The sequence below is a fragment of the Eublepharis macularius genome, chromosome 8 (assembly GCF_028583425.1).
Source record: "Eublepharis macularius isolate TG4126 chromosome 8, MPM_Emac_v1.0, whole genome shotgun sequence".
Classification (NCBI taxonomy): Eukaryota; Metazoa; Chordata; class Lepidosauria; order Squamata; family Eublepharidae; genus Eublepharis; species Eublepharis macularius.
This window is the reverse complement of record NC_072797.1, coordinates 15784577-16938009: the sequence shown is the minus strand read 5'-3', so window position 1 is coordinate 16938009 and position 1153433 is coordinate 15784577. Positions and strand designations below refer to the sequence as shown.

The 1153433-nt window shown below is 44.2% G+C and overlaps 2 protein-coding genes and 1 non-coding gene across 4 annotated transcripts; 1 reads left to right on the top strand and 2 right to left on the bottom strand.

The window, feature by feature from the left end:
• Positions 1–259840: 259840 nt before the first annotated feature.
• DCC (DCC netrin 1 receptor) lies at positions 259841–1074237 on the bottom strand. Its single transcript, XM_054986644.1, has 29 exons — positions 1074162–1074237; positions 1063773–1064093; positions 952481–952765; positions 926726–926876; positions 918456–918592; positions 776994–777148; positions 773112–773232; positions 653625–653781; positions 613378–613532; positions 571240–571388; positions 568628–568766; positions 558771–558820; positions 478092–478233; positions 468967–469077; positions 459877–460071; positions 416129–416224; positions 405791–405969; positions 398634–398772; positions 395636–395743; positions 388412–388606; positions 371496–371528; positions 343351–343416; positions 324983–325145; positions 310899–311125; positions 304231–304347; positions 292360–292515; positions 280237–280449; positions 264413–264555; positions 259841–259930 (listed from the first exon to the last, which is right to left on the bottom strand). Exons 1-29 carry the CDS (start codon positions 1074235–1074237, stop codon positions 259841–259843), a joined length of 4269 nt encoding a protein of 1422 aa, XP_054842619.1.
• Positions 288670–288741, bottom strand: TRNAA-UGC (transfer RNA alanine (anticodon UGC)). Its single transcript has one exon. It is a non-coding gene; the product is annotated as a tRNA-Ala (tRNA).
• Positions 966985–973435, top strand: LOC129334622 (uncharacterized). Of its 2 annotated transcripts, XM_054986839.1 has the most exons (3): positions 967814–968070; positions 968712–968828; positions 969208–973435. In XM_054986839.1, the coding sequence occupies exons 1-3, from the start codon at positions 967942–967944 to the stop codon at positions 970759–970761; spliced, it is 1800 nt and encodes a 599-aa protein (XP_054842814.1). In that variant the 5' UTR covers positions 967814–967941; the 3' UTR covers positions 970762–973435. The 2 variants fall into 2 exon arrangements, with proteins under 2 accessions (XP_054842813.1, XP_054842814.1); XM_054986838.1 differs by having other exon boundaries at positions 966985–968828.
• Positions 1074238–1153433: the final 79196 nt, after the last annotated feature.

The window sequence follows — 1153433 nt, the reverse complement described above, 5'->3', positions numbered from 1 at the left end:
CCAGTCAGAGAAGGCAATTCTGACATCCATAGGCCAGTGGTCAGACTTGGTAGCTGGCAGCTTCATGTATTTATGAGGTTATATAATTTGCCCTGTATCTGCAGACTGGGCCAAGCAGCAGCTATGATCCTGCATTTATGCACAAGCAATTAGTCTTTGTGTATCCCCTGATTGGAAGCAAACAAGGCCAGATCAGTGACTCATGCAGGGACAGAACAGATTATGAGGGCAGATTATTTTGCTGAATCACTGCACTGGGAGTAATTAGATCATTAAGGCTGATTCCGCACACGTTGTATAATGCACTTTCAATGCACTTTATCAATCGTTTGAGGTGGATTTTTTGTTCCGCACACGAAAAAATCCGTTCCAAATGATCTATAAAGAGGATTGGAAGTGCATTATCCAACATGTCCGGAATCAGTCTAAGTTGTTCCAGAGGTGGAATTACCCACCTCCAGCAAACTAATTGGAAGGAGTTAACGCCTGTGCAGTAACTGATACAGAGACTCACCAGGCACCCTTCCCTCTGGGGTGAGCACTTTGGGTGCACAGAAGATTAATTTCTTGTGGCCCACTAGCAGCTTTCTTATAGCTTGGGCATGCTGGTACATGGATGTACAATTTCTTTCACTAAGTTGTGCTTGTCATTGATTTAGTTCTGTCTCATTTTTGTTGCTGTCGGCAATTCTTTTGTTTTATTTATGCCATTTTAATACCAGTTTGCCCCATTTATACAGCATTTATAGCCACATGCCATTTTTGTGCCATTTATACATAACTGATGCACAAAGAAATATGAGAATGCATACATTTTTTACAGGAAAAATTTGGTGCAAGAAGACAGAAACTGGGAAGAAAATAACCTGCAGCTTTATTTTTCACAAGGCAGAAATTAAATTGAAACAGGGGATATTCAATTGAACCAGGGCGCTTGCGAAATTTGGTCTCATCCCTAATTAAAGAATGCTGCAATTATTTGGCAAATAAATTTTTAATTAAAGCCAACTACAGTTGGAAATGTCATGGTATGAGCCGCTCAGCTCTGAATAAGACAAAAGACGCACCTCTTAAGTAATTCAGAACAGCTCCAAACAATTTGTATTATCGTATCCTAAACAGTCTCTGATGGCATCTCTCTTTCCCCTCCCTTTTTGTGTTTCTCCGTGAAATATTAAGATGCAAATTTCTATGTGTGTTGTAAAGGAACTTGATAGTGTGTGAAATTAAAACTACAGGCAGTTAAATTATTGATAGGAAATCAAATAATACATTTCATAATCGTATAGCACTTCACATTTAGATGACTTTTCTATAACAAATTTATCATGATATGCCTGAACACCTTTAGTGGAAACAATTGAGACAGCTCCGATTTCACAGTCAGGGTAACCTGGCTGTGGAGCATTTTGGAGGCCATTCTCAGACAAAAAGCATTAAATTAAATTGCACATCGACTCTGAAATGTGACTCTGTCTATGTTTACAGTTCTGTTTTTTCTCTTATGGCCTTTTTAACTCCCTTTCATCATGCTAACTTAAGTACGGCTGACTACAAAACTGGCAGCATCCAGAATCTTTATGTTACATATGAAATCTTAAAATCATATATTTCCCTTTCTCTCATATCTGCCCACTGGTAAGCTTGAAGGACCCTGACCTAGATAGGCCAGGTGAGCCTGATCTCATCAGATCTCAGAAGTTAAGCAGGGTCAGACTTGATTAGTAATTGGATGGGAGACCTCCAGGGAAGACCAGGGTTGCAGAGACAGGCAATGGCAAGCCACCTCTGTTAGTCTCTTGCCATGAAAACTCCACCGGGGGGCACCATAAGTCAACTCTGACTTGAGGGCACTCTCCACCACCAAGCTTGAAGGAGATTTCGATGATGCTCTTAAAAACATTTCTTAGCATTCTTCAGGTTTCAGATTCTGTCTTCTACATTTTAACCTCAGAAGCTAAGCAGGGTCAGCCTAAGTTAGTAATTGGATGGGAGACCGGGTTTGCAGAGTTAGGTGATGGCAAACCATCTCTGTTAGTCTCTTGCCATGAAAACTTCACCAGGGATCGCCATAAGTCAACTACAACTTGAGAGCAGGACTTCATTTTCATTATCTCCCCCAATAGCATACACATGGTTCTCCTTTCCCCATTTTATTCTCACAACAACCTTTTGAGGTAGGTTAGGCTGAACAAGAGAGAGCTTAGCCCAAGGTCATCCAGCAAGCTTTGTGCAGCAGTGTGCAAATTGGAACCCAGATCCTACTTTCTACTACACCGCACAGTAGTTTAGCATCTTCTCCTGTGCCTCTAGGTGTTAAAACGTGGGAGGATGCAAGAATGATGTGTCTTGGCTTTTGTGCATGTAAATACATGCACATGTAAATGTATGAACATGTAATATATGAATGTGCATGAGTATGCACATGTATGTAAAGCCCATGCAATGTAAATGTATGTGCATGGACACATGCCAGTACGTGGCTTCCTCCACAGCCAGCTAACCCACATAGTGAACAGTGATGCCTCCAGGGCTTTCATGCCATAGTCTTGGTGCATGAGCGTCAGTTGCTTATTTTGTCTTCCTGCAGTGCATGTTGAGTACAACAAAAACTCCAAGAATTCTCTCCTGGCACAACCAAATCAGGAAATATCCCCTCCCCCGTGTGCCTCCTTCCCTCTTCAACACACCTGCCGCTCTCCTTCCTCTCCTGTTCCATTGTCAACTGATGTACTACTGACACATACCAAGAAATGTAATTCCCAGGACACCTGCTGTTCCGATGCAGACGTACTCAGAACTACATAGCCTGTTATGCACTGCACCTCTCATTTGATTATGGAACAGATAAGGCAACAGGGCAGGAAGAAAGAGGAGGAGGCAAGGAGAGAGGGAGGGAGACTCTTCCTTCCTCTAGAGGAGCAGGTTAGCCTTCCACCTTCTCACCGCTGCCACCCATCCACCATTCCTGCTACAAGGAGGGGAATCCCTTTAAGTCATGGCACCCGTAGCTCTTTCCTTGTTGGCCATAATACACCAAGGCTGGTCTGTGAAAGCTGAGAAAAAAATACATGGCAAGTTAATTGATTGGAGACACTTTTGACAGAGAATTGCTTTACAAGCAGCACGTCTTTGAGAAAGACGTTCTTTGAAACAAGATGGTAACTCTGGCTCCTCATCGGATGGGATAATGGAAACTTTCATCTCCTGCAACTAACAAGAGATAAAAAGCACTTTAATGTCTTTTTGGACTTTTCTCATGCCCTATACAATTGACTTTTTAGCTTTAACAATTGTCTCTGTGCACCTTACATGCTTTGTACTAGTATCTATACTAATTATTATTATTAATTTGCCAGATTGTTGTTTAGCATGAATCTATGCAGTATTACTTATTCTGAATGAATTGCTAATATGAGCTACTTTGGGAGTCATTCCTGTTAATTGACTAGTGCTCATTTTGTTTATTGGCTCTAATTGCATTAGTTAGCATATTACGGTGTTGGTCTTTCCTTCTCATAATGCACAAGGCATCACTGGCCAATAGCACCAGAAGTGCTTTCAGCCCTGCTGTTACTGAGTAAATAGCAACAAAGGCACAGCAGTTCCTCAGGGTTCAACTTACATAGCTCCCCCTCAAGTTTCAGGCTCAGCTAACAGCAGGATTTGAGTCCAGTGCCACTTTAGAGACCAACAAGATTTTCAAGGTACAAGCTTTCAAGAGACAAAGCTCCTTCTACTCAAATGAGCATACTGGCCCCAGAAACCTATTAAAAGGAATCCATAGCTGGAACTTAACAGAGTAGCATTGATTGCAGAGAAAACATGATGGGTATTTGGAGCATCTTCGCTGGCGTGTGAGAGAGAAAATAAGAAACTTACACTGTGCTTATGTTTAGAGAAGAAATAAGAGTTCTTTATTATAGGAACTCCATACTCTGCAAGGAAAGAAGGAGAGATGCTTATCTATCTATCCATCCATCCATCCATCCCAAGGGCAGACTTGATGGCAGGACATGTCCTGCATGCATGGTGCAAGATGAAGAGAAGAGGTAGAAATGTGACAAAGGGAGGAAGAGGAGGAAGTCTTAGTTTAGCAATCTATACATCAAAGGATAAAGCAGCAAACAGTAAACAGATGCCCTGACCTCTCTATCTTTCTAACTCTTTGATTCGTCCCCCTATGAAACCTGACGAAAGGGATAGCGTCAAGTTCTCCTCTTCTAACACCTGATAAAGGCTCAGCTCATTCTGTCTTTGCCCCCACCCTTTTTCTGTCTGTCTCTTGTCGTTCAAAAACAATGATCTTTTCTGTTGTCGTCTCCCTCCAAACTGGAAGGATGCCACCTTCCCCACTTTGGGCCCCCACTGGAGAGCAAAGTGGGATGTAAATGAAATAAATACACTGCGAGTCTTTGGAAGGACGACTCGCAGTTCCCTTCAATGTGGAGGATGGTCTATACATGAAAACAACATTCATTGAAACCTGTACCAGTTGGATTGTCTGGAATTGTCATGGTCTATTTATTATCTGTATGATCTATGGCATGGTCTATTTATGATATGTGATTATTTGTATGATCTATTTACTACTGTATTTAATTGTATGCTTATTATGCACCTTGCACTTTACACACTTGATATTATATGAAATTTTTGCTATTTCATTTTGTTATTTCATTCTGTGTTGCCTTCTCCTTAGGTATTTCCCCCAAGCACTTCACTGCATCACTCAGGTGTATGAGTTAAAGTTACTTTATTAAAGAGGAATACCAGTATCAAAATGGTCAGACAGGATCATTGGCTGAAGTGACGCAAGGTAGCAAAGCAAGGTTAATTATAGGGCAAGGTCCCCGCCCCCAATGGGAAAGAAAGACGGTTAGGATTTTGGTGCTTTGAGCCAGGGAGCCAGGAGTGAGGGGAGGAGGGAAAGGATGAGCTCTGCTCAGTCTCTTAGGAGGTTGATGCGGTCTCCGCTGGAACTTCAAGGCCATGTTCTCAGGCTGGCCAGGAAATGGTAACCAAAACACCTGCAAGATAAGCAGTTAGCAACCAGTCAGCAAAACAGGTTCCCTCTGCATGTTCTCAGAGGTAGTCTACACACTGCAGCAAGAAATTCAGAACACATGGCAGATATGGTGGAGGTGTATCTGACACATATGTTCCTATGTTCAGCTATCAGGAGACAATCTTCTAGCCATTAACCATTCTAGATTTTTATCCAGCAATCCACCTAACAAAGGAGTCATCAACCAGTAGTCATAACACTGTAAATTCATCCATGCCATGCCTCTTAAGAAGTGCCCAAAGATTCATAAATATCCATTCTTTGGCAGCTCTTCTGAGCATCTGCGCCAACAAATCTCCCTAGTTCATCTGAAGTTTTGGGAAAGCTTCAGGCTCCTCCCCACCCTGCCATTTAAAGTCACATTTAAATGCATTTTGCAATCTTTAAATAATCTTTCATTTCTAATTGCAAGAATAGTTACGGTTTCCCTCTGACCCAGAGGAATGCTGAACGGATTTAAGAAGAACGGTTTGTGGTGTAATACATCAGTAGGGAGACATGCTCTGATGATGTATTGCTCCGAGTGCCATCCTGCAGTGATGTATGTTAGCAGAGGAACACAAGAATGATGCTGAAAAATGAAGTGCATATATTACAACACTGTTGACGGAACTTGATGAAATCCTGAGTGGAATCATTAGTTATATTCATCAGCCACTGTATGTCAGGCTACCAATCCATTTGCAAGATCCCTTTGCAGGAATTTGGAATGAGTGGAGTGATCCAACAGGTAGCATGCAAGACAAGGGTTGCCAGCTCCAAACTGGGAAATTCCTGGAGATTTGGGGGTAGAGCCAAGAGAAGCTGAGGTTTGCAGGGGGAAGCAGCCTCAGCAGGGTATAATGCCATTCAAAGCAGCCATTTTCTCTGGGGAACTGATCTCTGTGACCTGGAGACCCATTGTAATTCTGGGAGATCTCCAGCTATTACCTGGAGACTGGCAATCCTCGGTGTACCAGTGCCTTGTCCCCATACCATGTACACTGGTGCATGAAAATATAAGGTATGGAGGGCCACGGAACCTCGGGGCCACAGAACCTTAATGAATTGGCAGAGTGTGAGACTGAGAGAGATGATGAGAGTCTAGCAACAATGGTAAGAACACGTAATGCAGCTATCCCTACTTCATAAGGACAGTCCCAGTTTTCAGTAAGCCATTGTGATATAAAACTTTTTCAGAACTTGCATCCGTGCACATCAGGCGCTTTCTAACCATACATAGGTCCTCCTGATTCATGTGGTCACCGTATTGTTGGAACGGAGGTAATACATATTTTGCATGCACATAATAGCAAACTGGCCGTTAGATTTCTCAGAGTTTTGGTTCACGTGTACAGAAACTGTACTCTCATGCAAAATATAGGTATTATCCCTGTTTAGACAACACTGCGACTGCACATATAGGTACCGTCACAGGTAATTCTTTTCCCCAATTTAGATGGTTGGTGGGCTCCTAACTAGACATGGACATGAATTGAAATATGAATCAAATTTCATGACGAATTGGGCTGATTCATGTTTCGCAAGAAATGTTTCGTGGGGCCACAGCTTTCACGAAATCTATGACTTTTGGGCCGATTCGTTCGATTCATGAATGATTCGTGATGCCAGACAGGCTGACACTGATCCATTGATTCCCTAGGCAACATAGACCTGGAATGTCTGCAGACCTTTCGTTGCCATTGGAAATGCCAATCTTTGCCCACATAACCTTGATAGGCAGCTCTCCCTGCCAACTGGAGAGCTTCCATTCTGCCCTATACGGCAAGGAGCAGGGGGGTAAATCCCCTAGGCAACTGAGAAGATGGGCCTTCTGTAGCCATTGAACACCAATCTCATCCTTCCATACCCTGTTAGGCAGGTCTGTCTGCCAACCAGAGACCTCCTGTTCTGCTCTATGTGACCATTTCTTATATAAGGTACAGCTCTCTGCCTCGTGCTTTTCAGTTCCAGTAGACAGAGGGAGAGGGAGGACCTGTTGCCGGGATTTGGAGTGAGAGAGTGGAATTGGGAGCTTTTGGTTGGATTTGCTGCTGCTTTAAAAGAGACTGAAAAGCCTCTTTCTTATTTTCAGCTCTTGGCCTTGCTGGGAAGGTCGTTGGGTGAGGGTTCCTTCTTTCCTCCACCCCACCCAACCCCAGTGTCAGAGCATTGCTTGGCTCCTGGGCCTAGCTTGACTGAGGCCTACCTTTTTTTCTTTAATTTTCTTTGCTTATATTATTATTTAGAACATCTGTTCTTGCTGGCTTGTTGGGTGAAGGTGGGTGCAGGAGAGCCTGCTGAAGCCTCCCTGCGAGTTTGGCATCTTTGGGTATGAAGGGGGCCATTGAAGTGTCCTGGGTTCTGTTGAATCACGAAACTAATGAATCGTTTCACGAAATGGGACAATTTCGTGAAAGTTCGTGATTTGTGATTTCTGGAACGCGATGAAACACGAAATGCTCGTTTCGTTTTTTTCTCATTTCGTGCCCATCTCTGCTCCTAACATGCCTGGATGTAATGTCTGAAAAGGACTGCAGTACTTAGAGTCCTGGAGAATCCCGATTTAAATTCTGATTTTGTCATGAAGCTCACTGGGTGACTTAGAGCCAGCTACTGTCTCTTAACCTAACCTACCATGCTGTGTGATTATGAAACTGGAACGGATAACCATGTATGCTATTCTGACCTTTTGGGAGGAAAAATCTTTTCCTCACAAACTGACTACCCTCTATTGTTCCCTTTTTCAATGCCTTATTAAACTCTTGCTGATGTCGTTTGCAAAAGCTGCTATTGGCTACAGTCCAGCTCCCTTCATGAAGCTGTTAGCTGTCTGAGTCTGTGCATATTGGTGACCGATGTCCTTACCTCTGGTGTGCATGTGTTTGTGTACTTGTGCATGGGCAATTATACACTGCAGCCTGCAATTAGTTGCTGACATAAATTGGCAACTGCTGCTAAACTATGACAAAACCTTTCTAGCATGTCTATAACAAAAAAAAACAACCTCCCTGCAGCGCAGGCGGAAGCAAAGTAAATAAATTCGGTGGGAGAGGTGAGTTGAGCTTTTCTACTAGAAAAGAAAAAGCAGCATTTAAGGACTCCCAGTGCCGCTGATATTTTAAACCAGTGCTTGGAGTTAGCAATGGACTGGATGAGGGTCAACAAGGTGAAAATGAATCCTGACAAGACCGAGGTTCTCTGGGTTTGTAGAAAGGCAGAGCAGTAACTTGAGATCTCTCCTTTTTTGGATGGGGTTGTCGTTCTCTTGAAGATCCAGGTTCTCAGCTTGGGAGTGCTACTTGACATAGCAGTCACTTAGAAAACCAGGTGGCTGCAGTGATTCAGAGTGCCTTTGCTCAGCTTTGGTTAGAGCCCCAGCCGCACCAGTTCCTGGCTCAGTCAGATCTAGCCCCAGTGACCCATGCCTTAGTTACATCTAGATTGGACTACTGCAATATGCTGTACTTGGGGCTACCCTTGGAGAGCATTTGGAAGCTGCAATCAGTGCAGAATGCTGTGGCTAGACTACCGGTTGGGGCCAGGAGTATGTGACACCCATATTACAGTGATTATGCTGGCTCCCAATCAGCTCCCAAGCCCAATTCAAGGTGGTTTTGTCCTTTAAAATCCCTACATGGCTTGGGACTAGGGTTGCTGGGCCCCCTTACTTTCCTGGCAGGAGGGGGGGACCAGGCACTCACCCGTTGGAAGTCTTCACTCGTGTGCTCTGAACACCGATATAATGATGTCACTTCTGGGAGTGATATTATCATGCAGGCCGTGGGAATGCTCCTGCACTTTGCATCGGGCCAATTCTTAAAGAATCAGCCTGTTTTGGGCCCAAATCAGCCCGACATGAAGCAACTTGTGCAATACTCCTGGAAATCACATCATCGCATCGCGCCCAAAGCATGTCCTAGGAGGCCTGTCTCTGCACCTTTCCTCCCTGCTGGACAGGTGAGTGGTGGCGGGGTGGTGGCAGCTGGGAGTGGGGGATCCCCCATCCCCACCAGGGGACCAACAACCCTACTTGAGACTGGGGTACCTGAAGGACTGTCTTCTCCCATATGCTCCTGCCTGGGAAATAAGATCTCAGGAAGAGGCCCTTCTGATTATGCCACCAGCTATAGATGCTCAGCTGGTGAGTACCCAAGAGAGAGCCTTTTCATTGGTGGCTGCACAATTATGGAACACCATCCCCAGAGAGGTGTGCCTGGCTCCCTCACTGCCAACTTTCAGGAGGCAGCTGAAGATCTTTTTATTTAGGGCTGCTTTTAATTAACCTTGTTGATGAAATCCCCCCTCCCCAAGCCGCTCTGTGCCCCTACAGCAGAAATGTATTGGTGCCTGTAAATGTTTCCTACTGGGGGCTCCAGGTCAGTTTTACTGTTGATTGTCTCCCCCACCCCTGCAAATCATACCACTTGTCTGGGAGAAGAGCATGTGGTATGAGTGTGCACTGCAGAGAAGACTGGAATAATAGCATGGCTGGTTCATCTACTGTGTGTCATTTAGCAAAACGTCCATGTCTTTCTTGTACCTCTTAAAGCAGCTTCAAGCAAGCAGCCCTCTACCTTGCTGACTGCTGTCCTTTCCTATGGATTCGCTTAACATGAGTTATCAACACTCCAATGAATCAAGCAACATGCCTGCATTTGTGTATCTCTCGCTGTACAGGATGCAACAGCTTAGTGGGATGATGACGTGGCATGTTTATGCTAAGGTCATATATGTGCCCGACAGCGATGCCCCCATAGACCTAGTCTTTTAAAGAGCATCCTTAAGCCTTAGAACGGACTACCACATCCCTTGATGAGTCGTCACTGGATGGCCTGCATCTGAATTGGTGACCTGCTTTCACTGAAGAACTATAGGGGTGGATCCAAGCAGGGCCGGATCTTGGGTTCCTGGTGCCCGGGACAACCCAATTCCGGCTGTCTTCACGTGCGCACACAGAGCGTGAGTGCTTTCAGTGCTGCTCCCAGCACTGCACACAGGGCGGTGTGCCGCCTGCAGAGTGGCAGCAGAACTGGCAGCTGAGAGGCTACCCGCACCACTCGCCTGCCCGGCTGAGGGGGCAGCTGGCTTGCCGTGCACTCCCTGTTCTGCAGGGCAGGTGAATGGTGCGGCCGGCCTCCCAGCCCTCCATGCCACTTGCTTGCCCAGCAGGACAGGGAGCATGCGGCAAGCCGGCCACCCCCTCAGTGGGGCAGGCGAGTGGCACGGGTGGCCTTCCAGCTCTCCGTGCCATTCACCTGCTTGGCTGAGGGGGCGGCCAGCTTGCCACACACTCCCTGTCCTGCTGGGCAGGTGAATAGTGCGGGCGGCCACTCAGCCACCCACGCTGCCACTGGCGCACTCCCAGCAGCTGGCAGCTGTGCCCAACACCCCATCTTTGGCAGGGCCGGGGGCAGTTTACCCCCCTTGCCCCCCCTCGATCTGGCCCTGGATCCAAGAAGCTTTTCTGCTGGTGAAAAAGCAAGAAGTAGTCCTCTTTGGCCCCCAGCAAAGATAGGCTGGGAATCAAGGAACTTGTATGTACCAAAGATGTGTAAGATGCAGGCTGTAGTGGGCAGAGGAATTGGACGAGATTGAATAAATGATGATATGGAAGTGTTATCACAGATGGCCAATCCGCGATAGCTTATTCACACATACACATTACAGCTTGATGCAGCCCCTTTCAGGTGAACCAGGAGAAGCCCACCAAGCATGCAGATCAGGAGTATGTGCTACCTGTGATCCTTCCAAAGCTCACAGTTGCCGTGTGCAGGGACAATGTATATATTTTACCATGCATGTTCGCTCTTGTGTGAACACAAACCCAGAAAAATCCAACTCTCAGTTTGCAGATACCAGATCCTTATGTGCACAATAAATATGCTCGTTGCCCCTGATCATGCAACATATTGGAAGGATCTATGCGTTGGTAGTAATATCCCAATATGCATGACTATGATGTATGAAAAGGGCTATAGGCAAACACATGTCGACAAACTAGCCCTAGAAGTAGAAGAATCCTTGCCGTCAGTACCGTTTCACTTGGCATACGCTGGACAATTTGTTCCTTCTCTTTCTCCCTCCGTTCCCCGACTTCTGACCCCACACCCTCTTGCTTGATGATTAAGGTGCTATTCAGCTCATCTGGTGGGATGCCTTTCTACAGCTCCCTTATTTGATGAACAGCTATCTATCATCGGATAAGTAAGAACAGGGTGATGATAACACACTGACCCGTTTGATTATTGCGGCAGAGCTGGGTCAGCAGAACCTCTACAAGACTAATCAAACGGGCAAGTCCGCCCTGTTGTTCCCCACCTCTTATGATAGATAGCCTGGTTACTTGTTAATGGCCACAGTAAAGCTGTGGCCTGTGTGACCCAGTCCTGGATGTTTTAGGGCTAAATCACAACCACATCTCACAAGCAGCTGATGTAGCAGACTGGCTGTGAGAGCGTGCTTTCAATCAGAAAATCCCTGATTTGAATGTCACCTCTGCTATGGACTCAGTAAGGGCCAAACTACACATTCCTCGTAGCAGGTTGTTTTTTTTATCAAGTTGGGTTCGGGTTTTCCAGACTCAACTTGTGTGCCATGCAGCACACAGCAGCTACAGGGAATGGTTTCTTAAAAGAAAAAAAAAGAGAGCCCAAATGAGCTCAGAATGCTGCAACAGGGGGGAGAAAGGACTCCGGCTTTTCCCTCAAGCTGTTTTTCCACACACAAACAGCAAGGGTGGGGGAATTATTTCCCCATTTTGGCTGCTTTGTGTGTACAAACATTCTACCCGGTGCAGAAAAATGGAGAAATAACTCCCTCCCGGGTTCTTTTTGTATGGGGAAACTGTTAGGAATTAGCAAGTGTTTATGTTTGGTCATGAAAGAGTTAAACTACTGTAACACAACTTGCACAACTATTTGCCTGTAACCACTTAGGCTTTGAATGAGGATTCCCACCATAGAAAGGGGAGTCTTTATTCTTAATGAAGTAGAATTAGGATTCATTATTGGGCAACCAGTTTATTGTGGGGGAGGCTATTAATTGGGAAGATATACTGAAGTTTTATTGCTCTTTGTTCAGTCTAAACTCACTTAGGATGTAAGAGTCTTCTTCAATCTTCTTCAGACTAAGCCTGTCTCTCTAGGTAGCAAAAATGTAGCCTAGTTAGGCATTTCTTTTTTTATTCCAATGTAAGCTTTTATCCTTTCTGTAGTAAACTCTTTTACAGAGCTAAACTGGAGTGTGTGTGTTCTCATTATATCCGAAGCGCTTATCTGCTAATTGCTCGGGGAGGGGGAGGAATGATCTGGAGAAAGCTGAGAAAGTTGCAGCTGCCCACCCCCAAAGATCGTTGAGAGCAGGCTTGTGACTGGAGGAACGATTTGCAAAAGCTAACAGTTCTAACAGAGAGGGGAAGGACACTAAGACTTCACCGACATGTCAGCTTTCTCCAGAGCATCCCCCACCCCCCAGCAAGACAATTTGCAAAAGCTGCTGTTGCTGTAGGCTTTCTCTGTCTCTTCAGGCAGCCATTCTAACAGAGAGGGGAAGGAACAGAAGGAAAAGAGGTGGGGGAGAGAGACTTCAGTTCCCAGAAAGACTTGAGAAAATGATCAAGTGTCCTTCACGTGTAAAATGTCACTTGTAGCAAGGCTCTCAGTTGGTTCCGGACCCAACATGTTAAAAACGTGAATGTGTAGTTCAACCCTCTGGATATCAGCAGGAGGAGATCTTGTGGTAACCATTTATTATTATTATTAAAACATTTCTATGGCCCCCTCCCCTCAAAGTGAGAGAAGAATTGGGGAGCACCCTCTTATACATTGGCATTCAGCCCCCTTGACCACTGTGACAAAGCTTACTATGTGATCTTACTATTTGGTATCTGAAGAAGTGAGCTGTGACTCATGAAAGCTCATACCCTACCCCAAATTTTGTTAGTCTTATAGGTGCCAAACAAGGACCAAACGGTCTACAGAAACCTGTAGGTGATACTGGACTCTTGATTTTTTCTACCGCTAGAAACAGACTAACACGGCTACCCATCTTGATCTATGTGACCTTGGTTCAGACATTTTCTCCCAGCCTAATGTACCTCACAGGGTTGTTCTAAGGATAAAAAGAGAAAGGACAAAACCATGCATGCTCTCCCCCTTCTTTGGGGGAAGAGTGGGATTTTAACAAAGATCATCCTACCAGGATCTTCTAGACAGAGGACCATTCTTGTGAACTTCCTGGCTCACATAGCCACCTCAGTCTACTCTTTTAAACAACGGGTTAAAAGAGACTTGTTGAGGATGCTCTCATTCTCTCTACACAAGACATCTTACACGAGGATGCTCAAGTGTAGGGAGACGTAACATTACCCGAGAAGCATAGTTTAAATTTTAAAGGCTTTGTCAATTTCACCTCCACTTTGGAGAGGCAAAGATAAAATTAACAAACCCTCTGAGGAGCGATCTCTGCCGGCTCTGTATAGAGAGGCGAAATTGACAAAGCCTTCTGCTCTGTCTATTTAAACTGTGCTTTCCAGCTAACGTTGCATCTCCCTACACTTGAGCGTCCTCGTATAAGATGTCTCGTGTAGAGAGAGACTTGAGGAGGTGGGAGAATTGATCATGTTTCTGTCTTGTCTTCTTTACACTGCGGTGGCATTTTAATGAGGGGTTCTTTTAAACAGCTTTTCTTGTCGTTTATGTGCTGCTGCTATTTAATTGGTTATCAGCAGCTATTAAACTAAGAAGCGGAACAAAAATATAATAAATAAATCACTCTAATTTCTTCTGCAGAATTTGGCTTTTTTTTTTAAAAAAAAGTTTACTAATCTTTAAACTCTTTGCCGAGCTCACAAGTTTTTTTTTAATGCATGCTCGATGATTCCCAAAGAGCTGAGTTTGTGATAGCCAGTATAACTTAATTTCAAAGGTAATTAATGAGGCTGCGCTATAATGAGCCTTTTTAATATATATATAGCCTTGCAAACTCTTGTTGTTTCGTCACGCTATTGTTCGAAGACTGCTGGTGGGGAGGAAGGGAAAAACTGCAGAACTTAGTGGAAATTAATCTAAAGCAGCAGTAGCAGGCTATGTGGAAATTTGCATTTATTTAGTCTTTCTGGGTGTTTTTTAAAAAAAAGTTTTTAAAAGCAATTATTTGAAACTGTGGGTCTTAGAAGGGACCCAGGGAGAGGATTCATAGTTTTATTATGTATAGTGTCTCATTTATCACTGTTTGGTCATTACCAGAATGTTTCCTACTGGTTTGCAAAGAAATCAGGTCTAAACAGAACCTGCAGTGCCTAAATGAAGCAAGCAAATCATTATTTGGGTGGCATCATTTATTTTCCTTCTCAAACGATTGCAGAAATGTAATGCCCTTTAATGGCACCTCAGTTAATATTTTATGCAGAATTACTGCAATAGTGACATGAGAGGAAAGTGGGGGATGGGGGAATTCTATATTCCATGGTTGTCACTTAATAAAGATGTTTGCAGCCGCCTACGGTAAGTACCTTAGATTCAGGTGTAAAAATAGCACAAGTATACCTGTAACTATCTATATATATAGATATATTTTTCTGTGTAGATAGATGAAAATCCTGCCTTCGAGTCATAGCTGATTTATGGCAACCCCTAGTGGGGTTTTCATGGCAAGAGACTAATAGAGGTGGTTTGGCCTTGCATTGTCCTTGCATCCTCCCAAGTTTAATATCGAGAGATGCAGGAGAAGATGCCAAACCACTGTGTGGTGTAGTCAGGGCCAGCGCATCCATTGAGGCGGTGCTGGCAGCTGCCTAGATTGCTGACCAGGGGCAGGGACGCGTGCCGTGGGGCTGGTGGCGGCAGCGCTGGCAGCTGAATGGGAGGGCTGTGAAGCCACTCTCCTGGGCCGCCCCGGCCACCTGCCACACCTGGCCCACAGGTGCCTAGCCAGGAGCGTGTGCTGGCGGCGGCAGCACGGGGCAACTGAGCAGGCAGCCTCCCAGCCTTCCCACTCAGTTGCCCTGTGTTGCCGCCGCTGCCATCACACAGCTGCCAGCCAGCCAGGTGAGGTAGGTGGCTGGGGCCACCTGCGCACCATCCCAGCTGCCTGCCTCACCAATGGGGCGGCTGGCTCGCAGCGGCATGCCCTGCGTGATGACATCATGCAGCAGCAACACCCCCGAAGCTGCCCTTGGGTGTAGGTATCTGACCTCAGGCACCAGAAAACCTGGCACTGCCCCTGGGTGTAGTAGTCAGAGAGTAGGATCTGGGAGCCCAATTTGCATACTGCCACACAAAGCTTGCTGGGTGACCTTGGACTAGGCACTCTCTTGCTCAGCCTAACCTCCCTCAAAAGGCTGTTGTGAGAATAAAGTGGGGAAAGGAGAACCATGTGTCCCATTATTAGGGGAGAAAATGAAAATGAATCCCTGCCCTCAAGACATAGTTGACTTACAACAACCTCTGATTGGGCTTTTATGGCAAGAGACTAACAGAGGTGGTTTGCCATTGCCTGCCTCTGCAACCTTGGTCTTTGTTGGCGGTCTCCCATCCAATTACTAATGAAGACTGGCCCTGCTTAGCTTCTGAGATCTGACAAGATCAGGTTCTCCGGGCTTTGCAAGTCAGGGCTATCAATGGGCTTAGACTGGAGTAAATCTGCTTAGGGTCAGGGAAATGTCGAGAAAGATACCTGAAGTTCCCAAGAGAGCCTTTCCTGCCTGACGGTGCAATGTTATGCATGCATTAGGATTATTGTGCAGAGAAAAATTTATAGCTGATGAGTCATCTGCTTTTGAAGTGATTAATCAGTTAATTGGTTGGATTTAAATATATTTGCATAACTCCGAAGGTCATTTGGAAGTATTAAAAGGGTGAGTTAGCACACACTGCACACACTGCCATCTTCCATCATTGCTTTTGCATATGTGCAGAAACTCTCAAAAGACATTTGAAGAATAAACAATGGCACCTTCTGTTCTCACACATCCCACGCCGCTTAAAACTGACCCTTACCGAATTTAAGTTGATCTAAAAATTAAATAACCAAGCATCTTTCGGTACCTTCAAGGCGAACCGTTTTTTTATGGCATGCACTTTTGTGAACTATAGCCTACTTCATTCAATTAAAATTTACAGCCGTCATTTTTAGTCATTTAGGATATTCTTTTTTTGAAGGCCATGCTATGTAATTGTAGATCAAGCAAAAATATCCCTTTCAATAAAAACTGATAACGTTGTGTTGAAGAAAACCAATCTCCAACACTTCTATACATAACTATAAACTATACACTATATACAAGATATAGTGTAAAACTTAGAATGCATTAAAAGGTTACCTAATTCTAAAGCTGATATAGCTGGGCATCTGTGGAGGCCTGATTCAAACCAGGAATAGAGGTTATCCCTCAAGTCCGTGCAGTGGGGCAGAATATTCTGGGGCTAGCTCCCATTTTTCGGGGGGAGAGGCACCTAGAAGCAACGGAACATTGCTTCTGAGGTTCATAGATGACTGTATCCTCCCAGTGCTTCTCTGAAGGGACAGCATAACTAGTGGGGAAAACTGTAGTCTATCTTGTCCACCACCCCCTCCAAAATGTGGAACCTGTTCCCAGTTTGATTTCTGAAGGTCTAGCTCATTCTGGAGTACGTCAGAGAATGGTACCAAATAGAAGCCAAAAGGAAATAACAAATCTTCTTTGGGGGGCAGGAAAAGAAAGATGACAGTGGACTAGGGTTGCCAACCTCCAGGTGGAAGTGGGAAATTGCCTGGAATTACAACTGATCTCCAGGTGATAGAGATCAGTTCTCCGGAGAAAATGGCTGCCTTGGAAAGTGGATACTATGGCATTATACCAAGCTGAGGCCCCTCTCTTCCCCATCCTCTGACCTCCTAAGGATCTACCCCCCAAAATCTTGAGAAATTTCGCTACCTGGACCTGGCAACCCTAGGGTGGGCAAAAGGGAGATTATAAATCTCCTAACCACAAGGAAGAAACTCTTTTAGCCATGTTGCCTTCTCACTGGGAACTATCTCATGCTAGAGTTCCATTGCAATGGCGGCCATGAGTACATACTGTAGAACAAAGTGGAGAAATCCCACACTAGGAAACAAAGGTCATGCATCATTTCTGAAACTTGCAAGAATCCATAGCCTGTACAAATATCCCCTCATTTAAGTCATGTAAGAAGTTGGAGCCAGAGGATATAGCTGTTTTATTGACTTTTCTTTCATCTTCACTCAATCCATTGTGTCTGCTCATGTTATGTCCTCTGTGCTTTTATTTCTTTATTATAAATCTTTTACGTTTTGGATGCAGTCATTTTTATAAATCAGCAGCAGGGGGAGGGGCAGTGATAGATCTCTTCATCCGTGGAGAGCAAAAGCGAGCGGGCTAGTGTCTCTTTACATGAGACACCTTACATGGCGATGCTCAGGTGTAGGGAGATGCAATGCTATCTGGGAAGGGTAGTTTAAAAAGATACAGCTGTTGGGGATCGCTCCTCAGAGGGGAGGTGAAGATGAAATTAACAAACCCTCTGAGGAGCAAGCCTCACCTGCTCTGTCTTTTAAAACTAGAGAGGTGAAATTGACAGCGCCTTTGACTCTGTCTTTTTAAACTATGCTTCCCGGCTAACATTGCGTCTCCCTACACTTGAGCATCCCCGTGTAAGACGTGTTGTGCAGAGAGATTCCTAGTCTCTGCAGTAGCCAGTGTGAGCAAAGTGGGAGTTGTGAAAGGGAGGCAGAGCCTTTAAGCAGCAACATAGCGGAGGTGGCTTGGGTGCAGACAGCTCAGGTGGAAATTTATCCTAGTTCTTGGTTTGTGGTAGCGGCAGGAGCTTACCTAGAGCGAAAGGATGAACCGGGAGTGGAGGAAGAGGGACTGGGCTGGGAAGCAACCTGGGAAGACCGAGTTACTTCTCTTTACTCCCATGAAGGCAGGAAGGAGGAGGGGGCTTGCATGTCCTCTTTCCCACAGAAACAAACAAAAAACCATTGCTTCCATGGAAGCTCTTCTCTATGAATGACAATTGGGATTTTTTTTTCATACCCCCCCCCCCCCATATGCAGATCAGGTGCTCCTTTTCAAAACTTCTTGCCCATCTGTAGATTTCTTGAAGAGCTCAGCCGCCGGGGAGAGGTGAAAATCAAAAGGGGATTTCAATCAAAATAAGTTTTTGATGGGAGGAAAATACTCTCTAGACTCGCCCTAGGCGGTCTTTGAGAAGGAAACAAATAGCAGCTACCTCAACAGATCGCATTTATTTTGGCTCCATTTGTGCTAAAACTCTGTCCCTCGGTACTAAACAAAACATGGTTGGGTATATTATAGCGAAAAGTTCACTAAATATGAACGTATGTAAATTTGCAGTACAATTCCTAAGTAGCTATTTATAACATCTATTTCAGCCAGTCCCTTTTCCGCTCTCTGCTGGGAGTTTTGGAAAGGCACTGCATATTTCAAGGATTTCTTTACGGCCTTTAAATTTATTTGAATTAGTTGTCACAGAAGGGCAGGCATTTGAAGAAGCCAGGCGTGGAATGTTACTTAGAGATGCTGGATGATTTACAATAGGCCCTCTAAAGGATAAACTAAGAGAGAGCAAGCTACTTTACTGAGTTTAACGTGACACAGAGAGACAACTGACCCTACCATTTGTCCATGGCTGGGCTGACATGAGTTATGGCCACCCACAACACTGAAAGATGCATGAGTTTCAATTACTCAGTAGCCAGACAGAACCAACCACGGGAGAGCTAAGGTGCTAGATGAAAAACTACACCAGAGTTAAAGGGAATAAGTACTGTTATGTGTACCATAGCTCAGAGACAACTTGAAAAGGAAGAATCCATCATGGCTCAGTGACAGAGCACAAGTTTTTCATGTACAAGGTCCCAGGTTTAAGCCCAGGACTCATGAGAGCCAAGCTACAAGTGACGCCTTACACAGGTTGGACACTTGCCAGCTTACCTCAAGTTTTGATGGGAAATCCCCGCAACAAAACACCCTGTGAGGTGAGGTGGGGCTGAGAGAGCTCCGAGAGAGCTGTGACTGACCCAAAGTCACCCAGCTGTCTACAAGTGGAGGAGTGGGGAATCAAACCCAGCTCTCCAGATTAGAGTCCTGTGCTCTTATCCACTACACCAAACTGGCTCTCCATGTTACAAAGTACCTAGGGATGCTCAAGTGAACCTCATTTCACGTGTCCCCCCTCCAACGTCCCATGCTCTTCTTTGCACAGTCACACTTTAATTTGCTCCATGTGAGTACATTCACGGGTTCGATATCAAATCCTCCTCAACTGCTAAAAGTATCCCAGGATCCCTTGCTGTTTTTTTTTTAATTTATTGTGAGGTGCCAGTGTTTTCCATTTTTCCTTTCTGATAACAACATGGTTTGAAACTGATGCAAACTGTTGCATTACATTTCTCCAAAGAAATAGCTCCGGGGATGCCTTTGTTTGCTACCACTGTAGTTAATCTTTGACAAGAAAATTCTGTTTACAACTGCCAAATCCCCCGTTTCCCCCACATCTACATCCATACACTGAAATGCAGATCTTGACCCTTTTTCACACTTTAAAGAAATGCAAATTGGCAGGTCAGGAGCCAATAATACTCGCTCTACAGTTTCCATCCATGAGAGTTCTCGCTGCAAAAACAGCTGAATTGGTGCTCTGCCCTCCTTAGTCACTTAGAGCCAAAACACACGTTAAGGAAAACCTAGGTTCAGCACGTGTTCTCTTACCTCAAGGTTTGCCGGGATCTGTAGGAGTCCTGGAAGCTTAAAGTAGGCGTCCTGGAAGCTTAAAGATCTGTAGGGGTCCTGGAAGCTTAAAGTCCTGGAAGCTTAAAGGATCTGTAAGCGTCCTGGAAGCTTAAAGGCGTCCTGGAAGCTTAAAGCTTAAAATACAGGCGCCTGTATTTCCCTTTCCCTTTTTGCTGCTCTGTAAATGCTAAACTTTAAGCTTCCAGGACGCCTACAGATCCCAGCAAACCTTGAGGTAAGAGAACACGTGCTGAACCTAGGTTTTTCTTAACGTGTGTTTTGGCTCTTAGAAATGCAATCACAAAAAGGGAGCTCCAGTGAAAGCAATATTTATGTGTGCTGAGCAAGGAACAGCCTGCACGTGAACTGAAGACCACACATAAAATCCTACACTTGAGCATCCCCAGGTACTTCGCAATGTGTATTTTCACTCTCAGGTAGCAGATAATGTGAAAGATCTTTCTTTGAGGTCCTGCCAGAGTAGACAGGCAATGCTGAGCTTTTTAATTTTTTTTTCTTTTATTGTTAAAGAGGGGTACAGAATAAGAGGGGATGGGGAAAGGAGCTTCATGTTACACATCATATACATTGCACCGTTCAATCAAACATATTTCTTATTAAATCGTTATATTCCACGGAACAGCTTACTATTTGCAAATTTTTCCATTAATTTTAGGTATTGTCCATAAAGGTCCTCAATCCTCATCTTAACTAAAAACTAGATTTCTTCAGACTTCTTTTGTATCCAGCTATAAAAAGGGACCCAGATATCATCATGTATCATACTGTCATTGTCTTTCAATAAACTTGAGAGTTTATCCGTTTCAGCTGTGTCAAGTATTCTTTCAATCAAGTGTTCTTGTGTTGGGGTATTTGTCATTTTCCAAAGTCTTGCGTATAAAATCCTAGCTGTTGTGATTATGTTCAAAATCAGATGTTTTTGGTTTCTGTTTGCTTGCTCCACTATGTGATTTAATAGAAAGAGTTCTGGTTTCAATGGTATAGGAACCTTGAGTATCTGCTGAATCATTTTATGTATCATCTTCCAGAACTCCACCGCCTTTTTACATGTCCACCACATATGAAAACACTGAGCTTGATGAACCAATGGTGTATGTGGGATCATGTCACAATCGACTCGTGGTGGTGACCCCAGCAAGGGGCTTTCAAGGCAAGCAAGAAGCAGAGGTGGTTTAGCCTTCCTCTACAGAGTCTTCCTCGGTAATCCCCCATCCAAGTACCAATCCTGCATAGTTTCTGAGATCTGACGAGATCACAGCATTCCAACTTCGGATAAGACAATTTTATGGGTTCATGATAATGCCCTCTGCCTGAGCTGCTGAAGAGTCACTGCCAATCTGTATAGATAATATCAGACTATTCGAAAAGAGTCCAGTAGCACCTTTAAGACTAACCAACTTTACTGTAGCATAAGCTTTCGAGAATCACAGTTCTCTTCGTCAGATGTAGCATAAGCTTTCGAGAATCACAGTTCTCTTTGTCAGATGCATTCGTCAGATGCATGCCTCTGACTAAGAGAACTGTGGTTCTTGAAAGCTTATGCTACAGTAAAGTTGGTTAGTCTTAAAGGTGCTACTGGACTCTTTTCGATTTTGCTACTACAGACTAACATAGCTAACTCCGCTGGATATCAGACTATTGTCCGTCACAAAATCAGGGTAAATTAACTGAATGTTTTATCAGACCCTGACCCCAAACCACTCCCACCCAGAAAGATCTTCTCCCAGTGGGAAGGAAAGGAGACAGAGAGAACTAGCTAATCATTCCTTGAGTAACGATGCAATGTTTTATTGAAGAGTCTCTCAAGCAATTCAAATACTCTTTTGTCCATTCACATACAAATATGTACCGGTGGGTGAGCCGCATCCAGGCAGAAGCATTGTGTCAGGCTATGGATGACAGGATATGGTAAACGGTCTCTGTACCATTGCAACAAGAAGTCCAAGCTCTTGGTTAAATGGTTTTTATTCAGAAATCCAATCTTTCCATATATGTGTCCATAGAATTACTCAGAGGCAAGAAAGCTGCCAGGCAGTACACACTTCCTTGATAGGAATAGAAACTTGAGAAAAGTACAGCTCTAAATACTCAGACATTTCCCCCCTCCCAAACCACAAGTTTGCATGGGAAAAAGTCTGGGAACTTCTGCTGGAGTTTATACATCAAGCTAGACAAGACAAAGGCTGATTCCGCACATGTTGATAATGCACTTCCAATCCTCTTTAGAGATCATTTGGAACTGAATTTTTCGAGTGTGAAACAAAAAATCCACTTCCAAACGATAGCTAAAGTGCATTGAAAGTGCATTATCCAACGTGTGCAGAATCAGCCAAAGAGGCGTAAGAGAAATGGCAACATTTCAGACAGTACAAGGTCACTTCAGTGAGCTTCAAAGAAAGAAATAACACAGCTGTGTTCTCAGGCTGCCAGAGGGAGAAACGAAAGTGATGGTTAGATGGTTAGAGCACCTGCAAAATGAAATCAAGACATAGTGTTTCAACACGTAGAACAATGGAATGAATGTAGGGTTACAGTCATGACATACTGTTGGCCTCCCAGGCTGGAGAGCCTTTTGATGGGAAAGGATTCTGCTCACTCCACCTTACTGCCTTGTTGTTCTTTATAGCCCTTGGCATATCACATCATGTCTTGAAGTTCTTCTAAGAGTTAGAGGGAGGCTGATCGATTCCTCCAGATAGTTGCTGTAAGCTGCAGGTAAATACTGACAAGACAGTATTTTCTAGTTTCATCTGCTTTCTCCCTCACCTTGAGAAACTGCTTCCCCATCTCAGCCTTGTAGCCTTCTTGGATAGATGATTCACCCAATTGGTACCTTCCTCTTGGGTAGAGATTAAGCAAAGTAGACTTCCAGATCAATTCTGCCCTGGAATTTTTCATCTCAGAGCTCAGACTCATACAAACATCTCCCCTAATTCTAACATAAGCCAGGTGGTGAAAGACAGAAAATACGCGGTGAAGTCAAAGCAAATGACATAATAACAATGGATTTGCGAATAGATAAATACTTTATAAAAAGCATTTTTACATTTGGTTCAGCTGTGGGTCATAAGCAATATAATCCACTACATAGATTCAAACAGGGCCCTGCATGATGGGACTGGGGAATAGGTGAGCCAATGCAACTTTCAGGTTTGTTTCTCATACTGTAAGGAAGAATGTTACTATATATGAGTGAAAGATGCTTACTGGTACAAGGATGTGAGTTATGTGCCATCAAGTCGCCTTCGACATATGGCAACCCTATGAAGGAAAGACCTCCAAAATGTCCTATCATTAACAGATTTGCTCAGATCCTGCGAACTGGAGGATGTGGCTTCTTTAATTGAGTCCAGCTATCTTGTTTTAGGTCTTCCTCTTTTCCTACTGCCTTCTACTTTTCCTAGCATTATTGACTTGTCCAGAGAATCTTGTCTTCTCATAATGTGACCAAAGTACGATAGCCTTAGTTTTGTCATTTTAGCTTCTAGGGAGAATTCAGGTTTGATTTGATCTAATATTCACTTATTTGTCTTTTTGGCTGTCCATGGTATCTGCAAAACTCTTCTCCAGCACCACATTTCAAATGAATCAATTTTCTTCCTATCAGCTTTCTTCACAGTCCAACTTTCACATCCATACATCGTAATGGGGAATACAGATGGCATCAAAGTATGGAATTGGGGGCCATAATGGCAAGCTTAAGAACCTCCTCCAAAACTCATTGTGAGCCGAGCTCAGACTCTGATTCAGGTGGATATGTTCAGGCTCATTGGGAGCACAAAACGGGTTCTGAGTTTCAAATGGGCCCAGAGATTGTTCCAGCACTGTTCCAGCAAATAACTCCTGTTAACTATGCCCATTCTGAACTGAGCTGTAGATTTGACCATCAGGAGTTTTAAGAACTTGGGTAGCAAGTAGAGATGGACACAAACTGGAAAAAAATGAACCATGAGATTAATGGTTCATCAAATTTCACAAACCACGAACCTTCACGAACCTGCCCCTGTTTCGTGAACTGGTTCATGAAAACAGCACAGCCGGATCAGAAAACCATCACTTCTGGGGCAGAAGAAGGTCACTTCCAGGGCAGAAGAAGGGCTGCAGGAAGTCCATCCCCTGTTGCCTAGGGAACTGATTGATTGGCACCAGGCTGTCTGCAGTCATGAACCAAAAAATGAACCAAACGAACCAGCCTAAAGTTTGTGGCGGTTCGATTCAGTTTCGTTTTCTCAGCCATGCCGGACGCTCCTCTCGGCTGGTCCGGGAGGAAACGACCGGGCACCCTGACCGGGCGGCTGATCCGCAAGGATTAGCCCCCAGGACTCCCAGGGAGGGAGCCAGGGTCCGGGACGCTGCGGGAAGAACTCCCCGAAATCAATGCGGGGGGGGGAATTGCCCGTTTGTCCCTATGGAGGCCGGCAGACGTGCGCGGCGCCTCGAGTGCTGCCGGGCAACGAGAAACGGCAAATAAAAGAAACAGGCAGAAGCCCGTAAACAAGCGAATCCCTTCTGTTCTACAAGCGTTTGTGAAGGAGAGGTTGATCTGAAGAAGACTCGTTCTTCCCCTTCGGTGAGTTCCAGAATTTTGTTGGCGCCCCCCCCCCAAAATGGCAGCAAAGAAGCAAAGTCCCGCTCTCGGTAAGTCAATCTCGGCTACCTTGAAGGGAGAGTCGCTCGAAGAGGTGGTGCGCAGGGCGGTGGTGGAAGCCATAAAACCCTTTGTTGACAAGCTGAACGAAACTGATCAAAGGGTGGGCTTAATTGAAAGCAAAGTGAAAACCATTAAGGAAGTAGCGGGGGGGGCAGAGAAGTCTGCTCTGGAAAGTGCGTCACTTGTGAAGGCTACAAAAAAGGAGCTGAAGTTGGTTGAGAACCAGCTGATCGGGCTACAGATGGAACGAACGCAGACAATTTTGCGTCTCCAAAACGTGAAAGAGGAGGAAAATGAGGATCTGTGGGAGGTGGTCTCGGAACTATTGGCGATACCCGCGAGGACGACTAAAGAAGAGGTTAAAAGCGCCATTTTGGAGGTCCGTCGGGCTTCTTCAAAATATGCAACAAAGCGACAGTTGCCTCGTGAGATCATTATTGACTTTTCATTTAAAAAGATTCGGGACACCATCCTATATAACTCATACAATGCGGATTTGGACTTTATGAGTTTGAAAGTCAAGATTTTGAAGGACGTTCCATTTCTAGTCCGGAAAAGGCGTTTTAAGTATAAAAAGTTTGCAGCTCTTCTGAGGGACCATGGAATAAAGTACAAATGGTTATTCCCGGAAGGAATATGGTTTAGATATAAAGATCAGGCCTATAAGATACTATCAGAAGATCAACTAAAGGATTTTGAGGATAAAAACCCGGAATTCTGCTGCACCGAGAACGAAGAAAAGGAGAAGCCGGAGGGGGGGGAGGAGGAGGAGAGCACCGCAACAGCGGTTGCACAGAGAGAATTGCGTCCGGGACCTAGAAGGGGGAGGAAAGTTTAATCAGAATTTGAAATGTTTACTCTCTGTATGATTAACCACTCCATCATTATCTTATGGAGCTATTTTTGTATTATGACAGTATGAAGGGAAAACATTGAAGTGTAGTGTTTAGTGTTTGTAGTTCATTCCCCCCCCTCTTCTTTTTCCATCCCCCTTTGTCCCTTCCCTCTCCCCTTTCCTTGTGATAGTCTTGTGTAGTGCTGTGTAGTGTTTTGTAGTTTGAAAAATAAAAAATTTATAAAAAAAAAAAATAAAGTTCGTGGCGGTTCATCAGAAATGGGATCTGACGAACCACGGTTCGCGAACCACAAACCAGCTGGTTCGTGCTTAGTTTTGGTTCCTATTTCAGTTCGTGCCCATCTCTAGTAGCAAGGTCTCTGGAGAGATATCGTCAGTTATGGGCCAGTGATTTGAGGCTGTTTCATGTGTTCTTATCATAGAAAGGGCTTTGTACTCTGTAATTGCTGAATAGTGCATTGATGCAATTACTCCACCATGTTGAAGATAAATGCACCTGGTCCTACCCATTATAATACCACAACATCTATTTTATTAAGGAAATGGAAAAGCATTGCAGTAGCCAGTGCCTCACAGACCAGGACTGACAGGATAAAAGCTCTTCACCACTTGGAGAGAACATGCAGAGATGGTCTATTATAATAATGACCCCTATGTTCCATCACAACCGAGCTGGAACCTACCCAGATTAGAAACAAGCAATGCATCCTTTCCCTCCAAATGGGATTGGTTAATTCCTCACATTGTGGGAAAGCCCATGGTGCCAGTTTGGTGTAGTGGCTAAGAGCGGCAGGACTCTAATCTGGGGAGCCGGGTTTGATTCCCCACTCCTCCACTTAAAAGCCAGTTGGTGACCGTGGGTCAGTCACAGCTTCCCGGAGCTCTCTCAACTCCACCCACCTCACAGGCTGTTTGTTGTTGTGGGGATAATAATAACATACTTTTTAAACTGCTCTGAGTGGGTATTAAGTTACATACATCTAATATTGTTGTTGTTGTTGTTGTTGTTGTTATGGGACATGCTCCTATTGCATAAATTCTAAGTATAGTCATCAGGCCAGCAAGCTTGTGTGTGACATGAACCTAATCTTCATTCTCCTAATCTTCACTGATGGTCACTCCCCCCACCCCCCAAAAAGATTCTATTACCTTGACAGCAACTTGATTAAAGACAACTCTACCCTGGCTTAAAACCCAGCATAGCCCTTGTCCCTCATTGCCTGCATATACTTTCTGTGGCGATAGCCGAGTGTCATTCACCTCTCTCCAAGCCATTCAGCAGCTATGTGTCATGTATGCCAGCATCCATGCCATTGTTGTATTCTGCATCCATGCTTGTTGTGTTATATGCCATTATTGTGTCTGCAGGCACCCATGCCAACATTGTGTTGTACATCTACACTACATCTTATACTCATACTGCTATAATGCCACAGTTCAATACTGTATCATTTTATATAATTCATATGAAGGCGTTTAGATTGCTAATACTAATTTCTAGAGGAGCAAGCGGCCTCTTTCTTATCTCTAAGAAATATGCTCTTTCACTTTTGAGCGGCCTTGGGCCGAAGCTGCAGCTGTGTGCTGAAATGTATCTTTTCACAGAAGAGAAGGATTTCACTCTGTACTTTGTCTAGACTAAACTGCTTGGTTCCCATGTAAATTTTTAGGGTTCCGCGTCTGAATGCAAAGGGGTAGGAGAACATCCCTCTATATCAGTAGTCCTATTGTTTGACTAATTACTTCTGCCAACTTATACCTATGAGTGCATACCTGAACTGGATAGATCTCTAAATAAAGTTTCTTCAACCAATGCACCTGCTTGCTTGCTGTGAGGGACTTGGGGATCTTACTGCCAGGGACTGACACCCTAGGACTGACACTATGGCTCAGATAACACTTTGCAGCACCAAGAGAGCTCCCTCTCTACACTCCCAGCTGTACAGCCGATCTTGGCTAGTTCAAGTGGACTCCATTCATCTTTGGATGCTTCAGGGTGCTTGCCATTTTCCCTGCCTATGGCCATTTCCACACGTTCTTAAATGGACAGCCCATTCACCGAATGCTGGCAGCTTTCCTCCTTCACTCCACACGTCTCTGATTTCAAAACGTTAGCAGGCTGCTTGGCTTCTGTTTTGTCAGCACCTTTTTGGGGACCATGTGAAAGTGCATTCTCAGAAAAGGCACTGAAAAAAATGGAAGCCAAATAGCCTGCTATGGCTTTTGAAATTGGAGACACGTGGAGTGAAGGAGAAGAACCACTATCATTTGATGATTGGGCCATCCCTTCAAGGACATGTGGAAATGGCCTATCATACTTGACCTTGCACATTCCTAGGAAGGGCCTAACCAGTCGAAACCAGACCTATTTAATGAACCTAACTAGTCTTACTGACCTCAAAGCAGAGCCTGGAGTTCTCCTGGAACTACAACTGATAATCAGACTACAGGGATTAGTTCCCTTGGAAGAAATTGTGGCTTTGTGGAGTGGACTCTGTGGCATTAGACTCCTGCTTAGATCTTCCCCTCCCCAGATAATGTATTCCCTATACACCACCTCCAGATCTCCAGGAACTGGCAACCCTAAACACCCACTCTCAGCTGACAGTATGAAGCAGGTGAAAAAAGGGAGTCATTAATGCCAATTTGATGACCTCCCCATTTTTGCCTGGCACCAATATGACCAGCTAGTTCCATACTGTCAGCAAAAGGAGTGGGGAGGGACATGGCAGTGAAAGCCTGCCCAGCAAAAGGTAGGGCAGACCTTAAAGGGGCCACTGCCAAGACATTCCTAATTGGCTGGAGTGCCTGAGGCGATGGCCAATTCTCAGCATGCCTTACTTCTCATTATTTGAAAGAGATGGGGGCAAGAATCTCTCTCAGACCCAGGGATTTTTTTTTAGCGGGAACGCAGTGGAACAGAGTTCCGGCAGCTCTTGAAAATGGTCACATAGTTGGTGGCCCCGCCCCCTGATCTCCAGACAGAAGGCAGTTTAGATTGCCCTCCGTGCCGCTGAAGTGGTGCAGAGGGCAATCTACACTCCCCTCTGTCTGGAGATCAGGGGGCGGGGCCACCAGTCATGTGACCATTTTCACCGAGGGTGATTTAAACTTTAAAACACTCCCCCCTTGTTCCAGCTGACCCAAAGTGATGTCATTGTGCGGTCCTGAGTTCCACCACTGAGTTCCACCACCTCTTTTTCCAGAAAAAAGCCCTGCTCAGACCCCAATCAGGGTAAGATATAGTCATGCAATATTCACTGTGCCAGCAGTGTACATGACACTTTGAAGAGCAATACGTGTCAAAAAGGCAGGGCTTTGCCTCAAGGAGTTCACAATCTAAATTACAATCCAAGGAGTTTACAAGAAGGGAATAGAATGAGGAGTCCCGTGTAACAAAGGACAAATGCAAATGCAGCTATGTATATTTAGGCTTCATTTCAGCTGAGGAAGGAGCAAGGGAATAGGCTGGAGGCTTTGCAGAAGAGGTGGATTTCAAGGAGACAGATCATAGTAATTCACAGGGTTGCCTGTCCTGTCCTGACAACCAGAGCAAGACTGGAGGTGGGTGGGGACATCGGATGTGGCTATTGGCTAACAGACTATTGTCACTTCCAGAAAAACTTGGAAATTACATCATATCTCTCTAGCAATTAGCTGAAACTCTAGGGTAAAACCATAGAGGTTTCAGTGATTCCTAGAGAGGACTGGTATCATATCCAAAGGAACCATCTCCTGCTAGCATTTCCCACCACATCATCTCCCACCACCATTCAGAAAATTCCAGTTGGGAGGAGGGGATGCCCTGCCCCCTCCCCAGGTGCTGGCAGCCCTAATAATTTATGAACAGTGCTCTAGAGGGATCAATGAGCGGCTGGGGTTTTTGACACGCAGAACCATAAAAAATCATTAGTTCAAGCAACCAGGCAGGTTAAATAAGCCAAAGCTTTTTGCTGAGTGACACTAGTACTGTGTTTTCTGTTCTACCTGATAGCTGCTTTTCAGATTAACCATTTGATGAACCCAAGATGTAAATCCAGAACACGCTCTTGATTTTGTTTTCCTTTGGAAAAAGGTTTTTCTTTGTGAAATTGCAACAGATGGCTATTTGTGTCTGCCGGAGACTGTTTATCCATGTGCATGCTGTTTTGGCCTTTGATTCAAAGCCTATGCTTGATGCCATGTTTCTAGAAAACGCTCCTTTTTTCTCTCCCAGCCTCATTGTCCTCCTCCTCTCTTGGTGGCTCGTTCTAAACAGTATCCTTTGCATTCCAAACAAGCTTCTTGTCATTCATTGCGCTCCAAGAAGGGGGAATGCATGCAAACATCTGCAGAGGCCCGCTGCTCGCTCGCACCCGCCGCACTCGTTCTGTAAAGAGCTCCATAAAACAAAAAGCAGATTGAATATGACTCTCAAACTTATCCTATTAGGTCTGCTGTGCCAGACAGTGATACATTCTCATGTTCAGTTCTCGTATGCTCATAAATCGCAGCAAATCAGGCTGAGAAACATTTCTAGTGCAAGGCCATATGCTCCATCTTGCCACTACTATAGAATTGACAACTAGACCATATTTTATAGGTCCAATCAGATAAGGAAAAAAATGTGTCCTGTCAATGATTGGTACTGGAAACTAAACAGTCAGTAAAATTCCAATTCTGTTAGTCTCTGATAAAATTAGGGGTGCCGTTTGCCTGCTATTGGTGGGCAAACCCGCAGCAATGCTCCCCTAGCCCTGCCAGCTCTCAAGTGTGCAGTGGCGAGGGAAATGGGATGGAAAAGATGCTGGTGACACTTGATGGATATTCTCAATCTCTTTGGCTTTTACCATAGAGATCTTAACATTGTCAGTATGAGGCTTTGAACTGGATGGTTTAGGTAGCCCGAACTCGTAAGAACTCAGAAGCTTAGAAGGGTCATTCCTGGTCAGTATTTGGATGGGAGACCACTGGAGCAATGAGGGGCATCAGGTAAACTTGCATGCTTCTCCCACATCTACTGATGCCAAATGCCAGAGGATGGATGAAAGCGAAGAGATTTTAAGATTTGTTTTAATGTGTGACTACGGCAGCATTTATATTTATATTTATATTTATATTTATATTTATATTTATATTTATATTTATATTTATATTTATATTTATATTTATATTTATATTTATATTTATATTTATATTTACAACGGACTCTAGAAAGGGGAGGCTGGACAGATGGGCTTTGCCTCTTCTGTGACTGATCCTGGCCGGGTGAAGGCAGGGGGTGACATTGCCACCTGCATCGCTCCTGATCTGGGCTGAGTGAAGGGGGAGCGGGCATTGCCACCTGCTCCACTCCTGATCCCAGCTGGGAGAAGGTGGGTGGGCATTGCCACTTGCTCCATGCCTGATCTTGGCCAGGTGAAGTGGGTGGGCATTGCCTCCTGCTCTGTGCCTGATCTCAGCCAGGTGAAGGGAGGGTGGGCATTGTAACCTGCTCCACACCTGATCCCATCCAGGGGAAGGGGGGTGGGCATTGTTACCTGCTCTGTGCCTGATCCCAGCTGGGTGAAGGGGGTGGGCATTGACACCTGCTCCATGCTTGATCCTGGCTGGGTGTAGGGGGGAGTGGGCATTGCCTCCTGCTCTGCACCTGATCCCAGCTTGGTGAAGGTGGGAGGGTGAGCATTGCCACCTGCTCTGCTCGTGATCCCAGCTGGGGGAAAGGGGTGGGCATTGCTACCTGCTCCACACCTGATTCCAGCTGGGTGAAGGTAGGGGTGGGCATTGCCACCTGCTCTGCACCTGAATCCACTCAGGTGAAGCAGGGCAGGCATTGCCACCTACTCTGCTCTTGATCCTGGCTGGGTGAAGGGGACAGTGGGCAGTGCCTCCTGCTCTGTGCCTGATCCTGGCGGGGTGATGGTGGGGGTGGGTATTGCCACCTACTCCATTCCTGATCCCAGCTGGGCCAAGGGGGGTGGACATTGCCAGCTTCTCTGCTCCTGATCCCAGCTAGGTGAAGGCAGGGGTGGGCATTGCCACCTGCTCCGCTCTTGATCCCAGTCTTGTGAAGGGAGGTGGGCATTGCTACCTGCTCTGTGCCTGAATCTGTCCGGGTAAAGTGGAGAGCAGGCAATGCCTCCTTCTCCACACCTGATCCTGGTGTGGTGATGGCAGGGGTGGGCATTCCGCTTCTGATCCTAGCTGGGTGAAGGGGGCGGTGATTGCCACCTTTTCTGCTCCTGATCCCAGCTGGGTGAAGGTGGGGTTGGGGATTGCCACCTTCTCTGCTCCTGATCCCAGCTGGGGGAAGGGGGGATGGGCATTGCCACCTGCTCCACTCCTGATACCAGTTGGGTAATTGCGGGTGGTGAGCATTGCCACATGTTCTGTTGCTGATCCCTGCTGGATGAAGGCAGGCGGTGGGCATTACCACCCGGTCTGCTCCTTTTCCTAGCTGAGTGGAGGCAGGGGACAAGCATCGCCACCTGCTCTGCTCCTGAACCAGGTGGGTGAAGGCGGGTGGAGCACATTGCCACTTGTTCTGGTCCTGATCCCAGCAAGGTGAAGGCAGGAGGCGGGCATTTCCACCTGCTCCGTGCCTGATCTCAGCCTGGCCTTCTCACCACAGTGTGCTGTTACAGGGACAAGCTGCCTCTTCTGGGCTTCCCTCATGGCAGCACCCTCTGGAGGCATACCAGGGTAGGAACTGAGTTGTCTGGAACATGGTTATCCTTTTATATAGTAGGATATTGTATGTGGAAGAGTCCAACATTGCCTACAAGAATGGTTGGTAAAGGTGTTGGAATTAACAACGATTGCAAAACTTGACTAGAGAGAAGATAGTTTGTTTATTGCTGAATGGAAGCCCCTTATAGAGTTTTTGCCTGAATGAGATAATAATGATTTGATGATCTGTGGGTTTGCAGAATAAGGATTTTGGACATTAGAAAAAAGAGAGCTATTCTTTGTAACACAGACTAAGAGAAAATTTGAAAATTGTATTTGTCTCGGAGACAATTGGGAGCCTTCTTTTTATTTATTTATTTATTTATTTATTTATTTATTTATTTATTTATTTATTTATATTCTGCCCTTCCCACACCAGCAGGCTCAGTTTTTATATATATATATATATATATTTACTTTTGTTTGCTTTGTCTGTTTTGTTATTATTCTCTGTTCATTGTCATTTTTTATTTGGTTATTGTGTGTGTAGTTGTGTTTTTTTCAATTTGTCATTTTCTTCATATAAAACTCTTAATTAAAAAAGAGAGAGATTTTAAGATTCCCCTTCGCTGGCTCAGCACATTTTTATCCTTCCCTTTGTCTCAGGAGGTCTGTTTGGTGTATGTGATTGTCTCCTCCAGTTTATCCTCACCACAACCCTGTGAAGTTTTTAGGCTGAGAGAATTACTGGCTCACCCTGGAAGCCTTCAAGGCAGAGTGGGATTTTGATCCCAGGTTATCTTAACCCTAGGCCAATACACTAACTACTGTACCACACTGTCTCTTGCATTGATGTAGAGCTGGTACATCTGAAATTATTGCTGTTTGAGTTACACAATGTCATAAATATGGCCAAGAATTATAGGGGAACACAGGCTGGACTTGATTAAAAAGATCATGGAAGATGTTTCTTTACACAGAAACAGAGCTAGCCTGGCGTCAGGCTAGGGTGTTTAGGGAGGGGCAAAAAACAAAGAAGTAACACAATTGTATGGCCTTTTGTAGCTTAGAAGCAATCTAACCCATATGAAAAAATAATACGTGTTGAGGCCCAGGTGCAGAAGCGTCTGAGAATGTTATGAATGTCCATCTTTGCCCACTGCCGATGGAAATGTAAATATATAGGCCATTTCCACACACGTTGAATAATGCACTTTCAATGCACTTTCACAATCCTTTTGAATTGGATTTTTTGTTCCACACATGGAAAATCAGTTTCAAATGTTCACTAAAGAGTATTGAAAGTGGATTATCCAACGTGTGTGGAAACGAAAACTTCTGGAGAGATATCCTTGAACATGTAAAATTTATAATGGGATACACAACTCCATTGAGACCTGAATCTTCCTAGACCAATGGCAAAGTACTAAAATTCCAAAAATCAGAGGGGACCTAATAACTTCCTTCGTGGAAAAGTATAGAATTGCCTGCAGTCAAGGAGTGGATTATGAAAATGACGGAGTTAGTGGTGATGGCTAAACTTAACAGCTTTGATCAGAGATGAAACATTGCCTATTTTTATGGCTAACTGGAAACCCCTTATTGACTTTCTGCGTGAAACAAGAAAAAACGTGTTGATGATTTGTGGTTTTGATTTTTAAGAAGACAAATTTAGGAAAAGATAAATAGAAGGGAGACACTATTGGAAAAGGAAGTTTTGGAGAGATTAAAATTTAAAGTATGACGTTTGTGAAAACAAGATAGGTGTTGTAGAGAAAAATGGTCAATGAAACTTGAAACATTTTTACTAAAAATAACTGTAAGTTGGATGTAAGACAACTCTCCTCTTTTGTTGATGGCATATGTAAAAAAAAAAGAACTAGTTTTGCATTGCATTACAGTAGTAACTGTAAGTCCTTTCTGTGTATAATTCAACAGGCTGAACAAAGTATGTGCCAAAATTTTAAAAAGACGTTACTTTCGCAAAATACTGCAAGCATTGCAAACACAATCCAGCAACAGTTAAGCACTTTCCAATATATTGCAAGTTTAAGCATGGGCTTGACTCTCAACCAACAGGACTTGAAACGGCTTAATTTTGCCTAGTTCACATTTTATTTTGCTGTGTTTTTTGAAAAACCAAACAACAAAAAGCCAACAAATTAGATTAGAAGATTAACTGCTGCTCTTTTAAAGACGCTCTTGCTTTTCTTTTCTCCCCAATATCTCCTGGGTTAAAGTTTAATTAACTAGTTTTCAGAGATTTGGAGATTCGTGGCCTTGATCTTGTATCTTGGACTCTCTGTTGTTTACTATGGCACTAAAAAGCAGAATCCATTATTGGTTTGCGGTAATTTAAAAACAAACACTCCTGCTCTGGTGGCCTAAGGGCCCTAGAAATCAAATTTAAAGATTAATCTCATTTCAGTGTCGAGTTTCCACCAGACTCTGGGTTGAAAAGAACAAACATTGGTGTTTGCAGAATGGGAAGGGGGAGGGAGATGGGAAGCCAGCAAAGTGGTGTTTTGTTCTTCGTCAAAGACAATGTAAGGGTGTTCCAGAAGTGGAGAAGATACCACAAAAGAGGCAACTCTCCTTTTCATACCTTTGGAAAGCATCTATAATAGGGTTCCCAACTCTGGGTTAGGAAATTCTTAGAGATTTGGAGATGGAGCCTTGGGAGAGGGTGGTTTGGGGAGGGGAGGGACCTCAGTAAAGTATAACAACAACAAACAACAGCGCTTATATACTACTCTTCTAGACAGATTAGTGCTTTACCCAGCGTGGTGAACAAGTTAGTGTTATTATTATCCCCACAATACAGCTGGGGAGCTGGGCCTGAGAGGAGTGGCTTACCCAAGGCCATCTACTGAGCACATCATCATCATCATCATCATCATCCAGGATAAACCTAAAGGAACTAACAACAGAGCACCACTGGTTGTCACCTATAGTTCCCAGCTCAAACCCATCCAACGTATCATCAGTGAGCTACAACCCATCCTGGAAAATGATACCTCTCTCTCAGAAGCCCTGGGTGGAAGACCTCTCCTTGCCTACAGACAGCCCCCCAACCTTAAACAACTTCTCACTTACAATCATGAATCGGCTAGCAGAGTCACCAGCACAGGTACCAGGCCCTGCAACAGACCCAGATGCCAGCTCTGCCCTTATATCTACCCAGGGAATACAATTACAGGACCCAATGGCATCAACTACACTGTCTCTGGCTCTTACAGCTGCTCATCCTCCAATGTGATATATGCCCTCATGTGCCAACAATGTCTATCTGCTCTGTACATTGGACAAACCAGCCAACCTCTATGCAAAAGAATAAATGGACACAAATCTGACATTAGAAATGGCAACGTCCAGAAACCAGTGGGAGAACACTTCAATCTACCAGGACATTCCATCAAAGACTTAAAGGTCACTGTAGTTCAACAGAAACCTTTCAAAAACAAAATCCAACAGGAAGCTGCTGAATTGGAATTCATATGTAAATTTGACTCTGTCAAGCTGGGACTGAATAGGAACTATGAATGGTTATCTCATTATCAGAGGTAAGTGATTTCCTCAACAGAAGCAAACTGGTCTCCATATCAGAAGGAGCTGTTTGCATCTCCATATCAGAAGGAGCTGTTTGCATCTACTCCGCCCTCCCCTCTCCTCCTCTATATATGGCCAGTTTCTTTTTGCCCTCCATGCATCTGACGAAGAGAACTGTGATTCTCGAAAGCTTATGCTACAATAAAATTGGTTAGTCTTAAAGGTGCTACTGGACTCTTTTTGATTTTGCTACTACAGACTAACACGGCTAACTCCTCTGGATCTATCATCATCATCATCATCATCATCATCATGGGATTTTAGAATACAAACTGATCGACACCTTGAACATAATATGCCAGACATAACAGTTGTGGAAAAAAAATCAAAAGTTTGGATAATTGACATTGCAGTTCCAGGGGATGCTACAGTCGAAGAAAAAGAACAAGAAAAAATGATTAAATATAGAGATCTGGCAATAGAAACCACTCAACTATGGATGAAGATTACAACAATAGTCCCCATTATCATCGGGGCACTGGGAACTATTTTGAAAAACTCCGTAATTTATATGGGAAAACTGTAGCTTTCTGATATAACACCTACAGCACTTGGAACAGTTTACATTTTACACCAATACCTGGCTGATACTTAGGTCTCTGGTGGAAACATGTATCAGCTTAGCAAGGCCAGTCAATGATAGCATGCAATCTTTATTTATTATTGATTATATTGCGTGAAATGTTAATAACAACAACAACAACATTCGGTTTATATAGACCTTTAGGACAACTTAATGCCCACTCAGCACAGTTTACAAAGTATGTTATTATTATCTCCACAACAAAACACCCTGTGAGGTGGGTGGGGCTAAGAAAGCTCCTAGAAGCTGTGACTGACCTAAGATCACCCAGCTGGCTTCAAGTAGAGGAGGGGGGAATCAAACCTGGTTCTCCAGATTAAAGTCCCATGCTCTTAACCACTACACCAAATTGGCTCTTACGGCAGTAGTGGGATTCAAACCAGTAGTGTGACGATTCACAGCCAAACAACCACTGTCCTAGTCCACCCTCTAAAGTAGCCATTTTCTCCAGGGGAACTGATCTCTGTAGCCTGGAGATCAGGTGTAATTCCAGGAGGTTGCCAGCCACCATCTGGAGGATGGCAACCCTGAAGTGCAAAAAAAATTACTCCCAACCTTGGCCTTCACATGCTGATTGGTTCTGGGTGCACAGAACTTCTGAGCTTAAAACTTGTCACCATATCTTCTTTCTTTTCATGGGACTCTGCATTTTGCATGCAACTCTATCTTTTCAAACTACCGGCCTGTGGAGAGGGAAATTGTCAGAACCGTCAGCTTTTAAACTATGCCTTCTGGCTAACATTGTGTCTCCCTTCACTCGAGTGTCCTTGTGTAAGAAGTATCATGTAGAAAGACTCTTAATGTTACAATTATCAGTTTTTCTGGATCTAGTGGGTGTGCACATATCATAAAAGAGACCTTGTTTAGAAGTCGAACTTAACATGTTGGACTCTCACAATCAGATTGTGATTCTGTGCACATGCACTCTGCATTTAGCAAGATTTCCAGTTGTGCATACAGAATCAATTAATGCATAGAGGTTGGGGAAGGACCAGTGAGCGCTACTCCCCGCCCCCGACGTTTTTTTAAGTCGAAAAAGGGCTAATGTGATATTTATATTCTGCTATTTTTTTTCTTTTTAAAATTTGTTTTAGTTCCATCTTATTCTGATAACAAAATTATGATAACAAAATTAATCAAAAGTATTACAATCTTTGAATACATGTTATAAGTCACACCTTTCATTTCATCTCTACAATTCCATCATAATTATACTATTTTCACTACACTATTATCACTACACGTCTGCATTCTTTAATTCTAGTACTTCTTTACTCTGCTCATTCATTTGACTGTATTCTGCTAACATATAGTTATGTCTCTATTTGATACTTCCGTCTAACCCATCTGTAAAACGGGGTCCATTTTTGTTTTCCGTCATGTCCATTTTTTTCTTTTATTAATTCTGTCAGTGTGTCCATTTCTGCCGTCTCTCAATCAATTTTTCTTTTGTTGGTATATCTGTGTTTTTCCAGTATCTGGCATATACCATTCTTGCTGCTGTTATTGTATGTATTATCAAATATCTATTCTGCTAGTTTTTCTTAGAGTCTCTCTACACGATACTTCTTACATGACAATGCTCAAGTGAAGGGAGATGCAATGTTAGCCGGGATGTGTAGTTTAAAAAGACAGAATGGAAGGCTCTGTCAATTTCCCCTCTCTACAAGAGGGTAGTTTAAAAAGACCTCTGGCAGATGAAATTAACAAACCCTTTGCAAAACTTCACATGCTGATTGGTTCTGGGTGAACAGAACTTCTGAGCTTAAAAATTGTTACCATATCTTTCTTTTCATGGTAAAATCAAAAAGAGTCCAGTAGCACCTTTAAGACTAACCAATTTTATTTTATTGTAGCATAAGCTTTCGAGAATCAAGTTCTCTTCATCAGATGCCTGATCCGAATAAAATTGGTTAGTCTTAAAGGTGCTACTGGACTCTTTTTGATTTTGCTACTACAGACTAACACGGCTAACTCCTCTGGATTTCTTTTCATGGGACTCTGCATTTTGCATGCAACTCTATCTTTTCAAACTACCGGCCTGTGGAGAGGGAAATTGTCAGAACCGTCAGCTTTTAAACTATGCCTTCTGGCTAACATTGTGTCTCCCTTCACTCGAGTGTCCTTGTGTAAGAAGTATCGTGTAGAAAGACTCTTAATGTTACAATTATCAGTTTTTCTGGATCTAGTGGGTGTGCACATATCATAAAAGAGACCTTGTTTAGAAGTCGAACTTAACATGTTGGACTCTCACAATCAGATTGTGATTCTGTGCACATGCAAATACGCTAAGGGGGTGATCCCCACCCCCCTACTGACAGCACCATGTATATTATTGTCACTAAAGTTTGCCAGCCCAGCACTGACAATGGGCAGGTGGTTTTTCAGGATGGGTCAACACTGCATTGGGATGACACTCTAGAATTCCTGGAAACTCTTATGTTTTTATGATAGAGTTTTGATGGAATACTAGAGTGTTGCCCACATGCAATGACATCACTTCCCGGTTAGGAAGGTTGCCATTCTCCTTGCTTTCTACAAACTATGCAAAAGTGAGGGCTTTTTTACGTAGGTAGGAGGACTGTACTGTACCAAAATGGTTCAGACAGATGATTTAGAAAAGGGATAGGGACTGTAGAATATACTACTGTGTACTGACTGTTGCTGTAACTTATTGCATTGTTTATGGTATCTTCTAGCCATAGTTCCTACTGACTTACACTATGTAATCTATCTTGAGTCTCACTGAGAAAGGTAGAGTATAAATAATAAGAAAGAAAGAAAGAAAGAAAGAAAGAAAGAAAGAAAGAAAGAAAGAAAGAAAGAAAGAAAGAAAGAAAGAAAGAAAGAAAGAAAGAAAGAAAGAAAGAAAGAAAGAAAGAAAAATGGGGAGGGGGAGGCTGCCGGGGGGAAGCTGGCTTGCCTAGTGACACTCCATATATAGTAGCAGAAGCAATAAATATTGCAAAAAGAAGCTGATAAAAATCACAGAATAGTCCCTAGGGCTTTCCTGCCTCCTTAAAAATTCCCTAAATTTGCCATGTTCTCTTCCCGTTGAAATTACCTATTTATCTTGCACCTACAAGCATTCTTGGCCAGGCATAGGTTATATTGTCCTTGGCTGTATATTCGTTTACGACTCGTTATTTGCAAAGAAAAGCAGCCACTTTAGGTGCTTAGCTAATCAGGGATTTCTATCTTTTTCTTTTTGACATTTAGATCAACCTGCAAATTAGCAGGCTAAATTAATGAAAGAATTTCAAATGAACATTCCAGTGATTAAGCATTTAAAGGAGGAATACTAATTCCTTGTGAATTGGGTTGGAGGCACTGGAGCACCTTTTTAAAAGGGCCAATTTGTAGCAAAGGGCTTTGAGTGGGGCCAATTTGCATCTGTGTGGTTTGCTTGTTTTTAATCACACATTTGTTCCACAAGGTTGTTATCTTGCACCTGTTAGAGAGGACTGCCAACTTTTGCACCAGTTTTTGTCCCCATGCCTTTAACATTAGCTTAACGTAAAGTCTTTAACAAGCAAAAACTCTTCACTCCGTTCCATGTCAAGATTCACTTACACAGGCTCGTGTACAAGGCAGTGGTGGAGAAACTCAAGCTGATTTTATTTTGGGCCACTTCTCAGTGCTAAGTAAGTCTTCAAAATTCCTGTCCATATTCATCGGAGCGCAGTCATGCTGCTTGCCCTTCCGCAATTATTACCCCAATTCCCCAATTCTAATAAAGTGCCATAAATTTTAGCAATGAAGTCTGACAAAAGCTTTCTGTATTGTACGATTTTATATCCAGCTGTGCTAAAATGTCATTACAGTTTAGGGATGCTAGGGGCCAATCATTCTCTGATGGGAGACTAGGAGGGGGCAGGGACATGGGGGCGCCATTGCATCATTGGCATGCCATCATTTCCGGGGTAAACCCTGAAGCGACACCACACTACTCTAGAATTCAGAAGAAACTTCATGGTAAAACCACAGAGTTTCCACTAAATCCTAGTCCATGCTCATTCTAAAGAAGGATTGCCTGACATGGGGCATGCTCTGGTGAAGGTGGAGGGCTTGTGGATATGCAGAAAGATTTTAGTCATAACTCCAGGTCCTCAGCATGCTATAGTTTGAGTACTGCTCAAATGTATCAGCGAAAAACAAAATATATCCATTTTTAATGACACGTTTCTTTGCAAGAATGAGAGCTAGATTCATCCATGTTTTAGCATTGGTAGAACCAAACAAATCCCCTCCATAAAGCAACCAAGACACTGCATTGCTGGTATTGTCAGAATTTTTCACTTAACTCTGTCCCCCTTTCAGCATGTAGAATACCTGTGACATCATAGCAGCACAGCCAAATCCTAGAGCTAAGTGCCAGCATATTTTGAATTGAGATATGATATAGGATCCAGTTTCTAAGAGGAAAATCCCTTTGAAAATACTGAAACAATTTAGCACCAGACATGATGTCAGGTTACAGGCAATGTTCTCCTTGGCAGAAGCACCGCCATATTTGTTTGCTTGGCTCTTCAAACAAGGAGCCCATCTGTCTTGGTCTCCTCTTTTGCCTCTTGGCTAGTACATAATTCTGATGCTACGTTTTCAACTCTTACCATCTGTAACTACACAGCTGTTCAAAATATTCCATATTTTCATTACTCTAGATCATGTGATTAAACAAGCGGGCTAGTTCCAGCATTTCCTGTCTGATCCACAGAATATGCACTTAAGCGCTTGATAGCCTATTTGCTTATTATATTGGTAATGTACCTTTACTAGCCTATTTAAAAGCATCATTTCCAATTATCACCTATACATTAATTCTAGCCAACTCCATGCAGCTATATAGAGGTAGATATAAAACAGAAGCCAAGCGGCACCTGAAAGACTGACAAATTTTATTCTAGCATGCACTTTTGTGAGTGAGTCAGCACTCACTTCATCAAGTACATTGGAGTTTAAACCCATTTGGCTGATTTAAATGCACAACAGAAAGTGTGTGGGGGAGTGGGGACATGTTGCAAAGCAAGGCTGCTCATACGAAGCTGAAGTTGGTTCCCAGTTCCCAGTTCCTTATTCGCAGTTCCTTATTCCTTATTCGTTATTCGCAAAGCGGCAAAGCCAAAGAAAAATATTGTGGGAAGCTGAAAAGCTACAACTCCAAAATGAAGTTTGCAGGGGCACATATTATACACCTCCATATTAATAAGACTCAGCACTCTAAGGGGACCTATACTGGGTCGTCCAACAAAACCCAGATCTTGAGTAAACAGCTTCAAAATAGGATGTCCCCAGAACAATTCATTAAGAAGAAAGGGGCGGCAGCTGCAGCAGAAAAAAACTTTTGATCACCCCAAATCACACAGATCTGAACTCCAGAGACTGTCCCCTACTAGAGGACATGTGCTGGTGCTGATCCAGTCTCTGGTTCTGGACCTAAGCCCTACTATGTGGCCTGTCTCCAAGCACCCTGTATTAGACATGGCTTTGAATAAGGAAGTGATGAAAATATAAGCCCTCTGAAACCCAAAACAATCTTTGGATCACCCCAAATCACACACCCCTGAACTCCAGAGACTGTCCCCCACAAGAGGACATGAGCTGGTGCTGATCCAGTCTCTGGTTCTGGACCTAAGGTCTCGCATGAGGCCTGCCACCAAGCATCCAGTATTAGACATTTTTTTGAATAAGGAACTGGTGAAAATATAAGCCCCCTGCAACCCCAAATAATCTTTGGATCACCCCAAATCACACAGATATGAACTCCAGAGCCTGTCCCCCATAAGAGGACATGTGCTGGTGCTGATCCAGTCTCTGGTTCTGGACCTAAGGCCTCAAATGTGGCCTCTTTCCAAGCACTCTATATTAGACATGGCTTTGAATATGGAAGTGGGGAAAATATAAGCCCTCTGAAACCCAAAACAATCTTTGGATCACCCCAAATCACACACCCCTGAACTCCAGAGACTGTCCCCTACAAGAGGACATGTGCTGGTGCTGATCCAGTCTCTGGTTCTGGACCTAAGTCCTCGCCGCTCCCCCCGACGCCCCCCGCCCTGCCGCACGCGCCCCCCAGTCTCTGCAGTTCAGGGGTGTGGCGGGCGGCGAGCGAGGGCGGCGGGCGAGGGCGAGGGCGAGGGCGAGAGCGGCGGGTGAGGGCGGCGGGCGAGGGAGAGGGCGAGGGCGGCGGGTGAGGGCGAGGGCGGCGGGCGAGGGGCGAGGGGCGAGGGCGAGGGCGAGGGCGAAGATGAAGATGAAGATGAAGATGAAGACGAAGACAAAGACAAAGACAGCCAGGCCCCCGGGGGTCGCAGCTGTGCCGCTCCTCCCGACGCCCCCCCGCCCTGCCGCACGCGCCCCCCAGTCTCTGCAGTTCAGGGGTGTGTGATTTGGGGTCATCCAAAGATTGTTTGGGGTTTCAGAGAGCTTATATTTTCACCACTTCCTTATTCAAAGCCATGTCTAATACTTATATCCAGAGTTATATCCAGAACCAGAGACTGCATCAGCACCAGCACATGTCCTCTTGTAGGGGACAGTCTCTCCAGTTCAGGGGTGTGTGATTTGGAGTGATCCAAAGATTGTTTTGGGTTTCAGAGGGCTTATAGTTCCCCACTTCCTTATTCACAGCAATGCCTAAAACAATTTTTTTCCAGGCAGGCCACATAGGAGCCCTTAGGTCCAGAACCAGAAACTGGATCAGCAACAGCACATGTCCTCTTGTAGGGGACAATCTCTTGAGTTCAGATCTATGTGATTTGGGGTGACTAAAGTATTTTTTTGCTGCAGCTGCCGCCCCTTTTTTCTTATTGAAATGTTCTGGGGGAATCCTCTTTTGAAGCTGTTTACTCAAGATCTGGGTTTTGTAGGACGACCCAGTATAGGTCCCCTTAGAGTGCTGAGTCTTATTAATATGGAGGTGTATAATATGTGCCCCTGCAAATTTCATTTTGGAGTGCAATCTCCCTAAAACTTGGTGGGGGGGGGGTCTTGAGAGGACAGGTAAAAGTAGGTCCCCTGAAAATATGGTGCATTTTGCTTGCAAAATGCCACCCCCCTGCCCCCTAGATATCTCCGCTAGTTTTTCTCAAAAGCTCATACCCTGGAAATCTAGTTAGTCTTTACTGGGCCCAAATCTTGCCCCTGTAATATAGGTAAGGCTATACCTATATATTAAAGTCCAAAGTCATCCAGTGAGCTTTGTGGCTGAGTGGAGATTTCCCCAGTCCTGCTTCAGGACTGTAAGCCTTACGCCACATTGGCTGTCTTGGTCATGCATGATTTCCCCTACAAACTTTCGCCCCACTTCCCTCACAGTAGCTTCACAGATTGCCAACATGCCTTTCCATTCCCACTTTTTCTGGGAGCCAGAGGTGTGGGATATCTGGCTGAACTGGAATGTTAAGAGTTCTTCTCTCTAGCCATATTCTGATGAAGCAGGAAATAAGAATGCGGTCACACTCCTGGCGCTTTCGTATTTCTGTGTTGAACCATTGCTCACACCATCTTTACATGCTATAATTTGAGTAATCGCAACTTGCAACGTTAATGGTACTTTGAAAAAGTTGCTTCTCAGAAACGATAGCCCATAACGGTGACACAGGGACGTTATAGTGCAATTTCACTTCCATATGTGAAAGTCCAATTAAATTTGGACAACTATACGTAAGAGTTATAAAAAGGCTATGGGACAGCCAAGGGTAGTAAAAAAGAGAGATATCAAGGGGTTTTACAGTTCGGAAGTAAATTAATCTTCTGAATTACTTACTAGAGTTCTAATCACAGCTCCTTGAAAATATGTCGGAATGAGATGGGATTTATCTGGAATGGTCTTTCAGACTGCAGTGAAAGTCTCTTGCAAACTTTCTGGCAAAGGTAATTAAAGGACATTTGTTTAAACGGTGAAATAAATGATTAGGAGTATAGTAGAATTCCTATTTTAGAGGCACCTTAGCAGACTTGAAATGTTTTTCTGTGGAAAGAGATTTCTAGACTATAGGCACACTCTATGGACAAAGTTAAATATGTTTCAGTCTTAACAGCTTCATATTTGAATCCCAAGACCTGAAATAATCAATCATTCTTTATGAAATGTGAAAATATATTTTGTGGCCTTTGCTTTCATGGACTAGATGAAGATTATGTCCTTAGAGAAAGATAAAGTTGGACACTGTGGGCCAAAGAGCCCAAAGAAATAGTCTGAGAGTAGATCTTCTATTCTGTTCTGTGCAGACATTACACATTATCTGCCATCCGGTGAGTTTTCTTGGCCTTTTTGGTCTACTGTGTAATACATTCTTTTCATTTGTTGTATTCTGTTATACCCCCACTAAGGACCAAACTGGACATTATGGCATCAGTTCCATGTTGAGAATCTGTCCAAGAGCCTCTCTACACAATACTTTTGACACATGTTCTTCACATCTTGGGAGATGCAATGTTCAGGGCCGGCGCGCCCATTGAGGCCAGGTAGGCACTGGCCTCGGGCATGAGGGCACGGGGGGGGGGGGGCGCAGGAGGGGGTGTCGGGGGCGGAGGAGTGCACAGTGGAGCTCAGCCTCCGCGCACCCGCCCCAGCAGCGGCTCGCAGCTTCTGTGCCCGGCTGGGGCGTGTGGCAGCGGTGGAAGCACGGGGCTGGCTGGCTGGCTGGCTGGCTGGCTGCAGCAGCAGCAGCAGCTGCAGCCAGCCACTCCAGCTCCGCTGCACGCTCCTCCGCCCCAGCTGGGCAGAGAAGCCATGAGCTGCTGCTGGGGCGATGCATGGAGCAGCCTCCGTGCACTGCCCAAGCAGCAGCTCGCAGCTTCTGTGCTTGGCGCTCCTCCACACGCCAGCCAGCCCCCTTGCGGCGTGTGATGACATCTGCGATGACGTCATCACGCAGTCCGTGGTGCGCTCGCGCGCAGAGTGTGCACGCTGCCGCGGGCGCCATAACCTCTGGCACCAGCCCTGGCTATGTTAGCCGGGAAGCATAGTTTCAAAAGACAGAGCTGGCAGAGACTGCTCCGGAGGGGATGGATTCTTTCGCAGCCCTCTGCCGCCTCTGGCATCTCCCCTTCCAGAGCCCTTTCCCTGCCAAGGCTCAGTTAATTAAAAGTTTTAAGCAGCGAAGGCAGCAGGGCAAAGGCTCTGGAAAAGGAGACAGTCTGGCATGCCCAAGGCAACTGATGGCTGTGAGAGAATCCGTTCCCTCTGGAGCGATATCTGCCAGCTCTGTGTTTCAAAACTATGTCTCCTGACATTTGGTGAACATACACCTAGGCGTCTCATCTAGAGAGACTTCTAGTAGTTAGAAAGCAAGTGGTGGGGTAGAGGCTCAATTAGAATAGAAAAAAGAGGCATGCAGATGTGGGACACTAAGGGTCCTACTACATGTTCTTTTTGTGGCTTGGGTTTTTTAAAATGTATGTTAGGCCAAATGTACGTCTGCCTTTCTCACTGAGACTCAAGGGGGGAGGTGTTAAATGGTATTAGACAACATGATCATTGGCTGGGACATTCAATAAATGACACAATACGGACAGGATAGTATAAATTTGAAAACAAGCAGGAATCCAATACAGAGCTGAAAAACAAAAAATTCTGAAACCAAATGTTGAAACTGCAGAACTATCCTGTAGGAACATACTTGTAGCAACAGACAGTACCCAGTAGTACAGTCTAGAGTCACCAATGCATTTATCTGAGCCATTACCTTACAGCACAGCCCTATCACCTGTGTAACAAAGCCCTCTGGAATAATTTGGTTTTGCATAGTTTGTAGAAAGCTAGGGGAGGGGGAGCTTTCCAAACCTCTTCAGGCAGGCTATTCCATAAGGTGGGGGGACGCCACAGAGAATGTGCATTGTGAGCCGGACTCAGTTTTCCTTCAGTCACACAGCAGCTATGAGAAAGGAATTTTTAAATGACTCCTGGAGCCCAATTCTGCTTGGAATTGCAGCATAGAGCCTTCTCCTCCATGCATTGAAAGGGTCCCAGGCTAGCAGTTATTTGCATAACTTTGGAGCTCCAAGTGCTCAGAATACTCAACATGTGACTCCAAAATTATGCAAATAACTTCCTTCCTGGACTGTTTTGCCTGGGGAAAATGGTGTGGAGGGAAAGGCAAGAACACCCCCCTCCCCATTCCCCTTTTCCGTATAGCCAAGGTAACTTCTGGTGTTGGAACTTGAGCAGAAACCAGAGCATAGGCAGATAAACTGCAGGTGGGAGAAGAGTTCTACACTCCTAATCTATGTTGTTAGGGGAGAGTGGTTGAATGGTTGAGCATCTGCTTGGCATGCAGAAGGTCCCTGGTTCAATCCCCGGCATCTCCAGTTAAAGATCAGGTGGCAGGCGATGCGAAAGACCGGAGAGGCACTTCCAGTCTGAAGAGACAATATGGATCTTGATGGACCACTGGTCTGAATCAGTATAAGCAGCTTAGGGTTTTCATGCGTGTTAAAAGCAGAGGTCCTTTTTTTCAGGAGAGGATTGACTATGTAAGTTACTGGGAAACCTCCAGGTAAACTCTTGCCCTGGAGACCCCCTGGCAGCCAAGAGCAAACTGAGCCAAGGGGCCCTTTTGGTGCTGCCGCACGAGACCTGTTGCCAGGATCTGAGTCTGAGAGCCAAGCTACAAGTGACGCCTTACACAGGTTGGACACTTGTCAGCTTTCCTCAAGTTTTGATGGGAAATGTAGGCGTCCTGGTCTTGCAGCTGTAATGGAGAGCCAAGCTGTAAAACCAGGATGCCTACATTTCTCATCAAAACTTGAGGGAAGCTGACATGTGCCCAACCTGTGTAAGGCATCACTTGTAGCTTGGTTCCCAGTCAAATGAGCCCAGTGATTTTACCAGCGTTGTAAGGGACAGTTCGCTGTTTCAATGTCCCAGCTTGCTCCTGTTTTTCTCTCTGCCTATGTGGGGTAGTTCCACATTGAAACACACAAACCTGCCACCCTTCGTCTTAGCCTGGTATGTAAAAGGCCACTTTGTGCATGGTTCTATGAGGAAGGCTTTAGCCCACTAAACTGTATGCTGCATTACATGCGCTCGTCTTTAAAAGTCTGGATGCAACAAACGCAGCTACCCCTTGCACCCACAACAGCAAAGGCCTGTGGTTATAATCAGTAGTTCACACAATACCTTCATTATGTCAGGTCCAGACTGCTTTCTTGTATGCCTTTACTTAACCGACTCCATCTTTAATATTTTCAGTGTTTAAGTGCTCTCTTCCAGGTGCCAAGGTTCCCAGGCAGCTATCTCACAGAAAAGGATTGTTTTGGCTACCGACGTTCCACCAAGAACCGGCCTTGGGAGATTCTCGCTCTGCCGACTTCAAAGGGGTTGTTTTGAGAACTATGGGGGGAGGTTGGGCCTGCTGTGATCTGTTACTCTGTACCTCATGCTTTGCCTGTCATTGGTAACAATGCATATGTACCATCCTGAATATTGCATTCAGGCTAGTGGACTATAATGAACTATTTTTCCAGTAAAAGCCTTTTGGAAACAATGGACTGTTGTCTGATTGCAGGAGGTAGTCTGGAATAAGGACATTATCTAGCCACAGTTCTGACACATTAAGGCTATTCAAATGACACACAACAACGCGCAAGCTTTTGAGTTCACTAGAACTCTCCAGTAGGCTGGATTTTACATGCCCCCCTCACAGCCATCCACCCCCCCCCCAAAAGTGAGGACTTGCTGGGGGCACCTCAACTTTCCCTTCCGTGCTTCCCTAGCGGCTGCTGCTTTTACTTCTTCCTCCTCACCCAACTTTGTCTGCCCCTTTCACCTGCCTCTGTCTTCACCTCCTCCCCAGCAGCTTTTTCCCTATGGCCAAATTCCATGGGGCTGGCTGAGCTGGGCCCAGTGGCATGGTGAGGAACCTGCAAGGACTTGCTGGGGGTACTTCACTTTTCCATATATCCCCTTCCCCATATTATTTCCTTTCTCCTGGCAGCCTCCGTATGCTCGCCTTTCCCTACAGCCTTCTGTCCTTCAAATCTACTAAACGTCTCACCTTTTATCTGCCCCTCATTTTCACCTATATTTCTTAACACTTCATTTATACACTTCCTTTCTCCACAAAGCAGCTCAAATTGCCTCCATATAATCCTCACAACGACCTTAAGAGGTAGGTTAGGCAGAGAGTGTGTGACTGGATCAAAATCACCTAGTGAGCTTCCACAACAGAGGTGATTTGAACATGGGTCTCCCAGATCCTACTCTAAAACTCTAACCACTACACTACATAGGCCGGGGGGGGGGGTTGAACAGTAACAAGCAGCCAGGCCTATGTGAGTCATGCAAGTCATGTGGTATCAAGTTGCCCAGTGGTTCTTTTGGGCTTGGCCCCAATGTGTCCTCCTTCAAAGGCCAAAACAGCCCTGGAAAGGGCCCTGTGTCCCCTCTGCCTTTTTCTCTCAGAAACCAAACCTGGAATACTGGCTAAACTGTTATGGTTGCCTAGCAACAGCCATGGAGGGCATCTGGTTAAAACTACAGTCACTCCCTTTATCATTTGGGTTTTTAAAAAAACCAAAGGGTTTTTTTTTAGATTTCAGATTTTTCTGTACACATTTTTTCAGGGGTGTAGGAAGATCTGTCTTGTCTGTTCATGGCTCCAGTCTCTGGATTTATGTATTCTCAGATCATGGCCACTTGCCTATTAGTATACAAGATCATGTTTAAAAGAGTTTTGAGAAAGGACAATTCCTCAAGATGCAATGGTGAGTCCTGGTCAAGCCTGCCTTGTGTGTTATATGCAAAGGTGCTTCACATAGCTCTAGTTTCAAGTTGTACCTATCTCTTTTGGGCAAGAGGTAATAAAACAATTAAATGCCGTAAGCATAAACAAAATCCAACAAATGTCTCTAAACCAGCAAGATTCAAAATCCCTTTTAGGGAGAGAGCACAGAAAACACTTGGCAATCATTGTATTAACTTGTTAGAGAAAAGTGAGATGTGGCAAGAGGCACACAGTCAGTTGAGGGAATATCCTGCAATTTGCCCTCTTCTGCATTCTCAGAGCCTCTTGCTAGTTCTGTTACCCTCCACAGCTCACTTTTCTCTCTAGTTTTATTAAACAGGGATGGTCCATGTTCTCTAATGGCCACTCATAAGGAATGCTGTTGCAGCCATCCTGCTTGCATGCTTCCGTCTGGTCAGCCAGTGTGTGAACATAAAACTGAATTGGGTGGGCTTTAGGTTTGAACAGCATGGCTGATGTAGATATGTTCCTACTAGGTAGTGCAACATTGGTAAAGATGTCATGTTAATTGCTTATGATTTAATTCAGAAAGGTTTGGGCTGTTTCCACATGTCCTTAAAGGGCTGGCTCACTCACCAAATGCTGGAGGTTTCGCACTTCACTCCACATGTCTCTGATTTCAAAATGGTAGCAGGCTGTTTGGGTTCCATTTTGTCAGCACCTTATCATGGACCACGGGAAAGTGCGTTCTCAGAAAAGGCACTGAAAAAACGGAAGCCAAACAGCCTGCAACCATTTTGAAATCAGAGACGTGTGAAGGGGAAAAGCCGGCAGTGTTTGGTGAGTGGGCCATCCCTTTAAGGACGTGTGGAAATGGGCTTCTTCTATGTGTTTGGCTTTCTGCTAGTTTTCAAATTTGTGGCTACCTAACCTTATTGTATCTGTTTTCATTGACTGTCCAAACTGTTGATCCTATCGGATTTTCTGCTCTGTGAATGTTCTAGATCAGGGGTGGGCAAATTGCAACCCGCAGGCCACATGCGGCCTGCTACAGAGTTTTTTGTGGCCCGCCAAGACAGTCAGAAAAATCTGCCTTGAACCGAGATTTCCTTCTAAAATTAAATGTGCTTGCAGCTATAGATGATACGAAATTAGCACAATAAATAAATTGAATAAAACTACCACTATTTTATTTAATTTATATTTATTGATTTTTATGATACAATTTATACCTTTTCTGAAATGCAAAATTAACTAATGAATGCAATCATTTTAAAAGGTGTGGCCCTCCGCTAACCTCCGCTCCCACAAAGTGGCCCCCGAGCCAAAACAATTGCCCACCCCTGTTCTAGATAGTGATTGTATTGTATTCACTTGCAGTATGTAAGCCGCCTTGGATCTCAGTGAAAAAGGTGAACCATAACCATAACCATAACCATAACCATAACCATAACCATAACCATAACCACAAACACAAACACAAACACAAACACAAACACAAACACAATTATTGTGATGACGACAACGATGATGCTCTAATTAAAATAAGTCTACAGAATTTAGGTTCCTGTATTCTGGACTTGGGAAATTTCAGACGCTCCAAGAGCATGACTTGAAATTTCTCCTCCTTTCTTACCAGGTAGATCTTATGCTGTCATGGAGATGTCAGATACTTTTCTGATGTTGAAAAGTGATTGCTTTCCTTTCTTCGTGGGAATAAGACCGTGAGCAAGTGTCATCGAGCCCTGCAAAATTAACAACTGAAGTGCTGTCCTTTCGCTGTCTCAAAATGTTAGCTGTTTGGTTGCCTCCGATGGCTCCCCTTCTATAATCTGCCTGCCATCGTCTGTGAATATGAATTACGCCAGTGCCACCAAAGCAACCTGACACCATGCTAGAATCATTTAAATTCCCTTATTTGTGTCAACGGTGTCACCCGGGTACAGTGTGTCTCTTTACACTTGAGCACGCTGGCTGTCACACTCGACGGGAAGTCAGCAAGGCTGCACTGTCAAGGATCAGAAAGGAGATTTAGCTGTGCTTGATAAAGATCCCAAGTGTTATTACAGAAAACGGGCAGTCTGCTGGGTATGTGTCTGTACAGTCTTGTATATATCTGTATAAAATTAGAGTATTGGCAAACATAAAATATTTACACTTAAATTCATGTGACAGGAGCCATGGAGCTTAACTCTATAGGTCAGGCATTGGTTGAACAGCAGGTAATTCTAGCCAGAACATGTTCATCACAACTCGGCTTGGTTCTGAAAATAAGGTGACTAAAGGGAACCTCTTCAGTAAACCTCTGGATAGCAGTGCCAGGAGGCGATATCAGGGGAAGGCCTAAGCCTCTATGCCAGGGGTGGCCAAACTCACTTAATGTAAGAGCCACATAGAATGAATATCAGATGTTTGAGAGCTGCAAGACATGATGCATTGAAGTGACTTCAGATGAGGAGGTGGGTTTAGGAGAGTGTCCTGAAAGTGACATCACAGGAAGGGGTGGGTTTTTGGTGTAGTATGCTAGAAATGACATCATTGGAAGGGGTAGAGCTATCACCTGACCTTTGACTTGGAAGTGACATCACAAAAGTGATGTTACATCCTTGCTAGGCTTCTCCCCCAAAGACCCGAGATATTTTCTGAGTCAGACCTGGCAACTCCAACATTGTTATTGAAAATATGAAAGATGTGGAAGGAAAAAAGGAAAAGGGAGGAAAGACATGGAAAGAAAGAAGGAAAGGGAGGGAAAGACATAGAAGGAAAGGGAGGAAAGGGAGGCAGGGAAATAAACTAGACTAAAATAAAATGTATGGCCATGGCAATACTCAGAGACCTCCGGGAGCCACACAATATGTCTAGAAGAGCCACATGTGGCTCCCGAGCCACAGTTTGGTCACCCCTGCTCTATACCCTGTTTTTGACCCTCTGGAGTAACTGGTTCGCTCTACTTATGTTCTTCAGAGAGCCAATCTCATACTACTGTTTGCCATAAAATTACCACATTAGCTGATTTTAGTTGTTACCAAAGGAGGCCACCATATGCCTGCTTTCCCCTCTTTGTATGTAACGTAGGCTACATTGGGTTGAACCCCATGGCTCCATTCGACTAATGGAGGTGCTTTTCTTTTGCATAAAGAAGCTTCCCTAATGCTGGATGCTCAGAAGCTTCTTACATCAGAGGAGACTCCTTCCGCTGATGGGAGGCACCTCCAAGTGCAAAACAGATTCATGGGATCCAACCCTGGCTCTGCCCTGGATGCCCTGGGGCACACTTTTGAAGCTGTGACTGGATAGTTGAGGCAGAGTCGGCTGAAATTAAACCCCACAAAGATGGAGATCCTGTACTTGAGTCGCAGGAATGTGGATTTGGGACTTCGGCTCCCTAACCTTGATAAGGCGGAACTTATGCCAGCTCCAAGGGTCAGGAGCCTGGGGGTGATCCTGGATGCCTCCTTGAAAATGGAGGCCCAGGTCACTGAGGTTGTCAGGTCCTCTTTCTTTCAACTTCAACAGGCCAGGCAACTTGCTCCCTGTCTTTCTACCTGCGATTTAACCACAGTGATCCAGGCAATGGTTACCTCTAGGCTAGACTACTGTAACGTGCTCTACGTGGGGCTTTCCTTGGGTCTGATCTGGCGGTCGCAGCTGATTCAAAATGCAGCAGCATGTGTCATCACCGGGGTGCTGAGTACTGAAAATATAACACCGGTATTGCGCCAGCTGCATTGGCTGCAAGTAGAGTACTGAATCAGATAATGACCTATAAAGCCCTATGTGGACTGGGGCCCATGTATCTGTGGGACTGCCTCTCCCTCTATGTACCTCAGAGGACACTCCGATCTAGTGATAAACATCTATTAATGGTCCCTGGCCCTAGGGAGGCCCACCTGGCCTCGACCAGAGCTAGGGCCTTTTCGGTCCTGGCTCCAACCTGGTGGAATGCTCTATCTAATGAGACCAGGGCCTGGCAGGATTTGTTATCTTTTCGCCGGGCCTGTAAGATGGAGCTATCCCACCAGGCATATGGTCGGGGCTGAACTGGGCCTCGCTGGCCAATTTGGAAACGGCGTGCCCCCCCCCCCTGTCAGGAATGTCCACCACCAGAGACTGTTTTTATTTACTTATCTGTTACCAATTGAAGTAGTTTAGTGATGGTTAGGTGAGAAATAGATGGATTTCTGTGCTGCTGTTGAAACTTTGTAATCCTGTAATTTTGAAATTTTAAAAATATTTATATGGTGTTTATTTGTGGTTTTAAATTTTTGAAATGTAATGTTTTATTGAAATGTTTATACAGTATAATCCATCCTGAGCCTGCTGGTGTAGGGAGGGTGGAATACCAACCAACCAACCAACCAACCAACCAACCAACCAACCAACCAACCAACCAACCAACCAACCAACCAACCAACCAACCAACCAACCAACCAACGGCTTGTCCTCTGAGCCAAGTGAAGATCTGCATGGTGCAAATCTAATATTTTGTCCATTATACTTCATTGGTTCTTTTCCATCTATAACATTGTTGGACATTTTGTACAGGGGGTGGGGAATTAACTATTATGACGTGACCTTATACTCTACAGTTACTAGGAATTTCCCATTCTACAACATGGTTGGACACTTTGTACAGGGGGTGGGGAATTAACTATTATGACGTGACCTTATACTCTACAGTTACTAGGAATTTCCCATTCTACAACATTGTTGGACGCTTTGTACAGGGGGTGGGGAATTAACTATTATGACGTGACCTTATACTCTACAGTTACTAGGAATTTCCCATTCTACAACATGGTTGGACACTTTGTACAGGGGGTGGGGAATTAACTATTATGACGTGACCTTATACTCTACAGTTACTAGGAATTTCCCATTCTACAACATTGTTGGATGCTTTGTACAGGGGGTGGGAAATGAACTATTTTAATGTGACCTTATACTCTACAGTTACTAGGAATTTCCCATTCTACAACATGGTTGGACACTTTGTACAGGGGGTGGGGAATTAACTATTATGACCTGACCGTATACTCTACAGTTACTAGGAATTTCTCATTCTACAACATTGTTGGACACTTTGTACAGGGGGTGGGGAATTAACTATTCTGATGTGACCTTATACTCCACAGTCACTAGGAATTCCCAATTCTACAACATTGCTGGGTGCTTTGTACAGGGGGTGGGGAATTAACTATTATGACATGACCTTATACTCTACAGCTACTAGGAATTTCCCATTCCTACAACATTGTTGGACACTCTGTACGGGGGGTGGGGAAATAACGAATATGACATGACCTTATACTCTACAGTTAATAGGAATTTCCCATTCTACAACATTGTTGGACACTCTGTACGGGGGGGGGGATTAACTATTATGACTTGACCTTATACTCTACAGTTACTAGGAATTGCCCATTCTACAACATTGTTAGACACTTAGTACAGGTGGTAGGGAATTAACTCATATGACATGATCTTATACTCTACAGTTACTAGGAATTTCTTGTTCCTGGGGGACTCTCCCACAAATGGAGTTTAAGGCATTACCTGTACCTGTTAGCACAGGGTAGCCTATCCACTCAATCAATGATTGTAATATGCGTATAGTGCCTGCCCCTGAGACTGGCTGATACTCAGTCTTGAATGGTTGAATGACTTTGTCCATCACAGCTACCCCTTCTGAGATCAAGGGTCCTACCATTTCCTTTCCAGAATTGGGCATTCTTCCTTTTATTTATTGTAGTTATTTAGGAAAATTTCATGCCACCTCCCCAGAGTCCTATTCAAGGCAGCTTATGAGTAAAAACCGCTGTTAAATAATCATAAATTATCATTATAAAAACAAAACAAGCCATTAAAAACAAGCCAGGGACCTAAAAACAGCATAAAGATATCCACAAAACAGACTGCAGGCAAGAAGCAGACACTAAAACAGCTAAAAAGAAAAGAAACCATTAGTTAAAAAGCCTGAGGGAAAAAAAGAAACGTTTTGGTCTGGTGCCTAAAACACCGTATGGTAGGCTCCAGGTGAGCCCCAAGGAAGAGAGCATTTTAAAGGGAAAGTGAAACCACTGAAAAACCCCTGTCTGTAGCTGATATTCACCCACAGGCAGAGGTTCAGAGAGCAGATCCTGAAAAGCAGATTTTAACAGGAAAAGATGGCTCTTCAGTTAACCTGGCCTCAAGCTATTAAGGGCCTTAAAGGTAAGAATGAGCACTTCCTATAAGCAGGTGATCACTTATGGAGCTCTGGAGGAAGGATGCAGGGATGGCACTTATCAATCCCACAAGCATCCCTGCACATGTTCACGAGGTAGGCAGTTATCTGCATATCACAATGTGCTTGGGGCTAGAGCTGATAATTCTGGATGAAACTGCGGGAGAGTCTTTCTGTGCTAGCAAAAGTTGTGACGAGAAGTATCTTGGTCAAGGTCTAAGTACATGCATGCACATGGAAACACAAGGGAACAGCTAAAATATTTAGGAACCTTGCTGACGGAAAGTCATAATGTGTGATGACATTTACATAACATGAGATGTTTGAGAGAACACTGTTTATAACATGCACATCTATTTGGCATTCTCATTCAGCAACATAGCAAGAGGCAGCTAAACCTACCCTCAAGTCTCTCGAATGGCATACACTGTTTTTGGAGATGGAACATACGCATATTAGACCATTTGCAGTTGTTGCTCTCCCTTGCGATTGTTCTTTTCCTTGTGTCTCGTTTGCACTGAGGCATAGTCAAGAAAAACCACTGAGATGTGAGGGACTGCTTTGTTCTTAGCAGGTAACAGACCCAAGTAAACTGATTGGCAAAAAATGTGAGCATCTTAAGAATGATTATTCAATTCTGACCATGAATAAGCATCCATAGTAGACACTTGGATCTGACTAGGTAATATGCCTGTATGTTTGGCCGTTTCCACACAGCCAAAGCCTCCAGAAGATCACGGGAAACTGACGGAAAGAATCATCTTCCTAGCACGATTTCCCGGCACAATCCCATTTAATGGGGCGATTTCTGATGTCATTGCGCCATTAAAGGGGATTGTGCCAGGAAATCACGCTAGGAAGACAGTTCATTCCATGAGTTTTGTGCAATCTTATGGGTGTGTGTGTGAAAACAGCCTTTCTTTAAGTTTAATCTGCTCTGCTAACTGTTACAGAAAGGGAATGGAGATATCCTTGAAAAGCACATTGGCAAAGTATGTTCAATTTGAGGTCTGGTTCCAACATGCATTTCTTTCTGCGTTTGATGAATATGCAAGCTGACTCCCTGGAAAAGCATTGTTTTTGATGTGGCATGAAGAAAGATTTAAGTCTGTTGGTGTTGGTAGGTCTGTGATGGCAGTTGTCAGTTGTTTCTGACCACACATGCAGAGAGAGTGTAGTACATGTGATGCAATTCTCATTTTTTTCTGAAAGGGGCAACATATGTATATTCCAGCTTTGGAACATGTGTACTAGAACTCTGATTTTCCAGAATTCTGGTGTGGGGGTACCAAAGCTGAATATACAGGCGTAGCACCTTTCAGACAATTCCGATTGCATGTATCAAAAGGATCATATTTACACATGGGGAAGCATAACTACTTATTTATTTATTTATTTACATTTCTCGTCCATCTTTCTAACTGGAGCTCAAGGCGCACTGCAAGTCGGATGGAACTATTCTGTCAATCAGCGAGCCGATTACAAAATATGATAGGATAGATTTGAATCTAAGATATGACAAGGGCTCTTTGCATCACTGGATAGCTGCAGTCAGCAAATGATGAGTATGAATATGAGAACTGTCATCACTTGATGACCGAGTAAACGGATATTGAAAATTATTGGGTTGGAACTGATATTGGGTGATATGAAAGTTTGATCTATGGTGGCTCCTTCATGCATGCAAATTATCGTATGATGCTACAGACTGCTGAATGTGTATATGAAAGCCAGCTGGAAGAGACTTGCCAGAAGGGTTGTAAATTTCTTTAGGGAATTTTGACACTGTCTTTCCAGAGTCCTTCTTGAGATACCTATGAAGGTCCAAAGAAAGAGGTGTTTTTTGTTTGTTAGAGGCAGGGCTCATTTTGAGGGGGAATGCACAGGAACGCAGTTCTGGAAGTTCCCCAAGGAGGTCACATGTCAGGTGGCTCCACCCACCTGACTCTTGGCCATTTTGGGCCCATTTTGGCCTGGATTTGGGACAAAACGGCCCAGATTGGGCCACTGCCGGGTGGTGGATCACTCTCCCATTCAGCAACGACCCGATCCTGACCATTTTGGGCCCCTTTTCGGCCATTTTCAGCCCCTTTTTGGCCATTTTGGACCCAATTTCGGTCCTGAATGGCCAGGGTTGGGTTTAAAACAGCCAGGATAGGTGATGTCAGGGGGTGAGACATATGCTAATCAGTTATGCTAATGACATGTTTCTGGTGATGCCAACGGGTGTGGCATATGCTAATGAGTTGTGCTAATGAGTTATGCTAATGAGTTCCTCCAGCTCTTTTTCTACGAAATGACCTCTGGTCAGAGGTATGAGTCTAATACATTTGGATAAGATACTATTTCATCTTGGTTTAGCAAAGGATGATATATACAGTTCTTTGGCATTCTTCCATCTCTAACAATCCCAGCCTACGTTAAACTCTTGACAGTTCCTCGTGTCAGACTGTGGCTAAATAAGGCACTCACTACAGGGTTCCCTTTAGAAGCAAACACAAGTCCATTGTTTGGAAAAGGAAACTTTACTGCAGAAAAGGTCCATTATAGTCCACTGTCCTGAATAGGAGACTCAGGATGGTACATGATCATTGTTACCAATGAAGAGCAAGCATAAGGTACAGAGTAACAATACCCATTTGGATCAGCCTCCCCCCACAGTTCTCAAAACAACATCTCTCAGTCCTGGGAAGCTGCTCTCCTTCAAGGCCAATGCTTGGTGGAACGGTGTTAGACAAAACAGTCTCCTCTGGTGGGAATGCTGCCTGGGAACTGGTGCACCTGGGAAGAAAACACTCAAACACTAGAAGCATTAGAAAATGGAGTCAGTACAGTTTAGATATACACTGGACCTGACATTCTGCCCCCCTTAAAACAGATCCCCCCCTGGTTTATATGGGTAGCGAGTATGAAAAGCTTTGGTTAATCTAGGAGCATGAACATGTGCAGAGTTCACCCATTCATCGTAACCAGAATCAAAGTCCTTCCATCGAATGAGGTAAAAAAGCTGATTTCGTTTGAGTTTAGAGTCCAAGATTTGTTGTACCTCATAGTGTATTTGGTCGTCAATTAAAGTTGGAATGGGTGGAGCTTTGACGTGCCATTTGTTGTCGGTGGGAGCTCTCTTTAGAAGACTGACATGGAACATATCATGCACATGGCGCAGGTTCTTGGGCAAAGTTACAGCGACAGTCACTTTATTTATTATCTTGCGCACAGGAAAAGGTCCTAGGAATTTCAGAGCGAGTTTGCGGCTTGTCTGAGCTAGTTTCAGATTTTTTGTGGAAATATATACATGATCTCCGGGTTGTAATTCCCATTCGGCCACACGATGGCGGTCTGCGTATTTTTTGTAATCCAGTTTGGCTTTTTCAAGGTGTTTCTTAATAAGAGTCCATTGCTGCGCCGCCTCCCCCCACCACGAAGATACATCTGGCAATTTAGAGGAATGGAGAGGGGGTGCGTCCAACGGGAAGGGATTGAAGTGAGTTCCGTAGACAATTTTGAAGGGGGCCTCCCCCGTTGAAGCGTGTACACTGTTGTTATATGAGAACTCGGCCAGAGGGAGAAGGTCCACCCAATTATCTTGTTGAAAATTGATGTAGCAACGAAGGAACTGTTCTAATATTTGGTTTGTTTTTTCGGATTGCCCGTCGGTTTGTGGGTGGTGGCTTGAACTGATGCCTTGTTCAATATTCAACATTTTCAAAAGCTCCCGCCAGAAGTTGGCAACGAACTGTCCGCCGCGATCCGAAATCACCTTGGACGGAAAAGAATGTAATTTTACGATGTGTTTTAGAAACAAATCCGCTAGTTTTCGAGCGGAGGGTATAGCAGTACAGGGGATAAAATGAGCTTGTTTGGAGAACAGATCTACCACAACTAAAATACAATTATGTCCTTTTGAGATAGGTAGATCAGTGATAAAGTCCATGGATATTACTTCCCAGGGTCTGTTTGGCGTTTCCAATGGTTGCAGGAGACCCGGAGGCTTCCCTTTCCTGGTTTTGGCGCTGAGGCAAATAGGGCAGGAACTAACGTATTGGGAAATGTCTTTGCGCATGCCCGGCCACCAGAATTGTCTTTGGATTAGGTGCAAAGTTTTCAGATACCCATAATGTCCAGCAGTGGGAGCATCATGACAGCGCTGCAAGACCTCCAGCCTGAGGCTGTCTGGGACATAAAACTTGCTCCCAGCTAGCCAATCCCCGTGTGGGGATTGGGTCAGTTTGTTTCGCGGAGCTCTATCCCCCTCCTTCTCCACTTCAGTTTTAAGTTTCGATTTCCACTCTTGGTTGGCCGGGAGGGGCTGCTTGGCACGACTGCGAGTAGTCACCACGCCCCCAAGTTGCGTAGGCGAGAAGACAGTGTCGACAGTCTCCTCCCGTTTGCTCTTATGTTGGGGCATGCGCGATAGGGCGTCCGCCAAAAAGTTAGTTTTGCCCGGGAGATAATTTAGAGTGAAGTTGAATTTGGAAAAGAATTCCGCCCATCGCAATTGCTTGGCATTCAGTCTGCGTGGGCTTCGGAGGGCTTCCAGATTTTTATGATCCGTCCAGACCTCGAAAGGGTATCGTGCCCCCTCCAGCCAATGTCTCCAGTTAGTAAGGGCTGCTTTTACTGCAAAGGCCTCCTTCTCCCACACATTCCAATTCCTTTCCGCCTCCGAAAATTTCCTAGACAAGAAAGCACAAGGCCGCAATCTCCCATCCTCCCCCTTCTGTAGTAAAACCCCCCCTATCGCCGTATCGCTGGCGTCGACCTGTACTATGAAAGGGGATTGTTCGTTGGGGTGGGAGAGGATGGGTTCCGTTACGAATTGCTTTTTTAGACATTCGAAGGCCGTTTGGCAATCGGGGGTCCATTGCAGTTTGGAAGAGGGTTTTTTAGCTTGGTCCCCTTTATCTTTGGTTTTCAGCAAGTCTGTTAAGGGGAGCGTGATTTGGGCGAAATTTGCTATGAAGTCTCTATAGAAGTTGGCAAAACCCAGGAAGGATTGTAGTTCTTTACGGGTGGTGGGTGTCTGCCAGTCTTGGATCGCCTGTATTTTGGCTGGATCCATTTTCAGACCTTCTTGGGAGATACAATACCCGAGGCAAGTGAGTTCGGTTTTATGGAATTCACATTTGGACAATTTGATGGGCAGCTTATTCTTCATCAGGGTGGCTAAGACTTTTCGTACCGTTTGAATATGTTCTTCCTCGGTGTCCGAGTAAATTAACACATCATCAAGGTACACCACCACCCCTTTGTACAGAAATTCGTGTAGAACTTCGTTTATCATGGACATGAATACAGACGGGGCTCCCGTCAAACCAAAAGGCATAACTAAGTATTCATATTGTCCGAGGGGCGTATTGAAAGCGGTTTTCCACTCATCCCCTGCCTTGATACGAACGTGGAAGTAAGCATCTTTTAGATCTAATTTCGTAAAGATCTTACCTTGGGCCACGACGTTGAGAAGGTCTCGGATGAGCGGTATAGGATAGGCGTTGTTGGTGGACACTGCATTCAATCCTCGGAAATCTGTGCACAGTCGAAGTCCCCCATCCTTCTTTTTCACGAAGAGGACTGGAGCGGCGTGGGGGCTAGTGGCTGGGCGGATGAACCCTCGTTGGAGGTTGGTGTCAATGAATTTCCGGAGCTCTTCGCGTTCATGGAGACTCATGGGATAGAGCCGTCCTTTGGGCAGTGAGGCTCCGGGTAAAATTTCTACCGCACAGTCCGTTCGTCGGTGCGGGGGTAGAGTATCAGCTTCCTCCTCAGAGAAAGCATTTAGAAAAGGCCAGTACGGTTCGGGTATTTGGTTGACTTCTTCTTGGGTGAGAAGGGCCTTTTCTTTATGAGTTGGATCTTCGCCCCAGTTTTGATTCCAACGGTGATTTTTACAGTTGGTATGACTGAAGGTAATACATCCTTGTGCCCAGTCTATGTAGGGATTGTGATCACATAGCCATTTACTGCCTAGAATTAACGGGTACTTGGCAGTAGAGCTGATGACAAAGGACCTCTTCTCCCAATGTTGTCCCATGCCTGTGATCACTGGGATGGTTTCAGTTGTTACAGGATTCATGTTGGTACCATCCATTTGCTCAAAGATTACTGGATTTTGTAGATCCCGAGTTGGTAGGACTAGTCCATTGACTAGAGCAGGGGCGATGATGTCTCTTGAGCAGCCCGAGTCAATAAGAGCTTGCACCCGAATGTGCATCTTCCTCTCTGGGTTGATTAGAGTCACTGGCATGAATAAGATGGACCCAGGCGGCCGGTTCCGTGCAGGGACGGGCTTAGGGCGGATCTGTCGTTTGGGTCCTTTTACGACAGATCCATTTCGTTTCCCGACTGGGGACTTTCTGGATTGACTTCTGCGGTTGGGGAAGTGGGATCGTATTCCATAACTTCTTCCGCTTCCAGCCCTCTCTCTGAGGCTGGCCTTTGGGAAGCGCCGCGGCCTCTATTCGCTCGTGGTGCTGGAGTCGGGCGTTGGAGCGTAGGAAACGGAGCAAGGGTTGGACGCCGTAATTGGAGCGGAGGTCTTTGCACAGGCCGGTAAGGGCATTGTGCTGCAAAGTGACCAGCCTGTCCGCATTGCAAACACAGCCCTTGTTGCCATCTAGCATCTCTCGCTCCACGGGTGGCGTAGCTAGCTCCCCGTGTTCCCCTCTGTAAGGTCAATGGTCTTCTTTGTCCCGTTTGTTGTTGTTGTTCAACCAAACGGACTTCCAAAATGCGATTCTCCACTTCGCAAACAAGTTGGATCCACCCTAACAGCGTGGGGGGATTGTCTTGCATGAGGGCTCTGTCCAAAAGTCTCGGGTTAAGGCCTTGTTTGAACAGAATAATCTTGGTGGACTCCTCACACCTAGGGCACTTGGCTGCTAATTGCCGGAATTTTGTGACATAGTCTCTTGCTGACATGCTGCCTTGTTTGATGGCTTGCAATTCTGTTCGGGCCCGGGTTTCTTCTAAGGGGTCTTCATATTGCGCTCGGATAGCATCCACTAACCCCTGGAGAGTATCGAGTTCTGGGGCCCCGACATTGTATAGTCCTACATACCAATCTGCTGCCTTGCCCTGTAAACGAGATCCAAGATGTTCGATTTGACTGGCCTCACTGCCGAAAAGGTGCCCCCATCGGTTGAAAAACTGTACCACTTGTACTAAGAAAAATCCCAGTTTGGAGGGATCCCCATCGAAGGTGGCTTCCAGCTTCACCCAGCCCATCGGGAGTTCTTGTCTCGGAGCAGGCGCTGGGTAGAAGTCCATCGGCAGTCTTAGTTGCGCCTGAGGCGCGGGAGGAGGTAACTGGAGTCTCGGTCGGGGCAACGGTGCCGGCTGTACTGGCGGCGGTTGAACCGGCGGTGCCGGCTGGGGTTGGGCTGGCTGTGCGGGCGGAGGTTGGACCGGCGGTGCTGGCGGAGGTTGCCGTGGTTGAGCTGCCGTGGTTGGTCTCGGTTGGGCCGGAAGCTGCAGTGGCTGGCGCGCAGGTGGCGGCAGTCTTGGTCTGGCTGGTAACACGGGAGGCGTTGGCGGTAGCTGTTGAGGTGGAGGAGGCTGGTGTGGTTGAATGGAGATCGGCCGCTGAGGAGGGGGTTGGAGGTGTCGTAGTGGTGCAGGCTGTCCCGGTTGGTTCGGGGGTGGTAAGACGGGCTGGTCCTGGGGCTGCTGCAACGGTATGAGCTGCGGTCGAGGTGAGAGGGGCCGCAGCGGCGAGGGTTGGACAGGTGGAAGGCCGCGCGGGCTTGCCCCTCCGGGCGTTGTTAATCTGGGAAGCAACGGCTGGCCTCGTGGCGCTGTTAGACCGTCTCCCGTAGGTTGCCCGACGGGGACAGTGTCTCGCGGTTGACGAGGGGCTCCCTCCTCGGATGGAGCCGCGTGTGCTCCCGCTTGGTCCGGCCGGACCGTTATAGGAGAAGTATGAGGGGGTATCACCGGTGTATCACTTGGCTTTTCTTCCCCTTCCGTAGGCCTCTCCACGGGAGTCTCGTCTGGCGGCACATCCCCTCCCTGGTTAGGAGGTTCGGTGGGGGTCTCTCCGGGTGGCTCAACCGGGTTATCCCTTCTCGGTGGAATTTCCTGCTGTGCGGGAAGTTCCTTGGGTTGTTCTCCCGATTCGCCAGGGTAGGTGCCCCCCTCGCCGGTAGGTGACGACCGCTGCTGAACTTCCTCCACCGGATAGGAGATGACACTTTGGAGGGTAGCTATCTGTATCGCCATCTCTTCAGGAGACAGTCTTTCTCCTGCTCCCATTGCCGAAATTAAATGGATGGCATGAGCCAAACTTTCTTCCATATCCATCAGTTTAGCTTCTAACTGTTGCATTCGACTTGGCCCCGGTTGCTCGCTTATGGAACCTTCATTCGTTGCACTCACTGGGAAAAAGGGGCCCCAAGGAGGAGGGTCCCCTTGGACGACTCGCGATCTCGCGGCTAGAATTCCCTTGGCCATACCCGTCACGGCCGAGATGCTGGTATCTACCGCATAGGTGCGACCTTGTATCTGCTCCCAACTTTGTTCAGGGACCTCCGTTGGCTCTTTCCACGGAGCAAGTTCAGAGTAATCCCAACTCAGGGCGCCGCGGCGAGACGTGTCCCCCTCCGTCTGCTCGAACGTCCTGTTCCAATATCGCCATGGTTGGCTGCTGTCTAGCTCAGGGACGGTTTCTAGGCTTCGGCGCCCGTCCATCGAAACTCGTGGATGGAGTCCACCTGCCCGACGCTCTCTGGTTTCTCGGGGTCTGGCTCCCCACTCCGACGGGGTGGGTACCGAAATCAAGGGGAGAGCGGTCGCTTTCGGCCTTGCCCCGAGGTCGACTTCGGTCTCGTCCCAAGTACTGAGTTCGATGAGAGGCGGGGTGGAAGTGGAGGCTCCGGTTCCGTTCCTGGCTGCTCCCAGCTCCTGGGAGTCTTGGGCTTGCACAGGTTGATTGTCGGGAGACGCATACGGATCAAACAAAGGATCCCTGTCCGGGACAACCTTGGATTCCGCTGGGCCCGACTCAGACATGATTGGTAACAAAATGTCAGACTGTGTCTAAATAAGGCACTCACTACAGGGTTCCCTTTAGAAGCAAACACAAGTCCATTGTTTGGAAAAGGAAACTTTACTGCAGAAAAGGTCCATTATAGTCCACTGTCCTGAATAGGAGACTCAGGATGGTACATGATCATTGTTACCAATGAAGAGCAAGCATAAGGTACAGAGTAACAATACCCATTTGGATCAGCCTCCCCCCACAGTTCTCAAAACAACATCTCTCAGTCCTGGGAAGCTGCTCTCCTTCAAGGCCAATGCTTGGTGGAACGGTGTTAGACAAAACAGTCTCCTCCGGTGGGAATGCTGCCTGGGAACTGGTGCACCTGGGAAGAAAACACTCAAACACTAGAAGCATTAGAAAATGGAGTCAGTACAGTTTAGATATACACTGGACCTGACACCTCGCTATTGTCAGACTCTGGATGATAGACTACAGCAGACAGATCCCTGGTTCATTGTAACAAGACACTGGTTCTTGATTAAATGACTTTTATTCAGAAATCAGTTCTTTCCATAATCAGATCCAAAGGTCTACTTAAGAGCAAGGTAAGCACCTAAGCAGTTCTAGTAGAAAGTTGACTAGAATGGCTACACAGGAAAATTACATCCCTCTTCTACCCTCTGTTCCACCCCCCCTCTCAGTTTCCAAACAACTTAGTGTTGTTTGATCTGTGTGAGAATAGCATGCATATTTGGGTCATCAGGCTACACTGAGAGTAGACATATCACAGGCAGGAAGAAAGTCTCAAACTGGTAAACACCCGGCTGCCTGGGAACTTGTGAGAACTATTTGGAATGTTACCAACAAGAACACATCCAGGCATACAAAATGGAGTCACCCCTGACAGAATAAAGCATACACTTGACAGCAAAAATCATTGGCATAAATGAATGGATACAGTCAGACATGACAGCTATTGTAGAGCATTTATGCTCGCCCGTTTGAATGCTGCCCCTTCAGTAGCTTCATATGGGAGTTAGACTTTTGTCAATGCGACTTTGAAAAGGTTGACTCTTTGTCCCACATGATATTGGTATGCCCTCATTACAATACTTATCATGAATTATGGATTTTAACTAAATTACCTCCTACTGTATCAAAAGAAATATAGTTCCTTATTGCTGGTTGATAGAGAGACCCAAGGATCACATTGACTTTGGCCAAGTATCTCTCCACCATATTTTCTTTAAAGAAATAAAAACTCCTTATCTGCTGCTCAAGATCATTGGATCGAAGGAGCTTGAAAGAAAGGAAAGGTTTACTTCCATTGTAAGGTGCCAGAAAACTTTCCACTCCAACACATTCACATAAAATGAGGTGCATAGTTTCCTAGGAGGAGGTGCCGGCTTCCATGCTTATTGACTTAGCTACTATCAATAAGAGATAGTTTTGAGGTTCAGGGTAGGGTTTGGATGAACAGTCTGGGAATAAGCATAGTGATGGAAATACAAGGTAATGTATGTTCCTTGCTTGCTAGGCTGAGTTGAGAAATCCATCAATCTCTAGGTGATCAAACAACCAAGGAAAAACAGTCTCCCACAGGAAAAGTGTTTTTGCCATATATCAAATGAATCACTGATCAGATGGGAAAGCTCATGAAAAACCACAACCTACAAACAGTATTCAGACCCATCAGAAAAATACAACAGATACTACAATCAGCAAAAGACAGTAGAGACCCCCTCACCTCTGCAGGAATATACCGCATACCCTGCAGCTGTGGACAAGTTTACATCGGGACAACACAGCATAGCATCCAGACAAGAATAAAAGAACATGAAAGACACTGCAGACTTGGCCATCTAGAAAAATCAGCAGTGGCTGAACATAGCCTAACTCAAACAGGACACAGTATCCTATTTCAGGACACTAAAATACTGGACAACACTTCCAACTACTTCATCAGATTGCACAGGGAAGCCATTGAAATTCATAAGCATAAGCACAATTTCAACAGGAAAGAAGAGACATTAAGAATGAATAGAGCATGGTTTCCAGTCCTGAAAAAAAACAGGCTAACAAATACTCTACATCCTACAATAGCCCTGCAGAGAAGATTAGCATATCAAGCACCAATCCATATGCAAAAGAACCTCCTCAGGATACAGTGAAGCCTTCCTCCATTAGCATTCCACACCCTGGGAAACTCTTACAGGATGACTCAGCCCAAACCCACCTTCCTGAGTAGATATAAATTACCTGCCAACATCTTCTCCACAGTGTGACACTGAGAGATCTCTGTCTTTTGGTGCTAGACCTCTGAAGATGCCAGTCACAGCTGCTGGCGAAACGTCAGGAACTACAATGCCAAGACAATGGCTATACAGCCTGGAAAATCCACAACAACCATCGTTCTCCAGCCGTGAAAGCCTTCAACAATATATCTAGGTGATTGGCTTGCAGGGCAAGGCTTGCTCTCCTGCAGTTAGAAGGACAGTACAATATAGTGGTGGGGTCTGACTCTGATGGGTGGCGTACATTGCAAATTTGGCAGTGCAAGAGCACTGCTACATACTGTTGGCATTACGCCTGTGTCTGGAGGTCAATCACAACCTGAATACTCCTTGCTAAATCAATTTTATAAATAACTCACCCTACTTAGGAATACATAAGGGAGGATTTTGCATCTGTAATGCCTTTGAAATTATGTCCATGTCCTATTTTCAGACAGCCATTTTCACTCTTTCCCTCCTGGCATTATGTTTCGCTGCTAATGCCACTTAATGACACTTCACGGCCCTCCGACTTCCATCTCATTCTATCCTTCAGCCGCTTGTCAAAGCAAAACTGCTCGCCTTCCTAGCAGCCAAACTTTCTTTGTGGCTTTTGTAACAGTATGTTGCTCTTCATGCTACTGCAGCTTTTCTTTCTCTTGGTACCAAAGAGACTTACAAAAAGATACACACTCTAAATTCTCTGAATATTCTCTCTCTCTCTCTCTCTCTCTCTCAATATTCACTGGATGTATGCTATAATATTCTTTTAATTTAAAAAATTCTAAATGGTCACCAAAGTTACTGCTGAGAACCAATGACTTAGAGCAAAGCTACAAGTGACTTTCTTCATGTGGAGAACACTAGATTTTTCTCGCAAGGTTACCTGGGAAGTGAAGTCCGAGTGGTCCTTCACCTCTCTGTTAGAATCGCTGCCTGAAGAGCCACAAGAGGGCTTCGTTTGGGGGCAGGCAGCTGCTACTTTCTCCCAGGGCGTCCTGCAGGCTGCCTGCTCCTGGGGAGCTGCTCTGGAGAAAGTGTCAGTGTCGGTGAAGCTTCAGCCGCAGCGACAGTGGAAGGATCTGCTGCAGATTATTCCGCTGTCACTGCGGCTGAAGCTTCACCGACGCTGCTGCTTCCAGAGCAGGTCCCCAGGAGCAGGCAGCCTGCAGAATGCCCTGGGAGAAAGTAGCAGCTGCCCGCCCCCAAACAAAGCCCTCTTGTGGCTCTCCAGGCAGCGATTCTAACAGAGAGGGGAAGGACCACTCAGACTTCACTTCCCAGGTAACCTTGCGAGAAAAATCTAGTGTTCTCCACATGAAGAAAGTCACTTGTAGTCACACTGTTTGAGTGGTTCAACTGTCGCAGTAGTATCTTGGAGACCCAGGTTCAAATCCTGCCATAGAAGCTTGCTGGGTGACCATGGTCTAGTCACACAGTCACAGCCAAACCTACTTCACAGGGTTGTTTTGAAGAGGAAATGGAGGAGAGGAGAATCATGTAAGCTGTTTTAGGTCCCCATTGACGAGAATGGAGGTGAATAAATGAAGTAAATAAATAAATAATATTGGTATTTGACTGATCTTAGTATAATGTTTATACCATGTTTCCACTAAGGAACTTGGACCGGAGTACAATATTCTCTGCTTCTCTACTTTATCCTGAAAATAATTCATTAGAGAAGTTAGGGCTTATTTGCGTAAGGTCACCTAGTAGATTTTCATATTCCGGAAGTGACATCATTGCGCCCTCTAGTGGGCATGCTTCCATGCTTTACAGGGGCCCATGCCCGCCACTGGATGCAATGACATCACTCCTGGAAGTGAAGTTGTTGCAACCGGCAGGAGCTTGCACATGCTTTGTGTGCATGCAAGAAGATTGTTATGGTAAGTGCCAGGTTCCTCCTCCTGCTGGGAGGGTAACGGGACCTGGCAACCCTCTCTCCAGGGGAACTGATCTCAGGAGTTCTATGTCAGCCTCTTTGTTACCATGCTCAGAGCTTTGTTGGGGGAAGTGGAAGGGAGGGGGGGAAAAAACAAATTCATGCTGATCCATGAGGCTCACTAATTGGTCTTGGACGATGTGTTACCATTCAAGCTTACCGACCTCACAGTGTTTTAAGTCTCAAGTCCTGTTTCTGAGCTCCTTGAGGGATGGCAGGATGCTAATTTGTGAATCTGATTATGTGTTGTTTATTATCTCATTATATTGCAATGATCAGGGCCCCATACAGGTGCTGGTTGTGCCAAGAAATGTTCCCTTTCACTATGTTCCTAACATAATGGCCTGATTCAGACATAACCTGAAACCCTGGTTTATTTTAACTTTTTTTGTGAAACCAGGATTCAGCTTGCAAGTGTTTACTCAAATCTTGGGCTGCTTTGCAAAATGCTATTTTTCATCATCTTTTCTTATTTCCCTGCAGAGAGCTGGCTGGTATCCCAGCCTGCATTGCATTGCAGTGAGGCCAACGATATGCCAAGGAAAAAGTCAAGATTCAGCCAGGATGTCTGTTTTTGTTCATCGTGCAAAACCATTTTTATGAGCAGCTGTGGTTAATAAAAGATAGTTGCAGGTGGATAGCTTTGTGGGCTGGCAGTGGAACAGCAAGATTTGAGTCTAATAGAACCTTAAAGACCAACACAATCTCCGGGGTATAAGTTTTTGAGATTCAGGATCCCTTTGTCAGATACAAGTAGGAATGGAAATCGTGAACCCTTTCATGGTTAATAAAATAACTTCAAACCATAGTTTCAAATCTTGGTGTAATCTTCTCTTATTCATTTCAGTTAGTGAATTGCCCCACATTTGGGCTAACAGAGTTCATTGAATTAAACTATGATTTTGAGTGACATAAAAATGGAGACTGGAGACTAAGGGCCAAACTACAAGTGATGCCTGACACTAGTTGGACACTTGTCAGCTTCCCTCAAGTTTTGATGGGAAATGTAGGCAGCTTGGCGGAATGTTGGACCAGTGACAGTTGAAAAGTCCATTGGACAGCAGTCGGAGAGCCAAGCTGCAAGACCAGGATGCCTACATTTCCCATCAATACTTGAGGGAAGCTGACACAAGTGTCCAACTAGTGTCAGGCATCACTTGTAGTTTCGCCCTAAGCCCTATGAGGAAAGGCTGAGGGCCTCGGGAATGTTTAGTTTGGAGAAGAGGAGATTGAGGGGGGACGTGATTGCTCTCTTTAAATATTTGAAAGGCTGTCATTTGGAGGAGGGCAGGGAGTGGTTCCAGTTGGCAGCAGAGGACTGTGTCTAGGGTTGCCAGTTCTGGGTTGGGAAATCCCTGGAGATTTGGGTTGTGTGTGTGAAATGTAGGGAGGACTGAGTTTGGGGGGGGGGGGTGAGGACATCAGCAGGGTATAATGCCATATAGCTGTTGGTGTGTAATTAAAAAGAGTTGCAGAGTTTAATATTGGCGCATTGGAAATAAGTAGACAGACTTCTGTGGTTTTAGCTCTAGAGAAATACTTTTACTACATACCAGAAAAGGGTACATCTGTTAAGAGAATAAAGAATAGCTAACTAACTCCATCTTGATGGTTAGAGAGAAAGAAAACTTAGACTTACTTAGAGAATGAAACTTAGAGCCAAGCTACAACTGATGCCTGACATAGGTTGGATACTTGTCAGCTTACCTCAAGTTTTGATGGGAAATGTAGGCGTCCTGGTCTTACAGCTTGGCTCTCCATTTAATTGAAGTTTACAACCCCCCCCCCCACACCCAGTGGAGGGGAAGGGGGATGCCCGGCGAGAGTCTGATGCCTGCACTCCCCTCCCATCCACATGTTCTCCCTCCCATAGACTGCCGCTCGGTAAACTTCAATTAAATGGAGAGCCAAGCTGTAAAACTGGGATGCCTACATTTCCCATCAAAACTTGAGGGAAGCTGAAAAATGTCCAACCTGTGTCAGGCATCACTTGTAGCTTGGCTCTTAGACTGAACAAAGATAAAACCTTAGTATATGCTGCTAGTTAATTGCCCCCAATAAACTGGCTCATCCAATTGACAATCCTAGATTCCTTCATTAAGACTTAAGATTCCCCTTTCTATGGTGGGAACTTTTACTCGAGGCCTAAGTGGTCCTATGCTAACTAGCTATCTGGCTAAACAAACAGAATAACAATTTAACTCTTTCATGATGGAATGTAGGGCACTTGCTAAAATCCCAACAACAGTCCATCCTATAAAGCAGCTGTTTTCTCCAGAGGAACTGACCTCTGTCGTCTGGAGATCAATTGAAGTTCCAGGAGGTCTTCAGGCTCCACCTGGAGGCTGGCAAACCCACCTCGGTCTCATATTTGAATTTCAAAGTGGTTGGAGAAATACACATCTTGTTTGTAGGAGTAACACTTTGGGGCCACTCCAACTAGCACACCTCTTTAGCTGGGATGCTGAAAACTTTGACAGGAATGGGGTCAAAATTCAGCCCACCAATTAAAATCTGTTGACCAAGACGTGCTCTTCAAGCTCCCCGCTTTCAGACATGAAGGAAGTGGCAACCAGAGCTTTGTTTCCACTGGTGGCCCCTCCCCTTTGCAATGCCTGCCCTCTTGAGGCTCACTCGGTGCTGACTGTACTGTCCTTTTGGTGCCAGGCCAAAGCATATTATTTCCCCCAGGCTCTGGGGTTCTGTATTTTAAAGCTGTCTTACTGGTCTGTTACCAGCCTTTGGAGGACTGTTTATCAGTATGATGTCATTGTGCTCAGTGTTTTTGTTTTTGTTTAATGCAGCTGGCTTGTTTTTGATGTCTTGTTTCTTGCTGATTGTTGTACAATAAAATCATCATAGAAAAGAGTCCAGTAGCACCTTTAAGACTAACCAACTTTACTGTAGCATAAGCTTTCAAGAACCACAGTTCTCTTCATCAGATGCATGGAGGGTATTAAGAAACTGGCCAGATATATATAGGTGGAAAGGGGAGGGGGGAGTAGATGCAATCAGTAGCTTCTGATAATAGAATCAGTTTGCTTCTGATAATGAAATCAGTTACTTCTGATAATGAGATAACCATTCATAGACCCTTTTCGCACTTACAGTTTAAACCGCCATTTATGAGCATTCGCCCCGATCGCAGTGGCTTCGGCATTGCACCTGTTCATTTCACACTGTCCACTGCAATTTCGATTTGGTGTCTGTGCTTCATTTCAAAACCTCGGTGCAATTTTGGGCTTTTGGGGCCTTGCAATTCACATCACACTTTTAAAAAAAAAATTCAGCACGCATAGTAACGTTGCAATGTTGGAACCCTTCCCCCCTTTTTGCTGATCGGGCTGTCCCCTGCCCACTGGAGAGGCAATTGGTGGCAGAGTTCTGGGGGAAAACATGTGCCACTCTCATTTTTTTAAATCAAGCCAGGAAAGGGTTAAAATGCTGCCAATTAATCTCCTCCCAGGAAGCAGAGGCTTGTTTCCAAAGGGCTGTGCAAAATGCTTGGGTTTTTTCCCCCTCTTTGGGTAAGTCTGAAACATGCCTGGGAGGGAGGGAAAAGCAGCCGTTTAATCCTTTCCTGGCTTTTAAAGCCAGGAAGAAAGTGCAGGAACATTACAACGTTGCAACCCATTCTTGGGTGTGCATACCCTAAGGGAGGAAGGAGAAAGCAGCTATTTAACACTTTCCTTGATTTTAAAGCTAGCAGGGAATTAGCAGCAAGCTTAGGAATCATTCCTGGCTTTTGAAAAAAAAATAAAACAGCATGCATACCGGGAGGAAGGAAACCAACGAAGAAGCAGCCTTATGACCCTCAGCTCGCTTTACTAAAAAAAATGGTGGACAAGGAGTTCAGAGAGCTGAGGAGGGTGGGAGTGGTTAAATCTGCACAAACCAATCAGCTCCCAGGGAAAAGGAGGGGGGGAGAGAAGCAGAAAGGAGGCAAAAGTGTTCACATTAGCAAAATGCGGGCCAGCTGCCAGTCGGCAGCGAACTTAAAAAAACATCGGGGTATGTCCGCAGGGGGAAAAATCGGGGATACAGCGGACAAAAAGCGGGACTGCATCCCATGACTGCTTTTAAGTGTGAAAACCTTGCAAACATGGGATGTGGAACAGGTACAAATGCGCTCTAAAAACCGAGTGCGAAATGTACCATAGTCTCTATTCAATCCAAGTCTGACTGAGTCAAATTTACATATGAATTCCAAATCAGCAGCTTCCTGTTGGATTTTGTTTTTGAAAGGTTTCTGTTGAACTACAGTGACCTTTAAGTCTTTGATGGAATGTCCTGGTAGATTGAAGTGTTCTTCCACTGGTTTCTGGACGTTGCCATTTCTAATGTCAGATTTGTGTCCATTTATTCTTTTGCGTAGAGGTTGGCTGGTTTGTCCAATGTACAGAGCAGATGGACATTGTTGGCAATGAGGGCATATATCACATTGGAGGATGAGCAGCTGTAAGAGCCAGAGACAGTGTAGTTGATGCCATTGGGTCCTGTAATTGTATTCCCTGGGTAGATAAAAGGGCAGAGCTGGCATCTGGGTCTGTTGCAGGGCCTGGTACCAGTGCTGGTGACTCTGCTAGCTGATTTATGATTGTAAGTGAGAAGTTGTTTGAGGTTGGGGGCTGTCTGTAGGCAAGGAGAGGTTTTCCACCCAGGGCTGTGAGAGAGAGTCATCGTTTTCCAGGATGGGTTGTAGATCACTGATGATACGTTGGATGGGTTTGAGCTGGGAACTATACATGACAACCAGTGATGTTCTGTTGTTAGTTCCTTTAGGTTTGTTCTGGAACAGGCTGTTTCTGGGTACTAGTCTGCCCCTGTCGATTTGATTCTTCACTTCATTTGGTGGGTACTGTAGCCCCAAAAATGCTTGTTGTAAATCTCTTAAATGGGAGACCTGATCAAGAGCATTGGAGCAGATACAATTGTAATGTAAGGCTTAGCTGTAGACAATCAACTGAGTGGTATGTTTAGGGTGGTAGCTGGAGGCATATAGATATGAATATTGGTTGGTGGGTTTCCGGTATAAGCTGGTATTTATCTGTCCATTATGTAGTTGTACAGTGGTTTCCAGGAAGTGTACCTGTTGTGTAGAGTGGTCCAGGCTCAGGTTGATAGTAGGGTGAAAGTTGTTGAAGTCCTGATGAAATCACTCAAGGGCTTCCTTCCCATGGGTCCTAATGATGAAGATATCATCCAAGAATCTTAAGTTCAGGAGTGGTTCCAGTGGATGGGAGCTGAGGAAGCATTGCTCCAAGTATGCCACAAATATGTTAGCATATTTTGGTGTCCTGCCTGTGCCCATGGCTGTGCCATTAACCTGTAGATATAAGCTGTCACCAAATTTGAAGTAATTGTGAGTGAGTACAAAGTGGCAAATTTCAGTGGCGAGGTGTGCTATGGTTTTGTCCGGGATAATATTCCTGATGGCTTGCAGTCCATCTGCATGTGGGATATTGGTGTACACAGCCTGGTGTACAGAACTCTCTGAACTCCTTGTCCGTCATTTTTTTCAGTAAAGCGAGGTAAGGGTCATAAGGCTGCTTCTCCTTTGGCTTCCTTCTTCCCGAGTATGCACACACACTCTTCTTTTTTTCCCCAAAGCCAGGAACAATTCCTAAGCTTGCTGCAAATTCCCTGCTGGCTTTAAAAGCCAAGAAAGGGTTAAATGGTTGCTTTCTCCTTTCTCCCTTGAGGGTATGTGCACTCTCTTTTTTTAAAGCCAGGAAGGATTTGTAGCAAAAGAAGCAGCAGCTTTTTAGCCCTTTCTTGGCTTGGCTTTTAAAAAAATAAATTAGAGTGGTACATGTTTCCCCCCAGAACTCTGCCACCAATTGCTTCTCCAGTGGGCAGGGGACAGCCCAATCAGCAAAAGTGAGGGGTGGTTGGTTTCCAACATTGCAATGTTACTACACATGCTCAAAGTTAAAAAAAAAAGTGTGACATGAATGGCAAAGCCCTGAAAGCTTGAAACTGCACCAAGGCTTTAAAGCGGGTCTGAAATGAAGCATAAACACCAAATCGAAACTTTAGCAGACAGTGTGAAATAAACAGGTGCAATGCTAAAGCCACTGCAATTGTGGCAAATGCTCATAAATGGTGGTTTAAACCACAAGTGTGAAAAGGGCCTCCTATAGAAAAATCCACTTGCAAACGATTGCGAAACTGCATTATCTGACATGTGTGAAAGCAGCTCAGACACTCACATCAGGAAGGAGGCAGCTCATTTCCCAAGTATGTGGTGACCTAGTTTGGATTGGGACCATGGTAAAGGGAAGGAAATAGTTTCAGTCTTGCCCCACTGATGGTGGTGCTATGGGGGGTGGGCGCTGGACATATACTGATGGGCTTTTCAGCTTCCAGTAGATTTTCCACTTGTGCAGTTCTTGTGAAGGATCCTTAAAGTGGCCTATGTTTTAAACCCCAGTGCTTCATGGCGAGAAGGAGACTCAAGCAAACTTGAAGGCATGTGGATGGGTACCAAGGTGTGCACACACGGTGCTTGGGGCTGGGCGGCCCAATTATAAAACAGACCCTGGAGCAAGACTGGCGTCTTGCCTTCAAAACAATGGCTTGGTTGCTTGTCCGGTGGTAGGACAATAAGTTGGGAATGATGTGATATGACTATCGTAGGCTGAACTATAGGTAAAGCACTGCTCGATGATCTGGTACATGCTGGTTAGGGATAGGGAGGATGGGTGTTGAACAGCCTTGACTAGATCAAGATGTAGCAGTAGAAAAGAGTACGTGTCCAATAGCACCTATAAGACTAACTCAGTTTGTGGTAGGGTATGAGCTTTTGTGAGCCACTTTCTGTGGCTTGGCTCACAAAAGCTCATATCCGACCACAAGTTTTGTTAGTCTTATAGGTGCTACTGAACTCTTGTTCTTTTCTACATCCTTGATTAGGTAAGTGGGAGAGGAAAGTTGGAGAGAGGTGTTGATGGGATTAGGCAGGAAGTTTTCTCAGGAAGACTTGATATCTCTGCTGCTCTCTGGGGTGTGGGGGCCGTTTAGTCAGTCATCCCCTATGACTTATGTCTTGGTAATTTTCCAGTCTCCAGGCCACCTCGCATCTATGTGGCCTTGCTGGGCAGTGTCTGGAACTGCTGGCAAAGAGGTTTATGATATTCCATATCCATAAACTGCCCTTCTAGTATAAAAGGGGTCTGACTGCTAACACACTTCCACGTGCCCTCTGTCTGAGCCTCTAGAGTCAGGATCCATCATGTTGGGAGCAAACCTCAATAGGTCCACTCGGAAGTAAATCTCATTTTATTCAATAGGGCTTACTCCCAGGAAGGTTTCTTAGAGTTTCAGTCTTTGTTGTGAGTGTGGCTTCAGTAGGTGAAGGCTTATCCAGTCACTGACCTAGAAATGTAATTCTGAGACCCAAAAAGTTAAATGTAAACCCAGGATAATAACTGCCTATTTACCTGAAAATAACATAACACAGAATGTAAGGCGATCCTCCTATAAAAGGGGTATTATTTCCCACTGTAGTGGGAGACCTTCCAAGAACAGCCCCCAGATCCCTGCTGATGCTCATTAGGGTGGTGGGGGAAACAGACAGGGGAAATTGCCAGAGCTCCTATGGTGTGACAGTATTTCCAATCTGAGCCCTATGGCACCATAAAGTTTCAATGGAATCCTAGAGTGCCGTGCCAACATGATGACATCATTTCCGGGGTTGCACAGGAAGTTATGTCACACTGTTGGAAGATGGCAATTTGCATTGACCTGCCTCCCACAAGCTTCCCACCAGTTGCCAGTGCTTCTTTAGCAACCCTAGTATACATACATAAGATTTTAGAATTTAGATTTCGCCCTGAGCCTGTGAAAGCGGGGAGGGCGGAATATAAATATACTAAATTAAATTAAATTAAAATAAAAGTAACTTGTATGTAGATTTAAGATATTCTCCTCTTTTTCTTGATAACATATGCAGAAAAAAACCCTTATGTTCTTTCAGATAAACGTATGTAGTCTGTGCCAGCTCCTTAAAATAATTAAGCATATCAGCCCACCATAAATTCCACCCAGGATAAACTGCATCACCAAACATTCTCTTGAAAGTGAAGATATGTTTTCCTTTAACCATCTCAGGGTTGTCTAGATGGTCTCCCCTACCTCTGTTCTCATCAGAACAACCTTGATTGGCTGAAGCCAGATCTCCCAGCCACTGCCTCCCACTTTCCCTCTGGATAGATTTACTTATTTGGAATTCCACCTCCTAGAATTAATTTCAAATGGGCTGAGATACTTGTTGAAAGAGGAGGCCAATCTGTTTGGAACTCATTTGCAACTCCAGAGAGAAGACTCCAGAGCTGCATCCAATTCTTCTCCTTAATCAGGGTTTCTTTCCCTCCCCTCAAAAACCCCAGAAACTTATTAGCAAATCCCTGGAGGAATGGTCTCCTCATTTGTGATAGAAAGCAAAATAAAACTTCTTGCACATTCAGTGATAACGCTTTAGTTACATACCGTTTTTTTTTAAAGGAATGGCCATTATCTCTAATGCATGTCATTCCAAACCAACTGGAATATTCATTTATTTTGATGGTGATAAATGACTTTGAGAAAGTGACAAAGATTTGTGTGTTGCTTTGTTGATTTAGCTGCTCTTGGAATGCTCTGAGCTAAGAAAAAGGAGGGGGGGGGAGAATACTTTCAGTCTTGCCAGCTTTGCTTGGGAAATAAAAATGACACGGGCTGCTGAATACTGAAATGAACTCAGCTGAACAGATTCCAAAGCAGCTCAGACTTTGAGTCCTTTAGAGCCACAGCTGACAAATAAAATTTGCAAGGCTTTTTGGGGGGAGGGGGGGTTTCTCAGTCACTGCCAACGTGTGCGGTTGCTATAGTGTGGAATGGAAAGATGTTTGTTCTTGAGACATGATTGTTAATGGAAAGGAGCCCCATTTGAATATTGTTTGGGAATGAGCAGGCAATGGGAAAAGAGGACAAGGAGGCGGGATGACTGGAAAACACTGAGGGCCAATTCTATTTTTGAGTCAAAAGGAATCATTTCAGAGGAGTAATGATTCACATTTCTGATACCTTGCTTCCTTTGGCTTCATGAGCTCTGTGAGTCCCTACTTCTGAAAGCAGCTCCACTCTGAGACCCAGTTTGGTGTAGTGGTTAAGAGCGGCAGGACACATCTGGAAAACCCAGTTTGATTCCCCGCTCTCCCACTTGAAGCCAACTGGGTGACCTTGGGTCACTCACAGCTCTCTCAGAGCTCTCTCAGCCCCACCCACCTCACAGGGTGATAGTTGTTGTGAGGAAAATAATAACACACTCTGTAAACCATTCTTTGGGCATTAAGTTGTCCTAAAGGGTGATATATAAAGCCAATGTTGTTATTATGTTATTATTTTTTATGAAAAATCACACCATAGAATTCTTCCTGGGCCATACCAAAGAGCCACCGTGGGCCCCTAGGTGAAAGCTGCATCCTGCCAGGAGCTCAAGAAGCACTTCTGCCATAGCAGGAAGAATGTCCAGCCCCCCCCCCCCCCACACACACACCATTCCAACTCTGATTACTGCTGCCTAAGGTTGCCAGACCTGCGCCTAGTGCTAACCGGAACTTGTTGGAGTGGGGCATGGGAAGAAGGAATGTCGCTCTATGGTAAAGACTATAGAGATTGGGGAGATTCCTAGAGAATCTCACTGCTCCACTGAACCCCAGTGGGGGATAAGGAGAGCTGGGTGTTGGTGCTGGTGTCCGCATATAGCCAGCAAATGGAAACCCAGGTTGCCACTGCTCCAACATCCATTCCTCCCTCTTTCCCCCAACTTGGTCTGGGCATGCAGAGATTTCACTAACCCTCATGGTCTGCAACCTACCCTCCTCCCCTCACTTTCCCTTCCCCCCCTGCGCGTGCCAGCCCTGCGTGATGATGTCACACGCAGTAACATTATCAGACTCTGGCACGCACACACAACAGCAGCCTTAAGCTGCCTCAGGCGCCAGTGACGCTGGAGCCGGCCCTGCCCAGGGCACTGGAAATCATCTGAGAGACACCACCACCCCCCAGCTTCAGTTAGGCACTTGCATTGCAATGCAAAATCATAGGCATCTTTGCAATCCAAAAGCATTTCAGCTGTACTCCCATTTGCCCAAATTGTCCTGCAGTTCGTCTTCCGTAATTTGCTTTCCTGTCCTGCTACACAGTTCTTGACACATCATTTCTGAGCAAAGAGCACCTTCTCTGCAGCTCCTTTCCCTGCCAGCTCCACACGTGGTGAGATTTACCTCTGCAGAGCCAAATCTTTTTATTATACTATTAAAACCCACTTGTGTCAAGCACTTGAATACTTAACCTGTTTGGAGAAAGATGGGAGTCACCTTTGTCATACTGAAAGAGGCATTCATAAGAAGAACGCTAGCTATTCAAGAAACCTGGTCAGAGGACAGAAGGAAGAAGGGTGACTAACATGAAATGATGGGCGACTAGCATGCCTTATACTGAATCAGACCATTAGTCCATCAAGGTCAGTATAGTGTACTCTGACTGGCAGCTGCTCGCCAGGGTCTTAGGCTGAGGTCTTTCACCTCACCTATTACCTCATCTTTTTTTAACTGGAGATGCTGAGGATTGAACCTGGAACTTTCTGCATGCCAAGAAGATGCCCTGTCACCTAGCCATGTGACGTCCCCTCCCCAAAGCAAAAATCATTATTTAGGTTTGCCAACACCCACACACCCACTAACACACATCGTCAGTAACAGTATTGTTGTTGATTAGTCCAGGCAGAAAAAAAGGAGAAATAATTCAAAAGATAGTGCAAAATTAGATTGCAAAACTTTTTGCAGTAGTCAAGATTAAAGATTAACATGGGAATCCTAAACAGAGTTACTTCACTCTAAACCTATTGAAGTCAATGGGTTTAGACTTGAGTAACTCTGCTTAGGCTTACGCTCTCTGTTACTGAAACTCCAAGTAAGACCATGGCCATTTCCACACGTCTTAATCGTCGCACAAAATCTTGCAAAACTCATGGAACGACATGTCTTCATGGAGTGATGTCCCATCATGATTCCATTTCGTGGTGTGATTTCTGACATCATTGTGCCATGAAACGGAGTCATGATGGGAAATCGCGCCATGAAGACGCCGTCATTCCATGAGTTTTGCACAATTTCCTGCAACGGTCAAGACGTGTGGAAATGGCCCATATCCATAACTTGAGGGGTAGTTGCTAATCATTAAAATGTGCATGAGCCTACCTTGTGGATGGACCTCATTCCTCCCTGTGCTCTTGTTAAAAACAGCATGATAAAGAAATCCCAGCTAAAAACTAATACTACTCATGATGTTTGAATGTGGGAGCCTAGGAGCCAAAACACAAGAGAAGAAATACCTAGATTCAGCACGTGTTCTCTTACCTCAAGGTTTGCCGGGATCTGTAGGTGTCTTGGCAGCTTAAAGTTTAGCATTTACAGAGCAGCAGGAAGGGAAATACAGGCGCCTGTATTTCCCTTCCCCTTCCTGCTGCTCTGTAAATGCTAAACTTTAAGCTGCCAAGACACCTACACTTCCCAACAAACCTTGAGGTAAGAGAACAAGTTTAGCATTTACAGAGCAGCAGGAAGGGGAAGGGAAATACAGGCGCCTGTATTTCCCTTCCTGCTGCTCTGTAAATGCTAAACTTTAAGCTTCCAGGACGCCTACAGATCCTGGCAAACCTTGAGGTAAGAGAACACGTGCTGAATCTAGGTATTTCTTCTCGTGTGTTTTGGCTCTAGGTTAACCAGAGTTTGTCCCTTCCCTCTCCAGAATTCTAAGGGCCAAGCTACACATGACGAATGACACTTGAACGGCAAGTGGATTGAGTGGAGGGCAAGTGAACAGGGAGAAATACACTTGCTGTTCAAGTGTCATTCGTCATGTGTAGCTTGGCCCATAGTGACGCCTTACACAGGTTGGACACTTGTCAGCTTCCCTCAAGTTTTGATGGGAAATGTAGGTGCCCTGGTTTTACAGCTTGGCTCTCCATTACAGCTGCAAGACCAGGATGCCAACATTTCCCATCAAAACTTGAGGGAAGCCGACTAGTGTCCAACCTATGTAAGACGTCACTTGTAGTTTGGCTCTAAGGGCCAAGCTACACATGACGAATGACACTTGAACAGCAAGTGTATTTCTCCCTGTTCACTTGCCCTCCACTCAATCCACTTGCCGTTCAAGTGTCATTCGTCATGTGTAGCTTGGCCCTAAGTCTAGATTAAATACTGGATGCAGGGGTCTAACTCCAGTTAACCCATGCATCTGCCTCTTAATGGAGTAAACAAAATTAATTAGTTTCCCAGATTCCTTTGTTGTGTACAACCAAGCAACGGAGAGGAGGAAAGACCATGCTGTGTATATGAGGAACTGCGTTCATGTGCATTTTAAATGTGAAAAAGGAGAAAGGGGAAGGGCAGGGTGTGTTGGAATAAATCACTGTAGCCTAATTTGAATAGAAAGAATGAAGAGTACTTGCAGATGGAAAGAGGCCTTGATATAGTGTCAGTTTGTTTATCTGTTGCTATTGAACTGGCCCCTCTCTGCTGTGAATGAACATTCCTTCTTGTGTCAGTTAAAAAAGGTCTGTTATTGTAACCATCTCTCTTACGTACAAGCTATGAACAAGTTTCTCTCATAGTTTGCTGATTGCTTTACTGTATATAGTTATTAAATGACATTCAATATTACCTGAACAAGTACGTCTGCACAATGATATTACTTCTCACTGGATATATGAAGAAGGTGGAATATCTTGCTCCTGGTGAGTGAAGGGATATTGCCCCATAATGAGGACTGACTGGGATATTTATATATATTTCCCTCACATGGTGGACACAGCAGCAATGTACATTAGGAATTTTCACTCCAAACATTTTCATATTAATTTCATATTGGGATTTCAGGGAGGGCATGCTTTTTGTCCTTGCAATTTTTCAGGAGTGCTGTTACTAGGCTTGGGAATAGATTTTGGATTTCAGAATTTTGGGACCGTTATTTTTGGTGACTTCACTATTTTCTGCCAGTAAAGACAAGACACCAAAAATAACGGTCCCCAAATTCTGGAATCCAAAATATGTAATAATAATATGTAATATTATGTAATAATAATGTAATAATATGTAATAATAACCTTGGTGTTTAAAGCCCTTCACAGACTGGGACCTGCATACCTGCAGGACCGCCTCTTCCATTACGTCCCCTGCAGGTTGCAGACAAACAACCCCTGGTGGTCTCCGGCCTGAAGGACAGCCATCTGGCCTCAACCAGGGCCAGGGCTTTTTCTGCCCTGGCCCCGGCCTGGTGGAACGCTCTCCCACTGGAGATCCGGGCCCTGTGGGACCTGTTACAGTTTCGCAGGGCCTGTAAAACAGAGATGTTCTGCCGGGCCTTCAGCTGAGTGCCAGCAGGTGTCCTCCTTCTTCCATCTAAGACCACCATTTCTTCTGGGGCTGCCCTCAGCCATCTGATATGCCCGTATATGGACTCCCAATATTAGTCTAAATAGCCTGCTCCTGGACTATTTTAATGATTTAAAAAAATTATTATTGATTTTACGTTTTTGTGATTTTAATGTATTTTTTAATGTTATCTGCCCTGAGCCCATCTGTGGAGAGGGTGGGGTATAAATTGAATAAAATAAAATTAATAATAATAAATAATATGAAAATAGTGAAGAATTGAAACTGCTACCGATGAAGGTTAAAGGAGAAAGCGCCAAAGCAGTATTACAGCTGAACATCAAGACAAAAGTAATAATGACTACCGAGGAACTACACAATTTTAAAGTTGACAATGAGGAAATTGAAATGGTTCAAGATTTTCTATTCCTCCTTGGCTCAATCATCAAGCAAAAGGGAGACTGTAATGAAGGAATCCAGAGAAGATTGAGACTTGGAAGTGTGGCTGTTCTGGGGACAAAGATCAAGATAATCCGAACTATGGTATTCTCCATTGCCATGTATGGATGTGAAAGTTGGATGATGAAGACAGCTGACCGGAAGAAAACTGATTCATTTGAAATGTGGTGCTGTAGGAAAGTTTTGCGATTACCATGGACAGCCAAAAAGACAAATAAGTAGGCACTAGATCAAATCAAGCCTGATTTTTTCCCTAGAAGCTAACATTACAAAACTGAGGCTATCGTACTATGGTCACATCATGAGAAGACAAAATTCTCTGGAAAAGTAAAAAACACTAGGAAAAGTGGAAGGCAGTAGGAAAAGAGGACGGCCTAAAATGAGATGGCGTGACTCAATAAAAGAAGCCATGTCCTCCAGTTTTCAAGATCTGAGCAAGTCTGTTAACAATAGGACATTTTGGAGGTCTTTCATTCAGAGGGTCTCCGTAGCTTGGAGGTGATTGACAGCTCATAACAGACACATATTTTGGGTGTCTCCCCTCTCCCTAAGGAAGTAGGAATGGGGAGGGACCAGGGGTAGCACCAGGGTTTCTGGTGCCCATGGCTGCCCATATGTGTGTGCACAGAGAGTGCACGCATGCACCCTCTGAGACTGCATGATGACATCACTGCATGTGACATCATCATGCAGCAAGCCAGCCCCATTGGGTGGCGGGCGGCTGGGACAGCGCGTGGAGGCTGCCCGCACTCCCAGTCAGATGTGGCGGGTGGCTGGGGAAGTGCACGTGCATCCTCCCAGCCCTCCCACTCCATTGTTCCACACATCACCCGGATTCCTACCATGCCTGGCCCACAGTTGCTGTGTGGCAATGGCAGCATGGGATGGGAGGGCTGGCAGGCTGCAGCAGCTGTGGTCCAGGCACGGCAGGCAGCTGGGGCAGCGTGTGAGCGGCTTCCCATCCCTCCCACTCAGCCGCCAGCACTGCCACCACCAGCTCAGTGGCACACGCCCCTGCCCCCGGCGCCCCCTTCAGCGCCTCAGCACTCAAGGTGGGGGCTGGACCTGCCTCAATGGGCATGCCAGCCCTGGGACGGACGGAGGCCTACGCCAACAGAAATTAATTTAAAGGGATATTGTGCTTCTGAACAGCTGGGGGAAGTGCTGAAAGTAGACCTGGCCTTGGAGATGTTTTGTGGCCTGTGGGTCCTTCAAAGTTCAAACTGCCATTAATTTCTATGGGGGTAGACCTGGCCTCCAGAGTTAGGAGGCCAAGCCTCCCTATAGAAAACTCAGGACCTTTAGCATTTAAAGGGACTATGCACCACTGAACAGCTGAGATCAAGGGCACACTTCCTCTCTCCCCCCCCACACCTCTCTCCTTCACTGTGGTGACTTTGAAACCTGATATACCCCAGGAATTCCAGCAGATGGATTCTTGATACTCCCGGTATTTCAGGAGTGTTTGGGGGACATTTTGAATATCCCTGAAATGTCCTGAGGCAGCAAATTTTGGGTTTAATATCAGCATGGGTATATCTGAATACCCATACCTAATGTTCGCCCCTGTGTTCCGCCATTTCATTCGCTTCTGCTTCCACCATGGGGGTGATATTTCCCACCCCTGCATGGAATACTCCTAAACTGTACTGTGTACTCTTTGTATATCACATTTCGGAAGCTACTTTGGGTCACCATGGGGCGGAGGTGGGATACAAATACTGAAATCAATCAATAGAAAAAGGTAACTTCATGGTGATCACTACAGGTAGTGAGAATAGTTTTCACCACTTAGTTTTGTATTTTGTGGGGAAAAAAATTCGTCCATACTGAATCTTCGCCCAATCGACACCATTGGATAACCATGACTTTTAGCATAAAAAAGCCAGCTCCACACGTGGTGAGATTTACCTCTGCAGAGCCGAATCTTTTTATTATACTATTAAAACCCACTTGTGTCAAGCACTTGAATACTTAACCTGTTTGGAGAAAGATGGGAGTCACCTTTGTCATACTGAAAGAGGCATTCATAAGAAGAACGCTAGCTATTCAAGAAACCTGGTCAGAGGACAGAAGGAAGAAGGGTGACTAACATGAAATGATGGGCGACTAGCATGCCTTATACTGAATCAGACCATTAGTCCATCAAGGTCAGTATAGTGTACTCTGACTGGCAGCTGCTCGCCAGGGTCTTAGGCTGAGGTCTTTCACCTCACCTATTACCTCATCTTTTTTTAACTGGAGATGCTGAGGATTGAACCTGGAACTTTCTGCATGCCAAGAAGATGCCCTGTCACCTAGCCATGTGACGTCCCCTCCCCAAAGCAAAAATCATTATTTAGGTTTGCCAACACCCACACACCCACTAACACACATCGTCAGTAACAGTATTGTTGTTGATTAGTCCAGGCAGAAAAAAAGGAGAAATAATTCAAAAGATAGTGCAAAATTAGATTGCAAAACTTTTTGCAGTAGTCAAGATTAAAGATTAACATGGGAATCCTAAACAGAGTTACTTCACTCTAAACCTATTGAAGTCAATGGGTTTAGACTTGAGTAACTCTGCTTAGGCTTACGCTCTCTGTTACTGAAACTCCAAGTAAGACCATGGCCATTTCCACACGTCTTAATCGTCGCACAAAATCTTGCAAAACTCATGGAACGACATGTCTTCATGGAGTGATGTCCCATCATGATTCCATTTCGTGGTGTGATTTCTGACATCATTGTGCCATGAAACGGAGTCATGATGGGAAATCGCGCCATGAAGACGCCGTCATTCCATGAGTTTTGCACAATTTCCTGCAACGGTCAAGACGTGTGGAAATGGCCCATATCCATAACTTGAGGGGTAGTTGCTAATCATTAAAATGTGCATGAGCCTACCTTGTGGATGGACCTCATTCCTCCCTGTGCTCTTGTTAAAAACAGCATGATAAAGAAATCCCAGCTAAAAACTAATACTACTCATGATGTTTGAATGTGGGAGCCTAGGAGCCAAAACACAAGAGAAGAAATACCTAGATTCAGCACGTGTTCTCTTACCTCAAGGTTTGCCGGGATCTGTAGGTGTCTTGGCAGCTTAAAGTTTAGCATTTACAGAGCAGCAGGAAGGGAAATACAGGCGCCTGTATTTCCCTTCCCCTTCCTGCTGCTCTGTAAATGCTAAACTTTAAGCTGCCAAGACACCTACACTTCCCAACAAACCTTGAGGTAAGAGAACAAGTTTAGCATTTACAGAGCAGCAGGAAGGGGAAGGGAAATACAGGCGCCTGTATTTCCCTTCCTGCTGCTCTGTAAATGCTAAACTTTAAGCTTCCAGGACGCCTACAGATCCTGGCAAACCTTGAGGTAAGAGAACACGTGCTGAATCTAGGTATTTCTTCTCGTGTGTTTTGGCTCTAGGTTAACCAGAGTTTGTCCCTTCCCTCTCCAGAATTCTAAGGGCCAAGCTACACATGACGAATGACACTTGAACGGCAAGTGGATTGAGTGGAGGGCAAGTGAACAGGGAGAAATACACTTGCTGTTCAAGTGTCATTCGTCATGTGTAGCTTGGCCCATAGTGACGCCTTACACAGGTTGGACACTTGTCAGCTTCCCTCAAGTTTTGATGGGAAATGTAGGTGCCCTGGTTTTACAGCTTGGCTCTCCATTACAGCTGCAAGACCAGGATGCCAACATTTCCCATCAAAACTTGAGGGAAGCCGACTAGTGTCCAACCTATGTAAGACGTCACTTGTAGTTTGGCTCTAAGGGCCAAGCTACACATGACGAATGACACTTGAACAGCAAGTGTATTTCTCCCTGTTCACTTGCCCTCCACTCAATCCACTTGCCGTTCAAGTGTCATTCGTCATGTGTAGCTTGGCCCTAAGTCTAGATTAAATACTGGATGCAGGGGTCTAACTCCAGTTAACCCATGCATCTGCCTCTTAATGGAGTAAACAAAATTAATTAGTTTCCCAGATTCCTTTGTTGTGTACAACCAAGCAACGGAGAGGAGGAAAGACCATGCTGTGTATATGAGGAACTGCGTTCATGTGCATTTTAAATGTGAAAAAGGAGAAAGGGGAAGGGCAGGGTGTGTTGGAATAAATCACTGTAGCCTAATTTGAATAGAAAGAATGAAGAGTACTTGCAGATGGAAAGAGGCCCTGATATAGTGTCAGTTTGTTTATCTGTTGCTATTGAACTGGCCCCTCTCTGCTGTGAATGAACATTCCTTCTTGTGTCAGTTAAAAAAGGTCTGTTATTGTAACCATCTCTCTTACGTACAAGCTATGAACAAGTTTCTCTCATAGTTTGCTGATTGCTTTACTGTATATAGTTATTAAATGACATTCAATATTACCTGAACAAGTACGTCTGCACAATGATATTACTTCTCACTGGATATATGAAGAAGGTGGAATATCTTGCTCCTGGTGAGTGAAGGGATATTGCCCCATAATGAGGACTGACTGGGATATTTATATATATTTCCTTCACATGGTGGACACAGCAGCAATGTACATTAGGAATTTTCACTCCAAACATTTTCATATTAATTTCATATTGGGATTTCAGGGAGGGCATGCTTTTTGTCCTTGCAATTTTTCAGGAGTGCTGTTACTAGGCTTGGGAATAGATTTTGGATTTCAGAATTTTGGGACCGTTATTTTTGGTGACTTCACTATTTTCTGCCAGTAAAGACAAGACACCAAAAATAACGGTCCCCAAATTCTGGAATCCAAAATATGTAATAATAATATGTAATATTATGTAATAATAATGTAATAATATGTAATAATAACCTTGGTGTTTAAAGCCCTTCACAGACTGGGACCTGCATACCTGCAGGACCGCCTCTTCCATTACGTCCCCTGCAGGTTGCAGACAAACAACCCCTGGTGGTCTCCGGCCTGAAGGACAGCCATCTGGCCTCAACCAGGGCCAGGGCTTTTTCTGCCCTGGCCCCGGCCTGGTGGAACGCTCTCCCACTGGAGATCCGGGCCCTGTGGGACCTGTTACAGTTTCGCAGGGCCTGTAAAACAGAGATGTTCTGCCGGGCCTTCAGCTGAGTGCCAGCAGGTGTCCTCCTTCTTCCATCTAAGACCACCATTTCTTCTGGGGCTGCCCTCAGCCATCTGATATGCCCGTATATGGACTCCCAATATTAGTCTAAATAGCCTGCTCCTGGACTATTTTAATGATTTAAAAAAATTATTATTGATTTTACGTTTTTGTGATTTTAATGTATTTTTTAATGTTATCTGCCCTGAGCCCATCTGTGGAGAGGGTGGGGTATAAATTGAATAAAATAAAATTAATAATAATAAATAATATGAAAATAGTGAAGAATTGAAACTGCTACCGATGAAGGTTAAAGGAGAAAGCGCCAAAGCAGTATTACAGCTGAACATCAAGACAAAAGTAATAATGACTACCGAGGAACTACACAATTTTAAAGTTGACAATGAGGAAATTGAAATGGTTCAAGATTTTCTATTCCTCCTTGGCTCAATCATCAAGCAAAAGGGAGACTGTAATGAAGGAATCCAGAGAAGATTGAGACTTGGAAGTGTGGCTGTTCTGGGGACAAAGATCAAGATAATCCGAACTATGGTATTCTCCATTGCCATGTATGGATGTGAAAGTTGGATGATGAAGACAGCTGACCGGAAGAAAACTGATTCATTTGAAATGTGGTGCTGTAGGAAAGTTTTGCGATTACCATGGACAGCCAAAAAGACAAATAAGTAGGCACTAGATCAAATCAAGCCTGATTTTTTCCCTAGAAGCTAACATTACAAAACTGAGGCTATCGTACTATGGTCACATCATGAGAAGACAAAATTCTCTGGAAAAGTAAAAAACACTAGGAAAAGTGGAAGGCAGTAGGAAAAGAGGACGGCCTAAAATGAGATGGCGTGACTCAATAAAAGAAGCCATGTCCTCCAGTTTTCAAGATCTGAGCAAGTCTGTTAACAATAGGACATTTTGGAGGTCTTTCATTCAGAGGGTCTCCGTAGCTTGGAGGTGATTGACAGCTCATAACAGACACATATTTTGGGTGTCTCCCCTCTCCCTAAGGAAGTAGGAATGGGGAGGGACCAGGGGTAGCACCAGGGTTTCTGGTGCCCATGGCTGCCCATATGTGTGTGCACAGAGAGTGCACGCATGCACCCTCTGAGACTGCATGATGACATCACTGCATGTGACATCATCATGCAGCAAGCCAGCCCCATTGGGTGGCGGGCGGCTGGGACAGCGCGTGGAGGCTGCCCGCACTCCCAGTCAGATGTGGCGGGTGGCTGGGGAAGTGCACGTGCATCCTCCCAGCCCTCCCACTCCATTGTTCCACACATCACCCGGATTCCTACCATGCCTGGCCCACAGTTGCTGTGTGGCAATGGCAGCATGGGGTGGGAGGGCTGGCAGGCTGCAGCAGCTGTGGTCCAGGCACGGCAGGCAGCTGGGGCAGCGTGTGAGCGGCTTCCCATCCCTCCCACTCAGCCGCCAGCACTGCCACCACCAGCTCAGTGGCACACGCCCCTGCCCCCGGCGCCCCCTTCAGCGCCTCAGCACTCAAGGTGGGGGCTGGACCTGCCTCAATGGGCATGCCAGCCCTGGGACGGACGGAGGCCTACGCCAACAGAAATTAATTTAAAGGGATATTGTGCTTCTGAACAGCTGGGGGAAGTGCTGAAAGTAGACCTGGCCTTGGAGATGTTTTGTGGCCTGTGGGTCCTTCAAAGTTCAAACTGCCATTAATTTCTATGGGGGTAGACCTGGCCTCCAGAGTTAGGAGGCCAAGCCTCCCTATAGAAAACTCAGGACCTTTAGCATTTAAAGGGACTATGCACCACTGAACAGCTGAGATCAAGGGCACACTTCCTCTCTCCCCCCCCCCACACCTCTCTCCTTCACTGTGGTGACTTTGAAACCTGATATACCCCAGGAATTCCAGCAGATGGATTCTTGATACTCCCGGTATTTCAGGAGTGTTTGGGGGACATTTTGAATATCCCTGAAATGTCCTGAGGCAGCAAATTTTGGGTTTAATATCAGCATGGGTATATCTGAATACCCATACCTAATGTTCGCCCCTGTGTTCCGCCATTTCATTCGCTTCTGCTTCCACCATGGGGGTGATATTTCCCACCCCTGCATGGAATACTCCTAAACTGTACTGTGTACTCTTTGTATATCACATTTCGGAAGCTACTTTGGGTCACCATGGGGCGGAGGTGGGATACAAATACTGAAATCAATCAATAGAAAAAGGTAACTTCATGGTGATCACTACAGGTAGTGAGAATAGTTTTCACCACTTAGTTTTGTATTTTGTGGGAAAAAAAATTCGTCCATACTGAATCTTCGCCCAATCGACACCATTGGATAACCATGACTTTTAGCATAAAAAAGAACGTTTTTTTTTTTCAAAAAGTGATTCCTTCCCACAGTTAATATTGAGCAATCTGTCCACGGCACCAGTGATGGTTCTTTCGTCAGTCATCTTTGCTTGTTGGTGGAAAAAAGGAAGCCGGAAAAGGAGTTCATCAACCATTGGATGAAGGAAGCTGCCTCATCAGGGGTTGCTGTTGCCAGAAGGACAGACAAAAGCAGTGAAGATGGCAGGATGTTGAAAAGGTCAGAACTGTTCACGTATAAATCACCATTCTTCTCAAGCTGCCACCAAATGAGACTGCAGAAGCTGGAAAATGTACCCAGCAATTCGGTCCAGAAATGGTAATGAACGGAGCTATGAATCATCATCAGAATGTAGGACGTTGCTTGTAAACACATCAGGAGTTGGAGAAAATGAAGCCTTCACTCAATTTATTAATAATACCACCCCGTACAATTGCTTCCCGTAGTTCATTTGCAAGGAGGTGTCTACCCTTAACCATTTGTGCAAATTATTAGTCTCTCGAATTTGAATATTGCTGTGCCCATTTTTGCCAGTTAATGATCAGAGCTGAAAAATGTCACAAGTAATCACGGGTCATTTTCCATTCTGCTTGGTGTAGAATTCTATGTAAACCAAAAGCTTCTTTCAGCAATAAAGGTCCAAAGCAGTTTCCCTAGGGGAGAACCTGGTATGCCATGTTGCTCTGAACGGACAGGTCTGGGTTTGAATTCTCGCTCAGCTATGAAACCTATCGGGTGGACCAGGCAGTTTAACATGCCCTGCTAGATTATGTTTGAACATTCTCTGATGGAGTCCCGAGTCCTGCAGATAAATGGTGGGATGCAGATGTGAGACGATAAATAAATCCTACCTGACTACCTGCCAATTTATCTTGTGTTCTGCTCATGGGTAGCAACCACAGGAGCCGAATGCTCCACAAACGGTTTGTCAGCATCAGAATCTCATGAACTTGCTGTATTGCAGGAAGAAGTTTTCTGCGCATGTACGATTATATGCATCATTCTTGCAGGTAATTCCCATCCCTCTACCCTGCCATTGCATCTTGTGCTACTACCACCTCCCATTTAAAAAACACATTCTTCAACTGAAAAAAAGTTAACCATTTATTTATGTCATCTATAGTCTACCTTTCTCACTGAGTCTCAAGGCGGATTACACAGTGTGAGATGAGTACAGTCAATATCAAGGACAATTCCATAAACAATGCCATAAGGTAAATAAACACAAGTTTACAAAGACATAGCATTAGCAAGAATCCAATTCAGAGTTGAAGAAATGCTGAAACAGAACATAAGCAATTCTAGGGCTGACATTAGACCACATGAAGCACAAGTAGCTCATAGAAGCACATATTTAAAATAGCAGATAGCACGTACAACAACATAGTGGTGAAGTCTACGGTCCCTATTTGTCAGTTCAATGGATGACAGGCTATGGCAGATAGATCCCTGTGACCTCACAGCAAGCACTCCATGGTCTTGGTTGAAAAGGCTTTATTCAGGAATCAAATCATGTTCATAGATATGTCTGCAGGTTGATCAGAAGATGACAGGAATGGTAAAATCTGTAAAAACTATCGTTCATATAGGTCCCAAGTGCTCTCCCCCCTCCCAATAACAAAACATAACTTTTGGCGCGAAGCAGTCCTGAGAACTCCCTAAATAGTTTACATGCTTTCTCTAGACATCAGAGAGGCAAAAGATTAAGAATGAAACATGGTTATTCTTCTTCCCCCTGAGAACTAGCAGGTTTACAAAGTCAGAGAGACAGAGCTCCAAAGCACAAGAGATAAGACACTCTGGATACAGCAGGCCTGTGAATGCAAGGCAAGTTATGGCATTAGCAATATGATATCAAGACACAGCATAGAATAATGGTTAATTGTAATACATCAGCTGAAAATAATGGTATGGATGGCTACAGACATGATACTATTAATTAATGAAGCATTTGAGAGCCCCTCCCTACAATACAAAAGCATTTTTGAATAATTCAGTTTAGCAGTGTTTGTGGAAAGCTAGGAGAGTGGGGGCTCTCCTGACCTCCTCAGGTAGGCTGTATGTTGAGCGTAGTCCTTTGGTGTCTCTGTGTCCCTTATGATAACCTAACCTGTTATCATTTAATGGCACTTGATTTAGCCAGATCAGTTTGTGCATGCACATTAAGGCATGGTTTCGTGGAAACTGTAGTTTATTTCACTCCCTTGTATCCTGTAGCTTATGCTACAGTAAAGTTGGTTAGTCTTAAAGGTGCTACTGGACTCTTTTCTATTATTGTAATTTAGTGTATCTGGACCATTTTTGCCCACATTGACAAGCAAAAGGATAGCTGGTTGAACTGCCCTGATCAAGGATAAACTCATATAAAAGGAGACAAGGTGGGAATGAGAAATCTGTGCTTGAAAAGAAGGTCACTTTAATGACCCAACCATCACTCCTGAGATACGTGGCACCTTCTCCTATGATCAAGAAATCTGAGTTTGCTATCCATACAGGAGCAAAGTTGCTTGACTCAAAGTTTATATTAAACATGTATGTGAAAAGTGCTGTGAAGTCACAACTGACTTACAGCAGACCCCTACTGGGGCTTTCAAGGCAAATGAGTAGCAGAGGCCACTGCCTTCCTCTGCTATTGCTTTCCTCTGCAGAGTCTTCCTTGGTGGTCTCCCATCCAAGTACTGACCCTGCTTAGCTTCTGAGATCTGATGAGATCGAGCTATACCATGCCAACTTCTCTCTGTCAAATCGAACATAGAAATACATAATTAATGTGATCCGACCAGGGGCTTGACTTGTATGTAGGCAAGAATCTTGGCTCGTAATTGGGCTCAAACTGAAGTTGTCAGCATTCCTGCCACTGCAATTTTTAAAAAAATCAAAATTTAGATCCCAGCTGAGCCCACCTGTTTGGGGAGGGCGGACTATAAATTTAAGTAAGTAAGTAAGTAAGTAAGTAAGTAAGTAAGTAAGTAAGTAAGTAAGTAAGTAAGTAAGTAAGTAAGTAAGTAAGTAAATAAATAAATAGATCAAAATATAGTGTCTGTGTCAGTTATGAATTCAGACTAGAAACTGGCTGTATTGGTGACAATTTGATTTATAGGTATTATATTTTGTGTTTATGATACATGATGTGTGGCAAAAGAAACCTGGGACATCACATATCCTTCCTGATAACATGATATGCACAGAGGGTGACACATGCATAACTTATTTACAAGATTTACCCCCACCCCTTTTCTACCCTTGTCAGGGCCACCGTCAGCTAACACTTTAAAAACATTCATAATACATTCATAGTTTAAAAACCATTTAAACCAACAAAACATACATACACACAAACATTAAAAAACAATAAAAACCAAAGCTAAAATATACATGGAAAAAGCATTAAAACAGTAATTAAAATATTGGGCAGGAAGGAGGCTGTGGAGCCATAACAGAGAAAGGCCTCCCCCATGTTGCCTCTTGCTTCATCTCAAGAGATGGGCGAACTTGAAGCAGGGCTTCAGAATATGATTGCAATGGGTAGATAAGTTTGTAAGAGGCTAGGTGGTCCTTAGACATTCTCATCCATAGGCACACTGTGCATAAACAAGCTTCCAAGTGTGAGCATAAAGGAACTAGTATGAAGTGTTATGGCACGTATATTTATTTCTTACAGTTACAGCCTTCCTTCCTTCCATACAACGCAACATGGCTTACGCAGGATCCTTGAGAGGCTCCTAGGCAGGTAATGACTAGAGATGGGCACGAACAGCAATACGAACAAAAAAAGGCCACGAACAGCCCAATCTGCTGTTCACAAACAAGCTGTTCGTGAGGCCCCATTCTAAATGAACAGGTGGTCGTTGCAAGCCTCGTTCATTGCTGTTCGTCAAGCCAGACAGTCTGGCACCTGCAATCAATTCCCTTGGCAACTTAGGCAGGGATTGTCTGAACTCTGTCTGAACTCCTGCTGTGGCCCCACTCTGAGCCCAATTTGATAGGCAGGTCTTCCTTTCAAGTGTGGAGCTCCAAATTTGTTACAACAAAGGAGCAAAGAGCAGGGGGAAGGGGGGCTCCAACTCTGACTTTGCAGACAGTGGAGAGACAGTTGCTGTTGGCATTTTGATAGAGAGAGTGCATTGGAGCTTGAATTTTCTTTGTGTGTGTTGATATAGGGATCTACCCCTTCAAGTTGCAGGGCTGCTGCCAGGCTCTGGGGCCAAGCTATTATTTATTATTAGTACCTTTCCTGCTGCCTGCTCAGGTAAGGTTTCTAGGAGTGGTGTGGTAGGGATCTACCCCTTCAAGTTGCAGGGCTGCTGCCAGGCTCTAGGCCAAGCTATTATTTATTATTGGTACCTTTCCTGCTTCCTGCTCAGGTCAGGTTTCTGGGAGTGGTGCAGTAGGGATCGTGACTTAGATGATGGCTGGAGGAGAGCCTGCTGGCCCCCACAAACAGACAACCATGAACATGTTCATGAACAGGTCCATGTTTGTGGTTGTTTGTGAGTCCCTGTTCATGGATGGCAACAAACAGTGAACATCATGTTCATTTTTTTCTGTTCGTGTCCATCTCTAGTAATGACTGTAATCAGATCTTCCCTCAACCACCATAGCCTCTTCCCCTTCTCTGTTTTCTTCTGTCCTTCCCACCCACAAGCCAACCTACCTTTATTTCCCACTCCTGTCTTCAGCTTTCCCTCCTTCCACTCCAGGCAGCCTCTTCCTGGGAAGTCTGGCCAGTGCCGGCTGCCAGGCCAGGCTCAGTTACATTGTAGGGAACCCATAAAGACTTCCATAGGGCACCTCGGTTTTTCCTGAATTCCCCTCCCCACATTATTTCCTCTTTCCTTTCTGCTGTCAGTCCCCATATCCTCTCCGATCCCTTCTTCCTTCTGTCATTCCCACCCATCAACCAAACTATTAAAAAGTGAGCCCAGAAACCTATTTAAAGGAATCCATAGCAGGGCCTTAACAGGGTAGCATTGATTGCGGAGAAAACATGACGGGTGGTTGGAGCATGCTGGGTGGTGTGAGGGAGAGAGAAAGTAAGAAACTTACACTTGGCTTATGTTTAGAGAAGAAATAAGAGTTCTTTATTATAGGAACTCCATACTCTAATAGGAAAGGAGGAGAGAGACATTCCTATCTACCTACATAGTCTAAGGATGGGCATGGATTGCAGAACAAGTCCTGCATCCATGGTGCAAGACAGAGAGAAGAGGCAGAAATGTGACAAAGGGAGGAAGAGACCGATGTTGCAAGGAGGAAGTCCTGAGATTAGCAATCTACACATCAAAGGATAGTTCAAAGCAGTAAACAGTAAACAGATGCCCTGACCTCTCTATCTTTCTAACTCCCTGGTTTGTCCCCCTCTGAAACCTGAGGAAAGGGACCGTGTCAAGTCCTCCTCTTCTAACACAAACTATCTTTGCCCCCCATCTTCATTTATATTTATTATTTATTTACTTTATTTATGCCTCATCTTTCTCCTCAATGGGGAGTCAAAGCAACTTACTACATTCTCGTCTCCTCCATTTCATCTTCTCAACATCCCTGTGAGGTAGTTTAGTTTAGTTTATTCGGTGTTTAACCCGCCCTTCCCATAAGCGGGCTCAGGACAGGTTCAACAATCATAAAATACAATTAAGTAACAATTGTTACAATAAAATTCAGCAATTAAAATCATATATACACAAAAACCTCAGACATTTCTGCCCCCAGCATACAAAGAGGAGGGAGACAGACAGACGAGATGTAATCGAATACTGGAGACCGGTGGGAGGCTCGATGATGGTCCTGACGCTGGCCTCAACCGTATGCCTGGTGGAACATCTTTATCTTGCAGGCCCACTGAAATGATACAAGATCTCGGAGGACCCAGGTGTCTTCAGGCAGAGAGTTCCACCAGGTTGGGGCCAGAACTGAAAAGGTCCTGGTCGAGGCCAAACGAGCCTCCCTAGGACTAGGGATCACCAGTAAGTTCTTACCCGGTAAACGAAGCATTCTCCAGGGCACATACAGGGAGAGATGGTCCCTCAGGTATGCTGGTCCCAGTCTGTTTAGGGCTTTAAAGGTTAAAACCAACACCTTGAAACGGATCCGGAATTCCACGGGGAGCCAGTGAAGCTGCTGTAAAATTGGTGTAATATACGCCCTGTAGATTAAAGACACATATAGATTAAACAAGGTCATCCAGTGAGCTTCTATAACAGATGGGGGATTTGACACTGGATTTCTCCAACTCTCATCTGAAACTTCAACCACTACTAGCTTTTGTGGGAGGCTGCTGTCAAGCAGTAGTGAGCAGCTGGGCCTGGGCAGGGCATGGAAGTCATGCGGAAGCAAGACCAAAACAGCCCTGGAATGGGCCTGTCCCTCTTCCCTGCCTTTTACTGACAGAAACCAAGGCTTCAAGGCTGGCAATACTGTTGTGGTTGGTTAGCAATGTTGGATCTAAATGAGCCAGGGAACAGAAATTTGTTTGGGAGCCCATCAATAGTCCTGACTCCTGATACCGGTAGATGTGGGCAAGATTCCTTGAAGTTAGGAAATCTTAAAGCCTCTAATTTAAGTGTAATCTATGATCTTTCCACTACTTATCTGGCTTGTAATTAGTCATTTGATTGCTAACATTTGATTAGCAAGGATGAAGGGGGAAGAGCGAGAAGGGAAAGAGGAGCGAAATGAATTATACCTCTCATTATCAGAAGATGGCCCAACTGTTAAACAGTTTCCCCCTCCAAAATCTGAGATGCATGACGTGTTTTACAAGAGCACAGAGACGCTTGCGTTGCATTTTGAAGCACAGAGATGGATTCGTTCCTACGATTAATAAGGTATATGTAGCAATGTCCTCACCCGGCATATATCACAGCCAGTTGGTCAATCACACTAAAGTCATTCTGTTCTTCCTTTCATTTAGTATCTCATTGGTACTGTTAAATTTGCTTTTTTACAGGCTATTTCTGCATCACCATGAGGCACAATCGTGCCTCAGAATTATAGAAATGATTAGACTGCCTTGTCTGGGTTTATTCAGAAACCTGTTCAAAGTGTGCGGCAGACATTTTAGCCATTGCAGGGCAGTCTCGCCACAAGGGGGCACCAGAGCAGTAAACATGGAGACTTCTGGGTCAAATCCTGTCTGATCCAGAGGGATAGAGATATTCAAGTATGCTGCTAAACGGGTAGCTTTTCACCTTCTCCCAAATGTTAGCTAGGTATCTTAGTTGCAATGTTTTCTTTTAAGCTGTTCCTTGGGGCTGTGATAAGGTTACTAGGCCTGCACATGCAACCTGTGGGATATCTTTGGGGTGTGGCAGTGGCTGACTCCCTGAAATGATGTCACTTCCGGTCGGCACTTGAGGACACCCCCTGAAGCTCTAGGATAAAAATCTGAAATGTGACATCACTTCTGAGGGCAGGCTCAAGTCCCTGATCCTCTCTCCCATCACAGCCATCAGCAGTGGCAGGTGGGTGAGGGCCACAATTGGCAAAGAGGCAGTTGACCAACCTAGGTTATGGGTTCAAATTCCCCTAGCCCCTAGGCCAAGAAAAACTATCTTTTAAAAGAATTCGAGCGCATCATAGTTCAGTGGTGGAGCACATGCGCAGTATGTAGAACATTTTGGTCTGCACTGGAAAGCAACTTAGGAAGACATCTGGGAAAGAAGCAGACCTCAGACCTTTGGAAGCCAGCACTGGGCTAGCTGCGTCTAATAGCCTCCTATTATAAGAGAACTCCTTCAACTTTATAACTTCAACTACCACAGTATTAACTCGGTATAGAATGGGTGGCCCAGATAGGGTTGCTAGATGCTCATTGGGAAATTCCTGCAGATTTTGGGGGTAGAGATTTGAGAGGGTGGGTTGGGAGCAGGGAAGGGCCTCAGTGGGGTATAATGCCATAGACTCCACGTTCCAGAGCAGCCACTTTCTCCAAGGGAACTGATCTCTGCCACCTGGAGATCAGTTGTAATTCCAGGAGATCTCCAGCCACCACCTGGAGACTCAATACAAAGTGCATAAATTACAAGCGTTCAGGGGGTAGTCTGTCAATGAATAAATAGTCACAGCAATTCAATATATAGTCTCAACTGGTGGACAGAGAGTACGCAGAGGTGGGAGAAAAGCGTCCTGCTTGAGCTGGAAATCAGTGCCTTAGGGCACATCCTATTCCATCTGTGGACTTATGGACTAATGGACTGATTTCCAGCTTAGGCAGGACGCTTTTCTCCCACCTCTGCGTACTCTCTGTCCACCAGTTGAGACTATATATTGAATTGCTGTGACTATTTATTCATTGACAGACTACCCCCTGAATGCTTGTAATTTATGCACTTTGTATTGATTCTGTATACACTTGCACTTTAGCACTTTGCACATGTAAATATATATATATTAATTGTTCTTGACTGTTTACTGTTTTAGTTCCCCGGATTCTTGTTCTTTGAGTTGTCCTTTTTCCTGGGGGCACCCTTTTTGTTTTGTAGCCTTACCACCTGGAGACTGGCAACTCTAGGCCCTGGCCTGGATGGTCCGGGTAGTCTGATCTGGTCAGATCTCAGCTGCAAAACAGGGTCGGCCCTAGTCAGAATTTGGATGGGAAACCACCAAGGAAGGCCAGAGTTGCTATGCAGAGGTAGACAATGGCAAACCACCCCCGAACACCCCTTACCTTGAAAACCCCAGTAGGGGTTGTTCTGAGTCGGCTGTGACGTGCTGGCATACACACACAGTGGGTAGAGCTCAGGGCAAATTTGTCACGTGTATCTTAGCTGCAGTTACACACGCCATGAAATCACTGTAGCATTTTGATTCATGTTCTCATCTGAGATGGTCTTAAAATGGTTTTTAGAATTTTGAGAATCCCAATGTGGAGGACGGCGGGGAGAGGGATGGAATGGGTCCGAGATTGCTTAACTGATGGTGAAAACACAGTGGTTCAGCTCTCCATTGGTGCTGGGCAATGCAGCCTTCTTTTCTTTAGATTTCATTCTCAGTATTCTGAGCCACAGGTTACAATCCTAAGGAATCTTTCCTGGGAGTCAACACAGTGAATAATATGGGACTTACTTCCAAGAAAAGCTGCTTAAGATTCCTCCCTAATAGTGAAATCCTAAGCATGCATCTGACGAAGAGAGCTGTGGTTCTTGAAAGCTTATGCTACAATAAAGTTGGCTAGTCTTAAAGGTGATACTGGGCTCTTTACTATCCTAAGCAGAGTTACTCCAGTCCAAGCCCATTGAAATCAATGGGTGTAGACTGGTGTAACTCTGCTTAGGATTTCTTAAAATCTTAAAATCTCTCGTTGTTGGTAATGGATCTATCTCTTCAGGAGATGGTCCACAAAGGAATGTACAACTTCAGAAAGCATTGGGGTGTCTGTGTGTGTGAGTGAGTGAAATGATCAAATGCTTCCCATATCAAAACTTAGAAAGTTAGAGTATCTCTACACGAGACATCTGACATGTGAAGAACACATGTTGGGAGATCCAATGTTAGCCAGGAATGGAAATTTCAGCCCATTATAACCTCTCCAGGTTCAAGCTCGGCTCTGGAAGGCAGCTCAAGCTCATTTCCATTCCTCACTGCCCTCTGGTTGCAATCCCACAGAGTTTTAGACTACAGAGGTGAAATTGACAGGCAAAAATGAAATTAACAAACCCTCTGAGGTGCGATCTCCACAGCTTCTGTCTTTTTAAACTACCCTTCTTGGCTAACATTGCCTCTCGCTACACTTGATGAACACGGGCCGAGGTGTTTCATGTAGAGAGGTTCACAGTTTGTCACAGAGGAACAGTTTCATCTTAGCCTTCTCCCTGATACCTAGATTTCTGACTGTGGGGACAGATTTTTCTTAAGTAGATGAGAATTTAATCATGCACCTCATAGTTGCATTCTGTAACCATATTATTGTTCTGAAAATGCCATTTAGTCCTCCTAACTTCTAGACAAGAGATCCTTCCATAGCCATCCACCTGTTTCTCTTCAGCTGGAAAAGCAGAGGAACAGATGCTTCTCTGCTTCCCTATCTTATGCTAGTAAAGCTCTCTTCCTTACGAGCAGGTGTTGCTAATACACACACGTCTCGTTTCCTTCCCTCTAGTGAACTAGAGTGCTCGGAGTGTTGCACCTGGCATTTACAGGTCTAGAGTTGCTTCATCACTAAGCCAGTTCGTGCGCAGATGGTACATTTCTACCTCCAGAGCCCAATTGTGAAGAGCATAGACCAACAGAATAATACCTACAGCCAAGAACTGAGACTCGGAAATGTTTGCCCAAATTAAATTTTAACTAAATAAAACCACAACACTGGACAAGTAAAAACTTTCTAGATTAGCAAGGCTAAACAAGAAAGTTTGTGATGGGAGTATTGCCAAGTTTGTTTGATCAGTATGTGCTCCTATGTACTACCTGTTGCTTTAAGTATGATTCTATGTTGTCTAATGTCAGTCCTAGAACTGCTTACGCTGTTTCAGCATATCTTCAACTTCGTATTGGATTTTTGCTAATGTTATGGTCTGTGTAAATTTGCATTTATTTACCTTTATTTATGTCCTTGATACTGACTGTAATAATCTCACTCTTCCTTGAGTTTCAGTGAGAAAGGTGGATTATAAATGAATGCATGAATGAATGCATGAAGAATGAATGAATGAATGAATGAATGAATGAATGAATGAATGAATGAAATTCCTTTGAAAGTTCAAAGAAGTGATAATAACATGGGTAAGGTAATAGAATGGTTTTGAGCCTTAGCTTTTCTAACCTCAGTTGTACTCTTCTTGTATTCTGATTGTATTCTTGTGGCACCTCCCTCAATTTTGTTGATTTTTAAAAAGTTTTTAATGTATAATATTTATTGTGGATTTAGCTATCACTGCAGTCCTAAGAAGAGTTACTCCAGTCTAAGCCAAATCAATGGGCTTAGACTGGAGTAACTCTACTTAGAATTGCACTGCTAATGTTGTAGACTGTTTCAGGCCTTGTTTTGAGAGAGAGGTGGTCTAGAATCTAAAGAAAGAAAGAAAGAAAGAAAGAAAGAAAGAAAGAAAGAAAGAAAGAAAGAAAGAAAGAAAGAAAGAAAGAAAGAAAGAAAGAAAGAAAGAAACTCAATGAGCCCTAACCTCTAAAACAAGTTTTAGAGACTGCGGTCCAAGATGCCGTACAATCACTGTTTATATCAAAGTTCTTTTAAACCATTTCACATTCTGGTAGCCTTGTCTGTAGACCCAGAAATATTACAAAAGTATGAACAGCCAGTGTGGAGTAGTGGTTAGAGCACTGGACAAGGCTTGAGAAGTTCCAGGTTCAAATTCCCAGGAGTCATGAAATTCACTGGGTGATCTGGAGCCAAATTTTTAGCTGCTAGACTGTTGGAAAAGTAAAATCTAAAAAAAAAACAAAAAACAATCCAGAACACAATCAATGTGATATTATTGGAACCAACCAAATGACATATAACTGTGTGAGTTCACCATAGCTCTTTATTAGTATGAACAATTTTTAGAACATATTTAAAAAGAGAAAGGAAAAGTCCTCAAGATGTGATGGTGAGACCTGGCCAAGACTACATTGTATGTAGAACTGCTTTTGTTGTTGACTTCTGCTCTTTCAGGTAAGAGGCAATAAATCTATTCTCTGAGAAGCCAGCCATTCTCTTTAGTGGTGTGCACCAACAAAAAAAAAAGGGCAGGGGGTAATCTGGGTCCAGGTTTTAGTGATGATAAAAAAAAATCCAGGATCAGATTTCCTAATCTGGGTGAGAGGATCCAGATTTAACTGTCCATTATACTGAATGGGGGGAAATGTCCAGAGGTCTAGGGGGCATTTTTAAACAATTACCACCAATTTTGCAGGGACCCTACTTCTCACTTTCCACTAAAGACTCCCCCCCCCTCCACATTTCAGGAGGATTGGAGCCCGAGGTCAAATTCTATGGTCCCCTAAACAAGCTGCACCCAGCCACACTCCATTGTTTCCTATGGGGAAATATTTCCAAGGCTTTTAAAATCCACAACTCCCCACTCCCTTGCTTGGGATCCTCTGGTTCGACAGTACTCCCCTGCAAGCTTATTGTCAAACCAGAGACTCTCAATGACAAATCAGAGTCCCAATCTCCAACCAGAGAATCCCATGGAGAAATCCTTTTGTGAAGCAAGCTGGAAGAGCTTGTCAAACTGTGGAATTTAAAAAACAGCTTCTGGTGGCAGCGGCTTGAAGGTGCTTTTTTGGAACTTGGGCTGGTTGGAAGGGCAGAAAGGGATGGAAATCCCCTCTGCCTCCTCCCCTGCCCTTCTAGGCTTGTGCTGATCTTTTGCAACGGCGCAGAGCTTGGCTCCATTTGTGCTGCTGGCCTCTCTCTCGCACTGCTGCTCTGCTTCTGTTGTGTCTGCCTGTGGCAGCTGCCTACAACTGAATGATCTGGCCCAGATCCGACCCACGGTTCAGGCATGCTATCCAGATTAACCGGATTAAGCCGTATTAGTATAAATCTGGCTTTTTAAGACTGTTGTCAAACTTGGACCGCGCACCCCTAATTCTCTCGCACCTTAAGCAATTTCACAAGGTTGTTGTGAGTATAAAACATGGTGCAGAGAATTCTATAAGGTGCAATGTGCTCTTTGGAAGAAGTGTGGGATAAAACTGTAATAAAAATAATTAGTGATGACAACGCAAGATACCCGGGTGTCTGAGGTGTGAGGCCGAAAACAGGTATGCGTCCAAATCAGGGCTTTTTTTCAGCTGGAACGTGGTGGAACAGAGTTCCAGAACCTCTTGAAAATGGTCACATGGCTGGTGGCCCCGCCCCCTGATCTCCAGACAGAGGGGAGTATAGATTGCCCTCCGCGCCACTTGGTGGCATGGAGGGCAATCTAAACTACCCTCTGTCTGGAGATCAGGGGGCGGGGCCACCAGCCATGTGACCATTTTCTCCTAGGGCAACCCACTGAGTTCCACCACCTCCTTTCCTAGAAAAAAAGCCCTGGTCCAAATATATGTGGATTCTTTCATCTGAGAACAGTGATGGGATACCTGGTCTTACGTGTGGATTGATACCTACACTGTTTATCATCTTGAGATAATGAATGTAATTGTCACTGATATAAAGTCAATTTCCCTTCAACTAATTGTATATTAATAGTGGCCCGATTTTTCTGCTGATTAAAATGAAAGCTCATGTGACGTGCCATCTCATTGCTTTTACAATCCGTGCAGTGCGGCTAAGCCCCTGCCTGTGGAGCACCTAAAGATGCCAGTCCCACAGCTTCACCAATGACCTTGTACAAAAGAAATGCAATTACTGTTTGGCACCCAAGTTTGACTTCCGAGGGCACTCGATTACAATATATATTGCATGTAAGTGATATACAACTTGCAATTTACATTTCAATTATCAGAAGCATGACTCTGCGTTTATTATTATTTTTTAAAGGGTAATTAAAGGAGGCATTTAAAAAGGTGTTAGACAGAGATCTATGAAACCCAGGAAAACTGGGTAACCAATGGCTTTTTTTTTGGAATCTGAGATGTTGGTCTGCTAATTACAGCCGTCCTGGAGGTTGCACCAAATTTTCAACCGCATAGTAGACTATAAGATCTACTTTATGGAGACTTCAGGATGGACCTCTGTCTATTATTCTGGAATTAGTTTTTTAAAAAATCTTGCAGATCAAAGATGTCCAACCATTAACCACTTCCATTTTTGCAGCAACTCAGTACTTTCAAAGCCCTAAACAGTTTGAGAGCATTTGATCCTGGAATATATTAGTCTACGGGCCAAGCTACATGTGACGAATGACACTTGAACAGCAAGTGTATTTCTCCCTGTTCACTTGCCCTCCACTCAATCCACTTGCCGTTCCAGTGTCATTCGTCATGTGTAGCTTGGCCCTACTACTACTGAATTTTTGATATATTTTCTGGAACCACTTTCACCCTATGCAGGCGTGGCTGTCAGATCCTGGAGTAGAAGTAGCTCCTCCACTTTTAAAAAAAACCATTTATGTCATTTATAGACTGCTTTTCTCACTGAGACTCAAGGTTCATAGTCTGTCTGAGCCAGAGGTTTAGGGATATTCAGGGATGCCGCTGAAGAGGTAGCTCCTTCCAAATATTAGCTCAGCATGTTAGTTGCAATGTTGTCTTTTAAGTTGTTCCTTAGGGCTCTGGTAGGGATACCAGGCCTGCACCTGCAACCTGTGGGAGATCTTAGGGGCGGGGCAGTGGATGATTCCCGGAACTGAGTCCATTTCTGGTCAGTGGTCCAGGAACCCCCGCCCCCAATCTCTGTGGTAAAAATCTGAACAGCAGAATATGAGTCCAGCAGAACTTTAGAGACTAACCAGATTTTCAGAATGTAAGCTTTTGAGAGTCAGAGCTCCCTTCTTCAGGCTGTGTGCACGTGTAAAATGCTGCCAACTGTAATGTACTGTGCCAGTTGAATAGGAGGAAAATAACCCACCGAAGGTCTGTACCACTCACTAATAGCTGAGTTGCCCAGTGAACAACTGGCTCCTTGCATATGACCAGTGAGCAGAATGTTAGTCAAACTGGTAGGCAGTTAAGCATCCTAATTTTTATTCAACTCCTGCTCTGTGGATTATTCCTTTCTTTAAAATTATTGTTGATTTTAGTTTGCTAGTACTTTTTATCAGGGGTCATTTCGTAGAAAAAGAGCTGGAGGAACTCATTAGCATAACTCATTAGCATATGCCACACCTCTTGCCTTCGCCGGAAGTGTGTCATTAGTATAACTGATTTGCATGTGCCACAACCCCTGACATCACCTATTCTGGATGTTTTGGACCCAATCCTGGTCATTCAGGGCTGAAATTGAGCCCAAAATGGCAAAAAGGGGCTGAAAATGTCTGAAAAGGGGCCCAAAATGGTCAGGATTGGGCCACTGATGAGCGGGAGAGTGATCCACCACCTGTCAGAGGCCCGATCCCGGCTGTTTCGGCCCCAATCCAGGCCAAAACGGGCCCAAAATGGTCGAAAGTCAGGTGGGTGGGGCCACCTGACATGTGACCTCTTTGGAGAATTGCCAGAACTGCGTTCCGGTGCATTCCCCCTCAAAATGAGCCCTGGTTTTTATGATAATTCCCAGTGCAATTTGCTCTGGAGTGCTCCTTGGAGTAGAATGGCAAGGTATAAATTATTGAAATAAATATTTTCCATGAAGAACTGCTTTCCTCCCTGTCATTCTAGCCATTGGTTAAGATCAGCATCAGAGCCAAGGCTTTGTACCCAGCTGCCCAACCTGCTGGAAAACCTGTCTAGGATGTTGCCCTGATTATGGGATGCCCTTCCTGCAGTGACTTTCCTGCCCCTAGCGTGTTGTATTTTCTTCGGTTTTATTTGCGTAGGGTTTTGATGCAATTGTTCTGTTGATTTCTGTGTCCTCATTTCCAGCCTCAATTTTCCAATAGAAATCACCCCCCCACACACACACACACAACTGAAGCCTACGGATCTTCTCCTGGGGAGATAGAGAACCCGGAAGATACGGGGCGGGGGCGGGGGCGGGGGCGGGGGGAGGTCCTGCAACAGGAAGAAGAATTTGTAGAAACTGCTGGTTTAGTCTGGATCCAATCCATTGCATTTCCCTGACTGCTTTTGTTGAATTATTTTACGCTGTTTGATTCTCTATTTTTAAAATTTTTACATTTATTGATTTTTGCAATGGTTCTCTTTTTTACTGTGATTGCATTCTCAGTATCGCATGCAGCTACAAGCATTTGGAGAGTGAATGAAGCTAGAAAATATCTTCAGTAAGCAAACAGCTTCCCTCTAGTGTGGTACAATAGACATGAAACTTTCCCAGCCTGCCTAAACCGAAAGGGGCTATGTGATTAATTCTGGCACCTTCAACATGCAAGGCATGTGCTATTCCACTGAACTGTGGTCTCATCAAAGATTCCCTGTTTCTCACACTGTTGCAATAAGATTTTTTTTTAAAAAAAAATACAGGGTCTATTTTCCAACATTTAATTCCTTTTCATAAAAGGTCAAAGCTTCATCTTCCTTGGAAATTACCACAAGTTCTGAACTAAAATGGTTATTCAGATTTCTGAAATGCTGCATTTCCCCCCTTTACAGAAACTAGCTTTTTCTGTTGTTCCTGCCCTCTTCACGGCAGGAACTTGCAATATTCTCTTTTAAAATTGTATTCCAGATGAAATGCAGCCCAAGCGGTAGTTTGTTTGGTATCTGATGACTACTTATAAATTGAACTATTGTACTGAATTCATTTTCTATGTATTAATTTGAAATACTTCTCTCTTGCTTTCCGAATAAAATATTTTGAGATGGTTTATGATGCAAAACAGATAAAGCCATAGAATACCAGCAGCATAAAAATACATTCAGGCAGCAGTTTTTTTGAAAAAAAATTAAAGAAGACAAGATAAATAACAATAGCAGTATCAGTCTTTTTTTAAAAAATAAAGAAAATCCTTTTTTCAAAAGGCAGCAGAGATTAAGCTGTATTTTCGCGTCAGGAGGAACAATTAGCCAGAGACTTCAATAAAGAGCAACTCTATCAACTCATCGAAGGCCTGACACCTAGGTAGGGATCTTATTCCGAAGGAAAGCAGCTTCAGTGACCAGTGCTTCATGGCAAGAAGGAGAAGGGCTCAGAGCCAAGCTACAAGTGAAGCCTGACACAGGTTGGACACTTGTCTGCTTCCCTCAAGTTTTGATGGGAAATGTAGGCATCCTGGTCTTGCAGCTGTAATGGAGAGCCAAGCTGTAAAACCAGGATGCCTACATTTCCCATCAAAACTTGAAGGAAGCTGACAAGTGTCCAACCTGTGTAAGGCGTCACTTGTAGCTTGGCTCTCAGACATGCCATCTGAGGGTGTGTGGAAGGTCCAGAACACACACACACTGAGCACATGGCGGGACAGTCATATATACTGCGTAACATGCCCTGAGGCAGGACTGAGAGTGTCTGCCCTAAAACGATGCCTTAATGGTTCATCCCAGGGTGGGACAAAGGATTGTCCGGGGTGAGACAATAAGGCTGGTGAACTGTCTCCAAGGTGAGACAATGAACTAGGAAGGTTTGATTAGGTCTTCCTGAGAGGAACTATAGGTGTAAAAAGATTATTTGATGACTCACAACGGCTGGATGGGTGAGGCTATAATAGGAAAGTGGGTAAGAATAGAATTGGAAACGTGTGTGAATGGATTCATTCAAGTACTTCTGGAGACCTCCATTGTCCAATGGTTATGCACAACTCTGGGGTGTGGGATTGAGGTAGTCTTACTTCTCACATTCCAGAACTTTTCCATCTCCTGCCTAGCCAGGCAGCTTGTCTGTGTTTTAAACATGAGGAGAGGGGCTTATGATATTACCATATTCATAAGCCTTCTTAATATTGTGAGGGCAGGTGTGGCCACTTACAAGAAGGACACAGGAACGGGCTTCCTCGGAGCGCCCCCAGGGGCTGTGTGATAACGTCACTCCCAAGAGTGATGTCATTGCGCTGCCCCGAGAGTGCGCACACTTTGCAGTGGGCCTATTTGGACCCCAAAAGAGCTGAATTGGGCCTGTTTGAGGGCCAAATCAGCCAGTTGCAAAGGGCATGTGTATTCCTGTACCCACGTGGTCACCTGGAAGTGATGTCACTCGAAGTGATGTTATTGGATGGATGCAAGGCCGGGCACGCTTTGCACACATGAAAGAGACATACTGGCAAAAAAAAAAAAAAGATAAGCGCCAGGTCCCCAGCCTTTCGCCGGGACAGTAAGGGGACCTGGCAACCCTACACTTAGGGGTTCTAACCTCCAGGTGGGCCTGGGGTTCTCCTTGAACTTCATCTGACCTCCAGACTTCAGAGATCAGTTCCCCAGGAAGAAATTGCAGCTTTGGCGTGTGGACTGTATGTAGGCTTTCCAGGTTCCCATGGAGGAAAGACATCCTCCGCTCCTAGAACGTCCGCCACTCAGCTGGACGTCGAAAGAAAAACAAGGAGGAAAATGGGGAGGCTGCAGGCAGCATCCCAATGCACTGGCATCACTTCCCATGCAACTGGAAGTGACAGTCCATTGCTGTGGATACTCTTGCATTTAAACAAAACTCTATGGTTTAACCATAGGGTCTTGCCCAAACGGCAGACTGTCCTGGCAATGTGCTGATGTAATTTCCAGTTGCACAGGAAAGGATGCCAGTGTGTCACTAGCAACTACATTACATTACTGGCAAACCCCCCCTCCCCGAGTTTCCTGCTGGTTACCGATCTTGTGTTGCCAGCCTAATTCTATGGCGTCACATACCCACTGAACTCCCTGTCCTCCCCAAACTCCACCATCCTCAGGCTCTGCCCACAAACCAGAGTGTAGCAAAAAAAGTGGAAAACCACCCGAGGAATGAGAAAATATATCTATATTACAGGACAATAGCAATGTAATGTTTCCAACAATAATACAATGTGCAAAAGTGCATTCATACATTCATTATAACATTCCTAATATGTCCAAAATCCTTTAAGTCAGTCCAAGCAGGGGACTCAATGCCCCACTCCGATTGTTCCAGGAACAGGGCAAATGTTCGATGGGTGGATAGGATGGTGAGTATAACTCAATTTGTATTCATAACTGTGTCTTGTATTTTCTTTCCCTTTCCTTCCAGGTATCATCTCACGTTTCCATATAAGGGATCGAATAACAACAGCTCTAACTGCAGCCGGCTAAGTGGCAGATTTCGTCTTACGACTTCTTCAGGAGCTGGAGGATCACAACACCTGGAACCATAAATTCATTTTCATCACACCCAAGGAATGACGCGAAAGCCAAGGCTCACGTCTCATTTCCTGACTAGGGATATTCCATTCTCCCTGCCCTGCTACACACTATCTCCAAATAGTCTATCCTTCCAGTCCTCTCCCAGGGCTGGATCCTGCCCTTTGCCCTTTGACCCAACCAGGAAGTATCCAGGAGGAGCCCTGTCTCAGCTGCAACCACCTCCTAGGCTGCTTGGGAAGGGTCACAGACCCTGTCTGGCTGGATAAAAGAGCGAGCTGGATCCAACCAACAATATTGGTGTGCCATCACTGTACATGTGTGTCACAGCTTGGGTTGTCACCAAGTGGGTCCTGGAAATCTCCCAGAATGACAGCTGATATCCTGTCTACATAGATCCAACCCCCTCGAGGAAATGGCTGCTTTGGTTGGTGGTTTCTGTCGCATTATACCCTATTGAAGTCCCTGCCCTCCCCAGACTTCATTGCTAAAACTCCAGGAGTTTCCCAACCTGGAGTTCGCAACCCTAGACAGCCTAACACCACCACCACCACCACCACCATCACCACCACAACAACATTTGATTTATATACCACCCTTCAGGACAACTTAACTCCCACTCAGGGCGGTTTACAAAATATGTTATTATCCCCACAGCAATTACCCTGTGAGGTGGGTGGGGCTGAGAGAGCTCTGAGAGAGCTGTGATTGACCCCAGGTCACCCAGCTGGCTTCAAGTGGAGGAGTGGGGGATCAAACCCGGTTCTCCAGATTAGAGTCTCGCCCCTCTTAACCACTACACCATACTGACTTAAGAAAAAAGATAACCCCCTGCCTAACTTACAAATTGGTTCCCATGGATCCATTCTGCAGGAGACCTCTTCTGTCCGGGGCAGGTTTGTTACACCAGGTGAAAGCATCACAGATTCGGTCTGCAGGATCCAGCCCAAAGAGACTGCAAAGATTGGCCGCTTAAAGTCTGGAGATCGCAAGCAAAGCTTGTTAATTTGTAACTCAACACCACTGGTGCAAATGCTAGTTTGACGAGCACTAACTGGATTGGTTTATATATTTCCTGGATGCTGATACACCTGCGGATGACTGTAATTTAGCCTCTGTATAAATACTTGGGAAGATGTACTGAAATCAGGTACTTACCTTTGAGTAAACATCAATAAATCTAGGTGGTAGGTAGATTATAAATTGTGTACTTTAGTCGGGACTGTCATAATGAACATTTAGGGCGCAATAGGGAAAGAAGCTTTAGAAAGCCTATATATAAAACGGGTTTTGAAAAGAACATACGGTTTAGATTTCTTCTTCTTTCAAGCTCTCGCAAAAGTCAGCTTCCAAAATTCACATTGCATGATTAATGCTGTTTGAATATTTACATCTGACTGTCCAAGAAGAGAGAATCTTTAGTTTCTCGTTAGATAGTCGTTGCTCGACAAAGGAGTCTGAAATTGGATGTTACAGGTCACAGAATTGTATTTATATATCCATTTCATGCTTCAGAAAATCACTTCCTTAGAATGTAATTCTTGATTACGGAAAAATGCCACCTATAAAAATAAATAAATAACCACGCTCGCTGCGACTGCTGTTGCCTGGCCGCCACGAAAGGTGTGTGACATTATATGCCTGCATATATTTCAAACATGAAAAGCTTTAATAAATTTATTAGTTTGCCTTTCTGAGGAAATATCAAGTTACTTCTCTTCCTTTTTGCGCTTTCTTTTTCAAATTGGTCTAAAGATGCATGCTTATATATTGGAGATTATCATTGTCCCCCCCCCCCTTGGGTTCTTTGGAAGCTTTTCTGGAATTTGTTAATGAGAAGACTGATAATTGCAGATAAGCTTCCCTGAAAAAATTGCCGGCCACTTTTGCCAAAATTGTGGCTTAACCAGGGTTTTTGGGTACTGAGACAAGGCAATCAGTAGGCCCATACTTGGTCCCAGTAACCCTTTGCACGTGTGCAGAACAAACACCTCCTTTTAAAATGGTGTTCTTATTTAGTCGTGCTTTCAGACTCTCCATATCCTGTCTCCCATTTGATCTTCCCTCAGATTTTTTTTATCCTACACTTCCTACAAGAAGCTCAGAGCTCAGAGCATCATACATAGTTCTTCCTTCCTCATTTTTTCCTCATAAGAAATCTTATAGATATGATGGGTTCTCCCTCATTGGCAGTCTTCAAGGAGTGGCTGGACAAATAATTGTTGGGAATGCTTTAGGCTGCTCCTGCATTGGGCAGGGGGTTGGACTACATAGTCTGTAAGGCCCCTTCCAACTCTAGGATTCTATGAAATCTATAAGGTCGATTAGGCTGTAAGAGTAGGACTGGCCCAAGGTTACTCAGTAAGCTTCATGGTGGAGCAGAGATTTGAACCTGCTGAGACCCATTTTGGTGTAGCGGTTAAGAGCAAGTACTCGAACACAAGAGGCTTCCTCGGGAGAAAATGCCGCAGGCCAAACCTAAATTCTCCCTTATTCAATAAATAGCATAAGTACAATAAATATGAAGTATCAAAAATTCTTATTCAAAAGTGTGAAAGTGCAATAGTGTGTATAGTATCATAAATACCTATTCTATCTAACCATTACAATGATTAAATATCAATATATAGTACATATACCGTCACCAAATAATTAAGAGATAGAGTCCATAAATAATCAATATACAGCTTTAAAAGTGCTTCAAGGTACAGTCCGTATCAATGTGATTGCTCTTAAAGAGTTGTGGTTGTTCCTGTTCTGCAATCAACTCAATGGAGTCCACCCGCGGCTCCAATGGGAAATAAGGTAAGTGCTATATTTTTTTTTAGTTCTTTTGCTTAATCTATATATGTTTCTTCAATCAATATCAGGTCTTCACTCCGTCGGATGGAAGCCACCGGCTTGAGCAACACCCAACAGACAGCTAGCCCCGCCTGTTTCGCACCCAAGTGCCTTTTCAAGGATCGTTTGCAGTATCTGAACAAGAAACATACACTCATAGTAACCCAAATGCTCTATCATAGTTTAACGCACAATAATTAAATTACTCAAATCAATTTTTTGGTTTACTCACTGACTTCTTCCACATCAGTTTCACTGGATGAACCCGGTTTCCCTGTTCTCAACAATGTTGTTTCCGTGAGCACTACTGTTAATTTACAATTTAAATGCAAACATTACATGCAAGCTACTCTTTTACTTAAAGGGGCCACTCTGATAAGTAACAAGATGTTTGAGTTGCAGTCCAGGTCACCGTCGGACTTGACTCAGGAGTGGGATCTTTCTTGTTACTTATGTTAAACAGGTGGGGCTAACTGTATAAATATCAAAAACTGCAAATCCACTTTCACTGTACTAATGCCACTAAATATTTTCACAACACAATGCACTTAGTTCTATACATAGAATGGAATATTGGTTTTGTTTCTTCTGCAGCCTAAGGTAACTCTTGGTATCCGGATTTGAGTCCAGTGCCCCATTAAAGACCAACAAGATGTTCCAGGTATAAGCTTTCAAGATCACTTCATCAGATACATGTAGGAATGAAAAGTCCAGAGCCTTTATATCCACACCATGGGTGGGAGGAGTACTGCAAAGAAGAGTCAAGATGCAAAGTTACAATGATACAATGCAGCTAGCACAGAAATTATCATCTGTAGCAGGGCTTTTTTCTGAGAAAAGGTGGTGGAACTCAAGACCACACAATGACGTCACTTTGGGTCAGCTGGAACAAGGAGGGAGTTTTTTAAAGTTTAAATTGCACTTGGCAAAAATGGTCACATGGCCGGTGGCCCCATCCTCTGATCTCCAGACAGAGGGGAGTTTAGATTGCCCTCTGCGCTGCTTGGCGGCGTGGAGGGCAATCTAAACTCCCCTCTGCCTGGAGATCAGGGAGCGGGGCCACCGGCCATGTGACCATTTTTAAGAGGTGCCGGAACTCCATTCCACCACGTTCCCACTGAAAAAAAGCCCTGATCTGTAGTGAGTCTATTCAGCCCTGGGGATACCATTGTTCGGACTATGTGAATGAATTCAGGTTCGGCAATCGCACATTGTAATCTCCCCTTGAAGCTGTTTGAGGATTGCCTGATATGAATCAGTGATCCTAGATGGACCATTAACCAGTATTTCCAGGAGCTGATTAAATAACAATGCAATCCTGAAGAGTTGAACCCTTCTAAATTTGTTGATTGCCCTGCTTAGCTGCTGTCGCTTTGATGCATTGATTGGACACACAGTACTTCCAGAGGCAGGGAAGTGTCGGCATGGGGGGAATGCAAACACCCTACCAGGCCTGTTCTAATATGACAGATTGTCACACTAATAAACTAAATAGAACGGACTGCATAAGCCTGTAGCAGCAGTCTACTTGGGTAGGCCCCTGGGGACCAGTGGTTCTGGGCAAACTGCTCCATCTTGCTCTGTGGGCATTGCCTCTGCAGGGTGCAGATAACAGCACTCTGGACAAAGGTGGGATTAAAATGTAATAATCATCATTAAGAATGTTAACTCTCAGTTCACCACACTGTACTGGTTTTCAGACGATTGTGCCACCGGCATCTCAAAATGGTTCTTGGTCTCTCATGAAACTAGGGGGACGGGAATTTATTTATATGCTATTTTCTGTACTAGCTGAAATATATACTGCCATTTGGGGTAGTTCCGCCGCGTGTACCATAAAACAACTTATTTTGCCATCTCAAGACTGCTTTATGCTTCCTGGAATCATAGCCTGGAAATGCACACCACCGATTCAGGGAGGAGGGGCTATGAAATATCACTTCCTGCATCATTCTGTCTTGTTCAGAGTGCCGTAATTCACAGTATCACCAAAGGTCACTCTGGTGACGAAAGAAAGCACAGGATATTATGTGGGTATAGAAAGACACTGTGAATGCGATGGAACGGCAATTTATTTCACAAATCCAATTGTCTAGTTAAGGGGAAGGTTGTGGGAGTTTCATGACAGAATGTAAGCCTGTAATTTACTATGATGTACAGAAATTCAGCATCCTAAAACTTTCAGCTTTAATTAAAATGAAACCCAAGTTTTGAAACCCATATGGTTTCAAAGATAGGGTTGTATCCTATCAAATAAGAATAAGTTCCAATATTCTTGTTAACCAAGGACAGTCCCTTTAACTTTTAACAACAATTGCTTGAATTGTTAGTCTTCAGGGTTTAGCTGCCTGCCCAGGGTCTGAAGACATTAAATATCTGGAATATCTACTAGATTTCCTGATACCACAGACCTTGATTTTTTTTGCATCTAGTCTGCTTTGTTGACTGGATTTTTACCAAGTGGCTGTGGGTCAGCTGGTCCTGTTATTTACTGTTATTGTTTCATTCACATCTGTGTAATGCCATGGAGCACAACTACAGTAAAGGAAACAAGATCATATTGTTACAGGGATAACTATCTCATGGTGAGTCCAAAGAAAATACATGATTCTGACTCACTAGGCATTTGTATAACTTGGGCCCCTTTCGCACTCACAGTTTAAAGTGCCATTTTTTAGTAGCCGCAGTGGCTTCGGCTTGGCACCGATCCTTTCACACTTCCCAGCAGTTTTGGTTTGGCCTCTTGTGATTCCTTCAGACACCTGCCTGGAAGCCTCTGCTCCGTTCCGGACTTTTGGGGCATCGCGGTGCATGTCAGCTTTTTGTTTTTTAAACTTTGTGCATGCATGGTAACGACCCTGCGTTACATCTTCGGACAGACAAGCCTCCCCCCATGCCGCCCCTTCAACCACCCACCCCCACCTCACTCTTCCCAAGGTAAGGCAGGACTTTCTTCCCCAGGGGTTAGGCATGGTAGGGAGGAGAGCAGACTCATACCTGCCTTTGACTCTGCCGAGACGTGCCAAGCTGGGGCTTGGCATGCCTTCTGAGGGGCTGCGAAATTGTCTCTTGTGTGGGGATTGCGTGCACGCACTCCAGAGAGGAGAGGCTGCAGCAGCTCTTGAACCTGCCAGCACAATTTGGCTGAGCTTAGCACATGGGCTGCGTGAAGTGGAGAGCCAGTTGATAGCCTCTCTCTCTCTCTCTCTCTCTCTCTGTGTGTGTGTATGCCTCTCTCTCTCTCCCCCTCTCCCTCACACCAGTAATGTAACTTTAACATCCCCACCACTCACTCCTCCTCCCCCACCTCGTGCTCTCGCTCGCTGGCTCGAAAGGGTGGAGGAGGGAGATGAAAGAGAAGCCTTGCCACTCTGACATCATTTTGAGAGATGCTCTTGGGGGAGGGAGAGAAAAGGAAATGGATCCATGCTGAGGAGAAGGGGAGGAAAACAACCCAACCCGGCTTAAAGAGTAAACAGGCAGTGCTCGCATGAAATGCACCGGGGTGCAGTATCCCTCCGCATAAAGCAGAGAAAGGGGAATGAAGTTAAAATAACGCCCCCCCCCCTGCAGATCCCACCCAAAGGAAAAGTATGTCAGAGTCATAAAGTAAGAAACACTGTATGTGCAGCCAAAAAAAATGGCGGAAAAGAGGAATTCAGAGAGCTGATATATGTGGGTGTGGTTAATTTCACACAAACCAATCAGCAACCAGGGAAAAGAAGAGGGGGGAGTGCTGCAAAATGTTCACATTGGCATTAATCAAGTCTGCCCCGACTGGGCAGCTGATTAAAAATTAACATCGGGGTATATCAGCAGGGAGAAAAATCGGGGTCATGGGGGAAAAGAGTGGCACAGCATCCCATGACTAGTTTGAAAATGTGAAACCTCTGCAAACATGGGATGTGGAACAGGTGCAGACACGCTTTAGAGCCCGAGTGCGAAAAGTACCTTGGATGCATTGCCTAATGGATTTGTATTTCCTCCTAGGATTTATATTGTGGATTTATTCTTGTATATGATATTTATTGGCTTATTGCATCGTATTTATTATATGTAATGTATTTATAATTTTTGCACTGTCTGAGCAAAAACAGCACTTTAAAATTATTAAAAAATATTTATTCATATAGATAGATTATCATTTTTGCTCATCCGCAGGCAGGCGTGTGCCTTTTTTCTTGCTTAATCTATTTCTGGGGGAGCCCCTTATTTTGTTTTGACAGTGCAACAAATAACATAATCTAGAATAATGATCTTTACATACCCAAACACATATATTTTAAAAAATCCATAGCACGGTGTTATCTTGTTCTTGTACTTCTAATGCTCACACCATGGTCCAGATGTATTGTACTCATGTGGTGTTTTGTGTCTTTGATTTGGAAGCTATTCTGGGAAGCAGTGTGGTATAAGGGTTAGTGTGCTGAACTACGATCTAGGAGACCCAAGTTCAAATCTCTATTCTCTTATGAAGCTCATCTCCTGGCCTTGACCCAGATACTCTTCCTCAACCTAACCCACCTCAGAGGGCTGTTGTGAGGATGAAATTATGACCACATGTGCTCCTCTGAGCTTCTTGGAGGAAGGGTGCAGTAAAAATGGAACAGACAAATAGGTGAAGCGCCAAACTAGATGTTACGCCAAAGCCATTTTGGAGATGACTTTGGCCATTTAAAAATGTTGCGAGAGGTCCACGGTGAGGTGAGACCAGACAGTCTTGTTCCCCCCACTCACCTGGTTCTGCTGCGGCACAGCATCACGCATCATTTTTAAATGATCGAACACATCTCAAAAATGGTGTCAGCATCCAGGGGTTCATCCCTTGAATGCCGTATTGTCTAGTTTGGCCCTGAGTTAACAGATTACAGGTTAAATCTTGCAGTCTCTCAACAGTCACTAATGGTCCCTCATTCAATATCACCCTCCCCTCTTTCCTCTTGCATCATCAGAGCTGAAGGTTGTAGAACAAGAAGGAAGCCGCAGATTTGTTTTTCTCCCCTCCTCAGTGCTGCCCCATGACCTGTGTGGCAATTGGTCCATGTGAGTCCCAAGCCCTATTGAATTAACTTTCATGGGGTTGAAAGAGAGTACTGGTGGTGAGGGTGAATGAGGGAAATATCCCTGACCCTTGGGTGAGCAGATCACAGGATCAAATCCTATGAATGTACCAACTGATTTAAATAAAATGCTAAATATATATTGTAACAGAGTCTGGTGGCAGGAGCACTTTGAACCCGTCTTCCAGGACAGCTACAGTAAAGAGGCCGGTCACATTCTTGTTATGATACTTGACTTAAAGTGTACTTTACTGGCATGTTCTGCCAGGGCATGTATTTAGGGAAGACAAGTCCTCTTTGTCTCTCTTTCCTGGCCACACCAGTCTCTGGAGGGTACCAGGATATCCCTCTCTTCTGTTCTCTCCCCACTCCTCCTCATTTTCACGACCTTGCTGTCTTGTCAGGCCATTCCAGTTTGCTTGCCTCTCCTTGTGGTTTACATGACTTTCTTAGGGTCATTGGAGTCCGAGAATGAGTGAAAAGCCCACTATTTGCCTGGGGAAACCAGGCAAGGGGGAAACCAGAAGCTTTTTCTCTCCCCTGACAGTACCCCCTAGCAACACCAAGCTAAAAAGTACTTTTTTTCATTGAGAAGAATTTTCTTTATTTAGACCATAAAAGCTATAAGACAGTAAATATAGAAAATAAAACAGACAACATTCTAAAGGGGAAAAACACACTAACAATACATAAACAAGTAAAGGCAGAAAAACCCACTAAAACTGAACTACAAATTGAGTTCCAATTTTCTCCACAACAAATATACGTCATTTTCAAAGACTCACTTATTCTAAGTTAAACTAAGAGCCCTCTTTTTTTCTATTGTTCATGATTCTTAATCCATAAATCTAGATGTCAAGTCCTTATTATCTATTTCATGTAAAAAGTCTATAAGCAGTTTCCGTTCAGTCAAAATGTAACTAATGTCTTTTCTCATCAGTGAAGTAAGTTTTGCCATTGACACAAACTCTAAAACTTTTATCCACCATTCCTCCACTGTAGGCAATGTTGGAGTTTTCCACTTTTGTGCATAGAGTACTCTTGCTGCCATGATCAAATATAAAAAACAAAGTTCCAAAGCTTCCTTCCAACTGGCTGTCCATCATTCCCAACAAAAAAGTCTCTGGTTTCAACAGGATTTTAATCTTCAAAATCTTCTGAATCGATGATTGCATCTGCAACCAGAAACTCTTTGTTTTCAAACATGTCCACCACATATGATAAAACATCCCTTCTTGTTTAGCACATTTCCAACATACCTTTGAAGCATTCTTATACATTCTAGCCAGTTTTTCAGGAGATATATACCAACGATATCTTGGTCTTTGATACTAGAGCTTCTCGGCCTTTGGCTTTGAGGCTAAACATTCTCTACCAAGTTATCTGTTCTTATCAGCTAAAAAGTACTTTTGAAGTGAGTTCCCCATGTACATGCATCATGCACCCATGGCCTAACATGTCAGGTGTATCATGTAGTTTAGAACTTAGAGAGAGAGAAAGACTCGCAGCTGGGCTCACTTCCCCTTCTCTTAACTTTCCTATTCCTTCTGTTACCTACTCGGGTGCTGTCCATTCAGCAATGCTTGAATTTGTGTGATTTAAACAGCCAGCCCAGTACATAAAGAGCCAGTTTGGTGTAGTGGTTAAGAGTGGTAGGACTCTAATCTGGAGAAGCAGGTTTGATTCCCCACTCCTCCACTTGAAGCCAGATGGGTGACTTTGGGTCAGTCAGAGCTCTCTCATCCCCACCCACTTTACAGGGCAATTGTCATGCGGATAATTATAACAGACTTCGTAAACCGTTCTGACTGGGCGTTATGTTCTCTGAAGGGTGGTATATAAACTACTACTACTTCTTCTTCTTCTAGATGAGCTTTCCTAAACAAGCCAAACAGCCAATCAATTAAAGCATTAATTTAATTTAATTTATTAGATTTTTAACCTACCTCCCCACAAGCAGGCTCACAGTGGGTCACAACATCAAATCTATGTACAAAAGGTAAAATCATAGAATAAATATACAATAAAAATAGAGCCTCATACAACACAGATATAGAAAACGGATCTTTAATAGCTAAGCATGTGATCTTGCTGAATACAAATTATTGGAGTGTTACAGTACCATCTCTCTTGTGATGGGAGCATCACTTTTAAAATAAACGTGGAAAATCACAGTCTCTTTTAAAGATATGCTCTAACCACTGAACCACAGAGCTGTATTTATAATAGCTGTTTTCTCTCACAGCCTCCCTCTTGCAGGTTAACAACCTTCTGACTGGGAGTGGTCAAATTTATTTTTATTCCAGGTATAAATTGAAAACCACGTTTTCAGCCAATAATCACTCACGATTGTCTTTAAGACTTCCATTTAAAACCGATCTAATCAATCTTGAAACAGTCAAATATCAACAGATCACAGATTTATATATTATATGACCATATTTAAAACACAACAGAAGAAGATAAGCATTCATGTCATAGTCCCTCATCCTATATATCTTAGCTCTCAAAGCTAGAATGCTATTTTAAGAATCTCACCAAAGCACTTTCTGAAAGATTAGGCACTAAACTTTCTTTGGGGTGTGCCTGTCTACCTAATATAAGCTCAATGATGTGAAACCCTTATGAACATGCTAAAAGTCACCATTTTATGAGAGCCAGTTCAAGTGTAGTGATTAAGAGAGCCAGTTTGGTGTAGTTGTTAAGAGCGTGGGACTCTAATCTGGAGAAATGGGTTTGATGCCCCACTCCTCCACTTGAAGCCAGCTGGGTGACCTTGGGCCAGGACTCATAGCTCTTCCAGAGCTCTCTCAGCCCCACCCACCTCACAGGGTGATTTTTGTGGGGATAATAAAGACATACTTTGTAAACTTCTCTGAGTGGGCATTAAGTTGTCCTGAAGGGTGGTATATAAATTGAATGTTGTTTTTGTTGTTATCACTTCCGATGGCCTGAGATGAGTTTCTCTCTGAGCTTAAGCAAACCTTTCTCATGGAATACATGTAACAAACTTTATAATGTGTTCAGAACAAGATGATGAGATTAGTCTGGGCATCCATCCAGTAATTGTCCGTTCTCTTATTCGAAGGTGTACAACAAGAACTGAGCAGAAAAAAATGCCTTGCAAATATGAAAATAAATCAATTGTCAGTCCTGCTTCCTCCCTGTTCAGTCAATACATTATTGTCAGATAAGGGATTGCAACAGGGGAATACACCTCCTAGATTCAGCTCTCTGAGTAAAATAACATAGAGGTGTAATAATAATTCTAAGCCTATACCTTTCCCTCATGGAAAGTAGACAGATGAAGACACAAGCTTTTGAACTAAGACTTGTGACTTTTCTTGAAGGCTACACACACACACAAACACACACAGTGACAAAGAGCCACACTAAATTTCTTGCTTCATTCTTGCAAGTGCCTTCTTGGGAGTAATGAGAGCACCCGGAGGGACAAACTGGTCGAATATTTCTTGCTAAAAGCAGTTTTGCTTTCCCCAAAGTCTGGGATCAATTACGTTTGGAACTTTAGGACCAAATATTGAAAATAGTGAGGTTTATAAAATTATTTCTGGGGTGAAGAAAGTGGACAGAGGGAGTTTCCCCCTTTCCCATAATACTAGAACTCAGAGGTAAGCAGTGAAGTTGGTTCAGGACAGACAAAATAAAATGTCTTTATTCAACAAGTAATGCTGTGGAATTCACTCCCAGTGGAAGTAGTGACTAGAGATGGGCATGAACCACAAAAAACCTGAACCATGAGGTTCGTGGTCCACAGGTTTTCATGAACCAGGAACCACGAACTGGCATGAACTGGGGTCAGTTTACGAACCAGTTCGTGGTTTGTGGTACATGGAGTTTAAATGCCCCTTTCCATCCACTTAGCAGTGGCAGGGAAATTGGCATTTGAGAGTTTAAAGGGCCCTTTCCTGCCTTGCAAGCAGCAGAGCCCTTTAAACTATCAGCTGGCAGCTGGCCCAAACCCCAGCCCCAGCCCCACACTTACCTTGCCCCACAGGACCGCGGCATCCTTCCCCCTTGCCGCCTGTCAGCTGATAGTTTAAAGGGACCTGCCATTTGCAAGCCACAGGAAAAGTTTATATTGCCATTTCCTTGAGGAAATGGCCATTTAAACTGCCCCTTTACGACCCAAATGAACCAGTAGACCAGTGTGTGGAAGTTCGTGGAAATGAGCTTCCACGAACCCTGGTTCACAAACCATGAACCACTGGTTCGCAAACCACGAACCAGCCTGGTTCGTGCAGTTTTTTGGTTGTAATTCGATTCATACCCATCTCTAGTAGTGACGGCCACGAGCATAGATAGCTCTAAAAGAGGGTTAGATGGATTCATGGAGGAGAGGTCCATCAATGGCTACTAGGCAAGGCCACTAAAGAGTGACTCCATGTACAGAGGCAGCAAACTTCAGAATGATAGCAGTGGGGGAGGACCTCCGCCCCTCTACCCTGTTTGGTCTTCCAGCATGTTGGACTCGAAAGATCAATGATTCAGCAGGCTCTTCTGATGTTCTGATGTTATGTTCATCTTCCTTTTTGCATGTAAATTATTTAATGAGTTTGATTTTTGTCAAATATGTGGGATTGTGAATGTAAGTCTACTGTGTTGTATAAAATGCTGACCTCTAAGAGAAGAAAGAGTGGTGCTGGGTGGGCGAATGATGTGTGTTATGATTGGATGCTACACTCTGCAATGGATTCCACATCTAGCAGCCGTGGGGTACTGGCTGTCTCATGGTTAGACATGGGCATGAACCAAAAACATTTAATGAACCAGCGGTTCGTGGTTTGGTGACGATGAACCCAAACCAGCGAACTGCAATGAACTTTTCCCGTTGCCGAAACAGTTCGATGTTTGTGGTTTGTGGGTGTCAGAATGGTCCCCGTTGGACTTAGAGAGCCCATATTACCAGGGAGTGTTTAGCAGGCTCTCCTCCAGCCAGCACCCAAGTTTGGTCATGCTTGCAATAGGGATCTTGGAGTTATACCCTCTCCAATCTGAGGCTCCCAGGAAACTCCGATTCAATACAGTTAGAGCCACCAGTTGACGTTGGCCCAGTGTACAAGGGGTTGGCCGTCAGAACTGCCTATCAGGGTTTGCAGGGATGAGATTGGCATGCCCATGGCTATAGAATACCCCCCTTCCCCCTCCCTCCCCCGGGTGTCTTCTCCCATGTAACCAATTGTAACCAATTTGCAGCTCCATGGTTCGAAGGAAGACCTGCCGATCAAGGTAAGTTGGGCTTCGATTTCGGTTTCCAGGGCGACAGAAGGAGTGCAGACAGAGTTCAGGCATCCCCCCAGCTCTGTTTCCAAGGGAACTGATTGATGGTGCCTGACTGTCTGGCTTCACGAACCTTGGGCGAATGCAATGAACCAGGCTTCCAATGAACGCTGCCTCATCGGCCAGGGACCCTCATGAACCACTGGTTCACAAACAGATGATCAGGCGGTTTGTGGGTTTTTTGGGTTTGTAATGCGGTTTGTGCCTATGTCTACTCATGGTATCTTCCGTAGACTGCCTGTGCCCAGCTGCCATTAGTGGTGGAATGCCACTCAGGGTCAAACCACACAAGACAAAATACACTTGAATTACGCTCAAATTACACTCGAATACACTCGAATTACAAAATACACTCGAATTACAAAATACACTCGAATTATCTGTGTAATTCGAGTGTATTTTGTCTTATGTGGTGAGACCCTCAGACTAGTCCTGACAGTCTGACTAGGGGACTTTGCCCTGCATTTCCTCTCTGGGGTCCTCAGGATGGGACCACTCTATTTTTTGACACAGAAACATTATAAAAAACAGCATACATTCTTCTTCCTTACATGGAAATTTATCTTGTAATGGTGGCTCCCAAGCATGCCATTTAAGGAGCTTAGATGATAATCAAAGGCCTGGAGACCAAGCCCTGTGAGGAAAGATTGAGGGACCTGAGAATGTTCAGCTTGGAGAAGAGGAGGTTGAGGGGAGACATGATTAGTCTCTGTAAGTATTTAAAGAACTGTCACTTAGAGGAGGGAATGGAGCTGTTTCTGTTGATAACAGAGGATGGGACTTGAAACAACAGATTTAAACTACAGGGGGGAAGGTACTGGCTGGATAGTAGGAAAAACTTCACTTTAGGAATAATTCAGTAATGGAATCGACTGCCTAAGTATGTGGTGGGTTCCCCCTCATAGGCAGTCTTCAAAGAGCAGCTGGATGAATACTTGTCAGGGATGACTTGGGCTGTTTCTGCATTGGGCAGAGGGTTGGACTAGATAGTCTGTAAGACCCCTTCCAATTCTAGGATTCTATTATCTCCTTTCCCCTCACAGCTGCCTCCACACACTGACTGCATTGTCATTCTACCAAATATAACAACGCCTTCCTCTATTACAAGTCAAACTGAGAGAAATAGGGCAAGAGCCTTTGGTGGTGGCAGTGGGAACCCTACACACTCCTGTTATCATGCTCCATCTGGAGACACAGGGGCATGGCCTTTGGTAACAGCAGCAATGGATTCCACATCTAGCAGCCATGGGATATTGTCTGTCTCATGGTATATTCTGCAGACTGCCTGTGCCCAGCTGCCATTAGTGGAGGAATGTCTCTCTGACTAGTCCTCTCTGAGGTCCTCAGGATGGGACCACTCTATTTTTTGGCACAGAAACTTTTATAAAAACAGCATACATTCGTCTTCCTCACATGGAAGTTTATCTTGTAATGGCAGCTCCCAAGCATACCGTTTAAGGTGCTGAGGAGGACATATGAAACAATATAAATGGGGTATTTTGGTAAAATAATTTAACATTACATAGAACTTTTTAGAGAAGGGAATGGAAAAAACAAACTCAACAGAAACGAACATGTAACAAATAGACAAAATGATTTGGTGTTGTGAGCAATCTATTTATTTTTAATCTAGCGGGGGTAAAGTTGTGCGTTAAATTCAAGGCACATTTGAAGAAGCAAGGTCAAATAACAGATCTTTGATGATGCCTTGTCATTTATAATTTGATTTTTGTTTATGTTGCTTTCAAAAATCAGGCAAAAATTATTACAACTTGAAAAGTTATTTTAACAGCTGCCGAGATGCCAGAGACGCCCAGAATTCAAAGTGCCAGTTAGAAGTAATAATTAAATTTCAAACAAATCAGTAGTAGAACACTAATGATTGAAATCAGAAAATAGGTCTAAAACTTTGCGCTAATATGTGTAATGTACAATTTATGCCAATGTAACACTTCAGTTTGAGAATTTCCACATTTGGTATAGATAATCTTAAACATCTTTTATTATTTACTAGTGAAAGGATACCAAATGCTTAGAATGTGTGTTCTCCTCCATGGCGAGCATCAAGACATGACCTGGCTCCCCTCTCAATGTGAGAGAAATATTCTTCCATCCTACACTGAGATGGGACTACAATAAGTCTTGGGAGTTGGGACCTAGCAAAGAAGGCATGCCTTCTTTGCTTTAACAAAACCCTTGGGGGCCCTGTTTTGGGTGGCAAAGTAGCAGATAAATATTTTAAATAAATAAATAAACCTTTTTTCAGCTGCTGCACTCTGTTGAGGAGGAGAGAAGAAGTGTGGAGTTTGTTGTCCTATGGGCGCTTCCCCTGGTTGCTGCTGGTATTCTGCACACTGAGAATGTATATAGTGTTATGGTTAGATCAGTTAGTGCATATTTGCAGAAGATGCAGAAGATAAACTGGGTATCTAAAATCCAGCTGGAGACAACATTTTTTTAATTCACTTTGGACATTAGTGGTGTAGGAACCCTAGCCAAGGGCACCAGCCACCACTGTTGGAGATGCTTTCAAAAATAGAAGCAACTCTATGTGCTGGTTGAAATGTCAAGGCAGAGGCCAGCACCACACATTATCAGCTCTGCCCCACATCTAACAGATGCCACCCAAATGAAAGACAATACTGTAACTCTTCAGTGCCCGTGGCAGGTTCTTAAGTCTGTGCTCCGCTTTTCTGTTCTGGATCTAAGACTATTCAGAGACTTCAAAAGTTGTAACTAGTGAACTTCCAAGTTCACTCGTTGCTCCATTAGATTGCTCCATTAGATTGTTCCTGATCTCAGACTGCTGAGCTGACTGCTGCTCTCTAATTATCTTATCTCTTGATTCCCGTTTTCTCTTCCTTCCCGTCTCTGCAATATCTGAATCTGAAACACTGTGAGAGGTTGCAGAAGGAAGCCAATGAGAACATGCAAAGGTGCCACTCTATTGGGCCACGGCTCAGAGGTAGGCTGTCTGCTTTGTATGCAGAAGGTCCCAACTCCCAAGTTCAATCCCTGGCATCTCCAATTAAAAAGATCAGGTAGTAGGTAAAATGAAAGACTTCGACTAAGACTCTGAAGAGCAGCTGCCAGTCGGAGTAGACAATACTGATATTGCTAGACCGATGGCCTGATTCAATACAAGGCAGCCTCGTGAATTGCCCTCTCCCCTCCCTGACTATCTCAATAGCCGGGGATGGGGGGTTTTTTTGGTCTATCATATTAAGAATGTGCATACTTCATCTTAATTTAATTTATTAAATATCTTACTTACCCTCCCCACAAATGGGCTCAGGGCAGATTATAACTTTATATAGTGGTACAATGAGTTAAAAACAACAATACACAAAGATAAAATGCACTATTTCATAATTCCAATACAAAAATTCAAACCAGAATCTAAGATGCAGTATATGACAGTTCGCCATAATACAGCCCGCACACCCGTATCATGGAGATAGGTGGGGTTACTAGGTCCCCTTACTCTCCCAGTGGGAGGGGGGAGACCTGGCTCTTAGTCATTCTTGCCTTCTTTATTCTTTATTCATGGCTGCACAGTGATGTCGCTTTTGGTGACATCACCACGGAGGTGCAAGGGGCATGCCTGCTTCACAGCAGGCTGATTTGGGCCTCAAATGGGTCCAGTTTGGCCCATTTGGGGCCCAAATTGGCCCTCAGCAAAGCTCAGGAGTACACTCCAGGAGTAGGGTTACCAGCCTCCAGGTAGTGGCTGGAGATCTCCAGGAACTACAACGGGTCTCCAGGCCACTGAGATCAGTTCACCTGGAGAAAATGGCTACTTTGGGGGGGGGGCTCTGTGGAATTATGCCAAGCCAACGTCTTTTCCCTCCCCAAACCCCACTTTCTCCAGGTTTCTCCAGTTTCACCTCCCAGATCTCCAGGACTTTCCCAGCTTAGAGGTGGCAACCCTACCCAGGAGGGTGAAAGTGGAGGATCCCCTGCCCCCACTGGGGGAATGGGATCTCTAGAGGTAGGTCAGGCAGGTTGTCAGCATGTAGAATAGTGGACTAAAGGCCACAGCAGGGAGGCTGAGTGGGCAGTCCATCCACACCTCAACCACAAACTAGGCCCTGTGGAGTATCTCCAACTTACAGGGCCTGCAGTACTGTAACAAGTCCTGCAGGGCCCTAGTCTCAATTGAGAGAGAGTTCCACCAGGCCGGAGCCAGAGCCCAAAAGGCCCTGGCCCTGGTTGAGGCTAGGTGAACATCCTCGGGGCCAGGGATCACCAGAAGGTGTTTGTCAGCAGAACGGAGTGCCCTCTGGGGAACACTTGGCCAGAGGCGGTCCTGCAGGTATGTTGGCCCCAGTCCATTAAACGTTAGTACCTTAAACTTGACCCGGAACGCGACTAGAAGTATCTTGAAAATATTAAAGAATTAGCAGTTCTAAATAATACTAAATACTAAATAATTAGCAGTACTTGAATAATATCCAATATATTACATATTCTTTGATGCACATTTCATTCCTAGACTGGTTGTATTTGTGGACAGTTACCTCCTACTGTCCCTTCCATTGCTGTCTGCGGTAAGTGAACAAGGAGGTGCATCGATATCAAAATATGGGACATTTATTCTTCTAATGTAGACTCAGTTGAGCTCATAAAACTATTTAAAAATGAAATAAATGAATCTATCTCAACTGAAATGCAGCCAGTTATATTGCATTGTTTGGCAGCATCTGAGGCATGTTAATTTAAAATCATTAATTCTATTAGCATATGGGTAGTTTTCTGATAAGTTTTTCTTTTTCTTTTTTCTTTCTTGTGGGATTTTTTTTGTATAAAATGTTTCAGCTCTGATTTAATTTAGTATTCTCTTTGGAATGTTGATCAGAATTAATTGCTTTTAAATTATGTTGCTGGAGTAAAGTTAATAGAGAAATTGAATAACGTTAATGGAAGTCCTACCACACCGCAGAACTCCTTACTCTGGGATTCTAAAGTGAGGATTATATACACCACCCTTTTGCTCATTCACTGAACTACACAGATTGTGCTATATTTACATTTCTTTCTGAACCAAGTCGCACTTAAATTGAGTCACAGGACTCGATATTAAGTGTCTTTGTGAGGTACTAAAATGCTAAGATTACATACAAATTAAGACACAAATGTAATAGCTCATTAGAAGGGCAAGCAATTTTTAATAATTTCTTTGACATTCACTCTTTTTACAAACCAAAATATCCTTTGGCATTTAAGAGAGAGGTCTAGGCAGATGTTGTGCTTCACTGCCATGCATTTTTCACTTCTATTCCCAATTCAAAACATAGATTCTGTTAGATATTTTACATTGTGCCCTGCTATTTCACATTAGCTCATAGTGGTTAAGTGGCTGGCTCTCTGCTGGTTCAAATCCCACTACTGCCACAATCTCAGTTAGGTGGCCTTGAATCAGCCACTCCTCTCCACCCCACCTCCCCAGCTGTATTGTGGGGACTGACCGACCTTGTTCACCTCTCTGAGTGGAGCACTTATCTGCCTAGAAGATTGGTATATAACTGCAGTTGTTACTGTTGTTGTTGCTGTTATTTAATGGAAAGATCTAGCCAGCTATTGCACACCAGCCTCTTATTATTTTTTTAAAAAATCTGGCTTGATGGGTTACATTGTGTTATTTCACATCATTTCACAATTTAAAGGAAAGATCTAGCCAGCTATTGAACTTCAGTGCCATGCTATTGTACATCAGTGCCCTACACAAAACATAAATCCAGTTAGCTGTTGTGTATTGTTTTGGGCGAAGTGCTCTTCTTTTTTATACATATAGAAATTTTGTGGTATTTCCTGAAATCAGGTGTTAGTTTACTATCCACAGCAACAGTGATGTTATTTTTGCTTCTGCTACAGGAGGTCACACATTTTCATGATACCGCTTTCTGAAATGTAAGAAATTCACACCACAATCATATTTCTCCAAAGATCAGTTTTCACCATATGTTTTAATATGGAAAATCTCCATCTGGTGACTTTGCTGTCACAATTTTCCAGGAAATAGCTATTATTCAGCCTGCATGTAGCTAATAGATCTTACTAAAATGGAAGCTGCTGTAGCAGAGTGGTTAAGTGGGTCAGTTGCAAATCAGCACTCTCTTGGTTTGAATCTCACTACTAACCAAGCTCAAGAGGGAAATCTCCTAGTTAAACACCAGTATTCAAAAAGCCGAAGCTCAAGGAGATAGAGTATTGGGGTTACAATGAAACACCCTATCAACGTATATTGATTGTCAATTTCAGTTCTATATTACACGCAACATGTATGAACTGTATGGGATATGTGTTGCGTGTAATATAGAACTGAAATTGACAATCAATATACATTGAATATGTTGAGATGGGAGCTGCTGTAGCAGAGTGGTTAAGTGGTTTGGCTGCAAATCAGCACTCTACTGGTTTGAATCCCACTATTGCCTTGAGCTCTGCAGGTGGCCTTGGGTAAGCCATTCCTCTCAGCTCCAGCTCCCCAGCTGCATTGTGGGGATGATAATAACATTGACATTGTTCACTGCTCTGGGTGGACACTAATCTGTCTAGAAGAACAGTAAATAAGTGTAGTTATTATTATTATAAAATGCTTTTCACTTCCTTTTGGCTGCATTAAGAAATCACAAATGAACAATAATTTGTTCGTAAATTGTGTCTCACATCCTGGTTTGTTCTTATGCTCAAAACCACAACTGAAGATTTTCTGGTTTAGGAAGTTCTACCAGTAGTTTGTATGTCATTTTATATTAGGGGTGTGCAAAAAAAGAGACACAAATAGCTTTGGGAATCTTTGATTTGCGGTTCCTGAAACAGCCCCGGTATGCTGGGACCCTTTCAGAAATCCCGAATATTTGTGAATTGGGTCCAATTCGGGTATTTTTCCCAAATTGGAAACCCAAAGTGCACACCCTTATTTAATATTTAATTTTAAATCACTTAGGCTTTGTTTCAGATTGTCTTAAGCTCTGTATCAGCTTTTACTTGTATTCAAATTCCTGCCATCCATACTCTATTGCAGTGTTTTTTGAATGTTTAATTGTATTGACCGTATAATCTGCTATGAGTCTCAATGTGAGAAAGACAGACGATAGAAATATGTAAATAAAATAAATAAATTGGAGCTAATTCCAGTGTGCTGTAACAATTGAATGTGGGGCACCTTAAAACTGGATTAGTTTCTTTCCTGGTTAGAATATCTATTAACCAGAAAGAAAGCGACCCCCAGTTTCTTAAGGATCTCACTTTTGCACATCACAACAAAACTGGAGTCAGAGTGGAGACTTCCTAAACCAGGAAGACTTTAATCGAAGCTCTGCCATTGAATTGAAGAGGAAAGGAGATGAACTGCAAACTGAGATTTGAGGCTCATTTGTGGCCCTAAAAATTGTGGTTTGATCATGATGCCGTGTGTGTATGTGCCGTCAAGTCACAATCAAATTACAGTGACCCCAACAAGGGGCTGTCAAGGCAAATGTGAAGCAAAGGGGGTCTGCCAGTACCCTCCTCTGCAGAGTCTTCCTTGGTGGTCGACCATCCAAGTACTGACCCTACTTAGCTTCCGAGATAAGACGAGATCAGGCTATACCATGCCACCTTCCCTCCCCATGATGCCTTACAGTAAGTATAAAAGTACTAAAGATGTTGTGCCTGAACACCCAGGATTATCTCCATCCTCCTGTTTCTAGTGGTGACCCAAGAATACATTTCAGAGAAGTCTATTTCACATGTTTCGCCTTTTACCATCTCGTACCATCAAGCCTATTGTGGTCCACTTGCAGTAGTATGCTAGTCCTTCCCATTACGCTACTTGAGTTCTTTGCCCTGGAGACTCTCGGACTGAACCTGAGACCTTCTAAATCAGTAGGTCACAGTAGGCTCCCTTTGCCCGTTGCACTACAGACCTCCTTTTAACCAAGCGCTCTAAATACATCATTTCACTTCCCTTTCAACATTCAGGGCCACTCCATCTTGCTATGACAGCTGCTAAGAAGCAGCACAGAAAATATTTTTGGGCAGCCTGTACTTGTCTGCAATTTCAGAAGATTGGGATCAGAGAGGTTTTGAGTGGAACTTCTTGTTCCCTGATTATTTTTTTGGCAGGCTCTAGGACAAGGGGTGCGGAATTGCTTTTTAAAAAATTACCGTGTGTGCCTCTTCGGCTGTAAAATATGCCCATATAAATGTGTTATCTGTCTGTTAGTTGCCTAAGTGAAAAATGTACAGGAATCTCTGATTAAAAGGGACAAAGATATTCCTCATTGGCTTTGACAGCTCTGATGTTGCTGAACAATCTCTCCCCCTTTCTTCAGGAATGGAGAATTAATGTGAAAGCCAGCCACATTCTCCCTTGCACGAAGTCGGCGGCAGGATATTTTCTCTTCTGTGAGACACTTCATCACCGGACAGTGAACTTGCTATGGATTTTTAATGCAAACTCATATTGTGTACAGGCTGGGAGACCAGCTGAAAGATGTTTTTCTTTCCCTTCCAGGAAATTAAGTCTGAATTTTAATCGCACTCTGGTCATTATTGGCCCAGCGTGGCTTTGTATTATGTCCTCGCCAATTCCTCTTGCCTTTCTGCAGTTCATACTCAAGATGGAGAAGAAATAATGCCTATTATTTACCTTAAAACAGTTCCTTTCCTGTTAAAATTGGATTAAACTTGAGGTTATGGTCAAATAACAAGTTATGTACAACTCATGTTCAGATCTATTGCAGTTTCCACCCCCCCTTCAGACAGAGATGGAGGTTTAGGTTGGGGATACAATATACAGGGAGGTTTATTGGAATAGACATGCCTCAGCATGCCTGGATGCTGGGGGGCACTATTTTCCCCTTCACATTAGAAGCAGACTGTGTTTTTGTGTGATGCCTCTCTTTGTCCAATCTGGAACCTTCTATCTGACTCCTCCTTCTGCTTCTGTGCCCTTTGTTCTCTATCGCCTGTTGGTCTTGCAAGAAGCAAGATTGTTCTGCAGAGCTCTCCTGCGCAACCTTGCAAGATGCAAACCCATACTCCCCCTCTCGTGTAGCTGGATAAACTGTCCACATAATAGGGAATAGTGTTATTTAGATTAGGTTTCTGTTTTTCTTCTGCTGCTACAAAAGTGCAAGTGAATGAGAATCACCTTCAATAAAAGTAAGTTTTATTTGTTGCAATATCCTGGATTGAAAATTTTTTCATCACACATGATTCTACACATTCCTGACTGTGCAACTTTACTGTATCAACTAACAAATATCCACAATAAAGTAAACTTTTTCCCACACATCACTTTTCCGGAGAGAAATCTCTCCCCCATCTGTTATTAGCCATGGTAGGTAAAAAAGACAGACACTCATAAAAAAAGGTAAAGCACCGAGTCATTACTGACCCATGGGGGGATGTCGTATCATGACATTTTCTTGGCAGACTTTTGTTACGGGGTGGTTTGCCAGTGCCTCCCCCAGTCATCTACACTTTACCCCCCAGGAAGCTGGGTACTCATTTTACTGACCTCGGAAGGATGGAAGGCTGAGTCAACCTTGACCCAGCTACTTGAACCTGGCTTCCACCAGGATCGAACTCAGGTCATGAGCAGAGCTTGAGCTGCAGTACTGCAGCTTACCACTCTGCACCACTGGGCTCCTTGCAGGCATTCATATTGTATGTAATAACAACAGTGGGGTAGGGAGGAGATTTGGTTGGGTAAATAGTGCTAGGGAAAGTGCTCTCCCTTGACATCATTGTCTCAGCTGAAATTTGACCCTTGCAATTCCTTTTTAAAGGTGAGAAGTATGGTGTAATTTCAAATTACAAATCTCTCATGTAACATACAGGGGTAGATCCTACCAGCTGTTCTCCTCCATCACTTCTGGGACCCCTGCGCACTGCAGCCCTTGCCCACATGGCTTTTGTATGAATGGATCTCACATCCTTTTGATGGTTGAAAGAGGGCTCTTCTCATACTTTTATCAGTGGAAAAATTAGTGGGTCAAACCCATAGTTTGACTCCAACCATGGCATTGTACACAAAGTTACACCCTTCAAAACTGATTGACATCTATGGACTTAGAAGGGCGTAACATGGTGTAGTGGTTAGGAGCACTGGACTCTAATCTGGAGAATCGGGTTTGATTCCTCACTCCTCCACTTGAAGCCAACTGGGTGCCCTTGGGTCAATCACAGTTCTCTGGAGCTCTCTCAGCCCCACCCACCTCACAGGGAGTTTTGTTGTGGGGATAATAATAACATACATTGTAAACCGCTCTGAGTGGGTGTTAAGTTGTCCTGAAGGGCAGTGTATAAATCGAATGTTACTATAATTATATTATCTTCACCTGGATAGCCAAAACTAGCCTGATTTCATCAGTTCATGGAAGATAAGCAGTTAGTCCTGGTTAGTACTTGGATGGAAGTCTATCACAAAAGTCCAGGGCCAGGCAGTGGCATACCCCTCTTGAAAACCCCGTGAGGTGGAACTTCATGGCATCACCATAAGTTGACTGTGACTTGACAGCACTTTATGCACACACCACTCTGCTTAGGATGGTACTGTCTGTATGCTACAAACTCCAACCAAATCACCCCTCTAGATCCAGTGGATTTATCTTAGTATCTTTTGTGTCTTATCTCCAAGAGTAAACCAGGCAATATCTTTTATATAATCATATCAAACATACATTTGAAGCTGCCTGGTACCAGGGTAAGACCATGTTGTATAGTCTGAGCTCCAGCAGCTGTCCAGCATCACAGGCAGTAAGCGACCATGCACAACACGTGCTACCTAAGATCTTTTATCTGGAACTACTAGGAATTGGGCCTATGGGCCAAGCTACACATGATGAATGACACTTGAACGGCAAGTGGATTGAGTGGAGGGCAAATGAACAGGGAGAAATACACTCGCCATTCAAGTGTCATTCGTCATGTGTAGCTTGGCCCTATGACCTTCGCCATGCAAAGTGTGTGCTCTGGCACTGAGTCACAGCTGCATCATGAAACTAATGAGCAAGTTAGGACTCTATGACATGCAGGCCCCAGTGTCTAGCAGTGTCTTCCCAGGGCTTCTTATATGTTGAAACTGATGGTGTGTTCTGAAATTGCACAATGCACGGCCACTGTCTGTCGCTATTTAAATGAGCCAAGTGTATCAATCCTAGGTTTGCAAAACAGAGCGAATGCAGAGAAAACGCAGGGACCTCAGGGGCAAGGCTTATGGATTTATAATATTGCATTTTATTTCCTTTTTAATGCATACCCAATCCCTGAATTAAAGTGGCCAAAGTGATACAGGATAAACGCAGGGGAAAAATTATAATGAAACGGTAAACAAAAAATTTCTTCCTTGTTTCTAAGTTAAATAGTCGGATGCAGTTCTAACAGATGACTTTTTGAAAAACAGTCTGTGTAGTGGTTAGGGTGTCTGTCTAGGAGCGGAGAATGGGGGACAAGCTACAAGTGACGCCTGACACTAGTTGGACACTTGTCAGCTTCCCTCAAGTTTTGATGGGAAATGTAGAAATCCTGGTCTTGCAGCTTGGCTCTCCGACTGCTGTCCAATGGACTTTTCACCTGTCACTTGTCCAACATTCCGCCAAACTGCCTACATTTCCCATCAAAACTTGAGGGAAGATGACAAGTGTCCAACCTGTGTCATTCGTCACTTGTAGTTTGGCCATGGGTTTAAATCCCCACATAAGATTTGATAGATTCATAGAATTTATATTTATAGGTGGTAGTAGCCATGGAGAATAAAGGGATTCTGCACATTCAGAAGCCGTAATAATAACATAACATTCGATTTATATACCGCACTTTAGGACAACTTAATGCCCACTTGGAGTGGTTTAAAAAGTTTGTTGTTATTATCCTCACGCCAATCACCCTGGCCATTTCCACACTACTTACCTTCATCCAGAATGTCATGGAACATTATGAAAAAAACCTGAAGATAGCGTCTTCTCACACAAGTTTTGCATGACATCGCGCAAAACTCACGCAAGAAGACACTATCTTCAGCGGGTTTTTTTGCAATGTTCCACAGCATTCTGGGTGAAGGTAAGTAGTGTGGAAATGGCCCCTGTGAGGTGGGTGGGGCTGAGAGAGCTCTGAGAGAGCTGTGACTGACCCAAGGTCACCCAGCTGGCTTCAAGTGGAGGAGTGGGGAATCAAACCTGGCTCTCCAGATTAGAGTCCTGCCACCCTTAACCACTACAACAAACTTCTGAATCGCCATGCCAGGAGGCAACATCAGGGGAAGGCCTTTGTCTCTATGCCCTGTTTCTTGGCCCTCCAGAGTAACTGATAGGCCACTGAGTGAGACAGAATGCTTGACTAAATGGTCTACTAGTCTGATCCAGAAGGGCTCTTCTTATGTAGGGCAAGACCACCAGAAGACACGAAACTATAGCTTTGGCTTTTACAGAAGCTGCCAGTATAATTCTTTGAAGACAGTCAAGGATGTAAAAACCTTGCAAAAACGGAGAAGATCAACTCCAGAAATAAACACAAAGGGCATCAAATCCCAAAGGAGTTCCCTCCCCAAGCCTCCCCAAGCTTTCCAGCCTCCACCTCCAAATTCCCGTGAAATTCACAATCCACAGTTGGCAGCCCTAGAAAGCTGGGAAGCAGCACCAGGGAAGCCCGTGGCCTCTACACCCTATTTGTTGACCCTCCTGTCAGCTGGTGGGTCACTGCCAGAAACAGGATGCTAGACCAGATGAGCCACTGATCTGATCCAGGAAGGCTTTTATGTTCAGATGGGGGCTGATTCCGCACACGTTGGATAATGCACTTTCAATGCACTTTATCAATCATTTGAGGTGGATTTTTTGGTCCGCACATGAAAAAATCCGTTCCAAATGATCTATAAAGAGGTTTGGAAGTGCATTATCCAACGTGTGCGGAATCAGCCTGGGTCTAGTCCTTGGTGCCTCATTCTGCAACTCCTAGTTTATTTCCCTGCATAAGAAAACAAACAACAACCAAATCCCAGACTGGCAGATTCCTCCCTCTTCTCATTTGGCTGGCAACGCTAACCGTGGTGATTGTTTCCTTCCCCCCTCCCTCCCAAACTTTGTTTTGTAACCTAATTTCCAGGCTTCACATAATGTTATGCTTTAGAGGGAAGTGATGTTCAAGCTGCACCCAGCTGCAAGAAAGCCCTCAGGCACTCCCTCTTTCCTCCCCGTCAAGTTGCTGAGCAACTAAAAGGAAGTTTTCAATAACAGTTGCGATATTTAAAGGTATCTCATGGCCTTTATTCGAAATTAAACATACACATTGACACAGCCTTCCTGTTGGCATAAAATGGATGGAATGATGGAGCCCAGCTGATACGCTTTAAAGTTGGATCTTTCCAGTCTAAAATTACTGACCTCCCAGACAAGGTCCCGTGTGCAATAGAAAAGTTGCCTATGGAGGTGACCAGGGGCCAGAGGAACTCTTTTTTTAAAAAAGCCTGATTCTAAAATTGCTGTGTTTCACCTTTTGGAAAGAAATGGGATTAATGGTACTGAGAAGGTTTTCAAAGCAACCTCCTCCAAATCTGTAGTTTTCAAATTTTTTTTTAACTTTCGTGGAACACTTTCCATATGGGTCTGTCTGCCGAGCAGAACCACAGTCAGTCTGTCTCACGAGCAGGGGCTTCTGCATTTTCAGGTGAGATTTCTTAGAAGCGAACTTGAAAATCTGCTGTCGTCTTTAGAGAGGTAACTGTGATAGTCCACTGCAGCAAAAATGACGAAAGGGTCTTAGGGCATCTTGTGTGTTATGTGCCATCGAGTCGCTGCTGACATATGGTGACTTTTATGAATGGAAGGCCTCCAAAATGTCCTATCATTAACAGAATTCCTCAGATCTTAAAAACTGGATGACGTGGCTTCCCAGAGCTGTATCTTGGGTTGCCAGCACCCGGGGCAACCCAAGTCCGGCGGCGCCTCTGTCTCCACATAAGCGTGTGCTTTGCACACACACACACTCCCAGGAGTGCGTGATGATGTCACTTCTGTGATATCATAATGCACAGCGCACCCCAGGATCATGCCTGTCATTCTGGTTGCTGTGGCTCACGCAGCCCTGCCATGCAGCCGCCTGTACTGCCACCGGAGGGCCAAGAGCACATGGCAAGCCAGATACCTTGTTAGTGTGGCAGGTGCCCAGCATGGCATGGGTGGCCTTCCAGTCCTCCTACACAGCCACCCACACTGCCGCTGGAGGGCCAGGAGCATGTGGCAAGCCGACCGCCCCATCAGTGCAGCAAGCACCCAGCACAGCGGGGGTGGCCTCCCAGCCCTCCCACACAGCTGCTTCTGGCACCCTCTGTTTGGCAGTGCCTGGGGCAAGTGACCCCTCTGCACCCCCCAAATCCAGCCCTGTGGCTTCCTTTATTGAGTCAAGCCATCTCGTTTTAGATCTTCCTCTTTTCCTACTGCCTTCCACTTTTCCTAGCGTTATTGGCTTTTCCAGAGAGTCTTGTATCATGATATATGACCAAAGTATGAAAGCTTCAATTTTGTCATTTTAGCTTTTAGGGAGAATTCAGGCTTGATTTGATTACAACATCTTAAAAGACTAACACAGATGGCATAAGTCTTCACAAATCCAACCCCACTTCATCAGCTGTATCAAGTGTTACATTTAGTTGAGAGATGGATTTATGAACAGAATACAAACAGAAGAAGGGCATGGGGGAGGGAGAGGGTGAGAAGTCCTGGTTTCCTAGGACGAGGTGTGATACATTACATGGCAAAGCACAGGGGGATACAAGATCCTGCCACAAGATCCATTGAGTGGTTGAATGTGTAATGAACTTGAACAGGGGAACACAATGAAGGAAAAATGACTTTTTAACCTGGTTCAGTTATGATTTTGACTCTTCCAATCTTGCATAATGGGAGAAAGGAGCAGATTGGCCATAATAGCCACTGGAACTTACTCAGTGGACTGACAGCCTGCCCCATCAACTGTGCAGGGACAGCCCAATTCAGAGAAGTGCAGTACTTAGCCTGGTTGAGCCTCATACAACTTGGGGAAGGTGATACCCAAGCCAGCTGAACCACATCCAGTACAAGGAAGGCAGCACCCAACCAGTACAGGGAAGGCTAAGCTGCATACAGCACAGGGAAGGCGGCACCCAACCAAGCCACACATGGCACAGAGAAGGTGGCATAGCAGCATCTGATCCTGTTGAGCCCCACGTGGCATGGGCAAGGAGGTGCCTGGCTAGGATTGCCAGCCAGTGGCTGGCACCCAATGGGAGAATGGGGTGCATGAACAGCATGATGCTCATTCCAGGCCAAAACCTGGAAGTGATGTCACACTGCTCTAGGATTCATCAGAAACTCTATGGCTCCGCTTGGAAATGGTGTCACACTGTCACAACTACAGCAGTTTTTTTTTCTCATTGCTCTTCCCCCACTGTTAGCCTTCTGAGCAGTGGCAAGGGTTGGGTGGTTACCAATGGGAGGTCTCCCAACTGGCAGCCCTACCCTTGGTCTTGCCAATTGATTATGTTCTGTTTATGCATTTCTTCAACTCTGCTAATGCTATGTCTTTGTAAACCTGTATTTATTTATGCTATGGCATTGGTTATGGGATGTCCTTGACACTGTATGGAAATGTCCTTGATTCTGATTGTACTAATCTCACACTATGTAATCTGCCTTGAGTCTCAGTGAGAAAGGCTGACAATAAATAAATAAATAAGCACGCAAGCAAGCAAGCAAGCACAGGGCTGGCTTGGTGGTCATTCTCTCTCTCTCTCTCTCTTTCCCTCCCTTCTTTGGGGAAGTGGGGCTGGGTGAGGCCATTTTCCAGGACTGTTTCTTCCTCTCGGTTTACTCCTGGTAAAAGCCCCATGGCACAGAGTGGTAAGCTGCAGCACTGCAGCCCAAGCTCTGTTCATAACCTGAGTTTGATCCTGGTAGAAGCCGGGTTCAAGTAGCTGGCTCAGGGTTGACTCAGCCTTCCATCCTTCCGAGGTTGGTAAAATGAGTACTCAGTTTCCTGGGGGTAAAGTGTAGATGACTGGGGAAGGCAATGGCAAACCACCATGTAAAAAGTCTGCCAAGAAAACGTGATGTGACGTCCCCCCATGGGTCAGTAATGATTTGGTGCTTGCACAGGGGACTTCCTTTACCTTTTTACCCCTGGTAGGACAGCACACCACTCATGATTCTCCCAATATGGGAGATTACCATTTTGTGCGAATACGGTGATGTGCATATTTTCTCATTTTGGCACACCCAAATTCATATCTTTAAAAAGCTGAGTTTTTGATTGTACATACTGAAGCTGGCTATTGTGTTCCTTTTGCCAACAAAAGTGCAATCTTCCCTTAGGCATGGTGAGATTGCTAAGAACTGGTTCATACCTGTAATGAAGTAGGCTCTTGCGCCCAAATGCTTAAGCCATAATAAATGTGTTCATTTTTACGACGCCACAACAAGACTCTTTTGTGCCTAGTCTTTTTACAGTGATTGCCCTGGGTTGCTTTTGCAGGACGTCTTGCCTAACTTGCTCAATGCTGTGTTGAGCCACAAAGAAAACCTGTTTATACTGAACTTTGAATTTGTTAGATCTCTGGTTCTGCACACATTTTCCCTTTATAAGCCTATGTCTGCATTGAAGTTTTCTGCAGAAGGTCTACTCTTTGCTCTGTGCCTCTTGCATCTAAGCTCATTATTTTGGCTTCTGCCAGAGCTGTCTATTTGGGTTGCAGCGGTGATGGCTTTTTCCACTGAGAGGTCTGATGAGAGAAGCAAGCGTTCTCTTATGAGAGGTGGGTTTGTTTTCTTGATACGCTGCTCCTAATGAGCTCATCTGCCACAGTTCCAAAGTCACATAACATAATCGAATCTCCCCGGGCAGCAGCACACCGTAGCGGTGGTTCCTCTAGTTTCTGTTCCTGCTGGTGAAATCTGTAGCAATTAGCCACGGCATTTGTTTTGGGCGAGGAATGCCTCTCTTTTGTGCAGGAATTGCAGCCTCACACTTATTACCTGGAAGGGGAAGGCTGTGGAACAGACATTGTCTTCTGCTCCAAGGAAGTCGACAAGCAGCACACATTTCATTGCTTCAGAGGCCTCTGTATGACTAGCCACCAGCAAGGAGTTATCAAACATCGGAATCCAAGCAGTGAAAGCGATTGCTGGCTTTGAAGTATGAGTATAGGTAACAACAACAACAACATTTGATTTATATACTGCCCTTCAGGACAACTTAACTTCCACTCAGAGCAGTTTACAAAGTATGTCATTATTATCCCCACAACAATAATCTGAGAGAGTTCTGAAAGAGCTGTGACTGTCCCAAGGTCACCCAGCTGGCTTTGAGTGGAAGAGTGGGGAATCAAACCCGGCTCTCCAGATTAGAGTACCACACTCTTAACCACTACTTCAGACTGGCTATCAGGTAAGATCAGAGGTAGAAGAATCGCCTTTGTCACCACAATATTGTGGCAAGCAACTTATTTATTTAGATATTTATATTCTGTTTTTCTCCCTTGTGGGGACCCAAAACAGCTTTTACTTTGTTCTCCTCCATTTTATCCTTTCAACAACCCTATGAGGGAGGTTAGGCTGAGACTGTGTGACTGGCTCAAGAACACCCTTGATGAGGGGCCACCCTTGGGGAGGGGCTGTGGCTCAGTGGAAGAGCCTCTGCTTTGCAAGCAAAAGATTCCAGTTTCCATCCTCAGCATCTCCAATTAAAAAAAGACCAGGCAGTAGGTGATGTGAAAAACCGCCACCTGAGACCCTGGAGAGCAGCAGCCAGCCTGAGTAGACAATACTGACCTTGATGGACTGATGGTCAGATTCAGTATAAGACAGCTTCAGGTGTGTTCACCAGCAAGCTTCAGGGCAGAGATGGGATTTGCACCTGGGTCCCCAAATCTTAGTACAACACCCTAATCACTACACCACGCTGCCACCATTTAATTTCCAAATCAGGTTTATTTTATAACTTAAACAACTGCTATATCAGTAAGATTGACTAGTGGCTGGCCAGCAGTGCAACTCTGAGCAGAATCAAACCCTTCTAAGACCATGTAGAGGAGTGTAATTCTGTTTAGGTGGCAATGGAAAGTGCCATCAAGTCATAGCTGGCATATGGCAACCCCTGCTGGGATTTTCAAAGCAAGGGACTAACAGAAGTGGTTTGCCATTACCTGCCTCTCTAACCCTGATCTTTGCTGAGGGTCTCCCATCCAATTACTAAACAAAGCTGACCCTGCTTAGCTTCTGAGATCTGATGAAATTGGACTTGTCTGGACTGTCCAGGTCAGGGCAATTCTGTTTAGGGTTGTACTGAAAATCTCTTTCCTCCTAATTTCTGATTCCTGTCCTGTCAGACTACATCTCCCAGCAAGCAGCGCTCCCATCCCTGTTGCTTATCGCTTGGGTCTAAGAACAGTAGGGTAGGCTAAAAGAGAGTAACTGGCTTAAGATCACCTGCAACTTTCAGGGTAGATGGGGATTTGAGCTTGGGATCTCTCTGGCATATTTTAGCATTCTCACCATTTGGCTAAATGTATCTGGAGGCCTAGTGGATTCCATGGCTCCTTAATGGGGTACTTCATGAAGTCCCCTGTGATGCAAAGCTTATGTAAGGGCTGCACAACATACATAATGATCAGGTTCTCCCTGTTGCCCTTGTGGACACCTCACAAGCCAAGAAGTCTTGATTCACAGTATGGAGGCAAAGCAGGCTGAGAAATCCAGCAGGCTGCCCCAGGCACATGGTGCATAGCTATGCCTCTGTTGACTTTCTTGTTCTCAGAGTTTTTGGTGGGCCACCCAATATGAATCAAGGTGACAGAGAGGACCCAAAGGTCACATCAGACAGAGCTTCCCTCAAAGCCCTGATAAGTCCACAAAGAACGATTTAAGAGAATGACTTAAAACTACCGTATGAAAAAATAACTAAAACATCTTGCAGAGGAGTCTGTTACCATGTATTGTCGAAGGCTTTCACGGCCGGAGAACGATGGTTGTTGTGGGTTTTCCGGGCTGTATTGCCGTGGTCTTGGCATTGCAGTTCCTGACGTTTCGCCAGCACTGAGAGATCTCTGTCTTTTGGTGCTACACCTCTGAAGATGCCAGCCACAGCTGCTGGCGAAACATCAGGAACTGCAATGCCAAGACCACGGCAATACAGCCCGGAAAACCCACAACAACCATCGAGTCTGTTACCCTTGCTCTAGAACCAATGAAGGTCAGGAGAAAAGAGCAAGAGTCCAGTAGGACCTGTGAGACAAACAAAATTTGTGGTAGGGTTTGAGCTTTTGTGAGCCACAGTTCACTTCTTCAGATACTTGAAGAAGGTATCTGAAGAAATGAGCTGTGACTCATGAAAGTTCATACCCTACCACAAATGTTATCTTATAGGTTCTACTGGATTCTTGCTCTTTTCTACTGCTACAGACAGACTAACACGGCTTCCCAGCTTGATCTAATTAAGATCACGTGATCTTTGGACAAGTCATCAAATTTCAAGTTTCATGCTAAACATAAGAGAACATTTCTAAATTATTAATTCTATCTGTACACTGTGTACCAATGAGACCTGGCCTGAAACCCTTCCTAATCCACTTTTGCTCGTACACACTGAAGCCTTCCTCCAACGAAAACCGGTTTTGACCTTTTTCTGGTTATATAGCAAGATCCCTAGATTTCATCGTAAACTGCAAGTTCAGATATTGGACGTCTAAAAACGTATTTTTCTATATCTGAAAATGATGGCTTCTTACTCTGATCCAGAGATTGCATATAAAAACACAACTCATCTGCCCACAGAGTTTTTCATTCCTATCAATGTGCTGTTGTGCTTGAAGGTAAGGAAGGCTACACCATATATCAGCAAAAGTTGACCCAGAACTCTCAATTAGAGATGGGCACGAACCGGGAAAATACTGAACCGGGCGGTTCATGGTTTGTCGCGTTTCACGAACCTTGAACCAGAAACTTTCATTAACTTGCCCCAGTTTGCGAACCTGTTTGTTTGGTTTGTGAAAACATCACTTCTGGGGCAGCAGAAGGTCAGCAGAAAACTCATCCCCCCCCCATTGCCTAGGAAACTGATTAATTGGCGCCAGCCTGTCTGCAGTGACGAACCGAAAAATGAACCAAACGAACCAGCCTAAAGTTTGTGGTGGTTTGTCAGAAATAGACTCTGATGAACTGCTGGTTCGTGAACCATGAACCGGCCCGGTTCGTGACAGACTTTGGTTTGTATTTCGGTTCATGCTCATCTCTACTCTTAATCTAGTCATTTATGTATGGAGCACCTTAAATCCAAGCCCGTCTTCTTATTTCCTTTGGAGCTCTCCATGGCAAATTGTCTCAGACTTGCTGGGAGCTTCTCATTAGTCATACTGGAAATTGCCTTCCTCCACTTGATTTAAAGGGAGCTGTGGCTAATTGTTCATCAGTGTTGCACACCGACTTGCTCAAAGTTCGCCCACTGTCTGCCATTTGTCACCAGCCATGCTCTTCATCATGAACTCGAATGCGCCTATTAGGCTTACAGTTGGAAATGAACCTAAAACAACCGTCAGAAATGTCACTCCCTCCCACCTCTGCTAACAGGCAGGAAATGATTAAGCAAACAGATCTGGGGATTAATGAGAGACAAAAGGGAATCTGTAACAGTCAAAAGTGATGGGCAAGGGGAAAAAGCACACCAGAGAGGAGATGATAAAAATGTGGGGGTCACTGACTGGTAGATGGTGCAGGGTGTTTTATCAAGGTTAATTGGATGATGGAGAAGCACTGCGGAAAAGCTTTGCCTGCGCTATTCTAATGACGGTGACATAGTGTGGGGTCTCTGATGCTTAGATTAACTATTTGATTGTGAATCCAAGTAGAGCTTATTGTGGAATCTCAGGACCCAGTTTGGAAAGGCTGCCCCCCCGCCTTTAAAGTCCAATTTCCAGTTTCTTCCCATCTCTTTTGGAACCGCTTCTCTGATATTTTGCATCTTTTAAACCAAATAGATTTCTAAACAAGGAAACCCCGAGAGCATGCTTGTCACCATATTTAGGTTGCGCTTGCATCAAGAAACCAGAAGCCAATCTGCAAATGCTATTAAACTTCCAAAGGACATGTAGGGTTGTATAATGGTGTGAGGGTATGATTGATTAATTATATTTATACTGTATTTTATACTTTATTTTATGATTTATTTATTAATTTTTTTAATATATTTTTGTACTTATGTTGTTGTGACCTGCCCTGAGCCTGCTTGCAGGCAGGGCAGAATAAAAGCCAAATAAATCAAGTCAATCAATCAAGGACTAAGATGGGCTTGAGAGAGGGTTCCCAGCTTTCCCACGGTGGCAGTAGACTTCCTGCTGGCCCCATTTGTTGGCCACCACTGGTCCAAGGGGCAGAAGGAAAATGTGGTTTTTTAAAAAGACGGATGTCATACACGGTGTGATGTCACTTCTGGCAAAAAACAGAAGCGACTTCACATCAGTGTAGGGATTGGCAGAAAACCATAAAGTTTCCAATGATTCCTACAGCAACATGACCTCACTTCCAGTTTTTCCTGTAAGTAACAACATAGCACATGAAATTCCAACATCCCACTTATCCCCGCCACCCAAACTTCTACCAGTTGCCAGGCACAGCCTGAAAATTCTGTCTTGAATGTTTGTTGAGCAACGTTTTTTGAAGGGTGGCTGGTTGCTTTGTTGAATATGGCCATATGTGGATGGTGTTATTAGTTCTGTTTATATTATTTTTTTACTGATCATGTGATTTTTTTATTTTGTGATCCATCTTGGATCTCATTTATTTTGAGGGGTTCCTAAATCTTGCAAATAATTAAATAAATATATATGGTTGGAACTCCTGACATCTTTTGACCTTATAAAAGAACTATGGGAGGTATGGATTTCAGTTATGGTGTTGGGGGGTGGGAGTAACTCTTCTTCTTTGTACCAGTTCCCCGATCAATGTCCCTTCTAAGGCATAAAACACTAGTAAGGAAAAAGAAGGCATATGTGTTTATTTTCTCTACTGGGGTTACAGAAAGACTGCCTGTCTTTTTATTCTACTGCTGTGAAAAGCATTGGGGGGTGCATTTTTGATAGAAGGGAAACTGTACAGGGAATGGTGGGAGAATTCAACCTTATGCAAATTGTTCTAGAGAATTTGTCTCATTGTTTTGGCTGTTGTGGCTCAGATAACTTGTTGCTGTTAATGAGCAGGCATATATCCTCCCATCCTAGTGATATTAATTACAAGGCCCGCTGAAGGCAAAGTGGTGTCAGCTAATGAGTTATTGATCATTAGCTAGGCTAAGAAGAATGGGATAGGTAGCCGTACTCTCCTCAGTAGGACAGAGCTCGGAAAATGTTTTCTCCTAACCTGTTCCCTTTTAATCATGCCATATTAAAATTTGGGAACTGGAAGATTAATTGAGAAAGCATGCCCTTCCTCAATCATTATATGTGATACTGAAAACCAGCAGCTAAGTAATTGGCTGGTTAATAGAGATGAGCATGAAACAGGGAAAAGAACAAACTCTGAGTTTTGTGCTTCGTTGCATTTCACGAACCACGAACTTTCACAAAATTGTCCTGTTTCATGAAACAATTCATTAAGTTTGTGATTTGTCAGATCCTGAGGCCCTACAAAGGCCCCATTCATACCCAGAGAGGCCAAACTCGCAGGGAGACTTCAAAGGGACCCTCACTCAACAACCTTCCCAACAAGACCAAGAGCAGAAAATAAGAAAGAGTATTTTCAGTCTCTTTTGAAGCAGCAGCAAATCCAGCCAAGAGTTCCCAAATCCACTCTCTCTCACCCCAAATCCCAGCAACAGCTCCTCCCTCTCCCTCTGTCTACTGGAACTGAAAGCAGGAGGCACAGAGTTGTGCCTTATATAAGAAACTCTCACATAGAGCAGAACAGGAGCTCTCTGGTTGGCAGACAGACCTATTTAACTGGGTTTGGAGGGATGAGATTGGTGTTCCCATGGCTACAGAAGGCCCATCTCCCCCCTGCTCATTGTTGTCGTAGAACAGAATGGGAGATTTTGGGTTGGCAGGGAGAGCTGCCAATCAAGGTTATGTGGTGGTTGTTGTGGGTTTTCAGTGTCACTAACACTGAGAGATCTCTATCTTTTGGTGCTACACCTCTGAAGATGCCAGCCACAGCTGCTGGCGAAACGTCAGGAACTACAATGCCAAGACCACGGCAACACAGCCTGGAAAACCCACAACAACCATCGTTCTCCGGCCGTGAAAGCCTTCGACAATACAAGGTTATGTGGGTTAGATTGGGGTTTCCACGGCAACAAAAGGTCTGCAGACATTCCGGGCCTATGTTTGGTACAGTGGTGAAGAGTGCGGGACTCTAATCTGGAGAGCTGGGTTTGATTCCTCACTCTTCCACTCAAAACCAGCTGGGTGACCTTGGGCTAGTCACAGCTCTCTGGAGCTCTCTCAGCCCCACCCACCTCACAGGGTGATTGTTGTGGGGATAATAATAACATACTTTGTAAACCACTCTGTTTTTTTTTTTTAAATTTTTTATTGGGTTAGAACATTAATATTTTTACATTACATTACATTCAATTTTCCCCTAATTTTTCGTTTCTAACCCCCTCCCTTTCCCCCCCTTTTGTTGACTTCCAACAGCTTTCCCACCCTCTGTCCCTTTTCCCTTACTTCTATTAACTTCCTCTGTCTAAAACAAATATATATTCTACATTATATTAAGCAGTACATCTTTAACTCTTTTACTTATTATACATCCAAACTATACTTCTTTAGATAAACAATTTATCCCATTTTCCAGTTTTGAATATTTCTATATATCATAAACCATAGAGATTTCCCACATTTAAATCAAACAATTTGATTTGTTCTCTATATATTAATCATTTCTTCTTTTTATAGTATTTCTATATAACTCATCACATAGTCAGTCGTTTTAACTCTTCTATACATTCAGTTTGGTGCATATAGGTCTTATCAAGTAAAAAAAATATTGTTAATTACTCAATCCTCATGTTTAAACCGTTAATTATTCTCTATCAATATTCTATCAATTAACCTTACATATCTATATATATCTCAATCAATTAATTAATCTAACTGCTTATAAATTCACATTTCTCTTCCTCCCCCGGTAAAGTCACCCCTCTCTTTTATACTTTTATTGTACTTCAGTAGTTCTCAAACTGCCACAGTTTTCCTCCCACCTCCCACTTCTTCTCCAAATATTGTTTCAGCTTCTCCCAGTCTGTGTTAAACTGCCCTGAGTCCAGATCTCTCAGTTTTCTTGTCATCTTATCCATTTCAGCCATATACAGCAATTTGTAGATCCAATCTTCAATAGTTGGCACTTCTTGTACTTTCCATTTCTGCGCATACAAAAGTCTAGCTGCTGCAGTCATATAAAATATCAACGTCCTATGATGGGCTGGAATCCCCTCCATTCCCAAGTTTAGCAGCAGGAGTTCTGGGTTCTTATTTATTTGAAACTGTAAAATTTCACTCATTTCTCTTATTATTTCCCCCCAGAACTGCCTAGCTACCTCACACGACCACCACATATGATAGAGGGAGCCCTCATGCTTCCTACATTTCCAGCATTTATTAGAAGTGTTCAAGTTCCCTAGCGCAATCTTCTTTGGTGTCATGTACCAACGATAAATCATTTTGAAAATGTTCTCTTTGATATTAATACATGTCGTTGTCTTCATTGTAGTTTTCCACAGGTATTCCCATGCCTCCATTGTTATTTCTTTATTAAAGTTTATAGCCCATTTCACCATTTGTGTTTTAACTATCTCATCCTCGGTATACCATTTCAACAGTACTTGGTATACCTTGGATATTCTTTTCTTGTCTTCTTTAAGAAGGGTCTGCTCTAGTTCCGAATTCTCTGTTCGTATGCCCCCTTTTGCAGAGTCCGAATTGTATAAGTCTCTAATCTGTCTGTACTGGAACCAATCATAGTTAGGTGATAGTTCCTCTTGCGTCTTTATTCTAAGTTTAGATACTTCAGTTTTAGTTATTTCTTTGTATGTTAAACATTGTTGTTCATTATCAACAGCTCTCGGATCTATCACCTCGTATGGAACCACCCACAAGGGGGTTCCTTCTTGTAGGTAAATTCTGTACTTCTTCCAGATTGTATATAAACTTCTCCTTACAAAATGATGCAGGAACATCGAGTTGACCTTTACTTTGTCATACCATAGGTATGCGTGCCATCCAAAAATTTTTTTATATCCCTCTAGGGCTAATAGTTTCTTATTCTTTAATGTCATCCACTCTTTTAACCAAACTAGGCAGATTGCATCATGATAAAGTCTCAGGTTGGGCAGTTGCATTCCGCCTCTTTCCTTTGCATCTTGTAGAACTTTTACTTTCACTCGAGGCTTCTTGCCTGCCCAAACAAAATCTGATATTTTCCTCTGCCATTTTTCAAATTGTTTAGAGTCTCTGATGATTGGTATTGTCTGTAGCAAAAACATTACTCTTGGTAACACATTCATCTTAACTGCTGCAATCCTGCCCAACCATGACAAATTCAGTCTATTCCATTTGATCAAGTCTCTCTCTATCTGAGTCCATAATTTTTCATAATTGTTCTTGAACAAATCTATATTTTTTGCAGTCAGCTCAACTCCCAAATATTTCACCTTACTAGTTACTTCACAGTCCGTTGTTTCCATTAACAATTGTTGTTTCTGCTTAGTCATGTTTTTGCATAATATCTTTGACTTCTTTTTGTTAATGAAGAAACCTGCCAAGTCACCAAACTCCTTGATCTTATCTATCACTTTTGGCATGTTCTCCAATGGATCTTCTACAATTAACATTATGTCATCTGCAAATGCTCTAACCTTGTATGAATAGTCCTTTATTTTTATTCCTCGTATTTCCTCATCTTGTCGTATTTGTATCATCAGAATCTCCAATACTAAAATGAACAGCAATGGAGATAACGGGCAACCTTGTCTTGTTCCTTTACTAATCGTCAATTTCTTGGTCAATTCATCATTCACTACAATTGCTGCAGTCTGGTCTCTATAAATTTCTTTAATTGCTCTGATGAATCTTTCTCCCAGTTGTAGCTTTTCCATAGTGGCAAACAAAAAATCCCAGTTTAAATTGTCAAACGCTTTTTCAGCGTCTACAAAGAAGAAACCAACCTCTTTATCACAACGCTTGTCATAGTATTCAATAGCATTGATCACTGTCCTTAGATTGTCTCTTATTTGTCTGTCCGGCAAAAAGCCTGCTTGTTCTTCCTCTATGACTTCCGAGAGCCACCCCTTCAGTCTCTCCGCCAATATCTTCGCAAAAATTTTATAATCATTGTTAAGTAATGATATAGGCCTGTAATTTTTCACGTTAGTCAGATCTTGGCCCTCTTTTGGGATCAATGATATATTCGCTTCGCTCCAAGTGTCTGGAATTCTTTGATCCCTGAAAACTCCGTTCATCACCTCTTTTAGGAATGGTGCCAGTTCGTTGGCCATTGTCTTATAAAATTTAGCCGTAAGTCCATCTGGCCCTGGCGCCTTTCCTAGATTTGCGGATTGTATTGCCTTACTTATTTCCTCATCAGTTACTTCACTGTTCAACTTATTTCTCCAAGCTTCCGAGATCTCTGGAAGTTTGGTTTTCTCCAAATATGATGCTATTGATTCTTTGGTTACTTCTTTTTTATTATACAGCTTAGCATAGAATTTGTAAAAGGCTCTACTAATGGTAGTCTGCTCCAGGTACGTTTTATTTTCTTCACAGATTTTATTTATTATTTTCTTTTCCCTTTTCTTCTTCAATTGCCATGCCAAATATTTCCCAGGTTTATTAGCACCCTCAAACGCTTTTTGATTCAGTCTTTTAAGGTTCCACTCCAATTCTTTATTACTCATTGCTGTTAACTGTTCTTGAAGAATTTTAATTTCCTGATGTATTTTCTTTTTCCCTGGTCTCTTTTTTAACTGTGCTTCTTTGGCCTTTATTTTCTCCTCAATCTCTTGTTTTTTCTCCTCTTTCTTTTTCCTTGCTCTGCCATTTAAGTCCATTAGTATGCCCCTTACAACCGCCTTGTACGCGTCCCAAACTTTACTGGTTGGTACTTCTTTATTCACGTTGTATTGTATAAAAAACTTTGTCTCTCTTCTCAATATTTCCGTATTCTCACTTTCCTGTAACAAGTCCTCATTTATTCTCCAGGCTTTCCTTTTTCTCCTTTTTCCAAATTTCCACATAATTGGATTGTGATCTGAGCCTACCATCGGCATTATTTCTACCTCCTTAGTCCATAACGCTAAGTCCTTTGAGGCCCAGATCATATCAATTCTTGATAATGTAAGATGCCTTGCAGAATAAAAAGTAAACTGTTTGGTTTTAGGATATTCTCTCCTCCATACGTCTTCGAGAGTCTCTTGTTGAATCAACTCAAAAAAAAGCTTTGGCAATAGTCCTCTTTTCTTTTGTGCTGTTGTAGTCTTTTTGTCTAGTTCCAAATCTGTCACTCCATTGAAATCTCCAGCAAGAATTATCTGGTCATATACAAGATCATCTAAATGCTTCCTTAAATCCTCAAAGAAGCTTTCCTTTGCACCGTTAGGTGCATAAAGTCCGACTACCAACACTCTCTTTAAATTCCAATTACATTCCACTGCTACAAATCTAGCTTCAACATCTCTCATAACAAATTTTGGCTGCAGCTCCTCTTTTATGTACAACACCACTCCTCTTTTTTTCTTGTTAGAGGCCGCTGCAAATTCTTTGCCCAATTTTCCAGATTTTAAATATTTTACATCCTGTTTTCTAATATGGGTCTCCTGCAAACAAACAATATCACATTTTTGTTTTAGTAGCCAATGAAAAATATTTTTCCTCTTATTCGGTGAGTTTAGTCCATTTACATTCCAAGATAATACCTTACACTCCATATTCATGGTTTTGTTGGTAAGTCTTTTTCATTGTCCTTGATAAATCTCTCCATCTCCCGCTCAGATCTGATGCGTTTTTTTGCCCCTCCAAACTCAAAGGACACTCCTTCCGGTAACTCCCATCTGTATCTGATATTCATGTCCTTCAAAGTCTGAATTAGCACTCTATATTTTTTCCTGTCCAGTAAAACTGATCTGGGCAGTTCCTTCATTATGATAATCGTCTTGCCATCAATCTCCAATGGATCTTGAAATTGTTTTGTCACAATCCTCTCTTTCATGTTTCTAGTTGTAAACTGCACAATCACATCCCTTGGTAGTTTCCTCTGGGTTGCAATTCTCGAGTTCACACGGTACGCCACATCTAGGATAGCCACAATTTCCTCCTCCTCCTTCCCCAGGTAATCAGCCAACACCTCAGTCATCTGTTCTTGCGCTGATTTCCCTTCCACTTCTGGCAGACCACGAAAACGAAGCTGCTTCTCCATGTGTTTAGTTTCTGCAACTGACATCCTCCCCTTCACCAGTCTCATCTCTGTTTGTTGCGTGTCTATTAAATTCTCCATCGCGTCTTCTACTGTTTTAACTCTCTGCTGCGTTCCTTGTAATTCACTACTAATCGTTTCCACGCCTTTTTTCACTTCTGACAGCTCCGACTTTACTGTCTGTGTAACTTCTTTGACCTCTTTAATAAGCTCCAATTTCGTGTCCTTAAGTTCTTTCATCATGTCTATAAGTTTTTTGTCCAAATTTTCTATTGCCGATTGCCACTCTTTTTTCGACATCGTGGGGCTTGCTTTAGCTCGCTCCCACGAATCTGCTCTCTTCCTTAGCTCCGTGGCGTATATTTAAACGTTTTCCTTTTTTTTCAAATGTCCCAATCTTTGCCAAAATTAATTTTTTTTGTATCCAAAATGTCGGGCGTCTTTTCTCTATGGTTTCTCTATGTTATTGTAATCCAAGATGGCCTACTTCCTCTTCCGCTGAAGCCGCGACCCTTCCCTTTTCAAAAATGGCGATTCCCTACTTCCTGTCCGTCGGCAAGGGCCGCTTCCCTCCAGCCACTCTATTGTTGTTACGCACTTCCTGTCTCCCGTCTTCCCACAGCAGGTCTCGCGATGGTGTCTTTTTCCCACAGCTCCAAAACCACAGGTATTCAAAACAATAGTCCGATTTTTGCAATAGCTTCTTTAAATTTAGTCTCTTTTAAAATACAACTCCTGCCGAGTCTTCACCTCCTTTTCACTAGTCTGTTGCAGTTTAAAAATCTACTTTCTTTCCTCTCTGTTTTTATCAATCTGTCCCGTTTCAAGAGATAGCGATCTTTGCCTTCTCTTCAACTTTCTCGGGTTGTAATCGCTGTTTCGATCTTAAATTCTCCTCTCGACTTCCCTCCCCGATCGAAGCTTGGGTATGTAGGTCTTATGCCAGCCGGATTGGCCCCAAAACTGCCGCAGAGATTATAGCCGACCCGTCGCAAGGTGGGACCTCAAGGATCGGGGGGGAGACTCCTTGAGTAGAGCCCCCCCTCGTCCGAGATCTAGCTCACCCTAGGGTCTTGAGCGTTCTTTGCCTGCTCCCCGCCTGAGAGCAGTCGGCCGCGGGTTATTTTCACCCCTCCGGCCGGTTAAAACGGCAGTCCGGTCAGCTCCGCGAATGGAGCTGCGTTAGACCTCCATGAATCCCAAACCGGAAGTCCTTTGTAAACCACTCTGAATGGGCATTAAGTTGTCCTGAAGGGCAGTATATAAATCGAATGTTGTTGTTATATGTTGCCTAGGGAATCAATGGATTGGTGCCAGCATGTCTTCCATCACAAAACATTCATGAATTGAATGAATCAGCCCCCAAAGTCTTGAAAAACCCAGCCCCACAAAATCATTAGCTGTGTACATATGAAATTGCTTTATCCTGAGTTAGACTTTTAATTTATCAGGATCACAGTCACTCTACACGTTACTCATTTTATGAGTTCTCCATGGAGCCAACTCATGCTCTGTGCAGACACACATCAGCTTGGGGATTGGGTTCTATTTTTTTTTTTAAGCATGCAAATAGGCTTGGAAATCTGCCACAGGGAAAGGGAAAGCTCCTGCCTTTATCCCATGCAAAAACAGTACAGAGGGAGACATTTCTCCATTTCTGCTGACCCACATGGAGGTATCTTGTGCACATGCGGCAGCAGAAAGAGGAAAACTCTCATTTCCCGCACTGTTTTTGCATGGGGGGAAAAAGCTTGGGAGAAAGGTAGGAGCTTTCCCTCCCCCAGCGGCAGCTTTCTGAACCCATTTGGATGTTGTTGTTGTTTTTAAACAAAAGTCAGTCCCTGAGGTGATGTGTGTCTGCAAAGAGCACGGGTTGTCTCCATGGAGAACTCATAAAAGAAGTAACGTGTAGAGTGACTGTCAGTATTTTCTACTCTGAATGGTGGTGACTCTCTTCAGGGTCTCAGCTGGAGATCTTTCCTATCAACTCTTAACTAATTCTTTTAAACTGAAGGTTCTGGGAACTGAACCAGGGACATTCTGGGTGGAAAGCAGGTGCTTTACCACAGAGCCACAGTTTCTCAGAGCCAAGCTACAAGTGATGCCTTACACAGGTTGGACACTTGTCAGCTTCCCTCAAGTTTTGATGGGAAATGTAGGCATCCTGGTCTTGCAGCTGTAAGGGAGAGCCAAGCTGTAAAACCAGTACGCCTACATTTCCCATCAAAAGTTGAGGTAAGCTGACAAGTGTCCAACCTGTGTAAGGCATCACTTGTAGCTTGGCTCTCACTCAAAGGCATGACATTTCAGCACTGCTGTACGCTGAGTTCATTTCCATCGATTGGTCCACTACAACTCCAGCCTTTCCTCCTTCTTTTTAAAAAAGTTTTAAAATTTCATTGAACTTTTAAAAGAATTGCATAGATAATGCAAAAATCTGCCATACAATAATAAAACTATATATAAAATACAAATTTGCTATAAACTAGAAGGTTCAATTTTATTTCTGTAGGATTTAAGTAACGAGTGTATTTTAAGAGTTTTTTTGTTAAAGTTATAGATTTGACGTTGTATGGTTAGGTATTTTTTGTAAGGGTTTACTACTAGATTTAGAAATTTAGGAAAGATTGATATATTGAATTTGCAGTTTGTATATCATTTTTGGTAATATATTCGATAAAAGGTGTCAATTTTTCATAAAATCCTGTTGTTTTGGGATACTCTATTGACGGTTGAAGTAGTCCCAGATTTTTAAACAGGGTTTATCTCTTGATCAGTCACTGCCAACTAGAGCATGCTCAGTGGGAGCATACAACTTTATTTCTCAGTGTATGAACTTTCTTTTACAGGGAACTTTTGCAAAAAATATATATATTTTCTTTCAATATAGGGCCTTTCACTTACCATAGAGAATTGCTACACTGAATGTCATACACGTTTCTAGAGACATAATGGTAATTACTAAGGATGTGGAATGACTGTCCATGTCATCAGAGCTTCTTTATAGCAGTTGTATAGGACAGAGCCATGTCAAAGAGAACTACTTCATAGTTAAGCACTAAAACTTTTTTTAATCCTCGGGAAAATTTAATACATTTGGATGAAAGGAGTTTCGTTCCACATGGAAGAAGGCACATTTTAATCAAACTGAATCCGACACTTGTGATTCTTCGCTGACCTCTCCAGTCAGCTGCAAAAATTCATCCATGTTCCCCAACTTGGTCTTCTGGTCCAAGACTGTTGTTTCAGGTCTATTTCTTCAAGAGTCTTCAAGGCATTTTAAAAACAGAAGGGATATACTGATTTCGGCTGATGAAGCAGAAGATTAATTTGTTACACAACTTGCTTTCTTAAATATCAGAAAACTCAGATGAAAGCAAGAAAGGTCATGAATCTTCCCCTCCGAACGAAACCACCTCGTCTCTTCATCTTTTGTCCAACATGAAATTACTCGGAAGGCCATTCTGGTCAATGTGCAATTTACAAGGATCAGTTTTATCTGAACATTCATGCATGTGACAATGTTAAAAGGAAGAATAGGCAGAAAGGCATTACTGAGGTGGAGAGACAAGGAGGAAAGTACAGGGCGATTGATTTGTTTCTTTACTTGGAATAAAATATTGACTGTTGTAGGCTGGTGAAAATGTTATTTTAGAGCACTTAAACAGGATTTATCTTTGGCATCCAATTAAAATACATACTGGTACAGATTATTTCCCCAAAGTAAGCACCTTAAAGTCTTGAGACACCCAGTTGATGCTGAACATGAAGTCCTGGGAGTTTAGCGGTGCCCAATTTGGGATGCTTTAAGTATTTTGCCAGTTTCAGAAAAAAGAAACAAACTAAAAGCATTTGACACGACAATGAATTGCTGCTACTTATTTATTGTGGTATCTTGCTAGACAATTTTCTCTGGTTAATTATAATGTCACTGGTCTTATCGAGTTTGAGGAATCAGATGCTTCAAGACAGAGAATGGGAGGCCCCTTGGTTAGGCCATTTGTTTTAACAATGCATATCTAAGGCATGCTGATTAGTACTCAGTGGTGTCAGATGCAGGTTTACTCAGAGGCCCACACCACAGCGGAAAAAAATGAAATTTCTCAAGTGTTGAGGCCAGAAGAAAAGTGAAGGTGATGTGCAGAATCCACATTGGGGCTTTTCCATACTGAGTGTTTGACTTCTTAACTGCATGTTCCCTTTTCTACTCTCTTATAAACGGTACCATATTGCTCTCCCAGTTTTTCTTTTGAGTTTTTCCTTGGCTTCTTGCAACTTGTCAAGTTAACTGGAACAGATCAGGAATTGGTTTCATGCCCCAAGACAGCCATGGTTCAGCTGTATCATGAGCGGCTCCAAAATCCATCAGTTTAGCCTGGTTGATCTGTCTAGATAGGCACCAAACCACCATCATCTACAGACCAAGAAAGCCAGTATTGTATAGTGGTTAGAGAAGCTAGGATATGGGAGAACTGAGTTCCAATCTCAACTGTGCACTGAAGCTCACTAAATGACCTTGGATTAGTCGCTCTTTCTCTCTCATTTCAACCTATCTCACAAGATGGTTGTGAAAATACAATGCAGAACCATGTATTCTACCGTAGGAAGAGCAGGATAAAAATGTGACAAAGTGACATACTGACAGGCCTTGAAGAGAAAAGAATACCACTTGGTATCACAGACTACAGTTGTCAGCATTTTAAACTGGTTTGAACTGCAAGCAATTATTAGGTAATGTGATTTAACTTTATATAATGAAAAGCTTCAGCAACCCATTTCCACTCATTAAATCTATTACAGATACTCATAAAGAGTCCAGTAGCACCTTTAAGACTAACCAACTTTATTGTAGCACAAGCTTTCAAGAGCCACAGCTCTCTTCGTCAGATCTGACAGAGAGAGCTGTGGCTCTCGAAAGCTTATGCTACAATAAAGTTGGTTAGTCTTCAAGGTGCTACTGGACTCTTTACTATTTTGCAACTACAGACTAGAAATGGGCATGAACCAGGAAAAAAATGAACCATGTGGTTTGTGGTTCGTCACATTTCACGGACCAAGAACTTTCACGAACTTGCACCGGTTTGTGAACTGGTTCGTGGTTCATGGTTCATGGGGTTTAAATACCCCTTTCCATGCTGCTGCAAAGTGGCATGGAAAAGGGCATTTCAACCCCCCCCCCCAGCTTGGATCAGGTGCTTGTTGGGGAGATCCCCGACAAGTAGCTGATCTGGGGTGAAATGCCCCTTTCTGTGCTGTTTTGCAGCGGCAAGGAAAGGGGCATTTCACCCCCACCAGCATGGATCAGCTGCTTGTTGGGGATCTCCCCAACAAGCAGCTGATGGGGGGTGAAATGCATCTTTCTGTGCGGCTTTGCAGCAGCAGGGAAAGGGGCATTCCCCCCACTGGCTTGGATCAGCTGCTTGTCCGGGATCTCCATGAACCGCTGGTTTGCAAAGCACGAACCGGCCCAGTTTGTGATGAACTTTAGTTCGTCTTGCAGTTGGTGCCCATCTCTACTACAAACTAACATGGCTAACTCCTCTGGATCTATTACAGATGCTGGGCATTTCTTCTGTTCTGTTGGCAACCTTATCAGAGGCCCTTGATCTTTGTGTTGTGCAAACTGCCGTTTTTCAGGAAAAATTACTGGTCAAATCTCTGCACCACAACACCCTTTTCAAGATGACCAACAGGTCCCCAAAACCTACCTGGAGGGATCTAATAAGAATGGCAGTGAACAGCTGGTTGTAGAACCCAATAAAAGCAGATCTCTGGAGAGGCAGTTTATAAATCCTCTAAATAAATAAAAAGTAGCCTGGAGGTATAAAGCCGCTTCCTCCTGACAGGGTCCTTGAGTCTGACCAACTTGTCAATAAATATCAAGACTGTTCTAATTCCAGTTATTCTCATTCTTGGCCTCTGACCTGCTCTGCCTTTAGGACTATGACCTCTTGCCTTATCTCAATCATGCTTCCTGCTGAAATTCCTGACTTTTGAAGTGCCTCAGCATTGTTTCTGCTGTGCCCTATGAACCGATCACTGACCTATTATCCTCTGGCTAACAGACCTTCTGGCTTGACTTCAGACATTTCTATCCTTCCTGGCTTGCTTCAGCCCTGACAATTATTCAAGTCCATCGAATTCCATTCATCAGCAACTGGGAGTGATCCACACTCATTCTGATTGGATCATTCACTCTTTTCATTGACCCATGTTTTATAAGAATGTCAGCATTCTGCTCGTCTGCCAATAGCTGAGCCAATAGAATGCCAATAGTTGTTACATTTAATCACACTTATGGAGAGTACACACTACATGCAATCCTCTCGATATGCACAATTGTCATTTTATCTCAAATGAGCAAAATATTTATATTCAGCCTTGAATCATGTGTGCCAGATCTCCAGAAATCCTAAATATTTCAACAGACTTGTTAAGAAACAAACTTTAGTAAAAGGTTTTCAAGCCTTTCCAACACAGATCTTAAAAACAGTTACTACAGTTAAAGATGAAGATAGGTTTAGTTGGGTAGCTATGTTGGTCTGTAGTAGAAGAGCAAGATTCAGGTCCTGTAGCACCTTAAAGACCAGCGTATGAGCTTTTGAGAGTCAGATGAAGGGAGCTCTGACTCTTGAAAGCCTGTACCATGGAAATTGTCTGACTCTCGAAAGCTCATGCCTGGGAAATTGAGTTGGTATTTAAGGTGCTACTGGACTGGAATCTTGCTCTACAGTTAAACAGCCAACTTCCACAGAACACAATGCAACAGCTAGAATCCATACAGAACCAACCCAAACACTCAAATTTGCAACACCACCACTCACCGGTAGGGGTGGTTATATAACAAAGGTAAAGTGTGCCATCATGTTGCAACCAACTCTTGGAGACCCCACGAAGTTTCATCTCTTAGGGTTTTCAGGGAAAAACATGAGAAGAGGTGGTTTGCTACTGCCTTCTTCTGCATAGCAGTTCCAGTCTTCCTTAGTAGTCTCCGGTTCACTTACTAACCCTGGTTAGCTTCCAAGCTCTGATGAGCTCTGGGCTAATAGTACAGCTATGCATAACCATGCATCCAATGAAGTAGACTTTGACTTGCAAAAATAACTGTTGCAATATATTTGTTAATCATTTTGGCTGCAGACACTGAAACTGCCCACTGGTCTGGAATTAACTTGTCAATACAGGTCATTGAAGAAAAGGTTGACCATGCATGATCAAAGTTAAGAGAAAAACTATCTTGTGGCCAAGCAGGGGGAAAAAATGCTGCTTGATCTATGATTATTGCCCATCAATCTTAGTTTTCTCTTTCTCGCCCTTTCAAGATTTGCTGCATAAAAAACAACCATGCCATTAAAATGTATATCCTGCTTGTTTCTCAATCCTCATTTTGGCATGGGATAACTAGGCTGAGAAACCAACACCCAGAGCTGTAATTCTGAATCTCGATTAGGCTGATATCACTGGGAAGTGAATTTATAGCTTGGACGAGTTCTGGGATCAATATCCCCTTTGGAATTATGGACTGGGGAACCATGCCAGGAAATTGCCATGCAAAGCCAAGGGGCAGGTAACTTTCTCAACACTGAGAAAACAGAAAGGTAATTAAGCCTGATCCCGACAAGCACAAAAGACAAATGAGGATGCTTGTCAAGTCACCAAGAAAGTTTTCTGATGAAAGCAATATGTCTACTGCTGAAAACAAAATTGGATACCCCTTGTACACAGAAACAAAGTTCTATAAATTTCTTTAGGTTGCAGACAATGGCTGTCAGCTTTAAAGCCTAGGGGCTTTGCCAAGGTAACAAGCCTGAGCGCAAAGAAGAGAGGCTCTTACTTGGACAAAGGGACTGCCTTCCAAAGCTTGGCTCTCCTCTACTAAACAACAGCCTCTCTCCTATCCCATTAAATTAACAACCAAATTATCAAGGATAGGAGAGTTGAACATGTCGGAATTTGACAGCTGAGGATTTGGAATAGATGGTGGTGGCATTTGGGGGTTGTGGAAAAAAAGGAAATTTGGAAATGGTGTGTAGGCAGGCAGGCAGAGAGGATTTAGGAGGGTAAACCAAAGGATTTGGGCAAGGGGCCCGGGTGGAAGGAATTTGGAAACTGCAGGGAGGTCTGGAGCATATAGTTGGAGGAAAGTCAAGTGGAGAATCTTGAGCAAGAACAGAATGTGGAAGACATCTCATTCATGTCAGACTGTGAGAGGCTGTTTTTCAGGGCAAAGCTTAGGTTCCCCTATTTGCCCCCAACCCCATCAGAACCAGTGAACAGTTATGAGTGTTGTGGGCAAATGGGGCTTGCTATGTCTCCAACTCAGCCACACCCCTTTTCTGCCACTTCCTATTTCATCGAATCATCGAAGCATCAAATCGCAGTAGGGTTGCCGGATCCCCTCACCTTCCCAGTGGGAGAGGCGGAGACCTGGCTCTTACCTTATTCTTCCGTCTTCATGTTTTACTCATGTGCACTGTGTGCGCGCAGACCCACAGCGGTGTGATGACTTCGTTTCTGGTGATGTCATTTCCGGTGACATCACTGCACATGTGCAGTAGTGCATACACGCTTCACATCGGGCTGATTTGGGCCTCAAATGATTCCAATTCAGTCAATTGGGGGCCTAAATCGGCTTATGGTGAAACACAGAAGTGCTCTCAGGGTGATGTGATGATGTCAGTGATGTCATTGCACCATCCCAGGAGTGCACTTGGGAAGCCCATTCCCACGCCTTCGTCCCTCGCCGGACAGGTAAGTAGAGATGGGGTGGAGGGTGAAAGTAGGGGATCCTCCACCGGGGGAATGGGATCCCTAAATCATAGGGTTGGAAGGGACCTCCAAAGTCATCTAGTCCAACCCCCTGCACAATGCAGGAAATTCACAACTTCCTCCCCCCACTCCACACCTTCAGTGACTCCTGCTCCATGCCCAGAAAATGGCAAAACACCTCCAGAATCCCTAGCCAAACTGGCCTACAGAAAATTGCTTCTTAACCCTTTTTTTCTCACTGTGTTTGTGAATTGCCACCGTGCGCGGGCTCACCTCAGCTCAAGATCCCTCTATTGATAAAAGACTTAGCTCCATGTTTGTTCCTTCCCCTCCTTTCACATTTGTTACTGAGGGGAACAATGCCCTTGTTTCAGTAAGGGGAGTATGATTTAAATGTCGCCCCCTCTCCCTTCTGCTCCTGGTATATGTGGACTAAAGAAGGGCTTAATCTGGGTCATGGAGATGGATGGACCACATTAAAAAGGGGCTCCAGTCCTGCCTGGAAGTAGGTGAGGTTGAGGGGCTGCTGCTCAGCCCTTTGGTCTTTGGCCTGTGGGATCTCACAAGGTATCTTGTCCCCTACGTTCTTTAACATTCACATGAAACCTCTGGGTGAGGTCATCTTGAGATTTGGGCTGGGTTGTCACCAATATGTGGATGGCTGTCAGTTCTATCTCATGCTTCTAGCTGATCTCATCACGGCTGCGGATACCCTAATCGGTGCCTGGAGGCAGTTTGGGAGTGGATGCTGGCTAATAAACTGAAGCTTAATCCTGACAAGATGGAAATGCTACTTGGGGAACTAGGGATGCCAGCCCATCAGTGGGGGTGGGGGATTCCCTGACCCCTACCTTGCACCCACTGGCCCCACTCACCTGGCTGGCAGAGTGGGGGGGGGAGGAGGGGGAGGTAGGCCAGGAGCCACCAGCGCATGTGGCAAAATGGTGCACAGAGGCTTTGATGATGAACTCACTGAGGGAGGAAAATTGGAAGCTGCGAGGTCTCCGCAGAGGCCAAATTGGCCCCAAACATCGTGCAAGTGCTATGTTTGGGCAGATTTTTGCCCCTCTAAGACTTCATAGCTTCTGCTTTTTTAACCAGAAGTGACATCATTGAGGCCTCCTAATAGCAAGCATACCCCTGCATCAGGGACTTGTGCCTGCCTCGCAACAGCCCATCTTCGCTTCTGAGACAAGGGGGCTGGCGACCCTATAGTGATCATGAGAAATACATGTCTCCTAAAGCCCAGGCAGCCTGAAGCACTGCACGCATTTATGAACACCCTCCTGTCTCACATCCAGTAATACAGGCAAAGCAACGGGGACATGTGGGGAGGTCCACTATTATTCTGAGACTCATCAAGGAACTAAGAAACAGATGTACAATTGAGCCAATAAAAATATTCATTTTTGGACATCCTGCAGATTTTTTTTTGTGCATGCACACATACACACAAACACAATTTATTAAGATTCAGGGGCATGTGGGGGAAGCGAACCTTCTCAGTACACACTTGGCAGCTTTTTAAGAGAGAACTTAATGCACAATTCTCACGTCCTAAACTGCGATTGATGTAACATGCCACTGGTATAAAAGACATGCTGTTTATCCTTTGGATGTGTTCCCATTATACCATGCAAATACCCCTGGTCCTCAATACCATGCAGTAAACATCGTGCAAACAGCTGGCAGATCTGCCATGCCTTGCTTCTGGCTTGCAACGTTTCATTTTTTATTTAAGAATAGCATCAGCTCAAAGCTAGCAGACTGAAGCACAGTTTGCCATGTAATATCTGTGGGGGTCCGTAAAATGCCAACCTGGATCAGAATGCTGGTGCTTGGAGCCTTGGGGAGGGGGAGAACAGCTTGCATTGTCTTTATAATGTCCATGTGGGCCCAGTCAAGAAATACAGCTGTGCTTTAAGGAGACAGAGTGGTAATCCATGAGCCACATACTCTATTCCCAGCCATCTAGTGCATTGAAGGGCTGACCTTGGGATTTTGAGCAAATAAAGATGCCACAAACATGCCAAGTGTGGATTTCTCAGGGAAGATATTACACTTTTTTTTTTGCGCAGATAAATAACCCAGAACCAGTTCAAATGTGACAATTTCCTACATGGTTATTTTTTTTCCATATCAGAAAGTAGATTGCATTGTTGTGTTGTACTGTTGTATTTATTGATGTTTTTATCTGGTTTTAAACTAACATGTTCATGTTACTTTATATATGTTGTATTCTACTCCATTTGTGGAGAAAACAGATTAGAAGCATCATCATCATCATCATCATCATCATCATCATCATCATCATCATCATCATCATCAACAACAACAACAACAACAACAAACAATGGGCACAATCAAGAAAGAAATTGAAGGTCTGATCTTCGAGCGCTAGAACAAGCATTGTAAACGAATTTTATGAAAGCCAAAATTCAGAAATAGTAGAGTCCAGTAGCACCTTTAAGACTAACCAACTTTACTGTAGCATAAGCTTTTGAGAACCACATTTCTCTTTGTCAGATGCAAGAAAATTCAGAAAATCAGTTAAAATCTAAAATGTTGACTTTGCCAGGAAAAAGATGAAACTGTGTCCCATCTTATTTGTGAATGCTGCAAAATTGCACAGACAGATTCCAAAGCTGATTCATTGGTCATTGAGTGAAAAGTATAATCTGCCAGTATCAAAGAATTCATGGGAACATCAGGTGGAAAATTTGCTAGAAAATGATCAAGTCAAGATCTTGTGGGATTTTAGAATACAAACTTATTGACACCTTGAATACAATACACCAGACATAACAGTTGTGGAAACTCAAAAAGTTTGGATAATAGACATTGCAATTCCAAGGGATGCCAGAGTCGAAGAAAAAGAACAAGAAAAAATGATTAAATCTAGAGATCTGACAATAGAAACCACCCGACTATGGATGAAGAATACAACAGTAGTCCCCATTGTCATCGGGGCACTGGGAACTATTTCAAAAAATTTTGCAATTTGTATGGGAAAACTGCAGCTTTCTGACATAACACCTACAGAACTGCAAAAGACAAGGTTACTTGGAACAGCATATGTACCGATACCTGGCTGAGACTTAGGTCTCTGGTGGAAACTTTTATTAGCTTAGCAAGGCCAATCAATGATAGCATGTGATCTTTATTTATTATTGATTGTGTTGCATACAACGACAACGACAACGACAACGACAACGACAACGACAACGACAACGACAACGACAACGACAACAATAACAATAATAAAGCTGTGTTACCCTTAGCAGAAAGAATGCATACATTCATTTGTTGTGATCCGCCCTGAGCCCACTGGTGTGGGGAGGGCGGACTATAAATTGAATAAATTAAATTAAATTAAATTTGCCTCATGTAAGTGCTATGGGAAGGTAGGGAGAGTAGTTTGACCTGGGGAATGCAGAAGAAGAAATAGTTAAGGCACTGCTATGGTGATGAAAGTGGGTAGTATTATCATAGGGTTTTCTGCTGAAGTCTGTATTCATCAGTTTCAGGAAACCAAGAATGGGGAAAGGGCTCTGGAACATACACAGGGTCTGCTGCTCTGATCTGTATAGGATGAGATAGGTCAGAGGAACTGGAGACTGCAGTAGGAAGATGTGAATGTATAAAACGGGATTTTCATGCCATCACAGAGAGGGAAAAGGCTCATGAATAAACGAAACTGTCTTATATTGACTCAGACGATCAGTCTGTCAAGTTTAGTAGTGTCTGCTCTGACTGGCAGGGATTCTTTGGGAGGAGACTTTCACATTGTCTGTTATGTGATGTTTTAATGGGAGATGCCAGGGATTGAATTTAGGATCTCCTGCATGCAAAGCAGATGCTGTAACCATGAGCCGTGACTCTTCAAAAATGGAGATCACAGATGTGAGGTGCCAACCATCAAACTGAAGGCTTCAAACTTGGTATCCACAAGTACCCCTTTGTCCACACCAATAAAGGACTTTGTGTGCAAATCAAATCAAATACATTTAATGGCGCACAAGGATCTAAGACAACAAATAAGTCACTATAAAATTACAAATAATAATAGAAGGCAGTATATTTATACAAAGCTTGTATGAATCTTAAGCACACCCTCTAAAAATTCCACAACCATTCTAGAAATCACTGTATCATTATCCTTCCACAGAAAATGACAAAAGGATAAATTGTTCTGGTATTCAATATGTATTGGCAACCTCAAACAATATTCTTTGTAACTTATCATATAAATGGCATTCCAACATTATATGCTGAATGGTATCTGGGCAGTTGGCTCCACACAAACAGACAGTGTATGCAATGTCCTACATGCTCTTCTATTACTTCTGGATAGTTGGAAGGTATGTCTGAAGAGAAGCGGCGTGCTGGCTACACTTGGGCTCACACCGATAGAGTCCCTAACATCACTGAACTGGTCGACAATGCATGGTTAATTTGGGATAACCACTCTTCATCCTTGGATGCCTTGGAGTGCTTGCTAACTATCCCATCAACTTTTACTGCCAACTCTTGTTAGACCATAGCCAATCCATCATTTGGCTAATCCTACATTAAATATCCACACCATTCAAGCAATGTGAAACAGGTGAAAGAAGGTCCCACCTCAAAGCCAATTTGAAAAAGAGTTCAAACATTTCCGATCAGACCTCAAGTAACTAGCTGAACCCCATTGCCAGGATCAAAAAGGGTGTTGAGGCAGGGGAGTGGCATAGCAAATGGCCTGTTCTGGTGAGGTGGAGTTGATTTAAACATGAGCCTTCCTGTCTCCCCATTGGTCAGGCCTAGGGGTCCTGTTCCACCTAGAAGATAGTTCTAGGAATTGCAATAAACACTATGGCGAAACCATAGAGTTTCTGGTGATACCTAGAGCTGCCTATGTCACTTCAGGATTTCTTTTACAGAAGTGACATGATGCCACAGCCAGTATCACACACCCTCCCATATGCCCACCCACAGCCCTCCTGCTGGTTGCCTTGCAACACTAGCCAGATCCCATGAAGCAGCCAAACAGCTCTGTCCAAAGCCTTGAATTCCATACTTAAACAGAGTACGGGGGAAAAACATGGTCCACTTAATGAAGGGTATGGACCAATCTCAGAATTATTACTGAATAACCAATAATGAATTGGATCCAACACCTCCTGGGCTGAATCCACATTACCTCAGCACGTCCCGGTATTGCACTAAATGTTCACTAAACACCCGGAAGTATAGCATCTTTCAAGCGCGATTTCTGAATCGCGCTAGAAAGACGCTATACTTCCGAGTGTTTAGCGAATATTTAGTGCAACACTGGGACACGCTGAGGAAATGTGGATTCAGCCTTAGTGTGAGCAGAAAGTCTGTGTCCATTCCTATCCATTCCCCCTTCTTACTACTGCTTGCCATGGGGTGTCATCAGTCCTACATTCTTCAAGAAAGGCTTCCTGGGGAAACAGGGTGCTGCATTAAAACTGGCAAAGAATTGGTGAACAGAATTCCATCCTCGTTCAATAGATTCAAGCCCATATCTTTCATTTCCCCAATAATCTGGTTTTGCATAGGGCTGCATTAATTTCCAGAGACATCTCTTTTAGTCACTCTCTCCCAACTCTGCATTTTTTGGTTAAACTATATCTGGGGCTGCACAGTTCAGGGGCTTTCTGGATGGCATGTCAGAAGACACTCTAGCAAGAAACATTAAAAACTAAGGATAGGAGAAAAAAAATAAAATTCCAGTACGCACTCAATCTGTGCTTATCAAAGAACATTAATGAAGGGATTGAGAATTCACAGACAAGAGGGAGTACTTAAGTAATCCCCTCTACAACCACTACTACTGCTACTGCTGCTGCTGCTGCTGCTGCTGCTACTACTACTACTACTACTACTACTACTACTACTACTACTACTACTACTACTAGCAATAAAGCCCGATGTAGGAAAAAATACAACGGGCTCTAGAAAGGGGAGGGCGGGCAGGCAGGCATTCCCTCCTCCTCCATCACTGATTCTGGCCAGATGAAGGCGGGGGGTGGGGGTGGTGATGGCCACCTCTCCTGCACTTTATCCCGGCCAGGTGAAGGGGAACGGGCATTGCCCCCTGCTCCACTCCTGATCCTGGCTGAGTGAAGGGGCGAGCATGCCGCCTACTCCATGCCTGATCCTGGCCGAGTGAAGGGGGGGGGCGGACATTGCCCCATGGTCCACTCCTGAACCCAGCTGGGTGAAGGGGGTGCCCAACGAGTGTAGAGCAACACGGTAATAACCAACGTCAAGAAAAGAAATTTCCCGTGTACTAACAATGTCTCCACAATTTAATTTACAATTTTTAACAATCAACAATACATATACTAGTTAATTCCGTTTCTCATTACATAACCAAGAGCTATACCACATATTGCAATCCAAATCAACCTCAATTATACAGGCATCATATGTATTCTAAAAAACAGTCAATTAAAGTGTCCCGTGCTCAAAGTGCTATAGTTATTATAATTAAAGTGCAATTGCTTTCTGGCATCGTATGACACTAATTTTCATACATAGAATCCAATTCGCCTTGTATTCAAGTTCAATATGGATATAGTCCAAAGGTGGTTCCAGACACTGTGGAAGTCACAGATCACAAGTAGACCTTTGTTCTTTTGGTATATATTGATAGTTCTGCGACCATATTTCTCTAACGGACGGTCCAGATCCTCATAAGGTCCGTTTCCAAACTTCTTTTTCAAAGAGCACAGTTGTCAGAAGTTCCTAAGATTACCATTTCATATTACTCTCCAATTGACAGGAGTCAATTGACAGGAGTCTCCAGGACTCCACTCCTGATCCCAACTGGGTGAAGGTGGAGGGCAGATATTGCCCCCTGCACCGTGCCTGATCCCAGCTGGGTGCAGGGAGGCTGGGCATTGCCACCGGCTCAGCCCCTGGTCCCAGCTGGGTGAAGGTGGGGGATGTTTCCACCTGCTTTGCTCCTAATCTCACTGGGTGAAGGCAGAGGGTGGGTATTGCCTCCTGATCCCTGCCTGATCCCAGCAGGGTAAAGGATAGGTGGGCATTGTCACCTGCTCTGCACCTGATCCCAGCTGGTGAGGGCGGTGGGCACCTATTGCCACCTGCTCCACTCCTGATCCCGTCTGGGTGAAGGAGGGGCAGGCGTTGACAACTGTTCAACTCATGACCCCAGCTGGGTGAAGGCAGGGGGTAGGCTTTGCCACCTTCTCCCCTCCTGATCCCAGTTGGGTAAAGGCGGCAGGTGGGCACTGCCACCTGCTCCATTCCTATTCCCAGCTGGGCGAAGGGGGTGGGTGGGCATTGCCACCTTCTCCACTCCTGATCCCAACTGGATGAATGCGGGGGGGGGCATTGCTACCTGCTCCACTCCTGATCCCAGCCTGGGCTTCCCACCACAGCCCGCTCTCTGGAGGTCTGGCTGCCTCATCTGGGCTTCCCTCCACAGCAGTGCCCTTTGGTGGTGCACCAGGGTAGGAAGTGTGTTGTCTTGAATACGCTTAGCCGTTTATATAGTAGGATCATCATCATCATCATCATCATCATCATCATCATCATCATCATCATCATCATCATCATCATCATTATTTTAGATTGATATACCTCATTTTTCTCCCCAGTGGGATGGGGACACAAAGCAGCTTATAACATCATCCTTCCCCTATTTATCTTCACAACGAGAATCTGGTGAGGTAGGTTAGGCCAAGAGAGACAGGCCTATGGCTGAACGGGGATTTGAACCTGTGTCTCCCAGACTTTAGTACAACACTTTAACCACTACATCATGCTGGCTTTCCATGCAACCTCTCCCCCTTGCTGTTTGCTTGGAACCCTGAGATAACCTTAGCTGAAGATAAGCTACTAACATCATAAATATGGTGGAGAGGTGGTATATAAGTTAAATAAATAAACACTGTGCTTATATACAGCCCTACTGGACAGGTGAGCACCCACTCAGTGCTTTGAACAGTCAGTGGTATTATCATCTCCACAATACAGCTGGGGCTGAGAGAAGCAGCTTCCCCAAGGCCTCCTACAGGGTTCATAGCAGTAGTGGGATAGTGCTGGTTCATAGCCCAACTTCTTAATCGCTATGCTACAGCAGCTCTCTTAATAATAACTGTGCTTATAGACTGCCCTTCTGGACAGATTAGTGCCCAATCAGAGTAGTGAACAAAGTCAGTGTTGTTACTATTCCCATAATCCAGCTGGGGAGCCAGTACTGAGAGGAGTGGCTGACCCATGGACACCGGGAGGGTTCATGGCAGTAATGGAACTAGAACCAACAGAGTGCTGATTTGCAACTAGAGTTGCCAGTCTCCCACTGGAGGCAGGGGTTCCTTCACTCCCATCCTCCACCCCTGCCCCCACTTACCGGGCTGGCAGGGGGAAAGGTGGGGAAACTCACCTCCTGGGGTGCATTCTCAGGTGGCGCAGTACACTCCTGTGCACTGTAGTGGGTCTATTTGGGCCCCAAACAGGCCAAATCAGGGCCATCGTGGGCCTGAATTGGCCCACTGTGAAGTGCAGGAGCTCTCTAGGGCCCTCCTGGCAGCATTTCCGTGCTTCACAGCAGGCCAGTTTCAGCCCCAAACAGGCCCTATTCAGCCCCATACAGTCCAAAATTTGCCTCTTGCAGAGCATGGGCGTGCTCCCGGGGGGGGGGGGGGCAGAAGGCCCTGTGTGATGATGTCACTTCCCAGAAGACATCAACAAAGGTGAGTGCCTGGTCTCCCTCCCAGAGGATGAGGAGACCCGGCAACCCTATTCGCATTATGGAGCACACAGGTTAGGAATGGAGGCCCTACGCTATAAGACATGAGTGGTGGTTTCTTATCAATTCCTGTGCATAGGGTATCTGATTAGGATTACATCGTGCATAAGGAAGCAGCTTTGGGCTGGTTTCCTGACCTGAAATTGTCTCGAGGGGGGTTAGTTGACCCGATTTGACACTATTAGGGAAACACACATTGACTGTCAGTCACTGGAGAGATGGCTAAATACCCTCCCACCCACAAACTCTCCCTGGAAAAAGTCACCCGCTCTCTCATTACCGTTTTTAGGAGAGCCATTTGCAAGAGGTAATGTGCTGCTCTCCCCTCGCTAGAAGAGAAAAGCCACCACATGCCGACTCCAATGATGAATAGCCATGAGCAGAAGCGATGATGGAGCCTGATTAAACCAAAACAAAAAAAGAAAGCGAGAGGAACAGACAGAGGAGGGGGGGAAATCCCGGGACCCTGCCGAGGTTTAGAAGTCAGCATGCTACACAGCAAACCATCAATCCACAAATAGCCCCACGTGGATGCCAGATGCTTTTAGACAGATTTTTTTTTTATTAAACAAACCCTCTCTCCCACCAGTGGTGCTAACAACTAATAAAAAAAACCCCAGGCATAAAGTGCTGAAATAGATTGCAGAACGGGAGAAAACACAAAAGAAATAATATAATAAGCCTACCGCTAATGTATGTTACCGCCCCTCGCCCTTTATTGACAAAGCAATCTGATGGCTTGTTTTCACAAGTTTCCTCTTCAGTGAAATGAGAACTTCTGGAGTAAAGAATTGATTCACGGGCTCGCAACTGCTCCAAATAGCCAATCTTTTTTCCCCCCACTCAGAGGCAGTTTTTCTTCTTTATTATCAGACCACCAAAGCATAATTAATGGATGGAATTCCAGGCTGCTAGCTTAGGTGACTTTCAAAACAGATTCAACAAGTTCGTGGTAGTTAGGTCTATTTCATTAGCCAGGATAACTGAAATGGATCTTCCATATCTCACAGCAGTCAGTGAGCCTCTATTATCAGATACCAAAGGTAAGCGGTCTACTCTATTATGTCCTGTGTGAGCTTTGTAAAGGCATTTGGGCAGGCATTCCAGAGAGAAAATGCTTGAGCAGATGGTACAATACTTGGTTTTCCACAGTGGAGGGGACTATAATGCCAAGGTCACCTAGGGACGTGTGCTAAGAAAAAATGCATTATAATTTTAGATCCAGGATTCCAGGGTGGAGGGAGTGGGAGTGCTTATTTCCAGGTAGGAAGTTACCAGTTTGGATTCAGATCCATGGGGTTGGGGGGAGGGGTCTGGAATTCTGGGGCTATTATTTTCAATAGGAAATGTATAGGAGGGTCTGGGGCAGCTGTTTATAAAGATAATGGCAACAAATCTGCACAGAACATTATCCTCCTAATTGAAAGAACCCCTAAGTTTCAAGAAGATTGAACCATGGGGTGTGATTTTACAGATCCCCCCCCCCCCCGAAGGTAGGTCCATATCTGTGCAGCTGCACCTCTCTCTATTGATTCATAAAATGGTGGTAAAATGGCAGCCTGGCAGAAGAGCTCCAACCAGCCATCAGCATTTTAAAAAAAAGCCCTGTACTGGTTAAGATCAGTGAGACTCTAATCTGGAGAACCAGGTTTGATTCCCCACTCCTCCACTTGAAGTCTTTTTGAGAGTCCCTTGGCAGATCCTTACAGAGACTTTGCAAGGAATATGTCACTTAAAACCTTAAGTGTTTTCAGGCCTAGTTTCAGCCTCGCTAGAAAAAATGTGCTGATTCTAACATCTGCTGGCCAGTCCTGGTCCTCAAGAGATCTGACCTTAAGAGACTGGCTCCCCAGTTTCTCAAGCTAGCAATGCCAATTAAGCAAGTGAGTCCTGATTGGCTATTTGTTGGTTGGCTGATGTCTGGAGTCCTGAAAAGATGGCTTCCTAGCTCACTCTCCAAAAACTTTCTCTAACCATCCTTTTTCGACCTTCATGTGTGAGAGAAGATTGGTTCCATGCCTCTTGTCATCAACACGCCTCAGTGTCACATGGCATAGAAATGGACTCCTCTACCAATGGGCGGAAACTCACCAGCTAAGAAGGGAAATCAGAGAAGCATAGATAGGAAGCTTCACAGCTTTTTAGCCGGGCAGATTTTAGCCTAGCAATAGAAAGGTTTATTTGTTTTTATATTGCCTGAATTTGAGTGCTTTATGCTTAGCAACACTCTCTGTAATCAATTAAAGATATTTTATTTAAGCCTGTGTCTAGAGTCGTAAAGTGCATGTGGGCACAACCTCAGAGAACCTGGAGGCTGAAAAACCTCCTGATTTTAATGGACGAGTGCCTTCCTTCTGCCTAAGGAGTCTGGTGTGGCTGTTATCAGTACCCAGAAATAGAAGACTGGGGGACCTGGTTCATACAGACCTGACACACAAGGGGGATGAGACAAACATTAAGGGTCCTCCAGGAGTACTCCATTTGGGTAACATCTGAGTTAAGTAGCACTGAGATATTACCCTGTAAGCTAAATGACCGGTGTGTCCCTGCCATGGACCTCCAAAGTGGGATAACATTCTCTAGAACAACAATAAACAACAAACAACAACAAACAACAACAAAACATGCAATTTATATACCATCCTTCAGGACAACTTAACACCCACTCAGAGGACAACTTAACACCCACTTCAGTTATCTCTGTGTGCTTCTACTTCTGGTGTAACCATGTCCATAGGCTGAAAAATATTGTCCATAGCATCAGCTACAGGATCAGAAGTCTTTGTTTTGTCAGGGAGAGGAAATATTCACTGGACTACAAGTAACATCCACCCACTTGGTGTTATGGATCTGGTGGGTGGACGTAGCATTGGGGATCATCATCATCATCATCATCATCATCATCATCATCATCATCTGAAGAGCATTGTATTGCTTATTATTATGGTCCTTAGACCAGACATACAAAAAGAAACACATATTGGAAACATTACGTATTTTAGATTAAAAGATAAAAAACAGTTTAAAATTGGATTTGCATCTAGATATCATAAAATTTTCTTATCCTGAGGGCCAAGCTACAAGTGACGAATGACACTTGAACGGCAAGTATATTTCTCCCCATTCACTTACCCTCCACTCAATCCACTTGCTGTTCAAGTGTCATTCGTCACTTGTAGCTTGGCCCTGAGTATTGGCACACAAAAGCTGGCTACTTGATACGTGATCTTTGCATCTTTGTCAGAGAAAAGAAAAGTTTAGCTTTTTCTGAGAGATCCAGATTTTCCCGGAACAGCGGACCAATAAACTCATTGCGTGCCAGCTTATAATATGGACATGAGAAAAACTTATGTTCCAAAGTCTCAACCTCCCTTTTCTGGCAAGCAAAGGGCCTTTCGGTAAAGGGAATGTTCTTGTACTTGCCTTCAAGTATGGCCGAGAGAAGGGCAGAGCACCCAGCAAGAGTGTAGGATATTCTGAACCTTTTTACTTCCAGTGACATTAGTTTGCTGGTTCCGCAGAGTATTTGATGTTTACCCTAACCATATTTTGTAAACTGGAGTGATCGGTTTGACATTCAATATCTTCAATTCTCTGCTTGACTAGTTTTTTGTGTGTGCTCTGTTCCACAGGAAAGAAGCATTTGGGGGGAAGAGCTGGAGTCAACATTAGAATTACCTGCATCACGATGGGAATCAGAGACAGACTGGGCTATGAAAACACCCCAGTAGCTGACTATGCCATGGCCCATTGGTGGCGGAGCTTCGTTGGTTTCATTCATTTATTTGTTTGCAGTTAACAACCATTAAGATCCATTAACATATATTTACAACATTCCCCAATAAAACGAGAACCACATAAAATTCCAGCATATAAAATGTGAGCTATAATAAAGACATAATACAATTTAAAATACATGTTAAAATCATTAAAATCGTTGAGATCATGCCAAAGGGAAGGAAGTAGATCTCTATGTATGACTTTGCTGCTTGCTGCAGAATTTTATCACAGGAACACAAAACTTGGCTAATAGCCTGGAGATAGTTGAGTTTTCATCTATTAAAAATTTCTCCAAGTAAGAACTGTTGGTCTATCAGGAAGGGAGAAAAAGTCGTATCTTGTAGTTCTTTGTAGAAAGGGCAATGGAAAAGGACATGTTCTAATAATTCTACTTCACCTAAAGTGCAGGGTCAAAATCTTTCTGCATATAGAATCTTTTTGTATCTTCCTTCTAATACCATTGACGGCATAGCCACGCATATAGCCAAAGTAAATGCTCTCCTATAAGAAGGAGCATCTAACTGGGTAAGATATTGGGCTGCTTCCTTGGCTTAGACCTGATTGAAGAGACAATCTGAACAGGATTTCCCCTTGCCAGGTACAAGCCGAGTAGCTCCTTGTGGCGCTGCCAGAACTACCAGCACCCAGTGGCCAGTCTTGCACAGTAGTGGCCTATCGGGAACTCTCCCAATAAGTTAGAGGGCCCATCCTCTGTAGATTTTATAGTTCAATTTGGACTAGTTCTTGGTGTTTGTTTCATTGCTGTTAGCAAGCTAACTAATTACATGGGTGAAAAAGCCCTATTTTGCTTGAACATCTACAATGTCTGTCTTGTTTCTCCTTCATATCAGGTTTAAGAGTGGCAGCAGAATTAGGAATCCAGAAGTTGTAATGAGTTGGATGAAGGCTGTAAAGTGAAACTGTTATACTAAATGGAAGTGCTGTTGGCAAGTTGTTCTACTGATGGGAGAGATGATGGTGAATTTGTTTGGATGAAGCTGCACTTCAGCTTAAAGAACAGGTTTGTAGCTTGGCAGTGTTTAGGTATGTCTGTTGAATTCAGCCCTTATACTGGATGCTCATGGGGGCTCTGTACCATAAAAGGTTAGATCCTACCATGTTTTCTGCTGGTGAAAGAGGGAGGAGACTCTTTTGACCACCACTAAGACTGTGCTGGGAATCATGGACAAAAGCTAAGTGGAGTGTGAGCAGTATTGAGGTGGGGGGGAGTCAGATGAGTTCAAGCAAAGAAGCTGGTAGAATTCAACTCTTAGGCCCCACGGATTTATCCATCAGTCTTTAAAGCCACCTAAGACAATGTTTTTTTGTAGTTGAGACCAGGAGTCATTTCGTAGAAAAAGAACTGGAGGAACTCATTAGTATAATTTGTAATTTTAATTGATTAGATGTAGTGGGTAAGATGTAATATTTTTAAAATTTTTTAATGGCATTTGATATTTGTATTTCTGTTATCCGCCCTGAGCCTGCGAAAGCAGGGAGGGCGGAATATAAATGTAATAAATTAAATTAAATTAAATTAAATAACTCATTAGCATATGCCATGCCCCTTGACATCACCAGAAGTGTATCATTAGCATAACTGATTTGCATATGCCACACCTCCTGACATCACCTAGCCTGGCTGTTTTGGACCCAATCCTGGCCATTCAGGGCTGAAATTGGGCCCAAAATGGCAAAAGGGGCTGAAAATGGTTGAAAAGGGGTGCAGAATGGACAGGATCGGGCCATTTCAGCCCCAATCCAGGCAGAAATGGGCCCAAATGGCCGAGAGTCAGGTGGGCGGGGCCACCTGACATGTGACCTCTTTGGGGAACTGCCAGAACTGCGTTCCTGCACGTTCCCCCTCAAAATGAGCCCTGGTTGTGACTGAGAACTAGGGATGCTACCAAATCTTGAATCCCACTCAAAATCCCCCAGTTTCATTTGCCCTTTTTTCTAGCGTGAATCAAATCCGTGAGCCTTTGTTTTTGCATCATTTTCTATTTCCTCCTGCCAAATTTCCCCTATTATGCATTTTTAACGCTGTTGTGCACTAATTATATGGAAATGACAAACAATGTACTAGTGGTAAAAAATGGGGGGGAAGGAAGATAAAATGAGATACAAATGCCCTCAAAGAGATAAACGAAATGGGAACACCAGGAGTGAAAACGGGCCCAGAGAAGAACATGAGAAAATAAAAAGGATCACAAAAGATCATCTTCATACATCTCTTCAGAGAATTCCAAAAATGAAATTGCATGTTGTGTAAAATCCTTCCTTTATGTTTCGTACCTTTCTATTCCATTTCCACCAGATGGCCTTTTATTGCATTCCCAGTTTTTGTTGTTGCCTAGCCTTTTATCAGCTAACAAATTGCTGACCAATCTTTCTGTGCTTTCTTTCAAGGCTGTTTTGCAAGCCATTCCACAACACCACTTCTGGACGTATGTTCTACAAAAATTGGTTTCTCAACTTGTTTCCTCAGTAAAGGATCTATCTTTGTTCACATTCAGTAGGTGCCAATAAAGCAGATTTTACACCCTTTACTGCACACTTGTTTTGCTGTGTTCCAAGCTTTATATTGAAGAATTTTGGCAGAAAGAGAATCTTCTTTCTGTGAGCAGCCGGCAGATGTTCCTTGGGAGATGGATTGCAATGTGGACACAACGCCTTTAGAGAATTCATCCACTATCACCGGACTGGATGAAACAGCTGTCACCCAAGGCATCTTGCCCTCTATATCTTCAGATTGTAACATGGCATCCTCCTCATCAATCATTGCTTCTTTGGTACACTCAATTATATACCTGCCCCCATCGAGAGGAATCTTGGATAATTTTGCAGCCTCCATATCTGAGTTTCCTCGGCAATAATTTATATCAAAATCAAAATCAGCCACTTCTTCCAATTCCAGAAAATGATGGTCTGAAGTCTTGCAGAGCAAACTTATACATTTGGGGGTTTTAATTACCATGGACAGTACAGTTCGACAAGATAATGTGCACTAGCAGTTAAAATGTCAAACAAGAACTGGAGCCAAACAATCCCTGGAGTAGGCTTGCCTTTAGTTTAACCATGGTATGTAATACTCCTCACACTCACATTCAATCCCCTTGCCCTTGAAAAATTCAGGAGCAGGGGAAAAAAAAGGGGCTGGGAAATGCCCTCCATAGTGACACTCTAGGAATTCCCCCATGTCTCTATGGTCTTTCACCAAAAGTGATGTCACATTCTCCTCAAACTCCACCCTCCCCAAGTGCTACCTTCAATAAATCCCAGCATTTTCTGAAGCAGGGCTGACAACTTGTCCCTTCGCCGTGGCCTGCCACCCACTGTTGATACAGTAAGGGAACTGGAGACCCCTTGGCTGTCTTCTGGGTCTGTATTAGACCATTTCAGGCTGCTCTCTCAGGACGATGTTGACAGGATCCTGCAGGGGATGAGGCCAACCACCTGTCCTCTGGACCCCTGCCCATCCTGGTTGGTGAAGGCCAGCTCAGAGGGGCTACAGGACCATTTGGAGGCCATTGTTAACATCTCCCTGAGCTCTGGGGTTTTTCCAGGAGTGTTAAAGGAGGCGGTAGTGCGGCCCCTCCTGAAAAAAACATCTTTGGACCCCACCAACCCGTCCAGTTACCGCCCAGTGTCGAACCTCCCGTTCCTGGGCAAGGTGATTGAGCGGGCGGTGGCGGTACAACTGCAGGAATTCCTGAATGATGCTCTAGTCCTGGACCCATTCCAGTCTGGCTTCCGTCCTGGCCATGGGACGGAGACAGCCTTGGTTGCCCTCACAGACGACCTTCACAGGCATCTGGATCGAGGCGGGTCAGCGCTGCTTGTGTTACTTGATCTCACAGCAGCGTTTGACACGGTTGACTATGATTTGTTGGCCAGCCGCCTTGCCAACGTGGGGATTAGGGGGACAGTCTTACAGTGGCTGGTCTCCTTTCTCCAGGGTCGGGGACAGAGGGTGGCGCTCGGGGGAGATCTATCGCCCCGTCACCCTTTGGTGTGCAGGGTTCCCCAAGTGGCGATACTCTCCCCGATGTTATTTAACATCTATATGCGCCCCCTCGCCCAGTTGGTGCAGAGATTTGGGCTGGGTTGTCATCAATACGCGGATGACACCCAACTTTTTCTGTTGATGGACGGCCGGCCAGACACGGCCCCAGACAATCTGGCCAGAGCTTTGGAGGCTGTGACGGCATGGTTGAAACAGAGCAGGCTGAAATTGAACCCAGTGAAGATGGAGGTCCTGCAGCTGGGACGGGGGCTGCCAGATGTTGGGATCCAGCTCCCTGCCCTGGATGGGACACCACTGGCAACTTTGCCAGTGGTAGAGAGTCTGGCTGTACTCCTGGATGCCTCCCTATCAATGGAGGCCCAGGTCACGGCGGTTTCCAAGTCTGCATTTTTCCATCTTCGTCAGATCAGGCAACTTGCCCCCTACCTGACGCCCCAGGACCTGGCTACAGTGATCCATGCAACGGTCACCTCCAGGCTAGATTACTGTAACTCACTCTACGCTGGGCTACCCCTGGGCCTGATCCGGAAACTACAACTGGTCCAGAATGCGGCGGCACGGGTCCTGACTGGTATACCTTACCAGTCACACATCACACCTGTCCTGCGCCAGCTGCACTGGCTTCCGGTTGAATTCCGAATCAGGTTCAAAGTGTTGGTTCTTACCTTTAAAGCCCTGAGTGGGTTGGGACAGGCATATCTTCGGGACTGCCTCCCCTTGTACGCTCCCCGGAGATCGCTCCAATCAGCAAATAAATATTTACTTGTGGTCCCCGGCCCTAAGGAAGCCCTCCTCGCTTCAACCAGGGCCAGGGCCTTTTCAGTCCTGGCCTCAGCCTGGTGGAACGCTCTGTCAATGGAAACCCGGGCCCAGCGGGATATATTATCATTCCGCTGGGCCTGTAAGACAGAGCTGTTCTGCCAGGCGTTTGGTGATTGAAGGGGGCGGTGCCATGTCGGCCTCCCACCTTTGGGGTGGGGAAGGTTCTCCCCACCACTGCACCTTGTTAATTTGTTTTATTATTTGTATATTGATTTTAGTTTTGTTTTTATCAATTTTAACTGTTCACCGCCCAGAGCCCCTGAGGATGGGCGGTATATAAATTGAATAAATAAATAAATAAATAGACTCTACCTTGAAGCCAACTTCACAGAGTAGTTGTGAAGATCATGTGGGAGAGAGAACCATGATGTAAGTACATACATAGTAGAGGAAATCATGTGATTTGTTACTGTCCTCCTCAAGACCAAGCAGGTCTCATTTACAGGTTCAGGTCCTAGTTTCTCTCCTCTGCTACAAAGGTCCTTCACAGCTTGGGGATTGCTTCCCCCTATTGGGTTAACTCAACAAACTGTATCCAGAAAGCTCTCATCCAAGTTAGAGAACCAATAACTGTTTTTTCATCTAAAGAAATATATTTACATAAGTTTAGTGGAGAGAAAGTTGGTTAGTCTTAAAGGTGCTACTGGATTCTTTACTATTTTGCTACTACAGACTAACATGGCTAACTCCTCTGGATCTATGAACCACCAATGTTATCATTGGGATGGGTGAAGGAGAGTGGTGATTAACCCACACAAACACTGATAATATACTGAAAGACAAATTTTTATTTTATTTTTTTAAAAAATTATTTATGCCATTTGTAGTCCACCTTTCTTACTGAGCCTCAGTGCGGATTACACAGTGTGAGATTAGTACAGTCAGTATCAAGGGTATTTCCATAAATAAAGTCATAGGTAAATAAATATAAGTTTACAAAGACATAGCATTAGCAAGAATCCAATTCAGAGTTGGAGAAATGCTGAAACAGAACATAAGCAATTTTAGGACCGATATTAGACAACATGAAGCACAGGTAGCTCATAGGAGCAGGGCCGGATTGAGGGGGGCAGGGGGGGTAGCCTGCCCCCGGTGCTGCCAAAGAGGGGGCACCGGGCGCAGCTGCCAGCTGCCAAAGAGGCTGAGCGCAGGGTTGGGAGACCCTCACCAGCCCCGCCGATGGGGCGGCTGGCTGGCTTGCCGTGCGCGCAGGACCTCCCAGCCCTGCGCTCAGCCACCAGCATGGCTAGCCAGCTGCCCAGAGCACGCCCTCACCACCGCCAGCTCCGCAGCTCACCATGCGCTGGGGTGGCCGGCTTGCCGCGTGGGCGGCACAGGGTAGTGGGGCACACTAACGGTGCAGAGGGCCTCCTAGCCCTGCGTTCAGCTGGCCGCGCGGCAAGCCAGCCACCCCAGCACCTGGTGAGCCGCAAAGCTGTCGGCAGCGAGAGCGTGCACTGGGGCAGCTGGCTTGCTGCGCAGGGTGGCTGAGCGCAGGGCTGGGAGGTCCTGCGCACGTGGCAAGCCAGCCAGCCGCCCCAGCGCACGCCCACGCTGCCGCCAGTTCCATGGCTCACCGGGCGCTGGAGCGGCCGGCTTGCCGTGCATGGCTCCTGCCCTGTGTGATGATGTCACAAAAGTGACATCATCAAGCAGCGCCAGGAGCGCGCACGTGCCCTGCGTGTGTGGAGCGCCCGGGCAAGGTTTGCCCCAGGTGTCCGTGCGCCTGGATCCGGCGCTGCATAGGAGCACATATTTAAAACAACAGTGCACATTAAGGCGGTCTTGGATACAGCACGTGAACCTTTTCCTGATTGATTGTGGCTTTGCATTGGTGGTGACAAGACTGGCCCCTGAGGAAATGGAATGAGCCCCGAAACAAGCTGAGTGTTCAAGCCGGCAGCTTGTAGGGCTGGGAGAGCCCCTAGTGGGCCCTCCGTCCTTCCTTGATATCCACCTGTTTGGAAGAAGAGGGAAAAACGAACCTTGTTAATTTCAGTCATACGACTACCAGCCCCAATGGGTTGTCTTCTGTGTCCACCATGATTGGAACGTCACTCCACATTTACAAGGGAACCTTCAGGACTTGATGTTAAGAACAAACATAATCTTTCAGTTTGTAACAAAAGAAGTTTTCCCTCCTGTTGGACTACCTTACAGGGACGTGGTCAATACTTACCTTTTGTATTTGTAATACTTGTACTGTAATGACTGTATAAATTGTAATCATTGTATTAATGAATTGTTTGGCACTGAGCACTTTAAAATGGTAGCTAATTTCTTACACTAATTGTATTCTGTTTTCATGATTATTCGAAGTACCAGCTAAATATTAGTGGCAGGTGCTGTTGGTTGAGCAGTTGATTGAGTGCACCTTGCCAGACACCTTGTATTATTACAGCTGTTGGGTATCCATGTTGGTCTGTAGTAGAAGAGCAAGATTCGGGTTCAGTAGCATCTTCGAGACCAACTAGGAGCCAAAACACACGTTAAGAAATACCTAGGTTCAGCACGTGTTCTCTTACCTCAAGGTTTGCCGGGATCTGTAGGCGTCCTGGAAGCTTAAAGTTTAGCATTTACAGGGCAGCAGGGAGGGAAATACAGGCGCCTGTATTTCCCCTCCCCTTCCTGCTGCTCTGTAAATGCTAAACTTTAAGCTTCCAGGACACCTACAGATCCAAGCAAACTTTGAGGTAAGAGAACAAGTTTAGCATTTACAGAGCAGCAGGGAGGGAAATACAGGCGCCTGAGGTAAGAGAACACGTGCTGAACCTAGGTATTTCTTAACGTGTGTTTTGGCTCTAGATTTCCACGGTTTGAGCTTTTGAGAGTCTGAAAACCTACTTGGTCACTAAGGTGCTACTGGACCTGAATTGTGGGTAGGTAGCCTCTCTCCACCCTCCAGAATTATTTTCTCCTGCTCCAATAACAGCTGTTAAGTTATCCATATTGGGAAGAAAAAAATCATCACCGGGTTGGGGGGGGGAGATTGCCGTTTCTGGGAGTATCTCTAGCTATTTCCCTTTTGTCAATATGGCTTTGGACCTTATCTGTTAATAGAAGTCAGTTTCCTCTTCCAGACAATGGTATTTATCCACCAAGCCAATATAAAGCCTTCATCCAGCCTCTCTCCAAATTTAAGTGGCTCTTCCTCCAATCGCAGAAGGCTCCTTAGGCTAGAAAGTTCTTCCACACCCATATATAAATATCAACATCTTATCAGCTCAGGCAATCAGTTAAGGTCTGTTGTAGTACTTAGAGAGCTGGAGGGTTCTAATCCCCAGTCTGCCATGACGCTCGCTGGATGATCTTGGACCTGTCACTAGCTCTCACTGCCCTGAGTGCCTTGTAAGTAAGAGAATAGCTAATAGTTATTAAAAACCACCATTGATGTTTCCTCCTCCTTCCCCCCCCTCTTTGTCTGTAAATAGCAGAAATGGCACTAGAGATGTTTCTAAAATTCAAAAATAACTGTTTTATTTATTTTAGAGGGGGAAAGTCAGGTGCAATCAGGGGTTGAATATTTCTGAGGTAATTCAACATAGATATCTCTCTGAGGTAAAACCAGTACATGCACAGACTTTAGTTCTTTGGCTCTTCACAGTTACTTAAGTCCTTATGTTCAGAGGCTTTTGTTCCTGTGTTTTCCCCAAACACTCTAGTACACTTTCTTTTAGTATTTTCTTTCTTATTTGGGTTTAAGAAGGCTGGTACCCACTTTCTAGTACCCCAAACCCTTTCTTTTCAAACACCAGTGCTTTCCTTCAGTTTTTAACTGACTCTTTAAGTTTTCAAAAGGCAGTTTCCAGCCACATCTGATGAGGGATCTCTTCACTCTCCTGAGCTACCTCCCTGTTTGACTGGGTACAGAAAAGTATCCTCTCCTTAGAAGATCTATCCCCTTTCTTTGGCCCAAATGGGAGTCTGCACCTATGTCCCAAACTTCCTTGCCAACTTTTCCCCAGTTTTCTGTCAGTGTTAAAATGCTCTCAGTTAGGACTCCATCTCCCATTCTTCACATTGGATTCCTCTCAGCTAGGGCTGAAAACAGACCCTCCTCTTTCCAGCTCATGGTGCCCAATCAGATTCCCTGGAGTAGCCTCTCACTCAAACCTGAGGGATTAACCCTTAACAGTCCTTCAGCTGTTTGCATAGCACTTCCAGTCTTTTAAAAAATGCAGTCCATCACGCCAGCATTGACAATTTCTGCAAAATCAAACAGAAATGGAAGGGGATACTGATAACAGGATGCTAACAGTTTCGATCATCTACCATTGAGTTAGAGGACAAAGAGAAATTATTCTCTCTTTGTAAATATTAGCTCAGCCATTTCATTTTACTGGCAATAGATCCAGGATGCACAAAAGAAAACCCTTCTCCACACAGCTTATACATTATCTGATGGGATTCTCTGCCCCAAGATATGATCGCCATTGGATTGGATGGCTTCCTAAGAGATAAGATAAATGTGTAGAAAGTAGGGCTTTTGAAAGCTATTAGCTGTGATATCTCTGCATAGAAGAATCAGACTGGGGCAGGGAGGGCTGTTACTTTGATGACCTGCTTGCAGGCTTTCCAGAAGCATTTGTCCGGCTGCCTTTGGAAGCAGAATGCTGGACTAGATGGGTTAACCACACTCCTTCTCCCAAAGGCCATAGTAACATTAAGGAGATGAAGCCATTTTATTACTCCATATAAGAACTAAGGATGGGCACGAACAGAAAAAAAAATGAACATGATGTTCTTTGTTCATTGCCATCCACGAACAGGGACTCATGAACAACCACAAACATGGCCCTGTTCATGAACATGTTCATGGTTGGATGTTCGTGGGGGCCAGCAGGCTCTCCTCCAGCTATCATCCAAGTTTGGTCAAGATCCCTACTGCACCACTCCCAGAAACCCTGACCTGAGCAGGCAGCAGGAAAGGTACCAATAGTAAATAATAGCTTGGCCCCAGAGCCTGGCAGCAGCCCTGGAACCTGAAGGGGTAGATCCATATCCCACCACACACAAAGAAAATTCAAGCTTCAATGCACTCTCCCTGTCTCTCTATCAAAATGCCTACAGCAGCTGTCTCTCCCTCTCCACTGTCTCCAAAGACTTGCCAGAGCTGGGAGCCCCCCTTCCCCCTGGTCTTTGCTCTCTTGTAACAAATTTGGAGCTCCACACTTGAAAGGAAGACCTGCCTATCAAGCTAAATTGGGCTTAGATTGGGGTTTCCAGGGCAACAGCAGGAGTTCAGACAGAGTTCAGACAATCCCTGCCTAAGTTGCCAGACTGTCTAGCTTAACGAACAACAAGACGAACAGCAACGAACGAGGCTTGCAACGACCACCTGTTCATTTAGAATGGGGCCTCACAAACAGCTTGTTCGCAAACAGCAGATTGGGCTATTCGTGGCTTTTTTTTGTTCGTATTGCTGTACGTGCCCATCTCTAATAAGAACTTAACCCCCTTGATTAAGAATCAAGAAGCTCCATGGACTGTTCTTTTAGCTCTTAGCAGCCTTTCCAAACCTGTTACTGTGGATGTTGTTAGAAGAGGCTGTTGTGGTGGCTGTCCTCCTCTGCATTGCTGGAAACCTCCAAGGGAACTGTTGGAACAGATGGAGGAGGGGCACTCAGTGCTTGGCCACTGCAGTCGAGGTGTTTTATGTGGTCATTTGTAGCCTGGGCTGTAAAAACAATGGACCATATAATAAGGAGTCTCCGTTTCATTGAACGAGACCTTGAAGCCTGTGTCAGGAAGTTCTTTGGGAACATTGCTGCTACACAGCGATTACTTTCAGTTAAAGGAGTAAGAAATCGAGGAAAAGGGTGGACTCATTGTTGAAATGCACTGATGCATTTTTGGTCTAGTTTCCTTGGTACTTTAGGCAGCTAAAAACCCTTGAGATTTAAGAAATGTTCCGCCTACTTAACAAGTCCCATTCACCTTGCCTCACAATATCAGCAAAGAAAACTGTAGTTGTCAACATTTTCTCTTGAGAATCTTCATGTCTTCTAACAAGTCAAGGAGGAAGGCTTCAGGGAATTTGTCGGCCTAAGTATGGGATTAGTGCTACTAAGGGGCAGAGGAGCCCCTGCTCCCCAGTTCCCGTTGCCTGCCAGGGCTTTAAGAAAAAGCAAGATAACGTTTTTTTAAAAATGCAGCCTTGTGAATGTTCTGTAAGTTCTTACCGGAAGTGACAAGTGGTAGCTCTAGAAATCACCAGAAGTTCAGAGTTTCTAGCTATTCCTAGAGCCACCCTTTGTCACCTGAGGGCTAGCTCTAGGAGTCACTCATCCAATTTTCATTTTTTTTCTTGCACATTCTGAAAGACATATTGTCGAAGGCTTTCACGGCCAGAGAACGATGGTTGTTGTGGATTTTCCAGGCTGTATAACCGTGGTCTTGGCATTGTAGTTCCTGACGTTTTGCCAGCAGCTGTGGCTGGCATCTGCAGAGGTGTAGCACCAAAAGACAGAGATCTCTCAGTGTCACTGTATTGTGTCTCATGACACTGAGAGATCTCTGTCTTTTGGTGCTATACCTCTGAAGATACCAGCCACAGCTGCTGGCGAAACGTCAGGAACTACAATGCCAAGACCACGGCTATTCAGCCCGGAAAATCCACAACAACCATTCTGGAAGACGTCCAAGTTGGGGGGGGAGGGATAGTGGCAGAGCTTTCTACAACTTTGTCCAATTCCATTCCCCCTCCCCATTCTGGCACATTCAGCCAGAGGAAAAGGCTTTGTTCCAAACACAACCAAAATGTCGATTCCACCCTTTAAAGCCTGGAATGACTGTGTGTATAATGTCCCAGGATGCGGCTTCTCCAGTAAGCAATCCCTTCTCCCATGTTGATCATCAAAGGGCAATTGAGTTCTGTTGCTATCTCTGAAGAAACCAAAGGTGACCAGTAGCAGAGAATTTCCCATTGTGGCACCCTCCCTGTGGAGATTATTCCCCAAATGAGCTTTTATTAAGTAAATAGCTGATCATTATGCTCATGATCTGCCTGATCTGTACATACCAGTTTAGCCAAATCGTGAACTCTTAACTGGTACCCCTTGTGTCAGTACTGTGTCAGTCCATCGGTTTAACAAGATTAATCTTGCCTATACTGAAGGGCAGCAGCTTCCTAGGACCTCAGGCAGCTGTCTGTCACTTCATGTTCCACTGCTGTAGCATACTGGTTAAGTGGTTGGGGTGCGAGTCAGCACTCTGCTAGTTTAACTTCTATGACTGCCATGAGCTCAGTAGGAGGCCTTGGGTAAGCCACTTCTCTCAGCCCCAGCTCCCCAGCTGTATTGTGGGAATAATAAGAACACTGACTTTGATCACCACTCTGAGTGGGGTACCAATTTGTCTAGGAGAGCAGTATATAAGTACACTGTTGTTGTTGTTGTTAGTAATCCATTCCACAAGAGATGCAAGGGATCATACCTGGGATCTTTCATGTGCAAAGATGTTCTACCACTGATCCACATTCTACTTCGGCTCTAGAGTGATTGCATCCTAGAGACAGCCATTTGTTTTCATTCAACAGGCCAGGCTATTACTGACCATTATTCCTGGCCAAAGTTGAGCCTTTTCCTGAGCAATAGAGTAATTTGGTTCTTGCCTAACTAGTATACTACCTTCTTACATAGGCGAGGAAATGCCCAAGTCCACTCCAACTGACTTGGCTGCCTTCAATGAGAGACAGACATGGGGGTGGTATTTAGATGCAGTATATGGGAATGAATATAGAGAGAGAAAGTCTAGAGCATCAGACATCCCTTGATTTTCATATTTTTTTGGGAAGCTATTTTGATCTTCACCTGATCTGTCTACTGGAGAAGGCCAGTTGGAGAGGGGATAACTTGTAGCTTTGACTTGTGAAACTTATACCTCGGAAAATGTTGTTGGTCTTTAATTCTACTAACACAACTATCTGAAACTATTATCCTGTTCAGTATTCTTCCTTCCTTCCTTCCTGTCTAGCTGTTTTGTCCAGCCTCTCATTGGGCCTCTGTTTGACATGTTTTCATTAAGCGTTTTACTCCCAGACTGAAAATCCATTGACGAAATTAAAAAATTCAGAAGAGAGTATGGGAAATACGACTGAATCCATCACCAAAGTATTTTAATAGTTGAAGTGTCCAGAGAATAGCGATATGCAAATGTTAAGTATATTGTTGTGGATGGAAAACTCCGCAAAGAGCAGCTTGTATTTTTATCTTGAGCTCCATTTGCATCATAACTGAGTAGTTTTACATCATTTTAAATGTGAATTTGCAGACAGTAATACAAGGTGCAAAGCTTCTTAATAGCCCAAAGTTCCGTTATTGTTTCACCCATGGATAACACAAATCTTGGAAAAACATAATTAAGTTGCATAGATTCTTGGTCCGCGTAACAGACTGCGGTCTGCTGAATCCAAAACGACCAAGAGGTATTAATTATGGCTTTGTTCTTGGCGGGGAGGGGGGTGTTAATTGACATTTTTAGTGCTGTACTACAAAATGCATATGTTACAGTAAAGGGCAGGAACAAGGTTAGTGTTTGGTCATTTATTAGCAAGTCTTAAGATTTTAGGAGAAGCAGCAGATAAGGTCTGATACTTTAAAAAATTGCTGCAAAGAGTACCATTGCAACCTTATGGAAGTCTAAACAGGTTCCAACAATTGAAAACTGGTTCACCAAAATTGGGGACCATTTCATTTCTGAAAAACTGGCTGACAGGATTTATCAGGCAGAGCACTTCCCTAACAGCACAAACTTTATGGAGAAGTGGTTTCCGTTTTTTGAATATTTAGAAAGTAATTGTTCCCATCCAGGTTTAAAGATATTTCAGGTTTTAGATAATATTTAAGATATGTTAACACTCTTAGCTTTCAATATTTTTATGAATTCCTTCAAAACATTTCTAACTGGCTTTCTTATTGCACTTTTGTAAATAAGACGCTTTGCAGCTCCGAAATTCTGCGCCTTTGTGCTTTGGACTTTTTGTAGTTTGACAGTTTGGAAGTCTGTAGATTGTTTTTTGGTTCTTTGTTAATGGATTGTTGTTGTTAATATTGTTCGACCTGTAATCAATCATTGTATGGAGATAAAGCATTGTTAATTTTTTTTAAAAAATTGGCTGCTGGTTCCCAGAGTAGCTGCAAACACTGTCAAGCAGCTGTGCCTCGAACTACTTCTAGCCCCTCCTCACCCATCACTGGCTTAAGAAATTGAGCCCAAACTGTTTCTCACTCACCCTCACAGTTCGATGTGCAAGATTCAGGCCCAGTCCCATCTTAAAGACCAACTAGATTTCAAGAGCTTTCGAGAGTCAGAACTCCCTTCTTGCTCTTCTACTAAATCTCGCTCTTCTTGCTCTTCAACGACAGACCAACATACCCACCTGAAACTAAGTTTGGATATGGATTTTCTTGTCTTCCTTGTTCAAAGAAGATCAGGAAAGGGCCCAACGTGCAGTGGTAGAGAGTGCATGCTTTGCATGTTGGTCGAGAGTCCCTTCCCTGGCATGCCCACCTAATGCGTTTGTCTGTTTGTTGTTTGTAAAAACCACGTGTGCTGATCAATACTATACATTGCATAGCATAAAGGATTTTTAAGAGAGAAAAACAGTCATCACAATGGACTGTTTTCACGTCTTTCCCCCTTGTGTGAAATCGCACAAAACTCACAGAACGATGGCGTCTTCATGGTGTGATTTCCCGTCATGACTCCATTTCATGGTGCATTAATGTCAGAAACCGCGCCATGAAAGAGAGTCATGACAGGAAATCGTGCCATGAAGATGCCGTCGTTCCGTTAGTTTTGCATGATTTCACACGAGGGAAGGACGTGTGAAAATGGCCAATGTGTTTCCCCCTCCCTTCCCTAAAAGCTCCAGAGGTTCTATGTCCCTAACAGAAGCTGTAGATGCTATATCAAAAGCCACTATTTTGGGGGAGAACCCATAGTCACACATAGTCTCCATTCTTTCAGACAGTTTGGAATCAAAACACAAAGGCTGGCAGGCACGTGAAGTCACTAAAAGCCTCTTCCCCAATGAGCATAATGCTAGTATTCAAAATGGCACAGGCCAAAAGGTTGCATCATATCATCATGGAATTTGAGAGGTGAATTCCCAAATGGCAAACTAACAACTAGGGTGGCCTGCTACAGCTATTTCTCCCCTCACTCTGCCTCTCAGATCCTAAGGTAGCTGCGCAGTGTCTCCCCTCCTGCCCTTGCTCATTCTAGCAGCAAATTCTCAGATGGGGAGGCGAAGACACGTGCTCAGATTCAGTGGTGCTTCTTTGCAAAAGGGGCCAGGGAGAAGGAGGCCAAGGCAGGCGTGCTGGTGGCATCTAGTCCCCGTACCCATCCCGGCTCCTTCTAGTTGGGAAAGTTCCCTGAATCCACTGCTGTCAGCATTCACACTCCCATTTGCAGGGTCTCTCGGGTGGACAGAATCTGTGTTTTCATTTGGGTGCTTTCATGATACACGCCCCCTTCCAGGATAGTAGGATTGCCAAGTCCCCTTACCCTCCCTGTGGAAGGGGGAGACCCAGCACTGACCTTTCTTTTACCTTCACGAGCGTTGCATCTGCTTGTTCCAAGGACAGTACGATGATGTCATTTCTGGGAAGTGATGTCATCATGCAGGGTCTGGAACTGCTCCCGCACTTTGCAGCGGGCCGATTTGAGCCCCAAACCACTCTGGGAGTGCACTCTGGAGGCCTGCTCCTGATCCCCGCCCCCACCAGAGGACCTGGGATCCCAACAGGATAGTTGTGTGCTTATGAGTCCACGGGCTTTCTCTGTGGTGGCCCCTACTCTGTGGGATGGCCTGCCTGAGGAGGTCAGGAGAGCCCCCAGTCTCCTAGCTTTCCGCAAATGAGGCAAAACCAAATTATTCTAAAAGGTGGTTGTTGTGGGTTTTCCGGGCTGTATTGCCGTGGTCTTGGCATTGTAGTTCCTGACGTTTCGCCAGCAGCTGTGGCTGACATCTTCAGAGGTGTAGCACCAAAAGACAGAGATCTCTCAGTGTCCTGAGAGATGGTGGGAGACACTGAGAGATCTCTGTCTTTTGGTGCTACACCTCTGAAGATGCCAGCCACAGCTGCTGGCGAAACGTCAGGAACTACAATGCCAAGACCACGGCAATACAGCCCGGAAAACCCACAACAACCATCGTTCTCCGGCCGTGAAAGCCTTCGACAATACATTATTCTAAAAGGCTTTTGTATTGCAGGGAGGGGCTCTCAGATGTGAGTTAAGGACCATAAACTTCACTACTATGTTGCCTTACGTACTACCTGTCATCTTAAATATGTGATCCTATGAGCTACCTATGCCTCATGTTGTCTAATGCCATTCCGAGAATTGTTTATGTTCTGTTTCAGAAATTGCATCAGAAATTGTGCCAGGAAGACGCCCTCATGCCGTGAGTATAGCGCTATGCTGGGATGTGTGGAAATGTCCATAGTGAGATCTTCTTTAATAGTGTTCTTTAAAAGCTAATAAAAGCTGCACCTGGGCTATTACTTTTCTCTTGCCAGCTAACAATAGTGTGTGTGTGTGTTTGTGTGTGTGTGTGTGTGTGTGTGTGTGTGTGTGTGTGTGTGTGTGGTGATTTCAGTTTGCAGAGAAGAGGGAGTTAAATACCCTTCTTCCTATATATACTTGTACCTCCTTTGTGTGGAAAATACTCAATAACACAATGATAAAAATCAATACATGGAGAAGCATTTAAAATATCCAATCTGCCTTTGTAATCTGATGTGGCACAGTCCAAAGATGCCCTGTCCTGGATAGCTCAGGCAAGTCTGATCTTGTCAGATCTCAGAAACTAAGCAGGGTCAGCCTTGGTTAATAATTGGATGGGAGACCTCCAGGGAAGACCAGGGTTGCAGGGGCAGGCAATGGCAAACCGCCTCTGTTAGTCTCTTGCCATGAAAACCCCAGCAGGGGTCGCCATAAGTCATCTATGACTTGTCTGCACTCTCTACAGCCACCACAGTCCAAAGCTCGGTGTACCAAGTGGTTATTTAGTCAACTGGTAGATCAGATTTTAGCTAAAATAGCATTGGTTTTTCGTGCCACTGTGTTCCATTGTTGGTTCATTAACCATAGTGAAAATCTTTACATAGGATTATTTTATGATTATTAGCTTCTAGGGATGTGCATTCATTTCCGGACTAAGGGGGGGGGGAACCAACACAAAAGTTCCATTCCTTACATTTTAGAGTAACAGCAAAAAGAAAAATGACATCAAATGGCAGGCTGGTTTGGAAAGCTCAAGGAACTCTGAGGACTGGGAGAGTCAGAGAGCAGGGAATACCATAACAGTGACCAGAAGTTTTCCAGTTATCCCAGTCAAACCAGTCTCCCAACAGGCATGCACAATGATGCAGATTCATTTCCAAACTCATGAAAAACGAGCCAAAAAAGCCCTATTTGCTGCTTTCGCCAGGCACTCAAAACAAAAGGAATAATAATAACGACAATAATAACAGCCAGAACAACATTCGATTTAGACACCACCATTCAAGACGACTTAACACCCACTCGGAGCAGTTTACAAAGTGTGTTATTATCCTCTTGACAATCACCCTGTGAGGTGGGTGGGGCTGAGAGAACTCCGAGAGAGCTGTGATTGGTCCAAGGCCACCCAGCTGGCTTCAAGCGGAGGAGTGGGGAACCAAACCTGGCTCTCCAGATTAAAGTCCTGCCACTCTTAACCACGAACCAAATATAATAAAAGCAAATCAAGCTTTCAAAAGCATATGAAAAAATACTCATCATTGCTAATACCTTAATTCAATGCCAGATGAATTCAAACACAGCCCATTTCGCTCTGGTAACTGGTTAGCATATCAGTTAGAATCTCTTTGATTTGACTTGGTTGTGAATGGGGTCTGAAATGCACCTACTTCTTTTGTTGGCTGACCCGTCTATCTCCCACCATCTGCTCACGCACTTGGTGGTACTTTACTAGCTGCAGCAGTTTGCATTCATCTTCGTATGAATTTGTGCTTGCTGCTACCCGCTTGGATCCCCAGTCCATCAAGATAACCTATGAATCACGGCCACAGCCTTTTTATCATGTGAGCAAAGTAACCCTCTGGAGGAGCAAGCTTGCACATGATAAGCTTATCACATGCTAAGCTATCATAGGAAAGCATCATTTGAATTCCCTCCTCACTGACAGGGCGCCTCTGTCTGTGGCCAAGCACAATGCGCGTTAAGGTCACTCTTATTAGCTTTCTCTCTTGAGAGAAGATTAATCAAGAGGTTTATCTGAAGATGGTGCTTTTATCTTCTTGCAGATTCAAACTGGAAAAATGAAGGAGAGTGTTGCACATGGGTGAAATAAATTCACATGTGCAAGAAGCGGGAGGGATTTCTCGTATGGTTCCCACTCGACAGTTTTTCCTAGGCTGAAGATAAGTGAAGCTCCCCTGTTCTCTTTCTTTATTGCTCCTGTGTTCAATGCTGGGTTCTTCACTTCCTTAACTTCAGTTTAACTTCAGGGATTTCTAAAATTAATTGGGATTTGAAGCTTGCAAGAACTGCAGCAGATTTCAATTCCTTCAGTTCATTGTATTCTTTTCCGTGCTCTGCCTTATTGATGTTCAAGTGTGCATAGATAATAGACTACAAAACTTGAAAAGAAGCAGCCTAATACTGATACCGTGGCATGCATGTATCAAAATTATTTTTGGACAGTTTTATTGATGGGCATTTCCTGACCTGTTTAGCCCAGACAAGCTTGAGGCAGGCAATGACAAACCGCTAGCATAATGGTTAAGCGGCTGAGCTCTGAGTCAGCACAGTCTGAGAGCCAAGCTACAAGAGATGAATTACACAAGGAGGAGCACGTGAAGAGAGTTGCAATGTTAGCTGGGAAGCTGAGTTTTAAAAGAGATCAGAAGGCTTTGTCAATTTCCCCTCTCTACAGAGCCAGGGAGATCCTTGCTCAGAAGGTTTGTTCATTTCCTCTTTGCCTCTGGAAGGCTCTGTCAGTTTCACCCTCTGAGCTCCCTGGCTCTGTAGAGAGGGGAAATTGACAAAGCCTTCTGATCTCTTTTAAAGCTCAGCTTCCTGGCTAACATCGCAACTCCCTTCACGTGCTCCTCCTCGTGTAATTCGTCTCTTGTAGTTTAGCTCTGACTCTCACTACTGCCATGAGGTCTGCAGGTGGCCTTGGGGAAGCCACTCCTCTCAGCCCCAGTTCCCCAGCTGTATTGTGGGAATAATAATAACCCTGACCTTGTTCACTGCGTTGAGGCAATAATCTGTCTAGAAGAGCAGTATTAAGCACAGTTATTATTATGGGAGCTGCTATAGCATAGTGGTTAAGTGGTTGAGCTGTGAATCACCCCCCGGAGAAAATGGCTCCTTTAAAAGATGGACTCTATGGGATCATACCCCTCTTAGGTTCCTCCTTTCCCAAACGCCCTCCCCAGGCCCCACCCCCAAAATCGTTAGGAATTTCCCAACCCGAAGCTGGCAACCCTAAGAGACAACTCAAATTGAATATACTGGTTTCCTTTAGGTTTTTCTGCAACAGAACTTCAGCGTGGAAAAGTGAATGACTGACAGTAGATCCAGAGGAGTCAGCCGTGTTAGTCTGTAGTAGCAAAATCAAAAAGAGTCCAGTAGCACGGTTCTCTTTGTCAGATGCATCTGGCGGGGAGGACTGTGGTTATCGAGGGCTTGTGCTGCAGTGCTGCTGAACTCTTTTTGATTTTGCTACTACAGACTAACACGGCAAACTCCTTTGAATCTTTACACAAGCAAACTGATCCCCACACCAAAAGGAGCTGTCTGCATCTCCATATCAAAGGAGTTGTTTACATCCTCCCTCTCCTCCTTCCCCCCTTCCCCCCCTCTCTTCCTCTATATTTGGCCAGTTTCCTTCTGCCCTCCATGCATCTGATGAAGAGAACGTGATTCTCGAAAGCTTATGCTACAATAAAATTGGTTAATAAAATTGTCAGGTTCAGACTGCTTTCATGTATGCCTTTGCTTTACTGACTCCATTTTAATCCTTTCAGTGTGTAAGTGCTCTCTCTTCCAGGTGCCAAGGTTCCCAGGAAGCTATCTTGCAGAAATGGATTGTTTTGGCTACCGACGTTCCACCAAGAACCGGCCTTGGGAGCTTCTCGCTCTTCCGTCTTCAAAGGGGTTGTTTTGAGAACTGCGGGGGGAGGTTGGGCCTGCTGTGATCTGTTACTCTGTATCTCATGCTTTGCTTGTCATTGGTAACAATGCACATGTACCATCCTGGACCTTGTGTTCAGGCTAGTGGACTATAATGAACTAATTCTTCAGTAAAAGCCTTTTGGAAACAATGGACTGTTGTCTAATTGCAGAAGGTAGTCTGGAGTAAGAACGTTATCTAGCCACAAGTCTGACATTTTGTTACCAATCCCATTTTCCAATGCCTAAGACGGATCAGACGGACTCCAAAGCTGTCCCTGTCAGGGATCCTTTGTTTGACCCGTATGCCTCTCCCGGCTCTCAAGGCTCGGACACTCAAGTACCTGCACCGAGGGAGGATAACTCCTCGGTTACAACGATCTATACCCTTGCTCCAAGCAGGGCTGATACGCAGCCTCGGGCCATGGCTCTCCCACTGCTATCGCTGCCTACCCCGACACAGTGGGGTGCGCGACCAAGGGAAACCAGGGATAGGAGGGCCAGCACGATGTTCACGCACTTACAGCTGGATAGTCGGCGTAGCCTGGAATCCATCCCTGAACAAACCGGTGATCAACCTTGGATATATTGGAATAGAACGACCGAACAATCGGAGTGGGATACGTCCCGCCGTGGCACCCTGAGTTGGGATTATGCGGAAGTCACCCCGTGGTCGGGGCAACAAGAAGTAAGTGAGCACCAGTGGGTGCAACTGCAGAGCAGAACGTTAGCCATTGACTCAGGTATATCGGCAATCACCGGCCTGACAAAAGGAGTTTTAGCCGCGAGGTCCCAAGAGGAGCGAGGAGACGAGGCACCCTTGCCTTGGCAGCAAACGCTCACCACGGGGCCGCGGACTGAAACTGGGCAAACCTCGCAGACGGCCGAAGCTGCTGAGGGTGAGGAAACCATGGGGAGAGTACAGCTTTTGGAAAACAGACTCATAAATATGGAAGAAAGTTTAGCCAGTGCCGTCCACTTGCTGTCGGTGCTAGTCGCGGGGGACGGCGGTCGTGAGCGGCCCGCTGGATGGCCAGACATCAGCCAGAGTCTGGCCAATCTCCAAACGCTCCTGCCTCGGCAGGAGGGTCTGATCCAACCCTGGCCGCAACAGCCACCAGAGACGGGGGATGAGGAAGAGGTCCCCGGAGAAGGACCCGTTCCAGATGATTCCCAGCCTGACCAGCCGGTCGGACCAGTTGACGACGGAACCAGTGGAGGGGGTGACGGACCGCAACCGGGGGAGCCCCGTCCCACCAACGGCGGAGGGGAACCGATACAACCGGGGGGTCCAATCCTTCCTCCAACCACGACGCAAGCTGATCAGCCGGTAGCCCCTCCACCTACAATGCAAGCGGGACCAACCCCGGGGCCGCGAGGTGATACGCCTCCGCTTCATCCGCTACCACTCCATCCCCAACCATTACGACCGGCCCCTCATCAGCCGCGGCCGAGAGGGGCAGCGGCCCCAGCACCAACGCGGCCAACGCAACCTATACCGAGAGGACTTTTTCCCCAGCCGCGCCCGGGAGTACCTCCACTGCGCCAGCCGCGACCGCACCCGCAACAACCTCTACCACAGAGACCACAGATGCCGCCAGCTCCGCGACCCCTCGGCCCGCTAGACGTCTATCCAATGCCGGCCCCGGCCCCGCGACAACCCCTCGAACCACTCGATGTCTATCCAATGCCGGCACCGGTTCCGCGACAAGACCTCCCGATGGGTTGGGTCAAGTTGGATGCTACGTTCGATGGGGACCCTTCCAAATTGGGATTTTTTCTAGTACAAGTAGTACAATTTTTTAATCGTTGGGGACATCTTTTCGGAAGTGAAGCTAGTCAAATCGAACATCTGGGGTCACGTCTTCAAGGCAAAGCAGCTGACTGGTATGTAGGACTGTATAACGTGGGGGCCCCCGAGTTAGATACCCTCCAAGGGCTGGTAGACGCAATCCAAGCTCAATATGAGGATCCCCTAGAAGAAACCAGAGCCCGGACAGAATTGCAGGCTATCAGGCAAGGCAACATGTCGGCTAGAGACTATGCCGCCAAATTCTGACAACTTGCTGCCAAATGCCCAAGGTGTGAGGAATCCACCAAAATAATCATGTTCAAACAGGGTTTAAACCCTAGATTGCTAGACAGGGCTTTAATGCAAGATAACCCTCCTACGCTGTTAGGGTGGATACAATTAACCTGTGAAGTAGAAAACCGTCTGATGGAAGTTCGTTTGGTGGAGCAACACCAACAACCTCCGGGTCAAAGACGATCCTCCACTCCTGCTCGAGGGAGCCGGGGGGCTGGCTACGCTATCCGTGGAGCGAGAGATGCTAGATGGCAACAAGGATTGTGTTTGCAGTGTGGACAAAGTGGTCATTTTGCAGCGCAATGTCCCTATCGGCCTGTGCAAAGACCTCTGCTCCAACTCAGACGCCCAGCCCCCGCTGCCTACCCGGCGCCTACGCGCCCTACCCCAGCCCCCAGAGCGGCAAGAGGTAGGGGAGCGCCGAGACGAAATCCCCCTGAGAGGGGGCTAGAATTGGAAGAAATTATGGAATATGACCTGACGGCGTTGGCGGGAGGGGAGACTCCAGAAAGCCCCTCCTCGGGAAACGAAATGGATCTGTCGTGAAAGGACCCAACCGACAGATCAAACCTCAGTCAGTTCCAGTTTCGAACCGACCGTACGGGTCCATACTCTTCATACCAGTGACTTTAGTAAATTCTGACAAAAAGATGCATATCCGGGTACAAGCCCTCATTGATTCGGGCTGCTCTAGAGACATTATTGCGCCAGCCTTGGTAAACGGACTAGTGCTCCCTGTCAAAGAATTAGACATACCGGTCATTTTCGAGCAAATGGATGGCACTAACATGAATCCAGTAACTACAGAAACCATGCCAGTCATTACAGGCATGGGGCAACATTGGGAAAAAAGATCTTTCGTTATTAGTGCCACCGCAAAGTACCCTTTGATCCTGGGAAGCCGATGGTTATGCGATCATAACCCTTACATCAATTGGGCAGAAGGAAGCATCACCTTCACCCATGAGTCCTGCAAAAGTCATCGGTGGAATCAAAATTGGGGAAAAGATCCTACCACAACCGAACCGGCTCTCCTCTCCCAAGAAGAAATCAATCTAATACCCAAGCAATACAGGGCGTACACACAAGCCTTCACAGAAGAAGAAGCCAACTCGTTGCCTCCTCACAGGAGGACAGACTGTGCCGTGGAAATTTTGCCAGGCGCCTCGCTGCCCAAAGGCCGCCTATACCCTATGAGTCCCAACGAAAGAGAGGAGCTCCGCAACTTCATCGACCTCAACCTTCAAAGAGGATTTATCCGACCAGCTAACAGTCCCCATGCAGCACCAGTACTCTTTGTAAAAAAGAAAGACGGGGGCTTAAGATTATGCACGGACTTCCGAGGTCTTAATGCGGTCTCTTCCAGCAATGCCTACCCCATTCCGCTCATAAGAGATCTACTCAACGTCGTGGCTCAAGGTAAGATCTTTACGAAATTAGATTTGAAAGATGCTTACTTTCACGTTCGTATTCGAGAGGGGGATGAATGGAAAACAGCCTTCAACACATCACTCGGCCAATTTGAATACTTAGTTATGCCTTTCGGCTTGGCCGGAGCCCCCTCAGTTTTCATGTCCATGATTAATGAAGTACTGCATGAATTCCTCTATAAAGGTGTAGTGGTGTATCTGGATGATGTGTTAATTTATTCAGAAACTGAAGAGGAACACGTAGAATTGGTAAAGAAAGTCTTAACCACCCTCATGAATAACCAGTTACCTATTAAACTCTCTAAATGTGAATTTCACAAGACGGAACTCACTTACTTGGGCTATTGTATCTCCCGGGAGGGTTTAAAGATGGATCCCAGTAAAATACAAGCAGTACTCCAGTGGCAAACCCCCACAACCCGCAAGGAATTACAATCTTTCTTGGGCTTTGCCAACTTCTATAGAGAGTTTATTGCAAATTTCGCCCAAATCACACTCCCCCTAACGGAACTGTTAAAAACCAAAGATAAAGGGGACCAAGCCAAAAAACCAAGTGCGAAATTGGCTTGGACAGCGGAATGCCAAATGGCGTTCGACCACCTAAAAACGCAGTTTGTATCGGAACCCGTCCTACAACACCCCGATGAAAGTCGCCCGTTCATAGTACAGGTCGATGCCAGCGATACGGCGATTGGGGGGGTACTACTACAGCGGGGGGCGGATAAAAAACTCAAACCCTGCGCCTTCCTTTCCAGAAAGTTTTCAGAAGCGGAAAGGAATTGGAATGTATGGGAGAAAGAAGCTTTTGCTGTAAAAGCGGCTCTCACTACCTGGAGACATTGGTTAGAAGGGGCCCGCCATCCGTTCGAAGTCTGGACGGATCATAAAAATTTAGAAGCCTTGCGCAGCCCTCGCCGGCTAAACGCCAAACAACTGAGATGGGCGGAGTTTTTCTCCAAATTCGATTTCACATTAAACTTCCTCCCTGGGAAAACTAACTTCTTGGCGGACGCTCTATCACGTATGCCCCAGCACAAAAGCAAAAGGGAGGAGACGATAGACACAGTCTTCTCACCTACGCAACTTGGGGGCGTGGTGACAACGTGCAGCCGCACCACCCATTTCCCTCACACTGACCAAGGGTGGAGAGAAAAGTTGAAAGCTGAAGTGGAAAAGGAGGGGGAGGATGTGCCCAAAGACAAACTGCAACAATCCAACCAGGGGGAATGGCTCTGGGGGGATCGCTTCTATGTACCCAAAAGCTTGAGAAAAGAAGTGTTACAACGCTGTCACGATGCCCCCACAACGGGACATTATGGATACTTAAAAACTCTTCATTTGGTACAGCGCCAATTTTGGTGGCCGGGCATGCGCAAAGACATTTCACAATACGTAGCGTCTTGCCCCATCTGCCTCAGTGCCAAATCCCGAAAAGGAAAACCTCCGGGACTCCTACAACCCCTAGAAACGCCAAGCCGACCGTGGGAAATAATTTCCATGGACTTTATCACAGACTTGCCCCCCTCCAAGGGACACAATTGTATTTTGGTCGTGGTCGATTTATTCTCCAAGCAAGCTCATTTTATACCTTGTACTACTATTCCTTCGGCTAGAAAACTAGCGGACATCTTTATAAAAAATATTGTAAAAATACATTCTTTTCCATCCAAGGTGATCTCGGATCGCGGCGGACAGTTCGTTGCCAACTTCTGGCGGGAGCTTTTACAACTACTGGGCATTGAACAGGGTCTGAGTTCAAGCCACCACCCAGAAACGGACGGACAATCAGAAAAAACAAATCAGATATTAGAACAGTTCCTGCGCTGTTATATTAATTTCCAACAGGATATTTGGTTTGGTTTACTCCCCCTGGCAGAATTCTCGTATAATAACAGCGTGCACGCCTCTACAGGAGAAACTCCCTTCAAAATCGTCTATGGTTTCCACTTCAAGCCCTTTCCATTCGAGGCGCTTCCTCCCCCCGCTACAGCCTCCACCGACGTTACCGAATGGTGGGGGGAAGCAGCCCAACAGTGGACGCAGATCAAGAAACATCTCATCAAAGCCAAACAGGATTACAAAAAATACGCTGACCGCCACCGCGCGGCGGAATGGGAATTACAGCCGGGTGATCTGGTCTACCTCTCCACAAAGAATCTGAAAACAACCCAAACCAGCCGCAAACTAGCGTTAAAATTTTTGGGACCATTTCCTGTTCGCAAAGTAATCAACAAAGTGACTGTTGCTTTAAATCTGCCAAAGAATCTTCGTCATGTACATGATACCTTTCACGTGAGTTTGTTGAAGAAAGCCCCTCCTGCTAACCAATGGCACACCCGTGCACCTCCAATCCCCACTCTGATCGATGATCAAACCCACTATGAAGTACAACAAATACTAGACTCTAAAATACAAAGGAACCAGTTATTTTATCTCATTCGGTGGAAGGACTTTGATTCTGGATTTGATGAATGGGTGAACTCTATGCACGTTCGTGCCCCTAGATTGATTAAGGCATTCCACTCCCACTACCCACATAAACCTGGAGGGGGGGCATCTTAGAGGGGGCAGAATGTCAGGTTCAGACTGCTTTCATGTATGCCTTTGCTTTACTGACTCCATTTTAATCCTTTCAGTGTGTAAGTGCTCTCTCTTCCAGGTGCCAAGGTTCCCAGGAAGCTATCTTGCAGAAATGGATTGTTTTGGCTACCGACGTTCCACCAAGAACCGGCCTTGGGAGCTTCTCGCTCTTCCGTCTTCAAAGGGGTTGTTTTGAGAACTGCGGGGGGAGGTTGGGCCTGCTGTGATCTGTTACTCTGTATCTCATGCTTTGCTTGTCATTGGTAACAATGCACATGTACCATCCTGGACCTTGTGTTCAGGCTAGTGGACTATAATGAACTAATTCTTCAGTAAAAGCCTTTTGGAAACAATGGACTGTTGTCTAATTGCAGAAGGTAGTCTGGAGTAAGAACGTTATCTAGCCACAAGTCTGACAGACAGTAGATCCAGAGGAGTCAGCCGTGTTAGTCTGTAGTAGCAAAATCAAAAAGAGTCCAGTAGCACCTTTAAGACTAACCAATTTTATTGTAGCATAAGCTTTTGAGAATCACGGTTCTCTTTGTCAGATGCATCTGGCGGGGAGGACTGTGGTTAGCGAGGGCTTGTGCTGCAGTGCTGCTGAACTCTTTTTGATTTTGCTACTACAGACTAACACGGCAAACTCCTTTGAATCTTTACACAAGCAAACTGATCCCCACACCAAAAGGAGCTGTCTGCATCTCCATATCAAAGGAGTTGTTTACATCCTCCCTCTCCTCCTTCCCCCCCTCTCCTCCTCTATATTTGGCCAGTTTCCTTCTGCCCTCCATGCATTTGACGAAGAGAACGTGATTCTCGAAAGCTTATGCTACAATAAAATTGGTTAGTCTTAAAGGTGCTACTGGACTCTTTTTGACTGACAGTAGAATTCAGAAAAAGATCATGTCTTATTTTTGTACTCTGATAATGGCTTAGGTCCCCTGGCCATATCCTCAGACAGAAGGGATTTACATCTACGGAATGTGATTTCTCTACCATCCTTCTTCTGCTACAGTCCAAAATGACCCCAAAATGCTGCACCTGGAGCATGGGGGGGCTTTCCGGAACAGTCAGAGGTTGCACTGGGAGGAAGAATTAGTGGAAAATCTTCCCGTTCTGTTAATATGAAGAATGTGTACTCCTCAAGTAGTTTATGAAATGTGTACTACCTGGTGGACATCCTGGTAATGCCCACATTCTCCGTCTTCAACACGGAGTCCTAGGGAATATTGGTGATGGTTTGTGTAATTTTTCTATTTATATGCTGAGTCCCCTGAGGCTGTAGAGCCTCTTTCAATGTCAGTGAATAGCCTGGTTTTACTGTTTGCACAATTGGTTCGCTTCACTGTAACACTCAGTAATCAATGGGTATTTGCTCATTGATTCTTGGCTAGCAGCATGTGGAGGAGATATTAGGCATGATGTGGCCTGGCCTGATTTCTTTCTCAATGAATTAGAGCATTTGGCTTTAATGAACGTTCATTAAAAACCAAAACCAAACCTGAGACTGGCTACTTGATGTGATTTTTCTTAAAACCTACAAATGATTATAATACAGCACAGAATCACAGTCTACTAAAAAGTGATATTTATCTAATATGTCCATTTAAAAAAAAATCTTGGGAAAAATGGTTTCTGAAAGAGGGAGATCACGTAACTCTGCTGTGTTTTAAGATTTCCCTCCTGGAATTCCACTTCTGCTTTTACCACCGAGTTTGACTCCTGATCCCTTCAAAGACTAGTGTGGGAAAATTGGATTGTTGCTAACAAGCTTATCCCTGCATCAGTTTTCAGCAGAAAAGCAGCATGCTTGAGAGTCTAAACCTTAAACCTGCAACTGAATTGTTTTTACGGGATTCACACTGTGACAGAGGCCGGGAATGACTCATACACATAAAACACATTCTCTTTAGGCAACTAATGTCTGAGCAGCATATCAGTGAAAAGCAGAGCAAGAGCGTCAGAGAGATTTAGTTCCTTCTCTTAAAAAGCATTTTAAGAAAAACTCATATGGGAAGGAAGAACTCATTTGGTATCTGAGGCCTTGAGCCATGAACCTCTTAGCTGAGACAGGTACTCAGCCTCTTGAGATTCCAGGGACCAGGGCTCATTTCAAGGAGGAACGCTCAGGAACGCAGTTCCAGCAGTTCCCCCAAAGAGGTCACATGTCAGGTGGCCCTACCTACCTAACTCTCGGCCATTTGGGCCCATTTCGGCCTGGATTGGGGCTGAAACAGCCCAGATCGGCCCTCTGGCAAGTGAGGGATCACTCTCCCGCTCAGCAGCTGCCCGATCCTGACCATTTTGGGCCCCTTTTAGGCCATTTTCAGCCCCCTTTTGCCATTTTGGGCCTAATTTCAGCCCTGAATGGCCAGGATTGGGTCCAAAACAGCCAGGATAGGTGATGTCAGGGGGTGTGGCATATGCAAATCAATTATACTAATGACACACTTCTGGTGATGTCAAGGGGCATGGCAATATGCTAATGAGTTATGCTAATGAGCTATGCTAATGAGTTCCTCCAGCTCTTTTTCTACAATATGACCCCTGACAGGGACCAAGATACACATGAAGCTGGAGTTTTCTGCGTAGAAATACATGTTAAAAAGTACCTAGGGATGCTCAAGTGCACCTCATTTCACATATTCCCCCTCCAACTTCCCCTGCACTCGCTCGCACAGTCACACTTCCATTTGCTCCGCCTGAGTACATTCACGTATTCGATATCTTTGCTTTGCTTTCCTTGTTACACCTGTAGTTAATCTTCGACAAGGAACTTCTCTGTTTACAAATGCCAGATTCCCAGTTCCTTTCACCTCTCACATCCCTTCATTGGAATGCAGATCTTGACACTTTCTCACACCTTAAAGAAGTGCAAATAGGCAAGTCAGAGGAGCTGTCCATCCCTGAGAGTTTTTGCTGCAAAAACAGAGCTGAACTGGAGCTCTGCCCTCCCAACTCAGTGGTGGCGTTCGTTCGTAGTCATTAGCAAATGCAATCACACAGAGGGAGCTCTGGGGAAAGTGGCATGCACATGTGCCAAGCAAGAGACAGCCTGCACATGAATTGAGCATCCCAGGTTTTTAGTAATATGTGTTTCCACTCTCTGATAGGAGCTCTAGAAGTGCCGTTTTATCCCTAAAAGCAACTTGAGGGTAGCACAAGGCTGTGATGTTGAGGAAGAAGGGATTAACTCTTCCTCTCATACTATTTGCCAATCAGAAATGTTCCTTCTGCTACTTTCATTCCCAGTGGAGGGGGGAAAGACAGACTCTATACTGGTATCTGGGCCCCCGCCCCCAGGGCTTGAAGTACCTCTGTAGGACATTTCCAATCAAGAACATTTAAGTGGGAAGAAATTCTTAATTCCTCCCTCTTTTGTAGTACTGTGGACTCAATCAATATTGGACCTATTGTGGCTGATTTTTAAGTCCAAATTGCATCACGCATTATATGTTTCATTTGGGTGTTGTTTCTTTTTTTGTCAGTGATTTTTTCTACTTTTTACTATTGATTTTCTAGATACATACCTTACATGTTTCGTTTTGGTGTTGTTTCTGTTTTACCAGTGATCTCTCTGCTTTTTGCTGTTGGTTTTCTGGATACATTTGTATTGTGTATGAAGACAGAATGGCTTTTATATGCAGTTTGTATGTACAATGTATGTCTATGCATACAATATAGGAATAAAGTGTCATGCTGATTTATGGAGGCACAACTAACTTCGAAGGAAAAATTCAGTGTGAATAAACAGATTTTTTTTTAAAAAAACCCATCTAAACCATCCATAGCTTTTCTTTGGGGTGTGTGGGGCATTTCCGGGATCTTTGAAATAAATCCAAATAGTTTCACAATATGGCTAGCTAAATTTCTCAAGAGGTTTGGCAAAACTACCTTGTAATACTCCTAATTTAAACCTTGTCTGGTATTTTTAATTGACTGAAGCAGTTTGGTGGAACTGATAGAATGTCCCCCCCCCCCGCAATTGACCTTCTCAATCCAAGCTAAGTTGATAATTAACATTGGCTTCAGTCCCATAGAGCATACCTGAAACAGCATGAATAGCTAGTAAATCCCCTCTTTAAAAGCTTGAAATGTCATTTATTTGGCAAGGAGGGTGTAACTGGGCATGGTGGTAAATGCTTCTCCCCCTTCCAAGCAGTTGTTCAGCGCTACTCAACTTTTAAACAAGGATATGCATATTCAACTCTGGCTGGTTTGGCATTATTTTGGGGTAGGGGTGAATTTCTCATATTACATCTATTTGCATTAGTAGTTCTATGCCCCTAGAGATACCTGCAAGAAGCTGCTTACTGTATCGCTGAATCAGGGCATCCGATCTCATGCATAGGGGGTGTCACAGCAGGCAGTGGACCAGGGGAGCTCTCTGTAGGCTGCCACCACTCTGCTGCAGGTTTCCTCGGAAGAGCCCGGAGCACCCAACTGACCCCTTTTGCCCACTCCTTCCCAGTACGTTTTATGTGATGTGTGACTGAATGAGGCGTGAGGACCCAGGCAGAATAATAAACAACTTTATTTAAGAGGTTTAATAACAACTGTTTTTCAAAATTAGAATAAAGAGAACAGTAAAGATCAGTGAACAAAATAAAATATCCTAACGCGTCTAACTAGACTGTTCCTAGCTGTCTTAGGAAGACTGGCTTCCAACTTTCTTGCCCCTTCTGGATGAGGGATCCCTCCATCTGCAGCAGCCTCTCCTCAGCTCTGTTCCCTAGGAGCGAATCTTCTCCCAGTGTGGCAAGGCCTTTTAGCCTTTCTCTCAGGCACCATCCTCTTACTTTTCTGTTGGTGAAATTTTCCCCTCCAAATCCCCTGTTACTGAGCACAGGGTCCAAAGGGGACCTGGAAAATGTAGGCCCTGTACAGGCTTCCATGGAGCCACTACTGTAGGGTTGCCAGGTCCAGGTTGGGAAATTCCTGGAGATTTGGGGGGTGGAAACCTGGAGAGGGTGGGGTTTGAGAAGGGGAGGGGCCTCAGTGGGGTATAATGCCATAGAGTTCACCCTTCAGTTTGGTGAACAGTCAGTTTGGTGTAGTGGTTAAGAGCATGGGACTCTAATCTGGAGAACCAGGTTTGATTCCCCACTCCTCTACTTGAAGCCAGCTGGGTGACCTTGGGCAAGTCACGGTTGTCTGGAGCTCTCTCAGCCCCACACACCTCACAGGGTGTTTGCTGTTGTGGGGATAATAATGATATACTTTGTAAACCACTCTGAGTGGTCATTAAGTTGTCCTGAAGGGCAGTATATAAATTGAATGTTGTTGTTGTTGTTGTTGTTGTTATTCAAAGCAGCCATTTTCTCCAGGGGAACTGATCTCCTTGGCCTGGATATCAGTTGTAATTCCGGGAGATCTCCAGCTACCACCTGGAGGCTGGCAACCCTAACCACTAGGAATCACTATGTAGGCCCAGGCTCATAACTGGAGAAATATATTTCAAACTGTTGACTGCTGTCTGATGCTGATATTGTCAAAGTCTGGCAATAAGGCCTAAATTACACTTTTCTTTTTCTAGTCCTGTCAGTCAGACATGATTTGAGGGATCCATGCTTTGAACTTCATTGCTGGCCATGTAAGGATCAAGACCACAGAACCCAGGGAGAAGGGACCCAGCTCTGCTGGGGGAACTTATGTGCACTCATGTGCTACATGTAAGTTTCTCCACTAGGAACAAATAGCAGTTTCCTGTGCCCACTTCAGGTTGGGGAAACAAGACAAGAGAGAAGGATTAAGCTCCTTTTTCTTGTGGTTCCAATATAAATTGGGTGTCTCTGTGGCTAGGAATTAAGTTTCAAGTACAGAACTCCCAACACATAGACTCATAGAGCTGGAAGGGGCCATACAGACCATCTAGTCCAACCCCCTGCCCAGCGCAGGATCAGCCTAAAGCATCTCTGACAAATATTCATCCAGCCTCTTCTTGAAAACTGCCAGTGAGGGGGAGCTCACCACCTCCCTAGGCAGCTGATTCCACCTTTGAACTGCTCTGACAGTGAAAAAGTTATTCCTAATATCAATCCAGCACCTTTGTGCTTGTAATTTAAGCCCATTGTTTCGGGTCCTACCCTCTGCTGCCAACTGGAACAGCTCCCTGCCCTCCTCCAAATGACAGCCTTTCAAATACTTAAAGAGAGCAATCATGTCCCCCCTCAACCTCCTCTTCTCCAAAGTAAACATTCCCAAGACCCTCAGCCTTTCCTCATAGGGCTCAGTCTCCAGACCCCTGATCATCCTCGTCGCTCTCCTCTGCACCCTCTTGATTTTGTCCACATCCTTTTTGAAGTGAGGCCTCCAGAACTGCACACAATACTCCAGGGTAGGACCAAGGCAGTATAGAGAGGGGCTATGATCTCCTGTGATTTCGACGGCATGGCCCCTTTGATACAATCTAAGACTGAGTTTGCCTTTTTTGCCACAGCATCACACTGACTGCTCATATTTAGTTTACAGTCCACTCTTACCCCAAGATCTCTTTCACATATACTACTGCTCAGAAGTGTATCCCCTTCCAGTATTTGAGCTTCCCATTTTTGTGGCCCAGATGTAATACTGTGCACTTGTCTTTGTTGAATTGCATCCTATTTGCAGCTGCCCACTTCTCCAGAGTATTCAGGTCTAGAGATGGGCACGATCTGCATTACGATCGAAAAAACCCCACGATAATGGTGATCGCGCGATCGCACAATTGTGAACCGGCGGATTGTGATCATCCACGACCAATGATCCAGTGATTGGGAAGGGGCTGGATCGGGGTGATTGGGCTCAGATCAGGGATCCAGACACTCAGGCGCCAGCAATCTATTCCCCTGGCAATGGAGCCAGGGGAATGCCTGAGCTCTGTTTGCCCTCCTTCTGTCGCCCTGGAAACCCGAATGGAAGCCCAGCTTTCCTTGATCAGCAGGGCTTCCTTCCAACCACAGAGCAGCAAAGCAGTCCCAAGTTGGGAGAAGACACCCAGGGGAGGGAGGGGGAAGGGGGTGATAAATCACCTCAACAGAGTTACCCCGATCCAGCAAGCTGGTCACTCGATCAAAGAAGGAAACCAGGTTGGTCTGGCAAGGTCTGTTAGGGACAAAACCATGCTGACTTCCCCGGATCACTGAGCGGTCCTTCAGATGCTTACAGATTGATCCCTTTACAATCTGTTCTAATATCTTCCCAGCAACAGAAGTCAGACTGACCAGCCTGTAGTTTCCTGGATCATCCTTCTTCCCTTTCTTAAAGATTGGGATAACACTCGGCTTTTCTCCAATCCAGTGGCACATCCCCAGTCCTCCAGGAGGCCTTGAAGATGATGGGCAGGGGTTCTGCTATGGGATCAATTCGAACAGGTGGGGACCATGAGGACATTTAATCTCGAAGTCTACATCACAATGGTTTCTGTAAAGACCTCCTGACTAGACAAGTTTCCCTGGAAGCAGAATTCATGTTCTGATTACCTGCTAACACAATGGAAAGTTCAGTACAAAAACAGTATTTCAGATGTGTGCAAATAAGCAGGAATCTAAGATAACACAGTTCATTTCAAACAGCTCCATTCTCTTCTCCTCCCTCCTCCCTATGTATTGAAATTGTACTTGCAAACTTAACAGCAGGAATATGTTTGTATACTGCAAATGTATTCATTTAGCTGTTGTAATACTTGTTGTGATAGTCTCTTTCCTTATCAGATAGTCATTTTAAAAGGTTTTCCCTATAAATGCAAGATATGTCAAGACATGCGCACCATAAATATATTAGATTGATGCTCATATGAGGCGCTCCTTTTGTATCGCATTAATGCCATGCAAGTTCCGAACGCAGCCTGAGAAAACAAGAATCAGCAATGTGCATCGTCCCAGTGAAGAAAAATGTTCCATAATGCAGCAAAGAGAACCTCTCATACATTCATGCATACCATTGGCATATATCGAGCATTCCCTTCAGGTGTTATCATCCATTGTAAAATCTGAAGATAACTTCATAGGATATGATGAAGAGACTCTATTTTGGCATCAGATTGTAATAACCGTGTGCTTATATATTGCTCTTCTAGACAGATTAGTGCCCCATTCAGAGCAATGAACAAAGTCAGCTGGGGAGCGGGGCTGGGCTGGGCAGCTGGGCTGAGAGGAGTGGTTTACCCAAGGCCATCTCCTGAGCTCATGGAAATAGCAGGATTCAAACCAGCAGAGTGCTGACTCACACCCCAACCACTTAACCATTATGTTACAGCAGCTGTCATCTCCTTTGCAGTACAATACACAGCGATTTGACAATGATTATTCCAGGAATTTTGCCAATATTGTGTCTGATTGACGACAAGGACAAGAGCAATGGTCCAGCCAGTCCAGTATCTTGTTACTCAGACTGGCCAATTAGGTGCCCCCAAAAGACCTAAAAGCAGACCCAGAGTCCTGAGAGTTACTGAGAGCCAAGCTACAAGTAACTTTTTTCACGTGGAGAACACTTGATTGTTTTCGCAAGTTTTCCTGGGAACTGAATTCTGAGTGTCCTTCCGCTCTCTGTTAGAATCACTGCCTGAAGAGCCAGAGAAAGCCAGCAGCAGCAGCAGCTTTTGCAAATCGTTCCTCCAGCCACAAGCCTGCTGGACAAGAGGGCTCTCAATGATCGTTTGGGGGCGGGCAGCTGCTACTTTCTCCCTGGGCATCCTGCTCCCGGGGAGCTTCACCGACATGGCGGCTTTCTCCAGAGCAGCAGGCTTGTGACTGGAGGAACTATTTTCAAAAGCTGCTGCTGCTGCCGGCTTTCTCTGGCTCTTCAGGCAGCGATTCTAACAGAGAGCGGAAGGACACTCAGACTTCAGTTTCCAGGAAAACTTGCGAAAACAATCAAGTGTTCTCCATGTGAAAAGAGTCACTTGTAGCTTGTCTCTCACAGACATGAACAAGTACTGGTTGTTTTGGCTTACATCCTGCTTGCCGATCATGAGCAGGTTCTTATGGAGGATAAACCTATCAGTGGCTACTAACCACAGTGACTAATGGGATCTTGCACATTCAGAGGCAGTAAACCTCTGAATGCTACAAACAGAAGGGAACATCAGGGAAAGGCCTCGGCCTCTATGCCCAGTTGCTTGGCCTCCAGAATAAATGGTCAGCCACTTTGTGATACTGGACTACATGGATCACCAGTTGGATAAATGTTACCATCCTTCCACTGGGGAAGGAGGATCACCCCTCACCTGGCTGTTGGGATGGGAGGCAAGTACATGACACGGGGAGGCAAGGACATGACGCACATGTGCTTCCTCTATGTGCCAGAAAATGATGGGTTTTTTCCTGCATGATATAAGTGTGCAGGAGCACACACGCTTTGTAAGAGTGCAAGGGTAAGTACCTTGCTGCCCCTCTGCCCCCCTAGTTTGGCCCCTGGGGGACCTGGCACCAGTAGGTCTGATCCAGAAGGGTTCTTCTTCTGTTCTCATGATCTGGTCATTTCTTCGGCTGTTTATACAGAGAGGGAAAACAATTCCTTGTTTGCTGGAAAAGAATTAATCTTCTGGAAGCAGCGAAACAGCAAGAGTTATGTCCAATACAATGTAAAGCAGTAAATATATGGGTGCAAAGTGTATTTTTGTTTGAAAGTAATTTTTCGAATAAAAATGAAGAAAGCACATTCTAATTTCATGTTTTTTAGCAAAGTAATTTACGGGGTCAAAAGATACAATCCATTGATGTAAATCCAAGTTTTAAACTCAGAATATAATTCAGAGATAATTTTGCTCTTTTTGTGGCAGTTTTGCAGCTACTAAAAATTTTCTGTTCACTGAGGACAAACCGTGTTTTTAACATTATCATATTCATTCCCTGGGGGACTCTGTGTTGGGTGGAAAAGCAGAATAGATATGTTTTAATAACAATACATCATTACCACAAGAACCACTTCTGGCTTTTTAATCATGATGATCCCCAGAGGGCCAAATTACCCATCTGGGTTTTTAATGTCTTGGTTCCAGTTTCCCAAGAGCCACCACACAGCTAAATTGGCAACTCCAGGTTGGGAAATTCTTGAAGATTTGAGGGTGGAGTCCGGGGAAAGTGGATTTTGGGGAGGAGAAGGAGCTCAGCAGAGATGTGTTGCCATTGAGTCCACTCTGTGAAGCTGCCATTTCCTTCAAGGGAACTATATTTGCAGGGGACATAGTCCTCACTGTCATCCAAAGACCCCCCAAGTTTCAGAGAGATTGCACCCCGGGAAAGGCATGATCCATGGGTCCTTCCCTTTGTTGTCATTTTCTCTTCACAGTGGCAAAAACTGAACTCTCTGGTGGAAGCTACTTTGAGGGGTTACAAACTGATCTTCCCAATGTCCAATACCCACCAGATTTGCATGGGACATAGTCCTCACTGTCCTCCGAAGACCCCCCCCCCAGGTTTCAGAGAGATTGCACCCCGGGAAAGGCATGATCCATGGGTCATTTCCTTTGTTGTCATTTTCTCTTCACAGTGGCAAAAACGGGAATCTCTGGTGGAAGCTACTTTGAAGGGTTAAAGCCAGAAGGAATGCCAGAAGGAGTTCAGACAGAGTTCAATCCCTGCCGTTGCCAGGGGAATTGATTGAAAGGCCCCAGTGTCTGGCTTGACGAATGGCTGATGAAGGCAACGAATGAGGCTTGCAATGACCACTTGTTCATTTAGAGTGGAGCCTGACGAATGGCTTGTTTGTGAACAGACAAATGGGCTGTTCGTGAGTTTTTTCCATTCGTAATGCTGTTCATGCCCATGTCTAACTAAGAGCGTCAGGACTCTAATCTGGAGAGCCAGGTTTGATTCCTCATTCCTCCACTGGAAGCCAGCTGGGTGACCTTGGGTCAGTCATTGGGTCAGTCACAGCTCTTCCAGAGCTCTCTCAGCAACACCCATGTCATTGGGTGATTGCTGTTGTGGGGGTAATAACATACCTTGTAATCCACTCTGAGTGGGTGTTTAAGTTGTCCTGAAAGGTGGTATATAAACTGAATGTTGTTGCTGTCATCGTTGTTGTTATCTCGGTTGTCAATAGTAATTCTGGGAGATCACCAGGCTACACCTGGAGGCTGGCAACCCTATGTACAGCAGTTGTGGGGAATGGCTTTTAAAAAATAAAGGAGAACCCAAATGGGTTTGAAACGCCATTGAGGGAGGAAGAAGGGTTTCTGCCTCATCCCCTCCAGCCTCTCCCCCATATGGAAACAGCACTGGGGGAAGTTATTTCCATGTTTTTGCTTCTCCCCATGCCATGCATACTGCACAGGGAGCAGTAAAAAAATGAGGAAATAACTCCTTCCCCCAATGGTTTGGGGGACGAGGCAGGAGCCCTTCCTCCCCCCGTAGTGGCGTTCCGACCTTGTTTGGGCTCTCCTTTATTTTTAAAAGCCGTACTCTGCAGCTGCTGTGCACACAGAGTTTTGCCCAGAGTTCCGTTGATTCCTGATTTTGCAACAAGAGGGGCAGAAAGACTCCAACTTGCATCAAACCCGTGAATCATGATCGGAATGACATGTGATCAGGTTTCCATTGGGTAGCCATGTCCGTCTACAGTAGAACAGCAAGATTTAAGTCCAGTCGCACCTTTAAACGTAAAAGTATAAAAAGTATAAGCCATTCTGACTCTTGAAAGCTTATTCCGGGAAAATCTTGTTGGTCTTTAAAGTACAACTGGACTCGACTCTCGCTATGCAATCAAGTGGATCTCTTGATGATCTGGCTCTGCCGATACACTCTCTAATCCTGGCTTTACCATCTGCTTCTCTCTCTGCCTACTTAAATATTATCTTCTTCTCCTTGACTTGCCCATCCTATCCTCCCATCTTCCCTTTCCTGTTTGGGACATACAGTCACCATCTTTCTTCCCTGGGGGAAGGTTTCCCTGGAATAGTCACATGTGGAATGTATATGGGGATTTTAAAATAAATTGGACACTAGAGATTTGTGACTATGCACTGAGACTGTGGTTTGGAATTGCCTCGACTAAATTGCTATTGTGTTTTTATTACTGAATTGCTTAGAATCGCTTTCATATCGACAGCTTAGAACTGCTTTGAATTTATTCCTGCATTCTTCCATTATATTCTTTGTTAGATCAATAAGTTAAAATTTTGTCTCTCTCAAATTCACTTTTCAGAAAGGATATAAAACCTAACCTGAGTATGTGTATATAAGGTCTAAAAGATCTCTGGAGCAGGACTCTAGGACTTGTACATGTGGAATATACAGGTATACCTTGACATGGGTCTTTGCCACCCCAGTCGGAATGAAGAGGCAGACACAGGAGTTGGAACTAAAGGGCCACTTTATTAATATAACATCAACCATTAAACACGGCAAGGGCAAACTAGCGGTACAGGTCAAGCCACGGGGTCACCCCTGGACCACCGCCTAGACCTGTCTAGGCGAGCCCCACAGCCCCGGGTAGGAGCCATCCATGTAATGGCTTTTCCCCGGCCAGCCAGGCAAAATGGTTCCCCCCTTCAAGCTCCTAAAGCCTCAGCCGTACAGCATGAGGGAAGGACTTACACATGGGGTTCACTGCAGGCAGTCTCCAGGTGGTGGTAGCCGTCACAAGCATACCATCCGCTCCTGGTAGACCCCATTTCCCCACCAATGGGGAATTGCCAAGGGGTGCTCGGGTGCTCACCGGCCCGCTCCCTATCCCCAAACTCTCTCCTGCCACCGCTGGGGCCAAGCCTTTGCTTAGGCCCAAGCGCCCCACAGGTGGCCTAGTGTCCACCAGAGCCCTTGCCGCTGGTTTATGATGATGTCATTGCCAGTGAACCCTGTCACCTCTGTAGAGGTTGGGAAATCCAGCCCTTATCCTAAGATGAAGTAATTTGACTAGTGAACCCCCACACCTCTGTAGAGGTTGGCAAATTCAGCCTTATGTGGAGGCGTGGCAAATAAATGCACAGACCCTCCCCCGCTGTGGGAGCACTGCAGACCAAACATCAACCCGCCAGGCCCCCACTTGCCCACACAAGCCTGTAACAAAAGGGGAGCATACTGCCCAGTCAGATCACCACCATGCAGTAAATGACTAAAATGAGGCGGAGGCCGACCTCCCCTCAAACCATCAGACCACTACTTGCCTGTGCGTTGCAAGTCCATGTGATCCTGAAAGGAAAGGGCCATGCCCTGTGAGCCAAGGTCATTACCCAGGGTGAATGACCGGTACGTGAGGCGGAGGCCGACCTCCCCTCGAACCATCAGGCCACTCCCTGCCTGGGCACTGCAAGTCTGTGAGCCTGTAAGGAAAACGGTATGCCCTGTGAGCCACGGTCATCACTCACCAGGTGACTCACCTGGATGTGAGGCAGAGGACCACACCTCCCCTAGAGCCATTAGGCCACTCCTTGCCTGGGCGCTGCAAGTCTGTGAGCCTGTAAGGAAAACGGTATGCCCTGTGAGCCACGGTCATCACTCACCAGGTGACTGACCTGGATGTGAGGCAGAGGACCACACCTCCCCTAGAGCCATTAGGCCACTCCTTGCCTGGGCGCTGCAAGTCTGTGAGCCTGTAAGGAAAACGGTATGCCCTGTGAGCCACGGTCATCACTCACCAGGTGACTGACCTGGATGTGAGGCAGAGGACCACACCTCCCCTAGAGCCATTAGGCCACTCCTTGCCTGGGCGCTGCAAGTCTGTGAGCCTGTAAGGAAAACGGTATGCCCTGTGAGCCACGGTCATCACTCACCAGGTGACTGACCTGGACGTGAGGCAGAGGACCACACCTCCCCTCGTGCCACTCCTTGCTTGGGTGCTGCAACCCTGTGAGCCTGTAAGGAAAATGGTAAGCCCTGTGAGACACGGTCATCACTCACTAAGTGACTGACATTGACGTGAGGTGGAGGACCACACCTCCCCTCGAGCCATCAGGCCACTCCTTGTCTGGGCGCTGCAAATCTGTATACCTGTAAGGAAAACAGCACACCCTGTGAGTGAAAGTTATCATCCACCAGGTGAATGACCCAGACATGAGGTGGAGGACCGCACCTCCCCTCGAGCCATCACCCTGCCTGGGTGCTAGAAGTCTGTAAGCCTGTAAGGAAAATGGCAGGCCCAGTGGGAAGAGGTCATTACCCTGCAGGTGAATGACCAGGAGTAAAGTGGAGGACCACACCTCCCCTCGAGCCAACAGACCACTACTTGTCCGGGCACTGCAAGTCTGTGGGATTCAGTAAAGAAAGAGGGGCCAGGCCATGATCTGCCGTAGCCTACACCTCCTCAGGTGCATGACTAGATATGCAGAGGGGAGCAGTTATCTCACCACAGTGGCAGCAGCCTGGCCAACACAGTTCTAGTTGGTCCCATGACTTGATAACTGCCATTAACAAAACCAAGCTAATTCCCAACTGGCATCCTCTAGGCTCGAATGACTGCCCGAACAACCCCATGCTGGGCCAGCAGATGAGGGACTTCACCCTCCTGTGGCAATACACCGCACCCACCAAAAAAGACATGATAAGACATTCTACAACACCAGCCTCAGCCTAACTCTGAACAATCACTGTTGGCTGGCACCAGACAACCTGCTGAATAACAGCCTGAGGTCCATGGCTGTGGCCCTAGAGGCTGCCCCATACAAACTGGGTACTGAGAGAGAGCTGCCAGGCCATGTGGGGTATCACTATCTCTGAAACACCAGCCGGGGGTGGTGAGGGAGTGTCCTACATGTCAGGGAAGTGGCCACACCCTGTTGCAGGGTCTCCCTTTGCTACCCAAGGGGGGCATGGCCCAGCCCCCCTGGGCACCATGGCCTTCATGACCACCCTTTGGGTTTGACCCAGTTGTCACTGAGACCTGCCAACTTCACGCCATGCGCCAGAAAGGCAACCCCTGACCACTCCATAAGGGATTAGCCATAGGAAAACTGAGCAGACAATGGAAACAGAGATGTATGAAAGCCGGGCGTTACTTGCTCACTGAGGAAAAGATCTGATTCAGATCAAGGCAAAACCAGAGGCAGGGTGCCCAGTTGGAAGAGCCCAGCCTGTATTAGATTGGCCCCTGAATGAAAACCCCACAGCAAAGAGCCCCAGGCGGGGCTAGGAGGAGGCAAAATGCCAACCCAGAGCTGCTGGAGGCCTTACCAACCGCTGTACCTACCCAGACCTCATGGCCAGTCAAGACTGTGTGCGTGTAGGGCAAGACTGCCCTGGGAGGTTCCTATGCCAAACAGGCCTTTTGGGGATCATGCTTCTGTCCCATGAGAGGACAGGACTTGAGCTTCTGACCACATAGGCTCAGATGCCTCACCAATGGGTAGGAAGCCCTGGCATGTATAGCCTAAACATGTTAATAATGTCACAAAATTAACAGTTGATTCATATACTGCCCTCCAGGACACACACTGCCCACTGAGAGAGTTTAAAAAGTGTAACTGGGCATAACGTACCAGGGGTGAGGGGACCAGGCCTGATCAGCAAGGCTGCATGGCAAGACATACCCCAGCCAGGGCCCATGGGCCCACACTCGTTGCCCACAGGCTCCCTGCTACAGATACCAGCCCAGTTTACTCCACAAACTCGGTACCTGACAGCACATTTGCATGGCAGTCCCACACCCTATGGTCTGGGATACACTTCCCATGCAAAACATAAAAAATGCCCCCATTATCTCCTTAACTGGTGGTTGCACTCTACTGTTACCAGCACAAGCTCCAACTATAAATCTCCTTCAGCCATATCAATGTCATCTTCCCCCATCATCTCACAAGAGGCTGTGTGCCAGACTGGTTGCCACCGAGGGCGCTGGACAATCCCCTTCTGCCAGATAGACTTGACTTCATCAATCCACTGCAACAGTTCCAGGACCGGCTTATGGCGGACTAGCGCATCTCAGCTGCTGCCCATCACTTACAGTAATCTTGTCAATCAGATCCACTGTCTCCTCTGCATGACTGGATGACAGCAGCCTAGGCCAGATCCACTACTGGCTGTCAATTGTGCGAATCTGGTAGAAAGATCAGACCACACCTTAGACTTCTGTGCTCTGCATGACAGCTCTGCAGATGCAACAACACAGCATGCCTTTAGGTGGCATGAGTGACATGAATGACAAAACCTAAAAACAACCCTTTATGCCTACAAAGGCTGCAAAATTGAGCAGGGGAAGGTGGGGCAGCAGGTGGTTTACCTAGCCACGACCCTGGGACTATAGAACCTTGCTAAGCTAGCAGAAATAATATGTGAGGCAATTCACCATTCAGATGACTGCAAGCCTCCTCCCCTGCCCCCACTAGCCTCAGACAAGCCTTCTCTGCTGTTGCTGTAAGTACTGTCTCCAGACAAAGTAGAACAATGGGGTGGGGGAAGTCTAGGCAGGCTGGAGGCCTGCGGGGGCTGGGCCTAAGCCTGCTTCAGCCCTCCTGACTGATAGACAGTGATAACCCAATATTTTCTTCATCCCTTTGGCCTCATCATCATCCTCAAAGAATGAGTCTGCAGGTAGCTGCACAAGCCCCACCAAAATGACTGCTAATGCCAGTAAGTAGGAGGCAAATCAGGCCACACAAATGGCACACTCAAAATGGCCGCTCTTGGAGCTGTGCATGTTGTAGATGCCTTCACAACATGGCTGCACTGCCAGGAAACTAAGGTCACTGGGTGCCACTCTCAAAATGGCTGAACCCAACTGAATAAACTGCAAAATGGCCACTGCTGCCTGAAGGCCTTAGGCCAAGCTATTGCTGCTAGAATTACTCCCTCCAAATAAGTGTAAATGGCAAGGGAGGGAAAAGCCTAGATGGGAGGAAGGGGGGGCTACCAGCATCCACCCTGCTAGGCCAGTAGTAATAAAGTATGAATTAATCTATCCCTCAGGGGGCTGCGACTCACCCTTCTGGCCTACAGCAAAGCCTATCTATTGCTGCTGCTGAAGTACTCTCTCCCAACAAAGTAAAACAGTGTTGGAGGGAGAGGAGCCTAGGTAGGCCAGAGGCCTGCAAGGGCTGGGCCTCACCCTGCTTTAGCCCTCCTGATAGACAACAGGCCCCAAATGTAAATAAGAAAAAAGACTCTGCCAAACCAGTGAGCCTGGCGCTGGGCCCTGGCTCTCCTCTTGAAGTCTGAAGGTAGCAAGCATGAGAAATTCACAGCTCTCCAAGGCAGCTACTGCTGCCTAGCCCTGAGGGCCTTTAGTAAAACCAGCCTCAGAGGAGCTCGGCTGAGAGAGCTTGAGATGTGCTCTGCTCAGGCCGAGCAAGCAGAGCAACTGCCAGCAGGGAGGGCGGAGCCGTCTTCTGAAGGCTTTGTCTCCGCCCTCCCCCCCCCAGCTATATCCCCATATGCCTGGGAGATGTCTCTGCCTGCTTCTCCTTCCGAAGTGGCAAAGTACGGTCCCCAGCTCAAGCCACTGTGTGGCAGCCGGGAGTACCGCATTCTCTCTGGGATGTAACAAACTCTAAAAGGGAGCAGGGATCCAGTAGAAAATATCAATGAAGACGTCGAGCACAAATTCTAAAGCAGTTAAGTATGGAATGGCTTCATATATGTAATCTAGAAATATTTTGCTATCTAAAAAAGCAGAATGCATTTCAGTGAGGATCAAACCTGCCTTAAATGTGATTTCATCGTCACAACTAGACATGGGCACGATCGGAATTACGGTCTGAAAATTGCCCCGATTTTGGCATTTGTGCCATCGGGACCAGGCTGATCGGTTCCGTCCATGGCTCCCGGTTCAGCACTCGGGTGGGGCGCTCTATCGAGTCTCGATCAGATCGATCAGTTTACATTTGGGATTGCAGTCTGCAGACAGTCTGGCACCAGCCATCTGTTCCCGAGGGAACGGAGCCCCGTGGAAACGGAGCCTGGGGAATGCAGGAGCTGTTTGCCCTCCTTCTGTCGCCCTGGAAATGCGAATGGAAGCCCAGCTTTCCTTGATCAGCAGGGCTTCCTTCCAACCATGGAGCAGCCAGAAAAGCGTGGGAGAAGAGAGGGGAGGGCGGGGAAAGGGGGTGTTCTTCTGTAGCCATGGGCACTCGAATCTCATCCCTGCAAAGCCTGAGAGGCAGCTCTTACGGCCAAACACAGCCCTCCTGTGTAGCAGAACCAGGTTTTATAAATAGCCATGTGCTGTGCAACAAAGTTTCACTTTCCGCTCGCGGGTGGAGTGGGACAGAGGCGAGCTCTCACTTGCCACTTTTGGAGAGAGAAAGCACAAGAGAGAGAGGGGGGGAGCTTTAGCTTTGGGCTTCAGCGGATAGGGAATTAGGGAATAGGGAGCTATCTCCTCTGGTTCCAGGGCTGCCGCCTAGCTCTGGGGCCGAGCTTGGTGGGCATCTCGGCTGAGGGCTCAGGTCTGGGGGGGAGTGTTGCAGCTGGGGTTGGGCTCTATTCCTATTCTCTCTCTCTGCTTCCAGGGCTGCCATCTAGCTCTGGGGCCAAGCTCAGTGGGCACCTCCTTGGCTGAGGGCTCACACAGTATTACACACTCTAGTGCCTGGTCACTCTGGTCTGGGGGAGTGTTGGTAGTGGGGTGCCCTCCCGCGTTGGCCTTCCCGATTTCTGATTCCCGATTCCCGATTCTGTATTGGAAACGGGACTTGATTGGCGAGTTTCGAGTACCTGGGTTCGGCGCTGCGGAATCATGATCAGCTAAATCGGGATTATTTTTTGGATCGTGCCCATGTCTAGTCACAACTAGTCCAGGATTCCAGTTTTTTTTTTTTAAATAGCTTAGATTCTGATCTCATCAGATCTCAGAAGCTAAGCAGGGTTGGCCTTGGTTAGTAATTGGATGAGAGGCCTCCAGCGAAGACCAGGATTGCAGAGGCAGGCAGTGGCAAACCGCCTCTGTTAGACTCTTGCCATGAAAACTCCATTAGGGGTCACAATAAGACAGCTATGACTTGACGGCACTCTCCACCATCACATATCCTTTAGAGTATTTGCATGGAAGGCTGTGGGCTCTTGGAGCCCAACTTTCTTGACCGCCCCTCCATCAGCGTGTAATGCTTCCAAAATCTTATTCCTGGAGGATAGAGGACCCCTCCCTGCTGGAAGGTGGGAGGTGAGAAAGTTGCACTTTGTGAGCACATATCCTTCTGCCACCAGAAATACTCCAAGAGATCTAAGCCAGTATAGCTAACGCAATATCCAGTTTAAACTGGGAAGAAAATCTGCCCTTGGGAAGCCAAGTGAAATGTGTCAAGTAGCAATGAATGAAAACCTTGAGTCATGAATTAAAAGGCCAAGTTCCAAGTAGAGTTGTTTGAACACTATCAAGAGGTGCCATTTGGAAGCCTAAGATGTTAAACAGTACGTTTTACAGAATATTTTGATTAGGTTTTCACCAAGGTCATGCATTATATATCCTTGGCATGTAGAATTCAAATGTTAATGAGTTCCCAGGTGAGACAAAAGGAGTCATCACATAGGATTATCGAATGCCTTAGAATTATTAAGGGCTAGAGCAGAGAGAGTAGTGTAGTAGCTAGGGGATGGATCAGCGGACCAGAAAATCCCCAGCTGAAGTCCTGCCTCAGGCAGGCGCTCTCCAGTTGGCAAAAGCTAGCTTAGGGACACCTGCCCCCTCCCTGAACATTAGGCCCACCTCGTATCACAAGCTGCTGTCGAATTTCCCAATAGATTTTTAAGAAGATCGTGAAGCTTAGAGGGATGCAAATTTGTATTTGAAAATTCAGTCAGCACCACTGAGTTGGTCCACTGGAAGGCAGCCAGAGAGATGTACATCTGTTGCTGTCTTGGTGGGATCAAGCTCAGTTCTGATTCATCAGTGGATGAGGGGGATGTATGGAGAAACTGGCTCAGCACAGGGTCGCCAGGATAAAGGAGTAAAGGCCTAGACTTTTCCTCTGGTGCCTTGATAGTCCCAATAAACTCTTGTTCCCAACCCTGATATTATGGCATGAGGCCAAATCACAAAAATAACACCTCTGCAAAATACTGAAACACAGATAGGAAGTCATTAAAGTTGATGAAATAGGAGGAAAAGAAAAAACAGGGGAGGATACGGTTCTCTTAAGATAGCGCTTTTCAAACTGGGCTATTCAGAAAGAGGGAATTTAGGACAGTCTACCTCATTGGAACATAGGGAGGGAGGCAGTCCAGTAGGTATGCTGGGCCAAGGCTGTGAAGAGCTTTGTATGTGATAACCAACACCCTGATCTGAGCACGGTTACTGAAGGGTAGCCAGTGGAGTGACTGCAGAATGCAGTCATGCTCCTGATAATAGTCACACCACAGCGTTTTGCCTCGACTGGAGTTTTCTAGTTAACTTAGATGGGAGACAGATGCTCCGCTAATGAGCTAGGGACCATAGACTTCGCCCATAGACTTCACCACTATGTTGCCTTACGTACTATCTGTTGCTTAAAATATGTGCTCCTATGTCAGCCTTAGAATTGCTTATGTTCTGTTTCTGCATTTCTTCAAGTCTGTATTGGATTCTTGCTAATGCTATGTCTTTGTAAACTTGTCTTTATTTACCCTATGGCATTGTGTATGAAATTGCCCTTGATACTGACTGTACTACTCTCACACTGTGTGATCCGCCTTTAGTCTCAGTGAGAAAGGCAGACCGTAAATGACATTGATGATGATGATGATGATGATGTTAAAGGGTGGACCCAGCCTACCTAAGAATTATTAATTTTCCTACTGCTAGAGTTACCAACATCCTAGAGAAAAAATGTCCTGCCCCCTTAACAGAGGCTTAATGGAATGTTATTTACCTGTAATGTTCTTTACCTCCATGCTATGAAAAAGTTTCACCTGCCAATTTCCATATATTAGACCTCTGTTAAAGGGGCAGAATATATTTTTTTCTCCAGTTGGTTGGTAACCTTATATACTGCAGCAAGGTCTTTCCTTTTACCACCATTGCTTCCCTAACACCTTGTGATAATTTCTGTAGTTCTTATGTTCTGGCAGGATGTTGTATTTTATTTATTGATATATCTATAGCCCACTTTTCTAACTGATGGGACCCAATGGGGACATGGTTCTGCCTTTCTCCATTTTATCTTCACAACAATCTTGTGGGGTAGGTTATGCTGAGAGTGACTGGCCTAAGGTCTATACAGCATGATTCCATGGCTATATTGGGATTTGAAGTTGCATCTCCCAGATCCTAGACTAACAGACTAACCACTACACCTCATTGGCTCTCTAACCACTCACTGTGCTGAATTACACATTCCTGCTTTGCAATCATCATCTAAACAGCTATTTCAAACAACAGCTATTCATTTCCTTTAACACTGCACTAGCTTTTACACTAGTGTTCATTGGGCCGGATCTAGCCAGCTTTTTCATTTAATTAAACAGCTTTCAGGTACTGAGTGTTTCCCATTCAGAGAAGAAAGGATAGAGCATCTGATGAAGAGAACTGTGGTTCTTGAAAGCTTATGCTACAGTAAAGTTGGGTAGTCTTAAAGGTGCCAAAGGATCACCTCATCCTTTTTTCAACTGCACAAAAGCTGGCTGGATCCAATCCATAGGGTTAGATTCTGCTGGCTTTCTGGCATAGTTTTGGGAAAGGCTGTTGGGGGAAGCTGGGAAACTATTGGATTCTGGCAGCAGAAGGCTGTTTGGATCCAACCCGTGGGTTTTCCTGCGGCTTCTGCTTTCTTTCTCTATTCCTAAAAACAGATTCAATAGAGTATAATCTAGCAAGAGAGACACAAACCCTTCGTTTTTATTCATTCCACTATCAGTGCTTCTGCTAATCCATATCTTTTGCATAAGAGAGCTTGCAGATGGTCGAACCCTCAATAAGCCTGGATTTAACGATTAGATTTTGATCTCCATTAATTTGGATCCAAGCCAGCTCCCAGTCCAGTCTTTCCCGTCTTGGACCCAACCTGTCCAGAAGAGTCACTTTCGCCTTATGTTCACGCAAGCGTGATTTGTGCTGGGTGGAAGGCAGAGGTACACAACCTGCATTGCTCAGATGAAGTGTCCATCTGCTTTGGGTTTTGCAAAGCAGGCAGTGACAGCAAAGCGACAAACTCCCTCCACACTTTCCCCAGAAAAAAGCCGTCATCTGATGCTTGCCAAAAAAAAAAAAAATTGGACCATTGTGTTTGTGAATTTCCCTTTACAGCCTGGAAGTGTGAACAAGAACAAAACAGATGCACACACAGCAAAAGAAACATTATGCGAATGAACATACGCTCCTTGTAATGTTTGCATTCGCCAGCTTCGTTCCTGTTTCACTCGCTCTGGTCCCGTGGTAAGAAGTGGGATGCTTTATTATAACTTGATGGAAGGACAGCCTGGGAGGGCTTGGCACTGGAGATTGAGTGTCTTGGAAGGTGGCTCATGTATTCTGCCCACCTGAGAGGGAAGATGCTAAGCTTCAGTGGTGCCACTCAACAAAATAATTTCCAGGCATTTTTTAGAAGTATAAAGGGGAGGGGGTTTGGCTCAGTTGTAGTGCATGGTCTTTGCGTGCAGAAAGTCCCCGGTTCAATTAGGTAACAGGTCATGCTGAGATCATGGGGAACCATTAACAACAACAACAATATTCGATTAATAGACTGCCCTTCAGGACAACTTAACACCTACTCAGAGCAGTTTACAAAGTATGTTATGATTATCCCTGTCACAATCACCCTGTGAGGTGGGTGGGGCTGAGAGAGCTCTGGAAGAGCTGTGACTGATCCAAGGTCACCCAGCTGGCTTCAAGAGGACGAGTGGAGAATCAAACCCGGAGTCCTGCTGCTCTTAACCACTGCACCAATCTGGCTCTCATTGGCTGTCACAATAAGCAATACTTGATAAATAAATCTTATGTAGGCCCCAGAAACCTAATTAAAGGATTCCATGTTTGGGCTGTTAGCAGAATCTATCGTTTAACACAGTAAATGTGATTATAGGTGGTTGTGAGCTGCTTCTGCTGGCTGGTGCGTGTGCAGGAGAGAAAATAACAAAGCATACACTTGCTTTATATTTAGAAAAGTAATAAGAGTTCTGTATTGTAGGAACTCCATACTCTGATAGGAAAGGAGGAGAGACAGATCCTAACTACCTATTTAGTCTAAGGATGGACATGGATGCCAGGATAGGGCCTGCATCCATGCTGCCAAGATAGAGGGAGGAGCAGGAGAGAGGTATTGCCTGGAACAATGCCAGAAAGAGAAGAAGTGAGAGGGAGGAAGTCAGGAGGAGGAAATCCTGAGATTAGCTATCTACATATCAAAGGATAGTCAGAGTAGTTAACAGAGTGCCGTGACCTCTCTATCTTTCTAACTCTTTGATTTGTCCCCCTCTGAAACCTGAGGAAAGGGATAGCGCTGAATCCTCCTCTTCCAACAATACAGACCTCAATAGACCAGTGGTTTGACTCAACAGAAGAAATTCATTTGGGGAGGGGACATGGCTCATTTGGAAGAGCATCTGTTTTTTATGCACAAGGTCCCAGGTTCAATTCCCAACATTTCCAGCTAAAAGAGGATCAAGTTATGTGAAACCCTGGAGAAAGCAGACAAAACTGACCTAGATAGGCCGTGGAGCTTAAGGCAGTAACAAGCTAGGCTGAGTAGCCCCTGCAGCACTACGACTCTCTCCTTCAGGCAGCCACTCAGTTCAGATCCTACAGTGGCGCCAACAGTAGCGGTTGGCGTACATGTTTTCTCCTCTTGCTCTGCTACTATTGCTTGGTCCTACCAGCCACCAGCCCTCCAGGACAGTGGCCCATCAAGGAGCTTTCCTGTGAGTTAAATGGCCAGTCCATGGTAGGCTGGAGAAGTTGGAAAGGTGACGACATTCATGGTTTTCCCTGTTCCCCATTATAGAGAGGACCTTGGTTCCACCCTCATTTTAGAAGAATAGGAAGAGTCTTATCCAACTGTGATGCAGAAGATTTCAGCACACGAGAGAAGGGGGGAAACTTTGCAAACTGAAGTGAGCTTACAATGGTTAAAATAAACCAGTCATCTATGGGCCCCTTTTCCTCCAGTGTTAACCCGTGCAGCTTTCCTGTTTCTGTCTCTAATCACCACCATGGACTCTTTAGGTGGCCTTCGGTAAGGAGCAGGGACAGGGAAGCTCCAGCAGCCTTCTTGAAACTGCCCACCCCCCTACTTTAGGCAGGTTGGGCAACAAACCACATTTCAGGAGACAGAGCTGCCACCATCACTTGGACTTTCCTCCTCTAAAGAATTCAAGAAGAATTGCAGGAACCAGGGGATGCTCTGTGGTTCAGCCTCTCCGTAAATTTCTGCCCTGTCTGTTACAGAACAAAATACAGGTTCTTTCCCTCTCTGATTCATTGTAAATAAATGCATATTGTTGTCATCTGTATGCAAGCTCACCTAAGTCAAAGTGGAAGTAATTCCTCATGCTGCCAGGAGGGAGCCATATATCAGATTTTGCCGTTACAGTTTTTCCTCTTCTGCAAAGGGGTTCTCTCTCGTTTCCTCGTTTAGGAGACCAAACGAACCTTTCCTATGCTATGAACATCTCGCCTAGTTAAACGGAGGAAGAATGAGTTTGGAAATGAGGATTGCAGCGTTTCCAGCGAGACCCAATTACCTCATTCAGTTTCATCGGAAATGGGCAAAATTGCTTCAGGTTAATCTGACTCTCTTTCTTGAAACTCAATCATCTGGAAAGTAAAATGTTCATATTTACATATTTGTAAAATTGAGGGGAACTTGATTTCCCATGATTCTGAGTAAATGTATGGGAAGGGAGGGTGTTAGATCTCGTCTGTGTTAGGGCCAAGTTAGGCAGAGGAGGTGCAGGGAGTGTCTCTTGTCGGTTTTTGAGTATAGCTCAAATAGTCTCCGTTCAGACGTCACATGAACACTATGGGGATGGAATTTTGTGGTTTTCCCACAACTGTGTGGCTGCTGACAGTGGCAACATGGCAGGTTTCCCAGCTGCAACTCTCCCCCCCAGAAGCAGCAACACCCCTTCCAGGGTTACAGGGTTGGGAAATTCCTGGAGATTGGGGGTGGAGCCTGAGGAGGGTGGAGTTTGGGGAAGGAAGTGACCTCAGCAGGAATGTGATGAAGCCCACCCTCCGAAGCAGCCATTTTCTTCAGGGGCACTGTAGGCTGACGATCACTTGTACTTCTAGGAGATCTCCAGGCCCTACCTGTCAGACTCTGGATGACAGACTACAGCAGACAGATCCCTGGTTCATTGTGACAAGACACTGGTTCTTGATTAAATGACTTTTATTCAGAAACCAGTTCTTTCCATAACCAGATCCAACGGTCTACTTAAGAGCAAGGTAAGTCCCTAGGCAGTTCTAGTTGAAAGTTGACCAGAATGGCTACACAGGAAAATTACATCCCTCTTGTACCCTCCGTTCCACCCCTACTCCTAATTTCCCAACAATTTAGGGTTGTTTGATCTGTGTGAGAGCAGCATGCATATCTGGGTTATCTAGCTACACAGAGAGCAGACATATCACAAGGAAGAAAGCTTCAAACTGGTAAACACCCCGCCACCTGGGAACGAGTGAGAACGTATTGGAATGTCAGCAACAAGAATACTTCCAGGCATATAAAATGGAGTTGCCCCTGACAGAATAAAGCATACATTTGACAGCAAAATCATTGGCATGAATGAATGGCTATAGTCAGACATTACACTACCTGGAGGTTAACTTTTGCAGTTCTTAAAAAAATGGCACTAGAATATTGTCACATTGACACACCATTGCAACAATATGTGTAACAGTTTCTCTGAATTTTCAGCCTTCACTTTTTAAAAAAAATTAAGTCTCTAGCCCCTTCCTTAGTAGAAAGATGTCTTTCCCATTATATCTCCTCAAGGGAAATGGCTAGAGATTTACTTAAAAAAAAAGCTGGGAATTCAGTGAAGCTAGAACACATATAGATACAAAGATAGAAAGCTATAACAATATTCTAGTGTCTATTTTTAAGAACCATAAATAGCAGCTGGGGGGAATGGCCACTGTGGGAACTGTATCGGGGGGATGGCTGACATAGGGGTGGGAAAATATGGTCACAAAAAACAGCTTGATGTACTAATCTTTCTGCAAACAATAGGGTAAATGACTGAGCTGTCTACAATTTTCCACTTTAATTACTGACCAAATTAATGAGAACTATTATAACAACTCCTCCCAAGTGGAAACAACAAAACAGGCTTTGCCAGACACCAGGCACTTCAGTGTCTTGGTTTACACTATAGAAAGTGGCTGAAGCAACCATTTGTGCATCCTCAGGTGAGATTTAGGGCTAGGTTTCTGAGATAGCAGTCTTCTATGAGCCTTTCTACACATTACTAAGTACAGGGATACTCAAGCGAACCTCATTTCACATGTCCCCCCCCTCCAACTTTCCATGCACTCATCTGCACTGTCACACTTCAGTTTACTCCCTGTGAGTACATTCATGCATTTCATATCAGTTCCTCCTCAACTGCTAAAAGTATCCCAGTTTCCCCCACATCCATTCTGAAATGCAGATCTGGATACTTTCTCACACCTTAGAGAAATGCAAATTGGCAAGTCAAAGAAACCTACAGTACTTGTTCTCACAGAAGAAACAGAGCAGAATTGGCACTTTGCCCTTTGGAATCACTTGCAGATGCAGCCACACAAAGAAAGCTCCTGTGAAAGCAGCATTCACATGTCCTGAGCAAGAACAGCCTGCACGTGAATTGAAGACTACACATACAGTCCTGCACTTGAGCGTTCCTAGGTACTTAGTAACATGTAGAGAGACTCTATGGGCCAAGCTACACATGACGAATGCCACTTGAACGGCAAGTGGATTGATTGGAGGGCAAGTGATCAGGGAGAAATACACTTGCTGTTCAAGTGGCATTCGTCATGTGTAGCTTGGCCCTCAGTCACATGGCAAGCCACAAGACCTTCAATAGAAGCTTGTAGAATGGTATGGAGCTCTGCTGTTCCAGGAAAACAGTCATAACACCACCAGGGAAGCCTAAATTGCTCTTGGGATCTTGTGATAATGGGTTTGGGATCAGAGGCTATCCAGGGCAGCTAGGACAGCTCAAGATTTGCCATTTGCCCAGGTCAAGAAAGCTTACTTTTGTCCCTTTAACAGAGAATATCAAGGAGAACTCTATGCTATGCTAAAAATACTTCACTAAATATGATTTTCCTGAGATGTAGGGGCAGGGGGATTGTACATAACAAGTCTAGAAAGAGTAGAGAAATAAGGTTTTCTGCCTCTCAATAACAGCAGTCTTATACCCAAAGCTATTTCCCTTTTTTTCCCCTGGAAGTGTAGTCTTGGTAACATAAGCACTGCTATTTGTCTCGTATTTTGCAGCAAAAGTGAAATTTCTGTCGATCTGTCACCACCAAACCAACCCCTCTCCTCCTCCAAAAAAGAGCTTTTCCTTTCTGAAGGCTCTAGGTTAACCCATTGCCAAGGAATTGGATTCTACCTTTGAAGGTTTTTTTTACAGGAGAACAGTAATCTTTAGATCAGCAGCAGCATACTGTGGAAGATGAAAACTTTCACCCCCTGGTTTAGGAACATGGAGATTTTTCCTGTATGATTTGTGTCCATTTCTTCTTATGCATAGGGATTGTCCTTTTGGTCCAATGGAGAGAGTAGAAGGACATTGAGAGCCAGTTTGGTGTAGTGGTTAAGAGTGGCAGGACTCTAATCTGGAAAGCCAGGTCTGATTCCTTATTCTTCCGCTTGAAGCCAGCTGGGTGACCTTGGGTCAGTCACAGTTCTCTCAGCCCCACCCACCTCACAGGGTGATTATTGTTGTAGGGATAATAATAACATACTTTGTAAACTGCTCTGAGTGGGCATTAACTTGTCCTGAAGGGCGGTATATAAGTCAAATGTTGTTGTTGTTGTTATTGACGTATGATGGTATATGGAACAGAGAAGGATGAGCAAGTGAATAAGCCCAAAATGGTACAGCTGATGTTATTAAGTAGGTTACCAAGTCTGGGTTGGGAAATTCCTGGAGATTTGGGGGTGGAGCCTGGGGAGGGTGGAGTTTGGGGAAGGGAGGAACCTCAGCAGGAATGTGATGACATATGGTCTGCCCTCCAAAAAAGCCATTTTCTTTAGGGCACTGTAGGCTGAAGATCATTTGTAATTCTTAGAGCTCTTCGGGCCCCACCTGGAGGTTGGCAGCCATGTTATTTGATCCTATATTAATAATGCCCAAAGTAAAGTGGTCCATTTGCATGTTCAATCAGAGTGTGTCGATCAGGAACAAACACACTGGTCCCACTTCTGTTTTCATCCTTCCTTCGGTTGTAGGGATCCTAGGTGCCCCAGCAGGGGCGGGTGATCCGCCGCTCCCTCTCTCTGCCCCCCGCCACCTCTCACCTGGCTAGAGGGGGGAAAGGCAAGGGAACAGGCCTTCCAGAGATGCTCCTGGTGTGGCATGACGTCACTCCTGAGAATGACATCATTGCGCCATGCTGAGAACACTCCCATGCTTCGTGGTGGGCTGATTTGGCCCCCAAATGGGTTGAAATTGGGCCCATTTGGGGCCCAAATTGGCCTACTGCAAAGTGTGTGCATGACTTCAGTTCTGCTCAGTCACATCATTTCCCAGAAGTGAAGTCATCGTGCAGATTCAGTCATCCCCGTGCACTTTGCACACACGCAAGGAGCAAAAAGGAGGTGAGTGTTGGGTCCCCCTGTCCCGCTAGGAGGGTAAGGGGACCTCACAACCCTATTTGATAGTGCATGAGTAAAGATAGTGGCCTTCTTTCTTTGTATTTTGCAGAGGGGCTGATGAGATAACTGTATTTTATTTGTTAATTTATGCAAGCTGTTCTGAATCCCATTGATTAGGAGAAGACCAAGCTAGAACTATTTTCAGTACATTTTAAATATATAAAAAAGCACAAAACAACATGCTTGATTCTCCTTTCCCCATTCTATTTTCACAACAACCCTGTGAGGTAGAATCATAGAATCATAAGAGCTGGAAGGGGCTCTACAAACCATCTAGTCCAGCCCAATGCAGGAACAGCCTAAAGCTGAACGAGTTCAAGAGGCTCTACATCATCCAGTGAGCTTCAGGGCAGTAGGAAGATTTGAACCCAGTTCTCCCAGAACCGAGTCCAGCGCTGTAACCATTGCACAAAGCTGTCTCTCATCTACTCCACTGCTTAGCCATGCTATAAAGGCCTTTGACAGATGCTCTTTCCCTGCCACCTGAGAATCATCCTTTTTTATTGTAGATGTTGGGAATTGTACCAGAGATCATTTTTTTAAAAAATAATTGTTTTGTTTTTAAAAGATTTGCAGCTTACAAAAACAAACAGATAATAACAAGAATTGCAAACACAACATAGTAGCTTGGGGGGCCTAAACAGAAGGCAATAAAAAGAAGATGACATCTGCCAATATAAAGAGAAAGAACTGCCATTAGGAAGTGGATGCGCACAAACTTGGTACCGCTTGCATTCAAAGCATGCCTTCTGCTTAGGAGCTCCAAAGTTTTTGCATCCCAGCAGAATTCATAAGGTTCTAGTTCCTCTACTTGATCCCCAAAGCTGGCTCTTATCAAGAAGTATTAGCCATGATACTGAAACAGAATTTTCAGGTTCAAAGGCAATGGACCAGTTACTACTATGTGCCGTCAAGTTGCAGTTGACATATGGGGTGACCCCAGAAAGGGGCTTTCAAGGTAAGTGATACCCAGAGGTGGTTTGCCATTGCCTTCTTCTGGAAAGCTACGTCAGTCTTTCCTGTTGGTCTCCCATCCAAGTGCTTAGCTTCTGTCATCAGATGAGATTGGGCCATTCCATGCCATTGTTCCTCCAGTTACTACCGAGGAAGGAAAACAAGCAAAGGCTGCTTTGCTTGTGAGCATTTGGTTGCTGGCCTAGATGGCCAATGGTCTGATCAAACAGGGCTCTTATTATGTCCTCCCCTAGGTTGGCAGTGGATGCTGCCTCCAGTGTCATATTTCCTCATCAATTTGCACATCAGAAGGAAAGCTAAGATTTATTTTATTGTAATTTATCCAGTCTTTGGGTTGGATGCAACCGACTTTTCCACTGGTGGAAAAAAAGATACAGGGGGCCACTTTGACCACCCAAAATGACTATGCTAGAGATCATGAGACAGGGGGGGGTTAGTAGAATGGAAAACTGGGGAAGACTGAGTGAAAAAGCGGGCTAGATCTAACCCTATGTGCAAGGAATTTAGGTCCACTGTAAAGGATCCTTGTTCCATTTAGCCTCACAGCAATGCTATGAGGTAGGATAACCTGAGAGAAAATGACTGGCTCAGGGCAAGTACAAGAAAGGGTTTGAACCTCGCTCTCCCTGCATTGCATCACACTGGCTCTCTAATCCAGTGCTCCTGGTTAAGACTCGGGTTATTTACTCTATTTTAGACTGCCATCTCTCTTCTAGTGCTGCCCCCGCTTTTTTCCCCACCACGTTATTCCACCATCTGCTCCTCTCCTTAATGTATCTTTCTAAAAAGTGCTGAAAAGGGGCTTCTTTGTCATTTAACTGGTTCCTGCTGCTGTGGAATAGTGGGTAAGTGGTTGGTCTGCGAATCAGCACTCTGCCGGTTCGACTCCCGCTACTTTCATAAGCTCAGTAGGCGGTCTTGGGGAAGTCACTCCTCTCAGCCGCAGTTCCCAGCTGTATTGTGGGGATAATAATAACACCAACTTTGTTCACCACTTTGAGTAGGCGCTAATCTCTCTAGTAGAGCGGTATATAAGGGCAGTTGTTGTTGTTCTCCTCCTCCTCCTCCTCCCATCCACCTTCTGTCCTTTCCCTTCTCCAAAACGCTCATCTTTTAAAGGTTTTAATCCTTCAAGCTTGTTATTTTCAATATAATAATTGTACAGCACCCACCTTTCAAGGTGCATATTGTTATTATATTGTCCACCCACTGAAACATCTGAAAAATCAGAGTTGTCGCAAGGATACGCCTACCATGACTGGTTTCAGCAAGTCATATCGCAACGCGTGTCCTTGTTCAAAGATTTCGTACTCAGTGTTCTCCTCCATATTTCTTTTAAATTAGTTTCTTCATTAACAGAGATTAAGTGAGCCAATGTCATGTAAGAGCTAAATAACTTTCAGGAGTCTCTTCCAAGAATTAGGTACACTGGAGTCTTTTAGGTGGAAGCTGGTGCAGTCCAATTGACTTCGATGTGATGAAATCGGCTTATATCCTGATACATTGGTTTGGTGAGTTTATGGACCCGGCTGACTCTGACAGTTATAAATGCACAGGCCACCGCATGTTAAGAGGCGTGTTTCTCCTGAAATGTACATATAAAATTGATGAGAGATAATTCAGTAATTCAGTTATGCTCTGCTTGTACGAGTCCTCCTTCCAAAATATGCCAACAAAATGTCTTCGTCATTATTTTCCACGCTCATTAATAATGAAGACTTTTGCACTATAGGGGGATATATGGCCAATTGAATCCTCGATGTTCTATTCTTCAGCAAACCAAGTCTATAACCATTTATCATTCACGCAACAAACCCACAATTCCAGCACATCCGTTCTGTTCCAATCAGTGAAATACTGACGCTTTAGGAACAAAGGAAAGCCATTTACGATGCCCTCGGGAATTTGTAATATTTTTCTAGCTCCATAGGAGTATTTACACTTTAAAAACTACTCAGTGATGGATGTCCAAATCCACCATATGATGCTGGCCTGACAAGGAATCCATTGCTGTGGCATAAATTATCTTCTCCTTTGTCCTCTTTTGGACTAGCAACGAGTTCGAATGTCTGTCTTTGGAGGAGAATCAATCATCGTGACTAGCCATTCGGGGCACTTCACCTATCTTTCTGGCAAATGGAGGGAGGGTTGTGGAATTCATGAAATTAGGATTGTCCACAAAATGGAAAGGTCCACTATACTTTAGCCAGGGTTGTTATGCAGGGCCTTTGTATAATAGCTGCTGCTGGCTGCCAACCTGAGAGTTTCTCCAGATAATGCCATGCCCCAGAATCTTAAAAGTGCATTCTTAGATTTATTTTATTTATTTAGATTAGATTTTTAGTCCACCCTCCCCACCAGGCAGGCTCAGAGCAGAGTACAACATTTCAAATTACATAAATACAGTTAAAAACAGATAAAACAGTATACAAATAACATTAAAACAACTTTATACAATACAGCTTCTCTTCAGATGGCTATGATAAAATACTGCTTTTCAAGCCCTGGCTCATATGTGGGGTGGTGGACAGATCTTTAGTGTAGCCAGTGGGGCCCAACCTAGCCTCCACCATATGCCTGGTGGAACATCTCTGTCTTACAGGCCCGGCAGAAAGATAATAAATCCCACCGAAAAGGCCCTGGCTCTGGTCGAGGCCAGGCGGGCCTCCCTTGGGCCAGGGACCACCAACAGTTGTTTATTTGTTGAATATCATCACCTGTGATAACTTGGAGAGGGGAGTGTTTGGAATAATGTGTTCATGAGGATGGCTTCTTTGCATGTTGGAACGCTTCCCAGCCAAATCTCCAAATCTGACAATTCTTCTGTTCATTTAAAAAGTTACATACTATGGGCAATCCCAATTTTATTCTTTCTCTACAGCTCCATAACTTCTAGGGATAGTTCTAAAAGAACTCTGTGTTGTGTGTTACCAGCTATGCATAATGAATGAGGGATACTCTTCTGGGTAGTAGTGCATGTGAATGGGAAACTAAATATAAGCAGTCAGTGTGATGCTGCAGCAAAAAAGGCAATTACAGTCTTTGGGTGTATCAGCAAAGGCATAACATCCAAATCACAGGATGTCATTGTCTTACTATCAGGGCTTTTTTTCAGCTGGAATGCAGTGGAACGGAGTTCCGGAACCTCTTGAAAATGGTCACATGGCTGGTGGCCCCGCCCCCTGATCTCCAGACAGAGGGGAGTTTAGATTGCCCTCCACTCCGCTCCAGCGGTGCAGAGGCCAATCTAAACTCCCCTCTGTCTGGTGATCAGGTGGCGGGGCCACCAGCCATGTGACCATTTTCTCTGAGGGCAACCCACTGAGGGCCAAGCTACAAGTGATGAATGACACTTGAACAGCAAGTGGATCTAGTGGAGCGCAAGTGTCATTCATCACTTGTAGTTTGGCCCTGAATTCCACCACCTCTTTTCCTTGAAAAAAAGCCCTGCTTGCGATATTCCACGTTGTTCAGGCCCCACCTGAAGTATTGTGTGTGGTTCTGGAGGCCTCATTTCAAAAAGGAGGTGGACAAATTAGAATGGGTACAGGAGAGAGCAACCAGGATGATCAGGGGTCTAGAGACTGAGCCCTACAAGGAAAGACTGAGGGACTTGGGAATGTCCAGTTTGGAAAAGAGGAGGCAGAGGGGAGACATGATTGCTCTCTTTAAATATTTAAAAGGCTGTCACTTAGAGAAGAGAAGGGAGCTGTTTCTATTAATAACAGAGGACAGGACTCGAAACAGTGGGTTTAAACTACAGGAAGGAAGGTACTGGCTGGACATTAGGAAAAACTTCAAGTTAAGATTAGTTCAGCAGTGGAATCAGCTTCCTACAGAGGTGGTGGGTCCCCCCTCATTGGCAGTCTTCAAGGAGCAGCTGGATGACCACTTGTCGAGGATGTTTTAGGCTGCTTCTGTAAGATTCCTTCCAACCCTATGATTCTATTCATATTTGGAATTCATCCATACAGAAAAGACCCAAAGCTCTTTCTAGGCTGTTTCAGAACTATAGATCTAGATGATGGTGGTGGTGATTTTAACTTGGATCCTGATTACTTATTAAAATATACCAAATTTACATTGCAGTCGGAATGAAGAGACAGACACCAAATTAGATCTAAGGGCCACTTTATTAACTTTATACAACTAAAACAAGCCAAACAGCGGCAAGGACCTAAAACGGTACAGGTCAAGCCACGGGCTCCCCCATGGACCACCACCTTGACCTGTCTGGGCGAGCCCCGAAGCCCCAGGTGGGACCCATCCAACGGCTGGGGCAGACCCGGCTGGCCAGGCAATTTGGTCACCCCCCCATTAAGCTCCTGAACACCTCAGCCGTACAGCAGTGAGGGAAGGACTTGCAGGCGGGGGTTCTCGAAGGCAGCCTGCCTCTGCATCTGGCAGCCATCAAAGCAGTAGCAGCCCTTTAGGTAGGCCCCTCTTCCCATCAATAGGGAAGCGCCAAGGGTGCTCACCGGCCCACACCCTACTCCAAACCTGCCATGACACTAGTAACTGGCACCACCCTTAGCCAATCACCTCAATCCCTGAATTAGGTGCAAGGTAGGCGAAAAACCCGCCCTTTCGATGCCAGTTAGGAAGGAGGGGAAACAATTCCTACCTGGCTCTGATAACAGCAGCCGGCTAATCCTGCACCAAAAACTGGGAGAGGAGGGTGGGCTGAGCAACTTTTTGCAATGTGGCTGGGAAGGGCAGAGCAGCCTCCTAAGGCTCTTGCTCCACCCTCCCAGCCAACCCATATTAGGAAGTGGGGTGGTTCTGCCTCCCTCCTCCAGTGCGGCAAACAACGGCCCCTGGGTTAAGCAGCTTTGCTGCATGCCAGGATGGGGCCACATTAGCCATAAAATATGAACCCAAGAGATGCCCTGTGCTCAAGCAATGTTCAAATCTTCAGCCACATTAACTCTTTTCATAGGACCCTCCTTGGCAATTTGCCAATCTGCAGCTTGTAGATACCACAAATGATCCAGCAGTGGTTCTCAGCACTTTTTATCTGTACCTCTTTTCCCACTTTCTGAGTTTTATTGCATGCTGCAAAGACCAGTTAGTTCCACATTGATGCCATGCAAGAGTTAACAGACGGAGCCTAGATTCTTTGAACAGTCACAACAGCCGAAGATGAGCTTTATTTCCCAACTCTGTCAAGGTTTTTTTTTTTTTTAGAAGTTTATACTACAATGCCTAATTTTGTTCCTTCTGGCTTTTCTAAATGTTCATTGACCCCAAAATGTTAATGATAATTCCTGACTTTCATTATAGGTTCAGTTCCCATAGCCTCGAGGACAATGCAAACCAGGTGAACTTACAGAGAAACACCCCTTCGTTTTGTTGATTGCTTTCCTGTCTTTTTCCTGTCTCTGCAACAATTATTTCCGCAGTGAGTGAATTTCTCAGGGGAACTCCATCCAGACAGGTCACAGATGTATCAGCTGTTCACTCTTTGCAGCTTCTTTTTCTGGATGACCAGAAGCACATAAGTAGTATAGAGTCCAGTAGCACCTTTAAGACTAAGCAACTTTATTGTAGCAAAATCAAAAAGAGTCCAGTAGCACCTTTAAGACTAAGCAACTTTATTGTAGCAAAATCAAAAAGAGTCCAGTAGCACCTTTAAGACTAACCAACTTTATTGTAGCATAAGCTTTCGAGAATCACAGTTCTCTTCGTCAGACGCATCTGACGAAGCTTATGCTACAATAAAGTTGGTTAGTCTTAAAGGTGCTACTGGACTCTTAACTATTTTACTACTACAAACACAGCTAACTCCTCCAGAAGCACATACAAGCACTTTTTGTTCACGGGCTTGGTGGATGAAGAGAAAGAATGGTGTCATGCCTCTGTTTGTCCCTGTGAAGTGGTAGGGAAGATGATGAGATGTGGGAGCAAAAGAAAACTACAGATAACCCAAGGGATAATCCAACAGCTGTGAGAGCTTTCCTTTTAGCCCCTTTGGCATCTTTGGCCCAGCAGGAAGATGTACGGGGGGAAACCAGTAGGTTTCATAGCTGAATGGGAATTTGAAGCCTGGTCTCCTAAGCTGACCACTAAACTGTTATAGATCCAGACCCAGATGCCAGCTCTGCCCCTATATCTACCCAGGGAATACAATTACAGGACCCAATGGCATCAACTACACTGTCGCTGGCTCTTACAGCTGCTCATCCTCCAACCTGATATATGCCCTCATGTGCCAACAATGTCCTTCTGCTCTGTACATTGGACAAACCAGCCAACCTCTACGCAAAAGAATAAATGGACACAAATCTGACATTAGAAATGGAAACGTCCAAAAACCAGTGGAAGAACACTTCAATCTACCAGGACATTCCATCAAAGACTTAAAGGTCGCTGTAGTTCAACAGAAACCTTTCAAAAACAAAATCCAACGGGAGGCTGCTGAATTGGAATTCATATGCAAATTTTACTCTGTCAAGCTGGGACTGAATAGAGACTATGAATGGTTATCACATTATCACAGGTAACAGATTTCCTTTACAGAGGCGTGGTCTGGGGGAGCCCAGTGACACCTGGTGTGGGCTTTCGGGGACTACAGTTCTCTTTGTCAGATGCATCTGGCAGGGAGAGCTGTGGTTATCGAAGGCTTATACTACATAGGAATTGGACGCTTTTACTGCTGCAAACAAACACGGCAAACTGACTCCACACCAAAAGGAGATGTTTACATTTACTAGCAAAGGAATGTTTTGGTTGCCTCCCCGCTAATTGCATCCTGTCCCCTTCTGATATATGTCTCCTTCTCTCCCCTATCTCCCCTCCTCTTCTGTATTTGACCAGTTTGGATCATGCATCTGACGAAGAGAACTTGATTCTCGAAAGCTTATGCTACAATAAAATTGGTTAGTCTTAAAGGTGCTACTGGACTCTTTTTGATTTGACTAAACTGTTATATCACACTGGAGACAACAATAGAATGAGACCTAAACATTACTTTCCCTCTTGGGTCCTACCTGCAAGCCTAGTTCCCTCCGAGAGGGAGGGAACTAGGCATACAGAACCCGGGGACTGAACCCATTGTAGTACTCAGTAGCCCTGGGCTTCACAGGGAAGAATCTCATGGAGGTGCTCTGTGTGTCCAGAGATGAACTACACTGTGCAAAAAACTTATTGCAGTACATGCCAGTGACCCATGAAAGACGGGAGCTTTAACCACTCTGAATCCCCTTTATTCTTCTAGGGGCGATCTTAGGAAATGGAGACAGCTGACTCAGGACCCCAGCCTCAACCTCCTTGAAAGGGGTGTGGGAGAAGAAAAAGAGTAGGCTCCTGCTGCTGCCACTTGAATATGCCCTGTTAGTGGCTTGGGCCACCCACGCATGGTGACAGCCACTCACACCCTAGGCACCTGGCTTGGCCAGTTGTGCCCACTTTATCTGGGGCTCAAGAAGTTGGCTTCCAGTGGTGGCTCCTGCCCACCTCATGCAGTGCAAGACCCATACCCTTGCCTGGCCTTGGCAGTGGGGGGGGGTCCAGTGAGGGGGGGCTGGGGTAGTGATTCTGGGACTCCATCTTGAATTTTCGCCCTTATATTCTTGGGAACTGTGTCATGAGAAACCCCCCCCCCCAAAGTCACTGAGTACCTCAACCTCAGAGCGTTTACTGGACATCGAAAGCTGAGGCAAAATTGTGAGGTTACATTTCAGAATCCATTTACATAAATCAATGCCTGTAGAAGTATTAAAAACAAAGGTCAACCAAGTGAAACACATTTCTTAAACCATCAGGTTGACTTTCTCGAGCAAAAACACCTTGTAGCAATTCTTTTTTCTTCCTCCCTACCTAATCCCTGCTGATTTATTATGAGGTGTAATGTTATTTTGTTACCTGAGAAACTCAAAGGGGGCTTTAATTTATGAGGCCTGAGGGAGAACGGAATCTTTGTGTGTACTGAGTAAAATATTCCCACTTGCCCAATAATATACTGAACCAGGATAAATTTATTAGAGTCCCACCATTTTCAATTCAAAATGAAAACCTTAACACATACCATTCATCATGGATTGGTTTACCCTACAGTCATATTTCTCTATGCTTAAACGTAATATAATGGAATAGACGTCCATTAATCCCTTCTGACATCGCCAAATGGAATTTCTCAAGGACTCTGTAGCACAGATAGAAAAGGTCAAGGGCTAGTAGGGTACCCCCCGGCATGCACCTTGGCCATCATTCAAAGATAATTCGCACCTTCTGACTGTGTCGCAGGACATCAAAACGAGTCTTCATGAAGGACTGACTTCTTTCTAATCATCTTGGACAGCATGACTCCATCGAAGTAAAGTAGTACTGCCTTTTAAAATAATTCCTGATGTTCATTTGTTACAGCACAAGAAAAAAGGAGTCTAGCGGCACCCAAAAAACTAAGAACATTTCTTCCAGCAGAAGCTTTCCCAAGTCAGTGCTCTCTTCATCAGATGCATTTAAGACTCATCTTATGTGGGAATACTTTTTGGAAACCTTTAAAGAGCCATCATACTCCGGTGTCTTAACAGGACGCTCTCATTCCACAGATTATCTTCAGGAAGGAACAAAGGCTTCTCTATTCATCTCTTTTTATATTTTTTGTCAGCTCTTTCAGTTCTCATAATTTTTGCTATTTGCTTTGTCAGTTTTTCTTTGTTCATTAATAATGATGATGATGATGATGATGATGATGATGATGATGATCGATTTATATACCACCCTTCAGGACGACTTAACACCCATTCAGAGCAGTTTACAAAGTATGTTATTATTATTTCCACAACAATAATCACCCTGCGATGTGGGTGGGGCTGAGAGAGCTCCTAGAAGCTGTGACTGACCCAAGGTCACCCGGCTGGCTTCAAGTGGAGGAGTGGGGAATCAATCTCAGTTCTCCAGATTAGAGGCCCATGCTCTTAACCACTACACTAGACTGGCTCTTGTGCATGTTGAATGCTTTTTATACCCAATTTATAAGTATAATTTTTATTAGTGTTCAGAACAGAGAGTTGCTATAACATAGTGGTTAAGTGTGTCAGGGTTAGAATGTTTTTCTGAGTATGTAACCAAAGAGACTCCATATTAATTCTTTCAGTATTCTAAGTGCTTTATTCACAGGTGCCAAGATGTTCCAAGCAGCTATCTCACAGAAGAGGATTGTTTTGGCTATCGCTTTTTCAGCCTTGGGAAACTTTCGCTTTCTCAGCTTCAAAGAGATTGTTTTGAGAACTATGGGGGGAGGTTGGGTCTGCTGGGATCTGATACTTTGTACCTCATGCTTTGCCTGTCATTCGTAACAATACACGTGTACCAACCCAGATATTGCATCTGGGCCAGTGGACTATAATGATTGCTTTTTCAGTAAATCTTTTTGGAAACAACGGACTCTTGTCTGATTGCAGAAGGTAGTCTGGATTACAATTATTATTTAGCCACAGATCTGACAAAGTGGTTGGATTGTGAATCAGCACTTTGCTGGTTTGAATCCCACTACTGCCGTGAACTCTGCAGGGGACCTCTGGTAAGCCACTACTCTCAGCCCCAGCTCCCCAGCTGTATTGTGGGGATATTAACAACACTGACTTTATTCATCCCTCTGAGTAAGCACTAAACTCTCTAGAAGAGTGGTCCATAAGCACAATTATTATTATTATTTTATGAATAATACATACACAGAGTATAGTCCAATGTATGACAAGTGTAATGTAATGTTTGGCATGTTGGACTGGAATTGGCGAGACTCAGATTCAAATCCCTATGCTGTCATGAAGCTTGCTGGGTGACCTGTGGCCAGTTGCTATGTTTCAGCCTAACCCACCTCACAGGGTTGTTGTGAAGATGAATGGAATAAGTGGATCACAATCCATTTCTTGGAGGAAGAGTGATGTAAACATGTAGCAAAAGTAGGTGCTGATTTGTTAACGTACGGATGATAAGAAAAATGTTACAGGGAAAGCGGGTGCAAGGAAACAGAAAATATCATGAAAATAAATAACCATGGGTCCAATCTTGATGAAAGAGAAGGAAGACTGGAATAAGTATTTTTTAAAAAGTCAAAATATCAGGGATGAGAAATTCAAAATCCTCTTCATCTGAACCCATGCAGAAGATGTTATAAATATGAGCATCAAAGAAAAGCAGAGACATTCATTTCCAAAGCAAGGACTTATTTTCTATTTGATGCTCTTCCAGACAAATAAGCATCTTCTGTTACTTATCAGAGCAATGTTAAGAGTATTATTCTTACAACCCTAAGACTGGGAACATTATTGAGCCTCTTACGAGCCATCATAAGTAGCTGATGGTTTGTGCTTGGCTTGGTGGATCAGAAATTGTGGTTGCTTCTCATAGACAATCTAGATTGTTGCCTTGCAATCAGAGTGAAAGCTGAACATGTGAAAGCTGTCTTCATACCAAGTTGCTCTACCAAGTTTAATACTGTCTACTGTGACTGGCAGTGGCTTTCTAGGGTTTAGGAACAGCTTGTTTTCATCACATAATATCTGATTCTTTTAGCTGGAGGTGCTGGGGATTGAACTTGGGAACTTCTGTAAGCAAAGCAGATGTTCTAGCACTGATCTGCAGCCCCTCCCCAGAGGAAGAAGATGGATTTCAGCAGTCTGCACTTTTTCCTGCCCAGCTGATCCTTGGGGTAGAGTCAAGAGATATCCACCATGCTTCTTTGCTTCTACTTCCAGCCTTTCATGCCAGCACTGTTCCCTGTCCCACACTCCAGGCTGCCCAGATCCTTCAAGGTTATTTCAGCATGGTGTAGCATTTTGAGCATTGGACTAGGATCTGGGAGATGCAGGTTCGAATCCCTGCTCTGCCACAGAAACTTGCCGGATAGCCTTGGGCCACTTACATATTTTCAGCATAACCTCCCTCATAGGGCTGTTGTGAGGATAAAAAAGGAGGTGAGGAGCATGCTGTAAGCCACTTTGGGTCCCCATTGAGGAGAAAGGTGGGGAACAAATGAAATAAATAAATTCTCATCGCTCAATTTGACCTCTTGACAAGCTCGATTGCTGGGATTTCATGGCTGCAGCTGAGCACCGGCTCTTTCTTCTACCTTCAGCTCACATAGGATTGCGTTGGGAGTGCAAGAGGGGGGGAAATGTATGAGTATTAAACTCATAGATACTCTAGGTTCAGGAGAGGAGGCAAGAATTCCACCCACTTAGGGCCAAGCTACACATGACGAATGACACTTGAACGGCAAGTGGATTGAGTGGAGGGCAAGTGAACAGGGAGAAATACACTTGCTGTTCAAGTGTCATTCGTCATGTGTAGTTTGGCCCTCAGAGGCGGCTTAGGGTCAAGCTAAATATGCAAGTTTTTAAGAAGTTGGGTCTGCGTTCCCCACAGCCTCACAACAGCTTTGGGGAATGGGTGTTAAAAAATAAAGGAGAGTTCAAGTGGCCTCAAAATGCCACCATGGAGGGGGGAAGGGCTCCTGCCTCCTCTCTCCAGCTGTTTTCCAACACAGTGAGTGGGGAGGAGACTCTGTTTTTGCTGCTTCACATAGAGAATTAGTCACCCATCATGGTATTTTGACACAGGGAAACAGCTTGAGGGGGAAGATAGGAGCTCTTCCTCCCCCTGCAGTGGCATTCTGAGGCCATTTGGGCTCTCCTTTACTTTTTAACAGCCATTCGCCCGCAGCTGCTGTGTGGCTGTGGGGAGCTTAAGTTGGGTCTGGAGAACTCTGTGGAGAACCCAGACCCAACTCTTTTAAAATCTGCACATTTAGCTTAACCCTTGCAGGATACGCCACCTCATCCAACAATTAGGAGGAAAACATCAAACCGGGGCCATTTTCCCACTCTTTAACATCATGCAAAACTCATAGAATGAGGGCGTCTTCGTGGCATGATTCCTGATGTCACCCTGTCATGCTTCCGTTTTTGTGTGTGATGTCAGAAATTGCATCATGAAGACATCCTTGTTCCATGAATTTTGCATGATGCAGGGCTCATTTTGAGGGGGAATGTGCTGGAACGCAGTTCCGGCTGTTCCCCAAAGAGGTCACATATCAGGTGGCCCCACCCACCCGACCCTTGGCCATTTTGGGCCCATTTCAGCCTGGATTGGGGCCGAAATGGCCCAGATCGGGCTTCTGACAGGTGGTGGATCACTCTCCCACTCAGCAGCGGCCCGATCCTGACCATTTTGGGCCCCTTTTCGGCCATTTTCAGCCCCTTTTTCCATTTTGGGCCCAATTTTGGCCCTGAATGGCCAGGATTGGGTCCAAAATAGCCAAGATAGGTGATGTCAGGGGGTGTGGCATATGCAAATGAGTTATACTAATGGCACCCTTCCGGTGATGTCAAGAGGCATGGCATATGCTGATGAGTTATGCTAATTAGTTGTGCTAATTCCTCCAGCTCTTTTTCTACGAAATGACCCCTGACGCGATGTAAAGAGTGTGAAAACGATCCAGGTAATTCATTTGAGCCTTCTGACAAACTAACATTGTTTGTGGGAGAAAGAAATATTGGATTTACATGTAACAGCGTTATAATTGTGTTCTCTTTTCTGCATTTTCTGAGGGAAAAAAAGCGGGAAAAAATCATCATGAGAGCTCAAGACACTTGCCAGAAGGATTAAAGGGAGATCAAACTCGCAGCTGCCAGAACCAAAGTGACATCCACTGAAGCCTCCCATAGTCTCTTTGTTTCTGAAGTAAAAGCCATTTGGCTGCTACAAAAACGTTATGGGAAGTTGAAAGTTACAATGTTGGCCTGGCAGAAAAGCAGACGGCAAAGCAAAGAGTATTAAACGCCCGACACCGCAGACCACAGAAGAGGTCTGACAGAATTCGCAGGCAGTGAAACAAACAAAAGAAATAATAAACACAGTAGTTTTTATTGGACAACAGAGAGAACAGAGTCTATTTCTATAAACCAATTCATTGGAAGTACTTGGCTGTAATACTTATGCCATAGAAGCAACACATGGCTATCAAACTGAGGGCCTCACCACACAGTGACTCCTGGTACGTGCTGTTTAAGTGTCGGGTTTCTCAATTTTACCTGGGAGCTGTAGTTTTAAAAGAGCTGTTGGATAGAGAACGACTCACTGTTTTCGTAGAGCAAAGAGTTGGGGAGGAGATGAAAAAGAAAAGAAGCTTTTGGCTAGTGCCGTTAACTCCTTAGTTGCTGAACTACACAGTCTCCCCCACCCTCTTTATTTTAAGATCTGGCAGGTTCCACCTGGAGGGGTTGCCTAACTACACAGTCTCTCTCTCCCTCTGAGTGGAATCTGCTGGGGGGTTGGTGGGGGGAGACTGTAGTTCAGCAACTAAGAAGCTAAGGGAGCTAGCCAAAAGCTTCTTTTCTATTCCATGCCTCCCTCCCAACTCTTTGTTTTACAAAAAGAGTGAATCCTTCTCTCTCCACAGAGATCCCATCCAGCGGCTCTTTTGAAACTACAGCTCCCAGGTAAAATTGCAAAACCCGACACTTAAACAGCACGTGGCAGGCGTCACTGTGTGGTGAGACCCTGAGGCCTCAAGGCACAGGTCAAGAGGACTGATAGCAGGTCATTATTATTTATTTTAAAAACCTGTCCCCCACCAACATTTCTACCCAAAAGTTGCCCAAAGCTTCTCACAGAAAAACAGAAATAAGACAGTATTCATATTTATTATTGACAGAAAAAGGAATTGGGTTTCACTGTTTTCCAAAGAAATGCATTTCAGTAGAGAGGGAAAGAGTGAAGCCATAGAGTAATTACACTCTTTCAGTGGTCCAGTGTTGGTGGTGAGAATTAAAAAGGAAAGAAAAAGTTGCAGAGTTTAATATTAGCACTTTGGAAATAAGTAGACGGACTTCTGTGGTTTTAGCTCTAGAAAAATACTTTTACTACATAACAGGAAAAAGGGTACTTTTGATAAGAAAATAAAGCATATCTAACTAACTAGCTACATCTTGATGGTTAGAGAGAAAGAGATAGGCGTAGAACTGAACAAAGAGCAATAAAACCTTAGTATATGTTTCTAGTTAATTGCCCCCCAATAAACTGGCTCATCCAATAGACGATCCTAGATTCCTTCGTTAGGACTAAAGACTCCCCTTTCTATGGTGGGAACTTTTACTCGAGGCCTAAGTGGTCCTATGCTAACTAGCTATCTGACTAAACAAACAGCATAACAACTTAACTCTTTTGTGACGGAACGTAGGACACTTGCAAAAATCCCAACACCCAGGAACCATATGTGGGTCTTTGACATGCCCCTTGTGTCTCCTCTGAGCACCGTTCCCCAGTGTGGCACTACTTACATGTTCCAGGAAAGTGGACCAAGTCTTTGCCTGGTGAGGCTTCTGGCTGGCAAGAGGTTTCTGCCTTGAAACAACTGCCACTGGAGAAACAGGTATGCTTCAAGCTTCTTTGAGGTGAAAGCTTCGTGCCAGGGATAGAAGTAATTGTAGTTCTTTTGACTGATGGAAAGTGTGGCTACAAATCTGCAAGCTGCCAAGCGTGTATCCCTGACATGGACAATAATTGCCAATGGAGGTTTTCAACTGAACACCAGAAGTTCACGTTCTGTGTGATGTTTGTCTTGTTCAGTTTCTAGGAACACCTCTGGAAAATTATTCCAGCCGCCTTCTTCTCACCCCTCTAGCTGGAAGTTCTTAACCAAGAAGGAAGTGTCTTGCTGTCTCCAGTGCAAAGGCCCTTCCAATTAAGGAATGAAATACTCTGGGTCTTTTAAGTTGTATGTAGCTCTGTGGAATCATCTGCCCTCTGAGACCTGACCTTTAGGTGATGAACAGACAACACAAAAATTTTACTCAGCGTGTAGCAGATACGATTCTTCTTACACTATTGTTATGAAGGCGTGGGAGAACAGAGGCATAGAGTATATGCACCTTGTTTGCACACTTTGAACAATGGAAATGTCATGGGCCAGCCAGGGCTCAGTGATAGCAAGGACTTCTCAGGAGAAGAGGAGCCCCATGTAGTCGGTTCTGAAGTAGAAGAAGCCAGCAAGCAGGAGGCGAAGCTGCAGGCCGATCAGAGTTCACAGTCAGCAGCTGGGGCAGAATCACCGACTCCCTCTAGCCCTGCCACAAATGGTGAAGTTCAGTCAGTTCCCAGCCCTACAGGATTGCCCACACCTTTAGAGTCCTTCTGCATGAGACCATCTGACATGTGAAGAACATGTGCTGGGAGATGCAATGTTAGCCAGGAAGGGTAATTTAAAAAGACAGAGCTGGAGGCAGGGCAAAGGCTTTGGTATATACACTGGAGCTGTGTGAAGGGGCTGGGAAATGCCAGAAGGGAAACTTCAGCCCATTATAACCTCTCCAGGTCCAAACCTGGCTCTGAAAGGCAGCTCCAGCATATTTCTATTCCTCGCTGCCCTCTGGTTGCGATTCCACAGTTTTAGACTGGATAGGTGAAATTGACAGAGCCTTCAGGGAGGTGAAGATGAAATTGACAAAACCTCTGAGGAATGATCTCTGCTGGCTCTGTCTTTTTAAACTATGCTTCCAAGCTAACATTGTGTCTCCTTAGACTTGACAAATATCCGCAGAGGCATCTTGTCTAGAGACTCGTAGAGTGCTGTAGACGGAGGCGAAGAGTGAAGCTACAAGAGAGACGGCACAGTTCATGCCTCCTGGCCAGTTGCCAGCTGCTTGCTGAGGGCAACGATGAAAAGCTGCAGGATAACTCCCAAGCAGCCGGCTGCAAACACCACATGGCTATAAATACCAGTAAGGGGGAAGTACCAGGTGTGGAAGCAACAAGTCGGAATCCCACTGGTGCTATGGCCGCTACCTTGGACACTGCCTTGTTTCCTGTGACTCTCTGGACTGTTCCTTGACTCTGCCTATGTCACACCTCAGACCTGCTGGTGACTGACCTTCAGACCTCCTGACCTTGGTATTTGGACTGCACCTTGGACCAGACCACTGACGGCTCTTGACTCTGTGCCCTGACCTTGGAACGGACCTTGACCACACTGCATGGGCTGGCTTCTGGGTCTGCTTCACTCCATGCTCTGCCAGCTTGACCTTTGACAGGCCGTGTCTGCTGGAAGAGGAGGACTCAGCACTGTCCCTTTCCTCAAATTTCAGAAGGGAACAAACCAAAGAGTTAGAAAGAGAGGTCAGGGCACTGTTGACTGCTCTGACCCTCCTTTGATATGTAGATTGCTATTCTCAGGATTTCCTCCTCCTGACTTCCTCCCTCTCACCTCTTCTCTTCCTGGCTTTGTTCCAGGATTTGTTCTGGATGCAGGCCTTGTCCTAGCATCCATGCCCATCCTTAGAGTAGATAGGTAGTTAGGATCTGTCTCTCCTTCTTTCCTATAAGAGTATGGAGTTCCTACAATAAAGACCTCTTATTTCATTTCCAAGTATAAGCAAGTATATGCTTTGATAGTTTCTCTCCTGCACACATACCAGCCAGCACAACCAGCTCACAACCACCTATAATCAAGTTTCCTTTGATAAACGATAGACTCTGCTAACAGCCCAAACATGAAATCCTTTAATTAGGTTTCTGGAGTGAACATATGATTTATTTATCCGTGTCAGTGCATGGGAAGGGAATGGCTTGTGTGTGTGTGTTGGGGGGGGGGGAATAAATCAAAAAGAGGGTCATTGGTTTGCTGAAATTTGAGAATGGCTGCTCTCAACCTTTGGTCCTGCAGAAGTAGGAAGCAGCAGGGCTTTTCCAGTGGTGACACTTGTGTTGTGATGGAATCCAGGTAAGCTCCCTTATGGCAGAACTCAAACACCCCCCCCCCTTTAGGAGTGTCTGTGGGGAGTAGTCCTCTCTCTTTTTATGTTTATCTCTCTCTCTCCTTTTATTATTCTATATGTGGTAGCACAGCCCCACTGATCCACAAGCACTCTCTCATCTTGTCTTCTGAGGTATCTGGGAATTAACCATTGACAGTCCAAGCCCCTGCCTGCCACCACCAACCTACCTGGTTCCTCCCAACCCTTGGAGGGGCTTTTCCCCTTCCTTTTGTACACTGCTGCCACCATTTGGTCATTGTGGGAATTACCTGCGGAGAAGGCTAAGGCTCTCAGCTCCCCTGCATTGGCTTGCCATTCAAGGCCTTGCCTTGTGACTAGAGATGGGCATGAACCTAAATATGACCCCAAAAAACCCACGAACCAGGCCAGTTCAGAGTTTGCAAACCAGGGTAGGGGGAAGCTCCTTTCCATGCTGGTTCGTTGAGTCGTATTTAGCCCCTTTAAGGGCCCTGCTGCAGCAGGTCCCTTTAAACTGCCCAAGGGCCTTCCTGCCCTTTAAATGGCTGCTGCAGCGGCCATTTGAGGGACAGGAAGCCTAAAATGGCCTTCTCGCCCCTCAAATGGCTGCCACGGCCATTGTGGTTCATTTTTTTTTGTTCCGTGCCCATGTCTACTTGTGACTGAGTCTTCCACTATCCAGCATCTGGTTACCTCAGGGAATGCTTGATACACTTGCACACCAGAGTAGGATAAGCAATATGCCAACAGACCGCCCCCCCCCCCTCCAGCTAGTGCCCTGTCCTGGATGGCCCAGGGGTAGCTCTCAGAAGCTAGGCAGGGTCAGTTCTAGTTAGTACTTGGATGGGCGCTCCCAAGGAAGTCCAAGGACAGGAAATGGAAAACCACTTCTGTTCTTCTTTTGCCCTGAAAACCCCATGGGGAGGGGTCATCCTGTCTGCTGTGACTTTACAGCACTTCATACACATACATTTTTATTGTAGTTATATTAGAGATGGTTGTGCATCCATTGGTAAAGCTCCTATTTTGTTTGCCAGTCATGAACAAGAATCCAATTTTTTGACAGACTGTTTATCTGTTCATCAGTGCATTCATGGCTTTTCCGCAAGGTGCTTCAGTGTATTGCTGCCTAATAATGCAGTAGAGCACAATTAGCTTTTCATGCATAGGAATTTTCACACAGCCAATTGAGTTCCACTGCCCCATCCTTGCTGTACCACTCTTCCACTCATCAGGCAATTAAGTTGACAATTTAATTGGTCACCAATCATATAAATCATTCATGAATAAATGCTATGATTTTTTTAAAAAAATCCCTACAATTTAGTTTTCATCCAAATAGTCCTTTGTGATGTGAATGACTGCCTATTTGTTTGGTTTGGCAGCATTTTTATGCCCTGTACAGTTTTGCAAAGGAAGGAAGGAAGGAAGAAAGGGAAATACAAACCTGTTTGTGAGATATTCAAGTCATTCCTTGCAAAATCAAATGGTGATTCGCTCATGCCGGTTCATCACAGGTAAATTCACAGGTAAATTCAATCATGATTGCTGTGAAAATTCACAACCTCCCTAGTTTATATTGGTTTTAGCATAACTGTAGTTAAGGTATCATTCAAAGGGACATGATGTAGCAACCTTGCTGAAAGAAAGCATGTCTGGATCTGATCAGTGCTTGGATTGACATCCTCCTGGGCCCCCTTGTATGCAGCCTTCATTCCATAAAGCAAGAAAAATGAGATATGAATGTCAGAATGGTAAATAAGTAACGTGCTGTCTTGTTTTTTAAGACAGGACATTGATGTTCTTGTTGAACACGTACCTGTTTGTAGGAAAGAAGGAGTCCAGCCTGGCATTGTGGGTGCCATCACAGCTGAGGACTTCTGGGCTCAAGTAGGGTTGGAGTTTGTAGCAAACTGAGAGGAGGTCTCCTGTCCATTCTTACCCCTTGAATAAACAGGTGCACCACGGATCTTTTGCCAAACAACTTCTTTATTGGATACACAGGCAGGGTGAATTCTTTCACTGCCCTGCCCAGTGACCTACTCCTCCTTCTCCATTCTTAGATGCCTCCAGCCATGCCCCCAAATAGTCTTTAAGCATGCCCTAATTGCGAGCCATGCACCCGGCCTGTTCTACCTCCTGTTTCTAACCCAAGGACACACTGTCTCTGGCTACAGTTGCTCCTGCGAATGCGGGCCAGCCTCATCTCAACACGGGGGTCCCAGGGAACACCCATCTAATGGGCCACTTTCAGCCTGACTCCACCTCCCAACATCCTTTGAAGTGGGTCTAGGGCGGGTCACCCCTGTGCCTGGATATGGGCATGGGTCATCTCAAAGCCACTCCCACCCTCGGCCAGGCTTCTCAGAAACTAGCATTGGTTACAGATGGGTATGAAATTGAACGAACAAACGAACGAACGAATGAACGAATGAATGAAGCTTACAATAGGATCCTTGGTGATCACCCTTCCACCCTTCTGATCTGCATTCCTTTAAATGTCCCATCTCATCCCACATGCACATCTCTTTGACCCTTGATGCCACAAGCAGAGAGAGAGATTTTGTATCAAAACTTTATTTATTAAACAAAAAATGCACCATTGGAATACCATTTCTATAAAAAAATGAATATGAGACTGTTCTACAGTACATTACAAAACCCCCTTTCCCCCTCATGTAGTAGAATACAAGATTGTGTGTAGAAACAGTCATTTATTTCCAAACCCTAAGCAAGTTCTCCTCCTCGTAGAACAAGATTTACACTTAAATATTGCAATCACTAGTCTAATTTGGTTAACAATGCTAGAGTCCCACAATTCAAAGAAAACCTTTGTAGGCGCAAAATGCCTAGTTTTAGGCTTTTTGAAACAACAAGATCTTTCCCCCCTAAGGCTAGTTAAAGCTGTGGTGTTACTCCTCTTTGATAAATGCATCCCTCACAGGTTAATGACTTGCATGGATTTTCTCTCAAGGATCCTGGCGGGGGGGAAACGATGACTTATGTTCAATAACAGAGGAATACATCAAGGGCTGTATCCTGCAAACCATACAAGGGCACAATCCACCCAATTTCCCTCCTCTATTTACTGCATGCCATTTTAAGGAAATGGAGCACTGCTTAGAATATTGGGTACTTATTGGAAAGTTTGCATAAATAAGTTCAGTTCTTTCTCAAGTTCCCCTGTACAGGACCAGCTGAAATGAAAGCTGTAGAAAAGAGCTGAATGAAAAGCCCTTTGTTTTTAGTGTGGATTGGGCTGGTGAGCTTCCCATTGGATTGTAAGTAATGATTTACAGCATGCAATTCCTGCAAATTAACTTTATGCAGTGCATATCAAGAGATCGGATTAAGGCAGACAATTGGATATCATGGACAAAACGCAGAAACAAAGTTCGGAATCCTCTCACATAATCTGGGGCTCTGGGAATCAGTTCTACAATGATTTCCCAAACTGTGCATCTACACAAGCCAAAGGCTGAGATCACAAAAGAACAGGCCATAAACTGGAATCAATTTATGCCCATTGAACAAAACTATGCACATTCCAAAATTTGCAATGGTTAACAAATTATACACAATTGCAGTCCTTCCAACACCTAAAGACTGATTCACACATCATTTTAAAGTGTACGTGGACAACTGTAACGCGTGAATAAGACAAAGATGTGCGTCATACATGTATGATCATGGAGGTCACAAAGCTACAGCTCCTGTCAAGTGAACACTTGGTTGCCAATTCAGGTCTTCTGCAAGGTAATGAGCAGGAAATGCTCTGAATCTCTTTGTGTTTGAAATTCTGGGAAAACAGAGCGGACAGCAGAGCTCGTAAGGATTCAGAGAAGTCGATACAGAGCTATAGAAAGTAGTTGATATTTTTGTGAAGAGGAAATGTTCTCTATTTGGATCGTCTCTCTCTCTCTCAACTTATCAATAAGCACAATCCAAAAATAGATAGAAGAGCTTAAACTCTAGTGAAATTAGTGAGAATTAAGTGCTGAGCTGGAAGTCATAGCATTTTCAAAGGGACTAAAGAATGCTTGCCCTGATCTGAATGTTCCAGGCAAGCCCAATCTCATCAAATCTCAGAAGCTAAACAGGGTTGGCCTTGGTTAGTAATTGGATGGGAGACCTCCAATGAAGACCAGAGTTGCAGAGGCAGGCAATGGCAAACCACCTCTGTTAGTCTCTTGCCTTGAAAACCCCAGAAGGGTCATCGTAATTCAGATATGGCTTGATGGCACTCTCCATCACCAACAAATGCTTAAGTGGACCAGTATCTTCAGTTGCCATGTAGATGGTGGAAGCATGACCAGAACATCACATAGCTTCCCATCTGTGTATATGTTCATGAGCAGAACAATTATAGTGAGCCAAGTCAAGACAGTGCAGAGTGTAGGATAGGGGTTGAACAAAACTGGGTATATGTTCCTTCTGAGTCATGAATGGGTGATTTTGGGTTTGTCACTATCTCATAGCTTAGTCCAGGTCATAAGGTCCTTAGGAAGATGAAAAGGAGAACATCTCATGGATGCTAGCTTGAGTTCTATGGAGGGAGGAGCACAATGAATATAATAATTAGAGATGGGCACAAACCGAAATACGAACAAAAATTCATGATGAACCAGGCCGGTTCATGGTTCGTGAACCAGTGGTTCATCGGATCCCATTTCTGATGAACTGCCACGAACTTTAGGTTGGTTTGTTTGGTTCGTTTTTCAGTTCATCACTGCAGGAAGCCTGACGCTGATCAATCAGTTTCCTAAGCAACAGGGGATGGACTTCCTGCAGCCCTTCTCTGACCTGGAAGTGACCTTCTGCTGACCTGGAAGTGGTGGTTTGCTGGTCCAGAAGTGACATTTTCATGAACCAAAATGAACTGATTTGTGAGCCGGGGCAGGTTTGTGCAAGTTTGTGGTTGATGAAACGTGACGAACCACGAACCGCATGATTTGGTTTTTTCTGGTTCGTGCCCATCTCTAATAATAATAGTAACACAGTGATTTTTCCTTTGACTTCCCTATCAACACATTAATGAGGCATGACCTAGCCTAATTAAACACCCTTAAGTATTTTTGAATTTAATGGGGGAGCTGGATGGCTTGCCCTGTTTACTCAGGACTAAGTCACAGGGACTTCAATGAGACTTACTGTCCATTAAGTGTACTTAGGACTAAAGTCTTTAAGCACATATTTTTGCTTCTTTTAAAGTCAGTGACATTGAAAAACACTTCTCTTTGGAAGGACATGGCATATTCTTTTGGGTTTTATCTGCAATTACAGGGATGGAAAGTTAGTTTTCAAACAAAGCACCATCAGAGAGATCTTCAACATTTTGCCCAAGCAACCAGATCATGCAAAGCGGTGTCTATATATGCAACTTGGAAGTGAGTTGGTCAGCACGCAGATAACAACATGCCTTTACAGTGTGTGCCTTTACAGCGTGCCTTTACAATGGATGGTAGCAACACAGCAAGCATAATGTAGCAATGGCTACATGCCCAGTTTCTTTAAAAAGCTGGATACATAAACTGGGGATATGTATGCAGCCCCAGTCAAATAATATTCAATTTGCTTAGGGTCAAAAGGGAGAAGGATAACAGGGCTTAATGGTGTTCTCTTTGAATTGTAGTTGGCACTTTCTGAATTTAATTGCATGTTCACTGTCTGGCTCCTGGCTAAGGCTTTACAGGTGACAGGAAATCCAGACTCAACACCCATCCGTGAATCCTTTTCTTCTCGCTAAAGTGGGGTGAATTAAATCCAACTGACTACCTAAGTTTCTGAGTTGCCTCTGATATTAATTGAGCTACCCTAATAACTACTTTGAGGAGGGGGGGCATTCCCCCTGCATAGAAGCCACCATCTTTGCAGGGCACTACCAAAACACAGCAACTAACCATAGCATTTTGAATCCTCATGGGTTTTCATGGGAGATTATATATGTGTGAACCTCTCCCACTGACATCAATGGGACTGAAATAGGCTTCCCTTTAACTGGATTGTGCCCAAAGATGTTTCCCATTCACTTTAGTGAAAGCTTACTTAATTAGTCAGTTTCAATTAATATTGACTATGGATGGTCTATTTCTTATTCCACAGATGACTTCACCAATAACTGACTTCCAAATCAGGGGAATGCATTGCAGATCCAAAGGCCAAACGCAGAAATATGAGATACACCACAACTTTAACCACCTGCTCTAGGTCTTCAACCAGATATCCCATTTTTCCAGTCATAAATTATCCCAAAGAAACCACTCTAAATAATAAATTAAATATTACTTATAAAAAGTACCCATTTCCCTCCCTCCCCCTCCCCCAAACATGATGACAATTCACAAAGGTAGGAATTGCCAGGTCTATTTTACAATAATAAAAACAGTGTCCCTTCAGTCTATCAGCCTCACTTTCTCCATGTTTATCAAAGACATATACAGCATACACTGAGATAATATCGGCCTGGGCGACTTGATAGCATATTTTATGCTGTTGTTACTACTGATAGCAACAAAGGGGGAGGGGGGGGAGAATGGTTCAACATCTGTAAAATGTCTGCTGACATAGTCACAGGAAAGATGCATAACCTCAGAGTACAGCGTTCTGTCTGAAACTAAACAAGGCAATTGGCTAATAGGAATGTGGTTACTAAACTAATGTTTGATTTCAGTACCTTCAGCATCTTATGTCCAAGATCTGGAGATTGTGGAATCCTAGACAGAAATTCCACATGAGAGCCAGTTCAAAGATCAGTCTACCTTGCCTGCATCTTTTTATAGTATAAGGAAGGAAGGGAAGGGGGGAGAATGTTGAAAACATATACATATATATTAGTAATGTCCCAATGAATGCAAGTCTGGAACATTCATTTTGATGACCATACATGGAAGATCAGCAAGATGATTCGATTCAAACCAGCGCTAACTCATTTCCAACTTCCCGGTTGCCAGACTCTTGTCCTGGGGGCTTTTACTCCCTTTCCAACTTGCACATTAAACATAAAATCACATCCAATCTTTTGCCAGATCCAATAAAGTAAGATAAGCTCAGGCTTCGCCAATGGACCTCATCCTGCTTTGATAGAACATTTTCAACAGGACACTTAATGGTTGGGGGGGGGGGCTTGCAAAAGGTGACAAACCAAATATAAGACAGCCAGGTTGCATGGAGATTATTTACTGAATCACTGAATGCAAGACGCAGATAGCAATTTTCAGGCCACAGTAGATGTTTAAACTGTTGTACATTATGAAGAGTGTGGAACAGAAAAGATCAATAAGATGTGATGCTCTGAAACTAAGTACATCGGCAACGATCCAGTTCCAATAACTATGAGTGCTTCCAATTTTCTTCCAAAAGGGATGGGAACACACATTAGAATAACTGAGTTATGGCTATTACTTGAAGCTAACTGCCTAGAGCAAAAGTGATGAGTGCAGTAGGGTTCTAGGGAGGAATAAATTGGGGTCTTGCCTATGACAGATGATGTCACGGTGTATTTATTAGTTCTTAAGATGCCACAAGAATTGTGATGGTCAGGGCTCCTGCAGTCTTGATTCAAAATGAGTTCATCTCAGATGAAATAGTTTGAGCTCCATTTAACCGGGTTCAAAACTAAGTATTCCAATATAAGGCCCTGTCATGTTCCCACTGATGTAATTGGGAGCCAGATGTGGCAAACCCAACCACCACCATCAGCTTCCCTCAAAATGTATTTGGCAGTGGTGGGGCCTTTCAATAGGGCGGTTTCAGTACCAAACCTCCATTGTACAAGGATCCTATAAGGTCTTCAGGAACCATGGGAAACTATTGATGCTTGGCACACTTGAAGTTCAACATCCAAGCATCCTTTGGACATATATTTCCAATGGACTGTAATAATATCAGGATGCATAGGAACTGCTTCTCCCTTGGATCTCTGTGTAGCATCTGCTTCTCCCCTGGAATGCTGTTGTGACAGCATGGAAGGTCTAATATTGGCCACACTGTGAAGCCCTCCTAACAGCGTTGCTGGATAGATCAGGTGTGAAAGATGACAGTTGCATTGGGGAGAGATGGTGCCAGGTCAAGACCATTGCAATCTAGACGTGACCTCAGTAGGAGTTTGACTTATCTTGTAATAGACTTGTGTTGTGAAGATGCAGAAATTCATTTCTGAACCTTCTCATTTCTGAACTTCAGCACTTAAGACTGCAGGTCATTTTTGTCGCCATGGGAATTTACCACTATAATGTACGAACTCGGAGTGACAAGGTAACATCCTACAGCGCTTAGAGATTACATATGGGAGATGTATATTTCAAAACAAGGCTTAATCACATCATTTTTGTTCTGTGATTGCAGAAAAACTTATCAGCAGTGCATCTGGTCAACTGTGCCGTCACATAGGTTCTGAACCTAGAAGAGCATATTCAAAACTTTCCAGAGCTCTAGTTAGGGAGCTGGTGCACTTCCTTGTCTCCTCCTGTAGAATCTATCCTTCTACGCCAAGCCCTGAGGGGTGGAGTGAGTGCCTTCTTGCTCAGTTCTTTCTGAAAAGCCACAATTTTAACAATATGAATAAGAAGGCAAATGTAGGTTTTGTGATGGCACCAGTTTGAAGAACACCAGGTACAAGAATGCAAGCTTTCTTCCTTGGGCGGGGGGGGGGGGGGTGTCTCTGTGTAGTCCCATAACTGTGTGATTAGAATACCTGGGGGTGTCAGTGAAATAGTTTCTGTAGGCATGCTGTACCAAATATAGTGGCAGCTCTTCAGGAGCAGAGTCTTTGATTAGTACAGCAACATAGAAGCCTTGGACAAGCCAGATAGGGGATCTTGCATAGGAACCTCATGATGTCACTTATCTCCTGGTGGAATGACCAGGAGTGGAGTGACAGGTTGTTTTGAAAACTGATGAAAATAAAAACAATCTAGCAAGATATTCCATAGATTGTAACACCTTTGCCCTTCATATGAAAACATAATGCTTGAATAGATTTTTTTTGTCTGTCCAAATCTCTGAAGTTCAAGGAAGACAGAAAGCTAGAACCGTCTGGGCATCAAGGGGATATAAGGTGTGTTCTCTGTCATCCTTAGGTCCTGGAAAGAAGTCGGGTGTGTGTGTGTTATATCCTATCACAAGTGGAATTGAGATCCCATCTTAGGGAGAAAGGTCATGTCAGGTCAAAGCACTATGTTACCCCCGTGCTTTAGTAAAAAGAGAGGTGACTGCTCATTTGCTCTGCAAGCAGAGATGATTTCCACTAAAAATGTAGTCTAAAAGGAAAAGGAAGCATTGACTGAACAATGGACCTATGTTCAAACGGGTTGTCCATGTCTTGAGTTAAAAACAGGAAGAAGGTGCAGACTGGAAGAAGAGCTCAAGTTTTAGCCAATCCCTTCCAGAACAGCTTGATGAGATAACATATGATGATCCTTTATTAAGGAATATATGTATATATATAGGAATTGTTGATATGTCAACCCAAACTGAAGATCCAGATAGTGTAAATATACAGCATCATCCAAGCGGTATGTTACTGAGCAAAATAATAGGTTTGTGTTTTGGAAAGAGGTATATGCACTGCATAAAATCATCTAACAGGAGACTTTAATACTTTCTATAAGACATTACCTAAGAAAGTGAAAAGATAGATTCAGTTTGCCATGAAGCTGAAAGAATGAACTGTATCAAAAAAGGCGAAAGATTTATGTGATCTGAAGAGAAACCAGAGAATGAACTGTATCATTTCATGGGGCCAAGAGAGATCTGATGCTGGGAACAGTTGTATAAAACATCCTCAAGATGGAACCATGGTTGTGAACCATGGTTGGTATGAGGCAGCACCATGGTTCTATGCACATTCGATCTGCTCTATTTATAATTTGGTACTCAAGGTATAAGAGGGATGGGTGAATCCATACAAAAGGGATCCTGGTGCCCCAGAGAACCTACACTCCTTCATACCATAGAGAACAGTCTCCTGCACTGGTGGTGCTGGGACTGTAAAGATCTACCAGGAGCAACCACAACATGGTGGAGGCATACTTATGCCACACAGGGTCTGCAGCATCTTGGGTTTTGCTGAAGGATCTGCCATCTGTTTGTCACTACCAGCACCACGGATAGCGACTGAGGAAATAAGACAACCTAGCTAGAACTTGATCAAGATTGGTAGCCCGTGTTAGTCTGTCTGTAGCAGTAGAAAAGAGCGAGAGCCCAGTAGGACCTATAAGACTAATAAAATCTGTGCGCTTTTGTGAGTCACAGCTCATTTCTTCAGATAACAAAAAAAAAATGTTTGTTAGTCTTATAGGTGCAACTGGACTCTTGCTCTTTTCTATAGCTAGAACTTGTTCAGATAGGGCTCAGTAGAAATACACTTTGTCGATACCTGAACAATTCGCTCCCCAGGCAAGGAGTTGAAAGGGCACAGTATGCAATGCACTATGTTTATTTCAACTAGACTGATGTTCCATTACAGTCTGAGCAATCCATATCACATTTATGGCATAGTCTTGGAAAAGAGTCCAGCCCTACAGGGCTGTTTTGGTTGCAGGAGTCTGAAGAAAGGAGCTCTGACTCTTGAAAGCTCATACCCTGGAAATCTTGTTGGTCGCTAAGGTGCCACTGGACTCAAATCCTGCTGTTTGGTTGCATGAGTAACACCGGTGACTGAAAGCTTGAACCATACCTTTTGAAGGAGACTGGATATTATGTTATGTATTCATAGCAGAAAGGAGCTGAGGATGTTGCAGAGAATGTTTTGTCTCAGTGCTGCTGGAACTGAAAGAAGAACCTAATTGAGGCAATTTCATATGGAGATGGGCTTATTTGAAGGGGAAGGTGGTAGAAGACAGAAGTCCAAGGAGTTACCGGGTCTACGTAACCCTTTCTATTGATGCTGACGAAAATTACCTGCAAGAGCTATGTTTGTAGCAATTGAGTCCCACTGTTAAAAAGTCTAGTGGTGAAGCACACTAACAAAGGATTCAGTACAATGACTCAGTGTGATGTATCCATATCAATAAAGACTAATTAACGCAGCCAGAAGATGAAACGAATACTTTTTTGTATAGCACAGTATAAATCGTCTGTGCGGAGCCAGTCACTGATGTATATAAACACTGACAGAGCCTTGCTTTGGAGAAATTCATTGGTGGCCTCCATACTTGTCAATGGAAAGATCCTTGATACACACTCACCTTCCCAGTTACACTGCAGTGGGCTGCAACTAGTCATGTCTGTAGAGAACTATAGAAGTACCATTGCTTTCAAGACCGAATCTATTACATACTTTATGGTGATAATTCACTTCTGTTTGGTATAGTTTAGCAAGACCAGACTTTCTGGGCCTTCTGGGCTGCAGTCAGACCCCAGCAGCTTAGTCATGCTTTGGTGAGAATGAAGTATCCTTTGGTGGCATTGAAAGTAACACCAGAGGGGTTGAGCTGCAATCTACAGAACAGGATCAGTGGAAAGGTCAGTAGTTTTTGAAGTCAATGCCAGCAAGTAAAGAGGCTGTAAACACTAGATGTACATGGGGAAAAGATAAGAGTCTCCATACCGGAAAGATGTCGAATGCCAGGTGCTGCAAGAGGAGATGTTATGGTAGCAGATTATCTGGTATCAAGGCTGTGAGAATAAGGAAATGGAGATGCAGAGAAGTAGCGATGGAGCTACTCGTGATAAGTATAAAAACCACCCCTGTTGGACCAATGAATTTCCATGCAATCTGAGCTCAGGAGGGCAATCAGGAATAGTGGCCCCGCTGTCCTTTGTAAAAATCACAATTATCTCAACAGCTGGGTATAGGATGCCTTGTGGGATAGAGGCTGCAGATCATGGAGGTTGAGTTCTTCACACTTGATTAGTGAATTTTAGCTGTATCTACTATGATCTTCTTCACCAGCACAAAGTGAACAATCCTGCTGTGCCCTAGGCACATGGCTGCTGAATAAGGGAAAGGGAGAGGCAGAGGAAACCTACAATAAAAGGAAGAGGAAAAGGGGGGAAAAGTACAGGTTTGTGAGAAACATCATTTACAAAGTTTTCTTGGACGTTCCAATCATGGTGGCCAGAACTGAGCAGGGAGGTTTGACTCCGTAACGTATGTGAAGGTAAACAGATCCAGACTATCTACAGGAGGAGAGCACCCGCTCCGTGTCTAAAGCTCTTGACATTTCATATGTTGTGAAAGCTGGACAATGAAGGAAACTGACAAGAAGAAAATGGATTCATTAGAAATGTGGTGCTGGAGGAGAGTTTTGTGGGTACCATGGATGGCCAAAAAGACAAATACGTGGGTTCTAGATCACATCAAGCCTGAATTCTCCCTAGAAGCTAAAATAACAAAATTGAGGCTATTGTACTCTGGTCTCGTCATGAAAAGACAAGACTCTCTGGAAAAGTCAATAATAGGAAAAGTGGAAGGCAGTAGGAAAAGAGGAAGACTGAAAATGAGGTGGCTTGACTCAATAAAAGAAGCTACATCCACCAGTTTGCAGGATCTGAGAAAGTCTGTTAATGATAGGACGTTTCATTGATAGGGTCACCATAGATCGGAGGCAACTTGACAGCACATAACACACAACACACATGCAGGTGTATTGTCAGTGTGGATGAATGCTCAAGGGCTGAACCCAGTTGGTTGATGCACAGAGACTTTGAAGACAAAGGAAGAATTCTTCCTATTTAACATCTATGCATAACTGAGATGTTGGAGGTTGAAAATACAGAACAAAATAGCATTCTTGGAAAGGAACAACTGAACCCAGCCCTGTAAACCTATTCAAAATCCAGACAGCTTCTGCAGGTGGGAATGCGACCTTTCCATTCTTGCTTTTGTTGAAGCAAAACATTGAGAGTTGTACAGCATCCAGAAGAACTAGATGCAGTTGAGTGCTGCCCTAAATGGGTCAGAACATTAAAAAAGTCAGCCACCCATACTAAACAAGACTTCCTACTTATTAGAAAACATTGCATTAAAATCCTGGGCTAAATTAAATAAAGAGCATTATTTTGGGAAACGCTTTCTCCGCTACACTAGCATTTCTAATGAAGCATTTGAATTCTCTCTTCAACCTGTGATCTTTTTCCCAGCATGAGATTTTTTAAAAAGTATTCTGAATTATTACTTTTGATACTGCGCCATTTTACTCCAAATATTTTATTCAGGAATTCACATATAATTACCTTCCTAATAAAAAGAGCTATTAGGATGTAAAGATCCCCTTTCCTTTCCCTGCTCTTTTAAAATTATGACCTACTCAAGCTTGAAATCAAAGGCAGTACTGAATGCAATAACTCAGCCGAAACCTTCTCATTGGGTTCTTGCAGCCTCATAACGGATAAATATGCAAATTTAGTTCCCTTTTGGTAATTTGCCTGTGAAAACAGGGATTAACTCTGAATGGATGCTGAAAGTTCGGCAATAGGAAATATGCATGCAACGTTCTGTTCATGTCACTGGTTCGGGATGTCAATAAACACTAACAAAAAGCCGGAATGCTGGAATGGGCGGGGGAGAAAACACTTTAAAAGGCATCATTTAGGTTCATGTCCTGAAGGAAATGGTGGCAATTGTTTTTGCTTGTTTGTTTTTATTGACTGGCTTTTGCCAATATGAAGACTGTAACAAAAAAAAAATTCTAGAAACCGGTTTGTAAATATTTGCGCTGGGAGTAAGACCCCTGTATTTCTGGCAAAACATCACACTTTGTGATGTGGTTCTAGCTCAATGTCATAAACGTGTTTTATGGCATGGCAAATATTAGGCTGAGGCAGCTGGTTCTTCTCTCAGCTGACTGCACGTGCATAAAAACATGTGCTGCCTGCCTCATCACCCAAAGCCAGCTCTACTCGAGAACAAGGACTTGGCTTGCTGATGACCAGGCTTAGCACCATCCATACATGAAGGAAGCATCTTTAGCAGTTCTGTTTTTGGTTTATGAAACTGAGAGCAGAACCACAAGTGACAAAAGGCACAGGTTGGACACTTGTCAGCTTCCCTCAAGTTTTGATGGGAAATGTAGGCATCCTAGTCTTGAAGCTTGGCTCTCTGACTGCTGCCCAATGGACTTTTCAACTGTCACTTGTCCAACATTCCGACAAGCTGCCTACATTTCCCATCAAAACTTGAGGGAAGCAGACAAGTGTCCAATCTGTGCCTTTTGTCACTTGTGGTTCTGCTCTGAGCAGTCTTGCTGGACACCAGAAGTTCAGGAAGGGCAGGAAAGGGGTACTTTCCTATGGAGCTGTTGCTGAAAATAGCTTGCCGTGATACAGAAAACCACACATCTTTAGAATTGCTACTGGTGTTGGCCTATGAACAAAACGATTCCATAACAGATTCCTGTTTCAGATATATGTAGAAGTTGGTGGCATGCCCCTACCGCAACGTAACTTTTTCGGTCCACATCCTCTGACTAGCCAGATGTTTAACAATGGGGAGATTGGCAAACACTTGCTAAATATGGTTGAATTCTATCAGCAAATGGCTCTTCCCCACCATTTGTGCAAGGTGAGGGCTTGAAATAATAATTAAAAAATGAGCATTATTCATAATATTATTCATATTTTGTGCTGTTTACGATATTTCCAACCCTTTGGTGCTATGTGGTAATACTTTTGCATTGAAATGATTAAGAAACAAGAGGAGTTATTTTATGTCTTGTCTTTACAGTGGCCTGCAACATGTATCAAAATGCACTTAGATGCTCTACGCACACACACAGACACACACACACACACACACAAAACCCCCTACAAACCTCTCTAGTAAGTCAAATATCTGATCTTAGGCCCGTTTCACTTATTATCCCAGGGACATCATTGTGGCTGGCAGCCTCCACACAGTCCCACCTCCACACAGTTCGAATCCTGCACGAAGCGGCCGCCAAATAGTTTGGACCCATTTGAGCCCCACGAGAATTACCTATCAGAATGGCTAAATCAAAGTTAAATTGTTAGGACATATATTAGGCAGGTGTGGAACCCCAAGTAACGTCTCTGGGAACACGTATTTAACTTCTGGGGAAATCTGGTGATAACGAGTGACAAGATAGTTCCCCTCTGCTTGCCTTAGAATTAGCTTGTTCTTCCCAAGCCTTCGTGAAGAACTCTCAGAGTCAAGCTACAAGTGATGCCTTACAAAGGTTGGACACTTGTCAGCTTCCCTCAAGTTTTGATGGGAAATGTAGGTGTCCTGGTCTTGCAGCTGTAATGGAGAGCCAAGCTGTAAAACCAGGACGCCTACATTTCCCATCAAAAGTTGAGGTAAGCTGGCAAGTGTCCAACCTGTATAAGGCATCACTTGTGGCTTGGATCTCAGATAAACTCAACTCCCCCCCTCCCACACACACATGAGTTTACTGAGTTTGTAATCTTTGTGGCACCAGACTGGGGCTCCTGCCAGCATCCCCCACCATTTCCCCCAATTTTCACACTTAGCTTTGTGAAGGGGTGATGGGGGGCTGGGGCTGGTGGAGATGGTTTGCAGCAGAGGTCACATCGTCTGTAAGGTCCGGATGCTGCACCGTGGACGCTTGCAAAGAGCCATGATGAATGCAAGGGAGTGGGGGAAATGGCATTTCCATTGAATTTTCCAAACCAGGAGGCATTGGGAACTCCATTTCTCAGACTCCCTTGTATTCTGGGTGAGCAGCCGCAGCTTAAGGACGAGACATTCCCCGTTGCTGCGAGCATTCCACACCTTCCCCTTTTGTGAGGGAAGCGCAGCCCTGCAGTGAGGAGCGCTTACTGGCAGGAGAACCATCAGTGCTGGTTATTAAGCTTATTATGACTCGGGCCTGAACGTCAGTGGAGTTGGTGGGCTTAGTCCATCAGCAGAACACGATCAACTACCAAGAGGCGCCATCTGCCATTCTGCTGTGAAGACATTTTCCTTCTTGCTTCTGAGGGATGCTCTTTCATCTCTGCTTCAGGTTGTTGCATGATCCACAGGAATGAACAAGGTTCTGTTGGGACAGTGAGTTCTCTTTGTAAAATGGGGTGGCACGATGCATCAGTCAGCTTTATGGCAGACGCGGACGTTGGGTGGCGATACATGTGAAACGCTGGTATGCTGCAATGTTCACGAGTAGCTCCGTTCTTCTCTTCCTTCACATCTTTCAGAAGGCTGAGCCTGTGATAGCATTAAGCTGCTTCATTAGCCCCTCCAAACTAGCCATTTGTTCACTCAGATCGTCCTGTTCATATACCTGTGTAGAAAGCAATCGGCTCGTTTATTGTACTTATTCTGTTCAAGTGGACCAGGGTGGGTAACAACAACAGGGTGGGTAACAACTCACGAATCTAAATAAGAGACAAATAACAAAGAATATTCCCCCTACTTTCTAAGTTTTATAGAGGAGACAACAGGACGTTCCTAGTGGTGGCCCCAGCATTAAGGAACTCCCTGCCAAGGACAGGGGGATCTGTCTGAATCTAAACAGCGTTCCATCTGGATCCAAGGCTCAAGACTTTAAAAAATAATGCCAGACTCTCTTAATGAAGTTTTGAACAGTGTTGATTATGGCTGCAAATGTTCATGGAGAAGATTGTGTACTTTTTAACACTGCAATTTGTTGCATTTTCCTAACAAATGTTTTATGAGGGTGCTGGCAAGCCATCCAATGATGCTAAATCCTTAAATGATGCTAGCATTTAAGGATATGAATGGTGTGAGTGTTGACTAGATTCAAGGCTACTCCCTGAAATGTCACCCAGTGTTCAGGTGATATTTACGGTTTTCAGTTCCCACCATAATATTGAAGGCAACCTTTCCTAAGATGGAGTCCCTCTGCATGAACTTCCTTTCCCCAGTTCTCTCTATGGACTTGCTCCTCATCTTCTAAATCTATCACATTTTTATCCCATCCTTCCTATCTGGAATTTAGGATGGCATACATGATACTCAATCTTCCCCCCCAGTCAGAAGAGAGGCACCCAAAAACTTCTTTGAAGCTTCAATTGTAGGGTTGCCAGGTCCCCAGTCCTCCTGGCACCTACCTGCTCTGCTGTCTTTCACACACATGCTCTCGGGTTCATATGATGACATCACTTCTGGGAAGTGACATCATTGCATCGGCTGCTGCTGCCCTGGCTGTCCTCTTGTGCTCCACAGTGGCTGGGCACAAATTGGCCCAGATCGGGCCACTGCAGAGCACGGGAGCACTCCTGCTCTCCGCAGTGGCCTGATTTGGGCCTGAACCAGGCTGATCCAGGCCCAGATTGGGCTGGATCAGGCCTCCGGAAGCACATTGCACTGCCTGGGAGCATGCCCCCAGGAGGCCCATGCCTTCCCCGCCGGTCAGGTAAGCGGGGGCAGGGGAAGGAGGGTGGGAGCAGGGGATCCCCCACCACCAGAGGCAGACTGGCAACCCTATTCAGTTGTGATTAGAGGGTCTGATATTGGTTCTCATTAGTGTCTCTTCTAATTGGTTCTCCTCTAGTGCCTCTTCTCAATGTCCATTCCAGAATTTGAAAAAATGTTTAGGAAATACAAAAAGAGAATTCTCTCATGCTGTCTTTATCCCCCACCCTACCTCACCCCCACTCTGAAGCCCTGGAAAATGGCTAACATTTGTCACCCTCTGGAACTGGTCTGGATTGGCCCCATTCCCTTCCTGCGTTGCCTACCTTCAAATCAGATTTTCAAAATATGATTGTGTCAAACATGTGCATACAGCAAAAAGAATACCAGCTGGGAGGATGGGAGAAGAACATTCTATAAATAATATATAGTGATATATGAGGGTTTGAAATGAAAAAGTCACTTGAAAGGACTGGAGAAGAGGAAAGGGAACCAACAGAGTTAACAATTCAACATCGAGAGGTTGAGTGCAAGAGGGAACCTCACCTTTGACCCCCTGAAGAACTCCATTGGCTCCCCTGCCATTATCTCTTCTAAGTGCTCCCACACCTGCAGCGCTTGAAAAGTGACCCACTTTGGAAATAATTTGTCCAGCCACTCCAAACTAAGATATTTAGAGCCAAAACCATTCAGTCCTCAGCAGCTCTTTACACCCGTCATCTCAACCAAAGCGGTCGTTTTCATTTCCTTGCTCCCTTCCCAATTGCATGAAGCTGGGCTTCCTTATCTTCTCCGCACAGCACAGCCACTGAGGCTTGGAAGGCATTCAGAGGCAAAGGAGGGCCAGCAATAATCCACGGGCTGCCCTGGGATGCTATTGTGCAGTAATGGATTTTGCCCACCGGTGAGCTGCCTTTTGTGCTTCCCACTCATTTCAATTATCATTTGTTTCAGTCCCTGATACTGCTTTGCGGGAGATGGCCTCTAAATCACGGGGTTGGCATTACACTTGTTGAGTGAATGCTCTGATGGACGGCTGGAGCCGGAACGGGCACGAAAACAACACAGAAATTAAAGCTGCGCTGGAAAGATTCCTTCTTGCCGCACGTGAGAGCACAGATGGGGGATATAAACACCCTTCATGGGGAGGATGCTAAAAAGACTTCTGAGTGGCAGCGTGCCATACACAAAACCGAAGGTCTGAAATCTGCTTGCCTTGTGGATAGTTCCAGTCACATGGGGAGCTCCACATCAGAGGACGTAGCCATCAGGAGTGCGGAAGGTAGAAAAGCATTGCACAGTTTAGGCTATCTCTGTGGCAAGCAAATTTCAAACCACGGAACCTGAATCTGATTCTCACTAGAGGAAAACGTCTTCAATCCACCCAAAACGCAAAAGGCATTGAAGGGAAAATACATACAGATCAACTATATAGAGAGTCTACTATATATATGTTGATACCCAAAACAAAATGGGAGGAAAATAAGAGATTCTGATGAGCTTTCTGGGGAGTTCACAGAGATTATTAGTGTATTCTGTTGGATATTCATACATGTAGCCCAAGATCTATATTTAATTTTAAGCACTCACCTAAAGTCAGAGATTTGGATCACAGTACAGAGCACAGTACAGTAAGACCGTCTTTTCTTTGCTGCCTTTGCTACCTTCTAATTCGGTGGTGGAGGGTGCAGTCAAGTCCTAACCAACTTATGGTGATCCCTGCTGGGGTTTTCAGGGCAAAAGACTAACACAGGTGGTTTGCCATTGCCCTGTCTCTGCCTAGCAACCCTGGTCTTCTTTGGAGGTCTCCCATCCAGCTACTAACCAAGGCTGACCCTACTTTGCTTCCAAGATCGAATGAGATCGTGCTTGCATGGGCTATCCAGGTCAGGTACCTTCTACTTTTGAGAGGGCTAAATGTACCAGTAACTTTCCTTGTGGACACTGGTTTGTACCAATTGCTTCAAAATTCAGGTTTTGGGTGGGGAGGGTTCTAAATGCAGTGGATACCAGGACGTACAGCATTGTTGTTTTTAACTGCAGTACAAAGGATGTCATCTATACTGTACAATGTATTCCATGGACATGACAAGCTGTAAAGAAAAGAATTGATGAACATAAGAGTTGCATTAGGAGTGGGAAGATGCAGCCACTACTGGTCAAGCACTTCTCTGCTTTGTGATATATAGAAAAAAAACCCTTAAAAGTATTGATTGGGGAAAGAATTCTATGGCCAGGAACTCCATCAAAGACTAAAGAAAAGAGAGGAGTTTGAGATTTATGCCTTAAAAATGTTGACACCTTCAGGTTTAAATAAGAACTTTAACCAAATGTCAGATGTCAGACATTATATTTGGGAGCATCCAACCACGAGTACCAAGAGTGTGAGTCACCCATTACGCTTCTGATATGTGCAGTTGCCATTTTGTCTAAGGAGGGTAACGCATGAGCTTTTCGTCTTCGGTACATGCAGACCTGTACCCTGAAAAATGTAACAGTCTATTCATGTGTACCGAAGCTTGAATGTATGCACACTTCAATATTCAGACAAAGTGGCAGCTGTGTGTAATAGAAGCATCACAAATAGCTTGCACTTCCGGTTTGCGTGGTTGGATTTCCCATATTGTAACATCTGAAATCCCTGACTTGGGTAGCCCAGGTGAGCTTGATTTCATCAGATCTTAGAAGCTAAGCAGGGTCAGCCTTTGGTTAATAATTGGATGGGAGACCTCCAATGAAGACCAGGGTCGCAGAGGCAGGCAATGGCAAACCACCTCTGTTAGTCTCTTGCCTTGAAAACTCCACTATGGGTCACCATAAATCAGCCATGACTTGAAGGCACTCTCCACCGCCACCTTCTGAAAAGGTCTTGTGCACAGAAGAAATCTGTGTAGAGGCAGGATCTTTTTTTCTGATGCAATAGTTGCTAGTTCTCGCCATTATGCATTTTTGTAAAATCGAAAAGAGTCCAGTAGCACCTTTAAGACTAACCATCTTTGCTGTAGCATAAGCTTTCGAGGCTTATTCCAGGCAGGAATTTAATATAGGATTCTCGAAAGCTTATGCTACAGCAAAGTTGGTTAGTCTTAAAGGTGCTACTGGACTCTTTTAGGTTTTGCTACTGCAGACTAACACGGCTGACTCCTCTGGATCTATGACACATTTTTTTTTCCTTTCTTTTTTTTTTAATGTATTTATTGTAATTATAAGGAGATACAAGAACAATCTACGCCATGTATAAGGAAACAGAGAAACTAATTAACATTTGTTTAGGCAATCTAAATGGATGCAAATACAAAATTATGACTCCGTCGTCATAAAGATCTATGACACATTTTTGTGATTGCGTTTTGTTTTTGGTTTTTTTTGGATCATCTTATGTTCTTACATTTGCTGGATCCTCTGTTTGTTTGTGACCCTCTTCTGAGGCTTCTGGGGCTGTCGGTACTGAGACAGGTAGCAGAGGGGATCTTGCCTTTCCGGCCAGACCAAGGGATGCTGTCTTAACCTGAGCCTTGGGAAGGTTGGATGCTGAAACAGGAAGAGGCAAATTGGTACATCATTAGTGTTTGACTCACAAATGATACGGAAATACATCTTGGTTCAAAGGCATGCTGTCTCGTTTATTTAATTCACTTAATTTACATTGACTTTGTTCAACACTCTAAGTGGGTCACTAACCTGTCTAAAAGAACAGTATATAAGCACAGTTGTTATTATTATAGTGCAATGTTTAGCACAGGCTAAAATAACATGAAATGAAAATAACATATCAAATCCAAAAAGATCATATTCAGTCATGTTAATGCTATAATTCTAAGGATACTTCACTAGGGCACAACCCAGCCAAAAAAATGCAGATTTAAAAGATCCAGTTGAGGACTTGTGTATGTACTCAAGTCTATACTGCTGAAATCTATGGGAACCTAAAGGGCTGATCTTTGGCTGGCTCATATCCATGGTTAGGAGTCAGATGCCCAAAATATTAAATCCTACAAAGCACCAGTGCCCTGACCCATCCCTAAAAGCTAGCTCAAACTGAACAGATTAACCATGGTTTTGAAAGATATTCAGGCTCTACGTCCGGCAAATATACATTCAGGAGACAACTGAAGCCGCAGAAAGGCCATTAAAAAAAAGTAGCGTGTTGATGGAGTAGTTATAAAGTCGAGGTTATCCGCTAGGGGCCACAGTTAGAGATGTGCAAGCTCTCCCCCTCCTTAAGCCTAGTAAACACACAAGGCTGGCAGTAGCTCCCCAGAGTCTCGCGGAGAGATCTTTTACATCACTTCTTACCTGACCTTTTTAACCGGAGATGCTGGGGGTTGAATATGGGCCATTCAGTATGCAAAGCAGGTGCTCTGCCACTGAGCCATGGCTGCTCCCTTAATACGTGCACTGAGGTCCCCAAACCCTCTTCAGTTATTGAAGGATACAGCAATGTACTGCATAAGCTCCTGTGACTGGCAAGCGATGTGATGTCATTGAGTAGACCAGGCACTTATTGGGTCCATGGGGGAAGGAGGGGCAAGGATCTGAGAAAGCATCCCTAGCAATGCTCTTGCCAAACTACAACTCCCACAATACTTTGTGGGAAGCCATGACTGTTAGCAGGGCTTCTTTTCTGGGAAAAGAGGTGGTGGAAGGGCGGGTTGCCCTTGGAGAAAATGGCCACATGGCTGGTGGCCCCGCCCCTTGATCTCCAGGCAGAGGGGAGTTTAGATTGCCCTCCGTGCCACCGAGTGGCACGGAGGGCAATCTAAACTCCCCTCTGCCTGGAGATCAGGGGGCGGGGGCACCAGCCATGTGGCCATTTTCAAGAGGTTCCGGAACTCCATTCCACCGCATTCCAGCTGAAAAAAAGCCCTAACTGTTAGAATACATCAATTTAGATTTTTTTGTATTTAATAACATTAATACCTTCTTTAACAAAAATAAGGGACACAAAGAGAATGTTTTTAAAACTCGTACTGAAGTTCTTTCTCCTTTTCATTCAACCTCAGTTCATATTAACTCAGTTTATATTAAAATTTTAAATGCTACAGCATTCATTGGCGACAACGTAACAATATTCTAAGTGAGAACGTCTGCTTTTGCAAATTAGAGACCTACACTGTATTTTGTCAGTTATAAGTACCTTTCCAGCAGGCAGCGTAAGACAAAAAGAGAGCTAGGCATTCTCTGTATGCCTGGATCCCTTTGATAATAGAAGTTTAACTGAAATGAAAAAGGGAAAGCTAAAAAAGAGAGACTTAAATGAATTCTTCAGCAGATACAATAGCTTTTGCTATCTGCACTGTAATAAATGAGTTCTTTAATAAATGGTTTTGCTGAACTTCTTGGAACCTCTAAGCAGGATTGGAAGATATAGTCATCCTGAGAAGATAGATTTTTTTTAAAAGAGCAGTACAAATCCAAGTACCAAAAAAAGAAAAGAAAAGACAAGAGAAAGGGACTTTAGCCAGAATTGGCTGCAGATAGCTTGGTAGGCTTGACAGTGTAATCCTAAACAGAGTTACGCAGTCTAAGCCCATTGAAATCAATAGGCTTAGACTGGAGTAATTCTGTTTAGGATGGCATTGTGAGTGGCTTTACTGCAATCCAAGAGACACACCTCAGGCCACAACACTAAGATTGTAAGAACTGCAAATATGCAGCTCCTACAACGTTGTGAGTATCACTGGGCCCAGCTTTCTGACTGCACTCTGCTCACAGGTGGACTGGGAAACAAAATAGACCTTGCAAAAGGGCCAGGGTGGGGCTCCTGGTGGTAGTGGAGGCTTCTGACTTGCACTGGTGGCTCGTATCCCCTTTGTAAGTGGTGGTGGCTTCTGGCTCCAGGGAGATAGGGCTGTTGGGGTGGTGGCAACTAGACATGGGCACGAACAGAAAAAAACTTGAACATGGTGTTCATTGTTCGTTGCCATCCACGAACAACGAACAATGAACACTGATGAACATGACCTGATCACGAACATGTTCGTTGTTTGTGGGGGCCAGCAGGCTCTCCTCCAGCCATCAAGATCCCTACCACGCCACTCCCAGAAACCCTACCTGAGCAGGCAGCAGGAAAGGTACCAATAATAAATAATAGCTTGGCCCAGAACCTGGCAGCAGCCCTGGAACTTGAAGGGGTAGATCCCTATCCCACCACACACAAAGAAAATTCAAGCTCCAATGCACTCTCCCTGTCTCTCTCTCAAAATGCCAACAGCAACTGTCTCCCCCTCACTGTCTGCAAAGCCAGAGCTGGGAGCCCCCCTCCCCCCTGCTCTTTGCTTCCTTGTAACAAATTTGGAGCTCCACACTTGAAAGGTAGACCTGCCTATCAAACTAAATTGGGCTTAGATTGGGGTTTCCAGGGCAACAGCAGGAGTTCAGACAGAGTTCAGGCAATCCCTGCCCCTGGTTGCCAAGGGAATTGATTGCAGGTGCCAGACTGTCTGTCTTGAGGAACAGCAAGACAAACAGCAATGAACGAGGCTTGCAATGACCACTTTAGAATGAGGCCTCACAAACAGCTTGTTCACAAACAGCTGATTCGGCTGTTCGTGGCTTTTTTTAGTTTGCTGTTCGTGCCCATCTCTAGTGGCAACTCGCAATTGCCTGACATGATGCGGGGACAGTCATCTTGCAGCAGCTCTTGCTTACCTTGTTCTGGGCCACTCGGGTTGGAGGTGGTCCTGGCAAGGGGGTGGTCCCCCAGATCATAGGTCCACCAAGAACTTCCCTCATGGTCTTGATGACCAGTCAGCCCCTGATGCTGCTTTATGTGCATCCCAAATCCACTGCAACTCTTAAGCACCTTCTTGGTTACTTTTATAGTCAAGCTCAATAGAAAAGCAAAGCTGTTTCAGTGGAGCCTCAGATTCAGCAGATGATCAGCATTTATAAAATGCATGGCCTATATTGTCTGTTCTGCTGTAGCATAGTAAAGTGGTTGGGCTGTGAATCAGCGCTCTGCTGGTTCAAATCCCACTACTGCCCAAGCTCAGGCTTGCATAAGCCACTCCTCTCAGCCCCAGCTCCCAAGCTGTAAGTGATAATGGTCAGGGCCGGCTCCAATGTTGCTGGCACCTGAGGCAGCTTAACGGCTGCCTCTATGCATGCGTGCACAAGTGCACATGTGCACCGGGCTGTGTGATGACATCACCAAATGTGATGTCATCACGCAGGGCTGGTGTGCGCACAGGGGGGCCTTCCAGCCCTCCCGTTCAGTTGCTCTGTGGGCCAACCACAGCCAGCTGCCCTGGCCACCAGCTGCGCCTGGACTGAAGAGCAACTGAACGGGAGGCTGCCCACTCAGCTGTCCCATGCTGCCACCACCAGCATGTGCTCCTGGCCAGTGGTGGTGGTGGCAGCTCTGTGGCGTGCACCCCTGCCCTCGAGTCAGCACCCCTCTGGTACTTTAGCACCCTGAGGCAGCTGCCGGGCCGGCCTCAGTAGGCAGGCCGGCCCTGATAATGATAACACTGACTATATTCACTATATTCACTGACTATATATGCATAGGGTAGTAATCTGTTTAGAAGTGTGGTATATAAGCACAGTTATTCCTATTATTATTATTCTCAGAATTGTGCTGGCAGACCACTCCTTTGCAAAGCGAATTATTTTCTAATAGTACAGAGGGATTGGCTGATGGTTCCTCAATGGCACCAAAGGACAGAAAGTAGTCTCTCGATACTTCAGAATCCTTCTCAAGTTCTTAGAATGTGATTCCTATCAAAAACTGGAGAAGATCCCTCCAGTAAAAAAGGGGGGGGGCAGAGAAACAAGTAAAACCCGTTACTCAAATGGAGAGAAGTAAAAGCTCAGAGCTGCTAGCTGGAACAGGGGGGAGTGTGGTTGGTAAATTGTTCTCACTCCTGGTGTAGACTGTGCTATGTGCTTATAAGAGTCTGTTTCCACCTTGATCTGCACGCACATCTACAAATAAAGCAAATATTACAAAGATATCATGTCTTTAGTGCTCTTATCCATTCCCTTGAAACGGCTTACTCCTTGAAGTTGAACGGGGGGGATACTGGAAAAAGAAAATCTAATTGGGGACTGTCATTATAATGAAAAAGTAGGAGTTAGCCCTGAGAAGCAATCCAGCAATGTGTACAATGTCTGGTTGCCAATGGTTAAATCTGCACAAAAGGTACCCCTGTTCAGTTAGAGCGACTTGTTCTTGGACTTGATTTTCCCTGTACATGCTGCTACCTGAAAAAGAAATGGGGTGTTATGAGGAAGCTGGATGGAGTTTTTAGGGTGCAGAAATGCATCTGCCCACAGCTGTGTGTGTGTTGGGTAAGGTCAGAGCCAAAAAAGTATACCTAACTGGCATAGGTGACACAGACAAATGTGTTTGTCAACTCTGCATCTCTCTTTCATTTCAGACTGTTCTTCAGGTTTACATAGCATTATTAATTAAGCTAATGCAAAATAAATGACAGGGTTGTCTTGGGTTTTTTTTCTCCTACAGCAAACCAGTCATTCAAAACCCATTTAGGTCTGGCACATAAGATGCACAAGAAAAATAAACTTTGTTAATATATGCTTGGCACAGGGAAGAGGTGCACCTGTGAGCCCCGTGGGGGAGGGGGAGAAAAATCATGTTACTCATAAGTAACTCATTAATTGATGTAACTGTGCCTTAAAGAGCTGCTTCTGAGCACAAAGGCAGATGGTTACCATTTGAGTATTGCTAATGAGAAACCAAAATGGCAATTAAGGTTCCCTGCACATGCTCACCCCTTTACATTACAATTAGCAACAGGTAATCATTAAAGCTTGTAGCTAAAAAAAAAAAAGGAGAAATAAGAGCAAAATAAGTAAGCAAATGTTGGGACACTCTTGAAGCATCTCTTCTTGGAGCAAGGGTGGGCAAGAGGTGGCTTGTGGACAACATTTGACCCCATCCCATTTTTGCGGGGGGGGGGGGGGTCCCAAATCTTTCCTCAAAGAAGAGTCACCAGTTCTGACCTGGCAGGTACTCTGCCCACCATACTGTAAAAAAACACTTTGGAGATTTCTGAAAGGATTGTATTGTCGAAGGCTTTCACGGCCGGAGAACGGTGGTTGTTGTGGACTTTCAAGGCTGTATATCTGTGGTCTTGGCATTGTAGTTCCTGACGTTTCACCAGCAGCTGTGACCGGCATCTTCAGAGGTGTAGCACCAAAAGACAGAGATCTCTCAGTGTCTGAAAGGACTGCTTTCTTGGTTTTATAACCTGGGGTCAAGGGTTGCTAGGCCATGACTGGCAACAGGCAGAAGCTTGGGGTCAGGGATATGGCGGGGGGGGGCACAGTGTCATGTGCACCATGATATCACTTCCTGGAAACCCCAGACATGATGCTTGCTAGCTCTAGGAATCACTGAAAACTCTATGGTAAAACTCTATGGTGATTCCTATAGCTATCTGACATCACTTTCAGTTTTTTCTGGAACTGATGTCACGGCACACTCAATGCCAACATTTGTTTTATTATTCTCTCTTCTCAGAGCTGTGTCAGTCAATAAAGGCGGCAGTGCATGGGGATGGATCCTTTTTGGCAAATATACTGGAACTGGTATTATAAATAGAGATAGGCACGATCCGCATTATGATCGGAAAAAACCCACGATAATGGCAATCGCACGATCGTGACCCGGCGGATCGTGATCGTCCATGGCCAACAATCCAGTGATCGAGAGGACTCTGGTTCAGGGCGATCGGGTTCGGATCGGGGATCCAGACACTCAGGCACCAGCAATCTATTCCCCTGGCAATGGAGCCAGGGGAATGTGTGAGCTGTGTTTACCCTCCTGTCGCCCTGGAAACCCGAATGGAAGACCAGCTTGCCTTGATCAGCAGGGCTTCCTTCCAACCACGGAGCAGCAAAGCAGTCACCAGCTGGGAGAAGACACCCAAGGGAGGGAGGGGGAAGGGGGTGTTCTGTAGCCATGGGCACTCCAATCTCATCCCTGCAAACCCTGATAGGCAGCTCTGACGGCCAAACACAGACGGCCAAACACAAACACAGATGCCACGATCCATGATCCACGATCCACGATCCACGGATCAGAAACGGGAGATGATCAGCGTAGATCATTTATTTGGGATCGTTGCCAGCCCCGATCCACGATCAGCTGGATCGTTAATTTTTTTGGATCGTGCCCATCTCTAATTATAAATAATAGTAAGAAAGGTTCAGAGGTGGTTTGTAGGCTAGTAAAGCAGCATGCCAACCAGGAAGTCAAGCAATGAACAACTCAGCCTGCATGTAGCTAACCAATTGCTCAGAGGGATGAGCCAAGTCAGAATCACTATCTTTATGGTGCCAGACAGGGCCCTAGTAGGACATGATCTCTGCTAGATTGGATGCCACAGTACCATCCTCCAGCCACCTGCAATGGTGGAAGTGTAGCCGAGTAGAGGTGAAGCCGGCAGGTGAGACTACAACCTTGACGGAGCAAGAAGTAAGGAACTGGGTCTCTGCTACCAGAGTTCCTAGTTCAAGACTCTTGTCACCTTACATTAGACTGGAGACGAGTTCAGCCATTCAGGATGGAGGAGTTAAATGTTGCTGGTCAGAGATATAAGCCACATTCTAGAGATCTTGAAAGGAACTTTCCCCCTGCAAACAACAGCACCCCCATGTCATATTAGAAACTCCCATGTGGGGTGAACATTAAAGTGAGCTCCTGTTTTTGTTTTTTAAAAATAGTTTCAGGCAAAGTTCTGCTAGCGCAAAGCCAGTGGTGTGGTTGTCTGGACTGCATTTCCAATGCATGATCAATTAATCCAGCAAACAAGCCATTTCCTTTAAAAGTACAGACTAATTAAATAGTTGTTCCAAGGAAATGAACAAAAAACCCAAAGGCTTCACAGGAAGAAAAGTTGAAGCAGCAGGTAAATGAAATCAACAGCGTTTGGGTTCTAATGTTGGCCAAGCCAGCAAAATGTTACAAAGGCCAAGGAAGGAAAGAAGGAAGGAAGGAAAGAAGGGAGGGAGGGAGGAAGGAAGAGACCAACTGGAAATCAAAGAGCTGACAATACTGCTGTACTGCATAACCACAGCAGGAATTTAATATAGGACAGCTTTATTTCCTCCATAGGGTTATTAAGCATTTCATTAGCTCGTTCGTTGGACGATATATAGCTGCCAGGTGCAAATGCAGGCCAGCTTATTATTACTAGAAGGCCTCCTTGAGCATATTAGATGAAACTTGTTCTCAGAGTTCAACAGCACTGCACACCCGGTGCACTCAGAAGAGAGCCCCCATCAGATGCAAACTTTCCCACCTCTTCCATAGTTGCCACGGCACAAAACAGGCATCCTTTGCAATACTGTTTATGCATATGGCATATGTTTCCTGGAGAATATCCATCCGCTAAATAATCACATCATAAAGCAGAGCTGTGTGCCACTTGGCTATATGGTTACAAAGCAAATGATTTATGGAATTCTCCCCAGCCATGTTGCATGAAGAATGTCCCCAAGTTCAGCTGGTGGCATGGCATCTCCAGGTACCTGGGCTGCAGAAGATTATTTTCTGAGACTGTGGAGATCAAGGCACAATAGTGCCTGAGTCAAAAGCCCAACAAACTGCCCCAACAAGAGGATGTATGTTCATGTGGATTAAACAGGTGTGGTGCCAGGGGTGCACGCTCCCTGGACTTGATGTGTGCTCTGATCATGCAGCAAGCTGGCCCCATTGGCCAGTGGGTGGCTGGGACAGCATGCGGAGGCTGCCCGCACTCCCAGTTTGGCGCAGCGGGTGGCTGGGGAGGTTCCGCACGCCGCCCGTATGCCTGCTGTGCCTGGTCTGTGGCTGCTGAGCCCAGCCAGGAGCGTGTGTTGGTGGTGGCGGTGGCAGCGGCAGTGGTGGCAGTGGCAGCAGCAGTAGCAGCAGTGGTGGCATGGGGCTGGCTGGCTGCAGCAGCTGCGGGCCAGGCATGCCAGCTCCGTGGCGCACGCCTCCACCTCCAGCATCCCCTCCGGCGCCCCCTTCGGCACCTCAGCACCCATGGTGCCCGCCTCACCACCTCAATGGTGGCACCGGCCCTGGGATTAAAGGCCTGTGCTATGGTAACAAGAAAAATCTTAAGTATGTAGATATGGTAGTCTAAATTCTAGAGGACAGAAATAAATGTAAAAGCAATTCAAACATAATTTAAAAAGTTTATGTATTAAATAAAGCCTTGATGATATATTGTGAGCCGTTTTTTAAAGCTCACCTTTTTCTTCGTGAGTCAGTAGTGTGTAGAGTTTTGAAAATAAAAGGAATGAAGCCTATTTATTTGATTAGGGTTGACTATAGAAATGAATGGGAAAGAAACCAGTGAAAAATGTTATTTGTGTTATTGTGTCATTTCTGCTTTACACTGGCAATGCAAAACAATGCAGTGAAGGCATTTTACATTGGCTACATTGGCTAGAATGACATGTAGAGTTCAGCAAAATGTTAGATAGGAGAAGGGAGGAGGAAGTGCAGTAGAAATGATAGGCTAAAAATCTCTCCAATGTACAATATCCGAGCAACACCACCACCAACATCTGGGAAGGCTTGCCTGTTGCCTTCTGCGCCCAGACTTGAGCATGGACTTCTCGCTGGGACATGAGCTAACAGATGGGGTGTGTCATGCCTGTGTACAGCCATACCACGGTAGTCTGTCTGTTGTATTGCTTGTGTCACAACATGCTGAAACTATACTGGCTTATGGCTAACTTGATGTGTGCCCTCTGTGATCATTCATAACCATATTGCAGATGTTACTTGCTTAGGACCCAGAACGGGCCTCCCCGGTTATCTTAGAGAAATATGTGAGTCTCAGCTAACTGTGACCTTGGTGTATCTAGATGCCAGCTTTCACTACTATTCCCATGCTGGGAATACTTTATTGTATACCTGATATAGAGTCATAACTAAATAGATTCTCACGGAACTTGGGTAGGCTCGCACGCCAAAACCTTAACTGTCATTTGGAGCGCGGGAAAATCAACTATAACAGAGACTGCTTGATTTGAATGGTCACTTCTGCCAAACCCTGTGATGGGGTACAGACCTGAACTGCATAGATTCTAATAAAGCTACTTCTGCTTGAACCAACGTGTGTTCACTGTGGATGGGCTTGAGGGGACTACTTGCCAGGGACTGAAAGGGTGATGCGTGTGCGTTCTGCTGGACACGTCTCCCCCCAGCCCATAGACTTGTGACCTGAACAGACTAGAATCAAAGGTACATATTATCTGCCAGTGATCACTATTTTTTAAAAAAGCAAAGAAGCACTACATTGCCTTTGGGCTAGCAAATAAGAGGTCTGACATTTCCAAAGTGCAATATATTAATATTTCAGCATGGATTATGCAGTTCGACACTGCAGAGGAGAAATTCCATAGGAGGGTTGACTGTTCCTTTTGAAAATGTTCCTACATTAGGCAACTGGCGGCCCATGAATTCCATCCGACCCATCGAATGAAGCCATTTCCCCCTGCCAATACAGTTTCTAATCAACTTGACAATTACTATGAGGCTCAGGAAGAGAGAGTGGGACAGAAAATTTTGTAGCCGGGGTCCTTTTTTCCCATTCCTTTTTGGTTTTCTCAGTAGATAGCTTTATCATGCACTCTTCTCTCTCTGTTTGCAGACTTTTTTTTTTTTATAAGTGAAATGGAAAAGAAAGATATAGGGAAAGAGTGAGAAAAACTCTTGTGTCTCTTGCTTCTCCCTTTTATAGTGCCAAAAATTCTTCTGGTGGGACAAGGGCCGTTTTATGTTTCCCACTTCTCTGTCTTCAATTAACCTTCCACAGCTTGAAAGGTAAACAGAATAGTGGCAGCCAATGACACATAAGGACGAGAATGTTCTTCCATGTTGTGCACGTAACATAAATAAAGTTGGCAACCTACAGGTGGGACACAGAGTTCTCCCAGAATTAAGTTCCTCTAGAGAAAAAGGGCAGCTGCAGAAGATGGACTCTGTCACATCATATCCCTGCTGAGCAAACTTCCTTCCCCAAACTCTGACTTCCCCAGACTTTGCCCCCAAATCTCCAGGATTTTCCCTGTTCCTTCCCTGATGGTCTCTTCTACATACACCCAGCCATTAAACACAGGAGAGAAGGGAAAACAGGCTACTCTTCCAAATAAGCCTCGTTGGCAAGGAGGCTTGCTCCATTTTTTTCCTGTAAGAGTATTTGCTGCCTGGTTTCTACTCTATACATCAGGGGAGTCGAGTTCCAAACAGGGGGAGGGCCAAACTCCCCACTGAGCAGAGGACTGAGAGCCACATCTGTCATATTTTCCTCAGAAAGCACCGGTTTTAGTGGAGGGCTCAGGAGTAGCATTAGTGCGAATAGCAAGACAACTCCGCAGCATTCATGGACTGTGATAGACACTAATTGCCATCTTGCCTTCCTCCCAGTCCCCGTATTCCCACCAACTGAGCCCTTTCCCCATGGTTCACTGCTTGGGTTCTATCTGTCCTGCCTGCCAGCCATCCTCCTTTTTGTCTAAGGAGCTGAGAGTGGCATGAAATGTTCCATTTGACCCTTCGTTTTATCCACACAGTAGCCCTGTGACTCGTCTTGACCTGGATAGCCCAGGTGAGCCTGAACTTGTCACATCTCAGAACCTAATCAGGGTCTGCCATGGTTAGTAATTGGATAGGAGACCTCCAGGAAAGACCAAAGTTGCAGAGGCAGGCAATGGCAAACCACCTCTGTTAGTCTCTTGCCATGAAAACCCCACCAGTGATCGCCATAACTATAACTTGAGAGCACTCTCCAACACAATCCTGTGACTTAAAGGACACCGAGAGAGTATGACTGGTCCAGTATCATCCAGCGAGGTTTGTGATTGGGTGAGGATTTCAACTCAGGTCTCCTTGCTCCTCATATAATACTCTTGCACCATTCTAACCTACTCTAATGGTCTCACACTCCCAACAGCTGCCCCTCTACACTTCTAACCTAAAACACCCCATATCAAAGTCTTCTGTTCCATTGACCAAATTTCTCTGCTGCTCATTTCACTCTCCTCCCCTCCCCTCCCCTCCCCTCTCCTCATTATTTCAATGCTAATTGAAATGGAAGGAGGGAGAAGATGCTGAGAGGTTGATGCTGGGTCCACATCACTTTGATCCACTAAGGATTTCATTTCCTAGCCCTGAACATGGTTCAATAATTGGTGTGCAGTGTGGTAACAGAGCGGTAGGGTGCTTCGGGGATCCCAAAGGGCCTGCTCAAAAGCATCTGTAGGATGAAGAAGAGATTCAAATGCTACAGAAGCAGCCAGTACCAGCTCTTGTAGACCACACTTCTTCTTTACGGCTTACCTTCTGTGATCATAGTCCTCCCTGCACATCTGACCCTGCTGCTGATTATAAACTATGCAAATCAGACACATTTGCCTAGTTTATTCCAGGTGCACCACTGGCTTTTCTTTGAAATGTAGTCAGTGTTCCTGTCTTTGAATTGTGGATCTGGCTGTTCTTTTGTGAGCCGGGAGCGCTGAAAGGATGGAGTGCCATAGCTAAGTTGGTCAATAATTTCCATGAAGAAATTAAGGAACGTGGTCCACTCAATTTGGAAAATACACAAACCTTAGTCTTAACCTCCCTCCCCATTTACGGAATACAGTCCTAGTTTCTGCTCCCCCGTTGACTATCCTTTGTCTCATTGCTGAGTCAAAATGCAAAGGAATCCTGAGGATATAGAGGAGAAGGGATTGATTACATTTCAGTTAAGTAAAGATGACCACCCTGATATCATATACTGAAAGATTTAGTACCAGGAGGAGTTAGTAAAAAAAAAAAAAAAAGATCCCCTTCATGTTTTAGGATTTGCAAGCTTCAGTGTGCTGTCGAAAGAGGATTAGTTAGTGACGGATAGCAGGTGTTTGAAGGGAAAAGCATGCTGTTTTTCCCAATGGTTGCATAATTCCTGTCTGCTGGGGATTAAGCAACCTGGGAATACAGAACAACTAAATATAAGCTTGACACTTCAAGCCATCTCCATTGCGTGGTGCATAAACTGCAGGGGAAAGTCAGGCCTGAAACACTCACATCAGAGGGCACTGTGAAATGTCAATTTGCTTGGAACTTGTAATTTGTCATTGGAAACCTGTGGTTTGATTTAACAACAAGCAGCCAATCCACAGAAAGTTTCACAAATGACAGCACTAGACAACGTCCTGAGAAAAAGATGTATCATAATATTGAACAATCAGGGCGTCCCTCGGAATGTCTGGATGAACATGACGCCATTGTCTTTATCTGCCTGCTCTGCTTCTCCATGTTTGAAGCCTTCTTCCAGCCTATGAAGCTTTTTTTCAACTGAAGTGACTCTCTTGCTGGAGTAAGGCTCACTCATGTTGGAGGAAGCCTCCTTAGGCTGGACAAACGCTGAGCAGGATGGCCAGAGAGAGGCCGTTAGAAACAAGAGAGCGCGCCAAACAGACACTACAAATCCCTGCAGCATAACCACATCCCATGTTGGTTTCACCCTGTGGGGAGCTCAGGCTCCCTCTGTATAGTGAAGAAAGTGTATATTTGCATGGCAATTTGGGAACAACTCACATGAAAAAATATCAGCTCCCTTGGGCAGGCTCCCTGCTGCCCAAAGCAAGATGGTTTGGACCTGCCCTAAGTCATTCAGCCCTCTTGACTCAGGAAAAATGGTTCTCATTGGCCCGTCAGCAACCTGTGCCAGTTGTAGAGCTGTGGTTGATTGTGCTTAGTGTCCAAAAAGTGTGGGGACTTTTGTTCCTATGTGGTTTATGTCAACTAAAGAGGGTCAGGAAGGAGAGATTAGTGTACCGGCATGGCGATGCAACCTAGCCCCCCCCCTTTTTTGTTGCTGAGATGTTCTTCAGCAGTGGAAGGCAATCAGCTTGTATCTCCACCTGTATCTTCAGTGGAAGGGTGGTTGCATGAACCTGACTGCATGGTCCTAGAGTGTAGACCACCCAATCTAACCCCTTGCTCAATGCAGGAAACCTAACGCTTGATAATTCCTGACAGATGACTGTCAATTGTCTGCTTGAAGACTTCCAACAAGGGATACCCCACAACTTCCTTGCTAACTGGTACCAACTGCTTTGTATGTGTATTTTAGCTTGGCTTGAATTGTTTTAATGATGTGTTTCTGTTTGGTTTTAATGGTTTTTAAGACATATTTTTAATTATGTATATTTTAAATTTGTTCGCTTTGATGGTGGGGCCCTGATGAGGGTAGAAAGGAAGGGTATAACATTTTTAAATCATCTCTATTAGAAAGTATTTCTCAATGTTCAGCTAAAATCTACACTCCTATGCCTGTTAGATCTAGCGTTGCCTGCAGGACCAGCAGTGAACACATCTAGCTCTGATGGGTTTCAATTACCAGAAGGCAGATATGGGTTGACCGGAAGAACATTTGAAAAGTGGTTCTGGAAGAGAGTTTTACAGATACCGTGGACTGCAAAAAAGACAAATTAAGGGGGTTCCAGATCAAATCAAACCTGACTTCTCCTTGGAATCCAAAATGACTAAACTGAGGCCGTCATACTTTGGTCAGATCATTAGAAAACAAGATTCACTGGAAAAGACAATAATGCTAGGAAAGTGGTAGGAAAAGAGGAAGACTTCAGATGAGATGGATTGACTCAGTAAAGGAAGCCACAGCCTTCATTTTGCTAGACCCGAACAAGGTTATTAATTATAGGACATTTTGGAGGTTGTTAATTCACAGGGTCTCCATAAGCTAGAAGCGACTTGATGGCAAATAACACACACAGATTTTGGTTGAACGTCAGAAGAAATGTCAGTAAAATCTCATGAGGGCTTCAAGAGAGAAAGGGCCTACCCAAGAGTAAGGCTCAGGAGGCAGGAAGAGACCATGGCAGAGAATAAGCAGGTAAAACAGAGATGGAGTGGGAGACTGAAGAAGAAAAGGCTTTGTGGCTTTGACAGGGAGCCATAAGCTCCAAAGGAGAAGGAATTGGGTGTAAGTAAGCTGTCGCCCTCTGCCTGCACCCAAAGAGCCATGCCTTGTCCCAACCATTTCATGAAGACGTTGCCAACTTGTGAAATATCCCCCAGCTTTTGAGCCTGCGTGCACTTTGAACTCTCAACACAGCATGAGGGGATTGCAAGTTTGCAAGGCTGAACAACAGAGCCTGTTGTTCAAAATGAAAAAATTATGGCCTTGCAAAAGGCCACATCCAGGTTTCCTTGCTAGGAGGAGTTGCCAACAAAAGAATGGAAAACCAGCAACTTCTCAATAAGCAACATGTTTCTACATCCCTGTCACCAAGCCTTAGGGTCTGTGTATTTCAGTTAGCAACAAGAACATCTAAGCTAAATAGAAAAAAGCACCATTGTAAAGTTGGTATCTGCTTAAAATAACAACAACAACAATATTCGATTTATATACTGCCCTCCAGGACAACTTAATGACCACTCAGATCGGTTTACAAAGTATGTCATTATTCTCCCCACAACAATAATCACCCTGTGAGGTGGGTGAGTCTGAGAGAGCTCCAGAGAGCTGTGACTAGCCCAAGGTCACCCAGCTGGCTTCAGGTGGAGGAGTGGGGAATCAAACCCGGCTCTCCAGATTAGAGTCCCGCGCTCTTAACCACTACACCAAAATGAACACCTTGCTTAAGTAAATATGTTAATACGAGCTGTGAAGTTATGGCAAGTGAGAAGCAGAGCGATTCGCTATTGCCTCCCTCTGTAGAGTCTTCCTTGGAGGTCGCCCATCTAAGTACTATCCCTCCTTCACTTCCAAGATCTGAAGAGATCAAGCTACGCCATGCTGCCTTCCCCCCCACTTAAGAAAATACCTTTTAAAATTACTCTCCCCTCTCCCCCCCCCCGGTTCAAGTACCATATTTCATTTACAATCAGTAGGTAAAGGGGGACTTTTGCAGTGTCACATGGAAATGATAAGTGATCTTGAAATATTGGCTCTGAACCAGACAAATTCCAAGTGGCCACAGACAGAATATTCATATGGGGGGAGGTGGACTGTAGTATCTACTGATCTTTCAGATAAACAGACATTCCCCTATTCTAAACACACACACACACTTTTAAATGAAAGCTGTCAAGTCACAACATTTAAAAGCCAGTTTTTTTCCGAAATAAAAATCCTTGGCTGAGTGACTCAGTGCTCCAGACGGGTGGTGCATGCTCTGGTGCTGCCTCGGCTATGGCCCTGATCAAGTGAGCATGAATTCTGACATTCGTCTTACCTGTCTGAGACAAAAGTGGTGTGTAAGGAACTTTCGGTTCTATTGCACTCATTGGTGGAGGTAGCAAGGGGTTGGCAAAACTGCGGAGTGGATGTGTGGGCCGGACACACGCGGTCGGAATTGTCCTGCTGGGTGCGTCCTCGCTGTTGGAATGTTCAGGCTGGGTCTGGGGTAGCATAGTTGTCTGCTGAGGGGCTGGTGCTTCATTCACGGCTACAAGAGAATTAGAGGCAAGGAAACGTGATCAGTTGCTAAACCCACTTGAGTTGTAAGAACACATGTGCATACATTTTTAAAAAACATTTCACCTTCATTGCCCTTCTTCTATTCCTCACATCTTTATAAGGAACTGAGAAATGCATTGAGAGATACCGAGCTTACCATTTCTGTAATTCCATCTTGAGCTCTGGGGATAATGTGGGATATAAGACAAAATACAGACAATAACCAAAACAACATGGAACATCCAGGAATTAATGCTTCTTAGGAATAAAAAAGTAGCATCTACAGCTGGAGAAATTCTTGGCATTATATTGGGTGGGGACGTGTAGAAGGTAAATGCAGTTTTTGTTACCCTTAAGTAACTTTGTCAGCAGCACTCAGAGCCAAGCTACAAGTGACGAATGACACTTGCCTGGCAGTGAACAGACTCACGCATATTCCTCCCTGTTCACTTGCCCTCCCACTTGCGCTCCACTTGATCACTACGTGGAGGGCAAGTGAACAGGGAGGAATACGCGTGAGTCGTTCACTTGCCAGGCAAAAGTCATTCGTCACTTGTAGCGTGGCTCTCAGTTTTTAACCCAAACTATGGCACGGGAGTAAATGGCAGTCATTCATCTGTATGGGAATATGTAAAGGGGTGGATTCTGGTGCAGTGGGAGGTAGTCCTCTTGCCCCCAATGATCACACAGTCTCAGATGAAAGGTAGATTTCCCTTGCTCTGCTGTGTTCTAGATTGCAGCCAGTATTCATTGTCCCATAAGACTCAACGGGCAGCCTTTGAGAACTGAGGCAGTCCTGATCAGCATCGCTGATTCTTTCCTTTATATTAGGGTTTATTGCTAGAGTGAGATGGTGCCCAGGAACTGGGGCAGGGAGGGCGATGCATGAATTTGCGTTGGGTATGTGTGGACTGTGCTTCTTAATTATTTGCAACGGAAGCTGAGTCTTTGAAATAAATGTTCGTTAAAAACCAGCACAAGCTAAAAACATCAGCCATACACAAGGAGGACAGTGACACAATTTGTTACAGATGGGCTGTGTTGTGTACAGCCATAAGACGTTACAATAAATGGATTTGATGAGGGCTTTTGACAAAGAGGTTGCTTAATTAATTTCTGCTTAAGCTACCACCAATGCCATTTGTCCTCAAGACAGCTGTAAGATTTGGTTTGCCAGAGCTGTCAATGTCTGCTTTATTATCTGGTGTCCCGAGTCAATTCTTCTGTGATTTGAATACGCCATGTCAAACCTGCAGATATAAATTGAGGCTATTTTGTCATCTGGAGCTTTGCTTAGGCAAGAGGGACCACAAAAGTAGCCCTTTGTTCTTTCAGCCTGCAAAAGAGCTCTCAATACTGAAACAGACACATGGACCCAACTGGTACCTCTACCCTAAAATAGGGGTGATTTTTTAATTTTCCACCGGCTGATCAGAAAATGCTTGTTCCAATTTGGTTTCTCCCCTGTGCTAATTGAATTCATAATCCTTTATCTTTCTACTATTTTGTTTCTCTACATCAAATCGTCCCAACTAATTGTTCTTTCTTTTTGCAAGAATAATTCAGCATTTACATATGGAAATCATGCCCACTGACCATATAAACTGCATATAAAAATATATATACTCTGAACACACAATACAATGAAATCTACAAAAGGAAAAGAGAGAAGGGGAGAAACAAAATCATTGGTAAATAGATGAGGTTTTTTTTAAAAAAAAAAAGATGCAAAAAATAATAGCTCATCCCTCTCTCAAAAACAAATCAATGAGACATTTCCTTACAGCAACAGCTGTAAAAAAATGCAAAACCTCTCCACCTGATCTTGTGAATTTGCATGCCGTCATTTTTATTGGTGTGCTACTTTGTGGTGGTGGTGGAGAGTACCCTCAAGTCATAACTTATGGCAACCTCTTGTGGGGTTTTCATGGCTAGAGACTAACAGAGGAGGTTTGCCATTGTCTGCCTCTGCAATCCTGGTCTTCGTTGGAGATCTCCCATCCAATTACTAACCAAGGCCAACCCTACTTAGCCTTTGAGATCAGACTCATCTGAACTATCCAGGTCAAGGCATCCTATTTTGTACTAAACTGCCAAACTATTTGTCTTTGCTCAGTAAAGTTTAGGAGAGACCACAGCTCAGAGACAGAATTTGCACTTTGCAGGTATGAAGCCCCAGATACACTTTCTGATTTCTTCAGTTAAAAGGGTCCTAGTAATCAGGTCTTAGAAACCTGCTGTTAGTCAGAACACAACATAAGCTGGGCCACATCGACAAGCGATCTGGTGCTATATCAAGGTTATTCCTCATATGCCCCTCTCACATAGCAGCAGCCAGTGGGTTCAATGACAGTGGTGGCAGTCAGCAATGAAGATATCCAGATCATTTATATATATATTTTTGTCTCCTGTATGCCTGCAATTGGTCCCTTTGGACTGCTATCCTCAAATGTAGCATGGATGTGGAAACATAAAAATAGATAATCCAACAAGAAGAGGTTATTGTACGCAGTGTAATTCCCGTTTTTCTCCCTCGTCTGGTAATCATAGGTCGATTATTACAGCTTAGGAACATCCAAATGAGTATCGTCTAAAACACTCTGCCAATGTGTGGCAGCCATAACTTCAGCTGGCCACCTGGAGAGAAGCACAAGTTCAGTTCAATTTTCGTGTCCATTTGTTGCTTGGTTACAACTCTGCAAGGGCAAGAACTGTGTTAAATTATTGCTCCCTCACATTTATTCACATCACTGAGTGCTTCATTTGCCCAAAGAGGATAAAGTTAAATGCAGTGGGCCTGTTCCTGAGGTACTGGCGCTGTAGGAGCGTCAGGACTTGATAATGAGCCATCATTTCAGCTGAGGAACCACTATTTATAGCAGGACTATTAAATGCAACAACTTTTATTGCAGATAGGACAGTGATACAAAATATGAGATCATAAAAATGTCACAGTATAGTTATAACATAACAGATCAATATTAGAGCCAGGCAAAACTCCCTCTGTTCCAATTTGTAATTAATCTGGAAAAAAATCCTGATAAGCTATATAGATGTGTTTTTTTTTCTAAACTAATTAAAAAGAAGACCAGGGCCTCAAAGTCCAGAAGCACATCTGAAGACATCATCAGTCTTGCAGCTGGATTTTGAGGCCTCTATGAAATCTGGATTTGAGTCCAGTGGCACCTTAGAGACAAACAAGATTTTCAGAGTGTAAGGTTTCGAGAGTCAAAGTTCCCTTCTTCAGACATGAATAGTCTAAACTAGGGGGGTGCACCTGAAAAAGATTTGGGTTTCCCGCTTTGAGTTTACCTGAAGCAGGAAAACAATTTGGTATAATCTGAATCCTGAAGCAGCAGATTCGGGTGTTTAAATGCTTTGGTATGCTCCATAAAGATTCGGGAAACTTTGTGGCGCACACCAAAGCTCAAAGCAGCACTTTCCTTGCTGTTTGCCTCTCATTGGCTGAAAAAAGGGGCGGGTGTTTGAAAGCAACATTTTTCTTGCTGCTTGCAAAATAAGCTTTGCTTCGGGATTCCCGAACTGGCTCAGCAATGCTGGGGCTGTTTCAGGAATCCTGAATCTTTCCATATTGGGCCCTGACTTGGGTTAAAAACCCAAATCGAAAACGTGAAGTGCACATCTCTAGTCTAAAGGGAACTCTGACTCTCAAAAGCTTATGCTCTGAAAATCCTGTTGGTCTCTAAGGTGCCACTGAACTCAAATCTTGCTGTTCTACTGTAGACCAGCATTGCGTCCTTTTGTTAACAACCTCTAGATGGGGCCTTGAGTTTTCCCAGAATTAAAACTGATCTCCAGACTACAAGAATCAGCTCCTCTAGAGAAAATGGCAGCTTCAGAGGGCAAACACTATGGTATACCATAGATTCTAAGCAAAATCCTTCCCACAATTCCATTCCCAGGCACTGCCCCCAAATCTCCAGGAATTTCCCTGACTGGAGGTGGTAATTCTAAAAGTGTGAAATGAAGATGAAGAGACAATTGCAGTAGAAAAAAACATCTTTAGTAATAGTACAACCCCTATGCATTTCACTTACAGCTTCGTCAGGGGAAATCTACCAAATAATACAAAATATAAAAATGTTTAACACATCATCTCAAAAGTTAATAAAACATACTAATAAAATACAGAACAATTTCACAGAGCATATACAAAGGCAATTCAAAATGAGTTCTTAATATCTAAACAACTTTTTTTTAATTATTTGGTAGATTTCCCCTGACAAAGCTGCACACGAAATGTGTAGGGGTTGTACAGTTATGAAAGATTCTTTTTCTTCTGCACCAATTGTCTCTTCATCTTCTTTTTGCCTTCTTCTTCACTGAATCCTACAAGTGTGTAGTCCTGCCTTATTCCACCTTGAAGCTACATATCAGAAGCAAGAATGCAGGCCTGATATATGACAGAAGTGTAGGGAACACTGAGATTTTGGGTGCTTCAGAGTACAGATGTGACAATTTAAGCTCTCCCGATGTTGCTCGAAACAGGCCTCAGGTATAACAAGCTATTTTGTAGAATCATAGAATCATAGGGTTGGAAGGTATCTCTAGGGTCATCTAGTCCAACCCCCTGCACAATGCAGGAAATTCAAAACTCTCTCCCCTCCCCACACCTCCAGTGACCCCTACTCCATGCCCAGAAGATGGCAAAACACCGTCAGGATCCCTAGCCAAACTGGCCTGGGGAAAACTGCTACCTGACCCCAAGGTGGTGATCAGCCTTATCCTGGGCATGTAAGAAGGGGCCATGAGAACTAAGCACGGATGTAACTCTTCCTGCCCTCCCTTTCATGATCTGCATAGGTTCACAGAATAACCTGGAATGTTGTCAAATAGCTCAATTGAACCTCCTGAAATGTTATGTAGCATTCCATGACCACTATAGCTTCCTCCCTCTACCCTTTAAATATATGCCAGATATAAGGTTGCTGGTCTCCCCCACTCCCAGCCTCCTCCCTCCCCCACCAATCACCTGGCCATCAGGGAGGGGGGAAACACGGGGGAGCAGGCGTGATGACATCACTCTTGGAAGTGACATCATTACATTGTGCAAGGAGCATGCACACGCAAGGACGTCCGAGAGGTAAGTCTCCCCTCTCACCGGTAGGGTAAGGGGACCAGGCAACCCTGGCCAGACACCCCTGGGGACTACATTTCCCAAGATGTACTGATATGATGCTGCAGAAAATGTGTACAAGAACTCAAAGAAGGGGGGGGGGCAGAGTATGGGAGAGAAATTCCTTACAGCAACAGCATTGTATGGTGGTGAAGATGGCCTGATTCACAGGCAACATACCTAGAGGACTCTAATCTCTAGTGTGCACTGATAATATCATGTCCGGGGTATGAAGTCGTAGATGGAAAACAAGCTACAAAAAGCAAAAAACCTTCTCTTCTGACCAGTGGAAGTTTTGTTCAATCTGTTTTTGGCTTCAGAGATGGCGCAAGCCATTGGGATTGTCCAGTTTTCTCTTCCCAACAGCCCTGTGAGGTAGGTTAGTTTTGAGAGATGGCAATTTGTCTACAGCCTCTACATGGACTATCAGATCCAGGTCTGAAACTCTGTCCATTCCCTTCCACATGTTCTTCATGTTTGTATTCTACCTTACTTCCTATCTGAGATTCACAACGATCAGGACAGATGCTCACCCAGTGAGCTGAATGAGTGAATCTCAACCTTGATTTTCCATGTCCAAACTTTGCACTGCACTGTTGGTGCCTTGATTCATCCTAGGGCATAGGTAAGAGAAAGAGGATTTCATATATTCCTACAGGACTGAGGAATCACAGTGTCTGATGCTACAAAACCTTCTCCAGCATCCAGGGCTGCTTGTGCACAGTACTGGCCAACTAATTATATCAACCGTGCAGATCTGGGGCTAGATTTCGTCCCTGCAGCTGTAACTGGATGATGAGTGCATTGCAAGTGCACTGCAAGTAGGGCCACTTGATGGGTGCATTGCAAGTGCGCTGCAAGTAGGGCCACTTGATGGGTGCATTGCAAGTGCGCTGCAAGTAGGGCCACTTGATGGGTGCATTGCAAGTGCGCTGCAAGTGAGGGCCACTTGATGGGTGCATTGCAAGTGCACTGCAAGTAGGGCCACTTGATGGGTGCATTGCAAGTGTGCTGCAAGTAGGGCCACTTGATGGGTGCATTGCAAGTGCGCTGCAAGTGAGGGCCACTTGATGGGTGCATTGCAAGTGCGCTGCAAGTAGGGCCACTTAATGGGTGCATTGCAAGTGCACTGCAGGTGAGGGCCACTTGATGGGTGCATTGCAAGTGCGCTGCAGGTGAGGGCCACTTGATGGGTGCACTGCAAGTGCGCTGCAAGTAGGGCCACTTAATGGGTGCATTGCAAGTGCACTGCAAGTAGGGCCACTTGATGGGTGCATTGCAAGTGCACTGCAAGTAGGGCCACTTAATAGGTGCATTACAAGTGCACTGCAAGTAGGGCCACTTGATGGGTGCATTGCAAGTGCACTGCAAATGAGGGCCACTTGATGGGTGCATTGCAAGTGTTTTGCAAGTGAGGGCCAGTTGATGGGTGCATAGCAAGTGTGCTGCAAGTGAGGGCCACTTGATGGGTGCATTGCAAGTGCACTGCAAGTGAGGGCCACTTGATGGGTGCATTGCAAGTGTATTGCAAGTGAGGGCCACTTGATGGGTGCATTGCAAGTGCTCTGCAAGTGAGGTCCACTTGATGGGTGCATTGCAAGTGTATTGCAAGTGAGGGCCACTTGATGGGTACATTGCAAGTGCACTGCAAGTGAGGGCCACTTGATGGGTGGATCACAAGTGATGGTCAACCAGGACTTCACATGGTTGGTGCCTGCTGGAATCATGTCCACAAAGGAGCTGGTGGCTTTCACACACCAAAGAAACATGCATCAGAAGCATAGTGACGGTATATGAAGCACCGATACATGGCAAAGGTGTGTGTGTTTTTTAGGAGAAAAGAAAGATTCTCAGGGCACTGAAATTCAAACCAGGTACAAAATTCTATGTTTTTTAGTATGATCCCAGCAGCTTGGAACCCACAAAGCCCTGCAAATGAGAGGCCTGTTTGAATATTATAAACAAAGTAGTTTCAATCCATTGCAGGTAGAAAGCGTCTTAATATCGACACTAATAGGAATGTCCAGGGCTGATCATCTTGTCACTCAACATGTAGCAAATGCCCTCAAGACCCCAAGAGTTCATTCTTTTGCTCTCTGCTACCTATGCGGTCAGAGCAGACTGTTCACCTTTGTCTGGTGGTTCTGCTGCTTTCTCCAGCCCTGGTTCACAAAGGAGGCCTCATTTGTATGAAACACCCTGTCTAAAGTGCACGGCAGAGTGAAATCTCCAGGCATTGCCTAACAATAATGAATCGTTACAATGCCTGTGTGTGGGTTTAGATCTCACCCCCATGTCCCCAGTGAGATGCAAAACGAATGGCACTGGATGGCAATGTGGGATTGCTTTTGTTTTCTAAAACTGGATGGTACAATCCCAAGGAAACAGAGGATACATTCTGCAATAGTCAACTGCTGGCACAGGACAGCACTCTAGGGAGGCAAAGGTTAATGTCCGGCACAGAAGCAATAATAAGATGGCTGTGGAGAGGCTTGGACCAACCAGTGTACCCATAGAAGTGTTACCGAGCTCCACAAATTCGCACCTGCTGTTTCAGGAGTGCATCTTTTTGAGAGGTTCTCAAACTTTTTTGGCCGACATCGGGATTTCATTATGCAGGATGGCGTTCAGCCTTACGGAGCATTAGACAGCCATGGTCTTGAACGCTTTTCTAAAGCTGGAAAAGCTAAGGATTAAAAATGAAAGCTGACATTGGAAGCACAGCAGGCGCACATCTGGACGCACCGCCTGAAGACTTAATGATGTGAAGCAGGGTCTTTCTTTTCCTGAGGCAGAACTGAAGATTATGGAGGGATCGTTCAATCAAGTTAGAAGAAGTAGACCCTGCATTGTAAATCTTGAACAGGAATTGTTTTATGAAAATGCTATGGGAACTGAAGATTCAGAGGGATGGCAAATAAAAATGGAACACATAGGAAGATCCAAGTTAAATGCCAATAAATCATCCATTAGGAGAGCATGGCAGCTAAAAGTAAGAGTCCCCTGTCCAAATATTACCTTTGTAGGTGGCCTTAAGCAAGTCACTCTTCTCTCTAATCTTAGACCCTTAGCTGGAGATGCCAGGGATTGAACCTAGGACCTTCTGCATGCAAAGCAGAGGCTCTTCCACTGAGCTACAGCTCCCCTCCCCTTGCAAGTACTCTAGGGGAGTACTTTGTACTTCCACTCTGCGCTTAGCTTTGTTAAAGGAGGAAAATGTGTTTGGCATTTACTGGGTACCAAATCTTTGTCCTGAGCCATCCCAGCTACAGTTGGGAATTCACATGAATATGATATTGTGTTCAGTCTTCTCTCAAGTGCAGAAAACTCACATGGCAGGGGAAAGACTTCTTCCTAAGTTTTCTGTCTGAAGGAAAATGTAGAAGCATTCAGTCATCTGAGCCTCACTTGCAGGCTGAAGTGGTGCAACCAGGTACAGGTTTTTCACTTCTGAGAAAGCTCTAGAGGGACCCTTCTTACATGCTCAGGGTAATGCTGATTGCAACTTTGGAGTCAGGAAGCAATTTTCCATAGGCCAGTTTGGCCAGGGAGAGCTGCTGCCAGTTTGAGCAAAGAATACTGACCCTGATAGACCAAGAGTCTGATTCAGTGTGCTTTCTTTGATGGGCCAAACTGAATGGAGAATAGAGATGGGCACAAACCGGAAAAAACCTGAACCATGTGGTTCGTGGTTCATGAACCATGAACCACGAACTTTCAATAACCTGCCCCTGGTTCACAAGCCAGTTAGTTTGATTCGTGAAAATGGCACATCCATGTCAGAAAATCATCACTTCCGGGTCAGCAGAAGGTTACTTCAGGGCCAGCAGAAGTTCACTTCCAGGTCAGCAGAAGGTCTGCAGGAAGTCCATCCCCTGTTGCCTAGGAAACTGATTGAATGGCACCTGGCTGTCTGCAGTGATGAACCAAAAAACCGAACCAAATGAACCAGCCTAAAGTTCGTGGCGGTTCGTTAGAAATGGGATCTGACAAACCGTGGTTCGCGAACCACAAACCGGCCTGGTTCGTGCTTAATTTTGGTTCGTGTTTTGGTTCATGCCCATCTCTAATGGAGAATGCCACCTCCATTTTCCAAAGGATTGAGATGCATAATTTTGAGCTAAGAACCTCTCTGAACTTTTAAGGAAATACACAGAGCACCAAAATAGTTCCTATGATCAGAAGACAAGGCAACACCTGTGGATTAGCCAGGCTTGGTAATGCATACAAATAGCTACACCTTCTGTTTCCTGCAATTTATGCTCTGGCACCCGGTTCATGCATGCCACTAACCCTGGGACCCCTGATCTACGGAACACATCCTCTGACTCAACACTGAAGTACAATCACTGTCACCCTGGGCTGGTGTTGACACCGCCATCCAGAAACTTGGAAACTGTTCTGTACAGCTAGGTACCCTGCAACCCCCCCTCTTTCTCTCTCACACGCATATGCATGCGCGCGCATGCACACACACACACACCAGATACATGGCATGAAAATATTCTGATGAGGCAGCTACTTTTAAGCTGGCAAATAGCGTAAAAGAATGGAATCAGCACAAAGTCGTTATTCTTGTCTTATTGCTACCTGCTTGCTTGACAGTGGTCAAAATGGCAGACGGCTTTATCATCTAGGGATGGAGGGCGTCCACTAAGGTCTACCTTACCCCCCTCATTTTCTACAGTTTCTCTTTCAGCAGATGGCTGAGCAGGAACATTTTTTCCTAAGGGTGATTTTTCAGCATTGGCTTTTTTTTCCAGTTCATTAGAAATGGGTTTCGAGAACAGAAAGAAGGATTCAAGCACGGCCCATTTGACAGGATGAATGGCGACACCCTCGTAATGTCACTGCACATGATGAATCTGAAGGGTGCCTCTTGCCAATCAATAGTATGTTCAGTCATGTAATAATGCAGAGACAGTGACTCTGAAATGAGTTATGGCAATATATGGTTTTGTACTTGCCTGCATATGGGCACAGATCTTGCCTTCAGTTAAAAATATTGGGTGCATCATGGAATTTATCTGGTGTGTCTCACAGAGTAAGTTAAAATCAACAGAAACCTTTACCAATCAGTAACATATTAATTCTACCTCTGATCTACTGAAATTAATATTCATACTCATAAAAGCATAGGGTTGGAAGGGACTTCTAGGGTCATCTAGTCCAATAAACTTAATACTTTTTCCTATCCTGCATCTGATTAAAGTTTGTGTTAAGAAATGTTTTCAAATGAGACACAGCTGGGTAAAGTATCTGTGCAGGATGGAATGTGGCCTGCCCCATGTTTCAAACATCTGTTTCTCATGCATTCAGCTTTAGCATGCCGTTGTGATGCATACCTGAGCCATGGATCTCTGACTCAATAGCCCCACACACCTAGGGGCTAGGAACCCACTTGAAGCACGAGGACAGCCAGAGAGAATATCACACAGGGAAGTTTACTTTATACATAAAGTGTCACTTTATACATAAAGTGTCACTCTCTCTCCCTGGTAGGCAATGGCAGGAGAAAACCCTATGGAAAGTTCAGCTATAAGTTCAAACTTATAAGTTATAAGCCATAAGTTCAAACTTATACTTATGTATAAAGTATAAGTTTATACTTTATACATAAAGCGTCACTTTCAAACTGAGCAAGATTGCTGTGCTTAAGGAATGGAGGCTGGGGGGAAAAGAGCTAAAAATCAACTAACAACAGCAAAAACAACCACAACAATAACAATAGCATTCTATTATTATTATTATTATTATTATTATTATTATTATTTAACCAGCTCTCTCTCCCTGGTAGGCAATGTCAGGAGAAAACACTATGGAAAGTTCAGCTATAAGTTCAAACTCTCATCCAGAGTTCTCGAACCGAGACCTAACCAGGCATGAGAAAATGCAACTGCTTGGCTGGCTTGTTACACATCAACGGTAATGTGCACAATGTTTTCATCTGGTTGCTTATGGACATATCTTGCTTTGACAGCTTAAAGATCTCCCTCTGTTCAGTGGGAGATTATGAGGCCAGCCCTGATTGGATTGCAGCAAGGGCAAACAAGGCTTTCTACACGAGAGTTTCATAGCCCTGGCTTGACAACTTCTTATGTCCTCGTTCCTTTGGGGTAATGTTAAATCAGGTGAGTTCCCTTGAGTGAACCCAACAGGATCCCTATGTCAGTACAGAAACAAGACAAAGGTCCAAAGAAAATTACCAACACATATTTCAATAGAAACACAAAATCTGTTCAGCAAATACCCCATAACAAATATACAGAATCTAATAGATGAGCATTTGATCCTGCTCTGGTTTGTAACTCTGGCTCCATTTAAATTTTTAAACTGTGGCCGATGCTGCCGTTGCAATGTCATAGCATGTTCACAGATATCTTAACTGCTCAGGAAGAAGCTCTCAGCCACAGTGGTGAGAGGTGCCCTGAGATGCTGATCAGAAAGTATGCAGGGAAGGTTGGATTTTGTTATTGCTTCCTCAGCAGTGTTTTCAATACCTCCTGGCTGGCAGGAAAATGAGGCAAAGTTCCTTTTGCAAATTTTCCTCTAAGCATGTATGGTAGGAATGGTGAAGACACCTAAATTCTGAACAAATTTACTGAGGAATTATACAATGAAGAAATTGAAATGGTTAGATTTTTGTATTCCTTGGCTCAATCATCAACCAAAAGGGAGACTGCAACCAATGTGTGCATTGTGCCTGCTATTTATTTCAACATACTGGAGCTGGAGAAAAGAAAAGAAAAACACTCTACTTACTTCTTCCTGTTCCAAAAGTTCGATCCACTGATAGTGTTGGGAATGGTACCGGTCGGAGGGTGAACTGAGGATGTGGGTAGCCGCATGTGGGAGATGGCAGGATTCCTGGGTACTGTGCACTTTCTAGCGTCGGGACTGGGATAGCACTCACTACAGCTGAGAAAAATAAAATACTTCAGTACCATGGACAGTGGTGGGAAATAAATGAGGAAACTCAGGTTGGGGACCATTAATGTCCTGGTAGAATTTATTAAGACATACGTAATGTTGTATTAGAGATACCATTCTGTGGCGTTCATAATTTGGACTCAGTTTGGGAGTTCCATTACAGGTCCCTCCCCCACCACCCCCATTCCTGGTTAGGGATGAGACTGGATTTTACAAGCTTGAGAATTTGAGTTGCATATCCTCATTTCAGTTTTGCTTCTTCTTGGTAAGAAATGAACCCACACAAGTCTCTCTTTTTCACACCATCCTTTGATTCTTGGTACTGAGTCTTCCTTGTAAAAAGGTACATATTCATCAATGTTATTTGTGTGTCAGCTGCATATAAATGGCTTAAAATAGTGCATACTCAGCTGAAAAACAGCATAAAAGACAAAAGAATAATCAATGACAAACAGAAATAAAGTGGGTCAAAATGGATGGTTGTGAGAACACATGGAATAAACTCATCCCTTCCCCACACTTCCCAATTCTCCATGGAGTCTTGGAGGAATTACCTTATTCTTTTTTTCCCATTATATATTTTTATACGTTTTTAAAAAGACAATAAAAAGTAACAAAAATTAATTATAATATTTAACTCTCTTATCCCGGAATTCACGGAAATGTTTCATATTGTGTAACCTTCGTCTCTTGAAAAATATATAGGGCATGAGACTATTCGAAAGGGTTTGATGCTTTGATCTGTGATAGTTATTTCACACACCTAAATCATTAAACTAAGGCCTGGTTTTTTTTTTTTAATTAGGGAATAAAATTATTGGTCCCACTACTTTAGACTGCAGGTAGAGAACCACCAAACTGAATGTTCTTCTTTCCAAATATATTACCTGAATGTGGAGCACTAGAATATCAGACAGAAAGCTAGACAAAGAACCCTTCTCCCTGAGATATGAAAATTTTGTTGTTGATGATGCTGTATTGGAGGATCAGCCTCAGTCACAAGCTTACAACACACAGCAACAGTCGCTGCGGCTGAAGCTTCACCGACATGGCTGCTTTCTCCAGAGCAGCTCCCCGGGAGCAGGCAGCCTGCAGGATGCCCTGGGAGAAAGTAGCAGTTCCCCTCCCCCAAATGAAGCCCTCTTGTGACTCTTCAGGCAGCGATTCTAACAGAGAGGGGAAGGACTACTTGGACTTCACTTCCCAGGTAACCTTGCAAAAAAATCTAGTGTTCTCCACATGAATAAAGTCACTTGTAGCTTTGCTCTGTGTGTCTGCAGGGAACACCAATGCTGAGGTGGGGAGGATCCCTGTCTCCATCATGGCTCCATGACTCATGGCTTGGAGCCTCCCAGCCTTTTTATGACTGGCCCCAAGTCCCCAGATATTTGTGGTTACCTGGGTCCACACTGGCAGCCATTTTACGACGGTGTGGTTCTCAATCCTTAAAATTCCAAAAAAGATCAACAAGTTCTTTAGCCAAAAATAACAATCATGCTCTTGGCTTTTAAACCAGTAGGGATTTTGAAGAGTGAAAAAAAATACAGCATAAACAAGTACGGAAGAAACTTCAACAATATGTAACATTGGAGATGGTGAGACTCACGGACTGATCCTTCATAAGGGAAAAGGAGCATTCCGAGCATGTCCATATTTTCATCTGCGAAACATCAGAGGGCTTGTAATGGATTCATGGAAAGGGGAGCTGACAGGTACCGGAAACGCTGTGTGTGTGTGTAGTGTGTTTATTTTGGGATGGGGGATGGAATTGGGTAGAACGCCTCCTAATCAGGCAGACTCTAGCTGCCACAGCTGGCTTGAGGGAGATAAAAGCCGAACCATTCCATCAAGTAAAACTCCACAGCTTAAAGGAAAGAGACACATGATGAATTAAATCACAAATGAAGTTGATGCTATTTATTATAAAAGCTGATCAATTAGTGCTTGTTTCAAGTTTTAAAACAGCCTCCAAATTAAGAGAGAGGCATGATTTAATGGCAAGGAGTAATTGGAAGATGCCCAGTGCTGTCAACTCAATTGGTATTGCAAGGAAGGCAAAGTTAAAGCATGGAATTAATTTTCTTTGCTTTTTCAAGAAAGGGGATCTATCATGGTTCATTTCTTCTCCTCATTTGCTTATATTGGTCTGTCAAAATTAGAGTGACACCTACTTAACACACTCCTCAGCTACCAAATAGGAAAAGACAGAGGATGTGGAACTCATCTTGATTATCCACAGAGCAATCCCATGCAGAGTTACTCCAGTCTAAGATCATCAAAGCAATGGGTTTAGACTGGACTAACTCTACATAGGACTGAGCTATCTGCTCCTTGAACAAGCATTAGAGAAAATGAGTTTATTTTGCATAGATTTCACTCAAGAGTTTCTGGATACCTCTAATCTAGCCATTATTAACACAAGGACCAATGGCAATGGTATAACTCCCAGAGGAGGTTGCCCCAGCACCTGTAGGTTTTCTCTGTCCACTGCTATTGTATTCAGTGTCCTAGTGTAAGAACTCTCCTATCTGAAATAGTTCCTGACATGAATAGCCCAAGCATGATCAATCTTGTCGGATCTTGGAAGCTAAGCAGGGTCGGCCTTGGACAGTAATTGGATGGAAGCCCTCCAAAGAAGACCAGAGTTGCAGAGCCAGGCTATGGAAAACCACCTCTGTTAGTCTCTTGCCTTGAAAACCCCAGCAGGGGTTGCCATACGTTGGCTATGACTTGACAGCACTTTCCACCACCAATTCAAACAGTAAACACTTGGTTTTGAGTCTGCCTCCCCGCTTTACAGAATCCCGTTCCCACCTCTCAGAAGCTGCAGGCCCAACCTTGTCGCATCATAGGGTATAGGAGAAACAGTCTAAGTAGCACCATGAACAAGGAATGATTCAAAGGGCTTTCCTCTAATATTTGTTGTCACCTATGTGTATGTCAGTCTGCGTTCCGGCTCAAGTGGCTCACCCGACAACTGTCTTGGGTTAGAAAATGGCCACAACCTTATTGATTACAGCTTGATGGAGCATTGGCCTGGCATCTGGGCTCGGATCCCCGTTGGCATTGGAGGGCCACCCTGCCGACCGATGCATCTTCTGCCAGTCCCGTGCTAGCCCAACACAGCAAGTGTCATCCCCTGCCAGCACATGCCAGGCGGTCTTCTCCTTTTGCTCCGTCGGGGTGAGCAGACCCCTGGCCCACTCAGCCTATTGGGATCTGGCCCAATGCCACAAACCCGCCACTGGAGGAGAGCCGGAGGCCCGACTCCCGTCAAAGCTCCAACTGCTGCAACCAAGAGTTGGAGCCACTTCCCTCCCCTAGGGTTCCCAACGTAGATGACCAGAGGAAAGTGAAAACCCCCAAGGGGCCCCGGCCAATCTGGCAATAAAAGTGATTCTAGATAGGAGAAAAATATGTTTGCTGACTAAATTGTAAATCTTGGGCACTGGCCAAGTGTGGAAAAAAAGAGAACAGAGAAGAAGTGTTTACATTACCCCGAGCTCCTTTGAAGAAGGGCAGGATAAAAATGTGATAGAAACTTCTTGGAAGAAGATGACGAGCCTATTGCACACTAGATCCAGAGGAGTTAGCCGTGTTAGTCTGTAGTTACAAAATAGTAGAGTCCAGTAGCACCTTTAAGACTAACTAAATTTATTGTAGCATAAGCTTTCGAGAACCACAGCTCTCTTCATCAGACACATGAGACAAAGAGAGCTGTGGTTCTTGAAAGCTTATGCTACAATCAAGTTGGTTAGTCTTAAAGGTGCTACGACACTGCAGACTAGTACATCCTGTACATGGGAGGGAACAGCATACTGGGTGGTATCTACAAGGATGCTTCAAGGAGCTGAGGGTGTACTCCTTGCCAGGGAACCTTCCATGCTCAGACCTCTGCAATTCTCCAATGTTCCCCAGGAACTTCAGTGATGGAGACACCTGGAGAGGTGACATCCTTGGGCAGTACAGCGCTTCCTTGGCAGTATGGCACACCTCTGTTCCCAGCTTTGTTCCAAAAGATGGGATTCTAATTAGGGTCAGGTTCTTCAAAGATGTACCAGGATGGGTACAGAGATGAAAGATTACTCTAAAAATCTTTGATGGAACACCTCTGTTCCCTAGCTGCTCAGTCCTCCTAATTCTTTCATGGAGAACTCCCCTACCATTTCACCAACGGAGGACTTGGACCTAACTCACTCCTCAGGTACTTTTTCCTGCTGGTCAGTTTTCATTTCTCCACTCCTGCGGCAGCCATGGTGAGCTGGAGAACTTTTTGGTGGTTGAAAAAGTGATTATTGCTTTAAAATGGCAAAAACATCTCAAGCGGTTATTAATGTTTAATCAGGTATTTTAGATTTGCTCCAGTGTGTATTTGTATTGTTTTATTGTATGTTATTTATTATTCTGTAGTTTTACATTTTAATACTGTTGTAGCCCACCCTGAGCCTACTTGCAGGGAGGGTGGGCTAAAAGTTGAATAAACTAAACCAGGGGTCATTTCGTAGAAAAAGAGCTGGAGGAACTCATTAGCATAACTCATTAGCATAATTCATTACCATAACTGATTAGTGTATGCCATGTCCCCTGACATCGCTGGAAGTGTGTCATTGGCATAACTGATTTGCGTATGCCACACCCCCTGACATCACCTATCCTGGCTGTTTTGGACCCAATCCTGGCCATTCAGGGATGAAATTGGGCCCAAAATGGCAAAAAGGGGCTGATAATGGCCGAAAGGGGCCCAAAATGGTCAGGATCGGGCTGCTGCTGAGCAGGAGCGTGATCCACCACCCGTCAGAGGCCCAATCCGGGCCGTTTCAGCCCCAATCCAGGCTGAAACGGGCCCAAAATGGCTGAAAGTCAGGTGGGTTGGGCCACCTGACATGTGACCTCTTTGGGGAACTGCCAGAACTGTGTTCCTGTGCATTCCCCCTCAAAATGAACCCTGAACTAAACTAAAATCAAAGAAAGGCCTTCTTTCCACATGCATCATTCTAGATATGAAAGCAATCAAATACAGTATTGTCAGGGTTGGTTCTGGACTTGATCTGGTAATTACTGATCAGGAGTTTATTTGATCTTTTACCCCGACACAGTTGCAAATGAGTATTAAAAGTCGTGGGGAGGTTTCACACATGGTTCAGAACTGCGATATCATTGCACTATCATAATAATTCATTTTCTGATTGCATTGTGCCAACAGGAAAATCCAAGAGGGAATTATTACAATAGCGCCATGGCAGCACAACCATGTGAGGGTCCAACCACTGTGACATTTCTCTTAACTATTCTGCTGGATAATACCAGAAATAAATGTAAAACCTGTCCTTTTATTTCCACCAACATTTCTGCTTTCTCTGATGCTTATTCACAGAAGAAGACACACGGATCCAAATGGGTGTTGAACATTTCATGCACATTATTATCCATGATTAGCTTAACTGCGCATTACATTCTCCATTCAGAAGGTCTGTGAGCAGATCTGAATCAATGTTGTGAATCGCACGGAAGTTCACCGCCATTGGCTTAATGGTGCATTCTGGACTTTAATGTTCTCAAAACCCACTGCCAGTGCGAGACACTTATCTGCAACAGTGAATCTGCATTTTTCACACAGTAGGTGGAAAATCTCCGTTATTCGTGTCATCCCTAGACACCAACTGCTAGCCTGTGAATAAATTACTGAGCACGGCTTTCTCTGTCCTCATTGCCACCTGTGTTTTCAAAAGAAAAAAAAGACTAAAGCTTCTTCCTACTGTTCAATTCAAAGACAAATTATCTATAGCTTTCTTAAAGGTAACCTGTTCTGAAAGGGAACAGCACAAAGCAGTGCAGATAAAATTTTGTCACTGCACAGCCTTTGAAATAGTGGAACATGAATGCAGCCAAGGATTAAACAAGAAGATTAAACACCATTTTGGAATGGGAAGGGAGAGTATTACGATCTATTAGAGTAGCTGATGGCTGTGTGCCTCCTACTCTTCTGTTGGACAAATGAATAAGTAACTTTGCATCCCTGCAAAAACTGAGTCTTCTATCATGACAGACTCAGTGGTAATTCCATCGATCGATACTAGCAAAAGTGAATGAAGATTCATATTCATATCGCCCAATTATAAGAGGCCTGTTTTTTTGTGTGCAAAGCTGTTATAGCCCAGATAAACAGAGCACATTTATGGGAAGGTTTCTGAAAGTCAGAATACTTTACACGGGTTATGATTAGAGATGAGCATGAACCAGAAAAAACCCGAACCATGTGGTTCGTCAAATTTCATGAACCACAAACTTTTGCGAACCTGCCCCTGGTTCACGAGCCGGTTTGTTTGGTTAGTGAAAATGTCACATCCAGGTCAGAAAATCATCACCTCCGGCTCAGCAGAAGGTCACTTCCGGGCCAGCAGAAGGTCTGCAGGAAGTCCATCCCCTGTTGCCTAGGAAACTGATTGCTTGGCACCAGGCCGTCTGCAGTGACGAACCAAAAAATGGACCAAACAAACCACCCTAAAAGTTCATGGCTGTTCATCAGAAATGGGATCTGATGAACTGTGGTTCGCGAACCACGAACCGGCCTGGTTCGTGCTTAAATTTGGTTCATATTTCAGTTCATGCCCATCTCTAGTTATGATTCTGAGTAACAACCACTCAGGGATGTTAAGATTTTTCTCAGCTGAATCCTAAATAAGAAGCAAAAGTTCAGAAAGATGTGATCCAATGAAAATGCAGTGCAACTTGTTCATGTCCTTAATCTAGACTGATCCTTAGAGTCAATTGACTTCTTACATAGTGTAAAGACCTAGAGTGGGAGAATTCTGGACATTGGATTTCAGGTGACAGAGAGGGATGGATTTTTGAGCTTCCCTGGGCTAAAAGTGTGCAGCTTCTAGTGAACTAGCACATCAAGGAGGAGGTGATCCTAAATCTCCCCTACTGTGTGTTAGTTTTTTTGTAAACATGGCACATCTGAAGTTGTACAGCACAGATTGCCACTGCTTGTTTAATGTATGAAATGGTTCTCAGCCAGATCAAAGCTCAAAAGCCAATGATGTCCTTATTAGCTTCTAGCAATTACTCTCTGATGAAAATGATCTGGTGCTGACACATATTCCAAATGACTGCTGCTTTAGCTTATTCAGGTAGGTGATCACCACCTGCCATCTCAGTTCACTGCGATTTATTTTCACTAGCATTGCTCACCTTGTGACCCTTGAAGCTTTAAGCAAACCTCCCTGCCTACCACAGGTGCTCCGAGAACTTTTTGCTTGGGACTGCAAAAAGCAAGACTCTCGGCTGCAGTTCACAGCACATGGTCCGTATTCAGCCCGGAAACTCCCTAGTTATTGGCTTCTGTTGTTATGGAGAGTCACTGTGGAGCACTGAGTGTTGGAGTATGATCTGGGATACCAGGGTCCAAATTATTCTGCTACTGGATGACATTGAGTCAGTCAATATCTCTCAGCCTTACCTACCTTGCAGGGTTGCAGTGAAGGTAAAATGGGAGAAAGAAGAATCTTCCCACACCTTGAGCTCCTTTTTGGTAATTGCTTATCTGTTGTTATTTTTTGGTAAGATGCTTTGAGTCTTTGGGGAGAAAAGCAGAATTATAAACACCTAAATATTTATTTACTTCATTTATACTCCACCTTTCTACCCAATGAGGATCCAAAGCGCCTTACATTGTTCCATTTTGTGGAAGGCATTTTCAGCGTTCCAAGTGTTAAGATAACAGCAGCTGCAAAAAAAAAATTGGATGGTTTCTTTGAAAACTTTTGTAAGAGATGAAACACTCTATAACCTCTCTTTAAGAATCTGACCAAGACTCCTGCCCCCCCGGGGTCATTTCGTAGAAAAAGAGCTGGAGGAACTCATTAGCATAACTCATTAGCATATGCCACGCCCCTTGACATCACCGGAAGTGTGTCATTAGCATAACTGATTTGCATATGCCACACCCCCTGATATCACCTATCCTGGCTGTTTTGGACCCAATCCTGGCCATTCAGGGCCAAAATTGGGCCCAAAATGGCAAAAGGGGGCTGAAAATGGCTGAAAAGGGGCCCAAAATGGTCAGGATCAGGCAGCTGCTGAGTGGGAGAGTGATTCACCGCCCATCAGAGGCCCGATCTGGGCCGTTTCAACCCCAATCCAGGCTGAAACGGGCCTTAAATGGCCGAGAGTCAGGTGGGCGGGGCCACCTGATACGTGACCTCTTTGGGGACCTGCTGGAACTGTGTTCCTGCACGTTCCCCCTCAAAATGAGCCCTGCTTCCCCCGCTTCCTCAAGCTCTTTTTTACGCTCATGAACATGTGACACTGTCTTATTCCAAATCAGGCTACTGGTCTATTAAGATCAGTACTGTCTCCTCTTACTGGCATCTGCAATCCGGGGTTTCAGGTGAGAGGTCTTTCACATCACCTTCGGGGGGGGGGGAGTGCCATCAAGTTGCAGCCAACTTAAGACAACCTTCTAGAGTTTTCAAAGCAAGAGACGAACAGAGGTGGCTTGTCATTGCCTGTCTCTGCATAGCGACCTGGACTTCTTTGGTGGACTGACTCCCATCCATGTACTAACCGGGGCCACAACTCCTACGAACAGATCCTTTTAAACTGGAGATCAAACTGGGGATCCTCTGTATGCAAAACAAATGCTCTACCACATAAGTTGAGGAGTTGTTATTACAACTGGGAGGCATTCATTGGCTTCCTTCCACCAGGATTTCCTTTTACTAAAAATACAAGAGTTAGCCATGTTAGTCTGTAGTTGCAAAACACTAGAGAGTCCAGTAGCACCTTTAAGACTAACCAACTTTATTGTAGCATAAGTTTTCGAGAACCACAGCTCTCTTTGTCAGATGCATCTGACGAAGAGAGCTGTGGTTCTCGAAAGCTTATGCTACAAATAAGTTGGTTAGTCTTAAAGGCGCTATTGGACTCTCTACTACGTTTGGAACAGATCTCTTCCCCTGGAGAAAGGCTTCTGAAGATGCACCAAAGGGGAATCCTTGGTTCCTATCCATTGTAAACAAACATGAATGACTTATGATGTTTCCATACCCATCTTTTCAATGGATTTTTCATTCAAACACGTCTACAATATAAATCCAAACCCCACTTTGCTTATGCATACTTGATTTCTTTTCTATGTTGTCTCCAGCCGCCATGGCATTCCCCTATGGTGCAAAAGACACACGGAAGCCCAAAGGTGCTTTGCTTGCACCATGGCCATTTTCACACACGTTGAATAATACACTTTCAATGCACTTTCGCAATCCTTTGGAAGTGGATTTTTTGTTCCACACATGGAAAATCAGTTTCAAATGTTCACTAAAGAGTATTGAAAGTGGATTATCCAACGTGTGTGGAAGCAGCCCATGTGTGCAAAGGCTCTTAAGGAAAGCGAATGAAGAGAGAGGTTTTTGCAAAGGTTTCTTTAACCAGGAAGATCATTTTCAGGAATCACATTGCAGGACAAGATTGATAACACTACATTATGCTTCAAGGAAAAGACCATTGCAATTATCTTTAGACGGTCTACCATTTCTTAATTATAAATGACTGCCAGAAACCTCGCCAACAGGATGGTTAATACTGAGGATTCTCTGTTCGATGTAGCGTTTCAAAGTTCCCTGCCTTTCCCACGAGTAGAGAATTCTAAGAATAGCTGCTATTGTTTCTTTGCGATGGCAACCGTTTGAGATTCAAGACGGGAATACACTTCGGTAGCTAGAGGGTCAGTTTTCTTGTGAGGAGAGAACTGGGTTTTGATGATGATTTGGCCCCATTTGTTCTTACACATATGAACGTGAGGCTGTGCCAGCTAAACAAGCTTGTATTTTAAGTTCCTCCAAAGCAAGCACCACATTGATGGACATCTCTGCCTTGGAGATGCCTGCAAAAACTTAAGACTTTTTTTGCTGGCTATACTGTAAGTAACAATTTGAACACATGAAGCCATCTTCTATTGACTCAGAGTGTTGGTCTATTGGTGGAGACTGCTGTCAAATTATAACTGACTTATGGCAACCCCTGCTGGGGTTTTCAAGGCAAGAGACTAACAGAGGTGGTTTGCCCTTGCCTGCCTCCACAACCCTGGTCTTTATTGGGGGTCTCCCATCCAATTGCTGTCCAAGGCTGACCCTGCTTAGCTTCTGAGATCTGACAAGTTCAGGCTTGCCTGGGCTATCCAGGTCAGGGCACTGGTCTATTAAGGTCACTCTGTTTCAAGCTCTCTCGGGTCTCAGGAAGAGGTTTTCATGTCATTATTATCTGATCCTTTTATACCTGGAGATGGCGTTCAGGGCAGGGGTTGGATACAGATTGTTCCATTTGTTGTGGCCCCAGTAAACTCTTGAGCCTGTTTGGTGTATTGGTTAAGAGCAGCAGGACTCTAATCTAGAAAGCCAGGTTTGATTTCCCACTCCTCTGCTTGAACACAGCTGGGTGACCTTGGGTCAGTCACAGCTCTTTCAGAGCTCTCTCAGACTCACCCACCTCACAAGGGGATTGGCGTGAGAATAATAATACCATACTTTGTCAACAGCTCTGAGTGGGCATTAAGCTGTCCTGAAGGGTGGTATATTAATCAAATGTTGTTGTTGTTGTTATTGGTCCTCCTCCCCAACTGTGCATGTGTTTGTCTGTATACCCTGTATGTTCTTATTGTACTTATATATACATTTAAAATGTTTTTTTTGTTTTTGTTTTCAGCTTTTTAATGTCTGATGTTTGCCATCTGGAGGACCCTATTTTGGGGGAAAGACAGCATATAAATATTTTAAATGAACTAACTACATAAACCGAGTTAGAAAATGCTAGGATAACCACTTTAATTTTGGAAAGCCAACCCAGCTTAATTTATGGGATGGGTTGGATGGACACATCCCCAGAATTAAAAAGAAAACAAAAGCTAGCATAACATAGTCGGTGGGGCTGGGCATAGTTGGTGGTGCATGATGTACGCATGGCAGTAGAAGGACACCTGATGGATAGGCTATAGAGTTGGGGATGTGTATTCAGATATTTCTGATCTGAAGCATTGCCCAGAACGTCCTGTTTAATTTTGTTTTGGAAATGAAGCAAAGCATTTCTAAAATTTCAGGAATTTCACCCCAAATTTCAGAATTATTTCAGGATATTTCAGCTCCGTTTTCATTGGGTGGTAGACGTAGTATGAGCCTGACACTAGGTCTATTGCCTACTGAAAACAGTAGAAGTAGACCTGGTATCCAGAGAAAATGCAGAGTCTACCACCCATTGAAATCAACCAGGGTAACTGAAAGCTCTTTTAACACTAATTACACATACCTGCCATTTATAGACACCATACCATTTTATGCCATTTATGTGCAACAGACACAAAAAACGATGTTGAAAATCCATTCCTTTTAATGGAAGGAAAAAACTGCTGTAAGGAAAGAGAAAATGTTGCAGGTTTGCTTCTCTCAAGACAGAAGCAAAATTGGACAAGGATCTTTGAACTAGCAAGCTTGTAAAATGTAGTCATATACCTAATCTACACACAGTAGCCAGCAGCCATCAAAAGCCATTAATGCTCCTCGGAGAAACATATTCCTCTATTATGTTAAACGGCTATCTTTTCACCTGACACTACACAACATGCTTGGGATGCTTATATTTCCCCATGACACGGAACATTCCTGTTGCAGCAATATAAACGGCATTTGGCCTGTTAGGTACATAGCTTACAAGGATTGCTGGGCTGTGAGTCCATTGGAATCATAAGCTTGGCACGGGTCGCTCTGCGGGCAGCAAGAGAGCGTTCCAATGTGGACATGCTGCTTCCCACCTCTTCCGTATCGGGTGCTGGAACAGAAAACAACCCCCAAGTTTAAATGAATGGGGTTTCTTTATGCCAATTGTTTCGGCTTTTTTCCCCTCTGGCAAGCTCCAAACACAATAAACAGGGAAGCATTATGAAAGCTGCTCACTTGGAAGGCATCACCTTCTAATAGCACCACAGAATATTTTAAGGATCGCTTTGGGAGTCGGGACACAAGGAATTGCTTCTCATTTTCCCAGAATGCTAATTTCTTTCTTTGCAATTGCACCAAGGCTTAATGGTCATTTCTCTTTGCAGCTGCTATGGAAAGTGCTTTGCGGAAACGACACAGTCTCCTTAAATTTTGTTTGTTGCCAATCTCCCTTATAGTTCAAACAGAATCCCACTGTGGGAATGGCCCAACTCTCCCTCCCTATCTATGCACTGGAATCAGAATTCCACCTTCTGTGTGATTGGTGGCAGTGTTTAAAAGCCAAAAAGAAGTGTTTCCCATCCAATATTTATGTATTTGTATCATTTTTATGTGAATTTCTCTATTCAGTGTTAATAACAACATTAATAATAATGTTCTATTTATATACCACACTTCAGGACAACTTAATGCCCACTCAGAGCAGTTTACAAAGTGTGTTATTATTATCCTCACAACAATCACCCTGTGAGGTGGGTGGGGCTGAGAGAGCTCTGAGAGAGCTGTGCCTGACCCAAGGTCACCCAGCTGGCTTCAAATGGAGGAGTGGGGAATCAAACACAGTTCTCCAGATTGGAGTCCCACGCTCTTAACCACTACACCAAACTGGCAACCACTACATTGGCTACCAAACTGGCTCTGTTGAAAGTGCTCTGTACATATAATAAATAGTAATAAATACAATAAACAAAGAGCTCAAATATAAAATTCATCAATCATATCCACACAATATCTATATAATATATACAGCATATGTTATATATAGATATTATATAGCTATTATGTGGATGTGATTGATGCATTTTGTATTTCAGCTATTTATTTATTGCATTTATTACTATTTATTATATGCACAGAGCACTTTCAACACTGAATAGAGAAATTCACATAAAATTGATAAAAATATATATAAACTAGAAACAAAACCCGTTGTGGGAAAACATACAATGGGCTCTAGAAAGGGGAGAGCAGGCAGGCAGGCATACCCCTTCTCCTCTATCACTGACCCCGGCCAGTGAAGGAGGGGGGTGGGCATTGCCACCTGCTCCACACCTGATCTTAGCAACATGAAGGGGTGGTGGGTTTTGCTACCTGCTGCACGTCTGATACAGGCTGGGTAAAGGGGGGCAGGCATTGCCACCTGCTCCACTCCTGATCCCAGATGGGTGAAGGGAAAATGGGCATTGCCTTCTGCTCTGTGTCTGATTAGGGCTATGTGAAGGGGGCAGGCAGTGCTGCCTGCTTCAAGCTTGATCCCAGCTGGGTGAAGGGGGGTGGGCATTGCCACCTGTTCCCTGCTGGGTGAAGGGAGCACTACCTTCTGCTCCTCGCCTGATCCTGACAGATGAAGGTGGGCGGTGGGCTTTGCTATGTGCTCTGCTCCTGATCCCAACTGGGTGAAGGGGGTGCGGGCATTGCCACTTTCTCTGCTCCTGATTCCGGCAGGTTAAAGGAGGGCAGAGATTGCTGCCTGCTTTGCTCCTGGTAATGACTGGGTGAAGATGGGGTGGGTATTGCTGCCTGCTCAGTGCCTTATTCCAGTAGGTTGAAGGGGGCTCCACTTCTTGCCCTGGCTGGGTGAAGGGAAGAAGGGAATTGCCTCCTGTGATCTGTGCCTGATCCCACCCAGGTGAAGGTATTGGGCGGGCATTGGCACCTGCACCACTTCTGATCCCAGCTGGCTGAAGGGGGCGGACATTGCCATCTGCTCTGCTCCTAATCCCACCCGGGTGAAGAGGGGTGGGCATTGCCAACTGCTCTGCTCTTAATACCACCTGGGTTAAGGAAGAGAGTGGGCATAGCCACCTGCTCCACTCCTGATTCCAGTTGGGTGAAGGGGGTGGCCATTACCACCTGCTCCACTCCTAATACCAGCTGGGTTAAGGCAGGGGCAGGCATTACCACCTACTCCACTCCTGATTCCAGCTCACTGAAGGGGGGCAGGCATTGCCACCCCCTCCGCTCAATATCACCTAGATTAAGGTGGGGTGGGCATTGCCACCTTCTCCACTCCTAATACCAGCTGGGTTAAGGTGGGGGTGGGCATTGCCACCTTCTCCACTCCTAATACCAGCTGTGTTAAGGTGTGGGATGGGCATTGCCACCTGCTCCACTCCTAATACCAGATGGGTTAAGGAGGGGGTAGGCCTTGCCACCTGCTCTGCTCCTATTACCAGCTGTGTTAAGGAGGGAGGTGGGCATTGCCACCTGCTCCACTCCTAATACTGGCTAGGTTAAGGTGGAGAGTGGGCATATTTACCTGCTCTGCTCCTCATCCCAGTTGTGTGAAGGGGAGCATTGCCACCTTTTCCGCTTCTAATATCAGCTGGCTGAAGGGGGGTGGGCATTGCCACCTGCTCCACTCCTAGTATCAGCTGGGTTAAGGTGTAGGTGGGCATTGCCCCTGCTCCATTCCTATTACCGGCTGTGTTAAGGTGGGGGATGGGCATTGCCACCTGCTCTGCTCCTGATACCAGCTGGCTGAAGGGGGGGTGGGCATTGCCACTTGCTCTGCTCCTATTACTGGCTGTGTTAAGGCAGGAGGTGGACATTGCCACCTACTCTTCTGATCCCAGCTGGTTGAAGGGGGTGTTCATTGCCACCTGCTCTGCTCCTAATATCAGCTGGGTTAAGGTAAGGGGCCAGCACTGCCAACTGCTCCACTCCTAATCCCAGCTGGCTGAAGGGGGGGTGGTATTGGCACCTGGTCTGCTCCTAATATCAGCTCATTTAATGCAGGGGGCAGGCATTGCTACCTGCTCTGCTCCTAATGTCAGCTGCCTGAAGGGGGCAGGCATTGCCACCTGCTCCAGTACTAATACCAGCTGGGTTAAGGTGGTGGTGGACATTACCACCTGTTCCAATCCTAATACCAGCTGTCTGAAGGGGGGGCAGGCATTGTCCCCTGCTCTGCTCTTAATATCAGCTGGGTTAAGGTGGGGAGTGGGCATTGCCTGCTGCTCCGCACCTAATACCTGCTGGGCTAGGGCGTGGGGAGGGCATTGCTACCTGCTCTGCTCCTGTTCCCTGTCTGGGCTTCCCACCATGGCATGTTTTATGAAGCAATATTGTGAGTTACCTGGGCATTCCTCTGCAGCAGCACCCTCTGGTGGTGCACCAGGGTATAAAGTGAGTTGTCTGAAACACGCTTACTTAATTATATAGTAAGATATTGGATGGGAGACACTTCTTTTTGGCTTTGCAGTTATATCTCCTTCTACAACCTCTTTTGGCTAGCACAGGCAGTGTTTAAAAGACAGAATATAATCATGCATTAACTCGTATCCATTTCACATATAAATGAACCTCAAGAGTTTAAGCTGTGCATTTGGGAACAAAAAAAAAAGTTTCAATGTCTATTTAATGACACAAAATTTGAATACTGCATTTCAGTTAATAGCATGAGGTTGTTTAATATGACCCACCAAATCAACCTCTTGTCAAGGAGCTGCAATGTTTGGCAGAGTAAAGGAGGAGAGAGAGACTAAGAGAAATATTTAGCTCTACATACAGGTAGGCATATGGACTGGACTGAGATTGTGTTGTACTTGTATGTAATATGAATGCCATTAAATGCTAATAACAATAATTGAAGGCTAGATCTGAATCCAGTAATCACGGGTTTTGTTAATGGTGGTTTTGCTAACCAAAGTCTGCTTATGCTTGTTAAAAGCGGAAGATGTTTTGCACGGCCTCCAAATTGCGCCAGCATTTTTTCCCCTGCTCCACATTGACTTAACACCTGCTTTTTGCTAATGCTGGTTGGAAATATGAAATATTTGAAAAGTCTCAGGGCTGATTTACAAGTGATGCAGGGTGGACCAAAATTGCTTATTCCATCCAGCTGATAACACATTAAAATTGAGCTTTCAATCATGCTAGAGAGCCATGGCCCCAGCGGGTACCACACTGATATCCTTCTGCTATACATGATGGGGTTGCAGGCCCAATTTCAGCGTGAAACAGACTAAATGGAATGCCATATAGACCAGTACAGCATTTACTCAAATGCAAGACTGCATTTTTTCACAGATATGCCATCGAAGAAGAAGAAGAAGTGATCAATCATCTATCACATTTGCATGCAGTTATGTGAAATAACTTTTAAAATATATAACATTTTAAAGGGGGTCATATTACATTCAAAGCTGCTTTCCTTTTGAGTAGATACAGTAGTTTGCGTGCAGTCGGCAGCAATACTATTTACTTTGGGCAAGATACGAAATGACTGAAGATCAGTGTAAGGGCCAAACTGAATGAAGAATGTGCTGTATTTGCTCAAAAACCTTGAATGTAAGATGACCCCCTTAAAAAACGTTATACACACACAGAAAATAATTATTGGACATAACCGTAACTTGTATGCAAATGTAAGATGGGCCCCTCTTTTTTTTTTTTGATTGTGTGTGTACCTGTGCAAAAAACTAGTCTTGCATTTGAGTAAATACCGTATGGTCTCAAGTAACTAAGTCCTCATGCTGACTTTTGCAAAACAATGGCTGGCAAGCTCTTCCAGATCGACTCAGAACCGGATTTGGCAAGCTGAGCGATTTTACCCCCCCACCCCAAATCAGAAAATGGCTCAATATTTTCAAGCCCAATTTTAAAATTTAGAAATCCGCTGACATCATCTGGAACGTGATGCCGTTTTGGACTGTCCCCGTACGAGCCATTAGATCTTTTATCTGGCTACTGCAGTGGAGCAGCAGAAGGAACAATATAAGAAGGGAAAGAGATCTTGGTTTATATGATACTTCAAATGTACTAAGGAAGTACCCTTGACATTAGGGGCTTCAGGAAATGGAGTATTAATACAGACATCAAGCCCTTGAGGAAAACAGTATTTCCCAGGTTCTCTGATGCTGGAAACTGGCATGGCTAGCAGGGAAGGGAGAGAAAGAGAGAATTGTGTTGCAGAATTATAATCCCAGTTGGAGAAGAGCTCTCAGAGCCATAATGTTTGCCTTGTATCAGAGGTGAGCATCCAAACCAAGTGTCTATGAACGTCAGCTAAATCATTAAAAGTAACGGTATAAATAGACTTGTCCTTGCTAACAGTTTCTCCCTGGTGTTTAGCTACTTATTCTGAAACTGTTGTCTTTTTGCCAAGGAATGCTCAAGGACATATGAAGATTTTTTTTTTAAAAAAACCTTCACAGTCTGAAACAAATATCGAAACAATCATAAGCAGCAACATTAATGCCTTCTTGGGCAATAACATTTTCAAAAGCTTTGCACTTGTTTTTCAGAGGTCAGTGGATTTCCAAAGGACCGAACACATTGCTGTTGGCAGCTGTATGTCTGCCACTTTTCACATCCCATTAAAATGCCCCCCACCCCAATGGAACACATCAAAGCTGGAGGGCACATTACAGCTGCCATGGAGATGGTGCCATTATCATCATCACCACCAACAGGCCAGTAGCCGTGTGGGTCTGCAACAGAACAGCAGGATTTGAGTCCTGTGGCACCTGAGAGACCAACACGATTTGCAGAGTGTAAGATTTCCAGACTCAGGGCTCCCTTCTTCAGACATGAGTAGGAACAGAGATTCATGAACCTTTATATTCCAGCCAAAGATGGCGGGGTGGTATGAGGGAGGGCATCAGGATACTTTGTAGGTTTACATTCCGATGCCCTCCCTTGTAACACCCCACCCAACTTTGGCTGGGCTATAAAGGCTCATGGATCTCCATTCCCGCTCGTGTTTGAAGAAGGGAGCCCTGACTCTGGAAAGCTTACACTCTGCAAATCTTGTTGGTCTCTAAGGTGCCACTGGACCCAAATCCTGCAATAATAATAGTCTCTTTCCCTGTCCCTTTAAGCATTTCAGTCTTGCTCCCCCTTTGACAAATTGTGTCAGGCTTTTCTTTTCACTACCTTTGAAATGGCTCTGTTGTTATCTCCTGAAGATACCTCCTGAAGTTATCTCCTCAAAATTCACATTGGATTTTGCATTCAGTGAAATTGGTAGCATCCAATTTCCAATCAAAACCACCAGGTCTCCATCAAATGGATCACATCTGTCTCTAAAGGTCAGCACAAAGGCTGAGTAAAAATACTACATCAAATGTTGAAACTATCCTATGCTCAGTTAGACCATTGGTCCACATTGGTCTGTACTGCCTACTGTAATTGCCAGTGGCTCTCCAGGGTCATGGATGAAGATCACTGACCACCTGATCCTTTTACACTGGAGGTGCCAGAGACTGAACCTGGGATCTTCTGTATACAAAGCAAATTCTCTATCACTGAGCCATGGCCCCACCCCCAAATTCACTCCTCCACGAGTCAACAAACATCAAGCAATCGAAAGGGGAGAATGCAAATGATGTATTTGTATAGGCAGACTGGCCCTTTGCAAAAGGGCAGGGGCAATGTTACCAGACTGTGAGGCACTCTTGCTGCCCATCTGGGTTTCAGATTGGCTGTGGCTGCCCGGAGTGATGTCTTGACAGCTCTGCATCGGTGAGTCCCTCCCTGCTGGGTCAGAACCCGATGGCTTTTCGATATTCTTCATCTCCATCTCTTCGTGGTGGATCCAAAGATCTGGAGGTCTCAGGTCTTTCTGGCTGCCCTTTCTTTTGCCAGCACTATGAGTAGCACGTTTTCTATAAGGTGAAGGGAGGAGAAAAAGATTAGAGGAAAGAAATGTCGAAACCTCAGATATCGTGTAACTTTGTGTTCAGTTCTCTGCAGACAAGAGGAACATTTGATCTCTATTTGATTTTGCTACTCCAGATGGTCTTCGGTCCCTCTGAAAGCAGCCAAGTTAGGGCTGGATTCCGTTTCCTCCAGGGAGCTCTCAGTCCATTTCACAAGGTTTTAAGACTGGTATATATTGCGCTTGCCACAAGGAATTGAAACCAGACTTCTATGGTGTCATGTCTCCTCTCAGGCATTGTTCTAATGCGCAACATGGTGCATCCCATGGGCTCCCTTCTCTCACATACAAAAGCATGGCAGCCTTAGATGCATAGGTAGGGACAGAGACTATACACTACTCTGTTGAGTACTGTCTGCTGATGTGGACATGCGCCTAGTGGGGCGTTTCCATTTTGCTAAACATGCTATGTAAATTAGTAATGCTTGGCTTAGAAATATTTCATCTCTGTGCTTTGGTTTTTTACTAATTTTCATTTTTTTTTTGGTTATCAATTGTATCTATTTCCCTGAGTGTCCTTTGTTCCTTATTGTACTCAGTGAATGTACTTGATTATATTATATTTTCACTGGTGTTGTTGTAATCTGTTTTGGATCTCAGTGAAAAAGGTGGACTACTACCACTACCACCACTACTACTGTTATATATGCCATCCTGCAAATCAGCCATGCATGAATTCTGTGTTATGTGCTGATCCTCTGAGGGCATGGGGAGTTTTTTATTGATGCTAAGCTAGTGGGTTATCTTGCAAGTATTTACTTTCTCTTTCCCTGCTGCTTGGAGCAAGTGTTCTTGAAGGCCGGCTGCAGCCGGTTCGAGTTGGGAACTGAGATGATTTCATTCTTTGCTCTGTCTAGCCTAAACCTATTTTCTCCCCTTCAACCCCCCTAGCTCCTTCCTTTAACGGTCACTGTCCTGAAGGCGGGAACCTTCCCTATAACTAACATGACCAACCCCATTTACATCACTTCCGCCAATCCCATTGTCTGAGCACCTTGAACTTGATGGATCTCTAATAAAGTTACTTCAACTAATACATCTGTGTGATTGCTGTGGAGAACAAGGGGGATCTACCCGCCCGGGACTGTCAACTACTGCTGCTGCTGCTGCTGCTGCTGCTGCTGCTGCTACTCCTCCTCCTCCTCCTCCTCCTCCTCCTCCTCCTCCTACTACTACTACTACTACTACTACTACTACTACTACTACTACTACTACTAATAATAATAATGGTGTGATTCCAAGCCTCTGTGAAATGTGCACGAATATCCCAAACATATGAGCAGCTGATCATGTGGGTCTTTCCCATCATACACATCTCTTCCACAGATTTGGGCGGTGAAGATCACATGAGCATCCTTATTTATGTGGTACACAGACATGCTCTCCTCCAGTGCCATGGGACTGCAACATAGGAAAGCACACCCATGTCTAGAGATTGTGTATATCGTTTCCGTGCTGCTACTGGCAATGTGTGCATATGGATATTCTTTATGTAGTAAGCTGTAGTTGGTGCAGAATGCAGCAGCTCAGTTATTATCAGAAGCTAGGGACAGCATGCATATAATTCCCATTCTGCAGTCACTCCATGGGCTACCCATCAGTTACCAAAGACAATTCAAGGTTTCGGCTATCACATACAAAGCCCTTCGTGATCTTGGTCCCTCATATCTGTAGGAATGCCTTTCTTGCTATGCTCTGCCATGGTAGCTTTGCTCATCTGAGCAGGGTCTTCTGCAGGCATCACCCTGCACATGGGAAAAATGAACAACTGCCCATGCATGTGCATTCTATGTGCGGCCTCCCTAACAGAATGGGCTGCTTGAAGTGGTCAGGAAAGCTCTTATGCTCCTGGCTTTCTGCAACCCGTACAAAGCTGAATTATTCAGGAAAGCACTTTTTTACAGGGCTTCACTGTAAAAAAATGGTTTGGAGAGATGCATGGAAAAGGGATCGAGACTGCAGCCCTAAGTACAGTGTTTTTTCTGTTGCAGTCCATATGCTCCTGCTCGATGCTTTCCACATAGTTTATGTCAAATTGCTGATGTTCTGTTCGGTGTTGTTTTTAGCTCTGTAATAGGATTTATGTTTTTTTTTTAAAAAAAAAAATCTGCTTTCCGTACCCTATTGCATTGCTTATTGAAAGTCCCAGCCACTGATGATATTGACATTACACCGCCTTGAGTCTCATTGAGAAATAACATAAATAGAAAGAAGGAAGGAAAGAAAGAAAGAAAGAAAGAAAGAAAGAAAGAAAGAAAGAAAGAAAGAAAAGAGCCAAGCCCTGCGCCTAAAATGCTGTATTTTAATATTTATATCCACCAATTGAGAAATTTTATCGTATATGGAAGTGTTTTAATGTTGATTTATAATGTTTTTTATTGTTTTTAAACTGTTTGTTACAAATTGTATGCTGTTACACCGCCCTGAGCCCATCTGACGGGGAGGGTGGTCTAGAAAAATCAATCATCATCATCATCATCATCAACAATAACTATAACAATAATAAAATCAGCATGACACTCTACCATAGCTTTATGTTAGGAATGTAATGGTGCCTTTGGCCATGGGTGTTACGATGACAACCTGATCAGCTGATCATCCTAAGTTCAGTGAAAACAGGAGGATCAATTACCTGTGATTTGTCTCTCCTGCCTGTTAAGCCAGTCAAGACAATTGTATTATGGAGATGACGTATTTAAGTCCCCGGAGGGTATGGAGCCGGATGCCAGGTGCCTGCTTGTTCCCATACCCATCTGCTTTGTTCAATTTCAGAAAAGTGGCACCAGTTTCAGCTCCAGCTGAGGCTACTTGCCAACCCCCTTCCAGCTAGACATAAGGCCCCATGCTGTCAGCATATGTTGGAAAGATGAACAGAAGAAGTCCAACAAGAGGAAATGTCGATAGTGTGGCTGGAGGGGGTACAGGCCTACAGCTCAACAGAGGAGGCCGTTTATTCACCAGCTGATGCACAACAGCTAAACAGGCCCCTCCGGAAACAGAGGAGTTCCTGTTTGGAAGCACACATTTCCTTGATGCCGTGACCGCTTATTATTAACATCAGCCCTTCAATTAGCAGAACTAGCTTCTATGGCAGTTTGCTGCTCTTACACTTTCTCCTTGCTTCTACAGCATATGCTATATTTATTTTAGACATGGATTAAAATGTGTTCTTTTTTTAACCCACAGGAGAATTCAGAGTGTCAGATCCCAACACATTAAGTCTACCGTTTTATGAATATGCATTACAATATGTTCTCTTCTAAATCATAAACACAAGCAACTTATCTGTACATAGCTTTTGGGGGGGGAATGTTCCACCTTTATTTTTTGTCTAAGCAACATCAAAAGTGCTGAAGTTGCTTTCCTAAAGAACTTGTTACTGGGAGCTTGTCTGTACAAATTGCAGAAAACAGGAAATCCATCTATTTCACAGGAGGTTGTATACAAAGCAACATCACAGAGTATGTACGCCTCGGTAACAGAGGTGTACATACTCTGTGATCTGTATGAAAAGTAGATGTCAATGCACCATTACAAGGAGAGAGATCATGAGTGCAATAATGAAGTTCCTTACACAAGAGAAGTCCTGTTTTCCATGGCAGTGGTTATACATTCTTATATGTTTGGGAAACATTTTTATTTTGGCTCCTGCATACCTACTATGGAATAAAAGCATAATGCAGATAACATTCAGGGGCACAGACTTGGTTCATGAAGGAGGCATGGGTTGAACCTAACCTTTATTCATTTTGAGCTGAGCAGACTCCTTAGAACACCCCCTGATGCTCCAAGTTGCAGAGGGATATCAGCTGTGATACACTTGGAGAAAAAAAATCCACACATCTACCGCTAGTAATATCCTACTGCATCATTCAACATGTCACATTAAATTGCTTATGCTTTGTTTCAGCATTGTTTTAGCTCTGTATCAGATTTTTTCTTGTTTTTCAATTTTTTCTTGCTATTCCAAACACTACTGCATTGTTTACTGGTTGCCACAGCCATATGCAATCTGCCTTGAGTCTCAGTGACAAAGGCACACAATGAATGAATGAATGAATGAATGAATGAATGAATGAATGAATGAATGAATGAATGAATGTTGGACACCCTATATGGATAAGCTTTTAAGCAAGCATTACCCTACAACCAGTCTAGGTTACAAAATAAAAGTGAAGGGGGAGAACTATGCTTTAACCAAGTTGTTAATATGAATTAATCAGTGACTCAAGCATGTTAAAGGCTAATTATTTGCCATTCAAGGGCAAACCAAGAATCAATTATATAGATGAGTTTCATGTAATTAAATTGTCAGGTGTGATACTGCCCCTCCTAGTTTATGCTATTCAGATCAGGGCACCCTTGTATGAAGGAACTAATTTCCTTATAAAGCTGTCAATTTTTTAATCACATGCAACTGCTTTGTTTCTAGATACATAAGTACATGGAGAACATCAGGAAATACTGGATATCGTGTGTGTGTGTGTTATGTGCCATCAAGTCGTCTCTGACCTATGGTTACCCTATGAATGAAGGACCTCCAAAACATCCTATCATTAATAGACTTGCTCAGATCTTGCTAACTGGAGGATGTGGCTTCTTTTATTTAGTCAAGCCATCTTGTTTTAGGTTTTCCTCTTTTCCTACTGCCTTCCACTTTCCCTAGCATTACTGACTTCCAGAGAATCTTGTCTTCTCATAATGTGACCAAAACTGGATAGTATTGGTCACTGGATATTAGAAGGGAAAAAACCAAACTGATCTTAGCAATGGTTCATAGAATTTGTACCCACTTCTCTGGGTTTTGCAACTTCTCTTGACAAAGCTTAAGGTATTCTAGAAATAATCAGGGAAGGGTCAAAACTTCTCCTCACAAACCCTTGACATCAATCAAATGGTGTACCAGGCCTCAGCACACATCCAGTAAGTAGGCCCTCACGTCTTCAAACAAACAACCCCCCCACCTGACAGATCTAGAATAATCATGAATGGAAATTAAATGAGTTGCCCATTTCTAAGAAGTATTTATAATTCTCATGGTGGTACCAGAAACCAATAGCAGGAGCAGACAAAAATCCCAGAATCGTTTCAACAAGACTGGAAGAAACAGAGATCAGACAGAGGTTCAGAGAATCAGTAAGAAATGGATGGTGGGTCAGATATGAAAGGCCACCTGTTTAAGAAGACAAGATGTACAGAATGTACTGGGAAGCGAGTAGAATGATTGAGTCCTATTTATTTTGGATTCACCTTGGGAATATCCCCTTGATCAATCAGGCATTCTCTTCAAGGAATTCAGAACCAAGACATGCAAAACTCTCAGAGGCTTAAAAGAGCCAGTTTGGTATAATGGTTAAAAGTGGTAAAACTCTAATCTGGAGAGCAGGGTTTGATTCCTCACTCCTCCACTGGAAGCCAGCTGGGTGACCTTGGGTCAATCACAGCTCTTTCAGAGCTCTCTCAGCCCCACCCACCTCACCAGGTGATTGTCATGAGGAAAATAATAACACACTTTGTAAACCACTCTGTGTGGGCATTAAGTTGTCCTGAAGGGTGGTATATATGTCAAATGTTATTAGGGTTGCCAGTCCCCCACTGGGGGCAGAGGATCCCCTGCTCCCAGCCTCCACCCCCTGCCCCCGCTTACCTGACTGGTGGGGGAGGCATGGGCCTCACGGGTGTGCTCCCAGGTGATGTAGCATGCTACTGTGAGCCCAAAACAGCCCGGATCGGGGTGCTGCTGGGCAAGGGAGTGCTCCCCCATATGGCAGCGGTCCATTCCAGGCCAATTCAGGCCTGATACGGGCTGAATTCAGCCCCCATTTGGGCCTGAATTGGGCCCCTCATCAGGGCTGGTGCACCCATTGAGGCTAGGTAGGTGGTGGACTCAGGCGTGGGGTCCCATAGGGAGTGCCGGAGGAGGCGTGGGGGGTTTGAGTATGTGTCACAGAGCTGCAGCCTCCTGTCCCTCCTGCCCTGTGTCACCGCCGCCACCAGCACATTCCCCCGGCCGGGCGCAGCAGCCGGACAGGCATCTGCAGTGGTGCAGGCAACCAAGTGGGAGAGCTCGGAGGCCACCCGTGCACAGTCCCAGCCGCTCGCCGCAGCGATCGGGCCGGTGGTGCATGCGCACGCGCCCATGATAACATCATACATGACGTCATCACGCAGGCCGGTGCGTCCGCACATGCACGCATGCAGGGGTGCCCGGCCAGCTGCCTGGCTGCGAGCGCCAAAAACCCTGGTGCTGCCCCTGCCCTTCGTGGAGCACGGGATCACTCTCTGGACGATCACAGCCTGCATGATGACATCACTTCCCAGAAGTGATGTTATTGTGCAGGTCCAGGGGTGTGCGCACATGTGCACTTAGTGCATGAACGACTGAGAGACCAACAAGGTAGGTGCTGGGCCCCCACCTCCCACCAGGAGTACAGGGGGATCTGGCAACCTTAAATATTATTATTATTATTATTAAAAAGGGCAGAAAGATCACTGGCTGTTGTCCCACACAGAAATTCCTCAATTCTGAATATAATGGAGAAGAATGGCTAACATATAAAGAATTATTGACGGCGGAAGGGAATGTCTACAAAGTGAAGAGTCAAAAAGATCTACCATTCAAATATGGGTGGTTACATTATAGACAAATTAATGATATATATGAAGTTGATAAAAGGAAGGTGGGGTTTAGGGAAAAGAATTCAGAACTAGAGGAGTTATTGCTAGGAGAGGGACCAAAGATGATCTCTAAGATATATAAATTGTTATTGAAATGGGACACAGAAGATGAAGTAGTTAAGACGCAGATGGTGAAATGGGCAATAAATTTTAATAGAGAAATAACGATGGAGGCCTGGGAATATATGTGGAAAAATACATTAAAAATATCAACATGTGTCAACATAAGATAAAATTGTTATAAAATGTTGTATAGATGGTATTTGACACCAAAAAAGTTGGCCAATATGAGTAAAGATATGTCAAATAAGTGCTGGAAATGTAAACAACATGAAGGCTCCTTTTATCATATGTGGTGGTCATGTGAAAAAGCTAAATCCTTTTGGGCTAAGATTCATGAGAAAATGGGGCAAATTTTGAAGGTTAATTTGAGTAAAAATCCGGAACTGTTACAGTTAGGATTAAATATGGAAAAGATTAATGCTAGAGATAGAACATTGTTTTTTTATATGACTATGGCCGCAAGGTTGTTGCAAAATATTGGAAACAAGAGAAGATACCGGAAACTGAAGAATGCATTCAAAAACTGTTATACATGGCAGAGATGGACAAAATGACGAGAAAACTGAGAGAACAAAACTCAAAAGAATTTCAAGAAGACTGGCAGAAAATGAAGGATTACTTAGAAAATGAATGGGATGTAAAAGGAAAATTAGTAATCTTTGATAACTACTGAAAGATAGATATTAAGTGACTTTCCCTGTACTCAAAAAGATTAGATGCAAATTAGATGTAATGATCAGGGATAGAACGGTTCTAGCGCTGTTGGAAGTCAAAATAAAAGGGGGAGGGATGGGGTGGGGGGCATACACTAGTTAAGGGAAGAATAATTAATGTTTTTATATTGGATGTATATGCTAACCTACCAAAATAAATTAAAAAAATTATTAAAAAAAGAAGAAATTCCTCAATTCTGTGTAAGGAACCCAAGAAAAGTAGACTGAGTTTTTCTGTTTAAAAGACAGTAGATATCTAAAAAGCAACAGGGCCTTATCCATCAAAAACATTTTCTGCATACCAGCTATGACGGTATGTAGCAGTGGAGAACAGCACATTTTTTGCAAGGGAAGTTACTGGAGAACTGGGTTTGCCATCTCATTTATCTAATCTGAGACTTCATTCATTCTATAGGGCAAAAAGGAAGTTGTACCCCAGACTGTAAAGAAGCCCATTGTCTACTCTCCATTTGAAATTTCAAAGCAACTTCCAATATTTTGGGTTTGGAATAGTTTTTCAGTTCAAGACTTAGTCACTTTACCCAATATAAATGCCACAGACATTTCAGTAATTTTCCAAGAGACTCGAAATATAAATAATGAGCGTGTCATTCCAGACATGTCTCCGGCTCTTGTACAGCATTGCTGTTGTTATCTTAGACTAAAAAAAGAGAAAATGTAGCATTCAGATACATTGTTTATTTCAGCAAATTACCACCAGTCTTGCTGATAATAAGCAGTGGCAGAAATTCGGAACAAGACTATAAAAAGAAAGGTCATCAATAACAAGAAATGAAAATGAATGAGTCATTCCAGGACATGTTCTCCTTGTATACACATCAGTTTTGGGTCCCATTCTCAATTACTGTCAAGCAAAAAGACTTAGTGGGAAGTGGCATCTTGCTGCAAAGTTTCTGTAATCAGTTCTGACAAGTTTGTGCAATACAAGTGGAAGAAACTAAAATACAAACATGAAGGGGCAACTTGGCTGTGTTCTGAGTCAGCCAGTAAGCCGGGTTAGTTAGTTCATTGCATAATACTGGTGACTCTTTGCGCAATGGGTTTAGATGGTCTCTTAGGCAAGTTATTCAAGGCTTGCAAGTTTTGCCCAGCGATGGACTAGTGATTTGACTCTGTATAGAGTAGCTTCATACCTGCTGGAAATCTCAATGCTAACGATGCTTTTGGAATTTGGAAACAACACGCCATTTTTTTTTATTTCTAAAGAAATTAAAGGGTGTGTAAAGTGCCATCAAGTCACAGCCAGCCTACGGCAATTGTATACAATTTTAAGGCAAGAGACAATCAGAGATGGTTTGCCAGTACCTGCCTCTGCACAATGGCCCTGGACTTTCTTGGTGGTCTCCCATCCAAGTACTGACCAGGAATGGCCCTGCTTAGCTCTTGAGATCTAATGAGATTGAGCTAGCCTGGGCTGTCCAGGACAAGGCTAGGGGAAATAAAGAGGGGGCATGATTGTAGCTTACCCAAGTATACATGATAAAGAGAGATTTTTCCTTCTTCAAAACACTAGATCTTAGGTTCATCCAATGATATTGCTAGTTCAGGACAAGAAAAATGTAGTAATTCTTTATTCATTAACTGAACTTATAGAAATCCCAAGATGCAGTGGGGCTACTACTCTAGCTACCTTCTTTTTGGAAAAAAAAAAGTTTTGGAGATACAATCAAGCTAAAAATGAGCCTAAAATATTCAGCAGCAATTACTTCTTATCAGATGAGAAATAACATAGGAGTAATATTCCCATTATGTTGTCTTCTGGAGCTATCTGGAGGCACCTAACCTACCATTTTGAGGGCTAGAACACAAATCTCTTTTCATCTCACAAGGTCACCGAGTTTCATGGCTGAGTTGGGATTTGTCCCCAAGGTTCCCCAGTGCGAATTGAACACTCCTACCACTACAGCAGAGGCTGCAAATAGCTCTAGTTGCCTGAAAGCAGTTCGGAGTTGATGCAGGATTACAAAGTAAGTCACACAAGAGAGAGTATCTGAGGGTCTGCAAACAGAGGATAAGGAGGGTGTAACTTGTCCTGGTCTAAACCTGGGGGCCATGTTCCCCTTGAAGAAGAAACTGAGCAGCTAAGAAGTACTTCTTGACCCTGCCTCAGGCAGAAAAAGCAGCAGGGAGTAGACTTTATTAGCCCAGGCTGACAAGCCAGCTGCGGCTTTTCCACTCTAGACTAGAGATGGGCATGAACAGCAATATGAACAAAAAAAAGCCACGAACAGCCCAATCTGCTGTTCGCGAACAAGCTGTCCGTGAGGCCCCATTCTAAATGAACAGGTGGTCGTTGCAAGCCTCGTTTGCTGCTGTTCGTCAAGCCAGACAGTCTGGCACCTGCAATCAATTCCCTTGGCAACTTAGGCAGGGATTGTCTGAACTCTGTCTGAACTCCTGCTGTTGCCCTGGAAACCCCAATCTAAGCCCAATTTAGTTCGATAGGCAGGTCTTCTTCCAAGTGTGGAGCTCCAAAATTGTTACAACAAGGGACCGGGGGGGAGGTGGGCTCCCAGCTCTGGATTTGCAGACAGTGGAGAGGGAGAGACAGTTGCTGTTGGCATTTTGGTTGAGAGAGTGCATTGGAGCTTGAATTTTGTGTGTGGTGGGATAGGAATTTACCCCTTCAAGTTCCAGGGCTGCTGCCAGGCTCTGGGGCCAAGCTATTATTTATTATTGGTACCTTTCCTGCTTCCTGCTCAGGCCAGGTTTCTGGGAGTGGCGCAGTAGGGATCTTTGACTTGGATGATGGCTGGAGGAGAGCCTGCTGGCCCCCATGAATAGCCAACCACGAACATGTTCGTGAACAGGGCCATGTTTGTGGTTGTTCATGAGTCCCTGTTCATGGATGGCAACAAACAACAAACATCATGTTCATTTTTTTTCTGTTCGTGCCCATCTCTACTCTAGACTAGATCAAGCAACTCTCATCCATGCGATGTTAACCTCTTATTTAGAACAGTGCGATGCTCTCTGTTCTGTGCCGCACTTAATTTTGCTTCAGCTGGTATCAAATGCATCTGCTTATCAGAAGAAGTAGGGGGGAAGAGTTGATTGCTGTTAACCTAGCTGGAATATACGTCCCGTCTGCTAATCCTCGAGGCTCACATCATGGTGCCCCTTTAAAGACCTAAACTGAATGGATTACCTTCTGTATTTATTTATATTTATGCCCCTTCCTTTCTACTAAAAATAGCAGTGAAGGCAGCTTACAAGTGACTGTGTCATAACAGATATATGAGACAAAGGACTCACACAGCCCAACTACAACAGACAAGACTGATGCAGCACAACAGCAGCTTGTCATTAAAAAAAGCAATAAAGAACGATATATTGATAGAGGGCATAAAATAAGCAATCCGTGATATGATCGGACTCCGCAAGAGAAAGAAAGAGTAAATCAGCACCATGTCAGGAGAATGATTCAGTTCATCTCTCACGAAACGCCCCCTGAAATAGAATAGTTTTAAACAGCTCTCCAGTAAGCAAGAGGGAGCCAGACGGGTTTCCTGGGGCAAGGAGCTTCCAAGTCAGTGAACTACAGCTGAAAAAGGTGAGGCACACATTTTTGTTAATTATGAATCTTTTTGGTTTTTATGATCTGTATCAGAAGACATTCTCCATGTGCCTCCTTGATCTGAAGACAGAAGGGCGGCAACAGGGAACACAGCATTTTTAGTGGTGGCACCCTATTGAAGGAATGCCTTTCCTGTCCAGATTTATGCAGTGTGAACACTAGTTTCAATCAGGCACCAGGCGAAACCTTTTGCTTTTTAACAAAGGCTAAATTCTTCTCCTTTATCTAATTCACCACTGGCTGCCCTTGCATGTGCAATCCATGTACAGTATACACTTGATTTTGCTTTAGAGGTGTGTTGAGTAATTCTTATGTGACAGCCAGCACATGTTCAGCTGAATGTGTGATTTAAACTCCACGTTTACCCAGGTACAGGTCCCCGGTTTCATTTGCAAAGTGAACATGTGTTGGCTCTTTCATACAAACAGATACACATGTGCATGCAGGATGTGCATGCGCTCACTGCAACACATGGACGGGGTGATTCAGGTATGGGCTCCTGAAGACTGGAATCCTTCCAAGGTGAAATTCAATGTAATCCAGCGCAGTGAGATGCAGCTAGAAGTGGCATTTCCTGCCCTCCCTTCCCTGAACCGCCCACTTTTCTGTAGTGCATCTGTACCGAGGATTGCCTTTCTCGTTTGTTTCTATTTGTGCATGGCATTCCTTGGATTAATTTTTTCAAACATTTACATCCAGCTTTTCTCCCAGTCAATGGATTGAAAGTGACTTGCTTCATTAAAACTAGCTAAAATTTCAACCCGTGGAAATCCAATAAAAATAAAGAGAGCGAGCCATTATCCGTCACTCTTCATTCCACCGAAAGCATATCAAACTGTTCTGCTTTACAGGGGCTCCAAACTCTTGGTAAAGCTGGGGCCGTCCTCGTGTTTTTGGGAAGAATGTCCCACAAAACTAGGGCAGCCAGTGAGACAGCACCAGTCTGAACAGAAACGGTTCTTGCTAACTGGAGTGGAGGAATTATAATAACCCTCATTAGACTAGCCTGATCCTGTCAAATCTTGGAAGCTAAGCAGGGCTGGCCCTGGTGAGTACTTGGATGGGATACCACCAAGGCAGTCCAGGCTCACTATGCAGAGATGGGCAATGGCAAACCACTTCTGTTCATCTCTTGTCTTGAAAACCCCATGGCTGTGACTTGATGACACTTTCCACCCAAGGATCAGAACTGCCCTGTGAGTACATACAGATGGAGGCTGCCTGCAGATACGAGGGTCTTGGATTGTGAAGGGCTTTAATGGTTAACACCAGCTCCCCTGATTGGATTCCAGCCAGTCAATCCATCCTCGTCGTGTTCATCAGATAGGCACAACTTCAGAACTGTGCTGTTCCCTTCCCCGCTCTTATGGTCCCCGACATGGCAAATGACAAGTGAAAAGCGAGCTCATAATTCATTAGCATCAAACATTTGGATAGCTGGCTGAGTGCCCTGCAGGAGTGTGGGTCTTTGTCTCTCCAATTCAAACCCATTATTGCACCATATTGCAAATCCTCCAGTAGGTAAGGATTCTGCCAACACCAAGCTGCACACAGATACCAAGGAAGCCCAAGGAGACCCTTTCTAATCTGCCTCATTTGACCTGACAGCATGTCACTGCTGATGACTGCGGTATGAAATGATGTCTCTTCCCCACTTTGTTTTACATGGCTCCATAAAGGAACAGCAGCTGGTAGGAACACGCTAGCATGAAAAGGGTTGCAAAGGAAAAAAAAAGATTTCACATTTATGTTTCCCACCCCCCACCCCCTTATGTGTGCATTGTCATTTCATCGGTTCCGGAATGGAGCTGAGCTTTCCCTGCAACCGTGCACATCCCAAACACATCCAAGCTTAGCACCGATCAGCCCAGAGCTGAAACCATAATGCCAGGGCTAATGAGCACCGGAGAGGCAGACTGAAGTTACAAGCAGAGACGTCCCGAGGGAAAACGGCTGACAACCTAATGATGCTATGGTGGCGAACACATTCTCTGGGTACCTGGATGATGTTCCCTTATTTTTATCCTCTTTCAAATCCTGCTCCAAAACCATAGTTGCCCGTCACGATCAGTTATAACCATGCCGGAAGGCATTCTTAACTTATGCTTAGTTTCCTTGCCTTGACTATAGAGGTTTCGCTTTGCTCAAACTAGCTGTCTAGTATAATAGTCATAGACTGATGGCTTTTCAGTGGGGGGCGGGGGAGATCACTCTCTTATGATCAAATTGCCATATAGATCTTTGTGTGCTTTTTGGCTCTCGGAGTTATTGTACATTAAAAACAAGACTCCATCTAACCCATGGCTCTCCTTGCAACTGATAGCTATGGTTTCTGATCCTCAACAGTGGTTGGTTGATAATGACATAATTGAGACTTTCTCCCTCACTCTGTTGTCTTGATCTGAATATCATATTTCATTACTCTGCCACCGTAACACTTGTTATAATTTTGTCATGCATTTGCGAATCCCCCCAGACAGATGCAAAATCGAAGAGAGTCCGGTAGCACCTTTAAGACTAACCAACTTTACAGTAGCATAAGCTTTTGAGAATCACAGTTCTCTTCATCAGACACATCTGACGAAGAGAACTTGATTCTCGAAAGCTTATGCTACAATAAAGTTGGTTAGTCTTAAAGGTGCTACTGGACTCCTTTTGATTTTGCTACTACAGACTAACACGGCTAAATCCTCTGGACCCAGACAGATGTGCACCGTGTATCGCAAACCTGCGTGGAGTTCACATCACTTACTTCCTCTGCTGAGCAGACGAACGCCTGGTGCAAATCACAGCTACAATCACCACCACCACGATGGTAACAACCCCAACGGTGACCACGATAATGACCAGGAGATTGCTGTTCTTCTGGGGTGTCACACTTCCATGGGGAGGATGCATCTGTCCAATGGGAGGTTCTGAAAGGACATGCATTGCTATGAGAGACTGAAAAGGCAAGGGTAGGCTGGGGATTATCTGTACTGGAAGGGAAGAAGTCACAAGGCTTTGCCAGTGGAGACACAAACTCTTCTTTGGCCCCTCTAAGCCACTAACAAAGACTACCCAGAAAAGAACCATTTCACTGATGCAGTATGAAGAAGGACTTATTTGATGGTTGTTCACTTCCTTTGCTCCTTCCCCTGTCTCTTCCCACAATGTATGGAGTGCAAAACTGAAGGTTGGGTTGGCTTTGGGAAACCTTGGACCAAGTTCCAATTTGCTATGTCATCTGCAGGTACATAGAATTCTTCCCTGTCACTGATTCGTCTATGAATCTGAACCTTAATGTAATCCCCGTTTATACCAATTGAAAAAAATACATTACCTTTAGCACATCATTCATCTGGGAATCAAAAAAATTGACTTCATTAAACCACGGTTCCTTGTGATTTCTGAACTGAGCCATTGGTAAAGTAAACCATGGTTTTGTGTGAACCAAGACTAAGGTTGTACTAAGGTTGTATTCAGATACGATGAACAAGCTTCAGTTTTTCATGATGAAATCAAGCCTGGTTTATTCCTGGGAATAATCCTGGGAATGTATATACATCCCTCTCTTCCTTCCCTTGCATGCAAAGCTGAGTTTGCATATATCCTAGTTCCTTTGTTCTAACCACAATTAGTTGTACACTTCAGCAAACTGGTGTTTTTTCTTATCCATCATCCAAGATTCTGAACTATATTTTAAATCACTAAAATTCTGGTATGTGATAAAGAAGTCATGTCTGAATTTGAACCTCATAGCTAATGATGGTTAGGCTGAAGACCTCCAAAACCTGGGGGATGCCTAAAAATTAAGCAGGTTTGGTTTAGTCAAAAGGAAATCTGAGTTTATTTGTGATGTCAGAATACGTATCTGTGGGCAGAGAGTGCCCCCTGGACTCACCGAGGCTTACTCCAGAATAGGAGAAAGGTAAGAACCAGTTGTAAGAACTGGTGAGTGGTGGTTAACCATGCTTGTGTGTGTGTGTGTGGAGGGGGAGTTGGAACTCAATGGCAAATAGTGACTCATTGGCTTCCTACCTCCTGTAGGGAGAGGAATCTCTGGGAAAGGCCAGAATTGGGCAAGAGGAATGTGTAGATGGTTAGTTGGCCTTCAAAACAGCTGGGAGAGGGCTGATGAGGAAGACATCTGGCTACTCTCTGCAGGCCACAAGGGAGCTTTCAGGAGGAAAAGGAACAAGGTGCTGGAACCCCCACCTCCCTCTTAGTTCTGAGGACAGCAGAGGATGTCCTCCAGTGGCATCAGGAAATGGACCTCCAGGGGGTGGGGCCTTGACCCCTCCAACACACACATACAACATGCTATCACACCTTTGAGTGAAGTCTAAGGGTGTGGATCAGGGATCCGTGGACATCCCATTGAGGAGTGACAGAGTGAGTCGGTCGACCTTTTGGAAACAAGCAAAGTATTCCTACCTAGGGTATATTTTCCCGCAAGTCAATTTGATGTTTTATGTTGCAGAAATGCATCTTTGACACGAGCAATGAAAGGTCAGGGTTTATGGCAAATATCCTACTTACTTGATGCACAAAAAAGACAAACTGCTTGACGTCCCGCTGTCACAAATTTACTCCATTCTCTCTTTTTTTAAAGAAGCTACCCATAAAAACAGATACAATTTAATGCCTGCCAGGGGCATGTGGATTCCACCTCAAAGAGCAGGCATGGGTTCAGAACGGTATCATAAAACTTGGGGAATTTATGCTTTGACGCATCACACAGCAAACTAGAAAATACCGCAGCCATTTCAAGTGAGGCGCAAACCCTTTATTTGGTACTAATGGCCATTAGCTAGGATTTTGGTGGGCTCATTAGATTATTACCATTCTCTCCCAAAGACAGGAAAATAGAAGATACTAATTTTTGTTTTACTGCCCATTGGTGTTTATGGGATAATGACCCTCCTGTCTGTTGGCTAATTTGAGTGCCAATCTGCCACAAATTATGCTAAATTAATATATTGCTATAGCACTCTTTATTCAAAACTATTGTTCTCTTTTCAGAAATCACAGGGATATACTAGGAATATACCAGACATGGCCCGGGGAACATTTTCTGTTTCCAACAATGAAACCAAGGCAAGGGGTTAGGCATCAAAATATATCCTTTCAGAGGATTTTTATAATCATTATTGGCATTTGTAGGAATAATGGTGTCACAGCTGGCTGAGGCTCAGGGAAGCTCTCTATAGGCTGCCACCACCCTGGTACAGATTTCTTCGGAAGGGCCCAGAGCACCAAACCAACCCCTTCTGTTTACTCTTTCCCAGTAGGTTTGATTTCTTATGTGACCGAATGAGGCATGAGGACTAGAGATGGGCACAAAACAAACCACGGAACAAAATTTCATACGGAATGGCCGGTTCGTTTGAAGAGAAACACACGTTCCGCGGGACCGTGTTTTTTCAGAACAAATTTTTCAAGCCATTTTGTGGCCGGTTCAGAGTTTCACAGACCATGTGCCAGTTTCAGTCCATCGGCTGAACCCAGTGTGGGTTCTGTGAAACTGACAGCCCCTTTCTCCTGCTGCTTGAGCTGTCAGTTTTACAGACCCTGCGCCGGTTCCAGCGTGGGACCCCGCAGCTGAACCCAGTGCAGGGGCTGTGAAACTGACAGCCCCTTTCTCCTGCCACTCTGGCAGCAGGAGAAAGGGGCTGTCAGTTTCACAGACCCCGTGCTGGGTTTAGCTGATGGGCTGAAACCGGTGTGGGATCTGTGAAACTGAAAACCCCTTTCTCCTGTTGCCCGAGCAGCAGAAGAAAGGAGCTGTCTGTTTCAAATGCCCCACACCGGAGAATAGTAAATGTTGGTGAATAAACAAATTAACACACCCTAACATGTCTAACTAAACTGTTTTTAACTGTCTCTTGGCTTCCAACTGTCTCATCCCTTCTGGATGAGTGATTCCTCCATCTGCAGCAGCCTCTCCTCAGGTCTGCTCCCACAGCATGAACCTCCTCCCACTGTGGAGAGGCCTTTTATTCCTTCGCTCAGGCACCATCCCCCTACTTTCCTATTGGTGCAATTTTCCCTCAGAATCCCCTCTTACCCAATCACAGGGGCCAAAGGAAACCTGGGAAATGTAGGCCCTGCAGTTACGTTAGTCCCGGCTTAGGTCTCACTGGGCCCAGGCTCATAACAAATGGTTTAGTCTAATTCTTGGGGCAGATTTAAAACATATTAGGCCTGTTTACACTATATGTTGTTATTAATGGTGTTCAAAATGGAAATCCTGAGCTGAAGATATACATGGAAACCACTGTTTCAAATCATTACCTTGATTTCTCACAATGGTAATATAAATCCAAGATGTCTGAAATTAGGTTTGCAGTACCCTGCTTCCAAACCCACCACCTCTTATCTAGCTGGCAGGGGGAAGAAAAGTCTGAGAATATGGTGCAGGGTGGGGGGGACACAATCTCACACATTCTCATGTGCTCCAGAGTGCCCCCATGTGTACCCTCGATGCTCCAGGATGCAATGCCATGCAGAAATAATGGGCCGCACCGGAAATTGATTGATTGAAAACTGCCCCTCAATTTAGTGTTGGGGCTGATTTTCACTCAATTGCCCCCCAGTGTGAACTAGGGATGTGCATTTCGGCTTTCTGAAAGCCGAAAGAAAGCCGAAACAAAAGTGTTTCGGCTTCTTTCAGGTTAGCCGAAACGTTTCAGGCTAAGCCGAAACGTTTTGGCTAGCCGAAAGAAAAAAAGCCGAAACGTTTCGGCTTTCGGCTTTTTCAATGGGAAAATGCCTCCGGCGTCTTCCCGGACGTCTGGGGGAGGCATTTTCCCACCGAATCAGCCCAAAATTGGTGGGGACCTTCCTCTAACCCCTCTCTACAAACCCCCCAGGTTTCAGACAGATTGGACTTTGGGGGGCCATGTTATGGCCCCCCAAAGCAGGTCCCCCTATCCTCCCATAAGAAAGCGAAGGAGCAGCATATTGTTAGCATGCTGCTGCTCATCTTCTTCATTATTTCCTATGGGGAAAAATGAAGAAGCAGGCTTCCTTTGCCAGGGGTGGCATTTTGCATGCAAAATGCCCCCTCACCCTCAGGGGCCCTTCTCCCACCCCTCCTCCCACCCCCCACCAAGGCTCAGCCTGCTCCCACTTGGGGGGGCCATTTCATGGCCTCCCCAAGTAGGTGCTCTAATCTCATTCTCTACCACTGACAGCTGGGGGAGGCTTGTCTTGCCAGGGGTGGCATTTTGCATGCAAAATGCCCCCCAACCCTCTGGGGCCCTTCTCCCACCCCCACCAAGGCTCAGACTGCTCCCACTTGGGGGGGGCATTTCATGGCCTCCCCAAGTAGGTGCTCTCATCTCTACCACTGACAGCTGGGGGAGGCTTGTCTTGCCAGGGGTGGCATTTTGCATGCAAAATGCCCCCCAGCCCTCTGGGGCCCTTCTCCCACCCTTCCTCCCACCCCCCACCAAGGCTCAGACTGCTCCCACTTGGGGGGGCCATTTCATGGCCTCCCCAAGTAGGTGCTCTCAGCCCCCAAAGTCCACCCCCTACAGCCCCACACAAACCCAATTCCCCCCCAGCTGCCACACACAGACCCAAATCCACACATTAGCCCCTCACAGACCCAAATCCACCCCCAGCAGCCCCACACCCATAACCCCAGGAACAGGCTGGCAAAGGCCAGCCCTCTCCCTTTGTTCCCTATGCTGGGAACTTCTAAACTCTCTTTCCCTGGGCAATTCTGCACAGCCCAGGGGTGCCACAATGGTGGGCACACTTCTGAGTGCCAGCTGGTCCCTGTGAAAGAGCACCTGAACCACAGACACCCTCCCTCAAATTCCCCCACCACCGACAGTGATGGCTGGCCAGCCAGCCCCATTGTTCCCTATGATGGGAACCAACTGCACAACAAAGAATAAAACAAGAACAACACAAAATAAAGTTTTTAAAAAATTATTTTCTCCCTTCCAAAGTACAAGTAGGCAAAGCATTATGACACATTACACCAGCAGTCCCCCACACAGAAAAATAACACAACTCACTTAACATCAGAGAATCACAAAGCACGATTCCTGTCAAAAACACTTTATTTCTTGAACAGCTTTAGGTTACACAGCAGGGGGGAACACCAAAGGGCATGGCAGCACTATCTTACACAAAAATAACACAACTCACTTAACATCAGAGAATCACAAAAACACAATTCCTGTCAAAAACACTTTATTTCTTGAACAGCTTTAGGTTACACAGCAGGGGGGGGGAACACCAAAGGGCACGGAAGCAGTATCTTACACAAAAATAACACAACTCACTTCACATTAAAGAATCACCCCAAAAAATTGCTGTCAAAAGCACTTTATTTCTGTAACTGCTTTAGGTCACACAGTAGGAAGGCACAACAGAGCAGGAAAGCAGTGTACTACACAAAAATAACACAACTCACTTCACATCAGAGAATCACACAAACACAATTGCTGTCAAAAACGGTGAAGTGGGTTGTATTATTTTTTGTAGTACATTGCTATCATGCCCTGTTGTGCCCTCCTACTGTGTAACCTAAAGCTGTTCAAGAAATAAAGTGTTTTTGACAGGAATTGTGTTTTTGTGATTCTCTGATGTTAAGTGAGTTGTGTTATTTTTGTGTAAGATAGTGCTGCCATGCCCTTTGGTGTTCCCCCCTGCTGTGTAACCTAAAGCTGTTCAAGAAATAAAGTGTTTTTGACAGGAATCGTGCTTTGTGATTCTCTGATGTTAAGTGAGTTGTGTTATTTTTCTGTGTGGGGGACTGCTGGTGTAATGTGTCATAATGCTTTGCCTACTTGTACTTTGGAAGGGAGAAAATAATTTTTTAAAAACTTTATTTTGTGTTGTTCTTGTTTTATTCTTTGTTGTGCAGTTGGTTCCCATCATAGGGAACAATGGGGCTGGCTGGCCAGCCATCTCTGTAGGTGGTGGGGGAATTTGAGGGAGGGTGTCTGTGGTTCAGGTGCTCTTTCACAGGGACCAGCTGGCACTCAGAAGTGTGCCCACCATTGTGGCACCCCTGGGCTGTGCAGAATTGCCCAGGGAAAGAGAGTTTAGAAGTTCCCAGCATAGGGAACAAAGGGAGAGGGCTGGCCTTTGCCAGCCTGTTCCTGGGGTTATGGGTGTGAGGCAGGTGGGGGTGGATTTGGGTCTGTGTGGGGCTGTAAGGGGTGGACTTTAGGGGCTGAGAGGACCTACTTGGGGAGGCCATGAAATGCCCCCCCCAAGTGGGAGCAGTCTGAGCCTTGGTGGGGGGTGGGAGGAAGGGTGGGAGAAGGGCCCCAGAGGGTTGGGGGGCATTTTGCATGCAAAATGCCACCCCTGGCAAGACAAGCCTCCCCCAGCTGTCAGTGGTAGAGAAAAGAGCACCTACTTGGGGAGGCCATGAAATGGCCCCTCCAAGTGGGAGCAGTCTGAGCCTTGGTGGGGGGTGGGAGGAAGGGTGGGAGAAGGGCCCCAGAGGGCTGGGGGGCATTTTGCTTGCAAAATGCCACCCCTGGCAAGACAAGCCTCCCCCAGCTGTCAGTGGTAGAGATTAGAGCACCTACTTGGGGAGGCCATGAAATGCCCCCCCCCCAAGTGGGAGCAGGCTGAGCCTTGGTGGGGGTGGGAGAAGGGCCCCAGAGGGTTGGGGGGCATTTTGCATGCAAAATGCCACCCCTGGCAAGACAAGCCTCCCCCAGCTGTCAGTGGTAGAGAATGAGATTAGAGCACCTACTTGGGGAGGCCATGAAATGCCCCCCCCAAGTGGGAGCAGGCTGAGCCTTCGTGGGGGGTGGGAGGAGGGGTGGGAGAAGGGCCCCTGAGGGTGAGGGGGCATTTTGCATGCAAAATGCCACCCCTGGCAAAGGAAGCCTGCTTCTTCATTTTTCCCCATAGGAAATAATGAAGAAGATGAGCAGCAGCATGCTAACAATATGCTGCTCCTTCGCTTTCTTATGGGAGGATAGGGGGACCTGCTTTGGGGGGCCATAACATGGCCCCCCCAAAGTCCAATCTATCTGAAACTTGGGGGGTTTGTAGAGAGGGGTTAGAGGAAGGTCCCCACCAGTTTTGGGCTGATTCGGTGGGAAAATGCCTCCCCCAGACGTCCGGGAAGACGCCGGAGGCATTTTCCCATTGAAAAAGCCGAAAGCCGAAAGCCGAAAGTAAGCCGAAAGCCGAAAGCCGAAACGGCTGGCCGTTTCGGCTTTCGGCTTATACGAAAGAGAATCCTCTTTCGGCTTTCTGCTTTCGGCTTTAGCCGAAAATTTTTGGCTTGCACACCCCTAGTGTGAACTATTACTTGCACGTCATGCCAGGAATTATGTTATGCACTCTGGAGCATGACTGGGCACACTTAATGCGCTTCCAAGGTAAGTGGTCCCTGCACCCCCATCCCACAGACCTGGTAACCCTACTTGCAATAATGAAACCCCCTCCCCCTTCATTTTTTCCAAGTTCTGATGCTCACCAGCCAGACTGCATGAGCAGTACAATTTTTTTTCTTCCACTGATTTCCTGTACAGTGATGTTTCTCCCTTCCAATCCAACACTGCAAGGGAGGACCACAGAACATTCCCAGCCAATCTACTGATTTCCTGGACAATGTCACCTCTCCCTTACAATCAGATCATTGCAAGGGAAGTACAAGAGCACTCCCAGCCAATCCCAAGCTGCAGAGAGCTACCATTCACCTTCCCCTCCTTAGTGGATTGGAGAGAGTGTTCTTTCCCTCTGAAATTAGAAAGCCTGGGCGTGTTCAGGGTCTTGTAGAATTCAAACCCTAAGTTCAATTTGCTTGAAACTTGGGGGTTCTTTGGTAGACAGGAAGATGAAATTCCACTGGAATTTTGGTGATATTTGATTGAAAAGAATGACTCCAGCCCTCCTTCCCATAGAGAATGACAGAAAAACTGCTGATCTCATACCTTACTTTGTTAAATGGACCACAGTAAGGAAGTATGGCAAACTGATAATTTTCAGAATAAAGGTAAAATAAAATATTGTCAGTTAGTCATTGTAAGGGTAGGAAAATTAAATGAATACAGCTGGGGTGGGTGGGTTATGCTGGTCTGAGCTCTCCTGATAGGCTGCCACCATTTTAGAAATCAGTACAGATAAGAGCAGCTGCGCATGCGGGGGTCTGTAAAAACTGACCCCCTTTGTTCAATCTACTTGAAAACATAGGAGGTTTTTAGATTAGAGGGAGGGCTGTGTTCTGTTCAAATTTGGTGTCATTATATGTATAAAACAGTCGCCCCAGACCCTTGGATAGGTTTCCCATTGAAAATAATGGTGCTGAAGAAAAAACACATGATTTTGACTTCCAAACTGTAATAACCTACCTCGAAATAAGCAATTATGGTAAAAAAAATTCCCTTGAAGTCCACATCAGAAATTATAATGAATTTTTTTCTCAGTGTACACCCCTAGTTGATAAATATTCTGGTTTTAGCAAAGGCCGTTTCCAGACACTCTTATAGGAATGACCCGCTTATGGAAGGATGGCAGCTTTTCTCCAGAATTCCTGACATCTGTTTTCCAAATGGTTGCAGGTTGTTTGGTTTCCATTTTTTTGGCGCCTTCTCTGGGTTCGCAGAAAGTGTGCTCCCAGAAAAGGTGCTGAAAAAACTGTAGATTATTTGAAAAGGGTACTCACACATTGTTGTATATGCTGAACATGTGCAGAGTTAGACTTACTATAAGAATTTATCATTATCACACGCCCACTAGACGTTTGGCCTGGAAGTTTTAGTCTCTTGGTGACTTGGGTTTTAGCTAAGAATCTAAGAGTCAGTGAGGTATCGCCTTAATATGTGGTGTGTTCCACGTAGTGTAGCTGTTTGCAACTGTCCAGTTGTCATTCGGTCCAGTTGCCAATATTGCATAGATGTTTAGTTAGACCTTTTGGAATCGCTCCTAGAGCTCCTTTCACTACTGGAATAACCGTTGTATGTTTCTCCGAGAGATGCTGAACTTCAAATCTTATTTGATTTTTTTGCTATATTTTCATTTTTTTTCTCCTCAATTTGACTGTCACCTGGGTTTGCCACGTCAATCATCACCATCACCATCACCACCACCACTACCACCACCACCACTACTACTACTACTACTACTACTACTACTACTACTACTACTACTACTACTACTACTACTATTTGGCCTCTCCCTTCAATATTTTGTAAGAACAGGAATATATTCAGCCCATTGTACAGAATACCAAGGTATAAACAATTAGCAAGTATCAGCTAGAATTTCAGCTACAAGGTATTTTCTTTCTTTCTTTCTTTCTTTCTTTCTTTCTTTCTTTTCTTTCTTTCTTTCTTTCTTTCTTTCTTTCTTTCTTCTTTCTTTCTTTCTTTTCTTTCTTTCTTCTTCTTTCTTTCTTGCTCTATTCTTCTGACCTATAAGTCTTAAGTAGTAACTAAGATATGAGGAAGAAAGTACGAATTCAGGCCAGAATGGAAGGAAAACTGAATATTTTACAATATGCAGAGGATGTAATCACTACTCTAGGATGGTCTTCAGTTCATACAGGGTATTCTTTCCCCTTTTTAAAAATATCATTACTAAATTCAACCTGATAAATGATCCAAGCAGCTTAGATTTAAAACAACAACACAGAAACCATATGATAAAAGAAAATACATAAAATAGAGAAATACCACATCATATAATGACCTAAAACAAGTACTTAAAATAACAGTCATCTAAATATCATGGAAGTCAGCCCGTTTCTTTTCAAATGAAAGCGATAAAGACTGAATGCTCCTATACGGATAATCAAAAACAGCTTAAAGTCATGACTTCCCCTCTAATGAGGCAATCATTCTTGGGCGGTTGGAAGCCTAGCAGATCATGTCTTTGATCCACCTAAAGTAACAGAAACATTCACCTACAGAATTGTAGAATTGCAAAGAACAAGGCTCTTTTGTCCCCTTTTAGGATAGCCCCCATCCGCCGACCTATATGTTAGGGGCAGAGGTACGCACTAACCAATACAAGTATCCCATGAGTGCAGCAATGCATTGCTCACTGTATTTATTGTACTGTTTTTGTTTTCTTCTTCTGTTTTGTAATCCTGCTTTTTACCATTGCTTGTACCGTTCTTCTAGCATTCTCCAATTTTGTAACCTAGTTTTAATTGCATTACTGCATGCTGTATTGCATTGTTTGCATGGATGTTTTTATTGCATTCTTTGTTGTCCATGTATACTGTTTCAATTGGATTGTTTTAAATTGTGTAATCTGCCTCAAGTCTCAGTGAGAAAGGTGGACCGCAAAGGAAGTAAATAACGTATAATAATGCAGAAGTAAACAAGCCAACTGATGCGATGTTGTCACATTTGTGTTTGCCCGCCCTTACTTTATGTCAGTAGCTATCACTTGTAAGGGCATGAAATGCTAATGTGGTTACATGACATCTTGCATTTTGTTCCAGGTCCATATTACCAAGGAGATGGAGAAGAAAAATGTGGTTGGTTCCCAGAATGTAGAATCTGGGAAGGAGTGAAAGAAAGGAACACCATTTAGAGCTGTTTTTCCAGAAAATATTGCTATATAGAAGCACCATATGAATGAGGTTGGGATGTCTTTCAAATCTCCTTCCTTGCACAGCAGATTCTGGCCTTCATAGCCACCAAACCAGGATGCAAAATACAGAAATGAGTAAGGAAAAAAATAGCATTTTGTATCATCCTTTCTGGCTTCTTTATTCAAATAGTGATTTGTACTCTTTGGTTAAGTACTTCCCCTCCGTTCCCAGAAAAGGATATGCACTCAGTGCCAGGAACAGTCATACTGGAATGTAATAGGTGCTCTGCTACTATGTTTTATTCTGTACTTGGATATCTTGTATTTCTGGCTATTGAGAGTTTCACTGTGGTGTTCCTAGCCAGGAAGTGACCGGATAATTTCAATCAAGCCAAATTTATCACCTTCAGCATGTTGGTCTTTGTAGTTTCTGTGGCAGCTTTTCCTAGTCTCTAGGCACGCAACTGGTGATGCTCTCCCTCTCCTATAATGGCGGATATTCTTTCATTCCTTGTGTGTAATGGCTAGATGTGTGAGTAATGAAAATTATGAGCTGTAAAAACCATGAAGGATAACTGTTTCTTGGTCTTATTGTAAGCTGATTTGGGAGTATATTTTTGTTTCCAAAAAGTGTGACAAAACATTTCAAGACATAAATACTCTCTGCTTACATTGCTTCTTACATAGAAACTCCACTGGGGTCTTCCAGCAGTGGTGAAGATGTTTTTGTTTCATTTGGCATACCCCAGTGACTGAGAGCCAAGCTGCAAGAGACGAATTACATGAGGAGGAACATGTGAAGGGAGTCACAATGTTAGCCGGAAAGCTGAGTTTTAAAAAACATCAGAAAGCTTTGTCAATTTCCTCTCTCTACAGAGCCAGGGAGATTGCTGCTCAGAGGGTTTGTTTATTTCCTCTTTGCCTCCCAAAGGCTATGTCAGTTTCACCTCCCCTTCTAGGATGCCAAGAGGAAATTAACAAACCCTCTAAGCAACATCTCTCTGGCTCTGTAGAGAGGGGAAATTGACAAAGCCTTCTGATCTCTTTTAAAACTCAGCTTCCTGGCTTACATTGTGACCCCCTTCATGTGCTCCTCCTCGTGTAATTCATCTCTTGTAGCTTAGCTCTGATACTGGCCCTGCTCCATGGTTCTGGCAATGCATGTTTATATGTTTTTATTGAATTATTTTATATATTTTTCTAAATATTGTTTTAAAGTTCAAACATTTTAACATGCAGATGTCTGCTTCCTTGTAGATCCTGTTTGGGTGAATAGGCAGCATAAAAATATTTTAATCAAAACAAATAAATCTTTCCTTTCTACCATTGATTGTGAACAGAGTATTAGAGGCATCTTTGCTGATTTCTTTTTTAAACCTAAAATAATTTATGCATTTTGAATCAAGGGACACATAGGGTGCAATCCTAAGGAGGTCTACTCAAAGGTAAGCCTTTTGTTATTCAATGGGGCTTACTTCCAGGAAAATGTCATTAAGACTGCAGCCATACTCAGAAGGCCTTGGTTACAGCTAATGTAAACCTGTACAGTGAAGTATCTGTCACTAATGATGCAGGCTGATAACCCAGTCCAGACCTCTTGTCTACCCAGGCTCTGAAAAAGAAAATAGGTACCAAACAACATAGAGACCTAATTAAACAGCCTTGATTTACAGATACTATCTCTGGCTTGCCTGCCTAATGTACAAAAGAAAAGTCATTCATCCACCAGTAAACGATAGGTTTTAATAAAAGAGACAGAACATAGGATGTGTTTTTCATCATGTGTTGTGGGAAGTAATCAGTCAGAGATAATCAGAGATGTGACTTATACCAATTTTCTATTTTCCAACATGGCTTTGGGTAACATGCAGGCCTTCATTTCTCCTTATACATTCAATAAATTGAACACGTTAAATCTCTATTACGAAAGGAGCAAAGTAGGTGAGAGAAAGGTTGGTGGCATGTCTTAACAAAGATGATAATGATCAGATGCCCTTAATCGTTGTAAACCGTGGGGGCTTTCTTCCATGTCCTCCTTAATTGGATCAGCCATAATTAAAATTGCATTTCCCACCAGGAATCTTAAAAGCAAAATAAATAAATAACTAGCATAAGTGTTTGGCTTTTATATTCTAGTTAGCTGAAAATCAATCTTATTGTTTGATAGGCTGGTAGAAGCAATTTGGGGCCGAATTTGCGAGATACATTTTCTATGCAAGCTGCACTGACGTTTAAAGAGTTGGTGCAAGAAAGGATGCAACAGACGCACTGGAGAAGTTGCGTACGGATTCTTCCCATTTGTATAATCTGGAAAGCTATCAAAACTCCTCTTCATCAGAGAAAGCTGTGAGGTAATTCAAAATGGTGTCTGTTATTTTTCAAAACCCTTATATGCTTCTTCTGAGTATATTTTTGTTACTGAAGCTAAAGACAAAACCTCAGATTCCAAATATATATATATTTGTGTATATATATATATACACACACACACACACATACAGAGGGCTTTTCTGGGAAAAGAGGTGGTGGAACTCAGTGGTGGAACTCAGGACCACACAATGATGACACTTTGGGTCAGCTGGAAAAAGGGAGGAGTTTTTAAAAGTTTAAATCACTCTAGGCAAAAATGGTCATATGGCGGAGGGCAATCTAAACTCCCCTCTGTCCGGAGATCAGGGGGCGGGGCCACTGGCCACGTGGACATTTTCAAGAGGTATTGGAACTCTGTTCCTCCACGTTCCAGCTGAAAAAAAGCCCTGTGTATATATATATATATGTGTGTGTGTGTGTGTGTGTGTGTGTGTACATATATGTATACATATATGAGCTGCTGTTACTATACAGAATCTCGCAAAGCAGGAACTTCATAACCAACTGCAATATCATCATGTAAATGCCATATGTGCACCGGTGAAATTATCTTAGATGCTATTATGAGTTAACTAAGGTTTGGGGAAGGTGACAGTTCCATGCACATCCATTACTTTGTTTTCAAATTTACAGTGCAATCACCACCAACTCTCTTAAAGTCCATGGGCTCAGGAGGGTCTAACGCAGCTTAGAAATGTGGTATATTCCACGTTTCTGTCCCATAAAGGCTTGCAAGGCAGCCTACAATTTAAGATAGATTGATGCCAACTAAATATTAGGGCAATGTATTTCCTGCAGTTAGTTCCAGCCAGTTGGTATATTCTGGATGAACTGCAGCTTCTAAGTCATGTCAGGCTAACCTTATGTCTTTTTTTGGAGAAAATTACTACCTTGCTGGATCAGGGGAATGTTGTAGAAATAGTTTATCTCGATTTCAGTAAGGCTTTTGATAAGGCTCCATATAATATCCTTGTCGACAAGTTGGTAAAATGTGGTTTGGATCCTGTTACTGTCAGGTGGATCTGTAACTGGTTGACAGATCAACCCCAAAGAGTGCTAGTAAATGGTTCCTCAACCTCTTAGAGAAGAGTGACAAATGGAGTTCCTCAGGGATCAGTCCTGGGACCTCTTCTGTTCAACATTTTTTTAAATGATTTGGATGAAGGAACAGAGGGAATGCTTATTAAATTTGCAGATGATACTAAACTGGGAGGGGTAGCAAATACGGTCAAAGACCAAGTAAGGATGCAGGATGATCTTGACAGCCTGGAGAACTGGGCTAAAACAAATAAAATAAATTTCAACAGAGATTAATGCAAAGTTCTGCATTTAGGAAGGAAAAATCAAATGCATAATTATAGGATGGGGGAGACCTGTCTTGGCAGTAGTATGTGCAAAAAGGATCTAGGGGTCTTGGTAGTCCATACACTGAGCTTGAGTCAGCAGTGTGATATGGTTACTAAAGCAAATGTGGTCTTGGGCTGTATCAACAGAAGCATAGTGTCCAGATCACAAGAAGTGATGGTATCACTCTACTCTACTCTGGTTAGACTTCACCTAGAGTACTGTGTTCAGTTTGGGGCACCACAATTTAAGAAGGATATAGACAGAGGAGGGCAACGAAGATGGTGAGGGGTCTGGAGACCAAGTCCTAGGAGGAAAGGTTGAAGGAGCGCAGGATGTTTAGCCTGGAGAGGAGATGACTGAGAGGTGATATGATAACCATCTTCAAGTACTTGAAGGGCTATCATATAGAGAATGGTGCAGAGTTGTTTTCCATTGTCCCAGAAGGTTAGACCAGAACCAATGGTTTGAAATTAAATTAAAAGAGTTTTCGGCTAAACATTAGGAAGAATTTCCTGACAGTTAGAGCGGTGGAACAGGCTTCCTTGGGAGGTGGTGGGCTGTCCTTCTTTGGAAGTTTTTAAGCAGAGGCTAGATGGCCATCTGACAGCAATGCTGATTCTGTGAACCTAGGCAGATCATGAGGGGGAGGGCAGAATGAGTTACATCAGTGCTTAGTTCTCGTGGCCTTCTTACATGCCCAGGGTAATGCTGATTGCCACCTTGAGATCAGGTAGTAGTTTTCCACAGGCCAGTTTGGCTAGGGAAATCTCTGTTTCCTGACTTCAGGGAATGTCCGTAGAGATCTGGAAAGGAGGGAAAATAGGCACAAAAACAGAACCTGCTTCTTAATGCAGAGCAATTTCCCGGCTCTGCGGTTTATATCTGATAACTCTCCACTACATGTAATGACAACTCAGTCATGGTAGAAGCTGCCAAGGGATAATTAATTTTTCTCAATTATCTATTCCATTTCCCTCTTTAATCTCCTGTATCTCCCCCCCCTCACAGAAACTACTTTGCTTGGGTGATTCCAATGAGACCCTCACATGGCAATGGACTGTAAATATATTGCAGGGTTCCACCAGTGAAAACCTTATCAACGTTTTCTAGCAAACTTATTAGGTTAAAACCCTTTGAAAGCTTTGTTAATACTTCTTCTATCTGCTCACCTTGCTAAAAAGGATGATGGCCAAAAAACCAACCTAACCAGTCCTTTGACCCTTGCAATGGTAAATAAGTGATTTGGACAGGGAGCTGTGACAGCTGCCACAATTTGTACTTTTTGATGCATCCCAAGTTGAGCCAGGATATCACACCAGCACAGTAGCATCAACTGATGTGGCTACACGAGCAAAGCACCACTATCAAAGGATGCAATGCACCAGAGTTATAAAGCCCATTGAACAAGACAGAACCAGGCAGAGGGAGAGGCAGCAAGTCTAGGAGCAACTAAGCATGTGGGTATCCTGAAGGCATTTTGGCAATTCCACAAAAAAAACCATGACACAGAGAAAGCCTGTTTGTTTAGGTATTTAGGCAATCTTTTTTTTAAAAAAAATATGTGCCTATACCAACCAAAAAAATAACAGAATGTATGCACATCAGCTGGAACTGCAATGATCAACTGTTTAGCAGGGAAAGAACGAATCCAGTCTCTTACTCCTGCACAGGTGGGATTTCAGCTTTTTGAAATACAGACAAGCCTGCCTACAGACATAGATACTTACCTGAAAGTCACTGGGTAAAAAGAACCACATCACTCTAGTGAATCTATCGCACAGTCCAGTAGGAGTAAACCAGGATAGAAGTGGTATGATCAGAAGGGGCCAGGCCATTGCATCAGAGCAGGCAGCTGGAGACCCCTGAAGAACAGGTTCGCCAGCTGCCACTGTTCACCCACTCCTCCTTGTCTGTCAGAGGACCCGCCCAAAAAACCCACAGAGTACTGAAAGACTCTCCCCCTTTAAGTATTTCTCACCAAATAGGCTGATGGAGTGGTTCACTTCACATGCCAATTTGTTAGTGTCCGCTACCTTGGAACTATCCATGGTTCTGAAGATAGCGCCTGGCTAATCAACTAGTCTGCCCCCTGCTTTTTCCAAATTGCTGCTCTCTTTAGTTTTCACTAGCTCCCTTACTCATGTTTATTCAGTTCTAGTGCCCAGCTGATTTCATTTTGCATCTATGGGAGTTGATCAGTGAAGAATGGACACTCATCCAGCTATATAATCATAAGCCTGTTTCTCTGTATGCACAGCTTTTATCTCTGCCTGCCTGCCTGCCTGTGGAGAAGATAGATCTTACAGGCCTTATGAATCATGGGCCGAGAGGAAGCCCAAGGCACCACTTCACCTTAATCATTGTATAATTAAGGAATTGTTCTCATGAAAATGTAGCCCTTACTACATACCACCCAGACTCCCTGGGAGCATGGCACTGTGCGCAGATACTGATGAGCAGATCTAAGGAGTTGGACATGTTTATGGCAAGAGAGACAGTCCCAGTATACAGACCACATGACTTGAAGGGCTTTAAAGGTAGCCAGCCATACCGTGGATTGAAACTGGAAGCAAATCAGCAACCAGTAAAATTGCTTTAACATCCATTAAGCACCCTGCACCCACTAAACAGTGAATGGTGGTATATTGAACCAGGAAAAGGAGAACCAGGTGCAAGGTGAAAGGATTTATTGAAGTTTTTTAGATCCCTATATATTTTGCTTTAGGCTTCATCAGGGGATCTTCTTTGGAGTATTTCAAGTTTGCTCAAGGTGAAACTTGAAATACTCCATAGAAGATCCCCTGACAAAGTCTAAAGCGAAACACATAGGGATCTGAAAAACTTCAATAAATCCTTTCGCCTTGTTCTCCTTTTTTTCTGCCTACTAGTGCGGCCATTTTTTCTCTGGTATTTTGAACCAGCCGTATATTCCAAGTTGTTTTCAAGGGAGCTCCATGTAGAGGGTGCTACAGTAATCCAGCCCAGGTGAATCTGGAGGCCCAGTGAATGAAATATAGAGATGGGTATCGTCAGCATAGTCATGGCATCCAAAACAAAAGCTCCAGGTGATCTCTTTCAGTGGTCTCATTAAATAATATGGGGAAATAATTTGAAGCCTTGAGGTAATCCATAGTCAAGCGCTCAACTCAAGCAATTGATTGTGTATCTGGGATAAATATCTTTTCAGTTCCATTAGACAAAAAGAACAATGTCACTAAAGCGATGTGCTATAAACCCCACCCCACTGCACCCTTTTAACTGATGTCATAACAATGGAGAAATCTACAGTATCGAGATCTGCATACAGAACTGATAGGGCCTTCCGTCTGGAACCTGATGTCATCTACCAGTGCAACTAAAATGTTTCCATCACATTATTAGAGGCCTGCTGGAAATGGGTCGAAAAGAGATGCCTCATTCAATGGTGCCTGGAGTTGCTCTGCCCCACCATGCTTCAGAAAGTTTCCCAAGGATGGCCTATAATACATAAATCATCCATCAGCTGGTATAGCCAAAGGTTGGTGGGACTGGACAGTTGCTGAGGCAGACTGGCCGAGATACATTGCTACCATTTTTACTCTCTGTCTATGACCTGCACCAAATGAGGGTATAAGTTATGACACTGAAGGGGTTTCTAGGGCCTTCTCTATGTGCCCTGTCTTGATCACCCACTCACTCATTCAACCCCACTGTCCACTCATTCAGGGGCCCTCCTAGGCCAAGTTGCTCAAGGTTCTGCAAGAAGTTGAAGCCACCTGTGGCAGACAGATATCTGATGATATCAGGGGATACACGACAGTAGAGAGAAGAGAAAAATCAAAGCATTGGTGTAACAATCATGAGTAATGGAAGCTAATTTGGAGGGAGTCATTTTGAGGCCACATTATTTACCGTTAAGGCTGCTTCTGTCAATCAAGTTTGTGTCAACTGGCCAATAGGCTCCATCTCCATGACGACCTGGGAAAAAGAAAAGCAATATCAGAACAGAATGGAAGATATATCCTGAGCCAAGTCATACTCGGTGCTTCAAATAGCTTTGATTTGACGTTTAAGCCCTTTAGGTATTTGTGAGAGGCAGCAATTATACATCTGCATTGGGGGGAAATCTGACATAAAAACAGGCTTTCTCAGCCAAAAGCATTGAATGGTTGGAATCTCTCCCTCCTCCCTGGCCCTCTTCACCATTGCTTTATTCACAACTGCTAGTTTAAAAGGGACAAAATTCGGTGAAGCTATGCTATCAGTCAGAATATTTTCTCTCAGAAGATGACATATCCTATGGAAGAGCAATCCCTGCCTTCATCTGGGTATATTAATTTTCCATAGCTCATGTTCCACCTATAGGTCCAGCTCTGACATGTTTCTCAAGTAAAGGTAAATTTTATTATTCTACCAGGCATATTTAGCACTTCAGTGTATAGTTTTCTCCTCCATTGCCAGGCATGTAAATTCCATATAACATTACAGTCCTCTATGCAAAGTCAAACCCTTGACAATTGGAATTAGTGCCTGAAAGCTTCAGGGTTGAATCTCGAGCAGACGGACCAAATTTTCCCACCTGAGAGAGGTGTACAATGAAAGACTGGCGCAAACAGGCAATGGGAATTGCTAATGGTCCAGCTGGCACTGACAGAGGCCCTCTATTCCTCATCTGCCACTCAGATGAGGTTTCCCAGTAAATCTACTGGCTGACCAGCTTCATATTCCACATGATTTTTTAAAAATTTCTTTGTAGGGTTTATAACCGGTGACAAATTAAAGTGCATGGGCTCTTCATGATGAACTATCATCTGGACCTTTTCTCTGCTAACATTCTTATCCTTAAAGGTCTATACTCCAGCTTCTGACATCTCTACCAGGAGTTATGGCTCACATGCCAGACTGGTTACTGGTACACTAAATTCTACACCAGCTGAAAACATAAGAAGAGCCCTGCTGAATCAGACCAGTGGTCCATCTAATCCAACGTCCTGCCTCATACTGTGGCTAAAGAGCTGCCCTGGAGGGCTGATGTAGGAGTCATAGAGTCTGAGCTCATCTCCCAGTTGAAGGACTTGCCTCCATGAATCTGTCTAATTCCCCCTTAAAGCAATCTATGCCTGTGGGCCTTTACTACATCCTCTGGCAATGAATTCCACAATTTAATTACTGATTGAGAAAAGAAGTATTGCCTTTGGTCTGTTCTGTGGTAGAATTTGTCATTGGTTCTAGTGGGCTTGTTGGAGGTTTCTGGCCAAAGGTTTTTCTTGTGTGTTTGGCTATTGGCTTCTCTGCCGTAGAGAAGGCATTGGAATTGTTTCCCCATAGGAAACAATGAGTACAGGTGGGATTGCTTGGGAGCACCTTCTTCAGGGGCCCATATAACTGGATCCCTTGATCCATTCCACTTGATATGATAGGTGTTGAGTGGTCAGAAAGCAGCTGGATTATGTTTCCTGCAATGTTGGAGTTATCTGCTTGAAAAACAGCTACTTCGTCCTACAGAAAGAGTTCCCCACAGGAAATTAGTGGACCTGAAAACATTTGAGATACCAAAAGAATCCTGAACCCAAATGTTGAAATGGTATCAGGGGACCTGAATAATCTGACATACCAGTAGTGGTACATTTGCTGAAATCTGTGTGTGAAAAATAATGATTCCCCCACCCCGCCCCCGCAGGTCACATTCCTAAATGAAACTACGCTCTCTCTCTCTCTCTCTCTCTCTCTCTCTCTCTCTCTCTCTCTCTCTCTCACACACACACACACACACACACACACACACACACACAGAAACTTTTATGCTTTGCAAATGTTATAACATTACTTTCATGACCACTATTCTGCCATCTATTATAACATGTCAAAGCTTCTTCAGTTCTAATCTTAGCAGGACCGTATGCATTCTGCCTGCCTGCAGTTGTATCATGGGCTGCAGAATTAGAAATCGGATACATAATTCAGTATTCTGAGAACCACAATTTATTCTGTGACTCTGAGGAAAGACAAGCAGCTTTGAATGATCCTGCCATTAAAGCTAAAGATGTTAAGCTCTGAGTACAGTGTGTTGAGAATAAGAATGTGCATAGAGTAAGAGATATTATGATTTAGAGGTGGTAGGAAAATTTAAATGAATCAGATTTAAGCAATAAGAAGGGTTAAGGGTTGGAAAGCTGTTGGAAGTCAATAGGGAGGGGGGAGGAAAAGGGTGGGGGGATAGAGCAAGGGGAAAATGGGATTATATGTGTTAAATTTGGAAAATTCTTTTCTTTTGTTTTTTCACTCACCAATAAAATTTTATTAAAAAAAAAGTACAGTGTGTTGAGGGTGCATGGGGAAACTATATTTAAGCTATTTTGAGCAGGGTAAAATAAAAGTTGTGAGATTTGACATATTTTCACACAAGTAGATACACTTGTTTCCCCCCCACAGAATTCTGAATTTCACCCATAGGAGATAACAGGCAATCCTGGTCAGGATCCAGAGATGATGTATGGACACACAAAATTCTTCCAACATGGCTGGTGTTGGCTGATTCTTCCCTTACAACAATCTTTCCCTATCCCTTATGGGGTGCTGCTCTGGAAGGCCCCAGCTTTCAGGAGGCTGCATCTGGAAAGAAGAAGCTGAGGACACCCAGTGTTTTGGGTGCTGGTCATCCACACACAGCACTTTGGATCTGAGACATAGATTTAATGATTACTTAAGAGAGCTATTGACTTGCTCACTTCTTGAATGTGTAAACAAATACAAGGTTAAATTGAGATGGGAGAATAGGGTTGCCAGATCCAGGTAGGAAAATTCCTGGAGGTTTGGGGGGGAGGTGGAGTCTGGAGATGGCAAGGTTTAGGGAGGGGTGGTGTCTCAGAAGCATATAATGCCATAGAGCCCACCCTCCAAAGCAGCTATTTTCTCCAGGGGGAATGACCTCTGTGGCTTGGAGTTCAGTTGTAATTCCAGGAGATCTCTAGACAACACCTGGAGGTTGGCAGCCCTTTAAAAAGGAAGCTGTCCCTGGATAACTGCTTATGTTAACAGATGAACTCCTACTTAGCCATCATCAATGTCTCCCTGGTCCCTATATCTTAACACATTAAGTTTAAGCAAATATATATCATCCCTTCATGGACCATAATAATAACTAAGACATCCCCTCAAGAAACTCTTTCCCAAAGTGCAATCATAACTAGGTATCACAAATCTAGTGAAATTATACAAAGCTGCCTAATTTATTCAAATTATAGATTTTTTAAAAAATAGATCTTGGAGTATTAACAACATTTAAAATGATGCACAGTAATATATCTTCTCTATGAAGGTAGACCAATAATTATGTAGATTTCTCCCCGCAACTTGACAGAAAATCAATAACTCAGCAAGATACTTTACAATCCCTCCAATAACATGTGAAAAAAGAACCTCTCTCTATCTTTGCTCAATTCCAATTCTAAGAATATTCTCCAAAAAGGCAGGAGGGTTCCAGATAAATTCTAATACCAAATTTTCCTGTCTAACTACCTAAAATTCCTAGGCTGGCTAAATCAATGTTTACCTCTTCTTTAAAATATATTTTTCCATGATTAAAAAACTCTTAGAACATTAGTGGTTACTCTGTTAAACTATATGCCAGTAAGCTGAGCTGCAATTCTGTACATTTATATGCAAGCAAGTCTTATTATGAGTAAAGTAATTAATGAAGTGGGACTCAATTCCAACTAATTATGCTGAGGTATGAACTGCAAATCAGCCTTGAGGTTAATCACTCCATGTGGAAGCCACAGCTCTGCATTCTAGTTTCCTTCACTGATGCAGGAAGGGCACATCGCATGCACTGAAGCTATCTCATACTGAGCCAGACCGTTGGTCCCTCTAACCCTGACTGCTCCAACTGATAGATCAAGGTGGGTAGACATAGTAGTCTATCTCTAGCAGTAGAAAAAGCAAGAATCCAGGAGCACCTGTAAGACTAACGAAATTTATGAGCTTTCGTGAGTCACAGCTCACTTCTTCTGATACAACTAGAATGTGAGTCCATCAGATACATTGGAGGGTGGAGTGATTTCAGATGCCGAATGGCAATAGCAGGTAAATGACTCTGCTCAAGACAATGCATGCACCTGGATTGAATCGAGACCTAGGCTTCCTGTCTCATTACCAGTGCTGATTTCTCCACACCTACTACCCCTCTGCATATCCCACCTAATCCAATCACGCCTGCTATTGTCATTCACCAGCGATTGTCATTTACCTGCTATTGCCATTCAGCATCTGAAATCACTCTGCTCTCCAAGATATAAGGACTGATGGACTCACATTCCAGCTGTATCTGAAGAAGTGAGCTTTGTCTCACTAAAGCTCATAACCTACCACAAATTTTGTTAGTCTTATAGGTGCTACTGGACTCCTGCTCTTTTCTACTGCTCCAACTGATGGTTTCTATACATGTTTTTTCCCCCAGCCTTCCTACCTGAGATCGTTTCATCTGGAGATGTCAGAGACAGAATCTGGGGCTTTCTTCCTGCAATACATTTGCTTTATCACTAAGAAGTGATGTGATGAGCATCAGTCCTCTCTCCAGGCAAAAGGACCAACAGTTCTACGTAAAATGTAAGCCATCAAGCTTGTAACCTGAGCTACCCATTTCATTGCTATCATCTGGAAGAGTCCTTTGTAGGCTGTTCTGCTTCAGTCTGCAGATAGGCAGCCAGATGTTCAAATGATTCTCCACTCTTGGAAGACTAGCTTGTCAAGGAGTAGACAACCTTTTTAAGCAAAGAATTTATATACTTATCGCCATGACTGGGCACTCAGATGATACCCCCACCTAGAGCAAGTATTCTTTTGATAATACCTGCGTTATTATTTCTTAAACTTTCATTTTTCTAACGAAGGCTTCTGAAGGCTGGCTTAAAATTGGATCAAGAACTGATTGAGGAACATTCTCATTACTATTAGACACTCTGAAACCATGGCTTTATCACCGCACTGACACTGTGATGCTCAAAATCCTCATCTTCTTATAAACATATCAGACCATTGGTCCATCTACCTTGGTAGTGAATGGCTGCAGTTCTACAAGCGTCTTTCTCGACATCTGCTGTCTGAGATCCTTTAACAGATTGAACCTGGAACCATTTGTATACAATGTATGTACTGTGCCGAACGAGCTACAGCTCCTCCTAGCTGAGCAGCTGTACAACAAAAAATGTCAGAGTGGAAGCCCAGTTACCAAGCTTTAATTTTGTTCTTAATGCTATGGAAGACTGAAGTCCAATAATCAGGGATTAAACTGCAATCTAGCCTAAGGCAGCTTTCACAGCAATTTCATTTTTTTTTTTAATATCCTTCATCCAGCCCTCCTCACTGAACATATCCAAAGCCTATCCAACCAATGCTTCTGTATTTCATGACTTGGTCTCATGAGACTCTGCTAGCTCAGTTCACTGCTACTTGTAGATCAGCAACATATATGAGTGTGTTACCCAGCTGCCATCATTACAAAGACTAATCATGAAATCTTAAAGTCTAAGAGTTTTAAATATCATCACAAGCTTTGGACGGATGCAACGGGCCAAACGCCTGCTATCAGGCAGGGCCGTTTGGCTTCTACATCAACAGAGGACCACTTTACAAAGAAATGGACTTCCCCACACACTAATTCTCACTTCCTCAGCACTTTCGGTATTACTCTCAAGTGTTCCCAAACACGAAAGATTAAAGTGCAGGTGAAGAAAGGAGCCACAAGAAAGATTACTGTAATGTCCTGTATGGAGAGTTAAAGGGGCTTGTGATGCTGAGAAGTGTTGGAAATAGCAATGTCTGGTGTACAGCAGCAGCAAGAAGGAAGAAGAGCCTACCATGCAGGGGGCAGCAAGGATCACTTAGTTAGGACAGTGAGAGCAGCACCTCTCTTGTTTCCTGGGGGTCATTCCCTTGTCTTGTCTCCTATTGGGCTAAACAGGACAATGTCCTGCTTCTTCTCTCTCCTGCCACACTTCTTCTCTCTCTCTGCAAGATGTAGTCAGATAGCAAAGATCTCTCTCTCTCCTCTTTACTATCAAGTATGTAACTTCCTCAAATAAAACTTTTTGCCTCTCTAATCAGCACAGCGTAATTCTGCTGCATTATTTACACTCACTCCATCAGGAAGTGCCCTCAAGTCATAGCTGATGTATGATGACCCCTGCTGGGGCTTTCAAAGCAAGAGACTAACGGAGGTGGTTTGCCATTGTCTGCCTCTGCAACCCTGGTCTTCACTGGAGGTCTCCCATCCAATTACTAATCAAGGCCGACCCTGCTTAGCTTCTGAGATCTGACAAGATCAGGCTCACCTGAGCTCACCATACAGGGACTTAGATAACATTAAAAAATGCAAAATCCCATGTCACAAACTGACCATGGGCCTACAGCTGAAAGGTCTGACTGTGGTTAGTTGACAGTACACCCCACAAACCTAGTTTAGGAAAGGCTTTGCAAGAACCTGCTTCCTTAAGGAGACCTGACACACGCTCTGAGAATCAAGTGTTAACTTGGAGAGTTGTTACATTTCACAGAAGGGGTTGCCTGCACCTCAGGTATATCTGAAATTATTTCTCCGCACTGCTTTTCCTATCAACGTCTGTGAAGTGCTTGGGTATGAAAGGCACAATTAGGAATGTAAGGTCATTATCATCACGGGAGCTTCAGCATAATCAACTTCTCAATCAAGATAATTGCACAGCCATTGGCATTTGATCCTCAAAAAGGAGCAAAGTTGCACAATGTTGCATCGTAATCATTAGAAACGGAGAGCAAATTGGCTATTTCAGAGCTGCAAGCCAAATGTGGGAGCCCTGGCAAAATGCATTTGAAAGCTATGTGGAACTGGAATTTATGGGAGCAATGCAAATATAAAGCAACGTGGATGGGATCTACCCAAGCAGCAAACAGACCCTAGTCCATTTTGGCGCAATTCCATCTTAGCTTGTTAAGAATGAACTCACTTACAACCTTAGGGACCAACAGCTTCCAATGCAACAGAGGAATGAGATTTTCAAAAAGTGAACACTGCAGAGCTAACCCCTCTCTATTTTTTTTTAAAAAAACTAGAACATAGTGTTTGTGTTTATTTCCCCATCTTTTGCATTTTATTTGTTTGTTTCTTTGTTTGTTTGCTTACTTGTTTATCGTCTGCCTTTTCTCACTGAGAGCCAAGGCAGATTACACAGCACCATTGAAAATACAATAGAATCAATAGCTAGGACACTCAATGAGCAAAGTACAATGAGGAACAACAGGACATTCGAAGACACAGATACAATAAGGAACGGTAGCAGAAAAAAAAATTAAACAAGCATAAAGCTGAGCACAGAGATGACATGTATCTGAAATAAAGATTAACTAACTCCCATGGCATGTTTAGCAGAAAGGAAACACCACAGTAGGTGCATATCTACATCAGCACACAGTACCTAATAGCAGGGCTCAATTTGAGGGGGAATGCGCAGGAACGCAGTTCCAGCAGTTCCCCAAAGAGGTCACACGTCAGGTGGCCCAGCCCACCTGACCCTCAGCCATTTTGGGCCCGTTTCAGCCTCAAAATGGGATTGGGGCTGAATCTGTCCTTGATCGGGCCCCTGATGTGTGGTGGATCACTCTCCTGCTCAGCGGCAGCCTGATCCTGACCATTTTGGGCCCCTTTTCGGCCATTTTCAACCCCTTTTTGCCATTTTGGGCTGAATTTCGGCCCTGAATGGCCAGGATTGGGTCCAAAACAGCCAGGATAGGTGATGTCAGGGGGTGTGGCATATGCAAATCAGTTATGCTGATGAGTTATGCTAATGAGTTCCTTCAGCTCTTTTTCTACTAAATAACCCCTGCCTAATCGTGAAGTGTTCAGTCCCTGTCCCTACCAAGGCATTTCTCTGAGCTATTTCTTATGACATAGTCTAGTAATCTGGGTGGAAAGTTCTCCTGAATAATTCAGTTTTGCATTGAAGAAAGCCAGGAGAGTGGGAGCCTTCCGGACCTCCTCAGACAGGTCATCCCATAGGGTGGGGGCCACCACAGAGAAAGCACATGTAAGGACAGCTGTTGGTTTTTTCCTGCTGCAGGGTGGCATCTGCAGAAGTCCCAGGCAAGATGAGTGAAGCTGCTATGACGGAACATAGAGGGAGAGGGCATTCTACAACAACGAATACTTGCTTTACCAAATGTGCATGCACTTATAACTTCCTTTAGTTCGATAATTTAAATAGAAACCACATAGATTTATGGATACACAACAGATTTCTAATAACCCAGTGTCGGCACCATCTTGACTCTTTAGTTTTGTGAGAATTTCATTAGAATGTGAAGAATTGAAGCTTTGTTTTGGGTTATGTAAAATTTTTCTGCACCTTTAAGAAATACATCTTTAAAACATCTACAACTCAGCTGTTTGACATTAGATTTTTGTGAAATTTGGCCAGATTTCATACTTCTGGTTACGGATTATGACCCTGACAACATGTCAAGTTCCAGATGGATAGGATAAATTGACTTGCCTTTAGAACTTTCAGACGTTACGAAGGTTCATTATTCCATATGCCTTATCTCTACAGCTGCTCCCCAGGCTGTACAATTCTCAAAACAAGAAAACCTCCTTAAAAAGTAAAAGATTCCAATTTTATGCATGAAATCAAAAGGTCTACATTTTTGATTAGTAGCAATTAGTCTGATAACAGAGGTAGAAATTAAATAATCCTTGACAAGCCTTGTACATGACATTTAAAAAGAATTAATCCCACCAACATCTCATATTAGATTTATGATAATGTAATTTCGTTACTAAACTTAGATTTTGCTTAGTTAAGTGGGAAAAAACTCTCTGGGTAAATCTATACTTTGAATTAAGTTATTGGGACTGTTACAGAAGCTAGACTATGAACACAGGGAGGGATCATTTTTAAGCAAATTGCAAAGGATATTTAAAATTTCCAGTTCTCTAACACTCATTTCATGTCAACATATATGCACTAACCCATTGATGGGTATGAGGAAGTCTCTGCCATACTTCTCCTTTGGGCAGCCAAAATTCTATATAAAATCAATGTTCTTTTCAGCACAAACCATTTATCACTTCTTGTGCATCAGTCTCCCACTGGTGGTGGAAAGTGCTGTCAAATCATAGCAAATGTATGGTGAACCCTGCAGGGGTTTTAACAGCAAGAGACTAACAGAGATGGTTTGCCATTGCCTGTATTTGCAACCCTGATCTTCTTTGGAGGTCTCCCATCCAATTACTAACCAAGATGAACCCTGCTTAGCTTCCGAGATCTAACGAGACTGGACTTGCCTGGGCTATCCAAGTCAGGGCCATACTCCCACTAATCGCCTATAAAAATATCTATGGAGAAAAGACCAAGACAAGCTTTTTCTTTTCCAGCAACATAGAAACTACTTTCCACTGATGTGGTTCTATGTCACTTTAGAAAATGGGTCTATAAAAGAAGCACATAACCAAGGTTAACTGCAAGGTTCCTTCAATACAAAAAATACTAGGAAGAAGGAAACCATTTTCTGGAAAGTGAGGGCAGGAGAAATGGATAGTTCTGCTGATGACACTATAGATTAGTGGTTAGTATGCCAGACTAGCGTCTCGGAGATCCAGTTTCAAATCTTGGTTTGCAATGAAGTTCACTGGGTGACCAGGAGCCAGTCACATAATCCCAGCCTAACCTACTTCACAGGTTGTTGTGAGGATAAAATAGAGAAAGGGAGAATCACATGCACTACTTGATGCTCCTTGAAGAAAAGGGGAGGGGATAAAATGTGCTAGACTACAGGCGGGCATGAACCAAAACATGAACCGAAGTTCATCACAAACTGGGCCGGTTCATGGTTCGCAAACTGGTGGTTCATGGGAGCTAATTTCTCACAAACTGTGATTAATTTTAGCCCAGTTTGTTTGGTTCATATTTCATTTCATCACTGCAGACAGCCTGGCGCCAATTAATCACTGTCCTAGGTAATGGGGGGATGGGCTCTCTGCAGACATTCTGCTGGCCTGGAAGTGACATTTTCATGAACTGAACGAACCGGTTTGTGAACCGGAGCAAGTTCATGAAAGTTCGTGGTTCGTGAAATGCAAAGAACCACAGACTGCACGGTTCAGAATTTCCCCGGTTCATGCCCATCTCTGTGCTAGACAGATACGTCTCACCATATATTTTAGGCATTCCTTTGTGACAGTTTCACTTGGGAAAGGGATCTTGCTTCCTGATCAGAATCTCCAAAGCATAATGGAAGCAGTGTAGATATTGCACCTCCTTATGTTGCTTAAAAAATGAGAGAGGAACAAACAGGAATGCGGGGATGTTGGCAGAGGTAGCTGTCTGGAATGGAGCAAAGTGGGAACAGCAGCTCATGAACATTAGCCTCTCTGGGGCTGTTCGCTTCTTTCAAAGTTGTGCATAATCCATATCAGATGAGATGTCCTTATTTATTCGTTCATTAAACTCAGTGTATTTTTCCACCCCTCCTACAGGGAGCTCTGGACAGTGTACATTTTATCCTCACAACAACCTCCTACTTTTCCATCCTTCATTTTATCCTCACAGAAACTGTAAAAATTCTCCCTGTAGTTTTTCAGTTCTACAAACGTTGCTCTTCCAGCTGCTTCACAGAAATTATAAACAAATACATAATGCCTTTTTGGGGATTGGATAACCCAACAAATACGGCTCAGAAACAAAATGACCCTTTCTGAATCTCAGCGTTATTGTAGTTATCAGCATCTGGTGTTTTTATTTACAGGCTTTGAAATCCCTCTGAATCTCTCCCCCCTGCACCACGATATTTCTCCCATTTTGTAGCTGTCTTACCCCACTCCAAAAGCCTATGGCTAAGAGAAGTATCAGGAAAAAGGTTTTTAAAAAGCCAATGAGACATCTTGTCATCACAGCATGGAGTGAGGATGTCTGAATGCAGGCATTAGGCAAGAGATGTAACTTGCGGTCATTCCTCTACCAGTTAAGTGGAAGAGCACAGCAAGTGAGACCAGATAGTTTATGATTTTTCAGCCAAACAATATTGAGCAGAGACAGTTAACACTTCAAATAGCCAAGCAGCAACACACCTGCTGTAAACCAAATACAGTACAGGTTGAATTATTTTGAGTGTGTGTGTATTTGTGTGTGTGTGTGTGTGTGTGTGGAATAAAACAATAAAACAAAAATCTAGGCATGACTTCAACGCCCATACAAAATCCTATTTCCCCCAAAGCTGAAACAATTAGCGTTCTGTTTATTCATGAGATTAAAACCAGTGAGGTGCAAGCTGGCAGGTGTCCTGTTGGATGCAATATTCCTCATTCGAGAAAGACACAGAGCTTTGATCTCAACAGGAAGAGTTCAAGGATTCTGTGGCTTGCCCTCCACGATGGTACGCAAGAGCAGAGGAAAGAAGCTGGTCCTTCCATGTGCGGGAGGCATATGATTTGGGGTTTCCACATACAAACATCTTTCGGCTATGTTTCTTCTCCACTAGAGGACAATGCCGGCATCGAACAATGGCTAACAAAATGAAGTTGTGATTGGGAAATAGTTGGTTCCGATCACATCAATTCACATCTCAGTGTAATGGTTAGAGTTCAGGTTGGTAGCTGTGCTGGTTTGCAGTGGAACAGAAGGATTTGGGCCCGGTGGCACCTTAGAGACCAACAAAGTATTCAGAGTATAAGCTTTTGAAAGTCAGTGCTCCCTTCTTGGAACTCTGATTCTCCCTTCTTGGAAGGGAGCTCCGAGTGACTCTCGAAAGCTTATACTCTGAAAACCTTGTTGGTCTCTAAAGTGCCACTCGACCCAAATCCTGTGGTTAGAGTGAGATTTCTCAAACTCAGTTCTGGGAAGCCTTGAGTGTCCACAAAGATACTCCAGGGAGGGCTGCAAGACTCCTCTAAGAGAGGAAGCCCTCTCTCACCCATTTGGAAATCTGAAAACAGATCCATATTAGCTTTGTCAGAATAAGGGACAAGGGATTTTCTGGTTCCAGGGGGCAGAACTGGCTTCTCCCTCTTGAAAGGTGAGAGGTCATAGAGTCAGCACCACCCACGTTGATCTGACCTGGCTTTCAGAGCACCTCAGAGTACTAACCAGAAAAAGACTCTGATTGGTTGCCACTCAGCCATTCGTTCACTCCCAGGAATGCTAATTGCTACAGTCCAAATGAAGAGGAATGAAAACAGGCAAAAGCCAACAGTGCAAATAAAGAAAAGTATTTATTATCTGAGTAAGCCAGGATAGCAGACTCAGTTGGTGGGCTCAGTTTGCAGCTCGTGGGGGCAGAGGGGTGCAGGGATGGTGGCCTCCATTGCTTGGGGCATGGCATGGTGGGCAGTGGTGGCTTCCTTTTAGCCATGAGCGGAACGGACGAGAGCCATGGAGCCATCTTGGCCACCAGCACTTGGCTCTTGAACCACCCATCCCTCCCTTATTCTAGGGTATGCTGGGTCTTGTATTTATATTCTCTACTTTATTCTGGTGCTACTCTATTTTTGTCACAGCTCTAGGAAGTGCAGTCTGGGCATTGGGTACGGATCCTTTAGGGGGGAAACAAGGCCATGAACCCAGTTTCCCCATACTGCGGCTCCTCTTAAAGGATCTTGGGAGTGAGGCATTGAAGGGATAAGCCCAGGTGGGGGCTGTCAGGGCATACTCACTCCCAGGTGGCAGGGGGATCCATGCAGAGACATGCGCCCATGTGGAACCCCATGGCCTGTGGTGCCCCCTTCAGAAGGTGAGGGAGTCATTGGCTTGGCTTGGCAGGTGGGTTGGTTGAAGCTTGGGTCTGCTCCCTATGCACGCCAAGGCTTCCTAAACTGTAACCTGGTCTTATAAATCCCAACAAGTTGTCTAGGTCTTCTGTTGCCTTCCCCTCATCCCTCCTCACCCTTTGATGCAAAAAAATTCCCTACATGTGTTGCTATGTGTTTCACTACAAATCTTTGTCAGGGGAATCTGCAAGGCTTTTCTTTTTCTTATGGCAAGAAACTGCAATAGTAATTAAGTACTCATTGCTGTAAGAAAATGGAAAGACTCATAGATTCCCCGACAAAGCTTTGTAGTGAAACAGGTAGGGAACGTTTTCTTGGAAAATAAATACTTTCCTTTATTTGCACCACTGGCTTTTGCTTATTTTCATTCCTCTGTGATTGTAGTGGCCCCCCTGATTTCTTCTTACCATCTAAATACAGTCATGCTAATTACTTCCAGTATAAAACTAAATAGCTTTTCAACATATATTTCCACTGCACAGAGTCTAAAGGTCATGGGAAGACACTCTGCATCCATAGGCAGTAAAAGCCAGTATTAGTTTTCAGTTGAATGAAGGGTTGTGTGTGATGCTTGGGTTTTTGTATTTCTGTAACCAGCAATAAATGCTTTCCCAAGCTCCTTCCAAGTACCGATTTTTAGCTAGTGTTTATTTACAAGGAGTGAACCAATAAGGAAGTTTCTTGCTGTACTTAATGAAAAGTCCCTTCCAATCAAGAGATGAGCAGGGCTCATTTTGAGGGGGAACGTGCAGGAACGCAGTTCCAGCAGTTCCCCAAAGAGGTCACATGTCAGGTGGCCCCGCCCACCTGATTCTTGGCCATTTTGGGCCCTTTTCAGCCTGGACTGGGGCCGAAACGGCCTGGATCGGGCCTCTGATGGGTGGTAGATCACTCTCCCACTCAATAACACCCCAATCCTGACCATTTGGGGTCCCTTTTTGGCCCTTTTTGGCCCCTTTTTGCCATTTTGGGCCCAATTTCGGCCCTGAATGGCCAGGATTGGGTCCAAAACAGCCAGGATCGGTGATGTCAGGGTGTGTGGCACATGCATATCAATTATGCCAATGACACACTTTCGGTGATGGCAAGGGGCGTGGCATATGCTAATGAGTTATGCTAATGAGTTCCTCCAGCTCTTTTTCTACAAAATGACCCCTGGAGCTGAGGTTAATAACACTTGGGCCAGGGCTTTCTGAGTTGTGTGGACCCTATACAATCAGTTACTTTCTGTGACCTGACCTTATAATCCATATGTAGATGATTAAGAACGAGAGTCAATGTATGAAACTTTCTCATGCCAAGTCAAACAATTGATCTCTCTAGCTCAGTATTGCCTGAGTGGAAGAAGCTCTCCAGGGTCTTGGGCAGATAAAGGTTTTGCCTAACACCTACTCTTTGAGATGCTTTAACATGAGATGGCAGAGACTGAGCACCAGATTTTCAGCATGTAAAACATGCACTGTTCTATTAAACCACAGTCCCTCCCCAACTTGAGTTGACCTAAGGTCCCTGTGAGATACCAACTGAGTCAAGAGAGATGTTGAGAAAGAAGAATCAGAAACGGATGACAGATCATTGTAGGGGGTGGGTACTGAGGCCACTTGGGGGGGGAAAGCTACTGATCAGGACGGGAGTACTGAAACTCTTGGAATGTTCAAGCCCTTGCATTTCATGAACTGCTTCCGACTATGCCATACTGTAATTGAAATAAACTTGAAATAAACTTGAAATTGAAATAAACTTGTTGCAATTTAAAAACTTTTTGGGCTGAATCCACACACCCTTGGAGCATCCCAGCGTTGTGCTAAATGTTCACTAAACACCCGGAAGTGTAGCATCTTTCTAGCAAGAATCAGAAAGCACGCTAGAAAGATGCTATACTTCCGGGTGTTTAGCAAACATTTAGCGCAACACCGGGATGCTCTGAGGGTGTGTGGATTCAGCCTTGGAAGGCATGATAATCAACTGCACAAGAGGCAAGTATAAGAGAAAGGCATGTCTTGAGCATCTTCCAGGTAAGAAAATAATAATGTGCTCTATGTAAGGCCTTCTCTAGATCTTGTGACTGCTTTAGTTGTAAGCCACCTCAAGCAGGTTCTGGAGAAATGGCTCACAAATTCTCTAAATAAATAAAAATTTAGGAGATTGCCTAAATTTCTTCTTCACTCAAGGCAGGAAAAACTCCCACAGCCTTGTCTTTCTGGCCTACAAGGTCTAGTCCTATTCTTCCAAAAGCTGGGAACTTTCCTGAGCAGGACACATTGTGGATAGTTCTAGGATTACACGGGCCAGAAGTCTTAAACAGCCATTGTGAGTTTTCTGCCCAACTCTCTGCACATAGAATTTTGTGACAATCACTTTCCATGGGGGCTGTTGAAAGAGTAATGAAAGAGATTCGGTTTCGTTTTCTCAGCCATGCCGGACGCTCCTCTCGGCTGGTCCGGGAGGAAACGACCGGGCACCCTGACCGGGCGGCTGATCCGCAAGGATTAGCCCCCGGACTCCCAGGGAGGGAGCCAGGGTCCGGGACGCGGCGGGAAGAACTCCCCGAAATCAATGCGGGGGGGGGAATTGCCCGTTTGTCCCTATGGAGGCCGGCAGATGTGCGCGGCGCCTCGAGTGCCGCCGGGCAACGAGAAACGGCAAGTAAAAGAAACAGGCGGAAGCCTGTAAACAAGCGAATCCCTTCTGTTTTACAAGCGTTTGTGAAGGAGAGGTTGATCTGAAGAAGACTCGCTCTTCCCCTTCGTTGAGTTCCAGAATTTTGTTGGCGCCCCCCCCCCAAAATGGCAGCAAAGAAGCAAAGTCCCGCTCTCGGTAAGTCAATCTCGGCTACTTTGAAGGGGGAGTCGCTCGAAGAGTTGGTGCGCAGGGCGGTGGTGGAAGCCATAAAACCCTTTGTTGACAAGCTGAACGAAACTGATCAAAGGGTGGGCTTAATTGAAAGCGAGGTGAAAACCATTAAGGCAGCAGCGGGGGGGGCAGAAAAGTCTGCTCTGGAAAGTGCGTCACTTGTGAAGGCTACAAAAAAGGAGCTGAAGTTGGTGGAGAACCAGCTGATCGGGCTACAGGTGGAACGAACGCAGACAATTTTGCGTCTCCAAAACGTGAAAGAGGAGGAAAATGAGGATCTGTGGGATTTGGTCTCGGAACTACTGGCGACACCCGCGAGGACGACTAAAGAAGAGGTTAAAAGCGCCATTTTGGAGGTCTGTCGGGCTTCTTCAAAATATGCAACAAAGCGACAGTTGCCTCGTGAGATCATTATTGACTTTTCATCTAAAAAGATTCGGGACACCATCCTATATAACTCATACAATGCGGATTTGGACTTTATGGGTTTGAAAGTCAAGATTTTGAAGGACGTTCCATTTCTAGTCCGGAAACGGCGTTTTAAATATAAAAAGTTTGCAGCTCTTCTGAGGGACCAGGGAATAAAGTACAAATGGTTATTCCCGGAAGGAATATGGTTCAGATATAAAGATCAGGCCTATAAGATATTATCAGAAGATCAACTAAAGGATTTGGAGAATAAAAACCCAGAACTCTGCTGCACCAAGAACGAAGAAAAGGAGGAGCCGGAGGGGGGGGAGGAGGAGGAGAGCATCGCAACAGCAGTTGCACAGAGAGAACTGCGTCCGGGACCTAGAAGGGGGAGGAAAGTTTAATCAGAATTTGAAATGTTTATTCTCTGTATGATTAACCACTCCATCATTATTCTATGGAGCTATTTTTGTATTATGACAGTATGAAGGGAAACATTGAAGTGTAGTGTTTAGTGTTTGTAGTTCATTCCCCCCCCCCTTTTCTTTTTCCACCTCCCTTTGTCCTTTCCCTCTCCCCTTTCCTTGTGATAGTCTGGTGTAGTGTTTTGTAGTTATAAAAAAAAAAAAAAAGAAAGAGTAATGAAAGAAAACCCCACATTTTTTTTTGCAGCAAGATTTGGTACATATACCAGATACTAGGTGTGCTGAGAAGCTCACGGAAAGGAATTTTTTTCCACACACATTCAGTGTAGAAGAATTTCTGGTGTTCAGGGTGGCTGCAGTTGGAGGGGTTGGGGACCCTTATGAGCAGGGGCAAAATGGGGAAAATCAGTGAAAATCTCCTCCTCCTTGCGTAAATGATAGCAGGATACTGTCAGTCCCTAGCAGTTAGATCCCCAAGTTCTCTACAGTTAACACACAGGTGTTCCAGTTGAAGTAACTTTATTAGAGATCCATTCAGTACAAGGTGCTTAGACAGTGGAATTGGCAGAAATGAAGTATGTGGGGCTAGCAATGTTAGTTATAGGGAATCTTCCTGCCTTGGGAAAGAGGACCATTAACAGAGGGGGGGGGGCGGTTGGAGTGAGACCTTGTTTTAGAGCAGACAGTGAGAAAGATGGTTCTCAAGAAGGATACATTTTGAGCCAGTTTCAGCTGGGCCGATTCCAGACGACTAACCTGAAGGCGACGTCGCGCCAAACTCGCATGAGAAAACACGATATTTTGCATTTTCCCCATTGCAATCCAGAACATGGCGGCATGCAGCGCCTTCAGGTTAGTCATCTGGAATCGGCCCTGGTAGTCAAGGACACTGGCTCAGGGGAGCAAGAAAGAAAAAGTAAACATTTGTGAGATAACCTGCTGGCATCGCAGCAATAAAGAACTTCCCATACTCTCAGAGACCAGAGGAAGAGCCCATATACATTCATGGCAGATATTCAGGGGGCATATATGACAGATACTAGCCTACATATTTAGTTTTCGCTCAGACTCAATATTCATTTCTTTTCAAAGAGATTGTTAAAAACAAGATGGGACTTTTCAAGGTATGCACTTTAGTTCTAATTTCCTGGGTTTTGTGGCTTCAGATTTTTATCTTCCTATTACTCCTCCCGCAGTTTTCTTTTCCCTGTAACAAAATTAATTTATTTTGCATACTTGCAGTAAAGCAGTGTGTATGAGTGTGTGTGTGTGTGTGGGGGGAGCCTACAGAAATACGCTCTGGTACAATTATATAACAACCACCACCATTTCATTATGAAAACAGCTGTTTGGTTATTTAATAGGAACACCAAGCCTTTTTTCAGATTCTGTAGCGATATCGAGAGAAAGGTCACGAGAGAATTGGGACCATTTCATAAAGTATTTAAGCAGTAAACAGCATGTCACTTTCCAACAAAGCTACTGAGGCAAGTCGATGGGATTTTGTTAGCTGACTTAATAAAATTAGAGTTCCAGATGTAAAAAAAAACTAATAAGGAACTGCATCTAGAAAACCACATATTGAGCATTTGTAGAATGATTCAGAAAATAGATCTCATAAACTGAAAAGCAACCTCGATTAACCTTAGCCTGTCTTTACCTTACTGCTCAACCCGTTGATTTTAAAAGCAGTTCTGACCTCAAGCCAGATCAGACCCACAGCCTGTGTGATAGCACAGAGGTGGTCTCCTTCCCTTGAAGGAGGTGGGGTCTCTATGGGAATGCCAGATCATGCCAAACCTGTTACTCAACTTCATTCCGTCAAGAAAGAGAGAGAGATGGAAGCAATCGTGCAATTATGGATTTGCCCCCTCAGTTGGAAGAATGAGACATACACAGCTTATTGGTATAAATGGCCGCTTTATTAAACATAACATCAACATAAAACTGCGGCAAGGGCAAACTATGCGGTACAGGTCAAGCCATGGGGTCACCTCTGACCACCGCCTTGACCTGTATGGGCGAGCCCCACTGCCCCGGGCGTAATCCATTTGTAGAATGGCCTCAGCCCGGCTGGCCAGGCAAAGGGTTCCCCCTCAAGCTCCTAAAGCCTCAGCCATACAGCATGAGGGAAGGACTTGCACCTGGGGTTTCCTGGTGGCAGCCTGCACAGGTGGTGGTAGCCATGAAGCATACCATCCCTCCTGAGAGACCCCATTCCCCACCGATGGGGAATTGCCAAAGGGGTGCTCACCAGCCCGCTCCCTATTTCCCAACTTTCTCCTGCCAGGGGTGGGGCCTGAAACACCTCAAACCTCTCCTTCAGTACAAGGTAGGCAAAAAACCTGCCCCCCACCTTAGCCAATTGGGGGGAGCAGGAAAAAATTCCTACCTGGCTCTAAAAAGCAACCGGCTAATCCTGAACTGAAACAGGGAGAGGAGGGTGGGCCGATCGCTCGGAGCCACTGAGCAGGGAAGGGGGGCGGAGATGCCTAATGGCTCCACTCCGCCCCACCCCCTGAAGACCCGGATGGCTGGGAAAAGTCTCTCCTCCTCCATCAGAGGAGGCAAACTCCGGCCCTACGGCCACAGCCACTTATGGCTGCCATGGGTGGCTGCATTGCATGGGCATCAGGTTAGACTTGTTCACTGAGCTGAACCCCTTGTGAAGATTTCTCAGAATTAAAACTCATCTCCAAACTTTGGATCTATGGCATGATACCCTGCAGACGTCTTTCCCCTCTGGAAAGCCCCCCTATATCTAGGCTCACCCCCAAATCTCCAGAAATTCCCCGATCCAGAGGTGGCAGGCAGCCCACCAAGCCATAGGTAATCTTCATTTGGGGCACTGTGCCCTCTCAGTCTTTGCTTCGGCCCAACATCAGCTGCTTTAGGAACTGCGTCTGACAAAACCACCTAGGTGAATCCCAAAGGTGAACTGATGACGGTATATCTTTTCTGTCAATGATAGGAAGTGTTGGAGGACATTAATTCATAAGGTTGCTATAAGTCGGAAGCAACTTGAAGGCACATACAAATTTATTTTTTCTATAGATTTAAAAAAAAAAATAAGAACAACTCTACAATTTCAGTATTGGTGCCAATCATTCTGAATGCCTGCCAGTTGTTTTCCTAACACTTCCTAAAGAGTTTTCCATATCAGCTTCTCAGTGCCACACATGCTTATTAAAAATGAGTGGCTTTCGTAAACCTGACTGATGCTACCAATAAACTTCAGCTTAATGCTTGCAGCGGAAGAAAAGCCTTTGTGATAATTCACCTCATTAGGCTATGGTTTCTCAGCTCCTGGTACTTTCCTCACAGAATCAGCCACATTGAGACGCTGTGCATTTTTTTGTTAACAAATGGCAGCACGACAGACGTGCCAGACCTGATTATGAGCTTTCCACTCCTTGAAGAGGAAGGCGGATTTCCCGGTACATTTTACAACGTACAAACACATTTTCCACCAACCTCCTCAGTAGCTCCTGCTACTATATTTATTTTTCACAGCATTCGGGATCCCATTTAATTCTGTAGGTCCCCATAGAGGAAAGGGAGGGAGGAAACGAAATGGTCAAAAGAAAGGAAGAAGGAACATTCTTGTAATTTCTTTGGACCTGAAGCCTTGGGGGCCAAAGCGGACTTTAGTCACATACACAAAGTAATCTAACTTGCATCTAGAATGCTTATTTACTTCTCCACATGAAAGAAACTAGCACCTTCTTTCTCAAACTGGGCAGCTGGCCTCCCTGCAGGGACTCTGCTCTTTTCTATAATGTTTCCAATATATTCAGAGCAATTGAGAATTGCAGGTCAAAAAAGGGGCATCCTCCAGAAGCTCACAGATAAGCCCTTTGGAGTGAACCAAGGGAAGGATTCCAATGCTTGACTTGTATGTTTGGCCTGGTATTAAGGCCCTGCATATGACGGAGACCGGTTCATGCTCCTCAGGATTTTTTTATTCATTTAAAACATTTATATGTCTTGTCGAAGGCTTTCACGGCCGGCGAACGATGGTTGTTGCGGGTTTTCTGGGCTGTACTGCCGTGGTCTTGGCATTGTAGTTCCTGACGTTTCGCCTGCAGCTGTGGCTGGCATCTTCAGAGGTGTAGCACCAAAAGACAGAGATCTCTCAGTGTCACACTGTCACTGAGTCAACTGTGACACTGAGAGATCTCTGTCTTTTGGTGCTACACCTCTGAAGATGCCAGCCACAGCTGCTGGCAAAACGTCAGGAACTACAATGCCAAGACCACGGCAATACAGCCCGGAAAACCCCCAACAACCATCATTTATATGTCACTTCTTAGGGGAGGGTCTGTAGCTCAGTGGAAGAGCCTCTGCTTTGCATGCAGGTTCAGTCCCCAGCATCTCCAGCCAAAAAGGACCAGGCAATAGTTGATGTAGAAGACCCCTGTCTGAGACCCTGGAGAGCGGCTGCCAGCCTGAGTAGACAATACTGACCTTGACAAACAGATGGCCCAATTCAATATAAGGCAGCTTCATGTCTTTTCATGTGTCTTCTTCAGACACCTGTTCAAGGCAGCTCATGATATAAACATGTGCTCATCCATCACTGATAGATTCATATGGGAGACGGTGGTTCTTAAGGTCCCAAACTGTATGGGGCTTTAAAGGGGAAGACCAGCACCTTAAATTGAGCCCAGAAGCAATCTGGAGCCAGTGCAGGTGAAATATTTCTGGAGTGATACGGTCCCTAAGACCCACTCTAGTTAGCATTCTGGCCACAACGTTCTGCACCTACTGAAACTTCTCGGCAGTCTTCAATGGCAGCCCTGTGTACAGTACGCTTCAGTACTCTACTCTAGATGGTACCAGGGCATACACTACAGGAAGGGCCACTGCTGGCTCACCATCCAAAGCTGGTGAAAGGCATCCTCTATCTAACAAGAGGCCTGGGTCCAGGAGCACCCTAAGCTACAAACCTGCTCATTTAGGGGAAGTGCAACCCTATCTAGAACAGGAGATAACCCATTTCCTGGCTCAGACCTTCCTTCTCATTGAAATGGGAACTTCAGCATGGGAGCTGTCCAAACTTTCCATTAGCCATGAAGCTACTGCAGGCTGGACCTTAGACATGCCATAATTCAGACTCTGCCCACCTTTCTAATCTGCTAGTGGAAGTCAGGAAAGCAGGGTCAGGCCAGACTCGAAGGCTTGGCAGTAGAGATGGGCATGGAACAACAACAACAAAAACAAACGAACCAGGAGGTTCATGGTTCATGGGTTTTATGAACCACGAACCATGGAATTGGACCAGTTACGAACCAGTTCATGGTTTGTGGGGTTTAAATGCCCCTTTCCAGCCTTAACAGTGGCAGGGAAAGGGGCATTTAACAATTTAAAGGGCCCTTTCCTGCCTTGCAAGCGGCAGGTCCCTTTAAACTATCAGCTGGCAGGTGGCAGGGGGGGATCCCCCTCACCGCCTGGGGTTTGGGCAGTTTAAAGGAACCTGCCCTTGCAAGTCCCTTAAACGGGCAGTTTAAATGGCCATTTCCCTGGGGAAATGGCCATTTAAACTGCCCCTGTAAATACAACCCAACGAACCAGTATACAGTTCGTGGAAGTTCTGTGAAAAGGAGCTTCCACGAACCCTGGCTCACAAACCCCGAACCGGCCTGGTTCGTGGGTTTTTTGGGGTCATATTTAGGTTTGTGCCCATCTCTACTTGGCAGTCCATTAGTAGCAGCTGCAAGCCAAAGACTCCCTGAAGGAACTGTTCTAGCTGTTGCTGTTGAGCACACAATTCAATTCCATGATCATTTTAAAACTAGTATTTTGTGCAATATTATAGGCTCTGCCCTTTTGGCGTAATTGCCTTCTTGCAACATGAAGGTGGGGGGGGGGACACACCAAAAAACAGGGACATACTTTTCTGCTTAATCATTTTTTAAGCAAAACAACAGGCACAACAAGGTTGTAGGTAGGATATCGAACTGATGCTCCCTCGCCCCTTTTTCTGAGTCTTGCAGGGGGGAAAGCGAACAGGCAAGCAGTACATGATTTGCACATATTTCCAATTGTTCACCATCAGTTTCGTTCCTATCCTATCACAGAGAAGGAAATAGCATTCGGAACGGGAAAGACATAGCAATGGTAACAGACAAGTCAAATCTCAGTTATGAACCTCACAGCAAAGAAATAATAATAATAATCATGCCCTCGCACTCCGCATCCTGCAATGTTCCTCCTCAAATGCAGTTTTCTTCACTGCTCCAAAGAAATGAAAAGCCTTTCCTTCCATTCATTTGTATTCAGCAGAGAAAGAAGGCTGGCTCTCTATTGCATTGCTTAAAAGCATCTTTCCCTAAGCAGTGATTGGCTCAATAGCGTGCTGCGCTGTGTGGTGTAGTGGTTAGAATGCTGGACTAGAAGCTGGGAGACCCAGGTTCGAATCCCCACACCGGATGATCTTGGGCCAACCTCTTTCTCCCAGTCTTCACAGGTTGGTTGTATAGAGAAAATTAGGGAGGAGAAGCGCGTAAATCACTCTGGGCTTCTTGAAGTAGAGTTGGGACAAAGGTGGACAGGCTGCATTCTTTGTAGTAGTGCCCGTGATGTGCAGGAAAGCAGAGACACAGGGATTGCCGTTCTGAAGAAGCCACTGGCTTCCCATTGTGGCCTCTTCTATCAGCCTCTTGTTAACATATTAGTTAGGATGTCTGTATATATATTTACACATATAAACACAGACATTTTAAAAAGAAAATACAGTAAAAAAGGAAAATGAGGTGTCACAAATAATTGCATAGCTCCCTCCCAACACACTGCAGAAGACAAGATTGAATTCAAAGAACCATGAGCTGGAATATAGTAAAGAGTCCAGTAGCACCTTTAAGACTAACCAACTTTATTGTAGCATAAGCTTTCGAGAACCACAGCTCTCTTCGTTAGATCTGATGAAGAGTGCTGTGGTTCTCAAAAGCTTATGCTACAATAAAGTTGGTCAATTTTAAAGGTGCTACTGGACTCTTTACTATATTCCGGCTCATGGTTCTTCGTCAGATCTGATGAAGAGAGCTGTGGTTCTTGAAAGCTTATGTTACAAAAAAGTTGGTTAGGATTAAAGGTGCTACTGGAATCTTTACTATTTTGCAACTACAGACTAACATTGCTAACTCCTCTGGATCTATGAACCGGAATGTGTCTGTGGAACAGTTCCCCCCCCCCCCCCGCTTCTCTTTCTTCCTGCATCCCTCTTCTCCTGAAGTTCAATAGTGCCTTTGGAAGAGTGGGGGTTGCAGGGCAAATGAAATGGCCAGAAATCACCCCTCTTGCTCCAGCTCTTCCATGAAGAGGGCAAATGCCGATTTCTTCCTCCACTCTGTGGCAGCACTCTGGGTGCACCCACCTTGCCCCGAGGAGCAGACAGGGATGGGGAAGGCAAAGGTTTTTTTCCATTAGATCTAGCCGATGGTCCAAGGAAATATAAAGCGAAATTTCATCTACCGACTTTCATCAAACAGAGTGATGCATTTTCTTTTGAGGCGACAGGTCTTAGAACTTTCTCTTCCACGGCTTTTTTTAATGCAACAACAATGCCGATCCTTGTTGCATCATTTCACTTGAGAGATGGATTTTATTACAGCAGGACACAAAGGGGCCCCAGTTTTCCATCCTGTGCAGTTTCCGTGCACAAATTCCGCCCCCCCCGCCTGTAGACAGATGAATGCTCCCACATTGTGGGGAGCTTCCATATGCCATTGTCCCCTTTCCAACCATGATTTGTGGGTTTGTGGGGTTCCCTGGTCTTTCTCCTTTGACCCAAACCTAAGGAAAATTCCTTTGATCTGACTCACAGGAGCAAGTGAGATATGGCTGTGGGCAGAGTATCTGTGAGGATACTCCACCTGCAATCAATCTGGGGAGGGAGTGAAACGGAGCTCCACCTTCAAATTTTCCCTGGGCCAGTTCGGCTAGGGATCCTGACGGTCTTTTGACATCTTCTGAGCACAGAGCAGAGGTTACTGGGAGTGTGTGTGTGTGTGTGGGGTGGGGAGAAGTAGCTGTGAATTTCCTGCATTGTGCAGGGGGTTGGACTAGATGACCGTGGAGGTCCCTTCTAACCCTATGATTCTATGATGAAACTCAGCTCCATACTAATTCCCATTTCAGACTGCAAATGGGCTTTTCCTCCCTGCTCACAGATAAACTGCAGTGTCCCTTTAGCATAGCTCAGCTGTGAAGGAAAAAATGGGGTGGGGGGGTGCCAGGCCATGAGGCCCAACCATTGGCACATTGACCCTTGGGGTGGGGGCAGCACCAGCAAGGAGCACTGCAATAAAAGGGCATATAGATGTCCCCACCTGCCTTCACCTTGCCTGCTGCTGCTTCCACGTTGGAGACACTATTTTCCATCCCCCTGTGCAGGGCTTTTTTTCTGGGAAAAGAGGTGGCAGAACTCAGTGGGATGCCCTCGGAGAAAATGGTCACATGGCCAGTGGCCCCACCCCCTGATCTCCAGACAGAGGGGAGTTTAGATCGCCCTCTGCGCTGCTCCGCTCCACTCTAAACTCCCCTTTGTCTGGAGATCAGGGGGCGGGGCCACCGGCCATGCGACCATTTTCAAGAGGTTCCGGAACTCCGTTCCACCGCGTTCCTGCTGACAAAAAGCCCTGCCCCTGTGGAAGTAGCTTCAGTGTTTCTTCCTACCTTTTACAGATGTTTGAAATAACTAATCTTGCTCATCCTTAACTTTTGCATTTCTTTCCACCTGCAGCCCTCCATAGCAAGAGCATCCCCATTCCTCCTTTCATGGCAGGGCAACATTAATCTCACTGTAATTAACAAACTGTCCCTGTGCCCAGATCAGATTTTATGCAAGGATCACATGTCTCTTGCTCATTTCTATGGGGTTTGACCCTCTTGATTTTCTCCCCATCCTCATTCATCACGAGGAATCCCTACTGCGGTTTGTCTGAGGCAACAATAATTGCATTAAAAGTTCATCTCTATTTTTCAAGCCCCCCTCCCATTGTTCTTGTAACATTTCACTTTTCAAAGCTCAATTTATTCTGCTGATACCATGTGGGCAGGAAAATTAGCCATGCTGTCACCGAAATGATAGAGAAGCTCGCGTTCGATTCTATTTGTGTTTACTTGAAATCGCTGCAAGGTACATAAGGGAAACAGCCTCTACTTTAAGTTCTAGAATATCTCTTATGATCATACACAGAAGATAATTTGGTTTGCTAATTTGTATCTGAGTGTTGAAATTAGAAAGAACAGGGTTTTTTTTTAATGTAGTGTGACTTTCCACCAGAGAAGGATTAATAATAAATGCCCCAAAGAAGCTTGAGCTACCCATTTACTCATGAAAGCTGGAGAGTAGAGATGGACCCTCCTGCTACATGTGAATAGGAGCACATAAACAGGATCACAAGGGTCTCCAGGGGCAAAACTATATTGATATCAAAATTTACAATTACAAAAGTTCATTCCACTCCTCGTGGAGAAAGAAACCTACCACCATCACATTTTTCACCAGAGAAATGGGAGCTTCTGCCCACGAATTTTCCTATAAACCCTCTTGTGCTTGGTTTTTCCATAATTTGGGAATGTACTTTTGTAATTGCTTAACTGGTGGTCTATGTATACTGTTTTTGTAAACTGACTTTTCTAATTGACTGTTAATGAGCATTTGCTTACTTATATTGCACTGATCTAGCACTTAGCACTTTGATCTTGAAATAGCATTAAATTTTGATATCAATACAGTTTTGCCCCTGGAGACCCTTTATGTGCTGCTGCCTTGCCCAGGGAGCTCTCTTTGTTAGCTAGTACACGTGAATAGGAAGCAGGTCTATAATATGAATGACATTTTCCAACATTCCCACAAAAGACCACTTTTTGTTGAGAGTTCTAAACTGTACTATTATTCATTGCTGAATATGCACCATTTATTTCCTGGAAGCATGTATGATCTTGCAATGCCATTTGGAAATTGTAGTGCGAGAGCCAGTCCATAGTACTTTATGTAGGCAATCATACGCTTATTTTTTTCCTTTCTTGGATTCCATGAATGACTATGCCTTGCTGAGGCTACTGTGCTATGTTCAGACATGCCAGTGTTGGGGGGGGACACAGGCTTTGGTTTCCATGCCTGCATGAAAATGTTCTGGGGGCATCACGTTGGCCATCATGTGAGACAAGATGCTAGTCAAAACAGGCCACTGGTCTGATTCAACACGGCTTCTCTTACGTTTTGATTGGTGTGCATGTATGCACTGACAAAATACTACCACAAAAAGCAATCTCAATATGACTATGCAAGATTCTGGCTGATTCCGCACACGTTGGATAATCCTCTTTCAATGCACTTTAGCTATCATTTGGAAGTGGATTTTTTCTTTCACACTCAAAACCTTCAGTTCCAAATGATCTCTAAAGAGGATTGGAAGTGCATTATCCAACGTGTGTGGAATCAGCTGATGACAAGGTAGTTTACCAATGCATAGAACAGAACCTGCACATCTCAATGTGATCACACCCAAACAACACATGCCCTATGGGGCCTCCTGAACTCTCTTGAGATGACCATCTTGCAAGAGTTCAACTGCTCTTTTGGCTGCAAAACAAGGCAAAAAGCAACCAGAAGCCAACAAGAAAAGGAATCTGGCACAAGTTTGGGAACCAGTGTGTGTGGCTTGCTGTGTTATCTTAAGAAGGGCTTGCTAAGCAAGGAGCTAGGGACAATTATCTCCGGGGACAGCAATAGGCAGGCGGCTGACAGAGCACAGGGCTGTAGGTTGGAGAAGAGGATGCCACACCTCAAAATGTACCACCTGAGGTAACCACCTTGATTCATCTAATTATAATGCTGGCCCTGAGAAAAGCTTAAAAGAGAGGGGGGGGTAGATGTTGCCTTTCTCATTAGAGGAAAATACTTCAAGGGAGTCAGAAAGTTTTCCTGCAAGTAGAACATGTCTAAAGAGATCATCACCTATTTTTCTCTTTGTAAAAACCAACTTGCTTATAAAAGAACCATCTTGAAACAGAAATGACTTTACAATGCCGAAAGCCGAAAGCCATACAAACAACTCCAGCTAAAGAATAACGCCTTGAAAAGTTATCTAAACTTTGCCCGTATTATTAAACGGAGGAGTTCCAACTTGAGAGAGGAGCTGATTTATAGGTAAAGAATTTTTTTTTTTTGCAGTAAGGCTCCAGAACTTTAATCTATACCCCACAAAAGGGTGTGAAGAGCAGCTTGGAAATTATGCCAAGCTTAATTATACTTAATGTGAATTATTCAGAAGTGCAGCAGAGAGAGGAAAAAAATTATTTCATACAAAGGAGCCTGACATTTTAATTGGTCCTTCAGAAAAGAGACAAAACAATTTCCTCTCAAGAAAATTTACATCTCTCCCCATCAAAACAGCAGCCTCAGCCGAGCAGAACTTCATTAACAAGATTAATTATCGTGCCAGTGTCTGCCTCATCAGGTGTGCTGGCCAGGTGAAGAGCAGAACCAGAAGGAGAAGGAGGGGGGCACCCTACCCATAGCTTGGTCCTGATTCGAAGGAAAAACAGCAAACAGCATGGCGACTTACCTTGGTCATTGGCCATTTTGTCCGGATGCTCCACTGTAAAGAAAAGGGAAAATTGTTAAGACTTTTGACAGTTTCTGGGAGGGACACAGACATATGCAATCGACAGTTTGGTTAGCCAGCTTTTGTATCAAGCTGCCATCCTGCAGTGTTTTTTCAGCAGATTGATCAACATGACAGGAAAGATGTTAACATTTCCCTTGATTTTCTGAGACCAAAAGAACAAATGTGAGTCAGATGTCTACCATCTCGCTACCACCAAAGTCGGAAGCTGCATTTTCTTTTAACATCAAAAAAAATAATGCATCCCCATTGGTTGTTTTTTTTTCCCTTTTAGATCTGAGGTATCATCTGGAAAGCTTAATTAAGAGTGGAAGTGAGATGAGAGAAAGAGAGATTGTTCCTTTGAATAATTAGACACAAATCTCTGCGAGCTCCGACGTAGCTTGTCATCATTTCAAGCTCGGCGGAAAAGCGATTTTACATGCTTTTTATGCAATAATCACAGAGGAGAGAAAGATGGGATCACAAGTACTCCAATCAAGTCTCTAGAATTTATAGGCAGCCAACAACATTCTTCAGTGGTGATGGCTCCCAAGTATTGGCCAAGCAGCAAACTGAACCCAACTCACAGTGCTATAAGCCAGAATTACACCCTTCTAAAGCCACTGATGGGAGGGATGGCAACATCGTATAGCCCAATCTCATCAGACTTCAGAAGCTAAGTAGAGTTGGCCCTAGTCAGAACTTGGATAGAAGACCATCAGGAAGGCAATGGCAAACCACCTCTGCTTCTCACTTGCCTTGAAAGTCCTTTGCTGAGGTTGCCATTAGCCTGTTGCAAATTGACGGTACATAAGCCCATTGACCTCAATTGACTCAGAAGAGTGCAAACTCTTCTAAGGATGGCACTGTCAAGTGCAAAAACTGAGAAAATTCTAGATCACAATCCAGTTCTTTTGTTTTGAAATGTTTAAACTGAAATGTCACGCTTACCCAACTGCACAAAAGCTTAGTCTCCTTAGATAGCAACTGTGTTTCATAAGAATCTCATAGTGGGAGCCAAGAGCCATAAAGACTTCTCGCTTCTCACCTCCTTTCTACTTTTGATATCCCTCACCTAGCCCTGATCACTACCTTCATGATTTTGTAGATCTCCGGACCAAGTCACGTGACCTTCTTGTAGGTCATTTGACCACCGGACTGAGTTTCACAATAATGCAGTAAAGCGGCTAACCAAATGACTGCATCACTCTGAAATTAACAAGCTGATGAAACACCGTTTGTCTTTATGCAATGAGGGGAAAGAATAAAGAACATGTGTCAGATCCTGCAAAAGGGTCCTTGCAGTGCCATGACAGACGGGCCCTAGAGCAATTCTCATGTTTCTCCTTGTGCAAACTGTTGTTGAACCTCTTGTGTAATTATGTATTGGAATTTCATTTCATTTTCCTTGCCCAACATTCAAGTAAAACAACTCTTAACATGGGCCCTACATATCTAATGGGTGACCTTTAAGTTTTGAGCAGCACTCAGAACCATGGGGGACTTTAAGGATTTGGCTGATGTCCATCAGGCACAAGAGTGTCATTCAATGTGTGTCTGAGATCTGGATATCGTATGTGTATGCATGTATCATGGTCATGGTGGAAAATGCCATCAAGTCATAGTTGACTTATAGTGACCCCTGGTGGAGTTTTCAAGGCAAGAGACTAACAGAGATGGTTTCTCATTGCCTGCCTCTTCCTTGTAGATCTCCCATTCAGTTACTAACCAAGGCCAATCCTGCTTAGCTCCTGAGTGCTGATGAGATTGGGCTTGCCTGAGCTATCCAGGTCAGGGCTACAGGCATCATACAGGCACCTAAATAAAACTTTCTTGCCTGGAGATCTGTTTTTTTTAAATAACCTAATTATAAGAGCCAGTTTGGTGTAGTGGTTAAGAGCGCAGGACTCTAATCTGGAGAACCAGGTTTGATTCCCCACTCCTCCACTTGAAGCCAGCTGGGTGAACTTGGGTCAGTCACAGCTCTCTCAGAGCTCTCTCAGCCCCACCCACCTCACAGGGTGTTTTGTTGTGGGGATAATAATTACATACTTTGTAAACCGCTCTGAGTGGGTGTTAAGTCATCCTGAAGGCCGGTATATAAATCAAATGTTGTTGTTGTTGTTATTATTATTTGTTTTATTTATTTACTTGGTATGAGCCTGTTTGCAGCCTCAGATCCCAGGGCTTCTTGGTTGAACCCCCTCTTGGAGCTACCTGTTGTTCCACAGCAGAGTCCAGGTCTTTCCAGTAGTGGATCCAGCACTTTGGAATGTCCCCCTCAAGGAGATGGGGAGGGCCCCTGTGCTATCCACCTTCTGTAAGAAACGTAGGGCCATTCTTTTCAGATGGGACTTACGGACTTAATTGCAGAAAGGAATTATGTCGAGTGAAAATGGTATGCGTATGATTTTATCATGTTTTCTTTAAATATTTGTTACCTGCAGGACAGGTGTTTTTTTTTTTTTGGTAAGATCCCTTAGGTTGCCATGGTCATGTGGAATAGGTATGCTAAGATGCAACTAATGTAGTGTGTGTGGTGGTGGTGGGGGGGCAGAAGCCCAGTATTCTTCCAACTCAGGCTAGCCTGGAAGATGGCCCTTACCTTGATTCAGCTGATCTGGCCACCTGGATTCATGCCATGGTAGCATTCACACTAGACACATCCACACTAGACACATCCATATCCACACTGAGAGCCAGTTTGGTGTAGTGGTTAAGAGCGCGGGACTCTAATCTGGAGAACTGGGTTTGATTCCCCATTTCTCCACTTGAAGCCAGCTGGGTGACCTTGGGTCAGTCACAGCTCTCTCAGAGCTCTCTCAGCCCCACCCACCTCACAGGGTGTTTTGTTGTTGTGGGGATAATAACACTTTGTAAACCACTCTGAGTGGGTATTAAATCATCCTGAAGGGCGGCATATAAATATATCATCCTCATCCTCATTGTTATCATTATCATTATCACCATTATTATTCTTGTTGTTATTAGACTACTGTAACACACTCTACATGAGTCTCCCCTCAAAGTCAATTTGAAGATGCCAGTTGGTACAAAATGCTGCAGCTTGATTATTATCCAGAGCAGGTGGACTATGCATATCACCCCCATTCTGCCATCACTCCCTTGACTATCCATTAGTTACTGATCTCTGTCCACGGTTTTGACTATCACATACAAAGCCCTTTATGGCTTTGGATTCTCGTATTTTTGGGATTGCCTCTCTCCCTGTGATCCACAAGGCTGCTTTGCTCAGCTGAATAGGCCTACTGCAGGTTCCATCTTGCAAATGGGAGAAATCAACAGCTGCCTGCACATGGGCATTCTCCGTGGTGGCCTCCACTTTGTGGAATGGTCTGCTTGAGGTGGTCAGGAAAGCTCCCACTCTTCTGGCTTTCTGCACACTTTAAAACTGAATTATTCAGGAGAGCTTTTTTTTTTTTTACACTGGTAATAAGGCTGTGCTGTGAGGAAATGGTTCAGAGAGATGCAAGTGATAAAGAAACTGTAGACTATATGCCACTGTCTGTTGATGTAGGTATGCTCCTACTTGTTGGTTTCTGTGTCATTTAACATAGCATGTCAAATTGCCTATGTTTTGTTTCAACACTGTTCCAACTCCGCATTCAGATTTATGCTTGTATTTGGATTTCTGCTATCCGTACCCTATTGCATTCTTTATTGAGTGTCCCAGCTGTTGATTATATTAAGCCTACACTGTATTATCCACTTTGAGTGAGAAAGGCACTCAAATATATAAATAAACCAATAACTATTCTCCCCACCCCAAGATGTCTGCTTGAGCTGTACAGAAAGAGGGGAGCTCTCAGAGGGTGCTTCTCTTCTCCCCAGGCCAAGCACCTGGCTTGGGCTTCGTAGAAAAGGAGAGAAACAAGCTTTCTCCTCTCCATCTTGAATTTCTTCTGTCCAGCTTGGGAGAGGGAGAGAAACAATCTCCCTTTTGAAACTTTGCTGTGTGGTTATTTTGCTGAGGAGGCTGTCAGGACTTGACTCCTAGCTGATCCCCCTGACCAGCTGTGAGTCGGCTTCTGGCCAACAGGCAACCATAAACATGTTCAGCAGCTGCTCGAGTTGCTCAGTGAAATCCAAACGTATTTTTGACGGGCTGACAGGATGATTGTGAGTGTCAAACAGGGAAATACTGACTGCTCAACAGGTCCACTAAGAAATTTGTGGTATCCTCAGTGGGGAAAGGAGTCATATATTTATTCATTTTTTTTTACTTTTTTATGTTATTTATAATCCGTCTTTCTCACTGAGACTCAAGGCGGATTACATAGTGTGAGATTAGTGCAGTCAATATCAATGACATTTCAATAAACGATGCCATAGAGTAAACGAATGCAAGCTTACAAAGACATAACTTCTGCAAAAATCCAATACAGTTGAAAAAATGCTGAAACAGAGCATAAGCAATTCTAAGACTGACATTAAACAAACACAGAACAACCCAGTAGGATTATACTTAAAGCAACAGATAGTACATAGTAGCATATACTTAAAGCCACATATAAGATAAAAGGTAATACACAGTACATAGTAGCACTTAGTAGTGAAGTCTTTGGTCCTTATATCTTTAGCAAAGCATCTCTTTGTGACCACCAGTACAGCCCTCCTGAGTAAAAAAGCCCTCTTCAACAATGCAGTTTTGCATCATTTGCAGAAAGTCAGGCAAGTTGGGGATTTCCTGACCTCCTCAGGCAGGCTGTTCCATAGGGCAGGGGCCACCACAGAGAATGCACGTGTGTGGGCAGCTCTTGATTTTGCCCATGTGCAGGGTGGCACCTGTAGGAGACCCTATTCAGATGAGTGAAGCTGCCATGGATGAACACAGGGAGAGAGGTGGTCCTGTAGAAATGCTGGACCAAGGCCATAAAGAGCTTTGTATGTGATAGCCAATATCTTGAACTGAGCATGTTAACTGCCAATGAATAAACCTGGGATATTTGATGATAATATTTTTGATGATAATAATTTTGACCAGTTTCTGTACCATGCATCTGACGAAGAGAACTTGATTCTCGAAAGCTTATGCTACAATAAAATTGGTTAGTCTTAAAGGTGCTACTGGCCTCTTTTTGATTTTGCTACCACAGACTAACACGGCTAACTCCTCTGCATCGATGATAATACTGAGTCTTCAAGGAGAAGTAGTGAATTAAAGGTTAAGAACCATGGTTCCAGCATCATTTCCTACATGCAGGCGACATCTTTGTATCCAGCCCTTAGGAAACAAGAGGGTGTGGTTTGTACATCCTTAAGATTTGGCTTGGCCAAATCCATAGAGACAAACATAAATCTTTACATGTGGGTTAAGACATCAATCAGCCCTGGGGAGCCTGTCTGAATTAATAGAAATTTATAATGGATTTCTCCCTATATTTGGATTTATGAGTTATCTACTTGGCTATTTATTATTGTTATTTTTTTTAAAAAAAATATCTTTGTGGTTAACACTGTAATCTCAAGCACTGATGCTATTTACAATCTAGACAGATAACTGCGCATAACAATTAGTCGTTTCGCTCCCCACCTCCCAATATGTTCCTACTAAGCTGTTAACGGGTCAGCACGCAGCCCATGACACAGCTTGTAGGGTCGGTGTGGAACAAAGCACCGACATCCAGGAAGTTCGGTGTAATTCAAGGATGTGGATGCTTTCCCCCTTCAGTGCAGCAATGAAGCATTAGAGGGCACTGCAGTGCTAAAAATGCTACTTGATGCTGTCTTTGCAAAAAGGGGGAGAAAAAAATCCCCACAATGACAGTATCAGCGTTTATAGAGGGTTTTTTTATTATTTTAAAAAAGGATAGTTGCAACATTTAACACCATTGTCTATCAAGTCCTGCAGAAAGCCCTAAATAAAGATCTTTCTTGTCTGTGCTAATGGGGACATAATATCTCAGAATTAACAAGCCCAAAGCTATCTCCCTCCACTCTTTCCCTTTGACATATATCAATTCATGCAATTTATACAGCCTTTGAATTAAGGTTTTGGATGCTCTCTGCACACTATGCACATTATAATAGTGGTGTTCATGCTAGGCAGCATATTGTCATATATGGCCCCTGCATATCTGCCATGAATGTATATGGGTTCTGCCTCTGGCTTCTGAGAGTGTGGGAAGTTCTTTATTGCTCCATGCCAGTGGGTTATCTTACAAATGTTTACTTTCTCTTTCTCTCTCCGCTGAGCCAGTGTCCTTGAATGCCAGCCGAAGCTGGCTCATGGTGTGCTCCTTCTGAGAACCAAAGATAAGTTCATCTTTCTCACAGTCTGCTCTAAAACAATGTCTCACTACAAAACCTGCCCCCTTAACAGTCTTCTATCCTAAGGTGGGAAGATTCCCTATAACTAACATTGCTTGCCCCACCTACGTCACTTCTGCCAATTTCACTGTTCATGCACCCTGTACTGTATGGATCTCTAATAAAGTTACTTCAACTGGAACACCTGTGTGTTAACTGGGGAGAACTTGGGGGACACAACTGCCAGGGAATGACACATATTTTTAAATGTATTTTGGTATGCATTTCTCTGAATGTAAGTAGAACTAGGTGAATAAACTCAGGTGAGTAATTCTGTAATGCTGGAACCTAAATGAATCTTAACGCCTTTTTGAGGTCTAGAAAGTTGATGCTTTAAATAGGCCTATCCTTGAATATAAGGATAATTTCTCTCTTCATGACCATTGGCCTATAATCTGTGGCCTGTCAACTGAATTCAGCCACCAGCCACATACGGTAGCTTACCAGGCCTCAGTAAATTTCCATTTTCCCTGGATAAATTGTCTGTGTGGGGGGATGTCAAACAGGTGGTAGGGTGCTGTTCAGGTTCCTATACCCTCTCAGCAGAAGGTGGGGGACCCAGGCCTTACCTCGCAGAGATGTGTGATGATGTCACTTTGGGGAAGTGACAACATCACACTGGCTGAGAGGCAAGTGTTTGCCGGGGGGGAGAGGTTGCCACTTCTACCAGGCAAACCCCCGGGAGATTGCCTGCCACTGGCGGGCAACTGGTAAGCCTACCTTTTGGGCACCAAAACATTGAGGGGTAGTGACTTGGGAGGAAGTGTGGGTTGTATTTGTTCTCACCTGCTGCTATCAGCTGGGGTTCAGAATGGGCTGCAGAGATGCTTCCCTATGTATCTTGTCTTGGACCCTACTGGGGTAGCATGAAAGAAGGCTATTGGGGGCATCTGAGCCAGTCCTGCCCTAGTTATATGTTATCTGGCCCTCACTGCCCCATGACTCTTCCTACCCCTCTCCAGGGATCATTTCTCAGTCTGTGATCCCCTTTCCATAATTCGCCCATCTAATATATCAATCAATTTATTCTTGCAGTTCATGATATGTCAGTTTCCCATCTAATATATATTCACAAGCCAACTGAAGTAGCTGATGCATGATTCATGTCTAAATTCTGTTTATTTCTCTATTTATTTCACTTATACCCAGTCTTGCTCGTCAATGAGGGACCAAAGCAGCTTTTATCATACTCCTTTCTTCCATTTGATCCTCACAAACCCCCTGGGAGGTAGGTTCGGCTGAGAGTAAAGTTGTTAAGTGGAATTCTCTTAATTCTTCTTAGATCTCTAAGATGTATTTATTTATTTATATTCTACAAGCATAGTTGAAAAATTAAGAACAAGTTGAGCCATTAAAGAAACAATTAAACATGTGCTCATGTCTGAACATAGTCTTTGCTGCATCAGACTGCTTTTTACTATTTGCATCATATTATAGTGGCACAATAACAGGCACAAATCCACAAGTGAGGAAATCCACGCTATCGCGTGGTTTTTTAAATAAAAAACCTCAGAGATAAATTAATGAGAAATTAATGAAAATTCCTCTCTTGAAAGAGGAAAAAAGAATAAGACGAACCAACTGCTATACCCCTAAAAGAAATTTTCAGAAAAAGAGATTCCAAACACCCTTTCTCTTTAACAACTAGAGATGGGCACGAACCAAAATATGAACCAAAATTCATGACGAACCAGGCCAGTTCGTGGTTCGTGAACCAGCAGTTCATCAGATCCCATTTCTGACGAAACATCACGATCTTTAGGGTGGTTCATTTGGTTCATTTTTCAGTTCATCACTGCAGACAGCCTGGCGCCGATCAATCAGTTTCCTAGGCAACAGGGGATGGACTTCCTGCAGACCTTCTGCTGACCCAGAAGTGACCTCCTGCTGACCTGGAAGTGACCTTCTGCTGACTTGGAAGTGGTGATTTGCTGGCCCAGAAGTGACATTTTCACAAAACAAAATGAACCGATTTGTGAACTGGGGCAAGTTTGTGAAAGTTTGTAGTTTGTGGTTTGTGAAACATGATGAACCATGAACCACATGGTTTCTTTTTTCTAGTTCATGCCCATCTCTAATAACAACCCTAGCTGAGAGTAGGTGACTGACCCAAATTACCCAGCTAGCTTCTGTGGCAGAGTGAGATTTGGATGGGGTCTCCCTGATCTTTGTCTGATGCACGAGGCACTACACAAAACTGGCTATTATGCTGATTGGCAACTTTTCAAGCAACCAAGAAGAGAATAGAGAGAGAAAAGGCAATAAGGCAGGGATGGGGACTGAGAAAATGAGGCACCTGGAACAATATTTACAAGAGGAATAAAAGGGTCTTGGTGGCAGACACCTTTAGAAAGGGTGGGAAGGAGAGCTTAGCCCATTGACTCATGCTGCCTCCACAAACTGATTCCCAAGCAAACCAGTTGCTGATATTACATAGGAATCCTAGCAGGCTGTTGGGCACCTAGATAAATGTTCAGCCTTTGCGCTGGGATGGCCGTGTAAAAGCAGTGGGGATGCATGCTTGTTGTTTGATCATTTTACCATCACACTCAGAGACAGTCAGAGGGCACAACAACTGGGGCACAACAACTAGACGGATGGGGCCATCGCTACAAAGAGATCTTCCCCTTATGTCTCCCCTCTTGACACACATTTCTAGGCCTACTTCAGCTGTGTGCTTGCCAGCAGAAACTGCAAGTACAGGCTTGCCTTTCTTCCATGAGATAAGCTCTATATGTGAAGCTGTGTCATAAAGTTCAGCCTGTTTTAACCACATCAGCAAAACCTTGTCTAGAAATGACAGCCGGTGAGATTACAACTAGCCTGGACTATAGGTGGGTGCACTGTATGGTCTAAACTAGGGTTGCCAACTCCCAGATGGGGCCTGGAGATCTCATGGAATTACAATTCAGGCTACAGAGATTAGTTATCCTGGAGAAGACGGCTACTTTGGATGGTGGGCTCTATGGCATCATACCTCACTGAGGTTCTTTCCATCCACAAACTCCATACTCCTCAGGTAGGATTACCAGATTCCCTTAGCCCCCTCACTGGATTTAGAAACCTTGTCATGTACCTCCTTGCCAGGCCCATCATGCTCCTCTCACACTTGCCCCCACATCAGTGTGATGACATCACTTCCTGGAAGTGACATCATCGCGCAGAAGCAGGGGTACATGTGGGCCGATTTTGGCCTCAAAGAGGACAAAACAGGCCCGTTTGGGGCTAAACTTGGCCTGCTGCAAAGAGTGGGAGCACTCTCGAGGCAGCTTGATGATGTCTCTCCCAGGAATGACATCGTTGCGCCGCCCTGGGAGTGCACCTGGGAGGCCCGTTCCCATGCCTTGCCCCCCCTGCTGGCCAGGTAAGTGGAGTCAGGGGGCAGAGGGTGAAAGCAGATGACCCCCCTCCCCGACCAGGAGAATGGGATCCCTATCCCCAGGCTCCATCACAAACTCTCCAGGAATTTTCCTACCTGGAGTTGGCAACTCTAGTCTAACACACACACCCTTGAGCAACCGTTTAATTCAGGCCACCATTGGCAGCATAAAATGTAGGAAACAGGGCCAGGTGAATGACACATGAGATCAAACTGCTTTAAGAGAGGGTGGAGCACGTTGGCTCAGTTTATGGCTTCATGAAGAGATAACCCATAAATGACCTTTAATAAGCCACTGCTTTACAGATCCTAGTTAAAATTCAGTTTGCAATTAAGATTCATTTGGAAATTAGGAGTGACAGGTTGGAAGGAAATTATGCTACAGTTAGAGCAGAGGGGAATAACTCTCATTAGTCCTGCTCTTTCAGTTTTACCTATTTCAGCCACAGGTGAAGAGGAAAAAAGCAGTCTTAATGAATTATTTGATAGACTGAGGGAATCCCTTCCCTGCGTGACATTAATTCACTCAGCCCTTTTCAAGCGATGCTTCTCAGCTAAGTAAATTTCAGAGTGGAGCTACTTACCTCTGGATGCTAAATGGATCCTGGGAACTTTGCTTCCGAATATTTACCATTTAACGTTATTAATCTGTCTGCTGTAAACCTAATGGAACATTGAAAGTGGAATTCTGCCTTCCAGTTGATTAAGTATGGACCATTAACTTGCTCAACAAACTTGTGCTAATATGCTGCAGGATGTGAGATTCTAATAAATATAAAGTCTCACATGATGCAGCGTAGCAGTGCACATTATATATAGGTAAAGAAACTCATGGAATGAGATAAAGCAGGTGGCATTACAAATGTTTACTAAGCAGTGCGTTATACATGTGCAGCCTGCTTCTTTTTTAGTGACCCACTGGGATGAGGGTCACTGCTGTGGAGAATCTTAAACTCAAACGCATCATGCCTATAGACGCAGTGACTATTACTTTAGTCAGATTAAAAAAGAACATAAGGCCACATCCCACTATATAAAAGGCAAGCCGTATTGGCGATGACTCACTTTTTATTCTCATGCAGATGCACACTGCCAGCAATTCTGGCCTCAAGGCTGCTGCAAAGCCTGCTTGCTACTGGGTGGGGGCCCGCCAAATGGATGGCCTAAGCACTCCTCCTTACTCCTTCCCTCAACGCCCTTCCTCTCTGACCTCCAGGCCACTGCGAACCACCCACTTGCCACTGGGAGGGGGCCCACCAAATCAGTTTTCTAGAGCCTGTTGTATTTTTTCACACAATGCGTATTGTTACAAGTTTATCATAAATGCAGTATTACCTAGTGGCTAGAGTATCACCTAAGCTCTAGGAAATCCAGACTTGAATCCAGACTGTCATGGAAGGTTTCTGGGTGTCCCTGGGCCAGCTACTCTCTCCCAGCCTAACCCACCTCACAGGGTTGTTGTGAGGATAAAATGGAGGAGTAGCAAGTGATAATGTAAGCTACGTTGGGTCCCCATTGGGGAGAAATGTGGAACATGATTAAATAAAAAAAAACACTATGGGCTTGGGGGGCACTTTACTTACATGATCTCAGCTGTCCAGTTTGGCGTAGTGGTTAAGAACACCAGGACACTAATCTGTATAACTGGGTTTGATTCCCCACTCCTCCACTTGAAGCCAGCTGGGTGACCTTGAGTCAGTCACAGCTCTCTCAGAGCTCTCTCAGCCTCCCCCATGTCACAGGGTGATTGCCGTGAGGATGATAATAACACACTTTATAAACTGCTCTGAGTGGGCGTTAAGTTGTCTTGAATGGTGGTATATAAATCTAATGTTGTTGTTATTATTATTATTGGAATGGTGAAATACAGCCCAGCACAGAATAGGCAGAGGGATGAGGCCGAGACTTGATTTATATGTGATGCTGGTCTTGGGTAAAGCACTTAATTAAATTAAATTTAATTTTTAACCCACCCACCCCCTGTGAATGGGCTCAGAGTGGGTAACAACACAGTTAAAATACAAACAGCAAGTACAGCATACAATTAATAACGTAATACAAAACACATTTTAAACCCACAGCAACGAAGATGTTAAAAACCCAATATACCTCTTCAGCAATCGAGAAGGGCTATAGATGTTTCCAACAGAGAGCAAATCAAGACCACAGCAGAGATGCTGACCAGGTAGCCTGCCCAGACCTCAACTGAACTCTGCAACCGGGCACCGTCTCGTTTTAATATGTGCACCAGAGACAAAGCAGGGAAAACACAAGGAGATCTGTCATCAGAATTCCCTGTGTTCATTATACGGGGAACCAAATTTCCTAATTGGCTCCACTTCTCCATGAAGAGACTGCATGCAAATGGGGAATGAATCAGGCCAGAACCACAGCACTGGGGTGTGGGGAGTTCTAAACTCCCCTCCATGCTATTCCCCCCATACATATTGCCCCTCCTCCAGACCTGCCTTTTGCACCATAGTGGAAAACTTGTAGGCATCTGATTTTTCCCTTCCCGTGGGACAAATAGCAGTTTCTGGTCAGGAGGGAGGTAATTTGCATCAGTTAACCCTCTTTCCCCAGCACTGCGGTCCTATCTGATTATCTCCCTGCTGGAAAACCAGATCTGACTCAGAAATAACAGCTAAAAACATTGTGAACGTATTAACAATACTAAATTTTATTAAATCCTTTTATGTATAACTTTCTTATTTTGAGACTGATGTTCAATGCTTGCTTTGTTCCTTTTGCAATTACGCGCCTTTTGAGCCGTATGTGGACATATGTGTGTGTACATCTATTGCCAAGAGATCTTTCCACGGGACACCAAACACAACCACTTAATCATTATTAAGGGCAAGTAGCCAATATATTTGTGTAATTTAGAATACAAGCCCAACATCAGAAGCTCTTTGCACCTTATATAGAGAGGCAGATTTATCAGAAAAAACAGCCTGAAAGTTATTGAACATGACATATTTAGGGTGAATAGCATTAAATATTCATGTCAGGGTATCAGACATAGACCTCATAAGCTGTTAGAATGAGTAAGCTTGCCTTTTCTTTTTAAATATCTCTTGATACACAAGTCTAAAATTCATCTCCCAAATGAGTTTGATGATACTTTGCATAAACAATACAATTTGTATCACACAAAAATAGGCAATTCTTCGTTCAATCAAACGGTTTAGGACTGGTGAGATATCGGGGTGTCCCTACCATCTGATGCAATGTTGCATTGTAGTGGTTGTATCAAGATTAGAGATGGGCATGAACAGGAAAAAAAACCCGAACATGATGTTCGTTGTTCGTTGCCATCCACGAACAGGGACTTATGAACAACCATGAACATGGCCCTGTTCACAAACATGTTCGTGGTTGGCTGTTCGTGGGGGCCAGCAGGCTCTCCTCCAGCCATCATCCAAGTCAAGATCCCTACTGCACCACTCCCAGAAACCTGACCTGAGCAGGCACCAGGAAAGGTACCAATAATAAATAATAGCTTGGCCCAGAGCCTGGCAGCAGCCCTGGAACTTGAAGGGGTAGATCCCTATCCCACCACACACAAAGAAAATTCAAGCTCCAATGCACTCTATCAGAATGCCAACAGCAACTGTCTCTCTCCCCCTCCATTGCCTACAAAGTCAGAGCTGGGAGCCCCCCTCCCCCCTGGTCTTTGTTCCCTTGTTGTAACAAATTTGAAGCTCCACACTTGAAAGGAAGACCTGCCTATCAAACTAAATTGGGCTTAGATTGGGGTTTTCAGTGCAACAGCAGGAGTTCAGACAGAGTTCAGACAATCCCTGCCTAAGTTGCCAAGAGAACTGATTGCAGATGCCAGACTGTCTGGCTTGATGAACAGCAATGAGCAATGGACGAGGCTTGCAACAACCACCTGTTCATTTAGAATGGGGCCTCACAAACAGCTTGTTCGCGAACAGCAAATTGGGCTGTTCGTGGCTTTTTGTTTGTTCGTATTGCTGTTCGTGCCCATCTCTAATCAAGATGCTTCTGCACTTGGAACTTGTTTCTTGTGTCAAGGTGATTGTCAAGGGTCGGATACAGGGATTGTATCACACCAATAATGAAAGATCTGCGCTGGCTGCCCCTGGCTCCTGAACACAGTCCAAAGTGCTGGTTTTCTACCTGGGCCAGAGTACTTGAAGGACTAGATTCTCACATAATGTCCAGCCTGACTCTTGAAATCCTCCGCTTAAGCTTTGTTTCCCAGCCTGCAGAGAGGTGAAGTGGATGGCAACCAGATGCAAGGCTTTTTCAGGGGTGGCCCCTCACCTTTGGAACACCCCTTGAAGTTCTCCTAGTGCCTCCTTATATGTTATTTAGGTACCCATCAAAAAACCTCACCTAGGCTTTTAACTGAAGGTTGCACCATTTTAGTTGGCGGAGGGGCTGCTTCTAGCCTGAGGGCTGTTTTATGAATAACATTGTAATATTTGTTTGATGCTGTTTTTATGTGCCTGATGGGCTCCTTTGGGGGGGGGATGCTTTAAGATGGATAATTGCATGGCTGTTGTTTTTATTGTTTTATTATTGTGATGTTTGTAGTTAGCGAGCTGCCTCAAACAAGGCTCTGGAGACAAATGATGACATAAATAATTCTGTAGCAGCTCCTTGTTTATGAAACTCGATTCACTCGGATGCTCACCATGTGCCTGATCTCCATTTCAGGAGGTGGTTAAATCGTCCTTACTGACCCAGGCAGTTGATTAACTTGGTTGAATGTGGTGGCTCTTTTCTTTCTTTCTTATCCTCATCCTCTTAGGTGATTGATTTACAAGGTTTAATTCAATTTTTACTTGGCTTTTGTGCTGCTATCTTTTAAAATTTGTTTCACTGTTGGAAATTGTAATTAGTCTTTGCTTTCCTGTGAGACTAATGGCTCAGAGGCAGCATATAAGTCTCTAAAACCAACCAACCAACTAACCAACCAACCAGCTGCACACATGAAATTCATCTGGGGCCTTTCCCTGTCTGTTTTAGTAGTTTGGAGCACTAGTAAAAATCATTCTCTCCACAATTTATGGCAGATTTGAAAAAGGAGTCAGGGTTTAAATGAGGATTTTATGCAGAACCAAAACCTGACTTGGATACATCATTTTTTTTTTCAAATCCTGCCTAGGATGCGATAAGGTAGGAACAAATGATGAGAATGTTTATCCTTGCTTTCCTCTGTTAGTTCATTAACAACAGCAGCAGCAGCAACAGCAACAACAGCAACAAACAACAACAAAAGCATTCGATTTATATATCACCCTTCAGGACAACTTAACACACATTCAGAATGGTTTACAAAGTATGTAATTATTACCCCCACAACAATAATCACCTTGTGAGGTGGGTGGGGCTAAGACAGCTCCTGGAAGCTGTGACCGACCCAAGGTCACCCAGCTGGCTTCAAGTGGAGAAATGGGGAATCAAACCCAGTTCTCCAGATTAGAGTCCCACGCTCTTAACCACTACATCAAACTGGCTTTCTGGTCTACAATGAAGATCTCTCATGCTTGAATTCTTTGTTGCCTCCTCTTAGGGCCAAGCTACACATGACGAATGACACTTGAACGGCAAGTGGATTGAGTGGAGGGCAAGTGAACAGGGAGAAATACACTTGCCATTCAAGTGTCATTCGTCATGTGTAGCTTGGCCCTCACAGTCAGCTGTATCATGCTACTCTGTGCACAGAACCCAGAATTTTTCTGCATTCCTCCCAGTTCCTACAGCCCCTTCTGACCCCAAACTACTATTCCTGAGGTTGCAGGAGCCTCACAAGGAATAACTTGTGCAAGTAAGTGGAGAAATCGGAATGTGGAAGGGCTAAAATAGCTCCTCTTCCTCCTTCTAGTTGCACAGCTCTGCTGAGAAAAGGGGTCAATTTCATCCTCTGACACACACAGCTGTTCCGCTGCTTGGATCCCAGAAGCCCAAGAATGATGTTTCCAGGGGTTTGAAGGGGCTTCAGGAAGGGATAGGAACAAGAGAAAACTCCTGTCATGCATGCCTGTGATTTCAGCTTACATGAATGTGAGAACCTTCTGCCAAAGATGCTTAATGCACTGGTCCATTCGCCTGTCAATATTTTTTAAAAAATATTTGTTTAAAACACTAGTACCCTCCTCCATCACAGAGCTCAAGGGATCCATACTGATATAGCAAATGAACCCTGCACACTCAAGAGGTCCCACGAGGGGCTTGTTCATGTGAGTTTTCCAGGAGTGATATTTAGGGAATGGCAGGCTTCAGGCCCTGTGTGATAATACCACTGCTTCTTGGGGATAAGCCAACATCATATATTCCATTATAATCATTATATTTGCCTAAAGCAGTGGCTTTCAAACTTTCTGTGTGCAAGGAACCCTTTCTAAAGGGGAATTTTCGGGGAGCAGATTTCATTCAAGTGCAGCCCCCGCTGGGCTTGTTGGGAAATAACAATGCCTCGAATAAAAATAATTGCACTAGCTAGAATACAAAGAGCATGCTCTTGCCGCTGCGTACAATCAATCATAATTGGTTTTCTTTCAAGGACGTTTATCTACCGTTACCAGTCTTTTAACGAAGGAGCCCCTGGTAAGCTTCTGGGGAACTTCTGGGATTCTCAGGGGCACAGTTTGAGAACTATGGGTCAAATGCTAAAATTTAAAGATCTCTAAACCTCAAGTCAGGCCATCAAGATCTTTCATGAAAAGTGCAGTTCATGAGTATGTTCATAAACCAATTCTGCACTTATTACTTTTTAATGTGTAAAAGAACAAACAAACAAGAAAAGAAGCCCGCAGTTCTGAGCCTCTATTAACCTTAATGAATGGATCGTTACCGGCTTCTTATTTGCAAGAAATCAATACAGGAATGAACAGAAGTCTAGATGAAGCAAACACGGTCAAAGAAATTTCCATTTCTGATGATGCAGTAACTGGCCCAATTTCACAATACCTATCCTCAATGGCTTTGTAGATTTGGAGTATGATTGGATCGCTTTTGGACAGTGTTGCTGTCCATGGTTTCTTCTGGCCACAATCAATTATGCCAAAAAAGGATTACAATCTTGCTGGAAGATTGTTGTTTGGTCAAAATTCAGAATCGTGCCTTAAACTACAGCCAGACTCCTTAAACATTTAATTAACATCTAAGAAATTAAGTAACAAATCCAAACCTTTTAGAGTCCGGAAGAGAATAGGATCCGAGAGAGGACCCACTCCTTTGGCGTTGCGGGCTTGTATTCTAAAGTAATATACTGTGTCGAGATTGAGGTCCATGATCTGATGAGTAAGCCGGTCACCGCTGATAGACTCCATGACCCAGTCATCAATCGGAGAATTCTTGTCCAAAGTGTAAAACAGAATGTAAGCTGTAAGCAAACAACAAAAAAGATGTCTGTGTATGGATAATTGTTTGTGCCCCTTCTCACAGGGGTGAGGTGAATGGAAACTAGAGAAACGTCTTTTTGGTGCTGGTGGGGACATCTCTGAACTCCTCCTTGGGGCTTCTCAGCCACTTACCAGATTGTTGTTTAGCCACTGGGCTAAGCCAAGTTCATTGAACTGTTCTCTCTCTTTTTTTTTTCAGAGAATTTTTTATTTTATTAGTAAATTAAAAGCCCAGTAAAAAGGGCAAAGAAATAAAAGAAAAAAGTAAAGAAGAAAGAATACAGAAAAAGAGAGAAAGATAAAGATCAGAAATAACAAAAAAATTATACATATTTCATTTTCCATTTTTCTCTACAACACCTATCATATTTTAATAAGCATTAAACTTTTAGTGTTGGTATCTCCAAAATTTACCTTTTTCCAGTACTGCCCCTCTTCTATTTATTTTTCCCAAATTTATCTTCTTAAAAATTAAAGCCCCAAATCATCAGTTCCTTTTTCCTTGTCTCACACAAAAAGTCAATAAGGGGTTTCCAGTTAACCATAAAAATAGACAATGTTTTATCTCTGATCAGATCTGTAAGTTTAGCCATCTCTGCTAATGCCGTCATTTTCATAATCCAGTCCTCAATTGAAGGTAATACTGTACTTTTCCATTTTTGTGCATATAAAAGCCTAGCTAGCGTGGTCATATACAGAAATAAAATACCATATTGATTTTCCAACTATTTATTGATTAATCCCAACAAAAAGGCTTCTGGTTTAAAATGTACATTTTTTGTATTATCATATGAATTTGTGACCAAATTTTTTTAGCTTTAGAGCAAGTCCACCAAAGATGATAAAACATCCCTTTACGTTGCTCACATTTCCAATATTTGTTTGATATGCTTTTACTAATTTTTGCTAATTTGTCAGGAGACATATACTACTGATACATCATTTTATAGAAATTTTCTTTAAGTTTGGAGTTCAAAGTAAATTTGAGCCCCTTTGCCCACATATTTTCCCACTAGTCCATCAGTATATTATATCCAAAGTTTTTAGTCTATTTAACTATACAATCTTTCACAGGTTCTTCTTCCATTTCAAATGTCAATAAGAAGTTTATACATTTTGAAAATAACATGTTCGTCATTTGTACAGAGCTCTTTTTCAAGTTCTGTCTTTTCATAATCGAAGCCCCATAATTTCTTATCTGATTTGAACCTTTCTAGAAGTTGAGCATAGAAAAACCATTGACATTTATAACCTTTAGCTATTAAATCCTCCCTTGTCTTCAATTTATAATCTCTTTGTGAAAATTCTAGTAAGTCTCCATAAGTCAACCATCCCTGTTTGGCATTGAACTAAAGTTTTATCCTATCTGCTTCAGTAATGTATGGCCTATTTCCTGCTTGCTGATAGTGACGTTTTTATGACACACAAAATTATTTTATACTGCTGCTGCATTTATGATGGTTTTACCAGTGCCAAGCTAGGGGTGGTGTTATTGCTTTTATCAGGTAGGTTTTCACTGCTAGCCAACTTAACCAGATCTCTTGAGAGGTGGCACACAAATCCATTAAAATAAAGCAATACAATAAAAAGATACGTATCACAGTACATATATCTTCACATGTACACAGATTTCCCATAATTTCACGCATTACAGATTGCACCTTCTTATACTGCAATCCTAAACAGACTTACATCCTTCATTTTGAACATCTGTTGACTTTGAAGAAAAAGTCCATGGTCTTTGAAGGGTGCAACTTTGTTTAGAAACATACTCTTAGCCTGCAATTTTATACACTTATTTCAGACTAAGGGCCAAGCTACGCATGACGAATGACACTTGAACGGCAAGTGGATTGAGTGGAGGGCAAGTGAACAGGGAGAAATACACTTGCCATTCAAGTGTCATTCGTCATGTGTAGCTTGACCCTCAGATTGCTGATTTCAGTGGAGTTAGCCTAACTCAACACAAAAGTGAATTATTCTTAATATGTTTCATTTAGGGTGGGTTCACTCTTGATGTTGTCTTCCATATAAGCCCTTCATGCCCATGGATTGTTGGGCTCACAGCCAGGCAGGGAAAGGCAGAGACCTAGTATACTCTGATGCAAATATCTTAGCTCTTCTTCATACATGGGAGAAGGAAGATCATGCCTGAAGCATTTCCACGTAAATCAGTGTAGTCTCAATTCCACTAAATTAATTTCAGCCTTTGTATTCTAGTGTAATGTATTATGAATCGATCTATTGTGGAATCACAGAAAAATCATGGCAACAAGGATGCAAAGAACATTCTACGACATATATATATATATATATATATATTTCCATAAATAGTTATAGTTACAGTCCTTGATCCCACACATTTTGATAGGCACTAATAATTCTGTATGCATATGGTTCATTCCATTCTGTATCTTATAAGAGAAACACTTTCCACTTACAGGGTTAGGAATTGCATGACAGTCAACTGACCATTTATTATTTCTTGCAGTTAAATATTTTCAAATATTCCCTGAAGTCAAAAGTGTAGTAAAGGGCAGTTTATTATTTTGATTTCATTATGGTGTCATGTGTTAGTGAGAGCATGTGTAGGGCTGCAAGACCTGTAGCATGTAGGGGCAAATCTAGCAGAACAGCAAAGCTACTAGCCACCTGCCTTTAGCCATATGCTAAAACTGCAGGCACCAAAGAAAAATTGGCAGCTTCCTACCTGCCTGTTTTTTTAAAATTAGTTGCTATAACTTTGCTTTATATCTGTTTTAATTTAATTTTTATCTGTTATTGGCTGAGCCTGATGTTCCAGGGCTGCATATACACATCACTGGTCATTGCACTAGCACTGTGCTATAGCAATCATTCACAACTGGGTTGTCTTGCTATGAGTGCTATGAGCAACAATAGTGTAATGTTCAATTATATATGGAAGTAACATAGGACAACAGCCAAACAGAAAAATTATTAATTCGTATTGATGCAATTTGACCTGATATTTTATTTAAAACATTTGTATTCCATCTTTCCATCCAACTTAGGGCTCCCAAGGCAGCAAGCCATGAAAGCAATGTTAACATACAGATAAATATATAAAAAATATTTAATACAATTAAATAAAACAAAAAGACACACAAACAAGGAAGAAGGTCAACGAGAGTTAGATTCTCTCTAAATGAGACTTAGGGCCAAGCTAGAAGTGATGAATTACACTTGAATGGCAAGTGAACAGGCATGAGTCTGTTCACTTGCCATTCAAGTGTAATTTGTCACTTCTAGCTTGGCCCAAAATACATGCGGAGGCTCAAGTGAAAAGAGGCACAATGCTAGCCGGGAAGACGAGTTCTAAAAAGACAGATCAGAAGGCTTTGCCAATTTCCCTCTCTACACAGCCAGCAAAGAAGATCGCTGCTCAGGGGATTTGTTTATTCCCCCCCCCCCAGCTCCCAGAAGGGGTGAAACTGACAGAGCCCTTTGGGAGGTGGAGAGAAAATAAAAACTCCCCCCTCCCCAAGCAGTTATCTTCTTTTCAGGCTCTGTAGACAGGGAAATTGACAAAGCCTTCGGACCCGTCTTTTAAACTCCTACATTACCCGTAGGACTACGTTACTATGCTAGCATTGTACCTTTCTTCACTTGAGCCTCCATGTGTACTTCGTCTCGTTTAGAGAGACTCTGAGTGAGAGAATGCCAAAGAAAACAAAGATGGATGGCAGAAGTCAACAATAGAAGGGGACAGATGGATCTCCCTGGAGAGGGAGTTCTAGACTTTGGGCACCACAGACAAGGTCTTTCTTGGGTGACCACTCATCAAGCCTCAGGTGGCTGGAGCACCCAAAGCCAGGCTTTTGAGGATGACCGGGTAGGTTCATAAGGATTTGGATGGTCCTTTTTAATAACCAAATCAGAACTGTTTTAAATAAACAAATCTAATCATTTCATAATAACCAATTGGATTCATACGTTGGATAATTATCACACTGTGATGATTAAAATATACTTTTTGTTTTAAAGAAATTAATGGCTTGGATCTCGTAGAAAATCTCTGCTGGAAGGGATTTCTGACAGCAGGGTGGAACTTTCTTGCTTCCTCCCTCTCACTGCAACTCAAAATGTCCCCAGAAATGCTGCTCATGGGAGGTCAGAGGTCTGAAGGAGGGGGGAAATCAGAGAACATTCTCATCCTCCCCTTACATCAAATATTTTCGATTGGATCCAACACACCATTTTACAAAAATACTTGAACATCCGACAGTATTTGACCAATCAATTGATCATTTTTTTTTATTGGTCAAATGGCTAATATTATACAGGGTGGAGTGAAGGAAGGAGATCTTTTGTATGGTTTAATATATCCTCCAGTGGATAGTAGAATATTGGGATCAGGAAGATCCTAATCCAGATATGGGAGAAAGCACTTGTAAGGACCAAAAGATTTTTAATTCACTGTGCCCATTGTTTATATTCACCAGACCATAACATGCTCGCTTTATTAGCAGCACATTATTTTTATAATTCTAAGATGCTTCATTAAAGTCTATTAATAGCCTAAAACAGTCATTAAAGGCCAACATCTCTGACTTAAAACAAAAAACAAAACCCTGCTATATTCCCCCCCTAGAAAATTAACATTACATGCTATCCTAATTGGCCATTGATGTTATGACATTATTTGGGGGAATAATATCTATCACTGTATACCATTCATTAAGTTCTGTCCTTGTCAGTCAGCATTAAGGGATTTCAGATCATAAGAGCCTTACCTTGTTATTACAAAGTTAAAAAAAAAAAACACCACCAATCCATTTCCACCCCTATGTGTCAGGCCAGGCACCCTATCATTATGTACATTATGTTTTACATTATTGCTAAACAACTGCCTTATTATTAGGCACTCCTAATTGCCGCTGAGCATAATACATCAGAAGACCTTTGCTCCAAAGGACTGCATTTCTTTTTTTTCTTTTTTTTTCTTTTTAAAAAACGCTTAATGCTTTGGTCCATGAAAAGTGAAGGACTTACTTTGTTCCACTCTCATCAACTCTCCCCGTAATTTTTGCACGGAATTAATTACCAGAATATCTCGGCATGGGTGTGCATGAAAAAAAAGCCAATTGAAAAAAGAAAACATGGGCTGCAGACTATAGCCCTCCGAACAGCGATCATATTCTGTACTGTGCCTGACTCCAGGCAGCAGAACTTGAGACTGTGAAGAGGCTATGAAAAGCTCCTCGAGGATCTCCATGGATTCGATGAATGGGAAACAATGCAGCGAATGAAATTCAGTGTAGGTACATAGAAGGTGATACACACTGGAACATAAAATCCCAACTTCAAGTATATTCTAACAGGGTTTGAATTTGCTGAGACTGAGAGAGAAAGAGAACTTAAGGTCATAGTGGATAATGCAGAGCTGGAAAAAGTACAGGAGAGGAAAGTCTAAAGAGACCAAGACTGCTCACTTTAGAAAAGAGTCAACTAAGGGAGGACAAGATAGAGGTTTATAAAATTATGCATGGGGTAGAGAGGGTAGGTAGACAGAGAGAACTGTTTCTCCCTCTCCTATAATACTAAAACTCCAGGGTATCCAATTAAGCTGATGAGCAATAGGGAGGAAAATAGAATTCTTTATACAATGGGTGATTAAGATGTGGAATTCACAATGAAGACCACTGTCTTAAAAAGCTTTAAAGGGGGATTAGACCAATTCATGGGAGACAGGTCTATCAGTGGCTTCTACCCATGGTGACTAAAGGGAGCCTCCATGTTCAAAGGCAGTAAACCTCTGAATACCAGTTCCAGGAGGCAACATCAGGGGAAGGCCTTGGACTTTAGGCCCTGTTATTGGCCCCCCCATAATAACTGGTCGGTCACTGTCCGAGATGGGATGCCAGACTAGATGGACCACTGGTCTGAACCAGTAGGGCTCTTAATCTTATGAGATCCATCATGCCCCACAAAGCCTGAAAGCAGTGTGTTGTGGACTGCCACAGACTGGATAGACCTTTTGTTGGTACCACTTGTCCAGAAGGGCAAAAACTCGGGATGAACAAATATGACCATTTTTGTTTCTTTTTCATTCTGCAGTGTGTCATAGTTGCTCTGCCTCATTTTCACTGATGATGTCCATTAATCTTTTGTTTCTTTGATGCTATTTATATCTGATTGATAAAAAGTCACCTACAATTTACACAGGCTTTTAATTGACATTTATCCAATTCCTTTCCTTGTCTTTTTTTTTCTTTTATCATCTGTCTTACAAGATTGTGTTTATTTTTATCAATCTGTGCTTGAGATAATTTTATTCATCATTGCTTTTTTTATTCTTTATTGTCAGGTTAGTGTTTTTATTGTTTTATTGTATTTTGATTTTTTTTAAAAAAATGCTTTTAATCATTATGACATCTAGAAAAGAAACACACAGATCTTCTGAATAAATAAATAAACAAGCATGGGCTAATGCTTTCATTTTAACGGGAAAAAACTTTCTGCCTGACAAAAAGAGAGGAGAGTAGGAAAACAAAGACTAACAGATTTCTTTTCCTTTCACAATGGAAAACTGAAATCAAAGTGGGGATATGCAAACAAAACAAGCTCACTTGAAAAACCTGGCCTCATCCCAAGTAAAAAGAGGCCCCAAACCTCCTGTTTTTTTTTAAAAAAGGTTTCTATGAGATGGCAAAATAGTAAAGAGTCCAGTAGCGCCTTTAAGACTAACCTTATTGTAGCATCAGCTTTCGAGAGCCACAGCTCTCTTCGTCAGATGCATGCATCTGACAAAGAGAGCTGTGGCTCTCAAAAGCTGATGCTACAATACAATTGGTTAGTCTTAAAGATGCTACTGGACTTTTTATTGTTTTGCTACTACAGACTAACACGGCTAACTCCTCTGGATCTATGGGATGGCAGATTCTATGACTTATCCCCAGTACCATGTTTGCTGATTCTCTCTCTCTCATGTGCACACACATCTCTGAGTCAGCTAGAAAACAAAGACGCAGAATGCAACAGCAGCTTACCAGTAATCTTGCCATTGGCTTCTAACGGAGGCTGCCAGCTGACGATGACGGCTCGAGGCTTGCCTTCTCGAGTAATGACTGTCAAATCCTTGGGAGCAGAGGTTGGGGCTTAAAAGAAGACAAAAGCCCACATCTTTTTTTAAGAAGAAATGTTACAGGAGAATCAAACGTACATAACTTTGACCCTAATCCACGAGGAAGTTTTCTTCTGCAATCTCCTTTGAAACTTTTGAGTGAAACATAAGAAAACTGAGCCCATTTATTTCAACGGCCCTTATACTAAGAGGCCTTCCTTTTGCAGTACAACAAGAACTATTCTGGGAAGGATAAACATATGGATGGGGTCAGGATCACAGCGGCCACATAACCCCTGAAGAATATGCATTCGGTGGAAAGCACACAGAGGACTTGTGCAGGTAAGTGTGTACACACATGAGACTCTTGCCTACAATTGACAACTTTGCCTTTTCCCAGTTCCCAATCACACAGAGAGGTGTAAAATCAAAAAGAGTCCAGTAGCACCTTTAAGACTAACCAATTTTATTGTAGCATAAGCTTTCGAGAATCACAGTTCTCTTCATCAGATGCATCTGATGAAGAGAACTTGATTCTCGAAAGCTTATGCTACAATAAAATTGGTTAGTCTTAAAGGTGCTACTGGACTCTTTGATTTTGCTACTACAGACTAACACGGCTAACTCCTCTGGACAGAGAGGTGTGTACACGCACACCACTGCACAGCTTCCACTGAACATGCATAGCTTGGGAATGACACCTGTTGCTTCAAACCCAGTTTTCTCTCATGCAAACATCTACTCTCAGATGTGTTTTTGAAATTTAACTTCATTTGTACCCCACTTTTCAGGGGTACAAATTCCTCCATTTTACCTTCTCAACAACTCTGAGAGGTAGGTTAGTCTGGATATGTGTGACTGGCCCACCGTCACCCAGCAACCTCCTGTGGCAGGGTAGGGATTTAAAAAGCCATTTCTGAGGTGTGGTATATGGAGCTGCAACTTAATAACCCCTTTAATGAAGTAGTACTGAGCCAAAACTAACCATTAACAATTTGGCAGAGTCAGCAATGTTTTTCAAATCTCTTCCATTTTTCAGTACTGTTTGCAAAATCATTTGCTCATTTATTTACGATTCTGTTGCTCTTTCGGACTTCTTAGTAATACAGTTTCCTCCTTGTTATGTTATCACATGGCCCAAACTGATAGTGTGTCTATGGCATTTTTTGGCACAGGCAATTTTTGCTATGTTTGGCCCTATACCTCCTCCAGTGTTCTTCTGAATTCTGGACAAGTAACTCCCCCTTCAGATTTCAATACAGCATTTCAAGCGTTCTCTTCCAAGTTATCTCCTGCACTTTTTCAGTGCAGGGAGAAAACTTGGAAAAGAAACACTGCATTGAAATTTTCAGTGAGAGTTAATCATCCAGAATTCAGAAGAAAACCAGAAGAGATATGGGGCCAAATGTGGCAGAAATCACCATACAAAAAAGGCTTATGTCATCGCACTCCTTATGTGATCCCTGATTGGCTACGATCCAGGAATAATGATTATATTATGTGGTGATGTACACCAGTTGGGATGGACTTAAAGGGGAATTAGACACACTTATGGAGGATCAGTCTACTGCTAGCTGTCAGCTATAATAGCTGAATGGGACCTCTAGGTTTAGAAGCTGGGGGGCAGTCAGTTGATGAGAGATGATGCCAATGGACTCTGCTTGTGAACTTCCCTTTGACATCTGATAGGCCACTGTTGCAGACAAGATGCTGGGACAGAAAGATCACTGTTGGTTATGTTCTAACCAACAATTATACTAAGAAACAATTCTAAATAACAACCCCGATGAATAATTCATAATTGTCGAAGGCTTTCACGGCCGGAGAACGATGGTTGTTGTGGGTTTTCCGGGCTGTATTGCCGTGGTCTTGGCATTGTAGTTCCTGACGTTTCGCCAGCAGCTGTGGCTGGCATCTTCAGAGGTGTAGCACCAAAAGACAGAGATCTCTCAGTGTCCTCTCTGTCTTTTGGTGCTACACCTCTGAAGATGCCAGCCACAGCTGCTGGCGAAACGTCAGGAACTACAATGCCAAGACCACGGCAATACAGCCCGGAAAACCCACAACAACCATCAATAATTCATAAAGCTGAAATTTAAAAAAAAATGATGCTGAAACTAGTGGAAACAATATTACCAAACAGAATCAAGATAAATACGAATGTTCACACAGCCAAAGTATTCGTTGAGAAATATCTGTACTTCCTCCTTCTGAAATCATTGTTTTCATTCAAACCAGCCTTTGGAACTGGAGAATGTTTAGCATCAGAGAGAATATTCAGCATCATCCAGTCCAGATGACTGGGGTCTGAATGAGGGCCAATAAACCTCTAGGGAAATCACATAATAGGAGATCTAGACCACAGCTCCTTCGTCTTTGTTAATAGATTACCACATGGAACAGCAAAATAACCAAGAAGAGTAATATGATATCAAAGCATGCCTTCCCTTCATATATCAGACCTTGAATGCAATCACATTCCTTGAGCCTTTGATAAATTAATACATAATGCTGACTACAAAACTCTGGTTCTAATAACAATAGAGGATTTGGGCCCATGTTTTCCTCTGATCTTGGTCTCCTTTGAAAAATGAATGGCATCTATACCTCATTGTTAGGGAGGAAAGTCTTTGAAGTTCATGATATTTATGCAGCATAGTATTGCAAATATTCCATTCATTAAAGTGCAGCAACCTGGCGACGAGCCATTTCAAGAGAAGCTGAATGAAATGTCTACTGTGCTTTGTTTTGCTACCCACCAGAAAGGGAGAAGTTATTTTTTTATTATGCTTATTTAATGTAGTCTACACCACACTGCAAAATGTGGCAAAAATAAGGTACAATCCATATTAGCGATATAAGCTGAGAACTTTATAAAAGTAACATTTTAAATCTCCTCAGAAGGGAACAAAACAGAGACATACCTGCTTCGTAGGTAGTGGCATGAGCAGTCATACTCCATGTGCTTGACCTTCGACCTTTTGTTACCATGACAGAAAATTCATACATTGTATTTGGCTTCAGACCGGACACTGTGTGACTCAAGGCTGTTGTATCTGCTGACTATAAAAGGGGGGAGGGGTTAAAAATTACAGTCTAGCTAGATTTATAGCAGAAAGCAAATTTGGAAATTATGTGATCTCAGTACTTCCTACCGCATATAATGTCTTGTCAGGTTTATTTAAATATTTAGATATTTATACCCCACTTCATAATAACAGTTCATTTGTATACTGCTCTTTTAGACAGAGCAGTGAACAAAGTCAATGTTTTTATCCCCACAATGTAGCTGGGGAGCTGAGCAGAGAGAAGTGGCTTACACAAGGCCACTAGGTGAATTCATGGCCGTAGTGAGAATTGGAGTAGTGAAGTGCTTCATTGCAGCCCATCTACTTAACTACTATGCTATATCAACACTCTCACCAACACTTTTTCCATTAGTGGGAACCCAAAGTAGCTTACAGTTTGGTGTAGCGGTTATGGGACTCTAATCTAGAGAACTGGGTTTGATTCTCCTCCACTTGAAGCCAGCTGGGTGACCTTGGGTCAGTCACAGCTTCTAGGAGCTCTCTCAGCCCCACCCACCTCACAGGATGTTTGTTTTGGGGATAATAATAACATACTTTGTAAAGTATGTTAATGCTCTCAGTAGGTGTTAAGTTGTCCTGAAGGGCAGTATGTAAATTGAATGTTGTTGTTACATCATCCTCCTGTCCTCCATTTTATCCCTACAATTACCACATTGTGAGGTAGGTTGGGCTGAGAGAGCCTGCCTAGATTCCCATGAGTGAAAATGGGAGCAGTCATTTTCACTGATTCCTCTCTCTCATGGCAGCCCTCCAAACGCATCCCCAAATGCTTCTTCTGGGGGATGGGGGACCCTCAGGAAAAGCTGAGAGGGCGTGGAGTTTTTTCATGAGAGAGGCAGATCAGTGAATATCACCACCATGATAAGTGGCATCCAAATCAGTGACTGGCCCAATGTCACCCAGAAAGCTTCCACAAGGGAGCACTGATTCAAACTTGGGTATCCCAGATCCTAATCAAGCACTCAAACCATTCTATCACATTGGTGTTCAATTTTTAATCTCTTGGGTTTTTATCCCATCTTTCCAACAAGGAGCTCAGATTTTATTTTTATTTATTTAGTATATTTTTTATCCTACTTATCTGTCTGATGGGGACTCAAAGTGGCTGACAAAAATGTTTTAAACAAATTTACAAACAGCATAGAAAGCAAGCAAGCATCAAAAAGTAAACAAGACATCCTGGGCTGATGTGCATCAGGTCAATCCGATTGGCCAAGACCATAAGCAGTAATCCATGGGCTAAGAGACACAGACTAACAGCACTCTGAGTTTTGCCCATGGGCTTGCACCCAACGGCTCCTCTCCTCCATTCTCTCTTCACAACAGCCTTGTGAAGTAGGTTACCCAGTGAACATCTTGGCAGAGCAGGGAATAGAATCTGAGTCTCACCAGTCTTAGCCTGACACTATAACCACTATTAAAAGAGCAAACACAACAAGACCTTCACCTATCTGTTGGAAAAATGCCTGAAAAAGAGAAGACTAGCACCAGAAGAACCAGAAGTTTGCCATCAGGTGACCTTGTGCCAGGAAGGCATTGCAAGGGTGAGATGTCATAACAAAAATGGGTGTCTAGTGACACCTCTCCTCTTAGATGGTGGGAGATACTGAACAGGGCCTCTGAAGATCTTAACTGGTGCACAGGATCATATGAGAATAGATGGTTCTTTAGACTACAGCACTGGCAAACTACCCTGGGTCCGGATCCACTATTAGCATACTGCAAGTGAGTTGCCCTTTAAGAGAAAAAAAAGTTAAAAAAAAGAGAGATCCACCGGACACTGAAAATTCACTTTATTTGAGAAGTTATTTAAAAAATGTTGATTGAATTTACCAAAATGCTTACTTTCTTATCCTTTTCCTACAAGAGTATTCTGAGAGCCATTAATACATATTTAATCAGGTGGTCAGAGAGGAAAAAAAAACCCTTCTGCTACCTCTTCAGTAAATATGTACATAAACTCTTATAAAAAGTTCTCATTTTAGTACCGTGGTGTTTGTATGTGCTTTGGCTTGGTTAAGTGTGTGCTTTCGTTCATTTGTTTTATGGAGAGAAATGCATTATTCATCTTGTTGACGAAAGTCGGTTAAGAACAGGTAAATAAACGGGAGTTAATGTTTACAGAGGGAGTAAGGTAATGCAGTGTTTTCCCTCTTCTACCTTTTGTTTAAACTTGTATTAAGAAACCACTTTAGCACAGCAAGATTTTTATCTCAAAGCACATGACAAGAAGTGGAGCTGGAGGAGAACAGCAGTGAAGTATTGACACAAATGGAAGTTTAGCACTTTTCCAGCTTCAGAGGTTTCCAGAACTATATGCAAGCCATATCTAAGGAAATGCTAACCCATTCTAGTGTTCTATGTGTTCCTTATTAGAGATGGGCACGAACCAAAATATGAACCAATATTCATGACAAACCAGACTGGTTCATGGTTCGTGAATCAGTGGTTCGTCAGATCCCATTTCTGATGAACCGCCACAAACTTTAGGCTAGTTTGTTTGTTTCTTTTTTTTGGTTCGTCACTGCAGACAGCCTGGTGCCAATTAATCAGTTTCCTAGGCAATGGGGGATGGACTTCCTGCAGACCTTCTGCTGACCTGGAAGTGACCCTCTGGTGGCCCGGAAGTGACCTTCTGCTGGCCCGGAAGTGATGCTTTTCTGACCTGGATGTGCTGTTTTCATGAACCAAATGAACCAGTCTCTGAACCGGGGGCAGGTTCATGAAAGTTTGTGGTTGACAAACCACAAACCACATGGTTTGTTTTTCTTCTGGTTCGTGTCCATCTGTATTCCTTATCTCTCAACTCACACACCCTTGAAATGATGAAAACAAGATCTGAAATGACCTCTGATCTCTTTAAAAACCAAGTTTCTAGTTCTTATGGATTTAAACATAAGTATGAAAAGTTTGGCAATATCTAGAGTTTCACAGATACCATGGAGGGCCAAAAAGGCAAGTAAGTGGGTTCTAGATCAAATCACGCCTGAATTCTCCCTACAAGCTAAAATGATGAGTCTGAGGCTATCATACTTTGGTCACATCATGAGAAGACAAGATTCTCTGGAAAAGTCAATAATGCTAGGAAAAGTGGAAGGCAGTAGGAAAAAAGGAGGACTCAAAATGAGATGGCTGGACTCAATAAAGGAAGCCACATCCTCCAGTTTGCAAGATCTGAGTAAGGCTGTTCACGATAGAATGTTTTGGGGGTCTTTCATTTATAGGTCACCGTAAGTCGGAAGCAACTTGAGGGCATATAACACACACAAGTGAAATGTCATTATTCTTCCTTTGAGTATCTCGTCCTGCACAAGAAAAGCCTTGGTCAATGAGACTAGGGCAGTATCTTGTTTTCAACACAGTCAGAAGATCTCGAAGCTGGGATGAAAACAGGGTAGAGAACTGTCAACAACACCCCTGCTCTAGTTGCACCAGCAGTGGAGAAACCACAAAATTATGTCCCTGTGTGGAAGACACTGTGGCAGTTACAGGAGGAGGCCAAGTAGGATGAAGCTCTGAGGGCCAAGCTACAAGTGACGAATGACACTTGAACGGCAAGTGGATTGAGTGGAGGGCAAGTGAACAGGGAGAAATACACTTGCCGTTCAAGTGTCATTCGTCATGTGTAGCTTGGCCCTGAGTCATCTATAACCGGGGCTTAGGGTTTTATTATGTTTAGGATAAAATGTTTTGAAATCTGCCATTAAAATGTGATATAATTCAATAAATGCATAAACCAACAAGAGACTCTGAAAGACATCAGTTCTGCTAGATTATATCTGTCCAGCACACACATACACACAAAAAGTAACAACCATGTTGATAGTGTGGCAGTAGGGGAAACTGCAGGATTTCATAAACAAAGAAAATATGTACAGGCTGATCAAAGCAAAGTGGACTTTGGACAAATATAAGAGGCCCTTTTTGCTTTGTATGAAAGGGAAAGTTCTTTGATTTGAACTATTTGTTTCTTCGTTTGATACGAAGCATTAGCATTTCAATGGTTTCCAAATACACTTTGAGAAAAACATCAGTGAGGTGAATGGGGGCAACTGGCTCTTTTCACGCTACACTTTGGTGTTTCCTTCAAACAGGATTGAACAAACTTACTGCTAACTTAAATGCTGAGGGAGAAGGGAGTTGATAGGGGAAAAGAAGGCCCTGGTGTTTTGGGGGTTGAGAGGTTGAATGTAGAAGTCTATAGAGAAGATGAAACATGGCAGGAAGAAGACCTTCAGGACTGGGGAGAAGATACTGTCTTCCAGTTGTGTATGTGTTGTAAATTTGTTGTGTTTCTGGACGGATTTGGTCAGGTGCCTTGGGGCCAGAATGATGAGGTAAAAACATCTTTCAAATTCAAAAAAAATATTGAGAAGTAAACATCAGAAGCCATCCAAATATCAGAGGTTTTTTCAACAGATAAAGTTGTATCAATGTACTGGAATATCTTCCAGACTGCATGCACAGTCAACGGCATCTCCGGGTTCTGAAGCTGGATGCCTGTGACAGGCAGGGCCAAGCTAGACATGAGAACCTCCTTGTGGTGGTCATGCGTGTTTTGCTGCCATTTTAAGATGCTGTGAGGGCCTGAAGCACAATACTCTTGTCCCACCCTTATGCCTTTTAACTGCCAAAACAGCCGTGTGGCCATTTTGGCACCTGATAAGCCATGGAGGGAGGGGGAACAAGAGCACCTCAGCAGGCTACACTGCAGGGTCAGTGAGAATTGGGCCCTTGAGGCATTTTTAGAAGACTTTGAAATGGTGGCGGCCTCCTAACAGTAGCCATGAAAATGCCATCACATCTAACCCTTGCATGAGGGAGAGAAGTCAGCATGTGAGGACAATTGTTTCTGGAGTATACTTGTGGGCTTCCCTGTGGTACCCGACTGGCCACTAATGGAAATCATTTTTTGGTTTTTTTGCATCGCTCATTTATACTGGGGATATTGTTTTCCCACAAGCTGACCCATTTTTGCTGCCCTTATTTAATATTTAGTTCAGACTGTACTAATGAGAGATGAAACCCCCTGCAGTTTTTGATTTGCACCTCTCATTTCCACAGGGTCTGCATATTAGCAAAGCAGACTGGCATAACTAATTGCCTCAGAGGTAGAGGTGAATCAGTATACACATTTTTGTTTCTTCTTAATTTTACATGTCTTATGTAATTTGTACCTTGTTTTCCTTCCCGGTAGGGACCCTAAAGCAAGCATACAACATTTCCCTCCTGTTTTATCCTCCCAAAGTTGCCATTGTCATTGGTTCTGGTTGGCAATGGAAGCTCGCTGGGTGTACTTGGAACAGTCTCTCTCAGGTTAACCTACCTCACAGGGTTGTTGTGAGGATAAAATGCAGGAAAACAGAACGATATCAGCTGCTTGGGTCCCCAATGGAGAGAAATGTAGGGTATGAATAAAGTTAAATAAATAAACAAATAGAAACAAATAAAAGCAAATGTCAACCTGTGGCTCATTTTTGGGTTCTTGAAAGTAATCAGGGGACACATCTTTCAACTGTGTCCTTCTAGAGACTAAAATAAGCTTTAAGATCCAAGTTCTTTGCAACTGGCCTCAGGATGGAGGGAAACCTGCTCAAATATTTCCTGCTTTTGCATCCATCTCCAAGCAAGTGTGTGAATCCATACTCTTCCATGGAAGCTTGCCGGGTGAGCTTGGACCACTTACTCTCTCTCAGGGCCAAGCTACACATGACGAATGACACTTGAACAGCAAGTGTATTTCTCCCTGTTCACTTAGCCTCCACTCAATCCACTTGCCGTTCAAGTGTCATTCGTCATGTGTAGCTTGACCCTCAGCCTAAACCACAGGGTGATTTTTGCGAAAATATAGTGATGGAGGGAAGACTCTTGTAAGTCACTTCAGTTTTTCATTGATTGTATTGATCTACACTGTGTAATCTGTCTTGAGTCTCAGTGGAAAAGGCAGGCTATAAACGGTGTAAATAAATAAAGATAGGGTACAAAATATAAATAAGGAAATAAGAAGATGCCATTACATTATTTGAAATATTTATTATACTACTATGCTGCTGTTATGTAGGGTCTCCCAATAGTCACCTATTAGGGTTGCCAACTGTGGCTTGGGAACATCCTTTAGGTTGAGCAATGGTGCCTTGGAAGGGTCTTCAATTTGTCTTAGATTCTAGGGTATACCATAGAGTCTTTCTTCTAAATTTGCCATTTCCTGCCCAGGCCCCAGCCTGGTGGAACGCTCTCCCGCTGGAGATCCAGGCCCTGCGGGACCTGTTACAGTTTTGCAGGGCCTGTAAAATGGAGACGTTAAGCCAGGCCTTCGGCTGAGTGCCAGCAGGTGTCCTCCTTCTTCCATCTAAGACTACGACTTCTTCTGGGGCTGCCCTCAGCCATCTGATATGCCCATATACAGACTACCAATATTTGTTTAAATAGCCTGCTCCTGGACTATTTTAATGATTTTTAAAAAAATATTATTGATTTTATGTTTTTGTGATTTTAATGTATTTTTTAATGTTGTTAGCTGCCCTGAGCCCATCTGTGGGGAGGTTGGGGGTATAAATTGAATAAAATAAATAAATAAATAAACAAACAAACTGAGAGCCAAAACAGACAAGATGCCTGACGTGCAGAGGACACGCGTCAGTTTCCTACAAGAACCTCTTTCGCACTACACTTCCTGTGGAACCTTGAGGGAAACTTATGCGTGTCCTCCACGTGTCGGGCATCTCATCTCTTTTGGCTCTGATTGAAATCTGGAGATCAGTTGTAATTGCAGAAGAACACCAGACCCTACCTGGAATTTGGCAACCCTGTCTCCTATACATATTACTACTCAGGTCCACAGGCCTGCATAGCTTAAGCAACGATGCAATATCAGATGCTCCCAGACCATCTGCTGGGACAACAATATGAATTTCCGTGCTTTTTATGCAGTCCTGCTCATGACAAGCTCACGACAAAGGGACAAATACCTTGATAAATGCTTACAATCTCACCTTGTATTTAGCGCTTGTGGAATAGCTGGTTCTCCATCGGACTGTGTAGAACCGAACTTCTGTCATCTTCTGATTCTTTGGGACAGAGTTGTCTGCCCAGCTGACCCTCACAGCATCGTGGGTTAACGCAACAGCCTGGACACCTACTGGTGGGAGCATGGGAGTGGAGATATCTGGGACTGAGGTAGGGAAATCATCAAGCAAAGGATAAAAATCAACTTCTAATGGATCAATGGGATCTGGGTCACAAAAGCCATTCAAATGAGCATTCCATAAATTAAAATAAAGAAGATTAAAAAAAAAATTGTAACAGCCACCAGTGAGATACACATCATGATGGGTTAAATGTATGGCAAACAATGATGACAGGAGGAGAATATGGGAAGAATAAAAAAAGAGAGAGCCATTAATTGAAAAAAAAAAGCATGAACAATAATTGAGTTATTCTACTGTATTCCGCTAACCTTCAAACACTAATCTTCAAACACATACAAATAAATGGTTTTGCTTTCTTTTTTCCCCCAGTGAAGTTTCAAGGCCCAGTTTGTCATCAGAATGATTTCATGTCTTTACAATAATACAAATGAATGGTAGATTTACAAAGAAACCCAGACAAAGTATACTAGAACAAGTTATTCAGAAGGATGTGTTTTGTAAGCACAGCACACTCCAGCATGTGTAGGAGTTACCTGTATTTTCCCCTCCCTCTCAACATTTTACTTTAAACACTGCTTGAAAAAGCACCATCTGTTAAAATATTCTTGAAAGAAAAATAGAATAGGCTTATTCAATGGGATTAAGGATGAGCAAAAAACTATTTGTCTAGTTTCATTCTCATTTGTATCTGTGTTGAAAAGGATCTTTATAACTACTTTCATCATTCACTGAAATTATTTGCATTGCTTTTCTAAATCCTTCTCTCTTCTCTTTACCTTCACTGTTCTGTTTCTTTTGCCCTCACTGTCATTTAATTTGTCTATGGTGAGTAAAGTGATTTTGCTGATTAGAACACAGTACCACCTCTGATATAATAAGATCACAAATACTTGCAAACAAAATCAGGTGGGCAGCCACAGCTAATTGAATTAAGCATCAGTAAAGGCTAAAGAGGGCAAGGGCAGTACAGGCTAAAGAGGGCAAGTGAGAGCAAAATATATATAGGAAAGTGGAGCTGAGAAGCAGCAGCAATGAGGCAAACAAAAGAACATTAAGGAGCACTCAAGTAATCTGTTTGTTAAAGCTAGTAAACGATGAAAATATTCAGTGAAGCAAATATTTTTTTGGTAATTTGTTTGGTTACTATTACATTAGATGCTCTATTCTGAAATGAGCATGAAAATGAGAGAATATTTGGTGCAGCTGAAGAATATTTTTTTGTTGCTTTGTTGGTGCTAAAATGAGTTATGGCTGGTTATTTGCATTTCTTCACATTCGCGAAGCACACGTGCACTCCTGGCCTGGGTGATGATGTCACTTTCAAGAAGTGACATCATTGTGGAGGCCATGTGCTGCCCTTGGAGTGCTTCCACACTCCACAGGGGGATGGATGGAGTGCAATTCAGCCTGAATCAGGCTGCTGCAGAGTGCAGGAGTGCTACCAGGACAGCATGAGGGGCCCAGGAGTGTTCCTGCATTCCACAGCAGACCAAATCAGGCTTAATTGGGCCACTGTGGACTGTGGGAGCAAGCTGCACTGCCCAGGAGTGTGCCCCAGAAGGTGCATTCCCCCACCTTTTCCCCCGCTGGCCAGGTAAGCGGGAGTGGGTGGTGGAGGGGTGGGAGCGAGGGATCCCCCGCCACCAGCAGGGACTGGCAACCCTATATGACAACCTACTGCAGATATAATGAAGACATTCCAGCATTCTTCACAGTATGCTGAGGGGAAAGAGCACTTTTCATTTCCGCAAGCCAACATTCATGTGATCTGTCCAAAGAACTTCTCATTCACTTAAAAGCCCTAAATTATATGGATCAGGTTATGTGCAAAGACCACTTCCTTGAAAATGAATCTTCTCATCATTTTTTCACTGACATCCTACTCCCATTTATTTATTTATTTATTTTACAGAATTTATGCCCCGCTGTTCTGCCCTCATAAGGCAGTTAACAAATTAAAGCAGACATAATAAAATCATACCTTGAAAACCATTAAAACCAACAAAAACACATCATTAAAACAATCAAAACCAGAACTAAAGTACATACAAAAACATAAGGAACAACCAAACATTGGGAACAAAGGAGAGATCACTGATGGAATGCCAAATGAAACAAAAAAAGTCTTCACTCACTGGTGGAAGATGGTAACAGAAAGGGACAGGCAAATCTCCCTGGGGAGTGAGTTCCATATTTTTGGTGCCATGACAAAATTCACCCTCTCTCAGGTTACAACCCAACTAATTTTAGACAGCAGAGACAATTGAAGCAGGGCTTCAGACGATAACCATAGTGGTCAAGTACATTCATAACTGAATAGACAGTTCTCCAGGAATATTGGTTCCAAGCCATATAGGCCTTTAAATGTCAACTCCAGCACATTGAATTCTGCTCATAAACAGAACTTGTCAAAAGCATAAAGACACTCACAAATGCTGCCAGGCCCTGGGGCCAAGCTCGGTGGGTAACTCGGCTAAGGGCTCACATTAGTGCCTGATCTGTTCAGGTCTGTGGGAGTGGTGGGCTAGGGCTCTAGTCCCTCCCTCCCTCTGGTGCCAGGGCTGCTGCCAGGCCCTGGGGCCAAGCTCGATGGATACCTCGGCTGAGGGCTGACATTAGTGCCTGATCTGTTCAGGTCTGTGGGAGTGGTGGGCTAGGGCTCTAGTCCCTCCCTCCCTCTGGTGCCAGGGCTGCTGCCAGGCCCTGGGGCCAAGCTCAGTGGGAACCTCGGCTGAGGGTTCACAATGTCATCTCCGTTCTTCTTCTCAATTGTTGTTTGCTGGCATGATGAGGCTTCGGGTGGGGGACAAGAGTGGTCGTGGGGGGAAGTGCAGAGATTGTCCCGGTTGCAGCACGGGAAACCGTGCTGTGCAGGACTCTGGAGCAGCAGAGACTCCCCCAAAATCACCAGTTGCAGATGTGGAGGAGGCCGAAGGGCTCTTGCCGGTGGCAGAAGAAGAACTCCTGAAAATTTTGGGGGAGGAGGAGGCCGAGGGATCCTTGGAGGAATGGTTGGGGTTCGAGGAAACATCCAGCCCGTCCCCATCCCAAACTACCGGTGGTGCTGTCCCTGCCTGCGGTACACCCATCACTCCATCTTCCATTGCCAGCTCTGTGGCACATCCAGCAGCAACCCTTTGTCTTCCCTCCCCTGGAACTGTTAGTGGGCCACGGTTCAACCTCAATGTTTGGAGGCACTTTCGGTCCCTTCCTACTGACCCCCGCATGGTGCGGTGCTGTGTGTGTGATGGCCTGGTGCGCAGGGGCAATGACCCGAAGCACCTGTCATCGATGGCCCTGACTCGGCATCTGAAGAGGCACCACCCGAGCCTGTGGTCTCCGTCCTCGGCCAGCGTAACATCCATTGGGGGAAGACTGAGGGCCACCAGCTTGTCTGATCTGGGATCGATGGGAGGGTCTCCGGAACACACCCCAAGCAAGAAGGCTTGCCTCGAGGGTGCGGCTGGAGGGAGCGGAAGGGTCAGGCAGGCCGCCCTGGGGGAAGTTGTTCCATTGGGGTTGGGGGTGGCTCCGCTGAAAAGGGTGAGGTCAAGGACTCAGGAGGTGGGTGTTCGTGTGGTGGCTCAGATGATTGCCCTGCAAGGCTTCCCCCTATCAGTCGTGGAGGGTGTGGGTTTCCAACTGCTGCTCCAGCACTTTGCCCCATGGTTCTCCATGCCATCACGGTGCACCATTGGGTGTCGAGTTGTGCCCGCCCTGTACGAGGCAGTGCGAAACATGGTGTGCAGAGACCTGTCGGCCACCCAAGGCAGAACAGTGCACTTCATGGCCAACCTGTGGAGTGGCTGCCATCATGGGTACCTTGCCATCACCGCCTACTGGTGGCAACCAGAGGACCTCCACCTCCCCAGGCCAAGATATGTCAGCCATAAAAAGGTGCCCAGCTTGACACCGGGCTACAGGGCAGTTCTTCTGCAGGCCTGGGGGATGGATGAGGTCCACACCAGGAAGAACATTGCCGCCACTGTCAAGGCGGCTCTGATGGAGTGGACATCCGAGGTGGAAGGGTTTGTCTGTGGCTTCATGGTCACGGATGCAGGAGCCAACATGTTGGCAGCCCTGAAAGAGGCATCCCTCCTGGGCTTGGTGTGCATGGCGCACAAGCTGCACCTCATGATGCGGGATGTGCTTGGGCTCGGGAGCAAGCCAAGGGACAGCTGGGATGAGGGAACCTTGTGGATGCGCAATCTGCTGGACAGCTGCCGTTGCATCGCTTCCCACTTCTCCCGCAGCAAAAACTCTTCCTGTGAGCTGTTCCAGAGGCAGGAGGAGGCAGGGGACCCCGAGCATCAACTCTTCCAGGACCTGCCCACCCGCTAGAACTCCACCTATGACATGATATGTCATCTGGTGGAGCAGAAGGGTGCGTTGCAAGACACCCTGTCCTCTTCGGATGTGCTGAGGAGGGGAGAGGAGTTGAGCCTCGGCTCCATGGACTGGAGAGTCCTCGCCCAGATGTCCCGGATCCTGAAACCCTTCAAGGATGCCACTGAGCTCTTGTGCTCCTACCAGGCCAGCCTGGATCAGGTCCTGCCTCTGATCCACGGCCTGGAGGAGGAGGAGGAGGAGGCGGAGGAGGTGGGAAGAGAGCCACGCCAGGGAAGAGCCACCCCAACGGACACATTCAATCTCTGGGCCTCGTCGGTGGGCTTGCATGGTTGGCCGCTGCACAGCTGGCGCGTTTCTCTCAGTGGAGGACTCGGCGGGGGCCATGGTGCGTGGGTACCTTTCTGAGCCCACCGAACCCCCCCAGGCCAACCTGTTGCAGTATTGGGTGAGGAAATCTGACCGATGGCCGGACCTGTCCATCGTGGCAACAAACATCCTGTCCTGCCCTCCCACCAGCATGCAGAGCGAGCGGGTGTTCTCCCACCTGGGAGACCTCCTCCATCCCCACCGCACACGTCTACACCTGGACCTGGTGGACATGTTGACGTTCATCAAGGTGAACCTCAACCTACCGGGGCACCCTCCCGTGGACCTGGACCTCCCCGGGCTCTGAGCCACCCTGGATGGGGTTATGGCCGGCCCAGCTCATCCACAGTGGGCTCAAGCCTCCCTCAGTTCTCGGTGCTGCTTACATGGCTGGTGACCCTTTGCCCTCCTCTCCCAGACAAGTTCTCATTCCCTCTTCACACCTCTCCCTCTCTGGATCTGCTCAGATGCCTCCCAACCTCTCTTGTCTTTCCCAACCCGTCCTTTCTGCAAAGGCAGGAAGGTGTGATGCTGCCAGCTGATGCCGCTTTTGGGCATGAGGAACAGCTCTGCTGCTGTTGCCTATGTGAGAGTGGCACCATATGGTACCCCCACTTCCATGGCACCTGGTGTCCCCACTGAGCAGGGGGGAATGGGTCCCTCTCACCCTTTCCACAAAGGCAGGATGTTGGGTGCTGTCTGTTGCCTCCGCTTTGGACCCCGAGGGGCAGCTCAGAAGCTTTTGCTGAGCTTGACAGGTTTGAGCTGCACAGTGCACCCCTATCCATGTGTACCTGCTGTCCTTACTGTGCATGGGGGATTGGGACCCACGACCAGTTACATGTCCTTTCCATGAAGGCAGGAAGGTGGTTGAGGTCTGCCGCTGCTGATTTTGGGCAGCTCCTGAGCTGCCCCTCGTGCTCAAAATCAGAACTAAAGAATTAAGACTTGACAAATTTCCCCGCTGAGAATTCCTCACATCCATATGCACTGTGTGTATATAATTTTTAAACACTTAAAAACACACACACACAGACTTTGATTTTGATATTTTTCTAATCAATTCTTGAGCAATTCAGGAGATCAAAACTTTGCGGACACAAAAGAAAAGTTGCATTTCAAAAACATGCTGAGCTATATTGGGGAGGCATAGTTTATCTGAAATTTTTAGTCCACTGCACAGTCAGTAAAGCACCTGAACCCCTCTCCCCCACACTGTGAACACATAACCCAGAAAAATGTCAAGAAAGAAGGATGGAAGGGAAGGCAGGAAAGAAAGAAAAGAAATCATTTACATTTTACATTTTAACTTATTTTTAAAGAAACAGTCTTGTTCCTTATTAAAGCAAGTAGGCCCAAATGCACAAAAACCTAGTTTCCCCTTGTCTCACTGCTTCAAAAAATATGTCACGCTCCATATTAGCATAAACTCTTGAGGAGGGGGAATTAGGTTGCTATTCTTTTCATCATTGAGCTCTTCCTTGAGACACTTTGATACAAAAATGAGAAAGAACATGATCCATTTTCCTTTATGCTTGAAGTTCTAAGAAATGTTCTACAGCACCATCATCTAATAATGAAGAATGTTACTCACTTGTGCTTAGAGAATTCAATTTCTACAAGAAAACTGAAAAATCTGAAAGGGTTTTTGCCCCCCACCCCCAAGTGAAGTAACAGAAAAATGTATAGTTGCAATATTACTGGTTTACATGGCTCTAGCTGAAAAGTAATGTGTGTTACACATTAAAGATATAAAATGCTTTGCATCTTTCTGTTACATCTTTTCTCCCTTGTGACATCTAGAAATTTGAAAGCTCGTTGTATATGGGATATTGAAAAAGAAAGGTAGTTTAGCAATATTAATGTTTGAGATTCAATCAAGATAATTCAGTTTTTGAAACATCACATTGCCAAGCAGCAAAACAGAGGTATTTCAGTAATCTTATCTGTTGGCGCCAGAAAATAGGACCCTAAATACTCAGCCAATTTTCTTCCTCAGAATTTTGCCATTTGCTAATGCTGATGTATAGACATATGCCATTAAGTAATTGCCTTATTATAGTGAAGAAAATAGCACACACTTTCTTTTAATACTTGTTTTTGCCTGTTGTTGTTTAAACATATGAACCAACCTTATGTCGAATCAGACCATTGGACTGCACAGCATAGTATTATCAGCAAGCAGCTCTCTAGGCTCTTAGGCAGCGAAATGTCTTTCCCAAAACTTAAAAATCCTTTTGCTGTAGATATCAGAGATGGAACCCTGGGCTTTCTGTATGCAAAGTGTGTGCTCCACCACTGAGCCACGGTCTTTCCACTAATGTTTTGGCACAGTGCACTTTGAATGGCGAGAACGGTTGGGTGGCACTTGCTGAGAACCAAAGCCAGTAAGGGACTCCATGATGCCATTCACCACTATTCTTTTTTTCTCCCGTTTGGGATACCCTGGCAGGCTGGTGATAATGAAAATCACTTTGGATTGGCTTCTGACCTTTCCAGATGTTGAGAATGTCAGGTCTCAGACTGCGGAGAGTCTCCGGCTGATTCCGCACATGCTGGATAATGCACTTTCAATACACTTTATCGATCGTTTGAGGTGGATTTTTTGTTCCGCACACAAAAAAATCTGTTCCAAATGATCTATAAAGAGGATTGGAAGTGCATTATCCAACATGTGCGGAATCAGCCTTCTTCAGAGTACAAAGGATTATATATGCAGCAGAAAGACAAGGTCATAGACAGAGTGTGCCTCTTCTCAGATTACACCTTTGACCTGCCTCCACTTCTCACAAGTTGAGAAGGCTCCACAGCCATCACTTTGTGAAGTGGGTGGGGCTGAGAGAGTGATCCATCCAGTGATGGCAAGAGGCATGGCATATGCTAATGAGTTATGCTAATGAGTTTCTCCAGCTCTTTTTCTATGAAATGACCCCTGAGAAAGGATATATCCATCGAATTACAAGTGATAACAGGATATGAATCATCTTTTTTTACATTTTTTGGTTGAAAACATAATAGCTTTTCTTTCTTTAATGTTTTTCCAAGGTTTCTTTTTTATGGGAATACTTCACAAAACTGTACAAGCCAAAATAGGTTGATCATCTGGAGCCAAAATGCTGTTATTTAGTTCACTGATGCTTCATGAGCCAGACTGATCAGCCACTTTTCCTTTTTCGCTCTCAGCGTCTTGACCTTCCCGCTTTGGAGAAAGTTCTCAACAAGGTGGGCATGGACAAGGGGAAAAAAAAATATCCCTCAGCCAAATGACAGATGTTGCTCCAATGTAGAACAACAACTAGGATACCAAACTTAGCACTGATAAAGCATTGTTAAGGGATCAAATTATTCTACATATTTCTCCCAGGTAATAGCCAGGTAAGACAAACGAACATTATCCATATATTGCAGGGGAAGAGGGAGAGCAGGAGAGAGAGCGGCACGCCAAGTGATTAATAAGCAAAGGTGAGATTTATCACAGACTTATTTCATTCTTAGCCACTACACTGCACTAAATGTCTGATTCTAGATGTGTGATTCTAAGCAAAGTTACACACTTCTGAGTCCATTGACTTCAATGGACTTAGATGGGAGTAACTGTCCTTAGGTTTGTGCTGTGAATCTCTCTCTCTCTTTAGATTTTCATCTTTGTTTTATATCTCACTTTGGCACTGCAAATCACAGGACTTGTAGTGCAACTGAGCCAAACTGTCCTTCCCAGGACCTCTTTCATCTTTTCATCTTCTAATAATAAGAACATGATGTTCTAATGTATAATCTTCTAACACTATGAATATACAAATGAATATACGAAGCTTCCCTGCTCTTTTGCATGCATAGCAAAGCTCTTGCCACCTGCAAAAGGAATCTTGCTCAAGGACATCAATTAAAATAGCTTTCTCGCTCTGCTAACGGCACCCTTTCCTAGGAATGACTCACTGGTTCACTTAACTCATATTACCTACTCTGGTTGGCAGAAGCTTCCTCTTTCCAAGTACTCGGATAGAGATCTTTTTTTCCTTGTCCTGCTGTCCAAGATATTTTTAAACTAGAGATGTTCAGAGTTGGAACTAGGACCTTTTTAGTGACAAAAGAATGAGCTTCCCGCACTGAGTGACTATGCCCCAAATGACGATTTCTGCACTTACAATTGCATTACAATGCTTAGGAAAACTAACATTTCAAATTTGGTACCATTAAGAACCTTGCACAGAATATATATGGAATGATGCACGGGAGGGAGTCTGGATGGTGGTGTGACCAATCTCTGCAGCAGTCATAAATTCATACTGGAGGATCATTTGATAAGGGGACCTTAATGCCCAGCCCTTACCTGTGTCTAACTTTTGCTGATTTCTACTATAAATTAATTTCAACTTAGCAAAAGTTTTAAATGCTAATAAAAATAATAAAACTAGGTTATTTTTAGACATTCCTTTAGACATTCAAATTATTCTCCGATCTAGCATTCTGAAAAAATAATGCTGCTAGAGAGCATTGGCATAAGCCTGTATGTAGTTTATAGTCTCTAGGGAAAACATAATACATTTCTGAGACGTATAATCATTTCATTTTGCTCTGTCCGTTCCCATTTAAATCTAGATAAAATCACAGTTGACTTATTTTAGCATAGAGTCTAATTTATCAGAGATGGCTGTCACTATCTGTGTAAAATATCCCTGCAGTATTGGTCAGCATCACACATCAGAAGGTTGATTCATATGTTACCAGAGCACCATGAGAATGGCTTCTGCATGACTGGATTCCATGTCACTTCCATAACTTCTGTACAGTAGAACGAATCTGGGCAGATTTGAAATATTTTGCACTCCAAGAAAGATACACATACTGTTTCCTCCCCCTGCCCCCCCCCACTGCGAAGCTGACCTCCTGGGACATTGTCACAGGGGCACAACTTGGATTCAGGTGGCACTGGCATGTTTCCAGATACCCGTTGGCTCCTGCAATGTCTGGGCTTGAGTGAATCCTAGTTGTGCATTAACACTTTCCTCATTGTTTAAGCAACAGCTTGTGTGGCTCGGCCAGAGGACCAGTCCTTCAAAGTTCCATCTCACAGGACGAGCTCATAGACACGTATCTTTACTCCTTGATGACTGTGGTGCAACATTATTTGAATATGTGAACCAGCTATTACAGACCTAGCATCACAGATAATTTCATATTTCTTTACAATCCCAGAAACGCAACACTTTTCAATGAACTTGGTTCAAAAGCAAGTGGCAGGTAACAAAGTGATTTATGTGCAATCCAATCATCATAGTCCCTCTAGAGAACCTAAACTTACCCAGTGTGCCATCTCAAACTCAGTGCAAGTGGCACTTATCAATGAAGTTGTGCCAGTTAAAAAAAATCAGATCCACTTCCTTTCTATGCTCATTGTTTTCCAAACACATTCAACGGTATGGTAGAAAAACGGGATAATAGATCAAATCAACCGGGTTGACTCACCTGTCAGAGATCTGGTCGTCGCACTCTCATAGAGAGGAACTCCTTCGCCGGCATTGTTGAAAGCTTTCAAAGATATGACGTAGTGGGAACTTGGTTCTGTAGAAAAAGCAAAAATGATATCACAGGAATTAATATTTTAAAGTAGACTTTTGCAGCCATTCTCTAGGTGTGTCAAAGATGGCTCAGTTTGGTGTAATGGTTAAGAGCAGCAGGACTCTAATCTGGAGAACCGGGTTTGATTCCCCACTCCTCCACTTGAAGCCAGCTGGGTGACCTTGGATCTGTCACAGCTTGCAGGAGCTCTCTCAACCCCACCCACCTCACAGGGTGATTGTTGTGGGGATAATAATATATTTTGTAAACTGCTGAGTGTGGCAAGGACAGTATATAAATTGAATGCTGGGAGAAGCACAGCTGACATACAGTTTAATATCTCTCAGTTTTGAGGGTGCTATAAAAGTAAGAACTAGCACCTTACATACATACAACTACCAAAACTACTTGAGAACAGGACAGGAGGATACCACTAAAAGTGATGTTTGTGTATTGTGTTTGGTTAGGGTTACCAGGATTGTATTATTTTTGCAATGCTGTAATTTCCCCAAGAGAACAGAAGCCTGGGCTCCAGTTGCTTTGAATTGGAAAGAGAGTGAAAAAGGACTCTCTCGCTTGGTAGAATCAGACAAATTGAACTGTTTTACCTTTTCAAAGACATCATTGGTTTAAAGTTTCTGTATGGTTGCACTTACGAGTTTAGTTAAAGAAAAAAATAGTTGTATTGTATTAATTGTTAAAAGGTTTTAAAAAGATTTTTTAAACTTAAATTTGTGTGAAAGTTTGCTTCCTAAGTCCCATAGAACCCATACAAGGAGAAGATACGTTAGCAGTCACATGTTGTGCTCACTGAAGCTTCAGGTATGTTTTTAAGGGCAGGCCAAAACAGCATAAATTACAGTAATCTAGTCTTGAGGTTGAAGTAGCATGGATCAGCTATATTAAGCCAACAGAGTCTAGAACAGAAAATGTTTTACACTCAACATGGAATTGAAAGAAAGCTGTGTTGGCAGCTATGCCAGCCAGATTCTCAAAAGAAAGCCAGGGTCCAACAGCACTCCAGGACCTTTACTTTCTGTGGAAGAGACACATTCAGGGTGTAGAATGTAACCCCTCTAGCCGATCAGCCTTACCAATCAGCATCACCTCCATCTTGCCTGGATTCTGTTTAGCATATTCTTACTCGGTTGCCTGAGCACAGTTTTGAGGCACTAGTCCATGACAGAGACAGCTGCTTCTGGAGACTTACAGTGAAATCCTAAGCAGAGTTACTCCAATTAGAGATGGGCACGAGCAGCAATACGAACAAAAAAAAGCCACGAACAGCCCAATCTGCTGTTCATGAACAAGCTGTTCGTGAGGCCCCATTCTAAATGAACAGGTGGTCATTGCAAGCCTCGTTCGTTGCTGTTCGTCAAGCCAGACAGTCTGGCACCTGCAATCAATTCCCTTGGCAACTTAGGCAGGGATTGTCTGAACTCTGTCTGAACTCCTGCTGTTGCCCTAGAAACCCCAATCTAAGCCCAATTTAGCTTGATAGGCAGGTCTTCCTTTCAAGTGTGGAGCTCCATATTTGTTACAAGGGAGCAAAGACTGGGGGGGAGGGAGGCTCCCAGTTCTGGCTTAGTTTGCAGACAGTGGAGTGCATTGGAGCTTAAATTTTCTTTGTGTGTGGTGGGATAGGGATCTACCTCTTCAGGTTCCAGGGCTGCTGCCAGGCTCTGGGCCAAGCTATTATTTACTATTGGTACCTTTCCTGCTGCCTGCTCAGGTCAGGTTTCTGGGAGTGGTGCAGTAGGGATCTTGACCAAACTTGGATGATGGCTGAAGGAGAGCCTACTGGCCCCCATGAACATTCAACCACGAACATGTTTGTGAACAGGTCATGCTCGTAAGTGTTCATGAGTCCCTGTTTGTGGATGGCAATGAACAACGAACATCATGTTCATTTTTCTTCTGTTTCTTCCCATCTCTAACTCCAATCTAAGCACACTGAAACCAATGGGCTTAGTCCGGAGTAACTTTGCTTAGGATTTCATTCTTAGTTACTGAACAGAGGTGGGAATGAACTGTAATACGAACCAAAGTTCATCACAAACTGAGCTGGTTAGTGGTTCGCAAACCAGCAGTTCATGGGAGCTCATTTCTCATGAACTGTGAAAATTTTTAGCTCAGTTCATTTGGTTCGTATTTTGGTTTGTCATTGCAGACTGCATGGCACCTATCAATCAGTTTACTAGGCAATGGGGGTGGTGGGCTCTCTACAGACCTTCTGCTGACTCGGAAGTGACATTTTCATGAACCAAACAAACCTGTTTGCGAACTGGGGCAAGTTCGTGAAAGTTCGTGGTTCGTGAAACATGACGAATCACAAACTGCATGGTTCAGAATTTTCCTGGTTCGTGCCCATCTCTATTGCTGAAATACAAAGCTGTGTCATCAATTTATTAGCAACACACAACCCCAAAGCTACAAAAAGATCTCATTTGGTGGTCAGATGTAGATAAGCACCTGTAAAAGGACTGAACCCTGCATTACTCCACATGATATACTTCAAGCTATAGATCTGGCATCTCAGACAGTCATTCTCTTACTACAATTGGACAGGAAAGACTGAAACCAGCAGGGCACCATTTCCTTCACCCATGCTGTATTTTCTAAACACGTCAAAAGAATCAAGAGGTCCACAATGGGCATAATCAGATGGAGCAGAGCAAGCCTTACCCTTACCCATTTGAAAATGGAGCTTGTCTGTCAAAGCAACTGAGTCCAAGCGTCTCATTCCCAAATCCAGACTGGAAACCTATCTGAAAACAACCCAGGGCAGATATTACATCCAGGGATTAACTGTGCTTCAGTACAGTTGCTGTGAAATTGCATGGGGTCTCTATATTCTGAAGGGCATGGAGTGGTGGATGTGTTCAATATGATGGTTTTACTGTTAGAGGTACAACTCAGCCCATCTCTTATAATAGTCCCATGGATCTTGGCACTTTTGTAATCACTGCATAGTCTCAGAACCACTTCTTTAGACAATTACTGACTGGACTAGGGTATATTCGCTCGTGACATCAAAGTTCTGATTTTTACAGTAAGAAATTTGCTAAGTTGGTTACTCAGGCTGGAACTGGAGAGATCATAAACTGACCAGTTTGGGAAGGAATCAATGGCTAGACTGCGGCAGAAATGCTTACAATGTCAAACCAAGTCTGTGATTCTTACAGTCACGTACTTGTTAGAGTACAGAGGAGATCATAAACTTGCAAGACTGTCATCCTTGATGTGGAATTCCATATTTCATTCCAGTTTATAATCCCAGACATGCTCAGGATGATTAATCCTATTATTCAAATGCCAAATGAATCAATATTACTTATTTTACAATACTGCTTAATGATTCCCTACCCCCATATTTTGTAATTACTTTTATGTCCTACATGGTTACATTTGGTTAATGTTACTAATGAGATGGATGGTGTGTTTGATGCCAAAAAGAAAAAAAGAAGAGCTAAACTTAAAAAAAAAGCAGTTCTATGAATAACGAGAGCAGTTATCCATTCATAACACTTGAGGGTGAACAGATCAATCTTACATTATTATTCATTCCATTGGCATTCACTTCAGCCTTATTGGACGAGCAGAAATCATTGGTATTCATGTAGACGGATACAGATATATAGTCACAGAATCTTTTCTGCTCAAGGATGTGATTTGCCCTGAATCAATTTATACAGGGTTCCCCCCACACGATGGGACACCAGAGGAGATGGGAGAGGGGGCTTGTATTGAAATCCCACAAATTTAGGCCCACTGTCTCTAAAGCAACATTGTTGCACTCAAGAGCTCCTCCTGTCCCTTTATCAAAAGCAGGTTCAACAGCTGCTTTCATTCATGGCAAGTTGCTGGAGACAAAGGTATAAATAGGCAGCATATCCCGTTATTCTCTGGGTATACCGATCCCCCTCACGCATCCCCATTACACCAAATCTAACCATTTTTAGCTGAGGTAACAGAATTCACAAAGGTTCAATTCTTATTTGCCTATCTTTTTAAACTCGGGTATCCACATCCAAGAACACAGTATCCACATGCTTTTTGTGTCTGAGCATGCACAAACAATATTCTGCATGTTCCTGTTCAAAAATATGTGTGACTAATGGTTAACCAAGAAGAGAAGCAACAATGGGCATTTTAACATGAAAATCTTGTTCTTTCTGCAAGGACCTCATGGTATTATATGTAGGGGTGTGCAGCGGGGAAAAGATTCAGTTTTCCCGCTTCGGATTTACCTGGGTTTCGGAAATTGATTCGGTATGCTTCTAAATGATTCGGAGCATACCGAAGAGAGATTCCCACCTCCCCCTGAGTCCCCCTTCCCCCTTCCCCCGACCCCACTTACCTTGAAGGCCAGAGCAGGCCTTCTTCTGCTGCCACCGTGGCCCACAGGGCAGTGGGAAAGGTGGGAAAGGTGCTTGCACTGCCCATGCCACTGCTTCGGCCTCTGTGGCAGCAAACACCAGCAGTGCTGCCGCTGCTGCCCATGCCACCACAGAGGCTGAAGCGGCGGCCGACAGGGTGGCAGCAAATGCCACTGCTGCTGCCACCACCCACGCCACCACAAATGCCGAAGCGGCAGCCAGAAGGACAGTGGCATACGGTGATGTTGGTGCTGCTGCCACCCACACCACCACAGAGGCCGAAGCGGTGGCCAGTAGGATGGCAGCAAATGATGTTGCTGGGGCCACTGTCACCTGAACCACCGCAGAGGCCGAAGCAGTGGCTGGCAGGGTGGCAGTGAATGCCGCCGCCACCTATGCCATCACCAGAAGACTGCCCCAGGTAAGTGGGGTGGGGGTGGGAAGATGGGCACCCTTTAAGGCCCCGAAGCTTACCAAAGCAATCCAAATTGCTTCATGAAGCTTTGATTTGGTATTTCCGAATCAGGGCCATCATGGTTGTTGTGGGTTTTCCGGGCTGTATTGCCGTGGTCTTGGCATTGTAGTTCCTGACGTTTCGCCAGCAGCTGTGGCTGGCATCTTCAGAGGTGTAGCACCAAAAGACAGATATTTCTCAGTGTCACAGTGTGAAAAAGATGTAGGTCATTTGTATCTACTCAGGAGGGGTGGGGTTGAGCTGAGTCATCCTGTGAGAGTTTCCCAGGGTGTGGAATGCTAATGGCGGGAGGCTTCACTGTATCCTGAGGAGGTTCTTTTGCATATGGATTGGTACTTGATGTGCTAATCTTCTCTGCAGGGCTATTGTCGGGGATAGAATGTTTTGTTAGCCTGGTGTTTTTCAGAACTGGAAACCATGCTCTGTTCATTCTTAAGGTTTCTTCTTTCCTGTTGAAGTTTTGCTTATGCTTGTGAATTTCAATGGCTTCCCTGTGCAGTCTGACAAAGTAGTTGGAAGTGTTGTCCAGTATTTTGGTGTCCTGGAATAAGATACTGTGCCCTGTTTGAGTTAGGCTATGTTCAGCCACTGCTGATTTTTCAGGTTGTCCAAGTCTGCAGTGTCTTTCATGTTCTTTTATTCTTGTCTGGATGCTACGCTTTGTGGTCCCGATGTAAACTTGTCCACAGCTGCAGGGTATACGGTATACTCCTGCAGAGGTGAGGGGGTCTCTACTGTCTTTTGCTGATCGTAGCATCTGTTGTATTTTTCGGGTGGGTCTGAATACTGCTTGAAGGTTATGCTTTTTCATAAGCTTTCCCATCTGATCAGTAATTCCTTTGATATATGGCAAAAACACTTTTCCTGTAGGAGACTGTTTTTCCTTGGTTGTTTGATTCATCCTGGGTTTGATTGCTCTTCGGATTTCATTTCTAGAGTAGCCATTTGCCTGAAGTGCGTGGTTTAGATGGTTAATTTCCTCATTGAGAAAGTGTGGCTCACATATCCGTCTTGCACGATCCACTAATGTTTTCATTATGCCTCTTTTCTGTCGGGGGTGGTGATTGGAGTTTTTGTGTAAGTACCGAGCAGTGTGAGTTGGTTTCCTGTAGACCTTGTGACCTAACCGAAAGTTTGCTTTGCGGATGACCAAGGTATCCAGGAATGGGAGTTTTCCCTCGATTTCTTTCTCCATTGTGAATTGTATGTTCAGGTGGATGTTGTTGAGATGATTCAAAAACCCCATCAATTCTTCCTCCCCATGGCTCCAACTGATAAATGTATCATCCACAAACCGGAACCATACACTAGGTTTGTGGGGTGCTGATTCTAGAGCTGTTTTTTCAAAATGTTCCATTTAGAAGTTTGCTATAACTGGGCTGAGTGGGCTCCCCATGGCCACCCCATCCATCTGTTCATAGAATTCGTTGTCCCATTGGAAGTAACTGGTTGTCAGACAATGGTGGAATAAGGCTGTTACATCCTCTGGGAAAATCTGATTAATAAGTGCAATTGTGTCTTTTACTGGAACCTTGGTAAACAGGGATACAACATCAAAACTGACCAGTATGTCTTGTGGATTGAGTTTCAGAGAACTGATTTTGTTGATGAAATCTGCTGAAACTTCTACATGGAACATTTTGAAAAAACAGCTCTAGAATCAGCACCCCACAAACCTAGTGTATGGTTCCGGTTTGTGGATGATACATTTATCATTTGGAGCCATGGGGAGGAAGAATTGATGGGGTTTTTGAATCATCTCAACAACATCCACTTGAACATACAATTCACAATGGAGAAAGAAATCGAGGGAAAACTCCCATTCCTGGATACCTTGGTCATCCGCAAAGCAAACTTTCGGTTAGGTCACAAGGTCTACAGGAAACCAACTCACACTGCTCGGTACTTACACAAAAACTCCAATCACCACCCCCGACAGAAAAGAGGCATAATGAAAACATTAGTGGATCGTGCAAGACGGATATGTGAGCCACACTTTCTCAATGAGGAAATTAACCATCTAAACCACGCACTTCAGGCAAATGGCTACTCTAGAAATGAAATCCGAAGAGCAATCAAACCCAGGATGAATCAAACAACCAAGGAAAAACAGTCTCCTACAGGAAAAGTGTTTTTGCCATATATCAAAGGAATTACTGATCAGATGGGAAAGCTTATGAAAAAGCATAACCTTCAAGCAGTATTCAGACCCACCCGAAAAATACAACAGATGCTATGATCAGCAAAAGACAGTAGAGACCCCCTCACCTCTGCAGGAGTATACCGTATACCCTGCAGCTGTGGACAAGTTTACATCGGGACCACAAAGCGTAGCATCCAGACAAGAATAAAAGAACATGAAAGACACTGCAGACTTGGACAACCTGAAAAATCAGCAGTGGCTGAACATAGCCTAACTCAAACAGGGCACAGTATCTTATTCCAGGACACCAAAATACTGGACAACACTTCCAACTACTTTGTCAGACTGCACAGGGAAGCCATTGAAATTCACAAGCATAAGCAAAACTTCAACAGGAAAGAAGAAACCTTAAGAATGAACAGAGCATGGTTTCCAGTTCTGAAAAACACCAGGCTAACAAAACATTCTATCCCCGACAATAGCCCTGCAGAGAAGATTAGCACATCAAGTACCAATCCATATGCAAAAGAACCTCCTCAGGATACAGTGAAGCCTCCCGCCATTAGCATTCCACACCCTGGGAAACTCTCACAGGATGACTCAGCTCAACCCCACCCCTCCTGAGTAGATACAAATGACCTACATCTTTTCCACACTGTGACACTGAGAGATATCTGTCTTTTGGTGCTACACCTCTGAAGATGCCAGCCACAGCTGCTGGCGAAACGTCAGGAACTACAATGCCAAGACCACGGCAATAAAGCCCGGAAAACCCACAACAACCATCGTTCTCTGGCCATGAAAGCCTTCGACAATACAGGGCCATCATACTGGCCCCGATGCTGTTGCACACTTCCAGCCCTGAATCCCTACAAAGATGCAGTCACTCCAGCATTTTAGAAAATCCAAGAAGGAGGTGGGTGGTAGATGAACTGGAGTTAGGGAGGAGCCAACTGACAGATGATGTCATGACAATATGCACTGCCCACCTGGCAGGTAAGTAGCAGCACTTTTTTTGTTTAGAAAAAAAGCACTGTTTTTTAGCCTTTGCCTCTCTGTTTTATATTACTAATGAGCATGAAGGAATTAAAGCATTAGCCGACTGAGTGTGCAGAGTCCTAGATACAAAATTCAGGCATAACAATCAGAAATGGAGAACTCTTCATGTATTGGCTCCACTTGGGAAACACAATGACATCATTTAGAATTCTGAAATCTCGGGGGAAATATGGATGAGGAAACTTGCAGGAGAATTTAAAAGTTTAAACTTAAAAACTGTAAAGCAATGGGCCTAGCTAGATTTGTGCATTGATACCCATTCTTCCTTGGACACGCACAGTGTCTGGTCTGTTCCTTATAGGCCTCCATTTCATATCTGACTTTATCGTTAGATATTTATATCCCACTATTCCTTCAGGCATCTGAAGTACTATCTCTCCCCATATGTCCCTGATAGGGTTTGCCAGATCCCGGTGGGGTGGGGTCCTGGCACTAACCAAGGTGATCTTGTGTGCATACCTGCCGCTGGTGAAATGATGTCACTTCTGGAAGTGACATCATTGCACCTGTGGGGAGAATTCCCACTGTGTGGTGGCAATGAAATTTTCTTGTTTCCTGGGCCAATTCCCCGGGACCTCCCCTGTCCCCCACTGGCCAGGTGAGTGGGGGGGGGGAGACTGGGAGTGAGGGATTGCCCTCCCCCACCAGGGGACTAGCAGCCTTCATCCCATAGTGGTCTTCTCCCTTCTCCACTGCTTATGGTGGCCCATTTGACATCTATTAGAGGCTCTTCATTTTTTATAGTGGCTCCCACCTCGTGGAACAAGCACCCTGATGAGATGGGAGGCACTTCTTAAAAAAAGTTATAAAGAGGCACTATAAGGCTGTTTTATTTGTTAGGGCTTCTATTGGCCTTTAAGCTACAGCCATTTTGTTTGGAAGAGGCATAAATGGGGTTTTACACTTTTTTAATTTTTGGAAATGTGAGCTGCTGGAGAAAATGCAGGATGTATTTTTTCCCAAATAAAAAAATAACTTCATGAAGTAGGCTAGGATGAGAGATGAGTGCTTTGTGAGTACTCAGTGACATTTATGAAGCCAGGTCTCCACTGCCCAAGACTGACGCTCTAGCCACTCCATCTAGTGTTGCCAGGCCATAGATGGCAACACTTGGGTGCACTGGGGGTGGAGACTGGTGCATCAGTGTTATGCTGGTGTGCTGTCCTCACTTCCAGTACAATCTGGAAGTGACACCATGGGATGTTCTAGGATGTACAAAAAACTCTGTGATGACATCCCTGATGTCACTTCCTGTTTTCATTGGAAATGAGGCCAGTGTGCCAGTGCATTGCCAGTATATGCACCAATTCCCCATCCCCCATTTATTCCCACCAGCACTTCAGGCACCAGTTGGTAAAAGAGCGGGCTGCTGGGAAATAGCATGGCCCTTTTTACACCACTAGAGGTATACTGATGTGCTCTTTCTCATTTCCTTTTGTTTTTGTATGTCTTCCATGTGAGCCTTTTCATTTCACCCATTTTTTTGTTACTACTAGTTTTCTTAATTCTTTGGAATTAGGAAAATTGAATGAGAAAAATTCAGTGTGAAGAAATGGAAAAGTGTTAAAATAAAGCTCGTGGCTGGGTTCAATTCACACACGGAAAAGCAAAATAAAAACAGAAATTTTGGAGCTGAACCAGTGGAGTTGTGAAATTCAGTAACACTCCTGTATATCACACTGTCTCTACGTCCAACTTAGCTTTGTCTATACCCTCTTGAAAGCAACACGTAAGATTATATAATGCCATGGAAATCTAAAATGAGAGAACAGCAGGCTGGTGCCAACACTTTGCAGAACTAGTAAAAGGATCATAATGTATCCCCTGAAGGGAGAAAACAACAGGTGCGCTTTTCTTCCTTTCGCTTTAAGAATGCTTGGCGAGAAAAAAAGAATCCTTACATCCTAAACCCCGAAATTCTGTGAGGACATCCACTGGAGCTTATGCTGAGCCTTAATTTAGAATATTTTGCCAGAGCAGGTGTATAATATAGCATGACTGATGCAAAGCAAACCAAAAGCCCATCTTCAGAACACGTCCCTTTTTAAAGAACCTTTTAATCCTATTAGCTGCCTTTAATCATATTAGCAGTTCTCATTTATATAGGTTTTTTTAAACAAAAAACCCATATTAGCATAGCATTAACCTCCTATCAAGGCAACATTTGCCAAAGCTGTTAATTTCCCTCGCTGCACTGAACCACAGCAAGACACTCCTTAGAAGATAGCCTTGCACTAAAGGGCTAGATGGGGTGACTTCCAAAATATCTCTCTTCTCAGAAGGCCTTAATCTGGATTAATTAAAGCCCTCTTCACATGGCAGCCTTATTTTTTGTTCTTTTATAGTTGGGGATTAAAGCAAAACACTGGGACAAGTACCTCTTTTTCAGAGCATGGAGAAGAGGGAATAGATATTATAGATCTGGGTGAGTGCCTCAACTCGTTTGACAAGAAGCACCTAATGCTATACTAGGGACAACGTGATATGGCCATTTTGTGTCATTTTGATTCTATATAATCTAATGACATGTGTGCATTATGAAATTTCTGAGACATACACAGAAATTTCCGTTTCAGATCACTACTGTGATTTGTCATAATGGTAACACAAATCTAAGATGCTTGGGAATGATGAAACCCTATCCCCCAAACAATCTGTGGTTGTTGGGGTTCTTTTTCAAGGTCTGATGCTCACCAGCAGTAAAGCAATCGTGGTTTTTTTTTCAATTCTATTAATTTCCCGGATAACAGTGTCTCTCCCCTACAATCATATCCTTGCAAGGGTGGAGCTCAGGGTATTCCCAATCAATCATCTTTCAAGATAATCTGTAGATAGCCATAGTTATCCTTCCCTTCCACCTTTGTGAGGGTGGAAAACTTTATCGATGGGTGAAGGCACTTTGTTCAGGCACCTGTGCACCTGCACAGAGAGGCACCTAATTCAGGGGTCTGTAAAATCAAACCACATTTTCCACTTTGCTTGAAACTTAGAGAACCTTTAGATTAGAGAGAGGACTCTGTTCTGTTCAAATTTGGTGTTATTATATTTATAGTGCCTAGGAGTGGCGCCAGGGTTTTTGGCGCCCGAGGCTGGGCGGCGGGTTGGGCACGTGCGCTCATGCACACGTGTGCACACACCAGCCTGCGTGATGATGTCATCATGGGTGCGGGCATGAGCTGGCCCAATTGCTGTAGTGGGTGGCTGGGATGGCACACGGATGGCCTCCCAGCTCTCCTGCTCGGTTGCTCCACGCCATCCCAGATGCCTGCCCGCGGCTGCCGGGCCTGGCCATGGGCGTGTACTGGTGGCGGCAGCAGCACAGGGTGGGAGGGCTGCAGCTCTGTGGCACGTGCTCCCACCCCAGTGCCTCCTCTGGCACCCCCTCTGGCATCCCGCGCCCTGAGGCAACTCCCTACCTGGCCTCAATGGGCACGCCGGCCCTGATAGTGCCAAAACAACTGAGGAAAAACTCCAAGTTGACTCAATGCAATATTCCAGATACAATAAATATAATTTCTAAATATGCAAAGTGCAAGTGCTCAAAGTGCAAGAATATAAATAAATAATTACATAGAATACAACAATATATATTGTATCATTTCACAGGTATCCATTCCACACAAACATCCTGTTCTTGAAACCAATGCACAGTACTGAACCTGCTGAGCTTAAGCGTATCACATAAACTCATATAGTCTAAGTCCTTCCTGAAGAATAATGTCATATTATCTTTTTCCTATTCTCAGGCAAACTGTTGTTGCAGAGGGCTGTGCCTCCTCCGATGTTGTTCCAACAGTGGAGCAATCAGACCCGGGATAGTAGACATTGGCAATGAGTGTGCTAGCTACCAATATAGCCCATTTCACAAAGCTTCTTCATCAGCCATAATACATTTGCTCATTCCATCATAATATCAATTTAAATGCACTGGTCAGAATCCATATATTCAGTGGTTCCCAGTTATATTTATAAACAGGTACCTCATACCCTTGTATACATTACCCATTGAAAAGAATGGACCCAAACTTGGGAATCAAAAAAAAAAAAATCCCACATGGATTTGAATCCCAAACTAGAAACATCCTACCCAGAAATAAGCAATCACATTCAAAATCCTCTCCCCCCCACTCCCCGATCTCGAAACCCAGATCTGAAATTAGAATGAAATTTCCCTTGGTGTGCACCCCCTCTTGTAATTGATTTTGGATCCCCTTATTTTCGTTGTGGCAAAAGACGCACATCATTTTTATGGCAGTAAAAAACAATTTATATACAACTGATACACAAATTGTGTAGAAAACGGCATATCTTTTTCCAGGAAAAATCAGCATGAGAAAACTGCATGAAAATAAAGACTCATTCATGAGCATGGATAATTTGATGTTCACAAAACAGCCACTGGGAAATCGAATGTACCTTATTTGTGATGCCCATTTGAGCTGGACGCCTCATACAATCACAATTTACTTAAATTTAAAATGGGCAGCATTTCACGCAATTAGGTGTTTGTATAGCAAATGCTGCGTTCAGAATGGCAGCTGCTCCAACGATTACAATTTGGGTGGGTTATTGATGGTCCCAGGTTATCATGGATAAGTCACACATTGCGTAAAATCAACTTGGGGAGAGCAAGGATCAGTTCTTCACACTGGCATGTAAGCTTGCTGGGTGACTTGGGGCCAGTCACAAACTCTCAACCCAAACTACCTCATGGGGTTTTGTGAAGATGAAATGGAGGCGAGGAGAAATTTGGGTCACCAAGGAGAAGAAAGGTGTATAAATGAAGTTAATCAATCAATCAATTTAAGAACCAATGTCAGCCAATTTCAAACATTCACAAGAAAACACAGAGTGCTTAAAGTTGCTTACTGCAACTTACAACCAAACTCTGACCTGAACAGCGGAGTGATCCATGTTCATGGGTTTGCTTCTTGTAAGAAAGAAGTAAAATCAGAACTGGATAATTGAGTCAAACCAGCCAAGCTTGTGACATTTGGCCTCATTCCTACTTTACACAGGTTCAAGCTGTAAATGGTGCATTTCTGAGAAAGTACTTGCAGAACAGATATTGCTATCTGATGCAGATGTGGAAGTATCTTATAAAGTTTCTCAATTCACATTTGCAGCAAGAAAAATAAAAGCAACTATGGCAACTAGTGGGGAACCTGGATAGATAAATTTTTAATAATATGGTTTTAGGATATTATTTGCTGTAGTTGTATTGATATTTTGTAGTGCTTGGAGTTTATGGAGTCGTTATCAATTGTATATTTTATTTGTTAATTGGAAATTTGCTACGGCCAATGGCTAATTACAATAAACTACTACCTACCTACCTGCCTAACAGGAATTCTGTGAAGTATCCACCAAGTCTTTTTGTTCAGCCTGCTTAAATGCTGCATTGTCACTTTTAGATAACTGAGGGCTAAAGTTCCCTCAAGTTTTGATGGGAAATGTAGGCATCCTGGTCTTGCAGCTTGGCTCTCCGACTGCTGTCCAATGGACTTTTCAACTGTCACTTGTCCAACATTCTACCAAGCTGCCTACATTTCCCATCAAAACTTGAGGGAAGCTGACAAGTGTCCAACCTGTGTCATTCGTCACTTGTAGTTTGGCCCTGAGAGTATGGTAAAGTGGAGGTGGTACATAGCCTACACCAGTAAATCTTCTGTATTATAGCACAGTCTGCATACCTGACACAGACATCATTTGGGACATCAGGGAACTCGGCTGGACAACAATACCCTTCTGTTCTGTCACCTCCTTGCTTTCATTCATCTAGAATCACCATTACATTGGCAAAATCTTTTAATTAATCACGAGTGCTAAAATCTTACATTCCTTTCTCGAAAAAAACCCTCCAAACACTGAAGTTATGGAAACAGCTGGAGATTTCATGTAGTCCTTGGGCAGCTTCCTGTTAAAATTATTACATTCAAAGAGAAGTGAGGAAAGAGGCACACTCTATCACCACCATGAACGGAACCCCACAGATAATGCAGGGGATGAAACACCAAGATCAGCTTTGGAGATGGAGTTGGGTATCATGTATCCCCAATCACCACTTCAAACAACAGCAAGGAAGAGGCTTCACTAATCCCTTCCTCCCTCATTAAATCTCTCCCACTATCTATTAATACCTTCAAAGAACTCAGTTCTTTTCTCTCGGACGACATCCTGTAATGATATCCCCCACTGCCCCGTCAGCTTGATGCATGCTGCAGCGATACTCTTTGGGGATGTATTACACCAAACTATTACAAGGAACGCACTAAGGACATAACCCAGTGAAATGGTAGCCATTCTTTATGGTTGCTTAAGGTGCTACCACAATACAGATGTTTTAGTTCCAAATCAGGTTTTATCCTAGTCTTACCTGTACTGACATCCCAGATAATTGCTGTTAGAGGGATGAATAATATGGATTCAGGCCATTTCTGAGAGAATGGATTACATCCAGTATGATGTTTTCTGACACTTACTGGCTACTCCCAGATATGTTTCGGGAATAGCTCTGAGAGCTGAATTTGCAAAATATCGATGGAAGCTAAGGCATGGATAAAAGCCTTACTTTTTAAAGTAAAGATTTTAAAATCCAAGGGAGTGCCTATTCTATTTGGACTCATCCAGGCAGATAAATATAATAGGTAATAAGAGTGGTGAGGGAGAAAGGGGACACCTGCTTAGCCAGCCAGATCAGCCGAATCAACCCTGGCGATCAATGGGGTGACAGATGTTGCAGCCAGATCGCCCTCACATCCGTATAATAGGTCAACTATTGGGAAAGAAAATGACATGCCTAGGAATAGCAAACAATATGGTTAAGACTACAGAGACCAAAGATATAATTAGGCCAATAAAAATGTGTATTAGGAAGTTGGACATTACTAGTATGTCTGTTAGAGCGTGGAGGGTATGTTCAACTCTTTACTTAGGTACTGCTCTCCCGATACAACTGTTAAAGAATTTTTATCATTTGGCAGTACCATAGCTCAGAAGAGCTTTTATTCTGGCAAGAATGAATGCTCTTCCCTCAGCAGTTTTGGAGGGTAGATACAAGAATGTACCATATGCTAACAGAACATGCAGATACCCATATGATAAAATTGAAACCACTGAACATATGGTTATAGAGTGTCCCATATTTAATGAGTTGAGGGCTAGCTTAATCCTCCCTCTACTTAAAAATATGGAACTACCTAATATGAGAGTGTAGGTGATATGGTTATTATTGGATACAAATAATTCCATTACTCTTTTTGTGGCAAAATATATAGGGGCAATAATTAAACACCAGAGAAATGACATTAAGTAACGTTCTTCCCATTTTAATTTCTGCTTAAGGCAATAGCCATATGAGCAGTAGTAGATAGATAGATAGATAGATAGATAGATAGATAGATAGATAGATAGATAGATAGATAGATAGATTTATTTTATTACATTTCTAGACCGCCCTCCCCGTCAGACAGGCTCAGGGCGGTGTAACAACATCCAATTTTTACATAAAGTTTAAAAACAATAAAAACATTATAAAAAATATTAAAACACAATTCCATATACAATTAACATTTCTCAATTGGCGGATATAAGTATTAAAATACAGCATTTTAGACGCAGGGCTTGGCTCTTGCATCATGCCCTGCATCACACTTGTGAGCTCCTGCATGGGTGGTGGATGGTCTTCAGTGGTATGGCCGGCGAGAGGACAGCCTAGCCCCCACCAAATGCCTGGCGGAACATCTCCATCTTGCAGGCCTGGTGGAAAGATAACAAATCCTGCCGGGCCTGCAAGATAGATAAATAGATACGGCACCAGATACAGGAATCAGTGTATCCTAATGCTTCATGGTAGCCAGGGCTTTTTTTCTGGGAAAAGAGGTGGTGGAACTCAGTGGTGGAACTCAAGACTGCACAATGACATCACTTTGGGTCAGCTGGAACAAGGGGGGAGTCTTTTAAAGTTTAAATTGCCCTTGGTGAAAATGGTCACATGGTCGGTGGCCCTGCCCCCTGATCTCCAGACAGAAGGGAGTTTAGATTGCCCTCTGCGCCACTTGGCGGCATGGAGGGCAATCTAAACTCTGCTCTGTCTGGAGATCGGGGGCGGGGCCACTGGCCATGTGACCATTTTTAAGAGGTACCAGAACTCCATTCCACCAATTTCCTGCTAAAAAAAGCCCTGATGGTAGCACTGCACCTCTGTGACTTACCAAAGGCCTCATCTCCTCCACAAGCCATTTACAAGCTGGTCAATGAGCTGTTACTGAAGGTAAATGCATGGACATCCAAAAGGGTCTCCATAGCTCTTTGGAAAACACATTTTTGCAGGAACTAGGGCATGGGGAAGTAACATTACTTTGAACTACATGCTGTTAAGAAGATGTCATTCTTGAACTGTTATTTCCAGAGCATTTCTATGTACTTATGGAAGAGATGATTTCTGAAAGAAGTCTGAAAATTAGCCATGTTGGGTTCTCATTAGAAATTCTCCATGCTTCGCTAAACAATCAGGCACATTATATTAATGCAGTTCAAGAGATTAACAGTAAATCCCATCTTTACAGGAGCTTTTAAGATGTCATCCCATCGTACCTCACACCTGCTCTCCAATTTCTCACATGAGATACATCCTGAATGACTCATAACCAAGTGCCGAGGCCTTTTAAAAGGCTGTAGCTTAAATCCACTTAGAAGAAAGTTCAACCCCTGTGGAGACATGAACCTTTATAACTCCCACAGTGCATTGCAAGTTCAGAGCATTCAATGTAAAGTGCATAGCTTAGCCAAGCTTAAAAAAAAAAAAGACCCTGTGTGTGGTATCTATTGTGGAATTGATGCAACAAACAGAACTGAAACCAGACAAGATTTGAAGGCAAGGTTTGAAGTGGAGAAGACGGAGAAGCCGTTTGGAGAAATGAATTAAAAATGAACCTCCACAATGAAGTATAATAAAATAATGCAATATACTAAAAAAGAGCTTCGACTCAGTAGAATGGCTTTCCTGGCAAGGTCAGGAAGGCTCCCATACTTTCAACATTCTGCAAAAAGTGTGAAACAAAATTGTTCGGGTTGGGATTTTTATAAAGGGGACAGGGTGATAGTAAAATTGAATCGATCAAGAGGGCTGTTTTTGTAAAAGGAACAGAATTGCAGTTTTAATGTCTGAAAAATTCAGACAGCTTTTCTCTACCTGTGCATTATTTACTGGATGGGTCACATTGTTTTTATTTCATTGTTCTCTGATTTTACAATTCAGTTTGATTACATTGTGTTGTTTGGCATAGTGGTTAAGAGCGGCAGGACTCTAACCTAGACAACCAGGTTTGATTCCCGACTGCTCCAATTGAAGCCAGTTGGGTGACCTTTAGTCAGTCACAGGTTCTAGGAGTTCTTTCAGCCCCAACCACCTCACAGGGTGATTGTTTTGGGGATAATAATAATGTATGGTTGTTGTGGGTTTTCCGGGCTGTATTGCCGTGGTCTTGGCATTGTAGTTCCTGACGTTTTGCCAGCAGCTGTGGCTGGCATCTTCAGAGGTGTAGCACCAAGAGACAGAGATCTCTCAGTGTCACAGTGTGGAAAAGATGTTGGCAGGTCATTTGTAATGTACTTTGTAAACTGCTCTGAGTGGCTGTTAAGTTGTCCTAAAGGGAGGTATATAAATCAAATATTATTATATTATATTGGTATTTATTGCATTTTTTCTAAATCTGTTATTCACTTTCAGTGCAATCCTAAACAGAGTTACTCCACTCCAAGCCCATTGATTTCAATGGGCTTAGACAGGAGTAACTCTTCTTAGGATTACAAGAGCTATGAAAATGTTAGAGCACCGGAATATTTGCCCTGACCTGGACAGCCCAGGTGAGCTTGAACTTGGCCTTGATTAGTAATTGGATGGGAGACCTCCAACAAAGACCTGGGTTGCAGAGGCAGGCAGTTAGTCTCTTGCCATGAAAACCCCACCAGGGGTCACCACAAGTCAACTCTGTCTTGAGGGCACTTACCACCACCACTGGAATACTGCTTTTTGCTTTGCAAAGGTCAAGGGGGAGGAGAGTTGGTTGACCTAGCACACATAAACCTGGAGATGGGGACACCCAAAGATATTTCCCCAGTATTTCTGTATACCATTCTTCATATTCATTCTTATATGCTTTCAGGTAACAGGCCTAATTCTCAGTAATAGTAAACATGGGGAATGAACTTTTTTATTGAATGACTAGACATCAGATGGGGCTCACTTTACCAAATGTTTCTCCATAAAAAATAATAATGATAAAATCAAAATCCTGTACATAGAAAACTAACCGGGAAATCCTAAGTGAGTTACTCCAATCTACTGGAGTAACTCTGCTTATGGTTGTTGTGGGTTTTCCGGGCTGTATTGCCGTGGTCTTGGCATTGCAGTTCCTGACGTTTCGCCAGCAGCTGTGGCTGGCATCTTCAGAGGTGTAGCACCAAAAGGTGCTACACCTCTGAAGATGCCAGCCACAGCTGCTGGCGAAACGTCAGGAACTGCAATGCCAAGACCACGGCAATACAGCCCGGAAAACCCACAACAACCATCGTTCTCCGGCCGTGAAAGCCTTCGACAATACAACTCTGCTTATGATTTCACTGTGAATGTTCAAAATGTTCAAACCTGCCCTTTCTAATTAATAATTTTTTAATGTACTGAGGATTTTCTTTTTTGGTATAGGGAAGCATTCAATCCAGACCCACCTAAAAAGGTAAAAGTAGTCCCCTGTGCAAGCACTGAGTCATTACTGACCCATGGGGGGACATCACATCATGATGTTTTCTTGGCAGACTTTTTATGGGGTGGTTTACCATTGCCTTCCACAGTCATCTACACTTTACCCCCAGGAAACTGGGTACTCATTTGACTGACCTCAGAAGGATGGAAGGCTGAGTCAACCTTGAGCCGGCTACCTGAACCAGGCTTCTGCCGGGATAAAACTCAGGTCGTGAGTAGAGATGGGCATGAACAGAAAAAAACCTCGAACATGATGTTCATTGTTTGTTGCCAATCATGAACAGGGACTCATGAACAACCACGAATATGGCCCTGTTCACGAGCATGTTCGTGGTTGGCTGTTCATGGGGGCCAGCAGGCTCTCCTCCAGCCATCATCCAAGTCAAGACCCTACTGCACCAGTCCCAGAAACCTGACCTGAGCAGGCACCAAGAAAGGTACCAAGAATAAATAATAGCTTGGCCCAGAGCCTGGCAGCAGCCCTGGAACTTGAAGCAGTAGATCCCTACCGCACCACTCCCAGAAACCTTACCTGAGCAGGCAGCGGGAAAGGTACCAATAATAAATAATAACTTGGCCCAGAACCTGGCAGCAGCCCTGGAACTTGAAGGGATAGATCCCTATCCCATCATACACAAAGAAAATTCAAGCTCCAATGTACTCTCTCTATCAAAATGCCAACAGCAAATGTCTGTCCCTCTCCACTGTCTGCAAAACCAGAGCTGGAAGCGCCCCCTCCCCCCTGCTCTTTGCTCCCTTGTAACAAATTTAGAGCTCCACACTTGAAAGGAAGACCTGCCTATCAAGCTAAATTGGGCTTAGATTGGGGTTTCCAGAGCAACAGAAGGAGTTCAGAGAGAGTTCAGGAAATCCCTGCCTCCGGCTGCCAGGGAATTGATTGCAGGTGCCAGACTGTCTGGCCTGATGAACAGCAAGATGAACAGCAATGAACGAGGCTTGCAATGACCACCTGTTCATTTAGGATGGGGCCTCATGAACAGCTTGTTCACGAACAGCAGATTGTGCTGTTTGTGGCTTTTTTTTGTTCGTATTGCTGTTCGTGCCCATCTCTAGTCGGGAGCAGAGCTTGGGCTGCAGTTCTGCAGCTTACCACTCTGCACCACAAGACTGCTGTATCCAAAAACGGATTTACTGTTCTTTTTGTAAGAATTAGACAATAAAGTCCAACCAGGTGTGATGGAGATAGGGTTGCCAGCAGGAGGGGATGGGGACGGGGGATGATGCCATACCACAAAGAGAATATCACTTGCAACTAATACTCAGAAATGACATAACACCGCTGGCACAACATCAATGCAAAGTTTTAGGATTTTTTTCAAAACTCAGAGCATTGCATCAATGTCATGCTGACAGCATGGCCTCACTTCCCACCATTCCCTGGAAGTTCGCTTCTGGCACAGTACCATTTTGAAAAGTTCGTTCTTAGTGGCATCTTTCTTCTTTTCCACACTGATTTATCGACAATGAATTTTAATCCTTTTGGCTGTACTGAACCACGTGGTTTGATTAATTAAGTAATTATATTAATCAACATAAGCATCAATAAGCATAAGCAACTACATTAAACAGCTGTAGAGAGGAATGCAAGGAACGGAGAAAGGAAATGGTACCAAAAAGCAGTAGCAGCAGCAGCCCAAAAGACAAAAGGGCAAAGACTACTGAGAATAAGAATAAAGCAAAGAATAATTTTAGCTCTTCCACTGTTGCACACATGGGATTCTTCCATGGGATCCAGCTCCTGCTCTGTAAGATGATTGTTTTGGGTTTTTTTAGTAATTCGTTTAACTGGGTTGAACATAGGTAAAGGTAAAGGTAGTCCCCTGTGCAAGCACTGAGTCATTACTGACCCATGGGGGGACGTCACATCATGACTTTTTTCTTGGCAGACTTTTTATGGGGTGGTTTGCCATTGCCTTCCCCAGTCATCTACACTTTACCCCCAGGAAACTGGATGCTCATTTTACCGACCTCAGAAGGATGGAAGGCTGAGTCAACCTTGAGCCGGCTACCTGAACCCAGCTTCCACCAGGATCGAACTCAGGTCGTGAGCAGAGCTTGGACTGCAGCTTACCACTTTGTGCTGCAGGGCTCTATGTGTTGAACATACTGCTCCCCCCCAAAAATTCTGAACAGATACAATAGGCTATGTACAAGCCTTCCATTCAGCCTCCCATGACAACCTCTCTGCGCATGCATGGCTCTACATTTCAAAGATGTGTGTTCATTTTATTGAGCCACAAGAATTAACTGAAGATCATTTACTTGTTGAAGAACACAAAATATACGTTAGGGAACCAACACAATTAATGTAGGTTTACATGGGGGGCTGACAGATCAAACAGAGGACCTTATGGAAGACTATAAGGAATTTATTGAATTTTGGTGGTGTCTTGACTCAACATGGTTTGTTATAAAAGACCATTCATTAACTTCCATACATGTAAACACTTTTTATTCACAGAACAAGAGAGTACATAGATGTCCAATTATTTCCTCCAGCACCCTAAACATTCAGGTTTGGTAGATTTATTTCGGCAGAAGCCTCATGCAAGTAAAAGCTCTCAGGATTGCTGCTCTCAGCCCACTGGTTTTCAAGGAAATAAATCAGCATAAATCCAATTAAGCTGGAATAAATCTAAGACTCAACTTGTGGAATGAGACAGTAAATACAGACAAAATGAGAAGGGCATTAAGTGGTAGATACTTGGTAAGCTAGACCATGGCTCATCATCGTTGCAATGGGGAAGAAAATAGTTGCAGACAAAAGGGAACTCAAAAAATGTTGTTCTAATTAAATTAATTTCCAGCAATATCTGGAGAGAAAGAGAGAGAACAAAAAAACAAGTCTGCACTGATAGGTGAGATCCCCTGACCCTCCCACCGGGAGGGCGGGGGACCAGGCACTTACCTTTTTGTCACCCCCGGGTGCTCCTTGCACATGTGCTCCTGTGACTACATGATGATGTCACTTCCATGAAGTGACATCATCACGTGGGTGTGGAAGCACGCACATGCTTCTCACCAGGCCAATTTGGGCCCCAAACAGCATCGATTTGGCATGTTTGGAGCCCAAATTGGCCCACTGAAAAGCGTAGGAGTGTTCTCAGGGGTGGCGTGATGATGTCATTTCCAGAGGTGATGTCATTGTGCTGCCCCAGGAGCGTGCCTGGGGCAGCATTCCCCCACGTTTCCTCCCCTGCTGGTCAGGTGACTAGAATTGGGGAGGCAGAGGGTGGGAGCAGGGGATCCCCTGCCCCCAGCAGGGGAATGGCATCCCTGCATGAAGCTTTAAGAATTTACACACACACACACACACACACACACACACACACACTGATATCAATGTTAATAACTATATCTATCCATTTTTTATATTAATATGGACATACACTGAATGGAATTTTTCCCCATGACAGCTCCTTTTGCAACACGAACATCAAGGAAAACCCTACAAAAACATACCCTGCAAATAGAGCTACACAGACTTACGTGAGCACAATATGTTTAAACGAATTTCTTTGATGACATCGCAAACTTCCTCTGGAATGTGAGGGAAAAAGGTGATTTTCAAATAGTTTGTCCTTCTTTTATTTTTCTCCACTGCGCCCTCTCTCAAGTACAGAACAATTTCCCTAAAGATATCCCCAGAAAGCACTAGGCGGCCCTTAGGATCGGGCTGTAAGTGTCGATCTTTGATTGTACTGACCATAAGTAGCTACAGTGTAGAAGTCCTGAGTGTAAATAGCAAGCAGAGCACACAACTGGCTTCACCAAATCCAGTTGGTTGATTTTAAGGTATAAAATCATCTGGCCCTCAAGGCAAACCTAATTCACTACCCCAACTCTCTCTCTTTTACTCTTACATTAGAAAGAATGAGGTAGTAGATGATATGAAAGTAGGAAGTGCAAAAGATCTCAACTAGTTGAGACCCTGGAAAGCGACAGCCAGTCAGCATAGACAATAGTGATGTTTTCATATACATGCAGAGACAGGATGGAGTTGAGTAGCTTGACATGCAAGCTGATTTGGACTTGCAGCACTTGCATTAGAAGATGCAGATGACAATTTGTATTTCTATCTGCTTCGTAAGGCTGATGGGACTCTACTAGTGCAACAAACTTGTTATGTAATACCTTGGTTTTTTTCAGGGGTCATTTTGTAGAACAAGAGCTGGAGGAACTCATTGGCATAGCTCATTAGCATAGCACATTAGCATATGCCACACCTCTTGCCATCACCGGAAGTGTGTCATTCATATAACTGATTTGCATATGCCACACCCCCTGACATCACCTATTCTGGCTGTTTTGGACCCAATCCTGGCCATTCAGGGCCGAAATTGAGCCCAAAATGGCAAAAGGGGCTGAAAATGTCTGAAAAGGGGCCCAAAATGGTCAGGATTGGGCCGCTGATGAGCGGGAGAGTGATCCACCACCCATTAGAGGCCCCAATCCAGGCTGTTTTGGCCCCAATCCAGGCTGAAACGGGCCCAAAATGGCTGAGAGTCTGGTGGGTGGGGCCACCTGCCATGTGACCTCTTTGAGGAACTGCCGGAACTGTGTTCCTGTGCGTTCCCCCTCGAAATGAGCCCTGGTTTTTTTACAGAACTTTTCAAAAAACAAATTAAAAATGCTTCGCTTAAACTGAATAATTGATCATACTGAACTAAGAAGAGCTGTACATCATTAACCCTTTCACCTACATGGACCATATTTTTAGCTCTCAGATAGTTTCATCAGCATTCCTGCATTTGTTGTTGTTTATTGGTTGTATTTGTGAGTTTCTCTTTGCCTTTTGCAAGTGCTATAGTTTTGCTCTCTGAGAGCCAAAGATTTCTGACGAATTTCGGACTGTGGAGACTCAAGATCTATTTGTCTTCCTACAAAGAAGTAAGACAAGGGCTTTGTCTTTATATTGTAAAGCTTATGGTGTCCACAGCACAGAATCCCTCAGGCTTATGTACCTCAATGTCTATCAGATCAGCCATAGATTTCTCATTTATTGTGTGCACACAAACACAGAGTAACGCAAGACAGGATTTTCATCATAGAAGAACAGCTTCAAAAAGAGCAGAAGGCAAACCTCTTCCTGTACTCATTTTCACACAGGAGAGCAAACATTTAGATTTTTCTTCTTGGGCTTTTCTGTGCCAAATTTGAATGCCAATGAATTTGATGTCTTTAGTTCAGTAAGCTTGATTTTCCATCAAAATCTTCCACACGGCAATTTCATATGCTGCCATCGTATTCAAGAGCAAATTGCCTCGAATGGCAAAGGAGCACCTCTGGAATGCTCAGATGACATCAGGCCTAACAGAGAGTCATGACTCCTTTTCAGTTTGTGCAAAGGCACATTATACAATAAAATTGTGCCTTACGCCATTGCTCTTCCTAGCTTAGTATTACCTACTCTGACTGTCAGCAGATCACCAAGGTCTCAAGATGTAATGCATGAGCCATTTTAACTAAAGATGCCAGGAGTTGAACCTGGAACCTTCTGCATGCAAATTATATGGAAGACCAATTATAAATGTCATTCCTACCTGTGCTCTAGCTGAGAAGAGAGAGCAACAAGAGGGAGGGGGGGAGGGCTATGATGACTTTGTATGCAGAAAGCCGCAGGTTCAATCTCCAGAATCTCCAGTTTAAAGGATCAGGTAGGTTGCGGATGTGAAAGACTTCTATCTCAGAGTCTGGGGAGCTGCTGCCAGTCAGAACAGACAGCAGAAGGCAGGTTCATGTGCCCAAAGACCCACTGGGTCAGCCCCACTGATATAATTCAAATGTTTCCTACAGTAGATGAGATGAAACTATAGTGGATGACCACTTTAATGGGAAAGGACATTGTTGTTACTTCCTACCAGGCTTGTTCCATGATTCTCACTCAGACGCCTTGGCACACATTTGTCAAGTGTAGGGAGACACAATGTTAGCCAGAAAGGGTAGTTTAAAAAGACAGAGCTGGCGGAGATTGCTCCTCAGAGGATTTGTTAATTTCATCTTCGCCTTCGCTCTGTCAATTTCACCTCTCCAGTCTAAAACTTTGGGGGATCGCAACCAGAGGGCAGTGAGGAATGGAAATAGGCTGGAGCTGTCTTCCGGAGCTGGGCTCAGACCTGGAGAGTTTATAATGGGCTGAAATTTCCCTTTTGGCATTTCACAGTTGGTTCACACCACACAAGTGTATAGCAAAGCCTTTGTCCTGTCTGGCTCTGTCTTTTTAAACTACCCTACCATCGCATATCCCAACATGTGTTCTTCACGTGTCAGATGTCTAGAGACTCTCAGTTGAGAGTCAGAGAATCAAACGGGCATTGTTCGCTTCTACATATGAATGTCACACAGCATACAGAACAGATTTTTTAAAAAGTCAAAGGGCATTTTTCTTCAATGCCAAATATTGTTAAAATAAATACTTTTAAAGTAATATATACAGTATAAATCTCTGGACTGAAGAGAGTCAGGAATTTACCAAATTTACCTCACCCTTCTGGGTTTAATTTAGTGCTAATATGTTGAGAAGCTTTATTGCTTACCAACCTTTTGATCAATTAAAAATGTGTTCCCAGTTATTGAAGCACTATATTAGAATATTAGTACATATATTAGTACATGTATGCATAAGCAAAAGAACAACAACAAACTTCTCTCCTAAGCTATTTTCCTTTGCCACCAAATGTATTCAGATTTTATTTAATCATTTATTTATTTCATTGATACTCCACCTTTCTCCACAATGGGGACCCAAATCAACGTATATTGTTCTCCTCTTTTCCATTTTATCTTCACACCTAACTAACTAATAGTCTAAGATTTCTTTAATCATGTAACATTCGTAGTTTACGCATTTTAACTGTCTCCAGGCATTTTAACTGTTCATATTTATATACTTTATATACTTCATTTATACCCCTCCTTTCTCATCAACGGGGACCTAAAACAGTTTACATTATTCACCTCTCCTCCATTTTCTCTTCACAATAAATCTGTGATGTAGGTTAGGCTGAGAATCTGTGACTAGCCCAAGGTCACCCAGCAAGCTTCCATGCCAGAGTGCTGGATCTGAACCAGGATCTCCTGGATTTAGGGTTGCCAGCTCCAAGTTGGGCAATTCCTGGAGATCTTGGGGGTGCAACCTGGAGAAACCTGGAGAAAGTGGGGTTTGGTGAGGGAAAGGACCTTGGCATGGCATAATTCCATAGAGTCCATCCCCAAAAGTAGCCATTTTCTCCAGGTGAACTGATCTCTGTGGCCTGGAGACCAGTTGTAATTCTGGGAGATCTCCAGCTACTACCTGGAGGTTGGCAACCCTACCCAGATTGTAGTCCAACACTCTAACCACCACACCACACTGGCTCTCAATGGTTCCTGTTCCTCTCCCATGCTGTTTTAAGGGGGAAAGTTATAACTGATTATTTCTTCCGTACAAGCTCCATTGAATGTTTTTTAAAAATTCTTATCATCTGTTTAGCAGAGTACTGAACATCTGTTTAAACAAACTTCGGATTGTTGCATTCAATCATGAACCGACACATTTTCTTTTCAAATGAACAGCCTATAGTCATGGAGTTCAGAAGTAGCTAAATTAAGAAAGCCTTATTACAGGACCTGCAAAGGGTGATGGAGAGAAGAGGGAAAATTCAAAGACAAATTGATTGCAAGGGTGAGAAGGATTCATTTCTGGCTCCATATTGTGCCATGCAGTCAATCAAAAGGATGAAGATCTTTTAGTGAATGGTTGGTGACATTTGTTCTAAATTTCTGTAGTCATCATCTAGAAGAATCCATGCATGAACACTACCTTTTGATAACTGATGTTAGTATTTTTGAAAGTTGTAACTGTATGGATGTAAGCTGCCATATGGGTTCGGAGTGAGATCTGAAATAAATACTTACTTCGTACACACATATACACACACACAGTTGGAAGGGCCCTGAAATATGTTGTGAAAAAGTGTGTTTGTTCATATAATATGGTGGAAAGGAAATACCTACCCAATGGAAAGTTGCCAGATGCCTATCTGTATTATATAAATATAAGGGTGTTTCAAAATAATGAGAGCAAGATTCAAGTCCAGTAGCACCTTTGAGACCAATTAGATTTCCAGGGTAAGAACTTTTGAGAGTCAAAGCTCCCTTTGTTAGACTCTCAAAAGCTCACACCTTGGAAATCTCGTTGGTCTCTGAGGTGCAATGAGATCAAAATCCTACTCTTATACTATAGACAAACATGGCTACCCGCCTGAAACTATCAAAATAATAAGGAACTTCCATTTTATAGCGTATGCAGAGTCACTGTGTAATTTTTCGAGATTTAAAGGGCACAGTAACGGGGCAATCAATCTTGCTATCTGCTACTTAAGAGATGTCTAAACTTGCCTGTGTAAGTTTGGTTTATGTACTCACTATTCATTTATTTTATTTATGTCCTGCCTTTCTCCCCAATGAGGAACCAAAGTGGCTCACATCATTCTCTTCTCCTCCATTTTATTCTCACAGAAACCCAAGGTGAACCAGTGAGCTTCCATGGCAGAGTGGGGATTAGAACCTGGGCTTCCCGGATCCTAGTCTGATACTCTAACTACGACACAACTCTGGCATAGTAGATGATTTCAAGTGATCTTTGAGGTAGCTTTGAATGTCTCATCTGAGATACTTCTGGTCCAGATCACTGAGAGTGAATCAGAACATGGACTCATATGGCTAAGAACTTCAGCAGTTCTACAAAATCTCCAGTTGGAGTCTTCCTTGATATCCAGGATTCATTCACTAGTTTCATGGTATGATGCCCTCCCCTTCTTTTTTAACTTAAACAACTTAAATGGTGCTAGAGGTGTTTTTAAATTGAAAAATAACAAAATACTTTTATTTAACACAGATGGGAAAGGTCAAGTGAAATCACAGTTGAAAACTTCTGAGGTAACTTGATATAGATGACTCTGAGGTAAAATCACTACATTCACAGACTTATGGTCTAATGAGAGTTTCTTAAGCTCTTCAGTTATATTGAGAGGCATTCATTCCAGTGTTTTCCCAAACACTCTAGTACACTTTCTTTGAGTATTCTCTTACTCTTTTTGGTTTCCAGAAGACTGGTACCCTCTTTCCAGTACTTGTCTTCAGTTTTTAACTGAATCTTAAGATCTCTTTCCAATCACACCCGACCAGGGATCTCTTCACTCTCCAGAGCTACATCCCTGTTTTTCTGGGTAGGGAAATTCTCCTCTCATGGGAGATCTAGCCTCTTTTTTTTGGCCTGAATAGAAGTCTGCACCTACTTCCCAAACTTCCTTGCCAACTTCCCCCCCAGTTCTCCTGTTTGTGTTAAACTGCTCTCAGTCAGTGCTGAATCTCAAAACTGACAGTACTTGGCTCCTCTCAGAGCCAAGCTACAAGTGATGTCTGACACAGGTTGGACACTTGTCAGCTTCCCTCAGGTTTTGATGGGAAATGTAGGCAGCTTGGCTCTCCGACTGCTGTCCAATGGACTTTTCAACTGTCACTTGTCCAACATTCTGCCAAGCTGCCTACATTTCCCATCAAAACTTGAGGGAAGCTAACAAGTGTCCAACCTGTGTCAGGCGTCACTTGTAGTTTGGCTCTCAGCTAGGGCTGAAATCAAACTCCCCCCTCCCCAGCATCCAGTTCAGAAGTCTCTGTTCAGCTCATGTTACCCAATCAGATCCCTTGGAGTAGTCTGTCACTCAAAACTCTCTGTTTCTGTGAGGAATTTACCTTTAGCAGTCGTTCAGCTGTTTATACAGCACTTCTAAGCTTTTAAAAAGTGCAGTCCATCACACATGGGTTGGGTTTGGGCTCTTCTTCATACAAGCCATGTGCTCTGCCTCTGAACAATGACCACCTCCCATTGAATCAAAATCTGAAGCCAGTAGCACCTTAAAAGTCAACAGGATTACGCTTTTGTGAATCAAAGCCCATTTCATCAGACAAACTGACAAACCTGAATTATCTGAAGTCAACTTTGATTCACAAAAGCTTATACTGAAAAACTGTGTTGGTCTTTTAAAGTGCTACTGCACACGAACATAGTTCTACAGACAAACATGGCTACTGACCCGAAACTATCCCCATTGAATCAGTTCACTTTACTGAAACCATGTTCTAAACTTTCCCCCTGAAAGTCATCATGACCTTTTAGATATAGTATGAACTTGTGGTCTCTTACATTGAATTAGCATATGAAACACATAAGCATGTGAAAAGACAGCTCTCCAAACACTTCTCACTGAGAGCACCGCCCCTCACTGCCTCTGTTTTCTACTTGAATTATTTTTCAATCAATTCGTTCCTTTAGCCACTCCACAGTTCCCATTTCTTGAAGCTTCTCCACCCTAGGCATCTTCCTCTTCCTTCATGTACCATGTTTCAACATTCACAGAATTATACAGTCCACTCCCCTGCTCAGTGTTGTCTCATCATAGGGGTTTTAAGGTAAGAGATTAGCAGGAGTGGCTTACCATTGCCTTCTGCTTTGCAGTACTAACCAGGGTTAGTTGAAGTGACACTGCCATTGTCTGTGAAAGATCCTCCGCCAGTGTCACCTTCCACTACTGCTGCACCCCAGTAGCTAACCTCCAAGAATTCCTCCTCTCCCATTACCATTGGAACATTCAATTCTCTTCTGCTGATGTGACTGTTGATTTCTGAAAGGTGTGGATGCATCTTAGTCTGGTGTCCCAGCTTTGACTATTCCATCCTGAGTGACTCTTCCAGGAGTTTAGACTCTTGAGCAAGCCTGTGCTCCTGACATTGTTGGTCTCAGCTTCACTGACACACTCAAAACTCCTCACCATGTTAAGGTGTGTATCCAAGAAGGGCTATCATACTTTGGTCACATCATAAGAAAACAAGATTCTCTGGAAAAGTCAACAATGCTAGGAAAAGTGGGAGACAGTAGGAAAAGAGGAACATCTAAAATGAGATGGCTTGACTCAATAAAAGAAGCCATGTCCTCCGGTTTGCAGGATCTGGGAAGGTCTGTTAATGATAGGATGTTTTGGAGGTCTTTCATTCACAGGGTCACCATAGGTCAGAGGTGACTTGATGGTACATAACACACACACCCCTGCTCAATAAAGGAAGTCTTAAGTTAGCATCTCCCCTACAGATGGCTGTCCAGTCTTTGCTTCAAAACCAGAGAGAGTCCAACCCATGATTCATTTTCAATCTGCTGTCACCATTAGGAAAAAGAAGAAAACATGAAAATATTGGATAAAGATACACGATGAGATGGAGAAGATTCTTAAACTTAGATTTGAGTTAAATCTGAAAAAATATGCTCTTAAACATCCTACCAATTAATGTCAGAAAAGAACAGGGGGATCTTTTTTGTTATATGGTGACAGCAGCAAGAGTATTATATGCAGCAAAATGGAAAACAAGTATTTGTCCTGATGTGTTAGAGTGGCGAGATAAGATTTATGAATACGAATCAATGGCTAAATTATCTACTTATTTAAATAACAGACCAATAGCCAGATTTTGGGAAAAATTGAAAGATTTCTTTGATTACTTAGGTAGAAATTAATATTAATTAAGATACTTTAGTATAAACATAAGAAGATAAAATAAATGGAATAAAGGGGGGTGGGGAGAAGTAGATAACATAGTTTGTATAAGTAAAACTAACCAAGGAGAGGAAAGGAGAGCTGTTTACATAATTCTGTTTAGTTATGGCAAATTTTGAATGTATTCTTTACTAATTCAACGTAATTTCAATTGCAGTGCTGTACAACTCTTAAATGTATTGTTTATATAAAATTGTATACATCTCAACTTAACCTCTAATGTAGTGTTCATTTAACCTTTTATTATGTACTTTCTTCATCTTTCCTTTTAAAATAAAATTTCTTTAATAAAAGGGGGAAAAGGAAGTTTCTTCTAATGTTCAACTGAAATCTACCCTCCTGTAATAAGCCCATTAGACTTAGTCTCACTCTCTAGGGCAGCAGAGAACAATTTTTTGCTTTCTTCCATGTGACAGCCCTTCAGGTATTTGAAAAGTAGAACCAGGTCCAGGTTTTTCTTCTCCAGGCTAAATGCTGCCAATGTTATTCAGTCTTTCCACACAGGATTTCTTTTCTACTGATCCCACAGCATCTTCAAAGTTCTCCATGGCCCTTTCCCCTCAGCAATGAGAAAATGTTTGAAAACAGGGGTTATGTCAGTATTGACAAAGGCATGTAACAGGCAAAACATATCCAATGATTCTTATTACTCTTTAATGAAAATGAAGCTTCTTCTTGGAAATTTAAGTAATAGCAAACAAATGATTTACCCCCCCCCCAGTATTTTTTGCACACAAAAAAGCCAAGACAATACAGCATAACCTGCACTTCATTCTCTACCAAAGCTATGTACATGCAACTGAAACTAATGTACAATAAAAGCTTTGTTATCTGGCACTTGATTATCCAGAATGCTGCTAACTGACAAGAGCACAATGTCCTCCCCCTCAGCCAACATACCATTGTGTCTTTAACAACAACAACAACAACAACAACAACATTCGATTTATATGCCGCCCTTCAGGACAACTTAATACCCACTCAGAGTGGTTTACAAAGTATATTATTATTATTCCTACAACCATAGCCCTGTGAAGAGGGTGGGGTTGAGAGAGCTCGGAGAGACCTGTGACTAGGGATCCCAGACCCCTGGTGGGCACAGGGGATCCCCCGTGCCTGCTCCCCCACCCTGCCACCACTTACCTAACCAGCGGGGAGGCACGCACCTTCCCTGCAGGCTTCCCCGTGGCGCTGCACACTCCTATGTGCAGCAGCCACCGGGATCGGGCCCATTTTGGCCTGGATCAGGGATGCTGTGGAGCACAGGAGTGCTCCTGCACTCCACAGCACCTGAAAATGGGCCTGATCCATGGCAAAACGGGCTCGTTTTCAGGTGCTGCGGAGCGCAGGAGAGCTCCTGCACTCTGCAGAGCCCCAAAATGGGCCCATCTCGGTGCAAATTGGGCCTGTTTTCAGGCACTGCAGAGGGCAGGAGTGCTCATGCATTCCACAGTGCCTTAAAAACATTCCTCATCCGCACTGAAACGGACCCATTTTGAGGCGCTGAGGAGCACAGGAGCGCTCCCATGCTCCGCAGTGCCTCAAAACAGGCCCAATCTGTGGCAGAACGGGCCTGTTTTCAGGCACTGTGGAATGCAGAAGCACTCCTGTGCTCTCCAGTGCCTCAAAAATGGGCCCGTTTCAGCACAGATCGGGCCCGTTTTGAGCACCTGCGGAGCCTGGATGTGCTCCCAGGGGCTGCGTGATGACGCCTGTGGGTGTGCACGCACCCCTCTCCCCCAAGGTAAGTGCCTGGCCCCTATCCCCTGCCCGGAGGTTGAGGGGGCCTGGCAACCCTAGCTGTGACTGACCCAAGGTCATCCAGCTGGCTTCAAGCGGAGGAGAAGGGAATCAAACCCACTTCTCCAGATTAGAGTCCCGCCTCTCTTAACCAATACACCAAACTGGCTTTGGCTGCGTGCACACCCCCACTTCCCCCTTCTCTGCCAGCCAGCTTGATGCCTCCAGCCACTCCTGGACTTTTGACAGACTCAGTACTGCCGACTGACTGTGGGATGGTGGATGGTGGTCCCTCCCCCAGGCTATGATCAGCACCTAAGCACCTTATTATCCAATAGCCTCAGAAGTGGGAGAAAGAGGATTAATAGGCACCCATATTCTCTCCCCCCACCCCTGCATGGTTGCCTTATGATTGACCAACCTGGCTACTTGCAACCTCTGTCTAGATGAGGCCTCTAACTATTTTACTTTTGACCATGACTGCAACTAGTTTAGCTTGTTGTAACTACTCCTTCCCCTTCAGCAAACTGCAGTTCTTTGACATGAGCCAAGAACCTTTAATGAGACAGAGGATTCGCTACACTTTTCACCAATCCCCTGGATATTTCTGGAGATGAACCAGGGCTGGTAGAAAACTACTATTCCTTTGGTACTATAGATGTGTTCTCCGAGGCAGCAAGAGGTCTCTTATTGCCAAACTCAGCGGTTGCAAAACCTGGACTACAAGGGTGGGGAAGATGCACACATACTGCAATACAGTAAAAGATGATCATTAGAAAAACTCGTCCCTTCCCTCTAAGTTTGAACTTAGTTTCCTGGGAACTAGCACACAAAGTCTTCCCTCTCTACAGCAATATGTTTCCTCCCCTACAGCAGCGAGATGAAGTGTCAGGGAAAGTACATAATGAATAATGGAGAATTGAGAACCCCTTGACACTGTTCTGACACACACAAAATATGAGGGTTTGATTGCCATTGTGTTCAGACATTGGCACCCGAGGAGAGGCTGCGCTCTGAACTAAAGCACGGGACTTCGCAGCCACTCAGCATAACGCTTATTAGCATTTAAACTTTGTTGTGAAGTGAAGGCCCCCGTCTGAAGCACCCCAAACAGAGCGGCCCCGGAATATAAAAACGCTGATTATGCTTTGGACTCTGTCGCCGACGCAACAAGCTCATCATGAGAACAGCCATTTCACACGGTCTCCTGCGTGGCAAAGCAACTTGATTACGCAAATGTGTCAGTTACACAACAGATGCCAAGAAATTAATGAGCAAGGACACAGGCTATTTTCAGGAAATGAGTGGCAAAGAGGCGTACTTTTGCGGTCTGCCATTTGCTAGACCCGCTCCTCACCCAAACCGTCAAGGTTTGGGAGGAAGTCTCTTCGTTTGCATGTCTTGATACTAAATAAACACAATCTCATCAGGGCCATTACTTCTGATTGCCAAGCCAAGTCATAAGAACACAAGCAGTCATAACAAGGAAATCATGATCCTCCTAGCCTAGGGCTGAAATGGAATCGCATACGGATACAAAATTTAGGGGGAAATCAAGATAAAGGGCACTTTGCCACACACATAATTGTATAATATCAGACCTGCTTGCAACATTTAAGCTTTTAAGCATTAAAACGGTTTTATCTACTTAACAAAAAAGCCTTCACATATCAGACCTCACTTAGCGAAGAACCACTATAATTTCCCCTAATAAGTGCTGGATAGAGATTTAAAGATTTGGGGCTCTTTTGCAAATGCTTTGTCTCGAATCCAAAACTTGCACTACATAAGAAGAAGTCACTTTCATTCATTGGGGAGGCAGTAACTTCCATTCTGCTGTCCCTCATTCTCCCTGAAACTGACTCCAGTGTACCTGAGCTTTTCAGGGGCTGCAGAAGGGGGAGAGAAATTATCAACCTTCCCCCTGCGTGAATTGAAGTTATTTCCAGCGTAGTGTGGATGCTTGAATATTTGAAGCGACCTCGTACTAAATCAGACTATTGTTCCATCTAGATCAGAGCTGTCAGTCAGCAACCTTTTATAATTACAGCGCCAAATTGTATCCAAATTCAGAGCAAGAGATCACCAAAGAGCAGGGGAAAGAAAGACCATTTGCATAAGCGAAAATGCACAATTTAACATTAATGATAACTGATAAGATGATTAATAATTTCCAAAGCTTCTACACCCCAAAGGCTCACTGCTGTGAGTCCTTTATTAGGAAGTGGCTCACATGAGGTCATACAATTAGTAAAAAAAAATAGAGGCAAATTTGTTTTAGTACACTGGCATAAATCTGTGCGTGGCTCACGCTTGGATTACTGGCCACTGTTCACCTCTATCACTTCCGTTTCTGTAAATCATTTCTAAGAAGCCCTTTAGACCCATCAAATTATCTGCCTCCCATTCTCTTTGCCTACTGGTTATTCTAGCATCTCACCCACTACTCCAGTATAACTTAACTTAAAGATTTCATTTTCTTTTTTTGAAGAGTTGCATTTAGTTCTGTACTGAACTACACTGACGCACAGGTTGCAGATATATATGGCTTATGCCGACTAGCAGTAACTCTCCAAGGTCTTAGGCAGACAAAAGGTCTTTCCTAACACTTGCTACCTGAGATCTCTTAGCTAAGAGAATCAAACCGGGAACCTTTCCAGTCTTCGGATCCAAGACACTCTTTACAGTAAAAGTGCTGCTGCTCTCCAGTTATTGATTGTAGACGTGTTGGTTCATGTTGGCTTTCCTTGGGCTACAATCTGCACTCAAGTCTTTGGGCTGGATCTTTATTCTGAATCATACCATTGGTCCATCAAGGTCAGTCCTGCCTACTCAGACTGGCAACGGCTCTCCAGGTCTCTGGCAGAGATCTTTCATATCAGCTCTAACTTGCTCCTTTAAATTGGAAATGCCAAGGATTGAACCTACGACCTTCTGCATGACAAGAAGATGCTCTACCACTGAGCCCTGCTGTCTATCACAGTGAAATGCCGGTATAGCAATAAGGAATTAGAAGAAATCAGGAAGCTATAGCACTGAGAGTCTCTAATTCATAGATAAATCAAGTGATTCCAAGGCAGTGATCTTAAAAGAGTTTTACTCGAGGAGCAGGGATGGGTGACCACCAGGGCTCATTTCGAGGGGGAATGCACAGGAACGCAGTTCCAGCGGTTCTCCAAAGAGGTCACATGTCAGGTGGCCCCACCCACCTGACTTTCAGCCATTTTGGGCCCATTTTGGCCCGGATTGGGGCCGGAAAAGCCTGGATTGGATCGGTGCTGGGTGGAGGAACCCTCCCCTGCCCAGCACTGACCCGATCTGGGCTGTTTTGGCCCCAAACCAGGCCCCAAAGGGCCCAAAATGGCCACTTTCGGTCATTTAGGGCCCCTTTTGCCATTTTGAGCCCAATTTCGGCCCTAAATGCCCACAATTGGGTCCAAAACAGCCAGTATAGGTGATGCCAGGGGGTGTGGCATATGCAAATCAGTTATGCTAATGACACACCTCTGGTGATGTCAAGGAGCATGGCATATGCTAATGAGTTATGCTAATGAGTTCCTCCAGCTCTTTTTCCACGAAATGACCCCTGGTGACCACCACCCTTCTTGCTCAAATTGGAAAGAGCCCAGCAACATGAACACTAACGAAGAATTCTCAGGGGACAAAATTCCCCCCTTCATTGTTCTAAACTCATTCATTTTTTTTTTTTTTTGAAAAATTTTTATTGGGTTAGAATCCATTATTTCCACATTTACATTCAATTTTCCCCAATTTTTTCATCTCTAACCCCCTCCCTTTCCCCCCCCTTTTTGTTGACTTCCAACAGCTTTCCAACCCTTTGTCCCCTTTCCCTTACTTTTATTAGCTTCCTCTATCTAAAACAAATATATATTCTCCATTATTCTAAGCAGTACATCCTTAACTATTTTTAACATTATATGCCCAAACTGTAAGCCTTTGTTTCCATCTTAGATAAACAATTTATCCCAATTTTTCAATTTCAGGTATTTCTATATATCATAAACCATATAGATCATACATTCGTTTATATCAAACAATTTGACTTATTCTCTATATATATTACTCATTCTATCTTTTTATAATAGTTCTATATATCTCTCCTCACGTAGTCAATCAATTTGACCCATCTATATCTTCAGACATTCGGTTTGGTACAAAACTTGTCAGAAAAAAAAGAAAATATTGTTAGTTAATCGCTCCTTATATTTAGTCCTTATAATTAATTATTTTCTCTATGTTCTGTTTGTTAACCTATATATATCTATATATATGTCAATCTATTAATCTGACTGCTTATTAATTCACATTTATCTCTTCTCCCCCCGGTAAAGTCTCCCCCCTCTACTTCAATACTTCAGTAGTTCTCAAACTGCCACAGTTTTCCTCCCACCTCCCATTTCTTCTCCAGGTATTGTTTCAGCTTCTCCCAGTCTGTGTTGAACTGCCCTGAGTCCAGATCTCTCAATTTTCTTGTCATCTTGTCCATTTCAGCCATATACAGCAATTTGTAAGTCCAATCTTCAATAGTTGGCACTTCTTGTACTTTCCATTTTTGCGCATACAAAAGTCTAGCTGCTGCTGTCATATAAAATATCAACGTCCTGTGTTGGGCTGGAATTCCCTCCATTCCCAAGTTCAGTAGCAGGAGTTCTGGGTTCTTATTAATTTGAAATTGTAAAATTTCACTCATTTCTCTTATTATTTCCCCCCAGTACTGCCTGGCTACCTCACACGACCACCACATATGATAGAGGGAGCCCTCATGCTTCTTACATTTCCAGCATTTATTAGAAGTATTCAAATTCCCTAGCGCAATCTTCTTTGGTGTCATGTACCAACGATAGATCATTTTGTAAATGTTCTCTTTGATATTAATACATGTCGTTGTCTTCATTGTAATTTTCCACAAGTATTCCCATGCCTCCATTGTTATTTCTTTATTAAAGTTTATAGCCCATTTCACCATTTGTGTTTTAACTATCTCGTCCTCGGTATACCACTTCAACAGTACTTGGTATACCTTGGATATTCTTTTCTTATCTTCTTTAAGAAGGGTCTGCTCTAGTTCCGAGTTCTCTATTCGTATACCTCCCTTTACAGAGTCCGAATTATATAAGTCTCTGATCTGTCTATACTGGAACCAATCGTAGTTAGGTGATAGTTCCTCTTGTGTCTTTATTCTAAGTTTGGATGCTTCAGTTTTAGTTATTTCTTTATACGTTAAACATTGTTGTTCATTATCAACAGCTCTCGGGTCTATCACCTCATATGGAACCACCCACAAAGGGGTTCCTTCTTGTAGATAAATTCTGTACTTCTTCCAGATTATGTATAGACTTCTCCGAACAAAGTGATGCAGGAACATCGAGTTGACCTTTACTTTGTCATGCCATAAATATGCGTGCCATCCAAATATTTTTTTATATCCCTCTAGGGCTAATAGTTTCTTGTTCTTTAATGTCATCCATTCTTTCAACCAAACTAGGCAGATTGCATCATGATAAAGTCTCAGATTGGGCAGTTGCATTCCGCCTCTTTCCTTTGCATCTTGTAAAACTTTCACTTTCACTCGAGGCTTCTTGCCTGCCCAAACAAAATCTGATATTTTCCTCTGCCATTTTTCAAATTGTTTGGAGTCTCTGATGATTGGTATTGTCTGTAGCAAAAACATTACTCTTGGTAACACATTCATCTTAACTGCTGCAATCCTGCCCAACCATGACAAATTCAATCTATTCCATTTAATCAAGTCTCTCTCTATCTGAGTCCATAGTTTTTCATAATTGTTTTTGAATAGATCTATGTTCTTTGCAGTTAATTCGACTCCCAAATATTTCACTTTACTTGTTACTTCACAATCCGTTGTTTCCATTAACAATTGTTGTTTCTGCTTAGTCATATTTTTGCATAATATCTTTGACTTCTTTTTGTTAATGAAGAAACCTGCCAAGTCTCCAAACTCCTTGATCTTATCTATCACTCTTGGCATGTTCTCCAATGGGTCCTCTACAATTAACATTATGTCATCCGCAAATGCTCTGACCTTGTATGAATAGTCCTTTATTTTTATTCCAGGAATTTCATCATCTTGACGTATTTGTATCATCAGAATCTCCAATACTAAAATGAACAACAATGGAGATAACGGGCAACCTTGTCTTGTTCCTTTACTTATCGTCAATTTCTTGGTCAATTCATCATTCACCACGATTGCTGCAGTCTGGTCTCTATAAATTTCCTTAATTGCTCTGATGAATCTTTCTCCCAATTGTAGCTTTTCCATAGTGGCAAACATAAAGTCCCAGTTTAAATTGTCAAACGCTTTTTCAGCGTCTACAAAGAAGAAACCAACCTCTTTGTCACAACGCTTGTCATAATATTCAATAGCATTGATCACTGTCCTTAAGTTGTCTCTTATTTGTCTGTCTGGCAAAAAGCCTGCTTGTTCCTCCTCTATGACTTCCGAGAGCCACCCCTTCAATCTCTCCGCCAATATCTTCGCAAAAATTTTGTAGTCATTGTTGAGTAGCGATATAGGTCTATAATTTTTCACATTAGTCAGGTCTTGGCCCTCTTTTGGGATCAATGATATATTCGCTTCACTCCAAGTTTCTGGAATCCTTTGATCCCTTAAAACCCCATTCATCACCTCTTTTAGGAATGGTGCCAGTTCATTAGCCATTGTCTTATAGAATTTAGCCGTAAGTCCATCTGGCCCTGGCGCCTTTCCTAGATTTGCAGATTGTATTGCCTTACTTATTTCCTCGTCAGTTACTTCACTATTCAACTTATTTCTCCAAGCTTCCGAGATTTCTGGAAGTTTGGTTTTCTCCAAATATGACGCTATTGATTCTTTGTTTACTTCTTTTTTATTATACAGCTTAGCGTAAAATTTATAAAAGGCTCTACTAATGGTAGCCTGCTCCAAATACGTTTTGTTATCTTCGCAAATTTTATTTATTATCTTCTTTTCCCTTTTCTTCTTCAATTGCCATGCCAGGTACTTCCCAGGTTTATTAGCACCCTCAAACGCTTTTTGATTCAGTCTTTTGAGATTCCACTCCAATTCTTTATTGCTCATTGCTGTTAGCTGTTCTTGAAGTATTTTAATTTCCTGGTATACCTTCTTTTTCCCTGGTCTCTTTTTTAGCTGTATTTCTTTGGCTTTTATTTTCTCCTCAATCTCTTGTCTTTTCTCCTCTTTCTTCTTTCTTGCTCTACCATTTAAGTCCATTAGTATGCCCCTTACAACCGCCTTATAAGCATCCCAAACTTTATTGGTTGGTACTTCTTTATTCACGTTGTATTGTATAAAAAACTTTGTCTCTCTTCTCAGTATTTCCATATTCTCTCTTTCCTGTAACAAGTCCTCATTTATTCTCCATGCTTTCCTTTTTCTCTTTTTTCCAAATTTCCACATAATTGGGTTGTGATCTGAGCCTACCATAGGCATTATTTCTACCTCCTTAGTCCATAATGCTAAGTCTTTTGAGGCCCAGATCATATCAATTCTTGATAATGTAGAATGCCTTGCAGAATAAAAGGTAAACTGTCTGCTTTTAGGATATTCTCTCCTCCATACATCTTCAAGAGTCTCTTGTTGAATCAACTCAAAAAAAAGCTTTGGTAATAGTCCTCTTTTCTTTTGTGCCGTTGTAGTCTTTTTGTCTAGTTCCAAGTCTGTCACTCCATTGAAGTCTCCAGCAAGAATTATCTGGTCGTATGCAAGATCGTCTAAATGCTTCCTTAAATCCTCAAAGAAGCTTTCTTTTGCACCGTTAGGTGCATAAAGTCCGACTACCAACAATCTCTTTAAATTCCAAATACATTCCACTGCTACAAATCTAGCTTCCACATCTCTCATAACAAATTTTGGCTGTAGCTCCTCTTTTATGTACAACACCACTCCTCTTTTTTTCTTGTTGGAGGCCGCTACATATTCTTTGCCCAATTTTCCAGATTTTAAATATTTTACATCCTGCTTTCTGATATGGGTCTCTTGCAAACAAACAATATCACATTTTTGTTTTAGTAGCCAGTGAAAAGTATTTTTCCTCTTATTCGGCGAGTTTAGTCCATTTACATTCCAAGATAATACTTTACACTCCATACTCATGATCTTGTTGGTAAGTCTTTTTCATTGTCCTTAATAAATCTCTCCATCTCTCGCTCAGATCTGATGCGTTTTTTGGCCCCTCCAAACTCAAAGGACACTCCTTCCGGTAACTCCCATCTGTACCTGATTTTCATGTCCTTCAAAATCTGAATTAGCACTTTATATTTTTTCCGGTCCAGTAACACTGATCTGGGCAGTTCCTTCATTATAATAATCGTCTTGCCATCAATCTCCAATGGATCTTGAAACTGTTTTGTCACAATCCTCTCTTTCATATTTCGTGTTGTAAACTGCACAATCACATCTCTTGGTAGTTTCCTCTGGGTTGCTATTCTCGAATTCACACGGTATGCCACATCTAGGATAGCCACAACTTCCTCCTCCTCCTTCCCCAGGTACTCAGCCAACACCTCAGTCATCTGTTCTTGCGCTGACTTTCCTTCCACTTCTGGCAAGCCACGAAAACGTAGCTGCTTCTCCATATGTTTAGTTTCTGCAACTGACATTCTCCCCTTCACCAATCTCATCTCTGTTTGTTGCGTGTCTGCTAAATTCTCCATCGCGTCTTCTACTGTTTTAACTCTCTGCTGCGTTCCTTGTAATTCATTTCGTATTGTTTCCATACCTTTTTTCACTTCTGACAGCTCCGATTTTACTGTCTGTGTAACCTCTTTAACCTCTTTTATCAGCTCCAATTTCGTGTCCTTAAGTTCTTTAATCATATCTAAAAGTTTTTTGTCCAGGTTTTTATCCAGGTTTTCTATTGCCGATTGCCACTCTTTTTTTGACATCGTGGGGCTTGCTTTAGCTCGCTCCCACGAATCCGCTCTCTTCCTTAACTCCGTGGCGTAAAATTTAACGTTTTTCTATTTTAAATGTCCCGGTCTTCTTATAGAAATTAAGTTTTAAAGAGTCCAAAATGTCGGGCGTCTTTTCTCTATGGTTTCTCTATGATTTTGTAATCCAAGATGGCCTACTTCCTCTTCCGCTGAAGCCGCGACCCTTCCCCTTTCAAAAATGGCGATTCCCTACTTCCTGCCCTCCAGCAAGGGCCGCTTCTCTCCAGCCACTCTATTGTTATTACGCACTTCCTGTCTCCCGTCTTCCCACAGCAGATCTCGCGATGGTGTCTTTTTCTCACAGCTCCAAAGCCACAGGTATTCAAAACAATAGTCCCATTTCTTTAATAACTTCTTTAAACTTAGTCTCTTTTTAAATTCGATTCCTGCCGAGTCTTCCCCTCCTTTTCACTAGTCTGTTGCAGTTTAAAAATCTACTTTTTTTCCTCTCTGTTTTTATCAATCTGTCCCGTCTCAGAAGATAATGATCTTTACCTTCTCTTCACTTTTCTCGGGTTGTAATCGCTGTTTCGATTTTAAGTTCTCCTCTCAGCTTCTTCCCCCAATCGATGCTTGGGTATGTAGGTCTTATGCCAGCCGAATTGGCCCCAAAACTGCCGCAGAGATTATAGCCGACCCGTCGCAAGGTGGGACCTCAAGGATCGGGGGGAGACTCGTTGTGTAAAGCCCCCCCTCGTCCGAGATCTAGCTCACCCTAGGGTCTTGAGCGTTCTTTGCCTGCTCCCCGCCTGAGAGCAGTCGGCCGCGGGCTATTTTCACCCCGCCGGCCGGTTAAAACGGCAGTCCGGTCAGCTCCGCAAGTGGAGCTGCGTTAGACCTCCATGGATCCCAAACAGGAAGTCGTTCTAAACTCATTCATAATGGCTAGGCCTTACTGGTAAAGTTCCCAAAGTCACTTCAGCTACTTTCCACCATCCTGACTCAAGGCAAATGCTTTAGTGACTTGCAGGTACCCAAACTATGCTAAGTTGAAGAGTGAGAACAATTGGAACAATTCTCCTATGGGAAAAAGTGAGCAAACTAGCGCTGCAGGAGGAGAACCTGTCCCCAGCTCTAGACTATAAGTGAGTTCCAAATCCATGGAAGCAGGCAGATTTTTGCTGCATGACCAGAACTGACACCCATTTACTCTGTCCTAGGGACGTCCGTTAAAAACTGAGTTTTCCCTATACTTTCAAAGTCCTTCAGAGGATTCACAGTCAAGCATAACAAAGAGACAGAAAGCAGGAACTGGCAATATGAAATTCAGGTTCTGATGCAACAGATCAAAGCTTCCAGAAGTAATTCATGTCATTACCTGGAATGGGCCTCCTTGCGAGTAAGTGGGGGGAATTAGCGGCAAGGAGGGAGGCTATGTGAGAGAGGTAACAACAGGATATCTCCACCAGTATTTACGGCTTCCTTTCCCCAAGGTAGCAGACGAGACTTGGTGCTTTTAAGGTCAAACAGTATTTTTTATTTAAAGAGAAAAACCAACATACACACAAGAGGCAATTAAAAATGGTTGGCACACACAGAGACAGAGTCCTAGGAAGCTAGCCAGAAGTTGGAATAGAGTGAGAGAGGGGAAGTATATTTACTGATCCTGGAGAGTAGAGTAGTCCGCGGAGGAAGTGAGCTTCAAATGTCCAGCATTCTTGGCCACAGAGACTTAGGGAAGAAGTGGCCCCAAGGGAGCAGTGCTTGGATCCAGTAAGCGTATACAGTTTGAATGGAGCAAGAGCCCTGGTTGTTATAGAGCAAAACGTGTCCTGAGGCTGAGGGGTTTGGTTACCTTGATTATTTGCTGCTAGGGTGTGTGAAAGGAAATGAAAAGTCTCTCCTGGAACTGCACAAAAGAGGGAGTTTGCTCATGAATCTACCGGAGCTGAGTTGATGAATTTAGATATGAGAAAATATAGGTTCCCAGGGAGAGAAGTGAAATTTATCAGTACTGATTGATTGCTCTCACATTTGTAGTGGGAAATGTAACCACGGGAAGAAGACATCGAAATGTGCTAATGGGTGACACAGCAAAGCTCGCTATTGTCAATGTCTCATGCCAGTTGCTGGGAGGACAGTCACCCTTGTCCTTTGCATTTACATACATATTCCAGGCATACCTGAATCTCTTGGGCTGGGTCCAGCAACATTCTGCCCAGCCAGCTTGGACTTTCCCCTGATGCAGACCAAGCTGCATTAATCCAGGGGCCCTGTGACCTTTTATATCACGGGCCTGTATTAAAGGTATATCAAATATGGTGAAGGCCAGGGCTGACCGCTTACAATGTATCTGCATTATCACATCAGTCAATAATCCTGAATTAGGTGTCCTGTGAGCAGCCACTGTTGTTTCAGGGATGCTTGATTGCACCTCTGCACACTGATACATGCACTCCGAATTTCAGCCACAACAGCAACTTATGGAAGAGAGGATGTACTGTAGGGCACTTCACAAAATAAGAGGTGTTTCCTTTTTTAGAAACAGCAGTGAAGAGGAAGTTCTACTTACCCAAATGCTCGATAGAATAGTATCTCTGTTTGCTGTCCACGCGCACAGTCTCAGCATAAGGGCTGCCCACTCCATAGCCAATGATGTATCCACGCACAATAATGTTCGGGTTCAGGGGTGGCGTCCAGCTCATGACGATGCTGGTTGACAAAGGCCTGACATGAAGAGAGCTTGGCTGATCGGGAACCTGAGATTCTAGGATTCAAAGGAAGGAGCTGTTAGCATGACTCTATTTTTGATCAAGCCAGTAAAAAAAAAAAATACAGTTTAGAGTTGCTGTTGCCAGAAGGGACCAAGTGATTCTCTGAGCAACATGCAGTGAAGGCACACAGTTAATTATCATTATTTAGCACTTGCCTAGCTTTGGACTTCTTTCTACTTTGCAGACAAAGCCTATTTTTTTCCTCTATATCAGGTAAGATATCCGACTATGCTATCTATCAGTCATTATAAAACTAGCTCTTCTGTTTCCTTTGCAGGAAACAGTTTTATAAAGTATCCGATGAGGAGGGAAATTATTGATCATAAAATGAAGATGATAATAATGGTGAGTTAAGAGGAAACAGGGAATCACAATGCTTAGACACGTACAACAATGCTACAAATTTTTCACCTATATGCAAGTATCATCAAACACCAAAAATTCGGGATACTAATCAGGGATTAGTAACTTAACAAAGATTAGTGAAACACTCCTGTTTGCTAGCTACATTTCTTAGGAATAGTCTAGAAATCGTAGCACTCTTTCTAAACATTTTTTTCTTCATATAGCCTTATTTTGGAAACTGCTCGACATAACTTGATGAAAATAGCTAACCTCTACAAATAAACGGGTAGCATTTGATGTACAAGGGATACAAGTTATTTTTATTACATGCAAGCCGGTGCTTTTTTTATTTTTGAAAAAAGCTTTAAAAAAATTTATAGCAAGTCTTTGTCAGAGGATTCTAATGGAGCTACCATCATAAGGCTCTTCTGAGTGGCAAAGTAGCTTGTCAATTTGAGAGGCAAAAAGAGACAAGTTACAATCTCCCCACCCCATGAAGAGGCCTGTAATATTTTAGCAAAATTCTACAGGTCAAAAGGAGAGCAATGCTAAATGCTGACGCAAACTCCGACACGATGGCCTCTTTAGATTGTGAAGCATCCCCACTATAAACCTTGGAAAAATGCAATAAAAAGGTGATGGGATTAATACTTTTTTCTGTTGCGCTGCCATTGATTGGATCGTTCATGCCCTTGGCATTTTATAGGCTTTGCAATGAATTTTGGTGAAGACATATACAGTCTTCCAAGGAACGGGGAAGCCACAGTAAAATCTTGTTAGAATATTAAAGCTTTTCTAACGCACAACACTTTTACAAGGGTTTCACAGTCCATCGCCTGAACGTCACTTAATTACGCTGCGTTTAAAGAAAACAAACAAGCAAGCAAGCAAACCAGATCCAGTTCAGTTCTTCAAGCATTCCCCAGAGGCCACATATTTTCAATCTCATAGTGTTTCCTGTCATTCAAGTGAATCAAGCTATTTTGGATCACTATACATCAACATTTCTGGAAGGTATTCAATGACAACACAGACTGAGGGGACACGGTGAGTGCCAAAAGGACGAAGGAAAATGAGAAACATGAACATGTTCAAGATCCGTTACTCATTTCTGTAATCATTAAAAATATATTTATAATCAAGATTATTCCAGTCCGGGCACTGCACAATACGTTTTTATCGTCCTATCCCTGAAATCACAAGGGAGAAAAAATGAAGAGAAAGACACTGATGAAAATGATGCAAGGACAGTGGCCTTCTTTGCAGGGGCAGTTTTTGCCACTTTTGGCCCCATATCTCTTTGGGTTTTCTTCCAAATTCCAGACGATTAACTCCCCCTTCAGATTTCAATGCCCACCCACTAGACAACCCTTTATTAGGCCTTTCCAGGGAGGCCAAGGAGATGGCACTAGGCCATTCTCAAGCAATTGGAATGTGTCATGTCTGTGCCCCATCCATGCCAATGCTAATGCTAATACTGACCTGCTCTTCTGAACCAATGTTTCATGCTGAAACTTGATGTCATATTGCCAGTGCCATAACTGTTTCTTTCACAGGCTTGATGCAGGTGTTTTATCTAACGGACTGTAGAAACTTTCAGTGCTCATGACCTTGTAGACTGCTCACTCCATGCATTGCTATGACTCTCGACTTTGATCTCTTGCTTTCTCAGTGTCTCGACTTGATAGTACAAATATGTGAGACGTTCTCAGAACAAATTCACGCCAAAAGTCCTGTTTACTGTTGGGAGGGGGAAGGAGCAGCTGTGTATATTAAGAGGAAGAATCTTCCCACATGTTACTATTCCTGTCAATCTTGCTATTACTGCTTAGATGCTTACCTTACTTCTGAGTAACCCTATGGACATATCTATGGAAATGATTTGATTTCTGAATAAAGCCATTTAACCAAGAGCCTGGATTTCTTGTTGCAATGGTACAGGGGTCTATCTGCCATAGCCTGTCATCCATAGCCTGACAGTATGTGGTGTGTGTGAGAGGAGGGAGAGGAAGTAGGAATAGGAGTGGGGTGCTGTGATAATTCCCGTCCTCTCCAGAATCTGAAGCCCATCCCCAACTGGACTGAGAAAAGACGATGATCTTCCAGTTAGAGATAAATAAGTTCTACGGAGACTCTCCCCCCCCCCCCCATATTTAGGCGCAAGTGAAAGAGAACTGGAATGCGATGTGAAGAGAAATTCTGGAACAGCAAAGTCATTCCCAATATAGTGTAGTGGTTACAGTTGGATTACCAACACTGTAACCACTACACTATATTGGGAATGACTTTGCTGTTCCAGAATGTCTCTTCATATCGCATTCCACTTCTCTTTCACTTGCACCTAAATAAAAGAATTGATTCAGTTCTAGAATTGCTCCGTTTGGGTTATTTCAATGCAGTGGCACACTGTCCACCCTCACTGATTCTAATGTAGGTGTGGGCACCAATGAACCTCTGCAAACAGACAACCTCATTGTTATAGTCCTTTGGGGTAAATGGAGATTTTTTTGTGCAGTGTTTTACCAGTGTGCACGTGTACTCCTGGGCATTGGTAACACAGAGAAAGAGCATGAGAAAGAAACATGATACAAGAGATTACTTTTTTCTAGCATGTTAGCATGCACGCATTGGTAAAAGCACAGGGGGAAAGATGCAGATGAATTGGGGGGGGGATTTGATGGCTGCTTCAAATTGCATATGATTATAGTTTTATATTATATTTTAAAATAAAGAACAATAGAGGATTCCTCATTCATCATCCGACAGCGAAGAAGCACAGAGCTGTTGACTCAGCAGTGGGCCAGGATACTTGCTGTGAAAATAGCAGGGGTTGGGAGAAGGGTGTGTGTGTGTGAGGCCAGACATGTTTGCATCCTGACTGAGACCTCTCATTTTAGAAATTAAGCATCGGCTATTGTCAGTCTGGATAAAATTAGTGGTTTCATATATTAAATCTGTGACAAATTGTTACTCAAGTGACAATGCAGAAAAGCATCTGACAATGATGCTATGATCACTTTTTCAGCAAGCGATGCTGGACTTCGTTTAATGTGGACTGCATAAAACCATCTAGTCACACGACTCCGGCTTATCCCACTAATTAGGAAGCTGGCTGTCTTTGTATTGATCAGTCCCTCCGTCTTTATCCATCTATTAGATGATTTTATCACATCATTTCTTTGTGCATCTTGGCACGAAAGGGACCGAAATGTTGCCAATGAAGCATTTGTCTCTGCTCAAGCACTTCCACTGCGGTACCACCTTCTTTAGAACTGCAGTTTAATTCACCGTGCAATGACCTTGCAGTGTATCTGATTGACTTTTTAAAAATCACCAGATCTTATGTAGCCATAGGCAGAACATCAATAGTGCGTGGTAGAACCCGTGTACTGCCAAATTTACTGAATGCACTACCATGAAGTCACCAGGTCTTTCAAAATACATTGTGCTTTTGTTTTATTTTGGGTTTTTTTTTGCCACTGGGATTTCCCAAATCAAACTGGAAAGTAAAGGTCCAAAGGTTTTTTTCAACATCAGAAACGATACGTTGGAACTGTTTCGCAGTTTGCCACGTTGGAGACCCTGAATCAAGTGGAAAGATGACAATGTTTTAAATAAATGAATAAATTTCCCTAGACCCCAGACTACGTAAAACAGAAATGTCCAGGAGGGAGTTTTTATAAAGGCAATAGGACTATAACAGATAGTATAGGAGAATGCTTTTATAAAGGGAATGGGACAACATCTATCTGTTTGCTATGTTTATTGTCCTGCTCTCACTGTATTGTTTTCTACTTAGGAAATACTCTTTTTTGCTTTATTTAACACTAGCAACAAAGCCCATTGTGGGAAAAATACAACGGGATCTAGAAAACTGATTTAGCAGGCCCTGCTGCAGGGCCTTTGGAGGGTGGAGCTGCCATGCAGGTCTCTCTACCACCTCCATGGTCTGCAACCCGAGGCTAGGAGCACTGCAGGGTATGCCAGCAGTATCTTACACAAAAATAATGCTATTCACTTCAAATTAAAGAATAACCCCAAACCACAATTGCTTTCAAAAACACTTTATTTCTTTAACTGCTTTAGGTTACACAGTAGGAGGGCACAACAGGGCATGAAAGCAGTGTACTACACAAAATAATACAACCCACTTCACCGTTTTTGACAACAATTGTGTTTGGGTGATTCTCTGATGTGAAGTGAGTTGTGTTATTTTTGTGAGGTGGAATGCTGGAATGCCCTTTGGTGTGCCCCCCTGCTGTGTAACCTAAAGCTGTTCAAGAAATAAAGTGTTTTTGACAGGAATTGAGTTTTTGTGATTCTCTGATGTTAAGTGAGTTGTGTTATTTTTCTGTGTGGGGGACTGCTGGTGTAATGTGTCATAGTGCTTTGCCTACTTGTACTTTGAAAGTGAGAAAATAACTTTAAAAAAACTTTATTTTGTGTTGTTCATGTTTTATTCTTTGTTGTGCAGTTAGTTCCCATCATAGGGAACAATGGAGCTGGCTGGCCAGCCATCTCTGTAGGTGGTGGGGGAATTTGAGGGAGGGTGTCTGTGGTTCAGGTGCTCTTTCACAGGGACAAGCTGGCACTCAGAAGTGTGCCCACTATTGTGGCACCCCTGGGCTGTGCGGAATTGCCCTGGGAAAGAGAGTTTAGAAGTTCCCAGCATAGGGAACAAACGGGGAGGGCTGGCCAGCCTGTTCCTGGGGTTATGGGTGTGGGGATACTGGGTGTGGATTGGGGTCTGTGAGGGGCTAATGTTGGGATTTGAGTCTGTGTGTGGCAGCTGGGGGGAATTGGGTATGTGTGGGGCTGTAGGGGGTGGACTTTGGGGGCTGAGAGCACCTACTTTGGGAGGCCATGAAATGGTCCCCCCAAGTGGGAGCTGGCTGATCCTTGGTGGGGGGTGGGAGGAAAGGTGGGAGAAGGGCCCCTGAGGGTTGGGGGCATTTTGCATGCAAAATGCCACCCCTGGCAAGACAAGCCTGCCTCTTCATTTTTTCCCCATAGGAAATAATGAAGATCAGCAGCAGCAAGCACAAATTAAGAGATTAGCAGCAGCAAGAGAAAACCTTTCCCTTTTAGGCGAGGATAGGGGTACCTGGTTTGGGGGGGCCATAACATGGCCCTACAAAGTCCAATCTGTCTGAATCTTGGGGGGGTTGTTAGAGAGGAGTTAGAGGAAGGTCCCCACCAAGTTTGGCTTGATTCGGTAGGAAAATGCCTCCCCCAGGCTTCAGGGAAGCCTGGGGGAGGCTTTTTTCCCATTGAAATGCATTACCGAAACAAATCGAAACTTTTCGGTAATCGCTGTTTCGGCATTACCGAAACGTTTCAGTAATCATGAAACGTTTCGGTAATGCTGAAACTAACCGAAACAGGTATGTTTCAGGTTTTTTTTGGTAATCTGATTACCGAATTGCACACCCCTAACTAGGAGCCCCGTGGTGCAGAGTGGTAAACTGCAGTACTGCAGCCCAAGCTCTGCTCACGACGTGAGTTTGATCCTGGCAGAAGCCAGGTTCAGGTAGCCGGGTCAAGGTTGACTCAGCCTTCCATTCTTCCAAGGTCAGTAAAATGAGCACCCAGTTTCCTGGTGGTAAAGAGTAGATGACTGGGGAAGTCAATGGCAATCCACCTTGTAAAAAAAGTCTACCAACTAAATGTCGTGATGCAGCGTCCCCCCATGGGTCAGTAATGACTCAGTGCTTACACAGGGGGACTACCTTTACCTTTACCTAAAATGAAATGCCTTTTAAGTTAGGTCTACTGATCCCATTCGCACAGAATATACATTTTCTAGACTGATCAAAAATTCCTGTTATTACTTAAACTGTTTTAGTCAGATCCTTTGGGGGAGCATAAAGTGATTTTTTTCCAGTTTTGCCCAGAAAAACAAAACCACAACTTTTGATGCTGAAAATAAATATTTAAAATCTTCCCAGCTGTCAGGAAGATCATTCCAGCTTTCCAGGGAACCTTGGAGAGGCAGCAGTGTTTGGGTTTCTAATGGATTTAACAAAAATGCACTAATTAAAAGGAATGCCCATTGGGAGATAAGGAAGCTTTTCAAGATACTGTTCATTTTTTGTGTTGCAGCAGATGCCAAGAAGGCGTCCTGAGAAACACAAGAATCTGCTCCGGCAAAAGAGCAAAGAGGGAATTGCACTTAAGAATCTCCACAGCAGCATATTTAGTGGAAACTTGCGGGTCTTGCTCTGCTTGGCTAAGCTAATTATCTCCAAGAAGTTCTCACTGGAACTCACTGAACATGAAGAAACTGCAAGGCAGTGGTGCCGCCATGCGGACACTACTTCTTGCCCACCTATCCAGGCAGGGGACAGAACCAATTTTGTCTGGGATTCAATATGGAGGCAGAACTAGATGAGTAATCCAAGTTGCTGGTGTGTTTTGGAAAAGGCATGGACTGTGTGCTTGCTTCAGCACTACCTTTACAATAGGGTATTCCCCTAAAGGGAGCGGGGAATCCCTGCGTGTTCCAAAGCTCTTCCTTGTCATGCCAGGAATGATGTCAAGAGCTCGGGAGTGCATGCAAGCAAAGTTGCATGCAAGGTAATTCCCCCCCCCGCGCTCCCCCACAACCCCCAGGTTGGGCTCCAGGGGACTTGGCAACCCTACATCACAACCTGTACAGTGACTAACCAATGCTTTATGCAGGCACCAATGTTCATTTTTCCAAAGGAACCTAAGTCTCTGAAGGCTAAAATGAATTTAACACAGTTTATGGAAGGCAGAGAGTGAAAGAATGGACAAACTCTGCACAGTTCAACTCTGTTTATAGTTACTTTTTGCAAGGTTTCTTCACTCCCTTGCTCTCAAAGATACAAGTATAAACCATAATAAACGTAACCCTCTAGGTATCATTATGTTTCTGCAAAATTACTGGGTGATGGACTATGGGCGGGCATGGCAACAAAGCCTTCCTCTTTTCCTTTCCTCACCCTCCTTTTGGAAGAAATGGACTGTGCCATGTTGCTTAATGCTAGCACAGACATTGGAGTCCCACACGAGGGCAGTAGAGAGTCAGTAAAGGCTTGATAGGTTTCTTCCTGACCTTCCCTTTAGCCACTCTTGCAGCTATCTCTTTGTTACCTAGAATGCTATTCTTGGGGTTTCCTTCCTCCTTATCATTTCCCTTTCTCTCTTTCTTCCTCTGCCCACCATGAGGGCTGACATACTTTCTACAATCTATCTCCAACCTAGCTTAGATAGATAGCCAGAAGCCTATAGCCTGCATTTCCTGTCTAGGGTTGCCAGTGAGATTTGGGGGGTGAAGCCTGTGGATGGCAGGGTTTGGGGAGGGACCTCGGTGGGGTATAATTTTTCCCTGAAATCCAGCAATCCATGTCTATACTTCTTTTTATGAACTTGAATCAGTTTTGAATCAATTCTCCTTTCATGAAGAGGAAAATTTGATTTAGATCTCTAAGAAATAAAGTATTTATTGATTCATATACTACAAGCATAGTTGAAGATTTAAGAACAAGGTGAGCCATCTGAGAAACAATTAAACACAAGCCACAATGTATCTGAACATATCCTTGTGGCATCGGACTGCTTTTGACCCTTTGTATCATATTAGAGCGGCACAACAACAGGCAGAAATCCACAGGTAAGGAAAACTACATGATCCCACAGTTTAAAAGAACCCTCAAAGATAAATTAATGAGAACACAAAGAGAATTCCTCTTCTGAAAGAGGAAAAGAGAATAAGGGGAATCCATTGTGATAACTAAAAAGAAAATTTTGCAAAAAGAAACCCCACCCCCTTTCTGGAACAACCTTCCCCCTCCATTTGAGGCAGAGGTTAGGCCAAAGCTTCATGGTTGAGTGGGGAGGAGGATTTATAGCCAAATCTGCCCAGTCCTCCCTAGTCCACCACACCTGAATTCACCGTCTCGTGATTTTCACGAGTTTCTCAAAGCCTGTGGCTGGCCACTGCAGCAAAAAGAACCCTGGCCAAGATGGATCCAGTCAGGCAAGCATGTGCCCGCACTAGCAGTTTAAGCATTTGAGAGCCAGCGGAGGCCTTGAAGACCTACTGCAGTTTGGGCAGCTTGCAGCCGAATTCCAGGTCTGCCCCAGACAAGAAACCCTTTTCAGTGTACGCTCGGATGCTACAAAGGGCTGCGAGTCAAAGGAAATCTGTAATGGGGGAACAAATTGGGCTTTTCAGCATCTACCTCAATGCTACATTTTGGCAAAAGCTGCAGATGCAACAGCTGGTAAAGCAGTTAAAATTAAAAAAAGGTGCTAGAAACACCAGGGAAAGTAATGGAAGAGAAACGAGGGTGTCTTATTTTCTCACTTTTGCTTCCCTAGTCTAGCAAGAGAGGATTTTAACAACACGCTGTCCACGAGCGCTTCTGTTCAAAAACACTCTGGCAACAGCTCTAGTGACCATTATCTGTGGAAAGAGAATACTTCTGACCGGCCACAGCAATATTCACAAAAGGGCAACGCAACAATAGGAACAAGTGAAAAGCAGTAATCACAGCTAAGAAAAGAAGTACAATTACCATCCAGATCGCTCTCGGGCGTTTCGGCAGTATACCAATCTGATGCAGGTCCCGTCCCATTGGCTGTCATGGCTGCTACCTGGAAACTGTACTGGCTTCCTTTGTCAAGACCTGTTTGCAAGACAAATTAATCCACAGAGAAAACCCAGTTAATGTCGCCAGGCTTTTACCCTAAAGCCCACTTCTAAATCTAAAGCAACTGTAAGTGGTGCTAGCAAAACTTCACATAAAAGGAGTAATATTAATAACTGCTTATATACCATTCTTCTAGACAGATTAGTGCTCTACTCAGAGCGGCGAACAAAGTCAGCGTTGTTATTATCCACACAATACAGGTGGGGAGCTGGGGCTGAGAGGAGTGGCTGACTCAAGGCTACCTGCTGAGCTCATGGCAGTCATGGGAGTCGAACTAGCAGAGCGCTGAGTCGCAGTCCAAACACTTAACCACTATGCTACAGAGGAACATATTGTTGTCGTAAACATTGTTGAATGACATGGCCACTAAGGGTAGAAATTTTAGATTTCACAAGAACGTTCATGGTCACAAACCAGCACACATCTGAGAGAAAAGTTAAATTGTTGTCACCTGCTTTGCATTTTGCCAAGAGTCTCAGTAACTGACTCTTCCAAGGGATTATCAAGACTCAGTTTTCAGTTTCTTTATGCTCCCCTGTGAGACTTGGGGTTCATGCCAGTCCTAGACTTTGCTTTAACTTGCAAAATATATTCTTATTTGATATAATTTTTAATATATAACTTCATTTATACTTAGGGTTGCCAGTCCCTTGCTGGGAGTGGGGTTTTACCTGCCCCCGCCCTCCCCCTGCCCCCGCTTACCAGGCTGGTGAGGGGAAAAGGCGGAGGAACACACCTCTGGGCATGCTCCTGGGCAGCACGGCATGCACCCATGCACTGCAACTGCCCGTATCAGGCCTGAATTGGACCGCCGCGGAGCACAGCAGTGCTCCTGCACTCCTCTGTGGCCTGATCCAGGCCAAATCAGACAGAAGCAGGCCTGGATCTGGATCGGGCCCAAATCGGCAGTCTGCAGAGCACAGGAGTGCTCCCAGGCCAGCCTGTGGCCTGTGTGGTGATGATGTCACTTCCCGGAAGTGATGTCATCATGCAGGCCAGGATCATGTGCAAGGGCAGAAGGCAGGGTACCAGGCCTCAAGCCTCCCGTCTGAGGGCTGACAACCCTATTCATACTTTGCCTTTCTCCCCAATGAGGACTCAAAGTGGCTAACATGGTTCTCCTCTCCTTCATTTTACGTTCACAACTCTTTGTGGTAGGTTAGGCCGAAAACGTTTGACATGCTCAAAGTCACCCAGTAAGCTCCCATGGCAGAGAGGGGATTTTAGACATAGTTCTGTCTTCTAACCTTTACGCCCTACTAGCATTCTAACCACTCTACTATAGTGACTAACCCTGGAAAGAGAAAGACAGACATTGGGGTGGTCACACTGAAACAGCAACAGCAGTAGTTAGGTCAAATAGTGTCTTAAACAGAATCAAAACTAGTATTTGCACAAAGGCTTTCAGGAAAACATTTGTACCTCATGGAAATTGCTATTTCCCACCTACAAATGAAAACTGGACTATAATCGTTGATAAAGCCTTAGGGGCTAGGCTCAAAAGAAAGTACATGTATGTGACATATTTGAAAAGACACATGAGGAAGCTTAGGAAGCAGATTAGTTAATAAAATTAAAATCACTATTAAACAATGAATCAACCATTTACAAGTGTAATAGTAAACTCTTGCAGCTGCTCTAAAGAGAAAAAAAAGCAACATGAATCATATAATAACCCAATCTACAACCAGGGTAAGGTTGCCAGCCACCAAGGGGGCCTGGAGTTCTCCTGGCATTACAGCACATCACTAAACTACAGAAATCAGTCTCCCTGGAGAAAACGGCAGCTTAGAAGCACGAGTTCTACAGCATCGCATTCCCGCTGGGGTCCCTCCCCTCTCCAAACCCCTCCCTCCCCAGGGTCCACCCTCAGTCATCACGGAATTTCCCAACTGTAGACCAAGGTAAAAGGAAAAAAAATCCACCTGGTGCCTGTGAGCAACTGTAAAGAGACAGTTCCATAACAACAACAACAACAACAACATTCAATTTATATACCGCCCTTCAGGACAACTCAATGCCCACTCAGAGTGGTTTACAAAGTATGTTATTATTACCCCACAACAATCACCCTGTGAGGTGGGTGGGGCTGAGAGAGCTCCAGAAAACTGTGACTCGCCCAAGGTCACCCAGCTGGCTTCAAGTGGAGGAGTGGGGAATCAAACCTGGCTCTCCAGATTAGAGTCCCGTGCTCTTAACCACTACACCAAACTGGCTCTCATAAATGTGCCATCACTCTGACAAAGGCAACCTCCCATGCCACCTCTAAAAATGGGTTTTCAGGAAGAAGGGCTTCTGCAGGTGACCTCAACTGGCAGGCAGGCACCCACAGGAGTGAGCTGTCCTTCAGATCTCATACTCCCACATCACTGAAAACTTTAATGGTTTCTGCTTAAGGCCAGGTCATAGTATGATATGAGACATGCATTTGGATTCCTCATCCTTTGTCTTCAGTTCCTACAGTACAGACCTCCATTGCAGACAGTGTCCTTCCAGCATGAGGCACTTTCCACCTAGGTGTCTTCTGTGAGCTCAAAGCACCTTAGTGCTGGAGAGATGCGCTCCACAATGGAGCACCACCTCTCCAACAGAGAACAACTCTGCATGGAAGGATCAGATCCAAGCAGGTTGCCAACTGCCAGGAAAAAAAAATAGTCTTCTCCTAATGTGTAGATATGAACAGCTGAAGTTTTTCATAACATGGAGGTAAATGACATTCTGTTAAGCAGGGGTCCCCAACCTCTTTGATCCTGCAGGAACCTTTGGAATTCTGACACAGGGTGGTGGACACGACCACAAAATGGCTGCTGCAGGAGGCGGAGCCAACTACAAAATGTCAGGGATAACTCTAATAGCAACTCTTCAACATTTCAGGCAAAAGCTCTGTTTAACAGGAAGATTTTTAAAAGGAACCTATGTTTGAAAATCTTTTCTTGCCTACACACAGTGATGATCCAGGTGCTGTGACGGTAGCACAATTTGCACAGCCAAGCAGATCTCCAATGGTCAATCAGAAGTCCAGCTCGTCCAAAGCCATTTGAGCCTGCCTGTTTTCTAAAAACATTTGGTGGATGCCAGGAAAGGTGTCAGTGGTCATCACTAGAGATGGGCATGATCCAAAAAAAATTAACGATCCAGCTGATGGTGGATCGGCGCCGGCGACGATCCTGAATTAACGATCCACACCGATCATCTCCCATTCCCGAACTGTGGATCGTGGATGCCAAAGCGGGGCACACTGGTATTCCCAGCTATGTGGAAAGGTGGGTTGTGGCAGCAGCCGACCCTCTCAGTCTCTCTCTCTCCAAAGGCTAGCAAGTAGCTAGCAAGAGCTCTGTCCCACTCCACTGCTTGCAGAAAGTGAAACCCAGCCTGGGAGCCCACTGCTATTTATAAGCACAGGTCCCATTGAGCAACACAGGAGGTCTGTGTTTGGCCGTCAGAGCTGCCTATCAGGGTTTGCAGGAATGAGATTGGAGTGCCCATGGCTACAGAACACCCCCTTCCCCCTCCCTCCCCTGGGTGTCTTCTCCCAACTGGTGACTGCTTTGCTGCTCCATGGTTGGAAGGAAGCCCTGCTGATCAAGGAAAGCTGGGCTTCCATTCGGGTTACCAGGGCGACAGGAGGGCAAACAGAGCTCAGGCATTCCCCTGGCTCCACTACCAGGGGAATAGATTGCTGGTGCCTGAGTGTCTGGATCTCCGAACCGAACCCGATCACCCCAATCCAGGCCTCTCTCGATCGCTGGATCGTTGGCCATGGACGATCACGATCTGTCGGGTCATGATTGCGCGATCACCATTATCGTGGGTTTTTTTCGATTTTAATGCAGATCATGCCCATCTCTAGTCACCACAGTACCCGTGAGCGCCACATTTGGAACTAGGGTTGCCAGGTCTCCTTACCCTCCAAGCAGGAGGTGGGAGATTTACCTCATTTACCTCTGTGCCGCACTCGCATATGCTCCCGACCTGCGTGATGATGTCACTTCCAGGAAGAGACATTATTGTGCAGACCATGTGCTGCTCCTGGGAGCACTGCTGTGGTGGTGCAATGGGCCACTGTGGAGCATGGGAGCACTGCCGGGGTGGTACAACAGGCCCTGGAGTGCTCCTGCAATCTGCAGCGAGATGAATTGGGCCTATTTCTGGACGAATCAGGCCCATTTTAGGTTGGCCTACTGCCAATTACCCTCACCTTTCCCCCCTGCTGGCCAGGTAAGCAGGGTGAGGGGGGTGGAAGGAGGGAGCAAGGGATCCCCCACCTCCAATGGGGGACTGGGGACCCTTGCCATTAAGCCTCTTTTAAATGGACTGGACATTTTTTTCTCCAGGCCAAGGACAATCCTAGATCTACACTCAAGAGTTGCTAAAGGAAGCGTTAAATAAAAACTCAAGGAAGCTAGCGTGTTTTTGCTATAGCTAGGTTCCATTAAAAGAAAAAAAGAAAAACGTTGATTTGGGTTTTTTACTTTTTCCAGTGAACTGCGTTGGGCTTTTGCTCTCTGCAACAGCAATATATGTTTATCATTTTGTACCCCTTATACTGACCATGAAGCACAAAGATAAACAGTTGGTTTAATTGCAAAGATCCTCTGGGGAAGAATGCTCAAAATTAAAAACAACACTTCTAAATTTTAGCTGATGGCGGATCTTACAATAAAACCAATAGCAGTGATTTAAAGTCCTTATTGTAACTCTGAATTACTTTACTGTTGCAGCTGTCCTCATTAGTGGGCAAAAACACCTGCCTTTTCCGACAGAAGCTTTTAAGGAGACATAAAGGCTGAGTGCTGGAATATTTAAATCATCTATTTAAAAGCGTCATGATTTTCAGCTCTTCTAGAAATCATGTAATATGCAAATAAACAATAGCAGCAAGATACGATGTTTGTTTCTGGCTACATTTAACATACTGAAATATGAATACTCAAAGTGATCAAACTGACACCTTTGTAAATATAGGGAATGGAGAGATGACACAGAAAACAGGGTCCAAATACTTTTAAGAGTTGTCGAAAGGGGAAAAAAACAGAAGTAACTTTTTCTCAAGCCAGCACCTCAAATACCACCTGCTGAAATCTAACCCTACCTAGACTGCTTTCTAAGGGACTTCCAAGAAGAAATTACTCTGCAGAACTGAATACCACTTTTCTTTGGATCCAACCCTCAGGGCCAAGCTACACATGACGAATGACACTTGAACGGCAAGTGTATTTCTCCCTGTTCACTTGCCCTCCACTCAATCCACTTGCCGTTCAAGTGTCATTCGTCATGTGTAGCTTGGCCCACAGACTCTGTTTGTAGCCTTGATGACTATCACACTGAGCCTGGGTGATAGGCTGAGCAGCAGGGAGGCTCAGGGCCAAACTACAAGTGACGAATGACACAGGATGGACACTTGTCAGCTTCCCTCAAGTTTTGATGGGAAATGTAGGCAGCTTGGTGGAATGCTGGACAACCGACAGTTGAAAAGTCAATTGGACAGCAGTTGGAGAGCCAAGCTGCAAGACTAGGATGCCTACATTTCCCATCAAAACTTGAGGGAAGCTGACAAGTGTCCAACCTGTGTCAGGCGTCACTTGTAGCTTGGCCCTCAGTGTTAGAACAGATGCTTTGTATGCAGAAAGCAGGTTCTATTACTGTCAGAAACTGGCTGGTTATCTGAGATCCTGAATAGCAATACTGACACAGATGGTCCAATGGTCTGAATATAAAGGCAGCTTCATATATTCATCAACTACCCACAAAGTCTCATAGCCTCCAGACACAAAGGGCCAAGCTACTAGTGACGAATGACACTTGATCGAGTGGAGAGCAAGTGGAGGGCAAGTGAACAGGGAGGAATACACTTGCCGTTCAAGTGTCATTCATCACTTGTAGTTTGGCCAAAAGTCTGGCAGAGAACTTCCTAGACAGCTCTCTTAGGAGACATGCTATCAGATGCTGTGGGGAAGCTGACCCTTGTAGCAGAGAGTGAGAATCAACCTATCTGTCTACGAACTTTGGTTGCTTAAAGGCCCATACTGCAAGGCAGAAAGATAATTTGAGGCTATCTCCACTCCAGGAGTCCACTCCTTTAACACCCTTGCTAGCCACCAAGGTACTTCGTTGATTCAATTTCCTGCTCCCCTGAGATTTGACTTCCTGTCCTGCATAAGTTTCATCTGGAGCTGCCTGCCAATAATGGATTTTTAGTTTATGGCTGTTTCCACACATCCTTAAAGGGGCGGCCCACTCACCAAACGTGGGCAGCTTTTCCACTTCACTCCAGCCATCTACATTTTCAAAATGGTTGCAAGCTGTTTGGCTTCTGGCTTTTTGGTGCTTTTCTGGTGCTGTGGGAAAGTGCAGTTCCAGAAAAGATGCCGAAAAAACAGAAGCTCAAAAGCCTGCAAACATTTTGAAAATGTAGGGCCAAGCTACACATGACGAATGACACTTGAACGGCAAGTGTATTTCTCCCTGTTCACTTGCCCTCCACTCAATCCACTTGCCGTTCAAGTGTCATTCGTCATGTGTAGCTTGGCCCGTAGATATCTGGAGTGAAGTGGAAAACCTGCCTGCATTTGATGAGTGGGCCGTCCCTTTAAGGACGTGTAGAAATGGCCTGTGTCAGATTCCTTAGGCCACGAAGAGTATCCTATACACTCTCATACTGGCTGATAGATCCAGAGGAGTTAGCTGTGTTAGTCCGTAGTAGCAAAACAGAAAAGAGCCCAGTAGCACCTTTAAGACTAACCAACTTTACTGTAACGTAAGCTTTCAAGAACCACAGTTCTCTTCGTCAGATGCAACTGTAAAGTTGGTTAGCCATACTGGCTGATGTGAACTTGGTGTTTATGGATGAATAATTAGCCCAGTGAATGTAGTGGACTGAGAGGAAGTTTTCTACTAAGAAAAGGAGGGTTTTTGCTGAGTCACACCTTCACTTCTCACCCCCAATTTACCCCTCATGCTATTCTCAATGGCTCCTAGGAGCAGGGAGCCGAGTGGGCTGTAGGGGGAAGGAGGAAGCAGGAATATATCATTCTAGTGACAGATTTCAGTCAGTGGAAAATTGCCATTGGTTCCAACCCATTATATGCAAAACTCAATTGTTATGAAAGAGGAGAAATGCTAACATATGAAAACATTTAAAAAAGAATCTGGGTTATTAACACAGAAAACCCGCTACATTTCCCTCTTTCAGTGTCCCATTCCACATCACACTTTCGAACAGGAGACCTTCCCCAACATGGTGCCCCACAACACCTTTCCTGGCACTCACTAAGTATTTTCAAGAAGTAAGTAGGGCAAGGTTGGCTTTTGCACAGCAAGGCTTCTGATTTGCCATTGGAGATTTGATTGGCTGGGCAGAATTTTTTAGAACTCTGCTGTGGCAGCAGCTTTAGCCCTAGCCCAAAGATTTTTCACCGTGTGGCTGAAGATAAACTGCCAAAGCCATTTTGTGGTTGTATTGTCGAAGGCTTTCACGGCCGGAGAACGATGGTTGTTGTGGGTTTTCCGGGCTGTATTGCCATGGTCTTGGCATTGTAGTTCCTGACGTTTTGCCAGCAGCTGTGACACTGAGAGATCTCTGTCTTTTGGTGCTACACCTCTGAAGATGCCAGCCACAGCTGCTGGCGAAACGTCAGGAACTACAATGCCAAGACCACGGCAATACAGCCCGGAAAACCCACAACAACCACCGTTTTGTGGTTGTTTCTGCCTCCTGCAGCAGACATTCCAAAGATGTCTACAGGCACAAAAAAGTTTGGAGACTCCTAATTAAGAGTGACCCAGAAATAGAATCTGAGGGCCAAGCTACACATGACGAATGACACTTGAACAGCAAGTGTATTTCTCCCTGTTCACTTGCCCTCCACTCAATCCACTTGCCGTTCAAGTGTCATTCGTCATGTGTAGCTTGGCCCTAAGGCAGGCCTATAAAGAAAGGAGTAGGCTTGACTCTTTGTAGGTTATTGGGGTAACTAGAAACAGGAAGCACTTTAGCCCATAACCCAAAGTCCTTTTCAAATATATCAGTTTGCTTCATCTAATATAATGGATGCCTTAAACTCTTACTGGGAAAATTCAGAGTCTTATAGGTGCTACTCACTACAAAACTGGTACGATTCCATCTGGAACCATTTTATATTGGGTAAAGTGGATTGCTCTACAGGCATTCAGAAATTGGAAGCCTATCGAAAAAAATTTCCTATTGTGCAATTTTTGCAGGAAAAAGAAATTGTTTCTTCTAACATTCATTGTCAAGAACGATTGAATTTCTAGATGTATGGAACTCCTTAGGAATTGTTATATTTTGGGTTTTGTATGGTTATGTTTTAAGTTAATGTGTAATAAATTTATTATTAATTTTTAAAAAGGTGCTACTGGACTCTTGCACTTTTCTACAGCAACAGACAGACTAACATGGCTACTCATCTTGATCTATCTCCATGAAAATAATCAAAACAGTGACTTTAGGAAACTGTTACCATTGGAGAGCACCCACTCACTCTTCTCCCTTGATGCTTGATGACAAAATCCCTCAATAGCAGGAATCACCCAGAAAGTTACAATAAGCTTGGAAAAACATTGCATCCGTCAGGGGCACAATATCCCTCCACCGTCCCCCAAGCTATAACGACAAGCATTTTAGTACTTTATAAATAATACAAAAAATAGCTTTGTACCAGAGGAAAAAGTTCGGTTTTCTCGTTGTCAAGTTGGCATTTGCAGAAACCAATTTAGGTCTAAACAGCTAGGCAGAAGGGAGAACTGTGTTTCAATCTCATTAAGCCAAGGAAAACCGAGAGACAACTATACAAAACAAAACATTAAAGGAGAAAACCAAATAAAAATGTATGAAGGTTGTTTCTGTACAGTCCAATAAGTATCACATGAGTGCAAGGAAAACATTGTTTCCTGGAAGTGAAAGTACATCCTATTCCTAAACCAGTTCATTTGTCAACGTCTATGTATTGCGACATCATACTAACACTGACCTGTGAACAAGTACCAGAGGTTGTTGGGTTCCAGTGTTTCAATGTCGCCTCTCCGCATAGTCTTTCTGTGTCGGATTTTATAGCCAGTTATAAATCCATTTTGCGTGCCTGGTGGTGGTGGTAGCCAACTAACTTTGATACTCTGAAAAATAGAATAAAATAAAGGTTCATGACGATTTAATCTGTGAGGGAGAAATGCACATCAATCTGATCAGCGCAGATCTATTTAATAACAACAACAACAAAATTCAGGATCTGATACTTTAGTCATTTCAAAAACAAGAGCCGGACTCTGGATCTCATGGGGGCCTTTTAGGACTGATTGCTCTTCTGTGCAAAAAGGGGGGGGGAATGCCTCTAATCAAGTGTCAGTGAGAAACATTCCCATTTTTGACCCAGCATCCCAGTTTTCAGTGCAGAGTGAATTGGCTTGCATATATTTATTCTAAAAAATGATGATACTGTTAGCAGTCAGACCCCTTCATTATATTGGAAAGGGAAACCTATGGATATGGATCTAGATGGGTAGCCATGATAGTTTGTCTGTAGCAGTGGAAAAGAGCAAGAGTCCAGCAGCACCTATAAGACTAAAAAAATAGTGGTAGGGTATGAGATTTCGTGAGTCACAGCTAGACATGGGCACGAACTGAAAAAATTTAATGAACCAGCGGTTCATGGTTTGGTGCCGACGATGAACCTGAACCAGCAAACCGCAACAAACATTTCCCGTTGCCGAACCGGTTCAAGGTTCGTGGTTCATGGCCATCAGAACGGCCCCCGTTGGAATTAGAGAGCCCATATTCCCAGCGAATGTTTAACAAGCTCTCCTCCAGCCATTATCCAAGTTTGGTCAAGATTGCAATAGGGATCCAAGCTCCAATTAAACTCTCTCTGTCTCTCTCCCCAAAGGCTAGCAAGTAGCAAGCAACAGCTCTGTCACACTCCACTGCTCGCTGAAAGTGAAACCCAGCCTGGGAGCCCACTGCTTTTTATAAGCTGAGGTCCCATTGAGCAATACAGGAGGTCTGTGGTTGGCCGTCAGAGCTGCCTATCAGGGTTTGCAGGGATGAGATTGGAGTGCCCATGGCTACAGAACACCTCCTCCCCTCTCCCTCCCCTGGGTGTCTTCTCCCAGGTTGTAACCACTTTGCAGCTCCATGGTTGGAAGGAAGACCTGCCAATCAAGGTAAGCTGGGCTTCCATTCGGGTTTCCAGGGCGACAGAAGGAGTGCAGACAGAGTTCCAGCATTCCCCCGGCTCCGTTTCCAAGGGAATTGATTGATGGTGCCTGATTGTCTGGCTTCATGAACCGCGGAAGAACACACTGAACCATGCCTCTAATGAATGCTGGTTCATTGGCCATGGATGCTCACGAACCGCTGGATTGCGAATGGAAGATTGGTTGGTTCGTGGAGGTTTTTTGGTTCGTAATGCGGTTCGTGCCCATATACAGCTCACTTGTTCAGATCTGAAGAAGTGAGCTGTGGCTCACGAAAGCTCATACTCTACTGCTAATTTTCTGAAGAAGTGAGCTATGGCTCAAGAAAGCTCATACCCTATCACTAATTTTGTTAGTCTTATAGGTGCTACTGGACTCTTGCTCTTTTCCACTGCTTATGGATATAGAATATCATAAGTTCCTTTCCCCCCATGTGCTTCAAGCACCAAATGGCCTGGCTAGGCAGAATGCTGTTGCCAACTCCAGCTGAAGTATGGAAAACTACTAGATTTGTCAGGCTGACTATCTGCCCCTCTATGCCCCAGAGATGCACAAGAATTCAGAAAATATGGGGACTCAAGAAGTTCCTCTCAGCATCTGACCTTCCCTCATCCCCTTCCCTATTCAAGGCTAATCAGAGCTCTTATAGCCACTCCCATCTAGACATTGCGGGTCATCAGTCATCATTGATAAATTTAGTTTCATCCAGGAACACGTTCCAGTTCTTTGTCTCACCCCAGAGATGGCCATTAAGCTATTGCTTTTGGGCAGAAGATGCACTCCTACTCCAGGGTATGTTCCACAGTATAATTGTGCTACCCTCCATCACAGTCATGTGTGTGTTCTGGAATTCTTTGCACACCCTCAAATGCATGTCTGAGTCTCTCTCTTCCTGCCACAAAGTGTTGGATGCTCAAGCTGCTCTCCTTCTGAACTGGTAACTATAACCCCAAACCCAGGAAACTCTATCCAACCTCCTCTCTGTTTTTCCTAAGCAAGTCTGTATGTGTGTGGCATCTGTTCTTGTATGATTCCTTTTGATACCCCTTTAATAAAAAACATTTTTATTTAACAGACACTTGGTCATTTCACAAGTCCTCTGAGACAAGGACCTGGTATATATCTGCAGAGATCCCACTTGTTGTTACCCACTCGCAAGCTCGTTTCCTTGCACGCTAATTCCCTCAACTTGCAAGAAGACCCTCCCATTTTGCTCACAGCATTCTCCAGAGACATGGTCAAGGTGGCTCACAAAACCAGCATATGTAATAAATCATTATAAATCTTATTAAAAAGAACATTAAACATCATAAAATGATATTCATAAAACAGGTCTCAGACTCTAAGAACATCATTAAAAAGCTATATAAGATGGAACACCATCAATTTAAAGCTTTGGTTTAAAAATATTTGGGTCTACCTAAGTGGAGTAGGTGACAAACGAACCTCAACTTGGAGGGCACTCGAAAGGTGAGGTGCCACCACTGGGAAAAAACAACAACTGTCTTTGGTTGCTTCACCCCTCATTTCTTCATGAACACAGAAGGCAATACTTGGGAGAAGGATTTTAATTGGACTATGGTTGCCAACCACGCATATGGAAATTCCTTGAGATCTGGGGTTAAAGGGTGGGGCAGGTTGGGAGAAGGGGAGAAGGGATCTCAGCTGGATATAATGCCAAAGATTCCACCCTTAAAAGCAGACCATCTTCTCCAGGGGAACTGATGTCTGTTGCCTGGAGATCAGTTGTAATTCTGGGAGATCTTCAGGCCCCACCTGGAAGTTGGCAACCCTAGGCTAGGCAGTACGAAAGAAGGTGATCCTTCAACCACCCCAGTCCTAAGCTGTTTAGATCTTTAAAGATTATAATTAGTACTTCGAATTATGCCAGGAAACAAATGAACAGCAAGTAGATGTGCAGTATAAGAATGCTTCCGAATTCCTTCCTAACATGAATTATCCCTGGAACACATCCACACAAATGAAGCTTAGAGGGTTGTGAAGTGGATCGTGGGAAGGATGAAGGATGGTACCTTTGATGCTGCAGTAGCATAGAACAAATACAGAATTGTTCAGGTGGTATTCATCTAAGAACTTTGGGGCAGTCACTTTCCCTAAGCCTAACCTACCTTACAGGGTTCTTGACAAGTTATTGCAGTGAGAGAAAAACCCTGAGGTCCTTGGAGGAAATGTGGGATAAAAATGAGAGAGGTGGAACCTTATTTGCTGTCTCTCATGTTAGAATTCTGCTTCAGAAGTCGTCCTCCTCCTCACCCCTCACATCTCCTCTCAAAAATGACTTTTAAAAGTGTTGGCTTCATGAAACACTAAAGCCATAGGATTGGGTGGAATTATTTATTTGAGTATATTTATATTCCTCACAGCACAAGGTTCATGAGGTATCTCGCCATAAAATCAATAAATAAAAACTATTCTAAGTAACATGCCATAAAGTTGATAAAAGTAGCAGCATAAACAATAAAACGTTAAAACGCCAATAGAAAAAGAAGAAAGTAAATGCTATTATGTATGGCAGAGAAACAGGGGGAAAAAACCACACCTGCATAGTCACATATAGTCTTCAGGATGAATTAGGTCTGTCTCACATTGAGTCAAACCAGTGGTGTACCAAGGTCAGTGGCAATGCCTTCTTCAGGGTCTCAGGCGGAGGTTTTTTCGCATCACCTGACTCTTTTTAAAACTGGAGATGCCAGGAATGAAAACTCGAATCTCATGCTTGAAAAGCAAATTCTCAACCATTGAGTCACAGCCCCCTCCCTATGCTTCCCAGTTTCCTACCAATGCAGACAAATCATGCTCCTTTAGGCAGACCAGGTTAGCTTCTCGGACTCCAAAAGAATGCCCATCCCTTGAAATCCACCTCTCTGCCAATAATGCTTTTGTGACCCCCCGAAAAGTTGGAGGATCAATCAAGGACGACCTGCCTCAAATCTGGTTTGGGTCTTTCTGAGGGGAACCTGAATTGTTTCAAGCAAGATTGGCATCGAAAGACATTTTGGATGGCTGCCCCCACACTGTGGAAGTTGCTCTGTTAGGAGCTGGTGGCTGGTGTCACGCCTATAGACCTTTCAGCGAAAACTCAAAAACATTTCTGTTCCACAAGGCCTTTGTTCCAACTGATGAAATTGGACAGCACCTTGCTCCACTTTACTATGTTCTATGTGCAATTTTATAATGTTACAAGCAGGGGACCCACAAAGCGTTGTGGGGGCATCTCATTTCCCCTTTGTCCCCCCTCACTATTTTCTCTTTCCCTTCCCTGGCCCCCCCGCCCCCCGCCCATAGCCTCTCCTCTTTCCCTACTTCTTTCTTTCCTTAATACTCATGAGCTAACCTACATTAATCTGATGGCTTTCTTCAGCTTACCTGCCTTTCCTCTCTAGGAGCCTAGGAAAAAAAAACTAGGGCTGTTTTGGCCTACAAGTCTACCCCTGCTCCCTCCATCATTCCTTGAGAGGCTCAACAATTGTTGTGATTGCCTAGCAACTTCCAAAATAGCCCCTGAGAATTCAGTGGGCATTCTTTTCATAAAGCTACAGGTGTTGTTTCTATTACTTGGGGAAGGTTAATAATAATAATAATATTTGATTTATATACCACCCTTCAGGACAACTTAATGCCCACTCAGAGCAGTTTACAAAGTGTGTTATTATTATCCTCACAACAATCACCCTGTGAGGTGGGTGGGGCTGAGAGAGCTCCAGAGAACTGTGACTCGCCCAAGGTCACCCAGCTGGCTTCAAGTGGAGGAGTGGGGAATCAAACTCAGCTCTCCAGATTAGAGTCCCATGCTCTTAACCACTACACCAAACTGGCTCTCAGGGTTTGGTCCCCTGATGTATTTTTTTTTTGAGATTTCTGATTTTTATGCAAACCTGGGACTTCCTGTTACAGAGAAATCCCCCCACCTATCTCTAGCTCCATTTTGATGTTAGAGTATTGTTTTTAGAATTGCTGTTAACTACCTTGGGATGGTGTACAGATTACCTAAATAAGGAAATTACATAAAGACAGAGATTAAACAAGGGTGTAGTGACAGTAAGCAAATGACCACACAGAATCAGATACCCAGTTCTTCCATTCTCTTTCAGAAGTAAAGGTTAACTAATTAAGAACAGGTGTCAATGAATACTTCATAAAGACATCCAGTTTCATCATGCTGATCAGTCCATAAATAAATATAAACTCCAACTTTTATCGAAGTCTCCGACTGTATTACAGAACTCAATTTTTGCATATGTATTGTCTAAACATTTGTTTTTAGACTATACAATCTCAGATGTTTTCAGTGTGGGTAATACAAAGTGTCCTTATGGCAGAGCAGACTGCATTTTTCAATTCTGGAAACCATTATTTTAAATGTGAATTTAGTAGCCAGGGTCGTAAACAAAACGGTATGCACATAATACTTGTATGAAAATGCAAATCTTCGAAGAGGGCTTTAAAAGGCACACAATAAGCACAAACTTATAAAACACTTTTGAATGATTTGCAGAGGGTAGCAACAAACCTATAAAAAGAAAATTACATGCAATCCTATAAAAGTAGAATTAAATGAAGAATTTTATTTAGAAGCCCAGACTCTTGAAAACCCATCGGTTCTGCAATGGACGGATAGCTATCGCCTTTCTAGGACCTCAATACAAAAAACTGCAGATTTTTCAAACATATCACATAGAAGCAAAAGAAATTTCTCTCTTCTTGGACCAAGATACAGTCAAGAAAGTTACTTTAATTTTCATATAAGCAGAAACTGCAGGAGTTCATCCTCAAAACACATAATAAGTACTTGGGAGTAGAGATGGGCACGAACCAAATTATGATCCAAAAAAACCCACAAAACCGGCTGTTTGGGGGTTCTCGAATCAGGGTTCATGGAAGCTACTTTTCCGGAATTTCCACGAACTTTATAATGGTTTGTTGGGTCATATTTACAGGGGCAGTTTAAAGGGGCATTTAAACTGCCCCTTTAAGGGACTTGCAAGGGCAGGTTCATTTAAACTATCAGCTGGCAGATGTCAGGGGGGATCCCCCCTGCCGCCTGCCAGGTGATAGTTTAAATGAACCTGCCATGGCAGGTCCCTTTAAACTGCCCAAACCCCAGCCCCCCTACCCCCCTACCCCCAGCCCCTCACTTACCTTGAGGACTCCTGCAGCCCACGGCGTCCTCCCCCTCCTCCTGTGAGGGGTGGAAAGGCCATTTTCGGCCTCCTCCACCCCTGCACAGGCCCGCAGAGGGACGGTAAGTATGAGGCTGGGGCTGGGGGCTGGGGGTGGGGGAGGGGCTGGGGGTGGGGGAGGGGGTGGGAGGAGGGGGGTGCAGTTAGGGCAGTTTAAAGGAATTTGCTGCTTGCAAAGCAGAAAAGTGCCCTTAAAACTGTTAAATGACCTTTCCCTGCCATTGCCAAGCAGCGAGAAAGGGGCATTTAAACCCCACGAACCACGAACTGGGTTGTAACTGGCCCCAATTCCGTGCCAGTTCGTGATTTTTAGTCCGTTAAAATCACTGAACCACGAATCTCATGGTTTGGGTTTTTTGGTCCGTGCCCATGTCTACTTGGGAGTCCATCTGGTCCAGGCGCTTTCCCCAACTACTTTCACCTCAATGAAATGGACGCAAAATACCATATGCTCATGCTAATATGCTTACATGAGACTTTAGGGGATTCATCTATTTGCATTAGATATGTCCTTTTCCCCCCTCAGCTAGATCTGTCCGTATCCAGCTACAGGTTTTCCCAGATAATGCTATGAAGAATGGTTGACTTTAATGCTTTGAGGGCCTTTAAGCCACTTTTTACAAGCAGGCCACAACAGGTGAGGGAAGGGAACCATGTATGCCCAATTAAAGCATCCTTGACATCCCAGAGTTTCTTGGCACTGCCAAAGGGAATTCTGGGACATGCAGTACACATAGGCTTACCATTTGCCTGCATACAGCAGACAAACTCCAAGTAATTTATGCTGTTGCCTGCTGATTCTTAGGTGACTGGCGGGAATAGTGTGGTGGAGACTGCCATCAAGTCATAGCTGACTTATGGCGATCCCTGGTGTGGTTTTCATGGCAAGAGACTAACAGAGGTTGTTTGCTATTGCCTGCTTCTGCAACCCTGGTCTTCGTTGAAGGTCTCCCATTCAATTACTAACCAAGGTCGACCCTGCTTAGCTTCTGAGATCTGACAAGATCAGGCTCATCTGTGCCATCCAGGTCAGGGCGGTAGGATGAGTGCAATCCAGAAAAATGGAGGCAAAATGCTATGTCTTTGGTCAAGTGCTAAAGAATCAGCCCAGCATTACAGTATTGCTTCTGGGTCACACTGGAAGTGACATCATCACATGGGGACAAGGATCATATGCCCATTCTAATAAATTCCAACCCGATCTCCCACCCAGGGGCCCCTAACAACTCTAAGTACACATTGTTTCTGATCATGCAAAGCCTTTGCATCAAATAAGAATCCAGACTGATTTTTGGTACATGAGCTCTTTAGCCCCCAAGCTGTTTTTTAAACCTGTGAGGCAAACTTACAGGGGAGTAAAACAACTTTGGGGTAGCTTTATTCAAGAAAAAAACTGCAGGGAAAGAAAGAGTAAAAGTTTCCCCGTCTCCCTCACTATGTTTGCCTTCTTGAAAAAGCAATCCTGGCAGATAAAAGAAATTCTGCAAAAGCCCCCCCCCCAGCCCAATTTAAAATAAATATGGAGGAAATCACAGTGTTTTTATAATTATTATTATTATCTGTTGTCAAGTTGCAGCTGACTTACAGCAACTCCATGGGGTTTTTCAAGGTAAGAGATGAATAGAAGGGGTTTGCATTGCTTTCTTCTACAAAGCAACCCCAGTCTTTCTTGGTGGTTGCCCATCCACATAATAACCTCGAGACCCATGTTGCTTAGCTTCCAAGTTCACAGCAAGATCAGGATAGTTAGGGCTATACTTCAACAGTGACCAAAATGCCACTCTCAGCACACATCAGCTCAAAGTAAGCCATGTGTGAGTGTGGTACTCACAATGGTGAGTACATAGAGTGTCAACTGCTCACCAAGTTACACTTACAGTAAACCAAAATCGCACATTTACAGTCAGGCATACCTAGAAGTACCTAAATCTAACAAAACAGAAGCAGATATTCCAATAGATGCTGCCGCTTCTCCTCTCTTTTTAAAAATCAATAGCATTTTAGATGTTCCTCTAGCTCTTGCAAAATCAATGGCAAAGGTGTGAAATATTTCTTGTCATCATAAACTTCTTAGGAGATAAAAGAAGAGAATACTAATTACTATGCTCTCAGTTCTAGACTCCCCAAATAGAGGAAAATATTTCACCTATAAGGCATGTACTTAGGTTGCAATATAATTACTTTCCAGTTTTCTTATAGGTGTTCCGAATCTCACTTGACCTCCGAAAAGTGGAGGTGAATTAGATGTGAGACCAAACAAGAGGGATTTAGCTTTACTAAAATATTTTTATGCCACCCTTCTCACTATATACGCTGTGATACAAAGGGCTGCATGTTTTCACCCCTGTTAGGGACTAGACATTGGAAGAAAGGAGAGATGATCTGACCAATGCATTCAGAGCCAGCCCACCCATTGAGGGTGGGCTGGAAGCCGCCTCAGGCGCTAAGGCACTGGAGGGGGCGCTGGCCTGGGGGCAGGAGCATGCGCCATGGAGCTCAGTTGCTCTGTGCTGCCGCCGCCACCACTGGCACACCACTGGCACACCACTGCCAGCCATGGCAGGCAGCCGGGGTGGAGCATGGAGCATCTGAGCTGGAGGGTTGGGAGGATGCACGCCACCACATGCTGCCCCAGCCACCTGCCACGCCTGGTCCACAGCTGCTGCACCTGGCCAGGAGGGGCAGCTGAGTGGGCAGCCTCCCGTTCAGTTGTTTTGTGGCCAGGCCGGCCGGCTGCACCTGGCCCACAGAGCAACTGAACAGGAGGGCTGGAAGCCCCCCCCCCCGTGCGTGCGCCAGCCCAGTGTGATGATGTCACATGCAGTGATGTCATCATGCAGTCCGGCGTGCAGCAGCAGCCTTAAGCTGCCTCAGGCGCCAGCGACGCTGGAGGCGGCCCTGGATGCATTACAACCTGTTTGGAAGATCTACTTTATTTTTATCACATATGTATAAGATATTTTTCATGTTGCACCCTCTATTTGAAATGCTCAAGGCATTTCACTGCAGTAAGAGTGGTAACCATAAAAACAATTTCAACTGCACTAAGCTAGTGTGGTGTAGTGCTTAGAATCTTGGACTAGAACCTTGGAGTCTCAGGTTTGAATCCCCGCTCTGCTATGAAGGCTCACTGGGGGACCTTCAGAGCCTTCATACCCTCTCAGCCTAACCTACCTCACCGGGTTGTCGTGACGTGAGAATGAAGTGGCTCCCTACTGAAGAGAAAAGTTAGGGTATAAATGAAGTAAAATTAAATAGACAAATAAACCTCCTTGGAATGAAAGGCAGCGCAGTCCTGAGCAACTTCCTATCTTTTCAATGGGGTTTGTGCAGGAGAATTGCTCTGTGGATTTTATTTTCCCATTTATTAGCAGGGTGGGAATCAATGCCATTCAAATATCCCCCCTTGGGCATCAAGATTTAATTTTTTTTTTTAAATGCATTTATTCATGCTGTTGACATTGCTTCTCATGGAGTGTTGTACCCAAAGGTGTATCACTGCATTTATCAGCATTTCTATCCTTTGCCATCCTATTTTGCCACACCTGCCTGCCAAAGAGTTTGTGGTTTTCTCCTCCTCCATTTCCCCCTCTCCACAACTCTGTGAAGTAGGCAAGGAGCCTCTCTACACAAGACATATTACATGGGGACGCTGAAGTCACTTTCTATGTGGACTTATATTCAAGGGTACTCTATTCCCTAGCAGTGCATGTGTATCCACAATGGGAGAACAAGTGTAAGAGCTTAGATCTTACTTGTGTAAGATGTCTTGTGTAGAGAGACTCAAGGTGAGCAACTGGCCGAAGATCAACTTGGTGCTACCTCTGGTTCCTGTGTGGACCCACACACCCTCTGCCAGCCTAGGGAACTCTGTCCTGCCTAGGAAACTGTTACATGGAAAAGGCAGGACTTTTTCTTAACATGCAGAATTTCACAAATGAAAATACACAGTTCTGTACATGAAACACCCCTGTTCTCCCACCAAATATCCCTGTATGAGCACCTTTTTACACATCCCTAAAAGCTCTCTGGGTAGACCTGGTTTCACCCCCCCCCCCAAAAAAAAACTATGAAGCTGAAGGGGAAAATAATGAAAAGCTACTGACATTAACTACTGGTATATTCCCTCCTTTCTGAATGTGCTTTATTAGTAACCTTGAAGAATACTGACTTGGACTTAGTGGGAATGTAAAGAGAGTAACAGTGCACTTGATAATCAAGTTACAGTTATGCTAGAATTTAATTTAAGCTAGAAAAGTTATTCAACACTCAATTGGATAATAAATGCTATTATATTAAGTTGTTTATAAATGATTGGAGGAGGAGGAGGACGAGGATATTCTGGTGTGCCCAGAGGAATGTTGCAGCCATTTTTTAAAACTTGATCTTGTTAGGTTTAGTTAAATGCTGACCAATGATGTGTCATGGCTAATAAAAAGACATCTTCAATATCATTTTGCTGCTTCATTTAGACCTCTTCCCAAGAACCTCTGGTTGGGTAAAAGAAATTTCTCCATCAAAGATCACTGGATGAACTTGGGGGTAGTTCCATAACTGCCAGGATTGCTATAAAAATAGATTAGAGAAGAACCACAAACTTCTTGGAAGAAGGATGGGATAAAACTAGAGATGAGCACAAACCAAAATATGAACCAAAATTCATGACGAACCAGCAGTACATCAGATGCCATTTCTGACGAACCGCCTCAAACTTTAGGTTGGTTCATTTGGTTCGTTTTTTGGTTCATCTCTGCAGACAGCCTGGTGCCAATCAATCAGTTTCCTAAGCAACAGGGGATGGACTTCCTGCACACCTTCTGCTGGTCCGGAAGTGACCTTCTGCTCACCCAGAAGTGACGATTTTCTGACCTGGATGTGATGTTTTCATGAACCAAACAAACTGGTTTGTGAACCAGGGGCAGGTTCGTGAAAGTTCATGGTTTGTGGTTCATGCCCATCTCTAGATAAAACTAGGACGGAACATGCTGTTTTGTACTAGCTCCTTGGGATATATTAGAAAACTGGCATCCTGAGAAACTCAACAGGGTTTTTTTTTTAAATTTAAGGATATTTAATAAAATGCAATTAAAAACACTGCATTTATAGATCACCCATATGAACCTGTCTCACAGTGAATAAGCTATCTGATAACAGCAGCTCTTCAAGTAAGGAAGAACTTCCTCTTCCAGGCATGCTATGTGATGCCCTCTAGATAGAGATAGAACCTGGCACCTTTGTTGTAAGAGGTCCACCACTTAGGTGAGGTCCCTTCCTCAACTCAAACACATACATACTGTTTATACCAGGTGTCCCCAATTTTGGGGACATTTGCAATTTTAAGGGGGCAGTGAGTGTCACACCAAGAACGGCTTCCACAGGAGAAGGAACCAAACCCAAAATGGCTTCTGCAGGAAGTGGAGGCCAAATAGAAAAACTCCTTCCGCACACCTACTTGGAACAGCGCATGGACAAAGGAGAACTCAGGTGCTTACCAGTCCTCTTGATGCTCTTATGGAAAACACTTTTATTTGAATGAGGGCAGCCAGTAAGAAGCCACTTCCTGAAAATCTCAGTGGGCACCTGGGGAAGTACCAATAGGCACCACGGCACCCATAGTCACCCCATGGGGGAAACCTGGACTAGACAACACTGGCACTTGATGTCTCCATATTACATGCATATTCACAAGAATCAAATGCTTGCTGCTACAGCATAGTGGTTAAGTGGTTGGGTTGCAAATCAGCGCTTTGCTGGTTTGACTCCACCTACTGCCATAAGCTCAGCAGGTGGCTTTGGGTAACCTATTCCTCTCAACTCCAGCTACCCAACTGTATTATGGGGATAATAATAACACTGACTAAGTTAACTGCTCTGAGTGGGCACTAATCTGTCCAGAAGGGCAGCATATAAGCATACTGTTATTATTGTTATTAGCATTATTATTCTGCTCCTCCCCCCTTCAGAGACTGAGGGTTCAAGCAGTTGAGATGGGCATTACACATCTCATTAGGTCCATCAATGGCAAAGTGTAGGCTCCTGCAACCTCAGGTTCAAGGTTTTGGTCGTAACTTATAAAGTCCTAAATGGACTGGGACCGGCATATCCGAGGGACCACCTCTCCCCATATGTACCCCAGGGAGCACTTAGATCAGCAGGAAAACATCTACTGGTGGTCCATGGCCCTAAGGAGGCTCGACTGGCCTCAACCAGGGCCAGGGCATTTTCAGTCCTGGCCCCAATCTGGTGGAACTCTCTGTCGGAGGATACTCGGGCCCGCCAAGACCTTGGCGGGCCTGTAAGACAGATGTTCCACCAGTCATTTGGTTGAGGCCAGTACTCAGATCTACCAATTGGCCTCCCTGCCTGTCTCTTATTAGTTGGGGGCTATATTGAGTCATCTGCCCCATGTAGGAACGGTGGCTAATCTCGCACCAACTCACGGCCCCACCCCTCTCTTCCCTCGTGGTTGGCAGGGAAGGGTGAAGTGAACCTGGGACATAGTGCAGAGTCAGAACATAGTGCAGAGCTTGTTTTTATGCTGTTAAATCTGGCTTTTTATAATTATTTAATGTATCATTTTATCAATGTGTTTTTAATGGTATGTTGTAATCCACCCTGAGCCTGTCCATGGGGAGGGCAGACTATAAATTTAATAAATAATAATAATAATAATAATAATAATAATAATAATTTACCTTGGGGCCGTGCACAGAATGAACAGGGCTTTTAGCCCATGAACCTTCGTTTTGCGATTGTTCCCTCCGGCTCTGTTATTAGAATATAAAAAGGGGGGGGGGAGATGTGCTCTTTAAAACAAGTCACTTTCCCCTTTAAAATGTAAAGAGCAAAGTGAGGAGGCTGGTTTTCTATAGCAAAAACTAGTGGAGGTTGAAAAGTAAAATGCACTTTTCCATTCCCTGCACAGCACCCGACCAAACTGGTGTTTCGGAATCCTGCCATTTGTATTTCTTAGGTGGAACAAGATGTGTGATCTTTATTTTCTTGCTCCAAGCCCCTTAGCCAGTAGGGTCTCAGGGAGGGGGCAGAGCCCTGAAGAATGCTACTGCTATGAGCCTGCATTCTGTTTTATAAAAATACACAGTGGAGAACAGGCACCAGAAAAAGGCACCTAAAACAGGGATGGCCTGAAGGACATGGCTACAATTTATGAAGCCATCTGAGGTTATCCAGTGTTGGATTATCTCAATAAACTATTGTTGTGGCACCCGGGGAAGGAAGGAAAATCAGAAGCATCTGAAAGATCTGAACAGGGGAGGCACAATATGAAGGTATAAGAAATGAGTTTTGTTTCCCTATATTTTAGAGACGGCCTAAACTTCCTCAGGATATATCCTCCCCACCCCCGTTCCTGCTCAAGATCATGAAAATCAATGCCTTCTTTTTTTCCAAACAGTGAGATGCACCATGGCTGACAAAAAAGAAAAGTAATTGATTTCGCCAGGGAACTAAGCACGCTGAAGTGAAGTGCTTAAAGTACTGCTACTGCCATGAGTGAGCTCTCTGACTTTCCAAAGAGAAGATCCGCTTCCAGCAAGCAGCTATTAAAACAGCTACGAGTGTTCCACAGAAAACAATTGCGAAGAGATCACAGTATGCAGAATGCATATTCTTGTCACGGAACATATACTGTGGACATTTGGGGGCACCTCTTACATTGCTGAGCAGCAAAATAAGACGAATGACTGTACTTGCAAGTATTCTAGCCCTCTTCTTCTCTCTAGACAAGCTACTTTGATTACATTTCCCTATTAATCCATGAATGTGTGTGATCGTTTGCATAGAGCTGTCAGATAATACATACTTAAAGACCAGCGGTCAGATTCCTTCAAAGTACAAATTAAAGTATGAGAATGCAAACAATGGACAAACATCTCAGTGGTAAAGAAAAGCAAGTTCGGAGCTAATTAAAAAAAAGCCTTCACAGCTTTCAATTCCATCCATTTATACCCCTCCATATCATCTACATATAATTAGGCACTGGTGAAATACTGCCACATTATTGATAAGAACATCAGTAGGCCTGCTGCATTGGACCAAAGTAACCAGCCAGATTGCTCCCCCATCCCTCGGTTGGCCTACAAGATAGGCACAGAAGCCAAAGTTTTATCCTTGCTGTCCTTCAGAGCGATGCCATATCTGATCATGAAGGTTCCTTTCGGCAATTGTAGATAACAGCCATAGATGGATCTCTCCTTTGTTACTCCAAAAACTTACGTTGTAGATTCCTGGCTAGATATGGATATAGTACATCATAGCCCTCTATGTTGGAGACTTAGGGCCAAGCTACAAGTGACGAATGACACTTGAACGGCAAGTGTATTTCTCCCTGTTCACTTGCACTCCACTCAATCCACTTGCCGTTCAAGTGTCATTCATCACTTGTAGCTTGGCCCTCAGAGAGGACATTATTTGATCCTTCAAGCAAAGTAGAATTAAAGATGACTCACTAGGAGCTGAAAAGTTGTGAAAATTCTCTGTCTAAAAACTTGCCCTGCAACTCCAGGAGGTCATCCCAGAAAAGAAAAGACAGGGAGGTCAGTGTTTGTGAAGAGAGCCATTAATAGCCATCTGGAGGGCAACTAGCTCAGAAATTGCCCCAGAGAAAGCATCCTTATCTTTTCTCTCCATACGTTTGGATATAAAAGGAAAAGTCTTCAAAGTAGTATCCCAAACTGTCTTCCACCAACAAGCTGCAGAACGTGACAGACTATGGCTGCTTCCACACATATTGGATAATCCACTTGCAATACTCTTTAGTGAACATTTGGAACTGCTTTTCCATGTGTGGAACAAAAAATCCACTTCCAAAGGATTGCTAAAGTGCATTGAAAGTGCATTGTTCAACGTGTGTGGAAATGATCTATGCTTCAGGTCAGGCAACATACGATTCAATTAACCCTTTGCTTCTCACACACTTTCTCTCCCTCTCCCTCTCTACTTCTGCTCCCTAAATCCCTTCTGGCTGCCTGCCACACTCCCACTGTTCCACTTGGCTCTGTCATTATTTTCTCCATTCTCCATTAGACATGCATATCTAATCCACAAGTGGGGGGGAAAATGTAACAAATGAATGGAAAGAATCCCAAGCTGCAGCAACATCAAACTGCAGATGCCACACTTCCCAAAAGAGAGGTGGTTTTTGAACCATCAGATGAGGGTCTAGTGGAACCCCACAGAGAGATGTGATGGGGGCGGGGAGAGATGTTCCCTTTTGATTTTATGGGTTTTTTTCTTTTACATTCTGAAGAATGTTTTCAACTCCCTGTTTTTTGTTTGCTTCATAGGTTTGTTGATTGCACACACACATGTTGTGCTTTTTCATGTTTTTCTTTTTTCTTTTATGTTGTACTTTTTCTTATTTTTCCTTTTCATTTTATGTTGTGCTGTTTCTTATTTTTCCTTTTTATTTTATATTGTGTTTTTTCATATGGACTTCATATGCTGGATCTCTATGTCTAACATACACTACTAATTTAATGACTTCACAAATAACATTGGCAAATATATTTTATAGGAAGAGTTTGGTGCAAAGATACAAAAACAATTCATGAAAATACGGAATTAAGAGTTTGATTTGCACAAGGGGGATCCAAAATGGAAGCAAGGATTTTCAAACCAAAACCTCACTAACAACAACAACAACAATAACAACAACAACAACAACATTTGATTTACATTACACCCTTCAGGACAACTTAATGCCCACTCAAAGCAGTTTACATGAGAAATTCAAAATCATCCTTTCACTGGGCACAGCCGAACAGGAGAAGTGTTCCAAGCCTGAAGGAATGGTACACTTTCCATCCCTAAAATCAACACATTAATGTCAAATTAATTTATAAATCATGCCTGAGACCCTCTGGCAGTTGCCTTGGATACCAGCAATTTCAAGTTCCTAAATAATATTGCTATTTTTCCTATATCTTATTTCTCTCTCTCCCCCGTCCCAACTCTTTTAATGAATAAAAAGAAAAATAATTATATTTGGCTGTCATTTTTAAAAACTTAAACCCATTTAACCAACGCCAGACTTGGAGCGTAAATTCTAATTTTCTTGTTATGGTGTTTATCTTCAACAATTATTATTGTCACAAATGGCTTTTATGTTAAAATAACACTTAGTCCTGTCAAATTATCCCAGTAATAAAAAAAAAAAACAGGCAAAGAAGGCAAGTGCCCCATGCCATTGTTTACCATAAATGGGTGTCAGTGGTTTACAACTGCATATATATAATTTAGTTTCTCATAATTTCATGAGTCACTGATGAATGTGAGAACTGGCTCTGCTGAAGAATACAGCATTTGAACTGGTCTGAGGTGACATAAAAGCTTTAGCTTGTGTTTTGCATTCATGCATACAAGTTAATACTTGGCATTGCGGTGATGAGCATGTGTGCCTATTCTACAAATAAAACAAATTTAAGAAGGAGAAGCCAAGTGCCCTTCCGCATCATGGCCAAATAGGGTTGCCAGGCCCCCTCAACCTCTTGGTGGGCAATTGGGGCCTGACACTTGCCTGTGGGGGTGGGAGGCTGTGTGCGCACAGAGCGTGTGCTCCCGCAAGCGTGATGACATCACTTCCGGGAAGTAATATCATCACACGGCCCCTGGGAGCACACCCATGCTCCATAGGGGCCTGGATTGGGGATGCTGCGGAGTGCAGAAGCGCTTCTGCCCTCCACAGCATCCCAAAACACATCCATTTCGGCCCAGATCGGGCTCATTTTGGGCCCATTTTGGTGTGGATCGGGCCTGTTTTGAGCCGCTGAGGAGCACGGGAGAGCTCCTGGACTCTGTAGCAGCCCGAAATGGGCCTGATCCAAGCAAAAATGGGCCCATTTTGGGCTTCTGCAGAGCACAGGAACACTCCCGTGCTCTGCAGTGGCTCAGAACAGACCTGATCCATGCCAAAACTGGCCCGAAACGAGCCCGATCTGGGCCGAAACAGGCGCAGTTTGGGCCACTGTGGAGGGCAGGAACACACCTGCATTCTGCAGCAGCCCCAATCTGGGCCTGATGCGGGCCAAAACGGGGCCAATGCAGCTGGGTGCAGCTCCCAAGAGTGAGCAGCACCACAGGGGAGCACGCATGGAAGGTGCACTCCCCCCACTGGCCAGGAAAGCGGAGGTGGGGTGTGGAGGGCGGGGGTCTGGCATCCCTATGGCCAAACCAGCTTCATGTGGCACCTCTCTTCCACACAGCTACCAACTGCCATCACAAAGTCTGAAGGGAGAATAGACATCCCTCCATCGTGCCTGGATTCTGCTTTAGCTGAGAGCTCCCAGCTACTAATTGCTATCATGGCAGATGCTCTCTGTATGATCAACATAGCAACATAGGTCCACCCTACAGAGAATGGGTTGAATCTAGCACAAAAATTCTACTTGCACTAGAGCTTTTGCGTAAGCTGAAACACAAGAAAAATGCTTGTGCTAAGTCAAACTTATTATATCTCCACTTGTGTTTCCACTGGTGCAAGATCTCCTGCAACCAGGGCCGGCACGCTCATTGAGGCCAGGTAGGCGGTGGCCTCAGGCGCAGGGTGCTGGAGGGAGCGCCGGAGGAGGCACGGGGGTTGGGAGTGCATGCCACAGAGCTGCAGCCTCCTATCCCTCCCACCCTGCACCACCGCTGCTGCCAGCCCATGCCCCCAGCTGGGCGCAGCAGCTGCGGGCAGGCGTCTGCGGCGATGCAGGCAACTGAGTGGGAGAGCTCGGAGGCCACCTGCGCACCATCCCAGCTGCCCACCGCAGTGATCGGGCCGGCGGCGTGCGTGCGCCTGTGATGACACCACATGACGTCATCATGCAGGCCGGGGCGTGCGCACGCACGGGGGCTCCCGGCCGGCCAAGAGCACCAAAAACCCTGGCGCCGCCCCTGCATGCAACCAACATCTGGGCATTATAATACAAAAGCAAGAACACACTAAGTGTTGCACAAGATCTTGCAGAAGCAGAACTGCACTAACAGCTCAATGCTAAACAGCGTTGCTCTAGTCTAAGCCTATTGAACTCAATGGGCTTAGACTGGAGTAACTCTGTTTAGGATTGCACTGCAAGTCTGTTTATGCTTCCGCTTGTGCATTGTTGGATCCAAGCCAATGCCTTCCGTTCATCAAGTGTGGACAACAAAAGCACATACTTTGGGGGTGCATCTGTTATTATAGCAATATACATCAATGGCCTTTTTGCTTATGTTTGTTGATATCTCGTGAGCTTTCCTGCTTTGTCCCCTTTTTTCCCTAGTTAGTGTTCCTGCCTAGTTTTTCTAAATTGATGTGTGTATTACATACAATTGACATTTGACATAAAATACTTTTAATCGTTTATTTAATGGGGGAAACAGCACAAGGAAATAGAAAAGGGCAGGGGAATATACCCTTGTGGGTTCAGTTTACCAAAAAAAAAAAAATCAAATGTGAAGCAAGGATTTTTGAGTCCAAAAGAATGGGTGGGCAAGAAACCTGATAGCAATCTTAATGCCCATCTTATAGAATGCTTTGCCTGAAGAAGTACACCAGATGCTACCATCATCATTCGCTGATAAGGCTCACACAGCTGTTTTACCACACAGGGTGTTTGTTTGTTAGTGCTGTTGGAATCTTTAAAAAAAATTAAATCTTGTACTGTCAAATGGTTTACCTCTACTTTTTTTAAAAAACCAAAGCAGTGTATATAAATATTCAAAGCCCAAGATTGATGGCAACCCAACCACATCAGAAGAGATGAAATAAAGCTAGAAACCAATCAGACAGCAAACTGACATTGTTATCCGTCCTTCAATGAACTCTTGAACAGCTTGCCTTTGTAGAGATTCCTAAAATTTGTTTTATTTTATTTTATTTACTTCATTTATAAGCCAAGAGGGCTGAGGGGGGGGGGGTGTCTAACAGCCTCAGATTACGGCAGCGAACCAGGACTGTCATGACTGGATTTTTCTGTACGGACAAGACAATCTAGGAGATGAATGGTAGTTTAGCCCAATATCCAACCATGTGTTGATGGGGCATCAGTTGCCTAGGTGAGGGAACAGACAGGTGGAACTGTTAGGAAGACTGAAGCTGCTACATGAGACCACCTTGTTTCTTAAATTTGGGGCAAAAAAAATTAATCCACAATGTCAGAGAAAGCACTGACAGATCTTCCAGTACATCTGAACAGGCAGTATAGGGTTTTTTTTATGGTTCTCCCAAAGGAGCAAATAGAAGATTCTGGGGACTCTTTGATGCTGGGAAAAGAGCTTGGATGAATGCCTTAAAATCCTTCCTCTAGTGCACTGGCTCTATTCTACAGCTGCAATTTATGAATGAAAAATGTAGTAGAAATCCAATCACACCTCTTCCACATCTGATCTGGTTTGTCGCCTTTCAGCTGAGGAGTTTTCGGCATCATTACAGACTCCTTACAATGTTTCCTCCTTTCAAGAGCTCACATGTGGCCTAGGAGCTACACTATCCGTGCAATCCAAACCCAGTTATGCCTTTCTGAATTCACTGCACTCAGCTCCGTTTAGGATTGCATATAACTCACTCAGCCTAACGTTGAACGTTCCGCCATCTGAAGTCTCCAAATGGCTATCGATAGCTGGACTAATTAACCTCCTTGAAGTCTGAGCGTCAAACTGACACTGATACTAACAACAACTTCCTAGAAAAAAAGAGTAATCCTATCGTTGTCTAACGGCTGTCACACTGCCTATGTGGAGGGCTGGCATTTGCCAACCGCAGACGTGCCTGGAAGAGTAAAACCATCTGCGGGGAGCTGCCTATTAGCATGCAAATAAATCCATTAAAATTCACATCGCCATTCAACAAGCCATCAAGGCAATTCGGATCTACTGTATCCATTTTACTCTTTCATCTAAGGGAGGGCAGAGGGCGTTACAATGAGAGGTTGAAGGGAGATTATATTTTTTCTAAGGTCGCTTCCTTAAGATGCCCCAGGTTCACACTGGGTGCACCAAGGGTCCTTTCATTGTTGTGAGGGCGACAGGCATACATCAAGACCCCAAGAAAGCTTTCACACAGGAATTCTGCATTTAATTGATCTACAATTTATGACACCTGTAGTCAGCTATCATTTTAATTACTGATTGCACCCATTGCGATTACTTAAATGGCATCGGCACGAGGGTGTAGCGATTAAGAGTTTGTGAAACAAAGGCCAAAACAATTCCAAGGTAATTAGCCTATTAATATTCAGATGAGAACCAAATCTCTAAAATATATTTTTTTAGAAAAGGATTTCCATTTTAAACAAGGTTGATCCATTTCCCTCTCTAATCCTAAAGTGCTAATATGAATGGAACAGCAATCACCGCAATATCACTAATCGCTCACCTCTCTATGGGATGTGAAAGTAATTTGGAATAAGCCAATTGTCCATCTGCACAAAAGGCATATCAAAACAAAATCCCAGAGCCCCTGATTTCTAATCTGTTCTATTAAATATTTGGGCTTTAATATCGAGAAAGTTTCTTTTTCTCTTTTTCTTTTGAACTCCACTTAGCCTCCACAATCTGATTTTTAACCATCTCCTAATGTGCTCAGGATGAAGTCTTGTTAACTCTGAACATGTTTGTTTTAAATACATTTGAGCCTTTCCAAGACCGATGTGGCTAGGAGTCGCAATCTTCGTTTTCGGCAGTCTCACTTCCTATGTTTTGACTGGTTATACTCAGGGCTTTTTTTCTGGGAAAAGAGGTGGGGGAACTTAGTGGGTTGCCCTCGGAGAAAATGGTCACATGGCTGGTGGCCCTGCCCCCTGATCTCCATACAGATTACCCTCTGCACCGAGTGGCATGGAGGGCAATCTAAACTCCCCTCTGTCTGGAGATCAGGGGATGGGGCCACCAGCCATGTGACCATTTTCAAGAGGTTCCGGAACTCCATTCCACCGCATTCCCCCTGAAAAAAAGCCCTGGTTATACTCATACCTATTAAACAGGGTGATAACCAGAACAGGGTTGCCAACTCCGAGTTGTGAAACTCCCAGAGATTTGGGGGTAGAATGTAAGAAACACAGAGTTTGGGGAGGGAAAGGGTGAGATACTATAGTGCCCAACAAACTAACATGAAAAGTCTATTTCCAAAGTTCACCCAAGATGGAAAGGGAATTTGGTATTTGGTGAAAGAATAATGACATTGTACCATTGCCTTGATACTACCAGAATAAATCTATTTCCATCAGAGATGCAACTTTCTATTTTTTTTCTGAATTATCTTATCACCCTCCAAATTACAATATTGCCATTAGTTTTCCACATTTAACGCCCCCGCCAAGGTTGCTTCTTACTTGTGAATTCTGATTGAACTCTATTTGTTCCTTTGCCCTAAGCTTTTTCCAAATATATAAAATATCTTTAAATAAGGATATTTCAGCTACTACATCTCACCTTGAATACCCCTTGGCTGCAGTCAGCTATGAAAACACAAAATCTTTACTAATGATTTTGGATTTGATCTCTGTATTCCCCTCTTTAGTCTTGCTAAATTCTTGGGGGCTGAAGGGTTTGCTATAATTATCACATGATCCAGTCACCGAATTCATGTACAAAAGAAATATGACCATAAGTCACTAGAGAACAGCAGCACAATGCATTGATTTTTTTAAAGGATTATTGACCAGGGTCATTCAAGCACAAGTCTGAAAGCATTGCCTTCTGTGACATCTTTTTAATTAAGTTATCTTTTATTCAATGACACGCATAGTACCATTAAGCGGGTATCTTGAAAATCATCATGTTTCCCATTATTTTTTTTTTCTTTTAAAATTTATTTTGATCTTTCTTCAGGGTGAATAAAGTGTTCTTGCCAAGTAACTTTTTCACAATTGAAGAGCATATTGTGCCCCAATTCCTCCTCCACCAAGAAGCAACTAGTCAACTGAAAATATGTTTTAAAGTTGTAAATCTTAACGTGTTTTTGAAAGGCATTATTTAAGTATTGGTATTTATCGCTCAGAATAGCCAAAAATGATGGTCCCGTGTTGATGAGGAGCACAGAAAAGGTGGGAGAGGGGGTCTTGTATATTTGAGATATGTTCTAGATATGTGGAAACCGTTAAAGAAATAAAAAAATAAATATTTAATGTTACCATGTGGCCTTGACCACTAGTTCTCTTTTGTGTTTTATGAGTACTAATGTAGGAGGCAAGGATCCCATACGCCACCATATGATCCTCTGAGGAAGAGTAATGCAAAACTATAGATGGGGACACAAGCCTTTCTAGATGATATTGGGAAGAAATCTTAAGGTATGCTTGGTATAGGATTGCCAAGTGCCCTGCCAGGTCCCACCCCCCCGGCAAGGGGGGTACCTGGTACTTATCTTGCTAATCTCCTTGTGTGCAAAGCATGCACACGCTCCTGGCAGGCATGATGACATCACTTCTGGAAGTGACATCATTGTGCCTGTGGGGAGCACGCCCACTGCACACTGGCCTGGGAGGTTTCTTGCCTCCTGGGCCCATTCCTCAGGGCCTTTCCCCCTCACTGGGGGGCAGAGGCTGAGAGCAGGGGATCTCTCACCATGGGACCTGGCAGCTCTACCACATGGCCTTGGACACAAATTCTCACTTCTGTTTTGTAAGTACAAATTTAGGGAGGCAAGGATCCCATATGTCACCATGTGTTCTTCTGAGGAAGAGTGATGCAAAACTATAGATGGGGACACAAACCTAATGTTGGGGGGAAATCTTAAGGTATGCTTGGTATCAGATCTATTCAGTTTCAATATGTCTTTACAGTTTTATTCCACCCATTATCCACAGTATTCAGGATGGTATACAATATTCTCTTCCTCCTCACTCCACCATTTTGTTTTTACAACCACAAATGTGAGTAGGGCAGCTGCCCAGCTTTAGATGGAGCCTGAAGATCTCCCAGAATTACAGCTGATCTTCAGATGACAGAGACAAGTTTCCTCAGAGTTAAGGGCTGCTTTGGAGGGTGGACTGTATGGTGTTAGACCCCCACCAAAGTTCTTCCTTTCCCCAAATGCTGTCCCTCCCCAGGCTACACCCCAAATCTCCAGGCACTTCCCAACCTGGTGTTGGCAACCCTACCTGTGAGGTAAGTTAGGCTGAGAGCGAAAAGCTGGCCTAAGGCCACCCAGGAAATGTCATGGCTGGGTGGGGATTTAAACCTGGGTTCTAGTCTGACACATTAACCACTAGACCATATGGACTCTCCAACTATCTCGTTGACTCTGGCCCAGAAGCTAACGGCATCTGCAGCAAAAATAGGAGTAATTTGTTCTCTCCTACTGGTTCCAGAGTGTAACTAGGCCATGAAATATTAATTGGTATTAGTTACTGGGTATGGGCCATCTTTAGAGGTAGCCCCCTGCAAAGCTCTGCATCAGAAGATGCGGGAAAACTGTTGCCGATAAAGCATCATAACTGTAGAAATATTCCTGAGCGCTTTCAGCTGGATCAGTCTTCATTGCCAAAAAGTTTTATTTTAAAGACACGCTGACTGTTACCAGATAATACTGAGGGGCGGGGTCCTGTTTACAATCTGGTATAGCCTGCCAATATTTTCTTATTTTTGCCCAGTTTTAAAAATTGGATTAAGCGCAGCTAAATATCTTGGTTAAAAGTGCAGACAAATTTGCAGATAAGTGTCTCAACAACAGTTGGTTTTGAGGAAATGCTGTTTTAAATAGTAAGGGGAAATGTAAGGTAGATTGGGGTTAGTGATTTGAAGGAAAGCAAGTATAAGTTTTCCTTGGGAATGATGAAAAATATCCCAGTGTTTGAATCTTGAAAATAACTGGTTTGTCTCACAACATTTTTTTTAGGATGTGAAATTTGGGAGCAAACTGCACTGTTAAATATATACTAATCATAGGTAAAGGTAAAAGTAGTCCCCTGTGCAAGCACCAAGTCATTACTGACCCATGGGGGGATGTCGCATCATGATGTTTTCTTGGCAGACTTTTACAGGGTGGTTTGCCATTGCTTTTCCCAGTCATCTACACTTTATCCACAGGAAACTGGGTACTCATTTTACCAATCTCGGAAGGATGGAAGGCTGAGTCAACCTTGAGCCAGCTACCTGAACCTGGCTTCCGCCAGGATCGAACTCAGGTTGTGAGCAGAGCTTGGGCTGCAGTACTGCCGCTTACCACTCTGCGCCACGGGGTTCTTATACTCATCACAGACTTAAGGAAAAAGTCAGTGTGTCTCTTGGAAAGCTGACAGGAACTGCATTTTTTCCCAGTGGAAAGTCGGTGTATTGTAGTGTCATCCTAAGATATAGAAGATCTCAGTTCAAACTGTATTAAACCATTAAGTTTTCGATGTGACCTTGGCCATCCACTCTCTCACCCTAACCTACCATGTGAAGATAAGAGGGGGTGGGAGAACAATGTATGTTGCTTTTTGCTTCTTGAGAAAGAGTGGGATAAAAACTAGAGAGAAAGAGAATGAGCTGTAGATTCTCTACAGCTAAAAGATTAACAAGATTCATAGACAAGATGATACATGGACAAGATCTCATTTTTGGAGACAATTAAAGAGTGGAAGAAAATCATCTTCTAATTTAATTAAATCTCCTCCATAGGCTGCTGCTTCAAGTAGCAATGGGGGATTTTTTAAAAATCTGTTGGCATCACATGTGTGACAACTAGAGATAGGCACAAACCAAAATACGAATGAAAGTTCAGCATGAACCGGGCTGGTTCGTGGTTCGCGAACCAGTGGTTTGTCAGAGCCCATTTCTGATGAACCACCACGAACTTTAGGCTGGTTCATTTGGTCAGCCTGGTACTGATCAATCAGTATCCTAAGCAACAGGGGATGGATTTCCTGCAGACCTTCTGCTGACCCGGAAGTGGCTTTTTGCTGGCCCAGAAGAAACATTTTCACAAACCAAAATGAACCGATTCATGAACCGGGGCAGGTTCGTGAAAGTTCATAGTTCGTGGTTCATGAAATGTGATGAACCATGAACCACACGGTTAATTTTTTTCCAATTCGTGCCCATCTCTAGTGACAACACATCTGAGGAAAAACCTGAAAGTGATGGTATGTAGCTGTAGGAATTGCTGTTTTTTCCCCAGTAGGCTTGGCCTAGCAAGTAGCAACCCTACTCCTTCAAATTACTCCAAAATCCAGAGAGGTCAAACATGAAGCTGTCTGTAGCAATAGAAAAGAGCAAGAGTCCAGAAGCTCCTATAAGACTAACAAAATTTGTGGTAGGTTATGAGATTTTGTGAGTCACAGCTTCTGAAGAAGTGAGCTGTGACTCACAAAAGCTCATACGTTACCACAAACTTTGTTAGCGTCACGGGCTCGGCCAGCCCAAGCAGGGTGGTTCAAGTCCAAACCTTAAGGCCAAAGTCAAAGGGGAGTTCCAAGAGCAAAAGCCAAGTCAAACCGGTGGTCAGAGCACAAGATAAAGCCAGGAGTGAGTCCAGAGTCCAAGAGCAAGGTCAGGCACAGTCCAAGGTCAGTCACTGATAGTGTCAGGTCCAAAAGCAGGCATAGGCAAGGTTCACAGAACACAGCATGGTTGCAGGCAGTAAACACATTGCTTCCACACCCAGCAGTTCCTCCAGACTGGCTCTTATAGCCAGGCGTGGTTTTCAGCCAGCTGCTGGGGCTCCATCCTGCCACTACTCATCATCACTTTCCAGCAGCTGGTGTTGGCTCAAGAGGTGAGCGCTGCGCCGTCTCTCCTGCAGTTCCAGTCTCTGGCGCTGCCTGCGGCATTCCTTGGGCGTGGGTGAACCTGGTGGTGGGGGTGGAGGCTCTTGGCTGCGCTGCACCTGTAGAAGTCCCTGGCTGAGCTTCCTCTGTAGTATTGGAGCTAGAGGGTGCTGGTGCCTCAGCTGCTGGCTGTAAGCTCTGATCAGCCAGCAGCTGTTGCTCCTGATTGCTGGCTTCTGCTGAATCAAGGCTAGGGCTGGCTACACAGGGCTCCTCTTCTCCTGAGGAGTCCTGGCTGGCTACACGAGGCTCCTCTCCTCCAGAGGAGACCTCACTCTCAGACTGGGCCATGACAGTTAGTCTTATAGGTGCTACTGGACTCTTGCTCATTTCTACTACCAATGAGGTTGTAACTTTGGCTTCACTTCTTCATGCCATGTAATTCTGATGTCACAAGACTTCCTGATCACATGCTTGCAGCTCACTGGGTTCCAGGTCTAGAAAAGTTGAATACCATTGATCATACTGTCTACCTCAGCTAACAAAACCTTTTCTAGATCTTTCATATCATCTGCTACCTGAGGCCCTTTCAGCAAAAGATGTTGGAACCTGGGATCTTATGTATGCAAAGCATGTGCTCTACATTTGAGCTCCAGGCCCTTCTCATCAGGCTGGCTGGCCAAACAGGAGCTGATCTCTCCATGTTCCCCTAGCCAAGCTCTTTTAGTACTTTTTAATAACTCAAAATTGCTCAGATGATGAGATAGCTTTGCTGGAAGCAACACTGAATATAGTTGACTCTTTAAAAACGTCAGTGGTTAACTTTCTATAAACAGCAAACAGAGCTACATCTGTTGGTCACTGAACAGCTGGTTCTTCCAAAATGCAATGAAAAGTGAACATGATCACTCAGTTTGGTCTGCAGTTAGTGATTTTATTGTGAGCAAGAGAACACTGGGATGCCACTGGCAGTTTGGCCAAGAGGCATCAGTAGACTCTATGTAGCACCATTCCATGGGGTAGCTGCAGCATAAACTTCCCTTCCACTCTCACAAACGGTGAGGGTTTGTGCCTTAGCTATAGAGGTCATGCTTTGCATGCAGAAGGTTCAAGCCTCTTTGTGATGGGAATCACATTTCTGTCCCTCAATACCCTGGCAGCCACTGATGGGAATAAGTTGTGTTCCTGATCCGCTTTGCCATGTACACCTTCAACTATGTCCTAATATACGCAACATGGCTGTAGCATGGATACGGAAAGAGAGAATGACTTAACTGAGGAAGCAGAGACTTTACAGTAACCTGTCCTCGAACAGAAAACCTAGTCAGAATGGTTCTCATTGTATAGCCAAGCAAGAGAGAGGTGGGTACGGGACAATTCAGTACCATGGTACACAAGGCATAGCATTCATCTCAATGACTCCTGGACCCCTTGACGTTTTAGCAGGGCTTCTCCCATACATTCTGACCCCCTTCTGTTTACCTAGATTGTGTTTCTTCTTACAGAAACCAGTCATTTTACTAGTGCATAAAGAGCTTAGCTTACTTTAAAGGTTGTCCAAATAAATACTACAGTGATTAATGATAATAAATAATCTCAATGGTAGACAACAGGGTCTCACACAATATCACAGATAATGTCGGGGTACAGCTTCTGCAGCATTTCAGGATCTAGGGGCACATTTCTCAACTCACTGTTGGCTTCTCCCTCAGGGAAAAAATGGTGCCTCAAAGCAGCTGCTTGGCAATCAAGGCAACCTCTTTCCAGCATCCATGAGTTGCTTTGCCTTTGAGCCATTAAGTAAAAGTTTGGCCAACCAAACCCTATTAATGATACATGCAGTCTATGCCAAGTTTGGTCATCGAGTGAATGTCAAAGAAGCATATTTGGTGTCTGGAATTCCTTCCCATGGAGATTCATCTGCATGTCTTTTAGAAGCCCTGGAAGATTTCCAAGTTAGAACTGACATCTGGCAGTCGGGATTAACCTGAAATATTTAACATTTCATCTGTTTCCTTGAAGCTAATAGGCTATCATGGCTAAGTTTTAATGTCCCCAAGTCTGTGGGCATGGCAGTGCTAAAAATCAACCGTAAAAGTGAAGAAACAGCAGCAGCCCTAGGTCAGGCTGGGCTCTGGCCAGACTTGGCGGCACTGTCCTGAGAGTGAGGCATGGTGGAGTGTGGGGAGGCAACACAAAGCAGAAGCATGTCTGTGAAGGAGAGCAACAGTTCTCAGATGCTGGGACCAGGCAGCAAACCAGATTGAAACATTCTTGGAAAGGTCAGATGTGACGGAATGGTTACCAACTGTTACATTCAGAGAGAGAGGCAGGTAGAGAGTTAAAACAACTGCCTAAAGGGAGGATGATTGACAAGCTGCTCCCCCTCTCTGTGACTGGCCAATGAGAAGGTAATAACTTGGAGCTGACAGGATTGTCAGGGGAGAGTCTATCCTTATGATCCTTGGAGCTTTCCGCGCTCCACAAGTATGAGCCGGGCAACTTCTCCTGGACCCTTTCAGTTCACCGATACAGTCGTCTTCTGACGTTATATGGTTACTGCAGTCCCGAACTCCCAACCTCAAGCGATCCATGGGAGGCTGAGGCCAGCGGATCGCTTGAGGTCGGGAGTTCGGGACTGCAGTAACCATATAACATCAGGGGAGAGTCTATGCCTGGAATCTGATCAGGGAGGGTCAGACTGAGATTGTGAGGAAAAGGAGGAAAAATTGCCCTTACTGTGACAGCTTATGGTTGATAAAAAGCTTTTAGTTGAAGAACTAAAGTGGGAAAACCAGCATTAATATTATTATTCGGACAAGTTAGAACTGGGAGTGTTTAGTTGGCGGAGGAAGTGGATAGTAAAAGGAGACTCCCCTTCAGCCAAAAGAACAGGGTTATGTCTTTAGTGGAAGAATAATTCCTGCCCGGTGTCTGAAAAGAGGGTTTGGACTCTGTGGAGTACCCTAGGTCTGCAGTAAAAGGAAAAAATGTGCTGTGTAAAAGTCTGTACACCTAAGCTGTGTAGTAAAATCACTGATGGAATTTTGTTTTAAGTAACTTAGGTCTGAAAATAACAACCTCTCATATCTACAATCTGTAAATATTTGAAACTAAGCTTGAAGAAGACTCTTTTGCCTCATGCTTGTGAAGTATTCTGGTCAACAAACTAAATTTACCTCAGCGTTCCTTTCCCTGCCTATCTTTATACTAACCCTGTCTGTTGAATAAATCTGCTGTTATCTTTTTGAGCATTACTTAGCCTCTAGTGTCATTTCATTTTAAAGAAAATGTAGGCCTCTGCTTTTCCTCTACTTAAACTTGGGCTGGGTAATAAACCAACTATATATACGTGCTAGAAGTGTGGGACAACAGGAACTCTAAGTTACACCCAAATACACACTACCAAAGCTTCCCAGCCCCAGTAAACAACCTCGTCAGTTTTGGAGGGAAAATCTATCTCACAGTGAGGGAGGAGAAGGGATGGCAGCACAGGCCAGAGCCAGGCCTCAGACACACTATATTCAGCTCAGCTTACTGATCTCCAAGAAGGGTCTTGCTGATCTTGATCCTATCCAACACTTCCTGTTTTGGACAGAGGTTGGTGAAATGGTCAGAGACCATTCAGAGAGCCACCATGATATAAGGGTGAGAACGTGAAACCAGGATGTGAGTTCATATCCCCATTCTGTCACAAAGCTTACAGGATGATTTCAGACTAGTCACTCTAGGGTTGCCAGTCCCCCACTGGGGGCGAGGGATCCCCTGCTCCCACCCTCCACCCCCATCTCTGCTTACGGGACTAGCGGGGTGAACACGCCTCCTGTGGTGCACTCCCAAGCTGTGCAGCATGCTCCCAGGGCTTGCAGCACACTTTTGCATGCTGCAGCAGTACAATCTGGGCCTGAATCAGCCTGAACCAGACCGCTGTGGAACGCAGCAGCACTCCTGCACTCCGCAGCAGCCTGATCCAGGCCGAATTGGGCCCAATTCAGCTTGGATTGGGACCCTGCAGAGCGTGGGAGTGCTCTCACGGTGGACCACGGCCCGTATGATGACATCACTTCCAGGAAGTGACATCATTGCACAGGCTGGGAGCCCATATGCAATGTGAAGAGAAGGTAAATGCCGAGCCTCTCACCTCCTGCCTGGGGGGTAGGGGGATTTGGCAACCCTAAGTCCCTTTCTTCTCAAACTGACCTACCTTGCAGAGTTCCTGTGAGGATGAAACTTGGAAGCAAAAAACATACACTCATCCCTGAGATCCTTGGAGGAAGGAAGGGATCTAAATGGACTAAACAGCTTCATTTCATTCATTCAAATAACTAAAACAAATGGGGGAAATTCCAAACAAATGGATATTATTGGTTCAATGAATGCCATGAAGCCTATTGGTCTGGTTTAGGAAGTTCAAAGATGTCTCATGGACGGGGAGAGGTTCCCATTGTTCCTCCTTCTTCCTTGTCTTCCTGCACTGCTACAGCGGCTGATGCAGCTGTCCAATCAAACCAGCAACAAATGACAAGCTTAGGGCTGCCAACTCCAGATTGGCAAATATTTGGGATTTGGAAGTTGACCCTGAGGAGGAAGCTCAGTAGGGTTGTGGTGCCCCAGAGCCCACTCTCCAAACCTGCCATTTTCTCCATAGGAACTGATCTCTGCAGTCTGAATGTTATTCTGGGAGAACGCCAGGCCCCATCTGGAGGCTGGCAACCCCAGACAAGGTGGAAGACAATTGGTGAGAGGCTTGGAGGTGAGGACATGGAGGGGCATCTAGAGTTTCTGGTGATTCCTAGAGCTACCATACGTCACTTCTGGGTTTCCCCGCAGGACGCCAAATGTTGATTTTTTTTTTCATGCTTCCACTTGGAGCAGCAGTGGGCATGGCTCACTGACCAGGGAAGCCTAGTTGTCTCAGCACTAGGCAGCTTTATGGCAAGATACTGTGTATTTATATGGTAGAAAACAAATCCTTTATTGTAGACACTCATTAATTCTCCCAGCCGGATAGTTAAGTCTGTGCTGAAACTGAAGTCGATGTCAGAGCTTTCAACAGATTGCAAATTCAATGCTGGATATAACTGGATTTTAGATGGAGTTATAAATGAGTTACTAATAGAATGTTTTGTCCCCAAACAGTAATGTTATTTAATGAATAACATTACACCGCTCTTTTCCTCCCACTCCTCCAATATTAAATATAATCCAAGTGGAATTTATAATTTATATATTCACCAAATGCTTCTGTTAGAGTCTGGATTCTTCCAAAAGTACTGCGTTATGATTGTAGAAGGAGCAAATTATATATTGAAGAGCAATCTAGGAGTTAGCACTACTTATTAAAAATCAAAGCAGTAAGACATGAATTACTGAGTCCACTACCACAGAGTTTAAGGTCATCATGTGAAGTATGCTGTATGAGCATGGCTTCTGAGTTCAGTTAGAGGAGAAGTCCTGTGACATCTTAAAAGCCAACATATTTAAGCTTCTGCTTCAAGAAATGTGTTAGTCTTCAAGGTGCCTCAGAACTCTTCTTCGGGTTTTGCCACATTACGGGAATCTGAACTAATCTTGGAAGCCATATTCTCTCTGGCTTGTTTTCATTCATTTTGTGACGCCCTAATTTATTACTGCAAAGCTTTGTTTTCGAAGTCAAATACTGATTAACACACATCTGTGGAAGTCAATGTTTTTTGTTTTGTTTTCTGGTGCTGGAATTTCTTTTATGAACAGAAAGTAGAGGCTCGGTCTTTTGTGTTGCTGTTTGCAAAACAGCCGTAAAACGACAGAGCTTCAGTGGGCACTGATCAAACAAACAGCTCTTGATTTGTTGTTGGTTTTTTGTTTTGTTTTTTTCCCCTCATGATTATCTTTATTGTGGTGTGTGTAAGGATTTGGTGGTGTAGAGAGGAGGGGAAAGAAAAAGAAGCTCCTGTCTGGAACTAGCTGAGCTGCCATTTATGCCATAGAAAGGCAAATCAGCCAAGGAACGAACGGGTTCACGAAGCAAGGAGGAAGCCGTGACCAGAGACAGCAGCCACTCAAGGGAACAGAGTGGCGTTTGCAATGGAAAGTGGGGGAAAGGAATAGGCCAAGGGAGAGGGGAGGAGGAGGGCTGTGGAGCAGTGGCAGAGCACCCGCTTTGCACGTAGAAGGTCCCAGATTCAGTCCTTGAAATCTGCAGTTAAATAACGGATTATGGGGAAGCAGGGAATGGGTTGCTCTGCTTGAGAGCCCGCCAAGCTACCACCTGTCAAAGGAGACAATACTGTGCTAGACAGACAAATGATGGTGTACAGTAGCTTTCTCAATATTGTGCCCTGCAGAGGGCATTCCATTACGGATCAGTTCAATAAGTAGATATCTGAATAGTTGCTTGTTTACTCAAGGGAGCCAAGTCTCTCCCTGTAGTGGGAGTCCTCCCGACAATTACTGCGTTCCCTGCCAGTGTTTCAGGTTGGCGTTATGTGTGTGTGTGGGTGGGTGGGGGTGGGGGGATATGAGGATGGCCTGCTGATGTTGTATTAGCACATTATGTCCTTTCTGGCAAAAAAAGCCCCCCAACCTGGAAGTGATGCCATTATGTCAGGATGATGCTGTAGGATTTGCTCAAAAGTTTTGGTCGAATGATATAGTCTGGCCCCGACATAATGATATCACTTTGGGTTTTTTTGCTGGAAGTGACGTAGCATGCCAGTGCACCTTTCTTTACCCCACCAGTTCTTCTTGGTGGGTTGCTGGCTGCCACCCTGTTTACTTCTCCCTTTCCCAATCCATTTTTGTGTGGCGCTGCGGGCAATTTTGGACTGTAAACCACTTTGAATGCAATGGTGGTATATAAGTGTATTAAATAAACAAACGTCATTTGTTCAAGCAGACACATGGGTTCAAGGAAGGCCGTATGGAAAAAATGGAAGATTAATGGGAAGAAAAAGAAGTATCCATACCCAGAAGCTGTGGTGTTGAGGAAGGCCGGTGTTCACAGGGTTTTTCAGAAAAGTCCCAGCCCTATCTTTAGCTGCAGGCCCCTAGTTTTTACGCAAGCCTAATCCAATCTTGGCACACCAGCCAGTAAATTTCTTCCACCAGCCCTCTTCCCCTCCTCAAACAACCTTCTCTATGAAAGCCATTGGCAGGCTCTTAATATTAATCTCATTCCTGGGTAAATTTGCCTTAGAGACCTTTTAGACACTCATTCGAATTGCTTGTGTTCAAGTCAAAATCAAATATTGCAGATACTGAAGAAGTTCCCAAGCTACACTGAAGCAATAACTCTGCCGCATAACCTTCTCGCAGGGGAACCTTTCAGAGCTTCAAGTGCTTACTTTTTATGACTTCAAAACAATTATACGTGTAGTTAGAACACAAAAGAGTCTTTGACGGATGAAACAAATCTTTACCAGGTTTAGGCTTTATTAGAACATTACCCCTGGAAAAAGGCCAAGGAGCAACCGGCAGTTCTTGCGTTTCATCTCCCCTGCCGTTGGAGAAACCAGCCTATCTGCAGACATATTCCTTTCATCTTTTTTTCTTTTTTTGTTTAATGTATGTCTCTATAACTTTCCTGTGCAAAACAGGGAGCTTGATCATAGCATAGAAGCTGCCCCCCTCCCCCCGTATGATTCAATAGGATTTAGGAAACTTCAGCCTTCATGTCTTAGATAAAAGGTGTTACAGGAAAAAATGTTCCACAATAGCTTGCTATCATTTTAGGACATAATAAGAACTTCCTGTCAAGCAGAATCAATCTCACTATGCAAATTCCACAACCTCACCTCATCTATGCCAACAGTGGGTTGATTTTAGCCAGTTTGGTGTAGTGGTTAAGAGTGGCAGGACTCTAACCTGGAGAGCCAGGTTTGATTTCCCACTCCTCTGCTTGAAGCCAGCTGGGTGACCTTGGGTAAGTCACAACTCTCTCAGAGCTCTCTCAGCCCCTCTCACCTCAAAGGGGGATTGTCATGAGGTTAATAATAACACATTGTCATGTCTGTACCCCAACATCCATGCCATTATTCTATGTGTTGAACCATTGCTTTTGCTGCACCTTGATTTCATTTTGCAAATGCTCTATCACTTTCATTTCTCCCTCTAGCAGCCTGAGAATGCAGCTGTCTTATCTTTTCTTTCTTTGAAGCTCACAGAAGTGACCTTGTACTGTCTGAAATGTTACAGATTACTCTCATGCATTCCCAGACCCTTTCCCGTGCAAACTTGTGGTCTAGCTGGGAGGAGGGAAATGAGTGGGTATTTAGAGTTATACTTTCCTCAAGTCTCTATTCCTATCAAGGAAATGTGTACTGCTTAGATGCTTTCTTGCCTCTAAGTAATTCTATGGACATATATATGGAAAAGATTGGATTTCTGAATAAAACCATTTAACCAAGAGCTTGGACTTCTTGTTGCAATGGTACAGGGACTTGTCTACCATATCCTGTCACCCATAGCCTGACACGCACTTGCAAACAGCTCTGAGTGGGTGTTAAGTTGTCCTGAAGGGCAGTATATAGATTGAATGTTATTATTTTAAAAAATGACCATCCAAGAACATACAAGCTCTCATTCTTGGTGAGACAAAGGCTAGGGACCAGGGTTGACAAATCTTGGTACAGACATTTCTGCAGATTTTAGGGTGGATGCTGGGATGGACAGGGTTTGCGTGGGGGAGTGACCTCAATGGATTATAATGTCATAGAATTTGTGTGATCTTGTGTGTGTAATCATTTGTGACTGTTAAAGGTGGTAGGACTAAGGTCATATTTTTCATAGTAATGTACACACTGATTTCCCTTTATCTAGGGCTGTCAACTCTGGGGTGGGAAATTTTGGGGAAGGATCAAAGCTCCGTAGGGATGTGATGTCATACAAGCCCCCCTGAAATGCTGCCATTTCCTCCAGGGGAACCAATCTCTAACATCTGGAACTCATTTTTAATTCTGGGAGTACTCCAGGCCCCAGTTGAAGGTTAGCATCTCTACATTTGTTCTGCTGCAAAAAGCGTTTTTGTGTGTTTGTTAAGCGCCAAGGGAAAAATTGGGTGACAGATGTGATAACTGAACACACTATAGGGATGTAAAATAGTAAAGAGCCCAGTAGCACCTTTAAGACTAACCAACTTTATTGTAACATATGCTTTCGAGAGCCACAGCTCTCTTCGTCAGATGCAAGGGAGGGAAGTCTGTCTCCAACAGATCTCCACCAGCAGTGACAGTGTTTGAATGAATCCCCAACATTTCTCAGTGTGTCTGACAGATGCATCTGACAAAGAGAGATGTGGCTTTTGAAGGCTTATGCTAAAATCAAGTTGGTTACTCTTATACTATTTTGCAACTACAGACTAACACGGCTGACTCCTCTGGATCTATGACTATGGTGATGATGTGCATGTGATTCTCTGGGAGGTAAGTTTGTCTCCAACATATCTCCACCCACAGTGACAGTATATGAATGAATTCCCAACTGTTCTCAGTGTGTCTGACAGATACGTACACCCCACAATGATGTAACTGCAGTTTCAGAGGGGCTATTTAAATCGCAGACATAACAAGGGACGAAATGGTTAAGCAACTTACTCCCATCCAGTCTTTTCCTGGTCTTCAAAGCAGCTAGTTAGGGCTGCTAATTAGCTCCAAAAATCCAGCATGATCTAATCTTAGATCCCTTCTATCACAACAAGTTTTCCAGTAGCTTGAAATTCATGTAAGCGTCTGCATTCACAAACGGGGGACAGTCATCAGAACTGGTCCTTCATTTCTGGGGCTAAACTCACTTGGGATCTAATGTTACGTGGCTCATACCTGCCTTCACTAACAAACTTTGATATATTACTGCTTTAACATAAAAATGGATTTATTTAGTATTGGGAATCCTCAATGAACACAGCTGTGGAGCAATTAGCAATTCTATTCCAAATTGGGTTTGAGAGGCAACCCTGTTAAACTTTTGATTTCATATATGCAGGAAAGAAAATTAATTCTGCTTTTATTCGAGTAATCTTATTTTCATTATGCCTTGGGATTTTTCAGCTTCCTGAAAGCATTATGCACACTCTGTAATATTTGTAATAGTCTGTTCAGTCTCTCTTATGTATATGATTAATTACTCATAGGATCAGAAAACACAACGTGCTTAATTTTGCTATCAAAAGAAAATAGAAGCATTTGATGTAACTGTAGCGTATTTCTCTATAATTCTAGGGGGAGGATGGGAATGAAGAAAAAAAGAAAGAAAGAGGAAATGGAAAATGAAAGCAAAAATCTGTTGAGAAACCCTCCACTTGCCAAAAAAGATAAAGCAGATTCTTGCTAAATCTCTGTCATCTGAAACTTACTACATACTGCCCTGTGTAGATATCCAAATTCTGGAGATAATCAATACTAGAATTGGGCACGAACCTTAATATGAACCAAAAAACCCCACGAACCAGCCTGGTTTGGGGTTCACGAACCAGGGTTCGTGGAAGCGAGTTTCCACGAACTTCCACAAACTGGATTACTAGTTCATTTGGCTTATATTGAAGGGCCAGTTTAAATGGATCCCCCCTTGCCAACTGCCAGCTCATAGTTTAAAGGGACCTGCCGTTTGCAAGTGGCTGGGCCCTTTAAACAGCTCAACCCCCAGGCCCCACCCCCCCAGCCACAGCCACAACCCCAGCCCCAGCCCCAGCCCCAGCCCCTCAATCCCCTTCCAAGCTACAGCCCCAGCCTCCCACTTACCTTCCATCTGATGCTGGGGTGGTGGAGGCAGACCCACACGGCAGTGGAGGAGGCAGAAAAGGGCACCATTGCCCCTCAAATGGCAGCCGCAGCTGCCATTTGAGGGGCACAGGGCAGCGGAGGCCAAAAAAGCCCTTTCTGCCTGGGGCAAAAAGGCCGTTTTTGGCCTTCTCCTCTGCTGCGTGGGCCTGCAGGGCAGCAAAGGAGGCTTGGGGGGTAAGGGACTAGGGCTGGGGCCGGGGTGGGGCTTTGGGGCAGGTGTGGGGGCTGAGGGTGGGTGCTGGGAAATTTAAAGGGCCCTGCTGTTTGCAAGCGGCAGGTCCCTTTAAGCTATCAGCTGGCAGGTGGCAGGGGGGATTCCCCCTCCTGCCAGCTGATAGTTCAAAGGGTCCTGCCCCTTGCAAGCAGCAGGAAAGGGCCTTTTAAACAATTAAATGCCCCTTTCCCTGCCAGAAAGGGGCATTTAAACACCATGAACCACAAACCATGAACTGGTTCGTAACTGGGCCAGTTCTGTGCCAGTTTGTGGTTCGTGGAAACCCCACAAACCACGAACCCCATGGTTCTTTTTTTTTTCTGGTTCATGCCCATGTCTAAACAAGACATGTAAGATAGAATGGATCTCACTCAATAGACTCTAGTTCCAGCCTCCAACATCCTGTTTGGTTATTCTGCAGATAGAGTCCACATTTCTGCAGACAGTCCACATTTAGGGTTGCCAGCTTTTGCTTAGGAAATTCCTGGAGGTTTGGGGTCAGTGCCTGTAGAAGGGGAATTTGGGCAGAGATTTCACCTAGACTCTCTGACATACCACAGAGCAATATTTCCAACTTGTGGGCCAGTGATCTCTTGTGGGCCATCAAGTTATTGCAAGGGGCTCACAAATCCAACCTGCTTGGGCAAGATTCCACTTTCCCCTGGGCTTGTCTCTAGGGAAGCCATGCCACCCAACTCTGTGTAAGGTTGGTTGCTGGCCAAACTTCATCTGCCACCTGACTTACTGTAGTGTCGGCCATACTTCCCCAACTGTATCTACCTGCTCGAAGCCCCCAAACAGGCAGGTAGCATTCAGCCATCCTCAGTCAGAGGCCACCAACTGTGCATTGACCCAAGCAGTGCTGCTTGCCTACTTGTGAGAAGAACTGTTCCCCATTCCTTTATTGAATGTCTCAATGGATGATCATATTGGCTTGCACTGTGTAATTTGTCTCAAAGCTCAGTGAGAAAGGCAGACTACAAATAAATAAATAAATATTACAATTTTAGCACAACATCGTCTAATGCATTATCAGTTAACTTCCTTCTCTTCTTTGTACTCTGTAATGTATTTTATCTTTACACAACAACAGGTCTCTCTGAAATTGTTTGGGGTGAACTTTCTAGTTCTAGTTAGATGGCTGGTTCATCAGACATGCATCTGCTTAAAATCTCTCCCTAGCAATTGTTACATTTAGTTTGGGTCTAGAAATCCAAACAAATTTCAGATGGATTAAGTTGCCAAGACTTCCTGTTCTTAACGACTACAGCATCTCAACAACTTCCTTTTCTGGGTGTAATTTCTCAGGAAAGCTTCATTTCTCCTCATGTGGATATCTGCTTTTTATTCAACAAAGCGTTATGGACAGGACTGATAAAACACGTGCTCTATATTTTCCAAAGAACCCGTAATGGTTCCATGTTTTAATAAATGGCTGGCTAAGAGCCAGACTACAAGTGACGCCTGACCCAGGTTGGACACTTGTCAGCTTCCCTCAAGTTTTGATGGGAAATGTAGGTGTCCTGGTCTTGCAGCTTGGCTCTCCGACTGCTGACCAATGGACTTTTCAAGTGTCACTTGCCCAACATTCCGCCAAGCTGCCTACATTTCCCATCAAAACTTGAGGGAAGCTGACAAGTGTCCAACCTGGGTCAGGCGTCACTTGTAGTTTGGCTCTAACTTATGCAATGCCTGAAAGCACACTGAAAGAAATGATTTCCAGTGTATCTGCCTCTAGTCAAATGGGAACACTGAACAAAAAGAACACAAAGCTTTGGTAATGGCTAACATTTGCCCCCTCAGTCGGAATGAAAGGCAGACACAGTATTTGGGTTCTAAAATGGGCCGCTTTATTAAAATTACAACAATTAAATATAAACTACGGCAAGGGCCTAACTAGCGGTACAGGTCAGGCCCTGGGGTCACTCCTGGACCCCGCCCTGACCTGTCTGGGCGAGCACCCGCTGCCCCGGGTGCGAGCCATCCACAAAATGGCTGGGACCCGGCCTGGCCAGGCGGAGGCGGAATGGTTCACCCCTGTAAAGCTCCCCCACCCGGCCGTACGGCAGCGGGGGGAGACTGGCTTGTCCAGGGGTTCCCCACCCAGGGCGTCTGACCTCGCAGCTGGGCCGTACGGCAGCCAGCCGCTCCTGAAAGACCCCAATTCCCCACCAATGGGGAGGTGCCAAGGGTGCTCACCGGCCCGCTACAGATTTTCCCTAACTAAAATCCTGCCACCAGGGAATTACCTCAGTCCCACCAAGCCAATTACCTTCCTCTTCTCACAGTGCAAGGTAGGCGAAAAAACTCCATTCCCAAGTGCCAATCAGGGACAAGGAGAGAAAAATTCCTACCTGGCCCAAAAGGCGACCGGCTAATCCTGCACTGCAATAGGGTGAGGTGGGTGGGCCGAGCATGAGGCACAACTGAATGCAATGGGGCGGAGAAGCCAGCTAAGGCTACAGGCTCCGCCCCCAATGCTAAGCCCTGGATGCCAGGGTGTGCCTTCTGCTTTCCTCCTTCCGAGGAGGCAAAAGCAGCCACCGGCCTGAGTGGCTGTTGCCACTGGCCGGGATGGCTGAATTTCACTAAATGATAAGGTAAAACTATAATCCAATCAAGAAACTTTGCAAGTTATGTAAAATTCCTATAATTCACAATGATCTATGGGAGAGCCAGTAAGAAATTTTTATAAACAGTCACAAAAGCAATTGCCAGTGTATTGATTTGGGAGGATTGTCAAAATCCGAACATGATTCACTATTTTTTTTAAAAATGCAAAGAATTCTTCATTTTTCCTTTTATTGCATCAACACAACCCCTGACATATACACACAAAGGGAACTCAAGTCATAAAGAATGCACACATAATTATTGTTAGCAAACCTTCACGCAAAAGAAGATGTGTATGAACAGGTACATTCCTTTTAACTAAGCTTTTCCAACCTGTTTTTTTGATACACTGATTAAAAATATCAAAAGCAGAATTCACAAGGGCAACGCAGAAAAGCTAGGACTTGACATATGTTTTCTTTCCTTGTCTTTCTTCATCAGCATGTGTTTTAGAAAAAAAACCCTGCGTTTCATCCTAACTTTTATGAGAGATAACCCATCTCACATTTGTTTCCATTTTCAAATATCTTCTCACATTCTTTGATTTATTCTTGCCAAGTCTCACTGGTCCACATACCTTTCTACCCACCCCCTTCAACATATGAAGAACAATCCAACTTCATTATATATGGCAGTGCCTCAAAATAAACAGCACGCAATCTTTAATTAAATTGATCAGTACTAGTTGCTGTCAAAATATATTACTGTGACTACAAGAACCTGGTTCCAATGAGTATAGGAACAATGAATAAAAGTAATAAGGCAAAAGAGGTGTTCAGTACCATTAACAATGTGGTTCCAATAGTGTTGCCAGCTTTCAGGTGGCACCTGGAGTTCTCTCAGAATTACAACTGATCATCAGACTATATGCTACAGTTCCTGTGAATAAAATGGCATCTTTGGAGGATGGATTCTATGGAATCACATCTCTTGTTATTCTTCCCCAAACTCCGACCACTCCCATCACTGCCTCCAAATCTCAAGGAATTTCCTAAGATGGAGTTGATAGCTTCCAAACATAAATCTTAAGAAAGGAGAAAGTGGAGTTCAATTCTCATCGGATTCTAGGTTGGATCTGAGCCAGAAGCTTCCTGTGTCACTTAGAACTGCTTCCCATATTACAACAATGAATTGAACATTTTAGTTCCTAGTTACAGTAACAAATAAGGAAATCTTCCCATTACAATGCATAAACCCTATTTACTCCTTATGATCCCGCCCACCTTGTAGTCTTATTTAGGAAACATTTTTGCTAGCTCCATGATTATATTAATCAACAAACATCTGTCCATGTGGAAAGGTGAAAGAAAAATCTGGCTTTTGATAAATATTTCTTCCATGTGTGTGTGTGTGTGTGTGTGTGTGTGTGTGTGTGTGTGTGTGTGTGTGTGTGTGTTATGTGCTGTCAAGTCTCCTCCAACCTATGGCAACCCTATGAAGGAAAGACCTCCGAAGTGTCCTATCATTAACAGACTTGCTTAGATCCTGCAAACTAGAGGATGTGGCTTCTTTTACTGAGTCAAGCCACCTCGTTTTAGGTCTTCCTCTTTTCCTACTGCCTTCCACTTTTCCTAGCATTATTGACTTTTCCAGAGAATGATGTGACCAAAGTGCGATAGCCTTAGTCTTGTCATTTTAGCTTCTAGGGAGAATTCAGGCTTGATTTGATCTAGAACCCACTTATTTGTCTTTTGGGCTGTCCATGGTATCCACAGAACTCTCCTCCAGCACCACATTTCAAATGAATCTATTTTCTTCCTGTCAGCTTTCTTCACTGTCCAGCTTTCAGACCCATACATAGCAATGGGGATTACCACAGTTTGGATTATCTTGATCTTGGTTCCCAGAGAGACATCTTTATCTTTAAGAATCTTCTCTAGGTCCCTCACAGCTGCTCGTCCATATTCCTTTTGCCTCTATTCATGTCCACAACTGGACGTCCTTTCGGCTTTAATCCAGTCCCATCATTAAGAATAGTGCTATTCATACTTGTCCTTGGCTCTTTCCCAGAAGCCAATTGAGTGCCGTCCGACCTAGGAGTCCTGTCTTTCAGCACTATATATATTTTTTTTCATTTTGGATTGTCTTATCATAGAGTTTTCAAGGTAAGAGATTAGGAGAAGTGGTTTACCATTGCCTTCCTCTGGTTCGCAGTACTAACCAGGGTTAGTTGAAGTGACACTGCCATTTGTCTGTGAAAGATCCTCCGCCAGTGTCACCTTCCACTACTGCTGCTACCCAGTAGCTAACCTCCAAGAATTCCTCCTCTCCCATTACCATTGGAACATCCAATTCTCTTCTGCTTATGTGACTGTTGATTCCTGAAGGGGGTGGATGCATTTTAGTCTGGTGTCTCAGCTTTGACTATTCCACCCTGAGTGACTCTTCCAGGAGTTTAGACTCTTAACCAAGCCTGTGCTCTCATCTTCTCTGACACACTCAAACCCCCTCACTGCATTAAAGTGGGTATCCAAGAGGGGGATTATATTAATCTAACATCTATAATCTATTAATCTATATTAATCTACAGACATCTGTCCATGTGGAAAGGTGAAAGAAAAATCTGGCTTTTGACTAAAATAATTATGAACAACAATAAATACTTCTTCTGCATAATCAGCATCAATAAACTAATTATAGTAATTTATATTTAATCAGTTATAGATATAAAACAATGCTATCACATCATCTGAAAATATTTTAAAATATTATCTGGGTTTTTTGAACCTGTAATCATAAAGTATAGTAATATCCCTGTTGTAGTAATATTTTAATATATAATGTTAAATACTTTATAATTTGTAATAGTTGATGATAAATATTTTTTAAAAAATCTTAATCTAAGATGATTATATATCACAACAATATTGGCTGATTTAAGAATGAGATGATTAGAATGGAGAGAGGAAATATTTTTGAATTTGTTTGTTTGATATATTAAAAATGCCTCTGGTGCCATTTGTGTGGTTTAAGGATGAGGGAGCGAGGGAACATCATAGCGACCTTGAGAAAGACACTACCCTACGACCGATATTACATTCAACACACTATTTCACAGTTTATCTTTGTTTCAAGACACTAGGGATGTGTCCGGAAATTTCATTAAATTTGAGATTGTCTCTGTCTGTTCATTTCAAATATTGTTATGTTTTCAGGGTTGTTAATCTGATGGTCAGATATGTGAACAGTTGAAGCTGAAATCATACCAGTGGTCTACAAAGGTCTACGTTGAATGGCAGCAGCTCTCCAGGATCTCAAGCAGAGGTCCTTCAAATCATCTATTTCCTTTTCCTTGGCTGGGACCTTCTGCATGCAAAGAAGATGCACAGCCCCTCCCAAAGATCATGCCCATCGATTCCAATGGCAAACACATACATCTCAATGCATAAGGATTCAAATTTAACAAACCATGAACATTCTCCCTGCAGATGGGGCATACATGTTTGTTTATTTTCCATTTGTTGCTGGGATCCTGATACGAGTGGAAGCCTATTTTTAAACAGAAATGGTAGGCTGTGCTAAACCCTGTAATGATGATGATGATGACAACGACGACGACGACGACGACAACGACGACGACAATGACGACGACGACGACGACAACGGCAACGGCAACAACATTTGATTTATATACCACCCTTCAGGACAACTTAATGCCCACTCAGAGTGGTTTACAAAGTATGTCATTATTATCCCCACAACAAAACACCCTGTAATAATAATAATAATAACATTCGATTTATATACTGCCCTTCAGGACAACTTAACGTCCACTCAAAGCAGTTTACAAAGTATGTTGCTATTATCCCCACAACATACACGCTCTTTTTCTCTCTTTCACACACACACACACACACACACACACACACACACACACACACACACACACACACACACACACAAAACAACAACCTCATCCTTCCTTTCTTTGCCTCTTTCTTCAATTGCACCAGGCACATAGCCAGTTCCCTAGAAACTCTGCCTCTATTCATCTCAGTCCCTTTTCAATTAATTATTTCATGAAATCTTGGAGGGTGACTGGAGTGCAAACGTGGCAGACGAATATATCTGGGCAAATATGACATAAGCATGTAGAGACCGTGTGCCTAAAGGGGGAGTGATATAGATTATCTCAATGAAATCTGCCAAATATGTATACTAAATCTTTGTGTAGCTACTATATTTGAATCTGGGGTTAGTATACTCTCTTCTGGCTGTGAGTGTGCTTATGTTTTGTTGCATTCTATGTGAAGTGAAAGCAGTCTAAATGTTTATTGTCCACATGAGATTGTCTGTCATAAAATAGACAATAGACAGAAATAATCAGGCACTGAATAATATGATTTGAAGGGTGTGGCTACAAATTCTAAGGCATTCGTTTTCAGGAGAGAGAATATTTGTTCAAACTATTCCCTACACATTTTTGAAAGTACGCCTGTCTTTAGCCTTTGACTCATCTATTTCAGGCTAGTAAAAAAAAACACCCAAGAAATTGGAATATACTCTTTTCTACCCCAGCTGCAGAATATAAGTAAAAAACACGTTTTTTTTATAGACAACTTTTAAAACAACTTTTACACTCAATGGAAAGCAGAAAATAAATTCAGTCAGTTTGGTGAGAGCCAATTTTTCTTGATTTACCTCAAGAAAGTAAATGCAATACAAACCGTGTCGAAATGCCTCCCCAATCCCTTGAGAAAAGAATAACCCAAGAGGAAAATAAATAATTCCTAATCCAACAATAGCCGAAACCAGGATTTCCTTCATTTTATTAAGACTTTTATAATGATAAGATTCCCATCAAATCTCTTTCTAATAAGCGTACATTCTTTTAATCTCCCTTGGGCTGTCTGCAAAGCTGATATCAGGCGGAGAGAGTGAGAGACAGAGAAATTTGCTTCCCGTCTGGCCATACAATCTTCTGGATTATTTGACAGAGCCCACATCAGCAAATGGGTTTTTTCCCTCCCTTGAAATGATCTTCCATTTCAGACTAGACAAATTTAAAAATTCTGTACAGACTTGTGGAATCTATATGATAATCAATATATCTGTTTCCAAAGCCACAGTCAGCTTTGAATTATCTTTCAGCACATTTTCGCCAGCTGCAGGGAGATTAATGAATGATCAAATTAAATCGCAACGTGAACAAACTGGAGAAAAGTAAGGATTCTGCCACTTGAGTAAAATATGCTCTTGCTATCCACAGTTATTAGCCACCATGTTTAAATGGAACCTCCATATTCAGAGAAAGGGAACTTTTCAACATCAGTTGATTGGTAAAAAATAGTGACTGTGAGAAATGGGATCTTGAACTCAATAAAAGTTTGGTGGGATCCAGCAGGCCTCTTCTTATGTGGTTGTCAGATAAACAAAAGAAAATGTCTGATTGCCAAATTACCTGATTATCAAAAGCTTGTTGCTGTGTTTAAAATCTCTGAGGTTGCTTCTTGTAAGGATTTCGGCTTCACTCAGTACCAATGAGTTCTGTCTCAGACTTTTACTCAGCTGATGAGGTGCTGTGGAATGATTATGAACATTCCAACTATTCTTAACAGTCAGCACTTAAGGCCCAGATGGAAATAAATAGGCGGATGGTTGAGGGAAGGATTTTAGCAGGGAAAATAATAGGTACCTTTCTGCACTGTTGGTCCTGTGTGAATTTTTTGTGTGAATGCACAAGCATAAAAGGGCTGTTTGGCACTATGTTTGGGTTGTGTGAGTACACAGTGTGAGAATGTGTGTGCAACAGATACTGAAGGGAAAATGGGCACAGAAAGGTATTTATTATTAAGAAAAACCCACATCCATAGGGACTCGATATTGAAATCCTTGAACTTATCTATAGAATCTTTATCACTGCTGAGTCTGAGGCCTTCTCAAAAATAAAATACAGTCTTTTGGGATTAGAGTTACAAATTCTCTATAGTTCTGCTAATAGAACTTGTTCTCCTCTAAACTTGGGGATTTTCCCTAATGTAAGTCTCCCAGCAGTATACCTTTACCAACTCCTGGCTCCCAATTTACGCAGAGCCTTTTCTCTGGCCAGATTTAATGTTCTTCCTTCAGCCATTTTACCTGGCAGATTTCATGGGATTCCTTATTATAGCAGGTGTTGTCCTTGTTTGATGGACTGTGTTGAAACTGTTTCCCATGTTCTTCTCCAGTGCCCTTTTTATCTGGCGCCACGCCGGGATCTTCTACATCCTATTTTAGCCCAACTTTCAGAGTTTTCTGATGATTTTAAAGTTCAGTTCCTCCTTGACAACCCAGATGGGGAAATAACTGAAATAGTAGCTAAGTTTCTCTACAGTGCCATGGCTATACGCCCTGACAAGTAATATTCTGTACTGGTTGTGCTGCACTGTTGCCCTGCTCCTATCTGTATTTTAATCTCAGGGCCAAGCTACACATGACGAATGACACTTGAACGGCAAGTGGATTGAGTGGAGGGCAAGTGAACAGGGAGAAATACACTTGCCGTTCAAGTGTCATTCGTCATGTGTAGCTTGGCCCTCATTTTGTATGGAGTCTCTGTATTTAAAAAAATTATATTTTATATATGCCAATAAAGGCTTGCTTGACTGACTGACTGACTGATATTAAAATCCACTTGAGTAAAGCACTTACAAAATTTAAGTTTTTCCAAGTGAGAATAGACTCTGGCCATGTAAATGTCTACAATTCTTCATTATCAATTAGCCTCTGAGAACAATAAAACAGCAGGGGGTTCGTTTTCCTATATCGTTATCACAGAAACAGAATCCTTAAAAAAGATTGTTGCTTTTACAATAACAATCTTTTTGTTCTTGTAAAAATGAGAGCTATAGTTACGGAAGAGGCAGAATGGAGTAGCCTGTCTACTCCAAAGAAATTCTGGAAGCTTTCACTAAATTGTCAGTTTATGGACAGACCAGAGTGAGCGTATTTGTTATGCACAGCGAGACCCCACACGGCATGAGTTTGGATTTCTTATTTCTTATGTGCCAGTCCTGTTCTGGCTACACGTCTTCCCTGTGGAAAACAAAACCATGATTCTTTATCTTGCCAACGTTTCCTACTTTCTCATACTATTCTTCCCCAAAATCAGTTTGGTGTAATGGTTAAGAGTGGCAGGACTCTAATCTGAATCAGATTCAGTTCCTCACTCTGCTTGAAGCCAGCTGGGTGACCTTGGTTCAGTCACAGCTTTCCCAGAGCTTTCTCAGCCCCACCTACCTCACAGAGCAATTGTCATGAGGATAATAAAAACACACTTTGTAAACTGCTCTGTCTGGACGTTAAGTTGTCCTGAAGAGCAGTATATTAATCTAATGTTATTTATTATTATCTATACACCAATAAACCTGCATTATGTATCAACAAGCAGGGACTCACAAGATTTACTGAGGGGTGTTCCATCCTTCCCTCCCCTCTTAGACAGCTCACTCTCAGCTTCCTTGGAACCAACCAGCTCAGTCTGCCACAGAAAAACACACCGGAAGGGATGATTCTCACTCATTCGCCTGCCCCTCCCACACTCTGCTTGCCTGTTGCTCCACCCACCCCCTCCTCAATGCCATGCCCTCTTATCTTCCCCCCAACACTCTTTCCACTCTGCTTACCAGGCCCCCTACCCACCACTCTGCCTCCCCTCCCTTCTTGCCACTGCTACTGCTTTGTCTGCTGGGCTACTTTGTCCTGCTCCACTTCACTCCTCAGCCCACCTGCCCCCCTTTAGGGTTGCCAGCCTCCAGGCAGTGGCTGGAGATCTCCTGGAATCACAACCAGGACAGAGATCAGTTCCCCTAGAGAAAATGACAGTTTCATAAGATGAACATTAAAACATTATACCCTGATGAGGTCCCTCCCCACCCCAAACCCTGCCCTCTCCAAGCTCCACCCACAAAATCTCCAGGAATTTCCCAAGATGGTTCTGTCAACCTATTCCACATTCACTCAGCAGAGATTCCTGTTACTTTACCCCTGTCTGTCCACCTCCAGCAGCCAATGCCACATAATTAGGCCCAGCCTTACCAGGTGACCCTTGGCAACCAACAGGAAGGGGTGAGGGCATTGGTTTTGTTACCTCACACACAACGCGTGTGTACGATCTGTGGGACCTGATGATGATGTCACCTTTGATGCAACCCAGAAGTGACAGCATTGCACTGGGCGGAAAATGCTATGTTTGGGACCAATTCTTTAGGAATTGGCCCTAGTGTGATGCCATTTCTTCCAGAATGCAGCTGCATTCATGCCTAGGGCTGCCAGGTGTCCAATTTTGGCTTGGACAGTCTGGTATTTTGGAGGAGTGGCTAGAAAAAATGTTCCCCAAATACTAGACACCTGGCCTTGGCCCAACCCCTCCCCATCCCCTGTGAGTTGCCAGGCCCAGCCTCCCAGCCTCTTGCAGCTATGTGGTGCTGCTGCCAAGCTAGGATAGTGGCTTGCCAGCCTGGATGGCCTCCTGCAGCAGCGCAGCATCACCCAGGAGCAGCCAGCCAGCCTGAGCTCGCAGGCTGCCTCCTGCAGTGGTCCAGTGGTACCCAGGAGCAGCCAGCCAGCCTCCTGTGGCTGTGCAGGGCCACCCAGACTGGCACCCAGAAGTGGTGGGGTCAGCATGATGACATCATTTCCTAAAGTGACATCATCACATCACACCACACCAGGAGCATGTGCACAACAGGTAAGTTCACCCCTCTACCTCTCCCCGGAGTTCTGTATTAGGCCAGACCCCATCTGGGAACCCTATTCATGCCCATTTCCCTGGCCTGCCTCCTGGCATCCACCAATAGTGGGCAATCTCCATGTGGACTACCTCCTCCCACCGATTTCCAGTGATAGGCAAGCAGAAGCTACAATCTCTGGAATATTGCCCACCACCAGAGGGAACCTGGCAAGTCTAGCCCAACTGTATAGCTGGCCCTGCCAAGCTTGGTGACAGGTACTACACTTCTCAGCCACAGTTTTACCAGGGGCGGAAAGGAGGGAAAGCTGGCGGAAGGGAGATAAAGGTAGGATGGATGACAGCTGGGAAGAAAAGGAAGCAGGGGAAAGAGAAAGGCTATGGGGGCTTTCAGGGAACAGAAAAAAGAAATAGCGGGGAAGGGGGAAATTATATGCCTTCCCTTCTCAAATGGTGCTTTCCTTTCTTTTATCATCTATTAATCTGTGCTATCTTTTTAAAAGATCCCTTTTGTCACAGTACACAACAGAAACAAATTGAAAAGACGGAGAAATTGAACTCTGTGGAGATTGCTGCCCTCCCCCCGTATGGCTCCACACTCCCCCCCAGCTCTGCCCCTCACCCTAGCTCTACACACACACATACACACAAACACACACACACAATCACAAGGCTTCATGAATCCCAGGGACAAACAGAGAGTCCCAAAGGTAAGTGTGAGCTGGGACCAGCTGCACTTTGCCTGCAGACAGCACTACTGATGCCAATGCCGGAGGCTGTAGCATGGCTGAGGCCACAGTAGCCCTACCTTGCCCAGCAACGGTGGCCCCAAAGGGCCACCAGTAAGCAGGCATGGGCCTCTGAGCCTCTGAGCCACAATGAGCCCCAGGTGGCACAGAAGGGAAGGTGGGAGGCCACCAATCAAGCCTGAACAATGCCATTGGGCCAGGCTGAGAGGGGAAGGAGAGCCCAGAGACTGGCTGACCTCTTTAAGGCCCTTGGGAGCACAGCTGAGGAGGAAGCTCTGGGGGACACTCTCTTCCGGTGAGTGGCTCCTGGGAGAGAGGCTGACAAGGAGAAGCTATCCCCCTCCCCATTCTAGGGCCATAGGAAGCTGAAATGACCAAGAGGATCTTTTAAGAGGAGAAGCAGAAGCTGAGGGCCTCTAACGTCCCTGCTGACTGCCTGCAGAGTCTTCTCTTCCTCACAAAACCACTGAGGAAAACATAAACAAATGTAAAGGGAAACAAAATAGGGACTATTCCCCATCCTTATCAGTTAGTCAGCAATTGTGCAAAAGAAAATTACTCAGGAAGGAGCCGTTGCCTTCCATGATGGTAAAGTATGAATTACAAAATTTTCTCTGGAGATTTTCAGAAAAAGTCTGGACACAGGGATCCCAGGACCCCCGGCAGGGGCAGGGAATCCCTCACTCATACCCTCCACCTCTGCCCCCACTCACCTGGCCAGGGGACAGGGGAAAGGCAGGAGAATAAGCCTCACAGGCGAGCTCCCAGGTTGACGCAAAGATGTCACTTCCGGGAGTGACATCACCATGCTGCTCTGGGAATTCTACCATGCTTCACAGGGCCCATTTGGGGTCCAAATCAACCCGCTGTGAAGCTCAGCCCCTGTGTGATGATGTCACTTCCCAAAAGAGACATCACCGCTCCACCCTGGGAGTGTGCACATACTTCATGCGTAAGTGAAGACATCCCAAAAGGTGAGTGTCAGTTCCTCCTTCCCACCGGGAGGTAAGGGGACCTGACAACCCTACCTGGGCATCATTTTGTTGGGGATATTTTAATTGCAGTTCATGTTGTTTTAAGAGCTGTTTTTTTCTTCAGCCATTCATTCCAACTCTGGGTTTATAAGATTGGAGCACTGCCTTAGAATTCCATTTCTCAACTGAACAGTCTGACTGTTGATTAACCCCAAAACATATATTAATTTCCCTTCTACTTTCCCTGGCAAACATTCCACCCAGCCCCCAAGCACTTCTGTGCTCTAAATTAATCCAAATCCTAATTATAGCACAAAACCAATCTGCTCCAAATAAGACTCGAGGAAAGGCTAGCGAAAACCATCTGTTGGGATGACTGGCCCATAGGCCTTGAAGCCTAATGCCTATGTTCCTGCTCAGACACCAGGCAAATCTGGGTGGGAAATGATGGGTGGCTCTGTTGAGGCCACAGGAAGCAAGACTACAACAAATAACAGTGTAATCCTATGCTTTCCTATCCGAGTCTAAACCCAATTATTTCAGTGGGCTTAGACTAGATTATCGATGCACAAGATTGGCACAGGAATTTAGAGAAAGAAGAATCATTGCTCAAATTAGCGGGAGAACATTTGTGTGTCCGGAGGCCAGAGTTCTAGTCCTTCAGCTCTTAGTAGGGTTGCCAGCCTCCAGGTAGTGGCTGGAGATCTCCTGGAATTACAACTGGTCTCCAGGCCACAGAGATCAGTTCACCTGGAGAAAATGGCTACTTTTGGGGAGGTGGGCTTTATGGAATTATGCCATGCCAAGGTCCTTTTCTTCCACAAACCCCACTTTCTCCAGGTTTCTCCAGGTTTCACCCTCCAGATCTCCAGGAATTGCCCAACTTGGAGCTGGCAACCCTAGCTCTTAGTTAGAGTGCGAAGGAAAATGTGACAGGAGAGGAAGGGCCTCCTTTGCTCTTTGAAGCCGGCCCTCTTCTCCTGTTTGTCTGTTTTTATTGTACATTTCTTATATTATTTTAATGTAAACTGTTGGCAGAGTGCCTGTGCAGCAGTCAGGACACTGAATGGATTAAGAGAAACAGATGATTTTTTTGGCATACCCCCTATAATTGATATTGGCCCTCTTCCTTGTTCTTTGTCTTGTATGTGTTTTTATTAAATTATTTTTATACTTTTAAAATGTTTTTTTTATTTACATTGTTTAAAATGTCGTTTTAAATGTTTTAATGTTTGCTGCCTTCGGGACACTATTTGGGTAGAAAGGTGGCGTACAAATATTTTAAATTAATTAATCAGTTAATTAATGGAACTAACAAACTGGATAGGAAAAAGAAGAAATAAATCTAGCTGCCCTGCTAGTTGAGAGAATGCATACGGAGTTCTAGAAGAAGAGCCTAAGAATAGCATTCTGCAGACAGAAAGGGAACATATTACAAATTTATAATGCTTAATGGAGAACACCAGAGAATTTCAGGAGGGAAAAATCAGCCTGTTTTATCAACAACAACAAAGCTTTCAACAGTATGGATCATAAAAAGACATGAATGATGTTAAAAGAAATGAGTGTCCCACATTTTCTGATGGTGTTGATACACAACCTGCACTCTGAACAAGAGCTACTGTTAGGACAGAATATGGTGAAACAGAATGGTTTCTAATTGGCAAAGACGTCAGACAGGGATGTATATTATCTCCCACATATTATAAGGAAAACTGGATTAGATTTAGAGGAAGGCAGAGTGAAAACTGGTGGAAGGAACATTAACAATTTGAGATATGCAAATGACACTATATTATTCATGGAAAATATTCAAGACATGGAATGTCTATTGATGAAGGCTTAATGAGAAAGTAACAAAGCAGGATTCCAGCTGAACATCAAGAAGATAAAAATTATATCTATTGAGGAATTACATAATTTTAAGGTTGACAATGAAGATATTGAAATTGTTCAAGATTTTCTATTCTTTGGCTCAGACATCAACCAAAAGGGAAATTGCAACCAAGGAATCATAAGGGGGTTGATACTTGGAAGGGTAGCCATGAAAGAACCAAAATAGATCCTTAAGGATAAGAGAGTATCACAGGGGACCAAGATCACAGTAATTTGTGCTATGGTATTACACAATACTATGTATGGATGTGAAAATTGAACAGTGAAGAAAGCGAACTGGAAGAAAATTGATTCAGCTGAAATGTGATGCTGAAGGAAAGTTTTACTGATACCCTGGATGGCCAAAAAGACAATAAGTGAGTTCTAGATCATACCAAGCCTGAATTCTCCCCAGAAGTTAAAAAGATGAAACTAAGGGCCAAGCTACAAGTGACGAATGACACTTTACTTTAATTGAATTTTTATACCGCCCATCTCCCGAAGGACTCAGGGCGGTGTACAGCAAAAGTAAAACATACAAATATAAAACACTAAGAATATAAAATAAACATATTAAATAATTTAACTCAAAACAGGACAGTTCAGTTAAAACACATTTAGGCCAGCCCCGCTTGTTGGAATAATAACGTCTTAAGGGCACAGCGAAAGGTGTGTAGGTCAGGGACCATACGTATCTCCGGGGGCAATTCATTCCAGAGGGCAGGTGCCCCGACAGAGAAGGCTCTCCCCCTGGGGGTCACCAGCCGACATTGTCTGACCGACGGCACCCTGAGGAGGCCCTCTCTGTGGGAGCGTACCGGCCTGTGGGAGGCTATCGGTAGCAGCAAGCGGTCTCGCAAATACCTAGGCCCTAAGCCATGGAACGCTCTGAAGATGGTAACCAGCACCTTGAAGCGCACCTGGAAGACCACCGGAAGCCAGTGTAGCTCGCGCAGGAGAGGTGTTACATGGGCACGCCGTGTCGCTCCCATAATCACCCGCGCGGCCGCATTCTGCACTAATTGCAGCCTCCGGGAGGTCCTCAGGGGGAGCCCCATATAGAGAGCATTACAGTAGTCCAGACGGGAGGAAACGAGGGCATGGGTGATTGTGCGCAAGGCGTCCTGATCCAGAAAAGGACGCAACTGGTGAACCAGGCGAACCTGATAAAAAGCCCCCCTGGCCACGGCCGACACATGATCTTCTAACGACAGCCGTGCATCCAGGAGGATACCCAAGTTGCGAACCCTCTCTGTGGGGGCCAAAATCTCACCCCCAATAGACAGCGATGGAACCAGCTGGCTATAACGGGGCACCGGAAACCACAGCCACTCAGTCTTGGAAGGGTTGAGTCTGAGCCTGCTTCTCCCCATCCAGATCCGCACGGCCTCCAGGCACCGGGACATCACGTTAAGGGCATCATTGGGGTGATCCAGGGTAGAGATGTACAACTGAGTATCATCAGCATACTGATGGTACTTTACCCCCAAACCACGGATGATCTCACCCAGCAGCTTCACATAGATGTTAAACAGAAGGGGCGAGAGGACCGACCCTTGCGGCACCCCACAAGTGAGGTGCCTCCGGGTCGACCTCTGCCCCCCTGTCAGCACAAACTGCGAGCTGTCGGAGAGGAAGGAGGAGAACCATCGCAACACAGTGCCCCCCACTCCCAGCCCCTCCAACCGCCGCAGCATGACACCATGGTCGATGGTGTCAAAAGCCGCTGAGAGGTCTAATAGGACCAGGACAGAGGAGCAACCCCTGCCCCGAGCCCTCCAGAGATCATCAACCAATGCGACCAATGCCGTTTCCGTACTATGTCCAGGCCTGAAGCCTGGACATAATACTTGAACAGCAAGTGGACTGAGTGGAGAGCAAGTGGAGGGCAAGTGAACAGGGAGGAATACACTTGCCGTTCAAGTGTCATTTGTCACTTGTAGTTTGTCCCTAAGGCTATTATACTTTGTTCACATCATGAAAAGACAAGACTGATTGGAAAAACAATAATGCTAGGAAAGGTTGAATGCAGTAGGAATAGAGGAAGGCCTAAAATGAGATGGCTGGACTCAATAAAGGAAGCCACAGCCTCCAATTTGCAAGATCTAAGCAAGGCTGTTAATAACAGGATGTTTTTGGAAGTCTTTCATTCATAGGGTCACCACCACCGTAAGTCAGAAGTGGCTTGTGGCACATCGCACACAGGAAAGAAGATACTCCTCCTACAGTCCTGTTTAGCTAGAGATTGAAGTCCCTTGCAGTGTCTTTTTCTCTTCTTCTTTGTGCACAAGACATGGATATATTCAACATAAATCACTTTGAGCCTCAATGGTAAGGAAAGCAGGTTATGCATAAATAAACATAAAATGCAAATACATTGGTTGAATATAAGTGTGCTAGTCTCAGGACCATTGGAAGCCATATCTAAACCTGAGGTCTAGATTCTGTAATTCAAGAGCCCTAACAGCTTGCTGCTCAAGCTGGGTTCTGAAATATATCAGGAAGCAGGGATTGCTCTGCCGATCCAGTAAAGGAAGCCAGACCTTTAGATCGTGTGTTGATCCACGTCATTCTGCTTCTGGGTACCACCATTGTCTGATACAAGTAGGAGAGGATGCAAGAGACACAACATTTATTTTTTAATTGTGGGCATCAGGTATGACTGCCCTCCTCTTGACTGGAGATCAGCGGATCTGTTTTCATTTCCTTCAGAACAACACAGATTGTCATTGTTTGCCTCATTTCTGTGGCTGTCACCGATTATCATTTTGTATTCTTTTTAGGAATTTTTTATGCAACCAATGTATGTCTACTGTTTGAAAAAAAAAATGTGGGAAATGGGAAAAATCAGCACAAGGAAACAGAAAATATGCAGACACAAAGACTCGCTGCTTTTTCACAAGGCAGAAGCTCAATTGAAATGGGAGTATATTTGAATCAATCCAGGATTGTCATGAAATCCAGTTTCATTGCTCTCCTCAGGTATTTGACTTGTACCAAATTTGCTCAGTTCTTTTTATTATAACCTAGGCAGAAAGTAAAGCCTACAGCTCCTGCTAAAGTCTTTCCTGGAGCCCATTTGCTTCTTCCTCGAAGCAAACAGCTAATCCTGGCATTCCTCTGCAACATACAAAATATTTATATATTTTATAGTCCGCTCTCTCCACAAGCAGTCTCAAAGCAACGTAACAGCATATAAATACATATAATAAAAAACAGATAAAAACACTGGTAGCAATAATGAAAATACAGCACTAAAAACATACCAAGGCAGCTCACATTGCACCCTACATTTCAGCATCCTCAAGATCCACAGGGCAGGGTGGCTAAGATTTAATTAATACAAGGTTGGGGCATATATCCCCCCTACTGGGAGGGGCCAGTTGGTTAATTTGTCTGCCTCAACCCCGATATAAAAAAAACTCTGCTGTCCTAAGGAAAGAAAAATACAGTATTTATAAAGGAGTTGGGTATTCTGTATTTTTATAATGAAATTCTATGGCCCAAGAACCAGCCCTATAATTTTATAATGAAGTTCTATGGCCCAAGAACCAGGCCTATAAAGGCTGCAGAAGAGCCCTGTATAGGTGCACCCTACAAATAAGGGCCAAGCTACACATGACGAATGACACTTGAATGGCAAGTGGATTGAGTGGAGGGCAAGTGAACAGGGAGAAATACACTTGCCGTTCAAGTGTCATTCGTCATGTGTAGCTTGGCCCTAAGAAGCACCATTCAGAAACAGTTAACTCTATCACAGGACAACACATGGCTTGTAATCCTCCAAAGTTTTGTAATTGGCTGTTCCACAGCAGCTTTTTGTAGTGCCTACAAGCAGTTCTTTAAATTCCAGTAGTGTCCACAGGATTAGCAAGGGTGGGGACTAGAGATGGGCACGAACTGGGAAAAAACCAAACCATGTGGTTCGTGGTTCATCAAATTTCATGAACCACGAACTTTCACAAACCTGCCCCTGGTTCGCGAACCAGTTCATTTGGTTAGTGAAAACATTACATCCAGGTCAGAAAATCATCACGTCTGGGTCAGCAGAAGGGCACTTCCGGGCCAGCAGAAATTCACTTCCGGGTCAGCAGAAGGTCTGCAGGAAGTCCGTCCCCTGTTGCCTAGGAAACTGATTGATTGGCACCAGGCTGTCAGCAGTGATGAACCAAAAAATGAACCAAACGAACCAGCCTAAAAGTTCATTTTGGTTCGTATTTCGGTTCATGCACATCTCTAGTGGGGACCACTAATCTAGTTGATTTTGCTGGTATTGGCTGCCCACTTTTTAACATCCTTTCCAAGGTAATCCTAAACAGAGTTACCAATCCTTCCAATCCCATTGATTTAAAACAGTATAACTCTGTTTAGGATTACACTGTTTTAGATTGCTAACATTTAGGGCATTTAATATCAGATTATTAGCTTGCTGCTGGAGGTTTTGTTGAAGTTGTAAACTGCTATTGGGGTGCAGACTTCTTTTTAAAGTCTTTGGTATTCTTTATTATCTCGGTTTTAAATCTATTAGTGCTGTTTTTATATTTTATGATGGTGCTCCTCTTGTTTGCATTTTAACTGTGGATAATGCTAATTGTTTAATTGCTGGTTAATTGCTGTAAATGTGTACATTATTGTTTTTAATGGCTTTCCATAAACTAGCTCAGTTTTAGATTTCAGAGTGCAACTGACAAATGGATTAAATAAATAATCGATTAGTTATTTTAAAGGACAAGGGAGCCGATACTAATTATAATCCATGAGGCTAAGGAAATTCACAAATAATATGGATTTTCATTGCTCACATTAATTACTTTTCTTACAAGGAAGGTACCCTTAGTCTGAAGTGTTTGAGTGGGGATCTCAGTTTTGCATGTGTGCAACAGATATCCTGCTTACCCAACACCCAAGGCTGGTAGCTGCAAGTGGCAAATGCTCAGAACTTAATCCCATAATCAGTCTCAATTAGAAACTATATACTTCCTTCCTACTAGCTGAAACTGATGAGATTTTTTTAAAAAATAGCTCTATAATTTACCAAAAAATGGCCCTGCTCCATCTGCAGTCCATCCATCTCATCCTTTTGAAAGCATGTTGCAGTTTTGTGCTTCTGCCTCCTGCCACTGAAGTTCAATTCCCAATCTGTGCACTTGTGCCAAAAATTCCAAAGTGGCACATAGGCACCAAAGCACTAGGAGGTGATTTAGAACTTTATTCTCTCACAGTCTTTCCCCCCTTCTCAATTATTCACAGAGAGATCTTGTAATTAGTGGTTTAGTTCAAACAGTTCAAACAGAAAGGGATTGCCTCATCAATGCTTATAATTAATATTTGTTGTAGTGGTTAAGAGCACGGGACTCTAATGTGGAGAGCCAGGTTTGATTCCCCACTCCTCCACTTGAAGCCAGCTGGGTGACCTTGGGCTAGTCACAGCTTTCTGGAGCACTCTCAGACCCACCTACCTCACAGGGTGATTGTTGTGGGGATAATAATGACATATTTTATAAACCACTCTGAGTGGGCATTAAGTTGTCCTGAAGGGCGGTATATAAATCGAATGTTGTTGTTGTTGTTGTTGTTATATTAAGAATGCAATTCTCAATAATGATTGTATTCCCAATACTTCCCCTGCTCTAACAATTTCTAAAGTCTCTGAGCTGATCAATGCAAGCAGTATTGTATAGTGGTTAAAGTATTGGATGAGGAGGAGACCCATGTTTACATACATACTCTTCATCCATGAAGCTTACTGGGGTACCTTGAGCTTGGCACACTCACTCACATCCTTAATCTACGTTAAAGGGATCTGTGGGGATACAACCAAAGAAGGAGTGAAAATTGGTGGAAGAAACATTATCAGTTTGGCAGAAGAGTGAAGACTTGAAACAACTACTGATGAAGGTTAAAGAAGAAAGTGACAAAGCAGGATTACAGCTAAACATCAAGAAGATAAAAGTAATGACTATTGAGAAATTACAAAATTTTAAGGTTAACAATGAAGAAACTGAAATTATTCAAGAATTTCTATTTGTTGGCTCAATCGTCATCCAAAAGGGGAGACTGTACCCAAGAAATCAGAAGATTGAGACTTGGAAGGGCAGCCATGAGAGAACTAGAAAAGAACCATAGGGATATGTCTCTGGGAATCAAGATCAAGATAAACCACACTATGGTATTCCCAATTACTGTGTATGGATGTAAGAGCTGAACACTGACAGGAAGAAAGTGGTGCTGGAGGAGAGTTTTATGGATATTATGGATAGTCAGAAAGACAAATAAGGGGGTTCAAGATAAAATCAAGCCTGATTTCTCTCTAGAAGCTAAAATTAAGAGACTGAGGCTCTCCTACTTTCATCACATTATGAAAGACACACTGGGAAAGACAATAATGCTTGAAAAAGTGGAAGGCAATAGGAAAAGAAGACCCAAAATAAGATGGGTTGACTCAATAAAAGAAGCCCACGTCTTTGCAAGATCTGAGCAAGTCTGTTAATGATAAGACGTTTTGGAGGTCTTTCTTTCATAGGGTCACCTTAAGTCAGAAGTGACTTAACGGCACGTAACGCACACACACTGTATCAGTGCAATCCTACGGAGAGTTACTCCAGTCTAAGCCCATTGACTTCAATGGGCTTAGACTGGAGTAACTCTTCACAGGATTGCAATGTTAGTCACTTAACTTATTGTTAATCCGTGAGAAAACTGGTCCTCTTGTCCAATTAGGCCAAATGAGCTTTTGTGGAGTGACTGTGTCCAAATGTTTTTTAAAAAGTTTTCACGTTCATGTTAAAAAATCAAGTTTGTGAGCCACATATCACACAACCGTAGGGACACCTTGGCTGAACTACATTATAAAGTCTTTTTCCCACCTTTACTCTACTCCCACGACTATTCTATACTTCTAAAGACCTGCTGTGGCAGACTGCAGTGTTCTTTCTTTGCACTGTTCCCTCTTAATGGCCGTGGTTTTCATTTCTTTTAAATGGCAAGTGACAGACTGAAGGAACATTATGCCGAGAGTCTAGTGTCCTGAAATGATGACTGCGCTCACTATACTGAAAGCACATGAAGTCTCTGAGAGGAACTGAAGTACGTAAAAAATAAGTTATTGCAGGCTTTTAAGAAATGGTGTAAAGTGTCTGGGCGGCTTACATATTCTTACGGGCCCTTTTGCTCCAGCACTTGTTTCCTTCTGAAATGGACTTGAGGCAGATCTTCATAAGGAAGAGAATATACAGTCAATGTCAAGAAGAGCTCTTATTGGCAAGCATACATATTCAAGCTACCTTGCATGGCCCAAAGAAAAGCAACAAGAGGTACCAAATGCCCTTTAATACAGATCCACAAGTGTCTGTCAAAGTATTTGTGAACAGCTGTGCTCAAAATGTTGGGGAGAGGATAAGGATCTGGTCACCATTATATATATCTTGGTAACTGTAAGGATGGATTACTGTGATGCATTAAGCACTGGGCTCCCTTTGAAAAGAGTTTAAAAACTGCAACTGGTCTGGATGCCATCAGTAACTTGTTGATGGCACCAGCTGAAGACGTCGTACCACATATGCTGCAACTGTCCTTATTGTTTAATAGGGTCAACCCTTGTTCCCTGTTAGGAATGTGTCATGAGAAATCTATTAATCAAGATCTGACCTCAACTACACCCTATTCAAAAATATAGCAGATGAGCCAAATCTGGAGAGAATAGGCTTGCTAACCCCCCACCTACTGGGAGGGGGGAGGCATTGGCAGGGAGAAGCCCATATGCACCTGCTCTCTCCCATTGCACTGGAAAATGTGTTCATTTTCCAGTGTGATGGGGATGCTATAGGTCACACCGCAGCCCAATTCATTAAAAATCAGCCCTTTTCTGGCATGGTGGAGGAGCTACAGGTTGCACTGAAGCCCAATTCATTAAATATCACCTCCAAACAGGTGATTTTAATGAATTTGGCTTCAGCGCAACTTGCACCTCTCCCATTGCTCTAGAAAATGCTGTCATGACTAGAGATGGGCACGAACTGAAATATGAACCAATATTAAGCATGAACCAGGCTGGTTCGTGGTTTGCGAACCACTGGTTCATCAGATCCTATTTCTGATGAACCACCACAAACTTTAGGCTGGTTCGTTTGGATCATTTTTTGGTTTCTCAGTGCAGACAGCCTGGTTCCAATCAATCAGTTTCCTAGGCAACATGGGATGGACTTCCTGCAGACCTTCCGCTGACCCGGAAGTGAACTTCTGCTGGCCTGGAAGCGACCTTCTGCTGACCCAGGTGACGATTTTCTGACCTGGATGTGACGTTTTCACGAACCAAATGAACCAGTTCGTGAACCAGGGGCAGGTTCCTGAAAGTTTGTGGTTCATGAAATTTGACGAACCATGAACCGCATGGTTTGGTTTTCTGATTCATGCTCATCTCTTGTCATGACCCTCTAGCCCAAATTCTTGAGAACTGAAATACAGACTCCATATCAGCAAGGGGGGAGGGGGTGGTGTGCTGCAATATCCTTTCTGTTATGGAAATCCACACAGATTCAAGTAAGCAACTGATACAGGAAATCATCCGTACCATCAGTACAGTTCTACGGTGACAGCCAACCTCATCCCCCCCCCTCAAAAAGTGAACACAGGGTAATAGATTGCAAAGAAAGATTCCCAACATCAGGGTGGTCCACAACAACTTCATTATTTTATACAAATGTGCAACTATTTTAAACGCTTGTACAGACTCAAGCCTGTAAGAAGTCACTGCCTACTGATCCAATTTATTTCTGTTTCGCATTCTACCTGCTCATTCCTTTGCAAACATATTCATTAAATTCAGACAGGAACCCAGAAGTAGCCTTAGAACTGTAGGTCACAAAATGGTCATCAATTATTTTTAATCAGATCAGTAGTGCAAATGCCCTTCTATGAAGCTTAAGAAAAGAGGCATAAAATTTTATTACATTTTTTCCTCAATACATCAGCCACATTGGTTCAGTCTCTTTGATTTGGAGGAAGAAAGATTATAAATGGCTATCTTTATGAATTTGGTCTTCGGCCAAAAAGAATGATATACCGATTGGATGGTGAATCATAAAATATACATTCATTTTATCGTTTGATAGTAATATGCTGAGCAAAATAATTTAACAAAAAGTTTTATCTGTAACTTAGGCTTGCTGGTTTATTTTTAGGATTTTTAAGACTAGTAGAAAAAACAAGAGACTTAGAAATGGCAAAGGTTGGTATTGGAGTGAAAAAAAAAATTCTCAAAGCCAATGACAGTGAAGCTGGGGGTTAGGTTTGGCCCATAGGTGGCTGTGGCAGTTGAACATGAAATGCTCACCTGCCAAACCTGCCTGCACCAAATATCTCTAAAAATCATCTCTGCCTCAAGCTCACTCTCCCACTTACATCCCGCACCCTCCATATACTATATGGGAATAAAAATATTGTTCCACCTTTCAGATCTATTGTAAGAATTGCAATAGGATACTATGTATGAGGTGCTTTGAATACTCGGAAGCTGAAAACTAACTGCTAAGTATTATTATTAAAGCACCAAGTATGTTACATTTCAGATATGTATGAAACCTGATATTGCACACAAAATTAGGCACCCTTGTAGATCTCAAAATTTTTAGGGAGATGAATATGTTTGTTGCAATTATAGAAGGAAAAAAACACTTGGGAATGTGTTGGCAATGCCCAGAAAATAGAAAGGGGGATTCTCTAATTCATTTTTCTACAGGGAGTTGGACAGTGATCCCCACTGTGGGCCCTGGAAACAACATTGTCCCACTAAGTGTTTCTTAGCACTAAGCTCACAACTGTGTACAACCAGTTTGGTCACAGACACAGTGTTTCCTATGCTTCTGGAGTACACAACCTCTTCTTGTGATAGATATGCTAGGCCCAGCCTGGCAACCGGTGGGAGATGGGGAGTGGGGACATGGTAGGGTTGGTGGGTCCCTTGCCCTCCTGGCAGGAGAGGGGGAACCCAGCACTCCCTTTTTTGTTGCTTCTCGTATGCTCGCTCCCGGGCCTGTATGACGATGTCACTTCTGGGAAGTGACATCATTGTGCATGCCCAGGAGCTTGTGAAGCACAGGAGCATTCCCAGGCCAGTGTGATGATGTCACTCCCAAGAGTGACATCAAGGAGTTGCCCCGGGAGCATGCCCAGGAGGCCTGTTTTCCCCTGCTGCCAGGTGAATGGTGGCAGGTGGTGGAAGACGGGAGCAGGGGATCCCCACCACCACTGGGGGACCTGAGATGATGGCACGATATCACATCTGGGGAAAACCTACCAGGGACATCATGCCTCTCTAGAATACTGACTTCACTTCCAGGTTTCCCTTGGAAGTGATGTCACACCATAGGTCCAATTGCCATTTTTTCACCCACTGCTGCTTGGATCAATGGCAGGAAATAGGAGCTGGAGGTGGAGGATCTGCTGGAACTAGGAACCCTATCCTGTGGCTGTTAAGGTTCCAAACCACCTCCTTTCTTTGGAAAATAAAACATAACAGTGAAATCTTCCCTAAAGCGAAGAGCTGAAGCAGCTTTCCTTCACCCCCTTGGCACAAGAGGTTCTTTCAAAGAGCCCAGGAGTGGTGTGTGCAGAGAGTATGCCCATTTGGAAGAACTTGCCTCCAATGTAAGGTGCGCTTGTCTTGGGTCCTGCCAACATTTTATGATTGGCCTCACCACCTGTGCAGCCATTTTGTGGTGGCATCTGTTACCCTTTCTTGAAATTCCTTAAAAAGCCTGCATCACCTTTGTCCGTCTCCCAAACCAGCAGAGTTTTTTTTAATGGTGGGAGAAACCACGGCAGAAACTTTCAAACCCAAAAGAGCTGTTCACAAAAGTCAATTGCATCACATCCCTAATTCAGAACCATGATCTCTTTTAACATAAAGTAGACACAGCCTACATAATTTTATACCAGCCACCATCTGCAGGAGCCAGTCTGCACACAGGTGAAGTCAGCAGCAGCCCGGCTTTCTCTGTGGTGGCCCCCACCCTGTGGAACGGCCTGCCTGAGGAAGTCAGACGAGCCCCCACTCTCCTGGCTTTTCGCAAACGATGCAAAACCGAACTATTCAAAAAGGCTTTTTACTCAAATGGGAGGGCTATATTTTAGGGATGGGGTCTCAGATGCTTCGCTAATGAGTTAGGGACCATAGACTTCATCACTTACATATTATCTGCTGCTTTAAATATGTACTCCTATGTACCACCAGCGCTCCATGTTGTCTAATGTTAGTCCTAGAATTGATTATGTTCTGCTTCAGTATTTTTTCTACTCTGTATTGGATTCTTGCTAATACTATGTCTTTAAAACTTGTATCTATTTACCCTGTGGCATTGTTTATGGAAATGTCCTTGATACTGTATTGAAATATTCTTGATACTGATTGTACTAATCTCATACTGTGTAATCCACCTTGAGTCTCAGTGAGAAAGGAGGACTATAAACAAACAAACAAACAAACAAACAAATACATCTTGCACGGCACAGCTGCTTTGATGTCCCTGTAAGGCAAATATTTTCATATGGTGCCTGGTTGGTGGTGGGGACTCCGTGCAGTGTAGTCTCAGAGCCAAACTAAAAGTGCCGTCTTACACAGGTTGGACACTAGTCGGCTTCCCTCAAGTTTTGATGGGAAATGTAGGCATCCTGGTCTTGCAGCTGTAATGGAGAGCCAAGCTGTAAAACCAGGGTGCCTACATTTCCCATCAAAACTTGAGGGAAGCCGACTAGTGCCCAACCTGTGTAAGACGTCACTTGTAGTTTGGCTCTCAGTCAGCTTTTGCCCTGCCTAATCCTTATGAAATGCAAAGATACTTTGAGAAAGAATTGAGGGAGTTGGCCAGTGCCCAATTGCTCATAGGTATTTGCGCCTGCATATCAGAACACCCCCTTACTTCCACAGGTGTGGGCATGGAAGGATGGGTAAATGGGATTAAGGATAACAAATTCAACAAATAAGTTTGGCTCCCACCCAGAATGTCTGCAGGTGCAAGGGGGGTTGAGTGTTTCTATTTCTCCGTCCCCAGAAAAAGCACTGGGTAGGGGCAGGAGGTGGGAACGGGGGGAAATCATCCTATCTATTTGCACCCCAAAAAATTCTAGACAGGATTGAAAGCCAATGATGTTTAGATTCAGCAACAGGATGACAGACGCTTCCCTTGATTATACATCACAAAATTTCCATTCGTTTATTTAAAGCAACACTTGAAAATATGGCAGCCCCTCCTAGAGATCAAGGTTGGCTCTGGACCTTGCCCACCACACCATATGTAGCATATGTCTGAACATATGATTAGTTCAAGGGCAAAAAAGCTATTCTGAACTGTCTCCACAGATTCTTCAGCAGGAATATTCACTCACTCTATAACTAAACCTTGGCAACAAGACCTGCAGTTAATAATCAGCCCCTTCATGTGTTAGTTTGCTGTAATGGCCATAATTTAGGCTGAGTTCTGAAGAGCTGTTTTGCAGTAATAAGAGAGAGAAAATCACTACAATATCATACTTAAGTTAGGTTGGGAATGGTGGCATTCAGAGGAAAATGTATCCCATTAGGATAACCAAACAACAAGAATAATACCATAAAACAGATAAAATGTGTAGAAGACATTTCTTCACATTTAGAAATGAAAAAGGGGGAAGATACCTCTTTGAAAAGCATAGTAGATGTGATGCCTAAAATCTGCAAAGTCCTCAAGTTCTTTGTAATTTGGTCTTATCCCAGATAGCTTCAAGTCTGGCTACTGCAATGAGCCCAACGTGGCACCTCTGGATGCCGTGGTGCCTACTGTGTATTTCCTGGTGCCCATTTCCTTCTTCTCCAAAGCAAAGAGCCAGTCCTGACTTTCCTCTACTTCAATGAAGGAGCTGGTGCTTTAGAATAACCCAAGAGGCATCACATCTGGGTCTTCAGGGAGCACCCACTCAAAAAGAACTGCCTCCATCATAAGAGAATAGTAAAGAGTCCAGTAGCACCGTTAAGACTAACCAACTTTATTGCAGCATAGGCTTTCGAGAACCACAGCTCTCTTCATCAGATGCATGGAAGGTGTGAAGAAACTGGCAAGATATATATAGGTGGTGAGGGGAGGAGGGAGTAGATGCAATCAGTTGCAAAAGTCATGAAAGAGATGGAGTGCACAATCCGGGCTGGGTGTGACCCCTCCCCTCCATAGCTGAATCTGAATGAAATGCCCGAAAGGCAGTTACTTCCAATAATGGGATAACCATTCATAATCTCTATTCAATCCAAGTCTGAGTCAAATTTACATATGAAGTCCAATTTAGCAGCTTCCCGTTGGATTTTGTTTTTGAAAGATTTCTGTTGAACTACAGTGACCTTTAAGTCTTTGATGGAATGTCCTGGTAGATTGAAGTGTTCTCCCACTGGTTTCTGGATGTTGCCATTTTTAATGTCAGATTTGTGTCCATTTATTCTTTTGCGCAGAGGTTGGCTGGTTTGTCCAATGTACAGAGCAGATGGACATGGTTGGCACATGAGGGAGTATATCACGTTGGAGAATGAGCAGCTGTAAGAGCCAGAGATAGTGTAGTTGACGCCATTGAGTCCTGTAATCGTATTTCCTGGGTAGATATGAGGGCAGAGTTGGCATCTGGGTCTGTTTCAGGGTCTGGTACCTGTGTTGGTAACTCTGCTAGCCAATTCATGGTTGTTAATGAGAAGTCGTTTAAGGTTGGGGGGCTATCTGTAGGCAAGGAGAGGTCTTCCACCCAGGGCTTGTGAGAGAAAGGCATCATTTTCCAGGATAGGCTGTAGATCACTGATGATGCGTTGGATGGGTTTGAGCTGGGAAATATAGGTGACAAGACAACCAGTGGTGTTCTGTTGTTAGTTCCTTTAGGTTTGTCCTGGAGCAGGCTGTTTCTGGGTACTAGTCTGGCCCTGTCAATTTGTTTCCTTACCTCACTTGGTGGGCACTGTAGTCCCAAAAATGCTTGTTGTAAATCTCTTAAGTGGGAATCCCGATCAAGAGCATTGGAACAGATATGATTGTAATGTAAGGTTTAGCTGTAGACAATTGACCGAGTGGTATGTTTAGGGTGGTAGCTGGAAGCATGTAGATATGAATATCTGTCGGTGGGTTTTCGGTATAAGTGGTATTTATCTGTCCATTATGTAGTTCTACAGTGGTGTTCAGCGTAATGTAAGTAACAACTACTCTGGAGTGAGGAAGAGATACTTCATAGATTTTTTTTTTCTTTTTCCGAATTCTGAGGGAGGGGCAGACCTACCCCAGAAGAAACTTGGCATCTGCTTGGCTGTTGTGTGAAACAAGATGTTGGACCAAAATCAGTGTACACTAAAGTGGGAGTCATTGACAATATGATACTGATGGATGTGTTTACTGGCACCCACTTGCTTACCTCAAAAGACACTTTTCCTCAAAGCCAAGGGTCAATTCCAGCTTTCCTCCGGCTCACAGGTGCAGGATGTGCTTCACGTGGCCCCAGAAGGCATCATGTTTACATCTGCAGGCAGCACCCATTCTGAAATGGCTTCTTGGCTTGGAATCTATTAACAGTTTGCATTTGCCCCCCATGGCAGCCATTTTGTGGAGATGCCCAATGTCCTTTCACGAAATTCCAAAGCTGCCCACAGGATCAACAAGGTTGGGGATCCTTGGACTAGATGGACCATTTGTCTAATCCAGCAGTACTGCTCTTACATTCTATATAGTCACGACACACAGCATTTTGTGAACATTTTCCATTTTCGTGGCTCCCAACCACACTGGATGCTGTAACATCAGCTGCTAATGTTACCATTAAACAGAAAGGCTACCCTCCACCAAACCTGGCTCAGCCCCTCAGAGCCTAAGGCAATGGCGAAGTGCTGCAGATTGACCACTGAGGAAGACCTTAGGGCTGAAACGCGTCTGGTCGGTTTTTACTGTACCTTGGTCTATTTGTGTTGGTCTATTTGTGTTGGTCATTGCACTGTACCATCATCTGCATCTAAATATATATATTTAGGTTGTTACATAACCCCTCTATTTTGTTCCCCTGCTTGTTTGGGTTGAGTTTGTGGGTTCCCCCCCAACCCCCTCTTTTTCATCCTTGCTGTTGCTGATATTGGGGGCTAAATTGGTTGAGAGCTCTGGTACTGTATTGAAGTGCTGCAGATGGCCAGCGACAGCCAAGTGCGGAAAGAAGAACACATCATCATCTTTGGGAAATTTCTTCTCATCTGGAAGTATCTTCAGTGGCCTACTTGACCAGAGGAAAAAATCCAGTCTCATGGAAACCACTGTTGCTGAGATACAAATAGTGCTGCCTTGATACCATTTGAGTAAGCATGCTCATCTGCAGGGACTAGAAGTGGAAATTTCTGAATGGAAAATAAGGCAAGGTATTGGCTGCCTGATTATTCTTGGGCTAAGTGACACAGAAATGTATGTTCCGGCTTGCACGGCATAGCATAACCCTCCCCCCCCCCCCACAGACACTGCATGAGTGGCTATGATTAAGGGAGTTGTTTACTCTCTGCCTTGAGTACAACTTTATTATCTAAATGAAATATCACTCCTTTATCCTTCAGGCTTGACCTGCAAGTGATATTTCTACTGGAGGCTAGGGATACACGGGGCATTCTCACTTTAGAGATTTTAAATGTGTTAGGCAGCACCAGCTACTATTTTGAAGCATGGCTAGAACTTCTTGTATGTAAACGCCTTTATTAACAACATCAAGCACTTAGATAGGGTTGGATCTCACGGCTTTGTTCCATTAATTGTGGTGCTTTCTACCAGTGTAAGGAGACCTTTCCTGAACCAGGAGTTTTTTCCATCAGGGAAGACTCCCTGAGTCAGGGAAAAGTGCCACCATTAGCAGAATGGATCTGCAAGATTCAACCCTTCATGTTTTCAGTGCACAATTTGCTTTATACTTGCTGATTTGCTGCAGTTCTTCCACCCGCCCTGTAAAGCAGGCATTATTATCCACATTTTGTGAATGGCAGAGGAGTGGGAGGCTGAGCCTGAAAGAGCCTTCAGGCTGAGCTCATCACAGAGGAAGGATTTGAACTTGGGATCTTCTGATTCAGGCTCTGAGCTGGTCTGCTCAGACAACTCTTGATTTATTGGGTGCTGTAAATATGCAACTTATCAATGACACATGCCCTGACCTGGATAGCCCAGGTGAGCCTGATCTGGTCAGATCTCAGAAGCTAAGCAGGGTCAGCCTTGGTTAGTAATTGGATGGGAGACCTCCAAAGAAGACCAGAGTTGCAGAGGCAGGTGATGGCAAACCTCCTCTGTTAGTCTCTTGCCTTGAAAGTCCCAGCAGGGGTGGCCATAAGTCAGCTATGACTTGAAGGTACTCTCCACAACCACCATCAATGACACATACGCAGAGTTGGATTCTGAGACTTCATTGTGCTAATGTTGGAACTTTCCTCCAGTTTAAGAAAGCCAGGACTGGCAAGAGTCATCTTCAGCCTGTGGAACTTTCTGCCACTAGTGCACCCAGGCCAGCATCAGTAAAGATGCACACACCCCATACTTAACAGAAGGGACCTGTGGCAAAGTGGAAGAACACCCCCCCCCCCTGACATTTCTGGTTAAAAGGGACATTTGCCAATGAGAAGAAAATTAGGTTTCTTATAACATACACACACTTCGACATTTGTGCCCATGCAAAATCCCCCCTCTCTCTGTATCCTTCACCCCATGACAGCAACAAGAACTTACATAGCCCTCGGAAGGTTCAAACTGGTCCAAATTCTTACGATAGCCTTTAAGGTTGGCCAGCACGATGGTCCCCGTATTGCAAACGGGGGTTGAGGTTAAGAAAGAAGGGAGCTTGCCCAAGGCTATCAAGTAAATTCATGGCAGAGATCAGAATCAGAGCAAGGGTGTGCTTATTCATAGCTCAGTCTCACAGCTGCTATGACACACTAGCCCACTTTAGTTAAAGTAATATAAGCGTGCCCATAGCTCCCCTACCGCCCGATAAGAAACCTTTTCCAGCAAGGAGTATATAGCATGATTCAAAACTCTTAATAGGCTGCATGTGAGGAAGACTGTCATGAAAGAAGCAATAAGCCTGTCTGTCTGTCACTGCTCATACGGCTATCGCCTTAAGTAGAAATTAAAACGGGAAGAACTTACTTTGTCATTTCTCTGGTATTTAATTACTGCCTCTATATATTTTGCCACAGAAAGAGTCACGGAATCATTTGCATCTGACAGTAACCATGTCACCTGCAGTCACATATTAGGTAGTTCCACATAGGAAGCAATTGTTGGAAGAGGAGGATTTAACGCTGTCCCTTTCCTCAGGTGTCAGAGGGGGACAAACCAAAGAGTTAAAAAGATAGAGAGGTCAGGACACTGTTTACTGTTTACTGCTCTGCCTGTCCTTTGATATGTAAATTGCTATTCTCAGGATTTCCTCCTCCTGACTTCCTCCCTCTCACTTGTTCTCTTTCGGGCATTGTTCCAGGCAATACCTCTCTCCTTCTCCTCCCTCCATCTTGGCAGCATGGATGCAGGCCTTGTCCTGCCATCTATGTCCATCCTTAGACTAAATAGTTAGGATCTGTCTCTCCTCCTTTCCTATCAAAGTATGGAGTTCCTGCAATAAAGAACTCTCATTTCTTTTCTAAATATAAAGCAAGTGTATGATTTATTATTTTCTCTCCTGCACACACACCAGCCAGCAGAACCAGCTCATAACCACTTATAATCATGTTTCCTATGCCAAACGATAGACTCTGCTAATGGCCCAAACATGGAATCCTTTAATTAGGTTTCTGGGGTCTACATAACGATTTATTCATCAGCAATAAGTCAAATAAAGTCAGACATTGAACCAGAAGCTGAGCAGTTCGAATTCCTGGCTGGGAATTAGCCTCCCAATCATGCGAGCAAAAAAGTAGCGGGGGCACACTGGGCAAACTCTGATGCCAGAATGCAGAACTCATAACAGGATTAAAAGATGTGCCCTTCATTGAGGAACTGTGTCAGATTTGTTGTGTGTTTCTTTTCTTGTACCCCCCCCCTCTTCTTTTTCTGTTTGCTTTCAAGATTCATATCTTTCAGCTCCTGAATTCGGACATGTGAACAACACCGAAGTGGGTTTCTTATCGGTGGGTTGCCTTCAATAATAGCTTCAGAGTTAATTACGCCACCAGTGTAATTTGCTTCCTGTTGATCAGGGATACCAATCTCGAAGGCGGAATTCAACACCGAATTCAATAAAGAGATGCAGTTCCCCCCCCTTTCCTAGTTACTGATCCTATCTCACATCTCTCCAGCGACTTCGTAACCCTTGCTTACTGGGCAAGATAAAAGAGAAGATATCTCACAGCTTTAAAATCTGCTTTGGGAGTGTGAGCTCATTTAAACAAATAAGAATAATTTCTTTTCCCAACGCTCTGGATGCAACATAATGGCCTTGCAGTTCCAGTTGCTTGCACGCCTAGGTAGAACAACACCTATTCCCAGGTGAGCATTCCCTGCTGCAGCAATACAGTATCTCCTAATGTGATGCATTTAGAGTAGAGCCATGCTACAGGGGTTCTTTCTCCTTATGAAGGAAGAGACTGTAAGCTACTAATATTAGGTGAGTCAAATTTACATTTAAAATTGAGCCTTGTGGAAGAAATGTTTTCCCCCCTGCTTCAAATGAGCTGACACCATGAAGGAAATAAAGACCATGGGAAAATGGACAATATACCTTGCCAATACTATAGGTTAACCAAGTTGGGACACCTCTATGGGTCTGGTCAGCCCAACTCCGGAACTGTACAGATTATTTTCTCCAGGATTCTAGGGCTTCCCTGGGCTGGTTCATAGTTCCCCTGAACCTTACAAATTCATTTCGGAATGTTTGCTCACCTTTGTCTGAGCTGTCCTTGGTGGTAGAAAGTACCTTCAAGTCATAGCTGACTTATGGCAAACCTTGCTGGGGTTTTCAAGGCAAGAGACTCACAGAGGTGATTTGCCATTGCCTACTCCTGCATAGCAATCCTGATCTTCTTTGGAGTTCTCCTATCCAATTATTCACCAAGGCTGACCCTGCATAGCTTCTGAGATCTGATAAGATCGAGCCTGCCTGGGCTACCCAGGTCAGGGCGAGCTGTCATTAATGTGCATGATTTTGATAAAAACCAGACTTAAATTGAAAGCGCATTCTGTTCATGTACATAACTTCATTTTACATGCTGAGCTGCAGAGGAACTTTTCTGTAGAAATGACATCTGGTTCATAAGAATTTGAACATTAAGAACCATGCAAATTTATATGGCAAACCACAATGAGTGACATTATTAATGATAACAATCCTTCATTAGAAATATGTTCTTATGGAAATATTCCCTCTTTGCCTGGGCCTACATATCTGATTGTGGATTTGAACCTGGATTTCCAAGGTCTTAGTCTGACCCTCTAACCATTAACAAATACCATTGTATCAAGACGGTATTTAAAATATCACAGTGCAATTGTATATTTGATCACATAAAGAATTCACTTTCCCCCCAACATTTTATCAAACCACATCAGCATCGGTCATGTGGGGGACTGAACATAAGACTAAGGCTGAATCCACACGTCCCGGCATTGTGGTAAACGTTCGCTAAACTTCCGGAAGTATAGTGTCTTTCTAGCGCGATTTCTGACTCATCGCGCAATGAGTCAGAAATCGTGCTAAAAAGATGCTATACTTCCGGAAGTTTAGCACATGTTTACTGTGACGCCGGGATGCATCGGGATGTGTGGATTTGCCCTAAACGGAAGGAACATAAGACTAAACTGAAGTTTCAGCAAACAGCATATAATCCAGTTCCTGAATTGAGAAGTTCTCTTCCTTAAACTGGAATTAATGAGATCTGAAATTCAGCACGGAGAGAAAATTTGGAATAATAAACGAACAGAACAGTGGAAATCTGCTCATCCCTAATTAATACTACAGAGTCAAACTGTAATTATGTGGAGGATTTGTGATTAGGATCTCCTACGTTCATGAAGCTAAAAGCATCCGCAGAGGCCCTGATGTGACTCAAGAGTGCAGTATAAGAGAGAGGGTGTTTAACCCTTTCTCCCTTGGTGTTTCCACAATGCAAATTTACCTACTGCTTAACAAATGTGAAAATTCACATGGGTACCCATCTGACGCTTTTTTATTCCTGTTCATGAGACACACAACCGCTTTGGGGGAGGGAGAGATGTGATTTGCATCAGAAAAATGAAATGGGGGAATGAACGCAACTCATTCTTCCATGTCAGATATGTGGATTGGGTTCCCCTGTGGCTGCTTTTGCCTTGGGGAGGGGGGAGAAAGAGATATTGACCAAGGATCTTAGTCAGAATAATACAATTTTACAATATAATTGTACAGTAATACAAAACTGAAGAAAGCAGGAACTAAGGTGGTCCAAACGAGAAGGCGCTGAATGTGTGAACAGGTGAACAGCACCTGTTTTGCATGCAGAACACAAAAGGCTCAATCGCTGCCATCCAGAGAAAAAGATAAGGTAGCTAGTTCTAGAAGGCGTCCTGGTAGAAGAAACTGGAGGGCACAGACAAGGGACTTGGCATTGCATCAACGTGAAACCAGAAGTGCTGACATCTCATCAAGACAATTTGCTCTGGGATTCACCCAAAACTTTTGAGTAAATTCTAGAGCTTTGCACCCAGGTGATGATGTCACTTCCGGTTTAATGCTGTTTAATGCTCATTGGTGCACTGTTGATCCCCCCATTGGCCCCTATTAGTGGTGGTGGGAAATGGGATCCAGGCCAGGAGATCTCCCTACAAAAGAATCAGGTAGTAGATGACATGAAATACCTCAACCCATCAGTCACAGCAGGAAATACTGCCCTTGACTGATCCCCTGACTTGGCGTCAGACAGCTTTATTTATTCATCGTAAGTTAAAATTGGGAGTCTCCTCACATATCCAAATGGCAGCCAGGATAGTTAAAGGCACTGAAAATCCTATGAGTACAAGCAGAAGAAATGAACGGGAATCTCCTGGAAGCAGCTGAAGACCAAACTTTCTTGGGCACTACAGTTGCCAACTTTTAAAAATTCATACTGTTTATATAGTTATATGGTTACATATTTTTTTTAACTATTGCATATTGTTAAAAAAATTCAAAAATATATTTTTTTTAAAAAAATGTGCCTCTAGGTATCCCTTTAACATCAGTCTAATCTGCAAGAATTATCTGGTGATGTTATTTACTTTATGACATGAAAAGCCCCTTTCTACTCATTAAATGGACAGGACTCCCTCCTCTCCTCCGGTCCAGATGGCAATCGTATTGAGCGCTCCAAACTAGCTGTGCAGTTTGTTATACTTCAGCTTATGATCTTTCCTTCATATGCCGTTGACTGTATTTTTGTTCCATTCGCTTTGGATTCCTTGCCAGCAGCAACACTGAGGAGTGAGGACAACTTAGTTAATTAGAAAACTGGAAACTTAAGGTGAAAACAAAACTGCCCACAACAAAGTGTTCCTCCTCCAAACCATTTCCAATAGTGTTAGAAAAAAATGTGATAAAACACCAGCTTCTACTCATTTCCAGCATGCCCAAAGGGAAATGTGTCCTTCCCCTTCTTTGAGCAGATTTTGTCCTCCCTCTTTGGAGATCAAACTGAACTGAAACAGGCGCTGCTAGTTCTGGATGTCAGAAAGACGAGTTGGACAAAGATCATAAATTACACACAAAGATATGAAGCAGGCTGTGATATGCTTCTTTGCTGGGTTCTACTGCATATTTGTAAATAAAACTAATATGCCTCTGGTGTTCCCTGTCGAAAGAGAACCAGTCTCCAGTAGAGCTGCCCCTGCCCTCAGGGAAGTAGAAAGCATGTAACAATAACATAAGGAAATGGTATTAGATAGGGGTAGGGATTAGGGTCGGTGGAACAGTGTCAGATTAGGATCTGGGAGACCCAGGTTCAAATCCAAACTCTACTTAGGGTTGCCAAGTTCCCTCACCCTCCAGGCGGGAGGCTTGAGGCCTGGCACTCACCTTTGTGGAGGTCTTTGTGAGCATGTGCTCCCAGGACCATGCAATCATGTCATTTCCAGGAGTGATGTCATCGTGCAGGGCCTCCTGTCACCCTTGGGAGGGCTCCTGTGCTCTACAGGGGGTCAACTTTGGCTAATTTAGGGCTGAATTGGGTCCGTTAGGGACCTAAATTGGCCCACTGTGAAGCACAGGAGCACTCCAGGGCCCTCCTGGCAACACTCCTGTGCTCTGCAGTGGGCTGAATTACAACTGTTTGGAGCCAAATTTGGCCCACTGCAGAGCATGGGAGCACTGCTGGGGAAGTACGATGGGACCTGGAGTGTTCTCAAGCTTTGCAGCAGTCCAATTTCAGCCCCAAATGGGCCCAATTATGGCCCAAACCAGCCCACTGTGGAGTGCACTCCGGGAGGCGTGTCCCCCCGCTTCCCCCCCCACTGGCCAGGTAAGCAGGGGAGGGGGTGGAGGGTGGGAGCGGGGGATCCCCTGCCCCCAGCAGGGGACTGGCAACCCTATATAGAAGCTTGCCGGGTGACTCTGGGACAGTCACACAGTCTCAGCCTAGCCTACTTCGCAAGGTTGTGTGAGGATAACATGAAGGAGAGGAGAAAAGTCTAAACCACTCTGGGTCTTGATTTGGGAGAAAGGTAGGGAATAAATTAACTCAATCAATCAATAAAGTTATTTTATCTTTTTAATTATGCATCATAAGCTGCCATGAGCTGCAGAGATAGGTAGAATATATATGTTTTACTAAATAAATAAATAAATCTGTTCTTAAATCCAGGGACTGGAAAGCCAGAAATATTAAATCAAATCCACTCACTCAAGTAAAGGCCTGTGAAAAACACCCCTGACCGCCTGCAGGCAGTCTTGTCAACATTTAGGACTTAAATTGAGAATATTTCTTCATTACTACCATGGTTGGGAGGGGAAAAGAATCCCAGACTTCTGGGACTGCATTACGAATTACTTTTTCAGCATTTCAATTTATAAATGTTTATTCCTCCTCCTCTGCCTCCTGTTGTTGTTTGTATTACTACTACTACTATTACTATTATTATTATAGTTTCCAGAGATAACTGCCTTTTAGCCCTTTCTTCATGGCTACAAATATATGCCTAGCAAGAGGAAATATGCCGCGGCTCAGTGGGGGAAGAATTATGTAACAGAGTTTTTGATTGATTGTCTTCCCTGCTCATAAATAAATCATTTCTAAGATGTGTACATCCCTCATCATTTCCAGATGGAAAAAAAAGAGGAGTTCAAACAAGATTTCTTTATATTTGTAAGCTGAGGCTGGTAGTGCACATACATTTTTTTAAAAATTACATGTATATTAATATCCTCAAGAAAAGGATTCTATCCCTTCTGCATAGACTCTTGAAAATATAGTGATGCAATTTTTCCTCCCAGATAGCCAAAACAGAGCAATGTGCTTAATACCTGGAAAAGGCTCTAGGCACAATAAATTACATTTTATTTTAAGTCCAGTGAATTCAATGGACTTGGAAAGGTGTCACTCTGCTTCGGATTACACTGTGAATGTAGTACGTTCAGGACTGGAGTCTTGATGCAGAAGAAAAGCAGGTGAAGATTTAGCCTCTGTACTACCAGCCAGCCTTGGCCAAAGTAATAATAGCATTAATAACATTAGATTTATATACCGCCCTTCAGGATGACTTAACACCCACTCAGGGCAGTTTACAAAGTATGTCATAATTATCCCCACAACAAACACCCTGTGAGGTGGGTGGGGCTGAGAGAGCTCTGAAAGAGCTGTGACTAGCCCAAGGCACCCAGCTGGCTTCAAGTGGAAGAGTGAGGAATCAAACCTGGTTCTCCAGAGTAGAGTCCTGTGCTCTTAACCACTACACCAAACTGGCTCTACAGGGGACATTAGACAGACATGATTGCATTGGTAGGCTGGTCTGGTGATGCTCTTGTAGTAAGTATGGAACATACGGTTATTTACAGTGAAATCCTAAGTAGAATTACTCCAGTCTAAGCCCACTGAAATCAATGGGCTTAGACTGGAGTGACTCTCCTTAGGATTTCACTGTACTTCTCCTGCTACCATGGCATTTAAGAACCAAGTGCAGCACAGGGAGTACCCATCAGTACCTGATCTTTAGGGCTCCTGGTCAAAACACCATGGTGCCTGATGCCAAACCTGGATCAACAGGATTATGGATCTTAAGCACTATTTTCATATTTAAATGGCCAAAGGTGATGGTAAATTTGGTAGAACACATGATTCGGGCGCAGAAGTTCCCAGGTTCAGTCCCTGGCACCTCCAGTTAAAAGGACCGTAGGGCATGGATGTGGGAAAAATACTTCGCTGAGACCTTGGAGAGCTACTAGCAGCAGAAAATATGGAACTGGTCTAAGGCAGCTTCATATGTTCAGGCTTACTAAAACCACATTCAGTTTGAAGTGAAGTTTCAGCAAGGTTGTCTGAGCCCAAGAGTCCTTACACATGGATGACTTGCTCTGTCTAGCCTCCCAAACTCCAATGGGTTTCTTGTGAGCTCCCATATATACCACTATGTTGTTATGCAATTGGTCCAGTCCAGACCATCCCCTCCCATTGCTTTGGCATGATTTCTCCTGAAAGATCATGCCCAAAGAGGGGTTTGGTCACCATGTGGATGGGGAGGAGAGAATTTTGTAAAATGTATCTGGATATGTAAGCAATGTTTTCTAGGTCTCCTCTTGGGCCTACAACCCCCCCCCCCTGGATTTTAAAAAGTTATTACAATTTGAGCCAGGGAGATGAGGGGGGTTGCCTGGAATGGCCTCCCCTTCTTCCTCATGTGGTCTCATCCCAACTCCCAATGCCTTAGGGAAGAAAAGCAGGAATACGTGCTGTGCTACAGTGGAACAGTGCTTTACAGGTGCATAGGGAGACAGGGGGGGAAGTTCCAGGAAGAAGAAAGTCAAAGAATGATGGGTAGGTGGAGTCTTGAGAGGAAGTTCTGGTTGCACCCAGAATCCCCCTCGGAGAGGGTGTGAAGTTGCGGAATTGCTGCCTGCTGCCCCCCCTCCAGCCGGGCTTTGGTCAGCAGCCACAAAACCCAGGGGTTTTTGCCTCAATAATTGCCATTGGAGAGTCCCAGCAGGAGCCCGCATGGAACATCAGACTGTCCTGCAGCCCCTAGCAGCGGGTGGGGGGAGCTGCAAAACCAGAAGTGCCCCCTGCAAGACAAGTAGTGTCCCTATTTAAAATCAGCAGTTACTATAATGCGCCAGCTTTCTAGCAGTATGAAAATGAAGTACTGCCCTCAAGTCATAGTTGACTTATAGCGACCCCAGGAGGGGGGTTTCATGGTAAGAGACTAATAGAGGTGGTTTGTCATTGCCTGCCTCTGCAACATTGATCTTTGCTGAAGGCCTTCCAACTAACCAAGGCCAACCCTGCTTAGCTTCTGAGATCTAGCGAGATCAGGCTCACAGTCAGGGCTTCTAGCACTATAGCAGTATAACAAGCCTTCTGTTGGCATGTAGGGTGGCAGGCACAATGAAAGACCCAAGAAGAATACAGATTTGCTTCAATGCTCCATTGCTACTGCAAATGTAGCTACATTCCACATGATGAGTGTTCCAAGGAGAATTGTGTCTGTGTGGAAGCAGTCCAGAGTAAAAAAGGGGACTCTCCTTTTAGGTCAGACAGGAAGGAATCATTACATTTTCCTGAGGTTGCCAACCAAGTCTTATGAAGAAAGGCTGAAGGAACTGGGTATGTTTAGCCTGGAGAGGAGGCGACTGAGAGGTGATATGATAGCCCTCTTTAACTATTTGAAGGGCTGTCACATAGAGGATGGAGCAGAGTTGTTTTCTGTTGCCCCAGCTGGTTGGACCAGAAACAATGGGTTAAAATTAAAGCAAAAGAGTTTTCAGCTAAACATTAGGAAGAACTTCCTGACCATTAGAGCAGTTCCTCAGTGGAACAGGCTTCCTCAGGAGGTGATGGACTCTCCTTCCTTGGAGATATGAAGAAGAGGCTAGATGGTCACCTGACAGCTATGATGATTCTCCACTTCGAAAAGACCCATTTGACCTGCATGATAGACTTCCTACATTATTAGTGATAAATCTCCTCATCCGCACTTGTAAGTGTTGATTCCTCAGCGAAACGTGGACTCGACTGTATAATTACACCACAGATTGGTGGAGAGTCTTCTTTGAAGACCCAGAAAGTGAAGAAGGCAATTAATGAGTTTCATTATTTGCTTTGAGAAACATAACTTTTTCACATTCTGCAGGAAAATGCTTCTTTTCATGGCTCCTGGCACACAAATGAGATGCTTTATGGGTGACGAGGAATCCTTTAATGTCTACCCGGGAGAGCCGGCATTATCTTATACATTCCAGATTGCAACATCAAGTGTACTGCAAGAACGAACGCCTCATTAAAAGTTCTTCCCTCTTTCTTAGAGTCAGCACCCTCCTTGCAAAGTCTTGTTTGCTGGCAATTAATAACTACACACATTTGCCCAGATTCTAGCGAAACAGGGTGGTTTTTCTTAATTAAACTGGCTCTATGGTACCTGTGACATTATGGCCCATGTCATGAGAAAAAATATATATATAATGCCTACCCAGCTACATTTCTGACACAAACAACCTGCATGGATGTGGAACGGCCAGCGCAAATAATGAGAAAGGACAAGGTGATAATCAACGGAAATAACTGCAGAGCACATTTTGAACATTCATTTCCTGTATTATGAATATGTATTTTCTCCATTTCTTTTAGCTTCATTGCATAGTCCAGACCATTTTAATCTGGCCCAGTTTTTTTTGTTTTTTGCTACCTTCTTGTCATTTTTATGACATCTTTATATTTCACACCACTTGTACTCTTGGGGTGTGCCTCTTATATAATAATATAATAATAACTAGACATGGGCACAAACCGCATTACGAACCAAAAAAAGCCACGAACCGCCTGATCATCTGTTTGCGAACCGGCGGTTCGTGAGGGTCCATGGCCAACGAACCAGCATTCTTTGGAAGCCCGGTTTGTTGTGTTCGCCTGTGGTTCATGAAGCCAGACAGTCAGGCACCATCAATCAATTCCCTTGGAAATGGAGCTGGTGGAATGCCTGAACTCTGTCCGCACTCCTTCTGTTTCCCTGGAAACCCAAATCGAAGCCCAGCTTACCTTGATCCAACCATGGAGCTGCAAATTGGTTACAATTGGTTACATGGGAGAAGACACCTGGGGGGAGGGAGGGGGAAGGGGGCTGTTCTGTAGCCATGGGCACTCCAATCTCATCCCTGCAAACCCTGATAGGCAGTTCTGACAGCCAACCCCTTGTACACTGGGCCAACGTCAACTGGTGGCTCTAATTGTATCGAATGGGAGTTTCCTGGGGGCCTCGGATTGGAGAGGGTATAATTCCAAGATCCCTATTGCAATCTTGACCAAACTTGGGTGCTGGCTGGAGGAGAGCCTGTTAAACACTGCCTGGAAATATGGGCTCTCTAAGTCCAATGGGGGCCATTCTGATGCCCATGAACCATGAACCACGAACCTCGAACTGGTTTGTCAGTGGGAAAAGTTCATTGCAGTTCGCTGGTTCGGGTTTGTTGTCGGCACCGAACCATGAACTGCTGTTTCATTAATTTTTTTTGGTTCATGCCCATGTCTAATAATAACATTCGATTTATATACCGCCCTTCAGGACAACTTAACACTCACTCAGAGCAGTTTACAAAGTATGTCATTATTATCTCCACAACAAACAAACTCCCTGTGAGGTGGATGGGGCTGAGAGAGCTCTGAGAGAGCTGTGACTATCCCAAGGTCACCCAGCTGGCTTCAAGTGGAGGAGTGGGGAATCAAACCCAGTTCTCCAGATTAGAGTCCCGCACTCTTAACCACTGCACCAAACTGGCTTCCATGTACGTGACATGGGAAAATGATGAGAGCAGTTTCATCCCAAGTTCAGAGAAGCCATCAAAGAAACTTTAAAGGAGTGGTCTCAAAAATTTGGCAGCATCACTAATGACAGGTTACTGGCAAACTTACACATACCTCTCTATGAGCAAGAGGTCTGAAATTTAATATATGCATAGTCAAAAACATCTAGAATATTTGAAAATTTCAAAGAGAACTTCTCTCTCACAATACAGTGGAAACAAAGTATACTCAGAAGTATTAAGATATTCTTCAAGCTAGCTAGAAAGCTGAAATTTGGAAACTGAATATTGGAAAACCCTGAAATTTATCTCTCTCTCCTCCAAAACATCAGAGTCAAATTGGTTACCATTTAGAAATCTGAAATTTGGTACCTATCTCAGAGAAAACAACCTACCACAAAACAGTTGTGATGCTTCCACATCAATGAGAAACTTGATGTTTTGTACACGTACAATCCAAAACAGCTTCTTTATGCACAGTAATAAACATGTGGGTGTGGAAGATTCTACTGGAGAAGCATGAATAGGGGATATATAGATTCCGACTCACCAAAATACAAATCTCAGAATACAAGGCACTATTCCAGCCAAACCACACACTGGACTGAAATGACCAGCAAGGATGAGTAATTTAAGCAGTCAAATTTTCAGATGGAGAGTGAAGGAACATTTAATGGCAACTTCATATTGAGTATATATGCAAGTGGAATGCAAGTGGAACACACAGGCAGAAACACAGACACAAAATTATGGGTCATTTTAGATTAGGAGGGTATGCACTGGCTTACCTTTGAGTTCACCACTTCCAAGGAGATGTTCTGAGGCATAGCATTTGGCACTGAAATGTAAAGAGAGTGGGGGCGGGAAGAGAATGGAATTGGAAAGGCTGTAATTAGAAGAGTCGAAAATGGCAATGACAAATCTTTCTTAAAGATCCAGAGGAGTTAGCCGTGTTAGTCTGTAGTAGCAAAATCAAAAAAAGTCCAGTAGCACCTTTAAGACTAACCAACTTTATCGTAGCATAAGCTTTTGAGAATCACAGTTCTCTTCGTCAGATGCATGGAGGGCAAGAAGAAACTGGTCAGATATAGAGTATACTATATACTATATAGAGGAGTATACTATACTTAAGATTCTTGGATGACATCTTCATCATTTGGACCCATGGGAAGGAAGCCCTTGAGAGATTTCATCAGGACTTCAACAACTTTCACCCTACTATCAACCTGAGCCTGGACCACTCTACTCAACAGGTACACTTCCTGGACACCACTGTACAACTACATAATGGACAGATAAATACCACCTTATACCAGAAACCCACAGACCGATACTCATATCTACATGCCTCCAGCTACCACCCTAAACATACCACTCGGTCAATTGTCTACAGCTAAGCCTTACACTACAATCGTATCTGCTCCAATGCTCTTGATCAGGACTCCCACTTAAGAGATTTAAAACAAGCATTTTTGGGACTACAGTACCCACCAAATGAAGTGAGGAAACAAATCAACAAGGGCAGACTAGTACCCAGAAACAGCCTGCACCAGGACAAACCTAAAGGAACTAACAACAGAACACCACTGGTTGTCACCTATAGTTCCCAGCTCAAACCCATCCAACGTATCATCAGTGAGCTACAACCCATCTGGGAAATGATACCTCTCTCTCAGAAGCCCTTGGTGGAAGACCTCTCCTTGCCTACAGACAGCCCCCCCAACCTTAAACAACTTCTCACTTACAATCACGAATTGACTAGCAGAGTCACCAGCACAGGTACCAGGCCCTGCAACAGACCCAGATGCCACCTCTGCCCTTATATCTATCCAGGAAATACAATTACAGGACCCAATGGCATCAACTACACTGTCTCTGGCTCTTACAGATGCTCATCCTCCAATGTGATATATGCCCGCATGTGCCAACAATGTCCATCTGCTCTGTACATTGGACAAACCAGCCAACCTCTATGCAAAAGAATAAATGGACACAAATCTGACATTAGAAACAGCAATGTCCAGAAACCAGTGGGAGAACACTTCAATCTACCAGGACATTCCTTCAAAGACTTAAAGGTCACTGTAGTTCAACAGAAACCTTTCAAAAACAAAATCCAACGGGATGCTGCTGAATTGGAATTCATATGTAAATTTGACTCTGTCAAGCTGGGACTGAATAGGGACTATGAATGGTTATCTCATTATCAGAGATAACTGATTTCCTTAACAGATTTCCATATCAGAAGCTACTGTTTGCATCTACTCCTCCCTCCCCTCTCCTCCTCTATATCTGACCAGTTTCTTCTTGCCTTCCATGCATCTGATGAAGAGAACTGTGATTCTTGAAAGCTTATGCTACAATAAAGTTGGTTACTGGACTCTTTTTGATTTTTCTTAGTTAACCCCCCCCCCCACCTCTATATGTGTCACTTCAGTTACGAGGGTGCATGCCATCCCAGCTGGCCCCACAGAACTCTCCTATAAGGCAAAAGCTAAACACATCAACCCATTTCTTTCCATCTTCAGGAAACTTATTAGCTGCTAATTATCAAATGAGATGTGACAATCTGACCTGTATAGCCCAAGTGAGCCTGATCTCGTCAGATCTCAGAAGCTAAGCAGGGTTGGCCTTGGTCAGTAATTGGATGGGAGACCTCCTATGAAGACCAGGGTTGCAGAGGCAGGCAAAGGCAAACCACCTCTGTTAGTCTCTTGCCGTGAAAACCCCACCAGGGGTCGCCATAAGTCAGCTATGACTTGAGGGCACTCTCTACCACCATCGAATGAGGAGCTCCATAACCCATTCTCTGTGATTGCTTCTTTATGCTAAGTAATAGGTATGAGTGCATGGAGGATTCTACTGCCAGCAGGTTCCTCGGCTAGACTTTGCATGATCACCAGATCATACCAATATTTTCATAGAATATGATCTTGCCCCCACCAGTGGCACACTGAAGACAAGGCAAACTTTTAGGCCCAGAATACCCAGGGAGTGATTCGCCCAATGATTCGTGTAGACAAGAGGAGCTTTTTGGGCTTTTGCAGCAAACAATATCTTCCAGAAACCAGCATGGAGTGGTAATCACAGAATTACAGAGTTGGAAGGGGCCATACAGACCTTCTAGTCTGACCCCCTGCCCAATGCAGGATGAGTCTAAATCAACTCTGACAAATATTCATCCAACTGGAACAGCTCCTTGCCCTCATGCCAACTGGAACAGCTCCTTGCCCTCCTCCAAATGACAGCCTTTCAGATATTTAAAGTGAGCAATCATGTCCCCCTCAGTCTCCTCTTCTGTAAACTAAACTTCCCAAGGCCCTCAGCCTTTCCTCGTAGGGCTCAGAACCCTGATCATCCTCGTCACTCTCTTCTGCACCCTCTCAATGTTGTCGACATCCTTTTTGAAGTGGGGCCTCCAGAACTGCACACAGTACTCCAGCTGTGGCCTGACCAGGGCAGTATAAAGAGGGAGTATGACTACCTGCGATCTCGATGCAATGGCCCTTTTGATACAACCCAAGACTGAGTTTGCCTTTTTTGCCACCGCATCACACTGACTGCTCCTATTTAGTTTACAATCCACTCTTACCCCAAGATCTAGACAGCACAGTTGATTATCCCTGTATTGATGAAAGCTGTGGCAGAGAACAGCCCAGCTGAAATCTCTTTCCCTTCTGTTTAATAATGGAGGTCTGAAGATGCATCCCATCCCTTCCGAGGAGATGTACAGTTCAGACGTAGCTCAATGACTGTGATCATTGTAGGAGGAGTTGTAGCATAGTACTAGAGCAAATGCTTTATATGATGAAAGTTGCAGGTTTAGTCCTGGCATTTCTAATTTTCTATTTAAAGGATTTCTGGTAGCAGGTATTGGGAAATACCTTTTTCTGCCTGGACCCTTTGTCAGCTGCTGCCAATCAGAAGACGCTACAATGGAGCAATGATTTGACTTGGAATAAGGCAGTTTCGTATGTTTATATGAAAGCCTAAGGTCGTGGCTGTCACTGTAGTAAATTTTATCCTAAACTCTTGATGCTTATGAAGACACATTTGGCAGGGAATCAAGTTAATCCCCAAGGTGTCTCAAACATATCAGAACAAATTCATAGGCTCAACAGAGCATGTGGTAGTGCCCGCCCCCTTTCAGGTGGCTGGGATCAGGCACAGAGCAGGTGGCCGGGAGCAGGTGGCAATGCCTGCCCCCCCCCTTCACCTAGCTGGGATCAGTCATGGAGAAGGAGGCAATGCCCACCTGCTCTCCCCTTTCTAGAGCCCGTTGTATTCCCCCCCCACGAGCTTTGTTACTAGTATCGAAATAAATGTTGATTGTCTTTAAGGTACCACTGGACTTCTGTTTGATTTTGCTTTGACAGTCTAACAAGGCGGCCCCTTTGCAAATGTCGAAGGGATAAATCAATAATTATTTTTTTCTGCTTGTCAGTTTAATGGTTCTTGTCAGGTTCTTCTGGGCTCTTCTTCCCACTGCTTTCCCAACTCAGCCAAACACTGAATCAAATCACTACCTAGATTCACTTTTATTGATTTAACTTCTACGATTCATACTGGAGTGCTTTGGGCTTTCCTAGGCCTGTGCCTGGATCTCTCTGACCTCCTCTTTCTCTTTTCCCTCTCTCTGTCTACCTTCTCCTCTCATCCACTCCAGAAAAAGGCAACTGTTTCTTCAGATAGAATAGGGAGATGCAGTCCCTAATCTCAGAATTACTTCTAAATTGACTCTCAATTGTTAACTCATACATTATCTTGCGGATAGATCCAGAGGTGTTAGCCATGTTAGTCTGCAGTAGCAAAATAGAAAAGAGTCCAGTAGCACCTTTAAGACTAACCAACTTTACTGTAGCATAAGCTTTCGAGAATCACAGTTCTCTTTGTCAGATGCATGGACTCCATTCTCTCTTCATCAGATGGACTCCATGCATCTGACGAAGAGAACTATGGTTCTTGAAAGCTTCTGCTACAGTAAAGTTGGTTAGTCTTAAAGGTGCTACTGGACTCTTTTCTATCATCTTGTGGGGTTAACCAGAATAGTATGAGAAATAATCATAATGCCTGACTGTTGGCTGACCAGTTCTTTGCTATATTAATGGCTTAGAGTGGTTGATGTTTTCTCAACGGGTGCTAAATTCAGAAGTAGTTCAGAGTTGAGAAGTAGCCTCCTGATGGCTGTGTTAATAATCATGAGAACTTGGATATATGACCACTCCCAGCTGAAAGGGGTGGAAAGATGGATGACTTTATTATCACTACTTAAATCAAAGACAAAACATTTTTTAAAGAGGAAAATAGGTAGGATTTCCCTATGCTGGCACTGCTTGGTGACTTAAATTATCATGTTTTCAAGAGAAGCATAAACGTTTTTTCCTGACCTCTCAGTGCTTTCCAAAAACTATGCCAAGTAACAAATGGGTGTACTTAAAATATAAATGCTGATTTGCACAGATGTCAATTTTTGATGTTAGAAAAGTCAATTTGAGGGAAACATTTTTTTTAATAGTATGTACATACTTGCCATCAAGTTGTAACTGACTTTATAGTGATCTCAGCAAGGGGCTTTCAAGGGAAGTGAGAAGCAGAGGTGCCTTGTCATTGCCTTCCTCTGTACAGTCTTCTTTGGTAGTCCGCCCATCCAAGTACCAACAGGGCTGGCACGCCCACTGATGCCAGGTAGGCAGTTGGCTCTGGGTACGGGGCACCAGAGGGGGAGCCGGAGGAGGCACTGGGGGCAGGAGTGTGCGCCACATAGCTACAGCCCCCCAGCGCTCCTGCCCCGCGCTGCTGCCGCCACCAGCACACACCCCTGGCTGGGCGCAGCAGCCATGGGCAGGCGTCTGGGCCAGCGCAGGGCAACCGAGCAGGAGAGCTGGGAGGCCACCCACGCGCCATCCCAGCCACCCGCCACAGCAATCGGGCTGGCTTGTGCGCACGACCGTGATGATGTCACACGTGAGGGCTGTGGGCGCCAGAAACCCTGGCACTACTCCTGAGTACCAACCCTGATTAGCTTCTGAGAACTGATGAGACTGGGTTATATCATGCTGCCTTCCCTCCCTCTTTTTACCATGCATGCAGATGTTTGGAGCAAAATTGATGCAGTATGGGGCCAGAACCGATGAAAAAGCCCCGTGCAGAAAAGACTATGGTCTTTGTCTCCCTTCCTCTCCCCTGCATCCTCACGTTTTTCACTGTTTTAGTAATGAAGGTAGCAGCCAGGAACTTAACAAACAAGTTTTGGGGACAAAACTCTCAGCTGTGGACATTTCAATTAAACGACACCCGGAATGAGTAATATTGGTTACCCTGTGACATTCAAAAGGTAATTAAGTTATCTCAGGTGGGCTATCGATGTTTCATTATCTAGTTACATCAATCAGCACACCACGGAGCTTTTATTAATGTAAATAAGCAGGGAATGCCCTAAAGGGGATGGTTATCAGGTAAAAAAAGCTTGTAACAAGTATTTAGGGTGAAACCAATAAAGTAATTGACATGAACAGTCATAGAGTAGAAGACAGATAAATCACATTAGAGCTGTATATATTTGGCCCTCGTATGTGGTTTGCACTGTTAATGTTTTCGTTGATCTAGTTATTTTGTTTTTGTTTTTTAATCTGTTTTTAAAATTCCTAGAACTGAAAGAAGAACAGTAATTCCATGTGATTTGGTCTCTGAGCTTATGGGATAATTCCTTCTTATTGATTTTCTACATTAATAGGATTGGCTCACTCCAGACACTGTACAATAGGAGAAAAGTTTGCACAGAAGAAAACAGACACCCCACCCCCAGTAATAGAAGTTGGAACAGTTTGAGACAAATCAATACTTATATAAATGAAAGTTCTATAACTGCATTATGATATTTAATTTCCTTCACCCAGGTTGTAAATGCAAATTCATTTCCCCAAAGCAAAATATGTTGCATTAAGAATGTTTTAGGCAGATGGTCTGTAGCAAAAGAGCAAGATTCAAGTCCTCTAACACCTTAAAGTCCAACAAGATTTCCAAGATATAAGCTTTTGAGAGTCAAAGCTCAGTTTGTGATATCTGCAGGGCTTTTTTGCAGCTGGAACACGGTGGAACGGAGTTCTGGAACCTCTTGAAAATGGTCACATGGCTGGTGGCCCCGCCCCCTGATCTCCAGGCAGAGGGGAGTTTAGAACGGAGTGGAGCAGCGCAGAGGGCAGTCTCAACTTCCCTCTGTCTGGAGATCAGGGAGTGGGGCCACCAGCCATGTGACCATTTTCTCCAAGGGCAACCCACTGAGTTCCACCACCTCTTTTCCCGGAAAAAAAGCCCTGGGTATCTGTATATTGAAGGTCTAGGCTCAGCATTTGTGCCTCTGGTGTCACAGAAGCTGTCTCTTGACCATTTTTGCTCTAGGAGAAAACTTTTGGAAACACTTTTCATGGAGTACTTTCCAGACACCTGCATGAATAGCAATCACTCTTTTCCTCACTTGATCGTGATCTGAAAGCCAAAGTTCACTGCTCAGGCCACAGGCCTGCTCTTCAAAGTTGCAATTCAATCTCCATAAATTATGTACACAATTAATTTTTCTCCTGTTTTTTTTTTGTTTTCCTAATTATACACACGAGGTGGTTTTATTCTGCCAAGGTCTGTTTTGTGTGACAAAAGGTACCTCAATTAGATGGATTGGTGCAAGTGGCACTTGAAAACATATTACAGGAAGGTCAACTGTAGGAATAATAGACCACCAAGTAAGGCCACCATACCACAAGTGAACCTTTTCCAAAGATAATGAACCCCCCTGTTTACAACAGCATCTGCGCAAGTTGAACCATTTAAGTATGTCGAAGGTTTATTTGTATGGGATTTTTTTTTTACCATCCTACAGTTTTAGCTCAAGTTAAGCATGTTGAAGGTTTATTCATATGGGATTTTTGTTAACATTCTAGAATTAAGGGTTACCCCAGATACAATAATCAAACTTTATCTCCTGGTCTACTAAGTCTCAAGCACCAGCTATGTTCTGATTCTATGTTCTGTTATTCTCCTTGTTGCACTTTGTCTTAGAGCCAAGCTACACGTGACGCCTGACACAGGTTGGACACTTGTCAGCTTCCCTCAAGTTTTGATGGGAAATGTAGGCATCCTGGTCTTGCAGCTGTAATGGAGAGCCAAGCTGTAAAACCAGGACGCCTACATTTCCCATCAAAACTTGAGGAAAGCTGACAAGTGTCCAACCTGTGTCAGGCGTCACTTGTAGCTTGGCTCTTAGAATTGACCATTGCCAGCATTAAAAAAAAAGATTCTTTAAGGTAGGCTCATTCCCCTAGAATGGCCAACCAGGGTGGGTGCCTTCACATGCTGCCTTTAGGAAGGTATGCACGAAAGGTTTTATTTAAGATGGCATTTGGTGAGGGTGAACTATTTTTTGCAGAACTGGCTGTGTTTTTAATCTCTGTGTTATTTTTTACGTTGATAATGGATTTACAATCATCCGTGTCCTTTCAACTTGTCGTTGCATCATTAGGCTGCCTCAAATCTAGGGAGATAATGTGAGATGGCAATAGTTTAAATAAATAAATAAAAAGTACTTATTTCCTTCTGACAGTGGCACGTGCTCCTTGCTTCCTACTCTTGGTAAAAGGCCCTCTGACTCATTGGCCATGAGCAAATACACAGTTTTGCATTCTGTCACAGACTCTCTCGATCTCTGATTAGGTAAGATCAGATCACAAACTGGAAGGTCTCGGGAATCCCTGAAGTGAGAACTAGCAATAGTAGAGAGGACGGTGTCCCATCAATGGGAGCCAGGATAAAGGACACACACAGTGTACTCAAAAGGTGTTCTCTGTCTTCCAGCTCTTCTTCCCTCCTGACTTGCTTCAGACTTTCCCTTTTTCTTCCTACCTAGTTCCCACTTGCCATTCCTTTGAAGTATACCCCTCGGTTTCCAAAACCTTGTTTTTTGAATTGCTAACAGTGCAGCCCTTACCAGAGCCACAGCCTTCTAAACCCATTAATTTCAACAAATTTATACGGGTTAAATACATGGACACATATATGGTGTGTGTGTAAAGTGCTATCAGGTCACAGCTGACTTAGAGCAACCCCAGAGGGTTTTCAAGGCAAGAGGCAGCTTGTCATTGCCTGCCTCCACGTAGTGACCCTGGACTTCCTTGCTGACTCTGCTTAGCTTCTGAGATCTGATGAAATGGGCTTAGCCTGGGCCATCCAGGACACCAAAATAATTGAAGGCTTGCACTATCTCATCAGAATTCTGTCAGTATAATAGTCTCCAAAAACACTGCAGCTTAAAAAATTGAGGAAGACTCTGATACTGGCGCTGTTATCTCATATACTACAGACCGTGCATAGACATTTTATTTACTTAATTTATGCCCTGTCTTTCTTCCCAAAGGGAACCCAAAGCAGCTTATGTTGCTATCCTCACAACAACTGTATGAGTTTGGTTAGGCTAAGAGAGACTGACTCACCCACAGTCACCCAGCAGGCATTCATGGCAGATTAGGGTTTTAAGCACTTGTTGGTTCAGCTTGCAATGGAATTGTGACTTGCATTGAGTCTGGCTTTTGGCCAAGGGTTGCCTTTGCTTAAGGTTTCTCTTTGCCAGGAAAGCCTTGGAAATGTTTTCCCCATAGGAAATAATGGAGAGTGGCTGGGGGCAGTGCCTTTTTCAAGAGCCTATAGAATCGGACCCCAGAGCCCAATCTTCCTGAAACTTGCGGGGGGGGGGGGTCCTTTGGTAGACCCAGTGGAATAGGTACCCTGCACATTTGGTGGAGTTTGCTAGAAAAATGCCCCCCCAGTTAGTTTTTCCCATAGGAAATAATGACTGGATAAATTCAGAATTCTCTAATCTTACTGAACTTGATTAGAGAATCTGACCTGGATGTCAAGAATACCGAATTTTTATAGTATCTCTGATGTCCAGATTTGGATTGAGCTGAATCTTTTTTTTTTTTTTGATGCACACCTCTAGTGATTATGAGGCAAACTGAACCGGCAGGAATACGAGTATTTCTATTACCAATTAATGTGCTAATTTAATTGGATGGCTTCCATGATTTCTAACCCTGGCTCCTCCTAGCTTGACTAGTGTCTGCTTTGCATGGATCAAACCCAATAATTGTCTAGAATGCTTCAGTCAGTGGTCCTAACCTCACCCAACCAGGTATCAAAACCTAGAACCATGGTTGTGGGACTTGTACAAGAGTTTATCCACTGAGTAAGTTAGTGAGCCAGTCTGCCATTCAATTTGTTAATTATTGCCCATGGGACATTTCTTCCCCAGTGGGCTGGGGAATATGATGTTCGACGAATGAACCACAAATCCAAAATGGCAATATTGAGGCAAGACATACGAAGCTGTCCTACAGTCCAACCACTGATCTATCAAGGTCAGTATTATCTACTCTAATTGGTAGCAGCTCCCCGAAGTCTCAGGCAGAAATCTTTCATGTTACCTACTCTCTGAGCCTTTTAAAAGGCAATGCCAGGGGCTGAATGTGGGGCCTTCTACACACAAAGCAGATGCTCTATCACATACTGAGCCATCATCCTGCCAAAAGACATCAAATCTGGAGTCTACTCTACAGCAGTTCTCACCCCCTGTAGGTGCTTATTTTTCGCTTTGGCTTACCATCTGAAAGTGTCCTGACTGTCAAATCTTCAGTAGATACTCCAGGTCCATAACGATTGTAAGCCAGAAATCGTATGGTATATTCGGTGAATTTCTTTAGCCCTTCCAGCTTGTATGACAGGCCATCAACTTCTATATTCTAGGCACAAAGGAAAACAAGACCAGTATTACTTTAAAAAGATATGACACAAGTCAGAACATTGTGCTAATTGTTGAGCCTTTTTGTTTTCTAAGAAATGGTCTGGGTTTTATATATTTAACGCCCCACCTCCCTACACACCAGTTGATAATTCATTGCTATTATCCTTCATGAATACCTATGTTTTTATGGGCAGGGAATTGTAAACCATATTTTGGCATAGTGGTTAGCAGCAGGACTGTAATCTGGGGAACTGGGTTTGATTCTCCACTCCTCCACTTGAAGCCAGCTGGATGACCTTGAGTTAGTCACTGCTCTTCCAGAGCTCTCTCAGCTTCACCCACCTCACAGGGTGATTGTCATGAGGATAATAATAACACTCTTTGTAAAACGCTCTGAGTGGGTGTTAAGTTGTCCTGAAGGGTGGTATATAAATCGAATGTTGTTGTTGTTATATTAGCCAGCCATATCTATGACCACTATCCACACTCTATCATGAAGTCCCCCCCCCCCACATTTATATCCTGCCTCTTTCCATCTTGGAAGTCAAGGTGGCTCACACAGGGTTTCTAAGAAGTCTCCCTTTAAAGAAACAGATGGTATAAGGGCTTGTCAGAATCTTAACCAGACACAGGCATTATTTAAATTTTTTAAAAAGCTGGACGTATCCATTTGTGATAATACAATTCACATTGAAAGAAAGTAATCATGTTTTTAGAACAGGAACCTTTCAAGTTAGTCACAAAGCATGGAGATTGTTGCGCCCGCCATCCCTCACAAATGATAATACAGATTGGATCAGCTGTATTCATTTAATGTCCCCTTAGCATTTTCACTCTCATCATGTTAAAATTATTTTGAGGAGGGGGCACTTTTGAGCGCTGAATTATGGCAAGGTGCTGAAGTAAGAGGCAACTCGAATTTCTTATGTATTTAAGGAGCACTTGTTTTAAGTAGGTAAATATTGAAACATTCAGAAGTTCTTAATTGAGTTATGTATTTCCAGCACTAAAATGTACACAGATCCATGTGCTTGGCAATTGGGTTTCTCAAGTTCTTCATGAAAAGCTGTGATTCCCCCTTCAATTTCTCTTAGCTGCACTTATAAATGGGACAAGGAAAGTTGGCTATGGCCCAAGTAATTTTATTTTAAAAAATTGTTTTTGTTTAAAAGAAGTTTAGACAGATAAGCATTAAGAAACTCACAACCTATCTTTTGTGAAATGATTCCAGGTATTGTGCCTTTTGCAAGCGCTGTTTTCAAAACGATGCGAGTGTGACAGGTGAAAGGTGATCCCAAACCACAGAACAAGAAGTGAGGGGTCTGCTTTTCTCTCTGTTGGAAGCCACAGAGGTGTTTGACCCCATACCTCACTTCAGGTCACTCTTCGCCTAGAACAACTAACAGATGATCCACACAGCCAGCACTACTAGATCACCTGCATTGTTTTGAAGACTTCTGCCTCCCTGTTCTGCTGAGAAACTTTACCATTCATTTATTTAAAATACTTATGTTCCACCTTTCCTCTTGACTCATTGTTCCTATTTAAATTTATCAACAGGATTCCTCCTAATTTCTGCCCAACAATATTTATTTTTGGGGGAAAAAAATACTTACATCCGACCTTTGTCTTAAGACTCAAAGTTATTTGCAATATATCAAAACAATACAAAATGTGGCATAAACCCAAACATCAAACACAGTGACATACAAAAAGAGTATTTAACAAAAACACTAGCCAAAGCAACTCAGGACTAGAGATGGGCACGAACTGAAATACGAACCAAAATTAAGCACAAACCAGGCTGGTTCGTGATTCGCGAACCATGGTTTGTCAGATCCCATTTCTGATGAACCACCATGAACTTTTAGGCTGGTTCGTTGGTTCATTTTTTGGTTCGTGACTGCAGACAGCCTGGTGCCAATCAATCAGTTTCCTAGGCAACAGGGGATGGACTTCCTGCAGACCTTCTGCTGACCCAGAAGTGAACTTCTGCTGGCCCGGAAGTGACCTTCTGCTGACTTGGAAGTGATGATTTTCTGACCTGGATGTGATGTTTTCATGAACCAAACAAACCGGTTCACAAACCAGGGGCAGGTTCATGAAAGTTCGTGGTCCATGGTTCATGAAATTTGAGGAACAACGAACCACATGTTCAGATTTTTTCAGTTCCTGCCAATCTCTACTCAAGACACTCAGAAGGAAAGCTATAGCCCATACTATGTTCGCTGATTGTGAACTGGCCCTACAAAAAAGCTCTAACTTGAACACCTTTCTAAAACTCAATAAAATCCCACACATGTTCAGGCAAGCTATTCTGTGATGTTGGGCTAACCACTGAAAATGTTCGAGCTCAAGCGGTGGCAGAGTGAAAAACCCTGTAGGAGAGAATGCCAAGACATTGCTAATCTGATGCTTAATTGGTACCCAAGTCCATTTTGATAGAACGTTACCTTCAAGTATTTGCTCACCTGTTCTTTCCCAGTAACTACTTCAGTACAGTATAATCGATAGCCTTCAACTGGGCCATTTGCATAGGCAGGTGGTTCCCAAGTAATAAGGATTGAGGTAGGTGAGGTAGATACAGCCCGCAGGTTTTCCACTGGTCCTGGAATTTGCACTGTGTTAAAAGAAACACAAAAACTCCAATATTACCACAGCCTATCAAATAAACGGCAATTCAGCACTACAGCTTCTATGCAACACAAGAAGTGTTTTATCATTATACTGTCACTCATATAGAAAGTAAACAGTTTCTTTGATCCAATCTCCCAAGAATAAGCCAAGGCACAACACATTTAAGTGACAAGAACATCCCCTACTTAAGGAAAATATCCCAGTAAATCGAGTGGTCCTAATAGAAGCGACTGTCATTTGGGTATGCACATAAACCTTCCCACCATGATTTGCGTGGAAAAAGCAGCTGGCAGAGGACAGAATGCTAAGAACATAAGTGCCCTATGGGTTTAGACCTGTGCTTGATTTACAGTGGAATCCTAAGAAGAGTTACTGCAATCTAAGCCCAGTGAAGCCAATGGTCTTAGATTGGAGTAACTCTTTTTAGGATTGCACTATTAGTCCAGCATCTTGTTCCACAAAGCAGCCAACTAGTTGTCTTGAAGAGCCAATAAACAAGGCACTGAAACCATAATCTTGCCTGATGTTGCCTCTTGGCTCTAGTATTAAGAGGTTTTCTGCCTCTGGATGTGGAGGTTACATTTAAGTCACCATGGCTAGTAGCCATTGATGGACCTCTCCTCTATGATTCTATCTAATCCCACCTTACAGTCATCTACGCTCCTGTCTGCCCTGATCTGGATAACCCAGGTGAGCCTGATCTTATCAGATCTCAGAAGCTAAGCAGGGTCGGCCTTGATTAGTAATTGGATGGGAGACCTCCAATAAAGACAGCAGAGGCAGACAATGACAAATCACCTGTTAGTCTCTTGCCATGAAAACCCCAACAGGGGTCAGCATAAGTCACCTATGACTTAACAGCACTCTCACCACCAATCTTTTGGCCATCACTATGTCCAATGACAGTGACCAGCTGTCATCTCCAGATCAGGCTCAAGGGCAGCCTCTCATAGAGCAAGTTACAGTAATCTAGCCTAGAGATGACCGTTGCTTGGATCACTGTAGTTAAGTCATGTGTTGACAGGTAAGGGACAAGTTTCCTGGTCTGCCGCAGATGGAAAAAAGAGAACCTGACAACCGTTGTGACCTGTGCCTCCATTTTCAGGGAGGCATCCAAGATCACCCCTAGACTTTTAACCCTTGGAACTGGCACTAGCAGTGCCCCATTGAGGGCCAGGAGCCGGGTCCCGAGCCTAACCCCCCTGGCTCAAGTACAGTACCTCTGTCTTTGTCAGGTTCAATTTCAGCTGACTCTGTTTCAATCAACCAGTCATGGCTGCAAAAGCACATTCCAGGACATCTGGGGCTGAGTCGGGCCGTCCGTCCATCATCAGATACAACTGGGTGTCATCTGCATATTGATGGCACCCAAGTCTGAAACTTTGCACCAACTGGGCAAGGTGGTCATATAGACATTAAAAAGTAATGGGGAGAATATTGCTCCCTGTGGGACCCTGCACACCAAAGGGTGGCGGGATGACAATTTCTCCTAAGCGCTACCCTCTGTCCCCGACCATTGAGAAAAAAGAGACAAGCCACTGCAAGGCCATCCTTCATATCCCCACTTTGGCGAGGTGGTGTGTCAAAATATCACAATCGACTGTATTGAATGTTGCTGACAGATCCAGTAATATCAGCAACGCCAAGCCACCTTGGTCCAGATGTCTGTGAAGATCATCTGTGAGGACGACCAGCAACATCTCTGTCCCATTTCCCGGGAGAAACCCAGACTGAAAGGGGTCTAGGGCTGAGACATCCTTCAGGAAGCCCTGCAGCTGTTCCGCCACTGCCTGCTCAATCACTTTTCCCAGAAATGGGAGGTTCAAGACCGGGCGGTAATTGACCAGGTCAGTGGGGTCCACTGATGATTTCTTTAAAAGATGCCTCACCATGGCTTCCTTTAATGGCCCAGGAAAAAGCCCCGGAGCCTAAGAACAGATTAACAATGGCCTCCAATGAAGGCCACAGCCCATCAGCACTGGCTTTCACCAGCCACGATGGGCATGGGTCTAAGGGGCATGTGGTGGGTTTAACTAATCGCAGGGTCCTGTCAATCTCCTCCCCAGAGAGTGGGCTGAAATGATCAAATATTGGCCCTGAAGGCCAAGCGGTCTCTAGCTCATTTACTGAATCAACTGTGGCTGGCAAGTCGCAGTGGAGGGACAAGATTTTATCAGCAAAAAAGCTCTCAAAAGATTCCCAGCTCATGTCCAAATTCAAAATTTGACAGCCTCCCTCTGGCAGGGAGACCAAAGACCGAACCACATTAAACAATTTTGCTGGGTGTGAGCTAGCTGACACGATGGAGGCTGCATAAAACTCTTTCTTCATAGCCTTCACCACCACTTCATTGACTTTCATAAACATCCTATAAGATGATCTTGCCTCTTTATCCTGAGATCATCTTCACACTCACTCAAGCCGTCTTAGCTCCCGCTTCTTCTGTCGGATCTCCTCCATATACCAGGGAGCCCATCTGGCATGGGTGCAAAGAGGGTGACGGAGAGAGATTTCGTCAATGACTTTGGAGAGTCGGCAGTGCAATGCCAGTCCTCCACCAGTTCATCTAACAAACCACCGTGGAGCATCGGATCCCACAAAGCATCCTAGAACCCAATAGGGTCCATAAGTCTCCACAGGCGAACACAAATCAGCTCGCTGCCCTTGCAAGGAGGAGTGGTATCCCCAGCTGAGCCTTCAGAACCAAGTGGTCTGACATTGATTCTACTGCTTCTAGAGCCACATTCAGCCTCATCTCGAAGATCAAATCTAGCGTGTGGCCCACTTGATGTGTAGGGGTCGATACAAATTGGGAGAGTCCCAGTGCTGCCATGGAAGACATCAAGTCCACACTTTGTAAACTGCTCTAAGTGGGCATTAAGTTGTCCTGAAGGGCAGTATATAAATCAAATGTTGTTGCTGTTGTTGTAATTATCATCATCATCACCATCATCACCCTCTGTAATGCCTAAATGTTTCCCCTTACCTTGGGAAAGCCGAACTGCATTCTCTGCCCTTCACTGCTCAGCTAGTCTCAAGGGGTTTCTAGATCTGTGTCTCCCACCAAACATCTAGCAAAGCCCCGAGGCTGCACATCTTTCAGCTGTATCTCAACTGGCTTTTAGATGATTAGGGATATTTTTATGTTATTTTACCTTGATCAAACGTTATTGACTTTTGAGTTCCATACTTTAGTGTTATATTGCCTTTGGGGAGCGGGATGCTATAAATCGGGACCTCTATGTAAATAAATGGGAGGAATGAGAACAGCAACAAAACCTAAGAGGGTTCCGAGTCCTTCAGTGCACATTACGGCAAAATAGACAGCCTGAGCAATGGTAGCATTACTAATTCCCACCTCCTGTACAGCCTTTAAATGCAAAAGTAGAAGTCGATGAAGAGCTGACAGCCCCATGTCATAAAAAAACAATATAAATGGACTTTAAAAGGCATTTAATATTAATACTCAGTTGTGAAATCAATACAGTTAGAAAGCGTTTTTTTTTCTCCATTTCCCCTAGCTTTCTATTTCATTACAAGACCAACGGTTGAACTAATATGCTTTACTCCTCAGCATGTAGAAAGTCTTCAATAATCCCGGATTCCCAGCATTAAATAACAGTTTGGTGAAAATTAACATTTATACTTGGCTTCTCCCTCTCCTATTAAAGTTCCTTCTGATTTAAGAACCAAAGTCAGACCTTTGCAAGCAACCCATTAGACTGTGCTCTGCCCTCAGTCGAAGTCAATGGCCACTTGCAGGAAAAGAGTTACACGCAAGTAACCCCAACTGCCCTTCTGACAATAATAGACAGCAAACATTTCCCAGTTGCATCATAGAGCTTTTCTTCCCCTAGCCAGTCATGTGCATCTTGCGAATATCTGAGGGATTTCAATTTGTAAACTATTCCTTGTAGGAAGAAAAACTCATTAAATGGCACCTACCAAGGGAATCATTAGAAAGTTGGAAGCTGAACTGGTTTTTAAATTTCTTGGTGTTAGCAAAAATTCTGATTACAAAAAATTGGAGGAAACCCAAATCTGCACCTATAAAAGACTATCTCCCATGCATTGCAAGTGGCAGGTATTGCAAATGGATAAACTTTGTTAGCATTTTAGGAGATTTTTTTTCTGAATCTTGAGAGCAATAGAGGACAATACTACAAGGGAGTTCATTTCAGAAATGAAATGCACTTGAGTTTCTAGGAGACTTTCATACTAGGCAAGACCTTTCTCCCCGCTCTCAACTTCTGTCCTGGGTCATTCTTTCTTTTAGAAGTTGCTACCAACACATAATAAAGAAATGCTTTAAAGAAAAAACACCATTAGTAGGCATTTATCCAAATACCTCCCTTTGGAGGATGCTAAAGACAGCTTCTCTGTATTGAAACAAAGAACTAGCCATCATATAATTTTCTCAGAGGTTATAGATCTGTATCTTGGCTGATCCTATTGATAGGATAAGAGACTACTGATATTTTAATTCTTGCAAATAATATCTGAACATGGAGCTTTCTTGTGCTTGCAATGTTTGTTTTCTCTCCAAGCAGGTGCCATAGATGCTGACGGGTATGATTCGTTTGCAATTTTCAGTGCAAAGCATTTCAACAAGGCAGCTGAAAACATTCATCATTCCATTCCAGCAGACTGGTAGTTCTGATTAGAGATGGGCACGAACCGGGAAAAAACCGAAACATGTGGTTCACGGTTCGTCAAATTTCACGAACCACGAACTTTCACAGACCTGTCCCTGGTTCGCGAACTGGTTTGTTTGGTTTGTGAAAACGTCATATCCAGGTCAGCAGAAGGTCACTTCCGGGTCAGCAGAAGGTCTGCAGGAAGTCCATCCCCTGTTGCCTAGGAAACTGATTGATTGGCACCAGGCTGTCTGCAGTGACGAATTAAAAAATGAACCAAACAAACCAGCCTAAAAGTTCATGGCAGTTCATCAGAAATGGGATCTGATGAACCGTGGTTTGTGACCCACGAACCGGCCTGGTTCGTGTTTAATTTTGGTTTGTATTTCGGTTCGTGCCCATGTCTAGTTCTGATTGGTACATGCTTAGAACTTACAGAATTGCTATGATTAGTGGAAATTCTAGTTTTCTTGGCCTTCCTGTTCAAAATCTACAGTTCCTATAAAAACTACAATTTTTCTCCACCCCAGCAGAGATGCAAACTGTAGAAGATTGGGAAGAGATATTTAGAAAGAAAATGGGCCTGGCCTGAGTCTTTCCTCTGTTTCAAGAGCCATCTCCCATGGCTGGTTGGTCCTGTTGCCCTTCAGGAGGACAGGGCTTATGGCTTGGGATAAAAGGAGGGGGAAAGCTCCCGTACTTGTGCAAATGTGCATTCACACACATTTTATGAGCATCCAGAATTCTTGTTCAAGTGTTTAACAAGAAAGTTCACACAAATATGAGTGATTTGGGGTTGAGTGTGAGGGCGTTTGCCATCGTTGCACCAGAGTAAAGTCCTTTAAGCGCTGCTGCCTGTGCCAATTGCTCCTCTGACCTTCAAAGATATATGGTAGATTAGGGTTCTCAACTCTCCTCCTCTTCCATTATGGGTATCTTGCAGTATTTAAGCAGTTATCAGAAGAATTGCCTGGTTCAGAAGGAGACCAGCTTCATTTTCTAAATAGTGACTCAGGAGGTGTATGGTGCTCCCACTGTCAAGAAATCTCTTCTGTCAATGTGTATGATTCACTAACAGTGACTCCCTATGGTTGACATCCATCTCCTTGATGACCTGTGTGTCGATAATCATCTGCATTAGGGTTGCCAACCTCCAGGTGGTGGCTGAAGATCTCCTGGAATAACAACTGATCTCCACACTACAGAGATCAGCTCCCATAGAGGAAATGGCTGCTTTGTCGGGTGGACTTTATGGCATTATACCCAGCAGAGGTCCCTTCCCTCCTCAAATCAGGCTCCACCCCCAAATTAACAGGAGTTTCCCTACCTGGAGCTGGCAAACCATAATTTGCATGGAGAAATATTCAGTGATGGGATCCTACACATGCAGATCAGACACAAGTTTATTCTTTTGGCAAGAATAATGCCTATGTCTCTCCATAGAGAAGAAGAAATAAATTATTTGCCACATATCTAAGCTGTGCTTCACTATTTTTTTCCACCCCAGTGGAATAGAGTGGATGGTATATGGTCTATCAGGGTGCTGATAACCACATAGATACAGATCAGAGTCCAATATGGGAATGTCAGTACCAGAAAACAGATGAGTAAGAATGCTGACCTCATTGCCACCCCAGATGGAAAGAAGAGATAGACACAAATGTTGGGAGCAAAATGGGCCATATTTATGTGGCAACAACACATAACTGAACATATATAGATGGCAAGGGCCTAACTAGTGGTACAGGTCAGGTCCTGGAGTCACCCCTGGACCTCTGCCCTGACCTGTCTGGGCAAGCTCTGCTGCTCTGGGTGTGAGCCATCCATACACATGACTGGGACCCAGCCAGCCAGGGAAATGGTTCCCCCCTCCAAGCCCATAGCACCTCAACATAAAGCAGGAGGGCCTTGTACAGGGGGAGCCATGCAGCAGGCTGCCCTCTCAGCTGGCAGCCATCAAGCAGTAACATGCAGTTATGGCTTCAAAATATCAAAAGACTTGGCAGACTATGTATTCATAGGAACATTGGAATCACATCTGGAAATCATTTTCAATGAGAGCCTTCCCTATTCAATTGCAAGCATTCAAAATTTTGACAAACTGGTATCTCACTCCCCCAATATTATTTATTTATTTATTTATTTATTTTATTCTATTTATTTATTTTATTCCAAGGGCAGCCCAGCGTAAAGTGAGTTGCAGTAGTCTAGCCTGGAGGTGACCGTTGCATGGATTACTGTGGCCAGGTCCCAGGGTGAAAGATAGGGCGCCAGTTGCCTGGCCTGTCGAAGATGAAAAAAGGCAGACCTGGCAACGGTCATGACCTGGGCCTCCATTGAAAGTGTGACATCCAAGGTCACACTCAGGCTCCTCACCATCAGCGAAGGTTTCAATTGTACCCCATCGAGGGCTGGGAGCCGGGTCCCCAGCTTGATTGCCCCACAACCCAGACACAGAACCTCCATCTTCAGGGGATTCAATTTCAGGTGACTCTGATGTAACCATACCATCACGGCCTCAAGACCCTTGGCCAAGGAATCCAGAGCGAGATCAGACCGGCCGTCCATCAGCAGATAGTTCTGAGTGTCATCACATACTGGTGACAACCCAGCCCAAAGCTGCTGGCTAACTGGGCAAGGGGGCACATATAGATGTTAAATAGCATTGGGGAAAGAATTGCCCCCTGAGGGATGCCGCATACCAAAGAATGGCAAGTGGAATCCGGCCCCTTTGCTCACTGCTGGTGGGCTTGCCCAAAAGTGAAGAAATTTTGGGAGGACATCATAAAAAATATCCATGAAATAATTGGGGGTCCCATACCAAATTCACCAGAATCATTGCTGTTAAATGTCTGGGAAAACAGGTCTGATTTGTCATCAAGAAGAGAACGTAGTAGTAGAAGCAGCAAAAATGGCTATTGCGTCCAAATGGACAACTGCTCTCCCACCATTCAAGCATGGCATAAAAAACTATGGGAAATTTTCATTTACGAGAAAACATCACAATGTTTAAAGCAATCGGATACTAAAGATTCCCAAGACAAATTCACACAAATCTGGTTTCCACTGCTGACTCACCTCAGTAAACATGGTATTCTACCACCCTCCTATGTTCCCCAGGCACTCATCTCCTCCTGAAATATGCTGGAATTTTACATATGAATGGAAACCTAAACTCTTTTGATGTTATTGTAATATATTCTATATTCAGTTTTAATCTCTTCTTGCACACTGTTATATTTGATTCCTATATTGAATTGTTATTATTGTAAATTTAATTCTCTATTGCAATCTCTGTAATATGGACTTTTAAAGAGCAACAATAAAGGTTTTCAAAACAAAAAAACAAAAACCAGCAATACCAGTGATCCTGACATACCCCAATTCCCCCCAAACGGGGATGTGCCAAAGGTGCTCGCCAGCCCATTCATTTTCCCCACCCTAATCCTGCCAGAGGACCTCCTATTTATGGCTCCACCCCAGTCAGTTATCACAACCCATGCAAGAAGTACAAGATAGGTGGAAAAACTGTACTCTCCAGTGGCCAATATGGAAAATGGATTAAAAAATCCTACCTGGCCCTGTACACAGCGACCGGCTAAACCTGTACTACAGCAGGGCAGGTGGGTCGGCTGAGCTCAAGGCAACTGCAAAGGAACAGGGGCAAAGCCACCTTATAAACACTTGGCTCCACCTCCTTCTCAATCCTTGTATGCTGGGAGAGCGTCTGTCACTCATATTCCAGTGGGGCAGCAAAAGGCAGCCCCCGGCCTCAAGCAGCTATGCTGCTGGCCAGGTGGGCTGATTTTTTATGAGTCAGACCATACTGAGAGATAGAGGGAAACATCCCAGTGGGCCAAATTGGATTCTGACTCACCAAACAGCACTCTCCCCAGTGAAGATCTCAAGCCACCATAGGTGTAGCATCCTTAATGTGTGCCAGTACCCTTTCACTACCAGGTTTATGGCACACACCCCAGTCATGGCTGGGTAGACTCACCATATAGTGGCAGCCCCACTCAGCAGACAGAGATCTATGGGTTTCCCATGTCAAACTGGAAACTGAGGGCACGTTTTACTCTAGTATGTTCATTTATACACCCACTTTCTGCATCTAAATGGCACCCCAAACCTCAAATCTGTCTCTCATGGGTGGAAGCTAGGCACAGAGACTTGCATGTCCTCCTAAAGAATCACACATCCCACATTTGTTGGTTTTGAGGCTCACTGCAGAGGAAAGTTTCCAGGTGCACCATCAGCTTAAAAAGTCACCCTACATTCAATAGCATCAACCTCAAGTGTGGCTGTATCCTGGATCACTGCAAATGCTACATCTGAAACACTGAAGAATGTTCTTTCGTCTTAAACAAAACAAAAACAAAATATCCTATTCTTCTGCGAACACAGTTCTTTTCACCTTTGAAGAAAGACGGAAGTTCACACACTCTCTTAGCTCTAACAATGAGATACCGCCATCGGTCGGTCGTCTTCTCTTTTATTATACTACAAATCCGCTTTCAATAGCCAGTCCTTGTCTTGATACATCACAATAAAAAACATTTCTGATGTAACCTATTTATGAAGCCATTTGCTCTTATTGATAATAGAGAGCATCCTTTGACTGTGTGTGGTTCCTTTTCCTTCTCTTCGCCCGTCTCGTCGCAGTTAACAGCTTTAATGACATTTCTATAAAATCAGCTTCTGGGCTGAGTAGGGTGATGTGACTTCAAAAAAGCTGGGAGGCAATGTAATTATTAACACATAATGAAATCCCTGCTTCCTTGCTCTGAACATGTTTTGAAGACATGACAGCTGTTTGGCAGGGGGAAAAACAACTACAGTGGTAACAACAGGAACAAGCTTGTATGTGCACACCTTTGCAGCCCATCTGAACAGGCTGAAGTGAGATAATCCCAGTATGGTTTTCCCGTTGCAATTTCTGCCCATCTGAAACCTCCAATTGTGGCTTGATTATGGAGGCAAGGAAGCGGGTCCATATTTTAATGCACACGGCTCTTGCCCTGTGGCTTGCAGCACGGAGCCCAGACATTCCACATGACAACTGGAAGAAGTGTTTGTCAGTATGGGAGAAGGACAGCACCCGCATATTTGTCCTTCCAAGTCTGACCCATACTTGTCTGGAACAACACCTGTTAAACTGTGCCAACATCAGCACATAAAGACTGTAGCCCTGGACTGTTTTGCGGCTTTTCTGCAGTTGGTAGCATGTAGAGTGTGTGGGGTTTCTTGGTGGTGGAGAGTGCCCTCAAGATATAGCTGACTTATAGCAACCCCTGATGAGGTTTTCATGGCAAGAGACTAAGAGAGGTGGTTTGCCATTGTTTGCCTCTATAACCCTGGTCTTTGTTGGAGGTCTCCCACCCAATTACTAACCAAAGCCGAGCTTGCTTAGCTTCTGAGATTTGACAAGATCAGGCTCACCTGGGCTATCCAGGTCAGGGCATGGGGTTTCTTAGTGACGATTTATATGTGCCACAGGATGAGTATACTATTTTCATGCAGTTGGGGTCTGATAGATATGGGAGGGGTTATGTTCATTCTTGCATTGGCAAGAATGCTTGCTGTTTATATAACCTCAGTAGCATTCAGAAATATGATAATGCAAGTTCACTTGGAATGTGAAGCACCTTGAAGTTATTGACAAGATTTCTCCTCATCGACTTCCACCCTTGCGGTGGAAGCCAGCCAGATTTACCACAGTTCTTTGCCACTATCACTGCTTCTTCATACGTCTTCCAATGGTCTCTATAGTATGCTCTGTCAGATTCATATGGATTTTCTGCCAGTGTCTTTCTATACGTCTTTTGGCCCTTTTTAGGTGACCCAGTTCCATGGTAACAGACTGGCTCAGGAAAATGCACCATGTTACAGTACTGATGTAATACCATTTTCAGTATGGTTAATCATGTCATTTTTAGTACTTAAGCTTTGTTCAGATTGCAACTTGGTTTCAAATTTTTGCAATTCCCTGACCTGTTGTATTGCTTATTAGAGGTATCATTCTATGGATTGCATTGAATTACAAAAAAAATAATAAATTCTAGCAGTTTATACGTTTTACATCCACATGTTTGGAACCATTTTCTCTGTCCCCCTTCCACTTCTCCTTCTTTAGATCATGTAGAAAATTGTGGGACTTTTCAGGGCTGGGGCAGATCATCGGTTTCTCTTACAGACAAAGCTCCTGGTGGGCCATTGCCCTAGAGAGCCGCTGTCAAACATGAGCAAGCAGAGCCAAACCCCAGTAGCAATGCCAATGATGCAGGAGTTTAGGTATGTAGCCATGTTGGTCTGCAGTGGAATGGTATGATTTGAATTCAGTGGCACCTGAGAGACCAACAAGATTTCTAGGGGGTACATTTTTGAGAGTCGAGCTCCCTTCTTCAGATATGAGCAGGAACGGAGGACCCTGATGCAGGAGCAGACCCAGCCAGCAACATCAATGATGGCTGTCGGCTCACACACTGCATCCTCCTGCATCACCAGATCTGAGATGAGTGGCCCCTAAACATTGGCTTGTAGTAGGGTTGCCAGGCCCCATTACCCTCCTAGTGGGAGAGAGGAGACCTGGCTCTTACTTCTTTCTTTCCCTCTTGATTTTTTATTCCTGCACCTGCACGGCAAGGTCACTTCCGGTGACATCACCACACAGGTGCAGGAGCATGCCCACTTCACAGCAGGCCAATTTGGGCCTCAAGTGGGATCTGTTCGGGCCATTTGGGGCCCAAATTGGTCCATGGCAAAGCGCAGGAGTGCTCCTAGGACTATGCAACGATGTCAGCGATGTCGTGCCATCCTGGAAGTGCACCTGGGAGGCCCGTTTCCATGCCTTCCTCTCCCGCCAGCCAGGTAAGTAGAGGTGGGGGATGGAGGGTGAAAGTGGGGTATCCCCTGCCATCACCAGGGTAATGGGATCCCTAGCTTGTAGTGCCAGAAGGGACACTTGGGTTTCTTTATTCCCAAGCCATTTTGCATCTATCAGTTCACCTCACTTCCAGGGATCTGCCACTGGAATGGTTAACATGGATACTGTATTCCAAAAGTTGTGAGGTTTCAACGCTCCTATTTTTTTCCCACCATGGGGGAGTCAAGGCAGCGTGAACTAATTATGCAATTCGTATCAAGAGGACATTCTTTCTTCACAGTTCAACTTTCACGACCATATATCGTAATGTGAAATATCATTGTTTGGATTATTTCGATCTTGGTTCCAAGAGAGACATCTTTATCTTTAAGGATCTTCTCTAGCTCCCTCACAGCTGCTCTTCCAAGTCTCAATCTCTTTCTGATTTCCTCGTTGCAGTCTCTCTGTTGGTTGATGACTGAGCCAAGGAACAGAAAATCTTGGACAATTTCACTTTCCTCATTGTCAGCTTTAAAATTGTGTAACTCCTCAGTAGTCATTATTAGTGTCTTCTTTAAATTCAGATGTAATCCTGCTTTGACACTTTTTCCTTTAACCATCAGCAGCTGTTTCAAGTCTTCACTATTTTCTGCCAGTAACGTGGTGTCATCTGCATATCTCAATTTGTTAATTTTCCTTCCACCAATTTTTACTCTACCTTCTTCTAGATTGAATCCAACTTTCCTTATCATATGCTCTGCATAGAGGTTGAACAGGTAGGGAGATAATATGCATCCTTGTCTGACACCTTTGCCAGTTGGAAACCATTCTCTTTCCCCATGTTCTGTCCTAACAGTAGCCTCTTGTCCAGAGTACAGGTTGCACATCAGATGTGGCACATCCATTTCTTTGAACGCTATCCATAGCTTTTCATGATCCACAGAATCAAAAGCTTTGCTCCAGAGGAGTTAGCCGTGTTAGTCTGTAGTAGCAAAATCAAAAAGAGTCCAGTAGCACCTTTAAGACTAACCAATTTTATTGTAGCATAAGCTTTCAAGAATCAAGTTCTCTTCTTCAGATGCATGATCAGCTTTGCTGTAATCTATAAAACACAGGCTAATTTCCTTCTGAAATTCCCTGGTGCGTTCCATTGTAAATTTGCGATGTAATCTTTAGTGCCTCTTCCTTTCCTGAATCCAGCTTGAACATCTGACATTCTTGTTCCATTAATGGTAAGAGTCTTTGCTGTAGAATCTTGAGCATCACTTTGGTTGCATGGGAAATTAATGCAATAGTCTGAGAGTTGCTGCACTCTTTGGCATACCCTTTTTTTTTAATTGGAAGAAAGACTGAGCATTTCCAGTCTGTGGGCCATTGTTTTGTTTTTACATATTTGTTGACAGATTCTTGTTAAGATTTTGATGGACTCCATTTCTGTAGCTTGAAACAGCTCTATTGGTATTCCATCTACTACTCCAGGTGTTTTCTTTCTCTCAATTGCTTTGAGTGTAGCTTTTACTTCACTTTCTAAAATTTCTTGTTCTTCATCAAAGGACTCTTTTTCAAAAATAGCTGTCATCCTTCCATCTCTTCTGTACAGTTATTCAGTGTCTTGTTTCCATCTTTCCTTTATTTGGTCCTGATAAGATGCTGTATTTCTGTGTTGATCTTTCTGCATCTCAAGCCATTGCTTGAATTTCCCTTTGATTTCCCCGATCATGTGGAACAGGTCTCTTGTTCTTCCTTTTGTTGTTCTCTTCTATTTCTTTGTACGGGTTATTATAATAGATTTCTTTGTCTCTGCATGTCGATGGCTGAAAAGCTGCATTTAGAATTCTGATTCTATTTCCTTCACCTTTTGCTTTTGCTTCCCGTCTGTCTTTAGCAATTTTAAGAACTGGTAGGGAGATGGGGATAAATCATTGGGCAAGGGAATGGGGCTTAAGCCCCTCCCGCCATGCTAACCATCCCATCTTCTGCTGGGTCAAATACTGCTTGGGCTCTTACATTCTTATTACAGCAGCATCCACACTTTGTTGGAAATTGTGCTATTAAGAACTCTTTTCAGATGTCACAGCTACATGTATCAGGAGACCACAAATGAGAGCCAACAACAGTGTCAATGTCCCTGAAATGCACAGTTGCCATTGTGTATCAACAGGACAATGCATATATTTTCCATGCATGTACTGCTTTAAAAATCCATGAGGGTGAGAAACAGCCATAAAATCTAGCCTGTTGCTCAGAAATGCTGTATATTTATAAATACTAAATGTGAAATATACGTCAGTGTTAACTGTTGGGAGCTTCCTGAGTTTTATAGTGGGGAGGGGCACCACATCACAAAAATTCAGCAAATTTAGAAGTGGGTCCCCCTTCAAAAGGCTTGAGAACTACTAGTCTAACCCTTTTTAAAAACCCAACTAAGGCGGTGACATCTTGTGGAAATGAATTACACAGAAGTTAAGCATTTGTCTCTCTTGAATCGACCACCAATCAGAATCTCTTGGTAGCCTGGGATTTTAGCATTATGAAAAAGAGAGAGAGACAGAGACAGAGACAGAGACAGACAGAAAGAGACAGAGAGAGGGAGAAGAAGAAAACTCTCTAATAGAGGTGGGCACAAAACGGAACACGAACCAAGAAGAACCACAAACTGGCCCAGTTCATGGTTCACAAACCAGCGGTTCATGGAAGCTCGTTTTCCATGAACTTCCATGAACTGGTCTATTGGTTCATTTGGTTCATGTTAAACCAATATGCCCCTTTCTGTGCCGCAGCAAAGCGGCACATAAAGGGGCATTTAAACCTGCCAATCAGCTGCTTGCTGGGGAGATCCCTGACAAGCAGCTGATCATTTAAACAGCAGGGCATGGCTGTTTGGCCCAGAGTTCCCTATACAATAGAAAAATTCATACAGCAATAAATACTACCAACTTGATGATCTGTATCAATATATACAATATATACAAAAATCTTTGTTAATTGATCGTTGTTGGCAGATCAGTATCTGTATCATTATCTTCATGGAATGACTGTATGGCTGTGTAATGGCAGGCTCCTTCTAGTGTGAGTACTTACTTTTTTGTATAATTGAGATCGATATGAATATGAGAAATGTATGTGAATATTAATATATGTACTCCCTTAGTTCACCAGACTACAGAGTGCCCAGGAGGAAGAAATACGAAACGGGTATTGGAGAAAGTTGCTTTGCAGCATCCCGTCGGCAACTATGCCCATTGGCTTGACTATTCCCTATATGGGATTGGACTGGTGGCTGTTATAGATCTTTACCTGCTGTGCCTATTGCCATATTCTTGTTTTGATGTATTTATTGTCACAACTCACTAGAGTGGAAGATTTTTGTATATATTGATACAGATCATCAAGTTGGTAGTATTTATTGATCTGATTGATACAGATCATCAAGTTGGTAGTATTTATTGATCTGATTGATACAGATCATCAAGTTGGTAGTATTTATTGCTGTATGAATTTTTCTATTGTATTGGTATTTATTGCACTTAGCACTTTGCACTGATAATACAGTTTGAATTTATATATCTAAGTCTCCACCCAGTTGTTGTTTACAGTAGGTCTGTTGTACTGGGAGGCTCCGTTGATTTGCGGCCCAGAGTTCCCGGCTGGCCACCCAAGCCCCACCCAAAGTTTAAATGGCCATTTCCCAGCAGCTTAGAGTGGCCATTTAAACAGCCCTGCTGTTTAAATGATCAGCTGCTTGTCAGGGATCTCCCCAACAAGCAGAAGATTCGTGGGTTTAAATGCCCCTTTATGTGCTGCTGCATTTAAACCCCACGAATCACAAACTTACCTCAGTTCATGGAAGTTCGTGGTTCGTGAAAATGCACGAACCACGAACCGCACTGTTCATTTTTTTTGCTGTTCGTGCCCACCTCTACTCTCTAATCACATACTCCTCCATTTAAACCATTTATAACTTTGTAAATCTTTATCAATGCCTTTCCCCTCCCCCCACAGTTAAACAACAAAAAACTCCAAATGCTGTCACCTTTCTTCACAGGATCATAATACAAAATCATGTATCAATAAGACTAATTCCTTCCTCATTTTGAACATGCCAAGTTCTTCCTTCTGGGAGTGGCTGGAACACATTATCCGACTCTTCATCCACACCACATCAATAAGACAGACTTCTTCAGAAACAGAACAAATAAGAGAACACTCTGCTGTGACAGCAGAATAGAAGTTGCCACTTCCAAGCTTGGTTAGGCTTATATGCCACACAGTATGTAGCAATCAATATATAGATATATAGTATCTTTGCTGTTGCTTTTATTAGTGTTGACATTCCACTCAAAGAATTTGGAGGAGTCCTTTGACAGAACATCTAAAGAATTTCAAGGAAAGCTAAAAGAATTTCAAAAAGACCAACAAATTTCTCAAAAGACTCCTCACACACATCCCTATCAGACTATATTCCATTGAAGGCCTTCAGCAGCAAACAACATGGCCATTCTTGATGAAGACAATCTGACAATCTGACACAAGTTAACACTTTATGAACAGCAAGGCTAATATTTCACACTGAAGAATTTTTAATAAGTGTTTTATGGAACAAGGGTGAAATACCTCTGTAAAACCTCTGAACCTACTGCTAGCCAGGAAAGAGATTAATAATACAATTACAGCAAAGAAACATGGTTGGACCGCATCTATCTCAAACATTTCATCGACTGAACCTCAACAATGATGATTACGCTGATTCCAGTTCTGGTATTCAAAAGATAAGAAGTTCATTATCCTGTTGGCAGATATAGGCTAGTTCACCGAGAGCCAGAGGAAGACAAATAAGATGTCCAGAACGGGTCATCTAATGGGACTTTTGGAATAATCTCAAAAGCGTCTGAAACAGTTTGTGCTCTCATGTAATTGCCAAATCTGCTCAGATTATGTTCAGATTATGACATTGAACAAAATACACAGCCAAACTACCCAATGGCTACTTAATCATAGCTATCATTTGATCAGACAAAAGGAGAAACTGAACGTGGTTTTTCAGCAGTTCTGAAGTGTGAAATATTTCATACTGAGAAGACAATTTGTCCCTAGTTTAGTGAACAGCTTTCTTCTAGGGGATCAATTCTTCCTTGAGTTGTTCTAGCACAAAAGCTTGATTCAGGCATTTATTTCCACAGTAGCTATTTGGTTGGATCCAACCAGCCTTTTCAGTCAGTATTCCTCAATTTTCCTCCTAAATAGAGTTCCACAAGGCTTTTATCTATGCAGATCCAGTGATCCCCAGCATAGCCATTTTCAGTGATCAAAAGGGTCCCCCTCCTTCCTTCTTCACCAGTTGAAAAAACTGGTTGGACACCACTCATTTAATCTAGATTATTAATTTATCAGTATTATTATTATTATTAAGTTGTTGTTGTTGTCGTTGTTGTTGCTATTAAAGACCCATGTGGTGCAGAGTGGTAAGCTGCAGTACTGCAGTCCAAGCTCTGCTCACAACCTAAGTTCGATCCCGGCGGAAGCCGGGTTCAGGTAGCCGGCTCAAGGTTGACTCAGCCTTCCATCCTTCTGCGGTCATTAAAATGAGTACCCAGTTTCCTGGGGGTAGTGTAGATGACTGCGGGAAGGCAATGGCAAACCACCCCGTAACAAATGTCTGCCAAGAAAATGTGATGCGACGTCCCCTCATGGGTCAGCAATGACTCGGTGCTTTCACCTTTACCTTTACCTATTATTATTATTATTATTAGAAAAGAGGTCCAAGTATCAACTCCTTCAACTATGACTGGGCAGGCCATTGAAGACTCATTATAGGATATTAATTATTCAAGCTGGATGGTATTATGGCAGAAGGGCCAATGGCCGTTACTATTTCTCAGTTCCTGTTCTCATTTAACTTTAACTCTGCCCTAAATAATCTACTTTCTTCTCCATCGCATGCACTTTATTACATTTACAGAGAGCCCGAGATCTTCCTTTCTTTATAGATTCTGGGCTTCGATATTGGATACATGATTGGAAACAACACACCTGCACGAGGCCCGGAGAGCAACCAGTGATGCTTATCTAGCATAATGCAGATGCTCCCAAACACTGAGGAGTCACTGACTCTATGCAGCCATGCCCCATGAGAGTCACTGGCAACCCTTCTGAGCAAAGGATACCTCCAGTTAAAAGATCTCAAGGGGTTGGCAACTGCTAGCAGAGATAGTAGAAGAGATCCTGCTAGTCAATGTAGACAATGCTGAGCTTGATGGCCCAGAGGTACTGAAAATTTTACCACAAACACATTCGGTGGTGAAACTTGCCAAGTTTGAATGCAGTGCTCAGACGTAAGCTGATCTGAGTCTATTCCATTCATGCCAAGCACCTGCAAATGTCTGCCAAATCGGCTTGCATTAGGTTTTCCCAAAACCATGCATGCGGAAAGATGCTGCCAATTCAAACTGATTAGCAGCCATTAGCGTCACTAAGAACTACTTAATAATAACAACAACAATAACAACACTTGATTTATATGCCGCCCTTCAGGACAACTTAACACCTACTCGGAGTGCTTTACAAAGATGTTATTATTATCCTCACAACAATCACCTTGTGAGATGGGTGGGGCTGAGAGAGCTCTGAGAAGCTATGACTGACCCAAGGTCACTCAGCTGGCTTCTAGCGGAGGAATGGAGAATCAAACCCAGTTCTCCAGATTAGAGTCCGCCCGCTCTAAACTGGCTCCCCCTTAGAAGAACACTGAAGAGTAGGATTTTATTGAAACACAGCATTTTTTGATGAGTGACATATGATTTGTGAGTGATCTAATTTTGCGATTGCGATTTGAATTTATTTGCAGTCAGAGACTGCAATGGCAATGGCTATACATCCTTAACAGTATAATAATTAATTCCAGCATAAAAGTGTAGAGGACATAGAAAAATACATTTCGCATTTAAAATCTTATCTTAAAATGTATATAGTTCTCTGGGAACTGCAGTAATTCTAATATTTAAAATATTGACATTAAAATACTTAAAATCGTAAAAAGAGCAGGGCTGCTTCCACGCACGTTGGATAATGCACTTTCAATGCTCTTTAGTGATCATTTGGAACTGGGTTTTCGTGTGTGAAACACAAAATCCACTTCGAAAGGATAACTAAAGTGCATTGAAAGAGCATTATTCAGATTCGGTTTCATTTTCTCAGCCATGCCGGACGCTCCTCTCAGCTGGTCCGGGAGGAAACGACCGGGCACCCTGACCGGGCGGCTGATCTGCAAGGATTAGCCCCCAGGACTCCCAGGGAGGGAGCCAGGGTCCGGGACGCTGCGGGAAGAACCTCCCGAAACCAATGCGGGGGGGGGGAATTGCCCGTTTGTCCCTATGGAGGTCGGCGGACATGCGCGGCGCCTTGAGTGCCGCCGGGCAACGAGAAACGGCAAATAAAAGAAACAGGCGGAAGCCTGTAAACAAGCGAATCCCTTCTGTTCTACAAGCGTTCGTGAAGGAGAGGTTGATCTGAAGAAGACTCGTTCTTCCCCTTCGGTGAGTTCCAGAATCTTGTTGGCGCCCCCCCCCCCAAATGGCAGCAAAGAAGCAAAGTCCCGCTCTTGGTAAGTCAATTTCGGCTACCTTGAAGGGAGAATCGCTCGAAGAGTTGGTGCGCAGGGCGGTGGTGGAAGCTATAAAACCCTTTGTTGACAAGCTGAACGAAACTGATCAAAGGGTGGGCTCAATTGAAAGCGAAGTAAAAACCATTAAGGAAGTAGCGGGGGGGGGGCAGAGAAGTCTGCTCTGGAAAGTGCGTCACTTGTGAAGGCTACAAAAAAGGAGCTGAAGTTGGTTGAGAACCAGCTGATCGGGCTACAGATGGAACGAACGCAGACAATTTTGCGTCTCCAAAACGTGAAAGAGGAGGAAAATGAGGATCTGTGGGATGCGGTCTCAGAACTACTGGCGATACCCGCGAGGACGACTAAAGAAGAGGTTAAAAGCGCCATTTTGGAGGTCCGTCGGGCTTCTTCAAAATATGCAACAAAGCGACAGTTGCCTCGTGAGATCATTATTGACTTTTCATTTAAAAAGATTCGGGACACCATCCTATATAACTCATACAATGCGGATTTGGACTTTAAGGGTTTGAAAGTCAAGATTTTGAAGGACGTTCCATTTCTAGTCCGGAAAAGACGTTTTAAGTATAAAAAGTTTGCAGCTCTTCTGAGGGACCATGGAATAAAGTACAAATGGTTATTCCCGGAAGGAATATGGTTCAGATATAAAGATCAGGCCTATAAGATACTATCAGAAGATCAACTAAAGGATTTTGAGGATAAAAATCCGGAATTCTGCTGCACCGAGAACGAAGAAAAGGAGAAGCCTGAGGGGGGGGAGGAGGAGGAGAGCACCGCAACAGCGGTTGCAAAGAGAGAATTGCGTCCGGGACCTAGAAGGGGGAGGAAAGTTTAATCAGAATTTGAAATGCCTATTCTCTGTATGATTAACCACTCCATCATTATCCTATGGAGCTATTTTTGTATTATGACAGTATGAAGGGAAAATATTGAAGTGTAGTGTTTAGTGTTTAGTGTTTGTAGGTTATCCCCCCCCTTTATCTTTTTCCATTCCCTGTGTCCCTTCCCTTCCCCTTTCCTTGTGATAGTCTTGTGTAGTGCTGTGTAGTGTTTTGTAGTTTGAAAAAAATAAAAATTTTATAAAAAAAAAAAAAAGAAAGAGCATTATTCAACGTGTGTGGAAATGGCCCAGGACAGACTATGTATGGCCACCTAATTTTGTACCTAAACAATTGTCTGCTGAGAGGACAAGTTATGCCGTAAGGATGGGGGGGGGGGTGGCCATAGAACTCTGTTAGGCTGTGTGAGAAGCCAATTGCACACACTACATGGTTAGAAAAAGAAGAGAGTGAAACAGCCAATCGAACAGTCATGAACTGATCATCAAACTATAAAAGTGATTGTCAAAAAATCAGGCCTATATTTTAAAAAAAATTGTGAACAAACACGAGCCAAACCAGTGAGTGTTCCTGGCTCTTTAGTGGCCTGACTCCAAATAAGGCAGCTTCGTACGTGTGTGTGAACTGCCTATGCTTTAAAGTTTGCAATTTATTTTTTAGATTCCTTAATGGCTTGGATGCATTTTGCTAGAGTAGTCAACTACCTCTTATCATTAGCATACATTTCTACAGAAGTCTCCTTAAACTAAATCAGACCATTCAAGGTCAGGGCTGTTTGATTTGACTGGCAGGAGATCTCCAGGTCTTTCACATCACCTATTACCTGATCCTTTTAACTGGAGAAGTTGAAGATTGAATGTGAAATATTCTGCATGCAAAGAAGATGTTCTACCCACCAAGCCATAGCCCCTCCCTCTTGCTTTTCACACCTGCCAGTCAACCAAAAAAGGGATGGATTTCTATAGCAGGCAATCTATGAAAAAGACTGTACGTTTAATTAGATAAAGACAATGCTTAACAAAATGGACAAACTGCTGGCAAGAAGATAGATGATTGTCTAAAGACAAGCTGTAAATTAATAATCAGAAGCAGAAGCTTGGCGGTTTTTTTCCCATTCAAAAATAGCGTGCTACAGAGCTGTTATTTTAAGAACAAGGGGGCCCTTGCATAATTGCTCTAAAAGTTCCTGTTCTAATTACAGTGCTATTATGGGGTTTGATGTTATAGTACAATTAGAATGATGCCAGCTAACAATTTACCTGGAAAGGACATCACAAGATATACACTCAAGTTCATTAGGTCCTGAAACAATTCTTCCATGCAACAGAAAGCAATTAACATGAACACTGTGAACAGTAAGTGACAATTGCCAAGGAAAGAATGTAGGCTTTCGGCAGATTGGACCACATTGACAGAAAGGGGAGGAGAAAGGAGTTTCTTGATTTTGAGACAGTTTAAAGAACTTTGAGAAGTTTCAGTACGGAGGAAAAGTGGCTGCTGCTCCCCTCTGAAATGCAGAATTGAATTCAGATAAGCTGATTTCTGGAGGCATCCCTTTGTGCAGCTAGAGGAACCTCTAGATGCTAAAGGAATAAGACTTTTCAAGTATTGCTTTTAGAGTGACCAGATTTTCGTAACCCTTACAACAACCCTGTAAAGCAGGCTAGCAGTAGGGTTGACGTTGAGAGACTGGGGGTTGCCTCATTATAACTTGTGATAATGAAAAGGATCTTTAATAGCCAAAAGCAACCAGAGGGGTTCTTATATGGAAGGGAGTTAAAACTTCCTCCCTTCAATTTCCATAAATGCCTTGCCTCTGGTCTGCTTTGATGACCAGCAAATAGGCTCAATGCCGGTAACTGCCTTCTTTTGTCCCCCTAGAGGTTTGAGGAGCCCTGGGGTGATACAGTGATCAGAGTGTCAATCTAGGATCAGAGAGACCCAGGTTCAAATTCCCACTCTGCCATGAACTTCACTGGGAGCCAACAGTGCCATCTGGACTCTGGCTTTGGGCATTACCTAACTAAACATCAAGACATGACACCACAGAGCAATCAGGATTCCTCGGGTTCTAGAACGTTCTGGCTTGTAGACTGACTCTTCAGTCTGAGCAACCTGTCAGCTGGGAACAGGCCTGTCTGCTCTTAAGCTTGCCCTTCCCCTCCAACAGCAGAGCCTTCCTGGCTGTCAGAGCTTGTCTTCATATGACTTCACTTCTTAACTATGTCCCTGCTTACCTCTAACTCCTTGGTAGGGTTGCCATCCTCCCAGTGGGGGCTGGAGATCTCTGGGAATTACAACAGATCTCCAGCCAACAGAGATCAGTTCCCTGGATAAAATGGCTGCATTGGAGGGTGCATTCTGTGGTATTATACCCTGCTGAGGCCCCTCCCCTTCCCAAACCCCACCATCTCCAGGCTCCACCCCCAAATATCCGGGTATTTTCCAAGTACAAGTTGGCAACTTTACTTCTTGGGAAGCCAGGCCTATCCCTCCTTGGCTGTCTGGACTAAACTCTCCTATCTTGACACCAGGACTCAGAGCAAGGGTTTTGACTAGACATGGGCATGAACAGCATTACAAATGGAAAAAAAACCACACAAACAGCCCGTTCATCTGTTCGCAAACAAGCTGTTTGTGAGGCGTGGTCATTGCAAGCCTCGTCCGTTGCCTTTGTCAGCTGTTCGTCAAGCCAGACAGTCTGGGGTCTTTCAGTCAATTCCCCTGGCAATGGCAGGGACTGAACTCTGTCTGAACTCCTTCTGGCTTTCCTTCAGGCTTTAACCCTTCAAAGTACTTCCAGCAGAGAGTCCCATTTTCGCCACTGTGAACAAAAAATGACAACAAAGGGAAGGACCCATCGATCATGCCTTTCCCAGGGTGCAATCTCTCTGAAACTTGGGGGGGTCTTCGAGGACAGTGAGGACTATGTCCCCTGCAAAGTTGGTGGGTAATGCCTCAAAATAGCTGCCTTCCAACAGGCAGTTCTATTTTTGCCACTGTGAACAGAAAATGACAGCAAAGGGGAGGGGGGACACATGAACAGAAAATGACAACAAAGGGAAGGACCCATGCATCATACCTTTCCTGAGGTGCAATCTGTCTGAAACTTGGGGGGTCTTCGGAGGACAGTGAGGACTATGTCCCCTGAAAACTTGGTGGGTATTGGACATTGGGAAGGTCAGTTTGTGGGGGTTTAAATGGCCCTGCCCCTTGCACGTGGCAGGAAAGGGCCCTTTAAACCATGAGCTGGCAGGCGGTAGGGGGAAATCCCTGCCCTGAGCAGTAGTGGTAAGATTTTTTTTTTTTTACCTCTGCTTAGGTACAAACAGGTTATCCACTGTAGCACATCAAACTGATGTTTCTTTCATTTAGTTAGGTATTGAACAGGCATTCTCTGCAGCCTTTAATAGGCAGAGAGTTTAAGCTTTATGACTTTTTAACATCCTATTTAAAAACTGAGGTGACAACAAGTGATTTTTAAAAAGGTTTTAGGACTTCGGTTGTATCTAGGAGGGACAGCCTGCACTCACAGACAGTTGCCCCTCCTAGATCCAGCCACTTGTCATCAACTCAGATTTTAAATAGGATGTTGAAGAATTATAAAGTTTAAACTATCTGGCTATTAAAGGCTGCCAAGAGTGCCTATAATAAAAACAATAATAATAATAATAATATTTGATTTATATCACCCTTTAGGATGACTGAACACCCACTCAGAACGGTTTACAAAGTATGTTATTATTATCCCCACAACAAAACACCCTGGCCGTTTCCACACGGCTTACCTGAAGCCGGGCCATGGTGCAACGTTGCAGATCATGCCGGGGAAAACGCGAAATATCACGTTTTATCTCAAGAGTTTTGTGCGATGCCGCACAAAACTCGTGCAAGAAAATGTGATATTTTGCGTTTTTCCCGGCATGATCCGCAACGTTGCGCCATGGCCCAGCTTCAGGTAAGTCGTGTGGAAATGGCCCCTGTGAGGTGGGTGTGGCTGAGAGAGCTCCTAGAAGCTGTGACAGATCCAAGGTCGCCCAGCTGGCTTCAAGTGGAGGAGTCAAACCCGGTTCTCCAGATTAGAGTCCCACGCGCTTAACTACTACTCCAAACTGGCCTTCGCCACAGTGAGGTTTTTACCAATAGAACTGAGTGCAGGCATCCATAAAGCAGTATGTGAGAGGCAAGCAAAAGTCCAGGTCTGACTCTGTGTCATATCCAGGCCCGTGAAAGTTCCTGTTCCCTCTTACCCATGCCATGTGGCATTCTGGCCCCAAAGGTTAGTGATACAAGAAATAATCAACCAGCTGGGACCAGTAGATTCAAAAGAGTCCTGTCAGTTCTTCGTTAAATTCTGAAGTTAGAGAGAGAGAAAAATCTCCTCAGTCAAAAGATCACTTCACTGGTATTAAAAGGCACCATATGCCAGTAAATGTAGAACACATTCTTGATTTAATGGCATATTCTTGCTGAGGGATATTGGATGCTATGGATTAAGAAAGATATAGACTAATTCAAATGCTCTTTCAGTTATTATTAGAGCCTTACATGTCTCTGTGCTTTTCAACAGACAGTAGGACCACTGCACTTGAAGATGTAAGGTTTTTTCCCTCCTTCTTCAGTTAAATTATGATGACTGAGAGGCAGGAAATAGCTAATCTACTTAGTAATAATTAGAATTAAAGACAAGGCCATTCACAAGTTAAGCCAACGTTGGAGATTTTAGAGGAGTGACTTGTATTAACCTACGGTTGTTAAAAGAAATTCTCTTAATTCCTCTTTACCCAGTTTCTCATTAAAATCCAACAATCCTTTTCTTTTCGGGAATTAGAAGACAGTTTCTAATCAATTTGTCTCGGATCAAAGAGAAATTTGAAGAGAAGAGGGACAGAGAGGGAGACGCTGCAAAATTTCAGAACTACAATCTGTAGATGCTCAGAGGCAGATATAAGTTACTAGGGGGAAAAGGCAGATATAAATGAAGTGTGTGTATGTGTGTGATGCCCTCAAGTCATAGCTGATTTATGGAGACCCCTGGTGGGATTTTCATGGCAAGAGACTAACAGAGGTGGTTTGCCATTGCCTGCCTCTGTAACCCTGGTCTTCAATGGAGGTCTCCCATCCAATTACTAACCCAGGCCAACCCTGCTTAGCTTCTTAGAGTTGATGAGATCAAGCTCACCTGGGCTATGCAGTTCATGGCAAAATGAAGTAAATAAACAAATATTGTGCATTTCCATACTGATTTTTTGATACAGCGCAGATTTTTTAGCTGCACTGGGATTTCCCCTCTCCTGCAGAAAGTATTAAGTTTTTCTTAAGCTATTCTTCAAATTGTTTTCTGAAAAAACACAGGGAAAACACTGGAGCAGCAAGTTGCAACCAGCAAATGACACTGTCTCTAAGGGAGAGGAAAACCCAATGCAGTTAAGATGACGAACAACATCAAAAACCCAGTCTGGAAAATCCCATATTTAATTGCAAAAAAAGCAATAATTAAAATCTTTTTGATGCAGTGATCGCTGATTTTTTTAATGTTGTTGATCCCCGGGAGGAAGTTTTTTTTCACGGCCACTTCCTTTGCACGGTTCCCTCTGCAGACTACCAGGCAATCACACAGAGGCAGGGGGTGTGACCAGCATTTTCCCATTCTCCCTCCCCGCTTGTTCTGAGAAGATGCAGAGTTGCCTTGGGCACCGGACTACTGAATCAAACAATTGGTCTATCAAAATCAGTACTGTCTACTCTGACTGGCAGCAGTTCTCCGGGGTCTCAATTGGAGGTCTTTCGCCTCATCACCTACCTAATATTTTTAGGTAAGAAGTCCAGGTAAGCTGGGCTTCTATTCGGGTTTCCAGGGTGACAGAAGGAGTGCAGACAGAGTTCAGGCATTCCCCCGGCCCCATTTCCAGGGGAATTGATTGATGGTGCCTGACTGTCTGGCTTCCCAAACCACGGCCAAACGCACAGAACGAGGCTTCTTCCAAATGCTGGCTCATTTGCCATGGACAATCACGAACTGCCAGATCATGATCGCGCGATCGCCGGTTTCGTGGGTTTTTGGAGTTTGTAATGCGGTTCGGGCCCATGTCTAGTTGTAACCTCCTCTGACAGTGTAATATTACATAGATCCAGAGGAATTAGCTGTGTTTGTCTGTAGTTGCAAAATAGTAAGGAGTCCAATAGTACCCTTAAGACTTATTGTAGCATAAGCTTTTGAGAACTAAAGCTCTGACGAAGCATCTGACAAAGAGAGCTATGGTTCTCAAAAGCCTGTGCTACAATAAAGCTAGTTAGTCTTAAAGGTGCTACTATATTACAGAAACTCTTGTATATCTAAAGACTCATACATCAGCTTTCCTAACTCCTCTCCAGCATCTTGGCAAGTAAATCCCCAAGTTCTCCACATCAATCACACAGGTGGTTTGGTCGAAGTAACTTTTATTAAAGATCTATCAGGTTCAAGGTGCTCAGACAGTGGAATTGGCAGAAGCGATGTATTGAGAGAAATCATGGTTAGTTATAGGATAATGTCCCACCCCCAGGTTAATAACCCGTTGGAATTCTGGCGCAAATGCCAGAAACAAAAAGTATCAGAGTTAAGACTACAATAAGCAACAATAGCAAATTGGGTACGAAATCATCCCCGTTCTCAGGGGAAATACAATTCAGACATAGCTGTATCTGATTGGCTTCAGAAGTGAAAGTGTTTAACTTCAAAGCAGAGATAACACACTGTACTTCCAAATAACAGACATGAATGGTACTCAGAACTCTCCATAGGGTCAGAGAATTAATAGATTGCACACAGGGCTTTTTTTCTGGGAAAAGAGGTGGTGGAACTCAGTGGTGGAACTCAGGACCGCACAATGACATCACTTTGGGTCAGCTGGAACAAGGAGGGAGTTTTTTAAAGTTTAAATCGCCCACATCAAAAGTGATCACATGGCCGATGGCCCCGCCCCCTGATCTCCAGACAGAGGGGAGTTTAGATTGCCCTCTGTGCCACTGGTGCGGAGGGCAATCAAAACTCCCCTCTGTCTGGAGATCAGGGTGTGGGGCCACCGGCCATGTGACCATTTTCTAGAGGTGCCGGAACTCCGTTCCACTGTGTTCCAGCTGGAAAAAAGCCCTGGCTGCACATAACATGCACATGGCATGTATTGCAGGCAGGCATACATGAAACATCCTCACTGTAACAGACATCTTCTTTACTAGGGAACAAATCAAGAAATCCTGAATCAAACTGGCAAAAGGTCTGCATTATGAATCAATTATGCCCATTGCTTTCTTCATCCTTACGACAGTTACACGAACCAGAAACGGCCTTTGTTGTATTGATCCTCCCTCCAGTCATTTTGCTGGGATCCTACCTCGTACACACGTGGATTTTTTAACCTGTTCTCGCAAAACGGAGCAGCACAATTAAGGCCAATATTTAATTCCAGCTGACTGGCAAGTACGTATTGACAAAGTGCAAGTGATGGGATTATCTTTCTGGCATCTGTCTGTCACAGGAAGACGGGTTTATTTATTTTAGCCATACACGGTGTGCTGATAAATCCAACAATAAACTGCGAATTCAAAAGAGTGAATTAAAAGGCTGTCAGTTTTACTTAGATGCTTTGATTTATTCAATCCCCTCAGCAATGGCCCTTTTCTGTTACCATCTTTGCAGCTGACCTTAGGGCTCTCTGCGAAAATGCAGCACAGGCGGGAGGCATGCTGCTTGTTAAATCCTAACCTGTAATTCCAGAGCCTGCTTTGGCCTCCCACCCCTCTCCGGATCTCCGCTCCTATATGTGAGAAGCAGCCACATATGTAAAACAAGAGAGAATTCTGAAAGGTACCACACAGAAAGCTGAAAGCAGTCCCCGACTGCCATTCCATGGCCATTGCTTATCTAGGCTCATCTCTCCTTAGCAGGCAATTGTCTCAGTATCTCCTCCTTCTGACCCCCTTAGGGAACTGAATTGCAAAAGAAGAAATGAGATAAAGAAAGGCTGGAGGAAGATGGCCAGAGGCTCTGGGATTTCTGCCAGGATTTCTTACTTAATATCACCCTTTTCAGATGTTACAACCAGCTATACAGGGGGGACATGAATGGAAGCATGCTCAGTTCATGTTCACATGTGCTAAACCTGTATGCACATGGACAATCAGTGCATTGGCCTGTTAGCACATACTGAAAACATTGCAAGCTGTGTTTGCTCATATTAGTGAGCTTCCTTTACATATGGTTGTACTATTTAAAAAGGGCTCAATCATAACATGTGACCAGGTACTTTCATGGTTATTAAGTGGCACTGGAAGATGGATAATATATATGACCTTCAACAGCACTTGATACAAACAAAAGCTACTTTTTACATTTTAATTGAAATCCTGAAGGACTGCATACTCCCTTATGAACCTACGCAACCACTCCTGTCATCTTTGGAGACCATTACCCCACCCCACCCCCATCGAAATAAAAGGCAGGCACAAAGCTTGGGTATAAAATTGGGCCACTTTATTAATTTCAACATAAACTGTCAATACGGCAAGGGATCTAACTAATTAGCGGTACAAGTAAAGCCCTGGGGTCACCTATGACCTCTGCCTTGACCTGTCTGGGTGAGCCTCCACTGCCCCGGGGGTGAGCCATACAATGCATGGCTGGGACCCAGCTGGCCAGGCAAATGGTTCCCCCTCCAAGCCTGTAGCACCTCGCTGCACAGCAGAAGGGCCTTACTTGTACAGGGGAGCCACGTGGCAGTCTGTCCTCACAACTGGCTGCCATGGAGCCCACCAGTCACTCCTGACAGACCCCAATTCCCCACCAATGGGGATGTGCCAAAGGGGTCACCGTCCCACTCATTTTCCCATCCTAACCTGCCAGTGGCCAAAATATTTACAGCTCCACCGTACCAATTACTAGGACTTCATCCTGCAGTACAAGGTAGGCAAAAAACACCTCTCCTTATGCCAAATGGAAGAGGAGAAAAAATTCCTACCTGGCCCTGATAAACAGCAACCGGCTAACCCTGCACTGCTATAGGGAGGGTGGGTGGGCCAAGCAACAAAGACAACTGTGTGCTGGGAAAGGGCAGAGCAGGCAAATATGCCTTTAGCTCTGCCAATCCAGCAAAGCCCTCGGATGCCCAGGAAATGCCCAACTGCCCTTCCTTCTTCCAGGGCTGCAAACGCAGCCCCTGTCCAAGCTGCGGTGCTGCCGTCCGGGTGGGCCGAATTCTTTGGACCCCCCTGCTTTTTGAGATTAAGTGGGTAGTAAGCTGGAGGAGGGACTTCTTGGCCATAGCATCAAAACATTGATGCTCTCTCTCCCCATGGAGATTCATCTGTCCCACTCTGTTGCCATCTTTTGCCAGCTGGTGAAGGCTTTTTGTTTGTTTCATTTGGCATTCCTTCGGTGATCCCTCCTTTCTGCCCAGTGTTTTCAATTGTTGTTTCCATGCCTTTGTACTTATTTTCATTCTGGTTTTAATTGTTTTAATGATGTGTTGATTTTTCTTTTTGGTTGCTTTTAATGCTTTTAAAATGTAATGTTGTTATACATGCTTTAATTTGTTAGCTGCCTTGGCAACCCTGGCAAGGGCTGAAAGATGAGATATAACTTTTGTTTTTTCAAAAAAGACAAGAAACTTGGAAGGAACTGTAGAGAGCCTCTGGCCACCTCCCTTCCTTTTTCTGTACAATCTTTTTTCATTTTTGACACTTCAAAGCTGTACACTGCATGTAAGTACTATTTACATTCTTTAAAACAGACGCTGTTCAAGACACCCAGTGGAAAAAAACATTTGTTATTCCGTGTGAGTTTACTTTTGTGTCGATAACCTAGGATGAGGAAAGCAGTGGTGACTTGGGGAAAGTCAATTTTCCCCCACGATGATACTATTCCCCTTCGAAATACAGTGTTGGAAAATGACAGATGGAGAGCTCTGGAGAGTGAAGCTCTCTCTTTATCATCAAGACAAGAACAAGACAGACTGCCGCTAGGCAAGTTTCCATATCGCGCATCCACCCTCGCCCTTGAACACATGCGATTAACGTGCTAGTCTGCATTATTTGTGTACAGGCAACACCAAAACCTGCCAAATAAGACTGCAGTGCAGCTATAAAAAGACACTCTAAGTGCGGAAAATAAAATGTTTTTAGATGCTCACATACCAGGAGTTCAGCAGCAGTTTCTCCTTAGTCCAAGTAGCAAGAAGATGGGAGAAGGCCCTGCTTCTATCCACTGACCAAAGTGCAGGCACAGATCTCTTGCTTTATTGGGAATTACCTTCTCTTTATGGTTGTGGAAAGTGTCATCAAGTCATACTGGATTTATGGTGACCCCTCTCCTTACTGGGCAGGAGATCAAAAGAGGTGGTTTGCCATTGCCTGCTTCTGCAACCCTGGTCTTTGTTGGAGGTCTCCCATCCAATTACTGTCCAAGGCCGACTCTACTTAGCTTCTGAGATCTGACAAGATCAGGCGTCTCTGGACTATCCAGGTCAGGGCACCCATTCGTTATATCCCTTAGGAAAAAACAACTACTGTTGGACCATTACACAAAGTTATATTTGTAAAATGATTTTAGGGGGTCATGTTGGGATATGGAGATTCAGACCATGGGGCATAGAATCCGCACCACCACTGTGGAAGGTTTCAGATTCAGAGCTGCCAAGAAACACCACTGTTCCCAACCAAAGAATCCATCCAGCCCTCACTCACACTACAGACCCAACACAAGCATTAGAAAAAGGCAAATCCCGCAACTTGCTCAGCTCTTTGACCCCAGGGGCCTGGGGATTTGGTTTCCCTCCCTGCTGTGGCAAGCCATGCTCTACCAATTACAAGTCTCCAATTCTCTTTGTCAGATGCATCTGACAAAGAGAGCTGTGGTTCTTGAAATCTTATGCTACAATAAAGCTGGTTAGTCTTAAAGGTGCTACTGGACTCTTTACTATTTTGCAACTACAGACTAACACGGCTAACCCCTCTGGATCTTAGTCTCCACTTGTCCCTGCATGTTTGCTAGTGAGGATGAATAAATGCTTCCCAGTTCATTTATTTTATAATCCTTTCTGATTTTATCAATCATTTTGCTCTTCCACTTTGCACTGTTGGTGCTGTAGCTTCATTCATACTGAGTGTGCATGTTGAATGCTATTTATGTATACAATGCATGCCATTTATAGACATAATACATGCACAAAGCAGATACACTGACACCTACAAACACTGAAAAATATGTTCATTTTACGGAAGAAAAACCTAGGAAGCAGAAAACAGCACCAAAAACACAGATTCATGGATTTGATTAACACGCGATTTTTCAGCTTGAAACAGAGGGCATAATAAATTCAAAATCATCCCACGTGGTGGAAGTGAGTGGTAAACATATTTCATGGTCATGGGATACATGCCTTCAGATGCCTTTATCACATCATCAGAATACTATTGACAATCATTAGCAGGGCTTTTTTTCAGCAGGAATGCGGTGGAATGGAGTTCCGGAACCTCTTGAAAATGGTCACATGGCTGGTGGCCCCGCCCCCTGATCTCCAGACAGAGCGGAGTTTAGGTTGCCCTTCATGCTGCAGCATGGAGGGCAATCTAAACTCCCCTCTGTCTGGAGATCAGGGGGCGGGACCACCAGCCATGTGACCATTTTCTCCAAGGGCAACCCCCTGACTTCCACCACCTCTTTTCCCAGAAAAAAACCCTGACCATTAGAATAACTCATAGGTAACTTACAATTAACAGTGTTGGCCATTTATTCATCTACTATGCTTACCTACCATCCTACAAAGATCTCAAAGTAGAACATTCCCAGTTTAAGTTAAGTAGATCCGGATGAGAAATGTGTGCTTTTCCCTTCCCTCTGCAGCAGAACTTTCTCAAATTTCAGCTTCCCTGGGGACTTTGGGTACCATTAAATTTTCCCATGTCTAAAAAGAACTTGCAACAGACCAGGCTGCAGAAGCATCAAGGGTTAGTACAATGCTGCCCTTGATTTTTTTAAAAAAAGTATTGCATATGTCCCGAGGAAACAAGACAGATGTTTCATGTCATAAAAATGACAGATGGGGTTGTAAGAACAACTCCACTGACCTTGTGCCTATCTTCTGAAGATGGACTGCACATCAATTTTAACATTGCACATCATTCTTTTAACTTTAGGGGGGTTCATCCATTAACAACTTTTCAAAAATCTAAAAATTTAAAAAAAAATCAAAGAAAAGGGAAGTATTGTTTTGGTGCATACTGCATTACTGAACTCTTTACCTTAGGTTAGTTGTCATCTGTCCCCCAAGTAGTACTACAGCTCTATCCCCTCCATCCTGACAGATTCATTTTGACCTCTAGTCATTGCTCTGGGTTAGACTTGCATTAGGGATGGATGAGCCTGAATTTCTCATCCTGGCTGTTTCTGCTCAGAAGTCCCCGTTTCAATTTTGCTTCTCCTTACAAATCCCATCAGTGGGTCTTTACTGTGGCACCATTGTCTGTTTCCTCGCTTTCGGTGGAATTTTCACAATTTTTTGACGAATGAGTTTATAACATGGAAGTAGCCCAAAATGATGTAAAAACAAAACAAGCAAATAAATAAAAGGAACATCAGCAATGGAAATAAGTGAAGCCAAAACAAATGAAAATCGGCATACTTAATGTACCCCAACTTGTATGTAACTAAGATATGGCTCAACGGCTATTAGTCATGATGGGCATCTACTCTTTCTAGTACCAGAGGCACTATGCCTCTTTATATCCATTGCTGGGGAGCACGAGAAGGAGGAGGATGTTGCAGTCATCCTGCTTGTGAGCTTCTTGGAGACAACCACTGTGTGAACAGAGCGCTGGACTAGATGGACCTTTGGCCTGATCCAGCATGGCTCTTTTTATGTTCTTATGATATAAATGCAGTACCTTGCCCTGACCTGGATAGCCCTGGCAAGCCCAATCTCGTCAGATCTCAGAAGCTAAGCAGGGTCAGCCTCGGTTAGCAAATGGATGGGAGACCTTCAACAAAGACCAGGGTTGCAGAGGCAGGCAATGGCAAACCATTGGCAAACTATTAGTCTCTTGCCATGAAAACTCCACCAGGGGTTGCCATAAGTCAGTTATGACTTGGTGGCACTCTCCACCACCACCACCTCCACTTTGTATTTATATCACTAACCTAAGGAGACTGCAAAATAGCTGCTAATGTAGGGCATGTGGATTATCTTGCCTGTTTGCTGATCTAAAATAAATACTTTGCACATCTATGGTATGGAGGGGAGAGAGATAAAGAGTCCTTGATGTCATTTTCTCCTCTTCACAGACCATTTCATATTTTAAAAATGTGTACACGCTCAGAGGCTTGTTTCTAAAACGAGAGATGCCAGCACTGCCTGGAAATACTGCATTGCTATATCTTCTCTTGACTCGAAGTCCCCTTTCCTAATTATCCTTTAAACAGCAAGGATCCCACCTCCCTGCTGTGACCAGATGGCATTAGCAGGGCTATGGCAGGAGACAGTATTGTGCTGGACAGGGCAAGGATTCTTTGAAAATCTCATGTAGAGTTTAGTTCTACAGACTATGGAGATGCAAGATTTGGGTCCAGATGAGAAGCACCTTAAAGATATTTCACAAGCCTTATCAAAACTTACTTGGCCTCCCTTATGAGAACACCCCTGCTGAATCAGATCAATGGGCCACATAATTCAGTATCCTTTCTCACAGTGCATAAGCAGGTGTCCCTGAAATTGTATAACAGGAAGTGGAGATCAAAGCTTACCTCTTGTTGTTTCCCAGGGACTACTGCTGAACTTGAAGACTCAGGGCCAAGCTACAAGTGACGAATGACACTTGAACAGCAAGTGTATTTCTCCCTGTTCACTTGCCCTCCACTCGATCCACTTGCTGTTCAAGTGTCATTTGTCACTTGTAGCTTGGCCCTCAGTCAGCCATCTTGATGGACTTATTCTCAAGGGACTGGTCTAATACCCTCCTAAATTCCTCAGAGGTTTTGTCCAAGGGGAAGCCTTCATATTTGCTTTAAAGTTTAAGGCAAAATCCATGGATGGATTTTACAACTTATTGCCAGAATTCTCACATTCCCCCCCCCAAAAAAAAATTACTCTGATTTTTCTTCTAAGGAGAAACATTTATAGTCATTAACTTTATTTCGATTTCACCTTTCACACTGAGATTCAAGGTGGATTACATAGAATAAGTCAATATGAACATTGGTTGGGACATTCAATAAACAACACAATAGGCATGTAGATGTTGCTCCTTAGAGGGAACAGGAGTTCCATCTATACACCACAGTACACGCTCAGAGTCAGGAGCAATTCTGTCTTCCTCTGTTGCAGGATTCAGCATGCAAATGAAGATTTCTGGGGGGAAAAGGTGCCAGGATTGGAGTTTGCAACCTAGTAGCTTGATTGCCTTTTCCTTGTTCTTCTTGTCTTAACCCTAACCCTGTTCCTTCTCCTAACCCTAACCCCAACCCCAACCCCAACCCCAACCCTAACCAGAACAGGTTCAAACACAGGGCCAGATGGGGTCCCAGGTGGGTCTCTGAGCTTCCACTAAGTAGATATAGTGATGATACCTCCCTACCTCAAAGGCTTGTGTCAAACCTTAATTAGTATTTTTTAAATCCTTTATAACCCTACAATCGGAGGACCAAATTGCAAGTGCAAAGTAATATCATTCTGTTAGGATGGAAATGACAAGACTGGGAAAGTTTACAGGATGGCAGTGATGGACTACTAAATTATAATGCAATCAAATTACCTTGGGGTACAATTGACACATCTCCCCTGTAGTCGACGTCAACCAATGCAAGCTTTCACATCAACATGACACACTGTTATTTCAAACTCTAGCAAAGTGGCCATCATCACAACAGGTGGAGACAAGACTGTATACTGCAGATCTCTGTCTGTGATGACCAGATCCTCAGTATCATTCTAACAGTGAAATCCTAAGCAGAGTTACTCTGGTTTAAGCCCGTTGATTTCAATAGGCTTAGATTGGAGGAACTTTGCTTAGGATTTTGCTGTAAGCAGAGATATATCTTCCTGTGCCCAATTGACTTAAGGAGGCTTTAACTCTGCTTAGGATGGCACTACCTGCAGATCAACTAACAAAAAGGCAAGTTGCCCTATCACAATAGCATCCCCAAGTGCATAGATGTAGTGGAGTTAGCCATGTTAGTCTGTAGTAGCAAAATCGAAAAGAGTCCAGTAGCACCTTTAAGACTAACCAACTTTACTGTAGCATAAGCTTTCGAGAATCACAGTTCTCTTTGTCAGATGCATGCATCTTCACCATGCATCTGACGAAGAGAACTGTGATTCTCGAAAGCTTATGCTACAGTAAAGTTGGTTAATCTTAAAGGTGCTACTGGACTCTTCGATCCCCAAGTGCAGAAGCTTAGTTTCCTTCTGCATGGAATAAATGACAATCTTTCACTACAGAAGAAAGTGGAGGAATGCTCCATTGTGATGGACTCTAATCTGTCATGTTCTTTGTCTCCTAGCTACTGAAAGCCCCTCTAATCCTTGTTTTTAGAGTCCCAAAATGGTTTCTGTTCCTTGGTCAAACTAACAGACGATATAATGAGAACTGCTAAGAAAGCTGGGTAGGCGGATATCACAATTTTCAGTTCCTTAGCCAAAGGAATGTATCCCACATAGCAGTACAAATCAACGTCATCAACTCTCCGACCTAGAAACTGATGCCCATTAATTACCCTTGGAAAATCTTTAGCAGCGGCTCAGAAGAGAATAATAATTCAAAAAGCCTACATGAACAGTGTGGAAAAACAACAATTTTAAAGAGCAGAGGGTTTTAAATCCTAACTGATCATATAGCAGTGAAATTATACAGTGTGAGAACAAGGAGAAAAGGGGACAAAGTTAACAAAAAAATGGAAAGAGATTTAATCTAAGAGCAACCCTCCCTCCCAAACCCCTTTTACATGACTCCAGCCCTTATATTCAAAACAATTATTTGAAGAGGCAAAACTTGAACTAATCCTTTAAACTGATTACAGATGGAGGAAAGAGTGAGTGACAGGCATGCATTGTGGATGCCCTTTTCTATCCATTTGTATCCCTCAACCGGCGTGCATTGCATAAGTCTTTTGATATTTTCATATAATACAGAGCTCTTTAAGTTCTCTTTGAAATAAACATGGATTATGCATGTTCCAGGAAAGAGTAAAGGCCTATCTGCCCAGATTTTACATAGAACTAAGGATGTCCAATGGAGAGAAAGTAAATTGTGTCATGAGGCAAAGTGAGGGGGAAAAAACTCAAGAAAGTGGATAAAACGGTATACCTGAAAACTTGTGTCCTAAAATAATAATAAGCAAAACTAGGAAACACATCTTGCATTTGGAAAGTATAGGGGGTAACCTCCCTCCCCCTGTCTTGGAAAATGCTAAAAGGCATCTCAGAGCAAGAATACACAACCTTCCCTGCTCTCTCTCATTATTATCATGTTTGGACTAGATGGTCTGTATGGCCCCTTCCAACTATGATTCGATGATTCTAAGATTCTTAATATGAGGCAATGCATTGGACCAGGCTTTACCACTTCTACCTAGGTTCCATGTGGAAGCTTCTCACACAAAGGCAATATGGTCTTTTTCAACAGGTGATGGGAAAATACCTCCATGCTCACCTTGAAACTGCAAACATTTTGACAAACATCCCTCTAGAACTCTCAGAGACTCTCACAGATTCAGGCCACTCAGGCACATACACAGAGGTAGCCCCATCTCTTTCTTGTAAGCCTATTTCTCCCCAAGTCAAGTGAATTACCTTTCTGAAGCAAGCCCCGACTAGGTTCTTCTATTCCTGGAAATTATTGTCCTTGGTTTTTCCCAACATGACTTCCTGCCACAGTTAATGTGAAATGTGGCTTTATCCCTCCGCCACCAATTCGGAAGGCTGAGAGCCAAGCTACAAGTGATGAATTACACTTGCCTGGCAAGTGAACAGACTCACGTGTATTCCTCCCTGTTCACTTGCCATTCACTTGCGCTCCACTTGATCACTATGTGGTCAAGTGGAGCGCAAGCGAATGGCAAGTGAACAGGGAGGAATACACGTGAGTCTGTTCACTTGCTAGGCAAGTGTAATTCGTCACTTGTAGCTTGGCTCTGAGAAAACAACAGTTCCCATCTCCCTTAGGGTTTCCAGCTCCAGGTTGTGAAATTCCTGGAGATTTTAAGGGTGGAGCTTGGGGAGGGTGGGGTTTAGAAGGGGAGGGATGTCAGCAGGGTATATTGCCATACAGTCCACCCTGCAAAGGAGCCATTTTCTCCAGAGGAACTGATCAGTCGTCTGGAGGTAAGATGCAATTCTGGGAGATCTCCAGCTACCACCTGGAGTTTGGCAAGGCTATGTTTCAACAGCTGCTACTGGCCTGCTCTTCGTGTTGTTGAAATGTAACTGTGGCACACTGTGCATTTCAACACCATGATAATGAATGCTCTCAAGAGCACAGACACAAACCTGAAACACGGCACATTTTAAATTAAAAATGAATCATCTAGATGAGGCTCACAAGAAGATGGGCCCTGAGGGGTAGGTAAGTTTGATTTTTCAAACACATTATTTGCAAGGTTCATGATGACAACACTATTTTTAAAAACATTGTTATAATGATAATATGGCCCTGATAATTATAACACTAATGGTTATTCATACAGCATTTATTACTGAGAGTGATATAACCGAAAGGTATTCTGCAGAATGGGCTTGTTTAGAAACATGAAATGTAGTAAATGAATTTGATCTGGCTATAGGATACTCAGAGGTTTGCATTGTAAGCGGTCGGTCGGCCTCTGCCATTTTAATATGGTTGCTTGTGATATTAAAAAATATCACCAGGCCCCTGGGTTTAAAATGGCTGCTGAATTGTCACCAGAGAGCCTCCAACAGTTGCTGAATCCCACTTGGAAGAACACGGCATGCATGGAATGCCGCACAAGAATGCGGAGTGATTAAGAGGAGATTGGATTTGCAATCCCACCAGCCCCATAGGTTTCCAGTGCAACAAATGTCTCTCAGAGTCATCCCCACTTAACACATTCCTTTCCCTTTTTCCGTGATGAGATCTCCTGTCCTTGATTGAGGAGCTAATCAAATTACATTCATTAGTATATACAGTTGTTCCTGGGAAAGTACAGTCCCCACTTAAAATCCATCAACTTAGCTCCGGTGGAATTCACTAACAAACTATCTCCTTTGTGCAGTGCTAGAACATGTTTTGCATTTACTTTCACACACCCCGGCAGCTACCAATCAAGGTACTCAAAACTTTTGTCAAACCCAAGAACTGACCATTGGAGCTTTTGTTCTAACAGCTAGGTGGGCTCTTCTACCTCAGGGCACATTTTACCTATAAAAGTAGGGCCTTGGCCTCATTCAAATCATACATGCTTCCTGAGTCCAAGCACTGCTCCCTTAGGGTCACTTACCTAAGCCCCTCTCTCTCCGTTCATGCTTCCAGATCCATAAGCGCTGTTCCCTTGAGGTTTGCCCTAAGCCTCTCGCTCTCTTGGCAGAGGACCCTAGACATTCAAAGCTACTCTCTTCTCCGTAGACTGGACTACTCTTCAGGATAGGTAAATATACTTACTCCCTCTCTCTATTTCTGATTTCTGGCTAAGTTTCCTGGGACTCTCTCTCTGTGTGATCATTTTGACCCCATAATTGCGAGTGTATGTGCATGGTATTCTGTTCTTAATAAAAGTTATTGTTTGACTTCAAGCCTCATTTGCTGTTTTGGGAAGGGACCTGGTAGAATTTGGTGATAGATCCCTGTGGTTACTGCTCTCTTGCATAGCCATTCTTCTTGCTAGCTAATTCCCCCACAAATCATTTTATTGCAAGGAGGCCAGTTTCGGAAACAGCACATGGGTCACACATCTCAAATGATTTAGCCAATACTAACATGTATTTAAATGAACACGTGAGTTAGATTGCTTAATTGTAATGAACTGATCTGTTACATGCATGGAGTAAACTGGTTTTCCATTGGCAAGATTCCTGAGAAGGGCTCCTTGGAAACAAAAAGCAGGAACAACAACAGACAAACTAAGTGAGATCAACAAGTTGTGTCCTGCCTCCTCCGGAACTCTACAAGCCACAAAGGGGCTGTCTCCAAGCAAAACTGTCCAATGAGAGGAGAGAACTCCACTGGAGAATAAACAGTACAACTCAATCGTTTCTAGCAAATTTTTAAAGTGCAAATGCTATAAATGCATATCACGAAATTAGTGCAAATTACAAAATGTTTACAATAACCATTACATCCTTCTTTGAACATATATTCATAGAGTTCAATACAATCAATACTGACTATTTCATGCTCCACAAACAATACTTATTCATCATTGTTTACAGGGTACATTGTTCTATTGCTGTCAGATTGGTGAATTACAAGGTAAATTCCATAAAGGTAAGTTCCATAAAGGTTCCATAAAATTACCTTGTAATTCTCTGACCTGACAGCAATAGAACAATCCTCCAGAACTCTGGCAAGCTCTGATTACTCACAAACTGGTTCATATGAAGCGATTGAACCAATAGCCACGATCAAGGCTTAAATAGTCCTTGGGAAGCAGCCCCACCTTTTCTCTATGATGTTTCTGGGACCTCATCCCAGACTTAGACAGACCAAAATTCTGGGAGGAGCAAAAACAGCAGTCTTGCTCAATGACAGGAGGATGGGTTGTAAACTGGGCACTTCTCCTGCATGTAGCTAGATGCTCAAAGGCATCTAGTGAGTTCAAGGGATAGTCCTGGCCCTATATGGTCAAGGGATGGTTGAATCTAGGGCCCAGGGTCTGGGAAGCATCTGATAGTATCAGAGGTCTTCAGACCTTCAGTGAAAGTTGAGTCAGTTCCCAGACCTTCCAGTTCTTCCAGCTCTGGAGAGTTCTTGACTAGAGATGAGCACGGACCTAAATATGACCCCAAAAAACCCACGAACCAGGCTGGCTTTGGGTTCGCGAACCAAGGTTCGTGGAAGCTCCTTTTCACCGAACTTCCATGAACTGTATACTGGTTCGTTGGGTCATATTTACAGGTGCAGTTTAAATGGCCATTTCCCCAGGGAAATGGCCATTTAAACTGCTGCCTTTAAGGGACTTGCAAGGGCAGGTCCCTTTAAACTGCCTAAACTCCAGCCCCCCTACAACCCCATCCCCCATCTCCCATCCCCAGCCCCACACTTCCCTTCCCTTGCAGTGCAGTGCCCTTCCTCTCCTCCTGGGAGGGGCGGCAAGGCTGTTTTTGGCCCCTTCTGCTGCCCTGGGGGCCCACAGGGTGAAGTGGCCAAAAATGGCCTTCCTGCCCCTCCCAGGAGGAGAGGAAGAATGTCACACCGCAGGGAAAGGTAAGTGAGGGGCTGGGGGTGGGGTAGGGGGGCTGGGATTTGGGCAGTTTAAAGGGCTCTGTCACCTGCAGGTCCCTTTAAACTATCAGCTGGCAGGCGGTGAGGGGGGATCCCCCCTTGCCGCCTGCCAGCTGATAGTTTAAAGGGACCTGCTGCTTGCAAGGCAGGAAAGGGCCCTTTAAACTGCTAAAGGCCCCTTTCCCTGCCACTGTTAAGGCTGGAAAGGGGCATTTAAACCCCACGAACCACAAGCCGGTTCATAACTGATCCAGTTACGTGGTTCGTGGTTTGTGAAACTATACTACTGTGTGCTGTCTCATTTATGATGTCATGTCAAATGGCTTATATTTTGTTTCAACATTGTTTCAGCTGTCGTTTATGATATCATATCAAATGGCTTGATTTTCTTTCAACATTGTTTCAGCTCTGTATCAGATTTCTGCTTGTTTTCAGATTTCTGTGGTCTCTACCCTATTGTATTGTTTATTGATGGTTGGTCCTATGATTTACACTGTGTAATCTGCCTTGAGTCTCAGTGAGAAAGATGGACTATAAAGAATGTAAATAAATAAATAAATGTAAAATAATAATAACAATAACAGTGTGCTTATATACTGCCCTTCTGAACAGTTTAGTGCCCACTCAGAGCGGTGAACCAAGTCAGTGTATCATTATCTCTACAACACAGCTGGGAAGCTGGAGCTGAGAGGAGTGGCTTCCCTAAGGCCACCTACTGAGCTCATGGCAGTTGTAGTATTCAAACCAGCAGAGTACTGATTCACATCCCAATCACTTAACAACTATGTTATAGCAGCATGCATGAATTGGTTTCCTCCATTGCATCCACAATATTGTGTTATTATTGCATTACAGTTTTAGGTGGGTAGCTATGTTGGTCTGCAGTAGAAGAGCAAGTGTTGGATCCAATAGCACTTTAAAGACCAAGTAGATTTCCAAGGCATGAGCTTTGACTCTCTGAGCTTTGACTCAGAGAGTCTTGCTCTTCTATTGTATTATAGAAATTCTTTTCAACTGGACTGTCTTGTTCATTTGGAATAATCCAGTTTTTAATGATTGATATAGCATGATGACAGCACAATATCCAGTCAGGTATCAATACAGCCACAGCTCACTGGAGTAAGCTTAAGGCTAGTACCGATGAGCAGTTATAATAAAGAAGACCACAAATTAATAGGCATATGAGGACCTGTCTTTTGTTGCAATATTCTGTACATTATTACATACTCTGATGCTGTATAATAATCATAACAATGTCACCAAATACAACTGTTAGAATTTCTAGTATGTTTCAGATCTCCCCCACAACATCTGCCCACAGCAGTCCACAAATCCAACCTTTCCTTCTGTTCTTGTTAACAAATGCAAATGAGATCAACATATGGATTCTCTTCTAACTAGCAGAGCCACAAACACAATGCAAATTTTTCTGTCCCGGGGTGTGGACTTGCAGAAAAACAACAGCAGATTTTTGACTCCTGCCACCTGATGAGATATCACTTTATAATTTTCAAAACCCATGCAACATGAAGCAATTGTAGCAGTCTGAAAGAACTGATTTTTAAAGCACACACCAAAAATAATCTACTTACATTCAGGTTGTGTTGCCACTTTGATAGGCTGTGAGCTTTCTCCTGGTCCCCATTCATTGTAAGCTACGACACGGAAGGTGTAGGTCTCTTCTGGTTTTAGATTTCCCACAGTAAGCTGGAGTATCCCCGTCTGTGACGTATTCAGAGCTCGCTCTCTTAAAAAGAAAAAAGTTAAAAAGTCAGAATTAAATTCTTCCAGAGAAATGCGCTGGCTGTCTTCACACAATACAAAGACATGAGACAACCATTCAGAACCATTTATTTCTTACACCAAAGATTTTAGTGTTGTTTCCAAGAAGATTGGGGTGATAGATGGAAAAGGGGGACAGGGTTTCTATATTGTTAAGAGTTGTGTTAAAAAAGGTGCTGCTTTTATGAGTCTAGATGGGCCATTGGTCCTTTATTTTCTATGCTGGCTAGGCAGCTGCTCTCTGGGATCTTAAGGAAGGAGCCTTTCCCAGCCTGGGATCCTTTCATTAGACTATAATGTTCCCTTGTCCTCTTTCCCTCTTCTTTGCAGAAATGGCAGCAGAGGGATTTTTAAAATTCAAACGTAACTATTTTATTTATTTTAGAGGGGAAAGGTTAGCTGACATTAGGGGTTGAAAATTTCTGAGGTAATTCAACACAGATATCTCTGAGGTAAAATGAATACATGCAGAGACTTTAGTTCTTAGGCTCTTCACAGATTCTTATGTTTCGAGGCTTTTGTTCCTGTGTTTTCCCCAAACACTCTGGTACACTTTCTTTTAGTATTTTCTGTCACTTTGGGGTTTAAGAATGCTGGTCCTCATTTTCTTGTACCCCAAATCCATTCTCCTTCCTTCAGTTTTTGACTGAATCTGAAGTCTCCACAGGCAGTTTCCAACCACCCCCAACCAGGGATCTCTTCACTCTCCAGAGCTACCTCCCTGTTTGACAGGATAGGGAAAAGTCTCTTCTCCTTAGAAGATCTATCCCCTTTCTTTGGCCCAAATGAGAGTCTGCACATATGTCCCAAACCTCCTTGCCAACTTTCCCCCAGTTCTCCTGTCAGTGTTACAGTGGCTCTCAGTTAGGACTCCATCTCCCAACTCTTCATACTGGATTCCTCTCAGCTAGGGCTGAAAACAGACCCTCCTCTTTCCAGCTCATGGTGCCCAATCACATTCCTTGGAGTAGCCTCTCACTCAACCTCTCTGTGTCTATGAGAGATGAACCTTTAACAGTCCTTCAGCTGTTTGTACAGCACTTCCAGGCTTTTTTAAAAAACAAAAACACCATACAGTCTGTCACACAGACATACTGAGGAATGAGGCTGGACTCTCAGAAAGTATACCATATCCTTTGCCACTGAGGTATGCCCCCAACCACTTATCATCCAAAGTGGTATAGTGCTTGGAGTATAGGATTTAGGATCGGGGGAGACCTGGGTTCAAATACCCACATAATCATAGATCTCTTGGGCCACTCAGGGCCAAGCTACACATGATGAATGACACTTGAACGACAAGTGGATTGAGTGGAGGGCAAGTGAACAGGGAGAAATACACTTGCTGTTCAAGTGTCTTTCGTCATGTGTAGCTTGGCCCTCAGAGTCTTGTAGCTTTGACTACTTACAAGGATGTTGTGAGGATAAAATATGGAAAGGGAAACCTATATGTGTTTTTTCTGAGCTCCTTTGAGGAAAATGAGATAAAAATGTGCTAGACAGATAGATGCCCCTGCATGATGTGGCACTGCCAAATCCCCACGGTCTCTACAACTATTATATAGAACATACAGTGATCTCCTTTGCATCTGATCATCCCAGAGAAGCTTAAAGACATGTCAATATAACTGTGTTTTTGAAGATGCCAAATATGCGAGGTGTACTTGATCTAATTTATTGTCACAGACTGATGTTCCAGTGGTGTGGATGGACTCTAGGCAGAGACAGGTTTTGGGTGGGCTCGAACAAGCAGCAGGGGCCATCCACCATACTTCTCTATGACACCAGGAAGAGGACACTGCTGGCCTAATTCTTGCTGCTCTACAGCCCCATCCTGACAACGGATGCTTCTTAGCCCAATCAGATCAGGTTTGATTCTACTGTATGGGAACCAGTCAGCCAGAGTAGTGGTTCTAGAAACTCAGCTGTCTCATCTGAAAGGCTGCTGGCCCCAGCCCAAAGCTTTGTTCTACTCAAAGCATTGCCTGTATGGCTATTGAGCTCTACTGTTTTGACTAACAGGTTCAATTGCTTTCTAGCTGTCCATCTAGCCAGCCATCTTGCTAGCCACCAACACTGGTAGGGAGCCAAGCACATCAGAAATTGAAGTGTTTGAGTAGGACAGGAGTGAAGTTGGACAGAATGCTATAGTAGTTCCTCTATCCAGTGGCATGCCCTGACCTGGATAGCCCAGGTAAGCCCAATCTCATCAGACGCTGGAAGGCAATCAGGGTCAGCCTTGGTTAGTAATTGGATGGGAGACCTCCAACAAAGACCAGGGTTGCAGAGGCAGGCAATGGCAAACTACTTCTTTTGGTCTCTTGCCTTGAAAATACCATAAATCAGCTATGATTTGATGGTCACTCTAAGTCAGCTATGATTTGATGGTATTTTCCACCACCGAGAAAGAGTCATGGGGGGCGGGGCGTGGAACCTGATTGAGAATATGAACACATGAAGCTACCTTATACTGAGTCAGGCCATCGATCAATGCAGCACAGTTTAGTCTACTTCAACTGGTAGTTCTTCGGGATCTCAGAGATCCTTCCCAGTTCTGTTATCTGTCAAAGAACATATACTTGCCTATTGTGTAATGCCCAGTTGCTTTTGAGTTGGACACCCCATAAGAATGCATTGAATGATTTTTCACAGTTCAAAATGACTAGTACTTCTGCTGGTCCAATGGGTGGGATTCAACACGGCAACTGGCTCGACAGCTCCTGTTGGCACACGCTCACCGACTTGATTGGATTATACATGCCTCAGGGTCATCATGGGCAGGCCATGCATTATTTAAAGCCAGCTCCATTTTGAGTGAACATGATGCTTTTGCACCTGCATAGCCAGAAGTCTCCATCATGCTGGTACACGCTCACCACTTATTGAACTGAATTATTGTTCCCAGGTGGCAGAGTGAAAATACACAAAACATTTGTTATCCAGTTTGGAATCAGAACATTCAATGGCAGTGAACAAACTCAGATTTAGGAGTTGGACAGTCAAAGCAAGCAAGGCTAGAATACTAGACAGGGAAACCATACCATCTTTTCTAACCCAACAGACAAGCAAGGAATGCATAGGGGGGGACAGGAAGTTTTTAACAGATACATTGGAACAGGTACAGCTATAAGAAACAGTGGGAAAACGCACATCTACAAAACACTTGCAATACAATTTACATTGACTTTAAGTGAACCTTTTATTGTTCCAAGGAGCTGTTCGCAATTTGAGATCAAATTGAAGTTTGTGCAGAGTAGCAATCACACATCACTACCGGAAATCAGTTTTGAAGTGAAGATATAAGACGTGACATATATGAAACAAGCAGTATTCCACTTCTCTTCTCCCATTCAGGAGAACAACATCATATAGCAGTCCTTGGATGGGTCACCACCACCATGAAAAGTGAGTTTGGTGTAGTGGTTAGAGTTTCTGACTGAAATCTGGGAGACCCACGTTTGAATCCCTACGGAAGATTTGAAGGAGAGAATGAAGTAGGGAAGTCTGAGGATAGAGGGGCTGCCAGGAGGAGGGAAAGAGGAAATAGTGTGGCAAATGGGATATGGAGGAAGCTGAGGTGCTTCTCACTTGCAACTAGGACTGGCCTGGCAGCTGGTAGTGTGCAACTCACCCAGACTTTTCTCAGGGAAAGACTGACCCTACAGGGTGACCAGCCTTCTGATGGGAGCAAGATAATAAAGAGAGTCACGATAATATAGCCCAAACAGAAAGAATAATGCTGTGACTTACTTACTAAAATCAAAGAGTCCAGTAGCACCTTTAAGACTAACCAATTTTATTGTAGCATAAGCTTTCGAGAATCAAGTTCTCTTCATCAGATGCATCTGACGAAGAGAACTTGATTCTCGAAAGCTTATGCTACAATAAAATTGGTTAGTCTTAAAGGTGCTACTGGACTCTTTTTGATTTTGCTACCACAGACTAACATGGCTAACTCCTCTGCATCTATTACTTACTAAAGCAACTCTTAAAGGTATAATGAGTCAGAATTAAACCAATTTCAACTGTTCTTTATAAAATGTAATAATAAACAAACAAAAGAAGGCATACAGGTCTATATCCGCCAGCAATAACCATAACACATTTAAATCCAACATTTAAAATATGTTACATTAATAATTTAATAAGAAGGCACATGCACTTGGTATAAAAAAAAAGTTTACAAACACTATTGCACTTTAAGTGATGGATTTAAATGTGTTATGGGTATTGCTAGAGGAAGACTGGGGGAAGGCTCAGCACTGATGGACTAAAATTAGCCTCCACCATATGCCTGGCGAAACATCTCTGTCTTACAGGCCTGCCTAAATGATACAAGATCCTGGCGGCCCCAAGTGTATACCCAGCTTTTCTCCCAATCAATGGAACTCAAAGATACTTCAGGAGTTGGTATTAGAATTGGTGTTGGGCAGATACTAGGATTGCCAAGGGGAGTGGGGGGAACCAGCCAGAAGCATGCCAGGAGCCACCTTCCATTCCTTCCCAGTATGCTTCTGGCATAATTACATCACTTCTGGGAAGTTATATAATTGTGTACAGCTGGGGAGTGCACGCTTCACAGCAGGCTGACTTGGGCCCCAAACAGGCCCAATTCGGCCAATTTGGGGCCCAAATTTGCCTGCTGTGAAGCACAGGAGCGCTCTTGAGGCAGCACAATGATGTCAGTAATGTAATTGTGTCGGCCCTAGGAGCACACCTGGGAGCCCGTTTCCTGCCTTTCCCACCCACTAGCAAGGAGTGGGGGATCTTCCATCCCTATCAGGGGAATGGAATCCCTTGCAGAGAAGGGGAGGAGTTATGGCTCCAATGCAAAAGTTAGGATTTGAATCTACAGGGAGAGTTTTGCGCTAGGGTTGTGAGTTTGGTTACGGTAAACCTGGGGTCAGAGTTTTAGAGAACCCTCTACTCTGTGATGTATGTTCATGTATATGCTTCCAGAGATGAGCACCCCAAGCACCCCAGACTTGCCACAGACCCCTTACCTGGAGCTGAGTCACCCAGAAGAGGTGACTCAGCTCCAGCCAGCAGAGAGGGAGGGGGAAAAGGAGCCAGCTGGGGAAGCCAGCCAGCCAGGCATGTGCTGTCCAACCAAGCCCCAAAGGGCAAGAAGCATGCACACCTACATGAGATGCCGATAGCAGGACAGATGGGATAGAAGCCCCTGCCCAAGCCCTAGGGGGAACCAGCAGCAACGCCCACCCTGGGGAACTAACCAGAACTTAGAAGGCCAGAGCACCAACTCGTGAGCAGAGGCAGAGGCAGCCAAGTTGCATTGCCTGGAAAGGCCCTACCAGCCCCATCATGCAGGAAAAGATAAGAGAGCAGGGAGGAATGAGAAGATACCTGAGGGTATCCCCAGCTGAGCTACATCTAGCCCCACCCTGCAGGGAAGAGGAGAATAGGGAGAGCCTGGGATGAGAGAGGGAACACCTGAGGGCATACCCAGCTGGAGGGCATCAGGGATAGGACAGAGCCTGGGACGAAGCGAGAGGGAAGTTGGGAGAAGCCCTATAAAGGCAAGCTCAGTAGAGAGGTCATGGTGGGTTGTGTAGGAGTGGTGGTAGAGCGAAGGAGAGTAGTGAAGTAATGGAGAATTTAGGAGAATATATGAGCAGAGGAGAGAGAGACAGACAGAAGGGAGAGAGGAGAGAGGAGAGAGGAGAGAGGAGAGAGGAGAGAGGAGAGAGGAGGGCAAAGGCTGGAGGCAAGAAGCAGAGGCAGTAGGGAACTTGACAGGTTGAGCAGGCCTGCGAGTGGTAGGGAGGGAGCAAGGGTGATGTATACCTCCCCTCCTTCCACAGAGCTGGAACCTGTGCTGTCCCTGTTCATGTCTGGGAGCCACAGTTGAAGTATACTGGCATTCTGCGCGACTGTGCTCATCCCGAAGCCTGACAATATGTTTAAGTGCACCCTCAAGAACTGGTTTCCATTTCCCCTTCAAGGCCTGCACGGGAAGGGCCTAAGTTAGGTTTTGGTTTGGTTTTGACTGTAGTCTCCCACTGTGAGTATATTAATGTTCTCCACTGTAAGTGTTATTTCTCCTAGCTGGAAACAATAAAAAGACGTCTTGTTGAATCTACCGGAGTCTCTTATGTGCTGGCTACAGAGCAGGAATGAACGTTGTTCTGAAATAGGATAGGGATACTCACCCTTACAACCACACCTCAGAGGATGCTATATACCTTAACTTCAGGGTGAAGAAGCTGACCTTGTATAGACTGGTAGGCTGATCTGTGATATTCTTGGGAGAAGGATGGGAATTCCTCAAGTTGGCTTTTTAGTTCCAGTTCTGTGAATAACTAAACATGGCAACATATTCCACATGTGTCTTTAACTATGCAAGCACATGCGCATGCGCGTGTGTGCACACACACGCACACAATGTGAACAGGCATTTTAAAGCTGGCTGGCATTCAGGAGCTCCTGTGAAGTGATTCATCTCAAAGCAAAACAGATAATTGCTCTGATTGTGGAAATGTAATATAAGAGAGAGCTTCTAATATGATTCATCTGCTTTAAAAAAATATGGAACCCTCCTGAGGTAATTTGCAAAATGACTGTAGATCAACTTCTGTAAATGCATCAGGGTGTTAAAAATGTAATTGCACCGTTTTTGCACATCTCATAGGTGGCCTACAAATACTGCTATAATATCTTAAACATCTAATTAGCTGCTCCAATGTAGGAAGAGCCATGTTAATGTTTCTTTGACTGTGTAGTACTTCAAAGGGGGGGGAAAGTTTGGCATGGTATCCTCTCTTACTGCCTTGACAGAAACTATTGAACTTACATTACAGAGTACTCCCCATAAAACTATTATGAGACTTATCACTCGGGACTAGAGATGGGCATGAACAGAAAAAACAAACAAACATGATGTTTGTTGTTCATTGCCTCCATGAACAGGGACTCATGAACAACCACAAACATGGTCCTGTTCAGGAACATGTTCATGGTTGGCTGTTCGTAGGGGCCACCAGCAGGCTCTCCTCCAGCCATCATCCAAGTTTGGTCAAGATCCCTGCTGCATCACTCCCAGAAATCTGACTTGAACAGGCAGCAAGAAATGTACCAATAGTAAATAATAGCTTGGCCCCAGAGCCTGGCAGCAGCCCTGGAACCTGAAGGGGTAGATCCATATCCCACCACACACAAAGAAAATTCAAGCTCCAATGCACTCTCCCTGTCTCTTTCTCAAAATGCCAACAGCAGCTGTCTCTCCCTCTCCACTGTCTGCAAAGACTAGCCAGAACTGGGTGACCCCCTTCCCCCTGGTCTTTGCTCTCTTGTAACAAATTTGGAGCTCCCCACTTGGAAGGAAGACCTGCCTATCAAGCTAAATTGGGCTTAGATTGGGGTTTCCAGGGCAACAGCAGGAGTTCAGACAGAGTTCAGAAATCCTTGCCTAAGTTGCCAAGGGGATTGATTGCAGGTGCCAGACTGTCTATTGAACGGACGAACAGCAACGAAGGAGGCTTGCAATGACTGCCTGTTCGGGCCTCACAAACAGCTTGTTCGTGAACAGCAGATTGGGCTGTTCATGGCTTTTTTTTGTTTGTATTGCTGTCCGTGCTCATCTCTACTCAGGACACATGCACACAAAGAGAGAGGGGGGGTGTCCCAAAATGGCTAAAGAACGTCCATATCATACACACACTTGAAATTATCATATTGCCATTGTATAGAACTAAGGCCATCACATTTGAAGCAGAGTACAGTTCTATAGAACTGTAAAAGTACAGAAAAAAGCAACTAAAATTATCAAGAAGCTGGAATGTTTTCATTACAGGTAAAATTCAAAGCATCTGGGGCTTTCAGTAACAGAACAAGATAGATGGGGGCATGCTAGAAGTTCCTAAAACTATGTGTGTTTTGGCAATAGATCAAGATGGGTAGCCATGTTAGTTGATCTGTAGCAGTGAAAAAGAGCAAGAGTCCAGGAGCACCTATAAGACTAACAAAATTTGTGGCAGGGCATGAGCTTTCATGAGCCACAGCTCACTTCTTCAGATACAGCTAGAATGTGAGTCCATCTGTCCTTATATTTTGGAGAGAGAAATGATTGCAGAAGCCAAATGATAATAGCCAGTGAATGTCAAAGACAGCCATGATTGAATAGGGTGGGGTATGCAGAGGGGTAGTGGGTATGGAGAAATTAGCATTGGTAATGAGACAGGAAGCCCTTGTCTCCATTCAGTCCAGGTGGCGCATTGTCTTGAGCTTCGTTATAGTTGCAATTCAGCAGTCTCTCTTTCTAATTTCCCTTTGAAATTTCTCTACAGGAGAACTGCTACTTTTAGGTTAGCAACGGAATGCCCTGGAACGTTAAAATGTCCCCCCACTGTTTTTTGAATATTTTGGTTCTTGATGTCAGACTTCTGTCATTAATTCTTTGTCAAAGGGACTGGCCAGTTTGTTCAATGTAGAGAGTGGAGGTGCATTACTGACACATGTTAGTGTAGATCACACTGGAGGATGAGCAGGAATATTAATCTGAGATGGTGTTGGGTTTATGGATGTTTTGAGAAAGCTTATACCCTGGAAACTGCTGTTGGTCTTTAAGCTGCTACAGGACTGGAATCTCCATGCTGAGAAGCAGGGCTTTTTTTCAGCTGGAACACAGTGGAACGGAGTTCCGGAACCTCTTGAAAATGTTTACATGGGTGGTGGCCCTGCCTCGATCTCCAGACAGAGGGGAGTTGAGATTGCCCTCTGTGCCGCCGAGTGGCGTGGAGGGCAATCTAAACCCCCCTCTGTCTGGAGATCAGGGGGTGGGGCCACCACCCATGTGAACATTTTCTCCGAGGGCAACCCACTGAGTTCCACCACCTCTTTTCACAGAAAAAAAGCCCTGCTGAGAAGCATGACAAGTTGAGCACCTCAGTCATTCACTGAAGTCTCCAGATGTATCTGACTTCATTCAGCTGTGCCTGTCTGTCTGATTTGACTGCTCTCTCATGGCTGCAACAGCAGCTGCCTGTTGAAGTAGCTGTACCAAAAATACCTTGAGAGCAAGGGACTAGACTTCCACTAGGAAACAAGAAACGTGGATGGAATTGCATTTTAATTGATAATTCAAACTTTGAATAATAAACACTGCCATGATTTCCTATTCTGTTAAACACAATGGTCAAATAAAGAAACCATGTATCTAATAAAACATTAGTATTGTTATTGTTAATAATCTTGTCTTTAAGGTGACATCAGTGCTATTCAGTATAACATATTAGAAGTTCATAAAGTCATATGTGTGTGTTATGTGCTGTCAAGTCACCTCTGACCTATGGTGACCCTATGAATGAAGACCCCACCCCCAAATGTCTATAATTAACAGATTTTCTGAGATCCCGCAAACTGGAGGACGTGGCTTCTTTTACTGAATCAAGCCATCTCGTTTTAGGTATTCCTCTTTTCCTACAGCCTTCAATTTTTCCTTTCATTATTACTTTACCAGAGAATCTTGTCTTCTCATGATTTGACCAAAGTACAATAGCCTCAGTTTTGTCATTTTAGCTTCTAGGAAGAATTCAGGCTTGATTTGATCCTATTAGTCTCTTTGGCTGTCCATAGTATTGGCAAAACTCTTGTCCAGCACTACATTTCAAATGTACCAATCTTCTTCCTGTCAGATTTCTTCACCATCCAACTTTCATGTCCATACATAGTAATAGGCAGGGCTTTTTTTTTTCTGGGAAAAGAGGTGGTGGAACTCAGTGGTGGAACTCAGGACTGCACAATGATGTCACTTTGGGTCAGCTGGAACAAGGGGGGAGTTTTTAAATGTTTAAATCGCCCTCGGCAAAAATGGTCACATGGCTGGTGGCCCCACCCCCTGATCTCCAGACAGAGGGGAGTTTAGATAGCCCTCCACGCCGCTGGAGATCAGCCCTCTGTCTGGAGATCAGGGGGTGGGGCTACCGGCCATGTGACTATTTTCAAGAGGTGCCGGAACTCCGTTCCACCACGTTCCAGCTGAAAAAAAGCCCTGGTAATACGGAATACTATAGTTGTAAGATCGTAAGTCATAAGATCTGAAAACTACATAACCAGTGTGATATTTATAGTCTTCATGATTGTGGTAATAATGGATCATTCCCTTCTTTATATATTAAAGTTATGTTTGCTTTCTGCCACGTTGGTGGTATATTGTCTTGTATTTCATTCATTACTCTTTGCAAGGGTATTGCTAATATGTATTGTTAGTTTGCAAGGCATCTGCTAACACAGACGAAATTGCTAACTATTAGGTACTCAAAGGATGCCTCTCTTCGCAGTGAGTGACAATGCAAGAGCCCTAGCAAAAAGTACACATGCCTAGATGAATGAATACTTGAGCTCTACCAGGGATGAAATGACAAAGGCAGAGATGGGAGTGAGATTAAGGCTGAAAAGAGGAATGAATGTAAACATTTCAGATGAGGCGGAAGGAGAGAGAATATCTGTGTGGCTTACTGAGATAAGGGGAGAAAACCGAGGAAAACAAGGGCAAGCCAAAGGGCATATTTTCAATAGATATCAGCCTGAATAATGCAAACAACCTTACCATTTGCAGGAGGTGGGCCACAGGAGCAGTCAGTGTCTTAAGATATGTATGTAACCCCACCTCAAGAGCAAAGACACTCTTCATTTGCCGCCCACCCCGAAATGATGAGGCAGACATGAGAGTTGGGAACTAAAGGGCCACTTTATTAAAATTACAACAACATATCTGTCAACATGGCAAGGACCTAACCAGCAGTACAGGTGTCAGGCCCTGGGATCACTCCTGGACCTCCATCCTGACCTGTCTGGGTGAGCCACCCGTTGCCCAGGTGCAAGCCACCTATTGCATGGCTGGGACCCAGCCTGGTTAGATGAAGTGGTTCACCCCCTTAATGTTTCACCACCTGGCTGTAAAGCTGGGGGAGGACTGGCTTGTTCAGGGGTTCTCCACCAGGATGTCTGTCCTTGCAACTGGGCCATGAAGCAGCCAGCTGCTCCTGACACACCCAATTCCCCACCAATGGGGATATGCCAAGGGTGCTCAGTGGCCTGCTCATTTCCCCCAACTTCTAACCTGTTGAGGGAGAATAGATTTGTCCCACTGCAGCCAATTATCTACCTCTGTTGGCAGTACAAGGTAGGCGAAAAACTCCTCACCCAAATGCCAATTGTGAGGAAGGAGAAAAAATTCCTACCTGGCCCCGATAAACAGCAACCTGGCTAAACCTGCACTGAAATAGGGTGAGCTGGGTGAGCCAAGCACAAGGCACACTGTGACGCTAAGAGGCAGAGCTGCCTTTTACGGTAGCCGGTTCTGCCCCTCCAGCATTCTTGGATGGCTGGGAAAGCACAGTTGCCTTCCCCTCCTTCGGGGAAGCAAATCACAGCCCCTGGCCAAAGCAGCTGTTGCAGCTGGCGAGGAGTGCCACATTCCTTTGAAATCTGGCCACATGAATCCATGGTGCTGTAAACTTGAGGCTCTACTATTGTAACACACTGTATGCAGGCCTGCCTGCAACACAACTCTGAAACTCTGGCTGATACAAAATGTATAAGCCAGAGCTCATTCATTCATTATTACACCGATTCTGTAGTCACTCCATTGGTTACTGGTTAGTTTCTGAGGGCCAAGCTACAGATGACGAATTACACTTGAACGGCAAGTGGATTGAGTGGAGGGCAAGTGAACAGGGAGAAATACACTTGCCATTCAAGTGTCATTCGTCATGTGTAGCTTGGCCCTGAGTTCAGTGCAACACAAGGACACAAGAACAGCCCGGCTGGATCAGTCCACTGGCCATCTAGTCCACCATTCTGTTTCACACAGCAGTCAACCAATTGCCTCAAATGGGTAAGAAGGAGGATGTAGAAGCCAAATCCTTCCTAGTAGAGGTTTCAGAGGTTTACTGGCTTTGAATATAGAGGTTCCCTTTGGAGTCCTATGTTCCATTAATCTGTCTAATCCACATCTAGATTTATGGTCACCACTGTTCTCATTTTTACTGGTTACTGCCTACCAAACCCATGATGTAGGAGCCACAGATCTCATTCATTGGACCAAACCTTGTGCAAAAGCCACTGCACAAACGGGTAAATTTGACAGCTGCCGACATACCCAAGCATTCTGTCTTGCAGTTCCCATTTTGTGGAATGGCCTGCCGAATTTGGTTGGGAAGGCTCCCACACACCGATTGTTCTGCCAAACGCACAAAATGGAATTGTTCAGGAAAGCATATTTTTAAAGGGAATAAGTTAGCCGTTAATGTCTATGAAATTTTAGGCAATTTTCATTACACTGTTCATTGTATATATTATACTGTTTTTATTGCTTTGTTCTCTATTTTTTTTTCATCCAACTTGATTATATTGTTTTTTGGATATAATATACTATTTCGCTGCATTGCTCTCAAATCTAGTAATCCTGTTTTATTGTCTATTATGCTGTATTTTTCATGTGGTGTTCTCTAATTTTGTTATCCGTGTAAAACCTGCACGTACGTGCAGACACCTGCCTGCGAAAAAGATCCAATGCACGTTCGTTTTACAAAAGAAACTGGGGACGAGTACCAAGATAAATGTGGTGTTTCAATCACTTGGTGAGCTATACATAGGTTGACTGTAATGTGAGAATTATTCAGCTCATGTATAAAGAACAATCAATGTACATTGCACATGGATTGTATGTATATTCACTGTTTCTTGTGAACAGAACTACTCTCACCCATTTATGGAATCTTGTCCTTTGGGCCGCTTCTTGAAGCCTGGGTAATTTCTGGATACCCAGTGGGAGGGAGGGAGGGAGGGGGGAAGGAAGGACCACTCCTGAGATGGTGGATAGAGGATAGATACTGGAGTACCAGCAATAGTTGTCACATAAGGAAGCTTGTGGGTTCACTGAGAAAAGGAGGGGGATATGAGTTTGGGACAGGCATCTACAACTTTATTTTAAATTCTTAAGGAAAATACATCCCCCCCACAAGCAATCTGGGATATTGCTTTAACCACCATTCCCAAGACAAACTGAGTGTGGTAGGGGAGTTCAGACATCATTATTTCTAATTTGGCTACCATTTAGTAATCTTAATTAAGTGGGTGAGAAGCAACTGGAATTCCAGTTTACATCGCTGTCCTTTGTTTAAAACAAACAAGTTTGGCAGATTCAATGTAATTTCATTTAATGGCTTTGCTCGGGATTTCAGTGTTGTGGTATCATTTTTATGGCCTTGCTCTGGATTTAGTTTTGTCTCACTTTCAAAATAAATCTTAATGGGAGCTTCATATGACCAGCATGACTTTAGGGTTTGGGGCTTCTCCAAATGAACTGGGAAGCTGTCACTTTGGATTTTCCAGTTTACAGAATGGGGGAGGCACATTGTTGCCAAGTAGGCCCCCTCCCCTGCTTTAGGGCCTGCCATGAACTGTGTTAAAGTTTCCTGCATTGCCGTTTTACTGCTACACCAAAAACTGCCTTACACGTGTGTGTTCTGATACACGTGTCAGTTTCCTGCCTGCGTGTCAATTACCTTGCTGCTGCATTAGACTGTGTAGTTTACCGACTCCATGTTTGGTTAACTGCACAAAGGACTCTATTTCTGGGCAGCCCTGCCCTGACCTGTATCTGGACTTCCCAGTGTGCGTTTGGACTTTATTACAAGTGTGCCCCGTGCCTGCATTGCCATCTGCCACGGACCGTGCCTGTTCCCTGTTCTGGACTGTGTTTTGAGTGCTGTCCCCCTGCCTCCATGGAAGCCTGCCTCATACGGGCCCAAGCCGCTGCTAGCAGCCGGGCGCCTGCCGGGGGAAACCTCCAGCGAGCCTGGCTGGGCGCTCCCTGGTCAGTTCCCACCTGGAGCCTCCCACGAGCCGGTCGCCGAGCTTGCCCTCGCTACCGGGCAGCCTGCTATCCAGCCTCAGCTATGCCCAGCCGGCATCCATGTTCTCAGGCAGCCAGAAGACCCTGGGAAGAAGACTGCTTTGAGAAGCCATTTCGGCGAAGCGGGCACACCACGTCCGCAGCGAGAGCCCCTCGCCCCGCTCTGCATATCTTAGGAGCCGCCCCGGAGAAGAGCTAAGTGCTGACCATCCCAAGCACTTAGAGAATGCATCTCAAAGAAACCGCCGCATTCCAGAAGCTGATGACATCAGGACAAGCCCTGTCCGCTGGAACATCCTTTCAGCCCACTTGGATTTCCCCCTCCCTCTTTTGTCCCCTCTTCCTGAGGTGTCACTTATCGCAATCTGATTACCAAAGTGGCCCATCCAAGCCATTCAGTAGCCCATTAGAACCTTTGTGTTAATCTGTGAGAACCACCAAGTACAGCACCAGCCCCAGGGTACGTTTTGGGGTATTTAAGCTGGTCTCCCAGACCACTCGGTGCTCAGGCCATTCCCTATCCAGACCTCCTTGCTGTCCGTCTGTGGTCCCAGTGCTGGCATTGGGCCATCCTCGCTGCTGTGTCTCTGCTTCGCTCCAGGATTGTGAGTATTTCCCTTATCATCGTTGGGAACCCGCTAATGCGAATGTCTCTGTATTTCCTACTCTGTATTTCCTAGACCTTGTGTGTTTCTTGTATGACTGTGCAAGTTAGGCTTACGCCACACTAAATACACGTGTTTGGACCTTATCCGTTGTCTGCCTCTTTTTCACTAGAGTGTCTGGGATCGGGACCTCCGTATACATAGGTTATGATCCGCGCTTAATATTAAGTTACAGACTGCTATAGCTAATTCCCCATTGTAATAAAGAGCAGTTCTGGTAACAGTTTACTGGTGGAGAATGCGGGCAGAACCCAGTTCGTGTGAATACACGTGAGTCGACACGCGTGTCTTCAGCGAACTGACTTAGAGGAAAATTTTCCAGACCTCAGTGTAAAGAGCGCAATTTAGCTCAGGGAATTAAAAGTGTGAGTGTGTGTGGCTCTAGCGAGCGTTTCTATCTTGTGGGTTGGCTTTTCCCCCATTTCCTCCTTCAGCCAGCTTTGGACTACTTGCCTTTTGTGGTGCACCGCGAGGCCCTCCAGCCGTTATAACCGGTGTACTGTGGGTGAGGACCTCTGAACTGGTGAAGTTCCTGGCCACTTTCCGGGCCGCCTAAACGCGTCTATGTGGGTGGGATCCCAGAAGTAGGCTCTCTCTCTATATATATATCCTGAAGCAGCACATATAAAACTCTCTTCCGCCCTCCCCCATCTCTCCTAAGTCCGTCCAAACCCCGTTCCTGCCAGCACTTAGGCTTCAATCCCCGCTCCGGAGGAAACGTGAAGGGATCGATAGTCCGTTCGTTTAGTGTAGCTTTGGGAATCTGAAGCCAGGTTCCTGAAGCCCCGCGGCAGCCGGCCGCACCGTGCTTAAGAGTTTTAAGGTAGACTCTTGGGCGCCTTTCCGCTTGCGCGTTTTAAGTCAGACTCGTGGGCGCACCCTGCTTGGGAGTTGTTTGAACTCTTGAGCGCTTTTCCGCTTGGGAGTATTGTAGTTTTACTCCTGGGCACTTTTGCTTGGGGACTTGCAGAGGCAGTCCTTGAGCGCTTTCAGTCTTTTGGTCGAGGTTTGGAGACAGTTTAACCGTTTGTCTCTGAGCACGAGGCCTGGGGACACTTTGTTTAGTTCTTGGGCAGAGAGCTTGAGAGCATTTGCAGCTTCTGAGCAGAGGCTTGGGAGCATTTCTGGTTGCCTGAGCAGAGGCTTGGGAGACCCCCTTAGTAGCAGTTCCTGAGCAGAGGCTTGGGGACAATTTTTTGGTTTCCGAGCATAGGCTTGGGAGACCCCTGAGCTTTGGTTTTCCGAGTATAGGCTTGGGAGACCCCTGAGCTTTAGCTTCTAGGCAGAGGCTTGGAAGCAGCGAGCATTTTGTTCTTGTGCTTAGAGAGCTTGAGAACGCCCCCTGAGCCAGTAAACTTTTCCTGGTCCCGTGGCTTGTAGGCAAGCTTGAAACGGGAATAGGAATTTTCCCCTCTCCCCCAGAGGAGAAGAACCGAGTGTAGGACCCTTAAAAGTACCCTTGTGAACCTAAAAGTAGAACCTTAAAACCCCCTGGTAAAAACCCTTGAGGACCTGAGGGAAGGATAAACCTCCCAAAAGGAACATAGAGAGGAAGAAGTTGTTAAAGCCCTTGAGCAGCTTTAATCGCCCCACCCCTGGTGTCGCTGATCCACTCTTTAACCTCCCCCGTGATCAGCCTTAAACGAAAGTAAAATGTACCGGGCAAACCCCACCGTGCCCCGCCTGGAGAAGTGGCTAGTAAAGAAGGGAGATTGCCCTTGGGAAGCCGGTTCCTTCAAGGGACCCGACCCACTCCAGATAGTTAGAAGTGCCTTCCAAGATTTTTGTGAGAAAGAGAAACCCAAGTTGAGCAAGAAGGACAGATACGGAGCTTGGGCACTTTTTACTGCCTTACAGGACAGCGTGTCCCTGATAAATAAATTACATATAGCGCAGGAAGATAGTGAGCAGGAGATAGAGAGGCTCAGATTAGCCCAGGACAAAGAGAGGAAGGAGCTAGAGGAAAAAGCAAAGCGAGAACAGGACGCCCTGCATCTAGAAATCCAGAGTCTCAGGGCCAAACTAGTCGAACAGGAAAGGGACCATGAGGAAAAGACAGTTGAGTGGCACGCTGAACGCGTCAATTTCATATTGGAAAAACAAGGATTAACCACTGCCCTTCAGGACGCCCAGCACAAGGCTGAAGCGGCCTCCGCTCGTGCCGATATGGCTGAGCATGCAATAACCGAAGGACAGGAAAGAATCGCTAAGCTAACCCATGCCGCCCAGTTCATGGCAGAGCACAATCACTCCAAGGTAGCTTCTGCAGACCACTCCGCTTGTAAGAGGGAGCTAGAGGCCCTAAAGCAGCACCTGGGGATGCAGCAGGCCGTAATTTCCGCCGTGCATCCCGCAGCTCTCTTGGCCCTCCCCGAAGGTAGTACGGACAGCTGGTCACCCCCTTCGTCCCAGCCCGAGGAAGCTCCACAGCCCCTCCATCCGATAGCTACCAAAGAAATTGTCACCACAGACGAGGACGGCAGGAAGACAGACCGGGTCATTAAAGAAACCCGCAATTGGAGGCCCGATGAGCTCCAAGCCATAGCGGATCGCATGGGACCCCTGAACCGGGACTCAGCTATACAATGGTTCGCACACGTGACAATGTCCCAGCCCTCTTCCAGTGGCTCTGATGTAGCTCAGCTGGCCCGCCATTGTGCCAGCCCCGAAATAGTCACCTCTCTTAATGCATATATTTCTAACCGGAGGCTAGCCACTCGCAGTCAGTATAGTGCCATGAAAGAGTTGTGCGCATTCCTATGGCCCACCAAGAGTTTAAAGGGCCTGTATATTGCAGAGTCTCAAAAACCCGGAGAGGATCCAGAGGCATATTTAGCCAGAAAGCAGCTCCTAGCCGAACTAGCAGACGAGGTAGATTTAGACTTGAGCGACATGCCGGACTTCGATGACTTAGAATTCAGGAGGGCAGTTATAGATGGACTCAACAGCACCACTCGCCTAGCCCTAGCAGGAGTCGAGCCCGGGAGCATTACATGGGGAGAGCTGGAATCCCGCATCAGGAGCATTGCTGGCCTGCTGCGGGAGACCGGCGCCATCCGTCATGTGAAGTCCCCGGCCTCTCGTAGAAAGGAGAGCGAGCCGATAAGTGCAGTCACCTATGCCAATCATGGCCCCCACTCTCAGTACCGACCGCAGGGACGCAGCCCGTACTCGGAGGCAAGGGGAGGGATCCTGAGGGGAAGGAGCAGTAGCTTTAACCGGGGAAGAGGACCAAGGGACTACCGCCCGGGAGTTTCCTTTGCGCCCACCCCGAGTTACAGTTCCTCCTCCCAGCAGGGACCCCACGAGCCCCGATCACAGGATGCGCCCCTAGCCCCTTCTCACTCGCGAGCATCACACCCGTACAATCATCAGGTCTACCCGCCTCCAGATCAGTCCAACGCTTGGGGAGCATCGCAGGGCGACCACGAGGGATACCGGGACCGCGGCAGCACGCCCCAGTCCAGGGACCCCCTCCGTTGGGAACTATGGATGCGCCTCAAAAACATTGGAGCGAACATGGAGCTATTCGATGGGAAGCCCACGTCCATTCTAATGAAGGCGATCATGGAGTGGGAAGACCAGCAACAGCCCCCAGTACCTCCGTCGGCGCCCCCGTTACCGCCAGACCCTCCCTTCTCGAGCCCCCCGATAGCTGCGGTCCGGGAACGCCCGAGCCCCAACAACCCCTTTAGAGGAAGCGCCGCTCCCACCGACCAGGGTGCAGGATCAGAATAGGGTCGCCCCGAGTCCCAGTCTCCTTCCGTGGGCATAGTTGCCAAACTAAAGCCGGACACATGGGGGAGACCGACAGTAAAGGCAGGGATCGGGACTCCCGGGGAAAAGAAGAAGCCTGCCACCCACCTCATAGATACCGGAGCTTCACTTAATATACTCCGGCCCACCTTAGTTACGAAGGGAACTCAAACCTCTACTACCATGCAGCTCGCCGGTTTTGGAGGCGGCATGCAGGAATCCCCGGTCTGGCAGGATATCCCCCTCTCCGTTGGGAACCTGGCCACCCGGATTTCGGCATGCGCAAACCGGGGAGAAGATGATGGACTTTTGGGCATGCCATTTTTCCGTGCCGAGGGACTGACCATTGACCTAGCAAATGGGCTCCTGTGGCGGATCCCAGGAGGCCCAGACTTCGTCAATGCAGTCCATCGATGTGCAGCCCTTAAGGCCCCCCTTCCTCTCGCCCCCATTACAGGAGACCCCTGGGCTCAGGACTTTCCCGAAGTATGGGTGACAGACAAGGCCGAGTGTGGGATAGTGAAGGACGCCTGTGTCCTGATTGAAGGAAAGGACCCCCCTCCCCAAAGACAGTACAAGTACCCAGCGGAAGCTGAGGCAGGGATAGCCAAGACTATAGAAGGACTCCTTGAGTGGGACGTCATACTCCCGATGCAGTCCATCTGCAACGCCCCATTGTGGCCAGTTCTAAAAGCAGATGGAGTGACCTGGAGAATGACGGTCGACTTCCGTGCCCTGAATGCCACCACCCCTCCAGTTGCCCCGGTTGTGGCCAAGTACAATGAGATCCTGACGGCCATTGCCGCTGGGTCCCGGTTCTACTCGGTCATAGACCTGGCCAACGCTTTCCACTCCATCCGGTTGCATGAGTCTTGCTGGTACAAGTTCGTGTTCACTTTCCGCGGCCAGCAATACACATTCAAGCGAACACCCCAGGGATTCCACTCCAGCCCCAGTATTTGTCACGCCCATGTGGTCCAGATGTGGGAACGCCTCCAACCCTCCTCGAGGTCCCACGTACTGAGCTACGTGGATGACATTTTAGTCCACGCCCCCACGGAAGAATTAGCCCGCCAAATCACCAGGGAAGTCCTGGAACTCCTCCGCGAGACTGGGTTCAAGGCTAGCAGGGAAAAGGCCCAATTGGTTCAGACCAGCGTCAAATACCTGGGTCTGACCCTGGGACCCGAGGGTCGCACCCCGGACGCCCAGCGAATGGAGGTCATTTCCAAGCTGCCTGCACCCACCGATGTCCCCTCCCTCAGAGCCCTTCTAGGAACTTTTAACTTTTCCCGAGACTTCATCGAGTCCTTTGCAGACAAAGCTCGCCCCCTTTATGCCCTCCTCAAGAAGAACACTCCCTGGGAGTGGGGACCGGAGCAACAGACGGCCTTAGCCGAGCTGAAGCGCAGCCTGGCCGCAGCCCCGGCCCTAGCCCATCCGGATGTTACCCAGCCATTCTTTATTCAGTTAGCCGTGTCAGACAAGAGCATAGGAGCCACGCTCACCCAGCAGCAAGCGGGAACCGCTAGAGTGGTAGCCTATGCCTCTCGCAACCTAACTGCAGTAGAGACCAAGTTCAGCCCATGCGAAAAGACGTGCCTTGCTCTAGTTTGGAGTCTGACCCATTGGGAATTTATCATAGGAGGCTCACGCACAATAGTTCAAACGACTCACACGCCCCTCAAATATATTCTGTCTGGCAAGATACAAGATGGACAAGTCTCAAACGCCCGCATAGCACAGTGGACCCTGGCCCTGGTCAACCGCGGAGTAGAATTCAAAAAGGAAACCACTGAGCCACCAGCCCCCTATGGCCTATTAGTAACCGGAACTGAGCACGAGTGCCCCCTGGACCCGCCACCGCAGGTTGTTTGGCCAGTCACTTGGGGAGTCCCGCTAGAGGAAGCCCGACAGAACGGCTTCACATGCTGGTTCTGTGACGGCTCCTCCTTTCACGTTGGAGGCTCCCCTCGGACAGGCTACAGCGCCGTGCGAGTGAGCGACGCCTATACCCTCAAGGGTCCAGCCCGCCCCCATTCCAGCCAAGCGGCTGAGGTGCAAGCGCTTCTGGCAGTGCTTGAGTTTGAGCCCCCAGAAAGCCCGCTGGCCATTTACACAGACTTGGATTGGACGGCCAAAGCCGCCACGGTCTGGCTCCCGGTGTGGCAGAATCAGGGGTGGAGAGCTAGTGATGGGAAACCCGTAGCTCACCTACAGCTATGGCAGCAAGTAGCAGCACTCCTTCAGTCCCGCTCAGGCCCAACGCAGGTTACCCATGTCAAGGGGCACCAAAAGACAAACTCAGAGACCGCTTATTGGAATGACCAGGCAGACCTCGCAGCCAAGGCAGCCGCCACTGAAAATGCTCCCCTACCGGAACCAGCCACCGATTGTCCTCTCCACCCTGTCACCACCCGCGCACAAGCCCGCAGCCAGGCTCAGGGAACCGCAGGAACACTAGACCTAGCACAACTACAGCTATCTGACCCAGAAGTAGCTGACCTCCTAACCGCAGGAAGAGATCAGACAGGAAGACTAATGATCCGAGAGGAGGAAGGCATAGTTTGGGCAGTAGATACAGCCAGCGAACGCCACTGGGTAGTGCCATTGGAAGTTAGGGCTGACTTAATTCAGTTTGTCCACGAGCAGGGACACCGAGGCAAGGACCTGACTCTGGAAAGGGTACAAGAGGTTGGATGGTGGCCTGGCATGCGCACCGAAGTAGCGCAATGGGTAGACAACTGTCTGTCCTGCGCTATGGTCAATGCAGACCCCACCGGACCTAGAGCTCCCCTCCAGCATCAGAGAATTGACGGACCCTGGGCTCGCATACAAATTGACTTTATCGGCCCCCTTCCCCCCACTCCTCGCGGCAATCGCTACTGTCTCACTGTCATAGACCCCTTTAGCAAATGGGTCGAAGCGTTTCCTTGTAAGCGCAACAATGCAGCCACCACAGCCAAACTATTGTTCAACAATGTCTTTTCAAGATGGGGCACCGTGAGAGTCATGGACTCTGATTTAGGCTCACACTTCATCGGAGAAGTCACACTGGAGCTTTGCAAGGCGCTATGCATCCAGCAACGTTTCCACATAGCCGGCCACCCTCAAGCTTCAGGCGCCATAGAAAGAACCAACCGGACCCTCAAGGAGGCTCTCCGCAAAATGGTCCGCTCCTCCGGGAGAGACTGGGATGAAAAACTCCCCATAATCCTAATGGCCATCAGAGGCACCACCGCAGTTCACGGGCTCACACCCCATATGGTAATGACAGGGCGAAGAATGCAGCTCCCGGAAGCCTTCTGGCTAGATACGCAGCTCCCTTCCGATATGCAGCCCGTAGTGATTAATGACGCTTGGGTCCAGGACCTGCTCTCATCCATACATGCCGTCCACATGCAAGTGGCCCAGAAGTTGGGCACAGCTCAGAAAGATATGGACCGCAAACTAGGATGGGTCAGGAACCCCAGGCAGTGGGAGGAAGGACAGCTCGTTCTGTACAGGAAGTTCTCGCAAAAGGCGCATTCACTAGCAGCCAAATGGCAAGGCCCAGTCCCCATCACGAAAAGAGTCTCCCCAGCCGTCTATCAGGTAGCTATCCAGAGAAAGACAGGAGGCACTTGGCTAAAATACTTCCACGCCTCTCAGTTAAAAGAATGGAAAGGGAAGCCGCTCCAATCTGCCCCTCCTGTGTATGACCCTGGGGGAGCCGCCACCAGCCCAGCTCCCCTCTGCCCAGTGATCCGCCAGATATCCCTCCACCCTGGGCCAGAGATACCCTGTGTCCCCTTAGACCAGACCTTTGTAGCTTTAGTATAAAAGAAACAGTAGAATATGTAGATATAGGTGTGAATGTCAAAAGTTTTTCCAGTTCTATTCTTTAACTTCATTGGGCGGGCCCCACAGTTGGGACCCTTGGGGAAGACACGGCAACCAAAGCCAAATAGGACCACCACCGAAAGTGATTCTTAATTGGATTGTAAGCCGCATGTTCGGAAAAAATTGCACAGGCAAAAGAGATTTGCTGTGTGAAAGTGGTTGGAGAGGCTTTAGCCCAGAGGTGAATGCATTCTTTCGAACATAGTGGAATCACCAAACAAGGTGATCCCTGTATTCGAAAATATATCACCCGCCGTGCTGGTGAAGATCCCGCATCTACGTAGATTCGGGGTCTCACCTGCCAGACCCACGCTTTCGCATGATGGTCGGCTTTGGCTTTGAGGGCCGTGCCTCCCCTGGAAAAGGACCCCCAGATAGCCCAACACCCCTCTTTTACTAATGCTCATATTCGTCATGGTGAGTTGCTATACGGCGCCACCATCTAGTACGCTTTAGTGCAAAGGTAAAAGACCCGCCAGTATTTTGTAAATATGTTACCTCTGGAATGTGTTATTGGGGTGCGTTCGCCACGCACAAGGGGCAGCGTGCCTCATTTACATAGCCAGAATCCCCCGCGCCAAGATGACCCCCGAATAACCCAGACCCAGTGGCGCCGGCAGATCTCGGCCGCCTCCGCCGCTTTTCGATAAACGCTGCCGAGCACCTTCGGCTCCACTTCGGCCCTTTCCGCCAGCAGCCGCTCGCCCCACGTACTGAAATCTTTTCCCTTGCCCGTACCGTATAAGGGAAAAGAAGGGGGGGAGACATATTGAAGATATAATGAAGCCCTGCCAGGCACCCCAAGTAAGGGCAACCTAAAAGTACCCCAGACCCGTATGCTTCTTGCTCCGTGTGTTTTTCTTTTTGCTCAGCGCACTTTTCTTTTGCTCAGTATATTTTTCTTTTTGCTCAGTGTATCCTTTTTTAAACCAGAAAACGGGGCCTCCCGAGGGAGTCCCTCCAAAAATTGGTTGTCCTGCAAATATATGACGAAGGCCTATTTTTGAAAATTAAAGCGAGGGCCCCCGTCTGCAGCAACCCTTATAGTTATTGGATACCGCTCTCTAGTTTTCTTTTCTTTTTAAAACGGCAAGGCCAGGCCGAGCCGGACCGATAGCTCTCAGCCCGCAAAGTAAAAGCAGCCCGCCACCGAGCAAGGGGCACCTGAAGGCCACATAGTCTGGGCACCCAGGGACCCCTGGGGCGAGTTTGCATAATCCCGCCTAACGCACAGCCGACCCTTGCCCGACGCAAAGACGTTTCCCCTCTGAAATATACACGCTTTAGAAAGAAGCCTCCACACAGGAGTTCCCCAGAGCAACAAGCTGGAAGGCTCGCTTAGTGTTCCGGGACTTCTCGTTCGAACCCCGCTTAACATACAGTGCTGGCAGAAAAACGCCCTCCCTTGTCTTTTTTTCCCTGCTTCACCTCACTCATTTATTTTTGCTGCAATAAACTCAGGGAGCCTGTACTTATATCCGCAGGTCTCCCCAGGATATTTTCGCCACGGAAAGAAAAGGAAGGTCAGGAAATGAGGCACCTGGCTACTCTGTGTTTGCTCGTGCTGGCAGGCACCCTAATAGAGGGACGCCCGTCCAAACTAATGCCCTACCCCCACTGGAGATGTATCAATACACTAGCAGGAAATGAAATGATGGTCTGCAAGGTTGTGCAGCAGATTAATATAACCACCCCCACGGATCGCACTAACTTCCGCAGTTGTGAAGAGCAGTGGATCCGACCCCCAGAGCTTGTTATTTTATGTGTGGGAGTGAAAACCATGTCCCAAGAATTAGTATGCTATTCAACTACTGATACGGTTTCACCACTTGCTCCGATTCTATGTATGTTTCTCCCCCGCATAAGGCCAGCCCCCACCGCAGTCCCGGTGGTAGACAAATATACCACCCCTGCCTACTTCGAAACCTCGCCATTTGTCACTGAGGCTTTCGGACCATACTGTGAAATTATTCTAGTGTCGGCTGCAGTATGGAAGACAGGAGACCCCTTTAGAATGACCATCCTACTAGGCACCACTACCACTGAAACTGCATCAGTAACTATCACGCCCCCTTCAGGCACCGTTCTCTCCTTTGCTATAGAATGCTGGGAGAACCTAACCTGGATTGTGAAAGAGGAAGATCTAGCCAAACATGGCCCACCCGATTGGATACTGGTTCAACAGACGCCCGAGTGCCAGACCAAGCCCCTAGTAGAGGAATTTCACCGGCTTGGGCTGCTCTTTGTAAATTTGACTCACGAACCAGGCAATTACTCCCTGCTGATCCGGACCCAGGAGACCCACACCATCCAAATTGACCCTTTGATTGCTAGCAATGAACAATTAAGCCAAGGCGGCACGCATATAGTGGGCTCCCATGTTTTGAAAACTGACATTCGAGAGAGAGTTCTAGTCCGCCCGCAAATGTCTTTAAAAGAGATCCGCATAGACTTAGCTGAGCTAAATATAACCCAGAGGCTGCCGCAGTGCGCTCCCTATCTGGAGGCCGGTAGCAAGGGTTGGAATGCATGGCTACAACTGTGGATCGATCCCTTCCTCTCTCTCTCGCGTGCCAGACGAAGCATCGCCGACTGGACTGCTCCTGCAGCCGGAGGCTTAGCAATCATGGATTCGGTCAATATTGAGACTCTCGCTAATAAGTTTGCCCATGTCACGACCAGCATCTCCGACTTAGGTAAACCGGTGGTGCAGTCCCTAAATTCCATTTCGAATGGGCAACACGAGATCAGCTCCATTTTAGTTAACTGGGAGAGTCAAATTGAAAGAGATTTTTCTCTGCTGCTCAAAGGAACACAGTCTTTTGAACGCAACGTGTCAGTAGCCATGGCATGTATGCAAGCCCAACAATTAAATCAGGCTGTGGCCATGGGGCTAATTCGGCAAGCCACGGACGGGCATTTGCCCCTGGAAATTAAAAGATTGATTATGCCCAAATTGTCACCCCTTGAACTGGAGCTTGAATCCTGGTGGTCTCTTGTAAATTCCTCATTCTCACCGACCACCCAGGAGCTTAAATTATTTTTATTAACGGCCAGTGCGCACGAGTCATTCCATGTATATCCAGTCGTGCCTCTGGGACTCCAAGTCAGCAACACCGAGGTCCTCTACGCCCGCCACCCCGACCATTGGGCCCACTTCACCCCGACCGGATGGCAGCTCGTCAGCCTCCAAGGGTGCCAGCATTGAGACCAGACCGGCTTCATTTGCCAGGACCAAGCCTTTGCACCGCATCACCCCTGTGTAGCCCCGCAAGTCGACGCCCTCAACGAGTGCTCTTTTGAGGTCGTCCGGGAAAACAGCTCCGCTGTCGTCTACATTGGGAAAGGATGTGCCTGCGTGCGAACGGCCTGCGACTTTGTGATCCTGAACTCGTTCCAGCTCAAGCCCGTGATCCCGGGAGTCAATCGCTGCTTTTGCAACCTGTCTTCAGTGGCAGCCTGCGACTTCACCTACACGGTACCGGTCTGGACCCAAGAAGAGATCCTGGTGGCACCCTCCATCTATCGGTATGTGAAGCCAGTCTCCCTTGGCATCGGTATGGAGCTAATCCACGAGCTCCTGGCCCACCCGCAGCTCCACCACACCCTCCAGAGCATCCAGAGGGACGGGGATACCACTGCTTTGGTTGTGTCCCACAACGGGAAGGAGATTTTGGACCTTGCCCAGCGGATTAAGACCACCGGCGAGCATTCGTGGTGGGAGACCCTCTTTGGCTGGAGCCCCACTGCCACTGGAATTTACAATTTGGCTTTGCACCCGATCGTTGTTATTTTGGCCTTTCAAGTTTTGTTATGTGCCTCACTACTTTATTTGGGCTGTTGGAGCCGCCGACAGCTCCAGCAACTCCAACTGTCCTACCGTTTGGATCATTACAATCCCGACCTCCTCTTGCCCTAATGGTCGTTCTTGGCGCCCCGTTTTTAGCCCTTGTTTATTTTGTTGCTTGTGTGATTGTGAACTATACTTGTGCCTTTATGTGTACGGACCTTGAACCAGCCCCATGGACGCTTTGCTGCCGGACACCGCTCCGAGGCCCTCTTGTGGACTAGGGGGGGACATATTACTCCGCCTCCCAGCCCACGGCCAGCCGTCGAACCGCCAGCGGCACTACCTCCATGAGGACTAGAACTGTGTGCCTGAAGCCCTTCTCGCCGCTCACCGACCCTGCTCTGCGGATTGACGCAGACAGCAAGGGGGGGTGGAAGTGTGTTTTGGAACACATGGACTAAGCCTGCTTGTTCTTGTAAATATGCAACCCAGTCTAGCAGCTGTACTGCGGACTGAGCCGTCTGTGATCTTTGTTGCTCTACTGTTTTATGAGTTTTCTTTCCATTACTTTTATGAATTTCACTCCCATGAATTTAGCCCCGAACTAGTCCCCCCCTCTATCTACTGCAAGTGCGCCCATGATCTCCCCATGAACTGGGACCCTTTTATCACCCCCTATTAACTTTAGCCCTATGAATTTGATTTTAACCTTATGAATTGCCTTTTTAACCTGACTCCCTCCGCCGAGGTAATTCTAGCCTATTTATCATTTTTATGAATTTGGTTTTAACCGGGACCATTCCTGAACGGTCTCTTTTAAAGGTTATTTTAGTCCTGATTTTAGCCTGTATGAATTTGGTTTTAATCTGACTGTATGAATTGGTCTTTTAATAGCGAAGTCTATTTTTCTGTCCCCTATGAGCCCTTCCGCCGCTTACCCCTCATGAATTATTTCCTCGCACTTGCTTTTACTATTGCTGCTATCATCTATGAAATTGGTTTTAACTTCCTGAATTATTGTTTTAATCCTATATATGTATTTATGATTTTAACCATCTATGAATTGTTCCACCCTTGATGAATTGGTCTATGCCTGACTTGCACTTTCCTATATGAATTATTCCCGCACCTATGAATTCTGCTTTTAAGTAGCCTGCTTTTATTCTTACATTCATGAATTGTATCCATGAATTGCCTTTGCTTTTAATTCTATGCCTATGAATTAATCCATGTATATGAATTGTTCCTGGTTTTTAGTGCTTTTAATCCACCATGAATTACGTATGAATTACCCCCATCCACGAATTGATCAATATACACAAATATGAATTATTGCTATTTATATGCATGAATTACTCATTGCTGCCTATGAATTGCTGTCTATGTTGACTGTAGCACTTAGCACACCCCCTGGTGTGAACCCAGAGACCTGCAGCCCATTGGCTGATCTAAATTGCACTTATTCGGTTAGGTGGTTCTCCAAACTAAATTTTTGAGTGACGCCTCCTCCCCCTCCCCTTCCCACTCCTTCTTCGCTCGAAGCTCGACCACCGGACATTGCCGACCACCTCGCCTTTGAAGTCAAGTTCGGAGACCCGCGCGCCTGATGTCCCGGGGTCTCCGAGGGGGGGAATTGTTGCCAAGTAGGCCCCCTCCCCTGCTTTAGGGCCTGCCATGAACTGTGTTAAAGTTTCCTGCATTGCCGTTTTACTGCTACACCAAAAACTGCCTTACACGTGTGTGTTCTGATACACGTGTCAGTTTCCTGCCTGCGTGTCAATTACCTTGCTGCTGCAATAGACTGTGTAGTTTACCGACTCCATGTTTGGTTAACTGCACAAAGGACTCTATTTCTGGGCAGCCCTGCCCTGACCTGTATCTGGACTTCCCAGTGTGCGTTTGGACTTTATTACAAGTGTGCCCCGTGCCTGCATTGCCATCTGCCACGGACCGTGCCTGTTCCCTGTTCTGGACTGTGTTTTGAGTGCTGTCCCCCTGCCTCCATGGAAGCCTGCCTCATACGGGCCCAAGCCGCTGCTAGCAGCCGGGCGCCTGCCGGGGGAAACCTCCAGCGAGCCTGGCTGGGCGCTCCCTGGTCAGTTCCCGCCTGGAGCCTCCCACGAGCCGGTCGCCGAGCTTGCCCTCGCTACCGGGCAGCCTGCTATCCAGCCTCAGCTATGCCCAGCCGGCATCCATGTTCTCAGGCAGCCAGAAGACCCTGGGAAGAAGACTGCTTTGAGAAGCCATTTCGGCGAAGCGGGCACACCACGTCCGCAGCGAGAGCCCCTCGCCCCGCTCTGCATATCTTAGGAGCCGCCCCGGAGAAGAGCTAAGTGCTGACCATCCCAAGCACTTAGAGAATGCATCTCAAAGAAACCGCCGCATTCCAGAAGCTGATGACATCAGGACAAGCCCTGTCCGCTGGAACATCCTTTCAGCCCACTTGGATTTCCCCCTCCCTCTTTTGTCCCCTCTTCCTGAGGTGTCACTTATCGCAATCTGATTACCAAAGTGTCCCATCCAAGCCATTCAGTAGCCCATTAGAACCTTTGTGTTAATCTGTGAGAACCACCAAGTACAGCACCAGCCCCAGGGTACGTTTTGGGGTATTTAAGCTGGTCTCCCAGACCACTCGGTGCTCAGGCCATTCCCTATCCAGACCTCCTTGCTGTCCGTCTGTGGTCCCAGTGCTGGCATTGGGCCACCCTCGCTGCTGTGTCTCTGCTTCGCTCCAGGATTGTGAGTATTTCCCTTATCATCGTTGGGAACCCGCTAATGCGAACGTCTCTGTATTTCCTACTCTGTATTTCCTAGACCTTGTGTGTTTCTTGTATGACTGTGCAAGTTAGGCTTACGCCACACTAAATACACGTGTTTGGACCTTATCCGTTGTCTGCCTCTTTTTCACTAGAGTGTCTGGGATCGGGACCTCCGTATACATAGGTTATGATCCGCGCTTAATATTAAGTTACAGACTGCTATAGCTAATTCCCCATTGTAATAAAGAGCAGTTCTGGTAACAACATTGGCATAAATTAGACACTCTCATGTCATGCTGCTTATGCAAGAAGTAGACACCCTGTGGGGGCTATTTATTTTCTGCCAAAACGATCGTGTAAACCCGATCTATGTCTTGGCTATCCAATTTAGTGGAGTGGAGAGTGCACTCAAGACATAGCTGATTTATGGTAAGCCCTGGTGGGATTTTCATGGCAAGAAACTAACAGAGGTGGTTTGCCATTGCCTGGCTCTGCAGCTCTGGTCTTCCTTGGAGATCTCCCATCCAATTACTAACCAAGGCCAACCCTGCTTAGCTTCTGAGATCGGACGAGATCAGGCTCACTTGAGCTATCCAGGTCAGGATATTCAATTTAGAATCCAGTGGTTTTTCAAACCTTCCATTTTTGGGGAACCCTTTCCACATTCGCTTATCCACTTGGATAAGCTAATAAGCCCTGTGAGCCCTTGTGGGATTTCTATGGCAAGAAACTAACAGAGATGGTTTGCCATTGCCTGGCTCTGCAGCTCTGGTCTTCCTTGGAGATCTCCCATCCAATTACTAACCAAGGCCGACCCTGCTTAGCTTCTGAGATCAGATGAGATCAGGCTCACCTGAGCTATCCAGATCAGGATATTCAATTTAGAATCCAATGGTTTTTCAAACCTTCCATTTTTGGGGAACACTTTCCACAATAGCTTATCCACTGGGAATCTGCAGTACTAATACACAGTGTCCAGCATTAGCTGTGCCCCCTGACTCTTATCAGTGCTCCAAATGAATGACAATTGCACACATAGGAACATAAGGAAAGCCTGGGTAGATCAAGCCAAAGCACCCTTGTTCTTTCAATGACCAACTGGCCGATCCTGCCAAACCCACCAGGAGGGCAAGCTTGCAGTAGCTCTCCTCTGCTGTTCTTCCCAGCAACTTGCAACTCTTCCATTACATCCAACATGCTGCAAACTTTAGAGAATTATGGAAAACTGACAGTCAAAGAGACCTGTTCCCTGTTACTTGTAAGGAATCTTGTTGAATTCCTACGAAGCTCTTAAGAAACTCCACAAAATAGTTTGAACTTTTCAAACTTTTGAGACAGATGTCACTGGATAGTAACAACAGAGGAAGATGAAGCCACTGAAGGTGTACTGTGGAATGGCTGGTTCTCAGTATAACGCTGGTGATACTAGGACTGTCAATTGTCAAGCAAAATTACTGTTATTCTTCAGCACCAGGAATCATTCTGTACTGTTGGAGTTACAGTAATTTGTCTGACAATTTCAGTGCATGCCTGAGGTTAATGTCAGATCCACTATTATTGTAAAGAGAAAAATGGCTCTTTTGTTAAAATAATGTATAAACAATAAATGACTCGGTATTCTACCCAAGCACTTAAAGGAAACTACATTTATTTTGTGCACCCAGAGACTCTGAAAGTTCACAAGACCAGAGGCAGTTCCTACCACAATAGAAGTCTTAACATGGTTTCTAAAAGTTTTCATTTTAAATTAAAAGTGGCATTTTAAGCCCATGTGAAGAGCTATCCCTCTAGCAAAGAGAAAGTGATATTTCCTATAATGGACTTCATAAGTAACTAATGCCATTTTAAATGTGTCATCTTATCTTACAGACTTTTGCAGATAACACCTGTGCAAAAATACATAAACTGCTAAACTGAACATGTTAAATATTATGGGTCCCACCCAGAGATACATCATATCTTTAGAGACAGAGTGTCAGTCCTTGGCAGGTAGAATCCCCAAGTTCTCCACAGCAAACACACAGGCGTATTGGTTGAAGTAACTTTATTAGAGATCCATCAGGTACAAGGTGCTCAGACAACTGAATTGGCAGAAGTGACTTAAATGGAGTTAGTGATGTTAGTTATAGAGAAAATTCCCACCATCAGGATAAAGACTGTTAAAGTTTCAGGAGCACAAGAGCCCCGGGGTGGGGTGGGGGGCCGGTGAGAAGGGAAAGCTAGATTTAGGCTAGACAGAACAAAGAATAAAAACATCTCAGTTCCCAAGAATGATACATTTCGATCTGGCCGCAGCCAGCCTTCAAGGACATGGTGCCAGGGAAAGAGAAAGTAAATACTTGTGAGATAACCTACTGCCTTAACATCGATATGAAACTTGTCATGCCCTCAGAGGACCAGTACTTAACACCACCACCAGCACCAGGGTTTCTGGTGCCTGTGGCTACCTTCTCGTGTGCGTGCACGCACAGCTCACACACATGTCCCTGGACTGCGTAATGACATCATCACATGATGATGTCATCATGCAGCAAAGCCAGGCCCATTGGCTGGCGGATGGCTGGGGCAGCGTGAAGAGGCTGCTCGCACTCTGCACTCTGTCCCAGCTGCCTACCGTGCCTGGCCCGCAGCTGCTGCACCCAGCCTGGGGCATGTGGCGGTGGTGGCGCAGGGCTGGCTGGCTGCAGCAGCAGCTGCGGGCCTGGCACAACAGCTCCGTGGTGCATGCCTCCACCCCTGGCACCCCTTCTGGTATCCCCTCCAGCCCTGCGGTGCCCACGGCGCCCACCTCACAGCCTCAATGGTGGCATCGGCCCTGCTTAACACAGAATATATTCGTGTCATATATGACACAGAGAAATACATATGACACAAAGATACCAAAATAATGGCATCCCTGTGTCAATTTTTCTTAAAAATATGCACGATCACTTAGGACATGTTGTGACATCATAATAACACACTTTGTAAACTACTCCGAGTGGGCATTAAGTTGTCCTGAAGGGCGGTATATAAATCAAATGTTGTAGTTGTTGCTATTGTTATCATCGCACTGCGCACAATGCTGATTTTTGTTCATGAGGGAGAAGACAATGCGACTTGCTTCATTTGCCTCTGCCTTCTGAGATTAGGCAGGCGGCAGTCCAGGAGAAGGCCTTCTCAGGAAAAGCACCAACGTTCTGGCGCTCTTTCCCTAGGGAGATTTGTCTGTCCACTTTTGTTGCCATCTTCTGCTTCCAGTGAAGAATTTTTGTTTCATTTGGCATTTCCTCGGAGGTCCATCCTTCGTGCTCAATGTTTTTAATTGTTTCAAATGTTTTTAATTGTTTTTATGTCCATGTGTGTTTTGAGCTCTGGTATAACTGTTTTAATTATGTGTTGTGGTTTTGGTTGGTTTTAGTCATTTGAAAATGTGATTTTGTTATGTATATTTTATTTATTTATAAGTTTTTTACCTTGCCTTTCCGCGCCATTGGGCCACCAAGGTGGATAACAAATTAAAATCACATCTTAATATTAGGGCAAAAATACATCAATTTAAAACCGGGGCTTAAATTGAATACAAAAATTATAAACAATAGTTTAAAAATTGGGGGAGGAGAAGACATCATTGAGGGAATGCCAAGCAAAACAAACAAACAAAAAGTCTTCACCCATTGGCAACCGAAAAGGAAAGACAAATGGATATTTTAACTCATTAGCCACTTTAATATAATTTTTGTTAAATTTTTATTATTTTATTTATTGCATTTCTAAACCGCCCTCCCCGTCAGACGGGCTCAAGGCGGTGTAACAGCATACAATTTGTAACATATAGTTTAAAAACAATAAAAATATTATAAAAAAACATTAAAACACTTCCATATACAATAAAATTTCTCGATTGGCGGAATAAATATTAAAATATAATAAAATGACATGATATTGCAGCATGACCGAGGTAATCCTACATATTATGGGGTAAAGCAGGAAATTCTGAAATGGCTGTTTTCAGCAGCACCCTTATAGTAAGTGTAAAACACAGTTCTGTCCTAGAGCCATCCTAGAGCACACACATTTGGTGTGGATTCATATGCACATCACTATACTGCTGAGCGGAACGGGGAAGTTGATAAGAGTTGGAGGGCAAGGAAGCCAAGGCTGGTTCCGCACACGTTGGATAATGCACTTTCATTGCACTTTATTAATCGTTTGAGGTGGATTTTTTGTTCCGCACACAAAAAAAATCCGTTCCAAATGATCTATAAAGAGGATTGGAAGTGCATTATCCAATGTGTGCGGAATCACTCCAAGTCTGTATTTTGCTTTGAGCCTTTGAGAGGTTCTGTAGTTAGGTATGACCAGTTATTCCAGAGGGACTTCTTCTGTTTGTTGGACTCAGACCCTTGGCTTTGAAACGTTCATTATTGTAGGTTGCTGAGAGTTGTGCTGAGATGATGATCTTAACTTGTTTTTGCCGGTTTGGATTCTGTGCATCGTTCCATTCACGGTTTCTCTCTAGTATCTCCAGTTAAAATAATCAGGTAGTAGGTGGCATGAAAGATCTCTGTGCTGAGATCTTGGAGACAGCTGTCAGTCAGAGTGCAAAGTACTAACTTTGATGGGCCAATGGTCTGACTCCAGTAGAAGGTAACTTCACGCATTCATGAATAGACACTTCCACTTGTAGAAAAAGAGGGTGATTGTCACCGATTTCTCCTTCTCATTGAAGACCCCCAGAATCCCCCCATATATTCCTGAGAGTCCAATATCCCATAATGACTCAATTTTAGGGGGGTGGGAGACTGCAGTTGGAGGGGGAAGGCAGGAAAGTCATTGCTTATGCAGCTCAATGGACACCATTGTGGGATTGGACTTTTGGGGAAAGTAGACCATGTAACAAAACATGAATGACTCTAGTAGGGAGAACCGGGTTTGATCCCCCACTCCTCCACTTGAAGCCAGCTGGGTGACCTTGGGTCAGTCTCTTAAGATCAGCAGGACTCTAATATGGAGAGCCGGGTTTGATTCCCCACTCCTCCACTTGAAGCCAGCTGGGTGACCTTGGGTCAGTCTCTTAAGATCAGCAGGACTCTAATCTGGAGAGCTGGGTTTGATTCCCCACTCCTCCACTTGAAGCCAGCTGGGTGACCTTGGGTCAGTCTCTTAAGATCAGCAGGACTCTAATCTGGAGAGCTGGGTTTGATTCCCCACTCCTCCACTTGAAGCCAGTTGGGTGACCTCGGGTCAGTCTCTTAAGATCAGCAGGACTCTAATCTGGAGAGCTGGGTTTGATTCCCCACTCCTCCACTTGAAGCCAGCTGGGTGACCTTGGGTCAGTCACTTAAGATCAGCAGGACTCTAATCTGGAGAGCTGGGTTTGATTCCCCACTCCTCCACTTGAAGCCAGCTGGGTGACCTTAAGCCAGTCACAGCTCTGCCAGAGCTCTCTCAGCCCCACCCACCTCACACAGGGTGATTGTTGTGGGGATAGTAATAACATACTTTGTAAACCACTCTGAGTGGGTGTTAAGTCGTTCTGAAGGGTGGTATATAAATTGAATGTTGTTCTTGTCGTTATCCATGACCATGGACAACCTACATTCAATAGACTTGACAGAGAGGGCTGGAAGGATTAACAATGAAAAGAGGGGGAAAAAAGTTGTAACAGGGAAACAGGTAAGCTGAGGCAAAAGGAATTTTTGCTAGAGAAGAGGGTCTTGAGAAGGAAAGAGGAGAAAATAAAAACAGTGGTTTGATGAATACAAAGCAGGAAGCTTTCATGACACAAGCACAGCAATGTTATTAGATTGCTAATGATTTCCCCCACCCTGAAATCAAGTTTCAGGTGAATTTCAAGCAGGTAAAAACATCTGCTGAAATACTGAAAGAAGGTAAAAGGATATTGATGAATTTAACTACATCTCTCAGGACTGTTTTATAGAATTCTTTTATTCGTTTACTTAAAAGGCAAGGGAAGAGAGGATGCCTGAATTTGAAGAAAGAGTCCGAACAAATAATGTGTGTATCTGGGAACTGATGAATGCAATGGAACCCACACAATACAATCAGGTTTAAAAACATTCATTCCTTGACATGTCCTAAGCATCAATTCTCTGGCCCTGGAATAAATTCAACATGACTCCCCAGTCCCCACCCCACCCCTCCTAATGCACATTGGTGTCATCATTTGCATACAACATCACAAGCCTGTGTGAAGTAGTAGTTAGAGCAACAGACCAGAAATGGAGACAACCAACTTTAAATCACTAGTCAGCCATGAAACAAACCGTGTTACCTTGAGCTTGTCATTCTCAGACTCCCTCTCTCACAGGTTTGTTGTGAGAATAAAATTTATTGGATTTTCCCCTGTTCCTTCTCCAATGAGTCCAAGGTTGTGTGCATTATTCTCCTCTGCTCGATTTTCCCCTCACAACTGTCCTGAGTGGCACGTTAAGCTGATATAATGACCAACCCAATTGTACTCAAGCTCAATACTATTTCAGAAATAAAATGTTTCTTCCATCTATCACATTTTCTCCTGCTCTGAAGTCCCAGGTAGTCTTTTGCTTTAGATATTTCCAATCTAAAACTGAAGAGAGAATGTTGGGTACTTTTTTGGATTGGGAATAATCTGAATGCATACCACCACCTTCTTGCATAAATTTTAGACTGTAATGGTTTGATTGCCCTGACCTGGATAGCCCAGGTGAGCCTGACCTCATCAGACCTCAGAAACTAAGTAGGGTCAGTCTTGGTTCCTAATTGGATGGGAGACCTCCAACAAAGGCCAGGGTTGCAGAGGCAGGCAATGGCAAAACACCTCTGTTAGTCTCTTGCTATGAAAACCCCACCAGGGGTCACCGTAAGTCAGCTATGACTTGGCAGCACTCTTTACCACCAATGGTTAGATCAGGATTCTAAAATGGTAAACAGCTTGGAGAATCCTGATCTAGACTCTCTCCTGTCTGCCAGGCTGTGTATGTGTTCCCCTCTGTTTGTGCAATTCTTCAGAATGAACTTGATCTTTGTACGACTAGCTAACAAAGATGTGGCCAACATTCATGATACTAGCAAGCCACAGGCCATTGTACCTCTTCTCTATTATGTTGATAGTTTCAAAGCCCTGCAAATAACATCACGTTTCAGAAAGATGGCTGCCTCCAGGACTAGTCTCATAAATGCCAACTTTAATTAAAATGCAGTTGTTGGAGGAAAGTATATGTATTTCACACTTTAATCACCAAGAAAAGCACTTCAGGCACTGTGTACTTTTGGAATTTTCTACTTAGCAAAAGCAGCTTTACGTTCCATCTAAGACAGAATCTCTACTCTTATTTTAGGGAGGAGGGAATGCAAAAGTAGGAGTGATGATGATATCATATGGCACAAACATGATTGTACTGTACAACAATGCTTGCACAGCTTGAGCAAATAATGGCAGTATAAGTAGAAACCATTTCCCATAATAAACATCTATCCGGTCCAAGTTTTATGGTTTCCAAAGTATGCAACTTGAAGATGCAGATTCAGAAGTGTGTCCATTGTGAAAGCGTTCTCTGAATTCCCTGGAGATAGTTTCAGGAGGGTATCCATGTTGGTCTGTAAGTGGTCACACTTAAAAAGGTAGAGGTAGTCCCCTGGGCAAGCACCGAGTCATTACTGACCTGTGGAGGGATGTCGCATCACGATGTTTTCTTGGCAGACTTTTTACGGGGTGGTTTGCCACTCTGCCTCTACCACCATTTCCTCAAGTGCCTCCCTGCCTGTGAGGGCATGCCAGGCAGCAAAGCAGCAGGCGTGGCCAGTTGGTTCAGGAGATTTCCTGTCCCAGGCATGGAGACCAGGTGCTGGTGCTTCTCCTGCCCGGCCCTCCTCCGCTCCAGCCTTGCGCCAGGTAACCCGAGCTCATCGGCTTGCTCAGGCCAGTGGTGTCATGTGTGTGTGTGGGGGGGGCAAGTGGCGGTCACCCTGGGCACAAAAGTTTTAGGGGGTGCAACACCAAGGGGATCCTGTGCTGTGTCTGCAGGAGGCTGCCGAGCCGCCTGCTGCACTGATGAGGCAGCTGGCTCAGTGGGCACTGAGCTGGCCCTCCTGCAGTGGCTGCTGGCTGAGGAGCACACTGAGAGCCAAGCTACAAGTGATGCCTTACACAGGTTGGAAACTTGTCAGCTTCCCTCAAGTTTTGATGGGAAATGTAGGCATCCTGGTCTTGCAGCTGTAATGGAGAGGCAAGCTGTAAAACCAGGATGCCTACATTTCCCATCAAAACTTGAGGGAAGCTGACAAGTGTCCAACCTGTGTAAGGCGGCACTTGTAGTTTGGCTCTGAGCTGGTGGCAGCAGTGCGGGCAGTGCCACTGGAGGGCTGTGAAATAAGGGGCAGGGAGGCAAGTGGGCCCAGATTATGGGTGTGCTCCTGGGGGTATCTGCACTCTGTGTGATGACCTCACTTCCTGGAAATGACATCATCGTGTGGTTCTGGGAGCGTGTGTATTCGTGTCGTGCTCAGGCACCATCTCCTGCCGGGCGTTGCCCCGGGTCCTGGCAGCCCATGCTATGACATTGAGTTCCACTACCTCTTTTCCCAGAAAAAAAGCCCTGGTAAAAGGTAAACCTATATCCACCATGTTCTCAAAGAGTCTTTTAATGCTGATCTATACAAATTCTGAAAAAAAAGTTGAGTCTTACCCCAACGGAAAATGTTATTACTGTACTTTTATTTCATGTATTTGTTTTGTCTTGGAAAACATTAACAAATCTAATGGATGCTATACTTTTGTTTTGCTTTTATTAGAGGGCTGGATTTAATATTCTGTTTATTTTGTATTCATATCATAATGTGCCTTAACTGCCCCAGAAGTCCCAAATAAGCAAAAAGGATGGTACATACATTTAAAGAATTATTTTTAGACCAGTTCTGAAGGAGGCTTTCAGCCACAAAATGAAGCAGAGCTCTTTGGAGGCTGTTGTTTCCACCGCTGCATGTAACATCTCCATAAATGAAATAAAAAAGACATTGAAATCCCAGCTGGGGCGACTACTTTGCTAGGACCAGGGGATCAAGGAAAAGTACACTCTTCGTTTGTAGACAATTCTAAGACACTCCTTCCTACTTTTCCCTCAGCCTCATAAATTCTGATTCAGTTCTGAACTGTGGCTTGTGGCTAAGGCTGCCATGCCAAGTGCTGCTCCCAAGTCCCAACCTGAAAGATCAGACCAACATGGGGGGTGGTTTCCAGCAGCCATAGAAGGGCAGCAGACATCTCGGGCTACATGCTCAAACAAGCTGGCCAGCAGGAAGAGGTGTGTATCTTTCAGCATTCAACCCCCTTGCTTAAAGGTGTACCTTTGGCTGCATCTGGGTGATGTAAGCTCAGGTGATGAGATCCAATTTGGGCAGTGTGGCTAAGAAAGCAGTGGAAGGTTCACCAGGGTAGTTGCTCTGGGACCATACAGAAAGTAAGTATAGATCAGTTCCTGTAAGTTCTTGAGGTTAACGTACTACCCTGGTTCCTTTGGAAAACTTAGGGGGAGTGTTCTAATCATCTTTACTGTATATATCTTTTGTATAAGCTGTATGAATTTGATGAGATTTCACTTGTATGAATTGAATGAATTTGATAGAACGTGTTTCCCTGTATTTGAGCACTGGTCACTTTAGTATAAGTTTATAGTATGTATTGAAGAGATATTGCAATTGGAAAGATCTTGTTATTTCCCGGGTGGGGTTTCCCACTTGTTCGCAGCACCATATGGTGGTTGGCAACCCTAGCAAAATCTGACACTTTCTCCAAATTAGGTGGCTTTTCTACCAGAGGAAGAATCACTTAAGATGGAGGAAAGTTAATTAGGCTGGAGGAAGAGTCCAAACTTTGGTGAGCACAGCAGTAGACTACAAGCCAAGTATACCAAAGCATCCACATGTAAGTAGGGTTGTGTGCATTCTGCAGTGCTATGTTAACAGCACCCACAGAATAGCAGATTTTCCTTCTTTAAAAAATCTCATTCATATGGAGACAGGTTTGAAGGTGTGTGGTGAAATCTTAGAAGCCAGTAGCAGGTCCAGGACTTCCAGTAATCTCGGTTTATGACTTCTTTGTGCTACATTTTATTTATACTGTTATCTAAGCTTAAAACATTGCATCTTTAAAACTGCCAAGATGGTTACCAACATAACAAAGAGTCAGTTTGGTGCAGTGGTTAAGAAGAGCAGCAGAACTCTAATCTGGAGAGCCAGGTTTGATTCCCCACTCCTCCACTTGAAGCCAGCTGAGTGACCTTGGGTCAGTCACAGCTCTCTCCGAGCTCTCATAGCCCCACCCGCCTCACAGGGTGATTGTTGTGAGGATAATAACAACACACTTTGTAAATTGTTCTGAGTGGGTGTTAAATTGTCCTGAAGGATATACATTGAATGTTGTTATTCTTATCATCATTATTAAAATCTATAAGAGAAACATTACAAATCATTGCTGAGTTACAAGAATGAGCAATCATTGGCAAGCTCACACAATAAACTGTATAACGACACTGAACAATCAGACTAAACTGAAGGCTCCCATTCAAGATCTAATGCAGATACCGAATGTCCTCTGGGATTAAAAAGAACGATGGCTCCTAAGGGCAAGACATATGGGGTACAGTGAACTTTCCTAGGGAGGGAAATGCCTAACATTGGAGCCACCACTGAGAAGGCCGTGTCTTTTGTAGTCACACCATCCACCATACTTCTGGAGGTGGTGTGCATACTGGTGCTGTCCAGTGAGCACAGTGGTAGGACACACGTTTTAAAGGAGAAGATCCAGATTCAGCCCCTGAAATCTTGAGTTAAAGGACAGCACAGCAGGGTTGAGAATCTGATGTTAACAGTGGTGACGGTAGAAAACAGTATTAAGTTGTAAGTGACTTATGACAACCTCAGAGGGTTTTCAAGGCAAGAGATGAACAGAGGGGCTTTGCTATTGCTTGCCTCTGCATAGTGACCCTGGACTTCTTTGGAGGTCTCCCATCCAAGTACTAATCAAGGCCACCCCTGCTTAGCTTCTGAGATCTGATGAGATCAGGCTAGTCTGGGCCATCCATGTCAGGGCACCATTAACAGTACAAGTAGACAATACTAGATGGATCAATGGTCTAACTCAGTATATGATCATTTTCGTATGTTCCTTGTGAGCAAAAGCAAAGTTTGCAGAAATAAGCAGATTTGCATGACTTGCATAATTCACACCAATCAAGGTATATAGCACTTTCTTTGGGCACATCCTTCAGAACCCATTGCAGTACAGAATATGCAGCTCATAATTGCTCATAAACACACGTACTGCCTGCAAGCCGGCATCTGAACTTACCTGTTTACACTGTCTCTGGAGAAGTAAACGGTATAGGTCTGAATGTTCCCTTTCGCTTCTGCAGGTGGGCGCCAGCTGAGACGAACAAATCGACTGGAGACCAAAACAGGGACCACATCTCGGGGAGCAGAGGGGAGGATACTGGAGCTTGGGATAGCTAAAGAAGGGGAAGGAGAGGCATCAGTCAGAGAGGCTGGTGGTTCAGGGGTTTCAGGGCTAGTAGGAAGAACTGTCGTAGGCACCACTGACATTTAGGAAACATAGGACCAAATGGATCAGGTGTGAATAAGACCAATAGAGGAAGAAGAAAAGGAAGAGAAAAAGAGAACTAACAGTGAAATCATTTTAAAACAAGTTTTGTTTAATCAAACAATTTTGTAACATGGCAACAATAGTCACAGGTTTCACTCCCTTTGTATTTTTCACAGAGGTCACACGCCAACACTAAGAGTCTGTCTACTCGAGACACAGGGGTGCTCAAGTGTAGGGAGACGTAATGTTAGCTGGGAAGCGTGGTTTAAAATGATAGAGCCAAAGGCTCTGTTAATTTCACCTTTCTACACCAGCAGGTGGAGATGGCTCCTCAGAGGGGAGGTGAAATTGACAAAGCCTTCCGGGAGGTGAAGATGAAATTAACAAACCCTCTGAGGGAGAGATCTCCAATGGCTCTTTTTAAACTACGTTCCTGTAGTGAGGTGAAATTACACTTCCCGCTAACATTGCGTCTCCCTACACTTGAGCATCCCCGTATAAGATGTCTCGTGAAGAGAGACTCTAAGTTAAGCATGTTTTTTTTCCTTTAAAAAAATCAGTTTATAATAAGCTCAAAAATATAATCATATAATCACGATACCATATATCTACTATCATCTACTTCTACATTTATCTTCATAAAGCATAAACTAGACATACATTTTAATATAAACCAATTCACATATTTAAAATAGACTTGCTTTATATATTCCTGATTTTCCAGTTCTATTTCAATATTTCTATTCTAGTTTTACCATCTATCTTCTCCAATAATAAGTTTGTTATAAACATGTATTACAAACATATATTGCTAATCTCATAACCTCTTCTAGTTTAAAACTTTAAATTCTTACTTATTCTTGATTTTAATTAAGTAGTCAAAAATCCCTTTTTCCTTACAATTATGAGGTCGGTTTGTTATGTATGTAAGATATTAATTTGATGAGATATTAAGTTGCTGAGTGCCCCATGAAAACATGCTGAAAGTGAAGATTCTTTTGGGGGTGGAATATTCCTGTAATCCATCCCATGCTCTCACCCTTTAGCGTTACTCCATCAAAAATGATATGGCACACAAGCGACTAGAGATGGACATGAACCCAAAGACAAACCAAAGTTCATCACGAACCAGGCTGGTTTTTGGTTCGCAAACCAGCAGTTTGTTGGAGCGCATTTTTGACAAACCATGATGAACTGCTATGATTTTTAGAGCTGTTCATAGGGTTCATTTTTCGGTTAATCACTGCAGACAGCCTGGTGCCGATTAATCTATTACCTAAGCAATTGGGGGGGGGGGCTTTGTGCAGATCTTCTGTCATCCCGGAAGTGACAAACCAACAAACCAAACAAACCAGTTTGCGAACCAGGCAAGTTCATGGTTGTTCGTGGTTCATGAAATGCGAAAAACCATGAACTGCAACAAGCTGCCATTCTCCCAGTTCATAACCACCTCTAGTAGGAACACTTCTGAAAGCATTTTCCGAAAGTGCCAAGGACAATCCTTTATTTGTAAGGGGAAGAAAGATGGACTGGAACCCTCTCTAATTTCTTTCTTCTTTGGAAGGGGTGTGTGTGACCGTCAGAGTTGGCAGAGGTGACTTTCAGCAGGCTGGGCTCAGTACCATGCCATTTGTAATCGGAATTTTTACTGTTCCTGAGTTGGAATGAACAGAAAGGACTGGAGTTCAGTGTGTTATTTTCTTTCTCTTCTTTCTAATATTACTTGTTGCAATAAGAAGCAAAAATGACACATCTATCCAGTCTGTTTTAATCCTACCCTTCCTCCACGGCTCAGAGCAGAGTTCTCAAAGCTTATAGTTCTCCCTTCCTACTTTTTAAAAAACCCTAACATCACTGTGAAATAGGTTAGGCTGAGAGTGTGTGACTGGCCTAAAATCACCCAAGCAAGTTTAATGGCCGAGTGAGGATAATGATCCAGGATTTCTTAGATCCTAATCCAATATTCTAACAGCTACACCACACTGAGTTTTAAATGCTATTGACAAGATTTGAATAGACCACAAGCACGTCTGTAAATAGGAATGGTTTTAAAAAGTAAAAGTATATATGGTAGCGATTCACCATGGTTTTAGGTCAAGGCATTTTCCCACGAGGATTCCCAGCTCTTGGTTGGGAAATTCCTGGAGATTTGGGTGTGAAGCTGGGGAGGGGGCAAGATTTGGAAAGGGATGGGGGCTCAGTGGTGTATAACACGATAAATCCCTCCCTCCAAAGCAGCTGTTTTCTCCAGGGGAACTGATCTCTGTTGTCTGGAAGTCAGGAGATCTCCAGGCCCCAACTGGAGTGTGGCACCCCTATTTCCCACTGAGCTATGCCCCCCAATTTTATGTTGTTTATGCTCCTCCTCAATTTTATGTTGTTTTTTAAAATGATTTTATTGTCTGTTTTTCTACTTTGTGAGCTGCCTTGAGCAGGTCTCTGGAAAAGTGGCATATAAATGTTTTAAATAAAATACAGAACTGCTTTATGGGATCATTTCAGAACTTCTCTCTATAGGTTACAAACCCAGCATACGATCCTTTAATTCCTTATTTTATTTATTTATTTATTTTCATCAGTGATTTCAAATATTTTTTACTGTCGCATTGCATTTGTACCTACCATAGTTACAACATTTATGTGAAATATGTGCATAATGCTGACATATTGTTGCACAAATCATGTTGAAAAATATGTACATTTTACAGGGGGAAATCGGTGTGATGATAGGGAACATGGCACAGCAATAAAGAATTACAAGTTCAGTTTTCCCAAGATGAAGTGAAATCAAAATTGGGATTTCTCGGATGGAACAATTTAGCCCTCTGATGATGTACGTCTGAACAATTCACACTCTCAACCCCCAGTACTGCCAGCTTTGGCCACTCTTAATCTAATGTCAACCAACAAAAGGATTAAAATAAGCAACAGTTTCGGAAATCAGGCTGAAATTTTCTTGGCTTCTGCATGCAGACCAGCCATTGGTGGCAAAGTGAACCTGATGCCGTCCACCACTTCAGGCACCCCCTCCCTTGCTGCTATTCTGTAAGCCGTGGAGTGTTTGATACATAACATTTTCTGTTATTACCAGGGAAAAAATCTATTTCACCTTTGCAAGCTGCTAGCAGGCTGGTATTGAATAGCAAACATGTTATTTACACTCCGAGAACAATAAAGAAAAAAAGCACAGCTACAGCCTATTTTTATGTTCCTCAACAGGTTACTTCCTAAATCACTGGACATTTTTTTTTATGAGCACACTCCATCATTTCATGCTTGGTCAAGGAGTTTGACCAGGTATGTGCCTCGTGCAATTGCACAGACAATGGGAGTTTCTTCACTGTTTTGGGCTCGCTTCATCATTCACACAGCTGCCAAAAGCACTTTTGCTTGTGTCTTTGCACAAGAATAAATGGCTGAGCGATGGGGAAAGGGATCGAACAGCTCGAGCCATTATTGTTAATGATCTCCATGCCCCTTTCCATGGTGCAAAGCACTTTACAGTTTGCAGCTCATTTATCCTCCCTCCAGCCTTGTAAGCGATGGTGCCGAGAAGTTTACTTCTGAGCTCAACAAGGACCTGAACTAGAGTCACCTGTTGCTGAACACAAGACTCAGGGCCAAGCTACACATGATGAATGACACTTGAACGGCAAGTGGATTGAGTGGAGGGCAAGTGAACAGGGAGAAATACACTTGCCGTTCAAGTGTCATTCGTCATGTGTAGCTTGGCCCTCAATCTGCTAATCAATCAAGTTCTTGCGGGATCTGTTCCTGTACAAATGCCCGAGTGACATCCAGACTAGTCTACTATGATATGGTCTGCATAGAGACTGCTTTTGAAGAGTATTCAAAAACTGCCACTGGTCCAGAATACAACCCAAAGAAAGAGCTACTCCAGGGACAAAAGATCTAAGCCAAGAAAAAATCCCAGAGTTCACAACGATCAATCTAATAATTGTAAAGTTTTATAAACCTTTTTTAAGTTCTATAAGGGCAACAGTGCCTAGCTTATTGATGATTGTTAATTAATACAATAAATAACAGAAGGTAACAACACATATACCACTCTTTACAAAGTCTTTACATGAATATCCAAATGGTGGGAAGAATCTACAACAATAATTTATCATTTCCTTTAAACCAGTTCATTTACGTTGGTGCACACAGGCACACAAGCCAGATGGTCAAAATCCTGAGCCAGGAATACAGACTTGCTAGATGGAACCAGAGAAGCAACAGGGCTGAAAATGCCCTGCCTACGGGTTTTGCCAGCATAATTAGTCCCATCCCATTTCGTGTTGACACTTCTTCACAGGGAATTTTTCGTAGCAAATGCTTCTAACAGTTTCACACCACCATGTCAGCAACTGATTGTAAAGAGTGGTATATGTGTTGTTACCTTCTGTTATTTATTGTATTTATTAACAATCATTGATAAGCTAGGCACTGTTGCACTTATAGCACTTTAAAAAGGTTTATAAAACTTTACAATTATTAGAGATCGGGATTTTTCTTGGCACTGGTCCAGAATACAGCAGCCAAACTGTTGGTAAGAGGAGATTACTCTAATCTTGCTGCATTTGTACTGATTGCCAGTTAATTGCTACACCCAGTTCAAAGTGCTGGTAGTCCCCTTTAAAGCCAGCAAATGGTCTGGGAGAAGAATATCTCAATGAGTGCCTTCTTCCAGATGGACCTGCCCAGGTACTGAGATAACCAATGGATGCCCTTCTTGATAAGTTCAAAGTGGCCATGAAAGAAAAGATTTTCTTGGGTAGAAGTATCATGCTTCAGGCATGCCTTCCCAAGGAAGCTTGCATGGCTGGTTTCATAGTATAGCCAGTGCTTGATGATTCCTCGGAGGAGGAGCAGCTGGAACAGCCAAGGCTTGCTAACAGCTTTGCTTCTCCTGTGGAGGAGCAGCCTGTCACCCACCAGCCGACCACAGCTGAACTGTGAGATGCAGAATCCCAGCCAGAAGCTCCCCTTCCCCACCCAGAGCCATCAGCCAAGACGCAGCCAGCTTCCTTATCCGCTCCAATATCTCCAGACCTACGAGAGCAAAGTTGCCGCAGGCACAGAGGAGACTTACAGGCCCGATGTAGGTCAGCATGCCTCCAAGCTCTGAACAGGCCTTCCCAGAGGAAGGAGGGGCTTTGGAGGAGAAGACTTGAAGCAGGTGTACCAGCTGTAGTAACTCTCCCAGAGAATAAGAGCATGAGGGAGGAGCCCTTTCAGCATGGCTTCAATGAGTTCCCTGAACTGCTACTCTGTTGCCTGTGCTTGCTTCTTGGAACTGTTTCTCTGACCTCCGACCCACCTGTCTTTGACAACTCTCTTGATTTATGGATTTTGTGCATCCCTAGCCTTGCCAGCTGGTTTTCATTACCTGTCAGCAGTACTTTACAGGTCCAGCTGCTGCCTGAAGCGGGACAGCTACTGACTGTTCTCTGATTATTGGTAATAGTTCTTTTAGAGGTTTTTTTTTTAAGTAGTGATGGCTCAAGATCTTCCGTTGCCTAAGGATGCAGTAGCCACCACCCCTACCTTGATATCACCCTTGCTGCTAAAGAAAGATTCATCCTACCACTGAACCACTGCTGCCACCACTGGATAAGAGCATCCTTTTTAGCACTGGCTCACCTGTCATGCCTGTGTACAATCATGCCATGGTTGTCTGTTTGTGATATTGCTTGTACCACAACATGCTGAAGCTAATACTATATATATTATTGAATTGATGTGTAACTCTCTCTCTCTGATCATCTGTAACCATATGACAAACATTACTTCCTTAGGACCCAGAAAGGGCCTCTCCTGTTATCTTAGAGAAATATGCAAGTCTCGGCTAGCCATGACCTTGGTGTGTCTAGATGCCAGCTTTCACTCCATTTCCCAGATGCTGGGAATTATGTATTCTGCAACTGAATAGATTCTCACAGAACTCTTGTAGGCTTGTGTGCCAAAACCTTAACTGTCATTTGAAGAGCAGGAAAATCAACTATAACATAGACTGCTTGTTTTGAATTGTCACTTCTGTCAAGCTCTGTGATGGAGAACAGAACTGAATTGTATAGATCCTAATAAAGCTGATCCTGCTGGAACCAACATGTGTTCACTGTGGAAGGGCCTGAGGCATTCACCTGCCAGGGACTGACACCACCTCTCCTTAAAAAGAGTGCAACAAGCCATGCATGACCAATGGGACTTCCTAAATTTTCTTCAGCTTCCTCCCTCATGGAGGAGTTCAGCCACCATTTTTGGTTACTCTGGAAATGGGGAAAGAAAAAATGGTGGTCCACCTCTTGCAAGAAGAAAGAATCTGAAGAGAGTTTGAGACTGGGTATGCATAGCTTACAGTACAGATTTTAAGGAAGCCTGGGCGGAATGAGGAGGTAAGAAGGATCAGTGGCTCAATGCAAGAGTTTCTGCTTTTTGTGCACAAGGTCCCAGGTTCTGTCCCTGGTCTTTCCAGTTAAAAGGACCAGGCAGGAGTTGTGAAAGATCACTAATCTGGACCCTGGAGAGCTGTAGTCAATTTGAGTAGACAATATTGGCCTTGATGGACCAATAGTCTAATTCAGTATAAGACACTTTCATGTGTGTTCATGTGATCTTTTCCAGCTCCTAGGTAGATATGGTGATAGAGAAGACAAGTAGTTGATTCTCTGAAGGACCTCCCCTCCTCATATATGCTGGACACCACCTTCTTAGGATTTACTATAGCCTGTTTCTCCTCTAAGTAACTCCCACTTTGTGGAACAGCCTCCCTCCGCAGGGGACACCATCTTTAGAAGTGCTAAGGAAGTTTTATACAACCATTTCATTTTTGTAGGCTTTAATGAGGTTTAAAATGATGAAGGTCAGCTAATGGATTTACTATATTTTGTATGCTCTTTAAGCCACAAGGGAAAAACAGGATATAACTATTTAATTAATAAATAAACTGTACCCAAATATATAGTTTTAGGTGGGTAGCTGTGTTGGTCTGCAGCACAACAGCAAGATTTGAGTCCAGTGGCACCTTAGAGACCAACAAGGTTTTCAGAGTGTAAGCTTTCAAGAGTCAAAGCTTCTTTATTAGACAGTAGAAGAGAGCAAGAGTCCAGTAGCACCTATAAGACTAACAAAATTGGTGGTAGGGTATGATGAGCTTTCATGAGTCACAGCTCACTTCTTCTACTGCTACAGACAGGCTATCACATCTTGATCTTTTTCAAACAGGTATCTGAAGAAGGGATCTCTGACACTCAAAAGCTTACTCTCAGAAAATCTTGGTCTCTATGGTACCTCTGGATTCAAATCTTGCTGTACCCATGTTAGGTAGTAAGCATGGTAGAAAGCATTAAAAAAACACTGTTCTCTATTTCAGGACAGAGCATACATATATAGAGGTTTAAGAAAGGGAAAAAGGATGACCTGGGAAACTACAGGCCGATCAGTCTGACTTCTGTTGCTGGGAAGATATTAGAGCAGATTTTAAAGGGATTGAGCTGTAAGCATCTGAGGGCCAAGCTACACATGACGAATGACACTTGAACGGCAAGTGTATTTCTCCCTGTTCACTTGCCCTCCACTCAATCCACTTGCCGTTCAAGTGTCATTCGTCATGTGTAGCTTGGCCCTGAAGGACTGCTTAGTGATCAGGGGAAGTCAACATGGTTTTGTCCCCAACAGATCTTGTCAGACCAACCTGGTTTCCTTCTTTGATCAAGTGACGAGATTACTGGATTGTGAAAACTCTGCAGACATGATTTACCTAGATTTCAGTAAAGCTTTTGATAAGGCCACCCATGACATTCTAATGGGTAAACTGGAAGACTGCGGACTGGACTATAGGACAGTTCGGTGGATAGGGAACTGGTTAGAGGACCACACCAAAGTGTGGTGGTCAATGGTGTTTCATCAGATTGGAGGGAGGTGTCCAGTGGGGTGCCACAGGGCTCAGTTTTGAACCTGGTACTTTTCAATATTTTTATCAATGATCTGGATGAAAGGGTAAATGGGCTACTCATTAAATTTGCTGATGATACCAAATTGGGAGGAGTGGCAAACACCCAAGAAGATAAAAATTCAACAAGACCTGAATACTCTGGAGAAGTGAGCGGTTGTGAACAGGATGCAATTCAACATAAATAAGTGCACAGTACTACCTTTTGGCCACAGAAATGTGAAGCCCAAATATAGGATGGGGGATACACTCCTGGGTAGTAGTGTATGTGAAAGAGATCTTGGGGTATGAGTGGACCATAAACTAAATATGAGCAGTCAGTGTGATGCGGTGGCAAAAAAGGCAAACTCAGTCTTGGGTTGTATCAAAAGGGCCATTGCATCGATATTGCAGGAGGTCATAGTCCCTCTCTTTATTGCCTTGCTCAGGCCACACCTGGAGTACTGTGTGCAGTTCTGGAGGCCTCACTTCAAAAAGGATGTGGACAAAATCAAGAGGGTGCAGAGGAGAGCGACGAGGATGATCAGGGGTCTGGAGACCGAGCCCTACGAGGAAAGGCTGAGGGCCTTGGGAATGTTTAGTTTGGAGGAGATTGAGGGGGGACATGATTGCTCTCTTTAAATATTTGAAAGGCTGTCATTTGGAGGAGGGCAAGGAGCTGTTCCAGTTGGCAGCAAAGGATAGGACTTGAAGCAACGAGTTTAAATTACGTGCAGAAAGGTACTGTCTGGATATTAGGAAAAACCTTTCACGGTCAGAGTAGTTCAAAAGTGGAATCAGCTGCCTAGGGAGGTGGTAGGCTCCCCTTCAATGGCAGTTTTCAAGAGGAGGCTGGATGAATATTTGTCAGAGATGCTTTAGGCTCATCCTGCATTGGGCAGGGGGTTGGACTGGAAGGTCTGTATGGCCCCTTCCAACTCTGCGATTTTGTGATTCTGTAGGTAGATACTACCTTTGTTAAGCCAAACACATGCAGGAGGGGCAAGTAAATTTGATATTGGGAAAGGAATGGGGCCCCCTTAGCCTAGTCTTGTCCCGCCAATACATGTTGCCCTATACAAACATAAGCCATGCAAATGATCTCTGAGAATCCTGCCAAATGGAGTTTCCTATTTGGGCAACTTACTTATAAATTGTCCCAAGATGTCTTGATGATCTGGACTTCACAAAATACTCCAGGACAGTGGTGTGTGCATATGACACAGCTGTTTCTTTTTTGTTTTCTCCAGAACAGAGAAGCAAATAATAAACCGTTCTGACTTGTGTGCGATTCTTATGAGTGATCTAATCTGCCAGTCCTTGAACATAACAGGAAGTATCACACACATATGCAGAAGGGGGGGGGATTGCTCATCGGGTCATAAGAGGGCATCACTCCTACTCTCACAAACTGAGATTAGAACCTAAGAGGAACTGGCATGCCACACAGGCTCAAACAGGATAAATGAATTGAGGGCACGACACAGCACTTCTAAATATTTTTCTCTCTGTATATATATTGTCCTAATAAGCCGTTACCAGTGCTCAGGGAGCAATGCAATAAGAGCCATGGGTCAAAACGCTGGCCTTCTCAGAGATCCCAGTGCACAGCCTATCAAGATGATGCTAAAATAAGGCTGGCGGTTCACTTATGGACATTTAGACCATCACTTCGAACCAGTGCAATTTGCACCTCAAGTAGGTTGAAGACAAGAGGCAAAGCCAGGGGAAAATTAAAGCACTTCTTCATCTTCCCCCCGCCCCGCCACCCTTAGACTCGCTTGCACAATCAATTATCTCTAGGAAAAATTATACGCTAGACGCCTCTGCCAATCAATGCAAAACAAAAATAATAGTTGTGCGTTCAGATCTCTGCCCGCTTGTACCCTCAGCACATAAGATAAGAAATGGATCTAACGTCTTTTTGTCCAAATCACAATTTGATTGAGAAGGGAGAGCAGCGGGCTGGAACACTTGAAAAAATACTGCGTTTGAATGCTTGAATTTTTTCTAAGCTGTATTAGAAATGTTTTGTGCACGAGTGTTTTCATACTGCTTTTCTGTGCCATCTGCGTCTCCCCAGCATGGGGAAATGCTGCGTCTCCCCAGCATTTCCTCCACCTAACAGGGAGGAAATCTTTCTAGCTTTCGAAAGAGCTGCATTCTGGAATAGTCAAAGTGTTTCACAATGAGGAAACTGCAGGATTCTCTCTCTGAAGGATCCCCACAAAACTGGATCTTTTCTTAGACTACTGTTGCCAACCTCCAGGTAGAGCCAGAATTGCAATGGATCTGCAATCTACAGAGATAAGTCACTCTGGAGAAAAAGATCCAGAGGAGTTAGCCGTGTTAGTCTGTAGTAGCAAAATCAAAAAGAGTCCAGTAGCACCTTTAAGACTAACCAATTTTATTGTAGCATAAGCTTTCGAGAATCAAGTTCTCTTCATCAGATGCCTGATCCGAACTGGTCAAATACAGAAGAGGAGGGGAGGGGAAAGAAGGGGACATATTGCATCCTGTCCTCTTGTGATATATGCCCCCTTCTTTCCCCTCCCCTCCTCTTCTGTATTTGACCAGTTTGGATCAGGCATCTGATGAAGAGAACTTGATCCTCGAAAGCTTATGCTACAATAAAATTGGTTAGTCTTAAAGGTGCTACTGGACTCTTTTTGATTCTGGAGAAAAAGATAGCTTTGGAGGGCAGACTCTATTACATTACAATCCTACAAAGACGGAGGTCCTGCATGTGGGTCTGGGGGCCATGGGCATGGGACTCCGGCTCCCCGCTCTTGATGGAGCGCTACTTGCGCCAGTTTCGAGAGTTAGGAGCCTGGGGGTGATCCTAGATGCCTCCCTGACTATGGAGGCACAGGTCGCAGTGGTTGCCTGGTCTTCATTTTTCTATCTAAGACAGGCCCGGCAGCTTGTCCCCTACCTATCAACCCATGACCTAACTGCAGTGATTCAAACAACGGTCACCTCTAGATTAGACTACTGCAACTCGCTCTATGCAGGGCTTCCCCTGGGCCTTGTCCGGAGACTACAGCTGGTCCAAAATGCAGCTGCATGAGTAATTGCAAGGGTCCCAGTTAGGGAACATATAACACCTGTACTACACCAGCTGCACTGGTTACCAGTTGAGTACCGGGTCCGGTTCAAGGTTTTGGTGTTGACCTATAAAGCCCTATGCAGACTGGGCCCAGCATATCTGCAGGACTGCCTTTCCCCATATGTACCCCAGAGGATGCTTCGTTCAACAAATAAACAACTGTTGGTGGTCCCTGGCCCAAGGGAGGCCTGCCTGGCCTCGACCAGAGCCAGGGCCTTTTCGGTCCTGGCACCGACCTGGTGGAACTCTCTGTCTGAGGAAACCAGGGCCCGGCGGGATTTGTTATTGTCTGGGGTGGGCCCCTCCCCCCCGGACTGGACCTGACCCCCCACCCCGATGGACCCTCCGGGAGCCCCCCACCAGCCGCCCGACCCCCGCCAAGCCCCCCAGCCTACCTGGGGGCCCGCAGCACCGGGCCCGGAGTTGGCGTTGGCCCGCGGCTTCCCAGCCGCACCCCCGCCTGGCCCGTCACTGCCGCGGGAGCCGCGAGGCCTGCCGCCGCCGCCGCGGCCATCGCCGGAGCGGCCGGGCCCGGCACCGCCGCGGCCGGAGCAGCAGGGCCTACCGCCGCCGCCGCCGCCGGGACCGCCGGGTCTGCCGCCGCCGTGGCCGCTGCCGGAGGGGTCGGGCCTAGCGCCGCCGCTGCTGCCGCGGGGCCGGCCGCCGCCGCGGCCGCAGCTTGCGGCGGCGGGGCGGCCGGGGCCGGGCCGGCTGCCCAGCGCGACGGCGGCCACGCGGCGGAGAAGCGGGAGCAGCGGGCGGAGGAGGGCAGCGCCAGCACCACCGCGGCCGCCCTGGGAGGCATCCCTGGGGCGAGCACGGCCAAACGCTGGGAGGGGGAAAGCCCGGGTGGGGCAGGCGGAAGGAGGGACGCCCAGCGAGCCGTCCCCGCTCTGGGTTGGCTGGATGGCTCCTGGGAGGGCTCCCCGGTCTGAAGCGGCACTGGGGATTGGGGAGGGATGGTGGAGGGAGGAAGCAGGCACCAGGGAGAGGGCAGGGGTGGAAGGGGTGATGGAAGGACGGGGGGACCAACTGGGTGCGAGTAGCCAGGTGTCGGTCACGAAGGCAGATGAGCTGAGAGAGGGGGTAGGTGGAGAGCCAGGGGGCAGAGCCAGGAGGGACTATAAGAGGGGAGCTCCCAGTGATGCCGGGGAGGAGAAGGCTGGTTGGAAGGTTGGTCAGAGAGAGAGGGCGAGAGACTTCCAGAGCATCGGATAGGAGGCAGACCTTGGTGCCGGAACCACTGCCCCTATCCAGTCTGAGGCAGAGGGAGCACCTTCAACCTCCCCCTGGTGGCCGCCCCCGGGACGGCAGGACGAGGGGAAGGCGCGGCCGGCGGGGCGGGGCCTCACAGTTATCTTTCCACCGGGCCTGTAAGACGGAGATGTTCCGCCAGGCATATGGTGGAGGCTAGGTTGGGCCCCCACTGGCCGCACTAAAGATCTGTCCTACATATGAGCCAGGGTTTGAAAAGCAGTATTTTATCATCGCCATCTGAAGAGAAGCTGTATTGTATAAAGTTGTTTTCATGTTTTTTGTATTTAATGTTATTTGTATACTGTTTTAATGTTTTTTTGTATACTGTTTTATCTGTTTTTAACTGTATTTATGTAAATTGAAATGTTGTACTCTGCCCTGAGCCCGCCTGGCGGGGAGGGCGGACTAAAAAATCTAATAAATAAATAAATAAATACATTCTTGCTGAGCTCTCCCCCTCCAGAAACGCCACCCTCCTTGGGCTGACTTTCAAATCTCTAGGAATTTCCCAAGCTGGAGTTGGCATCTGTTAGACCCCAGAAGTACATGTTTCTAGACTCTAGTGAGGAATTGGGCCTTTAGAGAACCTTCTCTACACATGCATCTAAGCACACACTTCAACCTTCTCCAACCACTCAAGCTTGGAGATAAGGAGAATGGCAAGCAGAAAGGGAGGGGAGCAGACACTTAAATGTGAAATTTATAGGACGATTCATCAAAAATGGTGTGAACTAGGATTGGATCAAATGGTAAACAGTTTGGAAGGAGGGAAGAGACCGGATTCAATGGCAGAATTCAACTGGATCAGAGTCTGAGATCTAGAATGACCTTCCAGCAAAAACAAGTTGTGTGTGTGAGAGTGGGGTGGGGGCTTAGTCCCAAACTCCTTAACAACAGACATCCAAACAGACATCAACTTTGTCTCTCCCACTTTGTCTACAAAACAAACAGATTTGATTGCTGAAGTTTCATCCGTCAGTTCAAAAGAACGACTCAAACCATCGAAATTTGAATCACGTCAGCAAACTTATTTTACAACCATAATTTGTGTGTGTATGTGTGTGTGTTTATACATCTGCTCAGAGAGAACTTCAGTAAAATTAGACACAATTAAACAGTAAAATTAAACACATCAAATTGGTTAGGGAAGTACTGCAATTGCTCTGTGGAAATGTTTTTGCGCCAGTCATCTAACAATGACAAGAACACCACAGGATTCAAAGTAACTGTTACCACAGCCCAGTAAGGCAGGCCCATATTGTTTCCCCACCCCATTGTACAAATAAGGGGATGAGAATGTGTGGCTTTTCTCAGACCACCTACTAAGTTCATGGCAGAACCTTGATTCGAAGCAGGTCTCGCCAGATCACAGTTCACTCTCTTAGCTGGTGGGATACAAGAATTAAAACAAAAACAGGAACCAGGAAAAGAGTTTGACCAAGATGGGTAGCCATGTTAGTCTCTCTGAAGCAGTAGAAAAGAGCAAGAGTCCAGTAGCACCTAGAAGACTCACAAAATTTGTGTGTGGGGAGGGGGGGTATGAGCTTTCGTGAGCCACAGCTCACTTCTTCAGATATCAAGAAAGGATTTCTATGGTGAATCCTGGACCCTCAGATTCTCTCCTGGACTCTTCTGAATCCCTGCCCACATGCTCAACATTTGTAGCATGGAAATGTTCCAGAAGAAAAAAACCGGCCACTGCCAGCTACATTGCATATACTATGCTATAGAATTGTCACAGATTGCCTTTGTCAGTGCAGTCCTAAGCAGTTACTCCAATCTAAGCCCATTGACTTCAATGGGCGTACATCTGGATGAATTCTTTTTAGGATTGCACTGACAGTCTAAGATTATGGGTCTCAACCTAGATGATCCCTGCATCCACTTGTGTCATAGGGAGAAGGGTCAAACGTAACTCTTTCTGAAGTGGTATCTCACCGGCATCACAAAGTCAGTGCACATAATCGACGCCTGGGTGTCAGACACAGTCACTGTGAACCTCCAGGTCTCTCAGCATAATGAATTATTTCCCAACACTTGCGGAGAGAGAGAGGTGCAAGAGGGCTCTTGGGGTTTGCATGCAAAGCCTTCCAAGGGGAGGAAATCAAAAATGTGTCCTGTTTGCTGGATTCCATTAGCAATCTCTGTAGTCACAAGAGGCTTAACAGCATGAAGGCAGGAAGGGTGGCAGGTGAGGACAGAGAAGCATTGGCAGAGCAGAAATCAAAAGAGCATCTGGACACTATATCTGGCTCTGGCCTGGAGCGAATGGTCTCCCGCTTTCATAAACACAGACAAATTTAAAAGGGGAAGAGCTGCCAATGCCACAAACAAATTAGCTTTGTACAACCCAGGGCTCTTGCAAAGCATCTATAGGCAGACACCTTACACAAAGCATAGCCTGTCAAAACCAAAAAATCCCAGATTCCTTCAGTTTCTCACATCATTCATTCAACAATGTCTGGCAGGTGGGAATATAAACTCTGAAGACAAAATTAAGCATGAGAGTCTAGTCTTATCCCCATCGTCTCAGCTCCTGCTCGGCAAACCTCCAAGTGGTACAGCACAGAGGGTGAGAGAGCGAGCGAGCAGGGAGGACCAAGAATTAAATATCACAGCAGTTGTGACCTCACAGGCAAACCTCTATGGCTATCTGAAGCTGCCTTATACTAGACCACACCACTGATCTGCCAGGCTCAATATTGTCTCTTCTGACTGTCAGTGATTCCAGAATATCAGGAAGACAAAAAGAAAAAGTATTTTCCAATATTTGTGATTTGTATTTTAAATTGGGGATTCTGGGGCTTGAACCTGGAACTTTGCACCTGTCAAGTATCTGCTCCGTCACAAAGCCACAGCTCATTTCCATTATTGACCAATCTCAGCTAGGGCCAACTCCAAATTTCTCCCCAACAGGAATTCTTCCTAGAATACACTGTTCGGATCACCATTGCCCATGTCACAGAATTGCTTGCAGACACTTTTTGCTTACATTGGCCCCTTTCACACTGCTTACCTTCACTCGCAACGGCGTGGAACATTGCGCAAAAAATGTGGAAGATCGCTTTTTCTCGCGCAAGGTTTGTGCGATGTTGTGCAAATCTCGAGCAAGAAAATGTGATCTTCCATGTTTTTAGCACGATGTTCCATGTTGTTGCAAGTGAAGGTAAGCAGTGTGAAAAGGGCCATTGTCAGGGAAGGGAAACTGGTAGTTCCAGGAGATGATTTTTGAATACTTTTGTAACTGAAAAATCGGTAAAAATCAGGTTTGCAATGCACATCAAACACCTAGAGCACATAGATCAAAACACATGTTGTGTGCACGTCCACGTAAATGAAGTTCACAGAAATTTGCAATGTGCTTATCAGGAGAATGCAGAACGGAGCAGTTGACAGAGCAAAACCACAGAACAAATATGAAACGCTGCAAGGGGCATTCATCCAAGCCACTCCAGCTTCAAAATGGGGATAATAATATGGGCGTATCTTACCAGGATTATGGAGGATAATGCAACCTTTGAACACTGAAAAAGTGCTGCGTGAGTGCTAAGGAGCATTATTCCCTGATAGGAGCTACTACGACACCTTCATGGCAAAGAGTTGAAGTGCACAGACACTGCATGGACTTTAAAAGACAGAGACCATTCCACGAAAACAGCAGATCTGGCCAAGAAAGCTAAGCAATGACTCAGCCAAAGAGTATCTGCTTGACATGCAGAAGACCTCAGATACAATCCCTGAATTTCCAGATTAAAAGACTGCTAAGTATCAGGCATTTGAAGAGACCCTTTTCTCTCTGAAACCCTGGAGAACCACTGCCACTCTCAAAAGGCAGCATTGAAGTAGAGGGACCAATGGTGTGGTTCAGTATAAACCAGGAACTTATACATCATAATGCATAATGTAGTATAAGGCCAGTACTTTTGTTCATAACATATAATACATGATCACACATAATACACCCTTTTTTAAGTCCATTGAAGTCACTGGGCTTAAAAGGGTATAAGTCTTCTTTGTATTTCACAGAAAGTTCCCCAGTATTCCATGGAGCTGGCAATAGGAGAGAACTAATAGTACAAAACTAATAAAAGATGCAAACTAATAAAAGATGCATGCTGTAAACGGAAACTAAGTCTTCTTTGAGGACCACAACCAATGTGCTAACGATATGCTATTCTACCCATTTTTTTTATTTACAGATTTTGGGTTGGATATAGACTAAATTGGCAATTTCCACCACTTCTGTATTCATGTCATTCCCCTATCCTCCAGGAGCAGCATTTTGTGGAGGTCAGGGGGCTGCAGGGGGAGTGGTAGGCAGTAAACTTCCAGCCTCCTTTTGGAAAATTTAGTCTGCGACCAACCTGTAATTCAGATCACTGTGCATGAGCGGAATGTTATGGTTTAATGCATCTGTTTTTTGACCTTATGGATTATTGATGTCCATAACTACACCCATTCATTCATTCATTCATTCATTCATTCATTCATTCATTCATTCATTCATTCAAGCACCGTGCAAATTATGAGGCTTTGATCAAATCAAGATTCCTTTGGGGTGAACTATCATCAATGTACGCATGTGTGCACTGATTCAATCAAAGGACAAAAAGGAATTCTAACATGACATGGAACGACATCAGGATTCCTTGCTGAGGAATCCCACAAACATGTCATTGTCCACAAAACACAGTCTGAATCCTGATTGACTTGACAAAGGGAAACATGACATGTTGACGAGAGGGCATATTAACTGGGCTATACCACAGCTGTAAAGAAGGTAACTTTCCATTGCTTCAGGAGCTGTTTGAAAGTATGCATGTATCCTTTTAGAACAGAAGAATGATGCACACCTTCCATTTAATCCCAGAAAATACACTTCACCGTAGGTATCAAACCCGAGAGACGTAGCTCTGTGGTCAGTCTCAGATAACACAACCTTCCTGCGAAAAATGATTTAATTTCTTTTATACTGGTTCAGTTAGTCCCAACACTAAAAATTCAGAATATAGTCAGACATTTACAATTTTTTTTTGCAATAAAGTACTGCCAGCATGCCCAGTTGTGGCTGTGCCAGAAATCCAGCCAATCTCTCTCGTTTTATGTGTGCAAGAACGAAATCTTCCGGTAAAGCCGAAAAGCATAAATAGGAAACTCATTGGCCTGCAAGCGGCACTTGTACTCGAAATTTGTTATGTAGGCCAATGAAAAGAAATAACTCCTAGCAATGATTAATTAAAGTAATAAAAACTCATTATGTAATCATAAATTGTGGGTATACATCAACCGCTGTCTCGTTCCCTGTCACTTTAGATAGGAAAAATGTTAATTTTCTGGAGGTTGAGAAATAATGATATGTTGCCAAAAAATATTTTAAAGTAACACTTCTGCCTTGCATACATTTTTACAGAGCATTGCACACGCAGCTTGCCACAGCTTCAGTTCATTTGTGCCTCCTCTTCCCTTACATTACCAATGCTCATGTGTGCATTGATAAAAGTAGAGGGAAAGCAATTTGACAAGCTAGCCAGAGAGGCAGACTGGCTGATAAATAATCATTTGTGTAGTGTTTTATTTGGAATAAAAAAAACATCATGCAAAATGATTGCATTAAGATTCTTTTTGTGTAATGTTTGATCGATGCTCCTGTACATACGTTTTCAAGGCATTGATAAAACACCAAACACAAAGAATCTTAATGTAATCATCGGTAAGATCACATTAAGATTTTTGTAAGGTGAGGACAAAGCAAAAAAACTGCCTGCTACAGCAGATTGCACCAGCTCTGATTGATTAATTAATTGTACAAATTCTTCCAGTGAAATTGAAATTTTGGAGGGTTTAAAATTCAGTCCATAATGACATTCTGCAATAATAAAGAAACCAAATGGTAAGGAACACCCTCATCTTCAATGACAGATTCGGCTTTGAAATGCAAAAAATCCTTTTCATCTCTCTCATATGCATCCTGCTACAATTTTGGCAATTCTGTATTATATGATAGATCTTTTTTTTTCTCCCCTGAGAAGGAACTTTCCCATTCACGTTTATTTACTTTATAGTCTGCCTTTCTCACTGAGAATCAAGGAGACTTGGGGACAAAACACAATACTAAAACACATTTCATCTTCCCTTGAATCTTATTTAATCAATTAGTTAATTAATTAATCAATCATTAAATTGATTGATAACATTTATATGCCACCTTCCCATCCAAACAGGGTCCGCACGTTCTCTGGATATTCATAGGAAGTAGTTCCTAGATGAAATCTCATATCTGTATTGGACTCCATCTGCTAGATGTTGTATGTATCAGGGCTCTTTTCCTCCTATCAAGCCACAGCTGGGAATTTATGTCAAGTTTTGTTTGAAATATATGTATGATTTCACTTCTCCCCTTCATTGGCTGGGCAAATTGCTCTTCATGTTTGTGAGGAAAATCAATTGGAAATACAGCCATAATGGCCGTTTTCATTTATGCGCCGAACAGGTCTCCGTAATTAACTGACACCATACGCTGGGAAATCAATTGGCAAAAATAACAGTGATCAGCACCGCCGTCTCATACAAGTCGTATTACTGCCACCCTCAATCCTCAATCAACGGCTGCCGGGGTACCATTAACTTCATAGTTCAGGTGACATCTGTCATAAACAATTAGTCAACAAGAGAGATGAGGGATCTTACAAGAGGAAGGAGTGATAGCTTGGAGATTGCAAAGAAATTCAATCACCCACAAACGTTCCCTGAAGAAATACAGGTCAGTTAATCTACTTGCGCGTCTCAGATTCACTGAACAATAACTGCTCCGTTTTTTTTTTAAAAAAAGAATAATACAATAAAGATTTGTAAGGCCACCAAAGAGCAAAGCAATGTTTCAAGCAGGAAAAGTAAATGTACTAAAATCTGTGTAAAAGTATGATTTTTTTTAATTAAAGAAAATAAATTGAACCATTTTAGCATTAAAAGACATTCTTTCTTTACTTATCTCCTTCCTGAAATCCAACAGTCTATTATCTTTTTTAATCAATGAAGTCAAACATCCGACCGGCACAATAAAAGCTATTTTTATTTATATTGTCAGCCTCCTTGAGTTTTGGCAAGGTAGAAAGATGGGTAATAAATGTTTTAAATTAATATATAGAGAGAGAGAGAGAGAGAGAGAGAGAGGAGATGGATGGACAGATCTATGAGTTGGCAGAAAGTGAAAGAGTTTGGGGTGGAAAGGGGTCACATGGGGATATGCTGCCCTGTAGTAAGGCCTCTTTGTCTCCATCACTGCTCAGCTTTATAGATTACAAATCAGCATTTTCATCCAGTGGAAAACTACACCATGTAGTGCTGTGCCAACCTGGAGCCTCTCAGTGTTTGGTGCATAAAAATATGTCAATGGATCCCCCATATCCAGATCACTAACAAGGGATTTCTCAGGCGCCAGGGGTCTATCACTGATGTCAGGACGGAGCTCTGCTTCTGGCAGAAACATCCTGTCATGGAGTGGGGAAATCTCTTTTTCTGAAATTTACTTTTTCAGAGATAGCCAGCGAATCTCCTTATTCTCTTTTTTCTCTTGAAAGAGTCGGATTTCTCTTTCTCTTTGAAAAGTAATCAAGGCACTTTTTGTAACTTCAGCCCTTGTATTGTTTTCATCCTATGTTCCCCGTGGTGGTGCTCTAGCAGGAAGATAGGAAGTTCTGAGGAAGATATTGCCGGCCTCTGAGCATTTACAGAGTGAAATTCTGAAATTCTGCAGACCACCCTTCCCTCCTCTCCTCTCTTAGATTTCTCTGTCATCAAAAAGGAATTGATTAGAAAATGACTCCAAATTCCTATAAAGAGGGAAAGAAAAGGATTGTTGTATTTCAGGGGAAAACTGGTTAAGGAGGAATCAAGAGAATTTCTCTTAACAACTCTACATCCCATCTTCTTTCCTCTTCTTTACAGAGTAGAACAGAATTACCAATTATTATGTACAAATTTATTTTGTCTGTTACCACTAACACTAGGCTCAACAAACTTGTTTTATGTATGATACGCTAACCTAGTAATGTGTCTACTGTTTGTGTTTAGTATGATACAGGCAGGGATTCCACTGAGTTCTCACAATCACGTTCTTAGCAAACTGATCAAGAAAAATGGAAATGAAATGAGAAAAGTTTCACATGAGCCTGCCTTATTCTGAGCCTGGCCCTTTTTCTAACAAGGTCAGTATCACCGACTGTGACTGGCAATCCCTCTCCAAGGTCTCCAACAAAGGTCCTTCACACCATCTTCTATCTGGAGGTGCCAGGGATAGAACCTGATACTTTCTGCATGCAAAGCAGATGCTCTACCACTGAGCCATGGCCCCTCCCACAGCTATGTTACCAAGGTTTAAACAAGATGAGAAGATGTGTAAAACAGGTGGGATTATTGTCCTCAGTGGATGCACCAATGATCAGAAGGTGGGTTTTCATGAGGTGAAGAAAGGTAGTATAGAAGTAACCCAATTTTGTTGGCCCCCAGAACTACCATAAATGTAAAAAATGGAAGTACTGTACAATCACCTTCCTCACAACCATGTGGACTCATGGAAATCAATGAACTAGGAGGGATAGCCATGGGAATTTATACCATCAGTAGCAATCTACTTATCCCTACCTAGAGAGTCTTGTCTCATTCTATGGGAAACATTGATTCACATCTAGAAGATAAAGAATGTGTTTTGCTTGTACATCTGTTTGCAAATTGATCTATTTGCACCCCTGAAAGTAGTTATACTGTTTTTAATAAACATAACAATTCCCATTGAGTCTGAGAGCCTGTGTGGCTATATTCATAATTCACATGTTTGAATAATTAACACCAGCACAGGGGAAAGAAAGAGAAGATTAAAACAAATAAAATAAAAAGAGAGAAAAATGAAACAAGAGGGAATACTGCATGCACTCACCCCTAGATTTTTTTTTTAAGAAAACGTTCACGGTGCCAACCTTCTCCTTTGCATTTATGATTAAAGTAAAGAAAAAAGACTCTTTGAACATGGTATTTGTATTGGGGGATGGATGGGTAGAGAGAGACTGGTATGATTTGTACACTGATGCATTCAGGAAAAAAAGAAAACCAGCAAAGCCAACCCTCAGACAGGTACAGGCGTGTATTGCACATTATTGCACACCAACATTTCATAAATGAAAACAGGGACACACTCAACTAAATTGTATGGGGGAGAGAGACAAAAATTCAAAGCCTATAACTGGAGAAGGGAACACTGAAGACTTGCAGGGAGTCGAACATACGCTAGGAAACATTAACTCGTAGGTAAACACAGAAACAAAAACTTCAGGGCACATGACTCATGGCTTCCGATGCTGCCTCTACACTAATGCATGGAGTATGGGAATCAAGCAGGAGGAACTTGAAGTCCTAATACAGGAAGGGGCTATAACATAATAAGCATTACTGAAACTTGGTGGGATGACACTCACAATTGGAATACTAGGATTGAGGGATACAACTTGTTCAAAAGAGATAGACAAATAAGGAAGGGGGGAGGAGGAGCATTATATGTAAAGGATGTATATACTTGTGAGGAAATACATGTATTGGAGCATGGAAATTCAGTTGAGAGTAGACAAGGGCATGAACAGAAAAAAACCCGAGCATGGTGTTCGTTGTTCATTGCCATCCATGAACAATAAACAATGAACATTGGCGAACATGACCTGTTCACAAACATGTTTGTTGTTTGTTGTTCATGGGGGCCAGCAGGCTCTCCTCCAGCCATCAAGATCCCTACCGCACCACTCCCAGAAACCCTATCTAAGCAAGCAGCAAGAAAGGTACCAGTAATAAATAATAGCTTGGCCCAGAGCCTGGCAGCAGCCCTGGAACTTGAAGAGGTAGATCCCTATCCCACCACACACAAAGAAAATTCAAGCTCCAATGCACTCTCCCTGTCTCTCTCTCAAAATGTCAACAGCAACTGTCTCTCCCTCTACACTACCTGCAAAACCAGAGCTGGGAGTCCCACTCCCACCTGCTCTTTGCTTCCTTGTAACAAATTTGGAGCTCCACACTTGAAAGGAAGACCTGCCTATCAAGCTAAATTGGGCTTAGATTGGGGTTTCCAGGGCAAGAGTTCAGACAGAGTTCAGGCAGTCCCTGTCTCCGGTTGCCAAGGGAATTGATTGCAGGTGCCAGATTGTCTGGCTTGACGAACAGCAATGAACAGCAATTAGGCTTGCACCCACCACCTGTTCGTTTAGAATAGGGCCTCACGAACAGCTTGTTCACGAACAGCTGATTGGTTTGTTCGTGGCTTTTTTTAGTTCGTATTGCTGTTCATGCCCATCTCTAGTTGAGAGTCTCTGGGTAAAAATAAAAGGAATAAGAAATAATAGTGATACTGTGTTGGGCGGTCAGCTATAGACCGCCAAGCCAAGCAGAAGACTTGGATGAGAAACTCCTAGAACAAGTTACACATTTCACAAAGAGACAGGACACAGTAGTCATGGGAGATTTCAGTTACCCAGATATTTGTTGGAAGTCTAACTTGGCAAAAAATGAAAGGTCAAATAAATTTGTGACTTGTTTTCATGACTTCATTTTTAGAAAGTAGAGAGGGAAACAAGGGGTTCTGCTATCTTGGACTTGATACTCACCAACAGGGAAGCAATGGTTGAGGAGGTGAAAGTAGTGGAGGACCCTTGGTAGCAGTGACCATGTGATTTTGGAATTTACGTTTACGGTCTTGGGGAAGGGAAAACCTGTACGTAAGACATATAGGTTGGATTTCAGGAAAGCAAATTTTAACAAGCTAAAAGCAATGCTGGGTAGAATCACATGGTCAGAAATACTTAAGGAGAAGGGAGTTCAAGAGGGGTGGGAGTTTCTTAAAAGGGAAATATTGAAAGCACAATCACAAATGATTCCTATGAGAAGGAAAAATGGGGAGGAGATTAAAGAAGCCACGGTGGCTTCATAAACAGCTTTCTAATGAATTGAGAAATAAAAAAAGACTCATTTAGGAAATGGAAGGAGGGTCTTATAACCAAGGATGAATATAAACAAATAACCACTGCTTGTAGGGCGAGCGTTAGAAAAACTAAAGCTCAGTATTAGCAGGGCTGGATCGAGGGGGGCAGGGGGGTAGCCTGCCCCCAGCACCGCCAAAGAGGGGGCGCCGGGCACGGCTGCCAGCTGCCCGGGAGGCTGAGCGCAGGGTTGGGAGACCCTCACCAGCCCCACCGATGGGGCGGCTGGCTGGCTTGCCACGCAGGACCTCCCAGCCCTGTGCTCAGCCACCAGAGCAGCAAGCCAGCTGCCCCAGTGCACGCCCTCACCGCTACCAGCTCCGTGGCTCACCGTGCGCTGGGGTGGCCAGCTTGCCGCGTGGTCGGCACAGGGCAGCGGGGCACGCTAACTGCCTGGAGGGCCTCATAGCCCTGTGCTCAGCTGGCCACGCAGCAAGCCGGCCACCCCAGCACCTGGTGAGCCGCGGAGCTGTCGGCAGCGAGAGCGTGCGCTGGGGCAGCTGGCTTGCCATGCTGGTGGCTGAGCCAGCCAGCCACCCCAGCATATGCCCGCGCTGCCACCAGCTCCATGGCTCACCGGGCGCTGGAGCGGCTGGCTTGCCGTGCATGGCTCCCGCCCTGCGTGATGACTTCACAAAAGTGACGTCATCATGCCGCGCCGGGAGCACGTGCACACTCTGCGTGCGTGGAGCACCCGGGTAAGGTTTGCCCCAGGTGTCCATGCGCCTGGATCCGGTGCTGAGTATGAGCTTAGGGTAGCAAGAGATGCTAAAAACACAAAAAAATATTATTTGCTTATGTTCAAAGTAAGACAAAGTGCAAGGACATGTTAGGCGCATTGCAGGGACAGGGAAGTGAAATTGTAACAGGCAATGAAGAGAGGGAAGAACTGCTCAATTCCTACTTTTCCTCAGTCTTCTCCTGTGAGGGAAATGGTGCTCAACATGGAAATAACAGAACACATGATGGGGGAAGGGAGTTACAGCCTAGGATCAGCATAGAGGTAGTACATAAACACCAAGTTTCTTTAAATGGATCTAAGTCCTCAGGGCCAGATGAATTGCACCCAAGAGTACGACAAGAACATGCAGATGTAATTTCTGAGCCTCTGTCCATTATTTTTGAGAATTCTTGGAGATCAGGTGAGGTGCCAGAAGATTGGAGCTGGTCAAATGTTGTCTCCATCTTCAAGAAGGGGAAAAAAGGAGGATCCAGGTAGCTGCTGATCCGCCAGCTTGACATCTATACCTGGAAAAGTCTTAGAACAAATCATCAGACATTCAGCCCTTGAGCATTTAGAAATGATGGCTGTGTGATTACTAAGAAATCCATATTTTATGAGGGGGGATTGGGATAAAGAAATAGACAATGGTGCCAAATTGAAGATGGCCATCTGACAGCAACGCTGATTCTGTGAACTGGACTATTTGTTGTCATCTTTTCCCTTGGAAGACACTGACATAAGAAGGGATTGCATTGAGGGCTCTTGAATGATCCAAAGTTTCTGAAGGTACTCTTGCAAGAGACCCATATCAGAAAGCAGGATGTAAAATATTTAAAATCTGGAAAATTGGGCAAAGAATATGTAGCGGCCTCCAACAAGAAAAAAAGAGGAGTGGTGTTGTACATAAAAGAGGAGCTACAGCCAAAATTTGTTGTGAGAGATGTGGAAGCTAGATTTGTAGCAGTGGAATGTATTTGGAATTTAAAGAGAGTGTTGGTAGTCGGAATTTATGCACCTAACGGTGCAAAAGAAAGCTTCTTTGAGGATTTAAGGAAGCATTTAGACGATCTTGCATACGACCAGATAATTCTTGCTGGAGACTTCAATGGAGTGACAGACTTGGAACTAGACAAAAAGACTACAACGGCACAAAAGAAAAGAGGACTATTACCAAAGCTTTTTTTTGAGTTGATTCAACAAGAGACTCTTGAAGATGTATGGAGGAGAGAATATCCTAAAAGCAGACAGTTTACTTTTTATTCTGCAAGGCATTCTACATTATCAAGAATTGATATGATCTGGGCCTCAAAAGACTTAGCATTACGGACTAAGGAGGTAGAAATAATGCCTATGGTAGGCTCAGATCACAACCCAATTATGTGGAAATTTGGAAAAAAGAGAAAAAGGAAAGCATGGAGAATAAATGAGGACTTGTTACAGGAAAGAGAGAATATGGAAATACTGAGAAGAGAGACAAAGTTTTTTATACAATACAACGTGAATAAAGAAGTACCAACCAATAAAGTTTGGGATGCTTACAAGGCGGTTGTAAGGGGCATACTAATGGACTTAAATGGTAGAGCAAGAAAGAAGAAAGAGGAGAAAAGACAAGAGATTGAGGAGAAAATAAAAGCCAAAGAAATACAGCTAAAAAAGAGACCAGGGAAAAAGAAGGTATACCAGGAAATTAAAATACTTCAAGAACAGCTAACAGCAATGAGCAATAAAGAATTGGAGTGGAATCTCAAAAGACTGAATCAAAAAGCGTTTGAGGGTGCTAATAAACCTGGGAAGTACCTGGCATGGCAATTGAAGAAGAAAAGGGAAAAGAAGATAATAAATAAAATTTGCGAAGATAACAAAACGTATTTGGAGCAGGCTACCATTAGTAGAGCCTTTTATAAATTTTACGCTAAGCTGTATAATAAAAAAGAAGTAAACAAAGAATCAATAGCGTCATATTTGGAGAAAACCAAACTTCCAGAAATCTCGGAAGCTTGGAGAAATAAGTTGAATAGTGAAGTAACTGACGAGGAAATAAGTAAGGCAATACAATCTGCAAATCTAGGAAAGGCGCCAGGGCCAGATGGACTTACGGCTAAATTCTATAAGACAATGGCTAATGAACTGGCACCATTCCTAAAAGAGGTGATGAATGGGGTTTTAAGGGATCAAAGGATTCCAGAAACTTGGAGTGAAGCGAATATATCATTGATCCCAAAAGAGGGCCAAGACCTGACTAATGTGAAAAATTATAGACCTATATCGCTACTCAACAATGACTATAAAATTTTTGCGAAGATATTGGCGGAGAGATTGAAGGGGTGGCTCTCGGAAGTCATAGAGGAGGAACAAGCAGGCTTTTTGCCAGACAGACAAATAAGAGACAACTTAAGGACAGTGATCAATGCTATTGAATATTATGACAAGCGTTGTGACAAAGAGGTTGGTTTCTTCTTTGTTGACGCTGAAAAAGCGTTTGACAATTTAAACTGGGACTTTATGTTTGCCACTATGGAAAAGCTACAATTGGGAGAAAGATTCATCAGAGCAATTAAGGAAATTTATAGAGACCAGACTGCAGCAATTGTGGTGAATGATGAATTGACCAAGAAATTGACGATAAGTAAAGGAACAAGACAAGGTTGCCCGTTATCTCCATTGTTGTTCATTTTAGTATTGGAGATTCTGATGATACAAATACGTCAAGATGATGAAATTCGTGGAATAAAAATAAAGGACTATTCATACAAGGTCAGAGCATTTGCGGATGACATAATGTTAATTGTAGAGGACCCATTGGAGAACATGCCAAGAGTGATAGATAAGATCAAGGAGTTTGGAGACTTGGCAGGTTTCTTCATTAACAAAAAGAAGTCAAAGATATTATGCAAAAATATGACTAAGCAGAAACAACAATTGTTAATGGAAACAACGGATTGTGAAGTAACAAGTAAAGTGAAATATTTGGGAGTCGAATTAACTGCAAAGAACATAGATCTATTCAAAAACAATTATGAAAAACTATGGACTCAGATAGAGAGAGACTTGATTAAATGGAATAGATTGAATTTGTCATGGTTGGGCAGGATTGCAGCAGTTAAGATGAATGTGTTACCAAGAGTAATGTTTTTGCTACAGACAATACCAATCATCAGAGACTCCAAACAATTTGAAAAATGGCAGAGGAAAATATCAGATTTTGTTTGGGCAGGCAAGAAGCCTCGAGTGAAAGTGAAAGTTTTACAAGATGCAAAGGAAAGAGGCGGAATGCAACTGCCCAATCTGAGACTTTATCATGATGCAATCTGCCTAGTTTGGTTGAAAGAATGGATGACATTAAAGAACAAGAAACTATTAGCCCTAGAGGGATATAAAAAAATATTTGGATGGCACGCATATTTATGGCATGACAAAGTAAAGGTCAACTCGATGTTCCTGCATCACTTTGTTCGGAGAAGTCTATACATAATCTGGAAGAAGTACAGAATTTATCTACAAGAAGGAACCCCTTTGTGGGTGGTTCCATATGAGGTGATAGACCCGAGAGCTGTTGATAATGAACAACAATGTTTAACGTATAAAGAAATAACTAAAACTGAAGCATCCAAACTTAGAATAAAGACACAAGAGGAACTATCACCTAACTACGATTGGTTCCAGTATAGACAGATCAGAGACTTATATAATTCGGACTCTGTAAAGGGAGGTATACGAATAGAGAATTCGGAACTAGAGCAGACCCTTCTTAAAGAAGATAAGAAAAGAATATCCAAGGTATACCAAGTACTGTTGAAGTGGTATACCGAGGATGAGATAGTTAAAACACAAATGGTGAAATGGGCTATAAACTTTAATAAAGAAATAACAATGGAGGCATGGGAATACTTGTGGAAAACTACAATGAAGACAACGACATGTATTAATATCAAAGAGAACATTTATAAAATGATCTATCGTTGGTACATGACACCAAAGAAGATTGCGCTAGGGAATTTGAATACTTCTAATAAATGCTGGAAATGTAAGAAGCATGAGGGCTCCCTCTATCATATGTGGTGGTCGTGTGAGGTAGCCAGGCAGTACTGGGGGGAAATAATAAGAGAAATGAGTGAAATTTTACAATTTCAAATTAATAAGAACCCAGAACTCCTGCTACTGAACTTGGGAATGGAGGGAATTTCAGCCCAACACAGGACGTTGATATTTTATATGACAGCAGCAGCTAGACTTTTGTATGCGCAAAAATGGAAAGTACAAGAAGTGCCAACTATTGAAGATTGGACTTACAAATTGCTGTATATGGCTGAAATGGACAAGATGACAAGAAAATTGAGAGATCTGGACTCAGGGCAGTTCAACACAGACTGGGAGAAGCTGAAACAATACCTGGAGAAGAAATGGGAGGTGGGAGGAAAACTGTGGCAGTTTGAGAACTACTGAAGTATTGAAGTAGAGGGGGGAGACTTTACCGGGGGGAGAAGAGATAAATGTGAATTAATAAGCAGTCAGATCAATAGATTGACATATATATAGATATATATAGGTTAACAAACAGAACATAGAGAAAATAATTAATTATAAGGACTAAATATAAGGAGCGATTAACTAACAATATTTTCTTTTTTTTCTGACAAGTTTTGTACCAAACTGAATGTCTGAAGATATAGATGGGTCAAATTGATTGACTACGTGAGGAGAGATATATAGAACTATTATAAAAAGATAGAATGAGTAATATATATAGAGAATAAGTCAAATTGTTTGATATAAACGAATGTATGATCTATATGGTTTATGATATATAGAAATACCTGAAATTGAAAAATTGGGATAAATTGTTTATCTAAGATGGAAACAAAGGCTTACAGTTTGGGCATATAATGTTAAAAATAGTTAAGGATGTACTGCTTAGAATAATGGAGAATATATATTTGTTTTAGATAGAGGAAGCTAATAAAAGTAAGGGAAAGGGGACAAAGGGTTGGAAAGCTGTTGGAAGTCAACAAAAAGGGGGGGGAAGGGAGGGGGTTAGAGATGAAAAAATTGGGGAAAATTGAATGTAAATGTGGAAATAATGGATTCTAACCCAAAAAAATTTTTCAAAAAAAAAACAAAACAAAGTTTCTGAAGGTACTCAAGTGGTACAGAAAAGCAATTCTAGCATTCTTCAGATAATATGGGAGGAGGCAATTATTTGGCCTCCCTAGACAACAGCATCCAGCATAACCAATCGTAGCTATCCTTAAAAGAGTCCTCGTGCTTCCTATTGATTTAGATGATTTTGCACCAAAGGGAATGTGTATCAATAATGCTCTTCTGAGAAAGGATGCTGTAGCATAGGATTTAAGTGGTTGGGCTATGGGAGCACTTTGCTGGTTCGAATCCCACTCCTGCCATGAGCTCAGCAGGGGGCCTCAGCCTCAGCTCCCCAGCTGTATTGTGGGAATAATAATAATCCTGACCTTGTTCACCAGTCTGAGTGGGCACTGCTCTGTCTAGAATAGCGCAGTAATGATTATTACTCCATTCTGAGAACGGTAACTTTATTCTCTCCACAGAGGGTGTGCACTCTCTTTAGTTGTGCTTACTTAATGGCTGCCTGGAATTTATTTTTGCAAAGAAAACAAAATGGCAGTAAAGGACAAAGTGACTTTGGACTGATAGGGGCCTGAAAAGTGTAATTGAAACCAGTGCTTGGTTTCTAAAAAAGAGAAATCTGTTCTGCATGTTCACTGCAACATCAAATGACAGTCTTCCCGAATCACGACTGTCGGGAATAATATCATCGAGGGACCCTCCCTTGCTTTTCAATAATGCCCATTCGCATATTCAGCAGACAGCAATCAACGGCAGAATATTCAAGTGATGTGCACGCATGTGTGATATAGGCCGATTCCGCACATGTTGGATAATGCACTTTCAATGCACTTTATCAATCGTTTGAGGTGGATGTTTTGTTCCGCACACAAAAAAATCCGTTCCAAATGATCTATAAAGAGGATTGGAAGTGCATCATCCAACGTGTGCGGAATCACTCATAGTCTCAGCTGGATGGTTACTGGTGGAATAGTGTTCATTCCATGAAGATCATGAGTGGATGATCCGGTGCTAGGCTCCTGAGGCCCTTTCTAACATGCTGGGGTAATGCTGATCGCCACTTTAGGGTCAGGAAAAAATCCTGGAGGGATCCTGGAGGGTTTTTTTGCCTTCCTCTGAGCATAGAGCAGGGGTTACTAGAGAGGTGAGGGTGGGGGATAGCTGTGAATTTCCTTCATTATGCAGGGGTTGGACTAGATGACCTTTGGGGGTGCTTCCAGCTCTATGTTTTCTATGATTTGCCTGCCTGCTACTTCCCATTGAATTACCATGGCTGAGTGGTAGCAGCCCATCCTTCTGAACACAGGAAGAAGCATCCCAAATTGTCTCCTAGAGCAAGAAGATGTTCCACACATATCAAAATGCCCTGCTAGGCTCTGTTGCAATAGCCGTCTATAGATCTTATGTCAGACACAGCTTCACACTCTTAGGGAAGCCACTTCTTAATTTTAGTCTTTGGCCTCCGAACAGCAATTTCCTTGCCCTGGCTTGATGATTTGTTGTATTTACTATGTTGGTTTCTCTCTCTCTCTCTTGTGGTGAAGATCTTATGGAAGAATGATGCTGTTTTTTTATGCATCTGCACTACGGATTTGATTTAGGGATTGTTTTCTCACTGATGTCTTTCTTAACATCTTTATCGCTGGCTACACTGTGGGCTGCTGTCAATTATTGATTATTGTTTAAGTTCTCCCAGGAGCTGGCTTGCTTTGCTATGGCATCTTCACTCATCTCTGTGTTTGTGCCCTATCATTAACAGACTTGCTCAGATCCTGCAAACTGGAGGACGTGGCTTCTTTTATTGAGTCCAGCCATCTCGTTTTGGGTCTTCCTCTTTTCCTACAGCCTTCCATTTTTCCAAGCATTATTGACTTTTCCAGAGAATCTTGTCTTCTCATGATGGGACCAAAGTACAATAGCCTCAGTTTTGTCATTTTAGCTTCTAGGGAGAATTCAGACATGATTTGATCTAGAACCCACTTATTTGTCTTTTTGGCCATCCATAGTAGCTGCAAACTCTCCTCCAGCACCACATTTCAAATGAATCAATTTTCTTCCTGTCAGCTTTCTTCGCCATGCAACTTTCACATCCATACATAGTAATGGTGAATACCATTGTTTGGATTATCTTGATCTTGGTTCCCAAAGAGACATCTTTATCTTTAACCCTATGATGAGACAATCCAAAATGGAAACAAAAAAAAGATCCTTCTACAGGTTTCACTCTGCAAATGGGTGAATTTCACAACTGCCTGTACCACTGCATTCTCTGTTGTGGCTCCTAGCTTATGGAATGGCCTGGCTGATTAAGTCAGGAAGGTTCCCACTCAACTGGCTTTCTACAAACTATGCAAAACTGAATTACTCAGGAGAGCTTTTCTGCACAGGTACTGTAAGGAAATAGTTCTAAGAGATGCACTGGTAAAGGAATAGGAAGTGTATATTGTCTGCTGCTGTAAGTATGTTCCTACTTGGTAGTTCCTGCACTATTTAATCTGTCATGTTTACTTAAGTATGCTTTGTTTGAGCATTGGTTCAGTTCTATAATGGACTTCTCCTTTTTTTCAAATTTCTGCCAATTTTCCATTTGCATACTCTATTGCATTGTTTGGAGAGAAGATGGCATGGCAAGCCTGCTCTTGTCAGATCTTTAAAGCTAAGCAGGGTCAGTACTTGGATGGGTGACCCCCCCCACCACCACCACCAAGGATGAATCTGCAGATGAAGGCACTGGCAAACCACCTCTACTTCTCACTTGCCTTAGTAGCCCCTAGCTGGGGATGCTGTAAATTGTTTACAATTTGATCCCCCCCCCCGAGGGTTTGTTAATAATTTACAGAGCCTTCGGGGAGGCAAAGAGGAAATTAGCAAATGCTCTGAAGAGCGATCTTTGCCGGCTCTGTAGAGAGGTGAAATTGACATAGCCTCTGAGGAGCGATCATGCTGCGCTTGGGAACTAAGTGGGCTGGAGGTGCTGGGTGGGTCTTGCGACTTCCAAAGTGTCAGGCAGTCCAGAGTCCTGTACAGTTGGGACAGTCCATTAATCCACAGGCTGCTGCGTAGTCAATAGTCAAGCCAAGGTCGGCAGCTGAGAGTTGAGTCCAAACAGGAGCAGGCAAAGAGGAGGTTCAGGAACGAAGCCGAGGTCAGAATCTGATGACAGCAAGCAGATGCACGGTCAGGGGAAGGGCAAGGTCTGAGGCAGGAACAAGGGCTACAAGGCTCCAGCAACAGGGAGTAGCAAACTAAGTTGCTTCTATGCTGGTGTTTCTTCTCCCTCTGAAAGCCTTGCCTCATTCTCAGAAAGCCTCACCCTGTGCTGCGCCTGCAAGTGAGCACTCCTCTGTCTCTCCCACACAGCTGCCTTTGCTTTACTCTTCCTCTTCTCAGCTGGCCCGGGAAGCTCAGGTTTCTCCCTTACTCTGTGGGAGTCTTCATTTCCAACAGCCTCCACAGAGGTTCCAGGTTTCCTCCGGAGCTACAGCTGTCACTAGAGTTGACCCTGACTGGCTCTAGAGTCAACCCTGTTGGGTCTTCCAGCTCCTCATCCACTGAGGAAGACTCTGGGCCAAGAGGTAAGGTGGCAGGTCGAGGCTGACTTACGACAGATCTAACCGGCTCTGTAAGTAGAGGTGAAATTCAAACTATTCTTCCCGGCTAACACTGCATCTCCTTTCACTTCAGCAGACTTGTGTAATTCATCTTGTGTGGTTTAGCTCTCAGTGAGAAGAGCAGAGTATCAATAAAGTAAATAAATAAGTAAAATAAATATCATAAAGAAATAATGATAGCACCACTTACCTACCTTAAAGGGGTGTTGTAAGGATTACTGTGATAATGTGTGTTGGACATTTTAAAAGGCCTTTTAAAAATGCAAGGCAAAAGTTCAACACACAGAGCAGCTGTCATGTGCTGTGCAGCAGCTAGTTCAATAGTTTGCTACAGGGGCTTGAGTCTGAGAGCGGCATGAACAAACGGTCCCCGCTGCTTTGACTATGAAACACACAGAAGAGTTGGGAAGGGTAGAACTTTCGAACTGCACTTCAGGGAACATATTTTCTGAGCTGCTTGCAGATTTCACGGTTGACCTTGCCATCCCAGCTGTTTGTGCCAGGTGTTAAGCCCAAACTATCGCCTGCATTATAAGCCATTGAGGAAGTCACTGCAGAGCTGGCTCGGAAGTCGAAGCGCTCACTCCTCTGTCGCATTATCCGTCCAAGTTTCCTCCAATTGTGCTTATTTTATGGTTATCTGAGATTTATTCTTGCTATCAAACTGAAGTGGCAGTAAAAGACAAGGTGACTTTTAATTGATTGTGGCCAGAAAAAAGGAGTAATTGAAACTGGTGCTTTGTTTCTAAAAAGAGACATCAGCTTTGCACGCCACTTGATTCTGTCTGCTGGCACCAAACACAGACGTTTAAACAATGACACTGCCTTGAAACCACAAGGATTAAAATAACAAGTTAGCTGTGTATCATAACTGTGGAAAGTCACATGGCACCTGCCTGTGCCCTGGTTTGCTCAATTACCCACGTGGCTGACTACTACCCAGTGGTGACATAATTATGTCAGAGCTCACATGGTTTGTGTATGTGTGTGTATGCGCTATCAAGTCACAATCGACTTATGGCAACCCCAGCAAGAGGCTGGCAACACAAGTGAGAAGCGGAGGTGGTTTGCCATTGCCTTCCTCTGCAGAATCTTCCTTATTGGTCGCCCACCCAAGTACTGGCCCTGCTTAGCTTCTGAGATCTGATGAGATCTGGCTATACCATACCACCTTCCCTCCTTCACATATTATATAGCCTGACATTTCCAGTACTGAATCTTAGTGCCAGCCTAATATCACAGGACCTTATTGAGAGAATTCAGCGCCAGCTAAGGAGGCCACAAATGTAGTGGCTGCTCAAAACCCACAGTGCAGTCCTAAAAAGAGTTACTCCAGTCTAAGACCATTGAAGTCAAATGGGCTTAGACTGGAGTAACTCTGTTTAGGATGGCACTGCTAATCATTTAACATTTGCACATTTATGCAATTTTACAGCACATGCACACAACAGCATATCTTTAAATGTCTTTGCAGGTCCCAACTTTTATTGGTTACAGCTTAGGAAGACTTGGTGTGCATAGGGTGCAGAGCCAAGCGTCAACTGGTGCTTAATATTTGCACATTCATGTAATCTTACAGCACACATGCACACACTAGCATGTCTTTAAATATCTTTCTCTTCAAACAGAGTGCATGCTAAGGGTGGAACTCAGAGGCACAAGGCAGACTGACTTGCCTCCATCTTTCTTCCCCCTCTTCCTGTCCACTGATTGTCTTATTTATTTCCTTCCCCCACTCCATTCCACCACACCCAAGAAAGAAGGAAAGGTTCTTCATTCTGTAGTTAAGATTCTTGGCAGCTAGCCTTCTCTTTCCTTGCTGTCACATGGCCCAGGTTTCGGTGACATTTAATAAAAGGCAATGAGAAGTTTTGTTCCTGACCAAGAAGCCTAGAAGGGCAGCGTGAGACATAAATACTCTGTATCACGGTGAATGATGGAGGTACACGCGGTCCTTTGCAGCACTACGGAGAATGTTTGGAAGCCACAAAATGTCCTTAAAAGAACAGCATTGTGAGTGAGGGATTTGATTCATTTTGTTTATTGGTTCGCTGTTTCCAGTTTTATAACTGCAGCAGGCAAGGCTGCAAACTTTACCGAAAAATATAGTGTGGTTGAAGGGATTGGATCTCTATGAACCCTTCATAATAAATCTACAGGGTTGCTCTATATATAAACAGATATTGCCTACCAGCGTAAAGAAGTATTCTTTCAACAAATCCACTGGCAAGGTTCCCGCTTACCAGTCCAGAGGGAGACATCCTGACTCACAATGTTCGTCTCTTTTGAACAGAATTGATCATAGAATAAAGAAAGGGGGGATTACATTTAGGCAAAAGATCATCTAATCCAATCCATTGTGCTAAAACCAAATGATCAGCACAGTGTATCTCCAACAGATGGGGGTCCAAACTGGCAGAGACTGACCAAGAGAGAGATCTTGGCGTCGTGGTGGATAACTCACTGAAAATGTCGATACAGTGTGCAATGGCAATTTAAAAAAGGCCAACACTGTGCTGGGGATTATTAGGAAGGGAATTGAAAACAAATCAGCTAGTATCATAACGCCCCTGTATAAGTCAATGGTACGGCCGCATTTGGAATACTGTGTACAATTCTGGTTACCACACCTCAAAAAAGATATTATAGCTCTGGAAAAAGTGCAGAAAAGGGCAACTAGAATGATTAAAGGGATGGAACATTTCCCCTATGAAGAAAGGTTAAAGCACTTGGGGTTCTTTAGCTTGGAGAAACGACGACTGAGGGCATGATAGAGGTTTACAAGATTATGCATGGGATAGAGAAGGTAGAGAAAGAAGTATTTTTCTCCCTTTCTCACAATACAAGAACTCATGGACACTCAGTAAAATTGCTGAGCAGTCGGGTTAGAATGGATAAAAGGAAGTACTTCTTTACCCAAAGGGTGATTAACACATGGAATTCACTTCCTCAGGAGGTGGTGGCAGCTTCAAGCACAGACAGCTTCAAGAGGGGATTGGATAAACATATGGAGCAGAGGTCCATCAGTAGCTATTAGCCATAAGGTCTAGATGGAACTCTCTGTCTAGGGCAGTGATGCTCGGTATTCTTGGTGTTGGGGGGGCAATCAGTGAGAGGGCTTCTAGTGTCCCTTCCCCACTGGCAGACCTCCTGAGGACACTTGGGTTTTGGCCACTATGAGACACAGAGTGTTGGATTGGATGGGCCTTTGGCCTGATCCAACATGGCTCCTCTTATGTTCTTATGTTCAGATTACAGTGTCACATCATCCAATGGTTCATATTTACCAGGCTGGTTCCTATTTCCTAATTCCTGTCCTGCCTAACTAGCGTTCCCTTTTTTGGGTCTTTGGAGGATTTTTCTTTAAAGCTTTATTTCTAGAGTGTTAGTAAACGGACTGCAAAAGGGAAACTTTAGGATCCCGTTCGCAAGCAGAACTCTGCTTCAGAAACTAGTGCCCAGAGGGCTGTTGTGGAACAAATGAATACTTCCAGCTACGGCTGCCAATTTTCTAACCCCGCTTGAGTTCATGTTCTTTAATGGCAGTATGACCTAAAGCAGCGGTCACTTTTATTTCCATGCTGTGATCAAGCCCCAGCAAGGACCGATTCGAATGTTGGTGGCCCTATCTGGACCAGGCAGCTTTCAGGGTTGCCTGGTTCCTGCTGCTTATGGAAGACCTCCGCACCCTGCTAGCTCTTTCTGCCTCTGCTTAGCTCAGCAGTGATAGAAAAATGGGGTGAATGGCAGGGCAATCACTGCAACTTGTAAACAGGGCTAGAATGACTATGTGTAAGGCAGCATTGCCAACTCTGGGTTGGGAAAATCCTGGAGATTTGGAGGTAGGACCTAGGACTGGCAGATTTGGGGGAGAGGAAAGACCTCAGTGGGGCATAATGCCATAAAGTCCACCCTCTAAAGTAGCCATTTTCTCCAGGGGAATTGATCTCTGTTGTCTAGAGATCATTTGTAATTTTGGGAGATCTCCAGGCCACGCCAGGGAGATGGGCTGCGTCTCAGCAGCAGAATGTTTGCTTTATGTGTAGAGAGTTCCAGGTTTGATACCTAGCATCTCTAGTGAACAAAACTGGCATCGGCACCGATAAAGCACCTCTTCTCTGCTGTGTTTTACGCTCCTCTCTTCTGTAGAGCTTCTGGCATGGATTTTAACACTGGCTGAAGCAAAATGTCTTGGGAAGCAGTTGCAGTTTCACCGGAGCTGATAAAATATCAGTTCAAAGCAATGCCCCACATGCCAGCTATGACTAGATGATGAAGCATTACTTTAGGTGTAAAGGAATATATAGACATTCCAAAAGTAATTACATTTTAAAAAATAGGGTATATTAGCAGGGAATCATATCGAGTAGGGATGTGCGTTTCGGCATTCAGAATGCCGAAAGAATGCCGAAACAAAAGTGTTTCGGCTTCTTTCGGGGAATGCCGAAACGTTTCGGGGAATGCCGAAACGTTTCGGGTAGCCGAAAGAAAAAAGCCGAAACGTTTCGGGATTCTTTCGGCTTTCTTTCGGCTTTTCAATGGGAAAATGCCTCCGTCTTCCCGGACGTCTGGGGGAGGCATTTTCCCACCGAATAAGCCCAAAATTGGTGGGGACCTTCCTCTAACCCTTCTCTAACAACCACCCAAGTTTCAGACAGATTGCACTTTGGGGGGCCATGTTATGGCCCCCCAAAGCAGGTCCCCCCATCCTCCCATAAGAAAGCGAAGGAGCAGCATATTGTTAGCATGCTGCTACTCATCTTCTTCATTATTTCCTATGGGGAAAAAATGAAGAAGCAGGCTTCCTTTGCCAGGGGTGGCATTTTGCATGCAAAATGCCCCCTCACCCTCAGGGGCCTTTCTCCCACCCCTCCTCCCACCCCCCACCAAAGCTCAGCCTGCTCCCACTTGGGGGGGGCATTTCATGGCCTCCCCAAGTAGGTGCTCTAATCTCTACCACTGACAGCTGGGGGAGGCTTGTGTTGCCAGGGGTGGCATTTTGCATACAAAATGCCCCCCAGCCCTCAGGGGCCCTTCTCTATCTTACACAAAAATAACTCACCCCAAAAAATCACCCCAAAAAGAATCACCCCAAAAAATTGCTGTCAAAAGCACTTTATTTCTGTAACTGCTTTAGGTTACACAGTAGGAAGGCACCACAGAGCAGGAAAGCAGTGTACTACACAAAAATAACACAACTCACTTAACATCAGAGAATCACAAAAACACAATTCCTGGCAAAAACACTTTATTTCTTGAACAGCTTTAGGTTACACAGTAGGAGGGCACAACAGGGCATGATAGCAATGTACTACAAAAAATAATACAACCCACTTCACCGTTTTTGACAGCAATTGTGTTTGTGTGATTCTCTGATGTGAAGTGAGTTGTGTTATTTTTGTGTAGTACACTGCTTTCCTGCTCTGTGGTGCCTTCCTACTGTGTAACCTAAAGCAGTTACGGAAATAAAGTGCTTTTGACAGCAATTTTTTGGGGTGATTCTTTAATGTGAAGTGAGTTGTATTATTTTTGTGTAAGATACTGCTTCCATGCCCTTTGGTGTTCCCCCCCTGCTGTGTAGCCTAAAGCTGTTCAAGAAATAAAGTGTTTTTGACAGGAATTGTGCTTTTGTGATTCTCTGATGTTAAGTGAGTTGTGTTATTTTTGTGTAAGATAGTGCTGCCATGCCCTTTGGTGTTCCCCCCTGCTGTGTAACCTAAAGCTGTTCAAGAAATAAAGTGTTTTTGACAGGAATCGCGTTTTGTGATTCTCTGATGTTAAGTGAGTTGTGATATTTTTCTGTGTGGGGGACTGCTGGTGTAATGTGTCATAATGCTTTGCCTACTTGTACTTTGGAAGGGAGAAAAAAAATTTAAAACTTTATTTTGTGTTGTTCTTGTTTTATTCTTTGTTGTGCAGTTGGTTCCCATCATAGGGAACAATGGGGCTGGCTGGCCAGACATCTCTGTAGGTGGTGGGGGAATTTGAGGGAGGGTGTCTGTGGTTCAGGTGCTCTTTCACAGGGACCAGCTGGCACTCAGAAGTGTGCCCACCATTGTGGCACCCCTGGGCTGTGCAGAATTGCCCAGGGAAAGAGAGTTTAGAAGTTCCCAGCATAGGGAACAAAGGGAGAGGGCTGGCCTTTGCCAGCCTGTTCCTGGGGTTATGGGTGTGGGGCAGGTGGGGGTGGATTTGGGTCTGTGAGGGGCTAATGTGGGGATTTGGGTCTGTGTGTGGCAGCTGGGGGGGAATTGGGTTTGTGTGGGGCTGTAAGGGGTGGACTTTAGGGGCTGAGAGGACCTACTTGGGGAGGCCATGAAATGCCCCCCAAGTGGGAGCAGTCTGAGCCTTGGTGGGGGGTGGGAGGAAGGGTGGGAGAAGGGCCCCAGAGGGCTGGGGGGCATTTTGCATGCAAAATGCCACCCCTGGCAACACAAGCCTCCCCCAGCTGTCAGTGGTAGAGATGAGAGCAGAGCACCTACTTGGGGAGGCCATGAAATGCCCCCCCAAGTGGGAGCAGGCTGAGCCTTGGTGGGGGGTGGGAGGAGGGGTGGGAGAAGGGCCCCAGAGGGTTGGGGGGCATTTTGCATGCATTTTGCATGCATTTTGCATGACTCACCCAGGCTCGGTTGCTTGCTACTGTTCAACAGCACCCCCTGCCTGTGTAGTGTAGTGTAGTGTAGTGGTTAGAGTTTCAGAGTAGGATCTGGGAGATCCAGGTTGGAATCATCACTCTGCTGTGGAAGCTCACTGGATGACTTTGATCCGGTCACATGCTCCCAGCCTAACCTACCTCTCAGGGTGTCATGAGGATAATATGGAGGCGAGGAGATTGATGCAAGTGGCTTTGGGTCACCATTGTGGGGAAAAGCAGTATGTAAATGAAGCAACAACATCGATGAAGATGTGGGAACAGGCAGGGCCAGCGCGCCTATTAAGGCCAGGTAGGTGGTGGCCGCAGGCACGGGGTGCCGGAGGGCACACCGGAGGAGGCACGGCGGGCGGGAGTGCGCGCCACAAAGCACCAGCCTCCTATCCCTCCCACCCTGCGCTGCTGCCACCACCAGCACAAGCCCCCGGCCAGGCGCAGCCACCGCGGGCAGGCATCTACGGCGGCGCAGGCAACCGAGCGGGAGAGCTCGGAGGCCGCCCACCACAGCAATTGGGCCAGTGGCGGCGCGCGCGCACTCCCACGATGATGTCACGCGTGACATCATCACGCAGGCCGGTGCGCGCGCGGGGGCGCCCAGCCAGCTGGCCGCAAGCGTGGCAGACCCTTGCGCCGCCCCTGGGGACAGGTAAAAAATAAGTTGTTTAGTGAATCTGAAGGAGAGAAGGACGTAGGGAAAGGTGAGCTTGCGAAGGCTGCCAGGAGAAGGGAAAGAGGAAATAGTGTAGGGAAGGGGATACAGATAAAAGTTAAGTACCCCCTGCAAGTCCTTGTAGGTTCTCCACTGGGTAACTGAGCCTGGCTCACTGGACCCATGGAACTGGGCCATACGGGAAAGGCTGCCGAAGGGCAGAGGTGAAGATGGGGGCAGACAAAAGTGGGTGAGAAGGAGAGAAGAAAGCAGGAAAAAGGGAGAGGCTATGGGGGGGCAGGGAAAGGAAAGAAGACGTGGTGGGGAGGAGAAAATAAGATGCCTCCCACAAGTCCTTGCAGGTCCCCCACTTGTCTGTTCCTATTCTTCTTTTTAGGAATTTGAGTCAGTTTATAATTATTTCCTCTTTTGTAAAGACAAAGATGCAATTAGGAATCATGTATTCATGTATTTCTAACCACTACACACACTGTCTCTGATAGCTCAGGGAACTTCTTAACCCCTCCCCTCCCAAGGTTATGCAAAAGATATTTTCCACCCTGCCTTATATCAATCGCCTCTCCTCCATTTTAGCCTCACAACCCCCCTGCCATGTTGGTTAGGCTGAAAGTGTGTGACTGACGCAAGATCACCCAGGAGGCTTCCATGGCAGAGGTGGGGGGTGTCCACCCAGTTCAACATCCTAACCACTATGCCACATTGTCTCAATTCTATTCCCACAATAACCTTATGAGGTAAGACTGAAAGGGCTGAGGGGAACACAGAGCACCATTGTGTAGTATAAACAGGAACTATACTATTGCATTCTAAAAAAAAACCCTATCAGAAATAAATTAATGAGAAATCAAAGAGCATTCCTCTTTTGAAAGATGAAAAGAGAATAAGGGGAACAAATTGCTATATTTAAAGAAGAGAAAATGGGAAAAAGTAACTACTACCGTCACCACCCTGGAACAAGCCTACTGTCCAGGCCCTCGAGGCCTCTTGCAGAGAGCCTTTCTCTCCAACTACTATCTTCGAGTGGACAGGCAGCTCCGGCTGGCTCATTCTTGGCTGCCTGCCTGTGACCTTCACGTCATCATCCTTTTAGCAAGGATGTCACAATTACGAAACAGAGCTTCGAACATATACTTTGGTGGATATGTCATATCTCGTTGTGGTTTTGTTTCTAGTCCATTGAGATTGTGAACAGTTGGCACAGCAGACAGAGAAAAGTAACAGCAGTAGACCAGTCACTACCAAACTGTGAAATCAATGAGCTTAGACTGGAATAACTGCTTAGGATTTCACTATATGTGCCTGTTGCCAATCAATTCAGCCCTGGAAGGGAAGGGGGAATGGCATTTCTGATATCACTACCCCCCAACACTCTAGGAATTCCAGAGATCTCTATGGTCCTTACCAGGGACATTTGTGGAATTCCTAGGTGGGGGGAGAGTGATATCTGTTTAAGGTTTGTACCTGGAAGTGACATCATAGTCTTAATGATGTCATTTTACAGAGCTCTACCACTAGAAATCTCTTGCTGGTGGCCAGCAGAGGGTTGGCAACTAGGGTTGCCAGGCCCTCTCAACCTCCTGGCGGGGGACAGGGGTTTGGCACCTACCTTTGGGGAAAGGGGGGTGAGTGCGCACAGAGTGCGTGTGCGCGCACCCCCACTTCAGGAGTGACATCATTGTGCACCCCCTGGGCAGGCTCATTTTTGGACACTGCAGAGTGCTCCTGCACTCCGCAGTGCTGGAAATGGGATGTTTTGCTGTGGATCGGGCCCGTTTTTGAGGAGCTGTGGAGCGCAGCAGCTCCACATCACCTCAAAATGGGCTCGATCCATGGCCTGTTTGGGGCACTGTGGAGCGCAAGAGCGTTCCTGTGCTCCACAGCACCCCAAAAACAGGCCCAATCTGTGCCGAAACGGGCCTGTTTTGGGTGCTGTGGAGCTCAGGAGCACTCCTGCGCTCTGCAGCTGCTGAAAACAGGCCCTGTTTGTCATGGATTGGGCCCATTTTGAGTGCTGCAGAGAGCAGGAGCGCTCCCGCGCTCCACAGCGGCCCCATCTGGGCCAAAATGGGCCTGATCCCGACAGCTGCAGCGCCCAGGAGCACGCCGCGCCACGGGGGAGCGTGCAAGGAAGGTGCGCCCCCCCCCGCTGCTCAGATAAATGGGGGCGGGGTGTGCGGAGTGGGGGCGGGGAATCCTCTGCCCCCACCGGGGGTCTGGGATCCTTATTGGCAACCCCTATTATTACCAGAGCTTTAAAAAATACCAATAATACACAATTAAAACACCTACGAATGTGTGTTTGGTAATTTAGTAAATTGAGAAGGGGAAGGTTATATATATAAAGTTCTCTTATAATCTGAGACTTTAACTTGTAGCTTATTTAGATTGTACACAAACCCATCTGTGCAAAGAAGTTGATTTTCTAACCTCTTTGAGGTGGAGGTGTGATTAAGACCCAGCGTAAATGTCCCTTATCTAGTTGCCATTGTGTTATTGCATCATACAGAAGGAATGGCAAGCAAGGCCAAATCTCAGCTAAAGGGTCTGAAAAAGAACAGCTGGAGTCATACAAGGCTATGCTAAAACGTAATTTGTGACACCCAAGTGCTTATAAACCATCACTCACCAAAAAACATTGACTGTCAAGCTATACTGATTCCAACCCCCTCACTGGCAGAATCATTTTTTAATTAAAAGAAAGTATCAGAAAATCAATGCAGAAAATTGCTGGCTGTTTTTCTCAAGGCCCTTTGGCCTTAAGGTGTATATTAATAAGAAAATAATGAGGAAATTATTCTTTAAATGCACGCTTTAGAATGAGTAAAACAAATATATAAATTACCAGAAAAAATGCAATTTTTTACACCCAGTTTCCTGATTTTCATTGCCAGTCACATCTTGGGTACTTCCACTTATGTATATGAGATCGCAGCCACACTGCATCAAGGAGTTTGTAGAGTTAAAGGAAGACTACAAAAACAGTTCTCCTTCTATATGATTATGAAGACAGAAGACTTCCCGGACGAATTAAGAGCTGGGAAATAATTCGGATTTTAGCATAGTACCTTTTAGCATAGTACCTTTTAGGGTTGCCACTTCCCCTCACTCTCTGGATGGGAGACCTGGCACTTATCTTTTGGTAGTCCTCCGGGAAGTGATGTCATTACGCAGGCTATGTGACACTCAGAGAGGACTTCTGTGCTCCACATTGGGCTGAATTGGGCCCGAATCAGGCTGCTGTGGAGCCTGGAAGCACTCCTGTGCTCTGCAGCAGCCGATTTGGCCCAAATTTGGCTGCTGCTGAGTGCAGGAGCACTCCCGGGTTCTGCAGCGGTCCGAATCAGGCCCAAATCGGGGTGAATTTGGCCTACTGTGGCAGGTTACCCCATCTTTCCCCCCAGCTGTCCAGGTAAGCGGGGGTGGGGGTAGAGGGTGGGAATGAGGGACCCCCGCCCCAGCAGGGGACTGGCAACCCTAGTACCTCCCCTTGCCAATTTCAACCAAAATTCCCCAAACGTCTAATTTTAGAAAGCAAAATTCTTCTTGAGTGATCAATGGAAGCACATCTACCACTACACTGCTTGCCATATGTGTAGCAGTAGTTTGTAGGGGTTGCCATTCCTTATATCCTCCCGGTGGGGAGGTGGATCTGGCATTTACCTCATGCCGGTGGTTTTCTTTTCTGGGTGCACACTCCACCATCTGTACGATGACATCACACCCAGAACTTATGTTGTTGTGCTGGCCACTTATGTTGTTGTGCTGGCCACAGGAGCACTCCTGCACTGTGGGGCCAATTTGGCCCAAATGAAGCACAGGAGCGCTCCCATGGCTGGTGCAACAATGCCACTTCTAAGTGTTACATCATCATGCTCCCTGGGAGTGTGTGTACTGCTCATGTTACTGAGGTGTCTGCTGGTGGCGGGCGACCTCCAGAGGCTTGCCACATCCCACTGATCGCTGGCAGATCAGTGGGCAAGAGGGCAATCCCCTGGGAGTTTGCCCACCACCAGCAGGCATGCGGGAACCCTAGTAGTTTGATGTGAAATTGCATCTGAGTTGTTTATCCAACTTGCAACAAATATGATTCTTCATTTCTTCTAGGTCTAGTTTTTTTCACCCTCCTTCCCCCGATATTTGTCCTGCCACAACACTGTGCCTGGTTTCAAATGTGCACATTTTTGAAAGTTTATTTCGTTCCGAGAGAGTTTGCAAAATGCAGTCCAGGCTTGAACTAAATGGGAACTGCAGGATTCATTTCCAACCAGCACTTTCATCATGTCTGGCAGTGGCTCGTGCGCCGGTACTGATGATCACAATGGCAGTGAGCTCGCCAAGTTCGAGATAATAATTGCATTTGGTTACACATTCCTTTCATCATCAGGTGTATGAAAATCCCTTCATGTGTATTCCATTTGGCCCTAAATAAATGAGCTGCCTTTTCTTTCCCCCAAAGAAATTTTGTGAATCCAACCATAAATGTAATCAAGCTGAGAGGCCTGCAGGAATCTCGAGCTCTGGTCTTGTCTATTCAGAGTGATTTGAAGACCTGAGTTATTCTTTGTAGAAGCAATTCAGCACAATGGAGCTGATCTGCATGTAAATAAGCCTGCTTCAGTGTGGAGGGACAAAACATTGTCTCCCCCCTCCCCTCCTTCTTCAGACAAGCCCCCTCCTCTTGCTGTGGGTACAACAGAAATACTACAACATCATCTATTTGACTTTGGAGGAAGAAAAAAAAAAGGGATTTCTTTTTCCTACCATGTAGTAGAACCAACAGTTCCAAAATGGTAAGGTCCAGAGGAGCTAGCCATGTTAGTCTGTAGTAGCAAAATCAAAAAGAGTCCAGTTGCACCTTTAAGACTAACCAACTTTATTGCAGCAGAAGCTTTCGAGAATCACAGTTCTCTTCGTCAGATGCATGGAGGGCAAGAAGAAACTGGTCAGATATATAGGTGGAGAGGGGAGGGCGGAGTAGATGCAAACAGTAGCTTCTGATATGGAGATCAGTTTGCTTCTGTTAAGGAAGTCAGTTACTTCTGATAATGAAGTAACTGACTACCTATATATCTGACCAGTTTCTTCTTGCCCTCCATGCATCTGACTAAGAGAACTGTGATTCTCGAAAGCTTATGCTACAATAAAGTTGGTTAGTCTTAAAGGTGCTACTGGACTCTTTTTTGAAAATGGTAAGGATATCCTCGTAATAAAGGAACAGAGATCAGTTTCCTTGGACAAAATGGCTGTTTGGGAGGGTGGACTCTATGGCATTATAATCTGCAGAGGTCCTTTCCTTCCCCAAACAGTGACCTCACCCCAAATCTCCAGGAATTTCCCAACCTGGAACCGACCTCTGTGATCTGGAGACCAGCTATAATTCCAGGGGATCTCCAAGCCCCACCTGGAGGTTGGCAATCATAGTAATTAAGACCAGCATTGCTGCATTCATACAGGGGGTCTGAAGTTTTGCTTGTCCTTCCATTTCCTTCTGCTGCCTATAATTTTGCCACCAGAAGGTGTGGGGTTCACATCTGCACAAGGGATTTGGTGCATACAGTGTACAGTGGTGCATAAATTCACATATAACTACCAGGTTACCAAATGATCATCACAGCATACAAATGTAGCTGTCCACTAGGGATGAGTATTTAGTTCGAACTGTTGGCACTGTAACCAGGCTAAAGGCTGGTATTTGCATATGTGGTGGGAATGCGCTAGAGTGCAGACATTTTGGAAGAAAGTATTGGATAGGATAAAAGATAAGACAGAGGTATCAATACCAATAGATAACAATCTAATGACACTGGGTGTCCTAAAGACTGAGAAAATAGAGAGTAAATATAAATATGTTCTCAAAGCTATGGTATTAGCCGGGAAAGCTGTGATAGTATTGGGATGGAAAGATGAGAACAAATGGACTATGGAGAATTGGAACAATTATCTCTTTGAATTTGTATAATCAGATATTGTGGCTTTATTTACTGAAGAGAAGACCTGGGAGGAAAAGAAGAGTTCGATTAATAAGAAGTGGTCACCCTATTTCGACTGGATCATGGAGGAAGAAGCCAAGAAGGACATTAACTGGAAACTTTGGACCTTGTGCCCGTGGCTGAAGCAATGACAGAAGAAGATTAGGGGAGGGAAGGAAGGGAGGGGAGGGTAAGGAAAAAGGAAACCTGTACAACAATATCGGGAGGTTTACTTTGTAAAAAATTGTGTTAAAATAAAAGGAACAGGTATTATTATTAATTTTTAAAAAAGAGACAAGTATTAAATGTCCTGTTCCCATCTGGTGATCCACTGTGAATAAACACACATTTTCCTGATCAGTTAGCAACCCTGTTTGTGATCTCCTTGATTAAATATTTTCCCCTTTGTTGTCCCACACAGTTCCATGCTAATATGGCACTTCCTAAATGTGCCAACAGTATCCTTGATATCTGCAGCACCAACAGCTGTTGGATAAATATATAGTATAGTACAAACTGAGATGCTTGGCCATGCATCGAAGAACATGGCATAAGAACAGGACTCAAATGCCACATATATAGGGATATACAGGGAGCGAACTCAAAGGGTTGCTGTTGGAGACTAGCTACCTTCAATGAGGGAACTATTTTGTGGGGTTCTACAGGGCACAATCTTATCCCCCATGTTATTCAACCTCTTTTCAGAAAGAATTCTGAAAGAAAAATATGTTTCCCCCCCCACTCCTTCCTTGCTTCAGCTATATTTTAAACATAGTTGCATCAAAAGTACGTTTGGAACCTCATCATACTGGATTTCAATTATTCTGCTTTAAAAAAAATAATGTTTTGTTTTTGATCCTATGGGATGGTTGGCGTCAGCATGTGGGGAGGAAACCCTGTTCGACACATGCGAAGCCTTGAACTGATTCTACAAAGCAGTCATTAGGGAGCAAAAACCATCAAGACAAATCAAGTTATCGCTGTTCTCTTTTTTTCCACTTTGCAAAAGGATGTAACTCAGGGGTCTTGTCTTGTTTATGAAACAGCAAGTCTGAAAAGAACATAAATAACGACAGCATATGGGAAAGATATTTGGGGAGACAGGAAAAAGATGTGGTGTTCCTTATTTCACCTTTTAGAAGGACATAATAAAAAGTTTTGACATGAAGATCTAGTCAGCGCTTCAAGATGTGTGTGTGTGTGTGTGTGTGTGTGTTTTAAATCCTTTGTATTACTGCAAGCAAGCAGAGACACTGCCAGAGACAGGCAGTTCAGTTAGACACCGGCATCTTACTGTGACTACTAGGGCTGATTCACATTTTATGGTGTACACAGGTCACATCTGAGTTTCTCACTCTGTCTTTCAATCAGGCCTAATTTGTGGGTTACCCTCGAATCCCCTGCACACAGTTTGGCTCCAGCCACAAGACCACAGTCTGTGGGAAGAATAGCTTTCAGTGACAGTCTTGACCTTCAAGAGACCTTCAAGAGAGCTGCTGTAGCATAGTCTATAAGAGATTGGGCTGTGAACCAGCATGCTGCTGGTTTGAATCCCACGACTGCCATGAGCTCAGCAGGTGGCCTTGGGTAAGCCCCTCAGCCCCAGCTCCCCTTTGTATTATGAGGATAATAACAACACTGACTTGTTCACTGCTCTGCATGTGGCACTAATCTGTCCAGAAGAACAGTATATAAGCACATGGTTATTAAAAGGTCCTGGGGGCATGATGGTTGTTGTGGGTTTTCCGGGCTGTATTGCTGTGGTCTTGGCATTGTAGTTCCTGACGTTTCGCCAGCAGCTGTGGCTGGCATCTTCAGAGGTGTAGCACCAAAAGACCGAGATCTCTCAGTGTCACAGTGTGGAAAAGAGAAGAGATGTAGGTCAGTATCCAGTGAAGCCTCCAGCCATTAGCATTCCACACCCTGGGAAACTCTTACAGGATGACTCAGCTCAACCCCACCCCTCCTGAGTAGATACAAATGACCTACATCTCTTCTCTTTTCCACACTGTGACACTGAGAGATCTCGGTCTTTTGGTGCTACACCTCTGAAGATGCCAGCCACAGCTGCTGGCGAAACGTCAGGAACTACAATGCCAAGACCACGGCAATACAGCCCGGAAAACCCACAACAACCATCGTTCTCCGGCCGTGAAAGCCTTCGACAATACCTGGGGGCATGGTTTGCCCATGGGGAATTCCACATCTATGCCAGGGTACGTAGAGGGATCATAAGGAGATTGAGGCTTGGAAGGGCAGCCATGAAGGAACTAGAAAATATCCTTAAGGATAAGTATGTGTCATTGAAGACCCAGATCAAGATAATTCATAATATGGTATTTCCCTCCCCATGGCTATGTACGGACGTGAAAACTGGACAATGAAGAAAGCTGACAGGAAGAACGTCGACTCATTCAAAACGTGGTGCCGGAGGAGAGTTTTGCAGATACCACAGATGGCTAGAAAGACAAATAAGTGGGTTCTAGATCAAATCAAGCCTGAATTCTCCCTAGAAGCTAAAGTGATGCTATTGTACTTTGCCTCATCATGAGAAGACAAGACTCACTGGAAAAGACAATAATGCTAGGAAAGTGGATGGGCAGTAGGAAAAGAGGAAGGTCCATGGCTTGACTCAATAAAGGAAGCCACAGCCTTCCGTTTGCAAGACCTGAGGAAGGCTGTCAATGCTAGAACATTTTAGAGGGCATTCACTCCTGGGGTGGCCATAAGTCAGAAGTGACTTGACAGCACATAACACATACACGTAACTCTCCTGGAGTGGACCAATGGTTGATCTAATCCAGCAGCCTGTTTGCAACAGGTGGGTAGTTAGATGTCTTAGGGAAGTCTGCTAGCAGGGACCAAAGACAACAGCCCCCATACATTGACTCCTCCCCAGCATCCAAAAAAACAGAGGTTGAGTGCCTTCGAACTTGGAAGTCCCATTCGGTTATCATGGCTAAATAGCCAATGGTCAATTTGTCCTCCATAAATTTGTTTCCATTTTAAATCAATCTAAACTAGGAGCCATCACCACATTTCATAGCAGTAAGTTCCACAGGTCAGTTACTTGTTTCGTGAAGCAGAATTTCTATTTGCCCACCTTGAAACTTGCCAAATCAGTTTCATGACAAACAATCAATTTTGGGAGAATGTTGCTTCCTCTAAATATCTTTGAGAAGAACAAAAACCTTCCTGGCTTTCCAGAAGAGCCTTTTCATGTTAAATAAATACAGCAGACAAAGCAGAACAGTTTGTGGCATGGCAGCACCAACAGAGACCACTTAACAACAACAACAACAACAACAACAACAACAACAACAACAACAACAACAACAACAACAACAACAACAACAACAACATTCAATTTATATACCGCCCTTCAGGACAACTTAATGCCCACCCAGAGCGGTTTACAAAGTATGTGATTATTATCCCCACAACAAAACACCCTGTGAGGTGGGTGGGGCTGAGAGAGCTCCAGAGAGCTGTGACTAGCCCAAGGTCACCCAGCTGGCTTCAAGTGGAGGAGTGGGGAATCAAACTTGGCTCTCCAGATTAGAGTCCCATGCTCTTAACTACTACACCAAACTGGCTCTCAGATCTTCAAACCTTCTGATGCTAGACTTTCAGGAAAACTACACTTCAAAAGAGTTTGGCCTAAAGATGCCATATGCTAGGGCATCTCACAAAAGTGTATACTGTTATATTTTCAGGTGAGTTGCCATGTTGGTGTGCAGTAGAAGAGCAAGATCTGGGCCCAGTAACACCTTAAAGATATCAGATATCTCATGGAGAGAGCTTTGACTCTCGAAAGCCCTGGAAATCTAGTTGGTCTTTAAGGTGCTATTGGACCTGAAAATTGCTCTTTTACTGTTATATTAAAGCCTGATCAGCAAATGAATTGTAGAAGGGACTTCCAGCAAACTTGATTTCCTGCTTACTCTGGGAAAACATCAGTGAGGCTCCTTTGAACCTCTAGAGCTCCTTACACCTTTTCACTATAAATAATGACTCACAGTGCAATCCTAAGAAGAGTTATTCCTATTGAAATCAATGGACTTAAGATTGGAGTAATTCTGTTTAGGATTGCACTGTCAGTTTACAGGATAGTAAACAAAGTTCTTGAATTTCCCTCCATAAACACAAAAAAAACATGGCATCTAAGCAAAGGGCAGCAGCAGCAGAAGGCCACTGAACGGACATGAGCCGACTCTACATGTCTTGGACCTCCTCAGTGCAGACCTCCTTCTATAATCTCATCTGTTTTGGCTCTCAGAGGCTGAAAGAGACTCTTCCCTCCTTAAATCACATGGGCATGTCTGCATGGATGTCGCCAGGCTGGCCTTTCCTTGCATTGAGTGTAAAAATGCACAGAAAGGGATGGTGACGGCAACACTGGCACTGATGGCACCATGCCCTTCCCTGGCGCAAAGCAAACCTTTTGCAATTTGATCCCTATGAGCCACTCAATGCCAATGCACTGAAGAAAAAAATGCACCCATACGTGCCATGCACATCCCCTTTCAGCCAACCGAGTTAACCAATTAGTTGCATGATGAGCACAGACAGACTTCCCATTAAAGCAAACAAGATGCGGCTGGAAGGCTCACCGCTGCCTGATCTGCCTGCACAGCCTCTGAATAGTAAGAACCAAAACAAAGCACATAAACTTATTGTAGCGGGGTGTGTGTGTGTGGGGGGGGTGTATGTGTATGTGGGGGGGGGATTGTTACAGCCTTGTTTCCTGAATTTGTTCTCCCATTCCGGAAGTCACTTTAATGAGCCGAACCAGGGATTTCTGTGTGTATCTTCAGCTCATTTTTTTTTGTTAAGCACATTTTTAGGGGAACGTCTCCCAGGATGAGTCCCCAGCAAAATGTACCCATATCTGGAGATTTCCAATGTTTGGTTCTTGCCTATTTGACTGTGGAAAAGGAACATGAATCATTTTATTAGATAGCTTCTATTTTGTGAAAAAAGCAAAGCAGAAGGGGTCATGACTCAATGGTAAGAGCACATGCTTTGCAGGGAGAAAATCCCAGGTCCAATCCCTGGTATCTCATTAAGTTTGGGAAGACTCTTCTCTCCCATAAGAGTAGACAATATTGAACTAGTAGGACTCTATATAAGGTAATGTCATATACGATTGATTTCTCTTTGCACCATTCATAAAATGGGCAGGGCTTTGATCAGGGCTGGCACATCTATGGAGGCGAGTCTGGCAGCTGCCTTGAGCACTGAGGCACCAGAGAGGGTGCCGGAGGGGCACACACTGCGGAGCTGGCGGCGGCAGCACCGGCAGCTGAGTGGGAGGGCTGGGAAGCCACCCATGCACCAATCCGGCCGCCTGCTGCACCTGGCCCGCAGCTGCTGCACCCAGGCAGAAGCGCATGCTGGTGGCGGCAGCATGGGACAGTCTGAGCAGGCAGCATCCCAGCCCTCCCACTCAGTTGCCCCGTGCTGCTACCGCCACTGCCTGCACACAGCTGCAGGCCAGGTTCAGCAGGCAGCCGGGGCGGCATGAGGCAACTGAGCGGGAGGGCTGGGAGGCCACCCACACGCCATCCCAGCTGCCTACCATGCCAATGGGGTCAGCTCGCAGCAGCATGCTGTGTGATGATGTCACATGCAGTGACGTCATCACGCAGTCTGGGTGTGCGCGCATGCACGTGTTGGAGCAGCAACAGGCCTCAAGCTGTCCCCAGCCTCAGGCACCAAAAACTCTGGCACCAGCCCGGGCTTTGATGCAGTATACTTTTAACTGGGCAGGAGGGAATCCTCACCTTGAATCTCTTTGAGAAAGGTGGACTACAAATAACACAAATAAATAAATGAACAACCCCAAGCATTTCAGTTAAGCTAAACAAATAGACAAAAGTCTCTAAATACAGCGCTGCAGATTCAATCAGGTGCCATTTTCTGCTTTACAGGCTGTGCTTTCTTTGTTGGGTCATCAGGGTAGGATAAAAAACGGCAGGCAGGTAAACTGCCTAAGGCAGAACTTGAGAATCCACCAAAGAGTACATTCAAACAGTGGTCACACTAGAATAATTCTCCTAGTCTTGTGTGATGGCAGAGAGCAGGGAGTGTTAGAATACAAATTGTTAGAGACTGATAAGAAAAATAATATATCAACTGCAAAAATGCATTACATTTGACCAGACAGCAGAAATTCATGTTAGATTAAGCAGTGGAGGGGGGGGGGGTTGGTGCTGCATCAGAACAAACAATGTTAAAAAGGACTTCTTTAGTACGAGGAGGAAAATTGATTTAAATAGAGAGACAATTTTTGTTATTGTTCCACATTGCCCATTAAATACATTAACCCCTTTTCAGTTGTGAAAATACTGTGTGCATGAGACAAAAGGTGGGATACTTTATGTGCCCTTTCACAAATTACCTGCCTTAATGCTTGGACTATAATGCTATGAATGGAAGAAGACAAGAAATCAGTACAAATAATTGTGTATGTTATACATCATAGGACCTAGGTGCTTTTGTTTGGAGTATAGATTGCACTTGACATTTTATGTAAACCTGTTCATAAATATTGTCAAGAAGGGCCATTTCCACATGTCTTACCTGCCTGTGGAACATCATGTAAAACACCTGGAAGACAGTGTCTTCTTGTGCGTAATCATGCCAGGAAGATGCTGTTATCCAGGAGTTTTGCGCAAAATCGTGCAGAACTCCCAGATAACAGCATCTTCCTGCTGTGGTTTCGTGCGAGAAGACGTTGTCTTCCGGGTCTTTCACGTGATGTTCTGCAGGCAGGTAAGACGTGTGGAAACGGCCAAGGGCCATCATGGAGAGGGATATGGGTACATTTTTTACCATGGCTGGGGTGGGGGGGTCCAGCCTGGGTTGAAAGCCTGTCACCATGATATTGCCTAGTGATGACATTTTAGAAATAAAATAGATCATAAAATCATATTATAAGACGGAAATGTGTTTGTATGCCAGCAAGAGGAATGTTGCAAGTTTTTACCAGGACCTAGAGGAATAATGCTTTGCATTTTCTTGTAAGTAACTGGAGGGTGGAGTGCAGTTAGGCTAGAGACAGGAAAACCAAATAGGAGTTGTTTTCGAGTCATTTTTTGAACATGCAAAGTTACATTTGACTGTATTTAGCTGCATTTGCGAAGGGCAGGGGTACTGGATCAAAGCGCAAGAGGACAATCCAGGCAACGCCCCCATCTCTCTCCATCTCACACACATGCGTAAAAGCCAACTTGAATTTTCGTTCTTTTTCAAACTAAGAATTAGAGCCAAACTATGCATTTCTTTTTCCCACACATTTTCATGAGTTCTCTGCACCACATAGCAGCGGCAGGGAACTAATTCTTAAAAAGAGGGGAGGGAGTTCATAATAGCATCACAGAGGGAGGCAGGGCACAGATACTCCATACGGAGCAGCACAATTGGCTAAATAACTCCCGCCAGCATGGATTTCATGTGGGGAAACAGCTTGTGGAGAAGGCAAGAGTCCAAGCCTGTTTGGCTCTTAAGAGAATTAAAAAGAGATAGATGGGTTTTTGCACATCATTTTGTGTCATCTTTGGTCTTGAACAATCAAGGCCACAAGCAGACATGGGCACAAATGGGGGGGGGGAAACCCCAAACACCCTGTTCGTCGTTCGGTGTCATCCACGAACAACGAACAACTAACATGGACAAACATGAACTGTTCCTGGACATGTTCATTGTTCGTTGTTCGTGGGGGCCTGAACCACCCCCACCCAACCCCCCAATTAGCCCCCTCCCCTCAAACCCACTTACCTGGCCCTTTAATGATCCCTTTAAACTATCAGCTGGCAGTTTAAAGGGCCCTGTCCTGGCAAATACAGCAGTGTCTGCTGGCAGCTAGTTTGAGGGGTTATAAAAGTGAATTTCCCAATGTCCAATACCCACCAAATTTGCAGGGGACATAGTCCTCACTGTCCTCTGAAGACCCCCCAAGTTTCAGAGAGATTTCACCCGGGAAAGGCATGATCCACGGGTCTCCTCGTTGGCTGTCATTTTCTCTTCACAGTGGCAAAAACGGGACTCTCTGCTGGAAGTACTTTGAAGGGTTAAAGCCAGAAGGAAAGCCAGAAGGAGTTCAGACAGATTTCAGTCCCTCCCTGCCTCTGGTTGCCAAGGGGATTGATTGCAGCAGGTACCAGACTGTCTGGCTTGCCAAACGGCTGCCAAAGGCAACAAACAAGGCTTGCAATGACCACCTTTTCATTTAGGATGGGGCCTCATGAACAGCTTGTTTGAGAACAACAGATTAGGCTGTTCATTGTTTTTTTTTCTGTTCGTAATGCTGTTTGTGCCCATGTCTAATCACAAGCCTGTACACACTTACTGAAGAGTTTGAGCTTCTCTGATCACATAAGAAGGTCTAGTTGTGGAATTCCATCACAAGTGACTTGACTTAAAGATTGGGCTATTTTGATAGCAGGGAAAACCTGAAGCCCACAAATCCATTTAAACACTATGACTGATGATCGCCACATCAAACATGGGGACCCGTCTTGGTTTATCCATGTTACTCCCATGTTAAACTGGCCCTAAGCTTCACAATAGAACATACATGGTTTTTTGAAAGGATGCCTCTATGACAGTGTTGATGCAATGCAGGCACATAGACAAATTAAATATGCCATATCTGTGGCTCGCAAATCTGAGGAATGTGCTGCAAATACAGTACTACTTTTGTTTCAGTCACTTAACAAGTATTCAGCAGAAGAGAAGTCTGGGAGATATTTGTTGGCCACATCATTGAATCTACTTTGGGTCCAGTACCGTCTCCACTCGAGGAGCTCCAGGCCCATTCTTTCTCATGAGAAGTAGCTGCTACATTTAAAGGTAAGGCTTCGAGAAATGCATGGGAATTAATTGGTTATAAATAAATAAATAAACAGCAGAAAAATCTGTAATATTCTGACCAAGGTCAAATATCAATGTGTATTTTAGTATCTAAGAATTGTTAGTATGTCTCTCTATCTCCATTTCTATCTCCATCTCCATCTAAATTAGGAACATTTATTTTTAAATTTAAAAAGCTTTTACTTTAAATAATTTTCCTTATGCTGTGCTTTATCCCCTGTAGCATCTTACAGCTACAGCAATTAAAAGATTTTCAGTGCAATCCTAAACAGAGTTATTCCAGTCTAAGGCCATTGATTTCAATAGGCATAGACTGGAGTAACTCTTAGGATTGCACTGAATGTGTGTGAGAGTGTGCATGTGTGTGTCCCAGATTTCTTAGACTTAAAGAAGGTGCTAAAGAACATGAAAAACTTAGCCTTTTCCGGGGCAGTCTTGACTCTGTCTGGCAGATACAGTTTGGGGCACTATTAATTTTGAGAACTGTGCTGTTTTTAACCAGTTTTTTTCATCCTATTCTAAATGCACGCTCTCTATAGGCAAAAATTTAAAAATTAAGATGTGTTGGAGCCTGGAAGAATGGCGGAGAGCTCTTGTTCTGACCTATCCATGTTCACTGGAATATATGCAAAAAAATAAAAAGTGCGCAGCTCTCTCTGTGCAACTGCGAACCTGTTTTTTCAACATCTCTGATCATGTGCTGTATGATTAAATTAATGTTCAGAAGCTGGGGTGGAACTAGCCACTGAGATCTCTCCATTCATGGAACGTGCAGGGCTCATTCGAGGGGGAACATGCCGGAACACAGTTCCGGCAGTTCCCCAAATAGGTCACATGTCAGGTGGCCCCAACCACTGGATCAGAGGTTGGATCGGGCCTCTGATGGGTGGTGGATCACTCTCCCACTCAGCAGCGGCCCTATCCTGACCATTTTGGGCCCCTTTTCGGCCATTTTCAGCCCCTTTTTGAGATTTTGGGCTCAATTTCAGCCCTGAATGGCCAATCAGTTATGCCAATTACACATTTCCAGTGATGGCAATGGGCATGGCATATGTTAATGTTATGCTAATGAGTTATGCTAATGAGCTCCTCCAGCTCTTTTTCTATGACCACTGGTTGTGTAATCTATACTGCCACTCGAGGAGCTCCCACTGTCCCCACACCATCTACAGCTCTGAGTGTATGTGCTGACTGCCCCTTTCCAGCTATTTTTCCCCCCAACAGCAAGTTCCCCCCCCATGCACATATCCCTTTCCCCCACATCCAGTACTATCTTCCTTGAAAGAAATTGCATTTGAAATGACTATCCGGAACTTCTGTCTGTGTGGGATGAAACAGGACAAACAAGGATCACTTTCATATATGCCTACATTCTCAGCAAGTATCCATGGAAGCCATAGTAGGGAGGACATGAATTGGTTCAGGGTGCTTATAATGAAACTGGATTACTGGAACAAATATCCATGAATATCTGATATTAGTGTAAGCTGGAGTGTGACTAATGCACTGAAGAAATTGCTAAGGAGCGGTTGGTGTTTATACCCCTGGGTCTGCCCCTCTGATATTGTCAAGGTTAGGATGACATTGCATGAGTAGAGTTATACACTGTAGGGGGGAAAGAGATTTTTTTTTTTGACATCTCTCAGACCCAGGGCTTTTTTTCAGCTGGAACACGATGGAACGCGATGGAGTTCCGGAACCTCTTGAAAATGGTCACATGGCTGGTGGCCCCCGCCCCACCCCCTGATCTCCAGGCCCTCCACACCTCTGCGACGTGGAGGGCAATCTAAACTCCCCTCTGCCTGGAGATCAGGGGGCAGGGCCACCAGCCATGTGACCATTTTCTTCGAGGGCAACCCACTGAGTTCCACCACCTCTTTTCCCAGAAAAAAAGCCCTGCTCAGACCGATTTCAATGGGAAATATTTAAGAAATGTATCCTAAAGGCAATCCTAGAACACTATTCTGCCTTCAACCTTTCCGGATACCCCTTCTGGAGAGGGCCAGAGAGAAATAACTACCAAGTACAGTCAGCAAAACCAGAGGGGAATACATATACATGAAGCTGCCTTATACTGAATCAGACATCAAGGTTAGTATTGTCTACTCAGGATGGCAGCAGCTCTCCAGGGTTTCAGGCAGAGGTTTTCCCATCACCTGGACCATTTTCACATGTTTTTAAAATAGTATGATACTCATGGAAGGCTGCCGGCTTCCTTGTGCAATTTTTGACACCATCCGTGATGATGGTGCTTTCGTGGCTGCCTGCCTCCGATTTCTAAACAGATGGCATCAAAAATCGAGCGAGGAATCTGGCAGTCTTCTGTGAGTATCACACTATTTTAAAGACATGTAAGAACGGCCCTGGTCCTTTCAACTGGAGATGCCGTGGATTAATCTGGAACCTTCTGCATGTCAAGTAGATGCTCTAGTATTGAGCCACAACAGTCAGGCACCCTTCGTGAAAATGTCCTTCCAAAGCAAATGATATATGAATGGATGTTTGTATTATATTTAAGAATGTAAGCTATTCTTGTAGATGAAAATTGGAAAAAAAGACTACATTGGACACTTTCTACCTGAATGATGTAGGCCTGTGCAAACATCTATTCAAACACTCACAGAACTTCGTATGTTCATGGTTTTATAAATACATCCCACTGCCTGGGGTGTATTCAGGGCTTTTTTTCTTGGAAAAGAGGTGGTGGAACTCAGTGGGTTGCCAGCACAGGGGGTAACTCTTGGTGGGAGGTGGTGCCCCTGGTACCACATGTGCGCATGCAAGGTGCACGCATGCTCCCAGGGCCAATGATGTCACTTTGTGTAAGTTGGAACAAGGGGAGAGTTTTTAAAAGTTTAAATTGCCCTTGGTGAAAATGGTCACATGGTTGGTGGCCCCGCCCCCTGATCTCCAGACAGAGGGGAGTTTAGATTGCCCTCCACGCAGGAGTGGAGATCAGGGGGTGGGGTCACCAACCATGTGTCCATTTTCAAAAGGTTCCGGAACTTGTTCCACTGTGTTCCAGTTGAAAAAAAGCCCTGGGTGTATTTATACAGAAAGGTAGAATAGAAGGGATCTAAAAAAGGAAAGGAGAACTTATTTCTCACAAACATAGGATTGGACTGTAATTCTTAAAAATCATAGTTTGCACGCATGACCATCAGTCTGCCAGACCATCAGTCCATCAAGGTTAGGATTGTCTATGCAGACAGGCAGTGGCTTTCCAGGGTCTCAGGCAGAGGTCTTTCACATCACCTTTACTGCCTAGTCCTTTTAACTGGAGATGTCAAGTACCAGCCCAGGGACATTCTTCATGAAAAGCCCAGAGGCTGTTCCACTGAACCCTGCCCCCTCCATGTCTGCAAATCTATTGCAGAGTTTTCCAACCTCATTGAATCTGTGGGATATTTGGTAGATTTTGAAACTAGATGATGGGGATCAGGGGGCATTTGTAGAAAAAGAGCTGGATGAACTCATTAGTATATGCCACACCCCCTGACATCACCTATCCTGGCTGTTTTGGACCCAATCCTAGACATTCAGGGCTGAAATTGGGCCCAAAATGGCAAAAGGGGACTGAAAATATCCAAAAAGGGGCTCAAAATGGTCAGGATCAGGGCACTGCTGAGTGGGAGAGTGATCCACCAGCTATCAGAGGCTCGATCTGGGCCGTTTCGGCCCCAATCCAAGCTGAAATGGGCCCCAAATGGTCGAGAGTCAGGTGGGCGGGGCCAGCTGACGTGACCTCTTTGGGGAACTGCTGGAACTGCGTTCCTGTGCATTCCCCCTCGAAATGAGCCCTGATGGGGATAATAACAAAGTGATTGCTGTGGGGAACTGCTGCAGAGGCTGGATCCAATCGCAAAAACATTGGGATGGTCAACTAAATATGAAGAGGTGGCAAGTCAAGCCTCCTACGATGGAGACAGCTGTTCTGGATTGAGCGTACCCTGTAGACAGACTGGTGGTGTCTCCTTAGTTTTCTGTAGTGGAGAAAAGTCAGGAGTGGCTCTTTGGGCAGGAGATATTTTGGGGAAGAGGCAAACAGACACCAGGGAACACACTACCGGGTTTCACGGTGCCCATGGGTACCACACAGGGGATTAATGGCGTATCACATCAAATTCTGGAACAAGTTTCTACATTGGTTGTTGTGGGTTTTCCGGGCTGTATTGCCGTGGTCTTGGCATTGTAGTTTCCGGGCTGCAATACAGCCCGGAAAACCCACAACAACCATCGTTCTCCGGCCATGAAAGCCTTCGACAATACAAGTTTCTACATTCTTGACCAAAGCAGTGATTGTCTTGCTAGATAAGGGAGTGAAAATCTAGCACTATTTCTCTACAATGATCCACCTGATACCTATAAGAGACTTTTCAGCCCGACATGAAAAAAAAAATTGCCACTGTTTTCCCACAGCATTTTGTACTCAGAAAACCATGCCTCAGAAATGCACTTTCAATCAACTATCATACCTAACAGCATATCCGCCAGTGTTTTTCTTTTCAATTTCATTTTAAATTCAAAATATTCTAGAAGCAACCAGAGCAGTACAGTAAGAGCAGGTAGGCAGAAGCCTCTTATTTCAATAAAACCAGCACATCTAGTAAAATCATGAAACATAATATAAAGAAACATTGTTGATAGCTCTATTTTGTCTCTTCTCCCATGGCTTCCATTACTCTGCAGTGGACTAATGCACTGTTTTTAAAGCCAAGTAGGCATTTGCTTCTTTAGAATCAGATATACTGGGGTGGGGGGGTACAATCTGTTCTTGATTATTTAAGATGGGCTTTGCCAAATTGTGAAATGTCAGGCTGCAGATTGAACCAGGAACTTCCATGTGCAAAAGATGTGCTCTGATACTGAGCTATGACCCCTTCTCATGCTAGTGGGCAACCCCCAGCTTTTGCATACAGAGGCAGCCAGCAAAGACATTCATTCATTCATTCATTCATTCATTCATAGTCCGCCTTTCTCACAGAGACTCAAGACGGATTACGCCGTAGGAGATTAGTACAATCAGTATTAAGTGCATTTCAATACAGTATCAAGGACATTTCCATAAACAATACCATAGGGTAAACAGATCCAAGTTTAAAAGACATAGTATTAGCAAGAATCCAATACAGAGTAGAAAAAAATACTACAGCAGAACATAATCAATTCTAGGACTAACATTAGACAACATGGAGCACTGATGCTACCTAGGAGTACATATTTAAAGCAGCCGATAATATGTAAGGCAATATAGTGATGAAGTCCCTATAGCGATGAGGTCCCTAACTCATTAGCAAAGCACCTGAGACCCCACCCCTACAATACAGCCCTCCCAGCTGAGTAAAAATCCTTTTTGAATAGTTTGGTTTTGCATCGTTTGCGGAAATGCAGGAGAGTGGGGGCTCTTCTGACTTCCTCAAGCAGGTCATTCCACAGGATAGGGGCCACCACAGAGAAAGCCTGTGTACAGGCTGCTGTTGACTTCACCCATGCGCAGCCTAGTACCTGCAGGAAACCCTGTTCAGATGAGCGAAGCTGCTGTAGAGGAATATAAGGAGGGAGGCAGTTCCCAGAAGTATGCTGGACCAAAGCCGTGAAGAACTTCGTATGTAATAACTAATACTTTGAACTGAACATGTGTTTACCAAACCCATGTGGACCACCAGATACAGCTAAAGCATCTATTTTTATTTATTTATTTATTTATTTATTTATTTATTTATTTATTTATTTATTTATTTATTCAATTTATATACCACCCATCCCCAGGGGCTCTGGGCGGTGAACAGTTAAAATCGATAAAAACAAAAACTAAAATCAATATACAAATAATAAAACAAATTAACAAGGTGCAGTGGTGGGGAGAACCTTCCCCACCCCAAAGGTGGGAGGCCGACATGGCACCGCCCCCTTCAATCACCAAACGCCTGGCGGAACAGCTCTGTCTTACAGGCCCAGCGGAACGATAATATGTCCCGCTGGGCCCGGGTTTCCATTGACAGAGCGTTCCACCAGGCTGGGGCCAGGACTGAAAAGGCCCTGGCCCTGGTTGAAGCGAGGCGGGCTTCCTTAGGGCCGGGGACCACAAGTAAATATTTATTCGCTGATCGGAGCGATCTCCGGGGAACGTACAGGTAGAGGCGGTCCCGAAGATATGCCGGTCCCAACCCACTCAGGGCTTTAAAGGTAAGAACCAACACTTTGAACCTTATTCGGAATTCAACTGGAAGCCAGTGCAGCTGGCGCAGGACAGGTGTGATGTGTGACTGGTAAGGTATACCAGTCAGGACCCGTGCCACCGCATTCTGGACCAGTTGTAGTTTCCGGATCAGGCCCAGGGGTAGCCCAGCGTAGAGTGAGTTACAGTAATCTAGCCTGGAGGTGACCGTTGCATGGATCACTGTAGCCAGGTCCTGGGGCGTCAGGTAGGGGGCAAGATGCCTGATCTGACGAAGATGGAAAAATGCAGACTTGGCAACCGCCGTGACCTGGGCCTCCATCGATAGGGAGGCATCCAGGAACACACCCAGACTCTTTACCACTGGCAAAGTTGCCAGTGGTGTCCCATCCAGGGCAGGGAGCTGGATCCCAACATCTGGCAGCCCCCATCCCAGCTGCAGGACCTCCGTCTTCACTGGGTTCAATTTCAGCCTGCTCTGTTTCAACCATGCCATCACAGCCTCCAAAGCTCTGGCCAGATTGTCTGGGGCCGTGTCTGGCCGGCCGTCCATCAACAGAAAAAGTTGGGTGTCATCCGCGTATTGATGACAACCCAGCCCAAACCTCCGCACCAACTGGGCGAGGGGGCGCATATAGATGTTAAATAACATCGGGGAGAGTATCGCCCCTTGGGGAACCCCGCACACCAAAGGGTGACGGGGCGATAGATCTCCCCCGAGCGCCACCCTCTGTCCCCGACCCTGGAGAAAGGAGACCAGCCACTGTAAGACTGTCCCCCTAATCCCCACGTCGGCAAGGTGGCTGGCCAACAAATCATAGTCAACCGTGTCAAACGCTGCTGTGAGATCAAGTAACACAAGCAGTGCTGACCCGCCTCGATCCAGATGCCTGTGAAGTTCGTCTGTGAGGGCAACCAAGGCTGTCTCCGTCCCATGGCCAGAACGGAAGCCAGACTGGAATGGATCCAGGACTAGAGCATCATTCAGGAATTCCTGCAGTTGTACCGCCACCGCCCGCTCAATCACCTTGCCCAGGAACGGGAGGTTCGACACTGGGCGGTAACTGGACGGGTCGGTGGGGTCCAAAGATGGTTTTTTCAGGAGGGGCCGCACTACCGCCTCCTTTAACACTCCTGGAAAATCCCCAGAGCTCAGGGAGATGTTAACAATGGCCTCCAGATGGTCCCGTAGCCCCTCCATCATCCCCCAAAATCAAATCCAGCGTGTGACCTGCTTGATGCGTGGGAGCCGAAACAAACTGGGAGAGTCCTAGGGCCGCCATGGAGGACACCAGGTCAATGGCCTGCATGGAGGCATCGTCATCAGCATGGACGTTGAAATCCCCGAGAACCAAAAGTTTCGGGAATTCCAAGGCCCAGCTGGCCACCGCCTCCAAGAGACCAGACAGGGAAGATGCAGGTGCAGTATGCGGTCGGTACACCACGCATATTGCCAACCTCTGCTCGGCGTCCTCTAGCTGCTTTGAATGGCTGGAATTCCAAGTCTGCTTAAATCAGACACCTTAGAGCTGAGCAGGAAAGAGGAATTGCCTGTCTGGATAAGAGACCTTCAAATAATTTAACTGAGCTAAAATTTGAATCCACAGATCCTGAACACAAGTCTGACACACTAGCAATTGGATCAATGTCAGTATCTTCAGCTAATGCAGTTTTTAGGGTGTGGGTGTCAGATAATACATAATAAGTAAGGATGCTACAAATTTTGCAAAAAAAAAACCCTGATCAGATCACCTTGATATTAAGATGAAATTTTGAATTAGATGCTATGGATGTTCATAAGCTTTCAGCCTGCATAGATTGCATCATTCAGTTTAGCAGCTGTTCCGGTAGACCCTTTTGCAGGTTTCAAGTTGCTGAGCCTACTGGGGGTTCATGGGGAAGCTATATTTGCACATTATATTTTGTAGTCAATCAGAGGAGCTCTGTGTCATGATGATGATCACATGGCTGCCTAAAGAATGCTTGGTCTTCTAGGGAAGGACTACAATTCCCATGTGGCAGCGGGAGAACATGTAACTTGTTCTAGTTTGCCTCCCTTTGCCATTAAAGAGCATCAAGTCAGGCACTTGTAAGGGGCAGGGGGGATATAAACCATTAACCAGTTTGGTGTAGTGGTTAAGAGTGTGGGACTCTAATCTGGAGAGCCGGGTTTGATTCCCCACTCCTCCGCTTGAAGTCAGCTGGGTGACCTTGGGCTAGCCACGGCTCTCTGGAGCTCTCTCAGCCCCATCCACCTCACAGGGTGATTGTTGTGGGGTAATAATAGCATACTTTGTAAACCGCTCTGAGTGGATATTAACTTGTCCTGAAGGGCAGTATATTGTTGTTGTTGTTGTTGTTGTTGTTGTTAACTCTAAAATGTTACTGTTTTGTGTAGTGCAAGAGAGCAGACAAAGGTGGCAATGGGCAGAGGAAAACTTCAGGAAAGCAGCATCCACGATTTGGCCTTTTATTATTGTTGTTGTTGTTGTTGTTATCTGCATGACTGAAATATGCAAACTGTTAGAACACAGGTGAACAATTTGTCCAACTTTCAACAGTGCTAAATCTGATCACAACTTATGGGCTGTGCAGGGATACTCTGCAGACTGCATAAGGGAGATTAGATTGAACTCTTCTGTTATCTACATCTCTGTACTCAAAAACAAATGATGGATTTGGCTGGAAAACAATCCTGAAGTGGCTTCGGAACACACCCCTTTGTTCACATCCTTCAATTGGTTCAAATGAATTATTTATAACCCGCCGCGTCGGATCAAATATTCTCCTTTTCATTTCTACTGTTCTTCCCAGGGATGGAGGCACAAAGAAAACATCAAAACTGTCGAAAATAAAAATTGTGCTGCCCCATGAATTCAAACGTTTTTTTAAAAAAAATTCTTCATATATCTTGTTTATATCAATTCTGCCATTTCGGTGTTTTGGGACTGGCTTAGCCTGCAGTCTATTTGCGGCCTGCTTCGCGCGCATGCTGGGATTTATGGTGGGCCCAAGTCATGATGGACTTTATTGTTTTATCATCACTGCTGCCATTGAAACCATCACATCTGTCGGCATCTGAAGAAGTAATATGGATACTTTCAGCTTCCTCTCCTACCCCTCAAGGATCAACATCAAGGCACTGGCCTCTCACTGTTTCCTATCAGGAAAAAAAAAGATATTTATGGCAAGATTTGGTTTCTAATGGCTTATGCTGTTTCTGGTGAGCCTGCAGCCTGATCCATTGGTAGATATTATGTCCCGCCTAATTGTCCCATTCCAGCACCTACAGAAATGGTCTCAGATCAAACCTACTGCTCATAATTTGGGTCTCTCTACACCGTTGCAAGTTCTCCCATGCACTGTGCAGACACGCATCACCTCGGGAACTGGCTTCTATTTAAAAAAATCAGCATACAAATGGACTCAGCAAGCTGCCACCAGGGGAGGGAGGGCTCCTGCCTTTCTCCCAAGCTTCCTACCCCCCCTTGCAAAAACAGTGTAGAGAGGAGACATTTCCTCATTTCTGCTGCTCCATGTGGAGGTATTATGCACATGTGCAGCAGCAAAAAGGGGGAAACTGTCCCACCCCGCACTATTTTTGCACAGGGGGAAAAAAGTAGGGAGAAAGGCAGGGGTTCTTCCTCCCCTGCCAACAGATTTCTGAGTCCATTTACGTTCTTGTTTTTTAATAGAAGCCAATTCACAATCTGATGTGTCTCTGTGCAGAGCACGGGTCGTCTCCATCAAGAACTCGTGGAGAACTCGTAAAAGAAGTAACGTGTAGAGACAAACATAGGAGTTGATCTCAACTGTCCACTTGAACTCCTTTCATGAGAATGATCATTTTTATCTCAGGCTATTCGTTTTTGGTCTCACTGCAGACCTCTCCTCTCTCGGCATTAATGAAGGCCATATTTGAATTGAGTTTTACCTCTCTGTCTGGAAACACTCGCCCAACGCCTTACAAAAAAAAACCCATTACTTTTTGAGATCATGCCTTTATGCTCTCTTGCTGATTCGTAGGAAAGTGACTTAAATCTAAACTACTGCCTGTGAGCAGTAGTTTAGACTGTCCAGCGGCAGTCCCATCACTAATTAAATAAGTACAGCACCAGTGTTTTGGGATAAGAGGCACTAAGAATAAGATCCTCGGCTAGGATTGCTAGGTATAGCAACCCCATAGGTGTAGCAACCCTACAGGTTACAGGTATAATCTGGCAACCAGTGGGAAGGACTTACACGTAGCAGGGGCCCTTGCTGGCAATCATATTGCCAGCAATGCCCTGATGTCAGGATGTACCCAGAAGTGACATCAACACATCGCCAGGGGACTCAAGGATTCTCTGGGTCCCCCAGTTATGTGCTGATGTCACTTCCGTGTGCTCAGGGAACGACATCAGCATATCACCATGCTGCCCCCCCCCCCCCAGTTTCTACACTTTTTTGAGAGGATGGGCTGAAGGTTCAAAGTGACTGGAAAGATAAATCTTTCTCTGCATACACACACACACAGACTCACAGGCACATATGCGCTAGTAGCAGAGCATCAACACAATGTAATAAGTGACAATAAAAGCAGGAGTCTTTAAGATGCTACAGGACTCAAACTTGGCTCTCCCCGGGGGCTGATGGCATTGCGTATTGGGTGGATTAAGCAGATTCCCAAGCAAAACCTCAAAGCTTCTGGGCCAAACATTCCCAGCACCACAGTAGCCAGCATAGCTAGCCTGCAACTGGAGTCTCTGGCTTTGGCTTCCTTGGCACGTTGAAACTCCTGATGGGAAGGAAGTCTTCCCTGCTTGTTTCATCACCAACAGCGTCTTGTTCTGCACATGGGTAGCATTTAGGGTTAGGAAGTTTCCATAGTATTTTATCTCACCCTTCCTCTACCGAACTCAGGGCGGCATGCATGTGAGCTGCTGTAGCACAGCGGTTAAGTGGTTTGGCTGTGAATCAGCACTCTACTGGTTCGAATCCCACTGCTGCCCTGAGCCCCAGCTCCCCAGCTGTATTGTGGGGATTATAATAACACTAAGAGCCAAGCTACAAGAGATGAATTACACGAGGAGGAACACGTGCAGTGAGTTGCAATGTTAGCCGGGAAGCTCAGTTTTAAAAGAGATGGGAAGGCTTTGTCAATTTCCCCTCTCTACAGAGCCAGGGAGATCCTTGCTCAGAAGGTTTGTTTATTTCATTTTTGCATCTGGAATGCTCTGTCAGTTCCCCTTTTAAGAGGGGAAGAGGAAATAAACTCTCTGAGGAGTGATCTTTGCTGGCTCTGTAGAGAGGGGAAATTGACAAAGCCTTCTGATGTCTTTTAAAACTCAGCTTCCTGGCTAACACTGTGACTCCCTTCATGTCCTCCTCCTCCTGGAATTCATCTCTTGTAGCTTAACTCTTCCTTGTTCACCACTGAGTTGGGGCACTAATCTGTCTAGAAGAGCAGTTTAAAAGCACTATTAATTATTATTATTATTATTACTATAGTTGTTATTTCTACCATTTATCTTACAGAAACCTGTGAATTAGAAAGACTAGCCCAAAGTCATACAAGGAACAGAACTGCTGACCAGAGATTTGAACCAGGTCTCCCCAGTATTTTGTGCTGGCACACAAAACTTGTTTTCAAAATTCTTAGAGTGTCCACAAGCTCAACAAGCTTGGGGCACCTACCTAACCACCTTCCTAACCACTAACCAGTGGCTGTAATATCTGTTCTCTGGAGAAGCTAAACTATACTGAAATAAGACAAAGGAGTTCACCACAGCCTTTGGGGATCAAAAGCTTATTTTTTTGTTTTTATTATCTTTTATACTACTACTGCTAACAACAACAACAACAATAACAGCCATGCATATATACTTATCTTCTAGGCAGATTAGTGGAGTAGTAAACAAAGTCAGTGTTATTATTACCCCCACAATACAACTGAGGAGCTGGGGCTGAGAGGAGTGGCTTATCCAAGGCTACCTGTTGAGCTTACAGCAGGAGTGGGAGTCGAACCAGCAGAGCGATGATTCACATTCCAGCCACTTAACCACTACACTACAGCAGCTCTCTGTGCTGAACACTGATAAAAAGTTCTGTGTAACCAGGAAGATTGCTTTGAGTTGCTGGGAACTGTTGTAAAGTAGTGACTAAATGAATGAGGTACAAACTGGGAGGTTGAAGGCAAACGCTGCTGCTTCCCAAGGGGAAAGAAGTCCTCACCTACCAAGTCACACTTGCACTGGATAATCACTGTGAACCAAAGGCAGAAAACTGTTGTTGTTCTTCTGAAGATTTGCATCTGAAAACTCCTTAGAAATTTTTTTATTAGGTGAGAATATTAATATACAACTTTCAAATAGCATCTCATTATCCTTTCCCCCACCCTTTCCCTCCCCCCTTTTCCAAGACTTCCAACAGCTTTCCAACCCTATAGCCTAATCTATTCCCAATCTGTCCCCTTTTTCTGTAACTCCTTATCGCATGTTTACTTACTCTTTTATTCAACTAAGCCCTATCTATTAACTTCAAAAATATTGTTATAAACTTAAAATCTATTATCTATTACTTTATATTAGCTCCACATATATTTAAATTTAAACTAACAAACAGTCGGATAAAATATCTACTTTAGTAATTCTAACAATATCTATTAACTCTAAGTCCACTTACATTTGGGCTAACAATTAGCTAATACTTCACTTCATATGGTAAAGACTCTATCTCTTCTAATAACAAATCCATTCTAATAATTTTCAAATTGCCATAATTCCCCCTTTACATCCCACTTCTTTTCTAAATATGTTTTCAATCTTCCCCAGTCCGTAAAATTGGCATCTGAAAACTCGATAACATTTTAAATGATTCATCATTCAGCACATTCTTATGACAAATATAATCCAAAGCAATTCACTTTTGGGCTGATTCACAATTCAGCATTTTGAAGCTAGGTAGTTCTGTGGTTGATAGGCATGCCAAATGCCACTTCAGTTGGGAAATATCTCATCGACAGGCCCTCCCATCTTGGACTAGTGGGAGAAACAGTAGGCTGTGGAAATGATGTTGGGTAGCTTGGGTAGCACCATAGAGTTTCTAGGATATCAGTCAGTGCATTGATGTCATATCCAGGTTTTTGCCTGGACACACGGCATTGGCACATAGCTCAACATTGCCACCTCTTGCCCCATCCTGGAAGCCAATCAACACTTTAGAGTCAGGAAGCAATTCCGCCCCCCCCCCCCAGGCCAGTTTGGCTAGGGACCCTGACAGTATTTTGCCATCTCCTGGGTATGGAGCAGGGATCACTGGGGGTGTATGGGGGGGGTAGTTGTGAACTTCCTGCATTGTGCAGGGGGTTGTACTAGATGACCCCGGAGGTATCTTCCCACTCTATGATTCTATGACTTTCAAGTCAGCAGCACTGTCTCCTGAAAATGTGAAGTGTTCTGGTAGGAGACTATATAAAACACTTTTAGCAAGCTTTGACAACTGATATATAAATGCCAAAAAGTGCTATACAGTGCAGTGAAATTAACTGAGACTTTTTTTCACTGTGTCCCCTGCACTAGGACTTGTTCAGCTGAATTGAACCACGACTTGCCCCACCAACTACAGATGTTAACTAACTAGTATAGCAAAAGTAGTGAATCATCTCTGTAAATTTTTAAAAATTATCATTGCATTTTACATAATTCCATTTTACCCTGTACTTTCTGCATTTCAAGGACCCTTGGCCTTGTTTGTTTGTTTGTTTGTTTGTTAGACCTCATACATAAATGTCTGCATGGTGAAGGTTCACCTTTAATACCTCAAGAATGTTGGGGCAAAATGGTGTTAGTCTTTAGGTTGTCAAAAAACTCCTGGTTATTGGATGCTGCAACAGATTTGAAAAGGCTACCTCTCTGGACCTGTTTTAATTAACAGCTCTGATTATTTCATATTTCAGTGTTTCAAGTATGCTTGTACTGTACCATGGGATATGTAGTCTTGTGGCATATTAAAGATCACCTGGTGCCTCACATATGTGGTTGGAAGCAAAAGCATTAATATATCATGCAACCGCAGATGGTACAGCTCTCAGGGTTGCGTTCACTTGTCAGAAGGAATACAGCTCGGGGTAAAAGTGCTTATTGTTGGAATACAGATGTGCAAAAAGACAGTGACATAAAGAGGATGAAACATGGAAATGCAATATAGTGAGATACCTAATACATGTTCATGTTACTGGGATCCATAAAAGGATTTGTTGTAGCATGACAGGTTTTGGACTGGAATATGGAAATGACAGAATTCAACACACAGGTCTAGATATTCTACTATTTAAATCTCCAAGCCCTTGGGATACAATGTATATTAAAGGTAATTTATGGGGGAGCCTTATTACGCCATAGGTAGTGCCTGTGTGAATGACACATTGCTGTGCACACATACTTAAAAGTATTTTTGCCAAGTGACACTAGGATGGGTCCTACACCTATCCAAGAACTCCACTGAGCAAAATTAATTAATTAATTACAGCTCACCTTTTCGTGAGTTCCACTTCGAAGCCTTTCTCCAAATTAAGTGGCTCTTCCATTGAAAGGGCTGCTTAAGTTGGAGGAAGACTCCTTAGGCTGGAGGAAGGCTACTTGGAGGACGATTGGATCCACCCCAATATGTAGGGTTGCCCGCCTTTAGGTGGTGGCTGCTGCCCTTCCAGAATTACAACTAATCTCCAGGCTACAGAGACCAGCTGCCCTGGAGAAAACGGTTGCATTGGAAGGTGGACTTTATGGCATAATAGCCTGTTGAAGTCCATTCCTCTACCCAAACTCCACCCTCCCCAGGCACCACCCCAAACTCTTCAGGAATTTCCCATATTGGCAACCCTACCAATATGCCAATGTTTATTTTCCACCAAATTCTCACTGTCTGAGCAAAACAAGCCTTCTGTTCATGCTCCGACACTCTCTCTGCCTTCTTTGGGGTAAAAGAATGCCCACCTTGCCCTTCTAATCTGCCTTCTGGGGTTGATAAACACATCCCTGTACCCAACGGGCAAGCAAGAACTGCCTATACATCAATGGTGATTTTTACTCTCTATCAGAAATTAGGCAGAAGTATCCTTTGGAAGAGAGATGAACTTTCTTCTATATTAGGCAGAAAACATGCCTCGGGCAACATAATCCAAAAATGCTAGTATATTAGTGTGCAGTAGCAGTGCTTGCCTGGCCAATAACCATACGGAATATCACCACTGCACACATGCAATAATATTTGAAATCTGTTGATCGTTACATCCTAAAAAAAATTCTTTCTGACAGAAAGGGACATAAGTAATAAATAGGGTTTCAAAAGAAAGAAAGAAGGAAAGAAAGAAAATGAATAGATTTTAATGCAAATTTTTATGCATGCCCTAGGGCTGAAGAGGATAAGTGTGGCCCAGGTTAACCATCTCATTGAGAATGAACTTCTTGAAGGATTTTGATGAAAAATAGATAAGGTGGCATCAATATGATAGCCTAGGTTGCTTAGGGCTTCCTAGGTTATCACACCTTGAAATGAGCCTGGAGAGCAACAAGAAGATATTTGCCAGATTCAATCAAAAATCATTGCAGATGGGAAGGAGAAGGCATCAGTGGAAGAGCATCTGCTTTGCATGATGAGGGTCTCAGGTTCAATTCCTGCTGCTCTCAGCTAAATGGATCAAGTAGATGGTGATCTGAAATACTTCTGCCCAGAACCCTGGAGAGTTGCTTTCCTATCCTGGGCCGTTTCCACACGGCTTACCTGTGCTCGTAACGTCCTGGTAGATCGCGCAAAAACCATGGAAGATCGCGTTTCCTTGTGTGAGATTTGCGCGACGTCGCGTGACATCGCTCAAATCCCGCGTGAGAAAACGCGATCTTCCGTGGTTTTTGCGTGATCTACCAGGACGTTACGAGCACAGGTAAGCCGTGTGGAAACGGCCCTGATCTTGATAGGTCAATTGTCTGGCTCAGTATAAAGCAGTTTCATGTTTTTACCTAGTTACCAGCAGGGTATCTGTTACACGCAAATATTTTTTTTTCTTATTTAAAATGTTTCTATACTACATTTTCTATGATCAAAGCTCCTAGATGGTGATGGACAATGCCGTCAAATCATAGCTGACTTACGGTGACCCCCGCTGGCAAAAGTGCCTGTTCAAGTTCATAATTAAACAGAGAGAGAAAAGGAACCCCTAATTCAACAATAAAACATGATGACAAATTCAACAGTCAAGGAACGATTAGATTAAAAAAACACACTGTTTCATCATTACAATGTTTTCAATGTACAGTTTGCAATATACAGCACAAAGTGTCTCATCTATATGTATGCGTTCTCACAAACACTCAATTTAGTACTTAAATATTAACAATGACTTTTTAACTTTTAATGTTATAAACCAAGTGCCTGATGATGAATCATAACTATTAACACAGAGGAAATTGTGATACTGTTTGCCCAATTAAAATTGTTTTAAGCTAGCGAAGATATGTCTAGGTTGCTTAAATCAATTTGTCAAAAAAAAATTATCAACTTAAGCAGGTGGCAGAGGGAGGGTTTGATGGGAACTGCCTCCAATTCCAGCTGGTCAGTCGCTATTCCCCATCCTCCCTGAAGTGGCAACAGCACCCTCTTCCTAACTGGGGACTGGTTCAGCAGCAGAGCAAACTGGGAGTGTGCTGTTGCAGCGCCCCTTCTAGTTTTTAACAGGAAGTGACATCACACATCTTGGTGATGCTCTAATAATTCCCCACATCTCTACGGTAAAACTATTGAGATTCCTAGAGTGTTGCCACAAAGTATGACATAAATTTGGATTATGCAGCCAGAAGTGACATTGTGGCACTATGCAGTGCCATGTGATGCCTTGAGCTGCCCCGCCAAAGCTCCCTAGATCAGGAGGGTGAAGGGGTTTCTGATTGGCATCTGAAGAGGAGGGACTTCCTGCCCTTCACCCCTGAAAGAACTCAGGTGGCCAATTTGTTCACATTGGATCACAATCTTTGACCAAGTTAAGTTTGACCGTCAAACACGTTAGTGGTGAAATTTGTAGGAATCCTAATCAGGTATCACTTTGTGAGGTTTGCGGCCTCCCACTATGTGTGGATGAAAAATCTGCAAGGATTATGGTTCTAGGTTGTATGCATATTCCTTACCTTCCTCACATAGTTCAAGATAATCTAGCCAAGAACAGGAAGATTAAACCAAATGAAAGGGACTGGCTATAAAGGAGGACTCCAAAGAACATCCATTACCAATCACACTCTAGCACTGCACAGTGTAAATGTGGGGAGGAACAGAAAAGGTTTCTATTGAGAGCCAAGCTACAAGTGACACCTTACACAGGTTGGACACTTGTCAGCTTCCCTCAAGTTTTGATGGGAAATGTAGGCATCCTGGTCTTGCAGCTGTAATGGAGAGACAAGCAGTAAAACCAGGATGCCTACATTTCCCATCAAAACTTGAGGGAAGCTGACAAGTGTCCAACCTGTGTAAGGTGTCACTTGTAGCTTGGCTCTGAGTCCTACTCCAATCTCTGTGTTGAATGAACCCACAAACAAAGAATCAAGCCATTTGTGCAACCGCCTCTCCCCCTATGGTCCACCATGGCAGTTTTACTCATCTAAACAGGGCTTTTTGCAGCTACCACTCAGCAGTTTGGCAAAATCAACAGCTACCTGTGCACATACTTCTGCTGTGGTAGCCCCTATCTTATGAAATGGCCCTCCTGAGGAGGTCAGGAAAGCTCCCACTCTCTTAGCTTTCTGCAAACTATGCAAAACTGAATTATCCTTATAACAACAACAACAACAACAACAACAACAACAACAACAACAACAACATTCAATTTATATACCGCCCTTCAGGACAACTTAATGCCCACCCAGAGCGGTTTACAAAGTGTTATTATTACCCCCACAACAATCACCCTGTGAGGTGGGTGGGGCTGAGAGAGCTCCAGAGAACTGTGAGTTGCCCAAGGTCACCCAGCTGGCTTCAAGTGGGGGAGTGGGGAATCAAACCCGGCTCTGCAGATTAGAGTCCTGCGCTCTTAACCACTACACCAAACTATTATAATTGAGCTATAAGAAATCACTCAAATAAGGGTCAGGGTAAGGGTCAGTGACCACAGAGTATACCGTTGGGTACTGACTGCTGATGTAAATATGCTCCTCCTAGATAGTTTCCACGTTTTTAAAGATGCCATGCTAATTGTTTCAGAAAGGTTTCATCTCTGTGTTCAGATTTATGCTTGTTTTCAAATTTTCTGCAATCGTACTCTAGTATATCTGTTTATTGACTGTCCTGTTGATATTGCAGTTTGTTCCGTTACTCTCCTAGCTGTTGATTATATTGTATTCTCTTGCAGTGTGTAACTCGCCTTGGGTCTCAGTGAGAAAGGTGGATTATAAATGATTAAATATTAAAAAAATAATAAAGAAGTGGAATAGAAGGTTCAACCAAGATTGCCTCCAGGTATCCTTTCTTCTTCCAAGCAGATCAAAACCATTGCTGCTAAGCTATACATTCGTTAATCAGGGTGGGAGAAGTTTCTTGGACTATTTCTAGAAGCTCCACTTGTAAACAGTTTTAAGAATGTTGTTGGTAGATCCACACTGCTTCCCCAAAATGAGCCTCCCAGGCTCAGAAGCAAAAAAAAACACGCAGTTACATCTCCAACTCCGGAGTATTAAAAAGCATAGCCAAAAAGTCCTGCAGAAGAGGCAAGAGGGAAACTGAGAGCACATGATGGATGTTAGTAATGGCTCTCCCAGGGCCCAAATCTTTCCCTTAATTGACAGACTTCTATGCGTATACTTTTTTTCCCTCTATAGATTCCCACGGTAGCTAAGCTGATAATAGCTTTTTTATGCCCAACTAGTCTCCTACTAATACATAACCTCATGGAAATGAAACCTTAAATTCATTCTCGGGTAGCATTAAGGGGCTTAGCATGACAGTGATTGGAATAATGTTAATACCGGCTTCAGTTCTGCAGGAAATCTAATATGGAGGGGCTAAATAGACTGTCCGTATTAAGAGGCACCAAATCTCTGGATACTCAGTGGGACAGCAATATGGAGAGCCTTCAGCTTCTTGTGGGATATTTCTTGTGGGTCAGTCGGGGTTCTGGTTGATCAGTGTAGGAAACAAGATGAGTTCTAAATGAACCATTAGTCTGATCCAGTTGGGCTCCTCCAACGTTCTTAGAATTTGCACAAGAGCAAATGTATGCTCACGAACAGTTGGGACCTGTGCACAAGCCAGTTTCCCATTGTATTTGAAATGCCTGCATGGCTGCCTCAAGAATCCTCCCTTTCAAAGCTTCCCATGTTCAGACACAACACTGAAGCACCTTTTGAAAGTGTATTTCCCCTCCTTCGTAAAACAGAGATATCCTCTTATTAGTTATTCTCTTAGCTGAGTTGCTTAGTCCATGTTTCCAAGGCAACAGACAGGAAGCCGGAGTTCAGCAGAATTTTTCATTTGAGGAGGGGGACAAAAAGAATGGATGAGGGAGTCTGAGCAAGGTCAGGCATTTACCGCTAAATACAAATCTGTCACGCCTAATAGATGAAGCTCTTTCCTTTCCAAGATACTCGGCCAGCACCCAGCAGCCAAGGAGAAAATAAAAAGACACTCAAGCATGAATGCCAATCAGCATGCGCTGGCAACACTGATGTATATACACATGTGCCGTAGCAGCTGTATCAAACAAGGCTATGCATGGTAAAGAGAAATTAAATAGGGACAATAATTATTCAGAATCCCAAATACCAGAATCCCACACCAGTGTGAGAAGGTGGGGGGATGTGAAATTGCAAACACAAGGGTGGAGTTCTGCAGCATCATATGATAAAGGCATCTAAAAACATGAGTACATTCCAAGGGAAAGCTACAGAATTCAGGCCACAGATCTCAACATCCTTGTCTGTACAAATCTCTCCCGGGAAGCAGCTAGTCCTTTCTACAAAGATCCAGTTCCTCTTCCCCAAGCTTCTTGGGACAACCTGTTGATCTGATTTACACTTTAACCGCCACTATCCACTAGCTCAAATCACAACAGTGATACTGTACTTTTTATAGGTCTTAACTCTCTGGATGATGTTTGGTTTTTGCTCTTCATACTTTATTGTCTCTTAATTGCATTTCAAGTGAGTTCATGGGCAGAAAAGAAATGTTTACATACATGTAAACAGATCCAGAGGAGTTAGCCGTGTTAGTCTGTAGAAGCAAAATTGTAAAGAGTCCAGTAGCACCTTTAAGACTAACCAACTTTACTGTAGCATAAGCTTTCGAGAACCACAGTTCTCTTCGTCAGATACAGTATAATTCATGCATCTGACGAAGAGAATTGTAGTTCTCGAAAGCTTATGCTACAGTAAATTTGGTTAGTCTTAAAGGTGCTACTGGACTCTTTTCTATACATGTAAACAAGTGCTTACTTTTTTCAAAAACATGGGCGGGGGGAGAGGACTCCCTCAAATAAGAATTTTTAAAAATGATTTCCATTTTGTAATTATGAAAGTTACAGATCAAGCGGGTAATATAATTTAGACTGATGGCGCTTTCCTCTTCTATCTTGTGCACTAGTGGGGCAGTTCGAAAGAACAGAGCTAAAGCTACTGCTGGACAGTTTATTCCCTCCTTCTCCACACTGGCATATACTTGGCTCCCCCCCTCGCCCCCAAAATACACACTTTGTGGCCTAAGGAGAAGGCGTGGAATGGAGTACACTGCTAGCAGAATCCTGTATCCTACCCAGGATTCATCATAAACCTTACACTACGTCCTTCACCAAAAAATGGTAAAGGCACAAGTTCCAAGGTTCTTTGCAGGGGGAGCCCATCTTTTAACTTTCCACGAAAGTTCCTGGTGGTCTGCTACCCTGGAAGGCCACTGGGGGCCAGGAACAAGCTGAGCCAAAGGACCCTGCAGTGCTAGAATAAAAACAAGGGCTTGAAATGGGGGCTACTCAGATCAGCTTGCTCCAGAGCTACCAGAACATCCAAATCTGCCCCTGTGAATCCATGTCGACAGCATCACCCTACTCCTTCTGCTGCACAGACAAAATCTTCAACAGGATTTCAAGTAACTAGAGGTTGAGACATCACCCATAACCAGGGGTCATTTCGTAGAAAAAGAGCTGGAGGAACTCATTAGCATAACTCATTAGCATATGCCACACCCCTTGACATCACCGGAAATGTGTCATTAGCATAACTGATTTGCATATGCCACACTCCTTGACATCACTTATCCTGGCTGCTTTGGACCCAATCCTGCCCATTGAGGGCCGAAATTGGGCCCAAAATGGTCAGGATCAGGCCGCTGCTGAACAGGAGAGTGATCCACTACCTGTCAGAGGCCCAATCCGGGCTGTTTTGGCCCCAATCCAGGCCAAAACGGGCCCAAAATGGCAGAGAGTCAGGTGGGCAGGGCCACCTGACATGTGACCTCTTTGGGGAACTGCAGGAACTGCGTTCCTGTGCATTCCCCCTCGAAATGAGCCCTGCCCATAACACAGGTATAATTCACCACCTCATAAAAAGACATATATATATGTCCCATCCTGTTCAGCTTAGTGTTTTCTGTGCAACAGATTGGATCAAAATTAGGTGCCATTAAGTGCGCTTTGCATATTGCACAAGAACACCATAATGTTTACGATGTTTAAAAGGTATTTTTTTTCCCTTTATGCTCCTCTCTGACATTTACAAAGGACGATAATCAGGAAGCATTGGAAAGACTGCAGTGTTGGGAATGTAGCTGAGCGATTTCTAAGTTAACGTCCTCTAAAAAGTGATATACCTTCACATACTCAACATGGAGTTGGCATCTTCTGTTAAAGAAAGCCCAGTAGCAGATCCTGGGAAAGACCTTCCACTGGTAGAGACCTGGAGAGCCGACATCCGTCAAATTAGGCAATACTGAGCTAGATAGATAAATGGTCTGACTTGGCATAAGCCAGTGTCAGGTGTTTATACAAATGTTTTATAGTGAATAAGATCCTTTGAGCTGTTGAGTTTGGTGTCATTCAATCCCATTGACAATGGTTTGATTCAAGTAGGTTCATTTTGTTGGCATATAGGCTGCAAGGTCTGACATTCAGTCATTATGGGGTTAATGTGTTTACCCAGTGGGCTCTTGTTTGCATTGACCTGGCAGGGAAGCCTGGCAGAGAGCCAATAGCCTAATGTAACTTAAAGCCCGGGAAACTTAAGATGTGTTTGTAAAGAAACTGTTTGTCAATTGGTCAGGTGATTTCCTTTCTAGGGTCAAGAAGAAGATTGCCATATCTAAGTCTAAGTTTGTACTTCATGGTGTCAAGATTTAGGGGACAGATTTCTTTGTTTTGTAGCAACCCCGTTCACCTTTTTCCTTTCGAAGGAAACTTTTCTTAAAGGCAAACAAAGCGTCTGACTCTCTGTTGATTCCAGATCCATTGCAACTCTGAATTTAAACTATTTTTAACATTTTCCCCAACACATTTCTGATTCACATTTCCATTGAAAGTAATGAACACATTCATCTTAATTTTCTCACCAAATTTATGTTTCCTTGTGCTGATTCCACCCGCCCCCCTTAAAAAGCATACCCATTTTTCTACCTTTCTGCCTTTCCTCCAACAAAAACAGGGCAGGGTTTACCCCTCCCCTTTTGTTTTCACAACGATCCTGTGAGGTAGGTGGAATTGGGAGAGGGTGATTGGCCCACATCACCCAGAGACCTTCATAGCACAATAGGGCTTTGAATGCTGGTCTTGGCCCCAAACTCTAACTACTACGCCCATGATTGCTTCCCTTGTTCATCCTTATTTGTATATCAGTTACATAGAAATGATGTAAAAATGTGATAAAACTGGTGGAAAAGAAACAGAAAAATCTTCAATAGCAATGAAAACTAGGCACATCAATACCAGTGATAATATATGAAGTCAAGAAGAAATAAAAATGGCATTATTGACTCATCTCTACTTGAGGACAAGTTCTCTTCGATTAAAGAATCTCTATATTGGGAGTAGCATAAAGGGAGCAAGACAACCCTTTAGGCAGCTTCCTCTATGGGATTCTTTGGTCTACTGGAGTTGCTATAAAAATCCAGAGAACTAAGGGACAAGATGCTCATTTAATGAGAAGAATTGTTTTTGTTTGTTTTGTATTAGATGTGGAACAATTAAGCAATATAAATTATACTTCTGCAAGCAAAAAAAGCTTGAGTCAAACTCTGGGTTAGACCACAAAAGTTCTAGCAATTTATATTTTTAGATGAAATAATACCCCAACCGTCTAAGATCTTATTTAAAGCCTGGTTCTGCATCAGTAGGTGAGCAGCTGTCTTGATTTTTCATCTATCAGTGCTTTATAGGAGTTACATTAATTTAAATCTGGAGCAAATCTGCTTCGCTTAATGAAATTACATCAGATTTGTACTGGTGAATCAAAGATTAAAGTAGCTGTCGTTCTTACTGGCAGCAATCATTTTAGTAGCAGCATGGCAGAAAGCAAGCAAGATTACCAAAGAAGAATTAACTAACTCATCCCGAAAGGAAAGTAGTAAGAGTGCTCAGACTAAAGAAGTAATCTTAAGCAATGCTCGGACCAATTTCAAAAAACACAGGAAATGGTTGCACAGCCACCATAAAGGCATTGATAAAAATGCACAGGTTTCTTTTCTCTTCAGTAGCTACCATTTTATAACAAAGAAAGTTGCAACAGGGCACCTTTATGGCAATTTAGATCATCTCTGTCACCTGAAAATACTAGAGTTGTGAACCTCAAGGGTGGCTTGAAATCTGGAATTACAACTGATCTCCAGGTTGCAGAAAAATTGCTGTTTTGGAAGGTGCACTGTATGGCATTATACCCTGCTGAGGTTCCTTCCCAAACTTCACCCTCCTCTGCCCCCCCCCCAAATTTCCAGCAATTTCCCAATCCAGAGCTGGTAGTGGCAACACAAGAAAATACAGATGTACATGAATTTATCAAACTGAGGCCGTTTTCACATGGCTTACCTACCCTTGGAACGACACGTAACATTGAGCAAAAAACGCGGAAGATCGAGCAAAAAACGTGAAAAAACGCGATCTGCATTTTTTGCACGATGTTCCGGGTCGTTCCGAGGGAAGGTAAGCCGTGTGGAAACGGCCTGAGTCAGTACACCGGTCAATCTAGTTCATCGTTGTCTAGAGGTGGGCATGAACTGAAATATGAACCAAAATTCATCACGAACCGGGCCGGTTCATGGTTCGTGAACAAGTGGTACATCAGAGCCCATTTCTGATGAGCCACCATGAACTTTAGGCTGGTTTGTTTGGTTTGTTTTTCGTTTCATCACTGCGGACAGCCTGGCACCAATCAATCAGTTTCTTAGGCAATGGGGAGATGGGCTTTCTGCAGCCCTGGAAGTAACGTTTTCAAGAACCAAATGAAGCGGTTTGCGAACTGGGGCAAGTTCGTGAAAGTTCATGGTTTGTGAAACATGACGAACCACGAACCGCATGGTTCAGTATTTTCCGGTTCACCCACCTCTATCATTGTCTATACTGCCAGCTCCCCAAAGTCTTAAGCAGACTCTTTCCAAACATCTGCTACAAGGTCTAAGGAGCTTCCAGGGATGGAACCAGGGACCATCTGCATGCAACCTCTGTATTTTACCACTGAATTAGGACCTTTCCTTTGACCTACAACAGCTGACTAGGAAAAAAATGGTCAGGTTATCTTTGGTGCCTAAAACAGCAGCCTATCAGCATGGGAAGCTATGATGTTCTCTTGTTCTTAATCAACAGAAATCACCAGAGGCATTTTTAAAAATTACAAAAAATAACCAGTTTATTTATTTTAGAGAAGAAACGTCAGGTGAAATCAGGGCTTGAAAATTTCTGAAGTAATTCAACATATATATGAGGTAAAATCAGAACATGCACAGATTTCTGTTATTATGCTGTTCACAGATACTTAAAGTAGGGGTGTGCAGGAGGGGGTTGATTCAGAAATACCTTACTCACTTCGGTATGCTCTGTAAATATTCGGAGCATACTGAAGCGAGGGGGGCAACTCCCCCACCCCTATCCCCCACCCCTGGGGAACCCCTCCAACCCCCGTCCACTTACCTTATCTGGTGGGAGGGTCAGCTGTACTGCTGGCCGCTGTCACTGCCGCGGCAGGGGCATGACACTGCAATAGCCTGGAGGCTCCAGGCCATCACAGCCTCATGCCACCACCGCCGCCTGAGCCTGCGGGGTGTTGGGGAAGGCCAGAGCTGCCTCCTCTGGCCCTTCCTGCCCCTCAAATGGCCGCTGCGGTGCCAGCGCACCACAGCCATTTGAGGGGCAGGAAGGGCTGGAGGCGGCAGCTCTGGCCTTCCCCAACGCTCCACAGGCTGAGGCGGTGGCAGCTGCCGCCAACAAAGTAGGTGGGGGTGGGTTGATGGGGGTGGGGTGGGAGTGGGATGGTTTTTAAAGGGCCCTGCCACTGCTTGCAAGCAGCAGTGGGGCCCTTTAAACTCAGCCCCAAAGCTTTCCGAAGCTTTCCGAAAGCTTCAGAAAGCTTTGATTCTGGATATCTGAATTGGGGCCAGCATGCTGGCCCTGATTCGGATATCCAGAATCTTTCCGGATTGGCTCCGCTTCAGGTACTTTTACCTGAAGCGAATACCAAAGCGCACAGCCCTAAATTAAAGTCTTCTGTTTTTAGGCTTTAGTTCCCTTGTTTTTTGCCAATTACTCAAGTATACTTTTTTTAGTATTCTCTGTCTCTTCTGAAGTTAGGAAGGCTGGTACCCAATTTCTAGTACCTCAGGCCCCCTCTGTTCACACACCAGTGCTGTCCTTCAGTTGTTAACTGAATTGGAAGGTCTCCGCAGGCAGTTTTCAATCACACCCGGCCAGAGATCTCTTCACTCTCCATAGCTACCTCCCTGTTTGACTGGGTAGGGAAAATCCCTTCTCCTTAGAAGATCTATCCCTTATTTGGCCTGTTTGGGAGTCTGCACCTACTACCCAAACTTCCTTGCCAACTTTCCTCAGTTCTCCTGTTGGTGTTAAAACTGCAGTTTGTTAGGACTCTGTCTCCCAATTCTTCACATTCAATCTCACTCTCTCCTACGAGTCTGAAAAAACTCTTCTCTCTAGTTTATGCTACCTGATTCTGTGAGGGATTAAGCTCTCTAATTCTGTGAGGGATGAACTCTTAGTAGTCATGCTGCTATGTGTGTACAGCACTTCCAGGTTTTTCAAAAATGCAGTCCATCACAGCTTTTCATGATACATAGGGAACTCGTATCATCTGATAACATCCATACCTCAAGGTCTGAGTCCAGTGGCACCTTCGAAACAAACAAGATTTTCAGAGTATAAGCTTGAGTCAAAGCTCCCTTCCTTCTTCAGCTACAGGGAGGAGTAAAGAACTCTGATCTCATCCCTGTAGCTGAAGAAGGAAGCTTTGACTATCAAAAGCTCATACCCTGGAAATCTTTTTCATCTCTAAGGTGCCACTGAACTCAAATCCTAGTGTTCTACTACAGACTAACATGTCTACGTACCTGAAACTATCTATACATCAGGTCATTGTTCAAGAAACAGCTACAGCAAGCAGACTATTCCCTGACCTACCCCTAGTATGCTGGATTGCAGATATCCTCAATGTGGAATTGCATTGGTAATGTACTGAAGGAGAACTGAACAAATGAAATACATTTATGGAATTGGGAGGGGACGAAATGAAACATGTGGAGAAAGAGGAATGAAACAGGGTGCATTTTCTCCTGGAAAATAAATCAATATTTCTTCACCAAGGGTCTTGCTCCCTTCCCCCACCTCCCTCTTTATATATTTATATTCCCTCTAAACTCTTATGTTATCAGCCATCTCTAGACAAGTCTGGAAAGTATCTACATCGCATTACACTTACAGCAGTGAAGCCTTACTGTGAGCAACACAAAGATCAGTTTTTAGAAAAAAAATTGTAGAGAAGTTGTGTTTCTCTGGGAAAAAAACTAAAAAAGAGATCGGTGATTTTTTAAAAAAAAATCTATTATGGTACTCCAGAAAAGCAACTGTACAAGTACTGTCACCTTCTGAGGTGAGGTAGGTTGTAGCTAGAAGAAAAATGGTTTCTACTATACCACGATGGATATAGAATTCTTTTTGCCTAATACCCTCTCAGGTGACCTTTATATGTAATTGTTTTGTAAGGCTTTCCACTGAGTTTATCAATATGCCATCTTATTTTGTTGTCATGAGTTTAATCATATGTCCCCTCACCAGCGAGTTATGTTAGCTTCATTTAGTTAAGTTTTAAAATATAAAACTCTTTCCTCCACCCCCATTTGATCAGATGGTCATTCTATTTTATTTTTAAGTAAGAATGTGTTGATTTTTACATTTTTTAATGCTTTGAGTTTGATGAAAAGCAGGACACAAATATTTCAAATAAATAAATGGGATTCTACACATCATCAAATCTAGGCTTGTGTTTCAATAGTGTTTATTTAAATACATATGAGCATGGAAAATTAAAGACTCTGAGAAACTGAACCTAACAAGAAGAACAAATCATAAGAGAAGTAAGCAGCAAAAAGGCCCATTGGTTTCAATATTTCAATCTTAGGAAAGCAAACTTAATGGCAAGACTTGACTTATATGGGAAGCAGATGTGTGGCTACTAGAGGTGAGCACCAACCAAAATACAAACCAAAGTTCAACACAAACTGGGCTGGTTCATGAACAGACATGGGCATGAACAGCATTACGAACAGAAAAACCCCATGAACACCCCAATCTGCTGTTTGCAATCAAGCTGTTCATGAGGCCCCATGCTAAACGAACATGTGGTCATTAAAAGCCTTGTTCATTGCCTTTGGCAGCCATTCGGCAAGCCAGACAGTCTGGCACCTGCTGCAATCAATCCCCTTGGCAACCGGAGGGAGGGAGGGACTGAACTCTGTCTGAACTCCTTCTGGCTTTCCTTCTGGCTTTAACCCTTCAAAGTAGCTTCCACCAGAGAGTCCCGTTTTTTCCACTGTGGACAGAAAATGACAACAAAGGGAAGGACCCATGGATCATGCCTTTCTCGGGGTGCAATCTCTCTGAATTGTCGAAGGCTTTCACGGCTGGAGAACGATGGTTGTTGTAGGTTTTCCGGGCTGTATTGCCGTGGTCTTGGCATTGTAGTTCCTGACGTTTCGCCAGCAGCTGTGGCTGGCATCTTCAGATGTGTAGCACCAAAAGACAGAGATCTCTCAGTGTCACAGTGTGGAACAGATGTTGGCAGTTCATTTGTATCTACTCAGGAGGGGTGGGGTTGAGCTGAGTCATCCTGTAAGAGTTTCCCCGGGTGTGGAATGCTAATGGCGGGAGGCCTCCCGCCATTAGCATTCCACACCCGGGGAAACTCTTACAGGATGACTCAGCTCAACCCCACCCCTCCTGAGTAGATACAAATGACCTACATCTTTTCCACACTGTGACACTGAGAGATCTCTGTCTTTTGGTGCTACACCTCTGAAGATGCCAGCCACAGCTGCTGGCGAAACGTCAGGAACTACAATGCCAAGACCACGGCAATACAGCCCGGAAAACCTACAACAACAATCTCTCTGAAACTTGGGGGGGGGGTTGGAGGACAGTGAGGACTATGTCCCCTGCAAATTTGATGGATATTGGACATTGGGAAGGTCAGTTTGTAACCCCTCAAAGTAGCTGCCTTCGAAAGGCAGTTCCGTTTTTGACACTGTGAACAGAAAATAACAGCAAAGGGGGACACACATGGATCATGCCTTTCTTGGGGTGCAATCTGAAACTTGGGGGTCTTCAGAGGACAGTGAGGACTATGTCCCCTGCAAATTTGGTGGGTATTGGACATTGGGAGGATCAGTTTGTAACCCCTCAAAGTAGCTTCCACCAGAGAGTCCCGTTTTTTCCACTGTGAACAGAAAATAACAACAAAGGGAATGACCCACGGATCATGCCTTTTCCGGGGTGCAATCTCTCTGAAACTTGGGAGTTCTTTGGAGGACAGTGAGGACTATGCCCCTTGCAAATTTGGTGGGTATTGGACATTGGGCAGGTCAGTTTGTGGGATGTTTAAAGGGCCCTGCCCCTTGCACGTGGCAGGAAAGGGCCCTTTAAACTATCCCCCACTGCCGCCTGCCAGTTTAAAGGGATCTTTACAAAGCCAGGTAAGTGGGTTTGAGGGGAGGGGGGCTAAGTGGGGTTTTGGGGGGGTGGGGTGGGGGTGGTTCTGGCCCCCACAGACAACAAACAACAAACTTGTCTTGAAATAGTTCATGTTCATCCATGTTTGTCCATATTCATTGTTCATTGTTTATAGATGGCACCGAACGTCGAACAGTGTGTTCAGTTTTTTTTCTCTTCTGTTTGTGCCCTTGTCTATTCATGAACCAGCTGTGGGAGCTCATTTCTCACAAACTGTGATGAATTTTAGCCAGGCTCATTTGGTTCTTATTTTGATTCATCACAGTATCTTATTCCAGGACACCAAAATACTGGACAACACTTCCAACTACTTTGTCAGACTGCACAGGGAAGCCATTGAAATTCACAAGCATAAGCAAAACTTCAACAGGAAAGAAGAAACCTTAAGAATGAACAGAGCATGGTTTCCAGTTCTGAAAAACACCAGGCTAACAAAACACTCTATACTCAACAATAGCCCTGCAGAGATTAGCACATCAAGCACCAATTCATATGCAAAAGAACCTCCTCAGGATACAGTGAAGCCTCCCACCATTAGCATTCCACACCCTGGGAAACTCTTACAGGATGACTCAGCTCAACCCCACCCCTCCTGAGTAGATATAAATGACCTGCCAACATCTTTTCCACACTGTGACACTGAGAGATCTCTGTCTTTTGGTGCTACACCTCTGAAGATGCCAGCCACAGCTGCTGGCGAAACGTCAGGAACTACAATGCCAAGACCACGGCAGTACAGCCCGGAAAACCCACAACAACCATCGTTCTCCGGCCGTGAAAGCCTTCGACAATACATCAGATAGTACTTCTTTGTGGAGAAGAAGAGCTTTAGCCAATGTTGGAATGCATGCAGCCATGCTTTGATTACTATAGAGCTCTGACACTGTCAGACTGAGGCTTGAATACAAGTTGCAATCCAGACTACCCTTTGCAATGAGACAAGAGTTCATTGATTTCAAAAGGCTTTACTGCAAATAAACAACTAATATAAGTCCACACTCCCATATCCATGGATCAGGGCTGATCTTAGAAATTGTTACGAATGACAGGCAAAAGCAAAAGTACAGAATAGCAGTTCCCCGCGGGCCCCATCCTCCCCCTTAGTTCTCAAAACAATCGGCCCGAGGGTGAGAAAGTGAAAGTTTCCCAAGGGCGTCGGAAAGGCAGATATATGTAGACATAACATTCCTCTTCTCCTTGTGAGCTTCCAGTGGAAGGCTTGCCACCTGCAAAGAAAACACTTAATATACAGACAGGGTCAAAATGGAGTTTCTTTGGTTTGAACACAGTCAGAACCTGACAGACACAACACAGCCCTGATCTGAATAAGTCTTGAGCTTTGAGGAGTCAATTTTTTTTCCTAGTTATGTTTCACCCCTTCTAGAGCACTTACTGAATTTTGTCTAAAGAGAGGATCAAAGTGAACTGGGAGGTAATTCCTCTGAGTAATGCCAAGGAAACCGCCCCCCCCCCTCAAAATATGGCTTACCCACCAGTTTTTCACAAAGGTAGTATGTGAGTATTTGTGGGGATTGTCACATCTTTAGTTCTGTTCCTGAGCAACAATACATTCTTGTTTGCCACACACGTATGGTGTCCTGCAGTCCAGTATTTCCTTCAAGGTAACTGAGAAGTCTTTGTTTAGTGCCAGGCAATATGGGAAGAATGTTGTCAATAGTACCCTGAGGATTGAATATATTGATCTCATTAGTGTTTAAAGACATCATAATGAAGGCCTGTCCATTTTTCTCCCTTTTCCTTTATATGTGTTTGCCTGTTTTCCTCTAGGCCCTTTTAAATGCAGATAATTTTTCCCCTAGCTTGTTATATAAGATTAAAAGAGTACAAAAGAAAAGAAAAAAAAGAAAGAATGGTTAGTGTTGGCTTTCCGCCACCTAGGAATAAAATCCATTTAATTCACCCTGACTATCCTTGTTACAGTGTTAAATATGGACTAAATAGTTTAATATGGATTTATGTAATGAGCTCACAAATTGATTTTTGCAGTGTAAGTCCCGGTTTAAAGTTTAGCAACAGACAGTCTCTTAATGAGATCAAAAGAGCATTCTTCCATTGTGACACTGGGCAAGGCACTCCTTTAGTTGTTTTTGGTAGTGGTGTTATCACAGTGTTGATTTGATTTGGAGCCCGAGCTATTGCTCTGCACTTGGGGATATTTTCCAAATGTGAATGCTGTTCTTCTGCCCCCAAAAGACTTTGCAGTAGGAACTGTGGCTTAAAGCAATCAACAATATCCCAAAATCCATAAATACCAAATATCTTGCAGATACTGTTCTCATTTCTTTGTCTCTTGTAAACAACCAATCAAATCAAGCCAGTTACTGAGAGAATCATCTTTCTTTCTTTCTTTCTTTCTTTCTTTCTTTCTTTCTTTCTTTCTTTCTTTCTTTCTTTCTTTCTTTCTTTCTTCCTTCCATCCATCCATGTCTGTCCATCCATCCGTCTGTTCGTCCTTCCTTCCTTCCTTCCTTCCTTCCTTCCTCCCTTCCTCCCTTCCTTCCTTCCTTTCTTTCTGAGAATGCATTCCGGAAAACCACCTTCATTCTCCTGGGACATCTCTTTGTTTGGGGAGGGGGATGCAAATACCATCTCGCTCTGAGTGACAGGATAAATCACATACTTGATTTAAGCATTAATTATTTAGCTGGGGTGATCTGCTGATAATTTGTGGAATAAGATTCCTTCCAGGTTCCGGGAAGGATGAATTCCCGAATAGTGGCCTCTTTCCACCCAGCCCTCTTCTCTGACGGGCTCTTGAGACATCCGTTGGGTGCATTTGCAATTGGTGTCTGAGTTACAGTGGCAGTGTCAACCTATCATTTCTGGGTTTAGAGCAGAGTGCTGGATAGCTGGATTTGTAATTATAATAGACTTTATTCCTATTTATATTCAGGAGACTCCTCACCTCACTGTTCTTTCCCCTGGAACAGAAAAGTGGTTAGAAGGAAAAGGAGATTTCAGGTCAGTAAACTCCTCTCCACTTACAACATGCTAGCTTTCTCCAAGGTAGTGGCCAGGTTCTGAAAGCTAGAATTTCTAATATGTAGAAAAATGTTTGTCGGCATAACTCCTCGGCCTCCTGGGTCTTTCTAACTGAAGGAAAAACTACGCGAGTCCTGGGACTGACCCAGGCATTGCTGCTCAATCAGAAGTCAGAGGCATGCTCCCAATGTTTTCTGAATTTAGTCTGCTGTCCAGTTCGTGGGCATCAGCCTTTGAGACATTATGGATTCTTCCCAAATCCTCTTCCTCCAGGTAGGCTGGATAGGTCACTGTGCTTTCTTTTCCATATGAATTTGGGGTTCATGCTTGAGCTTCCTTGAAGTGTGTCTCCTACCTCTACAAATGTGGTGAACCAGCTAAGTTACTCCATCCATGGTAGCTGCATGATCCTGTGAGAGTCTACAAAATAGTGGAGACGGAAGGGTTGGGAGCCTAGGGAAACAGGAAAATACAGTAGTGACATTTTGTTTCCTGTTTTCATTTAGTTCAGAAGTTGATCCCATAAGTGCAGACCTCTGATACCGGTAAAATGATCCAAAGTATGGTAACCTCAAGGCTAGACTGCTGTAACATACTTCACATAAGACTGCCCTTGAAGACTATTTGGAAACTTCAGCTGTTGCAAATTAAATTTGCAAAGATTAAAAAAAAAAAGAAATCCAATACAGAGCTGAAGAAATGTTGAATCATTGTGTGTCTCATAAATGGGTCTCCAAGTAGTTGCTTCATTCTCAAGAATAAAATCTGTTACCACTCAAGCATTTTTCTGTTGCTGCCCCACTGCTCTGGAATAACCTCATGGAAGAGGAGAAGCCAGATCCTACTCTTGTGCCCCTCTAGTGAGGCTATAAAGTGGAACTATTTATGGGACCTTATCAGGCAGCTTGAAGTTCACAGATGTGGGCTCTGGCTATTTAATGATGCGTTTAAATTTGAATACATGATAATCGAATAGAATTTCAGAGCAATCCTAAGGGTCACTCCAGTGTAAGCCCACTGATTTCAGTGAGCTTAGACTGAAGTAACTCTGCTTAGAATTGCACTGTTTATTGTTATATGTAGGGAATAAAATTTTCCAAAATAGATGAGATGGGGGAGGGGCTCAGAACAAATCTTTGGCTTGGGCCCCCGTGTCTGTCATGCTCCAAACTATCTGTTCTGAGGCATCAAGCAATCTCCATCATTCTATTTCCAGATTTTGTGTAATGTGTTACATGTTTCCAACTTTCTTTTCCTATATTTTAGTTTCAACACTCCCCCCACCACATACTCATCAGTGTATTGTAGAGGTTCATATGCACATCAGTAAACCCTGCAAAAAGTCAATTAGATTATTATTATTAGAAAGATTATTCTTAATGCACCATGATTCTTTTTGTGTGATGTTTTACCATAGTATATGAGGCCACTGGTCCAAAATGAATGTCTATACTACCATACATACTGCTGCAACAATATTGACTTTTACAGTGTTTTATCAAAGTGCAAGTGTATACTTGTAACAAAGAGGTAAGGCAGGGGGACATGTGGATGAGCAGAAGGGATGACAAAGGTGCACAATCAAATTTCAATCAATTTTAGAATTCCTCCTAGTTAAAAAAATGACATTAAGGAGGAGAGGAACACAAACAAACATCTCTTCCAGTATGATTCTGTGTTTTGGTCATTTAATTAGTGTCTTCTTACCACTTGTAAAAATATCAAATTGGTCACTGTTAGGTCTTAAACTTTATCACTTTGTGAAATACCTTTTCTAAACATGTCCTTCAAGAAACAATGTGAGACCAGGACTGTTTACAATGGCCTGTTTCTGATAACTCATTATGGTGTCTTCAGTGGTGTTTCTTGCTGGAAGACCAAGGACTGCCTGCTGGAAAGGGTGGTTGGTTCTGGCTGAGCAGCAGAGAAATGGGGGCAGAGCAGAATAAAACTAAAGTCCATTGGCACCTTAAAGACTGACTATGTTTGTTTCAAAATTTGGGTCCAGTAGCACTTTAAAGACCAACTAGATTTCCAGGGTACGAGCTTTTGAGAGTCAAAGTTCCCTTCAACCTGAATATTGCTCTTCTACTATAGACCAGAAATGACTACTGATGAAGGTTAAAGAAGAAAGTGGCAAAGCAGGATTACAACTGAACATCAAAAAGACAAAAGTAATGACTACTAAGGAAACACAATTTTTACAGTTGACAATGAGGAAATTGAAGTTGTTCAAAATTTTCTATTCCTTGGTTCAATCATCAACCAACAGGGAAACTGCAATGAAGAAATCAGAAGAAGACTGAGACTCGGAAGAGCAGCTGTGAGGGAATTAGAAAAGATCCTTGAAGATAAAGATGTCTCTCTGGGAACAAGATCAAGATAATCCAAACTATGGTATTCCCCATTACTATGTATGGATGTGAAAGTTGGACAGTGAAGAAAGCTCACTGGAAGAAAAATGATTCATTTGAAATGTGGTGCTGGAGGAGAGTTTGGACAGCCAAAAAAGACAAATATGTGGGTTCTAGATCAAATCAATCCTGAATTCTCCCTAGAAACTAAAATGACAAAATTGAGGCTGTCGTACTTTGGTCACTTCCCTGGGATCCGGCCCCTCCACCAAATTACAGTTTAGCTGAGGAAAGTGTTTCTGCAGTCCACACTTGGGAAAGCAAGTGTGCCCCCACTCAATGCGAGGTAAAGCACCCTGTGCCTTGAGGTCCTTCATCCACAGAGATTTTGATTTAGGAATTTTATCCTCCTGTCTCAAGAATTTTTTTCCCCTCAACATCTTGAGAACTACAAACAAACATCATGCAAACACAGTTTTAGGCAACATATGGAGACAGATTACAACAGAATGGGAATGCCACCTGCTCAATGCTTTATCTAATTGAAATCCTATCATTTATAAAATCAAATATTTTTCTTAATTAATACCACTGTTGTTGAACAACGGAGCCCATTTGAAAGCAATGGGGATCCAGTTCTCATTACATACCTGTCATGTGCCTCAGGGAAACTGTGCACAGGTGATTAAGAGTTATGTATTTACTCAGAAGTAAGTCCAACTGAGTACAATGTGGCTTACTCCCAAAGTAACGGTTGCACCTGACTCTGAGTTATGGGCTTATGGCCAAATAGGTTATGTTGAGGTATAAGCAGAGAAACTTACGAAAGGGTATGAATGTTGCAGTAAAGCCACAAGAACATTATAACTAGAGATGGGCACAAACAGCAATACAAACAAAAAAACCCAATGAACAGCCCAATCTGCTGTTTGAGAACAAGCTGTTTGTGAGGCCCCATTCTAAATGAACAGGTGGTCGTTGCAAGCGTCGTTTGTTGCTGTTCGTCAGCCCTTCGTCAAGCCAGACAGTCTGGCACCTGCAATCAATTCCCTTGGCAACACAGGCAGGGATTGTCTGAACTCTGCCTGAACTCCTGCTGTTGCCCTGGAAACTCCAATCTAAGCGCAATTAAGCTTGACTGGCAAGTCTTCCTTCCAAGTGTGGAGCTCTAAATTTGTTACAAGAGAGCAAAGGCCATGTGGGAGGGGGGCTCCCAGCTCTGGCTAGTCTTTGCAGACAGTGGAGAGGGAGAGAGAGCTGCTGTTGGCGTTTTGAGAGAGAGACAGGGAGGGTGCATTGGAGCTTGAATTTTCTTTGTGTGGTGGGGTATGGATCTACCCCTTCAAGTTCCAGGGCTGCTGCCAGTCTCTGGGGCCAAGCTATTATTTATTATTGGTACCTTTCCTGGTGCCTGCTCAGGTCAGGTTTCTGGGAGTGGTGCAGTAGGGATCTTGACCAAACTTGGATGATGGCTGGAGAAGAACCTGCTGGCCCTCATGAACAGCCAACCACAAACCTGTTCATGAGCAGGGTCATGTTTGTGGTTGTTCATGACTCATGAGCACCTGTTCGTGGATGGCAATGAACAAGGAACATCATGTTCGTGTTTTTCCCCTGTTCGTACCCATCTCTAATTATAACCTATGCAGCAATTTCTGCACCTAAACAAGTTTGCACAACTCAGGGGCTACACTGTCATACAAAAAACGTTTGAATTACTTATCACATTGGAAATATATAGATATAGATAAAGATAAAGATATATGGATATGGATATGGATATGGATATGGATATGGATATGGATATGGCTATATTTCTATCTAAGGTTGAAAGGGACTCATACTGATCCTCTTCATTTTGGCAGAAAGTAGAAAGATTTTATCTGGGCACAGGATGTAGAACAAATGGAGAAATAAGTCACATCCACACAGGATGTTTGCTCTGGCTTGTATACTACTGGAAGTGGGCATTCTTCCTATTTCCTCACGGCAATGTGGTGCTTTCATTCATCTCCCACGTTTTCCTTGTCTTTCCTTTAATCTTTCCCAGAGCTGCCTGGCTGTGATATTTTGGGAGAGTTTTCAGCAAAGTAGGGAGGAGGGGAGCTACCGTTTTGATGGAAAACTCTGGATCTTCAAAGTCCTACCCCTATCAGTATTATTTCCCAACCCTAGTCCCCTGCAGCAGTCTTTTCCCAGTTTGCACCAGAGAGCTTTATTTTTTTAATTTGCAATTGTCATATTGTTATAATATTTTAAAGTAAGTGTCTAGCCCCTTTTAGTGACATGCCTTTACCCCCTTATCTCTGCAATGAAAAGAGCTAGACACTTACTTTAAAAACAAAACCCAAGAGTCTTAAATGAAAGCTGGGAATTCAGAGTCTGACAGACAAACCATATCCCAATGGAACACTGTCTTTGTATCTGTGGGTCATTGCAATTGAGGATCTGCCCCATTTCATTACTTCCTGTCCGCTATATAGGACACCCAGAGAAAAAAAATTGGCTGGTCTTCTATCTGCCATAAACACGTAGTCTAAATCTGAGAAGATCGTGTTTCTGTTATCAGATAATGATAATTATCTATCCTACAGAGTCTTGCAGTTTGCTTTTGTGGGCATGAACATTAGATCTAGGGCAGCACTGACTGAGGCAGTTTCATGATCTTTTGGTCAAAATAGTTTATTTTATTTTTGTCTTAAACTAATTTTACCACTTGATTTTAAAGTTTTTATTAGATATTGTATCTTATGGTTTTGTAAACCATAAGAGCAGAGTGGTAAGCTATAGTACTGCAGCCCAAGCTCTGAACACGACAACCTGAGTTTGATCCTGGTGGAAGCCACGTTCAGGTAGCCGGCACAAGATTGACTCAGCCTCCATCCTTCCAAGGTCGGTAAAATGAGTACCTAGTTTCCTGGGGGTAAAGTGTAGATTACTGGGGAAGGCAATGCCAAACCACCCCATAAAAAGTTTGCCAAGAAAACATTGTGATGCGATGTCCCCCCCCGCAAGGGTCAGTAATGACTCGGTGCTTTAATGGCCAATGGTCATAAAATTCTGGTTCCAATTTCGATTCCAATTCTGATTCTGACAGACAGACCATTATACTGTGGTAACAATATGACCATTGCTGATTTATAAAAACGAAACCACAATCTTCCAGCAGTGGGTGGGGTGACTGCTGAGAGATCCTAAGCAAGAAAAAAAGCAGGGAACCCTTGTCACAGCAGCCACAGGGAAACCACACAACCCTGTGCCATGTGGAAAACACCAGACACAGTTTAGACTCTCAAGGTGGAGAGAAGAAAGTTCATGAGATTTCTGTGGCAAATACAAGCAGAAAAAAATGCCTCCCCATTTCTTTCCAGAGCTAGCCACAATGTGCAATGTAGAAATATTCCTTGCTTTGCCAGTAGCTATATTTGCTCGACCATTCCAGTAAGACCAAAACTTTGCCCTATCGCTGGTTCCTCAAGGGGTCCTGCAAAGCCCACCTCATTTTTTCCATGTACATTTCCACATTCCCATGCTCTAAGATCACATGCTCAGGATGTCCCGTGCACAATGCTTGAAACTCAGTTCTGAATCATTATTGAACATTGCATGGACACTATTATCTCCAGCCGCCCTAACTGCACACTCCACATTCCAAGGCACATACAAGAGGGATAATTCCAAACTGAAATTGCAGGATTTGACTCCAGTGGCACCCAAGAGACCAACAAGGTTTTCAGAATATAAGCTTCTGAGAGTCAGAGCTTCCTTCTTCAGGCACAAGACTATCCTCATGAAAAGCACCACATCAACTGCATGGAACAGAAATCTGTCAACCCCTTGTGTCTGAAGAAGGGAGCTCTGATTCTTGAACGCTTACACCCTGAAAATCTTGATGGTCTCTCAGATGCCACCGGGCTCAAATCTTGTTGTTCTACTGCAGACCAACACGGGCTACCCACCTAACAGTGAAATCCAAAGCGGTGTAACTTTATTTTAGATTTCACTGTAAAACTATCAAAATGGAATTGTCATTCATCATATGGTCCCACTGGTTTTACCATAGAACAGAATGTGCATTCTGTCACTGCAATTTTGAGGGATGCCATTACATACACACACACAACCCCTGCTTGAAAGGCAAGATATAAATATTTGAAATAAATATTCTTGTAACATTCTGAACAGGCAGCAACCGTATCTGCAATAAGGATTGTGCAACTAATGTATGTTTTCTTTTTCATATTATCTCAGCTCAAACCAATCACAGAGTCCTTCAGTGACCCCTCTAGATCAGCATCCAGTGCCCAGAGGAGCCAACTGGGAGAAGCTACAAAAAGAAGAGAAGCTAATCAAAAGACAATAACACTTGTATGACTGTCATTCACCTCTGCCACATCTTCCTTAAGCCGGCAGTTTATCGAAGGAGATATAAAACAATCCCATCAACCTTGTTTATGTACAAAATGCTTTGGGGAATTGTGATACTCAAACGCCGAAAAGGCAGATGGATAACTGTTTCAGGCAGGTAGTATTAAACAGGAACAGTTTGAACTTTTCACACTTATCTGACATTAGAATGCCTATTAAAGTTTAGCAAAAACATGACACAGCAAATTCTAGTGATTTTTTTCCCCCTTGCAAGAGCTTCTAATCAATGCATAATGTGCCGTGGGACTGTAAGGGAAGACATAAAAATTGCTGAGTTGGTGCTTGCCAAATAAGTAAGAAAAATCCCAACGAGAAGTTGAGTTTTTCAAGGAAAACTTTTTTCCCCTGTTGCGTTTAATTTTTTTTCCCCAGGAAAAGATTACAAGTTATAGGACTCTGTTCACTGTGAGATATTCTCTTCAGACCTGGTATCTTCTGAAGACAGAAATCCAACCAAAGAAACCGTCCTACTAAAACCAACATAGGCTGATTCCGCACACGTTGGATAATGCACTTTCAATGCACTTTATCAATCATTTGAGGTGGATTTTTTGTTTCACACACAAAAAAATCCATTCCAAATGATCTATAAAGAGGATTGGAAGTGCATTATCCAACATGTGCGGAATCACTTATGGACTTAACCACAACACATATTCAAAGTGCTGGTATGTACTGCAGGCATGTAGCTATTCGTAACCAGCAGAGCTGCACGTCAAGTTCTCGTTCAAAAGTGCATGTGTAACCCCCATGAGCTAATTGGTTTATCCCAGTAGGGTGGAGTCAGTAGCTAGTCAGGAAGCTGAGGAGGAAGTTGGTTGCTAGGGAGCTTGATAACAATTGATGTGCTCTTATCACCCTGAAAAAGGTAATCAGAAATGGTTGTTGTGGGTTTTCCGGGCTGTATTGCCCAGCAATACAGCCCAGAAACCCACAACAACCATCGTTCTCCGGCCGTGAAAGCCTTCGACAGTAATCAGAAATGTTGTATATGAACAATATGACTAAAAGTGGGGTGTGTGTGTGTTGTGTTTGTTTGGTGTTACTGGGATTGTATTGTTCTTGCAGGGCTGTAATTCATCAAGAAAAGGACAGAAGCCTAAGTTCCAGTTGTTTCATATTAGAAGGATTGTGGCAAAGACTTGATCACTTGGTAGAATCTGACAAGTTGAACTTACTTGAGTGGTTTTCAAAGACACTGTTGGCTGAACGTTTCTGCACTTATGAGTTAAGTTAAAGAAAAGAAAAATAGTTGTATTGTAGTAAATTTTAAAAGGTTTGAGAAAAACCGGCTTTTTTCTTAACTTAACGTATGTGTGAAAGTTTGCTTCCTAAATTAGCCCCACACCGAAGAGGTTACACGGGGCTCTCTCAAAGAAGTATCATGCAGCTCTGAGTCATAACTAGAGATGGGCACGAACCGGAAAAAAACTGAACCATATGTTTCATGGTTCGTCAAATTTCACGAACCATGAACCTTCACGAACCTGCCCCTGGTTCGTGAACTGGTTTGTTTGGTTCATGAAAACGGCACATCCAGGTCAGAAAATCATCACTTCTGGGTCAGCAGAAGGTCACTTTCAGGCTAGCAGAAGTTCACTTCAGGGTCAGCAGAAGGTCTGCAGGAAGTCCATCCCGTTGCCTAGGAAACTGATTGATTGGCATCAGACTGTCTGCAGTGATGAACCAAAAAACAAACCAAATGAACCAGCCTAAAAGTTTGTGGCGGTTTGTTAGAAATGGGATCTGACGAACCATGGTTCACAAACCATGGACCGGCCTGGATCGTGCTTAATTTTGGTTCGTATTTCGGTTTGTGCCCATCTCTAGTCATAATTGTGAATCATGTGCACAGTTGGCTTAAGGTTGCACAACAGGTGCTAAAATCAATGGGCTTAGTTGCGTGTAACACTACTTTGGGTTTTCTGCTGCATTTGTAGTAACTCCTGTTTATTAAAGGGTGTTAATTCTGATATTTGATTGTCTAAACCTGCCTAATATGGGACTTAGCAGTCCCTTACATTTGCTAGTCTTAAACAGGCACTTCAGAACTGCAAAATCCAGGCACAAATTAAATTTTAAAAGATCCTTGTTGTTATTGCAATCAGTCTTTCCATCTTGGCAGTCTCCGGAAGTTCCTAGTGAAGCTGCACAAAACTAGGCTGAAATGTATGCAAACCTCTCTCTCTCTTTTTTTTAAAGCAGTCTCACTGTCTTAGATGGAGCTGTGTAAAAGAAAAAAGCCAGTGTTTTGAAACATAACTTCTTGCAACATGGCAGCCTTAGGGCCTAACCACATGTTGCATACAAACAATGACTATTGAAGCTCTTGCACACACATTTTTGGGAATGCTATAGCAGGGGTGTAATTAGGGTTGCCAGGCAACAGCAGGAAGGTTGAAGGTAGTGACGTGGGGGCTGCAACATTGTTTTTGCTGCTACTTCACTTCCAGAGAAAACCCAAAAGGGACATAGGGTACTCTAGGAACTACTGGAACCTCCATGGTAAAACCACAGAGTTTCCAGCAAGTCCTAGAGTTACCTACATCATTTCTGGGTTTTCCTTGGAAGTGATATAGCAGGACATAGGACACTGAGGAATTTCTTCCCTCTCGCTGCTGCTTGGATTGGTGGCAGTCAAAGGTGGTGTCATATCTGTGTACAGCCATGCCATAGTTGTTTGTTTGTTTTGTTGTGCCACAATATGCTGAATCTATACTGATTTATTACTAAACTGATGAGTGCTCTCTCTGCTTATCCATAACCATATTGCAGATGTTACTTGCTTGGGACCCAGAATGGGCCTCCTCTGTTATCTTAGAGAAATATATGAGTCTCGGCTAACCATGACCTTGGCGTGTCTAGGTGCGAGTTTTCACTACTATTCCCAGATGCTGGGAATACTTTATTGTATACCTAATATATAGTCATAACTAAATAAATTCTCACAGGATTCTTGTAGGCTTGTGCGCCAAAACCTTAACTGTCATTTGGAGCATGGGAAAATCAACTATAACAGAGACTGCTTGATTTGAATTGTCACTTCTGCCAAACTCCGTGATGGAGTACAGACCTGAACTGCATAGGTTCTAATAAAGCTACTTCTGCTAGGACCAACATGTGTTCATTGTGGATGGGCTTGAGGGATCTACCTGCAAAGGACTGACAGGTGGCTTCCAGGGAGAGTCCTCCCACCACAGTGGAAGGCCTGGCAGCCTGAGGTGCAATTGTGAGCAAATCAAGTTCACCCTCCATGCATGCTTGAAAACAAGTGTCGAGAGACCCTTCAAATCCTTCTCTGTCAGCCCAATATACCTCATATGGTTGTTGTGAGAATTAAATGGAGAAAAGCAGAGCCACATGTGCTATCCTGAGAATCCTTAGGGGAAGGACAGGTTAAACGATACTAAATAAACATTTACTTGCGCCAAAAGGGCACATTCTGGCTGTCCATTTTTTAAAAATGCTGTCATCAGTCTTTGTTACTCACATGTGCATATAGAGTATAATTTATGTCGTTAAAATTTTGCTTAATTACAATTAATTTTTCCTATTATACACACTTTTCTCTTTTTTATTTTCAAGAACCAAATAAAGCAAGTGCATAGATCAAACCATTTGAAATGGGGCCTGTTGCCATATTGTATCAAAAACACGTCAACATCTGGCAACAGGTATCCAAGATTCAAAGACTGTAATTTTCTTCTAACCAGTCAAGTTTGACCATTCATAGTAAGTTCCCGACTTGCCCTAGTGAGGAAAAGAGAGAAAGAGAGTGAAAGAAAACAATGGTGTTGAAAAAGATTGATTTTACTGGTAGAAAATGGACCAACATGTTTCAGGCTTGCTGTTTTTTTCAGGGTATTGCAACTATTTCCCCAAAGAGCTTATCTGAAACAGATTTTTTTAAAAAAAGTTTCAAAAGGGAAATATTCTTGGTTCGAGTAGCAAGCTGAAAATACATCAGGGCAATTTACAAAGAGTAAAACCAATCCACTGGGTGCTTATTACTTGCATCAGCCGCCAGATAAGAATGCTGTCTTGCTTCCATACACGTCCTGTGATCACTGTTGCTTGGATAGCTCCATTATGCACAGTGATGGCAATAAAGGGCAAAATCACCGGTCCCAGAATGAGAAATTGCCTAACTTGAAATACTCAGATCATATGTATTACTAACTGACTATTCTTGCCACGGAATTCTTATTGTAGTTGTAACTAAAATCAAGATAGAGACCATTTCCACACATCCTTAAAAGGATGCCCCACTCATGGAACACTGGTGGCTTTTCTCCTTCACAAGTCTCCAGTTTCAAAGAAGTAGCAGGCTGATTGGCTTCTGTTTCTTCGGTGCCTTTTCGGGGATACAGGAAAGTACGGGAAATTGCGTTCTCATAAAAGGCGCCGAAGAAACAGAAGCCAAACAGCCTTTGGCGCCAAAGAAACAGAAGCCAAACTTTGAAATTGGAGACTTTTGGAGTGAAGGAGAAAATCCACCAGTGTTCGGTGACTGGGCTGTCCATTCAAGGGCATGTGGAAACAGCCAAAATAGGGCAGGAGTCCCCAGCATGGTACCCATGGGCACAACTGTGCCTACTGAGACCATTCCTGGTGACCACCAAATGTTTTTAGAAAGTGGGTGGGGCCAAGTGGGGCTTCTGATCGGTCACTGGAGTAATGATTAAATGTGCATATTTTTTTTTTTAAAATATTGCTTTGGTAGAAACTGCTTCAGCAGCAGAAGGATCTTTGTTGTGAGACTGAAAGTGAGCCGCAGCAACCATTTTGTGGCAGCCATTTTGTTTCTGTGCCCACCACACGGTGTCAGAATTCCAAATCTGCCTGCAGGCTCAAAAAGGCAGGGGACCACTGTATTAGGGTTGCCAGGTCTCCTTACCCTCCCAGCAGGAGGGGAGACTCAGCATAGCACAATGATCTTACTTCTGGGAGTAATGTCATAGCACAGGGCATGGGAGTGCTCCTGGACTTCATGCCAGGTCAATTTGGGCCCCCAAACAGTCCGAATAAGCCCGGCACAAAGCCTGGGAGCTCTCCCAGGGCCTGAGTGATGATGTCTGTCCCAGGAGTGATGTCATTGTGCTGTGCCAGGAGCAAGCCCTGGGAGGCCCATTCCCATGCCTTTCCCCCCACCAGCAAGGCAAGTGATGGCAGGGAGAGGAGGCTGGGAGTGGGGGATTCCCCGCTCCCACCGGGGGACAAGCAATCTTATTTTTAAATGAGGTAACCATATTAGTGTTCGCTCATAATTTGACTACTGACAGTTTCAGTGGAAGTGTTTTCACTAGAACTGCCCACATAACCCCCCCCCTTTCAAACTGGGGATGTAACTGTCAAAACAACACCCTGTCCCATGTCTAGAGGCAATCAAAAAGCTACATATGCTCCTTTTCTGTTTTCATGGGTGTGGGCTGTTTGGCTTCTGTTTTTTGCACCTTTTCTGGGTCCGTGGAAAATGCATTCCTAGAAAAGGTGCTGAAAAAACAGAAACCAAACAGCACGCAACCGTTTTGAAAATGGAGATGACTGGATTCCTGGGAAAAAGCCATCAGTGTGTGGGCCATCTCTATAAGAGCGTGTGGAAATGGTCAAAGTTAAGTAATTAATCTGGATAATTGCACAGTTGTCTAAGCAAGCCCCACCTCCTTCCCTAGCCATCCTAATTCCCAAGTGACAGGGGACTACATGAAGGACAAAAAGAAGTGATTTTTTTAAAACGAATTTTATTTTGTTGTCTATGTTTGGAGACAACATTCACAACCAACAATCCCAATTGCAATTAGAGTGGAGGGGAATTTGACCATCACCATTGCTTCAGCAGTTAACAAATACACTGTTATCCTCCCTTTGTTTACTAGTATTGTTAAAATTTACTAGGCAAACAAATTAATTGATTAATTGTGAAGGTTCTCATTTTTTCCCAATTGGAATTGAACACTGTCATTTCTTCCAAAACTAATGGATCTCATATCTTGTTGTTGTTGTTTTTTTAATCTCCTTTAGTGTTATCCCAGTGCCAACACTTCCCATTATTCGTTTTATCCCTCATATACCTAATAACCACGAGTGCCCCCCATGCAGATCAAAATATCCACCAGAGGGCCACCTAGAGCTAAAGTATATGGTTTATTATAGGAAAAAAATGACAAAAAGAAAAACATTTTAAAATGGCAAAAACTCATGAAACTATCTCAAGAATTCTTGGTCACCATTTTGGGTTATCAAGGCAACCTAAAACAACATTGCTGAATCTCAGAGCAAGACTAGGGGAGGTGGGGTCTAAAAGATGAGCCATCAAATTAATTCAGATGACCAGATGATAGATCATTTTTGGTACACGTTGCTCTAAGTTGGCTATTTTGAACAAATCTATATGGAAAGCAGCTGTTCTTTTCCAGGTGTGTAGATCACACCAGGCTACCTGAGGTCCTCAACTTCTTCTATTGCAGTATGCAAGTCGTTATATGTGTATGGGTAACAGAAAATATGCGAGACATAATAGGGGCTACACTACTTATTGATTCATGGAGAAATCTGATCTAAATGTGAATAGGAAAACAGAAAAGGGTTGAATTTGACTGGTTTGGCCCATTCCTGTTCCACCAATCTATCCCACTTGTTCCCGTTTGTGGATAGATCTCATATGAGTCAATGCATACAATCTAGAGCATGTTGTGTCCCTTGTGCACTACTGAAGGATTTCTCTAAGGTAAACAGCTGCATATTACAAAAAGAAGAGACTAACAATGCTATCCTAAACAGAGTCATACTATTCCAAGCCCAAACCAAGGGACTTAGAAGAGTGTAATTCGGCTTAGGGCTGTACTGTAATTCTGCTTAATCATCTTCTGGTTCAGCTCTTGTGAGCAGGAGCTGATTGTTCGGCAAGCTGTTTGGATGTGTCCAAGCAAAATTGGATGCATCAATTTGGATGCTGATAGTGCTTTCTTGCACAATTACATGGCTTTCTCACAACTGCCTCCCCTGCTCCTGCAACCAATATATGTTACCACCAGGGCTGGCGTCACCATTGAGGTGGTGAGGCGGGCACTGCGGGTGCTGGGGTGCTGGAGGGCCCCCCGGATGGGGTGCCGGGGGCAGAGGCACACACCATGGAGCTGGTGTGCCTGCCCTGCAGCTGCTGCAGCCAGCCAGCCCCACGCCACCGCCGCCACCGCTGCCACCGCCACACACCCCCGGCTGAGCACAGCAGCCATGGGCCAGGCACGGCAGGTGTCTGGGGTGGCATGTGGAATGCGGGCAGCCTCCGTGCGCCACCCCAGCCACCCGCCAGCCAATGGGCCCAGCTTTGCTGCATGATAACATCATCACGCACTGACATCATCACGCAGGCCGAGGGCCCCGGCACCGCCCCTGGTCACCACCTTCAATTATCTCAAGCCACACAATAAAAACGTTCTTTTCAAACAGTTGGATATTTTTGAGTTGAGACTCACTATTTAGGTTTCTCTGCATGGTTTTGATTCCGACGCTAGCTAATCTTATAACCAGTTCTTGCGATCTCTTCTCCAGTAAACGCCACTGATTGCACAGGTGCAAAAAGCAAGCAATGCAAAGTAATTGATGACGATCCTTTTAAGGACACTGCTTACTATGCAGGGATAATGAGGGGACAAACTGCAAGTTGTACAATGTTTTGTAGTACAGGCAGGCCATTTTAACAGCCCTGTCATGATCCTGGGATACACTACCTCTTATCTGTTAACTGGTCTTGGCAAAAGCAGCCACAAGCTACAACCACCTGGCCCTGTAGCACAAATGAGCATCACACTGGTGCAAAACTGCTTGGTACACTGCAATGCACAAAACAAACTGCAACAGGGAACATCGAGATTAGGAGTTCACCTTACATGTAACTGAGGGCGTTCAAGCAAGGTAAGATCGCCTGACGATCAAGTTTCTGCTGAGTTTTCAGCACGCCTACAAGCAACCATTGTAAGAAGCAATTCCTTACCCTCGGTGAGCAGGGAAGTGCTACAGAGACAGGTGCAAATAAAGCCACAGTGATATTTGGGCATTATGGAGACAAAATAAAAAGTACCCTAGAACTTCATGTACTTCCCAAGGACTTAAAGGCAGCTTTGTTTGCAGGGCAATCCAAGGAGGACCAAAGTTTAATCCAGATAAACATTTAGCTGATTTGCATTTTTAAACCAGTTTGTTACAAATTCAGCACGGGGTATAGGATGTTAAACTAAAGAGAGCCATAAAAATATGCAGCAGCAATCATTTATGGTTAACATCATCTCTGTTATTATTATTGGTGCTTATGTGAACTCATAAGGGCATAGCAAACTGGCTATGCATGCTAAAATATGGGTAATCAAACCTTGTGCTACTGTGCATAAACAGATTATGGTAGGAAGTCAAGAAGCCAACTTTCCCACCCCCTACACACCCCTGCTGCACCTGCTACATGCGTTATGGTGTTCACTTGCAGTATATTTCGTTAGGTAGACAAAACAGAGAGGAAAAAATTACCTCTTAAATATATAGGGTTGGATCCGGACTAAATTGGCAATTTCCTTTCCTGCTGTAGACCCTTTCATGGCATTGCTTGGAGCCCCCTATCCCCCAAGAACAGCATTCCATGAAGATCAATCGGCTGTGGTGGGAGGGGGCAAGAAGGAAATTTTTACCCTGCTGTTGGCAAATTTAGTCTGGACCTAATTCATATTGTTGTTATGGGATGTAAGATGTCACTTGTAATTCTTTGCCTCTTTGAAGATCTATGTCATATATGCCAGCATACCTGCCAGTATTGGGTTATGCATTTTGTGCTGATCATAACTGTGGTTGTTGTGGATTTTCCGGGCTGTATAGCCGTGGTCTTGGCATTGGAGTTCCTGACGTTTTGCCAGCAGCTGTGACTGGCATCTTCAGAGGTGTAGCAACAAAAGACAGAGATCTCTCAGTGTCAAAATGTGGAGAAGATGTTAGCAGGTAATATATATCTGCTCAGAAAGGTGGGTTTGGGCTGAGTTATTCTGTAAGAGTTTCCTAGGGTGTGGAATGCTAATGGAGGGAGGCTTCACTGTATCCTGAGGAGGTTCTTTTGCATATGGATTGGTGCCTGATATGCTAATCTTATCTGCAGGGCCATTGTAGGGTGTAGAGTATTTTGTTACCCTGGTGTTTTTCAGGACTGGAAACCATGCTCTATTCATTCTTAAAGTCTCTTCTTTCCTGTCGAAGTTGTGCTTATGCTTATGAATTGCAATGGCTTCCCTGTGCAATCTGACAAAGTAGTTGGAAGTGTTGTCCAGTATTTTAGTGTCCTGGAATAGGATACTGTGTCCTGTAAACTGCTGATCATATAACTTTGCTAAGATTGTATTCTGTATTTTGTATAATTAATCTGAGTGTGTGTAAACTGCTAACCTACAAGGCATTGAGCCAGTGGGGGCTGTCTGTTATCTATTGCAAGTACTTACTTTCACTTCTGGAGCAAGTGTCCTTGGATGCAAGCTGCAGGCAGCGAGAAATGTATCTTTTCTCAGAGACTGCGATGATTTCATTCTGTACTCTGCGTAACCTAAACTAATCATTTCCCATGTAACTCTTTGGGGTTTCACGCCAGAATGTCAACGGACCCAAAGGGTGGGAAGGTTCCCTATAATTAGTAGCATCCATTTTTGAATTGCCACTTCTGCCAATTGCTACCTTTGTGTGAACACCCTGAACTGTATGGATTCCTAATAAAGTTGCTTCAACTGGAACACCTGTGTGTTAACTGTGGAGGACTTGAAGGGACCTAACTGCCAGGGACTGACAATCACAAGGGCGTTAGTGAAAGGAAATACATTAGAGTTCCTACTACTACTGGGAGAGGATGTCAGGGGTAAGAAAAGAGGGGGGAAAGACATGGGGAAAGATAAAGTTAGGTAGGCTGCTGGGTGTGAAGAAAAGAAGAAAGAAGGAAAGGGGGAAAGGCTATGGGGACTGCTAGGAAAGGGCAATACTGAGGGAGGGGATTCAAGGGGAAATGAGATGTACCCACAAGAATACCCCACTTATACTTTCCTAATTGGGATAACACTTGTATTGTTTTAAAGATATATCTGTGAAGATCAAAACTTGCTGTAATTAATTTTAACAGCTTGGGTTCAGGCAGTATCTCATGCACATGAGGCTTCAAAATAGGCCAAATAATTCTCCTTGGGCACTTTCAGCTCAGGAAAACAGCTTCTTCTGACTATGCCAAAGTCAGGCCCCGTGGCTTTTTTAAAGGCAGTTCCCTCCCTGCAGCTTCTGTGTGGCTGTAGGGAACATGAGTCAGGTTCTGTGAAGTAAAATGCAAGAAAGAAGACCCACCTGAATGCTGGGCACAATGTGAACTCTGTTAGAACTCAGAGACTCCTGTACTAACCTTTGCATACCAAGTACGGAAGAGCAAAGAGCACAAGATGCTTTTCTTGGATGTATCTTTCTGCTTCTGAACCTCCTGTCCCTGGAGACTTATCAGATATCGACTCACATATACTTAATATTAATAAAAAAATATCATTTAAAAGATGTGATCACTCACTCTCAGCCAATATAACTGGGGTGGAGAAATGCACTCCACTTTGGGCTACAACACAGCATTGAGAGTTCTGGGGCTACAAAACCCTCACATTCATTTTAAAAAGTTTCTCTCTTGGTACAAGGACAGAAAACAGGAGAGCTACTAATTCTTTTCAAGCATCTCCCCATCTCACAAGCAACCAGTACTTCAGGTTTGGTTATGGAAAGGGTTCTAGCCATTAGAGACCCATCAAAGGCGCATCGCTCACATCCTGGCAGGAATGTGACACCTAGGAGGTGACAGAGACTTGGGAACGGCAAATGCTAGATTGTATCTCTTCCTGGAAAGGAAGAGAAGGATTGACCCATCAGAAAACGGACAGAAAAAAGTAATACACTCCTTGGATACAAAGGGTTTGAGGTCCGTTTGGGCAGGATGTCTTTGTGGGGTCTGTCTTGGCTGAATCCATTTGGGTTGTTCCTAACAACAACAACAACAACAACAACAACAACAACAACAACAACAACAACAACAACAACAACAACAACACTGTGTCTATGTATGGCTCTTCTACGTAGATTAGTGCCCCCCTCAGAGTGGTGAACAAAGTCAGCATTATCACATGGAGCTAACAAAGGGCAGGCAGCTCAAGTAATGGATGGCCGATAGAAAACTGTAACTTTAAGAATAAAGAGCCTTCCCTAGATTAACACCCATTATGGTATGTTTAGAGAGAAGGGACAGAGGAATAGAAAATGTTGCAGCTCAGCTGTTATTAGGAGCAAGCAGGAGCATGACTATCACTCCCATCCTGCAGTCACTCCATTGGTTACCTATTAGTTACCATGCTCAGTTCAAGATATTGGCTATCACATACAAAGCTCTGCATGGCCTTAGTCCAGCATACCTATGGGACTGCATCCCTCCCTATATTCCTCCACAGCAGCTTCACTCATCTGAACAGGGTCTCCTGCAGGTACCACCCTGCACATGGGCAAAATCAACTGCAGCCCGTACACGGGCTTTCTCTGTGGTGGCCCCTACCCTGTGGAACGGCCTGCCTGAGGAGGTCAGGAGAGCCCCCACTCTCCTGGCTTTTGGCTTTTGAATTATTCAAAGAAACTTTTTACTCAGATATTGTATTATAGGGAGGTGGTCTCAAAGAGATGCTTCACTAATGAGTTAGGGACTTCATTGCTATCTTGCCTTATGTCTGATCTGTTCTTTTCCCCCCTATTTTTTTCTTTATTTAAACTATAAACTATACACCATAACATAATAAACAATAAACATAGAGAATAAGGGGGAAAAAAAACAATTCTGAACATGACACACTAACAATACATATACGTATATAATTAAAAGGAAAAAAACCTAGATTACACCACAGGTTGAGTTCCAATTTTCTCCGCAACAAGTATATATCATTTCTAGAGTCATTCTAGGTTACTCACAAAACCCCTCTTTTTTCTATTGTTCATGTTTCTTAATCCATAAATGCAGATGTCAACAAATCCTTGTTATCCGTTTCATGCAAAAAGTCTATTAACGGTTTCCATTCACTCAAGAAGTTACCTAATGTCCTTTCTCTAATCAATGCAGTAAGTTTTGCCATTGACGCAAACTCCAAAACTTTTGTCAACCATTCCTCCACTGTAGGCAATGTTGTAGTTTTCCACTTTTGTGCATAAAGTACTCTTGCCACTGTAATAAAGTATAAAAATGTCTGATCTGTTCTTTAAGAATGTGCTCCTGTGTTCCACCTGTGCCTTAAGTATGATCCTACTCAGTAGTTCTATGTTGTCTAATGTCAGTCCTAGAATCTGTTTCAGCATTTCTTCAACTCAGTATTGGAATTTTTGCTTATGATATATCTTTGTAAACTTGCATTTATTTATCCTATGGCACTGTTTATTGAAATGTCCTTAATACTGATTGTACTAATCTCACACTATGGAATCTATCTTGAGTCACAATGAGAAAGGTGGACTATAAATGACATGGGGTGAATCCACATGTCACAGCATAGCGCTAAACTGTGGTGTGATGACATCAGAAATCGCACCAGGAAGGCACTATTGTTCCAGCAGTTTAGCACTATGCTGGGATGTGTAGATTCAGCCATGATGATGATGATGATGATGATGATGATGAAGATAATGCATGCATGTACATTGTAACCTTGCTTGATCCATTGCTGCACGGAGTATTTGTGTGGATCTTTTCTTTTTAATAAATTTCTTGTTATTTTGAATGTTGGAAGTTTGTTGTCCGTAAGTACAAGAAGTCCCTCTTGAACATGTTACTGGTGGGAGCACAGATACCCAGAGAGAAGTGAGGAACTCCCAGGGGCAAGGAAATCGGTGCACTGCCTTATGGACATGTGGGATGGCTACAGAGTATCTCATCTTCTTGATGGGCCCAAAGTGGAATGTCACTCATGGGTCAATGGGGCATTCTGCAACAATAGGCTGTGCATTAAACAAACTCCTGGAGACTCAAAGTAGGTGTGTGGGAGCTGTTCCAGTGCTCCTTTCCTTGAGCACAGTCTCTCACTTAATACATGAAAAAGGGATGTGGGTAATAAAATGTAAGAATAACAAGGATTAGATGAATGCTATATTTGTGAAACAATGAAAGCCAAAGGTCTTATTGGTCCCTGCTGCTTTATGGGAGATAGTATGGAAAGACAGAAACTGTATATAGCCAAACTAAAAGATAAACAGAAATATTTCATGGAACAGAAGGGCAAGTATTGGAAAAGCAGAATATACACTCACATTTTTTGTCGCACTGAAAAATCAGCACACCAAATGTGTGGCTTTTCATACAGAAAAAAAATGCAGCAACATCTCATATTCACAGCACATGGGTGTGCCATGAATATCCACACTTTGTACGTTACCAAAGTTAAAATTGCATTTATCCTTACAGATAAGTATTATGAATGAAGCAACAGGTTTTGAACGAGTTTTCCTTTGGATGACCCATGAAAAGCAATGTCATGCTGTGCAAGATGTTGCGCACAAAGCATACAGATGTTGCAATGGCCACTATCTTAAATGGCTTTAAAAGGGAATTCATAGAGAACAGGTCCATCAATGACTCTTAACCAGAATTGACCTCCCTGCCTGTCTCCTATTAGTGGGGGGCTATATGAGTCATCTGCCCCAACTCACGTCTTCACCCCTCTCTTCCTCTTATGGTTGGCAGGGGAGGGTGGAGTGAATCCCATCCTGGGATATTAGGAACATGGTGCAGAGTTTGTTTTTATGCTGCTAAATCTGGCCTTCACTATTATTCAATGTACTGTTTTATTAATGTGTTTTGATCTGTATGTTGTAATCCGCCCTGAGTCTGTTCGCGGGGAGGGCGGACTGTAAATTTAATAAATAATAATAATAAAAAATGAGATTAAACGAAACATTTCACGAAATGGAATGGAATCAAGAGCCCGTGTGCTGTAGTGATTAGGGCACTCCACTACGATTTGGGAAAGCCCACTTCAAGACCCCATGAAAGCTGACCTTGGATCAGTCACACACTCTCAGCTAATCCTACTTCACAGGGTTATTGTGAGGATAAAACTGAGAAGAGGGAACAACATGGACTGCTTTTGGTTCCCATTGGGGAGTATGGCAGGATATAACTAAATGAAGTACATAACAACCAGGGCTCATTTCAAGGGGGAACACGCAGGAACGCAGTTCCAGCAGTTCCCCAAAGAGGTCACATGTCAGGTGGCCCCGCCCATCTGACTCTCAGCCATTTTGGGCCCATTTCAGCCTCAAATGGCAGGTGGTGGATCACTCTTCCACTCAGCAGTGGCCTGATCCTGACTATTTTGGGCCCCCTTTCAGCCATTTCCAGCCCCTTTTTGCCATTTTGGGCCCAATTTTGGCCCTGAATGGCCAGGATTGGGTCCAAAACAGCCAGGATAGGTGATGTCAGGGGGTGTGGCATATGCAAATCCGTTATTCTAATGAGTTATGCTAATGAGTTCCTCCAGCTCTTTTTCTACGAAATGATCCCTGATAGCAACCATGTTGTGTACAATATAACAAAGGAGAGGGAGCTTTAGCCTTTGTGCCCTGCATGCGAGCCTTCTGGGGTGTCTGGTTGATAGGATCGCCAACCTCCAGGTGTGGCCTGGTGTTTGGCTGGAATTACAACTGATCTCTAGGCTACAGCAATCAGTTCCCCTGGAGAAAAGGGGAGGTGTAGAGGGGAGATTCAGTGGCAGCACATCCTTGCCAAGCTCTCCCTCCCTCTCCTCAGGCTCCACCCCGGGATTGCTAGGAATTGCCATACCAGGAGTTGGCAACCCTACTGGCTGGCCATGGTACAGAACAGGATGTTCAACTAGATTGACCTTTAGTGTAATCCAGCAAAGCTGCTATTATATGTGCCTGCTGTACTAAATGGGGAAGGATATACAATAGCCTAGTATGCCGTACCCCGCAAAAAAAACTCTGAAGAATTAGCAATATACCAAACAATTTGTTTTAGTTTGGGAGCCTGAAGATGAACCTGCTTAATCCGTTTCTGTACAACAATTGGTTTCCTAGAAATGATGGTGATAATGAATACAAATATACAAGTAATAACATGGTCTAATTTGGGAGGTGGGAAGATGTGTGAAATAGTCAGACCTGTGCTTCCGTATAGAGAACCATGCATTCCCAAAGCATTGGAGGGAAGACTGTAAAAATGAATATGTATGCATCCATGCATGCAGTAGAGGGTCACTGGCAGCAGGGGGGAGGGGAGGAAGGTAGCTGTGAATGTCCTGCATTGTGCAGAGGGTTGGACTTGATGACCCTTTGGTATACCTCTCAGCTCTATGTGTCTATATTTCTATGTTGTTGTTATACAAGGGTACAAACTTACCTCTGAATATAGCAACAGCACTGTGCCATGGGAAGGCTGTCTCCACCTTGTTTTTTAGTCCCTCATATCTCTGAAATGTCTTTTAGCTAAACATGATCCCACTTGAACTGTTTTCATTTAGCCGCCATCTTCTGAAGCAGAGAGTCAGGCTATTACAATGAAATGTCTTTCACATTAGTGAAACTCCAGTTGTTGGTACGGTATGTCTGTTCCGTGTCATTCCTGGGGCTATTCCATATTATGGAAATGCAACAGATTCCAACAATGCCCATTTAGCACTAAAATAGTGAGGCAAGGTCCCATGCAACAGGAGGCCAATGGAACTAGTTTGTTCAAAGATGTCCAACGCATGATGAATTTGATAGCCACCAGGCTTTTAACAAACCACAGAATGTGTGTATGCTGTCAAGTTGCAACCTACTTATGACAACTCCAGCAAGGGGCTTTCAAGGCAAATGAGAAGCAGAGGTGGTTTGACATCACCTTCCTCTGCAGAGTCTTCCTTGGTGGTTCCCCATCCAAGTACCAAACCTGCTTATCTTATGAGATCTGGTTGTACCATGCTGCCTTCCTTCCCAAGCCACAGAATAAGTTTGCTCAATGAGTAAAGTGACTTTCAAATCCATCTGACAGGTTTCTTATTTGTATAGAAACTCCATCAATTGGTGACTTAATATTTTTTAAAAGCTCACGGGAAACCACCACCAGAAAAGAGTTTTTCTATTATGGTCAATATTTTGCATCTGCTACTCTGAACTTTCCTCATTCCTGAACTTTCCTCATTCCTTACCACCAATTTGGGCTTAATCCACAGGAAACTGCTCTTGCACAAGCCATATTGAAACGAAGGCAGATTTTGCCCACCCTTTTTGAAAGTTCTTGCAGCAATGCTGACATCCTCTCTGTGTGATGAAGCCCCACGCAGCTTTGGAACTGCGTAGCACAATACTTTATGCAAGACACTGTTTTCCTTTATCTTGCCATTTGTAAGTAAGCTATTGAAAACAATGCCTGGAGCTATTCATGATTAATAATTTTCTCACAAGTCCAAGGGCTGAGCATGCATCCTCAAGCTAAGGTTCCAGCGAACAAGGAAAAGTTGTTATGAAATATTGTTGACAATTATCCTAGCACTCTGCATCAGATGGTGTGGGGGAAAGGCTTATTCTAGACTTGCCTTGGCTGGATTTCTCCCATTGTAAACTTCAATAATTTAAGCTAATGAACAAAAGCAGGCTTCCTTGAATCTCTATCTGAAAAGCAAAGGCAGAAAATACAGAGATAACGCTAATGATTTTTTACTAGACTGCTCTGGGACATACAACTTCTTGATTTTTTTATTTTTTTTTGTATAAGACACCGACACCTGCTGACTAACTCCCACACTTGCTTTTCTCTGACTATGGATGGCAGACTAGAGCCAGGATTGTCTCCTAGCCTTACATTTTGGGCAATGCATGAGCTGATGATGGCAGGTTAGTAACCTGTCCGGACAAATGTGCCTACTCTATTAAAACCATCAGGAAGGAAGACTCAGCTCCTGATCTATTCACATTTCCAGGACTTCAAAGCACTATTGTTCTTAGTCAATAACATTAGTGCACCTGTACCCCACGAGGGACCTGAGACAGAAAAGGTAAGGGCATCTCTGAATCTCCTTTTGTGTACGTAGGTTTTGCTCCCTGACCATTTTCCAATGCTGAAATCACAGGATCCCCACACTGGATTGCCAACCTCTAGTTGATGGCTGAAGATCTCCCAGAATTAAAATTCATTTCCAGGTGACAGATCAGTTTCACTGGAAATAGTAGCTGCTTTGGAGGGTGGACTCTATGGTATTACACTTAGAGACGGGAACGAACCAGAAAAAAACTGAACCATGTGGTTCGTGGTTTGTCAAATTTCACAAACCGTGAACCACGAACTTTCATGAACCTGCCCCTGGTTCGTGAACTGGTTCGTTTGGTTCGTGAAAACAGCACACCCAGGTAAGAAAATCATCACTTCCAGGCCAGCAGAAGGTTACTTCCAGGCCAGCAGAATTTCACTTCCGGGTCAGCAGAAGGTCTGCAGGAAGTTCATCCCCTCTTGCCTAGGAAACCGATTGATTGGCACCAAGCTGCCTGCAGTGACGAACCAAAAAACGAACCAAACAAACCAGCCTAAAGTTCATGGCAGTTCATCAGAAATGGGAACCACGAACCAGCTTGATTCATGCTTAACTTTGGTTTGTATTTCAGTTTGTGCCCATCTCTAATTACACTCAGCAGAGATCCCTTCCCTGTTCAAAACTCAACTTCCCCAAGCTCTGTCCTCAAATAATCCCCCTACCTGAATCTGGTAACCCTACCTCATACACACTTCTTCCACAACTACTGGACACTGAAACAACCACTGCAACAATTTCCTCCTCAAGACACGCAGAGTATGAGTTTTCCCCTTCCCCTTCTGCTTCCCTTCCTGGACTTCATCCTCCGTGTCTTCCTATCTGCTCCTGCTTCTTCGTTTCCCCCTTCTCCGTTTGTGGCTGGACTTGCCTTGCAGCCAGCTGTTCCTTCTGCATAGCATCTTCCGCTGGCTAGGAACTTCTTCACTTTTCACTCCAAAATCTCATCTCTTTGGGTCAGCTTCCTCTGGACTAGCCATGTGAGACAAATACAATATGAACTAAAGGTAACTTTAATTGGGTATTTAGCTTGAAGTACACTACGATTGTGCCAAGTGAATGGCTTTTTTATTGGAGTGCCACAGGTAAATTGCTGCTGTTTTGTTACCATGGAATAGTTCCCTCTTGCTGCCTGGTACTACTGTCTTCCTCCCCTGTCTTTATATTCTCTGTGTTGGTTACGTCTGGTTAGGTATCTATCTTTCTTCCCACTGGGAGATTTCATATATCAAATTGGGAGTTGTGTATAAAGAGATTTACAAGATCCATTTTTACTGCACAACTCATATTCTTGTTCTTCATGGGCAGGTGATGCTCTTCACAGGACAGTCCTGGCACAGGGACTGATTTGGGTTACGGTTTATAATGAAGCTAGTTTCAGCCATTTGGTCTGCAGCAGAAGAGCAAGATTGGAGTTCAACTGCAGTTTAGAGATCAACTAGATTTCCAGGATATGAGCTTTCAAGTGTCAATGCTCCCAGTTTAGGGCAGGCTATAGATGCAGAGTGTGGGGTGAACACAGACAGAAGTACTAGACATACTCCTCTTGGTTGCAAATCTGATTCCACATAAATTCATCAATCACTGCCTGATCTGCCTGCTAGGCAGGCCTGTTCCTGCTCTGAGAAGCAAAAAAAAGGGGGTAGTATGGTGCATGGGACCACCTGTGATTGGTGGAGCATGCTCTAAACTTGGCAGAGCAAATTCTTCCCATCTATTGATTTAAGCCTGGAACGGCACTAGCAAAGGATGAAAAAAAAGGGGGGCAGTTCTCTGAATCAGCAAGGTCTACAGACCTCATCAGTCTCCCATCGTATTCTCTTTGGCCAACTTCCTGCCAACATCCAGCACTCTGTTACTTCCTAGGAAAAACCTGGTAACCATGAACAGTAGTCCAAAAGGTCTACAGCAGGGATCCCTAAACATTCTGGACCTGCGGGCACATTTGGAATTCTGACACAGTGTAGTGGGCACAGCCACACAATGGGTACCACAAAATGGCTGCTGCAGGAGGTATAGCCAGAGACAAAATGGCTGCTACAGCTTTTCTTCAATCACACACTGAAAATCCTTGTGCTGTGGAATCAGTTTCTGCCAAAGCAATGTTTTTTTAAAAAAATCTGCAGTCAATCAATACTCCAATGGCCAATCAGAAGCCCTGCTGGGGAAGCCCCACCTACTTTCTTAAAGCACTTGGCGGGGCACCAGGAAAGGTGTTGGCTGGTGCAATGGTGCCCATGGGCACTACATTGGGGAGCACTGATCTATAGAATGGGCTGTAGAAGGACTGCAATTCACCTTATAATCTTCTGATCTCTTTCAAATTCCTGGCCAAATGCACGTGCCCTTCCTCTGGGCTGGGCTTGGACACAGCTCCTGGCCAGGGCAACTGTTGTGGCTAGTTTGCATCATGAATGACACACATTAATGACACCTTAATGCAACAACTTATAGATAGGGATAAGTATCAAAATTCTGCACTCCAGCAATCCAAATTCTTCAATATGTGCCCCATTTCTCATATTTTGTACAATTTGCTTTGGTTTTGCAAGTCATGAAAAGGGGCAAGGTATTATTCAGAACACCGGAGCTCTGGCTGAACCATGGGAAATCCACGCGTGCAGCAATTGCTGTTCACGCATAGCTCCACAGCCTCAAGAACTACCAACCTGTTTCTTTTTAATTTAAACTGAGAATCCCAGGATGCTAAATTTTGTGCCCCAGACCATAGCCATTTTCACATGCCTTTAAAATAGCACAATACTCACAGAAGGCTGCCAACTTCCTCACACGATTTTTTATGTCATCCGTTTACATATTGAAGGTAGGCAGCCACGGAAGCGCCATCATCACAGATGCCGTCAAAAATCATGCAAGGAAGCCAGCAGCCTTCCGTGAGTTTCTCACTATTTTAAAGGCGTGTAAAAACGGCCCACATTTCCCTCTTGGAGCTTCTGCAGAACCGCAACACAAACACAGCATCATATACAAGAGGAAATGCCTCTGGAACTGTTCCACCAACATGGGACAAGATTATCATGGATTCCACTACCACCCCTTCCCATCTACTTTGTGTGCCCTCTCTTTAAGATAGTCCTTTTTATTTGCTCCTCCTGGCCCTTCATTGAACAAAAAGGCAGGCTGACCGCCACTCCAAAGACTCCACTGGCAGTTCATTAGGCCCCCATAAATATATCCACCCAAGAGCAAACGGTGGCTTTAATAGGCCATTGTCTGCCTCTCCCCAAGAAGACGATTGCCACAGTTGGATTACCACAGTTGCTAGGGGCAACTCCTTGTCTGTGGCCTGTGGACAGGCCGAACGGAACAGCTGTGGGAGTGCAGCGCTCACACTGTGTGAGAAATATAGGGTGCCCATTTATTGACCAAATTCTAAACAGAGAAGGCTATGTTTCCCCCCCACTGCGGTCAAGCCCAAAGCTTAATTTGTATTTATATCTGGCTCCCCTGCCATCTGTGCAGGCCGCTGTTCTCAGCATCTCTGTGGAATCAGAGTGGCGTTGTTTGAAGATCTGATTAAATAGCCAGGGAAAAGCCATCCATCATTTATAAGCGGGGTGGGGTGAAGGGAGGGGGAGAAAGAGACAGTTTACAATGGAATCCCTGTAGCTCTTTCGGGTTTTGTCTTCATTTGTGCTCACTTACATCCTAGTCTAGCGCCAAATATAATAAAAACCCAGACCCAAAGAACAGAATTTACTGTCAGCACTCAAACGTCTAGGTGGAGACTGTAATGAATTATACAGGTTCCTTTAGGCTGTTCCCAGTGATGAATTAAAAGACATTGCAGCAAAAGATGGCTTCCAGCCCCTTTCTTCTTGACTGGCAGCTGAAACAGCCTGGGCTGAATATGAGAACTGGCTTCTTTTTTTCTGCTTCAAACTAATAGTAATAGTAATAGTAATAGTAATAGTAATAGTAATAGTAATAGTAATAGTAATAGTAATAGTAATAGTAATAGTAATAGTAATAGTAATAGTAACAACAACATTCAATTTATATACCGCCCTTCAGGACAATTTAATTCCCACTCAGAGCGGTTTACAAAGAATGCCATTATTATCCCCACAACAAAACACCCTGTGAGGTGGGTGGGGCTGAGAGAGCCCTGAGAGAGCTGTGACTGACCGAAGGTCACCCAGCTGGCTTCCAGTGGAGGAGTGGGGAATCAAATGCTTTAGGCTGATCCTGCACTGGGCAGGGGGTTGGACTAGATGGTCTGTATGGCCCCTTCCAACTCTATGATTCTATGAAACCCAGCTCTCTAGTTTAGAGTCCTCTGCTCTTAACTACTACACCAAACTAGATGGTGCTTCCAAGTATGGGCTTGCTCGTAGAGAGGTGAGACAGAGAACGATCCCTTCTTAAAAGGGAAGCATCCCTTTGGCCACAGGTGGTAGATAGAAGTGGGGCCTATGATGATTGGCAGAGGCAGAAGAATCTCATTTTCCCTTACCCCTTTGCCTCTGGCTTGCCATTCCTGCCTACCACCACCATAATAACAACAGCAACAGCAACAGCAGCAACAACAATATTCAGTTTTTATCCTGCCCTTTAGGAGAACTTAATGCCCACTCAGAGCGGTTTACAAAGTATGTTATTTTATCCCAACAACAATCATCCTGTGAGGTAGGTGGGGCTGAGAGAGAGCTCTGGAAGAGCTGTGAATGAACCAAAGTCACCCAGCTGGCTTCCAGTGGAGGAGTGGGGAATCAAACCTGGCTCTCCAGATTAGAGTCCTGCCGCTCTTAACCACTACACCAAAATGGCTCCCATTCCCTCTCCTGTATTCCCTTCCTTCTGTTCATTTACCCATTTTTATTCCATCCTTCTCCAAAGCAGAACAGTGTGCTTCCCCCACCCTTCTGCTGCCTCTCACCCTTTCCCCCCTATGTCAGCTCCCCTCCATTTCAGTTGCTCATCCACTCTCCTCTCCATTGCCACCAATGCGGCAAGGGGGTAGGTCTGTTGGACAGTTAGAACAAGCTCTTCCATCTCCTTGTAGCATCACCACATTTTTTTGCAGATTAATGAGTGAACTCTGACTTTTTTAGTAACATTTGCAGGTGTGCATAGACTTTGCTTGAAGGGGAGGAGGGTTAACTTTCACTGTTTCTAGGAAATTGGATTTTTCTGCAAACCTGAGAATTCCCCGGGGTTTGCAAAACCCTGGATTGTTGTTGTACCTGGTCTTACTTTACAAACAAAAATTGATCCACATGAAGGCTATCCTTTGACTATCAGATTAACAAGCAGAAAATAGCCATAAGGCTACCAAGCATTTTTCTAAAAAGATGTTATTAGTGGGCAAATGTATTGTGATAATTCATGTTCTCGAATGAATTCTATGAACATCCCAAAACTCCAAGAAAGATTCATCAGTGAATCTTATTTACTGTCACATCCACAAAAATATATGTGCCACTATGTTAGATCACTATGTTAGATCACACTCAAGTTATTAAGAAAAACACCACTAAGAAAACACAAGCAACACATACTAAAACAGTTTAATCAACTAAATCCTATTGTAATTTCATTTGGAAAAAAGAATCATCCTATATACAAAATCTATGATCTCATATATGATAAGGAATAGAAGGTCCATAAAATCTGTGATCTCTCCAGTGTGGCTTAAGGATCAAGTATTTGCGTATGCACACATCAGCACCAAATAAAAAAAGTCTAAGAACTCTCATACTGGAAGTTTTCAGTTTTAGATTGGGCAATGCCAAATGTTTGAATAGACACTGGAGAAACTGAAGGCTGTGTGCAGCACACACCTTTTTTTGTGCCATGGTTGTTGTATCTCCTTTGACATCATTTTTAAAAGGAATGGCTTCTTCCTAGGAATCATGATACCGACAGCTTTGGCTCTGTGAAATAACTGAAGTACTTAATGTTGCGTCCTTAATGCCAGCTTTAGGAATAATGAGGCAGCATTGTTTCTAACAGGCATGGTTTTTTTCAGTCTCCATTCTTTCCCTCTCTCTAGTGGCAACTACAACCAGTTCCTTCCTCTGACCCTGCCCACACCAATTCTCATTGTGGACTAGGGCAGTAACAAACACTGGCCTGGATTCAAAGAACACAGTTGTCAAAACACCACACTTAGGATTATGCTTTTGAAAGATTTAGCATCCTTTCCAGTTTCCCACTCCCAGTCAATACATACATGAATGACTATTTCACAGCATGGTGGTGCAAGCAGTACATGGTGAGGCTGTGGCTTGTCACTTTCTAGAACATCTTAGAGGCAACAACAGTGCCATGACATGGCAAATCACAAAAACAGCGCATGTTGGAGCAGTTGCAAGAACCAACAGAAAGCTTTAACACAGTACCACCACACGGAGTTGTCAGCCCCTACTGGGGATGGGGGATCCCTCACTCACACCCTCCAACTCCAACTCCCGCCCCCGCTTACCTGACCAGTGGTGGAGGCCAGCTCCTGGGCAGCATGGCATGTTCCCATGGGCCCGATCTGGGCCTGAATTAGTCCAAATCAGGCCACTGCAGAGCAGGGGAACACTGCTGCACTCTGCAGTGGCCCAATTTGGGCCTAATCCGACCCAATTTGGCACACCCCATGGAGAGTAGGAGCGCTCCTACAGAGGCCAAGGCCCATGTGATGATGTCACTTCCCGGAAGTGGCATCATCACACAGGCCCGGGAGCAGGTGTTTTGTGCATGCATGAAAGACAACAGAGCTGGTAGGTGTCGGGTCCCCCATCTCCCACCAGGAGGACAGAGGGGCCTGACAAACCTACAACTACACCATAATATTTGTATTAAACAACTCCTGGTTCACCTTTGAATGAAAGCTGTAATAATTGCATAAGAACACTGCCAGAAGGATTGCAAGTTTTATTTGGAACAAAAGCCCAGCCATCCCTGGCCTCTGCTTTAGTAGAGAATGAACAGCCAACTCCCAAAAGGGGAAGTTAAACCAAACTACAGCACAGGCTTTTTGGCCCTAAGGGATCAGGGGAAAATAACTATACAGTTCAATAAGAGAGCATCACCAAATTCACAACTTGCCACAATATAACAAATGTAATTAAAGACAAATACTTAAGTGGCTCAGAATATTTTTAGTGTTAAAAAAGTGGAAGGTGGAATTGCATAGTGTTAAAAAGAGGTGAAAGTGGAATTGCATTTCTGTCATTGACTTGCATAAGATTTTTAAAATATATTTTTATTTGCTTAAATGTTTTCTATTCTGTCTTGCAGATGAGCAAATAGAATGGCTTGTACCATCTTCATGAAAAAGAAGCCCACTCCTTTCAAAGGACTTCAAAAAAGGGTGTGTGTGTGTGTGTAATTAAATGATTTCCTTTTCTCTCCTCCCTCCTTAATTTCACATCCCCACACTGATCTACTTCAAAGCTCACAACAGCTTTATTTATAATCCCTTATGAGCTAATTCTACACATTCCATTTTTCATTGTAATGCAAAATCCTCTAATCATGACCAAGGTGGGTGAGTGGGTGGGTGGGGACAGACCCAGAAGGCAATAATGAATTTACCATGGGTAGGATAGTTAGTGGGAATGACATCTCAAGCCCATCTCTGGGAATGACATCTCAAGCCCGTTTTTTCCACTCCACTAGCCTATCAAAGTGCACCAGCCGCTATAGAAAGGAAGACCCCAAAGGAAGACATCGCTCCAACTTAGAATAAACATCTCAACCACAAAGTGCAACACACAATACGGAGGCAGTGCTGGAACCTGACTTCTTTCTGCCAGGTTAGAATGGGAGATGGTTCTTGCAACACGCTCTGCATCCCTAATGAACCCTACTTAGTACCTTTCAAGGACACAGCTGAGCATGTTTCTCCCCCAGTGGAAACAGATGACAGACGATTATGAGCGATTACCTGCCAGCCTCGCTATAAACTAATGGCGTGAATGAAAGTAAAAGGTCAGGGGCTGGCATGGGTCACATGGTTCAAGGCTTCGCTAATCATATTAATTAAAACAAGAAATTCTGCATGGCCTTTGCACCTTACCGGGCTCGGGGATGATTAGCTGCGCACTGGTTTGTGCGTTCCCAGCATCGTTTTCGGCTACACACTGATAGAAACCTTCGTCTGACTTTACCAAGCCTAGAATCCGCAGGTTGCTGCCACCCTAAACAGTGAGAGAGAGTCAGAAGGAAAAAAGAGTTACTTTGAGGAGAACTGCCTGATTTTTTTCCCCCCTTGAACTGGAACACTTCATTGTTGCATCTCTCTGAAGATTGATTTTTGAGTGTGTAAGCTTATGTGTTCCCTGTGTTGCTTTGAGAGCCACTATTCTGGGTGTAGGTACTCTAAGGACAAGTCAGTTCAGTTCAGTTCACCTTTATTGGCATCAGTTGGCAAAATATTCACAATACAAGAAACATAGAAAAACTAAGGACAAGTCATGGTTGTATCAGTATCAAGAACAATTAATCAAGATGAGCAGGCAATGTCTGTCTGTAGCAGCAGAAAAGGTATTCCAGCTGTCTTATTGCATCTGGATGAGTTTAGCTCATTCAATTCTTCTTGAAAAGAGCAAGAGTCCAGTAACACCTATAAGACTAACAAAATTTGTGATAGGGTATGAGCTTTCATGAGCCACAACTCACTTCTTCAGATACAGCTAGAATGTGAGTCCATCTGTCTTTTCTAGCTGTATCTGAAGAAGTGAGCTGTGGCTCACGAAAGCTCATACCCTATCATAAATTTTGTTAGTCTTACAGGTGCTACTGGACTCTTGCTCTTTTCAAGAACAATTGAATGAGCTAAGCTCATCCAGATGCAATAAGATAGCTGGGATACCTGTCCCTGCAGAAGCTGTCTGGAACTGTGACTCATGCTGAGATGCAGCAGGCACACACACACACACCCCACACACACACCCATTAATCAGCAATTTGGGCACACAGGAAACTTGAATGCTTTAATTTGTTTCTTGGGATACTTTAGCAGCTCTCTCATTGAAATTACCAGAGAAAACCATCACAACGGAATTCTAATTCTACCAAGGTGTCCACTTTTCGACAAAACTCCGCTCACAGAAGCTGCACCAGGTAGGTTAAAGTATGCAGGCATCCTCTCACATCAGTCTTGCCCCCCAGAGGATTGTAATAAAATGCACATTCATTAAAGAATGTGCTGACTGTGTGAGTTCACTTAGCAAGAAGGGTGCATGGTAAAAAATTGCTGCAGAGATGGATCGCTCAAACGCCTTTATGCAACATTTCAGTTCTACACTAAAAGGGGTCTGCAGTGCATATCCATTGGCAGTAGATTCCATGCGTTTCTTTTAATAGTATCAAGTAGAAAGAGGCTTTGAAGGTCAACCTCCTCCCATATGTAAGAAGACCTAGAGAGCCACACCCACCCACAAACAAAGCCATTCCATAGTTGCTGCACTTGAGCAGGATTTCATCAGGAGGTGCTGTTAGCAGGAAGAATTAAACGGCACTGTAAAAGTTTGCCTTCTCAGAGAGAACTCTTGGCACACACAAAAAAAGTTCTGAGAATTATTCTCTTATCAATGCATTTCTTCAGTGGGAAATCTTGAATGGATAATCTCCCCTTTCCCCAATTACTTAATGATTTTTTTCCATTTCTTGGCCTGCGCAGTTACTTATTACTCTCCAATTGTCTTTATTATAAACAGCAACGATAAAGTTGCATGAACTTGGAAGCTCATATCAGCCAGTAAATCATCTCCAAAAAGAAGGGGAGAGAGCCCTGGTTTTTTATTAACTAAAAAAAAATGTTTCATTTAGATAATTGTTGTCAATTTCACTTAATAGAAAGAACATTAATTAAGAAAAGGGCATCAAATAAGCAAGCTGATCTAAATGCATGATGTGCTAAGCTTCTCACATCAAAGAAAGGGGAAAATATCTTATGACCACAGTAGTTCTTAAGCATCAGGTAACTATTTCTGAAATTAAATGACATTTTCCCTGTGGGCATTTTTAGATCATAGGTATTATCTGAAATATACATATATATGTATATATTTGTAGAGGGTAGGGTAAATCTGGTTGAGCTGTCCACTCCAGCTAAGAGAGTTGCTCTACATACAACAAAGGTTGATCTAAAGCAGAGGTCCCCAAACCTTTTGAGCCTGCAGGCATCTTTGGAATTCTGACACAGATTGGTAGGTGCAACCACAAAAATGGCTGCCAAAAAAGGAGGAACCAACCACAAAAATTCAGGGACGCAGATTATGCATAACTCTAATAGCAACTCTTCAACATTTCAGACAGAAGCTCTGCTTTTAAAATGAACAGATTTGCTTAAAAATATTGGATCGCACACATACAAGTTACTTTCAGCCACACAGTTTAGATTTTTGTGTTGCTGTGGCAGCTGCTGCCAAAGTAATTTGTTTTTGGCCCTCCACAGCCAATAAGATCTCCAATGGCAAATCAGAAGCCCTTCTGGGCAAAAGCCCCATATGAGCCTGTCAATTGAAAAAGAAAAAAAAAACATTTGGCAGGTGCCAGAAAAGTTGTACCCCATGTTCGGGAACATTGGTCCAAAGTGCATGAAGGAGCCTGGTATACACCAAGATCTGGGTCCAGTAGCACGTTCAAAACCAACTACATCTCCAGCGTGACTCTCAAAAGCTCACACTCTGGAAATCTAGTTGGTCTCGAACATGCTACTGGACTTGAATCTTACTTTTCTACTACAGACCAGCATGGCTACCTGCTTGGTATACGCCAGAAACCTATCAAGGGTTCTGGGAAAGCTACTCCAAGAGAGAGATGCTCAAGTAATGTTCCTTGTCAACTGACAGTAGATTGTTGTTGTGGGTTTTCCGGGCTGTATTGCCGTGGTCTTGGCATTGTAGTTCCTGACGTTTCGCCAGCAGCTGTGGCTGGCATCTTCAGAGGTGTAGCACCAAAATACAGAGATCTCTCAGTGTCACAGTGTGGAAGAGATGTTGGCAGATCATTTATATCTACTCAGGAGGGGTGGGGTTGAGCTGAGTCATCCTGTAAAAGTTTGCCAGGGTGTGGAATGCTAATGGTGGGAGGCTTCACTGTATCCTGAAGCCTCCCGCCATTAGCATTCCACACCCTGGGAAACTTACAGGATGACTCAGCTCAACCCCACCCCTCCTGAGTAGATATAAATGATCTGCCAACATCTTTTCCACACTGTGACACTCAGGGCCAAGCTACACATGACGAATGACACTTGAATGGCAAGTGTATTTCTCCCTGTTCACTTGCCCTCCACTCAATCCACTTGCCGTTCAAGTGTCATTCGTCATGTGTAGCTTGGCCCTGAGAGATCTCTGTCTTTTGGTGCTACACCTCTGAAGATGCCAGCCACAGCTGCTGGCGAAACGTCAGGAACTACAATGCCAAGACCACGGCAATACAGCCCGGAAAACCCACAACAACCATCATTCTCCGGCCGTGAAAGCCTTTGACAATGATAGTAGATTGATTAGATTTTTAGCCCTCCCTCCCCGCAAGCCAGCTCAGGGCAGGTTACAATCATAAATAAGGTACAGTAGATAAACCCAATAAAGTAACATTTCAGTGCAAACATGCATTCCAGATGGGACACCCTTCCCCCTTTCCCTGCCCACCATACACAAGGTAAGAAAAGGGTGGAGGTGTGGGTTGGTGAAACTCTAACTCCTCAATATACCCTAGATTGTTCTCATTGAGAAGGTAGGGCCAAGCTACAAGTGACAAATGACACTTGAACGGCAAGTGTATTTCTTCCTGTTCACTTGCGCTCCACTCAATCCACTTGCCGTTCAAGTGTCATTCGTCACTTGTAGCTTGGCCCGTAGATTACCCAATTAGTCCTGTTAATAATTGTGTTATACAGGTTGTATTTATTGACTGCTTAAAAGGTTTTTAAAAATAAACTAATAATTACCACTATCTGAAAATAATCGCTAGGAATGACAACTTCTCCATTCTTGATCCATTGCACAGTAGGGATGGGTTTACCAGAGACAGCACAGTCAAACTCAATGTCCATACTCTCATAGGCATAGAGATTTGAAGGATGTGTTATAAACCAGGGTGGAACTGCAAAAAAAGGGGAGAAAGAAATAACAGATCTCAGTGAGCATGAATGTAATTGTGCAACAGTGAAATGACAGTAAATGTTTATGTGATTCTAATTACAAAATGAAACTCCCCAAGTAGCATAGGATAGCCCCGTGCAGAGTTCTCCACTTCCACATAATTTATGGAGCAACTTATTCTGTATTCCAGTACCATCTGTGATGGCAACAATTAAAGATACACACAGAAGAAGGGCAGACATTTCATAGTGGAAGGAGTAGCTACAACTTGACACATAGCTGCCATTTTCAACAACAGTTGTGTGTTTCTTGCAACATTTAATTTGCTCGATGGTTTCCTCCAATGGAAAGTATATTTAAAAGGCAATTACAAACAACCACAATCTACAAGGGACTTCTTAAGCAGCAGACGTCGTTTTAGTTCTGTGAGAACCAATATATTAAGCCCAATTTGTTTGACCTGGATTGTGTAATATTCAGACAAACCAAGGAGCCTCCATACATACCTTCAGGCTATATATATATATATATATATATATATATATATATATATATATATATGTGTGTGTGTGTGTGTGTGTGTGTGTGTGTGTGTGTGTGTGTGTGTGTGTGTGTGTGTGTGTGTGTGTGTGTGTGTGTTATTCATTCATAGCCATAATAAAACAGTATTATTTCCAGCTTTAACCACCCAGTACACAAAACATGAATGAGTGACAAATGTTGGCCTTTATGAACCTTTCCCCTACAACCATAGAGTTTAACCATAGAGTTTCTCCCAAATGCTAGAGCATTCCCAGTATCACTTCCAGGTGCACAGAGAGAGACATCAGTGCATTGCTAGCGATGTGAAAGTGTTTCCAGAGAACCCCTCTGTGGCCTGGTAAGTCTTTACCCCCCATTAGTTGCCAGGGGACCTGGCAGCCCTGTTTCTTAACCAACTGCTTTCGAGACTGACTCAAATATTCAATATTCCATTAAAAAGAATTTTCAAAGGTAGTAAGTTACAAGAAACTGGGAAGAAGTTAGGATAGGGGAAGATGTTTTTTGTTGTGACAATGACAGGGGCTACCTCTATATTTATTTATATATTACAACAATTTTGTCATAGCTTTAACAATTCATAAGAACCTGTGAAGAGTTTAGGATTAAGTTTTGTGGTAAGAATAATTAGAAAAATCAGAAAATTGGAAACATTAAATTACAAAACCCTTAAGTCTGGAAAATGACTCAGTTTCTTAAATTTTGGGGCTGGATCCTAGAGCCAAAGAAATTTGTCAAGGTCTGCTTTAGGCACTCCACCAAATTCATCCATAATTTCCTAATTTCATACCTTTTACAATTCTCTGGACTATGCTTTACAAGTGACCAAGCCACTGAAATGTCAACAGGCACAGCCATGACGGCCATATTGATTTGTCTAGAATCAAGGCAACATTTTAATTTACTTTAGCATAACCTGTGATTGCTTTGCAAAACTAATCAATATGAATAACATTCTCCCCCACCCCACCCCACCCCAAGCTCAGAGGGAAAACACACAAGCCGGATGATCTTTTCAGAGGACAAATTCTTATTAAGCTGGCAATTATCTGTTGTCTTGTATTACTATAATGCATTAACACTCTTGCTGTATGGTATATGATATGCTAATTTAATTTAATTTCATCATTACCACAATACTAGTTGTAGTGTGATAGAAATTTGCAATTCAAGGAAAACTGCTAATAACATCACATTTCTAATGAGCTTTCCCATCATCAAAAAAGAAAGAGACAAAATTATCAGCCCCGTTCGTCAGCTTTCAACAAGGGAACAATATTCATTATTTTGAATATTCATACCAGCTAGAAAACCAGATTAGATTTTAATTTCCAGGGCATCATCCACAGCGTATTCTTTGACACAGAAAATGCAATTGTATTTCTTACGCAGTCATGCATAATATTTGGATTATATCATTTTTACAATTGTAGCATAAAAATGGTGCTATATGATCTGCATATAGAAATTACTGTACCGTACTTTGCATTCTAGAGTTAAACTAGAGGTTAGGAGTGATTTTGAAATTTCTCACCCCTGCTGTTTTGACTAGAAAATTCCATTTTGATTTCACTTTACTCTTGCACAAATTAAAGGTGTGGATTCTTTATTTTTGCCCCATTATCTCTTTCTTTACATTGAATGTGGTGGTGGTGGAGAATGCTGTCAAGTCATAGCTAACTTAGTCTTCATGACAAAAGACTAACAAAGGTGGCTTGCTATTGAATATTCCCCATAAAATGTACAAATTTTCCATATTATATGTATGCTAATAAACCATTTACGCAGCAACACACATATCAATGGCAAATTTGCAAGATACACAGTGAAAAGCACAGGCATGAAGCTGTTTCTTTCTAAAAAATTAAAATAGGTAACATTCACCCACCTGTGTAAAGCCTGATCTTTTACATTTTGTTAATCAAAAGCAAATAGTCAGTTCATAGGATTACTTACTATTCATGGGACTAAGCCAGCTGAACACCAAATAAGCACCAAATAAGATACACCAAATAAGTTAACACCAAATAAGATGCATTTCAGTTTTTTCTTAAAGCAGCAAGATCAAACCCTAAAACATAACAAGCATCACAAGAGGAAATCTCCAAGAAAAAAAGAAAAGAAAAAAATGATGCCAGGGATGCTATATTAATCAATCTATTGGTGGTAGAGAGTGCTCTCAAGTCATAGCTGACTTATGGCAACCCCTGGTGAGGTTTTCATGACAAGATACTAGAAGAAGTGGTTTGCCATTGTCTCCCTCTGCAACTCTGGTCTTCCTTGACGGTCTCCCATCCAATTAATAACCAAGGCTGACCCTGCTTACCTTCTGAGATCTGGCTCACCTGGACTATCCAGGCTAGGACAATTAATCTGTTATATGAATGAATTAAAAAACCTTTTAAACAATTAAAACAAATGCTACTGACTAATCCAGTAGTGATTAAAAACGGCTCATTATGTCTTTTTTAAAAAGGCTTTACAAAACCCGTGGGTGGTAGGACAGTCCCTCAGAGGAGGTATTTCCACACACGTCTCTGACCCTGGAAAGAACACTCTGATGGCCTGGTTCACACAAACAGGAGGTTGAAATGGGAACCAGGTTGTAGAATGGGCTGCATAGAGATTCCAGATATCCCTGCAAATAGTCCTTCAGTCTGAAATGGACGACGTCATCAGACCATTCTATTGAACTTGGAACCCTTTGGATGTCTGTGCTTCAGTTCTCAAGGGGAAGGAGAGACGCCGTGACTCAGTGATAGAGCTAGTGTATGCTTGGAATGCAGAATGTCCCAGGATCTGTCCCTGGTGTCTCCAATTAAAAAGACCAGGCAGTAGATGATGTGAAAAACCTCCACCTGAGACTCTGGAGAGCCACTGCCAGTTTGAATAGACTATATCAACTTTGATGGACCAATGGTCTGATTCAGTATAAGGCAGCTTCATGTGTAAACTGTGTGTGTGTTATGTGCTGTCAAGTTGCTTCCAACTATGGTGACCCTATGAATGAAAGACCTTCAGAAAATCCTATCGTTAACAGCCTTGCTCAGATCTTGCAAAGTGGAGGACGTGGCTTCTTTTATTGAGTCCAGCCATTTTGATTTAGGTCTTCCCTATTTCCTACTGGCTTCTACCTTTCCTAGTATTATTGTCTTTTCCAGTGAGTCTTATCTTCTCATGATGTGAACAAAGTACAATAGCCTCAGTTTTGTCATTTTAGCTTCTAAGGAGAATTCAGGCTCAATTTGATTTAGAGACCGCTTATTTGTCCACTTGGCGATCCATGGTATCCACAAAACTCTCCTCCTGCATACATGGGCAAGTACATGCTCAGTCTGTAGACACCAGCTGCAAAATTAGGGTGTGCAAGTAATAATGATAATGATGAAGATGATGATGATGATAATTACTGCACTTATATACTGCTCTTCTAGACAGATTAGTGCCTCACCCAGAGCGGTGAACAAGTTAGTGTTATTATTGTCCCCACGATACAGCTGGGGAGCTGAGGCAGAGAGGAGAGGCTTACCCAAGGCGACCTGCTGAGCTCATGGCAGTAGTGGGATTTGAACCAGCAGAGTGCCAATTTGCAGCAGAACCAGTTAACCACTGTGATCACTGATATCTTAGTATAAATTTACTGTGAGTCCTGAACTGGGCCCTTGCCAAGTCGAAGCAGTCTTCCTTTCTACCTAGTGCTCTCCACGCCCTGAGCTTAAACCCTAAGTTTTGATCTTCTGCCCTCAAAGTCTGGCAAGCCCAAGCAAAAATGGATTCATAATGAGCTATTAGAGCAAAGTTATACATGTGAATCCATCATAAGAGGGGGGACTGGATCCATACACACACACACAAAAAACCCCATAAACACCCCCATATGAATCAGAGACGTTCTTATGCTAGTCTAATTCCAACCATCAGAAAGTTCAGTAATGGTCTGTTTTAGACGTATGCTGATCTTGTCCCTTGGCAATGATCAAGGGTTTGCATCGTGGAGTAGTTTCTTCACCCCACTTTCCCTCTAATCCAATGGAACTGCATGATGGAAAAGAGAAAGGATAATTTCCTGCTGCCTCCACTTGAAAATATCAGCACATTAGAAGCTGGGAACTGGCATTGCTAATGCTGAACCTTTTTTCTTCTTCCCTTTTCTTTCCTCCAGTGTCTGCATTTTAAGTTAATATAAGGTTACATTTCCATTCTTTGAAGTCGCTCATACTCCATCAGCATTTCAAAGTAATCTACTGGAAGTTCACTCTCAAGCATATCAAAGTGGTCCACTTAGCAAAATTGACAGAGGATAAAGAGTTGGTGTTTTGCTTCGTGTAGAAAAAACTCTAGAGCAGCCTAGGGTCAGATAACATCACTATCGCGAAGCGTAAAACAACAGCGATCAGAGAATCCTGCACAACTTCTCTTTCAGATCCGGTGAACAACTTCAGCTCTTGGAACGGTCACAAGACACAGTGCCTTGAATTAGTATTTCATAGTTTTTTTCTACCACTGGGAAGGGGGAAACTTAGAGGGGGAGCGAAGGACAACGGCACACAAATCAATTATAACAGCATCAGCTAAAAGTTCTCAGGCTTTTCAGAAGATTTGAAAAATAGAAACTAAGGGAGAAAACGCAGAATATAATAGCTTTCTTTGCAAAGCTATAGGTTATGCTGGTTTGGATGCTTCCCAGAGTTTGGTCAGACATGCACAAGGATTGCAAACATTCTTTCCGACAAAGTCCCTGAGCTTACCTGGGTTTCCCCACAGTTTTATATCTGCAGGACTGCCTCTCCACATATGTGCCCTGGACGATGCTTCATTCCGCCGATAAACAGTTGGTGGTCCCTGGCCCCAGGGAGGCTCACCTGGCATCGACTAGAGCCAGGGCCTTCTGTGTCCTGATGTCAACTTGATGCAACTCTCTCTCTGTTGAGACCTGGGCCCAGCATGATTTAGTATCCTTTTGCTGGGCCTGTAAGACAGAGATGTTTTACCAGGTATATGGCTGATGCTGGGGCAGGGACGAGCCTCCTGGCCAGTCTCCTGTTGGGTAGGGGTGTGTGTGTAATTGAACCCCTGCTCTGGCTCTCCCCAGTCAATCAATCGGCTACCTGGTACTTCCTTCACCCGTGGGGTGTATTGGGTTGGGTAAGAAGGTATAGCTGCCATTTGAGGATGTAGATCAAGATGAGTAGCCGTGTTAGTCTGTCTGTAGCAGTAGAAAAGGGCAAGAATCCAGTAGCACCTTTAAGACTAACAAAATTAGTGGGGGGGGGATGTGCTTTTGTGAGCCACGGCTCACTTCTTCAGATTTTGGGATGTTTCATAGCTTTACTGAATTGAAGTTGTTGTACTGTGATTTGATTGTGGTTTTAATTTTGTTGTATCTGCCCTGAGCCCATTCGTGGGGAGGGCAGAATAGAAATCAAATCGATCAATCGATCGATCGATCAATCAATCAGTCAATCAATCTAAGAAGCCTTGAATATAGTCCTTTCAGTGTTAATTGAGCCAAACCTAGACAGAAATGGATTTGCCTTCTACTGAGTCAACGAAAACACACAATGCCAGGAAACCACTATTGCAAATATAAATATATTTCTAATCATATAAAAGTGCAATGTGCAAAGTGCAATGTGTTCAAGTATGCAATTCTCAATTATACACAACAAAAATACACAGTACAATCATATACTGCACATATGTTTTACAAACAAATCTTTGTGGTCCGTATAATTTTTCACTTTCCTTTAAATTGCAACATGCAAAAAGTCTTGTATAAGCAGAGGCCCATGGATAGAGAATCGTGGAAGATGTTCTGACATTCCCAGTCCCAAATTACAAGATAAATCCAACAATGCCGACGGGGGTGTGCAGGCAATTGTCATTAACCCGTTTCGTGAGAAAAAACTCACTTCATCTTGGGCATGAAACAATTCAGACTGGATACAAGAGTATTGCAAAATCCAAGCTCATTCTCTAAGGGCTCGAGACGAAGGTGGTGTTAACAGACCGTCAAGGCAAGAGATGCTACTGGCTGCCTCTGCATAGTGACTCTGGCCTTCCTTGCTGGTCTCCCATCCAAACGCTGACCAGGCCCAGCACTGGTCAGAGCTGAGATTTGCCAAGATCGGGCTACCTGGACCATCAGGTCAGGGCTGGATTGGTCCTTGGCCCTTTTAACTGAAAACGTCAAGAATTGAACCCAGGACTTTCTGCATGCACTGTCCCACAGCCCTCGATTTGAATTGCCATTACATTCGGAGAATGAGAATATGATTTTAAATTTTAAAGTAACTTTTCAGAGCATATGACACTGGATTCATAATACATCTGAGCTGATCATTAGGAGCTGCTTTGCAAATCCATACACCAAACTAGGTCATTGTGAATTTTGGTGAATCGCTTACAGCAACATCCTTCATTCTACAATGTGGTACAGTGATCAGGACATGAGACTAGCAGGGAAGTCCAGGAAGACCCAGGTTCGAATCCCACTGAGCCATGGGGACTTGCTTAGTGACTTGGGGCCAGTTATTCTCTCTCAGCCAAATCTATTCCATAAGGTGGTTGTTGCGAGCATAAAATGGAAAGGGGAAATCAACTTCGTGAGCTGCTTCAGCTCAGCACTGCGGAGAAGGGCAGAGTATACACTTCTAAATAAACCAATAAATGAAAACATAATTAAACGCTCACTTCCCCCCTCCGAATCCAAGTCAGCCTATTTTATTAGAAGAAGAAATGTGTAAATAGTAAGGTGAGTGCCACCTTCCACCGGGAGGGTAAGGAGACCTGGCAACTCTACTTTAGGTAGAGGAGTGAGGAATCAAATCTGGCTCTCCAGATTAGAGTCCTGCCTCTCTTAACCACTATACCAAACTGGCTCTCAGATACTTCAAGCACCTTAGTCAGAGCCTTACCTTTACTAAGTAGCAGGCCTAAATACCAATTCACTCAGAAATGAAGAAGCAAGACTCAAAAGTTGGTAAAGGTTTCTTTTTTAAAGAAAATTAACAGCTGATCTGTGTATCTGTTTAAAATGTTTTATCTTTTAGTGTGGTTTCCATAAAAGGAAACCACACTAAACTATGGAGTTTTCAAGAGTCTGAGCAAACTTAGTCCAAGAGCATTACCATGTATCGCTATTCCTCATCAGCCCACAAACATCTTCTGAGAGATCCCAAGCAACATCGTAATTTCTTTATGACAATCCACACATATGATACTGCCCAGCACTGGAGAAGTTCCCTCTGGATAGGAAAGCCATATGTGACTGGGAGCTACATTAGATACCTCAGCATAGTGGCCCATCTACTTAATAACAACACCATTCAATTTATGTACCGCCCTTCAGGACAACTTAATATCCACTCTGAGCAGTTTACAAAATGTGTCATTATTATTTTCACAACAATCAACCTGTGGGGTGGGTGGGGCTGAGAGAGCTCTGATAGAGCTGTGACTGACCCAAGGTCACCCAGCTGGCTTCAAGCTAGGGTTACCAGTCCCCTGCTTGGGGCAGGGGATCCCTTGCTCCCACCCTCCACCCTTTGCCACTGCTTACCTGGCTAGTGGGGTGGTGGTGGGGGAACACACCTCCCAGGACTACAAGAAAGGTGAGCACCACCTCCAACCAGGCAGGTAAGAGGACCTGGCAACTCTACTTCAGGTGGAGGAGTGAGGAATCAAATCTGGCTCTCCAGATTAGAGTCCTGCCTCTCTTAACCACTATACGAAACTGGCTCTCAAATACTTCAAGCACCTTAGTCAGAGCCTTACCTTTACTAAGTATCAGGCCTAAATACCAATTCCTCTAGAAAAAAAATGGGAAAGAGCTTTCTCTTTTAAACAGACATGGGAAGACCCCCCCACCCAGGGTTGCCAGATCCAGGTTAGGAAATTACTGGAGATTTTGAGGGTGGAGCCCAAGGAGGGAAGGGTTTGGGAGGGGAGGGAGCTCAGCAGGGTATAATGTCATAGCGTCCACCTTCAAAAGCAACCATTTTCTCCAGGAGAACTATTGTCTATTAGTTGGAGATCAGTTGTAATTCTGGGTGATCTCCAACAGCCACCCAGAGGCTTGCAACCCTACGCTCTTCTTAAGGGTGGTTAACTTCAAGCCTTCTGATTTGGAGTAGGATGACTTTAAACAGACCTCCTGTTCTTCCCCTTTCACTGGCCAGGCTTCCAGAAGCACTAGACCAGGATTTGTGGCCCAATTTAGGAGGACACAACAGGGGGACAAATCCAACATGGCACTCTGCTTCATGAATTGGGACTCTAATTCTCTATGTATTTGATTGTGATACCTGATTTCCCTGGTTCTTTCCCCTGTACCTAATATAAACCATTTATTTCCTATCCTTTATCACAATCAAGAATTCTTCATTCAGGCCTAGGGGATAGGGGAGAAGATTCTTTAGAAGATCTGCAGTCCCAATTAATTATATTATGGCAAAGAAACCACTAAAAAAACCCTCTACGATAAGCATAACAAGCAAAATAAATAAATAAAACCAGCCTTTAAGTCACCAGCTATCCATCACTATACACGAAGCAAGGCATTTATCAGCCCCCAAGAGCGTCATATGTCTATCACTGTATATGAAACTGCCATCTGGATTCAGTCCAGGCAACGAAAGGGCTGCCATCCAAGTGCTACAGTTTCATTTTATGGATCTGAATGTATGTTGGGTGCTGGAGGACATGTCAGAATGGACAGCACGTTGCTTGGCTTCTGAATGAGAGGTGAAGAGACTCGACATGTCAGTAAGATGCCTGAACCCTTCCGAAATCTGGAGATGTGAAACCTGGTTCTATGTAAGCTCAGAAGCAATCTCACTTTACTTGGCTCAAATTAAGGTCCATTAATAAATCATAAATAGCATAACAAGTTTTATTTTTTTTTTAAGTTGTTGCTGTTGTTCTTGTTATCCAGTCTGTTTGGGGGACAGAATGAGGCATGGTATGTAGGATCGTAGGGTCCCCTTAATCTCCTGGTGAGGGTGGGGACCCGGCGCTTACCTTTGTCTTCTTCCTGGTGTTATACTTTGCATGGGCACCCCCCCCCCACACACACACACATACTAGTGTGATCATGTCACACCATCAGCCCATTGGGGGCCCAAATCAGCATGCTGCAAAGCACAGACACACTCTCGGGGTGTGTGTGATGACATCAGTGACATTGTCGCACCAGCTTCAGGAGCATGCCCGGGAGGCCCGTTCCTCACCTTTCCCCTCCCCTGGCCAGATCAGCAGTGGTGGGAGGTGAAAGGTGGGAGTGGGGAATCCCCTGCACCCACCGGAGGAATTGGTTCCGTAATGGTATAACATGATTCAAACATTTAAAAGGAAGCTAAGCTGGGTTGGTACTTGGACGAGTGACCACCATGGAAGCGTCTGCAAGGAAGGCAATGACAAACCACCTCTGCTTCTCACTTCCCTTGAAATCCTTTTGCTGGGGTCACCATAAACCAGTTGCAACTTGACAGTACAGAGACACATAATGTGTTTTTGTCTTTCATTTTTGGAGATGTGCTAAATACTTTTCTGATAAATCCCATTGGGCCAATGAATAAGCCAACACTGGGTAGCCATTTTCATTTCTTGTTTCATTCCATATGTTATGTTTAAGTACGTCTCCATTCCATTGCTGTCCTTGTTTTATTTTTATTTTTCTTTTATTCTGCAGAGTAAACACACTGATGCACTAGTTGACCAATCTCAAATTAAGTGTATGGGGAAAGCATCTGAATAAATCTGAATAATCAAAAGGATACTATTCTAGTTCAATATTGGTAAAAATGTGGAAGCTAAGGTTGTAAAAATACAAACAAAGTATGATACAGCTCCAATGGTCAGGCAGTGTCATTCAAAGATAACATGGTGAATCCCAAATATTTTCCTGAAGAGTAAATAACAACAACAGCAACATTCAATTTATATACTGTCTTTCAGGATGACAACACCCACTCAGGACAGTTTACAAAGTATGTTATTATTATCCCCACAACAACACCCTGTGAGGTGGGTGGGACTGAGAGAGCTCTGAGAGAGAGCTGTGACTCACCCAAGGTCACCCAGTTGGCTTCAAGTGGAGGAGTGGGGGAATCAAACCCAGCTCTCCAGATTAGAGTCCCATGCTCTTAACCGCTACACCAAACTGGCTCTCAAATCTGGGTTCCCCCAGATCCTAGGCCAATACTCTAACCACTACTGGTTCTCTGAACAGATATTTGGTGTGGTCAAAGGAGACCATGTCACCGGTCGAATCCAACACAGGATACAAATCCTTATGGTTAATCCTAATGCACATGGATGAAAGCATGGACTGAGAGTTTGCAATTTTAATACCCACCAGGACCTAAATCCAACTTCATATCCACTTCCTATACCTCCAAGAAAAGATAACACATTGCTAAATGATAGTTTTTGAATACTGGGATTTCATAATCCAAAAGATGCTGCAATCAGTAAGTAGATGTTTTACAGAACCGACTTGGTTAAGAACAGGACTACAAAAAAGCCATTGCCGAGCCCTGTGAAATGCTTCACCGGATTAGAGTCCTGCTGCTCTACTACATCAAACTGGCTAATGTGCAGATACCAATAACCAAGCCCAGTTCAGAGCTAACATTCTTTTTTGCCATGAACATGGTGTTTTCCTGTGTTCTCCACGAAGCAGACACCATCAAATATGACACTATCACCACATAAAGATGTCTGCCCTCACACATACTTGATTTACCCACTCTCTACTCTTTTTTGAGGGGGGAGAACTGCACATATCTGGGTGCCTGCATTCTCAGATGCCCAAGTGGAAAATCTTCATCATATGTGAAGTTACCTTCATGGGGAAGGGGAGGAAATGTGTTTGCTTTCCTCCACAAGCAAAAATGTTCACTACACCATCACATGCCCAAACCATTCTTGATGTTTGCATTAAGTGATGAAAATCCAGCAGGCCTGTTATATTAGGCCACAGGACTTGCTAGCTGAGCAGCCTGTTTCCCATAGTGATTATTCATAACCAGCTTATTCATAACCTGGTGGCTTCAGAACCCACAAAATATTGAATACGTTTGGACAACCTGTTTCCTCACCACTTCAGATCAAATATATTTGTTGGGGATAGGGTTGCCAGGTCCCCACACCTCCTGGGCAGGAGGTGGGAGGCCTAGCACTCATCTTTTCTACACTGTTTGCACGTATGCTCCTGGCTTGCATGATAACGTTACTTATGGGAAGTGATGTCATTGTGCGGGTCATGGGCAATCCTGGGAGTGCTCCCTCACTCCACAAGGGCCCAAATCAGACCCTAATTGGGACCAATCTGAGCAGGATTGGTCCCAGCTCAGGCCAATTTGGGCCAAATCAGGCCGCTGCAGAGTGCAGGTGCACTGCTGCGCTCTGCAGTGGCCCAATCCGGGCCAATTCAAGCATGATCTGAGCCGATTCAGCCCCAATTTGGGCCTGGATCACTGTGGTGTGCAGGAGCACTCCACTTAGCCTGGGAGTGCACCCCAGGAGGTGCTACCCCCCACCAGCCAGGTAAGCAGGGGAGGGGGAAGAGGGTGGGAGCAGGGTATCCCCTGCCCACAGAAGGGACTGGTAACCCTAGTTGTGAGTTGCTATTAGAGATGGGCATGAACCGAAATACAAACCAAAATTAAGCATGAACCAGGCCAGTTCGTGGTTCACGAACCAGTGGTTCATCAGATCCCATTTCTGACAAACCACCACGAACTTTAGACTGATTCATTTGGTTCATTTTTTGGTTCGTCACTGCAGACAGCCTGATGCCAATCAAACACTTTCCTAGGCAACAGGGGATGGACTTCCTGCAGACCTTCTAACCCGGAAGTGAATTTCTACTGGCCCAGAAGTGACTTTCTGCTGACCCGGAAGTGATTATTTTCTGACCTGGATGTGACGTTTTCCCTAACTAAACAAACCGGTTCGCGAACCAGGGGCAGGTTCATGAAAGTTCGTGGGTCGTGAAATTTGATGAACCACGAAACACATGGTTCGTTTTTTCCTGGTTCATGCCCATCTCTAGTTGCTATTAGAAATGTGTCATTTCTAGAAATGAAGCCATGGGAGACTTCCTGTTTTGTTTTTGTGGGGGGGGGAATTAAATACATGTGAAATACTTATTTTCCTATCAATTTTAAAACTAGTTTTCTGCTTTAGCAACATAAAAGGCATAATTTCTAACTTAAATGACATACTTATGTCTTCATGTTTACAAGTAAAATCACAAATTTATCCAATAATAAGGTAAGAAATATGGTTTTTCTATGCAAAAAAACTCCTTGAGCTAAAAACAGAGGGAGAAGTTTTTCCTGATATTTTCTGCACCCGCCACCCTGGTTATTTTTCCCTATCGTATTTCTATTTGCTATCAAATATTTGTGAAGTTCATAATGATCGAGGAATTAAAATTAAAAAGCAATAAAACACACCCAACACAGTTTAAACAGGAATGAAATTGAAATGATTTCCACATTGGAGAAAATAATGCCACAGAAATGCATCTGCTGAAATATAAATCTTAAAGAAACCAGCTTATCATTTCTTCTGATGGGCAATATCAGAAAAATAAAAAATGAATGGCCACTCCACAGAACATCTGTTTTCACCACCACCAGCACCACCATTTCTCAGTGTTTGATAGATGGCCAAAGGAGTCCTTTCCGAAGAAGGCAAGGATCCTTTTCCCCTTAATTCCATATAAAATTGCCAATTAGATATTCTCAGAACTTAGTGACTTCAAAAGCCCTTTCTCGTTGTCTGAGAGTGCCCTTAATCGATCCTTGTGGTTTAGTATGCTTGGCATCAAGAGCACTGATTCTGAGAAACGATGTTCTCTTCTGAAGGTGTAAGACCACAGTAGAAAATGTCAAGAAACGTCTGTAATGAGTCTAGGAAGGTGTCTCAGAAACCAACAGAATGATTACCAGCAAAGGAGCTAGTTACACAAGGTGCATGCCCGGATAACCTCCCCATCTTTAGAAATGTCTTCCTCGGTTGAAATGACAGCTGTGGAGGACAGCATTTCTATATCACAGCATGCCTTTTTTTTCCCCATAATGGAGAGGTGCCCTCTGTTCCCATTGGAATAAATATATTAAGTGCTGCGGTTGAAGCTGACGGCTGTCAACAGTTGCCCAATCTCTGTCAATGTTTCTAAAGAGGAGGCTCTTCAGAGCATGTCATTATCAAGGAGGATTGCCAGACTACATATTCAAGTCTTTTAAAACCAATTGCAGTTTTCAATTTGAACTTATTTGATAAACAATACTATGGCAATGTCTTCTGCCTCTCCTTGTAATTTGTCTGGCTGTGTGCCTCTTGTAAGCTGCTCATGGCTTATAGTCCTCTTCAGGGCTTTTTTCTGGGGAAAGAGGAGGTGGAACTCAGTGGTGGAACTCGGGGTCGCATTTTGGGTCAACTGGAACAAGGGGGGAGTTTTTTAAAGTTTAAATTGCCCTCGGTGAAAATGGTCACATGGCCGGTGGCCCCGCCCCCTGATCTCCAGACAGAGAGATCTCTCTGTCTGGAGATCAGGGGGTGGGGCCACCGTTCATGTGACCATTTTCAAGAGGTGCCAGAACTCTGTTCCACCGTGTTCCAGCTGAAAAAAAGCCCTGGTCTTCTAGTATGTTCTGGACATACAGGAGGACTTGGGGGGGGGGGTTAGAAAGAATGGGTAAGGTCATGGGAGTGGGTCTACGGAAACTGTTACCAGCAGTGTTACTTCTAGACTGAGTGGGGATTTGTTTTGACCCCCAGTCAGTTTCCCTTAGGTGCCCACTTGAGTGCCACCAAAGTCCTTACAAGAAGAGGGTTTCATACAGTATAATGGCTGATTCCACACATGTTGGATAATGCACTTCCAATCCTCTTTATAGATCATTTGGAATGGGGTTTTTCACGTGCAGAACAAAAAATCCACTTCAAACGATTGATAAAGTGCATTGAAAGTGCATTATCCAACGTGTGTGGAATCAGCCAATGTTAGGTTTGAAATACACTGTACATGAGTCTGCCCTTGAAGTCAACTTGGGCCTTCCAGCTGATACACAGCACTGCAGCTTGGTTGCACACAGAGCATGCCTATTACACTCATCCTGCAGTTACTGTATTGGTACCTAACAATTATCAGATTATATTTAAAGTAGATCTGACCTAGATAGCCCAGGCAAGCAAAGATCTCAGAAGCTAAGTCAGGACAGGCTTGGTTAGTAATTGGATGGATGACCTCCAAGGAAGACCAGGATCTCTATGTAGAGGCAGGCAATGGCAAACCACCTCTGTTAGTCTCTTGCCTTGAAAACCCCATCAGAGTCATCATAATAAGTCAGCTACAACTTGATGGAAGTTTCCACAGTCATCACCTGCAAAGTCCTACATGGCCTTAAGTCCTAATATCTGCAGGACATCCTCGCCTGTTATGCCTCCTGCTCCACTCATCTGAGCAAAGCCTTCTGAAAGACTACCGGGCAGATGGGTATGATTGACAGCTGCCCGTACACGTGCATTCTCTTACATATGATCACGGGATTCAAGCAAGGAAAGTCTGTCTGCTAATCATGGCTGCGTCAAACTTTGCAGCACACCTAATCCAGAGGGCCAATTCAACTGCATTGAGACAGCAAGTCACTGACATTTTGTGGTCTTGAAACAAGCGGGAATATAAACATCCAGCAAAGGAGCTCCATCTTGACAGTTCTGATATTTCAACCTTTGTCCATTTTCCTAAAATGGTGAAGTGCAGAGGCAACTGAGAAGGACCATATCTTTCATAGGGAACATATCACTTCAGCCTTGTTGCATCTATACTGGCTCTCAATTCATTTTTCAGGCACAGTTTGAGGACCTGGTATTGACTCTTAATGCTCTATATGGTTTGGGGCCAGCATACTGGAAAGATTGTCTACTTCCTATGAACCCATCTGACCATTCTGGTCATCTTCAGATGCCCTGCTTTGGGTGCCCCCACCAACTGAGGCAATATGAGTGGCACTGGCAACTCAAGACAGGGCCTTTTTGGTCGTGACACCAAATCCTTGGAACTTTCTCGCCAAGGAGATTTGTCTGTCTCCCTTTATCCCAAGGAGATTTGTTCATCTCCTTCACTTGCAGGTGGTCTTCTACCTGCAAGTTAAGTTTTGTTTCTGTTTGGCATTCCCTCACTAACTCTTATTGGCTGTTCTTCCTGTTTGCATCTTTCTATATGTATAGGTGTTGATATGTTCTATTAAATTGTTTATATATTTGTAGTTTATATATTTGTATGCATTTGTATTCTAAATCCTTCAAAATGTTTGAAACGTTTTAATGTTTGCTGGTTTGGAAGCTGGGTGGCATAAAAATGTTTTAAATAAAAATAAAATAAATAAAAAAATCAAAGTGCATTTTGATTGGGCCTGTGGAGGAAGGCAGCCTGATATATCTCGATCTCATCAGATTTCAGAAGTTAAATAGGGTCGGTACTTGGATGAGGGACCACCAAGGAAGACTCTGTACAAAGACAATGTCAAATCACCTCTGCTTCTAATTTGCCTTGAAAGCCCCTTGCTGGGGTCGCCATAAATTGGTTGTGACTGGACAGGACATTTTTTTAAAAAAACATTTGATTTATATACCACCCTTCAGGACAACTTTAACACTCACTCAGAACTGTTTACAAAGTATGTTATTATTATCCCCACAACAATCACCCAGTGAGGTGGGTGGGGCTGAGAGAGCCCCAAGAAGCTGTGACTGATCCAAGGTCACCCAGCTGGCTTCAAGTGGAGGAGTGGAGAATCAAACCCCATTCTCCAGATCAGAGTCCCGCCACTCTTAACCACTGCACCAAACGGGCTCAGTACATTTGTACATTTGATTGCGTCTAGAACACAGGCTAAATCCAACTGTCCTCAGCCCATCTGTACCATATTTTCTCAGTTGCACTTACTGACTCTGTCCCTTTTGAAGAAAGTACATTTCATGGCTGGGCAACATCCCAATTTCTTTTCACATTGAACACACAGCTGAGCAAAATCAACGCAGGAATTACAGCAATCATCTGTACAGCTCTGCACAGTGGTGCCTGGCAACAAAACCTGTGGGACTGGGATCTATAGTGACAGGCACACCTGTGAATCTGGATGTCCTCCCCTTTGCTCCCCTCCCTCCTGTTTCCTGATTCTATCCAACTACTACGCACAAACCCATAGCAACAGGCTGGGAAGATGAGATTATCATTTCTCTGGCACATAGCAATACAAAACAAACATGGGAAGAAAAAATAAAATGTGACGATGCTGGGAAAATAGCATGCAACACATTTAAATGCAATCAAATTCTACAAGAAAGAAAAAGAACCAGTGTTGTGACTGTATTGTAGGCTCTCTCGACAGAGATGTCCCAAGACATTTTGGTGGCTTAGACAGAAAATTAAAATGCTCGTCAAAGATAGACTATCAGTAAGTTGCTGTCCTTCTATAGCACCCTGAAAGATACTGCCTCACATAAACAGGCTGCCTCATGGAAATCTTAACTCCTGTACAAAATGCATATGTGGGAAGAGAAGTTGGTGACAATTGGCTAAAAGATGGTTTGGAACTTGCATGGACTCTTCTGCCTAGTCAGATCATTGATCTATCAAGGTTAGAGATGGGAACAAACAGCAATACGAACAAAAAAAAAAGCCACGAACAGCCCAATCTGCTGTTCACGAACAAGCTGTTTGTGAGGCCCCATTCTAAACGAACAGGTGGTCATTGCAAGCCTCATGCATTGCTGTTCGTTGCTGTTCATCTAGCCAGACATTCAGGCACCTGCAATCAATTCCCTTGACAACTTAGGTAGGGATTGTGCGAACTCTGTCTGAACTCCTGCTGTTGCCCTGGAAACCCCAATCTAAGCCCAATTTAGCTTGATAGGCAGGTCTTCCTTTCATGTGTGGAGCTCCAAATTTGTTACAAGGGAGCAAAGACCAGGGGGGTGGGGGGTTCCCAGCTCTGACTTTGCAGACAGTGGAGAGACAGTTGCTGTTGGCATTTTGATAGAGAGAGTGCATTGGAGCTTGAATTTTCTTTGTGTGTGGTGGGATAGGGATCTACCCCTTCAAGTTTCTGGGCCAAGCTATTATTTATTATTGGTACCTTTCCTGGTGCCTACTCAGGTCAGGTTTCTGGGAGTGGTGTGGTAGGGATCTATCTCTTCAAGTTCCAGGGATGCTGCCAGGCTCTGGGGCCAACTATTATTTATTATTGGTACCTTTCCGGGTGCCTGCTCAGGTCAGGTTTCTGGGAGTGGTGCGGTAGGGATCTACCTCTTCAATTCCAGGGCTGCTGTCAGGCTTTGGGCCCAAGCTATTATTTATTATTGATACCTTTCCTGGTGCCTGCTCAGGTCAGGTTTCTGGGAGTGGTGCAGTAGGGATCTTGACTTGGATGATGGCTGGAGGAGAGCCTGCTGGCCCCCACAAACAGCCAACTACGAACATGTTCATGAACAGGGCCATGTTCGTGGTTGTTCATGAGTCCCTGTTCGTGGATAGCAATGAACAACAAACATCATGTTCGGGGGGGGGGGTTTCTGTTTGTGCCCATCTCTAATTAAAGTCAGTATAATCTTGTTTGACTTTCAGCAGTTCTCAAGATTCTTGGACAAAGAATGGTCTTCTCCAACATCTGCTGCCTGAGGTCCTATAGACGAATATGCCAAGTGCTGAACCTGGATCCTTCTAAATGCAAAACAGAAGTCCTACTGCTGATCCAGGCCCCTCTCTACTCAGAACCAAAAACACAGGTAATCCCAGTGGCAGCCACCTACATGAGCAAGTTGCTCCTGTGGGGCTTCAGGATGAGAAAAATGAACAGGCAAGAAACAGGAAGAGCCAAAGAGCCTCCTAGTTTCCTACTGTAGCCAATCAGATGCACAGAGAACAGCACAAGAAGTCCACTGTCCCCAACCTATCCCACCTGCAACTAGTATACAATGGCAAACTGACTCTGAAAATGGAACAATCGGCTTTGATCATGGTCAGAACCCAAGAAGAGTGCAGCTAAAGAGAACTCCCAAAGAGGTTAGACCATAGACAAGCCAGAGCCCAAGGAGGATTCAGAAAAGGAGGAAACAAGGAAGTGACCAGCCCCTCTGGTCTAATATAACTGACAAAAGATGTGAGCACTCCCTACCAAAGATACATCCACTCATACAAAGCATCTCTAGATCACTGGCGCTGCAGTATGCTAGTGTCTGATTGCGGCACATTGTCTGGAATAACTTCACTAGGAGTTTCCGGTGCAGGGACAGAAAACATACTATAAATTGCCTTACCAGAGCACATCATGTTCTTTTCCATGCAAGTTTTGCCCATCAGATGGCCAAATAGTCAAAAAAGACCAGGCTCCAGACATAACAAAAACAACTGGAATTCACAAATGCAGGAGCTTTTAAAAGTGTATGATGCATCTTCAAGGGAACCAAAAACACTTAGGAGAGTTTAAGAAAAAAAATGAACAGAAATATAATATAAAGAACTGCAGCTGAATCCGGCTGCCTCTGTACCGTTCCATCAATTTGATGCTGTAGGGATTGAATAACCTTTGTTCCCAGCACTAAAAGTTAAGTGCAGAGAGATGAAAGAGAATCAAGCCAGGACTTGTTGCTGCAGATCGTCCATTACGGCACTCCCCTTTTCCATTTGATGAGGCGGTTTCATTTGGATCAAACAGGAAGGAATCATCAAACTCTAATTTGATTATTCCCAAAAATGTCAGATGGCTTTAGGCCACTGGATAGAAAAGCATTACTATGCTGCAGGGGCCAGTGTGTGCAACGTAAACCACACAGCAGTTCAGTAGCTGCAGAGTTATGCAGGAAGTTGATTCTGAAATTTCTGCCAGGACAATGCAGGACTGTTTTAACACAGCCACGCGCCTGGAAGATTGCGCAAAACTACAGCACAAAAGTGTCTTCCTAGCACAATTTCCCGGCATGATCCCCTTTAATGGCCCTTTTTCTGACGTCATTGGGCCATTAAAGGGGATTGTGTCGGGAGATGGTGCTAGGAAGACATTTCATGCCGTGAGTTAGCACAATCTCCCAGGACGCGTGTGAAAACGGTCCAGGAGACATTTTAATTGGAATACGCCCAAGACAGGCTCCTTGTACTGGAAATGCACAAATATGTCCTTCACATGTCTTTTTTTAGATGGTTGTAGTGAGCCATTTTGTTCCACTTGCCTTTGTTGCCATTGTTGATGATTTGGTTTGTTCTTATTTGACATGCAGAAGATCCAAGTTCAATCCTGGGAATTTCTAGGCAAAGGATCTCAGGGAACTCATTTCATGTAGACTCTTAAACATTGGAGCACTGCTATCAGGGCAGAAAAGGCAATTCTGTGCTAAATGGACCATTGCTTTGACTCAGTGAGTTAGATCCTGGCTACTATTTTCCCAAGTGCAAGGACGTCTGCTCATACACTGTGGTTTCTCTTCCTCTCTCCTGAGGGAGTCCTAAATGCCCACCAACCCCATTCTATTTTTGGCATTTCAGACTCCACTTGGAGGGAGGGGAGAAATTGTGCTCCATTAGCAGAAGACTTTGTTTCCATGAAAACTCTCGTCAGAATCCAAACCAGGATATGCCATCTTCATGTGTTCATTTTCTTTAGAATAATGAATAAGGCTTCTGTGGGGCCTTTCCAGTCTCCATCCGGTCCCTGACTAGGTTGACATTCTCTTTGGTTCAAGGCATTGTGCTACACCACGGAATTGTGTATATCCAACACTATGCAGGGGATTATTAGGAAGGGAATTGAAAACAAATCAGCTAGTATCATAATGCCCCTGTATAAATCAATGGTACAGACGCATTTGGAATACTGTGTACAATTCTGGTCACCACATCTCAAAAAAGATATTATAGCACTGGAAAAAGTGCAGAAAAGGGCAACTAGAACAATTAAAGGGATGGAACACTTCCCCTATGAAGAAAAGTTAAAGCGCTTGGGGCTCTTTAGCTTGGAGAAATGACAACTGAGGGATGACATGAGAGAGGTTTACAAGATTATGCATGGGATAGAGAAGGCAGAGAGAGAAGTATTTTTTCTCCCTTTCTCACAAAACAAGAACTCATGGGCACTCAATGAAATTGTTGAGCAGTTGGGTTAGAACAGATAAAAGGAAGTACTTCTTCACCCAAAGAGTGATTAACACATGTAATTCACTGCCACAGGAGGTAGTGGCAGCTTCAAGCATAGACAGCTTCAAGAGGGGATTGGATAAACATATGGAGCAGAGGTCCATCAGTGGCTATTAGCCACAAGGTATAGATGGCACTCTCTGTCTAGGGTAGTGATGCTCAGTATTCTTGGTGTTTGGGAGGCAATCAGTGGGAGGGCTTCTAGTGTCCCTTCCCCATTGGCAGACCTCCTGAGGACACCTAGTTTTTTGGTCGCTGTGTGACACAGTGTGTTGGACTGGATGGGCCATTAGCCTGATCCAACATGGTTTCTCTTCTGTTCTTATGGTCTTATTCCATAGGCCTTCCAATCTGGCAGGATGTGAAACTGCAGCCCACTCCCAGCTGTTTTTTTGAAGAACGATAAAGGAAATAAATGGCAGAAATTAGAAAAAAATAGAAGTTACTGCAATCTGAGCTACCAGATAATTTCATATTCAAAACAAGTTTCCAAAAAGATGCTGAAATGACAACTCCTGTCAACCCTTCCCCCTTATTCAAGTATCATTTTTTGTACACTCTGTCCTGTGGTTTTTCCATATTTTCAAATGGGAATGGTGCTGCTGAGTTTTCCACATTAAAAAACAAATTGTGAGAGAGATAGTCATGGACTTCTGCTCAATTCTAAGGGTATTTTCCAGAGCATTCCAAGGGGGAACCATTAAAATCAATGTAAACTTCTCTTGAATGCAACTGTAACCACAATAATATTGAAGAATCCATATAAATCAACACAGTATAAATGAAACCTCTGTCCTCACAGCAATTGCCTCCATGTAACCCAATGTGCAAGGCTGATGGTGGGGAGGAGATCTGAAGGAATTGAGCTGGTCTGGCCAAATTTTTAAGATGACCTGAATATGCAGATTCAGTGTTTCTGACAATGCTACAAGAAGGTATCTGCATACACATTGCCTTCTGGATGGGTGCAAAATAGCATTCTAGTCCCTGGAGCTGTGAACCAAGGGACAAGCTAGGGATGTGGAGGGTGTAACCGGGTCATACGGAAAGCTAAAGGAAGCAGGCAGAATTCAGCACATCAGGATGGAGCAACTCCATGGAAACAGAAATTCAACAAGCTTCTTCACAGCATAGTCTTTAGCTATGAAAGAGTTGTGGAACAGCCTAACACCATCTTTGCTGGGCTTGTTGGGGAGTCCACAGTAGACATGCACACAAATGGAAATACGAAGCAAATTTAGTCACAAAATGGGCCATTTCATGGGCCACGAAACAGGTTTTTGTGGGGCCATCATTATCACGAAATAATCACGAAATTCACGACTTTTGGCCTGTTTTGTTAGCTTCGTGAACGATTCATAATTGCAGACAGGCTGGCGACGATCCATTGATTCCCTAGGCAACAATGGGCCCAGACCTTTTGTTGCCATTGGAAACCCCAATCATAGCCCACTTACCCCTCATTGGCAGCTCTCCTAGCCATCTGGAGAGCTTCCATTCTGCCCTATACAGCCAGGAGCTGGGGGGTCAATCCCCTAGGCAACCAAAGAGGTGGGGCTTCTGTAGCCATGGGCACACCAAACTCAACCCTCCAGACCCTGTTAGGCAGGTCTGTCAGCCAGACCTCCTGTTCTGCTCTATGTCAGCGTTTTTTTTTATAAAAGGCACCTCTCTTTGTCTCGTGTTTCAGTCCCAGTAGACAGAGGGAGAGGGAGGAGGACCTGTTGCTGGGATTGGAGTGGGAGACTATGTGGAAGGATTTGGGATTGTGCTTTTGGCTGCTACTGCTTTAAAGAAACTGAAAGAAGCCTCTTATTTCCCGTTCCTGGACTTGTTTTGAGAAGGTCTTTGAGTGAGGGTGCCTTTTTTCCTCCACCCCACCCCACCCTAGTCTCAGGCCTTAGCCTGGCTTTAGGACCTAGGCCTCCCCTTTTTATTAACTTGTCTTTGTTTCTTCTCAATTCTTTCTCTGCTCTTTTGAGGGCTCACACTCTTGCTGCTTCCTTTGGTTTTGTTTTAGGGCCTCTCCCTGCTGAAGTCTCCCTGCAGGTTTGGCATCTCTGGGTATGAAGGGGGGGCATTGAAATGCCCCAGGTTCTGATGAATCACAAAAACTACCAAATCATTTTGGCAAACGTGTCAATTTTGTGACGTTTCGTGATTTGCTCTTAGTGGCTCGTAACAAAACATTCTTTTTTCGGGCTTTTTCTGTTTCTTGCCCATGTCTAGTCCAGAGCCAAGGAAAACAGGGGTGCTTAAGGTAGCACACGTGTCATGGTACACTGATGTGACTCTTGATGCCACTTTCCATCTTCCACCTTGAAAAGGTGCTCTGAAAGCTGATAGCAACAACCACATATAGAGGAGTCAGCTGTACACTGCACTGCCAGGGGCAACAGTATTTGGCTTAAAGGGACTGGTTCTCCGTCTGACACGTACAACTCAGTCTTACCGACAAATTAAAAACACAGAAGCTTTTCCTGATGACCCCTAGGTGTAGCTCTGCTTGCTGCACAGATTTTTAAAAAGTATATTAAGTAAAAATGGTTTTTATCACCTATTTACACTATCTCCAAGCTGGCTAGATACTTGACCTCAAACTGCCTTGAACCACACAACAGCCGAAGCGTATTAATTTTAATAACAAAAAACGCAGGAGAATTAAAAAAAAATCTGAAAAACGGCAGGTACTTCAGGAGGAATTAGATGAAGGAGGTAAGATGATTCTCTGCTATAGACTGATACAATAGCAGGAGGAAAAGAAGAAGAAGAAGAAATGTGGGAAAATAGCATAAGTGGACAGGCAAGGATTATAAATGAGTAAAACTAATCTAGTAATTTTCTGTAATAAACCACACAGCGTGCTATTTAAAAAGTACAATGGAATGGTAAGCACAGACAAAAATAGCAGGACAGAATGGATATTTTTCACAACTCAATGGATAATAAGCATATAAAAAGAGAGTTATGCTGGATTAGTCTCAGAGGTCCACTGTATTTCCATCACTACCTGTACAGATTGCAGTTTACACTGGTCAACCAACGGGTAAGACTAGTACAGAGACACCATGGGGAGACCTAGGTTCAAATCACACTCAGCCATGAGATATTGAGCTTAGGCCCATCTCTCTCTCTGTCTTCCAGCCTAACTCATAGGTGTGTTCTAGCAATAAAACAGAGGCATGGAGAACCACATGTGCCACCTGCCTTTACATGAATGGTAGGACAAAAATGTGATGGATATATTTGGTTAACCTTGGTTGAATCCAAATGCGAGGTGATGTACCTTGGATCAAAATCCACAATATTCCACTTCCACATGATCTGCATTTTCATTTCATCTGACGAAGAGAACTGTTTGCATCTCCTCTTCCCTCCCCTCTCCACCTACAGATCTGACCAGTTTCTTCTTGCCCTCCATGCATCTGACGAAGAGAACTGTGATTCTCTAAAGCTTATGCTACAATAAAGTTGATTAGTCTTAAAGGTGCTACTGGATTCTTCTTGATTTTGCTACTACAGACTGACATGGCTAACTCCTCTGCATTTTCACTATCATCACAAAACTCTTTGGACTTCCTGAAATTCCCCAGCTGATTTGCGTCAGGAGCCATCTCCAAATTGACTTCAAATCTCACAATTTCACAAAAACCTAAAATGAGAGGAAATCTCTGAGTAATCTTGTAATCTTCTTCCTCTGAGTTCTTCCAATTTTTTTCCCCTGCTTTATTGGTGGAGTATAACATGAGCTCAGATCTCAAAATTAGCATCCAGTTTCATATTAGGCCAAATTTCAGGCCAAATTTCAGTGGCAGTTCTACTTATTCCCTGCCTGCTGCAATGAGCAGAGTGGGATGAAAATCTCAGTATGTGTGATAGCCTTCTGATGTTACCATTACAGCATTAGAGCTGCTTCCATACAAGTTGTAGTGACATTTAAAAAATACAAGAAATTATCTGCATGATTCAATCTCGCATAAAATATATTTTTATTCAATTCAAATCTCTTAGCTAGATCGGCCCCTGACCTGGATAGCCCAGGAGAGCCTGATCTCATCAGATCTCAGAAGCTAAGCAGGATCAACCTTGGTTAGTAATTGGATTGAAGAACTCTAATGAGGACTAGGTTTGCAGAGCAAGAGATGTTGCTGAACCAAGGTCACCCAGCTGGCTTCAAGTGGAAGAGTGGGGAATCAAACCCAGTTCTCCAGATTAGAGTCTTGCCACTCTTAACCACTACACCAAACTGGCTAACAGGTGGTAAAAATTAAAACCTCATCCCAAAAGCAAGAAGAGCAAGTCCTAAGTAGAGATGGGCATGATCCAAAAAAAATTGCCGATCCAGCTGATCGTGGATCAGCGCCGGTGACGATCCCAACTAAATGATCCACACCGATCATCTCCCGTTCCCGATCCGTGGATCATGGATCATGGAGGCCAATGCGGGGCGTGCTGCTATTCCCAGCTATGTGGGAAGGTGGGTGTTGGCGGCGGCCACCGGGCCTGGTGGGCACGGGTAGACGGCGACGAGCCGCCTCCCCTCAGGGGGCAGGGGGTCTGGCCGCTTGCCAGTGGCACCCCCATGTGCCCGCCCACCAGGCCAAAAAGGAGCACGCTGGCGATAAAAGAACGGTGGGTGATGCTGGCGGCATCTGTGTTTGTGTTTGGCCGTCTGTGTTTGTCCGTCAGAGCTGCCTATCAGGGTTTGCAGGGATGAGATTGGAGTGCCCATGGCTACAGAACACCCCCTTCCCCCTCCCTCCCCTGGGTGTCTTCTCCCAACTGGTGACTGCTTTGCTGCTCCGTGGTTGGAAGGAAGCCCTGCTGATCAAGGAAAGATGGGCTTCCATTCGGGTTTCCAGGGCGACAGAAGGAGGGGAAACACAGCTCAGGCATTCCCATGGCTCCATTGCCCCGGGAATAGATTACTGGTGCCTGAGTGTCTGGCTTCCCGATCCGAGCACGATCCAGCCCCGATCCAGCCCCCTCCTGATCGCTGGATCGTTGACCATGGCCGGTCACGATCCGCTGAGTCACGATCGCGCGATCGCCATTATTGTGGGGTTTTTTGGATCGTAATGCGGATTGTGCCCATCTCTAGTCCTAAGTCTCAGTTGAGTTGCCATCTAATGATTAACCAAACAGAGCTACAACATTAAACAACTCACCATCTTTTAATCTAGGCTGCCTCATTCTAAGATGGTTTCTGTATGTAGCTGTCCTTCACCCAGATAAGGGAAAGTTGGCCAGCCTGGCTGTCAAGCTCTATGGTATATCAGTGATGCCATAGAAAAACTTGCTGAGTCATGCCGGGCAGCTCTCTGTAGGCTGCTGGGTTGTTCTTGTGCCTATTAGGCAGCCATTACCTTGGCCCAACTAACTATATTTTCACATTGGCTTCTCTCCTCCTGCTAGGACATAAAGCCGTCCTCAACAAAGCATGCCAGTTCTTCCATTTCACCCCAAGAAGATTCCAGGCTCTGCTTATGCGGTTGCCAGCCTAGAGAAAGTGTTGTAAAGTAGGGAAGAAACTGTACTGCCTTTTGTCTCTCTAGAACAGAAATCCTGCAATACGTCAGCCTCTTCCCCCCCTCCCTTAAGTAAAAAAAAATTCTTTCCTTTTGATTAAGGCTTAGAACTCAGTTTGAAAGGAAACATATATATATATATACAGATGTGCAGGCTTTGTGAAATAGGAGACGGTTTCCTTTTATTTTCATCTCTGCTTTTAATTTCCAGTGAAAGACTCCTCACGGTTTCCCACCCTCTTCTATGCCACAAGTTCTCTCCTGATTTTTTTTTTTTATATATATATATATATATATATATATATATAAAAATCAGGAGAGAACTTGTGGCATAGAAGAGGGTGGGAAACCGTGAGGAGTCTTTCACTGGAAATTAAAAGCAGAGATGAAAATAAAAGGAAACCGTCTCCTATTTCACAAAGCCTGCACATCTGTTAGGGGCAAGCAATCATGTCTTCAGGAAGTGCGGCGCTTCAAGTGTAGAAGGGGGAGGAGTACAGCTGAATTAACATTTGGAGTATCCAGCAGTCTCACACTAGCCCATATTTCTACAGACATTTAGACAAAAAGTTTGCAAGTGACTTTTCATTTCTCAAGTTCCCCCCGAGTTTAAACCACAATTTTTTTTCTAGCCACCTAAAACTAACCTTTTCCCAGCCTGAACTGGAGACTATATACACACAAAATGAATGCACGCATGATTAGAGTTACCAACTTAATAACTTCTCTGCCTGAGAGTCTCTCATAGGAAAGGCTATTACTCAGTAGTATCTTCGGATTGCCAACCTCCAGGTGGGTCTTGAAATTTCTTGGAATTATAACTGATCTCCAGACTATAGAGATCAGCCCCCCTAGAGGAAATGGCCACTTCAGAGGGTGGATTCTGTGGCACTGTACTCTGCTGAGGTGCCTCCCCTGCCCAAACCCCACCTTCTTCAGGCTCCAACCCTAAACTCCAGGAATTTCCCAACCCAAAGGTGGCAGCCCTAGTTACCAGGACTTGGGAAATTTGTTGAGCACCAGCCCAGTGGCAGTACACCTTTCTAGGCTAGATGGATCAAGGGTCTGCTTTGCTGTATGGCAACTCTGTATTTTTCTGAGTGAATTTAGGGATGCTTTCTGAAGATTCTTTGTCACAATGCATCATTGGTCTCAGTACTCCCCCTTCTTTGGGTCTACAGGACTGTGAACAAGTGATGAACAGCACAGCCCCCTGTTATGAGCCTGAGACTAGTGAGGCCTAGTGGCTCTGGGGAAGCCTGCACTAAAGTGAATGCAGAGCCTACATTTCCCAGGATCCCTTTGGCCCCTGTGATTGGATAAGATGAGATTCTGAGGGGGAAATTGCACCAAGAGGAAAGTAGGGGGATGGTGCCTGAAAGAAGGGATAAAAGGCCTCGCCACTGTGAGAGGGGTTCACTCATAGGGAGCAGAGGAATGAGCCTTTTGGATCCCACCCAAATCCTGTTCGCTTCGTCACTACAGTGGAATCTTCAGAATTCATTATCAGCCATAGTGCAACAACGAGACATCAGGAAACACAAACGTCCATTAGAATCCCATAGGTTCAGCTCCAGAACCAAGATACATCAAGCCCACGGTAGATTGTAGCACACATTCCACAAGTCCAGTCAAGCACATATGCAACAATCTGAGCCTACCAAACATTTGCAATTATTATGCATAAAGCATTGTTCTCCATTTAAAATACGTGTACAGTATAAAATGCACAAAACCTATCTAGCTGCTCCATTTGTTGATGGATCTCCATAATTTCCTTGCTATATCATTCTGCAAAACAACAATGAAAAAGAACCCTATGATAATGGCTTCCAGGATTTTTTCCCAGTACAGTCACATGTACCACCTTGGTTCGCCTCATTGCCTCTCAAACTGAATTGTATTTGTCTCTATTACACAGTGGACTTTCCTTCATCACCACAATACTGGAATTCTTTGTCAGCCTGTTAGTTATATTATTCCTTATTAAGCGCAGAATTTACTCTGGTGACAATGCAGGTCCCTGAACAACAATACAGTTGGCCATGTATTATCAATACCATTAAATGATTTGAAGCCCCCGTTGCATTATGTCCCCAAATTTGCAATCAACAGCAAATTTTATAATTACTCTTCTTTCTGCTCCCCTTATTTATTCTCCCTCTGCACTACATTATCCGCTTCTTGACGATTATATGCACAGAACTTTAAAAGGTAATAAATTTAGCAAGGGATGCAGAACAGGTGCAGTAGTATTTCTTTCATTGGTCCTATTTTTAAGTGTCGAATTTTGCACATTTTTGAACTGCATATACCTACAGCATGAGAATCTGCTCCAGTGAGGACTTGTAGCTGTTGCTTGCTTGTAATTCTGTGTAATCAAACTGATAAGAACTGTCTTATTTTTTTTTCACGTTTCCCCAGATAAACAAAAAAACTTTAATGGAAAACGTTTTATTGTTATAATAGGGCAAGGGAGAGATAGATTTCCAAGACATCATGTCAACACAGTGTACTTTGGCTTGCCATAAGAACAAGATCCAAAGGACAGGAGAATGCTACTTCTGGACGAGCCAGTTTGGTGTAGTGGTTAAGAGTGCCAGGACTCTCATCTGGAGATTCCCCACTCCTCCACTTGAAGCCAGCTGGGTGGCCTTGGGTCAGCCACAGCTCTCTCAGAGCTCTCTCAGCCCCACCCACCTCACAGGGTGTTTGTTGTGGGGATAATAGTAACATATTTTGTAAACGGCTTTGAGTGGGTGTTAAGTTGCCCTGAAGGGTAGTATATAAATTGAAAGTTGTATCATCATCATCATTGTAGTCGTCATCATCATCACAGCTATCTAGCTATGTGGGCACACCAAAAAGTGTGGTGAAGGAAAAACAGTGGAAGATTGTCATTCCCTAGCTGACAAAAATAGCCTTCAGCTGGCCCTGTTGTCTCTCTCTTCACACAGCTAATAATGGACTACAATCTTGAAGGTGGAAGTTAAACAAATGTGCCTACGTGTTTGTTTCATTCAAATGCTAATAATCTTCATATTGGTAGATTACGAACATTAAGATCTCTGCTAGATCATCATCTGACAGGGAATTTGGGCCTATAGGCTAACACTATCAAACATTTTCATTTACTGAAAGGATTTTATAGAAAAGAAAGAGAATCAAAGGCTGTTTCCACACACTCTTAATGGGACGGCACACTCACCAAACTCTGGTGGCTTTCCCCCAGGAATCCAGATGTCTCCCTTTTGCAAAACAGTTGTGGGCTGTTTGGCTTCCATTTCTTCAATGCCTTTTTTAGGAATGTATTTTCTGCGGTCACAGAAAAGGCACCAAAAAAAACAGAAGCCAAACAGCCCAGAAACATTTTGCAAATGGAGAGGTTGCCAGCATTCTGTGAGTGGGCTGTCCCTTTAAGGGCTTATGGAAATGGACAAAGGCTAGCGGCACTGTCCAGCTACAACTGGATGGAGCATTCAAGAAAGATCAATTACTTTGGAGTCTGCCCCAAGCATAGAAATTACCAGTTAAGACCTTGTTAGCACATGTGAATCCTTATTTTATACTGGCAAATGGAATTTAGGTTGTGTGGTGGGAGGAGTTCTGTTCCATGCTGGCATCAACACAGATTTTCATAGAGTGGCTCAGGTAGGGTTTCCTTTCAGTTTTGGTTTAATTCTATCAGTCTATGATGGGTATCTGAGTAATGCTACGAAAGTAAATACAGCTCTGGCGACACTGACATTTTTGAAAGAATGTTTCATTGTGTCCCTTATTGTTCCTCTCTGCATAAATATTACAGAAGCATTCGATATAATCTCCTTGTGGAATCTCCGTTGGAGATCTGTGTGAATACCACAAAATAACTATGGATTTAAAGCTCTGAGAGATAGGGAAATGATGAGGGGACCTTTTAATGCCATTCTGCTGGAAGGCAAAAGGTTACATTTTGGTATTCAGTGACCTTTGGAAGTTTAGTGTTTTGATCAACAGTAAGTGTATTTAACAGGGACTGGGAAATTGCAGGCAAGCCCCTCGACCCCCTGCAGTCATATTCACTATTTCACGAATGGGTTGAAAACGGCCACAATGGCAGCACGGCACATTTTTAAAGCAGATGACACGACATTAACATCTTGATGGCTGGCACACATAAGCATTGACCAACGCAAAGATAGATGGTTATTTGGAATGGCATGAATACTTTGGTGACTTTAATGATAAGATTCACTCTTTAAGGAATAATACTCCCTTCCACAGCTGAAACAGAATCTTTTACTTTCACTGCCATAGTTGGGGTTTCTCTTATTTCCCAAGCCTGTTTTTTTATAGGGTTGCCCTCTTTGAAACATTTTTCATTGGTTCATCACTTACCTCATAATCAATTAAATACATTTTATGTAATACCAAAATTCAATACCTTTACTAGGCCAATCCAGCCAACTGAATACATGCCATGCTAACACCAAGAGGAGAGTATTTGCACTCTACATGGATCTTCCCTTGAAGTTAATCTGAAGACTCCAGTTAGTCCAAAGTGCAGCTGCTAAGTTATTATCAGAAGCTAGGTGGAACATGTGTATTACACCCAGGCTATTTCCACACGTCCTTAAAGGGATGGCCCACTCACCAAACGCTGGCGGCTTTTCTCCTTCATTCCACACATCTCCGAAAATGGTAGCAGGCTGTTCGTCTTCTGTTTTTTCAGCGCCTTTTCAGGGACACAGGAAAGTGTGGGAAATTGGGTTCTCAGAAAAGGCGCTGAACAAAAAGGGAAGCAAGGTACCAAGTTCAATTCAAGGTGCTGGCAATCACATGCAAAACCTTTCATGGCCTTGGACTCTCATATCTGCAAGACTGCCTCTCCTCCTCTGCTTTGCTATGACAGCTTTGCTTATCTTAGCAGGGCCATCTGCAGATGCCACCCTGCAAATGAGCAAGATCACCTCTGTTTTAATGCTTCAAATAAAATCTTTCAATCACCAGCTTGGCTGCGGCTTTGCTTCCCAGGGGTGGCCCCCGGACCCTCACAGCCTCCATCATTTTCTTCTGCATTGGCCCCATCATTGAACACGCTAATGTATTTAATCAGAGGTGTAGGAAGAAATCTCATTCATCACCTTCCTTGTTTCAGAGTGCCAGTTTACAATTATGTCAGTATCCATATTCGTGCTCTTTTGAACTCTACTTTTCCTGAGTGTTTGCTGGATTCGTTTGTGCTTATTGATTATTTATAAAAGTGCTGGGGGAGTTGAAAGTGTAATAAATATTGCTCTAGCCCGTCTCTCTTGTTAATCACTGAAAACTACAAGTGAAAGTGAAGCCAGCTCACACGGCGCTTTGCTGTCTTGACCTTGCTCAACATTGCTGCTTTCCAGAACTTACTAAATATTGCAGACTTAAATATTTCAAGGCTTGTTAGAATCTAATGCAGTGGATGTTTAAAAATAAATATTTTAGAGCTCAGATTTTATTGAAAAATAGTCCTCATTAGAGAAAACCAAAACTTTTGAATGTCAGATGCCTTCATTAGCAAACATAAACATGCATTGGTATTTCCTCAGAAAAGTGAGATATGTGTGTGTAGAAAGAGCCTTGACAACTTGTGTGCTGTTAGGATTATACTGCATCGGACTTGGACTGTGGAGATCTACATTCAAATCCCAGTAACTAATGAAAGTTACTGAAGGGTCTTGTACTAGACCACCCTACCTTAAAGAGTTGTTGTGAGGCTAAAATGGGATGCAATTTGGTGTAGTGGTTAAGAGCATGGGACTCTAAACTGGAGAGCCGGGTTTGATTCCCCACTCCTCCACTTGAAGCCAGCTGGGTGACCTTGGGCTAGTCACGGCTCTCTGGAGCTCTCTCAGCCTCACCCACCTCACAGGGTGTTTTGTTGTGGGGATAATAATAACATACTTTGTAAACCTGCTCTGAGTAGGCATTAAGTTGTCCTGGAGGGCAGTATATAAATCGAATGTTGTTGTTGTAGTTATCCCATGTACCCTACTTCCCGGAGGATGCTCTGGATCCGAACGCTGCTGCTAATGATAATTACAGTGGTTAGAGTTGAGGAAAGCTGAATTGAGGAAACTCGAAATGTGAACTCCTCACAACAATAAGTACACTGGATTTGAGCGTATTACCTCAATTCAGATTTAGATACTCGAGTGCTCCTCTCCCTATACCACATCCTCAGCATTGACATGACCTTCTCTCTCATTCACACAATCATCTGAATGTGCCATCCTTTACACCAGGGACAGAGACTTTTTGGTGGTGGGCCTTTTTTGTGGGATTACATCCACATATGAAGTGCCTGCATTATTTTATCTTTTGTTTTCCATGTTTCAATTGAATGATTAGATTTTATCGGATTCTCATTAGATTATATGGTTGACAGTTTTAATTATCTCTGCTGCTTATTTTGCCTTTGCTTCTTGTTTTTATTCATTGTTCTGTTGGTTTTCAGTTGATTTGTCTCATGTCATTCTGACGCCTTTTTAAAGTGGAAAAGTGGTGTCAAGTAGAGATGGGCACGATCCTCATTACGATCCAAAAAAACCCACAATAATGGTGATTGTGCTATTGTGACTCAGCGGATCGTGATCGGCCATGGCCAACGATCCAGTGATTGGGAGGGGGCTGGATTGGGGCTGGATCGTGCTCGGATCAGGAAGCCAGACACTCAGGCGCCAGTAATCTATTCCCAGGGCAACGGAGCCAAACACAAACACAGATGCTGCCGGCATCACCCACCGTTCTTTTCTCGCCAGCGCGCTCCTTTTTGGCCTGGCAGGCGGGCACATGGGGGGTGCTGCCAGCGAGCGGCCAGACCCCCTGCCCCCTGAGGGGAGGAGGCTCGTCGCCGTCTCCCCAGGCCCACCAGGCCCGGTGGCCACCGCCAACACCCACCTTCCCACATAGCTGGGAATAGCAGCGCGCCCTGCTTTGGCCTCCACGATCCACGATCCATGGATTGGGAACGGGAGATGATCGGTGTGGATCGTTTAGTTGGGATCGTCACCGGCGCCGATGCACGATCAGCTGGATCGGCAATTTTTTTTGGATCGTGCCCATCTCTAGTGTCAAGTCCTTCAATAATTCTTGCCTCTAGTGTACATTCTTGTAAATATATGCTTCTGAAATAGTGTATGTTACTAAAATGATAACATTTTTCATTAAAAAAAAAACAGAACTTGAGGGCAAGCCATTCTCTCTAGAACTGTTTTTCTTCTCCCAAACAAACTCTAGATTGTGATAAAGCTATTGACTTTGTTCAACCAGCTATTGGAAGGCTTATAAGGACATTATACTGACTCACAATTTGGAGACATGGCTGAAACAATCACATCTACAGTGAAATCCTAAGCAGAGTTACTACAGCTTAAGCTCATTGAAATCAATGGGGTTAGACTGGAGTAACTCTGCTTAGGATTTCACTGTTAGCCATTTCAAGATGTGGAGAAGTCCACTCATGTTCACCGGATAACAAAGGTTGAAAGTCCCAACCATATAACATCTCATATATGCAAAAGTCAATAGTTCAAAAGGGACCATTGAATGCTGATGACGTACGGAATTGAGAGAAAATTTAAACTTAACTCACCTTTAATTACTTCTAGTTATAAGAGTTTCTGTCATCCTCAGGAACCCCTAAGAACTAGTTAGGTAAAGGTAAAAGTAATCCCCTGTGAAAGCACCGAGTCATTACTGACCCATGGGAGGATGTCATATCACGATGTTTTCTTGGCAGACTTTTTACGGGGTGGTTTGCCATCGCCTTCCCCAGTCATCTACACTTTACCCTCTGGGAACTCACTTTACTGACCTTGGAAGGATGGAAGGTTGAGTTAATCTTCAGCTGGCTACCTGAACCCAGCTTCCACAGGGATCGAACTCAGGTCATGAGCAGAGCTTGGGCTGCAGTACTGCAGCTTACCACTCTGTGCCACGGGGCTAATACTAGTTAGTTAGTTAGTTAGTTAGAACTAGTTAGTTGAGCTTAATAGGGACAGAGTCAGTGTCTGAAGCTCGGCAGCCAAGGGAGAAGCTGGTTGTGTCACCATGTACAGGGTAAGTGGGAAGACTTTGTAGGTGAAAATTAAACAATTAAAAGGGGGTGTTAAATTTAGTTTTTCTGGAATTATTATTGGAATCATATTACTACTGCAGGGCTGTATTTTCTGAGCTGAAGGCTGAAGGCTGGTTTCTCTGTTTGTTCCTTGGGCCAAGAGGACTGCACTGAAAAGTGTTGGTAGGGCAGACCAGAAAAGTTGGACTTTGCTCATCAGAAAGTTCTCTTAAGCAATAAACAGTGGCTTAACTGAATTCAAAGCAGGGTTGCCAGCCGCTGCCCCTGGCTGCTGCTCACCTGACTGGTGAAGGAAATGGAGGGGAAATGGGGGAGAGGCAGATGGGAACACAGGCTGGGTACGTGGGTCCCTGTGTACCTGAATCCACCATGAATGACATTATTTCAATTCACTTGCAGTATGTAATCCGCCTGGGATCTCTATGAGAAAGGCAGACTATAAATAAACAAGAACACCAACCCGGACATATAAGAACCTGTTTCTCTCTCTCACACACACACAGACCATGGCCCTCACACCTTAGTTTTGACAAGAGGGACCTGGCAATGGAGATAATCTCAAAGAGATGCTTCACTAATGGGACCATAGACTTCCCCACTATGTTGCCTTTCGCCCTATCTGCTGCTTTAAGTATGACCCTACTGGGTTGTTCTATATTGCCTAATGTCAGTCCTAGAATTGCTTAAGTTCTATTTCAGCATATCTTCAACTTTGTATTGGAATTTTGCTAATGTTATGGTCTGTGTAAGCTTGCATTTATTTACCCTATGGCATTGTTTATTGAAATATCCTTGATATCGACTGTGCTAATCTCACACTATGGAATCTGCCTTGAGTCTCAGTGAGAAAGGTGGACTACAAATAACATAAATAAATATAAATAAATAAATAAATGTTGATCCAAAGACGTTATTTGCTGCAAGTTTCTGTTTTCTGTAACATCCAGGGTTGCCAGTCCCCTGCTCGGGGTGGGGGATCTCCCACTCCCAGCCTCCACCCCAACTTACTCGGCTGGCGGGCGGAGGTGCGAATTGAGGGGACCTGGCGACCCTAGTAATACCTGTGTTGTGCATTTAGTTATACAAATCTTGTTGTATCATTCTGAATACTGGAAGGTTTTGAGTTAAAGAAAAGTTCGGTTCCTAATTTAGCCCTATAAAATGCACAAAGAAAGAGGTTATATATACATATCCTTTCTCAGCTGTCAGAAAAGCAAATATCTTTGCAAAATACAAAACACACACAGCACACCTTGCTCTTTTAACTGGCACTTAACTAATTAGTGGAAAGACACCTAGTAGCCAGAGGCTCTTCCATGCTGGGAGAAGACAGAAGGAACGACTCTACTGAACAAAGCACAGTTCCAAGGTTCTTTATGTTGGCAGCAAAAGCCACCAAATAAAATGTTGCCTTTTCCCTCCTGCTGGTTTAGCAGATGGCAAAAGAAAAACAACCCAGACATTTAAGTGAATATGCATTCAAGGAACATGGTTCAACTACATCTTCAAATCATGAGGCACGGCTGATGTTCCCTACGAACGGGGCCTTCTCGGTGGTGGCCCCAAGTTTGTGTAATGCCTGATCCCAAGACATGAGCGCTACTCCGTCCTTTGTCTCTTCGAACAGAACTGAAGGAACAGAAGGAGGAAGGAGTTCAAGGTAGGGAAGAGATATACCACCTGATTCGAGGTAAAATGTTTTGCAAATCCTCCCTGTAATGTCAGTCACATGAAAATGATTCTTAGAATGATTAGATTTTACTACAGTTTTTATTAGAGTTTTGCTTTGAAGTGCAACATTTAAAAAATAGGCAGGCCCATGCTCCAAGGAGGTTAAAATCAACATTTTGATAACTGAGGGAGGGGGAGAGGAAGTAACAACCAACCAAACAACCAAAAAGGAGAAGAAATGGGAGAAATTGGGTAAGAGACTAAAGAAGGCTAATTTGGGTAACCGAACCTCATTAAGGTGGAAGAATATGCAGAATATGTACATCTCTCCCATCCTGTAGTCACTCCATTGGCTACCCTATCAGTTACTGTGCTTAGTTCAAGATATTGGTTATCACATACAAAGCTCTTCATGGTCTGGGTCCTGCCTAACTATGGGACTGACTCCCTATGTTCCCCCATGGCAGCATTGCTCATCTAAACAGGGTCTCCTGCAGGTGCCACCTTGCACATGGGCAACATCAACAGCAGCCCATACACATGCATTCTCTGTGGTGGCCCCTACTCTGTGGAACAGCATGCCTGAGGAGGTCAGGATAGCACCCACCCTCCTGGCTTTCTGCAAACGATGCAAAAACGAATTATTCAAAAAGGCTTTTCACTCAGATAGGAGGGTTGTATTGTATGGAGGGAGGGGGTCTCAGATGCTTTGCTAATGAGTTAGGGACCATAGACCTCACCACTATGTTGTCTTACGTACTATCTCTTGCTTTAAGTATGTGCTCCTATGTGCTACCTGGGCTTCAGGTATGAACCTACTGTTGTCTAATTGCTATAATTGCTTATGCTCTGTTTCAGCATTTTTTCAACTCTATGTTGGGTTTTTGCTAATGTTATGACTTGGTAAACTTGTATTTATTTACCCTATGGCATTGTTTATGCAAATGTCCTTGATACTGTATGTACTAATCTGACTCCTTGTAATCCGCCTTGAGTCTCAGTAAGAAAGGCGGACTATAAATGAGATTAAATAAATAAATTGTACAAAGCTTTATTTTTTTCACTTTCCTGGGTCAATATGTCCACTTTTAAGCAGATTGTTAAGAAATATTGACCCAGTTCAGACAATACTTCACCTGTGTAGCACTGAAGACTGGCACTACAAAAGTGATTCTACTAAAAACTTAGTTGGAAACCTACACAGTGAACCTAGCTGAATTCTCAACATGCCTGGAGTCGGACATGCTGCAGTGCAAGTCCAGATACACCTCAGCTTTTCCTCACTTCCTTTTCTTGGCTACAAAATAACTCGATTCAATATCAAACTGTTTATTATTTATGCTCTCACAAAGTTACTCCTTCAAGACAGGACAGTCCCTTGTTCCCAATACAACATCCATTGCTGGCATCAAAACCAATCATTGCAACACTGGAGACACTATCACATAGTTTAAGAAATTTCACACTAAATAATGCAGATCTCCCAAATTCCCTTTTTGATGCAAATCAAAAACCGTATAATGGATAAAAAAGTAGGCAAAAAAAATAAAATTCCGCAGACAGAAGAGGTAACACAACACTCCCAGGGCTCTCAGTTTATCCAATATTGATCCAGCATCCATAAGCAACATAGCTACTGCCTCCTCCGCATACAGAGTTTTAGCTTGTGTCTCAGTCAAGACACTAAGTATTTCCACATCCAATGGAGAATTGTGCCTTCAGATCTATGGCCAAAAATACACAAAGCATGAGCCAAATGATTCAAGAGCAGTTCAGAATTCGTTTCCCTTCAGAGACTCAGTTTGGAGTAGAGGTTAAGAGCGGCAGGATGCTAATACGGAGAACCAGATTTGATTCCCCACTCCTCTGCTTGAAGCCTTCTGGGTGACCTTGGAACAGTTACAGCTTCTTGAAGCTCTCTCAGAGCTGAACTAGACAAGACAAATTACACAAGTCTATGCGAGTGGCCAGATTTGGTTTTTTCCTCACTTTCCCATGTCTCTTTTACCCTGGATAAACTCATGTCTGTGGCTCTGCTCTGTGCATGTGTCAGCAAAAAAAGCGGTTTACATTGGCTAGTGTCCACGGACCATATCATCAAGTGGCCATTGCAGAGTGATGATTCTGTTTTGCTTCCACTTCCCTCTTCCCACACAGAAAGGCAATAGGGGAAAGGGGATGGTTACAGGGGATGGTTTAAGCATGCACAAACTGGCCGTGCATGATGGGATACCATCCTTGCATCTTGGAGGAGTGCAGAAGTAACCTGTGCCAGCACGGACACAGGATCAAGCACAGTCTGGCCATGATGGCAAGTGTACAGGAAAGCAAAGAGGATACATGTGTACATTTATTCACGTGTCATTTGTAATACGTAGTTCAGCTCTCAGCCCCACCCACCTCAATAACACACTTCGTAAACTGCTCTGAGTAGGCGTTAACTTGTCCTGAAGGTCGTATATAAATTGAATTTTGTTGTTGTTGTTGTTATAAATGTTACTTACTATTTCTCCTAAACAAGTTATCATATGATACCAGCAACTATTATGGCTGAAGAAGAAAGGTAATAATAATAATAACATTCAATTTATATACCGTCCTTCAGGACAACCCACTCAGAGCGGTTTACAAAGTATGTTATTATTATCCCCACAACAATCACCCAGTGAGGTGGGTGGTGTCAGGCTATGGATGACAGGACACAGCAGATAGATCCTTGGACCATTGCAGGAAGACACAAGTTTTTGGTCAAAGGCTTTTATTCAGAAATCAGACCATTTCCATATATATGTGTCCATAGGACTACTTAGAAGCAAGGTAGACATCTAAGCAGCTTGAGCAGAAGTTGACAGGAATGACATCATGTGAGAGAAACTTCTCTTTTAACATACTAGTTTACTCCTTTCTCCCCCCTCCCAACCGTAAACAGTACTTTGGCACTCTCTTGGTGTGAGAACTGAGAACGTTTCACATATTTGTGATATCATGTTGAGTTACAAGGAAGCAAGACACAGCACTGTCTGGGAAGGAGCACAGGGTCATACTGGAAGCTGTTACAGTCCAACAGATAAACACCTGTGAAAGCCTGAGAAAAGAATAGTTATGATGCTAGTAAAGTGATATTGAACTATAGCAAGATACACTGTATTCAGCAGAACAGAATCAAAATTGGCATGGATGGGGCTCAGACATGACAGGTGGGGCTGAGAGACCACTGAGAGAGCTGTGACAGACCCAAGGTCACCCAGCTGGCTTCAAGTGCAGGAGTGGGGAATCAAACTCGGTTCTCTCAATTAGAGTCCTGACGCTCTTAACCACTACACCAAGCTGATATTTAAGACAACTGGATTTTTTTTTTGTCGGCCATGGCACTGCTGCTTTGCCACTCTTATTAGTGCGTTTATCTGTTTCATAGGGTGATCCCAGTCCATCGGGGATCCTGTAATGAACATGGTAATGCAGCAGCTCTAGTTGGACTATCAGATGTGGCTTCATGTTGAGTCACTGAGGGCAGATAACAGATTTAGAAGGAAGACAAGCCTATAGGAGCGTTCATTAGGGTGGTTCACATAGGGATTTGGCAGTAGAACACCTGCTCATTGTTTTAAAATACACGTCTCCGCATTACCGAATGATCTAATTTTCATAAAGAACTTTTCCGATCGTTTTGGAAGACTTTCTTTTTACACCTTTGGGGCAGTCTCTTTGATTTTCTGGTGCTTAACGGTGCAGCTCTCTTTTTCTTACGTCTCAGAAACACTGGACAAAAGTTGCAAGCAATTCTATACTGATTTATCTCTCCCTTTCACAACAAGAAAACAGGACGACGTAGGCCTGCAAGTCAGTAAACCAGCTGGTTCACCGTTTCCTGATAACGATCAGGAGAAAACAGCTACAGTGCAGATTTATATTCAGAGAATGCCCGTGGCCCATCACACAAATGGCACAGACGACACGCAAAAGAAGGCAATGTATGGCGAAGAATACAACTTAAAATACATATACACCTTGTATAGCATACTACAGGATAAAAAGAAACATTAAGTGAGGTTCAGTGCCTGAAATATGAGACCTTTTGAAGAGGTTTATCCCCTATGACTTTCCTGTACGAGAAAAGTTATTACAGACCACTGATCTGTTGCATAAAGCTATCAGTTCAGCCAGGGAAGTGCCACGGATTAGGACTGCAAGCTGTAAAGTTATAATACTTCCTACAACAGTGGAGTGGTTAAAGCATTTGCCTTTTCCACCAAGCATATCCCCATCATTCATATTAAACACTTGTTAGAGAAGAATGCAGCAAAGGTGTTCGGCATGCAAGGAAGCTAACAAATAATATTTAGTAATTGGATTTTCTTTTAAAAAAAATGTTTATGGCGGCCTCTTACAGCATATCCAGAGCATTCGTTAGAAAGAATATGAGCCCTGTCAACAGAATTCATCAGTGATATATTCTAAGCCAAGGTTTTGCAACTCATCCAGAGCAAAAGCACCCTCTGAGAAATATTTGGAAACGTGCCAACATGTCAATGCCTCTTTAGACTCTAAGGTCATGCAGCCACCATGACCGTGTGATCACTTACTGTTTGGGTCCCATACTGAGAGATTTTTGCATGTTACAGGACCTGATGGACTTAGGCTGGCTTACTCTCAGGTGAGCGGAAGTATTATTTGGAAGGCCCACAATGCAGAGCAACAATCTGGTCATCTAAGGCAGGACTCAAGCCAGGCCTTTTATCCATCAGAATAGGGTTTCCCATTGTAGATCGGGAAATTCCTGAAGATCTGGGGGTGGAGACTGGGGAGGGTTTGGGGAGGGAAGGGACCTCAGCAGGGTGTAACACCATAACCCCCCAGTGGTTAGGCAACATCAATCAAGCTCTTAGTTGCTTCAATCGCACATGGGGGGTGAGGCTTTACATCTCTCAGTACTGTTTTACAGGCTGGTGAGGATAAACAAAGCCAGTCAGGTGGCACCACTGGCTCAGTTTGGATCCAGGGCACTTCTGTCCGAAAAGCTGGTAGCCTCAGCAGGCTGCCTGTTACTACTGACTAGTATTAATTAAGAGATATTTAACTGATTTAGATCAGTCATTAATAAACTGTTCTGGTGTCTCATGTCCTTATCTGGAGATACTGATAGATCCCTATTCTGAAGAGGAACAAAGGAAAGCAATATATTGTCTAAGGCTTTCACAGCCGGAGAACGATGGTTGGTATAGATTTTCTGGGCTGTATCGCCGTGGTCTTGGCATTGTAGTTCCTGATGTTTCGCCAGCAGCTGTGGCTGGCATCTTCAGAGGTGTAGCACCAAAAGAGAGATCTCTGTCTTTTGGTGCTACACCTCTGAAGATGCCAGCCACAGCTGCTGGCGAAACGTCAGGAACTACAATGCCAAGACCACGGCTATACAGCCAGGAAAATCCACAACAACCAAAGGAAAGCAAATCATAAAAATGATAAAATATAAGCATATTAGAAGTCACACAGATAGAAATGTGGCTATAGGGTTCCCAGCATTGAGGTGGTAGCTGTAGATCTCCTGGAATTACAACTGATCTTCAGGCGACAGAGATCAGTTCCCCTGGAGAAAACAGCAGCCTTGGAAGGAGGATTCTATGCCATTAAAACACACTACGCTCCCTCCTCTCCTTTCCCAGTTTCCACCCTCAAAATCTCCAGGAATTTACCAAACTGGAGCTGACAACGCTATATGGCTATCATGTCCACAATATAGATGAAGCCAGCACTCATATTTGTTCATGGTTATCCATGCCCTCATGGTGCCATCTTGGTCTCACCGGAACCAATTTTGGCAGAAGCAATTGTATTATTATTACCCAGAGATTTAGAACTTTGAGTAAAGGATAAACATAGTAGACACTTCGTTTAGACAGTATTTCACATGAATCTGGTAAAACAAATGAAGAAAAGAGGGTGAACAGAGAAACAAGAAGAACATAAATTCAGAAATGTTTCTAAATAAAACGTTTATTGAGGTTTTTCATGAGGTTTCAAGTAGTTTCTTAAGTGGCTTGTTATTGGTTTCCCGCAGATTATAAACTTCACAATCATACTGAATTATTGAAATGTCTCGCATCTCGCTATTTATCTAAACAAAATGTACTGTTTCATCTCCATACCGTGATTCTAGACTTCATGCAGACAGAGTTTTCAAAGATAAATGTGCTTACATTTATTCATAAAGCTAACATTTCCGCAGGCATTTCACAGTATCCAATAGAATAGCTACATCCTGATTTATAGATGAAGTTCTAGTTTTAAGGTGCTGATTAACAATTCTTATTGCTACAGTTCTAAAGAACACTTGGGAATCCCTACCAGGCAGGCACCCTAAGAGAAAATGCTTGCAAGGTAAGACCCAGTCACTTAACGCGGCATCACTATGTACAAAAATTATGCAAAAATAATCATAAACCATATTTTTTAAACTTTCAGCGAAATCATTGTTAGTTTCCTAAGCTAAGAGTTGCAGCTAATAAACATCTTTATCCTGCCAGTCTCTTCAAAGTAGAATCAAAGTGGGTAACACAAACCTACATGAAAAACAAAAGTATAACAGCACAGTATTTGGCACATTTACCTAAAAGTAAATCCCTTTTATCACTGGCTGGGACCAGCATACCTGAGGGACCGCCTCTCCCCGTATGTACCTTGGAGAGCTCTTAGGTCTGCAGGTAATCACCTACTGGTGGTCCCTGGTCCCAGGGAGGCTCGCCTGGCCTTGACTAGGGCCAGGGCAATTTCTGTCCTGGCCCCAACCTGGTGGAACTCTCTGTCGGATGACACTCGGGCACGCCAAGATCTTACACTTTTTTGGCGGGCCTGTAAGACAGAGATGTTCTGCCAGATATATGGTTGAGGCCAGCCAAGGATCCATCTAATTAGCCTCCCTGCCGGTCTCCTACCAATGGGTGGGGAGGGGCGCTATGGTTCATCTACCTTCCCATGCTATGCTTGGGGGAGTTAAGAGTTTTACCAACCCACACCTCCATCCTTTTCTTCCTCGGTGTATGATGGGCATGGAAACAGGGAAGGGTGCCCCATCCGGAATGCTGAAATTCATTTATGTACTGAGATGTTATTTTATTGTTTTTATCCATTGTAATTCATTGTAATTTATTTATGATTGTAACCTGCCCTGAGCCTGCTTGCAGGGAGGGAGGCCTAAAAATCTAATCAATCATTCAATCATTTCTTATGTGCCATCAAACTGCCTCCAACCCATGATGACCCTATGAATGAAAGACCTCCAAAATATCCTATCATTAACAGACTTGCTCTGATCATGCAAACTGGAAGACGTGGCTTCTTTTATTGAGTCCGGCTATCTCGTTTTAGGTCTTCCTCTTTTCCTACTGCCTTCCACTTTTCCTAGCATTTTTCCTAAATCAGCTACAAAGCCCTTAATGGCCTTGGATCCACATACTGCAGGGTTGCCTCTCCTGCCTTGCCTCTCCATGATAGCTTTGCTTACCTGAGATAGTTCTTCTGAAGGTGCCACCTTACCGATAGGCTTGCCAGTCCCTACCCCCAGGTTCCATTGCCTGCTGATGCTCTAAGCAACAGCATGTGGTGGGAGGGAATGGTGACAGCGGTTGCATCATTACGTCGCTTCTGGAAAAAACCTGGAAATGACACAAGGTAACTCTAGGAAATCCGAGAATCTCTATAGTTACCTTACATCGCTTCTGGGTTTTTCCTGGAAGTGACGTACGGACACAGTCGATGCTGGGTGAGCTTCCCCACCCCCGCCATGTCTCTATCTCCAATGCTTCCACCTATTGCCTGGCCCAGCCTGGCATCCAGCTCTACTTAAAAATGGGTCAGTTCAACAATTGCCCAGACATCCACATTCTCTGTAGTGGCTTGTACTTTGAGGAACAGCCTGCATGAGGAGGTCAGAAAAGCCCCCATCCTACTATCATTTCACGGAGTGTGCAAAACAAAAATATTCAGCAGGGCATTTTTATAAAGGGGTTAGAACTGTAGTACAGTGGAACAACTGTGGAGGTCTATTGCAAACTTTAATGGACATAACACTTTCCTTTTATGGCATCGTAGTTTACCTTCCTCATTCATTTTCTGCATTATGGCATGCCATGCTTAGGCAGGTTTTTTTTCTCTTCATTATTGTTTTTGTTGCTGTTTGCCCTGTTTTACAGTTTTGCAGTCCTAGTCCTACTGCATTGTTTGTTGGATTTTTACATTTTGTAATCTACCTTGAGTCTCAGTGAAAAAAGTAGGCTGTAAATGAAGTAAATTCTAAAAAAATCACATCGCAATAAATATGCATGGGATCAGAGGCTATGATCCAAAGCACACTTACTGACCTGTTGAGTAGTCATACTGAAGATCACCCCCTGACCTGGATAGCCCAGGTGAGCCTGATCTCATCAGATCTCAGAAGTTAAACAGGCTAGTAACTGGATGGGAGACCTCCAACAAAGACCAGAGTTGCAGAAGCAAGCAATGGCAAACCATCTGTTAGTCTCTTACCATGAAAATCCCATCGGGGTCACCATAAGTCAACTCTGACTTGACGGCACTCTCCACATCCCTCAAGACCATACAGTACATTATTAACATGCTAGAGTCATATTAAATTATATAAAAAAAAATACTTTAATCTGTGCCTCCAACTTGCAAAAGCCTCAGGCTGATGAACATTTTCTCACTCCCACATACCAAGACTAATAACCATGTAATTAACTCTGCATTTTGACTCCATCAATTTCAGGTAATCTGGACCGCACTCCTGTTTCCCTAGACGGAGGCCACGGGTCTGTAGGTGAACAAGATGAAAGCATACTAGATTATGCAATTCGTCCAATGCACGAAAATCCGCACGCTCAAACTTTGCTGAACTCAGCAGAACACAAGTTGGCTTAACTACAAATGAGATTGTGTTCTAAACTGGAAAATTAGGTTCCATCATGAAAGCAACTTCAATGCATGAGCGTACCTCTATTGATAGTGATCTGGGATGGACTGGATGTGGCCATTTCATTTTTAAAACGTTGCCGTTTCTAATTTGCATTATGTTATTTGTGGTTGTCGTTGCTTCTGTGTGAGTTTTTTGCACCTTTTAAAAGTCATCAAAACAAACCAAAAACATACATTATTTTGAAAAGGGGAAAGTTGGCACGAGGGAGTAGATGAAAAAAAAATCAAGATTTGATTCTCATAAGGAATAATAATAAATAGGGATATTGAAATCAAATGAGACAGCTTTCCAAATTCAGGCTCGTTTGGGTTAGTAGAGTAGAAACATGAATTACAAAGCCTAACTCTAGGAGAACCTGATAGAGAACCATAAATTGAGAGTTTTATATTGTTAAAAAACTAACCTAAGAAGATTACAATTACACACATAACAATAAAACAACTAATCAACAAACAAGAATAAGAAAACATACATAACACAGAAAAAAGAAAAATGCAAAATTAAAGGAAAACAAACTATCTAAGCGAAAAGGCTTCTGATTTTCTCCATAACAAATATCCATATCATGTCAACTTTACACTTTCTCTAGATAAAACTTAGAACCCCTCTTTTTTCTAATGTCAAAATCTCTTAGTCCACAAATCCACAAATCATCACGTCATTATTATCCGTTTCGTGTAAAAAATCTATGAGGGGTTTCCAGTCATCAACAAACATACTAATTGACTTTTTTTCCCCTAATCAATGAAGTAGAGCTTTGCCATCTTCTCCAGTTCCAACATCTTTGTCAGCCATTCCTCCATTGTGGGCAGTGTCAAATTCTTCCAATTTTGAGCATATACTAGTCTTGCTACAGTAATCATGTATAAAAAGAGAGTGCTGGCGCTTTTTTTCAACTGGGAGTCCATCATTCCAAATAAAATTATCTCTGGATTCAATTGCACTTTAATCTTTAAAATTTTCTTTATTACTAACTGCAATTGTATCCTAAAGGTTTTTGCTGTCTTACAAGATCACCAAGAGCCCCGTGGCGCAGAGTGGTAAGCTGCAGTACTGCAGCCCAAGTTCTGCTCATGACCTGAGTTCGATCCCGGCAGAAGCTGGGTTCAGGTAGCTGGCTCAAGGTTGACTCAGCCTTCCATCCTTCCGAGGTTGGTAAAATGAGTACCCAGTTTCCTGGGGGTAAAGTGTAGATGACTGGGGAAGGCAATGGCAAACCACCCCGTAAAAAGTCTGCCCGTAAAAAGTCTGCCCCATAAAAAACGTTGTGGTGCGATGTCCCCCCATTGGGTCAGTAACCAAAAAAAACCATTAAAAGCTCTACAAATAAAATAATCTTACAACACCTTCTAAAAATGTGTAAGGACAGCACCTTCCTTAGCTTCAGAAGAATGGCCTGCAAAGTTGGAGCTGTTATTGAAAATCGATGAGTTGGGGAACAGCCACAAGGTGGAAGCTAGCGGGACCATGATAGGCTTTTGCATTTGAAAGTAATTTCAAAGCAGAATTTCAGAGGGCTGCTGTTCTTGCTCCTCTTGGTCTTTCATTACTTCTTAAATTCCTAATTGGAATTGCTAATTCCAATTTATATTTTCAACAGATTCCCAGTCTATAATAGGGGTAGGAAGCTGGTGGCTCCCCATGCTCAAACTGGTAAACATCCCTGTGTATATCCAAGCAATGACACTGTGAAAGAAGCATGGAATGAACTTATTCTTTATTATTTTATTCCTGCACATGCTTGTGTTAATGTTCAGGATGGGGCAGGGTAACTTGAATAAACAAGATGGTTAGCCGTGTTTGTCTGTAGCAGTGGAAAAGAGCAAGAGTCCAGTAGCACCTATAAGACTAACAAATTTTGTGGTAGGGTATGAACTTTCGTAAGTCATAGCTCACTTCTTCAGATATAGCTAGAATTATATGGTGTGGTGGTTAAGAGCAGCAGGACTCTAATCTGGAGAACTGGGTTTCCTTCCTCACTCCTCCACTTGAAGCCAGCTGGGTGACTTTGGGTCAGTCACAGCTCTCCAGAGCTCTCTCAGCCCACCCACCTCACCGGGAGATTGTTGTGGGGATAATAACATACTTTGTAAACTGCTCTGAGTGGGTGCCAAGTTGTCCTGAAGGGCAATATATAAATCAAATGTTGTTATTATTATTAGAGATGGGCATGAACCAAAAAAAACCCAAACCATGGGTTCATGGTTCATCAAATTTCACGAACCATGAACCATGAACGTTCATGAACCTGTCCCTGGTTCATGAACTGGTTCGTTTGGTTCGTGAAAAAGTCACTTCTGGGTCAGAAAATTGTCACTTCCAGATCAGCAGAAGGTCACTTCCGGGCCAGCAGAAGGTCACTTCTGGATCAGCAGAAGATCTGCAGGAAGTACATCCCCTGTTGCCTAGGAAACTGATTGATTGGCACCAGGCTGTTTGCAGTGATGAACCAAAAATGAACCAAACGAACCAGCCTAAACGTTCGTGGTGGTTCGTCAGAAATGGGATCTGACGAACCATGGTTCCCAAACCACGAACTGGCCTGGTTCGTGCTTAATTTTGGTTCATATTTCGGTTTGTGCCCATCTCTAATTATTATTACTATCTTTCTTCTTCAGCCATAATAATTGCTGCTATCATATGATAACCTGTTTAGGGGAAATAATATGAAGCTTTAATTTTTGCCACCTGTTAGCCAGTTTGGTGTAGTAGTTAAGAATGGCAGGACTCTAATCTGGAGAGCCAGATTTGATTCCCCACTCCTCCACTTGAAGCCAGCTGGGTGACCTTGGGTTAGTCACAGCTCTCTCAGAGCTCTCTCAGCCCCACCCACCTCACAGGGTGATTGTTGTGGGGATAATAATAACATACTTTGTAAACCGCTCTGACATTAAGTTGTTCTGAAGGGTGGTATATAAATCAAATCTTCTTCTTCTTCTTCTTCTTCTTCTTCTTCTTGTTATCTAGCTGTATCTGAAGAAGTGCTCTGTGACTCACAAAAACTCATACCTTACCACAAATTTTGTTAGTCTTATAAGTGCTACTGGACACTTGTTCTTTTCCACTTGAATAAACAAAACACCCAGATTCATTGTAAGTTAAATGTTTAGAACAAGAACCACACACACACACACACACACACAGCCTAAACAATCAGCATTCACAACAGTCATTAAATTAATTACATCTAGCTCCAGAAAGCATAATTTCATCACATGCCCCCAACATGCTACAGAACCTAATCAAAAATGACAGATCCGATTAGGCTTTGTTGCAGTATGTGCCATTCCAAAAAGCAACTCAAAAATTAGATTTCTTTCCTTTTCCTTTGCTAAGATTAATTGCCACATTAAGTAAACAAGATGAACCCAGTAGGAGACAATACTCAACAACTGAGCCTAATCACTTTTATGAAAATTTAAAATGGACCACTATTTTATTGACTCTGTTCCTCGAAGCATCTGCTAAAGGGCTCATTAATCGATGCTAGCAGGGTGTGAGGGCATCTTCCCAAAGGAGTGAGTTCTCCAGGCTCATTTGTGTGTCAACTCCTTTCGACTGCCAGGGCACTGACATTTGCAACTCCGATCATTATTACATCCAGATGGGAGAACAAGAAAACTGTGCTTCCCTTTGGTTAAGCACAAATTAGGACACGGTCTACAAGAAGTTCAAAGATGTTTATATGATTGATAGCTTCAGGTGGGTAGCCGTGTTGGTTTGCAGAAGAGCAAGATTTGGATCCAGTAGCACCTTAAAGACTAACTAGATTTCCAAAGTATGAGTTTTCGAGAGTTAAAGCTCTCTTCTTCAGAACTGAAGAAAGGAGTTTTGACTCTTGAAAGCTCACACCTTAGAAATCTAGTAGGTCTTTAAGGTGCTACTGGACCCAAATCTTGCTTTATATCATCAATAGTCTCATTTAATTCCTAGTTTGCATCATAGATGCAGAGGAGTTAGCCGTGTTAGTCTGTGGTAGCAAAATCAAAAAGAGTCCAGTAGCACCTTTAAGACTAACCAATTTTATTGTGGCATAAGCTTTCGAGAATCAAGTTCTCTTCGTCAGATGCATGGTGCAGAAACTGGTCAAATATTTGACCAGTTTCTGCACCATGCATCTGACGAAGAGAACTTGATTCTCGAAAGCTTACGCTACAATAAACTTGGTTCGTTTGCATCAGGTAGAGATCTTTCACATCACTTACTACCGGACTGGTTTAATTGGGAATGCTGGAGATTGAACCTGAGACTGCTGCAAGCAAAGCTGGTCATCTTCCATGAAACCACAGAACCCCACCCTGCGGGATGAATTTTCATTTGGGAGAAGGGAGATTACTGAAAAGAGATTAGAGCCTACACTATGCAAGATCAGCAGTCTCTGCAAAAGAGAACTTTCTGACTCCCCTCTTCTATTGCAGTCTGAAATCCTGAACTTGTGGATCAGTGGACTCTAGGAACAGCACAGAGAGCAAAGTGGTGGAGATGCCTATGGTGGAGATTAAGCAAAATCACCTTACAACTCCCACAGGCAGAAAGTCTTTCTGCAAGTGGGAAATTTAGTTATGAGATAAGCTCCTGTGTGCGGAAATCTACTTGTTCTAAAATTATGAGAGAAGCAAAGGTGTTAGCCTGGCCCCATAAGTAAGGTCTCCGTGAAGGAACAAGCTGGATTCTTCATGGGCCTGGTTTCATGTTCAGGCTGAGTGCATGACCCTTCGATGCCCTTAACCTAGCACAGCACTCTCCAACAGAGCACTGTTTTTCCTAGCCACATTCCTGGCTGTATTTTTGCAGGGACACTGTAGAGACTGTCTTGCTTCTTTTTAAGCACATCTGGGTGAATGTCAATGAGATGTTAAGCATCTCTTGGGAAGGCAGTCCTCCGGGGGCTCTTACTTTGAGAGCTTCATGCTTGCTTCCTTCAATAAATGAGCTTGCCACTCTCCCAATGTGGGACTGCACAAAAGCCACAAAGATGAAAACAGAGTTGCACCTACCTGCAACTGTTGTTTATCAAGTAGTCTTCTGTGCAGGCACATATCCCTCCCTCCTGCCCTGCTGTGAACTCTCTGGAATGTTAGTTTGGAGGGGGGGGGGGTGTTCACTGGCAGTGGCATGGAAAGAACTGAGAGAATAGTATGCCTCCTCCTAGTCATGTAATGGTTTGTGGGGGTGGGGGATCAAAAAGGGTAGGAAGGCACTCCTAGTTTCTAAAAATGTGCTGCCTTTGGCCCATTCCTCATGTCCTTAAAAGGACAGCCCAATCACTGAACACTGGCGGCTTTCCCCCTTGACTCCAGACTTCTCTGTTTCTGGGAAGTGCGCTCCCAGAAAACACACCGAAAAAACAAAAGCCAAACAGCCTGCAACTGTTTTGAAAATGGAGATGTCCGGAGTCAAGGGGAAAAGCTGCCAGTGTTTGGTGCGTGGGCCGTCCCTTTAAGGACGTGTGGAAAGGGCCTTTGTGTTGTTCATAACAGTGTTGTTTGAATAACAAGCTACCAACTCTGATGGAAGTTTGTGGTTGTAGCTGTCAAGTAGTCAATGACATGCTTTGTTCCCAGGAACATTTTTGAACTCTGCCCCCTATTGGAGTTTGTAGATGCAGACCCTTGCTGAATTTTCTGCACAAATATCTGGGGTTCTCATGAATTTGGGGACAGATATGTGAAATAAATTTAGTGGCTTTGGACATGTCCTACCTGACAGAGAGGGAAACAGCAGCACAGTGGAGGGATGGGAAACTGAGTATGTTCAACAACTCTGAAAGATGCAAAAATGACAAAGGGCACACATGCAAGCTCAGACAAACAAGAACTGTCCTATGACTGATAAGAAACATTCTGGCTGTTGTATTGGTTTGGGATACTGGGAGATGTTTTGGGCATGGGGATTTTTGTCCCCCTGGGTACCTAAACAATAATTGAGGGAACAATTATGTCCAAGCCTCTGGTCATACCTCTAAGAAGTAGGATGCCACCAACACACCACCCTTGACCAAGGGAAATGCAGAAATGCCCAGGAGAAAGGCAGATGAAAAGCAGAAGCCTGTAACTAAACACTTGATAATTCAAAAATGGAGGCCTCCTCAAGCATGGCTCTGACCTGGATAGCCCAGGTGAGCCTGATCTCATCAGATCTCAGAAGCTAAGCAGGGTCGGCCTTGATTAGTAATTGGATGGGAGACCTCCAAGGAAGACTAGGGGTACAGAGGAAGGCAATGGCAAAGCACCTCTGTTTGTCTCTTGCCATGAAAACCCCTCCAGGGGTCACTATAAGTCAGCTATGACTTGAGGGTAATATTCACCACCACTCCAAGCATGGAAAATGCCAACTCCAGCTGTATCAGCTTGCCCACACATGTGTCTTCCTATGAGGATCCTATTTAGGTAGAAAGATCCAGAGTACAACTACATAATGGACGGATAAATACCACCTTATACCAGAAACCCACAGACGGATACTCATATCTACATGCCTCCAGCTACCACCCTAAACATACCACTTGGTCAATTGTCTACAGCCAAGCCTTAAGTTACAATTGTATCTGCTCCAATACTCTTGATCGGAACTCCCACTTAAGAGATTTACAACAAGCATTTTTGGGACTACAGTACCCACCAAATGAAGTGAGGAAACAAATCGACAGGGCCAGACTAGTACCCAGAAAGAAGCCTGCTCCTGGACAAACCTAAAGGAACTAACAACAGAACACCACTGGTTGTCACCTATAGTTCTCAGCTCAAACCCATCCAACGTATCATCAGTGATCTACAACCCGTCCTGGAAAATGATGCCTCTTTCTCAGAAGCCCTGGGTGGAAGACCTTTCCTTGCCTACAGACAGCCCCCCAACCTTAAACGACTTCTCACTCACAACCATGAATCGGCCAGCAGAGTCACCAGCACAGGTACCAGGCCCTGCAACAGACCCAGATGCCAGCTCTGCACCTATATCTACCCAGGGAATACAATTACAGGACCCAATGGCATCAACTACACTGTCTCTGGCTCTTACAGCTGCTCATCCTCCAATCTGATATATGCCCTCATGTGCCAACAATGTCCTTCTGCTCTGTACATTGGACAAACCAGCCAACCTCTGCGCAAAAGAATAAATGGACACAAATCTGACATTAAAAATGGCAACATCCAGAAACCAGTGGGAGAACACTTCAATCTACCAGGACATTCCATCAAGGACTTAAAGGTCACTGTAGTTCAACAGAAACCTTTCAAAACTAAAATCCAACGGGAAGCTGCTGAATTGGAATTAATATGTAAATTTGACTCAGTCAAGCTGGGATTGAATAGAGACTATGAATGGTTATCTCATTATCAGAGGTAACTGATTTCCTTAACAGAAGCAAACTGATCTCCATATCAGAAGCTACTGTTTGCATCTACTCCGCCCTCCCCTCTCCACCTATATATCTGACCAGTTTCTTCTTGCCCTCCATGCATCTGATGAAGAGAACTGTGATTCTCGAAAGCTTATGCTACAATAAAGACGGTTAGTCTTAAAGATGCTACTAGACTCTTTTTGTATTTAGGTAGAAAGGCAGCATACAAATGCTTTAAGTAAAATAAATAAAGAAATAAACCGGCTGTAACTGAAATTAGGTCAGCTGAGACCCGTTGTAGTGTTTTACCTCTGCTACTCCCCTATGGTAGATTCTAGGTTTGCAGACTAAATTGTAGGGCTTCTTTTCTCTTCTGGAAGGCCTTTAAGATGGATTGAACCTGGCCAGCACCTGTTACATGGTTTCTTCCCCTATGCTTTTTAAGACTTGTATTTATACCCGTTGTCCAGTATCTTAAGGACTTGTGGACAGAAAGACAGTGTAGAAAAAACATGAACTTAATCAGACCAGATCTGCTTTCCTTCAGTGAGAACAGATAAAGGTACTTCTGCATCAAAAGACTTAGAATTTGATACTGCAGAACCCAGAACTTCCACGGAGTGATTATTTTGCACCCGAAAGGGCATGATTTTTCCCCCATTGCACAATCAAAGATATCACAGTATACTTTCCCTACAAGCCCAAAGAGAAAACCATCTAATATAGTCTGTTCTTGGGACAATAAACTTAACTATGTGCAATAGTGAAAATCTATTCTTCTGGCAGCTATGACTTGCCTCCCACTTGCTTTTAAGCCTTCAGAGTAGATGCTAGTAAAAGATTTCAAATCCTGCAAGATATCAAATGTTGTACTTGCGCAGTAAGACGCATTCACCTGCCAGGATGCTTGGCAGAGAGGATTTGTCATTCCGTGCAGAAAGTCTGATTCACATTTATATATCTGCAGATTGTATGATTTCATAAGTTCCAACTCCACCTCTACTGTGTGTATCACATCGACGTTTTAACTCCATTATCAACTTTGGCAAAGATGTAGTAGCAGGAACTGCTGAAAAGTACAACTTTTGTTGGCATGCACACGGAACATTTAAGTTTTGAAAACGTTAGCGTTTGAGAAAAAAGCCAATCTGTAGAAAACAGACCCTGTTTTATAATGTCTAAGCACACAGAGAAATGCTTTTAGGATTGTACATTTTTGGAGCTTTCATGGCAATAGTTCACCCATTTGGCTCATACACCACTGCACTCTTAATCACCCGCTTAACATAAAACATAAAATTTCTAAGCGAAATAGGCTTTAAGAGACGGTTTATATCTCTGGCATCCTTTATTCGTAATCATCTTTTGTATGCATTAAAAGCATCATATTTCCTGGAAGAACTACCACCACTGGCACGAAGCAGAATTAAAAATGTAATTTTGCTTTCTGATGCCGATTCTCTTCCATGCTTTTCTTCCTCCTCTTGTACCGTCAATAATAATAATAATATAAAAACCCATTTCCTTCTGCCATGTGCTCTCCCACCTGACAGTGGCATAAAATGCTCTCCTCGGGAGATGAAAGGCTTATTCCATGACAAGATGACTTTTTTCCCCCTTTTGGAGGACTCGTTTAGTAGAAAGTTGTTATTGGATCCAACCAACCTGTCATCATAGGATTGCTGTTGCAAGGCAATATCCAATGTAAGGCCTTCCATCCGCTAGTCAAGTGAAATTGACATAATTGGTTGTGTGTGTGTGTGTGTGTGTGTGTGTGTGTGTGTGTGTGTGTGTCTTTGTGCGTGTGCATGTGTGTGTGTAGAAAACTCAGATGTGGGAGAGTCCTCCACACCCCTACCAAAAAGTCTGCTAAATCAATCAACATTTGTTAACTGCATTTAAGATAAAAATATGTCTATGTTCCATATGAGCACAACTCTCCATTTTTCCCCATTTAGACAAAATGTAGAGACAATGAAGAGATGAGCAGCACTTTCTCCTCGTTGCCATTAACATTAGTAATCTCTCCAATACCGCGTCTGAACAAATATCCTTGAGAATTTTAGAAGAAATCTGGAAGCAACTGCAGAGAAAAAGTCTTCTATATTACAGCTGCTGATGCCTATTAGCCAGTGATTGGTAGGGAATGCAAGTTGGATCAAAAAGACCTCTCGTCCATTAAGTGAGGAGTCGTCTTCTCCTGCAGCAAACCTCCTCAATTAGTAAAAAGGAATTGCTGGATCCAGTACTTGGACTGTAAGTGCTGATTTAGACAACTGCTCTGTTGATATCCCTGGGTTGGATCCAGAACAACAAGAACTTCTGCCTGCAAAATGCAATTTCCTTCCTACAGACCCGAATAGGCCCCTAAACCTGCACCTCTGAAAGATGGGACCCGCTCAGGATGTGACCTTGGAGCACTAGATTTTTGCTGGGCAAGGGGCATGCAGATACCGGTGCAGCAACACTGGTACACACAACTGCATTATCTACAAGGGCAACGCTGTCACCCCACACAAGATAGGTCATTGGGCCAAAGAACCCAATGGGAGGCATCTGATAATAATATGTATTATTCTTTTATGTATTACTTATTGGTAGCACATGGCTGATCGAGGTCCACGGCATGGGCTCAGTTCTCAGGAATGAATGCAGCTGTAAATCTATTGTTTTAATTTGCACGTATATGCATGACCTCTTTGATCCTTATTACAGCAACTGAGGTTCATTTTGTTGATAACAGAATATAGGGCAATTTTGATTTATCTTCACATTAGACAAGAGTGTATGCTTGAACAGTAAGATTCAACCTAATACCTAGTATATCTGTATCAATCAATATATAAACAAAAGTCAACTGAAACATTTCATTAGGACCAATCAACACATCCAAGCCGGTGTGGAAGCTTTCCAGTTCTCCAGAATCCTTAATCATGATGGATGTTGAGAGGGTATGTGTGTGTATGTGTGTCTTTCAGACCAGGATCTTAAGGCCTTTCGAAAGTAACCCGCACAGAATGCTGAGCAAATATACAAAGATAAAATATCCAGTGGAGACAGACAGCATCGGTTTGCACCTTTTTGTGAGTGTGTGAAGCAGCAGCAAAGAAACCCAACAATTTTGAAAATACAAAAAAATACAAGCTTATCAAATGGTCAAATCAATATGTTTAGTTATTGGAAAAGGGGTTGAGTTAGTCAGCAATCTTTCATGCCAAGCAAAGAATGCTTCTATTGCGGCCTCATTGTCAACTGCTGTTTGGCAAAGCACTTATAGCATAGATGTTATTTTAAAAAAAAATAGTAGACCCATCTTCCCTAGATGCTATTAAAGAACTGTGTGGGAGATCCAGATCAGACCTTATTATTAATTCCGCTGGGTATCCGACTGATCTGTACCTACTACTTTAGAGATCTCAGATTCTCAAGAGGGTGTTTTCTGAGCCTCCCTTGTGTTTAAACTTTGAAAGCTAGACTTCATGCACAACCTTTCTGGGTTCGTCCCCCACCCGACTCTTGGCATCAAGAGAAAGGAAAGAGATTAATACTCTTGTTCCTGAACTAAGTGTTTTGTAATCGCTGTAATTAAATCAAGCGATATGCATTTAAGCAGGGCCCTAATTGTAAATTTTAACCATGGCCACAAACAACCTAGAGACTTCTTCAAAGTATTAACTGGGAGCACCTTGAAGGGTGCAGCTGTTTGGTAATAGTATTAAACAAGCAGGGGACCCTCAGGGACTTGAGGGGGGCAGGTCATTTAACTTTCCCTCACTGTTTCTTCTTTCCCTTCCCTGGTAGCCCCCATAGCCTCTCCACTTCTCCTACTTCCTTCTCTCCTTCCCACCCACCAGTCATCCAACCTTTATCTACTCCCCTGACCTCAGCTTTCCCTTTCCAACCCTACCCCTCGAAGGCTGTCCTTGGGAAAACTATGGTTTAGGTGTCTAGTGGCAGCTGTCAGGCAAACCTGCCAAGTGGAGAACTCACAAAGGGTTTTTTTTGTGTGTGTGGGGGGATCTCGCATTCTCCTGTATCTCCTCTCCACACACTGTTTCCTCTTTTCCTTCTTTCCCCATATCTGGGGAGTTTCACCTGGCCTGTAAGACTAAGATGTTCTACTAGGCATGTAGTGGTTGAGGTGGGAGGACCCACCTTCTTTAACGGGTCTCCTGCTGGGGGTGGGGAGTCGGGACTATTGCCCCCTAGTTTGTATAACAACTGTCAGTTTGCTACACACTCCATGGGTTTTGGTGAGGGAAGGACAAGTTGAACGTCACTGGATTTTATAAATTGAATCTAGTTGTGTTATGCTACTGTTTTTATATTGTGATGTAATCTGCTCTGAGCCTGCTCTGCAGGGAAAGTGGAATATAAATATAAAATAATAATAATAATAATAATAATCAATAAATCTTCACCTTTCCCTGCTTCCTTATCTCCTTTCCTCCCACCAACTTAACTTTTTTCTTCCTCTCCCTCACATCTTCAGCTATAGTATTTACTTCATTTATACTCTGCCTTTCTCTGCAATGGGGACTCAAGGCAGCTCACATCATTCTCCTGTCCTCCATTTTATCCACACAACAATATTGTGAGGTAGGTTAAGCTGAGAATGTGTAAACCAAGGTTACCCAGTAAACTTCCACAGTGCAGTGGAAATTCTAACCTGGGCCGTTTCCACATGGCTTACATCTGCCCGTAACAACCCGGTAGATCGCGCAAAAAACACGGAAGATCACATTTTCTCGCACGAGATAACGCGATCTTCCACGTTTTTTGCGCGATCTACCAGGTCGTTACAGGCAGAGGTAAGCCGTGTGGAAACGGCCCAGGTTCTGCAAAGAATGAAGAACCAGTCAAAGTCCCAAAGTCATTTGATCTTTGTGGGGAAAGACAGTTGCTTCTTAAAATGGCACTAGCACATTCATTGCAAGTCTAGTTATTTATTTATTTTTATTATTCAAATATACGTTCCATTGGACAAAATAGAGTGAAATAACTATGACCTCTTTTAGTATCTCTTTTATTGATGCCCGCTGATGATGTAGAGGATTGTAGAAAAGAGTCCAGTAGCTCCTTTAAGACTAACCAACTTTACTGTAGCATAAGCTTTCGAGAATCACAGCTCTCTTTGTCAGATGCATCTGATGAAGAGAACTGTGGTTCTCGAAAGCTTACGGCACTGTAAAGTTGGTTAGTCTTAAAGGTGCTACTGGACTCTTTTCTATTTTGCTAGTACAGACTAACATGGCTATGGATCTACAAACAGTTATCGGTTCTCTAACTTGGATGAGATGCTTTCAATGTGCAGTTTGTTTAGTTAACTTGCTTCAACTGAAACCCAATAGAACGTGCAGGGGTTTACAAAAAGCAAGCAAGGGCTAGGGGAGCAGAATGGCTCCTTGGAAAGGCAGAGATGGGCAGAATAGGGATTAGGAAAAGAGGGACTGAGGAATGCTACAGCCTCATCATGAGAGATTATGCATCCTTTTTAGGTCCACTCTTCTTCTAAGAAGCACAAGGTGGCAGGCATAGTCATCTCGCCCTCATCATGTCTTCATGACAACCCTGCAAACCAGGTTGAACTGAGAGATGATGATGATGACTAGCCCAGGCTCACTCGAAATGCTTCATGGCTAAATGGAGATTTGAGTGCCCGTCTCCCGGTTCTTTGTCCAGCTCAGTAGCCCCTATCAAATACTGGCTTGGGATCATTTCAGATTGTTTGATTTTAGGGACAGCAGGAATGGGAGGTAAACTATAATCCTGCTTTTGGACATGAACTGTGTCGTCTTGTGGAACGGTTCTATGCACAGGTCTCTGGACAAGTGGCATATAAATTCCCTAAATAAATACACCACGCTGGCCTGTCTTGGTTTTAGTGGGGGCAGATATGGGAGGAGAAGCCACTTTTTACATGTGAGCTTGAAGCCTATGGTGGAGGTGGGGACACTTCAGTGCCATAACATTAGTGGCAAACAGCCAGAATCAATGGCTTACCCATCCATGGTTCTACTCAAGAGAAGGAAAGGAAAATGGATATGGCTAAAGCCCCCATAAGAAAGAGAAAGAGACAGGGAAGCATGCTTGGAAGCACTCGCATTGACTTCATCATCGTCTTCCTTGGGTAAGCTTGAATTTCGCTTAATAAACCACAGACTCGGTGGGAGACATCCTGAGAACGATATTGATTCCCCCCCCCCCTTCATGCTGACATTTAAGGTGCTCTGGGCTTTGTTAATGAGGATGGACTAAAAGAGAACAATGAAAGCCCTCTCCAACACATTGTGGCTATTGACCTCGAAAGAGAACACACAGGGAATTGAAGCGAATCAACTCAAATCTAAGTTCCCTTTTTGTTCAAGGATGAGGAGGAGAAAAGATTGTTCAATTGTTGGCTGCTGCTGTTTTAAATGCACACTCTTGTTACATTTGGGCACAGCAATAGCTGAGTGGGGTGTGTGTGGAGGGGGCTGAAGGTGGTTTAAACATTCCAGCCCATTCCCAGGAGTCCCTGCCTGTTGTAACAACCACCACCACCTTCAATTTATATTCCACCCTTCAGGACAACTTAATGCCCACTCAGAGTGGTTTACAAAGTGTGTTATTATTATCCTCATGAAAATCAACCTGTGGGGTGGGTGGGGCTGAGAGAGCTCTAGAAGAGCTGTGTCTGACCCAAGGTCACCGAGCTGGCTTCAAGCAGAGGAGTGGGGAGTCAAACCTGGTTCTCCAGATTAGAGTCCTGCCGCTGTTAAGCACTATGCCAAACTGTAGATTTGCTAGTCCCTTAGTGAGAGAGGGGGATCCTCTGCTCCCAGCCTCCACCCTCTGCAATCCCTCACCAGGCCAGCAGAAGAAACAGGCCCAGGGACAAGCCTCCCGGGGTGCACTCCTGGTGTGGTGTGATAAAGTCACTCCCGGGAGTGACATCATTTCACGGGCCGCAGAAGTGCTCCCAGGCTTCACACCAAATCAGCCCTGCACAAAGCCTGGGGACACTCCCAGGGGTTTGCAATGATCTTACTCCAGGAAGTGATATCATCACACTGCATTGGCAGCATGCGTGCGCAAAGTGTGCAAACAAGGATGCCACAGAAGTTAATGCCTAGTCCACATGCTAAAGAGTAACATTTCAACTCCGCTTCCCGCCCACCTGACTTTGAAAAATTTTGGGCAGTTTAGGCCTCGATTGGGGCTGAAACAGCCCAGATAATGTCGGTGCCAGGTGGGGGAACAGTCCCCTGCCCAGTACCAACCCGATCCCGACCGTTTAGGCCCCAATCTGGACCAAAACAGGCCCAAGATGGCCATTTTGGGCCCATTTCGGTCTGAATCTTGGCCAAAATGGCCCGGTTTGGGGTCAAAACTGTCCAGATCTGGTTGGTGAAAGGTGGGGGAAGCCTCCCCTGCCTAGCACCAACCCGGTCCAGAGCATTTGGGCCCCGATTCTGACCCAAATGGGCCAAAAATTGTCATTTTTGGACCGTTTTGTCCAGGATTGGGACCAAAACTGTCCGGATCAGGTCAGTGCTGGGTGGGGGAAGCCTCCCCCGCCCAGCACTGACCCAGTCCAGATTGGTTTGGCCCTGATTCCTGCCCAAACAGGATTAAAATTGCCATTTTCTGCCATTTTGGGCTCATTTCAACCTGGATTGGTGTGAAACCATCCTGATTGTGTTGCTGCCCGGTGGTGGAAGCTTCCTCCGCCCAGCACCAACCTGGTTCAAAGGGCTCAAAGTGCCCATTTTAGGCCATTTTGGGCCCATTTCAGCCCGGATTGAGGCAAAACAGTTCTGATTGGTTCTGGCTATTTCTGCCCTGATCCAGGCCCAAAATGGCCATTTTTGGCCATTTTGCCCCCCTTTTCCACTGGGATTGGGGCCGGAACAACCAGAATTGGGTCAGTGCCTGGCGGGGAACCCTTCCCCTGCCCGGCACCATTTTGAGCCATTTTGGCCCCTTTTGGCCTGGATTGGGGCCAAGACAGCCCTGATTGTACCACTGCCAGGTGGAGGAATGCTCCCCCGTCTGGCAGCAGCTGAATCACGGCCATTTAGGCCTGGTCAAGGGGTGTGGCATTTGCGAATGAGTTATGCTAATGAATTATGTTAATGAGTTCCTGCCACTTTTTTTCTACGAAATGACCCATGTTCAGATCCATAGTTGATATCAGTAATACACTAACGACCACCACCATGTATTACTGTTCAATTTATGTCTTGCCTTTCTATTGGCATGCTTCAGGCAGCTTACGAAATCAGCATTGCATAAAGCAATCATTGCAAATAACTGTAATACTGTATGGATGTGAGCTTCAGAAACACCTTCTTCTCTGCAAGCTCTTAAACTGGGGAAAAAATGCCAGAGGATATAGCAGTCACCGCCTTCCCTTACTTGATTTTTCCGCGCACACTAGCACTATGAGACTTGCTGCAGTAGGCCTGCAGGATGCATGCTGCCCCTTCACACCTCTCACCCCATTTACAAACACCAAGCACAGCACTGCAGCCATAACAATTCACCACAGCAACACGTTGCCTCGATTTTTGTATTGCCACCCATTGACATGGTGTATCTAAATGCCTTGCCATGTAAATTGAGCTGAAAAGAGGCACATCTATCCTGCCTGCTGGCCAGCTGAGAAACAATTATTTTAAGCTTGCTTGAGGGCACAGATTTTCGCTAGACCCCGCTCCAGGCAGGCTGCACATTGTTGCCCGTTCCACATAACCTCCTACAAAGAAACAAATCGTCTGCAGGAATGCAGGGGTGAATATTTATGCTTTGGTAAGCGAGCAAGAGCCATGGCTGTAATCCAAAGAGGATTCCCAATCAATAATACATGGGCAGAGATGAGGGGAACTCAACTGGAAAAAAAGTCTCCTCCTCTCCCTCCCGCTGCTGAAAATACCAGTAATGTTTTCTTGGTAAAATGGGATTCCCCTAGTCAGACAACTAAGAAAATAATGCTTGACATTTGCAGATAACACAAATTATTGGCTGTGTGGCTCTGTGTGGATGTGTGTTGTTTCTTTTTAACACCCACTTGAGCTAACATTTAACTGATTTTTGTTCCCCTTTAGCAATATTATTTTTTTTTAATTTTTCTTTTATTCAAGCAAAAATAGGGTACAGAAAAGGAGAGAAAAAGGGGACAAGGAAAACAGATATGAAAAACTGTGTACTACAGGGATTATTAAAATACAAAGTATCAAAGTCACGACCTTTATAGTTACTAAAATAGCGATTAAATATTTTACCAAAATAAACAACCCGTGCAAAATTCAAACCTGTTTCTACTCATTATTTTAGTAATAATAACAAAGAAAAAAGAACAATTATTAACACTAACACTGCTTATTACTTAATATAACTGATAACCTTTAAGAGCCTTAAGATAAAGTACTGTTAAGAAATCTAACATATTTCTGCTGCTTATCTTCATTACCTATTACTTACGCTTTAGTTAACAGTAACATTGCTTTTTGCCAACATTTCAATATTATACAATCTATTATCTTTATATATTTAGCAATATTTATTGATTTTGATGTTTTAAAGGTATGTCTAGAAGATTAAAAAAAAAAGATTATCAAACTTATTCAGCTTCTCCCAAAATTACTAGGGTCTGTTTGCCTGAGCCAATTCACCTTTGGTAGCAAATTGAGTCGTGGGCCTTAGTAACTACGTAAGTTGATGGACAGTCACTTCATTAGCCTTGGACAGGCAAAGGAAACCTCAGGGTCTTTAGGGACAATTGTGCACTCTCTCTCTTGCACGCTCTCTCGCTCTCTCTCTCTCTTCTCAGAGCCTGTAGCATCATGGAGGTTATCAACACAGGAGAAATCCCCAAACTTGCAAATTAACCAAGCAGAAAAAGATAAAGACTTTTTTCTTTTCTGGTAGGTCGCCATATTAATTTGCAGTAGAAGAGAAATATTGCTGAGGCACCTTAAACCCCAACAAGATATGAGTAGCCTGCAACTCATGCACTGACTCACCATGTGGGGAGGGAAAGAGAACATGAGTGTTTTGGCCCCACTCCAGCCTTCAGGCGATTACAAAATGTGACCGCATAGAGGAAGTTGTTGCACATGTACCCCTCCCTGTGATCAGCAACATTGCTAATCATAGCAAGGAGATATATACATAGTCACACTCTGTGGATGACCAAGAGGCAGGGGCGGGGCCAACACACTCAAGCCCATTTTCCATCCCGACATCATAAGTCAACACATTGGGGGGCATCTGTACTGGGCTACAGTAAAAGGGGCAAGAGAGAGGAGAGCTCAAACAAGCAACCCAACAGGAAATAAGTTCTTTCAGTTACTTGTTTATATATTTAAAATCCCTTCACACAAAGCCAAGTGAGGGACAACCATGAAAGAATGGAGATCCTTGTAGGTATAGACCCCTCAAGCCCATCCACAGTGAACACACGTTGGTTCAAGCAGAAGTAGCTTTATTAGAATCTATGCAGTTCAGGTCTGTACCCCATCATGGGGTTTGGTAGAAGTGACAATTTCAAATCAAGCAGTCTCTGTTATCGTTGATTTTCCCGTGCTCCAAATGACAGTTAAGGTTTTGGCATGCAAGCCTACACAAGTTCTGTGAGAATCTATTTAGTTATAACTATGCATCAGGTATACAATAAAGTATTCCCAGCATCTTGGAAGAATAGTGAAAGCTGGCATCTAGATACACCAAGGTCACAGTTAGCTGAGACTCGCATTTTTCTCTAAGATAACCAGGGAGGCCCGTTCTGGGTCCTAAGCAAGTAACATCTACAATATGGTTATGAATGATCAGAGAGAGCACACATCAGGTTAGCAAGTTAGCTTCAGCATATTGTGGCACAGGTAATACAACAAACAGACAACCATGGTATGGCTGTACACAGACATGACAGTAGAGCAGGCCACAACCACAGTTTTTTTAATGGGTTGAGAAGTATTGAAGAAAGGCAGTGGTGATCAGGGCCCATATCCAGTCAACTCCCAGCAGGTGGCAAGAATGGCTGTACCCTGGATTTAGAATGGGCACATGGAACGGCCTTCTGCCAAGTCAGACCATTGACCTATCAAGGTCAGTGCTGTCTACATGACAGTGGTTATCCAGGCTCCGAGTGTGAGGTCTTCTGCAGCACCTGTGTTCTGAGCCTTTTAATGGCAGGAGCTGAACTTGGGACCTTGTGCATGTCAAGCAGATGTTCTACCTAGGGATCCCAGACCCCCGGTGGGGGTGGGGGATCCCCCGCCACTGCTCCCCACACCCCTCCCCCACTTACCTGAGCAGTGGGGGGCGCACACCTTCCTTGCGCATTCCCTGCCGTGCAGCATGCTCCCATGCACCACAGCCGCTGGGATCGGGGCCGTTTTGGCCCTGATCAGGACCGCTGCAGAGCGCAGGAGTGCTCCTGCGCTCCGCAGCACCCAAAACGGGCCCATTCTGCCACGGATTGGGCCCGTTTTTTAAGCCCAGGCTCAAAACTGGGCCTGATCCGCAGCAGAACGGCCTGTTTTGGGCGCATTCTGCAGCACCCAGCCCGTGAGGTGACGTCACCCCAAAGTGACATTATTGTGCCTTTGGGGGTGCGCACCCCTCTCCCAAAAGGTAAGTGCCAGGCCCCTGCCCCCCCCCCAGCCGGGAGATTGAGGGGGCCTGGCAACCTTAGTTCAACCACTGAGCCATGGCCACACCCCAAATAAATAAAAACTGAAATGCGGCAGCCAAATGCCAAATGCCATTTTGAGTCTTGTGATACTGTCAGGGAATTTTTGGGGTGCTCTATCGTTTTCTGTATGTGCCTCTTATGGTTTAAATTGACTAAAGAACTCACTCCTCATTCCATCCTGTGTTTTGGTTGTAATAACACAAAGGCCTTGCTGTGTACAGCCAGTTTGTACTCCTGAGAACAAATGAAGGTTATATATGTTCTTTTCCTGCACTGTTCTCACCCTTGGGGATGTTCTTCCTTGGCAATGTAGAGATAACCACAGAGTCTTTCTCAGGGGTCATTTCGTAGAAAAAGAGCTGGAGGAACTCATTAGCATAACTCATTAGCATATGCCACGCCCCTTGACGTCACTGGAAATGTGTCATTGGCATAACTGATTTGCATATGCCACACCCCTTGACATCACCTATCCTAGCTGTTTTGGACCCAATCCTGGCCATTCAGGACCAAAATTGGGCCCAAAATGGCAAAAAGGGGCTGAAATGGCCAAAAAGGGGACCCAAATGGTCAGGATCGGGCCGCTGCTGAGCAGGAGAGTGATCCACCACCCGTCAGAGGCCTGATCCAGGCCATTTTGGCCCCAATCCAGGATGAAACGGGCCCAAAATGGCCGAGAGTCAGGTGGGCGGGGCCACCTGACATGTGACCTCTTTGGGGAACTGCTGGAACTGCATTCCTGTGCATTCCCCCTCTAAATGAGCCCTGGTCTTTCTGATAGTTTATGTTACATGGCCTGAAAGGAACCAAAATCTCGACCTATCCATCTATCCGAACATCATGTGACATTCATTTGATTGTTTATGTATTCTCGTAATAATCCTCCGTACTACACAATTGTTGTTTACTTGCATCACGCCTGTATGATGGTATAAATGTAGAGGCAGCCTGGTTGTTGGCATGCACTCTGTTGTAATAGTGTGTGCATCAGGATTATGTGAGAACCTCTCGTAATATACCTTTTCTCTTCTAAGACCACCAAGTTTGAAGTCTTGATTTATTATTTAGACAAGGAGAGATGGGGAACCTCAAAATTGGCAAACAGAGGTAATAAAACTTTCCTCCCACAGATATGCAGGAAGAACTTAACAGGATGGTGTGGGGGGGAGAGGGAGAGATGCCAACCTTCTCAAGAAAGAACTATTTCCAATGCTATTAATTTAAGTCAACCGGAGGAATGATAAACAGGAAGGGGAAATTGGAGAGGGGATAAGAACAGCCCGGTCTGGAATCTAATAAACAATTTAAACCCCTGACAGCAACAGCATTTTTAAAAAAATACAGGATGACTATCAAATTAGTATTGAAAACAAATACAGTTCTAAGGTCAAGTTCACAATCCATAAGACTCCCATGAAACCAAAGGAAACTTAGAAGTGCTCAACTTTGTCTGGATGCACTCAATAGCATCCAAGTTCTTTCTTCCATATTTTGCAATTCGTGTAGGAATTATATCACATTTAACAGGAGTCTAGGAAGCAGGGGAAAGAAAGAAAAGGCCAATAGCAGCTTATTAACACTAGCTAATTAAGAAGAGGGGGAAAATACAATACGGTGCATGAAGCAAACCCTCCTGTGTAAATCCTAATGTGCTATGTCTGCGATAAGTGAGTTAAATATATTGCTTGCTACCAACCTGAAGTGCTTATGTATTAATATTCAATAAAAAAGGCCTGATCCTTACTGAGGAGCATCTTTTAATAAACATCCTGCATTGCCAATCACACCTTAGGGGCTAGTTCATGGAATTTATCTCTCTCTTTTTTTCTCCTTAAAAAGGACGGTTCGGATTGCACCAAAGTTCTTGGTTCAACTAAACACTGTTTAGTTAGAAAATGAGACAATTCCCTTACTGACCTGAGTCACTAATGACTGCCTCCTGCAGTCCTCTTCATTGAACTTCTGTACTCTTTGGGACCATAAGTTAGATTCCTGGCAGGAAAACCGAGGCTCGCAAGGAGACCCTCACTGTTCTTGACATACACCATTTTAGCACTTGTAATGAAGAGACTGTACGCTCCCCCAGGAACTACAAAACAACCACAATCAATGGCTATTCCAAATGATCAAGGCTAAAAGCTGCTCTACCAGTTACACAGAAGGAGGTAATAAGGTGAGTTGGCAGAATTCTGGACTGTTCTAAGTAGACTGCAAAGAGAGCGGCGGGGGGGGGGGGGGTACTATTTCTGAATGGTCTCCTGTATTTAAAAAACGACCCCTGAATGTAGAACATTAATACAACAGAGACAAGGGACAAGTATAATCTTATCTCTAATGAGCGAGTCTTTTTAAAATATGAGGGAAGGGGTTATTTAATGTATGTGGTGCTTCAAAAATATGACTGAGTCATAAATGGTACAGTCCAGAATTCTGCCATTTCGTTCTACTAAGTCATAGCCTGGGCACAGGGGGGGGGGGAAATAGGGCTGACGGATCTCCTGGCAGTGGGTGGGAAGGCGGGGGACCTACTGGAGCTTTGCATGCATGAACCAATGTGCACACACTCCTGCAGCCAGCCAGATAATGCCACTTCTGGTGCAACTGGAATAATAATAATAACATTCGATTTATATACTGCCCTTCAGAACAACTTAATGCCCACTCAGAGTGGTTTACAAAGTATGCTATTATTATCCCCACAACAATCACCCTGTGAGGTGGGTGAGGCTGGGAGAGCTCTGAGAGAGCTGTGACTGACCCAAGGTCACCCAGCTGGCTTCAAGTGGAGGAGTGGGGAATCAAACCTGGCTCTCCAGATTAGAGTCCCACGCTCTTAACCACTACACCAAACTGGCTCCCAGCAGCATTGCACCAGGGCTAATTAATTCTCTGTGTTGCTGTCACTTCCAGTTAGACTGGAAGTGATGTCATCATCACATGGGCCGAAGGGCATGCACGACACTTGCTTGAGGTGCTTGCTGAGGGCAGATGATCTCCAGGCAGCTTGCCTCCTTCTGCCAATTGCCAGAGATCGGCCATTTCCACACTGCTTATCTTCATCCTGAATGCTGCAGAACGTCATGGAAAAAAAAGTGGAATATAGCATTTTCTCACGCGAGTTTTGTGCGACATCGCGCAAAACTCATGCGAGAAGACGCTATCTTCCACTTTTTTCCCGACGTTCTGCTGCATTCCAGTTGAAGGTAAGCAATGTGGAAACAGCCATCGTCAAGGTGATAGGCAAATCTCTGGGCATTTGTCCACCACAGGCAAGCGCCAGTCAAAGTTAGGATGGAGCAAAATACTTGGGTCGCCCTGAAAGTCCAAGGAATTAGATGATTCTCCTGATTTGCTTGACTGGTATGAGGGGAGAACCCAGGTGGAATCTTTGCCTGATGGGTTATGGTGGCTCCCAGCAGCCACCCCTTCTTGCTAGGAAGAGCTAAACTCCACCTGTCCGCTATCCCAAGACTGCAAAAAGAAGAGGGGAAAGATACTCTTGCCTCTTATCACCAGCCAGAGTAATGTGAGTTCCATCGTTTTCATCAAGGCTGGAGCAGTCTTAGAAGATCAGCCTGGCCCAATGGTATCGAAACTCTAACAATATAATCCTAAGCAGAGTTACTCTAGTTTATGCCCATTGATTTCAGTGAACTTAGACTGGAGTAACTCTGTTTAGGATTGTACTATAAATCTCTCCTCCTTTTTTTCTCTCCACTGCCCTTCATTTGTGTGTCTTGTCATTTTTGTATATAAACCTGTCTCTTTGTTCTGATATGCTTTGAGAAACAACAGTTGGAAAATTGGATGTAGTGACAGTATTTGCAATTTAGAGCCATGGCCTTATAGTTTACAGGAGAACTGGTAATATGTAGCCTTGCCCTAAGATCACGTGACCTTAGTTCTTGACCCAGCCTCAGAGACTGATGTAGAAGGCATTTTAGTTGTACTTCGTAACAAGGTTGTTTTTAAGCCATTCTTCACTCCGATCATTTTTGCCTATGGACTCAGACATATTACTGTGGAGTAAATTTATAACAAATAAATAAACTTTGCTGAACTGAGATGAAAACAAAATAGCTCGTGCCTAAAATCTTTTTGCAAGGTTTTAGAACTGAAATATCTTTCTTATCTTGAGAACAAGCAAGCCTGCCTTTTCAGGAACTTAGCTTTGTCCTAATGTATTCAGCACATGTGGAAAGTTTAACAACGTTCAGTTCTAATGAAATCTTGGCAAAAAGGAAAGTGACCTGAGCAAAGTTGAAAGACCAAATTTCAAAGCTAAAGGGCAAAAACTGAGCTTTAAATTTAGAGAAGTTCCATCCCGCATAGGGAAAGCAACATTTTTGTTTCAAGGATCAAAGATCCCAGCTATAACAGTAGCATCTTTCGCAACCAATATTATGAAAGAGCGGCTGGAGCATAGTGGTTAAGTGGTTGGGTTGTGAATCAAAACTCTGATGGTCCAAATCCCTCTCCTGCCATGAGCTCAGCAGGTAGCCTTGGGTAAGCCTTTCTTCTCAGCCCCAGCTCCCCAGTTGTCCTGTGGGGGTAATAATAACACTGACTTTGTTTACCACTCCGAAGAGGGCACTAATCTGCCTAGAAGAGCGCTATATAAGGCTGTTTCCTAATGCCCTTAAAAGGACGGCCCACTCAACGAACACTGGCGGCTTTTCCTCACGAATCCAGACGTCTCCACTGGCAAAATGGTTGCAGGCCATTTGGCTTCCATTTTTTCCACACTTTTGGGGGGGAATGTGCTTACCGCGGTCCCAGAAAAGGTACCGAAAAAATAGAAACCAAAGGGCCCGCATCCGTTTTGCAAATGGAGACATCGCCAGCATTCCATTTGTACACCATCCTTTTAAGGGCATGTGGAAATGTCCTCAGTTCAGTTGTTGTTAGTTGTTGTTGCTATTGTTGTTGCTATTATTTTCATGAAAGAATGGCTTTCTTCCCTCAGATAAATTGAAATGAAGATATTCTAGGCACCATGCTAAAGAACAAAAGACTGAAGAAGTCTAGACATTAAGGAGAGTGGATTAGAAACTATTTTTAATGGAGAAAGGTTCCTTCGATTGCATAGTTTCCCCTTCTTTCTTCCTGTCAGGGATCTCAGGGACCTTGTACATATGATGCTGCCTTATACAGAATCAGATTTTTGGCCAATCAAAGTCAATATTGTCTTCTCAGACTGACAGCATCTCCAGGGTCCAGCAGGGTCCAGCATCTCCAGAGTTCCAGGGTCCTCCTACCTGATCATTATAATTGGAGATGCTGGTTGTCGAACCTGGGACCTGCCGCTGAACCATGAGCATGGCAAGTCTACTTTTCTTACTCTGATGCCAAATATCTCTTTGCTAGATCTTCACCCCGTATTGCTTTATCCCCCAGTATCATAGAGTATTTCCTGCCTTAACCAACACTGACAACCTGCATCATATGTCACAACCTATTGCCATGCCTGCTCTAAAAGATAAGCTTCACATGAAGCACTCAGGTCATCCAGTTGGCAGAGACAAGCATTCATCTCATCCCCTGAGGAGGATGCCTGCATCTCTTTCTGCCTCTCCTGCTACAATCTTCCACTTTCCTAAGCAAACAACATGGCAGAGAATTCCTTTCAAATGTCCAGAGGCAGTGCCGTGCAGCAATGGGTGATGGTGCGCTCCATCAATTTATGGGATGTAGTGCAAGGCTTCTAGAACTGTTTTAAAGAAGGCCAGTAAATATACAAGACCTTCATCTTGGGGTACCACTTATCTAATTAAGGAGAATACGGCCCTCCTGGCCAGCAGCTTTCACTGATAAGGCCAGGGGCGGCTGTTTGCCTCCGTGGAAGGAGAAGGAGACAGAGCATTTCCATGGTATCTCAGTCTCAAGCCGGGGGGCGGAGAAAGGAGCCTTATGAGGCAACTCCGCCCAGCCGGCTGGCAGTCACTCTGCATGCTCGGCCCACCCACCTCACCCTGTAGTAGTACAGGACTAGCCAGCTGCTGTCGACAGAGCCAGGTAGGAATTTTTTTCCCCCTTTTCCCTAATTGGCATGGGAAGAGGTGTTTTTTTGCCTACCTTGTACTGCTTGCAGAGGTTTGAGGGAATTGGCAAGGTGGAGCCACCTTAGGATGGTCACTGGCAGGATACAGTTTGGGAATAAGGAGCAGGCCGGTGAGTACCGTAGGTGCTTCTCCACTGATGGGGAAGAGGGGTCTGCCAGGAGTGGATGGCACTGCTTGTGATGGCTGCCATGCTGCATGGGCAGAGTGCCTTGGGGAACCCCATGTGCAAGTCCTTCCCTCACTGCTGTATGGCTGAGGCTTAGGAGCTTGAGCTGGGAGGATCCATTTTGCCAGCTGGCTGGATCTTAGCCATCCATAGGATGGCTCACACCTGGGGCTTCGGGGCTCACCCAGACAGGTCAAGGCAGAGGTCCAGGGGTGACTCTGTGGCTTGACCTGTACTGCTAGTTGGCCCTTGCTGTATTAATGGTTGATGTTATGTTTAATAAAGTGACCCTTTAGTTCCAAGCCTTGTGTCTGTCTCATTATTCCAACTAGGGTGGCAAACTTGCATGTAATGAAATGAGGGTAGCAAAAAATTAGGGAAGAAGTGAGTTGTGCTATTAGCAGGTGGCAGCATCACAGCTAGGTTGCCAGCTCTGGGTTGGGAAATTCCTGGAGGTTTGGGAGCCTGGAGAGGGCAAAGTTTGGGGAGGGGAGGGGCCTCAGCAGGTTTTAATGCCATTGAATCCACATTCCAATGTTGCCATTTTCTCCAGGGGAACTGATCTCTGTGGCCTGGAGGTCAGTTGTAATTCCAGGAGATTTCCAGCCCCCACCTGGAGGCTGGCAACCCTAGGGCAACCACAAAGACCTATGTCCCAGCCAAAAGGCCCACCTCTGGAGTTCCCTTGCTTGCTGCTTCTGCTATTTGCAGTTGTCTTTTCTCTGTGAGAAAGATCAAGCTAGGTAGCCGTGTTAGTCTGTCTGCAGCAGTAGAAAAGAGCAGGAGTCCAGTAGCACTTATAAGACTAACAAAATTCGTGGTAGGGTATGAGCTTTCGTGAGTCATAGCTCACTTCTTGCGATACTGTGAGAAAGTAAGAGTGGTCAACAGTTATGAGAGGAGCAACAGCAATCTCTGGTCACCTCACATCCTCTCCAGGAGCAGCAATGCCCACTGAGGGCATCTTGCCTAAAGCTCCTAAACCATGCATAAAACCCAGCAGGCTATTTACTATATCTTTCTTCCTATCAGAAGACATCCCCATTGATTTTTAATTTCAGATGAGGAATGGTTAAAAATGACAGTGTAAAGGTCCCACTGAGATATGGAGATGGCTCCATAGAGCATATTCAGCACTACCTTAACACGACTGAGAGACGTTAATTCATTGCTACTAGTTGAGACACAACATTGTTTCTGCCAAATTCTTTCAACACCGAGTTTTGACTGAATGGGAAAGACAAGCAGGTAACCTATAAAGGAGCTTTCTCAGCTCCTTCGGCTTGTTAAATATAATGCGGTTTGCTGCCTCCGAGACAACTGCAAGAAGTTTGTTGCCAAGCTTAATGCTATTATTATGTATGATCGTCATTCAATTCATGGATGTGCCTCGCTGCTGGATCTTTTTTGTTCCGTGTAGGGTATAACGCTTAAACAGCAAAAAAGGCCACTGTTTGCTCATAGAACGCCTCACACTTCTGACAGTCTGTCACTTTGCCTTTTTCCTCCTAGCCTGCTTTGCCAAAACAATGAAAGGAGGAGAGACGAAAGGATGAGAAGGAATGGAAAGTAATCATCTGTTGTTGGGAAACCGGTGACCTGAGAAAGAAACCCCCCACGTGCCCTTCCACTTAAAAATTGCCCACGGCTGAAATTTTGAATACTGGTACTTTTCTAACATAAGCTATTAAACTCCCTTCTAAGACCTGTTTGTACGACTAACACAAGGTGGACAGAAGGTCAATGGGGAGTAATCATTTACTCTCCATAGCAATTAAAAGCTGCTCTCCACCCCTCCCGCAGTGATGCTATAATTGCTTTTGTGTCCTTCCCTTTAAAGCTACCACATCAGCTTCTCTCCTTTTTTCTCTTTTGTGAGAATAAGGAGGTAGACAGGATCAGTATCCTTTCCAACCTGTCTTTTCTCCATCGCACATGCACGGTTGCTCTGGCCAGGAAAGAAGTGCGCTATTGACTCTTTGCACCTGCATCCAAGCCGCTATTTGATTCTTCTGATGAAGACATCGAAGTAACTGTATATTTCCACCCTGCAGGGCAAATTAAAATTTGGGTGGTGGTAATGATGGTTTGCTTTGGAAAATCAGCAGAGGAAAGGTTTCCCCACCCAAGCATTGTAGACCTGCTCCAAAATGTTATAATTGATGGACAAGTAGCCATTTTCTGACTGTCTCAACCCACTGAGCTGCCATTTTGTGACTTTTTTCACTGGAGAGGCCAGAGACTTATTTTCAGACCTTCTGCATGTGAAGCAGTTGCTTTACCATGGAGCCACATTCCCTCCTATAGGAAAACAGTAGCAGTACAACAGAAATATCTTTCTCTCCATTGGAAAGAGTAGCATTAGGTCTCAGGCCCAGTTATGGCAACTGCTCATCCTCAAAGTTCAAATCCCACAATGATCCTATGTGTGGGTTGAAGGGTAGCATGATGGTGACTGTTCTTTTAACATGATTTTGGTCCAGTAGCAACTTAAAGACCAACTAGATTTCCAGGGTGTGAGCTTTTGAGTGTCAAAGCTCCCTTCATCCACTCCCCATGTCCAATGAAGGGAATTTTGACTCTTGAAAGCTCATACCCTGGAAATCTAGCTAGTCTCTTGCCATGAAAACTCCACTAGGGGTTGCCATAAGTCAGCTATGACTTGACGGCACTCTTCCCTACCTTTAAGGTGCTACTGGATGCAAATCTTACTCTTCTACTACAGACCAACACAGCTACCCACCTGATACCTTCTTTTAACACGTGATCGTGTTGGGTCATACACAATTTACTGCAGATTTCATAGTTCATTTGCATGAACTACGCCACCACCATTGGTACATTTCAGAGCCACACATGCTAATAAAACACAAGATCCAACTTGACTACCAGGAAACCAAGAACGTTGGTCCTCAGATGAAGGCCTGGAGATCCCACCATCCAAGCACTTGACACTCCAACATCTATGGCAGAGTATCAGGCCCCTCCCAGCTTGGCTCTCAGGACACTAAGCCGTCATATCCTGGAAGAAAACATCTTCTGCATTCACTTGGTAATGGAAGCTAAAAAGTTGGCAATTAGAGGGAGATGGTTGTTGGGGGTTTTCCGGGCTGTCTTGCCGTGGTCTTGGCATTGTAGTTCCTGACGTTTCGCCAGCAGCTGTGGCTGGCATCTTCAGAGGTGTAGCACCAAAAGACAGAGATCTCTCAGTGTCACAGTGTGGAAAAGATGTAGGTCATTTGTATCTACTCAGGAGGGGTGGGGTTGAGCTGAGTCATTCTGTAAGAGTTTCCCAGGGTGTGGAATGCTAATGGCGGGAGGCTTCACTGTATCCCGAGGCGGTTCTTTTGCATATGGATTGGTGCTTGATGTGCTAATCTTCTCTGCAGGGCTATTGTCGGGTGTGGAGTGTTTTGTTGGCCTGGTGTTTTTCAGAACTGGTGTTTTTCAGAACATGAAAGACACTGCAGACTTGGACAGCCTGAAAAATCAGCAGTGGCTGAACATAGCCTAACTCAAACAGGGCACAGTATCTTATTCCAGGACACCAAAATACTGGACAACACTTCCAACTACTTTGTCAGACTGCACAGGGAAGCCATTGAAATTCACAAGCATAAGCAAAACTTCAACAGGAAAGAAGAAACCTTAAGAATGAACAGAGCATGGGCTCCAGTTCTGAAAAACACCAGGCCAACAAAACACTCCACACCCGACAATAGCCCTGCAGAGAAGATTAGCACATCAAGCACCAATCCATATGCAAAAGAACCGCCTCGGGATACAGTGAAGCCTCCCGCCATTAGCATTCCACACCCTGGGAAACTCTTACAGAATGACTCAGCTCAACCCCACCCCTCCTGAGTAGATACAAATGACCTACATCTTTTCCACACTGTGACACTGAGAGATCTCTGTCTTTTGGTGCTACACCTCTGAAGATGCCAGCCACAGCTGCTGGCGAAACGTCAGGAACTACAATGCCAAGACCACGGCAAGACAGCCCGGAAAACCCCCAACAACCATCGTTCTCCGGCCGTGAAAGCCTTCGACAATACAATTAGAGGGAGATTTTTTTTAAAGTGAATAGCGAATATTGTTGAAGGCTTTCATGGCCAGAGAATGATGGTTGTAGTGGATTTTCTGGGCTGCATCGCCGTGGTCTTGGCATTGGAGTTCCTGATGTTTTTCCAGCAGCTGTGACGGGCATCTTCAGGGGTGTAGCACCAAAAGACAAAGATCTCTCAGTGTTAAACTGTGGAGAAGATGTTGGCAGGTAATTTATATCTACTCAGGAAGGTGGGCTTGGGCTGAGTCATCCTGTAAGAGTTTCCCAGGGTGTGGAATGCTAATGGAATGCTAATGCTTCATTGTATCCTGAGGAGGTTCTTTTGCATATGGATTGGTGCTTGATATGCTAATTTTATCTGCAGGGCTATTGTAAGATGTAGAGTATTTTGTTAGCCTGGTGTTTTTCAGAACTGGAAACCAAGTTCTATTCATTCTTAAAGTCTCTTCTTTCCTGTTGAAGTTGTGCTTATGCTTATGAAATTCAATGGCTTCTCTGTGCAATCTGACAAAGTAGTTGGAAGTGTTGTCCAACATTTTAGTGTCTTGGAATAAGATACTGTGTCCTGTTTGAGTTAGGCTATGTTCAGCCACTGCTGATTTTTTCAGATTGGCCAAGTCTGCAGTGTCTTTTATGTTCTTTTAAGAATAAAAGATGCAAAATACTCTACCTTTTACAATAGCCCTGCAGATAAGATTAGCATATCAGGCACTAATCCATATCCAAAAGAACCTCCTCAGGATGCAGCGAAGCATTAGCATTCCATTAGCATTCCACACCCTGGGAAACTCTTACAGGATGACACAACCTAAACCCACCTTCCTGAGTAGATATAAATTACCTGCTAACATCTTCTCCACAGTTTGACACTGAGAGCGGGACCACAAGTGACGCCTGACACAGGTTGGACACTAGTCAGCTTCCCTCAAGTTTTGATGGGAAATGTAGGCATCCTGGTCTTGCAGCCTGACTCTCTGACTGCTCTCCAGTGGACTTTTCAACTGTCGCTTGTCCAACATTCCGCCAAGCTGCCTACATTTCCCATCAAAACTTGAGGGAAGCTGGCAAGTGTCCAACCTGTGCCTTTTGTCACTTGTGGTCTCGCTCTGAGAGATCTCTGTCTTTCGGTGCTACACCTCTGAATATGCCAGTCACAGCTGCTGGCAAAACATCAGGAACTACAATGCCAAGACCACGGCTATACAGCCCGGAAAATCTACAACAACCATCAAAGATAGCGAATCCTTTTCTAGTAGTGACCCAAAGCCACCTTTTCCAATAGGACTTTGTGAGGTAAGGGACAGAGTTATGGTGCCAATCTGCTCTCTTTTTGATTTTTATGGAGTCTTAAAAGGAAACCGAAGGTTTACTTACAGGTAGATTGGATAGGTAGGAACGTAGGCAGGTACTTAAAAGCTGAAGCATGTAAAGAGTTTTTTTGCACAGATTACTTCATGAGCATGAGGCATAAAACAGTGGGTATCGTTTAGTTTCTTAGCTGCTGACTTAGATGAGAGAGGTTGGTGTTATCAGACTTGATAACTGTATGATTTTGATTAAATTTTGATGTGCTTGAGTTTTCGTTCTTTTACTCAGTATCGGGATTTCAACAGCATTTGGAGGCTTTTAAATTGTATTCAAGTGGTACGTCGTTTTGATTGTAAGACCTATAGAAGGGAAAGGCAGAATATTAGTGAATGACTCCGTGCATACGTATCACTTTCTGAAACTTGATCGTCTTCATTTCTTTTGATGGTGATGGTTTGAACAGAGAATGGAGCCACTTTGGCTAAAACATGCTCCGTGTGCTCGCTGCAGCAGAGTGTCTTGGCACTGTGCCACTCCAAAGTTCTGAATCGAACAGGAGGTCATACTGGGGACACATATGTAGTGAAGCACCCTTGAATGGATTTGTCTTTGGGAGCGTGACTTACAAAGCGAGCCCCAACTATTCACTTTCTTTTCTGTATTAGAACCTCCATTCTGAAACACTGGGTTTTTTTTTTAATATGAAATTTAATTTGAGCAATACATTCTTATTCTCTTCCTTTAAAAGCTTCTTTCTACCTCCTTCCTTTTGCATACAAACCTCTTATTGCCTCTCCTGCTGCCTGAATATACTCTGAGAGGGCACCGTGGAATGTACATTAAAAAACCAATAGGAAGATAGGAGACCTTATCTGAGCAATTAATCTTTATAGCTATCTGCTTCATTCAATCTCACCTTCCCATTTTCTATTATTTTTAAACTTTTATGTTCCCTAGTAAAAATCACAAAATAATTGCATTTCCCTCTTAGGATTATTTTTATGTTCTAATTTCTGCTTTTATTTAAACCAGCTTCGATGAGGGCGAAAATGGTTGCAGTACAATAAATGTGCTCCGCTGCAGTTCAGAATAAGCTTGTGCCAGGGAGGCAGATGATAATATACACAAAGGAAAACATCATAGCAAAGTTCTGGAAAAGGTTAAAAATTGGATTGCTGGAACGAGTGCCATCCTCAAATGCTCGAGAGCAGGAGGAAGTATGCCTGATCAAACAAAGGGAAGGGCTAGAATACTCTCTGATACATTCATGAAAGCATAAACCCATCTGAAGTACTTGGCGCTAAAATTTAAGAAAGATTTCAACAGATATGAGTTTCTGCAATCCACTCTTGGCACACTTGAAGAGGCAAAGACTCATAGTATGGTTGTAGATGCTAAAATTGCCCTAATATTGTGAAGGGTAGGACAGTGGCTGTTTCCACACACGTTGGATAATCCACTTTCAATACGCCTTAGTGAACATTTATAACTGATTTTCCATGTGTGGAACAAAAAATCCACTTCCAAAGGATAACTAAAGTGCATTGAAAATGCATTATTCAATGTGTGTGGAAATGGCCAGTAAAACATTGCCCTCTTCATGAAAGAAGGTTTCACTCAGGGGAAGGAATTTGCATTTCTATTGGGATGCGGAGGACAAAACTTCCCTTCCTACATCCTCTGTATTTCCAGAGCAGGCCTACATCCTGTGGGCAGCCATGGTTCCAGTAGGGTGGACCTCTGCCCAGTTATGATTTTGGATAGGACTGAATATTTGCTGAGGCTCATGTGGGATTATCATCAAGTCATTAAATATTGGCATACTGAAGATCTCAAAGCACATCTCTACAGCAGAAAACTATTTTGATTTTATATCACCCTATCTCTTGTGACATTCTCCAGTGAGTCCTGGGAACTGTAGTCTGCTGATGCTGCTGAGATTTCTTCCAGCACTGATGTCAGGGAACCCAGAGAAGGACTGGAGAAGCTTTGTTGATGTGTGCCTCTGGATACTTCTCTCGAGTTGGAAGTCAAGGATGGTGGTAAATTTGTCATTAAATGATAGGCTACTGTCCAGGTCCAGAACTCTTTCACTCTTGGCTACTGGCTCCTTCAGAGGAAGAAATGTGTTGTTGCCTCTTTGCAGTGCTTTTTTTCTAAAAAAAAATGTTTAAGGATACTCCCAGTTTGACTCAAGAAAATCACCATTTTATAGTTCAAATCGGAAAAAAATAAATGCAGTCAATGGACAAAATTACCAAGAACATGCATTACCTCATATTACACAGCTCACTGTGCCACTCAATGAGGTTATAGACCAAACTTCCATTGGTAAAACACCACACTACTTCACAGATTAAACACTCACTTCCATCTGAGACTCAGGAAACATCATGAAAGGAAATGACGTCAGAAGACTCTCATTGGGAAATGATAAATGATAAATGTATCACAACAGAAAGGAAGTCCTGACAAGGATTCTTCTATTGGTCCAGCTCCACCTTGTAGTAGTTCATATTTCTTGGGCTAGCTGCTTTGAGTTTTGTTCTTTAAGAAATCTGGGATACATTTATATATTTATAAAATAGTCCAATAGTAGCACCTTAAAACCTAACAAAATTTTCATTGTGATTATCTTGAGCCAGATCGCACTTCATCAGATGCACTGGAGTTAGGGTTGCCACGAAAACGAACACGAACATGAACACGAACACGAACACGAACACGAACACGAACACGAACACGAACACGAACACACTCTGCTGGTAGGGGATTCCCTGCGCACAGCTCCTGCCACCACAACCTCTGCTTGCCTGACCTGTGAGAAGGAAAGGCACCTTGGGGGAGGAATACATACAAACTGCTCATGTGTTTCCTCGTTGCACTGGAAAAATGATATTTTCCAATATGTTGTGGAAGCTACAGGTCATACCAGAAGATCAATGCCTAAAAATCACCTGGCTAAAAATCATCCCCCCAAATTAAGTGTGACCTGTAGTTTCTGCATCGTACTGAGAAAATGACATCATTTCCCATCATGACAAAGAAGCATGGGTGCTCCCATGTGCAAAGCATGGACCTGAGGGGTAAATGCCCACTGCCCCTCCCCTCCAGGTTTGGTCCCCGGAGGGCTTGCTACCCCTAACTGCAGATTATATCAATTAAGTCAATGCTTACGTATATTCACTAACATGACCCACCTGGAGTTATAAATAAATAGCTTCAGAACTTGAGCCCTTATTCATTGTGGCAAAGTGTTTGGGCTATGCCGTGTAATTCTGTCACTGTACCTTTGGATTCTTTAAATTGCATACAATAGCCTTCTTGCTCGGTTTATGCTAAGGCTGACCATTAGTCAAGCTAACCCAGCATGCTCTACTGCCACTAGCAAGTGCTTATTAGAAACTGCAGTTGTGAATTGGCTGAAATCAATGAATACATTCACTATCTGAAAGCCATTTGGATTGGACTGGTAGATAACTGTAGTTCTGGGGATATAAAAAGAGAATGAATTAAAAAACAAAGAACTAGACAAGGCCCTGGTAATGATCTAAAGTTTGAGTCAATGGGCTTTATAGCACATTATGCACAAATATGGCTCAGCCTCAAAGAGTTTACAATCCAGAAAACAAATAAAGGTCAGGCAAGGAGTTACTGAGTCCCAGATGGAAGTTATAACTTGCATCTTCCGGTGACAAACTTCAGGGAAACTCTTGAGAATCAAGGCTTTTTAAAAACCAAAAGGAAACAACAACAGGCTCTCACTCTTATGTTTTTAGAGCAAATCTTGAGAAACAAACAGAGGTGATGAAGATGGTTCTCCTTTTAAAACCATGAATCCATGTGTCCTTGTTCTTGGTCTGACTTGGGCCCCTTTAGTAGTGAGCATTCTCCCACCACACACTTAATTTGGGGACAAATAAAATCATAAGAACTATTTGTTGCACTTTCTGAAAAAGACAGCAGCAGACAGCACAAGATAGGGGGGATGTTGAGGAAAGGAATTTGGCTTGGATGCACCAGTAATTTCCACGGACGAAGTAGATTTCTGTCTGCAAAGTGGGGCTTTCCCGACTCCACCCTCCCATGGCTCCTGAAATAGCCCCTGAAATTCCCCTTCTTGGGGATTGGGGGACCCAAAGGAACAGCATGAAGGGAGAGCTGGAGGTCTACACAGCTAGAGGAGGGAATTGGCAAATATTGCTTCCTCTTCCATGTGTGGAAATTCTTAAACCGGATCCGAGCCTTTGGGAGTAATGCAGACAAAACAAAGGGCTCCTCCAGAACTAACCCAAATCCAAAAAGCAGGCGAGTGCCTGACGGAGACTAGAAAATAATGAACTAAATGAAGTTTTAAAAATGATAGTTATTTCAAATTTATGTTTTTTCTAAAGTGCTCGAAGTGCTCAAACCGTGCAAAGACAATAAATGTAGTAAACGCAATCTATAAATACAATAAATATATCATAAAAAGTTCATCCTAGGAGAGATAAACAATTACAATCAAACACCACTGGAAAAATTCAATAAGTGAGTCATCAGTCCCACATTTTTAAAATTGTTTCTTCTTAATTTTCAGATAGTTAATGAAGGTGTGAAGTTGGGCTTCTCCAATGTTGCTTTCCTTGGAGAAGGCTCGGCCCATTCACAAGTAGTCTCAAGAAACGATGGCAATGTTGCTTTCTTTGGAGAAGCCCGACATCACACTCATACCCTAACACAAATTTCGTAGTCTTATAGGTGCTACTGGACTCTTGCTCTTTTATCCCCCAGGAACAGATAATATTTATCTTTTGGTGCCCTCTATCTCTGTCCAGCTCAGGTGAGATACTCCAGTCACGGTTTTGGCTGGTAGATGTTTTGTCATCTGCTATTATCATATCTTAAGCATTTGAATTCTGGGTACTTGGGAAGGACAAACAGCTCCTTCTCTGTAGTTTTCTGCTTGCCAGTCTTGCGCTAGCAGAAAGAATTTTGGATCCCTTTCGGCACCTGTGTCGGGTGCAGCTCCAAACCTTGAAATATTTTGGGGTTAATTCAACGGTCGATCAGCATTTCTCCACACAGACCATTTCAGCTGGGAGGCTGATTTCAGTAGTTCCTGCTTTTATCAATCTGGTAAGTCAGATGATGTTCAAGAACCAACCAGCTGCTACTCGGGACCATAAAGGCCTGCTGCGTTCCCTCAGTGTGGACAACTGAGAGAGGTCATTCAGTCCTCTCTTTATCCTTCTAGCTTGTCACTATGGATTCCCCCAAGGCATCTGGCCCACCTCAGCCTGAAGACTAGACTATTATTTACAGTATTTGACATTTGTTATAAGATAAATGAGAGCTTAGAGTGTAGCCCAGGAGAGCCTGATCTCGTCAGATCTCAGAAGCTAAGCAGAGTTGCCGCTGGTTAGTACTTGGAAAGAAGACCTCCAGTGAAGACCAGGATTGCAGAAGCAGGCAACAGCAAACCACCTGTTAGTTTCTTGCCATGAAAACCCCATGAGGGGTCGCCATAAGTCAACTATGATTTGAGGGCATGGTTTCATTTGTCAAAGTGTGATGGACTTTGCTTATGAATGGCTCTACTCTGTAGGCTTGACCTAAAATACCTTGCTTGTTGGAACCAGCACCCATGACAAAAGGAATGGCAAAGCATCTGAACAACTGAAGCTGGACCAATAGTGGACTGGTATTGCTGAAGTGCCCATCAGGGCTGGAAGAGGTGAGCTTCCTGTTGAGCAGGAGGGAAGCAGCAAAAGGGTTTGTGTGTGAAAAGGAAGTTCAGTGATGAGCTACAGGGAGGGAAGCAGAGACTGAATAGGAGACAGAGGCAGGGCTTTTTTTCTGGGAAAAGAGGTGGTGGAACTCAGTGGTGGAGCTCAGGAACGCACAATGATGTCACTTTGGGTCAGCTGGAGCAAGGGGGGAGTTTTTTAAAGTTTAAATCACCCTCGGCGAAAATGGTCACATGGCTGGTGGCCCCGCCCCCTGATTTCCAGACAGAGGGGAGTTTAGATTGCCCTCCACACCACTCCTCCCCTCTGTCTGGAGATCAGGGGGCGGGGCCACTGGCCATATGACCATTTTCAAGAGGTGCCGGAATTCCGTTCCTCCACGTTCCTGCTGAAAAAAGCCCTGGACAGAGGTGTGGGTTCGCTAAAGCACCTGGATTTTTCTCTCTGAGAATCTGATGTAGGGCAGCAGATGTGCTGCCTGTAGGATTGTTTCCCTTGTGCTCTACTACAAATAGTGCAAAACAAACAACAACAAAAACCACCTCAAGTTTTCTGTCTTCTAAAGGGAGAGAACTTCTTGCCACTTGGAAAAATGGGGCACAAATAAATGCATATCTCAAATAATAGAATCTGGTATTTTAACATGGATATTTGACATAGATCATGTTTTTGAAAATGTGGATATTCTGCAGTCTATTGGTCTGTAAACTTAATTTAGTAAAATTAGTTTATGCAGCAAAGGAACTGTGTAATTGGAAATGAGGGAAAGAACTAATGGAGGGGGCAAGAAGAGGTCTGAAGACTGTAATATAAAATTGTAAAGGCAATGGGAAGTTCTTAATGCAGCTTGAAGAAAGGAAATGACATGTTTGGAGGAAAGGACGGAGGTCAAACTCCCAATTAATTAATTTTAATGATTTATATTCCTGCTGTTTCCAGCAAAGGTGCAGTAGGCAGCATACAGACTTTTTTAAAAAAGCATATTCAAATCACATTTTTTATATATATAGCGACACCCTTGGGATAGATGCACTTTAAACTGCACTTTAAACTGCAAGAGGTTCATATGATTGAACATTCTTCTATTTTTAAAAAAACACTTGCATATAGAAGTTTAGATGTTATGTAGTAAGATTCTAGTCTAAATGTTTCTGTAGCTTTGGACCATACTCTCACAACAGCCCAAAAGTAGGGATCCCAGGTCCCCAGGGGGTAGGGCGATCCCCCGCTCCCATCCTCCACCACCCGCCACAACTCTGCTGGCTGGCAGGGGGAAAGGAAGGGGAACAGGCCTCTCAGAGTGGCATGATGGCATCACTCCTGGGAGTGACATCGTAGTGTCACTCCGGGAGCACTTTTGTGCTCTGCAGCAAGCTGATTTGAGCCCAAACAGGCTAAATTGGGACTGTTTGGGGCCCAAATCGTCCCATTGCGAAGCGTGGGAGTATTCCTGGGCACTGTGTGATGATATCACTTCCAGGAAGTGGCATCATCATGGCACCAAAAAAGTTAAGTGTCAGGCCTCCCCTCCCCCATGGTAAGGGGACCTGACAACCATATCCAAAAGCCATACCATGGCCGGGATCCTAATTACCAAAAGTGGAGTTGGCTAAATGAAGGCACCTTCCCTGTCTTCACCTTCCAATTGCGGCCTTCCACGCCCTCTCCCATCATACTTTGTTTGAGACAGTGAACCCCCAGCAACAGCATGGGGGCAAAGAAGAGGGGAATGTGACAGAAATCACCCTCTCTTCTTCTGCCAATAAGAAGGCTGTTCCATTGATGGAACTGCCATTATGCTGGCAGAACAACAACTTGTTTCTGATTATGTAAATATGTGTCTTTGTCATGCTCAAAATCCAGCAACTTTGTTATAAAACAAAAAACCTACATTGCGCACAGATTATATTCTGGAGTGACTGACATGTCGAGATCAAAACATGGAAAAGTCAAAATTTAGAGGATTAAAGGAAAGAAATGATGTTATTTTATCATTACACAGAGAGTTAATCCGTCCAGATGAATACGTAGGAAAAAATGTTTTTCTCAACTTCCCCCTGGACCCACCACCAGCCGAAGAGATATTATCAAGTGCATAGCCAGGGGGGTCAAATTCAAACAAAGATGCTTCTTTAGCCTCTACAACAAATTAAGCATTCTCTCTCTCATGCAACTTAGGAAAGGCATGATCCATGGGTCCCCCCCATTCCTGTCATTTTCTCTTCACAGTAGTAAAAACTGGAGTGGCTGCTGGGAGCTACTTTGGGGGGGCTACAAACTGACCTTCCCAATGTCCAATATCCACCAAATTTGCAGGGGAGATAATCCTCACTGTCCTCTAAAGATCCCCCAAATTTCAGAGAGATTGACCCCCAGAAAAGGCATGATCCATGGGTCCCCTCAGCCTGTTAATCCTTTTTTCAAGCTGCTTGCTAGCTTTTGCCATTCGATTTCTCACCATGAGTTGTTGTGAAAATGCTGGATGTAAATCCCGAGATGGTCACTTACATTTAATAAAGTCTGGAAAAAGAAGCAAAGGAACTCTAACAGCAATGTCTGGATCCTGATCAACTTCCCTTGCGCAAATTGTGCTTGAGTTGGTTACTAACAAATAGCAACAGTTGGCAGTTCTTATCTAGACCACAGTCTCTCTCTGGTGCAAACTTTGAAGCATTGCCCTTTCCTTAATCCATCTCTTTCGCTTCTCTCTGCTTTTCATTCTCTTTGTTCTTCCACTGGCAAAGTGCCGTTGACCTCAATTTGCCTTTGGACTTCAGCCTTCATAATTTAGTATACGAGCCTGGCCAGAGGGACTGCTTAGTATGAACCCTGCTTGAACTCGGCTGTACTTCAGTTCTTGCTTAGCAGATCACCACATCAGTGTGGGCAGTCTGCAGGAAAACTAGCAACCAAGCAAGTAATCAAATAGGTATGTGAAGTCAAGCAGTCTGAGAACTTTGTGCACAAGCAATGAGTTGTTCACACTGAGGAATCAAGTCAGTGGATTTATCAGATCAGGTGGGATTTCACCGGTGCCTTGTATAATTGGACTCTTGCTGAGCAGCAAGCCATAGTATCACTTTCTGGACATCCATGGTGGTAGTACCAGATGTAGGTGGCAACTTCCTTCTTCCTCTGAGAAGTTTTCATAAGCATCAAGAGATTGGTCTCATTGTTAGCATCCTTGGCTTGAGATCCCTTGACAGTTAGAGGTTAGAGTGTCAAACTGAGAGCCAAGCTACAGCTTGGCTCTCCATTACAGCTGCAAGACCAGGATGCCTACATTTCCCATCAAAACTTGAGGGAAGCTGACAAATGTGCAACCTGTGTCAGCTTGGCTCCTAGTGTTATGAGCCTGGGCCTAGTGAGGCCTAGTGAGGCCTAGTGGCTCTGGGGAAGCCTACACTAAAGTGACTGCAGGGCCTACATTTCCCAGGTTCTCTTTGGCCCCTGTGATTGGGTAAGAGGGGATTCTGAGGGAAAATTGCACCAATAGGAAAGTCGGGAGATGGTGCCTGTGAGAAGGGAAAAAAGGCCTTGCCCACAGTGGGAGGGGTTCACTCCTAGGGAGCAGAGCTGAGGAGAGGCTGCTGCAGACAGAGGGATCCGTCATCCAGAAGGGGCAAGTCAGTTTGAAGCCAGTTACCAGGAGACATCTAGGAACAGTCTAGATACACACGTTAGAGTGTTTTATTTTGTTTGTTCACCTACCTTTACTGTTCTCCTTATCCTACACATTTTTGAACACCAGTCCTCTTAAAAAAAGTTGTTTATTACACTGCTTGGGTCCTCATGACTCATTCGGTCACATATAAAGTAAAACCTACTGGGGAAGAGTAAACAAAAGGGATTGGTTGGGTGCTCTGGGCCCTTCCAAGGAAACCTGTACCAGAGTGGTGGCAGCCCATAGAGAGCTTCCCTTATCTATGGCCTGAGACACTGGGATATGGAAAATCCGAGTTCAAATCCCCAATCTGCTATGAGCACTCAATCGTTCACCTGGTATGACCATCCTCGCAGGAGTTGGGAAGGGAAAAACACAGGAGCTCAATGGAAGATGAGTGGGTTATTTATTTATTTTAAACATTTAGAGGTTAGAGTGTCCTGCCTTTCTACCCAATTCAGGGCCCCCAAGGCATTTGGAACAATAAAACAGCATTAAAACAGATAATTTTTCAAATTGTTAAATAAAACATATAGGCACACAAACAGGGAGGGGGACTTAAGAAGAATTAGAGAGGGGATGTCGAACAAAACAAGCAAGTCTTCACCCAATGGCAGATGACAACAATAGAGGGAGACAGGTGACTCTCCCTAGGGATGGACGTTCCAAAGTTTGGGCACCACAACAAAGAAGGCTGTTTAATGGGTTGACGTCCATCTAGCCTCAGAAGTTGGGGATACCCAAAGCAGGGCCTCTGAAGATGACCAAAGTGGCCGTGTGGGTTCATACGAGAGCAGGTGGTCCTTACCATTATACATTACTGGTGAAGTGCTCCCCCATGTCTTGGAGTGCTCCCCCATGTCTTTGCATATTCAGCCTTGACAATACTACCAGCAGTTCTGTATGTAAGACCTGTTTTCCAAGCTCTTCTCGACTAATTTTGTTTCAGAGTTCATCACCAAATCTTTTTTTCCCTATCCTTCAAAGATGTGAACGTGAGCATGAACACAACTGTCTGGGATACCACAAACAACTTCTGTCTGGGATACCACACATAACTGACCTTAAAACGTCGCTACCAAAAGCTTCTGGGCACTGACCTGTGATGGCACATGAAGAGGTTCATGAATGTAGGAAATCTCAGCCATGATAACTGAGGCTCCAATCACATGTACCACATGTCCAGACCCATGTGAATCCCTGAGCAGGTGGCGTATGTTATATCTTCCTCTCCACTGAGGGCTCATCCATGTAGCAGTGTATAGCAAGCACACACAATGGTTTTCATGATAAGATTTTTTTCCCCAGTTGCATCTTGATTTTTTTTTAAATTACGATTTAGCTGCTGTGCCAACTTTTATGCCAGATTTTAATAAGACAACCTGCCCAAAACACAGATGCCTCTTGGCTGCAGCAATTTGATGAGAAAACAACCACAACGACCAGGGTTTCTCATTACAATGTTAGAAAATAAAACACAGGAGGCAGTGAAAAACGACCAGTCATTTCTTCTCTCTCCCGGCTGATACATATCTTATTTATTCTCCCTCGTAATGTGTGAATGCTGTGCCTTGCTCTATTTTGTCTTCCACCTCAATTAAAATGTAAATTTCTGCAGCCCATCTCGATAATTCCAAACTGCTCCAGGCATGGGAATTTAAACTGCTTTTAATAAAACCAACTACAGATGCTTCTGTAAGATCCCTTTTGGAGTGTTTGAAAGGTTTTTAAGACTTAGCCCACGTGTTCTACAGTGATGCCATAGCAAGAGATCTTTCCATAAAAGCAAAATAAGAATTTGTGAAAAGCTATGACACCTGCTGAAGCACGCACACAAGAGTCTGCTCAATTATTTGTGGCCAAGGATTCTTTTTCAAGGTATGGCCTCTGCAGCAAACTAAGTGTTCTTGCATCTGAGCCTTTATTTACAATAGGTCTCAGTTTATGAACATTTGCATCTGTTTTTGTTCCATCATGCCATGAACCAATCACCACCCTCGACAGAAAAGAGGCATAATAAAAACATTAGTAGACTGTGCAAGACAGATATGTGAACCGCACTTTCTCAACGAGGAAACTAATCATCTAAACCACACACTTCAAGCAAATAGCTACTCCAGAAATGAAATCAGAAGAGCAAGTAAACCAAGGGTAAATCATACAACCAAGGAAAAACAGTCTCCCACAGGAAAAGTGTTTTTGCCATATATCAAAGGAATCACTGATCAGATGGGAAAGCTTATGAAGTGTTTGAAAGGTTTTTAAGACATAATACAACAGATGCTACGATCAGCAAAAGACAGTAGAGAACCCCTCACCTCTGCAGAAGTATACCACATACCCTGCAGCTGTGGACAAGTTTACATCGGGACCACAAAGCATAGCATCCAGACAAGAATAAAAGAACATGAAAGACACTGCAGACTTGGCCATCTGGAAAAATCAGCAGTGGCTGAACATAGCCTAACTCAAACAGGACACAGTATCCTATTCCAGGACACTAAAATACTGGACAACACTTCCAACTACTTTGTCAGACTGCACAGGGAAGCCATTGAAATTCACAAGCATAAGCACAATTTCAACAGGTAAGAAGAGACTTTAAGAATGAATAGAGCATGGTTTCCAGTCCTGAAAAACACCAAGCTAACAAAAAACTCTGCCCTGCAGAGAAGATTAGCATATCAAGTACCAATCCATATGAAAAAGAACCTCCTCAGGATACAGTGAAGCCTCCCTCCATTAGCATTCCACACCCTGGGAAACTCTTCCAGGATGACTCACCCCAACCCCACCTTCCTGAGTAGATATAAATGACCTGCCAACATCTTTTCCACACTGTGACACTGAGAGATCTCTGTCTTTTGTTGCTACACCTCTGAAGATGCCAGTCACAGCTGCTGGCAAAACATCAGGAACTACAATACCAAGACCGTGGCTATACAGCCCAGAAAATCCACAACAACCAATGTAGATAGGGTCTCCCAAGAAGTCTTCCATCTAGATCTAGCTTCAGCAAAGATGCTGAATTGTATTCTTTCCAATCATACCCTGGAATACTTACCCACGTTCCAGATCTTGGCCAAGATCAGGTGACACCTTCTCTTACCAGTGGTTTGGGAAATGAGCTACTACCTAGACAGAGATGGTATTCTCTTTGTGGGGAGGTGGTGCTCTGTTGTCTTGGTGCTGGAAGGAAGGCAGTGGGAGGGCTTCTGGTGTCCTGGCCTCACTGACAGTCCTTTAGATGGCACTGGATTTCTAGCCACTGTGTGTGACAGAATGTTGGACTGGATGGGCCACTGGCCTGATCCAACATGGCTTTGCTTATGTTCTTATGTTCTTATGTCCTTATGTCCTAGCAAAATAATAAAGTAACAGGCTGGAATGCCTGGAAAATATCTTGCATCTAACTACAGCGCCCAAGCGGTCTGGCACACAGGGAAGAAATTCATATCCTTATTGTGCTAAGGAAGCCAAAAAATGTCTTTATAGAAAGGTTTATTATAGAAAAAAAGGAGGAAATGGTGGATGGATTCTAAAGGGGGTAGGAAAGAGAACAACACACAGGGAAAACCACACTATCACACAGCACAGTCTCTCAAATAAAAAGAATAATGTTGAGCTAACTCAGCTAAGTACACTTTACCTAGGTTTCAGCAGGCAGCCGTGTTGGTCTGTAGTAGAAGAGCAAAGACTTCGGTCCAGTAACACCTTAAAGAGCAAATAGATTTCCTAGGCCAGAGCTCTCGATGGTTTGACCAAGGGAGAGCTGACTCTTGAAAGCTCATACCATGGAAAGTTAGTTGTCTTTAAGGTGCTACTGGACACGGATCTTTACCTAGGTTATAGCAGGTTCCTCAAAGCATGTACAGAGTTCCTTGTAGTGCTATGATAGTGGACGAGTCCTTAACCCCTTGTCTTGGCGTATCCAGATGTTAGGCTGTTGCAAACTGGAGACAAAGAAAAGTCTAGAGCTCCCAACTATTTATGTCTGATGGAGTTTGACAAGGCATCCTCCTTGGTGAGATTGATTAGCATATCTAACCAATCCCAAGCACAGCTTCATACCTGATGTCAGAGACTATTTCCAACCCATCAGAGGATTATTACATTGAACGGCTCTGCATTTCCATGACAAAAAGGGAATTTGGCCCAAACCAGTTGTCCTTTTTTAAAAAAGGATTAAGTTGTCCGGATAGTTGATCAGGTAGGCCCAATGTGGAATGGAGGGTAAAGCATTATTCTCATGCAAGTTTCAGGAGTCGAAGAACCCAGACATATCTAGATGGTAAATCCAAAGGAGTTCGCTGTTTTAGTCTGCAGTAGCAAAATAGAAAAGAGTCCAGTAGCACCTTTAAGACTAACCAACTTTACTGTAGCATAAGCTTTCGAGAACCACAGTTCTCTTCATCAGATGCATCCTCTTAATTCACCTCAAAATATCAGTTGAAGCACTCTTTGACAGAAGCTAGTTCTGGCCATCTCAGGTAGATAAATCACTTGTGGATAAATAAAATTTCTTGGACTTCTAACAGCATGAGCGGAGTTCATTAGAGAATAGAAAACAAAATATGAATCAAATTTTGCGACAAATTGGGCCCATTTGTGTTTTGCGAAAACACGTTTTGTGTTTCATGACAATCTCATCCCTCCAAACCCTGTCAGGCAGGTCTGTCTGCCAACTACAGACCCCCTGCTCTGCTCTATGTGAACTTTTGTTATATAGGGCACCTCTCTCTGCCTCGTGCTTTTAGTTTCGGTAGACAGAGAGAGAAGGAGGATCTGTTGCTGGGATTTGGAATGAGAGAGAGGGGAGTTGGGAGCTTTTGGCTGGATTTGCTGCTGCTTAAAAAGAGACAGAAAAGTTTCTTATTTTCCTCACTTGTCCTTGCTGGGAAGGTCTTCGGGTGAGGGTGCCTTTTTCCCTCCACCTTACCCCACCCTAGTCTCAGGTCTTCGCTTGGCTCTGGGGCCTAGCTTGACTGCGGCCCCCCATATTTTGTCTTTGCTTGTCTTTGTTTCTTCTTAATTCTTTCTCTGCTCTTTTGAGGGCTCACACTCTTGTTCTTTCCTTTGGTTTTATTTTGTGTATCTCTCCCGCCTGGGCAGGTGTCTGTGTGGTAGTTTTGGGGCCCTCCCCCCAAGCTTAGTCTCAGGGCCACAGCCTGGCTCTCAGGCCCAGGTTTGTGGGTTCTGGTCAATGTTTTGCAATCTTGGCCCAACTGGGAGGTTGAGTGGAAGAGAGCCTGCTGAAGTCTCCCTGCGAGTTTGGCATCTCTGTGTATGAAGGGGGCAGTTGAAGTGCCCTAGGTTCTGACAAATCACAAAACTAACGAATCGTATTGCGAAACAGGACAATTTCAAGGAAGTTTGTTTCGTGATTTGTGGATGTGACGAAATGCAAAACTCTCATTTTGTTTTTTCCCGTTTTGTGCCCATCACTTTTAGAGAGGCATCTCCACCTCTGTCTTTCACTGGAGCCTTCAGTGTTGTCCCTTCCAACACATAAGTTATTCTCGTGTGGGTAAGTGGACACCCAGCAACATATGTGTGTTGGGGGGCAAGGGATCCACCTGCCACACCCTGCCCCCGCTTACCTGGCCGATGGGGGAAAGGTGAGAGAATGCACCTCTGGGTGCTCTCCTGGGTGGCACGGTAAGCTCCCGCATGCTGCAACTGCCTGAATTGGGCCTGGATCAGGCCTGAATTGGGCCTGAACTGGGCCACTGCAGAGCACAGCAGTGCTCCCACGCACCACAGCAGGCCCAGATCAGGCACCTGAATCAGGCCCAGATCAGGCCCGAATTGGCCACCTGCAGAGTGCAGGAGCTCTCCCAGGGCAGCCTGTGGCCTGCATGATGATATCACTTCCCAGAAGTGGCATCATCACGCAGGCTGGGAGCACACACATGCAGCGTGCCCACAAAGGGGAGAAAGCAGGGTAGGTGCCAGGCCTCAAGCCTCCTGCTCGGGGGCTGGGGGGGGACCTGGCAACCCTAAATATGATATAAAAAGTGTCTACAGCTTTAAGAAACAAATGCACACTGAGTGGCCATTACTAGGCAACTATTTTGCCATCCTTGGTTTCTGGCAGTAAAAGGCATGAGGAAGGGGGCAGGGACTTTTCTGAGATTGTTCTGGTCTTTTAAGAGACATCTGGGCCAGGCCTGACAGCTGTCATGATAACCCTCTCTGACCAGGCCGGTGTCTCAGACCTGGAAGGCTCAGAGGAGGAGCCCTGGGACCCGCTGGGTCAATGACCCGCCAAGACCACCCCGCCAGAACCTGCAAGCAAGTCCTCACCATCCGCAAGCCCATTCCTGCTACCTGCTTCCAAGGCCACCTCCAAAACCACCACCGTGGCCCTGTCAGGTAGGACATGATTCAGAACCCATGATCCTTCCCAGTTGCCTCTTATGCCAAGGGGTCGGTGGCAGCAGAAGGCCCAGGCAGAAGTGGCACAGAAGAGGTGTAGTGCAAGGCTAGCAGGATGCCACCTCCCCAAATAAATAACATAAATTTAGTAATGTGACTTAATACAGGATCATATTCATTAGACCACTTAATTGGGTGCTTAACTAGAGCACAACATGTAGATGCTTCATTAGTTTACTGACTCTGGGTGTTTTAACTTTGTATCTTGTATGTATTGTTGTGAACTGCTCTTAGCCCGTTCGCAGGGAGGGCAAGATACAAATATGATTAAATAAATAAATAAATAAACTTCATAAGGACTCCTAGAAGCTACCAATGGGAAAGAGAAGCAGCAATTAGAGATTTCTCAGTTCATGAAAAGCGTTCTTGTGTCATTAACTTTTGAATCTCATTTTTATTGTCTTACTTTGTTGTGTAAACTGCTTTGAGAATACCAAGGCTTTTTTTCAGCGGGAATGCAGTGGAATGGAGTTCCGGCACCTCTCGTGTCCGGTGGCCCCGACCCCGATCTCCAGATAGAGATCAGTTCCCCTGAACGAAATAGCCGTTTTGTAAGAGGGCCCGTGTGTTTCTCCCTCATTTCCCTCTTCAGAGTTCCACCACCTCTTTTCTCAGAAAAAAAGCCCTGGAGAATACTGCTAAAAATGGAGATATAAATACTAAAAAAAATTAGAAACAATCTCTACGCTGTTAATGCTGGAAGTTCTATATGCTGGAAGTCTATTAAATACTGGTTTTTTGAAGTACTGAAGCCAGACATTCAAAATATTAATATGTGCTATTCAAACAAAATACTGTTGGAGTCAATAGAAGTTCACAGCTTTTACAAAAGATTTTTTTTTTTTTAGTCTCAAAAATACCAACAATCAGATTTCAGAGTCTGGAATGACTGCATTTTAAATCTTGCTTTAGGCATGCAATTTACAGCATTCACACTGAATTTGAAATCCAATACGAATGTTCTACATACAGTTCCGTAAAGCTGTGAGGTCCCATGAGATCTCTGTACGGCAAGATCATCATTGCACAAAAAATCCCTCTTATAAGCACTGCAAAATACCCATTAAAAAGAGTCACCTGCAATTAGTTTCCTTCATCTCCTCCTTAATTTTGCACGCAATATTCTTTTAGATGTTCAGAGAAATGCTAGAAATGTTCTTTCTTCTCCCCAGAGCCATGGCGAGGAGGCCCCAAAATTGCAGCCAGCCCATCTATGCCAGAAGCCGACTGCCAAATTGGGAATGCTGATTTCTGATGGGGATTAAGAAGACACCATGGTGCCAAAAACTAGAGCTCATAATCAAGGTGATGCTTTCAACACCACTCCCTAGGAATTAACAGCAAGGATGTATCTTCTGGCACCACTTCCCAGTTAATCTCCAAAGTAGTATTAGCCTCAGATTTGGAAGCAAATGCTCATTTGATTCATTTCGAGAGAACGGTGCAATAGCAAGCTGTCTGAGACTGCCTGCTGTTTGTAAGAGACATGCTTGATGAAACAATTCAACAGAGCACTGCTCGTAATGTAGATTTGACTCCCCAAATCCCTGTTCCATAATGCTCGACACACAATCCTAAACACATCACTTGAGGTCCCAGTAATTTAAATTGGACTTGCATCCATGTGTGTTTAGGATCAGGACTGGAGACAATTTGTTTATCATCAGAGCAGCAACAGGTTGTTTCAGAAGTGGCCCACTGGGCACATTTTTTTATTATAGAGGCATACCAAGATAAATATCCCAACGTTGGGGCTGCTACCTATTGGATGGCTTTGAAAATGAACTATTAACGCAGCAAGCATCTGTAATTTTTGTTCTCTATAACAAATATTTAATGTTCAGAGTTGTGGACGAGAGTTCCAAACGAAGCAAAAGGTTTCTGAACTGCTATAGTAGATCTGCAAAAGAAAACGGCAATCTGTTCCCAATAAAGCCAACTGCACGAATCAGGAAGAAGCACTAATTACAAAGGAAGGATGCACACGGGCTAGCCAGTCTTAAATGGGGAAGACAAGAAACTCTAATTAGGCTAAAGGATACCAAATTGTCAGATACACTTGGAATATTAATTGGGCACTATGATGACAGCTAGTTAAATATGATCCATGTGTGGCAGCTAGTTACCTTTCATATGGAGACCAATAAACAATAATGCTACACTACAAGCTAGCATGCAAAGCAGAGCAGAAATTTTGATCCTTGCCAAAAAAAGAAAAAACAGTCAAATACTTAGCCTTGCTCACTGATCGTAAGCAGGAAGCTGATTTTTCATCAGGCAGTTCGTCTGTTCACGAACAGCTCAAGCCTGTTTGGCAGGCTACTTTCCACATCATCAGACAGTACAAGTTTTCTCACACACATTGTTTGTTCACACACAATCCTGTTTCCTCCGCCCCCAGCAATCTGTTGTCATTGCATTCCACTTGGTAGCAAATCATTTAAACAGAAAGCATACAAATCGATCAGTTTTTTTTAACTGGTATTTAAGTCTGGTTTCTTGAGGTCATTCCATGCATGCACATTTTTGCATAGCCTTACAGCAATTATAGTTTACCTGTTGTCATTTTATTATCTTAACCAGCCATCCATGACCCTGGGGGTGAAAAGACTCCGCCTACTGCACTGATGCAAAAGGCAGAAGGCAATAAAACCGCTCCAGTTTTTGTGCAGCTGCAAAGCTCTTTGGTAGCCATTTGAGTGAGACAGTAGCAAAATCAGGCAATCCAAGGCTTGGCTCATGAGCAATCACAGCTGTCAAAAACGGTAGCTGGCTTCGTCTGCCGAACAAGTTTGTTGCCAGTTTCACAGCATCCCTAGCACCCATGCACATGAAGTCTTTTTTGTTTTATTTGGCATTCCCTCGCTGATCCTTCCTGCCTGTCCAATGTTTTAATTTTTTTTGTGTCTTTGTATGTATTTTAGTCCTGGTTTTAATGCTTTTAATGTTGTTGCTCGCCTCAATATCCCCAACTAGAGAGAACTAGGAACTGCCAACAGGTTGTACATCAGGATCCTCTGGACCTGCCAGAATGGGCACCAGTCTCTGAAGTTGAAATTAGAGGACTAGTTGCCTCATTACCTTCTGGTAACTCTCCAGGTGAGGATATGTTACCTCCTGAACTGTATAAAGCCTTCCCAGACTGGTGGGCCCCAGTATTGGCTAGGGTGTTTACTCAAATTAATGGTTCAGACCTAATCCCCTCTGGATGGAAGCTGAGCATTGTGGTACCTATACACAAAAAAGGGGACAAATCTGACCTGCAAAACTATAGACCAATAAGTCTACTTGACACAGCAGCAAAACTGTTCAGCAAATACCTGCTGGCAAAATTGGAAGATGTTGTTGCTCTTTTTAGTTGGCTTTAATGGTTTTTAAATGCATTTTCATTAAGTATGTTTAAATTTGTTAGCTGTCTTGGTGGCCCTTGTGAGGGCAGATATATATATCTATACCTGTATATCTGTATATCTGTATATCTGTATATCTGTATATACATATACATATACATATACATATACATATACATATACATATACATATACATATACATATACATATACATATACATATACATATACATATACAAAAACCTGATTATTTCCCTTGTAGATGTATCCTGAACATGCACTTTTCAGCAAGGCAATCAGGGAAGGTTTCATACAAAATAAAATGATTCCTACATCTGCTTTGTGCCACATTTGAATTTGCAGCATTTCCTTCTTTTGTGACTTATGTAGATAATGGCATCATGAATGTATATAGTTATCTCCTCCCTCTTGCATTGTCATTTTGTATGGATTAAAATATTCCACCAAATCCGCAAACGCCTTCGCAGCATGCAAGCTGAATGACCTCTGTCCATCGCACCATCAGTTCCATGTTATTGCCTTCCCAAATGGTCTTTCAGAATGCAACAGTGTTGTGCAAATCAGTTCACTCAGTCACATCTTCAGAGGAGCAAGATGGGGGCGCCTCTCTTCCCCTGGAATCTCATTGAGAAATCATTCTGTTCCCTGCTTTGCACAGTTTTCAAGATGAGTTTTTACTCGATACTGGATGAACTGGACAAGAAATTTAGGTCTCCCTGTCGGATACAGTGTTATCCTTTTGAGATATACGGACTGCTTCTGTTGATGCATATGTGTGAAAAATTGAAGTGATTGTAGCATTTTAAAGCAACAGGAGTGCTTTGAACTATGCTCAATTAGACAGACCATTCATGTTACCCAGAAGGGCTCTTCTTATATTGCATACCCACTACCCTTGTTCTGAGATTGTGTAAGATATTACTTCATGGCTGCATGTTCATATTCATCTCAATTTACTGCTAATTTGCATGCCTCTCACACATCAAAGAGTGAAACTGTGAAACTGTGATTTAGGCTTCTGTATACATATAGTAACTGCCAAGAGCGAAAGTTCTGCCTCGCTGGCATTCTATTTGAGATTTCCTTTTTTTCAGGGAGCTTTGTTAAGGACAGTTCTAAAGATACCTTGAGTGCTGGCTGCAATGCTAAACTCGCTTAACTGGAAGTAAGCCTCTTTAAGCATTGTGGTTTCTTCTTCAGAATAGATGTGCGTAACACCATACTGCCGCTGCACAGCTCTTTCCTATACCTCTCCAGCAACAAAGGAGCCCTGCCTCTGACATCATGTGGGAGGAGATTACTTTCCACTCCAGGTTACTCCTAAAATGGTTAATTCTGGCTTGGAAAGTGGCCACAATACCAATTCCCACGCAAGTCACAAGAATCGAGCAGACATGAGAATCTTCTACAGCAGCTCCCCATGTCACTGAGATTACATACAGTGCAATCCTACACAAAGTCACTCTACTGATTGTCATGAGCTTAGACTAGAGTTAGGTCTGCCAGTTTGGTCTAGTGGTTAGGAGTGTAGGACTCTAACATGGAGAACCAGGTTTGATTCCCCACTCCTCCGCTTGAAACCAGCTGGGTGACCTTGGGTCAGTCATAGCTTCTCGGAGCTCTCTCAGCCCCACCCACCTCACAGGTTTTTTTGTTGTGGGGATAATAATGACATACTTTGTAAACCACTCTGAGTGGGCATTAAGTTGTCCTGAAGGGCAGTATATAAATCAAATGTTGTTGTTGTTGTTGTTGTTGTTGTTGTTGTTGTTAAGACAACAAAATCCCTGTCTTATTCAACAGAGAGCCAGTTTGGTGTAGTGGTTAAGAGTGGCAGGACTCTCATCTGGAGAACCGGATTTGATTCCCCACTCCTCCACTTGAAGCCAGCTGGGAGACCTTGGGCCAGTCACAGCTGTTTCAGAGCTCTCTCAGCCCCACCCACCTCACAGGGTGATTGTTGTGGGGATAATAACAACATACTTTGTAAACCACTCTGAGTGGGCATTACGTTGTCCTGAAGGGCGGTATATAAATCTATTATTATTATTATTATTATATTATTATTATCCTGCATTTTGTTTATTTAAAATATTTCTATGCCACCTTTCCAAGGGTGATGATGAACATCAAAACATTAGAATATTAAAATATCTGACAAATTAAAACAGCATTTAAAATAATGTAGATATAAAATATTTAAATGATTCAATTAAAAATAATAAACACAAAGGTCCATAGGAAAGGAGGAGGCCAATAACAGGTAGTGAGGGAATGCCAAAACAAACAAAAAAGTCTCCACTCTCAGGCAGAAGACAATAGAAGGAGACAAGTGATTCTCCCTGGAGATGGAAGTTCTAAAGTTTTGGCACCGCAACCATAAGGTCTTTTGTCAGGTTGCGACCCATCTAGCTATGGATGGAGGGGGAACCCAAAGCAGGGCCTCCAAAGATGACATGAGTAGAGATAGGCATGAACTGAAATATGAACCAAAATTAAGCATGAACCAGGCCGGTTCATGGTTTGCGAACCACGGTTCATCAGATTCCATTTCTGATGAACCGCCATGAATTTTTAGGCTGTTTCATTTGGTTGATATTTGAGTTCATCACCGCAGACAGCCTGGTGCCAAAATCAGTTTCCTAGGCAACAGAGGATGGACTTCCTGCAGACCTTCTGCTTACCCAGAAGTGATCTTCTGCTGGCCCGGAAGTGAACTTCTGCGGGCCCGGAAGAGATGATTTTCTGCCCTGGATGTGATGTTTTCACAAACCAAATGAACTGGTTCACGAACCAGGGGCAGGTTTGTGAAAGTTCGTGGTTCGTGGAATTTGATGAACCACGAACCACATGGTTCGATTTTTTTCCGGTCCGTGCCCATCTCTAGACATGAGTAAACAGGTAGAGTCATGTGGGAGAAAGTGGTCCTTAAAATATGCTGGCCCCAAGCTGCAGAGGGCTTTAAAGCTGAATTCAAGTACTTTGATTTGCACCAAAAAGCAAACTGGGAGCTAGTGTAGCTGGGACAAGACTGGAATGATATAGGCCCTACAACCTGTTCCAGTCAACAGTCTGGTTGCAGCATTCTGTAGCTTCCAGACAGTCTTCAAGCTTCCAGATAGCCTTCAAGGGCAGCTCCACATAGAGTGCAATGCAGTGATCCAATCTAGATAGTGGCCATTTCCACATGCTCTTAAAGGGACAGCCCCCTCACCGAATGCTGGCAGTTTTTTCCCAGGAATCCATACAGCTCCATTTGCAAAACATCTGCAGCCCGTTTGGCTTCTGTGTTTTTAGCGCCTTTTCTGGGAACGCACTTTCTGCACTCCCAAAAAAGGTGCCAAAACACAGAAGCCGAACAGCCCACAGACATTTTGCAAACAGAACCATGTAGATTCCTGGGGAAAAGCCACCAGTATTCAGTGAGTGGGCTGACCCTTTAAGAGCTTGTGGAAATGACCAGTGTCAGGGCATGCACTGTTGTAGCAAGTTCTTTCCTGCTCAGGGACAGCCACAGCTGACTCACCAGCCAAAGCTGGTGAAAGGCACTTCTGGCTGCTGCTGCCAACTGTTTATCCAACAGGAGGTGTGGGCCCAGTAGCACTCCCAAACTACAAACCTGATCCTTTAGGGGAGTGCAACTCCATCCAGATCAGAAGGTATCCAAATTCCTGGGCCACATCATTTCCCCATCAGTAGCTGCTCCTGTCAAGATTAAAGTTTCAGGGTTTTTTTAGCCCTCATGAGGGTTGCCAACCTCCAGGAGGTACTTGGAAGTCTCCCAAAATTACAATTCCAGATGACAGAGATCAGGTTCCCTTGGAAAAATGATTTCTACTGCATTAGACCTTGCTGTGGTCCCTCCCCTCTCCAAACCTCACCTTCTGCGGTCTATACCCCCAGATCTCCAGAAATTTCTCAACCGAGAGTTGGCAATGCTAGCCCTCTTCTATCCCAAAACTGCCTCCAATCACCTGTTTATAGTTTCTACAGCCTCCCCAGGATCTGCTGGAAGCATGAAATAGAGCAATGCATTATGAGTTGTCTCTTTAAATTAATTCTTTCCCTTCCCTAATTGAGGGGGTGATCAGCGGTGAAGGTTAAAAACAAAATGTTGTTGGAGATTCTTTCCACTGGGCTAAGTTTTAGGGGGAAAGTATGTCAAATTATCTCAGCAAAATGAAATTGAAATGTTGTCCTTTCATTACTGCCATGTTATTTTTTCAGCTCAGTATTAGATACACAAATAATTCATAATGATATAATAATGAAAGTATTATAGGACCAGAAGTCAATTATCATGTTTAAAGGTTAAGGGCTTGCTGATGAACTTTAATTTCATTTTTACAGCCTTGAGCTTTCCTTACAAATCATCTCACAGTGAGAACACTCCAAAAATATTGAATTTCTTTACCAATTTTCCAAATGAAGGGCGGTGGGGGGGGTGGGGGGAGCGATGTTTTAAAAGTTCTAGACTGTTTAATGGAATCCACAGTTTTTTCTATGTACAGTAATTTAAGGGACTGAGTTTCATTATAGTACTAGATCTATTTAATTCCCTGAATTTATTGCAAACTAATTGGTTGGCAACATACATTTTGGTAGATGTGGAAGAGATGTGGTCCCCGGCCCTAAGGAAGCCCACCTCACTTCAACTAGGGCCAGGGCCTTTTCAGTCCTGGCCCCAGCCTGGTGGAGCGTTCTGTCAATGGAGACCCGAGCCCAGCAGGACATATTATCATTCCACCAGGCCTGTAAGACAGCTGTTCCACCAGGCATTCGGTGGTTGAAGGGGGCGGTGCCATGTCGACTTCCCACCTTTGGGGTGGGGAGTTCTCCCCACCATTGCACCTTAATGTATTTGGTTAATTTATTTTATTATTGTTTATTGTATGTTAATTTTAGAATTGTTTTCTTGTTTTTATTGATTTTAACTGTTGTTCACCGCCGAGAGCCCCTGAGGATGGGTGGTTTATAAATCAAATAATAAATAAAATAAAATAAATAAATAAATGTGGAAAAAAAACAAGCTGAAATAGGAAGAACAATCAGTGGCTGGACCAAGGGGTGGCCGTTCTGCTCAGAAGTTTCCACACATCCAACTGGATGAAAAAGGAAGTAAGTTATAGGAAGCAATTTCCATTCCTCTACAAACAGGGAGAATTGTCCTTAGACTCTTAGGATCATGTGATTGGAAGGGCTCTTACAGGCCAGCTCCCTGCTCAATGCTGGACACCAAAGCTAGAGGATCCCCAAGCAAGAAATTGGTGTGATCCAAGCAAGCAAAATATGAACATGCAGCCAGCAGCAGCAACTGGCATTACACTCATTGCCATGAGCCACACAGATACAAGCAGTGACAATACTGCTCATTTTCAGTTGGAAACAAAATCACCAGCATGATTTTAAGAGAAGACAGATCCCCAGTAGTATTTTTAACAACAACAACAACATTCAATTTATATACCGCCCTTCAGGACAATTTAACTCCCACTCAGAGCACTTTACAATGTATGTTATTATTATCCCCACAACAAACACCCTGGGAGGTGGGTGGGGCTGAGAGAACTCTGGGAGAGCTGTGACTAGCCCAAGGTCACCCAGCTGGCTTCAAGTGGAGGAGCGGAGAATCAAACCCGTTTCTCCAGATTAGAGTCCCGTCGTTCTTAACCACTGCACCAAACTGGCTCTTTTAAAGACTAATAAAATGTTCACGCGTCAGAGATCGCTTCATGAAATCTTACGATGGAATCAGGTTTTGTTAGGATTTGAAGGTGCCACTTGGCTTCTGTTTAATTCCGCTGCAACACACTAATACAGCTCCTTCTCTGGAATCATTAAGCGAAAGTGATCATTGCAAAGAACCTAAACCTGATTTTTGAACATAAATCAAATCATCTCTAAGTGTGAATTGATATTGCTTTTATCCAGTGTTTTATTAGTGTGCTCATGCTTTCGGATGCACTCATCATACAATTAAGAGCCCCGTGGTGCAGAGAGGTAAGCTGCAGTACTGCAGCCCAAGCTCTGCTCAAGTCCTGAGTTCAATCCCGGCGGAAGCCAGGTTCAGGTCGCCGGCTCAAGGTTGACTCAGGGCCAAGCTACACATGACGAATGACACTTGTGTCAGGGCTTGCTGCAGCTGCCACTGGGCGTGGCACTGGGCAGTCTGCTCCTGACATCACAGGGGGGCCAGGGACTCTGCAGGACCCTGCTCTGTGGAAGGAGGGGCGGTATACCTCACCCAGACTCCCTCTCAGTCCACTCGCTGGCCTGCTCAACCTGGCCTGCTTACCCTCTGCATCCTCCTTCATCTCCTCCTTCCAGGACTCTCCTCCAAGCCACCACCCTTGCATCCTACTGCTCTCACTCCACATCATCACTCCTCACTCACACCCACCACCTCAGAGCTCTTCCTAGCCACCTTATATAGGGCTTCCTTTCCTCGCCCCGCCCTCCTTCTAGGCTTGTTCCCTCTCCTGACTTGGCCCAGCTGTGCCTTCCCTCAGGTGTTTCCCTCCTACCACTAATCCCTTCTTGGCTTCCTTGCCTTGCTGGCAGGGTGGGGTTGAATGCGAGCCATCCCCAGCTGAGGTCTCTTTGGCCTTGCTCACAAGGAGCTGCCCCAGCCGGCTTCTGTGCTGCTGAGCCTGCCTGGCCTTGCTCGCGAGGAGCTGCCCTGGCCAGCTTCTGTGCTGCTGAGCCTGTCTGGCCTTGCTCGCGAGGAGCTGCCCTGGCCAGCTTCTGTGCTGCCTGTTCATTGATGCTGGGAGGGGCTACCCATCTCCTCCCCCAGAATGCCTGTGGCAGCTCCACCTGGAGGGGCTTGGCTCCTAGCACCTCCTGAGCCAGGCTGCTGTCCTCTAGCCAGGGTGTGGCTCTGGGCTGTGGTGGCTGCTTCTCCTCCTTGGAAGGTAAGGGCTCTGTCTGGGCTGTTGCTGTGTCCCTATTCCCCTTGCCTTGGCCCTTTTCCTCTAGCCTGCTTAGCCCCCTTTCTCCCCCATGGTGGGTGGGACTAGCTGGCTTCTCCCTGCTCCCTCCAGCCTTCTGAGGCTTTGGCCTTTTGCCCCTTCCCCCTGGAGTAGGCAGGGTCTGGCTCTGTTTGCCAGACAGAGCGGCTGAACTGCTGTCTCCCGGCTGCCCCCTGCCGCTGTCTGTCAGCAAGTCCGGGGGCTGGGCTGCTGACCCCGGACAACTTGAACGGCAAGTGGATTGAGTGGAGGGCAAGTGAACAGGGAGAAATACACTTGCTGTTCAAGTGTCATTCGTCATGTGTAGCTTGGCCCTCAGCCTTCCATCCTTCTGAGGTCGGTAAAATGAGTACCCAGTTTCCTGAGGGTAAAGTGTAGATGACTAATGGAGGCAATGGCAAACCACCCCATAACGAAAGTCTGCCAAAAAAACGTGATGTGACATCCCCCCACGGGTCAGTAATGACTTGGTGCGTGCATAGGGGACTACCTTTACCTACCTTTTACACCATACAATTATAGTATAAAATCATCACATCGAGAGTTCCTTTTTTGCAAGGTTTATTAAGGCATACTTGTATGCATGTCCAACATTTAGAAATAAATGAAACAATGGAGTTATCCTATAATACAAGCAGTTCCACTCTGGACTGAAGACTGGCAGTGGAATCCTACGCATGGTGACTCCAGTCTAAGAGCACTGAAATCAGTGTGTTAGTAGCTCAGTACAGGATTATTCATGAGTGTCTGTGTGTGTATGTGTGTATAGAACATCAAAACTCTGGAAAGACATTCAAATGAAGAGAATTTAGGAAACATTTCTAGCCAGAAGACGTGCTTAAAAAAATACATTCAATAGACAAAACAGGTGTCTCCTTCCTGAGTGTTGATATTACTATATCACCATAAGCTTGCATGCAGACTTGTTGCTCATCTTTAACACATTTTAATCATTCTTTTGGATTCCTAACATGGATAAAAAGTTCAAAAGAGGTGATTTCTTTTCCTAGGCTCAGTACATGCTTTTCAGTGAACTCGGAAATCTAATCAGCATTCAAGATTCTGAATAGCGAGGAAGCAATCAGTTTCAAGGTGAATAGTTTTAAAGGTATTTTCAAGTGAATGTGGTTATTTATACGAAAACACCTATATGCACTCTTTGTTAAAAATACCTGAGATGCCTTGCAACAAATCATGTCAATAAAACAGAACAGCTTCAGCATAAAAAGAAACAAATTTAGAAAGCAGTATATAATAATAAAAAAGAAAAACGTGTGTGCTAAAAGCGCACCAGGAAAAAGAAAAGATTCTAACATCATTTAAGCCTGGCAAGTGGAAAAGAATAGATACTAGCGGGCAACCGGTGTTGAAAAAATAATTAAAACATAATATTTTTTAATCAGAATTTTTAGTGGAATCTTTATGTTTAGCAAACTGTGCACCAAGCAAATAAAGGTGGTGTGGGGGTGGGGGGGGATCAGGACACTCACACAGAAAAGTGTTCTCTGATCACAGCCCGCCCTAACTCTGGAGATGGAAGCACACACAAAAACCCCCACTGTAGTAAATCTTAACTACTGAACAGGTTCTTACTGGGAGTTGTGATCCTTCAACATCAGTCTATAGCCAGCCAGTGCCTGGCTCAGAGTGGGGCATCACCCCCCCCCACCTGCCACTCCTTGCCCCCACTCATCTGGCCGATAGTGGGGGGCAATGTAAGAAGTCTGGCATGTGAAAAATAGTGTGTGTGTGCACTCTTGAGTCTGATGTCACTTGAGGCTTAAAAAAGAAGTGATGGAGGCTCAAAGGGGCCAAATGGATCCAAAAATGTTGCAAAATTACTATACTTGGGCCCTTGCTTTGCACAATGACATCACTTCCTGGAATCATGCTGGGATGAGCATGCTGGGAGTAAGAACAAGGTAAGGGCCTGGTCTGCCCTCCCACCAGGAGGGTAAGAGGACCTGACAACCCGACTTCCCTTTCACACAGGAAGTGACATCAGTAGTGGCCTCCAGAGGATGCACAAGAGAAATAAGATGCACTCCCTCCAGCTGGTACCCTCTGCCACACATTTTGAAGGTAAGGTGGGAGAGCAACCGTATCAGCATATAATTCTATATTTCAAATCACCTGATGATTTATTATCTTAAAAAAATAATAACATAGTCAATGTCTGTAGCTACTGCCTGGCTGTTGTGGTTAAATGGTTAAGAGTCAACAAGCTAAAACTGAATCCTGACAAGACAGAAGTAATGCTGGTTGGAAAGGCTAAAGTTGAGGTTCAACTGACCTTTGCTAACTCTGTTAAAAGCCCAGCAGTCGTTCTGGACCCAGATAGAGGAGCAAGTCAATGCAGCAAAAACCCCTGTGTTTTCTACTATCTTCATTTAGCCTGGAAGCTGACTCCCTACCTTGATTCGGCTGATCTGGCTATGTTGACCCACACCATGGCTCTAAACTGTTGTAATCTTGGGCAGAGATTTGTTTTAATGCTGGATTTTAATTAATATCTTTTAATCAACATAAAAGATGTTCTAAATAAATGCACTCTACACAGTTTTTCCCTTGAAGTCAATGGAGAAACTCCAACTGGTAGAGAATGCCATAGCTTAGTTACTACTGGGAGCTAGGCTCAGTATATTTCACCCATTCTGCAGTCACTCCTTTGACTAGCTATCCGTTTCCAGATGCAATTCAAGGTACTGGTTTCACCAACAAAGCCCTTTATGACCATGGGCCCTCATATCTCAGGACCATCTCTCCTATACTTCACCATGATAGCTCCAATCATCTGAGCAAAGCCTTCTGCAGGTGCCACCATGCAAATGGATAAGATTGATAGCTACTCGTACATGTGCATTCTCTTTTGTGGCTCCTACACTGTAGAATGTAGATTATGTTAAAAAAAATTGTTCTTGGGGATGTTTTTTTTTATAAAGGAACTAGAGCTGTAGTAGAAAACAATGGTTCTGGAGGATACCTTTTAAATAAAAGGAACAGGACAACAAATCTATGACAATGTTTATTTCATGTATAATTCTACTCTTATTGCATTGGATTACATTTGTAATTCTGTTTTCTGCACTATTTATGCATCATTCTGTCTAAACAATTTTTTTTCATTTTCTCTAACTTTTGTAATTGTTCAGAGAACTTATTTGTTTGGACAAGTGGGGCTATCTTTGGGAGACTGAACCTAGAAACAGCCACTCTGTTCTTTGTAGGGTTGCCAATCCCCCAATGGGGATGAGGGATCCCCCGCTTCCATCTTCCACCCCCCAATCCCGGTTATCTGGCTGTTGGGGGAAAGGGCGGGGGAACGCACCTGGTGCACTCCCAGGTGGCACAGCACACTCCCGCATCCTGCAGTGGGCCAATTTCAGTCTGCAGTGGATTGATTTCGGAAGTGACATCATCATGTAGTCCTAGGGTGTCTAAAAGGTGAGTGCCAGGTCTCCCACCTCCCGCTCGGAGGATAAGGGGATCTGACAACCCTAGTTCCTTCTAACCAAAAAGCTTTTATTTTTACATGCACGGGAGTCTCCAGCCACAGAAGCAAAGAGCAACTTACATCACAGCCTTTTACGTTCTTTTGCAACAGAGTGGGAACAGAGAACCAATGGGAAACTTACAACACAGTTTATCTCCAAATAAGGGAGAGTGGAGTAAGTGAGCAGTAACCACAAATGTTGCAAATTTACCCTTAGGCCTGGTATTTTTCCTTATAATGGAAGATTGACAGCTACCTTATTGTTGCCAATTTACCTTTGTGCAAAGTTACATGACTTGCTTTTGCACTTAAGGCTCCACATATTAGGGCCTTAATTAAATTTCTCAGGACATAATATTAGTCTTATTCCACTGTTTATTGCATATCTTATGTTGTCTGATTACATCGTTTTGTATTGCGCGACCTGCCTAAAGTTTCAGCGAGAAAGGCTGGGCAGTAAATAAATAAATTAATTAATAAATATAATGATATTCTAACCTCAGAAAATTAATTCTATGTCTATTTCAAGCGCGTATGGAATAAGTAGCTGGCCTATTCCTACAGAGTATTAATTTTGCATGCAATCACTTTTAAGTGCACTTCCAGGACACAGTCACAGACTAAGAAGCATGGCGTTAGAACGCCAATGAGATTTTCATTTCCTTAAAAGTATGAATGATCCATTGACAATTCTCAAGAAAAAGCTTTATTCCCTGGGCAGTCACTAAAGCCAGACAAGCTATCACTCTGCAACACATTCTCATTGCTAAAAGCCCCAGGAGGTTGAGCATCAGTCCCTAATCAGGCTACTGTTTAGATTAGCTGAGCTTGCTAAATTTCTAGTCTCAGTTAATAATTCTCAATTGGTAGCATCGGTTAAGATGATTAATCAATCAGAATGGGAAAGTCCTTAAATGAAGCAGTGGTGCTTATACAAAGAAGAAATACAGACTGCTCTAGTGAAGAGGGAAAATCGAGGCTCAGGATTATATTTTTTTCTATTAAGTGAAAACTACATTTTGTTTGTTGGTTGGTTGGTTGGTTGGTTGAATTTATAGCCCACTCTCCCCACAAACAGGCTTAGAGCAGGTAACATCAAATAATAAAAGACACATTAAATCACATTAAAAACATGACATTCAGCACAAGAAGGCAGCAACTCTGTACAGCAGCCCATGTTATTGTTGTTGTTGTTGTTGTTGTTGTTGTTGTTGTTTACATTGCTAACTCACCCTTCCCACAAGCAGACTCATATGCCAAACCCAAATCAATACATCCCGTGTGGTGGGAATTGGTATATACATTTGTTGTTGTTGTTGTTGTTGTTGTTGTTAATGTCTTCTATAGTCTGCCTTTCTCACTGAGACTCAAAGCAGGTTACATAGTGTGAGATCAGTACAATCAGTAGCAAGGACATTTTCATACAGTATCAGGGACATTTCCATAAACATTGTCAAAGGGTAAATAAATTCAAGTGAGTCATCAGGCAACCAGGGGGAGGGAGCTTAATTCCCCCACTCACTGGGAGACTGGCAAAGGAGCTCACCCATGCCCCAACCTCAGCCATATTCCTGGAGGAACATCTCTGTCTTACAGGTCCAGCAGAAGGCTAATAAATCCTGCCGCACCCTGGTTTCTGCAGACAGAGCATTCCACCAGGTGGGTGCCAGGAGGACTGAAAAGGCCCTGGCCCTGGTCAAGGCCAGGCAAGCATCCTTGGGGCCAGAGACCACCAGCAGTTTTTTTTTTTTTAATCAGTCAACCTAAGTACTCTCCAGGGATTAGAGCTGATGTCTGAATTTGTCACAACTACATGTTTCAGAATTGCTGTCTGGTGCTCTGATGCTTTACATGATTTGTTAGTAGGAAGGGGGGAGTGTCTTACGTGCAATTGGAAGCATGAGACAATAGCACCGTGCATACAACCCTACAAGTCTTTGGCTTGGTAGGTGTATCTGTAAAACCGATCAGTATTTTTCAGTGCAACCTGCTCAATGAAACCATACACACACACACACAAATCTCTTATAGGCAAGAAGAGCTTGTTTTTGTTTTGCTGTCAAGTAGCAGCTGACTTATGGCAACCCCATAGAGTTTTCAAGGTACTAGACATTTGGAGTTGGTTTGCCATTGCCTGCCTCTAAATAGCAATCTAGACTTCCTTCATGGTCTCTCCCATTCAAATACTGACAAGGGCTGACTCTGCTTAGCTTTTAAGGAATGTTAAAACATTTTGGAGGCAATGTTTTCCTCTTATTTGGAATAAAAGAGAATGTTTTCCTTTGTTTATAACAGTAAAATGTCCTTGGCTGAGTGGATGTCGATGGCTGTACTTACAGAGGGAATGAGGGTTCACAAGCAAGTCAGGATGTGCAAGCCCTCTTACTGAGAAAAGTTGATGGTTTCTTTGAAACTCTTGGCTTCCTTTAAAATTTATTATACATTTTCTTATGGGAGAAAGCCCAAAGTTGCCTCAAAGGGTTGTTACTTTTGGTCAAATCCATTACAACCCAAGTATGCACAGCTCCCTCTGAGAAATTTTATTGTCCTTATCAAAACTCTTAGGGTTCCATACAAATGCCAGCCCCCCAAACTTTACAAGCCGTGGGGAATGGAGGGCAGGATGTCATGGCTGCCTCCATATTGGAAGGCAGTGTGGGCTCCCTGTGGTCAGTGGGGCAGCTCTTACCACCTAGATTGAAACTGTGGCCAGCCAATCAGAGCAGGCTGGCTGGGGTGGGGAGGAGAGATGGGCACGAACTGAAAAAAACCCAAACCATGTGGTTCGTGGTTCGTCAAATGTCACGAACCACAAACTTTCATGAACCTGCCCATGGTTCGTGAACTGGTTCATTTGGTTCATGAAAACGGCATATCCAGGTCAGAAAATAATCACTTCCAGGTCAGCAGAAGTTCACTTCCATGTCAGCAGAAGGTCTGCAGGAAGTCCATCCCCTGTTGCCTAGGAAACAGATTGATTGGCACCAGGCTGCCTGCAGTGACGAACCAAAAAAAATGAACCAAACAAGCCAGCCTAAAAGTTCGTGGCGGTTCGTCAGAAATGGGATCTGATGAACCGTGGTTCACAAACCATGAACCAGCCTAGTTCATGCTTAATTTTGATTTGTATATTAGTTCATGGCCATCTCTAGTGGGGAGATGGCTGTGGATCTACGAGGCACAGTCTCCTCTCAAGTCCGCTGCCAGCCTTTGTAAAGAGGAGCAGCCCCCTCCCCTCAGCACTAGGCTCATGGCTTGCATCCTGCCCAGCCCTCTCTTTTGTCACAACTTTGGAGCTGAGCAGGTGGTTAGGGCATTGGACACCAATCTCTTTGGGGGGAAACAGGGCCCGTTAACTCAGTTTCCCAATTTCCTTGATGCTGACCTGCAATTGCATTCATGATGGAAGAAAATGAGAGCAGAGACAGGAAAATCTGTTTTGCAAACATTTTGGCACTCTGGAAAAATACTCTCATTTTAGGAATTTTTCTGGGGTATGTTAAAATGACACACAATTATTGGGGGAAGGTAAACACACTTCCCTGTTTCCAAGACCAATGTTCCTCTCCTATCCTGCTGCGCTGAACTGCAATGAAAGCACCACAGTGGAATATAGGAAGACAGAGAATGTCCATCTTGCTGAGGAAACTCTAGGAGAACTCTGACTCGCTACATGATGCTGTGAGGTCACCGCATGTCCTGTGTGATCTCTGATTGGCCTGGATCATTTACAGATGAAGAAAGTTTTGGCCAATGAAAATGGTTCTGATGAACAGCATTGTAGTGGTTCCTGGCAAGCCAGCCTGGATCTCCAGGGGGCTGCCAGTCACCCTTAGTAGTATCAGAAGGCAAAGTTCAAAAGGACTGGCACGTGAAGCCTCACTGCCAGGGTAATAAGCTGCCACCAACCTCTCTTAACTAAACCTTCAGCTGTGGAACTGAGAGGCAAGTTCCCAGCCCAACCAGGTTTTAAACAGGGAATCAGCCCTGCGAGGTAGGCTCTTGGCAGGTTGAGTCCAGAAACAAAATAATGGGGTAGCATGTGGCAAAGAACTGGATTTGGATTTGGATTGAAGCCACAACTCTTCAGCAAGTTGTAGAGTACAAATGGGAGCTTTAGCTCTGAAGTACAGAGGTCCAAAAGACAAAAGCACAAAGGTTGCTAGCATAGAAATCCACCAGTTGCATAGCATTCAGGAGCAGATGCAGGTATGGATGCAAGGACAGGAACAAGGCCCAGAACAGACTAAGAAGCAGGGCTTTTTTTCAGGGGGAACGCGGGGGAACGGAGTTCCGGAACCTCTTGAAAATGGTCACATGGCTGGTGGCCCCGCCCCCTGATCTCCAGACAGAGGGGAGTTGAGATTGCCCTCCGCGCCGCTGAGCAGCGCAGAGGGCAATCTGAACTCCCCGGGGCGGGGCCACCAGCCATGTGACCATTTTCTCCGAGGGCAACCCACAGAGTTCCACTACCTCTTTTCCCAGAAAAAAAGGCCCTGCTAAGAAGCAATTCTTTTCAAGATCATCCACCTGCGGCTGGCCTAAACTCTTAACCACTCAAAATGGCCAAAACCTGTGATGAAGACCCCAGCTGTGGCCTGTCCTCACAGGGAAGGGAAGGGGGGAAAGAACTCACCCCCCCCCCACTTCTATAACGCTATGTGCTAACAAGCCAGGAGGCCATTACCAGCCTCCATCAAGCTTTGTCCTTGAAAGCTGTTTCTGGTTTGCACTTGTGACTCAAGGCCTCTTATCTGGCTGGAACATACACTGCTGACCAGCTCCAATCTCCTAAATGGGGGGGGGGAGTCTCAAAAGCCTGGATGTTTTAACTAAAAAAGAAATGAATTGAATAAATGAGTTTCTTTACAAGTAGAGAGGAAAACAAATGGCTGTGAGTCGCTGTATCATTTGGGTGAGTGGGTGTTAGAAGCCATCTTGGACGAAAAGGAAATGCAGCTCTTACTCAAACTGTCTAGCATTCAAGAGAAACTTCACGGGAGTTGCCCAGCAAAGCAATTTCAATAGAGCTGGTTTCATAGCAGCATTCATGAGATTCTCTAAGGACCAAAGGAGACAATGTAGCAAGAGTCAGTGAGAGTGATACAGTGATTATGGTGTTGGACTGAGGATCAGGGGAATCCAAGTTCAAGTCCCCTGTCAATTGTGAAGCCTTGCAATTGAGAGAGCCAGTTTGGTGTAGTGGTTAAGAGCGTGGGACTCCAATCTGGAGAACCAGGTTTGATTCCCCACTCCTCTGCTTGAAGCTAGCTGGGTGACCTTGGGTCAGGCACAGCTCTCTCGGAGCTCTCTCAGCCCCACCCACCTCACAGAGTGTTTGTTGTTGTGGGGATAATAATAACATACTTTGTAAACTGCTCAGAGTGGGTGCTAAGTTGTCCTGAAGGGTGGTATATAAATTGAATGTTGTTGTTGTTGTTCACTGAATCCTACAAGTGTGCAACCCTCCTTTATTCCACCTTGAAATGCATAGAGGTTATAGAATTATTGATGGTGCTTTTTCTTCTGCATCTATTGTCTCCTCATCTTTGTTTTGCCTTGGTGCAGCCCCCCCTTCTTCTTCACTGTTAAGTGGAAAGCCCAGATGTTGAACGTGGGACCCACGGTGTGCAAAGCATGTGATTTATCACCAAGTTCTTGCTCTGCCCTAATTTAAGGCCTTTGGCTATGAATGAGGTATGGGACACCTCCCTAGTTGGTTTGTTTTTATGGATGCTTCTACGTTTCCAGATCTGAGTGGGCATTAAGTTATCCTGAAGTGCAGTATATAAATCTAATGTTAAAAAAAAATCAAAAATCTAATGTTGTTGTTGTTTGTTGTTTGTTTGTTTGTTGTTGTTGTTGTTGTTGTTGTTGTTGTTGTTATATTCATGAATAATCTTGAACCAGGAGGTCTATCTTTCTCAGTCTTTCCTACCACCGGGTTGTTGCAATGGTATAATGGTGGGAATTAGAACTATCCTAAAACCCTTTGAGGAATAGTGGGATAAAAAATCTAACAGAATTATGACTGGATTTTCTCAGTGGTTTCTTTCATTGGAGTATAGCAACATCTATACAAAGAAGAAGATAAGAAGATCCTACAGGAGGCAGCACTCTCTAGTTAAGACTGTACAAGCACTTTCTTTCAAATAATGGGCTTTTCCTTGTATGTCTGCAGAATGCTAAGCTCAAGGTAATCTCCTTTTTCTCAGAACTGTCTAGAACTCTCTCAAGTAGCAAGGCAGTGAAATCATTTCTTCACTTCCTATCCGGTGTGTTAGTTCTATTAATGAAGCTTTTGTTACTCTCAATCAGTTCAGTGTCCTGACTGCTGCATCGGTAGTTTGCCGATACCTGTATGGTAAACGGCAGTTCTGGGGCAAATCAGAGTGAGCTCCCAGTACGAGGGGTTAACCCTTTTCAATCAAGCTGTTTTCCAATTTCGAAATGAGTAGCTGGAAGGGAAAGATTGTTGTTGTTGCTATTGTTAATTTATAGTCAGCCTTTTTTACTGAGATCGAAGGTGGATTACACAGTGAAAGTGAAAATACAATATAATCAACAGCTAGAACATTCACTGAGCAAAATGCAGTAATGAACGACAGTTAGGATGTTCAGTGAAAGAAATACAATAAGGGATGGTAGCAGGAAATTTGAAAAACAAGCATAAGGATGAAATCTTTCTGAAACAAAGCATAACTAATTTATTGTCGAAGGCTTTCACGGACGGAGAACGATGGTTGTTGTGGGTTTTCCGGGCTGTATTGCCGTGGTCTTGGCATTGTAGTTCCTGACGTTTCGCTACACCTACGTTTTGGTGCTACACCTCTGAAGATGCCAGCCACAGCTGCTGGCGAAACGTCAGGAACTACAATGCCAAGACCACGGCAATACAGCCCGGAAAACCCACAACAACCATAACTAATTTACATGGCATGTTTAGCAATGTGGAAATTCCCTAGTAGGCACATGTTTGCATCAGCAGATAAAGAAGCATACAGTCCATATCCTTACCGAAGCATCTCTCTGAGCTACTTCATTACAACACATTCCTATAATCTGAAAGTTCTCCTGAATAGACATTGGCACGAATCGAAATACAAAACAAATTTCGAGATGAACTGGACCAATTCGTGTTTCGCAAAATGCGTTTTGTGGGGCCGCGGTTTTCATGAAATTCATAACTTTGTAGCCCGATTCATTTGATTCGTGAACCATTTGTGATGCCAGACAGGCTGGCGCAGATCCATTGATTCCCTAGGCAACATAGGCCAAGAATAGCTGCAGACCTTTTGTGGCCATTGGAAACCCCAATCTTAGCCCACATAACCTTGATAGGCAGCTCTTCTTGCCAACTGGAGAGCTTCCATTCTGCCCTATACAGTGAGGAGCAGGAGGGTTAATCCCCTAGGCAACTGAGGAGATGAGCCTTCTGTAGCCATGGGAACACCAATCTCATCCCTCCAACCCCTGTTAGGCAGGTCTGTCTGCCAACCACAGACCTCCTGTTCTGCTTTGTTATATAAGGCAGATCTCTCTGCCTCATGCTTTTAGTTTCAGTAGACAGAGAGAGAAGGAGGATCTGTTGCTGGGATTTGGAATGAGAGAGAGGGGAGGGGAGCTTTTGGCTGGATTTGCTGCTGCTTCAAAAGAGACAGAAAAGTTTCTTATTTTCCTCATTTGTCCTTGCTGGGAAGGTCTTTGGGTAAGGGTGCCTTTTTTTCTCCACCCCATCCCACACTAGTCTAAGGTCTTTGCTTGGCTCTGGGGCCTAGCTTGACTGCGGCCTCCCATATTTTGTCTTTGCTTGTCTTTGTTTCTTCTTAATTCTTTCTCTGCTCTTTTGAGGGCTCACACTCTTGTTCTTTCCTTTGGTTTTATTTTGTGCACCTCTCCCACCTGGACAGGTGACTGTGTGGTGGTTTTGGGGCCCTCCCCCTAAGCCCAGTCTCAGGGCTACTGCCTGGCTCTGGGGCCCAGGTTTGTGGATTCCGGTCAACGTTTTGCAATCTTGGTCAAAATGGGAGGGTGGGTGGAAGAGAGCCTGCTGAAGTCTCCCTGCAAGTTTTGCATCTTTGGGGATGAAGGGGGCCGTTGAAGTGCCCTGGGTTCTGATGAATCATGCAACTAACGAATCGTATCGCAAAATGGGACAATTTCGTGTAAGTTTGTGTTTCGTAATTTGTGGAACGTGATGAAACATGAAACTCTCGTTTTGTTTTTTTTCCCATTTTGTGCCCGTCTCGACTCCTGAATAATTCAGTTTTGCATAGTTTGCAGAAAGCTCAGAAAGTGGGAGCTTTCCTGACCTCCTCTGGCAAGCCTTTCCATAAAGTGGAAGCAATCAAAGGTAGCTGTTCATTTTGCCCATCTGCAGGCAGTCTGGATGAGCAAAGCTGCCTTGGCAGAAAATAGGGGGAGAGGAAGTCACACAATTATACAAGCCCTAGGAGAATCACCTGCATGGCTCTTCTTTAGCAATAAAAAACTGGAAGAGTAAATTATAGGTCTCCCAGCACCTTGTCTAGTTTAGCCTTCAGAAATACAGAAATTACCACCAAAAAAAATCACAAGTTTTCTCATGCATATCAACCCAGGTATTCCTGGACAGAGATTCTTTAAGCAACAACTTGTTGGCAAAGTGATAATCTAATATTATACATACAATGAGACTGTACTAAACTGGAGACATTGCAACAAACAAACTTAGAAAAGGATAACAGAGCCAATGTTATAGTTTGTCAGCTTTTGTCTCCTACCCAAATAGGATCATTTTTCTTTTCTGCTGTTACTTATGGGAAATTAGAAAATGACAGAGAAAAATTGTTTGCAATAAACAAGCTAATGTTGAAGGTGGGGAGAAGGAGGGGGGCAGAACTCAAAAAGTGGTGGATTTGTATACAAAACTGGAATTCAAGAACTGTGAATCACTGAACGATGTCTCTAGCTAAAGGACTGCAATAAAGACATACAGAGACCACAAAGGGAATGAATATGAGAAAAATAAGACCAAGGACAGATACCAAAAATTAAAGAGAGACAGTTTGATGTAGTGGTTAAGAACACAGGACTCTAATCTGGAGAACCGGGTTTGATTCCCCACTCCTCCATTTGAAGCCAGCTGGGTGACCTTGGGTGAGTCACAGCTGTTTCAGAGCTCTCTCAGCCCCACCCACCTCACAGGGTGTTTTGTTGTGGAGATAATAATGACATACTTTGTAAACTGCTCTGAGTGGGTGTTAAGTCATCCTGAAGGGTGGTTATTAAGTCGAATGTTGTTGTTGTTGTTATCATCATCATATTCGGGCCAGATATTTAAAGAACACAACCTATGGCATAGGACCCACAAGTGGCATATACTTTGGGGCATCTTAGGACAAGAAAGCTAATATATGAGCCTAGCTCTGGGACAGGGACAGATTTAACACTCTACCCTACACCCCCAATATCGCACTGCTAACTGATCACAGTCTAAAGAGTTGGAGATAATCGTGTCCCTTCCCAAAGATCCTCTGGCAGACCCAGAAGAGGACATCTAATCTAGCACTTAACAAGGACAACGAGGAACTGCGTCCATATAACCTGGCTGATCCAGCAACCCCAAATACAATGCATGATGTCTCATCACTACATTGAGTGATCTTGGAGCAGGCACAGATAATGTTCCTCCATTTGAGAGCATTTTAACACCCTCCAGTTTTTTTTTTTTAAGTTTGGGATTTTTGTGGAAACCTAGGAGTTCCTCTGATTCTATAGTAAAGCCACCTGTCTGTATCTGGCCCTGCTCCCCCCCACTGCCTTTCAAACTACATTCTGAAGGCCTGGTTCAGAATTAAATACAACCCTACGTAAAAAACAGAGTTGACAGCAAGTGTTTGGCAATTGGAGCGAGTCTGTGGAGGTGGGGACCTGAGAGTCACTGTCAGTGTGATGGTAATATGTACCTTCTGAGGAAAACCCAGAAGTGATGTCACTCCACTCTAGGAACTGCCAGAAACTCTATGGTAACACCACAGAGTTTTCAGCAATTCCTAGAGCAGAGTTTTCCCCGTATGTAATACCCTTGCACCAACAGCAACTTTTCAATTTATTTTTCTCCTGCTGGCTGTTGGAGAGGCAGTGGGCAACTCTAAACCAAGTCCTAAAATTGGAAGGTGTTTGAGTTGAGTGAAGCCTGAAGTCCTTGAGCATCATCATGGTAGGTGGCAGAAGCAAAGAGGAGAAGAGACCAAAAGCAAAAGATATTTACATAATTAGTTTACTGCTGAAGACTACCTCCCCTATCATATTTAAGCATGAAGATGTGCCCCACTCACAGTGGCGAATAAAGTCAGTCTTATTATCCCAACAACACATCAGGTGAGCTGGGCTGAGAGGAGTGGCTTACCCAAGGCCACCTACTGAGTTCATGGAAGTCATGGGAGATGAACCAGTAAGAGTGCTGATTTGCAACCCAATCACCAGCCAGTTTGGTGTAGTGATTAAGAGCATGGGACTCTAATCTGGAGAACCAGGTTTGATTCCCCACTCCTCCACTTCAAGCCAGCTGGGTGACCCTTGGGTCAGTCACAGCTCTTCTAGAGCTCTCTCAGCCCCACCCTCCTCACAGGGTGTTTTGTTGTGTTGCTAATAATGACATACTTTGTAAACCGCTCTGAGTGGGCGTTAAGTTGTCCTGAAGGGCAGTGTATAAATTGCATGTTATTATTACGTTATTATTAACCACAATTATTATTATGTTATTATTAACCACTATAATCAAGTGTAGGCCAGTAGGTGAAATCCCACTTCTTCACGCATTTATTGTTCCCAAATTTGTTGACTACACAAAGGTAAATTAATTAACAACGCTGACATAAAATCAGACCTGCTTTGCTTTACACTCAGATTAAAATCATACATCTGGGTTCAAAACTGGTGGCTTCAGACAAAAAAAAGTGTGTCACCCTACTGCACCGCCATAATGTCTAGTGATAAACAGAAATGTATGGCATCATCATGTCACACATTTCCAGCCCTGCTTCAAGGGTGCGGATGTGGAAACTAGTTACAAGATCAAGTCACTGGGTTTGCCAACTCAGGATTAGGAAACACTTGGAAATTTTGCGGTAGAGTCTGGGGACGTTAGGGGTTTAGGGAGGGACAAAATCTCAGCAGGGTATAATGCTGTAGGGTCTACCCAGGGAAGCAGCCGTTTTCTCCAGGGTAAATGATCTCTGCCTTCACTGGTCATGTGGCCATGCCATTAAAATTCTTACACTTCTATAAATTAAAGACATACCTTCTAATGAGCTTTTGTAATACAGAGTTTGTACTAGAGTGTATAATGGCTTTACTAGCTGGAAAAGGTAGCAGGAAAGAAAAAAACCCACTCATGTTAGAAAAGCTGCTAAGACTGCTAGCAAATGCTAAATGGCCAAGTAAAAGAAATACATATTTTAGAGAATCGGGTACATACATCATGATACTTAGTGTCCCAATCACCTTGCCACTGGAACATCTCTACTTCCCTCCCTATGGCCATGTTCCCATTAAGCAGCATCTGCCTAACTCACACAAAGGCAACACATCCAGTGTTTCCAATCCTAAGCCGTTCCTGTATCTTTAGCGCTCTTTCTCAGCATCTCATTCATGCTACCTAGCAAGAACAAGTGGAAGTCTTTGCCTGACATTCCAGAAATAACATGGGCCGTTTCCACACTACTTACCTTCATCCGGAACGCTGCGGAACGTCGCGAAAAAACTGCGGAAGATAGTGTCTTCTCGCGCAAAGTTTGCGCGATGTCGCACAAAACTCGAGCGAGAAGATGCTATCTTCTGCGGTTTTTTCACGGTGTTCCAGATGAAGGTAAGTAGTGTGAAAACGGCCATGGTTAGTTCTTTACTAACTTTAACTAAGAGGCATCAGAACTTACAGTGTTCTCATGTGCAGACTCAATGCAACAGGGATCCAGTTTCAAGCAATTTTCTGGTTACAGTTTTACATCCAACATGAAAAGAAGAGCTGAGGTGATAAAGCCAATCTGTGCCTGGTGGTGACAATCCAACTTTCCCACCATACATATATGCAGTTTCATTATGTGGACCTTATGCATTTGGGAATATTGGGAGGAATTCTTAACAGATAGCCATCATTTTTAAATGTAGCAGCAAGCCATAATTTAATATGTGCATGAGTAGTGGGGGATCCTTGTTCATAAGCTCCCTCTTCCTCTCTTCTCTTCTCACCTTGAGTGTGGCCAGATAATTAAAGGGTTCATGGCAAAGCCTAGTTTGTTGCAACATCTAAGCTCTTGCTCACATTTGCACTAAAAAAATCGGGATTCTAAACCATGGCCCATTTCCAGTTTAGCATTCTGGTTTGCAGGGCAAGTATAAACTTCAAAAAGGATGTGGACAAAATAGAGAGGGTGCAGAGGAGAGCGACGAGAATGATCAGGGGTCTGGAGACTGAGCCCTTCGAGGAAAGGCTGAGGGCCTTGGTAATGTTTAGTTTGGAGAAGAAGAGGTTGAAGGGGGGACATGATTGCTCTCTTTAAATATTTGAAAGGCTGTCATTTGGAGGAGGGCAAGGAGCTGTTCCAGTTGTTAGCAGAGGGTAGGACCCAAAGCAACGGGCTTAAATTACATGCACAAAGGTACCGGCTGGATATTAGGAAGAACTTTTTCACGGTCAGAGTAGTTCAAAAGTGGAATCAGCTGCCTAGGGAGGTGGTGAGCTCCCCTTCACTGGCAGTTTTCAAGAAGAAGCTGGATGAATACTTGTCAGAGATGCTTTAGGCTGATCCTGCACTGGGCAGGGGGTTGGACTAGATGGTCTGTATGGCCCCTTCCAACTCTATGATTCTATGATTCTATGATTCTGTTCTATAAACCCTCCTTTTTAGTTTCTGACGTAACTGAAAATTACGGTCTGCTAAGAAACTGGAAATCTTGAATTAACTGGCTGTGCACAGAAAAAGAAGGGATTAGAGGTACATGTGTGCCCAGGAATCTCTCAAACTCACTCTGAATCAACCCAGGTTTTGTCTTTTAAGAAGAGAAAGCATTTCTGACATATAGAAACAAGAGGTATAATGGAAAACTGCAAGAAGAGATCTACCTTGGAAATCTAGTTGGTCTTTAAGTTCGCTCTTCATCTGCAGTCCAACCTGACTCCCTTTGTGAAACTACCAACAAGAAGTATGTTACGATCCCATGTGCTTGTGCTAATGCTTACTGGGGTGAGTTCTGCAGGTTAATCCTTTCAACGAATTGAAATAAGTGTGTCTTGGTTCTAAGCCATGTTGTTTTGAATCCAGCCTTAACCATATGTTAGGAGGACACAACATCAGACCCAACTTGCAGACCTTGCTGAGTTTGGATTCGGCAGTTTTCTCTCCTATGCTAGAAACTGTGCGAGCTCAGCTCGCTTGTCAGAAATCCTGGCTGAATGGCACTCAATTGTTTGCCACTAAACCTATGCTGAACCAATTCTTCCTAATTCAACCTCCATCAACAGCACACACAGTGACTTCAAGGAAAGCCTGAACGTCCCAGCAGGCCCTGACTGCTACCACCATCAGGGATTGCATATGATCTTTGTACTAGTCTCCTAGCAGGGGGTGAATTCATCAGAAAGTATTTTATCTGAGAATTCAGTGGGTAACAAAAGAGCTTGAGAAGCAATGAAAGACTGTGGGCTAGTACGCAAGATTCTCATAGCAGGAACTGAGATGCTGTAATTGGAACTTCTCCTCCACTAATGGCTCTTATGTCCAGCCAGCCGTACAGCAGATACATTTCCGAGAGCTGCTGCTGCATTCTGAAGATATCACAATGCGTATTAGCTGTCATTTCTTTGCTCTGCAGTTGCAATGTTGTGTGTTAAAAATATATATGTGAAGGTTCGCAGAGATGATTGTGTTTTATGGGGCAGTTGGCTGGGGATTCTCTTTGGAGTGCCTTTGGACGGCAGTGAACCGAAAGGGAGTTGTTTTTGCGCAATATTCCCCAGTGAAAAACATTATCAGAGAAGCGATGTTTCCATTTTCACATAAGAGCTAGGTCTATGCAGAACCCTCTCCAAGAACAAAAGTGGCCACACTGAAGGTAGCTTCCTTGTGACGTGGTGATTGGGATTGCCATAATTTGTTCAGTTTTTAACAGAAAATGTAACCGCTCTAGCTTGTGTTTGTGTTTTGTTCTTTTCAGAATTGATTTCCATTTATCCCCCCCCCCATATAAAATGCAATTGCAGACTGTGCCATACGTGTGTGGTCACAATTGAACTGCCCAGGTATATTATTCCTTTGATCTGTCCTTTCCTGCACATTCTGGCTTAATTAATTACTTCCTTTTTAGTTGCTAGCCAGCCCAGCCATGGCATTCATGGTTAATCATTGGTTTATTTTTTTACCCCTGAGGAAAGGAGTTTATTTATTGCTTTTTTTTGCCTTGTAGATGTAGTCACTCCCACTCTAGCCAGGTTATTATATGATTTCAGAGTAGTGCTGTAGCCACAATAAAGGATCAAATCCTTTTTTAAAAGCCTGAAAAGTGAAAAGCAGTAATTAATTGCCCTCTTCCTCCACTCTGCCCCACCCTAGACTAATAATTAATAGTTGGCCCTTGACTGACATCCCTAGCTATTAGGGCTTAGAGAGAAAAGGAAGTAATTAGGATATAATACCGGGGAACAAAAGAAAAATGGCAGAGAAAAGTAGGGACTTCGAATGGTATTGCTTCTGAGTAAAACTAACCTTGCCCACAGCAAAGGTCACTGCAGGGTTTCTTCTAACCCAAGAATTTGATACTCGTATTTTCATTTGCATATCTACTTTGGAAGTAGGGTGACAATCAGGAGCTAATTGGTCAGTTTTGCTCAACCTAAGCTACCTGTTGTACTAGGGATCAAAAGGGGGAAGGAAAACCAAGTATACTGCCTTCAGTCCTTCAAAGCAGAAGGGAATAAAATGACACTAAACAGATAGTCCCAAATGACAATGACAATATTTGGAAAGGTAGAAGCATCCATTAAAAAAAAAACTGGAAAGGGTGTCCTATACCTCGTCCATAGCCAAAGGCCTTAAATTAGGGCAGAGCAATAACTTGGTGATAAATCACATGCTTTGCACACCATCGGTCCCACTTTCAATATCTAGGCTCTCCACTTAACAGAGAAGACGGAAGGGCTGTCCCAAGGCAAAACAAAGATGAGGAGACAACTGGTGCAGAAGAAAAAGCATCTTTAATAATTCTATAACTTCTATGCATTTCAAGGTAGAATAAAGGAGGGTTGCACACTTGTGAATAGAGATGGGCATGATCCCCCCCAAAATACCGATTAAGCCGTTTATGGATCCGGGCCGCTGCCGAACCCAGGCCACCGATTCTAACCGATCAAATCCCATTTCTGATACAGAATCGGGAAGGCCAAAGCGAGAGGGTGCCCAGCTGTTTCCAGCGATATAGGAATGGTGGTTGGTGGCAGTGGCCGCCAGGCCCGGTGGGCAGGGGGAGGCAGCGATGAGCCGCCTCCCTTCAGAGAGGGAGGGGACATTCACACACACACACACACACTTAGAGGAGAGGGGGGGGAGTTTTTAACCCAGCAATGAGCCACCTCCCCTCAGGGAGGGGACATTCCCAGGGCCGGATCTACGGTTGCCAGAGCCCAGGGCAACCGTAGTCAGGCTCTTGCGTGCGCACGCGTACTCCTGGGTCGCCCCCCCCCGCCCACGCAGCAAGCTGGCTGTCCCTTTGTGCCCATGGCTTCAGAACACACCCTTCCCCCTCCCTCCCCTGGGTTGCTGCTCCGTGATTGGAAGGAAGCCTGCTAATCAAGGAAAGCTGGGCTTCCATTTGTGTTTCGAGGACAACACAAGGAGGGCAAACACAGCTCATTCCCCTGGCTCCGTTGCCCTGGGAATAAATTACTGGCGCCAAAGTGTCTGCAATTCCAAAGAGAAACCGATACATCCAATCAAGTCCCGAACAAGCAAACCCTCGACTGCTGGATCGGTTGCCGTGGATGGAACCGATTAGCTGAGTCACGATGGCGCAAACGCCAAAATCAGGGGGGGGGGTTGAAATTATAATTCAGATCGTGCCCATGTCTACTTGTGAATAACAACAACATCATTTGCTTTATATACCACCCTTCAGGACAATTTAACACCCACTCAGAGTGGTTTACAAAGTATGTTATTATTATCCCCACAGCAATCACCCTGTGAAGTGGGTGAAGCTGAGAGAGTTTTGGAAAGCTTTACTGATCAAGGTTTCTCAGCTGGCTTCAAGCAGAGGAGTGGGGAATCAAACCCAGTTCTCCAGATTAGAGTCCCATCACTCTTAACCACTATACTAAACTGGCTCTAAGGCCAAACGAAGATGAAGAGACAATTGGTGCAGAAGAAAAAAGCTTTTTTAATAACTGTATAACCCCTACACATTTCAAGGTGAAATAAGGCAGGGTTGCACACTTGTAGGATTCAATAAAGAAGAAGAGGGGCCTCACTAAGGCAAAACAAAGATGAAGAGACAATTGGTGCAAAAGAAAAAGAATCTTTAATTGAACAACGCCTACGTGTTTCACCTGCAGGTTCGTTGAGTGGTGGGGGGGATCTTCCAGATTCTTTTTAGTTCCATTCCCGTATATACACTTTAGCAGAGTGCTAAAGTGTACATACGGGAAGCTATTGTCCATCTCATCTTGCTTTCTTCACTTAACAGGTCACCATCTGAGACCATGGACAGCAGCTGCCAGTTGGAATGGATACTGCTGAGCTAGAAAGAGCCCTGGCTCAACTCGTTCATCAGAAGCCAGCTTCACAGGGCTCACTAGATGTCATCAGTCCCCTCCCCCGCCACAATTCTGAGCTGCCATTCAACATTTCCTTTGCCAACTCATTCATCCTTCTGCCAGTTCATTTGCATGTTAGCTGTGTGTTCCCCCCCCCAAAGCTGTTGCTGTAGTGAAAATAGAGAGTAGAAACTGCAACGATAATGGGAAGTACTACTGAGCCATTCCTGAGCTTCCGTCTTACTGTTCGTAGGTGTGTCTTTTACATACACCAAATTTTCCATGCTATGGAAGTCTAGACAGCTTGTGAAGAAATGTGTCCAGAAAAGAACAGAGAGTACTTTCCCATGATCCGAGTCTATCAAAGAAGGCTGTGATGGGGTGGGTGGACAAGATGATTACCAACTTTCCTGTGAAGCAAAGATCTACATCGGTGTTCTTTCTGTACTAACTCTAGATGAGAGAGACAGTGCCGACTGCACTGCTCAGTTGCTGGTTTCCATGTGCAGCAACAGGGAGAACTTCCAGATAACTCAGGAAATGGCACCGTTACAATCAGCGCATGAATCAATTGAAAGAAAAGAAGCCTCCAAAGAAGCACATGGTGTCAGTGGGAGACGCAAAATCAAACACCAAGTATCTGGTACAGATGGAGCTCCTGCTAGGGTGGAACTGAAATGGGGTGATTGTTTCTTCGCTTCGGCGAATGTTGAAAAGTTTGCCAGCGAACGCTCAAATGATGCCACAGGAGGTGAGTTCCCAGGAGTCACGTGCGCCTGCCAACAGCACATTGCCTCACCTGTTTCCAGGCTGTGTGTAAGGTTTGGCTCCAGCCACTTTCTTAGCTTGTCACTTTTAGTTCTCTCTCTCACTCTTGCTCTCTCCAACCGCTCTTTCTGCCTGGACTGTCCCCTCTCCCTATTTATCCATTCCTCCAGTTCCCATTTCTCAGCCTTACCTTGTCTGGTCTCTTCCTTCAGGCACACGCTTGTGGGAGATTTTATCCCCATTGAGCTGCACCTGCCAACATCCCATCCCTAAGTACAGCCCCGGCAACCCTTTCCTCAGCCAAAATGATCTTTCACTTCCATTCCTTCGTAGAGTTCTACACATACAGAGAGCTGTTGTAGCATAGTGGTTAAGTAGTTGGGTTGCAAATCAGCACTCTGCAGGTTTGAATGCCACTACTGTCATGAGCTCAGCAGGTGGCTCAGCATGAGCTCAGCAGGTGGCCTTGCCCAAGCTCCTCTCAACCCCAGCTCCCCAGCTGTGTTGTAGAGATAACAATAACATTGACTTTGTTCACCACTCTGAGTTAGGCACTAATCTGTCTAGAAGAGCAGTATATAAGCACAGATACTATTATAAGAGAGCTGCTGTATCACAGCAGTTAAGTGGTTGGGCTGTGAATCAGGTCCCTGCTGGTTTGAATCCCACCACTGTCATGAACTTAGCAGGTGGCCTTCAGTAAGCCACTCTTCTCAGCCCCAGATCCCCAGCTGCATTCTGGGGATAATAATAACACTGACTTTGTTCACTGCTCTGAGTGGGACTCTTCCTAGAAGAGTGGTATATAAGTGCAGGTATGATTATTCCTTTCCTCCTGCACAGGTTAGGGGAAGGGAGAAAGTGGGAAGGAGAAGGTGAGGAGTAGGTACCACTGGCTGTCTTGACCACAAGAGGCAGACATCAGGTAAGATACAAAAAAGATGCTATATCCAACTCGTAGGCGCATTTCACAGGGAACTAAGAATCTATCCTTCCCTCCTACCTATTGTAGTTGGGGAGGAGCCATTGGAAGAGCATCTGCTTGTCATGCAGAAGGTCTCAGGTTGAGTCCCTGGCATCCCCAGTTAATAGGAGCTGTGAAAGACCTCTCATTGAGATCCTAGGGAGATACTGCCAGTCAGAGTAGGCAATACTGATCTGAGTAGAACAACGGTCAGTTTCACTATAAGACAGCTTCAAGTCTTGTCTAGGGAACAGGCAGGGTTTTCCCCCATTGGGATCAAGCAGGAGGGAGTGTTGCAATTTGGTAAGGCTAAGGATTAAGAAAGAGGGAGTTTTCTCCTAATTAGGTTTATGTTACAATGGTCACAGCAGGCAGAGACAACTTAAAGCTTACCAGCCCACTCCTCCCCTGCTGCGAGGTAGATTTTTCCTCCAAAACTGATGAAGTTGTTTTCTGGGGCTGGGAAGCCTTTGGTAACATGTACCTGGGTGTAACTTAGAATTCCTTTTGTCCCACACTTCAAGAACCTATATAAAGTTAGTTTATTATCCAAGCCCCATAGTGGAAATGCAGAGGCCCATGTTTCTTTTAAAATGAAATGGCACTAGAGGCTAAGTAAAGTTCAAAAAGTTAACAGCAGATTTATTCAACAGGCAGGGGCGGTATGTAGATAGGCAGGGAAAGGAAAGCCAAGGTATTTGTTGAACTGAATACTTCACAAGTATGCACAATAGTCTTCTTAAAGCTTAGTTTCAAATATATACAGTTGGTAGTTGAAGACTTAAGTTACAGTGGCCACAGCAAGCAGAGACACTTCAAGAAAAACGTAGAGTGATCAAGGCAGGAATGTTGGCAAAGTGAGCACCCCAAGGAACCATTTTGCTAAGTAAGCTTCTTTAGGTCAACTGCACTGAGCTATTAAACCAGAAACTACTTTGGGCCTGATTGCCTCAGTGACACAAAACAAGATGGTCCAGGTGGAAGAGGAGAGATTCAGCAACGGCTCCCTGGAATATTGATTGCTTATGCTTGCACAGGAGGGTTGAGTGTTAGACTACTTCTCTCTCTACCAACTTTTTTAGTATTAATAAAGCTGGGCCTCAGTATGAAAGTCCCCAAACAAGTCTCCTCTCCTTTTGTACTGGGTATATGCCCAAGTTGCTTCAGTGGTTGATTTCATGATCTCTCACTGACTAGATTGAATGTTTGTGAACATTCCATGACATCACAGCAACTCAATTTGTAAAAGCATGCAGCCTGCTAAACAAAAGACCATCTCTTACCTCCTACTATACATAAAAAAAGATCATATATCTAAAGGTATGCAGACCATAGACTGGCAGTGTGACTTGGTCTCTCAGACTGGAGACCAGACGGAAGATGAATGAACTTGAACAGAAAACAAGGAGAAGAGTAACAGCTGTTTTCACACAGCGATTGCTTTCTACAGAAGCATTTTATAAGAAAGTACTTGACACACACTTCCCAACATGAAAGGGGTCTTGCATGCTAGGAAAATGAACAGACACGCAAAGCACAGAGTGAAAGATACATGGCTCATGTTGAGAAACAGTGTGGAGGTTAAAGCCAAGCTCTCTTCTCTTTGGAAACCGCCAAGAAGAATGCCAGTTGTTTACATTTCTTCTGCTGCGGAACTGGCAGATACTAAATGGCAAGTTAAGAATTCAGGATTACTCCCCTGCAATGCTCATAGACAGAAGAACTAAAATTGCTCCATTCCTGACTTTGGACAATGCAAAGCATCCTAAGGGATGCTCTTGGCTCTGTCCGTCCGTAAAAGGTAAGCTGCATGTGCACACAGTACAGCCATGCTTTGGACTGGTTGAATCCACGCCAGACACGGGCTTTGATATCTTCTCAGCCACCTGAAACGTACAACTAGACTTTATGAATAGCCTTGTATACACCAACAAAAATTATTAGCCTTGTGTGCACTAGTGAATATCATGCTGCATTTTCTGAGGGCCAAGCTACTCATGACGAATGACACTTGAACGGCACGTGTATTTCTCCCTGTTCACTCGCCCTCCATTCAAACCACTTGCCGTTCAAGTGTCATTCGTCACGTGTAGCTTGGCCCTTAGGTTCTATACCCAATTGATGAGACTTGTGCACGTCAAAGATGGGGATTTGAGCTATTAAAAGGATTTAATAAATATTCATTTTGGAGCTGTCACTATTATAGCAGTGTTAAAATTATCTTTGTGAAAATTACTAAAATGTGTATTATTCACTGTATGGAATGTAAATTATTGTTCTGTATTTTGGAATAGATTGTTTAATGTTTATATTGAGGTTCACTGAGCACAGAATATACGAACAAAGATTTACTTTAGTGTGGTAATTATTGGATTTGGATCCTCCAGTGTGGTCTCCACTGTTGGTTTGATGATCTGGAGTAGGGCTTCAAGAGAAGGGGGAACGAGATTTAACCCTTCAAGCCCCATTTGGTTTTGGCAACTGAAACAAGGCTCCCTGTACTTCTTGAGGCACTTATTTTTTAAATTGTATACACTAACAGCTTTCAGTGGACTTAGACTGGAGTAACTCCGCTTAGGATTGCAGTTTAAATGCATTGTGGGTAGACAGATTTCAGCTAATGAAACCATGTGCCCAGGGCTCTTTTTCTGGGAAAAGAGGTGGTGCAACTCAGTGGGTTGCCCTCAGAGAATATGGTCACATGGCTGGTGGCCCTGCCCCCTGATCTCCAGACAGAGGGGAGTCTAGATTGCCCTCCACCCCGCCAAGCAGCACAGAGGGCAATCTAAGCTCCCCTCTGTCTGGAGATCAGGGGGCGGGGCCACCAGCCATGTGACCATTTTCAAGAGGTTCCGGAACTCCGTTCCCCCGTGTTCCCCCTGAAAAAAAGCCCTGCATGTGCCAGTTGAAGGGCAAAATCCCCTCTCCCTTCCCCCCACAGGCTGAATCCGGGCTGCACGCACATGGGATTTACCTTTTATAGGTGAACAGCAGGATTTGAGTCTCGTGGCAAATTGTTGCTCTCTAAGGTGTCACTGGACTCAAATCCAGCTGTTCTACTGCAAACAAACACAGCTACCCACCTCAAACTTTTACAGGTGAACACTGATCTTTTACTTTTGCCCCACCTGATTTGGCCCTTTGACTACCTGGTCATATGGTAAGATAAGATAATCTTAGGTGAGATAGAATAGCAACACTTGGGATGTTTGAATAGGGTTCCCTATTCTGAGTGACTCTGCCAATGTGGCTCTGGCCAAATAGACACTCTTCAACACTGTCTATTGGAATGTAATACTCTAAACACGGCAAGAGACAGATGGATCAAGCCCTATATCCAGGTCCCAGGAAGTATAGAGGTCAATTTGAGGCTCCTCTTAGCAGGGGTGGATTTTAATACTACTTTAGCAGTAGCCAAGTTCCTCTCCCAATTGGTTAAAGAAAACCTTGCTAAATTTTAATATTATACAGATTATATATTAAAAGATTTTCCTATTTTAACTCTAATTCTAGTGTGGCACTGCTCAGAGCCGAATGGGCTGTATGAGCAGTATCATTAAAGTAAGTAAAGAATAGCAACAAGAACAACAACAATAACAACATTCAATTTATATACTGCCCTTCAGGACAACTTAACGCCCATTCAGAGTGGTTTACAAAGTGTGTTATTATTATCCTCACAACAATCACCCTGTGAGGTGGGTGGGGCTGAGAGAGCTCTGAGAGAGCTGTGACTGATCTAAGGTCACCCAGCTGGCTTCAAGTGGAGGAGTGGGGAATCAAACCCGGCTCTCCAGATTAGAGTCCTGCCGCTCTTAACCACTACACCAAACAGGTTGGAGAGCAGAATGGAAAATCAATCAAAAGCAGGGAAGAAAGAGTGTGTATTTGCATGATGGCACAAACAAAGAAGTGGCAGCAAGAAGAGGTCAAAAGCCCTTTCGTGCCACGTTTTCAGGAAATGACTGGGAGGCATAGTTGTGAAGTAATTCCGCACACGGACAGACTGTGGTGGTGGGCAGAAGATTCAGCATCATGACCATTTCAATTCTTTTTAAAAAATCCATCAGGATTGACACTGCCCTAACGATCAGCATAAAGACTTTAATTTGTGGGTGATGAGTCTTTTGGATTTAGAACAGCTCACAGCTCTCTCAGAGCTCTCTCAGCCCCACCCACCTCACAGGGTGATTGTCGTGAGGATAATAATAACACAATTTGTAAACCGCTCTGAGTGGGTGTTAAGTTGTCCTGAAGGGCGGCATATCAATCAAATGTTGCTGCTGTTGTTAGTTTTAATGATCGATGGAACTGAGTGGCAGTGACTCCTAATGGGGTACCCAGTCTGCTAGAGCCCCATGGTTTCTTCCCAAATTAATTAGCCAGTCATGGCTTTCTAACACTTTATTGGAGCAAAAGGTGCTTCAGAGGATGTCAGGATTAGGAGACATCATCCTTTCGTCTGCAGGGAGTGCCCATGTAGAAACAGCCGTCCCCCTTTATAGCCTGATGCTGGGCTTGTAAGCTCCCAAACTTGTGATTATCCCCACTACATCATGGCAGCCATTTTGTGGTGATACACTATTTCCCCCCAAATTCCCAAAGAAGCCATAACTTGAATCCATAGCTTGAATCTAATTAGCCATGAAAATTTTGGCTTCTGCACCTTGCCTTTTCTCCTGTACCCTACTGCTTCCTCCAAATAGCAGAGTGAGGACCCCAGGGGATATGGTACAGGAGGCTGAAGAATTGGTGAAATTATCCTCATTCGTATGGAAACAGAAATGCCTTTTTTCTCATGCAGGGATCCCTGACCTTTTTAAGCCTGTGAGCACCTTTGGAATCCTGACACCAGGTGGTGGGCCCAACCACAAAATAGCCATTGCAGGAGATGAAGCCAACAACAGAATGGCCATCAGGGGAAGCAGAGCCAAGAGACGAGTGCTGGGGAAAAGAGGAGTATTTTTTTAAAAAATACACTGGGAAAGATGGGTGAGAATAATAAAAAAAAACATTGAGGTGGCAGCGGTTGCTGAAAAAAAACCCATTATTTTAATCTGCACAGCCCATCAGATCAACAATGGCCAGTCAAAAGCTCTTCTGGGAAGAAGCCTCAACTGGCCTTTCCCACCTATTAAAAACACTTGGCATGAGCAGGGAAAGGGTGCCAACAGTTGCCTCATTGGGGATCCCAGCTCTAATGAAAAGGCAGGCTTGGCTCAAAGTTACTAAGCTCAGAAAATAACAGCATAGAAGAGGTTCAACTCATCAGGAATGAACTAGATCAGCACTCCTCAAACTTGAGACCTTTGGGGAACCTTTTCCATATCCATTTATTGAGGACAACTGTTGCCCAAGTGATGAGGATGTTGGACAAAAGAGACTCGGGTTTTATTTATTTATAAACACTATATCTTGCCTTTCAACAAGGTTTAAGGTGGCCTATGTCACCACTGTAGAAAAAGAACATCAGAAGAATCAAAAAAGAGACACAAGAATGAAACAAAAGGACAGCACGAAAACATGTCGTAATAACCCCGACAGATATAACAATAACCTCAGTGCTTTTGCCAGAATATATAAAAACACAGTCAGTAAAATGTGCTGTGAAACAAACCAGTGTTACAGGCTCTACTAAAGTCCAACAAAGAATGGGTTTGATATGCATCACCCGGAAGGCTTTCCATAAAAATGGAACACTGATAGAAGACGGCCAATTTCTGAAAAACAAATCTACCATAAGTGAAGAATGACGAGAATATAATGTTTGGTTTACTTAAATGGGCGCATGTGTTTATGCCAAGAAGGGAGGGTCACATTCCCACCCAGTCTTGGAGCTCTCTGTGTGACTTTGGGCCCGTTACTCTCTCTCAGCTTAACCAACTTCAGATGGTTGTTCTGAAGATAAGAATGTGAGGTGAGAATTTTATATGCTACCATAAGTGCCTTGGAGTAATGGTTGGATAAAAATACGGTAAGACAGAAATTAGTGTGGTGAATGAATACAGGTACCAAGTGCCCCTTGAGTTATTTCAGGGGATTTTGGGATGCATTCTTTCCAGTATGTTCTCTCTAACACAGGACACAAGCCACCGCTCAACACAAACTGAAGGCACCGATTAGAACAGTGATTTTAAGCCTTCCCAGACCCACTGAACTGCAATCCTGTAACAGGAAGTCGCCGTAAATCGAAATCATTTGGCAGGAAGAGGGTGGAGCAAGAAGAATGACCTCACTGATGACAAAGCCTGGACCATGGACAACAGGCTGAAACAGCTGGGAACAGGAAAACAAAAAGCCAAGCACCGGGAGATATACTGTGGAGAAAAACAAACCGAAGGTCAAAGCCGTGGAGGAATCTTCACTACCAATGACTGGCTTCACCTGGCTGTGCTTCTGTACTTCTCCGTATGTATTCAAAGAGAAATTGAAGTATGATGCTTTGCTTTGGAGAGGCAGAGCTTCCAAAGGCAGCAAAAGTGGGGGGAGCTCTATCGGGGCTGGCTTTTAGGTGAAGTTTCACAACCCATTTGAGGATTTTGTTTCAAAGGTTGAAGACCATTTTCTCTAGAGAACACACACAACTTTCCGGAAACTGAACAGTGAAGGGAAGGTTGGTAATGATGAACTTTGCTTAACCTATTTCTAAAGGAAGTTTTTTCCTCCAGAATTACCAAGGAATTTTCCTCCTAATATGATACCATAGAACCCCAGAACTCTTAGTAGCAGAGTTTGAAAATCACTAAACAGAGGAATAAGCATGAGGATGCTCTGGAAATTAGCAAATGCAAAAACCCTCTTGATGGATATGCTCATAATAATCTTATTAATTTTATGAAATACCACTTTGGAGAACATTAATAAAACGTATGGTTAATTACATCCTGGCTGTGTTCTGCATGCTGTTCTCCACTCTGAAGAATGTTGCCCACTCCAGTGCTAAACTGTGGTTATAATTACGATTCGACTGATCCACCATTTCCCTAACAATTACATATAAGAGATTCTGTTTACAGCAAAAATATCTCATGCCGTTTTGCCACCAGTGCTGCTCGTGCCCATAACAATTACTATGTATGATCAGTTGCAATAAAATATATTTTACTAGAAGCCATCAGCCAGGCAGTATCATAAAAACGAGGCTAAGTTGCGGATGCAACATTTATGACCATTTATATTTGTTACTTTGGCTTTCCCCCCCTCAAGTTAAACTTGGAACGCGCACCTGTGTTGGGGAATGGCAGTCCCTCTTTAACCAGGGGATTAGAAGCCATGCACTTCTCCGAAACAGACATACAGAGAAGGGCACAAACGAACACAGAAGAATCCAGCAAACTTAGGTGCCAAGCTCAAAAGAAACAGGGGCCGTTTCCGCACCACTCACCTTCATCTGGAACACTGCGGAACGTCGTGAAAAAACCACGGAAGATAGTGTCTTCTCATGCAAGTTTTGCGTGATGTCATGCAAAACTCACGCAAGAAGACGCTATCTTCCACGGTTTTTTCACGACGCTCCGCAGCGTTCCGGATGAAGATGAGTAGTGCGGAAATGGCCAGGGTTTATTAAGAGAGTGCAAATGGATTCAGGGATGCACAATAACGGCAGTGCAAACATATTTAAATCTTGGCACAGGTGTATTACTAGATTAGCATTATTAGTTGCTGCGACCTTACATTGTACAGACTGGAGAGAGAGAAAATGGTTCCTTTCAGCTTTGTATTGCAGCAGTGGCTTTATGCGAGAAAGAAATAAGCATACCTCCCATATCTAAAGAAAAAGAATGACATTTATTTATCTGAAGATGATGATTCAAAATGCTCTGCTAGCAGCTGCAATACATATGTTATTCATTAGAGCTCCAGCTTTTTGTATTGTGGCTGTTTTTGTATGATGTTATTTAGTCCTCACGTATGTCCCCCCTCCCCTAATTCATGTCTTCTTGCAAATAGTCATTGACATTTTTTGTATTCTGGTGTGTTTGTACATATTTTCTACTAGAATTTGTATTTATTTTTGGGATTTCTTCCCCCTTGTGTGGTTACACTTTTTTAAAGGTTACCTTGAATCAGACCATCAGTCCATCAAGGTCAGCATTGCCTGCTCAGGCTGGCAGCCGCTTTCCAAGGTCTCAGGTAGAGGTCTTTTACATCACCTACTGCCTGATCCTTTTCAACTGGAGATGCTGGGGATTGAACCTGTGACTTTCTGCATACCAAGCAGATGCTCGATCACAACCCTTCCAGTGATATAACACATGAACCCATGAGGCTGGGTCAGGCCATTGGTCCATCAAGGTCAGTAATATCTGTTCAGACTGGCAGTTGCTTCCCAGGGTCTCAGGTTCATCTCACTTACAACCTACATTGGAGATGTTGGAGATTGAACCTGGGCCCATCTGCATGCCAAGCAGATGCTCTGCCACTGAGCCACAGCTCCTTCCCAAGTGTGTGGAGCTGGAAAAAAGGTAGACAGCAGTGTGTGTACCTGCCCAAGTTCACTGTTAACCCCCTCATGGTGGTGGAGACTACTGTCCAGTCATAGCTGACTAATGGCGACCTCTGGCGGGGTTTTCATGGCAAGAGACTAACAGAGGAGGTTTGGCATTGCCTGCCTCCACATAGAGACCCTGGTCTTGGTTGGAGGACTCCCACCCCATTACTAACCCAAGCCAACCCTGCTTAGTGTCTGAGATCTGACAAGACCAGGCTCTTCTGGCTACTCAGGTCAGTGCTAGCCTCCTACTATCAGTCCTAGGGTGGCAGTCCCTGGCAGTTAGACCCCCAAGCCTCTCACAGCAAGCACACTGCTGCATTGGTTGAAGAAACTTTATTCAAAGATCTATTCATTTCAGGTGTACACTCATAGGTAGAAGTTGGCAGAAATGATTATTCAAACAATAGGACTACTGATTATAGGGGACATTCTCCTGCCCTTTGGGCCACTTGCATCCAGGCGCAACCCCCCAAAAAGTTACATGGGAACAGAGTAGTTTAGTCTAGACAAAGCACAGAGTGGAATCATTCCCTCCTGTGAAAAAGATACATTTCAGTACACAGCTTCAGCTCCGGTCCAAGGACACTCAGAAGCGAAAGCACGTATTTCTTAGAGATAACAAAGGGGCCACTGGCTCCTCTGGAAATTAGCATTAGCAGTCTAGACACCCTCAGGTGACTTATATAAAATGCATAAAATACACTATTTAACTTTGGCATTATATCAGTATAAGAATAAGATGTAGTGTAAGATGCAGAACACAATGATGGTGCGGATGCTTATATCATTCTCGGTATAAGATGCAGAACCCAACAATGGCACAGATGCTTGCATACATGACACCTACTGAATTAAAATGATGAACTAAAATGCAATTGTTAGTAGCTTTAGGACGGTCAGCAACAACTCAGGTATCATTCAGATGCAACGCTAAACTATAGTTGGGCTCTATAGGAATGAGGCTTGGGAGCATTTGACTAATGTGCTTCCTCCTCCCCTGGCAAGCTGTTAGAGAATGTGTTTCTTCCAGGGTTTAGGCAAAGAATAGTTTGTGATATATCCCAGCTGCCAAATTAGTTTCTGCTTGTTCAGTCACAAGCTTGATTTTCTGTTCCATTTTGAATAGCAAGCACAAACTTCAGTTTGCTGATTCACCTGTAAAGGCAAGCTGCAGTTTTCAAAAAGAGGATGTACCTCAGGAGCTGAGATTTGCTTGGCATGCAGAAGGTCCCAGGTTCAGTTTCTGGCATCTCCACTTAAAAGGGCCAGGTGGTGTGAAAGACCTCTCAAAGACCCTGGAGAGCTACTGCAAATAATACAGATTACTGACCTTGAGAGACCAATGGCCCAACAGAGTATAAGGCAGCCTCAAGCGTTCAGGAAGTAACTTTAGGAAGTGTTCAGGAAGTAACTTTAGGAAGCGCTCAGGAAGTAACTTCATGAAGTGTTCAGGAAGTTTATGGTACATGAGGGAAGGAGGGAGAAGAAAGGGCAGTGCATGAGCCTAAAGGTCCCCTGCCTTCCTCAATTAGAACTAGCCATGGTGTGGTATTGTACCTGGAATGCCCCGAGCCTTTGCAAAATTAGAACTGCCTCTTCTTTCCCATCATGCTGTACACACAGTACTTCTGCATCAGAGCACAGAAGCCAATGTGAGTAGGTGTACTGGTGAAGGTGGAGAGTGCTGTCAAGACATAGTTGACTTATTATAACCCCAGTTGTTTTTCTTTCCAAGAGACTAACTGAGGGGGTTTGCCATTGACTGCCTCTGCAATCCTGGCCTTCATTGGAGGTCTCCCATCCAGTTACAAACCAAGCCTGACCCTGCTGAGCTTCTGAGATCTGACAAGATAAGGGTTGCCTAGACTATCTAGGTCAGGGCAAGTAGGTGTGGTAGTCCATCAAAAAACAAGTAAACTAGAACTGTCACCTACAGTATATACCAAAAATGGAAATTTCTTGGGTAAGGAATAATATGGGAATGGTGGAAGATCATGGTCCAAAAGGACACAGTGACTGTTAAAAAACTTTCAACTAGGAAATCAAGATATCAGCCCCACTATTATAGCAGGCCTGATAAAGGATAATGTCAAGTAGTCAATCAAAGAACTTCTTTTTGAAAAGGGTTCATCAGCATGGTAGGTACACTTGCTAGATAGCACAGCAAGGAGCACACAATACAAGCTAATTTGTATATTCACGCCCAAATCCTGTCTCTTGTTTCTGGAGAGAAAAACTAACTTTCAATATTTAAACTGGTATTTAACAACTGTTTTCACTCCTTAATGACTACACGTTTCAATTTAATGAATAGTCATATTGTCTTGGAAGAGTCAAATGAAAGCAAAAAGTTCTTTGCGTTGATAGTCTCAGAATTCATGCGGGTCAACTCAATAACACTAAGAAGGAGGCATAATTAGCAACAGAAAGCTTTTTGTCAATGGAGAGAAACTAAGGAATGGATGGGAAACGTTATTTATTTTCTTTAGCAGAGTCATCATACACCATTCCCACTATTAAGTTCTATGCATGGTGGAGAGTGTGAGAAGGATGTAGCACACATGGCTTTGTGACCCCTTCTGGCCATTCCTCCAACGCAAATTGGGTTCCAAAACTGCAGTGCAGTATTCTCCAGTTAGGGATACAGAAATTTTATACACATAAAATGCAGGATTTCAGTGATATGCATGGAGACTAACAGTGAAATCCTAAGCAGAGTTACTCCAGCCTAAGCCTACTGAAATCAATAGGCTTAGACTGGAGTATCTCTACTTAGGATTTCACTTTAAATGTGCCAAATCAGATGATTCAAAGATGAAGTTGAGGCACTAGGTGGATGGGACGGTTAGACATCCCCTTCCACCTTTTGTTCCCCATCACTTTTACTGTTAGCCTACCATTCAAACCAAATCTGATAAGCAGGCTTTTTGACCCCAGCTTATTAATGGGAGAGCCAGTTTGGTGCAGTGGGAGAGCCAGTTTGGTGTAATGGTTAAGAGCAGCAGGACTCTAATCTGGAGAGCCGGGTTTGATTCCCTGCTCCACTGCTGGAAGCCAGCTGGGTAAGTCACAGCTCTCTCAGTGCTCTCTCAGCCCCTACTACTACTACTACTACTACTACTACTACTACTACTACTAGTAGTAGTAGTAGTAGTAGTAGTAGTAGTAGTAGTAGTAGTAGTAGTAGTAGTAGTAGTAGTAGTAGTAAGAAAGCTCTCTCAATAGAAGATCTCATTCTTGGCACTTTCCATATAGTCCACTATCTTGTTGGGTTTGTGGGTGTTTTGAGGATTTATAGAAAAGACAGTGAGTGATGTAACAAGATGGCTGCCATGGTAACTGAAATCAATCACAAAATAGCTTTAATCAGGAATAGGGAAAATCACAGAACGGCTGCCATGTAGGCTGAGGCTAATGATTAGAATGTTAGAAAGTTTCAGTACAAGCATCCTCATTGGACAGAGGCAGCTGCTTCAATATGGGCGACTCCTCTTGGCATGTTAACTGTCTCTTTTCTCCTACCTCCAGTGCTATCTGCCCTTTGCTCAGCCTGCAGATCAACTAGTAATTATGAATTATGTTATGAAGCGAAAAGGCATGGGATACTAACCAATGGGCTCCTTTACAATGCCAATGAATTCAGGTAGCCGGCTGCTGCTCTAGCACCCTGGAACTCGAAATGCAGGCCACTACACTGAACAAAGAGCTCTCTCCAGTATCACAAAATCCTGTGAGCGTTCCTAATTTCAATATTTAACCACTTGCAAAGCAGAAAGAAAATTGAGTTTGCCAAACAAAGGTTCTTTTTGATGAACTTTTGTCATTATGAAATAATTGAAGCCCGTGAAACATTAATGCACCAGAAACTGTGCAACTAAAAGCCTCTATCATGTGTAATTGCTATCACATTTGATTGTGGCTTAATGAAAGGATATTGTTAAGCAAGCATCAAAATCTCCTATAATCCAAATCAGAGATCTATTCACTAATGAAAGCACTTTTTATACATAATTTTAAAAGCCCAAATTAAAAATAAGCATCACCATTGATAACATGGTATCGTCTGAGCGGGTATTATCTATGTGGCTCCTTAAATCTTACAGAATAACCCTAATAAGCTTGGTATTGTTCAATAATTAAAAACAAACTTCCTCTAGAAAAGTGATGTTTATATGATTCTATGAAGAACTGACACATGTGCGAACTCAAGCTTTTATAAAAGACTTGAGACATTTTCCCTCGCATCACTGTCAACCATGGCACTTACAGGCTAATGAATAATCTGAAGGACGGGAAAATGTTTTGCACTACGAAGAAACCAGGGGCAGATCGGTATGTTTTACAGCTCAGCAGGTGGTACAGAAATCAACTGTTTCCAATTTTTTTTTCTCAAGTACTGTTATTTCTGCGCAATAACTGCCAACATCAAAATGCTACATAAAATTGCATTATGTATGATGCCTAGCTAGGATACAGACGATATCAGTCATGGAATTCCTTAAGCCCAAGGTAATAAATATATGCACTCTGATTTATTAAGGCAACTAACCAATATACAAATAGACTGAATTCTCCTTTTCATGAGGATGGGAATAAGGAATGCAATTAACATTCACAATGTGTGGTTTCAGAAGGGAAAATTACATGTTTCTGGATATGAATAAGTGTCCTGAACAGAACAACGGGTCTCCAAGCCATGAGAAAAGCAGTGACCTGCAAATTTCAAAAGCAGGAGGGCGGGGACAGGGGACTGCAATAGCCAGGCATTTGTGCAATAGCAAGCTGGGAAGCGCTTTGACTATGAATACATGCAATAGCAAGTTGACAAACATTTCGTTAGGGAAAAACTATGAACACAAAGAAGCCATTTAAGCACTTATATGAGAGAAAAAAATGTAAGCACAAGCAAACGAAGAAGCACTTTGAATGGAGAACAACGCACTACTGAGATGTGAACATGCGTAAGGTTTTATTGTAAGCACTTAGATGGGGAAGAAAAGTAACACACAACAAGTTGATTAGTAGTTAGAAGGATGAAAAAATATCGCTAATGAATTAATGTTAGGATCTGAACTAATGCATGTAAAACGGGACAGGTTCCAATCCAAACTGTCAAATGAGGAAAACCCCAGGAACCTCACATCTAACAGTAAATATATGGGCAGCATAATATATGGCCATAAATATATGGGTGATTTATGTGGGCAGCACCACACGGCCAGTAAGGGTAAGAATTAGAGAACATTTGTCCAGGATTCGTACAAAAAATTTAGAAGCCCCATTGGTGGATCATTTCATGAAATATCATAATAGTGAGAGGGAACTTCGCTATTCAGTCTTGGAGGCGGTCCAAGTTGATAATGTTAGTAACACCAAATTATTACAGATGGAAGCCCAATGGATTCATAGAATGAATTGTTTGATACCTAATGGATTGAACAGTGAGATCAATTATACAGCGTTCTTGTAGTGTGTCTTTTTGCACCAATTTTTTTTTTTAATTGAATATGGATACTGTGACTTTAAGAAATGTTATGTAGGGGTATATAAAGGATATGGCACTCTAGACAAACACCTGCTTGCAATTAGCGTTGATTACAGAGTGAAAGTGTCGGTACAGACTGACCCACTGGAAAATTGATCGTTTGACTGTAATGTAAGTATATTAGATTGATTTTTTGTCCATAATATGGAATAAATGCGGCTGTTTGAATGAAAATATTGTAATGTAATATAATATTTACAGGACTAAAAGGTGGCCAAGAAGAAGGGTTTCCGAAACGAGTATTGTAGCTGGCGGGCTCGTTGCCATCTGCCGGGAGACCCAGTGGGGGCTCTGGCACCTCCAACGCGGATTCAGCCGCTTTGAAATTTATACACCGTTTGAAATTCACATACCATTCGTTGTGAGTCCCGACGGGGGCTCCTGCCTTTGTAGCGTGGCTTCAGTCGCTTTGGAATCTACACAGGAATTACAGCTACTTGGGACTTTCTATTGGCACATTAGCTATTTATTGATATTTACACTGGACTTATACGGGTCTCAAGTCTAGTCCTATTGTTTGGACTTTAGCTGTATGCGTATATAGTGCGGGTTCTAGGCAATATTGTATGAATTGAATGATATCACATGAATGGATATTGTATTTTTGTATGAATTGAATAAGATGGATACCTGTGATTAAAGTTGTTTGATATATTTACTGTTAGATGTGAGGTTCCTGGGGTTTTCCTCATTTGACAGTTAGGATCTGAACTAAGACAGCTAACCTGAAATCAAGTTATAAGTACTAGCAAACCAGGAAACACTTTAATGGAGTTAAATGGTAGGGACTAGCAAGCCAGGAAGCTTTTAGACAGGGGGTAACTAAACACTAGCAAATCAGGAAGCATTCAAATGAGGGAAAAAACTAAGCACTTAGCAAGCCAAGAAGCGGCTAGATAAGGAATAGATGTAAGTGCCAACAAACCAAGAAGCACCTTGAATAAGGAAAGAGCCATACTTGTGCTAGGGTGTGAACTATCATTTTGTTTTATTTTATTTATGTCATTTATAGTCTGCCTTTCTTACTGAGACTCAAAGTGGACTACACGGTGTGAGATTAGAACAGTCAATATCAGGAACGTTTCCATAAACAACGCCATAGGGTAAATAGATACAAGTTCACAAAGACATAGCATTAGTAGGAATCCAATACAACATAGTGGTGAGGTCTCTGGTTCCTAACTCATTAGCGGATCATCTGAGATCCCCCTGCTACAATACAGCCCTCCTATCTGAGTAAAAAGCCTTTTTGAAATCATGTAATTTACTCCTTCAGAAAACCCCATCCTTGTTGTCAACACACACACACACACACACACACACACACACACACACACACACACACACACACACACACACACACACACACACACACACACTTGGTTAGGCTAGCAAAACGCTTCCTTGCCAACACTGGGATTTTGTCCTTTTTCTAGCTGCCTGCAGTTTCTCACACTGCATTATTGGCTGCAGCTAGAGTTTCTCAAGCATTGGTAGCAACGTAGGAGGTGGTGCAAATGGCTGTGATAAAATGAGAGACAGCAGAAGCTCACCAAGTTGCCATTTGTGTCCCAGTTTTTGTTTTATTAAAAATTTTGATAATAGCTTTATACCCTATACAGAAAGAGCAGAGAAAGTCACCCTGTAGAGCCATGCATTTACACCGGAGATTTTTTTTTTAAAAAACCTTCATATTCTTAACTTGAAAATCAACTAGAAAAAACGTCACATTTCTTTGTTCATTGTCCAAAATGTCTGAGAGGTTTTTCCCTTCAAGTGTAAATATAATAATCAATTATGAACAAAAGCAAACTAAAGAGCCCCACTATTTCTCTATAGCTCAGCAGTTTGACAAGACAAACCAAATGGGATAAAAAGTTTGCCAAAAAAAGTCAATATTACATTAATATATAATAATTCTCTACCACGCTGTGAGATATAACAACTAAGATGATTGCCTGAACAAACTCCTAATGTTTTGAGGTCTTCTGTGAAGTCTTACTGGCTTTGGAGAAATACTTCTTCTAAGAAGACATTCTCTAGTGCAGGAAGAAACTTAGTAAAAGTGAGCTGTTGAATCTGGCTTGAAAGAAGTGAATCATTGCACTCAATCTCTTTCTGTAACTACTGCAGTGTAACACAGCACACACAATAAGACTGTACATATGTGCCATCAAGTCGCTTCCAATTTATGGCAACCCTATGAATGAAAGACCTCCAAAATGTCCTGTCATTAAAAGATGTGCTCAGATCTTGCAAGTTGGAGGATGTGGCTTCCTTTATTGAGTCAAGCCAGTAGGAAAAGGGTATTCCCCTTTTCGTAGTGCATTCAACTTTTCCTAGCAATACTGACTGGGAATGCAACTGGTTTATGCTCCCCTGGATGGTCTCCCAGATTAGCCTCCTGTCACTCTGGAGGAAATAATAACTCTTATAGATCAACTCAAATCAGTTAAAGCTCCTGGTCCAGATGCAATAATCCCAGAGGTGCTGAAAGCTGATCCAGAGTGGTGGGCCCCTCTGCTTTCTTCTCTCTTCACTATGGTAAATAAGACTGGCCAGGTGCCAGCTGCCTGGACCAATGCGATAATTGTTCCCATTTATAAAAAGGGTTGTCATCTTAACCCCTCTAACTTCAGACCAATCAGTCTTCTATCCGTTATTGGGAAACTATATGCTAAATTCTTGCAAATTAAGCTTAGCATTTGGATGTCATCTAGCAAAATATTAGGTCCAGAACAGGTGGGGTTTTGTCAGGGGAAGTCAGCTTTGGATAATTGTTTAGTCCTCGCTCATTTGATTAATAAATACATGAATAGGAAAAGATCTAAACTGTACGTTGCCTTTCTGGACCTTAAGGGAGCCTTTGACTCTGTCTCAAGAGAACTTCTCTGGGCAAAGCTGGAGGGGATGTCATTAGATAAGAGGTTACTATCTCTTATCAAAAGACTTTATTCATCAATAGTGACTGTGCATACCTTCAGTTATATTCCACATATGGAGTGGGATCCTACTCATACCCACTAACTTCTCCTCTACCACTACACATATTTAACATAACATATACAAGAGACTGTGTGCATACAAGCTGTACGAGTGATGGTTCCGCCAGTGGAATTGGACCCCATGAAAAGAGCATGTAGGGATGGGGCTAGGCCAGAAAGTACATTCTGCTTCCTCTATGTATGCATGTTTTCTGTTCATTAATATAAAGTACACTCAGCTCCAGTAAGACCTTGTCATAGTTTATTCTCACCATTGAAATCAGCTGAGTTGCACTCTCGATATTTGACAAATGAAAAGATCATTCCGCCAGGGGACAAAAAATAAAGAATTGGACATGTTTGAGAATCATCAAGAACATGCCCCCATCCAAAGTAATACCAAACAAATCCTTCTTTTGAACAAAAGAGGTTGTCTGTGTAACACACAAAAGCCTGTACTCACCCAAAACAGATAGCTCTGCTGAAGCACTACTGTTCTCCTCCTTGTAGGTGACGACACAAGTGTACGTCCCAGAATCATCATCTGTTGCATTCGCGATCAGTAAGTTACTGCCAGCCAACAATGAATATTTTTTAGATCTGGAAAATTGACAAGATACATCTTTGGTTAGGACAGGTTATTCACACTCACTGAACAGGCAGCCTGTGTGGTGCAATGTGTCCCTGGAGATAGGGCAAGGGTCAGGCTAAAAACCTTTAGAATATGATTGCAACTACGGGGGACTTCCAGTTTGGGATTCATGGAGGTCTAACACAGCTCAGGGAGCTGGGCTGTCTGTGTCGCTGTTTGTGGAGGCTGGAGGAGTGCCAACTGCCCGCAGCCCCCTGTTCTCAGGCGGAGAACAGGCAAGTACACTTAAGAACCTTAGGGCGCATTGATCTCGGGTGTGAGGGGGGTTCTACACAACGAGCCCCCGTCCACTCTTGAGGTCCCACCCGAAGAAAGGTTGCCAAAATCTCTGCAGTGGCTCTGGAGTCAGTTTCTGGCATAAGACCTACATACCCAAGCTTCAGTAAACCGAAAAGGGAATAAGAACTAATTGGATACTTGAAGCAGCGATTACAACCCAAGAGAAAGGTCTAAGAAGGTATAGATTGCTATCTTAATACGGGACAGATTATAAAAAGGAATAAAGTGATAAAGAGAATCTAAAAACTGCAAGAGACTTGTTATGTAAAGGAGGAAGTTCCGGCAAATTAAATTTTAAAAAGTGACACTGTAAAGAGAAGTTAATGCGGAAAATTGACTATTGTTTACATACCTGCGGCTAGGAAGAGATAGCAGACTGTGAGAAAGTTTTAATATCACGAGAACTGCTGTGAAAAGAAGAGGAACAGGAAGTGCGTCAGAATCATAAAGAGACTGGCAAGAAGTGGCTTGTTAACAACGGAAGTGGAAGGTCGCCATTTTGAAACAGGGCAAAGCTGTGACTTCAAGGAAAATGGAAGTAGGCCATCTTTGGTGAAGGTAAGGGCGATTGCTTCAATACAAAACCATAGAGAAAAAACGCCCGACATTTTGGACTATGCAAACTCTTTTCTCTAAAAATTAAACTGAATCTGGACTTTTAAAAATAACAGAAAGCAACAAACTAGTGCCACGGAGTTGAGGAAAAGAGCGGACACGTGGGAGCGAAGTAGAGCTAGCCCCACGATGTCGAAGAAGGAGTGGCAAACCGTGCTGGAGAATTTGGATAAAAAAGTTTCAGAAGGAATTAAAGAGCTTAAAGAAATGATGCAGGGGAATTTTAAGGACTTTAAATAGGCACTAAAATCGGAGATGGCAGAACACACAAAAAAAATGGATCAAGTATAAAATGACTTGCAAGCTACACAGCAGAGAGTTAATGTAGTAGAGAACGTGGTTGACACCTTAACAGACGTGCAGAGAACAGAGATGCGAGGAATGAAGGGAAGAATGGCCATAGCTGAATGTAAACAAATGGAAAAGCAACTCAGATTTCGCGGGATTCTGGAGATTGTGGAAAAAACAGCCCAAGAGCAGATTACAGAAATTTTGGCGGGCTACCTGGGGAAAGAAGAAGAGGAGGTTGCAGCTCTTCTGGACGTGGCATACAGAATTAACTCAAAATTTACAGCTCAGAAGAAGTTACCAAGGGATATGATCGTGCAATTTACGACCAGAAACACAAGAGAGTCAATCGTAAGCAAACAGTTTCAGGAACCATTAGAAGTCGACGGGAAGGTGGTGAGAGTTATGAAAGAACTGCCCAGAGCGGTGTTGTTGGAGTGGAAAAAATACAGAGAGCTGGTCCAGACGTTAAAGGATTTGAAAATTAGGTACAGATGGGAAATACCAGAAGGACTGGCATTTGAATTTGGTGGAGTAAGGAGAAATATCAGGTCGGGTCACGAGATGGAAAACTTTATTAGGGACAATGAAAAGGACTTACCAAAAAGTACAAGAATGTGATCATGGAGTGTAAAATAATATCTTGGAATGTAAATGGACTAAATTCACCTTGTAAGTGTAAGGCTATTTTCCACTGGCTTTTAAAACAAAAATGTAATATAGTATGTCTCCAAGAGACACATATCAGAAAGCAGGATTTAAAGTATTTGAAATTTGTAAAGCTTGGAAATGAATTTGCTGCAGCCTCCAAAAAGAAGAAGAGAGGAGTTGCATTGTATATAAAGGAGGAACTGCAGCCAAAATTAATTTTAAGTGATGCAGAAGCTAGATATTTAGCAATGGAAATAATTTGGAACTCGAAGAAGACCTTGGTGATTGGAATTTATGCACCCGATGACGAGAAAGAAAACTTTTTCAAGGATTTACAAAAACAACTCGATGAGCTGACCTATGATCAAATAATTTTGGCAGGCGACTTCAATGGAGTTACAAACTTGGAAGAAGATAAGAAATCTAAAATTGCGCAAAAAAAAAGAGGACTTTTGCCAAAGTCGTTTTTTGCGATTAAGGAACAGGAAAGTCTGGAAGATGTATGGAGGAGACAAAATCCAAAAAACAGACAATATACCTTTTATTCTGCGAGGCATGCTACTCTATCAAGAATTGATATGATCTGGGCTTCCAAAGAACTAATGTTGTGGACTAGAGATGTGGAGATAATGCCTAAGGTAGGCTCAGATCACAATCCTATCATGTGGAGATTTGGAAAAAATACTAAAAGAAGAGGATGGAGAATAAATGAAGACTTGCTGCAGATAGAAGATAAGATGGCGTTGCTACGAAAGGAGATCAGTTTTTTATACAATACAATTTAAATAAGGATGTGTCAACTCATAAGGTATGGGACACTTACAAAGCTGTAATAAGGGGAATATTGATGGACTTGAATGCAAGGGACAGAAGGAGAAAAGAAGAAAAAAGAAAGGAAATAACCGAAAAAATTAAAGCCAAAGAGATACAACTTAAGAAAAGACCAGGGAAGAAACGTATATATCAGGATATAAAAATATTGCAGGAGCAATTGACGGCAATGAATAACAAAGAGTTGGAGTGGAACTTGAAAAAAATGAATCAAAAAACATTTGAAGGTGCAAATAAACCTGGCAAATATCTAGCTTGGCAATTAAAAAAGAAAAAAGAGAAGAAAACCATAATTAAAATACGAGAGGAAGACAGAACATTATCGGACCAATCAGCTATCAGTAGAGCTTTCTATAAATGTAAAAACATGACCAAGCAGAAGCAGCAAGAACTAATGGAGATAATGGATTGTGAGGTAACTAATAAAGTAAAATATCTTGGTATTGAACTGACTGCGAAAAACATAGATCTATTCAAAAATAACTATGAGAAATTGTGGATACAAATAGAGACTTGATAAAATGGAACAAACTGAATTTATCATGCTTGGGAAGAATAGCAGCAGTAAAGATGAATGTTCTACCACGTGTGATGTTCTTGTTGCAAACAATCCCAATTATCCGAGACTTTAAACAATTTGACAAATGGCAAAGGAAAATTTCAGACTTTGTGTGGGCAGGCAAAAAACCACATGTGAAAATGAAAGTATTACAGGATGCGAAGGAAAGAGGTGGTTTGCAACTGCCCAATATAAGACTATACTATGAAGCAATTTGTCTGGCATGGTTAAAAGATTGGATAACATTAAAAAACCGTAAATTGCTGGCCTTGGAGGGACACAAAAAGTTGTTAGGATGGCATGCCTATCTGTGGTACGATAAAGTTAAAGCAGACTCTATGATTTTGCACCACTATATTCGAAGAAGCCTCTTCACAATCTGGAAGAAGTATAAGGTTTATTTGGAAGATGGAATTCCTTCATGGGTGGTTCCGTATGAAGTAATAGATCCGAGAACTGTTGACAATGAACAGCAACGTTTGACCTACAAGGAGATAACACAAATACAATATTCAACAATAAGAATAAAGACAGAAGAAGAGCTGTCTCCTTGTTATGGATGGTTTCAATATAGACAGATCAGAGATCTTTTCAATTCGGACTGTTTAAAAGGAGGAATAAGAATGGAAGATTCAGAATTTGAAGAAGTGATATTACAAGAAGGCAAAAAAGAAATTTCAAAGATTTATAAAATACTTCTAAAATGGCATACGAAGGATGAAATAGTAAAAGTAAAAAGATGGTGAAGTGGGCAGTAAATTTCAATAAAGAAATAACAATGGAGGCGTGGGAGCACCTGTGAAAAAACACATTGAAGATTTCAACTTGTACGAACATTAAAGAGAATGTATACAAAATGATCTATAGATGGTATCTAACACCAAAGAAGATTGCGCTAGGGAACACTAACATGTCAGACAAATGTTGGAAATGTAAAAAGCACGAAGGGTCACTTTATCATATGTGGTGGACTTGTGAGGTAGCTAAGCAATACTGGGGAGATATAATTGAAGCAATTAATGAGATTTTACAAATCCAAATAAATAAGAACCCAGAATTGTTGCTACTGAACTTGGGAATGGAAGGTGTTCCAGTGCAGTACAGAACATTGTTATTTTATATGACCACAGCGGCAAGACTTTTGTACACGTAGAAATGGAAAATACAAGAAATACCAACTATAGAAGATTGGATTTATAAATTGCTGTACATGGCAGAGATGGACAAAATGACAAGAAAACTTAAAGATCTTGATCCAGGACAATTTATTGCTGACTGGGGGAAATTGAAACAATATTTAGAAAAAAAATGGGATGTGAAGGGAGAACTGTGGCAGTTTGAGAATTATTAAAATGTGATGTTGTAAATAGAAGAGATAAGCGACTTTACCATTAAGGGAGAATTTAATTATTACAATCTAAGCTAGTATTGTGTTTAAGCAAATCTTACTTAGAATATAGAGTTTAATCAAGGAAGAGTAAAATGGATACATTGGTGGATTAGTGATTTTAATATAGTATATATATAAAACAATTTGAATATGCTTAGGGTAAGAAATATTACGATATATGTGTTATAGAAGAATATAAGTGAAGTCAAGTTAAGTAATAAGAAGGGTTAAGGGTTGGAAAGCTGTTGGAAGTCGATAAGGAGGGGGGAGGAAAGGGTGGGGGTTAGAGTAAATTAGATATGATGGGAATGAATGTATTAAATATGAAATATAAACTCACTAATAAAATTTTTTAAAAAAAGAATATGATTGCAACTACAGATGGGTGATACACATCCAGAAACATTGGAAACCTAGCACTGGAATATAACACCAAAGGAAGAGCTTGGTATGAGTGCAGTCACCATATGGCCTGCTGCAATAATCTGTATCGCACCACACAATATAAGAGATAAGAATTTCAGGAGTAGAGATGGGCACGAACCAGGAAAAAAACGAACCATGTGGTTCGTGGTCCATCAAATTTCACGAACTACGAACTTTCATGAACCTGCCCCTGGTTCGCGAACCAATTCGCTTGGTTCATGAAAACGTCATATCTGGGTGAGAAAATCAGTACTTCCGAGTCAGCAGAAGGCCACTTCTGGGCCAGCAGAAAGTCTGCAGGAAGACCATCCCCTGTTGCCTAGGAAACTGATAGATTGGCACCAGGCTGTCTCCAGTGACGAACCAAAAAATTAACCAAACAAACCAGCCTAAAAGTTCGTGGCAGTTTGTCAGAAATGAGATCCGAAGAACCGTGGTTCACAAACCACGAACTGGCCTGGTTTGTGCTTAATTTTGGTTCGTATTTTGGTTTGTGCCCATCTCTAATCAGGAGCATTTTTATACATATTGGTTTCTGGATGTGTGGGTTTGTTTATTACAAAAATTGTATGACTGACCACTGAGGAAGGCCCTGGGGCAGAAACACGGATGGTCTGGTTTAGTGTTGGTCATTTGACAGTGTGAAGAAAATGGGGGGGGGTTTACAATTTTCGTCATTCTTGGTTTAGGATGAGAAAGGCTTAGTTCCCAGAGTTTATTAGTGACATGTAGTATATAGTTACCTTGCAGCTAAGTGATTGCTTGCGGAGGAGGTTTCCTCTAGGGATTAGCCCTAATTAACATTCTTGAGAGCAGAGAATATTTTTTGCATCTGTGGGAGGGAGGTGGCCCTTAACTGCAGTAAGGTTTCATTTCTTCCCTGCTCACCTGTTCCCTGTTAGCAATAGTTACGCTATTTATTGGAGTATGATTGGCTGTACAGGCCTGAGCCAATTAGGACCCTTATTTGTAAAGTTAGTTTTCTAGTTGTAAGTGGGAGGGTGCAGCGGTGTGACCTGTTAGTGCAGATGACTGCCTGGATAGATCTCTGATTACTCCTGAGAAGGAAAGAGTGATGCAACTTGAACTTTTGTTTGAATGAAGGACCAAGTGCCTGGATTATTGCTAACTGAAATTATTTAGTTAGAGCTATTTGCTAAGGATTTGTTGCTCCCCCCCAGTCTGTCTTACTTTTTTCTAATATCTTTGCTCCTAATAAATAATTATGTTTCTTTTGCTTTGGTGTGGCTCTTGCCTTCTTAACCTCTAAGCCTAAACAGTGTCTCTCTTGACCAGAAACAACCTACTGGATGATTATTTAGTGGAAACCCTTGCAAGGTAGACTTTCTTGTTTATTTCCTGAGAGCCGGGAGATTTGTCCTTTTTACTCCTGAACTGTTGGGAGAGATAAAAGGACTGGTGGCAACTACCTAAGCTGGTGTGCAAATAACCTCACATTAGCAAGTTTGTAATTTGTGGCTGCCTTTTTTACCGAGGCATCTTTAGCCCTGGTCTGGGGGTGAGGATGCCTTGACAGACAGTATCATCAACTGTTTTTGGAGAATGTTATATGTATTTTAAGCACATGTGTGTAGCCCACTATTCAGACCCTTTGTTTTTAATTTGTGTACTGTGTACATGGTATAATAAATATTTTGAATATATTTTAAAGGTTTTAAGCTTCATCCATGTAGTATCTACTGTACATTTGGGTTGAGTTTGGGTGGGGGGGTTCCTTCCACCTCTTTTCTGTTTACAATGTGTCACAGGGTCAGACAAGGACTAGGGATACTACTGAAACTCCCACTCAGCCATGAACCTCCCTGCATGAGGCTCAACTCGCCTATCTTTTCTAAGTGTAATCTCCTTCCCATGACTGTTGGAACAATAAAATGGAGGATTAGAACAGCGTCTTGAGCTCCACAGAAGAAGAAAAAGAATTGACTGATCGTTCCCAGATCTGTGCACAATGAAGAAGAGCTGTATAGGGCTTAATGGATCCCTTCTCCACCAGCTAGAGCTGCCTTAATGGATCCCCCGCCTCCACCCTGCCACCCCGCTCCTCCCTACCTGGCCAGCAGGGGGGCACGCACATTCCATGTGCACCTCCCTGTGGTGCTGTGCGCCCCTGCGCACAGCAACTGCCAGGATCAGGCCTGTTTTGGCCTGGATCGGGGCCCCTGTGGAGCGCGGGAGCATTCCTGCGCTCCACAGGGGCCCACAATGGGCCCAATCTGCACCAAAATGGGCCTGACCCACACCCATTTTGGCACAGATCTGGCCCATTTTGGCATGGATTGGGTCTGTTGTGGGCCCCTGCGGAGCGCAGGAACGCTCCCGCGCTTCACAGGGGCCTAAAACGGGCCCAATCCGCACTGAAATGGACCCGATCCGTGCCAAAATGGGCGCGGATCAGGCCAATTTGGGCACGGATCGGGCCTGTTGTGGGGCCCTGCGGAGTGCAGGAACGCTCCTGTGCTCTACAGTGGTCCACAACGGGCCCAATCCGCGCCAAGACAGGCTGCGTGGTGACATCACTTTCCAGCAGTAACATCATAATGGTTGCAGGAGCGCGCAGGCGCGCTCCGTGAACGTGCACCCCCCCTCCAGGTAAGAGCCAGCTCTCAATCTCCCACTGGGAGATCGAGGGGGCCTGGCAACCCTACCTCCAGCCCTTTGGAGGGATCAGTGATTCTTCCCCTTTGTACTCACATGGGCCATTTTCACACTGCTTACCTGATCGTGCAAAACTCCCAGAACAACATGCCTTCCTGGCACATTTTCCCTTGATAACCAGAGTTATGATGGGAAATCGCACCAGGAAGGCATGTCGTTCCGGGAGTTTTGCACGATCGGTAAGCAGTGTGAAAACGGCCATGGAAAGCCGGTCCTACTGAGAACATCACTTTATGATTTTCTCGCTGTTAAAGTGTGGTTGGCTCAGAAAGGACATCAAAGGACACTTTACTAACAGAACCAAGCAGGGCCAGGAAAATCCCGTTCTTCCCTAATGTGCCCTTTCAGAACTGACATACTAAATACCTGAATGGGATTATTTCATCTCCTCGCATCCACGTAAATGTTGGCGCCGGATAGCCAGAAACACAACACTCTAGCACAGCATCCTTTCCTTCTATAACTACCACATTTGACGGTCTCTGCAGGAAAAATTGTTGTCTGTGCAGCCCGGGATCTATGAGAGGAAAAGGAATGGTTATTACATAATAATCATACCATTTGTCTTAAGAACAGTGGGGAAGAGTATTTAAATATTCTCAGCAGGAATCTTCTCTAGTACTGCAGGAATATACATATATGGATATATGGCTACAATGTGTAGGCAATCATAAAATGGCATTCAGGGTAAAATCCCGATTTGAGAAGTAAATACCCTAGGAGCTCATATACTAAATAAGACTATGAACTTTAATAGGCTTAATGCTTATATTAATCAACTGAAGTGTTTGTTGATTGATTGGTGTGCTTCAGTATTCATTGAAACAGTTAAGATCATTTTTTAAAATTTTTTTTGAAGTAATTTGATTCTTGTGCGGATTTAGTATGGAATGAAAGGCAAAACATAACGGCCGTTTCATTCTGATCCCTTTCTTTTATTCACTTGACTTACAATTTATCCAGCATCCCTTTAAAAACAAACAAACCTATATTAAGGTTTTGGCAACATGCAAACATATTTCATTTCTTTATTTTTGTAAAGCAAGATGATTCTGCATGTTGACAACTCTATCACTATTTAAACTGGAGAAAGGTAATATATTCTGTTCTGTGGTTTCGCTGATTCAAGCATATCCTTCCCTGAATCTACTGCAAATTTCTGTGAGCTTCATTGGTATGGATGCACAGCATGCATTTGAATATGTCCTTTAAATTTGTTTATACGGTTTAAAAGACTAGTTGCAGCTTGTAGTGCCATCATGTATCCTATGCCTGCTCTTTGCATCCAAATCTAGAATTCACCAATGGAAATTTGATGGAATGAATATACATGCAGTTCTTTTCCTCATGAAATGGGGATCGGACAATAAATTCTGAGGGGAATAACCATCAAGGAAAATGTCAGAAGTTTCGATTCTCTTTTTAAAAAAATTTAAGATATTTTATCCCACCTTTTCTGCCTCAAGGAGGTTAACCAAGCAACGAGTTACAAGCCCAATAAAAAGCACCACAAGATAAATACAGCCAGAGCTGCAGCAACAATTTGCCCTCTACCAAAGGCTCTTTGAGATAAAACCATTCTTCATTTTATCCATGAATGCCAAAAGTAAAGACCCTCCACGCTCCCTCTGGTAAACCACTCCAGAGATAGGCCCTGACTCTTGCTCAACCGATAGTCCTGAGAAAAGGAGAACGTTGTTTGCAGTGCATAGAAGACATATGGGCAGGGGCGGCATCCTGTTTTCTGGCGCCCACGGCTGCCCCTACATGTGTGCACACATAGTACGTGCACATGCCCCCCGGTTTGCATGATGACATCACTGTGTGATGATGTCATCATGCAGCAAGCCAGCCCCATTGGACAGTGGGTGGCTGGGACGGTGCACAGAGGCTGCCCATGCTCCTAGTCGGGTGCAGCGGGTGGCTGGGGAGATTCCGTACAACGCCCTGGATGCCTGCCTTGCCTGGCCTATGGCTGCTGTGCTCGGCTGGGGGCATTTGTTGGTGGTGACAGTGGTGGCGGTGACAGTGGCGGTGCAGGGCTGGCTGGCTGCAGCTGCTGTGGGCCAGGAACGCCAGCTCCATGGCGCACGCCTTGGGCGCCTTAGCGCCTGTGGCGCCCACCTCACCACCTCAATGGTGGCACCAGCCCCGCATATGGGAGTATAGTGACACAGACCAAGTGTTCCGTGTAGTCTTCCAATGGTCATCCCCTGATATAAAGTGGGTTTTACAACAGGTACCAGGTACTTCCCATGTTTTATTTTATTCTTCAACCATTGCAAAATCTCTAGATTTAATAATGATGCAACTCTATGATTCTATTGCATCTTCTTTTAACATTCAAGAGTAGACAAGCAATCACTCTATCCAAACTACCACCATCATCCAAGGAAAAGCTTGAACACTGACGACAGCATCTCTTACCAGATGTATAATGGAGTTTTTCCCTCTGATTAACATAACATATTCTGTAATTATCATTAAAATTTTCTGTTCCCCTACACTGTAAATTGCCTAAATGAACAGTGCGACGATGCAAAAACCCGGGGGAGAAGGGAAAATAAAGTACCAACCCTCACTATTCCTATAATTAAATCAAGGGTAAGTTTTCCATTAGTATTATAAAGCATTGAAAAGATCTGGGAGTTTTTAGAAATCTGCCATCAAACTGAAGTGAAAGAATTGAAGCTCATTAAAAAAAAAAGCAATTGTTCTTCAGTTGTGTAATACTGGGGGGAGGGTGTTATGGGATTTGGCTGTCTTAGCTCCAAATAAATGGATGGCACTTAAATGGACTACCATTTGTCACTGTTTGCTTTCAGTCACATTGCAAGGAACCGTGAAAGTTGGAGGAGTAGTTCAATATAATAATTTATTTTCCTAGCTGCAACTCACAGTTCTCTCATTGCTCTGAAATATTTTGGGTGATGGTATATCAGGCTGGTTTGTTCAGCAAAAGGTGAACAATCAGGGCTTTTTTCTGGGAAAAGAGGTGGTGGAACTCAGTGGGTTGCCCTCAGAGAAAATGGTCACATGGCTGGTAGCCCCGCCCCCTGATCTCCAGACAGAGGGGAGTTTAGACCGCTCAGCAGCGCAAAGGGCAATCTCAACTCCCCTCTGTCTGGAGATCAGGGGGCGGGGCCACCAGCCATGTGACCATTTTCAAGAGGTTCCAGAACTCCGTTCCCCCGTGTTCCCCCTGAAAAAAAGCCCTGTGAACGATCATATCACATCTGCAACAGCCACAGAAATACAATTGACAAACACCAAATATTAAACAAGCTGAACTCTGATTTCATTGTTTGCAAAGCTGGTTTAAAATATATACATACTGCAAGCAGTATGACACTAACTTGACCAGACGCCTCATACATAGAGCGGCCAACGCCAGCCTGGGAAATTTCTGGAGATTTGTGGGCAGTCCCTGTGGAGGAGGGAATTCAGGGAAGGATTTCTCCTAGGATCTATGATATACCATACAGCCTGCCCACTGAAGCTGCCATTTTCCCCAGGAGGACTGGTTTCTGTAGTCTGGAGATCAGTTTCAATTCTGGGAGAATTCCAGACCCCACCTGGAACTTGAAAAACAAAAAAGAGGCTCCTCCAGGGAACAAGGGGTAAATTCAAAGGGAGACTATTACCCACAACTGGAGGTATAGGGAATACCTACTCCCTAACTGAAAAAAAACTTGATGTACACCAAAAAAAATAATTTTAAACCTTTTAAATATAGAATCTTATTAACCAATCTGTGCAAAGTGACCAAGTGCATATATAAATAACTACAATAAATATTCCTAAAATTCATTCAAAAGCCTGTTCCTATTACATCAATATTGCACACTCATATACATATATACAAAAACATTTCCATTACTCAAAAGTCACCAACTGTATAATGTAACAATGAAGACAATAAAGTCCAATATAATCCAATAAAATGTTGATGTTTCTTCTCTTGGAGATTGGACCATAGTGTTGGGGGCATGAGAAAATTCCAATAAGCCCCCAGTCCAACGAGGAGCCAGCTATTATAAACAACTCGTTTCATATAACTACTTTGTTGAGGCCATCTGCTTGGGTCTAATATCTTTCTAAGTCACATTCTAGGACAAGGATTTTCAAACATCAAGTGGCAACACACCGGAAGAAACAGCCCTATACGTCTGGTTGTGGCTAGTCCCCCTTTTGATTCCGACCTGGAACTTGGCAACCCTATGATATTTTGTTAGAAGAGGAGGACTTAACACTGTCCCTTTGCTCAGATTTCAGAGGGGAACAAACCAAAGAGTTAGAAAGATAGATGGGTCAGGAGGGCATCTGTTTACTGCTCTGATTGTCCTTTGATGCATAGATTGCTGTTCTCAGGACTTCCCCTTTGTCTTGGAACCATGGATGCAGGACTTGTTCTGCCATCCATGTCCATCCTTAGACTAGACAGGTAGATAGGAACCTATCTCTCCTTCTTTCCTATCAGAGTATGGAGATCCTATAATAAAGAACTCTTATTTCCTTTCTAAATATAAGTCAAATGTAAGTTTGCTATTTTCCCTCTCACACTCACACCAGCCAGCCAGCCAGCCAGCACACAAGCACACTTACTCTGCAATTGATATAACTCTGCTAAAAGTCCAACTATGGATTCCTTTAAACAGGTTTTTGAGGCCAGCTTCTTATTCCCCCTTTTAATATATCTGCCACTTCTGACAGATGTGAAACCAGTCACCACTTCCCCCTGTATAAACCACAGTGCCTGCTGCTGAGCCTCATTCTCAGCAACTAGTCTCTTTGAAAAGTTGCTAGACAGCTCCTTGGTGCTTCTGTGGCATGCTCAGTTACTTAACCTCAGTGTACCTCAGATGCACTTAGAAAAGAAACTTATGCCATTAATAAAGCTGGAATGTTCAGTCTTGATTTTGCAAAATAGGATTCAATCACTCTTGGGTTCAGCAGCTACAATTAGAGATGTGCACTTCGGGTTTTCAAGTCAGGCTTTTAACCTGAACCGGGCCCGATCTGGAATAATTCGGGATACCCGAATCGGCCCCAGCATTGCTGAGCTGATTCAGGAATCCCGAAGCAAAGCTTTCCAGAACGATTCATATTGCTTTGGGAAGTTTTGAGCAAAGCGGCAGCAGTCAACCTGCAGCACTTTTCTAGCTGTTTGCATTTGCAAACAGCAAGAACATTTTCAAACTTCCAGCACTGCTGCTTTTTTCAACTGGTGGGGGGGAGGAAGAACCCCCTCCCATTGGGTAAAAAAAATGATGGGGCGGGAACTTGCCGCTTGCCTTCCTCCCACTTCCATTAGCTGAAAAAAGTGGTGGGCATTTGAAAGCAGAAACACTTTTCTTGCCACTGCTTTTTTCAGCCAATGGAAGGGAGAGAAGGGGGGTTCCTCCTCCCTCTCCCATAGGCTGAAAAAAATGATGGGTGTTTGAAAGTGGCTTTTTTCAGCAGATGATTATCCTGAATTATTTTCTCGCTTTGGGTAAACACAAAGCAGGAAATTCAAATCTTTCTCAGGTGCACACTCCTAGCTACAATGCTAGGTGCTGCTATCCACTTAGGAGCCATGTTAACAGTATCATGTAGAGGCTCTTGTTCCTTCAGTGTTGCCTGCTGTCACTTTCTGGTACAATCCACATCCCAACCTCACAAAATGGTTGCATGAAACCCTGTGGCTTTGAATGCTGATCTATTTACCTCTAAATCACTTTTCAGTTATAACAATTTTGGTGCTTCTACCTTGCTCATGTGCGCAGAGTGGTAAGCTGCAGTACTGCAGTCCAAGTTCTGCTCAAGACCTGAGTTCGATCCTGGCAGAAGCCGGGTTCAGGCAGCCGGCTCCAGGTTGACTCAGCCTTCCATCCTTCTGAGGTTGGTAAAATGAATACCCAGTTTCCTGGGAGTAAAATGTAGACGACTGGGGAAGGCAATGGCAAACCACCCCTTAACGAAATTCTGCCAAGAAAATGCTGTGATGCAATGTCCTCCATCGGTCAGTAATGACTCGGTGCTTGCACCTTTACCTTTACCTACCTTGCTCATCAGTAGAGTGTACTGTTAATGAACGTCTTGATACACACTGTTGCCATCTTGTGTGAACAGGGCTGCACTCCACACATACTTTCTAGCAGGCTTTATTTATAATAATAACAACATAATAATAACATTCAATTAAGTTGTCCCTTCAGGACAACTTAACGCCCACTCAGAGCTGTTTACAAAGTTTGTCATTATTATCCCCACAACAATAATCACCCTGTGAGGTGGGTGGGGCTAAGAGAGCTCCAGAGAACTGTGACTATCCCAAGGTCACCTAGCTGGCTTCAAGTGGAGCAGCAGGGAATCAAACCCAGCTCTCCAGATTAGAGTCCCGCACTCTTAACCATTACACCAAACTGGCTTCAACGGCTTTTCTGACCATATGTACTGCAACCAGAAAATAATGCATGTTGCCTTATTCACACAAAACGGCAACCAAACGTATCAAGAAGATCACTCTCCTGGAACAGCCAAAATCATATTGACTGAAAAAGTCTTAAGGGTTACTCTGAACTAATCAATCGGAATATCTGCTGGTTGACTTTAGGATATAAATCTGCCCTGAGCCTGCCTGTGCAGGGAGGGCAGAATAGAAGTTGAAACCAACCAACCAACCGACCAACAAAAACAAACAAACAAACAAACAAAAACAAAATGATGCCCTATCTTCATAGGAGGGGAGAGAGTCTAAAAAGAACATGACACATCAAGGCTGCCTTCTTATCAGACTGCTGATGCTATGCGATCACATCTTCAGCATATTACTGAAAAGATGGGGGGATACAGCAAGGTTCAAATCCAGTAGCATCTTAGAGACCAACAAGATTTTCATGTTATAAGCTTTTGACAGTTAAAGCTCCCTTCTTCAGGTGAGGGAGGATACAGATAATGTATGAGTTTGGCCAGAGACAGATCATTAATAACTGCAAAGGGAACTTCAGACCAAAAAAGCACTCAATTATGTCTTGAACAGTGCGAAGTCTTGAGTTCTGAACAACTCTTGTTTAAAAAAAGAAAAAGGAAATTGAAGATTTAGGGCCAGATAAAACGGAATTTCTTTACAAGGTTTCACCCAAGATTGCAACAGTAGGATGATGGTATAAGGAGGGTCCAGTAGCACCTTAAAGCCTAACTAGATACCCAAGGTGTGAGCTTTCAAGAGTCAAAGTTTCCTTGCAATAACTAATAAATATTTTGTTAATAACAAATACATATTTTTATTTATAACATAAGGAAAAAATGTTCATAAGGGTTTTCTTTAAAAACATAAACAGGGATTGCTCCATATCTTGACAGCATAGAAATGTCAACCTTATGGCCTGACCTGATTCTACTGTTGGGCCTGGGAGGAGGAACTTCATTGTGAATTCAGCTACTCAAAGAAGCCTTATGTGAACCATGATAGAGAAATCTGTCATTAAATTGATACCAATCTCTCAATATACAGAATGAATTAAGGAGTATAACTCCAAAGGCTGGGGGTATGATTATTTTTTTTCTGCCCTCTTGATGGAAATTCAGGCCCGTTTCCACAAAGCCAGCTAAAGGATACGATAAGCAACAGGACAAAGCAATGAGGAGGTATAAGGATAATCACATTTGGACTGTGATCTCTGACAGAGGGTGCTTTCAAAAATGTACTACCAAATTTATAGCTTTTTCAACCAGAGGCAAAAACAAAAATATCAGATGAACGCTTCTGAATTAATCCAGTTCAGCACCTTGAATTCACCCACAGTGAACTCTGAAGTTAACATTTGCTCAAACGAGGTGAGATCATTGGTCTAGCTGACCTAGTTTTGGCATTAGTCAGACTGTTTATTTAAAATATGATAATTCCTTTGACAATTTTGTTGGCTATTAAGGAAAGCCTGCAAGACCTAGCTTTTTTGATTGGCCTTTTAAAAAGGGGAAATAGGATATGTTTTTAGCGGTGTTATACCCAAAGCCCTTCTTTACAAGCAGAACTTGGTAAAATGATGGATTTAATTGTGTTGCTTATTGTATTGAATTTGTATCTGTATTACACCGTGCATGCAAATTATCGCAAGCTGCTCTAAACTCTGGAAGAAAGAGATTGAAATGTTTTCCAATAAATAAAGACTGAAGTATTGGAATAAAATCTGGTACGTGTACTGTGCAGCCCTAAATGGTTATACCCTTTTAAAATCCATCTAAATTGACCAGGATAGAACTGTATTTTTCAAGTTCAAATTATCACTTGCAAGCTGGGCCATTTCCACACATCTTTCCCTCTTGCAAAATCACACAAAACTCATGGAATGACGGCGTCTTCATGGCAAGATTTCCCAACATGATTCTGTTTCATAGTGTGATTTCTGACATCATCACAGCATGAAACGGAGTCATGATAGGAAATCGCACCATGAAGACACTGTCATTCTGTGAATTTTGTGCGATTTTGGGCAAGGGGGAAAGACGTGTGCAAATGGTCCTGCACCAGTTTTCAGAGGAACAAGGAAAAGATAACCCATCCTAACCTACCTGACAAGATGGCCGTTAGGAGAAAATGGAGAAAGGACAACCATGCATTCTTTCTCAAGTTCCTTGGAAGAGAGGATAAAATGCACTGCACTGATAGAAAGTGGTGTGCTCATTCAGGTCGCCATTGTATATTACAAGTTCATATCTCAGCATTTGTTTTCAGGTGGCCAGGGGGAAAAAAATGTAAGGCACACAGGGCCAGTTCAGGCAATTCATGGCCCTTCTCGGAGTGGGGTAAAGGGAAGATCTCTTTCTTCTCAACCTATACAGTGAATCTGCATCACCTCCAATGCCAAAGGTGATTGAGAAATGTGGTGATTGAGAAATACATTGCTGCTGCTGTTGCTGGCTTGGCTCTCTGTCTCTGTGGTCTGGGCTAGAACTCTAGTTGACCTGCTTTGGACTGCAGAGGCTGGGACCAGAAGATCCCCTGCCTCCACCAGGGGAATAGGATTCCTGCTTCCCAATTCTATGAGCGTCCAGGGTGGTCAGAGACCCCAAAATGTTACCCCAGTTCTCCCTTACTAACTTTGAATATATTGATTCAAAGTAGGTTTGCCAGCTGTGGCTTGGGGAATTCCTGCAGTTTTTTAGGGGTGGAGCCTGGGAAGGGTGAAGTTTGGGGAGAGGTGGGACCTTACAGGTGTATGATGCCATAGAGTTCACCTTCTGAAACAACAATTTTCTCCAGGGGAACTGATCTCTATGGTCTGGAGAGCCGTTGTAATTCCGGGAGATCTCCAGTCACCACCTGGAAGCTGGCAACCCTAATTCAAAGGAACTAGAATGAGTTCCCTCTTGTCTGTTCTCTTATCTTTGTCAGCTCTGCTTTCGGATAATCCCTCTATCCACAGCTACATCCAACCGAACGAAGTTGAGCTTGTTTTGTGGCCTCCAAATTCCTATTTCGATCTTCAAATACATTTAGAAGCAAATTACATTGCACCCATAAGCCTCTTGCTTTGGTACAGGTCTGTGCTTCACATACCTTAAGCAAAGAAAAGCAATACCATCAACTCAACAGATTGATCATACAAGCACAAATTTATTTAATACAAAGACAAAGCCCTCACCTGGCCAGAAGCCAATGTGTTCTGTGCCTACAGCGGGAAAGTCAGCACTTTCTTGACAGCTATTCATTCTTGCTCTTATGACTCTATTATTCTCGTGACTTCACTTAGAACAATGTAATGCTGGAGTGACACACTGCCAAAGGATCGTGGCTACGTCTGTGTTTATTTGCTTTACCTCTGCTCCATTCTTGCCATTCATAGTGACAACTGTATGCAAGCCAGTTTTAGGGATAATTCTGAATATTCTATTGGAAACAATTTTCCCTAAAGCAATATTTGTGACAAATGGATCTACTTCCCCAATGAATTCTGAGCAAAGACAAGACAGTTTTGAGGAATTTCTTTTTTGATGCTACCAGTTGCTAAGCAGTTACATCCTTCTCAATTTATTGAAATCATTGGGCAACTCTTCTAAGAATAGGACTGGTATCCTGTTCACACAGGGCTGTGTATGATGGAGACCACAAACCCCTCAGATTCTGAAACAAAGAAACCACACATGCTGGCAGTCTTACCTATTGTGATTTTATGGCAATGCTTCTGGCCAAATAATACATTTTCATATATTTACCACAGATTTTGTTTTCTGGCCTTCAACTTTTATTTTTTTCCTATCTCTCAGATGGCAAAAAAATAAAATTGTATGTGCTATTGTAGTATAGAGTACAGCAGTTTGCAACTGTTTCTGAAATATTGGGTATATTTAAACATACTGAGAGAGATCTGATTCAAGAATCTCTTGCATTATACCATCTTGGGTTCTACAAGGCTTCCAGAGTCAAATGCCAAAACTGTTTTGAAATGAGACTGAAGGCAAATCAATTAGATGAATGCTTTAAAAAGAGAGAGATTTCTCCCATCCTTCAGACAAGCCATCAGTGATGGCTGCCAATCATATTTAGATGATTGGCAGCAGTGACCAACAAACCTGCAAGTTTTCAGAGATTCACAAATTTCATCTGGCACTGACAACATTTTTATGTTCACCGAAACTTCAGCTATTTTTTGCAGTCTCTCACTTTTGGATTCTGTCCTTCCTCAATGTTGCTTAGCATAGTAGACTTGAGGTTAGCCTAGTAAATTTAAAGCCTTCCTATTATAATCCCACTGTACTGAAAGACAGTGATGAACCATGATGTCACGTGACGTTGCACAAATCTCGCACAAGAAAACATGATCTTCCGTGTTTTTTGCGCGATCTTCCGGGTAGTTACGAGCAGCGGTAAGCCGTGCGGAAACGGCCTTGGTCTCTCTGGTCCAAGCCTAACATTTCCTCTACTACCCTATCATGCTCTTCTCCACTTTCAGAATCTTTTCTTTCAGAATTTCAGAATCTTGTATGCCATTCAAACATTTCATACCCCCGCATTTCTATTTCTGCATTTTTCTTTGCTGTGTCTTGCCACTGTAAAATATTAATTATCTCTGCAAAACAGCTCTAGAAGGCAACACACATCACATCAGAAAGATTACCCGTGCAACCTTCAGATGGAACGTGGACAGAATTAAGCTTCCAAGAATTCTTATGCTCAAAATAAGCTTTTGGGGTGATACTTACATTGGCAGCTCTCACAAGATTAAAAGAGGAAAAAACTTTCCCATAATCTTTTGGGAATATCTCAACTTCCCACACTATGCCTTTTCACATGATGTTTTTATTTATATTTTTATTATTTATATATTTATATCCTACTTTCCTTCCCAATGATAACCTAAAGCAGCTTTCCCCCTCTTCCATTTATCATCATCATCATCATCATCATCTATTATATTTCTAACTCGCTCTTCCCACAAGTGGGCCCAGGGCGAGGTACAGCAGTTATAAAAATATAAAACAAATATTAAAAACAATTCATAAAACAACAGTTCATCATAGAATCAACAGATAATAACTGTCCCAAGATGGGGTCAGTTCCAGATTCCTGCCCATCAGCATACAGGGGGAGGGAAGCAGATAGATAATGTACTGCAACCCATACGTGGTTCAGCTAACAAATGGGCACTACATAGCTCCGTGCTCTACCCATATGTTGGGCAACCAGCCGGTGGACACTGTGTAACCCCACACTTAGTGGGAGGCTGGTGGGAGGTTCAGTGAGGATCTCATGCTGGCCTCAACCATACACCTGGTGAACATCTCCGTCTTACAGGCCCACCAAAATGATAGAAGATCCTGACAGGCCCGGGTGTCCTCAGACAGAGAGTTTCACCAGGTTGGGGCCAGGACCGAAAAGGCCCTGGCCCTGGTTGAGGCCAACCAAGCCTCCCTGGGGCCAGGGATCACCAGCAGATGTTTTTCCAGATGATCGGAGCATTCTCTGGGGCACATACTAGTCTGTGAGTTGGGATAGGCTGAGTTTCACCAAATGAGCTTCCATGGCATAGTGGGGATTTGAACCTGGGTTTCCTGGATCCTAGTCTGACATTCTAGTCACTACACCACACTGGCTGGCTCTCCTAGCTTCGAGCTATGCTATGCTCTGTAAGTTCAGCCTATGCTGAATTTCAATCATGCTGTCATGGGCTCAGCCATCAATAAGTACATACTGGACCAATGTGCAACAGACATGCTTTTGGTTTCAGTCCCTGTCTTAAGATTTCAGAAGTTTAATCTCCCTATGGGTAGATGATTAGAACTTGGATGAGAGACCTCCAAGGAAGTCCAGAATTGCAATGCAGAGGTAGGCAATGGCCTCTGATCGCCTCTGATCATCTCGTGCATTGAAAACCCTACGGGGTTGCCGTAAGCCAGCTGAAACTTGACGACACTTTGCACACATGGGTAGATGCATTCTGCATTTTCCTTACAAAGCTAAAGGCATGACTCCACACACTGCAGAACATTCCATTTACAGAATGGGGAGGAGGATATAGGCCTCCTTGACTGTATTTCTCCTGTTTTGTGTGCATGCCTTGAAAGAGTCTTCTGAGGCAAAATGAAGGTATTTGAGGGCCTGCCCCAGCCATTTCAGGAAAGTGGGACTTCCAAATTCAATCTGGAAGGAATACAACACATCTGCCCAAAGCCCAAAGAATCTGTTCAGTTTTATTAATTTCCTGCCATTAGTAATCTGGAGGTTGCTGTCTCTTGAATTAAGTTAACTGCCGACTATGATTCCAAGATAGGCAGGAAATTCAGGGAAGGAAGTGACAATAGATGACACTTTCTACTTCTCCTACCACCAGTTGGACAGAAAAGTTTCTTTGCAGAGGGGCTAAAGCAGGGTTCCCCAACGTGGGGCTCCCAGTACTTCCCTTAGCACCCACTGAGTTTTCAGAGAGTGGGTAGGGTCATTGTAGGAAGGGCTTGTTATTGGCTGCCTTCATTCAAACAAAAAGGGTTTTTCACTGGAGGACCAGGATGATGCAGGCTTTCCTTAGTCAGTGTATGGTTCCATTACCCTTTCAGGCTTTCCTTCTTCCCAGAAGGTGAGCAGAGGGAGGCATTCCATTTGGCTCCATCTCCTATGGCAGCCATTTTGGTTTTAGTTCTACCTCCTACAGTAGCCATTTTTGGCTGGTGCTCACCACTCCTTCAAAATCCCAAATGTGCCCACAGGCTTGGGTTGCCAGGTTCCCTTACCCTCACAGCGTGTGTGTGTGTGTGTGTGTGTGTGTGTGACCTGGCACTCACCTCTTGAACATCCTTTTGGGGCCCCTGTAAAGCACAGGAGCATACCCACTCCTGGGAGCAATGATGTCACTTAAGGGAGTGACATCATTGTGGCTGGCAGGAGTGCACCTGCTGCATGCTGACCTGGAAGGTTTTTTGCTAGGGGACTGGCAGCCCTAGCACAATCAATCAAATCTCCAATGGCCAAACAGAAGTCGTGCTTGGCAAAAGCCCCACTTGTCCCCACCTACTTTCTAAAAACTCTTGGCAGGCACTAGGAAAATGCTGGTGGGAGCAATGGTGCTCATGGGCACCACGTTGGGGACCCCCGGTCTAAGCAGAGACAAGGTCCTGAAGAAAACTTGGGGCACTTAGTGGCTTGGATCCTGAGGGAGATTTCAACAAATGGAGGAAAGAGGTGCTTTTTGCCAGTTCTCTCCTCCCATAGCAGACCCCCCACTCCTCCTCATGCTGTTCCCAAGAGTCCTCTAACCCCCACCCCCACCCCTAGCTGCAGTAGTGATGGGGAAAGAAAGTCCCATTCTGCTGGTGAAAATGCATTCTGTCAAAGGAGGTTTTCCATAGTATCCAAACTATGAAGAGGAGGAGCTGTAGACTAAATGGTGAGGAGAAGAGAATTTGGGAGGTTGACCAAGGGACTCACGTTAGCTAAATGGTGTGAGCCAGAGTAGACAGGGCTCTAAAAAAACATGGATCTGAGCAAACAATGGGTGACATGGAACCTAAGAGAGCAGAGGTAAGGAGATGCTAGGGATAGAACATATGACCTTCTGCATGCAAAGCAGATGTTCTACCACTAAGCCACAGCTCCTCCCCATGATTAGCAGGTGATCAGTCATGCTCTCTTGACTGACTGGGGACTATGAGGCAGGGAACCAATATACAAGAGGGTTATTAGGCCTGGAAGTGGGGTTGCCAACCTCTGTGTGGGGCATGGAGATCCCCCAGAATCCCCAGTCACCTGACTACAGAGATCAGTTCCCCTGGAGAAAATAGCTGCTTTGGAGGACAGACTGTATGGCATTATATCCTGCTGAGGTCTCCAGGAATTTCCCAACCCAGAGCAACAAGCATACTTGGAAGTCTGGATGTGCCAAGGAATCCTGCTGTCATTGCAAGACTGTGGCTGTTTCCACACATCCTTAAAAGGACAGTCCATTCAAACACTGCCGGCTTTCCCCCTTCACTCCACACGTCTCTGTTTTCAAAATGGTAGCAGGCTGTTTGACTTCTGCTTTTTTGGCACCTTTTCTGAGAACACACTTTCCTGCAGTCCCCTAAAAGCCAACGACAAAACAAAAGCCAAACAGCCTGCTACCATTTTGAAATCGGAGACACGTGGAGTGAAGGAGAAAAGCCAGCAGCGTTCGATGCGTGTGCCATCCCGCTAAAGACACGTGGAAACAGCCTTCATCTGGGCAGTTCAGAGGCTGGACGTAAGGCTGAGTTTCACAGCCTGATTTGAACAGCTGCATGCCTCTCTTCTTGTCTCGAGTGTACATTCATGTAAAAACATCAACACTGAAGGCATTAAGTCACACCAGCCTGCTATTTTGTATCCTGCAGCTGCTGGGGAGGGGGTCATTTTCATCTGTTAAATTTTGCATATTATAGGCAATTAAGTTGTTTCTACTATAACAAAAACAAAATCACAAACACTCCCTTTTGCTTTTAAATCATGTGACCAAATACAGTGATTCTGTAACAAGCAGAGCCAGGTCTATTGTAAGATTAAATGTTCTATAAAGCATGATTATGTTTTTAAAGCCATAAACTGTTACAGTCAATTTACTGAGATTCAAACTATAGGTGACCCTGGCACGTCCGTGAAAGAGATGGCAAACTTTAAAATATCTTTAAAAAAGTACACGTGGGCCAGGATCTCATCTACATTAGACAATGAAATCTTGGATGCAGATTTCAACACCTCAGCAATGGAATTGTGGCAGGGCCACGGGAGACAGTATGGACCTTTTCTATCACCATGTCATTCCCCTTGGTCCCTCCCGAATCACCTTTGGCATAGGATGTGTGGAGATGTCTTAAATAAGCGCTTTCAAACCCTGATACCAATCTTCCCCAATAACATTTTCTTGACATGGCTTAGCTGCAATTTGCTCCAATCATAGAATCATAGGGTTGGATGGTACCTCTAGGGTCATCTAGTCCAACCCCCAATCAGATTTTGTATTTTTACCCAATGGACCAAATATCATCTCTAGGGGGGCTCTTCAGATTGTGAAAATAGTGCAGATCAGTGGCTTAAATCCCCCTCCATCTTGTGTCACAGTCCCAATCTGAATCAGGGGTCTGTGCACCTGGTTTTTAAAGGGGGGGCATATTTGGGAGCTTATTCACATAACAACCATCATCACATCCTATTTGGCTCTAACACATCTTATTTCTGGGAAAAGACACTGCTGAGTAAACATGTGTAGCATACCAGAGAAAGCCTTAGCAATATATAATGGCTGATGCTTGGGGGTGGGAGGAGGAAGTATAGGAGACACACACACACACACACATACATACACACACCATTTTTATCTGTGAAGTCCCCTCTATGCAACTGCTTGAGATCAGATGCCAGAAAGAAAATTAGAACTGTATTCAATCCACAGAACTTGGCATGCATATGACTGGTTCATTCAATGAAAAAGAAGCTGGAAGGGAAGGCAAAGGAAGTTTGGGTGGCATAATTTTTTTGAAGGTGGACTATATGGTATTATACAATGCTGAGGTCCCTCTGCTCCCTAAACTCAGTCCCAAAATCTACAGGAATTTCCCAACCCAGATCTTGCAACCCTGCTCCAAAACATCATGGAAAGAATCTGAGATACTGTAAAAGCCTACCAGGGCCGGTGCCACCATTGAGGCGGTGAGGCGGGATATGAGAGCACTGAGGTGCCGAAGGGGGTGCTGGGGGGGTGCCAGGGGTGGAGGCGCATGCCATGGAGCTGGTGTGCCTGGCCCGCAGCTGCTGCAGCCAGCCAGCCCTGCGCTGCCGCCACCGCTGTCACTGCCGCCGCCGCCACCACCAACACACGCCCCCGGCCGGGTGCAGCAGCCGTGGGCCAGGCATGGCAGGCATCCGGGGTGGCATGCAGAACCTCCCCAGCCACCCACCATGCCTGACTGGGAGCGCGGGCAGCCTCCGCGTGCTGTCCCAGCCACCCGCCGGTCAATGGGGCCAGCTTGCTGCGTGATGATGACATCACGCAGTGACATCATCACACAGTCCGGGGAGCACACACACACATAGGGGCAGTCGCAGGCACCAGAAACCCTGGCACCACCCCTGAAGCCTGCCTACGCAATATCATTAACATCACTGGGCTGATTTCATCTGATTCTTGCAGATTCAGTTAAGAACCTAAGGTTATACTGGATTCAGCACTACTACTAGAAAAACAAATTAAGTCAGTGGCAAAAGATGCTTTCTATAACCTCACCCTAGCCTGAAAGATGGCTTCCTACCTCAACATGGCCGATCTAGCCACTTTGTTCCATGCTATGGTAACATCAAGACTCGACTACTGTAATGGACTATGCATAGGTCTTCCATCTAAGTTAATTAGGAGGTTCCAGTTGGTGCAAAATGCTGCAGCTCAGCTGTTATCAGGAGTGAGCAGGAGCATGAATTTCACTACCATCCTGCAGTAGCTCCACTGGCTACTTACCAGTTAACGTGCGCAGTCCCAGGTATTGGCTATCACATACAGAGCTCTTCATGGCCTTGGTCCGGCATACCTACAGAGCCACCTCTCTCCCTATGTTCCTCCACAGCAGCTTCGCTCATCTGAACAGGGTCTCCTGCAGATGCCACTTTGCACATGGACAAAATCAACAGCTGCCTGCACACATGCAGTCTCCATGGTGGTGGCCCCTGGTCTATAGAATGGCCTGTCTGAAGAGGTCAGGAGAACCCCCACACTTCTGGCTTTCTGCAAACAATGCAAAACTGAATTATTCAAAAGGGCTTTTTTACTCAGATAGGACGGCTTTAGTGTAGGGAGATAGTCTCAAAGTGATGCTTCACTAATGAGTAGAGATAGGCACAAACTGAAATGCGAACCAAAATTCATCACGAACCAGGCCGGTTCATGGTGTGCGAACCAGCGGTTCATCAGAGCCCATTTCTGACGATTCGCCACGAACTTTAGGGTGGTTTGTTTGGGTTTTTTTTTTGGTTCATCATTGCAGACAGCCTGGTGCCAATCAATCAGTTTCCTAGGCAACAGGGGTTGGGCTTTCTGCAGACCTTCATGCTGACCCGGAAGTGACCTTCTGCTGAGCCAGAAGTGGTGATTTGCTGGCCCAGAAGTGATGTTTTCACGAACCGAAACGAACCGGTTCGTGAACTCGTGCAGTTTCATGAAAGTTCATGGTCCATGATTCGTGAAACATGACAAACCACAAACTGCATGGTTTGGTTTTTTTTGGGTTTGTGCCCATCTCTGAGACAGGGACCACGGATTTTACCACTATGTTGCCTTATGTATTATCTGTTGCTTTAACTACATGCTTTAAGTATGACCCTACTGGGTAGTTCTATGTTGTCAAATGTCAGTCCTAGAATTGCTTATGTTCTGTTTCAGCATTTCCTCAACTCTGTATTGGATTCTTGTATTTGTAAACTTGCATTTATTGACCATATGGCATTGTCTATTGAAATGTTCTTGATATTGACTGTGTTATCTGCCTTGAGTCTCCACGAGAAAAGTGGACTATAAATACCATTAGTAATAGTAATAGTAATAGTAATAGTAATAGTAATAGTAATAGTAATAGTAATAGTAATAGTAATAGTAACAACAACAATAATAATAATGGTATTCTCCACTAAAACAACAGCTGTATAAATGTATGACTACATTTGAGCAAAATATCCAGCACTACAAAAAGGGAAGGCACTATAGTGCAGGGCAGGTGTGCGTGACATGCGACACTTCCTGCCCCTGAAAGACTCAGCCTGGAGGACTGCTTTGACTGAGACATCTCCCCGGGAACTAGTTTAGCCTAATTATGATGTCTTTGTGCCTAAAAGGTATAGCAATTCTCCTGAATATGAATGCAGTCTTCCAGCGCTGGCTGGGCCACAGGGCTTTCTAAGCGGTGCTTAAGGAGGTGTGAAGTTTTAATTTCTCCTCTTTTTATATAGCTGTTGCTTAACAACCATCAGTATCTTTTAATGCAAAGCCCGGTCTGTCTTGTTTTTGTTTTGTTCCCCCCCCCAGACTGAATGACAACTATGAATGAAAAGCAGCTGCTTTGCTTCCATCTTTTACAGGCTCCATAAGACCTTTGTGTAGGGAACTGAATCATCCCAAAAGCCAATTGACTCTAGAAGGTTAAAAAACAGTGCACAGACTGGCTGACAAGTTTTCTTCCGCTTTGCCCCATTGACTGCTTGGGAATTTTATCTGCATTGCAATTGTTTCCAGTGAAGAGTAAAAAAGACAAAAGGGAAGACTCTAGAAGAAGCGGAGAAAAGCTCTTAAGCATCAGTGTAATCTGCCCTGAATAACCCTGCAAGGTTATTATTTGTAAGCAGAGAGAATTAATGGTTTCGCACAAAGAGCTGCATGGCTTCCCATTCATTTGTTTGTCTTCAATATAAAACCTAATTTGATCCATTAAAGAAGCTTTGCAAAAAAATGTGGATTTTTTTTTTAGCTGCACATGCTGAAAATTTGGTGGGGAGGGCTGCTGCTTGCAAATCTTAAGATTATGTACTCCCCCCCTTTTGTTGGGTGATATCCTTTCCCAATGATTAGAGGAGCACGTTGGCTGATTTGACTATTTTTCCCCAGTCTCCAAACAGTTGTCCAGATTGCTTGGTCAAGGTTACATTTCTCAAGCCTGAAACACATTTTAAACAAAAGAAGCCACTATGCAGTGGAACACAAGACAAAGCAAAAAAAAAAAAAGTGTAAGATTGTTAAATGTTTGTTTGCTTGTTTGTTTCTGAGATTCTAAAAATGCACATGCCACAGCTGCATTCAAAGAACTACAGATTAACACCTCCCTAGTATCAAGCGTTTCCACAGCAGACCTGTATTTTATCTTCTTTTTCTCTCTTTTTCCCCCCTCACAGTTGTCCTAGGAGAGGGCGGAGCTGCTATTGTTTCCTCTTTAAGATAGGGTTGCCAGCTCCAGTTTGGGAAATTCCTGGAGATTTGAGGGGTGGAGCCTGGAGAAGACAGGGAGGGACCTCAGAACAGTATAATGCCATAGACTCTATCCTTCAAAGCAGCCATGTTCTCCAGGGGAACTAATCACTGTGTCCTGGAGATCAGTTGTAACTAGAGATGGGCACGATCAGCATTATGATCAATAAATACCCACGATAATGGTGATCGTGCGATCGGGACCTGGAGGATCGGTGCCGTCCACGGCAACCGATCCAGCGTTCGGGGTGTGTGTGTGTGTGCTTGATCGGGGCTTGATGAGGGCGATCGTGCTCGGATCGGGAATCCAGACACACAGGCGCCAGCAATCTATTCCCCTGGCAATGGAGCCAGGGGAATGCCTGAGCTGTGTTTGCCCTCCTTCTGTCGCCCTGGAAACCCGAATAGAAGCCCAGCTTTCCTTGATCAGCAGGGCTTCCTTCCAACCATGGAGCAGCAAAGCACTCACCAGTTGGGAGAAGACACCCAGGGGAGGGAGGGGGAAGGGGGTGTTCTGTAGCCATGGGCACTCCAATCTCATCCCTGCAATCCCTGAGAGGCAGCTCTGACAGCCAAACACAGCCCTCCTGCGTTGCAGAATGGGACCCATGCTTATAAATAGCCACATGCTCCCAGGCTGAGTTTCACTTTCTGCTAGCAGTGGAGTGGGACAGAGCTCTTGCTTGCCACTTGCTAGCCTTTGGGGAGAGAGAGAGAGAGAGAGAGAGAGAGAGAGAGAGAGAGAGAGAGTACAATTGTGCTTGGCTTTAGTGGATAGGGATCTATTTCCTCTGGTTCCAGGGCTGCTGCCTGGCTCTGGGGCCAAGCTCAGTGGGCACCTCAGCTGAGGGTTCACTTTAGTGCCTGATCAGCTGGGAACAGCTTTGGCCTCCCCGATCCCTGATCCCCGATCCATGGATTGGAAACAGGAGATGATCGGTGTGGATCGCCAGTTTGGGATCGTCGCTGGCACCGATCCACGATCAACTTGATCGGTAATTTTTTTTGGATCATGCCTACCTCTAGTTGGATCATGCCTACCTCTAGTTGTAACCCCCCAGACAACTCCAGCCACCACCAGGAAGTTTGCAAACCTATAGGCCAGGAACCAAGCTATGCTGAGAAGCTATGACTGGATCCTATACAAAGCTACTGCACAGTGCAGTTTGGATTGGAATAATGATGCTGACAGAAGAAGTGTAACCTTAACCCCTGTGCCAGTTCACTGACAGAAAGGTACAACTTTTTTTGTCTTGTTCTTTTTGTCCCACCCTGATAAGCCAGGACTTGCTAGGGGGGAAAGCAGGAGCCCTCTTGCTTCTTTATATGAAATGGCAACAGAGGCTGAGTAACTCTCAAAAGAAACAGAAACTTTATTGAACAGGCAGGGATAGAATATTGGCAGTCAGGGATTGAAAGGGCTGAGGTAAAACTTGCTAGTAGAACAGAATTCTTTAAAAATAAAAAGCAAAACGGTTTTCTTGCAGCTTAGTTTCAATGTTCTTCTATCCTATTAGAAAGATGTTTTTGTTTACTCCTTGGGATACATTAACAAACTTTCTCCACAGAGTTCCCCTTAGGGTGCAGATGGTAGTTCAACACAGTTTTCCTTTTACACCAGTCCTAGGGTCCTCCACAGAACCAAACCTGTTTTTCTAGACACTGGGCAGAATTATTCTTCCTTTTCTAAGAAGAAATAGCCTTTCATTTGGCTGGAATGGACGTCTCCACTACTACCTAATTCCATCTTAGCCAAAAACAACCCCCCCCCAGTTCTATTGTGACTGTGTAAATAAGTTTTATACTGAGAATTCTTCTCCCTCAAACAAAGTTGTTACAGTAGGACAACTGATATCCTATCCCTTAATTCAGAGGGGTAACTGTCCGACCTCCTTCGTCAAATGCTTACACACACACACTTTAATTCCCAACTCCTAACTGAAAATCCTGTCAGCAACCCTCACATTTTGAAGGTGGGGTTCCGACTGGCCAATCAGGCCATTTCCACACGTCCTTAAAGGGATAGCTCATTCACTGAAGGATGGCAGCTTTTCTCCTTCACTCCACACATCTCTGATTTCAAAGTGGTAGCAGGCTGTTTGGCTTCCATTTTTTCGGCACCTTTTCGGGATGCAGGAATGTGCGGGAAATTGTGTTCTCATCAAGGGCACCAAAAAAACAGAAGCCAAACAGCCTCCTATGGCTTTGAAATTGGAGACGTGTGGAGTGAAGGAGAAAAGCTGCTAGTGTTAAGTGAGTGTGCCATCCCTTTACAGACATGTGGAAACATCCTCAGAGGGAATGGGGAAGCCGGCCCATCCATTTCTTATACCAAGCCACTGTCAACTCCTCTGTCAGGATGTCACCTGTCATAGTCCTGTGTACAGCTTGTATTCTGCAAGACCTTCTGTACTGTTTGACTCTGGTGATAGGGGCTGAAGCTGGTCTCTGACTAGAATGTGGAAGTCTGCAAGGGAGGGGGCTAGCCTGCTGTTATCTGTGTGTTTTCTCTTTAGCTTGGGAAGCAGTGCCTCGGGACCTTGAAGTTTCCAACACATCATCTCTGCTTTGTCCTGCTTGCTCATCTCTTGAACTTTGCTTCCTGTTCCCTAAAGAAGGTGAGGACTCTGGGGATTTGGCAATGCTTAGAATCCTGTATATGTCGTGTGCTTGTAGAGAAACTCCATTCCTGGCAAGCAATGCAGTAGGGATATGATTCTAGTAGTTTATCAGTAAAGTGCTTTAACTCCTGGACTCATGCAGTGAAGTCTTTTTGAGAGTTACTTGGCAGATCCTTGCATCCTCCCTCTCTAGCCTTCTGAGTGCTGCATGGTGGAAACCTCTCTGTAAATTGCATTCCATCACAGATGTTTTTAGAAATTTGTAAATATATCATTGCACTATTTGCATTGTAAGCATATTCCATTTCTGGTCTCTGGTATTTAGTAACTCCTTTTTTTCCTTCTATGATTTGAAGGCAGCCTTTTATTTCCAACTATTTTCATTTGGACCACAGAAGCTCTCTCTGGCCAATAATTGCCAAGTATATGTTTGCCATAAGTAGACTTACCATTCCCTTGCCCGGGGCAGGGGATCTCCTGCTCCTACCTTCCACCCCCACCCCCACTTACCCAGCCAGTGGGGGGGCATGCCCCCTGGGGTGCCCCGGTGGCACAGGGCACCCTTGGGAGTTGCGGTGCACTCCTGTGCCCTGCAGCGGTGTGCTCCCACCCCCTGCAGTGGTCCCATTTCGCACCAAATCAGGCCCCACAGGGATGCAATCCAGCTCTTTGGAGAGTGCAGGAGCACTCCCAGGCTGCCCTTTGACCAACATGATGGCATCACTTCCCAGCTGTGATGTCATTGTGCCAGCTGGGAGCATGCACGTGAGATGAAGACAAGGGGAAGGAGGGGAGGTAAGAGCCAGAATCCCCGTCTTCCACTGGGAGAGTGAAGGGACCTGGCAACCCTAGCCATAAGTGTCTGTATTGCTATGTCCAATACAAATCAAATGGATAAAACACACAACAGGGCCATCCACAAACCATGTAAAAGGCCTCTGCCTTCCTAGGAAAACCCTCAAGTATGCCGAATAATATGACTTCTCAAATTAACCCAAAAGAACCCTTAAAAAGTGACTTTCTTAAAAATGCACCAGAAGGGACAGAATGGTGACATCAGCTGAACATCAGATTGGGGCAGAGGAGAAAGTCTGAGAACGTAAAAAAAACCTGGAAGGGGGTATTTTGGGATGTGGGATGGGATTTTCAGATTCTTCCACGCGCCTTCAAATTCGCCTTCAAAGCTTCCAGCACCCACAACTGCCAAGTATGGACCCCTTGCAATTTACCTTCCTGTCCTCTAGGAGGTGTGTTTGTACGAGGATAGTAGAAATAGCATGCGTCTCTGCTCTTTCCTTCCACAGAGATGTATCTATTCTACACTCCGTTCAGCACTCTTATCTTTCCAATATGAAGGAAATTTAGGGTATGTTTTGTCTGCTTTGGTGTGCCTGGTTAACTGGGGGATACGCCATTCTCAGCTTCATCTTCTAAGAGAATGTTGTTACTATTACGAATAATTTCTTCAGTACGTTTAGGATGAAATGAGCCTTACAGTTCGTATCTCATTCATCTTTATAACAACCCTGTCAGATCACGGCGGCTGAGGGCATATCTACTCAGCAACCTTCTGCTGTATCACAGTTAAGTTCATTAATGCAGAACTAAAGGGCAGGGAATATTAGAAGAAGGGGCAGGTCAGTGGTGGATGGGGACACCCTTCTCACACCTTTCCCACACCAAAAACAGGCCCTACACACAAGACTTTCCTCTTTATTTCCACATTTATTCCCATCTTCCTGCATAACATTAACATGTTTGGGAGATTACTGTGCAAAATGCGGGTACATGATTTTTGCAAAGCATCTCAACAGCAGTTGTATATCCCATGCATGTTATCTTTTGTTCATGCAAACTGGGGGACTGAATCCAATCCCAAAGCTTTGTTCAATAGAGAGGCAGGGACTGTGTCTTCTATGTCAGGGAATTTAATATCAAAGCAGGAAGGAGTCTGTGTTCAAACTGATGCTCAACTAAATTAAATATATACACTAGGGCAGGGGTCCCCAATGAGGCGCCCGCCAGTACCTTTCCTGACAAATGTTTTTAGAAAGTGGGCAAGTAGAGCTTTAGCACAGCTGGACTTCTAGCACAGTTGGCCTCTGGAGATCTGATTGTCTGTGCAGAAGTTATTTTTTTAAAAAAACTGTTTTGGTAGCTCCCGCCACCACAGCACAAGGATCTTCACTGTGTAACAAAAGGTGTATGCAAGAAAATAATTCTATTCATTTTAAAACATATTCATTTCATGTCATCCTGTTAAATAGAGTGTAAGATTCTGCAGTCATTCAGAGATAAGCAGAAGATATCTTTCAATCAACACAGAGAACTTCTATTTAGCAGAAACCAGAAAAGAACACAAGGCCTAACAGAGTCTTCCATAACTGTTCTCTATCCAGTTTACACAGCCATACGTAAAACCTGAGCTGGAACTACTCGAGACTCCAGTATCCTGGAACTAACATAAAACGTGAAACAGACTAATGAACGCGGTGCTTTCCATGGTCATAGATTCAGAGGAGTTAGCCGTGTTAGTCTGTGGTAGCAAAATCAAAAAGAGTCCAGTAGCACCTTTAAGACTAACCAATTTTATTGTAGCATAAGCTTTCGAGAATCAAGTTCTCTGTAGAGAACTTGATTCTCGAAAGCTTATGCTACAACAAAATTGGTTAGTCTTAAAGGTGCTACTGGACTCTTTTTGATTAGACTAATGAACGTTACACAACTTCTGCTTGAAAAGTTGAAGAGTTACTATCAGTTATGTATAAACTCACTCCCTGACATTTTGTGGTTGGCTGCGCTTCTTCTGGCAGCCATTTTGTGATTAGCTCTGCCTTTTGTGGCAGCCATTTTGTGTCTGGCCCCACCTTTGGTGCCACTGCTCTAGGTTAGAATTCCAAATGGACCTGCAGGCTCAAAAATGTTGGGGACATCAGCACCACAGGCAGCAGTTCGGATGTGCACTAGAATGCATACCTGTTTCACCCGCTGCATGCTTGAGCATCCAGTTATCATTTCCAGACATGCTGCCTGTTTGGGACAATTATCTGCTACAAGAAAAATGCAGTTTTCACATCAGGACAGGAAAGCTACAGAGATTTAAACCATCCCTAGCTCGTCACAAAAGCACCCATCTGCAGTGTGAATGTTTATAGGCAGGCAATGAAACAGCTCAAACATGCACAGATGGCACGTGAAACAAGGTACCATGCACAGCAGCAGACTGTTAAAATTAACACTTTTTTCCACATTATTTTTGTGTGGGTTTCATATAAATGGGGTAAAAATAGCACAACAAGCTCAAAGAAACACATGTACTGGGAACACCAGCAAGTAAAATGGCTGCAACAAAGCACCACAGCATATAGAAATAAAACAATCATTAAAAGAGATATGCATCCCAGTCTACAGGGCACAATGAACAAGCATCTCGTTTTTTGTGAATTACATTCCAATTCTAGAGCAAGATCCAGGTCCAATAACCTGTTAAAGACCAAAAAGCTTTTTAGGGTATAAGCTTTTGATTGTCAAAGACTTGTATCTGACAAAGGGAGCTCTGACTCTTGAAAATTAATAGTTTGGAAAGCTAGTTGGTCTTTAAGGGGCTACTGGACCCGGATTGTGCTCTTCGACTGCAGACCAACATGGCTACCCACCTGATACTATATTGAAATATTTTTCTTCTCCCGCCCCCTTTAGTGTTTCAAGGTTGCAATGAACCACTGAATTTCCTGATACAGAAAAAGATAAAGCAGCCACAGCATGCCCCTTCCACCCTTCCAATAGTTCTACCAACGGTCTAAACACCATGTTGTAGCAGACAGATAATCAGTACAAACAACAGGAGACTAGAGAAGTAACAAATGCCTTATTATTGCCAAATCTGAGGATTTAAAGATACAAGACAATCTCTGGCAATCCTATCTTGGACTCTGGATAGGACAGGAGAGCGATTTTTTTTAAAAATCCAACCTTGTCTTCCCGATATAGAACTTTGTGACCCAATAAAGACAAAGCCAGTACATGATAGTGCAATGTTAAATTATATATAGTATGAAGTGTCTTACCTGACAAAACTCTAACTTCTGCTTCGTTTCCAGTTTTGGAACTTCCGGGATTCTTTGCAAGGCACCTATAAATCCCACTGTCCCCTGCATGAAGTCGACTAATTTGTAAAGATCCAGAAGGTAGGACTGCCACACGGGTGTCACCAGGACTCAAGATCAGGTCCTCTTGGTTCCTTTGCCAGTGGACTGTGGGCATAGGTTCTCCGACAACTTCACACTTTAACAAAATGGTGTCTCCTGCAAAAGCTGTGACAGAGTCCGTCTGGGATAGAAGCCTCAAAGGTCCTTCAGGAAGAATGACAAAAACACCCATTAGGACAGCATGTCTAATTCCGGGGTTTATTTACAGCTCTCCTTTCTCGCTGAAAAGTAATTGCACATGTTTTAAAAAACAAAACAATGCCATAATCCAATATAAGACCTCCAATGAACAATGCAACTGGACCAGGATTACAGCACAGCATGAATACCAACACAAAGGGAATTTAGATTACCCTTTTAGCATCTCTAGAAGCCACTTCAACCAAAAGGGAAGATACAACCAAGAAATCAGAAGGGGATGGAGACTTGGAAGAGCAGCTGAGAAGGAACTATAAAAGATCCATTGATAAGGAAGGATGTCTCTCAGGGGACCAAGATGAAGATAATCCAAACTATGGTATCTCCAGGGCTTTTTTTCAGGGGGAACATAGTGCAATGGAGTTCCGGCACCTCTTGAAAATACTCGGCAATAGTGCTTCAAAACAATATTATTTCAAAGAAACCTATGTGTTTCTTCCTCGTTTCCCTCTTGACAGTTCCACCACCTCTTTTCCCAGAAAAAAAACCCTGGGTATCCCCCATGACTATGTATGGACATGAAAGTTGGACAATGAAGACAGGAAGAGAGAGCTTTGCAGATACTACAGATGGTCAAAAAGACAAATAAGTGGGTTCTAGAGCACATCAAGCCTGAAATCTCCCTAGAAACTAAAATGACAAACCTGAAGCTATCATACTCTGATCACATCATGAGAAAAGTCAATAATGCTAGGAAAAGCAGAAGGCGAAAGGAAAAGAGGAAGACCTAAAATAAGATGGCTTGACTCAATAAAAGAAGCCATGTCCTCTAGTTTGCAAGATCTGAGCAAGGCTGTTATTTTGGACATCTTTCATTCATAAGGTTGCTATAGGCTGGAGGCAATTTGACGGCACATAATGAACACACCCAGAAGCCACCATCACCAAAGAATTCCAAGAGACACTGAACATCCTGTGCCTTGAGGCTTATTTATTTTTAGATATATACAGCCTTTCTCCCTGATCAAGACCTAAAGCTTTTCATGTCATTCTCCCCTCCTCACAATAACCACTGTGTGAGCCAGGTTATGCTGAGAGATTGACAGGCACAAGCACCCAGTAAGCTTCCACAGTATGGCGGAGCTTCAAATGCAGCTGTCCCGTGGGCTAGTCTGAAAAGCTCACTGCTATGCCATGCCTAAAAGAATCTCTCAAAGAGCATCCTGATCAGGGAGGCGAGCAGAAGGCAACAGTAGTGATTTTATTAATAACTAGCTTGATACCTGTGCTTCACTATGGTATTTAACTACTTTAAATCCAGTTATAATACTTAGGGGTATGGAACATTTTTTGGTTTGTTACTTGATTTTTACCTCAGAACACAGAATTCCACAGCTGACCAATCAGAGAGAGGGGGGTATAGGTAGGCAGGAGCCTACCAGCCACATAGGAAAGCCAGGCCCCACAGGAAGATTGGCAACTCTAGTGAACTTTGAGAGGAAGACTGGGAGGTACATTTTGCCTCAGAACACATTCAATGACTCCCAAGAACAACTGCATACTGTTTAGAATGGGGGGAGGGGGCTGAGGACCAATCAGGCTGCATGTGCAAATGACCTCTGAGTCCCAACTGTCTCTTTGGAAGGAGGATGAGGTGTGGAATGTTGTGAGACCAAATCAGCCCACACATGCAAATAACCTTGGAAGGCTGGCCCAATCAGGGAAGAGTGGCCAAGGTGGCAATGGGTGGGGGCACAAACAGGCAGCAGCCTGCCAGCCACACAGAGAAGCCCTATGGGAAAACACATGTTATCCCTTTTTACCCCCTTAGGGGGAAAATCTGTTAAAATCCCTTCTTAGTGGGTGTTTACATCATGAAAGGAATGTTCTCCCCAAATTTCATGTTTCCAGGGGTTTGGGCTGGGTGTTGTTGAGTCAGTCAGGACACTTGTCTTTATATATATAGTAGATTAATCCATTTTATGATGCTTTATTTGCTATTTCAAGTTGTTAAGAGGAATTTTCTTAATTCATTTTTACCCAGTTTCTCCCTGAAAGTAACAAAACTTTTCCTCTTTTTAGGAATTTAGAGTGAGTTTCAAATCAATTCTTTTTTTATGATAAACCAAATAAAAATTTGAAGAGTGGAAGGGCGGGAAGGGAGGTTCTGCAAAATTTCACAATTTTACTCTGTAGATGCTCAGAGGCAGGCAGTGTCTTCCCAAGCCTTCCTCTCTTTCTCCTAGAGCACCACCCTGGGATGTTGTTTACCATAAAACAACTGCAAGAACTGAAGTTACAACAGGGCATGTTGATTTCTCTTTGAAGAGAAATGAAAGAGAAATGAACGAGAAATCCTGCTTTTAAAAGAGGAAAAAAGAAGAAGAGGAATCAATGGCTATATTTTAAAAAGTGAATTTCAGAAAAAGAAATTCCCCACCCCATAACAACCCTATTGCAGTCCAACCTCACTGCGTACACAACTTTGAGAACCTTTGTTATTGAAAGGCTGAATTAGGATAGCCAGTTTGCAGACCCTGCTGAGAATCTTGTCCTCACAACTGAGCGAGTTCTCCCTTCCCCAACTGGCAATCCTAGCTGAGAGTATTTTATGCAAATATTCAGCCAGAATCCAACTACCTCTTCTTGCAAGCTTAAAATTTCCCAGGACAGTAGATCTACTTCTTAATTCCATGCAGCAGCCGACCCATTAGCCGGCAGCACTCTCATTTCCTCCACCACAAGGACAGAAACCCACTAGTTTTCACATTAAGCAATTGGCACGAGTTCAGGATTTTAACAGCTCTCCACCTACAGCAATCCCAATACAAACTTGAAAAGCGGAACCATTAAACATTTCCCCTTTTAGCTTGTTTAAATAAAAAAAAAATTAAAGCAGAATGCTACATGAACGACTGCAGAAGGCTGTTAAAATGTCACCTTCTGATCAATATCTACAATAGGGTATCCCATAATGCAGCAGTCAGGGTGAGTCAAGAAAACAGAGTGGGAAATGTTCTTTTGCTTGTATGAAAACATGATGGCAAATTTACGCATGGTTGTTTTGACAAACGATTGACAATCCTCAATATTCTTTCTCTCTCCTGCCCCCATCTTGTACTGCATGTAAGTTGGATTCAGGTGTATTATGCTATTATAAAAATTAGGATTGCAGTCATCCCCCAGGACTCAGTCTTGGGTTGTCAATTCTGGGTTCGGACATTCCTAGAGATTTGGGTGTGTAGCCTAAGGGAGGGCAAGGCTTGGTGAGGGGAAGAACTTCAACAGGGTATAATGCCCATTGCCAAAGCCATTTCCTCCAGGAGAAATTATCTCCGTTGTCTGGAGATCAGTTGAAATCTGGAAGATTTCCAAGCCTTACGCCGAGACTGGGTACCCCAACAGCCCCAGAACTCACTCTGTGTGCCAAAAAATTACGAAGAAGATCAGTAAAAAAAAAAAAGTCAGAACTTTAGGTCAACAATAAATAAGTGTGCTTAAGGACTGGCATCATTTTTATGCACTTACAACTGTAGGGGGTATGCAAATGATACAAAATCTTTGTTGGTTATTTGAGTCAATGCCAGGCCAAATCGACTCAGTGACTGGCTAATGTCTGACTGCCATAGTTCAACTGGCAGCAAATCTGTCAAGAAATTCACAGTTTACCTATCTTTAAACAGTCTGAAAGTTTTCCTCAATTTAAAATCAAGCTCTGTAGTGTGACTGAAAGCTGAGAAAGCAAAAAAAATATTTGAATTGAGTGCTTGCTACCCCTTGAAGTCATTCCTGTCTGAACCAGGTGGACTTCTAAAAACTCTGAGGCAGGAAGGCACTTCTTTGTATAACTCTTGTTGTCCCTCTGGAGTAATGTGTGCAAGGGGAAATGAACACTTGCCCACTTTCATGACAACAACAACAACAACATTTGATTTATATACCGCCCTTCAGGACAACTTAATGCCTACTCAGACTGGTTTACAAAGTATGTTATTATTATCCCCACAACAATCACCCTGCGAGGTAGGTGGGGCTGAGAGAGCTCCTAGAAGCTGTGACTGACCCAAGGTCACCCAGCTGGCTTCAAGTGGAGAAATGGGGAATCAAACCCAGCTCTCAGGATTTGAGTCCTGCTGCTCTTAACCACTACACCAAACTGGCTCTCCCATCCGGTACTTGCATCTATCACTGTAGGGAGATATGATAGTTTCCACTTCCCATGTTGCCTTGCATGTGAGAAACAGGGATGATGATAAAAAAACTTTAAAGAGAAAGAAGTCTCCTCAATCTTGAGAAAGGAGTGAGGAAAAAAAGAGAGAACAAAAGTGGAGATCCTTTCACCTTGGCAAAAAAAGAAGTGAGGGTGTAGCACCCCTCCTCCTAGTCATGTGATAGCATGGGTGGGATAGTGCTAAGGGGAGAGGGGTTCCTCCTAGTCCAGAAAGTTCCGGAAAGCTTGTTTGTGGCCAAGGATATTACCCAATGTGGGACTGCACAGGAACCACAACGATGAAAGATATGATTCTCCACTTTTCACTATTCTCATTGTGTGACCTTGAGCCAGTCACTCTCAATAAAACTCCCTTCACACCAGGGTTTGAATTCAGTGGCACCTTAGAGACCAACACGATTTTCAAGATGTAAGCTTTTGAGAGTCAGAGCTCCCTTCTTCAGACAATACTCTCAAAAACCTACACCCTGAAAATCTTGTTGGTCTCTAAGGTGCCACAGGACTCAAATCTTGCTGTTCTGCTGCAGACCAACACAGCTACCCACCTAAACTATCCTTAAAAAGCAAGATTCGGGTCCAGTGGCACCTTAAAGACCAACTAGATTTCCAGGATATGAGCTTTTGAGAGTCAGATGAAGGGCCAAGCTACAAGTGACGAATGACACTTGAACAGCAAGTGTATTTCTCCCTGTTCACTTGCCCTCCACTCAATCCACTTGCTGTTCAAGTGTCATTTGTCACTTGTAGCTTGGCCCGAAGAGAGCTTTGACTCTTGAAAGCTTAACAACCTGAAAATCTTGTTGTTCTCTAAGGTGCCACAGGACTCAAACCCTGTTTTTCTACTGCAGGCCAACATGGCTAACCATGTTGTGAGGATCAAGATGGAGGCGGGGAGAAACACATTTGCCATCTTGAACTCCTTGTCTATAGCTTTTTGGTTGCATTCTCTTACATAAACATGTTGCACTGTTTTTATATAACTTAATGCAGTAATTATATATACAACGTACAGTATTTATATGCAGATGATATTGTATAATGCTGATTGGGTGACACACAGTTTATGTAAAAAATGTTTATACTGTAAGGAAAAAAATTGGTGTAAGGAATCACAATGGTATGAAAATGAAGTTGCACTGGGTCAATTAGCGCAAAAGAAAAAGCGTAATCAACGCGGGAATTCTCAAGCTGAAACAGCAGGGATAAGAAATATGAAATTATCCTCAAGCTTGGCTGCTTTATGATTCCTTGTTTCTCACATTCTCGTAACTCTGATCTAAGCTCCTTTTGCTGCCTGTGCTCTGTTAAAGGCAACAGCCCAGAAACAAAGTCCTTCCCACCTCAACTTCAGGCCTCTGTCCCCTCAGGGAAGACTGTCTCCTAGGCAGGGTCTCAGAGAATCCTCGGCTATACCTTCTTTTAAATTCTAATCAGAAAACGGCACACACGCCTGCTTTGCCCTACAGCCTGGTTGGCAGTCTATCAAGATCCCCATCTTCCCCCTACAGAAGGCCTAATTATTAAGTAATTAAAGTTCATTTAATAAAAAAGGCTTATCATTGGGGGGACAGACCTTGGGGTCTGCCGCACGTGTCTGACTATTAAATATTCAGCAATTTAGTAACACTCAGTGCAATCCCCTGAGGAGAAATGCTTTAAAATGCTTTGTTTGTTTCAAATTAAAGTCTGCAAGGTTATTTAACAGAAAGGAAAAGCCCGTTTCCCCACTCCCTCCTCTTTCGTTCGCACAACTGCTGAAGGGCAGAGAACCAAAGTAATGGAAAAGAGCTATTTGCTTCAGTTTGGTTCAGATAGTACCGAAGGGAATGAGGGCTAGCAAATCTATGAAGACAAATACTCCACAAATCTTTCAATTCCGAACTTTTTTTTCTTTTTCTTCCTGTAACATTCCATTTCTTCATTCTGATGAGGTATTGTGGTACAAGGACGGCTGCCAAAAATTGCACCCCCCGTCCAAGGTCAAGTCAGTAGATACAAACATGCCATTGTGTGTGGTTTCTTTACATTGTTGTATATAATCAAGAAGACCATTTGCAACCTACATATTTTCTTTGGAAAATTTCCCATTTTTGTTCATTTTGCAAAATTGATATGTTACAAGGGGGGGGGGCTCATAAGAACTTGCAGGAAGCATCTAATTTCCCCTCCCCTACTAATTCCTCTTCACGTTCCCTGAAAGCCACCATAGTTTCTCCCTTTTTCTCCTTCTTTTTCTCCTCCCTCTCACCTACCAGCCAATCTACCTTTATCTGTCCCTCTGTCTTCAGGTTTCCCTCCTTCCCTCTCGCTGGCAGCCTCTCCCCAGGAAAACTCTGGCTGAGTTTCATAACACCAGTCTCTGGGTCGGGCATAGTGATATAGTGGGAAACCCCCAAGGTGACCTCAATTTCTCCTGTATCCATCCCCATGGTTTCCTCTTTCCCTCCTCCCAGCAGCCTCCACATCCTCATATTTCCCTGCGTCTCTCCCTCTCACCTTTTATCTGCCCTCCATCTTCAGCAATATTTATTTACTTCATTTATACCTTGACTTCCTCTAGAATGGGGACCTAAAGAGGCAAACATCATTTCCCTCCCCTCCATTTTTTCCTCAGAATAATCCTGTGAAGAAGATTAGGCTGAGAGAGGGTGGATGGCGCCCAGTCCCCCAGTGGGCTTCCACAGCAGAGTGGGTATTCAAAACTGGGTCTTAGAGAGCTTAGTCTGCAACTCTAACCACTACACCACACTGTTTGGGGGGGGCTGTTGTTGAACAGTAGCAAGCAGCTTAACCTTAATGAGTCAAGCAAGTTGCATGGTAACAAGTCAAAACAATGCTGGAAAGAGCCCTGCCCGCTAGTTACCCTTTCAGCCTAACCTATCTCACAGGGTTTTAAAAAATTTACCCACATCATTTATCTACATCCTTGATGGGGACTCAAAGAGGCTGATATTTTTCTCTTCTCCACTTATCCCTAACGTGTGTGACCGGTCCAAGGTCATCCAGTGAGCTTCCATGGCAGAGCGGGAGTTCAAACCTGGGTGTCCCAGACTAACCACCAACACCACCACTGGCTCTTGCTGCTGTGATGATAAAATAGAAGAGGGAGGAATGATGTTATAAGCCACTTTGGGCCCCCATTGGGAAGAAAAGTGAGGTAAAAATGCCTAAATAAACACTTAAACAATTACAGAGATACTCAGGGATATCCAAAATCACATTGTGGCCATTTCTGCACATCCTTAAACAGACAGCCCACTCACCGAACGCAGGTGAAGTTTTCTACTTCATTCCAGACATCTACGTTTTCAAAATGGTTGCAGGATGTTTGGTTTCAGTTTTTTGGGTGCCTTTGGTGGAACTCCACTTTCCCACAGTGCCAGAAAAGGAGCTGAAAAAAATGGAAGCCAAACAGCCTGCAACCGTTTTGAAAATGTAGATGTCTGGAATGAAGTGGAAAAGCTGTTCGTGTTTGGCGAGTGGTCCGTCTCTTTAAGGACATGTGGAAACTGCCTATGTTGGGCTCTATATCATTTCCAGGTCATGAACGAACATGCACATACACACAGCTGTTTTATACTGAGTTAGACCACTAGCCTGTCAAAGGCAGTACTATGGACTCAGGCTAGCAGATGCTATCCAAGGTATCAGGGGGAGTTCTTTCACATCCGCTTCTACCAGCTTCTTTTAACTGGAGATGCCAGGGAATTAACTGGGAGCCTTCTGCGTGCAAAGCAGATGCTCGGCTGCTGAGCCATTCTGCTAATTAGAGGGAAAAAATGCTAGACTATATTGCAATGGTGGTGTTATTATTGATTGTACATATCATTTACCGTCGAGTTCTTTGGTGGACTTGGAAGATCTGGTGCTGCATCTTTTCTCCCAAGAGCGTCAACAGTACGTTCAACATCTGGGCCCGGCTTCCTAATTGAATAGCTTACTTTCTGCCTGACTGAGCTCCAGTTTTTGCGATTTCAAAGTAGTATTTCTCATTGCATCTTGCCCTAAATATATCATTGCTGTGCACCATTAAACAATTGATGCATCCCATTGAGACTGCTGTGGAAAATTAGCCGTTTTCTGCAGGGGAAGGACCCTGCCTGCAGTCGACTCCGGTTCTCATCGCAGGGCTAAGAAATGCAAACACCGAGAGTACAGGCAGCCTCTAGCGCTGGAGGGGTACAGCACAAAAGCATCAGAAAAGAAGCTGGGCTTTTAGAGTACAGTAAAAAAATAAATATAATTTACAACTACAGTTAATTTATAGCAGCCATTGTCTAAATGGTTCTTTTTTTTTTCTCATTGCAAACGTCGTCTTTTGAAAAGCCACAAGCAAGAAATCTCAGTGGAAGTAATAATGTTGATGAAAAGTTTCCAGTAAATCTGTGTAATTCAGATTTCGGATTTAGAAGAACCTACTGGGAGAAAATTGGTGTTAATTATATACATTAAAAATGCATTTTTAGTGGAAAGCCAGAGAAGTTAGCTTATAACCACAAATGAGAAAGAAGGTTAAGTTTATTTTTATCCAGTTCATTACAGTGATACTCCTGATATGCAAGTTGTGCAGACTGCAACCGCATATATTTTAGGTATGTACAATTTACCTCTTTGTCACTTCAACAACAACAAAAAAGATGATAAAATGTAACCATTTAGGGATAGTACTGAATTTTGAAGGCATTTTCTTGGGGACAGGGGTTAATGAGAGTTATTGTACTGTATGTGATTTCAATTGCTTTTATTTTCTTCATTTAAACACTGCCTTTCTCTCCCATGGAGACCCAAAGCAGCATACATAGTTCTCTCCTACTCTGATAGCTGCTGTATTATAGTGATAGCAGCTGTAGCATAGTGGTTAAGTGGTTGAACTGCGAGTCAGCACTCTGCTGGTTTGACTCCCACTCCTGCCGTGAGCTCAGCAGGTGGCCTTGGGTAAGCTGTTCCTTTCAGCCCAGCTGTATTGTGGGGATAATACCAACATTGACTTTACTCACTGCTCTGAGGGGGCACCAATCTGTTCAGAAGCGTGGTATGTAAGTTCCCTTAGCAGTTTCTGCGGAATAGCACTCTGGTGGTTCAACTCCCATGACTGCCATGAGCTCAGCAGGTGGCCTCAGGTAAGCCACTTCTCTCAGCCCAGCTCCCCAGCTGTATTGTTGGGATAATAATAACACTATGTCCATTTCTCTGAGTAGAAGAGCAGTATATAAACTCACTGTTATTACTATTATTTATCCTCACAACAGTCCTGTGAGGTATATTAGACTGAGAGTGTATGGCTGCCTCACAGTCACCCAGCAAGCTTCCATAGCAGAGTAGGGATTCGAACCTGGGTCTCCCAGATCCTAGTCTGACATTCTAGCCACTACACTACACTGGCAAACTCAATTTCTTCTACCTTGCCAATGGACAAGATCAACAACTGCTCATATGCATGCATTCTCAGTTGTGGCCCCCACTTTATAGAATAACCTGCCAGATAAGGTCTGGAAATCTCCTGGCATTCCACAAACTATGCAAAACTGAATTATTCAGGAGGGCATTTTTACAAAGGCAACAGGGCTTTATTATAATGGAATGGTGCAGGATGATGCTTTAATAAAGGAAAAGGGACTGCAGACTATACTACTGGGTATAGTGAGTACTAGAGATGGGCATGAACTGAAATATGAACCAAAATTCATGACGAACCAGGCCGGTTCATCGTGAACCAGCGGTTTGTCAGATCCCATTTCTGACGAATCGCCACGAACTTTAGGCTGGTTAGTTTGGTTCGTTTTTCAGTTCATCACTGCAGATAGCCTGGCACCAATCAATCAGTTTCCTAGGCAACAGGGGATGGATTTCCTGCAAACCTTCTGCTTATACGGAAGTGACATTCTGCTGACCTAGAAGTGGTGATTTGCTGGCCTGGAAGTGACATTTTCATGAACCAAAATGAACCGATTTGTGACCCGGTGCAGGTTCATGAAAGTTCAAGGTTCATGGTTCGTGAAATGCGATGAGCCATGAACCACATGGTTCACTTTTTTTCTGGTTCATGCCCATCTCTAGTGTGTACTGTCTGTTGCTGTATGTATTATCCTTTTATGCAATTTCTGTATTGTTCAACAAGCCACATTAATACTTAGGCTTTGTTACAGATTTTTTCTTGCTTTTAATTTCTGCAATCCTAATCTATTACATTTCTTACTGGATGCCCCATCCTATCAACTGCATTGATTTACACCATGTAATCCACCTTAAGTCTCAGTGGGAAAGGTGGTATATAATTAACATAAATAAATCAATTAATCAATTTGAGATTGAGTCCAATTTTTCTGTTGCAATTTTGTTTCTGTGAACCAAACTTGTGGATCATTAATCGTTTGCATGCCATTTTCTGATTCCTCACATCTATTTCTTACCATTTCAAGAGTGCTTGCATCAAAAACTCATGATTATACACATTATACATTACACACACACACTGTACATATACATATCATAAATTGCATTAAAAACACTTAAGAAAAATGATTCATCAATTCCAGCAATTAAAATGGACATACCAAAAGCATTCATAAGGGCAACACATAGCAGCAAAAAAAGAACATTTTTGTCCTCACTTATAGCTGTTTTTATCCTTCAAGTTTCTCCAGGGAGCTCAGGGAAGTGTATACATGATTTCCTCCTGCTCTCACCCTCCCATTTTGGCCTCACAACCATCTTTTGAGGTAGGATAGGTTGGAAGAAATAGTTATTGGCCCATGATCACTCATTGAGCGTTATGACCCAGTGGGAAAATGAATTCAGTTCTTCTCATTCATAGTCTAACTACTAGGCAACACCACCGAGGCCAACCTCTTACGGACACCAGCACTGGAGGACTGACATTATGTGTACTTTTTCTCTGCTGCTGCTATGAAATTTGGATGACTTTTTAACATTTTATTTCTAGTAACGTTTTAGAGTAATGTTTTATAGCTAGTAAATATTTTATATATATTCACTACTCACCATGTTAATCCACTTCTAGCAATTTCTGTGCTACTTTTTTAAATAAATCACTTTGTGTGTGTGTGTTTTAAACATAAATTACAATTATTTTTAATAAGTATAGTTTAATAGCCCCAAATTGAGCTGCCACCCATTTTGCCTAAAGCAAAATGCAAGACAGTTTTGAAGAGCCTTGGCTCACATGAAGTATCTATAGAAATTTCGAGGGACTTAAATTAGACTGAGGCCACACAACTGCGTTATTCCTCTGTTTTGTGCTCCTCTCCAAGGATGTTCTATTCTAAGCCTCTAGACTCCTTTTATTGCATGTCTAGTTATGAGGTCGGGCTAGACCTGTTTCTATGTGCAAAGAAATCTTCTATGACTTTCTTGGTCATATCTAGCAACTGTTCTCCTATAGTTCTAGATATATCCATGAAAAATTGAACTCAGGGCTCTCTAATCTTAGTCTTACACTCTATCCAATATATCACACTCGCATACTAAAAACTTCCCACTTTAATTACCAATCAACACCAAGTCAGGATTTCCGTTCCCCTAGTGGAATTGGGGGATCCCTCATTTCAGCCTCCTCCCCCCCCCCACATGACTCATGTGGCCAGTAGGGAAAAAGGTGCGGGAATGGGCTTTCCGGGGGGTGCTTTTGGCACAGTATGATGACATCACTCCCAGGAGTGTGTCAGGGTCTTGGCCCCTGCCATATTCTGAGGGTTGGAGGTTCACTGTTGGGCCGTAGATCTGATCTTCTGTGACATACTTTGGGAGTGTTTTTTCTCTGTCCCAAGGGACAGAGACTGCTTTTTCTCTGTGTATTAAACTTGTTGAGGAAGAGGCTTGAGAAGATGTGTGAAGCTGAGAAGGATTGTGGTTATCAGGGTTGCCAAGGAGTCCAACTAGTCCAGCACAGCATGGTCTTCTCTAGTGTCCATGCAGAGAAACATCTTCCTCAACAGAGGTTATCCTATATCCTTTAACTGGCAATACCAAAGACTGAACCTAGGATCTTCCACAAGCAAGAGCTCTATCGCTGAACATCAACTGTCCTCCCATATGCTTGCTTATAATAATAATTAAGCATCAACAAGTCACTTTAGACTTATGGTGACCCCTCAAGAGGTTTTCAAGGCAAGAGATGAGCAGAAGTTGTTTGCCATCGCCTTCCTCTGTAGAGCAAACCTGGTCTTCCTTCATGGTTTCCCGTCCATGTACTAACATGGCCCATCCTATGCAGCTTGGATACACCATGTAGCTTGGATACACTGTGTAGCTTGGATACACAGTTTATCCAAACTGTGGAGTTTGGATAAACTCTGCTAGTCTGAGCTATTCAGCCTCGCTTATCCTTCAAATTGAAAGAAGCCTGTATCCTCTGGGCTGCCTTCACGCCATACAAGTCCAACCAAAATATCACATTAAAAACACATTATCTGATTCACCGTTAGCATGCATGGGTGAATAAACGGTTATCACTATGTGCCCCAGACGTTTCCCATTCCATTCCTCACATTTATATCCTAGCCTTCTTTCAAGGAGACCTGGGTAACATGTATGGTTCCCATTCCACTTCATCTTACCTTCATAACAATTCTGTGAATTAAGTTAGGTCAAGAAGAGAGCATGACTGGTCTAGGTTGTCACATTCTCATTTCAATAAAGAGGATCTTGAATCGATATCAATGCACCAGTGGCACCTTGCCCTGTTCTCCACCATGAACTGGCCTACTGAAATGTTGTCCTCTAGCACCCTCTCCCAGTGGCCCTGTAACCAATATTTTGGCTGGTTAATTCTAAGACATCCAACTCTGTCAACTGAATTTATGCCCGGAGGTCTCTTTGACATTTGTTTCTAGGGCTCGTCCTGGAACATTGGAAATGATAATAGTTTAAAACCGCCAGCTCAGCTCAAGAACAAGGAGAAGCTTGTCCAGTTTGGCTAACGGTGGAAGAAACTTTTACCCGAGCTGTAGAACTATCATTTTCTTAACTAGATTATTTTCTTTTTTACTGCTGCAAACGAGCCTTATCTTGTTTGCAGCATTTCCCCCCAGTCTTTTTCTCAAGCCAGGTCTAAGCCCTGAAGCTAGTCTTTATCATGAAGATCTGCACATTTGGTCTGGATTACTGAAACCAAAAGGGTTTTTAAAGGATTTTTTCCCCTCAGCTTTTATGCTACTTGTTTACTTGTTGTGTGTCACTCTGTATGACCAGTAAAAATCAAATTTGTTTTTCTAGCTGAATATTTATGCTGCAAGCAAAAGAATGTTCTTTGTAAACTGGATAGCTCCGCTGCGAGATTTATGTTGCCACCTCCATTTTATCCTAAGTATTGGGAGAAAAGCTCTTGTATTTTAGTTTCCAGCTCTCCTAGAAGAATATTCACAAAAAAGATAAATGTAAGTTTCTTTTGGTTGGGTCAGGGAACCACAAAGAATGACTGAGGGGATTTCGGCCCTCCCAGCCGGCAGCCTGTGGCTGCTTAGGATGGGGGCCGCGTTTGCAGCCCCGGAGGGAGAAAGCGGCTATCCCGCTCCTTCCTGTTCGCGGGCTTTTGAAGGGGTGGAGCCAAGCCTTGGTGAGGCGGCTCTTCCCCTCCAGCCCCGCAGTTGAGGCTTGTGCGCTCGGGAGGAAGGAGGCTTACCTTTCTTTCCCTTTGAGCGGAGCACGGCCTTGTGCAGGGCTTCAGCAGAGGCGGCGGCGGCGGCGGCAGCAGCTACTGCCTTCTGAGCCTGCCGAGCCAGCTGTCCCCTGCCTTGGAATAGAGCGCGGTCCAGCGAGGCGAGGCGCAGCCCGGCGAGGCGAGGCCCAGCCCGGCGAGGCGAGGCCCAACCCGGCGAGGCGAGGCCTGGCCCGGCGCGGGCTAGCGCGGCGGGGCGCAGCTCGGCGCCACCCGGTGCTGTGCGCAGCCCGGAGCATCGGAGCGGTTTAGCTGGCTGCGGCTGGTTTTTTTTTTTTGGAAGGCGCACGGCGTGGGAACGCGTCGGAGAGCAGCGGTTCCGCTGTTCTCTGGGTTTGCTGTTGTGGGGAGGGTGTTCTTGGGCGTCTGTGGGAGATTTTGAGAGTGGCCCTGGGAACCCCCCCCTCCCCCGTTGTGCTTTATCAAGGGGAGGTTTGTGGTAGCTGTGGCAGTTGGGGGTTGGGGTTATTCCCCCCCCCCGGCTTCGTTGGCTAGGTGGCTGCTTCAGCTTTATCTCAGCGCTATTGCAGCCTGCAGCTGGGGTGAGGAATTTTGCCAGCCTTGCTTGTTTGGGCATTGAATTTGGGCATTCTTAAACGCCAGCTATATATAGGCTGCTTTGGCTTCTTCCAGAGCTATTACTGGCTGCAGCTGGGGTGAGGAATTGTGCCAGCCTCACTTGTTTGGGCATTGAATTTGGCTTTATTAAACGCCATCTATATAGACATAGATATTTGGCCCAGGGGAAGCCCCCTGGTGGCCATTTTACACGGCATTCTGTTTGGTGTCCATTTTGCCTGGCAAGCAGCATAGCCCAGTCTAATCTAATTTGTCAGACCTCAGAAGCTAAGCGGGGCCAGCCCGGGTTAGTGCTTGGAGGGAGGCCGGGTTTCATTGGCAGAGGAAGGGAATAGTAGACCACCTCTGTTTATCCTTGGGTACAGGTATACGTAGGTTTTAGAGCCACGATGCCTAAAGGAAAGGCCAAAGGCCCATCTAAGGGCAAGCAGGCTGCCAAAAAGCCTGCTGCAAAGCGTGTGGTTCCAGCTTTGTCTTCCTCAGATGAGGAGGATGGGGGTGTGCCTATTTCCCAGATTTTGGCACGCATTGCAGCGCTGGAGAAAGCCAGGAGCGTTCCTCCTGCAACATCAGGGGGGACAGTACGTCAGAAATCCAGTCGGCTAGCCACAAAGTCGGCTTTTCGACGCGATATACTCACACGTCTTTCTGCCCTTGAGGAGTCTGCAGGTGTGACGGCTGGCTCGTCGAGCGGTGATGTCCAGGCGGCTGGTGAGGTTTTGGAGGTCCAAGAAGCCAGTGGTACTGAACAGGCCTGGGCGGAAGAAGGTGGGCCGCTTGCATTGGCTGTGGAACCTCCAGTGGCTGAATCCGCTGAAGATACTGGTAAGAACACTTCCACACCACAGAATTATTCATGGCCTTGGGGGCCTTGGCCTCAAGGAGTTCCCTCTACACTGCCTGGCCATTCACAGGCACTTGGTTCTCAGGCTGGATCCTCTCAGGCCTTGGCCACGGCCACTGTTCATTCACCATGGAGTCAGCCTAATAATTGGGGACAGTTTGGGGCCGCAGCACCTTCTGGCCATGGACAGTCTTTAGGATCTCAGGTTAATTGGTATGGGGGTGTCCCTCATGGGGCTTCTGGGCAGCCTGCAGTATGGCAGGCTTATCCCCCGGGTGGTTGGAACCCTCAAATTGGGACGGTGAGTTATGGTATGGTCCCCTTTAATGCATTGCCATTTGGCGATACGGCTCTTCCCTTGGGAGATCATTTAACTCAAGCCACTAGGGAGAAAATCCTACGTGGTGAATATGTAGACATCTTTACCCTTCTCTTTAGGGAACTAGAGAAGAAGGATAAGGAAGATTTAGATGAGCGTGATAAAGAAAAGCTGAAGCGTAGAAAGGTGGATAGGAATTGGCATAATTGGCTGCCTGGAATGTTCATTTATGCGGGTGTCATTGCTCGGGCGCAGCCCTGGCGGGCAGCTCCGCTTTTTCAATATATGGATATTATTTACAAGGGCTATACGGAGTTCTCGGGCACAGCCTGGATGCAATATGACGAGGAGTTCCGTATGAGGGCGGCCCTCAACCCAGCTATGCAGTGGGACCGCATTCACCAGCAGCTGTGGCTGCAGGTAATGTCCCCTGCAAAACCCAATCTGGGAGACCGCTCTGATAGCGGGCACTTGCTCCACAAATCTCAATCACCTTCCGGCCCCCGCACGGCTGCGGGGCAGGCGGTTCAACCCCGCTTGCTCTGTTGGGAGTTTGGGTCTCAAGGGGTGTGCTCTAGGAAATCTTGTTCCTTTCGGCATCAGTGTCCCTTCTGTGGGGGCCCTCACCCCTTCACGGCATGCCCCAGGCAGCCCAAAAAAGGGGGCAAGCGCGGTGGGGGTGGGGGCAGTGGCTCCCAGCAGCCTTTTAGTAAAGGGACCCAGCCCAATAAAACTGAGGGTCCTTAGGCAGCTTCTTGAAGGTTATCCCAAGCGCAGTGACGCATTGTTTTTGTTACAGGGTTTTGAGTTCGGTTTTCGAATTCCGTTCCGTGGCAATAGGGTCCCCTTCATGTCCCCCAACTTGAAGTCTGTGGTGGGTATGGAGGAAGTGGTACGGGCAAAAATTGCCAAGGAATGTGCGGAGGGCCGGGTGTTGGGCCCATTTCCCTCCCCCCCAGTTCCTTGCTTGCGGGTTTCTCCGCTGGGTGTGGTGCCCAAAAAGGCAGCTGGTGAGTTCCGTCTGATCCACCACCTGTCTTATCCCAGAGGTAGCTCGGTTAACGATGCCATTCCAGAGCATCTTTGTTCAGTGCGCTACACTTCATTTGACCAGGCGGTCAAGGTGGTGCGGCGATGTGGGGTAGGTGCGGAGATGGCGAAGTGCGACATTAAGTCGGCTTTTCGCCTTCTACCGGTTCACCCCGACGACTTCGAGCTCCTGGGATTCTCCTTTGAGGGTCAGTTTTACATGGATAGGGCGCTCCCTATGGGCTGCTCTATTTCATGTGCTTCGTTTGAGCGGTTTAGCTCGTTCCTTGAGTGGGCATTGAAGCATCGGTTGCGATGCTTTGATGCCTGTCATTATTTAGATGATTACCTTTTCGTGGGACCGGAGGGATCAGGACAGTGTGCCCGTTTATTAGCGGGCTTTATTGCCCTAGCTGAGGAACTGGGGGTCCCCTTAGCCCATGAAAAGACAGAGGGTCCAGTTACTGTTTTGACCTTTCTGGGCATTGAGTTAGACACTAGGCAGCAAGCTTCCCGTTTGCCTATGGAGAAACTACGGGACTTGCGTGCCCGTCTGGCATCGTTCCAGGGGAAACGTAAAGTTTCTCTCTTGGAGCTTCAGCAACTAGTAGGGCATTTGAATTTTGCCTGTCGTGTGGTTGCTCCGGGAAGGGCATTTCTTAGACGCCTGTGTGAGGCAATGAGTAAGGCCAGTAAGCCTAATCATAGAATACGTATTACTAGAGACATGCGGGCGGATATACAAGTCTGGGAGGACTTCTTGGGCTCGTTTAATGGCGTCTCTTTTTGGAGAGAGGATGTGCTGCTTGAAGCAGAGCTTCAGGTTACTTCAGATGCATCCGGGTCTACTGGTTTTGGTGTATATTTTCGTGGGCACTGGTGTGCGGAGCAGTGGCCTGCGGAGTGGGCAGGTCAGGGGCTCACCAGAGACCTGACATTCCTTGAGTTCTTTCCCATCCTTGTAGCGGTTTGTTTGTGGGGGAAGGACCTTGCGAACCACTCTGTGCACTTTTGGTGCGATAATATGGCTGTGGTCCAAGTTGTTAACTCCCTTTCATCCAAATCACGCAGGGTAATGAGGTTAGTCAGGGTTTTTACACTGCAGTGTTTGCGATTGAATATACTGTTTAGAGCAAAGCACGTCCCAGGGGTGAGCAACTGCATCGCGGACGCTTTGTCTCGCTTGCAGATGGCGCGATTTCGACAGCTTGCCCCCGAAGCCGATTTGCAGCCGGCTCTGATGCCGCAATTTCTGTGGCAGATTGGAGAGCAGAAGCGTGCAGGGCCATTTAGCAATCGCCCCCAGTACTCAGAGAGCTTATGACCGGGCGGTGCGACAGTTTGCTGCTTTTAGACAGGCGGCTGGTCTGCGGCAGGTATGGCCAATTCCAGCTGTTCACCTTATGCAGTTTTGTGTCGACCGCAAAGGTAAGGGTCTGGCAGTCAAGTCAATTCGGGGTCAGCTGGCAGCCTTAGCCTTTGCCAGTAGGGCTCGGGGCCTGTCTGAAGCCACTGGTGATTTTCGGATACGGAAAATGTTGGAGGGGTGGTCCCGGGAAAAGGGAGCTCGGAAGGATGATAGATTACCCATTTCTCCTTCCGTTCTCCGGGGACTAAATTCAGTCTGGGAAGATGTTTGCCATTCTAGTTTTGAGGTCCTTCTCTTCCACGCTGCTGCCTTGACGGCATTTTTTGGAGCGCTGCGGGTGAGTGAGCTCGTCTCGCTTTCCGCTAGGGACACGTCGGGGCGAGCGCTGGTAATGCAGGACCTTAAGTTTAAAGGCAAGGCAGCCATACTTAGGGTTCGGCGTTCCAAAACTGATCAAAGAGGTTTTGGGTGTGAGATAACGCTTGGTCCTTGTGCAGAGCAGGAGTTGTGCCCTGTACGTGCCCTGCGTTTGTATGTGCAAGCCCGGGGAGAGAGCCCGGGGGTCCTATTCTGTCATAGTGATGGTAGACCCCTGACGAAATATCAATTTTGGGCGGTGACTGGAAGAGCGCTTGGCAAATTGGGTTTCTCGGGCGTCAGATTTGCAACGCATTCTTTTAGGATTGGCGCTGCCTCCACGGCGGCGGCTATGGGTTACCCTGGGCCGGAAATACAGAAGGTTGGGCGTTGGCGTTCATCCGCGTACCGGTCATATATTCGGCCGCTTCCTTAGGTTGAGCATGTGGTTAATGCTGTTCTTTCTTTTAGGTGTTGTGTCTCGCCGTGGGAGGCTTCGGATCCTCATCTGCGGGCACAGCATGGTGTTTTGGGCGGCCCACCAAGCCAAGAGGACGCAGATGGGGTCCCAACTGGGGCTCAGTGAGTGGGCCACGGTGGAATGGCAGGGCCGGCGGGGCCTTAGGTGGCCTGGGTTGATGCCGCTGCTGTTCAGGGAACGGAGGGGGCTCCCTCCTCATATCCTGGTCATCCATCTGGGTGGGAATGACCTCGGTTTGATCAAGGGCAAGGCCCTTTCCTTGCAGGCACAGGCAGATTTGCAGCAGATATGCGTGGCATGGCCTGGTGTCCTGATTTTGTGGTCGGCGATTTTGCCACGTCGTAAGTGGCGTGAAGGTCTTGACGCCCGGGGTATGAATGAGGCAAGACGCAGGGCTAATAGTGCTCTTTTAAAAGCTCTGGGTAATGGGTTGGGGATTTATTTGCCCCACCCCAGAATACGGGCTGCTGCTGCCCACCTCTACAGGGGTGACGGAGTTCACCTCTCAGAGGCAGGTAACGAGCTTTTTCTCGAAGATTTACGGCAAGGGCTCAGGATGGCCATAAGCCACCTGTGGGGAGCAAGGGCCTAAGCAGAGGCTTGGCCCTGCCCATGGCAGGATAGAGTTGAAAAAAGGGAGCGGGCCGGCGAGCACCCTTGGCATATCCCCACTAGGGGGATTGCAGTCTGTCAGGATTGGCTGGTGGGCTTCACGGCGACCAGCTGAGAGGGCAGACTGCTACTGGGACCCCCTAGGTTGAGTCCTTCACTCGGGCTGTATGGCGGAGTGGTTGGAACTTCAAAGGGGAACCATTTGCCTGGCCGGCCGGGTTGCAGCCATGCGCTGTATGGCTTGCACCCGGGGCAACGGGGCTCGCCCAGACAGGTCAGGGCAGCAGTCCTGGCGCGGACACCGGGCCTGACCTGTACCGCAGTTAGATCCCTTGCCGTATTTGCAGTTTGTTAAATTGTTTAATAAAGTGGCCCTTTTAAATACCCAGATACTTTGTCTGCCTCTTTATTCCTGAATGGGGGGGCAATTCGGCCCTCCCAGCCGGCAGCCTGTGGCTGCTTAGGATGGGGGCCGCGTTTGCAGCCCCGGAGGGAGAAAGCGGCTATCCCGCTCCTTCCTGTTCGCGGGCTTTTGAAGGGGTGGAGCCAAGCCTTGGTGAGGCGGCTCTTCCCCTCCAGCCCCGCAGTTGAGGCTTGTGCGCTCGGCCCACCCACCCTCCCTTTACCAGTGCAGGAGAGCCGGTCGCTGGTTGCCAGGGCCAGGTAGGAATTTTTTCTCCATTCCCCTTATTGGCTGATGGGGAGAGGAGTTTTTTGCCTACCTTGCACTGCGTGCTGGGCTGGGGGTTAGTTTATAGGTGGAGCCGTAAATAGGTAATCATTTGGCAGGATAGAGTTGAAAAAAGGGAGCGGGCCGGCGAGCACCCTTGGCATATCCCCACTAGGGGGATTGCAGTCTGTCAGGATTGGCTGGTGGGCTTCACGGCGACCAGCTGAGAGGGCAGACTGCTACTGGGACCCCCTAGGTTGAGTCCTTCACTCGGGCTGTATGGCGGAGTGGTTGGAACTTCAAAGGGGAACCATTTGCCTGGCCGGCCGGGTTGCAGCCATGCGCTGTATGGCTTGCACCCGGGGCAACGGGGCTCGCCCAGACAGGTCAGGGCAGCAGTCCTGGCGCGGACACCGGGCCTGACCTGTACCGCAGTTAGATCCCTTGCCGTATTTGCAGTTTGTTAAATTGTTTAATAAAGTGGCCCTTTTAAATACCCAGATACTTTGTCTGCCTCTTTATTCCTGAATGGGGGGGCAAAATACGATTCTCCTTCTTCAGGATAATGTAAGTTCTTACAGGCTTGAACATTCTAGTTTTCAGTATTCATATTTTTCCCCCTTCAGAAAAAAAAGTTAACTCTCAGAGCCAAGCTACAAGTGATGCCTGACACAGGTTGGACTCTTGCCAGCTTCCCTCAAGTTTTGATGGGAAATGTAGGCATCCTGGTTTTGCAGCTGTAATGGAGAGCCAAGCTGTAAAACCAGGACGCCTACATTTCCCATCAAAACTTGAGGTATGCTGACAAGTGTCCAACCTGTGTAAGGCATCACTTGTAGCTTGGCTCTCACTCAGCAGCCTTCAACATTCTTTGGCTGCCATGCAGTGAGAATGCTCAGTGCTCATCCCTCTGGGATTTCCTTCTCTCATTTCCCCATCTTGCTGACAAGCATTGACCATGAACTTTCCTATTAAAAGAATCATATGAAGGAATAAATGATCCAAGGCCTCCTCTCTCCCTCGAGGATTCCTTACGCTATCAGCAGTTTGATAAAATCTCCTTCTGTTTCCCCACCCTCCATTTACTTGACTCTCAACAACTTTCAATGTTCTGTTATCTCCTTGAGCAAAATAACATAAGAACATAAGAGAAGCCATGTTGGATCAGGCCAATGGCCCATCCAGTCCAACACTCTGTGTCGCACAGTGGCCCAAACCCCAGGTTTCATTAGGAGGTCTGCCAGTGGGGAAGGGATGCTAGAAGCCCTCCCACTGATTGCCCCCCCCAAAACACCAAGAATACAGAGCATCACTGCCCTAGACAGAGAGTTCCTTCTAGACCTTGTGGCTAATAGCCACTGATGGACCTCTGCTCCATATATTTATCCCATCTCCCCTCTTACATGCCCAGATTCAACCTAGTCATTTTGGAGATGTTGTCTCTCTTGGCTAATTCATATTTTTTCTGCATATTTGAGGAATCCCCAAGTATGGAGGGATTACCATTTTGTCCATGGGCAACCAAGAGTTGCTGCTTTTGTGACTTGACACAAGCAACCTACTTTACTGTTAGACACAATAATGATGTTGTAGTGGTATATAGTCTCCTGGTCCCAGCTCCTGCTGCTACTCTTAGCTCCAGCAGGAACAAAAATGGAAAGTGAGAAGTGATGTTGTCTGATATCAATTTAAGATATACTTGGAAGTCGTGTGATGATGTGCTGAGAATCCCCCAAATCTCTATGGCTTTTATCATAGAGCCAAGCTACAAGTCATGAATTACACTTGCCTGGCAGCAAGTGGAGTGCAAGTGAATGGCAAGTGAACAGGGAGGAATACATGTGAGGGCCAAGCTACACATGACGAATGACACTTGAACAGCAAGTGTATTTCTCCCTGTTCACTTGCCCTCCACTCAATCCACTTGCCGTTCAAGTGTCATTCATCATGTGTAGCTTGGCCCTGAGTCTGTTCACTTGCCAGGCAAGTGTCATTTGTCACTTGTAGTTTGGCTTATAGAGATCAGGGAATTCCAGTGATAACCAGAGGTAACATTATGGCATCCTTTCTGTTCCTGCTCTGGTAAGGAGGCCAACTGGTAGGGTTGCAAGATCCAGGTTGGGAAATGCCTAGTGATTTTGGTAGTGGAGCCTGAAGAGGGTGCGGTTTGGGAAGGGGAGGGACCCCCAACAAGATACAATGCCATAGAGTTCACCCTCCAAAGCAGCCATTTTCTCCAGGGAAACTGATCTCTATTGTCTGGAGATCAAATGTAATTTTGGGAGATCTTCAGCCACAGCAACCCTAGCTGGCAACCTTAATTAGAATACAGTCATATAGTACTGGAGTCCATATTTCTTTTTCATAGTCCACAATCTGTTCTGTTTGCTTCAGTAACCTCTTTGAGCTGAGGTGAAGTTCTAGTTTGGGATTTTCCTTCTTGCATGCTCAAACTTAAAACCTGTTACGGAATTATAAAACCTGTAACAAAGAATGCAACCCACTCTAATTCATACAAAAAAATTAAACTCTGAAAATCCCTTGTTACTCCACAATGACCTGTATCAAATTCTACAGAGCCTACAAAATATCGGGGCGGGGGGGCTCTCTCTCATTTATCTCAGAAGCTTCCTCACTTTCTCCTCAGAAACTCAAATCTCTCCATCTTAAAGGGCAGACAACCTTGGTCAAATCACATGGGACACAATATACTTGAATTACACTCAAAATACATTCAAATACACTTGAATTACAAAATATATTTGAATTACCCGTGTGATTCGAGTGTATTTTGTCTCGTGTGGTGAGACCCTCTGCTGTTTGCTGGTACAAGGGCCACATGTGTAACTCAGGACTGAATTGCAACTATCGTTCTCTGCCAGGTTACCTAACCATTGATATTGACTACGCTGGAGACGGAAGTTGGAATACTGTTTATTGGAAAGAACTAATTATTGGCCGGAAGAAGACTGTTCTCGAAACGAGCCTAAGGAGACGGGGCTGGCAAAGCTCATAGCTATCAGGGTGGAAATGCTGCCTCTGCTCTTCCCCTGAATGAGAACAAGCGGCTTCCATTAACTACAGATTGAAAGATTTGTGTGTGCTCTGCTATAGGCACCTTGGATACCAAAGGAATAAGAAAATATATGACAGTTTGGTGCATGGGACTTTGCTATTGAACTGGACTATTCTGATTATTACACTGAGACATAAAACTGGTTATTGTTAACAGTTGTTTGATTGCAACCTTTTTGTGTGCCTCCTTGAGCTTTGGCTCTCTACTCTTGAGTTAAAACTTTAGGCTTGCCAACTCTAGGTTGGGAAATTCCTGGAGATTTTGGCGATAGTGTCTGGGGAAGATTTAGGGAGGAGGGCCTCAGCAGGGTAGAATTGCATAAAGCTTACCCTCCAAAGCAGCCATTTTCTCCATGGGAACTGATCTCTGTCATCTGGAAATCAACTGTAAATCCAACCCACTGGGAGACTGGCAGACTTAAAAAATTATAGACAATGGATCCACAACACATATACCACAATACAATGTTAATATTTGAAAAGATTCTATCTAGTTGGGAAATCTATTGGCAGCAGCCAAGTATGTGAATTTCTCTCCAAGAATGGAACAATATGATTATTTGAGGCTTCCCTGGTTGCAGACATAGAGTTGGCAGAAAAGTATTATAAGAATCAAATGACTGCAATAGATTTACATGGCTAGAAGGCTGTTGGAAGGCTGCCCAAAGGCCCTTTCATCAACTCACACAGCTAATTATAGGCCCAGCATTTCTAAGAACGGATTTGTTTATATACAGAAATCTAGATTGGCATCACATGGCTTACTTAATACTCCTTAATACGGATTCGCCACAGTAATTTTATTCAGGTTTTTCTTGTTCATTAGAAATGTTGCAACTCTGCTAAAAGCCTGGTAGGAAAATGCTCTGAAAGGGGCAATAGCCAGGGTTGCCCCTTGGCACCCTCTGCCACCTTCAAGAAGGAATTTGGCACCGGGATACTCTGAAGAAGGCAGGAAGATGATTGGGACATCACTGATAGAAGACTCAGGCTAAATCTGATGGAGCACATTAATAATAGGACAATGTAACACCCACTCAGAAGAGTTTACAAAGCATGTTTTTATTATTCCAACAACAATCACCCTGTGAGGGAGGTGGGGCCAAGAAAGCACTGAGAAGTTGTGACTGATCCAAGGTCACCCTGCTGGCTTCAAGCAGAGGAGTGGGGAATCAAACCTGGCTCTCCAGATTAGAGTCCTACTGCTCTTAACCACTATACTACACAGGTGTTGGCAGTAAAGAAACGTTACTTTTCCACAACCATTTTGTTAGCTGCATCACCTCCAGTTCAGTTATTTAAGGCAGTTTAGCAATGTCAGATGCTAAGATTGGAATCCCAACTTTCAATTTCTGTCCTTGCCTGGTAAAATCTTGCCAGGATATTGCAGTTCCTTGCAGGAAGTGCAATGAGGACTAACAATTATTTTTTGATGAAACTTTGTGTTTCATAGCATCTGAAGGAGGCTGCAAGTCACCATTGATACCCATTGATATAGAAATAGTCTTTAGATAAGGAGGTGGCAACCAACAAGAAACTCATGTCTAACTTACCCTTCCTTGGAAAGGTGACTGAGAGTGTTATGGAACAATGCTAGATCTTCCCCACATGAAGCTCAGGCTGTGAAGGGCATAGCGGCTTTTTAAATCTCTTGTTTATTATTGATAATTCTTGTTTATTAAAATTTTATGATGATTTGTGATCTGCCTGGAGGAGGCCTCTGGAGACACAGCATAGGCAGTCTATAAATAAATACATTTCTTCTGCCATTTTTGACACAATCTTTCAGCCTAAATTTAAAAGATAAAAATTGTAACCTAGATTATGACAGAAGAATCAGCACCTCCAGCTCTACCAGACTCTACTCTAGCTGATCCATTTTCTAACGTGTAGAATTCGGGTTCTCCCAACGTGACTCACTTTCCCCACAACCACAAAGCACCTGCAGGGAATTTACTTCCCCAAGTACCAAAGCACCTGCTTCAGATAAAAGCCTCCAGCCTTCCCCCACCATTTTCCTGGCCCAAAATAGCCAGTTGTAGCATAACAAGTATTTGGGATGCAAATTAGCACTCTGCTGGTTTGAATTAGAGATGGGCACAAACCGGAAAAAACCCAAACCATGTGGTTCATGGTTCATTAAATTTCACAAACCGTGAACAGTCATGACCCTGCCCCTGGTTCATGAACCGGTTCATTTGGTTCATGAAAACGTCACATCCAGGTTAGAAAACCAGGGTCTTCCAGGGTCAGTAGAAGGTCACTTCTGGGTCAGCAGGTAACTTCCGGGTCAGCAGAAGGACTGCAGGAAGTCCATCCCCTGTTGCCTTGGAAACCGATTGATTGGCACCAGTCTGTCTGCAGTGATGAACCAAAAAATGAACCAGCCTAAAAGTTCGGGCGCTTCATCAGAAATGGGATCTGACAAACCGCGGTTTGCAAACCACGAACTGGCCTGGTTCATGCTTAATTTTGGTTCGTATTTCGGTTCATGCCCATCTCTAGTTCAAATCCCACTAACTGCCAGGAGGTCATCAGGGGGCCTTAGTTAAGCCACTCTTCTCAGCCTAGCATTGCCAGCTCCATGTCTGGAAACTCCTGGAGATTTTGGGCGTGAAGCCTGAGAAGGGCAGGGTTTGAGGAAGGGAAGGACCCCAGCAGGTTATAACGCCACAGAGTCCAAGCAGCCATTTTCTCCAGGAAAACTGATTTCTATGGCCTGGAGATCAGTTGTAATTCCAGATCTCCAGCCACCACCTGGAAGTTGGCAAACCTATCTCAACCACAGCTCCCCAGCTGTATTGGAGGGGTGGGTAATAATAACACTATGTTCACTGCTCTGAATAGACACTAATCTGTGTAGAAGAGCAGTATAGGAGCACACTGTTGTTATTATTTTATCTTCACAACAACCCTGTGAGGTAGATTAGGCTGAGAGTGTATGACTGCCCCAAAGTCACACAGCAAGCTTCCATAGCAGAGCAGAGATTTGAACTTGGGTCTCCTAAATCTTAGTCTGACACTCTAGCCACTACGCCACACTGGCAAAATCAATTTCTTCCACCTTGACAATGGTCAAGATCAACAAATGCCCATACACGTGCATCCTCTGTTGTGGCCCCCACTTTATGGAATAGCCTGCCAGATGAGGTCCGGAAATCTCCCTCTCTTGGCATTCCACAAACTATGCAAAACTGAAATATTCAGGAGGGCATTTTTACAAAGGTAGCAGCGCTTTATTATAATGGAATGGTGCAGGATGATGCTTTAATAAAGGGAAAGGGACTGTGGACTATACTACTTTTTACCATATGTATTATCCTGTTATCTAATTTCTGTATTGTTCAACAAGCTGTGTTAAAACTTATACTTTGCCTCAGCTTTGTTTCAGATTTTTACACAGTTTTAATTTCTGTCCCAGCTGCCCAGATGTATCAAGGGAATAATAATGACACTTTGTTCACCATTCTGAGTGGGAAACTAATCTGCCTAAAAGAGTAGTATATAAGCACAGTTATTATTATTTCTGACCCTTTGTGGGGTTGCATACACTCTGAAGACTCAGGGTTGAAGGAACTTTGACCCAACACTTTAAAAAATATATATATATTGTGCAGTTTGGCCCTCAGAAGGCATACTTCACGAAAGACAGTATGAGGAACAGGTCTTTCCGGAGGGGACACCAGCAGGCTGAGCTCCTGCCTAGAGTTGCTAACCTCCAGGTGAGTCCTGCAGATCTCCCAGAATTACAATCGATCTCCCCAACTACAGAGCAGTTTCCGGCAATTCCTAGAGTTACCCATTATCACTTGTGGGTTGTCCCTGAAAATGACGTTGGCAATATCACCAATGTCACATGCCCCCATGTCCCTGCCCGGCCCTCAGACCTCCTGCTGGTTGCCAAGCTGAGCCTGGTAACTACTACTACGGAGATCGGTTCCCCTGGAGTAGCATCAGAGGGTGCACTATATGGCATTATATACGAGTTCCCACGGCTTCCCAAGCCTGCTCTGCTCAGGCTACATCCCCCAAAATCTCCAGGAATTTCCCGTTCCAGAGTTGGCCACAGTACTCCTGCCACCGCTGCTTTCGAAGCAAACCTCCAGCCTGTCCTCCTTCCTTCTCAGCCTTCAGAATGGCAGCTGCTGTTTTTGGACTCAGTGGTCTTGGCCTTTTGTCTACCTTCAAGTAAGTCATCCGCTTCTCACTTTTTGGATCTTGGTACCTTGCTTAGAGAACTTGATCCTTGCATGCACCAATGATCCTGTCATTCAGCACTGAACAGACAGTTGGCTCATCTCAGACCCAGAAATCTGCCTGCATAAGGGTTACCAGGTACTCACTGGTAGCAAGCAAATGCCTGGTGGTTTGCCCCTCTGCCCATTGATCGCTGGTGGTAAGCTGGAGGAGGTAAGCTGACCAGTGGTTGCCCACCACTGGGAGACATCCCAGGCAAATGGGCACGCACACCTCCACACCCCGCTGCAATGATATCACTTCCTGAAATGATGTTGTTGCATGGGGGGCAGGAGCATGCATGCATCATGCCAGGGCTGATTTCTTAAGAATCAGCTCAGAACATAGTATTTGGGGCTGATTCAGAGCCAGTATATCTCTGGGAGAGGCAAGAGAGGAAGACTTGGTTTTCCTGCTTCTGCTCATTGGGATCTGTTCAGACCCAGGTAAGTGCCCTAGAAGTGCCTGTGTGCTGATCCACTAGAACTCTTTGTGACTTCTTAAATGCATTCTAGAGCAATAAAGGCATGGAACAGGGGGAAATCCAATCACTCTTAATTTTATGAATGCACTCAAGTGGAATGGCTTTGAGCATAGGAACGTGTCACACTCACGTTGCTGAACACATCACTTTCAGAAAAAAAGAATATCTATAAGGGGTACAGTGTGTGAGGGGGTTCTACCTTCTAAAAGTTATATTCTACCCAAAAGCCCGCATAGCAGTTTGTCTCTGTTAATACAGAAATCAGAGAGTCTAAATCTCTTTATCTTCCTGTCAGCACTTCTTGCCAGGGTGCTGGTGGCCCACAGCCAGGGAAAAGGACTAGGATTCTAGCCAAACGGCAACAAAACCATTTCATCTGCTTTTCAAACAGGCCGTAAGCAGAGAACAAAAGAGCAGGCCTTTCAACCACGGAAGGATCCAAAAGGGGCCACACATCCAAATCTTTTGTTAAATACCATAAAAATTGAGCTTTTATCCTTTGCGTGTTCTGCATCGGGAGTTGGGTGGTATTGAAACAGAGATTGCTTGTTCCATTCCCGCTTAAAGTTTCCAGTAATTCAACTGCTTTGGGGTTGGCCTAAACTTTTTCTTCCCATCTGTCAGAGTAATTTCACTGGATTTTCTCTGACAAATGCTCTCTGTTATTGTGCCGACCAAATAAACTTGTAGGGTCGTGTGCAAGACCTACGGTGAAATCACAGGAGCCTTGTTCTATTATTGCACACACCTTATATGCACACACAGTATGCTGATATCCATTCTTTTCTAGGATTGCCAGCATGGGTCTGGCAACTGGTGGGAGACTTACTTAGGTACGGGGGAGTCGCTGGCAATGTAATGACTTCACCAGTAACACACTGACATCAGAATCGGCTGCCTAGGTGTGTGGTGGGTTCCTCCTCATTGGCAGTCTTCAAGGGGCAGCTGGATGAATACTTGTTGGGGATGCTTTAGGCTGTTCCTGCATTGGGTTGGACTAGATGGTCTGTAAGGCCCCTTCCAATTCTATGGTTCTTTGACATGGGGTCACACTACTAGTGACGAATGACACTTGCCTGGCAAGTGAACCGACTCATGTGTATTCCTCCCTGTTCACTTGCCATTCACTTGCTCTCCACTTGATCAAAGGGAGAGCAAGTGAATGGCAAGTGAACAGGGAGGAATACACGTGGATCTGTTCACTTGCCAGGCAAGTGTCATTCGTCACTTGTAGCGTGACCCTCTGTAAATCAAGGTCTGATGAGAACTAAATATTCTCCAAAAGAGATGGAATGTTGAGTATCAATTTCAGGGGAATAATGAGGCAGGAGGAATCAACTTGCTCAAGCCTTTTTGAGAACTTATTGAATTCTAGAAAGTACACTTAGAAGGGAATAGGGGCATTTCCAAATTGGTACTCACTGCCCCCACACACAGTTTGTGTATGTTGAGCTACTCCCAATTATCTATGTATTTACATGGAAGCGAGTCTTACTGAGTTCAATTCAGCTTATTCAGTGCGGAAAACATTGCAGCCTTACTTTCTTTGTATGCCTACTTCTTGGCAACGCCGCCCCAGTTCCCTTCCAACTATCCACTTATGCATTGTGTCTAAATTAGATTGTAAGCCTTCTGGCAGGGCTGTACAATTTTTGCTATCAGACAATGCTGGGAGTGCATTATAGACATGCTATACTGTTATAGACATACTAAATGATCATTATGATGGTATTCCCATGCTAGGTTTGACCTCTCCGATATGTGATGAACAAGAAACATCACTAATCTGGTGGCAGTACCTTCTAGGGAACAGCAAGTGTGGGAGAAAAGAAAGCATTATAAGAAGATCTGGTTTGAAATATTCAGTCTGGAATGAAAGAATGAATCCTACAATTAATTTTCCACAGAGGCCCTCAAGACAGCTTCTGCTCTTCATGATAAGGCTATAGAGATGTAATCAATAAAACAATAGCACTATGAGCAATATACTGGCAGCCAGGTGCAAATCTCCATTCTGCCACAGGTCTGGGTAACCTTAGGCCAGGCCAGTTTCTCTACCTCACAGGTTCATTGTGAGGATAAAATAGGAAATGGCATGCCATGCTGAGCTCCTTGCAGGGAAAGCGGGATGAAAGTGGATTAGCTTTAAACCATTCTCTGAAAAAAATTCATGACCATAACACAGCAAAAAAACTCAGTAGCGGTTGGGACAATGACAACAAAGTAGGATAGCTGGGCTAGGGAAAATCAAGACTTAGGGAATAAAAGAAAAGTTTCCCCCTGGTACCAAAACTAAGCTAAATGGGAGTATTCAGAAAGCCGAGGCCTTAGTTTTATTTATTTTCCTCCCACTGCCTCAAGATCCTCCTTGAATCTCTTTAGAAGGTGAAAAACTCTATAGATCAGTTGTTAAACAGGAAATGGTGTTTAAGGACCACCTCCAGCTCGTCTGTTAAGATTCTCTTCTCAAGTAGGGCTGCCTGGTCTCCCGGTGGGGGTGGAGGATCCCCTGCTCCCACCCTCCGCCCCCCGTCACCACTCACCTGGCCAGTGAGAGGAAACTGTAGGAAACAGGATTCCCGGGCATGCTCCCAAGACAGCACAACAGCATCACTTCCGGGAGTGACGTCATCATGCCAGCCCCGAGATCATTCCCAAATCAGCCTGGTGCAAAGTGCAGGAGTGCTCTCGGGGCATGCATGATGACATCACTCGTGGACGTGACATCATCATGCCACTCCAGAAGTGTGTTTATTTTTACCCAGATTTTAAATGGAAGTGTTTTATCTTTTTTTAAAAAAACTGTTTCATGACCAGCTTCTGTCCTATATTCTGTCTGCTCAATATCACTTTAGGCTGTTCAGGATTTGCTTTATGCCTTAGCTTGTTATTAAGGGCTTTTTGTTATCTTTTATTGTTTTAGTTTCACGCATCCTCAAGCAGGTCTCTGGAAAAGGAGCAGGCAGATGTTCTAAGTAAGTAAATTAAATAAACTGTAATTGTATTTATTTATTTAAAACTAGAGGTGTGGCCTCTTGTTCTGCTCACTTGCCCTGTAGTTTATTGATTTTATGTTATTTAATGGTCATTTGAATACCGAATGAGCAGCTCTGCCTCCTGCCAAAAGAGTTGTGGCAATACTGGATGAAACAATAGTAAATGAGATATCCTTTTCTGTGAACTGGAGACAAAATTAGATTTATAACAAATGTCTTTTTCCCCAATGGGGACCCAAAGCAACCTAAATTGCTGGAGGTAGGAGATCTCCTGCCCCCAATTCTTGTAGCTTACCAGTAATCTGATGGCCAGCAGGGCAGGGGGTTTTAATAAATAGGGCCTAAGCATTAATCACTCCTTGGAAGTGATGTCACATCTCTCTAGGAATTGCTGGAAACTCTATGGTAATACCGTAGCATTTCCAGGTATTTTTAGAGACGTGATTTCACTACGAGGAAAAATCCAGAAGTGATGTAACACCATCACATACCAGCACGCCCTTGGCCCCACCCCCTGACTATCACTAGTTGGCAACTCTATCCTCACAACTGCCATTTATGGTAGGGAGGCTGAAAAAATGTGACTGACCCAAGGTCCCCAAGCAACATTCTGTGGAAGTTGTGGTTCTCCTAGACCTTAGGGAGTCTACCCACTATACCACACTGGCTGTGACAGCTCAAGGAAGTCATCCTGAAGGGTGGTATATAAATCGAATGTTGTTGTTGTTGTTGTTGTTGTTGTTGTTGTTGTTGTTGTTGTTGTTAAACCTCCTTTCTTTTCTAACAGAGGGGGAAAGTTCCATCCTCCCTGGCTGTGGTTTCTCTCAAGTTAACCTATGCTTCCACTACAAACACTAGAGGGTTGTTCAAGAGCTAACCTGGGCCAAGATGGTCCCATTCCTTTAATTTTTGGCACGACAAATCCCATCATCATCCTGAATTTGGTGGCTAGTTTTGGAACTCCTAGCTTCATCTTCTGATGTATTATACCCATGGGCCGTTTCCACACGGCTTACCTTGTTCCAGAATACAGCAAAATCTCGCACGAAATCACGCGAGAAGACGCTGTTATTGCGCAAGATTTTGCTGTTTTCCGGAACAAGGTAAGCCGTGTGGAAACAGCCCATCTTAGCTTCCTTTACAAAAAGCATGGAGTGTGGAATTTTTCTGGCTGGCAGGTACTTTCTGGGACCTCAGGCAGAGAAAGGTCTTTTCCTATGCCCTTTACCTATGGTCCTTAACTGAAGAGACTGAAACTGGCATTTTCAGGAGCAGTGAGCCATGTCTTCTGTCAGTATAAAAGATCTTCATCACTACAAGCCAGTTGACGTAAGCTGTGTTCTCCTATGACATCTTCTGTCGAGAGTATCACAGAAGAGTGAGAACATTTCAGGAAGTAACCATAACAGTTAAGGCATCCGTATTATTTCATTTAGTAAAATGCTACCATCCTGCAGTCCAAAGCTCATGTCTGTTAAAAATACAACCACCTGCTAGGGTTCACCCTGAATCTCTGTTATGCTCCACCACAAAACTCTCAAATAAATCAGCCATAGCCGTCAGCACCAATAAGTCACATGAATTTTTTATACTGCACCATGTCTGACTTTCATTTTTATCAATATCAAAGGACAGGTTACAATAGACTGCATTGCCTCAGTGAATTCTTTGCCGTTGTTTTATGTGTAAATTCATTCTTTTCCTGGCTTCCTTTAAAATTAGATAAATAGATATTTTGCCGACACATGAGGGAATATGTTTACAGCATCCATATCTTGCTGCCCTACTCAGAGATGGATAAGAATATACTCAATGTACTTAGTAAAAACTCAGTTACTGTGAACTCATGGCACCTTTGAGGACAGCCACAATATTACTAACCAAGGCTCAACAGTTAAACCTTATTTCACAACTGTTTAATACTCACACTGGTTACTAGTGTGCTAACACCAAGTTGGAAAATCCCTGGATATTTGGAAGTGGAGCCTGAAGATGGATGGGGCCTCATGTGAGAATGATGTCCACCTTCCAAAGCAGCTATTTTCTCCAAGGAAACTGATCTCTGAAGTCTGGAGATCAGTTCTAATTCCAGGATCCCACCTGGAGGCTAGGACCCCTACGCATTTTGTTTCTGAGCATAATTAAAGGTGCTAGCTTTGATCAATAATAATAATAATAACATTTGATTTATATACCGCCCTTCAGGATGACTTAATGCCCACTCAGAGCAGTTTACAAAGTATGTTATTATTATCCCCACAACAAAACACCCTGTAAGGTGGGTGGGGCTGAGAGAGCTCCTAGGAGCTGTGGCTGACCCAAGGACACCCAGCTGGCTTCCAGTGGAAGAGTGGGGAATCAAAACCAGTTCTCCAGATTAGAGTCCCGCACTCTTAACCACTATACCAAACTGGCACTTGAGTCATAACTGGTTCCGTACCACAGAAGTGTCAAGGTAGGGTGCCATGTCCCCTTACCCCTGTGGTGGGAGGATTGGGGAACCCGGCGCTTACCTTTTGAAGGTCTTAAAGAATCAGTCTAAATCGGCCTGGCACAAAATGCAAGAACACTTCTGTGGTCTGGGCAATGACGTCACTCCTGTAAATTATATTGTTGTGCCGTGCTGGAAGCGGGCCCCAGGAGGCCCATTCCCCAACTTTTCCCCCCAGGTGGGTGCTGGCGGGAGAGTGGGGAGGTGAGGGTGGGGGTGGGGGTGGGGGTGATCTCCTTCCTTCACTGTGGCCCTGGCAACCCTATGTCAAGGGCTGCCTACTCAAAAATTGTTAACGAAATCTATTGTAGTGCTTCGGAGGCTGGAATCCTCCCTGGAAATTCATATACTGTTAACTACAAATGACTATTACCCTCTTTAATTTTTATGCCGTTCTCTCACACACACCACCATCACAGTTGAGAGGATTAGGTTCAGGAAGGCCCTTTTATAGGAGGAACAGGACTATACAGACCAGACCATTGTGTTTAGTATGTATTACCTCTTTACTGCCTAATTATCCTGCTCTTAGTGCATAGTTTTCTACTTATGAAATGCCATTTTCTGCATTGTTTAACATACCATGTTTAATACTTAGGCTTTGTTTTCAGTTTTCTGTAATCCTAGTCTTGCTACATTACTTATTAGATGTCTCGTCCTATTGATTGCATCAATTTATACTGCATAATCTGCTTTGAGTGTCACTAAGAAAGGAGAACTATATCTCTATCTCTGCCTCTGCCTCTGCCTCTGCCTCTGCCTCTCTGTTCAAACTAAACTTTATGAAATTTAGATTTCTGAGCAAATCAGCTAGGTCTATACAATATGCTTCAGTCAGTAACGTAAGAGTTGCAGGATAAGTATTTCCTAAACAACCAACAATAATCAATAGAATAATTTTTCCATCTTTGGAATTATGAAGGGATTTTCGAAGGTGTAGCTGACAGGCTGCGTGTGATTTTAAACGAGCTTTTATCTGCAGCTTCTGGTCGTAAATGCTCCATGCAGCTTGTAATTGAAATGCCATCTTTGTTTGATAAGTTTGATATTGTAGGCTGCTTTTTGTGGCAATGGTTCTTTTTAACAAAGAAGCCACTGATACATCTCATATATGCATGATTTAAAAATAAATGAATGAATGAACGAATAGATAAATCATCCACACACAACCCCAGTAAGTGCCTCAATAACATATCTGTATAGGAACGGAAAGTCCCTGATTATTAGTGTACAGATTCTACACTGGCAGAGGTATGCATGCATTGCAAGGTTATGATCTGTGGGAACCAGTTGCACAAACCAGCTCACGGGTGTGTATCTTTATCTGAGAGGCACTACCTAAAGCACACCACATTAGCTCAGAAATTAATTGTGTAATTCTAGCTGTGAAACCTTTTAAAAAAATGTTTCCCCTCCCCATCAGCCATATTAGGGAATAATCAATTATGCATGCCTTTAACCAAATAATGGAGAAGGATTTTGTTATTTATGGTCAATGTTTAGACTGAAAGAGGATGCTCTAATTACAAGCTGATGATTATTTTCTCATTGGTGCTGATCTGGCTCATTAGCGCTGTAATCCTTTCCCTTCATCTTGTAGACTGCTGGTAACCTTTCTGATGACTTTGATATTAAAATTACCCACTTCGGAAAGGGGATCTCTGGGCTGCTGAGCAGTTCCTCAGAGGAACAGAGAACCCTCCAACACATTTATTTATTTATCATAGGAATTCTGCTTTTCAACTCACTTTTCTCTAATGCCCATAGAACCAAGGTGGGATATAGATTCATAAAACAAAGGTCATTTCATTAGGGTAATAGTAAATGCACAATGGAACTCTCTCAAAATACTGCACGGTTTCTAAAGCATCATGCCACTCTCAATGCCCTCTCAAAGAGGAAATTCTTTGCCACCTTCCAGAAGGTAACCAAAGACGGGGCCAAAGAAACTTCCCAAGGGAGAGCTACAGCTGTGGTTCACAACGGCAAGCATCAGGCTATAGTGGGTGTGGGGCAAGTTTCAATCCCAAAACACTGCTACAAAGAGCAGAGCTTCCCTCCATTGAAATGTCATAAAAGAAAGGCGGGGGGGGGGGGGAATCAGGAGTACCACCAACCAAGACGACCAAAACTTATGATTATGATAACAATACATTAAAACAACAGGGCATAATATTGCATAGCCAAGAGATGACCCAACCTATAGCAAGGCATGTTATAACTATAATGCAGGGTGCTGCAAACCCAGGGAAATCGCTGATTTTGCAGGAAAATATTTATGTTAAAGTTGTGGTGGTCAACATTGCAACATCCACAGACAGCAACCACAGGAGGTGGAGGAAAGAAGGGTGAAGCTGGAGCCAATGGGGGGTGGGGTGTTTGGTGCCCTTGGTGGCCCGTGACTGTGGCACCCCATTACCTGAGAAGTCCCCCACCGCAACCTTGGCGCACACAGAACCACCAGGGTCCAGGTGCCTCCTTGTAGACCAAGGCAAAGGCAACTATCAGGTTCCTGGTGGCACTTTGAGAGATCCTGGAACTTCTTTCAGACAGTACGTGAAGCAGCTTTTCTTTATTTCCCCCTAAACCAATTAAAATTATTTACAGTGAGGGAACTCTTGCCGATTTAAGCACTGCCAAGCACAGGTATATAGATTTACTTTAAAATAATTGCTTTATGCTTTATATGAGATTTGATAGGAAGTCCCGTGGGCCCATTTTATGTTCATTGATCAAGGCAGCTTGATTTATAATCGTTCTCTCTCTCATAAATATCTTTATGTATGTCGTCTCTCAACAAATAAGGAAGATAGGATGATTCTATAAAGAAAACTATGTGTGTAGAATGATATTCAAAGGCATTAAGTAAATCATAATACATAGGATTCAGAGTTTTACGGGGGTGGGGAATAAAGCCATTAAAAAACTTGTTAATCTCGTCATGCTTGTCACTATTTTATCAGCTGGTGGGAGGGGGTGTAAGTTAACAAAGATAAAAACATGGTAAAATGTAGCCTTCCGAGGCACAAGCATATGGACTTCTGCAAAGTCTGTGCTTTGCAGAATATTCCATTCCTTCCAAAGCAGACACTGAGGGCTGGCTCCTGTTTATTTTTTTGGTGGGGGGGGCACATGCAACACTATCTCATCAACCTCCAAAACAATCTATTTCAAGCCTTATATAAACATACATACTAAGGGTAGCAAACTCCATGTTCGGAAATTCTTGAAGATTTGGGAGTGGGGCCAGAGAAGTGCCAGATTTGAGGAGGGATGTTACCATTGGCTCCACCCTCCAAATCAGCCGTTATCTCCAGGGGAAGTGATCGCCACAGTCTGTAGATCAGTTGTAATTCCAGAAGATATCCAGGGCCCACTTGGATCTTGGTAAGTCTAATAACCTAGTTATTATTAGAGATGGGCACAAACAGAAAAAAAACCCCAAACATGATGTTCGTTGTCATCCACAAACAGGGACTCATGAACAACCACGAACATGGCCCTGTTCACGAACATGTTCATGGTTGGATGTTCGTGGGGGCTGGCAGGCTTTCCTCCAGCCATCATCCAAGTCAAGATCCCTACTGCACCATTCCCAGAAACCTGACCTGAGCAGGCACCAGGAAAGGTACCAATAATAAATAATAGCTTGGCCCAGAGCCTGGCAGCAGCCCTGGAACTTGAAGGGGTAGATCCCTATCCCACCACACACAAAGAAAATTCAAGCTCCAATGCACTCTATCAAAATGCCAACAGCAACTGTCTCTCCACTGTCTACAAAGTCAGAGCTGGGAGCCCCCCTCCCCCTGCTCTTTGCTCCCTTGTTGTAACAAATTTGGAGCTCCGCACTTGAAAGGAAGACCTGCCTATCAAGCTAAATTGAGCTTAGATTGGGGTTTCCAGGGCAACAGCAGGAGTTCAGACAGAGTTCAGACAATCCCCGCCCAAGTTGCCAAGGGAATTGATTGCAGGTGCCAGACTGTCTGGCTTGACGAACAGCAAGATGAACAGCAATGAACGAGGCTTGCAATGACCACCTGTTCATTTAGTATGGGGCCTCATGAACAGCTTGTTCATGAACAGCAGATTGGGCTGTTCATGGCTTTTTTTTTGTTCATATTGCTGTTCGTGCCCATCTCTAGTTATTATTAACCCTACTAAGGGCCAAGCTACAAGAGACGAATGACACTTGAACAGCAAGTGTATTTCTCCCTGTTCACTTGCCCTCCACTCGATCCACTTGCCGTTCAAGTGTCATTTGTCACTTGTAGCTTGGCCCTTACCTAGCAATCTGGAGTCTTCTCCAGCTCAGAAGAATCTTGGAGATTTGGGAGAGAGCCTGGGGAGAAGAAGGAGTTCAGCAGGGATGTGTTTCCAAACAGTCTACCCAATGAAGCTGCCATCTACTCCAGGAGAACTGATCTCTGTATTCTAGAGAGCCGTTGTAATTCTGGGAGATCTCCACACCCCACCTGGAGAATGGAAACCTATCAGGAGTGAGCAGGAGCTTGAACATCACCCCCATCCTACAGTCACTCCATTGGCTACCCATTAGTTACCGTGCTCAGTTCAAGGTATTGGTTATTACATACCAAGCACTTCACAGCCTTGGTCCAGCATACCTACGGGACCGCCTCCCTCCCTATGTCCCTCCACAGCAGCTTCACTCATCTGAACAGGGGCTCTTGCAGGTGCCAGCCTGTACATGGGTGAAATCAACAGCAGCCCATACACGGGCTTTCTCTGTGGTGGTGTCTACCCTATGAAATGGCCTGCCTGAGGAAGTCAGGAGAGCCCCCACACTCCTGGCTTTCTGCAAACAATGCAAACTCAAATTATTCAAAAAGGCCTTTTTTCTCAGCTAAGAGGGCGGTATTGTAGGAAAGGGGCCCCAGATGTTTTGCTAATGTTAGGAAACATAGATTTCACCATTAAGTTGCCTTAAATATTATCTGTTGCTTTAAATATGTACTCCGATATACTACCTGTGCTTCATGTTGTTTAATGTATGCCCTAGAATTGATTATGTTCAATTTCAGCAGTTCCTCAACCCCATACTGGATCCTTGCTAATACTATGGGCCAAGCTACACATGACGAATGACACTTGAACGGCAAGTGGATTGAGTGGAGGGTAAGTGAACAGGGAGAAATACACTTGCCGTTCAAGTGTCATTTGTCATGTGTAGCTTGGCCCTGAGTCTTTGTAAACTTGTATTCATTTACCCTATGACATTGTTTATGGAAATGTTCTTGACACTGTATGGAAATGCCTTCCCTTGTCCTTGCCACTGATTGTACTAATCTCACACTATGTAATCCGCCTTGAGTCTGAGGGCCAAGCTACACATGACAAATGACACTTGAACAGAAAGTGGATTGAGTGGAGGGCAAGTGAACAGGGAGAAATACACTTGCTGTTCAAGTGTCATTCATCACTTGTAGCTTGGCCCTCAGTGAGAAAGGCAAAATATAAATGACATAAACAAACAAGCAAACCCTACTGGACCTAGGTGGGCAGGCCTAACGGAAGCCAGACAATGGCTGCTGTGCTCCCCTGTAATCCCCACCCCCACCCCAGCACGGCACAGAACAGGAAATGGGAGATTGCCTCAGATCATAGAATCATAGAATCATAGAGTTGGAAAGAACCTCTTGGGTCATCTAGTCGAACCCCTTGTACAACGCAGGAAATTCCCAAATATGCCCCCCCTTCACACACACACCCAGTAACCCTTACTCCATGCCCAGAAGATGACTCTGAGACATGCCCAGAAGATGACTCTGGGCCAAGCTACACATGATGAATGACACTTGAATGGCAAGTGTATTTCTCCCTGTTCACTTGCCCTCCACTCAATCCACTTGCCGTTCAAGTGTCATTCGTCATGTGTAGCTTGGCCCTCTGAGACAGAAACCAGTTCTTCCTGGGAAAGTCACCTGGGTGGGGCAACTCTCTTATACAATGACAACCTTTGGGCCAGTTCCCCCAGAAAAGGTTGGTAGTCAAGTTCCGGCAACTGGCAGGAGATGTTGGGGTGCAGGAAAATTAAATTGGCATCTAGCAATTGCCATGATATCCCTTCTGGCGTAAAACAGAGAAGTGATGTTACCACCTTACCAGGCACTTCCGCTTTCCCCAGCTACTCCAGATTGTCATCCCAATGTGCGGACATCATTTCTGGGATGGTGCCAGAAGTGACATTGCAGCATTGGCAGGATGCTGGTTTTCTGGCGAGTTGGGCAGCAGCGAGAGCAGCAGGGCCCAAGGTGGGAAGTTTCCCACTACAATGGAAGACTTGGCCACCCTACCCTTAGATATTCCTCCCATCCGGAAATGAGGAATTCATGCCAGAGGCTGCTCTGCTGTGATATTTGCATGAGCCTCCGGAAGGAAAGACATGATCAGCAGGGATAAGTGCATGTTCCCTTTCCTGAATTATATTCATTTATATTCTAGCTGAGACTTTGTGCTTTCCACTTTTGCTGCTGGTTTGGTAGATTCATTTGTATTGAGTACACGTGCTGTACACTTTTTCGGCTTGGATCTATCGGAGCGTTTCTGCAGATGGATCAATTTCTGCCCACAGAGACAGACTTTCTCACTTCCCTCCTCCCATTGACTCTCGAAATGCTGTTCCTGGGGGTCTGCTGACCCCCCCCCCATCAGTTTCAGGGAAGGAAGCACTCTTGTGAACCCAATTCTTCTTCATATACAATACATATCATTTATACTTATGTATCTAATGCACAATGCTGGTTTATTGACATGTAAATAATGTTGGAAAATGTGTAAATTTTATAGGATACACTCAGTGTAAGAGAACAGAAAATGCTTAGTACAAGTGTATAATAACACATCAGTAGCATGCCTGTGGAAATAAGATTTGAGGAAAATGCAGAAGGTATTTTGGGGCACTGGTCAAGCAAAGGTCACCTCTGGGTTAGACTACTGTAATACGCTCTATGCAGGGCTTCCCTTGATTCTGATCTGGCAGTTGCAACTGGTCCAAAATGCAGCGGCGTGGGTCATCACCAGAGTGCTGAGAAATGTACATATAGCACCAGTATTGCACCAGCTGCATTGGTTACCAGTTGAGTACCAAATCAGGTTCCAGATTCTGGTTTTAACCTATAAAGCCCTATGAGGAATGGGACCAGCGTATCTGCAGGACTGCCTCTTCTCATATTAGTGGTCCCTGGCCCCAGAGAGACCTGTCTAGCATCGACCAGAGCCAGGGCCTTTTTGGTTCTGGCTCCAACCGGGTGGAACTCTCTGTCTAATGAGACCAGGGCCTGGCAGGACTTGCTATCCTTCCGCCATGCCTGTAAGACAGAGCTGTTCCACCAGGCATATGGTTGACACTGGGCAGGGCCCCCCACCGGTCGAATAGAGGGAACCATCCCTCCCTATCGGGAAACAGCCACCATGCAACCCTTTTGTGTTCTCTCTTTTAGGGACAGTTGGATGATGGGTCATATGAATTGTGTTCTATGCTGCTTTTTGTACTTGTGTTTTAGATTTTAAATTATTTATTATTGTTTATTGGTTTTAAAGTTGAAATGTCCAAGTCTTTTTATAATGTATATAATGTAATCTGCCCTGAGCCCACTGATGCGGGAAGGGCGGAATATAAATCGAATATGAATAAATAAAAATAAATAGAAGAATCAAAATCAAAATGAAAGTTTTTAGGCTTAAAACAGCAGGAATGCAAAAATTCAAACTATGCTTACCAGAAAAACCGTAGGTCAGGATCTCTTCTAAATGAACTCAACCGTGGTGCAGAAGAAAGTATTTCAGCAAGTTCACTCTTCCTGAATTCTGCAGCATGTGAGCTCAGAATTTATAGGAGTGTTACCCTCCTTTATGTACAAATCATATCATGAGCTATGATTGCCAACCTCCAGGTGGCAGCTGGAGAGCTCCCGGAATTACAACTGATCTCCAGACTACAGAGATCATTTCCCTTGGGAGAAATGGCTGTTCTGGAAGGTAGATTCTGTGTCATTATATCCCAGTGAGAGCCAGTTTGGTGTAGTATTTAAGAGCATGGGACTCTAATCTGGAGAGCCAGGTTTGATTCCCCACTCCTCCACTTGAAGCCAGCTGGGTGCCCTTGGATCAGTCACAGCTCTTCCAGAGCTCTCTCAGCCCCACCCACCTCACAGGGTAATTGTTGTGGGGATAACAATAACATACTTTGTAAACCACTCTGAGTGGGCAATAAGTTGTCCTGAACGGCGGTATATAAATCAAATGTTGTTGTTGTTGTTGTTTATTATCTCCCTTGCTTCCCCAAACTGTCATTCCCGGACCGCACCCTCAAAATATCCAGGGATTTCTCAACCCAAAGCCGAAAAGCTTTCAGCACTATGAGTCAACCCATAATGGCACTTTTTAAAAATTTCATTTTACTGTTGAATTCTGCAGTGTTTAAAGCTATATATCCTTCTTGCCTTTATACCAGAGTGTTTTCCGCAAGAGGAATGGGAGTTGCAGAAAAACACCATATAAATGGGGGAGAGGGGGGAAAAACCCAGTTATTATGCTTTGTAACTTGAATCAGTTATTTTTACTGCCACACACAAAAGAAATGTATGCACCTCTGGCTACTCTCCCGCAGTTTTGGGTCGGGGGGGGCTTCATCTGGGGGGGACCTTCTTTTCGATAAATAATCAACTTAAAACAGCAACATTTATGAAGTAAGGCACAAAAGGAACATGCTGAATCGCCAGCAATGTTTTTCGATGTTCCACTGTGCCAGTCACAGCAGACATCTCATTTATAACTAAGTATATGTTTTGCTTGATCATTAGGAAATGTTTTTTTGTGCATTTCCTTGATGTGCCTGCTTATTGGATTGAGGATCGAAATCTCAGTTTACAGCATCAATCTGTTAGCAACTTCTCCCTACAGAGAGGAAAACAAAAGCTGCTACAGAGGAGAAGGAAGCTTAGGCTGACTGAGGCTAAATCTAGCTATGCCTGCGAAAATGGGATTGCCTCCAGCGATGCCCCCATTCTGAACGGTTGCGGAAGAGAGCACAGCCTGGAAGGAGAAGTATTCTTTATAGCCACTCACCCAAACTGAACTCCACCATTCTGACTATAAAAGATTTCTCCAGGGTTGCCTGCCTCCTGGAGATCTCCTGGAACTCTAGACAAAACAGATCAGTTCCTCTGAAGAAAATGGCTCCGTTGGAGGACGGACTCTATGGCATTACAACCTGGTGTCTTCTCCAAACCCCGTCCTCTCCAGTTTCCACCTCCACATCTCCAGGAATCTCCCAGCCCAGAACTGGCAACCCTAAATTTCCCTAAGTTAGGGTTGCTAGGTCTCCTTACTCTCCCGGTGGAAGGGGGGATCCGGGGCTTACCTTCCTGCTGCCCTAGTATGCATTTCTTATGTGCGCTTTGCACGCACTCTGACAGCCATCATTTCTAGGAAGTGATGTCATCGCGTGAGGCAGGGATTGCATGCATGCTTCACAGTGGGCTGATTTGGGCCCCAAATGGGTGGTGTGATGATGTCAGTGATATTGCATCAGCCCCAGGAGCGTGCCTGGAAGGCCTGTTCCCTGCCTCCCTCCCTTCCCAACATCCAGGTAAACAGTGGTGAGGGAGTGAAAGGTGGGAGTGGAGGGGGAGTTACATTCCTAGGCCTGTGACTGCCCAGTTGGAGACAGTTTTACAGGCCTTCCTTGGCTGATTGCTAGATATGAAGGATGTACAATAGGGTTGCCAGTTCAGGTTTAGGTAACTCCTGAAGATTTGCGGGTAGAGGCTGGGGCGGGCAGGGACCTCAATGAGGTATAAAGCTATCAAGTCCCCCCTCCAAAGCAGCCGTTTTTCTGAGGGGAACTTTCATCTGGAGATCAGTTGTAATTCTGGGAGATTTCCAGGCCCCACCTAGAAGCTGGTAACCCTACCACTAGAGTAAAAGATCCAGCAGCACCACATGTTCTGTTAAATCTTACAATTGTGCTACTGTAGAATATACATGTGCAGAAAAGCATGTAAGGATACATGTATTTGAAGTATTGGGTAGATACTTGTGACCTGACACAGGGGGTCGGGGAGGAGCCATTGTTATCTCCCATGTTGTTTAATGAAATTGCCTGAAATTCTAGATGAGGTTGTAATCAATATGCTGAGGATACTAAGCTCTTTATTACTCTGAAGCAGCCAGCTATGGTTGTCTGAATCAGCCAGCGTTAGAATGCAGTGGTCAAGTCACTGAAGGAGAACAAACTGAATCTGAATCCAGATAAGTCAGAGCCTCAGAGAAGATGCTGTCAGGCAGTCCCTTATCGATGGAATGCAACTTTCACTCAGAGACTTGGTTAAGAATCTGGGACTTTTGTTGGATGCTGGTCGCCCGATGGAGAAAAAGACGGCTATGATAGCAAAAAAGAAAGTTTTCTTCCAACTTCACTTAGTTAGGAACATGATGACTCCCAAGTTGCAGAAGTCCCATGCAATAATGCTGATCCATACTTCAATAACCTTGCGGCTAGATTACTGAAATGCACCCTACATAGGGCTGCCCTTGGAGATGATCTGGGAACTTCAGATGCTACAAAATGTGTTGCCCGTTTGTTATCTGAGGTATCCACTGAGACCATATCACTCCTTTCCCAAAGTCTAGGCCAACAGGAATGTCTTTTACCTGTGCTGAAGGTTTGTTTAGATTGATAGTTTTATTGCAATTTAAATATATTTTATAACTTACAGTACTATTGTTTAACATTTTAGCTGTTTCAAGTGGGTAGCCATGTTGGTCTGCAGTAGAATATTTGAGTCCAGTTGTACTTTTGAGACCTGCTAGAGACCAATCTAGATGGTCTCTAAGGTGAAACTGGGCTCGAATCTTGCTCAATTTAACTGTGTGATTCTAATTTATAATATTGCTACTACCTGCCTTGGGTCCTTCATGAGTTCATCAGGAGAAAAGTTAAACAAACAAACAAATATTGTTAAACTGAGGGCCAAGCTACACATGACGAATGACACTTGAACAGCAAGTGTATTTCTCCCTGTTCACTTGCCCTCCACTCAATCCACTTGTCGTTCAAGTGTCATTCGTCATGTGTAGCTTGGCCCTGAAATAACATGGGCACTGTAGCAGTGCGGAGATCTGACCCTTTATAATGGAATTGGGCTGGTGCTATTTTGCAAGGCTGAAAATGAGTGGCTTTCCCAAAACCACAGAAGTGACCTAAGAAACAGGGCATTCCAGCTCATGCTTTTAAGTACTATACCACATCAGCAGTCTTGAAAGCAAGAAATGTAACAAGAGGCTCCAAAGAAAAAGAGAGAAGGTGTTTCTAAGAGTATCCAGCTGCTAGTATCTTGGATTCCCACCCCCCACCCCCATACCTCTGGCAAAAAGGGGGAAAAGGCAATGCATGTCACTAGGTCTGAATGGCTGTCACATCCCATCTGGAACTTTACGCATGGCCTGGTCACGTGAGGATGGACAAGAGTTCATAAATGAACAGAAAGAACATGAGATGGACAAAAACTAGGGCAGCTGAATGAGTCGGGCTCAGCGAACAGGATACCAGGAGAGTTTGTGCTAGGAGAAATTTATTTGGACAAGTACCATTAAAAGCGGCCATTAAGACCTCATTTTCCGTGCTGTTTGCCCCCAAGGAGCTTAAACTTGCATCGCTGGCGTTTACTCCGCATTGCGATGGGTCTTCATTGATCTGGACAGAGTTAAAAGGGTCACACAGCAGAACAGTTTCTGAACATTTTTTTCCAATGTATTAAACAAAAAAGGTTTCTTTGTAAACACCAGCACGTGTTGGTGCTGATGATACATCTATGCTTTCTTTTAAAAACACACACACACACACTGTAAGTTTGATTTTGTATTTATATGTATGACATCTGTGAATTCCTCATAGGAGTTTACACTTCATTCCCCCATCACAGAAGAATCGAGTGTTCCACTGATAGGTATAGAAGAAGAGAATTTGCACAGAAGCAAAGACTTTGCAATGAAGTAAGAGGCTACAAGGATTCTTCTGGGCCTCTTTCTGCTATTGGCATTCTCAAGTCAATGACACTGCAGAAACAATTCTGCTCAAGTTATTTATCCACTGTTTCTGAATTAGTGATGAGAGAATGTTCCCGATTTTGTTTCATTCATATTTCATATCAGCATTTCTCCGTTTTTCGTTATTGGGATTCTAGATTGGTTTTTTATTGTGTATGCATGCTGCATGGTTTTTATATGCAATTTAAGTGGTATTTATGCATGCAATAATCATCGTTTGTATGTACGGTGCATGTGTAACTGTAATTTATTGATGTGCATGTCGTTGTTGAAAAATACATGCATTTTACAGTGAAAGCATCAGCAAGAGGAAACTGCAGTAAGAGATCCGTGGATTCGATTTACACAAAGGCCCACTTCATGCTGCTTTAGAGACATCTTAATTCATAATTCCAGTGGGTCCTCATGCCCTGACATGTTTTTTCACCCTATTCTTTTGCTCATGCTTTATTCCTTCTCCCCTCCTTTCCTGGTGGTGGAGAGTGTTGTCCAGTTACAACCAACTTATTGCAACCTTTGCTAGGGTTTCCAAGGCAAGGGACTATGGGCCGAGCTACAAGTGACAAATGACACTTGAACGGCAAGCGAACAGACTCACGTGTATTCCTCCACTTGCGCTCCATTTGCACTCCACTTGATTCACGTAGTGGAGCACAAGTGGAGCGCAAGTGAACAAGGCGGAATACACATGAATCTGTTCACTTGCCGTTCAAGTGTTATTCATTACTTGTAGCTTGGCTCTATGAGAGGTAGTTTGTCATTGCCTGCCTCTTCATAGCAACCCTTCTCTTCTTGGGAGATCTCCCATCCAATTACTAACCAAGGTTGACCCTGCTTAGCTTCTGAGATCTGACGAGATCAGGCTCGCCTGGGCTATCCAGGTCAGAGAGTTGTCTACCTAGTAGCACAGTTTCCACAGTGGCTTCTTGCATCTGCTACCCTGCCTTCCATCCCATAACCCAGCTATATACTCATCTTGAACCCAAATCACACTCCTGAATTAGATTGCCAACCAATACTGTTTTGTAACACCAGCAAGCAGCAGCAGCATTTGCAAGGCAGGGAATGAAATTGTGCAATGTCACAATGTGACTTTTGCTCTTTAGCTGAAAGTGACATCGCAGTGCTCTAGGAATGTGCCCATCTGTAGATGGACAAATTCCTACAACCTTGTGATGTCTCTTCTAAGTACAAACAAGAAAGATGCCACACCCCGTCATTCCCCACCCCTGTTTTTGCTCCCGTTGGAGTGAAGAGCTCCAGTGAGGTCTGGAGCCAGTCTGGCCACAGGCAAATGGAGAGCTTGCAATCCTCAGCAGAGTTATTTCAGTCTAAGTCCATTGATTTTTTCATAGGATTGCACTGTTAGTATTTGTTAACAACATTATTTCTATGGAAATCCACCAATCTGAATTGTTTTGGAAGATCTGGGCTGAATCTACACACCCGCGGAGTGTCCCGGCATTGTGCTAAATGTTCGCTAAACACCCAGAAGTGTAGCGTCTTTCTAGCGCGATTTTTGAATCGCGCTAGAAAGACGCTACACTTCCGGTTGTTTAGCGAACATTTAGCGCAACGCTGGGATGCTCTGCGGGTGTGTAGATTCAGCCCTGCATTGTCCTTATTCACCATTCAAAGGGCATTCAAGATGTTTCCCAAAAATATTTTTCAGATTAACAAAGGTATAGTTGGATATTGCACTATTGCTTTCATTCACTTCCTGGATTTTGCTGTCTGGACAGGGTAACCAAAAGAGGTAAATCATCAAATTGTCACTGGAAAAATCATAAAACCAGTGGTTAGTATTAAAATAAGCAATACTAAAACCTGAAAGCAGTAGTAAAGTCAGAGGCGCAGGCCAAATAGTTATATTCTTCCCACATGTAAAATGAAAATAAGTCAGAGATATTTTTGCTCAAGTATATTTCAGTTGCAGTTGTGATGCATGATGGGATTTGTAGTCCACACTATTGCTGCAGAACTTTTTAGCAGTCCTTAGGCATGCTGTGAAACATCTGGCAGCTCTAGACTATTAAAATAGGGGACCGATAACAGCAAACAAGTGGAATCAAACAGAAGCAACTAACTCATTGTTCAGACCAAGAGCCAACGCTATTATTCTAAATGATAAAAGGGAAATGATGCCGCTATCCTGAATTGGTTCTGAACTATTTTAGCATTAACCATTTTTCACACAATTTTCCATTCTCTCCCCAGACCTTCAGAGTGAGTAAATTTGTATTATTATTATTATCATGATCATTTTGGCACCCAGAGACGAAAAGATAAACTATGTTTGCATTTTTGTTGTTTTTCCTCTCATTGTCTACCAATGAAGAAAAACAATGCCAGTGGCGATCTCAATATGCCTGAGCAACCTTATACTAATAAAGCAGAAGGTGAGAGATGGAACAAAATGATTTGGGGGAAGAAATGATTCGAGGGAAGAACCTGACATTTTCAGGTTCATGCATCCAAGGGGATCAGTACAAATTGTCAGAGGGCTTGAAAACACATGATTGCATAAACCACAGACTTTCCAGCAATCACCCAGGGAAAACAAGGAAACGCTTCAAACACTGATATTCTCATAGCAATGTAATTGCCCAAGCCTCTCCCCTTACACATTGCTGGGATGGGGAGAAGCACCTATGTATGTGCGTTAGGAGCAAGATGCAGTCGCACAGCCTAAGGTTGCCAGGCTACAGCCATCAAACCCTGGGAGCAATTGGGGGTGGGGCCTGGTGTGCCAGTGGCATGCTGGTGCTTTTATGTTACTTGTGGGTTGAACAGGAAGTGTCCAAAAGGGGCCAGGGAGCTGCTCCAGCATTTTGCAATATCTCTATGGTTTTAGCATTAGAGTCTTTGTGGAATGCTAGAGTGTCCCAAGTCACTTCAGGTTTAAAATGGAAGGAATGTTGACATGCCAAGTGTGACATCAGCATGCCACGCCTTTTCTTTACCTCAATGCCTCCTGCCAGTACCTGAGGCAGTAATAGGCATCAAAGAGAATTGCTGGCAGGCCTACCACTATAGTGAGAGGCCTGGGATCCCTAACACAACCCTTTCCTCAAACACACAGAATTGTACATTCTAGGAACATTCTAGAAAGGCCCTGTTGGATCAGACCAATGGCCCAATTAGTCCAGCATCCTTTAATGGACAACCAGATACTCAGGGAGGCCCACAAATCCTCCCCCTTGCCCACACAACGCGTGGAATTCAGAGATTGGCTTAGGGTTGCCAATTCTGCCCCCAGGTGCTGCCCCCTGCCACCATTCACCTGATTGGCAGGGGAGGGGGAAAAGAAGGAGAGAACCTCTTGCACCCTGCCCAGGAGGCACGCAGCTGACATGACTGTGCATTATCATGCTTTACCAGAAAATGACATCGTTTCTGGTGTGACACAGAAGTGATGGATTATGATGGAGGGCAAGTGTCTAAAAATCGGCCCCAAACAATAAGTTGGGGACTGATCTTTAGAGAATCATCCTCTGGTGTGACTTGTCATTTCCATGTAGCACTGGGAATTATGACAGTTTCTAGCAACACGAGAGCAAATGGGGGATAAGTACCTGCTCCTCCCGCTCCTATCCCCCAGTATGGCCCCTAGGGGACCTGGCAACCGTGGATCTGCTACGTCGGAACATGGAGGTTCCATTGTAGCCATCACAGTTACCAGCCACTGACAGACTGATTCTCTGCATGACCATTTTAAAGCTACATCATTGTCCTCTCCTCCATTTTTTCTCTCACAACAACCTGTGTGGTAGGATAGGCTGAGATTTTACTTTATTTATGCCCCCACCTTTCTGCCCAATGTGGAATCAAAGTGGCTCACATCATTCTCCTCTCCATTTCCCCCCCTCAGAATAGCTCTGTGAGGTAGGAAAGGCTGAGAGTGTGTGACTGGTCCAAGGTCACTCGGTGAGCTTCCACGGCAGAGCGGGGAATTGTGCCTGGGTCACTCACATCTTAGTCCATCACCTCTATACCACACCGGCCCTGCGCATGAAGGTTTCACTCAGCATTTAAGATTAATAGCTATCAGTAAGCCAGGCTGAGGAGATGGGGGAATAAAAATTTGCCAAATCGATATTTTCCCCTAACACTTTTCGCAAAGTCATCAATGCAGGTACTGCTCTACTCCAAGAGAACCCCTGGAACTTCTCTGTACGGAGACATGGGGAAAGCCTATCTATCTATCTATCTATCTATCTATCTATCTATCTATCTATCTATCTATCTATCTATCTATCTATCTATCTATCTATCTATCTATCTATCTATCTATCTATCTATCTATCTATCTATCTATCTATCTATCTATCTATCTATCTATCTATCTATCTATCTATCTATCTATCTATCTATCTATCTATCTATCTATCTATCTATCTATCTATCTATCTATCTATCTATCTATCTATCTATCTATCTCTATGTCTAATGACGTCCCTCTTTCCATAAGCACTGAGACTGAAGTCAGGGTTGCCAGCCTCCAGGTAGTGGCTGGGATCTCCTGGAATTACAACTGGTCTCCAGGCCACAGAGATCAGTTCACCTGGAGAAAATGACTACTTTGGGGGGCGGACTCTATAGAATTATGCCATGCCAAGGTCCTTTCCCTCCAAAAACTCCACTTTCTCCAGGTTTCATCCCTCAGATCTCCAGGAATTTCCCAATTTGGAGCTGGGAACCCTAACTGGAGTGGACTAGATTAATAAAAACAAAACCCAAACACTGAGACATAATCATCAGGTTGTCAGTGGAACAAGGAAGAACCCAATGTTACAATTCCATCACTACAAGGAAGTTTGAGAGATTTAAGTAGCCTCACTTTGCACAGTCCAAACCTTTTCACTAAACATCTTTTGCCTATCGTCTGATAATGTTTTGATGGCTAAACAAAGATCTCTATTAGTCCTGAAGAGAAAACCTTTCAGCAACTGGCAGTTCACACTTCAGATTAATGTTCCCCACCTTGCTTCTTGTCCAATTGCTGCCTCCTCATAAAATCCTCTGTGGAATCCAGGTTGGCTTTGAAATGAATGTCAGGGTTTCTCCTAACCCCCAGATCTAATAAGTTCCAAGGGAAGCAAAAAAAAGAAGAATCCCTAAAAATGAGCAATAACTATCCTGATAAATGTTGCTAGTATCGTTGAATTGTTTTTCACTTTTCTCAAACTTCCTCAGATTTTGTTAGAGTAGCAACCAGCAGGAGGGCTGGGGGAGGTGATATGGGAGGGGATCAGCAATGACACAAACATTGCTACAAAAGGAAGCTCTAGAAATTGCTAGAAACTCTATGGTAAAACCACAGAGTTTCCAATGATTCCTAGAGGTACCCTTTGTCACTTCCAGGTTGTACCCAAAAGTGGCGGCATTTGGCAGGGTTGCCAGGTGTCTCAACGGTCATTACTCAAACTAATTTTGTATGAGAATTCTCATTTATTTTTGATGATGTTTATAACAACAACAACATGTTTGATTTATATACCACCCTTCAGGATAACTTAATGCCCATTCAGAGTGGTTTACAAAGTATGCCGATATTATCCCTACAACAAACACCCTGTGAGGTGGGTGGGGCTGAGAGAGCTCTGAAAAAGCTGTGACTGACCCAAGGTCACCCTGGAGGAGTAGGAACTCAAACCTGGTTCTCCAGATTAGAGTCTTGCACTCTTAACCACTGCACCAAACTGGCTCTCCATGTTACAAAGTACCAAGGGATACTCAAGTGAACCTATTTGAACTATTTGACTGCTTCTTGGAACCTAACAGATGGTCAGCAGAATTGGGCCTTTCATGCCCTTACAGTCGCTGAGTTATGCTACAATACTGGAAGGACAAAAGCCCACTCCCCATAACTCATTGGACTGAGGACCTTTTATAAACTTATTGCATATAGATGGCAATTATGTATGGACTTATTTTTAGATATTTGGAAATCTTTTATAGAAGTTTATGTATAAATTTGCCAACATTGTTTTTGTTTGCCAGCATGGATTTTCTTTTCTTTTTTTCTTTTGAACCAATAAACAAAAAATTAAAAAAATAAAAAGAGTGAAATTCCAAAAGTTCGGGAGTTTTTTGTTGTTGTTGCAAAATTCTGTTTAACATTAAATGTTAATTCTTATTAAGACAAACATTTGAAACTGCAGAGCTATCAAATATTTTATACGTTTTTATCCATTAAGATCCTAATTCCAAAAGGATCTATCTATATTTGATCATTCTGGGGTACATTTGTTCATTTCGTTAATTTACAGGGTCAATAAAAGTGGATCTTTTGCAGGTTATAAATGGGTACCAGATGGTTTGCAGGAACCAGTCTGAACCCAATCCTCCACCCCATCCAGAAATTTCTTACATGTTATTGTATTGCGTGCAACCCATAAACTATGATACATAATACACCAATAATGCCAGTGACAAATTTTATAATCAATTGTGAAGGCAATCTTTGGAGAAAGAGAAACCATTCTGAAAAAGAAACCAATGCAGGGAAAATTATTGTAGCCTTGAGAAACCCCACAAGCCTATTCATTAGGGCTAAATGCTTTTGCACAGACTAGAGGGGGGGGGGATCATTTAGGATAGTTTCTTTAACCCGTACATCATCAATCATCATTGCAAGAAGATTTCCTGGCTCCTGCAGGCAGATAAATGTGACAGTTTTGCAACGCTGTATTAGCCAGATTTCACCATGTTTCCTGTTTGCTGTGGATTTTGTTATTCCTGGCATTTTCATAGGAACAACAGGTAATATTCATATCAATATAACTTGCAGGCTGCGACTGCAGAAGCTTATGTCCCAGAACATTAATGAAGGGGGCGGGGCAGGGGGGGATGACTTTTTTATCTTAGTTTGTGCAAAAATGCAGAATGGATGTAACCTTACTGGAATGATGGTAAACAGAAAGAGATCTCATGAAGCTGCCTTATACCGAATTAGTCTCTTGTTAGGGTTGCCAGCTCCAGGTTGGGAAATTCCTGGAGATTTGGGGGTGGAGCCTGGAGAGGGTGGGGTTTGGGGAGAGGAGAGTCCTCAGCTGGGTATAATGTCATAGTATCCACCTTCCAAGACAGCCATTTTCTCCAAGGGAACTGATTGCCAACACCTGGGGAGCAGTTGTAATTCCAAGAGATCTCCAGCAACCACCTGGAGGTTGGCAACCCTATGGTCTATCGAGGTCCATTATGGCTATTCAGATTGGAAGTAGATCTCCAGGATCACTCAGAGGACTTTCTCAACACTTACTACATGATCTTTTTAGCTGGTGATACGAGGGAGTGAACCTGGGGCCTTCAGAGTGCGATGCAGATGCTCTACTACAAAGCCCCAACACTTCACCATCCATCTTCCTACTAGGGTTGCCAGCTCTGAGTTGGGAAATTCCTGGAGATTTGGGGGGTGAAGCCTGGAAAAGGCAGGGTTTGGGGAGGGAAAGGACCTCAGCATGGTATAATTCCATAGAGTCTACCTTCTAAAGCAGCCATTTTTTCCAGGGGAACTGATCTCTGTGACCTGGAGATCAGCTGTAATTCCGGGAGATCTCCAACCACCACCTGGAGGCTGGCAACACTACTTTCCTACCTAGGGGTCCCCAACATGGCCCCATGGCCCCAGAAACACTTTTCCTGATTCCCAGACAAGTGTTTTCTAAAAGAGAGTAGGGCCAGGTGGGTCTTTTCGCCAGCAAGGCTTATGATTGGCCACTAAGGGGTAGGTTGACTGTGCCAAATTTTAAAAGCATTATTTTGGCAGCAGCTGCCTCTACAGCACAAGTGTCACTGTGTGACTGCAGGTAAGCTGGGACAGCCATTTTATGGCAGCTCCTCATCTTGCAGCAGGGATTTTTTTGGCAGCCATTTTGTGGTTGGACCCACCCTGCTGTGTCAGACTTCCAAAGGTGTCTGCAGGCTTAAAAAGTGAATTTCTGCATATGTAAACTGAGATAGCACTCTGTCCAGGGTCTTAGTCAGATATCTTTCCATGCTCTGCTACCTTATATCCTCTTTAAAATTTGGAACAGGTGTTACCAGGGATTGAATCTCTGACCTTCCAAATGTAATCTTTCCCAGTTGTTTGCTGGTAGTTGGCAATCTCCCAAAGGTTTGCCCTGTTGCTTGCCAATCACTGGTGATTGGCAAGAAGTGGCAAGCCCCCCTCCCCCGGAAATTGCCCATTACTGGTAAGCAACCCGGGAAAGTGTGCACTGGGTACGCTACCAGTGGAGCACAATGACATCACTTAGTGAAGTGAGGTCATCACATCAACTGCAGGTGTGCTCTCACACTTCACTTGGGTCAATTTTGGCCCCAAACAGGCCAGAGTTAGCCCCACACGAAGCACAGGAGCATGCCTGTGGCCAGCATGATGATGTCACTTCCCAGAAGTAATGTCATCATGCAAGTGCTAGGAGCATGCTCACACATGAAAAAAGAATATGAACAAGGCATAATGTAAGTGCCAGTACACCCACCTAGGATTGCTGGCCTCCAGGTGGTGTCTGGAGATCTCCCAAAATTACAGCTGATCTCCAGGCCATAGAGATTCCTTCCCCTGGAGAAAATGGCTGATTTGGAGAGTGGCCTCTATGGCATTATATCCTAATCAGGTCTGTCCGGAGCCAGCCGCAGCGGCCCTGGACTTGGAGCCGCTCCCCCCCTGCTCTGCCCGACCCAGGCGCAGCCCCAGCACCCTACAGCACCCCCAGCCTTACCTGGCCCCAGGACGGGGTGGGGGAGGGCAGCGGAGGACAGCTGGGTTGACAGGCCGGCTGGGAGGCAGCAGGAAGGCCCTGGGTGGCAGCGGGTTCAGCCAACCACGCCGCCTCCACCGCGACTGTCGCCGCTGAGAACTGCCCAGCTGCAGAGCGGTGCAGCAGTGCTGCCATGGCCGAGGGATGAGCCGGGCCTTGGGCGCGGCCCGAGCCCGCCGGGAGAAGCCAGCAGGGCTGGCGCTGGGCCAGGCCTGAGCATGGCCTCGGGCAATGCCCTGGAAGGAGGGGCCAGACAATGAGCCAGAGAAAGTGGCTTCCCATTGGCGATGGGTGGGGCAAGGCGGGAGTCCCCCAAGGTGAAGGGCAGGTTCCTGGGCAATGGGAGGGGGGCTGCACAGGTGGAGGGAAGGGAGGAGATGAGGCTCAGAGCAGGGCCAATGGGGATTGGGGACGGGAGAAGGAGGCAGAGCCATCAGAGGGCTATAAAGGGATGGCTCCCGGGGATGCCGAGGAGACGATGGCTGGTGTGACGGAGGCCAAAAGAGAGGGCATGATGAGTCACAGTCAAGCAGACAGGAGACAGGCTCAGGAGTTGCAACCTCCGCCCCGCCTGAGGTGGAGGGAGCCCCTCCCATTTTTCCTTCCAGCCCCAAGCAGGGACTGGGCAAGGACAGCGGAGCATAGGCCAGGCAGGCCCGGCAGCGAGGCAGCTCACAAGGACCTTCCCCTCCCCAAACCCTACCATCTCCAGGCTCCAGTCCCAAATTCTTCAGGAATTTCCTAACCTGGAACTGGCAACCCCCTCACCCACTCATGGCAGGGAGGGTACAGGAGTCTGGCAACCTTACTTGTCCCACATCACTCAAATATCCCAGAACATAGAAGATTCTGACCTGCCCTTTTCCTGATGTCCTACTGGTTTTTAATAGAGATGGGCATGAACAGAAAAAAAACCCCAAACATGATGTTCGTTGGTTGTTGGGGGTTTTCCGGGCTGTATTGCCGTGGTCTTGGCATTGTAGTTCCTGACGTTTCGCCAGCAGCTGTGGCTGGCATCTTCAGAGGTGTAGCACCAAAAGACAGAGATCTCTCAGTGTCACAGTGTGGAAAAGATGTAGGTCATTTGTATCTACTCAGGAGGGGTGGGGTTGAGCTGAGTCATTCTGTAAGAGTTTCCCAGGGTATGGAATGTTAATGGCGGGAGGCTTCACTGTATCCTGAGGAGGTTCTTTTGCATATGGATTGGTGCTTGATGTGCTAATCTTCTCTGCAGGGCTATTGTCGGGTGTGGAGTGTTTTGTTGGCCTGGTGTTTTTCAGAACTGGAGCCCATGCTCTGTTCATTCTTAAGGTTTCTTCTTTCCTGTTGAAGTTTTGCTTATGCTTGTGAATTTCAATGGCTTCCCTGTGCAGTCTGACAAAGTAGTTGGAAGTGTTGTCCAGTATTTTGGTGTCCTGGAATAAGATACTGTGCCCTGTTTGAGTTAGGCTATGTTCAGCCACTGCTGATTTTTCAGGCTGTCCAAGTCTGCAGTGTCTTTCATGTTCTTTTATTCTTGTCTGGATGCTACGCTTTGTGGTCCCGATGTAAACTTGTCCACAGCTGCAGGGTATACGGTATACTCCTGCAGAGGTGAGGGGGTCTCTGCTGTCTTTTGCTGATCGTAGCATCTGTTGTATTTTTTGGGTGGGTCTGAATACTGCTTGAAGGAAATTAATCATCTAAACCACGCACTTCAGGCAAATGGCTACTCCAGAAATGAAATCCGAAGAGCAATCAAACCCAGGATGAATCAAACAACCAAGGAAAAACAGTCACCTACAGGAAAAGTGTTTTTGCCATATATCAAAGGAATTACTGATCAGATGGGAAAGCTTATGAAAAAGCATAACCTTCAAGCAGTATTCAGACCCACCTCTGAAGATGCCAGCCACAGCTGCTGGCGAAACGTCAGGAACTACAATGCCAAGACCACGGCAATACAGCCCGGAAAACCCCCAACAACCATCGTTCTCCGGCCGTGAAAGCCTTCGACAATACATGATGTTCGTTGTTCATTGCCATCCATGAACAGCGACTCATGAACAACCACGAACATGGCCCTGTTCACAAACATGTTTGTGGTTGGCCATTTGTGGGGGCCAGCAGGCTCTCCTCCAGCCATCATCCAAGTCAAGATCCCTACTGCACCATTCCCAGAAACCTGACCTGAGCAGGCACCAGAAAAGGTACCAATAATAAATAATAGCTTAGTCCAGAGCCTGGCAGCAGCCCTGGAACTTGAAGGGGTAGATCCCTATCCCACCACACACAAAGAAAATTCAAGCTCCAATGCACTATCTCTATTAAAATGCCAACAGCAGCTGTCTCTCCCTCTCCAAAGCCAGAGCTGGGAGCCTCCCTCCCCCCTGGTCTTGGTTCCCTTGTAACAAATTTGGAGCTCCACACTTGAAAGGAAGACCTGCCTATCAAGCTAAATTGGGCTTAGATCAGCGTTTCCAGGGCAACAGCAGGAGTTCAGACAGAGTTCAGATAATCCCTGCCTAAATTGTCAAGGGAATTGATTGCAGGTGCCAGACTGTCTGGCTTGACGAACAGCAACGAACAGCAATGAACAAGGTTTGCAACGGCCACCTTTTTGTTTAGAATGGGGCCTCATGAACAGCTTGTTTATGAACAGCATATTGGGCTGTTTGTGGCTTTTTTTGTTCATATTGCTGTTTGTGCCCATCTCTCCTTTTTAATGACCACAAAGGGACTATCTGAGACCCTGAAGAGCTTCTGCCTGTTAGAGTAGACAAGACTGATCTTAATAGACTAATGGCTTGATTTGGTCTAAAGCTTCTCCATATGATCAAGCAATGCTGTATCACATAGTTCTGTCTCATACATAGAGGGTTCTTGCTCCCTGGGTAATTAAAGTAGGAGGCAGTGTTCAGGTTCTGGTAAGGATGGGTATGAATCTAAAACCAGCATTTATAATAACATCTTGCAATGTTCAACGGGATGACATTTGAAAAAAGATACTGATTGTAGCCATGATAATCTCCTATGATAGTAATGAAACAATAAAGAGAACATGCAAGCTATGAAATGCATTTTGCTTCTTATCAGTTGACAATAGCTCTCAGGTACATTTTTTCAGAGAAGTGTGATTTTTTCCCCGCTGTTGAATTGATTCTTAGAATTGTAGCATTTTTTTCATCTTTTGCCTCAGATCAAATGGCATTTGCAGCTTGGCTGATAACTTCTACTTTTTCTGAATGTTAAATGCATTTTCTCCCTTTTTTATCATTTGAGCCCCAACTTACACATGCTGGCAACAACAGTTTTCTGCTCCATCTACACAGAAACCCTGTTAAGCAGGCCAGATGTTTTCAGGATATCCTTCCGTTCACTCTTATCCCGAATTGCAGTCCAAAGATGTTTGGATTTGGCAGTTCATTTCCCTTGCCTGGTCCACAGACTGCCATTTATCCTCACCATTTCTCCCCAAGATTGAATAATTTGGAACAGAAATGTTCTCAGTCATTATCACATGTGTTCTCCTCTCCTTTTTAACTACAGAATGCCAGAGAAAACTTACGAGATTTTTTCCCCATTCTGCTTCTCAAAGTCCCCCCATAATATCTGCAGTATTTGATAGCTCAGGACTTGCTTGTAAAGCATGTTAGTTCCTCATGCTTAAGGATGAAGCCAAACCGCTATGAAGCTTTTCATATCCCTGTTTTAATTTTATTTCTTCCTTGTGAGAAACAAATTAGAGAGCTTTTATTATGGCGTAATTTGTCTTCATCCATACATGGCATTAAGGGTGGACCTCCCAATGTTATCGCCCCACAAAAGTCTGTAAAATGCATCATACAGGTTACTTCATTAAAATAAACAGCTATGATAGTAATCTAAGGTCTGCCAGGGCTGACCACAGGGTACAAATATTGAGCAGATCTGTTCAGCCACAGAGAACGCACACTATACAGCTCTTTGTATGTATTCCATTGGGGTCAGATATGAATTGGGAGGACTTGCATTAATACTTTAATTGACTATTAATTTAATAACATCTGAAATGTGGATAGGACTTCAGGAATGAAATTATGAGACACAGACTGTTTAGTTAGGTGGTGGGTACCCATGCTGGCCTGCAGTAGAACAGCAGGAGTTTAGTCCAGCGGCACCCTAGAGACCAACAAAATTATCAGAGTGTAAGCTTTTGAGACTCAGAGCTCCGTTCTTCAGGGGTCACAAAAGCTTACACTCTGAAAATCTTGGTGATCTCTAAGGTGCCACTAGACTAAAATCCTGCTGATTACATATGTGTATTTGTACTTATCCACTAATCTCACAAAAAAATCCTGATAAGAGACATTGTTTCACCATCAACAGGTATGGAGGGGAAGAGAAAAAAGAAGTCAAAACTAAGTGTGTATGTGTTTTTAATGAACTCTAGTACATTAAGGAACTATGCTAATTGAAACATTCAGGCCAGTACGTGATATAGTCCATCAGTCCAGTATATCATAGAATCATAGAATCCTAGAGGTGGAAGGTACCTCTAGGATCATCTAGTCCATTCCCCTGCACAATGCAGGAAATTCACAAATGCCCCCCCCCCGGCACAGACACACTCAGTGATCCATGCTCCAGAAGACGGCAAAACACCTTCAGGATCCCTAGCCAGACTGGCCTGGGAAAATTGTTACCTGACCCCAAGGTGGCGATTGGCCTTACCCTGGGCATGCAAGAAGGGACCACGAGAACTAAGCACTGATGTAGCCCTTCCTGTGTTCCCTCTCATGATCTGCCCAGGTTCACAGAATCAGTATTGCTGTCAGATGGCCATCTAGCCTCTGCTTAAAAACTTTCAAAGAAGGAGAGCCCATCACCTCCCGAGGAAGCCTGTTCCACTGAAGGACTGCTCTAACTGTTAGGAGGTTCTTCCTGGGCCGTTTCCAGACGGCCCCCCGCCTCGCGAAACGTCGCGCGTCGTCGCGCGTCGTCGCGCAGAAAACGCGAAATATCGCGTTTTCTCGCGCGAGTTTTGCGCGACGTCGCGCAAAACTCGCGCGAGAAAACGCGATATTTTGCGTTTTCTGCGCAACGACGCGCGATGACGCGCAACGTTTCGCGAGGCGGGGGGCCGTCTGGAAACGGCCCTGATGTTTAGCCGAAAACTCTTTTGATTTAATTTCAACCTGTTGGTTCTGGTCCAACCTTCTGGGGCAGTAAAAAACAACTTTGCACCCTCAGAACATGTTCCAGCTTATCTATTATCCTTCTGAAATTGTGGTGTCCAAAACTGAACACAATACTCTGAACACAATGCAGAGCAGGAAATCAAACCTGGATCTCCCCAACCCTGTTCCTAAGGTTGCCATCCTCCAGGTGGAGGCTAGAGATCTCCCAGAATTACAACTGATCTTTAGCTAACAGAGATCATAAAATCATAGGATTGGAAGGAGTCTCAAGGGTCATCTAGTCCAACCCCCTGCACACTGCAGCAAATTCACAAATACCTGCCCACCACCACACACACAGTGATTTGGCAAGATCCCTAGTCAAACTGGTCTGGGAAAATTGCTTCCTGACACCAACGTAGTGATTGGCAATACACTGGTCATGTAAGAAGGGACCATGATGTAACCCTTCCTGCCCTCCTTCTCATGACCTGCCTAGGTTCACAGAAGTAGCATTGCTGTCTGATGGCCATCTAGCCTCTGCTTAAAAATTTGGTCTCCAGACCCCTCACCATCTTCATTGCCCTCCTCTGGACATGTTCCATCTTGTCTATATCCTTCTTAAATTGTGGTGCCCCAAAATCAGTTCACCTGGAGAAATTGGCTGCTTTGGAGGGTGCACGCTATGACATTATACTCTGCTGAGGTCCCTCCTTTTCCCAAACCCTGCCCTCTCCAGGCTCAACCCCCCAAATCTCCAGGTATTTCCCAACATGGAGCTTGCAATCCTACTCTAGCTACTACACCACACTGGCTAGAATTGGAATAGCAGGTCTGCAAAATTTGGCAGCATCACCCTTCCAGAAAGAAAGAAATCCCTCCTGTATGATCGGAGGCAGTATGTAATCACAAGGCACAAAGCCCTCTGAACACTCGAAAACCAACTCTTAGATCACTGTTACATTTTATTCCAGGAGTTTTGGAACAAAAGGTCAGGGAAAAAACCTTGGGGGGACTTAACAGCATCCATCTGTACTGAGGCTGCTAGGAGGAAGAAAAGGGAATGCAAAGACTTCAGCAGAGAGACAAATGAAGAGACCGCTGGAACATAGTTTAGCCTAAGGCTGATTCGGTTTTCATTTGTTCAGGTTTTTTGCATAGATTTCCCTTCCATTCAAGTGAATTATTAGAAAGGCAGCAGGCCTGACACCCTATCTGCTGCTAGAGAAATAAAGGTCTTCCGCTATGATCAACCTGTCATTGTTTGCACCTGAGGAAGGCTTTTCATCTCATTTTTTAAAAGATACAAGAGCTCCTGAGAATCATCCCCCGCGTCTGAATATACACAAAAAAAGTAGAAAGAGAACTGTAACATCTGTATCACAGAATTACAGAGTTGAATTAGGTCGATGGTCGCACAAAATTCTCTACCACAGCCACAGGTAAATCCAAAGGCTCCATCCAGAAGACAGCTGGCATGAAGGAGGGAGTGGGGGGGGGATTTGAAATGAGGTGGAAACTTCTTTGTGAAAAATGTGAATTTATAGCCTTTTAAACTTTGCTTACTGCTTTTTACATCCATCCACTAATGGCGATGTTGGGTTTCAATGGTTTTAGAAGCTCATTGACAAAATGGCTTCACAACTGACCACCTTTAGGGAACGTTTTCCATGTTGGAGGGTGGGACAGATAGGAGGCTGTCTGCTCTCAAGAACATCCAATCATCTTTCAGAGGGGAAATGTGAGGGGAAAGTGTCGGTTCTGCATCAGGGAGAGTGCAAATGGAAGAGAGGGAACTGCCTCAGAAAAGGGAGCAGGTAATTTCGTGTGTAGTTCTGCTTTAACTCCACCTCTGGGAGAGGATAGAGTTGTGAGACCTGTCTATGGTTGCCAGCCTTGAGGTGAGGCCTGGAGATCTCTCAGAATCCCAACTGATCGCTAGTAGAGATGGGCATGAAATTAAATATGAACCAAAAAAACCCCACAAACCAGCCCGGTTCGGGGTTTGCGAACCAGTGGTTTGTGGAAGCTCATTGCCACGAACGTCCACAAACTGGTCTACTGGTTCGTTTGGTTCAGTTTAGCAATGTCCCTTTCCCTGCTGCTGCAAAGAAGCAGAGAAAGGGACATTTAAACCCGTGGATCAGCTTCTTGTCAGGGAGATCCCCAACAAGCAGCTGATCGTTTAAACAGCAGGGCTTGGCTGCCCGGCCAGGAGTTCCTGGCTGACTAGCCAAACACCACTGTTTAAATGGCCATTTCCTCATCGCTCCAAGTGGCAGGGAAATGGCCATTTAATGAGTGAGTGAGGCCTGGCTGGCCGGCCAGGAGTTCTGCACTTGGAAATGGCCATTTAAACAGCGAGGCTTGGCCGACTGGCCGGGATCTCCCGGCCAGCCAGCCAAGCTTCACTTGCTCTTTAAATGGGGCCCATTTAAAGAGCAGGTGAGGCTTGGCTGGCCGGCCTGGAGTTCCCAGTCATCCAGCCAAGCCCCGCTGTTTAAATGGCCATTTCCCAACTGCTGGGAACGGCCATTTAAACAGCCCCTGTTTAAATGATCAGCTCCTGTTGGGGATCTCCCCAACAAGCAGCTAAACCAGGGGTTTAAATGCCCTTTTCCCTGCCGCTGCTAAGCGGCTGGAAAGGGGCATTTAAACCCAATGAACCACAAACCACGAACTGGTTCGTGAACTCGCCTAGTTCGTGGGAATTCATGGTTCCTGGTTCATGAAAATGCCACGAACCACGAACAGCACGGTTCGGGTTTTTTTATGGTTCGTGCCCATGTCTAATCTCTAGACAACAGAGATCAGTTCCCCTGGAGGAAATGGTTGCTTTGGAGGGTAGACTCTTTGGCATTATTCCCTGCTGAACCCCCTCCCCTCCCCAAACTCTGTCCTCCCCAGGCTCCACTCCCCAAATCTCCAGGAATTTCTGTCTATCGTGACAAGCCGACTGGGTAAGCTTTAAAAAGAATCCACCAGATAACCTGTACTTGGTTGTTTTATTGAACGTCTTTCTTAAGTTATCATTGTTCTCTTAGTGTTCAGTACAAAACTTACCTCACGGCAGCGACCAAAGCCTTGACACTAGATACTCTAAAAATGTTTCATAACTGAGGGGAAGGTTTATATCTCAGAACCAAACAGGTTCTCCAAATTCATAAGAGAACCCCTTGGTTTCAAAATCCCTTGGTTTCAAAGAAAGGTTCTGTCACAGAGACCTGTTGAGATGTAATTATTAGAGTGCAAACTTGGACTAGAGAGATCTGGATTCAACCCATCACTGTAGTGTCACTAAATTTCACCTCCTGTGAAGATTTTCATCAACTTTGGAAGTATGGTTGCCAGGTGAAGCATAGCAGGGTTCGGGTGTAGGCACATAGGGGCAGGGCCAGTGCATCCATTGAGGCGGTGCCGGCAGCCACCTCGAGCACTGACCAGCGTTGGGGGTGTGTGCTGCGGGCCTGGCGGTGGCAGTGCTGACAGCTGAACAGGAGGGCTGGCCGTCCCTGTGTGCCACCCCAGCCACCTGCCAGGCCTGGCCCACAGGTGTCCAGCCAGGAGCGCATGCTGGCGGCGGCAGCGCAGGGCAACTGAGCAAGGCAGCCTCCCAGCCCTCCCACTCAGTTGCCCCGTGCTGCTGCCACCACCGCCAACACAAAGCTGCGGTCCAGCCGGGCGTGGCAGGCAGCAGGCAGCCAGGGTGGTGCAGGCCAACTGAGCAGGAAGGTGAGAGGCCACCCGCACACCATCCCAGCTGCCTGCCTCACCAATGGGGCATCCAGCTCACAGCGGCACACCCTGCATGATGACATCACACAGTGACATCATCACACAGTCTGGGTGTGCATGCGCGGGGGCAGCAACACCCCTGAAGCTGCCCCCAAATGTAGGTATCTAGCCTCAAGTGGCAGAAAACCTGGCACCAGCCCTGCACAGGGGAGAATGTGATTCCAATGTGGCCACCACATCATTGCATCCACATCACTTCTGAGTTATACCAAGTTGTACAATGGCTAGTTCTAGGAATTGCCTGGAATGTTAAGGCTTTATCATAGAGTTTCTGACAATTCCTAGAGCACCCACTGCAATTTTCAGGTTCTACCTGGAAGAGAAGTGCCAGCATGGGGGATGCCACTCAGAACATCAGAAGGCAATGAATTCATGGGAGGCTTTCCACCACAGCAGAAAGCCTGGGAACCCTATTTGGAAGACCCTCCATATCTGCAGAAATTCATGGTGAATCAAAACTGACATTTTAGTAAGACTTGTGTAATTTCTCAAGGTTGCTTTGCGCATTCCAACTACCATTTCTTCCTACCTCACTATACTGCGCTCTCTGGAAGACAATTTTGTTAAGATCACTTAAAACATATAGAAAGGGCACTTAAGGTGAATCATGGAATATTCTAGTGATGTGATGGAAAATAGCTTTTCTATCCTTTGGCAAATTTCACACTTCTTAAGAAAGAGCATGAGATCTTACTCACAAAGTATGCATTTTACCAAAAGGAAGCCTCTGGGTTTTTCACACCTACTGCAAAACATTGCATTATCCTAGAAGCAAACGATCAGTAAAGAATTAGATTCCCTTTCCCTCTAATCTGTATATCTGTTCAAAACAAAGTCAACCAACCAGCCAAAAAAACAAAACAAAAACACAGCAGTCAGAAGTTAACTCTGACTGAGCTGAAGAATAAGAAATACAATGTATCATGGCAAAATCTTATATTACAATGCAACACACATCTTGTACACTTTTCCTCCTGAACCACTTGCCTGAGAAAGTACTAGAGGAACCTGCAAGGCTTCATTAGTGGGAGAAAAACAAATTTGTGCATACAAAGGACTTCATGGCGAACACGACTGCCAGCCAAACATACCATGGATCCAACAGTCAAATCACGCTTAAAACCAGCTTGTTCCATTCTTTCTGCTTGGCATTTAATTCAAACACTGAGGCACTCGCAGTCTTAGCTATGAAGCAGCTGGCTTGCAATCACCATGCAGCTGCCCTGATTACCTCTGACCTCTTTGCTGCTGCTACAGCTGCAACTCAATAGGAAATGGTGAGGGACAGAGGCTGTTGCCCCCCCCCAACCACTGTACACCTGTACTGGCTATGTCTGTCTGTCTGTCACATCCACAGTTAGGGTTGCAAGGTCCCCCCCTCCCACTGGGAGGGCAAGGGGACCTCAGGTGACGCGTGAAAGCATGCCCACTGAGGCTGGGCGATGCTATCCACAGTATTGGGTCAAGAACCAAAGGACAGAGGATCGGGGCCTCTTGACCACCATGCAACGGAACTGCACCTGCCGTGTTCCAGCTGAGTCAACCCAGGAGGAAGAGGAGTGCTGCACAATGCCCACCGACTGGCTTACCTTTGCTAAACGGACTGTCCTTGCTAAATGTTGTTTTATCACTTCTGCACCTGCAAGGGGACATGGCTGGAGTAGGTTATTCAAGTGCACAGATCACAGACCACTCAGTATAATCCTTCTTTACAGTTTGCTTTGGATACACCAGCTGATGCTGGCAGCTGTGCCGTTAGCAGTCTCTACTGATCACATCTGAATTTTTTCCTGATTGGGGCAGGTCATAGGGGGGTCTGTATACAAGTGCCATGAGGCTGTGTGTGAATGTTCCTGTGCAACCATGCTCTGGATCCAGACACATATAGCTGCCTTATATTGAATCAGACCATTGTCCATCAAGGTCAGTATTGTCTACTCAAACTGGCAGCTGCTGTACAAAGTCTCAGGCAGAGGTATTCCATATTACCTACAGCCTGGTCCTTTTAACTGGAGATGCTGGGAATCGAACCTGGGAACTTCCGTATGCCACGAAGATTCTCTACCATTGAGCCACAGCCCTTCCCCTAAGATAGTTTGGCAACCATTAACATTCAAATAGTCAGACTCCGAATCACACAAAACCACAACCAGTAACAGTAAACCCCATTAAATGCTTTATTTCAAATGTGCAGGTGTTGCCATTAACTTTTGCAAGATTTTGTATCCCAAGCTTAAGGTTATTTTTTTTTAACTACGATGTTTCTCAGAACTGTGGGGGGGGGGAGATTTTCCTGTCATCTGCTAATCACTGTTACGATTGGCTCCGTTGTGTAGATTTGTCTGTCTGCTTGGAAGCCGGTCTGGGCTGCTAGCTGTAAGGATCAAACTGAAATCAATCAGGCAGATCAGTCCTTTCCAACCTTTAGCTGAAATAATTGATGGTCATATTACCCTGCACATTTCCCCAAACTAGTCCCACACATTTTGCTTGTCTGAGTTATCTTTAAGCAAGTAAGTTTTTCACAGTTAACTATGACAGCAGTTTATAGGATTTGGGTTCTTTTTTTTAAAAAAAGATGCAATAGGTTGCCAATAGCTGCAAGATGTAACTTCACTCTTTTCAGTATCTTCGCTTTTGCATCCTCCTTGGAGACAAGAAGAAGAGGAAGAAGAAGAAGATGACGACAACACCAAATCTTGATATTCTGTAATAGGGCCCTACTTACTCCAGGCGTGCTTGATCGGGAAGTCATTAGAATATCAATACAGCTTGATGGTTGAAAAGGGCAGGAATAGGTGCCTAACTGTAAGAGTGTTAGCAGATTTAGCATGATATATTTGCCTGATGCCCAACAATTCAGCAGTGTGCATGCATTTCTTTGGCACTGAGATAGTGGAGAAAATATCTTTAACCCCCGCTTTCTCACACAGTGAAGCACAAACTCTGTACACGTCTGTCTGATTCTAAAAAACTGAACGTATCTGGAAGAGGGGGATTAAAGAAGCATTTCTATGCATGCTCTCTTCCCACTCACAAGTCAAAGTGTTGCATGCTACCAAAAGTTGGCACCACTGCCTTTCTGTTGATTATCTTGGTGAGAAAACAAAGACAAAACTCCTTTTTAACACAGACAAAAAACAAGGGTAGAAGGTGGATTTTTCACCTGAGATTGCCCAGGCCCAGTGCAGTATTCTTCCATTATGCCACACCACACCTGGTGGAACTCTGTCTAATGAGACCAGGGCCTGGCAGGACTTAACTTTCCACTGGGCCTGCAAGACAGATGTTCCACCAGGCATATGGTTGGGGCTGAGCTAGGCCTCCACTGGCCAAATAGGGGAGATTAGATCTCTCCCTACTAGAGATGGGCACAAACTGAAATATGAACCAAAATTCGTCACGAACCTGGCCAGTTTGTGGTTCACAAACCAGCAGTTCATCAGAGCCCATTTCTGATGAAACGGGACGAACTTTAGGTTGGTTCGTTTGGTTCATTTTCGGTTCATCACTGCAGACAGCCTGGTGCCGATCAATCAGTTTCCTAGGCAACTGGAGATGAGCTTTCTGCAGTAGAAGTGTGCACCCAGTGGCTTTTCAGCTGATGGGAGGGGGATCCCCCATGAGTTGAAAAAGTGCCGGCACTTGGAAGGAGCAACAGTTCTCTTGCCTGCAAGAAAGGTGTTGCTGCTTTCAAATGCTGGATGGAATTTTAAAGTGTTTCACTATCTGTTCTGATAGTTTAAAGGGACCTGGTGCTTGCAAGCGGCAGGAAAGGGCCCTTTAAACGTTTAAAGGCCCCTTTCCCTGCTGCTAAGCAGCCAGAAAGGGGCATTTAAACCCCACAAACCACAAACCATGAACTGGTTTGGGAACTTGCCCCAGTTCATGGGAGTTCGTGGTTCCTGGTTCGTGGAAACCCACAAACCATGAACCACATGGTTTGGTTTTTTTGTGGATCGTGCCCATGTCTAGTTAAGGGTAGAGTTAGTACAGTAGTATAACTCAAACTCACCTGGATGTCCACCTGAGAGCCATGATGATTCTATGGCTCAATATAAACCTATTGGAAGATCTATGAAGCAGCAACGACAGTGGCAATATAAACCTATGCAGATCAAGAGAGGGATGACATGAAGAGATGAGCCGGTGCTTGGCTCTTGTGGCTCGGTCTTACAGGCCCAGGGTAATGCCAGTTGCCACTTTGGCATCAGGATGGAATTGTTTGCCTTCCTCTGGGCACAGAGCTGCTGTCATGGAGAGGGATGGGGGTGGTAACTGTGAATATTGTGCAGGGGGCTGGACTAGATGACCTTTGGGTAAATCTTCCAACTCCACATTTTTATGTTTTTAAATCTAATATGGGACTTCTAGAAGTGGTAACTAGTGAGTTTATTTAGGTTAAAAAGCTGAAGAATTCACTGGATAAAAGTCAAGAAGCACAGTGGGCACACAGCACCAGGGCCCAAGCTAGGGTTGACAATCAGCAGGTGGGTCTTGGAGTTTTCCTAGAACAGATCTCTCTAAGACAGAGATCAATTCCCCTGGAGAAAATGGCTGCTTCAGAAGATGAACTCTATGGCATTATAACCCACTGAGGTCTCTCCTCTCCCCAAATGCCCTCTCCAGGTTCCACCCCCAAATCTTCACGAATTTCCTAACCCAGAGTTAACAACCACAAGCTGAGGTTTATTATTTGAGACAGAAGAGAATTTGGCAGTTAAGAGGTTTGCCACACTTCGACAGAGGGTATTCCAATTTGCTCATATTCTGGGAGCAAAAGGAGGCAAACTTCACAATTACCTCAGGTTCTAAGCGTTCATGAATATTTGGGGGAAATGTACATTTCAAAAATTAAAAAAAGACCAACACAAACCCACCACAATGTCATTTTAACCATTCTACAGTTTCAGCCCGCGCCGTTATTGCAGGAGATTATTACTGGAGAGAAGAACAACAATATTTTTTTTCATATAGTCCTAAGAAAGATTAGAAATTGTGGTTATGTAATAGGATGAGCTCTCCTGGGAAACTAATGGTGGGGGGGAGACCAAATCATATTACGACTTTCATGCTGTACCTCTGTTAAAATGGACCAGGCTTGCAAAGACAAAGATAAGCAGTTGTTTGTGTCTGAGTATGAAAAAAAAAATTACACAGTATTTCTGAGATTATGATGGATCTTGTCAAAAGTACTCCAGGGGCAGATGATGGGATTATGGCAGAATTTACTTTCTCCGACTGCTTTAGATGAAAAGCCAGATTTCTGAGAAAACATTAAAGTGATGTTTTTTGTCTGCAGCTTGAAGAATAAACTCCCCCCCCCAGCACATCTTCCTAAACTCTAAGCTGTTCTTTGATGTTCTCACTCCCTCCTTCCCCACTAAAGCTTGCTTTCTTGGCACACACATGATTTTCCAACACATCATTACAGCCATGACGTGTCAGACAAAGATCAAAGATCCACACTGTTCGCTTGTCAGTAGGAAAAACAGCGGTTTGTACTTGATCTATAACATCCACTAGGACACACTGTATAATTTACCTGTGCTGAATACCAGAATAATCACATATGCTCTCTGTAGATACCCAAGAAGAAATATAATGCCTATATGGATTAACGTCTACTGTCTGGTTGGGACTTGACAAGAAACTAGTATCTGGTACATTCGTAAATCATATGTCATTGTTCGAACCTTAAAAGATAAAAGATGTGCGAGATACCTTGCAACAGTAATCAACCATTGTGCTCTTTAAACATACACCCATATTTTTCAATTGTATTTAGCACATGTAAGAACAGTTTGCATTTGAGTTCTGTCACTGGAACCCCAGGTGTTGTATGGCCCTTGAAAATAGATATGGGGCAATATAAACTAGGAGGACCATGGTCTTGGGTAAGCTGACATTAAATTTCTCCCTCAAATTGCCCTCTCCCTAGGTAGCAATAAACTCAAAAGGGGGGAAGACACACACAGTACAAGCCTTCAAGGGACTTCACGCATGCTTGAGCATCCCTTTTCACTCAGGGGTGCTATTCAGGTGCAAAGATTCAACCTCCTCTTTCCTAGCACTTCAGTTTACAACTCCACCTCATGTGGACTTGCGAGGTGCCCATTTATGGTGGGCAAACTCCCAGCAATTAAAGCCTTTGCCCGAGGAGGGTGGTGGTGAGATCCTTTTCTCTATGTGATGACATCACTTGTCTCTACGTGATGACATCACTTCTGGCTTGACATGGAAGTGATGGTGTCACACTGGAGTTGATTCTTTAGAACTTGGTCAAAACACTGCACGTTTGGGGTTTGTTTGTTTTTACTGAATTCTAAAGATCAGCAATGACATCACTTCCGGGTTGTGCTGTAAATGGTGTCATTAAAAGGAAATAAGGATCTAATGGCCCCCTCCAGTAATTTCTCACCACCCTCACCAGTTGCTGGGGGGACCTGGCAACGTTAGCCTCATGCCTTCCATGTCGGCTTTTGGGACCTCTCAAACATGTCAACAATTTCAGCTATTATAGAACTCTAGAATTATGTGTCATGGGGTTTCCTCAAAGATTTTCTCAAAGGATGGCATTACTCGTACCACAACTATACACTGATAAGAAGAGGGAGAAAATTAAAAAGACAGCTAAATCTTTGATGCCATGATGTCACTTATGCGGAAAACCAGGAAGTGATGTAAAGTAGCTCTAGTAATCACCAGAAACTCTACAGTTCCGGCAATTCTTAGAGCTATTCTATGTCACTTCCAGGTTTTCTCTGGAGGGGAGGAGGGGAGATTTCAGGAGAGGCTTCCAGTTAGGGTTGCCAGTTTTCCCACTATAATGGGAGTCCTCCCCGCAAATCAGCTCATTGCCCACCACTGCTTGAAGTGCTGGCAGGAGAAAATATAAGGGGAAATGGGAACAGGTAAAAGTAAAGGTAGTCCCCTGTGCAAGCACCGAGTCATTACTGACCCATGGGGGGACGTCGCATCACGACGTTTTCTTGGCAGACTTTTTATTACAGGGTAGTTTGCCATTGCCTTCCCCAGTCATCTACACTTTACCCCCAGGAAACTGGGTACTCAGTTTACCGACCTTGGAAGGATGGAAGGCTGAGTCAACCTTGAGCCGGCTACTTGAACCCAGCTTCAGCCAGGATCGAACTCAGGTCGTGAGCAGAACTTGGGCTGCAGTACTGTAGTTTACCACTCTGCACCACGGGGCTCTTCAAGAGGAAATGGGAACAAACATCCCTTAAATACTACCAGGAGTTGCAGGCTGTGGCCTGGCAACCATGCTTCCAGGCCTGGTGGGATTCCTAACAGCATTCAATGTCAGACCCAATTGGGTCTGGACCAGCCTCCAAAGACATACTTTGCACTAGTGTAATTTTTTCCTGGAGGTTTTCTTCTGGGGATGAGAGCAAATTTTGAATGTTCACCTTTTTGACTTGAATATCCCCATTTCGATCACCTTTCTCACTTGTGAGTAACTCTTCATTTTTTACTCCAGTTTCTCTTGCCTGTGCCCAAGTCTTTCCCTTAAGATAGAATATATTTTAAAAATTATTTTGAGGTAAATAGCACAAAAGAATGGTCAACAGCAGCCATAAAAGTGAGGCAAACCAAAACGATGACTAGAATAATGTGCAAAATCAAAACAAAGGGAGGCTGATGGGTTCATCTCTTCTCCCGTTCAGCTTTTCTCATCCAGATTGTGACTTCCCTGTTTTTTTACAGCATAGGAAAAAAACCCACTCCTGCATTAATGATTTCTAAATGCCTATGAACGATAGCTTTAAAAATAATCCACAGGAAATAATATCTGTACATTGCAAAGGCATTGTGGATTTCAATCCTCTGGGGGCAGATAGTGTTTTTATGAGAAATTCTTAATATCTTTGACTCACCAATTGTCAAATACATTACTACTTCCTCGTCTACACAATTTTCCCTATCAGCCACAAATGCTCTGCATTTAATAAAAACTATTTAATAGGCCTCTTTTTTTCTTGCTCAGAACACAAAAAATAATATACACTACCGCACGAAGTTCAGTTTCCCTGATATTTAATTGGAAGCATGTAGCATGAAGGGGCATAATGAACTTTACCCATCTCTATTTCCCTCATCACCCACCCTACCCAGCGAATATCTTTCCCCTGAGATTTCGTCAGAGTTGTTTTAAAAGAAGTAGGTAGGTTTTGGTTGACCTCCACCGTGAACTTATCACAATATTAAGGTGGAAATCACTTCTGCCCAGAATCTTTACATCTATTTTTAACACTCTTCTGGTGATCTACCGACAATCAATGGAGAGGAACATTTTCATTTGGTTTGAGCTTTAGTTTGTAAACACACCTCCCTTTTAAGTGTTTGGAAGCAGAGCACGTTAATTTGAACATGCATTTGTTGTCCAATATTGATTGTCCTATTCCAGTAAAATAAAGAGGAGTTCTGTGGCCTCTTCAAGCATAACAAGTTTGTTTTATTGCTATGATTATTCTAGCTGCAGGCTTTCAAGGACTAGAGCCCACTTCACCGGGTACATGTAGTGGGCACTCACCTGGCGTTTTATTTATTTATTTATTTATTTATTTCAAATTTGTATTCCACCCTCCCCCGCGAGTGGGCTTAGGGCGGATAGCAACATATTAAAATATAATTAAAAATTCATGTTAATTAAAAACAACACATTTAAAACAGGATGGTGGACAGCCTTCACAGGGAGGGTTTTATACACCCCCTTTTTCAGGCCAGTGGAGGCCCAACCTCAGCCATATGCCTGGTGGAACAACTCTGTCTTGCAGGCCTGGTGAAAAGATAGTAGGTCCTGCTGGGCCCTGATTTCAGCAGACTGAGTGTTCCACCAGGCGGGAGCCAGGACCAAAAAGGCCCTGGCTGTAGTCGAGGCTAGGTGGGCCTCCTTGGGGCCAGGGACCACCAACAGCTGTTTGTTCCCTGATCGGAGTGTCCTCTGGGGAATATATGGGGAGAGACAGTCCCGTAGATACTCTGGTCCCAGTCCACACAGGGCGTTATAGGTCAATACCAGAACCTTGAATCTGATCCGGTACTCCACTGGCAGTCAATATGCATGCTTGCGCATATTGAGTATGTGAAAAAATAAAGATATAAACAGTAAAACAATGAGGGGACACAAATCTCACATGGAAAATTCAACATTCAACAACCAGAGGGAGAATATTTCAGTCATAGGGTTGCCATGGGTATCATTTTCACCCAGTCTGATCGTTTCTTGGACTGTCTGGGGGAAATGTACTGAAAATACAGGACACCTGGCTGTGGGAAGGGAGTAAGGAGAAGAGGAGGAAGGGAAAGGAAAGACGAGGAACAGGAGGGATCGGTGTGATATGCAGGAAGTCAATCCATTCGTGGCCATGGAACAGGCAGGGCTTGGCTTGCCAGCTGGGCCTACAGTGCCCCCACCTCTCTGCTCCCCATCAAGGGGCATCCCTGTCTATGCAGCCCTGCTTCTGAGAGACTTGGGCAACTGGGCCTGCACAGCTTGGTGCAATGATGTCACTTCTGGAAGTGATGTCATCACACCAGAACCAAGAGAATGCATGCACAAAGTATGTGCATGAAGCTCAATCATAATGTGAGCACTGCCCCCCTCTCCCCTAGGGTCTGGCAATTTGGGCGGAGATCATATGGCAACCATATTCAGTCATGCAGGACCAACTGCTGTTGATTTAAAGACACAATTTGTCAGCAAAAGTGTGCAACCTCTAGCATGCAACTGCTGAATTAGAATTCATCAAGAACTTTAATGCCATTTCCCAAAGGCTCAACATGACCTTGGGTTCCTCCTCAGCTATATTATGGGTATTAAAGTAATTTCCTAGCTTTGCTAAAGCGATTATCACCCATTACTGCTATTGTGAACAATTTTTGAGCTCTTCTGGATAACGTTTGAATTTTATATAATTACATCAGCACGTTACACCAAAGGAAAATGCTATAAGCAGAACAGATCTGCTGGATCCAACTCATTGGCTCCAATCAGGATCGAGAAATGGTACATTTGCAGCAAGTATCTGGTGGAAAATTCCTTCTGTACCAAAATCTCTACTTTGGGCTCAAAGTTTGAAAGTGGAGAGACTATTCAGCACAAGTCATGTTTCACTAACTCCAATCTAGGTATGCCCAAAGGTGTTATATTTCCTAGGTTTCTTTATCCATGTATTATTTTGTGAATAGAGAGCTGGATATAGTTCTGCTTGTTCTACTCTGGTGCAGAGCAGAAACAAAAGGTTAAATACAACATTGAACCACAGCCACTGAGAAACTTCTAAGCATCTCCTCTCCATCCCATGGAAGCTTTATCACCTTTCCATCTGGATAGCTTGCAAGTTGGTTGTGCACAGTACCGTTGGATGCTTTAAAATTGTGGTCACACTACTTTCTCTGTAACTCCTCTGACAGCTCTGGGGCTGTGAGATCCAGTGTGTTGTAGTGGTTTGAGTGCCGAACTAAGATCTGGGAGATCCAGATTCAAATCCCCAATCTGCTGTGGGAGCTTGTTGGTTGATCAGGGACGAGTCACACACACTCAGCCTAGCCTACTATACAGATTTGTTGTGAGGATAAAATGGAGAAGACAAAGATGTGAACTGCTTTGGGCTCCGGTTGGGGAGAAGAGTGGGGTAAAAATAAAATAAAATAAAATAGACAGTTCGATTAGGGATGCTTAAACACTCAGGCTACATGTACACATTACAATGTCCTCGTGTTTAACCCATATGCGATAGGAGTTTTGTACCCCGAGATGCATAATGTTTCTTTTACGTTTGCAACTGAAATAAGCATGGAGAAGGAGCTCTAGTTTCTTCCCTCTCCCCTTGCTGTTTTTGCATCTGCAAACCACCCATGGAGTCACTATTTGCCTTTTTAATAAAAATTGCATAACTTATATAGCTACTAGAGATGGGCACGAACTGGGGAAAAAACGAACTGTGCAGTTCATGGTTCGTCACATTTCATTAACCACGAACCATGAACTTTCACGAACCTGCCCCAGTTCGCGAACCGGTTCATTTGGTTCATGAAAACATCACATCCAGGTCAGCAAATCGTCACTTCTGGGTCAGCAGAAGGCCACTTCCGGGTCAGCAGAAGGTCTGCAGGAAGTCCATCCCCTGTTACCTAGGAAACTGATTGATCAATGCCAGACTGTCTGCAGCAACGAACCAAAAATTGAACCAAATAATCCAGCCTAAAGTTCATGGCGGTTCATCAGAAATGGGCTCTGACAAACTGCCAGTTCACGAACCATGAACCAGCCTGGTTCATCATGAATTTTGGTTCCGATTTCGGTTCATGCCCATCTCTAATAGCTACACATAAATCACGATGGGTTAGCCTTATAGGTGCTACTGGACTCTTGCTCTTTTCTACTGCTACAGACTGGCTAACACTAATAACATTTGCGGTAGGGTATGAGTTTCCACTAGTCAGCGCTCACTTCTTCAGCACTTCCTCTGAAGAAGTGACCTATCACTCATGAAACCTTACCACAAATTTTGTTAGTCTTATAGGTGCTACTGGACTCTTGCTCTTTTCTATAGCTACACATAAGTTTCACAATGGAGCCAAGAGTCTTGCACTGTCCTCTCTGCCTGATTCCCAAAGTGGAGAACGTTTACATTCATTTATTTTGTTTTCTAAATTCTCACATTGCTTCTTAGGAACATGTGAGTTCTGAGCATGCGGCACTGACTATGCAAGTGAGAAAAAAAATAGCACAGACACTGTAATGTAGTTGACTTTAAATGACATTTGGCCTCCCCAGGATGACCCAAGCAATCCAAGCCAGCCAGCAATTGCGAGCTTGTATCAAATGGCAGCCATTCTGCCAGCCCCCATGTCAAATGCTACCACTATGCAGATAAAAGACTACTCAAAACACTGCTTGTTTTCAATTGTGAGCAAGTCAACAAGGTGACTGTATGAAGCGTTCAACGTGACACAAAACAGGCACAGCAGAAGTATGAATCTCAAACACCTTATTTGAAAATATCATTCCTGCTCCAGTCTAGAACCGCCACTGTTATGAAGTTCTTCAAGCATTATTTCATACATGTGCTTGGCATGGAGCTTAATAAGGATTTGCAAAACTGTGTGTGCTCCAGTAAGGGCACATGCAAGAGCATGAGCTTGCATGAGAGATGTTATATATATATATATATATATATATATATATATATATATATATTTGCTTGAAAAAGCTCTAATCGGCAATCAGCAACATTGCTGGGAACTCATTCAGTCTGAGGAAAGCCAACTGTAAACAACAATCTGGGCCATTTCCACACATTTCCACACAATCTGGGCCATTTCCACACATTTCCACACAATCTGGGCCATTTCCCTCACGCAAAATCACACAAAACTCACAGAACGATGGCACCTTCACGGCGCGATTTCCCACCATGATTCTACTTCACGGCTTGATTTCTGACATCACTGCGCCATGAAACAGAGTCATGATGGGAAATCACACCATGAAGAAGCCTTCATTCCGTGAGTTTTGTGTGATTTTGTGTGAGGGGGAAAGACGTGTGGAAACGGCCCTGGAAAGACTCCATTGACCACCAGCTATTCGATATGCCAAGATGAGGAAGGGATTCCACTGAACAGCAGTGCACAAATTGTGAGACACTAAGAAAAAAACCCTGCTTCTTGAGTTGGCATCTTGCGTGTCTTACAACACAGCTCAACAGCCTGCGAATCCCTATAGTAAACAAAGCATACGAGTTTCCTGCAGCATACGGAGCTCCGTAAAGCAAACTCAGGTTGCCTTCATTCCAATACTATTCTAATTTCAGAGACATCTGACATGCTGAGAGCAATTACAGTCTCTTTCTTTGTATTTAAGAAGCACCATCTGCACTGCCAGCTATTTCAAATATGTAATTTGCTTTGATTAATTGTTTACTCAGAGATCTGGCTGGGACCACAGGTTCAACAGAATGGAAGGCAGGAGAATTTAAGAATAAAGAAAGACGATTTCCAGTCTAATCCTACAACCTTAATAACACCAGTCCTGAAAAAAAATGCATGGGCCACAAAGAAGTTTGAGGTAAAGCGTTAGGGACTGTAGACTATACCACTATATATAGTTCTGTGTTTTTTTTTAATATAATTTTTATTGGATGGGTTAACATACAATTAAGATTATAACAGTTACATTTTCCTTCGTTTCCCGTTGCTATATGCTTCCCACCCCATCCCCTCCTACTTTTCTACATTGACTTCCAACAGTACTCCAACCCCCCGTTTTCTAGTCTTATTTCTAAATCCTAGTTGTCACTTTTTTGTTACTGGTAAAGATCTAAACTATATCATATCTTATTTAATAACTTTCAAAAGACCATAATTGTCCTTTAACATCCCATTTTTTCTCTAAATATTTTCTCAACTTCCCCCAGTCCTCAAAGTATCCCTTTGGATCTTGATCCCTCAGTTTTCTTGTTAATTTGTCCATTTCTGCCATGTACAACAGTTTTTGTGTCCATTCTTCAATTTCTGGTATTTCTTCTCTCTTCCAATATTGTGCATATAACGTCCTTGCCGCTGTTATCATATAATACAATAGTACTCTATCTTTTCTATTAACATCCTCTAAATGCAGGGATAATAATAACATTTCTGGATTCTTAACAACATTATATTGGAGTATTGAAGGCATCTCAGCACATATTCTAGACCAAAAGTCTCTAGCCTTGCCACAAGTCCACCACATATGAAATAGAGAACCTTCATGCTCCTTACATTTCCAACACTTGTTAGATAGCTGTTTGTTCGCAATGGCTAACTTCTTTGGTGTTAAATACCACCACTATATATAGTTCAGAGTATCTGCTGCTGTAAGTAGGTCTCTAGTATGTAATCTTTTACATCATTTAATGTGTCTTGTTAATACTTGTCTTTTGCTTCACTACTTTTTCCAGTCTTTGGTTGGTTCCAGATTTCTACAAGTCAAACCCTATTTCATTGTCTATTGGATTTTCCATCCTGTTGTATGACTTAGTCTATGTAATGTGCTTTTGTGTTCTAGTGAGAAAGGCAGACTATAAACAACATAAACAAACAAACAAGAAAAGAAAAGAAAACTTATATTTACTGGACATCTTTTGACATCCCTATAAATTGTGACAGATGATTGACCTGAACGGGACCCTTCAGATTTACCCAGAATAATAAAACTGGTTTCACATGACTTCTGAAAGGAAACAGAGTGAACTCTTTGCTCTGGAGTGTGGACATTATCACAAAGACTCTTTCATTATCATAGTATATAGGACCAGTTAGGGTTTTATAGGTCCATTACTTTCAACTTCTCCCAGAAACAAACTGGAAGCCAACATGGGCTGAATCCACACACCCGCGGAGCATCCCAGCGTTGCGCTAAATGTTTGCTAAACACCCGGAAGTATAGCGTCTTTCTAGCGCGATTTCTGAATCGCGCTAGAAAGACGCTACACTTTCGGGTGTTTCGCAAACATTTAGTGCAACGCCGGGATGCTCCACGGGTATATGGATTCAGCCATGGATTTTTAAGTCATTTACTGTACAGATCTTTAAGTAACGGGTTCCAGTCAAAAGGCCTGACTGCCACATTTTGAACTGTGTGTCATTCTTCCAAAAGAAACCCCAGATACAGCACATTACAGCAATCTATCCTCACTATTACAGTTTACTAAGGTATGGAAGGTGGTCATTATCAAGACATCATTATCTGGAGGAAAATACAACTGATACACCAATGTCAGTAAATGGCTCCTCACGCCACAGACAATACATGAGCATCCAGAAGTTTTTTCCCCATGAAGCTCCATCAAAACCTGGATGGACACCACTGCTCTCATGATTTACTGAAGTACCCACCATCAAGATATACCACTTGACTAGATTAAATCTCTGTTTCTCATCCCTAATGGAATGCATTACTTATTGATTCTGAACACCTGTTGTGTGTTTCCACTTTGTTGCCCAGTTCTGAGGAAAAGGAGTGTTACAGTTAGGTGTTATTAGCATACTGATACCATGTCCCTACTACTTATTGGATTACCTCACCAAACATGTTGATAACACCCTAGCAAAGGAGCAAAAACAAACAAACAAACAAACAAACAAACAGAGCTGATAAGATATTTCCCAGCATCACTTTCTAGAACCTTCCTGCTAGGTAGGTAGCCATGTTTGACTATAGTAGACCAATAGGATTTAAGTCTAGTGGTGTCTTAGAAGCCAACAAGATTTTCAAAGTGTGAGCTTTTGAGACTGGGGGCCAAACTACAAGTGACAAATGACACAGGTTGGACACTTGTCAGATTCCCTCAAGTTTCGATGGGAAATGTAGGAAGCTGGGAGGAATGTTGGACAAGTTGAAAAGTTGGACAGTTGAAAAGTCCATTGGACAGCAGTTGGAGAGCCAAGCTGCAAGACCAGGATGCCTACATTTCCCATCAAAACTTGAGGAAAGCTGACAAGTGTCCAACCTGTGTCATTCATCACTTGTAGTTTGGCCCTCAGAGCTCCCTTCTTTGGACATGGAACCCCCCGCAGTGAAACATTTCCAGTTCCCAACCCTGATATACTTATACTCTGCTTATGCCTCAGTACTTATTTAAATTTCTCATAATGCATCGAGATTATCTGACACCGCCCCTTAGGAAGTCCAGAGATGAACCATCCTCTCTCAAGAAGAACAGGGCCAGCTGGATTTCAGACCACTCTTCTGATTGTACAGGAGCCATAAGTAATTCATTTCCAGTTAGTTCAGGGGTAGGCAACTTTTTTGGCCAACGTGTTGCAAACGAAAACGCAGCCTCTATCTGCAAAGATGGTGTGCCGGCAAACAAAATGGAGGAGAGACTGTACTTGGAGCAAGTCAAGCCTCAGCAGCACTACCAGGGATTTGACTTGGAGTCAGATGGTGGCTGTACAGGTCCAGGAGGCAATATGGACATAAGCACCCCAACAGTGCGGCAAGTGCCTTGGTTCCTCGGGTGGAGAGCTGGCCTTGAGCAACAAACCAAATAATCTGGTTTGCAACTCCCCAGCACATGGGCCAGGGGTTGCCTACCCCAGATTAGATCACACTGAGTACCTCTGCTGCTGAAAACCCTTTTCAGTGTATGTGTGAGCATGCATCGTTTTTTCAAAGCTCTTCTTACACGCTGGGTACAGCACACGAGGGCAGTGGTGACATCTTCAACAAATTATTTTGATTTTAAAGCCCCAAGGATTGACCGGTGGAGCTTCTTTCCTTAATGGTCAGTGTAATTTCTGACAGCATCTGTAAGGACACTTTGGGCTTCTTATGGAGCACCTGGAGAGGTGCTGCTACAATGCGATATGTTACATCAAAACTGGCCAAAGGTGTCTCATTAAAAAGAAAACTACAAAAGCATCCCCATCTGAAGGTATGAAATAAAGTAGAAAAACAAGAGAAAAGTCAGCGTTTTGGGGTTATCAGGCTGCCTGCAGGCTGCCTCTGGGGCTGAGTTGAAATGTGGGGGGACTGCGGTGTTCATGAAAATCTTTTTCTATATCAAAAGGAGCACCCCCACTTTGGTGGGTTTTTTTTCAAGGAGCAATGTGAAAAAGTTGCAAGTGTTCAATGTTGAGTGATCCCTGCTTGTCTAAAATGGCTCATACGGCCAGTATAGAAAAGTACAGTCTTCATTCTAAATGGATTTCACTTGACATTAGCACAGGGCCAAATCTGATTGGCTATGTAATGAAACATCAGTGTCTCCAGGATATGACCCCTGATTCGCTAGGATCAGTCAAGGTGGAATGAAACAAACAAACACAAAAGGCACCAAAGCAGCAGCAGCAGCAGCAGGAGGAAACATTCGTCACAAATAGTTGCAAAAGCCACAAAACCAGAGGAATTAAGCAAGTTTTCAGGACCAGGAACACTCCGCCATCCCTGAAGTTGCTACTTTGGGGCTGGGGGAGTGAATAGGAGAAAAATTGTCTTAGCTAGGGTTGCCGGCTTCAAATTGGGAATTTCTGGAGATTTGGGGGGTGGAGCCTGGAAAGGGCGGGGTTAGGAAGGGGAGGGACCTCAGCACGGTATAATGCCATAGAGTCCCCCCTCTGAAGCAGCCATTTTCTCCAGGGGAACTGATGTCTATTGTCTGGAGATCAGTTGTAATCCCAGGAGAACTTCCAGCAACCACCTGAAGGCTGGCAACCCAAGTCTTAGCCCTAATTTAAACCCTGTACACACAGTGATCTATATCCTTCTCATTCGGGAAAAGTAAACACCTTCTGACCTTAACAAATCTGAACTCTTTAGAGAAATCCCGCTGATAGGTTATCTTGGCTTTATAGTCTTTTGATGTTGCATAGCATAGGTTTATGTTGGTTTCTGTATTTTGAGGGGAGAATCTTAGAACATCAAGGTAATTGCCCTGCAAATAAATTCACTGCATCACTTAAAAGATAAAATATTAAGAAATCCTCAGAGATGGCAGTAATCGGGTTATCTGGGAGGGGGGGGGAACGCTCCTCACAATGTACACTTCCTGGCTTAAAGCTGTTCTATATCAGATATTTGTGGCTGATACGTTCTTTTTAAAATATGGTACAATGGAATGGTCTTGAAAAAATAGCTGTGAATATAAAGGCTGCTAAATTGTGAAGAGTTTAGTACAGGGTTCCCCAACGCAGTGCCCATGGGCACCACGGAGACCACTAATTCCTTTCCTAGCATCTGCCAAGTGTTTAAGAAAGTGGGCAGGACCAGATGGGGCTGTTGTCCAACAGCACTTCTGACTGGCCACTGGAGATCTGATTGGCTGTGCAGATTTTTTTTCTCATTTCAAGGACAGCACAAGTATCTTCACAGCTCAAGTCTCTTTTGTGAGTCTCTCTACACAAAGCATCTTACACGGAGATGCTCAAGTGACTTACTTTCGGTGTGGTCTTATATTCAAGGGTACTCTGTCTCCCTAGTGGTGTATGTGTATCCACAATGGGAGAATAAGTGTAAGATCTTTCACTTGATCCTACTCGTGTAAGATGTCTTGTGTAGAGAGATTCTAAGTATCTTCACTTCACTGAAGGTAAGCTGTGTGGATGTAAGGAAATATTTTTAAACGATGTGTTTGTCATACATGCCTGTCTGCATATCTGCCATGAATGTATTCTGTGTTATGTACTGGTCCTCTGAGGGTATGAGAAGTTTCTTATTGATGTTAAGGCAGTAGGTAATCTCACAAGTATTTACTTTCTCTTTCCCCCGCTGCCTCCAGAAGTGTCCTTGAAGGCTGGCTGTGGCCAGCTCGAAATGTATCTTTCTTGGGAACTGAGATGATTTCGTTCTTTGTTCTGTCTAGCCTAAACCTAGCTTCTCCCTGACAACCCCCCTGGCTATTTTGCGCCCAAAAAATGTAATGGCCCTTATCTCAATGGCTGGAACATTCCCTATCATCAACCCCAGTTACGTCACTTCTGCCAATACACTTGTCTGAGCACTTTGAACTTCCTGGATCTGTAATAAAGTTACTTCAACCAATACACCTGCATGTTTGCTGTGGAGAACTTGGGGATTCTACCTGCCAAGGACTGACGCTGTTCAGATTAAAAGACATCCCGCTAAACAAAGCTTCTACCTAAAATGTTAATGAGTTACTATTACAGTTATGCCTAACCTCATTCCCTAAGGTTGCCTGTGCCGCTTGTGGCAACCATTTAATGGCTGGCTTCACCTCCTGTGGCAGGCATTTAGTAGCTGCATCCCACTACCCTGTGTAAGAATTCCAAAGGTGCCCACAGGGTCACAAAGTTTTGGGAACCCCTGTTTAGTACATCTTGACAAGTTGCTTCTTGGCTCAAAATATTATCTGTGTTATGTTTCTCTCACTAAACAGATCTCCACCATAATGCAAAAACACCATGAAGAGTTACTTGGAGTAAATTCAACCTTCCCTGAGTCTAACAGAGTCTAGAAACTGCCAACTTATTGCCCAGAATGCTGAAGGCTCATCGAGGGTTAAAAACCAAGGATTAGTTGAGGTGGTGGCAGCAAAGGAAAACTTGCTTGTGCTAAGTTATTTTAAAAAGACAAAAATGCATAGCAGATCAGGAGGTGATATAAATCATACTGTGTATTTTTGCTTTCTCTGCATGAACTTGGCAAAATCCATGACTGTAGAATTTAAATCATTTTTTTAAGCCAGACCGTGAACTATAGAAAGTCCTTGAGGATATTATACAAACCGCCAGTCAACTCACTTAGAACTGCGACTCAGAGGAGATCTTCAGTCTAGGGACGTTGAAACTTTTTTGTGTGAATACACCGCTTCAGTTTTAAAATCCCAGGCTGTGTGTGTGTGTGTGTGTGTGTGTGTGTGTGTGTGTGTGTGTGTGTGTTTGTCTGCTTGGACGAAAGCTGCAGTTGCCTTCTCCTCCCTTCTGTGTACAAAAAAAATGATAGACTTACTACTACAGTAATCATCAATGCCTCTTTTCGCATCAAGGGTGTAAAAATTGTGAAAGTCACACATTAATTAGAACTCTCAGAATCACAAATGAGCAAAACAAAAAGGGTCACAACAGCAACCTATGAAACAGGTTATATTCGTTCATTACTATTTTGGTCCCCAGACTCCCACATTCTGGTACTGGCCACATATTCCACAAATTTTAGCTTTCATGGCGCCGTTAAGAATTGAGGAGTAGCCTTGGAGGCCAAGAGTCTCACTACACGAGACTTTCTTACATAACTCAAGTGTAGGGAGATGCAAATTTATCTGGGAAGTGTAGTTGAAGCAGCCCAAAGAAAGTGGGGTTGTAGAGACAGAGAACAAGAGAGAGAGAAAGAATGAGAGAGAGCCTTTCTTGGTGAAAGAGAGAGAGAGAGAGGGCGGGGGAGAGGGGGGGAGAAGAAGTAAGAACATTTGATTTAATAACATTCGGAGGAGGGGGGGAGCAAAGCACCACTCGCCACAGTGCCCGCCTCAATCTGCTGCACTGGGGAGGCGGCGAAGAGGGGTGCACGTCCACCCAAGAGCTTGCCACAGCCTCACAGCCAAAAGTTACAATAGTCATGAAAACCTAACGAAATAAAGATTTAGAAAAATTACAAAATTATTCTTACGGTTATTTCATAATTCAAATTGCCATTCAATACATATCAGTACACACAGTCTTCATATACAGACTTATACATAAAGTGCAAAACCATAATGGTATCATCTATGAACAATTAATATTTCTAAAGTCCATCAATTTTCTTAGAGTTTACTCAAAAAGTTCATAGGGTCAAAACTCAAGTATAGTTCCGAATACATGCAGCCTCACAGCCAGCAAAGCACTCTCTCTCACTTTCTCTCTCTGTGCATCTTTTGGACAGAGCCAGAAGAGATCTCTCCTCAGAGGGTTTGTTAATTTCATCTTCACCTTTAAGGAGCAATCTCTGCAGCTCTGTCTTTTAAAACTACCCTATGGTAGAGAGGTGAAATTGACAGAGCCTTTGGCTCTGTCTTTTTAACTGTACTTCCCAGCTAACGTTGCATCTCCCTACATTTGCACGTCCTTGTGTAAGAAGTCTCGTGTAGAGAGACTCCAAAGCCCCACCTAGTCCAGCATTCTGTTTGCAGCAGTGGTGTGCCAAATGCTTCTGAGAAGTCCACAAACAGGGATTGAAGGTAATGGCCTCCACTAATGGTTTGTGTTATATGGATGACAGGCTATGGCAGATAGACCCCTGTACCATTGCAGCAAGAATCCAGGCTCTTGGTTAAAAAGCTTTATTCAGGAATCAGATCATTTCCACAAATATGTCCATAGGATTACTCAGAAGCAAGGTAACTGTAACCCCTGTGAGGTTAATTGGTTTAGCCCAATGGGGTGGAGTCAGAAGCTAGAGGCAGGCTGCTGAGGAGGAGGCTGTTTGCTGGGGAGCTTAATAAATTATAAGCTCTTATCACCTTGAATAAGGTAATCAAATGTTGTATGTAAAATATGATTTGAAGTGGTGTTTGTGTGTTGTGTTTGGTTGGTGTTACTGGGATTGTGTTGTTTTTGCAGGGCTATAATTCCCAACAAGAAGACGGAAGCCTGGGGTACAGCTGCTTCAAATGGATGAGAGAGGACTCATCACTTCTTGGATGTTGAACTGTTTGCCTTTTCAAGGACATTGTTGATTTGGAGTTTTTTTATGGTTGCACTTGAGAGTTGATTTTTTTTTTTAAAGTTGTATTTTATTAATTGTTAAAAAGTTTTTTTAAAAAAGTTATTTCTTAAAATTTTGTGTAAGTTGCTTCCTAAGCCCTATAGAACCCATGAAAAGAGACGTTACATAAGCAACTAAGCAGTCAGAACAGGTTGACAGGAATGGCAACATGTGGCAAAACCACACTTCTTAAAGATCACAATTACTTCTTTCCCACCTCCCATCAGTAAAACATAACTTTTGGCGCGAACTCGTCCTAAGAACTTCTCACATATTTTAACTACCAAGTCTAGACACTGAGAAAGCAGGAGATTAAAGTTGAAACAGTAATTCATGAGAGCGAGCAGTGTATAAGGTCAGAAGCACTGATAACTCTCAAAGCTGTTAGATAAGACACCTGCAGCTTCAGTAAGCCCATGAAAGCACAGCAGTTATGGCATTGGCAATATGACATCAAGGTACAGCATTAAACACTGGTTCAGAATAACAGGTCAGCATCAAATAATGGCATGGATGGGGCACAGACCTGACAGTTTGAACACCAGATGTTGGGACAGAAATGTAGTACCCTAGAATATAGAACTTTCGTATTTTTCAAAAGAGCCATCCCGTTCCACTCTTGGGATAGATCACTAATTATTACTGTTATCTCTCTCCCCTCTCAAAATAATGAATGTAAATGTCAGCATCATCTATAAAAGCATTTTATATCCGTTGATAACAAACACATAATAATTAAAATACCTTACGCTGTATCCAAGTTAACAACAGAACTTCTAACATAGAAGTTTTGTAAAGGGTTACATCCCTGGCATTGAAACCATGTTTAGCAATGCTGAACACAGAGTAGGAGCTCAGTCCACTGGTAGACACTGCAGCACGGAACCCAGATCAATACCGCATTGCTACATTGAATGCAAAGAGCTGCACAACTGAAAAAGCTTTGGGCTTCAGTAATTAAGCAAAAGTGGCAATTATAAGGAAAAAACCACTCTGAATTCGTTGTTGTGCATATTTTAAAAAAATGTTATAGTATTTTAACTACTTGCCACCGTGGTAGGGTTGCCAACCTCATGGAATTCTCCCAGAATTGTGGCCTGGAGTTGTCTCAGAATTACAACAGATCTCCAGACTACAGAGAGTCGTTCCCCTGGAGAAAATGGGAGTTTCAGAGGGTAGACTCTGCACAGTAGGTCATAGATTCTAAGTGAAATTCTTTCCCAAATCTCCAGGAATTTCCCAGATTGGAGTTAGGGTTGCCAAACCTTCAGGTAGTTGCTGGAGACCTCCCAGAATTACAACTGAGCTCCAGGCCACATAGATCAGTTCCCCTAGAGAAAATAGCTGCTTTAGAGAGGGGGCACTGTGAGCTAAGCTACAAGTTACGCCTGACACAGGTTGGACACTTGTCAGTTTCCCTCAAGTTTTGATGGGAAATGTAGGCATCCTGGTCTTGCAGCTGTAATGGAGAGCCAAGCTGTAAAACCAGGACGCCTACATTTCCCATCAAAACTTGAGGGAAGCCGACAAGTGTCCAACCTGTGTAAGGCGTCACTTGTAGCTTGGCTCTGTGGCTTGCGGTCACTCCCCTCCTCAAACCCTGCTCTCTCCAGGCTCCACTCCAAATTTCCAGGAACTTCCCAACCTGTAGCTGGCAACTCTTGTCAGAGCAAGCAACCCTCGGGGTCTTAAACTGAGTGGAAAGGCAGCATAAAAATGTTTTTTAAAAAACCATAAGAGAAACCATAAAAAGACTCTGCTTCAACTAAATTCAAGATGAAATTCTTTGCTTCCAACCTTTGTGTTAACTGGCATCAAATTCATATTTTAACAGTGCGACCCTAAACAGAGTTACTTCAGTCAATGGGCTTACACTGGAGTAACTCTGCTTAGGATTGTACTGTGAATCTGTCTACTAGCCAACTAAGTGATTGCAAAGGAAAAAGAAAGCCTTTTATTCAACTGTGTGTCTTTGGGTTGAGAGGCAAACAACACCGGGAAATTCCGCTTCCGGAAGCGAAGGAAATAAAGGGCGATACAGTAGACTGCAAGATTTTTTTCTTTAATTTCCTTGGTAACAATAAATTTGGTAAAATGAAGCGAGCCTATGACTTGGTTTTATTGCCCTGGTCCCCACTGGCATCCCTGCAGCTAAGAGCTTGTCTGAAATTTCCATTATAAACTCTATTTTCCTAGGCTGATAACTCATCTGTAAGAACTCATCTGGGCTGAAGTCTGGCATGCAAGATTTTAGTTTAGGAATAAATATTTCACACATTTAGGAAACAAGGTGGGTAGCTATATCAAAATAATGCATGGCACAACCAGAGAACATTTCTTTAATTTAATACAGTGAAAAGACATTCCCATATGCAGCTTGCAGATGAATGTACCTCATTCAAGAAGCAGCTCAGAGATAACTCTTACTTGCCTGGTGAAGTGGGATATCATGGATATCAAGGCCCAGTTTGTCTGCATTTGGGCAACTCAACCTGCATGCACCCAACAGCTAACCACCATTACTCAGGGGCAAAGATAACAGAAAGACACTGATTGGGCTATAAGTGATTCCATACACATTGGATAATGCACTTCCAATCCTCTTTATAGGTCATTTGGAACGGATTTTTTTGTGTGCCGGACAAAAAATCCACCTCAAACAATTGATAAAGTGCATTGAAAGTGCATTATCCAATGTGTGCAGAATCAGCCTATATGTGCCTAGATGCTAGTTGTGTATTCTTGAGGCCCTGGAGACAGAGCTTTGTTAGTTGTGGCACCTCGCATTTGGAACTCTGTTCCCCACAACTGTTCGCTGATGTCAAATTGGCTGAGCTTCAGACCCCCATTGTATGGATGAGATGTTCCCAATTTCATTTCTTTCAATACATATTTATATTAGACCAAGAATTTGATCATGGTATCAGAAGAAGTGAGCTGTGGCTCATGAAAGCTGATACCCTACCACAAATTTCGTTAGTCTTATACGTGCTACTGGACTCTTGCTGTTTTCTATATTTATATTAGGGCTGCCAACTCTGGTATGGCACATTCCTGGAGATTTGGGAGCAGTTTGGAGAAGGGAGGGAGTTTAGCAGGGAAGTAATTCTATAGTGAAATCCTAAGAAGAGTTACTCCAGTCTAAGCTCGTTGATTTCAATGGGCTTAGACAGGAGTAACTCTGCTTAGAATTTCACTGCTAGAGTCTGCCCTCTGAGCCCCACCTAGAAGTCGGCAACACTAATTTATATTTTTGCCAACAATTTTGGATCTTTATTTTTTGCTGTTGGTTATATGTGCATGTATTGTGGATTAATGGTGTATGGCCCTTGCACACAATGGCCATTTTTACACATCTAAAACCTCTGGAAAATGACGCAAAATTCACGGCATGATGGTGTCATCATAGCATGATTTCCCATTTAATGGCGCAATTTCTGACATCATCGTGGCATTAAATGGGAAATTGCGCTATGAAGATGCTGTCCTGCCGTGAGTTTTGCACGATTTTCTGGAGGCGTTTACAGGCATGTGAAAACGGCCAATGTATACGGTCTTTATCATTCACCTTTTTATTCTACCCTTCCTCCAGTGAACTGAGGACAAAATCCAAAATCCAATCTCTCCTCTTCCATTTGATCACCACAACAGCTTCTGAGGTAGAATGGTCTCAGAGTTCCTGAACCAAAATCACCCAGTGAACTTCACTGCTGAGGAAAGATTTGAACCTAACTGAATACTCTAACCACTACCCTACATGCTACACCAACCACGTCTCTGCCTAAATAATCAAAATCCAGACTTAAAATAGTATGGCAAACATAAATACAGCAATTCTGACTTGAGAAAAAGTATCCTAATTGCATTTTTTGAAATTCCTGCTGTTATGGGTGGATTCATATGATTTTAGGATATCTGGAATATATGTTTAGTCAATAAAATTTTAAAACCTAATCTCTGGTTTTGGGGAGAGAATTCTTGGAGATCACCTACCTCCTAGCCAACTACTCTACTTTTCTTTTTTTTAAGTGTGGAACAGATATCCAGAAGGGAGAGGGAGAGGAAGGCAATCTCTCTCTCTCTCTCTCTCTCTCTCTCTCTCTCTCTCTCTCTCTCTCGCTCACACACAGTCACACAAACGCACACACATATTCCAACAGGAGCAGCCTGAATCAATATTGGGACCTAGTTAAGGGTACGGTTGGTTCAGTAATGTAACTGGTCTAATATTGGTCAAACCCAAATTTAATATGCAACTTCTAGTGGAGGTAGCTAGTAAGTTTATTTAGGTTAAAAAGCTGAAGAATTCATTGAGTAAAAGTCAACAAACCCAATGGGCAGCCTGCACTGGAAGCCCATGAAGAATTGCCAACCTCCAGCTGGGTCCTGGGGGATCTCCAAGAACAGATCTCTAGATGACAGAGATCAATTCCCTTGGAGAAAACGGCTGCTTCAGAGGGAGGGCTCTATGGCTTTATACCCCGCCGAGGTCCCTCCCTGACCCAAGGTCCACCCTCCCCAGGCTCCACCTCCCAAATCTCTCAACCCAGAGATGGCAACCCAAACTCCAGGAAACCTGGGGGGAGTGGGGGGGGGCTGGGTGTTAGGAGCGGAGATTCTGGGGGTTATGATACCTGTTCGCTGATTTTAGGCCATTGGGAAAGAATTATAGGCCTCCTGGATATAGCTCAGTCTAAAATAAGATCTCTTAGACTGCATTCTCCAAAACATTTTTATCCCAACTTGCTTGTAAATGGTTTATAACCAGAATTAAATCCTAACAAAACCGTCACTTGAACAAAGCCAATGTTAGCCCATCAGCAGTAATAACGCCCAACATCTCTAAAAATCAGCCAGTCTAAACCCACAAATCATTTCCTCGAGCACATGCCTAAAAAAAGTATACTTTGCAAAGTTTTCCAAAAGTTCTCTGGCCCTTGTTGGTGTATATATATATATAAAATCTTCAACCTTCCAAAACCTGGATGCTAGCTTTAAAAAAATCTTTATATCCTATAGGTTCCAGAAAGCTTCTTGTTAATCATCCAGAGATAACCACAGAGCTTATAAACAGTGTGTCCTGTCTTATTAAACCTTACTTTTGAAGCCTGAATAGATTTCTAGTATGGGAGGTCATAATGTCAGAGAGGTTGAATTGAAACCAAGAGAGGATGTGAGAGGGTCAGAAGATCATCCCACTCAACACTATTAAATTAACCTTTCAAATCCCCAGTGGTGGTTATCTCTAGCCTTTTCTTAGGAAAGTAGATTCTCAAGTTCATACTTCTCTTTCCACCACAAAATCACTTTCTATAACAATGGAAATCTATCAGGTTCCAATTACTGTGAACCATTTCTCGAGGTTGTCCTGTTAACATGAAGTGCCCCATGATTAGTTCACGTGTGGGAGCATTATCCCCCCACCCCCAAATGAAAACAGGGGGATAGTATTTTGGCCTAAACTCAGAACTGCTTTAATAAAGGGAAGCTCTGTGGCAATAAGCTTCCATTTTAACATCTTCTCTCTTACCCTTTCAGTAAGTTTACTCAGGGAATGGTCATATTTCAAGGGTAAAACATGTACTTTGCATGTCAAAGGTTCCAGGTTCAATCCTCAGCATTTCTAGCTAAAAGGACGAGGTATCAAATGATGTAAAAGGCCTGAGACCCTTGAGAGCACCAAAAGACAGAGATCTCTCAGAGCTACACCTCTGAAGATGCCAGCCACACCTCTGTGCTACACCTCTGAAGATGCCAGCCACAGCTGTTGGTGAAACGTCAGGAACTACAATGCCAAGACCATGGCAATACAGCCCGGAAAATCCACAACAACCATCGTTCTCCGGCCGTGAAAGCCTTCGACAATATATAGAGTAAAGAAGATTGGCCTAAATCAAGGGTCTGAGGGTCTTTCTAGACATGCAGGTTTTTAAAGAGTTGGGTCTGGGTCCCCAGAACTAACCCACATTCCCTGCAGCTACTCAGCAGCTTTGGGGAATGGCTGTTAAAAAATAAAGGAGAGCCCAAACAATCTCAGAATGCCCCCCAAGGGGGGAGGAGGGGTTTATCCTCAAGCCATTTTCCCGTATCAAAATAGTACGGGAGGGAAGCTTTTTCCTTTTTTTCCCTGTTCCATGCGGTGTATACTGTGCACACAGAGCATTAAAAATGGAGAAAAACTCCCATTTGGGCTCTCCTTTATTTTTTAACCATTTACTTTTTAACTGTATGGCTGGGTTTGGGGAACCCGGACCTAACTCTTTAATCACTTGCAAGTCTAGAGAGACCCTGAGGCTTTATGTGTTCAAGGTTTGGGTAGCCTTGGGGTAATGTTGCCAGGTCTCCTCACCCTCCAGGTGAATTTACCTTTTTGATGTCTTCACATGAGTGCAAAGCACGCACTGCTCCCGACCTCTGTGATAACATCACTAACAGGAAGTGACATCATCTAGTGGGCCAAGTGATGCCCAGGAGCTCTCCTGTGTGTTGCAGTAGGCAAAATTTTTCCCAAATCAGGCCGAATTGGCCCGAATTCAGAGTGCTCCTGGGCTCTGTAGCGGCCTGATTCAGGCCTACTGCAGTGTGTGGGAGCACACCACACCACCAGGAAACATGCCCCAGAAGGCACTTTCCCTGCCTTTCCCCCCTGCCAGCCAGGTAAGAGGGGGTGGAGAGTGAGAGCGGGGGACTGGCAACCTTACCTTGGGGACCAGGAGTCCTTTGCAGCCTTCAGTGTTCAGGCAAAACCATCCTGGTTCAAACCTTTGGATAGCACATGTTGCATTCCCACTTTTCCCACTTGGCACTTCCAGCTCCATCTTTGGACTGATGGTCTGAATTTCATCTCAAACGGGACGTTTCTCCCCATCCTTGTATACTCTCCATCCACCAGCTGAGATTGTATATATTGTATTACTTCTGGATTGACAGACTACCTCGTTATTATTGTTCATAATTTCACTTTGAATTGATATATATGCATTTGCACTTCAGCACTTTGTACAAGCAAAAATATATATATAAAATTAACTTTCAATTGATTGGTAATTTATTGTCATTCCCCGGATTCTGTATTTTGTGTTGTTCCTCTCTCTGGGGGTTCCCTTTGTTTTTGAGCCTTCAGTGTTCAGGCAAAACCATCCTGGTTCAAACCTTTGGATAGCACATGTTGCATTCCCACTTTTCATCACCTCCACACCTGGATATGTATGGATTTTTGTTAGCAAAGTTTCCCATTACATTAAGAAAATGCATATTTTTAAAACTTCTATCCCACTTTTCTCCCTGATTGGGGAGCCAAAGAAGCTTTCTACTTATTTAGTCCTCACAACGACAACATTGTGAGGGTAGATCAAGATGGGTAGCCGTGTTAGTCTGTCTGTAGTAGTAGAAAAGATATTTGAAGAAGATATCACTTCTTCAAATATCTGAAGACGTGTGCTGTGACTAACGAAAGCTTATACCCTACCACAAATTTTGTTAGTCTCATAGGTGCTACTGGACTCTTGCTCTTTTCTATTGTGAAGGTAGGTTAGGTTGAAAGATTGTGACTGGCAAGTTTCTGTGGCTGAACAGGGGATTCAAACCCAATTGTCTTGGGTCCTAGTCAAACCCTCTAACCACCTTGCCATGCTGGCCCTCAAGAAAAAGCAGGCATGATGTTTTAGAAGAGTGTTATGAAACAGGAATGGTAATAAGGCTATTTTCCTTTTTTTCCATTGATGTTGCCGATTGTTCTATTGATTTTATGTCATTTGTATATTATGTGCTATTTATGTACAACAGGTACAAAAAACAACATCAAAATATTTGATATAAGATCAAGATACTGATGCAAAATTGAAGAGCCATGCGTTCATCTGTCACTCATGGGAAAAAGAAAGTGAAGTGGCATTACCCAGCTCAATCCAGTGTGTTTTTCAAAATTTGGTCTCATCTGTAATTATCTATCTGCATTTAGAACCAGATAAATTTGTTAGTTTTTTATATGAGTGGATTACTCCTGCAGGCCTTAAACTTGGGGACTCATACCCTGACTACTACTACTACTACTACTACTACTACTACTACTACTACTACTACTACTACTACTACTCTTTATTATTATTATTAATTTAATTTAATTTATTGCTCACTTTCCCCGCACATGGGCTCAAAGTGGATTTACAACATAATACATAAAGAATTAAACAACCTGTGCCTATGGCATCCTATCATTTACTGCTACCATCAAACAATTTGCTTCTGGGCTAGAAAGGAAAAAAAAACAAAGAACACTTTGCTAGCATGAGAAACAACAAATGAATTTGAAACTCTTGGCTTCTCAGATTCCTCAATCAGCTGCAACAGCTGTAGGATCAAAAGTGACCTTCTAGGACACTGTGATCCTGTACTTGACTGAGCCTCTCTCAGCCTGGCTTCCCCATCTGGCTGATTACGGCTGAACAAATGGCCCAGAGGCTGATGATTCTGTTTGGTTGTGTTACCGGAACTGGTCTCCTTGCAATAAAATGATTTGTGGGGGAATTAGCAAGCAAGGAGAATGGCTATGCAAGAGGCTGGTAACCACAGGGATCTATCACCAATTTCTACCAGGTCCCTTCCCAGAATAGCAAATGAGGCTGGTTCTTAAAGTTGAACAGTAACTTTTATTAAGAACAAAATGCATGCACATAAACTCACAATTATGGGGTCAAAATGATCACACACACACAGAGTCCTAGGAAATTTAGCCAGAAATTGGGAATAGAGGGAGAGGGAGCAAATATATCTACCTATCCTGAAGAGCAGGAAAGTCCGTGGAGGGAGAACTTCAAACGTCCAGCGTCCTCAGCCAAGAGAGCAAGAGGCTTAGAGAAGTGACCCTAAGGGAGCAGTGCTTGGATTCAGGAAGCACGCACGATTTGAATGAGGCCAGGGCCCTACTTTTATAGGTAAAATGTGCCCTGAGGTGGAAGAGCCCACCTAGCCATTAGAACGAAGGCTCAAGTGGTCAGTTCCTGGGTTTCACAAAAAGTTTGATTACCTTGATTGGTGGCTGCTGGGGTGTGTAAAAGTAAATGCAAAACGTGTTCTAGCGCTACACAAAAGGGATGGTTTGTTAGTGAATTCCACCGGAGCTAAGTTGATGGATTTTAGGTGGGGACTATACTTTCCCAGGAACATCTGTATATACTTTTGAATGTCATTTGAATAGCTCCTCAGTCAAGGACAGGAGATCTCATCACGGAAGGAGGGAAAGGAATGTGTTACGTGGGGATGACTCTGCAAGGCCTTTCTTGCACTGGGCACCTGTGGGGCTGGAGAGATAGTAAAGCCAATCGCCTCTTAATCACTCCACATTCCTGTGCAGTATTCCATGCATGCCGTGTTCTCCCAGGCGGGATTCAGCAACTGTTGGAGGCTCTCTGGTGGCAATACAGCAGCCATTTTAATTCCAGAGGCCTGGGTGATATTTTAACATCACAAGCAGCTAGGGTAGCCAGGTCCACTCGATCTCCCAGCGGGAGACTGGGGCCTGGCTCCTACCTTGGGCCCGTTTTGGCACAGATTGGGCCCGTTGTGGGCCCCTGCAGGATGCAGGAACGCTCCTGCGCTCCACAGGGGCCCCGATCCTGGCCAAAACAGGCCTGATCCTGGGGCTGCTGTGCGCGGGGGCGCGCAGCACCGCAGGGGGACGCACATGGAAAGTGTGCGCGCCCCCGCTGGCCAAGTAAGTAGGGGCGGGGGTGGGAGGGTGGGGGCGGGGGATCCCCCACCCCCACTGGGGGTCTTGCAGCCCTACAAGCAGCCATATTAAAAATGGCTATTAAAATGGTGGAGGCTGGGCCAACTGCTTATAGTTGGACCATAGAAGATAGCAAGCAGAGATCAAGACCTGGGTGAGAGAGAAGGCTGACAAATATACATGGATTTTCTTGCTCATCTAAGAGCCAGGCTAGGTGCTATGGTAAGTAATGTGAGCCTGGATGTGGGTGCCTGACCCAACTCACTGTGTTTTATGTAAAACCAGAGAAAGCATCAAGCAGTCCCGTCCCAGCTACTTCCACTTGTGAAAACTGGAAGCCCCTCCTACCCCCTCACAGCACTCCACAGCCCAGCAGAGCATTTTTTGGTGAGTAAACTGTTGTTACTAGAGGTGGGCACAATCCCCCAAAAAATAACAATCAAGCTGATTGTGGATCGGCGCTAGCAACGATCCCGAATTAACGATCCACACTGATCATCTCCCGTTTCCGATCCGTGGATCGTGGATCATGGAGGCCAAAGCGGGGTGCGCTGCTATTCCCAGCTATGTTGGAAGGTGGGTGGTGGCGGTGGCCACCGGGCACGGTGGGCACGGGGAGATGGCAATGAGCTGCCTCCCCTCAGGGGGCAGAGGGTCTGGCTGCTCGCTGGCGACACCCCCCATGTGCCTGCCCGCCAGGCCAAAAAGGAGCGCACTGGTATTCCTGGCGCAGGTCGGAAGGTGTGTGCTGGTGGTGGCAGAACACCCCCTTCCCCCTCCCTCCCTTGGGTATCTTCTCCCAGCTGGTGACTGCTTTGCTGCTCCATGGTTGGAAGGAAGCCCTGCTGATCAAGGAAAGCTGGGCTTCCATTCGGTTTTCCAGGGCGACAGAAGGAGGGGAAACACAGCTCAGGCATTCCCCTGGCTCCATTGCCAGGGGAATAGATTGCTGGCACCTGAGTGTCTGGATCCCCGATCCGAGCCCGATCTCCCTGATCCAGGCCCCTCCCGATTGCTGGATCGTTGGCCGTGGACGATCATGATCTGCTGGGTCACGGTCGCGCAATCACCATTATCGTGGGGTTTTTTCGATCGTAATGCGGATCGTGCCCATCTCTAGTTGTTACACGTGACAATGATTTGGTTGGGCATCCATGTCCCAACTGATGTCACTTGTAACATCTAGTTTGGCTGTAAGAGTTTAAGAGGCTTGGAGGTCCACAGGGTGGACCATGGCTCGGTGGTAGAGCATCTGCTTGGCATGCAGAAGGTCCCAGGTTCAATCCCAGGCATCGCCAGAGAAAAGGATTAGGTAGAAGGTGATATGAAAGAACTCGCCTGAATCTCTGGAGAGCTGCTGTCAGGATGAATTGACAGAAGTGACCTTGGATGGGGCAATGGTCCGATTCAGTATAAGATAGCTTCATGTGTATTTATTGTTGAGTGGGAGAAGGGATAATAGCAAAGGCAATGAAAAAGGTATCATGGCCTTTTCCCATGGCACAGCAGCTGCTTCTAACCCCGATAAGAGATGCATGTACTGAAGTAGTGTGATGTTTGAAACTGGAGGCTACATTATGGGAATGGCTTTTCTAACCAGCAACCCCACCCCCACCCCCCACCCTCGCCGCAAGAATCTTTCTTCAAATATTCCATCAGCAAGCCAAAACCAGAATTTCCTTTCTTCACCATCCTTTCTGATTGTCATCTCATGTCCAAATACCCTGGAGCAATTTAAATATTAGGATTAGTCTTTGATGAGGCTACTAAAAGAAAGTGAGAAGTTTCCAATCTTTGATTTGTTTTTGGCTATAAGCCATCTTGGAGTCTTAGACAGGGTGGAAATGCAGGGCATAAGGCTTTTAATAAATAAATACATTTCAACCATCTGCTTCGTAAATTTGATGGAGTATGGTTTTGTCTGCATAATAAAGGTTGTTTGTCTAAGGCTGTCATAAGACACTTCCTTAATTTTTAGAGAATCTTTGCTATTCTGGCAGGTTTCAACACTGACAGCGATCCTTTCAAAATTGAAATATTATTCATTTACACAACATAAAATAAATTAATGACAATAGAATGGATCCAAACAACAGTGGACAGAAGGACAATAGCCATGAATGCTGATCTACAAACACTTGCACAAGATCTCAAGCAGTGATGTAATAAATTGGTAAGGCACCATTGTTATGCTTTCAGTTGTTCAAGAGGTTGCCCAAGCTCTTATGTGATCACATCAAAAATAAAAATCCCACGTCTTTTTTCCTCACAACTTTCTACCCTGAGTTTTACAATGGTCCTTCTAGGAGCAGAAGACATCTAACCATACTCACATTGAAAGCCAGATACTGCTGAAGGGGTTTGCAATGTAATTGCATCAACAAATCAAATTTTGATAAGGAAATGTCACCTCAGACCAAATATTCTTTCCACAGTCAGTATATGTTAAGGTCACATGTGGAATCTTGGCGTCTCAGGGCCAAGCTACAAGTGACAAATGACACAGGTTGGACACTTGTCAGCTTCCCTCAAGTTTTGATGGGAAATGTCGGCGTCCTGGTCTTGCAGCTTGGCTCTCTGACTGCTGTTCAATGGACTTTTCAACTGTCACTTGTCCAACATTCCACCAAGCTGCCTACATTTCCCATCAAAACTTGAGGGAAGCTGACAAGTGTCCAACCTGTGTCATTCGTCACTTGTAGTTTAGCCCTCAGAAAGCCAATGAAAGCTGTTCTTTTCACCTCGAATGTGCCTGAACTTTAAAATATACTTTCAAAGATTCTAGCTCTTGAACTGGGATCCTTTTGGGCTGATCAAATGTGTGATTTGATGGTCTGTAACCATAATAAACGTATATTCTGATCTTTGGTGCTAAGGCATGGACTCTGCTAATGAACTACATAGGTCTGTAGGCTATGAATGCCACAAGTTTTCTAGTGAGCATGTTCAACAGTCGAATTTACTGCGTTCGACAATACTTATCACCCATGAGCTTGATGTCCAATCCATTTGCCTGTCCATTGACCACCTCAAATAGCTATGGAACAACTTTGCAGCTATGCCTTAGCTGCAGTGATGGAGTTTTGTTTCCTTGTGGTGGCGAACTTGTGAACCGTGGTATTGGTTCAACAGAACCAGTGATTGTTTGTGAATCCCTGATTCAGATGCTAAGAACTCACATTCATAGTACCCTATCTCATTTTAGTTTGTTTGTATTTCTGACTTATTTCTTTCATGTTCTTTTTACCTCTCTTATAAGCCATTTAGCCCTGACCTGGATAGCCCAGGAGAGCCTGATCTTGTCAGATCTCAGAAGCTAAACAGGATCGGCCTTTGTTAGTAATTGGATGGGAGACCTCCAACGAAGACCAGGGTTGCAGAGGCAGGCAATGGTGAGCCACCTCTGTTAGTCTCTTGCCATGAAAACCCCACTTGGGGTCGCCATAAGTCAACTATGACTCTAGGGCAGGATTTCATTCATTTTATAAACAATTCATGAGTTATTGACACACGTAACAAAAAAAAATGTTAAAAATGGCATGAACATAATGGGAGGAAATTGGAATGAGGAAACACAGTGATGAGCAGATAGAAGCTCATGAACCATTCACACAAGGAGCAGTGAAGTCACAATATGTGTGCATGTGTTTTAGTCAAAATGGCTATGTTGCATAATGAAAAAGCTTCCCTAGCGATTACCAAATTTTGACTTCTATTCCAGCTCAAGCCTCCAGGAAGACACTATTTTAGTTCTAAAAACAGACAGGAAAGATCAGCCATCAGTGAAGGTTTGGATTCAGGTCTGGCCACCCACAGACCTGGCCAGTGGCCACCCATAACATTCAATTTCCAACTAGGAAGAGGGAAAAGGAGGAAGTAATGAACCGTCATATACGCTCTTCCAGAAACAAAGAGAATGGGGAATCAGAAAATTAGCTTAAGATTAATTTAAGATAAAAAGTATTTTAAAAGTAGAGATAGGGGAGATTGGATTGGCTTGACTGATCAACTGAATAGGAAGAACATTTTAGCTACAGAAAAGATAGAAATCTCATTGCTTGTCATGACGAAAAGAGAAGGAGGCTGAGTAGACAAAGTATTAGAAAATGGGCTGGAGGAACAATTTCTTCATGCAGAAAAACTAGCTAGATCATCTGATAGCCAGTTTCATAATGGTTACACCCTTGCGCAATTATTTCATTACCTTGTGTCCCTGATCACTTTGGCTTCTTTTCCTGCATGCTAGGTACTATCAAACACATATTTTGCAACCACAATCTGCAATAAAGAAACCTAGAATGCAAACATCACCAAGTTTTCAAGCATGTCCATTGTACACTTTGGAATCTAACAGTGCAATCCTAAGGAGAGTTACTCCAGGCTAAGCCCATTGATTTCAAAGGGCTTAAACTGGACCAACTCATCTGAGGATTGTGTCAGGTTCAGAATGCTGTATTGTACTGCTTTGCTTAACCGACTCCATTTTTAATCCTTTCAGTGTTTAAGTGCTCTCTTTACAGGTGCCTAGGTTCCCAGGCAGCTATCTCACAGAAGAGGATTGTTTTGGCTACCGATGTTCCACCAAGAACCGGCCTTGGGAAACTTTCGCTATCCTGACTTCAAAGGGGTTGTTTTGAGAACTATGGGGGGAGGCTGGGCCTACTGTGATCTGTTACTTTGTACCTCATGCTTTGCTCTTTATTGGTAACAATGCACATGTACCATCCTGAATATTGCATTCAGGCTAGTGGACTATAATGGACTATTTCTTCAGTAAAAGCCTTTTGGAAACAATGGACTGTTGTCTGATTGCAGGAGGTAGTCTGGAGTAAGGACATTATCTAGCCACAGTTCTGACAGATTGCACTGTAAACATAACTGCATTGGCAGGAGTAACCCAGAATGCACTGCATTAGAATGCAACACAATATCCGTTAAGCTAGTTTTGGGAAGTGAAAATCACATATTCACATACTGCAGTACAGCATCCCAAACAGTTCAGCTGAGATTGGGCTCTTAATACCTGACCTCTGAGGAATAACAAGTTGGCCATAAATGCAAATGTGCAACTTTCCCCGTTTCCCAGACATATGATGCCATTTTAGTGACCACCGCACAAGCCGCAGACAGTTAAGTCAGTTTTAAAGCATCGTATTTCCTGTCCTTCCTCCCTGAGCAACCAAAAGATCTCTTCTACTCTTAAATAGCTCTGCTTATCCTCTCTTGAACGTCTCTTCTTTGAAGAACACAACCCAACACCTCCACAGAATTCCTTCTTTCTTTTCAAATCATTCTTAAAAACCACCTGTTCCATGAAGCCTTTGACTTCTCTATCTCCAATGAACACTAAGCCCAGGGCTTTTTTTTTCTGGGGAAAGAGGTGGTGGAACTCCCTGGGTTGCCCTCAGAGAAAATGGTCACATGGGCTGGTGGGGTCCCACCACCTGATCTCCAGACAGAGGGGAGTTGAGATTGCACTCCATGCCACGTGGCATGGAGGGCAATCTCAACTCCCCTCTGCCTGGAGATCAGGGGGTGGGGCCACCTGCCCATGTGACCATTTTCAAGAGGTTCCAGAACTCCGTTCCACCGTGTTCCAGCTGAAAAAAAAGCCCTGACTAAGCCTATAGAAGGACACCATTTCCACACATTCTATCTGGCTTTCTTTTTATCCTGACCTTCCTCCAGGGTGACATACATGCCTCTCCTTCTCCACTGGATCCTTTCAGCAAGACTATGAGGTTAGCTAGGCTGAGAGACTGACTGGTCCAAGATCATCCAGCAAAGCTTCATAGCAGAGTGGGAATTTGAACCCAGGTTTCCCAGTCCAACACTAATCACTAAATCACATAGGCTCCTTTGCTTCTCTTTCCTCCCTTTTCTTGCCTCCTGACCTGTTGCCATTTAATTTGTAAGGAAGCCCTGCTACTAAGTACAATGGCAAACTGAGGCTGCAATTTTTGGGTTGGGAAGTTCTTGGAGATTTGTGGGGTGGAGCTTGGGGAGGGTGGGGTTTGAGGAAGGGAGAGAGACTTCAGCAGCAGAGTATAATGCCATAGAGTCCACCCTCCAAAGAAGCCCTTTTCTCCAGGGGAACTGATATCCCTGGAGGTCTGTTGTAATTCCAGAGGATCTCCAGCCACCAGGTTGGTAAACCTATGTCAAACTATTCAGATCAAGAAGGACATTTTATGAAGGAGAGTCCCTGAGCCCAGAATGGTTCCAATCTGGTACTTGCCAAACTCTCAGCTGTATTTAATCTTTTAGGTATCAGCTACAAAGAAATAAAGAATCAGCACATTTTTTATATATGGATGGCATAGAATTATGAGCTAATTTTCCAACTTACTTCAACAATCTCGTAACCACCGTAATCATTTTCATCGAATATATTAAATTGTTGATTGGTCACGACAAACACTCAAGTCTCCATGTGACTGAAAGCCAGCATCCTGCGCAACGGAAACATCTGTCAAACACTAAGACGTTGCCGAAGTTGATGACAATTCCACCTACAAATACCTGGGGATCGATCAGAACCACTCGATCATCTACTCAAGTTCATAATCCTCTTACCGACATCTCTATGAACAAAGAGTCTCCAAAAGTCTGAAAAGTGAGCTTACAACTAAGAATAAATTTCATGCAATTAATACCTGGGCAGTCCCTGCTCTGATTTACTCTATGGGTATAATTAAGTGGTCTTAAGCTGATTTTAATGAGTTTGATAGATTAACCTGCCCACTCAAGGCAAAGTTCAAAATGCATCATCCAGTGGCCCAACTATATATTCCAATAAAAGGAGAAGAAAGGATTAAAACATCTGTGTGTGCCCTGGAAGAGTCAACTAGCAACATTCTGAAATTGCTTCGGGACTTTTAATTACTTGCCAAGCAATAGTCAACGACATTGATGAAAATTGTACCTTTCCAAACCTCGGTGATGAATTATTCCAGCCACCGTCAATATTGCTAACAGAAAGAAGTGCAGTGTGGAAAGCCAAAGTCCCAAAGTCTTCAATAAAAGAAATATGGATTAGTGAAGCGACAAAAAAGCATATTGTGGTGGCAACACAGATGGGATGGAGGAGAAGAAGAGAGAGAGAGAACGGCAACTAAATACCGCCTGGAATTACGGCTGTCCAAATCTCACACTTCCTCTGGTCCCTCTTTTTATTTGTGTAAATCCCCTCAGCCTTTCGCAATCAGTACAAAGGGGAGATACATGCTTTATCTAACTGGTTGGTAGTGCGTAAACTATGTGTTGCCTAAAGGGTCCTTTTTATTGTGACCCTACAAGAATAATATAGTACGTAATTGTGAGGTAAATATAACCTCTTTCACGCAGCTATTTTGACAAACCAGAAGCAGATGGAACTAAATGCACTCTCCAGAGGTTAAACATTTCCCTTACTGTGAGTAATTGAAATGAACCTCCAAATACAAACATGGAAGGGAGATTTGGTTCCTTTATCTCCAGACAGGGTTCCTCAGTACTCAAGGTTTAACTCCAACTGTTTTACCACAACCCACAGAATTACACTCAAGCAGGCCACTCCTTTACTTCACAGAGATTCTGATCATAGAAGATGTACACAGAAAGTTATATTGGACAGGCCCTTCACAGGGTACTTGTTTACTTCCTTAAAAGAAGACTTCCTCCCTAATCTGGACCCAAATGCTAACTAAAACCCAAAATTAAAAAAACTGGCTAAACTGATGCTGTGGTTGCCAACACATATTCCACCTTCCAGGTTACATTTTTCACATGTTTTCAAATGTAAGCATGACAGGTAAACACAGGGAATGTGCTTGTCAACCATAGCCTCCCTACAAACAACACAACAAACCTGAATCTTAGTGAAACTCATGCCTCGTTCAGTGGAATTAACTGAGCCAAGATAACCTCTGCAATTATCCTTCTCATTATCACCCACACATGTGACTGAAACATTAAGAAAAATGCTGTCCTCTCCTCCCTCCCTCCCGATATCCACCCCAATGACCAAAGCTTATGCAAACAAATCAAGTCCCGGAAGCCTCGGCGCATTGACCCAGGAATTGTTGATGAAAAGAAAACCAAACGGTTCACCAAGACGTCTTTATCTTCAGACCTACCAATTACTGGAAATACCAATAATCAGTAGCCTGTTAAATTGGGACTTTTAATAAGATGTTAGAGCGGGAGGCAGCCTCTTAGTTTCTCTTCACTGCTCTCGTTCCCTCTCCAGCCGAGAATACTTTTACAAATGGTGATGGTTAAGGGCTTGAGAGCCCTTGAGGAAGTCCTAGAAAGATATGATTTCTGGTCACTCACAGCACTGTGCCTAAGAGGCCTCGGCTGATTACATTGACAGATGTCATTTATTCTATTTGATTTTTATCAAAAAGTGCTTCTGAAGGTGGGACCAAGGGGCCCATGGACTGGAGCAGTGGAGCAGACGGAACCAAGGATCGGCCTAACTTTCAAAATTGTGTCATATTCTGGACATGAACCTCATTTTGCCATCCTTATCAAAACATGTTTCCCTCCAAAAATCCTTAGATTTTGAATAAGAAGAAATCCGTATTTCACTTCAAGTGAAATCTCATTATAATAAGCCTAAGAATATGTAGGGTCTCGCCCCTTACCTTTCAGAGCAATTAGGGTTCCCAGGCCAAGCCTGGCTACCAGCAGGAAGGTTGAGGGCATGTGGTGTCAGTGATGTCACTGACATCACTATGACATTTCCAAGAACAACATGCAAGTGATAATGGGTAGCTCTAGGAATCACCTGAAATGTTATAGTTTTACCATGGAGTTCCTGGTGATTCCTGGCACAACCATAGGTTTTCAGTTGATTCCTAGAGCTGCCCACTGACACTTCCGGGTTGTACCCAGAAATAATCTCATGCCACTGCACTATACACTGTACACTGCACTGTACACATCTCGTGCCACTGCACTGTACAATCCATTCCTAAGTGGAATTATACTCTTCTAAATCATAGAATCATAGAGTCAGAAGGGGTCTTACTGATCATCTAGTCCAACCCCCTGCCCAATGCAGGAACATTGATGCCAATTAGTTTAGAAGGGTGTAACACTCGTTACACTTGCACTATAAATTTGCTCCAACAAGATTGCACTTATTCATCACAAGTATTGCACTAAGTAAAATTCAGTGCTTTTGCAAGGAACCAGTTTACAAACCTCTTATGCTTTAAAAATTAGATGAAATCAGGGGGAGAGCATTGTTGCAAGGAAATATACCTGGTCCGATGCATTTCTGTGTTTTGGCATTTGTAACTGCAAGTGACGCTATGTTACTATGCCAAACAAGAAAGATCTTAAAATGCTGAGAACAGACACAATGTCTTCTATTGATGGAGTCCAATATTAAATTGCAACAATTCGATGACCAAATTCATCCCAAGCCACTACATGAAATATTAAAGAGCAGGTCATTTATTTTAATATCTTGGTTAGAATTTTATCCTTCGTGAAAAGAAGGGGGAAAACTTGTATGAACAAGTAAATGAATCCAGAGGAATTTAACTTGCTTGTCAGCATGAAAGCCTCCGATGCCATACATCAAGAAAAAACCAACGTAAAACACCATCATTACTTTTGACAGAAGCCATTTAGAAAAGGTTGACTAGAAACAGGCTGTTGAGGGAGTCTCTTAAAGATGCAATGGTGGATCTACAATTTCATTTGTGCACTGAAGCACCAAAGATAGAATGCCACAAGAGCCTAGAAGGTGGTCTTCTCCTAACCGGAGGGAGAGTAAAAAGATTTCTGAGGGGCAGGAGCAGGGCTTTTTTTCTGGGAAAAGAGGTGGTGGAACTCAGTGGGTTGCCCTCGGAGAAAATGGTCACATGGCTGGTGGCCCTGCCCCCTGAGCTCCAGGCAGAGGGGAGTTTAGATTGCTCTCCATGCCTCTCCAGCGGCGAGGAGGGCAATCTAAACTTACCTCTGTCTGGAGATCAGGGGATGGGGCCACCAGCCATGTGACCATTTTCAAGGAGTTCTGGAACTCTGTTCCACTGCGTTCTTGCTGAAAAAAAGCCCTGGGCAGGAGAGACTCACAGAACACTCAAAGGTCTACGTTTGGATATTTTCATGATTAAGAGGATCTATTTCTACTGCTGTTTAAAGATGATGCGCTATGTTTATTTTCTGGATTACCCATCATAGATACAAGACTGTTCTCATCTACAGATGACAGCAACTTTCAAAGGAACATGTACAGAATTCAAAGATCTCCTACTTGCTGGTAACAGTGCTTGCTCCATGCCCTAGCATGTCGGAATGAAGACCCAAGATTCAAATAGATGAATTCAACTAGGGTTGATCAGCATAAACTAAAGCAAGCACATCCTACTCTTTCTTGGTGTGATTTATCCTAACAAAGGACAGCCTGGTAGGCTACCAGTGTTTGGACAACTCAGCCCTACCTCCACGATCAGCAATGCGGTAGCATGCTTTTCCTTGCCTACGCAACTTGGAATTGAATGGGTAGGAACCAAACAGCCAGTCATCAGCAGCTCTGTGTTTAAATCAACCCTGTGGATCTGAATTTTCACATCATTTTCTGTTTCCTTGCAATGAATTTCCCCCATAAAACCTATTGGCATCAATCCAATGGGATCTGCTTGCTGCACAGATCTCATGGGGTGGGTAGCATAGTGGTGAAGTGGCTGGACTGTGAGTCAGCACTCTGCTGGTCTGACTCCCACTACTGCCATGAACTCTGCAGGTGGCTTTGGGTCAGCCACGCCTTCCAGCCACAGCTCCCCAGCTATATTGTGGGGATAAAAAGAACACTGACTTTGTTCACCAACCTGAGTTGGGCACTCATTTGACCAGAAGGGCAGTATATAAGCACAGTTATTATTAAGAGAGCTGCTGTAGCATATTGGTTACAGGGTTGGGCTGTGAATCACCACTCTGCTGGTTCGACTCCCACGACTGCCTTGGGTAAGTTGCTTCTCTCTACCCCAGCTCCCCAGCTGTATTGTGGAGATAAGAAGAACATGGAATTTGTTTACTGCTCTGAATGAGCAGTAATCTGTCCAGAAGCACACATTATTATTTTCCCCCTTTACCCTCTTGCTGCAGCTCATTGGCTCTCCCATCCCCCCATTTTTGTTCCTGGGGTCAGCAGACCATCAGGAGCTGTGTAAGGGGGAAATGGGGGGGGTCTTTAACGGGAAGGGCCGATCAATAGAAATCAGTACCCCTTGTTCCAAAGGTAGAACTTTCCTGAACTTTGGAACTGTATAATTGGATGTAGGCCAGTAATGAATCACTATGAAGCTGACTTCTACTGAGTCTGACTATTGATCTATCGAAGTCAGTCTTGTCTACTCTGACTGGCAGCAGCTCTTCAGTGTCTCAAATGGAAATCTTTCACATCACCTCCTACCTGATCCTTTCACCTGGGGATTGAACCGGGAACCTTCTGGTTGCAAGCAGCGCCTCTGCCACCGAGCTTCAGCTATTACTATTTTTTTCATCCGATCAGCACAAGCATTTATTTCTTTATGTGTGTGTAGTGTACATTGTATGCCCAAATAGCATATCAATGTGCTACACATGTGCTGGTTTGCTACAAAACTAGTAGTAAACAGCAGAGAACAGAAACAATAGACAAAGAGCCTAAACTCGCACACACACAGAGATGCACACATAAAATGAAATAAACATCCACACGACCGTACTTGAGATCCATAGCAGTCCAGGAGAGACACAGAGCTGGCCCATTTGCACCTGAATAACTGGTCCGGTGGGCTCTCTTTTGTCTGTCCTGGCTTGCTGCTTATTTTATGGGGTGCCTCCAAGATCTAAGGTAGGGAGGGGGGGACTCTCTATCCATTTTTTCCGCACTGTGCATAATCTTATAAACTTTTATCATGCTCTCCCACAGTTATTGCATAAATTCACCTGCAGCTACAGCCTTCCTCTGCAAGTAATATCCTTCCAACCTTCCCTGCTTTGCCTTCTACTTATCAGGCCAGTGCTTCATTTTTATTCTTTATCTTCCATCTGCCCACTGCCTTAAGTCACTGATGTGCTGCCAATATGTTAATTAGGGTCATCGCTAGCACATTTTCCATGCAGTCAGCAATATTTATGTCCCTGACATGTGCAAACATTTCTCTACCTCCAGCCAAATGGAGAAATTCCTCCCTCTGACCTCGTCCTAACGTCAAGGAAGAACATTGCCATTTCCCATACCCAAATCCTTCAGCCCTGTTAAAATTAGGTCTTCCGTCTCGCTAACGTTGGCGCTGTTACTTGAACAGAAGGGAGACAACTAGCTACAACAAGCATAATCCAAGCAGGAAAAATAGTTTGGGACTGGCTACTGGATTAACAGGCTATTCATCTCTAGTACTGGACCTACAGGTTGTGCCAGGATGCTGAGATGTGGCAAGTAATGGGTACAGGAGAAAAGAAAAAAAGGAAGAGGGTGAGCAAGCAGCCAAGCAGATTATATAAGACTTCAGAAAGAGGTGAGCGGGACATGAATATATGGACCAAGAAGGAGAAAAAAGGAAGTTTAGATTGGCGACTCCAGCACAAATAGGAACAGGGAAGACAAGCACCCAGATGGATATGGCCACAATGTCTTCCTCCAAAGTTTCACACTAAATAATTTATACTAGCAGACAAGTTGGGAAAATTCATAGTTGCGCCATGTCTACAAGGCAATACTGAGATCTAAACATACTTGTTCAATATGTGGAAAGCACATACGCTTGGGTGTTTTGACAGTGCACATCTTCCACAAGGCTACAGAGTCTGTCAGCTCATCATTTTAAGTGGATCATTTGGAAAGATACCCTTTGGACTTTATGCCTCAAAACAGAGAGCGATTGTGGCATAGTGGTGAAAGTGTCTTCACTAGGACGATGGGGGCCCAGGTCCAAGCCTCTGTTCAGTAATCAAGTTCACTGAGCAATGTTGAGCCAGCCACTGTCTCTCAACCTAACCTACTATGATGTACTGCATGTTTTAAAAAGCTTGGAAGGGCTTTACACACAAAGCTGCAGGGCTGTGAAGGTTTAATTCATCACAGAAACAGAGAACTTTGAGTGACAGGCCACGGAATCTGATTGGGTAGCAGGAGCTGGAAAGAGAGGGATCGAGTGTGAGGAGTTGGGAAAGGGAGTCCTAACGGAGAGCAGTTTAACACCACAGGAGAACTGGGGAAAAGTTGGCAAGGAAGTTTGGGAAGTAGGTGCAGACCCCCATTAGGGCCAAAGAAAAGGGATAGATCTTCTAAGGAGAGGAGACTTTCCCTACTGAGTTAAACAGAGACGTAGCTCTGGACAGAGAGGAGAGATCCCTGGTTGGGTATGGTTGGAGACTGTCTGTGGAGACCTTCAGATTCAGTTAACAACTGAAGGAGAGCTCTGGTGTGTGGAGAGAAAGGGATTGGGGTACTAGAAGATGGGCACCAGCATTCCTAACCCCAGAAGAGAAAGGGAATACTAAAAGAAAATCTGCTAGGGTATCTGGGGGTGGGGGGAAACAAGGGAACCAAAGCCTCAAAACAGAAGCATTTAAGTATCTGCAAAGAGCATAAGAACTACAGTCTGTGCATGTACTGATTTTACCTCAGATGTTGAATTGCCTCAGAAATATACATGTTGAATTGCCTAAGAAATGTTCAACCCCTGATTTCACCTGGCTTTTCCCCTTTAAAATAAAGAAACTAGTTCGTTCCTTTGAATTTTAAAAACACCTCTGGTGCCATTTCCACTGTTTAAGGATGAGGGAACATCATACCTACATTACAAGTTTGTAAGGACGAAAGGTAGGAGGGGAGAACTATATACGCCCCTGGACCTCCTGGAAGAAAGGCAGGGGCTCACTGTGAATCCCCGCCATTCATTCTATGGAGCCTTAATTTGTTGTATGGAGGTTTTCTTCAAAGTTCTGTAACCTATTGATTGGTTAGGCCAATGATAAGCAGAAAAGAGCAAATTGCTAAAATACATGACAGCTAAGTACCCAGCATGAATGGTGGAACTCTAACATCATAATGCGGCAAATTGTCAGATTTCGCAACCTTCACAAGGGTCGTGAATCCAAAGATAAGTATTTGTTCAACACCCCAAATCATCTTGTGAGTCCAGAAGTGGCCAATTTGTGTCACCTCTGCAGAAGAGGCACTTCATAACAAAAAAATGAGCCGCAAAAATTGAGGCTTCTCAGTTCAATCAGTTGTCTAATGAATTCCTGTCAGCCAAAGAAAAACTATGTGGGAAAATTTAAAAAAAAGAAAAAGATTCTACATCTTACAAAAGTTTGGTATTTTATTTTTTTGACCCTGAATTAATCTGGAAACCAGCTAATTTCCAGCTTCAAAAGCTGCCGCTTGTTTTTTGAAGATAATAAACATGCTTCAAATATCACACAGCAACAAAGGGTTGATTAGACATATTTAAGCTTGAATAGTAGCTTGTCAGAAACAAATTACTGTGGCAGGAATGTCACGTTGAACTTCATTTCTCTGGAGGAGAAACAACATGTTTTAAGGAAAGGGGGGAAAAGTTTTCCCTTATAGTTATTTAAAGTTATTTGCAGAAAACAAGATTTTATGGGGCAAAGTCACAGTGCTTACAAAGTTTGTTTAACTACTGCAAGGCTACATAGTCTGTCCATTCCTCATTTTATGGGAATCATTTGAAAACATACACTTTGGATCTTAACCTGTACCATAGTGGTTAGGTGATTGGGCTGCTAATCAGCACTAGGTGCTGCTTCCCTGCCACTTTGTTTCCAAAGGGCTATGCAAAATGCTTGGTTTTTTTTCTCTGTGCAAAGCCTGAAACATGCCTTGGAGGAAGGGGAAAGCAGCTATTTAATCCTTTCCTGGCTTTTAAAGCCAGGGGGAAAGTGCAGTAATGTTACAATGTTGCAGTGTTACAACGTTGCTACACTTTTTTGTCTTTGAAAAAAAAAGAGTGTGGGTACATTCCCCAAAGGAGGAAGGGAAAAAACAGCCATTTAGCCCTTTCCTGGCTTTTAAAGCCAGCAGAGAATAAAGAAACTTCTGCAAACATGGGAAGCGAAACAGCCGGCAGCTTTTTTCAGCTGATGGGGATTCCCCTCCCATCAGCTGAAAAGCAGCTGGCATTTAAAAGGGGGAAACCAGAAGCTCACACCCCTATTCTGTAGACCTTCTGCTGCCCCAGAAGTGACATTTTCACAAACCACACGAACCAGTTCGGGAACTGGGGCAAGTTTGTGAAAGTTTGTGGTTTGTGAAACTGTACAGACCTTGGACCTCCTGGTTTGTTTTTTCCGGTTTGTGCCCATGTTTAATCAGCATTCTGCTGGTTCGAATCCTCCTGCCATGAACTCAACAGGTGGCCTTGGGTAAGCCACTACTCTCAGCCCCAGTTCCCCAGCTGTATTGTGAGGGTAATGATAACATTGACATTGTTCACTGCTCTGAGTAGGGAACTAATCTGTCTGGAACAGTGGTATTATTGACCTCAAAATGGAGACTTGGTGTGATACAGTGATTAGAGTGTCTTCACTATGGATTTTGAGGCTCAAATCCCTGTTATACAAAGCTCTTCATGGCTTTGGTCCCTCTTATCTGCACAACCATTTCTCTCCTTATGGTCTGCCATGACAGCTTTACTCATCTAATCAAGACCTTCTGTGGGCACTAACCTGCTAGGGTTGCCAACCTCCAGGTGGCAGCTGGAGATCTTGTGGAATTACAACTGATCTCTATGCCACAGAGACCAGTTCCCCTAGAGAAAAATAGCTGCTTTGGAGGCATTATACCATTCTGAGGTCCCTCCCCTCTCCAAACCACACCCTCTCAAGGGACCACCACTCAAACCTCCAGGAATTTCCCAGTCTGGAGTTCGCAACCCTCTAACCTGCAAATGGACAAAATCAACAACTGTCCATACATGTGCTTTCTTCAATGTAACCCACATCTTATGAAACAGCTTGCCTGATAAGCTCAGGAAGGCTCTGACTCCTTTCTGCAAACTATGCATCACTAAATTATTCAAGAGGGCTTTTCTACACAGTGTTGTACTTTACAGAATGGTTTAGAAAGCTACTTGGGTAAAGGTTTAGGGACTGGGATCTATACTACTTGTATAGTTTATTCTGTGTGCTGCTGTAAGTAGGATCCTACCATATAATTTTTGCATTGTTTAAAGTAACATGTTAATACTTCAACATGGTTTTCTTCAATTCTATTTTCAGATTCCTAGTTGATTCCAGATTTCCCCAATGCAAATCCTATTGCATTCTATTGCCCCATCCTGTTGATTGTAATGATCTACTCTGCGTGATCCACCTTGTGTTCCAGTGGGAAAGACGGACTAAAATATGTACATAATACAAATAAATAAATTCAGTAACAAAGTTCACCGAGTGACCTTAAGCCAGTCGCTGTTGTCCAACCTTGTCATACACTCTCAAACTTCTGAAGCTGCTTTTTATCTCTGGCCTAGTATATGGTTTTAATATCATTTCAGTATGGAAGAACATCCCTGCTGCATCATACTAGGGCCCTTCTGGTCCAGTCTTCTCTTTTTAACAGTGGCAAGTCCAACGCTTTTGAGATGCCATCATGTTCTCCTACAACAACTAGTAGTCAAACTCCCCCAGGATCAGTTTCTAGGTTTATCTTAGTCCAATTTTACACTCTCCTGAGATCTGCCAAATCTCCTGTTAGAAAAGGGCCCACTTTGTGCTCAAGCACTGTTAAACAATAGGAAAAGAATGCAACCAATGAACGCATGACATAGTTAAAGTACGTCCCAGTGAAAGCAACCCATGTCAAAGCCAAACCAGAACATTCTCTCGTTGACCAATAAAGGATAACCTCTTACCTGCAACTGAGACTTTGGCTGTCCGACTAATGATGGCTCCGATTCCTTCTAGAGAGGCTTCGCACTGATAAAGGCCCTCATCTGGTTTATGATGTTTGGAGTGGACTATATTTTGTATCAAAAGAGATCCATTGGAAAACTGCTGCCTTCTCTCATCCACTGCCAAGTTCAAAAACACACCATCCTTCTTCCATTTGATGACTGGAAGCCCACGATCTGACTCTGCGATGCAGTTCAGCAAAATGTTACCTCCTCGCATGGTGACAGCATCCGACGGCTCAATCAGAAACCGCAGCGTTGTAAATCCTTTAACTTGTATGCCTGTTAGGATGAACAATCAAGAGCAGTCCAGTTAGTTCAACACATTCCCAACCATGGTTTGTGTTTGAAGGACATCAAGTAATGCAAAAACCCTGGGAAAATATGACTGATCTAAGAAAAAATTAAGCACTCTCGAAAGTCTTACAGCTGAAGAGGAACATCCAAATGAACCTTAAATCTTGCTTTAGGCAAATTTCAGCAGCATGAACATACATGAGGCTGCCTTGAATTGAGTCAAGCCATTGCTCTGGTGTGGTCAGTCATGTCTACCCTGTCTGGTAATGGTTGTCCAGGATAATGACATTTGATAATAACATTCTATTTATATACTGCCCTTCAGTACAACTTCATACCACCCTCAGAGCAGTTTACAAAGTGTGTTATTATTATCGCCACAACAATCCCCCTGTGAGATGGGTGGGGCTGAGAGAGTTCTGGAAAAGCTGTGACTTACCCAAGGTCACCCATCTGGCTTCAAGCGGAGGAGTGGGGAATCAAACCTGGCTCTCCAGATTAGAGTCCTGCCGCTCTTAACCACTATACCAAACTGTCTCTCAGATTGAGAGGTCTTTCTTATCATCTACTACCTGATGTCTTTTAGCTGGAGATGCTGGAGATAGAACTGGGACTTTCTGCATTCAAAGAAGATGCTGAGCCATGGCCCCTTCTCAAGGACTGTGTTAAAATCTTTTGGCCATTGCTCAAAATCCCTCCTGTACTTCACAGAAGCATGGGTTTGGTACTCCATTGGCTTAACAGAAGCATAGGTTTGAAAGGCACTCAATTGGCTATCTAATCATGCTCAGTGTTAGGAATCCAAGCCAGATCATTCCCAATAGATGCTGGGAGAACCAGGGTTATGTAGTGGTTAGAGCATCATACTACGCTTTTGGAGGCCCAGATTCAAATCCCACCTCTGCCACTGAAGCTTGCTGGCTGATCTTGGGCCAGTCACCCCCTCTCAGCGTAACCTGACTCATAGAATTGTCAAGAAGATAAAATGGAGAAATGGAGAATGATGTAAGCAGCTTTGGGTCCCCATTGGAGAGAAAGGCAGGGTATAAATAAAGTAAATAAATAATAATAGGGCTTTTTTTCAGCTGGAACGTGGTGGAACAGAGTTCCTGCACCTCTTAAAAATGGTCACATGGCCAGTGGCCCCGCCCCCTGATCTCCAGACAGAGGGGAGTTTAGATTGCCCTCCGTGCCGCCTGTGGCGCGGAGGGCAATCTAAACTCCCCTGTCTGGAGATCAGGGGGCGGGACACCAGCCAGTGGCGATTTAAACTAAAAAACTCCCCCCTTGTTCCAGATGACCCAAAGTGACATCATTATGCAGTCCTGGGAGCATGCACACACTTTGCACGTGCGCCTGTGGTACCAGGGACACCACCTCTCGCCAGGAGTTGCCCCCTGTGCTGACAACCCACTGAGTTCCACCACCTCTTTTCCCAGAAAAAAAAGCCCTGAATAATAATATTCAAACCCTGCTTGAAAAACTCCAGCAAGAAAGAGAGCCCACTCATTCCAAGGATACTGAAGAGGAAACTGCCTTGAATTTTGTTTTGGGAGAAGTTTGGTGGCAACCCCTACAGGTGCTAGTTAAGAAAAAAAAAGTACTTTCTGAGCTCACTTGGGAGAGAATATATTAGTATGTTATAAAGCTGTGCAAACAAAATAATGAGAGGTGAGAGACTAATTTGCAATCTAAGAAGGCAACCCTCTCTCCCCAAGGCCCCTGTTTTCAGTCTGAAAACATATTGAACAGAAAGAGCTGACATCAAATTCAGCTGAAAACTGAGGCCCAGTAGCAACTTCAGATCTACTTATTTCTTATTTGTAGGGCTTAGCTAGGATTTGCTGTAAGTGCTTTATTGCTTCAGTGCCAGCCCTCTGCACAGAGATGAATTTTACTCCCGAAGCTGTGCCATTATTCGGCAGAGCTTTCCCAGGGAAAAAAATTCCTAGGGAAGATGCAGAAAAAATTTGAGTGCCAGCAAGCCACTTCCACCACTGCCAAAATGCTTAAAATGCAAAAGAACAGCTTTTCATAAGTCCAAAACAGAGGTTTTTTTAAAAGGCTCCTATAGATTTGGTATCAGTGTCCACAATAACAACAGGTTTCAACCTGAAAGCCTGTTTTGGGGGGGTGAGTAGGTGTGGGGGGAATCTTAACAAAGCTCCTGAAAATCAACAACAGCAGATAAACTTCCCTGGAAGACAGTTTTCACACTTCTGCTAATCTTCTCTGCAACCTGCCAAGGAGAGTTCTAGAGACGCATGCATTTCTAGTGAGCTGATCAGGTCAGTTTCCTGTACAAACCAAGTGTCCAACCTAGAACATACAAATCCCAATATATTTAACCCCTGAAGCATGGTTTAGGCCTCACATATCTGCAGTGGCACATATGCTCCAAAGCAATGCTGCTTAAGTTACCAAGTAAATTACAGGTATATAGTCAGAAACAATATTGAGAGATCAGACAGCACAACTATCCCAGGTGTGCCCTTAGACAACTTAACAACAACAACAACATTTGATTTATATACTGCCCTTCAGGATGACTTAACACCCACTCACGAGTAGGCACGAAAAAAGCTGTTCGTTGTTCATTGCGACCCACAGCAACACTTATATGCAACTCTTCTAAACAGAATAATGCCCAACTCAGAGCAGTGAACAAAGTCAGTGTTATATTATTATCCTCACAATACAGCTGGGGCTGGGAGGAGGGGCTTACCCGAGCCCACCTTCTGAGCTCATGGCAGTAGTAGGATTCAAACCAGCAGAGTGCTGATTCACAGCCCAACAACTTAACCACTATGCTACCCATTATTGTTGTCATTATTGTTGTTGTTGTTATTCTACACACTATATTCCACTTTGGGGGCAAGGTGCTTTAAACTATAATTGTACACTTTTCAACTAAGAAATATAAATACAGCGTGCTTCTCAACAGATCAATGCCCCACTCAGAGCAATGAACAAAATCAGTGTTGTTATGATTCCTACAATGCAGCTGGGGAGCTGAGGCTGAAAAGAACAGCTTTCCCAAGGCCATCTGCTGTGCTCATGGCAGTACTGGCAGTCGAACCAGCAGAGTTCTGATTCATAGCCTAACCACTTAACCACTATGCTACAGCAGCTCTCCTTGCAAGTGGCAGGCAGCCACGTACTTACTACACTTTGCATTATCACATTTTAATATAAAGGGAGGACAGCAGTGGAACCTGTTTATCATAATTACAACCAGCTTCTGTTGCAGCATTGCCACTTCTTCAATATAGAACAAAGAATCTCACTTGACCTTTGTCTGTAGAAGCCCTGCACAACTTGGATCCACGAACCAACCACAGCCGACCAACCAGTTCACCGAGGACTCTGTGTTTCATTCCTAAATTTTGGTCAAGTGCTGTGCATGCTAACTATGCTAACTTCCTTCCGCTCCCAGGAACCTTCTTCTGCTTTTATGTCACTGATGTACGTTCTAAGAATACTGCACATGTACACGTATGTTCTAAGAATATTGCACAAAAGTATGGGAAACTATCTTCTTCTGGACAAAGATTCTTTACTAAGGAGTATATCTGCAGATTAGGAATGCAGTGACCAAAGACAGTCTTGTGCATTCACCCGCACAATCGCATCAAAGTTGCTTTTCGTAGTGCTTTATCCATGTGCGTATTAATATCATTGCGGGAGTACAAATAAATGGAAAGGAGCAGAAAATGACGCATGTCTCAAATGCAGAATTAATGTTGGACGTTTTTCCTAGTCAAAACAGAATCAAGGAGGAATTGAACACTATTCCACAACAATAAATGAATGGAAATGTACTCTTCTCTAATGTGCATCTTTGCACACTGCATTTTAAAAAGTGCGTCCACGGAGCTTTTAGGAATTTTTTATACTTCTAAGTATAAAGTGTGACAAAGAGATGTTTGAAACCATATGTATCATACATATGCACTTGTCAGAGCTGAGACCAGCTGATGTATGGCGTAAGCATGGGGTGTGCTCTACGATAGCTGATTTTAACCCAGACACTTTCTGCTTTGGATAGTTTATAAAATATTAAGGTTAATTTTTGCTTTGATTTTTCATGGTGGTTGTCCCATACTTTTCCTGCAGTAGATTCCAAGGTAAAACCCTGGAATTGCCAACTAAAGGATCTCAGGTAAACAGGTGTTCAGGAAGACCATTCTCAGCTTCAGACCCTGTAAAGACCTGTCTGACTTGTCACAGTTAGGTTCGCCAATTTCCAGGTGGGAGTCTGGACAGTTCTCCCAAAATATGACTGATCTTCAGCTTACAGAGATCAATTCCCTGGGAGAAAAGGGCAAGTTTAGAGAGTAGAATCTATTGCATCATACCCCTGCAGAGCTTCCTCCCTCCCCAAACTCTGCTATCCCCAAGTTCTGCCTCCAGATCACTAGGAATTTCCCAAGCTGGAGTTGGTAGTCCTCGTCATACCCTAGACCATACTGAGGTAGATCAACCAACAATCTGGCTCGGTAGGAGGAAGTTTCAGACATTAACCTTTTAGGTTAGTTTAAAATCTCTTTTTTCCCCCAAATGTTTCCTTTCACGTTATGAGCCGCCTTGTCTGCCGTTTTATGGCCAGAAGTTGGGATGCCAATCTTCTACTAAATAATGTGTGCCGCTCAGTCTTCAGTTGTCAACTCCTATGCCTTTCTGTGCCACTTATCCCCACTGATAGTAAAGCCAGCAATTGTGCTGGTACAGCATTAGGCTACAAAAGAAATCAACATTGTTTATCTCCTTACTGTAACCCAGTTGCATTCTATCCCGACTTTTGACAAACATTTTATAGACTACACCAAAGATGCCATTCTTTTCAGCAAGACCCTTTAAGATCTTGTGTTAGTGATTTATCACCCGTATTTTGAAACAGCGGCACTTTGTCAGCTTTCAGTGCACAGAGTACATAAAGGCGCAAGAGTTAAACAAAGACTAACTCTCTTTTCATACAATTACCCCCCCAACCATTGAGTCAAAATTTCAGCTACTCATATTCTCTACAAAAGCTATAGTTAATGGAGAATTGCTTTGGTATATTGGTGCTTAACAACTTGAAAAAAATAATGAAGATTTGGGGGGTTCTGAAAGAAATTTAATCCTTCTCTGAAATATTGTGCTTGGAGACCCCAGCCCAGTCCAGTGGTGAAGAAACCATAAGGCAAGAGTCATCGAGTCACACATAAGAAGAATGGAATAAATGCTATCTCAGGAGTTGCTGCGAGAACAATTATACTGTACTTTTTTAAAATAGAAGATTCGCCAGGTCAAGCCTTCTCTCCCTCCCACTATTTTTTACCATTCCAAAACCAAACTATACAAGATAGCCAGTTCTCCATCTTGACGGCTTTTGTAAAATGAAAAGCAGCCACTGGAGCCTGTAACAGAGAAGAGAGGGAAGGCGGGTGAGATGGGCAGAAGGCTTTCCCCAGCTAGCTTATTCTGCTCTCTGCAGAAGAAAATAGGGTTCTTCTGTGTCAGTCTCCAGACTACAGAGAACAGTTCCCTCGGAAGAAATGACAGCATTGGCAGGTGGGCTTTGTGGCATCATATCCCTGCTAAGTTCCCTCCCCATCTCCAACTTCACTCTCCCCAGGCACTGCCTTCAAATCTCCAGAAATTTCCCAAGCTGCAGTTGGCAACCCCTGAGTTCCTCAAAGAAGGAAAAGCAGGTTGGGAGAGGCGCATCTCAGTGGGAAAGCAGCCAGCAGGTAAAAGGTTAAGCACACCCCTCTTGAAGAGTCTTTTCTCAGTTGCTTTCTTCATTTAAAAAAAAAGAGTAGGAATGTTGCAGTTGGGCCAAAGTTGCCCCATTGTTCTCATAACATTGGTGGCGGAGGAACATGCCATCAAGTCATAGCTGAGTTATTAAACTGACAAGAAAACTAAGAGACTTTGATCCAGGACAGTTTAACACAGATTGGGAGAAGCTGAAACAATATTTGGTGAAAAAATGGGAGGTGGGAGGAGAACTGTGGCAGCTTGAAAATTATTGAAGAAAAACAAAAGAAGAGAGAAGTGACTATACCGGGGGGAGGAGAGTTAAAGAAGAATTACTAAGCAATTATTCTATTTGATTATTCTATACAGTATTAAGTAATAGTTATTATGTGATATATAAGAATAGAAATTAATTAATTAATTATGTTGCTGGCAGATAGGGGTGTAATTGAGAATTAACAGAATTAAAATTCATGAATACAAGAAGGGGGGGAATGAGAAGTAGCATATAGAATATAGGTTAAATTGATTGACTTATGCTGAAGGTATTTTTGGTTATAGCGATATTTAGAAATGTGCAGAACATGGGTCAAATTGATTGACTTATGTCGAATGTATACTGTGTTTATAGGTATATTTAGAAATGTGTAGAATACGAGTCAAATTGATTGACTTTACGTTACAAAGATAAGAGATATAAGAGGAAGTAAAGAGTAACATATAGAGTATAAGTTAAATTGGTTGACTTATAAATGTATTCATCACTTATGAGTACTCAAGTTATGTATAGGGAGGGATAAATTGTTTGTCCCATATTGATGACATTAGAATGAATAAGTTAGAGTACAGGATATTGAGAATATTACCAGTATTATTACTATTGAATAACATGCCAGGAATGTATTAGTTAGTTGATAAGTGAAGGGAAATTGACTTAGCACTGTGTTATAATAGACTAGCTTAGAAGAGTGTGAAAGTATATGTTTAATTGACAAAATAAGTTGAAATGAGTAGGGGAAGAATAGACAAAGGGTTGGAAAACTGTTGGAAGTCAACAAACGGGGGGGGGAAGGGAGGGGGTTAGAACTGGAATATTAAAGTAATTTGATTGTTATAAATGACAAAATATTTCTAATTCCAATAACAATTTAAAAAAAAAAAGTCATAGCTGAGTTATGGCGACTCCTGGTGGGGTTTTCAAGGCAAGAGACTAACAGAAGCGGCTTTCCACTACCTACCTCTTTAACACTGGTCTTCATTGGAAGTCTCCCATCCAATTACTAACCAAGGCCAGCCCTGCTTCGCTTCTAAGATCTGACAAGACTGGGTTTGCCTGGGCTGTCCAGGTCAAAGTTCTCATCACATTACCAACAGATTTTGGTACTGAATCACTAATTTATACGTTTGTCAGTTGAGCCTGGCAACTGGTGGGAGAGTTGGGGGCGGGGACATAGGGATACAATGTCAGTGACATCACTACAGCACTTCCAAGTAAAACCTGGGAAACCAGAGTTTTCAGTGATTTCTAGAGCTACCTCTTCTCATTTCCAGGTTGTAACAACAACAACAACAACAACAACAACAACAACAACAACAACAACAACAACAACAACAACAACAACAACAACATTCAATTTATATACCCCTCAGGACAACTTAATGCCCACTCAGAGTGGTTTACAAAGTATGTCATTATTATCCCCACCACAAAACACCCTGTGAGGTGGGTGGGGCTGAGAGAGCTCCAGAGAGCCATGACTAGTCCAAGGTCACCCAGCTGGCTTCAAGTGGAGGAGCGGGGCATCAAACCCGGCTCTCCAAATTAGAGTCCCACGCTCTTAGCCACTACATCAAACTGGCTCTCAACTGTACCCAGAAGTGAGGTGGTGACTTTGGCATTACTGATTGCCCCCAGACACCAGATTGGAAGGTTAGTAAGGTCGCAGCTTGCCAACTTCCAGGTAGGGCTTGGAGATCTTCAGGGATTACCACTGATCTCCTGATTACATAAATCAGTTCCCCTAAAGAAAATGGTAACTTCAGAGGGTGGACTCTATGGCATCACATCTCTGCCGAGCTTCCCCCCTCCCTAAACTCTACTCTCTCCAGGCTCTGCCCACAATCTCCAGGAATTTCTTAATTCCGAGTTGGCATCAGTCAACAGCTCCAGGCTTTATAACTCTCCCTAGATATCCTGTAGTTGAGAATTCACTCACACAGTCTAGAGTTAGATACAAATGCCTACAATTCTAGCCTAGAGCAGATACAGGGTGTGTGCGTGTGTGTGCACGTCCATGCACGCAAAAATCAGTTAACCATCTCACATTTATATTAGGTCACCCCCATCTCTGATCACAGAGAGCAATTTGGGAGGGAAAGAGTACAATGATTTCCGGCAATATATATGAAACCTCCCTTAGTACAGATACAGGCTATAATTTCACACATCTATGTGCTCCATACAGCTCTATTCATCCCTAAATCCCAAGCAATTGATAAAAAATAAAACTGGTAAAAGTGGGATTCTCTGCCTTCTTCACCCTTAGATTTGTGGGTCCTTGGGTACCTAGTTTCACTTCCAAAGTAGAGATTTCGCACAAAGAATCTTCTGTTGTATGTTCGTTTTAAATGTCTGGATTTTTATTCGAGCATTGGGTGTATACAATCAGTCCAGATTTCCATTCCTGGAACGTGTTTCTATCGTTTCCTCTTCAACATTATAAATATGCACATGCTCACTGACAGGAATTTGAAAAACAGCAATCTTGATGGGATCATACCAAGATTTTTTGAGTGGTGTTTTACCAACACACAGGAGCGCATGTGCACATGATTAGGAGACCATGTTTAAAAAATAGCATTGATGCAGTCACACCCATAATCACACCACACATGGGCATTGGTAACAAGTGTGGGGAAAGATGCATAAGAATGAAATTCTGTGGTAAGCTTTGCCTGTTCCTGGTCTAGAATGAAATTTAAAACTACTCCCCGTAAAATAGAATTAGGAAGGAATGGAACAGGAAAAAAAAAGGGGGGGGATTCATTAATCTCTAAGAGCCAGGCTACAAGTGATGCCTGACACAGGTTGGACACTTGTCAGCTTCCCTTAAGTTTTTATGGGAAATGTAGGCGTTCTGGTCTTGCAGCTTGGCTCTCCGACTGCTGTCCAATGGACTTTTCAACTGTCACTTGGCCAACATTCACCAAGCTGCCTACATTTCTTATCAAAACTTGAGGGAAGCTGACAAGTGTCCAACCTGTGTCAGGTGTCACTTGTAGTTTGGCTCTCAGATGTATTTTCCCATTGGATCTTCATGTGTGCATTAACAAAATAACTGGAAATGCATAACTAGCTTGAAAAGAACCGTTATATTTTGAATTTCAAGTCTCAACAATTAACACACTATTTATTTAGGTATTTATATCTCACTCCCCCCACCCTTGCGAACCCAAAGAGGCTTGCAGCTGTCTTTGTTCCTCCTCCATTTTATCCTCATAGCAACCCTGTGAGGTAGGTTAGGCTGAGAGAGTGGCCAATAGTCACTCAGTAACCTTCCATGGCAGAGTGGGGATTCGAACCTGGGTCTCCCAGACCTTAGTCCAGCACTCTAACCATTACACCACGCTGGCTCTCTCTCTGACCTCCATTCTGTAGCAGCTTAAAGGGATGCCTGAATAGCACAGCAGTGTGGTGTTCATTTCAAACTTCGCGGACATTCGTTTTCATCTGCTGCCTGCGATTATCATGTATTAGAACAGAAATGGCCTTCCAAGTCCTAGGAACTGTGTTAAGAAGCAAGGTTTCCAATTAAGACATGCTACAGTCTTGACAACCACACCCCCATCTGAAAAAAAATTACCTGAACCCGCTAGAAGAAGTAATACCAGTGATGAAAAGAAGAAAGAGGAAGAGACAAATATTTCTCCGTTTGTTTTCTCTGCACTTGACAGCTTTTTTCATTTAGTCTATTGCAATGCTTTTCTGAACAGGGAAAAAAGCCCAACCCCTAACTCTTTCAACAACTGAAAAAGGCTGATAGAATAAAAAAAAATCTGCAAAATAAAGATACTCTATTTTTCAAAAACAAGATCGCTGTCAGAAATCTAAGTCTGCAGATGCTGCAGACTCTTTTTATTCGGAACATGTGTCAGACCTGACTCCCGGGGCGAAGGCAAGCGGCAATCTGTAGCGAGCAGCAGGAGTGGAATCTTCACGTTGCACCAAAGAGTGAGCAAGCTCAGAATATAAGAAAAGTCTTGTTGGAGCAAACCAACGCTCCTCTCCTCCAGTATCTTATTACTCACAGGAAGCCCACAAGCAAGCAAGCCATGACTTGGTGGTGGAGCATTTGCTTGGCATGGAGAAGGTCCCAGGTTCCATCGCTGGCATTCCCAGTTAAAGGGACTGGGTGGTAGGTGATGTGTCGTGAGCCAGCCGGCTGCCCCCACCTTACTGCCAGCCCTTGGAGGATGCCAAATTAAAAAAGCCAGCTGTGGAGCAGCTATCAGAACAGCAGGAACCCGCTGGAGAAGCCTCTGGGGGCACGGGCTCATGTGGGGTTGACGGGAAGCTGCCAGCAGAGGAGCCTGTACTGCCCGCGTCCCCCAAGCTAGCCACACAATGGGAGAGGCCAAGAAAAGGTGGTGGTTTGGGAGCACCGAAGGAGCACCTGCCTGCATGCTCAGTGCCAGGCTTTGCTAATTTCCGAGGATGAGGCACTGCATTCAGAAGAAGAGGGAACACCTGCACCTCAGCCTATTAACTGAGCAGCAGGACAAAAGGAGGATGCAAACTTGGAGGACGCATGGAAGCAAACTTGTTCACCACTCTCTGCGACCTGCATTCCCGTGCCTGGAAGCTCTTGACCCCACCCTGCATCCTGCGCCCCCACGGACAGACCTCTTGGCTTACGACGACCCTGGCTTAACTCCTGAACATGCACCTGCCTACCTTGCCTTGCCTGTGCATTGACTCAGGGCCAAGCTACAAGTGACAAATGACACTTGAATGGCAAGTGGATCGAGTGGACGGCAGGTGAACAGGGAGAAATGCACTTGCCATTCAAGTGTCATTCATCACTTGTAGCTTGGCCCTCAGACTGTTGGACTTGCTTTTGGACTGCCCTGCTCATGTACGAACTTGAACTGCTTGACCACTTGTAGGGCCCCTTGCCAGCCCCGAGTCACCAACCCAGCTGCTTGGCAGGTGCCCTAGCCCCTGAGCGCGACATGATGCAAAAGACCTCTGCCTGAGACCTGGATAGTGGAGAGGCTGCCAGTCCGAGTAGACAATACCAAAACCGTGAAAGATCAAGGTCTGATTTAGTGCAAGGCAGCATCATGTGTTCAAGTAACAATCTTTCCCTACTGTTCTCCTCCTGCATCTTGTATTCAGAGGTGCATTACCTTTGAACATGGAAGTTAAAGCAGTTGACAGACAGACCTAACCTTCTCCCTTTATTGGCTCAATTGCCTTTTAATAACAACAACAACATTTGATTTATATACTACCCTTCAGGGCAACCTACTCAGAGCAGTTTACAAAGTATGTTATTATCCTCATGATAATCACCTTGTGAGGTGGGTGGGTCTGAGAGAGCTCTGGAAGAGCTGTGACTGACCTGAGGTCACCCAGGTGGCTTCATGTGGAGGAGTAGGGAATCAAACTCAGCTCTCCAGATTAGAGCTCTTCCGCTCTTAACCACTACACTAAACTGGCTCTTACTAAGCAAGCATACCTTGGGGAAGCAAAATCAATAAGCTAATTACCCCTCTGTGAACAAACTTGACCTGGAAGGATTCAACATGTGAAGCTTGCTGGGTGACTTTGAGTCTGGAAACTGATGGGAGGGTTGGGGGCAGGGGCATGGTGGGGATGGTGTCACCAGCATGATGTCACTTCTGGGGAAACCTGGAAGTGACACCAGGTAGCTCTAGGTATCATTGGAAACTCTATGGTAAATCCATCACTTCTGGGTTTTCCCCCCCAGAAGTGATGTCTTTATGCCAGTGTTTGTTTTTTTAATGCCCCCTGCCACCTCTTTGAGCTGCAGTGGACAGCGAGTGCTTGGGGTGGGAAATACCTAGCAAATAATGCTCCACCAGCCATTTTGGGTTGGGACAATTGAATGGGGAGAAGATCTCCTCCTCCTCCTTCCATGCTGTTGTCCCAGAACCCTGCGGTGCTTCTAAATGGAGTTGCCACTGGCAACTTGCAACTGGCATCATGCTGCAAGTCCCCATTGAGATCATGTGTTAAACATAACATGTACTTCGGATCTAATTCTCGCAGATTAGTCAGTCAGCCTTAGAAGATACCCAAAAGTCCTCTGTCAATGTGATACTCGGCGTTATCTTGGCAGATGTATTGATGGGGAAATTCTTCCCTCAAGTGTTGCCTGAAAACCATTTTGTTATTGCAGTGACTTATTATCAACCCCTTGTTCACACTATCCATTTTCAATAGATAGATAGATAGCAAGCTTAGGAGGAATCTAGAGATAGATAAAGCAAGTTGTGTACTATAGCATATTCGACATTCTACCTGTGGACGATGGATTGGGAAGAGGAAGCAGGGTGAGAGGTTGCTTGCCTTTGATTCTAGGAAGACTGGATAGAGCTGAAGCCAGTATGGCTCACAAATTAAAACCCAGGTGCAGATCCCGACTTCATTCCTACTATGAAGCACACTGCAATCTCTTAGCCTGACCTACCTCACAAGATTGTTGTGAAGATAAAGGTAAGGGAGTACCACATAGGTTGCTCCAAGCTCTTTGAAGAAAGAGCAGGACAAAAATCAAATACATGACTGAATGTATTCTTCTCCTTAGCTTATGTTCTGTATGCAGTCGCTAGGCAATTTATAAAAACATACAAAAGACTAATCCGCTTGTCTCTGTTTACGTGCATTGCTCCTATATATGTTTCCATGTGGATGCAAGAAAGTAGCATAGCTCAAAGTTTTAATGAGCTATTGCCCATTTTAAAAGGCGATCGAGACCATAAAGTATGCCCAACTCTGCAACATCAGCCTGCATTTTTATTGACAGTGGTATAAGCCATGAGATCGATACTCAAGCAGCATGAATGTGTCACCAGAAAAAAACTAGGGCTAGAAAATACAGCCCTATATTGTATACAGTTGGGTGCACTTTCTTCTTGATAATATGTGATAAAGCCAAAAAAGAAAAAAGGCCTTTTTGTGTTATGAAATGCTGAAAATTTCTAACAGGGCTTCAGAGCTGAACTTATTTCAGTCCTCATAAGGATATTTTGAAAGTATAGCAGGTTTGAAAATCCATATTTTGAATATTGGAGAAGTGTTTATCATTTCAGCTCTTTGCTGTTCCAATATTATTATTACAGATTTCATTGATTGTTCCACGTCTCCTTGGATTTCCAATTCCTCTGCTTAAAAAGTGAATTAACTTTAGTAACCAATAAACATTCCATGAGTATGATACTCCAGGATACAAATACATCATTTTGGTATCAATGTGAAGATATATTCAGAATGATCGCAAGGCCGTTTGCAACCTTGGGGTCAGGTAGCAGTTTTCCCCGGGCCAGTTTGGCTAGGGATCCTGAAGGTATTTTGCCATCTTCTGGGCATGCAGTAAGAGTCACTGAGTATGTGGTGGTGGGGGGAGGTAACTGTGATTTTCTTGCACTGTGCAGGGGGTTGGACTAGATGACCCTAGAGGACCCTTCCAACCCTACAATTCTATGATTCTATGGTGTAACCTCCAGTTATTAGTGTGTATTATGGAACCAGAATCTTCTATAGCCCTCCCTTTAATACTTCATCATATTAAACACTAAGAGACATTTCACCAGTTCCTTAATAGGGAATACAAAATACATCACAGAGAAGGAGACATGCAGGACTTTCCAGGATGTGTAGAATCTGAAATGTAACATGTGAAGACGCCATAGTTTGGAGACTGTGACACAAGAGAGAACAGCATACACTTCTTCCCACGTTCCTTGCATGGGCTCAGAGGTGAGTTGGAAAGATGCAGTGACATGGGTATAGGAGGTGATGACCAACACAAGCCATGTCTGACTCCTTTCCAATTTGGTGCCCTAAGTCACCACTCATAAGGGTTGCCAGCTCCAGGTTGGGAAATTCCTAGAGATTTCGAGGGGGGGGGAGACTGGAGAGGATGGGATTTGGGGAGGGGAGTGACCTCAGCAGGGTATAATGCTATAGAGTTCACCCTATTCAGAGGGAGGACTGGTTGATGGGACATGCAGGGTGTGATGTTGCACTGTGACTTCTGGGTAAAACCCAGAAGGGACAAAGGGTAACCATAGAGTTTCCAGAGATTCCTAGAGCTCCCCGTTGTCACTTCTGGGTGATGTAGCAATGTTGCCATTTTCCCCCCACCATAGCAGGAGGCCAGGAAAGCCTATCCTATGTTCTTCACTGACTCAAGAGCCAGTGATTCCATATGTGTGGGACCATTGACCTCATGCAATTCCCCCTGTGTGTACATGGATTTCAAGCCATAGAGGGCTACTCAATCAGGTTAGGGAATATGTATTAATGGCCACTACACATCTTTAACTCAAAGAATATTTAGAAGGAAAGGCACTATTCAAGAAGTCTGAGAAACTCCGACTTATTAATGTATTAATTTCATTTATACCCTGCCACAGTGGGGATCCAAAGTAATTTACTTCATTCCCTTCTCCATTTTTCCCTCATAACAACTCAGGGAGGTAGATTAGGCTGAGAGTTTGTGACTGACCCGAGGTCACCTCAAGCAAGTTTCCATGGCAGAGTGGGGATTCGAACCTGAGTCTCTCAGTTCCTTGTCTAGCCATTACACCACAGTGGCTTATCTGAATACACCTATCAATAGGGCAAGAAGAACCTGAGGGAGAGACTCCCACCCATTGAGCCTTCAAGGACCATATATAGGGAATGTTCTAATTCTAGACTTACTGCACTGAACTGGGGTTGGCCCTATAAGGCCCTTTCCATCTCTAGGAATCTACAATTTTACTGGTGATGCTGATGGTGGAAAGTGCCATCAAGTCACAGATGACTTATGGAGACCCCTGCTAGGAGTTTCAAGGCAAGAGACTAACAGAGGCAGTTTGCCATTGCCAGCCCCTGTAACCCTCCATTTTTTTTTCTTGAGGTCTTTCATTCAATTACTAACCAAGGCCAACCTTGCTTAGTTTCTGAGATCGGGAGAGACTGGCCTTGCCTGGGCTATCAATTAAAATTTACGTAGGTGTTTCAAGTCATGAGATGGGTTACTGAGGAAAGAGTAAAAAGCGAGATTATTGTTCTAAAAAAAAACATAACTTATGGACGACTGCACTGATCCTCCATTTAAGTGGATGAAAATATAGTGTTTGCTCAACAACACAACCATGCAAGAGAATCTATTTGCCGCACCCAGAAAGAAATTGAGAACTTTGCTTTTGCAATGATTTTAGTCTCTTTTTCTTGTTTCCCTCGTCTTCCCTTCAAATTTTTCTCTCCTTCCTAGCTGGCCATTTAGTGAGGCAATAAATTAATTTGTACTTTAGAATGAACTCTCTAATCTTTTCCTCCTCTCCTCCTCCTCCCAACCCAATGCACACTGCCAAATTTGCATACATTAGCATACGGCTATGTTAATTACACCATGTCTAAGCTAGGACAAGGTTGGTGCTTCAATCAATCTCAATGAATCTCACTGGGAAGGTGAACAACGGGGACTAGCCTTATCGAGACAACATAATAGACCCCAAACGCATCTGTGGTGCCTGTGGTGGGCGTGATTTATCCCCAACATCCAAAAACAAAAAGCGGAAAATTGCAAAGGAGACTAATAAATATCAATTATCTTAATGATCCACGGACAAATTACACACGGCTGTTTTTCCTGGGGATGAAGGTGTGTTTGCACAGGGGGATGAGATGGGATGAGCTGGCACAGCCTTTGCGATGAAAGGTAAGCTAGTTCCCAGCCTAACACCTGCTGTACAAAGACCGCATAGATCTTCCCGGAATATCTCGTTCAGGAGCAATTTATGGCTCTTTGGGAACAATGCTCTCAAAGAGAGGGCTCGTTAGGATAGACCTCCGATTCATGAAATAATAGCAAAGCAGAAAATATGAGAGCCAGCGATAGTACAGAGGGGGCTCAATGGGGCAGTCACCACACTCCCACACTTGTACGCTCCTGCTAGGCAATTTTCAGACATTTTAAGTGAGTATAACGAATTTCTTTAAGAGGAAGAGAGGATTGCATAAGCAATCTCCCGTTCATTGGAGGGTATGCACAAATATCTCTATGTGTGTGTGATCAGAAACTCAGAAAAAGTAGGGTTCTTCAACTGCATGGAGTGATGGTACACACATAGGCTGTATATGGACACTTCTAGAAACGTGTAGACAGAGACAGGTGTTGCACTACAATTGTGCTTGTCCCATGATTTGGTACACTCTGAACATCTGACAAAGACTCATTTCAGAAGTCATGTGATTATGAATCAAGAAATCCGGTGATGTAGTGGTTAGTGTCAGATCAAGATCTGGGAGACCAAGGTTCAAATCCCCACTCTGCAATGAAAGTTTGATGAGAGACCTTGCAGCAGTTACACACTCTTAGCCTAATCTACCTTACAGGGCTGTTGTAAAGATAAATGGAGGAGAGGAGAGCAATGGGTCCCTGTGGGGAGAAAGGTGGGGTAAATAAGTAAGTAAGAAGATAAATACTGAATGACTATTGTCATGCCCTCCAGCTTTACACAGTTCACAACAGACACACTTGTACCTCTGGACGTACCAAAACAACTGTCTGAGCTAGGCTTAGGCTCTGCCTGAGCAGAGGCTAGATGACCACCAGATAGCCATGCTGATTCTGTGAACCTATGCAGATCATGAGGGGGAAGGCAGGAGGGGTTGCATCAGTGCTTAGTTCTCACGGCCCCTTCTTACATGCCCAGGGTAAGGCCGATCGCCACCTTGGAGTCAGGAAGCACTTTCCCCCAGGCCAGTTCGGCTAAGGATCCTGACAGTGTTTTGCCATCTTCTGGGCATGGAGTAAGGGTCACTGGGTGTATGTGGGGGAAGGGGAAGTAGTTGTGAATTTCCTGCATTGTGCAGGGGATTGGACTAGGTGATCCTGGAGGTCCCCTCCAACCCTATGGTTCTATGATGTTGCTACATTACTCCCAGGTACAACTCAAAAGTGACAAAGGGTAGCTTTAGGAACCACCAGAAACTCTACAGTAAAACAATAGAGTTTCCAGCAGTTCCTAGAGCTACCCTTTCCCATTTCTAGGTTGTACCCAGAAGTGACATAGCGACAGTTGTGACCTTTTTTAAAAAAAATTCTCTCACTGCCTTGCCAGTGGGAGGCCTCCCACCAGAGTAGGAGACCTCACAAACCTACTGGAACAGCCATGGGCTCTATCTGCCTCTCAAATATGGGTCAAATAACCTCTGGGGCCATTTCAGGTCAAAAAAACAACACCCAGAGAAGACAGGTCCCATCTCCTTGCATATCATTGTCTCATTATGAATAGGGTTCATGCACTCACCGGAACTGAGTTCCTGGCATGAACTTGCAATGCACACTTGATTGAAAGAAATGTAAAATGTAGCAAGACCCTAGATGTAATGAGATATATGAGAATAGATTTCAGTAGATTATTAGAAGAAGTTTCCTAATGGTGAGAGCAGTTCAACAACCATTTACTGGGATGGAAGATCTTCCTTGCTGTAGGTGTTAAAATAAAGACAATCTGTTGGCAATGTACCAGCTTTAGGTTTCCGGCACCAAGCAAGAAGATGGTGGCTTAGTAGCCCCTTCCAACTGTATCTAAACTTGGTTTTGGAATTTTACTTCAAAAGCAAAACAGGGGGTACACAGAAGGGAGGCTCCAAAAGTTATCTTTGCCAAACCACCTTTCTCACAGCAGACTCTGAAAAGCTACACCTGGGGGATCAGAGAACTGTGTAAAATGTGGCATTCAGGGGGCTACAGTGGGAAGGAAGAGTTAGCAGAAATCTCTCTTGCACCATTTGTTCAAGAATCACGTTTGTGAAGATTCCACACTCAGATATGTTGGGTGGAGGCTAGGGATCCCATTCCCTGAGTGGGGGTGGGAGATTCCCTGCTTTCACTCTCCACCCCCTGCCTCCACTTACCTGACTGGAAGGGGGGAAGGCATGGGAATGGGCCTCCCAGGTGCACTCCCAGGGCAGTGCAATGATGTCATTCCCACATCATCGCACTGCCCTGAGATTATTCCCATGCTTTGCCACAGGCTGATTGGGGCCCCAAATGGGCCAAATTGGGCCTGTTTGATGCCCAAATCAAACTGCTGTGACATATGCGTGCACTCCTGTGCCTGTGTGGTGATGTCACTGGAAGTGATGTCACCAGAAATGACATCATCACGTAGCTGCAGGACCACGTGCTCACAGCGCGTATGAGTGGTGCTTGAAGAGGGGAAGAAGAAGGTAAGAGCCAGTACTCCCCCCTCCTGCCAAGAGGGTAAGGGGATCTGGCAACCCTAGGGGAGGCACATGAGTTAGACCACTACAGAGGATCAACAAAGATCACTGGCCCCAAACTCTGCTCCATTTCTGATTGTTTGGCTCTATGTAGGATTGCCAAACTCCAAGTGGGGGGTGGCGTTCTTATTTTATTTTTATTTATCTTATTTATGTCATTTATTGTCCACCTTTCTCACTGAGACTCAAGGCGGATTACATAGTGTGAGATTAGTTCAATCACTATCAGACATTTCTGTAGTGTGTCAAGGACATTTCCATAGACAATGCCAAATAAATTCAGTTTAGAAAGACATAGCATTAGCATTAGCAAGGATTAGCAAGGATCCAATACAAAGTTGAAGAATTGCGGTAACATAACATAATGAATTCTTGGACTGACATTAGACAAGATGAAGCACAGGGAGTATATAGGAGTACAAATTTAAAGCAACAGATAATATGTAAGGCAATATAGTGATGAAGTCTATGGTCCCTAACTCATTAGCGAAGCATCTGAGACCCCCTCCCTACATTACAGCTCTCCTATCTAAGTAAAAAGCCTTTTTGAATAATTCGATTTTGCATTGTTTGTGGAAAGCCAGGAGAGTGGGGGCTCTCCTGACCTCCTCAGGCAGGCCATTCCACATGCACAAATGATTTCTAGACTACAGAGATCATATCCCCAGGAGAAAATGGCGGCTGGGAGAAACAAGTCTCAGACATTGCCTCCCAAATGTCCAGGAGTCTCTCAAGCCAAAGCTGGCAACACTCGCTCCAACTCATATTTCCAGCAGTTTGGTGTAGTGGTTAAGAGCATGGGACTCTAATCTGGAGAGCCGGGTTTTATTCCCCACTCCTCCACTTTAAGCCAGCTGGGTGACCTTGGGCTAGTCACAGCTCTCCGGAGCTCTCTCAGCCCCAACCACCTCACAGGGTGTTTTGTTGTGGGAATAATGACATACATTGTAAACCACTCTGAGTGGGCATTAAGTTGTCCTGAAGGGCAGTAGATAAATCGAATGTTGTTGTTGTTATCATTATTGTTACTGTTGTTGTCGTTGTCATTGTCATTGTTACTGTTACTGTTATTTCTAAATCACAACATAAGCCCACATGTAAAACTAAATTATGTTAAACTGAAACTAAATTATGTTAAAGGACAACCTCAGCATGTATGGATCCCAAGAAGTAAAATGTACTTGTCAAGGGAGAGCAACGGAAGAAGGAAACGAGCCTTTTAGATGAGGCAGTTGTTTGTACTGATAGGCAGAGAGAAACCAACACTGGGCAAGGCAACATCTGTATAATCTCACAGCTAATGGAATTAAAGAGGCTTTTAACGTTTCCTTGAGGAACTACTGCTTTTAAATTCTCAGCATTCCAAAGCCTCCACCCTCACTGACTAGCTTCAAACGACTGTGGGAAGCTTCATTATCTTGGGAAATAAATGGGCTTATATTGAGCTTAAATGATTAGTGGATTGGATTGTCCATCAATGATTCACAACATGCGTCTTGTTCATCCAGGACTCCTAATTCAGCTGTCTGCAATTCTGAAATTTGTTACGTCTTCCATTATTTCAACACCTAATTGCCCAATAAAATCACAACTCCAACAAAGAGCCTCTTAAGTTTGAGAAAAGTTCCTTAGGCTGGGGAAGGGAGAAACATGGGCATTGCTCCAAGTCCTTGGAGAAAGACTCGGGAAAAAATGTTCTGGGTCTAAAGTTGTATAGACCTCTAAAATCAGAGATGGGGAAAGAAAAGCATGTGAACAGAGAACAGGAAGTGAGAACAGGCCTTGAGAAGAGGAGAGAACTGAAGAATACAACTAACAACAACAAGAACAACAACTTTTGATTTATATACTACCCTTCAGGACAACTTAACGCTCACTCAGAGTGATTTACAAAGTACGTTATTATTATCTCCACAACAATCACCCTGTGAGGTGGGTGAGGCTGAGAGAGTTCCGAGAAGCTTTGACTGACTCAAGGTCAGCCAATTGGCTTCAAGCAGAGAAGTGGAGAATCCAACTGGCTCTCCAGATTAAAGTCCTGCTGCTCTTAACCGCTACACCAAACTGGCTCTCGAAGAACAAAGAGAGAAAAATGTTTCACAATATCAAGATCCACAGGGAAATGATACACATGAGACCCTCTTCCAATTGTGCCTTAAAGACCAACTAAATTTCCAAAGTATAAGCTTTCAAGAGTCAAATCTCCCTTTGCCTACCTAGGACATTAATCACAAAGTGAGGTGAACATATAACATCATCCTTAGGCACACTTTCTCTGGTTGGCGGCCCTTGCCTGCAGTGGCCTCCTGTCTGACAGTGTAATCCTAAACAGAGTTACTTCACTCTACGCCTATTCAGTTCAGCAGGTTTAGACTGGAACAACTTTGCACAGGATTGCACTCTAAGAAGTAACTTGAGAGAAACATCCATCTCCTCAGTCACTATGCTAACCTCAAAGAAACTCGCTCAGAACGGTGTTCGTTTTTCAAACCTGTACATTAAGGCACACTTATAAATAACAATACTTTTACATTTGTTTGTCTCACATGATGCAGTCTCTCTCCATAATTATCCCTTATCCATTATTCTATGTGCCCCCAAAAGAAGCATTGCTCCATTTCATTTCTGGAATGAAAATCTGCTCCCCCCCAACCATCTTTAACATCATTCGTTGAAAGCTGCTGGGGAGGAAGAGCAGAATGATTGCCGTTAACAAAACAAATAGCACTGCTAAGATAATGTATGTGACCGTTAAGGAAACAAACGAGGTTATTCCGCACAGATACAAAGCGGCCTCTTTCCATGCCGAGAACACCCCGGCAAGCCAACAGACCATGTGCTGTGAATGTAATATTTTAGCTGTTCAGAACCCATAAGAAGGAATTTGCAAAAGGCATAAAGTGGGAATAATCGAAATCATAAACTACCCAACCCTACTAAGTGGCAAATGGGAACAACTACAAGTGCATCTCGGCAAAGCCATCAACACCACATCATTTCCCAATGCTCTCCACAGGAAGCTCACTATGTTCAATCCACCTGAAGGACCAGGAAAAGGTGGCTGGAAAATGTGGAGCAACCAAGATGGAACTGACTTGTGGGCCACACCAACTGAACCAGAGGAGGGCTGGGAAGTGAAAATGGCCCAGGGGCAACCCAAACTGAGTAGTCCTTGCTGAGCTACAAATCAGCACTGCAGGGCCACCAGCTCAATCGTGTCAACAGTGAGCATTAGGGTCATCCATTGCCTCCTCCTACAAACTGGTAGCAGTACAGGAGGCAGTTGGTGAGCTGGCGCCAGTCATGATTAGAAATGGGCACAAACAGAAAAAAATGAACAGGGTGTTTGTTGTTCGTTGCCATCCATGAACAATAAACAACGGACATTGACAAACATGAACTGTTCACGAACATGTTCATTCTTTGTGGGGGCCAGCAGGCCCTCCTCCAGCCATCAAGACCCCTACCACACCACTCCCAGAAACCCTACCTGAGCAGGCAGCAGGAAATGTACCAATAATACCTACAAGCACAGAGAGGAGGTGCACGAAAGGAAGGTTCTTAGCAAGGGAAGCAACTTCGATGATTCGTACATGAGAGCAAAGTGGCATACTTCACACACCAGAGGCATGGCAAAAGTAACCCGGAGGGTGAGGGTTTTTTTAAGCCCTACCAAGGTATGTCTCTTCCTCAGGCCTGCATATTTTGTGGCCTTCCACTGTTCACTTGTCATGCTTTGTGAGATCATAAAATTCATACAATAAACACCCATACCACACAATCCTTTTCAGGGCTTCCTTGGGTGAACGGTGAAATGTGCAAGCAGGGACAAGTGTGTAAACCTGAAGAGTCTGCACATGCACATGTACAAGAGTTGACAATATCAGGGAACCTGGGAAAGAATACAGGAAGCTGCATGTGTCCCATCACAGTTCAGACATTCAGATAAATTTGTACAGGTCAGTGATATGAACAATGTACATGAATCCACTCCTTAACTAAAGAGGCAGCAAAGTTCTTGCCTTTAAGCTATGTAAAAAGCAGTCAACAAGCAGTCATCTGCATGTACGATCCTTCTATTCTAGTGCACTGCTCCATGAATAAACAGATTGTCCAAGATGAGCAATATTAGTTTACAAAGATAGCAACTGCCATTCAAATAATTATGCCCCTATAAATCACTTCTACACTTGTTACACAGAAATCATCCCCCTGCCCTTTCCAGTTCCCTTTCACAGTCTGTAAAGGTTAGTTCACAATAAATTCTTCTTTGCTTTAGCCATTTGTCACCTCTAAAAGGAAACAGAAGGAAGAGTCCAACATTAAATTATTCACCTGGATGACTTTCCAAATTGAAATCAACAAAGATTGCAAGAGTGGACTTGTTACGACACAGGAATCCATTTGAAATAATTTCACGATCAGAATATCGCCATACGGTACTGCAGATTTCAAAGGCAGAAACCCAGCCATGTAGATAATGCTATGCAGATGGGACCTTGACTTCAGGGATTCCTGCCAAAGGCCATGTCTGCACTTGACTGGCCCAAGAGAGCCAGTTGCCTCCTGATTAAAATCCATGTGGCTGATAAGCATAGGGAACAAAATTGCACACCCAAATATTTATTATCCCTCAGCTTCTGCCCCCATATGACTGTCCTGCTTCGTGCTGAAATCTATAACAAAATGCTTCATTCTTTGGGTACTTTGAGAGAGAGCCAGTTTGGTGTAGTGGACTCTAATGTGGAGAGCCAGGTTTGATTCCCCACTTCTCTGCTTGAAGCCACCTGGGTGACCTTAGGTCAGTCACAGCTCTTTCAGAGCTCTCTCAGCCCCACTTGCCTCATAGGGTGATTGTCATGAACAGAGGTGGGCACGGACCAAAAAACGGAACAAAATTTTACACGGACCGGGTTGGTTCAGCATTCGTGAGCCTGCAGATCATGGGATGTGCCTTTTTTCATGGACAAACTTTGGCCAGTCTCTCAGTCTGTTGGTCCGTGAAACCAGACATTTAATTTTAATTTAATTTAATTTAATTTAATTTAATTTAATTTAATTTAATTTAATTTAATTTAATTTAATTTAATTTAATTTTAATTTATTATATTATATTTATATTCCGCCCTCCCCGCTTTCGCAGGCTCAGGGTGGATAACAAAATACAAACATCACCCACCATTAAAACATTTAAGAGCATTAAATAATACATTTAAAAACATTTAAAAGCATTAAATGTTACAGTTCATACTGCACATCCCAGTGCTGAGCAATCAATTCCCTAGGCAATGTAGGAGCTGTCTGCAAACCTTCTGCTGCCCTTGAAACACATCAATCTTACCCTGAAAACTTTGATAGGTAGCTCTAGCTGCCAACCAGAGAGCTCCAATTATTCTCTATATGAGTGTTTAGTATCTAAGACACAGCGTGGTGCCACGGTTTCACGTTCCAGCTGGTTACCGGTTTAGAGGAACTGCTTGTTGTGTGTGTGTGGGGGGGGGGTTTGGATTGCACCAGAGGGAGGCTTGTGGCTTGTGTTGCAGCAAGGGTGGGAGCAAGCTTATTGGGCGTCCTTGGCTGAGGGCTCATTCTTGTTTCTACTTTTTCCCCCTTTCAGTTCTTATTTGCTTGCGGGGTGGTGGGGTGGGGTGGCGGGCCCAGCCCAGTCTCAGAGCTGCAGTTAGGCTCTTGGTGCAAGCTTATTGGTCTCCTTGAGGGCTCACTCTTCTGTCTCATTTTTTCCCCTTTTAGTTCTTATTTGATTGTGTGGTGTTGGGATAGCCCAGGGCTCTTCCAATTGCTGCAAGTCAATGCAAGTCAATTGGTGTTTGCAGCTCCTATTCTATGTACTGGAAGTTTCTTGGGGTGGCCACTTTGGAGGTCTGTAACTCAGATGTCCAAAATGCAATCTTAGCCAAGCATGGAGGATGGCTGGAGGACAGCCTTCTGAAGACACACGGCAAGTTTGGCATCTCTGAGTGCAAAGGGGGTGGTGCTAGGGCCCCTGGAAGTGATGGACCACAGACTGACAAACCTGTCCACAAACCAGGCCATGATTTGTGGTGCATGAAACATGATGGACTATGGACCAATGGTCCATGGCTTTTTCCCAGTCCATGCCCATGTCTAGTAATTAGGATGATAATAACACACTTTGTAAACTACTCTGAGCATGGCATTAAGTTGTCCTGAAGGACGGTATATAAATCAAATGTTGTTGTTGTTGTTGTTGGAGTGGTAAGCTGCAGTACTGCAGCCCAAGCTATGCTCACGACCTGAGTTCGATCCTGGCAGAAGCTGGGTTCAGCTCATAGTTGACTCTACCTTCCATCCTTCTGAGGTCAGTAAAATGAGTATCCAGTTTCCTCGGAGTAAAGTGTAGATGACTGGGGAAGGCAATGGCAAACCTCCCCGTAACAAAAAGTCTGCCAATAAAACGTCATGATGCAACTCCCCCCAAGGGTCGGTTATGACTCGGTGCTTGCACAAGGGACTACCTTTACCTTTTAAACTTTAAGGGAATATGAAAGTTAAGATGTAAGAAGTGAGGAAAGGGGTGAGAACAAAGATGAAGTTATGCTGCAAACAGTGGTCCTTCCTTGCACAGGAAATCCATGTACCAAAGCAAATTATTCTGATATACATGGACATGTACACCTAATGACCCAACTAAACTATCCAGATGCATCTTTTTATATTGTTGGAAATGCTCCTGAAGCTGCCTTCCACCCAGTCTCTCAATTCAGCAATGTTTACTATGGCTTGGATCCTATGAATGAATTCTGCGCACGCTAGGTAATCTCAGCTATAGAGCTCACTTCCTCTTCTGCTAAAACTTCCATTTGTGCAAGGGCCCACTGAAAACCACTGCCCTTGTGCAAAAGCAAGTTTTTACAGAGGAGGAAGTAAGTTCTGTGATAGAGACTGTCTATTGCCACTGTTAAGAGAAATCCTCTTAATTCCTCCATATTCAATTTCTCCCTCAAATCCAAACCATCTTTCCTCTTTTTAAGCATTTGCAGTGCAATCTGAAGCAGGGTTACTCTAATCTAAGTCCATTGAATTCAATGGGTTTAGACTGGAGTAACTCTGTTTAGGATTGCACTGTTGGAGCCTGCTTCTAATCAATTCCAATTTAATCAAAGGGAAATGCGAAGACAGGAAGGGCAAAAAGAGAAGTTCTTCAACATTTCAGAATCTCACTCTGTAGATGCTCACAGGCAGGCAACATTTCCCTAAGTCTTCCTGCTAGAGCACCGTCCTGTGATGTGGAACATAGAACAATTGCAAGGGCTGAAGTTACAAAAGAGTGCCCTGATTCTCTTCAAAGAGAACATCCTCTTTTAAAAGAGACAAAGGGTGGAAATACTCATTATGAAATACCTAGAGATGCTCAAGTGAACCTCATTTCCTGTCTCCCCCCCTCCAACTTCCCATGCACTTGCTCAGACAAGTCACACTTCCATTTGCGCCACATGAGTACATTGACGCGTTCCATATCATTGACAAGGAAGTTCTCAGTTTAAAACTACCAAATTCCCAGTTTCCTCCTCCTCCCACATCCATTCATTGAAATGCCGATCTTGACACTTTCTACATCTTAAAGAACTGCAAATTGACAAGTCAGAGGAGCCTACTATACTTGCTCTACGCTGTCCAACCTTGAGAGTTCTCTCTGCAAAAACAAAGCTGAATTGGCGCTCAGCCCTCTATACTCGCTTGCAAACGCAATCACACAAAGGGAGCTCCTGAGAAAGCAGCATGCACGTGTGCCGAGCACATGCACGTGAATTGAGGACCGCACATGAAATCCTGCATTTGAGAGTCCCCAGATTCTTGTAACGTGTATTTCCACTCTAAGTGAAAGAGAAATCCTTCTTTTAAAGGAGACTAAGAGAAAGCAATGGCTCCAACTAAAAAAAGTGAATTTTGGAAAAAAAAATTCCCTTCCTCGTAATAATGCTACTATCTAGCATGCACGGAACTCATTAATAAGATCCAAGTCTATGACTGGTAGCAACTCTCCAAGGTCTCAAGGAGGAGGGCTTTCACATCACCCACTAACTAATTTTTTTTTCCAGGAAATGCTAGGGATTGAACCTGGGACCTTCCGCATCCCATAGCCCCACTCCAGGGTAGAGATTTCCCCCTTTCTTTGTTTCTGCATGTTCTCAGGTGCAGTCTACCAGTTTCATTGATAATCTGTTAGAGTCACATACTTTTTGTACGAACAACCAAAGCACAGCTTGGTTGTTTGTGATAAAATGTATTAGATTATTTACAGTGAAATCCTAAATAGGATTACCCCTTTCTAAATCCATTTACGTCAATGGGATTACTCTGCTTGCAATTCCAGCATTCGTTTTGTGTGCATAACAATGTATATCATTTATATGTATAATGCTGATTTAGTGACACACAAGCAGCATTGAAAAATGAAGAGCTTTACCGCACAAGCAGCATGAGGAAACATAAAATGGGTCAAAATGAGTTTAGTTCCACAAGGGCAAACCAAAATAGAAGGAGAACTAGAAATCTAACAAGCAAGTGTGTGAAGTTTGATCACTTCCATATACCAGGGCAGTTATAAAGAGGAAATAAAGGAGAAAGATTTCCTAAAGATACGTGACAGCTTCATGACAAATATCACTATCAAAGATTCTTTTAGAATTCCTAGGTCTGTTACTCCCGAGCAGAACCATTAGATTTGCCTAGCACTTCACAGCAAAGTCTGTGGAATCAAAAAGGTTGAAAACTTATGTTGGGGGAAACTTTCATTACCTCTGTTTGCCAATTACGAGGTCCCCCTTCTCTCCTTGTCTGAATAATAAATGAAGGCTTCAAACTTGGTGATCTTAGAAGCAGAAAATGTTTATTATGAGAAGTTCTCAGATGTACAAATTATCACAGCAGGGTGCATACCAAAAAAACAAGCAGCCCTTACATTTATATCATCACACAGGAATGATGCAAGTAAACAACGGTTGCTTACAGTACAGAGGATTATTACAGGAATATATAAACAATCAAATGAATGTCTGGAACATGATAGATTGACAGGTCGAGATTGTTTCTTTTCGGATTATGTAACAAATTATCAGAAAGACTCCATAATCGTATCTACATTGCTGAGGAAGGTCATACCCAAGGCTGAGAACAGGGCAGGAATGAAATATATATAGCTTTCATTTGTTCTCAGAGTACAAACTGGCTGTACACAGAAAGGCCTTTGTGTTATTACAAGCAAAATATAGGAGGGAATGTTGGGTGATGAGCTAGGGCTGGCCATTCCCCCACCTGGGGCAGGGGATCCCCTGCTTCCACCCATCCCCTCCATGCCCACTTACTTGGTTGGCGAGGGGGCACTCCCTGGGGTGGTCCTCCGGGTGTCATGGCACCCCCCCAAGTGGTGTGATGCGCTCCTGCACACACAGTGGCCTGTTTCAGGCCAAATTCTGGCCTGTGGTAGGCCCGTTTTCGGCTGAATCATGCCCCGCAGCGGGCCAATTGAGTGTGGGACCACTCCCAGGCCGCCCTTTGACCTGTGCGATGACATCACTTCCAAGAAGTGACATCATCGTGCAAGCCAGGAGCATGTGCGCGCTGCACACACGTGCAAAGCAAGCATGCCAGGACATAGTGAAGTAGGTGCCGGGCTCTCACCAGAGGAGTCAAGGGAGCTGACAACCCTATGATGAGCACATAGGGAGAAGAGTTCCTTAGTCAATTTAGCCCACGTACAGAAAACAATAGAGCACCCCCAAAATTCCCTAACAACCTCCTAGGAAATTTTGCTATTTAAAAAAGCCAAACTTTTGGTTTAAAGTTGGATCTGACCCTTAAGTGTCCTTGAGTTCCCATTGGCTGCACAGAATTCCTAACAGTAACTTCCCCAGTCTTATCAAAATATGTTTACTTCCCTTGAAATTCCCTGGATGATTTTCCTGGGCCACAGGAATCTCCAGATCTGGCTCAAGATTTGGGTAAGATTTGATGACAACCAGGGCTTTTTTCAGCTGGAACGCAGTGGAATGGAGTTCCAGAACCTCTTGAAAATGGTCACATGGCTGGTGGCCCCGCCCCCTGATCTCCAGACAGAGGGGAGTTTAGATTGCCCTCCGTGTCATGGCACGGAGAGCAATCTAAACTCCCCTCTGTCTGGAGATCAGGGGGCGGGCCCACCAGACATGTGACCATTTTCTCCCAGGGCTACCCACTGAGTTCCACCACCTCTTTTCCCAGAAAAAAAGCCCTGATGACAACTGTACTTTGACCCCTGGAAACGTCTGCTCTATTTATGCCTTGCCTATGAGGCTCCACAAATGAGTGGGGTGAATCATTTCAAAACAAGAGAGGCCTTGATAATGGACGTATCCAATCAGCATACACTAACTTATTAATGGAGAAACTGAATCCCATCAAAGCATTATCTAATTTTCTATCGATTTCCTCTCTCCCTCTGATATACGCCTAGAAGACATATATGCCTAGAAAACAGAGTCTATAATATTAGGATATTGAACTTAATACATCATGGATCGTCTTTCTTTCAACATTCACAATTATCTGTGACACAAAGCTGCCTTTCCAGAGTTAGACAATTGTTTATCTGGTCTACTCAGATTGGAAGCAGCTCTCCAGTTAGCGGTCTTTCACCAGATCTTTTTATCTGGAAATGCTGGAATTGAACCTGGGGACCTTCTGCATCCCAAGCAGATGCTCAGCCGCTGAGCCACAGCCCCTTCCCATCCACAGACTTGGATCCACAGAATAATTCTATTCAGGGTTCATTTTGTAGAAAAAGAGCTGCAGGAACTCATTTGCATATGCCACACCCCTTGCCATCGCCGGAAGTGTGTCACTAGCATAACTGATTTGCATATGCCACACCCCCTGACCTCACCTATCCTGGCTGTTTTGAACCCAATCCTGACCATTCAGGGCTGAAATTGGGCCCACAATGGCAAAAAAGGGCTGAAAATGGCTGAAAAGGGGCCCAAAATGGTTAGAACTGGGCTGCGGCTGAGCGGGAGAGTGATCCACCACCTGTAAGAGGCCCAATCCTGACCATTTTGGGACCAATCCTGGCTCTTTTAGGTCCAATCCAGGCCATTTTGGGACCAATCCAGGCCAAAATGGGCCACAAATGGCCAAAAAACAGGTAGGCACCACCCAGTTCTCTCCACAGATGTTTGACAGAGAGGCTGGGCGGAGAATACATTTGATAGGGAGGGCAGATTTTCCTCAATTCAGCCAGCGGGGAGGCCCTAGCAAGCATCAACCGTATGCCTGGCGGAACAGCTATGGCGGAAAGATAACACATCTACCCAGGCCCTAGTCTCTTGTGACAGAGCGTTCCACCAGGCTGGAGCCAGGACCGAAAAGGCCCTGGCTCTGGTTGATGCCAGGTGAGGCTCCTTGCCAGCGCAGTAACTCATTGTGTCATGGCCCAGTCTGAGAGTGAGGTCTCCTCTGGAGGAGAGGAGCCTCGTGTAGCCAGCCAGGACTCCTCAGGAGAAGAGGAGCCCTGTGTAGCCAGCCCTAGCCCTGATTCAGCAGAAGCCAGCAATCAGGAGCAACAGCTGCTGGCTGATCAGAGCTTACAGCCAGCAGCTGAGGCACCAGCACCTTCTAGCTCCAACACCACAGGGGAAGCTCAGCCAGGGACTTCTACAGGTGCAGCGCAGCCAAGAGCCTCCACCCCCCCAGGTTCACCCACGCCCAAGGAACGCCGCAGGCAGCGCCAGAGACTGGAACTGCAGGAGAGACGGCGCAGTGCTCACCTCTTGAGCCAATGCCAGCTGCTAGAGAGTGATGATGAGTAGTGTCAGGATGGAGCCCCAGCAGCTGGCTGAAAACCACACCTGGCTATAAGAGCCAGTCTGGAGGAACTGCCGGGCGTGGAAGCAACGTGTCTATTGCCTGCAACCACTCCGTGTTCTGTGAACCTTGCCCGTGCCCGTGCCCGTGCCCGTGCCCGTGCCCGTGCCCGTGCCCGTGCCCGTGCCCGTGCCCGTGCCCGTGCCCGTGCCCGTGCCCGTGCCCGTGCCCGTGCCCGTGCCCGTGCCCGTGCCCGTGCCCGTGCCCGCTTTTGGACCTGACACTACCGGTAAATGACCTTAGATTGTACCTGACCTTGCTCTTGGACTCTGGACTCACTCCTGGCGTTATCTCGTGCTCTGACCACCGGTTTGACCTGGCTTTTGCTCTTGGAACTCCCCTCAGACTCTGCCATTAAGGTTTGGACTTGAACCACCCTGCTTGGGCTGGCCCAGCCCGTGACACATTGGATCAGGATGTAAACTATTCAGCATGCCACCCCATTACAGAGTTGTTCTTGTGCCCTGGTTTTATATCTTAAGAATTATTCTTATGAAGGAGGAGGAGAAAAGAAAGCATATTTTTAGACACCGATAGGACAGATTGCAACTGCATATGTGCAAAAGAAGCCCGTTAACAATCACTCGGAGAATCAACCTGATGTAAGAGCAGCGGACAGCTTGCTGTCCCTGCAGGTTACCCAGGAGCTGGCCACGGAATGGGAAAAGACAATTTCCCGTGAAGAAGCAAAATGCAACAGCAGATAACCCACCAAACAATGACAGACATAACTGGCATACAATACATTCAACTAAGAGAGGCGGTGAGGTGGAATTCTACCCACACTGATTAAACACATGATGCATGGCCACGCATAAGGCAAGAGCACTAATCAAACACCCACAGCTGCTTGTAGCTTGCAAAGAAGATGGCACACACGCATAGGATCCCCAAAAGAACATACTACAGTATTTTAATGCTTAAAGGCATTACAGGATTATCCTTTATGCATGTCTGCATTCTGCTAAATGGGCAGTCTTTTTGTCTGGATTACAGCGACTTCAACAACAGCCAAAAGAAGAAAAAAAAATAATCCTGCATTAAAATGATTCTACTGGGTCCTCTCTAGGCAAGTGTTTGAGACAATCTAGTTTTGTTAATGATTTGGTATGCAAAGCTTTGTTACAGCCGGGCCGGAATTAGCAAGAGGAAATTATCCAAACTGCAACACTCTGGTTCACTGCAAATCGGCTAGTTCCTGGCAACATCACAAGCAATTGGCTGGAAAAGTTTCAGCAGCTGCCCGAAAGAACAATAGAGTTTTGCTTTATGTCAAGTGCCGGCACCCGCAAGACCAAGTTCAGGTGAAGTCAGTAGAATTACAAAATGTTTCAGATTCTACTGCTTCTATCTGTAAATGAGGAGAGGGTGTTGGATGGAAATGGTCTTCCTCTAGAGAAAAAAATCTCCCTGCAGACAGAAAAATAGCATACCAAGAAGAAGCGTTCCTGTTTGCTTTCCGATTGGCAGAGAGGTCACCACCTCCTATACACGCAACTATCCCTTTCCCACTGCATTTTGAACTGGTTCAATTCGCAAAAATCTTTATGGCCAGATCCTGCTGAGCAAAAGCCTTAGAGCCAGGCTACAAGTGATGCCTGACACAGATCGGACACTTGTCAGCTTCCCTCAAGTTTTGATGGGAAATGTAGGCGTCCTGGTTTTACAGCTTGGCTCTCCATTACAGCTGCAAGTCCAGGATGCCTACATTCCCCATCAAAACTTGAGGGAAGCTGACAAGTGTCCAACCTGTGTCAGGCGTCACTTGTAGCTTGGCTCTTAGTCATCTGCCCAGACTGGGTGGCCAGTCTCCAGGTTGTGGCTGAAGATCTCCCGGAATTATAACTGATCTCCAGGCCACAGAAATCAGTTCCCCTGGAGAAAATGTCTGCTTTGGAGGGTGCATTCTATGGCATCGTAACCTATTGAGGCCCCTCCCCTCCCCAAACCCCACCTTCTCCAGGCTCCACCCCTCAAATCTACAGGAATTTCCCAAGCCAGACCTGGCAACCCTACCTAGCACTTGAATCGTTTATCACACTTAAGGGCTACTGATTGGCCGTGACTGCTACAAAAATGATATGAAAAAACTGTCACGGAAGATGATCAACAGGTGGCTTAAATTTTTTACATCAGAGCTCTATGATCTTAAGGAAGGAAACCACATCCATGCCAAAACCGAATGAAATACATTTGTCCTGATATTGCCACTGAATTTCACCTACAGTCATCAGAGTTTCAATATGACTAGCACATTTTCACAGGTGTGAAACATTTTCTGCATCTCTAGCCTAAATCTTTTGCCCCAAAACTTCCTCTCTGTTTAACAACAACAACAACAACGTTTGATTTATATACTGCCCTTCAGGACATCTTAACATACACAATTTACAACGTATGTTATTATTATCCCCTCAACAACAATCACCCTGTGAGGTGGGTGAGGCTGAGAGAGCTCCGAGAAGCTGTGACTGACCCAAGGTCACCCAGCTGGCTTCAAGCGGAGGAGTGGGGAATCAAATCTGGCTCTCCAGATCAGAGTCCCCCTGCTCTTAACAACTACACAAAACTGGTTTGACACTATAGCTTCCTTCCCTTTAAGTGAATGATGCTCCTCTTTTCCACGTAGAACTTAGAAAGCCTTGCAAACTGCCTGAATATTTGTGCTTTATGTTCCTAGGGCTAGCTTGAAAATTCAAAGACCTCTTCTACACTCCTCCTTGCTTACTGAATTCTGCTTGGCCACCAGGTGCAAATACTTTCACAACCCTAATTTGTCCTAAGATTTCGGAGTTCCAAATTTCCTAGTCTCGTTTCCAGACTGAAACGGAATCATTAGGATTCTGTCTCTTTTCCAAACGGATCATTCTTAATAGGCACAGTGCAGCAACATTCAGTTCCTCCTGATCAGACTACGGTTGCCAACTCTGGGTTGGGAAATTACTGGAGATTGGACGTGAAGCATGGGGAGGGTGAAGCTTGTGGAGAAGGGACCTCAAGGATGCATAACACCATAAAATCCACCTGCCTCTTTCTCCAGAGGAACTGATGGAGTTCAGCTGTAATTCTGGGAGATCTTCAGATCTCACTTGGATGCTGGCAACCCTAGATTAGACAAATCCTCTATTCTCCCTCATCCATCTTGCCCTCACAACTCAGCAGTTGTTGCAATCCATGTAATTTCTTTGGGTATCTACGGTACCATTACAACAAACATGGTACCATTTCATTCCAGTCATGTGGCTTGCCACAGCGAACAGCATTAAACTATGGTGTGGGCAAGCGATGTAGGACAAGAACAGTGAGGGCAAAGGAGGGAAAGGAAGATGGGTGTAAAAGTAAAGCAGCACAGAACCAATTCAAAGGTTCAGTGAAAGAAGGCTGCAATTTTCAGCCCTGAATGACAGCCATCTTCAGGAATTTCATCTGAGCTCTAATGCTGCCCAGAGGCGAATAAGCTAGTTTGAATCTAATACTTTAAAAATATAATGAGAAAAACAAAGAGTTAAGCAGACACGATTGGAGAGACTATTGGGAAAAAATGCACAGCGTGGAAAGAACGAAAGGTTACAATCGAGCGTTTTACCTTAAATTACTGGCATTTCCACAGATAAACAGCACTCAGTCATTTCCATCAGGCTTTTGCTCTCCAATGGCCCATTTCTACCAATTATACCAATTAATTAGGGGAAAAAAATAGAAAGAACAGAGGGGTCTGGGCTTCTCTAGGAATAAACCCAAGAAGAATAGAAAGTCATTTAGATTAATGAGTGGTTATCAAAATATTCCATACCGAGGCTCAATTATATCACATTTTATATTTTTATTTATTTATATCATATTTGTATTCCGCCCTCCCCGCAAGTGGGCTCAGGGTGGATAACAACCTTAAAATCATTTTAAAACATTCCAAAGTTTGCTTTTCTCAAAACTTCTCCGGCATGATTTGTTTTTTATGTGTTAAGTAGCTGCCATTTTCAGGTTCTGATTGGTGAAGAAAATACAGCAATGAAAATTTGTAAGATGTTTTGCTTGATGTTTTGAAGCCTACCATATGATAGCGCCGTATTTTACAGGTACGGCCCTGTAATGGAGTCTGGTTTATCACACCAGCCAATATTATCGTTCCCCTAACAGGGCTGAAGTGGACATGACATTCACAATCCATTAATGGATCCCTTGATGTGTAATTCTGCTGCAAAAAGTATCGGCAAAGAAGGGTACCGTGGTTTGGGGTTATAGTGCTGGAACAGGGGAGGGGATATTAGGTCTTCCCACGGCACCATTTTCTTAACTGAGAACGCACCCATGCTCTGGTTGCCAACCTCCAGGTGCTGGCTGGTGATCTCTTGGAATTACAAGTGATCTTCAGGCCATGGAGAAAATGGCTGCATTGGAGGGTGGACTGTATGGCATTATACCTGCTGAGGTCCCTCTCCTCCCCAAACCCCTCCCCAAACCCCTCTCTAGGCTCCACTCCCCAAATCTCCAGGAATCCCCCAACCTTCAGTTGGCACTCCTAACCCTCCTCAAGATGTTTTAAATCATGGTAGGAGGCAAGACAGGGATCCATTTCAGCAGAAGGTAAGGGCATATGGTCAGTTATGTGGCCAAGGACTACTGTGATCATGCAGTGAGTTGATTCACACATGGTCCAAAATAAAGGATTATTTCAATTTGTTAGATTGTGGAACCAAGATGGTTCTCACAGGCAATTGTTTAAAACCTGGATTGCCTCAACAGACTCCAGTTTCCTCAGTCATAGAGATGGCTAGTAAGAGACAATGGAAGACAACAGAGATATTGAGCCACTCTGGGAGCAGGGTTGACCATTCTAGCTCAGGGAATTCCTGTAAATTTGGGAGCTGTGAATAGGGAGGGTGGAGTTCCAGGAAGGATGCAATGCCATGGCCTGTGACACCACTTCCAGGTCAAAGGTCAAGCTCTCCTCTCCTTCCTGTGAAGCCACCCAGGCCCCACCAACAGCTCAGACCAGCTGATGGACAGTAGTGGTGTTGCCCTCCCTTTCTCCCACTGGGCTCACTGGGCCAAGTCCACTGAAGCACTCCCCTGCCCTGAGTCTAGACATCTGGGTGCCTTGTGGAAGTGTTTGGCTGTGACTTCACCTTGCAGGTTGGGCCCCTTCAGTGCACTGAGGAGACAGAGAATGAAGCCATCCACAGGCTCCTAAGCAATTTCACTATATGATTCCTCTGAACAACTACAATCATTCATTAGTGTCGTTCAGACAACAGGGAACCTAACTTAGAACTGAGGGCCAAACTACAAGTGACAAATGACACAGCTTGGACACTTGTCAGCTTCCCTCAAGTTTTGATGGGAAATGTAGGCATCTTGGTCTTGCAGCTTGGGTCTCCGTTACAGCTGCAAGACCAGGATGCCTACATATCCCATCAAAGCTTGAGGGAAGCTGACAGGTGTCCAACTTGGGTCAGGCATCACTTGTAGCTTGGCCCTGACAACTCAGCATTTAGGTTCAAAGAGACAATGCAAAATGCAAGAAGCACCCTGCCAACATCATATCTGGCATGGCATTTCAGATCCAGGACCCAATAACTAGAATTGGAGGACTTCAGACTCGATCCAAATCACATGTTCAGCCCACTAGTCCTTATGAAAATGGTGATCTCTATGAAATTTTAGACTGTACTCAGAAGGACCTGCTTGTATATATGAGATTCTAGATGAAGGTCAATAAGCAAGCCTTTTCTGGGAATGCCTGGCTGGTACTCACTGCCATAACCACAAAATGACTGCCTCGAGAGTAATGCAGTTTCAACTCAGTCCTGAAATGTCAGATTTTATTTAGTGAGTCAAGCAAAACAGGGGCAGTGATGGAGAATTTATAGTTGGGATTTTTTTAAAAGCCAGGAAGATTTTAAGAAGCAAGTAGCAAAAGTGCATTTGAGGAGAACATTGATCTAAAGAAGAAACCAACATATACTCTGTATGGAATTTATTTATGGGAATAATATCTTGGGATGATGTCAAATTTCTCAGCTTGCCGTTGAGTGAATCCTCATTTTGATTTCACATTTGTGTGAGCAGAATTCGGAAATATTTGTGTCACCTTTTACTAGCTCACACCAAATGTTGCCCATAAAATGTAAGCATTTTTGATATTACTGGTGCCTCACTAAATCAGCATTATATATTATACATACAACTACATTTTTCATACAAATTTCGTATAAATTACACAGAGAAACTACACAACACACATACACAATACAAATACATTACACAACTGTGATGGCAGCTGGTTGTAAGTTTACTTTGTAACCACTTTAGCACAGCTAATAGGCTTCTACTCAAGTTAGGGCTGCCAGTCTCCAGGTAGTCCAACAACAACAAACGAAAAAGCACGCCTAAGACGGAAGGAAAAATTAGCCGTGGAATATAATGAAAATTAGGAATGCAATATTTCCATAAGGGTTGCACTTTACAAAACCCAGAAGACATACAAGGGTAGAGACCGTACATAAATATATCAAACAAATTCTTCCAAAGTCCTTAAGAGAACAAAATAGTGCTGCCGAATTGGCAATTGCCCAGCTGCAATCACTGAGGTTCCCAGATCCGTGTAACGAGATGGGGTATAGGCGCTTGTAGAAACCGCTGCGAGACAGAAGGCAAGGCAACGGGCGTCAGCCGGCCAAGATATTCGTTTTTCTTGTTTCAGACTGAATGGATATGGCTTCTGGAAAATGAGTTGTTAACTTGATTCTGTGATATATGGTGGCCTGAAGAAGGATCTTTTCAGTCTGAAACGAGAAAAACGAATATCTTGGCCGGCTGACGCTCGTTGCCTTGCCTTCTGTCTCGCAGCGGTTTCTACAAGCGCCTATACCCCATCTCGTTACACGGATCTGGGAACCTCAGTGATTGCAGCTGGGCAATTGCCAATTCGGCAGCACTATTTTGTTCTCTTAAGGACTTTGGAAGAATTTGTTTGATATATTTATGTACGGTCTCTACCCTTGTATGTCTTCTGGGTTTTGTAAAGTGCAACCCTTATGAAAATATTGCATTCCTAATTTTCATTATATTCCACGGCTAATTTTTCCTTCCGTCTTAGGCATGCTTTTTCGTTTGTTGTTGTTGGTGTACCTGTTTGAAGCTTATTACCCCCTCCCTTCTGGTGACTTTTAGTCTCCAGGTAGTGGCTGGAGATCTCCTGGAATTACAACTGGTCTCCAGGCCACAGAGATCAGTTCACCTGGAGAAAATGGCTACTTTGGGAGGTGGACTCCATGGAATTATGCCATGCCAAGGTCCTTTCCCTCCCCAAACCCCACTTTCTCCAGGTTTCTCCAGGTTTCACCCCCCAGATCTCCAGGAATTTCCCAACTTGGACCTGGCAACCCTAACCCAAGTACTAGGCCATTCTTTTAAACTGCCAGAGAGCTAGCTTCAGAAACAGTTAGGGTTCCCAACCTCCAGGTAATGTCTGGGGATCTCCTGGAATTACAACCGATCTATGGACAACAAATATTAGTTCCTTTGGAGAAAATGGCTGCCTTAGAAGGTAGTGTCTATGGCATTATACCCAGATGAGGTACCTCCTCTCCCCAAACCCCATCCTCCCCAGGCTCTATCCCCCCAAATCTCCAGGAAATTCTAAAACCAGCACTGGCATCCCTAGAAACGTTACCAGAAAGATTTTAGACAGGCCCCTGACTTCCTTAAGCAAGTTTCTTTCCCTACCCTCATCCCATGAGGGGTTCATGCTATCAAAACAAGCACAGTGCAAGATCCAAAGAAATGATGGAAATACATCTCTCTCTCTCTCTCTCTCTCTCTCTCTGTGTGTGTGTGTGTGTGTGTGTGTCTGTCTCTCTCTCTCTTTCTCTCAATAAAATGAAGCTTCATAGCCTTTATGCTATGCCAGGTGTTTTAATAAAGCCATTAAGAGGTGAAGAAATAAGCACTTCTTCCATGTTAGATACGAGGCAGAATATTTATTTCAAACAAATATCCATCCTAGCAAGAACGAGGGTGTTTTATGTTGCCATACAATGTAGTATCCATAAAAAGAGGTTAGCCTCAGACCAAAGATGGTGATAGACTGAAAAATCTTTGCTTCGTGTTATGAGGATGATTTAAATTTATGGCAAGGGAAGTTCTACTTTGCAGAGTGGGTACAGATGCCAAGAGTGATTATTTTCTGAGTGTTTTTTGCCACAGAAAACATCCTGTTAGGGTGCTCACTTCTATATAACTATAATAACATATGGCAAAGATTTTCAGTCTGTTAACATACTTGGTGTGAGGCTGGCCTCTTTTATAGATATTATGTTGTATGGCATTTTATGAGCACTACATCGTACGGCAACATACACAGCAATCAAAACAATGAGGAAACTGGCGGTACCATAACTATTCTGGCATAGTTTCAGGTGGGCGGCCATGTTGGAGTGCAGTAAAAGTGCAAGAGTTTGTGACCTAAAGTTTGTGAGCTAAAGCATTTGTGACCTGAAGGAGCATGAACATCACTCCCATCCTACACTCCCATCCTACAGTCACTCCATTGGCTACCCATCCGTTAGCATGCTCAGTTCAAGGTACTGGTTATCAAATGCAAAGCTCTTCATGGCTTTGGTCTGGCACACCTACAGGACCGCCTCCCTCCCTATGTTCCTCCACGGCAGCTTCGCTCATCTGAACAGGGTCTCCTGCAGGTGCCAGGCTGCACACTGGTGAAGCAGCCCGTACATGGGCTTTCTCTGTGGTGGCCCCTATCCTGTGGAATGGCCTGCCTAAGGAAGTCAGAAGAGCCCGCATTCTCCTGGCTTTTCATAAACAATGCAAAACCGAACTATTCAAAAAGGCTTTACACTCAAATGGGAGGGCTGTATTGTAGGGAAGATGCTTCGCTAATGAGTTAGGGACCATAGACTTCATCACTATATTGTCTTACATATTATCTGCTGCTTTAAATATGTACTCCTATGTACCACCAGTGCTCCATGTTGTCTAATGTTAGTCCTAGAATTGATTATGTTCTACTTCAGTATTTTTTTCACTCTGTATTGGATTCTTGCTAATACTATGTCTTTTAAACTTGTATCTATTTACCTTATGAAATGTCCTTTATGAAATGTCCTTGATACTGTATTGAAATGTCCTTGATACTGATAGTACTAATCTCATACTGTGTAATCCACCTTGAGTCTTAGTGAGAAAGGCGGACTATAAATAAATAAATAAATAAATAAATAAATAAATAAAGAAAGAAAGAAAGAAAGAAAGAAAGAAAGAAAGAAAGAAAGAAAGAAAGAAAGAAAGAAAGAAAGAAAGAAAGAAAGAAAATAGATGGGCACGACCCTGAAAAAAACCCGAACCATGCGGTTTGTAGTTCTTCAGATTTCACAAACCACGAACCACGAACTTTCATGAACCTGCCCCAGTTCACGAACCAGTTTGTTTGGTTGAAAACGTCACATCCAGGTCAGCAAATTGTCACTTCTGGGTCAGTAGAAGGTCTGCAGGAAGTCCATCCCCTATTGCCTAGGAAACTGATTGATTGGCGCCAGGCTGTCTGCAATGATGAACCAAAAAACGAACCAAACAAACCAGCCTAAAGTTCATGGTGGTTCATCAGAAATGGGTTCTGGCAAACCGCCGGTTCACAAACCATGAACCGGCCTGGTTCATCATGAACTTTCGGTTCATGCCCATCTCCGCTAAAGACCACTTCATTGGGTGCATCAAAGTGTCCTGTAAAGCGGACCAGAAATTAGACACACCAAAGGGGAAGTTATAAGTAAGACAGATTAGAATATGCAACATTCCAGGTCTTACAGAGGACAAGCTGTACTTTTTGGCAATACTTGGGGATACTGGGCTTCCTCGCACTCTGAAAGTTGCTAAGGGGGCCTCTGTACTCCTGTGGCACTCCATATCATCTAGATGAAACAAGATACTAGAATGGATGGACCACTACTTTGATCCAGCATTTTTTTCCAAGTGTGTGCATGCACATTCTACCTTTTAGACAATGATTTCTGTATAAAACCAATGGATTAATACAATTCAGTAATCAATTGTTCATAAAAACAATAAACAATAAAGAATTACCAAATTAATCCAAGAAACCAGCACAGAATACACAAACTAATCAAATATCCAAAGCCTAAGGGCCAAGCTACACATGATGAATGACAATTGAACGGCAAGTGGATTGAGTGGAGGGCAAGTGAACAGGGAGAAATACACTTGCTGTTCAAGTGTCATCCGTCATGTGTAGCTTGGCCCTGAGTGAATCAATCAAGTTTTGGCTCATTATCGCTAGGGATCTGAGATGACCAGAGATGAAAGAATTCTGACCGGGTGTGCAATAGTTTCAGCAGGCTCTTCTTAAGCAAGGGGAAAACTAGTTCAGTGATGCCTTCTTCTTGCAGTTTTGGATTCCATATTATATTTTGCTATCACAGCCTAGAGTCCCAGCAAGTGTCACTGCAGAATGGAAGCAGGGCAACGGAAATGTGCTGCATCGTCTCAGTATAGGCCAATATGTTCCTGGTGGTACCTCAAAGAGCGACAAAACCTACTCACTTCTCTACAGCCTTTAACCACCCGTTTACTATAATCACACTTTAAAGCCTCCAGGAGAGAGAAGGAATTCCTCTGTGTCATTAATCTAAGCAATAATCCCCATTTTAGAAAAAATGGCCTCAAAACAGCATGCTGAGTGGGGGGGGGGGGCAAGGAAATAAATCCTCTGCTAGCATTGCATGCCTTCCTACCTCTCGACCCCAGGAAGGCAGCCACATAATGTTTGCTGCAGACGCCCTAATGTCAATAAAAACCTTTCAAGCTGAAGCATAAAATAAATGAATGGTTGTAGTCCATTTAGTGTAAAAAAAAAAGTCTATGAGAGTAAAGACGCTTAAGCATGTAATGGAATGAGGGGAAAAATGCTGGAAGGGCCAAAGTTTTTCATTTAGATCTTTGAACAAACTTGTGACATTTAATCGGGAATTATCCAAAGGGAGAAGAAGAACCCTGCAGGTCATCTGCAAATTTTATGATTTCTTATCGTGTTGACCACACAGACCATCTGCAGGTCCCCTCCTGTTTACAGGGTGTATTTTTATTATCCAGATTTCAACCAGGGAAACTATGGCATATGAAGCAGAGGTTATGCCGTTAGTTGCCAATCCGTATCCCTTATCACCCATAACTGACTAAGCTGTTTTAACAGCTCTACACTCTCTCCATTTGCAAAACTGGAAAACATGACTTAACTATAGACCAGTGGTCCCCATCTTTTGGGGAATGATGGCCTACAAGTCCAAACTGTCTTGGTATGGGGACCCACTAGAAAGAAAAAAAAATCTCAGCATTCACAAATCATTAAACCTGCAAAAGCCTGGGGCCCATTTTGGGTCAAAACTAGGGTTGCCAGCTCCAGGTTGGGAAATCCCTGGAGATTTGGGAGGTGGAGTCTGGGGAGGGTATTGTCAGTTTATGTGCCATCCCAGCACCGAGGCTGCAGGTGAGCCAAGCAGAGTCACACACACCAGTAAAGGCTAGTGCAAAAACTATGTACATTTATTTACAGTACAGTCCAACATCATCCAATACTTTGTTCAATCAGACAAAGTGCTTTGCCAGCCAGTCTGTTTTAAGGCAGAGAGAGACTATACAGAATATATACACTTATATACATATCAGCACTGACAATTGTCCAATTAGCAATCAAGCTGAGTCATTTAGCTCCTCCTGAGTCATGCTGAGTCATCTATCCCCTCCTGTATTGCATCATCCAGGCAGGGGAGGAACCAGACCTGACCAGCTCAAACCAAACAGCACATGCAGCTGTTAGGAAGCTGTCAGTGATCATGGCCACTAAGTGCCTGCAGTCTTATAGCAATGTAATGCTGACAGGTATAATGCCATAGAGTCCACCTTCCAGAGCAGCCATTTTCTCCAGGTGAACTGATTTCTAGGTAAACGTCAATTCCAGGAGATCTCCAGCCTCCGCCTGGCAGTTGGCAACCCTAGTCAAAACCCCCAGGTTGGGTAACACTACTTTAGAAAGTATGACTTGGCTAACAGTTTCCTCGATGCCATACTCTTTTATTGTAATATTATTTTGAATATGAAGTTCAGAATATTTATTGCATGCAGCAAAGTCCATCCCGATCAAGCGAATAAAACTAAATAAAACAAATAAGCAAAACATAAACACCAAATGATAAAATTATGATGTTAAAAACAGGTACAAATTACTTAAAACACACCATCACCTTTGTTATACACAGGGGAAGGACTCTCAACCATTAAGCACAGCTTGAACCCTCTTTTTCTTAATTGCCTGGGCAAAATGTGCTGCTCGATAAGAGATGTGTAGATCCAGGTTGGAAAAAAGGAGGGTTTTGAACATGTAAAAGGCCTCACAGTCTTTTAATGTTGTACAGTGTTACAACAATCTTTCAAGGCAGGGTGCTGTTCTTCTCATTTTGCCAATTACTGAATGCAGATAGGTATTGATGCTGTAATACGGGAGCCAAGACAAGGTACCAAACCAGCAGTACTAAGTTTGATGAGCTTCCTAAGAAACTTAGGGGAGGAGGTGTTAATGTTTCTAGTCCAATGTAATACAATGCCTGGAGACCGTGTACGGTCAATGCCAGCGGAATTATGAAAAGATGGAAAGGGGACTGTGTTGCATGGACAGCAAGCATGGCATAGTGAGTGGAGTGTAGGGTTGCCTGTCCCCCACTGGGGACAGGGGATCCCCCACTCCCACCCTCCACCCTCCACTTACCTGGCCAGCGGGGGTGGCATAGACCTCTTGGGGGTGCACTCCTGAGCAGTGCAGCGTGCTCCTGCTGGCCTGATCCAGCCCAATTTGGGCCCAGATTGGGCTGCTGCAGAGCAGGGGAGCAATCCTGCACTTCACAGCAGCCAGATCCAGGTCGTTTCAGGCCCAAGTCAGCCCAGATTTGGCCAGAACGGGTTGCTGCGGAGCACAGGAGTGTCCCCGCACAGGAGTGCTCCCTGAATGCGGCCTGATTCGGGCCGGATCTGGTCTGATCTGGCCCAGCCCAGGGCAGCCGCAGCCTGCGCAATGACATCACCTCCCTGAAGTGACATCATCTTGCAAGCCTGGGAGCGCACATGCTTTGCACACACATGAAAGACAGCAGAGCAGGTAGATGCTGGGTCCCCTACCTCCCGCCAGGAGGATGGGAGGACCTTGCAACCCTAGTGGAGTGCAACTAGTGGGAGGCCCTCTCGGGAGATATAACCAAAATCAAACTCCAACAGACTCTCCCCTCCGAACTCACACTCTCATAAAGCTATAATTCCCATGTGTTTCAAAAGTGCTCACAAAGTGAAAGTGCAAAGTGCAATAACTATCCAGTACAATAAATATACAATCCAAGTTAATCAATCTATAAATACAATCAATAAATAGCGGTATGAAAATATATATACAGACAGTATTATCAATCAGCTCACAATTAATCCTCAGTACATTCCGTGTGAATGCTATGGCCACTCCTTCTCTAACATTCATACATAAAGTCCATAACTGGTCTTTAATCCGATATTCCGTCTCATGTGCGCTGTTCCTGTGGTTCTCTCCGTAATGGTCTAACAAAACATTAAGTCAGTAACGCAGCAACCCTTGTGCAATGAAAACGTCACTCCTACTCCGTGGGAAGTAGCTACTCTCCGTTCAGCCCAACAAACCGCTAGCTGCGTTTGTTTCGCTTGCGGAGCGTTGTCAAGGGCAACAATATCTAGATCAAATAAAGACAGATCTAATTATAATGGTCATCTAAAGATTATTATAATAAATCAACAGTAATTAAACACAATACTCACTCAGTAATTAAACACAATGTTTGAAAACTTTACAGTTTTCAAACATCGGATGCACCTTTTCCTAAGTGGACGGAAGCCATTTCCGAGAAGCCCTAGGGCACCGCCTCATCTATATACCCTGTAATATTTAAAGGGGCCATGCTGCTCATACACCTAACAAGACCCATCTCTTATAAAAAGCTTGACAAATCCCATTCTGCATTCACTCCTGTTGGTGACAAGAAACCTAAATCAAATGTCCAGTGAGCCTCTCTCTGAAGTAGTCTTCTCTGTGATATTCTACCTTCCCTTCTCCCTGACCACTTCTAGCACCACAAACCTCAGTTCATTTTCCTTGTGATGGAACTGGGAAAAATGTGCAGTAAGTGGCGCCTCCGTTACACTCCTCCTTATCTTTGATTGATATTCTTGAATGCGGATTCTAATGGCTCTGCTCATGCTACCTATGTAAATCTTTTTACATGGGCACTCTATGAGGTACACAATTCCCTCTGTGTGTGGAGAAAGCCCTTAAATATATGTCCCTCCTCAAAGACTGGAGAGATAGCATGCTACCTGAAATCAATAGAGAACATACACTATAATGTCCACAACCAAAATGACCTCAGGGAATATCTTACTGTTTGTCTCTCATTCTCATATCTGCATGAACCAAGATATCCCTTAGACTGAGGGTTCTCTTATAACCAACCATAGGGGGAAGTTCACATCCAGGTAAATGCTGCACCAAATGCCAATGTGTTCTAATACTTGGGCTAATCTTGGAAGTCTGTGGTGTAAAATCCAGCAAACAATGGATTCTATGATCTGTCCTTTTAGGTTTCACTCTTAATAAATCTGGTCTCTCTATCTACATAGCCCTGGTTTTTGCTCTATTGATCATGGTTCTTGGATAGCCTCTTTGTAAAAAATTGTTAACCAGATTGGAACTTTCTTTGATGTAGTCTAGACTAGCAGTAGCATTCCTCCATAGCCGGCTTCCTGAGAAAACTACCTGCCTAATCCCATCTATGCCACCCTCTACCTCCCCTCTCCCACTTACCTAATCAAGGCTATTCAGCATGTCTGATAGCCTTCCCATCTTGTACCTACCAGGTCATCAAGCAATATATTCACCTCTAGCACATCCGTGATAGTCATATCAAGGCTCTCCCAACTTATTGTTTTACCTCTGGACAAACAATTAAGCCATTGCCATTGTGAGCAAAACATATGCTTGTCTCAGGGAATGTTTTTCCCTATAATTAGACTCCCCCAGCCATGTGCTGTGGGTGTGTGTGCTCTGGATGCCCCCCAATTTCACCATGAAATACTGATAATTTTCACTGCTGCCTCCATGGACCCCCTCCTATTTTCAATACTGGTAATTATCACCCTCCCTAACTGCTTTCCCCCACTTTCCTCCCTGTTTCTACTAGTTAGCCTTGTATGCATGCTGTATGACTTCCTATTTGTTGCATTTTATTTTTCCTTAATAAAAAACCTTTCCTGTTGAACATCTGCCTGATTCAGTTGAGAGTTCTCTAAGGGAATAATCCCTGTAAACATTGGTGGAGATTCCTCTCGCTGCCTCCTTAATGCTAATTTCCCCAACTAATTAAGAAGACCTCCTGGGTAACGGATGTGCATACAGGATTTTCTGCACAGGACAACTGCTTCCCTCTGTTCTGTACCTTTAAGGTGCTACAGACCTCCTTAAAGAAAGAGGGGAAGAAAGGAGAGTGTGGGTAGAGGAAAGAATTAAAGTTGAAAAGATGAAAGGAGGAGGGGGAACAGTCCATGATAGGCAGGAGAAGAGGAGAGAACAACACAATATCAACCTGTAGGGAAAGAAGACGACAAAAATGACTGAACCATCAAACCACACCAGAGAGATCCAGAGAGAGTTGATATAAGGGAGGAAACCAACCACAGTGCCAGATGAATGTGTAAAGTAACTGCCTTCACAAATCTGAGATGGAGAATCAACACCCTTTAGAGAACTGATGGAACAATATAAACTGAATGTCAAAACTTTTTGTCTTTTTCTAAATGATAAGACAAAGATTTAGGTACCTTTGAAAAAGACTGGAGTCAGGACAGGAGGATTCTGTGTGGGCTGAGACAGGTAGTAGATATAATTTAGATCTGGCTCATCTACCGTTTACAAGGAACTTCAAGGAAACAGACAAGAGCCTCGTATAAAAAAGAAGGCGATTAAAGTGGCAAGCCTTCCAGAAAGGACACACTGAATCTAATAATCAGATAGGCGCAAGATAATGTATGAAAGAGGGAAAGGATGGATTTTACGGCATCCTGCAACAGGGTTTGGAAATCATTACCACTACACTTGTCAGTCAGTGTTTCGGATTCCCCTGGGGTCAGAAACATTTCCATTAGGCTTAACCTGTCGATTGATGAAGATTTCACCCTGCTAATGAGGTTCCTGTCTCCAATTCTCCTTCCATAACTCAAAAGAAATGTCACATTTTCTGCCTCACATACAAAGTGCTTTGTATTATCACCAATCAATCTGGGAACCCCTTTTGATTAGACTTCCAGATAGCCATCAATAGTCAGATGCTGATTCCGCACACATTGGATAATGCACTTCCAATCCTCTTTACAGATCGTTTGGAAAGGATTTTTTTTGTGTGCGGAACAAAAAATCCACCTCAAACGATTGATAAAGTGCATTGAAAGTGCATTATCCAACGTGTGCGGAATCAGCCAGAGTGATCCTTCAGTTTTATAATCAATGTATCAAAATTTCATGATTTTAATATTTGGAAAGAAAACAGCATTTTTTCAGCAGTTGATTAAGAGACATTCAAAGCAAAAGTTGCCCAGTTTGGTGTAGTGGTCAAGAGCGGCATGGCCCTAAACTGAAGAGCCATTTTTGATTCCCCACTCCTCCACCTGAAGCCAGCTGGGTGATCTTGGGTCTATCACTGCTTCACGGAACTCTCTCAGCCCCACCCACCTCACAGAATGATTGTTGCAGGGATAATAATAACATGCTTTGTAAACCGCTCTGTGGCATTATATTGTCCTGAAGGGCGATATATAAATAGAATGTTATTGTTGTTGTTATTGGTGATTTGTCTGTGGGAGAACTTGTCCAATTAAGCTGGCTACAAGGAATGGTGAAGGATACACAGCAGTCGTGTACAATAGTGAACTGGTGCACAGTTTTGACAGGGAACAACAACAACAACATTTGATGTATATACCGCCCTTCAGGACAACTTAACACCCACTCAGAGCGGTTTACAAAGTGTGCTATACAAACTTAGTTCAAGTTTAACTCCTGGCATCATGATTTAAAAGCTGCTGGACTGGAAAAAGACCTCTGCTCACGTCCTTGGAGAGATGTTGGTAGTAGAGATGGGCACGGTCCCAAAAAAAATAATGATCCAGCTGATCGTGGATTGGGGCCGGCGACGATCCCGAATTAACGACCCGCACCGAGCATCTCCCGTTCCCTATCTGTGGATCGTGGAGGCAAAAGTGGAGGGGCGCCCCACTGTTCCCAGAGATACAGGAATGGTGGGTAATGCCAGCAACATCTGTGTTCGTGTTTGGCCATCTGTGTTTGGCCATCAAAGCTGCCTATCAGGGTTTGCAGGGATGAGATTGGAGTGCCCATGGCTACAGAACACCCCCTTCCCCCTCCCTCCCTTGGGTGTCTTCTCCCAACTGGTGACTGCTTTGCTGCTCTGTGGTTGGAAGGAAGCCCTGCTGATCAAGGAAAGCTGGGCTTCCATTCGGGTTTCCAGGGCAACAGAAGGAGGGCAAACAGAGCTCAGGCATTCCCCTGGCTCCATTGCCAGGGGAATAGATTGCTGGTGCCTGAGTGTCTGGATCCCTGATCCGAGCCCGGACACCCCGATCCAGGCCTCTCCCAATCGCTGGATCGTTGGCCGTGGACGATCACAATCCACTGGGTCACGATCATGCAATCACCATTATCGTGGGTTTTTTTTCCGATCGTAATGCGGATCGTGCCCATCTCTAGTTGGTAGTCAGACTAAACTATGCTGGGTTTAGTATACATGGCCTCATAGTTTGCATCGTGTGTGATGTGGGAAGCTGTCTCATACAAACATCTCAAACCACCATTGGGGAAATCCCATACAGCATCTGTGAATGCCTCAAGTATGCAGATCCACTTAATGGCAAAGTGTAAGCATTAATACAAATAGCAGAGAGAGCTTAATTAGCAACATGCTTTTACTCCCAAGAAAGAAATTAAGGTGAGGAAGGAGAGAATGAGTACGGACCTTCAAGGAGTAATTTAAGAAGTGGATGATCAGGCGACCACTGCCACAGCAGGAATCCTTTTACACTTTCCCAGAGTGCCTTATTCAAAGTCAGAATGCTTATTTTTTTTCTCTCTAGAGAAGAAAAAGGCACTAAGCAATGCTGAATTCCAACCCCCCCCCCCATGACTGCAATGAACCTACTTCCGGATACATTTTACAGTCTGAAGAAGTGTGTCACAGTAGCTCACTCAAAGCCATTCAAGGGGGCTATGACTGACCTTGGACCTAAAATCAGACAGGCTTCACTTGATGCACAGGTAAAATATTAAAATGCATCCTTCAGTTGCATCAGATACTGATGCTCCTCACTTGTTTTCCATCGAATTGTCTCATCTAGAGTTCCATTTAAAAGTCAAGCTGATGTGAATGGCTATTATGCATTCTCCCAATATCAGCTCTCTTGTATAGCTTAACCTTTTCCCATGGAGCTATTTGCATTTTCATGTTTATTTATTTGGTACACTGGTACTGCACTTTTCTACGAGGTTCACCAATAGTTCACTCTAGCACAAATAAAACATTCTGTTGTAAATATTCAGACCATCCTTGTACGGTATTTTCATCTTTTTAAGTAAAACAGACAGGAATACGGATAGATTTAGGTAGCCTTAAGACCTCCAACTTTTCATGAATATGTGTTTTACTTCCCATCACACTGCAACTTGGGTTTTGGAGTCTTAAGACTCCAAAACCCAAGTTGCAGTATGATGGGAAGTAAAACACATATTCACGAAAAGTTGGAGGTCCTTTCATTAAAGTGAGCAGTTGACTATATTCAAGGAACGGCAACTGGAACTGGCTGAAAATCAAATAGACAGATGGATTTATTTATATTTTGCAGAAACCCATTGCTAGGGGCCGTAAAAATAGTATTCCTCCTGAGGTTTGCATGTGCTTAGCCAATCCTGTCTATGGTGACTGACAGCCACTCTCTGGGGGTCTCAGGCAGAGACTTTGTGATTGGAAACTGTCTAACCAAAGACACCAAGGATGGGACCCGACTCTGTCTACAAGCACAGCATCTGTTCTGCCCGTTGAGCTGTGATCTGCCCCTGCTGCAAATGTTTCAGTTACAGCTCAAAGCTGTTTACTCAAACATATTTGTTGACTTCAGAAAGATCCACTCCCTGCTTTAAAAAAAAAGAAAGCAAGAAAAATAAAAACAAGTTTCTCTTCGACTTGTCCAGAAAACAGCAAGAATGCCTGCTGTCTGGGTGGGTGAGGGTAACATGACCGTATATAACCAGTTCGGAAGTTTGGTGGATAGCTGTGTTGGTCTGCAACAGAACAGCAGGATTTGAGTCCTCACCAACCCGGTGAGGAATGTCAGGCACAGAGAGTAGTTGGCCCAAGGCCATGGAGGCAGCTTCCTAGCAAAGCACGAATTTGAACGCAGATCTTGCAACCTCGAGTCTGACATGCTAACTACTACATTATACTGGCTTGGACGGCTAATCCTAATGGTTGGAATTTGGGTGTAAAGCCAATGTGGCAATATACAAAGCCACTTACAACCACCCTGTTAATTAGATCAGTATTATTATCTCCAGAGGGTAAAGAGTCGTCTGAGACTGAAAAGGCTGTGGCTTGGCTAACTTAAGGCTACCTGTGTGATCAAAGCGGTTGTGAGAGGGGATCTTGGGATCTCTTTCTCTGCCTGAGTGGGGCAGGCTGGCAAAGAAAGATCAAGACTTGGAAAAGTCCTTCTCCATCCCCCACCCCCTTGTAAAGTGGTGAGTATTGTCATGCACACACAAAAAGCCCTGGTGCAAAGTATACTCATCAATGATAATGACCTTCTTTGATCAAATCATATTGTACATCCATATTGGACTAAAACGGCTTCATCAAATAGCCTTCTCCTTTTTGATTTTTGTACATGGCAGCGCGCTGATGAGAAATGAAAATTCAGTGCTCGATCTTATAGCCGTTCTTTCGCAATGTGATGGGTTATGTAAAACTTCACTTGAACTACTGCATGGCGGAATCCCACCCGCTATATAAAGGGAATCTTGCACATACACTTTGAACCAATAAATGCAACGCGTTGGGGGTAGCTATCCAAGTGATTGCATGTGCCCACTCGATACCTATAAGATGGACCCATTTGATGGTCCAGCAGCCAAGAATAGCCTTGGCTGCATTGGTTGACTCATGCAAAAATGTTAGAGATTCCAGAGTCTCTTTGAGCAAAGGCAGGATGGAAGCTTTCCAAAAAAACAAGCAGTCAAGAGTGCTTCCCAGGCTGCGAATAAAGCAACCGATGTGTTGCCTGTTGAATTCTGTCATTGATTGGGTATAATTGTATCATTACCTAGAGTGAAATTAATAGAAGCAACTATTCAGGAAAATAAGCTTTGAAACAGATTATAATTGGGGGAGAAATTGCTCACATGTTTTGAAATTACTGGTTACGGTGCTAGCCAAATCCTGTTTGTCATTCAGGGACTCACCTCCCTCTTTCTTCCCCTTTCAAAATCCACTGCATTATAATGCGGCAGCAGCCAAATTCTTGTGAATTCTTTGCCGGTTGCTTACAAGAGGGTTGAAAAGTCTGAATTGAAGATGTGATTGAGGTCCTTCACGTGTTTTAAAGAAAAACTAGCCAAGAACCATTCCATAGAAAGGAAAGAACATAATATTAGTTAGAGGAAAATTTTGTAAATAATGATACAGTAGATTGGAATAATAATAATAATAATAATAATAATAATAATAATAATAATAATAATAATAGGTACTATCCCCAGAATACAGCTGGGGAGCTGGGCTGAGAGAAGTGGTTTTCCCAAGGCCACCTGCTGGGCTCATGGCAGTTGTAGGAGTCAAACTAGCAGAGTGATGATTCACAACCCAACCACTTAACCACTATGCTACACCCGCTCCTTTATAATAATAATTGTGCTTATATACTGCTCTTCTGGACAGATTACAACAACATAACAACATTCGATTTATATACCACCCTTCAGGACAACTTAATGCCCAGAGCGGTTTACAAAGTATGTTATCATTATCCCCACAACAAAACACCCTGTGAAGTGGGTAGGGCTGAGAGAGCTCCAGAGAGCTGTGACTAGCCCAAGGTCACCCAGCTGGCTTCAAATGGAGGAGTGGGGAATCAAACCCAGCTCTCCAGATTAGAGTCCCGCGCTCTTAACCACTACACCAAACTGGCTCTCGTGTTCCACTCAGAGCGGTGAACAAAGTCAGTGTTGTTATTGTTCTCACAATACAGCTGGGGAGCTGGGGCTGAGAAGAGCAGCTTACACAAGGCCACCAGCTGGGCTCATAGCAGTTGTGAGTTTTGAACCAGCCAAATGGTAATTCACTGCCCAACCACTTAACCACTATGCTACAGCAGTCCATATTATTATTATCTCCACCATTCAGTTGGGGAGCTGAGGCTGAGAAGAGTGGTTTCCCCAAGGCTACCTGCTAAGCTCATGGCAGTACTGGTTTCAAACCAGCAGAGTGCTAACTCACAACCTACTTAATCACTGCTACAGTAGAGCTTAACTTAAGACCGTAAAAAGAGCCCTGCTGGAAAAGAGCTGGGGCTGAGAGGAGTGGCTTACCCAATGCTCATGGCAGTAGTGGAATTCAAACTAGCAGAGTGCTGATTCACAGCCCAGCCACTTAACCACTATGTTACAGCAGCTGTCACCCACATATTATTCCCACAATGCAGCTGGAGCGCTGGGGCTGAGAGAAATGGCTTACCCAAGGCCACCTGAAATCCACATGTCCCAGCATAATGCTAAACTGTAGGAATGATGCGTCTTCCTGGTGCAATTTCTGACGTCATTGCACCACAAGATTGGAATTGTAGCACGATGACATCAGAAATCGCACCGGGAAGACGCTATCATTCTGACAGTTTAGTGCTATGCCTGGACGTATGGATTTGCTGAGCTCATGGCAGTATCAGGATTTGAACCAGCAGAGTGCTGATTCGCAACCTAACCACTTAGTCACTGTGCTACAGAGAATTAAGAGATCACTGAATAGAATACACACATTGTGACCTGGCAGGGAGATGCTAGAAAAGACTAGGTGTTCTTTTTTCCTGGCACATGAATAGAAAACACTTAAAAAATTGTTGTATTAGGGCCTTTGCATCAGTTAGCTTCCATCTTGATGCTGGGGACTGTTTGGTCCTGCTCCTTTTTTGAAAGGAGGACAGCAGCTTACCGGGCAAGCTGAGCAGCCTCATTCTACCATTTGCCCTTTCCATCTTCACAATGTGGTTCACCATCCCAGATAACATGAAAGGGCAAGCCATGCAGCTAGATCCCAAAGATCGGCTCCCCTAATGGTGGCACCTTCTTCTAGGGCAAGCCATATTCCCATGATGGAAGAGACTCCTCCACTAGTTAACATGACATACTTGGGGAATGGCTGTGGCTCAGTGGTAGAGCATTTGCTTGGCATGCAGAAGGCTCCAGGTTCAATCTCCAGCATCTTCAGTTAAAAGGACCAGGCTGTAGGTGATGTGAAAGACCTCTATCTGAAACCCTAGAGGGGTGCTACCAACCTGAGTAGACTGCACTGACCGAGATAGACAAGAGCCTGATTCAGCATAAGGCAGCTTCCATGTATGCTTATGTGAGATCCAACCCACTGTGCGACAGTTCATACGTAATACTAAACTACAGGTTCTGCAATCTAGCTGTTGTAACCTAGCCAGAAGCAGCAGTCCCACTGAGGAACAGGCAGGCGAGTAGTCACAGCAAGCCGAGGGTCAGAGCCAAGCTGTCAGTCCAGCAGAGAAGCAGACAGGTGGGAGTCCAACAGACAAGCCTGGGGTCAGAGACAAGGAGTCTGTCAGATGGAGGAGCAGGCAGCAGGGAGAGTCTAGGAGGCAGGCCAAGGTCAGAGTCTGGTAAGTCATTCAGCAAGGCAAGGAGCTTCCCAGTTGCAGGGAGTGGTGAGCAAACTCACTTCCACATTTGGCTTCTTCAGCTTCTCTATCTTATACTGTCCTAACGAGGAGCAGGTGTTGTCTCTTTGCCTGATAGCTCCAGCCAGTGTTGAGCCTGCAAACGAGCACTCCTTCTTTGCTTCCACAGAGCTGCCTTCGCTTTATTCTTCCTCTTCTCTGCTGGTCCAGGGAGCTCAGGCTTTCAGCGAGCAGTGGAGTGGAACAGAGCTCTTGCTTGCCACTTGCTAGCCTTTGGGGAGAGAGACTGAGCTTGGATTTTTGTGGGAGTTTCCTGGGGGCCTTGGATTGGAGAGGGTACAACTCCAAGATCCCTTTTGCAATCTTGTCCAAACTTGGGTGATGGCTGTAGGAGAGCTTGCAAAACATATGGGCTCTCTAAGTGCTACGGGGGCTGTTCCGTGCCCCACGAACCATGAACCGCGAACTGGTTCGGCAACGGAAAATGTTCATTGTGGTTCGCAATCTCAGGATCGTCGTCGGCACCGAACCGCAAACCGCTGGTTCATTAACTTTTTTGGTTTGCGCTCATGTCTAGCCAGGAGTATATGAACTCAGGATTCATTCACTGGGCTCCAAATTATAATTTGGAATTATACCAGCCCAGAATGATGGGATTGATCCTTCCCATGTGTTATCTATCACCACAAAATTAATTGCACGCGCCAGTTTCCCGGGCAAGTCTTCTGAGGCAACACTGCCATTTCCAAGGTAAAAATAAACAAGATTTACGATCGGCCGGATGACAAAGCTAACGACACTGGAATAAAACACACACTGGGAAAAAAAAAAGCTTGCTGGGAATACTGATGCTCAATTATGAGACTTGGATCTCCGGGCTCTAACAGTCCAAGCCAGCAAGACCGTATATTTTTTACACAAATTAAAATCAATTGCAACATTTCCCTGCGACAGCTTCATGAACAGAAAGCACAGTAGCAATGTTGACTCGGCTAGCCAGTGGTAGAGTACAAATGTAGCTCCGTTAAGAGAGAAATGGGTTGTTTCCCTCCCTCGTTTCAGATCTCCAAGTGATATTTTTGGAAATGTTTTAACAATGCTTAACTGTTTTCCTAGTACAAATTGAGTTAGAGGCACACTGGTGCAAGTCTTCAGTTAAAGCACACAGGACTTGGGCTTAATAAACCCCAGTGGCTAACAGGAAGAAAATTGCCTTTAATGCATCTTAACTTCTTGTAATTGAAAGAGAAGATCCCTAATGATGAGCTTTGCAAAACGGAGTGGTGCCGGTTATACAATAACACTGTTCTTAGCCTACTTTTCAGCAGTGAATGGCGGTCTAAGCCTGCCTTGCATATTTGTCTAATTACAGTATTGAACAAGCTGACTCAGAGAATTGTGACTTTCCCCACCAGCAAAATACTGTAGACTTACCCCTGGCCGCTGGGCAAGACTGCTCAACCGAAAGCTGCAGCACATTGATTAAGGCCTGATGCACACCAGCATGTACATCACTTGCAAACATCATTCCACATCTTGTCACTCAATGCCTTGCAGCTGGATGTGTGGATTGACCTCAAAGGAAAGCAATGGGTCTGTAAAGATTGTTCTCAGGGTTTTTTTTTCTAGGAAAAGAGGTGGTGGAACTCAGTGGGTTGCCCTCGGAGAAAATGGTCACATGGCTGGTGGCCCCGCCCCCTGATCTCCAGACAGAGGGGAGTTTCGATTGCCCTCTGAGCCACTCAGCGGTGCAGAGGGCAATCTAAACTCCCCTCTGTCTGAAGATCAGGGGGCGGGGCCACCAGCCATGTGACCATTTTCAAGAGGTTCCAGAACTCCGTTCCACCGTGTTCCTGCTGAAAAAAAGCCCTGGTTGTTCTGAGTGGCTAAAGCGAGACCCAATATTGCATAGAAAGGGCTACGTGCAACCACCTGCATGCTGGTGCAGATATAATGCTGCCTTGCTGTTGTTCACAAGAATTTTTTTTATATATATTTTATTGTATTTGTATTCCGCCCTCCCTGCAAGTAGGGTCAGGGTGGATAACACCATTAAAAACATTTAAAACATTCCATATAAAACATTAAAAAGCCTCGTACAAAAATATATTAAAAAAATAGCAGAACTCTTTTTCTTGATGGCAGCAATACCGTTAATTACAAATAGTGCAACAGTACAGTTGAACATAGCAGCAGCTTAAGAACAGTGGTGGGCAGCTCTCACAGGGAGGGGGGTAGATGTTGTATCCTCCAGCCAGTGGAGGCCCAGCCTCAGGCATAAGCCTGGTGGAACAACTCTGTCTTACAGGCCCGGTGGAAAGATAGTAGGTCCTGCTGGGCCCTGGTCTCGGTAGACAGAGCGTTCCACCAGGTAGGAGCCAGGACTGAGAAAACTCTGGCTCTAGTCAAGGCCAGGCGGGCCTCCTTGGAGCCAGGGACTGATAACAATTTCTTTTCTCCTTATCGGAGAGTCCTCTGGGGAATATCCAGTTGAGGCCACAAAACTCACTCCCTTCTCATCCACCCTGTTTTCTTTGGCTAAGTTCTAGGTTAAATGGTGCTTCCTGCAATGGAAGTTAGAAGAAAGCTCTTTAGATTTGAGGAAGGAGTCAAACATGAGCCAAAAGGAAAGGCGGGGTGTGAATATTTTAATTAATAACTAAATAAAGACAATTTGCTCAGTGGAGTGGTAAGCCAGTTTGGTGTAGTGGTTAAGAGCAGCAGGACTCTGAACTGAAGAACCAGGTTTGATTCCCCACTCCTCTGCTTGAAGCCAGCTAGGTGACCTTGGGTCAGTCACAGCTTCTTGGAGTTCTCTCAGCCCACAGGGTGATTGTTATGAGGATAACTTTGTAAACCACTCTGAGTGGGTGTTAAGTTGTCCTGAAGGATAGTCTATAAATTGAATGTTGTTGTTGTTGTTGTTGTTGTTGTTGTTGTTAAGACACGAGTAGGATCCACCCAGTGTCTGTGCCATCAAGACACTTCCAACTTACGCTGACCAACCTATTTTAATACTGCTTTCAAGATGGCTTCCCCTGAACAGCAGTGGAACTATGAAAGAAACATGAACTTTCCATCTAAACTGGAAATGTCACAAAACTTGGTAACATCCTTCACTCCTCAATCCAAACTATGGGATGGTTGCAATTATAAGTTCACCATTGGCGAATACTTTTGTTCATTATAACTTTAGTCTCAGCAGCTGGGGAAGTGGGTGAAGTATTTACTTCAGATGAATAATGCCTGCCCTCTCTCTCTCTTGAGGATCACAACGATTCCCCATCAACCATGCCCTCTTTGGTACCTACTAGATTTCCAATTAAAAATTTACCAAGGTTAGAAGTACTAATAAAGCAGCCAGATAATTTCAAAGGTCAGGTGGAGTGAGCAGAGGATAACAGAGAAAAATAAAATGTCTGCTTTCCCTTACAGTAGATGACAGATTGTAAATAAATAAATAAGCCAATATACCTGTGACACTGAAGTCCAAAAAACATTCAGAAAGGTTCCCACTGCAAAAAGTATCAGGCTGAACAGAAAATGTTTCCTAACCTTATTTCTTCCAATCTTAAATGCTAAGTAGGTTTGGCTTGGCTCATACTTGGATGGGAGACCACCATGAAAGGCCAGGGTTTCTACATAGGGGCAGGTAATGCCAAACTACCTCCATTCATCTCTTGCCATGAAAGTCCTGTTGGGGTTGTCGTAAATTGACTCTCATTTCACACACACAGAAATATAAGGGCGAAACTATAGATCACGCTGGAACTCCAGATGTCTAATTCACGATGGAAAAGCACTTTTCAATTTCTTTCGTTTTGTTTGGTTCAACTTGTTTCATGTGGTATCTTTTGTATGACGGTACAGAAAAGTACACCCAAACCTCTCCAACTGCTTTCAAAGTCCACATAAAAGTATATTTGTATCATCTGCTTTTCTCTTTTTGATGTCTTTTTTCTTTACATTTCTTTTACTTGAGACTTCATTTGATTCCCTGCTGAGTGTGTTCCTTCTGGGGGGTCATACTAAGTGTCCCTGTGTGATCCGTAAAAAATATTTCTATGAATTTTGGCTGACCAGGTCCTGTTTGGTTAACGGTTCAGAATTGTTGGTTGATGTTTTCTCAATTGAAGGTGAATTCTTCAAAAGCAGCCCCTTGATAATTCTGTTAAGTATGCATTGAAACTTGGAGGCGGGGACCACATCTAGTTGAAGGGATGGGAAAGGTGCACGTCTTTATGTGCAAAGTAGGGTGTAATGATTTCAAGAAATGGGTGCATTTATCTTTAAATGCTTGGTGAGATATGTGAAGAGTGGGGGTGAAAGAGAGGAATGAGTGAGTGATATGACTGGTTGATGACTCAGGGCCAAGCTACACATGACGAATGACACTTGAATGGCAAGTGGATTGAGTGGAGGGCAAGTGAACAGGGAGAAATACACTTGCTGTTCAAGTGTCATTCGTCATGTGTAGCTTGGCCCTGAGACTGTGGGTGGAGTGAATGCAGTTTGAGACTGACAGTAGGGAGAGAAAGTTTTCAGTCAGAAGAAAGCAGGCTAGCTGTGTGCTGCTTGAATATGTTGAAGTGTTTATGAGAGAAATATAACCTGTGTGGAACATGAACTGAGCATGTTTGTGAAAGGACACTCAGTCAGGGAAAGAGAGGCCAGCTGTGGGCTGCCTGAGCAGGTTTCATATTTCTGTGAATGAGAGTCAGAGAAAGAGAGGCTAGCTGTGTGCTGCCTGAGGAATTTTAAACATTTCTGTGAGACAAATATTGAGTTAAAGAAAGAGGCTAACTGTGTGTGAAGCCTTAGAAGAGATCTGTGTGAATGAGTTTATAGGAAGTAACTTTAAGAACCAAGAACTACATTTATGAAACCAATACGCTTCTTGACTAAATAAAAGTTTATTTTGTTTTGTTATATCCCAGTGTAGCTGTCATTGCTATATTCCATTCCTATCATCAGGGCCACATAGAACCACGAAGGAGCCTGACGCTTTGGGAACGTTACCAAAGGGAAAATTTAAATAAAATATCTTGGAATAAAATATTCCTGGTGGCAGCAGACTACCCAGAGGGTGTAAGGGGAAGATTAAAAGAAAAATCTACTCAAAGAAAGTAAAGGTCGTAACATAGGGGTTTGGGAAATTCCTGGAAAGTTGGGTGCAGTCTTGGGGCAGGGTTTGGGGAATGGAGTAGGGATTGCATTTCCCTGGTGGGGGCACGGGATCCCCTGCTTTCACCCTCTGCCCCCCCCCACCATTCACCTGGCCAGCGGGGAGGAGGAAGGCGTGGGAACAGGCCTTCTCGGTGCTTTCTAGGGGCAGCACAATGATGTCACTCCCAGGACTGATGTCATCATGCCACCTCAAGAGTGCTCCTGCACTTTGCCGTGGGCTGAGGCCCAAATCAATGTGCAGCAAAGCACATGCACACCCTTGCACCTGCACGATGATGTCACTTCCTGGAAGTGACATCATCGCATGGGTGCAGGGGTACATGGATCATGGAAAGACTAGAAAGGTAAGCCCCGACTTACCTTGGTAAGTTAGAACTAGAGGCTAAGGGGACTTGGTAAACCCTAGAATGGAGGGAGCTCAGCCGGGATAAGATTCCATATAGTCCACCCTGCAAAGCTGTCATTTTCTCCAAGTGAACTGATCTCTGTAGTCTAGAGATCAGTTCTAATTCTGGGAGAATTCCAGGCCCCACCTGGAGGCTGGCAACTGTAGTTCAAAGAATGAGCAAGGGCTGTAACTGCTGATTAAAACAAATTAGGCCTGATTTACATGAAGTGCTGGTAGGTCAAGCTCAGGTGTTTAAAAAAAAAAACAGACAAGCACAAAATGAATGTAAATCTTGGTTAGTAGAATCAGCCGAAATGTGTTTATTTTATTTTTTTTAAAATAAGCCAGGATAGAGTGAAGCAGAACTCCCAAAACAGTTAAAAACTGATAAAGGACTGAAAATTTACAGGATTGTACTTTTCTATGTGTAAGCGTAACCCCTATGAGGTAATTGGTTTAGCCCAGTGGGGTGGTGTCAGTAGCTAGAGGCAGGCTGCTGAGGAGGAGGCTGGTTGCTGGGGAGCTGAATAATTTATATGCTCCTATCACCTTGAATAAGGTAATCAAATGTTGTATGCAGGGCTTTTGTTCAGCTGGAACGCAGTGGAATGGAGTTCCGGAACCTCTTGAAAATGGTCACATGGCTGGTGGCTCCGCCCCCTGATCTCCAGACAGAGGGGAGTTTTGCTGTCCTCGCCGCCGCGCAGAGGGCAATCTAAACTCCCCTCTGTCTGGAGATCAGGGGGTGGGGCCACCAGCCATGTGGCCATTTTCTCTGAGGGCAACCCACTGAGTTCCACCACCTCTTTCCCCAGAAAAAAAGCCCTGGTTGTATGTATGACGTAAAGTGGTGTTTGTGTATTTGGTTGGTGCTACTGGGATTGGGCTCCAGTTGCTTCAAATTAATGAAAAAGGACTCACCACTTCATGTAATGTTGAACTGTTTTACCTTTTCAAAAACATTGTTGATTTAAAGTTTTCTGTATGGTTGCACTTACGAGTTAGTTTTTTTTTTAAAGTTGTATTTTATTAACTGTTAAAAAGTTTAAAACAAAAAAAAATTATTTCTTAAAATTGTGTGCAAGTTGCTTCCTAAGCCCCATAGAACCCATGAAAAGAGAAGATACATAAGCAACACATGTGAGAGTCAGTGTAGAGTAGTGGTTAGAGTGCCGGACTAGGTTCTAGGAGACCCAGGTTTGAATCCTCACTCTACCCTGGACACTCGCTGGGTGACCTTGGGCCAGTCATACTCCCTCAGGCTGATCTACCTCACAAAGTTTTTAGGAGGATAAAATGGAGGAGAGGAGAATGGTATGAGCTGCTTTGGGTTCCACCTTGGGGAGAAAGGTGGGTGTAAAAATAAAGTAAATACATTAACAATGTGGTTGTACAAAGTAGACAAGGGGAGAGCAGATTTCAACTGAAGCCAAGGTGTTGAGGAAAACGTGGAAGTTAACTCTTTCCTCCTCTGTTGTTTATGTGTTTTAAAAATGCCTGTTGGGATACTTGCCTTTTTTCTAAAGAGGTCTTAAAGCAGCTTGGTTATCCTTTACCAAGCACCACAATCTCAATTTAGGTTCCCATCAAGGCTGATTTTTAAGCCTTTATTACACATGTGGAGTTATAATCACAAAACTCGCACCTTCTGTGTAGCTGGATCCTAGCAGATGAAATACAAATATTCTACCTCAGACCTCTTCTGTATTAGTAAACGTTAGTGTTTTGCTTGCAAGGTTTTTTTATTATTATTATTAAACATAATGGAATATTCAGGATGTGATCCCCCCACTTGAAGAATGAAGTAATTAAATCCATTCTGCCTCCCTCTGGACTCTATTACTCCCTTCCAGTACCTAAAGGTTTCCTCTTAAAAAGACAGAACAGAGATGGGATGGTTAAAAAAAAGAGAGAGAGATGATCAATGGAAGTAGATTTCTAGCGGGAAAAGGTTAATTAAATCTTTTGGTGACGTATAGTTTAGGAACCACTTCCCTATAATGTAAATATATTAAGTGCCCTTTCCTCGGGTTCCATTTACCCATATCCTCGGCTCATGAGAAGTGAAGCTTCGAATAAATCATGACTTTTCTTTTACAGAAGGCAGGAGTGGTGCAAATGTATAGCTGTTGACCTGCAAATAAATCTTGCATGGCAGACATGTCCATTGTGGCTAGCTACATTAGCAACCGGCAGCCGGACTCTCCAGTTTCTCTCTCTCTCTTTCACCCTCAACGGGAACATACAGAACACAATTATGCTATTAAGACAGATTTCCACATAAATCTCCTTGGCTAAGACACTCGCAATGCCTTTCCAAACCACAGAGAACAAGGAGCAGAAGTAATTATTGCTTGCCCATTGCGCCATCTTTGATAAAGGTCACTGCTTATGCCACTGCCGAAATTGCTCTCTTGCATGCTTCCCTATGCTACCTTGAGTGAGGCTATGCACAAAGACACAAAGTTAAAATTGCCTAAGAATTCTGTTTCATATGAACAATGGCTTTGTAGTGATAAAAGAACCATAAAAAAATTCATGAGGAAGAGTTTTGCCCAGCAGAAAATGAAGGGGGGGGGGGGTCTGAATTTCTACATATTTTCGGAGTTCCCAGTCATCTGTCCAAAGTGGAACTGATGCATTAGGAATTCTCTATAACTTTGTTTTCAGATTTCTGAATTTTACATAAAGGGCTAGGCTTGTGCCATTGAAATATCGATCTATTCATTTGTATCTTGCCCTTCCATTAAGGCACACATGGTTGGCCTCCCCTGATTTTGTCATCACAAGAATCCTGTTAGGTAGGTTACACTGAAAGAAAATGTGTGGCCTGGAGTTATCCTGTGATCTTTATGGCAGAGTAGGGATTTGATCCAGGACTCCGAAGTCCCGTCCTAATATTCTCTGGCCTTAACTTTCAGACTTTTCACATGAATCTCACTTGAAATTACCGAGTTGCCAGGTCCCTTGAGTCCCCCGGCGGGAGACTGGGAGCCTGGCACTTACCTTGCGTAGGCTTCTGTGTGTTTCCTTGCAAGCTCCCAGCATGCATGATGATGTCACTTCCAGGAAGTGATGTCATGTGCGTCAGAGGGTGGCCCGGGAGCACTCCCACGCTCACTGAAGTGCTGAATCGCCCCCCACAGGCCCAATTTGGCCCAAAATGGGCCCTTTGCAGGGCACAGGAGCACACCACAGCAGGATGTGGGGGCATGCCATTCCACCCAGGGGTGCACTGCACGCTGGGGGGCACCCCAGGGCGTGTGCCCCCTGCTGGCCAGATAAGTGGGGGCAGGGGGAGGAGGTGGGAGCAGAGGATCCCCACCCCAGATGGGGGAATGGCAAGCCTACCAATATGCAATCCACATTGCTAAAACACTACAAAAAAGCAATCTTGATGTGGTTGTATGTACAACTGTGCATACATATGCTTTGAATTCTGATGGTATACATTTTATAATTATGTGGTTTTTTTCCCCCAAGCATAGGAGAGTGCATGCACAGCAATAAACCATTACACAAAGAGAATCTTGATGCAACTGAGTACATGATCACATAGTTGTTGCAGTTCTTCTGCAGGGCACATCAGGTAATGCAAAAGGGGGAAAGATGTAAATAAACTCATCAGGGTAGCAAACTGTGATAAATCAATTTTGGACTTAGATTTTAGCAATTCTGCAAGTTAGAACTGGGGATCAGCAGAACACAGCACAAACTGAAATAAAGGAACAAAATGGGGTAAATTTGCTTATTCCTTGAGACAGAGTGCACACACTGAATCACAGCGTGACCTGAATTCAAACGACTCATGAAGTTTTGTAATTATGTTTGACAGTGCCAACTACACCTGCTCTATTTGATGACTCCATGGCAATTTTGTTGCAAAAAGATTCTTTAACATACTTGACCGCTATCTCTCCACAGTCTTACTCGCTCTCCCTTCCCAATTGTAATCTCCTAATACATCTGAAAACAATCTCTGATGCGACTAATTCAGGAAGAAGCAAAAAGCAAAATCAAGATGGCACGTGTACCAAAAGTGTGTCAGCAGGTTGGAGCCACCTAACATTTCCACACCATCTTCTCCTCACATCCCCTGTCCCACATGAATTTCGTCCATGTAAGTCCTACGATCCCCATCTTTTATTAACAGAAAAACTTATTGGATTCCACCTCGTGGTACAAAACTGGATCAAATTTATTTTATTATTTATTTTATTTATTTCAGATTTGTATTCCGCCCTCCCTGCGAGCGGGCTTAGGGCGGATAACAACATATTAAAAATACAATTAAAAAATCATGTACATTAAAAACAACACATTTAAAACAGGATGGTGGACCGCCTTCACAGGGAGGGTTAAGATTTATACACCCCTTTTTCCAGGCTGGCAGAGGCCCAGCCTCAGCCATATGCCTGGCGGAACAACTCTGTCTTGCAGGCCTGGCAAAAAGATAGTAGGTCCTGCCGGGCCCTGATTTCAGCAGACAGAGCATTCCACCAGGTGGGAGCCAGGACCAAAAAGGCCCTGGCTCTAGTCGGGCTAGGTGGGCCTCCTTGTTTGTCCCCTGATCGGAGTGTCTTCTGGGGAATATATGGGGAGAGATTAGGGTTGCCAGCTCCAAGTTGGGAAATTCCTGGAGATCCTAGGGGTGAAACCTGGAGAAACCTGGAGAAAGTGGGGTTTAGGGAGGGAAAGGACCTTGGCATGGCATAATTCCATAGAGTCCACCCCCCAAAGTAGCCATTTTCTCCAGGTGAACTGATCTCCGTGGCCTGGAGACCAGTTGTAATTCTGGGAGATCTCCAGCCACTACCCGGAGGCTGGCAACCCTAGGAGAGATGGTCTGAATATTCACAGAGCTGAGATGTCTACCTTTGCAAAATGGCAGAAAATTCAAACAGTAGGATATTCTACACAGTTGTAGTACATACAGATCTATATAAATTTGCCCTCCAAATTTATTCCAACTCTAGTCTTCAAATGAGCAAATATTACATTGAACTCTAAGATGATGCCTTAAAAAACAAAACAAAACAAAAAGATCACATGGAAGTAATTACCCCTGATAGAATTTAGAAGTGGTCTGGAAGAAAACGGACCCATTTTCCAATGACACAAGAACATCCATAAATTGCGATATGCTCAAGCAGCAGTCTCTCATGTGTAAAATCAAAAACAGAAGGATGCAATTTCCTGCATGCAGTCAATCCTTCTTTTCCCAAATGGAATGGAAATGATCACGGGCTCATAAGTTGCTACGTTTAGCCCCCTAAGGCTCGCCCCAAGACATTTTGTGCTTTGAGTCTGGATTATTACTTCTCTCTAGATGGTATAAAAAATTAAAAGTAATACTTCGGCCAGGGTCCACAGAGCTGACCCCAGGCCATATTACAAAGTGTTCTGGAAATCTCATATAGTTTTGAAAGCACTTTGAGATGCACTTTTTTGGGGGGGGGGCATTTGTCAAATCCAAAGAGGCCAAACATGGAATTAGCATTGCAGTTCTTTGGGTCCCAGCTTCCATATTTAAGTAAAGACAGTTCCAGGCTGGGGGGGGGGGTGCTGGGCAAAAAATCTCAGACCCCCCCCCATGCACACTACTAGGCTCCCATTCTTGCCCTCCCATCCACGTGCCCCCACATGCCTGTGCATCCTTCCTTTGCCCACTTGCAAGCTCTCCCACCACCTGCAGTCACAGCTGCCCACGCTGCCTGCACATCCTTTCCCCGATAGTGTTGGGTGGAGGGTACAGCTAGGAGTGCCACTGCCAGGGCCACCAGGAATGCTGATGCTTCATGTACCACTCACATGCCTTTTTCCATCAGTGCTAGGCAGCACATACAGCTGGGAGCAGAGATGACAAAGCACTCACAAGCAGGCAGTGGGAGGGGGTAAGTGCAGGCATCATAGGAGATGCATGAGTATTGTACTCAAATGGCTGCCTCAGTTTGCTCCTTGGCCTTGAGAGGTATTCCTCTGAGTATATCCAAAGTGCAAACACAACCCAGCACCACTGGGCACTAAGCGGGATCTTTGTTTCTACATATACCAAGATCCAGTGGACAGTAACTATCCTTGGTTACCGGGGAAAACACCAGGGGCCTTTTTCACACTGTTTTCCTTCACTCGCAATGATCTGGAACATCACGCAAAAAATGCGGAAGATCGGGTTTTCTCGTGCAAGCTTTGCATGATATCACGCAAATCTCGTGTGAGAAAATGCGATCTTCCGCATTTTTTGCGTGATGTTCCAGGTCGTTGCGAGTGAAGGTAAGCAGTGTGGGAAAGCCCCTGTTAAAAAATAGAGAGATCTCAAAATTCTTCATGGTTACACTAATTATTATGGGGAATTAACAATTGTTTCTTTTCAAAGAAACTACATAGACAAATTCTGATACTTAAACCAGTTTATTAGTTCAACATAAGCAGGAATAACCAAGAAAGCAACAACTAAAATCCACACTGTATCTGAAGAAGAGAGTTCTGACTCTCAAAAGCTCATACTCTGAAAATCTTGTTGGTCTCTAAGGTGCCACTGGACTCAAATCCTGCTGCAATTCACACTGTCACTAACTAAACAACAAGGATGAAAGTAAAAAAAACCCTGCATCTTTCCATGTAACAGAAGCAGATGTTATCACCTTTGCCAGTCTCAGAGATCTTACATGAGGCTTAGTCAGCAAAACATACAACTTCAAAGGAACTGTTACTAAATCAAAAAGCAGGAAAATATATAAGCAAAGCATGGGACATTTGAACATATTCCATGAAACACAACAGCATAGTTTTCGTCATACATCAAAGAACAGCCTTGATATTTGTGAATTAATGCTGTGTATGTGTTCCTAGTGTACAAATGTGGGTGTGGGAATAAGATCGTTCAGCCTGTCCTGAAGACATGATAGGATGCCTGCATCAGGCATGCTTCAGTAAAATAATTCCAGCGATGATGATAGAATAAACCAAAGAAAGTTTAGCATGTCTGCTGCAGGATAGAAAAGTTGCACCAGATGTTTTGAAAGAGGTAAAAACACACACACAAGATTCAAACTGATAGACAGTTTGTTACGGCAACAGGCAAGATCACTACAGATAAATAGTGCAAAAGTTAAGTGAGAAATTTATTTATTTATTTATTTAATTGCATTTTTAGACCACCCTCCCCGTCAGACAGAGGAAGAACATAGAAAAGTCAGAACCAGGTCCAACAGCATCTTAAAGACCAACTAGATTTCCAAGATACGAGCTTTCAAATGTCAAAGCTCCCTTTGTCTTGAAAGCTCATACCTTGGAAATCTCGTTGGTCTTTAAGGTGCTATTGGATCCAGATATTACTCTTCGACTGCAGACCAACACCTGAAACTATCTGCAGAAAAGTTGTTTTATTGAGAAGAAAAGTTGGAGTTTAGGCAGAAAGGGATGCTGATGGAGATGAAGGAAGGAAGGGAGGAGGGGGCAAGTGGCTTGGTGATAAACACAGCAAAAGCTTAAAACGGAGACATTGCAAAGAAAACAAGAGACAAAATTTGCAAGAAGGAAAATCCAGAGAAAAGCTAGGGAATGAAAAAAGAATAATAATAATAATAATAATAATAATAATAATAATAATAATAATAATAATAGACAGATTAGTGTCCCACTCAGACCTGTGAACAAAGTCAGTGTTGTTATTATGGCCACAATACCACTGGGAAGCTGGGGCCAAGAAGAGTGACTTACCGAACACTCAGGGCAGTAGTGGGATTTGAACCAGCAGAGTGCTGGTTAACAACCCAACCACTTAACCACTATGCCACTCCAGCTTTTTCTTAGGGCCAAGCTACACATAACGAATGACACTTGAACGGCAAGTGGATTGAATGGAGGACAAGTGAACAGGGAGAAATACACTTGCTGTTCAAGTGTCATTCGTCATGTGTAGCTTGGCCCTGAGTATCCCAGTAGGGAAAAGTATGTCCTTGGGGGGGAAAGTTTCTTGGGAAAAATCTTCCTTGGGGAATAAAATTTGTTGGGAAAAAGCACCTGGGAAAAATTTCCAACAGTGGTTCCTTTTGGGGATACCTTTATATCTGTACAGGTGATCCTTTGTGTAAATGTAGCTAATCAATACGGACAACTTGTATGTTGCTCTGAGTTTTTAATTCAGGTCATGATTGGTCTGAGCCCCAGTTTAACATGCAGTGGGAAAATGGATGGCTTTTTAGGGGAGTTTTGATTTATAACTGCCATGGTCATATACAGCTTCGAGAAGTCTGATATAGGTAGAAAAATTGTTTGAAGTCTCTCTCTGACTCCTTTAACAATACCAATGGAGGGACAAAAGGATGAAAAAGCCTTTCAAGTTTGGCTAGATATACCCAGCTTTCCTTAGAGTGTTAAAGGAATGTATTTGCATTATATGTATACATCAGAATTCCTTTGAGATCTTAGCCCTGAGCAGGAAAGCTCCTGTTTTTGAAGTGCAAAAATCCATACCTTGAGAAAGTCAGTGCTTTCTCTCAGGCACCTTAGAGAGAACAAATTAACCCCTTTTAAATGAGGGTGGATGAACATATGGAATGAACTTTGGACTTTTATACTGAACAGGGTACCATGATCATGATAGATTGACCCAAACCCCATTTTAATTTATATAAATCCACCTAACTCGCTGAACAAACCAGATTCATTCTTTGCACCATGAAACTGCCCATTAAAACATCAAAGGAAAAGTAATTACACTTCCCCACCCCCAAGAAAGCAAAATCATAAAAAACACAGATTAGATCCAATGGTTCCCTTCAACCAAGCTGGGCTGGTGCCAGGGTTTCTGGTGCCTGAGGCAGCTTCAGGGCTGTTGTTCCCCCACGCATGTGCGCAAAAGACGTGTGCACACCCAGTCTGTATGACAACATCATTGAGTGATGTCCCACGCAGGGCATGCCGCTGGGACAGCGCATGTGCTTCCTCCCAGCCCTTCAGCTCAGTTGCTCCACACGCAACCTCGGCTGCCTGCCATGCTTGGCCTGCAGCTGTGTGCCAGCGGTGGAGACAGCAGCAGCACAGGGCAACTGAGTGGGAGGGCTGGGAGGCTGCCTGCTCAGTTGCCCCGTACTGCCGTCACCAGCAGGTGCTCCTGGCCGGGCACAGCAGCTGCAAGCCAGGCGCAGCAGGCAGCTAGGGTGGCACACGCACGTCCTCCTAGCCTTCTGGCTCAGTTGCTCCGCATGCTGCGCTGGCCACCTGCCGCACCTGGCTTGCAGCTGTGTGCTGGCGGCGGCAGCAGCAGCATGGGGCAATTGAGCTCCGTGGCACGCACCCCTGCCCCTACCCCCAGCGCCCCCTCCAGCACCTTAGAGTTCGAGGCAGCTGCCAGCCTGGCCTCAATGGATGTGCCGGCCCTGCAACCAAGTGACAATTCTTCCATTGGTAGAAGGAATCCTCCCAAACAACGACTGGTTTCACATGTCTTAACCATCATGCAGAAACTCACAGAACGGTGGCGTCTTCATGGCGTGGCTTCCCATCAGGATTCAATTTCGTGGCATGATTTCGAATGTCATCGTGCCATGAAATGGAGTCACGATGGGAAATCGCACCATGAAGACGCCACCGTGAGTTTTGCGTGATTTCGTGCAACAGTTAAGACGTGAAAACAGCTGACATCTTCACCTGCCACCTAAAGTTCAAAAGCGAAGGCACCAGGCAAGTGGATGCAGGGTAGGAATTCCTCAGATAAGGCACCGTGACAGAAAAAGCCGTGATCTGGCTGCCTATTTATACCTTATCCTGTAAGACAGGCCAGTATTGCTATCCCTATGTTTCCAATGAACAGGAAAGGTACCAGGCTCAACTATGGACATCCCATTTAGCTCACAGCTAAGCAGGGGATTTACCAGGAGAGGACTAGCCCTGGAGGAAGCCAAACTGAGGGCCAAGCTACACATGACGAATGACACTTGAATGGCAAGTGTATTTCTCCCTGTTCACTTGCCCTCCACTCAATCCACTTGCCGTTCAAGTGTCATTCGTCATGTGTAGCTTGGCCCTGAGCAGCACCTGCTGTGCTAAAAGCTACCATTGCTGGTAGAGTTTGCCAAGCCCTGGTGGGGCAGGGGATCCCCGCACCAAGCCTCAGCCCTCCGCCACCACTCACCTGACCAGCAGGGGGAAAGGTGTGGGAACGGGTCTCCAGTGTGAGCTCCCAGGAGTGATGTCATCGAGCAGGCCCCAAAAGTGCTCCCGGGCTTCATGCCAGGCTGATTCTTAAAAGTGGCTCGGCCTGAAGCCTGGAAGTGACGTCATTGCTCAGGACTCAGGAGAGTGCACTTGCTTTGTGCAAGGACATCCCACAGGTAAGTGCCAGGTCCCATACACCCGCCAGGAGTGTAAGGGGACCTGGCAACCCGAATTGCAAGGCCACTCAGCTCACTTGGGCCAACTGCAACAACAACATCCAATTTATATACCACCCTTCAGGATAACTTGGGCCATTTCTACATGTCCTTAACATAGCACAAGGCTCATGGAATGCTGGCGGCTTCATGTCACAATTTCTGACATTACCCCGTCATGATGCAGTTACGAGGGGGGCACAAAAATGGCATCATAATGGGGTAACGTCAGAAATCGTGCTGCAAAGCCGCCAGGAGTCCGTGGGCCTTGCACTATGTTACAGACATGCGGAAACAGCCTTAATGTCACACTCAGAGCGGTTTACAAAGTATGTTGTTATTATCACAACAATCACCCTGTGAGGTGGGTGGGGCTGAGAGTGCTCCGAAGAGCTGTGACTGACCCAAGGTCACCCAGCCGGCTTCAAGCGGAGGAGTGGGGAATCAAACCCGGCTCTCCAGATTCGAGTCCTGCTCCTCTTAACCACGACACCAAACTGGCTCTCAGTGGGCAGCATCTCACCCACTGCATCACTCCTCAGATCGGAAGCCGTGCAAAAGAAGATGGTGAGCTGACACAAACTGCTGTGACTTGTGAGGGGTCTGAACCCAGTGGCCCTTGAGTTGCTGGCTTTGCCCCTCTGAGGCAGTGCCCACTGGGAAATTGCCCTGTAATAGCCAGTCCAGCCCTTGAAGTCACCTATTCAGACTGCTTCTGAACTATATCAAAAGGAGTGGAAATGGTGGCATGCATGGGGAACATGCCATCCACAATGTCTTTCAGCCACCTTCAGGCGGCACACATAGAACTAACGCGCAATCCTCAGAGCCAAGCTACAAGTGACGAATTACACTTGCCTGGCAAGTGAATAGACTTGCGTGTATTCCTCTCTGTTCACTTGCCATTCACTTGCTCTCCACTTGATCAAGCGGAGAGCAAGTGAATGGCAAGTGAACAGGGAGGAATACACGTGAGTCTGTTCACTTGCCAGGAAAGTATAATTCATCACTTGTAGCTTGGCTCTTACTTTCTATGTGGTCTTATATTCAAGTGTACTTTGTCTCCCTAGCAATGCATTTGTATCCACAATGGAAGAACAAGTATAAAATCTTTCACTAGAGCATTCCTGTATAAGATGTCTTGTGTAGACAGAGAGCCAAGCTACAAGTGATGAATTGCACTTGTAGCTTGATTCTCAAAATTCCAACCCCATTAAAGACAGGTCTGGCTGAATATGGCAGTCCTGTTGTGTATGTGGTTCTCATGCATTTCCAGAAGGTTTGCTCAGAGGAATATCAAGGCTAGACTTTTATTTATTTTATTATTTTTATTAAATGTATTATTAAATTTATAATCTGCTCTCCCCACAAGCTGGCTCAAAGTGGATAACAACAACTTCCAAGCTGCCGGCTCATGGGCTGAAGTGGAAGGGGGGCAAGCAGTCTGTTGATTTGCATGTGTAAACATTACTATCTAAGGGGAGGAATCCATAACACCATTCAGTGTGGAATATAAAATTGACTAAACTCCAGCATTAGAACTTTCTGGTGGATTGGGTGGACTGTGCATAGTGCAGGGGCGGCACCAGGGTTTCTGGCGCCCGCGGCTGCCCCTACATGCATGTGCATGTAGTGCGTGCATGTGCCCCCTGGACTACGTGATGATGTCACCGCGTGATGACATCATCATGCAGCAAGCTGGCCCCATTGGCCGGCGGGTGGCTGGGATGGCGTGCGGAGGCTGCCTATGCTCCCAGTCAGGCATGGCAGGTGGCTGGGGAGGTTCCGCATGCCGTCCCGGTTGGACGCCTGCCGTGCCCGACCCACGGCTGCTGCGCCCGGCTCAGGGCATATGTTGTTGGTGGTGGCGGTGGCGGTGGCGCAGGCCTGGCCAGCTACAGCAGCTGCGGACCAGGCACGCCAGCTCCATGGCATGGGCCTCCACCCCTGGCACCCCCTCCGGTACCCCCTCCGGTGCCTCAGCACCCGCGGTGCCCACCTCACTGCCTCAATGGTGGCGCCAGCCCTGGCATAGCATATACTTGCACAACTCCCCTTCTTTCAGTATGGCACAAGTTAACTTCCTAACTGAATTCCCTTTGCTATAAAACATAAACATCCATGTAAAATAAGACATATATTTCTTACTTCTCCTGGTTGCTACACAGAGAATTGGAAAAAAAAATATTCTGGATAAGTAACAGCAACCATGATAGCACAAAGGATCAAGCAGCAGCAGCATTGTAACAGTAAATAAGAATTGGAGGGGGAGACAGCATTATCTAGGTATCTCAATTCTCTTTAGAAAAACAGAGCTTGGGAAAAGATCAAAAATTGTACTTTGCATATCATAGAGAACAAAGGTAACCCGATAAAAATAAGGGAACTAAGAGAAATGGGCAAAGGCGGTCTCACAGTTATCACAACCCCATTTTTTTAATTGGTCACCGTTTCAGTCATGTTTTTGGTTTGACTGGCAAGAGAATCTCTTCTCCCTAATGATTAATGGTCAGTTGTATGTGACTAGAATGGGGAAAAAAGGCAAAATGGGGTGGGTGGGTAGAGAGGAGAACGCGTCTGTTATATCGATCCTTCATTTCAGAAACTCGGCAACAAGCCAAGTGGTCGACTTTCTCAGACATCAAACAGCCGATCCACCCGAGTCCAGTCATCTTGATCCTCCCCAGCAGGGGTCAGTACATTAATAACTAATGTGAAGAGGGAGAAAGAAGGAGAAGGAGAGAAAGGGGGAAATAAAGAATTACACGGGGATGCAAAGATTAGGGATGCGAGAACGTGCCCTTTCGGTTATTTTGGTATGCTGCTGTGAGCATTTTTTATTCCTTGTTTTTCCTGCTGTTCCCAATTTATTTCACACACATAGCATTTTTACATCGTGTGCTATTTTTAGGCAAGTGATGCAAAGGAAAAAAGGGTGAGTGTTAACCGTAACATTTCCCTTGAATTTTGTTATAGAATAGTTGAGGAGGGGAAACACAACCTCAGTCTGTTCCGAAAAGGGAGAACCCACGTCAGAAACTGTAATTTAATAGTTGAAATAATTCCACTTTAGTCGCATCCTTAATACTTGATATTGTGGCTTTTGTGGTTGTCAGATCTTAACCCCTCAGTCCACTGACATGATATCAAGCACCAGTAACTAGCAGAGCAATCCTAAACCGGATTCCTGCTAAACCAGATTTAGAAGGGTGCAGTTCTATTGTGGATTGTACTGTAAGTGCATTAAGCTTCAAGCGGTCCCATATCATTTGTATATTCCTGCATTAAAATATTTTTATCCCTAGTTTGGGTTTATAGAACACCATCAAAATACAAATTAAAATAAATCATTAACAATAAAAGAGCACATCAATAAAGCACCTAACACTAACAGGAAAGGTGAAATAAACTTTCCTAGAAGAAGCGTTCCAGAGTCTTGGTGCTGTGCCTTCTTTCACCACTTACTAGAGATGTACTAATATGACTCTGCAGGTGGACACAGAAATACGAAAAGCTGATACCATTGGCAGGGATAATTATAGAGCCGGTTGTATTTATTCAACAATGGACAAAAGATCTGCAGCACCCGCAGGCAAACCCATTCCATAACTAGCTGCAGTGTCGGGTGACTTCGTAGGATGCAGAAAAAAGTCAGGCCTCCTCTGTTTGGGTATCCACCCTGGGTTTACAGGCTAGGCCATCCTGGTTCTGATCACTGAGTCATCAAGAGTCTATGGCTCTGTCTCTCCTTACCAATCATTCTCAGTGCTCAAGTGAGGTGTGCCATGTTCTTTCCCCACAGCTGCAAGGTCTATGGGTTGAGGATAACAGTATCTCTTAAATGCTTTTTGCCCCACCACCATGAAGGCATCAACTAGGGTTGTCAGGTCCAGGCAGGAAAATTCCTGGAGATTTTGGGGGTGGAGCCTGGAGAGGGCAAGGTTTGGGGAGGGGAGGTGCCTCAGAATGGTATAATGTCATAGAGTCCACTCCCCAAAGCTGCCATTTTCTCCAGGGGAACTGATCTCTGTCACTTGGAGAACTTGGGCCTTTTCAGTCCTGGCCCCAGCCTGGTGGAACACTCTGTCAATGGAGACCTGGGCCCAGCGGGGCATATTATTATTCCACTGGGCCTGTAAGACAGTGCTGTTCCGCCAGGCGTTCGATGGTTGAAGGGGGCAGCGCCATGTTGGCCTCCCACCTTTGGGATGGGGTGGGGGTTCTCCCCACCATTGCACTTGGTTAATTTATTTCATTATTGTTTTGTATATTGATTTTAGTATTGTTGTTCTCTTGTTTTTATTGATTTTAAATTGTTCACCGCCCAGAGCCCCTGAGGATGGGCGGTATATAAATTGAAATATAAATAAATATAAAATAAATAAACAGTTGTAATTCTAGGAGATCTCCAGCCACCACCTGGAGGCTGGCAACCCTACATCAAGCCCTCAGGATTCCAGACCTAGGCTTGCTCCTTTATCCTACAAACGGATACCTCAGAGAGCTTTCCTAGGGTTTACTGTGTATGCATCCCACTTTACCTGCACTGGTACCACTACATTAGGAAAAACAGGCCTTAATATCTGCTGAACTGGCTGGGCCTTTAAATGGTCTTCCTATGCCCTGACCCCAATGCCAAACCCAAGGGCATACCACGTTGGGCTCACTGGCTCCCTCCTTCTATCACCCATGGCAAAGCCTGTCACTTCCTCATACTTTAGGCCGAGGGAGCAGGCTATGGAGTGGTATTTTCTTCTCCTTGATGGTGTTCCTGATTCATTTATTTCTCTTACACCATGTAGGAGGAGAAATAACATATAACTGCATAAATTGAATGGGAAAAATCAATGCAAAGCAATAGAAAACTGCACATAAAGAAAGATTCATGGCTTCAGTTTGCACAATGGAGGGGCAGACAACTTTTGGGTTGAGACGGTGAGGCTGTCAAATTCAGTAGCATTCATGACTGGCATAGTAAGATCATCTTTTGAGGTCCACCAAGGTCCTTGGGGTATTTGGAATCCTGAACATTTAGGGCTTTCAAGTTTCAAACCAGTGCTTTAAAGTAGGTCTGGAAAACGGCTAGGCACCAACATAGTTGCTGCAAAATTAGTATTACGGCCTGGTCTCGCTGTGTCCTCCTAAACCACTTATAATTAATTGCCATTTTTTAAAGATGTCCCCAAGTGGACGTCCTAACTCTGGATTGGGAAATTCCTGGAAATTTGGGGGTGGTGCCTAGGGAGGGCAGAGTTTGTGGAAAGGAGGGAGTCCAAAAGGGATGGGATACCATAGACTCCCCTAGGGCTGTCAGCCTCCAGGTGGTGGCTGGAGATCTCTGGGAAGTACAACAGATCTCCAGGCCATAGAGATCAGACCCCCTGGAGAAAATAATTACTTTGGAGTGTAGACTCAATGGCATTATAGCTCGCTGAGGTTCCTTCCTTCCTCAAACTCTGCCATTTTCAGGCTCCACTCCCAAGACTCCACCCTTTGAAATTGCCATTTTCACCAGGAGTTCTGATTGTTGTAGTCTGGGGATCACTTGTAATTCTGAGGGCCAAGCTAGAAGTGATGAATTACACTTGAATGGCAAGTGAACAGACTCACATGTATTCCTCCCTCTTCACTTGCACTCCACTTGCACTCCACTCAATCATGTGGAGTGCAAGTGGACCTCAAGTGAACAGGGAGGAATACACACGAGTGTTCATTTGCCATTCAAGTGTAATTTGTCACTTCTAGCTTGGCCCTGAGAGAAATTCAGGTCCTGTGTAGAGTCTGGCAACCCTACACATATAGCATGTTACGTTCCCCTAATTCAGATATTGCTTATATGTTAGCAGTAGTTAGGGATACCATGCCTTCCACTATAATCAACGGCTTCCCAATATCCTGTTTTGTTGCCTGCTGGCATCTCGGGCACCAGTGGGAGGAAATGGGGAAGAAAAGGAATGCATGCGGATTTTCCACTGGTGTACTTATGTCAATTCCTGTAAACCTTGGAAGTGACATGGAGGATGCTCTAGTATTTTGCAGCTGTTGCAAAATGCTGGAGCGTCCGCTGTTTCACTTCCAGATTTTACCAGAATTGACATACGCCTGCCACTATGATGCTGGCATGCCAGGCCGTGCCCCATTACCTCCCTAGCAGTAGGCCACCCTGGCATGTGTGCTAAACAGAAACACATGCAGAGTCAAGCAACCAAGGTGAACCCTGGAGGCATTAGCAGCGCTGTTGAGGCTGGCAAATTGTGGGGAAAGGTGATAATCCTGACTCAAGCCCTCACCATCTCCCAGACCCTCACAGCCTGCAGCAAGGCCCATGTCGAGCCAATGATGCCTGCAGAGCCATGTATGGGGTTGAGTTTTCTGCACTCACACTCAAGAAGGGGTTCAGAGCTCAGTCAATCTCCTTCCTAAAGTACAGTGCACCTTCACTGCACAGTAAATGGTAGATGACAACCCCACTTCTAAGCTGCACAAAAAGCCACAGATAAAGGGCGAAGGATTGAAGAAACGGTGAATCTAGGCCAACGCAGGTTGGGATCTAATGATGTCCTGTATGTTCCGTTGCTTCCTTTACCTCCAAAGGGTGTGCTAGACAGAAGTGTGGGTGGCAAACATTTTCTTGCAGTCCCTCTCCTTGTATAAACATATTATTTCATTGGTGTCCACAAGATTTATATTGTTACAGGCTCACAAAATACCAGTAGGGTGCTGAAATTTTGCAGAATCACTTAAAAATCAGAAATCTGTGAAGGAATATATCAGGCAAGGGAAATCTGTTTCCACCATGGCGTGTGGATTTTAGTCAATGCACGTGTGGAGAAAGAGGACATTTCTGCTTCTGTAAGGGCTACTGTTTTCAGCTTTATAACATCATGCCAACAAATGCCTCTGTCGATACCTAGGTGTCCATGCACACACACGTACAACATTGTTGGTATGCAAGGGAGAGTGAAATTGCTTTTAAAGTATCCTTGGGCTGGTAGGTAGGGTTGCCAAGTCTGGCTAGGGAAATTCCTGGAGGTTTAAGGAGTGAAGCCTGGGGAGGGCAAGGTTTGGGAAGGACAGAGAACTCAGTGGGATAAAATGCCATAAAGCCAATCCTTCAAAGTTGCCATTTCCTGTAATTCCAGGAGATCTCCAGACCCCACCTGGAGGTTGGCAACCCTATTGGTAAGGAGAGGCAGCTCTCAAAGGCAAATCTCTTGAGAATCAGACAATAATTGACCGTATTGCATAACGTTACTTTATAACAGGAATCTGCTTTTCCCAGTATAGTTGTACTTGTAAGTTGTAACTTCATCTCTTTGTACTGAAAATTAACAATAGTTTGGAGGAGAAAGCAGCAAAGACCTGCAAGACAGATCAAAAGTGATACACCTTTGAGGTGCAGGGTAACTCTCCATCCCACCCTCCATCTATGCTCTACTTTGATACTTCTAAATAAAGCAAATATTAAAATTCGCTTATGTCTCCCGTGCTAAAATCTAATTGAAACTATAGGCCAAAATACATGTGCGACACATGAGGACACAGAGGCCTGACCCAACTCTCTCCCACACAATCATATGGGGACTAACTTTTATAACCTCTCTTCCCAGGAAACCCCAAACTGTTCCTTCTTCCTTTCAGCACTCAGAGCTGTCTTGGTTACAAACAGATTTTTAAATGTTAAATCCTGCAAGAATGTGTGACTAGAGATGGGCATGAGCTGAAATACGAACCAAAATTTTGCACGAACCAGGCCGGTTCATGTTTCACGAACCAGCAGTTCATCAGAGTCCATTTCTGATGAACCACCACGAACTTCAGGCTGGTTCGTTTGGTTCATTTTTTGGTTCGTCACTGCATACAATCCGTTTCCTAGGCAACAGGAGATGGACGTCCTGCAGACCTTCTGCTGACCCGGAAGTCACATTTTCATGAACCAAAATGAGCCAATTCGTGAACCGGGGCAGGTTTGTGAAAGTTCGTGGTTCATGGAATGTGATGAACCACGAACCGCATGGTTCGTTTTTTCCCCAGTTTGTGCCCATCTCTATGTGTGACAGAGTCTTAGGTCAGGTACCCATGTCACGTTCAATGTATATTTTGTCCCTAAACCCAGCATGGAACTGTAATTTCTTCCTGTACTAGGAAGCATCAAGTCATGGTAGTGGAAAGTGCCACCAAGTTGCAGGTGACTCATTATAACAACCCTGCAGGGTTTTCAAGGCAAGAGACATTCAGTGATGGTTTGTAGTTACCTGGCTCTGTGTAATGACCCTGGACTTCCTTGCTGATCTCTCATCCAGGTATTAATCAGGGTTGACCCTGCTTAGCTTCTCAGGGCCAAGTTACAAGTGACGAATGACACTTGAACGGCAAGTGTATTTCTCCCTGTTCACTTGCCCTCCACTCAATCCACTTGCCGTTCAAGTGTCATTCGTCATGTGTAGCTTGGCCCTGAGATCTGATGAGATCGGGCTAACCTGGGCCATCCAGGTCAGGGCTAATTAAGTCCCCTCAAGTAACAACGAACTTATTGCATCCTCTCAAGGGGTTTTCAAGGTAAGAGATGAGCAGAGGTGGTTTGCCATTGCCTTCCTCTGCATAGCAAGTTGGTCTTTCTTGGAGGTGTGGGCAACTCTACTTAAACACAACATGCAGAATTGCTTAATCTCCATAGCCACGTGTGGGTAACTAACAAGAACTTCCTATTCCATAGATAGTATATTTCCTATTATTGCTGTATAGTTAATTGTATTTAGATTCCATCATTTTATATCTACCCCAGTTCTAGTTACAGTATATTGTTACAGTTTGGTTGGTTGTTTAAACTGTTATGTTTTTTATTGTTGAAAAAAAAATAATAATAAGTTTTTAAAAAAGAACTAGACTAACATCATCTCTCTTCCTCAAAAGGGAGAGAAAAATTGTGGGCCTCCAAGAAGTAGGTGAGAAGATGTTTACTGTGGTTTGTATGTTGTGTTCTCCTTTAAGAATGTTTAAACATATGAACTGAGTCTATTTCTGTAGAACTACAAATCCCTTTTGAGTATTAGCAATACTACATCGCTACATACAAACGTATTTCTTTGGTCCTCAAACATTTTGGGTACCGTTGAAAGAGATTAAAAAGACAATTAGGGGAAAAGACGGTTTACTTCCCATGAAACCAAACTATATTTTAAAGATTCTTTTAATCACTCTTCTGTCTGTTCTTCCTACCAGGTGTAGCAATATGAATGAAACCTGCCATTCCCTGATCTTAACCAAAACAAGGAAGCACAAATAATTTCCTTTTACAGTCGCTGTGGTTGATTGGATTTTGTGTGTGCGTTAGCAAATATGAAAGCAAAGAGAACATGGGAAGAATTGGGGGTGGGGGGTGGGGGATGTGTTGCTTGGCACAGAAATGTGTAAATGCTGACTTTTATTTTACATTGTGTCCGTTAAAGAAAATCATTTTTAAAAGCCAGCACATTTTCAAAGTTGCAAGGCCCATGTGTGGAAGCGTCCTGCCATTGTTTGCTGAACAGCCTTATCGTGGATTGCTGACAGATGACCCATCCAAAGCTCATCACTTTCAGTAAGAGAGAAATATAAAGAAAGATAAGGTGCTTGGAAGACAATCTGGTTCGCCTGCAGCTTGCTCCTTTTGGAACGCCAGTTGGTGAGAGCCTGGGGTCTCCCATGTACCCGTCGGCTGTGAAGCAGAATGTGTCTGTTCTGTTTCTCCCATGAGAGATGTTGCATAAATCAAAGGATATTGTTACCAAGCTGGCCCGGAATAAATTTGCTCTTATTTGCTTCGAATGTCAAAAGGAAGGAGGGGCTTTCGAGATGGGATTTGACGAACCACTCCCTTCTCAAAGGCACAGATGTAGACGCCACCGCCTGCGAGGGCATTGCCTCGATAAACCTGTGCCAGACACGCTTCTGGGGAGAGAGATATTTTAAACTAAAGGTCTCCAGGAATATAAGGTCCTTTTTCTTCTTCTTTTTTTTTAATGAAGCATTCGGAAGCCGCAGTTTGTAAAATAAATGACTACCACTAAGACTATACTGAATGGTTGGCTTTTTTCAGTTTGGGGGATGAAAATGCTTTGGGGGGACTAAAATATTCCTCCCCCGCCCCCCCATCAACTTGTTTAATGATTATCATTCTCCAATTCAGCCGAGGGTTGCCAGTCTCCAGGTGGTGGCTGGAGACCTCCTGGTATTAGAACTGATCTCCAGGCCACAGATATTTGTTCACCTGGAGAAAATGGCTGCTTTGGGGGATGGACTCTATGGAATTATACCATGTTGAGGTCCTTTCCCTTCCCACACCCTGCCTTCTCCAGGCTTCAACCCCCAAATCTCCAGGAATCTCCCTACTCGGAGCTGGCAACCCTAATTCAGCCGCTGCCTCAGTGCCGTTTGAAAAGAATCCAACTGCTGCACCTCCTGGTCGTCATGCTGTAAGTGTGATTATGGCATGAAGCTCCATCCTATCTCGTTACACAAAATCACAGGCTCCATCCCACAGATGGATTCCACATGCAGGCTGGTGGTCACCGACAACTCACAACTCAAGCCAGTTCAATGCATTATCAGTGATCTACAACCTATGCTGGACTGTGACACTTCCCTCACACAGGCACTGTTGGGGGCTGACCTTTTCTCGCTAACAGACAGCCTGCTAACCTAAAACAACTACTCACCCGCAATGATAAACTACTTAACACTAACATGGACTCTGGTACCAAGGTCTCCAACAAACCAAGATGCCAATTTTGCTCTCATATAGATCCCAGCAACACCATCAGTGGACCCGACAACATCAGCCACACCATCTCCGGTTCATACTCCTGCTCATCCTCCAATGGGATTTATGCCCATCACGTGTCAGCAATGCCCCTCCATCTTCTACATTGGACAAACTGGCCAGTCCCTCCAAAAAAGAATTGATAGAGATAAGTTTGACATCAGAAACCAAAACATTCAAAAACTAGAGGGGGAACCTTTTAAACCTTCCAGGACATTCAGTTGCTGACCTAAAAGTAGCAGTTATCCTCCAGAGGTGTTTCAAAGGGAGATTAGAAAGAGAGACTGTTGAATTGCAACTGATACCGAAGCTCATGACAATGCATCCACCTGGACTGAATCGAGACATAGGCTTCCTGTCTCAATTCCAGTGCTGATTGCTCCACACTCACACTACCCTTCTGCATACCCCACCCTATTCAATCACGCCTACTATTGTCATTCACTGGCAATCATCATTTACCTGCTATTGTCATTTGGCTTCTGAAGTCACTCCACTCTCCAAGATATAAGGACAGATGGACTCACATTCTAGCTGTATCTGAAGAAGTGAGCTGTGTCTCACGAAAGCTCATACCCTATAATAAGTTTTGTTTGTCTTGTAGGTGCTTCTGGACTCTTGCTCTTTTCTACTGCTTGCATTATGGAATTGTTCTGTCCCTACTATCTCTTCTGTGCACACAATACATAACTAAGGTATTTTTTCTGGAATGGTTCAAATCCACCTTAAATGCAGCCACATGGACTATTGGGAGATGGCCTCGAGGCCTTATGGGTGGCCTTCTGGAGTAACTGGCTGGCTGCTCTGTGAGGCAGCTGCTGGGCTAGATGGACAATTGGTTTGATCCAGGAGGTCTTATATTCTTATATGTTGTAGAAAGGGTTGCCACCTCTGGCTTGGGAAATTCCTGGAGACTTGGGGGGAGAAACTGGGGAGGGGATGGGTGTAACTTGAACTGTGATGTAATGCCACACTCCAAAGTTGCCATTTTCTCCAGGGGAACTGATCTTTCTAGTGTGGATATCATCTGTAGTTCTGGGCAATCTCCAGTTGTACATTCCATTGCTCCTTAGGCACACTGTTATTTCACGCAAAATCATTTTAAGCACTCTGTTTTCTTGCAGCCATCATGCAAGTGGAATGGTGCTAAGTATATTTTCCTTCTCGCTCCTGCATTGCTGGATACAGCCCCATTGCCTCAAAGCCAATTCAGAGACAGGGAAAGCAAGGATTCATTGAGCAACAGTTTCCATATGGTGAACAGCCATGGATTTTGGCTGTGATATGAAATGCCACCTCTCCTCCAGAAAAAAACCACTACTCCAGAAAGTAGTGGTTTTCCAGAAAGGAAAACCAGTACTCCCAGCTACCAAAGTTTTTGCAGAGAACTAATTTTGGCTAAGCTACCTGACCGTGAAATCCATTGCCTCAGCCTCATCCTCTCTTATATATATATATATATGAATGTACATGCCATCTAGTTGCAATCGACTTACGTTGACCTCTTCCGGGGCTTTCAGGGCAAGGAAGAAGTGGAGGTGGTTTGCAGTGCCTTCCTCTGCAGAGTCTTCCTTGATGGTCTCCCATCCAAGTACCAACCCTGCCTAGTTTCTGAGATCTTACGAGCTCAGTCCATACTATGAGACCTTCCCTCCCCATCTTTGCTCGGTGGTAGTGGAAAGTGCTGTCAAGTCACAGCTGATTTATGGCCACCTCTGGTGGGGTCTTCAAGGCAAGAGACTAACAGAGGGGGTTTGACATTGCCTGCCTCTGCAACTCTGGTCTTCTTTGGAGGTCTTCCATCCAATTACTAACTAAGGCCGACCCTGCATAGCTTCCGAGATCCGACGAGATCAGGCCTTCCCACTCCATCTTCTCTTATATGCCCACTGTTCAGACAGGATTGTACAAATACATCGTTGATTGCCGTGCTTACAATACAGATATCTATACTGTAATTAATTCACATTGTATGCAATTTGAGCTCCCTGAAACAATTTCTTATCCATTGAGAAGCTTTCTGGAGAATATTGATGCATGTTTCTTCTCCCCTCCTTCTCTTGATCCATTTCTGTTTTATTTTGACAAACAGATACGACATAGTCGAAGGAAATAGATCAACCGGCTTCAATTCTGGAGAATTCTCGTCTTACGGTAGTACATATCCATTGACATAACGACCTATAGCTACCAAAAACTACCCTACATTTCGTATTATAATACACTGAGGTTTTAAATACTCCCTGAGATGGATCAAAACTTTAGTTCCACAAAATCAATAGAACCACCTATCCGTGCTTGGGTAAATCTTTATCAACTTTCTGGCAGGGAGCAGAAGTATTGTTTTATAATAAGTATGTCAAACACTACACTGAGCAATCTTAAAGATTGTTTTTGAAATTCTGCTTGGCCTTTTGGGGTATGAGGCTGCTGGTCAAGATACACAGGTCAGGACTCAGGAGTCAGCCAGAATTAAGCACTTTTCAAATCCCAAAACTAGCTTCTTCGTACTGTGCCATCCTAAAGACAGGATACTTTATAAGCCTGCTGGCTTCAATGGACTTACAAAAACACAACCCTGCTTAAGATGTCTTTGTAAAACTGTTCATGTTTGGCTGAGTCATAGCCTTTGGTCCCAGATTCTCACTGGGTAGATGGAATTAACCGTGCAGTTGCTTCGGTATCCCAACTGTAACCATTAACTTTGCATAGCTTAACTGCAAAAAAAATATATTCCTTCCCCTCTCAAATCAACTTACATGAAGAAATTGAGTTAGCCTCCAAAACAAACTCTGTATCATTTCCCCAGGAGTTCAAAGCCACAGCTATATTATTAGCTGCGGCTGGCAAAATAATTCATTAGGATTCTTATTCATTATAAATTTGTAATTGAATGACTGCTGCAACCCAGTTTTCCCAGTGAGCAAAAGCAAAGAGTTACACCAGAATTAAAGACCTTGGTCTGTGAATGAGTAAGAAGAACATTTCTCATAGCCCAGTTCTATCTGTCGCTTTAAAGGATTCCCTTCCAAGTTTACTATGACTTCTGGGAGCTAGTTTTGTTGCAAATGATTCCTGCCCAGCTAGAGTAAGATAGGATCTAGACAGGAAGGGGAGGGCTGATCACAGCGGTTCCAAACTGGCATTCTGGTGAGAAGAGGTATCCCAGTTCTATGGGGAAGAGTCAAATGATCAATCCCTCCATCCGTGTAGGAGGGTTACTCATGTGTTCAAGTAGAGTAGTGATGCTCACTCCATGGTGCATGAGTCACATGCAGCTCTTTAACATGCCACTTGCGGCTCTTCTGAGCACTGTTCCCAAATAACAACAACAACAACAACAGTTCTTATATACTGCTCTTCTAGATAGATTAGAGAACAGTAGAAGTGGGCACGAACCAAAATATGAACCGAAGTTCGTCACGACCAGGCTGGTTCATGTTATGTGAACCAGTGGTTCATGGGAGCTCAATTTCTCACGAACCATGACAAATTGTAGTCCGGTTCATTTGGTTTGTTTTTTGGTTCGTCACTGCAGACAGCCTGGCACCAATCAATCAGTTTCCTAGGCAATGGTGGGTGGATGGGCTCTCTGCAGACCTTCTGCTGACCCAGAAGTGACGTTTTCATAAACTGAATAAACTGGTTTGCAAACTGGGGCAAATTCGTGAAAGTTCATGGTTTGTGAAATGCAATGAACCACGAACCGCATGGTTCAGAATTTTCCTGGTTCGTGCCTATCTCTAGTGAACAGTGAACAAAGTCAGTGTTATTACTATCCCCACAATACAGCTGGGGAGCTGGGCTGAAAGGAGGGGCTGATCCAAGGCCACCTACTGAGCTCATGGCAGTCACAGGAGTTGGACCAGCAGACTGCTGATTCACAACTCAACCACTTAACTACTATGCTGCAGCAGCTCCCTTACAATAATTATGTTTATACACCACCCTTCCGGACAGATTAGTGCTCCACTTGGAGCAGTAAACAAATTCAGTAATATTCTTATCCCTATAATACAGCTGGGGAGCTGGGGCTGAGAGGAGTGGCTTACCCAAGGCCACCTGCTGAGCTCATGGCAATAGTGGGAGTTGAACTAGCAGAGTGCTCACTTGCAACCCAACCACTTAACCACTGCGTAACACAAGCACTTGCCCCATGTTTCAAGAAAGTAAGACAGCCACGACCTTGTAAAGCTTCTGGTTGGTGAATGGTTTCCACATGATAGAGCCGCCACTGGAGGAACAGGTAAGCTACGAGCCTCCTTAAGGTGCAGGCCGCTTGCTGGAGGTAGAAATAAATATTGTTCTTTTGGTTGATGACTAACTTGACTCTCCGCAAGCTGAGGAGGGGAAACTACTGATTCAGAGACTTTCTTACACTGCACGTTTCCACTTCGTGTGATCACAGTTAAGAGAGATAACTACTTCAACACAGTAAGATCAGGCAGCAGCCCAGTTAAACAGCAAGTCTGCATCAGGGTTGCCAGCTGTGGGTTAGGGAATTCCTGGATATTGGGGGGTGGAGCTTGGGGAGGGGAAGAACTTGAGCAGCATATAATGCCAGAGTCCAGCCTCCAAAGCAGCCATTTTCTCTGGAGGAACTGATCTCTCTAGTCTAGACATCAGTTATCATTCCAGGAGATCACCAGGTCCCGCTTGGAGGCTGGCAACCCTCGTGTGTAAAGGGAGAAGAAATCAGTGCCCGCCCACCCCCGCAGGTCAGCAACAAACAGCAACCACATATGAAGATTTACCCTATAATAAATGCTTTCCATAAACGTTTGAGCCATTTTTTTAAAAAAAGCAGTTTGAAGGGGGCTGGACAGATTTTGGGCAGTGAGTGCCATAATTTGGGTGCAACAGCCAGAAAAGGCCCCAATTCTCATTCCCAACAATCTCATCTCAGTCTAACACAGCACGATCAACATGCAAAAGGCCTCCGAGCTAGAGGTCTTTTACTTGTAAGAGCAAGAATTGCAGAAAAGCAAAAGCCATAGACGGGGCAACTTTGAGCCACCCTGTGTATCTGCGTGCCATGTGCCGCTTCGGTTGTAATTATGGAAACAGTATAATTACAGAAATAGTACCTAGCAATTACAGCTTATTATTCTCCACAATCCTGTTCTAAATATATGCACACACACGCGCGCGCAGGAACACACAGACACACACTCTCACACATATATATATTTCACATCACTATTGTAAATCAAGATCAAATTGCCAGTTTCTGGATATTCTCCAGTTGTCTTCAAGCGCATCTGCTCCCAAGTATCAACAAAACGAATGGCATCAACCGGAGCGCCGCACTTCCAGGCAATAATTTAAATAGTTCCTCTCTAATTAATGATCTGTAATTAAACTTAATATGGTTATATTTGTGTCCTCTGAGGTAGCTTGCTGATAATTACTTTAGTGAAAACAAACACGAGGTGAGGTCCCCCCGCACTTTGTTGTCGAATTCTAAGGACTGTGAAGAAGATCACAGATTTTCGTGGATCTGTTAAAAAAAAGTAAATTGTGGTTTACAATTAGGATCAGGTCCATGGGGAGGGGGAAAGAAGATTTAACCCTTTAATCCACCCTCGGTTTTACTAATTGGTACCAGGCTCTCTGGGCTTATTAGCATTTTGAAGGGATAAAAATACGGGCTTGTGAAGGGCACATCCTTTGTTCCATTCGCTTTCTAACAATAATGGTAATCATAGCAAATGGCTTATGCAGAGTCAGATCACCGGACCAATGAGTTCAGTATGGGGTCATCTGACTTGCAGGAACTCTCAGACAAAGGTCTTTCTCATACCTGCTTTAACTGGAAATCCCAGGGACCAAACCTGAGATTTTCTGTACGCTGAGCAAGTGCTCTACTTCCCCCAAAGGGCAATTCCTCCAATCCAGAACTGAGTCCCCAATGTAAGGCTATCTCCACACACCAGCAAGAGTCTTCCACTCCATCAGCTGAGCTATCACAGGGAACACCAACTTTTAACACAACGAATGAAAATTCTCCCCACCAATGTCTAGTTCTTCTTAGAGCCAAGCTACAAGTGATGCCTGACACAGGCTGGACACTTGTCAGCTTCCCTCAAGTTTTGATGGGAAATGTAGGCATCCTGGTCTTGCAGCTGTGACGGAGAGCCAAGCTGTAAAACCAGGACGCCTACATTTCCCATCAAAACTTGAGGGAAGCTGACAAGTGTCCAACTTGTGTCAGGTGTCACTTGTAGCTTGGCTTTTAGTTTCCAGCCTATTGCGAACTGACTCTACTGTGGTGTGTCAGTTGCTCTTCAGAGCCCTGAATTGTTCAAGCCAAGTCACTGTTATGGCAGCCCTCCCATTATCTTCTTCTAAAAGCTGTGGATAGCCCTCTATTTCAAAAGTTGAAACAGAGATGGGATGGGGTGAGCAGCAACACTGCTTTGAATCTCACATCTCTCTCTTGGTAAGTGTAGCTTTATATGTCATGACTAGGATTGCCAGGTCCTTTCACTTCACTTTGCTCTTACCTTCCCTCCTTCCCCTTGTCTTCATCTCGCATGTGCGCACAGCGTACGTGTGATCCCGGCTGGCGTGATGACATCACTTCCAGAAAGTGACATCACCATGCGCATCAAAGGGTGACCTGAGAGGGCTCCCGCACTCGCCAAAGGGCTGAATTGCCCCCTGCAGGGCCTGATTTGCCCCAAAAGAGGCCTGCTGCAGGGCACGGGAGTGTCCCCCATTGCCCAGGGGTGTGCTGGTCCACCAGGGGGCACCCTGGAGGCATGCCCTCCGATTGGCCTGGTACGTGGGGGTGGGGGGAGGTGGAAGCAGGGGATCCCCCACCCCAGGCAGGGGAACGGCAAGCCTAGTCACAACTGATAGGGAAGGTGAAGTGAAAATGATTCCCACTTTCCAACCACTTCCCATCATCCCCCCCTCCCTCTGCCCCAATTGGATGGCTGCTGTGCATTCCCTGTGAATAAGCAGCTTGCTCAATGTTTTAAAAAGATCTATCTATGGGGAAAATGTAACTCTGCTATGAAGAAGCCCTGCCCTACTGAATAACTTGGCCAGACGTATGTCCAACACCATCTGTCTCTGTTCATGCGGACGCTTCCTAGAAACTCATTATGTGCCGCTAATAATTTATAACAACAGATCAAACTTTGTTTCAGATAACAGATTTGGCATGAAATTGCACAGACACATACAAAGAAAGAGGGAGAGGGAGAGAATCCATAAAAATAAAGCAAACTACTTTGGGGTGAGCTCATTTCAGAGTCTCTTTGTCTTTTGAATCTTACCATAAGCTAGAGAATATTAATGAAATATTGCCACAGGTAGTCCGACGGGGATTAGGGTACAGGTGAACACGTGAAGCTGCCAGATCATTGGGCCATCAATCACTTTGACTAACAGTGATTCTCCAAGGTCTCAGGCAGCGAAAAGGCCTGTTCCAGCACCTGTTATCTGAGATCCTTTATCTGGACATGTCTACTGATTGAATTTGGGACTTTCTACATCCAAAGCAAGTTCTCTGTTAGTGAGTCTTAAGGTTACTAACTCCAGGTTGGGAAATTCCTGGAGATTTGGGGGTGGAGCCTTAGGAATGTGAGGTTTGGGGAAGGAAGGGGAAAAAGCTCAGCCGGAATGAAATTCCAGAGTCCAACTTTCAAAGCTGACATTTTTTCCAGAAGTAGAAAAGAGCAAGAGTCAAGTAGCACCTATAAGACTCACAAAATTTGTGGTAGGGTATGAGCTTTCACAAGTCACAGCTCACTTCTTCAAATACCAGAGCTGTGACTCACAAAACTTCACACCCTACCATAAATTGTGTTACTCTTATAGGTGCTACTGGACTCTTGCTCTTTTCTATTGCTACAGACAGTCTAACACGGCTACCCATTTTGATTTTCTCCAGGGGAGCTGATCTCTGTTGAGTGCACATCAGTTGTCATTCCAGCAGTTGTAATCCCAAACTGGAAGTCCCGGAAGTTATGATTTTCTGACCCAGATGTGACTTTTTTACGAACCAAACGAGCCGGTTCATGAACCAGGGGCAGGTTCATGAAAGTTCGTGGTTCGTGAAATTTGACGAACCACGAACTGCATGGTTCGGTTTTTTTCCGGTTCATGCCCATCTCTATTCTTGGCATTGTAGTTCATGACCTTATCCTTCAACAGCAGCCATTCTAGAAGCCCAGAACAGCAGCCTGTTTAGAAGCCCAGCATGACCCTGCATGAAGCACACAGCCTGGTAAGAGTTCAAAGGTGACAGCGGGCGACTCCTTTTCTCAGTCTGCATTGCCTAGCCACGTTTCCAGAAGATCAATAGGAACAGCAGGCAGGCCGTTATCACTCTATGTCATCTCCTCATAGCCAATAAAGCAGAATCTGTCTACCTGCCATACTCCACGGGTCAGGAACTTAATTGGAATTTAGCGGAGAGAAAGCATCTGTTTAGTTGTTGAGTGTGTGTTCCCCCCTTCTTTTAATGTTATTGTTTTGCAATGTTTCCTTGTGTTATTAGTTGCCAACGCTTTCCCCTTGTTCTTCCGAAGAAGGATTTGCATAATGGGGAAATACGCTATATAACTTTGCAGGGGCTTTTTCCTCCCTCTTCCTTGGAAGACTTTCTGTACTTAAACTAATGGTGTATGTCATACATTCGTACATTATGCCATTGGATGTAGCAGTCCCAGAAGGATGTTAGATTGGAGTCCATTTGTCTGCCTCGCTGATTTATGGGGTAGTTTTGCCCCAAAACCACAGAATCGGCTTTAACACAACTGTTTTAAATCAGGGTTTTTGCAAGAGACTGCAGGCTGCTCGAGTCCTTGCTGCTCTGCTCAGTCACTTGACTTGCAGGAGTCACCCTGAAGTACACAACTGCAAGGGCCCCACGTGTCCCTCTAAAAAGGCATGCCTGAAGGTGCTGAACTCCCCCTTGTAATAGCAACTCCTTGGTAGGTCTGGGAATTCCACTCCATTCACAAAAATGAATTCTTCAAAAAGACTTTTTACGCCAATAAGAGGACTGCACTGTAGGGAGATGATCTCAACAAGATGCTTCATTAATGAATTAGGAACCATAAACTTCACCACCATGTTGCTGTACATACTATCTATTGCTTTAAGTATGTTCTCCTATGTACTACCTGTTACTTTATGTATGACCCCACTGGGTCGTTCTATGTTGTCTAATGTCAGTCCTAGAATTGCTTATGCTTTGTTTCAGCATTTGTTCAACTTTGTATTGGATTTTTGCTAACGTTATGCCTTTGTAAACTTGCATTTATTTATCTTATGGCATTGTTTATTGAATGGTCCTTGATATTGCCTGTGCTAATCTCATTCTTTGTAATCC

Excerpts from the sequence above, each read along its gene's own strand:
- LOC129334622 (XM_054986838.1), top strand. The coding sequence starts at position 967,635 with ATGCCTAAAGGAAAGGCCAAAGGCCCATCTAAGGGCAAGCAGGCTGCC. Across the intron at positions 968,829-969,207 it reads ACCAGCAGCTGTGGCTGCAG|GGTTTTGAGTTCGGTTTTCG; the intron begins GTAATGTCCCCT and ends TTTTTGTTACAG.
- DCC (XM_054986644.1), bottom strand. The coding sequence starts at position 1,074,237 with ATGGAACCTGGGACCTTCTCCATGCCAAGCAAATGCTCCACCACCAAG. Across the intron at positions 571,389-613,377 it reads AGTGGCAACACAACCTGAAT|TGCAAATTCCAGGACCAGTG; the intron begins GTAAGTAGATTA and ends CTTTTAACACAG. Across the intron at positions 259,931-264,412 it reads AAACAGAGGATCCAGCAAAT|GTATATGAACAGGACGATCT; the intron begins GTAAGAACATAA and ends CTTTCTACACAG.